The sequence below is a fragment of the Schistocerca piceifrons genome, chromosome 2 (assembly GCF_021461385.2).
Source record: "Schistocerca piceifrons isolate TAMUIC-IGC-003096 chromosome 2, iqSchPice1.1, whole genome shotgun sequence".
NCBI lineage: Eukaryota > Metazoa > Arthropoda > Insecta > Orthoptera > Acrididae > Schistocerca > Schistocerca piceifrons.
The window spans coordinates 626,398,290-627,551,722 of NC_060139.1; the positions used below are offsets into that span (position 1 = coordinate 626,398,290).

General features: G+C 42.2%; 2 protein-coding genes and 1 pseudogene across 12 annotated transcripts; all 3 read left to right on the forward strand.

Moving 5' to 3' along the window:
• Window positions 1-320,317: 320,317 nt before the first annotated feature.
• On the forward strand, window positions 320,318-919,708 carry LOC124774969 (protein muscleblind-like). 10 transcript variants are annotated; one of them, XM_047249704.1, is made up of 12 exons: window positions 320,330-320,546; window positions 552,957-554,225; window positions 857,586-857,756; window positions 859,292-859,345; window positions 862,937-863,119; window positions 864,500-864,715; window positions 867,020-867,097; window positions 869,475-869,516; window positions 885,065-885,191; window positions 890,360-890,418; window positions 891,029-891,113; window positions 914,498-919,708. In XM_047249704.1, the coding sequence occupies exons 2-12, from the start codon at window positions 554,040-554,042 to the stop codon at window positions 914,713-914,715; spliced, it is 1,419 nt and encodes a 472-aa protein (XP_047105660.1). In that variant the 5' UTR covers window positions 320,330-320,546; window positions 552,957-554,039; the 3' UTR covers window positions 914,716-919,708. The 10 variants fall into 10 exon arrangements, with proteins under 10 accessions (XP_047105658.1, XP_047105655.1, XP_047105650.1 ...); XM_047249694.1 differs by lacking the exons at window positions 890,360-890,418; window positions 891,029-891,113; window positions 914,498-919,708 and having other exon boundaries at window positions 320,323-320,546; window positions 885,065-887,533; XM_047249696.1 differs by lacking the exons at window positions 320,330-320,546; window positions 890,360-890,418; window positions 891,029-891,113; window positions 914,498-919,708 and adding an exon at window positions 552,040-552,202 and having other exon boundaries at window positions 885,065-887,533.
• Window positions 789,888-790,005, forward strand: LOC124778675 (annotated as a pseudogene).
• A 171,809-nt stretch (window positions 919,709-1,091,517) lies between the features above and the next one.
• LOC124777294 (UPF0488 protein CG14286) lies at window positions 1,091,518-1,115,149 on the forward strand. Of its 2 annotated transcripts, none has more exons than XM_047252644.1 (4): window positions 1,091,518-1,091,907; window positions 1,097,017-1,097,191; window positions 1,110,942-1,111,076; window positions 1,114,815-1,115,149. In XM_047252644.1, exons 1-4 carry the CDS (start codon window positions 1,091,890-1,091,892, stop codon window positions 1,115,024-1,115,026), a joined length of 540 nt encoding a protein of 179 aa, XP_047108600.1. In that variant the 5' UTR covers window positions 1,091,518-1,091,889; the 3' UTR covers window positions 1,115,027-1,115,149. The 2 variants fall into 2 exon arrangements, with proteins under 2 accessions (XP_047108600.1, XP_047108599.1); XM_047252643.1 differs by lacking the exon at window positions 1,091,518-1,091,907 and adding an exon at window positions 1,092,074-1,093,058.
• Window positions 1,115,150-1,153,433: the final 38,284 nt, after the last annotated feature.

Below are 1,153,433 nucleotides of genomic sequence, written 5' to 3' on the forward strand. Positions count from 1 at the left end.
CAGACCATCACACAGGAAATCCAGACTGCATCAGGATCCACTGCAAGTACTATAACAGTTAGGCCAGAGGTGAGAAAACTTGGATTTCATGGTCGAACGGTTGCTTATAAGCCACTTATCACGCCGATAAATGAAAAAACGACGACTCGCATGGTTAAGGAGCGTAAATATTGGACGACTGAACAGTGGAATAACGTTGTGTTGAATGACGAATCACGGTACACAATGTGGCGATCCGACGGCAATATGTGAGTATGGCGAATGCCCGGTGAACGTCATCTGCTACCGTGTGTACTGCCAACAGTAAAATTCGGAGGAGGTGGTGTTATGGGGCGGCCGTGTTTTTCATAGAGGGGGCTTGCACCCCTTGTTGTTTTGCCTGGTACTATCATAGCACAGGCCTACACAGATATTTTAAGCACCTTCTTCCTTCCCACTGTTGAAGAGCAATTTGGGGATGGTGATTGTTTCTTTCAACGTGGTCGTGCACCTGTTCATACTGCATGGCCTGTGGTTGCACGACGATAACATCCCTGTAATGAACTGGCCTGCACAGAGTCCTGAAGACTCCTATAGAACACCTTTGGGATGTTTTGGAACACCGACTTCGTGCCAGGCCTCACCGATCGACATCGATATCTCTCCTCAGTGCAGTACACCGTGAAGAAAGTGCTGCCATTCCCCAAGACCTTCCAGGACCTGATTGGACGTATGCCTGCAAGAGTGGAAGCTGTCATCCAGGCTAAGGGTGCACCAACACCATACTGAATTCCAGCATTACCGACGAAGGGCGTCACGAACTTTTAAGTCATTTTCAGCTAGGTGTCCGGATACTTTTGATCACATGGTCTATGTAACAAATAACGAAGCAGCTGAGTGTAAGAGCTCCTCTGGTACGATGATATTGACGTAGATGAAGAAATATTAGCGAGCCCCATCAAACCAGACGGAGGACGGATTTAAAAAGCTCCACAACAGCCGAGTTCAGGTGCGGTGAAAAGTAAGTGTCAATGCAGGCCAGAAAGGTTTAAGGACATAAAATTGGATTTACTGTGCATCCGTCATAGTCCCTCGCAGGCGAAAGATTACGTACTGTGACAGATGAGGTGTGCCTATTTGTTACACTATAGCATCCGGCTGTAATCAGCATGCTGAACTATGCATCAGTCTGAGGATGTCGGGGCTGGTGGTCGAGCGGTAACTCAAGTGGCTGGAAACAGAAAAGTTGCAGAATAAAATCCTGGTCGGACGAGGGAAATTTTCAGTCTGGCTTTAATCTAACCTTTACTTCCCAGTAATGTGAAGGGTCGCCAGGAACGACTCGTGGTTCGGAATCCAAGTTAAACTGTACGTCTCCTTTTCCCGGCTGGATAACTGGGATAGGTTACGGATACGCAAGTGGCCGAGGTGGTGTCCAGTTGTAAGACTTACATTTGGCCACTGAATCACACAACCATTATTTTACCTTAAATGTTTCTTATTTTATAAAAGGTGTTTCCATGGACGCTCCAAGGACTCGAGAGTACCCTAACGATATTCTTATTGAACAGTTGTACGTTTCAACAAGATGATCATTAAATACAGGGTGATAGGTCAATTGGACCCAAAATGGGCAAGCGATTGACTATCCAGTTTGAATGAAGTTTATTAGGATTAATCTGAAGCGATTTTTGTTCATCTTCGAAAACTAGACTAGGATTGCCCCGCTCCTCCCAAATGTGAGTCCAGTATCATAAGCATTGCACCACCTCTGACATGATGCTACAGGAGCATCTTACATATTGTTTGGCGAGGAAAGAAATACATGGAAAAACCTTACCAAAAAGAGGGGGGAGAGGGCAGACAGTTTCAAGATTTGGATGTAGACGGTAGGCAAGTTAAAGAATATTGGAACAGAACAAAGGGGAACTAGAGATGCCTCAAACTAGCAGCAAGGCTGATAATAGCTGTTTTGCTTTATGTAAGTATATTCTTGTGATGGAGAATGGACTGATGCTGTATACATATGACGATTATTGTTAATTAATATAAGATCATGTGTGCTTCGGTGGACAGCTGGGTCAGTATCAGACTATAAAACCGAAGGTTCGCATTTAAACCCTCAGTCAGTCGTAGAATTTTTCTGCCACTTGTCGCTTCTTTACCTATGGTACTGATTTGTGTATGTGAAAAATGACGAGTTGTAGCATGGTTCGGAGTTCAGCTTAAACTACAGGTCCCCTCTAACTGGCTAGGCCCTTCAGTCCAAAGACGTACTACTTCCAATAGGTAAATCACTGTGGTATTCAGACCAATCTTCGGGCTGATGACAGTTTGGTTATATACCAGGCCAAGCCTCAGCTTCATTGAATAATCACTGTCGATACTCAAGCGGTTCTGCTGTTCAATAATTACCAGCATGGTATAGTAAACTGAGCATCTGTTAGATTAATATCAGCTAGGCTTCAGATAAGCTAAGTGCACCAATGAGACGATTCTTACTTGCGTCTGACTATGGAAGCAATACATAACAGATATAATAAAAAAACAAAACACTTCCATTGCATTTACTGACGCGGAAATGAGTTCCAACATGTACAGGAATCAAGAAATAGCAGTAAGAACGGAAGGGAAAAATGCTCTGATTAAAAAGGGTGTAAGGTAAGGGTTCAATCTTTCTTTGTATCGAAAAAGCAAATACAAAAATAAAAAAAGTTCATGAGTGGGATTAAAATTCTGGATAAAGGAATATCTGCAATAAGAATGGCTGATGACATTTGTGTTCTTAGTGAAAATGATGATGTGTTACAAGACCTATTGAATAGGATGAACAGTTTTTTGAGCACAGGATATAGATTTAGAGTAAACCAAGGAAAGATTAAGATATTAAAGAGCAACAGAAATGGAAATGAGCGTATGGCATTGTTGGCCGGGAGGCACCTATCGGGGAAGTTCGGCCGCCAAGTGCAAGTCTTATTTCGTTCGACGCCACATTGGGCGACTTGCGCGTCGGTAATGAGGATGAAATGATGATGTAAACAACACAACACTCAGTCCCCGAACGGAGAAAATCTCCAACCCAGCCGGGAATCGAACCCGGGCCCGCTTGCATGGGAGGCGAGCACATTACCACCCAGCTAAGCAGGCGGACAACAGAAACGGGATTACCGAAAAACGAAACATTTAAATTGGGTGCATGAAGCAGACGAAGTTAATAATTTCTGCAACCTTGGAAGCATTAAGGGCAAAGTACAGACTAACAAAGCAAAGAGTGCACTGCTAGCCAAAAGAATTCTACTTATGTCAAAGATAAGTCTTAATTTAAGAAACAAATTTCTGAAAAAAATACATCATTACAATAAAACTGAATTGCAGACTTTGGTAAAACCAGAAAAAAAAGAGAATCGAAGAATTGGGATATGGTGTTACAGGACGACGAAAATTAAATGAATGATAATAAATGAAGAGGTTCTTAAGGTAATCGTAGAGGAAAGGAATAAATGGGAGGAAACTAACAAATTTCGTCATTCATGTGTTATTTTTCTCTTTAGGTAGCAGAATTCGTTAACTTCGTCTATTAAACGCTGCTGGTTTTGATAAGAACGACACTAGAGGAAGCCACAGAGGGAAAAAAACTGTAGGTGATGACAGCGGGCAGAGTATATACCGGGTGGTTATAATTAAAGTCCAGTGCGGGTAGATATCCTAATGCGTTAACGAGGAACCGATTTACCCTGGAAAAACAGTTAATTCGAGTGGTGGCCAGCAAGTGCAAATCTGGCGCTGTAAACCGTTTTTAAGACGGTGTGACGTCCACACTTTCATTTGGGAAGTCATAACGTGAGTGAACAGTACGGCTATCGAGAAGAGAAATTGTTCGCTGTTTGTGAAACTGTTGGATGTGAACAACAGCAGCTATAGTGCTGCATTGAGAGAGTATCACCGAATGAAAGGAGAGGCCCCTAAGTTATTAAATGGTTTAAAAAGACAATGAAATTCAAAAACACGGACGAGCCTCTTGTGGGAACCGGAACAAGAAGGCGTCCTAACCCAGTGGAAGTTATTGACGAGGTTACTGTTGCTGTAACATAACGCGTAGCAAGGACCCCGAGTAGTGCTAGCGCTCATGCAGTGTCATGAGAATTGACCGACCCATGCTCAACAGCTCGGAAAGTTTTGCGGACTAGTTTGCACTGGTTCCCGTACGAGATCCAGAAGGGGCAGCTACTAAAGCCTCATGATTCGCGTCAACGTTCTGAATTTGCTCTTCGGTTTCTGGTACGGATCAAAGTTGATGCATGTGGCCAGGCAATATTCTATGGACTGAGGAGGTACAGTTTACACTATACGGCGCAGTGGATACATAGAACTGCCGAATTTACGGTGCTGTTAAACTGCGTGTTGTGCACGAAGAGCCATCCCTCTCGCCGTATTTAACTGTTTGGGGTGGATATAGAAGCTCCCTTATTCTCGGCCCATTGTTCTTGGAAGAGAATACACCCAGAGAGCCTGTGAGATGTGCCGTGATGTTTGAACGTTATAGAGACCTTGTACAGCGTGTCATTCTTGCTCTGGAAGAGCGCAACTGTGTGGAAACCACTGTTTTCGTGCAAGATGGGGCAACACCTCCTGTCGCTCGCCCAGTGAACGATCTTAATGCAACCTTCCACGGAGGTGTTACCTCCAGAGGTTTTCCAGATACATGGCATGCAAAATCGCTTGATTTGAATCCATGTGACTGCTGGCTCTGGAGATATCTAAAAGTACGCGTCTAGCAGGAACACCTTCGGTCTCTACCTGATCTGAAGGCCAATATACAGAAACACGTTGCTCGGTTTCAAATGGTTCAGATGGCTCTAAGCACTATGAGACTTAACATCTGAGGTTATCAGTCCCCTAGACTTGGAACTACTTAAACCTAACTAACCTAAGGACATCACACAAATCGATGCCCGAGGCAGGATTCGAACCTGCGACCGTAGCAGCAGCGCGGTTCCGGACTGAAGCGCCTAGAACCGCTCGGCCAAAGCGGCCGGCTGCTCAGTTTTCTCAGGAACTACTGAGAGCAACTGTTGTCACGTCGTTTTAAGGATGTATCTCATCGAAGTGTCCGTTGCTCATGCTGAAAAAATTGTGTAAGCAGCGGTCAATAATAATATTTCTGCACGTTATTACTGTATTCGAAGCGCTCGATTTGCACGTGGTGACCACAATTGGAACTCATTCTTTTCGAGCGTAAATCGGATCCAGATTAACGTATTAGAATATCCACCAAGTTTCGCTACCATACGATAATCACAGCCCCCACAGGAGTTCTGTAACTAACGAGCGCCTCGCTATGGATGTCTACCGGCCCCCATGTTATCCTCCCCCTTGCGGATGCGTATTGCATTTGGCCCGCAAACCATGCCCCCGGCGGTTTTGCGGACCTTCCAACCGTGGAGCCGCTACCACTCGGTCAAGTAGCTCCTCAAGCGACATCACAAAGCTGAGTACACCCCGTATAGGTCCTCCCACCAAGGAAAAATCCTTGGGAGTACCCGTAATCGAAACAGGATTCTCTGTTTGGCAGCCATTTACGCTGGCCACTCGGTTACAGGGGCGGACTACGTCTGTAAGGAGCTCCATTTTAATTATAACCACCCGGTACAACAAATAAATAAATAAAGACGTTGGATGACAGTGACACTCTGAGATGAATAGTTTGCAACAAGAGAGGAAACTGTGACCGGCCGTAGCAGTCTGGTCTGAAGAGTGATGATCCACAAAAAAAAAAAAAAGAACGGTTCTCTGTAGCAGACTTGAAACTACGTTCCACTGCCATCAGAGCGAGAGCTTGCGACATCTGAGAGTTGACCTTTGTCCGCCGTGGCGTGATTAGGGTCTGCACCCCGGCGTGGCCCACTTGGTCGGTGCGCCGCCGTGTCAGAGGCTGCAACCTTTAGCTCCGCGTGGGCCGCGCCACTGCTATTCCTGGAGCTGGACTGGTGAAAGTGACGCCGCCCGCCAAGGCCGATCGCCGCCTCTGGACGCTCCTGCGCCACTCTGTCTGCGGGTACAGACACCTGCCGTCACCGCGTCATTTATTATGAGGCCGTGTGCAGTGCAGTCTAGTAAACAAACAAGTGCCTTGTGGCTCCCAGCCTTGTGCAGGCAAGCCCATACTACACCGCAGCGGAGAAGTGAGGCAACTCTTACCGAATTCATTCCGTCATGTGAGGGACGAACATGTTTATTGGCCAAGAGATCTGAAGGGTACGACAGACAACAAAAGGGAACGGAAGAACCAAAAAAATATAGATTTTTGCTACACAACTTTTCCTGAATAATCAACTATGCCTCAAATGAATGTAGCTGCTAGTCTTCTGTATTACGTCTACCTCAAACGATCAGAAATTACAGATATTTATTCAACAATGTAGGATTCGTTACTTTTAAGTAGGAGCGAAAATACGGTAGTTTATCGTCTCATGATAGTTACATGAAACTTAGCATTATTGACATTATTTTATCATTAACTAAGTTTTATTGTTTTACTTGAATCAACTGTGGGTTCTTGGTGAAACATTGTAAATTAACTAAACAAACATTGTTTTTTGCTTTGTTTCACAAATTTTATTATTAATGTTACTGCACAACCTAGGTTTCGGGTTATAAGCCCATTTTCAAGTACATTACTGATTCCCAAAGATGATACAGCACAGATAAAAATGACAAGGCAAAGATGGTCGTCTCAACTTCTTAATGTATCGATCCATGGCTTAGTGTAAATTACTTCAATGACCATTTTTTAACAATTACATATGGAATTACACAATTCAGCAGTTACACCAACATGACGGGATTAAAGTTCTGCATCAACCGTGAATTTCTTATCCACTGATGGACTGAGGTCCAAAGTTTTTCTTTTATACTGGAGATGCGATACCATCTAAAAGAGGTGAATAATTGAAATGGGTTTGCTTGTTTAATAATAGGTGCGGGAATGTACACATCTGCCTTTTAATTTCTAAAACTTCAACTGGTTGAGTTCAGCCACCTTATCCTCTGTGTGTAAGACTCGTACATCTACTATGTATTTGTGATTATTGTTCAGACAATGTTCCCCAAAAGCTAAATCAGACTTCTTCAATCTCCAGCTTCTATGGCGTTTCTGAATATGCCTTCAGGAGCATTCTACAAATGAACCCTAGGGCACCACAGCTGTATGGTTTACCGAAGCTCCACAAACCAAAACTGCCAATGCGTCCTGTCGCATCCGCAATTCAAGCTCCAGTACACAATATTTCCAGGAGGACCAACACCATCTTGAAGAAGAAACTGAACTTCAAAGGGAAATATAGCATTAAGAACAGTTTATATTTAGTTAACAAGTTAGCAGATGTTAAGTTTTCAACAAATGTGAAATTAGTCTCTTTTGATGTGCATAGCTTGTTCTCATGTATTCCAGTGAAAGACTGCGTAGATAATGTGTCACAATTATTGTAATCACACAACATTAATCCAGAAGAACAGCTGAGCATTGTTAGTACAGTGGAATGTTGCTTAAATCAAAATTATTTCGAGAGAGCTATGATTTGCAAGAAGATGGTCTGGCAATGGGCTCACCTTTATCGCCCTTACTACCAGAAATGTTCATGGACAAATGAGAGATTGATTATCTTAAGAAGGAACCATTGGCAAAACATGTGGTATATTGGTACAGATATTTAGATGATATTCTTTGTATGTGGAAAGGTTCCAATAAACAACACAAATTTGTGGATAATATGAACCAGTAGCACACTAACATAAAGGTCAGCTTGGAGTTGAGGGGGGGGGGGGAGGGGGCAGTATAAATTTCCTGTAAATTAGCCTAAAGATAGAAAACAGTAACCACAAATTTAAAATTTATCGAGACGGCTCCTTCACTGACACATTCATCCCGGCCTTCTCCCAACATCCTACAACCTATAAACATACAGCACTGCATCGTATGATCCACTGTCTCCTTTCTATCCCCATATCCCAAGAAGACTTCGACCAGGAACTTAATACAATAAAAACAATAGCCACAAACAATGAATTTAACCCCAACAATATTGATAAAATTCTAGGTAAAAAGCCAGCCAGGTCCCTACAGTCCCCAATGAAAAACACAGATAAACTGTAAAAGAAATGGTACAGATTACCTTTTATAGGGAAAACATAAAATAGGATCACAAAAAGTGCGGTTTATAAAATCACTTGCCGTGAGTGTCAGTCTTGCTGCATTGGACAGACGGGGAGGTCAATCTGCGCCAGGCTGAAACACCACCATAGAAGCTGTAAATTGAAGAAACCTGATTCTTGAGTAATTATTATCTCCAATATAACTTGAAATAGTCATTTCATCTCACACTTTTATCTAACTGGAATAGAGTCTTTGTTATTTGCATCTGTTAAGTCATTGTGTATGTAGCGTTTTATCAGGTATTTGGCACCATTTACCGAGTGCAGACAGAGCGTTGCCCTGCAAACAGTGGCTTTAATATGGGAATGCTACACTAGCTTAAGCGAGCGCTCTAGTTGTTTCTAGTAAGACTATGGGTGCAAGTCTTTCGATTTGACGCCACTTCAGTCCCTGCTTACTTATTCAAGCACATTCTCACTTGGTCTCACGAACATCAGCTCTCACGAACATCAGCCGGGGCCCATTCCAACGAAAATACCTCTCGACTCGCTACAATTACATCCATAGTCTGCAAACCACTATGAAGGGCACTGTAGAGGGTATGTAGCTTTGCACCAGTTATTAGGGATTCTTCCCGGTCCATTCAAGTACGGAGCACAGGAAAAGCGATTGTTTAACCACCTCGTGTGGGCTGCAATTCTCTAATCTTAGCCTCGCTATTAGTACGAGAGCGATACGTAGCTGGTTGTATTACATTCCTTGGTTCCTTACTTAAAGCTGGTTCTTCAAATTCTGTAAGTAGGCTCTCTCGGGATAGTTTGCGTCTATCTTCAAGCGTCTGCCACTTCAGTTTCTACATCTCCGTGTCGCCCTCTTATGAACGAAACAAATCTGTTTCCATCTATGCTGCTCTTCTCTGTACACATTCAGAAAGCCCTGTTAGTGCTATTTGTTACCGATTCCATACACTTAAGCAACATTTTAGGATGTGCCACATTAGGGTTTTGCTAGCAGTCTCCTTTGTGGACTAACTTTCCTTAACATTCTACCAGTGAATCGGAGTCTGCCACCCGCTTTACCTACAACTAAGCGTAAAAGATAGTTCCATTGCATATCCTACAAATCCACTCCCTGGAATTTGTAAGGGTTGACCGATTCCAGTTCTGACTCGTTGATGCTGTAATCGTTTTGTGAAGTACACAATTTTATATTTCTCAACATTTAAAGGGAGTTGTCAACTTCTGCACCACTCTGAAGTCTTATCAAGATCAGACTGATTATTTGTAGCTTTTCTCAGACAGTACTTCATTATCGATAACTGCATCATATGGGGAATAATGAGTTTGCTATTAATATTGTGTGCCAAGTCACTAATATACAGCATTAACTGTAAGGGTGCCAACACACATCCCTGCGGCACACTGGAAACCGGACCCAGGCTTTCCACGTCAGTAAGTCTGTGAAGACCATGTTGCTTTCAAGTAAATAACAATGAAAGTGTATCTTTAACGTCATTTTCATTCTACTAACATAAATGCTGTTAAAGACATACATCACTCTCATGGATGCTTAATGAAGAAAGTTACATGCCTAGCAACGTATTTCGTTCCTTCACTGCAGTATGTACAGGAGATATTCGAATAACGACTAAATGTCTAAACATTCAAATCAGTAAATGAGTAGACGACTGTAACTTCAAATGCATATATTGCTGTCCTCGTTGATGACAATGAAGACGGAGAAGAGCGTGATGACGCTGAGCTGGTAACAACGATAGCGTAAATTAACTGTGAGAACAATACATCGCGTACTTTGAACTAAAAATAACCTCTATTTAAAGGCACGTGGAAACACGGAAATCAGGATTCTGTTATAGAATCTGCAGTATCAGAAGTGCGTCTCAGAAAAGAACAGAAAATGTTCTCGATGTGGAATAAGAATTTTACAAACGAAGGTTCTAGTGCCTCTAGCACGAACATAAGATAAAAGATCAAATTTCTTGGGGTACACGAGATAAAAATAGTAATACCGACACAAGATAGAGATCCCTCGCAATTATTGCCAGTTCTAGCACTACACATCGGATGTAAGGATCACTGAATCCCAGTATTGTTCAGATCCTATGTTACACTGTAGAGCATCTTAATGTAGGAGAAAAATTTTTAAAATCATTCAAAAGCATAAAGCGATGTTCCCTCATAAAATGGTGATAGCAAGATACTCCAATTTCATATTAGTCACTTGTTTAAATTTTTAAACTTTTTGATTACGTCCCAGGAAATAATTGTATTCAGAAGTAGTTTACCTTGAAGTGAGTTACTCAGATTTACGATTAGAGAGTTCGCCCCTGAAACCGAGTCGTCAAAGCGTCTGGCTGTCGTACGGAAGAACCTGGGTTCAATTCCCGGCAGTATCACTGGTTTTTCTTGGTGAGGAGACTGGGATGGGGTCCACTCAGCCTAGCGAAGCTAACTCAGGAGCTACCTGAATGAGAAGTAGTGGCTCCAAGATGTGGAAAGCCGACATTGGCCAGGAGAGCGGGGTCTGATCCCATGCCGCACTAGTCACGTTGGAAGGGAGTCGTGTGGCAGAGGATGAAACAGTGGCAGATCGGCATCGCCCGATCGTCGGCGCCTGATGGCAGTGTGTTTATCTTACCCTTAAAGCGGGAATGGGAGGCCACTGCTGACTTGTCAAGCGTGCACGCTTTGTTGGGCTTCACGTCCCAACACCGGGATATAAAAGACAGAACTAAAGGACCTCAGTCGTCCACAGCCGCGTTCTGAACATATTTTCCTTTGGGATATACCAACTACGTTTCAAATTTCCGTCATATACTTACATGTGATTATTTTTACTAGATGCAAAAAAATCAAACGCATAAAACACATGCAAAACATTTTTACTATAGTGAGTATAATCAGATGTAATGATGGTCGATTTCTTCCAAATTGGGCTACTTCGAGAAACGATTTGGCGATACTTTTTTATGTTCTAGATATTTTATCTGTGGAAGATTAGAGACGTTAAATGGACATGTATTCGCGACACACCAATGTGTCACGACACTGCGGTTGCAAACGCTGGTCTAGACAAATAGGAACAATATCCCAAAAACGTTTTGCTGACACGTTGGGAACTCGATCGATTACGATACTACCCGACAAATGCTATGCTTTTCGACCTTTAATTCATCATGCCATCATCTACCACAATGAATCAAAAGATCAATATTCTGCTCTTAACCAGAAACTCTTCGTTACATTTCATTATAATATTTTTTTACTCTCTTAGGTGGATGGCTGTTAATCCATCAAGCTGCAATAGCAGGAAATAAGAGTTCATTCTGTCTGTAAGAAAGGCGCCATATACGGTGTCACCGAGGATGGCTGAAAGAAAGACCGAGGTGGAGGTATATGTAGGTCCCGTAAAATAACGTGGCCCCTTTTGCACAGAGTGGTGGAGGTTCCCTTGAGAACGGCCACGAGCGGTAGGGAAGTGCAGTTACAAAGCCTTCGCTCAAGGCATATCTCTCATAACGTATAAGCCACAGTCAGCTCGTCTGCAAACTATCGTACTAATGGTTACGGCAGTATGACGAACAACTTGACAAATCCGAAACTTCAAAGTAGCATTATCAAGCACGATAACGGAGCCACTGGGAAATTTTATACTGCTTTCTGTTCCATCCACCTGACAGAAAAATGACAGTATTTCATTCGAACTGCTGCTGCTGAAACGTTAGGTTCAGCTACTTATGCTATTAGAGTTATTGCAAAATTTTGGTGATAAACATATCAGTAAATTAGCCTACTATGCCTATTTTCATATGGCATCATATTTTGGGGTAGTTCTTCATTAAGAGAGAAAGTATTTATTTCACAAAAGCGTGTAATCAGAATAATAGCTGGAGCCCGCCCAAGATCACCTTGCAGACATTTATTTAAGGAACTCGGGATATTCACAGTACCTTCGCAATACATATATTCACTTGTGAAATTTGTCATTAATAACACATCGCAGTTCAAAAATAACAGCGAAGTGCATAGCTACAACACTAGAAGATGGGATGACATTCACTATTCTGGATTAAATCTCACTTTGGCACAGAAAGGGGTGAATTATGCTGCCACAAAAATCTTTGGTCATTTGCCAAATCGTATTAAAAGTCTGACAGATAGACAATCAACATTTAAAAGCAAATTAAAATAATTTCTGAATGACAACTCCTTCTACTCAATAGATGAATTCTTAGGTATGAAGTAGTTGCTGTAAAAAAACTTAATTAATTATTTTTTGTAAAGAAAATTTATGTTAAAGTGACACGTTCCACATCATTACGAAATATCGTCTTCATGATCTATGGAACAAGGATTAATGTATGTATGTATGTACTGCAATACTGCTTTGTCCATATATTTGAAATGAATAGTAATAGCTAATCTGCCGTTTTATTCCCTGACTTGAACATCAAAATTCGGGACGAAACTAGATTTTCCTACTGTAGGAGAAGCGTTTACTTATACTGGTACGCCAAACTTATGAATGACAGTAACTTTGGCGTGGTGCATCATTGCCAAGGAACATAGTTCGATGAAACTTGGACCATACATAGAAACAACTGGTGCCGTGTAGTACAGATGCTAACAGAAATAAATACGCAATGAGACCAACACCCGGTCGCTGTGGCCGAGCGGTTCTGGGCGTTTCAGTCCGGAACGGCGCTGCTACTACAGTCGCAGGTTCGATTCCTGCCTCGGGCATGAGTGTGTGTGATGTCCTTAGGTTAGTTAGGTTTAAGTAGTTGTAAGTCTAGGGGACTGATGACCTCAGATGTTATGTCCCATAGTGCTCAAAGCCATTTGAACCATTTGAAACCAACAGAAAAAATTACAATTAAGTAACCCCGAGTTATGATGATACCCTTGGCATCACATCCATTCTTAACAGGATGCGTGATCACCACGTACGCCAGTGCATGCTCCACAACGTGCTCGTATGCTGGCCAGAAGGTTGGTAAAGAGTTCTTCTGGTAGGGCGTTCCATTCCTCCAGAAGCGCTGTTGGAACCGCTGGACGGCATTTGGTGCATTTGGATGTGCTGCAATACGTCTCACCGACGCATTCCACACATACTCCATAGCATGTAAGTCAGGGAGGCAGACAGGTCAGTCCATTCGCCGAATATCCACTCGTTCCAAGAGCTCCTCCACCTGCGCTATTCGATGCGGTCGCGCATTATCATCGATAAATATGAAGTGAGGGTCAGATGCAGCCCTGAAAAGACGCGCATGGGGGATAGTACATTGTCACGACAATGTTGACTGGTGAGCGTAGTAAGTTCAAAATTTCGGAGGTCAGTATACCCATGCAACAATACGCCTCCTCGCACTAATACACGTGGAGCACCAAAACGATCATGGTCGACGATACTGAACGCGTCCTCATACAGCGTGAGACGGGAACACGTAATGAACCCAGGAAAATGATCAAACATGAACCTTTTGAGGGTCCAGGTGTAATGGTGTGGGTTGCGTGGTCATACTGATATGCAAATCTCTGAACGTGGTACAAAGATGAAGCGTACAGCTCAGTAGGCGACACGCTACTGATGCGGCCGTCCCCTCAGGAGAAAGAAATGGACTCGTCCAGCGGCCAGGCTGAGAATGCATTTCTGTATAAGGGCCATGTTACCTTGCGCGAACTGCGCCACGCCGTTCTGCACCACTTACCTTCCTGTTCGAGTAGCATTATACCTGAGAACAAGCTTCCTAGACGATGTGCTTGCTTCACTGTCTAGGAAGCAAGCACATCAGGGCTAAGTTTGCGCTGCGAGCCAGACAGTACGCTGCTCTGCGCCGCTTCGCTTTCCATACCTGCTAGGAGGCAGTTCTAGTTCACGGCTGCACAGTAAACGCACTCCACGAACAGACGGTGAACACAGACCTGTCAGCAGCAAGTATTGTACCCCCTCCACCACCGTCGTCACAAGGAACAGCTTGGGGATACCTGTGGAAGCTTATGTAAAGGAGGAAATCGATCACAAGGGAAATGATCGGAGAAACCTAGAATATCCTTATATACCCTGCTGCATTGCATATAAGTTACTTCAAGCTACAAATCAGCGCGAACTGGACATTGGAATCTTTTTCAGTCCCCTTTCAATTGCGCTAAGCTTCCTGATTTATTTACCAACATCGCTGGCGCTTCGTCAGTAGACACACAAACTAGTAAAGTCCGTAAGAAACCTACATTTCCTATACTTTCTTCGGCGCTGCTATGTATGTCACATTCAACTCGTTACCTGTGATATTTAGACTTTCATATAGCGCTAACGAAAATGCAACTAACTCTTTACATGAATTTTCCAAGCTGGTCCAGAGCGTCGTCTGCCGCAAACTGCTTGTGACACAAGATTGTCATGTTTGATAACTGCACCCCGTGAAACTGTTTCAACTGATATGGACATAAATATTCAGCTGAAACTACGAAGCATTATTTTATTAAATCACAGTCCGTCGAAGAATGAAAAGACTTTGATGAAAGTAGTGTAATTTTGTAGTTTATCGGGGAGGCACAATTATTTCATTTTTCTTCCTCCTCTTCATACAGAGCTTCCTTTTAACAACCCTTGTACACGCTCAGAGCCTTTCTATTTTCTGTTTCCGTAATCTCTGACGTGATACGGTATTTAGTGCATTTCTAAATTGAACTTCCTAAATTATTCAACGTCTCGTGATTAAGTTCCGGGTTTTTAAGTTTCTATAAAATGGGTTTTAGGTTTTTACTGTCTTGAAGTAGCTCGTCTTAAGTTTAAACAAACTATTTTAGCCTTTTTGCACAGAAAATTTTGTTATAATTTTGCAACAGTTATTCTAGTTCTTCGTGGAAAGTAAACAATTAACTATTCCTTATGCAGGCCCTAGAAAAAGACGTAGAAGCAACGGAGATATTTAACAGTGCTACAATTATTTTCAATTTTTATAATATTTTAATGAGAAATCTTTCACTGTCACTTACATAAAACTACGCAATTGAGATGTCTACCTAGGTATGACCACAATTTGCGGCCTAACACTAAAGCTACAAGAAATTTTATATCACATTTTCGTACTGAGTTACAAAATAACCACATTATAAGTTTTGTACAGTGAAACATTTTCTAGTAGAGATTGAAAATACCACTTCAGTCGTAAGAGTTTTCTTTTTATTTATTTTTTTTTTTCAATGGTTAGATCACGACCGGTTCCTAGCTATTAGATGCCTATTGTACTGAAAATAAACAAGACATCTTAACTAAGAATAATTTTTGCACGCAGTAGTACACGTAAGAAACCAAAACTGAAGTACCATATAACATTTCAGGAAACAGCGGTCGGGCTAGCAGCGATAAGAAATAAGTCAAGGCCAAAGCAACACCAGACAATGTAACGGACGACCGCCTGGGTGAAGAACTACGGAGTGAGCACCAGGACATTTACACTCTGTGCTGTGCCCCCGAGAGACGCGGCGGAGAGTACAGGACGAGGTGTACCACCAGCGAGCGCAGAGCACAGAGTAGCGCACACGAACGAGGAAGTAAACTGGTAAATCAAATTGGCAAAACTACTACCATCTGTTGACGGGAAAAATAACGCGGGACCAACTAGCTCGGGCGTTCACAAATTGCATTAGGATTTACATGCAATAGGAAAAAAAACACTATAAAAAGTTGCATGAGAAGCGTTAAGAGTACCTTATGAATGGTGAAGGAATATATTAAAACAGTTGCACTACACAACTGTAGTAAAACTCCTAAATGGAAGCCAGCGACTTAAGGATTGTGCATAAACCGTACAACACAACGAATTTTTTTTATGAGTCATATGCAAATTTAAATTTAGTGGGAACACATATGATATCATGGAAGGCAACTCTTTCTGTTGTCTCTCAGTACATTTTTGTAGGATTATAAATTTCTCGTTCCAGCACCAGAGGTCAACAGTGCATATTTTATGGATGCAGTTGTTCGTGGCTCCCTTCGAACTTCGTCCCGTAAATGATAATGGACACTTCCTTCGCATGCGGAACTCCTCAGGAGAAAATTCCTTAATCTAGTGACGTATGTTGTATCCACTGAACCAGATATTTCCTCCTGATACATCTGCATCTCGGAAATCGCGCCTACAGCCTCTTTTGGTAGTAGAGAAGCTAAGTCTGCGCGTTGCATTGCAAAAGGTAGATTTGGAAGTGAGCTCTTAAAAATACAAGGGATGTAACATTCTTGTTATTCTTAAGAGCCATCTTCGCTTTTTCGATAAAATCTGGACGAGCAGTGTCAAATGTGTCTCATACCTCCTTGACATTTTGGATGTGTTCGGCACAATACACTAAAGAGCCAAATAAACTGGTGCGCCAGCCTAATATCCTGTAGGGCCCCCGTGACAACGGAGAAGTGCCACAACAGGACTTGGCATGGACTCAACTAATGTCTGAAGTAGTGCTGGATGGAACTGACATTATGAATCCTGCAGGGCTGTCCATAAGTCCGTAACAGCAAGAGGGGGTGGAGATCTCTCCTGAACAACACGTTCCAAGGCATCCCAGATATGCTGGATAATGTTCGTGTCTGGAGAGTTTCGTGACCAACGGAATATTTTAAACTCAGAATAATGTTTCTGGAGGCACTCTGTAGCAGTTCTGGACGTGTATGGTGTCGGATTGTCCTGTTGGAATTGCCCAAGCCCGTCGGAGTGCACAATGGAAATGAGTGAATCGGGTGATCAAACAGGATGCTTTCGTATGTGTCAGAGTCGTATCTAGACATACCAGCGGTCTCATATTACTCCAACTGCCCACGCCCCACACTATTAAACAGCTTCCACAAGCTTGAACAGTCCCCTGCTGACATGCAGTCCATGGATTCATGAGATTGTCTCCATATCCGTACACGCCCATCCGCTCGATACAATTTAAAACGGGTCTCGTCCGACGGGGCAACATGTTTCCAGTCATCAACAGTCCGATGTCGGTGTTGACGGACTCAGGCAAGGCGTAAATCATTGTGTCGTGCAGTCGCCAAGGGTACAAGTGTGGGCCTTCGGCTCCAAAAGCCCATATCGATTATCTTTAGTTGAATGGTTCGCAATCGGACACTTGTTGACGGCCCAGCACAGAAATCTGCAGCAAATAGCGGAAGGGTTGAAATTCTGTCACGTTGAACGATTCTCTTCAGTCGTCGTTGGTCCCGTTCTTGCAGGATCTTTTCCCGGCCGCAGCGATGTAGAAAATTTCACGGTACAATCGTGAAATGGTCGTACGGGAAAATCCCCACTTCATCGCTACCTCGGAGATGCTGTGTCCCATCGCTCATGCACCGATTACAACACCACGTTAAAACTCACTTAAATCTTCATAACCCGCCATTGTAGCGGCAGTAACCGATCTAACAACTGCGTCAGACACTTGTTGTTTTATGTAGGCGATGCCGACCGCAGCGCCGTGTTCTGCCTGTTTATGTATCTCTGTATTTGAATCCGCGTACCTAAACCAGTTACTTTGGCGCTTCAGAGTATAAAGCTGCCAAAAGCCAGGTGCACAACCGTGTAAGTATGGCTTCAGGTACAAGGAGAATACTTGAAGCTAGTTCCTTAAAAGATTGAATGCGGGTAGTAATTTTGAAAGCTACTTGCCTAAGAGAGGAAATGCTACGTTTAATCCCAGGAAAATTATTTCTGACTTTCTCTGCTAGACGGTGTGGGTCATGGGCAAGGCAGGTGCAATGGATCATATTGGCATGTAATACTTTCAGTGCTGCTTCCGTTTTAAACATATAAGCAGATGTCAGTAAAAGCAAAAATTTGCCATTGCAATATTCTCCTGACCACAAGATACGTAGGGCACCCCTGAGGCTGGGCGCTACAATTCTGCGATTCGTTTTCTCGAATTTCTTACACAAGAGTAGGTGTAGTTTTCCTGGTGGCGTGGAACCTGTTTCTCATCACGACATTAGGTATAAATCTGATACAACTGTCAGTGGTCTGCTCGACTGAAAGCCAAGTACAGTGGTCACTAATATCTGCTTTAGCCGGCCGCTGTGGCCGAGCGGTTCTAGGCCCTTCAGTGCGGAACCGCGCTGCTGCTACGGTCGCAGGTTCCAATCCTGCCTCGGGCATGGATGTGTGTGATGTCTTTAGGTTAGTTAGGTTTAAGTAGTTGTAAGTCTAGGGGACTGATCACCTCAGATGTTAAGTCCCATAGTGCTCAGAGCCATTTGGACCATTTTTGAATACCTGTTTATATCAGCAATAGGTTGTTCACAAACCTGTTTCAAACAAATTTTACGTAATGTCCACTCATCTGATATACTGAGCTCACTGTTACTTCCCAGGAAGGTGGTCTTCTTTAGCATGTTCCGTGCCACATTAGCCCAAACAAAGCCTCACGCAAGTCTAGATTTAAGCTGTCCATTCACAGCTTGTCACAGAGGAAATTAATGGTTCAGTCTGTTGTTTGTTCTCTTAGCGATGCCTATCATGTGAGCTGCGGTACCTTTGATTTGAACGAAATGTGACTTTTTTATCATGGCTTACCTAAAATATAAGAAACGAACGTAAACAAGATGGCAGTAACTAAAAAGTAAGAAAGTGACCATACAAAATGTCAACTACAGTTGAATCGCATATGCATGTCAGTAGACCAATTGCAAATTTCGATTTGAAAATCCGAGAGAAAAACGTTCAACAGGACCGATATATAATAAGCCACCATTGCGCCATGCATATTCTCGATTTCAGTGCAGTGCACAAATTTATTTATTATGTGCTGTTCTAAAGATGTGCAAATTCACATTATTGATTTTTCCTTCGTATTAGTTCAGAAAATCTATTTAAAAACATTGTTTTTTCTGCAAAAGTCCTCTTCAGCCCCTACTATTTTCTGTGAAGGTCTCGTTTAGCCCCTTTTAGGCTTTTAAGTACGATTTATCCCTTTTTAGTTTCCCGGTCTTATTTATGAGATACTAAACATTTTGTGAAGCCTTCTTGTATAAAAAGAAAGAATTACTCGCAGTTCGTATTGAAATGCGAACAATTTGTTGGTGTTACGCAAAGCAGACTCGCTATTGCAGCTATTAGATAGCACAGCTATCAAAACTGGCCCCCTCCCATTTCACAGTCTGGGCTCCTTCAGTATTGTCGCGCCCGATGTGTGCGCGCGCATTTCCCCCACTCCCCATCACGCTGCCACTGCTCCACTCGCGAGCAAGATCGTGAGCAGGCGCAAATGCTCAAAATCGGGGAGTTGCTAAGCCCTGCTCCAGTAATTCCTTACTTCCGATTGCCATACACGACTGAAATAAGAAAGCGCAAACGAGACACCACACGGACATCGTTCGTTGACTAAAATGCTGACACTTCGGGGGGCCCGCATCTCGTGGTCGTGCGGTAGCGTTCTCTCTTCCCACGCCCGGGTTCCCGGTTTCGATTCCCGGCGGGGTCAGGGATTTTCTCTGCCTCGTGATGGCTGGGTGTTGTGTGATGTCCTTAGGTTAGTTAGGTTTAAGTAGTTCTAAGTTCTAGGGGACTGATGACCATAGATGTTAAGTCCCATAGTGCTCAGAGCCATTTTTTTGACACTTCGTGGAAAATTGTTAATGACTTCATCGTAAAATTTTTTCAATATGCTGTGTTCCATTAAATGTTATGAGTTATTAGCTACAATATGGTTCAGTATCATTACCATAAAATAATCCTGTAACACGAAAACTAGGTCGGAAAGAAATAATCTCTTTGGTTATTAATAGTCCACCCCTGTAGCTGAGTGGTCAACGCAGATGGCTGCCATGTGTAGAACCCGGGTTTCATTCCCTATCCTGCTAAGGATTTTTCCTTGTTGGGAGGACTGATACGGGGTGCATTCAGTCTCATGATGCCCATCGAGGAACTACTTGAATGAGAAGCAGAGGCCCCAAGGTCTGGAAAGTCGGTAAAACGGCAGGGAGAGAGGTATTCTGATCACATTCCCCTCCGTACTGTACCGTAAGACGCCTCAAGGCAGAAGATGACACGGCGGCCGGTCGATATCCCTTGAGTTTTCATAGCCCGGACAAGAAGTTCGTTAAGTTATTGATGGTGTGATTCGGTTGTACAACCGATTTGTTGATCCCATTATACGCGCAATATTTTGACGACCGACCCAGTCGTCTTCTTCTGGTGCTACGAACTGCGTTCTTATGCGTACTTGCTTTCATAGAAAACTGGGAAGTTGTATTTCCGGCATATCGGCTCATGATTGGAATACTACTGTACAATCTGAAATTTCAATAACAATATACAAGGCTGAAGGTCTGAGACGGGAGGGAGGGTGGAGCGGAAGGGTAGGGTGGGTGGAAATGGACGCAGAAAGTGGAAAGGAGGAGATGGACAGAGAGGGAGCAGGAGGAGATGGAAAGAAAGGGGGAGGAAGTGATCGGCTGTCCGGTACAGCTAGTCTTCTATAAAGCGTTGACAGCACTGAGGCGTTGCCATATATATATGCGGTTTTCGTTTCAGCAGAGTCCTCATTGGCCTCAAATTGTCTGAATGACAATATTTTTGAACTCTGACTGGCAATGGGTAAAGACCCCTTAATTTTGTTTCCATTACTGACAAAAAGACAGTGTCAGCGGGCTTGGCCGCCGCTGTTCCGGGCGCCATGCTCAACCAATCACGAAACACGGCTTTATATATACGTAGGTTGGAACTTAATTAGTGGCAACACTTCTGTGGTTCTGTGGAGACACTATGCAATGGAATCTACTATTGTCGCTGATACCTATCTTACCGCCGAGCAAATGGACTCGCCCGTCCCACGGCACCGGCGTGCTCACAATCGAGGAAGACACAGTCACTTGTGAGCGAGCGGTCTAACTTAACGGTGTCACTATGTTTTCGAAACAGGAACAACGGAGTTGGATCAAGATTGAATGTGCCAGAGGTTGTACAGCACGGCAGAATCATCAAGGTCTTCAATAGGCGTGCGGGGAATCGGCATTGCCGTGCAGAACAGTGGCACGTTGGGTAAAAGCCTTCAACGAAACTGTGGCAGACATCATCGGGCACATCGTCCAAGTGTCTCTGAAGATGACGTGCAAGCTGTTGCCGCGTTAGTGCACAGTGATTGACGCCATACGATTCGTGAGCTCGCCCACGAAACCGGATTAGCGCATACGACTGTGCTTCGCATCCTGAAGGAATGCCTTGGCATGCGAAAAATTGCATCACGGTGTGTTCCGCATGACTTGACTGAAATGCAGAAACGGATGCGTTACGACGCAACTCAGACGCACTTGGGGCGGTACGAGCGCAAAGGAGGGGCTTTCTTACGCCGTATCGTAACACTGGAAGAGACATGGGCCACATCGTATGAGCCAAAACTGAAAAGCCAATCCAACGAGTGGCGTCATCACGGGTCGCCGCGAAAGTCGAAAGTGCGTCGGAGCCTCAGTATGGTGAAAGTTGTGATTCTCGTGTACGACTGCGATGGTGTCATCCTAACGCATTTCGTTCCTGGACGGCAGACCGTCAATGCACAGTATTACTGTTCGTTTTTGGAGCATCACTTGCGACCACCTTTGCGAAAGAAGCGGTGACCCTTTCTGCGCAACCCACACATCATTTTTCACGACAATGAGCGGGCGCATATAGCGCAAGCAGTGGCTGCTCTGTTCGGTCGTTGGGACTGGGAAGTACTGTACGATCTACCATATTCCCTGCACTTAAGTCCTTGTGACTTTGATTTTATTCCGAAGATGAAGGAACTACTTCGTGGCATTCGCTTCAGAACTGTTCCAGAGATTCGACAGGCAGTAGACCGCTCCATTAGCACCATCAACAGAACAGGCTCTGCTAACGGTATACTACGCCTTCCACATCGCTGGCAACGGGTTGTACACAACGCTGGTGACTACTTTGAAGGACAGTAACACGTGCAAACATGTAAATCTTTTGTATCGGCTGTGAATAAATAGTTGCCAATATTTAAGTTCCACACTCCGTACACACACAATAAAGTAAGGGGTCTAGGAGTCTTTATACATTGCCAGTCAGAATTGAAAAATATTGTCATTCAGACAATTTGAGGCGAGTGAGGAATCTTCTAAAATGAAAACTGCACTTAAAATTTTAAAAAAATTGTTAATTTTTGAAGACTGATATTATTACGATCATATTAGGACAGTGTCGCCAGGCACAATTAATGCGTAGCCTATAGCTGCAATTCGGGCATGCTGTGCAGTGGATTTGTTGAAAGCTCGATGTTCTTTCCAAATAACTGACTCATTGGGCGTGAGGTGTCAGCCGTGTGTCAGAGGACGCGAAGGTATTACTTTGTGTTGCCATACCGAACGCGAATAAACTGACGCGGCGTCGCGGTGCCCTCTGAGCATTCAGTCAAATATCTTAACTATCCAATCAGTTACGATGGTTAGTGATTAAAAGCGAAGAAAAGTGAAGCTGAGGCATAAGATAATTTTCTCATCTTCTCTTCTACCGTGAAGCGGAACGCGAAATATTACTTTGGGGCACGATTATTTAATTACTCGACTGTAAGCATGTCACTGCCCATCGAAGGAATTTCCGGTTCTGAATACCATTCCCTGGGAAGTGGCTACACAGAACACAGTCCAAAGGATAACTTTACGTAATTACGGCGAATTTGCGACCTGTTGCGTCCAGTGTAGTCAGTTTGCGAGTATCGCTCAATTATAGTGCCAGAGTGAGTCGCTTTTAACAGCCTGTTAATGAGCTTACTAAACTTCGTCAGTTCGATGTTCTTCGACTGGTGTGCCCCCGTAGCATAATGAAATCAACGCGAGCCCTTCCTACACTAAAACTCCATCATTTCGGATGTGTGTTAACAGAAAAATTAGGACTAGTTCAGGGGTTCATACCTTCTCAAATAAGAACTCTGAAATTATTTCATAAGTTTATTGTGACGATAGATAAAGTCGGGCTTGGTGTCATTCTTCAGCGGGATACATCAAATTTTGACTCACTGGGAAGACCGTACCAACAGAAACAACGAAGAGACGTTTGAAGAATTTTGTAAAGATTGGACCAACTTTCTGGATGCACCCTACTCTGTGAAGTGGAGAAGAAGAAAAAGATGATTTTCCCTATGATACCAAGTCACACCTCCCCAACAGCTAGCATGAGATCCTTCAAGATGTGGTCCCATTGCATGTTTTATTCCGAAGCAGCTACAATTTTTTTAAACAAGTGTGTCCAGGTTTTCTCTTAAAACCGACTGTGAGAAAAATTTGGAAATTTGTGGTAAGTTCTATGGGACTAAACTGCTAAAGTCATCGGTCCCTAGGCTTACACACTATTTAATCTAACTTAAACTAACTTACGCTTAGGACAACACACACACACACACCCATGTCCGAGGGAGAGTGATAAAGAAACTGTTGTGCTGTGAAAATGTGTCGTTTCGTTTACTTTCTCGCTGATTGTTTTAATTATAATAGTAGGACGTTTTAATCATTAGACATATTGTTTTTCCCATATATACATATAATTTTAAGCAAAAATTGTATGCACAACTTTCAACTGTTTGGCTTTCTTTCTCGCATTCGGGTTTAACAGAAGACATGGAAGTTGTTTTTATGGCTTATCGGCTGATGATTGACATACACAACGAAATCTGAATGCTTCGAGATTTTGTAATTCCAGCCGTCTGCAGATTAAAACAATTTCAAAGTACTGTCACTGAAGGTACTATCCTCACAGATCCAACAGCAAGAGAGGTCTTATCCCCAACCAAGGTTTCGTTGGCAAGAGGAGACGGATGAAAGGAGAGGGGGGGCGGGAGTAATATACAGCCAGAAGGGGGAGGAGGAGATGGACAAAGAGAGGGGGGAGGAATTGATCGAGAGAGTGAGAGGGGAGAAGAAGACTAGAACGTATATCCACTTACCATACGTATTTAGCAACTGCGAAGCGTTGTCGGGTTTGCTGCTATTGCGAAGCGTTGTCGTGTTCGCTGAAATAATTCATAACTACGTCTTTTGCGACTGTGATAAAAGTCTTCTTTAGTCCATAAGCGTTTCGCCTTATTTCAAATTATCTTTAGTGATCATGTAACAATGTGGTTTTTTTTTACATACCTGTTTCACAGGATGGTAAACACTGCTCATGTTTTAAATTACAATTATTAACCAGTATTAAATTACGATTGTTACTCACGATTGTTTGTTTCCTACTTCAGTCCTATTGTTCTTCTAGACATAGGAGGTCGACTTTAGTACACTAAACTTCACTGACACTGATTATATTTCCGTTTTCGTGTTGTGTAGATCGACTTCCACCTTGTGTCCTTTGTTTTGCACGTTGTGCGGTCTACTGGCTTTTCTGCGAATGTACTTTTATATTTGTGAGGCCAGCCAGCATCCGAAGACCTATCACCGTAGCTGAAATTGAGCGAGGAAACAAATAAGCAGATACCTTTTGTTAGCAAGTTTTAAAATTCTGCTCAGACTTGCTTTCTTTGTTTTTTCCAGTCTTACCAGTTATTCCATGTTCGTATTTACACTGCAGGGCAGAAGATGAAGAATTTGCAGAATAAATGAATCTTTTACTTTGTAAAACGCTTCTTAGTAATTCAATCAAAGATAGCAATCACTCAATTCTGTTATGAATCTCGCAGATTGTACCCCTTGAATTGAACTGTTATTTAATTCCAATTTCTGTTGCTTCACCGTGTGAAATTTCGATATTTCGTCTTTAGTCACCGTAAATTACATGGAATTATTTACCAATAGAGAAACTGTTTGTCTTAAATTCCGCTTTCTAATATTACTTCTCTACTCAAAGTTAATTGAACTGAAGTTGATATGACGTCTGTAGGAATTCCGTGCTATCGGATGAGAACTACCGCCTTTGACAGTTTGACATTGATTGAACATTTTCTTAACGTGAATCACAAGGTTCGATTACACTGATGTTAAAAATCCGTTTTTGTCTAATTATTACAACAGTACAATAACTGCGGGGCTCTTGACAATGCGACTCCTACCCTCTCGCGGTCGCTGGCTTTCGGCTAGTACACTGCGGTGACCAGGGTCTACATCTACATCTACATATATATACTCTGCAAACCACAGTGAGGTGCATGGCAGAAGGTACGTCCCATTGTACTAGATGTTAGGGTTTCTTCCTGTTCCATTCACGTATGGAGCGAAGGAAGAATGATTGTTTGAATGCCTCTGTGTGTGCAGTAATTATTCTAATCTTTCCTCACGAGCTCTACGTCAGCCTTACGTAGGGGGTTGTAGAATAGTCCTAGAGTAATCATTTAAAGCTGTTTCTTGAAGCTTTGTTAAAAGACTTTCTCGGGACAGTTTACGTCTGTCTTCAAGAGTCTGCCAGTTCAGTTCCTTCAGTATCGCTGTGACTCTCTCCCACGGATTAAACGAATCTGTGACCATTCGTGCTGTCGTTCTATACATACGTTCAATATCTCCTGTTAGTCCTATCTGGTACGAGTCCCGCACAGTTGAGCAATATTCTAGAACCGGTCGCACGAGTGATCTGTAAGCAATCTCTTTTGTAGACTGATTGCACTTTCCCAGTATTCTACCAATAAACCGAAGTGTACCACCTGCTTTACCCACGACTGAACCCACGTGATCATTACATTTCATATACTTACAAGGTGTTACACTCAGGTATTTGTATAGGTTGGTCGATTCCAACAGTGACTCATTGATATTATAGTTATAGGATACTACCTTTTTTCGTTTTGTGAAGAGCAAATTTTACATTTCTGAACATTTAGAGCAAGTTGCCAATCTCTGCACCGCGTTGAAATCCTATCAAGATCTGATTGAATACATTTATGCATCTTCTCTCGGATAATACTTCATTATATATAAGTGCATCATCGGCAAAAAGCCTGATTTTACTATTATATTATCTCCAAGATCATTAATATACAATATGAACAGCAAGGTCCCAACACACTTCCCTGGGGCACACTCGAAGTTACTCCTACATCTGACTCTGACTCTCCATCCAGTGTAACATGCTGTGTCCTCCCTAACAAAAAGCCTTCGATCCAGTCACAAATTTCACTTGATATTCCATATGACTGACAATAAGTGTGGGTGCGGTACTGAGTCAAATGCTTTTCTGAAATCAAGGAACACTGCATAATGGTCGATGTTATAGGAATCCATGCTCGTTGGCATTGAGGAAGTATTCTGTTCAACGTACTTCATTACGTTTGAGCTCATAATATGTTCTAAGATCTTATTACAAATCGATGTCAAGGATATAGGACGGGAGTTTTGTGGATCACTTCCACTACCCTTCTAGTTGGCGGGTGTGACCCGTGCCTTTTTCAAGAACTAGACTCGTTTTTTTTTCTAGGGATTTACGATAGATTGTAGTTAGAGCGGCTAACTTATCCGAAAATTCAGTATAGAATCTGACAGGGATTCCATCGGGGCCTGAAGTTTTATCCAATTTTAACGATTTCAGCTGTTTCTCAACACCACTAATACTATTGCTTACTTCATTCATCTTTTCAGTGGTACGAGGATTAAAGTGGGGCAATTCTCCTGGGTTTTCCTTTGTAAAGGAACATTTGAAAACGGAGTTAAGTAGTTCAGATTTTGCTTTGCTACCCTCAATTTCAGTTCCTGTCTCATTCGCTAGGGACAGCCTTTACATACGACCAGAATTTATTTGGGTTCTGCGAAAGATCAGTTGACAATATTTTGCTACGGTAGTCATTGGAGGCATCACACGTTGCTCTCTTGACAGCCAAACGCGTTTCATTCAGCATCTCTCTGTCCATAGCCTTACGCCTTGTGTTACATCTATTAGGCAGTAATCTCTGTTTCTTTATAAGTTTCTTTATAGATACTATATACCTACAAATTATCAACTGTCCTACTGGGTACATACCTATCCACTGCGTTGTCAATTATTCTTTTAAGCTTGAGCCAGAGTTCCTCTACATGCACCTGACCTGTGTTGGAAGTTCCAAGTTCCTCATTGAGATATGACACTACTGATTTTTTATCTTGTTTATTGAAAGTATTAATCTTATTGCTTGTTTTAGTTGTCCTCTGTAATCATTGTTGGCACAACTGTGTCATGGTCACTGAGGTGTGGGCATCCTCAAAGACGTCAGGTCTATTTGCTGCCATTAGATCCAATATGTTTCCATCATAAGTGGGGTTCCTAACTATCTGTTCTAGGTAGTTTTCAGAGGAGGCATTTAGTAAAATTTCATAACATGTTTTATCACGCTCTCCATCAACAAAACTGTAATTTTCGTAATTAATTTGTGGATGATTAAAGTCTCCACCGATGATTGCAGTACGATTGGGGAACTTACAACTGAAGTGAGGTTTTCTCTAAAGTTTTCTGTTACATCAGGAAATGAGTCTGGTGGGCGATACAAAGATCGAGTAACCATTTCATTCCCACCCTGACACTGAATCTTGCCCAAACAATTTCACGTGCAGCTTCAATTTCTATCTCGGATGGATTTGAGAATCTCGGGTGGATTTGAGTTTCTTGTCCACTGCGACAAATACACCACCTCCATTTTCCATTTGCCTATCCTTTAGATATACGCTTAAAATTTTCCCGAAAAATCTCACTGCCATCAATTTCAGGTTTCAACCAGCTTTCTGTATCTAATATTATACAGGCTTTATTGCTTTTCACGAGCGCTTGAAGCTCTGGCATTTTCTTGCGAATGCTTCTGAAGTTTACCCTTAGGATTTTAATACTCTCACTTGTGGAAGGTATTGCTTTAGTTTTTATACTGATGCTTCTGGGTTTCCTACAGCTATCGTTATCAAGATTGGGTGGGGAGTCGCCTAATCTAAAAGAACTCTTGTGCGCACCCCACACACAGTCAGCTACCTGAGTAGCAGCCTCTGATGTGTAGTGCATACCTGACCAATTTTGGGAGACGCTACAGTTCTCAATGCTATGGCGCAAGTCCAGGAAGGCGAAGCCTAGTTTGTCACAAAAGCTTCGAAGTCTCTGGTTCAGTCCTTCCATCTGACTCAGAACCAAAGGACCACGATCAGATATGGGAACAATGCTGCAAATTATGAGCTTCGTTGAAACTCCATGCACAAAGCTGGTACTCTCAACCTTCTCTGCCAGTCGCTGGAATGACCCAAGAATGACCTCGGAGTCCAGACGGCAGGCATCATTTGCTCCAGCGTGCACCACAATCTGCAGTTGGTTGCACGCTCTTCCCTCAATGGCTGCAGCAATAGCCTCTTCAACATGCTGAATGAGGCCCTCGGGCATACACACTGAGTGCATCTGGTGTCATTTCCTGTCCCTTGCTGCCATTTCCCTAAGCAGTACCATCATTCGCTGTACGTTTGGACTTCCGACGGTTAATAGACTCTTTTGCAGTTGCCTCCTCCTCACATGGGACAAAACAAGTTTTCCCAGAACAGCTGGCTTAGTTTCAGTTTCAGTGAAGGACAGCGCCTCAAACTTGTTGGTTACGGGGATCGGTACAACACCCTGAGTTCTCCCTGGTCCTCCTACACCCTGTACGGGACGTCTAGATGTACCACTGACACGCCACTCACAGTCAAATGGACAAATACAGACAGATCCCGTACTTTCTGCAGAGAAGACAGGATCTACAGGAAAGTATAGTACTCGAGGTACCTCTGGTACAGGTATCACAGGTAAACGGCTCTCTGTAGCTCTTCGAACACACCGATTCGCAGCAGCTGCCAATCGTTTGACAATAGTCATGACGATTTCCAGTTGCTTAAGAACGTCAACCAACTCATCCCGTGTTTGAGAACAGCATTCACAGTAGGCCTGCAGAAGTCAGTGCCGTCTGAGAGAAACGATACCACGTTGTGTGGATCCACCACAAAGAAAAGAAAACAAATTTAAGTGAATATATAAAAATGTAAGTTAATGTAAATGCAGTGAAATACAAAAATGTAAGTATTTGCATGTGTTCAGGTGAAGACGTCAGGAACGTTACCGTCAGAATTTGTATGACTACAAACTTATGTCGCTAGGCCTGTCATTAATGAATGCCACATATGTTTTGCTGAGACCTCTTGTTCAGTGCGTCACAAAAAATCCTTAGCGGACGTTAGTGAGAGCTGATGCTACACAACAATTCAGAAAAACCTTGTTTATCACTGTTTGGCGTACTGAGGAAAGATTTACATCTAAATCGGCACATATTAGATTATGTGCTCAAATAGCAAATTCTTTGGGAGAAGAGACAGATTTTATTGGAAACACGATTAGTGATGGCGAGTTAATTTTCCATTCCCGAAGCAAAATGAGTACATGGATATTTCGGGTTGTGGGGAGTCAGAAACCTAGATAGTGAAACACATCCTTGTAGTCCAAAACTTACTGTTTTTTTTTTTTTTTTTTTTACCTTTGAGTTCATGGAAAATGCTTTTTTTTTTTTCAAGAGAGAGTATCGACCATCTAGAGAAGCGTTGTATTCTGAAAAACTTTTTAATTTTACTGATTGAGGAGAGGATCAAGAACACCGCACATACTCCTAAACGGATTGCGCAACGCCACAAACCGTTAACGACGTCCACGTTTTCCTCAGCGACTGAGTTCCAGCTTGGTGGCTAGGTCGACCTGGATTCGTTACAAGCCCGCTCCCTACAGTGGATCTTTGTTTATATTTTTAGGTTATTATGGAAGATGGAGTTTTTTGACTACCTCTGTCGGCCACACTAGCTGAAAGCAGAAGCCAACATACACCGCACTGATAGTTACTCATGAAATTTTAAAGCTCGTTTGACGAAATATCGAATTACAGATAACTTATTTATTTCTTTACCCAACATTATAGCGTAGTACATATTATCCTGCAACAGGCCGTATCGAATTCAGATACGACATATTTCGAATTACCAGTCGGAGTTACGTATGAAATTTTTAAAAAAATCCTTTATTTTTCAAAGAACAACACGTCGTAACATGCCATAACTTTCTTGCAACATTGGCATAAGTTCTTTACACTTGCATGCAATTTGTCTTCTTTGAGTTGGAAAGGTGCAAAACGCAATTTTGAAATAAAATGCATACACGTACTTATCAGCTTCATCTGCTATTATGTAATCCCAGTCGAAATTCTCTTCTCCTCGAACTCAGGTGTTTTGCTGTGGCACAAGAAGACCTAGAGTATCAGATTCACAATAGCACGTTGAAACTCAAATTTCGAATTGCTTGCCTCTTCTATGTATTAAATTCTTCAGCATGCCGTCCATTACTTATAACAACTTCTTGCGTGCAAAGTCCTGCTCATTTTTAGGCCAGGCTTCTCGTTGCTATCATCACACAAAACCATTTCATTTCATGAGTTCTGACTAAATACTCTACTGCGTGAGCTTTACGATACTACTTCTCATAACAGGCTCTGCTTTAGAATTAACTTGTACACGGACGGAATTAACTTGTACACGGACGGGCCTGGGAAACATTCAGGCCAAAGAAAGAAAAAGTCATACAAAATATCAATTGTTGCTTGAATTTTACAATTATGTATCAGTTTTCTAAGCTCAAACTGTTCAAACACTTTTGTAATTATTTTCAATTACGTTTAGTTATGTCTGTAATGCTTTTTCAAATATAAAATTTGACCGAAGCTGACGACATGGTCGAGTATGTCTATAATAACTCACGAAGTTCTGAATAAAATTGTGCAGAATTATATTTTAAGGAATTAGTGAACAAATCATCCTAAAATCATTCACATTGCTTAAAAATATAAAAACAGAAGTGTTTTCACACAAATCCACGTGAGTTATGTATCTGCTACTAAGAACCGAACTACGCAAAAACTGAACAATATTAACAGAATCATATATACATCTACGATACCTTGTAATTTAACTGGCCTGCCTGGATAACCGCGCACGTTAGCACGCCGATTCTGGATTCGGGGAGACGCTCTGGCCCTAGCGCGAATCCGCCCGGTGGACTAAGGACGAGCGCCGGTGTGTAGGCCAGCCTGAATGTGATTTTTAGGTGATTTTCCACATCCGACTAGGTGAATAGCGAAGTAGTGCCCACGACCGGCCTCAGTTACACATTTAGAAGACGTTCGTACACTCCCACATGGAATAACACTGCCGGCCGGGGTGGCCGAGGGGTTCTAGGCGCTACAGTGTGGAACCGCGCGACCGCTACGGTCACAGGTTCGAATTCTGCCTCGGGCATGGATGTGTGTGATGTCTTTAGGTTAGTTAGGTTTAAGTAGTTCTAAGTTCTAGGGGACTAATGACCTTAGAAGTTAAGTCTCATAGTGCTTAGAGCCATCTGAACCATTTTTTGGAATAACTCTAAACGCAGAGAGATGCACAAACTTCGTCTGGCGGATGTGGTGAGGGGCGAGGGAGGAGGGGGGAGCGGGAAGGTGTGGTGACAGGAAGGGCATCCAGCCACTCTTTACCACTGACATTGCCAAATCCAGAAATCAGCCTGACGACCCCTTGAAGATTCGTCTTAAAGGCCACGTTACAATCCCACCCACCTTATGTGAGCTTCAGAATAAATTTATATACAACCGCCAAATCGTAGCGTCGTTGTTTAAGTACCCTGTACGCTGCTTTAACAGAAGCAACTACCATATCGAAAGTATGATAGTCGTACATTTAGGGTTTTTTCATCGGTGTGGTATTGTAACTGCTGTGGACCACTGCCGCAGGAACTATTTGCGACGTGGGTGAGTAAATGACACAAAGAGTATGGGATGCAGTATTTATCCAGAGACAACGTGCGCACTAATCAGCGAGATTTAGTGCTAGGGGAAAGTTCGCTTCCAATAACACGTTCCGTTTGTCCGCTGAAACGTGCAGAAAGATTGGCCAATTGTTATTTAATGGAGCTGGCTTACACTGCTGCACAGCAACGGCGTTTTTCGCTCTCCGCGGTAGCCAGCACACTCGGCCAGCTCTACGCAAAAAGAGACGCGAGGCAGCCGGCCACGCAGGCAGCAGATCCGATTCTCGGATTGGGCGATCGCGATGAGCCAGCCCATTGGACGGCTTCCCGTGTTGTCACGAGGCAACGGCAGTCCGGCCCACAATACTGCAGAGTGTAGCTGATTACCGCAGGGTTATTTATGTCTGCTGCGGTTTTCACGAATTTGCAGGCAGCAGTTCGATTGTAAAAGAGAATTTACCGCACCTCCAGTCACAAATTAAAAGTTGCACCGAATTGGTATGATCTGAAACAAGCAAACAAAATTGTTTTCTAACATATTGAGTTCCATACAACTATGATATAGGAACTGTAACACTTCTTTACCGCGGGCCGGAGTGGCCGTGCGGTTCTAGGCGCTGCAGTCTGGAACCGAGCGACCGCTACGGTCGCAGGTTCGAATCCTGCCTCGGGTATGGATGTGTGTGATGTCCTTAGGTTAGTTAGGTTTAATTAGTTCTAAGTTCTAGGCGACTGATGACCTCAAAAGTTAAGTCGCATAGTGCTCAGAGCCATTTTGAACCAAGTTCTTTACCCCCGTTCGTATTACCCCCGTTCGTATTAAAATGTTGTTCGAAGTCTCAACAAAACTAGCTATATTACAGAAACAGATAAACATATAAATTGTAACTATTAATTTTGTTACAGTCCGTGTTCACATAACTTGTTCCGTTGGCTACACTGGTTTCCACTGACTAATCATTATCAATAACTCGTAAATACTTGTTGGCTTATGACTGCGCCAGAGCGTGCTATGAGTCAACTACTAGTGCGAGCCTCGTAGAAGAGTTGACTCATAGCATGCCCTGATTCAGTCATAGGCCAAGACGTACAGTGCCTTGCAAAACAACTGAAGTATCCAGACGAAACTGTCGCATGGCAATATAATTTCGTAAATGCACTTACCACCGTCATGTATGCAAATAATCAGAGCTGCAATTCTCTGTGACACGTTGAATGGCAACCAGAGCGTATTAGTGTTGTTCGTGTTTACTATTGTTACCAGTCCTGATAGGATAGCCTATATAGAGGGAAGGGAACAGCATCAGATTCTGAGTCATCTCTGTGAAGAACACGCAGATGTCGTATGCTCGTGCCAGACAGCGTTATCAGCATCTGACAGAGTTTGGAAAGGGTCTCATTGCGGATCTCCATTCATCCGACTGGTCGACTCGTGCAGCATCTTGATTTCTAGGGCACTCGGATGCGACAGTGGCCCGATGTTGAATTGCATGAGAACGCAGGGGCAGGTATACTCGTCGTCAAGGTGTTAGTCGACCACGTCTGACCACCGCAATGGAGCACCAAGCTCATGGTAAACCCCTTCACATCTGCACCTGATACCCGAGAACAATGGACTCCCTAAAGCATTCTGTGTCAATCCGCATCACAGGTTCAAGACTAGCAGCAGACAGACTAATGCATTACTGTACCATGGGTAGGCTGCCCTTCACACGACAATACAAACAGTTGCCTTCGGAGTGTTGGACCAGGAACCATGGACAGCTGATTAATCGCTAAACAATGTCCATAATGTGGCCAGAACGTAAAGAAATATAATGGCGTTGAGTAAGGCGAACAACGTGGCCAGGTAATTTTGCATTACCGCGCAAACGAGCGATGTGGTTATGAGACCGAAGCATAAAATCCAGTTTGGTGGTGCATCATGAAGATGGTGAGTAACTATTGGCTGAAAGTCAGACAGTTTTTGCGTCGTGTATTCATTGAACGCATCAACGAACACCTTCGTAGTAATTACTTCCTTGCCGAATAATAATTGATCTATTATTCGATTGAAAATAATTCATCACACATTCACCATTGGGCTATCATGTAAACGTTTCAGAGTCTATAATGTAGGTTCTCATACTCCTGGATTTTCGCTCTGTAGATTCTTTTGTCTCGTGTTTAGCTTCTTTCTGTCATCGCGGTATTGTAAATACTAACTGCGGACGGCGTAGGAATTAGCTGCGAAGCGTTACAGGTATTTAGTTTCCCTGGTACAAGGAAATTTTCCTCATCACTAATTCAAAGTTGTCCGAGAGTCGTTTCATCCTCCTTTATCTGATTCATCATTTCCAATGCACAAGTGTTTCGTTTTGATTTATCATCTGGGTGTAGTGAACGTAACAGTAGCCGTTTACTAGCGTATAATCACAGGCTCTTGTGTACAGCCTTGTGCAATGTGGATTTTGGAATCTAAATTTTTTTGGAAATAGTGCGAACGAATTTTGTGAGAGAACGAACCAACGTTGCCCTGTTATACTTTAGTTCGGAAACATCTTGCTTTATCTAATACTGAACCTATCTCTGTGAATTTCTTGTGTCATGCACGAATCGATGGACGTTCCTGTACTTTTATCGCAGTTTCGCTGAATCTGAGCATCTGTTGTCGTTTCATTAAACCACGACGCAAATTTCGTCTTCTCTTGTAGAACAACTTCCTTGCGATGTGGGGCATACGCGGCGTCGAAACTGTTACAAGTCTTCTTTCCCTGAGGTAAATTACTGGTGTTAAGTACAGCAGTTACGGCTCTTAAATACGTTTATGTGCACGATGAAAAAGCATGCGGTAGGGTCAGACAAGTCGGCATTGAAATGTCTAGAGGAAGAACAGCAGCTCAACTGAATGAGGATGAGGGAAGGAGACGGTCGTGGCCATTCAAGGGAGCTGTAACGGTATTAGCCTGAGACGATAAGGGGAACCACGAGAACCCAAATCTGTATGACAAACGGCGCTTTGAACCCCGTTCCTCTTGAGTATGATTCTTACGTTTTGTAGCCACTGTACTAACTTGTTAGGTGTACGCGCACATGTACGTAATGTACCTAGTGTACAATACAAGCACTTTATGTTTCCACAGGCACCAATTTGATTTGTCATTGTGCACTCAGTACAATTATTCTGTTGTCTGTAGCTCATAGAACCATTTTTTTTATTACTTCAAAGTTTTGAGTTAGAAATCAAATGTTTTAGACATAAAGGTGTTACTTGATTTTCGTTACAGTCTACATCATATTTTAGCTACGATCAAAAACCATATTTTCATTTTTCGAAATTTAAATGCAGTGGTAAGGAGTGTCAACAATCATTTAAGGTTTTAAGGTGCCCAACTTTTTTTGGCGTGCAGTGGGAGGACTGGAAATAGGTCACAAAGATGTCAGAATGAGATCCAGTGATCTTCGACTGATGATTTGTGAGCTTGTGAAGAAGTTACAGTCAACAAAACAAGTGTCTCGCGTCCACAGGTGACGTTATAATACATTGGAACCAATAAACAGGAGTGAATTTCATGTGACATTTTTGGCTTTTAAGTGCTCTAGTGGCTCAGCCACACAAACGGGGATGCTTTAGTTGTTAATCATTTCATCAGATAATTTGAGTCTCGTAGCTTCTGTGGGGATGGTTGTGCATGACTTCACACAAAATGTAGCATCGTGTTTGTTTTGTTGATGGGTCACATGGAAGGATGTAAGCAGGTGTCAGCATTTACAGTATTCCTTTCAAACCATCAACGTTTTCACGCGCCATTACTCCACGAGACAATCCAGAGAGACTAAAACTCATAGCTTTGTTGCATGTCCCATCGATCGAGAAATTTATGCTACAACCTCTCCTCATTTTATGGGCCAAATATTCGAGACGAAAATTTAAGCCAGCTTACCATTTACAATCGTATTCATGTGCAGGATGATGATGTTGCGAACTTTCAGGAATGACGGAGAAGGATAAATATTTCAGTTTGAGGTAAGGAACCCTGGTCCAGCAACGAACGATTCGAAATTTATAAGCGAAAGTCGTTCTGATACCTCTGACATTGAGTTTATGTAGAGGTGTGTTGGTGCTAGAATTGTGTGGTAGGCAATCTCAACGAGCACTTTGGTGTAGGGGCTGGGATAGTAATTACTCCAACGCAGATGGCGTACTGTGTACTGAAATGAGCATTTCTTGTGTACAGGGTATGTACTGTAACAGATTGCAGTCTGTGTTTGCAAGATGAAGTACTAACGTCGATCAGTCAAATGGTTCAAATGGCTCTGAGCACTATGGGACTTAACATCTGAGGTCATCAGTCCCCTAGAACTTAGAACTACTTAAACCTAACTAACCTAAGGACATGACACACATCATTTGCCCGAGGCAGGATTCGAACCTGCGACCGGAACAGTTGCGCGGTTCCGGGCTGAAGCGCCTGGAACTGCTCGGCCACAACGGCCGGCGTCGATCAGTCCTACAAGATGAGGTACTAACGTCGATCAGTCTTAACCAATTGCAGTTGTACCCGGTGAAGAAACACGTAGACATGATTTTCGTGTATGGGCAAGAAAACAGAAGCAGCAGAGAAGTGGAAAGATTGTAGAGGACAAAATATAAGCGTAGAACACATCGGGCTTGCACCACCTTTCCAAGACTGTTCCAACGATTAAGCGAAACAGGACAACTGTTACCACAACACAATGACCGAGAAGGAGGATGAACTACACCGTTTCCCGACTAAAAAGTGCAGAGCGTTGCTCGAGTGGATGAGGCAGTTACAATCAGCACTCGATCAGTTGCACACGAAATTAATGTTTCGTAGAGTGCAATGTCGCGAGTATTACGGGAAGTGCAGCTACACCCCTAGTATACACAGGACTTTGACTCCTGCTAATTTCAGACCTCGTGTCGTATTCAGTCAGTGGTTCTTGCGGTGCCATACAGTTGATCCTCACTTTCCTGCATATGAATTTTTCACGAATGAGGTGTCTTTTACCTAAGACGGAATGCTAAACAGTGACAATAGTTATGTTTGGACCGATGAGAATCCTCACATTAAAGTTGTGAAGAGCCATCAAAACAAATTATCAGTCATCGCTTGGACTGGCATAGTGAATGATTACGTACTAGACCCGTTTCCACTTCCTACTCCTTAAATGCACCAGTGTACACAGTGTTTAACAGGGACAGACTACCCAGACTTCTGGAACATATCCCACTTGTTATTCGTCAACGGATGTGGTTCCTACAAGATGGCGCCCCACCTCACATTGGACTGTCCCACTTGATTTCTTCTTGTGAGGTTATGTGAAAAGTCTTGCGTACTTAATGCCAGTTGATATCGAAGAGGATCTCCTGGCAAGAATTCTCGCTGCCTGTGAAACTGTTTTGCCGTTACTTTCAATCGTAACGGTGATGCAGTATCTTATGTGACCATGTGAATTCAGCCACGCAATTGTCCACTACCACAAAGTATGTAGTTATTGTACATCCTATCTGTTTAACATTAGTTTCTGTAAATTATAATACATCTTTCAAATACTGTTTTTCTTGCTTACTATCATCTTGGAAAGGAGCAGTTAGTTTTGCCCTGATGTTAACTCGCAATGTGGTTCTCGCCTTCAGCAAATACAACTTTTATAACTTTAGTATTTTATTTATCAACTACGCGTTTCACCTTATTTAGGCAGCTTCAGGCTAATCTTAATTTGGTATTTCTTAGGACGATCCATTAGACAGCGTAGCTAACGGGCATCGTCGAGTACATCAGACCAACATCGCCTTCTTTAACCTCAGTAAATACTTTCTAGATGGACGTGAGTGACTCCAACACGTGCATAACGCATTCAGATTCACAGTAGCAAATAATAGAATAAGATGGGGCTTACGTAGTTGGCCTGATGTACTCGACGATGCCCGTTAGCTACACACTCTAATGGATCGTCCTAAGAAATACCAAATTAATATCAGCCTGAAGATGCCTAAATAAGGTGAAATGCGTAGTTGATAAATAAAAAAACTAAAATTGCAACTAAGACTGTTTTCAACTGATACTTTTATAACTGAAAAAAGTAAACGTTTGTGGTAGGAAGTTTATAAGTCACTTACATTTTTCATACAGTTATGCTGTGGCCCCAAGGGTTCAATTGAAAACCCCTACGTTTCGATCCCGTCAATGGAGGACGTCTTCAGAGAAGCGACTGTGCCTACAGTGAATGATAATTGCTTATTCTGAGCAGGCACAACATACATCGGACGAAGATCGAAGCCGCGACGTCTCTCTTTTTAGGATGTTCTCTCGTACCGGGGTGGAAACGTTGAGAGTTTCAAGAGGATAGTAGCGCGGCCAAGGAGCCCGGAAAAATGTAACAAGTTGAGCTTCCATAGTTTTTGAGTTTTTCTCTATCAAAAATAGAAACAAATTAGTTAACCAGTCGTCGCCGGTAACATAATGTTCTATTCGTAACGAAGATATCAGTGCTTTGCCATAAAGCTGACGATTAACGAGACGTATTATCAGTCTGATCGAAATAATATGGACTACCCCGTAGTTTGCTAACAATGATTTTGCTTGAAAGTGGGCCCTACGTCCAAGTCCGGTGAGCGGTCCATTTCATCTCGTTCCTGCCCCGCTCCTGACAGCGAAGTTAACGGATGTTATTTTCTCCCCTCAGACTTGAACGCACTCTGCCGGGCGATGGCACCACAGAGAGCGGCTACAAATGAAGGCTAATTAACGCCGTAATCGTTGCCATTATTACAAGCAATTAGCGAAAGAGGCTTAGGAGCCGAGCCGCCGCCAGGGCGAACGGGAGGGCGGGCAGGTAAGGAGCTGAATGAATTGAAATCCCGGGTGGCAAGTGTTTCATCGGGAATTTTTGTGCGCCGCTTTCAGCAGCGCTGCGCTCTCGTCCCGCAGAACAATTCAGCCACGAGGGGAAGAGCAGACGTCGAGAGCCGCGTAACGATGTTTCCCCTTGTCTCCGGCGGGCTTTTTGTCCTTCCTGGCGGCGTGGCGTACGAGTAGCTGCAACACACCAAAGGAAACGGCCGCGAGTGCGCCGGAACGCAGCCGACAGCTGATGAAACGTGGAGGACCAGCTATTGTCCTCTCTCTCTCTCTCTCTCTCTCTCTCTCTCTTTCTCTCTCTGTCTATGCTAATCGCTGTTTCAGGAATGACGTTTGTAACAGACAGTTCCGAGGAAAAACAGAAAGCAGGCTGGAGTGTAAAGTCTCGTCGACATCAGAGTCATTAGGTGCGACGTGCTAGCAGAATTTTTACGGTAATGCAGAATGCAATGGGACACAGCTGTATTAAGTGCGCTCTAAGACATAAGAAACGACATACCACGAGGGAATTTTGCGAATGGGCCAGAATCCACTAGATGTGATGTACAGACAAACAGGTGATTACTATTTCAGAAAAATTGGATGACTTATTCAAGAGAAAGAGCTTCACAAATTGAGCGACTCAGTAACGCACTATCCAAATGGCGCGTTAGATCGTCAGAATCCCGAGATCATTGGAAGAGCCTGTGCATAAAGCTCCAAATGTTCTCGCCGGCCGGTGTGGCCGTGCCGTTCTAGGCGCTTCAGCCTGGAACCACGTGACCGCTACAGTCGCAGGTTCGAATCCTGCCTCGGGCATGGATGTGTGTGATGTCCTTAGGTTAGTTAGGTTTAAGTAGTTCTAAGTTCAAGGGGACTGATCACCGCAGATGTTAAGTCCCATAGTGCTCAGAGCCATTTGAAACATTTGAACCAAATGTTCTCAGTTGGAAAGAGATACGGCGACCTTGTTGCCCAAGGCAGAGTTCAGAACCACGAAGAGAAGCTCTCGCCGTGTGCGGGCAGGCATTTTTCTGAAACGAAAGCTCAGGATGGCTTGCTAGAAAAGGCAACCAAACGGAGCGTAAAATATCGTCGACGTGCTACTACGCTCTAACAGTGCCACGGATGACAGCCAAAGGGGTCCTGCTATGAAAACAAATGGCACCCTGGAACATCACTCCTGGTTCTCGAGCCATATGTTGGGCGACAGTCAGCTTGGTACTCCACCGCTGTCTGGGGTGCCTCCAGATACGTTTTCGCTGATCATCGAGCACTGAAATCGCACTGACTGGAGTAGAATCGTCTTCAGTGATGAGTCCCGTTTCGAAATGAGTCCCAATGACCAGCGAAGAGCCGCGCGGAGTGGACGTACGGTCTATGGGCGCCATGCCACGGATTGCACGGCCCCTCCGCCGGAGGTTCGAGTCCTCCCTCGGGCATGGGTGTGTGTGTGTTGTTCCCAGCATAAGTTCGTTTAGTAGTGTGTAAGTTTAGGGACCGATGACCTCAGTAGTTTGGTCCCTTAAGAATTCACACACATTTGAACCAGCGAAGACGTGTCTGGAGATGCCTCAGACAGCGGTGGTATACCAAGCTGACTGTCGCCCAACATATGGCTCGAGAACCAGGAGTTATGGTCTGGGTTGATATTTCTTTTCATAGCAGGACCTCTTTGGTTGTCGTCCACGGCACGCTTAGAGCACAGCGTTACGTCAGTGATATTTTACGTCTTGTTTTGTCGCCCTTTGTGGCAAGCCGTCCTGGGTTGACATTTCAGCAGTATAAAGCCAGCAGGCTGTAAAGGGACATCCTCCTCTACTTTAACTTTTCCTTAACGGTAGTTGTCGATACCAGTATTATTTTTCGACTTTTGGAAAGGTCAATATTATCTCCGTTGCTTTTCTGAAAACTTTCATATAATTTTATACGCAGTATGTTATATTTCAAGCTTAAATTTATGAATAGGAATTACTTTATAAAGATTTTAGTTTCAATATTATAATCGACAAGTACCAGTTCTCAATGTACACTTAAAGTTATTTTTTTAGAAACATTTGAAATTACGAATTATTTATACACTTAAAATTTCTGTTAATAATTAAGCAATCTGGACTCATTTATGAAATAATAATCGAAATTAATAACGTAACGAAAACTAGTAGGAATTTATTTGTTAAAAAAATTGTAAACCCTTTGGAACATTGTTATTTCCGCACAGTGTGATAGTCGTAAGCTTACCTCTGGCGTGATCGGAAGTACTTTTTGTATAATAGGTGCGAACAATGCAATTTCGCTTTATTAATGTGAAAAATCAAAACACTGTATGATATATTAAAATGTGAGAAAATCAGTGGAAAACATATTTAAGTAAAAAATTCTGCAACAACAATCTTCCAATTTATTTATCTCAAACCAACCTTGAGGACCTGATGTTAGATTTTCAGCGTCAAGAATCAGATACTTAGACAAAAAGAACTGGAGCAATCTCAGCATGACAAGCTAAATAAACTTGAAAGTTTATTGCAGTCTTCGCATCTCTCAGATCTTCATAAAAGACTTTCCTTATTAATTACTTGGACTGAGCATTGTTTAATGTGGACAACAGACGGAAGAAGGAAGGAGGGAGGAGATAGCAAGGCAGACGGTGAGAGTTACTACTGCTTGTCTTCATGCTTGCTAAAACCTACTTCGGCCAATAAGCTTGCCGGATCCCTCCCCAATTGAGAACGTTTGGAGCATTACGGATAGGACCTTCCAACCAGCTCGGGATTTTGATGATCTAACGCGCCAGTTGCACAGAATTTGTCACGATATCCATCAGTATTACATCCAACAATTCTATCAATGAATTCTACGCCGAATAATTGTTTGCAGGACCAGAGGTGGACCATCGCGTTATTGACCTGCTGAATTTATAAAACTCTTTCTCTTGAATAAATCATCCAGTTTTTCTGAAATCGTAGTCATTTGTTTGTCTGTACGTGTACATCACATCTACCGATTTCGTCTCATTCGGATGATTCTTTCGTGGTACGTCTTCCTTTCTGTCACGTTCTTTCCTCTTTTGTTTGTGCTACAGTGCTTTTATTCACGAGGTGTTAGAATTGGAGGGAAAGTACATCTGCCTGTCTCAGAGTGTATTTCAGTGGTGATAGCAAAAGACGCTAATATCGAGTAATACTGTCTCTAGCTTTGATAATCACGTCAGTACTGCGGAGAAAGCTAGTCCATAAGTTTCTTCAGGTAAAGCATATCCAACCTAGAACATCACACCGATGATAATCAGAGGTCAGAAAGCTACCAAACTGAGGGATGTTGGTTCCAATATTTCACCCTATTTTCCACATTGCCCCAGACATTTTCTGGACAGCCAAGATGAGATAAGGTGGCTGAATATTTGCCAAACCAATAACGTATGCGTGCAACAGTACGAGCACGGCTGTTGTCGTTTTAGAAGACAGAAGTGCCCACGTCACACTCATCATTAAGTTAAGAAAGGGCAACATCTGGTCACCGAAAACGCAGAAATAATCATCCTGGTCCATGTTCACGATAAGCTGGGTGTGTGTACCCCCGAAACATCACAGAACCGCCTCCGGCTGATCTATCGGTTACTGTCTGGTTCCTGTATTGCTTAGCCCAGCTGGGAGTAAAGGCCTTTTAAAAAGTACCTCGAAAATACCTCGAAAACGTAGACCGTTGTTTCTTTTTTCTTTTTTTTTAGGAACGGTCCAGTATCTACAAATAATTCGAGAAACGTATTCGCTTATTTTGACACATCTTCTTTCTGGGAAATCGGGTGATGGTGCTTGCCGTGTTTTCCTCGAAGGTAATCAGGATCTGTGAACTGGGACATCTTGCCGTTTTCCTGACAGTGACATGCCTAAAATTACATCACGACAATAAATCACCTCACACAATTTGATGGGGTATATAAATCTCCCCCAATGTCTTTAAGGTCTCTTGATGACACCTCTGCGTACGTCTGTCACTGAAGGATGAACTTCCTATTGTCTGCTTAGTGTCCCGGAACTAAAGATTCATTACTGACCAAACACTGAATCAGTTCCATGAAGAGTAAGCAAATGCTTGAGGCTGTCTTTTCAAAAAAAATATATTCGCTTGAAGCTACCTAGGAAAAATCGGTGTACGTCTGGTTTTGCCTACGCTACGCTTAGCGCCAGCGGGAGGACGTTGCTCCATCAATGTGTCTCAAGCGCATTGCCAGAAAATAATGATGGTCGCCGAAATATCGGGTCACTCTGCTTTTCCGTTATCCTAAGCACAGAAACAAATGACAGCAATTAGATCGGCTTCGGGTCTCTTTCATCGAGTGGAGCCGTCAAGCAGCAGGCGACCCCAGGCCCCGCTAGCGAGACGCGCCCGTCTCTTTGTTCCCTGCCGTCCACTTCCCTCCGGCCTCCCTCGTTTAAAACCAGGCGCGCTGGCTGCAGTTCTGTTCAAAAATGGTTCAAATGGCTCTGAGCACTATGGGACTTAACATCTATGGTCATCAGTCCCCTAGAACTTAGAACTACTTAAACCTAACTAACCTAAGGACAGCACACAACACCCAGCCATCACGAGGCAGAGAAAATCCCTGACCCCGCCGGGAATCGAACCCGGGAACCCGGGCGTGGGAAGCGAGAACGCTACCGCACGACCACGAGATGCGGGCTGCAGTTCTGTGCTGCGGCCCCGACATGCTCACAGCTCTGAGACCGCCTGTGCCCGACGCGCAGTCGCAGATTTCCTCCCTGTTTAAACAACCCCTAAACAACAGAACAAACCTACCGATACCAGACGTCGCCTTTGATCCATGACGTAATGATGACGTAGTGGATGGCACTATACATGCGAAACCACAATTATAACATTACAGACGTTCTGATCAGGAGGCGATCTGCAGATTGTAATATTAGTAGTACTTTGCTAACATCTTCGGATCCCATTTCTGTTTAACCCGGTCATCGATGCAAAATAAATATTTGAACTCGATCTTAGGTTTGAAGTGGTTTACCAAATATTACAAGTAGAACAGATCACTGACTGTGTTGGGTCTGTGTCGTACCTCCATGTTTTCAGAAGACGACTGCATGAGGACTACAAGACACTCGTAAAATAGAGGCGTATCAGTGGACGGAGTATCTTTCGAAGATTTTAAATTATCTAACTGTTGCTTGATATGGACCCCGTCTCTGACGCAGCAAATGTCAATCGATAGACTCTTTCCGTGCGCGTCTCAACGCCTCGTAGTCGATATAAGCCACCACATTAATTATCCTTCCTTGCAACTCTTCGCCGGCCGCGGTGGTCTCGCGGTTCTAGGCGCTCAGTCCGGAACCGCGCGACTGCTATGGTCGCAGGTTCGAATCCTGCCCCGGGCATGGCTGTGTGTGATGTCCTTAGGTTAGTTAGGTTTAAGTAGTCCTAAGTTCTAGGGGACTGATGACCACAGATGTTAAGTCCCATAGTGCTCAGCGCCATTTGAACCATTTTTTTTTTTTGCAACTCTTCGAAATTTAGTGGCAGTAGAGGGAGGAACGTACGATGTTTGACATAACCCTATAAGAATAAATCATATAGAGTAAGTCAGGCGACAGTGGGAGCCACTTAAGAAGAGGAGAGTCGTGACGGGAAGCAAGTCCAATCGAACGCTGAGGCGTGCCGGCACTGAGGGAACCACGAACGTCGGAAAGAAAGAGTGGTGGAGCCCCGTTTTGTTGCAGAATGAAGTCTCCAGTGTCTTGCTGTAATTCTGCGTTGTTACAGCATGTCCAGGTCCACGAAACCAGACGGTTTTTCTGCGCAAAGAAAGATGGTTCTTGACCTTTTGAAGAGGACTAGCACACAAGATGTAAAGCTTAGATAAAACACGGGTGTTTTCCACAATCTCGTGTGGGTGCTGTGCACTCAAAACATTCACGCTTCCGGAGACATGAAACGCGGCTTCGCCACTGCAAACCAAGTTTATGAAAAACCGTCCTCTTCCAGTAGCCTCTGCCAGTCACTGCGAAAGTCTGGACGAAGCTCGCTGTCCCGAGTAGTAATTGCGGGCAACAGCTGCATCTGGTGTGCTTTACACACAGATGTTTGTGGAGAATATACAAGACAGTTGACTCTAGTATCTGCAGTTTCTGCTCGCATGTGTGGCCAATTTCTTCTGGCTCCTGACGAATGATTATCGCACGCGCACCACCTTCCCTGCTGACGGTCGAGGCCCGTTTGCAACTGAAGCGCTCATCGAAGAAGCTGTTCGAAAGTCTCCTTGGAAGGCTGTCAGTCATACACATTTCATCATTATCTTCCGTATTTTTATACTTTTAGTTAACGTGATATTTATCTCTGACAATGCTTAATACTCGTGTAATGGAACAGATGAAGTTGCATCGTGGTTTCCACTTACAATAGGTGGCTGAATTGATTTTTGGGTTAAAAGGAGAAATGACTGACATACAATATAATCATATGTGATGAAGCACTTTTTAGTTTACTACAACCTTGTGTGCCGTTTTAAGTAGAATGCGAATGATAAAGCTGTTCCGTAAATAATACTGAGGGGGAGTGCGGTTAGAGCTAATTTATCCTTTATGCTGGAAGAATGTGTCTAAGTAAAACCAGTTTCAGTACATGAGCCGCACGGTGTTCACCTGCCCTTGTAAACAACTTCTTACAATTTATACATCTCTCTTCACTGTGTGGGTCACATGATTTTTTCCAGTTTTCTTCCTGAGCTCTTGACTAGCCTGGCTCCGCACTTTTTAACACCAGTCAATTAACCTGTTAGGGTTGAGAAATTGGGAAATATTTGCGAAGCGACTTCCAGTACCAGCAGTTGTCTCAAGCACGACATAGACAAGCATTAGTTAGAACCTGAACACTGAAGTTATTTTTAATTTATTTTCGGGACAATATGTTCCAGACACAAATATCTATACTACTAAACGGCTAATCAAGTGTACACTGTATGGTCCCAGTAACAGGCTGCCCATCTAACGGCTTCTAGGGGCAACAAACATGTTATTTTCAATATTTCTTATAATTGTTGACCGAATTTAAAAATTTAAAATGTGGTTATAAAGTTAGACATTGTGATCATCGTCCAGTGTTCGATAATGAGAGTGTTTATCGAATTCTAAGAAACTTTAAAGATAATCTGAAAAAAATTTATAAAGTTTTTCTCGCTTACATGCTCAACGTCAAATATCGAACACATTAATTCATTTGTAATCAGACATTTAAAGCTGTTTTATACACTACTGGCCATTAAAACTGCGACACCACGAAGATGACGTGCTACAGACGTGAAATTTAACCGACAGGAAGAAGATGCTGTGATATGCAAGTGATTAGCTTTTCAGAGCATTCACACAAGGTTGGCGCCGGTGGCGACACCTACAACGTGATGACATGAGGAAAGTTTCCAACCGATTTCTCATACACAAACAGCAGTTGACCGGCGTTGCCCGGTGAAACGTCGTTGTGATGCCTCGTGTAAGGAGGAGAAATGCGTACCATCACGTTTCCGACTTTGATAAAGGTCGGATTGTAGCCTATCGCGATTGCGGTTTATCGTATCGCGACATTGCTGCTCGCGTAGGTCGAGATCGAATGACTGTTGCAGAATATGGAATCGGTGGGTTCTGGAGGGTGATACGGAACGCCGTGCTGGATCCCAACGGCCTCGTATTGCTAGCAGTCGAGATGACAGGCATCTTATCCGCATGGCTGTAACATATCGTGCAGCCACGTCCCGATCCCTGAGGCAACAGATGGTGACGTTTGCAAGACAACAACCATCTGCACAAACAGTTCGACGACGTTTGCAGCAGCATGAACTATCAGCTCGGAGACCATTGCTGTGGTTACCCTTGACGCTGCATCAGAGACAGGAGCGCCAGCGATGGTGTACTCAACGACGAACCTGGGTGCACGTATGGAAAAACGTCATTTTTTCGGATGAATCCAGGTTCTGTTTACAGCATCATGATTGTCGCATCCGTGTTTGGCGACATCGCGGTGAACCCACATTGGAAGCGTGTATTCGTCATCCCCATACATACCCGGCGTGATGGTATGGGGTAGCATTGGTTACACGTCTCGGTTACCTATTGTTCGCATTGACGGAACTTTGAACAGTGGACGTTACATTTCAGATATGTTACAACCCGTGGCTCTACCCTCCATTCGATCCCTGCGAAACCATACATTTCAGCAAGATAATGCACGAACGCATGTTGCAGGTCCTGTACGGGCCTTTCTGGATACAAAAAATTTTCGACTGCTGCCCTGACCAGCACATTCTCCAGACCTCTCACCAATTGAAAACGTCTGGTCAATGGTGGCCGAGCAACTGGCTCGTCGCAATACGCCAGTCACTACTCTTGGTATCTTGTTGAAGCTGCATGGGCAACAGTACCTGTACACGCCATCCAAGCTCTGAATCAATGCCCAGGCATATCAAGGCCGTTATTACGGCCAAAGTTGGTTGTTCAGGGTACCGATTTCTCAGGTTCTATGCACCCAAATTGCGTGAAAATGTAATCACATGTCAGTTTTAGTATAATATGTTTGCCAATGAATACCCGTTTATCATCTGCATTTCTTCTTGGGGTAGCAATTTTAATGGCCAGTAGTGTACTTAGGAGGTTCAAATGGCTCTGAGCGCTATGAGACTTAACATCTGTGGTTATCAGTCCCTATAGCTTAGAACTACTTAAACCTAACTAACCTAAGGACATCACACACATCAATACCCGAGGCAGGCTTCGAACCTGCGACCGTAGCGGTCGCGCGATTCCAGACTGAAGCGCCTAGAACCGCACGGCCACACCGCCCGGCCTTAGGTGAACAAATATAGGCTTCGTGTCTTCCAGTCAACAAAGCCACAGGCAACCGCAGTCAGTTATAAGAGAAGTGCGAGTTGTTCTAGTCAGGAAGAGAACACGTATTAGGGAGGAAAGGCCTTCCAGCCAACAATGCCACACTCGCCCATTGTCAGTTACGACCCAAATGTGAGTCGGCGTCGCCAGGACGACGGTGCGTATTGGGGAGGAGGTGGTCTTGCAGCCAACAGTGCCATAGCCGCTGCCGGTCGCAGTAGAAACGCGAGTTTTTCAGGCGCGGACGACAGCAGGTATTAGGGAGAAGGGAGCAAGCTGCCACGGAAGGGGGCCAGTCGTGGAGTGGGCTGCGACCAAATGTTTTAAATATCGCATCGACCGCGGCGCGCGGCGCGGCGCACGCAATCTGTGGCGGCGCTCGATATCTGGCTGGCTTGGCGCTGCCACCTGGCGCGGAGAGGCGCCGGCCCATGAATCCCAAACACCCGGCCGCCCTCTCTTCACTCCTCTCCACCTGCGGCGGCCCTTATCTCTGAAGGACGCCGGCCCCACGTCTCCTCGTCTTACATTACCGTAATACTAATCGGCTGCCGAGTTAGCTCCATTACGTTTAATGCCGTCGAGTCAGCAGACACTGCGTGGCTCACGGCGCTCGACAGCTCTCCCAGAGCAGCTGAATGCTGGATGCCAGCTATCGTGCTACTCTTACTCTCCCCTTTGGAACCTCTTTTACCTGGACTTCCATCTCTTTTAAATGCTCCACAATTTAGTTTTCTTTGACATAAACTTTTAATAATCCCCAAGAAAAAAATGTTCAGAGATTGTGCTTCGATAATGCTTTAATCTAAAGAAGACCAAACCACTGTCGCAACTTGATTTGGTGCAGGTACAAGAATGCAGCTGTTTTTGACATAAATATTCAATTAACTGCTCGCAAGTCCCTGATATTTGGCTGTAACATAGTAACAGATCAATACTAAACGAAATAAACAAACACGTTTCATTCGTTTAACTACATACGTTAACGAATCTAAATAGTATCCCTCATGACACAGTGGATAACAGTGTACGAACGAAGAACTACTAATACGTGGTTTGGACACGCTGCGAGAAATTCACATCTGAACATAAATGCAGGCGCTCGTCCAGCCTGCAGGTGGTGCCACTGTACAAATATTCCACCACGAACGACATCTGTGCACACTCAACACATTGCAAGTATCAGTCGTGGTGAGAACACTATTCTGTGTAGTTATGAATGCACTGTGTCGAAGCTAAGTGAATTCGAACGTGGGCAAATTGTTGGTGCTCAAATATGGTTCGCCGGCCGGAGTGGCCGTGCGGTTCTAGGCGCTACAGTCTGGAGCCAAGCGACCGCTACGGTCGCAGGTTCGAATCCTGCCTTGGGCATGGATGTGTGTGATGTCCTTAGGTTAGTTAGGTTTAATTAGTTCTAAGTTCTAGGCGACTGATGACCTCAGAAGTTAAGTCGCATAGTGCTCAGAGCCATTTGAACCAAATATGGTTCAAATGGCTCTGAGCACTACGGGAGTTTACATCTGAGGTCATCTGTCCCCTAGAACTTAGAACTACTTAGACCTAACTAACCTAAGGACACCACACACATCCATGCCCGAGGCAGGATTCGAACCTGCGACCGTAGCAGCAGCGCGGTTCCGAACTGAAGCGCCTAGAACCGTTCGGCCTCCGCGGCCGGCTGTTGGTGCTCGTATGGTCGATGCTTCTATAAACAAGACAGCCGAAGAGTCGAGGCATCATATCGAAGATTTAAACCACATACAGAGAAAACGAAAAAATATCATCCACTAAGCGAAAACGTGCACAGAAGTGTGTGTTTAGTGATCGTGACGGACGATCGCAGAGGAGGACTGTGACGAAAATTAATAGGACAACAGCTGCAAAAGTCACTGCAGAACTGAACGTCGTACTCGGGAACGCTATTAGCACCAACACAACGCCAATAGAGCTCCCGAAGCTGGGAATTGCACGGTGACCTGGAATCCCAAATCCAGACACCGTTAATGCAAAGGCCTGTAACAAGAAAACATGGTGCCGAAGCCTTAAAAGCTGGACTATGGAGCAATGGAAAAACGTCATTTTCTCCGATGAGTCTTGTTTTCGTTGTTTCCAACTTCTGGTCGAGTTTACGTCTAGTATGCACCGTCCCAAACCTATGATGCAGAATGCTTGCTGCCAAGAGTGAAACATGGCGTGTGTTCCTTGATGATTTTGGGCAGCTATCTTCAGTATGTCATGTGCCCTATAGTTACTTTGCACGGTCGCATTACTGCCAAGGATGATGTGACCATTTTGGCTGATCAAGTCCATCCCATGGTACAATATTTCTTTCTCAGTGGTGACGCTGTGTTCCAAGACAAGGGGACGCCGTTCACGCAGCCCACATCGTCCTGGATTGGTGTTTTGAGCATTCCCCCCCCGGCAACCACGGTCACCAGACCTCAACACTGTTGAGCCTTTCTGGTCAACTTTGGACAGACGGGTGCGTGGTAGCTATCCCCCTCCATCATTAGGTGAACTTGCCACTAGTATGTGGAAATCGTGGTGTAAGATTCTTGTGAAAATCATTCAGGGCCTATATTTATCTATTCCGAGATGACTGGTAGATGTTTTGAATGTCAACGGTTTTCCAACACCATATTAGGCATTGTAATGTGATGTGTTCGGTGTTTTCATATTTTTGTGCGCTTCTCTGTAGTTGACGCATATCTTGTGTACGGTCAGCTAGTGAGTTTACGCTGTAATAAGCCACTGGACCAGCATTCGTAACGAGCGGGGTTGATATACCAGTCCGAACATCCAGATTTTTATTTTCTGAGGATTCACTAAATCAATTTAAAAATTGTTTTTTAAATTACACAACAGACTTGTTTAGCCAGCCACGACCAATCTGAGATTGGGTTGCGACTGTAATAGTATCGTTCTTCAGAGGACCCTGCAAGTCATTTCTTTCTTGCTAACGTCAAAGACCATTTTAATTTATGGGTAGAACTCTTTCGGTACTTCGCCCACTGTAAAAAACCTTCCTATGATTCGTTACATGCATTACCGATGCATGCATCTCACTTCGCTGAAGAATAACTTTTTTTTAATTACAGTTCGCTCTGAAAACAAAGTTACGAGATTAGGGAAGTGTAACTTCAAGGGTGGCCCTTGTTCAGAGCATTTTCCTTTCCTGAAAGCCAAGCCGAGAAGATAATCTATTGTTCCAACAACAAGAGGAAGACACTCAACCAATTTTTATTTTCATTTAAATGAAAAGCTGAGAGGAAGAAAAGAGCAGTGTTTTCGATTAATAGCGTAATTTCTTGTGATGCGTGTAGTCTAGGGCTGAGAACAAGAAACATTTTATTCACTTGTTATCGAACTGTTTTAGCCATACATTTTTAAACAGGGAATTATACAGGGTGATTCAAAAAGAATACCACAACTTTAGGAATTTAAAACTCTGCAACGACAAAAGGCAGAGCTAAGCACTATCTGTCGGCGAAATAAGGGAGCTACAAAGTTTCATTTAGCTGTACATTTGTTCGCTTGAGGCGCTGTTGACTAGGCGTCAGCGTCAGTTGATGCTAAGATGGCGACCGCTCAACAGAAAGCGTTTTGTGTTATTGAGTACGGCAGAAGTGAATCGACGACAGTTGTTCAGCGTGCATTTCGAACGAAGTATGGTGTTAAACCTCCTGATAGGTGGTGTATTAAACGTTGGTATAAACGGTTTACAGAGAATGGGTGTTTGTGTAAAGGGAAAAGTTCTGGACGGCCGAGAACGAGCGATGAAAATGTAGCACGCATCCAGCAAGCATTTGTTCGCAGCCCAGGAAAATCGACTCGCAGAGCTAGCAGAGAGCTGCAAATTCCACAATCAACTGTATGGAGAGTCCTACGAAAAAGGTTAGTTATGAAACCTGAACGTCAACTACCCGAGGCGATGGATCGGCCGCCAGGCAGCCCGTGACAGAGCACTTCATCACTGGCCTCCAAGAAGCCCTCATCTTACCCCCTACGATTTTTTCTTATGGGGGTATGTTAAGGATATGGTGTTTCGGCCACCTCTTCCAGCCACCATTGATGATTTGAAACGAGAAATAACAGCAGCTATCCAAACTGTTACGCCTGATATGCTACAGAGAGTGTGGAACGAGTTGGAGTATCGGGTTGATACTGCTCGAGTGTCTGGAGGGGGCCATATTGAACATCTCTGAACTTGTTTTTGAGTGAAAAAAAACCTTTTTAAATACTCTTTGTAATGATGTATAACAGAAGGTTATATTATGTTTCTTTCATTAAATACACATTTTTAAAGTTGTGGTATTCTTTTTGAATCACCCTGTATTTTTTTCCCTCAAGGTGTTCGGTGAACCACGAAAGAATATTTGCTCTGATCGAGAGGCCATTCCAGTAAACTGACAAGATTTATCCTGCTCGGAGGTCTCTCTGTCGAATTTGTGGTTTGTACAAAAAAATGACATTAATTTAATATGTTGTTCCGTCATTTTTTAAATTTTAAGACATAAGGTTGATCTGGGTTGCAATTTTCGTTTTGTATACAGAGCCTGGTGAGTGTGAATGTGTGCGTCATTACGCCATTCAACGAAAATATGGAACACACTATTACACGATTATATCTACATCTACATGAATAATTTGCAAATCGCGTTTAAATGCCTGGTAGAGGGTTCGTCGAACCATATTCCACATTTGTTTTTGGATCTTAACATGTTACTGATAAATTGACCGTTTTAACATTTTCATGTGTAATGTTGCTTGATAATGCCGAATGGAGCTAAATTATCTAATTGCCATTGAAATTAACTGATTGTTTCTAATGAGAAGCAGCCATATATAGAAAAATTGTTTCAAGAGATCAGAAGACGAAAGTAGCACAAACAAACGTAAAATGTTCGACTAATTAAAAGAAACAGCAAGAGAAACGATCTGGAAAAGATCCCAAGAATATGTATTCGTTTGAGATCGTACTGGGCAGTAGGAACTCAACAGAATCCTGCACGGAACGATAGCAAGAGGACCGCACTGTGGCTTAGGACCGGATAGACAGCTGCCCCTTAACACTTAGAGGCTGCTTGCATAACTACAAACTGTCGGCCACAAGGAACCAAGGGACAATGACGTTAGCGAGGGCTTTTGTGACGTCAACCATGACGACAGAGACTTGAGCGGTTGTGTCCTGCGTCATAATGCCAGGCGTTCAAACAGAAAGGGCAAAACATGGTGCCGTAGTCGCCATAGTGCCACCCGCAAGCGTGCTCACTACTTCGTACAAGTTTTGTACACTGCCGCACGTTCACTTTCAAGCCAATCTACAACAATAATCAGACCAATTGAAAGAATAACAGCATTGTTACCTGTAAGTTGAAACATGAATTCTGGATGAAGAGCAATATAGATTTTTTTGTCGTCTTTCCATCAACAATAGCCTGAATTTTTAATTTCAGTTGGTGACATATACTTTATTCAGCATCTGAAATATAAAATTGAAAGCATTTGGCTATATATGTATTTGAAATTTGCCAGAATCTTACTCCCTGGTACTACTCACACCGCAGAAAAGTAGAAGACCACCGATGATGCTTAGTGTGAATAGGCGAAACATGTGTTGTTAGAAACGAAATAAAAATTCAGTTGCAAAAGATTTAGCTTTCCTTATCTACGTGATCAGTAGAATTGTAGTAGCAGCTGAGCAAGAATGACGACAAATATCCATACTACTATTATAAATGTGGAAGTAACTCTGTCTGTTACGCTTTCACGACGAAACCGCTGATGTTTTCTACGATTTGGTATGGAGTTAGCTTGAACGCTGAAATATAACATAAGCTACTTCAGAAAGTCTGTAGTAGAATATATTTATTGTTTTCAGGAGTATGGCCTATAAGACGAAATATGGAACAATAATTACTTTTTGAAAATCCGTTTTTCGACTATGGAACTTAATCATTTTTGTTGAAGTGCTGTTATTGTTTTTTATGTTCTACATAATACGATTCAACGTGACGAATACAGTGTTTATGCAATTCTCTACGTGCTTAACCCATACTTCTATACGAATATCAGTAACAAGCCCGTCGCATATTAGCCACTGAGTGTCGCGCGCTCTGACAGGTTCCCAGATGCTTGAGACTCACAACGGCGGCTGTGGAAGGCTGTACGACAAGCAGAGACACGTCGTACCTTTGCATGTGAAACATGGGAGGCTTTTAGTGAAGCTGAATTTGATTACGATTTGTTAACTGGCTATGTTAGTCACAAATTAACCATCTTACGGCAAGGGATCTAAAATATAGGCTCTATAATGCACGGAAACGGAAGGAAGAGGCGGTTGGTAAGCGTTCCTCTTGTGGAAAAACCCCACATCCAGTACTAGGTACGCCAGAGGAAGCCCTAAAAACTCTACTTCTGTACGAATGTAATGAATCGAGACATCTTTTAAACATGATTAGAAAATATAATGCATGCTTTCAGATTCGACATACAGCAAAATAACAAACACGCTCATTATGTACCTTTATACCATACGTCTCTACAACACCATATACACAGCCATTTAAAAATTATTGGCTTACTTATTCACCAACATCCTTAATAACAAAATTTCTGATAAGCGAGCGCGGCCGCGGGTGACAGCTAGTCAACAATAAAAATAGACTGCTAGCAGTACAGACGAAGTACTGGTTGCGGTGTATTACTTTCTAACCTTAAACTCTACACTTCCATGCGTACCTGACAAGCTTTAAGATGCATGAAGTTTCCATCCGTACAAACTATTTTGAATGCTCTTAGTGCTTCTTTATTTTCTGAAATCGCGTCTTGGCTTTCCTCGTCCCGCCATGGGTCTATCTACCTTTTCCGTCTTTCACCTGGTGTGTGTTACGCGCGGTATCGATGCTGCCGCGTCCTTCCCAATAATCTGTATCAAGCCTTCGTAGTCTTTCTCTGCGTCTTCGGATTGGAGGCATAACGACAACTCTTCCTCTGCTGCCTCGTAGTATTTCACCTATTTGTAATTTTTAATATTCCAAATGTGGACTGTGACTATGACAGTAATTCCTACCATCGTCATACTGTATATGTATTGGGAAGTAGTCAGAACCCTCAGTGCCTTGCAGAACCTACCACTGTACCAGCTAAGGTGACGCTAGAACCACATCTACCGCCGACAGGGTTTCGCCTGGTCTTGACATCCTTGTGGCAGAACCGTCATCCGAGATTATTGCCATGCACCGCATCAACCACAAGCGTTCCCACTTGGTCCATTCTGCTGCTGCCTCATGCTGTACTATGGCCATTGAAGTACTCCACGATAATTGCCGGGTAGGTGAACTTATCCAACAGGCTACGGGAAGCATGGCTGCTGGAGCTCGGTGTACTACCACAATGGACGTTTTAATGTCTTTTTATTCGCATTCTAATAGGAATCATTTTCAATATCTATCCACTCCACGTTTGACTGGAATACCAAGTCCCATAAATCCGTCCACTGTGTCTTTACGAATCGCATTATATCCCGCCTTACAGAATTTCTCTTCCTTCCTTAGACAAGTTTCTGTCAGTCCTGTAATATGAACTTTTATGTTCCTTCAAGAAACAGAACCAACTTTCACTGCAAGAACGGACCGACCAGATGTTCCAAAAAATAGCTGACCGAATGTTTACAATCCATTATTTTGCATGAGGTTAACGAAGTGCGTGTCAAATCACTCTCGCAATCCCATTTTTCAGATGTAGTGCGTGTTCCATGGTCATATTACAATACGCCATGTTACAATTAATATGCTTCTGCTTTAAAAATTCGGCACGATTTTCGTCCGTGGCCGCGTGGGGCCTCCGCAGTAGACACAATGAGTAGATACAATGAGTAAATCCGTCGAAATTGTATTCAGTTACATTCCGAGGTCGGCACGTATTACACATCATACACAATTGCGACACTGTGAGTATGGCATATATAAGGCATTTATAGCACTGCATGTCATTCTGAGCACAAGGATTTGCAGCGCACCTTGTATTCATAATGTAGACCAATGTTGAAAGCGTCTGACCAGCGAAAGTAATTTTAACTGGATAAGATGAGACACACTTAGATTCTCCACGTCTGGAACCTTCTTTCAAGATACGGTGAAGATCAAGAATTTTCACTTTTGAAACCAGTTCCTCCGCAACTTCTTGAGAGGCGATATTACTTCCTACGTCTCGTATCGGACGCCCCTTGACAACAAAGAAACGAGGTAAGTAAAATTACGCTGAATTGCGGATCGCAGTAGCTGCAACGTGTTCGTCCACTGCGCCGATCTGAACTCAGCATGCACGCTGTTCTTATCTTTCGTTGACACCGGCATCGTTTACTCCGGGTATAATCTCGCGGATCAGTCTATCTACTGAGATGGGGTGTAGTCACCAATGTTGCTTTTAGAAATGCTCATAGGCTGAGACATACCGTTGGCGTATACAACGAACGGACCACAGTCATCTAATACGTGTTGATGGGCGCCGTGTTGATCCCTGCTTCGCTCATTTTGTCCACTCTTGCGGTAGGTTGCTGTGCCGTCTCGTAAGCAATCCCTGGGTTGGGTGCGCTGATGTGTACAGCGATGCCATCTCGTCCTTACTACCGGAGTTGCCTCGATCCTTTCTACCATTGATGTTGAAAGTTGCTTTGAGACCGACTAAATTGTTGAGTGCGTTTCCACATGCTACATCGGTCTTAATATGCTCCCCTTTTGCGTACATTAAGTTTGGACTTATTGTTGACCACGACACGCTTACTTTTCTTGACAGTTTTGAATGCTTTTTGCTTTTTTTTTTTTTTTTACTCAGAGTGGATACATATCTTTTTGATATCCACTTTCAGGCCTACTCGTTTCTTTGTAATTGTACGCTAATGGTTCTCCGCAAGTTCACTGTTTTTGTTCACACCTGTTCCTGTACTGACATATCCTTGTCCTGTATTGTCCTGATTTGTTTTCAAAGCATTCGGTAGAATGTTACCAGTTGTTGACAATATATTGTCCTGTGCAACCACTTGTCAGGGCGAAAATACCGTCAGAATTTCATACTGTTTCCTTAGATTATTTGAATGCTATTATATTTCCACTAACGGAGTTTATTCTTCTCCCATAGTGACTCCTAAATGAGCACGGCTAACAAAAACACTTGTCAGCCGGAGCGCTGCCTCCACTACGATGTTGACGCGACGGAGGTTAAGCACAGGCTGTTAAAACGTTGTCACAAATGTGACACAGAATCCTGATACTTAATGATGTGAGACTTATGTCTCTTGTGTGTAGACAGATAGTGGTGTACCTAACCAACGTTCGTTAGGACTCATTCGACACGTGGATTAAGTCATCACGTTCCTTAACATGCTAAAAGCCTGCTTGGTTTTGGCATCAGTAACTGTTAATGGTTTTCCCGGTAAAAGTGGTAGCCTCGATCTCCTGCGTGCAAGGTGGCAGCCAGTAAAGGTATATTTTAGGAAATTGGTTAAAAAACTTTTATTTCAAAGGCTCCAGTCAAATCCTTACAAGATTTCTCCCAGAGAAACTTCAGCTGTGCTTACGTGGCACAAGCTGCCTGCCTTTCAGAGCCGAGGCATTTCTGTCCAGTCACAGCTGCTGACAATAGAAGCCTTCAGCCCTCTGCTGAAACTGATAGTGAATGTATGCCATCGTTTAGCCAGTAGCGTGCGTGGAAGGCATATCACGTGTGTGAACGCTGAAAGGTTCTACAAATCAGAACACAGTTGCTTCGCTGTCTTGTGACTTTCTTGGGAGCCAGAGTCTCTGGCTCCGCGCCTCATGGCCGGCCACCAACAGAACTTAACATGAACCACCTCCCCTGCCGTTGCCCACTTTATCTAGTTGTTCGACCTACACCAGGTACCTTCCTGCCCTAGGCGCGCCACTTATGTCTCGTGCACTGAAATATATTGCTTTTGTTTGACATAATGTCCTGTTCTATAATTTAAAGCCGGCCCTGGACGCCCACCTGATGAGTCCTGACCTCCAGTAAGTCGTTGTCATAAGAGGGATGCAACAACCTCCTGGAACCGCGCGACCGCTACGGTCGCAGGTTCGAATCCTGCCTCGTGCATGAATGTGTGTGATGTCCTTAGGTTAGTTAGGTTTAAGTAGTTCTAAGTTCTAGGGGACTGATGACCTCAGAAGTTAAGTCCCATAGTGCTCAGAGCCATTTTGAACAACCTCCTCCTCTCCCCGCACAGGTACACGTAATATCCAATCTGCATTTCGACCTGCTCACAAAGTTTATTTATTCATGAAACATTTTGTCTGAGGCAAATATCGCCTTATATTTTCGTCTAAAGACATGCCAGAAAAGAGTCTCTGAAGTCGTTCTCTCGCAGTTCAAAAGATATCTCCAAGTGGTGTAAATAATTATTGGGTATTCTTGCAGAATTTTCTGATCCGACGTTTCAGCCACTTTCCGGGAATTGGCTGCACTTGTAGAGCCAAAAGGATGCCTCAGAAAGGAGACGAAACGTCAGATTAGAAAATTATATCAATACCCTGTTAAAATCATAGATCGCGGATTCCAACCTTTCGTTCTTACGTGATTCTGTCGTGTCTTTCTACCTGAGGCGACGCAAGAGATCCGCCAATTAAGTTCCGACTGAGGGCAAGAACATTTAAGTAGTTAACAGATGTGTTTTCCGTAATTGACAGCGTAGGTTTGAAGGTTACACTCAAGAGAGGAAGGGCCACTGCACCTGACGGGATACCAATTCGATGCACAGAGTTCGCGAAAGAACTTTCCATTCTTCTAGCAGCAGTGTACCGGAGGTCTCTAGAGGAACGAAGCGTTTCTAACGTTCGGAAAAAGCAGACGACATTCCCGTTTTGAAGAAGGCTCGCCGAACAGACGCACGAAACTATAGGCCTGAATCTGTGACGCTGGTCTGTTGTAGAGTTTTGAAACATGTTTTATACTCGGATATTGTGAAGTTTCTGGAGGCCGAAACCAACATGGGTTCCGAAAACAACGGTCGTATGAAATCAAACTGTTAGTCCACAAACCCAAACAGCAGTAGATATAGGCGCCCAGGTATACGCCGTGTTCCTTAGCTTCCGGAAAGTACTCGATACAGCTTTGCATTGCTGTCTAGCGAACAAAATACGAGCGTATAGAATAGACTAACTGTGTGACTGTACTGAAGAGTTTCTAGCAAACAGAACATAGCGTGTCATTCTGAACGGAAATAAGTAACTACAGGGGGGCTCGCAGGGGGAGTTAAGGGACCTTTACTTTTCACAATTTACATAACTGACGCAGTAGACAACGTTGGAAGTCCCACGACGAATTTCGCGGATAATGCTGTTATATACAGGGAAGTTACAATGCTAGAAAACTGTAGCTAATTGCAGAGAGACCTGCAGAGTATCGAACCTTGGCGCAGGCAGTGGCAGCTGACTGTCAACATAAACAAACGTAACGTACTGGGAATATATAGACAGAAAGATCCGTTATTGTATGATTACGCAATTGCAGGACGATCACTATAAGCAGTTACATCCGTAAAATGTCTAGAAATATGCGCACGGAACGATTTGAAGTGGAACGATTACATAAAATTATCCACGAGTGAGACAGATGCCATATTAAGATCTAGTAGAGCGATTCCTCTGGAAATGTAGTCCACCAGCAAAGGAAGTCGCTTACAAAACACACGTTCGACCAATACTCGAATATTGCTCTTCAGTATGGGGTCGTAACCACATACGACTGGTGGAGGAGATAGAGAAGATCCAAAGAAAAGCAGCACGTTTCGTTCCGGTTTCATTTGATAAGCACGAAAATGTCAGCGAGACGCTCAGCCCTCTCCAGGGGCAGATACTTCAACAGAGGCGTTCTGCATCACGGTATGCAAAGCGTGCGTTCCTAGAAGAGCCAACCTCATATTGATTCCTCCTACGTATATCTCGAGAAAAGGCTATGAAGTTATGAAGATAAAATTAGAGCGACTGGAGCCCAGGCAGAGCCTTGCCAGTAACCATTCTTCCCGCGAACTGGAATAGGAATAGGGGGAAATGGCACTTGTACCCAACACAAAATATTGTTTGCCACACACGGAAGATGGCTTGCGGACTACAGATGTAGATGTACAGGACGTCTGATAAGTCACTCCCTATTTTTAAACAGTTTTAATTTTTTATTTATGAACCAATTGTCTTAGAACTACTTTTGCTAAAAACAGAACTCCTTGGAGTTGTGTTTAACATCATTTTAAACCTCCACATAAGATCCAACATTCTCTACGCATTTGTTTAAAGGAATTTGTACAGCCGATACTGCTGCCTGCATCATGTCAGATGGGACATTGGCTAACACATCAGACACTACTGCTTACAGTGCATCCAGGTTCCGTGGTTTTCTCTTGTAAACCCCCTTCTTAGCCCACTTTCAGGGCTGCGGGCTGCCAGTAGGTATTCATGTGCACCACGTCTGCCAATCCAACGACCTGGGAAATGATGATGAAGCCATTCGCTCACGTCATCTGCAAAATGTCCAGGTGCTGCGTCCTGCATGAAGTGAAGTTGTGGGTTGTTCCATTGCGAAATTACTGGCCATAGACAATTTTGCTGCATTTCCAGGTATCTTTCGACATTCATTGTGTTCTGCAGAAGAAAGGAACAGAAACTTCAGATGACGTAATATTAACCCATAATGTTACCTTTGGATGCTTCTGTGCTTTTTCGACACATTCGTGTGGGTTTTCGGCTGCCCAATAATGGCAGTTACGCCTATTTACAAATCCTCCAATGTGGAAAACTGTTTGATCAGACCACAGAATACTCTCAAAAAGTTTAGGCCAGTCATCAGTCCAACGCAAGAAAATTGCTCTTAACTCCATTCTTCCATCACAGTCATCAGCAAACAATTGCTGCAAATGAAATTGCTTCCATGGCGTAAAAGTGGTATCTTTCTTAAGAATTGTTACAACTGCATACCATGAAAGACCACTTTCACGAGATCCTTGACGCAGTGATTTCTTAGGACTACCCGTGAAAATTTGGTCTTCTTGCATCGGCAACACTAATTGTTGTTACTAATTTGGAATGGAAATTTTTAACTATTTTTGCATCCAGTGTTGCATGGATCCCTCGTTCAGCCGTCTACTATCTTTTTACTCGCGCCACAGATCCCCAGACCTCATAACGAGCTGCTGTTTTGGCCGTTCTTCCACAGTCGACACAGGCGGCATTTTCCAACCGAAACCAAAGAAAAAAAGATGTTAAACATAACCTCAAGGAGTGCTGTTTCTAACAAAAGTACTTCTAAGAAAACTGATTCATTAATAAAGAATAACTGTTTAAAAATAGGGAGTGACTTGTCAGACGCCTTGTAGAGAAACACTGAGACCGCGGCGCAGGCACTTTCGTCCCAGTCGGGGCGTGAGACGGGCCTGATCGGCAGGCGTGTGACGTCATGTGACGTGACGTCACGTGATGTGCGGCCCACTCAGGCGCCAGCAGGCCTGCTCTGCTCTACTAGTTAGGGCCCCGCCTTGAAAGCTTCGCGCCGTAAAGATTGGCCTCAACCGCCGCTGCCGCGCCATCGCATGGCTCAGCAGACGCAGAAAACTGTCCGCGGTTCTATTCTCGGCAGCGAGCAGGCCGTGCGCTTCCCATCACTCAGTTCGAAGGGGGCAAAAATTAGCCGCCGCTGATGCAGCAGAGGAATCACTCGTGGGCGATCAAAGGCAAAGGTGGCTCTCAGAGTCTTGTGTAGTATACACTAATCACGGGGTTCCTTCGGCAAGAGGAGGAAAACACCGCGTGAACCTTGCATCACGATCACGTTTTTAATACATAGCGCAAACTGTGATTGTCCTATAATGTTTATTTATATGTTAACACCGAAATCGGATAAGAAAAAGAATAAACAGGATATACAGTTTACGTGTGGTGTCGGTTACGTCGGACTTGTCCGACAGATCAGACACCACACAAATACAGCGAGATTCAGCTGCCCCTACCAACAGGTTTATGCAACAGGTTTATGCAACCCACAATGCTTTCAAATACCAAGTGCAAGATTTTCATAAACTCTTGCTCGTTACACACTAACTGTTAGTCCCAGAGAAAAAATGAACAAGGCCTTTTTGAGGGGAATCTAATGTAGTTAAATTTTGTGCTGGGATACGCTTTCGCTAGAGACCATAGTTTTCGAATTACTTAAGACAAACGTCCAAAAGTGACCTTAAAACGCATTTGTACTGAATAGCCCGAAAACCGTGGCCTCCGGCGAAAAAGTATCCCAGTACAAGAATATACCACATTAAATTACATACATAAAGGTCCTGTTTATTTTTTACATAGGACTAATAGCTAGTGCATAGCAGGAAAGACAACATGAAAATCTCGTGTGTGGTTTTTGAAGGTATTGCGATTTGCATAAAACATGTCAATATGGGAACTGAATCATTGTGTACAGTACATCAGTGAGCTTGACTGCTATGGTAGCCTCAGCGCAGATGCACAATAGGGCCCAAACTTCTTGCGTGGATTCAGAAAACTCTGCGAGCAAATGAGGTAAATGTACAGCGACGTTACTTAATAGTGTGCTATAAGTTAAAAATTTTGGTCTCATGGGAAGCATGCTCGAAGCCGTTAAGGCGGCCGTAAGCCTAAAGTGGGAAATCTGGGTTCTAGTCCCGGTCCAGCACAAATTTTCGACTTTCGCCACTGAATTATTTCAATGCTCAATTACGGCTGACGTCGGTATCTCCTCGAAATATTAATAACCAGAATGTTATATCAGTTGTTTGTATATTTTATTTAGAAATAATTGTCTGTTACCTCTCAGGTAACTATGGTTTCGATGAAATAAAATATCCTTGAATAAAGTTTTTAATTTTCATTTACACAGGCTCTGGGCAACGGCCTTGCAGCAGTGGATACGCCGATTCACGTCAGCTCACCGAAGTTAAGCGCTGTCGGGCGTGGCTGGCACTTAGATGGGTGACCATCCGGGCCGCCATGCACTGTTGCCATTTTTCGGGGTGCACTCAGCCTCGTGAAGCCAATTGATGAGCTACTCGACCGAATACTAGCGGCTCCGGTCAAAGAAAACCATCATAACGGGAGAGCGGTGTGCTGACCACACGCCCCTCCTATCCGCATCCTCATCTGAAGATGAATGGCTCTGAGCACTATGGGACTTAAATTCTGAGGTCATCAGTCCCCTTGAACTTAGAACTACTTAAACCTAACTAGCCTAAGGACATCACACACATCCATGCCCGAGGCGAGATTCGAACCTGCGACCGTAGCGGTCGCGCGGTTCCAGACTGTAGCGCCTAGTACCGCTCGGCCACCGCGGCCGGCCCATCTGAAGATGACACGGCGGTCGGATGATCCCGATGGGCCACTTGTGGCCTGAAGACGGACTGCATTTACACAGGCTCTGAGTAATTAACACCGTTTTTCTCTCCTTAATATCAGTTCGGAAAGATGTGGAACAGTTCTATCTCCTTCGAGAGTGTTGGAAGAAGAGATATACTTATTCTCTTCTCTAAAAGTGGTCAAAAATGTTAAATGTACTTCAATTGTGGAAGCAAAAGATTTGAGGCTCAGCTACGTGTTACTCAAACCAAGACTGGATTGTCTCTACTGGCCAGATTGCTACTTCGCATCGTCGTTCAGCGATTGAATATGTACTTTTTGACGTCGTGTTCATTTCAGGTACTCACTGGATATCATTTGTTGCGTGGATAGCACGATTCCAGTAACAGAATGAATCACCACGCAGTACAAACAGATATTCTGGCTATGAGTTCCTTTGAAGTTTTATGCACGTATGCTGACGTCAGAAAATTTTAGGATGACAATTCATCAGACTGCTCTAAAATTTTACCAGCTTGAATGCGTTTGGCTCCTCTGCAAAGCCTCACTGTTTCCTTTTCGTTAAGCCCGTTTCTTTACGCTGACATTCCTCTAGATACCAAAGCGTTTGTGTTCGCCGCAGATTTTCGAATTAAAGTCGCATAAAAATGATGGTGATCTCGTTATGCAATATTTCCCTTGAATGATGTCCTACACAAGAGCTAGAAACGCATTGGATGACTGGAAATGGTGGTAAAGAGCGCATTAACAGAAATCAGTACCAATGATTCCACTGGAATAATTTTATTATATTGAGACCGTTAGAAAAGGAGAATTAGGAGTATTTTATTACTCAAAAACGAAAAAGTCTGCCAGGAAAAATGATAATTAGAAGAACAAAGATAAGGATATGAACGTGCTAAATTTGAGTACTCCAGAAAATGTGAACTAATTTATAAACAAACAAAAAATATTTCGAGCAAAGTAGTAGAATAAGGAAAACGGGAAAGAAAAAGGCTGAAAAAGGCTAATTAGTGACCGTTGACGAGGAGGGGGAGCTAAAATCAATACAATGCGTAATTAGACTCAACTCAGTAAGTGCTACTGAGAAGGAAACTAATCGGGTTACTGAGGATAAAAAAGTAAAGTCGCTACTGCTAATAAAGGTAGGCGATAAAATTAACGAGGTCTCGTGTGAGGCGGAGTAGAGTCGTTATTCTTGGAATTTTGGATACACATAGATATAACACGGCGCCAACAGTCTTCAGAAACCCATTGCGGTTAGTTCCAACCACGCCACTGATGTTATTAATAGCGAGAAGAACCTCTTTTTGCTACTATTACAGCGTGTAATCACGGGGGAAATCCTTCCACCAGTTCTGCGAAAGCGGAGGTGAACACGTTTCCAGTCTTCACGAAGGACTATGAATAGTTATTGTCAGGTCTCTGGACGAACTGATCGTGTATCACTACACCAGACAGCCAAATGAATTGACAAATTATTAGGCATTTATTTTTGCTGCAAATCAAATTAAAATACTTAATTGTTTAGATGTTTTCTACAAAATTGTTTATTAAGAATTTTTTAGTCTTAAAAACTTCCGCATACCGTCTCAAACAGAGAACTGAGGTGTGTACTTAATCATTTCTCATTTCCAGCTATATATTAGGTTTGAGACACTAACTTCTGCGCCGGCCGCGGTGGTCTAGCGGTTCTAGACGTTCAGTCCGGAACCGCGCGACTGCTACGGTCGCAGGTTCGAATCCTGCCTCGGGCATGGATGTGCGTGATGTCCTTAGGTTAGTTAGGTTTAAGTAGTTCTGAGTTCTAGGGGACTGATGACCACAGATGCTAAGTCCCATAGTGCTCAGAACCATTTGAACTAACTTCTGCCTGTGATTTCATTACTTTGATTGTTATGACTGTCAGCCGTTAAAGTTATGTACTTTTGTTGCGTCATCTCACGCCTTGTCAAGAGAATGTCGATTGCAAGGAAAGATAAGAACGAGCGGGGAAATGGCAACTTTCCACTTTCGTCCGTTTAAAATCAAAAGCATTACGTGTGACGTATTACAGCCACGTTATTAACTGAAAGGTGCAGACATGGAGTCGGTTGCCTTTCCTGGAAGTGTTTACCTCTTCGTTCGTTTGTAGCTACATTAAGCTGCTCTCTTACGGCTATCCAATCTTTTATTTGTTAGGGATGTCACGTTCGTAAGCCAAACACGAAACCATACGAGTATGCTCTGGGTAAATCTTCTAGAATACACAAAGTACGTCCGTATACTAGTGTGCCCTTAGCTGGAATGGCGTCTTTGTTTACCGTCTTCGTTCACTCAGTCCTATTTTAGTGCGAGGAACTAGCTGGTTACTACCGCCACCGGCTTCCTTCTATTTTAATACCATCTTCCGTGTCGCTTCACAGTGACATAGCTATGTCATGCTTACCTTTCCGCTGCTGCCTCAGGTACATTTCATCGCGTGACATTGCAATATATTTCGCAGTAGGGTTTCCTTCTGTGAATACAGTCTTTGTATACAATTTAACGACACAAACCGCAGAAATAATATGCACTTTTAACCTGTACTGCACTGGAAAACGTCCAACAAAACCGTAACGACGGTTAGCTGTGCAGGTGCGAATTAACTTATCGCCGTGTCAGAAAAGTGTAAGGAAGGACCAGCATCTTAATTCTTACAGATTTTCTATTCGCTATGAGATAAAACTACCAGATCAACCTCTGCTTATTCTCTTCTGTCCATGGTTTCTGAAAGAAGTTGTATCGCGACATTTGGATCCTCGATTTTCAAGACGTCTGATACTGCATGTACGGGTACGTGAATTTCTAGAACACGTGCCATTTATATACCAAAGAGTCTAATTAGTACGTTGAGCAGCCTTTGCGTAGTACTAAGATTCGTGTTTGGTGTGCAGTTTCTGGGCCAGCTCTAGTTTGACCACCCTGTACAAGTTTCTCGTTCAAAGGATGAATAACAGAATCTACTGGAACTGGGTGATTCTAGCGATCAGAGAAGGTCTAAAGATCGTCTGCATGCTCTGCAGCCTATGTATAAACAACACTACTAGTGGTTATTGGGGTACATCGTCTTGGTGAAAGATGTAACCTGACGGATGCTGTTTGTACCATGCAGTGGACTTGGTTACTTAAAATGTCGATATAATCCTTGAAAGTGATTCGATCTTCACCAGTCGCGACGGAAACAGAATGTTACAGTATTATTGGCCAAGTTACGACAGTTGTTCCTCGGAGTATAACGCTGGTGTCAAACAACCCGAATACCACCTGTTGGTTCCACATGCAGGCTTGACAAGTCCTCCCAAATAAGAGTGGCGGATAGGTTGCTCCGTCGTCCATGTGGTCACTGCCTTGTTAAGCAGCGTTCGTTAGATGGATGTTCCACCTATGGCTTTGCTGTAGTTTACGATGTCTGTTTGCTGTATACCTGCAAGATGCAAACGAACGTTTAATAATTTTAAACGATCAAACAAGTATATCAGGACAAAGAAGAGTAATGTTCGGTGTGTGCTTAAAAAGATGGAAGATCATGACTTTCAAAAATCTCACGAATCGGCGGTGTGACCCAGTAAACAAACGCTGCTTGGGAAAAAAAGTTGCCGTGTTAGACGATGGGTAACCATTGGTCGTTAGTCAATTAAATATACGCGTTGCACTCTCTCCTCCTCTTGATATACAACTGACTCATCCATTCATTGCTCGCCCATCTTTATTTCGTTTACGTAATTGTTTAGTGGGATTTAGCACAAGAATCACTTATGCGGGTGTTGTATTTTTATGCGTGGCCACCTTCGTCTCATGATCCTTCTGGACCTGAATCCCACCTTGCGATTTAGAGTTCGCTCGCATTTTGAGACGTCACTGCGTAAGATTTATTGTAATCTTGAAAACGTGGCTTGCGAACACGAAACAACTTGGTTCTCCAGTTAATACGTGTAGTTTATAGAAAGACGCTAACGTTTACGTCCTTAGAAGGTCTGTCTCAAGAGACGTCGCTTATACTGTGGAACTAGAAGTATTTACGAAGTTTCGTGACTTGCAAGAAGTTCTGCATGTAAAACTTCGGACGCTCGTAAAATGTTACACGAAAAATAGGAAAACTAATTAGCTTCCGGAAAAAGATGTTCATGTATGAATGAAATCTATTTTGACGATATGCAGTAAGAGTCAAGAACCATATGATAAGTCGTGAATGATCGTAAAACTTTCTTATCATTTGTATTGGTTCAATTCCTATAACCAATATTCCAGCATTTATAAGTGTTATAAGTGGTTAATTCGTAAATACCTAACAGCTGGCCACTGTATTTCGAATTCTCGAGTCTCGTAATAAAGAAGTCACAATGGTAGCCCAGTGACATGGGTGTAGAAAATACTTATAGTTGCAAGAAATAAATAAACCTTTAGAGATTTAGTTGCCGTATATGGACAGAAATTAATGTCTTACGCAAGCAAAATGAATTCGACGATTTTGCTTTTCTGGCTGTTCCGGAGCATTCAGGTACCGTTGGTTAAGAACAGCGAATAAATGTAAAGGACCAAGCGAGAAAGTGATTCTTTCCCTTAATATCCGGGTCATGGTATAAAAATATACTTAATGTAGCCTCTGCTTTGTATACACATACCTTTGTGGAAAAATGCTGTGGCCCAGACTCTGCACTTGTCTCTCGGCCACTGTAAAGGGCTACAGAGGGACTAGGCGTACGAGTATTTACACAGAATGGACCTCGTAACCTCACGGAAATCCACGAGAGAAAATTAGTCAATCCTTGTACCAGAGTTATTCGCTGTTAACGTTTACACAGGAGCAAAGAGATGTAGCGAAGTTTTCATGGAAGGCTCTCGAAACGGAGCTGTTCAACTTAAAGGAGGAACTTTATATTTGTTATCTTCCTAGGCCAGTGGCACTTTGAATAACTTGATTTTGGGTATCAGGCGCCGTCTTTATGAAACACTAACTTTGTTTTACTGTCTCATAATGGCTCGTGCTAATATACAAAATGCTGCTATTCAGTGTACAGGAGTCAATTTTAAAAATGAATTTTTTAAATAAATAAAGCGAAAGAATCGTCCACCGGCTTATGTGCTGCTGGTCACTGAAATGTAGTATCATTGCCACAGATACTACCACAACGCCGCGCCAACACAAGGTTGGCATCCCGTCGTCTGCCGAGCACAGCGCACTATAGCGGGCTGTGCAGCTCGACGGAACCGGAGTGTGCCTGTTCACTTCTATTCGGTGGATTAGGCTCTCAGTTTTGTTTTGTTTTTAAACATTTTCTTCAATCTCTCGCGACGAAGTTTTATGTATCCTCTTCGCTGGTTCGTAATAGTAGTCTAAAACTAAATTAAAAATAATGTAGTGTCCAGAATGAGATTTTCACTCTGAGCTGAGTGTGAGCTGAAGTGAAACTTCGTGGCAGATTAACACTGATAGAGCACTTTCCGCGAAAGACAAAGGTCCCGGTGTTCGAGCCTCGGTCCGGCATACAGTTTTATTCTCCCAGGAAGTTTCAGTGTAGTGTCCATTCTTCTCTGTACCCGGTCAAAATGGGATTTTTCATCGTCAGTTCTACCTTTCTGACAGATTAAGAATACTGGACCGTAAAACGAATCCAGAACAACACTAACATCAATCTCGTTCACATACCAGGACACCTATTCCATATGCTCGTACCGTCGTTAACAGTCTACAGTGGAGCACCGTGACAAGTGCTTTCCGGAAATCTAAAAATGTGGTCATCCGTAGCTCGCAGTACATTATGTGAGAAAAGGGCCAGCCCAGGTCCAAACGAGCGTTGCTTTCTAAACCCAAGCTGCTTCGCGGACATAAGCTTATCGGAAACGAGAAAATTTATTGTATTCGAACTGACGATGTGTTCAAAGACAATGTAGCAAACCGATGTTAGACTTCTAATAGTCTTTTCATTCAAACCGCAAATAATTCGTGTTAGTATTCTGCAACCACGACTTATTACACTGTGGAATTACTCTTTTCACATGAACGTTACAAGAGAGTGCTGCCGCTCTCCCGTTGGCCGTTGATCACTGACGAAAGCACCTCGTCCTTTGTCTCCCGTCAGTCGCAGACGTCTCCGGCAGAGCATCGGGATGGATGGCGGCCACAGCGAGAGGCTAATGCCATTTGTCGCGCTGCCTCAGCGCCGCCACTTTGCGGCTTCGCCCGCGGACGAATCCCGACAAGTCGGGCACAGGGCGCGTCTGGCCCGGACGTCGCCCCCACACCTCTGCAAAAGTCGTTATCTCCGCCTCCCGCGCTAATCTCTTACCAAATTCCCGCGAGCAGAGATTGAAGGAAATTATCCGACGGCAGGAAACGGAAGCTGGCTCCGTCTCGACTTCTTACCGTCGCAGATACTACGGGTTCAAAATCTACCAGGGAGTTTTCTAAGCTGCGGTTTTACAAATGAAATTTCCGGATTTTACACCATGTTATAAAACTTCTTAATTCTTCACTTTTCACATCATTTGAGAAGAGCTCTCCCACTCTTGCGCACTAAAGCACCACAGTGGTTTCTTGTTACTTATTGCGCAGCGTGAATAAGACACATCGTTAATGGGGCACAAGGTCTGAGACTAGACCCCCAGTATTAGTGAAATATGTGCCGTACTGCGATAGCTTCCTGTCCTGGAAACGCACCTGTTTGCCTACATTCACAGCACTCAACATCTGTTACATCTAATAAATACGTAGTCGTCGTCGATATGTGATAGTTTGTGAGGGCACAACACCCATTTTTTATTTTATTTATTGTTGTTACAACTGACTCGGCAGTGTTGGGATTCTCAGGTGGGTCGTTATATTCTATACGTTCTGTGACCGACATAGGGTCGAAACACAAGCATCAGTCCGCATTACAATTGCAGACAGCCAACATGGGTCTATGCAAGGTGAGCAGGGCTTTACTTGTAAAGCTACTCTTCGCGAGTTCGGCATTAAAGAAATCCGGAGAGGTCCTCTTTCCGCATCGGTATTGAAGAATTTGTCTCGGAAGTGGCTACTTGGGAACTGCTCCTGGGAGTAGCCGATGGCCATTTGCCCCATAAGTTGCAGAAAAAGTTACAATATAAAATATTAAACTACAGTTAAATTTTACAGACCTATTAGCAGGAAGAATATGTAGAAATCAAGGGAAGCGAAAAGAATGAAGTAGAAGTGAAAGAAATACCCATCATCACAGGGCCCTCTGTTTTAGTGGTAATAAGCAATCCAGGAATTATGCAAGACTGATGACTACGTAGTTCTCTATACCTGTTTTTATACCTACAATAAAGTGTAGCCTAATGATCCTGCGAGGCGCCGTAGTATTCGACTCTTCGCATTCCGCCGCCTAAACTTTTTTAATGTGCAATTTAAACAGTTGTGTTCTCGAAATGAACGAAGTATATCAGTAATTAGCCTATTGATCATCATAACCATCCATCCGAATTTAGAATGCCCGAAGAGCCTTCCACTCATTGTTCGCTTGTTGAATTCCTACAGGTGGGCCGGCCGCGGTCGCCGAGCGGTTCTTGGCGCTTCAGTTCGGAACCGGGCGACTGCTACGGTCGCAGGTTCGAATCCTGCCTCGGGCATGGAGGTGTGTGATGTCCTTAGGTTAGTTAGATTTAAGTAGTTCTAAGTTCTAGGGGACAGGTGACCTCCGATGTTAAGCCCCATAGTGCTCAGAACCATTTTGAACCTACAGGTGGATGCTGCTGCTGCTCTTGCTCACATACGATCCTAACCTCTTTGATCTTGATCCATTTGGTTACCATGTGTATTGGCCCGTGCTTCGACATCCCTATGCTGCCTACTGTAAAACTCATACTGCACTACTCTCGGTATTATAATTGGCAGCAGAGTTAAGTAACTTCCACTTTTCGATATCTTAACCAGTTCTGTCCAAGTTAAAATCATCCCGTCCGTTTCCCCTTTGTGTTTGGTATAAATTACACTGAAGCATCGCAAGTTAAAGCGTCCCTATTTCTCCGCAGTCACAGAGAGCTGTTGCCCATCTCCCGATTCCACATAGGTGGATGGGCAGGGAACATTCCAGCAATGTAGTGCACCATTCCCTTTAGATGTATCGTCCAGGCACAAACGCAGTCTGTCTTTCACATTTGGGAAAAAGTTGCATGCGCCGATCGGTGGTCCTAACGTTCCAGTCGCCCTGTCATTCACCTCGTCTCCAGGCCCCGAGTTGGATTCTCTTATTTATATTTACTCTTGTAACAAGCGTGCACGGCACTGTTATTTAGACGTCATATGATACTAAGAAGCTGAAGCAGACAGCAAAAAGGGACAGAACCTCTGGGCTTAAAGATCTTCCCGCAACAATGAGACCAGGGACTGGGGGGCACACACTTATCGGACAACGAAGTTGCTCGAATATGGGGCCTATCCCTTCAGATAACAACACACAACCACTTCGTGAATAGTTTTCGAGAAACCACGGAAATCCTATATGAGAATGGCTGTAAGGAGATTAGAAGCTCGTTCCTTCCAACGGTACACCTCGGTATCTGAGTAGTCAGCGGCGCTTCACCAAGCACATTCTTCCATGTTAGATAGAGAGTTTCTTTTTTTAAAAAAAAAGATTCGTTAGAGAAAGAGAAATAATAGGACATACTTTGTCAGAAACGTTCTATCTTTGCAGCTGAAACCTGAACCAAGACGCATAGCTTCAGCATAAATGTCAGAGAACGTCTCAAAATCCACGACCTGGACAAATCGCTCACATGTGTTCGCCACTTGGCACAACCACTCTTCACGTAAACTAGTGCTTTCGACGCAACGGATACGTTATGTTTACTCCACTCTCAATAGATAGTGGAGTAAAGTTGCCTACGGCAATCCATTCAGAGCGCTCAAATACAGCACAAAAATCGCCCTATTCAGTATATTTTACTCTGTACTTTCTTGTCGGGACAATGCTGGCTCATATTTACCATAGTCGCATTTTTAAAAAGTCGAGGCCTATACTTCGGTGATTAATAACGTTGCACAAATGCTTTGATCATTTCATGAACTTCCGGTTGTTATACGTCTGAGTAAAAAGACAACAGAAATGTGGTTAGAGAGCCAAAAGTTTTTGAAGTGAAAAGTTAGAAGGATCTCCCCATAAACAGGATGGTTATAATTATACTTCCGCTGCTTGAGCCAGTGTAGGGGGAAAACTACACTCCTGGAAATGGAAAAAAGAACACATTGACATCGGTGTGTCAGACCCACCATACTTGCTCCGGACACTGCGAGAGGGCTGTACAAGCAATGATCACACGCACGGCACAGCGGACACACCAGGAACCGTGGTGTTGGCCGTCGAATGGCGCTAGCTGCGCAGCATTTGTGCACCGCCGCCGTCAGTGTCAGCCAGTTTGCCGTGGCATACGGAGCTCCATCGCAGTCTTTAACACTGGTAGCATGCCGCGACAGCGTGGACGTGAACCGTATGTGCAGTTGACGGACTTTGAGCGAGGGCGTATAGTGGGCATGCGGGAGGCCGGGTGGACGTACCGCCGAATTGCTCAACACGTGGGGCGTGAGGTCTCCACAGTACATCGATGTTGTCGCCAGTGGTCGGCGGAAGGTGCACGTGCCCGTCGACCTGGGACCGGACCGCAGCGACGCGCGGATGCACGTCAAGACCGTAGGATCCTACGCAGTGCCGTAGGGGACCGCACCGCCACTTCCCAGCAAATTAGGGACACTGTTGCTCCTGGGGTATCGGCGAGGACCATTCGCAACCGTCTCCATGAAGCTGGGCTACGGTCCCGCACACCGTTAGGCCGTCTTCCGCTCACGCCCCAACATCGTGCAGCCCGCCTCCAGTGGTGTCGCGACAGGCGTGAATGGAGGGACGAATGGAGACGTGTCGTCTTCAGCGATGAGAGTCGCTTCTGCCTTGGTGCCAATGATGGTCGTAAGCGTGTTTGGCGCCGGGCAGGTGAGCGCCACAATCAGGACTGCATACGACCGAGGCACACAGGGCCAACACCCGGCATCATGGTGTGGGGAGCGATCTCCTACACTGGCCGTACACCACTGGTGATCGTCGAGGGGACACTGAATAGTGCACGGTACATCCAAACCGTCATCGAACCCATCGTTCTACCATTCCTAGACCGGCAAGGGAACTTGCTGTTCCAACAGGACAATGCACGTCCGCATGTATCCCGTGCCACCCAACGTGCTCTAGAAGGTGTAAGTCAACTACCCTGGCCAGCAAGATCTCCGGATCTGTCCCCCATTGAGCATGTTTGGGACTGGATGAAGCGTCGTCTCACGCAGTCTGCACGTCCAGCACGAACGCTGGTCCAGCTGAGGCGCCAGGTGGAAATGGCATGGCAAGCCGTTCCACAGGACTACATCCAGCATCTCTACGATCGTCTCCATGGGAGAATAGCAGCCTGCATTGCTGCGAAAGGTGGATATACACTGTACTAGTGCCGACATTGTGCATGCTCTGTTGCCTGTGTCTATGTGCCTGTGGTTCTGTCAGTGTGATCATGTGATGTATCTGACCCCAGGAATGTGTCAATAAAGTTTCCCCTTCCTGGGACAATGAATTCACGGTGTTCTTATTTCAATTTCCAGGAGTGTATTTACCGTATGGATAACCAGCTTCATAGGAAAGTGGCAGACTTTACAAGAGAGGCGTTGTGCACCACGGAGAGATTTATCATTGAAATTTCGGGACAGCGCTTTTCAAGAGGAGTCGGACAACATATTACTTCCCCCAACTTACATCTCGCGTATTCACCACAAGGAGAGAATTGGATAAATTAGAACTGAGTGACGATCATTGTTCCCATGCACTATTCGAAAGTGGAACAGGGTTGGAGGGATCCGATATTGGTACCGATAGTACCCTCCGCCAAACACCATTAGGTGGCTTGCGAAGTATGATGCAGACGCGGATGTAGGAATGATGTTCATATTGTGCACTGCAGGATTTGCGTTGTTAGTGTCACGACTTGCCGTTAGGTGCCGGTACTGATACGGCGACATGGGGTCGAAACACAAGCATCAGTCCGCATTACAACTGCTGAAAGCCAAGATGGGTCTAGACAAGGTGAGCAGGGCTTTACTTGTACAGCTACTCTTCGCTAGTATCGGCATTAAAGAAATCCGGAAAGGTCCTCTTTCCGCATCGGTGTTGAAGAATATGACTCGGAAGTGTGAGGTAATTGGCTACTTAGGAACTGCTCCTGGGAGAAGCCGACGGCCAAATGCTCCGTAAATTGTTGAAAAAGTTACTGTTGTCTTGGCTGACAATGCTGGACGCAATGTGCGATCTTTAAGCAGTGCACGAGCTGTGTCACGACAGATGAACACTCCAAGGTCCACCGTTCAAAAAATGCTGCGAACAGCTGTGAAATGGTATCTGTAGTGCGGTTCCAGGCTGTGGGTGCAGAAGTCGTCACAGTAAGCTACACTTGTAACTTGGATCGTAAACGTATTAGTCGTTTAGCAAATGTTATCCTTTCACGTAAAAATTTCAGTGTGTTTCTTCCAATGGTTTATTCGTTAATTCTCTTACGCATGTCCTTACAATTGTTTCCATAAAGTCCCATTGTCCTAACATTACTCGTTTTTCACGTAGACCCTCTCAAGTAGCGAAAGACTAATTACAACCGCCCTGTGCTATCAGTGCTGGAAAAGCAATAATTTGTCTTCGTCGTGTACTTTCCTTTGATGCAAGTTCCGCATTTAGTACGGTGGCCTTTCGCCTAGGCTAGCTAGACTCGGCTCGTCGCTGGCGTGCACGTAGACCGCCGGCCGGCAGCAGCAGGAGGTCGCTGTGGCTGCAGTCACGGAGCCGTTAACGGCACCTCGTGGCGTGGGGCGACCTTTCCCTGGAGAAAAGGATCCGCCGAGATTGCCGCAGCCGCAGCCGGGATGACCTCACGACTGCGGCGGCCTCGGGCCATGCGGCTTGCCTCACATCCCGCTCACTCGCCTGCGAGATGAAGCTTCGCCAGGAGCCGCACTAGAAGACAGCCAGGGGCTCCCGCTGCTACGCTATTCCAACATTCGCATCTCACCTGTCTGTCAAGTCGTGCAGGATATGTAACTCAATATGTGTTATTCTTTTAGGGTCCAAGCAATCAGTAGCGTTAACTGGTTGCTTTAAAACAAAAATACACTACTGGCCATTACAATTGCTACACCACGAAGATGACGTGCTACAGACGCGAAATTTAACCGACAGGAAGAAGATGCTGTCACATGCAAATGATTAGCTTTTCAGAGCATTCACACAAGGTTGGCGCCGGTGGCGACACCTACAACGTGCTGACATGAGGAAAGTTTCCAACCGATTTCTCATACACAAACAGCAGTTGACCGGCGTTGCTTGGTGAAACGTTGTTGTGATGCCTCGTGTAAGGAGGAGAAATGCCTACCATCACGTTTCCGACTTTGATAAAGGTCGGATTGTAGCCTATCGCGATTGCGGTTTATCGTATCGCGTCATTCCTGCTCGCGTTGGTCGAGATCCAATGACTGTTGCAGAATATGGAATCGGTGGGTTCTGGAGGGTAATACGGAACGCCATGATGGATCCCAACGGCCTCGTATCACTAGCAGTCGAGATGACAGGCATCTTACCCGCATAGCTGTAACGGATCGTGCAGCCACGTCTCGGTCCCTGAGTCAACAGATGGGGACGTTTGCAAGACAACAACCATCTGTACGAACAGTTCGACGACGTTTGCAGCAGCATGGACTATCAGCTCGGAGACCGTGGCTGCGGTTACCCTTGACGCTGCATCCCAGACAGGAGCGCCTGCGATGGTGTACTCAACGACCAACCTGGGTGCATGAATGGCAAAACGTCATTTTTTCGGATGAATCTAGGTTCTGTTTACAGCATCATGATGGTCGTATCCGTGTTTGGCGAAATCGCGGTGAACGCACATTGGAAGCGTGTATTCGTCATCGCCATACTGGCACATCACCCGGCGTGATGGTATGGGGTGCCATTGGTTACACGTCTCGGTCACGTCTTGTTCGCATTGACGGCACTTTGTACAGTAGACGTTACATTTCAGATGTGTTACGACCCGTGGCTCTACCCTTCATTCGATCCCTGCGAAACCCTACATTTCAGCAGGATAATGCGCGACTGCATGTTGCAGGGCCTTTCTGGATTCAGAAAATGTTCGACTGCTGCCCTGGCCAGCACATTCCCCAGATTTCTCACCAATTGAAAACGTCTGGTCAGTGGTGGCCGTGCAACTGGCTCGTCACAATACGCTAGTCACTACTCTTGATGAACTGTGGTATCGTGTTGAAGCTGCATGGATAGTTGCACCTGTACACGCCATCCAAACTCTGTTTGACTCAATGCCCAGGCGTATCAAGGCCGTTATTACGGCCAGAGGTTGTTGTTCTGGGTACTGATTTCTCAGGATCTATGCACCCAAATTGCGTGAAAATGTAATCACATGTCAGTTCTAGTATAATATATTTGTCCAATGAATACCCGTTTATCATCTGCATTTCTTCTTGGTGTAGCAATTTTAATGGTCAGTAGTGCATTATACGATAAAAATGTATTCTTCAAGCAGTACAAACTGCTGTTTATTTGTTCTCGTTAAACAAACTTGAGACTACTATATCCATGGTTGCTCGAGAGCGTAGGTTACATATAGTATGCCCAAAGACCCCTCTCCGTAAACAGCCTATTGTGCCTTGTGATTTTTCTCCGAGCAAGTGACGAACGTGGTAAATTACACCTACAGTGCTTTATTTGCAAGTGCCGTGTCTTTGCGTCGGTCTGTGAGTTGTTCAAATAACAGTACTGCGTATTGTATCATCCTTGCCGGTTTATTTAATAAATCTAGTGAAATTTTTGCAAGAACTATTCCCCATCTCCAGTATTATTGTAACAAGTATTCTGAAGTAGGTAACAGAACGTCCAGAGCAGTGGATATCTTCCACACGTAACCGTATGCCTTTAGTTGAATTCCGGAAGCGGTTGTAGACATTTTGTAGGAAATTACTGGTAGCCTGAAAAAAAAGCGATGCGGCGTTCGCAACATAACAATCGTTAACGTAGGCTTAAATCTCCTCAGTCTGTACCTAAATCTTTACAGTTGAAACCTTACCGCGTCTCATGTGTTAAGGGTTTACTTCCAGCTGATAAATAAAAGACGGTAACGTATAGCGATTGATTGCTTAAAAACATTGCGGATCGTGAACTTGACTCGGCATTGTATTTCGCGACTAATGAAGCTTGACTTCACTGTTCTGGCCATGTAAGTACCCAGAGCAATCGCTACCGATCCAGTGAAACCAGTAAGCATCAAATTGCTCTTCAGGATAAAGATAATGGTGTGTGGTGCGCAGAGTTTGGTAGCCGAATTGTCGGCCTGATGTTCTTGGAAACCACTGTCAATACAGACGTTTATAACGAATCTTCGAGATTCACAACTATCTGTTGTCGAGCCATGTAGTCTAGCTGTAAAATGTCTGTCTGGAAATCGAGAGTTCGAGTGATCGAATCCTACTCCGACCACGGAAGTTTTCAGTTTGCCTAGGATTCAGTCTGTTGTGACTCGGCAAGACAGCCAAGTCACAATGAGAGGAAGCCGAAAGGCACGCGCTTAAGCTCACGCAGATTGGCGTGAGGTCTGGAACAGTTAAAGGAATTAATAGTAGCAAATAAAGTACGTAGTTGATGTAATACTCAACTTTAATCCACAATTGTAGAACATCTCTCTTGACGGTACATGTTATAACCACAATATAAAATAATATCAAATGCTATGGCGCCTTGCTAGGTCGTAGCAAATGACGTAGCTGAAGGCTATGCTAACTATCGTCTCGGCAAATGAGAGCGTAGTTGTTAGTGATCCATCTCTGGCTAAGTCGGCTGTACAACTGGGGCGAGTGCCAGGACGTCTCTCTAGACCTGCCGTGTGGTGGCGCTCGGTCTGCTATCACTGACAGTGGCGACACGCGGGTCCGACGTATACTAACGGACCGCGGCCGATTTAAAGGCTACCACCTAGCAAGTGTGGTGTCTGGCAGTGACACCACACAGTCTTTACCTCTCGTGGATTTGAGGAGTCGTCAGCAACAAGACGTGGTTCGGATTCCATGTTCAACTGTACGGTTCCTTTCCCCACTTGGATAAGCAGGGTAGATCACGGACAAGCAAGTCGCTTAAGTGGCGTCCAGTTGAAAGACTTGCATGCGACCATAGAGCCACAGGACATTATTACTTTCACTGTAAGGAACGTTCGTGAAAGACAGTACTGTCTTTTCTTCTTCTTCTTCAGCAAGATGGAGCTGCGTACCATACGTTTCATCAGTCACTGTCTCGTGTTCATTAAGCCATCACAGAAGAACGCACAATAAGGAAAAGAGCGTGGCCGCTTAGTTCGCCGGACTTGACTGGTTGTCAGTTTTCTCTGAAGGATTATCTAAAAGCAAAACAACAAGTTTGCTATTGCCAGTAACAGAAAACGTGTTGTTCCATTCGATATCACTATTAGTCACGGTACCCTAATCTAAAATGTTCGCATTTAAAGTTAAAAGGAAAACTGTATGCAGATAACCCAAAGATGCCAGAACGACTGAACACACACGCCTGAGGATTGTAGCAATCGATGTTACAGTTATGCGTTAATATGGATGTGACTTCATGAGCACAGAAGTGCATACAGGTGCAGGGCGACCATTTTCAGTTTTGTTAAAAATTTTAAATTATTGTAAACGCCGTAATTTTTAAAACTATTTTCTAATTTTAAATAAAATATTTTTCTTTGACTGAAGTGTGTATTATTGACCCGGCGCCCTTTTATCTCGGATATACTATAATGTTTTTCACTAGGTACCACTCAATTGTTTAAAATCAACAACTGTCTATTTTATAAATTAACTATGAGGTACTGCCATTAATGCCGCCTCATCGTGCTTTTAAGATGGCTTAACTGAGACCTTTCGCCACAACAAGTGAAAAGCTACTTGGACGTTTTCAAGATTACCTCTTTATATTCAGCTATTAAATTCCCTTTGACTTTATATGTAACACCATAAAAGGTTTCTGATATACTTATTGATCTTCAGCTGGTTACATACGGTGAAGAAAAATTCAGGCACTCTGAGTTCACAGCGCCGTCCTTGAACACTAGCTATGAAAAATGTGCATACTTTTTGTAAATGACTGATGTCAACGAATGGCAGTTTGGCACACTAATGGCATGTACAACTATCTTCATTCAACACTGCATCCCGTGGCTGACTTGTGCGAGATACCTCTTTTGAGAATTCCTTTGTGCTCCATTATGCAGTCCGTTTCGTACTCTGGTATGTAATTTCTTACTTTAAATTTTTTATTCTTCCCTTCTTTCTACGTTTCTTTTGACCGATCTTATTTTTTCGATTTAGATAGCATCCGTACCTCATTTGCAAATAATTATAAATTAACAACCACAGTTTTGTAAAAGTTTATAGTCTTTCTTTCGGCTTTATTTTTCAAACTTTTGAAATTTCAACTCTATCTCATGGAATTCCATGGCTTCTATTATCCAAATATTTTAAAATCACCTTTATTTTTCGCTGTAAATATACAACAGTGTTTCTTTCCTTAGGCAATGACATTATCGTCTCGTCGACGTTGGTGTCATTATTACCGCCGTTCTTTCTTTCGACGTGGCCGTGTCATCGTAATGGATGCAACCACGCACTAGTTGAAACAGTTTACAATAACAAACTGGATTTTTTGTTCCACGTGACACGCTCTTTATTTTTCCGGAGGATGTCGGCTAAGTTCAAAAGACTGACACAGGTGGCGCTGTGGTATCTGGGATGATAACAAGAATAGCAATACTTGCCAGAAAAGGGGATGAATTAGTGGGACATGTACTTCGGCGTCCGGGTTCAAATGGCTCTGAGCACTATGGGACTTAACTTATGAGGTCATCAGTCCCCTAGAACTTAGAACTACTTAAACCTAAATAACCTAAGGACATCACACACATCCATGCCCGAGGCAGGATTCGAACCTGCGACAGTAGCGGTCACGCGGTTCCAGACTGTAGCGCCTAGAACCGCACGGCCGCCACGGCCGGTTCGGCGTCCGGGACTGGTTGGCAAAGCACTGGAAGAAGCAACAGAAAAAGAAAGGGTAGACAGACCAGAAATATTCTATTCGTACTATTGACAGTGTTAACCGTGGAACAGTGAGGATACCATAGCTCCTCCGTTCCTCCGTGGTGCAGTGAGTGGAGGTAACTGAAAATATTAGCCATCTGAAGATGGGAATAATTGTCCGAAACCGATTATGACACTGAAGCAAAACATTTTAAAAAGTATTTGTAGCTGGATACGTCATTTACCAACTATCATTAAGTGCCGCGCTGTTCACAAGATCCTACACCTACAAATGTCGAGGAATCTGTGATCCCGTTTAAGGGTATCATTAACGATAGGCTAGCTAATAATCGATGACAACCACCTGGTTTAGCTAAATATTGTGTTAGCTTTCTAGAAGGTTTCGCATTGGACAGTTTCGCGCCAACGATCTGCGAGTCAGCAACTAAGTTGCGCGCGCTTGCGTGATGCTGGCGAAGCAGTTCAGTGGACAACGATTGGTCGAAGGTGACGGTCGCAGTGTCGCCTAGAAGCCGAAATACTTACTATTGTTCAGAAAATATTAATTCGATTAAAATTCTGAAAAGTTTTGTGAACGGAGAATGTGCGCATATATATGTGGATTAAGTCTGTTAATTCCCTAGCGAACCCGGCAATGCTTCGCAGTTGCTATATATATCGGAATTTGAGGAGGAAGAGTAATTAGTGTTTAACGTCCCACCGATAACAAGGATATTAGAGACGGATTAGGAGCTGGCATTAGGGAGGGATGGGGAAGGAAATTGGCCGTGCCATGTCAAAGGAACCATCCAGGCATTTGAATGAATCGATTTAGGGAAATCACGGAAAACATAAACTAGGATTGCGGGAACCATCGTCCTCCCCAATGCGAGTCCAGTGTGCTAACGACTGCTCCACCTCTCTCGGTTGGAAATTGATGTAGGTCCTAATATTTTCTTCCCTCATTTCTCGCTGTCTATCCCACTCCCCATACCCTGTCGCCACTGTCCACCGTCTCTCCACCTTTTCTCTCTCTCTCTCTCTCTCTCTCTCTCTCTCTCTCTCTCTCTCTCTCTCTGTCCATCTCCTTCCTTCCCCTCTCTCTTCACCGCCTCTTCCCCCTCTCTTCACTTTGAACCTTGTTTACTGGTATTGCAAACGAACTCTCGATGAGGAACTGAAGTCGTTCAAAACGAATCAATAAATCGGTGGGGATAATTGGTATCCGGGATGTGAGACAGGCCTCTACAGCTGCTAGATCTGTGAGGATAGCAACTTCAATGACAGTATTCCACATAGTTGTAATCTGCGAACGGGTATGAGTACAAATTGTCCGACTATTCACATTCCGTAGCAGTAATCTAATCACTTTCCTTTTTTCTGTTAAAACCAATTCCGAGGAAGAAAACAAAATAGCACTTTGCTGTATGTCGCCAAGTTTGTTCCGAATACGCAGCAGAAGTTTCGCTGGGAAGCCCTGACACGTCCTCCAAACAATCCCTATCGCTGCCAATGAAATTTCATACTTTTGGTGTCCTAGAGAAAGACAGTTGTGCCCATCGATTTGCTTCGTACAAAGAGGTGCCCGCTTGGGTACAATCATAGTTTCGTAGGCAACCGCAAACATTTTTCCATGGAAGCAATGATCGTCTTGTCTTGGAGTAGGGAAAATGCCTGTAAAATGTTATGACAAATACTTTAGAAATAATAAACAATTACTTAATTTTGTTCCATCTACTTCATTTTCATTTGACTGCCTCTTATATAAGTGAAGCATAGAAAGATGTAAGAACGAAAGAGAGGATCGTGAATAAATAAGTGACAGCCATCAATGGCGTATGGCAATCTGAATATAGTAAATGTGACCGTCGATACAACTGAATACAGAAGAAGCCACATAATTTATCGAGGAAACTAGAGAGACAGTTAAATCTTTCTGAACGTAAATTACGTAGTAAATCTTTCGTTGTGTCTTGACGGAATGAGTGACTTTGAGACTAAATAGAGACCATATACTTGTTTCAAGTATAGCTCCACGGTTTTAAAATTGAGTGACTTCTAGTACTGTCGCTAAACATAGATCCTTATATGCAAGCGAAGCAGAGTGTCGATCGATTTAGGCACACGCTAAAATTCAGTAGTCGCCTACGTATCTGATGCAAACGCCACCCCTTTCTCTCGTCCGCTTGGCTCTCAAATTGAGTGAACTGATATTAATAAAATAAATGCAACAATAAATAAGGGGAAGGAGGTTACACCGTGTTATATTGCCCATGATATCCACTGCTTTCGTTGTGTAAAGGTGCTCGTAGCCTTCAGTGCCAAATGAGAATCTGCTTCAGAAAATAAACACACTGGCTCGCAAACTGTGAACTTGTACCAAACTGACACCCTCGTAGTGTTTAAGTAACGAGAGTATTAGTATAAAAGTGGAAAACACTTACGACAATTAAAGACCATAGATGACGAAATTCGTGCGGGGGAGAAAGAGAGAAGATAAAATAACAAGCTGTTTGACTATTTGTAAAATTGGCGCCAATCCCGGGCAGATTACGTTTGTCTTTGTCTTGCAAGCCAAATATTTTTCAGTCTTGCTGTTCGAAACCCAGTGGATGTTTATTTTTAGACAACGTGCGTTATACGTTTGAAAAGCTAAGATAACAGAGCAGTAGTACAATTCTTTGTGATCCCTGTTTTCTCGGACTTAGGCATTGCTATGTAAAAAATTACATACCGTTCTCGGAGATTAAGTGATTATTTTTTTTAATTCTTTACTTTGTGACTGTGTCATAAAAAAATAAGAGCATATTTTTGTGCATACATTTTCATCGCTCCCGCGGGGGATATTCTCACAGGCAGTGAAGATGTAGGTATTTGATTACTCAAAGTAAATTGCTTTACAACGAATAAATGTACTCTGTGCGCGCTTAGGTAGCCGAAACCGCACAATTGTTTATGCGTAATCGAGCAATGTTCGAGTCGTGACGTCAACCGACCGTTGCTAATCACCCCGACGTCACGCCTTGTTTTACTCACTGAGTTTTTTCACCCTTCCAAGATTAAAACTTTCTCTTACATCCTACGATGTCCCCCTCCGTAACCGAGTGGTAAGCTTGGCTATCTGCAATGCAGAAGCCCCGGGTTCAATTCCCAGTACAGCCAGGGACTTTTCCTTGCTGGATGATCTGCAACGGGGTAACTCGGCTGAGGAGCTACTTGCTTGCGAAGTAGTGGATCCACGGTCTGCAAAGCTGACAACGGCCGAAACAGCAGTGTGAACCCTCGCCATTTCATATCATATCCAAATTACTCTGAGGATGGCACGGCGGTCGGTCGGTCCCGATTGGCCCGTCTGTGGCCAAAACGGCGGAGCTTTTCTTTTCCTTACATCTAACAATGCGCTCTAAGTATTTTACATTACATTCATTACGATGCACATGTTATAATAGGTCTATCATCTACGGTTCGTGTACGGCAGAGCTTCATTCTACTCTTATTTTTGTGTTTCTGAATTTCAGTGAACTCCTCGCATATTAACGACAGGAAATCGGTTAAACTTTAGCATAGGAAGTCGAATTTGGTGATCTGGTGCCAGCGCACGATCTGCTACTGCCGATTTATCCGTTTTGTCCAGTCGGCAGTTCCTCTTGTGACCTTCAAGCACGATTTTGTTGTTTCTTTTATTAATCCCTATGTAGACTTGATTGCATGTGCAAGGCATTTTGTATAGTTGTGCAGAGGGAAGCGGCGGCCTTAGATTCTTTGCAGTATTAAAATATTCAAGTATATTTCTTTTTCGGTTTACACACTGTGTCAGTATCGTCATCTTACCACTCTGTTGGTGCGATTTTGTAACAATTTTTATGAAGTCGGATTTAAACTATTTGTCGATTGATAGCTGACGATCTAGAGTCCTCCCGCACCAATACGTCAATGGCAGACGGACCTTGACGGCTGTGGAAAGTATTGTGACTGCCAGATTTTAGTGTGCCGTGGCAGTAGGATATTAGCGTAACGTTACTTTCGCTTGGCTTACAATGTGCGATGAAAGTAGTCGAAAGAGGATCACAGGGGAGAAACTATAAAGATCTAATCGCAAGCCACGAGTGAATTCCAGAATTTTTAGGGTTTTTTGTGGGTGATCAACTTTAAACTTAATACTTGTTATGAGTTCAATACTGATTAAAAGTGCAAATAAGGTAATTTTCCGAAGCTTATACGTATCAAGCGGAATGCAATATGCATTTTTGGAAAGATACATTGCCGAGAGAGAGCTATTATGATAAGCAGTGACATAAAAAATACTTCAGTGAGCTCCTAAGTTTTCGAGATATTATTACTTGTTTAACGCTTTTTCCCGAAAGTAATAATTTCACCGGATTCAAAAAAATCAGCGCAGTTCTGGCCCCAAATAAAATACAGAACAGATTTTTGATATCCTTTTTTCATTCCTGACTGGTTTGCTGCGGCCGGTCACTAATACCTCTCTTGTGCCTCTTCACCTCAGAGCAGCACTTGCAGCCTACATCCTCAGCTACTTATATGCCTCTGTCTTTCTCTACAGATTTTTCCCTCTACAGCTCCCTCTAGTACCATAGAAGTTATTCGCTAATGTTTTAACCCAAGTCCTATCATCCTGTCATTCTTTTTCTTGCAACGTTTTCCGTATGTTCCTTTATCTGCCTACTCTGCAGAGAACCTCCTCGTTCCTTACCTTATCAATCCATCAAAATTCTTCTGTAGCATAACATCTAAAATGCTCGTATTTTCTACTGTTTGTAACGGTAAAGCACGTGGTTCGACTGCCGCGGGACGGACTGAGCTGCTGAATCTGGCAGGTCGGCTATGGGCCTGCGTGAATTGTTTATTGGTGTTGACAGCTGTCAGACGGAGTGTGACAGTCGAGGTCCTCAGAAGTAAAAGTGGCTAGCAAACTACAAGGCCTAGCGGTCACTGGGGTTTTACAAGGCAGAACAGGGGTGTGTTCCGGCAGCATGGTCGCAGGACGAGCTAAGATGGAGAGACCTGTGACTTGGGAATCGTCACTAATATATTTTTAATTAAACACGTAAAATTGGTTACAAGATTGCTAGAGAAAAAGCGATGCCACTTTTGGAACCGCAGCAATGGGACGAACTCATTGAATATAAATCTAGATCTTAAGCTTTAATAATTAAAAAGTTACTAATATTACTACCATTATTGTTTATAATAAACTGTAACGACTGAACCTATCACGAAAGGCACACTTGTGATGCACCAGATATATAATGAACAGCTTATTTTTGTAACTAAACAAGTATAAAAATGTTATAAATCGTTCACTTTATTTGCATAAATAGTGCCAACATTATGGAATCCTCGACGGAGACACAAATGATCTTATCAGCATCAGTAGCCTTCTTTAATATTCCAATAATTTCGGATGCGTATTTAATTATAGTTGTAATTTATAAGACAGATCAAGTTAGAGTTTTGACTCGAGTGACAGATTTGGCGATTTATGTTTGAGATTTATTTAAAATTATTGAAACACTGCATAAGTGAGTTTATTAAGGTGTTGCATAATGACTGCAAAAGTTTCTACACGTTTTATCATAGGTATTTATATGGAGTTATTGTGAATATTACGAATGGTGGTCAGGATGAAAATGTCTCCACAGAACCGAGGAGTCGTCATGTGACCGAACCTTTAAATAAGCGTGCAGGGCAGTGCTCGTGGTCTTTTCGTCTTTGCTCTTTCGTCTGTCGTCTTGAGTTTGAAGTTTTGGTAATGCATTATTCGTCTCGGTTTCGTCTGGAGACGGTAAAGTTATGGGCGGTGTGTATGCCGCGAATGTTATTTTCAGGTAGCGGAACTTGTACTGAATTGTTCAGCGCAAGCTGGTGGGTGTAAATGCAGTGCCTGCACAGAGTAATTCCATAAATGGTTCAAACGGCTCTGAGCACTATGGACTTAACTTCTGAGGTCATCAGTCCCCTAGAACTTAGAACTACTTAAACCTAACTAACCTAAGGACATCACACACATCCATGCCCACGGCAGGATTGGAACCTGCGACCGCAGCGATTGCGCGGTTCCAGACTGTAGCGCCTAGAACCGCTCGGCCACTCCGGCCGGCTGTAATTCCACATTTTGTACTGTTGTACTGCTGATAGATACTGGACAGCTATTCAGTGAGTTATTTATATGTGGCTATCATTCGAATACGTTGTGCTTTTCTAAAAGATAAAAGTCATTTACATCAAAGTTAAAATCAGTTTTGAGCAATATCATTATCCTTCAGAATTTCAACCAACATATCGAATCTAAGTACATCTTTTATTAAATTCACTTTGTTTTACAGGTCCGTCTTGATCACACAAATTTTTACACTTCACTGTTACCGTTTTCGGCTACTGCCATCTTCAGATCATAAAATATTCTGATGTAGTATCAACGTCAAACTAAACATGTAGGTACATAGTAAGGAGCACTTACTATGTACCTAAATGGATAAAGTCGAAAGCAAACTTTTTATCCAGTAATTTTTATCCGTTGTCGAGATACGATAGTTTAAAGTCAAGCTAAATATAGCACGTAAAATTCCTTCTTACGTGAACTGAATGCGCAGAAATCAAATAAATAAAAAGTTAATTCCTACGATAAAACTGAAACTGATATGGGTGCTAATACTAACAAGTAAACAAGCACGAATATGTCAGGATGTTTTGATTTAAATATCTTTGAAACTGTTAGATAAATCGGAAAGACGTTGTTGTTGTTGTTGTCGTCTTCAGTCCTGAGACTGGTTTGATGCAGCTTGAAAGGTGGCTACACTGTGCCACTGCGCGAGAGATTGCGCCAAAGAGTACTATTAAGCCGCCTCCACAGTGCTTGTTATGAGATTGTAGAACTCAGTGGTTGTTGAGAGTTCGTGGCAGTCAGTGCTAGTAGAGAGCACAGTGTGTGTTAAGAGCTCGTGATTGTCGTGAAGTCGGAGTGAGATGTGGTAGTAAAGAGTGTTGCTCCATGTTTTATGCAGTTATTTGATGGGAGAGATAGCAGATGTTATTGTAATGAGTGCATTTCATCAATATATGAAGGTAAAACTTACAATGTTCCTTTATTTTTTGTGTATCTGAAATAATGTGTCACTACAGGTTCAGTCAACAAAGCATCTGGCTTGTGTTCTTGGATTAGAGTGTAATTGTGATTTTCTTGCGTAATTATAGTTTTTCTAAATTTTCTTTTGTCACGTCAGCATAGTTGGTATTTAAAAAGAAAATTCTTGTCTTGTTGGAAAAGAACCGTGCCAGATGTGGACGTTGAGTCACACTCCCACATACAGAACAGTTACTCTTGTGCTTGTTGGCTTCGTAGATTTTTATAGTTGCTGGGGTCTTAATTAATTAACTGTGTTTACGAAAATCTTCTTTCATTGTTTGTTGCAGTCAGATAGCGTAGATAATACTAGTCAGGGCCAACCGATTACGAGACATTACGTAATCGGACATACAGCATAACTAAAAAATATTTTCAATCTAAAAATTTAATTAAGCCCCCATGCAAGCTCTCCATGCTACTCTATTCTGTGCAAGCTTCTTCATCTCCCAGTACTTACTGCAACCTACATCCTTCTGAATCTGCTTAGTGTATTCATCTCTTGGTCTCCCTCTACGATTTTTACTCTCCACGCTGCCCTCCAATGCTAAATTTGTGATCCCTTGACGCCTCAGAACACGTCCTACCAACCGATCCCTTCTTCTAGTCAAGTTGTGCCAGAAACTCCTCTTCTCCCCAATTCTATTCAATACCTCCTCATTAGTTATGTAATCTACCCATCTAATCTTCAGCATTCTTCTGTAGCACCACATTTCGAAAGCTTCTATTCTCTTCTTGTCCAAACTATTTATCGTCCATGTTTCGCTTCCATACAAGGCTACACTCCATACAAATACTTTCAGAAACGACTTCCTGACGCTTAAATCAATACTCGATGTTAACAAATTTCTCTTCTTCAGAAACGCTTTCCTTGCCATTGCCATTGCCGGAAAGATAGTTCTCTTCTTTTGTGTCCCTAACTCTTCTCAGGACATATTCGCCTTTTTTGTGCTATGGTAGAAGCATTTCTCATCCTCGTAGTACTACGTCGGCAAAAATAATGTGGACTGCGTTTCACATCGCAAATAATGAAAAACTCTTTTTCCCACATGGAAATTTTATGAAAAGTGAGATATACACCTCTAACTCCATGCCAAAATGAGACGTCGTCATCATCTGTGCAAAAATCGATGCTACGCATTGGGAGATAAGTGTCTCTAAGCATGCTCATGAGTGTACGCCCGGTAGACGATATACTTGCAAACGAGGACACTTCGTGAATTTTCTGAGCATTGTCATGGTGGAATGTACCTTTTAGACTTGAAGCTGTTAAAGGAAGAGTATTAATTTCTAAAGCTTTTGTGTGGTAGTGGCTGCCATTGGGGCTATCTCTATGTAGGAGGTGGTCATAGTAGCACGATTTGAGTGTGTATAGAAATATACTGCCCCTAAAGTTAGTAAGCAGATCGGTATAGTGATGAAGATTTAGAAGCAGAGCGAGAGGTGTAGGCAGTGGCGTTGTGACCAGGGTGGCGTTGTTGAGCAGAGCAGAAGAGAGGAGAGCATCTGGATGATAAGGAGGCCGGCTGCGGCGGTGGCGGTGGCGGCAGCGGCCTATCGATCGCTGGCGCTGCGGAAGGAAGCGGCCGGCGCCGATTCGCGCCCTGCCGCCCCACGCAGCGCGCCGCCGTGCCGGCCTGGGGCGACGCGACGCACCGCGCGCCCAGCCAGCCACCAGCCACACGCAGCGGCCGGCGCTCGCCCTCCCTCACTTAAACCAGTCAGTATGTGACGTACAAGGTACAGATGTGAGACGTTGTCGCGACAATTTCTGTCTGCAGGCGCAAGCCACAGCGATGTCGTCTCCGCGGCCACAGAAAATAGCCTTTACAAAGTGTAAAGCCCCTGCAAAGCTCGTGTAAAAAATATAGGCCTCTATAGCGTATCCAAGCATGCCAGCTGTGGATTGGCTCTGAGCACTACGGGATTCAACTTCTAACAAGGTAACCTCCCCATCGCACCCCCCTCAGATTTAGTTATAAGTTGGCACAGTGGATAGGCCTTGAAAAACTGAACACAGATGAATCGAGAAAACAGGAAGAAGTTGTGTGGAACTATGAAAAAAATAAGCTAAATATACAAACTGAGTAGTCCATGCGCAAGATAGGCAACATCAAGGACAGTCTGAACTCAGGAGCGTCGTGGTCCCGTGGTTAGCGTGAGCAGCTGCGGAGCCAGAAGTCCTTGGTTCAAATCTTCTCTCGAGTGAAAAGTTTAATTTTTTATTTTCAGACAATTATTATCTGTCCGTCCGTCCGTCCGATGCGAGGTAACTGCGCCGTAGTATGGGGACGCTACACCTAAACTGTTGCATTCATTTGTTGCAGTTCATGTGACAAACTCTTATGTTTCCATCACTTTTTTGGGAGTGATTATCACATCCACAACAAAACCTAAATCGGGCAAGGTAAACAGTCCTTTTACCCATTCGCCAAGTGCACACGTTAGGTGGGTCGACAACATATTCCTGTCATGTGACGCACATGCCGTCACCAGTATCGTATAGAATATATCAGACGTGTTTTCCTGTGGAGGAATCGGTTGACCTATGACCTTGCGATCAAATGTTTTCGGTTCAAATTGGAGAGGCACGTCATTTCGTCTACTCATCGCACGGTTTTGCGGTGCGGTCGCAAAACACAGACACTAAACTTATTACAGTGAACAAAGACGTCAATGAACGAACGGGCAAATCATAACTTTGCGAAAGTAAAGAAAGTAAACTTTTAACTCGATGGAAGACCTGAACCAAGGACCTCTCGTTCCTCAGCTGCTCACGCTAACCACGGGACCACGGCGCTCCTGAGTTCACACCATCCTTGATGTTGCCTATCTTGCGCATGGACTGCTCAGTTTGTGTATTTTGCTTATTTTTTTCATAGTTCCACACAACTTCTTCCTGTTTTCTCGTTTGAACTTTCAGTTTTTCAAGGCCTGTCCACTGTGCCAACTTACAACTAAATCTGAGGGGGGTGCGATGGGGAGGTTCCCTTGTAAGGTCATCAGTCCCCGAGAACTTAGAACTACTTAAACCTAACTAACCTAAGGACATCACACACATCCATGCCCGAGGCAGGACTTGAACCTGCGACCGTAGCGGTCGCGCGGTTCCAGACTGTAGCGCCTAGAACCGCTCGGCCACCATGGCCAGCGCTGTGGATCTGTTAGCTGACGGATCTTGCCTTCAAGAAAGGTAAAGGAATCAGAGAGGCAGTCCTCACGTTGTGCTTGATAATGGAAGCAAGCCTGAAGAGAAATGAATACATGTTCATAGGATGGAAAAAGCGTTCAATAGTGTAAAACAATGCAAGGTGTTCGAAATTCTGAGAGAAATAGGAGTAAGTTATAGGGAAAGACGGGTAATTTAAAGTATGTACACAAAGTTTGAGTCAGCTCGTACAAGTTTAAAGTACAGAAGTGGGACGCGTCAAAACCCTCCCATAAAAAAAGCTTTTTGCAAGTAAAATCCAAACTAAGCAAGATTTTTTCAAACGTTTAAAACCTATCAAGTCCAAAGTGCGATGAACCGGTGGACCAAATTAGAATCATTAGTCACACACCATTTCGGAGTTATTTAAGGGTGACTTCTTTTGCAAGTAAAATCTGGAAGATCCACATAAAAATGGTGCCATTAGCTGAGCGTTAATTTGAGCCCAATTAAAATCTTTTATAAAAGGAATGAATCGATCCGCACAAATGGTTCAAATGGCTCTGAGCACTACGCCACTTAACTTCTGAGGTCATCAGTCGCCTAGAACTTAGAACTAATTAAACCTAAGGACAGCACACACATCCATGCCCGAGGCAGGATTCGAACCTGCGACCGTAGCGGTCGCTCGGTTCCAGACTGTAGCGCCTAGAACCGCACGGCCACTCCGGCCGGCCGATCCGTACAATTTGCCTGACCGCCCACTCCGGTCATCGTTCAAACAGTAACGCAGGTACAGTTAGACACATGTTTGAATGGCTATAAAAATGGGCAGCTGGATGTTAACAGCGCGTAGCGTTGCGCAGTTGGAGGTGAGCCGCCAGCGGTGGTGGATGTGGGTAGAGAGATGGCGGAGTTTTGAGAGCGGATAATCTGGACGTGTGTCCATCAGAGACAGTAAATTTGTAAGACTGGATGTCATGAACTGATATATATATATTATGACTTTTGAACACTATTAAGGTAAATACATTGTTTGTTCTGTATCAAAATCTTTCATTTGCTAACTATGCCGCTCAGTAGATAGTGACTTCAGTGGTTTGAATCTTTTATTTAGCTGGCAGTAGTGGCGCTCGCTGTATTGCATTAGTTCAAGTAACGAAGATTTTTGTGAGGTAAGTGATTTGTGAAAGTTATAGGTTAATGTTAGTCAGGGCCATTCTTTTTTAGGGATTATTGGAAGTCAAATTGCGTGCGCTAAAAATATTGTATGTCAGTTTAGTGTTGATCAGAATAGGCAAAGAGCGAAATGTCTGAGTACGTTCAGTTCTTCTCAGCTGTTTGAAAATCAAATAATGTAAGACGTTTATCAGCACAGTAATTCATTAATTTTTCTAAGGGGACGTTTCAGTATTAACGTCGTAAAACTATACTGAATTAGAAAACATAAAATTTGACATTACCTGTGACTGCGTGAATGTTAGAAATATGAGTATCATTGTCGACAATCTTGTGTAACTACAAGTGCACAATTAACCGAAAGTTTTCGTTAGCCATCTTTGTACATGAGAGCAAAACATTCTCCCTCGATAACATCACAGATGTGCTCACCGGAATTCAGCTCAGTTGACCCGAAGGAACGCATAAACAGCCACCGCTTCTTCGAATGGCCGGCCGGAGTGGCCGTGCGGTTCTAGGCGCTAGAGTTGGGAACCGCGAGACCGCTACGGTCGCAGGTTCGAATCCTGCCTCGGGCATGGATGTGTGTGATGTCCATAGGTTAGTTGGGTTTAAGTAGTTCTAAGTTCTAGGCGACTGATGACCTCAGAAGTTAAGTCGCATAGTGCTCAGAGCCATTTGAACCATTTCTTCGAATGTTCCTGAAACAATACGGACTAGTCGGCAGGAATGAGGTGGTGCATCGTCGGGCTGAAGGTACAGATCGGATACCAAGTGCTGTAGGGGAACAAAGGGCTGACAGGACAGCAGATTTTTGTTTTTTCACTGTAGAAATATGACTATGGGCTTATTAGGGGAAATTTTTGTGAAATTTGTGGTAGGATCCTATGGGACCAAACTGCTGAGGTCATCGGTCCCTAGGCTTACACATTACTTAACCTAACTTTAACTTACGCTAAAAACAACACACACACCCATGCACGGGGGAGGACTCGAACCTCCGACGGAGGGACTCATCACGGTCTCACTGCATCAGACGTAAACGTCCACCAAACGCAACTACCTCCACAACCCGCATGAAAATTGCCCTGATGGTATGTAACTGTCATACCCTCCGATAAGGGTATCGTTAGCACAGGCAAACCTCTCGCGCACTGTGTGTTCAATAACGGTGTTCATGTTCCGATTCTAATGTCCGAGTCGTGTGACGTGAGATGGGGTAAGGTGAACAGAGGAACATGTATGGGACTGAAGCTTTGTATCTCATAGCAAAGAGATAATTCTGCTTTTTATAGCTTCCCGCCACCTGTTGTTCAATAGTGCCAGTGATTTGCTACATTCTATCACGTCTATTCGCTTTCATAAACCACAACAGTCGATGACGACTCCCGCCACCGTCTTGCCTATGGAAATTGCCTCTGGTGGCTATTTTTCCCGGATCTAGGTGCTTACTGTACACACTTCACGCTGTGTCACGCGAATACCTCACTGTCTGCATGAACCCGGAGTTTCCCATTCGTCATGCAACCACAATCTTGATGTGATCATGAGCGCTGATACCCCACGTGCTGTCCACCCTGCGATCGACGGTCGTGCCAGCAGCCGGTATAAGATCTCACGACATCCAAACCACGTGGTGCGCCTAATTACTCCATTACCTATTGCGAGATGGTTCCTGTTTCTCCAACACTGCAATTATCTCCAAGTCAGTTGTGTTTATCCCTTGTTATCCAATTTGGTTCATCCAATTTGGTCGTTAATTATTCTGAATGAAGAAACTTGCTATGCAATCGTCTCCGTACGTTATCACTGGAATATGATTCGCAGATGATCCACAACGGGTCGAATTCGTTCATTACTTATGAATAAAAGAGTTTTCATGTGATCAAGACTATTGTATGTAATATTTTACTACTACTTCATTGCGATCGCTGCTGTTCCCAGTGTTTGCGAAGATTACTTTCTTTGAATTATTTCTTAAATGGCTCTGAGCACTATGGGACTTAATATCTATGGGCATCAGTTCCCTAGAACTTAGAACTACTTAAACCTAACTAACCTAAGGACATCACACAACACCCAGTCATCACGAGGCAGAGAAAATCCCTGACCCCGCCGGGAATCGAACCAGGGTGCGGGAAGCGAGAACGCTACCGCACGACCACAAGCTGCGGATAATTATTTCTTATAGTATGGTATTATTTCTGTCAGGTAGAGCACAGCTGATAACGTATAGGAGCGTGAGCAAACAAAGCAAGGACTGAGTATGACGTATGGCCTCTGATAAAATCCAAAATAGCATGAGGGACGATGGATAAAAAGCCCGAATTATGTTCAACTCGATTCTGCGCCATTTCTCACCAAAAAATTGCTCATTTTCCTTGACAAACAATTATTAAAAGTAAATCGTCTTCCAGTGTTTTCCTTAAAAAGTTCCCGGTTACTCGAGCACATTCAAATGAGTCAATTACGGAGGCCAGGAAGTATTGTTATTTGAGGCACCCACTCTTCAATCTTGCATATGTACAGGTCTTTTTGTGTGGGTGCATTACTATCTCGACTTACGGATTCAAATGGTTCAAATGGCTCTGAGCACTATGGGACTTAACATCTGTGGTCATCAGTCTCCTAGAACTTAGAACTACTTAAACCTAACTAACCTAAGGACATCACACACATCCATGCCCGAGGCAGGATTCGAACCTGCGACCGAAGCAGTCGCGCGGTTCCGGACTGCGCGCCTAGAACCGCTAGACCACCGCGGCCGGCTCGACTTACGGAAAAAATGCTTGTACCAGTGAATGAAAATCGTCAGCTAATATTATTTAACATACGCTACAATTTACCTTTTATTTCAAATTGACCAGACCAACAGCAAACCACGGTATGAATTCCCCAACGATAACAATCTGTAACGGATGTGTGCGGTGTAAGTTGCCTGAAGCTCTTCAGTGTTTATAACTGCACTCAGTTTCACCTGTAACACTGCAACGTTCATATGCGCACTCATTTACATACCCTGATACTACAAGAATAACTACTACATTCTAAATAAAGTCACCTCACTGAAAATGGTTCTTGATTAGTGCGTGATGCCCGTGTTAGTTCACACAAAATCAAAGAATAAATAAATGAACCAAATGCCCGTCAGTTACTGAGAAATGCCTACTGCATTACTAATACTTTGAAGCCCTGAACTGGATGAATACTAATAGTCTGCCCATAATAATGGTTAGCGCAGCAAATACTATAGCTCTGCTTCTCTTACACTGTCTGCAGCGAAACTTCTCCTAGAAGCTTAAACTGAAGACACTATATTCTACTTAATATGTTTGAAATGGATGTAATTACGACTTTAAGAGCGGTGGAAATGATGTGCAGAATATTATACTGTAGTAATACAATGTCATTATCGACAGTCTGGCTTAATTAAATACGCATTCGTAAATAGCAAAGATGATGGGGGTCCTGCGTCATCATTATTTTTAACACATGTCATCAACAGCTGAAGGCTCACGAATACATAGCCGCGTGTTGCTTAAGCAAAATTTGACTAATAGAGAGAACTGTTTTCGTTGACCCTTGTGTTCTCTAGATAATATATGTTTTACCTAGCTGTTACTTTCCTACCACCAGTCTTCTTATTACAAATAACAGCTCTCCTTAATGCCGTCATGTTTGTATGTTTAGCTTTTAATGTACGACGTTTAGTAGACAAATTTGTCTCCTGAACTCCACTGTTTTGGTTGTACCACCAATGAGCCGACGCTGTTAGTATGAGTTCCAAAATGACAGATAAACTTCAGCGCAACAATCACGGACTAATTGGTAGCTAAGACACTTGTATCCACGGTGAAACGCCTGAAGAAAAGTAAATGCAACCTTAGTGTGTCACAGAAAACGTGAAAATATGGCTAATACCGACGTGTTCATATCTTTTTTTTTTCGACCCCTGTATTTAGTCATTCATAATCATTGTTATGGCCTGCAAATGAGACGTACATATAGAGCGATTTAACGGCCAAGTAGTCACGAAATTATCTGTGTCAGTGGAAGAAATTAACCTCGTACTTGCGGGCAGGTTGCAAGCAGTAATTCCATTTACAACGATCGGACTTTTCCTTGTCTTCTGACACTTTATTTTGTTACTAGGCCTATCTGCTGAATGTCTCCTACAACTGTTAAATGGGACTGTTAGGCAACATCGAGTTTTCATCGACATAAATGGAGCGAACTTTAGCCTAAGATTTCTTTATATCACACAGTTCCAAAGTATTTTAGCATTGCTTTCAGTAGGATTGAAGAAATGAATAAACGACAAACGACTTCCCCCTTACGGTAGCATTAATTGTCTGTGGATTGAAAGGTAAATTAAATAACATTCTGAGAATCAGATTTCGTTTCGTGCACTACAGGTTTCGTACAATAGCTGTAGAAGAACAGAAGGGAAAAAGTCTGTCGCTCGCAAATGTCAATGCGGACGCAAGCGGGATAACAGTGGAGACAAACTGGCCGAGACTGTCGAAAAAATGCAGCAGAAAGTTTTTTCAGTAACCAGGAAGAGGAAGCGCGAAGCAATGACTAGAAAATCAGCGGACGTGTTTACCTGACCAAACTTAGTACCTAAAGATCGCGACTCTTTCGAACTTCGAACTTGCAGAACAAACACTGGAACCAGGGGAGTGAGTAAATCTTTGACAGTACGCAAAAAAAAAAATGGGAAGACTGGAAGCTGTGGTTTGACTAACGTTTCGTTTGGAATGACTTCATTGATTTTGTAAGAAATACTTACTTCATTACACCTTCTCGTGTCTCCAGTGGCATCAAGGGTTCATACCACGCTTTTTGGGTCCAGCACTTATCAAGTGGAAACTGTTTTACGGTTGACAGAACAGTTTTTATATATCCGAGTTATTCGTACCAGAAGCGACATCGCCGATATCTAGTTTCTTACTACATTTTGTGACCTCTGCATCTGCGTCTACACCGCGATGTATCTAGAGCATGTTCCGTCAAGGGTGATTTTTGGCGTAGCGTAGGCACAAATACGAGGTGCGACAGTGAAGTAATGAGACTATTTTCTTTGCGAGACGTGGCAACCCTGCAGGCTTGCCTAGGCACAATACCTTTCACCTTGGTCTATAAGCTGCTTCTAGTCCACGCGGCACATCGATGCAACTGCTCAGTCGTGAGTTGTGCAGTAATAAGTTAACTCGTGTTTGTGTCTCTGGTCACGGAAATGGAACCGCATAATACTGCGCAGCGGTATGCCATTTGTTTTTGCGTTAAATTGGGTGAAAACGCGACGACAACTTACGATAAGCTTCAGAAGGCTTTTGGAGAGGAGGTTATGTCAAGAGCTCAAGTTTTTCATTGGCACAAAATGTTTAGTGAAGGAAGAACGAATGCTGAAGATGGAGACCGCAGTAGACGACCATGTCAACTTAGCCAGGGTGCGTGAACTCTTACGATCTGATAGAAGATTATCCGTAAAAATGATTGCAGAAGAACTGAACATCAATCGAGAAACCGATCGTCTAATAATAACTGAAGATTCTGCATCACGATAATGCGCCATCCCATACTGCTCTGTCAGTACAGCAATTTTTAACCTCAAAACAAATTTCAGTACTGCTAAAGACACCTTATTCACCAGATATCGCACCGTACGACTTTTTTCTATTTCCGAGAGTCAAAACGGTGGTCAAGGGACACTATTTTCAAACAACACCAAATTTCCAAAAACTGTGACGAAGGTCTTGGAGGATATTACAGATGAGTTCCAGAAATGTTACCATCAATGACAGAAGCGGTGGAAAAAGTGTGCGCAATCAGAAGGGAACTACACTGAAGGAGACAACACTAAACTTGACTGAAACAGTAAGCAACTTTTTTTTTTTTACATCAGTCTCATTACATTATTGTCACACCTCGTACACTTTGTATTCCTATTGAAGCTGCTTTATCATGCATTTGTTTTCATTGGCTCTTAATACTAGCTTAGCATGTTAGGTTTACGTCCACTCCATCATCACTCATTTGACGTCTGCAGCAGTATACGCCTTCTCGCCATTCTGTTCAGTGATGCATTTGTTTGTTTTCCTGTGTGACACAACAAATACCAGCTTTTGAATGGCTTTCGCATTAACAGTACATGTCTCAGCGTCAAACGTCAAAATCGGCAACAAAGATTGATCGTGGTTCGCCTCTGTAGCTGCCCGCTCAGCGCGGCTGATTGCTAAACGAAGGGGCCCGGGTACGATTTTCGGTCGGGTCGGAGATTTTCTCGACTCAGGGACTGGGTGTTGTGTTGTCCTTACGTTCGTATCGTCATAAATGACATTCCACTATTGAGATTTTTGTATAGACACGCCCTAAAAGCCAGTAATTTTTTTTTAAAAAAAAGAAAAAACTGATCGTAAACTTTCCTTTTCAGACATGTCTTAAGTTGTGACTCTTCAAGCTTTCCCTGCTGATACGTTGTAAATAGTCTTGACAGGTTTGCCGCCGGATCACGTTGTGCAAATTCCTCAATATTTCCTCGGAGCAACTGACACTATTTCATCCGAAAATCAATGATAATTTACCTACTTTCCATTAACATGTATTGCTTCTCCGTTTTCCCAGTTTAAAAGCCTCAAAACTTTCTCCTGAACCGCCGAAAATATACGTGAAATACATGAAATGTATTCGCAGCTGCGAATAGAGACAGCCATCAACAGTATAATGGAATGACGACAGTGAAAATTTGTGCCGGACCGTGACTCGAACCCGGATTTCCCACTTATCGCGAGCTACCCAAGTGCCACTCTCGCCCACATCAAAACTTCTGTATGTTGTCAACCACACACAAGTCCAACACGTACGCATGTCCAAAGGAACAATGCATCGAAATTTGGAACAACACAGCCACTGGAATATCGTATATATGTCGAGAATATTGTTGGTAATTCAGAATCTCTTTGTCCGACACCTCTGTCACTTATTAATATTACACTAGCTTGAAGCCTAATCTCAACATGTTTCTCAAAATACAGAACTTGCGTTCCAGGCAACCGATAATTCAAATTCGTCTTTTCTCTATAGCTTATAATTCATTAAGATCTTTTTCGTATTCGGCTGGTGGTCTTTTTCATATCAGTGTGGAAGTTGATATGTTTACTGCTTCTACATGTCTTATTCAAACCATAAGGTAAACGTATTTAGTGACATAAAAAATCTAGAACTTCGGGTTCATGCGTCGTCTAGAAAAGAACTACGAAGAAACGCACAAGTTCTACGCCTTTTATGTAACAGTAATAACCGCTTGTGCAAATTGGACTTGATCTCTAAATAACTGGAGTGGTCTTTTAAGTCATTAAGTCAAAGGGTATTTTATTAACGTTGAGCTATGAAGAGAGCTTTTATTAATAAATAATGGATCGTTTTATAAAGGAATGCCGTAATAAGAGAGTTTCCCACCCGTCTCTAATGCCATCAAAGCGCAGTCGATGGAAGAAGGTAAAAATAGATGCTGTTGGCGTCGCGTTTTTACTGCACTTGTCGAGTGGAGCTGGCTCACCAAGAATGAAGCTAAGCAGGACTGTTACGAATTTCAGATGCCGCAACAAGCAGAGCAAATCACACTGAACCGCAGAACAGATTGTTGTGTGGTATTATCGCGTAACAACCGTGATGTAGTGCTGCGTGGGGAGAAACGGAGGTTTTCAGACAGTAAAACCTACATTCCACATGTAGCGTAACCAACGATATTCGCAGGTGGCTAATGTCTAATTCTATTTCTTATATCATCTAATCGAAATTAAACTTATCTACAGTAACAGCCAGAACTAGTATTTCATAAGGAGGGTAACGGCAGCTATTAACGGCCACTGCAGCATTAACCTATAATCTAAATCTCACAAGTGTGCTTCGAGCAATTCTTCGTAATTTTCTTCAACAGTTGGTTTGGAAAAAAACCATTTGACAGTGAGACTCGTTGCAACCCTTGTTCACAGTACGAGCAGCCTTTAGCGGCCCGCCATCTCACAACTGTTCATGACGTCGCCTTTCCGGCATAGATCTTTTTTAGTATGTAAGTACTGCATCTTTTCCAGTCAGTACAAACTTTAATTTTATTAATGTACTATATACCTAATATGTTTTAGAACAGTTAGTCTAATTCTGAAGACGACGCTCATAGTAGCGTCGAAACCAGGTCAATTTTGACTTAATATTTGTGACCGAGGGCTTATTTGTTCCAATATAATTCTGACACGGTCACTGAACCAACGTCGCGGTGGATAGTGGTCATAATGTTTTGTATTTATTTCTCAACATTGTCACGCAGGCGACGAACATATTTCTCCCAACGAGAGGCCAGTTTGTTGAGACCGTCACTATAGAATGATTGACTTCATTGACGGAGCCACAACCTCACTCCTGTTTGCACTGCTTCATCTCTATCAAAATGAAGTCTTCGAAGATGTTGCTTAGCCGGCCGCTGTGGCCGAGCGGTTCTAGGCGCTTCAGTCTGCAACCACGCGGCTGCTGCGGTCGCAGGTTCGAATCCTGCCTCGGGCATGGTTGTGTGTGATGTCCTTAGATTAGTTACGTTTAAGTAGTTAAAATTCTAGGAAACTGATGACTTCAGATGTTAAGTCCCATAGTGCCTAGAGGCATTTGAACCATTTTTGATGTTGCTTAAGTTCTCAAAACATACGAAAATTGGATGGGGCCAAGTCGGGACTGTATGGAGGATAATCGATGACAAAGAATCCAAAGAATCGGATTTTTGTAGATGTCGCAGTGCTCGTGTATGGTCTGGTACTGTCATTCAGAAGGAGAGGGTGCTTCACGTGTGGACGAACTCATCGAATCCGTAGCTCGATTACAGCACTCTGTGTCGCACGCACCGACAAAGTTACGTTACACAGCGCCATGTTACACGCTACAATTCGGAGCCCTCAAGCGGCAGAGCGCTGCAAATATTTAGACATGGAGAATAAAGATGTAGAACGTTAAGATCATCTGTTTTATTTTTTAAAAAAAACTTAACGAGTTTTCTCATAAAAATATTCGGAAGCATTACTTTTCACACGCCCAAGTAGTAGATGAGTTTCGCTGCTTGGGAAGCGAAATAACGTATGATAGCAGAAGTACAGACGATGTGAAACGCTGACTAGCAACTGGGACACATGCTATCCGAAATAAACAAATTTGGTAGCAGTGAATATAACTTTAAGTGTTAGAACATTCTTTCTGAATGTATTTGTATTGAGCGTAGCTTTTCGCGGAACTGGAACTTGCCGATGAACATTTCAGACACGAAAAGAATAGAAACTTTCTAAATGTGGTGTTACAGAAGAGCGATAAAGATGAAATGGTAATGAGAAGCTACTGTATCATAACGGGAAAAAATAACTTATGGTACAACATATCTTGAGGCAGCAAGGAATCGTTAACAGGGTAATGGAGCGAAGCGAAAGAGAAAAAGAGTGGTGTTGTTGGGGGGGGAGGAGTGGGGGGGGGGGGAATTGTAGAGGTATACCAAGGCAGGGCTCGAATACTGTAATCAGGTTCAGATGGATGTAGGTTGCAGTAGTTACGCACAGTTGAAGAGGCTTGCATAGGATAGACTAGCGTGGGTGGTTGCATCAACCCAGACTTCGGACTAAAGAATACAGTAACACTGTGTCAAGAGTGTACCATGAGTATTCCGGTTCAGAGAAACCGGTAGATTGTAGGGTCAAATGCTATGGGCAATCGTCAATCGCTCTTAGCCCCTTCTCGTTATGTAAAACAGATCATCGCACAACTCAAACAACAGAGATTAACAAGCGAACAGAAACAGCTCCACTCGAAGCTCGATGAATAGAAAAAGATCGTCTAGACACTCTTAAGTCACGATATACGTTGGATCACGCCGATGACAACGTAAGTACAACCCGAAACTACATGAGACGACGTGTTCTCTCTGATATGGTAACATCGTCTAGGCAAGTTGTTGACTTATTTCTGTATATGCCGCTATTGAATTTCATAGGCGACATTTCCGATAACGCTGTGGTGTACGGTAAGGTGTCGTCGTTGACTGACTGTAAGAGTACACAAGATGACTTAGACAGAATTTCTACTTGGTGTGATGAACGACACCTTGCTGTAAATGTAGAAAAATGTAAGTTAATGCGGAGGAGTTCGAATATACCATTAGTAGTATGCTGCTTCACACAATAACATCGATTAGATACCTAGGCCTCTCTTCGCACAGCGATATGAAATGGAATGAGCACGCCAAGTTGGTAGTAGGGAAAGTGAATGTTCGACTTCGTTTTATTGGGAGAATTTTGGGAAAGTGTAACTCATTCATAAAGGAGACGGCGTATAGAACGCTTGTGCGACCCTTTCTTGAGCACAACTCGACTGTTTGAGATCCTCACCAGGTCGGGTTAAAGGAAGACATGGAAGTAATTCAGAGACGTGCAGCTATATTTGTTACCGGTAGGTTCCATCATCGTGCACGTATTACAGAGATGTTTCGTGAAGACAACGCTCTTTCTGCGAGTCACTTACGCAGAAATTTGGAAAACCAGCATTTGAGGCAGACTGCTGAACGATTCTGCTGGTGCAAACGTACATTTCGCATAAGTGCCACGAAGATAAGGTGCGAGAAATTAGTGGTCGTACGGTGGTTTTTAAGCAGTCTTTTTTTCCTCGTCCTATTTGCGAGTGGAACAGGAAAGGACATGACTAGTGCTGCTGCGGAGTATATATGTAGCTGCATAAGAAGAAGAAGAGAGAGAGAGAGAGAGAGGGAGAGAGAGAGAGAGAGACAGTCACTACTTCCCCCCTGCCCCCCCCCCCCACCCCAACCCCAACATCTTACCCCAATCAATGAGAGCACATCCACAACGCAATCTAAAATGTGCGTACCATTGACGCAGATCCGAAATGTCTCCTTGTATCGTGGGCAGTAGTTGTGGGTTCGTGGACCAAGATGGATCATCAGTACTTTGTGTAGTTCCTGCTGCGCTCGTTATCACCGTTACCATTGCGAAAGAGAGTGCTTCACAACAGTAGGTAGGTATCTCATTGAATTGATCATGATTGTAGTGTGAACCACTAACGATGGACATCGAGCTCGAAGCAGTTTCGGCGAAATTACCACATCAGCTCTCTCACTCGAAGTCGCGGTGAACGCCGTGCGGTGTCTTACGGCCGGTGAACTGAAAGACTGACGCAGACGTCGACAGTGAGTGATGCGGTCCCCTGCTGAAAGGGATACGATCGCCGTTAGGGATTTCGCCTGCATTACACAGGGCGCCGCGAGCCTCACTTCTCGCTCGAGTGCTGCCTCAGACGAAAATTGATTCAACACGTGCGTGCGTGGTATCGATCACGTCAGCAGAAAGGGTATCCTCTTTCACGGCGACGTCACATTCGCGCGCACAAGAAACGCATACTGGGTTACACCGGCGGGAAACCGGAGCGCGCCCATCTGCGCAAAGCCTCACCACAAAGCAAAGGCGCGGCGCAAAGTCAGGGCAGTTGGTTCCTCGCAGCCAGACGACGGCCTTTTTCTAAGGCAGCACTACAGACTTGCAACTCAGGAGCCCTCAAGGGGTAAGCATGCTTCACTGTATGGCTGAATGCATTATTTGGCCCAAAGACTACGTAAATAGCGCACCAACAGCTATGTTTATTTTTCACTAACAGTTATGTTTATTTTTTCATTCGGCTTTTACCCAGTGTCTTCAGGCATTCCCATAAGTAACCAGACACATTTTACAACGTAAGCATATGTACTTTTACTTAACATTTTACGAGCAACACATAACAGTATGTTTTCAGTTAATATTACATTTGCAATGTTAGAGGAGACATCTCAAGAGAAACAGAGTCGACAACATTTTCCAAATATATTTTCATTAACCAACAACGAAAGTTATAGGATGGAAGGCGTTCACATACCGGCTTTGTTCTTGACGTAAATGATGCCAGCCAGCAATCTGACGCTGTTCCTCCGATGACTAGGCTAGAAGCTTCCGGGACACCCAAGCTTTACGGTTCTGTGCAAAATACCCTACCCGATCAAAAGTCTCCGGATACCTATCAGTGAACATTAATATGGGATGTGTTCTCCCTATGCTTTTATAATATTATCTTGAAGTCTGCTGGGGATAGTTTCAGTGAGGCATCTCAATGTCTGTGGAAGAATGGCAGCCCATTCTTCCTCGAGAGCTGAAACCACAGAAGGTAGTGGTGTTGGACGCTGAGATCTGGAGCGAATTTGACGTTCAGTCTCATCCCAAACGTGTTCCATTGCGATCAAGTCGGAGTGTTATTGTCCACAAACCATTGCCTCACTTATACACCTTTATGACAGGTTGCATTGTCATGCTATTACTGTCATCGTTTTCGAATTGTTCCTCTATTGGACGCAGTACGCAATGCTGTAAATTGTGTTCATATCCTTCCGCATTCAGCAGTTTCTTAATATCAATAAGAGGACCACAACCTAACCACGACAATCAATGCCAACCGTACTTCACTGTTGGCACTACACAATATGGCATGTAACGTTCTCCAGGCTTTCACCAAACCCAATCCTATGTGTCGGATTGCCACGGGTATAGCATGATTCATCACTCCAAATAATTCGCTTCCAGTCTTCTAGTGTCCAGTGGTGTCACTGTTTACACCACCTCAAGCACAGGTTAGCGCTGACTACAGACATTTGTTGCTTATGAAGAACGGTTCGGTCATTGTACCCCCTTGTTTTTAACTCCCACACACTATATTTGTGCTAGCTGGACTGCTCGTACCACTTTGAAACTCACGAGTGATTGTTTCCGCTGATTTCACGTGACTTTTTACAACCACCCTCCGCAATGCTCGACGGTCCTTGTCCGTCAGTACATGACGGCTGCCTGGGCTTGGTTCAGATGTGGTTCTTCCTTCATATCACCGACAGTCGACTTGGGCATCATTAAAAGGTTAGAAATGCCCCTGATGGATTTGTTACTCAGTTGACATCCAATGACTAGTCCTGGTTCGAAGTCACTATTACACAGTCTTGTCCTGATACTTTTGGTCAGATGGTGTATGATCGCAAAGCTGAAACAAAGGAAATGGCGGAAGGACACCACCAGGAAAGGGGCCTACGGCTTAATGTGACTCAACAAATCTCACTAGGCCCAGACACTGGAAGAGTTGACACATTGTGTAGCTCTTTCTTGATACAGCGGGTAGGAGTGCATGACTGCTCTTGTTTGGTGGGACCACTTATCTGGTTAATTCCAGTAACGAACGCGACTCTAGTCTGCTAACTAGTCGCGTGACATCCTTCGTGTTATCCGGTTTTGTTTTCAGAGAGACAGATGGCTTCTAGACGCACGAGGTGTAACAATACCGTCTGTGATGTTCTTAGATAATCTGGACGGCACGCGCGCTACACTGAGGCAATTAACGTGGCTTCCTAGGCCGAAAGGTCGGAGTAACTAGCTGAACATCCTTAGTGCTAGGAACCGAGGCTTATAGTTGTTCCCCAGGAATGAGGAATTCCCAGTAATCGCGAGTCATAAACTCGTGTTGATTACGTCCCTTGCCGTTTGTACACACAGCCCGTCGCTACTGCCGACTGAATGATTTAGTGAGATTCAGTGAGGTATTCCGGTTGGCATCGACTCTACCGTTGTTGATCCTACCGGAAGTGTGACAAAACTCGACCACTTAAAGGAAGTACAAGTCGCAACAAGATTTCCTTAGGCGAACCTGTGACAAGCATTTTTTTTTTTTTTTTTTTTTTTTTTTTTTGAGTCATCAGACTTCTGACTGGTTTGATGCAGCCCGCTACGAATTCCTCTCCTGTGTCGACCTCTTCTCTTAGAGTAGCACTTGCAGCTTACGTCCTCAATTATTTGCTAGAAGTATTCCAGTCTCTGTCCTCCTCTACAGTTTTTGCCCTCTAGTACCATGGAAGTCATTCCCTGATGTCTTAACAGATGTCTTATCATCCTGTCCATTTTCCTTGTCAGTGTTTTCCAAATATTCCTTTCCTCTCTGACTCTGCGCAGAACGTCCTCATTCCTTATCTTATCAGTCCCCATAATTTTCAATATGCGTCTTTAGCTAGAGGTTACAGCATCAAAATCTTCAATCAGAAATAAGACTGAAAATATTCATTGCATAACTGCTTTTGTGTCATCGAGCTTCACTCTTCTTTTCACGAGAAGAGGAAGTAGACGAAGACGAGATAGATGAAAGATACGATACTGCGAGAATACACTCAGGTGACAAAAGTAATGGGACATCTCCCAATATAGTGTTGGACCTCCTTTTGCCCGGCATACTACAGCAATTTGACATGGCATGGACTCAATAAGTCGTTGACAGCCAGCCCCTGCAGGAATATTGAGCCGTGCTGCCTCTATAGCCGGCCATAATTGCGAAAGTGTTGCCGGTGCAGAATTTTGTGCAAGAACTGACCTTTCGATCATGTCCCATAAATGTTCGATGGGATTTACGTTGCGCGGTATGGGTAGACAAATCATTCGCTCGAATTGTCGAGAATGTTCTTCAAACCAACCGCGAACAACTGTGGCCCATTGGCATGGTGCATTGTCATCCACTAAAATTCTACCTTTGTTTGGGAACATGAAGTCCATGAATGTCTGAAAATGGTCTCCAGGTAGCCGAACATAGCCATTTCCAGTCAAAGATCGATTTTGTTGGACCAGAGGACCCAGTAAACATAGCCCACACCATTATGGAGTCACAACCAGCTTACACAGTGCCTTGTTGATAATTGGGTTCCACGGCTTCAAGGGGTCTGTGGCACGCTCGAACCCTACCATCAGCTCTTATCAACTGAAATCAGGACTCATCTGATTAGGCCACAGTTCTCCAGTCACCTAGGGTCCAACAGAGTTCGTCACGAGCCCAGAGGGCGCGCTGCATGCTACGTTGTGCTGTTAACAAAGGCACCCACGCCTGTTGTCTGCTGCCATACGCCCTTAACGCCACATTTCGCCGCACTGCCCTAACGGGTACGTTCGTCGTGCGTCCCGCATTGATTTATGTGGTTATTTCACGCAGTGGTCCTTACTTGTTAGAACTGACAACTCTATGCAAACGCTGCTGCTCTCGACCGTTTAGAGAAGGCTGCCTACCACTGCGTTGTCCTTGGTGAGAGGTTATGCCTGAAATTTGGTATTCTCGGCACACTCTTGACACCGTGGATCTCGGAATATTGAATTCCCTAACGATTTCCGAAATGGAAAATCCCAAGCGTCTAATTCCAACTACCATTTCGCGTGCAAAGTCTGTTAGTTCCCATCGTGCGGCCATAATCACGTCAGCAAACTTTTCACAAGAACCACCTGAGTACAAATGACATATCAGCCAATGCACTGCCCTTTTATACCTTTTGTATGCGACACTATCTTCATCTGTATATGTGCCTATCGCTATCCCATGATTTTTGTCTCCTCACTGTAATTTGACAGATCACTAAAAGACCTAAGTGGAAACAAGGCTCCTGGAGCAGATGACTTTCCCTCAGAATTACTGAGGTCGTTGGAGGGGCCAGCCACGACAACATTATTACTCCTGGTGTGTAAGATATATGAGATCAGGCGCAATACGCGCAGACTTCAGGAAGAATGTAATATTTCGTTTTCAAAGAAGTCAGGTGTTACCAGGTGTGAATACAGCCGAATCTTCAGTTTAATGTGTAGATGTTAACTATTGACACGAATTATTTGCTGAAGAATGAAAGAACCGACAGAAGGCAAACGTCGTGGAAGCTCAGTTTGGGTCTCGGATAATGGTAGGCACACGTGTGGCAATATTGACCCCTTGAGTTATTCTACGAGACAGGTGGATAAGAGGTAAACCTACATTTATAGCTTTTATAGTTTTAAGGAATCTTTTGATTGGATTAAACTGCTGGAAATTTTGGAGACAGCAGAAGTAGAACATAGGTAGTAAAAGGTTATACACAGCTTGCACCGAAACCAGACAGCAGTTACAAGAGTCGAAAGGCATGAAAGGGAAGCAAAGGTTGATAAAGGCGTGAGAGGATTGTAGCCCATCCCCGATGTTATTTGCTGTGCACATTGGAAAAGTTGTGAGGGAATCGAAGGTAGAATTTGGAAAGAGGGTAACGATTCAGGGAGAAGAAATAGAAACATTAATATTATCATTGGCACTTTGTCCGCCCCGATAGCTGGATGGTCAGCGTGACGGACTGCCGTCTTTAGGGACCCAGGTTCGATTCCCGGCTGGGTCGGGGATTTTCTCCACTCAGGGACTGGATGTTGTGTTGTCTTTATGATCATTTCATCCCTATCTGGAGTGCAGGTCGCCCAATGTGGCGTCGAATGTAATAAAACCTGCACCAAGGCGGCCGGGCCCCATAAGGGGCCTCCCGGCCAATGACGCCTAACGCTCATTTCAATTTCCGTGGCACTTTGAAAAGCAGTTGAACGGGAAATATTGTCTTGAAAAGAACTTATCAGATTGACATCAACAGAAATGAAAGTAGGTAATGGAATGTAATCCAACCAAACCACGTGTTGTTGAGGGAATTAGATTAGGAAATGGGACACTAAAATTAATATATGCGTTTTTCTATTCTGTCAGCAAAATAACCGATTATGGCCGAAGTTGGGAGGATATAAAATACCATTGGCAGTAGTAGGAAATCAATTCTGTTAGGAACTATTTTCTGAAGTAAAGTGAAACGGGGATGATAAGGAGTTCAGACAAGAAGAAAATAGAAACTTTTGAAATGTGGTGTTATAGAAGAATGCTGAAGATTATATTTGCAGATCGAATAAGAAACGAGGAGATACTGAAATAAAATGAGAAGGAAAGAAATGTATGGAACAACCTGAATAAAAGAAGAAATCAGTTTATAGGATGCGTCCTGTCCATTTGGTACTGGAATGAAGTGTATTGAGGATGAAGGGGGAGGGAGAAATTTTGGAGGCGACCAAGGCTTGAATGCAGCAGACAGGTTCAAATGGATGTAGGTTGCAGTAATTCAGCGGAAATGTAGAGGCTTGCACAGCAGAGATTAGCATGGGGAGCGGCAGCACATCAGTCTTCAGGCTGAGGACCAAAACAATATCAGCATCACTGGTGGCGTAAATCAGCAACATATTTTCACTATAAATGCTTACACAAATATAGACAGTTTTCTGAAGTATTTTTCTTTCTTCTGTTGCAGGTACGTACTGGAAAATGATTATGATTGCCCGTTGAGATAAAGAGTGTAAGTAAACCACAAAAATACCATGAGATTAGTTCCACATAATGTTAGTTTTATATATGCACATTCAATTCAGCCACACATAGCACTACTTTAGTCCACAGCGATTATGTAGTAAGTACGCGCTGAATGTTTAACGACATTAGCATAATATCCAAGGTTACACTGTCTTCAGTTATTGTATGTAGACAAATCAACTCGGGTATATGATGCATAATATTTTGCCTTAGATGGAGATCTTTCATGAAGTTGTTTCTAAAGATAGGCGGCTACCTCACTAATAAAATTTTTACGTAATTATTTAATGATCGTTGTGGCTTTTTTTGTGAAATCGATACTTGTAATCGATAAATGTTTATCAATTTAATTTTCAATTTTTCTCTGTCCGGCTGCTATTCACTTTCAACCTAGATTCTTTTTTGTTTTAAATCCACCAGACACGGTGTGAAACATTGCAGCGAAATTGTTCAAAACGCAATGAAATGTCTAGCCTGACACTGGTCTTGATGGGATACCGGTGGGTGTCTTTGAAGATGAAAAAATACAGGAGTATAGAGCCCTTAATTTTAAGTTTGTGCCGGCCGGGGTGGTCGAGCGGTTCTAGGCGCTTCAGTCTGGAACCGCGAGACCGCTACGGTCGCAGGTTCGAATCCTACCTCGGGCATGGACGTGTGTGATGTCCTTAGGTTAGTTAGGTTTAAGTAGTTCTAAGTTCTAGGGGACTGATGACCTCAGATGTTGAGTCCCATAGTGCTAAGAGCCATTTTAAGTTTGTGTACTCAGTAACATCCATTTCTTTTTTCCAGTTTAAGACTATGAGAACATATGAATCACTCAAATTAGTATTGTCTTTATTTGTGTTGCTCTACGACAGGTAACCCACAGCGAGCACATTGATTGGTATAAGTCAATAGAGCAATTTATGTACAGCACAGGGGCTAAAGCTGTATTTGAGAGAGCTAGGTGCCTCGAAAGGTGGTAACTTGAAATTTGACATTCGACCATGACTGTGACCGAAATTGGGATACAAGCAAACTTTCACAAGACACGTTAACACACAACACGGCGTTACAGAGTCTGTACCCCTTTACGCATTACACAATGGTCTTCTCCATGAAATTGGTTACAACTTTACAAATGCGCAACTACACCAACTTTACAAGTGTTTTGAAGCAGAATGCATAAAACAGTGAAAAGTGGCGCCCTACAGCAAACGCAAATTCTCGACGTTAAAGAGAAATCGCATTTCAGATGAAATGTGTTTGGATGATTACCTAGAAGATATGTAGTGCACAAAATAGATACAAATGCTAGAATTAAATATACTCGGGATGTTACAAATGCGATTATGTGAATTCTTTCTGGAATAGGTAGATATGAAGCATTAAAGTAAGCAAAAAGTTCAACATTGAAAAAAAATGAATTACACTGCCTTAGATGGAAGGTGAAATTATTTAGGAAAGATATTAGGACGAGCAGTAAAACATGCTGCAGGTGCGAAGACAGAAAAATAAATGAAAAAGAGTGAAAATCTCGAGTGGAACTACGCAATCGTTAAAGACAAAGCTTTCAACAAACTATAAGAGGGCCTTGATATAATATGTTGAACTATTCAAACTATTTCAGAAATATCTCCAGCGGATAATAAGAGAAGCAGTTGAAAGCAATATGAGAATACAGAAAGTAATACAAGAAAATTAAGTCGGATAGACTTGTGTCATAACCTAAGATGATAGACTGCACATTAAGTAATTGCAAAGAGAAATTTTTAAAAACATTCTAAGACTTTTTAAGTGTTCTATTGCTCGAAAAAATAATCGTAAACAGTTAATAATGGAATTAATGAGACTATAGACTAACTCCATGTGTAAAATACCATTAGATGTACCCAGAAAGAAAAGGCATCTAGAAATGGTTAACGCTGTAAAGGAAGTAATACGAAAGGAACTTGCAGAACTGTTTACAAAATGTCTACGGTATAACAGTTCTGAAAACTGAAACAATGCCGTAATTGTTAACCTTACAAGAAATGAGACAGACATAGACAAACTGTAAAGCCATCAAACTATTATCCGCACTGAATAAGGTGTTCTTCAAAATTATCAGCAACTTCATAGTTGTAATATTAAATTTTAATCGGCAAAGAAACTACCTAGCTTTAGGATTAGGTACAGCACGGGGGACGCTTTGCAGTTTATCAACGAGAGTTTAGAACGTATCTGTGCGCACGAATTTCGCTTACAAAGGAACCGCATCTACTCGTCATCAACGATTTTGTCCAAATTTATGCTACATGTAGGGCTTGTCCACAAATGAAAGTGAAGAAGTGGTAGCTCCAAACGACTAAGCATTTAGAAAAAATAGCTTTTTGGTTCGGGTAGGGCGAGATATGAGACATTTATGTTAGCGTAGTTTCCACGCTGCAGTTGGCGTGTTATACGAGGTAGTCATTTCGAGTCCCTATTCGGAAACTTTTTTCTCTGTTTTATTTTCAACTTTTACGTTAATTTTTTGAGTCATCAGTCTTCTGACTGCTTTGATACAGTCCGCCACGAATACTTCTCCTGTGCCAAGCTCTTCATCTCACAGTAGCACTTGCAACCTGCGTCCTGTGTTCCAATATCTGTCTTCCTCTACAGTTTTTGCCCTCTACAGCTCCCTCTGGTCCCTGGGAAGTCATTCCTTCTTGTCCTAACAGATGCCCTATCAACCTGTCCCTTCTCCTTGCCAGTGTTTCTAACATATTCCTTTCTCCTCTCATTCTAAACAGAACGTCCTCATTCCTTACCTTATCAGTCCACCTAATATTCAACATTCGTCTGCAGCACCATATCTCAAATTCTTCGATTTTCTTCTGTTCCGGTTTTCCCACAGTCCATGTTTCACTAACATTCAATACTGTGCTCCAAACGTACATTCTCAGAAATTTCTTCTTCAAATTGAGGCCTATTTTTGATACTAGTTGACTTCTCTTGGCCAGGAATGCCCTTTCTTCCACTTCTAGTCTGCCTTTGATGTCCTCTTTGCTCCGTCCGTCATTGGTTATTTTGCTGCCTAGGTAGCAGAGTTCCTTAACTTCATCTACTTCATGACCATCAATCCTGATAGTAAGTTTTTCGCTGTTCTCATTTCTGTTACTTCTCATTACTTTCGTCTTTCTTCGATTTATTGGTTCAAATGGCTCTGAGCACTATGGGACTTAACTTCTAAGGTCATCAGTCCCCTACTTAAACCTAACTAACCTAAGGACGTCACAGACATCCATGCCCGAGGCAGGATTCGAACCTGCGACCGTAGTAGTCGCGCGGTTCCAGACTGTAGCGCCTAGAACCGCTCGGCCACCCCGGCTGTCCTTCGATTTATTCTCAATTCTATTCTGCACTCATTAGATTGTTCAGTACATTCAGCAGATCATGTAATTCTTCTTCACTTTCACTCAGGATAGCAATGTCATCAGCGAATCGTATCATTGATGTCCTTTCACGTTGTTTTTAATTCCACTCCTGAACCTTTCTTTTATTTCCATCATTTCTTCTTCGATGTACAGATTGAACAGTAGGAGTGAAAGACAACATCCCTTTCTTACACGCTTTTTAATCCGAGCGCTTCGTTCTTGATCGTCCACTCTTATTATTCCCTCTTGGCTCTTGTAGATATTGTACATTACCCTTTTCTCCCCATAGCTTACCCTTATTTTTCTCAGAATTTCGAACATCTTGCATCATTTTACATTGTCGAACGCTTTTTCCAGGTCGACAAATCTTATGAATGTGTCTTGATTTTTCTTTACTCTTGCTTTCATTATCGACCGCAACGTCAGAATTGCCTCTCTGGTGCCCTTCCCTTTCCATTTCCTTTCTTAAAGACAAACTAATCGGCATCTATCACAGCCTCCAATTTTTTTTCCATTCTTCTGTATATTATTCTTGTCAGGATGCATGAGCTGTTAAGCTGATTGTGCGATAATTCTCGTACGTCAGCTCTCGCAGTCTTCGGAATTGTGTGGGTGATATTTTTCCTAAAGTCAGATGATATGTCACCAGACTCATACATTCTACACACCAACGTGAATAGTCATGTGTAGCCACTCCCCCAATGATTTTAGAAATTCTGATGGAATGATACCTATCCCTTCTGCCTTATTTGATCTTAAGTCCTACAAACCCCTCTTAAATTCTGATTCTAATACTGGACACCCTATTTCTTATATCACATCAGACAAATCTTCGCCCTCATAGAGGCCTTAAATGTACTCTTTCCACCTCTCTCCTCTGCATTTAGCAGTGGAATTACCACTCCACTCTTAATGCTGTCATCCTTTCTTTTAATTTCACCGAAGGTTGTTTTGACGCCGACTCAGTCCTTCCGACAATTATTTCTTTTTTTATTTCTTCGCATTTTTATGCAGCAATTTAGTCTTAGCTTCCGTTTATTTTCTATTTATTTCATTCCTCAGCTACTTGTATTCCTGAATTTTCCAGAACAATTTTGTACTTCCTTCTTTCATCGATCATCTGAAATATTTCTTCTGTTACCCATGGTTTCTTCGCAGTTACCTTCTTTGTACCTATGTTTTCCTTCCCAATTTCTGTTATAGCCCTTTTTAGGGATGTCCATTCCTCTTCAATTGTACTGCCTACTGAGCTATTACTTATTGCTGTATCTATGGCCTCAAGCGTATCTCGTCATTCCTTAGTACTTCCGTATCCCACATCTTTGCGTATCGATTCTTCCTGACTAATATCTTAAACTTCAGCCTACTCTTCATCACTACTATGTTGTGATCTGAGTCTGTATCTGCTCTTGGGTGCGCCTTACAATCCAGTATATGATTACGGAATCTCTGCCTGACCATGATGTAATCTAACCGAAATCTTCCCCTATCACCAGGCCTTTTCCAAGTATACCTCCTCCGCTTGTGATTCTTGAACAGAGTATTCGCTATTACTAGCTGAAATTTATTACAGAGTCCAATTAGTCTTTCTCCTCTCTCATTCCTTACCCCATGCCCATATGCTCCTGTAACCTTTTCTTCTACTCCTTCCCCCACAACTGCCTTCCAGCCCCCCATGATTATTAGATTTTCATATACGTACTGTATTACCCTTTCAGAAGCCTCATATACTTTCTCTATCTCTTCATCTTCAGCTTTCGACGTCGGCATGTATACCGGGACTGTCGCTGTCGGTTTGCTGTCTGTTCTGATAAGAACAACACCATCAATGAACCGTTCACAGCAACACACTCTCTACCCTAGTTTCGTATTCGTAACCATTATACCATTTTCAGCTGCTGTTGATATTACCCTATACTCATCTGACCAGAAATCCTTACCTTCTACCAATTTCACTTCACTGACCTCTACTATATCTAGATTGAGCCTTTGCATTTCCCTTTTCAGATTTTCTAGCTTCCCTACCACGTTCAAGTTTCTGACATTCCTCCTCCTTGGGAGTCCCCTCTCGGAGATCCGAATAGAGGCTATTCCGGAATCTTTTTTCCAATGGAGAGATCATCATGACACTTTTTCAATTGCCGGCCGGTGTGGCCGAGCGGTTCTAGGCGCTTCAGTCTGGAACAGCGCGACCGCTACGGTCGCAGGTTCGAATCCTGCCTCGGGCATGGATGTATGTGATGTCCTTAGGTTAGTTAGGTTTAAGTAGTTCTATGTTCTAAGGGACTGATGACCTCAGCTGTTAAGTCTCATAGTGCTCAGAGCCATTTTTGAACTTTTTCAATTACGGGCCACATGTCCTGTGGAAAGACGTTATGCGTCTTTAATGCAGTGGTTTCCATTGCCTTCTGCATCCTCAAGCCGTTGACCATTGGTGATTCTTCCGCCTTTAGGGGTAGTTTCCCATCCCTAGGACAAGAGAGTGCCCTGAACCTCTATCCGTTCCTCCGCTGTCTTGGCCGTTGACAGAGTGAGGTTGACTTCTCATGCTGGAAGCCGTCGGCCGCTAATGCTGATCATTAATCAAAAGTTTAAGCAGTAGCGGCTTTCGAACCCGGGATCGAGGACGTTTTGGTTACTAATCAAAGACGGTACCCCATTTCTATTTAAATCTCATTTTGTTCGTTATTGATCGTAGTATTTGTTCGGGACGGACGTACCATGACGCTACTTGAAGTTCATCGTTGATCCATTCACTCAGAGTTTTTATTACAGAGGGCAGATAACCCTCCGACTGAACACGCTGAGCTACCGTACTGGCTGTCCCCTAGACCACGGGTACATGTTTGTTACTTACACTGCAAATAAATCGAAATAAACCTGAATACGAATATACAGTTTTTATTATCTTTATAAAAGGCATGAAAAGAAAAGGCAACAGAATGTTTACGACTGCGACTAATTTCCAAGAAATAATTTCACTTACAGCGTCCACGAGGACTCTGTAAATAACTTTCCGAGAATGGATTGTAATTAAAATGTAAAGGACTTCCGTTAGTTTCATTTTGACCTTCGAGTTACGCTCGCCAGGTAGCAGGTGAACAATAAGTTTCCCTTTTTGTACGTTTTTTTCTCCAGCACATGTAAATTATCTTCAAATAATAAAAGAATCTCATTTTATATATGAACTTCTCGTGTAAGTCCCTTCCTCGTAATTTATTTGCAATCCCAAGTTTTCATTTGCCTTTCTTTTAAACACAATATATTAGGCATTATTTCGGCTTTTTACATAGAGGCTGAAACTGACGAACGTCGCTTTACCTTTTCGTAGTGTTCACGCGGTGCTAACCACTGCCTCAAACTGCACTAACATATGTGGCTCATGTCTCGCCGGACCCGCGCCAAAAATGCAGATTTTTTTTTTAAACGCTTGGCCATCTGGAACTCCCACTTCTGACTCTTTCATTTCTGGCGAAGTCTTGTATGTACCATGAATTTGGACAAAATCGGTGATGACGAGTAGACACGGCCCCTTGTTCGTCTGAGATTCATAGATATTGCTTACCTTGTGACTCAGCTTCAAGGGCATCTATAAGAACAGCCCTAGAGAAAAAGTATTGATTCTAGCTATTTGTATACACTGGAGAATATATACGTGGATGCTACAGCTTCCATTACACTTCATCAGGATAGCAATTAATTCAGAATAAAAAGTGCAGTTAGGTAACAAGTTTCCATATCACAGAAACTATTGTTAGCAGTCCTATAAGTGTTCAGATCATATTTATTTATATAATATCTATATGACATACTTTTCGGTGAGATGGCACTTTCGCGTTTTTAATATTACTTGTCCTGTGCATCAACGCAATAAGCACAGAACAATTTCAAACTTGTGTCTGAATACTGCATACACAAATACCGGAGCTAGTGTCTCTGTTCTAACAACGCAGCAAAAGAACAGGAGGATAGCGCCTTTGGGATTAAATGGAGACTTCCGTAACTGAACACTTTCCTTCAAAAATCTCAGTAGCCTTCAGACTGGAACGGCTGCGTTTGCGGCAAGCAGCTTCACAAGAAGGCTTCAGAATCCTCCCCCATCTCTCCCCAAAATCGTTCAACCTGATTTGATTTTTATTCTTATAGATGAGATATTTATACCACATTCATACGCGATTTCAAGACTCCAATACGCAGGCACAGTTACCTGCGCTCCTTTAAATCTCTGATATGTCGATATCGGAAAACGGATACTTGAGTCGAAGTGCTAACTCAGTCCCAACTCGCTCAACCATAAAATGCAGTAAGTGCTATTTTACACTAAGTCACATTTTCTTCTCTAGGTATTTCATACTCCACCGAGCAGTGAGGTGTAGTACTATATAACAGTGTTCACATCGATGAAACTTCTAAGTGGACTGTGAACCACTCATTTACGTTGAATTTAAATGTAGCCGAAAAATTCATATGAGGGAGGGACGATAGAAGACTGAATTACCTAACGAATTGTTCTGAAATAGACACCACAGTCCGAAAAGATTTGGCTCTATTCTGTGGAAGAAGAAGGTATAAAAAACAGATCCGAAATATTTATTGAGCTTTGTGGTTATGCTCAACATGTAACGGGTATTAAATAATTAAACTTTCGATTCCATTCAAAACTTATTTCCATCATCAACATCAGCATAAGGTGTGGTCCCACACGGGCACAGTTACACTCTTGTATTATTTGTGGCGTGGAAGTGAACAGTGTCCAAATGTCAAATGGCTCTGAGCACTATGGGACTTAACATCTTAGGTCATCAGTCCCCTAGAACTTAGAACTACTTAAACCTAACTAACCTAGGACATCACACACATCCATGCCCGAGGCAGGATTCGAACCTGCGACCGTAGCAGTCCAACGGTTCCGGACTGCAGCGCCTAGAACCGCAAGACCACCGCGGCCGGCTCCAAATGTCATCTTGTGAGATTTATTGCCAAGCCTGAAATAAAATACATGCTGTGTCAGTTCACTGCCGGCTGCAGGCTGGTATAAAAGCTTCCCAGGCAGGGGTGACAAACCAAGAGAGCAGGCAGGACAGTTGAGATCTGTACATTTCTCAAAGAGTTTTTGACGGGAACCGCATTGTGGTCTCTCGCACACTGCAACATGCCATTTGGAACCCTTGTCATTAAGGGTCTCACAACAGAATTTACCATTCTTGCCTGTTTCTAGTTAGTCGTTAACTATTACAAAATTAAGACTTCTCACACTATGACTCCATTAGTTACAGAGGTATTGGTCTCCAGCATCGCTGCTTCCTTGACCTTTTTCCTGGCCATCTCTGGACATGTTGACGTCAATCCCACTTCTTCAAAATAGATACGAGACTCAAAGCTGAAAGCCACCGTATCCTAGCAGTTGCCTCTGGTACAACACCAAGCGATCCATTTTTCTGTGACGTAGTGTCAGCGATAAATGACTCATGGCAACTTGAGATTTCAACCCAGCCTCCAGAAATGTGTTCCTGACTGTTCCAGGTGTCTGTCTGTAACCTCTTCCCGAATTTCAACAGATGCATCTATTCGTCAGAAGCAGCCGAACAATCCTACAACTATGGTCTTCTCGCAATGTAGCCCTTCTGAAAAGTCTCGTGCATTTTCTCTTCGCTACATTGTTGTCCTGAGTCTATCTCGTCAACATTAATTCCTCAGTCATTGCTCTACAGCCGATAGCCTGTGGAGTCTGTCGGTATAATTCTCCTACGTCTTTCATACCAAGGATTCAAGTTTTCTTAAAGTGGACGTGCACGCCCTCTGAACATGTTGCGATGCGATGCGGTCCTCGCATGAAAAGTTCCATTGACGTTAGACGTATGCAATAGCCGCCATCCACTTACACCGTTCTTCAGCTTTGCGAATGAGTTTTCTCTACTGAAACTAAGACCGTATAAGGATTGCGTTTTAATCAGCATATCCCACAGGCTTACCGGAAATTCGGGAGTATCAGTTGGTAGTGTTCGCTCAAGGTGTTAACGTGTAACACTCATTTCCATCAGTGCAGTTTCTGCCGAAGCTAAGGGATACTTCGAGTGTCATTGGTGGAAAGTATTCCTACAAGAAAAATTTCCGAGGAACTTCTCACAAAAACATGGCCAGGACGAATATAAAAATTTTAATAACGCATAAACTTATGGCGTCAGAGTTCTGCGGTTATCCATGGGAGAGAATGGGGCCACGGGAGGCAAGTATGCTGAAGATTACATGGGTAAATCGAGTAACTAATGAAGTACTGAAGTGAACAGCGCAAAATTATTTTTTCCCCAACTTTCATGAGAAAAGGGATCGGTTAATGGAACGCTTACTGAGTCATCAGTATGTGTGTTGGTTGTTTCTTGAGGAGTGATACAAAGCCATCACTTTCCGAGACTGTAATGGTTGTTGTTGTTGTGCTCTTCAGTCCTGAGACTGGTTTGATGCAGCTCTCCATGCTACTCTATCCTGTGCAAGCTTCTTCATCTCCCCGTACCTACTGCAACCTACATCCGTCTGAATCTGCTTAGTGTATTCATCTCTTGGTCTCCCTCTACGATTTTTACCCTCCACGCTGCCCTCCAATACTAAATTGGTGATCCCTTGATGCCTCAGAACATGTCCTACCAACCGATCCCTTCTTCTAGTCAAGTTGTGCCACAAACTCCTCTTGTCCACAATTCTATTCAATACATACTCATTAGTTATGTGATCTACCCATCTAATTTTCAGCATTCTTCTGTAGCACCACATTTCGAAAGCTTCTATTCTCTTCTTGTACAAACTATTTATCGTCCATGTTTCAGTTCCATACATGGCTACACTCCATACAAATACTTTCAGAAACGACTTCCTGATACTTAAATCTATACTCGATGGTAACAAATTTCTCTTCTTTACAAACGCTTTCCTTGCCATTGCCAGTCTACATTTTATATCCTCTCTACTTCGACCATCGTCAGTTATTTTGCTCCCCAAATAGCAAACTCCTTTACTACTTTAAGTGTCTCATTTCCTAATCTAATTCCCTCAGCATCAACTGATTTAATTCGACTACATTCCATTATCCTCGTTTTGCTTTTGTTCATGTTCATCTTATATCCTCCTTTCAAGACACTTTCCATTCCGTTCAACTGCTCTTCCAAGTCCTTTGCTGTCTCTGACAGAATTACAGTGCTGTCACTATAACACGGAAGATAAGGAGAAAATTGTGTATTACGCTGACATGAAGATATAACAGTACTGAAGATGGTAACTGGAGAGACCGCGACGCAGTCACCTAAGCCGGCCCGACACCCGCCAACGCCTGGTATCCGCCAGCACGTCCACGCACTGCCCCAGCAGACACGACGCTTGTCGCCCTGCGCTCGGGGCCACAGGGCGCGTCCGCCTTGCTTCGCGAAGAACCCCGTTAAGCAAGCGCAAAGTGCGCAGCAAGGCGCCGTCCCAGGCGCAATCAACGCAAATTGCGACGCCGAATCCAATTACACGCCGTCTCGCCTCATCTCGTCAGGTTGCTCGCCGTTTTCGTCCGGCGACAGCGGCCGCGCTCTTTCAGGGCGACTTCGCCGCTACCCGAACACGTCTCCGTGTTCCACACTGCACGTCGAGTTAGCCGCGGGAATCCCCCCACCACGTGACTCACTGGTCGAGAGCACTTCGTAGCAGAACTGCCGAGGAAATACCTGACTACCGCTGTTTCGATTTGTGAGTAAAGTTTAAATATCCGGAGACAACCAGCGAGAGGTCGCAAATTTCCAAACCAGGACGGATGTGTTATTTAAACTTGATTAAAGTAGATTAAAAATGGGTTAAAAAGGCGTCAACTGCAGTAAAATATTTATTTACAACGGTTACAGTTTCCATGAACCTTCGAACAGCAATAGTATCTCCTCTGCTCTCTCGTGGTTTAGTGGCTAGCGTTGCTGCCTCTGGATCAGGGGGTCCCGGGTTCGATTCGCGGCTAGGTTGGAGATTTTCTCTGCCCGGAGATTGGGTGTTTGTTTTGTCATCATCATCATCATCTTTCGTGACAGCGGCTAGATTGGGCTGTGAATGAAATTAGACAGTGTAAAAGTTGGGACTTCGTACGGCGGTGATAACCGCGCAATTGAGCGCCCCACAAACCAAACATCATCATCATCCTCTGCTCTGGATATCGCACAGAGTTGGGTAGGTCTGAGAATCTCAGGATCCATTCTTGAAAATGTTTTGTGAAATTAATGGAATAAAAGTAGTGTACTGTATTATAAGGAGCAGTCAAATGAAATGGAGACGGTAATAATTAGCCAGGTGCGCCTAGGACTCGCGCACTGAGGGTTTTTTATAATCTTAATTTTGTATATAGACAGGTCATCCATTCGAGGAACTGCGATATTGACGATTTTGCCTGTTATTTACATGGATATCGGCAAGATATCGATCCCAGGGATACCAAGATTTTCGAAAACATTTCAATTTCAAGTTTGAAGTCGGATAACAAATGCCCCTGATCCAGTCGTCCCGGTACCTAGCGGCCACTCAAACACCTACGATATTATCACGATGCACAACACCACAAATAGTCACAGGGTCGTTAAATTAAAACAATTTACTCTCATAACACTTGAGTTATAGCATATAGCCGGCCGGAGTGGCCGTGCGTTTCTAGGCGCTACAGTCTGGAACAGAGCGACCGCTACGATCGTAGGTTCGAATCCTGCCTCGGGCATGGATGTGTGTGATGTCCTTAGGTTAGTTAGGTTTAATTAGTTCTAAGTTCTGGGCGACTGATGACCTCAAAAGTTAAGTCGCATAGTGCTCAGAGCCATTTGAACCATTTTATAGCATATAGCGCGAAAATAACTAAAGTCGAAATTCTTTAACTACCAGTATGACGTTTCCTGTCATTTTATTACAACAAATCGTATCAATAACGATTCTTTCTCGAGACATTCATTGTGCAGATACTTCGAAGCAGCATTTATTCATACTGTGTAACATACAACATGAAACCCACCAAATATGGACTTGTACCGAGTACGACAAATACAGAATGCCGTCTTGCTTTCTGTTTGTGGCCCAGGGACAGTTCTTGCTTACTGTTCGTTCTACTTTACGTGGCACGTTGCCCAAATGTCGCAGAACTTATTCTGAGTTTCACGTGACGAAATGGTACTTCAAGGGGAAATAGCAGGAAGTAGTGTCACGAAACTCATAGAGTGCCACGTCATCTAGCTAACTCGTTCCGTGTGCCGACGGCTGAACACTTCATTCTGGCAAATATCGTAACTTTCACTTCTAGCCTTTCTTTGTGCACGAGAAAATCAAATTATGGAGTGGTTCGTATTCCACACTGTACTATGTACTATAATTCTCCTGTAACCTGTAACACGCTCAGTGAGCTTGCTCTCAGGTTAGGGAAAAAAAATAACAGTGCTATATTTTTTCCAATAAGAAAATCCCGCTGTTGCTGTTGTGGTCTTCAGTCCTGAGACTGGTTTGATGCAGCTCTCTATGCTACTCTATCCTGTGAAAGTTTCTTCATTTCCAAGTAACTACTGCACCCTACATCCTTCTGAATCTGCTTAGTGTATTCATCTCTTGGTCTCCCTCTACGATTTTTACCCCCCACGCCGCCCTCCAATATTGTGATCCCTTGATGCTTAGAACGTGTCCTACCAATCGATCTCTTCTTCTAGTCAAATTGTGCCACAAATTCCTTTTCTCCCCAATTCTATTCAGTACCTCCTCATCAGTTACGTGATCTACCCATCTAATCTTCAGCATCCTTCTGTAGCACCACATTTCGAAGGCTTCTGTTCTCTTCGTCTCTAAATTATTTATCGCCCAGGCCTACACGTAGGTAAAAAGACGAGGGCTAGTAGAAATCTTTGGGTGACAGAAGAGATATTGAATTTAACTGATGAAAGGAGAAAATATAAAAATACAGTAAAAGAAGCAGGCAAAAAGGAATTCAATGTTATCCCACTACAAACTTAAAATTAAAACACTCTCGAAAGTCTTGGAATTCCCGGGATTGGTAGCTTGCCAGTGCCAATGTCGATTACAGGCGAAAATCGTCAAGATTCTCAGGTTGGACGAACTCTCTACAGACACAGTTAAGATTGTCTAGAACCTTCAGAACACGAATCCTCCTCGCACCTGACCATTTTTATTATTATATTTTATAGTAGTTGTCAATGAAGGAAAGTAAACGTTACTGCTCAAGAATATATTCCAATTGTAAGTCCCAAATCCATCTTCCTAGAACGCTGTTCAGACTGTTCCAGAGGCTGGTATTATGGTACCCGTCAAAGAGCTCGAAAATTTGAGCACTACATTACACTTTCTCCTGAACCACGTTGACATGAGCTAGTCCGCTTTCACACTGTGGTACTTCTCCACAACTACGGCCGCACTCAACTTTTTCGCGAAATGCGCTGCCAGGAATTACCGCGGCCAGGTTCCTACCGACAGCTGCACGCTTTCTTGCAAGCAATAGCTCCTACACAATGAATTTCTGTATAGTTCGTCGAAGGTCCACACTCTTGTAGTAATGCAAACGTTATAGTTTAGAATTAGTTTTTCAGGAAAATGATCACTAGTGGATCTTCTCTCATCACGTGACACGGATCATAGCGGACAACCCATCTTAACACCCACATATAAACAAGAAAAACTCGAAGAACTGTAAGAAGGTGCAATGGGTGCATATCAAACCCGTAATCACAGAGTACAGAAGAATGCAGACCCAAAGGTAGCGTCTTAACATGCTCATGAATCAAATACATGTACCAGCTTGCAATACATTTGCCTGTGCTTTCAGTTCTTCGATACTTGAGTAGGCGAATTCCGCCCAAATGTAATCGCCTGCTTCCTTATTACGATATGTTAACGTGATAGAACACTTCATTGTCTCGCATGTGGGTAGAAACAGTCATAAACATACACACAATTAAATCAGTATAAATAAAATAAAAAAAAACAACAAACACCGCCCGAACTAACCTTACAGTTCCAACGGTACTTCAAGGCCTGTTCGGGGGCGCGCTCTCGCACTTTTCTGTCTCCAGTCTAATTTCACAGTAGTTTAAATCCAGGTGATACTAATAATGTCCGAGCTTTCTACTCATAACGACTATTATAGCTAGAAAGAGTTCGATGCTATAAAGTTAGCGATAACAGACCGCACTTCTCCTTCTCTGAGTTTTAATGTCAGTTACAAGTAAGAATTATTGCCTTGCATGCAACTTCTCCAATGAAAGGATGTGGAATGGTACAAAAGATTGGAATTTTCCCCTGAGAAACTAACTGCTTCGTTTGGTAAGTTTTCCGCGGTTAGGTATTATTCCAATTGTGAAACTTCGTAACAGATGAAAGTTAAGAGCGAAACGCAAGGATGCGAATTCGAATTCAGTTCCGGCAGACTTTATAAGGAATGATCCATTCCACACTTCACTTTTGTTGTTATGTACATTATCCTTCTTCGTTTTGCAACGCCCAATTAATGCCTCAGCCAGTATTTCCCGTGTACCTGCGGTGAGTCGCTAACAATGATATCACTGTCGTATTAAAAACTCATACTTTGAACGACTCGCGTCATAAATCTATTAAATTCAGCGGACAAAAAATTATAAAACAATCTGACATTCTTTTAGACACTAGGTTTTATTCTTCAGTCCAAATTCTGCAGAAACGTTGAGTTGGGAACATCAAAACGAATGAAACTCAACTATTTATATCCACAGAGGAAGGGAAAGAGGCAATAAGGGGATTGTGTAACAGAAAAAGATTAATCAGGTACAGATCAAAGTGCCGCCAGCACGTTCTGCGGAAGAAGGGAATGGATATTGACGGGATCGTATCTGTTTTGTGGTTTCACTGAAAACCTGTGTCCGTTAGGGGGAGGAAGACTAAATATCATTTCTCCCTGCTTTACGGATGCTCCCCTGCTGGAACGCTTCGATTTTCAGTCGTTCGGTTGGGGAATCATTCTGCGAAATTAAAATTAAAAAGCCAAAAATAACGGATGTGTGTCTTCTTAGTAAACTTGGGAAAAAGACCTACGTCCGACTTAATCCCTCTCATAACAACAGTTGCACGGAGATAAGCTACCGGGAATCATCTCTGCGAATTCTTTACTCCGGCTTGTGAAGTCGGGGGAAACTATAAAGCCCACTGCGTCTTCTCCTGCCTTGACTCCACTTCAGCTTCATTGTCTCTGTACACGTTTTCAATTCCAATGGCGCAAATCTTTCGATACATGTTTCCCTATTCATCCCTACACCCGCGTCTCGTCATCGTCCTCATATTCCTTCCACTTTACACCCTTATCCATAATATGGATGATTTCCATCCTGTCCACGTCATCTCAATTGCTACCCGTTCTGAGAGTAGTTGCAGCTTGTCGGGAAAACTCCTGTCCGGCAACAATTGGCAAGACATTCGCCGGAAATAAAGGAGGAAAATCAGGAGGAGAAACCGCTTAACAGTTACATACCAATGCTGTATGTTGCACTGGCCAACGCCAATGGGAGGGGTCAGCGACTGACCCCACAACCATCACATATTCTCTATCTAGGATAAATCACATTACTTATGTATTTCCGTAATTTTGGCAGATTAGAAGATTAAAATGTTGATTATTATTACTCGGAAAGGGTTTCTGGGACATTTTTAGTAAAAAATAGTTTTTTACATTTATTTGTATTAATTTCACAATTACAAGGATTACTCAGATTCACAACCAGAACACTTTACAATACGAACTACTACTTCTTTCTTGGTGTGCAAGCCTTCATGTATTTACGGTCTTTGCTTCTGGCGCTTAAGTAACAGCGTCCTTTCTTTGGCAGATTATGCACAGCTGCACGTCTTACTTTCCGTCGCGGATCCGTAACGTTGTTTCCTCTGCTCGCAGCACCTTGATTTTGATTACAATCATACCTAAAAGTTGATAACGCTGTAGTGTATTTTGAGTGTAGGCCCACAGTATTTTGAGCACGTCTTTTCATGTTGAGGTCACAAATTTCACGAGCAAGATCTTTCAGGTACATCTTTCTTCCAGAACTCTTTGTCGGGTAATGCTTTGCCCATTCCTTGTGTGTATCTTGAAATACAACACATGAATTTATGCTGCAATGTCAATCAAGTTGAAAAACCGCCATTGGCCTATGACGTGTTGCTCGACGGCAGCTGTACGTTTTTACACACTTATCGAATGTACCCACTCCTGTACAATTGTAGAAAAGGATGATGTCTGGCTTCTCTTCCGTCGCATTCATATCATGATGTTGGGTTGACAATACTGTAACAACCTTACCTTTCTTAGGCACGTAACTGAATAAAGTGACATCATCACTAAAGGCAAATCGGATTGTTCCCGGTGTAGCTTTTTTTTAGAGAAACAGGACAGAGTTCTGTAGGAACATCGCGTTTGTCACTTCGAATAGTACCAACTGTAGTTATTTTCTGTTTCAAAAGATCAGATGCGAGTGGAACGGTAGTGAACTTTCTGTCCATGGTAACATTTCTTCCAGATGGTTTCAAGTTAGACATTTCAATCAATCTTCTAACTATTTCAGGGCCGCTGTTATGGTTCTTCTCATTAGCGTGCTTTCCAGCGTAGGGATCCGCAGCGAAGCAGTATTTTGTATCTGAATCACATAACAGGTTCACCTCTATTCCATATTTTCCTGGTTTTGTTGAAATATATGGCCTGAATGGGCATCGCCCATGGAAGGTCACAAGTTCTTCATCCACTGTAACTGACGCACTAGGATTATAAAACTCAGGAAATTTACTATCATGTTCCATATATCCCTGATAGGAAAAAAATTGTAGGTCTGTTTTCTAGCTGCTCGAGTTAGAGCATCATCAAAACGCAAGCACTTCAGTAAGAGTCTCAGTCTATGATCCGAAAATGAAGCTCGATACATCGGAAAGTTTTCTTTACTAAATATATCACGTAAACTGTCCTTGTTCTGTCTATGAACTCCACAGTTCAATAGAATTCCAATTGCTGACAAAATTTCTTCCCTTTCAAATGCTTTCGAATTTTTTATGAAAATATCTTCAGATGATTCCCTAAGATTTCCAAGCTTTTGATTGGTACACATCAAAATGCTATCCAGGATGTTATCATCGAAGTACATAAGAAAAGCTTTACCTGGTGTATCAAGTTTTATCCCTGGCTTAGTTCCTTTCGGGGTTCTCATTTACGTTAGCAACAGACCTCCTTTGATTTAAGTAAGGGCTTCTCCTCCATATCATACTTGACGGGGCCACCATGTATTTTTCAAGTTGATCAATTTGTGCTTTCGGCTTGGGTCGTCTTCTTGTTGGTTGAATATCTATAGAAATATGAAAACAGAACCGAACACTAGCAAACTAAGCACTCTACCGAGACACATATCCTAATATACTCCAAAATATCTGCAAAAAGTAACAAAAATCAATACTTATCCTGTTCACTTTCATCCAACTCGCTGCTGTCAGAAACTACTTGATCTGAAATTTCCAGCCAGCCGTTGTGACCGTGCGGTTCTGGGCGCTTCAGTCTAGAGCCGCGTGACCGCTACGGTCGCAGGTTCGAATCCTGCCTGGGGCATGTATGTGTGTGATGTCGTTAGGTTAGTTAGGTTTAAGTAGTTCTAAGTTCTAGGGGACTGATGACCTCAGATGTTAGTCCCATAGTGCTCAGAGCCATTTGAACCATTTTGAAATTTCCATGACTACATCCTCAGTTTTACTGTTTGAGCTTTCTGACAGTTCACCACTATATTCATTGTCTGAAGTCTCAAGCAAATTTCTAATTTCGTCGTCTGTCAATTTCATCTTCTTGTAAATTCTGTCAAATGCCACAAAGATATTACCTTCCACTCACCACACTGTTGACCGGTTGACTGCGAGTGGTGATTGTTGACTTGCTACACCTTCAGTTATAACAATCGCTATAACTCAATAATGAGTGTAAACCAAACGCTGTTCTTATTGTCGATTGTAGCAATTTTAATTACGATAAATGTCATGTTTTTATTAAATAAACTACTAAGCACGACAGGAGTTTTAGACTAGAAACTTCGTTGGGGTCAGTTACTGACCCCCCCTCCCCAATTGGTATGCAGCTCTTAAAGAGAGAATGGCTCGATACTAGACACCCAGCTACCAAGCGGCGCCTCATCTTACTACGTCGACAAATAAAAGCCGCCATTGGACCAAACAAAATTCAGTGATGGGAGGAAAAGTGTACTACGACAGAGCCACAAGCGCCTCCGAGGGATGTAGTACGTGCCTTCACTCGACAGCATCTGCGAGTGCCACCGTTCAAAACGCCACAAGGATCTGCTTATACACTCGCCGACAGGGCAAGAGAGCTTACATACATCTTTGAGCGAAACGTCCGGCCAACAGAGCAACCTGTCAACCAGCGGCACCCACAACTGGTCCAGGACAGACTTGCGGTCTTTCTTGCTGACAAAAACGAAGAGGTGGCTACGCATCTACAACTGCCAACCAACAAAGCTGCAGGACACGACGACGATGATGGCAGAACCATCAAGCAGTTTACCCGAGAAGCTATCCGCTACGTAACATGGATCTCCAACACCATCATCGCGAAGAAACAATATGCGGACGCCTGGAAGCATGCCATACTGGTGGCAGCCACGAAGGCAGGCAAAGACCGTACAAAAGCAAAAAATTACCGTGTAATTAGCATGCTATCAGCCAAAGACTTCTTTGAGACGTCTTTACTTACTCACCTAAACAGGCATCTCCAGATGTGTGTAATACTACCGGAAGAACAATATGATTTTCACCAGCGCCATTCAGTTACCCAGCTGTCACTCCACGTCGTGTAAGGGTTGAACCTCGCACTGAATAACAAGGATTATTGTGGCATCAAATCCCTTCGATGGGTCGAAGGCTTCGACAGTGTATGGTACAGGGGACTGCTGTACAAATTATTCGTCCAAGGCTTTCCACAAAGCTTCGCCCGCCTCATCGCAAGTTACCTTCACTGAACAACCTTCGTAGTTTGAGCTGGTACCGGATCTCGATTGCAATATGAGAGCCGGAGACACACAAGTATGTTGGTCGCATTCTCTACATCACGTACACAGCCAACCTCCCCACGTTCCCTATGGTTAGCAAGGCTGTGTACGCTGGGAATCTGCACCTCTCACTAGCGCAGATGGACTGAGGCAGTGCGTGGGCGACTAGAGCAGGCTTGTCACGAGTTGGAATGTGAACCGTGGAGTGGAGAGTTGGATTTAACACCTCTCAATTCCAAGAAACGGTGATCATTAGGAAGCACTCACTGGACATTTTAAATATTGTCCTCTTTGGGCAACAGACAGAATGGACAAGGACGGCCAGGTATCTGGGAGTTGTACTCGACCGTAAACTCGTGCGTAAGAAGACATTCAACGTGCAATTGCTCTTACACTGACTAATTAAGTCTAAGAACTATGAGGCAAAACATCCACCGTGTACATAAAAACACTCCATGGACTTCTAAATAAGATTCTTTCAAGAGTGTTTCATATTCAAAAGAACTTACTGCATCGGTGTATGCATCACACTCCTGCAGAAAAACCCATCACTGAGGGGCTCCAACACTCAGCAACTTCTACTATCGATACAGGCGATCTGAAAACTCTCTCATTCACCAGCTTGATAGGCTTAATGAGTCTCTCTAAGTTAGAAGCGAGCATTTGCCTTGTTGGAATTGTAACATGGTACCAAAGAAGGATAACACCCTAACACCAACCATCCTGCAACAGAGGGCAGGAACAACAGAGGCGACGATTCAACTCAACATACCCCGCAAACAGACGCTGTCAGAGTCTCTGGGTTGATACTGGATTTCAGGATGTCTGTGGGAACTCACCCGAAAATCAGAAGAAACAAGACTGCGTGAGTGCGCATTAATCAGAAACATAGAGTCTACGGATGTACGCGAGAGTTTTTAAGATGAAATCTTACTATGACTTGGGGCCCCTCATTCAGGACATCATGAAGATTTACGAGGATGCTTATTTTAACACTGTAGTTGACCAAATGTTGTTCTCTCTTCCACATCTTCATGGTGAGCATACTGTGGATACTCTCGCCCTCCAAGATGAGCGCCGACAGCACGGCACTGCTGGCATACGTTTCTGATATGATCAGAAATCAGTAACCTATCTCACCTCGAGTTGTCCGCTAAATAACGCCATTGCAGACTCACAGAATGTGTCTGAGGCTATTTGGAACAACGGATGCAGTATAGCAAATATCCCGAAAATTTGTTAGCTATACGTTAACCAATCATGAATGAGTGGTTTCGTCTGGATATAGTATATCTGAAGATACGGGAAAAATCTCGTCAAAGCCAGAGGTGTTATACAGAATTAGCGTTACGTCTCGTGAGAGTGACTAATTTTTTGTCCGGTGAGATTACAATGACAGCCAGTAAGGAAACAGCGTTGTTGTTATTGTTGTGGTCTTCAGTCCTGAGACTGGTTTGATGCACCTCTCCATGCTACTCTATCCTGTGCAAGCTTCTTCATCTTCCAGTACTTACTGCAACACACATCCTTCTGAATCTGCTTAGTGTATTCATCTCTTGGTCTCCTTCTATGACTTTTACGCTCCACGCTGCCCTCCAGTACCAAATTGGTGATCCCTTGATGCCTCAGAACGTGTCCTACCAACCGATCCCTTCTTCTAGTCAAGTTGTGCCACAAACTCCTCTTCTCCCCAATTCTATTTAATACCTCCTCATTAGTTATGCGATCTACTCATCTAACCTTCAGCATTCTTATGTAGCACCACATTTCGAAAGCTTCTATTCTCTTCTTGTCTAAACTATTTACCGTCCATGTTTCACTTCCATACTTGGCTACACTCCATACAAATACTTTCAGAAATGACTTCCTGACACTTAAATCTATACTCAACGTTAACAAATTTCTCTTGTTCAGAAACGCTTTTCTTGCCATTGCCAGTCTACATTTTATATCCTCTCTACTTGGGCCATCATCAGTTATTTTGCTCCTTTACTACTTTAAGTGTCTCATTTCCTAATCTAATTCCCTCAGCATCACCCGACTTGATTCGACTACGTTCCATTATCCTCGTTTCACTTTTGTTGATGTTCATCTTATATCCTCCTGTCAAGACACTGTCCATTCCGTTCAACTGCTCTTCCAAGTCATTTGCTGTCTCTGACAGAATTACAATGTCATCGGCGAACCTCAAAGTTTTTATTTCTTCTCCGTGGATTTTAATACCTACTCCGAATTTTTCTTTTGTTTCCTTTAGTGCTTGCTCAGTATACAAATTGAATAACATCGGGGATAGGCTACAACCCTGTCTCACTCCCTTCCCAATCACTGCTTCCATTTCATGCCCCACGACTCTTATAAATGCCATCTGGTTTCTGTACAAATTGTAAATAGCTTTTCGCCACTGTATTTTACCCCTGCCACCTTCAGAATTTGAAAGAGAGTATTCCAGTCAACGTTGGCCAAAGCTTTCTCTAAGTCTACAAATGCTAGAAACGTAGGTTTCCCTTTCTTTAATCTATTTTCTAAGATAAGTCGTAGGGTCAGTATTGCCTCACGTGTTCCAATATTTCTACGAATCCAAACTGATCTTCCCCGAGGTCAGCTTCTACCAGTTTTTCCATTCGTCTGTAAATAATTCGCCTTAGTATTTTGCAGCTATGACTTATTAAACTGATAGTTCGGTAATTTTCACATCTGTCGATACCTGCTTTCTTTGGGATTGGAATCATTATATTTTGTCGGGAGTGCTCTCCCAAGACTGTCAGTAGTTCTAATGGAATGTTGTCTACTCCCGGGGCCCTGTTTCGTCTTAGGTCTTTCAGTGCTCTGTCAAACTCTTCACGCAGTATCGTATCTCCCATTTCATCTACATCTACATCCTCTTCCATTTCCATAATATTGTGCTCACGAACATCGCCGTTGTATAGACCCTCTATATACTCCTTCCACCTTTCCGTTTTCCCTTCTTTGCTTAGAACTGGGTTGCCATCTGAGCTCTTGATATCCATACAAGTGGTTCTCTTTTCTCCAAAAGTCTCTTTAATTTTTCTGTAGGCAATATCCATCTTACCCCTAGTGAGATAAGCCTCTATATCCTTACATTTGTCCTCTAGCCATCCTTGCTTAGCCATTTTGCACTTCCTGTCGATCTAATTTTTGAGACGTTTGTATTCCTTTTTGCCTGCTTCATTTACTGCATTTTTATATTTTCTCCTTTCATCAATTAAATTCAATATTTCTCCTGTCACCCAAGGATTTCTACTAGCCTTCTGTTGCCTTCACTACTTCATCCCTCAGAGCTACCCATTCTTCTTCTACTGTATTTCTTTCCCCCATTCCTGTCAATTGTTCTCTTACGCTATCCCTGAAACTCTGTACAACCTCTGGTTTAGACAGTTTATCCAGGTCCCATCTCCCTAAATTCTCACCTTTTTGCAGTTTCTTCAGTTTTAATCTACAGTTCATAACCAATAGATCGAGGTCAGAGTCCACATCTGCCCCTGGAAATGTCTTACAGTTTAAAACCTGGTTCTTAAACCTGTCTTACGTGTTAAGCTACGCGAGTGTGGCATGAGCACCGGCCGTATTGTCGATCGATCCGTTCCGCCTTCGCCGCATCCTGTGGCGACCCCTTCGGCAGCCGCCTGCAGCAGACGCGCTCCAGCGATCGCGGCGCCCCCCGCCGCCGCCTTCCGATGGTCGTTACGGGCGCAGCCGCAGCAGCAGGCGCTGCAGAGCGCAGCGAGGCACAAGGCGGCGCGCCGTGATTGCTCCGCGGCTCCGAGCTTCCCGACTGCTTACATGCAAATGCGGCCGTATCTTAAATAACATCGCCGGCGAGGGCGGCCCGTTCGCTATCTCACTCCCTGCCGAGCCTCTCTCCTGGCAACAAATCGGAGCCTCCATCCTGCCTACACCTGCAGCCCCCTCAGCTCAAACTGCCTGCGCCGGCTCAGCTTCCGATACCCAATCAATGTCTTCCAGTCTCCGACACTGCTTCACAGTTGTTGAGGAACATCCGCGCACTTACGTTGTTTAATTAAAGTATCTTGGCAGTCGACGCTAAAATATGTCTTGGCGACATTGGAATGACCTAACTGTGGTGGGACAAAGCGAAAATGTGTGTTGTTTAAAATTAATCAGTATGTACCGCTGTTTGTCTCAACAACAGAATAGGCAGAGGTGTTGCATATAGTGATATAGAGTGCACGTTATGTGTGATTAGCACACGGTATTCGACTCGTTGCAGCCAACACAGCAGAGGGTAGCCACAATCAGTGAGAGGTGGGCCAGGAACTGACACCACTCATAGCGTCATTTTACAGTTCTTAAATGAATTATAGAACGAAAGAAACGAACCGTATTACAGTACGGACAACACCATGCGTGCTACGGCCCAGCACCAAGATCTTCCCCTAAGTGCGCGAAGACATGTCATCAGCAGTGCAGCTTTCCTGACTGGATATCTCACTCTTTGTGACATCACCTTCTAGACATTAATCGAGATGCTCAGCGACCCACCATTCGCATACACCGTGGCTCAGAGAAAGTGTTTCTTTCAACCGGTCGAATGAGGATCCAACAAATGGGGAAGTGTCCTGTTTTCAGATGAAATGTGGTTTAGTCTGGTGAATGGTTCCCGCCATCCGTTCATCTGACGCGATTTTGTGACAGGAACCGAACGAGATGGTGCATTGGGAAGCACAGCGGCTCAAATTCCTGCCCAATCATCTTGACTTAGGGGTTCTGTGATGAAGATTAGGGTCTAGATGAAGTGAGCATCGGGCTGGCGGTTGTGCAGATGTGGGTCTCAACTTAAGAATTACCTTATTCATCGTCAAAATAGTTCTGATAACAAGATAGAGATACACTTTCCATAAAACCAAATATTCTGTAATCCTTAAAGTAGGGCCCTCAAAGTCAATATGAAAAGTCTTCCATTAAATATTGCCTAAAAGAATTAAAATCCGCCTTTGCCTTAATATACTAGTACACAACTGGGGAAAACTTTAACGAATAACAATGGTTGGCCCTCGGCCATAATCAGTCTTAATATCTTAGACAACTTCAGCAGTAAAACGTAAGATGTCAAAACAACTTTTAGACTTAACTAGAAACATAACGCGCAATTACGCATTGGTCTATTACTACTACTACTACTTCTACTGTCACCGGATTGGTACCATAACAAACTACAAACAGTGCTCTGCCAAACTACCTACGCACATATCTTACTAAGTGTGGCCGAGCAGTTCTAGACGATTCAGTCTGGAACTGCGCTACCTCTACGGTCGCAGGTTCGAATCCTCGGGCATGGATGTGTGTGATGTCCTTAGGTTAGTTAGGTTTAAGTAGTTCTAAGTTCTAGGGGACTGATGACCTCAGCTGTTAAGTCCCATAGTGCTCAGAGCCATTTGAACCATATTACAAGAGTCTACTGTGCTTTGTGTCTAATTACCAACTTTGATAATGCGGAAAGGTTTATGAGGCCATAAATAAGCCTGTTAACGTCGTTTTTTTCGGTTTTTACCAAAAAGTATCTCTAAGACCTTTGTTTGCTTGTATAGTAGTCCTCCATTCCTAAACAACAGACATTTGAAATTTCCTGCCAGATGAAAACTGAATGGTAAGCCGGTATTCGAAACAGAACTATGCATCTGGCGGACCATTATCTTGCCCACTGAGCAGACACGACAGAATCTAATAGCTTCAATTTTACCAGTACCCCTCAGCTACTTCCCAAACTTAACAGAACCAGTTCAGCATACCTAGCAGTGTAGCACTCCTTGAAGAAGGCAGTGCTAGTCCGTCAGAGTCTGCTAGAGAACGATTGTAAGGAACTGGAAAATTGTGAGGATGGTGGGAGGGGGCGGGTGTACTGGGATAATCAAAGCTGTTAGGGTGGGCCGTTAGTCGTTCATCGATAGCGCAGTACGTCAGAGCACAGCTCACGAAAGGCATGTAGTGTACGATTCAGATGAAGTGAGGATCGGGTTTGGGGTTGTGCAGAGGTGGGGCTCAACTTAAGAAAAGCCAAGTTCAATTCAAGGCTAGCACACAGCTTTAATTTGCTAAATTTTCTGAGCAGCACACACACGGCTGCAGAGTGACGTACTCATTCCTGAAACAGACTTTCTTTTTAGCATCACGGAAACATTTATCTAATAATGGCAGCAACATCGTTTTAAATTATTTGTCGGTTGTTAGACGAAGTTCTTCGCTTGCTAGTATTATTGCAATCAGTGAATCACCCGAGTGCTATTTATCTCAAGTCTCTTTTGAGTCTTGAGTAAACCCCGTTGCAACAGCCACGTGGCACGGGAACATCTGGCAGTGTGAAGAGCAGCAGGGTAGTGTAATAATTTGTACGGCCGGCCAGAGGAATCCCGCGACTAGTGTGAAATACAGACGCCCGCCGCGCTTGCGACACGCGTCCCCTGGCCGGCCGCCAGGCGCTGGCTGCCCTTCTTCCGCGCCAGAGCGCGTGCCCGCGTTTACACCAGCCAACAGCAGCGGTATCTTCTCTGCTCGCTCGTGGTCTAGTGGCTAGCGTTGCTGCCTCTGGATCACGGAGTCCCGGGTTCGATTCCCGGCCGGGTTGAAGATTTTCTCTGCCCGGGAACTGGGTGTTTGTGTTGTCCTCAATTTCATTATAATCATCAAGATGTATGAGACAGGTGAAATACCCTCAGACCTGAAGAAGAATATAACAATTCCGATCCCAAAGAAAGCACGTATTGTCAGATGTGAAAATTACCGAACTATCAGTTTAATAAGCCACGGCTTCAAAATACTAACACGAATTCTTTACAGACGAATGGAAAAACTGGTAGAAGCCGACCTCGGGGAAGATCAGTTTGGATTCCGTAGAAATGTTGGAACACGTGAGGCAATACTGACCCTACGACTTATCTTACAAGCTAGATTAAGGAAAGGCAAACCTACGTTTCTAGCATTTGTAGACTTAGAGAAAGCTTTTGACAATGTTGACTGGAATACTGTCTTTCAAATTCTGAAGGCAGCAGGGGTAAAATACAGGGAGCGATAGGCTATTTACAATTTATACAGAAACCAGATGGCAGTTACAAGAGTCGAGGGGCATGAAAGGGAAGCAGTGGTTGGGGAGAGCGTGAGACAGGGCTGTAGCATACCCTCGATGTTATTCAATCTGTATACTGAGCAAGCAGTAAAGGAAACAAAAGAAAAATTCGGAGTAGGAATTAAATTCCATGGAGAAGAAATAAAACTTTGAGGTTCACCGATGACATTGTAATTCTGTCAGAGACAACAAAGGACCTGGAAGAGCAGCTGAACGGAATGAACAGTGTCTTGAAAGGAGGATATAAGATGAACATCAACCAAAGCAAAACGTGGATAATGGAATGTAGTCGAATTAAACCAGGTGATGCTGAAGGTATTAGATTAGAAAATCAGACGCTTGAAGAGGTAAATGAGTTTTACTATTTGGGGAGCAAAATAACTGACGATGGTCGAAGTAGAGAGGATATAAAATGTAGACTGGCAATGGCAAGGAAGGTGTTCCTGAAAAAGAGAAATTTGTTAACATTGAGTATATATTTGGGTGTCAGGAAGTCTTTTCTGAAGGTATTTGTATGGAGTGTAGCTATGTATGGAAGTGAAACGTGGACGATAAATAGATTAGATAAAAAGAGAATAGAAGCTTTCGAAATGTGGTGCTACAGAAGGATGCTGAAGATTAGATGGGTAGATCACATAACTAATAAGAAGGTATTGAATAGAATTGGGGAGAAGAGAAATTTGTGGCACAAATTTACTAGAAGAAGGGATCGGTTGGTAGGACATGTTCTGAGGCATCAAGGGATCACCAGTTTAGTATTGGAGGGGAGCACGGAGGGTAAAAATCGTAGAGGGAGACCAAGAGATGAATACACTAAGCAGATTCAGAAGAATGTAGGTTGCAGTAGGTACTGGAAGATGAAGAAGCTTGCACAGGATAGAGTAGAATGGAGAGCTGCATCAAACCAGTCTCAGAACTAAAGACCACAACAACAACAACAACAAAAACATCATTCGTGACAGCGGCTAGATTGGGCTGTGAATGAAATTAGACCGTGTAAAAGTTGGGACTTTGTACGGCGTTGATAACCGCGCAATTGAGCGCCCCACAAACCAAACATCATCATCATCCTCTGCTCTGGATATCGCACAGAGTTGGGTAGGTCTGAGAATCTCAGGATCCATTCTTGAAAATGTGTTGTGAAATTAATAGAATAAAAGTAAGTGTACTGTATTATAAGGAGCAGTCAAATGAAAACGAGACGGAAATAATTAGCCAGGTGCGCCTAGGACTCGCGCACTGAGGATTTCTTACAATCTTAATTTTGTATATAAACAGGTCATCCATTCAAGGAATTGAGATAGTGACGATCTTGCCTGTTCTTTACATGGATATCGGCAAGATATCGATCCCAGGGATACCAAGATTTTCGAAAACGTTTCAATTTCTATGGCCCTGATCCAGTCGTCCCGGTACCTAGCGGTCACTCAAACACCTACGATATGATCACGATGCACAACACCACAGATAGTCACAGGATCCATTTATAGAATATACACTACCGGCCATTAAAATTGCTACACCACGAAGATGACGTGCTACAGACGGGAAATTTAACCGACAGCAAGAAGATGCTGTGATATGCAAATGATTAGCTTTTCATTGCATTCACACAATGTTGACGCCGGTGGCGACACCAAAACGTGCTGACATGAGGAAAGTTTCAACCGATTTCCCATACACAAACAGCAGTTGACCGGCGTTGCCTGGTGAAACGTTGTTGTGATGCCTCGTGTAAGGAGGAGAAATGCGTACCATCACGTTTCCGACTTTGATAAATGTCGGATTGTAGCCTATCGCGATTGCGGTTTATCGTATAGCGACATTGCTGCTCGCGTTGGTCGAGATCCAATGACTGTTAGCAGAATATGGAATCGGTGGGTTCAGGAGGGTAATACGGAACGCCGTGCTGGATCCCAACGGCCTCGTATCACTAGCAGTCGAAATGACAGGCATCTCATCCGCATTGCTGTAACGGATCGTGCAGCCACGTCTCGATCCCTGAGTAAACAGATGGGGACGTTTACAAGACAACAATCATCTGCACGAACAGTTCGACGACGTTTGCAGCAGCATGGTCTATCAGCTCGGATACCATGACTGCGGTTACCCTTGACGCTGGATCACAGACAGGTGCGCCTGCGATGGTGTACTCAACGACGAACCTGTGTGCACGAATGGCAAAACGTCATTTTTTCGGATGAATCCAGGTTCTTTTTACAGCCTCATCATGGTCTCATCAGTGTTTGGCGACATCGCGGTGAACGCACATTGGAAGCGTGTATTCGTCATCGCTATACTGGCGTATCACCCGGCGTGATGGTATGGGGTGCCATTGGTTACACGTCGCGGTCACCTCTTGTTCGCATTGACGGCACTTTGAACAGTGGACGTTACATTTCAATGTGTTACGACTCGTGGCTCTACCCTTCATTCGATCCCTGCGGATCCCCACATTTCAGCAAGATAATGCACGACCGCATGTTGCTGGTCCTGTACGGGCCTTTCTGGATACAGAAAATGTTCGACTGCTGCCCTGTCCAACACATTCTCCTGATCTCTCACCAATTGAAAACGTCTGGTGAATGGTGGCCGAGCAACTGGCTCGTCACAATACGCCAGTCGCTACTCTTGATGAACAGTGGTATCGTGTTGAAGCTGCATGGGCAGCTGTACCTGTACACGCCATCATCGCTCTGTTTGACTCAATGCCCAGGCGTGTCAAGGCTGTTATTACGGCCAGAGGCGGTTGTTCTAGGTACTGATTTCTCAGGATCTATGCACCCAAATTGCGTGAAAATGTAACCACATGTCAGTTCTAGTATAATATATTTGTCCGATGAATACCCGTTTATCATCTGCATTTCTTCTGCAATTTTAATGGCCTGTAGTGTAATATTATACAGTAAATACAAATAATAAAAGATTTGCTCCTTCGCGCAAGCGTGGTAGGTGAATCCTCACTGTCTCTTTCTGTTCCAGTACTGCTCTTACTCGCGTGACCATCTGGCACGTCATTCGATAAGTCTACTTTGTGATCACATCTACTCGCTTGCCTAACGTAACAATATCTTCCTATATTGAGTATAAAAAGAAAGAAAATGTAATAAACGTGTAGGGATGTGAATAAATGCCAAAACTTACAAGACATTTTACAGTGGAGCGAAACATCATCTATTTAGTGATCTGCTCATCCACCTATACTCGGCCTCCGTAACTGAGAGGTCAGCGTAGTTCGCTGCCATGCGGAGGGCCCGGGTTCGATTTCCGGTACTGCAAAGGGTTTTCCCCTTGGTGGGAAGACTGGTACGATGTAGACTCAGCCTCATGATGCCAACTGAGAAGCTATTTGGCCGGGAGAGCGGTGTGCTGACAACGTGCCCCTTCCTACATCATCCGCATGACGCCGCAAGCAAAAGGATGAAACGGCGGCTAACAGATATCCCTTGGGCCTTCACGGCCTGGACGAAGAGCTCATCCACTGTCATTGATGAAACCTGTCATACCGTAATAACACAATCCAAGAAGGAAGAAAATAATCGGCACTAAAACGCGACGACAAATAGTTCCCTAGCAAAGTCAGCAGTTTCGTTGCTGCCGTGTGGTGGTACCATCCCACATACTACCCAAGCCGAATACTGTAGAGATGTCCCTCGCTTATCTCAAGAAAAACTCCAGTTGCTGCGACACAGCAGCGTAGACCGGAAGTGAATCTTCTGCGGAGATTACGGACTTCCAGCATGACGAGATGATAGCCATCGATGTACAAGATCGTGTCAAAGGTTCCAGCTTTCTTAAATTTCGTATCAGCTGTTTTCGATTTGTTGGTGTTGTCACGTGTATGGATCAAATGTGACAAATCCACTCTCACGCTTATTACCCTCATGGCAGACCGAACTTTAAATTAGTTTTTACGCTAAGTCGTAAATGTTTAATTGTCACTCTCATCAAAGTTCACCGTATCTACCCACATCTCTTCGGTGCACCAGGAATCTCGTTTGCGTTGCTGAGCGCTTCGCTACGAGACTGGCAGAACAGCTGCATGTCAGCTTCACACCATACTGGCAAACACTTGGCGCTGCATCGGCCGAAGTGGCCGCGCGGTTCTGGCGCTGCAGTCTGGAACCGCGAGACCGCTACGGTCGCAGATTCGAATCCTGCCTCGGGCATGGATGTGTGTGATGTCCTTATGTTAGTTAGGTTTAACTAGTTCTAAGTTCTAGGGGACTAATGACCTCAGCAGTTGCGTCCCATAGTGCTCAGAGCCATTTGAACCATTTTTGAACTTGGCGCTGCGTCGCGTATTGTGAGGAGCGGTGCCACGTGTACATGGAACAGCGTGAAGATTTTTCCTCTTGTGATGAAGTACCGTGTGCCACTTGATGTTCCATTGATGGGGCGAAGATCTGGGGACTGGCGACCGCCAGTTACCCACTTGTGCTGCGCAAAGTGAATTTGGCACTCTCCCGAAACGGTCTGAGAGTACTGTTGCTGTATTTCACAGCCTCATAGCAGATGGCTACGAGTTATTTGCACTGCATACTTGCTATCACTCAAGAACAGTTTGTGAACGAACTCTATTTTTCATGCCGTATCTCTGACGGAGAGTAGTATAGCCACTGAGTGGTTGACGGAGTAGAAACCATCTACTGAGCATGTAAATGTCGTTTCCCCAACAACTACATTCTACTTGCCGAAACAGTAACCTGTTGTATCGAGCGTAGTTCTGGGCTAGTAAACATAGTAAACGTGCTCAATATGCGCAGTTAACTGCAGAAAAATATTAATGCTGGTACTGTGGGAAGATGTATAGTCCTTCCAACAACTGCCCAATAAGTTGGATGGGAGCTGTAGTCCGAATTACGTCGTTGGTGCTGCTGGTCGAAGAGAAGTGCACATACTTGTCGTTCTGCACCCATGTAATAGAGGCATATAAATTCGCACAACAAAACTGCTACATCAAATGAGCTTCAATAGACGGTCGCCCGGCAGCCGCACCTCTTATTGGGATAAATATTCCAAAGAATTATCTGCTACGGCCATTGGAAACTAAAGTACGGAACCCTCTGATAGCAACCGTCTGCTTTAACCCACGATGTCATCATTCAAATTAGTCGACTTCGCAGCTCATGACCAGACTACCAACTTCTATGCTCGCTTGGACCTTGAGCTACGCTACACCCTGCAGCCCAAAAAGTAACAAAATAGCAAAATAAATACTGCCACTGTTGTATTCTCCCGCCGCTTGCGCACGCATGACATCACACGTCACAGCATCATTGCCTAATTGTTTAACGTCATCAGACACTGGTGGGTTTAATCAACCCGTACCTTCGATGAAGCAGCGAATGACGACTAGAAGGATGAGAGGACGACTTTACAAGTATGTCACCGACCAAGAAAGCTTTAACTACTGGACTAACAAAGAACCACTCCTAGGCACTATGCTGTGACTGCAGACTTAGCCATCACCTGCCGTAGTCTTACAGCGCTATTCTTTCGGTGACTTTTGAACTTCATGTTCTACGTAATACGAGTCAATGGAAGGAATACGATAGTTTTACAATCTTCAGCGTGTTCGGTCTCCGAACTTCCACGCTAGTATTATAAATACGAAAGTAGCTTTGTCTGTTACGTTTTCACTACTAAACCACTGAACCGATGTCAATGAAATTTGGTATTGAGAAAGCTTGAACCCCAAGGAAAAACATAAGCTACTTCAGAAAGCAAAAACAAAAAAAATCTTATGCCCGTGCCCATACCCAACCGCAAGTGCTGGTCGGCAGCGACGCTCCATGTGCCGCGTCGTGGTGAATTGTGACAGTTGGGGGGGAGGGGCACATCACGAGCTACGCTTACCCAAAGAGGCATACGTGTGAGGACATCTGACGGTATTGCACGTACAATAGCTTACTTACCGTCATTCATCACAACAAAACCCCTGATAGATGAGCTCAGCCGCAAGTAACAGATAGAATTTCATAAAATGCCCTCTGACAGCTGTATGATCGTCCTGCGTACGATTGTGGGATTACATATCAACTACAGAATCCAAGACAAGAAGGAATATGGACATCTTGTCGAGGAGTACAATTTCGAATTAGGGAAGGAAATGGATCTCGTCCTTTTCAACGGAAACCAACCAGTAATTTTCTTAAGCGAGTGAGAAGGGAACTACAGGAATCCTAAAACAGGTGGCCAGACAGAAACCTGAACCACTGGCCTCCCAAAAGAGAAGTCCATTGTACCATCTTGCTCAGTGATATCCGGCATAGTGAAATAGTTGGAGAAAACTAATTTTCCATATCAGTATACCCGGTGATCATCATCATTCTCCTTCTGAAACATTTGTAATAAGTCACTAAAAACATTATTCAGCCAGGACTACTTTTTCAGAATGTTCATTTTTAGGGTTTCGTACCTCAATCGAGAGAACCAGAATCCTTATAGAATAACTTTGTTGTCTCTCTGTCGATCTTCATGTCCTACGTTAAGAACCCTTATCCGCAGAAACGGATACAGGTTTCAAGTTGAAATTTAGGTCAGAAACTGAGGTCTACGGTCCCTCGGCGGTGTAAAAAATTAAAGCTTTTAAGACACTACTATCAATATATGCGTCCCTTTATATCCCATATTTTGACACTCGCAAACTCACTAACCAAAACCTGTAGATGAACTTTCTATACACGCAATTAACTTTCATGGCGCGTCCTCCTCCGACTTGTCTGGATTTATTTACTTACTTATTTTTCCATTAATGCCTCAGCTGCCGCCGCGCGGGATTAGCCGAGCGGTCTACGGCGCTGCAGTCATGGACTGTGCGGTTGGTCCCGGCGGAGGTTCGAATCCTCCCTCGGGCATGGGTGTGTGTGTTTGTCCTCAGGATAATTTAGGTTAAGTAGTTTGTAAGCTTAGGGACTGATGACCTTGACAGTTAAGTACCATAAGATTTCACACACATTTGAACATTTTCTCAGCTGTCCATGTCAATAGTTTACTGATGAGGTACTACATAAAGAAAGGTACATATCAACTTGGTGTCACCTACTCACAATCCTTAGCTTGCTTGCTTCCTTATGAGGACGTGGTTTGCATGTTTATTGAAATTAGACACTCCAAACCGTCCATGTATCGTTATATTTACACAACCTGTTTGGCTTGAATTACGAGTAATTTTAAACTGTACTGAGTCAATGAGCGTCAGAGTGAATTTCTGTGGCGCAATTCGTAACAGATCTCAAAGTCCCATATCGATACCGCCTTACATTCCCGCTTAGACACAGCGAAAGTAGGAACTACAACAAAGGCACAGAAAGGGGCTGAACCACTGTTGGCTCTACTGATCTCGGGCACGTCATTGGATAGTTTTGATCTTGCAGTGTGACCCAGTTTTAATTCGGACACTGTTGCTACGCCTGCACAACCTCGCAGCGACAACGGAGGAATTTTCCGCCGGTGGAAGAGTTCGTCGTAAAACGCGGAATTACCGGCCAGGCGGCCAACTGTTCGAGGCCCGCCCTCCCGTCTGCAGGAACGCCGGCGCCGATCTTTCCAGCTCGTCCCGGAAAGCTCAAGTGGAGCGTTGTTTACGAGCCAGCTCTGATTAGCTCGCTCCGCGAAAGCACTTTCTGCAAATTACGTTTCCGCTTGGCCCGCCCGGTGTGACCGGGCGCCGCGGCAGCCTATCGCCGCTCTGCTGCAGCTTCTGGCAGGCCCAGGGACCTGTGCGCGAAGCGCGCTGCGACGTATCCTCACGCCTGTGGCTGTTCCTGTGATTTTATTCTGGAAACATGGCACTGGGCATTACCACAGTCTACGACAAACAGCCGCGAAACTCCTGAGGGGGAAAAATCGGTGTTATTACAGCTGAAGCGATGCTAGCGTCCCAAGAGCCAAGCATGTAGTAACACAAGAATGGCTAGTACAGACTGAGAAATAGCTTATTTTTAATGCTGTTCGTTTCATATTTCCACGACTCTAAATGTGGCGGTGATTTTTCCAGTGCGTATAGGGAAATGTTATTAACACTAGATTACTAAATCATTGTAAAATTTACTATTGCAGTAGAGAACAAAACAGAATATTTTGAAATTAATTTGCTATGTGATATATATAATTGGTGATTAATAATTGTATTAATAGAACCAAGTACGTTGTCCTCCATGATGAGTGTGCATCGGAGGTGAGGGTATCGTCTGGAGTGCCCCAGGGAAGTGTGGTAGGTCCGCTGTTGTTTTCTATCTACATAAATGATCTTTTGGATAGGGTGGATAGCAATGTGCGGCTGTTTGCTGATGATGCTGTGGTGTACGGGAAGGTGTCGTCGTTGAGTGACTGTAGGAGGATACAAGATGACTTGGACAGGATTTGTGATTGGTGTAAAGAATGGCAGCTAACTCTAAATATAGATAATTGTAAATTAATGCAGATGAATAGGAAATAGAATCCCGTAATGTTTGAATACTCCATTAGTAGTGTAGCGCTTGACACAGTCACGTCGATTAAATATTTGGGCGTAACATTGCAGAGCGATATGGAGTTGGACAAGCATGTAATGGCAGTTGTGGGGAAGGCGGATAGTCGGCTTCGGTTCATTGGTAGAATTTTGGGAAGATGTGGTTCATCTGTAAAGGAGACCGCTTATAAAACACTAATACGACCTATTCTTGAGTACTGCTCGAGCGTTTGGGATCCCTATCAGGTCGGAATGAGGGAGGACATAGAAGCAATTCAGAGGCGGGCTGCTAGATTTGTTACTGGTAGGTTTGATCATCACGCGAGTGTTACAGAAAGGCTTCAGGAACTCGGGTGGGAATCTCTAGAGGAAAGGAGGCGTTCTTTTCGTGAATCGCTACTGAGGAAATTTAGAGAACCAGCATTTGAGGCTGACTGCAGTACAATTTTACTGCCGCCAACTTACATTACGCGGAAAGACCACAAAGACAAGAGAGATTAGGGCTCGTACAGAGGCATATAGGCAGTCATTTTTCCCTCGTTCTGTTTGGAAGTGGAACAGGGAGAGAAGATGCTAGTTGTGGTACGAGGTACCCTCCGCCACGCACCGTATGGTGGATTGCGGAGTATGTATGTAGATGTAGATGCAGTTGATGTGTTAAAATTCAAAATGAATTGATCAGGAGTATTTCTGCGTGCTTGACACGTACTTTCTGATGCTTAGCTCCGATTCTAATTCCTTTCATGAGTTTTCTTTCAGACTAATTTTAATACATTCAAAACTAGGCACAATTTTTACATTCTTGTACGTTATCCTCTGCTTCTTCTTATGAAAGCCTTTTTCGCCTTGTCTTTGCTTCTGTGTCTTGCGTGTACTTAGCCGGCCGCTGTGACCGAGCGGTTCTAGGCGCTACAGCCCGGAACCGCGCTGCTCTACGGTCGCAGGTTCGAATCCTGCCTCGGGCATGGATGTGTGTGATGTCATTAGGTTAGTTAGGTTTAAGTAGTTCTAAGTCTAGGCAACTGATGACCTCAGATGTTAAGTCCCGTACTGCTTCCAGCCATTTTTGCGTGTACTTGTCATGTTTATCTATTCTGACTTCCAGGTGTCATAATGTATCTGCAAGATTCTCTTTCCCGGCTTTAACATTTAGGCTTCCAGCATATCCACCTGTGTCGCTTTCTGCTTGTTTATGTGCACATCTTAACCTACAATTAGCACATTTTCCATTACATTTAGCACAAAACGTAACCCTACTTTCAGCTACCACTGCTGCATCATCAATTAATCGTATTATGCTAATTTTCTGTCCTTGATAAACAATAACTGTCGGATTATGTTTTTGATTGCTGCTACAATTTATAGCGCTGCCATTAACTCCGAAATACGACCGCATTTGCATTTTGAATGTGCTTCTCCACCCCATATAATCGTACACAATACACATTCGTTTTTCAGTGTGCCAGGCGCTTGGAGACACTGTAGTAGTGAAGCCGCAGAAAAACTATTGCAGTTTCATGACTCGTAATCTGATATTACTTAGACGTACTCTTGGGTGCAACATACCGAACTGTACTAACCTTCAACCCATACGATCTCATATTTAAATTTTGTTCGTATTGTTAACTAGTTCGACTTTATAGATAGTTATCACAGTGCGAGAGACATTTTTCTGTCAAGTTCCTAACATTTGTCTCTCTTAGATTACATTTGCTGTATCAGAAAGAGTGGATAAATAATGTCTAAGTCTACAGCAAAGCTGTCATGACACACTTCGTGCTTTAGTATCTTGCATTTTAACTGGAAGGGAGGTCTTGGTTCTAAAATATTAGTAAATTATGAAAATTTGGTTGAACCACATAAAATTCGTGATAATAACGTAAGTCACAAGACGTATTCGAAGCAGGCTCTATCTCCTGATAAAATATACAAAAATATTTTTAAAAAGTCAACACTTCAATTTTTTACTGTGTTTTACGTTGTTAAAGTGCTAGCTTCTTTTTTTTTTTAAAAAAAAAAAAAAGATCCTTATACATTTTATCTGACGAACAGAGCCTGCACTAGTAACAAGTCGTGTAACTTCTTATCTTAAATTTTATGCGGTTTAGTCACATTTTGTTAATTAGTAACACTCCCTGATACCTGTTAATAATTTTTTCAATGCAGAATATGGAATTTAAACAGAGAACACAGATCGAATACGTCTACCTGGACTTGTCAGCCCCTCCCCCCCCCCCCCCCCCCCAAAAAAAAAGAAACAAAAAAATCAGAAAGTCGCCGTATGTCTTGATGTTACTTCAAAAGACTTACCCACTCTTCGATAGCAAAAAAAAATGCGAAAACAGCAGAAAAAGGCTATTTGTGATTCATTTGCGATTGTGTTGCACTATGTTTGCAACCGATGATGAATGATTTACGTTCGTAGTGCGAGAAGACAGCGGCTTAACAACAAATATTGCTGAATTGTTTTCGTATAAGCAGCATAAGACCTTATTGAACGAGCAGCAGGTGTACGAAAACACCTAAAATGAACAACAATAATAATGACACCAGCAGTTAGAACACTTAAACTCTGTTCGAGATAAATCGTGGAGCTGACGGGACTGGAATGCGCAAAGGCCAAGGACTGGATTAGCGACCAGTAACAGGTGTTTGTGGTCGGATATTCGAAGTTTTAACACTGTGGTGTCACCGCCAGACACCACACTTGCTAGGTTAGTTAGTATACGTCGGACCCGCGTGTCGCCACTATCAGTGATTGCAGACCGAGCGCCGCCACACGGCAGGTCTAGTCTAGAGAGATTCCCTAGCACTCGCCCCCAGTTGTACAGCCGAGTTTGCTAGCGATGGTTCACTGCCTACATACGCTCTCATTTGCCGAGACGACAGTTTAGCATAGCTTTCAGCTACGTCATTTGCTACGACCTAGCAAGGCGCCATATTCAGTTACTATATGTCTTCTGAACAGATAATATTGTGAATCCTGTACCGTGAAGAGCGATGTTCATCATTAATGGATTAAAGTTAAGTATCCAACTAATTACGTCCGCTTTCTGAATTCTAATTCCTTGTCATGTTCCAGACCTCACGTCAGTATAGTTCTTCCCTCCTCACGCCAGCCTGCGTGAGCTAAAACGCGTGCATTTCGGCCTTCTCTAGTAACACGGTGTTGGCTCTTCTGCCAACACAATAAACACGATAACCGCAAAATCCGTGGATCTTTGTACACGCCGAAGTTGAGTATGTCGATAAAGTGTATCCTGACTGCCAAACGTTTCGAAGTAGGTACTCAACATTTCAAGACCTCTGCTAAGGAAGACGACCCAGTTCGACGGTTTCAGTACTGCGAGTGGTTTGCGAGGATGGGTACTTTTTGTGGAAAGTTATCTAGTCTGAAGTAGCGTAATTCGGACTAAAGGGTAGTGTGAGTCGTCAAAAGTGTATGTTCTGGACTACTCCAAGCCAACACGCTCACGATGGTACCAAAATCGATGTACCCGATATTAATGTGTGACGTGGTCCGTCAACACGCTGTTGGACTTCTGTTGAGCTCTGTGGGTAGCTCGACTTTCCAGGTGTATTTTGAACGTAGGACTATCTTCTTGGAAAGGCTGAAGTACTCATCACTGCATAACCGTCTAACATCTCTCGACTTATCGACGATGACGTCACTGGAGACGGCGCAGAACCTCTTATCGTGAGAGGAAATCGACTCTGACATTTTTAAAGGAACAGTCCTGGCATTCGCCTTAAGCGACCTTTGCAAACCACGAAAAATCTAAATCTGTATTACGAGACGGGGATTCGAACCACTACCCTCCCGAACGTGAATCCAGTGTCTCACCACAGCGCTACTTTCACTGTGAAGGGAAGTGGGAGGGTTGGTGAGAGGGACGGGTATTAGGCTGAAATTTATCGAGAAATCCTATTTACACCAAAGGCGCACCGAGACAGTATTTACGCGTCGTGTGCATCCGTCGCATTAGACTTACTGACAACAGTTGTGAGTTCAGCGATTCGGCGACTTCAACATTAAACGGTGGTGTTACTCATTTCAGGGATCTACAATTATTTAACAACCAGGTGAGGAGAGAGAAAAGTCATTTCATTTTATTCCAGAGGTATTTAATATTATAGAGTGAGTACATGTTTGAACCTCCTGTTCTTATGGAGGGCATCAGATTAGGGTGATCCGTGCAGGTCGGTTAGCCGTACTGGCGTGGCGGTGTAATGGTTAGTACAGCTGCCTAGTAAGCAGGAGACCTGGGTTCAAGTCCTGCACAGCTTCTATCATTACTTTTGTAAATTCGTGTAAGAATCGGCAACGTCATTAATTTTGTATCCCACCTGGAAGGCGGCGCGTGGGCCTGTACCTGAAATCTGTAGGAAGTGAGTAGGAGCAGGTGAGGTACTGCAAGTAAAGTAAAGTGGTTTTACTATAGCTCAACACGAATTGTAGACTTGTATACATAACTTCGTACAGTTGAACACGTAGGTGCGAAGCCGTGGTCCAGATAAGAAAGTCTCAATAGCTAGTTAAGCAAGAGTGATGGTTCTCGGCCGTCTGCTCTTCATGAACTGGTGCGAATGTGGAGCGGCGCTCGTAGAGATGTACAGCGTCGGCTAGAGGGCGCTGTCGTCGTTATGAGTCGTCCGCTCTCATAGTGCCAACGTAAGAACGTGAACCTACGCTGTGGCATCGTAGCTATCGACACCACAATTAACATTTGACTGGTGATACAGGAGTCACTCTCGCCAGCAGCGGAAGATCAGACCTCCCAGGAAGCACGAGACGCCCCCTTTCTCGCCCATGCAAGTAGCTAGAGAGAGCTAGATGACATATTCAGTCGGTGATCTCAGTGTGTAGCCACAGTGACGAAGATCCTTAACAAATTGGTGGGGTAACGAAAGGTTGCAAACTGAAAGCGATAACTACTACAGAATAAAAAGACTGGGGAAACATGCCTGCAGTGTACCAAATTTTAGTCATTTCTCCGCTTATATCTCGTATTTACTCCTTTCTAGTGCAGAGAAGCTAGATATATGTCGACTAATGAGATATGTCTGCCCATTATTGGCCGAAGCGTCTCCCTGTCACTTGGGAGTGACGTGTACGTACAGTTTTGATTAAGTTGGCTGCCTTTCGGTCTCCGTGCCAGTTGGAGAATACTATTTGAGGGAAACGGAAATGCACTGCAGTCCATTAGTGACTGGTTCGTGGACGCTAATAAGTCAGGCTCTTGGAATGTTACATTAAGATTAATAACAAATGGTAATAATCTGTCTTTCGCTTATTTGCGGATACATAGAAACGAACTGTGATGTTGGGTTACTTCAATTTTAATCCGACTCTGTATCCGATATTATCAAACAGCAGTGGTAAAGAAGAGTGAGTACCCGATTCGGAGTTCAAGTGGTAAAGGAACAGGACACTAAAGTAATAATTTAGAATTGTATTGCAGATTGTCACTTACTCGTTTCGTTTTTGACCTGTTTTACAACCCCTCTCGCTGCATAATCTCAAGCGACGAGTAATTGCGCAGCACGTAGGAGCCCGAAGTCCCTCCCCTCTACTCTCCCCCTTTCACCCTTGCTTTCTTAGGAAAGAAACAGGGCGATTCCGCCCTGATTAACATCCGTTACGCTGCATAACTAGCAAAACAAACTTCTAACCAGCAGCGGTTTCCCTTTCTTTCGCCGAGAGTGGCCGTTTCCGGGCTGGCCTTGCATGTGGTCTGATAAAATTTGTAGGAAACAGCCGACCTCGCTTCGGACTGCACGACTCGGAGCCGTAATTCGCAGGCCCGTCCCTCGTGGACTCGCCCGCCATCAATTTGATTACGCGCGTCAAATTCTAACTTGGCGCTGATCTGTCCAACTTCTTGCTCCCCTGTCCCTTCATCTGCCGCAACAATAATCCGATCACGTCTGCCGGATGTGGCGGAGGCAGCCAGTAAATTCCACCGACGCAACAAATTCGTCACGTCCGGCTGCCTCCACCGTGTAGCGCTCCCGCCACCTCCGCCAGCCGCAGATTTCGCACCCTTCTTCATCCGCAAGTCTCTCTCCTATCAAACGCTCCTCTTCTGAGGATGCAGTACCGTACATTAACGATCTACTACCAAAATATTTTTGTTGAAACTCATAAAAGTCCTTTATCGGCATCTATCTGCTTACTCGGCGTCTCTGCTTCGATGCAGAGTTCGTAATCCACTTCTCTCTTTTCAAGTCGCATGGACCGCGCTGCTTCGTCATCTTCCTACGATTTCGCTGAACGGTAGTGTTCGGGGAGCATGTAGGTAACTCCTCTTCTCTTTGCCTTCAATCTCAGGTTATGAAATAGAATCTGCTATTTTTCTTTAAAGTACAAAGTAGCAAAGTACGAGGGGCGTTCAATAAGCAATGGGTGTTCTTTTTTTTTTTTTTTTTTCAAGATTCCAATAGACCATATTATTCCCAACCCTTCTGGCTACAAAACTCTATTTTTCAACATAATCTCTATTCAATGTGACGGCCTTTCGCCCTCTTACTGGGATGGCCTGTATGCCCGCATGGTATCACTCTACTGGTCAATTTCGGAGCCAACGTCTTGCTCCATCAATAACCTCGCCATCATACACGCGCAGCTTTCCGTGGAGTGCATCCTTCATTGGGCCAAGCAGATGCAAGTCGGATGGTGGGAGGTCCGGCTTCTAGGGTACATGAAAAAGAATAGTCCAATGAAGTTTTGTGAGCTCCTCTCTGGTGCACACACTTGCGTGAGACCTTCCACTGTCATGGAGGAAGTTCGTTTGCATTTTTGTGACGACGAACATACTGAAGTCGTTTCTTCAATTCCCTAGGGGTAACACAATAGAGTTGATGGTTGCATCACGAGGGAAGAGATCAAACAGCACTACCAACATAGATGTCCAGTGGAGCAGCGAGAGGTTTGATTGTGATCCATCGATTCCCTCGCCTCGAATGAGAGAGAGAGTTGAACGTTGCACCACGAGGGAAGAGATGAAACAGCACTACCAACAGAGACGTCCAGTGGAGCAGCGACAGGTTTGATCATGATCCATCGATTCCCTCGAATGAGAGAGAGAATTGATCGTTGCACCACGAGGGAAGAGATCAAACAGCACCACCAACAGAGACGTCCAGTGGAGCAGCGAGAGGTTGGATCATGATCCATCGATTCCCTCGAATGAGAGAGAGAGTTGATCGTTGCACCACGAGGGAAGAGATCAAACAGCACCACCAACAGAGATGTCCAGTGGAGCAGCGGGAGGTTTGATTGTGATCCGTCGATTCCCTCGAATGAGAGTGTCCGCACGTTCCCACGTTGCAGGAGTCACAGCTGTGTGCGGCTCGCCGGCACTTTGGAAATCGGATGACAGACGCCTCGCCGAACAACTCACCGTGCTTTGTTCACTGCCAGGTCTCAGTAGATAACCTGCAAACGCCTATGAAAGTCTGTTGAATGGTTGTCCGCTAAAAGAAACTCAATCACAGCTTTCTGCTTGGAACGCACTTCCCTTAAAGAACTCATTCACGTACCGCCGCCACGAATTTTAACTTCATGAAAGTATACGGGCTGAAGCAGGAATATTCCACAACGTCCCACAGCAAATTTCACATTTTTTCATCCGAAATTAACTGTGAAAATAAATGTATTGCATTACTTATTGAAATTCCTTCGTAACTCCTCAGTTTTCCTGCAAGGTGGAGTGCACCCAGTTTGTGAGGATACTGCAGTAATCTAACGAAAACAATAGCAACAGCTGCACATTCAATCTGAAGCTGTTAAGCGAATATAACGATCAATTAGCCGGACACGGCCAATGGAGAAGGAAGACGTGCTTAGTCTGCACTGCAAATTTTTCTTTTAGAAAAGTTTTAAATTCTGCTGAGTTATGTCACAGTTATGACAGTGAGAAGCTCACTGGTCACCATTGTTAAATGTAAGGCCATTTTAGATGACAGATCAAAATTCTAAGACCAGATATTGAACGCCGAACCCATTGATTTGTCATCTGATGCATACCCATGCGGTCGCCAAGAAGCATTTAAAATTTTCCTATCGTAATGTGTTTAACACGTTCGTCGTCACGTCGTCCGTATCTGGATGTCGAGTTAACTTCGGTGGGGTTCCCGTCTTCCGCATAAGGGTGACGCTCTTCTTGTTCAAGTTAGCAGGATTTGTAATTGGCATTTTCAAATGAATTTAATGGCATAAGCACTGAAATATACCTATAGGTTATAAAACATAAACAAATAAACAATATATACATAATACTATAAGCTTTATTAATTTATATGTAGGATAACATATTACATTATAATACCTCTCAAACTGCTCGTTAAAACACGTTATACAAATTCGAGATGATTCTGGACAATTCGGACAATACGTCGTAGTTTTTTCATATTTTTGTTTGCTTCTTGGCGTTCAGCTATTTGCCTCTTCGTCTGGTTACGTAGGACGCACATCTTTGGTATACGCTTGTCCTGCTGATTTTACCAATCTCTAAATGGAGGGACATGTTCCTTTTTTTATTTCTATTACTGTCGGATATAGCATACAACACATTTGCCATTTGTATCAAAGTGACAAATATTCCATATAGCCATGCAGGTACAGGTTGACAATGTCTCTGAAGTCTGAAACATCCACAACCGAGCCATCACATGTAACATTGCATCATTACAAAGAAGGAAGAATTGGTCGTCAGAGTTCATCTTCACGTCAATATTGAGGTCATTTGATCTGGAGCACTAGTTCAGTTGAACAAAATTAACCGCAACCTGTCACTGTTCTTACCATCTATATACATGATCCACAACACGATACCGGTTTCACTATTTCTTCTATCACGCACTCTGGCGATAAAAACATTTAATACAAATGCATTACGATAGTTATGATGTTTAACATTGACATATTTTTGTATCATCGTCGACTCCATGTTCAATAAGGACTGGTTGGAGTTGTAGTAGTTCGTTAACGCAATAATTTGCAAGACTTGACACATTTGCTAATGCTAAGATGATGTTAATGCTCACCTGAAATGTGGACCTCGGAGAAATTGCAATTATTTGCAGAATTTCAGCTAAACTCTCCACACTAAGATTTACGACTGGTCACAGAAGAAAGAAAATGTGTTTCATTGTAGAAGGTTAACAGCCACCAATTGCTAGCACTCCAGTTCAGACCTCGTCGAGCAATTCATGTCCTTCCGATGAATACTTGTGAGTGCAGATAGAATACGTCTGTTCCCGAGGCCAATAGAGTGTAGGAGTCTCTGATATGTCGTGGTTGGCACGAGATGGTTGCTACCTAGCTTATTTGACTGGTGAAGTAGCTTATCTTCTCATGTGGCACGTACGGCTCAACAGTTTCCATGTCGTTCATTCACAGTGGCACCATCAGTTAAATCATTATGCGCTATCACTGTAGAGACAAGACCGCTGTTCATCAACAGATATATTGTATCCCTCGGCCCGAGAGCTGATGATTAATTATCATTGCCTTTTTCCCTTCTCATGTTATGAACGAAGCAGGAGCAGGGCTTATGTGATCTGGCCGATTGTAACGCTCGGTGCTTTTCATCCAAATACCAGGTGAGCAGATAACATGGCATCCCAATTGGGAATATTTGGGAGCGCATTTGCCTTACAGCTACAGCAAACCTCCAGAAACCTCTCTCGTAACCAGGAGAACTGAAATAATTTTTATTTATTCCTGGGAAATAAAAACGTCGAAGTCTAGTACCTCTTTGTGTAACTACATTGACGGAAAAAAATTGCAACACTAAACATGTATTCTGCCTCATAAACGAAATTTGGTAGGCGTGTTTCTAAATCTGAAATATGAGATGTATTAAAATTTCGCGTCATCGCATAAGAGTGGCGCCAGTAGTGCTACTATGAGGATGCAAATCGGGTTAGTTTTAAATACGGTCCGAGCTTTAGTTACCTTTCAGACGACGTGATGTATTGATATTAGTCAAGAATTTCTTTAAGGCGACAAAGGCGCCATTTTCAACACCTCACTCAGTATGAACGATGTCGTGTCCTAGAGCTACGAGAACCTGGATGTTCCTTCTGCGATATTGCTGAAAGCCTTGGCAGGACTGTAGCTATTTTACGAGAATGCAAAGTGTCAAGACGACCGGGCACAGGACGCCCACGTACCACTAACGAAAGGGAAGACTATCGTGTTCGGTGTATTGCTCTGGCACATCGTACTGCAGCTGCAATTTGAGCAGCAGTTGGCATTACAGTGACGCAAAGAACTGTTACAAATCAGTTACTTGACGGACAGCTCCGAGACAGACGCCCACTAGTGTGCATGCCACTGATTCCAAACGACCGCCACTTGCGACTTCAGTCGTGACAAGTGACAGCTTACTGGAAGACAGGGTGGAGGTCTGTTGTGTTTTATGATGAAAGATGGTTCTGTCTCGGTGCCACTGATGACCGTATGTCTGTTAGAAGGAAGCCAGTTGGGGCTGCAACCAACGTGTCTGTATGCTAGACACGCTAGATTCAAGTGGTCTGGGGGGGATTTCGTATGTCAATCTGGTGACTCGGCATGTTGTGCTGCCATTCATTAACAGCATTCCAGATGATGTCTTCCAACAGGATAACGGTCGCCCACATGCTGTTGTAACCGAACATGCTCTACAGTGTTTCGATATGTTCCCTTGGCCCGATGTGTGTCCAATCGAGCACATACGGGACATCATCGAACAACAACTCCAGCGTCATCCACAAATAGCATTAACCGTCCCTCTCAATAGAGAGGGCACCTGTACAAGTCAATGCATGCACGTTTTCGTGCTGGCATTCAACATTCTGACTGTTACACCGGTTATTCATGTACCAGCATTTCATATTTTCAATGGCTTATCTCCCGCTTACATTAACCTGTGATCCTGCAATGTTAATCGCTTACAAGTGTTGCCTAGACAGATGTATTCCCGATATTTCATTAATCTACATTAATTTAGTTTTTGGTGTAGTGATTTCCTTTTTCCGCCACTATATTTGTTTAAGTGAGCATAGGTAAACAGATGTTCGACATACGCATGTAGCTACGTAGATTATTGCCATTTGTCGCTCGGATGAATATCTTCAGTTACCTGTGATAATTACGGCAGTATCGCGCACAGACGACATGTAAGTGAATTAATTTAATACTGAAAGAGAAATTAGTATTAAGTTACACACGGCAGTCATCACATTTAGAAAGTGATCCTTTTACCGTGAAGTGTGAAGCGGTGCTGTACGCGGACTGTCTTGAGAAATATATACCGCAGTACAATATCAATTCGTGTTGATTAACACTGACAAATTATTAAAGAGAAAGTACGAAGTCTATTTTTAGACAAGCGTAAACCGCTCGAGAGTATGAGCTTAGAGATTGCTGACAGTTACATCTAGACCGTTTGTGTGCAAGTTTGTAAACAACAGTTGGACATTTCCAGCACACTGAACACGACTGTAACTGCACAATAAACATAAAACACACATTAAGCAAGCAGTAGTCTCTAACGCGGTGTTGGAGCGGCCTCCACCTCGAATTATTTCGAGGTCAGCCGTACTGCCCGAGTTTTGCGATTTTATTTACATACAAACGCCATTGCATTCAATCTCCGACATATTCCGCCTGCAGTCTCCGCTGCTCCGCTTAACTGTTATTTTCTCTTGGCCATAGATGCTCGTACACATTCTCAATCAACGCTGATCAAGATTTCAACATCCTCTAAATTCGATCGTGTATGTTTAAAGCGAGGGAAGGGAGAGGAACATGATATAACAGGTAGGAATCTTCCCATTTCGCTATTTTCTTATGAAAGGAAACAGAACTACCACTGCCCTAGTTCCTTTGAGGAAACTCAAGGGAAATGCAAATAGCAATTCAAGACTAGGAGATTAAAGTTTTGTACAGTACCCGACAGCCTCCCAGTTGTTGTATAGCCCTGCTGTTTAATGTTGCTACGCTAGGGACGAGCGAAAGAAAACAAAACATATTAAATAACGCATATCGACGTCTACATACATACTCTGCAAACAACTGAACGACGTGGCAGAGGGTGCACTCATATACCTCATATTAGGGTTTCTTCCTGTCGTAATTGTTTATGAACCGCGGGAAGAAAGACTGTGCTTCTCTGTGTGCGCTGTAACTAGTCTAACCTCGTCTTCGCACTCTGTTTGGGCGATACGGAAGAGGGGAAGGAAGAGGAGCGTTCAATAAGTAATGCAACAATTTTTTCTTCGGCCAATTTCGGTTGAAAAAAGCGGGACATCGTGGAATATTCCAGCTTGAGCCCCTATAGTTCCGTGAAGTTCCGATAAGCTGTGGCTCTATACGTAGGCTTCAAAATGTCAAAGTAACAGAGGTGCGTTCCAAGCAGAGAACTGACATCCTGTTTCTTTTGGCGGAAGACCAGAGCATCGCAGATATTCGCAGGGGCTTGCAGAATGTCTACGGAAACCTGGTAGTGACCAAAAGCGCGGTGAGTCGTTGGACGAAGCGTCTGTCATCATTGCAACAAGGTCGCGCAAACCTGTTGCAACTCTCGGGTGTCGGACGGCCGCACACAGCTGTGACTGCTGCAGTGTTGGAACGTGCGGACACTCTCATACGAGGTGCTCGCTGAATCACAGTGAAACACCTCGCAGCACGACTGGATGCCTCTGTTGGTAGTATTGACGCACTCGTTCACCATTTGGGGTACTCAAAGGAGTGTTACCGCCAGATTCCTCGCCCCCTATCATAGGACCATAAAGAGCAACGAATCTGTGCGGAATTTTAAGCGCTTACGAGGCTGATCGAGAAAATTTTCTGTCGAACGTCGCCACAGGTGATGAAACACGGGTTTATCACTTCGAACCGGAGACAAAAGGGCAATCCGTGGAGAGGCGCCACACCACCTGTCCTGCGAAGGAAAAGTTCAAAGTCTCAGCCTCAGCCGGTAAATTCATGGTGAAGGTCTTCTAGGACTCTGAAGGAGCCATTCTTTTTGATGTCATCCCTCATGGTGCACCGACAGCTCCAAAGTGTACTGTGCTACCCTCAGGAAAGTGAAGTAACTTCATCAGCGTGTTCGTCGCCACAAAAATTCAAATGAACCTCTCCTTCTCGATGACAATGCAAGGCCTTACACAAGTCTGCGCAACCGAAAGGACCTCACAAAACTTCATTGTACTTTCTTCCTCATCTGCCGTACAGTGCATATCTCACACATGCCGACTTCCATCTATTTGGCACAATGAAGGATGCACTCCGTGACAAGCAGTACACAGATATTGGAGAGGTTATTGATGCAGCAAGATGTTGGATTCGTCATCGACTTCTATAGTAGTATTATTCTGACGCACTGACCATCCCAGTAAGATGGCGTAAAGCCGCCGCTTTTAACAGGGGTTATGTTGAAAAATAAGGATTTCTAGCCAAAACAGTGGAGAATAATAAGATGTATTGGAATCCTGTATAAAACCAGCATGCTTTCAGAAAAAGAATATGTTGCATTACTTATTGAACCCTCTTTGTATATTTTGAGCTTCTTCGCCTAATGCCGCGCGGGATTAGCCGAGCGGTCTCAGGCGCTGCAGTCATGGACTGTGCGGCTGGTCTCGGCGGAGGTTCGGGTCCTCCCTCGGGCATGGGTGTGTGTGTTTGTCCTCAGCATAATTTAGGTTAAGTAGTGTGTAAGCTTAGGGACTGATGACCTTAGCAGTTAAGTCCCATGAGATAAGATTTCACACACATTTGAACATTCTTCGCCTAATGCCGGTTTTTGAAACTTGGTGAGAAGTATTTCACGGCATAATAACGTCGTTTATCTTCAACCGTCTGTTAATTAATCATTTCTCTGACGCTCTCCCGTGGGTCAAACAAAATTGAGACTTATTGTATCCGTAGCACATTATTGTAGCGACTCTTTATCAATTCAGATGAATTTTATTAACATTCACTCGCGGAGGTATTGCAACTGAATGGTAACAGGATAAAGTGTAACATATACTGTCGATACGCGTTTCTATGACACTGAACACGGACCCACCTGTCAGCCAGAATTTATAGCCAGCCTTTCTGCTGCCTAGTTCGACCATGTAGATATTTTGTGCCTGACATTTGCCGCTGTTCGGAAATTTCACTTTGCATATGTGCGTATAGAATAACTGGGAAGTATATCATTGCAGTCTGCGGCGCTGCATTTTAAAGGAAACAGAATCCACAGAGTCGCAGAAATACGTAGAGACGTTCGGAGTCACACATTCACCTTGTAAATACAACTTTTGGATACTACTGAATGACGCACTATCCGGTATGAGGGACAACCGTAGCCATAAGCAGACATCTTGGCAATAAACTCTTGGCTGCTGCTCTAAATAAATTAATTTAACAACCGTTCCCGTAGCCTAGAAGCCACATCTTCAGGTTAAATATGTTGTATCATGATATTAAAGTTGCATGTAAATACATAGGACTGTAACCAGTCACTTTATTTTTCAAAAAGGTGACTGGTTGCAGTTTTATGTCTTTACATTGAATAAAGAGACAAGGGTTCTAAAACACCCGTACTGGATAAGCTTAACCCATTGAAGTTGCAACATGGACGAAACCGAATATTCAAGGACCACACAAGGAATGTTTGGTCTCGTCCTTGTTGCAACTTTGATCTCACGATACAATGTATTTAACCCGATGATGTGGCCTCTAGCTACGAAGCCGCTCGTCAAATAAATTATTTACGAGAGCCGCCAAGCTGTTATTATTCAAGATGACTATTGAATGAGTCCCAAGGCCAAATGTCTTCACAGAAGGAGAATACAGAAGTGAATCCAAAAATGCCATTAGAAAAGCTCGACAGTATTAAGTAGAGACACACTAAGATTTTAGAGTGAACCGTGTCTCTACAGTCCGTGAATTAAAAGACCGTGATAAAGAAAAATCGCACACTCTTAAACAATTTCTGCAGCGTATGCAAGACCCGTTCCAGGAAAACTTGCTGCTGCTAAACAAACAATATACGCTCCCATAGGTTCCATAACACATGTTCTGTTACAAATGTAATTGTATAAGCTCAGTCTAAACCTAACAGCACATACCTTTTCTGTTTTAAATAACATATTTCATCACATGAAGCGACAACAATCATTACGTTATATCTTAAGTGTTTATTAAGAAGAACGTCAGGGAGTAAAGTCATTTTGCAATTGTGTATTCGGATATGAAAGCCTTTCTGTGAAGATCGAAAGTCAGATCTCGTAATTTAAGAGGTTTTAATCAAGCATTCGTTGCATGTTTAATTTATCGTATTGGTCTACATGGCATTGACCCCTTGTCCACGCGACAGCGGCTGTCCGCTTATCATGTGGTCGTATGTATTTATCAGTTTGTGAACTTAACAAAATAATACTCACCACTGCAGCTGTTTATTCAGAAGTAGCGACAGTGCAGAAGACAGAAAACGCATCTGAAGTAATTGGAACGTGGCCGTACAATTCTAACATTTATTCGGCGGAGGTTTCTGCTCCTTATCGCGTGAAGGCAAGAAAGGAAACTGCAATTCAGATCATGTAATATAATATCACGACGGGAGACAGTTGTCCAGTGGAGGAAAACCAGCAAGGAACTTCCACTGGAATGCTAGAATTCTGTGCCACAAGCGTACAGGCTCAACGCCTATTTCTGACATCTGCCCTTTGCCCAAATTGTTGTCAGTAGACAGAAAGAGGCAGAGGACCAAAAAATTAGAAATCCACACCATATGACCTATGGGGAACGCCCTCCAATGGAAACAGAAGGAGCACGAGTACAAGGAAAACCAGAGACAACAGAGAAAAAGAGTACATCTAGATGACAAACAAACGCATTCTGCAAAAAGGAAGTTGCTTACGGCTCCTCGTAAAACCGATTCCGCAAAACAGCACATTTGTCCATGATGTGGATGTGATTTTGATGATGACTGTATGAAGAGTGAAAAATTTAAGGAATGGTGGCATGAGGATTGCACTGATTATGAATATTCAGGACTACCTCTGTGACTATTGCTGAAGAATTCCACGTGCGAGCTCTTCCCTGACATAAAACGCACTATCCTCCGCCATGCAGATAAGAGTACGCAGCTACCGCTTTTGTACCTCTGCTTTTATTGTGTCTGTCTTAAGAGTAAATATGCGTGTAGTTTTATAGTGATCGAGGTATAGGATCTTAAATGACAAATCGATGTATAAGTAAAATACAATAAAACATTAAATAGCTATCCCTCTTTTTTCTTCACTCAGTACTCTTAGCCGAAACACTTTCACACTAGCCATCTTTAGAATCTATACATCAGCGATATTTAGTGGAAAAGTTCTGTTAAAGAACACCAAAGAACACTCACATTATCACAAAGCATGTCAAGAACACTTCGTAAGTGCCGTCTGTTACAGATTCCGAAGATGACCAACGCACGATAATGAATGCAATCGTAATTTGTGAGTGCGTCTAAAATAAAAAAAGTGTGTGTAATATGTTAATTATAAAATGCTTTTTTCTTTTTTCGAAGACTTACTGTCTGAAGTGAATGTGGTCTGTAAGGAACCGTAACCAGTAACGCTAAAAGGTTGTATTGTGGCCCCAATGTTTAGTAAATACTCTTTTACTACAAGAAGCAATCACGAGTTCTTCTAAGATGGTGTTTGCACTTTTGATTTGTACCGACAACAATGGTGACACACGAAACTTCAATGCAACTCATGTTCTTTTGAAGGTGGTCAGAGGCCTAAACGCATCAGGAAATTAATAAAATGTTCGTGGTTCAGGCTAACACATAATTCAATTATATGGTGTTACCATGTCCGTGCATCTCATTTTGCGTTCATGCAATATCTACCCAAGGCACTGACTTTTTGCATGAAGTTTGGCTAATTTTAGAGTTCTGCAACGTGTATGACATTATACACGAGACCGTGCTGAAAAGTAATGTCTTGGATTTTTTATGTGAAAACTCTTCAAACGTTTTAAATAAAACAAACGTTATTAACATTATACGCCTTCATTCTTAATGTCTACATATTTGTAGCCCTCTGCCGGTAGAGCGCTCCAAATTGTAGCGTGTATCACGGCGGTGTGTAACGTAGCTATGTCGGTGCGTGAGAAGCAGCGTGCTGAAATCGAGTTTCAAATAACAAGAGTTCGTCTACATATGGAGCGCCCACCCCTTCAGCAGACAAAGCCAGGCCACACACGAGCGCTGCGACATCTATAACAGACCGACGCTTTGGGTTCACTGTCATCGATCATCCTCCATACAGTCCCGACTAGGCCCCATCTGATTTTCATCTGTTTCCAGAACTTAAAGAACACCCTCGAGGACTTCAGTTTGATAGTTCCGTCAACAAACTCAAACATTCTACAGTGTCGTTATCAACAAATCGTCTCTCATTGGGAGAAATGTATTCGGCATCATGTGATATGTTGAGAAATACACTGAGATGACAAAGTCATGGGATGGCTCATAATATCGCGTTGGAACTGCTTTTGTCAGGTGTATTGCAGCAACACGACGTGGCATGGACTCAACAAGTCGTTGGAAGTTCCTTGAATAAATATGAGCCATGCTGCCACTATAGCCGTCATAATTGTAAACGTATTCCGGTACAGACTTTTTGTGCACGAACAGACCTCTAGATTAACTCCAACAAATATTCGATGGGATTCATGTCGGGATCTGTATGGTCAAATCATTCGTTCGAATTGTTCGGAATGTTCTTCAAACCAATTTTAGATCTGTGATGAGACGCACTGTCATCCACAAAAATTCCATTTGTGTTTGGGAAAATGTAGTCCATGGGAACATGTAGTCCATGGTCCCCAAGTAGCCGAATGTAACCATTTCCAGTCAACGATCGAATCAGTTGGACCAGAGGTTCCAGTCCATTCCTTGTAAACACAGCCTACATCGTTATGGATCCACCATCAGCTTGCGTAGTGCCTTCTTGACAACTTGGGCCCATGGCTTCGCGGGGTTTGCGCCACATTCGGACCCTACCATCAGCTCATCTGACCAGGGTACAACAATAGGTCACGAGCCCGGAAAGGCGCTGCAGGCGATGTCGTGCTGTTGGCAAAGACACTAGCGTCAGTCGTCTGCTCCCATAGCCTATTAACACCAAATTTCGACGCACTTTCCTAACGGATACGTTCGTCGTTCGCAAACGCCGCTGCTCTCTGTCGTTACGTGAAAGCTATCGGCCACTGTGTTGTCCGTGGCGAGAGGTAAAGCCTGAATTTTGGTGTTCTCGACACACTCTTGACACTGTGGATCTCGTAATATTGAATTCTCAAACGATTTTCGAAATGGAATGCATCATGCGTCTTACTCCAACAAACACTGTGCATTCAGAGCCTATTGACTCCCGTCATGCGGCCATAATTACGTAGGAAATCTTATCACATGAATCACCTGAGTACAAATGGCAGCTCCGCCAATGCATTGCCCTTTTGCACCTTGTGCGCGTGATAGTACCGTCATCTCTATATGTGTGTGTATCGCTATCCGATGACTTCAGTCACCTCATTGTAAAAATGTACGCATGAAGAATAAACACATAGAATGTTGAAACTTCCTGGCAGATTAAAATTGTGTTCCGGACCGAGACTCGAACTCGGGGCCTATGGCTCCCGCGAACAAGTGCTCTACGAACTGAGCTACCCAAGCACGACTCACGCCCCGTCCTCACAGCTTCACTTCAGCCAGTAACTCGTCTCCTACTTTTCCGAACATCACAGAAGCTCTCCTACGAACCTCGCAGGACTAGCACTCCTGGAAGAAAGGATATTGCGGAGACATGGCTTAGCCACAGCGTGGGGGATGTATCCAGAATGAGATTTTCGCTCTGCAGCGGAGTGTGCACTGATATGAAACTTCCTGTGCAGATTAAAACTGTGTGCTGGACCGAGACTCGAACTCGGGACCTATGCCTTTCATATAGGATGTTAGTAACGGTTGTTTCATTTAAAAAGCCTCAAGAGTTTTCACATTAAAAATTGGGAGGTATTACTTTTCAGCACGCCCTCATAGTTCACACAGGTTTCGTTCATTGGCGTATTCTAACACACAGCGGCGAGAAGGCTTGCTGCGTCGACTAATATCGAAATACAGTAGCGTACAAGGAGGCGTCAATACGGCGCCGGGGGGAGCGCGCGTAGGGAGAGGCGCCCCGCGCCGTTTAAGTGGCTGGCTGGCTGGCTGCAAAACAGAACTTTGCACTCACGAGCGATGTTTACCGCCGGCAAACATTCTCACGCCACGCAGGGCGGAAGAAGTTCGCTTTCTTAGCATGGCGAGCGCAATGGCGGCTCGCGGCTGGCGGTGATCCGGTCGCTAAATTACGCGCGTAATCTGAGGCTAGCTCCGCCTCATGCATTATGCACCGTCTACCCGCGCCTGTCTGCCAGCGCCGACACTCGGCGCACATCGTCAATAACGCAGCGAGGCTGCATTCTGCCCGCAGACAGGGCCAGGCAACCCCAGCACCGTGCGAAGAAACACACGGGGCCTTAACTTTTCAGCAACTAATTGGCGTTATGTAATCATCCACTGTATTTCTTGTATTTGCCACGTTAATTACGCCGTAAAATCATTCGTTTTTTATCCCCAAGCTCACAGTTAGTGGCGAGTTTCAGTAAAGCAGCATGGCATTAATGCTAAACTGCCTTGCTACATTGCAAATTTCCGATCTTTAGCTTGCACAAGTGTTTCCTGCCTTCTCCCAGACATTACACGACGTTCAGGATTTTGTTACACGAAATATTCACCCCACGGTCGTCATCGGAAGCCGCTTCGTTTGGGTTCCGGGTCAACAACGTCTACAACTACGAGGGGCATTAAATAAGTAATGCAACACTTCCTCGGTGAATTTCGATTGAAAAAAAAAGTGGACTTTGCAATGGGACATGGGGAATATTCTCGCTTCACACTCTATAGTTCCATGAAGTTCCGATAAGTGGCCGAACAATGCATACCCTACGAAACGGCATCTGCAACGGAGGTGCGTTGTGCGTTCACAGCAGAAAGCTGCCATTGAGTTCCTTTCGTCGGAAAACCAGATCATCGCAGACGTTCACAGGTGCTTGCAGAACGTCTACGGAGACCTGGCAGGAACAAAAGCACGGTGAATAGTTGGGCGAGGCTTCTGTCATCATCACAAGCAGATCGCGCAAACCTGTCCGAACTCCCGAGTGCCGGACGGCCGCACACAGCTGTGACTCCTGCAATGTTAGAACGTGCGGACACTCTCATACGAGGTGCTCGAGCGATCACAATGAAACACCTCGCAGCACAACTGGACGTCTGTGCTGTTAGAGCTGACACACTCGTTCATCAGTTGGGGTACTCGAAGGTGTATGCCTGCTGGCTTCCTCCCCGCCTAATAGAGCACCGTAAAGAGTAACGGAGGATCATTTGTGCGGCACTGCTTGCGCAGTACAAGGCTGATTGTGACTATGATGAGGAAGTTATTGTTGCAGTAAGACGTTGGCTCTGATGAAGACCAGTAGAGTGTTATCATGCGGTCATAGAAGCCATCCCAGTAAAATGGCGTAGGGCCGTCGTGTGTCTATGTATGACTCACGTTCGCGTGTGCTTGTGCGTATATGCACCAAAGACCTTGTAAAAATAAATAGAATTGCCGAGAGGGCTACAGGCGTGGAAAAATTTGAACCTTCGGAAGGACGCCATTGTTATGGTAAGTACAAGGGTAAATTGTCGTGTATTTTGGCCTGCAAGGGTACAGACCAATATTATATATTTATTGGTGCATACATACACTATTTGTTAGTCACAACTGTACTGTCTACGGACTCCAGACTGCGTGAAGATATTGGTGAAGGGTTGTGCAGTCTTTTTTTTCAGTAGCTGTTATTTTGGCAGTAACAGTTATTTTTGACTACTCTTGGACATGAAGGCTCAAAACTTTTCCTTTCTGATGCTATAAAATAGCTCAGATTTTGGTAAGAACAAGTCACAGGAATCACCCGCATACAGCTTATGGCGCGAAACCGTAATAATGTAATGTACCAGATACCGGAAAAATCATGTGATGCCAAATACATTCCCCTACCAAATTTTGGGAAAATAAGAAACGAAATGCTGCAGTTATTGCTCTTGATAACTTAATAAGCTGTATTTAGATGCGAACAAACACATATTGCTAATTTCTTGTATACGTAAAGGAATTCGGTATATAGTGACAGGCTGCGATTTGTTCACAAATTAAGTTCCCATCTTGTAGTTACAAACTTAAATGAGACATAGTGTGCATGTGTGATATAACTGAAAGGAAAATGTGTTATCGCCAAAGCCGCGTAAGTTTACCACCACAATGGCCCTGATCTCCCTTTCAAATTGTCCCCAGTTCATAGTAGACCACTTACGGGATTGTGTGACCTTGATCTGCACAGAGTAGATTTGATACCAGCCGCATATGCTCTTGATTGTCTCGACTGCTATATTAAATCGGCAGTCTTTTTGAGTATCGCTAGACTTGCGCTTCCTTGCAAGACACGCTGATAGAGTGCCGTCAATTTAATGTGGCAGCTGGCCGCGAGCGTAAATTACCGAAATCCTAGAACGCCGCACTGAGAGGAGGATGCGGCGGAACAAGACCCGCCTCCATCTCGCAGGGGTCGTGGTCTACCCCCTCGATTTGTGTTTCTTCGAGAGTACATGTCCACAGGTGGGAGTCTTACTTCAAATGTGTGCTGGACCACGACTACTCTCCTCACTCATTTCAAATGAAGAAAAGAAAAGTACGAGCAACGCGTTGTACAAATCAAAGCGAAGAATACAAAGCATTCAGTGATGGCTACTGCGTATTTTTTTTTTCTTTTATTGGCTTTCTGGACTTGCCCGTACAGTCGTCTCAACAGTGGAATGACAGTTCTGACGATACGAACGTAATAACAGCACAACATTCACTCCAACCCTGCTGGGAATCAAACCTGTGGTCATTTGTTTAGAAAATCCGCAGCGCTGACCGCCCAGCTACCGTGACGGACAACCCCGCAATTGCTCGCTGAGCCTGGGGTTCCCTAAACGAGGCAGTACAGACCTGATGTCTATTGGTCTCTTAAGCATCCATGGATCAAAACATCATCCCCACCTAAGACCACCACATTAAAGTGTCTTTTGTTACTTTACCCGTGGGTCGACCCCCTTTCTCTGTTCGCTCGCCTTCAGAAATCTTATTAAAGCCTGGTTTATCCACTGCTTGTCATGTCCCCGTAACCACCCACTAGCTCCATTTAACCAATCACATCTCTACAGTGAAAAAATTCGACATCATAATTAAAAAGGTGTTACAGGAAAGAAAATCTACAAAAAAACCGTAAAACAGTCTCGGCATCTTAATGAACTCAGATAATTTTATACCCTAGACCAGCGTCTCTCAAATGCCGTGTCGCGAATCCATGTCAGGTGTGTCACGATATTTTTAATGTCTTCTGATCTGCCGCAGTTAGAATATCTATAAGATACAAAATTTAACGCCAAATCGTTTTTTGCAGTAGCCCAATTCGCAAGTAATACCGATCATTATACGTGATTATACGCATTTAAACATGTATTTTATCATAACATTATATATTTTTTGCATTCAACTCTAAAACGAACGATCCCACATTCCATGAATAATCTTCACCAAGAAAGTTCTATTTTTGCGGAGGGCAGCGTCCTTTCATCCTTTGCCGGCGGGGCTGCCGTTATCTTTATTTAAGAATTTTCTTTTGTTCCTTGCCTTATGTTTACGTTCATTTGTTCCTATTTAAGGGCCTTACACATTAAATTAGTAGAATTTGCATCTCATAGTTGTTCAATAAAAAAGAATGCACTGTATGCACATTATGTGCATAATGTGTTTGCTTTTTCACATCTAGGAAAAAAATCACATATAAGGGTTCAGCGAAGTTTAGTTTGTACCAAAAAAAAAAAAAAAAAAAAAAAAAAAAAAAGGTTAAGAGAAAATAAATCCTCCTTGCTTTAAGGGAAACCTGAAATCTTAGGACTGCCGCTGTAAAGCAGTATTTCTTATACTCCTTGCCATGTACAAGTAATACATCCGCTGGGTACGCCCAGTAAAGTAGCTCTAAATTTCAAGTCCGCGCATCCCGCGAGCACTTCCATAGCTGCTTCGTCCCCTTCATCCTTATGCTTCATTGCCGATGTTTGGCCAAATGAGTGCTGCTGTTGAGACTATTAGGGAACCAGTAGACCCAACGGTCATCACTTGTGCTCGACTTAACTCCTTAGCTTCGGGATACTGTACGGTACTTTAATTTGCATCTCATACGGTGAATGAGCTTGAAACACAAAAACTGTTTCTCTCATAGGAAGAGGGAGGCAGGGGATCATAGTAAAAGCTGGACAGCACACATTTAAACACAAAATATAAATTTATTGTATTTCGTGTTGTTTATATAGGGAAATACATTATGGAGCCACGTGCCCGCACCAAGCTCAGAAAGCGTCAAGAAATTACAAATGGATTATGTGAATAAGGGCAGCATGAAAAGGATGAAAATCCTCCATAAGAAGCAAGTTCATATTATAACAGTTATACGAAACAGGTATTAAGTAAGACCCAATCCTATCTCCTGACCACGTACTCGTTCAGTATGGCAAGCACAAACTCTCCTCTGTTTTTCTCTTCTTCCTCCTTCCATTATAGAATGAATCATGTGTTTATTCGTTCGACGTCAACAAATTCATAACCAGAAAATGATAAAGGAAAACGATAACGTTTCTCCCGAGAGCTAAAACCTATGAACCTCACTCGTACTTAAAGAGAAATAAGACGAAAAGGCAAATATGTGCCATATACTATTCTCATGTGCACGACACGTGAACCCAGTCTGTATGACGTGTTATTAACATTCATTAATGAACAATTAGCCACCAGTTTATAATATTTGGTCGCGAGAGTGAATAAATCTGGAAGCAGCAAGAGCAATGGATACGAATAACAGAACAAGTGGCGTTAACGCGTTTCAGCGACACTTGCCAAGTAGCGGACAACTCGCTCAACTGGGCCGACGCAAGAAACAGGCAGAATGAAAGTACGGTCAGTAAAACTGTCAAGCATACTTGGGGAAATGGGCAGTAGATTACCTTGCCACACTGTTGCCAAAGATCTTCAGCCGACAGTGGTCGATGTTTGACCTATTTCAGACAGAGAGAAACTGAACTAAAAATTTGTGTGTGTTTAACGAAATGGTGGGAAACAGGATGAAAAGAAAAGAAACAAGCTATTTTTATCAGCTAGCGGTGAATGTAGCGTTTCCCGTAGTCCTAGCTGCGTGTTCCAGCCTTCTTAGAGATGCTTCTGGGAAACCACATAAAAATTCATTTCAGATAGAAACGACGCATGAACATGAGACGAATAATGCCGCCATAGGCGAGAAAGCATGTAGGATGCCAATGCAACCAGGAAGGACCCGGTTAGGTGGGCTGCCAGTGACAGATGAGACAAGCGCGTACTCCCAAACATTCCTGGAAGGCGACCGACCGCCAGCGCTATCGTATTTGTCCAACTGAAATATCGCGGCCTACCCGTGGTGAGAGTGAAGTAGTTCTGGGAACAGGCGTGATACCTGAGGCGTCGACCGGCTGCTGGGTCCTGTCCGGAAACGTGTGGTTGCGGGAATGCTGCACTGCATTTCTTTCGGAGAACTGACTCGGATTTGGCTGACAGCACGACGTACTGAATTCCTCTAAGAGGCGTGGCCTGACTCGTCCCAGATCCTGTTGTCTTGCTGATGCCTGGTGTTTCTGAACCTCGCAGTCCGAGTTCTTTCATTTTCAGCAGTGGTGGGACTGTAGTCAAATTGTCATCGTGTTAAATCCAATTTGTACTAGAGACATAAGTTCCATTAATATTTTCCAGCGCTGACTCACTCACTTTTCTGACGTATTGTGTCCCCATTTGAGCCAAAGTTAATCGTATATGAAACTACAAAAGTAACGTACTGGAAACACGGTACAAGTGGCATATGTTTGATTGCATCTGCATTAGCACCACACTGCAATGGAAGTCTGTAAGAAACACCGAAGAACTGTTGTACATAATTAAAAGAGTGAGCTGTAAGAAAGCCTTAGAACTTAGACAAAAAAGTCTGAAGATTCCCTCACGGTTAAAAGGAAAGACCGGAAAGTGGATTTGGTGTATTGTATTAGGTTGCTCGTTCCATGGACTACATACATGATTTATTATTATGTAATACAAAGAGCGATCAAAAAGTTTCCTTTCGAACTCCGTACAGTTCAGAATCGGCATGCCAATCAGAAAAAATCACCGTGAGCTTTGAGGCAATCATCCGACCGTCGCATCAAGCTGAAGATACCCCTTTGGTAAAATATCGTGCACTGTTGCCTGAAGATATCCGTAATTACCTGCTGTACACCTCGTCCGACAGGAATCGTCGACCCTTCAAGACTTTTTTTTAAGGTACCGGTGGGGTGGTTATTGCATGCGGAGAGATAAGGACTGTACGGCGGGTGCTCGGCTGTCTCCACTTGAGTTAACGTAATGGATGAGGCTGGCCTCCCAAATCGACCGGCGTCTTGTGTCTAATCGTGACCAGCAAGGAACTTGACGCAGAATTCCTCAACGGTTGTTTTCGACAGATGTGCTGCCCCATAAAAATTCTTCATTCCCCGATGAATATTTACCGTATTTATCCTTCGGCAGCCAACAAAAGAAAAACAGCACGTTGGTCCTGTTTGGACGCATTTGGTAATAACATAGCACAGTTTATGTTTCTGCATTTGCCGCACGCACGTTGGAAAGACACAGACTCCACACTAATCCCTTGCCTACACGTTGGTGTTTATATACCCGCATCGGAGGTCCCACTGGGTTGCATATACGCTCCAGCAACGCCCTCAAATGGAAACTTTCTGATCACAGTTAATATATCCTTCAAATATTTCTGTCGCCATATGCTAGCCAGTTGCATATTTGTTTTTAAGTCTCATTATTATAACTGCCGCAGGCATTTTGGGGCATGTGTTGAGCACTTAGCCCTGAATTTCATTCGAGTGCACGGCTGTTTTGTCTATGAAGTGATGTCTTAAAGGAAACGCAACATATGTTACACGGACGAGCAAGAACGATGGCGTTCCGTGAGCGTTGGAGAGGGCATTAGAAACAGAAACCCTCTCCTTAAGTGTAGCATGATCTAGCGTTGCCGGATGCCATGACAGAGACCAGTTGGACTGTTTTATGGGACAGAGACGCAGAGAAAACTGCGGACTCAGCAAAGTATTCTTTGTCTCTGAACGCTTCTTTTTAAAACTCTCCTCTTCTACTACTTACTACTCAGTCTTTTTAAATTCTACACCAAACTTCTCACCTTCACAATCAAATTCATCAGTACCCCGTACTACGCAAGTTATTCAAGTCCCAAATCCCCTAATATTTTTATACTCAGTCTCTCCCTCTACTGTCAAATTATATAATTTTCCATCTTAGCAACACTATACACGTATTAAGCCTTTTCTGTGAAGTGCGTCGCATAGAACTTTGTCCAGACCCTTGCCTTTATTTTTTAAAATTAAATCTTAGCATCTAGGGACGAACAAACTTTTGATTACATCTGCAGTTCATGATTTGTGTTTCTATTTTGTTTTCAGTTTTTCTTTTATCGTCCCATTTCGTAGCCTTACCTTTGCTTCCTTTTCGACACTATCATAGTATGGTATCATTCATACTTACCGTTCAGGAATTTCGTTCTTACTTTGCCACTGTTTCTTACAAACAGCCTTTTCCACAAAAGATTTATTAACCATCGTCTGTTTTGCATGTAATCGTTGCAACAGAAATAATTGTAGTTCTACTTTGTAAAATACCGATTATCATTTTTTCAACCTCTTTACTCCGAGTTTTATTTTCAGAAGGCAACTATTCTCATTTTTGTTTCGTCTCATTACTGTAATTCATGTCTTGTTTGTTCTTAAAGGAATTCTCTGCTGAAAAATTACGATACTGCATTGAGATAACTTCTCGACGTGGTAACCGAAGCCTGAATTCGAACAAACATTTCAGCAGTTCTTGTTATTGTTACCAGCAAAGTATTTGTACGCTCAGGCGGATGGAGCAGTTAACGTCAGGAAATTTCCGTTTTTGTCTCAGTAGTCTCTGACAGTGACTCCCGCAGCACGAACCGGAACATTAAGAAAAAAAAATGTGCCTAACACCATGACTTAAGATCGAAAACCCGTATCATCAAGGAAGCCTTTAACAACATTATACACTATGGATGATTAACGTTTTCTTGATTGATGGAATAAATATGTCCCACTAAATTAATCTGCAGCTTTGAGCGTTGGGACGTCTATATGTCATATCTTTCTAATACATCATAAACACTGTTTCGAAACATTCGTATACACCTCAGAGTTTCTGCTGGCTTATACGTAATTTTTATACAGTGGGACTATATACCCCAGAAAACTTAAAAGAGTGTAGAAAACGTTGGTGTGTGGTATGTAAAAGACATGTTCAAATGTTATGTTGAAAACATATTTCATGTTTTTCATTGTCAGTAGAGTAAACGCGTTTTGGTACTGATTTCTTACACTTTTTTTCCATAACTGCTGTCGTGATAAAATCATTTTAAAATTAAAAATTTGACTCTGAAAATCCTACGATCATATAAAAACGTTAATCTAGCTAGTTTCATGGGACACATATATCCCAATTCACCGATTTTCAAAATTCGTCAGCTCATTTTTTTTTTATTTTATTGTACTTTTTTTTTTTTTTTTTTTTTTGTGGAAGTGTGTTTTCGACGTTTTATTTTTCAAATATATGCAAAATAAATTTTAACCATGAAAGTGCTAATTACAACTCTGAATCACAAATGTTTTTGATAGATTCTTTGTTTGTGTTCATATTTGCGGCTTTTATTTATTCCAATTGTACAGTTCCTTTCGTCCGCCCTCGCAGCTTCTGTGGCGTCCACCGATGTCGGAGTCGCGCCCCCGACGTAATTTCCCACATTCTTCGCTGAACGGGTTGCTAAACAAATTACGCTACAGCTCTGCGGATTTACTCAGAAGCGTTAATTGGCAGACCTGGAACAGTTCTTTGCGCTAGGCGCACTTAGGAAATCGATCTAAATATGGCTCGGCAGCCTCACTTATACCCGCCAGACGGGGTTAAGCTTCGCGCTACTCCAATGTTAATTATTATCCCTGTAGTTATCTAACTGCTCTCAGGAATATTCCGAGGTCCGACCACTGGACTGGAATATGTTCAGCGCTGACAGTTCACACAGCCCCTCCCAATGGTTTCTAGCAGCTTTCGCGGATAATATCTACAGGAAGAAGATCAAAACCAGTTTTAAAATGACTTAGTCAGGATATCTATATGGTACGAAAAGTGCCAATTGTCTCTAAATAACACCAGTGTGAGGTCATCCGCATGAGTACGAAAGGAATGCACTAAATTTACGCTACGTGATAAATCTCACAAATCTAAAAGTTGTCAGTTTAAATAAATACCTATGAATTAGAATTATGAACAGTTTAAACTGGAACGATCTCATAGTAGTGTCGTGGGCAAGGCAAACCAGAGACAGCGTTTTATTGTCAGGATACTTAAAAGAGGTTGATTAAAGAGACACTTCGTTTGTCCGTAAAGTACTACTGTGCAGAATGTGATCCTCACCAGAATGGATTGGCGGATGAGATCGAAAAAGTTCAGAGATACAACTCGTTTTGTATTATTTGCGGAATAGGGGAGAGTGTGACGGATATGATACGCTAGTTGGATGGCAATCATTGGGACAAACGCGTTTTTCGTCGCAGTGAGATATTTTTCACAAATTTCAGTCTCCGAGGTTCTCCTCCGAATGCGAAAATATTTTGTTGACAGCCTCCTCTACGGATCAATGAGGAACGCTCATTCCCGACTTCATACGTGGGGACTCAAAAAGTAGGTTGCACATTATTAAGGCTGGGCAAGAACGTCTATTGAATGTTGCAGTACACTTCAAATTGACACAGATACACGACACAAATTTTCAATATAGTCATCAAGTCTTTGTAAACAACGGTCAGGACTTTCTAGCAATCGTTAAGTTCCTCGATGATACACCATCCAGTCACATTAATGTGACCACGTCCATGTCGACGTAAACGTGCAATAACCACTCACAGATGGCAGGTGGCAGCACTAGCAGTGGAAGGTATATAAAGAGCGTCGAGGGGAAGTGGAACCCAGTGCAGTAGTTATCGTAATGCGGAAATGAAGCGTTTTACCTGACGTCCAGAAGGGCATGGTCACTGACTTTCGGGGAAGCATTTCCGAGACAGCTAAGTCTGTAAACTGTTCGACAGCCGCCGCGATTGAAATAAACCTTGTATGGTGTAACGTATTACTATCTTTACGACGCTTCTCATAGAGCCATATACGTTATCTCGCATTTCTAGCTACTTCTCTCACACAAATAATGATAAAAATTCAGAAATTCAGGGTCGCCACCAGCCCAAACCCTTCCTAACCATTTAGAAAAAAACGGAGCTGGAATTATTAGATTAATTACATTAATAATTTAATTACAAGTATGCAAATTTCTTTAAGTAGCCAGATAAATAGCACTCCACGTCGTGCATGAAGCAACATGATTAATTCAGGATTGGAAATCGGAGTAAGTGGGTAAGATCAACATCACAGAATTTATCTTTCACGTAGATTATTTATTCTATCTAAGTATTTTGTTGCACATCCTAACTACACATAACTGGTGCCTGACTAGAAATATTTAAGTAAGAAATACGTGAGAATGTAACAGAGCACACTTTAACTACAACAAGAAGAAACACAGAAAACGGGGGTGGGAGACAATGATACAATCATCTCCTTTGCATCCATACCATAAAAATATCTCAGTGAGATTCGCATTACGATTCTACCCATGTACTATTCTGGACAGAGGTTTAACCAATGCACGAGGTTGTGTGATAATTATTCAACATACTAACTGCGTCTGCTGCTTGCAAACGGCCGAACTAAAGCACGTGCGTTCGCCGCGATGTCGCCAAACACGGATGCGACCATCATGATGCTGTAAACAGATCCTGGATTCACCCGAAAAAATTACGTTTTTCCATTCGTGCACACAGGTTCGTCGTTGAGTACACCATCGCAGGCGCTCCTGTCCCTGATGCAGCGTCAAGGGTAACCGCAGCCATGGTCTCCGAGCTGACAGTCCATGCTGCTTCAAACGTCGTCGAACTGTTCGTGCAGATGGTTGTTGTCCCCAGGGATCGAGACGTGGCTGCACGATCCGTTACAGCCATGCGGATAAGATGCCTGTCATCTCGACTGCTAGTGATACGAGGCCGTTGGGATCCAGCACGGCGTTCAGTATTACCCTCCTGAACCCACCGATTCCATATTCCGCTAACAGTCATTGGATCTCGACCAACGCGAGCAGCAATGTCGCGATACGATAAACCGCAATCGCGATAGGCTACAATCCGACATTTATCAAAGTCGGAAACGTGATTGTACGCATTTCTCCTCCTTACACGAGACATCACAACAACGTTTCACCAGGCAACGCCGGTCAGCTGCTGTTTGTGTATGAGAAATCGGTTGGAAACTTTCGTCATGTCGCCACCGGCGCCAACCTTGTGTGAATGCTCTGAAAAGCTTATCATTTGCATATCACAGCATCTTCTTCCTGTCGGTTAAATTTCGCGTCTGTAGCACGTCATCTTCGCGGTGTAGCAATTTTAATGCCCAGTAGTGTAGAAAAGCGCTTTTTGGTCACGGAGCCGTCGAGAACCGCTGTGTGAACGTCCTCATCATTGGAGAATCTCTTCCCACTAGCCTTCCGTCTCGATCAGCATCACCCACGTCTGTCGGTCCTTGGTCAAATTGTGAGCACCATTTCACTACAGCTGGACGCGGCAATGCATGTCGTCCATATAACACCTGAATTTCACGGCGAATCGGGGTGCAATTCAGACATTTCAGCCCAAAGAATCATATTGTCCCGCGTACTTCAGTTTCTGAGTACGTTTTCAGCAACCGCGCCAATCCACTCGCAAGCTGTGATGCACCTGTTACCTATTCCGCAACAAAACTGCATCTGCAGAAAACCCGGAACTTGCACTCCTTTCTGACAATGTGCCACTCTTGCTGTGTAATGGTCTTAGAGAAGTACAACTTACCTAACCTACTTTCTAAAGTCCCTGCATACAATCAACATTTAAAATACCATCTCCGCTCCTACAGAGACCACCACTCGCTTCTTACATTCGTAAAGTGCTATAGGTCGATTCCTCCGTTTCATGAGTTTCAGTTCCTTGCACGAAACCGTTTTAATATCCGTGTCTTTCAACGAATCAGACTGGCTATTTTCAGCTCTTTTTTGACGAGTATGGGCCCATTGATGAAAAATCCGCGAATTAACATCCTGCAGTGAGTGCGGAATGTATTGGCTGAATAAACAACTTTCCCTCGTCGCAACTGAATATATGGAGATGCAGGCAATAAGGAACAAGATGTGGAAAAAATTGCACTGCAGCAGGCTATAAGAAACGTTGTCTCTGTAGATTTACCGGGACCAGCTTAACGTTCCAAAACTAGAACCCAACTAACACAACGACAATGGGATTTCTGTTTCACTATCACGGTGCTTGAATAATGTATAAGGAAGGGTCCAAGTGACGCTATTGGTAGTGCTTATTGGGTACCGTGAAAGAAACGACAAGGCCTATACATGCTGGATCCACACTCCGCTCTTACGACAACCGAGGTAATTGCTATTTAGGAAGCTCTGCTGTTTCACAGACGACCACAGCACACACAGTAGTCGTCATCTCTGATACTGATCAGAAACCATCGTAACAGTTGTGCCAAACCCATAGTTGCAGCAGCTGTCGACGCTTTGTTTCTGGTGTGGCAGAATTATCGCAACGTGCTGACAGGCCACTCTGGGATACCCGGAAATGAACAAGTAGATGTTCTAGCAAAGCAAGCATCTCTGTATGGAGCTATTAAATATGATAAACTCCCTCTCACTCATATGACAGCCATGCTCAGAAAGCGGTTGTTATCGGACTGGCAAGAGGAATGGTTAAGGACATCTAAGATGAAAGGCATCCGCTACGCATAGAAATCATCCCACGGATCCAAGAGTACCATTGTATAATACGATACAAACACCGACGAGCTTCACGACAGACATGGCATGGTTGAAATTTAATCATCGGAAGTTCATTAGACACTTCTACCGGCTCGAACAAGCATCACTCTAATCTGCGTTTGCGGAGAGGTAGAAGATCCAAATTCATACAGTATCCTGCTTCACATAAACGTACTTGAAAGTTATCTTCGCGCTCCTGGTCAACCGTTCCCAAGCAGCCTACAAATCTTGTTAGTGTTCAACAATATAGCAACGTATAAAATCGTGTACATGATGGTCATCAACACCAACGTCAACATCAGAATATCGTTCCCTGTGCTGCTAATGTAATGCTCTTGGTGTTTAGAATAAAAGAGGAACACCAAAGCACAATTAACTGACTATATTCTGCTGCGCTACTCAGTTAAGTGTTTGTCACTATGTACCTACTATAAGTATGTGTCTGAATACTGGTTGCTCTATACATATGGCTGTAACAAACATATATGGTTCTTGTATACTGTTCTCACATTCTGCCTCGTTGATACTTTTAGACCTGCACAAATATGCAATTCTCTTTCTGGACCTTTCGAAACAATTCTTGCACGGTATACAAAAGAACACTTTATTGTTACTTTAGATAGACAGTCATTAATATGGATGGCATCGGGAATATTCCAAATGTGTCCCAACAGCGAGTTATCATTTCTTGTAGTGTTACCGGCACGAATTCTATAGCAAACTAGCTCTGTGTATCCTATGTTACATTTCATCTTGCTTACTCGTTTCAGTGTACTGTGCATGAGAAAATTTGTTTTACGTCAAAATCTGTCCTTTGTTAATCCTAACATACGTACACTACCAATTGTCAAAATGTTGTGTAACATTTCCGGCTGTATGGGCACGTTCCGACAGCCAATAAATTATAAAAATAAAAAAAAATTAATTTCCGCTCGCGCTCATGACACTTCACAGGAAACGCAGCTTCCTGCCAGGGCTTTTCAAACTTTATTTAAAACAGCTGCCAGAAAACATCTGGCGGCATGGTGAGAGCACTAGTCCTTGGGCTATCCAATGGGACTCCGGCCACAAACCATTTAGGAGGATTAGGAAAAGACCAGCCCATCACGTCTAGGCTGAATAAAGCCTCCTTCCGCCGGCCACTGGAAACCGGCCAGAGCGTACACAGTAGCAACTGGACTAATACAGGCGCTGCCATTGAGCGATGGTTTACACTATTTGGACTTGAGTAATACTTCCGATTATTCAGCCGTCTCCATGCCGACTCGTAAATTTCTTCACTGAAATGTCAACGTTTTATTTCACTTTATTATGAGAAAAAAACCTCTCCACCTGTTCCAGACCAAACTACTCGGTAAAAAACAGCGTGAAGGATAGGCATGGACCGAGAATCTCCAGGGATGTCTCTGTATAAAAGCGGCAGGGATTACGGGTAGCGTCCTCTGGGCTGGCCTGGCATATTTTTGCAGACGGTCGCAGCCGCGGCAAAGGCGAGGGCGGCGCCTCGCAAACGAGCCGGGATCCGATGTCATTACGGTGGCACGACGAGGTGACAAAGGGCATTCCTGATCTGGTTACCATAGCGACGCGCCGCCCCTCCTTATCGGGGAGGCAACGGGGGCGGAGGCGCGTCTGCAATGGATAGGATCGGCGGCGTCGCCGTTTATGGTGATGCGGCCTTGAGAGGCGGCGAAGCCATCAGCCGTTACGTAGGAGTGTGTGTGTGTGTGTGTGTGTGTGTGTGTGTGTGTGTGTGTGTGCGTGTGTGTGTGTGTGCACCTTCGCTGCGAAGCCAACGAGCTGGCAAAGTTCTATGGCTACTTCAGCAACAACACCTTGACGAGCCGACATGAGCATTTTCTGTCACGAATAGGAACTTCGTCCATTTGCGTCGCGAGAACTGCGGCGGCATTTCCCGTTCACGAAGTAAGAAAATATGCGTTGATATCCATGCGCCACGAAAACTCTCAAAGACAACAATAACTCAAAAGGGTACTTGAAGAGTGGCTATATCAAAGTGCCAAATATCCCAATTGTCTTGAAAATCAAAAAACAATTTGCAGTGTCTCTTTTTTTACATAACTTACTTGTAACCAAAAAAATGGGAAGGTATTCTGATAAGAGACAATTACGCTGCTCACCTCTCACTGCAAAAAATAATGAGACAAATTAGAAAATGAATAATTTATTTAGAACTTTCTACGCGCCACGCCAAGGAACTGACAGATTCCAAGTGCCAATAAGATAGTTTTCGTTTCAAGTGCCATTAATACAAAGGCATTACGTTCTATTTGTAATAAAACAAGTACAGAAATACGGCAGTAATGTATTAACAAGCAGAGCTGCAATCAGCAAAAGCCATTTCTAATATCTTGACTTTTTTACAACAGAATAACAAAATTAAATACGAAAAAAAATTCCTCACTACATATTTCGGTTTTTATACAATTATTTTCTTGGGATGAGATGTTACAAAGCTTATCGTAGAACTTTTTGTGGTGTTGAAGAAGAAATGGCAACATCGTTCACAGGTCTTTCTGTGATCTCTCGGGTTTTCTTGGCGCGACTGATAACTATTATGTTTCCGGATGACTTGTCAAGATGTTGTTTTCGTTTTCTGCACAATGTTTCGACGACTGACTCAGGTACCCCCTTCAGGTGTTGCGAGTTCTGCTGTTGTATGTACTCGCTGCCTGGACTCCAAAAAGTCTGGCTGGCCCGATTGTCGAATTATTGTGCACAAAATCGGAACAACTCAGGAGAACATCAGGAAGCAATTGTCACGGTATTTCTATTTCGCAGTTAATAAATGTGGCTGATCGTTGAGATGAAGTACGGCATGACATTCATCAGCCATGGTCTTCCCTTTTTTGAGTACACTGGCATTTTTCTACTCTTCTGTTTCAGATTAATAATTTCTAATTGCTATTTTGGATGGATAGGTATGAGATACTTTCATCGTCCTGCATTTGGAAGACTTTAAACGCTTGGATTGACAATGTTTTAGGAGCATCTTTAAAATTAAAGAAGTCAGTTGTATGCATTAGAATTGCATGGAATGGGTTCATAACTTTATTTGACGCAACAGTTTTGTGTAAATCTAACGGAGCAAAGGACTTGCTTACTTTTCTTCGTTTCTATACTATTGCAGAATGTCTGTCGTAAGTGAAAAAGCTCTGCCCACAACCAAAAATTTGTGTTATCTCTTCAAACCATCCCAGACTGTGCACTGACTAAGTACAGAAGACCTTGAGGGGCATTTGGAATTCCAGAGGGAAGTGCTGCTTGGTACAGAGACCGTCAGCCATTTAGTAATGAATGGTTGAAATATTCCCTCCGTGATTTGCCACTTGAAACAAGTAGCAGAAACGGAGAAGCTTAAACACAGTGGCGAGAATACATTGTGGGAGAACGACGCTTACAACATCTTACACTTACACTCTTCATTTTGAGAATGTTAGCCGACCGGGGTGGCCGAGCGGTTCTAGGCGCTACAGTGTGGAACCGCGCGACCGCTACGGTCGCAGGTTCGAATCCTGCCTCGGGCATGGATATGTGTGCTGTCCTTAGGTTAGTTAGGTTTAAGTAGTTCAAAGTTCTAGTGGACTGATGACCTCAGAAGTTAAGTCCCGTAGTGCTCAAAACCACAGAACCTTATGAAAGAAAACCTGAGAAACGGTGAGAGACAACGCGCGGTTGAGAGAGTAACTTAACAACGTTAGTATATATGCAGACTGTCCCTATCTAGCTATTACAATAAGAGAGCACTGTGATCGAGAGAGAATACACGACACTACCAAACTGTTGTGAGAAGTTGTGTCGACATCGAGGGAGCTGAGCTTGAGGTGCATGACTTTCATGAGAAAACTTGAAAATTTCTGATGAATTATTCGGGTGAATAGGTATTTTAACCAAGAATGTGTAAACAGTAAATGTTGTCGAAAGAGGCCCCGTTGACACAACTTATGAAAATACAGTTTCGTACAAAAAACTTACGTCCTTACTTAGAAATATTAGAAATTATAATAGACATTAAAGTTGGTGAGTGATACTCCGTGTGAAAAAAAGTCATATTCTTCTTTCAAAGCCGAATGTAGTGTGACATGCGCGTTTGCAAAGTATTCGAGCATCAATTCGTCTCCCGTGAGAATTCCAAACATGCTCTATGGGATTCAGATCGGGAGATGGAGATAACCACTTCATTCGGTGAAATGTCTGCTGCACAAATATTGATGTGCTGCATAAATATTTATGTGTGTTATCACACCTTTCTTGTAATCAGAAGTCATCACATACTTCAGCAACATAAGGACGCACATAATTTCTTGATATGGTTCAGCTATTCCTCTGAATGCCTAACTAACAGTAACAGCAATCAGCGTTTATTATGCCATCTGAGTGCCGAAGCTATGCTTTTATATAGCAGCTACAGCTTGGAAATGCGAAAACGTTAACTTGTTCCCACCTCATCCCATCTGATTGTGCCGGCCGGGGTGGCCGAACGGTTCTAGGCGCTACAGTCTGGAACCGCGTGACCGCTACGATCGCAGGTTCGAATCCTGCCTCGGGCATGGATGTGTGTGATATCCTTAGGTTAGTTAGGTTTAAGTAGTTCTAAGTTCTAGGGGACTGATGGCCTCAGAAGTTAAGTCCCATAATGCTCAGAGCCATTTTTCAACCATGTGATTGTGCCTGAGATGCCTCAATCTGCTAATAGCCAAATATCGCAGATATCCTGAAAATCATGCCATTCGACCAAATAGGTTATCCCAGCTGCATAGAGCACCAACTGCCGTCCTACGCATAAGGATGTCTTTTTTTCCATTCGTTACTGTTCAGAAATGACGCAAATTTATTTCAGTTCCGCTAGTTTGCGTGAAGTAGTTCTGCACATTCCAGCTCTGGTTACAACATACTCAACTTTCGTATCATTTTGGTGGAGTTATTTATGGTCTTTTATGGCATCCACTGCATTTACCTCTCATTTACATATTGACGTCCCATCAGAGTTTCTGCAGTGGAAAATCAACTGAACAAAAATGCCTGCAAATCGCGAAACAGGAGGCAGATTATTATAGATGTCTGTTATAAACGGAAGTTAACTTGTAACGCTCTTGCATGGGGTAGAGAAAGCGGCACAATCAACACCTGCGACAGTAAATGTTCATCTGTAACAAAAACTTGGTTCATTTACTGCAACGCGAAAGCGCAAATAAATTGACAGCAGCAGCTGCAAATGGTTACATGTTTACGCAACAAATTCAATTATTGGATAAATGGATAAACAACAAGCCACCTACTCTAACTGAAAATCCAACACGAAAATAATGGCTCTTTTGGTCGCCGAGGAATAAGATATTCAATGTTTCATAAAGGGTAGGTGCAAATGACTTTATGTAACGCAAGTGACATAGGGCGAGCTAATATTAATTTATGTTGATAGCTAATACGGAGCACAGAAATATTTTATCACGGTTGCTCTAAATTACGACGTTTTGCTGATCCGTCCGACATCCCTGCACAGTATTGGGAACAGCGAGAAACGTTTTGAAAATATCTGTATGCAGCGCTTCCTGTTGTAGTGCTTAAAAGCTGAGTGCCACGAATGCATAAGGCACTACGTAATGATGTGTCCTAGTAGAATGAAACTGCTAATACAGAAGCTGCCAGTGAAATGAACAACACATTCGTAATTTTGATGACCGTGAGCGAGCTTACTATCACACAAAGAATTAAGATGCGGTGTTGATGAATTATTCTCTGTAAAATTACTGGCTTTACGTAAATATTAATTATATATGGAATTCACATGTAAACAATAGATGCGAAACATCTGTATTAAAAGCAAATATTTGTAAATTATGAGATACTGCTAAATATTATAATTACAGAGTGATCGTTGTGGACAACAAACGACAAAAACTGAGGTTCACACAAAGCGCTTTTCTGCTTAAAACAACGACATGTGATGGGTGAAGCAGAAGCTGCCGTCATAAATATTTGCGAAATCTTAAAGAAATAGCATTTCGGAAAATGCACAGGAGAAGAAATCGGAAAACTGTCTGAGTCGAGCCCATGCCATATACTTCGTTTGACTCCCTCCTACCACTGTTGAGCGAATGCTACTAAGTAGCTAGCGTTTCGACGGAAATTTTCAGTATGTAAAACCTGCATATTGGTACTGGTGAAATTAGTCACAACACTAGGGCGATCGTACATCTTTTCCTTTTTCCTTTCTTTACTGATGAAAACTACTAAAGCGAAAAGGTCACGTGCTCGCGGTTATGTCATTTGCAATTGCCGGTGTCACGGGAGGCTGAAACTGTGATTCGGCTGAGCAGCCAAATTCTGAAATAGGATATCAGCTGGTTGTCTACTTGTTTCTGACGATGATGTTAGCACATGTGCCATAAATCTACCCGAAAATAACAGGACAGGTCCATTTTGAAGACGTATGCTCTATTTTTAAAAAACTCGTGTCGCACATTCTTTTGACTACTGAAAAAGTGTGGTGTTTCTGCTGCAGAAGAGCAGTGAAGCAGTGCAGGACTGTGTGACGCAAGCATGGGAAACTACCAAAATCGTAAATTGTCTGGATTCTAGACTCTAGAAGATGTGCCAGTAAACAGCTGGTCAGCTGCTGGGTTGTTTCACATGGAAGGTTACAACGCCCAGTGGTCGACGATCTCACAAACGGCGGAGCACAATCTCTGACTGGATTACGACAGTACAGGTAACTAAACGACCGTGGTCGTCGAAAAGAAACCAGCCTCACATTTTCCTGAAACCTTTTAAACATTAAATAAGAATTGTCTGATGTAGATTTCAGCTCCTATCCTCCCGAAGGAGAGCCCGCGTATTAACTAGTGTACCATCTCATCCTATTAGCTGTTTCCTTATACAACCCAGTTTAGAAGATTTCGTCTTAAATAATGAAACACATAATCAGAGGCACAATTTCACTCGGAAACCCATGGTGGCAGCAGTAAGTAAATGAAAACAATTCAAATATTTTCATTCACTTCAGGAATTAATGTTTGACGTCGTACCTGAGTTGTCATGGGAGTGAAAGGTGCGCCTGGACTAGATTGCAGCGACTGACAAGAATTTTTTATGGTAGGATATTAAAAAAATTGACAGAAGAAATGGTTCAAATGGCTCTGAGCACTATGGGACTTAACATCTGAGGTCATCAGTCCCCTAGCACTTAGAACTACTTAAACCTAACTAAGCTAAGGCCAACACACACATCCATGCCCGAGGCAGGATTCGAACCTGCGATCGTAGCGGTCGCGCGGTTTCAGACTGAAGCCCCTAGAACCGCTCGGCCACACCGGCCGACAGGAAATTGACAGAACCGCCTCTTGCGGGCAGTTGACGTTATACTTGCTGAGACGTAGCGGCTCCTGTTTCGAAATACCGCGTCGGTGGCTGGCAGGATAGTGCACTAACCATATTTCCCTCCACTACTGTAGTTCATTGACGTGTTCGGTTCATACCAAAACTGCAGCTTGTCAGCAGAATCAAGTGGTCCCCTAGATATGACCGCAGAATTACGCCGTAATTATCTACGATTAATTACCATATTATGCAAAATGAGATCGTGGCATGATTCTCATCGACATCTTTATCATATTGCTTCATAGGACATGAAACAAGTATCGGAAATCACGCCACTGAGGAGATCATGTAGACAGCGAATGATTAACGAGAAGATCTAAGAAAATTTTTATTCTGGGTATCTAACAACTGATCTGTCCCCTCACCCCCCTCCTCCCAACCTACCCCTGTGGTATACACGTGATTGGAGTCGCGTGTGTCTTGCTTGCTCGTCCAGTTCACACATACATTAGCAGAACTTTGAGACCAACAAACTTCACTCCTAGACAAGTAGGGCAAATCGATCTACATTACACTCAGTTTCACTAGGAGGACTCTTTGCGACGAAGTCTTCCTGAATTTAAACCGTGTCAAACTAGTTTTATAACAGCAGGAGGATTAAAAAAACGTGGACAAAATTATTGACAAGGCTGTAGTAACATTTAAATGTTGATCTGTCAGTCCTCAGTTTCTATCAACATTATATGACTGATTTTAGGATAGGGCCTTCTGTATGTAACTGAATAAAGTCGATATACATTTTCATTTTCTTCCGTGAGAACATCACAGCCTCGATAAAATTGATCTGATCTCATTCCACCGGACTTTATTTTAAAATATTTTATTCAGCACTACTAGTTTCGGACATGGCCGATTTTCAAGTTCACCTATAACGGATGTGGAACATTGTCCTCGTCTCGCATAGCACGATCGTCAAAGACCATCCTCTCGTGAGGCATAGTTACAGATCACATCCATACACACTTACTTGTGGAAATGCCGCATTTATTTTGCCAGATATCATCAACAACTGCTTCTGTTGATACCGTTCTACATGTGCTCTTGCTGATCTGCTGGTGAAGCTATTACTCTGTAGCACTGAATACTATTTTTGGCAAAGGATGCAAACTGCGCACACTTTCATCCACCGTGTTAAGTTGTTCATAAGAAGTATATTAATAAGTTCACATACCAACAATTAACTTATTTATAACAGCTACACAGACAAGTTAACACGGTGAAACAGTGAGTGTGCTAGAACGAATGGTGTTCAGTGCTACAGGCAGAGTAACAACTGCATACAGTTGGTCCTAACAAAAAAATCATCAACCCAAAAGACAAAAAATTTTTCACCCCAGACCGCATGCACAGATAAATCGTTAAGCCTTAAAAGATGGCGCAGCAATCGATTCACCTGCTCAAACCGCGCACACACAGCCACTAGGTGAGCGTAAGGAAGCAGTTATGAGTGAGACGTTTACGTTTCAAGCGGACACTGTACGTAAACATAGGTAAATGTAAGAACGTGTAGTGGTAAAAAGGGGCAATCTTATTTGGCCGTGCCCGTAGCCATACGGTTTGTGAAGTTGGTGCTTCGTGGTGGACCATCCACCGTACAATCGGTGGTGCAACACACGTGGCCACGAAACACGACGTCAGAACTGTGGTCGGAAAAAGATCCTGACTGAGACGGATCGGAAACACGTTCACGGCTTATGAATCAAAATTGCTCGCAGACTCGACTAAAGACAGTGAATGAAGGCGACGGGAACTTCTTGGAATGAACATTTGGTCACCTCTCAAGAGACCATTGCTTACATAGGCACATAAGGTTGCGCGCCTTCAGTAAAATAGAAATCATCGAACGTCGACAGTTTCTGACTGGCGGAACGTAATATGTTCTAATGATTGGCATTCTTGCTTTTATTCTAGTGACGCACTTCGTCGAGTGCATCGAAGACCAAATGGATCATTTCATCCCGAATGAGTGCAAGGTCAGATTCAAGCTCGAAGCGAATCTGTGATGTTCAAAAATGGCTCGGAGCACTATGGGACTTAACTTCTGAGGTCATCAGTTCCCTAGAACCTAGAACTACTTAAACCTAACTAACCTAAGGACATCACACACACCCATGCCCGAGGCAGGATTCGAACCTGCGACCGTAGCGGTCGCGCGGTTCCAGACTGTAGCGCCTAGAACCGCTCGGCCACAACGGCCGGCCCAGTCTGTGATGTTCTGAGTATGTTTCTCTTATCATCAACTGGGCTCGCTGACTGAAGTGACCACCGTTAACATGAACCAGTATGTTTATTGAAACGTTCTGAATGATCAGGTATTTCAGCAACATCTGCACGAAGAGTATGCTATTGGTAACCCTATTTTCAAGACGACAACAGCAAAGTTCTGATTTCGACCTCATATAGAATCCGTGTGACATGTTGGAACAGCGGGTAAAAGGCCGACTTGAGCATCCCCAAAATTTTGTGGAATTACGTGATGAAATAATCAGCGAGTGACTGGACGCGTCGTACCAGCACAGTCTTGTGGATTCACTTCCTAACCGAATCCAGGCTATTATCAAGTCCAGGGGCCGAATTAAACGGTGTTAAGTTACACTGAGGTGAAAAACTCGTGAGACATATCCTAATCTTGTGTCGGACCTCCTTTTGCCCAGCGTAGTGCGGTAACTCGACGTGGCATGGACTAAAAAAGTCGTTGGAAGCCCCTTCAGGAATATTTAACCATGCTGCCTCTATAGGCGTCCGTAATTGCGAAAGTGTTACCGGTGGAGATTTGTTTGCACGAACTGACCTCTAGATATCGCAACAATTTTCGATGAAACTAATGTTGGCCGTTCCAGGTGGCCAAATCATTCGCCCAAAATGTCCAGAATGTTCTTCAAATCAATAGCGAACAATTGTGGCCCGATGGTGCATTGTAACCCATAAAAATTCCATCGTTGTTTGGGAAGATAAAGTCCATGACTGGCTGCAAATGGTCTCCAAGTAGCCGAATATAACCATTTCCGGTCAATGATCGCTTCAGTTGGTCCAGAGAACCCAGTGGATTGCATGTAAACACGCTCGTCTGCTGCTATTGCACATCAACACCTAATTTCACAGCGCTGTCTTAACGGATACGTTCGTCGTACGTCCCACATTAATTTCTGCGTTACTTTAAGCACTGTTGCTTGCCTGCTAGCACTGACAACTCTATGCAAACGCCGCTGCCCTCGGTCGTTAAGTGGTGGCCGTCAGCCACTGCTTTGTCCATGGTGAGAGGTAATGCCTGAAATGTGGTATTCTCGGGACAGTCTTGACACTGTGTAACTCGGAATATTGAATTCCCTAGCGATTTCCGAAACGGAACGTCCCATAGGTGTAGTGCCACTACCACTCAGCGTTAATTCCCACTGTGCGTCCATAACCAAGTCGGAAACTTTTTCACATGAATCACCTGAGGACAGATGACAGCTCCTCCAATGTACTGCTGTTTTATACCTTGTGTACGCTATACTACCGTCATCTGAATGCGTGCATATCGCTGTCCCATGACTTTTGTCGCCTCAGTGAATATACTTGTAATGATTTTGCTAGGAATAACTAATTTTTTGCCCGGTGAGCTTATAATGAGACGGAAATTGTCCTACGAGATTAAGACATGGCCTACGTTGGTTCCCTGTGCGCCTGGCGGAGACACGTTCACGTGGCTGCAGCCACGGCCATTCCTTCAAGAGGAAGGGAAGCGGGAGGTGCGCAGCGCACATCCATCCAGGCGTCCACGTCTCGAGCCCACTAATTGAGAGGAGGGCCGGCCAGACGGATGGCCATGTTTACTGCTGCCAGGGCTGGCGCCGCCAAAATAAGGCGCGCCCCGTAAAACAAGCAGGGCCCCTTATTTGGTGGAGCCTGCGAGCTGCCATTCCGTCCGCTCCCACTGCCCTAGCTGTTCCCTCCTAGTACGATTTCAACAACGGATCTAATCAGCACTGCATCACTTTCAGAAAATTTCCTCAGGATTAAGATCAGGGTCCATTTATTGTAAGAACACAGGAGGAAAATATTTGTCACCAACACGAGACGTCACAGGTAATATAGTTTACACTGGACGTCGCATGAGTAACGTGACGGCCACTGTTTACTTGAACCGACTCCATTTACACATCTAAAGATCCTTAGGATACACACACACACACACACACACACACACACACGCACACGCACACACACACACACACACACACACTGAAGATTCGAAATACTACGACACGTTCATAATAGGCAACCGCAAACGTTTTCCATGAAGGCATTGACCGCCTTGTCTCACATTGGGATAAATTTATTTACAGTTATGGCACTTTCTTTTCAAGTAATGAACAGTTCGCTTGTTTTATTTACATCTGTCTCGTTTTTATTTAACTGTCCCTTATGGTAAAAATATCCGCAATGTAGCTACGAACACCCTTGGCCAGATGTCTGTTAATAATGCATTCTTAGTGTGGCTCACAAAATGTGGTTTATCTGGAAGGAAACGGAGAAATTACTAAACATAATTTAATACGTAAGGGAAAAAAATCCTTCCGTGGCTTCGGAAATGTTTCATTTGATGTCCGTTATATTCCGCTTTTTTTCTTAAAACAAGTGTGTTCTTTTAATTCGGCTATCCCTATGCGCTTTTCATGACTTAATTTTAAATGCTTTCGGTCTGAAAACAAATTTATGCGATCGTTAAGAGTTTCCAAATGGGCTTCAAACCGCGAATCAGTGAGAGCGCGTTTTACCGCAGAGGGGAGATGGAAATGCGGCTTGGAGCAACAGGGTAATCGACTTACCACGTCACGCAAAACTCACACACATCCACTGAATAATGTCAACGAACTATGTAAGGGAAACGAAAACAAAAAAGAAACACAAGATACTATTGTCGTGAAAGATTCACAAGAGCAATGGAAGAAAATATAACTCAAGCCAAACGCTGCCCTCGTCAAAGAATTTTTTTTTAAGCACAATGATTTCATTTTGTAAATACAGCTATAAAATCCAGGTTATTGAAGGTTATTGGGGATTGCCAAGGTACATTTGCACTCTGATGTCTGGGAACGGTATTGGTAACAGCTCTTCGGAAACAGGGAGATGCAGACATAAATTGTGAAACAGTGCTTACAAATTTTTTTAATACTTGTACACAGAGGAAGAAAGAAAGACGATATCCTAATTGTTGTTGGCGTGCATGTCTTTCATTTTAAGTTTATTAACTGATGAACCCGTTATTCTGAAATAGCTTTAAGATATTGCTGGGAGTTGGTTCTCGAAACAGTCGCGAATAATCCGGAACAACACACATTGAACGAAAGAAACAAATGCTTAACCTGGTTACGTAAGGGAGACGGAAGTTGGAGCTCCTTTGTCAAAGTTCAGTTGAGAATAGGAATATCACCGGTAATGATAACCCTCATCAAGTTCCAGGGGCTTAGATTCCACTGTAATCTGGCATCTCTTACACGCATTCAGAGGACTTGTAGATCCTCGATATTAAGAAGAGAAAGGGGCGTAAATGAATATAACTTTCAAGTCAGTTCCGAGAAGGAATATGGAACAAAATAATTTAGAGAGAGCTCGTTTCAGTACCGTATATTCGTCATTTGGACACTCCAAGTGAATAATGTGACGGCAGTGACATTAGTGGGAACGGTATCAAACAGCAACTGGTGACTTGTACACTGAGGAGATTTGTTGCAGAAAACATGCATTCGTTTTGAAAGGAACAGCTGCACACACGAGAAAGAGAAACGACCTCGCCCATCGGCCAGAAAAGTGATCGATGATCTGCACTACAGCATGTCAGCAATAGTCCGCAACAACTGAAGACAAACCTCTCATATAAAAACCAAACTTTAGAGCTTTTCTCTTGGCAATAAATTAGAATAGTCACATTAACAGAGTCGGGAAGCAATCACGAAAGCCACACAAACACGTAGTTTTGTGGAAGAACAGAGACAGATCAGATGAAAACCATGTGCGGAGCAAGGGAAATACACTAGTTCCGCGTGGAACAATAATAAGGCCAATGAGTGTTTATTCCGCGTTGTCTGAGCGATTCATTGTCGAGAAAGGTATATACCAGACTGAGATTTACTGGAAGTATCCTCAACAAGAGCAGTCCACCCGCAAAGATGGTAGTTTACAGAACCCTAGTTCGAACGATACTTCAGTTTCCTCATCTGCCTGGCGCCTTTACTGGAAGGGATTGATTGCGGGAATATAGAAGATCCAAAAAAGAACAATAACGACTCTCATTGCAGGTTCATTATTTTAGTAAGTACCAAAAGCCTCAGGGCAATGTTCATCAAGGACCAGTGACACACGGTACAAGGGAAGCGTTGTGCATCATAGTTTGGTTTACTGTTAAAATACCGACTTCTTACGTTCCCGGAAGAGGCAACAATATAGGAGGTGATCCAAGAAGAAAGAACAGTTGTTTATTACAAACTATAACAGATAGAAACTCATTGCACATGTCACTCAATAGAGAGGGCTCAAAGTTTTGACAGAGCTGCGCTGTTGGTCTGTAGCAACATGCCGAATACAGCACAAGAGAAATCATTTTGTGTGTTGAAATTTGCGCGCAGTCAATCCACCGTTCAAAGTGCAACGTGCATTCCACCATCGATTCAGCAAGAAGCCGCCTCTGCACAAATACATTTATGATTGGCATACAAAATTGTTGGAAGATGGTTGCATGTCGAAGGGGAAAACAATGGTCGGCCGCGCACGTCGGAAGCAAATGTCGAGCGTATTCTACACGTGTTCGCACGGAGCCTTCGGAAGTGTAGAAGACGGGCAGGCCAGGCAGGAACCGTAACTTCCTCAGAGAACGATGTGGAGCATTCTGAAACGACACCTGCATATGAAGCCTTACAAGTTGCAGTCATTGCAGCAATTGCATCCCGGCGACCGTAACAGATGGTTCGAATTTAGCATTTCAGTTCTCCAGGATATGGTAGAGGATGTTTTTTTTCCCCGAACGACTCATCTTTTCGGGCGGATCTTCGTTTTACCAATCGGGTAAAGCAAACCACCATTACGTAAGGATCTGGGGTCACAAAATCCTGGCGTCGTCGTCGAACATGAAAGAGACTCGCCGAAACTGAATATGTGTTGTGCCGTTTCTCTTCACAAAATTTATGGACCTTTCTTTTTTGCGGAAGAAGTTATGACAGGTTGGTTGGTTTGTGGGATTAAAGGGACCAGACTGCAACGGTCATCGGTCACTTGTTCCAAAACTTAAAAACTACCACACAGAGTAAAAAACGGATAATAGAGACAACAGACAACACAGGACAAGAAAAACTCAGACAAAGAACAGACATAACAAATTAAAATCACACGGAGTGTGGCAGTGGTTGGCCGACGATAGAATAAAAAGGGAAAAGCCAACCACCGAGAACACATTAAAAACTCAGTTTAAAACCGTAGGCCAAAGGCCAGAATCAACACAAAACAATAAAATAAAACATAAACACTCATATTAAATGATAAAAAACCCCTGCCCGAATAAAACGTAAAACTAAGCAAGCCATAGCAGGGTCATGAATTAAAAGGGCAGGGAGCGTATCAGGCAGCGCAAATGTCCGCCTGACCACAGCTAAAAGGGGCAGGCCAACAAAATGTGGGCCACTGTCAAAGCCGCCCCGCAGCGACACAGAGGAGGGTCCTCCCGACGCAGTAAGTAACTGTGTGTCAGCCGGGAGTGGCCAATGCGGAGCCGACAAAGGACGACTGAGTCCCTGCGGTTGGCGGATGACCGCCACACAGTCGTCGTCTCCTTAATGGCACGGAGTTTATTTGGCGTGATCCGATCGCGCCATTCAGCGTCCCAAAGCGCAAAAACTTTTCGGCGGAGGACCACTCGCAAATCAGTCTCTGGGAGGCCAACATCCAGAGATGGTTGCCTGGTGGCCTCTTTCGCCAGGCGGTCAACATGTTCATTGCCCGGGATACCGACATGACCGGGGGTCCACACAAAGACCACAGAGCGGCCGCAACGGGCAAGAGTATGCAGGGACTCCTGGATAGCCATCACCAGACGAGAACGAGGGAAATACTGGTCGAGAGCTCGTAAACCGCTCAGAGAATCGCTACAGATCACGAAGGACTCACCTGAGCAGGAGCGGATATACTCTAGGGCTCGAAAGATGGCGACCAGCTCAGCAGTGTAAACGCTGCAGCCATCCGGCAAGGAACGTTGTTCGGAATGGTCCCCTAGAGTTAGCGCATAACCGACACGACCAGCAACCATCGAACCGTCAGTGTAAACAACGTCAGAGCCCTGATACATGGCCAGGATGGAATAAAAGCGGCGGCGGAAGGCCTCTGGAGGGACTGAGTCCTTCGGGCCCTGTGCCAAGTCGAGCCGAAGGCAAGGGCGAGGAACACACCATGGGGGTGTACGCAAAATGGCCCGAAAAGGAGGTGGAACAGTGAAAACCCTAAGCCCGGAGAGAAGTTCTTTGACGCGGACCGCGATCGTACAACCTGACCGGGGCCGACGTTCTGGCAGATGGACGACCGATCGCGGGAACAGGAGACGATAGTTTGGATGCCTGGGCAAGCTAAAAACATGGGCAGCATAAGCGGCCAGTAAATTTTGGCGCCTGAACCGCAATGGAGTGACACCTGCCTCCGCAAGTATGCTGTCCACTGGGCTGGTCCGGAAAGCACTAGTGGCAAGGCGTATTCCGCTGTGTAGGATTGGGTCCAGTACCCGCAGCGCAGATGGGGATGCTGAGCCATAAGCCAGGCTCCCATAATCCAGACGAGACTGGATTAACGCCTGGTAGAGCCGTAACAGGGTAGATCGGTCGGCGCCCCAGCGGGTGTGGCTCAAGCATTTAGATGCCGCCAACACGCCTGTTTAAGCTGCCGAATATGAGGCAGCCAAGTCAGCTGGGCATCAAAAACTACACCCAAAAACCTGTGGGTCTCCACCACAGCAAGGTGTTCGTCGGCAAGATAAAGCCGCGGCTCAGGATGGACTGTTCGGCGCCGGCAGAAATGCATAACGCAGGTCTTGGCAGCCGAAAACTGAAAACCATGCACTACAGCCCAAGACTGCGCCTTGCGGATAGCGCCCCGTAGCTGACGTTCAACAGCTGCAATGCCAGTAGAGTGGTTGTAAAGGCAGAAGTCGTCAGCATACAGGGAAGCGGAGACAGAATTTCCCACCGCCGCAGCGAGCCCGTTTATTGCGATTAAAAACAGGCAGACACTGTGGACAGATCCCTGTGGTACCCCGTTCTCCTGGACTCGGAAGGAACTATGGGAGGCCGCGACTTGCACGCGGAAGGTACGACACGACAGAAAATTGCGGATATAGATCGGCAGAGGGCCCCGTAGACCCCATCCATGAAGCGTAGAAAGTATGTGATGACGCCATGTCGTATCGTACGCCTTCCGAATGTCGAAAAAGACAGCGACCAGGTGCTGACGGCGGGCAAAGGCAGTACGGATGGCCGACTCCAGACTCACCAGATTGTCGGTGGCGGAGCGGCCTTTACGGAACCCACCCTGAGACGGAGCCAGAAGGCCCCGAGACTCCAGTACCCAATTCAAGCGCCGGCTCACCATCCGTTCGAGAAGCTTGCAAAGAACGTTGGTGAGGCTAATGGGGCGGTAGCTGTCCACCTCCAAAGGGCTCTTGCCCGGTTTCAAAACGGGGATGACAATGCTTTCCCGCCATTGTGACGGAAACTCACCCTCGACCCAGAGACGGTTGTAAAGGTCGAGGAAGCGTCGCTTGCAGTCCACTGAAAGGTGTTTCAGCATCTGACAGTGGATGCGATCTGGCCCAGGAGCGGTATCAGGGCAAGCGGTAAAGGCACTGTGAAATTCCCACTCACTGAATGGAGCATTGTAGGATTCAGAATGGTGGGTGCGAAAAGAAAGGCTCCGACGTTCCATCTGCTCTTTAATGGAGCGGAAGGCCGGGGGGTAAGTGGAAGAAGCGGAACTCAGAGCAAAATGCTCTGCCAAGCGGTTGGCAATTTCGTCGGAGTCTGTACAAACTGCTCCATTCAGTGAGAGCGCAGGGACGCTGACAGGGGTCCGATAGCCATAGAGGCGTCGGATCTTGGCCCAGACCTGCGATGGACAGACATGGAGGCCAATGGTGGACACATACCGCTCCCAGCACTCCTGCTTGCTTTGGCGGAGAAGGCGGCGGGCCCGCGCACGCAGACGTTTGAAGGTAATGAGGTGTTCAATGCAGGTATGTCGCTTGTGACGCTGGAGCGCCCGCCGGCGATCTTTAATCGCTTCAGCGATCTCAGGCGACCACCAAGGCACAGTCCGCCGCCGAGGGGACCCAGAAGAACTGGGAATGGAAGATTCGGCGGCAGTAACGATGTCTGTGGTGACCGATTGAACCACCGCATCAATGCCATCATTAGAGAGAGGCTCAATAGCGGCAATGGAGGAAAACAAGTCCCAGTCAGCCTTATTCATTGCCCACCTGCAAGGGCGCCCAGAAGACTGACGTTGTGGCAGTGACAGAAAGATCGGAAAGTGGTCACTACCACACAGGTCGTCATGCACTCTCCATTGGACAGATGGTAAGAGGCTAGGGCTGCAGATCTAAAGGTCAATAGCGGAGTACGTGCCATGCGCCACACTGAAGTGTGTGAAGGAACCATCATTTAACAGCGAAAGATCGAGCTGTGTCAATAAATGCTCAATGGTGGCGCCTCGACCTGTCGCCACTGACCCACCCCACAGAGGGTTATGGGCGTTGAAGTCGCCCAGTAATAAGAAAGGTGGCGGCAATTGGGCTATCAGCGCAGCCAGGACATGCTGCGCGACATCATCATCCGGTGGAAGGTAAAGACTGCAGACGGTAACAGCCTGTGGCGTCCACACCCGAACAGCGACAGCCTCTAAAGCTGTTTGTAAAGGGATAGACTCGCTGTGAAGAGAGTTAAGGACATATATGCAGACGCCACCAGACACCCTTTCATAACCTGCCCAGTTCTTATAATAACCCCGATAGCCACGGAGGGCAGGGGTTCGCATTGCTGGAAGCCAAGTTTCCTGAAGAGCAATGCGGGAGAAAGGGTGAAGGCTGATAAGTTGTCAGAGCTCAGCTAGATGGTGGAAGAAACCGCTGCAGTTCCACTGGAGGATGGAATTGTCCATGGCTGGGAAAGGCGTGACGGGACTGGGAAGGCAGATTACGCCTCTGGGTCACCTGCTGCCTCCGATGGAGCACCCGTGCAAGTGCTATCCATTGCGTCTGAGGGACCAGCGAGATCGAGGTCCTCAGTGGACGCAAGAAACTCCACTGCATCCTCAGATGCAGAGCTTGTAGGTAGCGGTGGAGTAGGTGCCACCGCAGGTGCCTTGGTCTTACGGGTCTTCAGTGTCGTTTGCTCTCGCTGTTCCTTTGGTTGTCGTTGTTGAGAGGGCTTATTGGAGTCAGTCTCCGGGACCAAAGATGATCGCGAAGCTCGACGACCAGCGACCTGTGGCTTCTTCAGCCACTGGTTGGTGTCTGCTGTGCCGCTGGTAGGAACCTGGGAAGGGAGTGACACAAGGGATCCCTTCCGAGCGAGAGAAGCTGAAGAAGACTTACGCTTCTCCGGCGTAGAAGTGGGGACTGGTGTCCCCGGTGGTTTAGTGGGTGCTGCTCCCGAGGTAGATGGTGTGGGAACAACAGCGAGGGAAGGGGCCCCCATCGTCAAGGGGGCAGGTGAGGTCCTCTGACTCTGAGAGCTGACTGTTTGTGGTGCAGCTAAAGGAGCTGGAGCAGGAGTGACAGTTGAGGCATAAGATGCCATCATGTGCACGGGATGTAGCCGTTCAAATTTCTGCTTAGCTTCAGTGTAAGTCAGTCGGTCCAGAGTCTTATATTCCATGATTTTGCGTTCTTTCTGTAAGATCCTGTAGTCTGGCGAGCAAGGTGAATGAGGCTCTCCACAGTTGACACAGATGAGAGGCGGAGCACATGGAGTATCGGGAAGAGGTGGGCGTCCGCAATCTCGACATGTGAGGCTGGAAGTGCAGCGGGAAGACATATGGCCGAACTTCCAGCACTTAAAGCACCACATCGGGGGAGGGATATAGGGCTTGACGTCACAATGGTAGATCATCACCTTGACCTTCTCCGGTAATGTATCACCCTCGAAGGCCAAGATGAAGGCACCGGTAGCAACCTGATTGTCCCTCGGACCCCGATGAACGCGCCGGACAAAATGAACACCTCTACGCTCTAAGTTGGCGCGCAGCTCGTCATCAGACTGCAAAAGTCGGTCCCTATGGAAAATAACACCCTGGACCATATTTAAACTCTTATGTGGTGTGATGGTAACGTTAACATCCCCCAAATTGTCACAAGCAAGTAACCTGCGTGACTGGGCGGACGATGCCGTTTTTATCAAAACTGACCCAGAGTGCAATTTTGGACAAGCCCTCCACCTCCCCAAACTTGTCCTCTAAACGCTCTACAAAGAACTGAGGCTTCACGGAGACAAAGGATTCCCCATCAGCTCTGGTACAGACGAGATACCGGGGCGAATACGTGTCACTGTCATTCATTGCCTTTCGTTCCTCCCATGGTGTGGCCAGGGATGGGAACGATTTGGGGTCATAAACGTTACCTTTAAAATGAGCCCTCGAACGCTTAGAGACTGCTGGTGGCTGGCCACCAGCAAGAGATGATGTGCCACGCTTCATTGCGTGTCATCCACCCTGATGCCACCTACTCCGACCAAGGGCCCTCCCCATGGGCGCCACCCAGCCACAGCAAGGGCCACCTGACAGGATGGCCATTGCCGTGAGTCCTGATGCCCCAGGGAGATGGGCATCTACTCCTTGGCATACATGGGGGGTAAACGGCGCAGGCATCAGTAGAGCGATCCCTGTGTTGTCAGGGGGCTACAACCAACAGGGTACATGGCGGCCCCACCACAACGGATTGGCTACCGTGCTGGATCTTAGGTGCAAAAATGTATGAGGTCGTCGTCGCAGCGAAAAACAACACGGCACAGTGCAGCGTGGAAATCGCACCCATGGACGTATCCTCGCCCAAGAGATGGAAAACGAGCTGGACACCATTGCAACGACGAGAAAGCCGGCTAAAGGTCTCAATGCACGACAGATACAGTGCACCATGTAAGGCGCCCTTCCCCAATTGGCTCGCTCTTCGGAACAATTTAGAAAGATGGAGGTCAAACCCGAGAGGGGACCATCACATAAGGCCGAAACATTTGAGACTCCTTTTAATCGTCTCTTACGACAGGCAGGAATACCGCGGGCCTATTCTAACCCCCGAACCCGCAGGGGGGAAGTTATGACAGGAATGTCATACCTGGACATGCTACAAAAGTGGTTGTTTCCTCAACTTCACGAAGATTCCATTGGTTTCACTTTTTTGCATGACGGCGCCCCGCCTCACTTTACCTTAAGGTGCGCCTTTATCTTAACAACACCATCCTATAGCGTTGGATTGGAAAAGGTAGACAAAAAGATTTGTTCATTACTTTTGGCCTCTCAGGTCACCAGACCTCACATCGTACAATTTTTTTCTGTGGAGGTTCTTAAAAGACAGAGTCTTTGTCTCAACTATGGCAGATATTCTTCAAGAGCTGAGAAATCGAATTGCTGAAGCTGTCGATTCAAGAAACAGGATTCGTGTGTGGGACGAAATGGACTACCGTTTCAATGTTCCTCGAGCTACGCATGATGCTCATGCTGAGTGAATGCTGTAGTGTCTGTGCAAATATAAAATTTTGAAACCTCCTCTATTCAGTGACATTCGCAATGTGTTTCTTTCATAGTTTCTCTAATAAACAATTGAAACCTGTTCTTTCTTTCTGAATCACCCTCTATTGCTTCCTAATACATGCAAAATTAGAGATACTCGCGATCGCCCGGAGGCTTGCCAGTAATCATTCTGACCGCGCGGTATGCGCAACTGGAGCAGGAATGGGAGGAAGTTCACAATGATACACAAAGTTCCGTACGCCACATTCCAAAGGTGGCTTGCGGAGTATAGATGTAGATGTATAAAGCATATGAATGCAGTTTTTCGGTTCACCTTGACAGCCCTCAGTTTTCTGCGGAATAAATTGTTATTGACAAAATGAATGCGTTCTCCTTAAGGAAGTAGCTACACATGTCTGTCGAGGATACTCTCTAGGTTGCTGGAATGAAGAGGGACCGGTACGGGCGACCTTCCAGCCCCAATCCGCGCTTTACGTTCACGAGCCCGCGCCGTAACGTTAAGTGCCGATGCAAGACCGTCGTGTTAGTTTACGCACCAATAGGACGTGATAATGCTCCATTTAGTGCCCTGCAACGGAAGTACGGCTTCATTAAGTGTCCACGTAGCGTTCGCCCTCCTCGCTGCGGCTCGCTGAGGAGAACGATGCATCCCATCCTCACACCGAGGAAGGCACACATAGTATTCTTTATGTTGCTCATACAGCTTACTTCCATTTTTATGTAGCAGTACGGCAGAATACTGTAGAACGCATCACAAAACTGCTGTAAGAGGTCAAATTAAATTTTTACCCATCGGTTTGGATACAATAAGACATCTCGTATACTCGTGTGCAACTGCACACTTTTAAGTCCATTGGTTCATTTTATTTTGGTCGATATAAATATAGGATGACTCCTCCGAGAGCGAAGTTTGTCGCTGATAGGATGACCAATCTACTATATCTATACTCCGTAAGTCATCTTATGGTGTGTGGCGGAGGCTACTTCGTGCACCACTGTTACCTCCCTCCTTTCCTGTTCCAGTTGTAGACTCAGGGTGTTCATTCATTAAGGTGTCAGATCCTCAGATGCAAAGAAACAAGGTTTTTGCAGCAATATGAACGGCTTAGGATGAGTATTTGTTTTGATCCAAGCAATAATATGAATGGTTAATTACAATATCCAGGCGAAAGAATTTGTACACTAAAATATCAGGTAACTTCCACACTAACATTTATCTGCTTGCACAATTCCCAATTGAGTTCCACGGAAGTCAAGTATTATCAAGTTATATTCCCTTCAAGGGAAATCTTACTGTTCCCAAATAAGCTGAAAAATTCAAACGATTTACTCATCGACAGACATCCCACAACTATCGCCACTAACTAAAACCCAGCAATACCCACGTTTTCCAGTTTTAAGTCTGTCACAGAACAAAATACATAATTCTGATGCGTTCTTCGAGTGACATTTGTAATAAATAACCCGAACCATGAATAATGTTACCTTTTACCTTTAGTGCAAATGACAAAGAATTGCACCATCTGTAATCTATCAATCGCTCCGTATTAACAACAATACATAGACATTTATGGTCAAAATTATACCAATGTGACATGATCCAAAATTAATACTCAAGATGAGATAGTAATTTCTGGAAATAAATATTTAGTCAATCATTTATACAACAACGCAACCTTATAACGAAAGTTCAAAGTCGGATGCATTGGTTATGGCGTATTCCAGCCACACAACACTGAGTTAAAAGTCGTTGGTTATGCACATTATAATATGATTGTAACTACTGCTCCGCCTACACCCTCTACAGTGTAGTCTTCGCAGCGTGCATTTCACAGACAAGCTGAAAGGTGCTTCTTGACGAGTCCCCTCCCACATTATCTAGCACCATATCTTCAAAGTCTGCTGTGCGAAAAATTATTTGTCGAGAATCTTGACCAGATCTCTGCGGGCTGAACGACCGACTTTTTCCCTGGTTTCTGTCCACGATGAGACAATTCTTCCATTCAGGGAGATGCCCAATGGGAAAATTTTCTCAGTACATTCAATCCGCTCTGCAGGCACTGCATTCTACTGCAACGTACACTAAATACACATGTGCAGTCTTGGAAGGCTAAGGAAGAGTAGGCACCGTAAAAGGTAAAGGCGCAATACTTGAAGCGCAGAAGAAGAAGAAGAGATGTTTATTGTTCGAGTCGTCGTATACTGATATTTAAAAGGAAGCTGATTTGAAGTAAGTAAGCATAACTTACTTAGGTGTAAAATCCTTAGGAAACTGATATTGTTACTTCATGCTATTTGTCTCCCAAATTGTTGTCATTATCTCATTATCGACTTACCCGCGTTAGTCGTGTTTAGCCTAGCGAGATCCTGCAAAATGCAGACAGCCTACACTTCGAGGAATCCTATTCCAGTCGACATCCCTGACGGTGATAACCTTACCACGCTGTCGGTTTTTTGTTATCATTCCTTCTGTGCCACCCTGCAGTTGTTTATGTACACCCTGTCAAGCTCTTCATCTTCTTATTCTTGCTACGTCTAATGTGTCCGCGTTGTTATTGTTGTGATTTTCAGCCATCGTTGTCTCACTTCTGGACAAATCCTTCTCCCAATTTTTTCCTCTGGTCTCCATCCAGTTCAATCGTTGGCAATGACAACGTTTATCCTCTACCAGTGTCTTTATCTCCGCTTACCTACTACATCCAACGTGTTCCATGATTTGTGTTACACTTTCTAATATTTGTCTTCTCTCCCAATTTTTCGCTTAGGTAACAGCATTCTTCCCATACGCTGTATCAGTTTGGTATCTGCCGCTTCTGTACCATCGTAACTAAACTTCCTATCCAGGCAGGTAAGACCCTTGTGTAGTGATTGTGAGAAAGTCTAATTCGTTTGCTCAGCAATCTTGGTAAAATCTGAGGCTTTAACTCCCTCTAACCTGCGACCGTATCAGTCGCGCGGTTCTGGACTGTAGCGCCTAGAACCGCTCGGCCACCACTGCCGACAGGCGGACCTATATCTGGTATGTACGTTCTGGCGTGTTTTGACTGCTCGGAGATTATTCAACACTACACAGTACGCATATCATACATAGATGACCGTCTGTTATTTATGGCCGGCCGGTGTGACCGAGCGGTTCTAGGCGCTTCAGTCCGGAACCGCGCGACTGCTACGGTCGCAGGTTCGAATCCTGTCACAGGCATGGATGTGTGTGATGCCCTTAGATTAGATAGGTTTAAGTAGTTCCAAGTTCTAGGGGACTGATGACCTCAGATGTTAAGTCCTATTGTGCTCAGAGCCATTTGAACCATTTGTTATTTATGGCTCGCCAAAGTAGTGAACTAGGGCTAAATATCCTGCTGCCTCTAACTCTGTCCATGTGTGTGTTTGTGTGTGTGTGTGTGTGTGTGTGTGTGTGTGTGTGTGTGTGTGTGTGTGTGTGTGTGCACGCGCGCATGCGTTAATCTGTAAAATGAAATATGAGGATCAATTTTTGTCTTTTGTGCGAAACTTCAGACTCAGTGCCTAAATTTTCGATAAAAAAAAGTGGGGCAAAATTTGTGTTTTCGGAACGTAACTGCCAGCTTCTGTTATAAAGCGGAATGCTCTGTTTGGCGATCGTCAGAGACCACACTTCTGGCCCGTACAAGACGAGTGGAAGTATAAGCTGGCGTCGGAGTAACAATTTACAATTTATTTTTGCCTTTGACCTTTAAGAAGAATGTACAGCCAAAATAAGAGCGCGCAACCTTTGTTTGTGGCGTCGACTGTACGCTTATTCCAGGTAAGTCGTCTATCAATTTCGTGGCCTAGATATGTAATCGAGTCACGCTAGTGCAAATCCCAGCCGCCTATAGAGAACTGGCGGTCACATAGTTTCTGGTTGAAAGCGAAGTAAGATTGTGAGGGAGAATGTGGCGGGAATAGTAATGTTCCATAATTTGAGTATCGTAATGCGTTTCTTTTGCATGGGAGAAACGTAAATTCTTAAGGCTTCGTGCTGAATGCTTTGTTGAACTGCATGTATCTGTTTTCCGCAAAGTCATTAAAAGGAAACCAGTGTACCGGATGGTTATAGTTAAAGTACAGCTACTCAGGTAGGTCCAGTGTAGGCCGTAATTATCGTATGGCAGAGAAACGTGAGATATACGTTAATGCGTTAATGCGGAACCGATTTATGACGGAAAAGAAAAGTTCCAGCTGTGGCCACTAGGTGAAAATCCCTGTTTGTAAGAGAGTATGACATCCACACTGTCATTTGACAAGCCATTACATGAGTGAACAGTATGGCCATAGAGAAGACAGATCGTGCGCTGTTAATGAAACTGTTTTAAATGAACGGCAGTAATTACAGCGTTGGTTTGAGAGAGTATCGTCAACTGAAACATCTGCGGAGTATCCTGATATCATTAAAATGTTTAAAGAAGGAGATAATTAAATTCCAAACACAGGTGAGCTTGGTGTGGCAGCTGGAAGAGGGAGACGTCATATCCCGGTGAAAGGTATCGACAAGGTTGGTGTTGCTGTGACTGACAATTCAGCACGTGCCCCGGGTTCTGATAGTGCTCATGCAGTGCCATAAGAATTTTCCGTCTCACGCTCAATAGTACGGAAATTTCTGCGGTCTATTTTACCCTGTTACCCGTATAAGATCCAGACGGTGCACTAACTGAATCCTCGTGATCCGCAGCAACATTCTGAATTATTCTTTGGTTTCTGAGACGGTTCGTAGTTGATGACATGTGGTCGGGCAATATTCTATGGAGTGACGAGGCACATTTTACGCCATTTTAAACCGCGTATTGTGCACGAAGAAACATTGCACTCGCCGTATCTGACTGTGTTGTGTAGATTCACAGGCAACTTTACTCTCGGCCCGTTCTTCTTTGATGAGATTACACCGAAAGGACATGCCAGGTGTACTGTGACGTCGCCACGTTACCAAGACCTCCTTGTGCAGCGTGTGATTCCTGCTTTGGAGGAGCGCAACTGTGTGGAAACGCCTGTTTTCATGCAAGATGAGGCAACATCTCATGCCGCTTGCGCAGTGACACATCTGCTAAATGCAAGCTCCCACAAACGTGTTACCTTCAGAGGCTTTCTACATGCATGGCCAGCAGTATCACCTGATCTGAATCCATGTGACTCTTTGCTACATGTAACCGAATGAGTTTACCAGTGACAGTTGCGGTCTCTACGTGTTCTGAAGGCCAGTATACAGGAACACGTTGAATAGAGTTCACCGGAAGTACTGAGAGCAACTGTTGATCACGCCGTTCTGTGGATGCTGCATCTCGTCGACTTTGTTGGTTATATTGAATAAATTCTTTAAGCGGCGGTTAATAATAAATCAACATTATGCATTTCTCATTTCTTCGACCATTTCTGCCCACATCCCGTTCCTAATCCATTCGATATAAAATGTAAATGTCGTGTGACTAGGGCTCCCGTAGGGTTGATCGTTCGCCGGTTCAAGTCTTTCGATTTGACGCCACTTCGGCGACTTGCGCGTCGATGGGGATGAAATGATGATGATTAGGACAACACAACACTCAGCCGCTGAGCGAAGAAAATCTCCGACCTCGCCGGGAATCGAACTCGGGCTCTTACAAGGGAACCTCCCCATCGCACCCCCCTCAGATTTAGTTACAAGTTCGCACAGCGGATAGGCCTTGAAAAACTGAACTCAGATCAATCGAGAAAACAGGAAGAAGTTGTGTGGAATAAGCAAAATATATAAACTGAGTAGTCCAAGTGCAACATAGGGACCATCCAGGAGCAGGAGAGCCCAGGAGCGTCGTGGTCCCGTGGTTAGAGTGAGCAGCTGCGGAAGGAGAGGTCCTTGGTTGAAGTCTTCCCTCGATTGAAAATTTTAACTTTTTTATTTTCGTAAAGTTATGATCTGTCCGTTCGTTCATTGACGTTTCTGTTCACTGTAATAAGTTTAGTGTCTGTGTTTTGCGACCGCACCACAAAACCGTGCGATTAGTAGACGAAAGGACGTGCCTCTCCAATCAGAACCGAAAACATCTGATCGCAAGGTCATAGGTCAACCGATTCCTCCACGGGAAAACACGTCTGATATATTCTATACGACACTCGTGACGGAATGTGCGTCACATGAGAGGAATATGTTGTCGACCCACCTAACTTGTACACTTGACGAATGGGTAAAAAGAATCTTCTACCTTGCCCGATTTAGGTTTTCTTGTAGATGTGATAATCACTCCCAAAAAAGTGATGAAAACATAAGAGTTTGTCACATAAACTGCAACAATTGAATGCAACAGTTTCACAGTCGCACAGTTTTCCCTGCGCTCTGTCAAAACATATGTTTTTAACGTTTTCAAATTTTTCCGTGTGTAGACCGTCAAATCCTGCATATGTCCAAGCAAATGTGAACATGTCCTGGAATTTTGGAGAGCGAAGTTGATTATGTGTGAGTGCCTGAACTTTGAGAATTGTCTGAAAATAAAAAATTAAAATTTTCACTCGAGGGAGGCCTTGAACCGAGGACCTCACATTTCACAGTTGCTCACGCTAACCACGGAACCACTGCGCTTCAAAGCTAAGACTCTCCTCGATGTTGCATATCTTGCCCATGGACTACTCAGTTTGTGTATTTTGCTTATTTTTTTCATAGTTCCACACAACTTCTTCCTGTTTTCTCAATTGATCTGAGTTCAGTTTTTCAAGGCCTATCCACTGTGCCAACTTGTAACTAAATCTGAGGGGGGTGCGATGGGGAGGTTCCCTTGTTAGTATTGACATTCTGTCGCGCTGACCACTTTTTTTTTCTTTTTTGTTCGGTATTGCTCGTTGCGTTTGGTCTGGGCGGACGTCACAAGACACCCGTTCAAGTTGATCGTTGATTCCTTTACTCAGGTTTTTTTTTTTATTACAGAGGGCGAGCAGCCCTCTGACCGAACACGCTGAGCTACCGTGCCGGCACTCAGCTACCGGGTTGGACATCCATTAGACATAAAAACATTTCTATTCGTCTTTCTTGCATTCACAGCGCCAGCTGTGCACCCGGTGGCTAAAATTGAAACAATTTTTTTTTAAGCGTAAATCGGTTCCAAATTAACCCATTTGAACATCTACAAAGTTTCGTTTCCGTACGATAATTACAGTCCACACTGGACCTCTGTAAGTAGCTGCTCTTTAATTACGATCATCCGGTATTACAAAAACTGGTAGTCATCTAACAAGACAACTAGACTCGTGACTCCTGTCTTGTACTTCCGCCACTTACGCGAAGCCTCCAGGCCCATGTGCCGTGGTATCGCGGGCCGGTCTCGCCCCTCACCCCCACCCCTCTCCACAACTTCCGGTTTCCAGTTAAAGGAAAAAGGAAAATTTGTATAGTTAATTACGTACAATCTGCTCTTCACACAGACTTTCTCCTCGCTCCCCTTGCCTCTTTTTTCCCGAGGAAGCAGTCCACAGCGGCGGCCCTTTCCTTAGCTTCTTCTTTGCGAGACTGCCTCATCCTTTCCGATTGCCACGGCCCATCTCTGCGCTATTCATATCGGCGGAAGGAACTGTTTGCGGTGGCGGTGGGGAGGGCCGACACGACGCGAGGCCGCAGCGCGCGCAGGGAAGGGGCAAGGAGAATAACAGAGCAAAAAGGAAAAGAAAAACTTTACTGGTGCCATTCAAACGCTTGTTCTGGCGGAAAATTTTCACGATCAATATATGTTACAACAGGGGTACTTTGATGTACAAAGTGGCTTCTCCTCCTCTGTGCCCCGCCTTCCGCTTCCTTGGCCGTCCGTTTGCCCTTCTAATCTGCCCGCGGACCTGCGCGGGAAGCCTGCTGTCTCCCTACCCGCCGCCGCCAGCGCTGTGCGGCGACATTAAACGGCTGAAAGGTGAGGGAGGGAAGGGAAGGGAAGGGGCAGTCACCCCCGCCACCCTGCCGATAAAAACTCGGCGCAGGATGAGCCCCGCGGCAGCCACGGGGACGGCACTCCGCTGAACACCCGCGGTCTTCCTGCGGGCCGAGCAGCACAGCGACGGAGTCACTGACCTAGAATGAGTTCGTCATGTCGCTTGTGGCTCAGCTAATGTCTACTACACTGATGTTCATCCTCCCCAGTGCTTATATAACATATATGCCACATACAAATTTTATTAGTCCTCGAGTTCAGGGAATAAACTACACTAAGGTGACAAAAGTCATGAGGTACCACATTTTGCCCGGCGTACGGTGGTCTGATCATTTAATACTAAAGACTACGACCAAGGTGTGGCCTGGGCCAAGGACTTGACATATCAGACGTGATTTAACACATAAATAATTTATTCGTAACATACAATACATAACACCAACTACGTAAACCCTGCTTCGATGCTTACAATTGCCCAAAATGGGAGGGCCACCACTGTCGAATTGGAAAGGCTTTAATTTAAGAAACTAAAACGCCTATTATAATTTTTTAAAAATAATAATAACACAACACATAAGTAAGCGCTAAGTGAACGCACTCTTAAATCTTTAATTATTAATCACAAAGCGTGGGTTTACCACATTTAAATTTTCATTGCAATATAAAACATAAATACATGAATTCACAACACAGCATGGCTTCAAAATTTCTACCTGGACAACCTATGGTCCTAAAACTTTCGTATTACATTCCAGCCAATCACATTAATAACTTATAAGCACGGTTGGTAACATACAAACGTTTGCACTATAAACAATTTTAATAATCCACAATCACCCAAAAAACAACATCAGAAGTTCGATACGGAGCATGTAAGCCTGTTTATACAATCTTTCGGACCAAAACAGGCACGAGGGTCACCGTAACAGAAGTGCGCTAGTTGCTTTTAGGATAGGTGCTCCCATTAGCTTAATCACTGAGCAGATATTTACTTAATAACCGCTTTTAACAAGGGATTTTAGTAAGGTGGAAATTACACTTTGTGGAGACACAATAGCAATGTAGCGGGCATGGACTCAACACATCGTTGTAAGTCCCCTGCAGAAATATGGGGACCTGCTTTCTCTACGGTCGTCCATAATTGCGCAAGTCTTTCCGATGCGTGATTTTACGCACGAAATGACTTCTCGATTATTTCCCATAAATGTTCGATGGGATTCACGTCGGGCGATCTGGGTGGCCAAACCATTCGTTTGAACTGTCCAGAATGATCTTCAAACCAATCGCGCACAATTGTGCCCTGGTCGCATGACATTGTTTTTTGGGAAAATTAAGTCCATGGATGGCTGCAAATGGTCTCTAAGTAGCAGAACATAACCATTTTCAGTTACTGGTCGGTTCAGTTGGACCAGAGAATCCAGTCCATTCCATGTAAACACAGCCTACACCATTATGTAGCCACCATCAGTTTGCACAACTTCGGTCCATCGCTTCTCGGAGTCTGCGCCACACTCAGACCCTACAAACAGCTCTTACCAACTGAAGTCGTGATTCGCCTGACCAGGCCACGGTTCTCTAATCGAGTCCAACCGATATGGTCATGAGCCCAGAGGAGGCGCTACAAGGATGTTGTGTTCCTACCAAAGGTACTAGCGTCGATCGTCTGCTGCCATAACCCGTTAACACCACATTTCGCCGCACTGTCCTAACGAATACGTTCGCCGTAAGTCCCACATTGATTCCTGAGATAATTTCATCCGTTGCTGCTTGCCTGTTAGCACTGACAACTCTACACTAACGCCGCTGCCCTCGGTCGTTAAGTGGTGGCCGTCAGCCACTTCTTTGTCCATGGTGAAAAGTAATGCCTGAGATGTGGTATTCTCGGAACAGTCTTGACGCTGAGGATCTCGGAATATCGAATTCCTTAACGATTTCCGAAATTTAATGTCCCATGGATCTAGCTCCAACTAGCATTCAGCGTTAAAACTCTCTTAATTCCCACTGTGCGGCCGTAATCAAACCAGTGTACCTCGTGTAAGCGATACTACCTTCATCTGTATACGTGCATATCACTATCCCATCACCTTTGTCATCTCAATGTAAACTCGTTGTGCGTGATTGCAGCTAATACTCCACACCATGTGCTTTCAGTGCGGCAGTTGTTTTTGTTTCTGCGTGTTCCCATCTGCGTTAAGAAATCTGTTCATCGCAGTGTTAGCATGTCTACGAGAAGTAATTTCTGTTCTTTTTTGCAATAAAAATGGCTCTGAGCACTATGGGACTTAACATCTGAGGTCATCAGTCCCCTAGAACTTAGTACTACTTAAACCTAACTAACCTAAGGACATCACACACATCCATGCCCGAGGCAGGATTCGAACCTGCGGCCGTAGCAGTCGCGCGGTTCCGGACTGAGCGCCTAGAACCGCTAGACCACCGCGGCCGGCTTTTTGCAATAGAAGTCGTTTAGAACAAGCTATAATATGCTAATATACCCTACACCACCGAATAAGCGAGTGTATATTTCATCATAACAATTCAGCCATAAACACTCTTCAAAAAACATTAGAGGAACACATGTATCAACGTCCGGTATGTTAAATCTATTTTGATAAAGGCGGTTCTTGTGGTTTTATTGTGTCTTGAGATTTTCGCTTTCATTGTAGGCAACAATTGCACTCATTCGCTATCTACTGGCTGTGTTATGCATTTCAGGTCAGGCGACTACTCAGAAGGGAGTTAGTAGCGGTGTCCCAGTGTTGTCTAGTGGCGTACATAGATGGCAGGTGTCATTTGTGGACGTTCTATCCAACCAAGCACATGCTATGCGGTATCTTAATGCAGTGCAAGGTGCAAGAGCGGTCTGTTTTATGCATAAAGGATGGACTTTCGGTGGTACTGTTACAGTTGCCATCCATAGGTTGTGGACATCCTACACGGAGACAGGTCAGTACAAAAGGCGAATTGGGCAAGGTCGCGGAGGATTACAACCCCACGTGAAAACCGATATGTAACCATGTCTGCGTTGCAACGTCATACGGATACCGTCAGAGAAATGCAAGACAGTTTCCGAAGGGCCACTGGAACAAGAAAGAACCTTACGATGCAGATGTCCTGTTCGAGCACCGGGATTGGCACGACAAGGTCTTGCAGCTCGCCGACAGTTGAAGAGGGTCGTAATGTGTAATAGGCAGACATTTCTCCAGCCAGTCAGACAGGAATTCCAAACTGCATCATCATCCATTGCAACTACTATGACAGTTAGGCGGGAGGTGAGGAAACTGTCAGTCAACAGAAGAGGTCGACCAGTAGGCTTTTGTGCTGTAAATGTCCCTTCACGTTTCCACTTCACTATCACATCGGAAACAATGGACCTAGCGATGTTTAGGAGTGTGGAGATCTCTAGTACAGACGCATGACACAAGTGACACCCAATCACCTGACCACGTTCGAAGTCCATGAGTTCCGCGGAGCGGCTCATTTTGCTCTCTCACTATGTCTAATGACTACTGAGGTCGCATATATGGAGTACCTGGCAGTAGGTGGCAGAACAATGTACCTAATATGAAAAACGTATGTTTTTGGAGATGTCCGGATACTTTTGATCACATAGCGTACCTTTGGGGAACATGTCCACTCGTACATGCAGTTTATCTTCCCTCTGAACGGTGGCACCTGCCAGCAGGACAATGCAACGTGTCATACGCCTCGCAGTGTACGTGCATGATTAGAAGAACGCCAGGTTGAACCGCCAAACTCCCCGGATTTGGATCTAGTCGATGTTCGTTGTGAATGCCTCGGTCGAGCTGTTCGCACAACGAGTCGTCAACCGAGACACCTAGCGCAGCTGGAGACGTCGCTGAAATCGTCATGGCTTCACATCTCTGCAGGTCCCTTCCAAACGATAACGGGCTTTCCCGCTTGTTTATGAACAATATACGTTACATATACTTAAGTCGAGGATCAGTTGCCATTCCCTACACGAAGCGTTGTCCCTCTGCAAATCTTCCTGCATTTTGCTATAGTTGCCTAAGGCGCTGCATATGCTGCGCATCTGAGCGCGTTGAGCAAATAGCTTCCTCTAGCGGAGGCGCGTTTCGAAATAGCGCAGCTGCATAGTGAGTGTAGCGTAGAGGAGTAAAAGACGGCGGCGGGTGGTGCACGGTAACTGGCGGGTCGCGCCCCAGGACACGCAGAGGGCGCTGTGGGTGGAGCGGCGACAGCGATAGGGCGCGGAGCGGTGTTGCGCGGCGCAGAGCAGATAATCCGCGCCGGCAATATCCTGCCCCTGCTCCCTGCAGCCCTAGGCGACGCCTCCCTATCCCTGACACGGCGCTCCCGTCCCGCCTGCACCTCGCCTCTGCATTTTTACCTATCGCGGGTCCCGCCTGCTAAAGATACCACCTGCGCGTCTCAAATGCTAGCTTTTAGAGTCTCTCTTTTAATGCCATAAACTCTTACAGCGTGGCTCGTAGGACCTTCGATCTAGTAGTTGACAGCGTCAGCAGCAGCCCGAAATGGTCTGAATGATAACATTCTGCCATCTGCCATTGGATGCATTACAATCTCCTTTATTGTGATCTACATCTACATCTATTCTCTGCAAACCGCTGTGAAGTGCAGTGCATAAGATAAGTCCCATTGTACCAGTTACGAGGGCGTGCTGGAAAGTAATACCTCCGTATTTTCTGTGCGAACACTCTCAAAACTTTTCAAATAAAACAAACGTTATTAGCACTGTACATATTTATTCTTCATGTCTACATATTTTCAGGCCTCTTCCACTAAAGGCCTCCGAATTGTAGAGTGTACTTGGCGATGTGTAACGTAACAATGTAGGTGCGTATGGTACAGGGTGCTGTAATCGAGTGTCGAATTCGTGGATTTCGTCCACACACGGAGCACCCTCTGCTTCAGCATGGCAAGGGCAAACCACACACGAGTGGTACGACATCTGCAATATTTCGACGTCTTGGGTTCTCTGTCATCGGTCATCCTCCATATTGTTCCGACTTGGCCCCAACAGAATTTCATCTGTTTCCAAAACTTAAAGAAAATCTTCGAGGGCTGCACTTTGATAGTAATGAAGCGGTGCAAGCAGAGGTGAGATTGTGGCTCCGTCAGCAGAGTCAAACATTCTGCAGCAACGGTATCAACAAATGATCTCTCGTTGCGATAAATGTATTCGTTGTCAGGGTGACTATGTTGAGAAATAAATATTTAGAAATGAAGAGTAAAGATGTAGACTGTTAATAACTTTTGTTTTGTTTAAAAAGCTTCAAGAGTTTTCGCATAAAAAATTTGGAGGCATTACTTTCCAGTGCGCCCTCATATTAGGGTTGCTTCCGATTCCATTCACGAATGAATCGCGGGAAGAATGGCTACTTAAATGCCTGTCTCCGTGCTGTAATTAATCTAATCTTTTCCTCACGATCAAATCCGGAGCAATACGTAGCAGACTGCGGCGTATTCTTAAGAGTCATCATCTAAAAACTGCTCTTGAAACTTCGTAAGTAGGATTTCTCGAGACGGTTTCCGTCTATTTTCAGTCGGCCAGTTCAGTCCTTACTGCATCTCTGGAACACTCGCCCAACCAGTAAAATTGACATTATATTTGGGGGTAGTAAGGTGTATGGACTCTCACTAATGTTTGGAACTCATTATTGGTTCAAATGTTTCAAATGGCTCTGAGCACTATGCGACTTAAGTTCTGAGGTCACCAGTCGCCTAGAACTTAGAACTAATTAAACCTAACTAACCTAAGAACATCACACACATCCATGCCCGAGGCAGGATTCGAACCTGTGACCGTAGCCGTCGCTCGGCTCCAGAGTGCAGCTCCTAGAACCGCACGGCCACTCCGGCCGGCGAACTCATTATTAAGAAAGGTGGATCCGGTAAAAGCCCAATTAAGAACTGCATTGGGCAAGGTAGACAGACAACCAAACAGTTACATGGAGTTTTATTGGAGCAACAAGTATTAGATCAAAAGCGAAAGTCAGGATTTTTACAACTACTGTAGAAAGTATAGCAACGTGTGGAGAAAAAACGGGAAGAATTAAGAGAAATTTATTGTTGATGGAGATGGGATTTTGGAGGTCTTGCAGTAGCTTTACGCTACGGGATAAAATTCAAAATAAAGGCATACGTGAGAGAAGAACTTGGGCACCACTGTAACGGATACAATCGAAACAAAACCAATGAGATGGTACGGACTTGTGTGCCGCTTGGGTCAGGATATGTGGTCTAAGAAGATGGTGGAATGGATTACAACTAACAGCAGAATAGGAAACCCGAACACAACTTGTGAAGAGGGACTCAGAAGACTTACGTCAAAGAGAAATTTCAGACTTCACATTCGAAAGATAGGAGAATTTGGAAGGTAGGATGCAAGAAACAACTACAAGGTTCCACTAAATTGCAAAAGAAATTTTGTCTTCTGCTAATTTTTCTGCTGTGGGCCATTGGGCCATCTTCGGAGCGAGCCGTAAAAACTGAAAGTACTGACCGACCGCTGTTGCCGATGGGTACTAGTCCCCTACGACTTCAAGGCAAGCGACTAACTTTGTCCCTTTCATGGTGTCTAAAATGAGTTTTGAGTAATGGGATCGTTCATATGAGGGTCGTGTTGAATATGATTCTGTGTGCATTAAAATGTCAGAAGCAGACGTATCGAGCGGTGAAATTTGGTCTTGGGTTTCGGAAAAAGCTTGAATAATGGTATGTTGTGGGATATTTTGTGAAGTTAACTGTATATGTAAATGTTTGGAGGAAAGCGACGAACATTTGTTGCTATACCGAAAAATCGATTTTTCGAGCTTTTGGTATAAAAGTTGATGTCAGCAGCTGATGCCCAGATTTCCGAACCGCATGTCATGACGGGGAACAGATATGTGTTGAGGTCTGATTTTCATCCTGACCCTTCGTATAGAAGTCCTGTTCCTTTGTTTCTATGATGTATGCCAGGGAACAACAAATCCATTTGCTACTAGTTAGGCATATTGGGAAATACGTTTCAAGATGAAGAATATGGCTAGAGTTTTGGCTGCGTTGATGGTTATTTTCTGGAGGAGTTCCCTATGTTGTATTTCATCCATGTTCTCCTGCAGTTTTTGTGCGATATATTTTAGGCTGGAGCTACTCCTGTAAACTGCTATACCATCAGAAAAGGTAGATAAACACCCTCCTAGATAATGCAGAATGTCATTCTTCTAGATAGAGTAGAATGATCGACCAATGACGGAGCCTTCAGGGGCTCCTGCTGCTATTTTTCGTAACTGCTCATTGCATGATGTCATAGAATCGTATGTTGCGTAGAAGGACGGTAAAGCGCTCCCGTTTACCTACCGTACCGGTAGGTGGAGACAAAATTGTGCATGTGTACACGGAGGATCCTTGTGGAAGAAATACCACACGGGCAGCGGAGATACTCGTATACGATACACTAACATTCTCTGCGAAGGATGTTGTATCACAAATTCTAGGCGACAGGGGAGCAGAGCCATTAATATGAGAGGAAATTTCTGCCAGTGCGGCGTTTTACCTTTTGTTAACCATAATCACTCGTCAAATGTCTTTCAATCGTTTCTCTGAAAACCGAATACTAGGCAGTCGTGTATAAGATTCCTTGTCAGTGTGCATAATCATACATGGTGACTCAGCTAATCTTTTTACCTTACGTAGCTGCTGAACCGCGTAGGATAGTATAACAATGTTTTCATCCAGATGAATTGTGCGACAATCCTCACAGACGTACGTGTAGTATCATTTCATAGCTATATTAATTACAGAGATATCGGTATTAGTCTCACATTTTCAAATGAAAGTATAGTAATTTCTGCCGCTAGTATCGTACTTCTAAGCGATATGAATTTAATGGCGTTTCACTCGTAAAAATCCGATCTCTAGTTCCCGAGGAATTACAATATTTAGAACTTAGGATATATCTGTTTTGAACATGAACACGATTGCTGTCTGATATAGTGATCTCATACTCAGATAAGGAAGTATGTCATGTCTTATAAGAATGAAACAGGGGATTGCACTGCCACGATACCAGTATTAAAAAAAGAGACACAGGAATGATATCACTGTCCCTGACTTAACATATTCCTTCTTCGGACAGTGGTCAGAATGACGATAATTTTGGATGATGAAATGATGAACTCTTCGTGATGGCTCTTATTTAGAAAGAAAAACAAATCGAACCAAGTCAAAAAAATTGGATATGGGAATTCAGCACGGAAAACCGGAACAACAGAAGAAGAGGAATTAATGGATGATGTGGCTTTTATCAACGCACAGTCGACAGGATTAGAAGTTTATCTGATAGGCTAGTTATTTAACCATATAATATCTATGCAACAAACACACTATCCCTGAGTCCCAAGACAAAAAAAAATCTGTGAACGTATAGCATCTGAGGGTCCCAGCTGTCAGATAGTTGTCAAACAATTATTATCGCGAAAAATTTCATATTGTAATAATTACGTGATTACAATATCTCATACCAGTAAGTTCACAGTTGGCCCATGGATGCCGTACGATCATCAACGCCAACTAGTTTTAAGTAGAAAATTACGTTCTTTATCATAAGTAAGACGTAACTAAGATTTCTTATCCACGACACCCACACGTGCACTTGAAAATGGCATTGTAAGCCGGAACTGGCAAGCTTATTGTGCAGAATTATCTAACTACAAGCAAATAAATATTACATTGGAACTACTGGAATATTGTAACGTTGCATTTCGACATAGTTCATGCTGCACCGCCTACTGACACAAACTGATGATAGTTTCTTTCGGACGACATTGTTGTTGGCACCATAGCATGATCATCAATTTCCTTGCGTGCGATAGTGTCGCCACACCGTACCATGATCGTTTCTTGAGGATTATACTGTCGCCTGCACAGTACCGTGATCGTCGGATTTCTTGCATAAGATTCTTTCTTGCGGTTGATATTATTGTCGGCACTGTTCGTGATCATTTCCTGCTGACGATAATGTCACCAATACCATACTGTAGTACTCTGATTGTCGGGTTTCTTGCGGGCGATATTGTTGCTGGCACCGCACCGTGATTTTTTTTTTTTTTTATTTTTTTTTTTTAGGGACTAACACCATAGCGTGATGTAGGATTTCTAGCAGACAATATTGTCGCTGGCACTAGACGTCATCATTTGTTGTCGACGATATGGACGCCATTGTCGTTCAGCACAATACCGTGATCTTTTCTTGCAAACGGTATTGTCGTTGGTTCAGTAGCGTAACTGCCAGATTTGTTGAGGACTATATTGTCGGCGGCACCATTCCGTGCTCTTTTTCTATCTTGCGACTGATATTGTCGCCGGCATCGTACTGTGATCGTCGGATTCTTTCTACACCTACATCTACATCCATACTCCGCAAGCCACCCGACGGTGTGTGGCGGAGGGTACTTTGAGTACCTCTATCGGTTCTCCCTTCTATTCCAGTCTGGTATTGTGCGTGGAAAGAAAGATTGTCGGTATGCCTCTGTGTGGGCTCTAATCTCTCTGATTTTATCCTCATGATCTCTTCGCGAGATATACGTAGGAGGGAACAATATACTGCTTGGCTCCTCGATGAAGGTATGTTCTCGAAACTTCAACAAAAGCCCGTACCGAGCTACTGAGCATCTCTCTTGCAGAGTCTCCCACTGGAGTTTGTCTTCTTTAAATCACTCCTAATGCCTACACCCAGATAATTTATGGAATTAACTGCTTCCAGTTGCTGACCTGCTATATTGTAGCTAAATGATAAGGGATCTTTCTTTCTTTGTGGACGATATCATTTTTCAATGGTCTTGTTTCAGTTTTCTGGTTTTTCTGATCCGTCCAATTCAAATTATACGAACAGTTACATCGTGCTCAACCTGGAATAAGAGTGGAATGCAAATTTGGAGTCGGGTATGTGACACTGCTCACAGCAACACATAATTTTGTACGTCTTCAGTGTGCCAAACAACACAGAAACTACCGGCCGGAGTGGCCGAGTTCTAGGCGCTACAGTCTGGAACCGCACGACCGCTACGGTTGCAGGTTCGAATCCTGCCTCGGGCATGGGCGTGTGTGATGTCCTTAGGTTAGTTAGGTTTAAGTAGTTCTGAGTTCTAGGGAACCGATGACCTCACAGTGCTCGGAGCCACTTGAACAATAAATCTTACGCAGTGACGTCTCAAAATGCGAACGAGCTCTAAAGCGCAAGGTGGGATTCAGGTCCAGAAGGATCATGAGACGAAGGTGGCCAGGCATAAAAATACAACTCCTGCATAAGTGATTCTTGTGCTAAATCCCACTACGCAATTACGTAAACGAAATACAGATGGGCGAGCAATGTATGGATCCCATAATGCTTAGAGCCATTTGAACCATTTTTTGAACACAGAAACTGGATAACTGTAACTCACTGGAAGCCACACTTCTGTCTCATTTCCAATGACGCATGGTGTCGAGTGCATCCAAGACCTTTAGTGTGTGGAAGGTGTAGTTCAAGTTGGAGGTGGTTCGGTAATTTTTAGGGGGTATTTTCCGTATCACGACTTCGATCCACTCTTTTAGTTCAGCGTGAACATGAAACGGAATGTTTATTTTAACACTCTCGGTGACCGAGTGTTGCCTTTTCTTCTTAGTGGTAAATGGATATTGGTTAATGGTAAATGTTCACAGTATTAAATCGTCCGGTACGGATATGTGCTACTTAGCTGTTCCATTCTCGACTTCAAACTGACTCACGACACTTGAAGATGACGATGAATAACGCCGTCGAAACGGCGCTAAATCCAGCGACCAACCTCACCCTCGATAATATGCCAGTTATCTCAGTTCGGAAGTGTTGTCGGAAGCCGTCTTCGCCTGTCCGTAGTCACACCTGGAAATACGGGCGAACTCCTTTGGCTGTCGAGGAATTTGCATGGGAGGCGACGCGCCGACGGTTCGCAGCCTGCCTGCGACATTGGCACAATCCGGCCGCATGTTTTGTTCGGCGCCTCCTCGCGCGGTAATGATCAGCAGCGCGCCCTCTCGGCGCTCGTTAGGCTTCGGCTCCGGCGCTCCCCGGCCTCACACAAACCCGTAATGAGGCAAAACGCCGGAATAAATTTTCTCTCCTTGTAACATTCCGCACGGCGGCGAAACTGGCTACATTTCCCTGTCCCAAGTCTGAAAGCGAGATCCGCATCCCTAACCCGGTGAGTCCAAATTCGAGGCTTCTTGAAAAAGGAATTTTACTTCAACATTTTTTCTCGAGTATGTGAAGAGGAACCGTTTTCTCCCTTGTAACATATTTCAGTCAACTACTTCCTCTTCCCTAATTACTGCGTAGTTGCCAGGATCACAGCTCCCCGAAAAGAGCTACTTTGAAACTCAGGCCACCTTTGGGGCCATAGCTGTATCAGATTTCTGTGTTCAGATCCACAACGTTGTGCAGTGGAGAAGTAGCTGTGGTCAGTTGGCACAGCATTATCTGAAAAACGGGGGGGGGGGGGGGAGGGGGAGGGGGGAAGGACAGCAGCCAGCACAAAAAGGACCAAGGCACAAACATCAATTTCATCAGTCAGCACGCCAACGTCACAAATCAAGGAACAGTTTCTTAAGACCAAACCGACATTTGCAGCAAGATAGAGTTAAAAACCAGTGAATTAGGGAGCAAACTTAAATCATTGTTTGAAATCAGACGAGATCCTTACTTCTGAACGCAGGTTCTACAGTACAGAGTCGATCTCATAAAGTGGGGCTGCACTGCGGAGTGCATGCTGAGGGAATATAAAGAAATACAGAGCATGGCCCATCTGCTGTATCGTAGTTCGTTTCTTGTCATATGCGCAATGTATGACGCCTCACACAAACACCAAAATCACGTGTCAGCGGCTAAGTTTTGGTAGACGGGCTGAGTGTGCGTTTGCGAAATACACCGACATGATACTTCTGTATGGCGAAGTTCATGGTAATGGAAGAGCTTCTCGTCGCCTTCATCAAGATCATTAGCCACAACGTTCGACTCGATCGCACCCACAATTACACAACGGCTTCTGGGAAAGCTACCTTCACTGTCAGCAGAAGTGACTATTGTGATCCAAGAAGAGGGCACACGCCCGAACTGGAATTGGAACTGTTTCCGAAAACTGGTTAAATTCCCTTTCTGTTTCTCTGGTTGTTAATGAGTGGAAATGTGAATCTAGCGATGTACTGGGTCACGCCCAATAAATTAATTGTAAAAGTGGTCGAGTTACCAATACGTTTTCAAATGGTTGGGCCGGCCGTTATGGCCGAGCGATTCTAGGCGCTACAGTCTGGAACCGCGCGACCGCTACGGTCGCAGGTTAGAATCCTGCCTCGGGCATCGATGTGTGTGATGTCCTAAGGTTAGTTAGGTTTAAGTAGTTTTAAGTTCTAGGGGGCTTATAACCTCAGATCTTAAGTCACATGGTGCTCAGAGCCATTTGAACCATTTCAAATGGTAGTAGCACGGAAACGGTACGCTTCCGGACATGGTTTCCCATTCAAAATGTTATGCACTAACTCCCATTTCTACAAGGCCTAGAAGTTTGTAACGGGAATTTCCGAACACCCTGTACACTGTATATAAACGAAGTAGATACATGTGCGTCTTAGGAGACTAGATCTGCATTCCTTTCATGTTTAGAAAATTCATGTACAGCGTATATGAAGCAGATGTGGAACAACTCCGCAGAATTTTCTTAATGAATGTGAACCTAAAACTCATATTCTTGCTGGCGAGTGCAGCTGAGCATTCGGATCATGTCTGGCCACGCACCGAACATTCCATTCGCCTTAAGAGCAGTCATGGATACAATCTTGGAAAGAACTTTACCAAGAGTGACTGCAGAGTTTCTAACTGCAATGAAACCGAAAAAGAAATGAATGAAGCTTACAGGTAAATCATTCGTCATCTTCCAGGTCATTAGAGACCGGGTATCTGGACGAAAAAAAATGAAGGAAATCAGCAGAACAACCATCCCAGCATGCACTTGAAATTGTTTACAGAAAACACGAAAAATCTAAATCTGGATGGCCAGAAGGTATTTCAGCTCCACTCTGTCGGATGAGCGTTCAGAGTCTTAACCTCGCCCGGTAAAAGATAAGAAAAAAATAAAAATAAAAAAAATAATTTCAAAGCTCTTTGTTTCACGCCTAGCCTCCTCCCAGATCAGATAATTAATTAATTCAGAAAACTGATGCACATTGCCACAATATGACAAAGTCTTCCAATTGGACCCCTACGAAGCCCACGGCTTGGAGAAACTGTCAACAGGTAAGATAACATTCCCACAGACGTATTTTTAACTACAGAATAAGATATCTATCTGAAGGAACAAAATCTGGTGCACTGAATGAACTAGAAGCAGGGCAGAAAATTTGAAACACCTACTGAAAGGAAGATAACAGCTGACGGATAAATTGCGTTTATTCTTGTAGCGTACCGGTACGATAACTGGTTTGTGTCTTCTACTTTTTCCTTTTTCTTTACTGTCTTTCAGCCTTTCAAGTTTACCGATAGTGCTTCGATATCTTACTTGGCACTACGTCAAAATTAGTTCCCAGAAAGCTCAAAAAATTATTTCAAAATTTTCTCAGCTGATAGCGTCCCCTTTTCTTCATTTCTGATGTCAAACAGTTTGCACACCTTTACGAGATGATACTCTTGCGACGATACTCAGCACTAGTAGAAAATTGAACAGGAAAGTTATTCATGTCACCTTCAGGCCGTACTAAATCGTTCCTAGACCATACTTGAAGAGTACTCCCGTGGTAAGGAGTAGAAATACATGGAATCAACTAGGCAGACATCTCGTAATAGAGATTCTTATTTAAAATCATTGCACTGTATCATGTTGCGAAAAACTAATTATTTCGGGTATTCGTATCAAAGACTGTGCTACAACTGACACTGTGAATCGTGGCTAGTCATACATCCGACCTTTTATTAATGTTCAGCATCCACTCTTTTACGCCAGAAATACCACCAATTAGTTGCGTTATATGTAGCAACAAATTTGAAAAGACTTATCCTGGTTGACTGAGGGCGGTTTCCTTTCATCTGAACACGGCTTCTCAGAATGGTTTTACATGTTCCTCTATTTTCAACACATGACTCGTTTGAAAAATTTAAAAATTAACGAACGAAAAGGTGTCTGTAATTCCACAGCGTTGATGTTAATAGCGATAATTAGTGAATAATTCGCCTTTATTGGCAAACTTTCAACACACTGTACACAAAAAAGACAACGGTGATCTATTTTAAATCAGAAAATACTTAGTGAAGAAATCCACATAACATTTGTCCTACATAGTCATCCTGATCGACAGGTAATTTTTCCCGAACGTTCTGTTGAGTGAATATTGATGTCAGAAGAATGTGCCCTTGGTTTTAATGGGTACCGCTTCCACGTTTCCTACACAAAAAATTTCTGTCCTGTAGAATTGTTGTACCTATTAAAGCAAAAGCAAATGAAATGTTGTAACGTCCCCAGAGTTCTCACTTCATTGTTCTGAGATTGCCATTTCTTTTTAATGTGATCTTTAGATCTGAATTCCCGCTGAAACTGCACATACAATGATTCTTGCGGTTTGTAAACAGTTTAAAATAGATATATCGCTCAAAGAAGACTGTGACTATCAAACTATTTGCCCAAAACCAGACGCAGCAGAAATATCTTCTTCCCATGCTCTGTTGTTCTTTGCTTCACTGAGCCTAAACTGATCTGGAACACTGGCATTATCTTCTATGTTTCATTTATTTTGGCGATAACGGGCCAAGTGACAGGAATAAGCAATTATCGTAAGCGCAATCATCTGTCCCGCGCGTAATGAAGCTGAACATGCTCGTCATCGAAGAATTATGTAGATCCTGAACCGATACCCAGTATTTTTGCAGTCTCGCTGAAAATCTCTCTACCGTTTTTGAAAATCATTCCGAGACACTTCCCACTCGTTAGTTTCAGATCTATGGCAAAAGCAAATCAAGTCCTTTACACTGCAGTTTACATTAACATTTACTTCTCCACACTTACGGCAACCTGTCACACATTTACCAAGTTGATAATTTGTGTCATTTTTTTCTTATTATGTAACATAGTTAGGCACGTCAAACGTTATTAGAATTCAATATGAGCAAAAAGAGCAGAAGAAGTAATGCTCGTCAGTGGAGCAGTTCACTGTGATTTCATATTGGGTTCTTGCATAAGTTAGTGGCGTTTTTGCATTACTGTAATAAACACGACACATACACATCACAGAGACTTTTGTAATTAATAATATATTCTCCATCACTATTTACAACAGTCTGCCAACACTGGGGCAACTTTTCGGTCTCGCAACTTAGAAATCACCTGGTTTTGAAGCGATGAACTCGTCGAGCCATGTTCGGATCGCTTTCATCAAGGAAGTAAGTTCCTTGAAGGCTGCTCGATAGAGAGAGAAAAAGGTGAAAATCTAAGGGCGCAAGATCAGGTGAATAGGGTGGATGCGGAATGACTTCCTAACCCATCTCCTGTGTAGAGTTTTTTTGTCTGTTCAGCAGAATGCGGGAGGGTGTTATCGTAGAGAAGCATCATTTCACACAGTCTTTCTGGTCGTTGTTCTTGGATTGTCTGCAAGACGTCTTATTCTTGGACTGTGTCTGCAAGACGTCTGATTTGTTGACAATGAATACCAACAGTGATGGTTACACCTCGGGAACGCAATTCGTAGTACACTGTACCGTTGCCGTTTCACAACATGCATAGCAATATCTTTTGTTGATGCGCGCAGGTCTTTGTTCAGGGAGTTGCAGCTTTTTTTTTTTTTTTTTTTTTTTTTTTTTTTTTTTTTTTTTTTTTTTTTTTTTTGACTCAACCCTTCCTTTCCTCTCTTTACATTAGCGTAAAGATACAATATCTCGTCAGCAGGAAACATACAGGATAGGAATGGTCGTTGAACGCGAGCCAATTGATGATGAGCAAACTGAGATGTACATATGGCCACCAGCTGATTTTTGTGAGTTCGGCTTAGAGCATGCTGTACCCATACACCTGATTTTGAACCTTCCCCACAGCGTACAAATGTCGGACCATTGTGCAATGATCACAGTTGATCACATTCGACAGTTCTCGAGTACACTGAAGAGGATTAATGCGTTTAAACAGTCATCATCAAATCCCGAAGGCCTTCCTGATCGCGAAGAATTGCTAACGTCAAAACTATCCTCCTTAAAACGAGAAAACCATTTTCTTGCCGTGCTCTATTCATTGACGTTGCCCCCACAAACGAAGCAATTTTTTCTGGTTATCTCCGCTGCTGTCACCCCGCTATTGAAATCAAACAGAAGAATGTTCATATTTCTCCACTTAGCACTCTATTTTCTTGCGTCCATAGCTTCACTCACTACCTTCAAATGACAAAATGTCTTTGTGAACTCAAATCACAACAGTGAAATACAAATAAAAATGACAATCTATAAATAAACCCGTAGCTACCAGAATACCAAGATGCAAAACAGAAACGCTATGAACTTCTGCACCAAACTAACAGTAATGAATAAATGGGGCACGAAATGACTCATGTGACTTAACAGGGATCGCAAAGCACGTGACAGAATTTCTAAAGACAGTGCGTCTGCAAGGCTTACGACCTCGTACGGTGGTTTAAGTGGTTTACGTGCATTCTTCTGATTGCTCTAGCCCTTTTCCTGTGCAGAAATATAATTTCAGGACGTACCATTTGCATGGTGAGTTTCTACACGTCCTGTAGTGCTGAATCTCATTGCTGGACTGAGAATGTGGTATCACAGTTACGCTGTGAATTCTTATTCACTTGTAAGTAGCCAGTCCCATACTGTAACAAAAAAAAAAAACATTACACTAAACTGTTAAAGGTCCCATCATTGTCGTCCACATACAATACATCACGCTGAGAAGGGCGATATTCTTTGTGTATGCCGAGACCCCGCATTAAAGTGTGATGTTGAAGTATCCCAAGGATTAATAATTATTCCCTTTGTTCTTTGTAATTAAATCTCGGATTATGAACTTGCATGTTGCTAATCGGCTATATTTTCTCTCTCTAATCTTTCAGCATTAGTCATTTTAAGGGGACACTGGATTCCTTTTAAATGAAATAAGTAACAGAGAAAATATTTATTTACAGCTTTCTTCTAGAGTCAGTGAGAATACAGATATTTCATGAATGAATTATGTGTGGGTTTTCATACAGACAAGGCTTATTTACGTAAATAATTAGCATTTATTGGCAGTAGCCGATTACACGGACGGCACCAAATCAAAGCAGGTCCGACTTGAATTTAAAAAAAAAATCGTCGGAGAATACATGTCACAATTCCTATAAATGTCTCTCGTAGACAGCTGGAGAATAAAAACGTCTAGTCTTGTGATGGAATTAACTTTCTGCATAAAATAATAACAGTTACATCTTTAGATAATTGAATCATTATCGGTGCATCGTGTTTATTTGCTAAAAATTACAAATGCCGCGCATCTCCGCGGAAAGAACTTACATGAGTTTCAACTTGTACAACAAAAGGAAGTAGGAAGATGCAGCACGTTCTGCGCTTATATAATAAAAATCATAGCAAGACAAAACAAGGATCTAGTTATAATGTCACAGCTGCGGCTGACAAATGTTTTGTCACATTATATTTCCTTATCTTTTCGTTTGCAGTTGTCAGAAGTATGATGTTTCTTCCCACTGTTTTTCCCCACTTTAGTAGGTCTTTCATTTTCCGCCGGATCGCACTTTCTCAGTGGTAGCTTAAGTTATCCCCACTTTAGTAGGTCTTTCTTTTTCCGCCGGATCGCACTTTCTCAGTGGTAGCTTAAGTTATCAGTTGCTTCATAATGACTGTTTAGTGTACACCTGCGACCGCCGATGACCAGTTTCCACTCACGTAGGTCACCTCTAGGCTGGTGCTGTTCAAACTGCTTTCACAGTACGTCTTCGCTTACGTACCCCTGCAGTTTCGTAATTTTTCATTAGTTTTCACTTTGAGCAGCATGTATCTCACAATAAGTTGTATACTGTGAATATTTTTCATCTTATCTTTGGGTCTTAGAGTTACCAACTTCAAACTGTTCGTAGTTAACTGCAGTCTAAACTTCCAACACTCAAGAGCGTAGCTATGTTTGCATTGTTGAACGCCTCGTCTGGCCTATTCAGCTGCACTTTAACGACTTCCTACGTAACATTCCAAGTGTGCGAGTGTATGTGTGTGTTGGGGGGAGTGGGTGACTGTGAGGAGAAGTCAGTATGATTTTGTAATTTGGTACTCTCGAATTTCGATAAACTCCTTTTCTTTCTTTCTGAACAGATATTCTGATTATTACCTGCTAAGAAGTCAAAACCAAGCACGGTTTTGTACGGGCCGAGACTGGAAAATACAGTAAAACAAATTCGTCTACAAGGCGGCCACTGTGTTCTCTTTACACAGTACTCATAATCTGTGTCGCGAGTATGTTCGCAGTCTGATGCTTCACAATAAATGAGCTGACTGACTTTCCTTATAGCCAAACAGACATGCACGAATCCACACGATGCTTCTAATGACTTTCGATTTTGTTTGTGAAACTGCGGAAATATGAGATTTAGTTTTGACAGGACTCATGTAGTATAAGTGCATCTAGAAGAGTCTAGAGTAAGTATTTTATGAGACAATGTGAATTTCGTTCACCGCAGAGACAGTCACTTTCAATATTCCCTAGAAGCTTGGAGTCGCGCTGGGCGGTCACATTACATATATGTCTTGACATCACAATCGAATACTGCCATACAAAAACTGTGTAGCTGCGGCGACGAAAGCAAACTGTAGTAAACCTTTAGTTGGTAACATGTAAAAATAAAATGTGCGCTAATGGTAACATCCGTCTGGGGGACGAAGGTTACCAAATTTTGCAATTTATGTCTTTAGTGAATATCGAAAATAAGTAAGCTTAAAAGCGTTATGAAATGTTGTTGTTGTTGTTGTTATTGTTGTTGTGGTCTTCAGTCCTGAGACTGGTTTGATGCAGCTCTCCATGCTACTCTATCCTGTGCAAGCTTCTTCATCTCCCAGTACTTACTGCAACCTACATCCTTCTGAATCTGCTTAGTGTATTCATCTCTTGGTCTCCCTCTACGATTTTTACCCTCCACACTGACCTCCAGTGCTAAATTTGTGATCCCCTGATGCCCTTCTTCTAGGCAAGTTGTGCCACAAACTCCTCTTCTCCTCAATTCTATTCAATACCTCCTCATTAGTTATGTGATCTACCCATCTAATCTTCAGCATTCTTCTGTAGCACCACATTTCGAAAGCTTCTATTCTCTTCTTGTCCAAACTATTTATCGTCCATGTTTCACTTCCATCGTTATGAAATACTAATACTAATATTTTTATTGTGTTTAAATCATAATTTCCGTTACAATTCGCAAAGATCACGTATCTTTTCTTCATGAAGTAATTTATAAACTTGATTATTTTTTGTAAAATTCAAAAAATTAAATATTACTGTTTCCAATGAAATAATTAGTAAATTTTACGTGCTTTTTCATACATGTTGAATATACGGAGGTAAAGAAACAAATTACAACTTTCTGCATATATTTTACTTATTGTCATGGCGCACTGTAAGCAATTGGGTGTATCACATTTCACGCTATTATTGAAGTAAAGAAAAAAACTACAAACTTTGGGTACATATTTTCATGGAAAACTGTAAGCAGCTGGATTTATCACATTTCACGCACTTGTATGACGTCATTCAGGCCAGTGTGTAGGGACAGTAACGACAGTTTTTTGTCTTTTCTGGCTTGTCGCTTCTTTCTCTTTTTGTTGGGTCACCAACTCGCTGCTCTTCACCCAGAACATTTGGAATAGTTTTCGTAATTTCATCCGGTAAGTTTGGAATCTGGAGCCTTCTCTGTATATGTCTTCTGGTTAAGCTCATTCCTATGCTCTTCATGAACTCAAATCTTGACACTGTACGATTATGTAAATACGTAACATAGGCTTTTGCGCATCTCACTGATATTAGAAAGTAAAATATTGTCAGCGTCCACCAACGCTTTCGCGGGGTAGCTGAGTAACTGCTACACTCCACGTCTAGAGCATATACGCCAGATTTCGTGGCATTATAGAAATTAATAGTTGCTGTTTTGTTGCTTCTTTTCATCGGTATACGCAGAGTGGTGTAATGAAGTAAGTATTATAGCTGCCTAAGATTTTTTTGGAACAAAGGACAATAGCGTAAGATGTTAATTTAAACTATAAATACTGGAGCCCATTTCTTTCTTTGGGTCGGGAAGAAACTCTTCTGAGCTTCTCTTTTGTTGAATTTTACAGATTCAACATTTGTCAACTTGTTTTTCAGCTACTTCTTATACAGTTCGATGGAGGACTACCAACTGTCTGCTGTGATATTCCTGTTTGTTCCATATATACATTTAAAAAGGCGAATCACAAACTGCGTCGGCTTTTGTAACTTTTTCTCTTCTGGTGATAGTGACGCTCCACCGCTATCTTTCCCCACATAAATATAAGCATTATGTTAATATGATGAGTTTGCGTCTGTGAGACATATGACCTTGGGCATATGTATTTACTGAATCGGCATTTGCCTCTAAATGGGCCTGGACTCTCACAACACAAGTATGAGCTCCAACTGAGCATGCCTTGTGACAGTTAAAGATGGTTATTGTTATTTTCCACCGAAGTTGCAATGTATCAAGAAAATTGCACAGATGCTGTTTGTGGTCAAGAGTCTCTACATTTGGTACCGTGGTCAAATAGAACTGCACAAGCTGCAGACTTCTCTAGCCACTGCATTTATATTCACGCATGAATTTCTCGCGTTGTTTCCATATATTTATCCAACCCCTGTACGTACATGTAGAAATAGAGGCGACTTAGGGAAACCACTGAAAACGTAGAGGTGGATGGCTGATCTGTGATTCGACTCGCCGTTAGTAAGCTGACAGAAGAAGAGAATAGTTTCTTTATTGTTCTCTCAATTTAGTAGCCATCAGTAGGCGCTCAGAAAGACTATTAGTTGTCAGGCGGCTGGGAAAGTTTCCAATTTTGGGAGTGCAGCGGGGGCGGTGCTGTGTAAGCAGACGTCGAGAAGCTTATCGATTGTCGGGGCGGCGCGGCGCGCTGGGCAGGAGGAGTCGCGGTCGCCACATGGTTGCGGTTATTGGACTGGGATGAGGTCCAATTAACCGCAGCCTTGCGAGAGGACAGCAACAGCCGTCGCCGGAGGTCAGATAGCTCACACAGGGCGCTTCTGCCAACGCTGCCCAAAAGCAACATTCGCTGTACGTCGTCCCGTTTGACATTAGCAGCAACGAGCAGTCGGACAGAATGGACCTGTTCACACAACGTAATGAAATGAGTGGCAACCGATCTTGCTAAAAGGCGTAGTTTGAGTAACCTCCTAACCGGGACTGAAAATACCATCCCTGCTACAGGTGACCGAAAGGTCGCGCACATCAGGACGCGAAATAAACTTGTAATGAGATCTGGGACACAGCACTGTTCACTATAGTTTCAATCAAAAAAGGGCTCACCACTCGACGACGTAATACAGCATGTCATACTCCAATTTTCTGACAGCGCAAGGTGTTTCCGTGACAGACGTATGGATTTCCGGTTGACCAAATTCTTGTCTTTTGTATATTCACGTATTCACTGTGATGAAACCGCGGCTTATCAGTGAAGAAAACAAGGTCCAGTTCTGCGATTCCGTGAACCAGTGCCCAAAGCCATATGCAGTACTCTAGACGCTCTTCTTTATTAGGTACCTTCAATTCCTGCGCACTAGGAACGTGATATGCACGAAATTTTAATTTCTGCTTTGCTTTGTGAGATCTGCCTACGAAATCTGAGATCTGACAGATAGTATGCTAAAGCGTTTTGAAAGCAAAAGCATTTCTCAACTCAGCTAATTTATCGTTCGTCAAAGCGGTCGGTCTCCAAGTTCTCTTCATGTCTGCAGCTGATCAGAATTCCCGGTAATGGGCGAATTATCTTGTTAGTGACCAATTGTTCGGCGCTGCATTATCTGGATATTTCTCACGAAATTCGTCTACAACTTGTGCACACAAAAACGGCTGGTAAAATGCTGGTGGACAATAATAAATCATTGTTCATGGAACAACGACATCTTTCCCAAGGAATGAAATGCGCATAACTACAGTCGTCACGTAACTTGCGCCCGTTGCATTGGCGTCTCCGTTTGTTATCGATAATGCCTGTAATCCCATCTTGCAGCGACTGATAGAACGAATGGAACTCGTATTTACAGACACATTTATCTTTTAGATCGCACTGCACAATCGAGAACGGTACGAACGATTAAGACTGTCATCAGCATCGTATAATAGGTACAGCTTTGTGTTTAGTATGTGATAGGTACAAGATTTATTAACCAAAGAACCCAGATGCGATGTTTCAAGCTTCCCCGCTGAAATCGGTTGTAAGGATTTTTTTGGATTTGGAGCTTTAATGCTGTCGTTTTTTCGCGATATTTCGACATCAACGTGCATACTCTGCAAACCACTGTGAAATTCGTAGCGGAGGATACTTCTTATATTATCATGTATTTCCATTCGCGAATGAACCACGGGAAAAATTATTGCCTCGGTACGTCTGTGCAGTCTGTAATTAATCTGTCTTGCTTTCGCGTTCCCTATGAGCCCGATAAATAAGGGGCTATGGTATGTTTGTAAATTCCTCACTTAATTGTGGTCCTTGGAAGTCTGCAAGTAGTATTCCAAGAAAGTAGTATTGCATGAAGTAGTTAGCGTCTGCTAGCTAACTTTTTCTGCAGTTCCATGATGCTCTCCCGTTATTCAAACCTTTGACCATTCGTGCTACCCTTCTTTCTATACGTTCCATATCCCCTGTTAGTGCTATTCAGTATAGGCTCCCACACACATTAACAATATTCTACACTGGGCAGCACGAGAGTTTTGTAAGTGATTTCCTGTGTAGACTGGTTGAATTTACCACCGAGCCGAAGTCTGTCACTTGTTTTACCTGTGATTGAGTCTCTGATCATTCCACTTCATATCCTGACAAATTGTTACACCAAAGTATTTTTATGAGTTGCCTGACACCAACTGTGACTCGTTGATATTGTAGTCATTTGATGCTATATTTCTGTTTTTAAATCCACTGATTTACATTCATGTGCGTTTAATGCAAGTTGCGAGTCTTTCTAGCCCACTGAAATCTTAACAGAATCTGCTGGATATTTCTGCAGTTTTTTTTCAGATAGTGCTTGATTAAGACAATTGCATTATCTGTGAAAGGTCTGAGCTTACTATTAATATTGCCTACCAGGTTATTAATACAGATCACAAACAGCGAAGATTCCAACATACTTCCCTTGGTATGCCTGAAGTTATTTCTACATACGTTGATAACTCCCCATCCAAAATAACAATATGTTTTCCTCATTTCAAGAAATTTCAGTCCAGTCTAAAATTTCGTTTGATACCTAATATGACTGTACTTTAGTTGACAAACTATTGCTAGTTGTCTTTCACAGTTGCCTAGCGCAGATTTGGTTGCTCGGTGTTGGTATTCCTGGACGTTACACTGTGGGCTCGTCGATTCAGCCGTTATTTCTCGGCACCATCAGAGAATAAAAGTCTCACAGAAATTAACGACGAACCGAAAGCGTATGCCAATCGGCAGAAATGGAGGAAAGACACTTATCTGTGACAAGAGAGAGGGAATATGGAGATGTTTCCCATCTTGATTTAAGAAACTGAACATCTGGTCCTACTCTTTACTTCAATGGTTCTCAGACTGGGGGTAATTACGCCCTGTTCAATCACTAGACTAAAATATTTTTAACAACGTCAAGTCTTTTGTCACTACTGACAAAACACTTTACTTTTGCCCTGAGCAGAGGATGCTGGATTGGAGAATTTTGCGATAGTCTCGTAGCACAATGGCTGCTGAAACAAGCCCCTCCTCCTTTCCAAGAGCAGCCATCTGACAGTTTATAAAAGGAGTGGACGTTTAATAGGTTAACGCATTACAGAAGTGAAACGACGCTGACGGTGAGTCTCTACAAGGACCAGGTACAGCCTCTTCCTTCTCTTTTGTAAATGATACTGACAGCCACTAAGCACAACACCGCACACGAATTAACACCATATTCATAACGACTGCTTATCGTTACGGCCCACAAGATTGTTACGTAGCTAAAGTTGGCAGCGACCGTAAACATTCCAGACCAGCACCAAGTCCGCCGATCACAGAGGGGACAAATAAAAGTGCGCGTTCAGCAGTTCGTCATACTGCTCGTCCAGTAGCTCCACCAAATTATCGCCTCTCATGCCATTCATTGTTTCGCCAGTCAGTTGTTAGCTCGCCGACATTTATTTCCTTTGTCTCAGCTTGCGAGGAGATATGGTGAATATTTTAAGAGCACAGCATAGTGTTCCCAGTTTTACTGACGACCTGGTGCTTTATGGACACAGGACTGCAGTCGAGGGTTTTCGGTATTCTCAGAACTAACAACGATACTCGACATAAGCCAAGGAAAATGTTCACTCACTTACGAAATAAGTGAGCGGTTATCACCAGCAACGAATTCTACTAGCAACCATTTTTCGACAACTAATGCCTGGGCTTCAAGCACATTTTCAAAAAGTAAAGGAATATTTTTAGATACAGAAAGTTGACTTTCGGTTGACGTTATTTGGCCGAAACCAAGACGAATACAAAAGAAATTTTAGAAAATAAGGAGTACTGACCGTTTCATTGACTCAATATACCCTTCCTTAGTAAAACATTACAAAAATAGGGAATTTTTAGTTTTTGGACCTTAATTAAGCATTATTTGTCTTTCCTTGTTTTAAAAGTACGACCGTCAGACTTCACGGTTCTGATGCTTACCTCGGTGCTTCAGTAGCCTTGGGGGTATAGATTAACATCCGATTTCATTTAGTAGTATTGGTCTTACAAAAAATGAGAAGCACCGCTTTACTGAAACTAGAGATTACGTCCTTGACAGTTAAATTATTCACCACTCTAACGTCTACAGTGCCCTGGAAGGTCGTGCCGACCGAGGTGGACGAGCGGTTCTAGGCGCTACAGTCTGGAACCGTGCGACCGCTACGGTCGCAGGTTCGAATCCTGCCTCGCGCATGTATGTGTGTGATGTCCTTGGGTTAGTTAGGTTTAAGTAGTTCTAACTTCTAGGGGACTGATGACCTCAGAAGTTAAGTCCCATACTGCTCAGAGCCATTTGAACCAACCCTGAAAGGTCGTCATTTGCACCACAATGTTGGTATCTTCCTATACCTTCTCATGTTCAAAGATGAGACAATGTTCGCTGATAGCTGATATAGTTGTCAGCTTCAGAAAGGTGTACCGTCTATCTTATTTACACCTGTTTTCAACAAGACGTCACGCGGCGTGTTCGTTCAGTTTCACTGGAATCTAAACTGCGAGCAACGATATCTGCGGTCGACACCTGACCAAGACACTTAGGGAACTTGCCTAAATATCGAATAAAGGAAGTGATAAATAGGCTAAAATTCGACAAACTTCTAAAGCAAAGAGGTATACTGGCAACTATATATAGTACACAGGTCAGAAGAACGAGACGGGCTGCATGGAAAAAAAAAACTTCTCTTTAACTAGCGTAGTGTGTCAGCCGGGAGAAATCGCAGAATGTGACAGTCTGTTTTAATATACCCCTTTAGAACCTGGTACATGGTCTGTGCTGTTCGGCGTCATGGATTTCCCGCCCGTGACATCAACAGTTTTTCCGACCACAAATATTTTAGCCTTGGCTTTTCCTATCGCCAAAGGAAGCCGCAACAGTGGGAGAACCTCTGGTCGGAAGTACCACGGTGGAAAACTGGGTAATGTTAGCCGTGGCTTTTCCGACAGTTTTGTAATAAAAACATCCCTTCACATTTTATCCATGGTTAGGACTACACTGAAGTAACAAACGTCATGAGATAGCGATATGCAGATATACAGATGGCGGTAGGACCGCAGACACAATGTATGAAAGGGCAGTGCATAGCCAGTGCCTTCATTTGCACTCAGGTGATTCACGTGAAAAGGTTTCCGATGTGATAATGCCCACACAGATTTTGAACACGAAATGAGAGCTGGAGCTAGACGCATGGGACATTCCGTTTCGGGAATCATTAGGGAATTCGATATTCCGCGATCCACAGAATCAAGGGTGTGTCGCAAATACCGAATTTCGTGCTTTACTTCTCACCATGGACAACACAGGGGCCGACGACCTTCACCTAACCAGTAAGAGCAGCAGTATTTGCGTAGAGTTGTAAGTTTCTGTTGGTAAGTGCTGTCGGTAGGATTCGAGTGTGGCCCAGACTCCACGAAGCCATAGGCCTAAGTCGTAAACAAGGCACCGTGCAAGCTTATGGTTGCTCCATAATGGTGTGGGCTGTGTTCACGTGGAATGGGCCCGATCCTCTAGTCCAACTGAACCTGTCTGGAAATGATTATGTTCGGCTAGTTGGAGACCATTTTCAGTCAATCATGGACTTCATGTTCCCAAAAAACGATGGAATTTTTATGGATGACAATGCGCCTTGTCACCGGGCCACAGTTATTCGCGATTGGTTTGAAGAAAATTCTGGACAATCCGAGCGAATGGTTTTGCCACCCAGATCGCCCGACATGAATCCAATCGCAAATTTATGGGGTGTAACCCATAGGCCAGTTCGTGCACAAACTCCTGCATTGGCGACATTTTCGCAAGTATGGACGGCTATAGACGCAGTATATACAGGGTGTTACAAAAAGGTACGGCCAAACTTTCAGGAAACATTCCTCACACACAAAGAAAGAAAATATGTTATCTGGACATGTGTCCGGAAACGTTTACTTTCCATGTTAGAGCTCATTTTATTACTACTCTTCAAATCACATTAATCATGGAATTGAAACACACAGCAACAGAACGTACCAGCGTGACTTCAAACAAATTTGTTACAGGAAATGTTCAAACTGTCCTCCGTTAGAAAGGATACATGCATCCACCCTCCGTCGCATGGAATCCCTGATGCGCTGATGCAGCCCTGGAAAATGGCGTATTGTATGACAGCCGTCCACAATACGAGCACGAAGAGTCTCTACATTTGGTACCGGGGTTACGTAGACAAGAGATTTCAAACACCCTCATAAATGAAAGTCGAGAGGGTTGAGGTGAGGAGGGGTGGAGGCCACGGAATTGGCCCGCCTCTACCAATCCATCCGTCACCGAATCTGTTGTTGAGAAGCGTACGAACACTTCGACTGAAATGTGCAGGAGCTCCATCGTGCATAAACCACATGTTGTGTCGAACTTGTGAAGGCACATGTCCCGTATTAAATCATGATAACGTGCTCCATTGAGCGTAGGTGGACGAAACTAAAATGAGCTCTAACATGGAAATTAAGCGTTTCCGGACACATGTCCACATAACATCTTTTCTTTATTTGTGTGTGAGGAATGTTTCCTGAAAGTTTGGCCGCATCTTTTTGCAACACCCTGTATATTAGGAGGTATCTCAAGACTTTTGTTACCTCAGTGTAGCAGTGCACGTAGTACAGAGGCATGTTTAAATGATTTTTATTTGTAGGTACAGATGGTTAAATTGTTGCGAGTGATACGAGCAGCGCCGCGCGGGATTAGCCGAGCGGTCTAAGGCGCTGCAGTCATGGACTACGCGGCTGGTCCCAGCGGAGGTTCGAGTCCTCCCTCGGGCATGGGTGTGTGTGTTTGCCCTTAGCATAATTTAGGTTAAGTAGTGTGTAAGCTTATGGACTGATGACCTTAGCAGTTAAGTCCCATAAGATTTCACACACATTTGAACATTTTGATACGAGCAGCAATGATATATGTATTCTTGCTTGTCACAAATATTTGACTGCACATTTCTGAATATGTCGTGATTTCCGAGTATGTGGTTAGGCAGGAACCTAAGAACACAGCCTAAATTGCTGTGAGTGAAATGAGCAGCAGTGACGGTACACGGTACACGTCTCAGTTGCAAACAGAGGGAGGCAGCTCTAGTCGGAATTATGCCACGGTGCAAAACTTTTTGTTTGGAAGAGCCACGGTACTTGCGGCATATAAGAAAGGGTCGAATACACCACGGTCGGACAGTTCAAAGCAACCGCTGTTTGCTGTTTTTGAAAAAAAATTGTTGTATGTAGGGAAATACCATCGACACAAAGTTGCAGTGAAATGCCAGAAAACCTAAACAGGATCGACGCCCGCTGCTCGTAAAATGAATAAAGTAATGATTAAAAGAAGAGTTTCGCGATTCGTCAGTGGCTTATTTATCTAGGGCGACACAGGCATGAAAATGCTCACCCACCTCCTGCGACAGACGCTACTAGAAAAACGTTCTGCCCGCGGCAGACTTTTTGCTAAACTGTGAGACACATTACAAGAGAAATAAAATGGCGCATTACTTTCTTCTACATTTAACTCACGAAATGAAAATGACAGTAGACTCCGACTAATTCGAGCATATCTGTAAGGCTTTTTGAGACTGGGTCTTCCTGCCCAGTATTCACGGATGGTAACATGAGGGAGACGTATGGCCGTACTAGATGTACCTGTCACCACACACGGTAATGAAGTTTGTGGGGGTATAAAAGTAGATGCTGTTGTGAGACTTGTCCAATCATTGCTGTGAGTTTCTAGCTGCCTACACCTTTAATTCATCAAATGACGATTAAAGACTTAAATGATATCTCTTTTTCTGGTCTAAAATGGTGACAGATATTACTTCAAACACTAGGACTCGAATCATTTACAAACACAAATATAATATAACTTGAAATAAACTGTTGAGGGAGACAAGGAGGATGAAATGGTAATTAAAAAGCTACAGCTGCAGTGAACCATTAATCGAAAAAAAAGATGAAAACAGAGAGTACTGGACATTTAGTGAAAAATAATACAGGCACAGAATGAAATATCAATGCAGTTAACGGAAGGAATAGAGAAGTACTGTACAGACTTTGTCTCTGGTCGACACTGAGTGATAACCGTGTAACCTATTAAGATTTCACGTTCCATTATCGGCAGCGTTAAACGTGTGAAGAACTGAGAGATATTCTTGTTGTTTTATCATTTTATAGACAAAAGGCAGGTTGTTAGTGATAAGAGCATAAAAGCAAAACAAACGTTGCAAATACGAAATACTGCCCTCATACGCAGATAAGTTGTAAAATGCTTCGCGTGATTTGTATGATGTATCATTGCGATTTATAGACACTGGTAGACTATTACAGTACATAATGAGTAGTCCATATAGTATCAAAAGTGTATTTTGTTTCAATTAAATGTACCTGGTACAGTTTATTTACAATTTAGGTAGTGACAGCTCACACTGAAACTACGAGAAGCGTTCTGTGTACGAGAATAGTGTTAATATATAGTACGATTTCGCTTTATTCTGATTATGTAATTTGTGGTTGACTAAGGGCAATTAATGTATGTGTAAATTGAAGACAATGCTGTGTGATTTATTTAGCAACACATACTCATGCAGTATAGGAGCCTATGGGCGAAAGACAGTACCTATTTTGCTGAAAATGATAGTTTTCTTTACTCTCAATAGTGCAGACGAGGAAAATACTAATAAGATGTATCTCAGTGTTAGGACAACGTACAGGAATAAGCCATGTGTGAAATCTACATTTACAATAGACTACAGTCTAACGTTTAGGATTTATTAAGTTTTCAAAAGTACACTTTTAAGAAAAGAGCTGGAATTCAACAATGAAACTAGAAACTATAGAAAAATCAAATCAAATGAGAGTAACATAAATTATGTAAGTTTCAAGAGATTTTCATCCAGGCAAGAATGGCCGCTGGTGTCACTACGACACAGCTCATATGGACCGCGAACAAACTTTTGGAACATACAAGCGCTAAATATCTATGCTTTCTACGTCAAAAGTACAAATTATTCTACTTTCTTTTGTGTGGGATTACAAAACAAGCTTTTATCGTAGTGCACTGCACGTCCAACGAAGAAGCTTCCTACTCACGAAAACTGTGATAATGCAGCGCTGAGTGTTGACGAGAAGCGCATGTTTCAGATTTTGCGGCAGAAACTTCAGTTGAACAAGAACTGGCGATGCTGTGTTTCCGAACAGCCTGTAAGCAATGGCGTCACCACGACTCAACGGATTCCACTGAACTACCTTCTTAAACGAAGTTCTGAGTTCTTCATTACAGAGAAATGAAATATTTTTGCCTAAGGCAGGTGTTATCAATATAAAACTGGGACTGCTGTGTGACTACAGGTTAACGCTATTAGTTTATGCGTTACGCAAAGACAAAAAGTTTAATAGTATACACACTTTCCCTGTTTTAGGCAGTTTTTTTTATTTGTTACTGCTATGGTGTATTACTGTAGCTGCTATGGATGAAAAGAGAAGTTCGTGAAAGCATGAACCGTTAATTTCCCTGGGGAAATACTAATGAGAGGCACTTTAACTTTTGAAAAACATCGAAAAAATCTTAATATCATCAAGATGGTTTTTGTGATTGTGTAACCATGACAAGAGATATAAACTAAGAAGTATGGAAGTATGCGATGTGAATCCATTGAATATTAAAAATAATTTTAAAGAAATTGGAATGATCACATAGAAAATATTGTGGGGAAGGCGAACCTAAGACTGTGTTTCGTTGATAGAGCGCAACAGGTTTACTAAATGGACTGCTTATACTTCCATTGTCCGTCCTTTTCTGGAATACTGCTGCGTGGTGTAAGATACTTGCCGGATAGGATTGACGGAGGACATCGCAAAAGTTCAAAGAAGGGCAGATCGTTTCTATTATCGCGAAATAGGGGAGAAATTGTCACAGATAAATGATATGCGAGCTGGAGTGACCATAATTAAAACAGAGGCGTGTTTCGTTGCGACGAGATCTTTCCGCGAAATTTCAGTCACCATCCGTCTCTTTTTAGTGCGAATATATTTTGTTGATGCCAACCTACGTAGCAGAAATGATCATTGCAATAAAACAAGATAAATTAGAGCTCGCATAGAAATGTATAAGTGCTCGATTCTCTCGCGCGGTAGACAAATAGTCTGAAAGTAGTTCGATAAACCCTCTGCCTACTATCTTCGTTTTACGCAGATTTTCAGTCCCTTACATTTATTTTATAGTAATCGGAATAGGTAACAACTTTGTCAGTTCCTGTGGCCTGATAATAATTGTCAGTTTAGGTTAAACGAATATGAATATAAGAGAGAGAGGGAAGGGGGGGGGGAAGAGGAGGATAATTTGTGATAATGAGGAACAACAATCAGACATAATCTTTGTAGAGGTTTATGGTCCTCACTATGTGTTAATATGCACAATATATTGGATTGTTAAGACTGTACCTGGCTTCTTCATGAGTGTCACTCTACTCACTTCCCTTCGTGGTTGCCACAGTAACTATCCTCTTAACAGGTAACACTGGTAAAGTAAAACTTTGGAATGTACAACTACACGATAAAATGTTCGTGAAAGTTTCATTTCTATATGAGAGCGTCGCTATGGGAACGTGAAATGATCTTTATGGTAGTTGACTTTATTGCACATTTCTTCAGCTTTCTAAATTTTTTCATACGGTAGTGTAGTGGGCACCTGTGCATAAAATTCCCTAAATAAGTGCATTAAAATGTTCAATATTGTTGTGCATTTTTTTTATAAACAGGTGAAAAATCAATAAAGGATAGCGGAGAAAAATAACGAGTAATCGTATGGTATAAATCGGTGATTTTCTACGACATAGATCCAAACCTAAACCTAAAAAATAGCGCTGACTAACCTTTCTTTATCGTAATAATACAAAAAAGCGAAATTCGAACTGTGGAACTTGTTGCATTCAGCCTAATCTCCCCTTTATTTTGCTCTTCAAACCTTTCAACCAAGCTCATTTTAAATATCAAATGCAACTTCTTAAAGTGCTTACGCAACGAGTACAAAATCCGTGGTACTTTTGGAGGGGATCTGTCTGTAAAGCAATGTAATGACACACAAAATGTGTTGCGACCTTTACGGGCAAATCTACGCCCTCTCGGAACGACGTAATCTCGGTGGCAACGTATGTCGCGTACAAAATTCTGATCTGCGCATCCGAGAGCTCACTCCAAAGATATCTCTACTCTCTCCCCCTCAGTGCACAAATGAGTTAATCTTAGACGTATCGATCTGTAATTTATTGCAATGTTTTGTTGTTCGAGATAGTGGATCGCAGTTAATGTTATGCAGCGTCTAGGAGACTTTGCGTGGATTGACTTTTGTGTGAGTACATGTGAAAAACATATTAACCATTATCAATTAAGTATCCATCTTAACAGTAAATGTTGAAATGAGTATAATGCGGCAATTGATTACGAACTAGTGAACGTAGCCCTGTGTCGTGAACATACATAATCTTTCCAATTTTATAGTATTTATCCTGTTCCAATGGGTACGGTTAGAATATCAGAATGAAACTGAATCATGATTCTGCTCAGAGAAGGATCAATTTCTGTACTCAAGAACTTCGACAATGCGCTATACAATCCACAGCACGTGACAGACGCCCACTCATCAGAGCATTTTTGTACTATGTCATTATGACCACTATCTTTTTGTTATGAAAGAACGTGCCAAATATTCTCCAGAATCTAAGCAACTTTCTCTTAATATTTATCAATCTTCATGCATGTGCTAACGATGAGCATGAGTAGTAGGTGCTATTACGCGAATACAGCGAAACTTATTCATGTTCATACCACGCCGATTAATTTTCCCTGCCATGTTTATGAACTTCGAATTTCGTAAACTGGGTATAAAATTTGTAAGCCATGTTTCACAATGTGTTGAGCAGCATCTTCTATATGATGTAATTCAAATGCATGAGAGAACATCAAGAATGTTTATGTTTGACATCTGCCTTTATTCCTTACCTGGTTTAAGAAACTTTCCAAAGGGAGAGGTAAACCGGTACGATACTATTTAGAACTGAACAGGGTTATGTTTTTCTTCAAAAGTCTGTCAATGATCACACGTAGATAATGTCACTTTAAGAAAGTTAAATTTTGAATGTATGTTTATTCAGTTCTCATGTCGTGGATATAAATATTGTACCCTTCACAGCCGTCAGTAATGTCATGTTAAGTGTGCTTCACAATAAGCTTATTTCGGCTTACGGCAATGTTTACAAGTATTGTTCGAGTGAGTCCATTCTTCCTTAGTGCCGTGTCAGACAGTAAAAAATGTTTTTTTCGCTTCTTGTCTTTTTGTCTAGTTTAAACAGGACATACACAAACCAATGGCATATAGTCTCTCTCTCCTTAGTCTTTAGTTAGCTCTGGCTAGGGCTCAAAGTATCACAACGAATCGTCGAAGGAAAACTGGATATGATTATGTTCTCACGAATTAGCAAGCACAGTGCTTAAATTTTAAACTTATTAGATGGTGATAACTCACTGACACGTGGCCACACTGCACAGTGTTGTGAACCAAAATGATATATCCATGATGAAAGAAAAAAATTATTTACTATTTCCAGAGAAAACTAAATCCATATTTGCATTTGTGTTTCAAATTAAGGAAGACAAAATATGTCCGTCTAAAGCTCACGTGTCGTGTAAAAAGTCTCCGAGACTGTTACCAATATCAGTTACCCAAGGAAGAAAAGAATGGCAAAAGAGGACTTGAAGAACATAGTTCGAGAATATAATTGTTAACTACAGGAACATAACGTCGTAACATGAACATTGATAAAACAGTTTTCGAATGAATGAGACCAAAGGCAAATAGAACCGGCCTCAAACGAGTTTTGTATGGTTTCGATAAAGGCGCATTTCGTTACTTCAACGAGGCTGCAGCCAATTCTTCCCACTATTGTCGAAAGCGCGTTAATGTTTGTAAGCTCGTTGTCGCGTTCAATCCAAACGATAAAAAGACACAAAGAGAGAGAGAGAGAGAGAGAGAGAGAGAGAGAGAGAGAACAAAATTAAACAAATAATGCGAATAACGCAGCCATCCAAGTCACGTAAACCTTTGATATGTAACGCGTGGCAGATAATTATGAAGTTTTTGTAATCGATTTCACATTCCTGTTTAGCCGCGCATTTATCATTTTTCTCTGTTTTGTGTTCACAGCGCTATTCGATTCTGTAACGTTGCTCGGATACTGGTCGATTCAGTCTTTATGATACCAAGATTTTATTATACCTTCGTCTGCGCGCGTCCAGAGGTATGCTGAGTTGGTCTCAAGTTTCACTTTCTTGCGGTTACGAAACGTATAAAATGCACTTTAGGTGTTAACGAAGGTGAAATGTTTTATTAACACAGACTGTGTTATTTTCATCCGCAATTAGCACTATGGTGCAAAGTGCAGTCAGCAGCGAGGGCATGACAGACATACAAACAGTAGTTTGGATTCCCGCGCTGTTGGCAAATGCTTAGTCACTCAGTAGTCGGTGTTGTAGATAGGATTGCCACCCGTACTTTAAAGTATTGTGCATTATTTCGGCAATTGTTCCCTATATCTTGTGAGAACCATAAGGTACGTGAAAATACTTTACTGCACATAATTTGATTACTTCTGGGAATCTTTTCGCGTAACTCATTAAAAGACACAAAAGTTGATCGTAATTTTGCTTATAACGGATAGGCGGAGTAAGTGAACAATGAATTTTTGAATGCAACCTAACCTCAAATTTCGATATTGACGTGGTCAAAGTTGCAACGAAGAAACATGGAGAGCACGTTAAGTTTACATTACATCATTTGAGTTTGCTAGATTGTATAATGAGTTATTTATTTCACTAAAAGTTGGCTGATGGCCTACAAAGTACTGTTCATTACATATCGGCACTACAGTCTCCAGCCATATCGGACTGTTACACTTCGCTTCTAATTCCTTGTCTGGCTTTTTTCTGCATGTTGGGACCTCGAATCCTAGTTTTGGCTCTTTTATTTTGCATTTCATTGAACATGATAATCACACCAAAAAGAACACAGACAAAACGATAGTAACAAAATAGGCATGTTTTGTACACAGGGCTAGCCTAACACAACTGTACTCTCTCGCCTAAGACCCGATTCGGCGTAACGTATTCGATTATTACCACCACAGAGACCGGCCTCCAGCAGGTAAGCTTCATAAGCCATTGAATGCGGCCGAACTCTTAGCAGGCAGCAAATCATCGTTGCAAATGGTTGCATGTAGGAGTAAATGTAACGCTACAACGCGAAGACATGCTGTAGTGCAGTGGTTAAGGTAGAATTTTGACATTCAGAAGAGCGTGGGTTTGTCATGTGACACAATCTTTTTTCATTTGTAAATCTTTGTGGAAATGACCCTGATTATTATTATTTTCAATTAATTGGTTACAATTTAATTATTTAATCTTTTGTCACATCATTTTCATCATCGTATAGACTTAATTTGCTCCTATATTTCCTCCCTGTCATTCATTTTTCGCTTGTAGTCTGCCATTGTTGCCTGTAACCAGTAACCAAGTGCCAACCAAGGCAGCTCATCGGTTGGTATCGCGTCAGCTCGTGTAGCCAATGTGAGGATAGTTTTCAGGTAGTATATGAAAGCGAGAAGCTACAGTTCACTTTTAATGATGAAAAAGATTTTTTTTTATCATAGAGTTCAACTCTAATCGCCGTGAACAAAGTGAGCGTGATAACAGATCTGCCGCAATTTGTGGGCCGTCGCTTTCCCTGATACGTTGCACATCACATGGTTGATGTTAGATTACGACGTGAGTGTAAATTTAAGTCTATAAAACGCGTCGTCTACCGCAGTTTAGTCATTATCAATTAAAATCGGTCGTGGACGGAGCATGTCGCATTCCCGCTATACCTGGCGGCAGCCGCTTTCAACATTGCTCCGCATTACGTGAGCAGCGCCAACTGACGACATCAACTATCGAGTAATTTTAATCGGACTACAGTCACAACATTTCGTGCCCTTACGAGACAACTGTTGCCAACCTCAGCGGTCCAACAGTTGTGGCACTATTGTAGCGTGGCAAAGCCTTGACTGCTTTCTATTGTATGAGGCAGACTGAGTCCATTAAAGTTCGATTATTCTGTTTTATAGCTTTATGTAATAGAAATCATTGCTAAAGGGAAATTTAGTAAACTGAGTTGTCCCTTTGCACCTATGAAACGAAAGAAACAAAGTGTCTGAACGTGATGAAAATCAATCATTTATTTATCTTAATATAGACTGAAAAGATGCTGTGAAGCAATGGCTGTTATTTGTTGAATATTGATAAAAGCAATCAGTAATATATTTTAAACGAAACAATTAAGCAAAATGTATAAATAATTTCTGTTCTTTATTTTGATACGCCTTACTTTTTTCCTACCTTTAACAACCAGTATAGCGCGCTTCACTTTAGCTGTGAACCATACCATTTGACAGAAGCTGTGATTATAAGGAAAACTATAAACGCTGGCAACTGCAAGAACATTTTTTTTGTTGGCTGTAGGGTTGGAGTGTTACAAACAACCTTCCGAGCGTTCACATTTTGAAATATAGTGAAGCTGTGATCAAATTCTATTGCATTGTCTGTGTCTGATTGGTTCCGTACGTTTATTAAGGGCTCATTAAAAACAATAGCAATATTAAGTGATGGGATATGAAATGGATTGAATGGTTACAACTCTATGGTCGCCACAGTATATATTGCTCAACTGTTGATGGTTGACAAACTTGTTAGCAAGGCGTGTTATTAATCAGCTGTAGCTAGCGTTTATGTGTTCGCACGTTTATCACAGGTATTCTTATAAAAATTTCAGTTTATGACGGCATAAACAAACAGTTCGAATGGTGTATGTGGTTGTGTGTCCGTCGGGACATGAAACGGAAATCGGGTTCGCTTGTCGTTCTGTCATAGTAGTTACATAAATTTCAGTTTCATCAAAACAGCCCTTGCCCATATTTTCAAAAGAGCAGAGTCTTCTCAACATTTAAACGAATTATTAAACACGTTTTCGAGAGACTGACATCTGTCAGGAAACAATAGTCTTTCATTGTTGAACGCGAGAGCGTGTCATTATTCGTCACAAATAACTGGCTCCACTCGGGAGACATCATATTACTGAAGAAGAATAGCACTTATCACATCGCTGCTATCCGGATCATTTGTTTTCGGACTACAGTTCTTGGTACTGTTATTTTATGTATTTTACATCATTTTATTGCATTGGCTGTTACGTAAACGAACGATGAACACAGCATGTTCATTTCACATGTTTGGACACAGTATTACGATTAACAATGTCAAGAACATCATTTTACTTAGTTTAAGTAACACAGACAAATTGTAAACTAGAGTAATATGAATGAGTACGATCTTCAAGAGCAACGTAAAATTTCTTGCCAATACCCTGAAGCAGACTTAAGAGACAGAACGCGACTGTCTACTCAGAAAATCTGCGGACTGCATTATAAGCAAAACTAGTCGGGCAGAAACTCAGTAGAGTACTTCTGATGTACCTCTTTTTGTGTCTGAATGCGCATACGCCGTGAGATAGTCTGTTGTTACCAACATAATGAGTTTAACAAGCTGATTCCTGGATCCACGTATCTGATCATTCATACTTACTGTCGGAATAAGCTTCAGTGTCTACTGCGGGGATAAATCACGAAATTTAGTTTGAACGCTTTTATGTCAATTAGTTTTTTTTTAAAAGAAGTTGTTTATTTATACGAAGGTATACTACTGTCAGCCCGTGAAGAGGGAACGTAGTTGAGGCGGGAGGATCATGAATGCAGGGTATCGCATTTTCAGATGTAATTTCTACCCTTCTAGTTTTGTCCCGTGCTTCCGTGTGCCACAGAAGCATGTCGTTAGTCGTAATGTCCGTCCCTCCGTCTGATTCATTGCCTTCGAAGGTCACACAGTTTATGTTGCTGTCAGCATACGATAAGGCAACACTCTGCCTTTGCTGTCAGCATACGATAAGGCAACACTCTGCCTATCATTTCACAGTGGCTTATAGTCAGATATACGACGGCGTGTTGAGAAGTAATACCTCCAATACTTTTATGTGAAAACTCTTAACGCTCTTTAAATAAAACAAAGATTATTAACATTCTACATCTTTATAGTTCATGTCTACATACTTATTTCTCAACATAATCACCCTGACGACACACATTTCTCCCAACGAAAGACCAGTTTGTTGATACCGTCACTGCAGAATATTTGACTTTGTTGTCGGAGCCACAGCGTCATCTCCGCTTGCACCGCTTCATCATCATCAAAGTGAACTCCTCAAAGGCGTTGTTTAAATTTTGGGAACAACTGAATATCGAATGGGGCGAAGTCGGGACTGTATGGCAGATGATCAGTGACAGTGAACCCAAGGGGTCGGATTGTTGTGCGTGTCGCAGCCCTCGTGTGTGGTCTGCATTGTCTTGCTGAAGGAGAGGACGAATTCGAAACTCGAATACAGCACACTGTTACTCACGAACCGATATAGTTACGTTATATACCATCATGTTCACGCTACAATTCGGAGTCGTCTAGCGACAGAGGGCTGCGAATACGTAGACACAGAGAATAAAATTTTAGAATGTTAATAACGTTTGTTTTATTTAAAAAGCCTTAAGAGTTTCCATATAAAAAATTCCAGCACGTCTCGTAGACACTGAAGGGCCCACCTGTTACCGTGACACTAAATAAATCTTAATGTAAGAAGGGAGAAAAACTATATTCTACTTGATCCCAAAAATATAACCTACAAGTAGCTGACGATAAATCACTCTACCGGGCATTCGAACTGACGTCTTGCGACACAGATCAGGCGTGTAACAGATGTAAAGTGACTCTTGCTTGCCTCCTGCGTTTCACACACACACACACACACACACACACACACAGAAACAGAGAGAGAAAAAGAGATAAAGGGGGGATGCAGACGGGTCCTTGCATGCATACGCACCTACGCATATTCTTTTCGTCCCCATTCGCTTTCTCACCATTTTTGCTTCCTCTTTTTCTCGCGTGTAAGCAATCGATTTAGCTCCAGAATTGAGCGGCACATAATGAAATGTACATTTGGTATATAACAGAAATAATTCGTAATCTGAAATGGCGGTCACTGGAAGAAATACGCCTAACTATGTCGCATTATTCTACTTAGAGAAATTCAGTGCAGATTTCTAAGACAGAATGAAAGGAAATTTCGGTGTCTCTTTAACCTTTCTTTTGTAGAGATTGTAAAAACTGAATTGTACTACATATTACTTCCACAGATTCTTATAAAAATCATACACCCCACACTCCGTTGGAGTGAATGTGAGAGCAATAAACACTGATGTATGCTAACATTACTCTCTTTCTAAAGAGTCTGAAGAGTCTATATGTAGAAATACTCGACGAACGTACGACTGTGTGCATGATAAGGGCGCCGGCCGGTGTGGCCGTGCGGTTCTAAGCGCTTCAGTTTGGAACCGCATGACCGCTACGGTCGCAGGTTCGAATACTGCCTCGGGCATGGATGTGTGTGATGTCCTTAGGTTAGTTAGGTTTAAGTAGGTCTAGGGGCCTGATGACCTCAGACGTTAAGTCCCATAGTGCTCAGAGCCATTTTAACCGTGATGAAGGCAAGTTACTGAATTATGGCATGTAAATTGGCCAACAAAGCGTAATTTCTGGCCTGATTTCTTATTGAGTGACTACATTCCAGATATAATGTACGGTTTAATGTACCGTTATAGATCTGTATACGTTAGCGCTTCATGAGTCAAGTATTTTGGACTTAGCTGATTGAATTTTCTCATTTTGAGAAGACGAAAGAGCGATCTGTTTTACTTCCTAAAAACCCTCTAAAGCAAAGATCACATCAATATTCTTTATTTAAAACAACCAGTTAGGCAAACTTTGCTATCATAGTCAGGTCGTCAAAAATCTCTTTGTTATGAAACGTAATGTTTAGAATACGTCCAGCTTATGTAAACAGATGTACTACTGTGTACTGTGTTTTTGTGTCGTAACAATCATCTGTGAGCAGTGTATACATGAACATGGCAAATTACACACGTTTTTAAATATTTTAGTTATGATAAACCTTTCATGATGTGCTGTTTTTTATCCACATTACAACTTATCGTGAGTCCAGCTTAAAATGAACACTTTTCGTAACAAAAAGATTTTTTAAGACCTGAAGATGAGAGCACAGCCTGTCGAAACCGGTTGTTTTAAATAAAGATATAGTTATGCGATTTTGGCTTCAGAATGTTTTTAGACTTAACTTTGGGAGGAAGAGCTGTAAAAAAATTATTTCTCTCCCTGCAGTGTGAGCTCGTTTTTCGCCCATCATTTTCCCAGTGGTAACACACAGCGATTAATAATTCTACGGTGCCTTAAGGTCATACGCCTTCATAGGTCCACCCCTTTCAATGAGAAAAGAAAAAAATTTGCAACCGCAGATGCGAACATGCGTACAGCTGCTAAAAAATGTGTGAACAAATAACTTCAGTTGTGAAACCGAGTAAAGCGTTGTAACGAGGTGATGCTAAATTGGGAATGCCTCATTACTTGTTAGCAATTTACTGTGGTCATTTGGTACTTTCACGAACTGTTTGCTTTCATGGCATTTTCAACATTACTTCATTACAACGAATTTCCCAGTTTCACAGTTGATGAGAAAATTCTCGCACATTTCACGCGATTGTACGCTTGTTCTATCTGCGCCCTGTGTAACGGACCCACTGGAATAATTGCGCGGTTTTATCGCTGTATCACAGCTGAGGGCTAAAGCTCTGCCTGTGGCTCACTAAAATATACAATCAACGGTTAGAAATTGATCCATCACGCCAGCACAGGCACGGGAGTGACGAATGTTATCTTTAGAGTACGGCTTTAGAGCCCGCTAAGGGCCTGCAACGGGGCTTATTAAGGAAAATGCTCTCCAGTTAAAATAACGTTTCTATCCCTCACAAGTTCTGGTGAAAACAGATCGTTAACTCAGGAGCCAGTGAATGCGTTTCTTCTACTGTTGGGAGACGATTGTTACATGTTTAATCATTTATTTGAAAAAAAAAACATATTTAGCTATCCTCATTTGGATACTACGTCAACCACAGAGCTGAACGTTGGCTTTTGCTGAAATAAGAAAAGATAAGAAAAAACATTGCCCTGCACAAAGAATGAATGTTGCTAAACTGCACGGAAAAAATAATTTTAGCTGTTAATACATACGCTCAGCGTTCTCAGGAACACATACAATTTTAGGCCGAAATAAATTGCTTTGTGGAATATACGTTGAACGAAACGTCAGCTCAGTAATGTGAACGAAAATGTGTGGCCAACACGGATTCCGAAACGATTGCCTAACAGCACGTATGAAACACATTTTGAATATAAACTTCTACTTTGCTCACTTCTCTGACAAGGGACGATATACTTTCAGGTACAGTATCGTGTTTTCAAAAATTTGAAAAAGTTAAAATGTTTCTAATCAATTAAAACATTTGTAACAAACTTTGGTGGAGAGGGTGTTTAACTCTAGGATAAAAACCATACAAAATTTCCATTGTTCATACCCTACATTGTGTTGCTACAGAAATACAGATATTGCACAAAACTGATAGATGCGTCACTGTGGTATTATTGTGTTCTCCGACAAGATCGTTTTCGGAGGACATGGCATCATACTCACACGTTGACTAAATGACGCTATATATATGTGATACTTCTGTCGTTAGTCATCAATTCCTATTTGTACTCACTGTATTGTGTAGTATTACTTATGATAACCTGACTGGCCCGTGCATGTTACTCAAGGAGTTAACTGATCAACATACTTGACTTTCTTGTAGTTTGCTCCACCTGTAAACCTGAAAAATGCACCCACTTAGGGATCATGCATGATGGGACCCCAGTGCACAACATTTCGGATGTAGGTCGAGTATGGATAATCATTTTCCAAGATCGTGGTTCGACGTCGAGGTCCAGCGCATTGGCATGCCGGGTCTTGGTTATTAGGACCTCTGGTTTTGTCAAAACGAGAAAAATCTTGCTAACACGTAGATATCATCTTCAAGTCACTCAGTGGATTTATGCCACATATCATGTTACCTCTTCAGGTTCTACTTTTTATCGTCCAACAAGAACAAAACAAAGTATCGTCGTCTTCCAAGCTCGACATATTCGAACCAGAAACTGATGTTTTGACCCATCATGCATATTCTGTGAAGAGGAAGAGAGATTTGTGCATACTTTCAGAAAATGCTTGATCATTCATGCTTGTCGATCTTGCAGTTACATATGTGGCCACCATAAGGCTGAAGTGGGAGATGAGATATTTACATTCATTTTCGCAGAAAATATAGTTCTATGAAATTGTCAAGGAATTTATAATCAAAACTGCTGGAAAACACCTATTACCTACCCACCCAACCACCCACCCCCCAACCTTCACACACACACACACACACACACACACACACACACATGTGGGTTCTGTCTAATTGCAGGTTTGGAAGCAAAATTCTCCTTCACCCTTATCCTCTGTCTTCAAACTGAAGAGCGAGCAAGCGAATCCTCACTCCATTCGCGCAGCTATTTCATAAGAAGGACATACAGGCTATATTGACCCTTTTGTATTTGTGTTGTTGTTGTTGTTGTTGTTGTTGTTGTCTTCAGTCCTAAGACTGGTTTGATGCAGCTCTCCATGCTACGATATCCTGTGCAAACTTCTTCATCTCCCAGTACTTACTGCAACCTACGTCCTTCTGAATCTGCTTAGTGTATTCATCTCTTGGTCTCCCTCTACGATTTTTGCCCTCCACGCTGCCCTCCAATGCTAAATTCGTGATCCCTTGATGCCTCAGAACATGTCCTACCAACCGGTCCCTTCTTCTTGTCAAGTTGTGCCACAAACTCTTCTTCTCCCCAATTCTATTCAATACCTCCTCATTAGTTATGTGATCTACCCATCTAATCTTCAGCATTCTTCTGTAGCACCACATTTCGAAAGCTTCTATTCTCTTCTTGTCCAAACTATTTATCGTCCATGTTTCACTTCTATACATGGCTACACTCCATACAAATACTTTCAGAAACGACTTCCTGACACTTAAATCTATACTCGTTGTTAACAAATTTCTCTTCTTCAGAAACGCTTTCCTTGCCATTGCCAGTCTACATTTTATATCCTCTCTACTTCGACCATCATCAGTTATTTTGCTCCCCAAATAGCAAAACTCCTTTACTAGTGTCTCATTTCCTAATCTAATTCCCTCAGCATCACCCGACTTAATTCGACTACATTCCATTATCCTCGTTTTGCTTTTGTTGATGTTCATCTTATATCCTCCTTTAAAGACACTGTCCATTCCGTTCAACTGCTCTTCCAAGTCCTTTGCTGTCTCTGACAGAATTACAATGTCATCGGCGAACCTCAACGTTTTTATTTCTTCTCCATGGACTTTAATACCTACACCGAATTTTTCTTTTGTTTCCTTTACTGCTTGTTCAATATACAGATTGAATAACATCGGGGACAGGCTACAACCCTGTCTCACTCCCTTCCCAACCGCTGCTTCCCTTTCATGCCCCTCGACTCTTATAACTGCCATCTGGTTTCTGTACAAATTGTAAATAGCCTTTCGCTCCCTGTATTTTACCCCTGCCATCTTTAGAATTTGAAAGAGAGTATTCCAGTCAACATTGTCAAAACTTTCTCTAAGTCTACAAATGCTAGAAATGTAGTTTTGCCTTTTCTTAATCTATTTTCTAAGATAAGTCGTAGGGTCAGTATTGCCTCACGTGTTCCAACATTTCTGCGGAATCCAAACTGATCTTCGCTGAGGTCGGCTTCTACCAGTTTTTCCATTCGTCTGTAAAGAATTCCCGTTAGTATTTTGCAGCTGTGACTTATTAAACTGATAGTTCGGTAATTTTCGCATCTGCTTTCTTTGGGGTTGGAATTATTATATTCTTCTTAAAGTCTGAGGGTATTTCGCCTGTCTCATACATCTTGCTCACCAGATGGTAAAGTTTTCTCAGGACTGGGTCTCCCAAGGCCGTCAGTAGTTCCAATGGAATGTTGCCTACTGCCGGGGCCTTGTTTCGACTCAGGTCTTTCAGTGCTCTGTCAAACTCTTCACGCAGTATCGTATCTCCCATTTCATATTCATCTACATCCTCTTCCATTTCCATAATATTGTCCTCAGTACATCGCCCTTGTATAGACCCTCTATATACTCCTTCCACCTTTCTGCTTTCCCTTCTTTGCTTAGAACTGGGTTTCCATCTGAGCTCTTGATATTCATACAAGTGGCCTTTGGAGAAAAAAGGTCTCTTTAATTTTCCTGTAGGCAGTATCTATCTTACCCCTAATGAGATAAGCCTCTACATCCTTACATTTGTCCTGTAGCCATCCCTGCTTAGCCATTTTGCAGTTCCTGTCGATCTCATTTTTGAGACGTTTGTAAATTTTTTCCACCGTTAATTAGTTCCATATTAACTCCTTAGCATATCTACCAAGTTCCGCTGCCATACGGTACTTACAACCCATACTGGAACTGAGTGAGTAGCTGCACATGAATGATAACTACCCCGTTGTTCAACCCTGACTCGGGTCAAGTCGATAGTTTTCGTGCTTCTCAAATTCATTACCCAAAGCAGACTGGGAGCAACGGAAACGTTTTGTTAATCGTCTGTCTTCTTTCCGGCACGTTTCAGCTGGCTCAATAGTTTCGGTAGTTCACCAGTTTCTGCTCAAATAAGTAAGTCGTTGGTGACACTGAATACTAAATAGATTTTCTCACTCAAAAAAATGTTCAAATGTATGTGAAATCTTATGGGACTTAACTGCTAAGGTCATCAGTCCCTAAGCTTACACACTAGTTAACCTAAATTATCCTAAGGACGAACACACACACACCCATGCCCGAGGGAGGACTCGAACCTCCGCCGAGACCAGCCACACAGTCCATGACTGCAGCGTCTGAGACCGCTCGGCTAATCCCGCGCGGCTTTTCTCACTCACCCTGTTTTCTGTCGCACATCACTTCGTAACCGACTCGGGCGGAGTCGGCGGTATTCGTAATTGTCCAATTCTTTCTTTTTACACACTACTGTTTCCGCCGTACGGAAAATCGCCGACTTTTCGGCAGTCGCCAACGGGGTTCTTAAAACTGTTATGGCAAGCACCCGGAACAGCTACTGCCGTGCGCCATCCGCATGACGCCGTGCCTTACAACTGGCAGAGGCCGTACTCGTGTGGCAGAATTGTCGAATCTGCCTGTAGGGGCATACACTATTTGATCAAAAGCATCCGGACACCTGTTAGTGGACATTAACATGGAACGTTTCCACCCTTTGCTTTTATGGTGGCTTGAACTCTGCTGGGGATAATGAGGTGTAAGATAGTCTGTAGAGGAATGGCAGGCCACTCTTCCTCAGGACCCGGAACCAGGGAAGGCAGTGGTGTTGTACGCTGGGTTATGGAGCAAAGTCGACGTACTGAATCAATCTAAGGTTGTTCCATTAGATTCAGGTGTGGAATTTGGACGGGCCGGTCCATATCAACAATGTTACTGTCCCCAAACCATTTCTTCACAGATGGTGCCTTAGGACGGGGTGCTTGTCATGCTGTTGCAAACAGTCACCGTATCTGTTCCTCTACGCAGTACACAGGGTGAAAAATGTGCTCATATCCTCCCGAAATTAGCGTTTTCTTAAGTGCCGTAAGGGGACCACACCCTAGACGTAACATCAACCCCCCCCCCTCTCCCTTAAAGTAACACCACTTCATCCGTACTTGACTGTTGGCACTAAACATCATGGCAGGTAACGTTCCCCAGCCAAACGACTAACCCAAACTTTTCCACCGAACGCTCACAAAATATAGGATGACTCACCACTTGCGATCAGTCGTTTCCAGTCATCCATTGTCCAATGGAGTCACTCTTTACACCACCTCAAGCGTCGCTTTGTATTGACAGCAGAAATTTGTGGCTTATGAGGAGCTGATCGACCACTGTAACCCATTCTTTTTAACTTCTTAGGCAGAGTCATTGTGCAAGCTGGGACTGCTCGTAGCACTTTCGAACTCACGAGTGATTTCTTCTGCTGATTTCATGTGATTTTTTACACTCACCGTCGGTGATGGTCGACGGTTGCTGTCCGTCAGGACGTGAGGTCTGCCTGGTGTCGGTTCAAATGTGTTTGTTCCTTCGCGTTTCCACTTCACAGTTACATCACCAGCAGTCGAATGGGGCAGCTTTGGCAGGGCTGAAATGTCTCTGTTGCATCTATTACTCTGTTGATACCCAATGACTACTCCACTTTCGGAAGTCACTAAGCTCTCCTGGCTGACCCATTCTTCTGTTACTGCTTCTCTAGTGACAACACTATACTCCCCGCCTCCTATTGGGTTGACGGGTCCGCCTCTCGTGACTCTAGTGGCCAGTTCACATTCCTTACATATCGGTGTCTGGATAATTTCGATCAGACTGTGTGCTTCAGGCAGCTAAGTGGTGATTCGCTTTGGAATTGTTTTTATATAATTACGAGCCCAAGTCTCGCAACTTCAACAGTTAACCATTCACACCAGTACAGCCACGTTGCCTGTTCGTCGGTATGCAGAAAAGAAAAATCTGTTCTGGTAAGAGAAACACACTTAAATAACGCATTCACCAATACAGTTATATGCACAATTTGCTAAGTTAACGAAGAAGTATTTATATTTAACCACTACGTCAGTAATGATGTTCAGTTACGAAAGTAACGAGTAACAAATACTTTGTAGTGGGAACGTGGCTCGACAATACCGAATACACACGGTACAAAATTTAGTCGTTAATGTTACAGCCCTAGCCGACTACATCTGTCTGAGACATTTGCATCTAGGTACTGTAGATATTTTTAACATGGAACGTGATTCACTCTGCGCAATTATCTGAATACTATATTCTCATCACAAATCCTTAGTGTGTGAACTAGCTTTGATCTTGACAGTGCAGCATGGAAAGATTCTTCTGATGGACAACTGTGCAGCCCTCGAATGTACTTCAGCCACCAGATTCTCCGTCTGCAAATGGATCTTTTGCCGCGTGTATTAACGTCAATAATTAGTTGTAATCGTGATATTTCTCGGCTTTCATAATATTCTCCGAGTATTGAATCTTTCTTTATTTTAGTATTGTTATTAAATGTAATTGGACCCTATTGGCTTACAAAGTTTTATAAATCAGTTTTCTAAGTTTCCAAGCTGCTCCCGTTTACTTCTCCATGAATTCTGTTTCTTCCATCAGTCCATGTTGTCTCTTTTCCCTTCGCAGTTCCGTTCTCCGATACACGTACCATCTCTCAGTTTTTTTTCTACGAGTGTTTGGCTAAAACTTCCGAGGAATTTCTTTGGGCTCTTTTAGATCTTTTTTTTTTTTACTTGTTGAACCGAGGGTACAGTTTTCAACGATCTGCGTATACTTAAATTTTGTGGGTAAATCCTGCTGCTATGAGCCTGTGGATATGTCCAAAAATTTTGATAATTTTTTCGCAGTGGATGCCGAGGTGTTGGATAATTTTTCTTTTGTTTCCCGGGATTTTAGTCTGTAGCCCTTTTCCGTTCTGTTAGAGCAGTGAATCTATCTCATAATTTTGCGTTCCTCTTTCAGTACGTTCCCCATGGTTCCTTTTGCATGAAGTGTGAGAGTTTCGCTCGCAGGTGGAGTTTCTCCTTGGATAACTGTGTTATAGTGGCTGATAGTTGTTAAGTATGGAAAGATATTTTCTTTTGCAGATATCGCGAGTTCTTTTGTAGACCCTCATGGGTTTCTGTACATGATTTCTCTGCAATAATAAATTTCTTTCCCAGTAGCATTTAACGATCTCGCCTAGATATTTGACTGCGGGATTCATTCGATATGACCATGCGTTGGGGACAGTTCTGAATCCATCAATCGAGTTTTCCTGGGAAGAAATTTGCAAGTCAGTTTTTTTTCAACGCTTTCTTTGAAGGTTTCTCTTTCGTCAGTTGCTAATCTGAAAAAGTCGTCTGGAAAGGCTAGGCATAAAATTTTGATACCATCTTTCTAAGTTGTATGGGTTACAGATAGTTTTAAATTTTCAATTCTTTTCCACACACTTGGATGACTTTATCCAGAACGATGTTAAGAGAATGGAGACGGACTGTCGCTGTGTTACACAACGGTTTTGATCACTAAGGGGTCAGATATTTCACCCATTGATTTCGTTTTAGATTAATGTCGTTGGCGTTTGTACGATTAAGTACACCTATGTACGCCGCTTGACAATTACTAAGGAACAACTAACACTTGCTACACTCCGGCCAATAATAGTAGTAGGAAATTTAGATGGCGGAATGTCTTAACTGGAGCACAGTCGGTGCATTGAACGCTCCGTATGCATTGCAAAGTTCATGCAGTATGGCGTTTAACAAATATTGTTGTGGTACCGGTAAGTGCCACTTTCCTAGTGGTACGGCAACGTGGCTGGTCAAGACATTATTTGAGTGCTTAAGGTCGTGGACGAACAGTTTGAGCTGCTCGAAGCCCGTAAAAGTGTTGGTGTGGAAAGGGGAATACGTTACACATCACAGAATGTTCATGAGCGTCATCGGTATGTCTAAGAAGGTGTGGGCAAGCATTATGCACAATGGCCGAATATCAGTGCATATCTTCGTGCGAGATACCGTTACAGCACAGATGTATTGCAGGAAGATTACTCTGGGTTATGTCCGTCTGTGCAGTAGGTCCCCCAACTTTCTGTTTAACCCTGTCCGCCCCCGGTAGCTGAGTGGATAAGCCGGCACGGTAGCTCAGCGTGTTCGGTCAGAGAGCCGGTTGGCCTCTGTAATAAAAAAACTGAGTGGAAGTATCAACCACCGAACTTGAACAGGATGTCTTGCGACGTCCGCAACGACCAAACACAACGATCAATAACGAATAAAATGGAAAAACAAGTGGACAGCGCGATGGACTGTCAATCCTAAGGGCCCGGGTTCGATTCTCGGCTGGGTCGGAGATTTTCTCCGCTCAGGGACTTGGTGTTGTGTTGTCCCAATCATCATCATTTCATCCCCATCGACAGGCAAGTCGCCGAAGTGGCGTCAAATCGAAAGACTTGCACCAGGCGAGCGGTCTACCCGACGGGAGGCCCTCGTCACACGACATTTTTATTTTTCTGTTTAACCCTTTCACGCCGGCGCCGTGGTTATTGCGTGGTGCGCTGTGGACGAGCGGCAGTCCAGCCCGGCCATGCCCCTTGTACGGCGAATTTTTTCGAGCTCCCCGCGGCAATACTTGATCCTGCTTTCACACTCGTAGTGTTATCGCAATTATTGGACTTCATATTTATTCGGGAAAAGATATATACAAATCATACATGTTTTTGATGTTCATTTTGAATAAAAACAGTTTTCTTGGATCTTTGAGATAATTATCGTATTTTTTGCGTACATTCTATAAGATCCGTGTTTTGGATTCAGCTCTGGTGGAGTGGGCGCTTTATTATTTAAAACGTGCATTCTATGAATAACTGGATTCTCAGAGCAGTATTCAGACAGGCTCAATTTCTTTACTCTTATCATGATAAACATAGTGGCAATAAATATGTAAATATCATTTACACTCACGTCACTCCATACTCCTTGGATCCTTTCTGGAACGCGACCAGCAGCCACCATTTGAGAAAAGTATCTCTTAGTTTCCTCACACAAAATGTTTATGATACCTGTGCTAAAGAAAAACTAAAAGAAACGGAGCATGCTGTCATTGTTTACGATGCCTTTCAGTCCAGAAGTAGCTGCGTCAAACACATGTTTCTTCGGATTCAAGTTGTGATTTTCCCACGTTATTTTTTTCTTGTTCGGCGGTTCTACCTCACTATCTGTAGATTCATCTTCTGTGAAGAAATTCAAGTCTGGGGCTGTAATTGGAACAGCTGGAGTAGCGCGCGCACCTGATATAGAAGCAACTACAATAGGTGGTTCATGTTCATCGTCAGATTCGGACAATGATTCGTTTTCATCTTCAAAGTCACTACCTAGTATGAGAGAAAGAGCTTCCTCCACAGTACTGAGGTTAACAACACCCCACTTCAGATTAGATGCAAGGCGGGAAATGAGCAGTGCAACTCAAGCAAAACCGCTAAATGGTGCATAGGTCAAACTTCCACACAAGTCGATCGTAGTGAAGCGGAGAAAGTGACGCGAAGCGGAACTGCTACAGCAGTCCACCGGCAGAGCGGCAAATTCGCTCTCGACTTCTACAGAAGTTCACCGTAGCGAGAGGGTAAGGACAACTATGCCCACCCACTTATCACCGCTGAGCTGTCGAGCACACCAGAAAGTGAAGTGAGAATGCCTGCGTACTCTCTGGACCTAAACCCTATAGAGAAAGCCGGGGATACTCTTGGCAGACGTGTTTCTCAACGAACACCGCCTCCCGAACCTGTAAGAATGGAAAACCGCCGTGAGAGAGAAGTGGGACAATATCCCGCAAGGACTTCTCAACAGTGTGATTGCCGGCATGAAAACAGGTGCAAAATATGCATTAGTGCCTGAGAGTCCGCTATCGACATTTAGGCTGTGTCAAACATGAACGTTATTTATGTCTGTTATCCAGCTTTCCCATGTGGCGAAATCTGTACCATTTTTCGTTATGAATATACAGGGTGTTCTACAATTCATATTACACGCTTCTAGAGGTTGTAAGGGGACTTAGCAGATGAAGTTTTACGTAGGAAGCCGTGTCCGGAAACGTCATCCAAAGACGCTACAGAGCGTCAAAGCTATAGACGCTAACGCCTCTCATTCTGTAATGACGTTACAAACTTTCAAGGATAATGGAAAAGGACAAACGTATCAATTTGAGGTAAGTGTCCCTGAACCAGAAACGGACGAGTGGAAAGTTATGGGCGAAAACCGTTCTGATACCTCTGAGTCTCTGACAGTGCAATGCATGTACTGGTAGTGTCATTAATGAGATTGTAGTGTAAGTAACTTTCAGAGGTGGTAAGATGGAGCAAAACAAGAAAAAACGTCCAGTTAACATGCATACCGGAGAAGTTATGAGAATTTGTTCAATAGAGGAGATGTGTTTCACAACAGCGAAGATGAACACGTGCTCATAGCTGCACAGTTAAGCGTTTTAGAGCCCATGTTTACGGGACATTTTTTTCTTATTTTGGTCCAAACTATCATCTCTGGAAATTACCTAAGCAACATTCTTAGTAACAAGAGTACCGGTACATGTATTCCACTGTCAGAGATATCAGAACGGTATTCGCTTATGACTTTCGGCTCGTTCGTTTCCGGTACAGGGACACTTACCTCAAATTGATACATTTATTGTCTCCATCATCCTAGAAAGTTTCTAACATGATCACGGAATCTGCCTGTATGTACATACATTTGCAGCCTTTGGTGCCTACAACTTTGACGCTCTGTAGCGTCGTCGGATGGTGTTTCCGGACATGGTTTCCTATGTAAAACCTCATAAGGAGCGTATAACATGAATTGTGAAACATCCTGTACCACTCAACCTCTGTTACGTATGTATCTTGGATCTACTATAGAATCAAACATGTCTGTTGACAAGGAAATTGACGCTCGCATTGGAAGAGCTGCGACAACTTTTGGCAAACTCTCTAAACGTGTTTGGAAAAACAACAAACTCTCTTTGACCATCAAAATTCTTGTATATCAAACTTGCATCCTCAGCATCCTTTTGTATGCATCGGAAACATGGACTGCCTATGCCAAACAAGAACGTCGCCTTAATGCTTTCCACATGCGGTGCCTGAGATCCGTCCTCGGAGTAACGTGGAAGGACCGAGTGACCAACGAAGCAGTGCTATCTAAAACTAACTGCAACAGTATTTCAGCTATCTTGAAACAGAGACGATTCCGCTGGCTAGGACACGTCCACCGTATGGATCCTGACAGATTACCACGTGAGGTGATGATTGGAGAGATCTCTATAGCCAAAAGACCTGTAGGACTTCCTGTATTGAGGTTCATGGACCCCTGTAAACGAGATATGGAGAGCTTTGGAATCGACACAAACAGATGGGAGGCACGGGTTAGCACGAGACCAGAGTGGCTTGATGATATATCATCTGGAATGTCGAAGCATGATGAAGGCTTGTTAGACAGTTTAAGGCAGAAAAAGCTTCGCAATGCTACCACTGCTCCTGCCTCAGCAGCCAGACACACTTGTGACAATTGCGGCAAGAGATGCTGTGCTGCCATTGGCTTGACAAGTCATATGAAAAAATGCAACCCATAAACACACAGACACTGCAACAATCATCTACCAAGATGTCGTGGCCAATAAATAAAAATGTCCCGTTTTTCATGTCGTCCATCATTGCCTGTGATTATCCGTGTCCAACAAAGACTATGTTCCTTAGCAGCATCAAGCAGTGTATTATAATTTGTAGCAGTTATTTTTGCTTTTTCTTCCTATTTTCAACACCCAGGGTATACGCAAGAGAGTGAGTATATCCAGAGAGACAATCAGAAGCAAACGACGTAAGGGGCGTTGCTATGTTACTGCGGGCAGATTCCTTGGCCGCCGTGCCGCTCTGCGGACAAAGGCGGGAGTGGCGGGCACACTTCTCGGCGATTGGCAATCGCGAGCCAGCTTCTGCTAGGGTGGGGAGTCCACCCTCCACCCGTGTTTGTGCCATGCCCCCAAGCACGCCTCCTTCGAGAAGGCGTACCAACGTATAACAACTTTACACAGAAACCGTGTTGACCGTTGTGATCTACCTACGTATATTACTCGTATTTTGGCCTAATCAGCGAACTCTCATATGTAGATTGTCAAAGCTTCATACAATGTTTAAGGTGGTCTGAAACTTATAAATAACGAACGAAAAAACTGCGTGATATCTATATTTTTCTGAACGAAAGTAAAACATATTGCTTCACTTGAGTTTGGCATTGTCAGACTGTTTACTAGAAATGAATCTTCTGAAACAAATGCTTCCCATTCACTGCTAGTAACTAGCCAAACGCAATGAAAACTCTCTAGAAGTGCCCACACCTGTCCGTCTTCTGCTGGGTCGCCTTCTTTTATTATGGTGGCTTGCGACGTCATTCTTATGGCATCAACCTAGTCCTACGATAGAATTACGAAGTGTTTTATTTATCGAATTATTATTTGTACAACTGTCAACGACAATGAAAGCAAATTTTCGGTATGATTCAGTACATCAAACTAAAATTCGGGGACAGTGAAAGACTGCCGGTTCTGTTCACGTGCAAATCGTATTTGTCCCATTTTGAAAGGGTCAAAATAAAAATTAAATAGAAAGCAGGTGAAATATAACAAAAAGACTGGCTTCGATACAATAATTACAAATGTAGACTCGGCAAAATATTTCATAAATTATCGATATTTTAATTGATTAATATAAATTTAAGCATCATCATCTGTATGAAATAAATCATTTGCATTGATGCATTTCGACCTTGTAAATCGACTGTGGTATCTCAAATTCTTACGAATGCTTGTCTAAAAAAGTTACGAAAAGTAAGTTAAGCAGTTCTCTCGTACAGGGATTCAGGGATTAGTTCTTACAAGCTACCAACCACAAAATCTGTTATGTCATTGCGAATAATAAGTTGTTTTGATGTTTAATGAATGTTTTAATAATACTGAGGATAATTTCTAGGATGGAACCCGGGTATGAAGACCTGAAGGACAAGACAGTTGATAAAGTAAATACAAAGGAAACACTTTTTTAGCCTTTTTTCCCAGACTTTGTGATTACTGTATGACCTAGGTTTCTGGTTTTAAACCCGTTTTCTAGTACATAACTGATCCAAAAGATGAGAATCTAGCCAAGACAAACATGTTAACTTTTAAAGTATCGATTCTTGACTTAAACTGTTCAAGTTATTTCTGTTGACAATTTTGACGCACAGAGCGAAAGGGTACAAAGCTCACTCAGAAGTTTTAGAAATTAAGAAACAGGTGTATCTATCCACACATGTGTTACTGAGTGAGCAAATTCCGTTCAGTTATTCACCTCATTTGGAAAATATTGTAATCCCTACATGGAAGAAAAACGTTGGTGCCTTCATTCACTTGACAAAATTACATTCCTGTGCACATCTCTACTCCAATGAATGTTTAGTCATGGTTAGCGTAAATGATAACCCAAAGAAATTTGTTAATATGTTTTGTCAAATGATGATTACAGACCCACATATTTTGTCATAGTTATTGTAAATGTTATTCTAATGAAATTTGTAAATATGTTTAGTCACAGTTATTGCAAATGTTTTCATGAATTTTGTACATCCTTATGTAATTTTGTCAAAAGTGTTATCAGAGATGACTTCTACAGCTTAAGCCAAGAATCGATACTTTAAATTTTTTATTTTTGCTTGATTCTCATCTTTGGGATCAGTGCTGTACCAGAAAATGACCTTATATCAAGAAACTTAGGTCGCACAGTAATAATAAAGTTAGTTAAACAAGCCTAAAAAGTGTTTCGTTTAGTTAATACAATACGCAATGTTTCACCACGAACTCGCAGATGAATAAATTAAAAAGGCAAGTATAAGTAAAGATCGATATGGAAAGTGATGGATAGTTTCAACTAAAATTTTGTAATAACGGAAGTAGTTTCTTACGTTAGATTCAACGCTTATTAAGTGAAAATTCATGTTGTAATGAAAAAGGCCTCGTTATGAACCAATCGTTTCTTTGAAATTTATATTTGTTTTAAAACAAAGAGCGGAACTCAGACAGCGAAGTCAGAGCTAGAACAAGAAAATTGAGGAGCATTAATCTCTCCACGCTACACTAGCGCCCAAAAATTAGTGATGTTGGGAAAAGAGGGAAGAGGTCAAGAGTAACTGCGAACCACCAGTGCTTCTATGGAAGACTAGTTTAGCGTGAGTGCCTCATTGGAAATGAAATGATCGCATGACGTTATTGGCCAAGAGACTCCATCAGGAGTTGTTCGGCAGTTGAGTGCAAGTCTTTTTATTTGAGGCCACTTCGGCTGCTTGCGCGACGATGAAATGATGACGAGGACAACACGACACCCAATCCCCTAGCGAATAAAATATCAGAGTCGGTCGGGAATCAAACTGGCGACCCCCTGATCTAGCGGCAGCATCGCTATCCACTGGATTACGAGCTCCGAAAAACGCCACATTCTTTCGTGCGCAGTGCACTTGAAAATGCTCTTGGCGTCTCGTGCAATTTTACCAATGGGAAAACCATGTACTAGTCTAGTGTTCATTTATGTCCAAACTCACCAAATAATGACTTTTCCGTAAGTATCTACATTTCTAAACAGCCGTCTCGGTTCACGGTCCCACATTTCCAGTTACAGGTTGCCTATCTAACATCTTTCGGGGGCAAGTAAAATAATTTGATCGAATTTAAAACTTTAAAATGCTACCATCTACTCACTGAGAGCTATGATCTTACATTAAATGTTTAACGCAATGAATCACTGTTACAGTTAGCAACTCAGTAATATCTTGACGCAGTGTAACTCAATGCGTGCAAATTACCCAGACTATATTCGCCCAGTTTCTGAGACAAAGAGAACTTACTAACTTGCAACAAGTTGCAGCCTGCACATAATTTCAAACCTTCACGAAACTTCTCGCTGACACCCCTCACACAATAATAAAAGGATAAAAAATTTATCTCTCCGATATTTTCGCTGTTCGTGGATTAAAACTGATGCATCAGCCCTAACGTTTTAATTCGTTACTTTTTATTATAAGCTCTATTCGCAACACATTTTTCAGACAGTAACCACTGAATGTACCTGCAACATTATATAATGAAACGACACATAGCACCGGAAATATGACGTTTTACACAAGGTAGTTAAGTTCTTTAAAGAATCGGAGGTGTAGGATTACCTGTTACACACGAATCAAGGCACCGGAACCGTAAACTTCTCAGATGCACACGAAGAGTAATATTTGATAGAGTATTCAGTGGCAGGGACTGAGAATGAACGTATCCTGTGCTTACAGTCAGTTGTTGCTACCATAAGAGCGAAACAAAATTAAATAGTTCTGCTACGGATTTCACTTTCTTCCTTATATTCGTCATGTGTAAGTGGGTAATTTTCAAACTACAAACTTAAACGTTCAGGGTTCAATCTTCAGTCGCTTATAAGCAATGATTCTCATTGGTGAGATTACATGTTAAACTGCATGTCTTCCTATAACTGACTTGTAAGTCAGTTCATAGAACGAAGGAAGGAAAGAGCATATTTCCTCCAGTCTTATCATGTGTAGTGAATCACTGTTAAGTTCAAAGCAACATCTTGATTGGGAAAAGCTTTGCCTTTACTTTCAAATCGCATATCGAACCAGGCTCTGCAATACCTGTTGCCGATGTTCCATCTCTCGACTTGCTGGACAGGTTCTTTCTGCCTACACAGCTGGTCAACTTTCTTCTGTTTAGCGTTGACCGTTGCCCATATTGAATAACCCCGTATTACCTTTCGAATGACAGGAACCATCCCTAGGTAGAATATGTTACACTAAGCACCGTTTGTTTACGTCTGCATCTTCTGCAAAGTTATGGCAGACGGTACTTTTTACTGTTACATGTATAGAGACTTCTACGTTTTGCATTCACTGTTAGAAACCGGGAAGACTTAATAGCATGCACTCCCTGCACGAGCTGTTATTAATATAAATATGTATTCACTCACTCTGTGGGACTCTTACGAATAGACCGGACAGCTTTAAATTTTTCTGCCCTGGAAGCCGGTGCTTGAAAATTTCCATGCAAGTTTTTGAGTGATAAACTGCATCATTCTTCGAACGATTGCTACTTAATTTTTTAAAGAATTTCTATTACTTTTTTTTAAACTGGAGCCCCCTATTTCCTCTGCCATCAAGGTAAACCAGGTCGTATAATAGATACAATTGTTGTTGTTGTGGTCTTCAGTCCTGAGACTGGTTTGATGCAGCTCTCCATGCTACTCTATCCTGGCAAGCTTCTTCATCTCCCAGTACTTACGTCCTTCTGAATCTGCTTAGTGTATTCATCTCTTGATCTCCCTCTACGATTTTTAACCTCCACGCTGCCCTCCAATGCTAAATTTGTGATACCTTGATGCCTCAGAACATGTCCTACCAACCGGTCCCTCCTTCTTGTCAAGTTGTGCCACAAACTCTTCTTCTCCCCAATTCTATTCAATACCTCCTCATTAGTTATGTGATCTACCCATCTAATCTTCAGCATTCTTCTGTACCACCACATTTCGAAAGCTTCTATTCTCTTCTTGTCCAAACTATTTATCGTCCATGTTTCACTTCTATACATGGCTACACTCCATACAAATACTTTCGGAAACGACTTCCTGACACTTAAATCTATACTCGTTGTTAACAAATTTCTCTTCTTCAGAAACGCTTTCCTTGCCATTGCCAGTCTACATTTTATATCCTCTCTACTTCGACCATCATCAGTTATTTTGCTCCCCAAATAGCAAAACTCCTTTACTAGTGTCTCATTTCCTAATCTAATTCCCTCAGCATCACCCGACTTAATTCGACTACAATGTCATCGGCGAACCTCAACGTTTTTATTTCTTCTCCATGGACTTTAATACCTACACCGAATTTTTCTTTTGTTTCCTTTACTGCTTGTTCAATATACAGATTGAATAACATCGGGGACAGGCTACAACCCTGTCTCACTCCCTTCCCAACCGCTGCTTCCCTTTCATGCCCCTCGACTCTTATAACTGCCATCTGGTTTCTGTACAAATTGTAAATAGCCTTTCGCTCCCTGTATTTTACCCCTGCCATCTTTAGAATTTGAAAGAGAGTATTCCAGTCAACATTGTCAAAACTTTCTCTAAGTCTACAAATGCTAGAAATGTAGGTTTGCCTTTCCTTAATCTATTTTCTAAGATAAGTCGTAGGGTCAGTATTGCCTCACGTGTTCCAACATTTCTGCGGAATCCAAACTGATCTTCGCTGAGGTCGGCTTCTACCAGTTTTTCCATTCGTCTGTAAAGAATTCCCGTTAGTATTTTGCAGCTGTGACTTATTAAACTGATAGTTCGGTAATTTTCGCATCTGCTTTCTTTGGGGTTGGAATTATTATATTCTTCTTGAAGTCTGAGGGTATTTCGCCTGTCTCATACATCTTGCTCACCAGATGGTAAAGTTTTCTCAGGACTGGCTCTCCCAAGGCCGTCATTAGTTCCAATGGAATGTTGTCTACTCCCGGGGCCTTATTTCGACTCAGGTCTTTCAGTGCTCTGTCAAACTCTTCACGCAGTATCGTATCTCCCATTTCATATTCATCTACATCCTCTTCTATTTCCATAATATTGTCTTCAAGTACATCGCCCTTGTATAGACCCTCTGTATACTCCTTCCACCTTTCTGCTTTCCCTTCTTTGCTTAGAACTGGGTTTCCATCTGAGCTCTTGATATACAGTTACACCAACGTATTTGGATGACGCTTGATGCTAATTGTGTTGTCGGAGACTAGTACAATTTTACCTTACGTGACGACCAGAAGTTTGTATTTCCCTACAGTAGAAGGTTATTACTAAGCGTTACAACAGGCTGATTTTTTATCGAGGTCTACGAGGGGTTTCAAAAAGGAAGTAACGCATGTGCTGTGCCACACTGCCGTTCCGCAAAAGAGCGGTGCATTGCCAGAAGACAATACATGCTCTGGGTTTCCTGTAGACGCATTTCCGTTGCGGTACTGATAACAGTTGCATCAAGTGTGGGAATGAAGTGACGAGGCAACTGGAAACTTACTTCAAAGTTGAAGTACACGGTGTAGCATTATTCTTACGTACAAAACGACGAAAGTGCATGTAGATTCACTGTGGTATTCTGGCTATACATGGAGCAAATGCGATGTACCGTCCAGCCGTAGTGGATTTGCGCCAACAATTTGATCGAGGTGACGCCGATTGAAAGGAAGGCTATCGATATGGACCACAGACAACAATGTACAGACAATCGAGGAACTGATCCGCAGCAATGAGGACATTCACACAGCGGTTCTCGAAAGGCTCCGTGACTAATTAGCGTTTTTCTATCGTTGAGGAACTGAACGATTGGTAGAATGTTCTGACCGTCGTTTTCAGAGACTTGATTACGATATTGAAAAATTATGACACGTATCTGTGTCACTTTGAAGTATACTTCAGCGTTCAATAAATCTCATGTGGCATGCCACAATAATGTGTAACTTACGATTCCCTGGTACCCTATCCACCCCTCCCACCCACTCCCATCTCCCCTTCCCCGGACTGCCCTCCTAGGGGAGGTTCTTCGCTAGTGGGCCCGAGAATAGTGTTGTTCGTCGAAACTACAGAATGAACACCACCAGCTTCACCATCCCAGGTCCGGAAAAGTGGTCCCTACCCCCTATTATGGAATGCCGATGGAAAATATAGTGCAGTTACCTAGTACGATTTCCGGAGAGAATCGAGGGAATAATGAAACTTGAGACAATTGTACTAAATCATACGCCTGCTTATTCAAAGCTTTCAGAGACAATAGCTCATTTACGTAGAACGGGAATGGATTCGACTTAATAACTAAGTAGAACTACCCTTACCAAACAAAAACTCGTACAACACATACCATTTTATTTAAAAAAAGGCACAAGATAAAATGCCTTTCCCCACAATAATGGTTCAAGCTGCCTCTACTTTCCCATAAAAAACATAGAAATCCTCCCCCAGCATTTGAGAAAGAGCATAAAGATCCCCTCTAAACCACAAAGTTTTACAAACTTCAAAGTTACACAAAATTTTATCTTTTCTGGTGATCCAGTAATAGGTCTAGTTTAATATTCCATATTATTTGGCCATTTACGACAAGACTTGTATAGATCAGAAAGCATAGAAAGGTTCTTACAATCGTTTTGTCATTCTTTGTAACCAGGATCCATACTATATACATCTTTAGTACTCTTCTACACCATGGACAGCCTCTTTCCCACATTTTGCTGTCTCCATGTACACTTCGACCTATACGCAATCAACACCTTTTGGATTCAGCTACCCTTTTAAACCACACCGTAAAGTCAGTTCGATTTCTTCACTTCCTAGCACAACACAACAAAACATTTGAAATTTGATTCCCAACAACCACACTAAAACCTTTAATATTGTAAGCACACACCTATTGCCACCCATTTTTCAGAGACTCCTTTCAGAGCTACTGCTACTTCACAGCCTTACTGTCATACTGAAATCACATATTGTCTCTTCCTTATGGTTATCTTTCTTCCAAAGCTTCCATAGTATACAACCTGCTAATATTTATGACCGCCGGCCGGTGTGGCCGTGAGATTCTAGGCGCTGGAGTCTGGAACCGAGCGACCGCTACGGTCGCAGATTCGAATCCTGCCTCGGGCATGGATGTGTGTGATGTCCTTAGATTAGTTAGGTTTAATTAGTTCTAAGTTCTAGGCGACTGATGACCTCAGAAGTTAAGTCGCATAGTGCTCAGAGCCATTTGAACCATTTGTGACCTTTCCCAATCTATCGACTCAACTAAATGGTGAATACATTCTCCCTGGATTAAAAAATTTCTGAGGTTATATAATGTACTAATACAGCAGCAACATTGAGACCATTTATATTGTTATTATTCTTGTCTTATTCACTGATGAATGGTTTTAAGCTTCCCTGATTCCAGGTCGGTTAAAATTACCCTTTTTGGGTGTGGCATCTCAGTTATTAAGGTTGGTCCCTCATATACAGTCTGAAATTTGCTTATAATTTTTCCATATTTTTCATTCTAATCCATAATCTGATGCGTCCACTGCCATATGAAAAGGAATGGCAAAATTCAGGTGAATAAATAGTTGGCATGTTGTCAACGCTTCTTTTATTTTTTTTTTAAATCCGTCATCACAGTTTGTACCCCATTTCAACATTGTGTTCTGTTTCAATAACTTCATCAAACTTGGTGCATGAAGCACTGAATTGGCAATGAATTTTCTGTGGAATCCTACCATTGCTAAAAATGATTTGAGCTTTTTTATTGGTAGGTTCTGGGCACTTCATGATAACATCTGATATGTGTGTATCTGGCTGAATACCCATAGTATTTACAATGTATCCCAAGAATTCCACCTCTTTTCTACCAAATTACGAGTTTGACAATAAAATGGTGGCACCTTGGGAACCTAATCTCATAAAAAATTCATCCTGTGTTTGCAGATGTTCTTCCCATGTAGTGGATATTACAACTATGTCATCAACATATAACAACACTTTACTTCTTAACTCATTTCCTAATGCTTTATCCAAAGCTCTTGTGACAGCTGAGACCGATACATTTAGCACTTGGAATTGATACGACCTTCCTTCAAACAGGAATGCTGATTACTTCTATGAATCTTTGTGCAGGGCTATCTGCCAATAACCTGACATCAGATCCATTATGCTGACGTATTTCACTTCGTCAAACTTAGCATCATAAGGGGTCTATCTATCTCTGGCTCTGTTACCATCTGGTTTCTTAACAAAAGCTAATGGATTGTCATAACAGCTATTGGACATTTTTATAATATTCCATTATAACATTCTTTCAATTTCTTTTTGTACTAATGGCATACTAGTATGCTGTAGGGTCTGATGTAAAATCGATTGTGTGGTTTAATCTTCAACCTACAAACGAAGTCTTTAATAACACCTGTGCATGTTGAAAATACTTTTGTATGTCCACATAATAAAGGAATCATATCTTCATTTTCCTTAATGCTTAGATTCTTTGATTTGTTAATGTTATCAATTTTTGTCTGAAATAATAAATGATACTACTATAGGTTCGCTAGTTAACATTCTATGGCGAATTATTGATTTAAGTTAAAACTATGTTCAGCGCAGAATTTTCCCTTCTGCAAACATCCTGATTTATTGTAATTAAATGTCAGACCTACTTTCAAAATTTCTCCACTAACTTTCTCCATTTGTTGTTGCAGTTTATCTTTAATAGGGGCAAATAGTACAGTGTCTTAAATAAAAGAAAGGTTGTAAAGATCCTTTACATTTGCACTTATTTCTTCTTTATCCATACTGAGCAAGGATCTGAAGATATCTTCTGTGACCGCTTTGATATGGTGATATGGAATGTCTTTTCATAACTCACCTTCCGGTTCTAAATTTTTCATAATTCTGGTTATTGTACTGGAAGTTATATGTACTACTGATGTACATTTTCTTAAGTATGCTCATGTGGTTGGGTCAGTGCTTTTTTCGTGAAGGCTGTTTTTAAAGATGGCCTTGAAACGGCATCAAAAAGTTTCTCTGAATTTTTCACAAAGTTGTATGAAAATTCCAGGTTGATTCCCCATCTGCACCTTAAATACAGTATACAAAAATATACAGAACAGAGTTTTTATGCAGGAGAGCATTGCGAGTCGGGCAGTGCAGAGGAAGGGGGGGGGGGGGACGCATAATGGAAGCTCTGTCACTAAGAGTATATCTGCAAAAGCCAATGGAAGCTTCGTTACAGCTGACACACGTTTGTATAATGAAATATTCATATCCTTTATTATCAACATAATACATGTGATTAAAGATCTGAAAAAATTGTTTATTCGATATGTTGTGGAAGGCAGAAAAAGCATAATTTGGACAGTAGGTAAGCTCTTCTAGATACAAATGAAAAACTAATCCATCATCTGTCGGGAGTATATCTGGCACTGTCTAGAATATGGTAGAGGCAAATCAAATAATGCTCTATTCATTTTATCAAATGGGTCTGAGCACTATGGGACTTAACTTCTTTGGTCATCAGTCCCCTAGAACTTAGAACTACTTAAACCTAACTAACCTAAGGACATCATACACATCCATGCCTGAGGCAGGATTCGAACCTGCGACCGTAGCGGTCGCGCGGTTCCAGACTGTAGCGCCTAGAACCGCATGTCCATTGCGGCCGGCTCTATCCATTTTATGATGACACAATGAAAGGCAGATCTGGAACAGACAAGGAAAAAAAACTGTTACGGGACCAAAAATTACTATCGGAATTTTTGTACCCGAATAACATAAAACATTCTGCAAGAAGGACTAGAAAACAGAGCCATCAACACTAAGAAATTGTTGCAGAAAATCCTATCTAATCAGTAATTAGCTTTTTCATCGTGACAGGTAAAATAATCTGTAATTTTAGGTATAAAAATAATTTGTGAGAAATTTCCCATTAGAAAAAGCAAAATTCGGATACACAAGGATGATTTTAGGTCAGAAAACATTCATGCAATAAGCGCTCCGTCTCGGCGGAATGATATATGTAAGAAATATTCGTCGTTATTCAGGTCGTCACAAAAGTTAGTTCCCTCAGATTTGCAAGATCTTGCAGTTTTCATGGTAGGTGAGCTTGCACAAAGCTCCTCCAGGATGCAGGCATTCTGATGTATGATAACATGAGTCCTAGCGTTGAGAGAAGTTAACTATCTTAAAAAATAAACCAGTCCCTTATGCCCCAAAATAGCGCCAACAGTAACTCGCAAAAAACTTTACACATGATTTCAAATCTTCTATAAAACAGTGTATCGTTGATAATAACGAAAGAAGAAAAGTTAATGGCTTACTACATTTTTGCTGCCCATGCACTAAAACTTCAGGGGCGATTTAATTTTTTACTTCTTTATTACTACCTCTGTTAGCAACTCATTTTGCAGAGTGTATCCAAATATAAGCCACTGAACGTAGCTGCAAAATTATATCATTGTACGGAAATTATCAGGAGACATGACGTCATTTGCATTGACCTGCGTCAAAAGCTAGCTGTTGTTTAAAACGGGGCGCAACCCATTCAAACATTTTACGCCTTTTCTCGCTTACACGCTTAAGGTCAAATATATACCACGTTAACTTACTTGTAAAGTAATCATGAGTTTGAAGCTGTTCCGTACATGGGATTTCTATTCTCTAAAGAATCGAGGGCAGGGTTTCATTGATAACTAAAACGCAGAAAATTGCCAGTGACATCTCAACACCAGAGGTCTGTTATAATCTTCTTATTCCGAATTGCGATGCAAAGTTTCTTTGGACATACATGCATGTCCGAAGGCATTCTGCACTGTAATTCTGAATAACACAGGCACTGTGATATCGTAATAAAATAAGTAGTTTCACCACGTGGGACCTTAATTAAATCCACCATTACCCTGTCTAAATGAATGCTGGGATGTCCAGCGCCATCCCATCCTTGAACGCACGTGCAGTATTCTGTTTCTGATCGGCTAAACCATAACATAACAAGAGAAAGTAGGCAGAAGCGACTCTCATCGCTGAAGACGACACGTCTCCATTCGTCCCTCCATTCATGCCTGTCGCGACACCACTGGGGGCGGGCTGCACGATGTTGGGGCGTGAGCGGAAGACGGCCTAACGGTGTGCGGGACCGTAGCCCAGCTTCATGGAGACGGTTGCGAATGGTCCTCGCCGATACCCGAGGAGCAACAGTGTCCCTAATTTGCTGGGAAGTGGCGGTGCGGTCCCCTACGGCACTGCGTAGGATCCTACGGTCTTGGCGTGCATCCGTGCGTCGCTGCGGTCCGGTCCCAGGTCGACGGGCACGTGCACCTTCCGCCGACCACTGACGACAACATCGATGTACTGTGGAGACCTCACGCCCCACGTGTTGAGCAATTCGGCGGTACGTCCACCCGGCCTCCCGCATGCCCACTATACGCCCTCGCTCAAAGTCCGTCAACTGCACATACGGTTCACGTTCACGCTGTCGCGGCATGCTACCAGTGTTAAAGACTGCGATGGAGCTCCGTATGCCACGGCAAACTGGCTGACACTGACGGCGGCGGTGCACAAATGCTGCGCAGCTAGCGCCATTCGACGGCCAACACCGCAGTTCCTGGTGTGTCCGCTGTGCCGTGCGTGTGATCATTGCTTGTACAGCCCTCTCGCAGTGTCCGGAGCAAGTATGGTGGGTCTGACACACCGGTGTCAATGTGTTCTTTTTTCCATTTCCAGGAGTGTATATTCCGCATAACAAATCTGTTCCGTGCGAAAGAAGTGGGGCATGGAAATGAAGACACAATAGCTGTGCTGGCGACAAAATAAAAAGGAGAGCTATGAAAAGATATTTAATAAACGCGCTGCCGCCAGTAGTGTGCAAGCCAGCGTGATGTGTGCACGGCGATCAAGGCAGAGCGCAGCCATTTTCCGCTTCGGGTGGAAAGAGCTAGAACTATTCGTGTACTCAGGGTAAACGAAAAATGGAATGCCGAGTATGATCTTTTTTATGATCCGCATTATTCTCCGTTCTGGAGTAAGAATACAAAAGAAAGCAGAGCAAATACGTTCTGTGCATACTGCACCTCAAGTAGTTCAAAAAAGCTCAGTTCCCCCTCCTAGAAATAGACTCCGCTTAGTTTGGATTATTTCTGAGCTGGAGAGCACAACTACCGGAGTGAGAGACCCGAGTCAGAAACGTTGACTTTCAGTAAGATCTCATAGGTGCAGAAAAATTTTAGGAGGTACCGGCACATAATTATAAAATTAATTACTCGCCTCATAAGAAGTCTGCTGTACATTAAATATTTGCCGAGGAATCCTTTACATTTCTTAGTGTCCAACGTCGATCTCTCAGTCCATGCTCCTGAAATCAAACACAAAATATACGTTCAAGTAAGCATTAACGTCAAATCCTCGAATATTTAGAAATAATGTAATAGTCAGGTCGTGTTTTGCGAGTGTATAAAATCTTATTTGGACCAAAGACACGTTTGAAACAAAATACACGTGACCACGAGGTTAGCGTGGATTTACAAATACATGCAAAAAAAATATTGTACTGTGACAAATGCAGAGCATTTTGTTCAATATTGGGTGCCTCTATATGGGACAACACATGGGAATAATATAGGAACCAACACTGAACCCTGATGACGCTTTTAAATAAACCGTAACGCGTTTTTTTTTTTTTTTTTCAAATAATGGTTTACACTGTTACCAGAGACGACATAACCCTTATATTATTTGTAACACTGTGGCTGCGATGACAGACCTCAAAAACAAAGAGGCGACATATTTTGAATATTTCCTGCTGTTTTTCCTGATTTGTTATTAGCCCTGATGCAAACAACTTCATTCTCTTACGCGAACCAGTTTCAGCTTTAAATTGCTGAGAGATATCTTTCATGAACAGGATTTCATACAATACAGTAAATTACCATGTGTTTTGCATTAAAACGTCCGTGTCTGAAACCATTTCTCTAGTTAGATATACGAAGTTAACGACTGGCGACGCGAGGTAAAATGCTTCCTCAAACGGGCGAACCCGGTGGCAATTTGTTCTCTTTTCGAGTGTTACGACGAATGCAATAAACAGTAGACGAAGGATAACTTTTTAGTAGACACAGTAAATGATAAAAAGTGTACGGACATCTATTAGTAGACATGAATATGGGTTGTGTTAACCCTTCGCCTTTATGACGGCTTGGGATACGCTGGGGACGCTTTCAATGAGGGGTCTGAATATCTGAGGCGGAATGGTAGCCCATTCTTCGTCGTGAACCGAAACGAGAGAAGGCAGTGATGTTGAACGTTGATTCTGGAGCCACGTCGATGTTCTGACTCATCGCGCAGGTGCTCCATGAGTTCAGTTCGGGACTATGGACAGGCCAGTTCATCTCAGGAATGTTACTGTCCACAAACTATTGTTCACGGATGCTGTTTTGTGGCGTGGTGCGCTGTCAAGTTGATGCAATCAATCATCGTCTTCGAATTGTTCCTCTACTGTACGCACTACACAATGCCGCAAAATTTGTTCATATCCTTCTGGTTTTAGCATTTTCTGAAGCGCAGTAAGGGGACCACGACCTATGTCGTATCCTGCCCACTCGTCTAGCATAGAGTGCCTAGCAATCTGTTTTCTCTGATAGCTAGACAACAATTCAAGCAAATCTTATTAGTAGAGTTTATTACAGTGAGTTAAATTGGCAATACTTTGCGTTTTCACACAGAGGTGTCGCAAGCAATTGGCGACATGCGCTTAATCAATGTCCTTTGGTGTATACAATTTCAATGCAAGCAAAACACAACAATCCATGTCACGGCTGAAGCGTATGGATGACGGCTCGTCCTCTAGCGCGGCCGCGGCTAGGCGGAGCGGTGCTTATATTCTCTTCGTATAAGGGCCGTTCCTGTCGTGGTGACGTCCTAGTCAGCCTACTATTGGCTGAATTCGTTTCACGGCCCTCTCTGCTGTCAAGTTCCAGGCCGACGTGCCGATGCTTGATGTTACGCCGGAACAGCCTAACCGCGAAGAATACGCCCTTGCGTAACACCACCTCCTCCGCTCTTCATTGTTGGCACTACACATGATGGCAGGTAATGTTCACCAGGCATTCACCAAGCCCAAACTCTTTCATCGGAAGGGTCTAACGTGAATCATCACTCAAAATCACTCCTTTCCGCTCATCCACGGTTCAATATTGTCGCTCTTTACATCACCTCCAAGTGTTGCTTAGCATTGACTGCAGTAATGTGTAGCTTATGAGAAGGTGCTCCCTCAGTACAGTCACTGTGTTAGCTCGCTTCTACTGGTATCACTTTAGAACCCACAAGTGATCCCTTCTGCTGATTTCATGCGATTTTTTACAATGACCCTACGAAATGCTCTGCCAGGTCTTAGTTTAGCTGCAGTTATTCCTTCGCGTTTCCGCTTCACAGTCACATCATCAATAGTCGACTTGGGCAACGTTAGAAGCCTAGAACTGCTCCTGGTTTATTCAGTTGACCTCCAATGAATATCCCACGGCCGAAGTCACTGAGCACTCCTGACGGCCCCATTCAGCTGTTTCTGCTCCCCTACTGGCAGAAAAATAATCCCCGTCTCTTCTTATACTGGAGGATCCACCACTCGTGACATCTGGGATGGTCAATTCTCGTTACGTAGCCGCATGTAGACTCTTTTCATCAGGTAGCGTACCAACAGTGTCAGCCATATAAGCACAGATATCCAGTCTAGTTACCACCTTGAACTGTTAGAAAGTTTATTTGGAGAATACTAAGATATCAGAATTTTTTATGAAGCTCGTGACTGGATGGAAATTAATAATTCTCAGAGGCACAGAAAATTGTTGGTCGGTTGGTTGATTTGGAAGAGGGGACCTAACAGCGAGGTCATCGGTTCCATCCGATTAGTGAATGATGAGGAAGGAAATCGGCCGTAGTTTTTTCAAAGGAACCACCCCGGCATCTGCCCGAAGCGGTTTAGGGAAATAACGGAAAATCTAAATCGGGATGGACGGATACGAGTTTGAACCGTCGTCCTTTCGAATGCGAGTGCAGTGTGCTAACCACTGCACCACCTCGCTCAGTCAGAAAGTTGTAGCTATTATCTCATATTTCTGAAGAGACTAAGTTTTTCAGTTCATTTGAATTTTAAGCACGCACGAATCTAAAGAAAGAATGTCAGTTTTCATTGATAACAAAAGAGAGATGAGTGTATGTACTGGGGAACTGTAAAGAAAACTGTGGTCGAGCCATATGACATACTCCAGCACGTAAGGAACGGTATACGGAAAGCTATATTAAAGAATGTAATTTGCTAGTAGCCGCTTCGTTGCGCACAAACGTAGCTAAATTACAGAAACGTTGTCTGCACTGCTATTCTGAAATGAAAAGTCCTAACTACATTACGTCGCATGTTGTATACAGAGTCTTGTGGGAAAGTCGAAATTATTGTGCTAATGAAAAAGTCTACATAGATCAACGAACAATAAAAAAGCAATCTAAGAACAACGATTACTGCTGTAGACGTAATACCCTAGTAGCTAAATTCATCCCCTCGGGTACCTAGACACAGTATCAACTGCAGCTATAAACAGAAATTGAGATTGATTTATTGAAGTTTTATATCCTGTCAACGACGAGGTCGTTGGAGATGCGGCAATATTTTATTTGAAAACGTATGAGACGGAAATTGGCCATTGCTCTCTTTTAGATACCAATCCGATACCGACTTGAGACGACTGAGAAGGAAACAATACAGTTGTGTGTTCTCTAATTTTCCTCCCAACAAGTAAAGTATGTAATGTCGCATCAGTTTGCTAATCACCTGATCAGTCAGCAAAGTGTGGTCGCGTGTTATCACTACAAATTTACATTCTTTTCAATTTCGTGTACAATACCTTCTTGTTAATGGCTTCTCTAGACTCCTGGAAAGTTTTAATGTATTACTCGGAGCCAATGATATGGGTGAGTTCTGATAAATGAAAACGGATGACGCTCTTGTCATCACCATGACTTCAATACTCTGTGCTAATCGGTGGCTGCTAAATTCTTAAGTGTTTGAGAGTAAATGTAACACCATTCAGTGAACTAATTATTCGCTACTGGATCATAAAAATCCGTCGAGTACTCTGTCCCATAACCAGAATAAAAGATGTGTTATTGGCTTAGAACTTTTCAAGCGGACCATAGCAGTCATACACACTCGTCTCTTCCAAATTGGGTGTCAGCTGCCAAGATACCGACTTGACACTCACTTTCCAATACTGTGTACCCTGTATTCCATTGCGTGGCAAGATTCATGCGCGCGATAAACACTCTCCAATAAACTCGTACGCTTGTTTGACGATTCATGTCAGTGGTCGTAGCTGATGGTTTCTCCTTTTCATTCTTGGTCGTTAGTGCTAGTTTGTGCTCTAAATTATTTTCTTCAAATGGTTCAAATGGCACTGAGCACTATGTGACTCAACTTCTGAGGTCATCAGTCCCCTAGAACTTAGAACTACTTAAACCTAACTAAAGGACATCACACACATCCATGCCTGAGGCAGGATTCGAACCAGCGACCGTAGCGGTCGCGCGATTCCAGACTGTAGCGCCTAGAACCGCTCAGCCACCCCCGCCGGCTTATTTTCTTCCATCTGTGCTGTTTCCTCCTGATAATGGTGGGAACTCCGTACATGTCTTGTAGCCTTTTTTAGACATCGGACAGCGGATACCCGATCTTGGTCAGAAATTTTATGACAGCACAATACTGCTGGTTGCTATACATGTTTATACTGAAAGGAAAAACTGAAAAAAGTCTGAAGCATCTGTATAGAGAAAGAGTCACTCGAACTGTATGTGCATACATCGGTTAGTAAAGAGATACCAACCACTTTTGCTTTACTTTCGATGGAGCCACATATGATATTGTTGTTGCGGTCTTCAGTTGAAAGATTGATTTAATGCACCACTGAAAGTTAGTCTATCCTAGTTATGTGTAACTACTCTTACATACATCCATTTGAATCTGCTTACAATAGTGAAACCTGAGCCTCCCATGGCATATCTCCCCCCCCCCCCCCCCACCGACCACCACCATCCCGCTGCACTACTCTGCTGCCAAACTGAGTATACCTTGGTGCCTCAGGATTTGTCCTAGTAACCAATGCTCTCTTTTAATCAGATTTTGCCATAAACTATTTTTCTCCCCGATTCGATTCGATTGTTTAGTTATTCGATCTGCTCATCTGATCTTCAGCGTTCTGCTGCAGCAACACAATTCACTGATAGTCAACGAAAAGGCTGAAGTCGAGAACACCAGCCGGTATTCAAGTCAGAGAAGAGTAATTATTACTGTTGTCGTTATTATTATTGTCGTGTAGTGTAGCACCAAGCTATGTACTGATGGCTGTTGAAACGAGCTTTTCCAATTTGCCGAGCTATAAAAAGTCGACTGGAGTCTATTTCATTTTATAGTTCCCCGGCGTGCCACTCCCGGCTACAGCGCGATGTAATCGTGCCGACGCTCGCAGGATTGTGGCTTGTGCAGAGTCATTCTACACTGCGGAGCCTGCGCTTATATTCGGCGACATGACCCCGAAACTGCCTGCGACGCCCACCGGTCAGCGTAATTACGAAGACGGATGGCCGAGGTAATACGAGGCCGGGTTGACGTCGCACGGCCTAAAAACTCAGTCATCCCGGAAGACATTAGAGCTAACAATAACCAGTTTCGCAGAGCGGGGTGAAATATGGGCGGTGTGCTCGTTGCGTAAACACGGGGGGCAGGACGGCCGCTAATGAAATGTCATCAGCCGCTAATGCACAATACTGGTCTGCTTATGCAGTTCGACCGGCGGACAAGGCGCCGGCGCTGGCGGCCGCGCGCCGCCTGAATATTTCATCGTTATTCACATTAGGAGACAAACTGCGTGCCGACGCCCGCCTCGCCGTTTATCTCACCCTCGGCTGCGCGCCGCCTTCCAGTTTCGGTTTCTTTTTTGGTGTTTCGTTTCGAGAAAGAGGAGAAACAAAGGAGATAAACGTGAGAACGCCGCACTGCGGTCGGAGCGCTGTGAGAGACAGTTTGACGGCTCCACTCCCGGAAGTAACGTGACAGCCAGCCTCCGCACGAATTCCGCAGAGCAGGAATTTCCCGACGCGCACTTGTCACGCGATCCGAACTTGCCGCTGTTTAAAATACTGCCGCCCAACTTTGAAGCTCTATGCAACGCGCACTGCTCGCCAAGTTCGGCGTTTATGCAATTCACCAGTCCTTTTCGCACGACTACCTATAACAGTCGCCTTACTGCATTTGTGTTATTCATTGTCATTTACTTTCTTATATGCATGTGATTCCGAGAGACAAGGATAGTCGAAATTCCGGGAACAGGAAATGTTATTTCTCATCATGGAAGACTTTGCTCTTGGAATTCTGGGACCACGTGTTCCAGTGTGAATCCTCCCAGATACATCTACATCTACATGGATACTTTGCAAATCACATTTAAGTGCCTGGCACAGGGTTCATCGAACCACCTTCACAATTCTCTATTATTCCAATCTCGTATAGCGTACGGGATGAATGAAGACCTGTTTCTTTCCGTACGAGCTCTGATTTCCCTTATTTTATCTTTGTGATCGTTCCTCCCTATGTAAGTCGGTGTCAACAAAATATTTTCGCATTCGGAGGAGAAAGTTGGTGATTGGAACTTCTTGAGAACGTTCCGTCGCAACGAAAAACGCCTTTCTTTTAATGATGTCCATCCCAAATCCTGTATCATTTTTGTAACACTCTCTCCCATATTTCGCGACAATACAAAACGTGTTGCCTTTCTTTGAACTTTTTCGATGAACTCAGTCAGTCCTATCTGGTAAGGTCCCACACTGCGCAACCGTATTCTAAAAGAGGACGGACAAGCGTAGTGTAGGCAGTCTCATTAGTAGGTCTGTTACATTTTCTAAGTGTCTGTCAATGAATTGCAGTCTTTGGTTAGCCTTCCCCACAACATTTTCTATGTGTTCCTTCCAATTTAAATTGTTCGTGATTGTAATTCCTAGGCATTTAGTTGAATTTACGGCTTTTAGATTAGACTGATTTATCGTTTAACATAGCGACCGTTATAGCAAATTAGAGACATTCAGAATCGTACTGGGGTGTATAATAGTCGCTGTTGCAGCGTGCTGTTTGCAGATGAAATAGAAATGGAGAAAATTATACTAGTGCGCTGCATATCCCTACCCATTGACCACCATTACCACCACCATACGGGGTTGGAAAACTAGTACGGAGCGACACTTTCGTGGAGTGATATTTGTCTGGAGCCTGGGGCTGATGCTGGGATAAGCGACTTTTAGCAGATGTTCTGTTTGAGTTGGTGAAGCCAACAAAAGTGGAAACAACAAACGTGGTTGAGGTGACAAACTAATTTGTAGCCTAGCTCGAGTTCTAGGTTAGGCTGGAAGGTGATAGTTTGGTTGTGAGTTGTTGTAGCCAACAAATGTGAAAGAAAAAAACCCAATTTTGGTGACAGACTAGTGTGTAGCTTAGCCCGAGGTCTAGGTTAGGTTGTAACGTGTGAGTTTGATTGTGATATGGTGGAGACAGCGAATAGGAAAGCAAAAACCTAGTTGTGGTGAGAGACGAATCTGTAGTCAGCCGGGATCTAGGTTAAGTTGGGACGTGTCAGTTTGGTTGGGAGTTGGTGAAGCTAACGAACGCGAAAGCAAAAAACGAGGTTGTTGGGACAGATTAATTTGTAGCTTGGTCGCAAATCTATTTTAGGTTGGAATGTGAGAGTCTGGCTGCGAGCTGGTGAAGCCAATGTATATGAAAAGCAAGAACCTGGTTTTGGTGACAGACTAGTCCGCAGCTTAGCTCGATGTCTATGTTAGGTTGGAATGTGACAATTCGGTAGCGCTTTGGCGATGCTGACGAATATGGAAGCAAAAAGAACCTGGTTTTGATGACAGACTAATCTATAGCCTAGCTTGAGATCTAGGTTAGGCTGGAATGTGAGACTTTGGTTATGAGTTGACGAAACCAGCGAATGTGAAAGCAAAAATTCTGGTTGTGGTGTCAGACTAATCTGCAGCTTAGCTTGAGGTCTAGGTTGGGTTTCAACATGTCAGTTTGGTTGTGAGTTGGTGAAGCCAAAGAATGCGAAAGCAAAAAACGTGGTTGTGGTGAGAGACTAATCTGTAGCTTAGTTGGGTTGGAATGTGGAAGTTTGGTTGTGAGCTGGCGAACCCAGAGTACGCGAAAAACAAGAAACCTCGTTGTGGTGACATACTAATCTGTAGCTTAGCCCGAGGTCTAGGTTAAGTTGGAATATTAATGTTTGTTAGTGAGTTGGCAAAGCCAACCAATGTGACAGCAAAGAAACCTGATCATGGTGAAAGACTAATCTGTAGCTTAGCCCGAGGTGTAGGTTAGGTTTGATTGTGTCATTTTGGTTATGAGTTGGCGATGCCAACGAAAGAGAAATCAAAAAACTACCTGAAGAGTGTGTGCTCCGCAGAAATGTCAATATATTCCGTCCCCACCCAAGTGTCATTACACACAAATGTCACCAACTGCCACCCCTCCGATGAGTTGTGTTTCTCACCCAAGCGCTGCAATGTCGTTGGGCTTGAACGAACGAATGCGTCGTAAATCGGATGAGGCTCCTTTCGTAGTATTGATTCAAGCAGCCACCTTTCACCAGGAGCAGTCTTAATTTTGAATTATTTACTTTCAAGGTGAAAACTGCAGTCTGTACCTATTGACAAACTGTCCGGAATATATGAAACATGTACTCTAATTTTTCAGTGGAAAACGCTGGTGAATCTCACCATGGGGATTTAATAAGTTGCATATACTATATCAGCATACATCTAAGTACCTCATCTGTTCCGGATATCTGTGTCATTTTTAGACAGTTCAGGAAATATAACCAATGGAGAAGTATTATTCAGGACATCTTCCTCTCAACCTGGTGACTTGGTTTCTATTTCAGACGATGACACTGGAAGAGTCGTACAATCAACAGTTTGCAAGGGAAAAATGTATTGTATCTAATGTAGCAGAGAGGAGGACGTAACGTCTTTTCAAACTGGCTGTTTTTACTCATGCGCTACAATTCGAAGTCTTTACTAACGTAATTTTTTATTGTTCTAATTCAAAGTGGATTTATTGCGTCATGCGCCCTTAAGCCAACAGCAACAACAGTGGAGCACAGCTGTTACGTAGAAGTAGATGTTATAGTAACTACTGTAATAGGAGAAAGTGTTGTACCATGGAACCCTCTCCAGACTTCGCGTTTAGCCAACCCTGTAACTGAAATTTAATATATTTTCTTATTACATTTTTAAATGACGGCATTCGATTTTTATGCGCAGAAAACGTTTTCTGAAATTTCAAAAATTTCTCCGGTAATTCAAGGTTTTTCGAAATATGAAAAATGTTTCGAAGTACAAAATGGCCATGTACCAGGGAACAAATATTCATTTGGGATTTACAAGCGTTGCAATCGAGAAAATCCTGTCAGTACTGTATTTAGTCGCCGGTCTGTTGTATGATAATCAGTAACTGAAGCCAAGAAAAGAAGTTTTATCAATACATTTTGAGACTGAAGTTATTGGACACTAACACAAATTTCCATTTTCAAAACAGGTAAAATTGGTCACACAGAAACGAAACTCAGTTAATTTGAAAATTTCACATGTTCCATGATGAAACACCTCCTTCTGTACATTCATAGTACACTTTCTCTATAAAAGATATAACAACGTGCTGACCATTTACATATTTCTCTTAAGGTATCTCCCTCTCTGAATACACGTACACACACAACATGTTACTATAAATTCAGAAATTTTTCTATGGAATAGAAGAAGCTCTTAAGCACACCTGATTTCAGTTTCTGTTTAAACTTAATTTTATTATCTGTTAAGTTCTTTATATCACCGCGTAGATGTTTTTTGTGGCTGAATTCCTCACTACTTTTTGTGACACACTAAGACTGAGTGTTGTGATTGATTGTTGCGAACTAACTTCATACAGGAGTAGAGGAAGGGGGAGGCTGTTGTCTGTATGTCCAACTGTTTAAAGAGATTTCTATAAGCGGCTCTACAGCGGCTGCCACATGTTATCTTTGCCACTCGATGATCACTTACTCCTGTATAGCATGCCATTAGACATCTTAGTGAATGAAAAAGTCAAAATGAGACCAACTTTTCCTATTTTCATCTCCAAAATTAGATATTATTCGCACTACAAAAGTGAATAGCTTAGTCATTTAAGAAAGTCTGTAACAATCAGACTCTTATCAATGTAAACATCTACGGGTATAGAATATTGTTTCATTTTCTGGTTTTCCCTCATGCGGTGTTTCTAATGGTGTGGGAAGGTCTTCTGCAGTATATAATTGCAATTTTTGTGTTTTATCTTCTTCAATGACAGTTCATTTTCAGAGAAACGGGTTTTTAATTTTCAAGAGATTTTTTATTACATTTTCCAGTTCTTGAAGTTTCTCCACTCGTCATTACTGTAATACTTACTACAATACTTATGCCGTCAACAAATTCAAAGTTCTACTTCTTTGGATATATGACGGCAGACCACCTCACTTCTTCTACACTCTAAAAATATAAAGAAGAAAAATCCAGTCGTCACAATGATTATTGTATTCTTCAAACGGCAAATGAAATTGGAACAATAAACTTAAGTGTATGTTGCCGATGAAAGAAGCGTCCTTCTGTCGGAGTCACATAAACGAAAACTCGTTTTAAACTGTAAGGAACTTGGTGGCACACTGTTACGAAATGACGAATGTCCATCATTACTATTTTCGTTGATAATAGACATTACGTACAGTGTCTGTTTAATAGGGAAGAACTTCTGAACGTAGAAGTTCAAAAGCGCTTATGTTTCGGTAATCACAAGGCGTTAACGTATATAAATATAATGCAAACTTGTGCAGCTTTATCTCCTTAAACATATTAAATAATACGTGAAAGTCACTGTCTGCTATACATACATAAAAGTTCGTACCAATACCGTAGTTCCGCTCATTGCTTTAATGCAGCTAATTATCGCTTTTAATCAACGGTTTTTTCTCAGTTGTTGCGTTTTGCATTTCCTTAGTTGCGCGGGGTTCGCATAATTCATGTTACTCGGGCTTATGGACTTGCAGAGACCCAAATCGGAAATTCACCTAATGCAAGGTAAGAAGTGGAAACCACCCGTCAGCCTTTCGTCCCTTTTCCTGTAACCTTCACAGTAAAGTTAATGGCCTTGTGTCGTCTATGTTGGAAAATACGACTGTTGATGCCAATAAAAGATAAATTAAAGTAATTATCTGTGTCAGTCTTTTTCTTATTTGCTCCCATGTCGCTTTTCGAGGGCTTACACCGTCATCTTCATATTGATTAGTGGATTACATTAAATTTTTATTTGATAGATGCAGCCTGTTGCCTATTTTGAGTTTCACTTCGCATATGTTCCAATAGAAAGAACCCTCAGGTCCATCATAAATATGTATTTTCATCTTTAGGTGTCAGCCTCCGTAGTAATGCGATGTATTGATTTGTTTCCTTGTTTTATACCACTTCATAATGGGATAATATAGTACCGGAACATGTTGTGGTAAATAAATTAAACACTTGACAGCTGGGTGCGTAACACTCTCAGTTCTGAGTACTATGTGCTTCGCGTTCTACGTGATACTCACAACCTCAGCTTAACTCTAACATCGCGTATGTTTTAGCACAGGACCACATTTTTTCTATAATTTGATTATAACCGTAACGAGTAATGAAATCAATACTTGATAACTACCGCAAACGGCATTTACCATCACAGTGCTTATTCTGACTTCCCCAGACGTTGCGCGGCTACGTCGATTTGCACAGTGAGCAACTATCTCCACATTTTAATTTGCACACTAAAGGCTTATAACAGCACATTGATTGACTGGTAATTGTATTCGTTCTCCCTCTTTCCGCTCTTACGAAGTGTGTCAGTTTCACATTTCGATTTATGGAAGTCGCCTGTTTTATCTGGAGCCGTATCTCGACCTCTCCGTGTCACATATTCATGCGTCCCACGTGGTATGACGGAAGTCTTATTTCCAGAAGCAAGCTTCATTACGTGGAGGCGGCACTGACTTGCTACCACTTATAGCTCGGTGACAGCCTCCAGTGGTGAAGCGCTGTCAGAAGAGTGGCATGCCTGACTTATTTATTACTTTGGTGATTTGTTTTAACAGTAAAAATGGATAACATTGCAATTCAAAGAATTCGAGAGAGTAATGAGCACCAGATTCAGTCATCTTCTTTCACGAACAATTTATCGGACAGATAAGCTAGCAAAAATGCAGTCATTTATCCACTATACACTTCGAGTAACATCGCTATTTAATTTATTAATTTTTTTAGTTTTGTCATTTAGCTCTCCTGAAATACCCGTTGGCTTACAGGAATGCAGAAACAATACATGAACTAAACTATTGTGAATAATTGTTCATTGCTGAAGAAATTTGCGCCGTCACTACGCTTGTGTTTTGTATCCTCAACCATTTGAAGGTTTGTTTATGAGTAAGAACTGGAGTATATTCTCAGTTATAGGAGCTGTGAGTACTTATAAAGACAGGAAAACGTCTTTTATCACTTCGTATTAACTGTGTTCCACCTGCAACATAATAGCAGAAGTAACGAATTGAAACCGATGACACCTAACTCACTCAAAAATTTTATATAGGAATCCTTGTACAGAAAACAATCCGTTTATCGCACTATCGCGTACGAATGTCGTACAAAATAGCGACAACACGAAGAATGCTTGCATAACTTTAGGGGATGTTGTAAAACGTAGTGTTTGGAGTAGGAAGTAGCAGGATGATAATGAAAAGTCGTTGCGCTCTTAGGCCAAGCACAACTATAACAGGGAGTTATTTGAGGTGTTTAGGAAGCAGATAAGAAACGTATGATAATTTGAAGTGCGATTCTGTTGACGTGAAGGTTCACTTAAAAACCAGATCGAACTCCGGTACCAGTAATGAAATCGCCGATCATGCAGCCTGATTGTGCACCCGACCCTAGCCATTTGAGACACTGTCCAGCTACATTAATGAAACACATCGTGTAAATAGCACAGTGGTTAACCTGATATACTTAGTGTGGTTTGTTTTTTCTTCGAATTTCCTTATACCTTCCTGAACTTTGACTATACATACTTTCTCCTCCCTTCCTAACCCTTTGAATAAACGTGCTTTTAACAAATTTGTTCGAGAGGCAATACTCTGTAGTGACTAATAAAAGGTTTTTTTTACAAATTAAACGTCTTTTACAAGCTAAATTATTGATATTTATTTCCCCAGATGCGTACCGCCCTAATTTGAAAAAGTCTTTCGTATAACATTAACTAATATTAACTAACACCTTCACATAGAAGAAGAAAAGCGCCACAGGCAATAACATCGCACTATGTGAAGGATTTCAGTTGCTGCGTGGAACTTTTACGGACACCTCTTCAGCCAGATATTCCTAAAATAGCTGATACTTAAAATTCTAGTACGTCGATGTACGCCACTTTTTCAGATTTTCGAAAGCTGCTGGTGAACGACTCCTCAGGTTACTGCATTGATGCTCTTACTACTTGTAGCCTTTACACAAGTCGCACATGAAGGTACCCGAATAGCTATCATCGTCATCGTCTGCAATCACTTGTGCTGAATATTTCTTCTACAACAACCCTCGCCCGAACTGCCTTCATTTAGCATATGTAACACAATCCAGACTTCTAGCTGGGTTCTTGCTTGTAACTCCGAATATGTGGTTCGCACTGAACCACTGTCTAGGCTGGTAGAGGTCTTTAGGATTTTTAAAGGCATAGTAACATTTTTCTCCTTTTTCGTTATTCGCTCTTCATTTTTCTTCAACTATAAACCTGCCATTATGGAGCGCAGAATAGTTATGTTATTGCTGCTTATTGAAAGAGTCATGTTGTGTATATTTCGTTCAAATGGACTCATCCTAAAAAATGCTTTCCTTGTATTTAAATGTCGATGAAAATTCATCCAAGTATTAGTAAAGACTTATAACGAACGTGCTTTTCCATTTTTAACAGTTAAGAAACAGTCAGCTGAATTGCAACGTGGTCGCACTTCTCTTGAAAACTAACCAAATGACGTTCATTCTAAAACTCCGTCCAAAGATGAAAACATCGACGATTAAAGACATGAAAGAGAGGACGCCATACTTTCGCTAGAAAAAAGAGAACGGTACATTGTACATAGTGACGGGAAAGCTTTGTGCAAGGATTCCCCATTTGCTGAATGATGACTATAAGCAGTTGCTGAAATGAATATCTCAAAAGTGTTTGAATTAAAAAAAAAAATCCGTCAGACATGGTGCGTTGATTTATTACTGTATATGTGATGTGTACACTCAAGTTCACTTCAAAAACAAAACAGCAATTAATGAAGTCTTGTTAGGATAATGCACCTCTCCACGAAATCTTTTGACAGTGGGAAAACTGAGAGATCTGAACTACTAATTATTGGAAAATCCAAGTCCCTGAGTTCGGACCATTTGACTTCCACGTATTTTACCACGCCTAAAGACAACTGAGGCTGGAGAGCGTCTTGATATCACTGAAGACTTCACGACAGTGGTAGATGTGTACTGTGTAGACTTTACAGAACAGCACCCAAGGGATGGCGTATATTCACTGGCAAAATGGTAGACAACATATATTGACCTAAAAACCAACCAAGTCTATAAATGAGTGCATTTTAACTAAAAAAAACTCAATCTTTACTGAAAGATAGAAAAATTTTCACATTGTCCTCGCATGAAGTTACTTGAAAAATATCGCTGTTACTGTCCTTGAAATTTTCTACGTGATGCAATGTTCAGTGAAATAATAATTGTTTTAGAATCTTCCGACTGCGTTAGTAAGTGGAATAGCATGTGGATGAATACACATACGGGCAGTTCACTCAAGCGCTTAATGAAACTGCTGCAAGATAATCTCAGAAGAAAAATGATGCGCTAGGGGTCGCAAATACTTTAAAAATGCTGTACGAAACTCCCTTTACTCAATTTGGAAATAAATTGTAGTAGTTTATCTCTTGCCTAACTGTATCAGTAGCCGTAATTAAGATTATTTTTCCCCTCATAATTAATGAAAACAGCACAAACTCACGCTATATTCTAGCGTGTTGTATCTGCTGATTTGTTGCCATAACGGATGTGCCCAGAATTACTGCATATGAACGTGTCATGAAATTAGTGTTGCGTTATAATACTGGGTAACATAAGCGCCCGCCAACTCTCACTAAATTATAAAAGAAACTAATTGCGATTCATTTATTTGCTTCGCATCATATCTCTTAATCCGCTTCCTAGTAGCAACGAGTATAATTAATTTATGTGCTATATCACACTGGCAGTCATTACATCGATTGTTCTTACAACTAGAGCATAATCCGTATAGGCTTAACCCCGTCAGTTCAAAAAGTTTCGAGACTAGATTAAAAAAAATAGAGAAACGTTAAGGCGGTGATTTTAATGCTTCAGGTGTTCTACATACTCTCCCTCCACTTGGGTCAACGCTCAGAACGTTCATACAGCCACCTGAAATTATAAAATAGTGTCGTTATTTGCGATGTTGTGCAATTTGCTCCTCACATTGGCTCGGACGTCGGTTACGTCGTAACAGGTTTGAACCTTCATGTGAACTGCGCTTTGTCGTTTTGTGGTGTGGTAGGCTCGTATTGTTAACGCCAAGTTTCGTCATGCAAATGATGATTTTATTCCGTAAAGAATTTCCCCCGTTTCGCACTTCAATCAAGCTGCGGCAGGAGCCCACGCGTCGATATTTTTGTTCTGGTTTCAAGAACAAACATCGCACACACTTTTCTCTTCTTCAAAGCATTCTGGAGAATGTCTTGAACACTTGATTTAGATATGTTGATCCTTTACTATTTGCAACACTACGGCGTTCTCACACAACCATCGTACGTTTACTACTTAATATCGCGTGCTCACAAACGAATAGCAATCAACATCTGTAGTTTAGAGTTGCTGCCGCCATAGTAACGGCACTGAGGCCGCTTTTACGCCCGGAATAAAATCAGTCTCAGAATCTTTTCGGAGGGCCTGCGCATAGGCCTACATATTTAGCTTGATCGAAAAGTCAGTTGAACTACCTTCAGCGTCAAAATTCGGCAGCGAGAACCTGTGTAGCAATATTTTGGACAAGTGTGTTTTAATTCTCTGATTTATTTTATTTACTGCATCTTATTTTTTTTTCTTTTTTTCATTTTTCAGTTTCATAGTGCAATGCAAAATCGTGAAACATTTGTAAGTCAAAGAGTCCAAAAAGACCTTGGATCTTTTACCTTCAAATTCTATAGATCGTTGCAAAACTCACAAATATAAATTGGCGATATTCAATGGGCAGCCTTAATTCGCCATTCCCACTGAAAACGCCACACTGCGTCGGTGCATTCCTGTAGCTCCACAACTGTTCGACACTTGGAGCGTTGTTGTGATGAAGGTTGGGAGTGGGGCTGCTGCGCGTCCATGCCTTTGCTACAGCAAAGATGCTACAACGCTCTCCTGATCGGGTATAAATGCCCATCAGCGAACAACACTTGCAAAATCAACATTGTGGTGTCGTAATATTTAAACAGCGTTGTTTATAAAGGAAATGATCTGACAAACCATCTATGAAGTGCCCCCCTCAGATTATGATGTGAAGTCAGACGTCGACAGGTACTCTCGAATGTCGACTATGTGCCAGATAAAACTGATTCACATTGATAGCTGGTTTTGTTATACTTTCGTTTCTAGAGTAGCTAGAGTAGCCTGCAGTTACCTTTTATACTTTTATCGACTGGGCTAGAGGAGCCTATCATAAAAACCAAACCGAAACGAGAAAAAACTTCGTATCAGTGGCCGTCTACATCGTGACACTATATTAAATAATTAAATAAGATTATGTCGCCGGAATGTACTTCATTACTTCTCGTGTTTCTGTGAGTAGTAGGGTAGGGGCGAAATAGGGGATCGAACACACAAGAAACCAGATTCAGATTTCGGGACGGCTTTTTGGTGTACTGGTATTCATTTCTATGGTAGACTCTGGAAAGGGCCAGGATGAATCATTCAATAAGGCAACGGCAACTCCTTCTCCATTTGCCTCATGGTGAAATCCTGGAATAAATTACCGTGCAAGCTGTTGTGAATTACATTCACTTTGGATGTCTCAGTCTTAAACTTTCATCTAAGGCAGTCGCTATTAATGTTCTGTTTGCACTTCACTGCTGGGTAGAAAGCTTCTCGTTAGCTCGCGGGGCGGAAGATCCGTAGTATACCGTTTTTCTAAGAGCAGATTGAAATCTCGAGCCGACATCGTTCACTGCTCAATGAATAATGCTTGAGTGTACGCGAAGCACATTGTAAACTGGTTACAATGCAAAACTATCTTGTTATCGCTCAGGGCGAAACATTGCTGTGTTGTAACAGAATAATAAATTCACGACCTTATTCATAGCAGTTATTTTCTCAGCAGTTGTAGTATGGTATATATTTCAGAATAAAATTCAGTTGTCAGTTGCACAGTTATCTTTATTTTGCTTCACCGGTTCCGACAGATTGATCTGTCGTTTTCAGAATCCTAAGAAACTTGGGATAATATAAATGATAAAAATTTGGTCATACATTTACGTAAAGTACAAGAAGTGTCCTACGAAAACTTACTTCCTGTTTGGAGTGGGCGAAATCAGATGTGGTTGGAATTCTCAAAGATAAATGGACATGGGAGAAATATTTTGGAAAGGCCGCTGTAAGCCAGTGACTGCATTATCAATGAACGATGTAACCAAAATTAAGTGATCATGAATAAGGGAATGAGGTACTGAGTATATTAACAGACAACTTGGTGGTAGAATATTTCTCAAAACAGAATTGTTTGTTGATGAGACGTTAAACGTTCACCAAGCTACAAAACTGAAAGTAAACCACGCCAATGTGCATTTTGGAGGTTCACTACCTCGCCTCTTAAATCTACACATATTACAAAAAAGTATGTGTGTGTGTGTGTGTGTGTGTGTGTGTGTATGTGTGGGAGAGAGAGAGAGAGAGAGAGAGAGAGAGAGAGAGAGAGAGAGAGAGAGTATGTGCGTGTGTTCCACGTTTCTCCCTAAACCATTGGACCGATTTCAACCTGTCAGACGACAATCGCTGGGTGTGTGTGTGTGTGTGTGTGTGTGTGTGTCGCCGTGGGGGGGGGGGGGGGGGGAGGGGGGAGGGTAAGAACCACCTACCTATCAAAGCGGCTGGTTTGTAAAAGAAGCGAAGCCTGCGACGCATGAATTCCTAGACTTTATTCATCCAGTATTTGAGACTGAGAGCACTGAGCGCCATTGGAACAAACTTTACACGTAATTTCAAACCACTGCAAAAATTTTTCTCACTGACAACCCCTAAAAATGAGGAAAGAAAAAAAATATTTATCCCCAATCACTTTTCCGCTGTTCATATAGCAAAAGTACCGCGTGAGGCATGATTTAAAAATTTATATATTTTTACTACTAACTGTGTTTGCGACATATTTTACAGACACTATGGAAATGAAATGGAAATGAGCGTTTGGCGTCAATGGCCGGGAGGCCCCTCGCGGGGCAGGTCCGGCCGCCATATCGCAGGTCTTATTACATTCGGCGCCACATTGGGCGACCTGCACGCCGGATGGGGATGAAATGATGATGAACACAACACAACACCCAGTCCCTGAGCGGAGAAAATCTCCGACCCAGCCGGGAATCGAACCCGGGCCCAGAGGACGGCAATCCGTCACGCTGACCACTCAGCTACTGGGGCGGACTACAGACACTATGCATCTACACCACTGAATGTCAGTACAAAATTATATCATTGTATAACATTTAACGTCATAAACAACGAGATACGTGAAAACCTGCCGCGTCGTGCATGACGGGTTTCTAACTACATTCGCAACACATGCCGCTGAATATACTTACGAAATGATATCATTGTACGACACATAGTTTGGCAGATATGTCGTCTTAAACATTAAGCACAAGGCCAGACGCTGCGTGGTACGAATGTGGGCGCATAACTATAAATACATTTGCGGAGAACAGCGATCTTGTAAGCTAGATAAAATTGTTAAAAATCAGTCTAGATCGCAATGGTTATTTTATTTTAGTCTTTGGCCATCTTCAGAATAGCTGAAGTACACGATGTCCAGAACAGTCAGTAGACCTCAGTCGCGGAAACTACTCATATTTCAGCGACTGAGGTCTACTCACTGTTCTGGACATCGTCAGCTTCAGCTGATGGTGCTATTCTGAAGACTAGGCCGAAACCAGTCATTTAAAAAAAAAATAACCATTGCGATCTAGACCGTGTTTTACTAATTTTATACAAATAAATACCTGGTCAACGCCGGGCTTCTCCGCTAGTAGAAGATAAAAAGAATAGATATGATACATTTTAAGAGCTAACGAAATGCGGAAAAAGAGATTACATTTGAATGACGAAGTTTCTCACAGCTCTCTTTTACTTTTACTGTGCAAATAGACGACAGAACGGAAGAAACATTCAGAACTGCAGTGCTGGGTCAGCTTTGATATTAAAGATAGCCTTAATGATGGTAAGGATGTCAAATTATTGAATAAAATCGACAGATTTCTCGGTTAGTAGTTTAATTCAGTATACGTGAAACAATAGTAAAAGTAATGAAATATAGAGGATACGAAATCAACAAAATAAGACTTACGAGTAGTACAACAAAAAGAAATGGGAGATGAGGAACCAGAATGACTCAAAATAATAGACAAAACTAAGGTGTGAGAAATGGACTAATATCGGTATACAACGCCTTTTCTATTAATGGTAACATGTTGTAAACGAATATTCTGCGACTGATACAGAAATTTCTGGAGTTACGTTTCCAAAACAGATCTTTATGGTAACATCGAGAAGAGAAAACTAGAATAATAACACTAGAAATGTGGTCTTATAGGTAAATGTTAGAAACGAAGCGAATGAATTGAAAACAAGAGTTGTTAATGAGAGGTGGGAGAAGAACTTTATTTAATTACTTATCCAAAATAGAAGGTAGGCCGTCGGAACGGGCACTTTCGGATCGTGTAATACGCTGACAGACAAGGTTATGAAGTACAGTAATTTGAGGAAGTGAAAGGTAGAAACGTAGGCCAAAGATGATTAAGAATATTGGCTCTAACAGGTTTGCATATATGAAGACGTTATATATGGATAAAAATAAGTGGGGATTTACGTGGAAATAGACGCAACACAGGTAAGTTTTTTTTTTCGAATATGTATTATAAAATTTGAAAATAAGGAGGCAAGAATCAGAACTGGCGCAGACTAGAAAAGCGTTTACCTTTAAACTTTTAACAAAGGAGAACTCAACAGGTATGGGAAATGGATCTTCATGGGCTCATTTACAGCTAGTAAGACATGTTTGTGAAGCCGTGCGGGGTAGCCGAGCGGTCTAGGGCGTCTTGTCACGGTCCGCGCGGCTCCCCTCGTCAGAGGTTCGAGTCCTCCCTCGGGCATGGGTGTGAGTGTGTCTTCCTTAGCGTAAGTTAGTTTAAGTTAGATTAATAGTGTGTAAGCTTAGGGGACGATGGCCTCAGCAGTTTGGTCCCATAAAATTTTACCACAAATTTACATGTTTGTTAATTGAAGGGAAAGTGGCGGAGATCGTCCAGATGTCGAGTTCAAGAAGCGAATTCTGAGAAATGATGATCGCATGTTGCATCAATTTCTTTGTTACTACAGAGGATGTGGGTGTGTGCGTGTGTATGTGAGAGCGCGTGTGTTGGTGTGTGTGCTCTAAAAAATACTATTTCTGTTTGGACATACAGACGTGCAGTTCCAAGAAGCACACGTGTCAGTCGATGCTCATGAATACCGTTTATTCTCAAAGTAAAATTTATTTGTGAAATGAAAGCTGATAACTAAATAACGCAATTTACTGGAGTTTGATGCGAATAACAACGAAAAGTTAATTATAGTAATTATCTATATCAAGTTAGCAAGTAATTGATAGCTCAGCTGAAACTTCATTCTCCGTTGCATCCTATTTGGTAGTAAAATGTTAGTAGCTGACTCATTAGAAAAAAAATTGTTACATAATACAATGTTTTAAATTAACAGAAAATATAATACTCACAAGAAACTATTAACAGTAAACGAGAAAATCACGAAAGATTGTGCCATAAACGAAAGAAAAATAATTGAACCCCTTGACCAGTAGATTATAAAATTTAACGAGAAAAAGTTATACGCATGTCAGACATTTATCTCTACGAATTTATTGTTTATTTATATGACACAGATTTATTTTGTGCCATTGAGGAGATTGGCAACGTGAATCACATCATTGTTGTTTGTAAAAATTGAATGCTTGAGTTAATTACAAAGAATTTTAATAATCGGCAGGGAATCCTGACACAAATCGAAAAAGAATTGACTTCATATTCATTTTGTAACACATATTTGTGAGGTTTCATTATCTCCAGCAATTTTATATCACAGAACCCTTCCAATAAGCAAACGGTAATTGCCTTTTTTCCTTTTTAATTATTTACGGCTAATTTTTTTGCTCCCGGTTTTGTCGTTTTTCTCTAACAGTGGCATGTCATCGTTCTCAATAAAATTAACGCCAGCACAATGACTCACCCACAAATCGCATTATTGGTTCGAGTGTGAATCCTTTTCACGTTAGACATTACCGCTGAATAATCATACAGTGCTGTAAGCTGATTGCTAACCTAGAGTTTTGAATGCCCTTTCCGTAAGTTGTCATAATGTATTTCAATTCAGAATTAGCTTCCTTTCCACCCAGCCCTAGGTGTTGAGTATGATTAGACAGTTATAAAACGTGAGACGAAATATGTCAGTTAGATACAGGCGACAACTACAGTAGACAGGCTTGTCTTGTTTTCTCTGTTTCGAGGTTGAGTACCGCTTACGTCCCAGCTCTCTCTTTGTGTTATCGTATCGATATGCTTACTGCTACCTCTTACTGCTTATCGGCGCTAGTTAATTTTCACCATTTCGTTCCACGTCGTTTTGTTATATTTTTCTTTGTTGTTTTTTAATGTTTTTATTTATCATGTTAGCTATTTTCTTTTACAGTTCTGCTGCAATTTATTTCCTTTGAGTAAAGAAGATTAAGTTGTTGCCATTACATGTTGCTTCTTGTGTTTCCCCACCGGCATTAGCAGAGACCAGTTGTGTCTAATCGATTCATCTTATTCCAGTTCTTGGTTTGTACTTCTGTTGGGAACGCAGGTTAAGTGGCAACGGATATGTCGTTCATTATAAACACAGGCAGGGCACGAGAAAAGGTGTTAAAGCTAAATCAGAAAAGATAAACACTTTCGTAGAACGATTATATACAGTGCCATGAATAACAGAGTCCTCAGATTGTGGCTCATGTGATAAGAAGTAGACGTTACAGTAGAGCAGTTTTTGAGCTTTTCCCCCTTTAGTTTTGGTGAGAGCAATAGGTGCGCTACAGTGAAATATCTGTCTTAACTTTAGTAATTCTTACACCCGTTTCTGTGACATGACGTTGGAAACCAAGTTGTCCCATTGAACCATACTAAACATTAACATGGCATAGTGTCTGCAGAAAGCAGCCTTTTGCCATTGAAGTGACACTAACAGATAAGACGATGTTTGCGTTTCAGCTATTGCAGAAATATTATGATCTTTATTGCCATTTGACCTTCTCAGATTGCAGTATACATTAAATAATGGCCTCTGTGTTAAGAAAGCACCGAATTCGATATTTTCTACTTAAGAGTATAACTTTCCGAACGTTTATGAAGAGAATTATTCGACATTGTTATATGAAAAGAGATGCTTCGCTAATTCTGTCTCCTCTTGTGAACACATATAGGGATCACTCTGAAATATTGAAAAATGACTGCATTCTACGCCATTCACCTCGTTAACACTTTGAATTAGTAACGGGAGGAGCAGGACTCAAATGCACGTACGGCCATCCACGGTTTACGTCGTTTCTCTAAATTGCAGCAGGGGAATGTCAGAGAGATTCCTTAAAAAAAATACCGCTGTCACTTCCACGCTGAATCAAAAAATGGGTCAGATGGCTCTGAGCACTATGGGACTTAACTTCTGAGGTCATCAGTCCCCTAGAACTTAGAACTACTTAAACCTAACTAACCTAAGGACATCACACACATCCATGCCCGAGGCAGGACTCGAACCTGCGACCGTAGCAGTCGCGCGGCTCCGGACTGAAGTGACTAGAACCGCTCGGCCACCCCGGCTGCCCACGCTGAATCCTTCTCCAACAAAATAAGTACTCTAATGGCATGTCGTGTCCTGCAAGCTATTCAATCGCTGCCAGCTGTGAAGTCGAAGCAAGATCAATTCTTCGAAATATAGTCATACTGGATTTGAGATAGACTGGTGATTTAGCTACTACACTTGGTGTTTCCGTTTTCTTCACCTTAAGTGTCCACAGTGCTTTCTTCTTCTTCTTCGGCTGTTCAGTTATTGACAACAGTCTACGTCCATGCGTTCAGCTTTTTTTCTCTTCTCAGATCTTTTTCTTAGCAAGGCCTGCCAACGAACTGCTCACTTTTCTTGCTTGTCTCTGTCTCTTAATTCTGGTGGAATACACTCTTACTTTCATCATTGTTCTCTGCATTCGGTGATCTGACAGTGTCCTCAGGTGTTTTAACCATTGCATTGATAACATTTACTATGTCTTTCATATTTGTCAGTTTCTGTAATTTGTGGCTACATTTTACTCTCCCTCTCCTGCAATTGACCCAACGATTTTATGCGGGGTGTTAAGTTCAAATCCCTGACGGCACTTTGCGTGGCCCACACATAGGAACAATATGTAGCAGTTGGTCACACAATAGGGCTTTGCAAAATTGTTTCCGTTTGTTTCTTGTGTCCTTTGTTTGATACTTTGTCGTATACTATTTTCATAGAATAAAAGGACTTCTGTTGGGTATGTTCATGTCGTGTGCTGTTCTATTGTTAGAATTATAGATTTATGTGCTTCAGCTTACTTTGGAGTCCAGTTTTCGCTGCTTTTGCTATATTAGTTCATATATTTTTGAGGTTATTTATTCCTCTTGACAGAATTGCAATGACGTCATGATGTGCACAGGACTGGCTAGATTTATTACTATTGTGTCTCTCTTGCCTATTAAATGAACCAGGCTACGCAGAACTAGGTTAAACAAGACTACAGAAAGACTCCCAGCTGTACATGTTTAAAATTTGGTGGATCTGAACTGCGAGAAATAAATGAGCTCTGCCTGTGAATGGTTCCCATACCATTGCTCTCTGATTTGTGAAGGCACCGGATCTCTTCCTGCAGGGGATTTAGTTGCCGTGATAAATAAATAAATTGGTTAATGAGAGGAACAAGGGCAGACTACAGACTGTTAACAGACGGACAAAGGTAATTAAATTTGATGTATTCATGATACAGCACAGAAATTCGAGGCAGTCTCAATACACAAATTGGGAATTCGCTAGTCCAAAGTTTTGGACTTTACGACGATCCGCAGGCTTGCTGCGGATCAAGCCCATGTACGTGAAAAGGCGCAGAAATACATTAGGAATAATGATGACTACTCCAGTCCCTAGAGACAGCATCGATCAGAAAATCAACCAAGAACGTTGAGAATTTAGAATCATGAACGAAAGTAATGAAGCATGAGCAATCTCGAATTGTGAGCACGCAGACGGGGAAGCGGGACGAAGATTACCGATCTATCACTGTCACTCTATCGCTGTAGATACCGTGAAATTAATTCATCGCGGTGCGAAGCGCGAAGTTGCAGCTTAATCGCGGACGGATGTGCTACGAGTATTCGACTGCAAAGGTGTAAGCTAATGCTGAACGACACTGAGCTGATTGCTTCCGTGGTGGTAGAAACAAGCATATGCACCGTCAAAAAGTCGGGAATTACCGCGCTACTGATAGTCACGAAGAGATACCAGCCAAGAACAGCAACGAACTGAGACCAAGAGGAGGTCTATCACTAATTTTGGTATCTCGGACACCGCACAGCCGTGTGCAAATGGCTCCTGGACAGTGGTTGCTAGGCTTTCTGATGAGGGGTAGTTCGTCGCGCCCACGCGCAGCCTGATGATCCTGGGGTGGCGCCAACTCCCCGACAGCGCAGCGCCTTTGCCTTGGCTTGAATTTGATACTAACGGCCGCTAGAACTTCTGCAAGTTTACGCCAACTTCAATATTTTATGAATATTTTATGAATTCAACTGTCGTCTACTTGGGCAAGCTGTCGGTGACTTCAACTGGCTTGAGAAAATTAATTTTAACCTGTAAATAATCTGATTAAATTCGCCGACTTTTTAATTAAGTGTCGCACAGACCCATATCTCATACCATTTAATTTGTAACTATATGAGCAATCCGAGATTTGCGATTGTAAACGCTTTTATATTTTTATTTTACTCTCTCTTTCTCTCTCACTGTAACAGGACCAGATTGGGCAGCCGCTGAGAGTTCACCAAATCTTGTACTTGTCTTCGAAAAGTCACTGAGTTACACAATGTCTTCGCTCATTTGCTACTTCAAAGAACTTATGCACGAATATGTTCTCTTGAAGACTGAAGTTGATTTTTGTTCCTTACAACAGCCATTATCGAAGAAACTGCGTTTCGCGTTCGCAAAATGATTGCAGAGGACTCTCGCTGCATGTACCAGCACATTCAGCGTGCTCTGGAGATTGGATCAGCGTTGTCTCATAAGCTCTAAACGAGAGAGTCTTCGTGACACTGAAGTTTGTAGTCGGTGGATACCACGCCGTCTTAACATTTGCTGTTCCTTAAATAGGTGTTTAATTTATTTAACTCCGACGATTTAAAATGTATATTCAACAGTATAACATCTACATGATTACTCTGCAATTCACATTTAAGTGCTTGGCAGATGGTTCATCGAACCACAATCATACTATCTCTCTACCATTCCACTCCCGAATAGCGCGCGGGAAAAACGAACACCTAAACCTTTCTATTCGAGCTCTGATTTCCCTTATTTTATTTTGATGATCATTCCTACTTATGTAGCTTGGGATCAACAAAATATTTTCGCATTCGGAAGAGAAAGTTGGTGACTTTGTACTATTTGTCGAGTAATCGAATTCCAACGGATTTCTTTTGGAACTCATGTGAATCACCTCACACTTTTCGTTATTTAGCGTCAACTGCCACCTGCCACACCATACAGCAATCTTTTCTAAATCGCTTTGCAACTGATACTGGTCGTCGGATGACCTTACTAGACGGTAAATTACAGCATCATGTGCGAACAACCTAAGAGAACTGCTCAGATTGTCACCCAGGTCATTTATATAAATCAGGAACAGCAGAGGTCAATGAAACGTGTCTATACCATTTTAATCCAGAAAGAAAGCCCCCCTCACGCCTCCGGATCTCCCATTGCGATGCTCACCTAATAAAAATGAAGACGTCAAGGGGTGTGGGCAAAAGAATGATGTGTACTGTTTTCACTGTCAACGCGTTGTCAGATTCACTTTTGACGAAGGTAGGGCATTCAGTAGCAAATGGCCAAAGCCGTATTAAGCTTTCTCAAACACTGAACAAACGCTATCAAAGCTGGTATTACTTGGGATCTTGTTCCACCACGATTACGCTCATCCTTGGAGAGCGGGAAAACCCTTTCGTATCCACCTTATAGCCGGTATCTGGCTCCATGTGAATCCTCCCTCTTCGCAAAACGGAAATGAACCATATGTGGCCATCGTTTTGACTGTTCAGAAGCGACTGTACATATCTCAGTAGCGTTCCTGCGCATCGGCAGCTGAAATGTTAGTTGATTGCGTTGGGTGCAGTACGCAATCACTGTTCCGCCATTTTACGGCACTGATTACTATTGAAACAGATCCAGCTGTGCATGACGAAAATTCTCTGGCAAAACACATAAACGATCCGAATGTTTGCCGTAGTTAATTTAACATCATACAACAGAAATATCACAGCACACATGAATCGTACGTTAAGATAATTGAAATCTACGTTGTTCGCTTATTCCACTCCCTCCCACGTCGTCGGTATCGACGGATGATAACTATGTGAACTGTTGCTGTGCGATGGGCCTCGCACTCACTGAGTGCTACTGTGAGTGAGATTGGAGAGGCGTGCGTGCTGACCCGAAGATGAGAGCTATTAGCAACGTAACTAACGGTGTGGCCTTCTAAGCCGCACACATTTTATGTGTAAAAGGAGGTAATTATTTCCAGTCTTTCATACAGATTACGCTTCCGTCTATCAAAGAAAACTGTCTTTTTCGTGTTATTATTGTTGTTGTGATCTTCAGTACGAACACTGATTTGATGCACTTCTCCACACTACTCTATCCTTTGCAAGGCACTTCATATCCGAGTAACCACTGCAGCCCACATCCATCTGAATCTGCTTATAGTACTCGTCCCTTGGGCTCCCTCAGTAATTTTTACCCTTCACACTTCCCTGCGATACTAAATTGAAGATTCCTTGATGTCTCAGAATATGTGCTATCAATTGATTCCTTCTTTTAGTCAAGTTACGCCACAAATTTCTTTTCTCCCCAGTTCTGTTCATTACCCCTCATTAGTTACTGGGCATATCCATGTAATATTCAGCATTCTTCTATAACACCACATTACCAAAGCTTCTATTCTCTTCTTGTCTGAGCTGAGATGCTTATCTTCCATTTTTCACTTCCATAGAAGACTTCACTCACGTAGTCCAGCTTCAGAAAAGATTTCCTGACAGATTTTTCTTTTTCAGAAACACTTTTCTTGCCATTACCGGTATACATTTGATATCCTCTCTGTTCCTCCCACCGTAAGTTATTTTACTACCAAAACAACAAAACTCATCTACTACTTTTATTGTCTATTTCCTAATCTAATTCCCTCAGCATCGCTTGATTTAATTCCAATTCATCCCATTACCCTTACTTTGCTTTTACTAGAGATCATTTTATATCTTCCTTTCAAGACTCTGCCCACCCCGTTCCACTACACTTCCAATCCCATTGCTGTGCCTGACAGAATTACAATACCCTTTTCCTTATTAACATAAAAAATAAATCTTTGCCAGTAAACATCCACTGTATGAACTGATTGTGGAAAGCTACTAGCGTATCATTAAGAGACAGTGGGAGACATTCTGAACCAACGGTGAGATCTTTTCTGTTGAGGGGCAGTACTAGCCGTGAGTCCCACGTAAATCCATTGGCCTTGCAGATGGCATATCACTGATAGGTTGTCTGGGGTGTTACTGCAGCGTGCCAGCTCCTGGACTGTCGGTATCTCGGCGAAAGTGGAGTATTTTAGAAGGAACAACGTAGGACATTTCCATATCAAATCAGTTAAGAATGAATAATACTGTAATAAACAAGAATAAAACACATTAAACACAAATCGAAATTAATTTGTTTTGGAAATCCAAGAATAAAAGAAGAACAGTACTAACAAAAATCACGAATTAGTTTAAAGCCTTAGAGAATCCAGAATCTGTAACTTGAATTTGAGAAATATAGTGGACGAGAATTTACATAATTAATTAATGTTGGTTCTTTACAGCTCACTCAACAACAACAGTGTAGTGTAGCTGCAGACTACTGCATTAAGTAAACACTAATGTCAGTATCACACTTATTAAAATATACTGGGCTATTGAGCCGTGATCGGATGTATTTCTTGTAGAAGTCCAACGTTCGCGCCCATCTCTAGAGAACAGCTTCATGGGTGGTTGGAGCTTTTTAGAAGATCCATTGCACACACTGACTTGCAACTGAGCCGGGCAAAATGGCACGAAATATTTTATTAAGTGTGACATTTCCACTAATGAATTTGAATTTTACAATCTCGATATTACCATTCTCACATTTGCTAGCTGAGATCGGTTGACTAAGCCAGTTTGTCTGCCTGCTATTTATCTTTCACTGTCCCTAAAACTACACACTGTTACACACTGTCATTGGCGTCTCATACCAGACATATCCCCCCATGACAAACGATAAAAGGTAAACACTGCATGCACTTCAAAAGACACACACACACACACACACACACACACACACACACACACGTGTCCCAGAAATGTTGCGACAAATTTCTAGGGGTTGTAGAGCGTATCTTGAAGAACAAATCGAGGATAGGAACCCCTGTTCAGAAACGTAGTCCAGCGACGCAACGGAGTTTCGAAGTTATAGGCGCCGGTGCCTGCTAATAGGATACCCCTTCGCAGCACACGAGACTTCGTGCTAACGGACCGTAGGTGGAACGTCTGGCAATGTTTTTTGTTATTCATTGATCGTCATTGGAGAAAATAGGTATCTAGCTGCTGTGTAGAAAGGTCCTGTCTCCTTTGAATGACCGCGTGGGATTAGCCGAGCGGTCTTGGGCGCTGCTGTCATGGACTGTGTGGCTGGTCCCGGCGGAGGTTCGAGTCCTCCCTCGGGCATGGGTGTGTGTGTTTGTCCTTAGGATAAATTAGGTTCAGTAGTGTGTAAGCTTAGGGACTGATGACCTTAGCAGTTAAGTCCCATAAGATTTCACACACATTTTAACTTTTTTTTTCCTATGAATGCGATTCTCTGTTGCGTCACTGCCTAACGAATTCGGGCATGGGTTTGCATCCACAGTTTATTTTTCTCTTGAAACCCCCTAAAATCTCCAATGTTTTTCGATATACAAGAGAAAAATAAAATGTGGATGGAAACCCTTGTCCGAAACTGTCGTCCACCGAAGCAACACAGTATCACATTCATAGGGGACAGGACCTTTCTACGCAGCTGCTAGCTCCATCATCTCCACTGGCTATCGTGGCAATTAGTCGCGATCAATGAATAACAAACAACGTTGCAAGGAATTCTGATTACGGTCGGTCAGCGTACAAAGTCACGTTTGCTGTCGAAGGGTAGCCCATTGGCACGCACCGGCGCCGATATCTTCGACACCCTGTAGCTTCGCTGGATGACGTTTCCAGACACTGGTTCCTCTCCTCGACTTCTTCCTTAAGAACCCTCTGCAACCTCTTGAAGTTTGTTGCAACCTTTCTGGGACACCCTGTACACAGGGTGGGCAAAATAAGACTGGCTCCAAAACATATCGTGAACCTTAAGGTAGGCAACCCAACTTACCTTATTTGTACATGAGGCAGATGAAGTAAGTTGGCTTGCCTACCTTAAGGTTTACGAAATATTTTCCGAGCCAACTTTATTTTACCTACCGCATATAATGACATGAGCGAAACATTAATCGAGGAGCACTCCCTAGCTCTCAGCACACCAGTAATCGTACAGTCCCTACTCAGACACGCAATATATGTCGTACCTTAACACGTGACACACGCCACGTCTGACCACCTCGACAGCTCACGACACAGTGTTTTAAAAGTGGCTCTCCGTCAAAGTGGATGCAGTGACTCGTAGCAGACGAGCAACCTGATACGTTTCGCAATAAGAATGTTCACTATAGTACGTCAAAAAAAGTTCCGAAAATGAAATAATAATTTTTAACATTCTGGATATGGTATCGGTAGATTCAGTACAATTTTCTGGTTCATCTTTAAAATCTGTTCAAACTGTTCACACAGTATTTCGACAAATAACATTTGTAGACGCCCTGTAAGTTCTATAGGCAAGTACTGGATTGATTTTACAGTTTATCGAAAATTATGTAGACTTACAACCAAGTTTTACAACCAAACAATTATAAAGAAAACATAATTTTTTGGAACAGACGAAATGCCTAGTACATGTAAACAAATCTCTGAGCGGTGACGTCATAGAAATAACCTTGCTAATTTCAATAGCGAACCAAGAGACGAAAATTACAAATCGTGTAATACTGTCAAATTATTGATTAAATCATCTTTTGGAACTTTATGTCCCATCCGAAAACTTAGGAGACAGAGACACCGAAATGCTTCCCAGTTTGTGTCAGTTCTACCCCAAACAGAAAATAGCTAAATTTGAAATATGAAAATTGTATCATAACTTTGAATTAAAAAATGGTTCAAATGGCTATGAGCACTATGGGACTTAACATCTGAGATCATCAGTCCACTAGAACTTAGAACTACTTAAACCTAACTAACCTAAGGTCATCACACACATCCATGCCCGAGGCAGGATTCGAACTTGCGACCGTAGCGGTCGCGCGGTTCCAGAATGAAGTGCCTAGTGCCGCTCCGGCCGGCTTGAATTAAAAAGCATCATTGATTCACAAAACTGTTCACACCAAAATTACTTTTATTATTTCTACATCCTGATAGGAAAAATAAAAAGAGATGTAATCTATTCGTAGAAAACACAAAACTGCAAAACACCTTTTTGGCTATCAGAGTGGAAAACACGCCAAATTATATCATTGTCAACACGATATAAACATATTTCCGTAAAAAAATTACCAGCAGTTACTGTAAGCATTATTCTCAACCTGTAAGTTTCACATTTTTCTAGTTTATGTAATGATATTAACCTGTCCCAAAAGCATGTAAACAAAAATCAGAATAAAAACTGCAGCCTGAAACTGGTGGTTTTACAAGGTCCTTGACGTCTCAACGCACACGAGGCACTTTCTTGTCAGGGATGGTTGGTAGTGGACGTGTTTTGAGGGTCGCTAAAAACTGTTGTCATCACTAATATTTGTGAATATTGCAACCAGTGGTGAAAGTGTAATCAGGATTTGGAATTAAACCGTGTGGTGGAAAATAGCATCAAGTCGTTTATTCAAAGACAAACGTCAAACCTCGTACCAGAACCTATTTTTATAAACTAAAACAAGAAGCAGCGGCAGCCTGGGAGACATCGCCCGAAACTTCAGCAACATCAAAAAGCTAAGTGCAAATTAATTCAGCTACACCGTCTTGACTTTGTCCAAGTTTAAATGCTTTAGGGTAGCAGATGTGCACGGGAATCTGGTCATACCCAAAAAGTATTAGGACAGGTGGATGAAGTGACGTTAGAACCTACAGTATGAAGAAAATAAAGCAGACATCCAAGGTACGTAAGCACTTCTTCCAGTCTTTCAGGATGGCTGATACCGCTGCTTAATACAATTAGTGAGACTACACGAAAAGTATTTGAATATTTCTTTACAGTGAAACCAAAATTCATGTAGTGGATTGCGAAAACGAATGCGTTCCTGACTCTCTTAGTTCTCCAGTGCTAAGATGTGTATCGGTACCAGATTTGTTTCAGCGAACTCGATCAGCTGCAGGGTTTTTATCTTCCTCCCAGTATATGACCATGCACTGAAGATCCTTTGCAAAAGTACCTTTCCAGGTGTCGAGATCTTGCTCTACTACTCTATCCATCCCTTGGTTTCCACAGCACTGGTGTTTTGGGAATTATTCTAGTTTTCATGCGTGGAAAAATCCGGCTAGCTTCAACCTTCTTTCAGGAACGCTTTTGTGCAGACTGCGTTGTCCACTTCTTCTCTGCACTACATCATTTGAAACGTAGTCGAGATAACTGATTTTCGAGGTTCGTCTCAGGCAATGTTGCTACAAGGCGCTGTGCTTGTATGCTGATTTTACTGACATTTTTAAGGTCTCACATACTTACGTGGCCATAGGTAGTATGATAGAGGGTAGAGACGAAGCGTTGTGGACATAGTTATAGAGTTTAAATGCCATATGGATCGCATTCGTTGAAAGACTGCAGAAGCCTTCCCATTTCTGCTGGTGGTCTCCGTCTGCGTCCTCGTTATCGTATATAAGGTTGCCGAGATATGGAAATCGTTCCACACCTTGTGGTACTTTCTCTTGCACTATAATTTGAGTAGGTAAATTTCGACTTTTTATGCATATTGATTTTGTTTTATCACTATTTACTTTTAGCCCTACAGAGCTGGTATTTCCATCCAGTTCGGTGCCCAAACTTTTTCTGGCGTTTCTGCCAGAAGAACGATGTCATCAGCAAAATCCAGATTCTTTAAACTAGGTTGCTCATTCAAGCTTATGTCCATGTTGGTGTTGTCCATAGTTTTTCTCATTATGAAATCTACAACTGATAAGCTTGTCTGACCTCTGTCAGAATGCTAAAGAAAGGGCTCTTCCCATCTTCTGTTCGTATACAGCAACTCGAGTCTAGTTACAGGTATCTGAAAGCACAAATGAGCTGAACGGGAAATCCATACAGGCTTACAACATACCACTTGATTCTCGGTGTATACCGTCAAAACCTTTTTTAATATCAACGATGGAGTGGACGGTTACATTGTATGTACTGTATGTATTGCTCTATTACGTTTCACAGAACAAAATTTGTTTGGAGCGGTACCTCCCACTTCGAAAGCCAACCTAGTCTTCTCATTGTCGACAATATGCTGCTTCTTGTATCCTTTTTAGAAGAACTGGCAACTTGTTTAAATATTTTGAAAGTAGGGGATTGTTTCCTTTGTGCCCTTAGCTTCAAGCGGTTGATATATTACATTATCTTCCTCCTGTTCGCTAACCATGGACCGATTCGCTCCATGGCAGAAAAAATGCGAAACATTCGCTTCTTTGTAGGCGCACGGATCGGATCGTCACACGGACGGAATTTGACTTGACGGTGTACGCATGGGATTTTCACTAAGTATCGGATACAAAGCGGGAGACAACGGTCGGACGACAAACGAGAAGGTAAGGTCCATGCTGGCGTATATCTTATGAGGGAACACCGGACGCGCGTCTTTGATGTGCGGCGGGCGCTGTCTTGCCTTACTCCTTACAAAGGACGGCGAGGCGCTCCATTCAGCGCAGATCCCCGGACGGCGTGCGTAATTGTACCTCCGTCCGGCCGTGCTCGGCTCAGCCTAGACCACGGACTGCTCCTCGCCGCCACATTATGCTCGAGCTGCGACTCTACCCGCGCCAAGAATAATCAGCGCCTTCCAGCTATGTAGTCCATCTACCGTGTGAACCCGAACTCCGTCGACAAAATTTCGGACGTTCTTCCTGAGTATTTTGGAACAATGGACCAGTGCTCTCCCCCAAATATTTGATTACTTTACAAATGTGTTAATATGTTAAATACACTAAAGCTCCAAAGAAACTGGTATAGGCATGCGTATTCAAGTACAGACATATGTAAACAGGAGAATATGGCGCTGCGGTCGGCAACGCCTACACAAGACAACAAGTTAGATTGGTTACTGCTACTACAATGGCGGGTTATCTAGAGTGAAGTGAGTTTGAACGACGTGTTATAGTCGGCGCACGACCGATGGGGCACAGCATCTCCGAGGTAGCGGTGAAGTGGGGATTTTTCCCGTACGACCATTTCCTGATTGTACCGTGAAATCTCCGACATCGCTGCAACCGGAAAAAGATCCTGCAAGAACGGGACCAACGACGACCAAAGAGAATCGTTCAACGTGACAGAAGTGCACCCCTTCCTCTAATTGCCGCAGTTTTCAGTGATGGGCCATCAATAAGCGTCAGCGTGCGAGCCATTCAACGAAACATCATCGATATGGGCTTTCGGAGCCGAAGGCCCACTCGTGAACCCTTGACAACTGCACAGCACAAAGCTTTACGCCTCGCCTGAGCCCGTCAACACCGACATTGGACGGTTGATGATTGGTAACATGTTGCCTGGTCGGACGAGTCTCGTTTCAAATTGTATCGAGCTGATGGACGTGTACGGGTATGTAGACAGCCTCATGAATCCATCGATCCTGTATGTTAGCAGGGAACTCTTCAGACTGGTGGAGGCTACGTAATGGTGTGGAGCGTGTGCACTGGGATTGTATGGGACCACTGATACGCCTAGATACGACTCTGATATGTGACACGTACGTAAGCATCCTGTCTGATCACTTGCAACTATTCATGTCCATTATGGATTCCGAAGGACTTGCACAATTCCAGTAGGACAATGCGGCACCCCACACGTCAATCATTACTACAGAGTGGCTCCAGTAACACTCCTCTGAGTTTAAACACTTCCGTTGGCCACCAAATTCCCCAGACATGAGGAGTATTGAACATGTCTGGGATGCCTTGCAAGGTGGTGTTCAGAAGTGATCTCCACCCCTCCCACATTCTTACGGATTTGTGGATAGCTCTGCAGGATTCATGGTGTCATTTCCCCCCAGCACCACCTCACACATTAGTCGAGTCCATGTCACGTCGTGTTGCGGCACTTATGCGTGCTCACAGGGGCCCTACACGATATTAGACAGGTCTATCAGTTTCTTTGGGTCTTCAATGTATTTGCCGTTAAGCGTGCAAGCGAGAATAAGTTTAGCAAAGTTTTAAATTATTCTTAAATACCAAAATTATGGTTTGGTAGTTCTTGTCCACTTCGTAAATGGGGAAAGAAATATAAATGAATGTGTAAGAGGGGAGCTTCTCTTTGCTTTTTATTTTATTTTTGCACATAATTAGAGCCGCACATCATTCAATGTCTCAATGTTAGCTCATTGTGTATTTTATATCCTTACAAAATGTAAATTACACTTTATAAGTAATAAAAATTAGTTGATCGCTAACTTCTGCACTTTAACGTAACCAAAGAAACTACTTTTCATGTAAGTAAGCCGGCCGCTGTGGCCTAGCTGTTCTAGGCGCTTCAGTCCGGAACCGCGCTGCTGCTACGGTCGCAGTTTCGAATCCTGCCTCGGGCATGGATAAGTCCCATAATGCTTAGAGCCATTTGATTTTGATGCAAGTAAAATTCACATGCACAAACATAACATGTTTTATATTAGTTCGACGAACTAGTGAAGCAATGTTCGATGTATGATACATTTCCATAGGTTACGCGGCATTTTATATATCCTCTCTCAGTTTGTAAACTGTTTTTAGAGGAATCTAGTAAGACACTGGTCTCAAAAGTAAAGAAGTCTATTGTTATGGGGTAACGCCCAATAGGTATGCAACACACCCAACATACAGGTAACATGGGCAAGACCTTAACTGACCAAAGAACTAGGAAAACCTACCGTAGCCTACGCTTACTTATGGTAGCCTAGAGTAGTTTTACAACTCTGTGCTTAAAGTTTGTAGGAAGTCGGTAAGTGCTGGCATTATCTAACACTGGATAAATATATTCTGAATAATTTTTGCCCCATTTGAAGCAAAAGCTAATTTTTTACGCACTCAATGATTATGATGTCATGTCTTTTGAACTATGTATCGTACAATGAAATAATTTTGCATGTGTAATGGACAGTCGAATTAAAAGGAGACACATGGAAAAAAGTAAGTAGACTGTTTATTATTTCAAAAGTAATCGCCATAACTTTTGAAATATTTATTCTACCGTGGGAAAATACGGTGAATACCTTCATGTAAAAATGTTTGCGGTTGCCTACAGAAAAATGATTGTACCCAGGAGTACAGATCTTCGTCCGAAGCAAGTCAACGACCACGAATGTCTTTCTTCGGGGCACCAGAAATGTGGAAATTGCATGTGGTTAGATCTGGTCCGTGTGGAGGATATGCAAGGGATTCTCAACGGAACTTCTGCAGTTTAGGCGAAACAACCTTGCCAACATGTGTAGAAAGATATTCGTGGCCGTCGATTTGCTTCCGACAAAGAGTTGCACGTCTGGGTACAATCATCGTTCCGCAGGCAACTGTGAATATTTTTCGGTGAAGGCACCTACCCTCTTGTCTCGCAGTGGGATCAATGAATTATCAGTTATGACGATTATTTTTAAAATAATAAACAGTTTACTTCCTTCTCTCCATCTGTCTCATTCTCGTTTGACTGTCTTTTACACATTCAGGGATATTCGTAGATACTGTTTGCAAAGCGTTTCACGAATAGAGCTAGTAGTAAAGAAGAACTAAATTAAAACATCGTACCTGATGTTGAAGTTTGACTGCATGAGATCGACAATATAGTAAGAGAAAAACTTTTTTACTTTCATCATTTTGTCGGATCTGTCAGCAAGAAAAAGTTTCGTAAGGGTTTAAAAATGCATAACATTTGTTCGAAGACAAGTGCTCTCATTCTCAAATAGTAGTTGAATATATTCCGAGTATTTGCGCTCCGTCTATTGCGGTGCCTCAAGGCAAACACGAAATTTCTAACTAAATTTTTATGTAAGATAATATTTGTTAATCGATATGCTTTGACAGCATATTTTTAGTCGGTTAATAATATATCAAATTTTTGTTGCCACTCGAATCCTTTAGTTAGGCACCAGCAAATGGTTTGAGGTCCGAGTTAGTCGGATCGCTGTTAAAATATCTACACAAAAGTGTAAATGTAAACGGTGTGTTATTTAGAAACAAACTTCTTTTATTCTCTCACGGCACTTTCTGTTGAGAACAGTAATCGCCACTTTACCACTGTCCTTTTCGTCCTCAGGCGTGCATTCAATACTGCTGGGGTGCATATCGGACTTGCATTTTCAGCTGTGTTAGTCGTACATTATAACAGTGAGACATAGCAGTAGGGAGAATTGACCGATGTGTATCATGTGTGCGATTGTTGGAAGTGCGGCACAACTCTGCTCCTCTGAGGATTGTTGCATTTTTCTGTTTTTCGTGTTGTACATTTTGTTCATTGCGAATCACAGGCTTTTTCGCTATGTGAAGGTATTTTCACAGAAATAAAGGTAAACAGAGAATACGCCAAATAAATCTGAACTACACTACTCTGCAACGGGTCGTCGGAGACAACGGGCCTCTCATAGCAAAATACTGAGAAAACGTCCCTGAATAACCTCCGAATTTTTTTCGATGGAGGGAGGGTTCACCCTTTCGCAGCGGAGTGGATGCTACGAGAAGTGGATCAGTATAAGTGAGAGCCACCCTTACGCCCTTAATTTAAGGGAACTGTTCCATGGCCGCACTGTGTAGACTAAACTATGGAAAAACGTATGGAAGCACATTACATATCAAGACATGTCAGTACGAGACCACTTAGTGCGACTACTCGTGTAGGTTTAGTGTTTTCGACTACGTGTTGTGTGTGGCACAAAATATTTTATGTCAACGAAGATGTCCGTCAGTCATTTATGCAAGAATTCTGTATGCAAAAATTGTTCAGCTCAGGTTCAACAAAAGACTGCAGCATTCACCCTGTCGGTTGGAAGTAACAGACTTGGTAATCCTATCTTTATGTTGCTGAATGTAATGTAAGATGGCGCAAGTAAAGAAGCTGTATCGTACCACCATCTTGTAATTACGTTACGGGCATTCGGATTGCTGTCTGCCTAGTAACTTCTAAGCTTTTTTATGTTGTAGATGTGTTGTTGTGATCTGCAGTCCGAAGACAAGCTTGAGGCCGCTCTCCATACTACTGTTTATGGGGCAAGCCTCTTCATCTCCGAATAACTAATGGGGCAAGCCTCTTCATCTCCGAATAACTACTGCAACCCACATCTCTTCGAATTAGCTTAAAGTATTCATCTCTTCGTCTCTACGGTTTTTTTCCCCATGCTTCCCTTCCAATAACAAACTGGTGATCCGTAGAGGTCTCAGAATGTGTGCTGTCAGCCGATTCCTTCTTTTAGTCATGTTATGCCACAAATTTCTTTTCTGCCCATTTCTATTCAGTACCTCGTCATTGGTTGCTTGACCTACCCATCTAACCTAAGCATTCTTCTGGAGTACCATATTTCAAAAGCTTCTATTCTCAATATCTCTGAACCGCTTATCGTCCATGATTCGCTTCTGTATAAGGCCACAGTCCATACAGATACTTTCAGAAAATACTTTCTAACACTTAAATCTATATTCGATGTTAACAAATTTCTCTTCTTCAGAAACTATTTTCTTGTCATTGCCAGTCTGCATTTATATCGTCACTACTTCGGCCGTCATCAGTTATTTTGCTGTTTAAATAGCAGAACTCATCTAATTCTTTGTCCGCCCCCGGTAGCTGAGTGGTCAGCGCGGCAGAATGTGAATCCTAAAGCCCCGGGTTCGATTCCCGGCTGAGTCGGAGATTTTCTCCGCTCAGGGATTAGATGTTGTGGGTTGTCCTAATCATCATCGTTTCGTCGCCGAAGTGGCGTCAAATCGAAAGACTTGCACCCGGCGAACGGTCTTCCCGACAGGAGGCCCTAGTCAAACGACATTTTTTTTATCTAATTCTTTTAGTATGTCGTTTCCATATCTAATCCTCTCAGCGTCGCCTGTAGATAAGAATAATTATTACTCATATATTGCAAATGAGATTTTATTATTTTTTAAACAAACTAGTTTCAAATAAATGTTTGACCCATCTTCACTGTTCTACAAAGAAATAATTACTTTATTAACCCTTTTTTTAGGTACGAAGTGTCTCATATGGGAGCATTTTAAGTAGCCCTAAGATTCACATTGACTAGTAAAGGATGTCAACTGAGCACTTACTTCTATGTCTCCTATATTTTGTATGTATCAATTCTTTTGTCAGCACTTCTAGACTCTAACTTCTTTGATTATTTTTCTGGTAACTGCACATCTTAGAACATTGTTGTTCGTTGTACTTGATATTGACTTTCTAATACTATTGTATTAAAGTAGCAACTGAGAAGCAATAGCTCCAAAGATTAACATTATAACTATAGTTCGGCTTGTTCACACAGCTGAGTCAGAAATGAAACCCACTGACTTGCCGAACTATACAGTAACATAGAATCACCGTTTACGTTTGTCTTCGTTTGTTGTCAGCATTCAGATCGCAGCCGATTATCTTTCTTCTTTATTTGTTGTGCGTTCTGTAACTGTTACAGATAGAAGTTTAAATCATAATATTGAAATCTACGATCACTAGCTTAGAGACAAACTTAATGCAGTTGCTTGCTTACGGAATAGACGCTGAGTGCTCCGTAAGGATGAAACACGTACTGCCTCGTCATTCTTTGCAGTAGCTTTCTTTCTCAGAGCCGATTCAGTCACTCCAAAGTTGGCAATCCACTGTTTTTATACATGCTTCGAGGGCACCAGACCTTGACGCCCCTGCCGAGAAACACTTCGGCACTGTTCCTGCACAACTTCCAAAGAGCCGTTGCTTTTTAAAAACATTTTTGTGGTGAAAGCGTAATCGTGCCTGTTGCCCTGATCCATGATTACTGAATGCCTTTAACCGTCTGTAGTTCAATGTTCACGTTCCGCACTGCTGCGAACCGCTTGTTGTTGTTACTACGTGTTTGAAAAACAGAATTTTTAATCCCACACCGTAACTAAAGTCGCCTGTATGTCATATTCACGTGAGGCATATTGTGCACAACGGACTTAACTATAAATATACATGACATCCACTCGTGTAACTTTACAATCAAACACACTCATATTATTCCATTGCCCCCCTCACATTATCGTTACGAAATTGGTGATGTGAATATTTCAACAACAGGCTACCTAATATCACTCCTTATGTAAACGCACGACATTAATTTCTAAGCTGAAGTAAACTGATATTCTTGGTTAATTTCGATGAGAGATAGATATTTTGAAAATAGTGCCGTTGTTGGTAAAATTAATTTTCTCATCGCTTTTACTGAAAGTTTCAAGTGAATATACTTTCAGTTCTTTGTTAGCATACATCTGAATGTTTAATGGAATGTTTAGCGTAGAAGACGAGGAAAAACCATTTGCATGTTGTGATTAAAATTTTTTATTTGTAAGGTTCGACTGCTGTGCACATGAAACAAACTATGTTGAATTCCTGTGGATTGGTTGGTTGGTTTATTTGGGGGAGGGGACCAAACAGCGAGGTCATCGGTCCCATCGAATTAGGAAAGATTGGGGGAGGAAGTCGGCCATGCCCTTTCAAAGGAACCGTCCCGGTTCAAATGGTTCAAATGGTTCTGAGCACTATGGGACTCAACTGCTGAGGTCATTAGTCCCCTAGAACGTAGAACTAGTTAAACCTAACTAACCTAAGGACATCACAAACATCCATGCCCGAGGCAGGATTCGAACCTGCGACCGTAGCGGTCTTGCGGTTCCAGACTGCAGCGCCTTTAACCGCACGGCCACTTCGCCCGGCCGAACCGTCCCGGCATTTGTCTGAAGCGATCTAGGGAAATCACGGAAAACCTAATTCAGGATGACCGGACGCGGGTTTGAACCGTCGTTCTCCTGAATGCGAGTCCAGTGCGGTAACCACTGCGCCACCTCGCTCGGTCCTGTGGCTTTTGCACTGGTGTGTTAAATTAGTTACTTATGGATGAAATAATTTAAATGTTGTCGGACAAACACAGATGTTGGGACGACGTCCCAAGTGAGCGAGTAAGTTGCAGTCTCCAAGATATGACATCATAACGTGTGCATGTCGTGTCACATCTTCTGACCATTGAACATAAAGTGACGCAGAAGTGCATTTCAACCCAGAATCTGGCAACATTTCGTCACAATCCATGAGTGAAACTTGGATTCTGCAGTCGGAGTAGTACTGATAAAGTCTCGTGAGGCTTCATCAAAGAATTCGAAAACGGTTTGGATGAATGGTTCCTAATGCTCTTCATTCACTGTTTTATAAGAGTCCTATTTTTGGAATTTAAGTGGATGATTCGAAATAAATGTACCAGGAAAAATCAAATCAGGAAACATAATTTCATCATCAGGCATATTCTTAATACACTTTATGGGAGTGGTAAATTATTATAGACGGCCCGAGCATTGGTCCAGCGTGCGAAATGCACTATAGTATAATGAAGACTAATGGAAAATATGCTGTTATTGCAAAGTAGAAATTTTCTTGGTAGAAATGCAAACCACACGAAGTTCACATGCTTTCTTTGCATGTGACATCTCGTGACCGAAAATCTCGTGACATTAAGAACATACGACCTAAGCGGGGTTGGAAAGAGGGCGGAAAAAATTTACAAAGTGAAACTTTGTTCGCTACCAACACTTCACACGCTCAATTTCTAATGAAATAAATTGTAAAGAACATGGTTTCAACTGGCAAGATTTTGCGTATCTAAACGACAGGTTTCCTCTGCTCTCAGACGTAAAGATAAAGGAAGGTGTCTATGGGATTGGAAATGAAGGTGATGTAGAGAGATGTACGTTTTGAAGCACAGGTAATACCAAAAGAAAACAGGGCATGGGTATTCGGAAGAGGAAGAGCTACCAACTATAAAGCGATGGTGCATGATATTATCGAAGTATTTCGAGGTATAAGGTACAAAGTGTATTTCACCTGGACTGCTTTGCAGAGAGTTTTAATGAAGCATCAAATTAACCTGTTGAAGACTCTGAAAGACGTTTCTACTACATAAAGGAGATATGAAGGAAATTAAGTATCTGCTGTGCTGGCGGATTGGTTTTGGAGTATGATTCGAGACAAGAAAGACAGAAAAACTAAGCTGTATTACTTTACGGGGGCTACTTATTTACCAATTTTCTATAAAATATTAATTCAGAATAAAGCTAAAAGGCGAAATCTGTGAGAATACTGTGCTATGTGTTAGCTTCCAACCTCCCTATGTACTATAAACTCAGTGACATAATAAAACGCCGAAGCGATTCTCGAATTACATTTAGTGTGTCATGGACTATATCAGAAACATAAAACCGAAAGTGTGATTACTTCACCACTTAAAAATCGATTGGAATTCAGCGTTCAAAGTACGGATATGATCACAATGTAATTATCCAGAACTAGAAAAAGTCTATTTTTAGGTCATAGTTTTTGGCCCATTGGAAACTGGGGTTGACTGAAAAGGACTAAGACTAACATCCAAGACCTTGCTCTTTCATCAGGACAAATATCCAGCCAACATTCCAGTAGCCAGTGGTGGAACTACATCAACTAGGATTAGAAATAGTTCTACGTTCTTGTATATCTTTTATTCTACTCCCTTGCTTCAAAATTAAGGTTGTGGAAAGAAAGTTTCCTCCTATCACGAGCAAATGATCACTCCATGACAGAATGCGAATTTTACAAATATAGGCGAAAGGTACTTTTCCGATAATATGACAACTTCTCTATCTTGAGCATGAAGTCCCTATGATGAAAAAATCGCTTAGTATCACAATTAACTATTGAGACTTTCTCTTACATTTTATTTATTTCTGTATCTTAAGTAAGCTCCTCTTCTACCGTTTTACTGAGCTAGAAAATTCTTGAGCAAATAGTTCTACACTGACTTAGAACACCAGTAGCCAAACTGTGCTCATATTGCGTGTTAGTTGAATTGAAAACAGGCCCCTATCATCTTCATTTTCCATACTAATACTGGAGAAAAGACAGAGGACACTGAAAATATATTACTTTTCTCTTAACAAGGTACGTTTTGATAATGTCTCATTTACGACTTATTAGAGTGACGATAAGCGCGTCTGGAACATCAAATAAAAGTTTAAGCATAGCCCACAAATAACTGTCTCCGTGTATTGACAGCTTATTGTTAATAACTCACCGCCGTGGAAATTGCTCTACTGTGGTCCAACTTTCGACCGCAAATGATCAGCACGTCCATTTAAACTTTGTAAACATTTCCAGTGGGCCGTAGAATGATCTTTCAGCTATAAACGTATATATAACGGAATAACCCATTTGGGAGCAATAGCCCGCATTGCGGTCCCGTGTATGCTACAGAGAACAACATTCACGCTATTTGTGATTCAAGAGATAAATATAATTCGCACATCGTTTTTTTTTCTCCTCGGTTAATATGTTCTCGAACACTAGGTTGAAAGGCTACAGCACCTACATTTATTTAAAAGTTAAAATGAAATTGAATTGCTAAATAATTATTCACTTCGTGAAATTCAATTACCGTTATCAGACGAACTTTAGTTGCTATGTTAATAGCGTGAAGAGCAGGTCGTGACAAAACTGTTTCATAGTCAAAAAATGCGAAAATACAATCGAGACGCAAAGTAATCCTGCTCTTATTTCAACATCGCATGAAGAGTTTATGAGTGGTTATTGAGAAAAGATTATATTTATGATATTCCATTTGATTCCAATAAATCTGTTAACGCGATAAACCAAAGCCGGGAATCATTGTTCCACAAACAGGGCGATGGAGTTGAACACTACATCACAAAATCATAGTGTTAACGTTCCATAAATAGCACTGTATGTGTGATAACGCAGTTTACCTTCCAATTCGAACATTATGAATTACCTCGAAGGAAACGGTCTATTGACACACAGTCAACATGGGTTTAGAAAGCATCGTTCCTGTGAAACACAACTAGCTCTTTATTCACATGAAGTGTTGAGTGCTATTGACAAGGGATTTCAGATCGATTCCATATTTCTGGATTTCCGGAAGACTTTTGACACTGTACCACACAAGCGGATCGTAGTGAAATTGCGTGCTTATGGAATATCGTCTCAGTTATGTGACTGGATTTCTAATTTCCTGTCAGAGAGGTCACAGATCGCAGTAATTGACGGAAAGTCATCGAGTAAAACAGAAGTGATTTATGGCTTTCCCCAAGGTATTGTTATAGGCCCTTTGCTGTTCCTTATCTATATAAACGATTTTGGAGGCAATCTGAGCAGCTCTCTTCGGTTGTTTGCAGATGACGCTGTCGTTTCTCGAATAATAAAGTCATCAGAAGATCAAAACAAACTGCAAAACGATTTAGAAAAAATATCTGAATGGTGCAAAAAGTGGCAGTTGACCCTGAATAACGAAAAGTGTGAGGTCATCCACATGAGTGCTAAGAGGAACTCGTTAAACTTCGGTTACACGATAAATCAGTCCAATCTAAAACCCGTAAATTCAACTAAATACCTAGGTATTACAATTACGAACGACTTACATTGGAAGGTACAAATGGTTCAAATGGCTCTGAGCACTATGGGACTTAACTTCTGTGGTCATCAGTCCCCTAGAACTTAGAACTACTTAAACCTAACTAACCTAAGGACATCACTCACATCCATGCCCGAGGCAGGATTCGAACCTGCGACCGTAGCGGTCGCGCGGTTCCAGACTGTAGTGCCTAGAACCGCTCGGCCACTCCGTCCGGCTAAATTGGAAGGAACACATAGAAAATGTTGTGGGGAAGCCTAACCAAAGTCTGCGCTTTATTGGCAGCAGGACACTTAGAAAATGTAACAGACCTATAAGGAGATTGCCTACACTACGCTTGTCCGTCCTCTTTTGAATACTGCTGTGCGGTGTGGGATCCTTACCAGATAGGACTGACGGAGTACATCGAAAAAGTTCAAAGAAAGGCAGCACGCTTTGTATTGTCGCGAAATATGGGAGAGAGTGTTACAAAAATGATACAGGATTTGGGATGGACATCATTAAAAGAAAGGCGTTTTTCGTTGCGACGGAATGTTCTCACGAAGTTCCAATCACCAACTTTCTCCTCCGAATGCGAAAATATTTTGTTGACACCGACTTACATAGGGAGGAACGATCACAAAGATAAAATAAGGGAAATCAGAACTCGTACGGAAAGATACAGGCCTAGGTGTTCGTTCTTTCCGCGCACTATACGAGATTAGAATAATAGAGAATTGTGCAAGTGGTTCGATGAACCCTCTGCCAGGAACTTAAATGTGATTTGCAGAGTATCCTTGTAGATGTAGATGTAGATTAATGCTTCTGTCGAGCGACGTTTTGTGGTAACGTTTTTTTCACCAATCTATGGAAAAAATGCTGTATAACTAATTCAGAATTTATATAATTGTCTGTGTGGTCTTAAGCGCAGTACACTGTACAATTGATATTTACAGGAGTTGGACCAAAATATGGAAACACTGCGAGAAATACATGTTTGAACATAAATGAAGTATCTATCCAAATCTGCAGCTTACGCTGTTGTATTTGATCATGAACGGCACCTGTGCAAGTATCAGTCGAAACCAGAACAGTGAGCTGTGTAGTTGTGAGTGCATTATGTCCGAGCTAAGTGAATTCGATGGACAGATGGTTGGAGCTCGTATGGTGAATGCTTCCGTAACCAAGGGAGCCGAAGTGTTTGGTGTTTCAAGAGACACCGTACTGAAGGTTTATACAGTATACAGGGAAAGCGGAAAAACAGTTAAGTCAGAACGCGGACGAAAGTGTGCGTTGAGTGATCGTGACGGGTGGTCATTGAGTGGGACAGACAAAAAATAAAAGGGCAACAGCTGCAAAACTGAATGTGGCACTTGCGTACCCTGTCAGTGCCAAAACAAAACTAAGGCACCACCAGAAGTAGTGAATTTCGGTGTTGTAAATGCTCGTAAAACAAGGTGCCGAAACCTCGGTTATGGGAGCAATGGAAGAAAGTTGTGTAGTCGGATGAGTCTTGTTCCACGCTGTCTCCAACTTCTGGCTGAGTTTACATGCCAAGAGTGAAACAAGGCGGGGGTTCGGTGATGTTTAGGGTAATCGTAATAGTATTCAGTGGAACACATGGTTACTCTGCAATGTCGCATTACTGCCAAAGATAGTGAGAACGTTTTGGTTGATCAGGTCCATCCCAGTATTTCTTTCCCACTGGTGATGCCGTGATCCAAGATGACAGGGTCCCTATTCGGACAGACTGCATCGTCCAGGACTGACTGACCTCGTTGTTTGATCCGCTTAGCAAAACAAACCACCCAAACAACCACTATTTTGCAGGAAGAATGGTATAAGATCGCATTCGGGAGGACGACGGTTCAATCCCGCGTCCGGCCATCCTGATTTAGGTTTTCCGTGATTTCCCTAAATCGCTCCAGGCAAATGCCGGGATGGTTCCTTTCAAAGGGCACGGCCGACTTCCTTCCCCGTCCTTCCCTAATCCGATGAGACCGATGACCTCGCTGTCTGGTCTCCTTCCCCAAAACCAACCAACCAACGGTATAAGATTCTCTTGAAAACCACACAAGACCTGTCTTTAAACATTCCCAGACTACTGGAAGCTGTTCAGAATGCCAAGAGCTTTTCTACACCATATCAGGCACGGCAGTGTGTTGTGGTTTTTGGTGTTTCCATGTTTTTGATTAACCCCTTTATATCTCTCAAATCATCAATTCGTCGTCAGTTAGGAAAAGACTCCACTATTTCAAACTACACTACTGGCCATTAAAATTGCTACACCACGAACATGTCGTGCTACAGACGCGAAATTTAACCGACAGGAAGAAGATGCTGTGATATGCAAATGATTAGCTTTTCAGAGCAATCACACAAGGTTGGTGCCGGTGGCGACACCTACAACGTGCTGACATGAGGAAAGTTTCCAACCGATTTCTCATACAGAAATAGCAGTTGACCGGCGTTGCCTGGTGAAACGTTGTTGTGATGCCTCGTGTAAGGAGGAGAAATGCGTACCATCTAGTTTCCCACTTTGATTGTAGCCTATCGCGATTGCGGTTTATCGTATCACGACATTACTGCTCGCGTTGGGCGAGATCCAATGACCGTTTTCAGGATATGGAATCGGCAGGTTCAGGAGGGTAATACGGAACGCCGTGCTGGACCCCAACGGCCTCGTATCACTAACAGTCGAGATGACAGGCATCTTATCCGCATGGCTGTAACGGATCGTCAGCCACGTCTCGATCCCTGAGTCAACAGATGGGGACGTTTGCAAGAAACAACCATCTGCACGAATAGTTCGACGACGTTTGCAGCAGTATGGACTATCAGCTCGGAGACCATGTCTGCGGTTACCCTTGACGCTGCATCACAGACAGGAGCGCCTGCAATGGTGTACTCAACGACCAACCTGGGTGCACGAATGGCAAAACGTCATTTTTTCGGATGAGTCTAGGTTCTGTTTACAGCATCATGATGGTCGCATCCGTGTTTGGCGACATCGCGGTGGAAGCACGTTGGAAGCGTGTATTCGTCATTGCCATACCGGCGTATCACCCGGCGTGATGGCATGGGGTGCCATTGGTTACACGTATCGGTCACCTCTTATTCGCATTGACGGCACTTTGAACAGTGGACGTTACATTTCATATGTGTTACGACCCGTGGCTCTACCTTTCATTCGATCCCTGCGAAGCCCTAAATTTCAGCAGGACAATGCACGACTGCATGTTGCAGGTCCAGTACTGGCCTTTCTGGATACAGTAAATGTTCGACTGCTGCCCTGGCCAGCACATTCTCCAGATCTCACACCAATTGAAAACGTCTGGTCAATGGTGGCCGAGCAACTGGCTCGTCACAATACGCCAGCCACTACTCTTGATGAACTGCGGTATCGTGTTGAAGCTGCCTGAGCAGCTGTACCTGTAAACACCATCCAAGCTCTGTTTGACTCAATGCCCAGGCGTCTCAAGGCCGTTATTACGGCCAGAGGAGGTTGTTCAGGGTACTGATTTCTCAGGATCTATGTTCCCAAATTGCGTGAAAATGTAATCACATGTCAGTTCTAGTATAATATATTTTTCCAATGAATACCCGTTTATCATCTGCATTTCTTCTTGGTGTAGCAATTTTAATGGCCAGTAGTGTATATTTATGTTAGTTAAGATTGCTGGTTTTCTGTTAATAGATTTCTTTATTGAGGCGCAATGGTGCTGTTTTAAATGCTGAGGTAATAATAAAAACTGTCTCGGTGGCATTTGGCGAAATTCGATACATCCTGTTGTCTTTTTATGTCAATCGTAGGGTGCAGTTCAGTTGATATGGGTGCCTGAACCTAGACAGATAATTAAAAATAACTCAGTTGAGTTAATTGTTAGCTGCCTAGTTAATCAGTAACGCAAGACACGTCCTGTCGCGAGCACCACTCATAATCTGACTGCAAGCAAGAACACTTGCTTCTGCCGGCAAATGCTGGGATGGTACCTTTGAAAAGGACATAGCCGATTTCCTTCCCCATCAGTGACGCAATCCGAGCTTGTGCTCCTCTAATGACATCGGTGTCTACGGGACGTTAAACCAAATCTTCCTCTCTTTTCGTTTAACACTTGTTTCAGTGGTAATGAAATTAGGTAAGTGAAGAACAGCGAAAGGCGTGGCAATAAAGTGCGAGGACCGACAAAGTTCCTGCTACTGAGGAGAGACAGTGTGCTAACGATCACACTTTTCTGCTCTTATTTTCCGTAGACCGGCAACTTAGCCTGCAGTGCCGCGCAGTATTAGGGGTTCCATATGTGGCATAGAAAAGTCGCAATATAGGCAATACTGCACAGCAGAATCACTGGCCGTAGTGATAGCCAGACAATTCAGATTGGCAGTGGTCACTTTCACCGTCATTGCATTTAGCTGATATTGTCATTTCGGGCGTTTTCTGTTGCGTTGGAACAGATTTTTCTTTAGATTCCTGTTTTGACATTTCTGGGCTACGTTAATAAAACAGATGGACCTTTCATAAATATGGTTAGTGGCATTTGTTGTGTAACAGGTCCTAAATGCAACGCTGGAAGGAAACCCGCACGGTCAGTAGACTGTGCCCTCTAACTTCGGCTGGGAGGGGCATTCGTTTCCATCGATTTTATCACAGCCGATTTTATTACACCGTTCCATTCACAATAATTTATCATGCGCGTTCTCCCTGCATTCTCTAATGACCGGAAAGTGTCCCCAAGAAGGGGGAGACACGAAGACAAACGAACAAATTTGAAATAAATGCATCCTAGGCTTCGATTCAGTGTTCGGGAAGTCGAATAAGAAAGAAGCTGAATATTAGAACTGACGCAGAATAGAGGAGATATTGCCTCGAGGAGTTCGGAAAAAATGATGATAGATGGGAAACGTACTTAGAGGGGTGAGCTGTTGAAATGGGCTCAATAATAACTGTTCAGCCGATCCGCGGATAACGTTGCACGGCACGGCATCGAGTGGTGCAGCTCGACAAAAATTAATCTTTTCTGTTCCCAACTTCCCTACCTAATGAATCTCGCTGGTCGTTCATTTTGTTGTTGGATGGTGAAGCAGTCGCGCATGGAACGACTTCTTTTTTCCTTTTTTTTCAGCGTTCGTCCTCTCCTGCCGTCCCTCCGCTTCGCCCTCCCCTCCAGCGCGCGGCGCTCCCCACCACTTCGGCAGTTTCCCTTCTTCCTCCGCATTCAACGCTATACGCCGAATTAATCCGAACGGAGCAGCCGATGTCGCCCGAAGCAAAGGCTTGGGGATTTGACTCTGCCCAGCGGAGTGCCGTAGCAGTAGGTTCGTGCTTGCTAGGTGGCTGGCTGGTTGGAACTTTGTCCCCGTTGTGCGTGTTGTATTCATCAAATTTACTGTGTTTTATCTTCACCGCCGCTTGTGCTGCTGCTGCAACGCCAATGGAGAAGCCTTTTAAGCTTGTGCTATTATTCTGAACCTATGCGGCATTTTTGTACAGGTTAGTTGTGCGAGTACCTACTTGTTTCCTACGTGTTTTCAGATTTTTTTCAGGTGCTTGTGGAAGAAGATTACAGTATCAAACAGAAATTTTGCGTTTGTCGCCTTCTTTCAGCCGACTGTAACTTTTCACGACGGAGCGTCAATTGAAATTTCGTGTGTGAGAATACAGTGCGTTGACGAAATAGAGACAATTATTTAAAGAGAGCTATCAACGAAATATATTCTGCCCTTCGTGAAAGTGATAAAGTGAATTTTACAGTAAAGAAGGATGTGATGTGTCCGAGTGAAATGTGTTGTCAGCACACTATGCGACGTTTCAGTGATGACGTTTCGTGCAGACGTGTGATCCACGTAATGCTGAAGTGATGATGCAATGAAGGAGATTATATAATGAAGTTTACGCAACGCCAAAATTGCTCTCTGTTTTCCTTCTCAAGAAAGTGAATGGAAACAACGCCATCCATCGAAACAGAAAGATACGACCACGGTGATTCCCAGCTGTGATGTGATACATTAGTACTTTCACTTTTTGACGTCGGAAAGTGACAACGTTCACAACTATAGAATTCGCCAGATTAAACGATATGCAGCAGTTGAAAGAAATTATTTGTGCTTTTAGTATTCTACGTACATTCTTTAATCTTTTCGGAAGTTTTCGCTCTCCATCATGAACTCCATACGTAACAGTGATTGTAATTTGCTTTTTTCACTTGGGTGTAGCGTAGCAGGCATCGGATGTTCACCTTTAATTCACATTCATATCAGTAACTGAACTGGTAAATGTCTAAAGTTTGATTGCATGAATATTTTTTGCTTAAAACATTGAATGAAATTAATTGTTGCAAACTGTAGTGCTACTGCTGCTGCGTTGTGTATGCGTAAAATTTGCTAGCAGCTCCGTTTTCTGTTTATTTTTTTAATGTTTTGCGCAATCTCTGAAGACTTCATAAAATGAATCCCACCAAGAAATATTGTAACTTCTGATACAAAATACTCATGCCGGGATACAGGTCAAACGCCAGATGTTAAAATGAAGAGAACGTGTCTTTACCTGCTTCGATTGTCATAAAATCAGGACACACACGAATAAAAAAGTAAGATACAACAGAAGTAAATTAAAGGTGAAATATTTTTCTTCTTCCATCAACTCTTCATTCTGTGTCGTATGGTTCTAACTTTGAAATACTTTAGAACTTTCTTGCTTGAATAAAATTTGTCATCCACATCTCATTTTCTACAGTACACGAGAAATGTCATCAGTAAAGGCTCTAAACATTTCAAAGTAAAACATATGTTATGCGTGTGGAATTATTACGGAGAGGATCGCATATCGGGAATCATTTGAACTCTTCCGTTTCTGAGCATTCTGTTTGATTACAAAATGACGCTCTAGTTCATTAAAACCATGCGCATCGTTCAGAAATAATTTGATTCTGAAGTGCACATTCATTTCATAGCGAATTTTTCTTGCTAAATTTTTGAAATCAGCCTACTACTTTTCATTGCTGCTTTCTCTGTAGACGAGCAAATAGATATAAAAAACTGTTTTTAGGGTGTGTCAGGGAAAAAATATAAATCGTAATCGTTGCGTGTTTGTCCGTTTGATTAGAATATGACGTTCTGGCTCATTAAAATGATGCGCATCATTCTGCAATGATCTTATTGTAAGAGTGCAACGCTTTAGTAATACTCTTGATGAGACCTATCACTGCTTGGCAATTCTGGCAAAATATATTAACATTTACTAAATCCGCATTTCATGTAAAACACATACATAATAATTAGTTATTCGATTCATAGATGTGTATTCTTTGTTTTATTATGGGTTGTAAGGTTTCAAAATACATTGTTTTGAATCTCCAAAACAATGCATAATGTAGTTAAGTCTTCTTCAGCCTAGCCCATTTCCTTTTGTAATAAACAATATCCACCCACGTGTGTTATCACCATCGATTTTTAATGTCGGGGGAAGTAAGACAATTTGTTATTTTTATAATGACAGAAAGATAAATGATTGTAATTAATTTTTCAGTTTAATTTGACAGTGTCGTTTCTGCGAGTATGTTACTGCAACTGAGTATGTTTCGTCAAATTTTTTGTACTGCATGTTTTAAAATCAACTACATATTTTCATTACTGATTTCCGTCTCAAATAGCGTTTAGGAAACGTGTAAACGTACCTTTACTTAGAACAGGAGCACGTGAGATAACGTCAGATTTATTGATAATGATTGGGATAGCTAGTTGTAAACATTATAATCAACGAAAGGTGTTGTAACTGAACTTCAGCCCTGTTTCTGCATATTGCATATAACAATATTTTCTACTCTTTGGTGTTGCATTGTCGAAACACAGCTATGTTCATATTCGCTTCAACCTGTTCTTATCTCATCATGGAAGAACACTACGCTCTATTCTGAAATTATCAACAAATTTTAATCATGTTGATGTAAACTTCCATGGTTTTCTGTATGTTTGCCTTAACTGTCCCAATTCATGTCTTCTGCTGTACAGTATTATAGATATAACCATCACCGACGAACTACTCATGGCGTCGTGCAGTAGGGAAAAAATATAAGACTCTTATACAAGTATAAAAACAAATAATGCACCTGGTTTGACAAATAATGATAATTTCTGAATAAACAAGAAATTGCACCACCAACTGCTAAACGTGTTTGTATGTATGTAAACGTAACTGCGTTTTGCACAACCCAGGTTCAACGTAGAAAACATAACTTTATATAATCTGTAATTTTATTGAACACTTAATACTATGTCTTTGAAAAGCTGTTCATAACTATCAGTGTGTTAAATAACTGCAGTAGCGTTCAATGTTAACTCCATTTGTCAGCACTTGTGTGTAAACTAATTTGTAACTGCGAGTAGAACATTTACTATTGCTCATAACCGAATACCTATTACGAAATGAGTGATGGGTACGGAAAACAAGTGAATGTGCCAATGAAGGCAAGCAAGGCATCCATGAAAACAACTGTCAGTCTTTGTCTTTCAAAGAGTGCATTCTGTTGCCCAAAACCGAGTCTCTCAGACATCTTATTTTTTTCTTTATTGGTATTTGGAGTCTTTCGGATTTTGTGATTTGCTTACCGCCTGCAGCTGTTAACTGCCTTACTGAAATCAGTGTATCATATCGAGCATGCATCATCAACAGGATACCTCGCTGATAATACAAAAGGCAAAAATTGTTTACAGATATTTAAATCCCTTTCTTACGATAGGCTGGCAGATTAGTTAAAACAACATAATTATCATGGGTTGGTTTGACTTTATATCATAATAATTTACATCCTGAATTGTGGTACACAAGACACACAAATGTTCAACAAGATTTACACGACCTCGACTTTTAACAGTGTCCTGTTAGTTAAAAAAAAAGAAAAGAAAAAAGCTGTAATGGACGTACTCGTACTGACAAACATTGAACTATACGTATATAGTCGTTGATCCTAAGCAACTTAATTCCGCAGCACAACCACCTTTTCTCCTTACAGACGAAATTTTTTGGCATAATTTGTTATGTTATTGGGTTTACTCGTTTTTCCTAGACTACAACGTCGTTATTGCGTATGAATTTGGAATTAAGCATTTTTGCTCGAAATGTTTCTTAACTGCGTCCATACTTATGAATACCATGACAATTTCATTAAAATTTTCCCTGTTGTGGTCATAGACCCATTTGTTCATGTAGATTGCTTCATCTAATCTGAGCCACGGTTTTCGGTTGAATTTAGTGTGACAGTTTGTGCGCCCTACTCGACAGATAAGGTTCGCTACGAAGTCATTTATAAACAAAATATTTAACTCCGTATTTCAGGAACTGCTCTCATACTATAGAGAAATGATTGGAAAAGCTGGCCTTGGCGCTGGAGTACAGGTTGTGTTTTTACTTCAGTGGCTCTTAGCTGGTACAGTATCGATTCACATGTCTACGAAACTGGTTTGAGCATATGTTATAGCATAAAAAATTCATTATTTTATGCGATAAAAATGCACGTAACAAAATTCACCGCTACTGTCGAATATTACTTAGCATTTCTTAATACAAAAGGAAGTTTTTACCTCACTGTTTTCACTTATCGTAATTGTTATTGTAAGGAAAAGACATTACAAAGTAAACCTACAGTGTCACTTACATTGTTCACATCACAGACGAAATGAAGACCCTGCCCTTTATTGTATCTGGAATAAAGAATGTGTCTCGAATTTTTGTGCTTGTATAGGACTACAATATCGCTGTACCAGTATCTTAATGGAGGATGGACTGAATTTGTCGAAATGCGTAAGTCAGTCTCCGCTATCTCTAGGTTGCAGTTTGCGGACAGTTTCCAAAGATAACAAACAGCTATGCGGGCAGCAATGCTTTTAAAGTTCATTGTAGGGAAGCCCGTATTATTGGCAACTGTTTTGCACCATCTCTCAGCCACAGTTGAAGAGAGACAACATCATCAGTAGTACATCATCCACGTATATCTTAATTCACTGGTCGTGTCCTACTTTCAGAGCTATATGAATTACTTTAGTGCCATATTCGGTGAGGGATCCTTAATTTTAATCTCTTACTGGTCCCATAAACAGCGCATAGTGCGCAGTTGTTGCGTGGACACAGCCAGTGACGTAGGCGCGAGGTGATGTCATGCCGCGGATGTCGCGCCGACTGCGCGTCCTGTTCGCCGCTGCAAGGTTGGCAGCGCTGTCGACCATGAACGCGTTGTTGCGAGTTACAAAGCGCGTGGGCGAGGCAGCTCGCAGCCTATGTGGGCTAGTGGTGGGCTCCGCTCACGTGCTGCCGCTGGCTTGCAACCTACGGGGAGCCCCAAGCTCTTGCCGCGTGACATTTAACCTCCAGATCGATTTCTGCCGTGCCCGTCCCGGGCCTTGCCTCTGCGCCCGCTCGCAAACCAGCCGCCGCCGAATCGATCGAATGGTAGTTCGATCTAGGCAGCACGCAGGTGGGACAAACTGCTCTGATTCATTCGGCGTCGAAGGTAGCTTACAATATACGACTAAACGCTACAAACATTTGTGACGCTACACACCATCACATTAATGGTCTACAACAACCTCCACAGAAATTATAGAGGTAAATTGCGTGGTCTTGACCTGATTGTTACAACTATACACAACGAATAGGGGGTAAGCATATTTTACCATTAACCTCTCGAGTTCCCAAAAGTTTATATAGTAGATCCTGATTTCGCCGTCTCCCTCGTGGCATATTCATTAAGGTAAAGACAAAGCTAAAGCTGCAATTATCCTGAAGATTTGTTCTGAGCAGCACAGTGCTGTACTTGGCATGGTCTAATTGGTGATATGCCGTTGCCTTCCTCCGACTTTTTAACTGACTTATACAGCCAGTTCTAGGGGCAACTACTGTTTAAGTGGACTCCAAACGACGGTGAAAGTCCATTATGACTGTAATTCAGAGCTCCATATTGTAAATCCTCCACACAGTCTTTTGCCGTCCCCATCTGAGTAGGCGGTAACAATCACGCTTCAAGAGAAAACTCACCACATGTGTGCAGTAAAATAAAACTACCTCTTTCGACGTCTGTTTAGGTCGTTAGGCGAGTTCTCATCAATAAATCCATTTGGTAGTTTTTGTGTACTATTCTCGGTTCTGCGTAAATCAGGATAACGCGAGATGACAGCACAGGCTGGTTAAATAAAGAATTGAAAAATTAACTGGGTAGTGCGTATCATATCAAGTATGTCGGTTAATTGTACAAAAATGTGGTGAATCGTAACCTTTCATGTCAAAAATACTGCAGAATGAATTTAAAAAATTGTATTTAATTATTCCTGCAATTACTGACGCCCATGGCATTCGAAAATTGGTAAATTAATAACATCAAATTTTCCGTAATTTTTGGGCTTGCAAATCAAGAGATTCAGTATCGAAAATTAGCGTGTAACAAGCATTTTCAGTATAGTATTTCAGTTTACACTGTATAAAATTGTCCTGTTATGACAACATTTTTCCAAGAAAATAAGGTTAATACACAGGTCGGAAGTTTCACTGACAAAAGAAGAATGATTCAAATGCACCTGTCAAGTGATTAGAAGTGGAAACGTACGTCCAAAAAAGCGTACACACTTGAATTATGAGGCTCAGATATCACAGAGAGTAAAGTGGAAGTTCTTCAGTGTTGATCACTGAATATACTTTAATAGACATAACGCGATGTTATTCAGTTTATAATCATCAGAACCATTTTATAGTGTACAAGACCGAATCTTCTACGGTAGACGACTTTCGATTTGAAATATCTTGAAGCGTACACGAACTCTCAAAATGGCTGTTGGGTAAGGTGTTTTCAAAACTGCATATGTTCTGTTTAGTTTGTGTTCAGCGTCATAGTTGAATCGTTTTAAATTTACTATAAGGGAATTCAGAGTCAGTTCGAAATGCATATAGACTGCATGGACTGAATGTTTTTCGGTTTTTAAGTGCGTATTACTTTGTACCGTGCACGTAACAGTAAATATAAAACAGATCAAAAATAAATATAAATCGCAAGGCATCTACATAGGTTTCCATTTCTAGTTGTATCACAGAATAGACATAGAGAAAGTGACGTTTCACCGCTCGCGTTGACAGAAAACATGTGAAAGACAAAGAAGTGTCGTTCACTCAACATCCGTGGTTCACTTCTTTTTTACACGAATCTCGCTCAGTTTAATTGTGGGACAGAAAGTAGGCAGACGTGACAGTGAACGAATTGGAAAGCACGTAAATACTTTCGTATGAGCGTAGTTAACTCCTGAACTCGTGTGGCTTCCTGCGTTACATGCAGGTCAGTGACGAACCGACACAATTGGTAATTCAACTCTCCATTTTTTCCGTTCCCGCGTCTTTTATTTCCAGCTCCTTTGGTGATATTTTGTGTGTTACTTCTTAATCGTAGAATTTAATTTATAGTGCGTGATATGGTTTTGTATAGCCAAGGATGGAAGGACTGAAGCATATATTTCTCACGATATCTGTCTGATAAAATACGGAATAGTGGTTCTATTGTACAAGAAGGTTTGAATGAAATCGGTCTTTAGTTAAAGAAACTATTCTGGAATTCATGTAAGGAGATATATATCGAAAACTTGTATCGAGGTAACCAGAAGGGAGATCACCGTCTAATACGAAATCACTGCATTAATTACTCCTCTGCCTTCTATCGTCATTATCAAAGACTAGCGTAGTAAAACAAATAGCTCACAGGTAAATTTAAGCGAGATGACTGTAAGGAGAGTACATAATTAATGTGAGTAGTAGGATTACTTCTCGTAAATTGCTGGTTGATTTGATACTTAATAGGAACCATCACAACTGTATTAATGTATATTTAATATGTCATGAATGGTTTCGTTCTATGAACATCATTAAGTGACCTGCAGTTGGAAAAACAAAAGTCAGGTTAAACGCTATTAATTTACACATAACAAATAATATGCAGCTCACGCTACCAACAACCTTGATAAAAAAAAATCCTCCTCAGTGCTAATAAGAATCAGCTGCATAGCTCAAAATGCTCAAGGGTGTTTATTTGATATATTTCTGAGCACCTCAAGGACGTTATAGAGCAGCTATCTCTACTCGTACAAAAATAAGACAAACGGTTGCCAGAAAAATTGTAGGTTTTTAGAGTAACAACTAAAATTAACGGTTGATAAATATTAATGGTAATCATGCCAGCAAAATCATACAAACGGGCACCCCTAAGCCGCACAAAAGCAAAATAATTGAAACTAGGTTTGCATAAAACATATTGTGTCGCGTTATGAAAGTATCTCAGCAGAATTCAAATCAGTTTATCCGACGAATATGTCTAGTTATTTGCCTACAGGAATGAATGATCGTGCTCTTCGTTAAATGCATCATAAAAGTACAGTAAAAATTACAAAACAAAACTAGACAATATTGCTTCGGCTAACTTCGAATTGTTCATAACTTTAAAAAGTGAATGAACCATACTCGCATAAGAAGAGATAGGCCCTATTGTTGAAAGTACAATGTAAATTATTAAACAAAACCTAAAACAATCTAGGATGGACTTGACTGTGTGATCACTTGAATTAACTAGCCTCCATCAGTCAGACTACAGTGCTATAATAAAAGTGAACGTGGACTATAGACTGAAACAATGGCAGGTAATACCCCTTTGTATAGTTTCCAAAAATTCCTCAGGAATGTATTCCAGAAACATCACGAAATCTCCTTCCACAACTTTTCCCTCAGAAAACTTGACGAGGATTTTGAAATCGTCGGCTATAGTGGAGGGACCATTTCAGTTCCCGTGTCACTTGTTATAAGATATAACGTCCTCATTTCCACCTGTTTAGAAAGTGATACGTTCCTAAACGATTGAAGGAAATTATCAATTTGCGTTATTACCTTCCTCGTAGCTCTGTAGAAACGACAAATAAATGGTCACCGGCAAGGGATGTCGCTCACAAAACCAGTTCTTAGGTCGAAAACTCTAACCTAGTTGAACTAACTTAAAAAATATATATATTTGGAAAACCGCACAAGAGCGAGTAAGACCCGCGCTCTCAGGGTTGACCCAACTTAATTATGTATATAGATATAATAAATTTCGTGTGGCTCAATGGCATGGTGCAAGACTTTCTATAGGACGCCACTTCGGCGACTTGCGTGTCCCTAACCTACCCGTTATCCAACGGAAGAAAGGGGAGGCTACAGTTTGACGCCGGCTTCTAACACAGTGTTGTTTCCGGCGACTCTTCACATCGTTGAGATAGGAAGGCTAGCTTAAACGAAGACTGAAAAATCCGTGGTCCGACCGAGATACGATCCCTCGATTTCCCGGTTTCCAAGCACACGTTTTACCGCTCAGCCACCAGGCCCGAGCATCTACGTAAGCGGTTCAGCTACAGATTTTGATGACCGTGTTTTCGTGTGACGTGTTGTATATGGCGGTATCTTTTGAATGCACTGACTTAGAAGTTTACATTTTTTTCACCGCAACGGACCGTAGAGCTTACAATTTTACACAAATTTCAACTTAATATCTCTATCCGTTCCTGAAAAAAAGGGGTCTTAACAGATGGACGGACAGACTAATGGACAACCTATAATGCTTTCGTTCTTTCCGAATTAGGTATGGAACCATAAAAATGGACAACATTCAAAGAAGACTTGTGCTGTTGTTCAGCGGTTCGTTTTGTCAGCAAGAGAATGTTATAAAATTGCACACTGCGCAACGAATTGTCTTAGGATACTCCACAGTAAGGATAGGATGTGTCCGGAGAACTTTACCGTCAGAATTTCCCGCGGTCGTGTTCCTGTACGAGTCAAAAACATATCGCTTCATCCAACTCATATCTCGCGTAGTTATCACGAAGGTATACTTAGAGAAATCCGGGAATTTACAGAGGGGTACCGACAATCTTCCTTCCCGTGCACTGGTCACAAATTAAACACGCGGGAAAAATGTTGCCTTACTGCGGTCTAGTGGTGTAGGTTTCGTTTCCTTGATGATTTAAATAACTTGTAGCGCAAGTGTGTGACTTTTCTTGTTTTGCATTTTTCAGTATGACAATGAAGCACGGACTGACAGTAGCTCAAGGCAGCCGGTACAGAATGTGACCGAGATTGTATCGGAGCAATATTTATCACAAAGTATCATTACCAAATAATCTCGACTGTAATGAACTGATTGTACGGTCTTATTTTATTTTGTGACCCAGAAACATGTTAACAGAATGACTTTAAAAACTTGATATAAAAATATGTTGTCTTAATACAAAATTTAATTTATATTTTCGTACTCAGCAATATGTGTGAACATTTGGACAGCAATACAAAGTATTTCGATGATATTTACAATATTTTTGTTGAGTTCTGCTGCAACCATATGAAGATGGCACATAGATTGTAAGTCAGAGTCATCCCGTTTGAAAAAATGTTAATAGGCGTTGTTATGTGAATTTGCCCAAGAAATTTAAAACATAATTTTTCTATATGATTAGTAACATATATATGAATGAAAGACAAATGCAGTAATGAATAGTTACCGTTTAAATACGGAAAATTACGAAATGTTTACGTGAGCACTTTGTACATATGCAAACTAAACATTTAATGGTGTTCTTGTTTTCTTGTGGTTGCCTCTCCGACTTGCAATGGCAATTAAACTTGCAGAACTATGTGTTAAATTTGATAAAATGTTGTTAGTACGTTGCACGCTTTTCAGGTAAGACAGTTCTGTATTGAGAAGATAACTCCTTTGATCCTTGTTATCTCAGTAGATACATGATAACGTCAAATCTCACAGCAAATGTTGTTTTCTGGAAGGTTCTGCGTAGAGGAAAATCTGTAACGTATTAAATGTGTGGTCATATTGACGCTGTATGTTTTTCTGTTAACTATGTGTTGTTTCATATGGCTTTGTTCAGAATGCTGGAAATATTGCCTGTGTCGGTACTTATGAAATGATCATGACGGATGAAAATCATTTCATCCGTATTACTACACCTCGTTCGACAGCTTCTGGTCATAACACCATAAATGTGCAATACTAACAGCTGTGGTGGTTTCTATTAATCAATAACATTGTCACCTGTGGTGCTCAATATTATCAAGCTTATTTCTTATGAAATGAGTTTTTCTTTCATTTGATTTTTATGTAATTCTGAAATCCCTATGTTTTTGATAACACTGTGCCTACAGTTCAGGAATTTACGAAATGCAGTGATTACAAAAGATCAGTTACGGGGAAACAGGATCAGCACACTAGAGTCCAGTACATATGCGTGCTTTCAGAATTCACTATTACGCTGTATTAATTTTAGATGAAATGTTGACAATGTGATTTATAGGTGCAAGGCCACGAGGGCCACTTGCTTCAGGAGAGGCGATTATTACCTCCTGACTTTAATAGAAGTTGTATTTATTTAGTTACCCGCTCATATTCCATGATACAGCACGATCCAAAGAGGTCATGGAAAGAGAAGCCATATACAGGCTGTATAAAAACAGTAACACAGCAGGCTAGAAGACGTCTACTCCGGCAACATTTTCCAATCATAGGTCTGAAATGCACAAGCCATTAAACGACACAAAACCACCGACAAGCGCGCGGAATGTTTGTCCGGTAAGCGAACGTGTTCGGTTGTGTCTGGTCTGGCAGTGCTGCGGTTTTGTCCAACTTGCCACTGTCTTATATTGTGGTTGTTGTCAACTTGGTAGTGATATTGGAGGCGGGAATTTCGAACATTTGCTGTAAAATATGTGATCTGAGTTCAAAAATTTTGCAATTTCATTTCTGTTCTCTTTTCAGTCATTGCCATAGTTAGTTTACATGCAGACATTCGTCGCTGGTTGGTTACCGTTTTATGACCGTAGCTCCACGGCGATATATTTACGACATAAGGACAGTTGGGAAATTTCGCTCGATCCGACTTCTCTTACTCTCCCCTGAGATCATTATCAGTTTGACGTTTTAGCAGGTTGATTTTCTCCACCCTGTCTATAAACAAGAATAACGAAAATAATTAAAAAGGAAATATAAAAAGCCGAAATGAAGAGTTTTTTGAAAGTAAATAACAAGTTCCTCGTCCAGGCCTTGAGGACCTAAGGGATGTAGAGTGGCCGCCTTTCATACTATGCCTGGCATTGTTAAGCGGATGCGGTATGGAGAGGCATGTGGTCAGCACACCGCTCTCCCGGGCGTTTTGCAGACTTTCCAGACCGTTAAGCCGCTACTACTCGGTCAAGCAGCCCCTCAGTTAGCGTCTCAAGGATGAGTGTTCTCCGTACCAGCCGTCCCATCAAGGAAAAATGTTTGGCAGTACCGGGAATCGAGCCCGTTCCTTCCACAAGATAAGCATCTACGCTGGCCACTCAGCTACGGAGGCCGTACATAAAATAAACACGATGGGTTTACGCCAAACTGGGAGGAATAGCAGTACAGGAACATTTTACTTCAGATTCAAAAACCGGTACTTTGCCGCTAATTTTGTTTTCAATTCTGCTGGATCTTTATTGAAAACAGAACATGCAAAATAAAGCCTAACATTTTTAATAATCTTTCAGAATAAAGCATAATTTTTTAAATTATTGTTAATGAAATAGTCTTTCTTAATGGCCCTGCATTATTAACTATAGATATGTTGGAGGAGCGTATTCTCAGAGATACCAGATTTCAGAATGTGACAAGTTATAAATTCCTTACATTTTTACACGGCTTGTACATCTAAATGTACATACAGGGTGGTTATAATTAAACTTTAACTATTTGAGACCCCCCCGCCCCCCATGAAAAACGTGCGACCATAGGACAGGCAACCATTGTAGAAACATTTGTAAGTACATGCGGAAGAGAAATAACGAATACACCATTGAAAGAAACATATTTTAACTTCCACATGAAAGAGTAATGTTTGTCAATTGCGTACCAAGTTTACGTTGCATGTTACAAACGTTGCTCAACATGACGACCTTCTGCATTCACGACAACCTGGAACCGCACTGGAGATACCATTTCACAATCGTTCGCAGCACTTTTCGAGCGGTGGGCCATGGAATATTCAGCTGACACGACAGAATACAGCTAGTGCACTGTTTGAAAACCGCACTTTCTGTCCAGCATTCTCATCCATGTCAACAGTAATTTCTTCGACAGTTTGTGACGCAATTGACTGTCGACCTCTCCCAGAGGCGATTCCCAAATTGCCAGTTAATTCGAATTTCCGAATCATGTTCTTCAACCCTGTGCGGAAAGAGGACCTCTCCGTATTTCTTTAATGCATCGATACTTTAATGCGTAATTAGACCAGCTTTACGAGTAAAGTCCTACTCACCTTGTCCAGACCCATGTTGACTGTCTGCAACTGTAATGCATACTGATCCTTGTGTTTCAACCCTGCGTCGCCGGATCAGTAACGGCAAGTGGCGACACTAACGATGATAACAACTACAATTTCTCTCTACCAAAATTACAGACTGTTAGTTTTGGTAAATCACATAAATGATGTAGTACATGGTAGGATTACCGGCAGCATTGGTAGAATTGATAGGAAAAGAAACGCAAATGAATGTATGCGGGAAAAACAGAGAACCGACGAATTCTCTTTGTTGTTTCGGCCAATGAGACATTTTCGTTTTAGCTTATCAGGTCGTCATTTATTATTCGCTACGAACCTGTGTTTCTTTCGTTTGTGCCTTGTGCCCAACGTATATTTTATGGATGGCAATGCCAACACGCAGGGACATATAGAGCTGCTGATCGAACAAACGTCGCAGAACCGTGCAATCACTGCTTCGACGGCACATAAAGCCATTCAGGCGGATACAGCCGTGTTTAACAACGTGCGCGCTTTTAATTGTGGCGCGGGACGGCGAGACGTGGCGAGTGGGAAATGGACGGCCGGGCAGTCGGACAGCGCTGGCCGTGTCGGCCCCCAGGGTTTCCTGGCCACGTCACCGCGGCGCCCACCCGCACATTGATTGGACTGTCGCCTGACCCCTTCTCTCTGATAGATGGTTTGCTTGCATTTGCTTCTCTCGCGGAAATTGTTTGCATTCATGTCGCCAAGTGCGCCGTGCACGCAAGACTGCGTCGGTGACCGATGTACCCAGAAAAACCTGCTGGCTTCTCCGTAACAAGATTTTAAGTAGAGTGCTCATCTCATTAAAGGGCACGTTACTGGTAACCTACTAACGTGAACTCGTCGTCTGACTCAAATAATTAATTATTTTTTGCGGGAAGAGAGGAAGGACGGACAACTAGGATTTAATCTCCCATCCCCGACACGGTCGTTAGAAACCGTAGCTCACCTTCGGATTGGGAAAATGCAGTGTAAAAATTCGACCGTGGTTGTTTCAAGCGAACACTAACAGCATTTGCCTTTGGCAATTTGGGGAAACCGGGGAAAACCTAATCTGCATGGCCAGTCGGGGATTTGAACCCCGATATTTTCAAATGCGAGTGCAGTGTCTTAATGCCTGCGCCACTTCTCTTGGCATTTTTCTTTAATAAACTTCTCCAGTGTCACACGTGTCTCTTGTTTCACTGCTGATAAAGGTGATGATATAGGTACAATTATCTTTCAGTCTTCGATGAATACGAAAAATTGACGCAACGTATCGCCTCCGTGAAACACACTATCCTGCTTCGCCACTGCTAACGTAGATGAGTAATGTCCCTTTTTCACGTGTAAATGCATACCTATAATAAGACAATGTACGAAAATGATAGGTGGTGTAGAAAGTCATTCACTGCATTGATATGTATAGTGCGATTCACAAGACCGACAGAGGATCTCAAATTGATTCCATATTTCTTAATTTCCATAAGTCTTTTGATACCGTTCCTCACAAGTTTCTTCTAACGAAAGCGCTTGCCTATAGCGTACCGTCTCAGTTGTATGACTGGATTCGTGATTTCCTGTCGAAAAGGTCGCAGTTCGTAGTAACTAACGGAGTCATCGAATAAAATGTAACAGATACCCGGCGATCGCAAGGAAGCGTTATAGGCCTTCTGCTATTCCTAATCTCTATAAACGATTTAGGAGACAATATGAGCAGCCATTAGATTGTTTGCACATTATGCTGTCGTTTGCTGTCTCGAAAAGACATCAGAAGGTAAAAACAATTACAAAATGGTTTACATGAAACATCTGTATGTTGCGAAAAATAGCAATCGATCCTAAATCATACAAAAGGTGTGATTCTCTACATGAGTATTAAAAAGATTCCTTTAGATTGTTACACAATAAATCACACAAATCTAAAGACTGTCAATTAAGCTAAATACGAATAACAATTACGAACAACTTAAACTGAAAAGACCACGTAGCTGATGTTGTGGGGAAGCGAACCATAGTCTGCGTTTTGGTGGCTGGACACAAGGAAGATAGAACAAATTCACTAAAGAGACTGCCTACACTACACTTTCCCGTACTATTGTAGAGTATTACTATGCTGTATGGGATTCTTACCAGATAGAATTGACGAAGGGTACTGAAAAAGATCAAAGAAGGGCAGTCGTTTTGTACTATCGTGAAACAGAGGAGAGAAGCCACGGGTGCGATACGCGAGTTGCGGTGCCAATCGTTAAAACAAGAAAGTTTTCGGTGCTGCGAGATCTTTCACGAAATTTCAGTCTCCAGCTTTCTCCTCCGAATTCGAAAATATTCTGTTGACGCCCACCTTCACATGTAGAACTAGTCATTGTAACAAAATACGATAAATCAGAGCTGGCACGGAGGGATTTGAGTGTTCGTTTTCCCCGCGCGTTGTTCGAGACTTGAACGGCAGAGAAATGGTGAGAAAGGGATTCGACGAACTCTCTTCTAGGCACTAAAGTGTGAATTGCAGAGTAGTTATGCACATGCAGGTGTCGAGTTGTAAGCCGGAGATCGTGCGGTCCAGCTACAACCACTTAGCACAAGGTTTGTATACCATAAGGCGAAAGGGACCCCTCTTGAAACCACAGTTTAATGGGGCGAAATGTTCTGTCGCAGATGGTGACGTTGTTTTGGCTCGTAAAGACAGTCTTTATTGGACTCGTCATCATCACATGTAAAGGTACAAATACCACCTGTGAGTCCCAATGTCTACTTTTGTCGTTATGACCTGAACAGTTGAGTGAAGAAACAGGAGAGGCTTCGACTGTGGATCTGCCTGTGATTGGGCTGAAACGGTGCGAATTTCATCACCGTAAGCGCGACACAGGAAATACACGCTGAACATTTGGATTCACGGGAGGAAACATACCAAATCGCACGCACTTATTTCCGGCGTAGGCTCGGTAGATGAGTTTCCATAAAACTAGATTATTGCTCCTGTGTTCTGCATGTAGTCTTGTTGGAGACTTACAAGCAGTCGTTCTTCCCACGCACAATTCGTGAATGGAACAGGGAAGGGGGGATCAGATAGTGGTACAATAAGTACCCTCCGCCACACACCGTAAGGTGGCTCGCGGAGTATAGATGTAGATGTAGATATCTGAAGATTTGTGAACGTAACGTTAATGTTAGACCCAGAACACACTGCCCAAGGATACTCACAGCACGTGAGACGGTTCGTGCGCTATATAATGCACTTAGGAAGGCACCAGGCTTTTGTACGCTAGTGGGCTACTTGCATTGAATATAGTGGGGGCCAATCAAAACACCCTTTCCAAACAACATTGTGTGTACAAAGTGCAACTTCCAGCTGTGCGTAAAGGCATCACTGCAATTTACTTGTGGTGTTTAGAAATGTAGAGCTTTCTGAACACGTAAATAAAAGTAACAAGAAGTAGGACACAATAAAATAAGAAGGTAGAAACACTAATAAAGAAAACCATTAGATCCCAAAGTGCAGAAAATAAATAAATACTGGCGATTAGATACTTTTTCGGATTGCCCCAACTTAGTGTTTCATACTAGATTTTAGTTGCGACGGATCCCCAGCCAAGATAAACTTCTGGAAAGAAATTAGTTTCATTTAACCTGTTTGCCAAGAGATGTTGCTGCACACAGTCCAGTGTTCCCTCACACCAGTAAATACCTTGGATATGTGGTACTGTTTGTACTGAACCGGACGTCATGGTACAGCTCTCAATCTCAACCATGAACTTGTATGACTGGAATTCAGAAGTTATGACTGTAGAAGAGGCTAAACATTTTGCTTGAAAACGGCTACACAGACGAAACGTTGTAGTATACAAAATAAAAATAAAATGGATGTAAGAACAGTCAATTCAGGAAACTAATTTCTTTCAAGAATTTTGTGATGAAGTCGATACTCAGTTGGACGTTGGTGTCTGTTTCAATCATAGTGTTTCCGCGCACCAGCACTTATATTGGTGCATTACAACTATTGAAACTAATAGTAGGCAGGAAAAGCATTGTAATGTCTTTCATTACTGTTTGTGCAATGTCTGGATAGTAACTTTCACCACTGCGTTGGCATTACGTTGATCGAGCTGTCACTTTTACCGTTAAGGAGTTATTAGTTACTACACTGAATACAGAGCATCGTCAGCGATCCACAAGCTCGGGCTCAGCTCTTCGACTTCAAAATGTAGCTAAAAGGAAAAATTACCTTAAGTTCTGGCGTAGGCTCGGTGTTCGTTTTCGTTCCGTGGCTCTCCCAGCTTCCCCTGTTCGTCATGGTTGCCTGACGCTTTATTTTCATTGCCGTCCCAGCGTAGAAAAGAGGACCAAAATGTATCCGACGTGCCTTTCTTGCGTCGAGTCGCCGAATCAGTTGTAACCGAGAACGCATTCTCCACGACTTGCATACACTTTTTTCTTTTCTGGAGATGCTGTCACGTCGCTGCCCTGTAACTAATGCCGTTTAGTTTCGGAGAAACTTTACTCACTAGAGCTAAACTTACGAGTAGGAATCTCCCAGTTTGTGTCACAGATACAGTATGACCTGTTTGCCTTTCTATAGTACATGTTACACAGACATAAGCAATCCTTACAGAGACAAATCAGTTTCTGTTAACTAGATATTTGCTTCTCAAACACTTTTGTGAGAGCTTCGGTCTATTTCTAAAAGTTAAATGAATTATTAACATGGAAGTGTGATGAAATGTTGCTCAACTGCAGACTTAACATCGATGATATTGTTTCTCTTCAAGAACAGTTTCTACTTATTATGCTTTTATTTCATTCCATCAACATTTTATCCCCGTTCCTCATAAAATATTTTCTTTACCCTTGTATGTCTGTAATTCTCGTAATGATTGACATACCAGAAATACATCGCCATTTGATTTTTCTTTTACTACTTCTAACATCCTTTCCAAACGAACATTTATCAACAAAAGTGAGAAGGCAATATTCTTGTGTTCATATAAATTTTTTGGCGCTACTGCGATGGAGAATGTGTATTGTTGTTTGTGATACTTGCTGGAAAAAAAAAAACCTTGACGCATTCAAGAAGGAAGAGGAGATTAGTAATTAATGTCCCGTCGACAACGAGGTCATTAGAGACGGAGCAAACTCTCGGATTAGGGAAGAATGGGAAAGGAAATGGGCCGTACCCTTCGAAACGAACCATCCCGGCATTTGCCTGAAGCGATTTATGGAAACCACTGAAAACTTAAATCTGGGTGGTCGGATGCGGGCTTGAACCGTCGTCTTTCCGAATGCGAGTCCATTATGCTAACCACTGCTCCGCCTCGCTCAGCTTGGCTCAGTAAGCCTATAGTTAGTTACAAAAATTCCAAGATTGATGCACAAGGGAATCCTACGAAGAACACATAAATTCTATTGCTTGTAGGAGCTCGGATATTTCTTTATGTTAAGACGGCTCAAATGGTTCAAATGGCTCTGAGCACTATGGGACTCAACATCTGTGGTCATCAGTCACCTAGAACTTAGAACTACTTAAACCTAACTAATCTAAGGACATCACACACATCCATGCCCGAGGCAGGATTCGAATCTGCAACCGCAGCAGTGGCGCGGTTCCGGACTGGGCGCCTAGAACCGCGAGACCACCGCGGCCGGCAAAGACGGCAAATTGTGTGGTGCTGTCGAGTAATTACGCTTCTTATGTAGATAACATCCATCAAGGCGAAATTAATCTTCTTCATCTCTGCCTGAGGTTAAGAAATTCGGATCAAAAGAGAAATACAACGGTTTCTCGAGAGCCAGGAAGGGGGTTTAGATTATAGCTTCGAAAGGTGGTAGACTGAATTTGCGAAGGGAGAGATATACTCGAAGACAGTGCACAATGAGAGACTCACACCCGAGAAAATCTCACGACACACACACACACACACACACACACACACACACACACACACACGCGCACAATCACACATCGTGCATTAAAACAGCTACGGTAAACATTCAAATAAAATCCTCTCATTTTGCGAATTGCAGTACGTATTTCTGCCTCTCTTCTTTTAATCGCTTCTCTTCCTTACCTTCTTCAGACGATGTACAGAACGATTCTTGCACGTTGTGGAGGACCCGAAGTTAAATACCTTAGAAAAAACTGATATGATTTGACTTGCAGTAACACCTTGTTTGGAAACTCACATCCTTTATTTAATGGGGTAATTAAGAATTTTTGAGAGTGGTTCGTCCGAATTTTTCGATCTCAAAGTAATTTGGAGATGAAAATAGACACCAAATAAAAATTAAGTTTTGATTTTCCTTGAATACGTCATCACAAAAGTCGAAGTGAAACTTAATAAATGTTGTAGAAAAGCTATGCAAAGACTATCGGATTTTCGGAAATGAGACATTTTGTGAATCAAGATATGCAACTGAAGACCAGTGACTATGTTCTCGCTTGGTGGCAAAAAATAAGAACTGGACGCGCGGTAACATCACAGTACTCCGTATCCGATAAGTATCACAAACACGGAGAGTTAGTCATGAAAGCTTGGACTGGACGAGGATAGGCAAAGTAATCGGCCTGTTCTTGTCAGAGAAACCACGCTAGCACTTTCCTTGAGTGATTTGGGGAAAGCACGGAAAACTTACATCTGCCTATCCGGGGGGTATTTGAACCATTCTCTTCCCACCGCGCCACACCGCTCCTTCAAGAACTACGAAATGTATCTGGAACATACTGTGTTACCCAAATTAGTATGAGCCGATTGGCTTACACAAACTATTTATAAGAATGTTACGCTACGTTTACACAACAAGCGTTTATTAAAAAGAAAAAAAGGGTTCACTGGAAAGCTGGTAATAAATAGGACAGCTATCCAAAGCTACATCATTGTTCATTTATCTTGTTTTCATTACCTTCGAAGACAAGTACGAAAACAGACTTTTATCGCAGTGCATTGTGTTCAGTGTGAAAAACCGAATACATCTGACCAAGAAGTAGAATAAACGCTGCTGCCGAGGTGCACTTTGCGTCACATGTATTTCGGCAAGGTCAGGCAGTATCAGAAGTACCAGAGTGAAGAGACGACTTAAATGACCACAGAGATGGTGCAGCCAGGCTGAGTGCGTTACCCAGTGCGCGAGAAGGCGATTTCACGCTCTAGCTGTAATATGAATCGTAATAACACGAACAACACCAAGAAACCTTTCGTAGACAAAGTGGACAGCGGGGCACCTCAGAATTTTTTGAGGTCATAGAGCCAGAAAATTAGCTAGAAGCAGCAGGTGAGATATGATTGTGCTTTAAGATAAAGAAAAATGCAAAATCTGTAAAAATCCAGGAAAGGTGCAAATATTTAAGTCACCTAGAATAAGAATATGCTGAAATCCATTCTGTTTTACGTGGAAAATTTGTTGAATTGTAAATTTAGTTACGGAGAACAGTTAAATATTGGAGAGAACACTATGTTATCCCAAGATTCTCTTTAATTGGCAGAAATGAAACAAAGCGATCGTAAATAAATTGTTCATATATTAACAACGCTGCAGAAAAGAGTGTTTCGAAGTTTATAAACTATAAGTATATAACTGTTAGTGAGACGGAACGTTTGTTGGGCAGTTATTTCCTGTAATGCTGCTTCCGAAGCTCTCATTGTCCTTCTGCTTTTATTATGGCAACAAGTAGTAGTAATGAACGACGTAATTTTCAGCGCTTTGAGGAAAGAGGAGATAATGTGAATTTGACGCACGACTCCTTTTAATGAATGGAATGGTATTTGTCACCCAGTAATCATGCTGAGCGGTACGAACGTGAAATTACTTTGGAAAATGAGAGAACGTGAGCACGGCTACTAACGGAGCGAGATGTCTCTTTTCCCGCAGTAGCTTTTTTTGCAGATTCGTGGCGGTGACTACAAGGCGCGTAGTAAAATTGCAAAGACCGTCCCTCCCGGCCAATTTTGGCGAATGGCGCAGAATATTCTAAGCAACGTGGCGGCACTGCGGCAGTGCTGAACTTTTATCATCAGCCGACCTGCCGTGTCGCTGGCACAAGAGCAGAGTTTTATTAGGCACAGCTGTTAAGAAGATGGAGATTTTGCAGGGAACTTCTACTCTTCCTCTGCCAGGAGACCCGACCCAGAGGAGCTGCCCTGTCGGTGGATTTAGCACCTCTGATTAGTCGTCTGTTCTACTTTCACGTATTTCTAACAATGGCGTTATTGTTTTTCTTTGTTTTTTTGTTTGTTTTTTTTTTCGACCAGGTGGTGGCGTGTTCCATAGCATAATGGAAATTGTCATCGTATTTTAATTACAGTCGCCGTCTTTTTTGGCTCTTTCCCGTCGTTAATAACACGTCGAAATGTAAAGCGCTTCATATGCTTATATTCCTGATATTTCCATCCTGTGACTAAATCTCTACGTATAAAAGGCAATGTCCCGACTTACTGACTCACAGACTCATCATCGTCCAGACCAAACCAATAAGGATAGAAACTTGGAATTTGCAGAGAGTGTAGATCTCATACTGCAGGTGTCGTTTAAGAGAGGACTTCAGGAAATTCCACCCATAAGGGAGTGAAATAGGGGTGACAGGTTTTTCTGAAAAATGTCGCTATCAGGGCAATTTTGAAGCTAGACCTACGTAAACTATCTACTATTTTGTTCCTCTGTCAGAAATAAAGAAACGTGTTTCACCATATTTGGGAATTTAACCTTTTTGGCGCTGAAGTAGTGTGTAAAAGTTTCTTTAAAAATAAATCATTATTAAAGAACTACTAAAGTATTTTAAAGTTACATCTATGAAAATTGGTATATGACATCTCGGTTACGAATAAAGAAATAAGTGTTCCATTGTTTTTGGAAATTCAACCCCTAAGCTGGTGAAATACAGGATGAAATGTTTTGTGGAGCTATTTTAAAACTAAATCTGTAAGAATTTGAATTTGGCTTCTCGGTTAGAAATAACAAAAATACGTAATTCACTGTCTTTGGAAATTAAACACTTAAGAGGATGAAGTAGAGGATGAAAATTTTTAAGAAAATATTTCGTTATATTAAAAAAAAATTTAAGCTAAATCTATGAAAACTGGTGTTTCACTTCTCGGTTAGATATAAAGAAATATGTGTTAGGAGATGAAAGTTTCTATGGCAGTATCACCGGAAGAACGCAAAAGGCACGATTAATAAAAATCTTAGACTCCTGCTACCAGAATCGCCTTTTGACCAGAAATGCATTCGGAAAAGACAATGCTTCTATGGCCTAAATTATCGTGAAAAGTTCAGAAGGTGCTGCAATTTGTGAACTACATAAAAATCCGATTAAACGAAAACAAAACATCTGTAGACCATATAGTTTTACAGCAAAGAGACAAACTCTTTCATACCCTTTTGATGAAACTCTAATGAGCAAATACAACTCCTTTTCATCTAATATATGAAAGTGTGAAAACAATTGTTTGCACTTTGGCAGAGTTTCAATTTACCGCAAAATTTCATGGCGCATGGTTTTTGCAAAATTAAATAGAATTTTCTTCGTCTGATTTCTGTTTGCATTTACTTTCAATTAGCTATCAACTGCTCTTATCGAAGATTTACCCTAGAGTGAAGGAAGCCTAGCTGTGTCCAGTGGTATTTTGTGCCGCAAGGCTCATAGAAATGGTCAGATTTCTTTCTGAAGTAGCCGTCCGCCACTTAGTCGTCTAGACTAAAGACGGCTGCCGTCCGCGATGAATCATGTAAAATCAAGGGTCTGAAATAATGCAGACGCCTCTTGAACAAAGTTGACGTAGTTTGTTCAGACGTGCCATTACTGATGATAAAAATTACGTATAAACTAAGCTAGTATACTGATCAACTGACATTTCTGCAAGGGTAACTACTTCTCGAACTACAGCAAAATGCATTTTTACGTACTGGGTATCTGAAGTGAAGGGTAGCCTGTCTGCATTTCTTTTGCCACAGAGGAAAGCACTGCAAATATGACAATGTATTTTGCACAACAGGACACTAAACGTCGACTTTTCAGGAAGATAATCTGCAATTCCGATCAGTACATGTGCCTTTTTTGACAACGGAGAAATATGTGCAACATGGTGACAGGTAATGGGTAATGGATTTCATGAATAGTGCTGAAAATGATTGTCAGTTTCGTGCACGATATACACGCTACATTCGCCTTCACAGTTTTTATTTTTACTTTATTATATTGGCCATAATTTATGATTTGCAGGAGCAAAAGCATGTGAGGGACTGAAAACACTTAGCTTATACGAAGAAGAGAATTATGTGATTGTGTAGGAATCATCTCATGACAAAGTGCAGTATTGTACTGGCTTAACAATTTCCTACTTCAATTATTGTGACAATCAATGAAGATTTTATTCATGTATGCCACCGCGAAAGACTCCGAGGACACAAACCAATGACATATTTTTACGACAAGAAATAAGTAAATAATATTTAATCGCTAACCGATAGAAAGTGTTTGCCTACCTTTGATAGGGCAGTCAAGGAAGACGTTACGAATCTGCTGGCACGGTGAAGTTCTACATAAGAGACTACAGTTCTGCATTCAGGTAATATCGAGCCTACCGATATAAACAGAAACGAGTGCTTGCTTTCATCAGCTCATTCATGCACACCCAGCATTTTGGAATATGCTTAGGCCTATGCCAGACATCACGTTGATATACATAGGTTGGTACACGATGCGCAAAGACGTGAGTAAAATCTCAGGATGATCTGCAGAAAATGTTTGTTTGTATGACTTTTCAAAATAGTCGTGTTGAATTTGTTTCATTCTTATGTACCAGCTGGAGTACCTAATCGTCATAAATTTCACTGGTCTGAACGGTTTAGCGCTAATGGAAACTCGCCAGAAAAGTTTGCGAGGTATCTACTTAGTTTTCAGCAGTTAAGGCATAGATGACTGATTCTAAACGTGCCTTACATCTCTCGAAGATGATCCATGTGAAGCACGTCCGAAAACTCTAAACACAGATGAAAGCATCGGAAAAGTGTTCAATATGGTACTGCTTCATCGCCGTTTGAAAGTATACATAAATAATAGAAAACTGACTACGGTTGGTTGTATGAAGATTTAATTACGAAAAAAACACTGCAAGGTTCAGGTTACATTTGCTGAATATTAGCCGAAACCTAAAACTAAATCCTCAGAAATTTTCGGACTGCCTTAAAAAGATTCAACGTGAGTTTATGTTCCAGTTTACTGCTGTGGACAGGAGGATGGTGCACCGCTTCACGCCAGGGAGAAACAGTAATCAAAGAAACGAATGCATAAAGATAGCCCTAAAACAGTTCGATATCATTAGCTAGAGATATTATGGCTAATGGTGTCTGAGGTGTGATAGGGATTCTTCTTATTTATTAAATAAACAATCGCTAGTGAAAGCTACGGAATTATTCTCGGTCCACTGTATTAAAAAATACTTGAGAAGTGTTCGATATTTCAAAATCAGAAGAAATCTAGTTTTAGGGTACGGTGTAGCAGTTACAAACCTGCTTAGGAAAAAGGAATAGCGTGATATTTATTGTAGGTACGATTTGAACTGTAGTAGTACCGATTTAGGTTTGATATACTTCATTTAATGGAAAATTAATGTCATTCTGCTTTCCTTCTTATTTTTAGTTGCCCGTTGCCTTCGATGTGGCGATAAAAGATTTCTTCTCCTGATTGGCCAATTCTCGCTGGAGGTAAAAGTAATATAACTAGATTTACTTCTCTTGAACGATTAGTCAGGTACTTTTGGTCCACAAACATGTATAATATTCTTCATATAACTTCAGAGTTCAGTCATAACACCCAACTACAAACCATTACATCAAGTCTTTACATAGAACGAAGGTTTCAGAATCAACGATCAAGAAAAAGTTCATTTCTTTCAATATGAATGTTTCCATTGTCATCGTTTCAAGCATTTATTCCGGGAATCACGCTTCTCCATGCACGCCAGCGATTCAAGGAGCTCTTACAGTGACCTGTACAGATACTTCCTGTCTCGAAGTTTCTGCGATATTCGTCCCTTCTTGAAGACACGCATCGTTCCTAGCATTGTTGTTCACATGTAAATGAAACAACAAGTCCGTGCAATAGTTATGCTCTCCTGTGTAATACTTACTTTATAGCTTTTTTTAGTTCGTGACTATCATTCATGTAACAGCAGAGAACAAGTAGCTGTTCACTCATTTGGCTTCCTGTGACATAAACGTAAAAAGTATTGCGTCGAATGAAGGGGCTGTGGTAGTCTTACATTGGCATACATTGTCTCCTTTAAAAAAAAGTGAAACTATCTTCGCTATGGAACAGTTTATTGCGGCTTATTATCAGGCGATTGTTTTCATATCTCGTAACTGTGTATTTATGCGGTGGTAAGTTTTATCAAAACGATAGACTCAGTGACAGTGGGCAAGCAATTTACTACAAATGTGTCCTCGAAACGCAACAAAAAAAAAAAAAAGACGGAGCTGCTACGCAGCCATACGGCAAGCGACACGCAGAAATGTTTTGAGCAGTAGAAGGAATGAGCGCAGTGGTGTGTAGACTCAAATTTGTCCGCTAAAACGTAAAATAATCCTTTAACTGCCTAGACTGCGTACATACATTACAGTGAAAATATGATGAATAGACTAGTTTCATTGCAACTGTCCTCAGATCATGCTCGTATAGGACGAAGGTTGAACAAAACCTGAATTTACCGGTAATAACGATATCATGCAACAACTTGTATGAGAAACAAGCCCAATCGGACTAACTTGACTAATACCCATGCAAAACCGTAAGTCATATGTTATGCGACTGGACAACAAACGTTTTATACGGCTGTGGACAAGTTAAGTGATGTAACGATAGCGTGTTCTTATTTTACGTTTCACTTCGATTTTATTATCCGTGGTGTATAACCGGTCTTATTTTTATTGTGCTATTACAACCAAAAACTTTTTTAGTGAACTTGGACCTTATACTAATGCGAGTGCAAGATATGGTTTCTACTGGTACATCTAGTTCAAAAAATGGTTCAAATGGCTCTGAGCATTATGGGACTTAACATCTATGGTCATCAGTTCCCTAGAACTTACAACTACTTAAACCTAACTAACCTAAGGACATCACACAACACCCAATCATCACGAGGCAGAGAAAATCCCTGACCCCGCCGGGAATCGAACCCGGGAACCCGGGCGCGGGAAGCGAGAACGCTACCGCACGACCACGAGCTGCGGACAGGTACATCTAGTTTTTATTCAATTTGCGACTAATATGAGCATGATCCTAGGATGATTGCATTGGCAACTGAAACTAGTCTAGTCATCATATTTTCATTGTTGTACATGCATGCGGTCTAGGCAATTAAAAAATTGTTGAAACAATATCTTTCTGATTTTAGCAAATCACGTAAGATTACTTTCACATGCCTGAAAACGTCATAAATTACTCAAACTGGTCTACTCTGAAAGCGCAACCACTAGTTAAACATATTTAGAAGGGCAAAAATTTCAGTATCACTCATTTTAGTTTTGGTGAAGTGGAATAAAAGGTTTTTAATTATTAGCTCGCCCAGTGTTATTGACTACGTCGATTTTGCTTAAACTTGTCACAGCAGAAGGCAAATTTCAAGATAGAAACACATGCACGTACTAATACGTCACAGCGAGTAATTCCTCTTCTGTAGACCTATCAATGGTATTTAAAATCCGCTTTTCCAGCTACGAAAAAATCTTTTTTATATTACAATTTGATTTACGTTTTATTGAATTAAAACAATGTCAGTGGTCTGGAACGGAACAAATTTGCAGTTTTGATTTGCTTTCGAGACCTAAAAACGGTTCGTTACAAAAGACATTGAAGTGCGATTTTTATTTACAGCATTTTTGGTTCTACTTGCACTTACGTCTGGAAATGTCGTCTGTGTGCCCACTTTCCAGATTTTCCTGCACTACCCTAACCTAACCTAACCTAACCTAACCACTGATGTTTTCCGCCTTATTTTGTGTTGACTTGCGGCAGTACACTTTCTTGACGTGAAAAATGACAGAATATACTTGTAAGCCCACTAGTGTTTGTTTACGTTAGTGGTACTATATTTTGAAGTGTAGACCTTCGAGAATGGAGTCTGCTTACCGGAAAAACATTGACAGAAGGCATCGATCTAAAAGTGAACATGCGCCGTTTTGACGTAGAAACCCTTTTTGACTGGCAGACTAAGAAATTTTTACGTTACCAACGTGCCTTGATCGTTCAGAGCTATACAATATAGCAACCCAGCATAGCGCCCTGAGGCAGCAGGTAAGAGCGTGTCTGGCCATTCTCACGCGCCGTGGTTTTTACGGAGTGCAGCGCTGTATCGCGCCTGCACGCCGCCAGATATCGAGCCTCGCGGCGCGGCGTCGGGTGGTGGCCCTTTTATAAGCGCCTGCTCGTTTATGCTTTATGGCCGCTGTAATCCCCTTCAACCTTAGAAAGGTTAAAGCCAACTCTGTTGACATTGCCCAGCCCCGCGCCACGTCTGACCTCGTCGCCGCCTCTCTGCCGACCTCTGGGGGTGTTCCTGCTAGAGCCTGTCAGCTAGGAATATGCAAGCTGCCATCTGCGATGTGGCTGTCTCGTGCACGCCCGGGAGAGCATTTGTTGTTGCAGAATGGAGCAGTTGGAATGAAACATTAATAAATATTCCCCATAGGAAGGAAGATTAGGGTTTGACGACGAGGTCGTTAGAGCATAAGCTCGGGCTGGAGAATGAAACCAGCTATTTCCCTCATTTGCCTTAAGTGATTTAGGAAAACTACGGGATATCAAAGTCTGGATGGCTAACCGTAGATATGGAACTGCCGTCCTTTAGAATACGCAGCCATTAAGCCGTCTCGTTCAAATCGCAAATGTTAGACGATGTCCTCCTTCTTGCCTTAGCAAGTATTTTGCTTTTGGGACAGGATGCCATTACAGATAAGATATCATTATTCACCGCATGGTCCTACACACCGTCCGTCAATCGTGCAAACTTTATGGTATGAGTTTTCGTGTTTCTTTAAATGTTCTTTGTACACTACTGGCCATTAAAATTGCTACACCAAGAAGAAATGCAGATGATAAACGGGTATTCATTGGAAAAATATATTATACTAGAACTGACATGTGATTACATTTTCACGCAATTTGGGAACATAGATCCTGAGAAATCAGTACCCTGAACAACCTCCTCTGGCCGTAATAACGGCCTTGAGACGCCTGGGCATTGAGACAAACAGAGCTTGGATAGCGCGTACAGGTACAGCTGCCCATGCAGCTTCAACGCGATACCACAGTTCATCAAGAGTAGTGACTGACGTATTGTGACGAGTCAGTTGCTCGGCCACCATTGGCCAGACGTTTTCAGTTGCCGACCGCGGTGGTCTCGCGGTTCTAGGCGCGCAGTCCGGAACCGTGCGACTGCTACGGTCGCAGGTTCGAATCCTGCCTCGGGCATGGATGTGTGTGATGTCCTTAGGTTAGTTAGGTTTAAGTAATACTAAGTTCTAGGGGACTGATGACCACTGCTGTTAAGTCCCATAGTGCTCAGAGCCATTTGAACCATTTTTCGTTTTCAGTTGATGAGAGATCTGGAGAAATTGCTGGCCAGGGTAGCAGTCAAACATTTTCTGTATCCAGAAAGGCCCGTACAGAACCTGCAACATGCGGTCGTGCATTTCCTGCTGAAATGTAGGGTTTCACAGGGATCGAATGAAGGGTAGAGCCACGGGTCGTAACACATATGAAATGTAACGTCCACTGTTCAAATTGCCGCCAATGCGAATAAGAGGTGACCGAGACTTGTAACCAATGGCACCCCATACCATCACGCCGGGTGATACGCCAGTATGGCGATGACGAATACACGCTTCCAATGTGCGTTCACCACAATGTCGCCAAACACGGATGCGACCATCATGATGCTGTAAACAGAACCTGGATTCATCCGAAAAAATGACGTTTTGCCATTCGTTTACCCAGACTGGTCGTTGAGTACACCATCGCAGGCGCTCCTGTCTGTGATGCAGCGTCAAGGGTAACCGCAGCCATGATCTCTGAGCTGATAGTCCATGCTGTTGCAAACGTCGTCGAACTGTTCGTGTAGTTGGTTGTTGTCTTGCAAACGTCCCCATCTGTTGACTCAGGGATGGAGACGTGGCTGCACGATCCGTTACAGCCATGCGGATAAGATACCTGTCATTTCGACTGCTAGTGATACGAGACCGTTGGGATCCAACACGGCGTTCCGTATTACCCTCCTGAACCCACCGATTCCATATTCTGCTAACAGTCATTGGATCTCGACCAACGCGAGCAGTAATGTCGCGATACGATAAACCGCAATCGCGATAGACTACAATACGACCTTTATCAAAGTTGGAAACGTGATGGTACGCATTTCTCCTCTTACACACGAGGCAACACAACAACGTTTCACCAGGCAACGCCGGTCAACTGCTGTTTGTGTATGAGAAATCGATTGGAAATTTTCCTCATGTTAGCACGTTGTAGGTGTCACCACCGGCGCCAACCCTGTGTGAATGCTCTGAAAAGTTAATCATTTGCATATCACAGCATCTTCTTCCTGCCGGTTAAATTTCGCGTCTGTTGCACGTCATCTTCATGGTGTAGCAATTTTAATGGCCAGTAGCGTATAAGGTTTATAAGGTGACATTGGGAAACAGACGTAGCAACTACTTGGACTAATGTGGTATATCGCCTAAAGACCACACTGGTGTTACGTGCATTTAAAACAAAGGTAGTTAATTCGGCGTTCGAATTTATTTTAGCTGTGGCTCGCTAGTGTGCTACGTATCGAGTTGCACGAGCAGGTGAAAAACTTGCGTAAATTGACCCCTCTCGCAGTCGACGAAAATGGCTACTCAACTAATCTTTTGACCACCGAAGTAGCAACGTCGAAAGACAGACCTGAAAAAGTCTGAAACGACATACTTGTATACGAACTGGTGCACATTTAGTCCCACGCTAACACAACTGCACAACATGAACAGCGCATTGTTAGTAACATCTTCTGTGTTCCTGCAGGCGCTCTACTGATAGCCGTCCATCACATTAATGTGACCATACCTATATTCAACGTCAACGTATAATAACTACTCACAGGCGGCAAGTGGCAACACTAGCAGTGGATGGTATATAAAGCTTGTCTGGGGGACGCGGAAAACAATGCAGCTGTTGTCGAATTGCGGAAAAGGAGCGATTTATTTGACGTCCAAAAGGGCAAGATATTGGCTTTCGGGCCAAGAGTGGAAGCATTTCCGAAACGGGTAGGTTTGTAAACTTCGAGTGCCACCGTGATTAAAGTATACCGTGGATGTCAAAGTGACGCCATCCAAAACCGGCACCGAGGCAACTGTGATGCACCACGGCCCATAGATGACAGGGGAAAACGACGGTAGCGGAGATGTGTAAGAGCGAATAGACGTGCAACTGCTGAGAAAATGATAGCCCAGATGAACGAAGGGGATACCAATAGTGTCCCTCAACGACTGTTCAGCTAACATTACTGCGTAAGGGTCCGCAGCTCGTGGTCTTGTGGTAGCGTTCTCGCTTCCAGCGCACGGGGTCGGGGATTTTCTCTGCCTCGAGATGACTGGGTGTTGTGTTTTTCATCATTATTGACTCGCAAGTCACCGAAGTGGCGTCAGCGAAAAAGGACTTGCAATTTTTGCGGTCGAACACCCCGCATGTGGTCTCCCGGCCAACAATGCTGTACGATCATTTCAAAAAAATGGCTCTGAGCACTATGGGACTTAACTTCTGAGGTCATCAGTCCCCTAGAACTTATAACTACTTAAACCTAACTAACCTAAGGACATCACATACATCCATGCCCGAGGCAGGATTCGAACCTGCGACCGTAGCGGTCGCGCGGTTCAGACTGTAGCGCCTAGAACTGCTCGGCCACTCCGGCCGGCACGATCATTTCATTTCACTGCGAAGGGATTCTGCAAGAGGCGCCCATTCCATCCATCCACGCTCTCTGCTGTCCATCGGCGACGAAGGCTGGAATTTGCACGCAACTGAGTGGCGACAAGTGGCCTTTTTAGATGAATCGCGTTTTTTGCTCCATCGGACAGATGGCCGTTGGCGCGTCCGCCGTGAAACGTCTGAAATCAAACACCTTGCATGAGTTAGGGTCTAGGGAGCGTTTTCAGATACCTGGTGACTATGTTAAAAAATAGTTTCATGTATCTGTGTCACTTACAAGTATAGCGCAGCATCTATTATAAGTTACTGCGTCTGCCATAATAATTTGTTACTTACTTTTTGAACTGCCCTCGTAATAACCGAACTACTAAACTACAGAAAAAGTCATCAGGGTTGAAAACAGCACCAATTAATGCAATTCACTTCTATCGGTTATTTAGAATTTCAAAGGACTAAAAGAGAGTTTTATTCAAGTGGGAGTTTTTACACAAACCGGAATTCCTCAGATATTAAGTCAATTACTGCGTATTAGTCCAATAAGCTGATTCACCAAGCGTTGTGTCATTGGACACTAGTCTGTTTCTTCCTAATCAGAATGATATCAGTCACTTCTCGATGATTTCGACGAAGCAGCCCATCGGCAAAAAGGCTACTGCGTAATCAGAATTATGTCAGTCACTTCTCGATGATTTCGACGAAGTAGCCCATCGGCAAAAAGGCTACTGCGTAATCAGAATGATATCAGTCACTTCTCGATGATTTCGACGAAGCAGCCCATCGACAAAAAGGCTACTGCGTACTGCATTCCACGGAGCCTTTGCCTTTCGATGTCCATTCATTCTGCAGGCTCGAAAGGCACTTTAGGACGGGCTCAAGTTGCACAGATAGGTGGAAGACTACGTATGCGGTCTCGAGATGTTTCGACATAGTGCTTCTATCATTTTTTTTGTATACCATGGCGAAACGCGGAAAGAGTTGATAGCCTTACCTCGTGGAAAGATTACCTGCGTAGAGGGCTAACACAGCTACTTCGCTGTTTTACACGTCCACTGAATCGCGGAATGCGGAACATTCACGAGGGAAAGACGATTGATGGGCTGACTGTATTGAAGAAACTGCATCAGTGAAGTGCAGTAGTTGAATACACGTCACGCTCGATGATCTACTCCAGGATGTGAACCAAATTTTTTATTAATCTGTACTCTTTGTATTGGTGGCCAGTACAATAAACACAAGTATAGTGATCCACAATGGTTTTGGGCAAGAACGAGAGACGAACTCATAGTAGCTGTCACAAATACTAACCAGTTGAACCACTGTCACGAAAATTGCAACTTCATATTATTGGTATTTGAAGTAGTATATGAAATGTATGTCATCAAAATTGATGAGAAAAAAAGAATTTATGAAATACTGAGCGTCGATATTTAAAAAAAAATTGTGGGTGGGGAAATTTTTTTTGTATCGTATGAGATTCCGCGCACTAAAACCCTCAAGAATACGCCATTTTCACTGAAAAAAGTATTTCATTGTTGACCTGTGTTATAATCTCATAAATCAGATGGAATATTGACTATCGTTTTTAAATGTGAGTTGGCTGGTTTGTTTACGGTTTCATTGACTAAGTACTTTCATTGCCACATACAACTTTGGCATAAGCGCATTGCAGCTGTGATTATTGTGTTATGTTTGTGGTGAATGAGTATCTTTTTAGTGACAGGACGTTTATTGCAATTGTAAATTGTATAACGTTGCTTTAAAGCTACAGTAAGTGCAATATACGGTTGACAATGCGTCGGATGGTGAGTAGAGACTGACAAAATGCAGTTCTTGTCTGAATGTTGTCGCGGTTTGTAAATGAACCAAACCACACCCTATGTCACCTGCGCCGTCCAAGAGCTGCTGGAAATGTGTGCGCTCTTTTGTGTGCGACCGGCGCAGGTCCGGTCGGCGAGGTGAGACAGCGGTAATGCAATTTGCATAGCTCCGTCGAAGCGGCGCTCCAGTTCGTGCCTTGCAGGTGAGCGAACTCAACGTATCACTGTGTAGCCTTCAGCAGCGCACACAGCACTGCGCAGCTACAATTCCTCTACCACCACCGTAATTTAGAGTCATTACCTGCAATCAGTTCGTGTTTGTCCCCCAGTTGTCTCATTGCTCAATTCACAGATTTTTCCGCTCGGGGCTTCGCCGTTTCGTCGCTCGTGTGAACTACTGTGTACTGCGTGTACCGTTAACTGAATGTCTAGCCACTTAGTTAACATGTGCAGATGTCTCTTTCACATGTCGAAAGAAACAGCTGCATTGGACAGTTTTTCCCCCATAGAATAGTTGTGCAGTGTACTGCACTCCCCGACTAAGAACGTTGTGGAGGCTGTTGTTGTTGTGGCCTGTAATCCGAGGAATGATTTGATGCAGTTCTCCATGCTACTCTATTCTGCGTAATCCTCATCATCTCTGAATAACTGCTGCAACCTACATCCATATCTTGCTCACCTGATGGAGACATTTTGTCATCTTCGGCTTCCCCAAGGATCTCAGTAATGCTGAGGGAATGCCGCCTATACCAGGACCTTCTTTCCATTTAGACCTTTCAGTGCTCTGTCAAAGTCTTATCGCAGTATCGTATGTTTTACAGCTTGCGTTTGTCCTCTAACCATTCCTGCTTACCCATTTTGCATTTACTGTCAGTTTCATTTAATCCCTTTGGCTTGCTTCATTTGCTGCATTTTTATATCTCCTCCTTTCATCAGTTAAATTCAGTATCTCCTGTTTTATTCAGGGATTTTTACTCGGCTTTGTCGATTTACCTATGTGGTAATCTGCTGCCTTCACTATTTCATCTCTGAAAGCTGTCCATTCGTCTTCCATTGTACTCCTTTCCCTGCTTCAGTCAAACATTGCCTAATTCTCCCACTAAAACTCGTAACAACCTTTGGTCCTTTCAAGTTATCCAGGTCTCATTACCTTAAATTCCTACATTTTTGTAATTTCTACGGTTGTAATCTGCTCTTCATAATCAATAAATTAATGTCTGAGTCCACATCAGCTTCTGGAATCGTCTTAAAATTTAAAATCTGGTTTCGAAATCTCTGTCTTACCATTTCGTCAAGATTTCTTCCACGTATAAACCTTTCTTACAAGATTCTTAAACCAAGTGTTAGCAATGATTAAAGCATGCTCTGTGCAAAATTCTACCTATCGGCTTCCTCTTTCATTCTATTCGCCCGATCCATATCACTTACTATTTTTCCTTCTCTTCCTTCTCCTTCTAGTCCCTCATCACAGTTAAATTTTCTTCTCCCTTAGCTATCTGCATAATTTCTTTTATCTCGCCATATATTTTTCAGTAACTTCATTATTTGCGGAGCTACTTGGCATAAAACTGTGGTTAGTGTTGGCTTCTTGCCTATCTTACCTACAATAATACTTTCACTGTACTGTTCATAGTAGTTTACCAGCATCGCTATTTTCTTATGAGACCTACTACTGCACTACCCCTATTTGATTTTGTGTTGATAACCTTAAACTGATCTGACCAGAAGCCCTGTTATTCCTGCCACCGAACGTTACTAATACAAACTATATCTAACTTCAACCTATTCATTTTCATTTTTAAATTATCTAACCTACCTACCCATACAGAACCGAGGACTGCCAGTTTTGTTTTGTTTTTTTATTTTTTTTTATAGCGTCCTCCTGATCGGGGATCCAAATCGGCGACTACTATTGTACCTCCGGAATATTTTATCCAAAAGGATGCCCTCAAGGCATACAGTAAAGTGGAATATCTTCGAAAAAGTAACGGCTGTAGTTTCCCCTTGCATTCAGTCATTCACAATACCAACATAGCAAGATCATGTTGGCCGATGTTACAAAGGCCAGATCAGTCAATGGCTGCTGCTGCAACTGAAGAGGCTGTTGCCAATCTTCAGGAACCACGGTTTAGTCTGGCCTTTCCACAGATACCCTTCGTTGTGGATGCACCTACGGTACGACTGTCTGTATCGTTGAGGCGCGCAAGCCAACCCACCTCGGCTAGGTTCATGGTTCACAGAAGCGAGAAGAATATATGCTGTTGTGTTAACGATACGGGGAGTTTCCGCACTAAGAATTGTGCAGTACCATACGTATGACACCAGAAAAAGAGGAAAGCACAATAATCATTAATTTTGTGAGAGAATACGGATTGCGTACTGTATCAGTTACCGCAAAAATTAGTTCTGATAATTATCTTCGAACAGGGAGCTAGGCAAAAAACTATTGAAAGATATATTTTGAGAACAACAAGAAGATCAGAAAGACAAACCGATAAAGAAAAAAGATAGGGTTTGAGGACTTCCCTATTAATGTCACTGAATGACAATCAGACTTAATCATGCATTAGTTGGATGAACTAACCGACGATGTAGTAAGAGACGTCTTTGTTGGATCCGTTTTTATAGCACGCTTTCTATATAACGAAGTTACGGCGGACGCATATGTAGTTTCAGTAAACAGGTAGAATGAACTTGAATGAGTAAAACCAGAGAACATAATGTAGGGATCAGTGTGAATGAGGCATTCTTTCAGAGGTGGATGAAAAAATGTCTTACAAGCTCAGAGAATAATAATGCTGAAACATGATTACATTAGAATAACTTCTACTATTAACTTAATTTGTACAATGCTGCACCGCCATATGGCTTTTCGTATTCATCAGTGTGGGGTTTGATTGAAAGGGTAAGTTTCAAGATTTCAAATCTCAAGTTTAGTATCCAAGGTTTTTTCTCTGTCTTTTATCGCATTCTTCATCAATGGGGGCGATTTTGTTGCATGAAAGGCCAACTTGGACTGTGACTCCAATTCCAAGTTAAGTTTTTTTGAATAAGATAGTTCGCAGGTCGGAAGAAGATTAGGACATACCACATGCAGTAGGACCATGTCCAGTAATGTACTGTAGTCTTCAAACTGACCTTATTATTGAGAACAGTTTTATTTTTACGAAGAATCAATGACTCACCTTCCCTCACACTTTGACTACGATCCCTTGGAGGAAATATTGCCAGATAATAATGACTTCTCTAATGAACATGACTGTTGGTGTCAGAAAATGACGTACTTATGCTTAAGCAACACGGACAAACTTCTTTTGACATGCATTGGACGTAAATTTAGTCTGCGATAAAGATTGTAGAATATTTCCATTGATGACAATAACGTAAAATGTGATTAAGAAGTACACCCATTTACAGATCCGATTGCTAATGCACCTTCCACCTACATATCTCATATTTCAACCGTATACTCGTACTACATTTCGCTCGTCTTCACAAAATTGTTGAACTAACGATAATGAAATCAAATAATGAACTGCCACTCTTCTCTAAAGTAAATGCTTTGCCACCTACGGCACACTTACTCTCTTATTTACTGATTGCTACGTTTCTTTATAACTGTATCTTAAATATTCTTGGCAGTAATTTTGAAGCTAATAACTATAAATACGTACAATTTGTCCTATGACTATAGGATATAGCCAGTCAGAGCCACAAGACAGCAACTAAAGAAGAACATCAGATCAATTTTTTCAAAATACACACATCAAAAAGAGTTTTGCATGACCCCGGTTCCCAGAACTACTGAACATAGACGTTGACTGTGGATATTGTATCACAGACACAGTCCCTTTGACTGTTCAGGGATGTCATTAAACCCGCCCAAAGATGTAAAGAATCAAGCATGAACAGCGCCTATTGGAAAGAGGGGGTCCGACAGTCGATCAGTTCCAGTCATTCCACCAGGAAGGAGGTACACGGCTCGTGTTGTCTGTAGTTCAACCACGCCTAGACCGTCAATACCGAGGTTCGATCGCGTCCGCATTGTTACTTTGTGCCAGGAAGGGGTCACAACAAGGGAAGTGTGCAGGCGTCTCGGAGTGAATCAAAGCGATTTTGTTCGGACATGGAGGAGATACAGAGAGACAGGAACTGTCGATGACATGCCTCGCTCAGGCCGCCCAAGGGCTACTATTGCGGTAGATGACCGCTACCTATGGATTATGGCTCGGAGAAACGCTGACAGCAACGCCACCATGTTGAATAATGCTTTTCGTGCAGCCACAGGACGTCATGTTACGACTCAAACTGTGCTGCATGATGCGCAACTTCACTCCCGACGTCCATGGCGGGATCCATCTTTGCGACCACGACACCATGCAATGCGGTACAGAAGGGCCCAACAACATGCCGAATGGACCACTCAGGATTGGCATCACGTTCTCTTCACCGATGAATGTCGCATATGCCTTCAACCAGACAATCGTCGGAGACGTGTTTGGAGGCAACCCGGTCAGGCTGAATACATTAGACACACTGTCCAGTGGGTGCAGCAAGGTGGAGGGTCAATGCTGTTTTGGGGTGGCGTTATGTGGGGCCGACGTACGCCGCTGGTGGTCATGAAAGGCGCCGTAGCGGCTGTACGATACTTGAAAGTCATCCTCCGACCGATAGTGCAACCATATCGGCAGCATATTGGGGAGGCATTCGTCTTCATGGACGACAATTCGCGCCGCCATCCTGCACATCTTGTGAATTACTTCCTTCAGGATAACGACATCGCTTGACTAGAGTGGCCAGCATGTTCTCCAGACGTGAACCCTACCGAATATGCTTGCGACAGATTGAAAAGGGCTGTTTATGGACGACGTGACCCACTAATCACTATGAGGGATCTATGCCGAATCGCCATTGAGGAGTGGGACAATCTGGACCAACAGTGCCTTGATGAACTTGTGGATAGTATGCCACGACAAATACAGGCATGAATCAATGCAAGAGGACGTGCTACTGGGTATTAGAGGTACCGGTGTGCACAGCAATCTGGACCACCACCTCTGAATGTCTCGCTGTATCGTGATACAACATGCAATGTGTGGTTTTCATGAGCAATAAAAAGGGCGGAAATGATGTTTATGTTGATCTCGATCCCAATTTTTTGTACAGGTTCCGGAACTCTCGGAACCGAGGTGCTGCAAAACTTTTTGTGATGTGTGTATTATCGATTGAGGTTGAAATTTTGATGTCTCTTAGCCCCAGACAATTTTTATTTATTATTGCGCCTTTTTAGCGCGTTGGTGGTATTTCTCTTGTGACACTTCTTTTGCCGGAGTTGACGGGTATTTGCTAGTCGATGTACTGAAACAGGAAGTTGACGCACATTGCAAGTCGATGTGCTGAAACAACCGAGAGTTATGCAAGCTCCAAAACAGAGATTCATAAATGGAACATAGACAAGCATTATTATAGACTTCAATATACTGCATGAAAAAATTACTTAGCTTGCTAGGTCTTGTGTAGTTTGTCTTTTGTGGCTATGAATGTAGTAGGGCCTTTGTGTGGATCACAGCTTGCATTAGAAGGCAATGTCTTTGTAACCCTAATCTCTGTGGTACAAAAACTCTGAATTGTCCTAACAAACAGTGTACTACTTCTCGAGTTAACTGTCTTTCACGTCTTACATTTGTGTCTTTTTCGGAAACATAACATCGCTTTAATTCCGTAGGGTTCTCAACGACAAAATTGTTGATATTAATGGGTTTGATCGATTGAATGACCTCATCTGCCCGACGTACCTGCCTAGGACAGACAAAACATTAACAGTAAGCGATGCTATGCTTGTGGAATATGCTTTGATTTCGCGGCTTTTTCAGAAGTACAGGACTGGGAAAGATATACATTTTGGCTCCAACGTATACGATTTCGAGATGGGTAGCTCTTGAATATAACAGATGGCATATACAATCGTCGATTTCGAAAATATGTAAAGTGAATGAGAAATGCCATCCGTATGTATAACGGACGTTTTCGAAACGTGTAATAACAAAAAATGTCAATACCACTGAATGGTAACGAACTGTATTGAATGTGAAATAATTCGAGGCGTGTATGTGTCAACCTATCGTTATGTTTTGGTACGTCTATTTTTCATATGTAATGGCGATACATTAGTAATACGGTCAAAGAAGCCACCTTATTAACCGATAATCATTCAAGACTTTGTAAATGGTTGTACAAATCATTTCTCGAGCTACACATCTCTTAACCATACTTCAATAACTAGAAGGGCTACGTGTATTATAATAGCAACGCCTAGCGATTTTCATTTAGAGTGAACCTCCTAGGTTCTTTCTTTTCTGTGGCCTACATACATCAACTGTTGCAATACTTTATTTTCATTGTATTTAAAATTTTGTTTAGGTCATTTACGCTTTTTGTAGTCACATGTTATTTTCAGTAAATTCGGCTAGTAAATGTATATCTTTATTTAGAGTTCGTCTGCCCCTGGTAGCTGAGTGGTCGGCAGTCTGCCTTCGGCAGGGCAACAGAGCGGACGCATACGTGTTGACTTCGTGCGGCGCGCGAGCTCGCCTTGTTTACTTTCTGACGGCCGTTGCTCAAAGTGCCGGCTTACCTTGTACAATCCATGGCGAACCGTTACCGTAAATCAACACTCCGATTTACTTTCTGCAACGATTATGCCCGACCCAAAGCACTCGAGGTGGAGCGTTTTCTGCGAGAGGAAGTGAAGATCCCGGCGACCGACATTATCGGCATACATTTGTCCATCGTGAGCAGCACGGTCTATGTGAAAATCATTAACTACGCGGCGTGCGAACGCATACTACGTGAGACCAAACAGGGGCTCCGCTTCTGTCACGCTGATGGCAATGTGGGGGAGGTAACCGTCGACCACGCAGGCTTAGGTATGCGAACGATACGCATTTTCGAATTGCCATTCGAACTTCCAGCTGAGGAAGTCGTCGCGGCGCTACGCCCATACGGCACAGTCCACGGCCACACTGCGGAGAAGTGGACACAGTTTCGGACGTATCCTGTCCTAAACGGGGTCCGACAGGTCACCATAGATCTCCGAAGCCACGTCCCGTCCTACTTACAGATCGGCGGATGCCGTGCAATAATTATATACGACGGCCAGCCTCGGACCTGTTCCGGGTGCGGCAAAGAAGGCCACCTTAGATCCGAATGCCTACAACGCCGTATTACGCAACTTCCAGCTGCCGAAGAACCACCCACGTCGCAACCTACAGTGCTACCGGTGACCTATGCCGCTGCTCTAGCTTCTCCTACCACTTTGCAACGTCGCCCGGTCACCACAAACGACGCCACCAACGAGCCCGACCAGACACCGACGGAGAGCGCCTCGGACGACCCGCCGCCTCGGCCGGCCATCGACGCCGCTCCGAAGATGCCGGCGCAACCAGACGCTGACCCTGATCTCGGAAACACGATGGAGATCGACTCGCTCATCGTTCCTACAGCGGCTTTTCTGCCAGAACGACGCGACTCCCTTCCGTCGTCGGACACGGAGGGTCGCACAAGGAAACGACGTTCCCCGAAACGTCGCAAGCGAAGACGTCGCACCGTTTCCGGCCAAGAGGAGACGTCACAAGTCGAGGAAGACGTAACCGTCGACCAGCACGAGGCCTCAGAACCCGCGACGAAGACGTAATGAGCGCGGAGACATCTATCGGTGTGCCTGTGCCCCGTGCTGACGCTGAACTAAATCATGAACATATCACAGGCGACACTACACCACGCTCAATTACAACATCTTCTGCAGACAAAATGGACGATACACCAGTTTCCGCTTCCACGGCGTGGCACGAGGAGGAGGTCAAGGAGCAGGAGCCGTTACGGGACCCTGAGCCGTCACGGCCGCACCACTAATCATACTCTCCCCAGACTCCCCTGCGGGCCAGCGGGATAACGTTCCGCTGCGACGCCCACACCCTTGCGCGGAAGGCGGAGTGGACCAGCCTCCAGCAGTCCGACACCAGGCCTACAGGATAGCAACCATCAACACCAACAACATCCGTTCCAGAGTGAAAATCCGCCTTATGCAGGAGATGTTCTGGGCTTCGGATATTGATTTCGCCCTTCTGCAGGAAGTTCACTTGGCTAGTTTCCCGGATATCAATGGCTATACCGCCCACGCCTCCGCGAGTGATCCTATGGGCCGCGGGGTGGCCATCTACGTCCGCCACGGGATTTCTGTGACCGATGTCGCCTTCCTTCCATCAGCTCGGGGCATGGCACTCACTGCCATAGGGACACGCATCATTAATTTCTACGCTCCATCAGGCACCGACCGACGGCATGAAAGAGCCCAGTTTTATTCCGAGGAAATCGCTCCCCTGTTTTTAGGGCTTTATGACCATTGCCTACTAGGAGGTGATAACTGCGTTCTGCATCCTAAAGATCAGATTCCCCACTATACTACATGCCAGGAGCTACGTATAGTGGTGCGAGACCTCCTGCTTCACGATACCTGGGAACTTCAACACGGCGACCTTTCTGGCCGTACCTTTCTTACAAGTCATTCCGCAAGCCGACTAGACAGGATATATGTCTCACAAACTCTTAGATCTGCGATACGGGGCGCCGAACGCTGGCCGCTGGCCTTTTCCGACCATTGCGCTTACATCTGTACGGTCCTCCTTCCGCCGCAATCAGTATGGCGCAGCCGTGCGCCATGGAAACTCAATACCTCACACTTGCATGACCTGGCGTGTCGCCAACAAGTCACTGAAACGTGGACAGCCTGCGAACGACGCCTTCCCCGCTACCACTCGACATTGACATGGTGGTTGGACTGCGCCAAGCCGGCGATCCGGAGGACACTGATGAGATACGGGAAGGACATGGCCGACTGGCATCGCACCACTGTTGACTTCTATTACGCGATTCTCCGAGATCTGGATGCTCAACCGCCAACCCCGGACAACCAGTTGGAACGGCAAAGAACTAAGGCGAAGATAATTGCGCTGGCACGCCGGAAACTGCAAGGGGTCGTGATACGGACGCGGCGCCACGATCACGCGGATTTAGAAATTCCATCCCTGCATGATATAGTGTGCGACAAACGAAGGCGTCGTCGGCAGATCATCAGCACTCTGATCACGCCTCATGGAACGCAGGTGACCACTCAGAATGACATCGTCCACTCATTCGTCGAGCACTACCGTCGTACTTATAGTGATGAAGACGCTGAAACTGCAGCAGACGACTCCATTTTGCATTACGTCACGCGCACCCTCCCCCACACGGAGGCGGATGCTTTGACAGTGGCGGTCACGCTAGACGAAATCAACAACGCAATCGCCGAGGGTGCAGTCAACAGATCGCCCGGCATTGACGGCTTACCGATTGAATTTTACCGTACCTTTCGGGACCTCATGGCACCACGGTGGACGACTATGTATCAAGAACTGATGACATCTGACCAAGCAATCCCACCCGCCTTTGCTGAGGGCATCATTTTACCAATCCACAAACCAGCCCGTGGTTCGATGGTCACGAGTTACAGACCGCTCACCCTACTCAATGCCGATTACAAGATTTTCGCGCGCTTACTGGCAATGCGGCTCCGAACTACACTCCCTCATATCCTCTCGCCAGAGCAAACGACGCCTGGCGGACAGGTTAACATCAGACTGCCACAGGGGAATGCCGCGACTTAATAGCGATAGCGGCGGCCTGCAGGCTGCGGGCAGCGGTCGTCGCTATAGACTTCGACAGCGCCTTCGATAAAGTGCGTCATCGTTTCCTGTTTTCGGTGGCAGCCCGAATGGGCATCCCCCCTCCGTTTCTCGACGTCATCCAGCGTCTTTACGACAGTGCCAGTTCACGTGTCCAAGTCAATGGACGATTAGCAGGGCCGGTACCTATCTGCCGTTCGATACGGCAGGGGTGTCCCCTCTCTACCCTCCTGTATGCCATTGCCCTTGAGCCCCTTATTGGGGGCTTGACGACCAAGCTCTCTGGCCTCACCCTACGCCAACACACTTTTCGCTGTCGGGCATATGCTGATGACCTCCTCCTCCTCATTCGCTCCGGCTCTGAGATTCGGGAAGTCCTCGAATTGATTACCTGTTGTGGGGCTGCCGCTGGCAGTGCCATGAATGTCGCCAAATCTTCTGCAATGCACATTGGACGAGGCCTCCAGGAGGGTGAAGTCGCACCCCTGCCGCTTGTGCGGACTTTCCGGTACCTGGGCATTACCTTTACCCCCACGGTCACACGCACAGCGGCAACGAATTTCCGTCGCCTGTTACACGTAATCCGCAACGACGTCCGCCAGAACCTCTTGCGCCGCCAGGACACACTTCAACGGGTTGAGTTTATTAATCTTTATGTGGCATCAAAATTGGTTCACATCGCGCAAGTTCTCCCTCTGCCAACTGTAATTGGGCGCAACCTTCAGGCGGCTTTTGGCTATTATCTCACGGCTGGTTCAATGTTTAAAGTCCGTTATGAGACACTTACCCCGCCCTCACGGTATGGTGGCGTCGGGCTCGTCAATGTCCGTATGCGAGCTGCAGCCTTGTACATGAGTACCATGAGAAAACAGTGGATGGGCCAGGGTACATCTCTAACACGCAGCTTGCTTGAGGTCCTCCTACCTGCTTCCACCTCACCACCGGTGTCTGTCGGCCATATCGTGCCTTATTTGTCCCATATTTGACCTTTTTCGTCGACTACAGTTACATACATACCAGTCTCCCAGATACGCGCCCACCTAGGACTAAGGATTTTTACAGCCTGTTGCTGCGCTGTGTTCCCCGGAATGTGATGGAGACCAAACGTCCCTCCATCCAGTGGCCCATAGTGTGGACTACCGTCCACCAGCCCTTCCTCCCCACCAACGTCAGGGCACTGTGGTATCACATAGTCAACAGGAAATTTGCCACGAAGCAGCGCCTGCGCAACATTGGCTTGTCAGAATCCCCTCTTTGTCTCCTTTGCCAGCAACTGGACACTGATGAACACCGTCTGACATGCGCCTCATCGCAAGATGTATGGCGCTTCGTGCAGCAAATCATTGCCTGCTATCTCCGGGTGCCACCAGACACAATCGAACCTCGAATGTTTCTATACCCGGAGGACCGACATTTTCCCGCCGCCAAATGTCATGCTATTACGTGGGTCAAGGGGTGGGCGGTCGCTTATCTCTTTCATGAGGGACCTAAATCCCACCTCGACTTCTGGACCTATTTACGAAGAGCCCATGCAGCTCTCGAAAACACGCCGCGTTACCGAACATTATTTGCTAACTATCTTCGAGCGATCTTTGCTAGACCCCCACTGAGTTGGGGGGGGGGGGGGGTGCCTGGCTCAGAGGGCACCCATCCCTCCTCCCCCGGCGGTGTCTGAGTTTCAACCGCCTACGATCTATTCTACTTCTGACCTCCGCGGATGGGAGAGCGCGTCGCAGATTGCGCAGATTTTATTTCTTTTTGCTTTTCCTTTTTCCTTTCTTTTTCTTTAACCAGAATTTATATTTCTTTTCTCTTTCACATATGTGTTCCCATAATTTCATGACATTTGTGAATCTTACAAAAACACATGCAAATAAATAAATAACAGCGCCTTCCACTACTGTTGATTCCTGTGTCTCCCACTACCCTAAGCACCACAGGCTCGGTGGTGGTGAGGGGTACACTGTGGCCAGGTCTCAGGTTTCGACCCCTGCCCACTTTGCCCCCCGAGCCCCCACCGGTCCACTACATAAAAAAAACTAGGCGCTATTTAAATAAAAAAAATAAAATAAAAAGAAAAAAGAAAAAAAAAGAAAAAAAACAAAAAAAGTGGTAACAAAAAAAGTGGTTACCTTGTGCGTTGCGATGCTAGTGCTATATAAGATTGCAGTTCCAGTATCGGTGAAAGCCGCTGAATATAACCTTTTATTTTCCATTTTAATTAATGGAGTAGCAAAATGCTAGTAAAAATTCCTTATACGTAATCTGAAGAATGCCTTTACATATCAATCTTCGTGCAAAATAATCTTAAAAAAAAAGTGGTCAGCGCGATGGAATGTAATACTTAACGGCCCGGGTTCGATTCCCGGCAGCGTCGGAGATTTTCTCCGCTCAGGAAGTGGGTGTTTTGTTGTCCGTATCACCATCATTTCATCCCCATCGACACGCAAGTCGCCGAAGTGGCGCCAACTCGAAAGACTTGCACCAGGCGAACGGTCTACTCGAAGGGAGGCCCTAGCCACACGGCAAAAGAAAAAAAAAGAAAACAAAATTAGATTTCAATTTCATCAAATTTCCCAAGAGAAGTCACGTTTTAAGCACGTGTTTGATGATTTTTTAGCTGTATGCTTCCTTTTAAAAATATTTCTTTTTTTATTTTCTCGATGCACGCTCTCCCTGACTTTTTCTGTGTTTTTCGTATTTATCTAAACGCAAATGAATTCTCATAAGACGACCATTTTTTTTGTTCCTTACCTCAAACGGTAAAAACGGAACCGTTACAGGATCACTTTGTTTTCCATCTGTCTGTCTGCCCGAATGTTAAGACATCTTTTCCTCAGAAACTGGTAGAAATATCAAGTTGAAATTTATGTCACATACAAATATCTACGGCCCCCTTGCCAGACATAATTGTAGATCCTATCTTCCTTTTTTCTCATGTCCTCATATCCGCACTGTTTGTTGAAACATGGGATGTCGTAGCGACGCTTTTAAGGGGAGCCGGAGGTGGTCAAATCCAAAAAATTACGATTTTTTTTGTTTTGCTACCGAAAATTAATTGGAACATTCCCATTTAATGTAAACTTTGAATTATTGTTCTACTCGCTCTAGAAGTGGAGTTATTACCATTTTCCCCCACGCCTGCAGAGGCGTCTCGTGACTTCCTGGCGAACTGCTTGGGATTTTCTCGGCCTGTTACGCAAACAGCGCCTTATGTTACGCATACAGCGAGTGTGCAAGGGTTGGCTACATTGCTTTCTGTGACAAATATTACCCGTATTTCCTTACAGCTTACTCCTATTTTCCTCAGAATTTCGAACATCTTGCTCCATTTAATATTGTCGTACACTTTTGTTCTGGTTATGATGCCACGTTTTAGTAACCGTGTATATAAGAAGAGGAAGAACGTAGGGAAAAGAAAATTAACACTAATACCAAGTTGCGATACTACAATGAATAAGAGCGCGGAACATCGTCTCTTTGCTGTTTACCGTTTCGAATTAGTTCAGTGATGCGCCTGTTGTTTGTAGTATTATACTTCTTGTGTAAAGCGGGTAATATGCAGTATGTACAAGAATCAGGAGGGAACAATAAAACCAATTTTTCATGACTTAGCACAGCCAGAATTGTTACACAAATGTCTACACGGAAAGACGCAGAATCGTAATGAGAGCGTAAACAATTTGATTTGGAAAGTGATTCATAAAAGGGTGTTTGTAAGCATAAAAACACTGCACTTTGGCATTTATGATGCAATAGCAACCTACAACCAAGGGAACAGTGTGAAGTGTGAAGTTCTGAAGGCATTAGGATTTACAGCTGGGGTGAACACTGTACGAGCACTAAAAAATATTGACAGAGAAAGGATAAGAGGAGCAGAAAGAAGAGAAAGGCATATGACGTATGATGGAACAACAGGCCAGAAAAGAAGACAGAAGAAGAAGCTTTTGGAGGATGTTGAAGAAGACCCTGATAATCCATCCTATAGTGCAGGAATGTATTGAGAAACTTTGATAGCCATTTCCCGTAAATTAGAATTTTTCGAATATGAGGAACATTTTCTCAAAATCCACTCAAGCTAGAGAGATGAAATTTTTATACAGCACTCTTAGTGGTCAAACTTACATTGTAACACAGCCATTTGGCAATATGTTCAGTAGTTTCATTTCAGTTTAATTATAAAGCAATTATTTGTAAAAAAATTTGGGTCATTAATAAAAAAATAATTGGAAGGAAATTAGAAAAGATACTCCAAAATCCCTCTGTCATAACTGCAATATGTAAAAAAAATTCAAATTTTTCTATTTGGTAGTTTATTCATAAATGTTCCTCAAACTTACAAGGGGAGGCCGCCAATTGCGAAATTCAGATTCGATTCATACTGCGCATAATAAAAGCTCATGGCCAGAGGTGTAATGTTGCAAAGCACCAAGATGCACTTCTCAGCCGTTGTCGAGAAAATGGACAGTTAAAAGAAACCGTTGCAGTGAACTACTCTCTACGATTAATAATTCTCTACAGCGTCGTGGCGCAGCGGTAACCGCTCTGGTTCGTAATCCGAAGGTCGCCGGATCGAATCTCGCGCAATGCAACCTTTTTTTTAGTATTTTTTTATAATTCAAATATATATATATATATATATATATACCCGGCACTCAGTTGTAACATTTATGCATATAATAAGTTGTTGAAAGTCGTTTGTCGTGGAAAAACTGGCGACTTCGAACATCATTATGTTTTCCGCAAACAAAGTTGTATTTCACAAATGTTATTAATTGTCTTCATAATGTTAACCACGCATAGTTAACGGAAGACGTAGAAACGATATTCCGAAACGAATACGTATAGCGTAAGTCAAACGTTCGAATTGGTATAGAGACCCCACGAACACAAATTTGCTGTGGCAGGTATGAAATATAAACTCCGTTACTCGCTCGTTACACTTGAATGACAGATGTTGAATGGGCCGAAACGAGCCGCCGGATAACAGCGTAGTTGCTTGCAAACTTCGAAAGAAGGTAGATGCGGTCCCTAGCGCAACTTATAACATTGTCGAAAATCAGTGGGGACGGGAGACCTTTGGTACACCCTGTTAAAAAAAAACGGAAAAATGGAGGCGGTACAATTGGAGAGCGATCCGCCTTCACCAACATGCATAAGCAATTCATTACTATATATATATATATATATATATATATATATATATATATATATATATATATATTTTAATTACAAAAAAACTAATAATAAAAAAAATTGCATGGCGCGAAATTCGATCCGGCGCCCTCCGGATTGCGAACCCGAGCGCTTACCGCTGCGCCACGACGCTGTAGAAAATTACTAATCGTCGAGAGTATTTCACCGCAACGGTTTCTTTTAACTGTCGATTTTCTCGACAACGGCTGAGAAGTGCATCTTGGTGCTTTGCCACATTACACCACTGGCCATGAGCTTTTATTATGCGCAGTATGAATCGAATCTGAATTTCACAATTGGCGGCCTCCCCTTGTTAGTGATTTTAACATGGGCAGCATAGGCACCTCCGGCTCCCCTTAAAATTGATGGTTTTGATGTGGTGTGTAGGATAGACATCCAGCAGTAATAGTTAATGGAAGTCCAGGTTGGGGTTCTGTTGCGTATGTACGTCTTAAGAAAAGCTGTGACAGGTGGCTCATGTAAAAGGTATTGCTTAAATACCGCGGACTCTGCAAACGGCCAGTATTTGTGTGCACATTTTGAAATGTTCGACATCCGATTGATTGCTGTTTAGAGGTCGCCACAATGTCTAACCAGTGTTGCCATAGAATGCATAGACATCTCGATTTACGATAACAATGGCAACGATTGTATTTCTCGTCTGATTGTTAAAGGAGATTTCAACAAAGGTTTTAAAATCATAAGAAACAATTTAATTTTGCTGTATTACTCCTCAAAGGCATGTTACCGTGCATAAACCAAAGCACTACAAGAGCTAACGCGATTATCGACAACGTTTTTTCCAACCTTGGTTCGGGAGGCCGACGGTTCAATCCCGTCTCCGGCCATCCTGATTTAGGTTTTCCGTGATTTCCCTAAATCGTTTAAGGCAAATGCCGGGATGGTTCCTTTGAAAGGGCACGGCCGATTTCCTTCCCAATCCTTCCCTAACCAGAGCTTGCGCTCCGTCTCTAATGACTTCGTTGTCGACGGGACGTTAAACGCTAACCACCACCACACCAACCTTGGTAAACAATGTGGTACTATCCATTATGTTTTCAGTCGTCACTTATAAATTTGGTTCAAATTTAATACCCAGATTTCATTTTCAGGTTTACTCCATGAACTACTAAACCCGTGGTTGACCGCAGTCTCCTCTGATTATGAGTGAAGATAATGTCGAACACGCTCTCGTCTTGTAAATTCCTAATCTGTCTCGCCTTAAAGATTCCAGTGTTGTAATTATAGGTTTCGGAGACTGTTTTTTATGTAAGAAAAGATTTGTTAGTAAAACATCTACTATTAGTTTCGATGGGGATTTAATTTCCTGGGGTAAATTTCGAAATTCCCTGTGGTTTGAAGTGAAGCGTAAGACTTCAGTATCTGTCAGTCAATTTCTATCATAATAACGTTACTTTAATTATTATAATTTAAAACTTAAATGATGACTGTGGACATAAAATCGCAAAAAAATTACTTTGATTCAGCTAACTCAAACCCTACTCAGTAAGGAATTTTTTAAAAAGTTTAAAGAATTGGTCTTTCTAATTAGGATAGCATGTTAATATAACTCTAGAATTTATAAAGTAAATGAAAAATTACAATGTCAAACGCGAAGTTACACAAAAAATTAAACTTAAAACATTCTCGAAAGTCATGGAATTCCAGGGACTGATACCTTGCCATTATCGTTTTGAATAACGGCCAAATATCGTCAAGATTCTCGATGTCGTGATGGATGAACGGTCTAAACACAAAATTAATTTTGCACGGAACCCTCAGAGCACGAGTCCTACACGCAATTCGCCATTTTTTAAATTTGTAACCACTCAGCAATACGAAGCAGCTACTTCAGATATTATCTACATCTGTTAAACGATCTATGGAAGTTATTTACGCCGGTGTATGCTAATAGCTCTGTATTCAGTGCCTCTCTTGTTGCCGTGAATTCAGGCAAGTCATGTGCTCTTTAATGGCAAAGCATGTGATTGTCAACACACAGAGACGTAAAACGTAGATTTAATTTAGTGGTGCCACGAAACACCACATCTCAAAGGAAACAATGCGCGACATACATTCTTTGATGAAGAGGAAACAACGGTATCGCTACTTTTGCTTTAATAGTTTTCTTAATAATGTGCTGTCATCAACTTGTAGAACATTTGCTACGATTAGGTGACTATCTGTTATTATCTTCTAATTCGTATAATTCCTGATGACTGAGACCTTCAGTGTGTTTACTCAAATGATATTGGGGCTGTGCTTATAGTTCATCATCTAATGAGTGGCATCCTTGCAGCAATATTGTTAATTATCGTACATCAGCGATATTGTTAATTCTCATAGAATTTCCCTCCTGCGTTGTTTTTGTCTTAGTGTACCTTTCTAATATATTAGAAAATCGCATACTGATAACTTCCAACATTTTATTCTATACTGCTTTTATGGGTCCATATAATATTCTACTTCAGTTCACAGGATATTATTACATTTGTTCTAAAAACATAGCATAAAATTTTATACTCAGGGAGAGAGTTGGGGAGAAAGTCCAGGAATACTGCATCACCGTCCTGAACAAGAGTCTAGTGGAGGTGGTTTGAAGTTGCCTATTACGGAGTGTGAGGGATGTATCTCGTGTGGATGATTGTGTCGTTAGTATGTGTTGTTAGTATGTGTTGTTATGGATGGAGGGAAGGTAGAGGGTGAAACGTGGTGCCGGCGCACAGCCTGCTCCTTGCGAACACTATCAAGGGGGTCGCCGTGCTCATCCGTATCGCCATCAGCAGTGCTGCCATACGTCCTCACTTCATGAGGCACTGCGGAGAGGTTTGGAATTTTAACTAATGTCTTGGCGCAAAGATTGGTGATTAAGAACTTTACACCACCAACTCTGCTAATTTGAGTGGTATTCTCTGTAAATAGTAAAAGTAATGTGATTTTTCTACCATTCCACACATTAAAGCAGTGTGGAATATCTCTAGGCATCGGCAAACTGTAAAAATTAATTTTTACTGGCTTCGTGTAGGACAGTGATCGCATCGTGTCAGAGAATATATTTTATTTACGATATATAGGTTGATCTCCGTCAACCAGATAGAGTTGCTTACTGCAGAACAATATATGATGATGATAATGATGATGATGATGATTGGTTTGTGGGCGCTCAGCCGCACGGCCATCAGCGCCCATACAAAGTCCCAATTTTTACACAGTCCACTCGAGTCATTGTCACGAATGATGATGATGATGATAATGATGAAATGATGAGGACAACACAAACACCCAGTCCCCGAGCAGAGAAAATCCCCAACCTAAACAAGATACGAAACTGTAGGTAAAAGAAGCTAAAAACTTGATAAACATATTAGTGGCATCATGGTCGGAGCGAAGCAATTAGTTTCTCCAGAAAGACTGCGACTGATGTTAACGTATACAATCACAAACATATTAAAGACATCCATAAGCAGTTCGGAACTTCGTTCCCAAGGTAATAAAATGACGTATAACAAACTTCTAAAAGTATATCGGGTTGGAAATTTTTATTTTCTGTTTCCGCGACATTTTCGCGTAACATGATGTTTCTTGCCCAACCAGGCGCCACATGGAATATATTAACACTCATATAGCGACCGCACCGCACGACAATACACGTTGCATGCTGAGTGTGAAGCAAGCGAGGGTCTTGTAGACTTTCTCTGGTGCTTCTTTTACTAATGGGGTCAGACGGGCGTCGGGTCGCAGGCTGTTAGCTTTCACGGCAGCCAGCTGTAGACTGTCAGGAGCCATGGGCACGACAGAGGTGTGTAGCCTACTGCCTGCTTTGTTTCCAGTGTTGTCGGAAATTACTTTGTTTCACTTTGGTCAGCAGAATGAACACAGAATGGAGAAATGAAGTGAATATGGGGCTGTCGTTACCCTATATGTAGCATTTTAAGTAAATTATCTGGAGAATAACGTGGCAGTTAAAAGTTGTTTCACATAGTGAATGATACCTCTGAGCAATTAAACCTTAATCTAATTACCACATTTTTCTTTTTTCTTTTTACAGCTGACCGCAGAATTCAATTTTGGGGGTCCACGTAGTATCAGAAACGAGCGTTGTTGCAACCTCGGAGGAATATTACATAAAATGAACAGGACTGTTCACTATTTTACTTCGAGCTAGAATTTGAAAACAACAGTTGCATTCGTGAATATAAAAGTATAAATAAAATTACCACTACTGTTTGCTCTTGCGAAGAATAAGGTCAAATTATGCAGCTATAAAAATATTCGGCCATTGCTCAGTTAATTAAAATTTCTCAGTTAATCAAGATTGCTAGTTATTGTGACGGAGAAGCCGATGAAGAAATCGACTGAGTCTTTGTTACTGGAACGGGTCTCTCATTCATCTAGAATGGTTATGGGGTACTTTGTTGTACGTTTTAATGTTCCGAATGCTAACTTGGGGGTGTCCGACGTGCACCGGGAACAGAACCGACTGGGGCTGTCTGGCTCTAAGTACACCTGATATTATTCTCCTGGTATTCGTTAGACGTCTTCTCTGTCCGTATAGAAACAGGTGTACCAGCCAGATTCGCAGTACCAGAGTCAAGTTCTGTAAGTTATATCCAACACTGTCCTGTAACGTACCCGACAGTGTGGCCAAAATAGATTACGGTTGTTCAAGTTCTGCTTCTATACCACTGCATTCACTCTAGTGTTACTCCCAGGTATTTTGCTCTGTTGTCACGACTTACGCATTTGGCATTTCTAGAAAAACATAATGTCAAGAGTCATTCAGATATTCGTACTTCAGTGTCACATAGGCACTACTCTCCAATTCGGACAGCCGTTATGATAGACACGCAAAGCAAGCTTTCGTCCACAAGGGGAATGGAAGATATGGGCTCCGCCAAACATAGCTGTAGGAAGATGGTGAAATTGTGACCCTAAAGGTGGCCGTCACCGTGATTGTGGATACGTGCAATTTATGAAACACCTATTGGAGGACGATATCTGTAGACTGGAGAGAGACGTAACAGATTTGCACAGTTTCCCAACACGAACGCTGAACAGGCCGAAAAAAATTAGTGTAGTTGTTTGTAGTTAGGTGATCTACTTTTACATTTATTTTTGATGGCATATTTTATACGTTGTGTGATTAATACATGCTTTTGTGATGCTGAAATAGTCAAAATATAAATAAATTTAAGGGAAATAATAAGACTTCAAAGTTGACTGGTTTTGCTAATAACTGAAGCCGGATCATTCCGGATACAAAATCCAGTATCTTACCACTGCATCTCACCACCACTTGGTGGTAATAGCACACGCTGCGCCCCTTGACCCTGGCAGAGCTTCCACGAGGACAAGAGACTGGAGGAAGCCAACAAACCTAGGGACTGCGAGGGTTGTTTGGGCTTTCTGAATCAATGTGTAAACGATTCAGAAACTTGGGGAATCGTGAAAGCCCATCATTGGTATTTGCAGGAGCTAAATTAGGATTACTGGGATAATATTGGATCTGATTTAAACCAAAATTAATACTCAACACCTGGAACTGCACAGGGCAGGTTTAACCCAACCATACATCTTATAAAAATGGAAGTACACGTGGTGTGTGTGTGTGTGTGTGTGTGCGTGTGTGTGTGTGTGTGTGTGTGTGTGTGTGTGTTCCACAACTCCTCCTAGATCACTTGACCGATTTCAAGCAAACTTGGCACACATATCCCTCACTGTCAGGCAACAGTCGCTGTAGGGTAAAAAAACCACCTACCTATCAAAGTTCAAGAGATATGACGTCGTAAACAATGAAACGCGTGAAAAACTACCGCATTGTGCAAGACGTTTAAAATTCATTACTTATGTGTTACTAACTCTATCCCCAAGTAATTTCGCAGGCAGTAGCCATACATGGCGCTAAATGCGCCTACAAAGTTATACCATGGTACCACAAATAATTCAGGAGATATGACGTCATAAACACTGAGATGCGTGAAAAACTGCCACTTCGTGCATCACATTTAAATTTATTGCTTCATTGCTAGCTGCTAACTATTTTCAACTCATTTTGCTGACAGTACTTAGCTATGCTGTTGAATGTATCTACACAAATATATTATTGTACCACTCATAGTTCAAGAAATATGACGCCTTAAACAATGAAACGCGTAAAAAATGCCGCATCATGTATGAAGTTTTAATACATTTATTCTTTACTGCTAAAGCACTCCTACAGTCGAGTCAGCTTAATGAAATCTGTGACACCTGACAGTGCAAGCGGCAGTAGTCGAAAACAGTCGCCGTCTGTAGTGCTATGAGGAGACGTTGCCAAAGGGATGTTTACAAAATCGCGTTGTAGACACGAGAAGCAGCTGCGCCCGGCTCACAAAAAAATGTCCGGCATATTACGCTATAAACACAGTTCATGTCTTGTTTTCGCTTGTAATAGAAAATTGGCAAAATGAGTGGCCGGACAATGGCGGGCTTCTCAATTAGTATTAGATGAAACTGAGAAAACCAGAGAGCTGAGGACGTCAGAAGAGGTACTCCAAAAATATTTAGGTTTTCGGTGTCTGCTACACTGTCCTGAATATCCGTGTTATGCCAGTCCAGAACCGTAAGTGCTGTAGTAGGAATATGGCGGCTCTCAGCTCACAGGGAAGCTGCAACGTGTACCTGCCGCGGCATTTCTTGCAGGAAATGAAAAGAGCAACGCTTGCGACTCTCTCGCTCGTCCGCCCACGCCCGCCCATGCGAACGCTCTCTCTGATATATTAAGCTGTTGTGTCATCAGCTTAAATTCTAACAGTTATAATTAAAATTTAAATTAGGTGGCCGCGCATGAGGGCAAGATTTATACTGCGCGCTCGGAATGCTAGCAGCAGCCCCTAATGCACGCCGACGGGGTTATCAGCTTATATATAAATTCGCGCCGACCCGAATGCTGTAATTTATACATTGCCCGCGTGTTACACGAACAAATTTCGCGGTGTTTGTTATACTTTACGAGTATTTTTATTTTTATTTAAAAAAATAAAAGAGGTAGAATGTTTGCGCGCGGCGGAACTGATTGTGTTTCGTCGCAGCAGACGCGGCACCATTAATTCTCACAACCATAAACTCTCTCTCTCTTGCTCTCTCTCTCCGAGCCACACTGTGTCGTCATTTTTTGCACTGCTCTAACAAACGATCGTTTGTCGTAATTTCTGCGTTTGCAGAAGCTTCGGTGACTCACGGTACCACGTAATACTCAAAATGGTATCAAATTCGAACAAACATTATGAAATTCGTCGAAAGTAACGACAACGTGGCATATAATGGCTGGTATGCCTGTCGATTACGTACAACAGTTATAGCGGTGTAGTTTAGTCACGCTTGTGTAACCTCTACTTACGTGCGTACTATTACAGCAGTAAAGTTTTTACTGCTGAACGCCTTTCAGCGACACTGACCTCACTGAACTTTGTGAAGGTGTTGTGTTCGTAGCCTTGGAGTTCTAAGGACCAGTAAACGGCCTTCAACGCTCACTCTAGAATGGACATTCTGTGTTTAAGAGGAAGATTGCTTTGAGTCTTCTAATGGCGATGTACGCACAGAGTGCCGAAACAGAAATTAGTCGAACGTTGCGCAAAAACTTTTTGTCAACTTACAAAGTAAATATCTAAGAAAATAAGACGTACCATCCTCTGATCTTGATTGTCGCTACAATGAGCGAACTCAGAAATGGCCTGAGGCACTACTTGTTTCCGACAAATCCGCATTAAAAAGTTACCGTTCCTGGATTCTTACAGAAGATGTTCACTATCCTTAGAGAGCGCCCAAATAATAGAACTTACTATTTTTTCTCTTAGACTGAGTATATGAGTCAACACTTATCAGTGAACACACCAGTTACACGTGATCTGCATTTTACTCGTATCTAACAGTCTGTTCGCCAACTAGGTTTCTCGGGAACCGACATTTTCCATATTGCAATGGCTATAGAAATATGGAAGCCGATTTGGGAATAACTTCGAAGGGTAATAGCAAGAGCCAAAGAGTGCACTTTCTTCCTTTTTGGCCACGTGACAGAAATTACTAGATATGTTTTCTTGAAGATACTTTATTCGTGAATCTGTATCGTAAAGTAAATTATAATAGATTAAGTGATATGTTCCTCAGAAGTTTTGCTTGGATGAAGAAAACACAGACCTTGATTCATAGAAAGCAAACATCAACACAAGCATTAGTGCGATTTTTAGTAAATGAGTTCCAGGCTTCCTCTGTTCTTTAAAACTTCCTTTACGGTCTTATCCGCTAAATCTCGTTTCTTCACTTGTCATCCTTGGATATACGATTCCCTTTCACACGACCGCGCACCAAAATCGTGAGTTTAAGCCTACATCCTACACAACTACTACGTTTTTGGTCTAGATGTCGCAGTTGGTAAAAAAAAAAAAAGAATGGCGCTATGTTGAGGAGGGTATGGCATTGCTAATTCTTCGTTAGCGTGTTGGTGACAATGTGTGACATTTTCCATTGCCAGTTTACAAGGTCTTGATTTAGCCATTGCCTTCCTGCCATCTGTGTTTCACATAGATGGCTCTGCTGACCGCTTCTGCAATTTAATGTTTCGTATGTGTCGTTGTCAATGATCGTGGAAATGATGGAAAAGTTACACTTCTTGGATTGGAACCGACTACCTCCGGTCGAACAGCATTAGCGCCGATGATCGAATTCGTCTACGGAGGAGGGATACATACCGAGCTTTGGAGGTTACTTGCCGGTACTCCCCATTTAAGATTTCCTTAACATAAGTAAGATTACTGCAACGGTTCTTCACCTAAATTATTTCGTACCCTTCTTCTCATTCTCGTTCAAGTAAACTAGCATAGCCTCTAATAAAAGCGCGATATTGGTGTCCTTCCAGCCCCTAATCTCATCTCTGTTTAACAGAGAGGACGTGGAACGCTAGAGATATTCGTGATAGGAAGGTATTATTAAACGTAGCTCCTCGTTTGTCTCTACTTTGCAGGGGTAGGAATGTGCTGGCGCTATATTATCTGTCTTACTTTCGTTTGCATCTCCCCTGTAAGAAGCACCGCACCACGATTGGTACCTATTCGTTACACTCCTCTTCCTCACCGAGATCGTAAACGCGCAGCGATGACGTGGAGCTCAACCATAATACGTGCATTTCGACTCTTGACGTCGGAAGATTTGTGATTCTCTAGTTTTTAGTCGATGCGGCGATCAAAGATTGCAGTTCAAAATTCGTTCTCACTAGACTGTAGAGTAATTTCTTGAGTCATGTCTCAAAACTCCACGGTGTTTCATGGAAGGAAGGAATTGTTATTTTCCTACATTAGGGTCGTTAAGCTTCGTAGTCTCCTTTATGACAGTACAGGGTTGCAACCTATTCCTCTGTTTTGTCTCAAGAACACAAACTGGACAATACACTCCTAATAACCACGTTCAGAAAACAAGTAAGAAAAATGATCGAATGTCATTAATGAGCGGGAGCCTCCGGCTAGAGTAATGCACCCGCTTAGTGTTAGTCTTTCTGTTTTATACCACTGCGACGACCCGTGTGTCGATGATGATGAAATGAAACGATGACGACAACACAAGTACCTTGGTCCCGTGCAGAGAAAATCTCCGAGCCGGCCGGGAATCGATCCCAGAACTCCAGGATCTAGAGGCAGCGAAGGTAACGACTACACCTCGGATTGGTACAGAAAACAGATACATTCCGTGGGTGCAGTTAATTAACACCAATCCAGTTTAGACTGGTAAAATCCTAGAGGATTTCCCAATCAGTGACGGCATAAAACATTTACGTTTATCGCAATAGACTGCGCTAGACGATTACGAGTGAGAGGCTATATACACACTGTAAACAGGGTGGAACGACTATCCGTATGAGTTCTAATTTCTCCGGTTTTCTCTTGGTCACTTCGCAAGACATATGTGCGAGAAAGTAATATGTTGCCCGGCTCGTTTTCAGAAGACAAGCTTTCGTAATTTCGCAAGGAAACCTCTCCGCGACGTATAACGTCTTTCTTGTAGTGGCAGCCATTGGAATGAGTTGGAGTGTGCTGAACATCTCCGTAACGCTCTCGCTGAAAGATCCCGTGATGAAACGTGCCGCTCTTCGTAGGATCTTCCATACAGGGTGTTACAAAAAGGTACGGCCAAACTTTCAGGAAACATTCCTCACTCACAAAGAAAGAAAATATGTTATGTGGACATGTGTCCGGAAACGCTTACTTTCCATGTTAGAGCTCATTTTATTACTTCTCTTCAAATCACATTAATTATGGAATGGAAACACACAGCAACAGAACGTTCCAGCGTGACTTCAAACACTTTGTTACAGGAAATGTTCAAAATGTCCTCCGTTAGCGAGGATACATGCATCCACCCTCCGTCGCATGGAATCCCTGATGCGCTGATGCAGCCCTGGAGAATGGCGTATTGTATCACAGCCGTCCACAATACGAGCACGAAGAGTCTCTACATTTGGTACCGGGGTTGTGTAGACAAGAGCTTCCAAATGCCCCCATAAATGAAAGTCAAGAGGGTTGAGGTCATGAGAGCGTGGAGGCCATGGAATTGGTCCGCCTCTACCAATCCATCGGTCACCGAATCTGTTCTTGAGAAGCGTACGAACACTTCGACTGAAATGTGCAGGAGCTCCATCGTGCATGAACCACATGTTGTTTCGTACTTGTAAAGGCACATGTTCTAGCAGCACAGGTAGAGTATCCCGTATGAAATCATGGCGGTGAATCGAGGAAGTACGGTACATAGTGACGAAACTAAAATGAGCTCTAACATGGAAATTAAGCGTTTCCGGACTCATGTCCACGTAACATCTTTTTTTATTTGTGTGTGAGGAATGTTTCCTGAAAGTTTGGCCGTACCTTTTTGCAACACCCTGTATATCTTCTATTAATCCAACTTGTAAGGGTCCCAGTCTGATGATAAATACGTACAAAGTATTTTATAAGACACAAATTTGGTGGATGAATATCTGTTAACAAAATCCGCTTCAGCGTCCTCTAAGAGCGTCTCCAGTATTGTCCATCGGGGAGGCTGGACGAATCGACGTCGACCGGACAGAACCGAAGGCGGGCGGAAGTTGATTATGTGGGCAGAGTGGGAGTCGGGAGGATGAGTTGAGATTGGCGGATCAAATGCCGGCCGCCCCCACTGCCGTCGCGGACAAAGGCCTCCACTGGAGAGGCAGTGGGAGGAGGCATTACTTGTGCCAGGCATTTTCTTGCGCATTCGCCGCATTCTTTCCGCGGCCCTCTTGGGAATTGGTTAGCCCCGGTATTTCTCCGCAGAGGAGACTGAGGGGACGTCGGTGGTGCTCCTCGCTTCGCTCTGAAGCTGTCTGCCCTCCCCATCGGCAGGAGGCCGGAAGAGCACCTATTGTTACGTAGCAATTACCGGGAATTTCGCGTTCCGCAGGTGAAGTAAAGTGTCAGGAGCGCATTGTTTACTCGTCGGAAATCGATCGTTACTACTGGATCCTGGCGAAAATGCAGAGTCTTATCGTGGCCCCCTCCGGGATGTATATGAACTAGAAGGGAGGAGGAATTCATTAAGTTAGTGTCGTGAACATCTTGTATACAGAGCGAGGCGGCCGGCAGCGCTGGCAGCCACTTAAACGAGCGTCTGCGGCTGACAGATGCGCACAATGGCGCCCCGGCGCTCAATGCCACACACCTTGTCGCGAGTGCAGCCAGCCAACCGCGCCCGCCGGCGCCGTTCAGATGGCTGCCACGTGACTCGCCGGTTCCTGGCCACGTGGAGTCCTGTTCTGTCCGCCAGGGCGCAGCGTCGCGAAAATTACAACGACGCGGATTCCAGAGGAAAGCTAACTATTCGCGACAAATCTCTGGATACAGAATACCTAGGAGTAGCCATCCGGAGCAATCTACACTGAAATGACAATATAAAAATTTATTTAGTCAATATTGCTTATGTACAGGTTGGTTACAACTGAAGAAGTGCAGCTACTCACAGAGATACATTATGCGCTGTAATAATCGTGAGGCAGCGAAATTTGGTACGTATTCTAATGCATTATTGCGGAATCGATTTACGCTGGGAAAAAAATGAGTTCCAGTTTTGGTCACCAGGTGCAAATCTGGCGCTATGAATGCAAGAGAGACGCATAGAAATGTTTCGATATGTAATGGATTAGGAACAGGACGCGGGCAGAAAAGGTCAAACAAATGAGAAAGGCATAATGTTGATTTTATTATTAACCGCCGCCGCTACACAAATTGTTCAATATGACCACAGGAGACGTCAACGATATACTGCACAGCGCCGGATTTGCACCTGGTGGCCGAAACTGGAACTAGTTTTTTCCACGTAAATCCTTTCCCCATTAACGCACTAGCATATCTACCAAGTTTGGCTATCATGCGATAATTACAGCCAACATGGGCGGGACCTCCGTGAGTAACCACTCACTATAATCGAAGTAATCACCTTACCAGTTTCGGCGTAATTGTCATCTTTCAGTGTGCGCATTTCGCTTAAAAAAGTTCGTAGAGATGTACAGGATGTCCAAAGAGGAATGGTCCATTTTCAGGAATATGGCATTCGAAGAAGAAAAGTGCAGCACACATGGGTTCTAAAACCAAACCTCAAGCTCTATTACCAGTTCTTCGTCTTCGATATTGTGAAACAAATTTCTTCTGCTACAGACTTATTGCTTTCCATATTCCGTGAGGTGGTACTATGGACAAAAATAAGAAAAAATGGTCCAGCAAACACTGACTCTAAAGGGCATACCTGAAGATCTATGTGCACTTGATTATCTTCGCTACTGTACGACACATTTCTTCTACTGAACAAATGGTATACAGTTTAGAGACCATGTTTACTTAATATTTTTTTCTTATTTTGGTCCATTTTGTGCGAAAATATGAAAAGTGGAGTTCTTGCAGTAAAAAGACTTCACAGCATCGAAAATGAAGAAGTGCGGGTAGATCCTAATTAAAAATGGTTTAAATGGCTCTGAGCACTATGGGACTTAACATCTGAGGTCATCAGTCCCCTAGAACTTAGAACTACTTAAACCTAACTAACCTAAGGACATCACACACATCCATGTCCGAGGCAGGATTCGAACCTGCGACCGTAGCGGTAGCGCGGTTCCAGACTGAAGCGCCTAGAACCGCTCGGTCACACCGGCCGGCTAGATCTTAATTATTTCTTCTTTTTATCCATACTACATCCTTACAAAATACGAAAAGCAAAGCCCTTGATGTAGAAGATATTTAATTCACACTATCGAAAAAGAAGTGCTGGTGGCTCTTAAGGTAAGCATTATGGAGCCCCTGTTTCCTACAGCTTTTTGCTTCGAATGATGGTTTCTGTCATATCCCTGAATACTGGCTGTGTTTCTGCTGAGACACCCTGTATAAGCAAGCATATTTAAACACTTTGCACTTCATGGTGTAATTTAACATATTTCATTGAATATACACATCGCGACACTGGTAAAAAGACTGAATCTGAAATATGAAGTGACCACATAAAACAAATTGCAGGAAAAGCAGAAGCCAGGCCGAAATTCGTACGGAAAATCTTGAGGATTAAAGCGCAGATGGAGCTTTACCAACAACCATTCTTCACTTGCGCCGTCGAAGATGAAAGAAGGAAGAAGGAAAAGATAGTTCAAATGACTCTAACAATAAATACTATGGGACTTAACATCTGAGGTCATCAGTCACCTAGACTTAGAACTTCTTAAACCTAACTAACCTAAGGACAGCACACACATCCATGCCCGAGGCAGGATTCGAACCTGCAACCGTAGCAGGCACGCGGTTCCGGACTGAAGCACCTAGAACAGCTCAGTCACAGCGGCCGGCGAAAAGATAATGAATGGTACTTGACGCACTGTGAGCTGTCAGATTTTCTCGACTTGATCAATGGTCTGCTTCTGCGTGCTCTGCCGAATTGTTGTTTCCATTTTATGTGCAATATTTCGACGGCCGAACCCAGGTCCCAGATATCGGAACTAAATTGACAAACTTGTTTAGCACATCTTCTATTTTTAGCGTGAACTGTTCACTGTCGTTTAACCTTTCTCCTCAGTCCAGTATACGGGTATAAAATCTACAATTATTCAGTGAAGGATCAATTATGCCGCAGTAGGATCATTCTATAAATTTAACGAATGGGTTGTTATTGAATAACTCGTATCACACTAAAAACCATAGAATATCGTGAACTCACGGATGGACCACAGTTGTAATAAAAAACAAATAAAATAGACCTCTACGTTCCATAAATCATAAGATTACTTTTGCCAAAAGAGACAGTTATAAACAAAACTCTTCAGTCACGTTTTTGGCAATCTTTTTTTGAAGATAAATTAATTTTCATTTGGAACAAACAGCTTAAATGACATCATATTGTATGAGACGCAGACGTATTATTGGGCTCCCGTAATCTTATGTGTCGACGAATCTAAATTGGAAACGATACATGCGGTATGTTTTGACTGAAGGACCTGTTGTCCTCACATGTTATACTTCAGTAGTGACGTAACATCATTTGCTAGAACTGACTTAGTTCTGTGAATCTGATACTAAATACTTCGTGGCTGTATAATGGAGGGTGTCGTGTAGAGCCAGCCCCACAGGCGTCGCTGAGTTGTGTTAGAGACCAACGACCACATATAGGACAGCGTTGCGGGCTAAAATTTAGCGACCCGATCGCAAGGCTTCATTGTGCGTGCCGCAGGATGCTGGCCAGTTAAAACGTTATATCTGTTTGCCTAACATTGTTTACGGCGAAGTAGGGGAGCAGGCCTCTCCCATGGCAGCGCAGGGGAAAGCAAACAATATGGACCTGATATGGGGCTACGACGTAATTACTAATTTCGCGGCTCCGTCTTTGTGCTCCGAATTTAACGATCCGTTGAAGATTATTTTCGTCACGCAGTGCTATATGTTTTAGTTGAGGCCGTTGAGTTTTGTTGCTGTTGCAACAACGCCAGTTGATGAACGCAACGGTTCTTAATTGAAGCCGAAGAGTAAGACGGCTAAAACACGGCAGTAAAACTGCTCGAGCGTGGCCATCAGTTTCATTTCACTTAATAACTCCAATCCTGAACGGATTACACTCGCTGGTCACTGGTTCAAATGAGACACCAATTGCTTTACGTCATTGCCATTCATTATCACGCGATGGCTCTTTTGTAGCGGTCGGGGTACGCGTTACGAGTACGTGCCAGATTTCATTCGAAAATAGCCCCATCACATTCATTTTCACCGAAAGCTTTCATTATTCTTCTTATTTTTATGCTGCACTATCAGTGATTATTTCAAACGATCGTCTCCGGTGCCATTTTTGCAGCTGCAGTTGATGGCTAATGTGTGTCTCCGATTTCTCACTAATCTTAACAGATTATGTATGTATGTATGTTTCCTACAGACATCGCATTTTTTGACAGCCAGGTGTCACTCAGTGTTACTGTTTTCACATCACCTGTCCACGTTAATTGTCACACAGATACATGTTATCTCGCGTCTCTCCAAAAAACTGCACAACTCGTTCTTTTCGTAATTCTGTCTAGCGATTTGATTCTGGCGACTTCCATCGCTCTGATTTTTTTTTCATCCTCTGTCCATGCATTTTAACACAGCTTCCCCTATTCCTGCTGTCACTGTCGTACCTTATATAATTTATATTTGAAATATAGCATTGTTGTTCTCGTTTTAGCTATTTCCTGAAGAGGAAACATACATAGGAACATACAGTGAACTATCGATAGTAAACAGTTTTGACTCAATAGGCTATCGGATTAGATAGCGGCAGGTATGGCTCTTTTATTCACCATTAGCGCTAGATTTAGCAAACGAGTGATGTACTTCTGGCGGTTTTACCAGACAACCATTAGCTGCAACGTGGTTTGGATTCCTTTTGAACCGGGTTCTTCGGCCAATGATCTGGGTTCTCAAGATTTCTCTCTATTATTTAGCTGAGGTTCTGCGAGAAATAATTCGCAAAATATATTCTTTTAGGCACACTAAATGATTTAGCAAAATAAGAGAATAACTAAAGTCGGATAATTGGATAAGAATTTAAACCCCGTCACTCCCGACGACTCCATCGCCTGCTTGTGAACTGTGTCTCCACATCGTTCACTGGTAAAAAATATGTGAGCGACCAAAGAGCAACATGCCAAATTAAAGTACTTGAGGCGACTGATGCGCAGCAGAGAAACCTGTTTTCAACTCTTTCTGGTTGAATAACGTTCAAATCTGTACGTAAGAAAATAGTAGAACGAATAATGTAAAGACAAATACGCCGCTCGCAGGTTGACACAGGCGCAGCATGCAGGATTTAAATCCCCTACCGTCCACCAAGCCTTAGAGTTTCTGTAGTTCATGTGAATCGCTTCAGTCGAATTCCAGGATTTGAATAGTAAATAACTCCTATAGCAGATCAATAAATCTTATCACGGCAGCTGTATCTTTTATTTTTTATCCAGATTTCTACAGTTGCGACAGTCCCGCTCACCTACTGACCTGTCAACACCTGGATGTCCCCCTTGAAAGAGCTTGTGCTTTGTTCCCAAAGACCCCGTCATTAATGTGACACTAAACCCTGATTTGCTGTTGGCACTTACAATCTCGGGATAGCTTTGCTACCGCTTAAAGCGGAGTTAGGGTTCAAATCGCAGCTCAGGCATAGTGTCTGGGTTTTAAATGTATCGTTACTACGTGTCAATCTACGTCGATACCGATATAAAACCAATGACGACAGAACTGAGTATTTTGTTTGTTTCACTGCGTTCGAATTAACAACTGACTTGATAAATGAAATTAGACTCTGCTTGTTTGTGCGTACAAATCTAAATAAATAAAAATTAAACAAAATAAAAATTTAATTATTCCTTTTAATATGCTCATGCAACTAATTCCTTATCGGTTGAGAGATATGTTAATGGCTACCACGTGGACTTCGTCACGACCCTCTGATTTACAGTACCAAAGGCTTAAGTCGCGCTCTTTGGAAGGAAGTGACGCTTGAATATATCTTAATTCCTTGTGAGTTACACTGGAACATCTCTGTGGCAGAACGTTTTTCCCCATATTAGTGTTAAATATAAAAAAACACTAAAATGTGAATAAAGGAAGCACTCCCATTTATGGGAAAGTTACCTGCCTGACACTAAAATGTTATGTACAGATCTCCTTCAAACAAATTCTCTCAGGAAGCGCATTGTAAATAACATGAACCTATTGCCAAGTGGTGGTATTAGCATATTTGGTGATTAGTAAGCCAAATTTTGCAATAACTTTGACTTTTATTATGTAAGAAATAGTGCTTAGTTCCTCCACCGTCCCCTTTCTACGAAATGATTATGAGTTCTTTCCCCACCCCTTCTGCCTCCTACTGTAATCAATCGTAAGCTCTAGGCACAGATGTAACTGTTCGGGATTCAGTGGCGCTACTACCCTTGCACGAAAGCGTTTGCTTTTTGGAAAGAAAAAATGCCGTGCAAACAGACTCAACACATAAAACTTTCACTGGCTGTTGCTTTATTCCTAGCAGCATTAAACAAAGAAAGTGCACAGTAGACAGGTTTATATTCTTTTCGCTGTTCAATCCAGTTCAAGAGAATGACGCCGCTTATTACTTTTTTTTCACAATTATTATATAATGGCTCTTCCTCATTCACTTTATCATTTCTTTTTTTATTACAACTTATTTATTTATCCTGTAAAAACTAAGAGTAATTCCTCTGGTAGCAGACGTTTGCCATGAAATGAACCAAGTATTCTATTAGCTCTTTGGCCATTAACAATCTAGAGAAGTTTTTGGGCACGGGAAAACTGAATTCACGACAAGCCTAACAGGCACCCGTGTTGTATAATAACGAAACAATTAAAGAATTACTAGCACTTGAAAAACCTGTTGATAGCCGGAAATGAATCCGCAAAATCATAAGCAATAAACCTTCTAATGTCTCGACTATTTTCACTTGTTCCCTAAAGCTGGAAAGTGTCATCTCGTAAAATGAGTAAGGGACCACCTGGTCCCATGGCATTCTGTGCTGCGTGGTATATACCAGCTTGAAAGGGAAAAAGTGCAGAAACAGACGAGGAAGCGGAACGTTCCGGGTGAAGTGACGCAACCTTGACGACAGTGTATATTGTGCTCCGTTTCCGGTTTTGTAACTGCTGGCGGAACCGGAAGCCAGTGACTTCCTGTGAGTGCCTCCCGCGCAGGACGGGCGGTAATGAGCTGCTGCGCCAGATTCTGGGTGCAATCGCCGCGTGACTGAATATCTCGTCCTGACTGTGTCTCGCCACTTGCAACCGGACACTCTTGCAACTAGCAACGAGCTGACCTCTCATTACGGCTCTCATTCTCTTCTATGTGCACTCTAGCAACGAATATTGAGGGCTTGGCCAGTGTGGAGGCTAGAAACATTTTTTCTGCGGTATTTTAATATCGAGTGACTTCGCAAAGGTATTTCCAAATAGTTCGATGACGAAAGGATAAATTCCAAAAAAATATTACATAATAATTAATTACATTCTCATTGAAATATCTGTTCGCAATGCCAGCTGCCACTCCTAAACAAAGTCCTGGCTGCTGTAGAAGGGTGTAGGTCTGTGGAACAGTCCCTTAGAGTTAGAAACACCGGATGTCTAGGATTATGTGCCACAGTGTGCTATTGCCTGATGTAGCGACTGTTTCGAGACAGGAGATTTTCATCATAGTCTCGCAAGTGGTCGTCCAGGAAAATCGTTTCATACAGAATCTGAGTCAACACAAGTACACTCCTGGAAATTGAAATAAGAACACCGTGAATTCATTGTCCCAGGAAGGGGAAACTTTATTGACACATTCCTGGGGTCAGATACATCACATGATCACACTGACAGAACCACAGGCACATAGACACAGGCAACAGAGCATGCACAATGTCGGCACTAGTACAGTGTATATCCACCTTTCGCAGCAATGCAGGCTGCTATTCTCCCATGGAGACGATCGTAAAGATGCTGGATGTAGTCCTGTGGAACGGCTTGCCATGCCATTTCCACCTGGCGCCTCAGTTGGACCAGCGTTCGTGCTGGACGTGCAGACCGCGTGAGACGACGCTTCATCCAGTCCCAAACATGCTCAATGGGGGACAGATCCGGAGATCTTGCTGGCCAGGGTAGTTGACTTACACCTTCTAGAGCACGTTGGGTGGCACGGGATACATGCGCACGTGCATTGTCCTGTTGGAACAGCAAGTTCCCTTGCCGGTCTAGGAATGGTAGAACGATGGGTTCGATGACGGTTTGGATGTACCGTGCACTATTCAGTGTCCCCTCGACGATCACCAGTGGTGTACGGCCAGTGTAGGAGATCGCTCCCCACACCATGATGCCGGGTGTTGGTCCTGTGTGCCTCGGTCGTATGCAGTCCTGATTGTGGCGCTCACCTGCACGGCGCCAAACACGCATACGACCATCATTGGCACCAAGGCAGAAGCGACTCTCATCGCTGAAGACGACACGTCTCCATTCGTCCCGCCATTCACGCCTGTCGCGACACCACTGGAGGCGGGCTGCACGATGTTGGGGCGTGAGCGGAAGACGGCCTAACGGTGTGCGGGACCGTAGCCCAGCTTCATGGAGACGGTTGCGAATGGTCCTCGCCGATACCCCAGGAGCAACAGTGTCCCTAATTTGCTGGGAAGTGGCGGTGCGGTCCCCTACGGCACTGCGTGGGATCCTACGGTCTTGGCGTGCATCCGTGCGTCGCTGCGGTCCGGTCCCAGGTCGACGGGCACGTGCACCTTCCGCCGACCACTGGCGACAACATCGATGTACTGTGGAGACCCCACGCCCCACGTGTTGAGCAATTCGGCGGTACGTCCTCCCGGCCTCCCGCATGCCCACTATACGCCCTCGCTCAAAGTCCGTCAACTGCACATACGGTTCACGTCCACGCTGTCGCGGCATGCTACCAGTGTTAAAGACTGCGATGGAGCTCCGTATGTCACGGCAAACTGGCTGACACTGACGGCGGCGGTGCACAAATGCTGCGCAGCTAGCGCCATTCGACGGCCAACACCGCGGTTCCTGGTGTGTCCGCTGTGCCGTGCGTGTGATCATTGCTTGTACAGCCCTCTCGCAGTGTCCGGAGCAAGTATGGTGGGTCTGACACACCGGTGTCAATGTGTTCTTTTTTCCATTTCCAGGAGTGTATAAGTTACTTCTAATCTTAGAATAGAGTTTATCGCCGGCCGGGGTGGCCGAGCGGTTTTAGGCGCTACAGTATGGCACCGCGCGACCGCTACGGTCGCAGGTTCGAATCCTGCCTCGGGCATGGATGTGTGTGAAGTCCTTAGGTTAGTTAGGTTTAAGTAGTTCTAAGTTCTAGGGGACTGATGACCTCAGAAGTTAAGTCCCATAGTGCTCAGAGCCATTTGAACCAGAGTTTAGCATCGAATGTAAAGAGGCACGTTCTTTCCTAGTATCATTTCTGTTTCAGTTTTAAAACATGAACTTAGGAGGATAGGATCAGTTCGTGCTTTAGCGTACTGGCAGAAGCAACGCTGTATTTATTAGATATGAAAATTATTCGTATTACGCAGAAGGACAGATATGAGAAAATCTCACAATATATAAGAATAGTTTGTAGACTAGCAGTCGTCTTTCTGGGCGGTATTGCTTGCGCAGAAACCTGAATGAATGGGCTCCGAAAATGAAGGCAAACGTAAATCTTGCGGACTGCTCGTGATATGTTTTTATGAAGTAGTGCTGAAAATTAATGCCTCCGAATTTCTTAAATGAAAACTATTAGTGGTTGTTTTAAATAAAACAAACGTCATTGACATTCTACATCTTTATTCTTCATGTCTACATATTAGTAGCCCTCTGCCGCTAGAGGGCTCCGAATTGTAGCATGTAACATGGCGGTGTGTAATGTAACTGTTTCGGTACACGAGAAACAGCGTGCTGAAATCGAGTTTCGAATTCGAAGAGTTCGTCCACACGTGGAGCAGCCCACTCCCCCCCCCCCCCCTCCCGCCCTTCAGCAAAACAATGCCAGTGTACACACAAGTACTGTGACATTGGCTCCATCCGATTTCCATCTATTTCCAAAACTTAAAGAAGACCTTAGAGGATTCACTTTAATAGTAATTAAGCGGTGTACATAGAAGTGAGGTTGTAGCTCCAAGAACGAAACCAAACATTCCACACTGGCGGCGTTAACAAAATGGTCTCTTGATGGGAGGAATGAGGTCATCGTCAGGGTGACTGTTGAGAAATAAGTAAGTAGGCATGAAGAACATAGATGCAGAATGTTAATAACGTTTCTTTTACTTAAAACGGTTTAAACATATTCACCGCTCGTGATATTTCGTTTGTCAATGTTTTAAAAATTCATGTTACACTTAGTTTATGGCCACTGTTATACGGCATCTTGCTGGCTACTGACTTGAACGTACCTGTTTTGATTTCCGTGAACACTCTGGATTTTCTGGGGTGAGAAAGTCTGCTTGGGTGTTCACTCAGTCTCATGAGGCCAAATGAGAAGCTGTTAGATGAAATAAAACATGAACTTGTCACGCTAGCTGCGAAAGTGACGCTGAAAAGAAAGCTTGCATTGACGTCCGGCAATACGACATTTATTTGCACATGTGCCCAGTCTCTGAGGATTGGAAGCAGTGCGCTCCTATTCTCTATTCGTCCATTTCCTGATCAAATGACGATTCACCAACGAATTTTGAACCTGTTACCTTTATGTTTAGCTCGTTGCACAATCTTTCCATGATGACCTTAGGGTATTTTGACTTCTTCATTATGGAGGGGACATTGTAACATTGTTGATGTAACGTATCGCTTATTCAGCACATTTGGTTACAAAATTAGAACTTAAATAATACAGTGACAGTAACACAAGATTTAAAAAAACTGCTACCAAACTGTATTTGCACCGCCATAAATTCTGAGAATTGTTTTAGTGCTTTTTTTATAATTTTAATTTTCGAGGAAATGGGACTTAGAGAATGTAACGATTTTATTTTAAAGACTGTGGGATGTTGCTCATAAGCAATTAAGTGAGTTTAGACCAAAAAATATTACCTTATTGCTTTGTAAATCTATGTGAATGTACACGTACATGTTTTTTTAAAAGTGAACTGACAAAATTTGCGTGAAAGTCTTCCCTCAAACGCGAACCTCACACCTTCACAATCATCAAAAGAAAACACTTCATATCGTCGGGAAGGACACAGTTTTCGTCCGACCTATTGTATATGTGCACTACCTGGTGATAAAATACAACACTATAAAACTAGGCGCTATCAGCTATGCATTGCCAGTGGATGACTGTAAGGAACACTGCCAGTTAAAATGCATTAAGGGCTCTTAGTGCTCGTACGATGGCCACTTGAAAATCAGTGTTGCTTGAGAGCAAATTAAAGGCTAAGGACTCCAAAGTCGCAAACAGGAAGTCGCCTGGGTGCCGCTGGATGATTTGTTGCGGCAGTTCGCTATGATGTGCTTGATAGCATTGTCCAGTGATAATAAATTATAAAGGGTATATCAACGAGCTTCATTCGATTTCACAAGACTGTATCTTGTACACGAGTGAAGACAGAAACCTGAGGTACATTGAGTTGCTGGTTCATGTAGTTGCCGGTAGAGGTCTCTCTGCTGCTGGTACGCTCGCTCGCCCATTTGCCCGTGTGCATCGAGTCAAGACAGCGATGACACAGCAGCAGACATTTTGAGCTCTCTGTTTCAATTGCTCCAGTTCAGTTACACTTGTGAGGGCTAATTTCCATCTAGAGTACGCCATTGAAACGATGGATCGTCGTGAGGCGTGGGCGGACCGATCTCACATTGCATCATTAGTCCCTCGAAGCCGTCTGATAGCAGTTTTTTTTTTATTTTTTTTTTTGAGCGGGGGGGGGGGGGTGTTGTTGTTGTGAAATATTTGGTGTATCTGCCTCCTCTCCAACAACGTTTGGTGAGTTGCAACGTCGCATAACGGCAGCACTGACGGCGCTCGAAAAAGTATGGGACGAGTTTGAGTATCGTCTGGAAATTTGTTACGTTTATGGTGGAGAATGAACATTTGTGAGCAGTAATTGAAGCTTTTGATGCTAAAAAAGACTGAAAAAGTACTCCAGTGTTGTATTTCACTGCGCGTGAAGGACATACACCCTAAGATCAAGTGGCTCTTTGGAAATTTGTGGTAAGTTCCTATGGGACCAAACTGCTGAGGTAATCGGTCCCTAGGCTTACACACTACTTAATCTAACTTACGCTAAGGACAAGACGCACACCCATGCCCGAGGGAGGATTCGAACCTTCGGCGAGGGCAGCTCGTTAAAATTCATCGCAAGTTTCTATCTTATATGCGACCGCAGGTTTTCTCTACGTATTCCAGCGATAAAATCTTCTCAGGTGATCAGCCGAGTGGTGGCGTCGTCTTGTCACACGTTTCGATGAGTTTAGTACACATCATCTTCGCTTGAGGATGACGGGTACGAAACTCATCGAAACGATGCGACCAAACGACGCCACCAAACGGCTGATCACAAGAGAAGAGTTCATCATCAGTTTCTGTCTTCATTTGCCTGGGAGATACAGTAATGTGAAGCCAGGTGGAACATTCTGTACCAAACGACACCACCAAACGGTTGATCACAAGAGAAGAGTTCATCATCAGTTTCTGTCTTCATTTGCCTGGGAGATACAGTAATGTGAAGCCAGGTGGAACATTCTGTACCTGATGAATAACTCTGTAGTTTGGCTGTAAACAGTATTGATCATGGGTGCCTCCGGTTAGCCGTGCGGTCTAACGCACTGCTTTCCGGGCTGGAAGGCGTGCTGGTTCCCGGCACGAATCCCCCGGCGGATTAGTGTCTGGGTCCGGTGTGCCGGCCAGTCTGCGGATGGTTTTTAAGGCGGTTTTCCATCTGCCTCGGCGAATGCGGGCTGGTTTCCCTTATTCCGCCTCAACACTATGTCGGCGATTGCTGCACAAGCACTGTCTCCACGTACACGCTCACCACCATTACTCTACCACGTAAACATTTGGGGTTACACTTGTCTGGTGTGAGACGTTCCCGGGGGGATTCACTGGAGGCCGAACCGCACAATAACCCTGAGTTCGGTGTGGGACGGCGGTGGGGTGAGTGGACTGCTGTAGCCTGTCGTGGGGTTGTGAGGGCTACGGCGGGGACGAAGCCTCTCCGTCGTTTCTAGGTCTCCAGTTCAATACAATACAATACAATGGGGTGCCTCGTTCCCGAGGGGTGGGGGTGGGGGGGGGGGTTCTATTCTGCACGAAGGCAACCTGACTTGATGGGAACTAATTAAAGATTTACTTCTCAATTCATATTTTTAGAACGTGCTTTACTCTTCGATGGTGACGACAGTTCAAATACGAGTCTGGCCATCCAGAATTAAGTTTTCCGTATCTCTCTTAATCGTCCCAGGTAAATGACGAGATGGTTCCTTTAAAAGGCCACAGCTGATTTCTTTCCCATCCTTGACACAATCCGAGCTTGTGCTGAGTCTCTAACGACCTCGATGTAGACGGGACGTTAAATCAAATCTTCATTCCTTCCTTCTCCGATGGTGCTGAGACAAGAAAAAGAAAAACTACTAAACTTCTTTAAGATAGTTGACTCATGTTCTTCTTTATGAATGATAAAAGCTTTTGATATAAGCTTTTGATTAAGACATGTTCTGCATCTTAAACACATTGCTAATATATATATATCCTACCGTGCGAACAGTTAATTACGACGGATCTCTGTCATGTCATGGAGACGAGATGAAGAAGGACGGGCTCTGAGCACTATGCGACTTAGGTCGTCAGTCGCCTAGAACTTAGGTTAGTTATGTTTAATTAGTTCTAAGGACATCACACACATCCATGCCCGAGGCAGGATTCGAACCTGCGACCGTAGCTGTCCCGCGGTTCCGGACTGAGCGCCTAGAACCGCTAGACCACCGCGGCCGGCTGAAGAAGGATCATTAGTCCAAATGTCTTCATTTGTTCGTAAGCAAACGAAGTGAGATGAGATGTTTGTCTCTGCAAAATCTTTTTTGTTGCAGCTACAGGCAGCTCCACTTACGTGTTTTACCAATCTGTATTATGAAACAGTCAACCCATTGCATTGGGCACTGATGCAGCTGCAGGTTGCCTCTCTAAGAGCTTCGATGGGCAAGAAAAATTAGATTTTTTATTATGTCACATAATTATTGACTGAATTTAAGCATTTAAAATAGCGCCATAAGCTGCTCATTAGAGGATATAATGTTATGTTAAAGGTTTAACACGGTAAGACAAGATCACAATCAGAAACTGTGATTGTGCCTTGAGGCAGCGTAACTAACGGCGCGCAGATTACCAAGAATATCTTCTTCTTCTTCTTCTTCTCTGCCTTTCCCCGTTTTTTGCACGAGTCGGCCTATCATATGGGATGAGGCAATGTTAGAGGCAGGTGCTGGCCGGGCGTCGTTCCTGAGGCCACCACTTCCACCGGGACGGAAAATGTGTGCCCCACGTGTCTACATTTAGAGTAAATCTGTACTCAAGAGTTCGAATATTGCCTAAATGTTTACGTAGCGTGTATCTATGGTGGTACTTGGATACCAGCCCAGTATTTACCACATCCACACTGGCCGACTCGCCAGTCTTCGTCGTTAATCTGCGAGATGGATCCGATGTTGGGCAGACTCTCTCCCTATGTTTCGGAAGCGGCACTTTAATGCACTTGGCTATCAAAATTAACCAGCCTATATTCATGCATTATTTGATAATGAAGACAATTAGCGATTTGCAACAAACTTTCCACATAATTTCAACTTTTTCTCGCTGACACCACCCACAAAACGATGCAACGCAAAAAGTTTTTCGCTTACATTTTCGACGTTCATGTACTAAAACTTCACCATCAGGCATAAGGTTTAAATTTATTACTTATTTGCTAGTAACTCCATTCGCAACACATTTTGGCAGATAGGATCCGCAGTACCACTGAATGTATCTGCACAATACAGCGATATGACAAAGGTAATGGGATACCTCATAATATTGTGTTGGACCTCCTTTCGCACGACGTAGTTGCAGCAACTCGGCGTGGCATGGACTCAACATGTCTTTGGAGATCCTCTGCAGAAATACTGATATATGCTGCCTCTATAGTCGTCCATAACTGTGAAAGTGTTGCCGGTGCATAATTTTGTGGACAACTAACCTCTTGATTTTGTCCCACAAATGTTCGATGGGGCTCATGTCGGGCGATCTAAGTGGCCAAATCATTCTGTCGAAGTGCCCAGAATGTTCTTCAAACCAATCGCGAACAATTGTGCCCCAGTGACACGGCGCATTCTCATCCATAAAAATTCCATCGTTGTTTTGGAACATGAAGTCCATGAATGGCTGTAAGTAGTCTCCAAGTAGCCGAACATAACCATTCCCAGTAAATGACTGGTTCAGTCGTACCAGAGGACCCAGTCCATTCCAGGTAAACACAGCCCACACCGTTATTATGAGGCCACCACCAGCTCTCACAGTGCGTTGTTGACAACTTGGACTCATCTCTTCGTGAGGTCCGCGCCACATTCGAACCCCACCATCAGATCCTACCAACTGAAATCGGGACTCGTATGACCAGGCCATGGTTTTCCAGTATTGTTGGGTCCAACCGACATCCCAGGAGAGGCGCTGCAAGCGATGTCGTGCTGTTAGCAAAGACACTTGCACTGGTGCCATAATCCATAACCGCAAAATTTCGCTGCGTTGTTCTAAAGAATACGTTTATCGTACGTCTCATATTGATTTCTTCGGTTATTTCACGCAGTGTTGTTTGTCTGTCGGTACTCAGATCTCTATGCAAACGCCGCTGCTCTCGGTCGTCTAGTGAAAACCGTCGGCCACTACGTCGTCTGTGGTGAGAGGTAATGTTGTGAGTAGGCTGTTTAGGTTTTTATATTGGTAACGCCACGTAGCGCTCTGTATGAAAATGACTGGCTGTGCTGTGTGCAGTCTGTGGCTGGTTTGCATTGTCGTTTGCTATTGTAGTGTTGGGCAGCTGGATGTTAACAGCGCGTAGCGTTGCGCAGTTGTAGGTGAGCCGCCAGCAGTGGTGGATGTGGGGAGTGAGATGGCGGAGTTTTGAGAGCGGATGTTCTGGACAGAGACAGTAAATTTGTAAGACTGGATGTCATGAACTGATATATATATTATGACTTTTGAACACTATTAAGGTAAATACAATGTTTGTTCTCTATCAAAATCTTTCATTTGCTAACTATGCCTATCAGTAGTTAGTGCCTTCAGTAGTCTGAATCTTTTATTTAGCTGGCAGTATTGGCGCTCGCTGTATTGCAGTAGTTCGAGTAACGAAGATTTTTGTGAGGTAAGAATTCATGAAAGGTATAGGTTATTGTTAATCAGGGCCATTCTTTTGTAGGGATTACTGAAAGTCAGATTGCGTTGCGCTAAAAATATTGTGTGTCACTTTAGTGAATGTCTGAGTACGTTCAGTTTTGCTCAGCTGTTTGAAAATCAAATAATGTAAGAGGCTTATCGGCACAGTCATTCATAAATTTTTCTGAGGGGACGTTACAGTGTCTGAAATCTGGTATTCTCGGTTCACTCTTGGCACTGTGGATCTCGGAGTGTTGAATTCCCTAACGATTTCCGAAATGGAATGCCCCATGCGTCTAGCTCCAACTACCATCCCGCGTTCAAAGCCTGCTAATTCCCGTCGTGGGGTCACAATCAAATCGGAAACCTTTTCACATGAATCACCTGAGTACAAGTGACAGCTCCGCCAATCACTTCCATTTCATACCTTGTGTACGCGTTACGACCGCCGTATGTATTTACGCAAATCGCTATCGCATGACCTTTGTCACCTCGGCGTAGTAATAGAACTCAGGTCGAACAACGCGCTCGTGGCCGCGCTATGCTCTGGCAGTCTGGCTGGGTTGTGGGTTCCCCGCAATTTGGGCGTCCGGCGGGCGTGGGCTGGCCTCTGCAAGTGGAGAAACAGTGTGTCGCCCTCGCTGCGCGCAGATAACGCGCACAACGGGCCGCGCCTCCCCACGCGAGTTATCTGAATGCCCCGGCGCTTCCTGCAGGCGCGCGATATCCGCCGCAGCCGTGCGCCACAACGGCCACTGTGCCTTTCTTCGCAAACTGTTATTGCACGTCGCGGCCGGGCGACCGGGCCATTGCAGGCCGCGGCCCGCGGGGCTTCTATCATCTCGGCGTTCCGTTCCGGCCCTCGCAAGATTATCTCGCGGCTGACATTTGTTCTGCGCTCCCCGCCCGCTTCCCGGCTCGCATAAGCTTTTACTGCGTATTTAGACCGGCCGCTCTCTATCTCAAAAACTCATTTGCCACTAAGATTCTTAGCTTGATGCACGTGCTCCCTGCAGGTCTGCGACCATCTATCTGAGACTTTCTCTTTCGTAAAATCTAATTCTGTTAAGGGAGAGGCTCGCTCGTCATACCGCATAACGTGTCAGTAATGTCGTGGGAACAATAGCAAGTGACTGCATACTCGTTTACAGGACACTACCATAACAACAACCAGTCAGACCAAGGAAAGCACGTTGTAGTTAAGCACTAAATCTGACTTAACACACTGAAGACGGTTTTGAAAGGAAATTGAAAACTGCTGCTGTCTTCGTTGGTCTTTCTGCTGCGTATGAAGAAGGTAAGGGTAGATTTTAATAACGGAATCAAGCTATTCGCTTACAGTCCTTCTGTTTCGAAACGGTCCGGTTCGAGACCATAAACTGAGTGTAAGAGCTAGTATCTCTAAGGAACTCATTGTGTAAACTACTCTTTTCTGGAGACTCTTAAAAACTTCCACTTCGTGTGTAACATTAATAAATAATGCAACTACTTTTCCTTGCCGATTTACAGAAATTTTTCTGGTATAATGAACGATGGCTGCTGTTGAAGTTTTGGTAACTGAAAAGAAAATTGTCACATTAAAAGCTTATTTGACGCCTTGTGACTAGCTGTCGGGATCCATGCGATGGGATACATCTTGAACAGGTCATATCAGATTAAATCCAATCATTTATCTAATCAAGTACCTGATCGACTCGTTACGAAACTAATCACTTCAGTTCTCGCTTTGCATTCGTCGCAAGGGTGCTTGACCTTCCGCCTCAAGTCTGTGGGCTGCTGAGAGGGCTCTCCGTGGTGAAAACTCTCCATGGCGAAAACTCACATCGATATCAGATCGATCATCTTCACATGGTAAAATTGCAGAACGATATCGGCCACGCAGACCAGAATTCCGCACATTATCGAATAACAACTGGGTATACTACGGATGCTCCGTGGGGGCCTTAAATAGGGGAACTAAGGATAAGTCCGCCACTATACATCTGAATATGGGCAGAAGTTTCTGTACCGAAATATCGTGGCAGCAAGTTACTGACATCCGGCATTATGCCCGAAATTTCATGGAACAGCCTAGGCGCCGGGAAAGTATTAAGTTTCACAGATTTAATGTAGTTCTCATTGCTTTTTGGCAGGAGTGATGCAGCTGAAACTGGGCTAGAGCGATCAGAACGTTTTACTTGATACAGCTCTGTAAATCGATCTAGATACGAGAGCCCACCTATACTTAACTTATGAATATAGTGCTACCTAAATCATACATTCCCGTCATATGTAATGCCGCGGTAGAGACGCGTATCTGTCACTTAATGAAAAATTTCGGATCATCTACACACGAAGTAGATAACTGCCTTGAGTGGTGATATTATCGCACAGAGTTAATCAATAAAGATCAGATTGCTGCCTTTGTTCGCAGAGCATTGCCCTACAGATGTTGTCTAACAAAGCAGTAACGCGGTAGCATTGCAGTAGGATGAGATACTCATAACTTAAATACCGAACAACTACAAGTACACTGAGATGGACAACGGCACTGGATGGATTTCTAGTGGTTGCTTATGAAAACTTTGAAATCGTGTAGTTTAAGCTGGTGGCCAGCAATTAGGACGGGTCCTCTTAGAGATCCTATGTACTGTTGATGTGGTTGCGTCATTTGTGAGGTATATCCACAGTTAAAAGAAGGAAAGGCAAGTTAGAATATACCTCTCGTCGACAACTATGTCATTACAGCTGAAGCAACAGCTTAGTTTGAGGACTGCTGTAGAAATTGACAGTTACCTACTCGAATTATCATTGTAAACTAAGATATACCTAAACCAGGGTGATCAGACGACGATTTGTTGTCTCTTACTCCAAGATGAGCACAATGTCTTAACCATTGCACTTCTTCGCTCGCTGCTGAAGAAAGCACATAGGTTACTTTATATTATCGATAGAAGTATAGATCAGTGTCTTCAAATTCCTTAGGGCTCTTGGTTACCACGGTTACGAGTCTGGCGAAGTACGTAAAGGACGGGTTGTGATGGTTCTTCACTGGCCTCAGCAGATTCATTGTGTAGTTCCGGTAAATGTTTGCTTTGCGTTTCTTTGATAAGATAACGCTGCGTGTTCCAAGAAATATCTCTGTTACGTCCACGAGCGGGTTATTTTCTCAGCTGCTTGAAATCACATTCTCTAAGATAAGATATGTATGCATCTCTTTTCATCAACAGTCCAATTCGGACGATTTACTCATATGTCCGTGGACAAGTTGTTCTGCGTTGGAGCTACAGTTTGTAGTCCAAAGGGGAAACTGGAAAGCTTCGTAAGGATTTCACACCTTATGGCAACAATTTTCTCTAAGGATAAGTAAATCATACGCCAGACTCCTGGCGTATGAAGAGTGAACGAAGAGTGTAGAGGACTATATTTGGCAGTCGTCTTGTGAGACATTTTCATTATTTTGTGTTTTTTCCCCGCCATATACAAACATTATGTTACTCAGTAATCCTAGATCGGAGTATTTCTGTGTCATTAATAGAAATCAGATGACGCAGGAGAACTACAACAAGCATTTTATTCGATAAGGAAAAATATGAAAGTTGTGACCAATAAAAATTGGAAATTCGTGGTAAGGACTATGGGACCAAACTGCTGAGGTCACCGGTCCCTAGGCTTACACACTACTTAATCTAACTTACACTAACTTACGTTAAGGACAACACACACACCCATGCCCGAGGGAGGACTCTAACCTCCGACAGGGGAGGGCCGCGCGAACCGTGACAAGGCGCCTGAGACAGCACGGCTACTCCGCGCGGCTGTGACCAATACTTACATACAACAAGACAACGTTTCGTTATAAAAATTTAAAAAAAACTAACCTTTTGTCTTTCCGGGAATTGTAGTTTTTTGCGTTTGCGTTCGGTATTGAAACACGGAAAATGTTCTTCACAGTAGGAACGAAAATAGAAAAGGAAAGTGTTCCTATTTTCAGTGCCTTTTAAGTTAAATGTAGTTTACGAGTTCTTAGATGCTGACGATTTTTCAAAAAGAAACTCACTTATTCTGCACAATGGCACTCTTGTAATATTTCACTTTAAAGGTGTGTTAATAACAGGTACACAAGCTGCTCTTGGGGTGCTTCCACTGTTGCAAGATGACCATTTCTCTTTTATTCACTACACTAACTTTTTTCGCATGCAATTACAAAAAAGAAAGATCTTTTAAAATAATTCCGACTGTTCCAGACTAAGTGAAAACAGACGTCGCGACTCCACACGCTGATCATGGAAACTAGTTTTGAGAGTGGTTGCAAACTCGCTAGATATGCCGTGTGAAGTTTCCTGGCTCTGTGTTTGTCGTGCAGCGTACGAATGCTCATTACAGCGGCTGTGCTCGTAAACACAACCCCCTACACAGGTAAACAGAAAATACTGTCGCAAAAAGCTGCAGCCAACACGCCATTATTTGGGACGGAACGTGACCGAATGGCGTTGGCACTTCAGCCTTGCATTTGGCACAATTTTCCTAAAATGGCGCTGTTTCTCGTATGGCTATCGTCCAACAGTTGCACCCACCGAGCTTTACACATTTTGCACGCAGCACTGCGGAAGGTGTAAAGGCTGTTTTCCACTGGTTTATTTCCACACTTGACTTAAGAACCATCTTGTAATCTTATACTGTACAGCGCATAAAAAGGAATTCATGTTTGGCATGTCGTGTATGTCATGAATGCAAGGAAACATTAAAGTCAATATTTGTGCTTCCGACTCGACAAGGAAGAGGCAGTTATACACATCTCGGATTCGATGTTTTTCCTGTTCCATCATTATGTTTCCATAATTTATGCTGGTTTATAATTTTCATAGCTGGAACCTGAAATGTGCATGTGAAAAAGTAAAAAGTCCAGAATATGAAAAGGTTTGCGGTGGACTTGTCATGTTTATTCTGTTATTATAATGATCTTTCCATCGTGGTGTGTGACATCATTTTCAAAATAGTTATACTGTACAAAATGCTGTGTTAGGCTTTTGATCAAATCAACACTGAGAAGTTTCTGTGGGAAAGCACTATTCGTCATAGAAGAAAGACAGAAGAAAGTAAATGTACTCCGAAATACTTCTGTACCAGAGACGTCAAAGAAGGAGTCAGATAAAACAACAAATGTGGCAAATCTGCTGTTGCTATGATAATTTTCTGCAGTCTTAACTAACGGTATGAGAACCTTTACTCGTTCTGTTTTCCAAATGGAAGTGAGTGTTAACTTCCATGTCTTTTTGTCATCTGTGTGCACACATGAACTTCGCCTCGAAACTGTTCTATGATTAAATACTCTGAGATCTTGTAAAAACACAAAATCATTAGTTTACGATTTCAGATAAAATCAGTGGGACATTTAGGGTGACTTTGTTGCGTTGCACAATCGGTGTACTTTATTAGCGTGCTTGCTGAAGTTCTTTGTCAGTCACTTGGTAACGACAATCACAGCTGCGTCTACGCTTCTTTAAGTGAATGTAGGAAATAAAGAGCCTTGCGGTTTGGATGGAAGAAGAAATGTTTGTCCACTTTTCCGAATGATGAAAACCGACTGTACCCTTCTGTGTGATACTACGATAACTTAAACAAGCTACTGCATACCGGAGACGTTGTCAGTAAATGTATTTTCACCATCATCAAGCATATGACCTTCACTCTTGGATGAATGTCTCTACCAGACCTCAGTTCTAAAGCAATCTACCACCTCCAACTTAGTGCTGTATTTTTACCTTCGTTTAATGTTTCGTCCAATAAAGTATTGTTTAATTGCATGCTTAGTAGCAGCAAACAAGCAATGTATTTATTCGGACGTGTTGAAGAATTAGTACCGTTGGAGCACTTATCTTCATCGATCCTTACCTATATTTGTATCCAAAGTTACGTGTATAGACAACCTTTCATTGATAACGTTACATGTACAGTACTGTCCATTCCGAGTTAGCACTGCGTCGAGTTTTAGACACTATGGACCGAACACTTCCTTTACCTCAAAAGAAAGATTCAGGAAATCTAGCGGCTCGTAAGTACCCACCTCCATTAGCTATAGAAGTCTTATTTTGTTTTAGAACGAAACAGGTGTAGAGACTAGTGTAGCCAGGGCTCTGTGCCAGGGGAGATTTCAGAAATAAATAGCGAAGAGAAGAAAGATTTTAATATCCTTCTCCGTCGACCCAAAGCACGCGCAAGCTCATTCATGCGAACTTCCATTTCTTCAAATACTTCAATGACTCTCTCGCCAAGAGCTGTTGCATTTTAGAACGCAGTCCATTGCCCTGCGACATAATAACGCGCAAGACGAGTTTTACGGCCTTCACTGTAGCAGGCGAATTAAGAGCTACTTGTAGTGAACCCTGTTTTCGACGAAGTTCCATTATGTGGCCCCGCTTTTTTTTTTTTTAACAAAGAAGTGTGAAGTGCAAATGGCTAGGTAAATCTTGTGGAATGTGACGCAATCTGATATTCTTTATTCCGTGTGAATGAACTGTGATGTAATACTGATAGACTCACAATATCGTGATAGTATTTTTATGCAATGACAGGAAGAAAAATTTCAGTTTGATGCTTACTGTTGTCATTTTTCGGCGGCCGCGTAATTTGTTTTACAGGTGGGGAATATTTGTGACACAAATTATTATTATGTACACCTTTGAAATCATTATTCATGTCAAATCTTACTACAAAATTAGGTACAATATTCCGTTGTTACTATTTAATCATAAAGAGCGGTCTGAGTATCCTGATTACGAACATAATCTGATACCTTCGTGATTAGGTCCATAACGTCACGGTGGATTTCTAAAGAGCCTTACTGTGACATTGTTGCTACTAGGCCTTGCATTTCGAATGTGTGTGTCTTCAGTTTGGTAGACTATCCTGTATGAGAAGACATTTCATTTGACTTTGATCAGGCTTGCAGTACTGCACTTTCTCGAGCTAAATGCTACATAGATGAGTCAGCATAAGATTTTTTCATATAAAAAGTACGTTTTCTGTGTCTCGTTTCCAAACGCACAAATAAAAATCAAAGATGACACATAAGATTCATCCTATCCAGGTTTATTACCCATTCTTCATTATACACATAGCAAACGTTATCCCTTCTTCTAGGTATTAATATAACGGATGAAAATTGCAATTATCATCTGCTCACGTGTTTATAGTTTGTGTTGCACCGTGCGACACGGGTGCAGTGCCAGAGGGACGGGGTTCAATAATCAGACCGGCCGTTCTGTTTTATATTTTGCATAATTTCCCTACGTCTAAGTACGAAATGATTCCTTCAACAACACCACAACCATTGAGGCTTTCTGCTTGTCCTTCCACGTGTGATCACGTCGATGCTGGTAGGACTCTGATCATTTTGTTGGAATACCCGACTGCTGAAAACTCTCTGCAGAACCAGAAATTGAACTCCAACGCGTATCTGCGCCTATTTATCGAGATTAAAAAATGTTGTGATAGTAAAAAAGACGATTGTTAGCCGCCTTAGTCTCCAGCTTTGAGTTCATTTCCTAAACGTTACTGTTACTCCACAATCAGTTGTATATCTGCCGTTCCGCAGCTCTTTAAGATTAACACCACTTGAACTTACACTAATATATAAACTAAACGGCAGCCATTAGGTATTTGAGCTGCATTGTGTGGAGATTTATGCGTATTATCCTATCACCTACACGAAAAGTAAAAGTGGAATTAAATACACCTAACAAGCATACTTTCAGCAACAGAAGGCCGAATCCCAGAGAAAATTTCGATTCAGGTTTGATTAGTTAGATGTAGACTGGAACTAAGATATAAACAATTTGATTTTAAGATACTGGCTGTTTCTACTCTTATCTGCGAGTAGACCACACGATGCTAAAAATAATTCAAAAATGTGTGTGAAATCTTGTGGGACTTAACTACTAAGGTCATCGGTCCCTAAGCTTACACATTACTTAACCTAAATTATCCTAAGGACAAACACACACACCCATACCCGAGGGAGGACTCGAACCTCCGCCGGGACCAGCCGCACAGTCCATGACTGCAGCACCACAGACCGCTCGGCTAATCCCTCGCGGTTAAAAATAATTCTTTAGACCTCTCCGTATTTTGTCGTCTCTTAATAAATTCAATTCCAAACTAAGTAGTGACGCAAGGCGGCACTGACCAACAGCGTGGCGAAAAATACTGTTCCGCTGATGTTTCCGAAAATGCGGCTAAGACCCATTCGAGTTCGCTTTTCCTTTCTGCAAACGCCTGTAATGTTTTCACGAGACATATCTTTTACATAATAGTGGTGTTAATTTTCTAAGTGTGTGCAGTACACCTGTCATGTCATTGTGACAATACGCCCTCCATGACTTTCCTCGACAGGTCAACCGAGCAAGGGTAATCAAGAAATTCTGTGACACTTGTCGTTAACTCCGGCTAACCGACTTTCGCCTGCTAAGTAAATGTGACGTGTGTCTCAGCAGCTGGCGTGCCAGCTGTGGCAGCAGAGAATCGTGGCATTCGTCCTTGCCTGCGCACACATTCCGCGCGCATAAAAATACGCAGCAAGATTGAGGCCGACGCACCTATTTTTGCTCCGTTACTGCACTGAGCCAGTCATTCGAGGTAGTCGACTTTTTGCTAGCATACTGCGAATGCCGGAGTTCTTTTTTTCCAGCGAGTAAGCGACGTTGCTCATTCAAGAAGCGCACGCGCTACCCTGCCATCGTGGTTAGTTTTCTCTCATACTTCCGATTTCCGCTCCTTTATATTCACCTCTCTTCCCTTTCATTATTTGTAGCATTAGAGTGGTGCTTCCCCAAATCAGTGCAAGACTGCACTTTGGCGGAGCCCGAACGGAGAGGGGCTCCCAATACATGACACGACTGCAGGAGTCTCTGATTTACGGTATCTGTTGATGACCTCACATATCCATTTTATGTTCGTGTATGTAACTATTGTTGAGCTTGCGCTGTTTGAACGTTTGTGTTGAGCATTAGCTCTATTGGTCAGCGAGATGGTGGAGGTGTAGGAGGAGGGGAGGGGGGTGATGCGTAGGTGGTCGGGGCAAATCGACTGAGGCATTATCGGAGGAACCATCCCAGAACTAGCCTGTGGAGATTTACAGGCCTCACGGGATGCCTAAAGCAGAATGGCTGAACGAGGATAAGAACAGTGCTATTCCCAAATTCGTATCCAGCTGGGTATATACCTTTCCACAACCTTACGGATTTAGGCCTACGTTCTGGTGTGTCGAAAACCGTCGTTGAAACTGCCAGTATCAGGGGTTCGTCCACGTACCGCTATGAGATATGTTCTAAAGTTATTATTTATAAATATATATTTCAAGTTGGCGCACTGAAGTATCCAGAAGACAACCAAAGATTCGTTACAAAATACTGGATATTGTTTCAAGGCTATTCTTCGTCTTTTATAAATTAATAGCACCTTGGGAAATAGCAGAAATATCTGAAACAACAAGACTGCAGGGAAATACTCATTACTAGGGAACATGTGTAGCTAAATTCATCAGTTTTCTTCTTCATACGCGTCTAAAAAATTGTCTTTTTTGTGGGTAGGGTATTGAATATCATTTCTTATTATAATAAGAAGAGAAAATTGTAGTTCTCCGAAATCAGTTTTTTTATATATATCTACTGAAAAGATAAACAGAGCAAACACGAAACGTCCTCCTCGCATTTTTGGCAGATAATTCTGTCTCTAAACTATCACAATTACATGTGATTACTTACATTACTCTGTGAGCGATTGTATCCCTTAAAAAGAGCTTGTCTGTCTCACTTCCATATACGGGTATACTCCAGACAAGTGGCTACATACCACCTAAACTTATATTAGGTATTTCTGCAGTTCTCTTTTATAGAAAATCTTTTCTTGCTATTGTTAGTCTGTATACTATTTCCTCTTTACTTCTGCTATTAGAGTCCGCAGCTCGTGGTCGTGCGGTAGCGTTCTCGCTTCCCACGCCCGGGTTCGATTCCCAGCGGGGTCAGGGATTTTCTCTGCCTCGTGATGACTGGGTGTTGTGTGCTGTCCTTAGGTTAGTTAGGTTTAAGTAGTTCTAAGTTCTAGGGAACTGATGACCATAGATGTTAAGTCCCATAGTGCCCAGAGCCATTTGAACCATTTTTCTGCTATTAGTCATATTTCCGCCCAAATAGCGAAAATAGTCTAATAATGTCTGTGTCTCATTTCCTAATCTAATTCCATCAGCATTGCGTGATTTAATTCGACTGTACACCATTACTCTTGTTTTGCTTTTTGATGTTTATCTTATAACCATATTTCAAAAGAATATCCATCCTGTTCTGCTGAACTTCCAAGTCATTTGCCGTCCCCGATAGAATTAATATGTCGTCACTAATCCTTGAACTATAATCCCCTTACCAAATTTCGTTTGGGTTTCCTGTATCGGTTGTTGTTAACAATTATTTTCCACAAAAAGAGGTTTCATCTAAGATTGGAGTTCTAGGATAGGAAACTCGTAGAAATAGAAAATAAAGAGGATTACTGCAATTCTTAGACTCTTTATTTCAGTACCAGATGTAGATTTTCTGTAGAGAAGCTAACGGAAACTTGCTCTTCTTCCTCGGCGTGTGTATTCTGCCGTTTGTAAATCCTTACAGTACTTAATTATTAGTCGATAGCTGCATAAATACTGTTCGTATAGAGAGGACGTTAAGAAAACCAGCTACTCGCCTGCACCTGGAATGCCGGACACGACTGAGGTGCAGCGTGGGACACGCGGCCCTTGTGATCTCTGCTACGGCTATTGCCTGTTGTCCTTACCTCCTGTCCTTCTCAGAAGTTTCAGAGCAGGCGTCATACATCCATCAGAACTTTCTTCCTCCTCCAATATCATTTCCTCATTTGGGGAGCGCTGCTCCCTCACTGAAAGAAGCAGTAGCAGCAGCTGCTCTTCAAAATTTCTTATTGAACTTTGTTTCTTTCTGCCGTTCGGGGAAGTTGCACTTTAATTGAAACTTTCCACGAGAATCGTTTACTGAATATCGAATGAAAGCTGTCGGCGGAATATCTACAGCCGTGCTTCTTCGGTTACTGTCTTCTCCTCCTTTTGCCATATAGCCTCTATTTGACTACGGGACGTACTATTAGCTTACTGTAACTGAGTTACACGTATTGATTTGCCTAAGGGTGACTGCGATTAAACTTTTATTGATTGTTTTGCTTTCGGTTTACGAAAATTCTCCCGTGTAGGCTTATATGTATCTGCAGAGGTCATTACGAATGCTCATACTCGAGAGCGAGAAATGAATTATAGAGAAAAGATTGTAAGTTATTGTCACCTGGCAAAGAAAAGGATCCTATTAAGATTTCTGTTACCCGATTCAACTTCTTCGACAATCAAGATGATTTGTTTCAATTGTTGCACGATAAATTGTGATTAGCCGCTTTCCCGTCTGTTCATCCATGTGGATTGCAGCCAACTGACGACTTCGAAATTAATTGGCTGTAATTATTCTAAACTTGTCAATTTCCATAGCTTTCACTCTTTCTCACTTGTCAGCATTAATGGCCCAGTTGTATTTTAAAAAAAAAAAATCGTTTGTGACCTGTACACATTATGACTGATATTTACAAGGGCTAAATGTGAAATGTAAATGCAGAAATTGAGCTTAGACTTCAGTGCAGATACAAGAGCAATGATACAGCTAATATTTCTTTCCTTGTGCTGAAACTGGTCAAAGAATTCGTGTAAACGAACTTACTGATATACATTTATAGACTGGCGTGGAAAATTATGCTTAAGGAAACATCCGTTAGTTTGTTGAAAGAACCATATGTCAAAGTAGGAAACGTTCCCCTAAGTCCTGTAAATGAATTCTGTTATTTTGGTAACGAAACAACCAGCGACAACAGGACTATAACATAACAGGTATAGAAAAATGAGCTGCACTGACCAGGCAACCAGTTAAAAACAAAGAAATTTACTGAAAAGCGGTCACTTTGCTATAGAACCAAGAAAAACATTTGTTAAAACACGTTGTGTTCTTGTCGAAAGCTGTGCGTTTAAATCACTCTGAAAGGTAATCGAAAGGAAATAACAGAGATTTGGAATAATAAAACAAGAGTATTCTAAATGGAGAAAACTTCAGGAGAAAGCACTTGACTAAATTAGTGAAGAAAGGGCGTAGTTTATCGCCGTAAAATAGAAAAAGAATTAATACCAGCTGCACACTTAATTCACTGTTACGGTTTCCTGTAGCTTATCTAGGCAAAAATTCAAGGGTTAGACACACACCACTGCCCTACGAAGTATGAGCAGTGGAGTTACATGTCACACTGCAACGAGCTGACATAAATCGCAAAGGACAAAAAAAGAGTGACTACATCAACAAGCACAACATGTAGAACGTGATGACCTTAAAATACGGCAAACTAAAATATAAGACTGTTTTAAGATGTACGTTCATTGCGGTTCGCGTGGATCTGGTCAGTGTTAATGCTGTATTACTTTGCGCGGTCTCGTAATGTGACTCCACCCAATTTGCATAGAGCGACCCCCTACGACAGCACAGAGACCGTTAGCCGAGACGGCGGCCTTTGCAGCATTACGAGGCCCTGTGCGACAGTCACGTGGGTCCTGGGTGAGCTGTCTGCCGCGCCGTCAAGGCAGGCTAGTAGCATTTGCGGCCACTCTCGCCTGTGAGGTAATGCCACGAGCTGTCGTCATCGTCCGATCGGAGCTGCTCCGGACACGGCGGCGGAAGGCGGGAGGCGTGCGCGAACAACGCCACCGCAGTGCCAAAACGAAGCACTAAAATGTTAGCCATTGTTGTTGTTACCCAAACCGCTGCATCAGTATTGTTATTGATGTAGTTGTAGCCCAATTCCGTCCAAAGCTCGTACTTCGCGAAGAGTGTCGTATCAACTTGTTGCCTGGGCTGAACAGTGGCATTTGAATATATCCTGACTCTCTCACGCGAAGTATAACAAACTGCGCAATACAATAAGTAAGAAAATAAGTTATTTTATATAATCAGCAAGCTCGACATAATAAATGCGGAAAAAAAGTCGTACTAAGCACGAAACGAAATTCTGATGCCTTTTTCAAAAGACACAAAAAAATTTTCTGTGACACGTGTTCCTGTACTTTCTCTGTAGGGGCCGTCCTTTCGACGTTAACAATGAACGTTTTTGATTTTTAGAAACTGTGAACATTGCTTACATTAATTTCTTACGTTACAGAACACAATCTCATAACATTATGCTGTGAAAACTGAGCACGACGCGATTAGTTTGAATAAATCGTTTGGCAGACCTTCTCATTTTAATGTGTCACACTTCCAAGCTTTCTCATTTATTTTATTACATATTATTATTTTGAATTTATGATTCTTCTGGCTGAGTTGTTTTCGTATTACCTTTCTCTAGGCTAGGGCTCTCCAAGGAGTGTGTCTCGACACAGCGAGGTGTCGAGTGGTAGCATCAAGCGCGTCGGAAAACTAGTAAATTCACAGTGTAAAACAAATGAAGACTTTGCGATAAAAAATACAAATCACCCGTCTCTTCGTTCATTGTAACCATAGATTATATACATAATGAGTGATCGGTATGCTGAATTCCATTAGTTTCTTCATGTCGTTGTTGTTGTTGTTGTTGTGGTCTTCAGTCCAGAGACTGGTTTGATACAGCTCTCCATGCTACTGTATCCTGTGCAAGCGTCTTCATTTCCAAGTACCTACTGCAACCTTCATCCTTCTGGATCTGCTTAGTGTATTCATCTCTTGGTCTCCCTCTAGGATTTGTACCCTCCACGCTGCCCTGAAATACTAAATTGGTGATCCCTTGATGCCTCAGAACGTGTCCTACAAACCGATCCCTTCTTCTAATCAAGTTGTACCACAAATTCCTCTTCTTCCCAATTATTTTCAGTACCTCCTCATTAGTTACGTGATCTATCCATCTAATCTTCAGTATTCTTCTGTAGCACCACGTTATAGCTTCCAATTATGGCACTCTTGTGCTGCTGTACGGTGTAGCTCTCTCCCGCTCCGTGTCTTAACAGGCACTTCGAGCAGCGATAGTGTGAGACTGTACACGTTCCCATGAGTCTGTTTCTTTGTTTCATTCGTGACATGTCATCATTTTACTTGTTTCAAATTGATATAATTTACAGAAGTCATCAAAAAGGGATGAATTTACTGTCTGAAAGGGACCCTCGTCAATTTGTGAAACACCAGGTGCAGAGCAACAGTTAAACAGTGTGTCTGGAACTCCAGTAGAAACAGAACAACAATGAAATACTGCTTCTCAAACTGCAGTTTATTTTGCGCCATTATGCAGTAACAATAATACAAAGTTAGGCCATATATTGAAGAATATTTAAATTTAGGGATCGCATGGTGTGGAGATGAAGTATATCCTACACCAGAGTATGCGATGTGTGGAGAGAAATTTCCCAATACAAGCATGGTACAGAATAAATTGCAACCCCGTATTTCAACAAAATGCAAACATTTACAAAGAAAAGGTTGATACTATTTTTAAGATAATCTAAGCCAGAAGAATAATCAGAGTTCTTTGTTTACTAACAAATTTAAGACGTCTGCTACGCTAGTTATCTGAAACTACTGCAAATAAAGTACATTATCTCAGTAGTTGCGGATAGAGTCATCATTCGCGCTTGCTGCGCTAAAGTGAAAACATTTTTTGACCCTGAGTATTAACGTGATGTGAAAAAAGTTCGCTAGGGTGATAGTACAGATGGGAGACTTTGTCAGGATATGTCTAGAAACAATGGACCCTCTGTTAAAACTCGATTCGATGAAACAAATTTAGTATTTGCAGTTCAGCTGGAAGGACCTACCGATGTAAGTGGGCTAGCTCAGTTCGTTTTTTTATTCTTTTCATTGACGAATGGAACGTAGTTGAACGGTATCTGCGTTACAAAAAACTATTCGATAGTGCTTGAAATCAACTTTGGTCAAGACTGTTAAAATGATAAATTATATTTGGAACAAGCCTCTCAAGTCAAGAATTTTCGATCAAATACGTGACTAGTAAGGAACACAGCACTGTAATTCCGCCCCCCCCCCCCCCTTCATACAGAAGTCCGCTGAATATCCACAGGGAGAATAATCGTGTATATGTACTTATGGAGGAAATGCTGCAGTTATTTGAACAGGAAAAGAAAACCGAGTTTGTTGATGCATTAGTAGACGAACTCTGGAGCACAAAGCTAGTTTTCCTTTCTGATTTAACTGAAAAAAAATCAACAATACAAATGCTAGTCTACAAGGTATGGGTTCAAATCCTCTTGCCGCCACCCAAAAAATTGCAGCCTTAAGAGACAAAGTCGAGATGTGGCTGAGAAAAACAAAAGAAAACAATTTTGAAATTTTTTCATTGACATTTAAATGTGCAGTTAATAACAAAATACAACCATTGATTACCGAGTGAGGTGGTGTAGTGGTTAGCACACTAGACTCGCATTCGGTAGGACGATGATTCAAACCCTCAATCATCCAGATTGAGGTTTTCCGTTATTTCACTAAAGCACGTTAAAGCTAGTCTTCCTTTTCTCCCTTCCTTCCAAACATTGAGTCATGACCAATTAGTGCAATTGAAAGACGAGATTTCGCTTTTGAATATCATCCATCAAATGTGGACCCACCTTGCACAAACCCTTTGCCATAGTTAATTCTTCATGTAAAAAGTACCGTACTCTCGCACGGTACATGTTCACGGCATCAGTTATTTCATACACCTTTTACCTCTGAATTGCTAGTTTAGCAGAACGATATAGTCAGCATCTTAATACAATCATATTCTGAAAATAAGGCGTCATGTTAAGTTTCCCTCACGGCGACACCCTTCTAATACATACCGTTCAGTCTCACAAGACACCACTTCACTAATATTAATAAAAGAGTTTCTGTTGTAAAATATGGCGCTTTAAAAAACTATTCATTTTTGTATTTCATTTCTAAGTACGTATAATCATACATTAAAACCTATTCATAGATACAAATTTTTCAACACTATCCTGAATTCAATGACTCAAGTGGACAAGCCTGTCTTATATTAGCTCTGATGAAAGACAAATTCATAAGAATTTCCTCAAACTTTAATGTTTAACTGATTTTATAGTAATAATAATAAAAAATACACCTTCACTCGAATATGTTGTAGAAAATTGCAAGAAAACGACGAGTTATCTTTTACTTATGTGAGGGTAATCTCACTGAAAAGAAATCTCAAAGTTACACAATCCAAAAGCGAAATGCAAATACAATTTCTCCTCATAAATGTGCCGTGCGAAAAGGAATCCAAATGATTTCCGTGCGCCGAGTTTTCACTGGCGGTACGACATGAACAGAGACTCCAGAAATAAAACAACAATCAAATGATGAAAGCTGGTGGACTGTACCGATTGAGGCGAAATATTTTCGTATGTCGAAAAAAAGATATGCCTAATATTTTTAATACATAAAAAGGGCACGTATTACTGATTACCTTCCAAAGTCAAAACAGTAACTGATAGACACTACACGAATGTGCCTGACCGATGGCACGAAAAAGTAACAAAGAGATGGTCTATAATGCAAAACAAATAAATCATCTTTACTCCGGATAACGGAAGGTAATTTACAAACTGGGAAGCTGAGGAATTTGAATTACGAATTATTGATGCAAACATCCTATTTAACAAATTTAGTTGTCTCTGACTACCACTTATTTTCATATCTAAGGGATTCTTTTTAAAAATATTCTGATCTCAGTGAAGACTTACGGTAGCAGAGGCTATTTGCAGAACATCTAAAATCGTATTCCGGGCTCGAATCTAGTCGCTACAGCAGAGACGTTGGTCAGTATGTGCTGCACTTAAAGGGGAATATGTTGAAAAGCAAATGCTTTTCATTCTTACTGTGCCAGGCCTAGAAATTTTCACCTTGTTCGAAATTATCTCGGCAATGACGAGATGTAACACACTTACCTTCCATCCTCCCTTATACCGTGAACTGACTTACCACTTTATCTGCACGATTGTGGGCGGTAGGCCAACTGTTTTGAGCGGCGAGATGTTTGCGAGGATATGAAGCCCCTGAGATCTCCCCCGTAATGCAGTCGGGCTTAGGTGGACCACAAAGCAGACAGTTCGTATGCGCATCGCGTCTTGTTAATTACACCGCGCGGCGCGTATCTGCGCTAGGATCGCGTTAAGAGACGTGAAATACGCCTTGTTACGGCGGAGCCGGCTATCGCTCGCGCGAAATAATATATCCCTTATCTGCGACGGCGCGCCTTTCCGCCCTATTGTGTAATTATGAAAAGGCCGACAGAATTTTATAGCCCGAGACGCACCTACGAAAATTAGAATTTACCCGCCAGTGTACTGCGCTCATGTTTGCATTCGGGCCGTGAAGCAAGTGTAATTTACACCGAGGCGCAAAGATTACCCTCTCTCACCAGCGCAGTAATGGTTGCTGCGGGCTGCCATATGTTAGTGGGAGGTACTTCCAGAGAAACAGGTTGCTGATATGACTTCTCTGTGGCGGAAGTGAAAATTTACGAATGCTAGGTTGAGGGAAACACAACCTCTCGTTGCAGTGCATTGGTGTGTCTTCACCTCTGCATCCATTTTTATAATGATGGCATGGTATTTGCTGCGAATTTCCAGACTAAACCTAAAAAAATGTACAAAAGAAATTAATATTATTCCACTATAGCTCCCGACAATGTCGGAAGTATGCTTCCGAGTACTTTTCTCATAGTATGATTGTAGTTACCATATTCTATAAATACAAGCACCATGTCCTCCTCTTCAATGAAGCAATTATCGAATTTTAACAAATGTCTTGTTTTATCAGTATTAATTTGACCTGCTCTAGGTCTGTTAATCATAACAACCGGTTTTCTCATGAGCGCCGAATTGAGTAACCAAGCATAGCGAGGGATCTGTTGCTCAGTTGCCCAGTGCTACGTGCCTTTGACATTACAGTCCAGGTCCACTAACTTGTCCCATTACAGTTTTGCTTGATTGGCGATTGTACGACGAAAATCATTGTGTGGTACTTCGTTACGAACTAGACGCTCTGCACCATTTTCACCACTTGGTCCACGCGTCCATTCCACCTATTGCGAACATTGTAGATATATTAGTTGGTGTAGCTCCTTTGCTCTGTTGAAACTTCTCAGTATACCGTATTCCAAAGTATACACAGTCTCTCTTTTGGCTGCCCTCGTAAGCGACTGTAGTGGACTCGTCGAGTCGGTATATCATATCAGGACTTGTTGACTTTATGCACCGTTCAGGGCCATGCACGATCGAAGAACCGATGTTCATGCTGCTCGCCTTTCTCTCACTCAATCTCTGTAAGTCTCTTCTTGCCTCCCTCTTGCTCTTCCACTCTCTCTCTCTCTCTCTCTCTCTCTCTCTCTCTCTCTCTCTCTCTCTCTGTGTGTGTGTGTGTGTGTATGAATGGCATTTCTTTTAAGGAAGACGAGTTTTTAGATTTTTCAAAACTATGTAGGGACTTCTGAAATGTGAAGGATGTGTAGATATTTGCAGGAAACGTTTGGGAAAACAGAGCGGGAGAAGATACACGTATAGAGCGGAATTTATGATATACCTCCTCGATGTATAAATAAGACGACAAGAGCGTATGCAAGATTTTAGAGAAATAAGTCTTATGCCAGCAACAGATACATTTATCTTCAGTAATTTGAGTAAGAAAATAGAAAAGTACATCTCGACTTTCAGTGAAGAGCAAAGTGGTTTCAAGCAAGGACAATCATATCTTGATAAGATTCACTTTATCATAGAGCTATTTTAAAAATGCAAATGACCTCTGTAGACTTGTAGAAAGCGCATGACAATGTCCCGAGAATAACATTATGGGACGCAATGACAAGAGTTACTGTGAGAGATATATTAATTAAACTGGTTAAGAAGTTACACAAGAACACAAAGGTAATGACTGAAATGGGAAACAAGTTTATCCGAAGTATTTTCGTTGACGAAGTCCTAAAACAAGATTGTAGAATGTCACCTATTTTGTTTAACATTTATTTGGAACAGGAAATGCACAGGCACTGGAATAATGATCAGTGACGATACGCTCCACACTCTTTTATTTGCGGATGACCGGGTTAAATTCTCTCAGGTTGAAGAAGATGTGGAAAACATACTGAGAAAGCCTAAAGATGAGTATAGCAAATGGTATTTGGCTATAAATCTGGATAAGATGTTTTGTGTGTGTGTGTGTGTGTGTGTGTGTGTGTGTGTGTGTGTGTGTGTGTGTGTGGTGTATTTGTGTGAGTGTTTTTGTGTATGGGAACGAATTTTCTGAAAACTGATACTGAGGGAGGAGAAATAAAATCCTACAGAAGCTACAAATATTTGGGAACAACGATAGATAACACTGGTACACGTGGCCAGGATATAAGCTCCATAAGGGCAGTAGGGAAGAGAGCTTCTAAAGCTTCGCATGGGGTAAAAAGAAATAATAATATTCGGAAGGACACTAATAAAAGAATGTTTCACCGTGTGCTGAAGAACATAGTTCAATGTGGAGCTGAGATGTGGCCTCAAACAAGAGAGTTAGGGAGAAAATTAGAACAGTGAAAACAGACTATATGAGAAGATGTCGACAGTTAACAAGGCGAGATAGGATACGAAATGAGGAGATAAGAAGGCTAATGGAGATAACGTGCTCGCTAGCAAAAATTTCGGAGAGAGAATGCCCAACCATAGGTGGCGAACGAAGGTTTTGCACCGGGAGCGACGCCGAAGAAGGAGAGGTTGGGCAGTGGTAAGGTGGGAAAAATACACAGAAGAAGCAATGGAAGACGAAAGTTTAGGACTGGATGACTGGAACGAAAGAGGCCTTGGTAGTCGAAAGCTGCTAACACCTAGCGGGAAACCCCGAATAAGAAAAAAAAGAAAAAGAACATTTTCTGAGAAGCGAAACGTCACCTGCTGTAAAAAGATGTGAGACTAAAGACAAATCAGCGTCTAAGATATGGGCGATTTTGTACTTTGGACCTCATACTCACTTTTTTACCTTTCCTTTGTTTCTGTTGCCCTTCCTTTTCTGTCTTTTTTATTTATTAATATCCGTCTCTGAGCGTGTCGGTCTTCTAATGTGCCACTTGCACAGTATGTTCTGGCGATATGACAAATGCGAGCGCGTTGAAGTGGAACGTGTTCACCAGCGCGCACACAACAAACGACAGAGCGCGAGGCTAAACAAATGAGGCGCTTTGAAAGATATAAAGGGCTTTATTGCAATTCGAGAGAACATTGCAGCAGAGTATATTGTCTGGCGCAGAAGGCAGAAGTGAACAAGAGTAAGACCCGGAGTCGTATTTGTTGGCGCCGGCGGCTAGCGGAGAGCAGCCGCCACGTGCGGCAACTTCATGAGATTAGCGCCCCTAATTCGTGCTCGGCGTACAACGGCCGGCGAAAAGCAGTCGCAGAATTTTAAGTTGGCGACAGGGGGCGGGGATATCGCTCGAGATAATTGAGAACTGCTTGGGTTGCGACTCACGTGATGCTATCGGTGCGTCCTAAAATGCCTGCAGATGCTCTCTGCTAGGCGCCTTCCCGAGTTAGTAATACTCGTGGGCTAGAAGCATTATTAGTATTATACCACCAGAACCAGTCGCATTAAAAATACCTGCACATTACGGATCACAATTTTTACATAAAACACAACAATTTTGTTTACTTTTGATGTTACTTAGGTTTTTTCATAACAGGAGTAGTATCGCAATAGTATCGCCGTCACTCTTATTTAAAGAATCGAATTGTCATGTATAAAATATCATACCTCCTGAACTATGTGTCTTACAGTGCTGTAATTTTACTGGTACGTTCAGTGGTGTATGTGGATACAATCTACAAAATGTGTAGCGAGTAGAGCTGGAAGTACCAGGTGGTTATAATCAAAACACAGCAACTCAAAGACGCCCTGTGTTGGCTGTAATTATTGTGTAGTAGCGGAACGAGATAGATATGCTAATGTGTTAATGGAGAACCGATTTACGCTGAAAAAAAAAGTTCCAGATTTAACCACCAGGTGCAAATCTGACGTTGTGAATGTAAAAAGAAAAAGACGTATAGAAATGTTTCCATATATATTGGATTAGGAATAGGACGTGAACAGAAAAGTTCGAACAAATGAGAAAGGTATAACGCTGATTTTATTATTAACCGCTGCCCCTACACGGTTTGTTCAATAAGGGTACCGTTGACGTCGACGAGAAACTATTCAGTGCCAGATTTCCACCTGGTGGCCAAAATTGGAACTAATTTTGTTCCAACGTAAGACGGTTCCGCATTAACGCGTTAGCATGTCTACGATAATTACAGCCGAGACGGAACCTCCGTGAGTACCTGGACTTTAATTATTACTACCCGTTAGAAAAACGCCACGCCGGATGCATGAGCACCTAAAATACATACTAAGTGACAAACTTTTTCCTTTCATGTTGCGGGTGGTGTCAGCGAGAAATCGAAAAGATATCTGAAATTATATGTAAAGTCTATTGAAAGTCGCTAAGGACACTCATTCTCAAATACTGGATGAATGAAGTCCTGGTATTTGCGTGCCCTCAGTTACACTACCCCAAGACAAACACACAGATTTTAGCTGTAATACTGCTTTTATTGTGTTAAACTTTTAACATAATATGATACCTCTTAATGAGTTTTAATTTTTTTTTAAATTTATGGCAAGGCCTTATGGGACCAAACTGCTGAGGTCATCGGTCCCTAAGCTTACACACTACTTAATCTAACTTAAACTAACTTGCGCTAAGGACAACTCACACACCCATGCCTGAGGGAGGACTCGAACCTCCGACAGGGAGAGTCGCGCGAACTGTGTCAAGGCGCCCCTGACCTCTCGGCTACCCCGCGCGACAATAAGTTTTTAAATTCGGTCAATAATTATGCGAAAAATGGAGAATAAAAATTTGTTGCCCCTGAAACTATGCTACTTAGATCGGCGTCGTTTAAGCCGTTTACTTATATAGTTTTAAATATGTGCTGAATACTGATTGCGCCTGGATAAAAATAATAAATAATCATTTCTTCTGTTGCAGGTTGGTTTCCAAGCTATCGTCCTTCTGTTACTGGAAGCAGTTTCAAGCGAGCATCCTAGAGTACGAGTTTGAAACTTGTGAGTGGGAAATACCTAACAGTAAACGTAACAAAGCAGAAACTGTATCACTCTGTTCAGATAAGGCCGTGTGCACGCCTTTGTAACGATTTGTGTAGCAATATTCTTATTATTTACGACGGGTGGAACTCCATTTGCCCTTTACTGTTGTGGGTCTGTATAAGGTAAATAGAGTAAGCAGTTGACAAATTACTTAGTGGGTAGGTACGTCACATCAAAGTTCTGAACTTGATGATGGAGGAAGGCGCCATATTTAATTAATTATATTTTAAAATGACATTTGAATGAGAACGCCATGGAAAGGAAATGTTCTTTAAAAAGAAATCCATAATCTATAAATCTGTTATCTACAGTCATTCATATAAGTATTGTTATCTCGGACGCAGCCATTTGGAGCTGCTGTAGTGCTATTTCTACGCAATGAAACATACTTGCTAACAGAAGCGCTTCGTTAGACCATACTCCAGTTTCTGCTATGTTATGTTAATTTCTAAGTAGAAGAATTAAGACAAAGTTAGTATAAGGAGTATTATACTGAACTAGTTTTTAAATTCTATTGTAACACAAATACTTGTACCTGCTGTAACCTTTGAAAATATCTACAGAGGAGCTCTCGCCAGCGATTGCAGTTCGCTGTAACATCCGCGGCTGGAATTTGCTAATAATCACATTGATTTTTTGCAGTAAATTGTAAATTATATGTAAGACGAAGGTCGGTGGTGGGTCATCCTCTCCAGGTGCACCGGCAGATCTTCATGTTATCTTTAAGTAATCTTGATTGTATATGGAGCTTTTTCTGCCTTTTCTTGCAAAAATTTCCTAATGACAGGTTTACAGTATCTTTTAATATTCCTACTTTGTTTTATATTTTTCTCGTTGATTGAATGGAGTTTGTGAATATAAAAAACTGCTCGCATAATCAAAAAACTTATGGATCAGTAATCCTAGGATCAGAGGTGAAAGGTCACTGCTCCAAGTGATGCTTCTCCTAAGCTTCTATAAACAGTAGGAAGGTTCAGCCGTCTTCGTGTGTGTGGAGAAGAGAAAACCTTTCCTTATTTAGTGAACGTAAAAGGTAATTCTGCGCCGTTATGGCATTTATATAACATGTTGCAGAACTGCAACACGGCTCCAATCACAAAATCTATCGTGACTTCAAAGGGCTCCTTTATGCTTTCTTTGTTCCTTCCTTGCACGCACTACTATCTGAAGAATGCCAGGCATTGGATAATACTTTAGTATAAGATGGTGACAAATAATTCCACTACAATGCCGTTGAGGACAAGCGCCTGTTTTTTTCCGTTTTCTTTGGTTCTCCAAATGTACCTGGTTGCCATGCAACATTTTACGGAAATGACTACGTTACTCCGCTATGGAAACACTTTTTTTTCTTTTGGTATTTGTATGTAGTGAATGACTGCACCGATTTAAGATATCTCTCCGACAAATCCGTAACCGCTTTCTTCATTTCGATACGTATGTTGTTACATGTCCCTCGTGCAGTGCGTCGCCAGCAACCGCTGCGTGGCTTACACGTGATGCGTGCTTGGTGATCGATACCCTAATGCCGCTTGCTTGTCGCCTGTGTCACGTGTTCCCATGACAACGTGCGCATATCCCAGGGTAAGAAACATTATATCCGGCACCGACGATCAGTCTCGGCATCTCTATCGCGCAATCTAAAACCTCATTCGATGGTCAGATTATTCATTTCCATTCAGTTATCTAGGATATAAACTGCTACAGAATTGCTAAGAAACAGAGACATTATTGGACAGGAATAACCACAGGGAATGATGGACAAACTGAAACACAGTGCATACTTAATAAATGTGGAGTGGTATCTTTATAATGAAAAATGGTACAGATTTCGTCACATGGAAAAGCTGGATAACGGCCATGAATAACTTTCATGTTTGACACCGGCCATATTCCCAGTGTAAAGGTAGATATCGGAGTCACAGTAAGGAATATGCTCTCATATGCTCTCCTTAGGCACTAATGCGCCTCTTATGCATGCTGGCTTCAAACTGTTGAGCAGTCTTTGGGGGATTTTGTCCCATTATCCTCCCAAGGCAGTTTTCAGTTCTTGCACGGTCCGGGGAGAGTGCGTTCATTGAGAAACAACTGCAAAGAGCATCCCAGACATGCGCTATAAAGTTTAGGTCCGGGAAATACGCACGCCATTCCATACGTTCAATATCATTTTTGCATTGGGTCTGATACCTCAGTCCTCCTATTTGGGAGGGCATTGTCGTCGATAAATAGAAAGTCAGGACATACCGCACACCTAAACAGACGAGCGTGATGCAGAACAATCTCCCTGCATTACCACAGTGCTGTAACACTACCACTGCAGTGTTCGGCCTGTGTGCATAGTGCCTGCCCACGCCATAACACCTAGGCATACCAAGGACGTACGTGAACATTCTGTGGTGTTAAACGTGTCCCCTCCCCTCCCCCCTCTGTTTCTCCACACTAACTGGTGTCCAGAATCACAAGTCACTGTGAATCAGGATTCGTCGGCGAACATCATGCTGGTCCACTGTTGGTGACCCCAACCAACATGCTGTCTACACCGACGAACTCTTTCTCCAAGATGAGGTCGCTGAAGTTGGATGCATGTAACAGGCTTCCAAGCGTACAAACCAGCCTGATTTAATGGCCGCGAAATGTTTCCGGCAGAGACACGTGTACCGGAAGCGGTTGCAAGGTCTGCAGCAATCTGCCTACTTGGTCTACTTATCGACCCTCTTGCGGTGTGGTGATCTGTCTACGTCAAACGACATATCATTTCCACCTTCAGGCCTTTTTTTAACCGCGAGATGATGCTTTCGGACTTACCCATTACTGTGGCCACAGTAGTGACACCCTGACCGGCTTCGAACCGTCCCACTGCTCGTCCATGTCGTAAACACTCAGATGATGTCTTGCAGACAGGTTGCCGTTCCACGTGGAATGTCTCATTAATCGGTTCCACGACAACCCGATACCGCGAGAGGTCACGTGTTAAGACAACAGGAATTACCTTCCATTGTACTAGAAGAAGCTATAGAGGGTGAGAACTGTAGGGGAAGACAGAGATTGGCATACGTCCAACAGATAATTGACAACGTTGGATGTAATTGCTACGCTGAGATGAAAAGGTTGGCACAGGAGAGAGAGTCGTCGAAGGCCGCATCAAACCAGCCAGAAGACTGATGACCTTACAAAAATTAAAAAAAAACCTCTTTTCCGCAGGGCAGCTGCAGCTTTCAAAACGCAGTCGATTAAAACTTTGCACTGACGACGAAATAAACTTATTGTACCAAGTGATGATGTGTGAAAGCCCGAAACGCATGTTGCTAAAGCCATGCAAAAGTGACTGTTTTTTGTATTTCTCCAAGAAGTTGTTGCATTCAGTTTATGTGGGAGGTCGTGAATATATGTCTTCCAAGATAACTCACAGTTTACCGCCCATCGCAGAAGTCTGGCGTGTTTTGCTGAATCACTGCTGACTCCCCTCGAAATGACTTACTGAATGCCGGCAGTGAGTTCACCCTCCCCCTTCCTGCCATCTCATCCGTAACAACACAAACACCGCTCCGCCCTTCACAAGCACTTTGCGTCGACCACACTATGTACTTACACGCCTGGTTAGCTTCACACTGCACCCTAAGTGCGGTATGGACGCATTGTCACTGCACTCTGCCACTGAGTAGATGAACGATAGGGTTGTGAGGATAGCGGCTAAGTTCTGAACCGTGTGCGTTCAGCACTACCCAAAACGTACTTGCTTTCGTCACTAATCCGCACCACGCATAACGAATTTGGCGCATTACCATTGATCAGCATGACAGCAGGTATTCCTTTGCTAAGCTCGCTGAGTTGCGCAGTACTTCAGACACTAAAAAGACGACGGTGCAAATCAAATGCCAACAGGTCCACCAAGTGTGTGGCTGATCAAGTATTGCCAAGAGCTACTGGAACAGAAAAAAGGAAGAAGATTTAGAAAGTTATTAGGAAGTCTGGATTATAAGTGAACCAAATATAAACAAAAATATACGTCCTCTTAGGTGAGACTTTAGAGTAGTTTCCGTCACCCGCTAGGCAATGGTCATATTCGTTAACTATCAGATGCGAGAAACAAAGAACCAAGTTAAGCAAAACAGTTTCCTATTTTATAATGTAATCTGTGGCCCTTAAGTACAACAACATCTATGACTGAAAATATCTTGGTCTCTACCAGCCTACCTATTCACATATGAGACAAAAATGAACGATTTTTTCATTATTATCTGCATACGTAACTTAGCTACGCAAATAACTAGTGTAAAATTTTATTGAACGTAACACGCGCTCGTAAATTGTGCAGAAACAGTAACCCTCTTTTTAAATTGCATTTCTGGTGTGCTATACGAAGTCCGGCAATACAAGCGTCGCTCACACTGCATGGCTCACGCCATTGGCAGTTCCTGCTTATTAGCTTCAGTTACCGTACCCACAAATATATGTGAGACGACTGGCGAAGAAATTTAAAAGAAGATGTTTGTATATACAGCGTATATCATTACACATTCATGATGAGACCTCAATTGTAACTGTACTAGACAGTGTCACTCAGTGGGTGAGTGGTTAAATGCCACTCTGCCAATCCAAACGTCCGGGATTCGGTCAGTCGTATGATTTTTTTCTATCGCGTATAACTTTTGTCACCTCTTGCTATGATTTGTCATTGTCAAACATACCCGTGATTCTAAGTAACTCATAAACTGCAGAGCCTCCTATAACTCGCCAAATTAGTCACTTTATAGGTGGGAGGTCCACAGATCGTGATCTAACAATTAGCGTCGCTCCCATATCTTCATTTCATACGTCGGAGGAAGGCAATAGCGTACTACTTCCAATAGGATCGTTCTAGTAAAGCACTGCGGGGAATAAATCAACCTTAGAGTCCAGGACAGCTATACGTTTATGAGGTGTGATCAAAAAATACGGCGAATGAATTTTTTTAGAAGCAGCTGCTGTCGATACAATCATTTCGTGTAATTCGTCCGATAGCCTGATCCGTTGAAACAGGCAACGTCAAGTTGAAACATGTTCTGACTTATCAGTCAGCACTCAAAGACGCGCATCGTGGATTCCGAACAACACGAGAACATTAAATTCTGTTTCAAGTTACGAAACTGTCAAAGAAACTCATTTTCAAATCGGTGTACGCCGATATGCTCTGTAACTCTAAAGACCGTTTACAGGTATTATGAGCGATTTAAAAGCGGAAATGAGTCGGTAGAGCCGGCCGGCGTGGCCTAGCGGTTCTAGGCGCTTTAGTCTGGAACCGCGCGACCGCTACGATCGCAGGTTCGAATCCTGCCTCGGGCATGGATGTGTGTGATGTCCTTAGGTTAGTTAGGTTTAAGTAGTTCTAAGTTCTAGGGGACTGATGTCCACAGCAGTTAAGTCCCATAGTGCTCAGAGCCATTTGAACCATTTTTGAGTCGGTAGAAGACGAGCAACGTTCGGGACGTCTATTAACCTAAAAACAGAACAAGAAATGCAAAAAGTGTAAAAAATCTTTCGTTCGGACAGGCGAATAACTATCCGAGAGCTTACCGAAGAACTTTAGCATCTCGTACTAGTCCGTGTAAAGTATTTTAACCGGTAATTGCAAATGATACGAGTGAATGCAAAATTTGTTTCCGGGTTTTTGAATGATGAACACAACAAAAATTGTGTGTCAGTTTGCACGGAGTTGAAGGATCGTCTTCATTCGGATCCGGACTTCATGTCCAAAACTGTATCTGGAGATGAAATTTGGGACTTTACATGGACATACTGCAATGTTTGTGAAACGAAGTACGAAGAAAGAGACCAGAATAATTAGCCTGTAGTTTCCTTCTTCATCGCGACAACGCGTCGTTCACACCTTCCTTTTGACTCGCGAGGTTGTGGCCGGAGAAAGTGTTCCTGTCTGTTCACATCCTCCTTACTCACCGGATTTAGCACCACGAGACTCCTGGCTCTTCCCAAGAATTAAAACCATGCTTTAAGGAAAACGTTTTGACACCATTCCTGGCATTGAGAAGGCCATGGCAGAGCAGCTGAACACCCTTCCAAAAAAGCCTTCCAGAAATACTTCCAGTCGCGGATTCAACGTTGGGATAAGTGCGTTGCTAGTCAAGGACAGTACCTTAAAGGAGATTAAATCAGATTCCATGTAAGCTTATTACTCTTTTCTAATAAAATTATTCACCGTATTTTTTATCACACTTCTTATGATTACTGTTGAGCATCGTTGCTTTTTGTAGGATACCAGTAATAAATGCCCCGATTAAATCGTTAGCAGCGCCAATGTATGCAGTAATCTACAATTCGCCGTCTAAATTCGATGGTTAGGTACGATCACAGCGAGAAAAGGTAGGAAGAGTAGTCATAAACTTTTAATAACCATCTCGAAAAAGGAAGTGGCGCCTAACAAACTTTGGAATGATTTTGGTCCTCCTCTACATATTTGCCTTCAATGCAACACATCTGCCCTAACGATGGGCGTTGATGGAGACCGTGGTTGTGGAAGTCTGGATTTTGGCTGTTCAGAATACGTTCCACTTCTAAAATCAGCTCGTCTCGCTGTATGGTGGTACAACATGCAGTGTGTGGTTTCCATGAGCAATAAAAAGGGCGGAAATGATGTTTATGTTGATCTCTATTCCAACTTTCTGTGCAGGTTCCGGAACTCTCGGAACCGAGGTGAAGCAAAAATTTTTTGACGTGTGTATAAGGCGAATGTAGACGCACTGACCAGGTTTCATTTGAATGAACCTCATACTTCAAACATTAAAAAAGCATATCAGAAAATGCCCACCGCAACAGAAGGTAAAATTACAGTGCCTGATAAAAATAAGCGAAACACTCGCAAGGCGATGAATCATTTAAATGAAACTTCACGGGTAGAGAGGGTGTGATGTTATTTCAGTGATTAGAAAATCGAGTCGAATTTTGGAAGTACATGGCGGTACGAGCCCATTTATCAGTACGACGTTGTACAGTCTGTGACCTGGATGCATACACTGACTCAGTTCTCAAGGCTGTCACAAAGCTGTTCTATCGTCTTCTGAAGCAAACTGGCCCACAACTATTGAGACTGGCTCTTGATATCCTAAATACTGGCAAGGAGACGTAGTTAATGTCAAAGCTGGTACCGCACCAGGCCTAGGGGACATATCTATAAACTAGCTGGTCACTGGCCTACCTCAACGTCACACAGGCAGTTCATAGAGACATGTGCCACGTGTGGACGAACATCGCCCTATTGAAAAATGACTCCAAAATACTTTCACGGGAGACATCACAAATGAGGATGCAGATATCTGTGACGTTGCACAGCTAGAGTTCCCTCAATCACCACCGTACGTGACCTATAGGCACACCCGATGGCTCCTCGTGCCATGACGCCAGCAATAACACCGCCGTGCCTTTTCGAAAGATTGGAAGAATAGAGCCTCTCCCGAGGTGGCTACCATGCTCACAGACGATAGTCATGTGAGGCAGTGCACAACCGCAATTCATCGTCGAACGCCACGCGACGCCATTCATCTGCAGGCCACGTGTTCGGTCACGTCAACACTCCTAATGCAAATGGTTATGTTGAGGTGTTAACAGACTGAGACGCTAATTTCGTATTCCAAATGTTGCTAGTCTCCGACTAACATAGAATGTTGCAGGGAGTACATTACCAATTCTAGAATGGCAGGCGTAGTTGTGAGGGACGTACGATGTGCTTGGTGCACAATACGGCAATGCTTCCTTGGGGTCATCAAACGTGGTCGATCAGAATCGTGATTCCGAATGCCTGACAAATCTGAGTATTGCAAGATTCGACCAGTCGGCCGACTGGCGACACACAATGGAGCTCCTTTCAAACACTGTCAGGTGCTGATAACGCTGTCTCAGACGAGTGCGCGGCATATCCGTGTTGTTCACAGCATCACTCAACATCTGATGCTATTCACGCCCCTTATACACCCTACCAGGCCTGGTAGCAGCTTTAAACATGAACAATGCTAATGCACTCTGCTACCCGTTGTACCTGACACAGAGAGTTGGTACTATAATCACATACATGCCAACCGATGATGTGTTCGTGTTCATCTACATCTACAAATCACATTTAAGTTCCTGGCAGAGGGTTCATCGAACCACTTGCACAATTCTCTATTATTCCAATCTCGTACAGTGCGCGGAAAGAACGAACACCTAGGCCTATATCTTTCCGTACGAGTTCTGATTTACCTCATTTAATCGTGGTGATCGTTTCTCGCTATGTAGGTCGTTGTCAAGAAAATGTTTTCGCATTCGGAGAAGAAAGTTGGTGATTAGAATTTCGTGAGAAGATCCCGTCGCAACGAAAAACGCCTTTCTTTTAATGATGTCCAGCCCAAATCCTGTATCATTTCAGTGACACTCTCTCCTATATTTCGCGATAATACAAAACGTGCTGCCCTTTTTTGAATTTTTCGATGTACTCCGTCAGTCCTATCTGGTAAGGATCCCACACCGCGCAGCAGCTTCTTAGTAGAGCTGTTACATTTTCTAACTCTCCTGTCAAAGAAACACAGTCTTTGGTTAGCCTCCCCACAACATTTTGTACGTGTTCCTTCCAATTTAAGTTGTTCGTATTCGTAATTCCTAGGTATTTATTTGAACTTGCGGACTTTAGATTTGACTGATTTATCGCGTAACCGAAGTGTAACGAATTCCTTTTAGCATTCCCTCATGTGGATGACCTCATTCTTGTCGTTATTTAGGTCAACTGCCAATTTTCGCACAATTCAGATATCTTTTCTAAATCGTTTTGCTATTTATTTTGATCTTTGAAGTTACATTTATATCTGACCACATGTATCTGGGTGCTCCAGTAGTTTTGTCACACAGTTTATTTGCTTAACACAATATTAAGAGAGTGAATAGCGTACTACATATTTCTTAGAACAAAGACGTGACGAAGTGGATGGAAGAAGGACAGAGATAAAAAAAATGTAGTTTGTAAACAATCAAATTTCAAAAATTGCGGCATTAACTAGCTCTCTTAGAAAATCACGTCCTAGCAATGCGAATGCCATGATAAGTTTGATTAGCCAGAAGAATCTACTTTAATATTTTAATAAATGGTTCCTGAAAGTATCGATACTTCTACGAGTTGGGCAGTTTTCTTACGACGCTACTCACGAGCAAAATATCGATACTGTTCGTACAGTACCGGGTCCCTAGGTGCAAGTATTAAAACGTATCCAGTACTTTGAGTCACAGTGAGATCGTGGTTTTCGGTACTCCGAGCCGACACCGATTCGGCCAGACGAGAGCAACATATTGGAACACTATCTCGACAGTTGCGAAACGCTTTATGGAGTACCGGATCGGTAGTTCCTGTCTCTTGGAATTCCCTTTCCTCGGGATTTGCAGTAATCCTAGTGAACCATCGTTCACCTCACGATGCCATAACTATATTTGCGAGCTCGTGTGCCTTATTTAGTGGTGCCCTCAAAGTTCCGTTGTGTCCGCGAGCCGGAGAAGTACCGTCATAACAACAATGGGGGCGGTTCGCGTCAAAGGGTTCGGTTGCCTGCGGCGGCGGCGGTTCCTCGCGGAGGAATTGTATAATTTGCCAAAGCTGTCGGCCGGTCGCGCAGCTCGTTACTGCCCCCACTTGCGCCTAACGAGTCGGGCTGCAGGCTGCAGGCCCCGGCGTCCCGGGCTGGGCCGGCCCGAGCGGCCTCTGGTCCTTCCTTAATTGGTGATTAAGCGCCGGCGCCCTCACCGCGTCCTCTGCGCGCCCTGCCCACCGGCCGCCAATACCAAAGAAAGTGTACAATGCAATTAAAGGGCCGCTTCATTCTCGCTCAGCATCTGGGTTTTAAAGCGTTTAATTTGGCGTCTCTTTAGGAGTACAGAATGACAAACATCGCGGCCGCCTGTCCTTTCTTGCGAGACGATCCAGTAATTACTGCGCGGCCTCTTTCTTCTTTCCAGACGCCGGGGTTGGTTCTCGAAATCAATACTGCCATTTTACGAAGTAGCGCCGGAGAGAAACTAATTCTATATTCCGCTTTCACGAATTTATCTGCCCGACCTGCACCCTTATCCTACATTCGCTTAATGTGTTCATTTGTATTCAGTCTTCCCCTGTGGCACTCTGTTAAAGTTGCTGTATTTACTGGATGTACTTAACACAGACGTATTTCTTTTTAGAGTATGAATCCCCTTCAGTTGATCTTTCTTGATACAGCCACAGAATGCCACTTCAGCGAACGAAATAATCGTTGTTCAAACTGATCTCCCCCCCCCCCCCCCCCCTCTGTCTCTCTCTCTCTTTCTCATCACTTCAGTGCAACACCAAGTTCCTCTTCTCCATCGTTTACCTTTTATTATCATTCACCAGGTATCGACTGTGCCAGTGATATTTAGCGCACCTCCTCTTACATTAGCGGATGGTGCGTGGTAAGAAATACACATTAAGATAAAAAAACCGACGCACCACGAAATGGGAAGGAAATCGGTAGATGCCACGTACATGCATAGACAAATAGATGATTACAGTTTCAGAAAATGATGGGCTGATTTATTCAAGAGAAAGAGCTTCACAAATTAAGTCAATAACGCGGTGGTCCACCTCTAGCCCTTATACTGCTCAAGCAGCTGTTCGGCTTGGCTTTGATTAACAGAGTTGTTGGATATTCCCCTGGGGGATATCGTCCCAAATTCTGTCCAACTGGCGCATTAGATCGTCGAAATTTCTAGGTGGTTGGAGGGACCTGCCCACAATGCTTCAAACGTCCTCATTTGGGTAGAGATCCGGCGACCTTGCTTGCCAAGGTAGGGTTTTCCAAGCACGAAGACGAACAGAAGAAACTCTTGCCTTGTGCGGATGAGCATTATCTTGCTGAAATGTAAGTCCAAGATGACTTGCTATGAAGGCCAACAAAATAGGGCGTACAATATCGTCGACGTACCGCTGTGCAGAAAGGGTGTCGCGGATGACAACCAAAGGGGTTCTGCTCTGAAAAGAAGTGGCAACCGAGACCATTACTCCTGGTTGTCGGGCCGTACGGTCGGCGACAGTCAGGGTGGTATCGCACCGATGTCCGAGACCTCTCCAGCCACGTCTTCGCTGGTTCAGGGCTTTGTTCGAAGCAGAAATCACTGAAGACAATTCTACTCCATTCAGTAAGATTCCAGGTCGAAGATATATTGCTTACCAGAATGAATCGTTCGCTATGCAACGTAGGGTGAGGCGCTTTGGAACTCCCTGAGAGATTAAAACTGTGTAAGAAAATGGAAATTGAATCGAGACCTTTGCCTACTGGCTGAGCTGTTCAAACTAGACTCGTCACAGCTTCATACCTACTGTGATGGCTCTTCAGCCTAACGCCACTTAAAGTGTACACGTAGATGTTCATAATTAAAACAAAATGCTGAGTTTAAAATACAGTGAGAGATGATTTCTTTTGATGACATTTTTGTACAAACACAGCAGTGACTTGGCTCGTGCTGCCGTATTCCTGCTTACAGTAGATGGTGTGTTGTACATAATGGTTAGAACCATATATGAATGAGAAGAATGAGAAATGAGTCTGGAGGGGTGACGGAAGATATGGAGGGATCTCTATATTTGAGATCTGGGATTAGTTGTTGAACACTGAAATGTATGTGGGCAGCACATCGGATCTGGAATATGGAATTAGGCTTCAGTTATGTTTGTGAGATATCGCACCTTTGCTTAAAAGTTGATACATGGGATTGAAACTGTGGCTGTTAAAAGTCAGTGCAGGATTTCGGGTGGGTATAGCGTTGAGAGAATTACGGAAACAGTGGGATTTTGGTATTCCAGTTTAGGGAGGAATTCGACCTTCAGCTATGTAAAAGGAATTTGAGGAAAGGAGGTAATTCGTATTGTGGACTGAGGGGCGTCCACTTTGATGAAAATCTTTTTACCGATGAAAAAAGACTACTGACTATGTTCTAATATGCCTGTTGGTGAGTTCTAGGGCAGCACACACACAATGAAAGTAACACAGAATAGTGAATAGTAAAATATATTACTTAACTTTGGTAACGGTGTTACGACGATTGTAGATAGCAGGTTTAGTCTATCTGTCTTACGTTGACTACAGGTCCACGAACATAAACTAAATAATGTTCTCTGAGCTAAAGTCGGAGAAAAAATTAAACTTTTGTCTTCATATACTATTCGAAGAATAGTTCCAAACTAACATTATTCAGTTAAATATCTAGGCAGACATTTTCTGCATATACACGATAATTCTATTCACTGTTCTGTTTCTCCTGAAGACTAACCTCTGTCTATCTATGGGCCACTGTTTCTATCTCAGTCCACGACTTGCAGACTTGACGCACGACGAACGTTCTGAAAGAACTCCCTAGCAAGACTCGGACTGATTTAGAGCGTGCAACTGCCAATTTCTGCTCGTGCACCGTTACTTAGGCGCGCGTCTCTCATCCTGGCGGTACTGCCGCTCCGAGGAGCGTAATTCTCGCAGGTGACGTGATTGGTTTGCACGCAGCAATGTCCCTGCTGCAGACAGACGGCCACGGTACTGTCGCAAACTCTTCTTGTGTGGTATCTCAGTGCACCACAGTTTGGTTGCCTACAAGAAGATGCATGTGAAAGGACTTAAGAATGTCATGTGTTGGACTTCATGCAGCAGTGTCTCCAGGAGTGTCGAGGTATGACGTGGTCCACCGCTGTGGCAGTGATTGCCTTGAGTTCCAGAGAGATCACGAATAAACTGTATGTATTCTAGAAATATGAGGATGTGAAGACATTTATTTGCTAGCATAAGATTTAGATTTGGTCATACCCCTCCTCGTATATTTTACCAATGAAGCAGTGCTAGATTCTTATTCCTATCATCACAAGTCATTATGGAGCATGGCGTCTTCCCTTCTCATAGAATGCCAAATAAGGGATGCCTTTTTCGGATTTAGTGCGACCTTTGTCGGTATATATGAACATAAATAAAGTGCATATCTACTGTGGCTGTGTGTGTGAATAGTTGAGTTGTGTACGCATAAAAACGAGGCTGAAAAATCTTTGTGTTCAGACGATAGCAAGGAAGAGCGTTAAGGTTTGCTGGGAAGTTGCTCGACACAAGGACTGAGGAGGGCTGGCGCATTATGACGAGAGCCCTCAGTTTGTTTCCGGCAGCGGGAGCGCTTTCAGTACAGCTTACGGCTTGTGGCGCGGAACGCCGCAGTCTTTGCTGTGCTGTTGGTCGCCGGCGGTAATGAAAAGGGAGGGGCCTCTCGCGCTATACTCCCAGCGGCAGAGCGGGAGCGGGGGCGGCTTCGCCAAATTGATGGCGCAGCGCGGGCCTCCACAAAGCTTCGCTTACCTCGCAAGCATATTTTTCCCTCCCTCTCGCCGCTCGAGAGATCTGCGCGCCTGGAGTAGGAGTTAGGAGCGTCGGCCAGCCGCTCCGCAGCCGCCATCGCGGCGGCGGACAACTTGGCGCGTCCTCCGATAGAAAGAGCAAACACTTGCCGTAATTGGGTGGGCTTCCCAGCAACGCGCTGCCTTCCCTGTCGGAAACTGTGCTGATAGTGCTGTCCGTGGGGCGGGCAACTTAAAGTGCGTTGGAGGTAGGGAGGAAGTCTCTAGTTTGTCCACGAAACATCGCTAGACCATTACATTCAGTTAGAGGTAAACCAAATTTCTGCATTCTTTTCATTTTTTCACTTTACGTTAATGAAGGTTTGAGTGTTTAGTTAGCAGCGTCATCCATTGTGCAATAAAACAGTTTCAGCAGAAGCAAATACACTGCGAAACAGAATTAAAGGATCACGTTTTCAAAACCCCGTAATTGCCTTCCACCACGACACAGGAGTTTGAAATTTAGCCTAAAACCTCCCTCTGTAATCGTGCAGAGGCCTAGCGCTCTGTGTCGTCACCCTCGGGCTCGGCGACGCTCAAACAACAGGGTGTTGACACATGCGGAAAAAGGCCAGAGCTCAGAAGTTCATGTGACGTCTCAGACGGGTTAATGATATCACATTGGCACCAAATTTCACCACAATTCTGCCCAACGCCACTGTGCTCCTGTCACGCTGCCCATTCATCTGGGTGTGTATGCGCGTTAGAAAGGCCCCGTCTAGCAAACTGTAGATAGGAAGATTGTGAAGGGTAGCTATTTTGAACAGAGAGAAAACAGTTCAACGGCAAGCGGCGGGGGAAAGACTTCTGCGCCAATTTAGTCGGCTATTAGGACTGCTGGTCTGTTATTCTTGACAGCACCGACAGTTAATGTATTGGTGCATGGGTCTGTTAATTATTAGGAAGTTACCGTTGTTACTGGGCTAGAACGATGTCTGCAGGGCCGACCACAGCGTTCTCATTCCGGTGACATGCCAAAGTCGTCTTCAAAAGTCTCAGTGCAGATTTGTGTGTGTGTGTGTGTGTGTGTGTGTGTGTGTGTGTGTGTGTGTGTTTGCTATTTACGATTTTCGTATTATCGGCTTAGCTGTTGCAGCCGGGTGCTGGGCTGCATGAGTGCAGATGGTTCGGCCAATCAAGTTCGATGAGAGTCAGGGTCTCGCCAACATCATGTTGTTTGGGTTATGTTCGAACTCAACGTCGGTGGTTGTTCCTCCCTACAAAAGATTATTTTTGTCGGTTATGTTTCCGCCTATGGATGTGACCATAATTCCCAGATACTGAATAAAGAGGTTATTCGAATGTCTCGAGTTCCTGCATAGTCGTGGCGAACTGATTAGCAATCTGCGTCTTTTGAACCTACTGAATATACTGCGCAAGCTACTGTAGAGTATATTATCCACCCACTGTCCTATTACATCCGGGGATGAGATAGGGGTATTTTTTTTAAAGAGTGCCACAGCCTCACAGGCGATGACTGTGTGTATGCCTCTGTAAGCGACATAATATCTCGTCACTTAGTCCCATAATCCCTGCAAGCAATATACTGTGGAGACAGCAGAACTGCTGAACTGTCTACTACGAATACTAGTCCTCTAAATTTATTCTGCAGTGTTTAAGGAGAACAGTGCCTTCTTTCTTGTAAACGCTTCCATTTAAATCCACGAGAACATGTGGTGCACTTTTGTGTGAGCTATAGCTGCATTATTTACAGCGCATCTCTGATTACATTCACCGTCTGCTGTTAAACAAACTTGATAAGGACCGAAACGGTAGTCCAGAAAAGCGTCCTATATGCAATTTTCTTCACTGGAGTAACGTACTTTCCAAAATTCTCCATCCATTTATGATTTCACGTGTTCGTTTCATTCAAAGCAAGTTCATTGTAATACTACCTAGTATTTAAAAGACGTGGCAAGCTCCAGCAGTGTTCACCTTGCATTGTAATCGGATTCTGTCGGATTCTTTCTCTTATTGTAGGCATTATCCTGCATTTATCCACATTCAAAGAGGTCTGGCATTCTGTACACCACATCTATCTGCTTTCTCGTTTCCCACAGTCATACTGTTGATTCGGCGCCTGGAGATCTGCACGTCATATAGACCCTCGCGTTTTCGTTCTGGAGGCTTCTGTGACACAAAAAAATTATTACTGTCTCGGTGTTGCCCTAATAAACTTGCGCATCGTATTGCGGTGAATACATTCACAATTCATTGGCCAATAAATAATTCCAAGTTATCCTGTTACGTCACGAAGTTTCCTGGTGTCTGAAGGTCTCTAGGCCAAGGTCAGCTTCTAGTCCCGGTCAACGGTGGCCAATTTAATTCGGTCGCGCTGCTCCACCACTGTTCCGAATGCTCTTCACATCTGTGCTGATTGCGACTTTTATGTGTCGATGAGTCCGGTATTTCATCTAAATGTTCTTAAACGTGTTATGGCTCTTACTAGCGCGATAAAAGGCCACGGCATTTTTAATTTAGGTATACTATCCAGTTTGTGTCAATAACGAACCCCCAAAAATTCGTTACATGATGATTGGTTTTTCATGAATGATGATGAAATGATGAGGACAACACAAACACCCAGTCATCTCGAGACAGGTGAAAATCCCTGACCCCGCCGGGAATCGAACCCGGGACTCCGCGCTCGGGATGCGAGAAAGCGACCGCGAGACCACGAGCTGCGGACGATTTCGTGAGAGACATACCAGTATCTGCTTTGAAAGAACGCAAAGAATTACTTTAGCTGTACCTTTGTCAGTATATCTGAACATAAACAAGTCCATATCTACGTCGTTTGCATGTGTGCGTTGTTTAGTTGTGGATGTAAATCTGGTTCTGTGAACTGCATGGTTAGCCTGTAAAGCAAGGAGTCTGCTTGAAACTGGTAGTATGGAGGCTGATTTTGAATAGATTTTTTTTTTTTTTTCGAGTAAGGACGCACCCATCAAAGTCTGTACACGCTTTTTGTGGCATCCGCTGTAGATAGATGATGGAAAGCGCTGCTGTGGCTGAAACACGTCCCGCCGCCGCAGTCATATTTGCACGGGTGTGTTGATGATCGCGGCCGCTGCGGACACACCTTCTAAATCAAGCGCCCTCCCGCCGTCGTGAGAAACGCGCAGTGGCGCGTGCTTCCCCGGCAATTACTATCAGGTTGCGCAGTGCAGATTGCGTTACGGAAATAATGCAGTCGTGTAATGGTGTTTGCGCGCGCCGCTCGTATTGCCGGCTGGGCCTGTGTTTGCACAGGCGGCTGGGCTGCGGTTATCAGCGCAGCTGTCGCTAGTTGCCCCCGCCCTGCGCGCCGCGCGCGAACACGGCCGCATTTGCCGCTACTGTCACCAGCACCGCGTCGCAGCGTTCACTCTGGCCAGGGCGCAGGTGTGCCTGTCTGCCACCTTCAACCAATCTCATGCCCTTCGTGATCCTTCGTACTGATACCATTATTATTATTATTATTATTATTATTGTTATTATTACTCTCGTATTGGCCACCTCCGAACCACACATTTTCAACTGCACTCTTTTCATTTTCCGTGCACCTGTGCCTTCACTTAAGCCTAGTATTCGCGCGTTTGCTTTCAATGCTGTTAGTTCCGTTTCTCACCACTTTTATATTAGATCACTGTCTTCCGTGTCTTTCTGTTCAGTACAAATTTTACAGCTGATGGAAAATAATTGTCATCTGTGAAAAACATGCAGTTTATTTCTGTGTAGACCTTTAGTTACGAAAATATTGATTTCATGTGTCTTAAAATAGTGTTCCTTTCTGTACATGCGTAAGATTTCCTTCTGTCTAAAAACTTACGCCCAATATCTTTAGTCCTTCAGAATGAACACTGACGAGCCAAAACATTATGAACATCTGCTTAATAGCATGATGGCAACATGGTCGACATTTGGAACACAATAAAACTGCGATTGTGCGTGGCATGAATTCGACAGGTCTTTGGTATGCTTTTCGAGGTATGTGGCACCAGATGCCTTCACACGAAATAGTTCAAATGGCTCTGAGCACTATGGGACTCAACATCTGAGGTCATCAGTCCCCTAGAACTTTGAACTACTTAAACCTAACTAACCTAAGGACATCACACACATCCATGCCCAAGGCAGGATTCGAACCTGCGACCTTTGCAGTCACGCGGTTCCGGACTGAAGTGCCTAGAACCGCACGGCCACCGCGGCCGGCCTGCCTTCACACAAGCTATGCATTTTCCTTAAATTACGGGCAGCTTGTTTGTGGTCGTGGAACTGCTGCCCGATAGCATCCCAAGTGTGCTCCATCAGGCTCAGATCAGTTGAACTTCGTGGCCAAGGCATGAATTCACTATCATGCTCTTCAAACCACTGTAGGACAATTCTGATCTTAGAACAAGGACAGTTATCCTTCTGGATGATGCTATTACTATCAGTGACAACATCAAACATGAAGGGATGCTGGTGGTCCGCAGTAACGTTCACACAGTCCGCAGCTATCTTGATGCCTTCGATTATTACCACGGGTGCCATGGAATCAAAGGTGAATGTTCACCCACAGTATAATACGGCCTTCACCAGCAGGCAACCATGCGCGGTGCATGATTCGAGCAGCCGTTTGCCTGAATAACAACACATCCAGCCACGACTATCGACTTGGTGAAAGAAGAAATGTGTCTGACTATGCAATATGATTTAATTGATCCACGGTCCAATCTCATTGATCCAGAGCCATCTCTAGTCTCAACATGATCAACATTGGAAGACGAAAAGTCCCCACCTGCAGATCCCCAAGTTCAACAAGATGTGCCGAACGGTATTCAGAGAAAGACTTGTGCCTACTCCAGCATTATATTCTGTTATCAGATCTGCCAAATATTGCCGATTATCCTGCTTTACAGAGGGAGACAGCCACCAAACTCCAAGTTCTGTGATGCGACATGGATGTTGAACAACATGTCGCCTACTTGTGGTTTCACCGTCCTTCAAACACTTTCCACAGATGCTCACAACAGTTGCGCGCGAACAGCTGAGCTGATTCACTGTTTATGAAATGCTCGTTCCCAGGCTCCAGGCCATAGCAATCTGCCCTTCTTCATAATCACTTATATCAGTGGATTTCTACATTTGTGGCCCATACCATCACTAGAATGATTCGTCATTCACCTCTGAAATGCTTACATACCTTCCTTATCGTCATGTAGCCGCCATTCCACTAGGCAGCATTCAGTCTCATGGTGAGCAGTGGTCGTAAAATTTTGGATAATGAGTGTATAGCACATCGATATGCCTGGGATGGCACACTGACTGATCTAAAATCGAGGTATCACCTGATGATGGAAGTTGTTCACGAAAATACATGGCAAACAATTAGAGGATCAATAGAAATCTTTCTACAATACTGTAGTGCCAGAGTTATTCCGAATTAAGGTGCACATGCAAGTCCAGTGGAACAGGCACTGAGGCGACTACAGCCGTTACAAAATACACAAAGTGTGCTTGAAATTGCGAATACATTTCATGTTTTTCACAAATCTTTTTGTATTTTCCGATATGCATAAAGTCAAAAGTGACAGTCATCGAAAGGACTTGCACAACGTGGTTATGTTTGAGACAACTATTGAAACGAATGACGTAACTTTTCTTGTTAAATATTCTTGACACCGTTGTGTGTCTGGAGGGACTTGCGGCAGCAGCAAGTGTGGGAAGGCACATGATCCGTGCTGTGGTGAGCCCCTGGCGGCCAGGGCTCTGCGAGGCCACAGGAAGCTTGCGTGACCCTGTGACTCAGTTCCCGCAGCATGAATAATCTGCACGCTTTTTAAGTCCCTGCCTGGGAACTCGTCTGCCTGCATCACTTCTAAAATAAAAGCTGACTCATTAGCGCTACCTGTTTCACGAAAACCGACAACTCCGAACAGTTGCTCGTTTGTGGGTGCCATTCATCTTTGTAACGGGACTGTTGAATTCCCTTTCACTTTTAGTAGCCAGTCGCGAAGCTGTGTAGAATTCTGGTTTCTGACCTCAACCGAGCGCCGTTTTACAGTAACTGTTGTGGGGAAAACGCGAAGAGGATGTTTACACTTATTCTTAACGAAGTGCGTCCCAGTTTTTCAGTTTCTCCGCCTTCTGTGGTTTATAAATATTATTGCGCCCAGGTATAATAAGCAGTAGTGTCCTCATTCTGAAAATTGAACTTCTTCAATGTCAAGTAAAATACGGTTTTGCTAGAGAACATATCTACCTTCCGTTGTACGTCTTTCTGTATGTGTTGTTGACAGATGTAACTACTGTAATTTCCGGCAGCCGACTAGAGAAGGCAGTTGCTTAAGTTCAATTGCCTTTCGTAAGACTATTCTTTACACGTTCTGTGACACATGTCACAGGCCGGGCAATGACTGATAATGAGATATTTTAATAACATTAATGACATTACCGGATATATTTAGCATAATCGTTTGTTTAGTGACGAATTTCAGAATGTACAAATAAGTTAGTCTCTTTAGGTGGTCCTCTGACTTCTAAAATCCATCATAACTGGCTGGCTCTGAGCACTGTGGGACTTAACTGCTGTGGTCATCAGTCCCCTGGAACTTAGAACTACTTAAACCTAACTAACCTAAGGACATCACACACATCCATGCCCGAGGCAGGATTCGAACCTGCGATCGTAGCGGTCGCGCGGTTCCAGCCTGTAGCGCCTAGAGCCACTCGACCACTTCGGCCGGCTCCATCATAACTATTAACAACTTACTTTCAATACTAATATTCTTTATCTGCAGTAGGCAGTTAACAATCATATTTGTTAAATCCGTTCTTCGTGTGGAGGAGCCACATTTCTGTTTATGACAGCTTTCAGTTTCATATATAACTGTTTGGTATGTCATACCACAGTGTGTACGTAATCTGACATTAGCATGATGTGGTTTACGTAAATCGCTTAAGGCGATACCTGTGAAAATGCAACGGCCGATTTGCAGTCCCATCCTTATTAAATCGGATATTGTCTCTAACGCCCTGTCGTTTTAGTGGCGTAGGAACTTCTGAGATACTGTTCAGGCGAGTTTTATGCTCCATTTGATCACCACCGTTAAATTCTACAAGTGGACAGTTACCCGCAAATAGGCAACAATACACTGCATCCGTTACGTCCTAAAGGGTTTTTAGCAGTCGGACAGACAGACAGTCAGTGACTCAGGTAGACGGACGGTCAACAAACCGACCCTATAAGGGTGCCGTTTTTAACGATTGTAATATGAAACCCTAAAAAATACGAGGTTCGTCTAATACAGAATGATTTTTAGTTGCGCTCTTGAGAGATAGCTCACGGGGCTGTTTTGCGGCCAGATTGGCCGTAAAAAACATACTAGCCAGGAAAAGGCAGACCGTACGAGCTGCCAACAATAAACCTGACACGGTTCGTAAATCCACAGGTGGGACTGGCAAACCACAGAAAGTTGAGAGAAGGCAAGGCAGAAGGCGAAAGATGCTCCACTCAGTAAAAACAACAGCAAGACTTTCCCGAACATTTCTGGAAACGACGGAGAGCTACAACATTCTCCCAATTTACACGCTCTCAAAGTCATACAGCGCCGACCAAAGTTCATAGTCTTAGAGCTGAATCAAAGAATGCCCATGACGAGTGCACATTACGATTTTATTCCTTATAAATTAAGAAGTAGCAGAAACTGTGGAAAGACATATTGGAGGGGGGCGTTAACAAATTGTGCCCCCCCCCCCCCCCCACACACACACACAAAAAAAAAAAAAAATCGAAACCTTGATACTGCTGACAGATTATTTCTTACCACATCAACCATCAAACTACATACATTTGTTTTTAGAGAGGGTCCGCTTTAAGCAAAACACAATGTTTTATTTTTCTATTTATTCCCGAGACATGTTTTGCTGAAGTTCTAGCATCATCAGCGGGTTTTTGTTATCTTCTATGAAACAGGAAAAATGCTTTGTATTGCTGGTACACATATAAATTTCAGTTTTAAAAGGCAATATTTAGATATTTCAAAAACAAAAAAATTGTGTGTATATACCTTGTTACCACATGATGTGGATTTCCCAGAATTTACGTAATTTAATGCAGTTGTTTCGTTGTCATCTGCAAGCATATAGAACTTAAATTTAGAACAGTTATTTACATCGAAAATCTACGACTAGTCATATATGGTTTTTACCTACCATTAACTAATACTATGTGGAAGATTGTGTCTTTATGTGTGTGCGTATTTTTATAATATGTTTCTGTTACTTCTGCTGGTTTCCCCATTATCTTCAGTAGAAGTAAGTAAAACATTGTAAACACACACACACACACACACACACACACACACACACACACACACACACACACACATACACAATCTTCCACAGAATATTAGTTAATGGTAAGCACAATCATAACATGCCCAGTCGTAAATTTTCGATGCAAATAATTGTAACTGTTCCACATTAAGTTCTACACGGTCGCAGATGACAAACTGTGAAGCAAAACAACTGAATTAATTTACATAAAATCTAGGAAATCCGCAGCATGTGATAACAAGGTGTATATACACAAAAAAATCTTCTGTTTTTCAAATATGTGTACCGGTAGCAGAAAGTATTTTTCCTGTTTTATAAAATATAACAGAAACCCACAGGTGATGCAGAGACTTAAGCGAAACATGTCTGGAGACTACATAAAAATAAACAATTGTGTTTTGCTCATGGCGAACCCTCTCCAAAAACAATCCTATTTGTTGGCAAACACGGACAGAAAAGCTTCAGCCTCAAGATGATTATATCAAAGGACATTCTCAACTATGTCTTCCTGAATTAGGGAAACCACGCAAGACCTAAATGAGGATGGTAGCCGGCGTATTTGAACATGCGCTGTGCGGTGGGTGGATTGAGTAAATGTGAAGAGATCCGCCGTTGAGTGGAGAGCTCAGATGCCAGTGGGTACACGAAATGTCATGTCGGATCTCGCTTCGGCGACGCCCCTGCCGTCCCTAACAACCGTCCGCGCGAGCCGGCTGTCGGTCCACAGCGAGACGGACACGTCCACTTTCTCCCCCTGTCTAATGAAACACTGTCGTGGTCTAACCTGATTTCGTCCCAATGAGAACTCCTCTTTTAGCGGAAAGAGAATGTCACTGTAAACATCACGTCGGCTTCCGCTGGACGTGGCGTACCTGTTATTTTCCAGTTCTCTTTGAAAAGGAGCAAAAAGGTGGGAGGGAAACAGACCGCGACCGGCGTAGCAGGAGAGGAGGAGGGAGAGTAGCGCCGGACACGCAGTTTTGTAGTTTTCGCTTTCCGGCGCAGGCGGCGCGGGAAATCCGACTGTGAGCGCGCGTGACGTCCGCTGGGGCGGCTAAAAGCGTTGAGGAATCCGACCGGCCGCCTCCGCACCTATTTATAGGCGGTGTGCATTCTTGCTTGACCCGACGGCCGTCATAAATGTGCTGTCCCGCGCATTACCCTGGCCGCTCACGCCTCTGCCGCCACCCTCCAAATTAGAATGGACCGTCCCTGGGTCTCCGTGTAGCGTCCACTCACACGTTTTGATAGTGATGTTTCCGTAAGAATTCGGCTGCTGGTATGATGTACAACTTGTTGAACCGATTGTGACGCGTCACGTAGCTTATGTCGGCGATGCACAATAGCAACATTACGACGTCTTCGTGCAGAGAAATGACAATAGGTATCTTGCAGGGCTTGCCTCACATCCTTTTCTGTTCTTCATCTACATTTACATCCACATGGGTACTCCGCAAACCACCGCACGGTGCGTGGCGGACGGTATCCTGTACCAATACTAGTCATTTCGTTTCCTGTTCCACTCGCAAAGAGTGCGAGGAAAAACGATTGTCTAAATGCCTCTGTATGAGCCCTAATTTCTCGCATCTTATCTTCGTGGACCTTTGCGCAATTTATGTCGGCGGCAGTAAAATTGTCCAGCAATCGGCTTCAAACGCCGGTTTTGTAAATTTTCTCAGTAGTGCTTCTCGAAAAGAACGTCGCCTTCCCTCCAGGGATTCGCATTTCAGTTTCCGAAGCATATCCGTAATACTTTGTAGTTTTCGGTCTCCTCTGAATTGCTTCGATGTCTTCCTTCAATCCGACCAAACAGTCGAACAGTACCCAAGAATAGGACTCCTTTAGAGGTGAACCACTCTTTCCTAAAATTCTTCCAATAAACCGAAGTCGACCATTCGCCTTCGCTACCACAGTTCTCACATGCTCGTTCCATCTCATATCGCACTGCAACGTTAAGCCCAGGTATTTAAACGAACTGACTGTGTCAAGCAGTACACTAGTAATACTGTATCCTAACACTACAGGTCTGATCTTCCTACTCATCCGAATTATCTTATATTTTTCCACATTTCGTCCTGTCACACTACAATTGGGCGCTCTTGACGATATCCTTGTCTCTGATGAACACTCTCCTAGGAGGACAAAATACTGGATTCTATTATTTAAGAAGTGGCGGCCAGTGTGGGAGAGCGGTTCTAGGCGCTTCAGTCTGGAACCGCGCGACCGCTACGGTCGCAGGTTCGAATCCTGCCTCGGGCAGGGATGTATGTGATGTCCTTAGGTTAGTTAGGTTTAAGTAGTTCTGAGTTCTAGGGGACTGATGACTTCAGAAGTTAAGTCCCATAGTGCTCAGAGCCATTTCATTTAAGAAGTCTTAGAGCTACTCACGTATCTGTGAACTTATTACATATGCTCGTAACTTCGTTAACAGCCCGCAATGGGGTACCGCATCAAACGCTTACCGGTAATCTAGAAATATAGTATGCTATGTGAGGAAAGGGCAAGTTCAATTTCGCACGAGCGGTGCTTTCTAAAACCATCCCTATTCGTGGACATAAACTTCTCAGTCGCAAGTAAATTTATTACATTCGGACTAATAATATGTTCAAATATTTTGCAGCAGACAGAAGTTAGGGATATTGCTCCGTAATTTTGGGGGTCCGTTCTTTTACCCTTCTTATATACTGGACTCACTGCGGCTTTTTGCAGTAGATTGGGCCTTTGTGCTGGACGAGAGATTCACGATATATGCAAGCTAGGTGAGGAGTCATTGCGATAGAGTACTCTTTGTAAAAGCGAACTGGGACTCCATCCGGATCTGGTGATTTATTTACTTTTAAATCTTTCAGTCGTTTCTCTACGCCAGGGATGCTTATTATCACTACGTCGTCCATACGGGAGCCTGTCCGATGGTCAAATGACGGTATGTTTGTACGATTCTTGCTCTGTTTGAATCATCTATTGTTTTATTTTAATCGGTGGGATGGTGATATCCACATTGTTATCAAGCCAAAAAAGGAACATTTACGGAAGTAAAATGAAAGATTTTTATATGCAAGTTATAACTAATTTTTAACGACGGCTTTGATTTCAATTCTGGAAAAATGCAGTTAATCCCTAATTCTAGTATCAAAAATACACGTTGAGTTAATGTAATATGATATCTCGTATTACGGGGCCGTAGCCTGTATAAATTCTTTAAATGGCGCCATTTCCCTCTCTTGGCTGTTATTATTGTGCTTTCGCAGTCGCGGCCTATGTGACAATGTTAAGCACCTACAAACTTACAGCACAACGCAGTAGGAAAATGTAAGAGGAGAACAGCACTATGTACAACAAAACTTGCAGTCTGCTGAAATTAATTTTGTTGTACAGACGGTAGCTCTCCTATGTTTTTCTAGTCCGTTGTATTATACTTAATAGTCCAATAAAAACAGTTACAGCCAAAAGCTGGAAATGGCTTCATTTAAAGACTTTGCATCATATAATAATAATCGCATGTGGCGTCAGTTTGACGCGACTTCGGCAACGTATGTCCACAATCTGCCCCATTATCCAGCCGGGGATTGGGGACCTACAGTTGAACATGGAATCCGAACCAACTGTCGTTCCTGGCTAATCGTCACATCGTTGAGAGCTGGTGGTTAGCGTACGTAAATGCATGCTCTTTATCGCTAGACCACCAGGCCCGGCAATACTAAAGGCCTGAAAGACAGAAAAAATGATTTAAAATTCTAAGTTCTTGTCTGTACACGTAGACGAAAGCATAACATATAAAACCATGTAGCAGATATGCCGAAACTTTTAGATAACTGCCAACTGTTGAGGACGCAGAAACAATTTAACGTATTCTTCGTCCTTCTCCTATTCTTCCTCCTCCTCTTCTTCTTCTTATTCTTTTACCACGTGCCATTTCTCTTGCGGGGTCGGTATTGTTTTACTGGTTGTGGCCACGTTAGTGGCAGTCCGTGGCCAAACGCCCTTACTGACGCCACCACTCCTCCCGGGTCGGAATTTATGTATCCCACCTGTCTGCGTCGAGAGTAGTCACATGCTGAAGTCTGAGAACATTATTCTAAATGTTTGCGTAGTGTGTGTCTGACCTGAGCACCAGCCCCATATTTATCTTGTCGACTGTGGGAAACCGCCTAAGAACCACATCCAGGTTGGCCTGCTCACCAGCTCTCGTCAATCCATGAGGCGGATTTCATCCGGGGCAGACTCACCTCCCCGAATGCCGGAAGTTCGGCTATTTGGGCGGGTCAGGAATCAGTAAGTTACATATCCTAGATAAAAGTGTTCGTTGTACAGAATAAAATAATTGGAGCTATATCACACCTTCGTGTATGTATATTGTTTAGGTGGGTATTTTAAAAGCTGGAAATATTCATTGCAGCTTGACAACATGCTTGGTCACTTGTGATGTTTGTTCTCGACCGTTTGAGACACGTACAGATAAATATAAAATAAGAAAGTAAACTGATCTCAAATGTGTCTAACTTTGACTTACAAGGAAAAGAACTTCACAATGTATGAAGGTCTTTGACAGTCTATCCGCAGAAATGCAAGTTTGACAAAGAGAAACAGAGGTTTAAAATGCAAATTGAGGTTGTTTCTCGTAAAACCGAACTACAGAGAAATTATTGAGTTGAAATAAGTAACCAATTGCAAATCTGTAAAAGGACAGTATATAGCCGTACAAATATGCTTTCTTTTATTCAGCTAAATTCTGTTGTATTTGAGATCAGTACTAGACGTCAAAACTTCATAAGTACTCGGTTAATATAATAGGAGAATGGTAGAACCTTCGTCACCTCAAATTCGGAGATTGGACATTGTTTCCAGCCGTTGTAAGACACGAAAAGTAGTGAGCATTTGGCGCTTCCTTCATTCCACAATTCATAGTGATGAAAAATTTAAGAATAATTCTCGATAGTGAATCAGACGCAGCGCTGTACGTCTACTGTTGGATTTGAAATGAGTCAAGGCCGTAATAAAAATAAAATACGGAACGCGTAAGATTAAATGAAATATAATAACGAACGGTTTGGCGTCCTATCGACGACGGAGCACAAGATCCTATTGGGGAAGGAAAGCAACTTTGTCATCTTCTACTTGAAGAAATCGTAGGAAACCATGGGAATCCTAAATCTGGATGGCACTTGGGGACTTGAATTCCAGTCCTCCCATGCGTAAGTAAACTGTCTTAAAAACCATGCCACACTTAACTCAGTGGAATATAACAGAAAATGTAATCTTTGGAATCGAGACGACTGAACTGAGATAAGCATCAGTTCGTTCTTTTAAAGAACTTGTTGAAAGATTAAATTGCACGATAAATTATATTGTAACTTTTGATTTCCTGTCCTACTCTCCTTATGCTGTATTCCGAAGTATACGGCTCACCATGAGAAACAAAATCTGAAAGTTTTGGTATGCGAAACAACGATAAACAAACGTTGCGTAAATTACAATCTGGTTCTTGCTGAGACAAGAATTATTACTTAGTCACGTGCTTATTAATCCAGGTTAATGATTTGCACTACGCTCTATCAGGAAGAGACCGGCGCTGTATCCTACATACTACGTAAATGCTCAATTTTAATGGAAGCGAATAGTGGTGCAATTGTTTAGAAGTTCATCTGGTATGGCACATTTCTCGTGTTCGAAGATGCAACCAATTTAAGAAATTTCCTTATAAATTAGTATTACGTGCCGTACCAGAAGTTAGTCCTGAACTCTTGCCTTTTCCCGGCAGCGCTCTTATCTCTAACCGCGCGAAACTGTGGATAAGACAAGTTTGATCTATCAGAAAGTGTCATACGTACGTGAAATCCGCCGCAGATGGAAAGATTTTGGAATACTATTTTTGCTAATATTGTCTGACATGACTTACGTGAGAAGCGAACATCAGTCCACGACTGTGCGCAATCGAAATCATGCGTATCCTGATTATGCCGAATGCATGCAAGAATACCAGAAGCCTCTTCAGAACGATAACGGGCGTAACATACAGATACACTGCGACACTTTCTCATACAAAACTTACCGAATAATTTCAAATAACGGTCCATTACTGAATACAGAATGAAGAAAGCAGAAACATGTGGATAAGCAGGCGTAATAACTGGTATGCTTGAATAATGACATTGAGCTTTGGAAACTGGTTCCCAACTTAATAATACGAAAACTCCAAATAATTATTTTAATTAATGTTCACTAGAAATCCCCAGAAGCAATGAAAAATCAAATGTGAATGTGAATTTCACAGTACTGAGTGTCACACCTGCTCTTAGCAGCTGTATGTCAATATGTCAGTCGGAACCTGTGGTGACTGCTGCTCGAGTTAGACAAGTAGTGAAGAAGTTTCCGAATAAACAGATTGTTTGCACGCCACAGTTTCTTTGCGTGCGGAAAATGACGTCTCTTCATTCATGAACTGTGGGACACGCACAGACATTCCGGGCCTAACTGGCCTGTGACTCGGAAGAGATCGCTTACGAACGTAGGGATCCGTGTGTATAGCCTTAACCGGTTTTCACGCCTATTGTAACAAGGTACGTCATTAAATGTCCTTTCATGTTTTACACTCTAATGCTTTTATAACTGGAAAAAGGCTCGAGCATTTGCAAGGAGAATTTGTAACACCTTAATCTCCGTGCACTGTGTAAAATTAGATAATCGGTTTCAAATGACAGGACCTTGGCGTAACTAGTGGCATTGGAAGCTATAAAACTAGTAAATGTGCATACAGGTGATGTAAAAACAGTCTACTGGTGTGTTCAAACGAGCAAGTTTATACAACACAAATGATCGCTGAAAATTGTAAATGAAATTGACAGGGTGTAACAACTGAACATTTTGCGCCGAAAGTTGTTTACAACATACAAACACAGCATAACGTCAAAATCCAGGAGTAAGAAAGCTGCTCAGAAATACAGTTTAGCGCCTCTGGAGTCCTCTATGACAAATTCTAATCATTTGTTACGAACCACTGGGGATGCTCCGAAAATAAATGAAACGAGACGGTAATGGCTAACGTCAGGAACTCTTTTCTAAACGTGTAGCTTGAGATCACTGCAAGTCGCAAGTCTTTGTTAACGCGCTTAAATTATTTTAATATTGCAACGAGGCATGGCTTCATCATCAGGCAAAAATGCCAGTATCAAAACATTTGACGTGATTAAAAATAGATCTTAATGTAGTAGAAGTATATTTTAATAATAATAAAAAACTCTATTAAAATCTTCTAAAAAACTTTTGGTAGAAGCAATAGCTGTTAGCAGTTCTTTTATTTCAGGATCATACACGATCCGTTTCGTGATGATTTAATCACATCCTCGGTACGTATAAATAATTTAGCATTGATTCGTTAAAAATACACTGTCGTCGAACGTTCAGATGGCGTTCCAATAGACGGAACCGCGTGAATTGGGTGGTTAAAAGAAGAAACATCAGAATTTCCAATAGGTAGCAAGCGCAGGCAGTGTACTCGAGCACTGGGAGCCGCGGGTATGGACCGATGACGAAGAATAAAAATGTGGTTTTTGCGGTCATTTGTTGATTTTTCATCACAGGTCCATACCTGAGGGTCTCAGTGCTCATGTACACCGCCTGCGCCTGCTACTCATTGGAATTTTTTTTGTGTGTTCTTGTAACCATCCAATTTAGGCGGCTCTGTCTATTCGATCACCATCCGAACGTTCTGCGAACGTGTATATTTTACGAACCAATGCTAAATTATCGGATGTGTATGATCCTACAATAAAGGAACCACTAACAGCTAATTCGGCTACCTAAAGCTTTTTAGATGTTAATAGTTTTTTCAAAAATTTAAAATATTTCCGTCATTTGTCTAAGCTGTGGATGCCGAAACCGTACATTCAGATGCTTAACGTAATAGTTTTCAGTCTTGGCGTGTGTAGATAATTGCTCTGTTCATCATAATGGCTGATCACTTGGAGCTTATTATTTTTCTTCCATCCCTGTGGATTTCTAAATTTTTTGTTGTTGTTTACTGTTTGTCAATCCACAAAGCACACAAACAACACGCAATTTATTATAATCAGCTGCCGCGCGGGATTAGCCGAGCGGTCTGGGGCGCTGCAGTCATGGACTGTGCGGCTGGTCCCGGTGGAGGTTAGAGTCCTCCCTCGGACATGGGTGTGTGTTTGTCCTTAGGATAATTTAGGTTAAGCAGTGTGTAAGCTTAGGGACTGATGACCTTAGCAGTTAGGTCCCATAAGATTTAACGCACATTTGAACATTTCTTTATAATCAGCAACACTGTGAACTCCCTGGGAAACGTGTTTGTAAACATCAGTCACGGTTGAATAGCAACCAATATGGCTTTAACTTGTTAAACGCTCTTTTTATTTTGTGCGGAAGATGGACCACACATTGCGTTATTGATGTGATAGATGGTGCTACTATATACGGTAAATGAGTGGATATTAGTTTCGTGTGGTTACTAGGAGAGCCACGGCTGTAAAAGATAAAAAAATCTCTAGAGAACCCAGATGATGTATTTCAGTGGCAGCCTGTTGCAGACACTGTTGGTGGGACGGGAAACTCGTGCAAAGGTCTACATTAAAAAAAGGGGGTGGGGGGGGGGGGGTAGCCGAAGAGATGCCCAGTTGCCTAGTGATTTGTTAAGCTTGTCCCTGAAATGAATTGCCGCTTGCACTGATTGCTGGCCGTAATGACGCTGCTAACGAGTTGTTTCTCATGCATAGCGTTCATCTCAGTTAGCCATCCGTGTTAGGGACAGGCCTCGGCTTGTTAACTTTATCCCCAAATGACTCTGGCTCAAAAATGAGTCTGCATCCTCACTGGAAATGATTTAAGCGGATATTCGCAATCGCTGACCACAACCGTCTAACAAACTACTTTCAGGGGCACGGAACAAGGACGTCGCAACACGTCTACATTTATACTCCGCAAGTATCCTTGCGGTTTGTGGCTGAGGGTACTCTTCTAGGACGGCCGGAGTGGCCGTGCGGTTCTAGTCTGGAACCGAGCGACCGCTGCAGTAGCAGGTTCGAATCCTGCCTCGGGCATGGATGCGTGTGATGTCCTTAGGTTAGTTAGGTTTAATTAGTTCTACGTTCTAGGCGACTGATGACCTCAGAAGTTAAGTCGCATAGTGCTCAAAGTCATTACTCTTCTAGGAACGCACGTTCTTGGAAATTAAACAATAAACCACACCGTGATGAAAATGGCCTTTCTTGCAGCGACTACATCTACATCTACATCTACATTTATACTCCGCAAGCTACCCAACGGTGTGTGGTGGTCGGCACTTTACGTGCCACTGTCATTACCTCCCTTTCCTGTTCCAGTCGCGTATGGTTCGCGGGAAGAACGACTGCCGGAAATCCTCCGTGCGCGCTCGAATCTCTCTAATTTTACATTCGTGATCTTCTTGGGAGGTATAAGTAGGGAGAAGCAATATATTCGATACCTCATCCAGAAACGTACCCTCTCGAAACCTGGACAGCAAGCTACACCGCGATGCAGAGCGCCTCTCTTGCAGAGGATTGATCACGTCTTTTATGCTTTCACGCTTACCGAATGAACCTTTAAGGAAACGCGCTGCTCTTCTTTGGACCTTCTCTATTTCATCTGTCGGTCCAGTCTGGTACGGATCCCATACTGACGAGCAGTTTTCAAGTATTGGTCGAACAGTGTTTTGTAAGCTGCCTCCTTTGCTGATCGACTACATTTTCTGGGGACTTATCCATGAATCTCGTTCTGGCATCTGCCTTTCCTGCGATCAATTTCCTGTGGTCGTTCTACTTTAAATCACTCCGTATGCATATACTAAATATTTGATGGAAGTAACAGCTTCCAGTGATTGTGCTACAATCTTGTAATCATACAGTTATGGGTTTTTCAGTCTAAGTGTACACAATACGTTACACTTGTTTATATTGATGGTCAATTGCTACTCCCCGCGTCAAGCGTCGGTCTTCTGCAGGTCTTCCTGCATTTTGCTACAATTTTCTAGCGTAGAGCGAGCGAGGTTTCGCACGATTGTTATTTTCAGAATCCGTGTTAATCCCTACAGAGGAGATTTTCGGTTTCCAGAAACGTCATAGTGCGCAGGTATGAAACATGTTCCAAAATTCTACGGCTTACAGACGTCAGAAACGTAGGCCTATCGTTTTGTGCTTCTGTTCGAGAACTCATGTTGAATAAGGAAATGACTTGTGCATTTATCCAATCACCAGGAATATTTCGCTCCTCAAAAGACCTACGGTACACTGCTGCTAGAGGAGGGGCAATTTCTTTTGCACACTCTGTGTAGAATCGTGTAGGTATCGCCTCAGGTTCGGTGGCCTTCCGTCCATTGAGCGATTTTGTTGCTTTTCTATCCGATAGTCACTTATTTCGATAACAGACATTTTGTACTTCGTGCGACAGTTTAAAGGAGGCACTGCAGTGCGATTTTCCTCTGTGAAACAATGTTGGTAAAGGAGGCACTGCAGTGCGATTTTCCTCTGTGAAACAATGTTGGAAAAAATCAACGTGCACCCGTGGAAGATCACATTTTTGCCAAATTCCGACAACCGTTTGGCCGTTCTAAAGCTGGCTTCATCTGCACTAATGTTGCCAGTTTTGTGTTGACACTGCAACAATTTTTCATTTATTTCTGTTTATCATTTTCTGTTTATCATGGTTACAAACTCCACGTTCCTTCCCTGATGACCATACGGTGCCGACCGGCCATCGTGTCATCCTCCACTAATCGCGTCATTTGGATGTGTCATATGGCCAGAACATCGATCTCACTGCAGTCGTCAACTTTTCAGAGCTGGAAGACGCTGCTTCTCGATCAAGCGGCTCCTCACTTAGCATCACGAAGAGGAGAGCGCCAACTTCCAGTACCTCCACGAACGAAAAATCCCTGGCTGAACCAGCTTTTGAACATGCCTCCTCTGCTTGATAATCAGTACCCCGAACGCTCAGCTACGGAGTCTGACACATTGCACAATAAATAGTCCTCTGAATAATCTGCATTAGGCGCTATAAACCTTGTGTTACTGCTTATGCTGCATTCTCCGTTTCCTAGTGCGTCCGTACTAACACTTTGCTTCTCGGCAGACATTCCTTACTATGTGTTAATAACTATCTACTGGAACATTGTTGAAACACCTCTACGCTCTCCTTCCTTTTTTGACAGCTGTACGTATTTAATTTCAGATCCTGTTTCGGAGACGCCTATTATCAAACTATCCTCCTTAATTGCTTCTGAATGGTTGACGGGACGTATTATGAAACGAACCTCTGTGTAGTACTCAATGGACTGAAATCAAATTCCAAAGTACTGAGGAGGGAAGAGGCTAGAGAATTGATTTAGAATTTTATCTGACACTAAAGCAAACTTTGACACGATAATTCCGAAACGAACTCAGTAAGTAAGCTGTTTGTTAAGTCTTTCCAGCACAGCGCAACATACCTTGAAATTGCGACTATAATTTCGAAGTACAGCTTTCCCCTAAGGTCGATTAGGCGACATTTTTTAGATGTAAGCATTGCTTCCATTTAGTGTTTTCTGTACTGCTGGTGACAGCCTGGTACCTCCACAACAGCTTCCCTTTGACTTAGAAGGATCACAGGCGAAACCACAACTATTTATCGTAGATTGAGAAGAATCACAGGCGAAACTGCCATGATAGTCTTGAAAGATGCACCCACTCTATTATCGTGGATTGGTCCGGGCCTCCTATACAGTTAGGCGCTACCGTTAGAGTTCTCACATAAGTTTCGTGTTCCTTCGACCGAAATTCGGTTCTTTATCCTAGTACGTGGTTGGAATTGAGTTCTTTTACCATACCTTCACAATCTAAGGACGTGAATCTAATTTTGTGGAGAAACTTATACGCCCTTCACAATCTGAGGATGTGAATCTAATTTTGTTGAGAAATTCACCTTGACTTCTTGTCGCCTTTCTGGAGCCAACAGTTTAACAGTTCGCATCCATTCTCAAAGGCCGTCAAAAGTTTTCTCTGCCATTCTTTTAAGGTTGATCAAAGTTTCTAACGAACAGAAGTTTTCTAAGCCTTCTGCTTTGTAGTTGGTGTAAGCGCGCGTGTGTTTGTTTGTTTGTTTGTGTGTGTGTGTGTGTGTGTGTGTGTGTGTGTGTGTGTGTGTGAGAGAGAGAGAGAGAGAGAGAGAGAGAGAGAGAGAGAGAGAGATTTGTTCAGAACAGTAACGAATTGCGAGCCAAATCCCACGAAAACTGTCGAAAATCTTTTGATTTGCCTCCCCGTGTACCTTTTCCTAACTCTTCAGACAGTTGACAACTTATTTTAATCGAGACTTTGACTGTCAGATAGTCCGCTCCCTGGTTGTAACAGGACTGAAAGCCACGAGAAAGTAAATGACGGCAACTGAGAGGAAGCACGGCGGCCATAGCCTGTTGCCGCATGGTTTAACAGACGGCGCACGGATGAAGAGATGCTTGTAGCGAGAGTGTGAACAAGTGGGCGAGGGAGGGGCACAGCCAGATGAAAGCGGCGGTCGTTCGCGACGCCTGACGCATCTCGCTCCTCTGCTCTCCGGCACTCGTTCGACGGAAACCTCCGCCACTGTTTTCCGTGCCTTGTTATTTGCTTGGTTTTTTTCACACACAACCCTACCAGTCCCCTGCCATAGTAACTTCAGCAACAGCACTCCCAAGGGTCGCCCGATAACTCTTCATCACCACGGAAAAGAGTGAGCGTATTTCCTCGGTGCCTGCTTAGCGACAGGTAAAAAAAAAAAAAAAAAAAAATCGCGAGATATTCAGTGCCGCACAGACTGGAGAGGGGGCGTTCGCGGCTAAACAGGGGCGCCGTAATGTGCGCGGCGGGCGAGATGAGAAAATAGTGCGTCGCGGCGCAAGACAAGACGGCGCATCGCAAATTAATAGCGAGCTGTTAAAGAGCGGAGCGGAACGGCGCTAATACCCGAGCGCGCCTGCCGCCGAGCAGATACGCACTTGCTCCTCCTGTACACTCTCATTTAAAACTGACGCTCTCCACTTAGGCGCGCCGTCGAATCGGAGCTGAGGCGCCGAGCTCTTAACAGCTGGATGCCCCCCCCCTCCAGTTTTTTCTCCCTCTTAGTTCCTTTTTCTTCTTTTTTACCGTTTCCGTGTGATTCCGACGCCATACCCTGTTTTCTGTGTTCCTCTTTTCCTTGTTTCGATAGGGGAAGGTGATAATAGAGGGAATTCGGGAGATGAGAAGTTGCTTTCATCCAAAGCCACTCCGATGCTGATTTTACGAAAGCACTTTCTCCGAGTCGTCTGTAAAATCTGCAGTCTGGAATCGTGATTTTTTTTCTCCCACGCCTACACCGCCGCTTCGGGTATGGGCCCACATGCAGTAGTCCGACTTTTAGGAGTTAGCGTACTATTTGTTTCTGTCAGAATTTTGAAGACTAGTAACCACATCTCTATCGCACCCTTATTTAGTGCTACAAAAACTGATGGTTTTCATTTGAACACACACGTTTCGCCACCGTCACTAGACAACGAGTACGACGTGTGATAAAAAATTCGTTGAATAATTTCTTTAGATACAAGGTAATAAGCTTACGTGGAATACGATTTAATTTTCTTCAATGTATTGCCCTTGGCTAGCAGTGCTGGCTCATCAGCGTAGTGAGTTCTTGTATCATGAGCTTAACTAAAGCTTACTAAATGTTTGCAATAAACAGACTTGCGTACTTTGACAAATGTTCTTAATTACTTGCTTTCAAAGATTAAAAACCTCTTCAGCAAGCAAGAGCTACTATCATAAATTTTTTTCTTGCAGCACTAAATTTTGCCGAGAATAATGTACGTAAGTAAGCACTGCAATATACAATACATTTTGTTAACCGTTATAGGTGTTACCTTCAGCGACAATGTTTCTCTGCTGCTCATCTTTTATTCCTTATTTTGTTACTGCAGTAAATAACAAAACTCATAGATTGTAGTGGATACTGAAAATCGTAATACCAATTCAGGTGACGTTTGTAAAACAGGTACCAGTTAAACGACAGTAACGACACTAATAGTAATAGCAGATGACATTCGAAAGGGAGATTCCGGTCAACACGGTTGAACTACGTAATAAAACAGTTATTCCGGTATGGCCTAGGTTCATGAATTAATTTACTTTCATAATTTCTTAAAAGTATGTTCCTGTGTATTTTTCGATATTTTACAGCATAATGTACAAGGCTAGAAGTTTCTTTCAAGCTGTCTCATAAGTTTTCCTCTCGTTATGACTGAATTTGATCAGTCGAAGTAACACGTCATGTTTTTTTTTCTGTGTTTCACTCCCGATATTGTTATTGAGGTGACTAGTCGCTGGAAGCACAGCACTGAACGTGGAATCAATTTTTACAATCTATTTTCTTGATGAATGGGGTGACACAGTGAAAGGTCAAGCTACCATCGTTCATTACGGTGCTTGGATCCAACCTCAACAGAATTGTGACTGGTCTGATTTATACGCCTGTGAATTCGATACCTCTAACCAAAAACTTGCCGAGACTCGTAGGATCTATAGGCTGCTGTTTGCAGTTGTACAGAAGCTGGTTCTCCGTTTCTAAACACAGTTATTCGTCCGTTAGCGGGCAATTATTCATTGGTGTGCTCAGAATGCAATAAAGAAAATTTGATGCGTGTTTGTTTACATACTTAAAATAAGATAACTACGATGTAGCTGTAGGATTTTCCAATATCATTTCCATTTCTGGAGATTCCTTCCTATGTTCCCATAAATCTACATATGGTCACAACGCGTAGTGGAATCACTAGGCAACCTATTAGGATAGTTCTGAGAAACGCTTTTGCATCTGTAAAAGAAACTTTTGTGCGAGCTATTCTGATGTACTGGGCACAGTACTGCATCACTCCACATATGTTTTGTTACTGACATTACTAGTCAGACAGATTTGTTAAATCAAGAAAGTTTCCCAAATTTACAATAAAACTGTCAATGTTCAGAGAAGCTAGTGTGTAAGGTCGAGCTTCTGATCCAAATCACTAGCCCACCCAGAGGAATTCACATTAAAGCGTAGAGTGAACCAGTCCAATAGACCAGTGCATCCTTTCAATCTACCAGGACGATATGATAAATTCTTTCATTTCGTTTCAGTTTCTCTTCTTTCTGGTTTCCCGTTTCTCCTGTTAATGGGCTCTGAGCACTATGGGACTTAACATCTGTGGTCATCAGTCCCCTAGAACCTAGAACTACTTAAACCTAACTAACCTAAGGACATCACACACATCCATGCCCGAGGCAGGATTCGAACCTGCGACCGCAGCAGTCGCGCGACTCCGGACTGAGCGCCTAGAACCGCTTGACCACCGCGGCCGGCTTCTCCTGTTATTTCTATGTTTCCTCCCCTTGCAAATACCATAATTCGCCATTGAAACTGTGACAATTTCATTAATACTACTTATCAATGTACATATGTAAACTTTCTGATCAAAAGTAATTGGACACCCCAATGTAGCGTGGAATTGAACACCAGCAAAACAACGAGGCGGGAAATGTGTTGTCAGGAGAGAAGCAGTAAAATGGGCCAGTTAGGAGAGCTCATTGACTTCGAACGTGGAGTAATCATTGGATATCACCTGAGTAACAATTGGCCAGGGACATTTCAGTCCTTCTAAAGATGCCCAAGTCGACTGTCGGTGATGCGATTGTGAAGTGTAAAGGAGAGGGAACAACCACGGCTGAACCAAGACCAAGGAGACCTTGTCTATTGGCGGAGAGGAACCGTCTAGCATTGCGGGGGTGATTGTACAAAATCACATGAAATCAGCGAAAGGTATTACTTGTAAGCTCCATACTGCTGTCAGCTGTCCTGCTAACACAGTGACTGTGCGTAGGGGGTTAAAAAGTGCGGGATGCAGCTCTTCATAAACCACAGATGTCAGCAGTCAATGACAAGCGACGCCTGAGGCGTTGTAAAGAGCAATTCCAGTGGAAAAGAAGATACAGAGTGATGAATCACGTTATAGCTTGTACCAATCCGATGGAAGCGTTTGAGTTTGGCAAATGCCTAGAGAACGTTACCTGTCACAGACATGATACATAAATTGGAGTTGCAATCATTTCGTTGCGACGGGATCTTCTCATGAAATTTCAGTCACCAGTTTTCTCCTCCGATTGCGTAAACATTCTGTTGGCACGTACCTACAGAGGGAGAAATGATCATCACGATAAAATAAGAGAAATCAGGGCTCGTACAGAAAAATTTAAGTGCTCGTTTTTCCCGTGTGCCGTTCGAGAGTGGAACGGTAGAGAGACAGCTTGAAGGTGGTTCATTGAACCCTCTGCCAGGCACTTTATTGTGAATAGCAGAGTAATCACGTAGATGTAGATGTATACCTGCCATTCTAGTGCCAACAGTGAACCACGGAGGAACGGTATTAGGGTATGAGGTTATTTCCGTGGTTAGGGTGTGCTCTCATCATTACGTTTGAGAAAACGCTAAATGCGGAATGGATCAGAACACATTTTAAAGCATTGTACACTGCGGACAGTAGAGAAACAGCTCAGAGACGATGATTGTATCAGCATGGCAGAGCATCCTGTCATCAAACAATATCTATGAGATTCTAGTTTATCAACAATAACATTCCTAAAATGGACTGGCCTGCCCAGAGTCCCTACCTGAACCCAGTCGAACACCTTTGAGATGGCCGGCCAGGGTGGCCGAGCGGTTCTAGGCGCTACAGTCTGGAATCGCGCGACCGCTACGGTTGCAGGTTCGAATCCTGCCTCGGGCATGGATGTTTGTGATGTCCATAGGTTAGATAGATTTAAGTAGTTCTAAGTTCTAGGGGACTGATGACCTCAGAAGTTAAGTCCCATAGTGCTCAGAGCCATTTCTGAAACTTTGGGATGGGTCAGATCGCAGACTTCGCTTCTTCCCCATCCTCCAGCGTCTAGCATCTCTGGTTTCGGTGCTTGAAGTAAAATTGGCTATCATCCTCCACAAACTTTCAGACACGTCAATGAAAGTGTCCTCAGCAGAGGTCAAGCTGTCATAAAGGTGAAGAGTGGACACACTCGTTAATGTCCACTAATATGTGTCCGGATACTTCTGATCAGATAGCGTACCCCACAAGACGCTGTGCAGTCATGTATGGGGGTTCTTCGCATCAGTATTAGTCAACATCTACCCTGCTCTGTTCGGGTATTGAGCGAGGGAAACTGATAGTATCGTCTTACACATACCCTAGTCTGTTTTATCATGTTATATCTTGGCGTACCTGTGGCGTACGTTGGCCGCTCATGAAGCCACCCCAAGACATCAGGGAACCCCCCCACCTTGCTGCACTCTCTGGGCAGTGTGTGTAATGCGTTCAGGCTGACCAGACTGCCTCCAAAAACGTCTCCGACGCTGTCTGATTGAGGGTATATGGAGTCTCGTTTGTGAACAGAACTTGATGCCAATTCAGACGAGTCCACTCAGCATGTTGTTGGGCGCATCTGTACCGCCCTGCATAGTGTCTAGATGTCAAAGTTGGATCTCGCCGTGGACGTTGGGAGTGAACTTGCAACTCATGAAATCTATTTCGTACGGTTTGAGTCGAAACACAGCATCCTGTGCTGCACGAAAATCATTATTCAGCATGGTAGCGTTCCTTTCAGGGATCCTCCGAACTGAAATCCGCAAGTAACGGTAATCTGTTGCAGCAGCAGCCTTTGGGCGGCCTGAGTGAGGCAAATCATTGACCTTTCCTGTTTCTCTCTACCTCCTCCATGTCCGAACAACACCGCTTTGGTTCACTCTGAGACCTCTGGAAACTTCCCTTGAGTGAAAGCCCTTCCTGACACAACGGAACAATTTGGGTACTAATTAAACTTCGGAATTGACTTTCCAGGCATGCCGGAGCTACAGATAACACAAGTACTGTACTTCCTTCCTCGTGTTATGACTGGGACTGATCGGCTGTCTTACCCACTCCATCTGATAGACACTGCGCAAGCGCAGTTGATTACATCTTTGTAACAACCTAAGGGACTTGGTTATTGATGCAATATACACATTTAACGTCACTGTTCAGGAGAGCTTGGAAGCAAGGTGTTGCAACACTTTTTTTGATTGTGTTTGCTCCATCTCACTGACCCTCCTCATCCTATACTGCAACAGATTTTATGAAATTTTTAGTGGATTCACTTATATCCCTCACTCAGAGAGTTTCCAGTCTGACATAGTGTTCCGTTTTTATAATGGCGTCACTGCCCAGGGCTCGTTAAAAGTTTCGTGAGTGCTGTTAACCCATCCGGGATTTGCAGATATGACTGTCCCTAAGTGATAGCAGGAGTTTGTAGAGAGACGGGTAGCTCGTGCAGGATTAAGGTACGTTTCTGCAGACAAATGTATTGCGTATCTGAATGCTTAGTCGGCAGATGGCACGGGAAGGACCTTCACAGGCAGACAGATAGATGTCTTAACTGACATAGGAAGGTTGCGGCATGCCACCGGCGCTATTCAGACACGGGCTGTTGACGTGAAACGGTCCGTGAACAATACACCAGAGGCTGAACAGTATTTTCAGCAAGTGTACTGGTCGACAAGGCATTTTCCGTTCGCTGGTCACTACGGTTTTGGCTGTAGACGCGAAACGGTCGGAGACAATGCGCCGGAGGCCTAACAGTATTGGCAGTAAACGTACTGGTAAGGTATTATGTGCTCGCCCGTTACTACATACTTATTCACACTCGTTGCGTCCTTTGAATAAGCAAGTCGTCTATACGTCTAGAATAGTATTCTGGGAGACCAAATCTCTATGCCGGACTCAAACCAGAAACAGAATTTTGCCCTATTTGAAAGGCGATATAGCGTTTGCACAATCTGACCATGGCTCTTGGTGCGATTCAAAGCTTTTTTTCTTGAAGGAATGCGTAGGGGAAAGATACTAAAAGGTAACAAGAGGGCCATTAGTGCAAATGGTTTCCTACAAACAAACTGGTTGCTTCTGTCAACTTTTAAATTTTGGATAGTAAACCATGCATCTTCAATACAGCAGATTAGCATGTAACTTAATTTTATCCATTTTTGCAGTGTTTCTTCCTTGACTGTATTACTAATGTAATAATAAAGCATTAAATTGGAATACTCATCATTTTTGTGCCACTGAATTTTGCATAACGTTCAACGCTATCTGATACCGGTGACTGAAACTACATAAATTATTAAGAATCACAGAAGAAGCAGGATACAGTTATATACTTACAACTTCGTACTGATGAGCGTTCAAAAACAAGAAACAGTTCTTAAATCAAGATTCAAACTCTTAAAATCTCGTTTTTGTACGTCTTTAAAACTGCGAAGTATCCTTCCACTTTATTTTTATATTTTTGTAATCCTTATTCCAAAGAAACTGTAAAAGAGAGTTATAGACGTTGTATATCTTGGTAAAAGTGGCAGGATAAAACTTTCAGAGCGACCTTGAAACAGTTCTTTTTTTTTCACAAGTAACTTTCATATTCTACAGTTTGAAAGTCGATTTAACACATATTTTCCGCCTAAGCTTAAATTATTGGTAGAAGTGAGGCAAAAAATTAGTAGTGAACGTTGAATGTCGTTCGAGTTCCTTCTTGATACACAGCTTTAATCTGTCAGGAAGTTTTGAGTGAATATTGAATTGCACGAACATCTTTCAGGCCTAAAAATTCATCTGTTTATGTTCACGTACACAATCTGCACAAAAAGCATTATGTGAGTTTTGCCAAACAAAAAACATTTGCATTTAGCAGAACAAGGCAGACTATGAAAGATAACAGTGCTTTTTCTGTATGAATCATAAGTTTCATTACTCTGATAAATAGTAAAATATGTGTTACTAGTTTGGATTTATGGAAGTTAGACATGGACTTTTAACGTGAAAAATCATTCAAAAACTGAAAGGCGCGCAGGGAACAGTGGATAGTTTCATGTGGGAAGTTAATAGGAGACATGGGAAAAAATACATGCTTCAGGAAACAATGTGAAGTGGAGACGTCAATATGAGTGTAATGAAAATGGAGTGCAGCCAGGGAAATTGATGGTTGCTGAACTAAGGAAGTTCTCTGAAAGATTACAACAGGTAAGGAAAGATGGAGACGACTGGTTAACGGGCAGTGGATAGGTGACATTAGTAAACAAATAGAGGAACTATGCATGAGTAAAGCTGAATGTCCAGATGCATGGGGAACTCTAGAGAAAGCATTTATCCAACACTGCATGTCAAGAGCTTGATTACGATGATTATGATGACAATTATGTCATACAAAAATCAGTAGGTATACGCTTGCCATGTGATTGTATTTTGTACCGTTTGTACAGACAAGGCTGTCCTTTTTTAAGAGAACATTTTATGAATAATTTTCGTCTACACACATATTCAAAAAGAAAACACAAGCTGTAATAGATTGGAGTGACTTTACTTTACGCAAGATGACACCAGGGTGTGGAATGTGGACAAACATGCCTTGTTCGGTAACTTGTATTCTCGCAGGTTACGTGTCAGTAAAGACTAGCTAGGTTCGCTATCAGGTGCAGCTGACTGTGCACACTGATTGCTTCACACGCTTTGCCTCAGGCTTCACTGGATGGCGAGAAGGCAAAGTGACCACTCTCCTTGTAGTTTCCTCGCTCCAGTTCCTCCAAAGTTGATCTCGCGAAACTGAGCAGACCCGTTCCTGACTCTCTTTATATAATCTGATTTTAATTTCGAAGCCCACTTAAAAAAAGTAGTTAATCTGGCGCTATGCAAAGTCTCAAACATCCTGTGCATTCGGTGCGTTACGGACTGTAGGCTTGAGTCTAACAAGATTCAGAAAACTAAAAAACGGTTCAAACGGCTCTAAGCACTATGGGACTTGACATCTGAGGTCATCAGTCCCCTAGATTTAGAACTACTTAAACGTAGCCAACCTAAGGACACCACACACATCCATGCCCGAGGCAGGATTCGAACCTGTGACGGTAGCAGCAGCGCGGTTCCGGACTGAAGGGCCTAGAACCGTTCGGCCACAGCGGCCGGCGATTCAGAATACTATTTGATGTCTGTCGTTCAGCGCAACCCACGGCGCCTGATAAAAGGGATGGATTTTAATAGTCTGACTAAGCGAATCACTCACAAGAACAGAATAACCTTCCTCGTTATTGTCGAAATCAATTGGAAACGCTACCACCTTACTCTTCTTTCCAGCTCTAATGATGTCACTGCCACTGACATCGACCCAGAACCATAAAAACATTCGTTTACACAGTCATCCGGATTTTCATCCTCACTAGGAACGTCTGAATAATCATCGTCCGTCCAAAGGTATTTCATATTCGTTTACTTCCTTCTGTTTTCTGAACAAGACCACCCCTAAAAGTACGAGGCACTTCAAGAAGAAAATAGTAGCTACTTCAAGTATCGAAGTACAATCAAAATGCTAAGTAAGGAAAGAGCACACGAAGGTAGTCGAGTTTGATACATTGATTACTAATGTGAACACCTAAACAGAGGAAATAGTTAAAATATTTCACGGTAGATGGCATCTGTACATGGCGAGTAGAAAACACGAGTTATCTCGAGATCCCTCTGTAACGGATGGCGCGCGAAACCTGAGTAAACTCGGAAGCCATCCGCAATGTGTTAACTACTCATCGCGTCATAATTGAAGAAGAATCGGGAGCAGAAATCACCTGTAACCTTTCGGGGTGATGGGAGAAACAATGAAAAAAGTATGATGGTTCGACGGGTATTCGAAATAATCTCTTCCGCACTACTAAATAATAAGCAGGTACAGTGGATGTAACTTCTGAATTTCCAGTGACGTGCAGGAAATGCTGCTGACTATTGGACTTTGAAATAAGTTTAAAAGATACCCCCATTTTAGTAACAATTTCGTCCTTGAAGAAACACTACCGCGAAGCTGACTTTTGCAAATTTCGGTCAGTTGACATACTTGACTCGCGCACTAGCTTTTACCGCCGGAATGACGACTTTTCAGTTCATTACAGTGAAAATGAACTCAGGGAATACTTTGCACGTCACACACGGTAAAAACGTGTAAATTCCATTTATCTGCAAAAGAACGAAATGCCGTGTAACGGAAGCGTCGGAAGCTCCGAGCGCTGACCGCGGACGATGGTGTTGCCCATAGGGAGGCTGCAACGACAGAAATTGTAGCGAAGGTTCAAATGGTTCAAATGGCTCTGAGCACTATGGGACTCAACTGCTGAGGTCATTAGTCCCCTAGAACTTAGAACTACTTAAACCTAATTAACCTAAGGACATCACACACATCCATGCCCGAGGCAGGATTCGAACCTGCGACCGTAGCGGTCTTGCGGTTCCAGACTGCAGCGCCTTTAACCGCACGGCCACTTCGGCCGGCTGTAGCGAAGGTTTCGGAGGGTCGACGATTAGTGCTATGGCCACAGCTGTCAGTTTCTCTCAAAAACAAATCTCCACTTTCACACACTACTTTCAAGTAAGCAAAGATTCCTTTCTCGGTGAAAAGATGGCCAACTGAAACTCAGTCCAGTTCCATTAAGACTAAAGAACTACCCTGAAACACGGACAGAAATATAACAAACAATAAAAATGTGGTGCAGACGCGAGCGCTATTGCATTTCTGCTGCATATCGACATTGAGACAGTTGCTCGGCATTGTTATTCAACGACGACTGAGGTGACAAAAGGTGTGGGATACCTCCTAATACCGTGTCGGACCATCTTTTGCTCGGCGTAGTGAAACAATCGACGTGTCATGGACTAGACAAGTCGTTGCAAGTTCCCTACAGAAACACTGACCCATGCTGCCTCTACAGCCATCCATAATTGCCAAAGCGTTGCCGCTGCAGGATTTTGACCTCGCAATTATGTCCCGTAAATGTTCTTGGTGGTCAACTCAGTCTCTCGAATTGGCCAGGAAGTTCATCAAACCAGTCGCGGAAAATTGTCGCCCGTTGACTTAGCGCATTGTCACCCGCTGAAATCCCATCGTTGTTTGGGAACATGGAGTCCATGGATGGCTGCAAATGGTCTCCAAGTAGCAGAACATAACCATTTCCATTCCGTGACCGGTTTAGTTGGACCAGAGGACTCCGGTTCAGTTGGACCAGAGGATTCAATCCATTCCATGTAAACACAGCCCACACCATTATGGATCCACCAACAGCTTTCAAAGTGCCTTATTGACAACTTGGGTCTATGACTTCGTAGGATCTGCGCCACACTCAAACCCTACCATCGTCAGCGCTTACCAACTGTACTCATCTGACCAGGCCACGGTTTTCCAGTCGTCTAGAATCCAACCGATACAGTCACGAGCCCAAGAGAGGCGCAGCAGGCGATGTCGTCCAATTAGCAAAGGCACACGTGTCCGTCGTCTACTGAAGTAGACAATTAACGCCAAATTTCCACGCTTTGTGCTAACGGATACGTTCGTCGTACGTCCCACATCGATTTCTGCGGTTATTTGGCGCAGTGTTGCCTGTCTGTTAGCACTGACAACTCTACGCAAACGCCGCTGCTCTCGGTCGTTAAGAGAAGGCCGTCGGCCACTCCGTTATCTATGGTGAGAGGTAATGCCTGGAATTTGGTATTCTCGGCACACTCTCGACACTTTGGATCTCGGAATATTGAATTCTCTAACGATTTCCGAAATGGAATACCCAACGCCTCTATCTTCCACGTAGAAATTCTGTTAATTCCCGTCATGCGGCCGCAATCATGTTGGACATCTTTTCTTATGAATCACCTGTGTACAAATGACAACTCCGGCAAAGCACTGTGTATGCGATACTACCGCCATCTGCAAATGTGCACCTCGCTATCCGGTGAGTTGTCGCCACAGTGTAGTGCGGTATCGATATGACCACAGTGTCGATTGTTACTCTGCTGCGACAGAACAGCGTCAAAGTGACGTCACTACTGCAGTTAAATCGCGGCGGTGTTTCGTAAGAGTACTGACTGACGAGAGTGGCGGATACTTTTAAGCAGCCTGAAGGCTTTTGGCAGCGAAAGCGGCCAGGCGACCGACCAGTGGCGATGCTAATGAGGCGCAACCACGAGCGAATACCGCCAGCACCGAGCGCGAGAGCCGGCGCTGCGCTTCCCGGGGCTGCAGCGCGGCGGCGCTGGCGGCGCGAGAGCTGGCAACGCCGGGACAGCGCGGCGTGGCCGGCTGCCGGCTGCAGCGCGTCTCGCCCGCCCGCCTCGCCGAATTAATTTGGCCGAGGCGAGGCGAGCCGAGCCGAGGCGCGCGCGCAGGGCCAGGCGATATTGCCGGCCAGCGACAGCGGTTAGCCTTGGGGCCGCAGCAGCAGCAGCGCCTTCTGCCGTCCTGCCTCTGGCCCACGCCTCCTGCCCCACTCTCGTCTTATTACCTTCTCCAGCGTCCTCTTGTCCGTGAAGTTGCGGTTTCGACAATTGTCGGTGGCTCAGTGATCGCCGTGTCCCCACCTCCTCACTTCCCTATGGTCTCGCTTCGAGCCTCGGTTGATCCTACGACTTTCACCCATCACTTCTTATTTCTCGTTGTTTTTGTAGTGAAAAATGCCGAGTTGCACCATAGTTCTGGATGTGCGTTAAACTATAGGTCCCCCTAAAACTACGAAATAGCAGTGCCTGTGTTATTAAGAAGTATGCTGCAGTACTCCTTCGGACAGACATGCATTGTACTTCCTAATAAGACAAGCACTACTGTTTCGTACTTATTCACTAATACCAGCCTCTCGACTCCCAATAAATATGTCCTTCCTGGTCGCAATATAAGTAACGTACGAGTGCAGGTTGTGACAAATGGACGACAAAATATAGAAGTTTCAGCGTGGCCGTGATTCGTGCACAGATAGCCGAAGCAGTTAAATTCAGTATATCCTATGTTATCCAAGGATTTCTAGTAGGCCTTGTCTATTTACGTATTTGATCTTCTGCTGCCTTCATTATTTCATCTCTTACAGCTGCCCATCCCTCTTCTACTATATTCATTTCCCCTGTTCTAGGCATCTGTCAACCGATGCTCGCTCTGAAACTCTCAGCAACCTCTGGTTCTTTCAACTTATCTAGGTCCCGTCTCCTTAATTTCCTACCTTTTTGTAGTTTCTTCAGTTTTAATCTACATTTCATAACCAATAAATTGTGGTCAGAGTACAGATCCGCTCCTCGAAACGTCTCACAATTTAAAATCTGGTTCCTAAATCTCTGTATAACCACTATATAATCAATCTGAAACCTTCCGGTGTCTCCAGGTCTCTTCCACGTTTGAAAATCTTCTTTTATGATTCTTAAATCAATTGTTAGCCATGATTAAATTATGCTCTGTGCAAAATACTACCAAGCGGCTTCCTCTTTCAGTCCTCCCCCCGCCCCCCCTCCCTCTCTCCATATTCACCTCCTCATTTTCCTTCTCTTCCTTTTCCTACTATCGAATTCCAGTCTGCCATCATAGATAAACTTGCGCCTCTTTTAATTACCTGAATAGTCTCTTTTATCTCACCATACATTTCTTCAATCTCTTCATCATCTGCGGAGCTAGTTGGCATATAAATGTGTACTACTGTGGTGGGCGTGAGCTTCGTGTCTGTCTTGAATGCATTAATGCGTTCAGTACGCTGTTTCATAGTAGCTTACCCGCATTCCTATTTTCTTATTCATTATTAAACCCACTCCTGCATTATCCTTATTTGATTTTGTATTTATAACCCTGTATTCACATCACCAGAAGTCCTATTCCTCCTGCCACCGAACTTCACCAATTTCCACTTTATCTAACTTCAATCTACCCATTTCCCTTTTTAAATTTTCTAACCTACCTGCCAGATTAAGGGGTCTGTCATTTCATGCTCCGACCCATAAAATGTCAGTTTTGTTTCTTCTGATGACGACATCCTCCCGAATAATCTGCGCCCGGCGATCCGAATGGGTGACTATTTTATCTCCGGAATATTTTACCCAAGAGGACGCCATCATCATTTAACCATACAGTAGAGCTGCGTGCCCCGGGAGAAATTATGGCCATTGTTCCCCCTTACTTTCAGCCGTTCGCAGTACCAGCCCAGCAAGGCCGTTTTGGTTGATGTTACAAGGCCAGATCAATCATCCAGACTGTTGCCTTTGCAGCTACCAAAAAGGCTGCTGCCCCTCTTCAGGAGCCACACGTTGTCTGGCCTCTCAACCGATACCCCTCCGTTGTAGTTGCACCTACAGTACGGCTATGTGTGTCGCTAAGGCACGCAGTCCACCCCACCGATTTATTGGGAAGGGGGGAGGGTTCGTATTACTTTGCCGAATCTCTGTACTCCCAAGTCTATAGTTACTATTGCTGCACTGGTTAATAATCCTTTAATTCATTTGTCTCTGTTTTCTAGCCTATTGCAATGCTCCGCTACTATCTTGAGGTTCGTCAAGTCGTTTCACTGTTAAGTCATGGGACGACTGAGATGGTGCAGTGGTAACACCCCGAAGTGTGATTCGGTAGGACGGCATTTCAAATCCACATTCGATCATCCAGACTCAGGTTTTCCGTGATACTCAAAAACCGCTTATGATGAAGGGCAGGATGACCTACTCGAAAGGGCACGGCCGATCCTTTACCAGTCAACGGTTGCGCTCCGTTTCTAATGACATCGTCATGGACAAGGCGTAAATCCTAATCTTCCTTCCTTTCGGGATTCGTGACCAGTATTACACACACACGTTCCTTGGTAGAATTCTCACATTTTTTCCTTCTACAAACGTTTCCATTCAGGTGTGTAGTAGATATTCATGCGTCGACTTGTTTGCCATCCATGTATCACTCTTTTTTTAGAATGGCATTCCACAGTCTCAGCGTCGACCAACATTCAGTAGATCATTTCATCCGTCGTAATTTCTTTCCAATTAATCTTGTGCCTGTTTTATAAACAACGCATTTCATATCCTTTTGTTTGTCTCATCTCTGCTGCTTCAGTATTCCACTTCTTTCTCCCGTGTAGGAGAATGCTCAACATGAAACTTAGTGACTAACATTATGGAAGATAACTGTACTTTCCTTTCATAGAACGATGCTACTACTTTTTATGTGCTCTGTGAGCCTTTTCCAACTTGTTCGTCAATAATTAGTCACCTACGTACGATTATGGGCTCTTCAGCACTTGCAGGACTCTCCGCGTTCAGCAGAGGGACTTTAACCTTGTTTGCTCCCCTATTCTCCCAGCCCCCTCCACCTTTTTGTACTCACTTTCATTTCAGACGTATTTACATTCACGTTGTACCGAGCTTCAAGGCAATTTTCTCTCTCTCTTCTTCACTTTCTACTTGTACGCCAGTAGCCTATAAATCAATGCAAACTACATGTGAGAAAGTACTTGTCATCGTATGGTAGTACGCAATTTTTTTCCATACCACTTAACAGAGAAGGCAGTGGAAGAATGATTGTTCTTGTACAACGGAGCGTGGAGCAGTTAATTTAACGTTATCTTGACGATCGTTGTGTGTATCGTACGTACGTGTATGTCCGCGCGGATATGTACATTCGCGCAACATCACAGAAAATCAGTTTTCTTTGTTTCTCTCCCTCCCCCCTCCCACTCCCACCCCCCCTCTCTCTCTCTCTCTGTGGGTGGGTGGAGTAAGGGTGGGGGAGCACAAGAGGGTTGCGATTTTGTTTGCGTTACGCGTAAGGTAAATTTAAATATGCAACATCACAGACATTCTACGAATCTTCAACCACGCGGTGGTCCTTGAATTGCCTTTCCAGACAGTGAGGTTACGAAACCAGCTTTCAACACCGAACTCCGCTAGAAGGTAACGTCTAGGTGAAAGAGGCCCAATGCTGTGTCCTTGTGCATATGTCCTACAAAAGTCCGCCTCCATTCGCACCACGGAGCGGGAGAGCGCTGAACTAGGGCGATGCACTCCGGGTTCACGTCTCCGCCTGGCCTTCTAGAGTTAGGTTTTCCTTAGTTTCCCGAGAAGCACTTGAAGTGAATGCTTAAACGCTTGCTGTGTTCAAATGACGGTTACATCCTTTCCCCATTATCCTACTGAACTAGTCTTCCGTCGCTAATGACCTCAATGGCGGCGAAACATTAATCATCAACTATCCTTCCTCCCTCTCAAATTCTCGGCCTGACATTTCATGCTGCACAGGAATACATATCTCACTGATCATCCTTATTATCGAGCGACATGGCGAAGTGGCTAGTAATCTGGAGGGAGGACGACGGCTCAAACACGCGTCCGGCCGTCCTGATTTAGGTTTTCCCTGATTTCCCTAAATCGTTTCAAGCAAATGCTGGTATGGTACCTTTGAAGGGACACAGCCGATTTCCTTCCCCAAGCTTCCCTAATCCGAACTTGGGCTCTGTCTCTAATGACATCGTTGTCGACGGGACGTTAAGCACTAATTTCCTCTTCCCTCTCCTCCTCATTATTCTTATTTCTTAGTATTACGTACGGAATTGCTCATCTTCTCTTCGCTATAATTTACGTATATTTAACGTAGGGCACAGTTTATACCACTATATTCCAAGCTTGCGTGCCTGAATCGGTAGAAACAGATCCATTGTAGGACCACTTCGTTGTCCGTCCGCCTCTTAAGATCCCTTTTTCTTAGGAACGGTTAGAGGTATCAATCTGAAATTCGTCAGGCACTAAGGTCTGAGTTCCCCCGGCGATGTAAAAAATTTAAGCTTCTAAGTTAATGCAGTCAAAAGATATGTCCATTTATGTCACATATTTTTGGCAGTCGCAAACTCACTCATAAAAACCTGTAGATGAACTGTCTATAATCATAATTAAGTTTGCACAGAACCCTCCTACCTCGATTCCTAGTCTCACGTGGCCTGTGTTTGATTTTACTATCATCTATATTTGTTATACACGTTTGCATGTTTTTTTTTCTGACAGACTATTCTTCCGTATCCAATCCTATAAACGATCTCTTTAATAGGTTAAAAGCTGCAGAACTTTTCCGTTTAGCCCAAAGGTTTCTGGCTCGTAAGTGTGATTGCTGCTTCTGGTAAGTTAACATTATCGTGACCTGGCTCTTAAGTGTAATTGCTGCTTCTGCTAAGTTAACATTACCGTGACATCCGTGTTACGTTGTGGTGCTTTCTTTGGTCGCATTTGAGAGTCTGACAATCCCATTGGTAGTCTAGTAGTTAACGAGAGTGGTGAATAGTTTCTCACAGTTGTTAGTTATGAGCATCTGTGCACTGTACCTTACAATTCTAGTTATTTATTGAAATGATGAAATTTATGCAGCACTTATTGAAAAATTTTAGGTGTCATTCCGTTTCATCTATCTTAACAATTTCCAGAACAAAAATCATATAGTCACTCCCAAGTTTCACTATGTCGTGTAAAATATTATCTTTTGAGATCATGACAGTCAAACTGAAAAAGACCCATCTACTTATTACGTGAGACATTTCAGACTTCCTCACGATGGACATTCTTGATACTGATTGTTGATGCAACATGCGTGATAGCATTTATTTGTGTTTTCCATCGGTCCTTAGTTGCTTCTCTGTTTTTGGAGAAGTGGTCTATCCACGCAATTAAAGGAACGCTGTTTGTTTTGTGTTACACGCGTTCGGCATCCTTTTAGTTTTCAAGCATTGTATGTGGCCTTTAATTCTTGTTTGTTTTATGTACGTGATACTATATTACAGAGTTTTGTTAGAGAAGGAACAACTTTTTGGAGCGCATGTTTCGAAAGGCTAAAAGACTGTCTATACTACTTATGATTTTATGATCTTATTATTTTATATGTGGTGTCATCCTGGAGATGTACTTGCTTGAACTGCAAACCAATATGTCCGATTTTCGGTGTTTTCGAACGCGTCTCTATAGAACACTTCACTCTCACTGTGTGTTGGTTGTGTATGTTGACCGTATATAGCGTTGGTTTTGCGTGTTTCCCGTACATAGCGTTGCTTGCGTGTGTTTACCGAATACGACGTTGCCAACACACAGGTAAAGTAAGGTGTTGAATTAAAATGTGTAGGAAACTGTCGAAAATCGGGCGTATTGATGTAGCAGCGCAACCAAGAGCAACTCCAGGACGAATGGAATAATAAAATTACGAAATCGTAAATAGAATAATTTAATCTTACGAAAATTGCGCTGTAGAATGGTGTTCCTTACCTAACAACAAGAGAACAACTAAAAAACTGTAATATAGTAACATATCTGGAATAATTATACAACGCAGTTGGTGCACACATAAAGCAAAATATATTACGGGCCACTTACTGTGCACTATAAATAAAAAGAAGAGAAACGCGTATGGCGCGAAACAAGCAGTCTTTCATTTAGTTTCGTAGACGCATCGAATCTCCAAGATACGTGAAAGATTAAACCGTGTTCCCTCTGATGCGCCACGCTGGGGATGTTCGCCTATCCGTAGACCTAAGTTTTGTTGGTACACTCCACTGTTAGTCTTGGTTTCATGTATGTTGTAAAATAAATTAAAAAGGTTTAACATAAATTTACGTGATTTTCCCCACGTAGGAAAGTGGTTAAATTGGTATGCCAAGTTACCGGCTGTTATAGGCTATCCATGGATAGGCGTACTCTTCTAAATGGATATACTAGATGTGACTGATTTCCCAAGTACATCTGATGATGTAATAGTTATTCCTATATCAATTACGTTCGTTGAACGAATGTCAAAAACAGTAAAGTACAGCCTTAGGTAGTCTGCAATCCTTCATACACTCCTGGAAATGGAAAAAAGAACACATTGACACCGGTGTGTCAGGCCCACCATACTTGCTCCGGACACTGCGAGAGGGCTGTACAAGCAATGATCACACGCACGGCACAGCGGACACACCAGGAACCGCGGTGTTGGCCGTCGAATGGCGCTAGCTGCGCAGCATTTGTGCACCGCCGCCGTCAGTGTCAGCCAGTTTGCCATGGCATACGGAGCTCCATCGCAGTCTTTAACACTGGTAGCATGCCGCGACAGCGTGGACGTGAACCGTATGTGCAGTTGACGGACTTTGAGCGAGGGCGTATAGTGGGCATGCGGGAGGCCGGGTGGACGTACCGCCGAATTGCTCAACACGTGGGGCGTGAGGTCTCCACAGTACATCGATGTTGTCGCCAGTGGTCGGCGGAAGGTGCACGTGCCCGTCGACCTGGGACCGGACCGCAGCGACGCACGGATGCACGCCAAGACCGTAGGATCCTACGCAGTGCCATAGGGGACCGCACCGCCACTTCCCAGCAAATTAGGGACACTGTTGCTCCTGGGGTATCGGCGAGGACCATTCGCAACCGTCTCCATGAAGCTGGGCTACGGTCCCGCACACCGTTAGGCCGTCTTCCGCTCACGCCCCAGCATCGTGCAGCCCGCCTCCAGTGGTGTCGCGACAGGCGTGAATGGAGGGACGAATGGAGACGTGTCGTCTTCAGCGATGAGAGTCGCTTCTGCCTTGGTGCCAATGATGGTCGTATGCGTGTTTGGCGCCGTGCAGGTGAGCGCCACAATCAGGACTGCATACGACCGAGGCACACAGGGCCAACACCCGGCATCATGGTGTGGGGAGCGATCTCCTACACTAGCCGTACACCACTGGTGATCGTTAAGGGGACACTGAATAGTGCACGGTACATCCAAACCGTCATCGAACCCATCGTTCTACCATTCCTAGACCGGCAAGGGAACTTGCTGTTCCAACAGGACAATGCACGTCCGCATGTATCCCGTGCCACCCAACGTGCTCTAGAAGGTGTAAGTCAACTACCCTGGCCAGCAAGATCTCCGGATGTGTCCCCCATTGAGCATGTTTGGGACTGGATGAAGCGTCGTCTCACGCGGTCTGCACGTCCAGCACGAACGCTGGTCCAACTGAGGCGCCAGGTGGAAATGGCATGGCAAGCCGTTCCACAGGACTACATCCAGCATCTCTACGATCGTCTCCATGGGAGAATAGCAGCCTGCATTGCTGCGAAAGGTGGATATACACTGTACTAGTGCCGACATTGTGCATGCTCTGTTGCCTGTGTCTATGTGCCTGTGGTTCTGTCAGTGTGATCATGTGCTGTATCTGACCCCAGGAATGTGTCAATAAAGTTTCCCCTTCCTGGGACAATGAATTCACGGTGTTCTTATTTCAATTTCCAGGAGTGTATAATAAAATACATTGCGGTTACGTGCCTCCGAGATACCATCGTCAACAACGCGGAGAGATTAAAAACAGTCACTTTATTTCTTGTGACCGACTTCTGTTTTTTTATACTCGTACATAGCTGTAAACCATAGAGTGCGACGCTAGGGACCTTGTACTGAATGTATCACAATTCCCGGTCGGAGATCAGCACCGGCGGATGTGCTGCTGGGACTCCCTTGGGCTTAGGTGGAATAAATTAAGCATCCGGGAGGAATACATTAAGCTGCTGCGACCTACACGTGGTCTACCCGGAGCGGTAAAGTGAGGCTTGTCGGCCGTATTGCAGTGTTGAAGGGAGCGGAGTTTATACGCTGTAATAGCCAAGGCTCTGCAGTGCCTTTGCTGTGCGTCCAGATCCAAACAAAACTGCGTTAAGGGTCGGTTTTCGTTATAAGATTCTCGCGAGCAGCTTGGAAAAGAAGGTCTGCAATCTACGTTGAGTGTTCGTCGCATCGCTTTAGATTATTCGAAATTAGCAGGCCTATGTCCTCAGTCTCCTTTGTGCGTCATCCTGTAGCCGATCAGACTTATTTATCGACAAAGAAATAAACCATCAATATTAACTACCTTGACACCAGAAACTGCCTCAGATGAAATGAGTTTGCGTTTTATTAATTTCAGTGCCTTGTATTAAAAATGTTTTTCTTGAGTTGTTTATAATATAACTTGATGCGAGGTGTAATGTACTCGTATAATTACAGTGTTTGGTATTACCTGAAGGGAATAAATTAAAACGTGTAAAGTAATAGGAAAAGTTCGGAAATCTCTTTCTCGACATGCCTCCGTTAAATATTCGGAATGGATACATGTACCGCATCCACAGTCGATAAACAATAGAGGATATCCTAGAGCAACAAGTGTTGGAAATCAGTCGAATAAGCGTATTAAATGATTCTGTTCCTTATTTTGAAAGATAAACGCTATCTTTCAGAATAAAATTCAGTCTTTCTCTGCACGCATATTTTTACTTCGCTTTACCGGTTTCAACAGATTAATGTGTCCGCGTTAGTATCTATTTAGCAGATGCCAATATCTTCAGCACAGAAGCATAACACCAATGCAAGTCCAATTATGTTCACCTTGCGTATGGTTATTATAAACACGTATTGACAGATTGGTAATGTACAGTAAACGAGTCACAGTTATGTACATTTGAGACCGCAGAAATGGTATATTTTCAAAGTGGGATATGAATGCACTTTGGTAGAGGACAGGCTACACAGGCTGTATGCTGGGCTTTGCTTGCAGGGGGAGAGCAGTGACGTTCTTGCGGGTCAGCCACCTGCAGCGAGCCGCCCTAAGAAGATTTGGCGGAGCGGCTGCAGGAGGGACGGAGCTATCGAGCCGGCCCTATTTGCATGGAAACAAGCCCAGCCGTGTCCGCGCACGGGCTCCGGCCTGCGCCTAATGCGCTGCAATTATTCCTGTTTGCGCAGCAGCAAATTAAAGCGGCCAAATATTCGACAATTACCTGTCCATGAGCCATTACGCTGCCCTAAAGAAGCCATTAGTCTGCCAGCCTGGCTGTATTTGCCGCAGTTCTAACTTTCTCGATACCGTCAGTCTTTTCTCTACAAACGGAGTCCTTCGCAGAATGCAATAAAGGTTTAGTAAGTGCGTTGGGAACATTCTAGTACAATAAATTGAAATCGAAAACAGTTGTGTGCATCCTAGATCGTTCGGAAAGTAAAGAAAAACTTTTTTTCCCTACGGAACTTTTATTTGGTGTAATTAAACGAAACAATATTCTACATACAACTTGACTCCCAAGCTACTTTTCTACGTAGTCACTGTTCAAATTTAGGCACTTTTCGTGCCGTTTCATCAGCTTTTCTCTGCCTTCTGCATACTCAGTTGCTCTCAAGTTGTTGAGCCACTTCTTTAAGTTCATCATCACTTCTGTAGCTTTGTCCACTCAAAAAATATTTATATTTGGCGAATAAATGATAATCACCTGGGGCCAAGTGGGACCTGTATAGCAGATATTGATACCTTTCCCACTGAAACCGCTGACCCAAGTCCTGCGTCAATCCCGCTGCATGCGGACGTGCATTATCGTAAAGGAGGATCATTCCACCGGTTAGCATTTCGTGCCACTTGTTTTATTGGCGAGGCGAAGTCGCTGAAGCGCCTGACCATAGGCCACTGCATTTATAGTCTCACCCCTAGGCATCTAGTCGACGAGCGTGACCCCCTTACGGCCGGCTACTGTGGCCGAGCGGTTCTAGGCGCTTTAGTCCGGAACCGCGCGCCTGCTACAGTCGCAGGTTCGAATCCTGCCTCGGGCTTGGATGGGTGTGACGTCCTTAAGTTAGTTAGGTTTAAGTATTCAAAGTCTAGGGGACTGATGACCTCAGATGTTAAGTCCCATAGTGCTTAGAGCCATTTGAACCATTTTGAACACCCTTAAGATGGCAAAACACCGTAGCCATAATTTTTCTGATGCCCAAAATTTCTTGTTTTTCGGTTTCGTTGGGGATTACGAATGATCCCATACCATTGAGTGATGTGATATCCAAGTCTCATCACCAGAAATTCATCACGATCTTTTTCATAGCGACTAAGAAATGTCAGTGAAACTGCCATTCGTTTGGTTTTGTGTTCGTCTGACAAAATTCGAGGAACCCATCTGCCACACACTTTTTACAGTCCAAATCTGCCCTGACAGTCTCGTACAACATAGTTCTTGAACTGTCTGGAAAAAATCAGTACATTCCACTAATTGTAAAACGCCCATCTTCTTGGATTTTTGTTTTAATCCTTGCTTTGAGTTCGTCAGTCGCCACTAAGGATCGGCCGTGCTATCTTCATCATGAACATTCTTCCGCCCGCCATTAAACGTGATACATCACTTCCGAACTGACGCTTAGTTCATCACATTACCGTAAACCTCAGTTATCTGGTAATAAATTTCTGTGGGTCGGACGTTTTGTGCGTTTAAAAAGCGGATAACACTGCGCACCTCACGCTTGGTGGGATCGCCAGTTTCGTCACACATGTTGAAGTCGCACAGCGAAGCAGTATGCAACCGTACTGGTTCATATCTGGCGCCAAACTGGAGCGGATGAGTACCAAGGTCAGTGGACGGTCGGCGGTGGTGGTGGGGGGCTGCGGTCACGTGTCAAAATGAAACATTCTTTATTTTTCGAATGACACTTAGACATACACTCAGTGACATGTAGAGACCAAATGCGTAGTGAAAGCATTTCCGTTCAACCACTGTTTTATGTACGAGATCCATCTTTTGCCAATGTCAAAGTACAGTGAATCAACGTGAAAACTCTTGCGTCACAGTTACCAAATGACGGTAATCGAAATGTCTCGTTACTTGTTAAGCTTCTCGTCTCGTTGTGGACGAAGCACTAGCTCTCTAACACAGAGATAGGCAGAGTGCTGTCTGAGAACAAATTATATTCTGATTGAGAATTTAGGAAGAGAGAGTCCAGATCACCGTCCAGTCATTCAGATTTGTAATTTCCTCGGTTTCATTAAACCAGTTAAAGTCATTTCTGGGATCTGTCCTTAGCCAAGACTGAGCTCTTGTTCTTTCTCCAATGACTTCATCGTAGAAATGACATTAAATATTGATCTTACTTTCTCGTTTCTAAGCTTCAGTTTGCAGTTTTTGGAGTGCAGCGAGAGATGTTTTACAGATTTACGTCGCGTTGATATGACGCATAATTGATGTAGTAGAATCATCAGTGGGTGTTTAGATGCACCAACAACTTAAAAACTTCTCTCTCATTCACTAAACCACACCCTGCATTAACTTTTACAGTATCACATTCACTTTTCAAACAGAATGTTCTTTTGCAGAGCTACTTACGCGGACGTTAATTTTGTTCACTATTCTACAAGTCTGAAGCGTTTATTTGTTGGAAATAGTCACATCATTTTGGAAATTTAACATTTTTCAAATGTGAAATAATCTTCTCAGTAAATTACCTTCTTTTCGGCCTACCGTATGGCTTAGTTTTCTTCAATCGATACGATACATTTGGTGCCTTGGAGTGCTTGGGAAGAGCCTGTTAGATGTCTTCCACATGTTCTAGCATTACATGCCTTCATATCTACGCTACCCAATTCCATACGACCATTGTACCACTTGCGTATCGGCAACAGAAATGATGGTCCTGTGCTGTGTTTTCACTATGGTATTTCCCTGCGTGATTGAGTCTGATCTGAAACTTCCTGGCAGATTAAAACTGTGTGCCCGACCGAGACTCGAACTCGGGACCTTTGCCTTTCGCGGGCAAGTGCTCTATCAACTGAGCTACCGAAGCACGACTCACGCCCGCTACTCACAGCTTTACTTCTGCCAGTATCTCGTCTCCTACCTTCCAAACTTTACAGAAGCTCTCCTGCGAGGAGAGGCAAAGGTCCCGAGTTCGAGTCTCGGTCGGGCACACAGTTTTAATCTGCTAGGAAGTTTCATATCAGCGCACACTCCGCTGCAGAGTGAAAATCTCATTCTGGAAACATCCCCCAGGCTGTGGCTAAGCCATGTCTCCGCAATATCCTTTCTCTCACGAGTGCTAGTTCTGCGAGGTTCGCAGGAGAGCTTCTGTAAAGTTTGGAAGGTAGGAGACGAGATACTGGCAGAAGTAAAGCTATGAGTACCGGGCGTGAGTCGTGCTTCGGTAGTTCAGTTGGTAGAGCACTTGCCCGCGAAAGCCAAGGGTTCCGAGTTCGAGTCTCGGTCGGGCACACAGTTTTAATCTGCCAGGAAGTTTCATATCAGCGCACACTCCGCTGCAGAGTGAAAATCTCATTCTGGAGTCTGATCTGGTTTAAATATAGCACTTCATCGATTGCGCTTTTTCTTGTGCTTCCTCAAACTTACAGGTTGTAATTGATTCTTCTACATTAAGTGATATTATAACGTTTTGCAGTTGTCAAACAGTTTTGAAAGACTTTGTGATTGCGCTTCTATTTCAGAAGATAACGTCTAATTCTGGCAGTATGAAAATCGCCCATCTCAGTAACGAATGAAGTCGTATCTCCTTCTTCCAAAATGAAAACACTCAAGACCGAGCATTAGCTGTGTATGACGTGATGGACATTTGCTACGAACCTCAGTATCGGTTTATTCAGGTGATTCACCCAAGCTAAGTAAGTTGAAAACTGGAAGTATCGTTATGAACAGTTCGACAAACTTCTGTGACTGTATGTTAATAGCCATATTATATTTTTTGTGCAAAATCTGTTGAACGTTGATGTCTTCTATATCCACAACCTTATCTAGCTTACGTCAGTGTTGCATTTCTGCAGATTCATACAGTTTCGTACAGGATGTGCCTAAAATTTAAGTGAGTGGCATTTTAAAAAGAAAGCAGAAGAAAAGTACTAAATACCTTTTTTTTGTTGCTTTCAAAGTTATCTCTATTGTCCACAATAGATCACCGGCAACTTTTTAAAAAGATGCTGGAACCTGTCCTCGAAGGTTTCATCCGAAATCGGTCCAAGCGTTGAAATCACTTGCCTGTGGGTGTCCATCGGCGTGTGACGCAGACAGCTATGTTTTGCGACGTTGATGGTTGCCTAGCCTTCTAGGGATGGAAGTGGGTGTCATTTTGTATGATGGTAGTTTGTGTAAATCCGCCGCACATCTTAGTGGTATCAGAAGCATTTCCCAAGCGTTTTGCCTTTTGCTCATCAACCAGTTTGAACTGTTTATATAGGGGACAGATCTTCCGCTCAGTCAGACCTTTGTATTTAATGGACTCAACATTGCCCTTATATTTTTAATGTGGTTTTTGTTACTAGACCATACATCCATCATATGAACTGTTTTGAAGTATCAAACATTAATGTTACATTACTATGTTAGACAAGATTGCTGTATTATTTCATTTTTGTAATCCTCTTTCATTTGATTCTTCAAGTACAGATGCCGCATTCACTCACAGTACATACAGCATCACAACTGCATAACTGTTCAAGGTGGAACACGAACAGCTACGCTACGCCGCTGCCACAGAGGTCATTAAGCACTATCTTTCCTAATACCCAGTTCTTCTTCTACCAGTCTCAGAAACAACCGCTGATTTTGTGCCAATGTCTATCATACATAGTGGTTGCAGCTTGCCGTTGTAGATGATCAACGCAAACGTGACTCATCATCACCGGCTTCCTTCCGCCCTGAATGCATTTCAAACACTTGCGAACTTCTTTTCTGTTCTACACTTGCATCTACATCTATACTCCGCGAGCCATTTTGTAGTGTATGGCGAGAGTACTTTGTCTACCATTGTCGCTTCTCAGCGTGAATGACGGTAGAGGAAAACGATTGTCATTAAGCTTCCGTGTGAGCTCGGGTCTGCCTGTCTTCCCCTCTGTACTTTTTTCACGAGGTATACATAGGAAAAATCAATATATTGATTGACTCTTCCAGGAATTTGTTCTCGGAGTTTTGACAGTAAACTATGCCGTGATGCGCTAAGCCACTCTTGTAGTGTCTGCCACTCGAGTTAGCCGAACATCTCCGTGAAGCTTCCACGTTTGCTAATCGAACCTGTGACGAATCTGTCTGCTGTCATTTGTATCTTCCTCTACCAATCCTATCTGATAAGGGTCACAGACTTTCGAACAATACTCGAATATCGGTCGAACGATGGTTATCTAAGCTACCTCCTTCGTGGAAGGACTGCATTTCCTGAGGATTCTTCCAACACATCTCATTCTGGCATCAACCTTCCCTAAGATTCATTTTATGTGGTCGTTCCACCTTAAATTGTTCGGTACGAATACTACCAGATATATATCTAATGAATGTTACTGCTTCCAGTGACTGTTCGGTAAGCAACCTTGCAAAGAGTCTTGCAATAAATGGGGTTTCCGCCTATTTATGTACAATATATTGCATTTGTTTATGTTGATGTTCAACTGCTAATTCCTGTACCAATCGTAGATTACTGTATTTCGTCACAATTTTCTAGCATTACGACTGCTCACGACTTCTGTTCCATATACAATGAAGCTTCAAAGAAACTACTATGGGTATGCGTATTCAGATACGTAGACATCTAAACCGACAGAATTCGGCGCTGCGGTCGGCAACGGCTATATAAGATAACAACTTTCTGACGCAGTTATTAGATCGGTTACTGCTGCTACAATGGCAGGTTATCAAGATGCGGCCGGAAAAAGATCCTGCAAGAACGGGACCAACGACGACTGAAAAGAATTGTTCAACGTGACAGAAGTGTAACTCTTCCCCAAATTGCTGCAGATTTCAATGTTAGGGCATCAACAAGTGTCAGCGTGAGAACCATTCAACCAATCATCATCGCTATGGGCTTTCGGAGCCAAAGGCCTACTCGTGTAACATTGATAACTGCACACCACAAGGCTTTACGCCTCGCCAGGGCCCGTCAACACTGACATTGGACTGTTGGTGACTGGAAACATGTTGTCTGGTCGGAGGAGTCTCGTTTCAAGTTGTATCGAGTACGGGTATGGAGACAACCTCATGAATCCATGGACCCTGCGTGTCAGCAGGGGACTTTTCAAGATGGTGAAGGCTCTAATGGTGTGGGGAGTGTGCAGTTGGAATGATATGGGACATCTGATACGTCTAGATACAACTCTGAGGGGACACGTACGTAAGCGTCCTGCCTGATCACCTGCATCCATCCATGTCCATTGCACATTCCGACGGGCAACTCCAGCAGGATAATGCGACACCCCACACGTCCAGAATTGGTACAGAGTCGCTCTAGGAACACTCTTCTGAGTTTAAACACTTCCGATGGCCACCAAACTCCCCAGACATGAACATTATTGAGCATATATGGGATGCCTTGCAACGTGCTGTTCAGAAGAGATCTCCACCCCCTCGTACTCTTACGGATTTATGGACAGCACTGCAGGATTCATGATGTCAGTTCCCTCCAGCACTACTCCAGACATTAGTCGGGTCCATATCACGTCGTGTTGCGGTACTTCTGCATGCTCAGGGGGCCCTGCACGGTATTACGCAGGTGTACCACTTTCTTTGGCTCTTCAGTGTACTTGTCCCATCGTCCAAAGCGGTCTCCGTCGCTGTTCCCACAACGTGTAACAAAATACGTCCTTTATTCGTTGCTACCGTCAAGTGCGACATTTGTTATATATGATGAGCACAACAGGCAACAGACTGCTACAGCTCTTTGTGTTTGATGTTTGATGGCATTCTCGACTTATCTCTCCAAACGCAATAGCTCGTTTTCAACATATTTTTACATGTATATGTATGTCCGTTCCCTGAACGTTTTAGACGCATTTTTTGTTTTTCCTGTACCAATTGATTAATCTGCTGACCCTCGAACTTAAAAATGCAATCGAGAGTAACTGGACGAAGGAGAATAAAAATGGTTTCACACTACGCAGGACTCTTGGTCACCATTTATCTGAAAATTGTTTAGGCGGTAACCAGCGCATTTGGGAATTGCTAATAGTGAGCCAGGTAGATGTTATTCTGGGAGATGAGCGCTGGCGAGACAGCGAGCTACCGTGCACACGCGGACCCCGCTAGCGACCCGCCCTGTTTTGCGAGTTAACATCGCGTGGCTGAGTCCCGCCCTTTCTGCACGAACACCGCCCAATTTGTATGTATGAAACATAGGACGCGCGCACTCTTGTTATTACATTCGGTGTCTCCTGGGAAAGGAATGTTAATTACGAGGAGGAACACTTTTCGCCGCAATGCCAGCCTGCCCGCTACTGTTTCTCCGTCTAGCTTTTTCGGCCAATGTTTTGCAGAATTCATGATCTCACTGAAAGCACGCTAAAACAGATAAGTTCTTCGTTTATGCTCGTGTTTTCTTTTCAACGGTCCTCGGGGAAGACTGTCGGCAGGGAGGAGCGTACGTTCTCACTCAGGCGTTTTCGGAACATAGACACAGATGTGTCCGTAAGCATCTGTTGTCTTCCATGCATTGTAACAGCCACAGCTTTATCAACTTTGACTCCACACGGAATCGTTGTCCACAGCGACTATAGTTTATTGTAAGGAAGGATAGGAACACAGCAATCAGTCGCAGTCCCACTGGGTTTTTATTAATCTTGTTTAACTGCTTGAGTTTCCTGCTGTGTGTATCCCAATAAACTCTGTAGTGATATGTACGCAGGGACTTTTTATTGGATTATAACTCATTCAAATGCACTGAAAATGGCTATTTATAGCTATCTGCGTATGCAAGAATAATAATAATATAAAAATAAAACAATGAGATTGCGACTGATTGCTGTATTCCCATCCTTCGTTACAGCCACTGCTTTACTTTCTATAATCCTGCATTTTGTTGTACTACAGTGATACAGCAAAGAGAAAGTGTAGTGAAATTCTGGCCAGCGCTATCTTTGGGCATACATTGCAGAGGCATTTAAGTTGAAAATTGTGGATCACTTTATGGTAATCGTCTGTTTCTGATTAACTAACTTTAGATGCCTGTAATAATGAATCAAATGGTTCAGATGGCTCTGAACACTATGGGACTTAACATCTGTGGTCATCAGTGCCCTAGAACTTAGAAGTACTTAAACCTAACTAACCTAAGGACATCACACACATCCATGCCCGAGGCAGGATTTGAACCTGCGACCGTAGCGGTCACGCGGTTCCTTATATGTATTGTGCAAAGACAAGTATATATGTTACGGGGGTGTACGATGTCAAAAATTTTTAAAAAATCCATTTTTCAAAAATATGCCTATTTTGTAGCGGACCTCCTCCTCAATAATTTGATGTATAAAACATATATTTGAGAGATTATATGGCGCATTATTTGGTCTTAAGTGTACCCAGATGCAGCTCCTCATCCCTTTGCACAGCATTCTTCTGTCATACGTAAGTGTATTTCCCTCTGTAGAATTCGAATATTTGTATTTGTACCAGAGGCTGTGTCCGCCCCCGGTAGCTGAATGGTCAGCGTGACGGATTATCAATCCTCTGGGCCCGGGTTCGATTCCCGGCTGGGTTGGGGAATTTTCTCTGCCCAGGGACTGGGTGTTGTGCTGTCCTCATCATCATCCTGTCATCCCCATCGACTGCAGGTCGCCGAAGTGGCGTCAAATTGAAAGAGCGGCACCCGGCGAACGGTCTGCCCGACGGGGGGCCCTACCCATACGATTAAATTAAAAAAAAAAAAAAAAAAACAGAGACTGTCATACGCAAAACAAAGGACTATTGATGTCAATACTTTCTCTGAAGAAATGTCTTCATGGCGGTACCCAAAACCCAAATGAAACTTAACGAATGTGTATATGAAAGATTGCCAAAAAGCAGTTTATGATGCAGTTTCATGTTTTAATGATGGTGTGCAAAGCAGGAAATATGTTTTACAGAAAATGGGAATTAAGCCCGGAGTGAACCACACAAAGCTTTGTGTGCGATAGATAGAGAGCGTGTAGTGAAATCAGATAAATAATTTTTAGAGGTGTTAAAATCAAGAAGAGTGCATCATAGGAATTTGAGAAAAAAAGAAAATTGATTTAGAAAATTAAAAAGAACTAGTTTATGGTGCTGGACAGTTCTAAAAGAACGCCAAATGTAAGCAGAAACTTTAACGGCCATTTTCCGCAAAACACAAATTTCTGTACTTAGGTACATGTAGCATCCAAAATAAATATCCTAATACTTTCAAACTTGGTATCCTTATTAAACACAAGCTATTTAATGAAAAACTCTAGATTTTTCCAAATATATTAAAAACTGTGGTAAAAACTGTAAATTTTTTTGGGTGATACTAGTATTGTAATCATTCGAAACAGACAGCGACAAAACAAATGGTAGATAATGTTCTTAAAAGTACACTTGAGTGGTTTTCTATGAATCGTCACACTCTCAGTTGGAAGAAGAAGAAGAAAAAAAGCAACATATTCAGTTCTGCAGAGCTAGATTTCTGTACCAGCAATAAGCGGAACATATAGCAAGGACATAATGACTCGGGTGGAAACGTTAAAATTCTTAGGTATCCATATTGATGAGGATTGAAACCGAAAAAAAATGCGTTTTGGAACTCCTAAAATAGCTTAGTACAGTCACATTAGCAGTTCGAAATCAATGCAAATCTTGGGGAGAGAAAAATCAGTAAGCTGACATACTTCGCGTATTTTCATCGGGTAATGTCATATGAAATAATGTTCTGGCGTAACCCATCTTGAAGAAAAGAAGTTTTCATTGCTCAAAAATGTACTGTAAGAATGTGCTGTTGATCCACGATTATCACGTAGATATTTATTTAAGGAGTTCGGCATTTTGATTACCGCTACACAGTGTATTTATTCCTTCATGATGTTTCTTGCAAATAAATCGCTGCAGTTCAAAACGAACAACGATGTATGTAATTGCAATGCCAGGAAAAAATGACGTCCTTTCATTCACTGTCTTTAGCACAAAAAGGGGTGACAGTACTGCAACCAAAAATTTGGTCACTTTCCCATTGATATAAACTGTCCGACACACATTGAAGTTAAATCTGAAAACTAACGGAAACATTTCTGCCTTGAGAACTCTTTTTATTCCATAGAAGAATTTCTATTTTTGTAGTCTGTAGAAAGTGGTGGGTAGGAAAAAACACCTTGTAAATGGTTAGCATGTAGTTGACAAGTGTATGTGTAATGTGAATGTAAAATGACTCGTTCCACACAATTAAGATTAATCGTGCAGTTGACCCATGGAACAGGAAACTAATTAACTAACTATGGTACGAACCATCCATGTATTGCAAGCCTTCTGAACAGGTTGTTAATTTGAAAGGTCCTCATGTTTCTTTGTGGCTTGTACAACTGATCATCAGGTGACGACGACCATTCACAGTACATGATAAAATGCGCTGATGAACTTGCCAAGGAATTTCCAATCTTTTTAAATGCTTGTTCATGGATTACTGTCGGTGAATAGCGAGTCTGCATCGAATCAGAGTATTTTTAAAGTTATTCTGATAACCTACAGAATTTCGTATTTGAAGAAATCAAGCGATGTTTAACCACAAAATATGGTAATTGAAAGTGTAATGGTTTTTAGTAAATGTCTTACTCTTCGATTGAGACATGTCTACTTTGAATGTAGAATTAGGTCTAGTAGTATTAACCGCGTGCTATATTCTGTCTTATTTATTGGAACGGCTAGACATTTCTTGCAAAGACATCGGATCGGTCGCAATGCAAGAGGAAGATGCTAATTTTGTAACGCAAGCAGCTTAAAAGTAACGAGAATTCAACACGATCCGAAGTCGCTTTCCTTAGCAAAAATTAATAACTAATACTTTAATGCCAGATGCCTAAGTTAATTTAGACCTATGAAACTACGAACACGTTTTTCCTTTGGGCTGCATTAGGCTTTATACTTTCTCATTATTGATGTGTGCATCTCCGTCGGATAGGTGGGCCACCTCAGTGAACAGGAGCAGATCAGAGGAGCCTTCCATGCAACTGTATCCAGTCTAGATGAAATACTTTTGTGCCTTTTCCTTTAAGAAGTGGAACAGACAAAGGGCTTCCCCGCGAGGCGGGCAGGTTGCTTGCACCTGGGATGCTACTGACTTGGCCTCTCAGAAGTGCCCGAGGGACTGGTGGAGATCGAGGCTCAAATTTTTGCGGCAAAGGCTGCGGAGTGTAGTGAGGCGTCCACACAGGCGGCCCCCACGGCAGCGGCCGCGGAGATGAGTGACGTCGTCCGGGCCGTGTCCTTTGTTCTTTTTCTTGCGGCTTCAAACCGACTCCCTTTGTCAGAAAAGGTTTTATCAGCTCGCTCGTCAGAGCCAGTGGCAGAGGCGTCTTCCGCGAGAAGAAATGGATGGCTCGGTAAACAGTATCCGCCGCAGAAAGTTTCGCGCTCCCAATAAAACCGCCCTATAGATCGCTTCAAGTATGTTTGACGGATGAGTATCTCGCTTTCCCAGTCACCGCCTATCGGTAACCCTGTCTTTCTGTATGCCGCACTGCGTATCAGTGATTATAAATATTCAGAAATACTGTCATACATCCACTCTACTCTTTGTGTATGTGATTTTTCTAACCTCTCTATCACGTGTATGCGAACTCAGAACACCTTGGTGGTATATTCAAGTGAATGAATATGCATTTACTGTGTCATTCAGTATTATAGCACATTTTTAAAAAATGGGATAACATGTTTCTTCGGGTTCAGTCTTGAGACTGGTTTGATGCACCTCTCCAAGCTACTCTATCCTGTGCAAGCTGCTTCATCTCCCAGTACGTACTGCACCCTACATCCTTCTGAATCTGCATAGTGCATACATTAAAAATTCACAAGACGTCCGTTTTCGTACATATGTACCATTACAAAAATGTAGCGTCATTTTGAACGCGAAACTGCTCAGTTACTGGACCTACGAACGCCTTCATTGCAACTGTTAAATAAAGTTCAGCTATTTGTATTTAGTCTTTCTCTCTCTCTTTACCTCTCTTCCACCCTCGTTTCGTCATCAAAATATGACTGACCTTTCTTAATTGACACCTGGAAACAAATCAGACACCAGTTTAAAGTAAAGGCATGTAACGGTGAACATATTCACTCAAAACGCGAAATTGCGGTCCAAAGTGTGATAAGGAAATGTGATTGTTACAGTAATAACATCGTCATTCACATACATTTTATCTTTTCATAGTTCATGCTCATATTTTTGTTCTTGACAGAAACAACACCACGTAACCTGAAAAAACGAAGGATTGAAATGGTCGATATCAAAATCTGCAGTTTAGCTGCTAGACGAAATCTTTCAGCGGAATTCCGTTGCGAAAAGTGATAACCTAGAACTCTTAACTAAGACGTCCGGAGGGGTGGAAAATTGCAAATCTGCGGAATTATCGATATTATTTGGATCATTGGCCGTCAATTTGCACGTTGCGACGAAACTCCGTTCTTACGTGTTAGATCATATTGCTTTGCTTTATTTTATGAAATAAAATTATCTTCTAGTTTAATTCGATTATGGCCATTTAGGGAATCAAAAAGAGTACAAATTAAGTGCCGAACCCTGATTGAAGCGAAAATCAGCTGAATTTCCTTTTACATTTTCGCTTTCCTGTTATAGTTTACCCCGGTCGTAGGTTCCTATGTCAGATTTATATTATAGTTTTTGCATTATTTCTATCCTCATTTGTTTTTAATTTTTACGAGCTGTTATTGGAGCTACCGATTCAAGTATACTTATCTGGCTGAGATGTGTGTCTTTACCTCAAACGTAAGCACTATACTTCTATAGTTTACAAGGTGCCATTATGGAAAAACGGAGTTCATACACACACACACACACACACACACACACACACACACACACACCGCGCTAAAAAATTTAATTCTAGGGATGTATACGTATATATTCACGGATTCGAAATGTAATTTATGACGCACACAACGTTATTACTATTGTTGCTATTGCACTGGGTGTTGCACGTAACGTGAACCCAAATGTGTTATAAATGTCGAGACAAGCTGATAGCGCGGGAAGGTGCGAGTATATGGTTGTACGATTGTTACTTTAAACGTTTTTACCTACTGAAGCAGCTATATTTTTAATGGATTCTTAGATTAGAAGAATTTGAGAGCGCTTGAGCAAACGATTACGTCGGTATAAAACTCGGTAAACGAACTCTTTCGGAAATATAATTTGTAGGGGGGTGAGACATGATTCCATCCCTTCATAGCAATAGGTGTCAAGAAGCTTTGTTGTGACACATTGTTTCTCACATTCATCAAACTTCTCAGTCACTCCATCGCTAACACTAATATGAATTTTATCACTGTATTCGATTATTCAAAGGCTCTCAAACGCCGGTAAAAGACATCGGTTCATTCACAGAGAAAACAATAAAATTTTCTAAGTTGTTAAGCTGCGTCATTTTTTTCTCTTCGCCAACGCATCTGAGATCTTGCTAGGGATCCCTTCAGTCAGCTAAATTACATTGTGTGCGTGCAGAAAAGTAACCTTTATTGCGCTTTCTTCTGGGTGAGTGTCTGACAAATATCATCTAATACCTTCTTTTTAAAATGGAAATGTTCAGAAGAAGAAATTATAGTCTCTATAGCATTTGGGCAACGAAAAGATTCATTGGTGACAAATGAAAACGTGTACTAACGCCAGCATTCGAACCTAGGTCTTTTGCTTACTAGGCAGATGCGTTAACGAGATCCGCCACCTTCTTTTCCACTCCATTTGTTTGTTATTGTTCGTTGTATTTCTTCACTCGCTTTTTTTTATTTATTACAGAGTGCAGCTAACACTCTGACCGAGCATGCTGAGCTACCGTGCCGTCATCCACCTGGACCCACTGGTTAGACATAACTGCACGTACAACTCAAGGACGCCTCCCCCCTCAATCCAAATTCCCATTTGTCACATACTACCAAAATAGATCCCTTAGTCTTTTTTTCTCTTCACGCACGAGGTCGGGCAAAGAGTACTCTGCACTGAATAATCGTGTTAGCCTTCACGGCGAGTATATAGCTATATGAGTATTGACAGTTCTTTCGGACATGTTCGAAAGAACAGACACCACTCATATGGATAAAAATGGAAAAATGCTTTGATTGAGACGTGGAGGTGGTGAAGTGCAAGAAGTGTAGGAGGAACGACCACGAAATTATTTAAGAAAGTAGGTGGTTTTATACATCGGTAGATAAAGTAGTTAGGAGTATCAACACTACTCGTCCCTTGTTGTTCTATCATTTGGTGGAAAATTGTTCGATAGTTGGAAAGTTTATGAGCTACTAGGTCCTAGGGAAACGAGACGTCACCGTCTTTCACCGCAGTCATTTCACTGCGTTTACCTATGTCCGCTATTTTGGCTGAAGTTCCCCTTACCGACGTAGCCTCATTCTAGAATTCGCTGATTGTGTTGTTAATGAATGGAAAATAAATTAAGAAATTAATTTCTACTATTAGGTTCCGTCTGTTCTTACGTATCCATCCCGGGAAACGTAGCCAGATTGCCGAGCTGTGTGCCGTATGATTATGCAAATTGACAAAGGTTAATAGGCTCATTGTTTGTGGCGGCATACACGGTGAGTTTGGAAGCTCTGGCGGGTCGTGGGAGAGAACCTGCGGCCGCAGAATGAGAGCCGCCTCGCATCCCGCGGCGGAGGGATCCCATCCCAGATAACGGCCGCACGCGCGTAAACCGAGGCCGAGAATTGGCGGGCCAAGTTACGCCTACGCTGGCATCGGCCGGCGCGGGCTAAGAATACCGGCGCTTGCTTTGGCAGCCCGCGCGGCGGCGCGGCGAGGTGGGCGCGCACTCCGTTCAGCTCTCCTGCCTCCTGCAGATAGCTTACGGCACTCGCATACCGCTGCTTACATTCAGTCTGACGCTGCCTCGTCGACGGCGAGTCGTCATTTTGGCAAAACGTGTGCTAGTCCCCAGTGCTAGTCACTGACCCCTAGGTGTGCATCAAATACTATTACTAACAGAGCAAACGCGAATTACACTACTTAATCAAAAGTATCCAGATATCCACATGTAATGTGGAATTGTCCACTGCATGTAACGAAAGGTAGACGCGATAGTGTGAAAGCAGGCGGGCAGTGTTATGTTGACAATACAGAAGCACTAACAGCAAAATGGGTCGATCAGGAGAGTTCAGTGGCTTCGAACGTAGCCTAGTCACTGGATGTCACCTGAGTAACTTGTCCACCAGGGACATTTCGACCTTTCTCAACCTGCCCAGGTCTCTGTTGGCAATGCGAGTGTGAAGTGGAAATGTGAATGAACTACCACGGCTAAGTTAATTCTCAAGACCAGACAGATTTCGAATACTGACGTACAGGGACTGCCGAACATGGTGTAAAAAATGGCTTGAAATCAGCGTAAGAAATCACTCGTGAGTTTCAAATTGCAGCCAACAGTCCAGCTAGCACCGTGACCGTGCTTAGGAAGTTAAAATGGTCGAGCAGCTCCTCGTAAGTCACACATTTCTGTGCGCATTGGTGAGCGACACAAGAGGTGATGTAAAGAGCGACGCCCCAGTACAGCGATTGACTGGAAACGAATGACTCGGAGTGATGAATCACACTGCATCCCGGGGCAATCCCATGGACCTGTTTGGGTTTCGCGAATGGCTGGAGAACGTTACCTACCATCATGTCTAGAGCCTACAGTGAAGTAAGGAGGAAGTGTTGTCTCGGTAAGGGGTTGTTTTCCGTGGTTAGGATGTGTTCCTCTTATTGCGTTCAAGAAAACGTTAACTGCTGGAAACGAACGCATGTTACAGCATTCTCCACTGCGTACAGTAGAGGAAAAATTCGGAGACGATGATTGTATAAGCATGACAATGCACCCTGTCACAAAACAGCATCTGTAAGGAAATGGTTTGTGGATAATAACATTGCTGAAATAGATTAGCCTGCCCAGAGTCCCTATCTGAACCTAACGGAATATCCAGACCGCAGCGTAAACCTTCTCTGGTTTCGGTTCTTTAGGAAGAATGGACTGCCATTTCTCCACTGACATTGGCGTACCTCAATGAAAGTGTCCTAGCAGAGTTCAAGACACCAAAAAGGCAAAGTGTCGATAAATCTCTTATTAAATTTCACTAACGTGTATCCAGATACTTTGAATTAGATAATGTATTTTCACTTATATAAGCGACAGTGAACTAATGCCAGACCGATTCACCGTTTTGGACGGCAAAGGAAATTCCATAACACTGCTGAAATTCACTACCTGGAAGTAAATTAATTTATAACAGTTACTGTGAACGTTTTTGGCCGGGCATTGTCGTGCTCATGTAGTGATACGGCACATGTAATACATGGAAGACTCACCTTGTGCACCTTGTTAATCTTTCCAGAACGCCTGTGACTGTTTCCGCAAGTGGAACGCTCAGGGAGCACTCTGGTAGAAAAAGAGTTTACGATATCAGAAGTGTATGAAGCGAGACTGAAAGTTTGCTAGAGTATTTTGCAAAGCTTCCTCTTTCCCTTCCAACAACAATTTTGTTGTTTCTCGTATCTAAACGAGTAAAACATCGCTGGAAAACAAGAAGAGAAGTCGTTGTCGAGAATATCGCTGCCTGTCTGAGGAAATGTAAGGACGTCGGACCTGTCCAAAACTCTGTACTATTGCCCTCCAGTTAAAACAAATTGCCGTTATGGCTGCTCCTCTCTTTGACATGCGTAAAAGGATATCTAATTAGTTGTGCAAACAAACTCTGCTCAGAATCCGCGAAGGCAAGGTGTTCGCGTTGTTATTATGAACAATGAAACCTGTGTTTACCAATTCGATCCAGAAGCTTAAGGTCATTCAGTTTTTCCCCGTGAAGATTCACCGATGAAAGTTAGTAAAACAAGTCGGAGACAGCTTTTTACTCGAAAAGTGATCGTGTTCTAACTGGATCTCTGGAGCGACAAACAACTGTTGCTGCTCAGTGGTACAAAATCTTACACATAATTAATTTTTTGAGTAACCTTGAGAACAGCGGCCAAACACAGGGCTTTGAGAAGACGCCATGCGTCCACACTGTACTCTCACTCATACAACTAATATCGCCTTTTAGTTTCTGGAGTCCACAGAAGTCAAACTTACTACTCATTGTCACAACAATCCTATCACGATTGGTGAAAACAACGAAAAATTGCATCATGTGAGAAGATTCTCCAGCTCTGCAAAAGCTTCTGACGCCTGAGAAATTTACTGCTTTGAAGAAAAGAGTGGAAAAAATTGTTTTCAAAACTGGATTCCAAAAATTCAAAAGTGCACAGATTGTTACCCTTAAAGCTTCAAAAATAATGTAATAATCAAGATTAATTTATGTTGTTTTTCCTTTTTGTATGTACCGAAACTTCGTAGACAGCTTCCTCTTCATGATTGGTAGATTAGTGAGTGACAGTTTAGAATTATAATTGTAAGTGGTAAATAATTAAACAGTTTATTTAGTTGTAGCTAGTCGTTAATAAATACTTCTCCAGGTGACGTCGTGTATTTCTTGTGATAAGTATTCCAGCAGTTACGGACTGCCGTTTCTGTAATATTACAGAATACCCTAAATGCCTCATGCAGACCTCCAGGACTTGCGGGGCAGACTGAAGATAAAAACTCATTCATTCAACGAAAATGTGACCGTTTACAATGTTTTTATTCATCAGTAAAGAAGATAAATGGTGAATAATTTCACTTCACGTCATTGCAAATCAAACACTTCAAGTTTCTCATAAAATCAAGCCAGGCGTAAAGCTTAGTGTCATGCAATCATCAATGGTAGACGGGTGGGCCTTCGGCCTCGAAAGCCCATATCGATGTTGTTTCGTTGAATGGTTCGCATGCTGACACTTGCGGAGGGCCTAGCATTAAAATCTCCAGCAATTTGCTGTAGGGTTGCACTTCTGTCACATTGAACGATTCTCTTCAGTCGTCATTGGTCCCATTCGTGCAGGATCTTTTTCCGGCAGCAATGGTATCGGAGATTTAATGTTTTACCGGTTTCCTGATATTCAAAGAACATTCGTTAAATGGTCGTATAAGAAAATCCCCACTTCATCGCTACCTCGGAGATGCTGTGTCCCGTTGCTCATACGCCGACTATAACACCGCGTTCAAACTCAATTAAATTTTGATAACCTGCCATTGTAGCAGCAGTAACCTCTCTAACAACTGCGTCAGACACTTGTTGTCTTATATAGGCGTTCCGACCGCAGCTCCGTATTCTGTCTGTTTACTTAACTCTGTATGTGAATAGGCATGCCTGTACCAGTTTCTTTGGTGCTTCAGTGTATTTCGCGCCAACGGCAGTCTGCAGTGTGTCAGTGCTCTTCTTTCCTCAAGCCCAAGGATACCAAAAAGAGTAATCTCTGAGGATCACTTTCTCTCCAGTCACAGATACGGCGACACAGTTTGCGGAGACGTCGTCTCGCGGAGAGAATGAGCGTAGCTGCGAAAGTGGGCGGCTGCGCCTGCTACGTTTTGTCGCCGTTTATTTCGGTGCGGTTAAGAAGGCGCGCCGGCGCAGGCTCAAGCAGCGGCTGGCGCGGCGGGCCATTTTCCGGCCGATCGCCGTCTGTCGGGAACTCTGCGGAGCCCGTCGCTCGCCTGCCGCCTTATTTGCTCACTTTGCCGGAAACAGCTGCTAGGCGTACGGCTCGGCTCGTCGCCGCTGCCGCGCCCGCTTCCTCGCCGCAGCCCCCGTTTGAGAAACAGGATTCCAAACTCAAGAGGAAAGTGTCTTCCGCTGAACAGATTATCTGCGCCGTCAACCGCGAGCTCGGTGTGGCCGTAATGGAAACCGAACGTGCGAGTCCTGTGGTGCCTCTCTACATGGCGTAAAGTGACAGACGCTGTTATAAAAATATTGTGCTCGTTTAAACTCCGGCGTTTCTTTTACGTGCATTGTAAACCAATTTCTGGCTTACACTTACATTCAGACTGAAATTTTCACTCCGCGGTGGAGTGTGCGCCGATATGAAACTGCAAGGCAGATTAAAATTGTGTAAGAGGTAAGATACTGGCGGAAGTAAAGCTGTGAGGACGGGTTGTGAGTCGTGCTTGGGTAGCTCAGTAGAGCACTTGCCCTCGATAGACAAAGGTTCCGAGTTCTAGTCTCGTTCCGGCACATAGCTTAAAACTCCCAGCAAGTTTCATATCAGCGCACACTCCGCTGCAGAATGAAAATTTCATTCTGGACATTGCCAGGCTGTGACTAAGCCATGACTCTCGAATACCCTTTCTTCCAGGAGTGCTAGTCCTGCAAGTTTCGGAGGATAGCTTCTGTGAAGTTTGGACGGTAGGCGATATAAGGTACTGGCGAAAGTGAAGCCATGAGGACGAGTCGTGAGTCGTGCTTGGATAGCTGAGTCGGCGCCGGCACGGTAGCTCAGCGTGTTCGGTCAGAGGGCTGGCGGCCCTCTGTAATAATGTTGTTGTCGTCTTCAGTCCAGAGACTGGTTTCATGCAGCTCTCCATGCTACTCTATCCTGTGCAAGCTTCTTCAAAATGGTTCTAATGGTTCTGAGCACTATGGGACTTAACATCGGAGGTCATCAGTCCCCTAGAACTTAGAACTACTTAAACCTAACTAACCTTAGGACAGCACACACATCCATGCCCTAGGCAGGATTCGAACCTGCGACCGTAGCGGTAGCGCGGTTCCAGACTGAAGCGCCTAGAACCGCTCGGCCACTCCTTCCGGCAAGCTTCTTCATTCCCACTACCTAATGCAACCTTCATCCTTCTGAATCTGCTTAGTGTATTCATCTCTTGGTCTCCCTCTACGATTTTTACCCTCCACGCTTCCCTCCATCACTAAATTTGTTATCCCTTGATGCCTGAGAACATGTCCTACCAACCGATCCATTCTTCTAGTCAAGTTGTGCCACAAACTCCTCTTCTCCCAAATCTATTCAATACCTCTTCATTACTTATGTGATCTACCCATATAATCTTCAGCATTCTTCTGTAGCACCACATTTCGAAAGCTTCTATTCTCTTCTTGTCCAAACTATGTTAATAATAACAACAATAATTAAAAAAAAAACTTAAGCGCAGGAATCAACAATGAACAGAAACCGGTGTCATATGACGTTCGCCCAGACCAAATGCAACGAACAATAACGAACAAAATGAAAAAAAAAATGAGATGAGGCAGTGTCATAGGGAACGGATATCCAGGTTCGCCTACGGTCGGAAAAATGTCGGTAGAGCACTTGCCTGCGAAAGGCAAAGGTCCCGAGTTCGAGTCTCGGTCCAGTACACAGTTTTAATCTGCCAGAAGTCTTACATATACACTGCTGTCGATTAAGTAATTCAGGTTTCAGTTTCAAATCTTCTTTGTCTGCAAAAGGTGTTGTCGTCCACTTTTCTCTGCCAACATTTTCTGACGCTACCATGCGAATGACGCTGAGAACGTCAATATGGGATGACATGGACATAACAACAACCAAACGCGATTTTCATATTCTTCTGTAATATTTATTCTTCCAAGAGCTAACGTCAAGGCCACTAATGGGGTACGTCTGGCTGTTCAGCCAAGTTGATTCCATTTTATGCCCAATATTTCGACTTTCACCCATCCGCCTTCTTCAGCTAGTGCGAATTGTGGTGTTATGTGTACTCGCTGCCTGAACTTCAACCAGACTGACAGCGAGTGCACATAAAAGCACAATTCGCACCAACTAAAGAAGACGGCTAGATGAGTTGTCGCTGTATTGTCCATAAAATGAAAACAACTCAGTTGAGCACCCAGAAGCATCTTATCAATCAAAAACTCCGAGAAAATCTGAGAGATAGCACCATTTCAAGCCATTTCTAATCAATGGCAGACGGTAGCATTTCCAGAAACATTATTTAGTGAGCCACCTGAAGATTGATGACTATGTTAAATCGCTGGAAAAGCTGTTTAATTTAGACATAATCTGTCAGTATACAGAACAAATTGTACACTATGGTCGTCATTATTTCAATAAATTTCCTCTAAATTCATCCATTTTTGTCACTGATAGAACATAGGCGCAATCTGAACGTAGTTTACAAAATAATCCTTCTGTAATTGCCACCAACTTCCGATGAATCTATTGTTTCTTGAATGCTACATCATGCGAATGTAAATATTGCTGTAAATATTGCAATTGCAACGCTCATTTCCTAAGTATGGACTGGACCGTTTAAGCCGGCCAGACTGGTCGATCTGTTCTAGGCACTACAGTCTGGAACCGCGCGACCGCTACGGTCGCAGGTTCAAATCCTGCCTCGGGCATGGATGTGTGTGATGTCCTTAGGTTAGTTAGGTTTAAGTAGTTCTAAGTTCTAGGGGACTGATGACCTCAGCAGTTGAGTCCCATAGTGCTCAGAGCCTTTTGGACCGTTTAATGCTATAGAAATATTTCAAGACGCCTAAGCAAGTGATCTTCAAATGGCAACAGCAAATGCACGCAGTATTTTGCCCTGTGATTATTATTCCTACGGCACTGACTTTCCTTCTAGACGGTAAGATGTACTGTTTCCGAGTTGCATTCGAAAGCGCTCGAAAAGATAGATACAGTAATATAATATTTCATGAAGTTCGTACGGAACATTTTCACGAAAAACAGAAAATGTAATAAATTGATGGCTAGGCTTGCCACATCGATGTTTTCTCCCTGTCATGCGCCATTTACGTAATAGTGGATGCGAAACAGTGACGTACCGGGGCTCTTGACCCTAGCAGGTACCACATTTCCCACCTTATATGCGATAAGTTGGACAGCAGTTTTCATTGTCATTTTCTATTCCTGTCTTTTCAAAAGCTCTCGAACTGGACTAAATGTTTTCCATAATTCCTACAATTTCTCAGTAGTTAAAAACTTACAAGTAGTAACCATAAAGCAAAGCACTAGCTTCTTTGCCGTATTAGCACATGCTAAAAATCAGTTCTGTATCTTGAACGGCTTATGTGATACTAAGTATTCGCATTAGTTGGGACACTCCTAATTTCTGAGATGAACAAAACCATGCATACCTGTGATGACATTTTCATTTTCGGTGTAGTAGTAAAAATGGTTCAAATGGCTCTGAGCACTATGGGACTCAACTGCTGAGGTCATTAGTCCCCTAGAACTTAGAACTAGTTAAACCTAACTAACCTAAGGACATCACAAACATCCATGCCCGAGGCAGGATTCGAACCTGCGACCGTAGCGGTCTTGCGGTTCCAGACTGCAGCGCCTTTAACCGCACGGCCACTTCGGCCGGCCCGGTGTAGTAGTACCGTGAGTCGGTATTCAGTAGTTCGCTCTCTGTCCGATTTCACCAGACGACACGGTTGCGGGCAAAACTCATGAAGGTCATCACCAACCTGTTTTACACACTTGCAGCTTGTGTTTCCCGCATAACGATCTAACTTAAGCAATGAAAATCCTAGACTCTTTTCACGAGGATTTGGTATCGAATTCTCGCTACGGTTCTCGTAGTGTGTTTTATGTCTTTTTTCTGTCACACTCCTAGGAAACGCTGGATGGTTGCTTCAGCTAAATCACCAATGATGCTCTTCTTCGTCCACTCCGTACGGACCTAGCATTATTCTTTCACTGACTCTGATGTCTTTTAACGTTAAACATTAACAAAAAATATTTCCGAATCATAAAGGAAACGATGGGATATAATAAACACGAAAGCGTTTTTTTCTACAAGAATACTAAAACGATGAAATTGGATATTTTTGTGTCATTGCAGCACTTTCTGCTTTATATGAATCACACCCAGTGAGACGGTGTAAGCAATAACTTTCTTATTTGTATCTAAGAGTATTATTCAAGATTTTATAAGAGCACTACGCGGCGTCAAATCACGAAACTAAAACAGATCGTTCCGGTATGAATAAAAAATATTTTATTTTGTTTACAAAGTCAGAGACAACCAAGGCGTAGTTTAGAAATATAAAATGAATGAAAAGAGCGAACACAAGAATACTAACCGATAAAAAGCAGATTTCTGTTCGTTAACACAATGTAAAGTACAATATTGAGAACAGTGGCGCCAGTAAACAAACCAGAAACAATTGGAACATAAACCGGCAAGGGGCTTTGTGCAGAGCTGAAGTACTATATTGAAACACCGAAGATAGCTACAGCAGGAACGGTGTAGCGATAAGTCTCAGCACGACACTAGCATTGAGCGTTAAACGACAAACTGAGCCGAAGTGTTGGTGTTAGCTGACTGCATGACTTGTCTGCTCTTCTTCGGCTTATATCACCTTTCATACTAGTTCTTGGGGAAGTGCTGCCTATGATGAGGAACGTGCGATATAGTGATCCCTTGGTCAGTGTCTTGCATTCCATAGAGGGTGTAGATAACAGGCACGAGAATGTTAAATGTTTCCGGAAAGAACCGTTCACTCATAGCAGCTCAGTAGGTGCACTGGTTTGAAATTGCCTGGCAGAATAAAACTGTGCCGGACCGGGACTCGAACTCAAAATCTTTCATGTTCATTGCTCCTACTACAGAGTGAAGTTGTGAAGACGGGTGGCAAGTCTTGCCTGGATAGCTGATTCGGTAACAGCATAGCCCGCCAAGTCAAAGCTATGAGTTCGAGTCCGGCTTGCCTGGATAGCTGATTCGGTAACAGCATAGCCCGCCAAGGCAAAGCTATGAGTTCGAGTCCGGCACACAGTTTTATTCCGCCAAGTAACTTACTGAATTTTCATTTGTGGTAGTGAATGTTTTCGGAAGTACGGACTCTCGCTTCTATTTACGGTAACTTTTAACTCTGTCACGACGTTGATTATATCTCGAAGATGGCTGGGTGTTGTGTGATGTCCTTAGGTTAGTTAGGTTTAAGTAGTTCTAAGTTCTAGGGGACTGATGACCATAGATGTTAAGTCCCATAGTGCTCAGAACCATATCTCGAAAGTGACAAAAATGGTTCAAATGGCTCTAAGCACTATGGGACTTAACATCTGAGGTCATCAGTCCCCGAGACTTAGAACTACGTAAACCTAACTAACCTAAGGGCATCTTATACATCCATGCCCGAGGCAGGATTCGAACCTGCGATCGTAGCAGCCGCGTGGTTCCGTACTGAAGCGCCTAGAACCGCTCTACCACAGCGGCCGGCTCGAAAGTGACATGCCACTCATAATAGGCCATGGCGATTCAGTCTTGAGTCACTTTTGAAACATAAAATTAGCGGTACTGCCCCCAGAAATTTCAGACAGGGATTCAACACCTTTCAGGAGATTTCCACGACCCTAATCTGTCTCACTGTCAAAGTCAAGTTTACCAAAGAAAGATCGACCCTTCAAAGCAAGGGATTTGCTTATGACGTGATTTCTAACCAAGATTTTCAAAATATTTCGTTCATGGATGACGAAATTTACGCTACACATTTAGTGTGCGAAGAAGGAGTTACATTTGTCTAACATGAATCATTTTTACGTAGGAAGTGTGAACGCTGTGTCACGTTGCATGCTTTACGGTAGGATTCGAGTACAGCTTGGACTCGGCTACGCGCAGGCCGCTCACTAACCGAGGAAAGCTTTTCACAATCACGGTTGCACACCCCACCAAGTTTACGCCGAATTGAACAAATTGGCGCATTGTTCACTGATTGCCGGCGTCCCCGATCACGTACGGTGCTCGTTTCGAACGTGCCTTCTTTATTGCGAGCCGGCTCTCAGCCGACGCGCTTGCAAATCGAATTTAAAATCCAGTTTCCCAGCACGTTGTAAATGATCGGCACTAAATCTGATTCTGGCTGGCGCGGATAGCGGGCGCTAGGCGGGTGGAGACACAGAGCAGAGGGGCGCCACGGCGGGCGCTCCGTGCGAACAGCGCCGTGGTGTTTTCGGGATTAAATACGCAGCCAACGGAGATACTTAATGGCTTCTCTAGGAGTTGATGAGACGTATGTTTAAAATAGTTTCCGAGGAGATGCGATACAGATGTAGCTCAACATCTATGCTGCCAACAGAAAGCAAGTCTGGAGATAGTACGTGCGTAGTACTCTCAGCGAGCTACGATCTGCTCGCAAGGGGGACGTTACGGACTAGCTCTCTTCCATTTTCTTCCTATTTGTTGGATGTGAGGGTCAGTGCCTGCACATCAGTGCCCTAAAGCGGTACGACGCCTTTAAAAACAAAACAATAAACGCCTGATTTTCGAGCTTTCGTAAGTACAAATCATTTCAAGCCATTATCAGAGCCGCCTGTACTTGAGTGCATAGCATAAAGGTCTTGTAATTATTGACTGTGAGGTGGTTATCTGCGTTCTTTCCGAAATCGAGACAGAACAACGTGTAACAACATTTAGTGTGGACAGACACTAAGACAAAGTTGTATATTGTGTACGAGGGTCACTCCAAAAGAAATGCACACTATTTTTGTAAAAATACAGTTTTCATTCTGCATGTGTGAATCTTTTACAGTGTGTAGATACATCCTTCCCGCTTGTTTTCAAACTTAGTTCAACCTAATCCCATGAGTGGTGCCGTCACAGCATGTCTTCAAGATGGCTGCTATACTTGACATTCGTCAGAAGCAACGTCCTGTCATAGAATTCCTGTGCTATGAAAACGAGGTTGAAAAAGAGGTTGAAAAAGGTGTATGGAGATGCTGCTGTCGATCGCAGTACAGTTAGTCGGTGGGCAAGCAGGTTACGTGATGAAACCGGGCACGGCAATATTGAGGATTGTCCTCGCAGCGACAGGCCTCGTACAGCACACACTCCAGACAATGTGCAGAGAGTTAACGAATTGGTGACTGCTGACAGACGCATCACAGTGAACGAATTGTCACGCTACGTTGGGATAGGGGAAGGAAATGTTTGCCTAATACTGAAAGTGTTGACGTTAAAAAAGGTTTGTGCCAGATGGGTTCCCAGGATGTTGACAGTGGCTCTCAAAGAAACAAGAAAAACGGTATGCAGGAACTTTTGGAACAGTAAAAGAATGGTGGAGATGAATTTCTTGGAAGAATTGTGACAGGTGATAAAACATGGCTCCATCATTTTTCATCAGAGACGAAGAGGCAATCAATGGAGTGGCATCATGGAAATTCACCCAAGAAAAAAAAATGCAAAACCACACCTTCTGCTGGAAAAGTTACGGCTACGGTGTGTTTCGATTCCGAAGGACTCTCGCTTGTGGACATCATGCCAAGCGGAGCCACCATAAATTCTGATGCATATGTGACGACACTGGAGACACTTCAAGCGCGACTGAGTCGTGTTCGACCACATCGGCAAAAGGAGGATGTTTTGCTGTTGCACCACAATGGACGGCCACATGTCAGTCAAAAAACCATGGAAGCGATCACAAAACTCAGATGGGCAACACTGAAACATCCGCTTTACAGTCCTGACCTGGCTCCATGTGACTATCATCTCTTTGGGAAACTGAAAGACTCTCTTCGTGGAACAAGGTGTGAAGATGGGACTCCCTTGTGCACGCTGCCAAACAGTGGCTCCAACAGAATGCTCCAGAATTTTACCGTGCGGGTATACAGGCGCTGGTTCCAAGATGGCGAAAGGCAGTTGAGAGGCATAGAAATGATGTGGAGGAATGAAAATATTGTTCCTAAAGGATGTATCTACTCACTGTAAATCTTTCAGTCATGTAGAATAAAAGATGGATTAAAAAAAATAGTGTGCATCTCTTATAGAGTGACCCTCGTACTTCAGAATATTGTTTGCAACTAAAAAGGGTATCCGAGTGGTGTTCCAGCAGATTTTCTGCTGCTCGTAGAGAAAACGGCTTCATTTCGGTATTTCTTTTAAGCGATGTAACATTTTTAAAATAGAGCTATCCCGTTTCATCATTACTGAACCATCTTTACTTTGCTTGAATATTGTCTATCTTTCTATTGATTGACTTTGATCTCAGAACAGAAATGGTGTGCTGTTCTCAACGTTTTCGTCAGGAGACACATCAACGCTAGCTTTTTCAAATGCGAAATTCGCCATCACCTATTAAAAATCGAAACTAATTTTACAGTCGTAAACATCAATAAATCTTTGACCAACCGGTATTTTTCTTAGCGTTTTTGCTGCAACGGATAGCTGTTTCGTCATTGCCTTGAACACAGGAACGTTTCCTTAATACAGGATTGGCAAATTAAAAATTGCCTGGAAAAATATTGCTGAATGCGTTAAAGTGGTAAGTAAGCCTTTTCATGCCGTTACGAAAGTAAGTTTAGAACACTGCTCTCAATGTTCATCTAGAAAGCTCCCTTTCTGACTGAGTCTACTTACGCTTCATTATTTTCAGGCTTTCTGTTTTACCAACTGCCAAATCCTTTGTCAGCGACGAACAGCTGTTTCACAAACAAAGAACATGATATTTGTGGAGAACATTCAGTAGTGCAGCGCTATAAACATTTTTATAGCTTCAGGTCGTAAAGGATGTTATTGCTTGTTGGCGGGCTACCTCACGCTAATAAGTCCTCAGGAACGTTTATTGGCTGCTAACATTTCATATCCCAGATCGTAGGTTGGAGTCATATTAAGCGTATATTGGCGTTATGCTGATAGCTCCACCCGTCGCTCAGTGATAAAACTTGGAAGTATATTCTTATATATTAGCTTTTCTGTCATATGCCTAAGCAACAAGCCTATATAGTGGATTATTTAGTTGCGGTCGTCTTTCTTATTCTTAAAGTTGAGACGATTTTGATGACTCACAAGCGTAACATTAACTCTCGTTGTATCTCAGCCATTTTCTTTCACTGATCAGAAAGAGTAAGGCTGCATCTATTCATTCTTTTAGTGCCAAAAGCGGGCTCTCTTTTATAACGTCTAGTTTGCTGTTAGTAGTGTATGTATGTCATGTGCTAATGAGCGCTAGGCTTTTCCCCTGCGCTTTTTTCTCTGTGTAGCTAACAAGCGAGAATGCATGATTTCTGCATACAAAATGATATTTCAACAATTAGACTTTCATTTGCTCTCACTCACTCAGAATACTGGTGTCACAAACGGCCAAACAAAGAAAGCGAGTGATATACGTTTATCTTGTAAACTATGGAAATGTAAGGAAAACTTCGAAAAAAGCGTCCCATTCGTCAGCTTGTAGGCATTAGATGTTTTCAGGATTTATCTAAAAAACCCACAACAAAACGAATGAGAAATGCAAGAAATGTGAAGATCTTTATAGAATAAACTGCGGCGTTGAAAGTACAAGTTATTCTGAAGTGGTATAAGGAAGCTGTGATACAGCATAGTCATGGCTTTCAGACCTTGTGGGTATTGAGAGCGGTTCGAAACAAGATTGGAACCAAAATGAAGAAGAAAATGGACGTGAGCTTTCGTCTGAAAGGAACCGGAGGAGATGTGGTATGACACAGCTATTATACCGGAGACGACGGCGGTCCAAATCACCATCTGGTCTTCCTGATTTAAGTATTCCGTGACTTCCCTTAATCACATAAAGCGGTTGTTCCTTCGAAAGGACACCGGCGTTTTCCTTTCTCTATCCGAGCTTGTTCTCCGTCTCTAATCACATCGTTGGCGACAGGCGTTAAAACCATAATTTTCCTTTTTCTTTTGTCTAAATGATTCTAGGGATGCTACCATATACAGTGTGGGGCAAATAAAAATAGCCCGGAGAACAGAGTTACAGGGTACAAAGAAACACAGCAGAGGAAAGGAAATATAGTACTAAATGTGACTGTAACACAACCATTCATCTCTTGGCACTTTTGGGCCATGGTCAGCAAGTTGCTGAAGACCGGCCGAAGGTGGACTACTGGAATTGCTGCAATCGCATCCGAAATGTTTTGCTGCAGTTCTAAAAGACTAAGAGGGTTCTTTCGATGCATCTGAGACTTGAGGGCTCTCCACACAATGTAGTTGCACACAGACAGATCGCCGGCCGCCGTGGCCGAGCGGTTCTAGGCGCTTCAGTCTGGAACCGCGCGACCGATACGGTCGCAGGTTTGAACCCTGCCTCTGGCATGGATGTGTGTGATGTCCTTAGGCTAATTAGGTATAAGTAGTTCTAAGTTCAAGGGGACTGATGACCTCAGATGTTTAGTCCCATAGTGCTCAGAGCCATTTGAACAGAGAGATCAGGTGACCTGGATGGCCAGCTATTGCCGCGACCAGACTGACTTTTGCTAACAACGCTGTCAGGCGTGAAGACCGTATAAATGTGCTCCAAGGTTCGGCCGGCTATATTGGCAGTTGTTCCATTCTGTTGAAATTAATTGTAGGTGTTTCCCTCCTCCGTTAATGCTGCCACAAATTCACGTCCAACAGTGTTCACTCGTACGAGCCACTTTTATTTGCCCCGCCCTGTACAATTAAAGGACGTTCGCATTTTTTAATATGATCCGATTCTTTCGATCGTTATCATCAAGCGTTTAAAGCTTTACAATTCCCGAAGTCCGTAGAGAAAATAATTTTAAGAACATCAACGTAAGATACAAACTAATTACTATCAAGAACAAAGTCTGTCTGAAAACAGCAGTATACCTGTATTTCCACTACCTGCAATAAATGCGCCTTTACCAATAGAATGTTCTACCAAATGCTTGTAAAATAATAATGATAAAAAACTCTGTGAGACGTCCACTTGCCTCAACCTAACAATCAGTATTCGTGAAATGATTGTCATATTTCTAAATTCATCTGTTATCGGGTGAAGGAGGAGACAATTTTGTTACAGAGCAGAGATATATTGTGATAGACGTATGATATACGTGCCGAGGGATTCACGATGTCCGACCAAATATTAATGAGTTTTCAGGCATCTGATTGATTAGCGAAGCAAGTAGCAGATGGATTTATTGTGAGGCATCTGTCAATAACACGTCATTCACATGCGTTATTTTCAGATCGTGCCGGGCGTTTAACAAGGGCGTTTGCGCATTTTGGGTGTCAAGAAAGACCACTAGAGTTAATGTTTCAATAGTCGAAAAGGAGTGTTTGACATTGCGATTTTTGAGTCCTTTGTAACATTTTCATTCATATGCGATTTACATGAGTGCATGTAACTTACTGGCCGGCCGAAGTGGTCGTGCGGTTAAAGGCGCTGCAGTCTGGAACCGCGCGACCGCTACGGTCGCAGGTTCGAATCCTGCCTCGGGCATGGATGTTTGTGATGTCCTTAGGTTAGTTAGGTTTAACTAGTTCTAAGTTCTAGGGGACTAATGACCTCAGCAGTTGAGTCCCAAAGTGCTCAGAGCCATTTTTTTGTAACTTACTTCTTCATCAGCCGATTGTTTTGGTCAGCATATATGTTGCTGATGAAGTTTCCTCACATTTATAAAGGACTTCTTATTCACGTAATTTAAAATGGCATTTGGCTACTAGGAAATACAGCCAACCCATTCACTTTGAAACCAACCTTCTTTGTGCTCAGTAAAACATTATAACATTTTCATTCAGATTCGGAATATTTGTGTTTAATCCAGTATGTGGAGAGTGCAGCCATAGTAACGGTACATTTAATACCCACATATTCTTGTCCGAGGCAGGAGGAACGAGATATCACGCTTGTTTTTTTCTTCAGAAGTACATACTGAATAATACTCTTCTCGTGTCTAAACACAGCAGCAATGCCCATGCTCAGAGAAAGCAACAGAAACATTACAGAATATTTTTTTGTATTCAGCGATAAAGTTGCGTCGAGGTGAAGCATGCCATTTTCATTTAGATACAGAATTGGAGCCATCCCAACATTCCCCTGAATTAATTCCCAGATACGAATAGAGGGATAAGTAATAACACAGTGGTCAATTTAAAGACTGGCTTGTTCCTAGCGGATACAGAACGTCTTAATCTTTATCTGATGTAAGAATTGGACAGCCATATGTAAGAGCATCAACAATTTTTATCGAGGAACACTTCGATTTTTTTATATTCACAAATCATTGCTAGAGATGAAGGTCATGTTAAGTCCCTGGTCGTTCAGGGATCAATCTCCGAAGCTATAGATGTGTATTTTGGCAACGTTATAAATCAGTTACAATCGTAACACCCACTGGAATTCTGACAAAGAATTTTTCCATCTCTGTTCTGATATCCAGTGCCATTTCATTAGAAGCCACCGAGTAACGTAAATGGTTGCAGCTCATATTTAGACAGTTAGTTCGTGGATCACAGTCTCTAAAGAAATTATTTTGAATTCACGTGAATACTATTTAGGACAATTATAACTTTAGACGATGAGTGAATAGATGCTGAGCAGAAGGAAAGCATATACTGAAACTTATTAGATCTTTGTAACTCGCAGTTGAAGTTGAGAAAGTGAATTTCTCAGTACCGTTGTCCAGTTATTAAACATTAACTGATTGCATAGGATTTAATGTTGAAATACGGTGTTAATTCCGTGGGAAGATTCATAATGGATTTCAAGAATGTGTACTGAGGCTGTTTAACAAATACAAAGTTCTAAAAAAAGCATCGACAAAGAAAATAATCTCCGTTTGAATAACGATAGTGCGTGTGAAGTACTAGAACCTTCTATCGGACTATGTTTATTAATGAGTCTGATGATAGGCTGCGCGCGTGGGGTAAAGAGAGAGAGGAGGGCGTGCGTGTGTGCGTTACGAGCGATGGAGTTAGCAAGGAATGTCCCTCGCACTGAATTACCGTTCCCCACGGACCTGCCCTGCCTTCTTAGGGGATTAATAACTTTGCACCAAGCACCTACCGTACATGTTTATTAATACCCACATTCCTGCGAGAGGAACGCGACCGATGATCTTTCCTCCTGTTGTCCCTTCATTCCTGACACAGGAGAGAACTCCCGTAATGAAAGGCTTATAAACGTTGAATTTCCGAGCCCCCATTAAGATACCACTGCAATTACGAGGGGATTTCAAAAAGTAAGTTTCACGTTATTATGGCAAGTGACAAAGATACATGATAATACTTTTCAGCATAGTCACCTAGTCTCTTTTAGCAATGGTCGAAACGATCTACATCTACATTTAACTCCTGAAGCCACCTTGCGTTGTGTGTCGGAAGCTACTCTGTGTTACCACTGTCACTTCCCTCCTTTCCTGTTCCAGTCGCGCATTGTCCGCGGAAATAACTATTGCCGGTAAGACTCCGTGTGGGCTCGAATATCTAATTTTTTCTACCAGTAATTCAATCCCTCGTGATAGAAATCCGTGGCTTCGTCACGGAGCAGTTCGAGAACCGCTGTTGGAAAATCTCTTCCCTCTCAGACTTTCTTTCAACTTACGGAAAAGATACAGATCGTATGGTGCAAGATCTGAACTTCCCGATCAACACGGCCCACGTCCGTACAACTGTTGGGACCATTTCACTAAGGCTAGACGGGACATTGAATTTAGTCAATATACCACCAGAATTTCACGGTAAATGTGCGTGGAATTTAGACATTTTGCGCAGAAGAATCTCGTTGTTCCGCGTACTTCAGCTGCGGAGAATGTTTCCAGTTGCTACTCCAGTTCGGTCGCGCACTATAACGCACCTGTTATCCGCACCGTATCAAAATTATGTCTGCAGGAAACTCGGAACATGCGCTCTGTTCTGACAGAGGGTACCCGTGGTGCGCAATTGACTTAGAATGAGACGACGTGTGTAATTTACTTTCCGAGTCTCTGTGTATTCACCCTTATTGCGTTAGGTAAATGTGTGTTGTACTTTATTTAGAACGTTAAAGCATGATCATCGCGCATCTCAAAGAACTATGTTTCATTGTACATCGGTGACATCTCAAAGAACTATGTTTCACTCTACATCGGCGAAAGTTTGCTGAAAGTGCAGTGAAAATATTTCAGTGGCATTGCGCAACATTTTCCGTGAATATGATACATGGCAAAATTGTGGCCGTGATGCCTACGACCTACCCGCGTGTTAACTGTAGAGACAGGTTGCCGCTGGAGCGTACTCCCTAGCGAAGGAAGTTTCTTGTGAGGTGATAGCAGAGTAAAGGGAATAGGTCTGCGCCTCATTGAGGTACGCCATCTGTCTTACTCTGGTTAGGAGTGCATAATATAATGTCTTAAGCTAATAATAGCCACACAGTTCACTTTATGCCACAGAGAATATACGAGGGTTATTCTTTTTTCACGGTCCGATCGGTTACAAAGTTAAAACGACAGTGAAAATCCGATGAAGCTTTGTGCAGATGTTTTGCGCAATGTTTCTAGTACGCCCGTCGATCGCACCACGTCGCACTTTATAGTTCTGAGCGCACAGTGAGCGCGCAAAAATGCCAAATGTGAAAAGCGTGCTATCATTTGATTCCTTTACGCTAAGTCGTTACACCTGATTTCATGCAGCCCACGTAATGTAGCTGTCTTGCGTGACAGCGAAGCGTGGCAGTGGTGCGGGAACCTTGAGGCACAACATACAGACGTTCGTGTTGCAGGCGATCAGGGAAGGAAGCGAGGTGTCAAACGATGACCTTTTTGAGCGAGTGGATTAGGCGTTTCGAGAAAATCGTCTACGAAGGGCAGTTCAGAAAAAGCAAAGAGGAATATTGTCATCATGTATTGTCCTAAGTGATAATGCTCAGCCGCAACAAAGACGCTCCTGAAGCGTTTACGACGGTAAGTGTTTTGTCACCCACCGTACAGCCCGGACTTGGTTCCTTCTAGTTTTCCCTTTTTTGCTCACATGAAACGTTTGTTACAAGGACGGCATTTTGGCACAGACAACGAGCTGCAGACCGACGTAGAGAACTGGCGGAAAAAACTTGCGGCTGCCATCTATGAGGATATTGGAAAGTTTTTATCAGACTAGGACAATGTCTTAAGTCGGAGCGGTGACTACGTAGATAAGCAGCTGGAAGGTATAGATAAGCGTTGCATATAAAACGTTATCGATTCTCACTGTGGTTTCCATTTCGCATTTTGGACCTTAACAAATAGTAGCCCTCATATTTGGTGCCGTCAGTTTAATTTTTCTCCATCTTCATTTAATGTTGCATCATGCTGCTTACTTGCTGAAACGGATCTTGCCAACAAGGAGAAACCTGTTCATGAAATGTCAAGGGATCAGAAGCGGTAGCCCCTGACAGCTGTGTGCACAGAGCACATGTATAGTGGAAGGTATGGCATATCTATATCTGGTTGGGTTCTTTATCACCCGTCATATATACAGACGTGTCAGCTATAGAAACTGGCAGCAATTCTCACTCAACTGTCGTGGCTGTACATTCGCTCAGTAACAACTATGTTTTCATTGGTGATAACCGATAGGATACGTGTCACTCAATGACTGCCAGTGTAGGAAGCGGTCTCATTACTCCACTGAAGTCAGTAGGCAGAATTTGCACCGAGCCATGTGTCGCTGTGGTTGAGGCATTGCACTTGCATTCGAGAGATGCGGCGCTCCAACCTCTGTGCGAACATCATGATTTAGATTTTCTATCCTTACGTTTGGATTCCGTAGAAATATTGGAACACGTGAGGCAATACTGACCCTACGACTTATCTTAGAAGCTAGATTAAGGAAAGGCAAACCTACGTTTCTAGCATTTGTAGACTTAGTGAAAGCTTTTGACAATGTTGACTGGAATACCCTCTTTCAAATTCTAAAGGTGGCAGGGGTAAAATACAGGGAGCGAAAGGCTATTTACAATTTGTACAGAAACCAGATTGCAGTTATAAGAGTCAAGGGACATGAAAGGGAAGCAGTGGTTGGGAAGGAAGTGAGACAGGGTTGTAGCCTATCCCTGATGTTATTCAACCTGTGTATTGAGCAAGCAGTGAAGGAAACAAAAGAAAAATTGGGAGTAGGTATTAAAATCCATGGAGAAGAAATAAAAACTTTGAGGTTTGCCGATAACATTGTAAGTCTGTCAGAGACAGCAAAGGACTTGGAAGAGCAGTTGAACGGAATGGATAGTGTCTTGAAAGGAGGATATAAGATGAACATCAACAAAAGCAAAACGAGGATAATGGAATGTAGTCGAATTAAATCGGGTGATGCTGAGGGAATTAGATTAGGAAATGAGAAACTTAAAGTAGTAAAGGAGTTTTGCTATTTGGGGAGCAAAATAACATGATGATCGAAGTAGAGAGGATATAAAATGTAGACTGGCAATTGGAAGGAAAGCGTTTCTGAAGAAGAGAAATTTGTTAACATCGAGTATAGATTTAAGTGTCAGGAAACCATTTCTGAAAGTGTTTGTATGGAGTGTAGCCATGTATGGAAGTGAATCATGGACGATAAATAGTTTGGACAAGAAGAGAATAGAAGCTTTAGAAATGTGGTGCTACAGAAGAATGCTGAAGATTAGATGGGTAGATCACATAACTAATGAGGAGGTACTGATTAGGATTGGGGAGAAGAGAAGTTTGTGGCACAACTTGACTAGAAGAAGGGATCGGTTGGTAGGACATGTTCTGAGGCATGAAGGAATCAGCAATTTAGTACTGGAGGGCAGCGTGGAGAGTAAAAATCGTAGAGGGAGACCAAGAGATGAATACACTAAGCATATTCAAAGAGATGTAGGTTGCAGTAAGTATTGGGAGATGAAGAAGCTTGTACAGGACAGAGTAGCATGGAGAGCTGCATCAAACCAGTCTCAGGACTGAAAACCACAACAACAACAACATCCTTACCTTAAATCTCTTACGACGAATACTGGTGTCCCGGTGTTGCCAGGGTTTTCTTCTCGGTGGGAGGACGGGAACGGAGTGCACTCAGCCTCGTGAGGCCGACTGAGGGACTCTTTGACCGAATAGTAGCGCGTGTACGTCACGAAACTGACAACAGGCGGGATAGAGGAGTGCTGACCCCACGTGCATGCGTACGGCGTCAAGTAACGCCATTGGTGAAGGATGACACGGCGGTCTGTCGGTCACGATGGCCCTACCGGGACCTGTGGACGGAGTTTACATTCTTGAAAAGGCCGGGTCGCTGCCACCTTCCTCCTTGTTTGCTCCATCTCTAACGACTTCGTCACCAACGGATTGTCAAATCCCAATCATCCTTCCTTTGTGCCTTCAGAATGTGCATTGGTAAGAACTTTAGGCGACAAATTAAAATTAATGCTGTTGTTAAGCTGTCTACACTGTATTGGACTACATTCGGCGAGGTATCAGAGCGAACCCAAAATCGTATGATGTCAGCCACAAATTGGATATGTTGGAAGAGACCGCAAATACTGGCAAGACCACGTGACTCACAGTGGAATGTTCCACTGATGGTACAGGCCACTAACAAATAATACGAAGATCTGGAACGGACAGTGTATGTTGCGCCAGATGGCAGATTGAGAGGTCTCCATGAATATTTAAGCATGGCTCAGTGGGAGTAGAGCGGCCAGGCCACTTGCTTCTGACTCAGCTGAGTGATGTCAGCGCGTTATGACACCAGCGCAGCGCTCTCTGAGCGGCCGCATTGTGTTCCGACCCTGAGCGGGGACGCGACGCGCCGCGCTTTTTAACGTCTTCAGCCTCTCCGCCCAACCTCTGTGCTCACCGTCACACGCACAGGGCGTTTCACATATTCCTTTGTGACACACCCTCAACGTTCTCGTAAGTAACAGATTGGAACCAACTGCCACTACACGTAAGCCTCCAAGAGAGGGCACATTACTCTTGCGTTTTTTTAGTTTTTTTTTAGTTTAATATACTTATTCACGTGTGGCGTGGCCTGTCTTAAGCCCTAACTGTTTAGGCTACTTTGTTGAATTCTTGTAGAGCATAGGATCGTGTTTTTGCTATAGTAGTAATGTTTTTGCTAGTGATGTTGGTGGTGGTGGTAGGGATGATGATGATGTTGATGATGATGATGATGATGAGAGGAAGGAGAGTGTGAAACCAGATACATACATAACCTACACCTTTCCAGTAGCAGCAACCAGGCTACAAAACATGACGCCCTCATTCAATGGTCGTGTCACTGTCAACAGTAACGCACACTCTTACTTCGTGAGACACACCAGAAAAGTTCGGAGTTCAGTCTTGCACATTTATGCAAAGTCTAGTGGCCGAAAGCGTTACACCACCAAATCACCTGCCCTTCCTGGCTACATTCTCGTGATTTCCACTTCCAAGATTCGAACTATTTACCTCCGACAACGCACAAGCATTTGTTTACGATCTCAGCTACGGCTGAAATTGGCATTTAAAGTGGACCATGTTGCAGACTGACAACAAGTGTATGCCCTGTGTGAAAATTGTGCTGTCGCTTGTGGTATGTTGTCATAAGTTAATAATTTTATTTAGTGTGATTATGAATCTAGAATGAAATTAACTGCATACACATTCCATCACTGTTCGAACTTTTCCACCATTAGATCGTATTCACAATGTTATGAAGCCGTACGTCAAGATAAAAATATGACTTATATTTATTGCTAACTCAGAGGTGCTGTGCAGTCAGGCAGTTTCACAACGATACCCCACTCTCGTCAACCTGTTTCTATGGAATGTCATCATTAAAATGGCAGCTCAATTTTAGAAATGACAATGATGTTTTGTCAGTTAATGTTTTGCCGTCAACTTGTGCATGTTCATTCTAAAATGGAATGAAAAGTTTCTCATAATACTCAACGGGTGAGTATCATCCAAAGTGGCAGGTGTTTCATCCTGGATGCATCACTACCCTTTGTGCACGTTAACTCAATTTAGTTCTTGATATAAAGGATGTGAGATTAGGTTTTAACATCGTATCGATAACGAATTTGTCAGAGACGTATCGATAATACAGTAGGTGATGTTATGAATCAGACATCACCTATTGAAGAGTTTAAAGGTTACAACTCAAAACAAGATTTATTTGACTTGACGGACATTAGACCTCCGTATTTACTTGCAAAACCTCTCTGGGGGTCGTTGGGAAAGATATTCTGTCATATCATCATCCAGCGCACTAAATTATTGTAAACAGCACAGAAGGCTCTTCATTTAGAGTAATTATTTGCATTCCTTCAATTGTCTGCTCTTAATATGACAGTTGTATACATATTATCTGATAAATACATTTGTTCTTGCATTTGTGTATAACGAGTGTTAGCTGCGTTTGAATAATGAAGACATATAAACAAAGTTCCACGCAACAAATTTACAGATTACTAGTCTCTCCTGTTTGGATCCGTTTTCCGCAGCATGCGGTCGCCTCCACAATCCATTGTGTTCTGTATTGTTGACCTTGGCCGAGTGAAATAGTTCCGAGGTCATGGTTCTATCACGGTCTCACCATATGCCAACTAGCGATTCAGGCAGAGTCCTAACTATCATAATTAGTTTACTGTCTTTGCTACACAGGAGGAGGCTGTTACGTCTGTTTTGTGTTTCATTTAAAAAAAAAAGGTTGCGGCAGGCATCGAATAACGAGCGTATTCTGTCAATTGGGGTAAATCTTAACATTTAAATTGTTGTTCGTATAAACAGTATTACTGTTTGCGCGACTTTATAATAATCTTTAGTTGCAGAAATAAAAATTCGATTTTTGTTAGGCGTCACATTCAACACACTACACACTCTTTAGTAAGAGTTGTCGAATCTGGGTGTCTTTGATGACGGCTCGTTAGAGATTCACCCGATTGCACAATTGCGGCTCGTCGCCAGATTATTGCTATGAGCGACATTGCTCTGACCATAAACAGTATACAGTCAACCAATTCAGGCTTTAGTTTAGAACAACTTAATACTAACAGCACAATGTTTCATTTCGGGAGTGTTGCTTCCCCGGTCCTTGCTTAATCGTGCCTGATGGCCGTGATAGCGCAGTAGTTAATCAGTGGCGTATTATTGGGAGAAACGGAACTCAGATATTCGTTCATCCATCCGTACACGCACACGCACACACACACACACACACACACATACACACCCACCCACCCACCCACCCACCCACACACACACACACACACATATATATATATATTGTTTTCCTGAAAATCACGTAAAACGTTTGCTATCTTTTCCTTTAGCAACGTCGGGACTGATTCCTGTCCCCTTCCTTCTCCTGAGGTACCAGTCCATCACAAGTGGCCTAACCTCAGCTGGACAATAAGCTAGGATCTTTCTTCATTTTTACACTGTGTCCGTTTCGTGTTTTTACAGGCTTTGGCGTCTCGAGAAGTAATTGACGGTAATTGATGATCTTGAAAACACAAGGACGGAAAACGGACGTTATCCTTCCCCGTTAATAGAACAACAAAACCAACAACCTGATAAGGACCCACAGACGACCTTAGAACAAATATGCAATGCAGTGAACAGTCCTCTATGTTCCTAGCTTGTTTTTAAAAGAGTATATTTAGAATTTTCTAGGATGGACGCCAAAGGGGGTTCTGCAGTTGTGAATTGCCAGCGGGGACTGTACCACGATACCTACCTTGTAAACGGCTTCCAGTTTAAACATTACGCCGTTATTTTTACGTCACCCAAATCTGCGCGCTGAAATACTTGTTTATATTGGCACAGCACCTCCCACAGTGCTTGTTTACACCGCGAGAAGTCAGAACCATTCCTCGCTTTCAGAGCTCCTCTGTACGCCGTGAGACTATTTCTTTCTTACGTCTGATTGATTCTGGCAGCAACTGCTTGGATAATTTCTGTTGCCAATTTCCAGAGAGATGTTAACGTGCGCAACGAAAGAGTGAAAGGCTAAAAATGTCTGTTACCTGAGCTACAAAGCTGACTTTCTGTGACAAATAGAGCGTACTTCTTCCTCGCTTTTTAAACCACACGTCCGGTGTTACTTTGCTCAATTGCAGGTATGCTACTTCTGTATGACACGAAGGTAAATCGACCCGCAGATGCCATGACAAACATTCTATTAACGAAAGCACCTGCGCAGAACAAAAATGCGTTCTTCGTCACTACATGAGCATCGTTTTAATCCATATAAAACTTTCAGTGGTTACGTTTCCCTTGGCTGTTTCTATCATACATCAGAATATGTCGACTGAATACAAAATTCGTAAATTGTATAAGAATAACATAATATTCAAATCAGCTCAAACGATTTGCTATTTGCGTCAAGTTGCCAGGATAACTGTGCTTACTGTAATATCTAAGGTCTAACTAATCGCTATTTAATTGGACCTACAGAATGTTAGAAATGTACTTGTTTATGCGGAGTAATTTATAGCTCGTTGGTTCGGTAAACAGGAAGGTGAGGAAAAGTTGTGCCGAATACGCACGGCACTCTAACGGCCGCCGGTTTGGTGCAGCGGGGTGTGTGGTTTTTAGGCAGTTTCCCAAATGCTTCCAGCCAATTTCGAGCTTGGTTCCCGATTACCACCAGGGAAAACAACACACTAACAGTTAAAAAATACACGGAGGAAAATTTACATGATTCGCATGCACACAGAGTACACGACTTTCGTGCCCAATTTTGGTTAAGGATCCGAATAAGTTCGAGAACGAGAGGAGCACCGAGGGTTCCGCACAAACTTAATTATGTATGTAGGTAGTTCATCCATCCCGAAAATCGAGAATTTCGACGATTTTTATCCGTTATCGATACTGATACTGTCCAGATATCAAAATATATGACATAAATGGAAGTATCTTTTGATCTCGTTGGCATAGAAGCTTAAATATTTTACACCGAAGAGCGTCCATAGACTTTAGTACATGACATAAATTTCAACTTCATAAGTCTACCCGTTCTTGAGAAGAACGATTCTTAACAGACAGACAGGCAGTCGGATAACACGACAAAAAAAATTTTTAGATGATATAATTACAATTCAACATTTCTTTTGATTTTTTCCTTTACATGAACTGTAAAACTTTGCTTCTTGCCAAATTTCATATTCTGAGTCAATGGGAAGTACCCTATAGCTTTTGATGAGTGGGTTTGCTAGTATCGAAATATATACGTAAATGGTCGTATCTTTTGATTGCACTGAATTGGAAGCTTAAAGTTTTTACACCGCCAAGGTGCCGTACTTAGTATCTGACAGAAATTTATACTTCATTCGTCCACCGGTTCCTGAGAAGATGGGTTCTTAATAGTCGGACAATCTGACAGACAGGCGAAGAACAAAGTGATCCTATAAGGCTTCCGTTTTTACCGATGTCGCGCGGGGTAGCCGCTCGGTCTTGGGCGCTTGTCAAGGCTCGCGCGGCTTCCCCCGTCGGAGGTTCGAGCCGTCCCTCGGGTATGGGTGTGTGTGTTGTCCTTAAAGGAAGTTAGATTAAGTACTGTGTAAGCTTAGGGACCGATGACCTCAGCAGTTTGGTCCCTTAAGAATTTACCACAAATTTCCAACTTTTTTTTTTTTCGCTGAACGAGATACGGAACCCTAAAAAGTGACTGGAATGGCAAAAGGCTACAGAAAGCAACAAATGGTAAATCCAGAGTGGGGAGAGCTAATCATGAGCGTAGGTGAAACCAGCAATAATTCAAGAGGAAACAGGCATGTTTTAGTATTTATTTATTTCGTTGTTTATCTTGGCCAGATTAGGTGCCGGCTGGGGTGGCCGAGCGGTTGTAGGCGCTACAGTCTTGAACCACGCGATCGCTACGGTCGCAAGTTCGAATCCTGCCTCGGGCATGGATGTATGTGATGTCCTTAGGTTAGTTAGGTTTAAGTAGTTCTAAGTTCTAGGGGACTGATGACCTCAGAAGTTAAGTCCCATAGTGCTCAGGGCCATTTGAACCAGGTTAGGTACTTAGGGCTCACTCTTACACCCTATCAGATACACTTTGTAATGGATATATATATATATATATATATATATATATATATATATATATATATATATATATATATATATATTAAGTTAATGGCTACATGGCAGAACATAATACATTTATAGAGTAATAATTACAATATAAAATCAAAACTTTCGACGGGAAGGGAGAAGAATTTGAAAGAAAAGCAATAGGTGCAACTAGCTAAAGCGTTTCTGAGTTTGGGTAACGATCTTGATATTGCTGACTGAGATCAAAGTGCACTTCATGGGAAGCAAAAGAAGAGCTGTCATTATTAAGAGGTAAGTCGTTATTTTATTTATGAAACGTGAAAAATGTATACCCTCCTGGATATTAAATGTCAGACTGCTTCGTAGTCGAGTGCTTACGTCACAGAAGGATAATTGCAATAATTTTGTGGATTGAAAGTAATTGGGAATATAAAAACGGAATGTACAGTACGTATAGCAGTGCTGTATGCGAAGACAGATAGATGGGCTTCTGATTACGAAGTATTGGGGGTGCCAAGCAAACAGTGTGGGAATTTCACCTTCAGAAAGTAAGTAATCAGAAGAGGTCTCTGTAGCAAGGAGTAATGAGATCTACGGTAATACATAGGGTGATTTTGATAAACGGAGACAAAGTGCAGGAAACGATCGCTGTGAGGATAAGAAGCAAAAAAAGACACACAGAAATTGGCTGTAAACGCGTTCGAAGGTAGATAAATGATCTTTGACAGTATAATTTTCAGTGATTGAAAGCATGCATGAGAAAACAACAGGCAAGTGGGAATGTTTTCTCTGTACTAGCGTTTCAGCACCACACTCAAGGGGGTAGTGAGTCAGAGCACCATCATATAGCAACCACATTACTCTTCATACCAGCAAAAGCAGGGGAGGCAGCGTCATCTGTAGGAACTGCAGATATGACTCGCCTATGAGGCATTGTGGAAGGATGACTAGTCCCATGAGTCGGTCACCAGTAAGCCCCGCCCATACATTGAGGTTGAACCAGTGCTGACAGTTCGCTGCCGTCATACCAAGGGGATTCTGCGTATGTTACAGATACATGTTGTGAAGAATGATGATATCTCCCCTTGTAAAGATAGCCTCATCTGTGAATAGGATGGAGGACAGAAATCCCAACACGATGGTAGCCTGTGCGACCAACCGGCGACAAAACCGTCTCTACGGAGACAAGTCTGTAGGTAATAAGGCCTAATGCTTTGTAAATGATACGGATAGCAGCCGTTGTCGTGGAGAATGTTGCACACGGCCATCCGTCTTACCCAATGCTGTCTGTTGCTGATGCTGGGGTCACTTTTATCCCCCACCTTCAAGTGGGTGTACTTCCACTGGAACACATTAGTTTTCTATATCCCTCTGAACTTTTTTGTTTCTCATGCTCTTAGGGATCGTTTCTCGCAGTTTGCCCCCATCTAGAAAAATCACCCTATATACTTACCTTCCGGTTCCTGGGTTGGGATGGGGGTAGGAGGATAGAATGGACCACTTTGCGTTTGTCAGTGAGCGTTATTGCATACTAGTTGACAAACCAGCCATTGCCCGGGCATTCATTTTTCAAATTTTCTGTTGAAAACGGAAACAAAATAACTATGTGGTGTAATATCCCAGACAGTTCCTGTGCGCAGCTGCTTCGCTTGTCTAAAACACGAAGTTGTAAACGTATCTGTTGCAACGCCTCTTCATAGCTCTGTAGACGGCGATTATATTCTCTATTAGTTTGCGGTTTCAATTGAAAGCTGTCAAAAGCGCAGCCATGTGTCGGAGATTTCCTTAAGTTGACTCGAGTGCAGCAGTGTCTCAGCAATAAAGTTCAAGTATATTAAAACTTTATGCATGCTGCGGCATTTTTCCACACATCTTAGTGTTTATGACTTCATATCTCTTGAACCGAGGCCCACAAGAAAGACAGGCCGCGTGGTGCGTACGTCACGGCTCGTGACACTGCAGGTCTTACGAGTGCCAGCAGCCATCTCCGGCGGGAAGCAAGTAACGATTTCAGATGAGATTAATAATTCTTGGTGGCACATTTAAATGCATGCAAACTTTAGATAGCACACGACAAAGTTAAGAGTTTTAGTGGGTACCTACTCGATTACGTGGTAATTTCCCGTGGGCCTCGCACGGAGCCGAGCCTTGGCGAATTGTGGCGGACAAGCCGACTCGAGGCCCGCGAGAAAGACAGACCGCGGCTCGTATGTCACGAAGGCAGTCCTGAACTCGCTCGCTCGCTCAGGTCACCAGACAAAAAGCGTTTATAAACCTGTTAACTCGCAGCTGGGCGTGTAAGTAGTAACGAGAATTGTATCTTCCACTGGAATCTGCTATTATGAAGTCTTACTGATTAACTGTACTATAGCAAAAATTAATTTAAGATCAATACTCGGATATAAATGGTATAAAGGCGTGTTTATAGCATTTATGTCTTCTGCTTAAAAGTACTCATTACATGCTGGAAGTGGTGTCTTATGCAACTGATAATTATTTTAGCATGATTTTATTTTATACGCCAGTACAGCCGTAACAAATTATAAAAGGCTCGTGGGCTTCCCATCATTATAGGACTAATAACAGTAAGATTCCATAATAGCGGATTCCAGTAGAAGATTCAGTTTTAGTTTGTACGGACACGCCTAGTTACGAGTTAGCAGGTGTAGAAACGTAGTTTGTCTGCTGATTTGAGGGAGCGAGCGAGCGCAGGACTACCTTCGTGACGTACGCGCCGCGGCCTGTCTATCTCGTAGGCCTCGAGCCGACTATTGTGACGTCACAAGTTCGTTGCGGGGCCTGTATTTATCGTGGGCCCCGTCCTGAGCTGTACGTCGTACAATGATATATTTGTGAAGGCACGTTCAGTGGCATATGTGGGTACTGCCTGCGAAATAAGTTTCGATCAGAGGTAGTAGCACAGAAGTAATGAATTTAAACGTCATGCTAGATGCGGTAGTTTTTCACGCATCTAATTGTTTATGACGTCATATCTCCTTAACTGTGATAGGTAGGTGATTCTTATGCCGACAGCTGTTGTTGCCTGACAGTAAGGGATATGTATGCCAAGTCTGACTGAACTCATTTAAGTGGTTTAGGAGGAGAAAATGGTTCAAATGACTGTGAGCACTATGGGACTTAACTGCTAACGAGTCTTCGGACTGAAGACCATAACACGCGGGTCTCATCTCAAACAGCATGTTAAACAATCATATCAGGGAGAGGAATGTCCGCGCAAGTGGCGAAGCCCAGCAGGTGAAGAGAGACTGTTCGGAGTCGCAGATTTCAGCCTGTGTGTGGAAGCTGCGTCGCGAGTGCGCCTGTGAGGGGAAGGGGAGCGCGCCGGCGGCTGGCCACGGGCCGGAACGCGACGCTCGCAGGGCGAGTTTTTCTGCAACCTGCTCGTTGTGTAATTACGGGCCGGCCGGCTGCGGGGAAGACGGGGACTGCACGCTCGGTAGGCGCCGTAATCCGATTGTGACGGGCAGGCTGGCTGCGGGGAAGCGGCCCCGCCGGTTTGTTCTGCCCCGCGTCCGCCCGCCGGACCGCGAGCGCCCTCTCGCACATGAGACGCGAGACGTGGCTGTGGAGCGCGGGGAACGGCCCGCCTGTTGGGAGCTCTCTGCCACTCCACGGGGAACGCCCTCGCCGGCAACAGCACTCGTGTCTCTCCACTCACCACTGATGATTGCAGAAAGAGGTCTGCCGGAAGCCAGCGGCGCAGAAGCTGCCGTCATGCATTGTGCAACAGGGACATCACTTTCCGCTTCCTCGAGCTACGTTCTCGGTTTTCCTCGTGCGTTGGATGAAACTGGATCTTTCTCTGAGCCACAGAAATAAAAATGGATGTATTACAGACTACTCACTCTCGCTTTTCTCTAGTGTCTCGAGCGTATGAACCAACGGGATAGCTCGGAGTTTTAGATGTGCACCCGAATTCAGTGAGACGAAATGCGGTTCTGGTTCGCGATCTGGAAGAAAGTAACACACCAAGTTGGTACTTACGTAGGACTAGTTTACTATATGTGTCAGCACACTGGAAATTCTGCGGGTAATCGTTGTGAAATGTTAGCTTATGGTGCAAATACAGATGTTAATGCTTCCAGATTCGTTTTAAAACAACAATTTAAACAAATAATGGAGAAAAATGATCAAATGTGACAAAATTAGCCAAGAAAAAAATGGTTCAAATGGCTCTGAGCGCTATGGGACATAATTTCTGAGGTCATCAGGCCCCTAGAACTTAGAACTACTTAAACCTAACTAACCTAAGGACATCACACACACCCATGCCCGAGGCAGGACTCCAACCTGCGACCGTAGCGGTCGCGCAGTTCCAGACTGTAGAGCCTACAACCGCTCGGCCACCCCGGCCGGCAGTCAAGAAAATATGACGTTTCTCAAAACGAGTATCGGTCTAAGGCGCTGCAGTCATGGACTGTGCGGCTGATCCCGGCGGAGGTTCGAGTCCTCCCTCGGGCACGGGTGTGTGTGTTTGTCCTTAGGATAATTTGGGTTAAGTAATGTGTAAACTTAGGGACTGATGACCTTAGCAATTAAGTCCCATAAGATTTCACACGCATTTTTTGAAAACGAGTATCTTACGTCTGAAGCTACATTACCTTTTGCTTTTTTATAAGCCTATATACAGTGTGTTAAAAAAAAGTATTTCGTATGAGCGGTGGTACTACAGACCAAAACAAGAAGCTTGTTCATCCTCGCTATTGTGAAATACGTCTCTTCTATTGCAAGCACTATGCTATTACGAACAACCTCACAGAATGTAGTAAACAAATGAGGACACATTCCTCTCTTATTGTCCATGCATAGAGCCTGCAATAAACATCTGTTAGTGCTGTTACCGTAAACCATGCTTCCAGTTCTTATGTAACCGATTTGGTAAGTTCACGAAATGCTTTTACGTCGTAGTTTTATCTTTGCACTCCTATTACCCATACCTGAAATGGCAGACATGCTTTACTGTTAAGGTCTGGAAAATGAAAGCAACTGTCGTGCTCGCTTCCTGTGAACGCAGGGTGCCATCTGCACAGTTATTCAGCCGTCTTAAACAGACTGCTTGATTGTCTAAGGCGTCGAACAGAAGCATGCTTTACTATGAATGGACACCATACTGAGCACCTCGTTTAACGATGGCTCATAAGACTGCATTAGAAGCTGTGCTGTTTCACAGTGATAGAGTAGTTGGTTCTCATTTGTTTACAGCATTCCGTGCGTCGTTCGTAATAGCCTTTGAGCTTGTAGTAGAAGAAGTGTGTCTCACAGTAGCGAAGATGAACGAGTGCTCATAGCTCTTAAGGTATGCATTTTACAGAACGTGTTTACTGGACTTTTGTTCTTGTTTTGACCCATACTACCAACCCCCAAATTATGGAATATTTTTGTTAACACCACGTACATGCCTTACAAGACCCATATCATACGTCTACATGACTTCGCGATCATTTGCAGCGGTCGGATGGCGTCACAGATCTACCTTTGTGGTATATCAAGAATCAGTTTGGCAGTTTCGACTAACTAAAAAAGCTCAAGTTTGTAAATATACCAAGTGTCAATAGAGTCAGTGACGATGTCTCACGCAGGAGGGGACGAAACTTTAGTCACAGAAACATGCCTTACACGACGGCCTCACGCCCATAGAACGATCATCACCAAAAATAAGTTCTTTTTTCTTTTCATAATTCTCTATTTTCTGTGCTATCGAAATGGCTATGATTAATGTATGAGCACCCTGTGTGTTGAACAACATGACGTAAACCGCTAACGTCTCGTGAACTGTTGTTCGTACGTATGTTCAGGCGTATCTAGGCTCGTGAACAGGGCGCCACTGTTGCTGAGCTTTCCGTGAGCGGCCCGCCCAGCTGTCTGTCAGCGTCTAAATCTAGTCGGCACGGAATATAAACGCCGGCAACTGGGTCACGCTCGTCTCTGCTGCCCGCAGCCATCTGGCTGACACGACGTCTGGCGTACTGTGTACCTCCTACGCCTACTAGGGGCCACTGGAAACAGCATACGCCTTCACACAAATCGTGGTATTCATGGCCTGTCGTAATGCTAGTCACAGATTTTGCCCGGCTTTAGTATTCCTGGACTTTAGTATCAAGTTCCTCCGTGGTGTCCGCCGCAAGAATCGCATCGTCAACGTATAACATTGCCGACAGATGTTATAATTTCAGGTCCACTTGAAAACGACCTGGATGGGAAGACCGAATAAAAATTATGGTAAGTCCAGAGACATACAGACTGTCATGGAATAAAAAATGTTCAAATGTGTGTGAAAACTTATGGGACTTAACTGCTAAGGTCACCAGTCCCTAAGCTTACACACTACTTAACCTAAATTATCCTAAGGACAAACACACACACCTATGCCCGAGGGAGGACTCGAACCTCCGCCGGGATCAGCCGCACAGTCCATGACTGCAGCGCCCAAGCCCGCTCGGCTAATCCCGCGCGGCGTCATGGAATAGAATAGGTCAGAAATTCGATAGTATTGGGACAGTATACCCTCCGCCATGCACTGTGCAGTGGATGTGGAATATATATACAGGGTGTTACAAAAAGGTACGGCCAAACTTTCAGGAAACATTCCTCACACACAAAGAAAGAAAATATGTTATGTGGACATGTGTCCGGAAACGCTTACTTTCCATGTTAGAGCTTATTTTATTACTTCTCTTCAAATCACGTTAATCATGGAATGGAAGCACACAGCAACAGAACGTACCAGCGTGACTTCAAACACTTTGTTACAGGAAATGTTCAAAATGCCCTCCGTTAGCGAGGATACATGCATCCACCCTCCATCGCATGGAATCCCTGATGCGCTGATGCAGCCCTGGAGAATGGCGTATTGTATCACAGCCGTCCACAATACGAGCACGAAGAGTCTCTACATTTCGTACCGGGGTTGCGTAGGCAAGAGCTTTCAAATGCCGCCATAAATGAAAGACAAGAGGGTTGAGGTCAGGAGAGCGTGGAGGCCATGGAATTGGTCCGCCTCTACAAATCCATTGGTCACCGAATCTGTTGTTGAGAAGCGTACGAACACTTCGACTGAAATGTGCAGGAGCTCCATCGTGCATGAACCACATGTTGTTTCGTACCTGTAAAGGCACATGTTCTAGCAGCCCAGGTAGAGTATCCCGTATGAAATCATGATAACGTGCTCCATTGAGCGTAGGTGGACGAAACTAAAATGAGCTCTAACATGGAAATTAAGCGTTTCCGGACACATGTCCAAATAACATCTTTTCTTTATTTGTGTGTGAGGAATGTTTCCTGAAAGTTTGGCCGTACCTTTTTGTAACACCCTGTATATCTAGCTGTGCCTATAGAACGTTCCGTGGGAACAATTGGGCAAAATTATGTCTCTTCTTTTTCGACGTAGGCTGTATTCGATACGCCTCACGGTTCAATACGAAGTGGGTTTTTCCGTCACTCGAAGAGGAAAGAAAGCTGAGAAACGGAACAGACGTTAACATCAAGAGAAATTTTCGATGGACTGTTTGAACACGATCGAGTGCGGTAAACAGACAAAGAAATGGAATAGCGCTGTCGGTAGGGACAAGCCGCCGACCCACATTCGGCCTGCAGCGAAGTTGGCGGGTGCTGATGGCGAATTGCCCCTGGGTCACCATTGATTGCCGTCCGCCTTCCTGTCTGTAAACGCCTTGCGTGCGGCCAATAGCCCCGTTGAGTCAGCCGACGCCACGAGTTCCAGACGGCAAATCAATATATTCAGTCGACAAGAAACCAAGCAGGCTACCGTGTTCTGACACTTATGTGTCAATTATTCAAGGTTATCTAACATTCTCTGAAATTCTGAATGTAGTAGGGGTAAAATACGAGAGGCGGTCGAAAAGTTTCAAGCCTGAAATAGGTATCGTCATGTCTCGCACAAACAACAGCACCTACTTTTATGGTGACTCTTTGTGGGTATGCAAGTCAGATTTCGCGGCTCCAGCTTCGTTAGTTTTGCCGCTAGGATGCGTTGTATACCGTAGTGTAAGCAGAATGGTGAATATCGACAGAATCAAGAACAGTGCTGTGATTGAATATCTTCATTTGAAGGGAATGAGGCCCAAGGAAATAGCGGAGGACATGCGGAATACACTTAAGGACACAATGCTCCATCTGAAAAACTGGGTGTCCGACATCAAAGTGGAAGAATGAGTGTGGGAGATGCGGCAAGGAGCGGAAGGTCTCTCATCGTTGCCACTGATGAAACAGTGACTGCAATTCACTATACGATTTCGCAGAATTGTCGAACAACGTTGTTGCAGCACATTGAAACCACATTTGGAATCTCCCATGCGCGTGCTCATGACATTGTTGTGGATATTTTGGGCATGCGAAAAGTTTCATCTCGGTGGGTCCCGAAAGACTTGAATGGAGTTCAGAGACGGGAGCGTGTGCAGTGTTGTGAAGAAATCGTCAGCCAACTTCAAGCGGATGAAGATACCTTTCTTGCAAGGTATGTGCCAACGGACGAAACTATGGTTAACCATTTTGATCCTGAGACAAAACAAGAGTCACAACAATGGAAACATCCTTCATCCCTTACCCAAAAAAGTTCCCAGTGCAAAAATCAGCCGGTAAGGTGATGGATCGGTTTTCTGGGATGCAGAAAGGGTAATTATGGTGGATTACCTGCAAAAGGTCAATAACGTTTGTTTTATTTAAAAAGCTTTATGAGTTTTCACATAAAAAATTCTGAAGCACTACTTCTCAGCCGCGCGGGATTAGCCGAGCGGTATCGGGCGCTGCAGTCATAGACGGCCGCGGTGGTCTCGCGGTTCTAGGCGCTCAGTCCGGAACTGCGCGACTGCCACGGTCGCAGGTTCGAATCCTGCCTCGGGCATGGATGTGTGTGATGTCCTTAGGTTAGTTAGGTTTAAGTAGTTCTAAGTTCTAGGGGACTGATGACCACAGATGTTAAGTCCCATAGTGCTCAGAGCCATTTTGCTGCAGTCATGGACTGTGCTTCTGGTCCCGGCGGAGGTTCGAGTCCTCCGTCGGGCATGGGTGTGTGTGTTCGTCCTTAGGATAATTTAGGTTAAATAGTCTGTAAGCTTAGGAAATGATGACCTTAGCAGTTAAGTCCCATAAGTTTTCACACAAATTTGAACATTTTGAACTTCTCAGCACGCGCTCATGTTAAACCTTGCTAACTCCATCTGTTCGATAAAACACTACCATGTGGCTAGCTGCTGGCTCTGCGATCTTATGTTAGGTCTCTGCTTATTGGACACGTGCATGCTCACTTAAAGGCAGGCTGTGAAATACTGGAAAGTACAACCCGAAATTCACATCCGTGCACCGGACCGCACTTTTGAAATCTCTCAAATTTCCCTACTTGAAGAAAGAACTCGGTTGGTCACGAATGATCGCCTTTCCCGGCTTCTGAAATACGAGTTAACTACGAAAACACCAATTCTGCCCCAGAAGACACACAACCTCTACACCTGATGAGGACTGCCACCCGACTTCGCGAGAGCCAAACCGCCACGAAATTACTGAACACTTTCTGACAAACATGGTGGCTTGGGTATTCATTTTGCCAATTTTCCATGGAAAACGAAAGCAAAAAAAGAACTGTGTTTGTAGTGAAGTATAGAAAAAAATTCATTTCCAAGTATTCGTGAAAACACCTTTGAAATTATGAAACACTCGTACAAAGAAATATGCACATTGTTCAAACGTGTAAGTACAGCGTCCGTATTAAGAAACATGACGGCGGAACTGTCTGTACTCTGGGCGCAGCTGCTTCGCGTGCCTACAACGCGATTTTGTAAACGTCTCTGTGCCAACGTCTCTTTATAGCTGTATAGGTGGCTACTGCTTTGGTCTACAGTCGTTTGTGTTTCGCAGTTGAAGTGTCAAAAGCGCTGCCAGGTGTCAGGGATTTCCTTCATTTGACTGTACCGTACGACTGACTTAGAAGTAAAGAATAAAAGTATTGAAGTTTCATGCAAGTTGTGGCGCTTTTTCACGCATCTCAATTTTTATGACGTCATACCTCCTGAACTATGTTAGGTAGGTGGTTGTTACCTCTACAGCGATTGTCGCCCGACAGTAAAGAATATTTGTACCAGTTTGGTTGAAATCGCTCCAGTGGTTAGTACTCGATTTGGAAAACACACACACAAACATACATCCATTTTTGTAGTACGTGTGGGATTAGATCTTCCAGCCAATCTGAAACAGTAGCAGAATGTAGGCATTTTTATTGGCCGTATCCTGCTCTCAGAAAGGTGCTGTTTCCTCTCAGGTTGTTAGAACATTTCCTACAGCGAGTATCGGAAAACAACGGTCATCATAGGAAATAACAGCGCGACCGCTACGGTCGCAGGTTCGAATCCTGCCTCGGGCATGGATTGTGTGTTGTCCTTAGGTTAGTTAGGTTTAAGTAGTTCTAAGTTCTAGGGGACTTACGACCTCAGCAGTTGAGTCCCATAGTGCTCAGAGCCATTTTTTTAGGAAATAACAAATTTTTAAGCTAACCTTGTAGGACTGGACTCACATTCGGGAGGACGACGGTTCAATCCCGCGTCCGGCCATCCTGATTTAGGTTTTCCGTGATTTCCCTAAATCGGTCCAGGCAAATGCTGGGATGGTTCCTTTGAAAGGGCACGGCCGACTTCCTTCCCCGTCCTTTCCTAATCCGATGAGACCGATGACCTCGCTGTCTGGTCTCCTCCCCCACAGCAACCCCAACCCCCCAACCTTGTAGGCTCCGGCCACAACCTATTTAGGAGGATTAGGTAAAGAACAGCTCATCACCTCCAGGATGGAGAACGCCCCCTTCCCCCGGATACTGTCTCCGACGGGTGCAGTAGCATCCCTACGACTACACAGGTGATGCACAGAAATGATATATGTTACAAACCTGGAAGACCAGAGACGGCGGTCGCAAGAGGACGAGTTGTTAAAGGGGACACAGCCTGAAGAGCTTGTCCTGCACAAAGCGGCAGAAAAGATCATCGGATAAAATGGGTTTACACATAAGCTTGAGCGTAGTTGTGTGTAGCACTGAATCGCTTTATGAGGTGCTTTATGTTTTTGCCTCTTCCCTTGCCAACGAGGATAAATCCGGAGTAAGGCGCTGCACCTGGGTGCCGTTCAGAGCTGACGGATACTTGCTGTGTTTTTCCTGACCGCATTTCTCCCCGCGTGCAGGCCAAATCAGAGCAGAAACGTCACTTCTGGGAGTTCGAGGGCGAGACGGACGCGGCCGCAGTAATCCGTGTCTTTGTGGGAGGCGTAGCAGGTTTCCGGATTAGCCGCGGGCGCGGGCGCGCTGGCGCCAGTGGCGGCGGCGCAGCCCCTTTTCGCTTTCCCGGCTGGGCGGCTGCCGGCCGTTGCATGATTCATGCGATGAAAGGCTGGCGGGCTCGGCTCGGCGGTTGTATCGCGTGTTTGGCTTCCGCAATCGATAGGCAAACGAAGGACATGGCGCCAGCGCCGCGCCGCCCTGAGCCCCTATCATATTAAATTCCCACTCTCTGTCTGCTCACCCGGCACGAGGCGCGCTCGCCTCCGGACTCGCACGTCCACCTCACACTTCTGTGTCTGGAGCTTTTTAATCTCCACTGTATAACTGCATTTCACGTTCAGTTCCCAACCTTTTTGGAATCTCAGAATCAATCTTCTCAGCTGTATCTCTTCAACGCATTACTCTATAGCACCGGCGTATTTTGTTAAGTCATCCGGAAAATTGTATTCCGCGTCTATTGCTAGCGCGGGCGTGACATGTTACTGAAAGTTGTTTCCTCGGCAACCAGGAGCAAATTCGTCGATATTAACGGTCGAAACAGTCAGGAAAATGTGCTCCGCGCTTAGGATGGCGTTCTGTTCCACAAATCGACGCCAGATTATAAACGTGAGAAAATTTCTGTGGCACGAGAAACTTGTCTTCGGTAAATGGAAAAGATAATAATTGTATCCACACATATTATAAAAGTGATGTTTGTATGTATGTCTCCTCCTAAACCACTCGATCGATTTCAACCAAACTTGGTACACGTACCACTAACTGTCTGGAAAGAACAACTATGGTGGTGAGGACCACCTACCTCTCAAAAAGGTAGGGGAGAAAAAGAAGCATAGCTCACAACACGCAAATAGCCAGACTGTATTCATCTAGTGTTTGAGAATTAGAACCGTCCGCAGCTCGTGGTCGTGCGGTAGCGTTCTCGCTGCCCACGCCCGGGTTCCCGTGTTCGATTCCCGGAGGGGTCAGGGGTTTTTTCTGCCTCGTGATGACTGGGTGTTGTGTGATGTCCTTAGGTTAGTTAGGTTTAAGTAGTTCTAAGTTCCAGGGGACTGATGACCATAGATATTAAGTCCCATAGTGCTCAGAGCCATTTGAACCATTTTTTTTAGAATTAGAACATTTAGTGACTTTCAACGAACTTTACCATAGTTTCAAACATTTACGAGACTTTTTCTCGCAGCCCCTCCCCCCATATGATGAAAGAAAAAACGTTTATCGCTTATGAATTTTCACTTCTTTGTATGAAGCATTACTTCTTTCCTACTAATTCTATTAGCAACACATTTTCTAGACAGTCTTCACATATACAATTGCAAAGCTACAGTGATGTCCAAAATTAAAGCTAGAAACGGAAATTTTGCAAGGTTGCATTTATTTTGCCACAAAACAGTAGATACAGGTGATAGTAAAGTAGAAACATGTAAAAAACAAATAACGTAAACAACTGCAACATGCATAACGGTAGACAAAAATGCTCCCTGACTTAAGCCCTCGTGAGTTCGATTCGATTTCTAAACTGAAGGAAACACTTCACGTCATTCGCTTCAGAACTGGTACAAATTCGTTGGGCAATAGACCGCGCCACTCGAACTGTCAACACAACTGACCCTGCTAAGAGTATCCTACAACTTCCACATCGCTGGCAACAGGCTATTCACAATACTGGTGACTACTTTGAAAGTCAGTAAAACTTTGAGACACGTATGTATTTTTGTACGAGCTGTAAATAATAGTTGCCACCATTAAAGTTCAAACCCTCGTATTTAACGCATTATCTCGTTTCCAAAGCAATCAAACGACTGAATCTGTTTTATTCACTGGATTCCTCAAGGAATCGTTGGAGGGGGGGTTACTGGCAGACCACTAAGAGGTCTCAGATCTACAAGTTTGATATGAGACGTAAAAATTTTCCGCTCTCGAAACAGGAAATGCTAGACGTTTCTCTTCTTTTTTTGGATACTGCTTATCACTTTGCCACTTTATCGCCGCTAGGCACACACGGCCTTCTATGGAACATCTGTTCTAGGAAATATATGACGAACATAGAGCAAATAACGCTTTTGTAGTCCTTTTGATACGTCGAAATAAAGTGTACCCAGTTCCCAGTCTTCTTACTGCATGCGGCATATGCTTGATATACAAGGTATCTCTCCTAACTGTCGCCAGGGGCATTTTCTCAGGTGTTTTGGCAAGTATTCGCAATTTCTTTTTACAACGTGTAGCTACAGGCAGCCCAGACAAATAATGCTCAACAAATTTTTCATGCGACGCCCAGTGCGGACTTAAAGCCTCGGTTTCTTTCCCGTTAGGAGCAAAACTGTTTTTCGAGCGGAGCTTTGCACGCCCATTCGATTGATCGGTCCCAAATTAGTCTAGTGCTCCATTTGTTTTATCGATATGTTTTGATAGGGACAGTTAATCACGATGAATAATCAGTTCTCCACCAGCAGTTACCGAGCAGTGCTGCTGTATCACGGTAGCAGTTAGCGTGGGGCAGGGCGTGCTATCGCTGCTGGACTACTGACTATTCTTCGTATTTCACTGTCCCTGTTAATACACATCGATAAAAAGAATACCTTGCTAGACTAATTTGGGACCGCTCAGTCGAATGGTCATGTAAGATTCCGCTTTAAAGAACAGTTTTGCTTGTAACGGGAAACAAACTGACACATTCTATCGGCACTGGTGTCATACGAATGACTTGATGAGCAATATTAGTTTCGGCTAACTCCAGCTACACACTGCAAAAGCAAAATTACAAATATCTGCCGAAACACCAGAGAAAATGCGCCTGACGACCAATAGGAGAGACATCCTGTAGATTTCATTCTAGAAGCATCCCCCAGGCTGTGGCTAAGCCATGTCTCCGCAATATCCTCTCTTCCAGGAGTGCTAGTTCTGCAAGGTTCGCAGGAGAGCTTCTGTGAAGTTTGGAAGGTAGGAGACGAGGTACTGGCGGAATTAAAGCTGTGAGGACGGGGCGTGAGTCGTTCTTGGGTAGCTCAGTTGGTAGAGCACTTGCCCGCGAAAGGCAAAGGTCCCGAGTTCGAGTCTCGGTCCGGCACACAGTTTTAATCTGCCAGGAAGTTTCATCCTGTAGATTCATCCGCAAAGCTGCACACATATTTCTGGCTGTAGTCGAGAAGAAGAACTGGTTACTATTAAAGCAGCGTCTCTGTTATCGTTCAAGTAAAACACACGTCATTCTCTTCATCATAATACATGATTCTCAACAAGAATTTTAATAGCTTGCGCCAGTTCATGAAAATCTCGCATTTCGTAAGAGCTTTGCAGATTTTTTCATTGTCTTTCTTTTTCGAAGCATCAGTTCCCTACATCATTTCGCATCCAACTGTTTCCGACTTTGTACAGCTTTATTTTTAAAAAAATTCCGAAAGTAACGTTTAGTCGACTGTAAGCAATTGGTTCGAGCAAGAACGATTTATCTCTCAGCACGGCATGGGACTGTGTGCTGAAATGGGATGGAATTGTGATTTGAAATATTAATTATGACGTAACTGGGTGGGGATTTGCATAAGAATCTCGTAAGCTGCAACTCCTTTCAGGATGCGTCGCTCATTTGGCGCAGCACGTGTGACATGTAAATGGACCGCCTGGTGTTGTTGCGAGCCTTCCGGCGAGTCGCGGGGCGGATGGAGGCTGCCGCATTACGTATGCGAGCGCACGGCGGTCGCGCGTCTGGCCGCTCTTATGATCACACCGTGTCACATCCGCGCTACCTGGCCTACAGTTTATACAATCAGCCGCGCGCCGGCTGTCGGTGAGCACACACTGCGCCACGGTGCAAGGCAAAGGTGCCGCACAAGCGGCATTCTGGCCAGAAATCCACTCGCAATTACACTGTCACATTTTTGTGGTTTTAGGACGTCGACGTGAAATGAAGGCGTGGAGCTGCGCTGGTACACGGTCTAGTCACATTATCGTGGCCATCGGCTATGTTCGACTAAAACGTGCGGTAACCACTGCACTAGCATTACAGGGTATGAGAAGCAAGTCGGGGGACGCGGAAAACAGTGCAGTCGTTGTCATAATGCGGAAACGGTGCGAATATCTCACGTCCAGCAGGGAATGATCATTAGCTTACGGACCAAGAGAGGAAACATTTGCGAAACGGTTACGTTTGCAAACTGTTCGCTTTCTGCCCTGACTGAAGCATATAGGAAAATGGCGCTATCCAAATTCGCGCCTAGGCAACTGTGGGGCAACTCGGACCAACCGTTCAGCGAACGTTGCTGTGTACTACCCTCCGCAGCAGGCGTCTTGATCATGCATCCATTCTTTCTGCCGTTCATTCGCGGCGAAGGCTGGAACTAACACATCAGAATCGAAACTGGATGTCCACTGAGTGGCGGCAGAGGGCTTTTTCAGATGAATCACTCCACTGGACAGGTAGCAAACACCCTGCGACAACTGCCAGAAGCGTCCAGGCTGGAGGAGGGAGCGTTATGGTCTGGGGAATGTTTTCGTGACATTCCTGGGTGATCTCGTCATTCCGGAAGCGCAGTGGACCAATACAAGTATGCATCTATTCGTGGGGCCATGTCCACCACTATATGGAGTTTGGTTTTCTTCGGCACGATGGCATCTACCAGCACGACAATGCAATGTCATCCAGCCTTAGCCGAGCGGTCTCAGGCGCTGCAGTCAGGCACTGTGCGGCTGGTCCCGGCGGAGGTTCGAGTCCTCCCTCGGGAATGGGTCCTTAGGATAATTTAGGTTAAGTAGTGTGTAAGCTTAGGGACTGATGACCTTAGCAGTTAAGTCCCATAAGATTTCACACACATTTGAACATTTTTTTGTCATCCAGCCCACACTATATGTGTGTGGTTGGAAGAGCACCAGAATGAGTTTACCATACTTCACTTGCCACCAAACTGCCCGGATTTATGTCAATCGATAACTGTGGGATCAGCTCGATAGGGGCGTTCGTGCCATGGATTATCAACTGAGAAACCTGGCGTAGCTGGTCGCGGCACTGGAGTCGGCATGACTCCACGTCCCTGTCGGTACCTTCCAGAATCTCATTGACTGTCTTCCTGTACGACACGCAGCGGTCTGCGCTGCAGAAGGTGGTTATTCAGGGTTTTGACACGTGGTCACGTTAATATGACTCGATTGTGTATAATTAACAGATATACGTTTTTAAAACTGCAACGAAATTAATCTGCGGTTTAAAACTGAATATTGTGTAACATCAGTATGTTGACAACATCTAGGTTTTAAGAGATGGTAGCATGGTCCGAACCAAGAAAAAAAGTCAAATTAACGCAAGTAATTAGAGCCTTGGGCACTTGTTCATCTTCGCTATAGAGATGCATGAAACTCATGTCTTCTACTGCAAGCTCTTTGTTATTGCTAATGACCTACAGAATGAAGTAAACGAATATGGACATATTCCTCCTTTATTGTCAAAATGGTTCAAATGGCTCTGAGCACTATGGGACTTAAGATCTGAGGTCATCAGTCCCCTAGAACTTAGAACTACTTAAACCTAACTAACCTAAGGACATCACACACATCCATGCCCGAGGCAGGATTCGAACCTGCGACCGTAGTGGTCGCGCAGTTCCAGGCTGAAGCTCCTAGTACCGCTCGGCCACAACGGCCGGCCCTTTATTGTCCAAGGATACAGCTTGCAATTAGTGCTAATGTTGATACTGTAACCCGTATTAACAGTTCTGACTACGTAAAACCCTTGCATTAGTCCTAATGGAAGAATTTTGAGTTTTGATAAGTTCGTGAAATCCTTTTACAATGTAGTTCCATCTTTGCACTTACAAGAATAATGCAAGCCTATTTATCCATCACATCTATAATGCACTTGACATAGTCGCTGTAAAAAGGTGTTTGGTGAAAATTAATCTTGTGCCGGTTTTCCCACATGTTGTGAACTCGGAGCTCCACTGTGGTGCAATTCTGAAGAAATGGGACTCGTATTCGGAAAGTGTGGAGCTCTAATACCTCTCCGGCCCGCTCAGTCGGCTTAACCGTGGTTTCTTTCCCCAGCCTTATTCATCCATCATACTTATCCATCCATTCATCTCTAATGATTTCAGTGTCAACGAGCTATTGAGTTCTAACGGTCTTTGCATTCACCATTGCTGTCGCGAGTGCTAAGTTGTCAGAAATTCATGGTTTGTTGGCAGTTGAATGTACCTTTCTCATTATAGGGCCTTTAACATAAATAAAAACCATGCGATTTATACTTACTCATTTATTTTACGCATCACAGAGCATTTCAGTGGCCATATAAATACTATCAGTTTATTTAAGATGGGAACGAAGTCTTTCGCGACGGCACTTACCTGTAAAACATTCTATGTTTTCTGGCCGCGTCAATTCGGGATAAAATATCAAGCTTTCGACGATTACCTCCATCGTCATCGTCAGGAGCAACTGACTGTCTTCACTGCTGCTGTGGTAGCCTTTTTTTATAGCCCGTGGACGGTTTCTCGTCAACTTAGGATCACATTTACCTTCCAGCTTGCAAACCGATAAGATGAACAACGCAACCTCGGTATTGAAAAGTCATGAGTGAAATGAATGTCTAGTGACACTGGTTTTGTGCCTCTGCCATTGCTTCATTACATGTTGTCTTTGCAAAATACTGTACAGAGTTTTCGTAGCCTGCGCTGTACTGAGAACGAACTAACAGCTGCATTACTACCCTACGAGAAGAAATTTCTGCAATGCGGAATGCTTGTCAGCAGAGAGCTATGGATACGAGCGAAGAAATGCTTAAAATTCTCTATTCGTACTGTGCTTCTGATTTCTTCACGAACTCAGCCAATACCACAGGTCACATTGTTTGAAACCTTTACATATATCAAATGAAGACGACGTGAATTTCTTGTATCTGTATCCGATGGTCTTTAAATCCAAAATGTTTCAGTATTTTCATCGGCAGGTTTTCGATTTTGCAAGGATTGCATATTCTGATACCTTTAGCAGTTGAGTGTATCTTCTACCTAAGTTATCCGTCTGACTGTGGTAGCTGTTCTCGTGACGGTAAGTACACGGACGGGCAGAGAGTGTTTCGTGTCGTAACAGCATTGTTACCGCACAGGTGAAAGCGCCTTTCGGCAGACCAGTGCTCGCTCTTTTGGGTGGCCGCCCGCATCCTGTCCACCGCTGGCTGAATTGGCGCATTCGTGTAGTAAGTGTTGGTATTACTGTACAAACACAACTGCTTCAGACGTGACATATGAGGTTCACAGAAATAGTTTCCTTCATGGTACCGTAAAATGAAGAAAACAGAGGACACAGACAAACTACGTTTTGGGGCTTGTGTATGAGTCACAGTATACTTTTCATAATCTGTCAGTGAAGTCGTCAGTTTGGAATTGGTTCACACTTTTTTACTCACGCAGCCGAGCCTGTGTTCTTTCTAATAGCGGGGCTAATGAAATGTAATACGTAACGTAACCCATCAAAGGCCTTGGGACTCGGTCTGAGAAGAACCTCAAAACAATGAAATCCAAATTTAAAAAAATGGTTCAAATAGCTCTGAGCACTATGGGACTTAACATCTGAGGTCATCAGTCCCCTACTTAAACCTAACTAACCTAAGGACATCACACATATCCATGTCAGAGGCAGGATTCGAACCTGCGACCGTAGCGGTCGCCCGGTTCCGGACTGAAGCACCTAGAACCGTTCGGCCACCGCGGCCGGCACCAAATTAAATCTCACTTTCTAAATTGAAGCTATCCTGGGAGCTGAAAATCATCTTGCAAGTAAAAAAAAAATAAAGCTTGAAAATTAAAAATGCCCTTGCAACAAAGAAACTTCTTGAAACTAAATGACATATTGAAACAAAAAGCTTCTAGAAAACTAAAAATGCCTCCGATTTTTTGGGTGAAAACTCTGAAAGCTTTTCAAATGAAACAAACATTATTAACATTTACGTCTTCATGACTACATAATTATTTCTCTCACCCTGGCTACGACTACACTTCTCCCAACGAGAGACCAGTTTATTGATACTGTCACCGTAGAATGTTTGACTTTGTTGACGGAGTAACAACCTTACCTCTGCTTGCATCGCTTCATCACTATCAAAGTGAATCTTCAAAGATATTCTCTAAGTTTTGGAAACAGTTGTAAATCGGATGGGGCCAGGTCGGGACTGTGTGGAGGATGATCAATGATAGTGAACCCAAGGCGTCGGATTGTTGCAGATATCACAGCGCTCTTGTGTGATCTGACATTGTCATTCAGAAAGAGAGGGTGTTCCATATATGGACGTACTTTTCGAATCCGAAATTCGGTTCGATACGCTGTCGCTCACGCACCGACATAGTTACGTTACACACCGCCATGTTACACGCTACAATTCGGAGCCGTCTAGCAGCAGAGGGTTGCAAATACACAGACATGAAGAATAAAAATGTAGAATGTTAACAAAGTTTGTTTTATTTAAAAATGGAAGCGTTAAGTTTTCAGCACGCCCTTGTAGAAACTAAGTATCTTCTTGAAACTTCTCTTTGGATGCCCATCGAAATATGAATCGAAGTGGTAGCAAATTATGTCTCACACCGTGTGATCATGGCTTACGTTAAGACTGGATGTCGATCACACGTATCAATGAAATCTCCAGTGATTTCGCCGATGTTGCTTTCTATTCGTCAGTCACTTAGTGAGTCACCAATGAAAAATAAATGTTTCTTCTGCCAGACTCTTAAGATTCCGGTGTGAATAATGTCATTGATAAGCGTGAGTTCCTCCGATACCAGTCTCAGAGATTTTCGACGATTTCGCGCCAATGCCTGTCCTACTCGCTCGACGTTAACATTCGGCCTGAGTGAGCGTCGTACATCCTTAACAGTTGCCTTTCGACAATTTCCTACTTTTCCTAAAAACATGTTTTTCTTCGCGGGTCCTAAGCTGTACACTTTTAACATCACTGCATGCATCTCCGTCTCCATTTATCAGAATCCGTAAAAATAGTTGTTGTTGGTGCGCTGTCTCAAGGTACTACAACACGAAGATCCACACTTTCGATAGGTATCAATATAAAAGACCACTTGAGGTTGATATTTTCCATGCTGCGTGGGGCTTATCGACCTGTTTGTGCTTGTGTATGCACACGTACACATTTCAAAACGCTTCCAGTTTAAGATGCTGTCAGTTCGCCGAACGCTTAAGCCGTACCTTGTATAAAGATAGCCTTGCTTACCGCACTTCTCAAAAGCGCTGCACAGTGGAATCACGGAAGAGGTATGGCGCCGCAGATTGTCACCTATTCCCCGGATATGGACAACACCCGCATCTGGCACAGAGCCCCCGGTGGGGGGCTAAGACTTGCGCAATAGCTTTCGGAGAAAGTGTTGTGCACGCTGCGCTTCCGTGCATCGCTGAACACATTGTCTTGCGCGTTTCCCTTTTAAATCTTTTCATATTGTTTGTTCGAGGCGAAAATCAGTAACATTTATGTAAACACGCTTAGAAAGTCACATAAAAATAACGCCTTTGCTGACCTATTTACAGCATCATTGAACGCTAAACAGGCACGCAGATTAATTCATTGTTTTACACACTTCCCTTTCTAGGAAGTTTCTGTGGCTCACGCAGCAGGATCGGCCCGTGCAAATAGCTGCTTATCTGACTACAACATTATCCTCTCGATAATCATTTTCAAATATACTTGAACTGTGACCTTTCTTGGAATGTCCAATGCAGAAAGTTTAGCAAATATGACTTAGAAGTGTCCCATAACATCAATCAGAGAAACGTTCTGTCATACGTATTTGTTATATTTATTCCTGGTTCAAATGGCTCTGAGCACTATGGGACTCAAGATCTGAGGTCATCAGTCCCCTAGAACTACTTAAACCTAAGTAACCTAAGGACATCACACACATCCATGCCCGAGGCAGGATTCGAACCTGCGACCGTAGCAGTCGCGCGGTTCCGGACTGAAGCGCCTAGAGCCGCTCGGCCACCGCGGCCGGCGTTTATTCCTGAAATTCAACTTATATGTAATCCGCTTGATTTACTACCTAAAGCGACATACGAAAATTTGTGACAGGCTAGGATTCCATCCTGGATTTCCCTGTAGTCGTGAACGGTCGTCTTACCACTTAGGCTATCCGAGCACAGTCCCGATCCGGCACAAATTTTCGCATGTTGTTTTAGGTATTACATCTAAACCTATTACAGTGAAGCCGAATGTCAGGTTTAAATTTCAATAAGCATCAATAAATATCAACATTATGACGAAAATCAAGTTCAACTGACCATGTTCCGGCGAACGCTTCTGGAAGATCGTATATTTTGAGGGAAGAGAGCTAACAAAGACCTGGTTTACCAGCAAATTCCCTTGTTTTGTTCCTGGACCGGGAGCGCCTACATTTACGATAAGGATGAACAAATACGCTTTTATTTCCCATAGTATTACCCTGATTTGCGTGCTCCGCACTTGCTTGTTATGAATTTTCCGTTTGTATATGTCAGTGGATATTGCTACTACGACCGCATCGCCTTAATCCAAACGGAATATCGTATGCACCATCTGTCTACAAACAGCGTAAACTTTTAACTGCGTTTTAATGTTTAAACGTTGTTTTATTGCGTTCCTGAGGCGAAGATGGATCTAACTCTGCTTTTTTTAAACTTTTTATTTCCCTTACAACAATTATAGCAGATCTTGATCGTCTCTCCAGATAAGTTCTCATTTGCTTTTCAGGAAGGACTGTATCATGGCATTCAGGCTGGGGCTTGGGAGAATATGATACCAAGGCAGGCACGAGTCATTAGCGGGCAGCCTAGCCTCCTACATATACTGTGCTGTGCGCCTGACACCGCTCCAGCGGACGCAACACGGAGCCATTCCTCTTGATAAATGGCGCATGACTCGCAGTACGTCCGACATTTTGCCTGCCTCAGTGTGCGTCACGCAAGCGTACATGCTTCGTTAACGAACCGGAGGATGAAATTTGTAACGATGCTCGCTTATGCAGTACGCCACTATCTTTTATTAAACATACAGGGGAAACAAAACACATCAAGAACTGGTTCCGCTATTTTCAGTTACAGTTGTTCGCTGAACCGTTTTGATTTTGTCATACGGAGAAACTGTTTTCCTTACCTCAAGTCAAAGAAAAACGCTATAAGGCTGTAGCACCAAATTTTGAATGAGTGTATTCGAACGCTGCTGTCAGACAAGTTTTCGGGAAAGTGTGTGTTTATTCCATCTGATCAGCGGTAGCCTACGAAGGCGATTTTAATAGAGGTGGTATCTGTAACAAATTGGCCCCTTCGTACATCCTGATTCACAAGTAGAACCAAAAATAGGGGACTGTGGTATCTTTGTTGTCCATTCACTTATAACTTTATCATCATAAGTAGCACAATACATGATGGAAATGTGCCTTGAGACAGTTACCGTTGTGACCTAACTGATGAATCCCGTTGTCAGATCGAGCTGCACTTATTTACGTTGTTTTTGATACAACAGCCATAGTAAGCACTGCTGTATGAAGGCTCTTGATAATAAGTTTTTCACCTTCATGGTTGTTCTGCCCCTCATCTTTTTTAAAAAAGTACTAGTTTCTTGATGGTACTGTTGTCCCTAAGAACAAATATCACAACGCGTAAAACCGCACATTCATATTATCCATAGAATACCAGAGGGGGAGAAATTCAAAAAATGTTCAAATGTGTGTGAAATCTTATGGGACTTAAATGCTAAGGTCATCAGTCCCTAAGCTTACACACTACTTAACCTAAATTATCCTAAGGACAAACACACACACCCATACCCGAGGGAGGACTCGAACCTCCACAGGGATCAGCCGCACAGTCCATGACTGCAGCGCCTTAGACCGCTCAGGGAGAAATGTTAGATTGCTACTAAACCGTCGCAAATCGTACTACTGCAAAATTTATTCAAAGGAAGCATTATTTATAGGTTCTGCATTTGTTAATTACCTTTATTAGACCTCCAATGGTATGTTACAAACCAAATTAAGTACAAAATGGCCTGTTTTATATCCCAATGCAACCGTAAATTTTTTGAGGGTTTGCAATCTAGGGTTAATTACACTGTTATCGTTGAACATTAAGTCATGCATTAGCAATCCCTTGCGAAATGTAATACCGATTGATATCCGATTTTCTACACGACTGAAATTTGTACATTTTGCTTCGTGGCCGAAAGGTTAAGTAGCAGATCATAGCAGATCGTAACTCTGAATTTTTGACATAATGTCTGTTAGAATTCATAGCAAAAATTTGTAAACATATTTTTCATTGAAAATATTCATTCTGAGATACTTACTTACATGCAAATATTCATAGTACAGCACTAACTGATATAGATGATGCAGTGAAGAAAGCTAACATGTCTGAACATGACTTAATTCGACTAAACCCAAAGCACTAACGAATCGCAATGAGATACGATTTGGCCTGTTTGTAAAAATTCTGATTCGAGGGACTCTCAGCTGGATACTTAGTGATTCTTAAGGTTCTTCTACGATAATTCTACAAGGTTGTGCCTCCTACATTAGAAGTATGATATTAAAGACCTCGGGTAGAAACCCTGAGTCCTTCCCGGTTGCAGATCAGCATTTAAATTACTAAGATATCCCAACAGTAGAAAAAACGAATCATTCAGTCTATGTCGAAAGCATTTATGTGGTATTAAAATTCACAAGCTCTTTACGGCATTCCAGGAAATGATGCAGCAGAAATGGTAGCTAAGTAATCGCTTGATGTGGAGAAAGAGAACTATAGCAGTACTAGCTACAAAACATTTTAAAGGTGTTTTATCCAAACAAAGAGGTGTGATAATGACATACGGTATTCCAGATAGAAAATAAGGAATAATGCTGAAGTAAAAGCGGTAGTGTTCACCACCTTCTGGCATTGATGTCCCAGATGATTCAAGAACATCATACTCGCTGACAGCCATAGCTTCTGCAGAAAATACCTATAAAACAGTGACATGGTGCCATCCGCATTATATACTGCGATGATGCGATAAAAAGAGAGGGTTTCAAGAACTTGTGTGTGTGTGTGTGTGTGTGTGTGTGTGTGTGTGTGTATGGGGGGCGGGGGGGTGAGAAAGAGAGAGAGGGGTGAAGGCGGGGCGGAAGGAGAGAGGAGGGTACAGGGGCCGTGGACGCACACGTGTGGGTTGTTGTGTATCGGTGCATTTATATGCAGTATAATAGTTTAATTTCATGTACTTTGGTGGCTGTGTGAGACTCTGATTAGATGGTAAAAGAGGGAATAGCATGAAAGTTGATCGATATCACTGCAAGTAAGGTGGTTTCTGAAGAAGCAATAGTTTCTTCAGAAAACCTTCCGGTTGATGACTACTGCATCTCGTCTTATAACATACATCTAATACGGAGAACTAAAGGCTTATAGTCTGCGTTTAATATAGACTGAGATGCAAAGGACCTATGCAATAGGAAAAGTGAGTTTATCAGTTTGTCACCTTCTTCATCTAAACACTCCTTATTTTAAACATTCTTCTTCTTTTATCCCGTACCTTCAGGGGTTGGCCTGGTTGTTCATAGGTTTGGCATCGTTAATGTTAGAGTGTGGCCGGATGCTCTTCGTATCACCACCCACCTACCCCTCCCCATCCTCCACCGGGAAGGAATTTGTGTATCCCAACTGCCTGCCTGTAGCGTTACACAAGTGAAAGCCTACGAACTTTTTTTTTTGTCTCTTTAAATGTTGGCTTGTGGTGTAACTGGGGCGGGACGTGGTACAGGCGGGATTCTTACTTTGAGCTGTACATGCAAAAATTTATACTTTGATAAATTTAAGATCCTGAATGTTCTACATAATTCTATACAATTTTCAAATGTTAACAACAAAGCAACAGCAAAACTAGTTGTGAAGTGATAATGGATAAATACCGAAAACAAAACAAACAAAAAAGAATTAAAAAGAAAAAACTGTTGCAAAACGCTTTCAAGACTAGTAGTCGATTTCAAGGAGCCGGTATCATTATTAGAGCTTCGCAGTCTGGAGGTATAGAAATAGCCTTCTGAAACTACTACGTGTTGCTAGTTCTGATACTCCATCATATGTTTTTATGTTCAACCTCTCGACGTCATCTATGTAGAGATATATTTCCATTAGTGTGTTATGCATTTTCACGACACAGCCGTGACTACGCCAGAAGGAAAATAAATCAATTCCGACGTGTTTTTCAATACGGTATGGAACACCTGGGGAGGGTAGGATATTATTCACAACACGGCGGAGAGCGTCATCAGAGGATTTACGCCATATGATTGTGCTCGTCAGGCGCAGTTTTCCCGCGTACGGCGAGATAAATTGCGAACGCAGGCGGCCATTGTCTGGCGCACTCAGGCCTGCCCGGAGCAGCTCTACTCCGTCCCCGCCGGATCTCTCCTTTAAGCTCGTTGACCGCGACCGCGCACATTTCACGCTTTCGCGCGAGCGCGTTCTGTAGGAACGAAGGGCCCCGGAGTCGATAGCTGCGAAACGGATGAACTGGTGCTGTACTCAATTAAACTCAGTCGGTCGCACGGCCGCAGCTTAAACAGTACGACTCGGAGAGCGAATGCTAAGTAAGAGCAGTGACTACTGATGGTACATTTTCGTGTGCATATTCAGGCATACTAACCTGCAATGTGCGTGTAAATATCAGAATGATGTGTGTGCAGACATTAACAGGATAAACGCGCAAGAAATTTGTTCTCTTGTGCTCCATCTCAGTAGTGCTCACGAGAAAAAAAAGCGTGTAAGACAATGTGAATACGTTTTAGCGGAAAGATATTTCAGAAAATGAAATGCAGAAATTCATATATCAACATTCTGTTTCTCAGACCTCCATTTTTAGTAGTACGTATTGGGAATAATTGCACACCTTTTAGTTTTTGTAAGAGCATCTTTATAACATAAATAAAACACAATAGAGACTGTTGTGGGATGATCCAGCTCAGGGGCAAAAGAGACAGTATCAAATCATATGCTCAAAAACACATTTTGTACATTGTGGGGATGAATATGCTTACAACAACAACAACAACAACAACAAAAAAGAATTAATTTCTTTACTTATAATGAACTGCATTATTAAGTATTTTGAAAGTACTGTTATGTCGCTCGTGTGGTAATGAAGAGAAGACAATACTCAGGAGGGAATGATGAGCAGTAGTGGTAGGCTTTGTCGGAGTGTTTCCTTCATTGCTTTCAGAGACGTTCTTGGTTGTTTTGTTGTCGTTAGCTACGGTCGCAGGTTCGAATCCTGCCTCGGGCATGGATGTGTGTGATGTCCTTAGGTTAGTTAGGTTTAACTAGTTCTAAGTTCTAGGGGCCTAATGACCTCAGAAGTTGAGTCCCATATTGCTCAAAGCCATTTGAACCATTTTTTTGTTGTCGTTAGAGAAGTTGTCCATTGTCCATGACTAATTATGCAAGCAAAAAGCTGAGCATATGGCACGAGGCTAGGAAAGGAGAATAAATCACGTGTCTGTTAGGTAAGTGCAGGTTGGCTATATCAAAATCAAAAATTTTCTCCGTTAGCACGGCACAGTGAGATATTTGCAGACGGGCCTTTTTATTGTCCCAATAGGCATTGGCTTTTATCGCTTTTTCACGTGTACAAGTAATAGTCAATATTTTTGTAACTAACCTCTTAAATCCCAAAACCATTTGTTCAAAGTAATGTACAGAACTCAAGCACACTAAATGAGGATAACGTAACTTTGACAAAGAAATAACTTACTCCCTTTTCCCCAGCGATCCACATATGTTTTCGATTAATGTCAAAGTTTTTCACTTTCTTCGAATTCTATACTCGTATTCGCTCTCGCAGGTACAGTGAATACTCCTGTTATTTCATATGAGGCTCAAGTTATCCAATGTTTCCGCTAACTAATAGTGCGCGGAGAGTGTCAGATATTAAGTGACGTGTTACTGGTGATGATTTGCAGTCAAACATTCGGAGATAGATACGACCAATGTGCTATTTATGAAGCCCAAGAATGCTGGTGCAGCGCAGCTCCACCTATTTTGTCACGGCAACGTCATATAACGGGGTGGGTTCTGTGCTGTCTTCGTTTCGTTGCCTTCAGATTTATTACCTTTTCACCGTTTCATTGCAACGTTTTATCATGCACATTTCATTTAAACAAACACAATTATGTTCGTATCCCACTAGCTAAAAAGTTACTAATGTCACCAACACGGAAAAAATTTCTTGCCTCCTCAGAGTGCTATCACTGAAACACTGCATAGGTATCATGAACCACTTGTAATATGTTATCGATGTCCACGTGACGAGGGACACCTTTTACAAAGGGCAGTCGCATGAAAACGACACATCTGCAAAAAAAGTAAGCTGTTTATTATTTCAAAAGAAATCGCCATAACTGCTAATATTTGGAACATCCAAAAAGTTTCCGCTTGAGGGCGTTGCTGGAGCGTTTGTGCAACATAGCTCAACTGTGATGCATGTATATAAGCACCGGCATTTAGGCAAGCGGTTGGTGTGGAGTTTGTAACTTTCCGACGTGGGTGCCGGTCAATGCGGAAACGTGATCTGTGGTTACGTTATTACCAAATGCGTCGAAACAGGACCAACGGGCTGTTATCGTTTTCTTGGCTGCCGGAGGACAAACACCGGTAGACATCCACCGGATAACGAAGAATGAGAATGAAGCAACATGTCTATCGAAACCATCGTTGTGGCATGAAAACTCCGACGGAGGGTGCTGCTGCTACATAATAACGCAGCTGTCGGATGAAGATGTGTAGTAGGCAGTTACGGACTTCTTCAAGGACCAGGAAGGATGTTTTGTGAAACGGGTATCTTCAACCTGATGCGTAGGTGGGATGACTGCCTCAACACCAGCGCGACTTTGATTGGCATATCGGTTCTGGAATGTACGGCGTACGAACTAAAACTTTTTGATCACCACTTACACATTTATCCTACTCTGACAGAAGAGGACCGTGCCTGCACAAAGGTGTGCACATCTTCGTCCTAAGCAAATCGACGGCCACGATTATCTTTCTTCAGGACTCCAAAAATTCGGATGTCGCAAAGGAAAGATGGGGGTTGTATGAAGGATGTGTAAGAGCTTCTCAGCCAAACTTCTGCAGCGAAATCGAAACAACATTGGCAGCATGCGGACCCGCCCACTTCTTTAAAAACTGTAACAAGGAATTTTTACTTCTTCTGCAAGAAATGAGGCAGTTTGGTTGTTTGATTCCACAGGTATCTAACTGCGCTGCCTTTTGAACTGACGGCTTCAGCAACTTTCTGAAACCATAGCGTCACTTTTCTTTTTGCTTCCTGTATGTCTCCAACCATTTTTACACTACAAGAATCACTGATAAGCCAAAACGTTATGACCACTGCATACGGTGACGTTGGATGCCACTTGGTGGCGTTGCAGGTACGTGACGCAGTAAGAAAAGTAAGTCAGCGTAGCAGAGACGGACAGGGTATCACCCTGGCGAGAGGATATGGGCTGCAAATGGGGAAATCCGTTGAAACAAGCGACTTTGCGAAAGGACAGATTATTATTACGCAGAGGCTAAGCGATTATCTCGGAAAAGACGAAGTTGGTCGAATGTTCACGTGCTACTGTAGTGAGTATCTACGGAAAGAGGTAGAAGGACAGTGAAACTACCACTAGGTGCTAAATGGTTGGACGTCCACATTTCTTCACAGAACGTGGGGTTCAGAGGTTTGCCTGCTCTGTAAAGCAGGAAAGATGGTGATCTGAAGCATCTCTGCCGAAAGAGCAGAATGCTGGTGCACGCACAAGTGTTTCGGAGCACACCGTTCATCGTTCATCGTCGTTCATGGAGCCCCGTAGCAGACCACTCCTGCATGTTCACATGTTGACCCAACGACATCGTCAGTTTCGATTACAGGTGATACGGGGCCATCAGGATTCGACCGTCGATCACTGGAAACGTGTCGGCTCTTTGGGGGAACCACGTTTCTGCTACATGAGATCGATGGTCGTATTCACAAACGGTGTCACCGAGGTGAACAGCGGCTCGAAACGTGCTGAGCGCCATGGACGCAGGCAGGTGGGAGCAGCATTATGCCACGGGAGATATTTTCCTGCGCTTGCACGGGACCTGTGATGTAACGAAGACACGATGACAGCTGCGAACCACCTGCATCCCTTCGTGGTTGATGTCTTCCCCAAGGGCGACGTCATATTTCAGCAGTATAACTGTCCTTGTATCGGAGCCAGAACCGTACTACAGTGGTTTGAGGAGCGTTATAGTTTACACACATCGATGTGTCGGCGACCAAATTCGCCCGATAGAACCCATCTGGGTCGTTATCGGGCGCCATCACCGCGTACGCAAATCGCGAATTATGTGACCTATGCGTAAACATCTAACGCCACATACCTCCACAAATCTACCAACAAACTGTCGGGTCCCTGAAAACAGAATCGACGATGTATTTCGTTCCGAAGACGAACAAACAAGGTGCTAAGCAGGTGGTCATAATGTTTTGGCTCGTCAGTGTATGATAGTAGATTTTGTTCTCTGTTCCATTCTGGACTACTTCCATAAGCATCCAGTACGGTACTAGCATGATAAATCCAGTGCAGGGCTCAGCATCCGACGTTGTCTATTTTGTCACTCTTAACACCACGAGCCACGCACTTGTTCTGCGACTGCATTCTCATATAGGTTTCACATGTACTCCACTCTAAGGAGGCAGCTTATAAAACCTTATTTCAACCGTTAGTTAAGTTTTGCTGGTCGGTCATGGTCAGTTACCAGATGCGATTGACATAAAGATCCAAAGAAGAGCATCGCGTTTCCTCACAGATTTGTTTTGTAAATGCGGAAACGTCACGGAGATGCTCGTCCAACGCTAGCGGTAGACATTACGAAAGAGGCGTTGTGTATTATCGCGAAAAGACCATTAAGGTAAAGCTATGGAGATTCAAACTCAGGTGGCAATCGTTCTTCCTGCGAACCTATCTCTACTCGAACAGGAAAGGGAAGAAGCAATGGTACTCAAGTACCCTTCGCCATAAGGTGTCTTGCGGAGCAAACAGGTATCTGTAGGTATAGATGTAGGTATAGGCATATCCGTGCTGTAATACAGCAGTCACTAAATGAAATGCGCTAGGAGAATGGACAAGATTTGGATCTTGGTCAAATGATTGTTTGCGTCTAGGCGTAACTATTTGTTACGGATATTTCGGAAAATGCACATGTGGAACAGCAATTCCAGTTCCTTACTACTTCATCAACAATAACACATTACAGAAAACGTACATGAGAAGCGGAACTTCTAGATACACAGCACCCCCCGACCTTCGACTGTGCGCTATGTGTGTAATTCAGAACGCTGAATCGTTATTCTGTCTTCCGAAAAGAGGCCGTTAGCGTCTCTGCGCTCCCCAGCTGTGCGTTTCTGCGCAGCACTTGGGAGCGTCGGGCCGAGTCTGGATACTCACCCCTCCTTGGTAGTACGTTGTAATCACGGCACGCATAATTCTTGATTTACGTACGGGGGCCGTGATAGCGTTTTCCTCAGCAAAGCCTGATTACTCGGTGCCATTAATTCTAATTACTCCGCCCTGCCTGTTAGAAGCGCCGGCGCGTGGAAGATATTTTTACCCGTACAAGCACAGGGCCGGTACCGGGCGCACTGACAACCGTGTCTTCTTGGCGATCGGGCGGCTGCGAAGCGCCGACCACCGCTGAATATTAATATCCTCCGTAATTTGGGTCTTAACGTGTTTTCAGCGCCGTAGTTTCGTCGTGAACGCCACTTCGGCAACTTTATCCTAATCTTGGAACCAAAGTGACAAGGATCTCCGTCCCAAGCCTGTGACGCGCTCCGGCTGGAAGCATAATGTCAGTTTTATCCTTAACGAATTTTATGATAATAAGCAAATAGCGTCCAATGACAACATGGGCGACCAAGTCCTCTGCGATGACATCCTTTCATACGATGTCCTCGTCAAATACGGGGAGAAACTAGAGATTTCTACGACCCGCATCATCGTTGTAATAAGGATAGTTTAAATCATCAGCAGCATCTGATACAATGACGTTCTTCTTCTTCTTCAGTCTGTCGATCTAGAGTCCTGGACATAGGCTTTTTCCAGTTGCTGGACGGTCTGGGTCCAGTTTTTATGTCGTTGTTGTTGTTGTGGTCTTCAGCCCTGAGACTGGTTTGATGCAGCTCTCCATGCTACTCTATCCTGTGGAAGCTTCTTCATCTCCCAGTACCTACCGCAACCTACATCCTTCTGAATCTGCTTAGTGTATTCATCTCTTGGTCTCCCTCTACGATTTTTACCCTCCATGCTGCCCTCCAATGCTAAATTGGTGATCCCTTGATGCCTCACAACATGTCCTACCAACCGATCCCTTCTTCTAGTCAAGTTGTGCCACAAACTTCTCCCCAATCCTATTCAACACCTCCTCATTAGTTATGTGATCTACCCATCTAATCTTCAGCATTCTTCTGTAGCACCACATTTCGAAAGCTTCTATTCTCTTCTTGTCTCAATTATTTATCGTCCATGTTTCACTTCCACACAAATACTTTCAGAAACGACTTCCTAACACTTAAATCAATACTCGATGTCAACAAATTTCTTTTCTTCAGAAACGTTTTCCTTCCCATTGCAGTCGACATTTTATATCCTCTCTACTTCGACCATCATCATTTATTTTGCTCCCCAAATAACCAAACTCCTTCACTACTTTAAGTGTCCCTTCCTAATCTAATTCCCCCAGCATCACCCGACGTAATTCGACTACACTCCATTATACTTGTTTTGCTTTTATTGATGTTCATCTTATATCCTCCTTTCAAGACCCTGTCCATTCCGTTCAACTGCTCTTCCAAGTCCTTTGCTGTCTCTGACAGAATTACAATGTCATCGGCGAACCTCAAAGTTTTTATTTCTTCTCCGTGGATTTTAATACCTACTCCGAATTTTTCTTTTGATCCCTTTACTGCTTGCTCAATATACAGATTGAATAACATTGGGAAGAGGCTACAACCCTGTATCACTCCCTTCCCAACCACTGCTTCCCTTTCATGTTTCTCGACTCTTATAACTGCCATCTGGTTTCTGTACAAATTGTGAATAGCCTTTCGCTCCCTGTATTTTACCCCTGCCACCTTTAGAATTTGAAAGAGAGTATTCCAGTCAACATTGTCAAAAGCTTTCTCTAAGTCTACAAATGCTAGAAATGTAGGTTTGCCTTTCCTTAATCTAGCTTCTAAGATGAGTCGTAGGGTCAGTATTGCCTCACGTGTTCCAATATTTCTACGGAATCCAAACTGATCTTCCCCAAGGTTGGCTTCTACTAGTTTTTCCATTCGTCTGTAAAGAATTCGCGTTAGTATTTTGCAGCTGTGGCTTATTAAACTGATTGTTCGGTAATTTTCACATCTGTCAACACCTGCTTTCTTTGGGATAGGAATTATTATATTCTTCTTGAAGTCTGAGGGTATTTCGCCTGTCTCATACATTTTGCTCACCAGATGGTAGAGTTTTGTCAGGACTGGTTCTCTCAAGGCCGTCAGTAGTTCTAATGGAATGTTGTCTACTCCCGGGGCCTTGTTTCGGCTCAGGTCTTTCAGTGCTCTGTCAAACTCTTCACGCAGTATTGTATCTCCCATTTCGTCTTCATCTACATTCTCTTCCCTTTCTATAACGTTGCCCCCAAGTACATCGCCCTTGTATAGTCCCTCTATATACTCCTTCCACCTTTCTGCTTTCCCTTCTTTGCTTAGAACTGGGTTTCCATCTGAGCTCTTGATATTGATACAAGTGGTTCTCCATTTCTCCAGAGGACGTCCGGCACTTCTCTTTGATTCCATCTGACGCATGTCCTGCCTACCGCCACTTCAGCCTCGCTATCCGCTCGGCAACATTATAGACTCCCATTCTTCTCCTTATCTCTTCGTTCTTGATCCAGTCTCCCAGACGAATTACAAACATTGGTCTCTTATTGCCCTTTGGCAGACCCGAAGTCGATTTGCGTTGCTTGTTGTTTCGAGCCTTTATGCTGTAACTGGCAGGATGAATGTATCACAATACTTATAGGGATACATAATTTATAGGGACAACTGGTTTACGAAGTATTTAGTCAAGTTTTTCGTATGCCATTTAGGTGAGACCACTTTGTCGAGTGACCTCTGTTGTCTGGTTATCTTTTCAAGTCGGATTTTATGTCCCTGAAAAGTGTATTCATTTACTCTTCCAGAGCATGGCTTTCGATGGAGACTGTGATGTTGATGCGGCACATGACTCTGGTCTTTTGATGGCTGATTCTGAGGCGTGTAGCTTGGGAAGCATTTTTGAGTTTTCAAGTTCATTCTTGACAGTTATTTTTGTGTACAAAAGATGATATCATCCGGAAAGCGAAGTTGATCTATGTTGATGTGTTTCTGTCCCCAGAGTAGACACTTGAACATATCCTCCAGAGCCAAGGTGAATAACTTAAGTGAGATTGTATCTCCTTGTCTGATGTCTCCTCTACAGCACCTTTTTTTTCCTAACACAGGCTTCTTCATTTTCACGAGTAGAGTGACTTTATTATATTGACATTAAGAGTGAGACACAGCACATATTCAAACTTATTCCAGAACGGATACCCCACATTTTATTTGACATCTATTTCAGTCGAGTTCTAGTATAGTTCAAGATAAATGATGAAGTGTCATATTATTTTAGACTTTACTACGTATTCATTTTGTGTTACAACATTAGGCGGAATTATTATCTTCCGTTGAGCGACATCATTAAAAACCAACTTTAGTGTCCTGCGTGCCTAAAGGGAGAATATAGTGCACATTTTGATTCAACGGAAAATGAGTTACAGGTAGAGAGTCCTCCTACTGAGAGAGAGAGAGAGAGAGAGAGAGAGAGAGAGAGAGAGAGAGAGAGAGAGAGAGGCAGGGGGAGAGAGAAAGACCATGAAAATACGGAACAGAAACGGGTAATTATAGAGCTATCGGATCACGAGATAATATCGGTAAAATTCAGTAATGAAGTGTAGTAAGATTTATCAGTGTTTGGTGCGAAGTTTTCCGCCTAGCTCTTAGTACAAACAAAATCAGTGCAACACACAAGAACAACAGAAAATGTCCTATGTTTTCTAACACACAGTTTGCTATAAATCGGTCACGACGACGAGTTATGAGGAGCCGGTCAAGTCCGATGAAACAACCAAACAAATATATTTGCTGCCAGCAGCCAGACTAGGTTATTGTTTATTCGCAGAGTTCCTAGTAAAAGTGAAGCGTAATCAAAGAGGATTCACAGAAGAGTTTAGAAAGTTTCAGACAGTAGCTGAGTGATTCCACAAAGGTTCTTTAAGGCAGAGCAAGAACGTCACACATGTACTCGACAAGCTACAGAGGAAGAGGTTAAAATAGACGGGTCAAACATGACGGAAAGAATTGCTTTTGAAATTCCAGGTACCAGCCTTCCGAGAGAAACGGAGGATTGGGTTACATCCTTCCACAAACGTGTCACCAACTCCATCGATGGCAAGACTAAAGGAATTCTTGACTCCATCAGAGGTATAGCGTTAGCTAATGCAGAAGAGGAGATCGGACTCATGATGGTGGTACATAATGCTCTCCGTGTCAGTGGAACACATAACTCCTTACAATAAAATATCTTACGTAAACGTTAACCGTCTCCAAAATAAATATTATTTAATCATAGCTGCAGGTGGCATTGGCTACCTACGGAAACTTTTTGCTGATAAATATCATGTTCATAAATATTGCATTTATGAACATAAACATTTTATTCCGTAGTAGATTAAACTGACCAGCAGTTACTAGTACTTCGTTATTCTAAGCCTGTCGCGCAGTAAATAGCCCCTAATGCTGTCCTGGAAGGGAGCTAAAGCAAAGGTATAAGAGATGTATAAAAAAAATTGGAAGGATGTGGTTTTTTGATGGCAAAAACTGACGTAAATTTCATAATATTTCTTCCGACGTCTTGGGTGGTTTTAAAACATACTTTTCATCGTGAAATTAGAGTAGATGAACTTAGTTTTACCAGTAATGCCACTAATGATAATTCATGTTACTTTAGAAAATTATCTCATAACCTTTTTTCCCTAAAAATCTATTCGTTTTGGTACTTACATGCACTTTGGGTTTGATTAACCATAACACCATACAGCTTGCTTGAACGCCATCACCACAGTGGTCGTGGTTCACTCGTGCACATAAATTCCACATTTATATGTTCTTAATCAACCAGTAAATTTATGGTAGTCCGACACTGACCACAAAAATTTCCTTTTCTTTTCCGTGCTATTTCTGTTCCTCACATGACAACAGTTCGCCTGGTATAAGTGAGAAGCACAAAATAGAATTTGTCGTGAGTTACCCCGGAGAAGTGAGACCTCGTTCGGTTCCACGAACAGAATAAAATCGTAGTGTAGCAAAGATTGAAATTAATACCAAGAAATAAGCGACGACAGTGTCCTTAGAGTTGAAGCACTAGCTCTGCTGGGAAAGGGGAAAAATCTACCATTTATTGATCTGTAGGTATTTAGTAAAATAGCGGAAATTTTGAGAGCGAATGCCCGAATGGGAATCCGTGGCGAACTCGTCCATAATGCGGTAATAGTTTGCCAACCACACCACCATCTCAAATCGATGAAGGGCACGAGAGGTCCTGCAGCAATGCGCTATTACTGTTGCCCGTCAATGTCGTCAGGTACACGGAAATAAATTTCACTGCACCTTCTCCAGATACCATCCTGAGAATGCTGCCAATCACAGATTTTCATTTGTAAGCAACGAGTCTAGATAGTAACACGATTTCATATTATCGAACGCATTACCAGCCACTTATCATTTAGGAAGGGCAGTCTTTCAGTGGCAGACTGAGCGAAAGTAATTCCAAAAACAAGAAGCCATTATTCATTAAAATTACGCTTAACGAATTGTTCAGCTTGCAAAAGTCTCCAACGTCTCCATTGCATTGAGGGTATATTGTTCGAATATGCTATTGCCGATAAACCACTGGAGACACTAACAACCGTAAAATACCTAGGACTAATTGTCCGAAGCTACATAAAGTGTAATGACCACATGAAACTAACTGTAGGAAAAACAAGTACAACGGTGAAGTTGTTTGGAAGCATGTTAAGGAAATGAAATTCATCCTTAAAATAGGTGGCTCGCAAAATATTGTAAGATTTTTTTTAAGTATTGCTTGTAAATCTGGACTGCTTATTAGGTAGCCTAAACAGCACAGCTAGAGAGGAAGTGCGGCGCGTTTCGTCAGGGGATCGTTTAGTCGGCGAGAAAGAGTTGCGGGTATATTCAACAAAGTTCTGGGGAAGGGATGTGCCAGTGAAACACAAGGAAATGCGATACAACACATTCTTTACACCCACATTGAGATGCATCGAAACCTGGACAATGACAAGGAGAGATGAGAATAGAATCCAAGCTAGCGAAATGAAATTCTTGAGAAGCATGTTAGGGAAAGCGAGGAGAGACAGAGTAAGAAATAATGATGTTGAGAAGGTAACTGATGTAGAAAAGCTGAATGAGAGAATTGAGAGGAACAGGTTAAAATGGTCTGGACATGTAAAGGTAATGGAAAATAGAAGACTGCCAAATTTGAAGGCAAGAGGGAGACCCAGAGCAAGCTGAGTTGACTCGATCAAGCCCAGTTGAAGAAGAAAGAGTTTGAACTGGAACAAGAAAGGTGGAGACTCGGAGGAAAGTGGAAGCGTATCATAAATGTCGTTATTCCCACGCACCATTAGCGAATGAAACAGGGAAGGGGACAAATGGTAGGTGTACCGAAAGTACCCTTCTTCACAAGCCAAAAGATTGTCAGTGGGTGTTTATGCAGAATTATGCACCGGTTGCATTTCGGAAAATTGAGTTTACATACAAACGAATGGGATTCGATCACGCACTTGTCACAAGTGCGCGAGGGTCAGAAATGATTCGGCACCCCTCTCATTTCAGGGCAGAAATGTTTCGATGCCGACAAAGGGATAGAGGCGCAGAAACCAGTTTCCGCGAAATAGTGTGAAGCAGTGTAGCGTACGGCGCCTGCAACAGCCAGCGGCAGCTACGGGTGGCGGGTTTGGCGCAGCGCCGCGTCTTTCCGCCAGGCGTCTCTGGCGTCAAGGCGCCGCGCGCGAGCGGCGAGCGGCCGCGGGGTGGGGGAGCAGTCCAAGCCGAGCCTCCAGACCGCAAAGAGTGCGCAGCCCGTCCCCGCGTCCTCTGCGCAACCCAGATACCATGACTCCAGCCGGCGCCTCGCCGCCGCCTCTCGCGCTCACGGCCGCGCCTTGTGCATCGCCCCGCGGCGGTGCCTAACCACCGGGACTCCGCCTGCGCCTACAGGTAAATCGCTCCGGCTCTCGCCCCTGGACACGGCGGCGAGCTTCGGCCTTCTCGGCGAACGTCTGTGTGTTGTACTGCCAGATTCGTAACCAGGAGGCGTCCGCGGGATCACCGTCGCACTTTCGAGCTTGTCGCTTTTATTTCAGTAACAAAACGTTCTTAAATGTGTTGCCAGTGAGTGATTACGCTCCGACGGGCACTGACTTTACTTGCCACCGCGTTCACGCCAAGATCAAACGCCAGTCGCGCACCAAGTACGAACCAGATGTGGACGACACGTATATTAACCTTCTCCCGATTTACCATTTCAGAAATGTCCGTTATGATCTTTTTTCCTCTCTCTCTCTCTCTCTCTCTCTCTCTCTCTCTCTCTCTCTCTCTCCACATTGCACAGTGTCATGTACTTAGTAACTTTTCCTAGAGCTTTTTGCCTATGTGCAGTATGCTGTCCTTGACTGATTTCCATAAGTTGTGGCTGTCTTGGGTATTTTAAACAGTTAGCTGCCTTACTAGTTTAGTAACCTTATAGGATAAAATAGATTACTAAACCTTTTAATTGCTCTGTGTATGTGCGTATGTGTGTGTTTCTGTTCCTTGCATTTACATCTTAGCTGGAGTATGGAAGCGACAGCTCGGAGGGCGGAGTATGTTGTGTGTGTGTCTGCTTGTGGCTGTTTTTCTTTTATAATGTAGAGCTCGGTTGGTCTAATATGCCAGTTAAAACATAGGTGTTTTTTCTTCCGTTTTTTTGCAGACCTCTAACCCTTGAAGAGTGCTACACCGTCAGCCAGCCAGCTTGCTTTGCTACATCCACCCGGCCCAGACATTCTCAGCCAAACATGCGCTAGCTTCAGATTTTTACCCCCCTGTTCTGCCCTACCCCCTACTTCAAGAAGGTGCGTGCGTGCGTTGCTTTTAGACAACTAGCTTGTGGGCTGCTTTCTGCTTACCTCAACTCTTTTTCTGTGTGGCTGAAACAACTACAAAAAAGCATCAACAGTACCTACTCAAGAAATAACTTCCCAGTAACACACTTCAAAGCTCAGCTTAGGAAAGGAAAGAAATAAGAGAAAACGGAAACCTCAAGTCGCTACGTAGAACTGCATCTGAAGCTTTCGGGACTGAAAGAAACATCTTTTCCTGCGCACCCAGCTGAAAGAAAATAAAAAAATCGAATTTGTACAAAGAAATCGATATAAAACAAATCAACGGCGTGTAAAATTGAACTTTATATATATATATATACGGACACATAGAGGAATCTATTCTAGTATCTAACTCCTTCCAGGAAGGAGGCGATTGAAGTAGTGTCGTTCGAATTTGTTAAAAGAACTGTCGAAGACGATCGTGCTGGAACATTTCGGGGATACCCTGTGTGACAGTTGGTAGTCCTCAAGAAAACGGTGATAATTTATGGTCCAGTGATAATAATATATAATTATTAATCTTAACATTTTTTCTCGTTACTAGTCTTCGTTTGCCATATATATATATTAACAAATATATATATATATACATATATATATATTATAAAAAGAATCACGTTCCAAGTAAATATATTAAGAAATATATAAAATATATATATTATATATATATCGAAAGTATAGACATTTTTTGTGATTGATATAATCGACAGAGAAGAGACTTTCAGTGTATAAATTTTGTAACGAAGCGAGTGAAATTTTTGTAACCCGGATCCGTGCGTGTCGTGTAGATTTCACAAAAAGAGCGAGCCATTGCCGCGAAGGTGGCAGCCCTAGTGCAAGCAGATCCCACACGGCTCGCCGGCGGGCTAGCGAGCCCTCCCCTCCCCCCTCAGATCCCCGCCAGCAACAACATGGCCATGGTCAACATGAACAACCTGCTCAACGGCAAGGACTCGCGCTGGCTGCAGCTCGAGGTGTGCCGCGAGTTCCAGCGCAACAAGTGCACGCGCCCCGACACCGAGTGCAAGTTCGCGCACCCTCCGGCCAACGTCGAGGTGCAGAATGGACGCGTCACCGCCTGCTACGACAGCATCAAGGTAACCAGCCAGCTGCCCAGCTGCGCGCAGCCCTCTCTCTCTCTCTCTCTCTCTCTCTCTCTATTCCCCTCCCTCCCTCCCGCGGCTTAGCCCATTTCGCCAAAGCCGTACAGCTCGAAATACATGATACCGCCTACGAGCGAATCAGCTACTGCCATCTCGTTACTATGCAGTTTACCTCACGTGTAAAACTGGCCAATAAGCACGCTGACTCTTCTGCGCATGCGCGAAAATTGTCCAGTTGCACGCTCGGAATAGTACGCAGTAACGAGATCTGGTCGCTCGTTCGCTTCGTCCAGCGCGTGTTTCGAGCTTTAGATCTGCGACTATCCTCACCTAAGAACTGTAACGTTCGTTAGAGACTGCAGTATATATTTCTTCCTGTTCCATTTATCAGTGAAAAGTGACGGCTTACACGACGCTACTGTTTTGACGAGCCATAGTAAAACACTTTTCTTCAAGTGTCTGGCGTTTCACATTTTTCAGCACTTCTATTTCAGTGTCACATCAGGCAAGGATGTCATTTGCTTTGTCATTCTTTGTTTTACGCTCAATGTTCTGTTACTCCGACCTGAAATGGATGTCACGTATCTAAAGAGTTATTAAACTATAGACCGTATACGTGTTTTGTGAGCAATCTCTTTTGTAGGAGGTCTCAATATACCGCGTGATCAAAAAGTCAGTATAAATTTGAAAACTGAATAAATCACGGAATAATGTAGATAGAGAGGTACAAATTGACACACATGCTTGGAATGACATGAGGTTTTATTATAACCAAAAAAATACAAACGTTCAAAAAATGTCCGACAGATAGCGCTTCATCTGATCAGAATGACAATAAGTAGCATAACAAAGCAAGACAAAGCAAAGATGATGTTCTTTACAGGAAGTGCTCAATATGTCCACCATTACTCCTCAACAATAGCTGTAGTCGAGGGATAATGTTGTGAACAGCACTGTAAAGCATGTCCAGAGTTATGGTGAGGCATTGGCGTCGGATGTTGTCTTTCAGCATCCCTAGAGATGTCGGTCGATCACGATACACTTGCGACTTCGGGCAACCCCAAAGCCAATAATCGCACGGACTGAGGTCTGGGGACCTGGGAGGCCATTCTGACGAAAGTGGCGGCTGAGCACACGATCATCACCAAACGACGCGCGCAAGAGATCTTTCACGCGTCTAGCAATACTTTTTTTGGTTCTAATAAAACCCCATGTCATTCCAAGCATGTGTGTCAATTTTTTCCTCTCTATCTACATTATTCCGTGGTTTATTAACTTTTCAAATTTATGCTGACTTTTTGATCACCCGGTATTTTTAATAAATGAAAGCACCCTACTTACTCCACCCACAACTGAACTTAAGTGCTCGTTCCACTTATATATTTGCACGTCATGACCGACTGTAGTGTTTATTTATTTAATCGTATGGTGATTTTATACAATATAGAGTTGATATAAGGCAAATGATTTTATACAATATACATATGATATAAGACCTTAAAGTCTGTGTTTTTCAACCAGTTAATTAAGCTGGGTGTGAGAGTGAACAAGTCATCGGGAATTCCAGGGTATGAATGAAGTGGACAGCGTTGGACTAAATGTTCAATTGTCTGCTCTTCTTGATGACATTCACACTGTTACTATGTAACTGCAGTGTTGACTCATTAACTTTGTGATCAGAGGCTACTAGATTTCGTGAAGCTCACAACTTCTTTTCCCTGCATTAAGAACTAGTTGACAATGTACGTAATGGCAGATTTTTTATCGTAATCTTAGTGGGTATTCGCACTATTTTTAGTAAGTAATTTTTGAGAACGTTTCTCGTTGAGAAAACAGTCTGTCAAAAAGTACTTTAAAAATCGATACGTACATTCTCGACACGTAGTTCATTTTTAAGGAAGTGTTTTTCTCCATCATTATGACCGAACCATCTGTAAAAAGTCTGAGATTGCAAGGCATGTTGCGCATCTAATACAAGAACAACATGGTATGGTTCCCCCCCAAACTAAACCAAACAGTATTTGACTGAAGACTGTAAGTGTTTATTTCGTTGACAAACTGCGGTTTCTTAGAGTCCCAACAATGAGTCAAAGTCTGTTTCTTGCTTAACCTCGAACTGAGTGTATGTGAGCGTACCACTTGGTATTCTAACACGTTTTTCTCTCGAGCTCTTGTTGGACATTACTGGAGGTTGCAGCCCACTAACGGTTAATTTGAATGCTACTATACGTATATGTTCCCTGAAGTACTAAACTTCAATTTCTCTACATTAAGAGTCGGCAATAAGTCTTTGAACCAGACAGAAATTTTGCTATGATCTTAATGGATCTTTTCCGTTAGTTGAAGCAAAGAATTCTTCTCTTCGCTTCCATGTTGGCAGAAAGGTCAGACACACTTGTAAAGGATTCAAGGATAATACTTTCCATCTGTCGTTCAACGAACTCGTTCCTTTGAGTAGATAAATTGCTTTGCTGGAAGTCGTCTGGTGTTGGGCACTGCCGGTAAAGCCAAAACCCCACCCCACCCCAATCAATTTTTTTAAACTGTCAGGAATGTTTCTCTTTCTACACTAAAATCCTTTTGCAAAAAAGTTTCACTTTCTCCAACGTCGTAAGCTGGATCGATGTTTTTCAGAAACTTCCATTAATATATTACACTCATTCTCCTCAGTCCTCATTCTTGTGATTTCGAAATTCTTTCTCCTTATACATGTACCCATTTGTAGCTAATAATTGTCTCAATTGAGAGTTTGAACAACCGTGCTAGAAAATTTTGAAATCAGTTGCAATTCGTTCGTATCGAGCGAGATTACTCTGAGTTACGAAGGGCAGCAGTGATGGACGGTAGATTGCTTGATGCCAAGAAACTACGCATTTGCACAAATTCCTTGAACTGTTAGCGCTCACACGCAAGTTCGTTTTAATAGCTGATTCAGGATAACGAATTGAATCGAACGGTATATCAGTCTTTATCAGAGCACATTTTTTCCATTTTCTCATCGCTGTCAAAACTAAGGAAGGGAAGAGATTTCCTAAAACGAAATCAGCAAGTTATTTATAACGGTAACAACTAAAACTGAGGGAACTACTCCAGTAGCTGGTTGTTTCGTTAGTAGCTGTTGAGGCATGCAGCATCTCCACTGTCACAGGACGTCAGAATTGTGCCTGGCTCATCTTTTTCTTCTCATTTCTCATCTTATCCATCGTCTTCCCAATGCCTTTTGTCATGGCTTCTGCGAACTTGCGTAAGCATTTTTCACTGCTGCTGTCAGGGTATAAAAAACATTGTAACGCAGTGTCAAGCCACAACTGAGCGAGGTGGCGCAGTGGAAGCACACTGGACTCGCATTCGGGCGGACGACGATTCAAATCCGCGTCTGGCCATCCTGATTTAGTTTTTCCGCGATTTTCCTAAATCTCTTCTGGAAAATGCCGGGATGGATCCTTTGCTAGGGCATGGCCGGCTTCCTTCCCAATCATTCCCCAATCCTATGGGATAGATGACCTCGCTGTTTGGTTAAAATGGTTCAAATGGCTCTGAGCACTATGGGACTCAACTGCTGAGGTCATTAGCCCCCTAGAACTTAGAACTAGTTAAACCTAACTAACCTAAGGACATCACAAACAGCCATGCCCGAGTCAGGATTCGAACCTGCGACCGTAGTGGTCTTGCGGTTCCAGACTGCAGCGCCTTTAACCGCACGGCCACTTCGGCCGGCTTCGCTGTTTGGTTCTCTCCCCCGAATCAACCAACAACGCCACTTTGGTAGTAATGTCTTGGGTCGTCTGTATGGCTTCTCGTTTCTTCTCCAATAAATGTAAAATGTTGCTGTAGTTAATTAGAACATGCGTCATGAGTCGATGTTAATAAACTAAATGACTATTGCTGTGAGACTAAAACAGTAGATATGAAATGCTTGATGAGCGGTTTGAGCCACAACCCTACTACGGTCATTCGGTTGTACTTACTGCTGGTATTAATTAGAAGAGAGCTTGTCTCAAGTTGTATTTCTTCAATTGTGTACCTCGTATGTATGAGAAAAACAGAATCAAGTCACTGCGTTGATATTGCAAACTGTCGAAGGTGTTGTGTACTGAAAGTGTGCTCGAATAGTAATCCCCTTAACCGTTGTTATTAGCCTTTCATTTATCTAGTAGTTTGTTAAATGGGCTACTGCCATTTTTTATAATTTCTGTTTTCTTGAAGTCAAAGATGTTCATCCGAGATAGAAAACTATCTATCTGATTCCGAAGGCTTGGAATTTTTATGATCATTCGAGCAAATCGTTGACGCAGTGGAAATCAATTTGCCTTCCTAACATGTGAATACAATAAAATGATCCACAACCCTTCAGATGGATCCAAACTTGGTAATCGTTTCCATCGAAATTTTTGTACACATCTCTTTAGTTATTGGTAAGATTCAAGTTATTTATAGAACTAGCATAGGCCCGTTAAGTTAGTAGATGGCGCTTTAGTGTGCCTCTTTACTACGAAAATATGAGCTGCTTTATATCTGTTCTTAACGAGAAAGAAACATAATTTCTTGCTCTAATCTATATGTCCGTTTGTTATGTGTCCGAGAGGTGTTACAGAGTTCTATTCGTCTTATTATACTTCTTATGTCTTATTATACCGAGTACTTAAATTCCGTTAGGACTATCAGCAGACGCACCTTAGCAAACAGAAAACCTGTGAATTCGACACTAATATCGGGATTTTTCGGTTACTTTCACATTTCATGCCCATCCTACCCTCAATTCCGTCACCTAGGGCTGTCGTGTGTATCTTACGCCGAACAGTATTTGTTTTTCAATGTAGTAAACCCGATGTATAGCAGGATCGGTTAAACGCTCCAAACGTTCTTGAATTACGTTTTTGTAAGGTACTACCCCCTTCTCATCGCGACGCAGACCCATTTTCCTAACGGTGTTAGGTATGTTATCCTCAAAAACTTTTAAAAATTTTTGTCACCAAATATAGTTGAAACTGTTCAATACGATTTTCAGTCACGCTTATTTTTACATTTCACCCCTTCTCGCCTCTACCCACCACCAGCATATTTCGGTTTTTATAATACAAACAATCATAGATTTATTTTTACATATACAGATTGCACCGTGACAATCTTCGTCGTGGTTTGGCCAGCTTCGAACATTTTCATCCAGCTTCACAATCCCCCTCCCCCTTTCCCTTTCTGCACACACATACAGACACACACACACACACACACACACACACACACACACATTCTCACTTACACACGAGCGCGCAGGCACTCGAGGGAGAAAGACAATTAGCGAACTACATACTTGTTATCTGCGCAGGAAGATAACAAAGTCTTTTATGCGCCAGCGTCGCTAGCATGCGTACTTGCGCAAGAGCAAAGTAGCCTATTTGAGCGAGAAGGCACGAAGCTATTACTTGCTAAGCGAGAGTGCGCTGGAGAAAGTGACCGCCGCTCAGCGCTTTCCGGCTGGCCGTGGCAGCCATTTCTGCTGCCATGTGCGTCCTGTTACACTGTTGCCAACTGCCCAGCGACAAAATTCGTGATCGCTGCGACGCCTGTGTTATGCTAATAAAGCTGGTTTTTCTGGCAGAAGACAAAATTAAGCCATTGCACAAGCTCAGCACTTCACCTGATATGTTAGATGCGATGTTATAGAACTTAAGTTCCTATGCCACACGTTAATAATAAATAAATGTTAGTTTTTGGTGCAGTATTAATTGATGTATTTATCTTTGCATCCAGTCATTTCTTTGAACCAGCAACATAGTCTTCAAAATTTATCTTGCCCCTTTTAGTCTTGCAACCATCCGTCCTTTCTCTTGCAGCGTTATCTGTCGTTTCCCGATGCTCGTTTCATATGTATTGTAAAAGTGAAAGACGAATGACAACTACGTTAGATAAAATGTTTCAATTTTTAGCATTGCCCATCTCGTAATTTCTAATTATTGAACTTCAGAGACTCTTTTCTCTGTAAAGGATCATTTAAGTAATGCCAATGACATTGGGTTTGACTGCTACGGTCGCAGGTTCGAACCCTGCCTCGGGCATGAATGTGTGTGATGTCCTTAGGTTAGTTAGGTTTAAGTAGTTCTAAGTTCTAGGGGACTGATGACCACAGATGTTAAGTCCCATAGTGCTCAGAGCCATTTGAACCATTTTTGACATTGGGTTTGTTATTCTTTACTTACATGACAATAATACACGCTCTCTCCCTGGACAAGTGAAAAAGTCTTGTTAATTTTTTCTTTAGTCACCTAGTGACTTTGTAGAAGAGCTTCAACATTCACAGAAATCCCTGTCTGAGAAAGCATCAGTAGAACAGAGACAGATTGCATTACTATGAAGAGTGACACCTTTTAAGTCCTACATCTATATCTGCATCTGCAGCTACATAACTACTCTGCATCTCACATGTAAGTGCCTGGCAGAGGGTTCATCGAACGACTTTCACACTATTTCTCCACCGTTCCACTCTCTAACAGGACGCGGGAAAAGGAACATTTAAGTCGTACCGTGCGAGCTCAGATATCTCTTATTTTATTACAAGTACGCTGACTCGTTTCCCCCTATGTAGGTGGGTGTCATCAAAACATTTTCGCATTTGGAGGAGAAAGTTGGTGACTAGGTTTTCTTGAAAAGATCTCACCACAACGAAAAACGCCTTTGTTTAAATGATTGCCGCACCAACTCGCTTATCATATCCGTGACACTCTCTTCCCTATTTCGCGATAATACGAAACGAGTTGCTCTTCTTCGAACTTTTTCGATGTTCTCTGTCAATCCACTACGGTAAAGATACCATACTGCACAGCAGTACTCTAGCAGAGGACGGGAAAGCGTAATGTTGGCAGTCTCTTTAATAGATATATTGCATTTTCTAAGTGTTCTGCCAGTAAACAGCAGTCTTTGATGTACCTTTCCCACAACGTTATCTATGTGATCGTTCAAGTTTAAATTTTTCGTAATTGTATGTCCAAGGTATTTAGCTGAATCGACAGCCTTTGAAATTGTGCAATTTATCGTGTAACAAATTTAAAGGGTTTCTTCAGTACTCATGTGGATGACCTCACACGTTTCGTTATTCAAGGTCAATTGTTACTTTTCGTACCATACGGATATCTTGTCTAAAACATTTCGCAATTGGTTTTGATCTTCTGATGACTTTACAAGACGGTAAATAACAGCAACATTTGCAGTCAATCTAAGATGGCTGCTCGGATTGTCTCCTAAATCGTTTATACATATTAGAAACAGCAGAGGGACCATAATACTCCATCGGGGAAAATTACAGCCATTTTCTTTTTTTCTGGGAGCCGCGTTGGGTGTCACTTGCTGATATTTTGAATCCGTGTTTAATATAATCCTACTTGACCTTTCCGTTATCGTTCTGAGTATTAGACAATGTCATTGAAAGAAACGCTGTGCCCTCAGATAGAGTTTTATATACTGCAGTAGCATTTAGGATAGGAAAATTTATTCTTCACGATCTAACAAGGGAAGATTTATGAATTGAAAGGTGAGAGGGTATACCTGGAATAACATTGTATTTCTCTGTTCACATGGTTCCGTTGATGTTAGAATCATTCGGCAAACAATATATGAAAGGGCGTTAACGTGATGACGTAAAACTGCATTATAATACACGAGCAATGAAAGGTTCTATTTCCATTATGAGACATTTTAATCTCTGTAATTAACCGTTGTTTTGTCATCCATTTCTCGGACATCAAGAACAAATGATGACTTCTTGTTCTAGTCGGAATGGAGCAGATTACTTACTATGTAACGAGGATTCGCTGATTTACGCTCAAGCAGTTGTAACTGGACCCTCGTGTCGAAGTCTGTGTTGTAGACACAACCTCACGCCTTTTCAGAGGAACCAGTAGTTTACATACTAACGCACTCTAAATTATTTTTAGCTTGTGTGATAGTTTTCATGTGCACTGACAAGCACACTGTCGACATTCTGGCTACAGGTTCGCGGAAACTAGTCGCACCTACATAAATAATGCAGGTTGTGGCAGGTTTATGAGTTTTATGAGGGTGCAGCATTCCCAGTGCCAGATAATATGTCAGACAGCGTGTTCAGCTGCACGGGCAGCCGGACTCATAGTCAACGTAAAATTCATGTCGTGAACGGTTAAATTTACTTTCGCAATGTCGGGAAAAGTAATTTCCCTACGTCGTGTGAAACTCTTCTTGTCTTCTTGGTGCTAGTTCCACCGTGTCACATCGAATTTAAGGCTTCTGTCGTCAAGCCAAAAATGTTTGAATATTTGCATTATTATTATTATTCAAGATGTATCTTAGCAGCACAGTTAACTTGCTTCCACAGAATCTCCTTTGCTGAATTTTGGAAAGCGTACGATATGTCATTCAAACTAGACGTGACCGGAAAGCAATAATCCTCTGGAGCTGTAGATAATGCTTTCTATTCTCTGTGACACTGATACATTGCTTATACACGCCAGAATTAATTTTGCTTCTTGCAAACCAGTATGGCTGGCTCTGAGCACTATGGGACTCAACATCTTAGGTCATAAGTCCCCTAGAACTTAGAACTACTTAAACCTAACTAACCTAAGGACATCACACACACCCATGCCCGAGGCAGGATTCGAACCTGCGACCGTAGCAGTCCCGCAGCGCCAGAACCGCACGGTCACCGCGGCCGGCGCAAACCAGTATGGTTGAAAGATTGGTAGGGGATCGTAGGCCTAACTCCGTCCCTAGTGTTATGTCATTATATATATATATATATATATATATATATATATATATATATATATAAACCCTCAGAATCTTCTCGATCTAGTTCATAGTCCTGTTCAGGCTCGTTATTCTTTCATTGAAACAGGAAAGCAAATAATAATGGTTCCTGTCACAATTTGTATTAGTTTTACTATCCACCTTAAAAGAGAGAAGGCTAAAATTTAAAATCACGCGTTATTGTTGTTGGTCGAGTATATTTTATTTATTTCAAAGACATTTGACTAAAGCAGACTTTTATAAGACTGCACATAATAGTTATGAATAGGAATTTCATTTTTTTGAAAGCATATGAAAACGTTCATACGATTTACAGTACCGGTATCTATTGAACTGTCATTCAAAGCCAGAAACATTTTTTATTAAATATTATCTTTTGCCTTACGTCAATAACTTTTTTAACATACAAAATATATTTTCTGAGTCGTTTTCTGACTACAATCGATTCAGTAAATCAGATGCCATTTCATATGCGGTCTGAATTCAACATTTAAGCTCAGCGCATTTGACTGTAGAAGATAAACAAACATTCCGTCTTTGCTGCAATTTCAAAGCGAAGTGACATTGTACTTCAGGTGTGGATCCGCATTCGAGTGAATCGGCTTTCAAATTCCCATTTGGCCAGACTGGTGTGTGGTTTTCTTGATTTCTGTAAAACGAATAACACAAACACTGGGATGGTTCCTTTGGAAAATACACTACGTCTTTCCTCCGCATCAATGTCTCTACCTGACTTGTTTTTTAAAAAATCGAGATGGGACTGGTCTGGAGTAAATGAAGACGACGAAACTGATTCTCTGCGACCAGTCCACTGACCTGAGACGAGAAATCGGTCATCAGAAAACTTTTGGACCACCAAACGCCAAGGCACCCAATTTGCACGTCTTCGTCCATTTGTCTCAATGAAGAACTGTTATAATTTATCCACATAAATAGGCCCTATTACGATTCCTTACTGAAATAATAAAACAGGATTTCAATTTCGGAAAGATCGGAAAAATTATTGTTCTGATTTGAACTTTCTCAAAATATGCAAGTATTGTTCCCGTACTTAGAGGTTCGCAACTATGGTGTAGTTTTAATCTTTTTTGTAAATTACTGTATCATTGTTTTCTAGAGGAGCTAACATTCCCGTACTTAATTACCAATAGGCAGCTTTATTTGTATCAAAAAACAGAATAAAAAATCATGTAGTATTACAAATACGTAACCATGATTGTACAGTTCCAGTTTCCCGGGCGGTGTTAATGAGTCTCTTGTACTTCTTTCCGTTCATCTAGAGGGGACACCATCCATTGTACTTCCCATGGCAGTGAGTTCATGCTTGGTTATATCTGTACAATGGGTTCCGGGTCTTCCTAAAGGACGTTTTCCTTCCACCTCTCTTTCCAAATTTATTCGGACTTTTGTTGTATTGTCCAACCTCCTTGCATAGCCGTACCACTGTAGTCTGAATGTGCTGATTCGTTCTAAAAGGAATGGTTTGACTCACATTTTCTTCCTTACCTCCTCAGTCCTTAATTTATCTATCTTGTTTTCTGGGTAGCTGATCTAACGGATTTCATTTCTGATGTCTGAAGTCTCGATGATCGATATCATATGTCAATATTGACATATTGGTATGAAGTAGCTATTGAACATAAGTGATTTTGCGTGTTCTGCAATCATGTCGGCACATTTAAGGCCTCTTACTTTTTGTCTGAATCCAGAATTGTTTCGCACTCTGTTGGTTATCTGCTGTCTAATCACACTTTCCCTTGAGAATATACTTTCGATGTACGGAAAAGCGTTCATGTGCTTCAGCTGGCGTGAGCTCCACCATTGTGGGATGCTCATCTCGGCTGACTGCCATCACCACTGTCTTAACTTCCCTGATGTGGAGGTTGTATTCCTCGAACTGGAGTTTCCATTCATTGAATGTAGTACACAGACATAGAGCTGATGGCAAATGGAAGGAAATTGCACATGGAATTCACTTGTGCGATCAGTTTTTGAATACTGTTCAACAAGATAACATGAAGTATTGACTAGAAAAAAAGTCAGAGATGTGCTACTAGAATTGGTATCAGTCGGTTCAGTCCGTATGACAGTGTTTCGAAGATGCTCACCGTTTTAAAATCAGAATATTTGGTAAAATGGCAGTGTCCCTCTCGCGCAACGTCAATGCTTTGATTCAGAGAGCAGTTGTTTGATATAGCATCCATAATGGCTCTACCGTTTTCGTCTTATATTTCGCATAAGATACAAAAGATTAAGGCACGTTCAGTGACACACTACCATTTGTGTTTTCGCTCTGCACGAGAATACAGCGGACACGAAGTGTCCAATGCTATTCGTTGTACAATAGTACTTGTTCATTGCTTTCGGTGTCTCCATGTGGGAGCTGGGGTTGGTATTCTGGTATGTTGTCAGGTGCTGGTCTTTGTGACATGCGAGACCTATGAACACACTCGTTCTGTTGGATTTTTAGCTCTAGGAAAAAAACAGATCCTGATCTTTTTTTGTGCCACATCGTCGCAGCTAACAGAACAGATTCTCTATGTAAAAGTTCAGTGCCAAGACTAAATTATAGATTTAATGAGATCATTACATTGAATCATTATGAGCAAAAAGCATATTTCTCTTCCAGTGGAAACTTTTGACTGTGACAATACAAACAAGTTTATTGATTTCATTTGGTTCCATGTCAGTTTGCACGATTTACCTTGAAATGATAGTTTCCAGATTCAGTAAACTACCAGAAAGAGGGTTCCATCTTGTAAATTGCTTATTGACATAGCCTTTACGTACTGGCTCCAATTGCGGAGCGATGGGCAGAACGCGGGGGACAGAGACGATAAAGCAGCTAGGTTGGGCTTCGAACATTGAGGGGAGCGACAGCAATTAGCTTGGATTTGGTCACAGGCCGGCGACTGGTTCAGCCGAGTCGTGCTTTGAGCTAGGGAAGGCTTGACCTTCCGCAACCGGTTTGCCCGGACAGCGGCTGGACCAAGGTTATTACCGTGCACGGCTGCGGCGTTGCATAGGGCCCTCCGATCTATCACACACACACACACACACACACACACACACACACACACACACACCAACCATAGCTTGTGCCTACCGCGTATCCGTGGAGTAACGACAGTAAGCGATCGCTGCTGTCTCGCATTCAAACGTCAGCGGAGCTGAAGACAGCATAGTAGAGTGTTAAGGTGGAAACTTCGAGGTGGATGGGCACCTGTGCTTTCCTTAGGGATCGGAACGCTGGAAAAGCCCCCATCTCACCTAGGAAATGCTCGGATGAAGTAGCAGCATCATTGAGGTGAATTCCACCTGTGCAGCACCCCAGGTGCTGGGAAGCTGTTGTTTTTATTTTTTTATTTAAAAAATTTAAGTTGAACGTTGATGCAAGTTATTTCTTCATTATATCTAATGAAAATTATGTCGTAATATATTCGTTATCCCTACCGTAACCTCATTGACTAGTAAGTGGTGAGTTAGAGCTTAGAAATTTTGGTAAATATAAATAAAAATTGAGCTGCGGATCTCCTCGATTAAAAGCTGGATCTGTAATGATGTATAATACTGTTCAGCCTGCTAGTGAAGATGCAGACTTGTTACGCTGACAAATCAAAAAGATTGCAGACCTAGCTAGTCATGGTCTGAGCACTTTTCTTGGACCATATTGAAATCTGTCGTGAGACTCAGGCTGTTTGTATACTGAATATAGTGCTGTTGTCTCTTTCAACTACGTGCAGGTGTGTTAAATCACTGTTTATGCCCTGCAAATTGTGCTAAAGAAGGGGAGAGACATTTGTGACGCCTCTTTCACACAGAGGTGACTTGCAGGCTGAATTTTGGAGTCAGTTGTACAGAAGGAGAACTGGCCTGACGGTGAGCAAAAAAATGGCTCTGAGCACTATGGGACTTAACAGCTATGGTCATCAGTCCCCTAGAACTTAGAACTACTTAAACCTAACTAACCTAAGGACATCACACAACACCCAGTCATCACGAGGCAGAGAAAAATCCCTGACCCCGCCGGGAATCGAACCCGGGAACCCGGGCGCGGGAAGCGAGGACAGTGAGCACATGCAGTATTTGAGAGGAGGTGAATTTTCTTACCAGTCTTGTCGTTGAGGTATTAATATCCATGAATCACTTCTAGCGAATGCCTTCGTCTAGTTATTATCTGTCTTCTTATCCAGGTGAAGTAAGGCCTGCCTCCCCCCCCCCCCCCCTCCCCCGCCGTTATTTTGATTTCGACGTGCTGTAAACTATAAAAAACATAAATATACAGGGTGATTCAAAAAGAATACCACAACTTTAGGAATTTAAAACTCTGCAACGATAAAAGGCAGAGCTAAGCACTATCTGTCGGCGAATTAAGGGAGCTATAAAGTTTCATTTAGTATGAACGTGACTCGCCTAAGGTGAACGTTTTCTGTGCCATTTCAGCCAATAAAGTTTTTGGTCCCTTTTTCTTCGAAGGTGCTACTGTAACTGGACTACAGTATCTGGAGATGTTAGAGAATTGGCTGTTCCCTCAGCTCGAACAAGAAGCAGAACAATTCATATTTCAGCAGGATGGAGCGCCACCACATTGGCACTTATCTGTCCGTAACTACCTGAACGTCAACTACCCGAGGCGATGGATCGGCCGCCAGGCAGCCCGTGACAGAGCACTTCATCACTGGCCTCCAAGAAGCCCTGATCTTACCCCCTGCGATTTTTTCTTATGGGGGTATGTTAAGGATATGGTGTTTCGGCCACCTCTCCCAGCCACCATTGATGATTTGAAACGAGAAATAACAGCAGCTATCCAAACTGTTACGCCTGATATGCTACAGAGGGTGTGGAATGAGTTGGAGTATCGGGTAGATATTGCTCGAGTGTCTGGAGGGGGCCATACTGAACATCTCTGAACTTGTTTTTGAGTGAAAAAAAACCTTTTTAAATACTCTTTGTAATGATGTATAACAGAAGGTTATATTATGTTTCTTTCATTAAATACACATTTTTAAAGTTGTGGTATTCTTTTTGAATCACCCTGTACTTTGGTGTATTGTTCACAAAACACTGGTGGTTTGGTTTGCATATACTAAGGCTTTTATTCACTAGAGTTTCTGCATTCACATAAGAAGGTGTGGTGTCGACCATAATTATAATGAAACACGTCGATCACAAGTTTTCATGATATTCTGAATTAGTAATTTGCCATTATTTCTTTGTGAATCAATTTGATCCTCTTTCACTTTCATTTTTTCCCTTGCTGTTGTAAATGGTTACTTCCAGCTAAATTCATTTGTTAGTGGCAAATTCACGCTTTAGCCACGACACCAACGAATTAACAGTTGTTGCAATACATCGCTGCACTACTGAGTCTGAAGAGAAAGCGGTGGTGAATTATCACAGGATATTCTACGGGCCTCTTAATTGCTGCTGCATTGCGCAAGAGCTGTCAGCTGTTTAACGTTTCAGATGCCTATCCGCATCAGATCGTGCTGTAACTGGAACGGAAAACAGGAATTGCCATTCTTAGTAATACTCATCTTACGAGATCTGCTGTAACATAGTAAAGTATATAATCCGTTCTTGCCCCAAGTAGTTCATTACGTGATCGTTCATTCATTGCTTTGCTTGACGTTATTGTTTGCACCGGTGCTAGACGAACAGTGACGACTTATAAAATGGTGAAAAATTCGCAGCAGACGGGAAAGTGCATGTAATAAGATTGAAAAATGAAGAATTTGTCGTTGCTTTAAAGTAGAGAGTTAGGAGGTGCAGGGCTGCGGCCCCAGCGATCGTCGCAGGGTGGCCACAGCTTCCTTCCGCTGATAGTCCCCGCTTCCGCTTTGCACGCGATAGCGCTCACGGCCCTATTGCACTGTGTACTTTTTCCCTGTTGCCGCCTGTAAATTTTCAGCACAACGAACTTCGCCGTTTTCCTGCCTTGCCTGACAATCTATTGTTGTAAACTAGCAGCCATTTGTGGCTTTTTTTAAAAATATTCTCTTCTACTCTTTTACTCCTGCGGATGAGTGTGATTCGATGTCTCACCTGGAAATACGATAGATTAATAATTGATAATTCGGGGGTGCCCGATTTCTAGGTCCCTTCACGTGGCAACCTACGAAGCAATACCTATTAAATGTCGGTAATACACCGTGTATGTGGAAATCCCAGCAAAAAATGACTGTTTTATCGAACCTTAAATTATAAATCAATATGAGTTGCGTGATGTGGTTCGTATGTCGGGAGAAGGGAAGGGCAGTCACATCCAACAGGATCGATACCTACCTGGTAAAGCATTTGGCTGCTCAAAGCAACGCTTTATTGGCAGTTTTGGTGTGTACAGTTCATAATTCTACTATGAATAACGAGATATCTTCTGCCTCTATTACACGAAGTGGATGATAACTTCAGATGACAGGACGTGTCCAATTTTTAAAGCGTGAACTCGAGGAAGTATGTTGACTGTATACTGGGTTAAAAGTAACTTAAATTATCATTCAGACTTTCCTTTTCAGAGGAGGGTTTATAGGCAGTAGCGTCACAGTTATGTTGATAGTATTATTACGGTTTTAGAGACTGCTTTAGTGGTCGACTGTTTCTCCCCGAAACTACGTGTTGAACTTGGGGCTTTCCCACATTGTGATGATGTGCACAGGATCTTCAGTTGCGACTTTCCTTGCATAAGGGAATAAATTTCACCATGTATCTACCGGATACGTAGAATTTGCATACCCGTTTCAGAGCATTGCGGCTCGATTTTCAACGCAAACGATTCATTTTATTCAGTCGGAGTGCAGACGTAGTACACTCCCATCATGCTAAAGCACTGTGTTACCGGCATTCAAAAAGAGTACGTGCACCAATGGCCAAGTGTATCTCAGTTTTTTAAATATATTTACATTCTTATATGTACCTGGATCATCATCTGACAGTTTTCAAGGGTGCATTTACTCTTTTTGATTGCCGATATGACAGTGAACTGACGTGGTCGTGCTACACTATTTGTGCAACTCCAAATGAATTGAATAATTGACTGCGTTAAAAGCAGACGCTCCGAAATCGATTTGGAAAACAAAAATATTTGATAGGTGCACGGGGAATTTTTTTTCTTATACCTGTAGGACGTTGTATTTCAGTTCATGGTATGATAATCTACAAAATAAAGGACGCACAGGAAGGAATGGTGCTAGGAAAAGGGCCAGAGGAAAATGAAGGTATCAGATAATTGGCAGCATCAAGATAAATGCACCAGGAGTAGCTACAAAAACGATGGCGGAAAACCGAGAGGACTGGAGAATGCTGGATTTGACAGTGATAGGTCTGCCTGATGGGCAGAACACATCCCCAACACACATGCAGAACATTATATTTCGTCCGCAACTCGTGGTCGTGCGGTAGCGTTCTCGCTTCCCACGCCCGGGTTCCCAGGTTCGATTCCCGGCGGGGTCAGGGATTTTCTCTGCCTCATGATGACTGGGTGTTGCGTGATGTCCTTAGGTTAGTTAGGTTTAAGTAGTTCTAAGTTCTAGGGGACTGATGACCATAGCTGTTAAGTCCCATAGTGCTCAGAGTCATTTGAACCATTTTGCCATTATATTTCAGTTCGTTTCTGAAAGGGAGACGAAAACAGGGACAGTAACTATGAAGAACAAATTCATTCTTTGTGAAGAAGAATTATTCCGTTCCGAAACAGCAGGGTCACATCCCCATCTGGTCGTCCAGATCTACGATTACCATGGTTTCCCTAAATTTTTTAAGACAATTGTCTGCACAGTTAATTTGAAAAAGACAGAATCGAGATGCGGGAACGAAAGTGCTAGGATAAAGGGTCTGCAGAGTGACCTAGATAATGGCAAAAAGCGATTCCCAAGTTAATACTTTATTAGAATCTCTCTTATTGGCTTCCTTTTTATATACACTGGTGTCCAAAATTACAGCAACAAACGGAAATTTTGCAAGATTGTCTTTATCTTGCGAAATAATAGTATAAAATGGGGATGGCAAAATAGAAACAATGTGACGAATACAGAACGTAAACAACCACAACATGCATAACGGTAGACAGAAATGTTCTTCGTTTTTTCAAGTTTAACGTATTTGCTCTCACATTCTGACAACTGGTTGATGCTCTCAGTATGGAGTGTGACCACCTCTGGCAGCAATACAGGCCTGACAACGAGTTGGCATGCTGTGAATGATGCCATCATGCCATCAGTCTCATGACGAGGCAATTCTTTCTGCAGAGCTACGCCCAGTCTTGGAGAGTGGTTGGTGAATGCTGACGTGACACAAGCCGTCTCCCTGGTGCATCCCAGATATACTCTATGGGATTCAAATCGGGAGAGTGAACAGGCCATGCTAGACGTGCAATATCTTCCTTTTCCAAGAAAACATCAACCACCCATGCTCTATGAGGTCGAGCATTATCGTCCATCAGTACGACGTTTGGGCCCACAGCACCTCGCAACAACCGCAAATGAAGTCCCAGGTCTCGTCACGATATCTGAAAGTAGTGAAACTTTGCCGATTTACCCGTACAATTTCATGAATAGAGGTTCCAGTGGTCAACATAATCCCTGCCCACACCATTAGGGGCCCTCCTCGATATCAGTCTTTTTCCGCAAAGTTTGGGTCCCGAAATCGTGTTCCACGTTCCCTCCAGACGCGAATCCACCCGAGAATCACTCTCCACACTAAATCGGGACTCATCTATGAAACATTGGGCCACTGTTAGACCGCCCAGGTGACATGTTGATAACTCCTCTGGACGTTCCTTCTGTAAAGACGTGACAGAGGTTGACACACAGCGGGTCTCCTACAATTAAGGCCACTCTACCGAAGCCTTCAACACACCGTTTGCCTCGATACGACACGTCCAGTGGATGCTGCGAGCTCACATGCCAGTTGCCGTGCGGCACTAAGGCTGTACTACCCTTACAGCCAAATAACGGTTCTCTCTTCTGAAGTCACACGTGGTAGGCCCTACCCTGTCTTCGGGATACAGTTTACGTCTCTATACACTTTCGCTACAACCGAGAAACAACAGAACGATTCAACTAAGCCATCGGGCCACATCAGTTTGCGACTGTCCTGCTTCCTTTCTTTCTCTGGCCCTCCACCGTATAAAGTCTGGTAGGCATCTTCTCTGTGCCACATTGCACCGTCTGTGACTGTGTACACAGCGATTGTGCATGTGAGGCTACCCGACGAACACTACCTCGTTTAATAGGTGCCCTGACGTCGTTGTTGGCATGGTTGTCCGTTGACTGGAATGCCACCTTCCATGCAGAACACGATCAAGCGGACATCTGGGTGACAGTTTGTATGATTACATCGTGAATTAGACACAGGACGGGCAAATAGTGTTTTGTTGCTTTAATTTTGGTCACAGTGTATATACATAAATAAAACAATCCCGTTCACAGGCCCTGGCAGGCCTATCGATACCGACCGATCGCCGTTCCATCTTCTGACAATGGCGTTATTGGATGCAGTATGGAGAGGCGTGGGATCAGCACACGGCTCTCCCGGTTCAAATGGCTCTGAGCACTTCGGGACTTAACATCTGAGGTCATCAGTCCCCTAGAACTTAGAACCACTTAAACCTAACTAACCTAAGGACATCACACACATCCATGTCCGAGGCAGGATTCGAACGTGCGACCGTAGCAATCGCGCGGTTCCGGACTGAAGCGCCTAGAACCGCTCGGCCAACGAGGCCGGCGACTCTCCCGGTCGTTGTCAGTTTTCATTATATGGGGCCGCTTGTACTCTGTCACGTAGATCCTCAATTGGCAACAAGAGGCTATGTGTACTGCGATCGAGTCCTCCCACCAAGAAAGAGTCTCTGACAGTACCGGGAGTCGAACCCATGTCCTTCGCATTCAGTAAGTTGCACGGACAACTCAGCTACGTAGGCAGACTACACTGGCTGGTTTCTTAGATGCCAGAATGGTCTAACGCAGTCTCGCGAGTTACACAACTGCGGAAGAAGTTGATGCTCTATATAATCTCGTCGTAATCACACCTTGCTGGTCATGACACCGACATGAAGACTTCGAGTGGTTGTGGGACGGCTTGCAGTTGACCTATAGGGTGAGCAGGCGAGATGAGCGGCTAGTGGGTGGTGGGTAGTGAGTAGTGGGTAGCGCGGCCGGAATGCCGGCGCGGTGGCTCCTCGTCCGTCTCATAAAACGGCAGCGGCGCGCGTCCGGAGCGCGTTTTATGAAGCCCACCAGGAATGCACGGGGGCGGGCCCGCGTCAGGCATTCAATCAATATCCGCTTCTTATAGCGCGCATTCCGCCAGCTCTCCATTCTCGCTTTCCTGCCCGATAGACTGGCCCGCTACCGCCGACCCGCGGCGTTCTCTCTGGGCCGGTTTAATGCCAGAAGTAGTAGCCCTTAGGAGCACACTACACCCAGTCACCTCTAGAGGTATCCATTCGTTGCTCAGCTAAGAAAAGTATCGGAGGAAGAATGTTGCAGATGTAACTACAGATTCTCTGCTTGTTTTCTTAACATGTTAATGAAATCAAGAGCATAGCACGTCATCTTTTTAAAAACCGAGTTTCTGCCTTTATCGGTTGAAACTGTTGCTGATCTAAAATGAAAGAAAAAAATATTCGAGCGGATGTTGTGCACTTTGTTCTGCATCTCCATACGTGCCTAAGGCAGGGGTCACTGCTTGAAAAGGAAGCGCCCGTATTACTGGGGAAAATGTGGAAAATCCTGCACTGGTCAAGCGTAATTTCCCCGTTGTGATATCCTTCATTTTCCCTTGTGTATGTCTGAGGACGGCCTCTCAGGTTGGACTCACTACAGTTCTGTATCATCTACGCTGGTCAATTAGCGATGGTGACGCTCTGTTACACAGCTAACTCGGATTAATATTTTTTTCCTTTTTTTTTTAGTTCTTTTTGGGCAGGTTCAAAAAGTAAACAAATTTGGACCACAGCTTTTATTAGTAAGATTTTTCATCATAACAACGTTATAATAAGTACACTCATAAGGCTCTCTAAGTACGTGATTGTAGTTCAGCACGAATTACCGTTTGAACTTCATGCTGCTTACCTTGTCACGTTCATCGCGTATCAAAATAAGTTATACGTCCTATATATCAGCCTGCTCTTGTCCTGATCGGGTGATCACCGAGCGAGGTGGCACAGTGTGTAAGATCCTGGACTCGCATTCAGGAAGGCAGCGGTTTAAATTTCCGTCCGGCCATCCAGATTTAGGTTCTCCGTTGTTTTCCTAATCGACTTAAGGCAAACGATGGAATGATTACTTTGGCGTAGTACACGGCGAGCTTGTGCCCGTCCCTAATGATCTTGTCGTCCACGGAACGTTTAACCCTAATCTTACTTTCTTCTATTGTAATCACTTATAAAGACAGTGCGAATGTTGCATGACATTGTTGGTTGGGAAACCCCAATGAGTGGGTTCAGCCGCCTTTCGGAAAGGGTGTTTCTTCTCTGTGCACAATGGCCCTTACGCATGCAGATATGTAAGATTCGTGTGGTATGTGTATTTGTCGAGTTTCGGCGAGCGTAATGGATTCGTGTATAGCGTAGTGTTCTCTTTGTATTGCACGATGACGATGAGAGAAGGCAGATGCTGAAACCCGGTGCCAGTACACAAGCTGCTCCTCTCGAATAGCACCAAGGGAGCCGTCAAACTTAACGTCCACATTCGACGGACGGATCACCATCAACAGTTTCGCGTGCCCTCATTTTATGAGACATTGCGGAGACCTTTGGAATTTAATCCACGACACTGACGCAAAGACTGGTCATCAGGAACTTTACGCCTGTCTACCAACTACTGGCAGTGAAAATGTGATCCACTACCAGCATTCTAACTGGCTTACTTGCGATATGAGCGCCACCGCAAAGACGTGCTTAGCGAGCTCGGCTTCAGAACCGAGTACAAGAGCTATGTTACGTGGCGATAAATTTGTTTTAAATGTAACTCTACGAAACCGTAAGTCCACAGAATGAAGGAACACAACATTTTACATTCTGTACAAAAATGTTAGTTCCTTATTCTGCAACAGTTTGGGAACAATAAATACCGTGTAGCACATTTGCATAATCTCCTGTAAGTGCATTTCCTCTCCCCAATTGTATCGGGTAGGTAATCGATTTTCAGTAACCAGCGATTCGAACTCTTTTTCTCAGTAACTTACAATGTTCTTATACTAACATGAGAAATTCAGTTAGTGGTAGTTGCTGTGTTGGAATGAAAACGCTTCCACTGCCATAGGAGGGTTTATTTTTTTATTTATTTATTTTGTGCAAGCTCCGCCTAGCCGCGAAATTATAACCACAGTGAAAATTCAATGAAGCTTGGCGCAGGTTTGTTGCGCAGTGTCACTAGTATGCTCGTCTATCGTCTCACGTCAAATTTTTCAGTTCTGAGCGCACAATGCCTAGAACAATCGCGTCTCCCACAAAGTGTGAAGTGCCTGGCGAGGGATTTCGCCTGATTTCATGCAACCCACATAACGTAACTGTAATGCGTTTCCTTCTTCATTACAGTTCTCAGCTGCAAACTGCACATGTAAAGAAGACGCTCCTGCAGCATGTTTGATGGGAAGTGTTTGATCGCCCTCCTTACAGCCCAGCCACAACTCCCTGTAATTTTCATCTCTTTGCTAACATGAAATGCTAGCTGTGAGGACAGCATTTTGGCACAGAAAACATGTTGCAGACGATGGTAGGGAACGCAGAAATCACATGCAGCTGCCTTCTATGACAAGGATATTGAATAGTTGATGCCATGCTATGACAAATGTTTAAGTCAGAGTGGTGACTACATAGAAAAGTTGCTGGAAGGTCTATCTACCTATATGTTGCAAATAAAATGTTTTTGATTTTCACTGTGGTTTCCAGTTAGCTCCCGATCGGAACTTTAAAAAGAATAAATAAAAAAACAAAAAATAATTTTAACTGAGCATGTCATGTGACTAGGATGTGGTTAGACCTTGTACTGGCCGTCTATGTACAGTAGAGCACAGCTTGGGAAAGACGTATGGCATCAGATCACTCGATGAAGGCTAGATTGTGGAGGCTGATGTGCAGATTATGGGCTTTGTACATGCCACGGTTATGGGAAAACCATCGGCTCGACTCCAGAGACATTTGCCACGGTGTGCAATGTGTTCATGATAGGTGTCGCCATCTATTACAGGGGATTGTAACAACAAATACGAAGGCTATTCGGAAAGTAAGGAACGATCAGTCGCAATGTAGAAACCACACTGAAAATAAAAACTGTTTTATTTGCAACAGTTAGCCGCTCCGACTCAGCATTGTACCAACTTTACATACCCTCGTCATAGAAGGCAGCCTCCTGTGCTTTCCGATTATTTTCTATGTTGTACTGCAGCTCGATGTCTGTGCCGAAATATTGCCTTCATAGCCAGCAGTTCATTGGAACAGAGATGAAAATCAGAGGGAGCCACATCTGGGCTGTATGGGAGATTGTCAAATACTTCCTATCGAGAACGTTGTCGGAGCATCCTTATTGCCCATGCAGTGTGCGGCCGAGATCTGTCGTGAGAAAGAACTGCATGACAGTTACGTTACGTGGGGCTGCATGAAATCAGGCGAAATTTCTCGGCAGGCGCCCATACGTGGCGGGAGACACTATTTTCTAGACATTTTAAGCGCTCATTGTGTGCTAAGAGCTGAGAAGAGTGACTGACGCAATCTACTGGCATACCAGAGTCACAGTGCAACACATCTGTGCAAAGCTGCACCGGATTTTTCACTGTGGTTTCCATTCAGCGACTGATGGTTCCTTACTTTCCGAACAACCGTCGTAGATATGCCACAGTACGGTAAATCGTTTGTCACTTTAGTGATGGACAGTAACAACCATCGAGCAGCAGTACGATGCATAGCCACCACTTCGCTATAGGGTCTAGAAGCTACCAACTCACAAGCATGTACCCATACGAAACAGGAGACAAGTGCGTCAGTAACCACATGGAACAATGCATCTGCCTGGCAAGTAGGAAATATTTCAGATACGTAGTGGAGGTATTCTCATATAGTTTTTTTTTTTTTTTTTTTTTCATGTGATGAAATTGGGCCCCTGATAGGTGTGGTATCGTTTCTACTCAGTGAACGATACAGTAACCTGCTGTCAGAATACTTGCAACTAATTGTTGTGTATATCGGCGAACGATATAGGAACCTAGTGTCCAATCACGTGCAGTTATTTGTTCTGTATACCGGTGAACGACACACGAACAAAATGTTCGGTCACATGCATCAGTTGTGTATACCGCGAATGATACAGGAACCTACTAACAAAGCACGTGCAGTTATTAGTTTGTACACTGGCGAACGATACAGGAACCTACTCTCCGATAATGTGCAGCTATTTGTTGTGTATACTGGTGAACGATATATCTGTTTGTTGTGTACATCGGCGAACGACACAGAAACCTACTGTCCGTCATATTTAGCTGTTTGTTGCATATACCGGCGAACGATAGAGGAATCTACTCTCCTATACGTGCAGTTATTTGTTCGTCTGTGGCAGCCTTCATGCATCCTGCACTTTCAGTAAGATTGGTTCAAATGGCTCTGAGCACTATGGGACTTAACAGCTGTGGTCATCAGTCCCCTAGAACTTAGAACTACTTAAACCTAACTAACCTAAGGACATCACACAACACCCAGCCATCACGAGGCAGAGAAAATCCCTGACCCCGCCGGGAATCGAACCCGGGAACCCGGGCGTGGGAAGCGAGAACGCTACCGCACGACCACGAGATGCGGGCTTTCAGTAAGACTCTCCTTATTATGTCAGTATGGTTGGGGAACACTCAACGGATATGAACGAGCTTGTGTCGTCCCCCAGGTCACTTGTCTTCAACACTCTTGAGAAAATCTGATACCCAGTTCCGATCGATCTCTATGCGTTTTAGGCGACGGTTGAGCAGTCGTGGATCATGCTGCTTGCCCAAAGCTTTTGGTGTCTCGAGGAATCCTGCCACTACACGTCACTTCAATCATTAGGGCAAAAGTGAGTGATACAAATCAGCAGGCAGATGTCTCTAATTTAATCTGAAGATACTTTCTCACCTTTGAAGCATGTTCCTTTACGCGACTGCTGCGGTTGCAGGTTCGAATCCTACCTCGGGCATGGATGTGTGTGATGTCCTTAGGTTAGTTAGGTTTAAGTAGTTCTAAGTCCTAGGGGACTGATGACCACAGATGTTGAGTCCCATAGTGCCCAGAGCCATTTGAGCCGTTCCTTTACGTGTTCTGCATCTTCAGCTATTCTGGTCATTTATAACAATAATAATATTAACATCAAAAAGAACTTGCACCATTCCATACAGCTCTTACTACAAATAAGACTTTTTAATATATTTAGCGCCTTTTGATTTCATGAGAAAGCAATCCACTCATGATTCATATGTTTCAGAAATATTCTGCTTTTAAGTATTATCCACGTACAATGATATAAACATACATTGATGTAATATTCTGCTTTTAAGTGTTATCCACGTACAATGATATAAACATACATTGATGTAAATATACTACTACCGCCCAAAGAAGATGGATATAAAACGAAAAGGTATCTTTCCATTGGGAAAAGTATGAACGACAATAGTGTGTACGCCAATTTCTTATTTTACTGAGTCAGGGTAGTTCCTGCCACCTCTACGGAGATTGTTCATTTTATTCGCATATTTAACATGGTATCAAAATTATCACTTATGTTATTTTTCAAACCAACACATACTAATCGTATAGGGATAAATGACGTATCGTTATATAGGTTTTTTAACCAACTTCTGACATTGCACACCGATTTTGCGGTAAAACGTGCTATTTGTGGAAAATTTTAACGCAAAAGAGATTTCTAACTATCGTAGCCAAAAGGGGATAATGAATAGCCGGCTTCATATCCATATTTTACAAAGATAACTTATCGCGAATAAAAGATTCCCTTTTCATATTATCTTAAATAAGAGATTCCCTTTTCATATTATCTTAAATAAGAGATTCCCTTTTCACATTATCTTACTATAAATACTATTTTATTTTTTAAAGTATTTATTAACTGGATAATTTGTATAGATCGTCGTCATAGATAATAACCGTGACCATTATCTCCAACGTCGTACAGGTTGACTTCGCTAAACAATTATACTTCCCGAAACGACGAACATATTTGTCACTGTCGCTATGAATTATGCTTTACCTATTACTGCAAACGCCTAACGTGCTTACTGTAACTGAAAATGTTTGCCGAGCTGAAGTTGTAGGTAACGTGGCAGTCCCTGATTTCTGCCCGCCATACAAGCCGGGACAAACATTCGGAATGCAAAACACATTTTTGGACACATGTAAATGAATATACTGGCTGTATCATAAATTTATTGTTATCATTTCACGTCGTTCGGTTTATTTTTAAAGACGTTTTCCCTTTATTATCCCAACGTCACTTGTTCCAAATACTGTTATTTTTTAAAACTATAAATGTTCGCAAGTTTCGTACGAATCTCCTGGTTTCCCTATAAAGCTGCTGATGAAGGTCTAACACCTAGGATCCGAATTTGTAACTGGCTATTCATATCAAAGCTCATAACTTCTCCAGAAGTGTAAATTTTAACGTTTGTCGTTTCTAACAGTGTGGTAACCATTTGAAGATCTGCACCTCATTAGACACTTTCACCTTAATGTTTGATCTGCCTGACTTTCTTTTTCTGTCATCCTAAAGTTATTTAGTTCATACCTTTTTCGTCTCCACATCTACATGTACATCTACATTTATACTCCGCAAGCCACCCATCGGTGTGTGGCGGAGGGCACTTTACGTGCCACTGTCATTAACTCCGTTTCCTGTCCCAGTCGCGTATGGTTGGCGGGAAGAACGACTGCCGGAAAGTCTCCGTGCGAGCTCGAATCTCTCTAATTTTACATTCGTGATCTCCTCGTGAGGTATAAGTAGGGGGAAGCAATATATTCGATACCTCATTAAGAAACGCACCATTTCGAAACCTGGACAGCAAGCTACACCGCGATGCAGAGCACCTCTCTTGCAGAGTCTTCCACTTGAGTTTGCTAAACATCTCCGTAACGCTATCAAGCTTACCAAATAACCCTCTGACTAAACGCGCCGCTCTTCTTTGGATCTTCTCTGTCTCCTCCGTCAACCCGACCTGGTACGGATCCCACACTGATGAGCAATACTCATGAGTATAGGTCGAACGAGTGTTTTGTAAGCCACCTCCTTTGTTGATGGACTACATTCTCTAAGGACTCTCCCAATGAATCTCAACCTGGTACCCGCCTTACCAACAATTAATTTTATATGATCATTCCACTTCAAATCGTTCCGCACGCATACTCCCAGATATTTTACAGAAGTAACTGCTACCAGTGTTTGTTCCGGTATCATATAATCATACAATAAAGGATCCTTCTTTCTATGTATTCGCAATACATTACATGTGCACACAAGGGCATCAGTCGCTCCTAGGCGATGTCTTTTCGTAAAACTGTTGTTGAATTTATACGTGCTGCCATTGTATAAAACGAATTTGTCCTCGTGTTTCGCGGAGCATTCGCTGCTTGCATCACAGCCCGCTGCTTTCTAGCTAGGCTCTGGGCTGTCACGCACGGTTAGTCAAGCGAGCAGCGCACGAGTCACACAGCAAGCAGGCGGCTGCTTCGCAGCTCTCTTATCGCTCCCCCCCCCCCCCCCCCCCCCCCCCCCCACGCTTTGATACTGCTCGATATCTCACTAGCACGCGTCGCAAACTTTCCAAACGCCGGTGATTCTTTCACTTTCTGAAAAGAGAATACATCGCGGTAAACACACGAGGCAGTGGGCGCTGCTGAATAGGGAAACGCGAAGCTGGCCGGGCTTTGAGACTTCTGAGCGGCAATTAGTTTATTTCAACAGGGGCCGGAGGTGGTGCCAACTTCGGAACTGTCCGCGCTTCCTGATTTAGCTCGCCTAGCCGCTGCCCATCTCCCCCGTCTGTAACGTGTCAACCTATTTTTCATGCTCCCGCTTTCCTGTATTTTTAGCGGAACGCCAGTTCGGTGTAACGAAAGGGAAACTTTTTTCCCCTCTTTTCTAATTTTTTTTTTGTGCAGACAGCAGGAGTCGGTCAAAATTATTCAGCCTGAGTCACCGACGACACTTTACGACCCCCAGACGTAAGAGTGAGCTGCTGAAAAGATTACGGAGCTCGGAAAAGCGTCCACGCGACACGTAAACAGGTGTCGTACAAACAAACAGAGATCGCTGCTCAGCTCGACTGTTTACGAACACGGGCTGTAGCTATTAACGGCATCAAAATAACCGTAACCAGAAAAGAATTTAGCGTGGTGACTTGATTCACACTGATTCTGATAAGATGCGTTCTCATTGGGTTCAACCAGTTGCATTAAAATCCTCCGCGACTCTCGGTGCGATGGACTCGCAGGAACATTGAACTTCGACGTTTAGTCCTTTTCACTTGAATCCTACATTAGACCAAGCGAGTCAGCTCAGCAGTTCCCTCAGGATCCACAGTCTGGAGTCGGTAGGTTCAAAGCCCTGGCTGAGATCCGTAATTTAATGAATATTAGGACTAAGTACCTTTGGGCTGACAACTCGTGCACAATACATAGTAATATACACAAATTGTATAATATGTACTGATGCACAAACCTTCGTTGTTAATCAGTCTAAGTGAAAGCCGTATCAAAATCCGTGCAGTAGTGCCTGACCTTATAATATGGATAGATTCAAGTCAAGCGTCGCTGCTCTTAGGAGCTGCGGCGGTTGTTTACTGCTCTTCCCGCTAGATACCGCCTCCTCTCTAGTTGACTAGCTCTTAGCTCCCATGACTGCCACGAGATGTCACTCCAAACGCCAATTAACTGTAGAACAGATAACAATATGCATATTACACTCTCATCGCTACTATAAACAATAAATTATATACATAAACCTTCCTCATAAATCGCTCTTCTAGTAGTGAAAACGGTATGAAAATCCCTACATCAATTCCTAAGATCCGTATTTCCTACATTTCGCGACCAGTTGCCTTAACGATTAAGCTATATGAAGGAAGACGCCTTCAAGCCCGATGCCAACTTTCATTATCACACAGATTTTCCTCCTGTTAGTTTTCAATGGATGTGGGTGCTTATCCATAGTCCGATTGTTTAATTGACCGCTCGCGGAATGCGGAAATCCCGGTCTCGCAAAAAATGTTTAACAGTTGCGAGAAATTTGCTAAATTGGAGTTCAGTTTTTTCTAATCGTACCTCGCTGATATTTAATTGCATTACGGTTCTTCCTCTTTTATTCATGGCAGTGAATACAATTAATTTCGTGGATTTGGTTTCATGAGACGAATGACAATATTGTCACTATGAAAAGACCACGGACGATTTCCTGTCTTATCCTTATGAAACTGGATTTACTCCATGTCCGATGACCTCATCCTCGACGGACCGTTGAATTATAATGTTCCTTCCGTTCACATTAATTCCTCGAGTAGGCTGGAAACATGGCTACTGCACCTAATTCTCATTACCTTTCAAAACTTGTTTCGTCGTTGGATAATGGAAGGAAACGGAAGGTACGAAATCTTATTAAAACGGGTAGTGTATGCACTGAAACGGTTCATTCAACAGGACTGTGGTCTACTCCCAAACCCCTCAACTACGTAAATGTTCCGCCTCTAGTACCTTCAGTGTCAGCCACTGTTAATCTCTTAACTTTCTTTCGTACATTCCTTCCTTGTGTACTTACCAACGCGGGTATTTGAGAGCACCTCTAAGCCCATAATTACAATCTAAATTGTGTTTGCGCCTTTTCCTGCGTGACGAATTTCAGACGTACGGTCAGTACAAGGTTCGTTAGAAACTTAGCACTTATTCTTAGATTTGCAATAAGTTTCATTTCAGTACTGTGGCGATTTAGTTAAGTACCTAAAAACCTGCAAGAGGATGGTGTGATCGAGATCGGAACTAGCGTGGGCAGAATTACGTGTCCAATCATTCGTCACCAGCCTCTGCTCTCATCTCTCAGTTGAATGTGAATTTCGGGCAAAATTGTTAATCAGCCGTTTCCTCCTCTCGCATGAAGCGTCATGTCGTGAGGCTTTATCTCGCCTTTGACTTTGGTAGCTGTTTTCACGGCCAGGCGTTTTCCCGGACGGCGTAACGCTACGTTTACAAGTAGTGAGAGCGAACGTGCTATACTCTTAACTGTTTGCAAACAGTTACTCCGGTTGCTTGTGTAAGTAGCCTTTAGGGCGGAACTGAAGTATATCCGGCATCCTCTTACATTTTTAAGAGGAGACCACCTAGAAACTGTACCGAGACTATTTAACAGACTAAACCAGCTATTCGTTGGTTCTTTTAGGACTACGGAACATGACGTTGGCAATGAAAGGGATGGTGGTAGTGGCGATGCCAAGACAAACAACGACAAAGATGATTATAAATGATGACGTTTTAAGCTAATTCCTTCAGCCTGTAGCGGGGTGTTTAACGCTTGTATTAAAATATTATGAGATTAGAGTGATTCAAGTTAATGAAATAATCGAAAAAGTCTAGCCTACTAAAATGTGTGAACTAATTTCGAAAAATAAATGCTCGCTCCCCATTGTAGACGACTCTTTGGTTCGTAAGACTTGCAGACTCATGCTGTGACGTACGCATCGCGGTCTGTCTTTCTCGTGGGGCTAGGTTCAGGAGATATGACACCGTAAACTCTGAGATGCGAGAAAAACTACCACATTGTGTATGACATTTACATTCATTACTTCTTTGCGACACACAAACATAAACACACACACACACACACACACACACACACACACACATACACACACACACACACACACACACACACACACACAGCGTTACAAGGACTGACGTGACCATGAGGCGGCATTTTATTGTTGTAACTAGCTGACAAACCCAGCATTGCCCTGATATTCATTTTGCCCATTTTCTATTAGAAACAGAAACAATTAATGAACTGGGTTTGTAGTGCAACATAGAAAAAATTTGATTTCCACATATTCGTGAAAACACATTTGAATTTATGAAACAGTCTTACAAAGAAATGTGCGTGATATACAAATGTATAAGTTTAGAATCTTAAGGATGGTTGCAACAGCAACTGTGTATGTATAAGTACAATTGCTTCGCGCGTCTACAACGCGATTTTGTAGACGTCTCTACTGCAATGTCTCTTCATAGTTCTATAGAGGGCTATTATTTTCATCTACAGCCGTTTGCGCTTTGCAGCTGAAAGCTGTCAAAAGCGCTGCCAGGTGTCAGGTATTTCCTTTAAGTTGAATCGACTGTAGAAGTATCTTACTAGCAAAGAATACATATATTAAAACTTCATGCATGATGCGGCATTTATTCACACATCTCAGTGTTTATAACATCACACAACGATTTATTTGTTTAGGTACATGCAGCGGCATACGTGGATATTGTCTGCGAAATGTGTTGCGAATAGAATTACTAGAAAAAGAGGTAAAAGAATTGAACGTCTTGCATGATGCGACAGTTTTTCGCGCTCTTTAGTGTTTTTACGTCGTGTCTCTCGATCTGTGTGATATACAGTGGCATAACTTTATAGGCACATTCAGTATCATGTATGGATAGTGTCTGGAAAATGTGTTACCAATATAATTGGTCGCAAAGAAGTAATGAATGTAAATGTCATACACAATGTGGTAGTTTTTCTCGTATCTCAGAGTTTACGGTGTCATATCTCCTGAACCTAGCCCCACGAGAAAGACAGACCGCGATGCGTACGTCACAGCATGAGTCTGCAAGTCTTACGAACCCAAGAGTCGTCTACAATGGGGAGCGAGCATTTATTTCAGAAGAGTATAACAATATTCTCAATTGCTCGTTTAAATGCTCACAAGTTCTCGATGGCACACGACCGAGTTAAGACCTTTAGTGGGTACCTTTTCATTGGCATATTGATTTTCCGTGGGCCCTGCACGGAGCCGAGAGTTCGCGAAATATGGTGGACAAGGGAACTAGTGTGACGTCACAAATGCGCTGTGGGTGGGGGGCATATAACTCATTGGCCCCGTCCTGAACTATGTGTGGTACTTTGATGTAGTTTTGTAGGTGTATTTAATAGCATACGTGGTTACTATCTGCGAAATAAGTTGCGAGTAGAGTTAGTAGCACAGGAGTAATAAATTTAAACTTCAGACATGATGCGGCTATTTTTCACGCATCTCATTGTTTATGAGGTAATATATCCTGAACTATAATAGGTAGACGGTTCTACAGCGATTGTTGCCTAACAGTAATGGGTATGTGTGCCAAGTTTGGTCGAAATCGGTCCAGGGGTTTAGGAAGAGATATAGAACATACATATATATCCACACATACATACATACGTACATAGATGCATACATAAATTATTATATGTTTGGATTTTTTCGTTCTTTTGGCAATAGCGTGCAATAAAACTCGAGCAGAAAAAGATATGTGCAACTCTAAAAGTAAAATAAGTACAAAATTGAATTTTTATTGTTTCTGTTGCTGCAGGTTCTATCACAAAGCATGTTTCACAGACAGTAGACTCTTTTGCTCATTGCGTGTAATATACGAGACAATGGCTGGCAACGAATTTCTCTCATCAGAGAGATTTGCGTTAACTCTAAGTCATATAAACGGAGCCTTCTTGTTGCCTGGAGACAGTTTCTGGAGTTACCCCGCTTTCTACGTATATGTGGAACATGCCGAAGAGATGTGATACGGGGTTAGCGGCTGCGTCGACTTCCTCCTGAAAAAAAAAAGGGTGCGTGGCCCTTTTTATTAAGGTTTCCGGGCTTTCATAAGTTCCATCTCGATCGACTGCTGCGGCGCACGAACGTATCAGATCTCAGGGTTTGCTCAGTGTCTTGATAAAGTTTCCCGGGAGATGGCGCGTATTATTTCCAGGCCGGCCGCGGGATGGGACAGGAATCGCGCGAATTTCAGGCGCCGCTGGGCCGCTGCGCTCCGCTGCTCCCGCAGATAATATCCTTGCGGGAAATGGGTTGCGAAGCGCTCGCTGTATTCTTCAGACACGCAGCGCCAACTTTGACTTCCGTTGGCGTTCGCGCCACCCGACCAGCTCCGTACTGTAGACTCATGAGGCGGGAGACAGTTTGACGGTCATTTCATGACCATCGTCATCATCATCATCAGCAGCAGCAGCGTGATTTAATATGCTTTCTAATACACGTAACTTGAGAGGGGTAGTCATAAAGTTTTAATTACCTATCTGAAAAAAAATTTGAAGAAAGCGAAAACCGACAGGCGCAATTTTATTATTTTACTGGTCTACCAGTTTCGGTGCCTCACTGGCGCCATCTTCAGGCCTCTATACACGTAGCTAGAGAAGTCATCTAACCGTCTGTGATGTTATATGCATTGCTAATTTCGGCTGGTTTCCGTAGATTTCTAAAACTTCTCCGTAGACGTAGATTTCAGATGGTTCAAATGGCTCTAAGCACTATAGATGTGGACTCTTCAGGCCTCTAACTACAGAGGAGTTTTAGAAATCTACAAAAACCATTTGAAATTAGTGGTCTCTATAATATCACAGACGGTTAGATGACTTATCTAGCTACATGTGTCGGGGCCTGAAGACGAAGTCAATGAGGCACCCTTACTGGCAGTCAAATGAAATAATTAATAGAATTACAGTGGTCGATATTAATTTTTTCAAGTCTTTGATCAATCGCAGTCCCATCCACTGTACGTAAGATGGAACTACAGAAACTTAAAAGAAATAAAGTTGCGTAATTAATTTTTTGCTTCTTCGGAGCTATATGTCTGCAGTATTGGTACATTTTCAAATCTCCGTGCAATAGTTCCGAAGTACGCTGATAGAGGAGCCAAAAAACTATGTTTCGTGTTGGCTCCTTTAGTAACGTGCTACTGTACTGTCGAGCAGGAAATTCAGAGACTTCAGATATGTACCTGCAAACATACAAAAATTTGCTTTTTTATTAGAGGTGATGATTAAAACTTTAGGACTACCCCTCGTAAGTTAGCTATATTAGGCAGAATTAGATCATGCTGCTGCTGACGAATGTTCTGAAATGAATACCCCCTCATATTACATACGTAACAGCACAATGGATGGGCAAAGATCTATGGATACAAATTCTTTTCGCACCAGAGATAAAAGCCATGTTCCTCACAACGGATGTTGTATTCATCCATCCGAAGTCTGCGATGATGCAGCTCTCCCCGCCAGTCTATCTTGTGTCATAGTTTTCATATCTGCATAACTATTGCGCATCATCCATTTGAAGCTTCTTCCTGTATTCAAACCTAGGACTTTTATCTTCCCCCTACTGCTAAATTTACGATTCCTTGATGCATCACGATGTGTCCTATCAACTTACCTCTTATTTTAGTGTTGTATCATAGAGTTCTTTCCTATCTTTTCAAATCGTTATGACTTCTTAATTACTAGCTATATCCATCTAATCTACAGCATTCCTCCGTAGGACCATATTTCACAGGGTTCTACTCTCTGCTTGCGTGTAGCGTTTATCGTCCACATTTTAGTTCCATACTGAAACTTGGTAAATAGTAGTTGCCTTGTGTTTGGGCAAAACGTTCTGGAACCTAACGGACACTTTAGTCCACCCCAAAGTTATACCATGAGTTCCAAGTCAGAACGCTGAAAAGACTAAGTCAAGACAAATCGTCCGATTCTCTTCGAACCAAGACGACGCTTTAATTTAGCCATCGACCGAAACTAATTTTCGGACCCCATGACTGTAAAACAGTTCATAGCCATTATACCACCCCCACTGAATTTCACTAATGCCACAACACAGTTAGGTAATTACAGTTCGCCTGGCATCGCCTTGATCTTCCACTGCTTCACTAAACAATAGCGCCTGTTTTTCTCGTACTCCTAAGAGATGCCGTACGTTCGTTCTTGAGATAAGTCGTTTCTGGATAGCAGCACAATCCTGGAAACCTGGTTCCTATCGCCGCTAGATACATATTCTGTCACTGGTCTCTGAGCTTGAAAATGTAATTGGAGTACTAAGAAATAATCAGTAAGAGTACCTAGCAATTTTAGCTTGAGAAACTGTCGGTCGTAGCAGTTAATTTCATAATAATATCAACTTCACAATAATATCACCTTGCAATGGCCAGGACTGTACGTAGATCTGAAATCTCTTCACCCATTAAAGTGACCAAGTGTGGGTGGAAAGGGGCACTGTTTGTGGTAAGTAGAGGCTTGGAGTTGGGCCGTACAACATGCTTAGATGGGGTTAATGACAGTCCACTGGCAACGGAAACCAGCGGCCGGGTTCGAATCCTGTGCCGACAAGCTGTTTCAACTTTGTCACATACAATCACCAGAGCATTCTCTCTGAGTAGACTAAAAGAATTCGTGCTCCAGTGAAAGAAGATCTGGAAGACCAAAGAAGAAGGAAAATGATTGAGTAAAAAGTATGTGAATAACGCAGAGGTTGTTTAATATTTACATTTTCTTTCCTGAAACCGTAGTGCTGGTGGTTCGTTAGTCCACTTAGACCCAGCCATAGAAAATGGAAGGCTTGATTAATAATTCGTGAATTAGAAAGGAAGCCCAATACTGCTCCTAAGTTACGCATACGATGCTTAGGATGACGCTAAACTTTCCTCTATCAGGAATAACGTAAGAAACGAAAACTTGTCGGTAGCTTTCGATCTTTCGGTACTAGTACACATAATTTGGGAGAATTTATTTTAGTAACTCTGATACCCCTGTGGTCTAGTCGATTTCTTGACACTCAGGAAAAAAATACAATTTACGACAGGGTTCTCGCCTGGAACAGCATCCAATGCTAACTGCAAGATGAACAATATATTACGTTACTACTAACAAGTAAGTTGCACGACAAATTTTGCCAGTTAACAGTTAACCGTAGAAGTAATGCAGGCAGATTCAATATCCAACAGTGGCCGAAAGAAACTGAAACCTTTATGACGATTGTTCTTAGATTTGAGATCACAGGCGGGCTATGGATAGCTCAAAGGACTGTTAAAAGCCGCGCTTGAACATCTTAAAAGATGTTCGTTTGCTTGTGAGGAATCAGTGATTTACCGTTGGAAATATAAAGCGTTGAAAATTCAGCATTTGGCAAATAAGCAGCAGTATCTATGTAATCTGAACTACCCTATGATGGAACACTAGCTCCAGGGAAAGCAAGTTCTTAACGACGACTGTGTTGCTACACACATCTGCTTATCGTAAGTTCAGATTAGAAAAGTCGGGCTGGAAGTAGTGTAGAATGCCTTGGGGAATAAATAAAGATTTAAAAACTTATGGAAGCAGCCCTATATTGTCATTTCACTCGATTCGACGTCGGCCTTATCGCTGCTCATTGCAGACTCTTGTTTTTCTTGCTGGAAAGCGCAATAGAACTACATAAAGTACTTATGTTACAGCAGAATTGTACACTGCAAAGTCACATAATTCAGTAACCTGGAGGGGGTTGTACCTTATTACTGATCCATTGATCACAAGCAGCGAGCGCGAACTGTGGCGCGTAACTTTCATGAGCTCTCCGACAAAAAGTAGAAAACGAGTGGTGTTGGCAGATCGCCAGTCGCTTGAGAACAGCGTTCGCCTTGTTCTGTCCTCCGTCGGAGCTGTGCTCGTAACTTGAGGACGCTTGCGCTCTAAGTTCCTGCCGCCTTTGCAGTGCTCTTCCCGTCTCCTCGGCGAGTTGTTTTGGTTCTCATTCTCGACTTGATCTCCGCTCTAAGATCATATCTAATTTTAAGAACAATCAGTTATATTTCTCTATACAAGTATACGTTTCGTAATGTCATCAGTTGCAACCATACGTAAATTCATACTGATTACTCGCGTATCTGATTCTACAGGGTGAAAATTATGTAAACCGACAAACTGTGGGAGGTTGTAGAGGACATAAAAACAAATATTTTTTCCTAATGTAATTTTTTCCTATGAGGATTATTTAAACCGGGGGAGGCCTTATTAGCTCTTCAGTTGTTATAGGGCGTATTACGATCTTCAGTTGTAGGCAACTGCTGTCCACCAGTGTAGTAGTGCATTATCTCTGTTTACTAATGGAGCGATACACCTGGAGTGAGAACACAGTACTACGTAGCTCAAAATGGCTCTGAGCACTATGGGACTCAACTGCTGAGGTCATTAGTCCCCTAGAACTTAGAACTACTTAAACCTAACTAACCTAAGTACATCACAAACATCCATGCCCGAGGCAGGATTCGAACCTGCGACCGTAGCGTACTACGTAGCGCACCACAGCGGACGAGCTGCACAGCGGGTTTATAAACAACAATATCCTAATCGCCGTATCCCGCATCATACGACCTTTGCTGCTGTGTATCAACGGCTGCGTGATACCGGGTCATTTTGCAGGTTACCTGGACAGGGACGCCGTCGCACGGTAAGAACGCTGCAATTTGAGGAAGCTGTCTTGCAGCATGTGGTGCGGGATCCTTCAATCAGCACTAGTGCAATTACACGTAACATGGGGACGAATCAGACGTATGTAAGAACAGTCCTTCGAGAGCAATTGTTAGGTCCATTTCACGTACAGCGTGTCCACAGCCTGGAACCAGTTGCTTATCCACCCAGAGCACAGTTTTCGCAATAGTACCTGGAACAGTGTGAAATGCATCGTACATTTCCATCCTTAGTGTTGTTTACCGATGAAGCAACGTTCGGGCCTGATGGAGTCTTCAACATCCACAATTCGCATGTTTGGAGTGAGGATAACCCACATGCCACAGCTACTAGCGCTCATGAAGTGCGGTTCTTCGTTAACGTGTGGGTCGGTTTTGTTGGGGGCTGTTGAATTGGGCTGTATTTGCTACCTAGGCCATTAAATGGCAGGCACTATTACAACTTTCTCGCCAGAGCATTGCCATAATTGCTGGAAGACGTCCCGCTCCCTACAAGACAACGCATGTGGTTCCAACATGACGGAGCGCCGGCACATTTCAGTCGTCGTGTGCGTCGATTCCTGGATCGATGGTTCCCAGAAACGTGGATTGGCAGAGGTAGTTCTGTACCATGGACTGCTCGATACCCAGATATGTCCCCTCTGGACTTTTTTTTGTTTGGAGAGAGATGCGCAACCTTGTTTACGCAACTCCTGTTGCATCAGAAGAGGATCTGGTTGCCCGGATAGTAGCAGCAGCAGGAGCAATTCAGGATACTCCTGGGGTTTTTGCCCGTGTCAGACAGAACATGATCCGAGGGTGTAACCTTTGTTTACGTGTCAATGGAGGCATTTTTGAAAATGTACTGTAATTGAAAATGGGTTGTGTTAATGTATTGTCTCTTGGTCATAAAAAAATTAGAAAAGTGCTGGTTGGCTTAATTAATTTGCCGCCAGAGAAATCTTCCTCTACTGTCTTAATTACTCCTCATAGGAAAAAATGGAATTAGGGAAAATATTTGTTTTGTTGTCCCCTACAACCTCCCAGAGTTTGTCGGTTTAAATACTTTTCGCTCTGTATACAATAACAGGAACACACCGAGGAATCTACCAGAAAAAGGAACACCAGCCATTGGTTTAAAGGCGTGTATATTTTGTCGCCAAACTTCGGTCGCAGACACCTAGCATAATTTTTTAAAGTGAATAGCTGCTGTCAGAGTGACACTTTTACGAGGGCGTGCTGCTGAAACGCCATGCCTCTGATGTTTTTATGTGAAAACTCTTAAAAATTTTGAAGTAAAACAAATGTTATTTACTTTCTACATCTTTACTCTTCGTGCCCACATATTTGCAGCATTCTGCCGCTGGAAGGCTTTAAATTATAGTGTTTCATATGGCGGTGTGTAAAGTAACTATGTCGGTGTGTGAGAAACAGCGTGCTGTAATAGGGTTTCGAACACGTAGAGTTCACCCACACGTGGAGCACCTTCTCCTTCAGCGTGGCAGACCACACAAGAGCGTGCTACATCTGAAACAGTCCTACGCTTTGGGTTCACTGTCATCGTTCATCCTCCAAGCAGTACCAACTCGGCCGATCCGATTTCCATGTTTTCAAAATGTCAATAATGTCTTGGAGGACTTCACTTTGATAGTGATGAAGCGGTGTAATCAGAAGTAAGGCTGTGGCTCCATCAACAAATTCAGAAATTTTACAGTGACAGTGTCAAGAAACTGGTCTCCTGTTGGGTTGGGAGAAATGTGTTCGTCGCCATGGTGGCTACGTTGAGAAATAAATATGTAGACATGAAGAATAAAAAGCTAGAATGTTAATAACGTTAATTTTTAAAGAGCTTTGACAGTTTTCACATAAAAAATTTCGGAGTTAATGCTTTTCAGCACGCGCGCGTATTTCGTTTATTGTGACATTTCCTTTGCGAATCCGCGATTTATTATGCTCTTCAGCTAGTTCTTTAAAGATAGCAGTTATGGCATTTTGGTCCGTCGTTTGCAGTTACAGCTTGAGTTGCAGAGATTAGTTCATACATTCAACTAGCGAAAGTTCTCCAGGGATCTGAGTTTGAAGAGCTGTTTTATCCAATATTTCAGAAACGAGGTTTTGTACAATAACTTAAATACATTCTGATGAAGAATTTTGGAAAAAAAAATGGAACTTGAAACAGAAATATCTGTTCAGATTGACAAGTCCAATTAAATATAAAATAAAAGTAAAAAATCCCAAATTAATTAATTTAATTACATTCAAGAACATCACGAAATGCAGTGTCCGCTAGACTGTCATCTGGCTTCGTTCATTGGAGTGAATACTTGAATAAAATTTATCAAAATGTTTCGTATCTGTAGTTTTTATTTTCCTGAAAGTCTAAGAGACATAAAACTATACCATAATGAAATAACTCAAGGGTTAAGGTACTTACATGTTGTGTGTCTGCACGGGCAACACTATACGTTGGGACATGGTTTATACGTACGAGAGCCTCATACAATTTAGTCAGTTCAAGCAAATTCACAATTCATTTTAAAATGTGCAGTTCGTCACTTCTACGGTGGTATTCACATATAATCCCACTTTAACTGCTCTCTTCCAAAATTCATCTCTTGTATCGATTTCCAGAACTGTTTACTATGAAAATTATAAATGCGCCAATACTGTGCCGATGTCTTAACTTCCTCTCTTGCGAAACTGGGAAACCGAACTAGAGTCTCCGTTACGAACAAGTCATCCCTGAATACACTTCGTAAAAAACTTTGTTTCTGCTCCTTTGAAAATTGGGAGAAGGTAGTTACCTACTGACCAGTCTCAGTTTTGCGTTGAAAGATTTCAAAAAACAATAGAAAACAAAACTGAGGCCGGAGGGCCCGAGATTTAGCCTGTCAGTTCCAGAATGTTCAGAAAAGTTTGCTTTTCGTCAGCATTCATCATCTCGACGGATAATTTCAACACCAGAAACGGCCCTGTTGGGAATGGGGTGCCCTTGCCGTCCCTAGAATTGTGAGTTGTGTCATTTAAACAGTTATCGGAAACTACAGTGAAGTCGACCCACGCTGCTACGTGGAGTTTTACACGTACGCAAAGCATTTCGGAAGATTACATTATTATTTCGTGTGGCTCATTGGCCAGATTCAAGTCTTTCAACTAGACGCCACTTCGCCGATTTGCGTGCCTCTGTCTACCTTCCAGTTGTGCAACCGGGAGAGGAGAGGTTACAGTATAATGTGGAATCCGAACCCCATGTCGTTCCTGGAGACTCATAACATCGTTGAGAGGTTAAGACAAACTGAAAATTTTCGCGGCCCGATTTGGATTCGATTTCGTGATCATTCGGTTTCCAGGCACTCGCCTTAACGCTAGACCACTAGGCCCGATGTTTGAGGTGATGAAAGTCACGTTAAGTACTAGAAGCAGTCCGAGAACTAAGGAAGTGTTGAGCCGAAGTGCATTTAACCACAAACGTTTGTAGAGTTATAGTAAACCATGAAAGCAAAACACTTTTCCAGTAAACATTACAGAGGTACTAACACCGAATAAATGCAGCGTTATACTTGACAAATAGTGAAGAAGTTTAGGATAATTTATATTCAGGCGAGTATGCTACACTTTAAGAAAAAAAATTGAAAGAACCCTACTCTCACTTTCTCCCTTGCATTAGTTTGCTACGATCTCATGTCATTGTGGCAGAAATTGGGAACTGCTGGCTCATCCTGCATGTAAGAAGCGATGTTTATCTTAGAACAGTCCAACAGACACTTGCAGTACACGGTAGCTATAACGATAATGGCCGCAGTGGCTCGTGACAGTGTCGTGTGTACACTACGGTTCGCTGTGCGAGTTGGCAACCTTGCCGATGTGGGACCAGGCCTTGCTGATAGTCGTATCAGCAGACGGGGAGGGGCGCGTGTTGCTACTCCAGACCTGCGTACGAAGCGCGTTTTAGAAAAAAATCATCACGTGACGTAAGACTTGTTCTAAGAGCTCCCGTAGCTGCAGGAAACTTAGTGTCTGCTGTTCGCCTGTTGATTTTAACCAGAAGCTGCTGTGCCGTGCGACTCTGCTTGTGTACACTCTAACTTGTCCGCAATTTCCCTTTACTGTTTGAGTGTTGCACCCCACGATAGCTGTTCGAAAGCCTTACGAGGACATATGTGAGGCATCGCAAAGACGTTGTCAAAAACTTAGTAGTGTGAGCGAGAAGAGAACGAGTTTCATTTAGCATAGACAGATCCAGCAGAGTTGCAACAGCCAGCAGTCTAGCCTTGCTTTTTAGAAATTTTAAAACAATCAAAATAATCTCTACCTACCTGAAGGTACGTGCGGACAACAATTATTATATTAGAGGTAGTATGCATTTGTCTTTCTCCGCCCTGTGAACTAAACCACTCAGGTAATTTAAATTCATCCTGCTGTTTAATGTGGGACGCGAAACACGGTGCATAATGACATTTATCACACACATAAAGCTTTTGCCAGAGACGGCAATTATATTACAAGTCAGAAAAAAATGTCGGATCCGTCCGTGGTTTGTACCACAGTCGTTTCAGCTGCTTTTTAGCTAAAGCCACAAGTGTAAAACTTACTGCGGGGGACAAGTAGATAATCCAATTTTAGGCTACCCAAGCTGATGGGTACCAGGAGCTTTAAGCTTGTGAAAACCTCAACAAGTTTCATTGAACAACAAAGGTTAGAAAGAGGATATTAGACGTGTTTGCCAGATAGTTATCTTAAGCTGACACTACATCAGCCTCTCCCCTGCCTTCTCTGCTGTCACGCAAATGTCTTATCTAACAAACACATACGTAGGATTAAGATGATTTAGTTGCCTTTGCTCTAAGACGTCTGTAGGGTTATTTGAGAAAATGGATCTGAGTTTTACGTAATATTTCCGAGGCATGCTTTCGAAGATGTAAGCGACACAGCTCTTCTATATTCAGTTCTAGTCGTTGGTATCTGACTAAAGTAGTAAAAATATTATCACCCTCAATTTCACTAAAAGTGGCTTCCCAATAACGATTTTGTGTCTAGCATACAAAACTGCAGAGTTATATTCTGTGAACCAAATAGCCTTGCCTCAAACAGATATTGTTTTCCTTTCTGTCTCTCTAGAAATTTGGGACATCGCCAAAACAACATAATTTGTTAAGATCAAACCCACCATCAGAAGCAAAATGTATACCAATGTTGCTTTCGGGGCCAAGCGGTAGGAGGGAGAGACAAAAGAGTGCACATAGGTCAGTGCGTTATCCATGTCCAAAGTGCAGGAGAAATTCATAAAATGTTTGGCTCATTAATGTGATGTGCGTTAAGTTTCGTCCCGACAAACTCCTTTTGTGTCTCATTTCTTCACTTCGTTCTTCATCACTCAATTACTTCTACATTCAGCACTTACTTTTTTATATTGTTTTCAACCAGATGAATGTGTTGCTTATGTTACTATTTTATGTTTCCTATTGGTTTAAAATTGTAGCATTACATGTTCGTCTTGCAGATTTTATATCCTACCAGCTTAGAGTCCGTCGCTTAAATCGCGTACGCTGTAAGAACTGCACAGATTTTTTAAAATCGAATTTGTTTGTTGTCTCGCCCATTGCTCGTATGTAAATCTATGCACTGTAAAATACTTAGTGACCCTTTACATGGTTGCCAGCCTTTGTATAATTAAAGTGGTCCAACGGATTTAATTTAATTTCACACAGCAAGTTAAATCAAGAAAGAGGGGCAGAGGATAAGTTGGTCTAGAGTTATTAGCACCAGTCTCACAACCTGTACTGATTTCTTTAATCTCAAACGGATATACCTGTGCAGGGAATCGCAATTAAATGTGGTACCTGTTTTGTCTGCATAGTAGTCACTACCAAAATAATTTTATAACCGTAATTTAGGTAAACTGAAAAATTAATGTATTAAAGATGTTTCTTTTCTATGTAATTCTGACAACGCCGATTTGTAGTAGTGACTGTTAAATAGCTTTCTTTGATTTAGTTCACAAATTGCAACACCTTCTAAACTTTTCACAGTAATTAAGGCTATAAAAGCACGGTCTTTTTCGAATGTACTTCTGTCCAAAAGCGATTCTGCTTCTGTAACGAAATATTTTCATAGAACATTTCATCCCCTATTTCACCCACTTAGGGGTTGAATTTCCAAACACATTGAAATTCTTATTTTTTGTTTTTATTTCTAACAGAGAAGTCAAATGCCAGTTTTCATAGATGTAGCTTTAAATATGCTTTAGTAGTTCTTTAACAATGATTTATTTTTGTAAAATCTTCATCCACTATTTCAACACCTGAGGGATTGAATTTTCAAAAGAGTTGAAACACATTTTTTTTATTTCTGACCCAGAGACAAAGTACCAATTTTCATATTCTAGCTTCAAAATTTCCTTAATAGCGACATATTTTCAAAAAACCTTTCACTCCCTATGTGTGAAATTTCGAAAAATACCTTCTTTAAGACGCCTACAGTATAAGATCAATACCCTCTTTTTTGTAATATAAGGAAATATTTTCATAAAAATTTTCATCCTCTATTTCAACTCCTTAGGAGTGGAATTTCGAAAAAACCCATTCTTAAACGATGCCTACAGTAAAAGACCAACCCACTCCAAATTTAAGTTTCTTTCTTAGCGGATTAAGGTAGACGATGATAAGTCAGTGAATTAGTCGGGACATTTCCTTTTATACAATCCTGGAAATGGAAAAAAGAACACATTGACACCGGTGTGTCAGACCCACCATACTTGCTCCGGACACTGCGAGAGGGCTGTACAAGCGATGATCACACGCACGGCACAGCGGACACACCAGGAACCGCGGTGTTGGCCGTCGAATGGCGCTAGCTGCGCAGCATTTGTGCACCGCCGCCGTCAGTGTCAGCCAGTTTGCCGTGGCATACGGAGCTCCATCGCAGTCTTTAACACTGGTAGCATGCCGCGACAGCGTGGACGTGAACCGTATGTGCAGTTGACGGACTTTGAGCGAGAGCGTATAGTGGGCATGCGGGAGGCCGGGTGGACGTACCGCCGAATTGCTCAACACGTGGGGCGTGAGGTCTCCACAGTACATCGATGTTGTCGCCAGTGGTCGGCGGAAGGTGCACGTGCCCGTCGACCTGGGACCGGACCGCAGCGACGCACGGATGCACGCCAAGACCGTATGATCCTACGCAGTGCCGTAGGGGACCGCACCGCCACTTCCCAGCAAATTAGGGACACTGTTGCTCGTGGGGTATCGGCGAGGACCATTTGCAACCGTCTCCATGAAGCTGGGCTACGGTCCCGCACACCGTTAGGCCGTCTTCCGCTCACGCCCCAACATCGTGCAGCCCGCCTCCAGTGGTGTCGCGACAGGTGTGAATGAAGGGACGAATGGAGACGTGTCGTCTTCAGCGATGAGAGTCGCTTCTGCCTTGGTGCCAATGATGGTCGTATGCGTGTTTGGCACCGTGCAGGTGAGCGCCACAATCAGGACTGCATACGACCGAGGCACACAGGGCCAACACCCGGCATCATGGTGTGGGGAGCGATCTCCTACACTGGCCGTACACCACTGGTGATCGTCGAGGGGACACTGAATAGTGCACGGTACATCCAAACCGTAATCGAACCCATCGTTCTACCATTCCTAGACCGGCAAGGGAACTTGCTGTTCCAACAGGACAATGCACGTCCGCATGTATCCCGTGCCACCCAACGTGCTCTAGAAGGTGTAAGTCAACTACCCTGGCCAGCAAGATCTCCGGATCTGTCCCCCATTGAGCATGTTTGGGACTGGATGAAGCGTCGTCTCACGCGGTCTGCACGTCCAGCACGAACGCTGGTCCAACTGAGGCGCCAGGTGGAAATGGCATGGCAAGCCGTTCCACAGGACTACATCCAGCATCTGTACGATCGTCTCCATGGGAGAATAGCAGCCTGCATTGCTGCGAAAGGTGGATATACACTGTACTGATCATGTGCTGTATCTGACCCCAGGAATGTGTCAATAAAGTTTCCCCTTCCTGGGACAATGAATTCACGGTGTTCTTATTTCAATTTCCAGGAGTGTATATAGAGAGAAAATATAAACTGTAAAATACCTTAATTGGTTGTGGACAGTTCTAATTTGCTTCTCATCAAGCGCACCTAAAAAAGTAATAATGTGAAAAGATTATCCCAAATATTTGTTGGGGTGAAGTAGCAGCAAAATACATCGAAACATCGAGGCCCAGATAGTACACCGCGTGAGGTATGTGGTTCATTCTCGATTGCCAGAGAGAATGTCCAGCTGCAAATGAATATGCAACGCTAGAGGAACAGCGGTTCGACAGAAATGCAGAAACACCAAATCACAACACTTTGCCATGCGTAATATGGTGTAGGAAACCTGATGGAATTCAGAAAACCTCTCGGAATGGTTGAATACAAGTCCTGTAGTTTTTTCAGGGGCATATTATATCATTCTTCCTGCAAAACAGTGTCGAATTCAGGTAACGGTGATAGCGACCAAGCACACTTCTCTCGTAAGTAGACCACAAAGGCTCAAAAAATGTCGTGTGACTAGGGCACCCTGTCAGGTAGACCCTTCGCCGGGTGCAAGTCTTTCGATTTGACGCCACTTCGGTGACTTGCGCGTCGATGGGGATGAAAGGACGATGATTAGGACAACACAACACCCAATACCTGAGCGGAGAAAATCTCCGATCCAGCCGGGAATCGAACACGGGCCCTTAGGATTGACATTCTGTCGCGCTGACCACTTTTTTTTTTAATTCTCATTTTTGTTCGTTTTCGTTCGTTGTATGTGCTCGGGGCGGACGTCGTAAGACATCCGTTTAAGTTCGTCTTTGATCGGTTAACTCAGTTTTTTTATTACAGAGGGCTGCTAACCCTCTGTCCGAACACCCTGAGCTACCGTACCGGCACACCACTCAGCTACCGGGGGCGGATCACAAAGGCTCAATAATATTGAGATCTAGTGACTGTCGTGGTCAGGATTAGATGCGACAATTCATCCTCCTTCTCAGAAAGCCACTCCTGGGCGATGTGAGCTGTGTGAGCAGGGGCCCTGTTATCTTGTCTTCGAGTATAGCATCACCATTGAGAAGCAACACTGTACAATGGAATGAACTTGATCAACGAAAATGTTCACATAATCCACATAATCCTTGACAGTAATGCGACCTTGCACAGTAACCATGGGGCCCGTGGAACACCACGATATCGTTGGCCAAGTCATCACCGAATACCGCCATGTTTGACTCTTGGAATGTAAACTCGACCATCGTCCAGAAGTTGAAAACAATGTGAAACAAAACCAAATGACTTTGTTCAAATGGCTCTGAGCACTATGGGACTTAACATCTGAGGTCATCAGTCCCCTAGAACTTAGAACTACTTAAACATAACTAACCTAAGGACATCGCACACACATCAATGCCCGAGGCAGGATTCGAACCTGAGACCGTAGCGGTCACCCGGTTCCAGACTAAAGCGCCTAGAACCGCTTGGCCACACCGGCCGGCTGACTTTATTCCATTGTTCCATAGTCAGGTTTGATGGGATCAGCACCACGATTTCCTGTTACGGGCGTTTGAATCATTGGTGAGTGGGTTTGGAATTCGAGCTCTCCCTGCGATTTCCTGCTTCGTGTTGTTTCGGTGTTAGAATTCGCGAATGCGCCATTCACTTCTACAATGACTTTTGCTGATGCTGTTCTCTTATTTTTCATCACAATCCTCTTCAGTGACGGTCCATATCACTCAAGACACACTTTCATCGGCGTTGTGACTTAACTGATGATGTTTTCCCGCTTTCCCTGTATGCAGTATAAATCATCGATACGGTGCCTCTTGAAACACCAAACACTTCATCTCCCCTGGTTACGGAAGCATCCACCATGCATACGAGAACCAACCATTTGCCTACGTTCGAATTCATTCCTACATAATTCACTCACGACTGATACTTGGGACGTGTTGCGGACATTGCACAGGTACCAGTCGTGGCCAAATGCAACAGCTCAATCAACAGGCTTGGCAAGCGTCTGTATTTATGTTTTGGCATGCATTTCTCGCGGTATTTCCATATTTTTTGCCAACCCTTGTATATCTAAAAATACAAGCACAAAGACTGCGTAATGAGCTGTCAGATCTGGCATTCACTGGAAGTTGGGTTAGAAGAATCATTAGATAGTGGTGTAGAGCTTTCTTCGCCAATTATTCACTCAAGTGGATGACGCAAGTCTTAGAAATGAAAACAAAAGTTATTCAGACGCCATAGATACTATACGTATCGCGTATTTCGTGGAACCGAATCGACGATTCAATTTAACTGTCAACCGGCTGGCCTTGCAAGGCGCGACGTACACACTTGTTAAGTGGCACCCGGATACCGGGCGTGGTAGAGGCGGTCTCGATGTAAAAGGATTTGTCCCGTTTCAACGGCACTCTCTCTCATTTAACGACTTGAGCAGTGTCCCTTGCCGGCTGGCGGCAGTGGGGAAGTTGGACGAAGTGTCTTTAAGCGTATTCCACAAATTGTGCTCGCTTGAAGAGTCCTTTCTAAAAGTTTCCTTTCTGGCCATTAAAATGGCATTCCGCCCACTCAGCCGCCTGCGCCTTGTGATCACTTCTCCGGACTGAGCCGCGCGGACTGAAGCGAAAGGAGACGAGAGGAAGGCCACCGCCTGCGTAATCTCACGGGCAATATGTGGAAGATACTGCGTGCGCACAGTTGCCAAGTGTTTCGCAACAGTCAGTCTCTATGCATCAGCACTCAGCGGCCTCGAGCGACTTTTTCACAGTGTCCATTAGCATAACGGTCAGCGCACCGCAAAAGCTACACAGTGAGGATAGTGTTAGCGTGCGCAAAACACGATCCTCTGCTGTTCACACAGGGGGCATTCACATATTCTTATGCACTGATGAGCCAAAACATATAGCTTGTTTATCCATCTTTGGAACGAAATACACCAATGATTCAGCGTATCAGGGATGCGCCAGTTTGTCGTTAGGTTCGTGGATGTATTGTGGCGTTAGACGTCTATGCACAGGACATGTAATTCGCTAAATAACGGGCTCCCGACTTGCATACGTGGTGATGGTGCTAGATAACGCCCATGATTGGTTCCATAGGATTTACATCAGGCGAATATGATCACCGATACATCAGCGTTAGTTCATTATAATGCTCCTCAAACCACTGTAGCAGCGAGGAGCGGCTCCAAGACAAGGACAGTTATACTGCTGAAAGATGACGTCGCCGTCGGGGAAGACACGAAGCATGAAGGGATGCAGGTGGTTCGCAACTGTCAGCGTGTCTTCGATTACTACCACAGGTCCCATGCAAACGCAGCAGAATGCCTCGCATGGAATAATGCTACTCCCACCAGCGGGCGTCCGTGGCGCGCCGCACGTCTCAAGCCGTCGTTCGCCTCGATGACAGCGTTTGTGCACACGATCCTCGACCTAGTGCAGCATAAATGTGATTTACCTGAAGAGGAGACATGTTTCCAGTGATTGGCGGTCGAATCCCGATGGCCCGTGCCCACTGCAGTCGTAATTGTCGATGCCATTGGGTCAACGTGTGAACACGTAGGTGTGGTCTGCTGCGGAGCTCCGTGCTCAACAAAGTGCGATGAACGGTGTGCTGCGAAACACTTGTGCGTGCACCAGCATTCTCCTCTTTCGGCAGAGATGCCACAAATATCCATCTGTGCTAGTTTAAAGATCAACAAGTCTCCGAATCCCACAGTCTGTGAGGCGTCGTGAACGTCCAACCATATAGCGCCTAGTGGTAGTTTCACTGTCCTACCTGTTGCCGTAGATGCTCACGACAGTAGCACGTGAACATTCGACCAGCTTTGCCGTTTTCCAGGTACCCGTTCACAGACCCTGCGTAATAATAGTCTGCGCTTTGTCAAAACCGCTCATCTCAATGCATTTCCCCATTCGCAGCCCATATTTTCGCTAGGATGATCCGCCGCCTGTGTCTATTTCGCTTACATACTTTTGTTACCTCGTCACGTGCCAACAACGCCACCAGGCAGCATCCAGCGTCGTGGTGGGCTGTGGTCGTCACGTTTTGTCTTATCAGTGTACGTGTGGTAATAACACACAGAGCCGTTTCGGAGGTACGCTCATAGCTGCCATTTGAAAACTTTCTGCGTCACGGACAATACTGATACCAAAAATATAAGCAGAACGAAAGTGTAATATGGAGCTCACTGAAGTTGTGTGTCATTTATTATGTTTATCGCTTATTTTACTGAGCATACGCTGTCACGTATCTGTTATCAGCGAGGAGCTGAAGCAAAATTAAGAACTAAACCTAACGATCATGTGCAGGACACGAAGCGATGTCGACTGATGTGTTATCCTCTGACGGACGTCATTCTGAAGAGGCGAGGTTTGTAGTTAGCACACTATCTTCCCAGACATTCTCGGCTTACCCGTTCCGGAGCCGCTGCACAAGTAGCCCCTTAGACTCGTCACGAAGAAGAGTTTACTGTTTTCAGGACCCTTAACGAACGGAAACATTTGGTCAGTACTGGAAATCGAACCGGGGTCTTCCATGTAACAACCACACACAGTGATGGAGGTGAACCGCTGAAGCAAAATTAGTCCTTTTTTTCGTAATTCCTATTCAATATTTCACCCGTATCTCATCATACTCAGTTACAATAGGTTCTTTCTGTGTGCGCCTACGTTGTCACGAGAGCCCAATTTTTTGTTAATTTCAGACTTTTGTCATTACTCTTAAGTTACACCATATAGTGCCAATATGAAAGAGCAGACGAAATAATCAAATTTCACTGAATTTTAATGTAGTTGTGTAGGATTCTCTTGCTCTGCCATAGTAGCGCTTCCAGCACGTGCTTCCGAGATAAGCGGAATAGCTACTCCACAAACGTAACTAATTCGGTCACAGATTTAAGGTACGAATGTCTGATAAAACGGGCTTGTTTCATTTTTTTGGCAGTGTTATTCATCCATTGCCCTAAGATGAGCTGATTTACTATGAATACAAGGAATCAAATTCACGGAAGCACAAGAGAATTTATTGAGTTGGCTTCCAGAGTGAGGTTTAAATATATTGTCACTGTTGGGAGGGATACAGTATTATTAATCCTAGTATTATACGCATACATTACATTTTTTGCGCCATTCGCCAACGAAATATGGATCACAATGTTGTCACCAACGGACGTCTTCTCCAGACAGGTTTTTTGCTACAACACTATTTTTGCGCCATTCACCAACGAAATATGGATCACAATGTTGTCAGCAACGGACGTCTTCTCCAGACAGGTTTTTTGCTACAACACTATTTCTTCCTTGGACAACAGAATCAGCTGCATTTTCCGTCAAGCTGTATGAAGATTCATGAGCGGACTGGTCATTTCGGTGTAGTCACAAGCTTTTGTAGATGCATCATCTTCCGAGTCAGTTTCATAAGTAACATCACTTAACTCTTTCACCCTCTCGATTGTGTCCGTGTAATAACGCTGCTTCTATTCCAATTTCTGTTGTGAAAATATGTCTACACGCTGTTTTCACAGCGAAACGATTCCTGCACCGATACAGAAAAGTTACAAAAAACGTACGCCAGGGTGATACGGCTACTGCTCAGACACGATATTATTGCACTTCTCCATTACCGGAAAACGCGGCGACGTTCCAGTAAACAAGCCCGAGGAAAGCAAGGAACATGCATCGCACTGTCAGTGATTTCAGGTCAGTTGTGAATATACTACAAACCCCAATTACGCGCTGACTCACGACTAGCCGACCGAATATCGCTCACTCTCGGGTCCAATAATATTGTGGTCAGTTAACTTTGGTAATTCTTTCTATCGAAGCAGTAACAAACAGTAAACTCCCACGTGTAAAACAGCTCCAAAGCTGTGATTACAAATGAGTTAATGTGTTAAATATTTGGCTATGTAAGCGAGAAAAAATTTAGGAAACGTTTGAAATCATACTTAAAGTTTGTTGCAAGTCTCTAATTGCTCTCATTCTGAAACGATACATGAGTACAGTTTGAGTAATTTGCTCTGCGCTGTAAGCAGAAGCTAGTTTTTCATGAATTTCAGTGTTTAATATGTCATATCTTCTGAACATGGTGTCGTACAAGGATATAAATTTGCAGGTACGTTCAGTCATATATGTAGATACTGCCTGTAAAGTGTGTTGCGAACAGAACTGGTAGTAAAGAAGTATTAAATTATATGTCATGCGTGATGTAGTTTTACGCATAACAGCAAAAATGTATTAAGCGATGATTTTTTTTTCTTTTGTCATTTTGGGGAGGGAGGTGTCAACCAGAAAAATTTCGTCAAGTTTTTAAATTATGTGTAAAGTTTTCTGTAAGTTGCTAACTGCTCTCACACTGAAATAATGGATAAATATATCTGAATCTTTGCAATTATGTAGCCTCAAGACAAACACAGTTTCTAAGTGTAATACTTCTCTTATTGTATTAAAATTTTAACCTGAGCTTATACCTCTTAATTAGTAGACTACGACAGCATTTCAAAATTTTAAATCCTTCAATAACTAAGCGAAATACTGAAAATAAAATCTTTGATACCCTATAAGCCGTTAGATAAGCAACCTGCAACTGGCGGTGGGTTCTGTAACAGTGCTTAGTAATATGGATAATTGGCCACAGACTGTCTAACGTTCATCCTCTTTTCCATCTCACTTAGTACTGAATTTACATTGATGCGAGCTGTACCTGCACTTCAGATGGCACATATTTAATTAAAAAATAATTTCTAGGGTTAACATAAATATTTGTGCCTAAAATATACATAACTCAATCGTTAAAACAGCTGACGGTTCTGATAGTTATCAGACCTGCTGCTTTTGGCCCAAATAGAAATCATAACTCGCCTTATAACATGTGGAAAACAGTTGGAAAGACGACAAAAGCAAATAATTTTTAATTTCTCCGAATGGAGTATCAGTGAAAACCTCAGAGAAGGGAAACACCAGCGGAGAAGCTAGTCGACAGATTAATTTGTTTCTCAGAACAGCTTCTGCGCCGTTGATTGTAGGCCTGTCAGCAACTTCGCCCTAAAACTTGGCTGTACTGGCTCCATTTGTGGAATTCCCGTAACACTTCCATTGTCCCGTTCTACTAATTACCTAACTCTCGCTTTCCCGTCTCTAATTCTGGTCTCATTAGTGCTAATTCTTGGCGGCAGCGCGTGTTTGGGAATGTCAGGCGTAAACAGGGCATCGACTCTCCGACTATTTGCTCAGTAAGATAGTTCTTACGCTTTCTCCCTGTTTTCTTTTGTTTTCCATCTAAAGACATGCGGTGGATGAGCTGTGAATGAAAGATATAGTCTGTCTCTATATTTAGCTTCCCTGTGGAGCTAGAGCTAACTGTCCACGTCGACTGTTTGATTTATAATGACTTAGTTGTTCGCGATTCATTTGAATTTATGTTTTAGAGGGAAAACAATGTTTTTTATGTTCGAGGAAACTTTTATTGTAATTTGCTTCTCCTCGCGCCGCCGATTTTGTTATTTCCGTTTTTCTAAAAATTTTCGCACTGTCAGATAATTAAATGAAAGATAAAACACTTCTTATTTATATTTTCGACAACACATTTCTAGATCATATAATCGTCATTCTCGTTGTGGCATGTCTGATCTGTCAGCCACAGACATAAGCTTGTTAGTAGATCCAATATGAATGCCGTTTAATTGAGTTATGTACTAATTAAAACCTCAATTGGTTGCGGTTAACGAATTCTACCTTTCCATACCGATTTACTTATGAAATATGTTGCATGAGAGAATTACGGCTTCTCCCGTGTCAACGTTGGAAATGTTGTCACCTCGGCATACAGGATACGTTACGTTTATAGTACAGAGTCTAACTGTAAGAGAAGGTTCGCAACAGATATAGGAACATAAAAAGTTCATTACAAGTTTCAAGGAAAGTATCATTTCCATGGCCGTTAGGGAAAGAAAAGGAAACGTTAACGGGCAGTTGCGATTGAGGTTACTGTACGAGGAGTATCAGCAGTTTTGGAGAAGAACGGGGGAAGGTATCAGCTAGGGACTTTTCTGAGGGACTCGCGTATAATTAACTTCAAGTGATATAGAATAACGAAATAAAACTTATATCATGATTAACGTACGGACCCTGCTCCCTCGGCACGCTAATTTATTGCGCCATCACTTCGATCGATTGGTTGATTTGGAGGAAGGGACTGAACATCGAGGTTGTCGGTCCCATCAGATTAGGAAAAGATGGGGATGGAAGTCGACCGTGCTCTTTGAAAAGAACCATCCCGCCATTTGCCTGAAGCGATTTAGGGAAATCATGGAAAACCTAAATCGAGATGGCCAGACGGGGGTTTGAACCGTTGTCCACCCGAATGTTAGTCCAGTGCATCACTTCGGTATGACACACGACTCGTCGCAGTGTGATATTGTAAGGAGGAGCAACAAAAGATAAAAACAAAAGTCCGTAATACGCATTAGAAATATCTTCACTGCCAGCCATACACTTTTGTCATCATTTAAATAGCTGTTGTAAGTTGTAAGGGAAGGCTTATTTTTTAACGAATTAAGCACTGATGCAACACCTCTGTGTATATCCGTCGACATCTAATGCAGACAGCTGTGCAATGCGGCCGTGATGGCTGTCTTCTCCGGGTCGAACAGCTAGCGCCAAGTCTCACTTTCGGTCATACATATCAGTGAAGTCTGCAGCATTACGTTCTACTTGTCTGTCTATCTTCCTCTCTCTCTAAAACACACACACACACTATATCTACAAATCTCAATGTTGCACTTGTTATGTGTAGGTCAACAGCAAGAGTTCGAATCAGTGGTGTGCACGCATATTAGTCCCAACAGCTAAACTGGTATTGCGTGAGCCGTTTCTGCAATATGTAACAAAGCATCACACCATGACAAGGGTCTTTATACTTATTACGAATGTCCGCAACAGGCAAATTTGCTTCATGTTATGTCCAGGAACGAGGCGGGTTGCCTGTGATTTGCAATGACTGTAACTGCTACATGGTACTCTCCTCCATGTACCTTTGTATGCACATTTCAACGGATGGGCGTGCTTATTGCAGGTTAGTTACCGGCACATTCACCGGACTCCTTGTGCACAGTTACTATTCTGAACGCGATTTATAAACGTTATACCGTGTCAGTGTTTTATCTTTTCCTTTGGCCAGACGAATTTACTACTCGCGTGTGCCCTGGGTGAAGAGCAAGACGGCAGGAATGCGGACTGCAGCGCTACGTGCTCGGCTCGCAGGCAGCAGCGCAGAGGTGACGGTGTGAAAGCGGAGCCCCGCACGGCTCGGCCTGATAGATCGCGTGATGAACTGCGCTCTGACGTCAGGACATTAATCAGCTGCGTGCGGCCGTCTGCCCCTCCTTTACTCTACGCCAGGAGACACCCTCAACTCGCCTCCCGCTGACGCAGCGCTCACTTCTGCAGTTCGATAAAGGGACACCTCACAGGGTACACGCCCTGAGCACTCACAAAGAAAACACCAACATCTGAACGCGTGCTAAGCTCTGCAGCAAATTGTTAATCACTCCCTTAAAAGAGCCCAGCAATCGCTTTGGAGCGGTGTAGGTAGTGTAGATGTGGTAGCAGGAGATCGTGTGAACTTCCAATGCTGACGTAAGCACTGGCAGAGAAGTTGTACGTGCCAAACTGTTGTACGGAATCAGCATAGTAAGATGGCTCAAGTGACAGAGTGGCAGCTATCGGTTGAACGAGCCCATACCCACACTGTGAACGAGGTGTCCGATTTGTTACTGTACCAGCGCGAGCTGTCCCACATGTCCACAAAAGAATGGTGTACCATTCGCTGAACAGCGGTCATAAACAGATTCTAACCTACAGCGATCGGAGATGAGAGTCACGCCTTGTCAGTGACAAACGACAGTAATTGCTGACTCCAGTGAATGGTGGTCCATCTCAACCACGTTGCCAAGGAAACTGCGTGCAATGGAAATCTAGTGTCAGATACCTCGCAAAAGGTCCGGCTCTGTAGATGATGTATGCGTGTTGTGTGTTCTCTCAGACATGTCCTAAAGAAAAGATACCACACGTATTTGATGAAGGCGATGACCGCCAATGATCCTTTCAGTGCAGATGTACACCAAGCTCGAACTCTAATGGGAATTGACGAGTTGCCGCGAGTAATGAGGGTAATGAGCAGGGGCACTACATCAGTAGTGTGTGGATAAGTTAAGAATTTGAGTCTAACGGGATGGGTGCTAGGCAGTGCGTGCAGTTGTGTTGATCTCTGTGTCTGGATGGCGTAGTGGTCAGCGCGATTGCTTTGTAAGCAGGAGACCAAGTTCGAATCCTGGTCCGGCACAAATTTTCAACTTCACCCATTGATATAAATCAGTGTCGACCGGCAGCTAATATCTCTAATTCCTTTGTGTCTTCCTCCGTAGATTAGTGGTCAGTGCGACTGATTGCCATGCGAAGGACCCTTGTTCGATTTCCAGTGCTGCCTGGGATTTTTCCTTTCGTGGAATGACTGGAACGATGTGCACTCAGCTTCGTGGTGCCAATTGAGGAGCTACTTGACCGAGCAGCAGCGGCTCCAAGTCACAGCGGCAGAGAGAGTGGTGTACTGAACCCGCACCCCTCCATGCCTCGTCCAATGACGCCAATGGGGGAGGTTGACACGACGGTCAGTGGCCCCGCCAGGCCCTGTGGGTGGGGCTACCTCGTAAAAGGCACAAACGCCAAACAACACAAAATCTGGGCAGTAGCATCTAGTCGCTATTTTTCCTCTGTTTCAAATGATGCAAGGCACCGGATACAGCGACAGCCAAAAGAGGCGTTTAACCTGCAGAGTGTGGAAAGAACAGTTCAGGCCTGAGGTGGTTCCGTGATGTGGTGGGAGTCTCTTTCGATCCACAACTTCGACCCACTCTTTCAGGAAATCGTGCCACATCGTCATGACGAGTCTGCTGTGTACATTCCAGTCTTACCAGATGGCAGTAGCTGTGTTCAAAGGCCGGCACGCATACTTCACAGGTTTGACGAATGCTGGACATGCCCTACCGCACCTCGACTGCCACGTCAAATAATTCGATCCTAATCTCTTAGAAAACGTCTGGGGCTATTTGGAACCGTGAGTGAAGTACAGCAACAAAATTACGGAAATTTGGTAGCTCTGCGGGATATAATCATCAATTACTGGCTTCAGCTGGATATGACTTAGTTGCTGACAGTTGTACCTCTTTTCCTCGCTGAATTGAAGACGTTATCAAGGCTAGAGGCGGTGTTACGCTTTATTATCGCATTGTCTCATGCGGTTGACTAAATTTTTTTTGTCTTGTGTGCTTATCTTCGTATGTTGCTGGTTTTTTTTCTTATTGCCTATACAGTTTCAGATTCCTTACTCATAGATTCGCCAATCATGTCGCGGCATTCATTCCTCTAGATATTATTTCGTCCCGAGACATAGTTAACCAGGAAATAAATAGCAGCTCTGGTATTAAACATTAAAAAAAAAACATCTTTTCTTGAACACTGACTGTGGCTGCAGTTTTACTAATCTAGATGTCCTCGTCGTACTTGACTGTCTCTGATAATTATTAACACGACTAATGGTTTTCTGGTAACTAGGTGCTTGTTCATTGATACATGCGACAGCTTTGGTCAAAGACACCTCCATCTTTATTTTCCCCTCCTGAAGTACAAATTTCATTTGTAAAGCGAATAATTCTTCAGACTTTTGGAAAACAAACTGTTAACTAGCATACTTTTTTCAGAGTGTATTCAGAGTTACGCACTAAGGGGCCTGTTATTTTTGTGTAAGCTATTAAGAAATGCTCCGGCAGGGACTTTAACAGCGACGTTGTTTTCTTGGGCAGAAGCTAGTATGAGAATAAGGTTCCGATCGTAGTAATAATAATTTCGTGTGGACAGCACTTCGTCGAACTGCTTGTCCTTAATCTACTCCAGCTATCTAACCCTGGAAATGGGACCTACAGTTTAACTGAAATCCTGACCACATGTTGTTTCCTGCCACTCCTCACATCGTTGAGAGGTGAAAGCCAGATTAAAGGCAGACTGCAAATTTCAAGGCCCGACCAGGATTCGATCCTGCAACCCTTCGGTTTTCTGACACGCGCTTTGCCGCTAGACCACCAGGCCCGACGCTGAACTTAGTGAATACTATGAATAAAGCAACTATGAGTTTGTTTTATGCTTATTCTTTAAATTAGTAATTCGTCCAAATACCTACTTCTGTTTCATTCATCTGCGTAATCAGACATACAATGAGATTTGAATTTTGTAGGTTGTTTCTCTAGCCAGTGGCACGTTAGCAAAGCATAATAAATGTCACGGCAATACTAACATTACTGCTGCAGTTGTTGCTCTACGTTTTTCTTACGTTAACGCTTATGTGGCAAGCCAGTTCGGCCGGCTTAAGAACACAGAAACTAGCACAACCAGCACTCTCTTATAATTCTGACAGCTCTTGCTTAAGTGTATGCCCGCCTGTTGCTCAAGTCCTATGAGTATGGTATACCTCAAGAGCTGCAGTTAAGAGTCCAAAAGAACAATCGTTCGTACTTGCTAGTCAAGTAAGAGAGAATTCTCTAGTTTTAATATCCGTCAATGGCATGCTTATTAGAGAGGGAAAATTTGCGTTTTTAGACTAAGATGGAGAAGAAAATTGGCTAGGACTAGTGGAACGCATCATTTTGAGCTTTTCCCTCACTTAACGAATTACTTAGCAGATATTAATGAAGTAATATTTACGTCTTTTAAGACTTAAACGGTCATCAAGATGCGAAATAACCGCCATGGTTTCCTCGAAGTACGTACGAAAAAGAGAAAAATCTCGAAGGACATATAAGGAGAACATTTCATTTATCAAGTTTAACGGAACTTTAGCTTAGATGGAACTTTAAGCGATGTAGGGAAAGCACAGAACTAATAAGTCAAGGTGGTCGGACGAGGTTAATGTGAAACACACCTTTCCACTCGCTTAATAATTCACCGCGTCTGTTGAAGCGAATTTTCGTAACACGTTAAAACACTCTGCGTTGTTCCCGCCTTTGTGGATCCGCACGCAATATCCTGCAAGTGACTAAATTTCCAGGCTGGGTCTGCTTTGCGTATTTGCACGGTTTAAGTGTCTGCTTGTTAAATAAGCGTGGTGGGGCTGGGTAACCGCTCTGCCATTTGCGCAAGCTTTACTCGCACTGCCTGATATGCCAAGGACAGAGAGAGGTGTCGCTGTGGTTTAGGCGCTCTACACGTATTCGACAGGGGGAGCAGCAGGCTGCATACCGACAACGGTTTTTCCTTGTTTCCCCATTTTAAGAGAAGGCGAGGGAGGTCCTTCTCCACCTAAGCTATCGTTCCGCCTGTAACGATCTCGTTGTCGACATCTTTTCTTCTTTTCCCCCACTGAACAGCTATCGCTCACACAACACAAAAATGAGATTAGATGCTAGTCCTCCCTGCACTCTACAAGATACTTTACACGAGTTCTCGCTAATACACTGGTGCGACTGTCGGTGTTACTATAACGCTAACCCGGTTGACGGTCCCAGTTGCAGGTTGCCTACACAACGTCTTCCAGGGGCTACATAAATTTGATTTTCAGTATTTTATGCAGTTATTGACAGAATTTTAAAATTTAAAGTGCTTTCATAATCTACTCATAACTTAAACAAAGCAAGACAAGCTTTACTGTCGTGAGGCAGCGTAACTCACGGTACACAAATTACTCAGACTATATTTGTCTAGTATTTGATCATGAGAACGCTTAGCGACTTCCAACAAACTTTTGATACATTTTCAAACTTCTACGAAACTTTTGCTTGCTACATTTTCGTTTTTCATGCAGAAAACTACAGCAATAGGAGTGACGTTTTAATTCATACTTCTTGACTACCTACTCTGTTCGCAATACATTTGCAGAAACTATGCACATATATCATTTGAATGTACCTGCAAAGTTATACCATTTTACGTCATATGGATCGGGAGGTATGGTGCTTTTTATGTAGTGTGCACAATTCATGTTACACAGTGCGAGAGGTTGTAGAGGGGATTTAGTAGATCAAGTTTTACATAGGAACCCTTGTCCGGAAACGTCATCCAACGGCACTACAAAGTGTCAAAGTTATAGCCGCCGGCGCCTATAAATGTATGTATATACAGGGTGATTCCGTGGTGGTGTTAAAAAATTTTCTAGGAAGATGGAGAAGGGTAAATTATCAATTTGAGGTAAGAGTCCCTGTAATGGAAAACGACGAGTAGAAGGTTACAAGCGAAAACCGTTATGATACCTCTGACAATGGAATACATGTAATGGTACTGTTGTTGCTAAGATCGTAGGATAGGCAACTTTAAGAGGTGGTAGTATGGACCAAAACAAGAAAAAATGTCCTGCAAACATGGGCTCTAACATGCATACCTTAAGAGCTGTGAGTACTTGTTCAATAGAGGAGATGTGTTTCACAGAAGCGAAGATAAACGAGTGCTCCGTAGGTACTGGACATTTTTTCCTCGTTTTAGTCCATACTACCACCTCTGAAAGTGGCCTACCCTACAGTCGTGACAACAACAGTACCATTACACTTACTCTTCTGTCAGAGGTATCAGAGCCGTTTTCGCTTATAACTTTCGACTCGTTTGTTTCCGGTACAGGGGCCCTTACATCAAATTGATTTATTTATTCTTCTCCATAATCCTAGAAAATATGTAACACTATCACGGAATCACCCTGTATATACATACATTTACAGGCATCGGCGCGTATAACTTTGACGCTCTGTGGCGTCGTTGAACGTCGTTTCTGGACATGGATTCCTATGTAAAACCTGATCTAGTAAGACCCCCCCCCCCCCCCCTACAATCTCTAGAAGTGTGCAACATGAACTGTGTAACACCCTGTACATGGGAGTTCGATTCTTTAAACAGTCGGGGGTGGAGGGTTTACTAATACAATCGTGCCACTGCTGTGTCGGGTTCTTGGAAGGTAACGTATCATAAGGCCTACTGTTGTGGTCGTGCAGCAGTAACCGCGCCTTGCGGAGTGTCCGCCTGGAACGGGAGCGCAGAATCAGGTCAACTTGGAGCGCAGATACATGCCGGCTGACTCACCGCTAGCTGGGCTGATGTACCGCCAATAGAACGCTGCCGCTGACTTCCGTGGGAGGATATTCCTGTCACCAACGTGCGGCTTAGCTCAACTCACCTTATTGATCTCCAGTTACCGATCCATTATCTCACTGCCCACTCCAGGTCTTTAAGGCTGGCAGGCCGCCAGATGTACGTCCCAATACTTGTCGCACAACATTAGGCAATTCACGACCCTGGAACTACTTGTTTTAGTTAGACTGCATCGTAGATCTCCATTTGGGGCCAGCTCTTCAATGCTAATCGAAACGCGTTATCCTTCTTAGAATTGTAACTTTTTATTTATAACAAACAGTTCGAGATATAAGAGATTTAAGAGGTTTATGAGTAAAAAATTGGAGTAAATTCCATATATATTTTATAACCATTATTACTGATTGACGAAGGGGTCAGAAAATGTGGCAGCAAATACCATGCTTTAGTGGAAGATTAAACAGTTGGGGTTACGTTTCGATACAGATACTACATGCAGTTTATAATATTAGTGATGTGCTATCTTTTCCACTGTTATCAGTAGCAAACGTGCTTACGAAAAGCGTTTTATTAAAAAAAAGTAACAGTCTGTTAGCGGTTAATTTCAAGTGATCGGATTAAAAAATGAGCAAAAGAAACAGTTATCATAGCAAATACTTGCTGTGCCCTGTTACTACATTGTAATTAGTATTCGTTACCATCACTGATTTAAAGTAGTAATTAATCTACTTCCTTTTCTTTTTAGTGCGTCAGCGCTTTGAGCGCTCTTTATGCTTTTCTAATCTTAACAAAATAACAATTATGTAGAACCGAACTATTCAAAACTGATTAATTGTGGGTACAGGCGTCTGTTAACGCAGCATTAAAACAGGGAAAGAATCACGTAATGTGGTGTAGGTTCACTTTTGACTTCCAAACCGATATCGAAATATTTAAGACCTGAAAGACAATGATTTTTGTGTGACTTACCAAAAAAAATTTGTGCGATGTACTCGGTATTGTTTTTAACGAAACATATAGCAGTTGTTCGGTAACATTAACATTTGGTGATTTTGGACACAATAAAAGACGCCTTATATGATTCTTACTCTCATCAAATCAATGTCAGATATTATTAGTCATGTGAGCAGAAGATTCGTCATCTTCATAGCTGGGATCTTCCGGTGGGAATAGTGTCTTCGTAACTAATATGAACACGTAAAGTAGTTGCGAAGCGTAGACCTTCCGTAATACCTGTCTTGTCATTGAGACCGTAATACTCGCTGACGACTACGTTACTACCAAATCATTAAAGAACCTCCACCATGTTCACAGTGGGAAACACGATAGCAATAATGTATTGTACACTTGTCCGGATGTTCTCCTATTGTAAAAAAAAAAAAGTTCAAATGTGTGTGAAATCTTATGGGGCTTAAGTGCTAAGGTCATCAGTCCCTAAGCTTACACACTACTTAACCTAAATTATCCTAAGGACAAACACACACACCCATGCCCGAGGGAGGACACGAACCTCTGCCGGGACCAGCCGCTCCTATGGTAAAGACCAGTCTAAAAGTCAGACCACATTCTACGTTTCTATTCGTGGTTGGGCCAGATTTGTTGTTCCTTGCTCTACTGAAGCATCTTCTGGGCAAAGTCTTACTAGAGGCACGACATTAGCAGCTACATCATGAATGTTTTGACTGTGCAGTGTCGTCTTTGTTCTCGTTAACAGAAAGTTTTATTGATTCGTATTACATTCAGAATTCACTATCTTGGCAATAATATTTCTCTTCAGGGCCTTCCTCTATTAGTGAATTTAGTTTTTTTTTTCCTCTGTTGCGTTTGGGGGACAGTGCATTCGCATGAACTTCGTGACATCAGATGCATTACCTCTAGATGTTCTTAGTGCGTTTTCCACTTTCGTCACGGACGCAACAAGTAAAGAATACAGATTCACGTCTATAATCTGCAAATAACTGTGAAGTCCATGGCAGAGGGTACTCCTCATTTTACCACATTTTAGTCTCTATTACCGCTCCATTCTCGTTCCGAACGCGGGAAGATTTATTACTTAAATACATCTTTGCACGTCATAATTGACCTTGTTTTCACTATCGCTACTGGAGTGATACGTAGGGGATTGTAGTATATTCTCAGTTTCTTAACTTAGTGCTGGTTTTCGACACCTTGTAAGTAGTATTCCGCAGGATGATTGGGCTCTTTCTTCAAAGGGTTGCCAGTTCAGGGTTTTCGCCATCTCCATGAAGCTCTCCTATCGGCTAAAGAAACATGTTATGCTTCGTGCTGCCCTTCTTTGTATACGTTTGTTAGCAGTAAGTTGTGAGGTGGCAATAGATCACCACAGACAACAATCGCTGGTGTACTGGCGTCTAGGAGCGCGAGGGGTAGGTTTAATTTATCACCTCGAAAAGTTAAATTTACGGTCATAATTGTTTGGTTCTTTACAGGTACATGCTTGCAGCCCTGATACGCGCCGAAATCCCTCCGCTCAGTACCGTAGCACCGCACTAGAGAGATCAAAACAAAATGATGTAGCCTACTGATCAAGAGGAGATGGACCGTGCCAGTTTTTAGTTCCTCTGCAGCCTGGTGCAATACTGTTGCTCTGATATTTAACTGTGCCGTAAGACTACAAACTTGTCCCTGCAAACTGACAGAAAACTAATTAAGCAACTCTATTTTTTCGAGATGGTAATTAAAACATTATGACTACCCGTCTTACGGTGCGGTCATGGTACAAGAAGGAAACGAAAGACAACTACCACGCGTTTCGGATAAGTCTGCAAGCAAATCACAGGAATGAGGCGTTCAAACAGCTGTGGCGTATGTGCAGACGCGGACAGTGGCGCTGTCTGGCGTGGTGCAGCGCAGTGTTCGGCAGTGCAGCGTGGCTCACGGCCGCTGGCCGCCCCCGCTGCACTTACAAGGCCACGCGGCCTCCCGCCGTGGCTCGCGTGTTGCCGCCGTAATAAAGCGGCTGTCCGTTCGTCCATTAGCATTATCTCTCCCGGCATCTAGACAACCCGCTTGCAGGGTTTGCCCCAAACTTCGCGCCGAATTTGCATCGCGCCATCAAACACGCGGCCCCGTTTCTTTTCTTCTAATGGCAGTTGAAACTCGCCCGGGAACATTTTACATGTCGTTTGACGTGGCTGGCCGACTTGCGACTGCTCAGATAGGATTACGCCTTTCCACCATTGTCTTCCCGTAGATAAACACTGACCAGCGTCCCTTATGGAAAAATAGCTTAGGCACTTTTAGTGGTAGCAGTCTTTTTTTTTTTTTCTTTCACCCCTCCGCCAGCAGCGTACTACATATAAAGCTGGTATTGAGCTTCAGTCTCCTTCGTCGAGAAAGTCACAAATATTACAAAGCACTGACTGTGAGAGTGGAACAATCATGTACAAAGGCCGCGCGGAGTGGCCTTGCGGTTTGAGGCGCCATGTCACGGACTGCGCTGCCCCTCCCGCCGGAGGTTCGAGTCCTCCGTCGGCGTCGGCCGGTGTGGCCGAGCGGTTCTAGGCGCTTCAGTCTGGAAGCACGACCGCTACGGTCGCAGGTTCGAATCCTGTCTCGGGCATAGATGTGTGTGATGTCCTTAGGTTAGTTAGGTTTAAGTAGTTCTAAGTTCTAGGGGACTGATGACCTCAGATGTTGAGTCCCGTAGTGCTCAGAGCCATTTGAACCTCCCTCGGGCATAGGTGCGTGTGTTGTTCTTAGCATAAGTTAGTATAAGTAATGTGTAAGTCTAGGGACCAATGACCTCAGCAGTTTGGTCCCTTAGGAACTCACACACATGTACAAAGGGTGAACAAGAAATATAAGATCAGTGCTTCCAGTTATTTCTCCTGTGTCGTTCCCCATTATGACCCACGCCTCCATCCGTTATCGCTAATGACGCTTGTTTGGTGATATCGACCAGAAAGCTGCTGGCTCAAATCACGGCCGTTGAAGAAACTTTCTTCACCAGTATTTGACCAGCAAGTTGAAGCGTACAGTTTACGATCACCATACAATGCCCCAACGTTCAATATTAAATACGATATCTCTCAGCAGCGTATCGTAAAGCGAGGACATGTGTCACTGTTGAGGGCTATTTGCTGTCAAGTGGAGATACTAGAATAGCTAAACCCTTCGACACTATTTGAGAGTAGTAGTCTGGGTTCTTGTAGTGTATTTCACACTCTCCCTTCTTTTGACAAATGCAGATGGACTCGTAAATTGCGCAGCCAGTAATCAGTCTTCAAACAACTTAAAGGAATTCAGCCAAGTAATGTTTACAGCGGCCGCCAGTATTTCGGCGGGAGTACACCCCGCCATTTTCAACTGCAGTTTGTGCCTTGAAAATGGCGAGGCGTACTCCCGCCGAAATACCGGCGGCCGCTGTAAACATTACTTGGCTGAATTCCCGTAAGTTGTTTGAAAATCGTATACGCCAGGAGAAACTCGTTAATCAGTCATCCAACACACCTTTCACATGCCGGAATAAGGTCCTCGCAAGAAAGCAGTTTGTGTTATCACAAATTGTCCCTTCGCTCAGCAAGGAGCTCCTGCATTAAGCCATTTACTCAACACATGCAAATGTCATGATTGTCTACAGACCTTGGATGTAATAATATTGAACCAGTGCTTCTACAAAAATAAATTTGTACCATTTCAAACTGATGTAGAATAACTAATTCCAACATTATTTTGTTATTACACTGTCTTAGTATAATATGTCGTTTCTTTTATCAGCGAGATTTGACTCCTGATCAGTAACTCTCTTCAGTCGTTAGTAATGAGAGATGTTAAAGACTTTCAAGATCTCATGTTATTAGTGCACGAACTGTTATACTCCCTGCTAAGAATTGAAACTAAAACCCGTGATATTCATCAGAATTCTCACAATGTCATGATACACACGCCGAGACAGTGTAACATCAGCTCAGAACAACAGCAATCTGAATTCCCTCCAATTGGGGACCTTAAAACCTGTCGGAATACTGCATCAGACATCATGGAAGGACTCAACCAACGTGTTGAAGAATTTGTTCCCACAAGTAAAAAAAATTCTAAAGCTGCGTTCTTACTGTGCTAGTTCACGAGCTGCAATACTAGCAGGTTATTAATGTATGCTATGAAAATGCCCTCGCCAGTTAATTTTCGGCTTACCGGTTTAGCGGCAAATAGGGTTTATCAGCAAGTTGTCACCTGACCAACTTACAGGTAATTGTTTTCACATGTGAACACGTACTCACTTAGCACTCTGTCCTCATTCGAATGAAATTGTGACTAAATCGTGAAGCTTCTTCACTAAGGGCTTACAAACAGCATGGGCGGTTTTGGAAGGATAAGGAGCAACCTACAACGTGGTTAATGAAGTGGGAGGTTACTTCAAGGGAAAAAAAGACAATAAAGAGGATTTCTTGTCTTGAGTAAGTGGAAACTAGAAATACAAAAAGTACGGAAAATATGTCGATAAAGCGTATAAATACATTCTCATCTAATGTTGATTTGTTTTATTAAGGCAAACGTTTTTCTGAAGAATGATGAACCTTCTTTGAGATATGTTCCTTGTCTGTGAAATAGCGCGTCTTGCCTGCTTTTGATTAGAATATACTCTTTGAAAATTCTTATTTAACAATTATAAAATACAGGAGCCGAAATGTTGTCTACAACTTGTGTGGAAATCAGACGGCAGCTATAGGAGTCAAAGGAAAAGAAAGAGAAGCAGTAGTTGACAAGGGAATGAGACAATGTGATAGCCTATCGCCGATGACATTCAACCTGTACATTGAGAGAGTAGTGAAGAAAATCAAGGATAAATTTGGGAAGATGATTAAAATTCAGAGAGAAGAAATAATAATTTTAGGATTTGCCAGTGAAATTGCAATTATCAGAGAAGTAGGTTAGAAGATGAACATCAACTAATGGAAGACATGGGTAATGGTGTGTCGTCAAATTAAATCATATGTTGCTCAAGAAATTAGATTACAAAATGAGACAATAAAAGTTGTGGACGAGTTTTGCTTTTGGACAGAAAACTATCTGACTATGGAGGGAAGAAAGAAAAGTGAAGCCTAGAAATACGAAAGTGCTATTTAAATGAGAGAAACATGTTAAGTTCTAATATGAATGTAAATGTTAAGAATTCGTTTCCGAAGCTTTTGAACTCTGGTACTACAAAAGAATGCTGAATGTTAGATGGAGAGATCGGATAATTAATGAAGTGGCACTGAAAATAATTGAGTAGAATTCTTGGTGGCATAATAGGACTCAAAGAAGAGAGACTTGATAGGATACTTCTTGATAGATGAAAGAATAATTAATTTTATAATAGAAGGAACTGGCTACAGCAAACAGGCTCAAGTGGAGGTAGGTTGAGATAGTTACGTAGGACAAGATATTTGCACGGGATAGGCTAGCTTTGGATATACCTGACTAGGCATCTGTAAGAGTTTCCCAGTGATTTCGACTTACAGCTTTTTGTTGCAGCTCATAAAGTAACCCCGTAGCAAACCGGCTTTCAGCACGACGTCTGTAGTATTACTGCATCGTCGACTCCCCTTAATACTGAAGGCAACGCGTGTAGTAACATTGTTCGGGAGATGGCGCTACGCGACCCGGAATTAGCCCGAGATAAGTCAGTTTGTACCCACTTCGGTGAGCAATACAAAGCAATAGCATTGTGTCCTCGCCGTATTACGTTTAATTCCATCACCTTTTCATTTCCAGCCACAAAACTGAGTTTGGATAACGCAATAAGAGCGCGGCATGAGGCCGGCCGATAGGATGTGGGAAAAGCAAGATTGCCTTCCGGAGCGGCGGCGAAGGCAGGCAGCCACTCGCAGTCCGCGCCAGCGCGCCGGAACAGATGTTCTCCGTAAGCAGAACATTTGTCTGTAAAGTGAGCGCCGCCGCTTTCCCCACGCCACTCTTCTCCACCCTCTTCGCCGGTTCCATCAAATTCGCTCCCTCTCGAGCCTCCAATACAATCAATACAGGCTGACACTGCCTTATCCCTCTGCGAAGGGAGCGAAAGAATTTCAGCGCTCCAAAATCTTCGCACACTTCACCTCCGCTTTAGTCAAATGCTGTCGAAGGTGATGCGTTAAAAGTTCGAACTTTGCTTTGTGAGCCGAGATGCGGACTTGAGTGCGCACCGGACGGCTGAAAAATTTTGCGCAACAACGAGTTTGCAAGCAAGTGCGTGTGCTCTTAATCCCAGATAACTCAATCCTCGTAAAATTTACGATAGCAGTAGGGTATAAAACAGGACATTCTTTACCCAATATGGTATGTGACATACCGTTGGAGATCTGATAATTGTAGCTGACTAATGCATAACACATAAATAATGACTTACTTTAGACAAAATGTGGAGTAGTACACTTCACTATGGTTCAGTAGCAATGCAACGTGTCGTCCCCCCCCCCCCCCCCCGCCCTCCCTCTCCTTAGTGTTCTAGGGTTAACAATAGGCAGGTTCGCAGATGAATAAGTTATCCTGTCGATAGACAGCAGGCTCGATTTGTAATTTTTTCCATAGGATAAATTGCTGACAGCGAACATGAGTGTCAGCTTAAGTTCTAGGCATTAGATGACGCACACAGTCGATATGGGAGGCGTTAAATTGTCATCGTGTTCGGAGACTCACTATCCGGCAGCTTTGGTTGAATATTGGACTCTTGTTCTAGAGAAACAGGGTTCAAATCTCCATCTGGGCATCCTGTTTTAGGTTTTCTTTGGTTTAACTTACATCAGATGAACGATGGATTAGTTTCTTCATAAAGGACTCAGTTAACATTTTCCCCATGTTTTGTTTTTGTTGATTTGTTTTGATATTCGAAGGGACGTTCATTTCTAGCTCTTCTTCCTTGCTTCAGCTAACTACAGATAAAGCTTCTTTGTTTTGCCTAGGGAGCCAATGAAAGTCAAGCACATCCAAAGTCATGGAATAAAGTAAACTATTCACCGGATTACTCACTGCATCTAATTATGCTGTGGAGGTATTGGCAATGAGGTTACACTACTCCTCTTCCACTTCACTGCTTCCGATAGTTTTACTCGCTGCTAGCTGCGCTTTGTGATGTTACCCGCGGTTAAACAGTTATTTATAAAGACATGTTAATTGGGAAACTTACTGTCCACGAGTAAGCGCCTTCACAAAAGTTATCTCTTGGAGGTACTGAGGTGCGAGCCACTTGCGGCCCAGCAAACCGAGCGACCTCGAAAAAAAAAAAAACAATTTTGAGACGACGGGAGAAGCTGACAGAATACATGTCGCTCCAAACTCATTCGTTTACTTAAGGAAAAAGTTATGCTACCGGTTAGCAAATTAAAAAATATGCCATTAAAGGGAGTAAATAATTTCGCCACTGTTTGCGATATGACGAGCACGGAAAAGATCATAATTGTCTTGGTGTGTATCGAGAGCCAGAAGTCTAGTGTAATGCGTTGACAATCCCAAGGGAACAGTGATTTTTTTCGGAGTAAAAGATAGTCTGTGTGTCCAGGGTACAGGCTGCCTCCATCCAAAGTTCATCCAAATCCGTCCAACCTCTTTTTAGTGAAGGACTAACAAACATAATCACACCCAAACTTTCGCATTTATAAAATATATGGGGCTATTTTGTAACTCCTTACGTTCTGTGATATAATGTACGTAGTAGTTGTCGCAGTTTGAAGCGATCCATATATAGAGTAGAAATAATAATAAAAAACAGTTTCGATTGGCAGCAAACTTTTTTAATAGAACAAGTGTCATAAACGTTAATGGTATACACGGTGTCTTTCCTAGACTATGTGTTAGCTAAGAGTTATCATAATTTCTGATACGGTCTCTCGCCAGTTAAACAAACCTATAATTATCACACCGCTCTACTTTGCATACATTTCATACTCCTTGTGAGTCAGCCTCGATTGAATCCAAGACAGCTGAGCAGTATTCCAAAACGACCCACACAAGTCTTTTATGAGCATATCCTTTTCGGTCAACAAACTACAGAACCACGCATATAAAACGAAGCTTTCCGTTTGCTTTACTTATAAACGTACTCATTTTGCTCATTCTATCCATGTCTCAACTCATTGTTATTCGGAAGTATAACTATTGCAAGAATAACTCCAGTTGTGTCTCATAAATCATGTGCTGAAACACAAGTATAGTAAGTACTACACGCCCCTGCTTCGCAACAGAAATTAAGGACGGACCTTCGCATACCGTTGCTTCTCAGGGTTATAAACCTCAGTCGGTAAAAAAGGAACCCTTGTGGGATCACTTTGTTAGTAAATTCGTTTTTCTTGGCCAAGAACTCACATATAAGTTACACCTATCGAAGGAAGCAAAGCAATTTCGTTACATTTGTAATATACAGAGTGAAACCAATAAATTCGTATATGCTAACCAAGCTATTTCATCACCCCGTGCCCCATATGGGAGGGGTGAGGGAGGAGGGCTGTCAGCGATACAGATACTGAGGTAAAAAATAAAACTAACAGCGGCAGCTACTGGTTTTTTGGGGTACTACGAAACCAACAGCACCATCTGTTGATTCTTTGATGTAGTGTGCTGTCAGAAAGATAACATACGAACTACTAAGCTGACCAGACATCTAAAACTTGAAATTACGATATGTTTCTTTTTCTGTGATCCGATTTTGACAAAATGAAGCCTGTGTGCTGCCCCAAGCTACTCTGAAGTTACCTATGAAAACCCCTTGAAAATTCGTCTAGTAGTTTGGATATTATATTCAAACAAAGAGACAGACACGATAGTTCAACTGTTTTATTATTTTATCATTATTAGTATTATTATAAAAGATTTGTTGTAGGGCACCATTTTCCCTTTATCGACATTATAAGCAAGTTGCATGCATTTGCAAATGGCTAAAATTTTGTAGGAATGGTGTTAACGATGATAGACGTTTAGCGTCCCTGATAACCTCGGTATTGAGCGCCACTAAGCTCCTCCTCCAAAGTTTGACGTGAGTCTGTGCTCAGTCTATCAGAATACCAGAATCTACGTTTTACGGCGTGTGTCTGTCTTTCTCAGGCATAAACCGTCTCTTTGGCTTGTCTAGCACTACTAGATTCAACGTTCGCATCGGTGGAAGGACTTCCGTGTAAAGAGCCTCGGTCTCGCATAATCTCATATTGTTGTGAACATAAAGGTGACGATCCTGCAAGCGATTTTGAAATTCACCCATTCGTGTTTGAACAGCATTCCATTTCGAGTAAACAAGGAGGGCGTTGTTATAGCCTCGTGTTAAAGTTGTTGTACACCGGAGTAACGCTGGACCGCTCTAAAAGTCCTCATCGTCGGTTGGCTCCTCACGGTTTGTGAGCCATCTCCGGGAAAGAAGCCCACAGAGGTGAATCCCGCGTCATCCCATAAAACTGATTTGTGTTGATAGTTTTCGGTTTTATAGCGCGGCCTTTGCGCCGGAAGAGTTATGCCTCTATTCCCCGGGGTGGCCGAGGTAAGCAGGAGGAGGCGGCGGAACAAGAGGAAGGAGCCAGGTGAGGTAGGAGGCGGCCCACCAAGAAAAGCGCAGAGGAATTTGCCGTAGGGTGCAGGTAGTATGGCGAGGGCAGGCCTGGGGTACAAACCCTGACTCGCCATTGGCTGGCCCCCGTGTTGTCCCTCCTCTCGGGTCACGTGACCGTCGGAATGCGGTTTCTGCACGGTTTTGCATTCGGTCGCAGGTAGTCGCCCCCTCCCCCCGCCCTCCTCGCGGCCCCGCCCCCGGCCCGAGGCGCTGCCAGCCGCTATCGATTGCGAGAGGGCCTTTTCTTTCCGTCCGCTACGCCCAGCGCCGTCTTACGCCGACAGGGAGGGGGCTCCGCCGAGAATGGCATTTTCACACGCGTGTTGGGTCGACCGGCTAGGCAGCTCCCTCCAGACTACGGATTTACGTTTATAATATCGGTTACCGATAAGTCGCAGGCTAACGGCTGGTGAGGTGTCGAAGAAGTAACAGGTAGTGCAGCTCAAAAACTTTAAAAATCGGCTTGCTGCTTACTTCTTTCGCGACACGCGATTCCAGAGGGAAACTTACCTGTATCTACCACCTTGGTGTCTTCTTCAACTGTCGAATTAATTTCTTTTTTGCTCAGAGGTGAATTTTTCTTTAAAATTACCGAAACCAAGTTAAAAATACTATGAACCACCATCAACGAACACGCCTGAATAGCCGTAGGTGTTAAAGAGTCACTTGCAGGATAGGAAATGAGGCGACCCCGGATCGAGTCCGCCCGACGGATTAACGACGAGATTCGGTCAGCCGGCCAGCCTCGATGTGGTTATTAGGCGGTTGCCCACGTCCCCCTAGGTGAATACTGGGCTTGTGTTCAAGTCCCGCCTCAGTTACACAATTCGCAAAAAATGTAGAAAACAACTTCCGCTCAGTTGCAGACAGTTGGGGTGCACATTTTCCGTCCGGCAACTGGGTGGTGATAAAAAGGGCATCCGGCCACCCCTTAAATGAACCATGCCAAATCCGTTTAATAACCATGCCGACCCTGCGCCTGTGTCGGACAGACACAAGAAAATGATGATGATGTACCATAATCAGTCAGTTCTTGACTTCTTTCCAGTCGTAAATATTTATTTATAAACAAAGTGCATTTTGTCTGCTGCAAAATTGATATATATTATTTTATTTAATAACCATATTCAATCTCTATAATTAATTAGTCCTCAAGGTCTTGAAAGCTTTTGTATTTTATCCATGTGTTTCCGCGGATTGAAATTAGCACTTGAAAATCACTTGCGAGCAGTTTCGGCGTATTAACATTAAAATTGTTAGCATCGTTTTTTTATTTACTAAATTTCTAGGGATTGTAGTTAGGAACAACTGTAATTGGAACGATCATATAGAGAACGTTACACGGGAGGAGAACCAAAGACCGAATTTTGATACGAAACTTAGAAGGAGCAACAAATATGCCACAGAAACTGATGACACTAAACTTGTCTATCCTATTCTAGACTATTGCAGCTCAGTATAGGACACTTACCAGATAGGATTGAAAAAAGACTTCGAAAATTTTCGAAGAAGACCTTGTTTGCTCATCAGGAAACAAATGGCTCTGAGCACTATGGGACTCAACTGCTGAGGTCATTAGTCCCCTAGAACTTAGAACTAGTTAAACCTAACTAACCTAAGGACATCACAAACATCCATGCCCGAGGCAGGATTCGAACCTGCGACCGTAGCGGTCTTGCGGTTCCAGACTGCAGCGCCTTTAACCGCACGTCATCAGGAAACGGGAGGGAGTATGCAATCGATTTGATAAGCGAATATAGATAACAAACATAAAAACAAAAGCGTTTTTCACTCTGGCAAAATCTTTCTCATATGGATCCCAAAATAGTTTATTAGCTGCCACTACATACGGAGAAATGAACAGTGCAATAAAATAACAGAACTCATTGGTCATATGGAAATACTGGGCTGTACATTTTCCCCATGCAATATTCTAGCGTGGAACAATAGAGCGATAGTTTGAAAGTGGGATCTTGTACCCTCTACCAAACATTGAAGTCTGGACCGCAGCTTGATTATGTGGGTATTAGATGTATATGTCCCACTCAGTTGCTTCTGCTTCCACCTGTCAAAATATCGTAACGTTAAGTTTTAATGACAGACATACTGTACATAGGTAGTGAAGATCAAAGTAATGGAAGTTAAAAATTATGTTATTTGTGTTGATATAAATGAAAATTAACTGTTTATATTATTATATACAGTATAAAAAGGTACATCAATAGTCAACTTGGGGGATAGATTTGTGCATTTGGCTTTTCAAGGCAGTCGCATTTTGTTTCGTTCAAGGGAATGAACTGGAGTAATGTGCGGTCGAGAAATTCTTTCTCCTCTATGGTTTATTGCAAACGAAAACTATCCCCCAAAGTTGATAGAGGTTTATAACAAGTCAGCTTCTTTATTTGCAACACTTAACGACTAGTGAATTCAAACGTCTTAAACGTTATTTTCTTGAGCGTTATTCATGTCAAAAGATGCCAAGTGCAACCATTAATGAAAATATAGCACAGAAGCATGAGCGATTACAAGTGTAAAAATTATCTGGTAGCATAACCAAGTCAAAAACATAAGAACGGTACTCTTCACAGGAAGAATTGACGATGACAAAACTGTAAAATACGGGTTTCCCATTTATTGAGTAATGGTCACAAAGAAATGCAAATATTGATTAAGGCCTTTTTGAAGTACTTGATTCCACCACTTCTTCTAGAAAGTAACACCAGTCTAGCATAATTAGTTTGAGGAAGACGATGGATCTACGTAAAACACTGATTTCATCTGTTTGAATGGTTATGGTCATTGTTTTCTGAGATGAAAAATGGATGCTGATTTCCTTGCAAAGAACACTACGCAAGTTTCCTTGGTAACATTATACGGGGTGGGGAGAATAAAACAGGTCCGGAAAAAATTTACAATAAGATTGACGCGTGACTGATCATTGTTTATGAATATCACAGAAGATACTGGAAAGGGTCACCTTTGACGTTGATGCAGCACTTTACTCGATTTATCTAACTGTGAGACGCGTGTTAGCTCTACCTGATGGATAGCAGCAAAAGTGTTCTGAGCGTTCTGCTCTAGCTCTTCCAGAGTATTAGGATTGTTTGAGAACACCTGTCGCTTCAGTTTCCCCTGCATGTAAAAATCACAGGGTAACAAATAACGCGGTAGAGATTAGCAGGAGATTGCACTGCCTCTGCCCATTGTCCTCTCCTCATCAAACACATCACTGCAATCGCGACCAGAGAATATAGACGGTGTTTGCTGTTGCTTCGTCTTACTGAAAATATCCGTACAGTGTGTTGAGCCGCACATTGATTAAGCAGTTTCTGAATACACTGGTTTGCACTAAAAGTTTGATGAAAGAATCGTATTACGATGGGATACCAGACATTGCGCACCGAACACCGATTTTGAGATTATACAACGGATCTTAAAAATACTGATGGGAATTTTCGATGCGTAGTGGCGCTTATTCTATGTATTCACATACCCCGGCAGGGTAAGGCAGGCCTCATGGGACGAAATAAATAACTGAAGGGCCAAAAGTAGTGATTCTACTTCTCTCAGAAACCACCGGTAAAACTCAACAAGCGAAGATTGTCTGGGCGCTTCAATTCATGTACAAGAGCATATGTAGGAAGTTACGGATGAAGGACTTTTTTTGATAATGTTTCGAGACGACGACCTCTTAGTTTCCACTTGCGCCGATAAACGACGTTAAGATTTCGCCAAACTTTGTTCCAAACTTACTTTCATCCGAACAGTGTTTCCTCGTATTTGATTCATTTCGAATAGTTACAGCTTTATTCGCTACAGAGCCCACCTAGCCGATTCTGTCACTAAGTTTTGCATTGCGGACTTTGCTGGAGGTTTTGCCAGAACGCTTCCAGCCTTAAAGTCGTGCTCAAACAGCTCTGCACAGGTTTTCCACGTCTGCTTGTGTCGCTCACCCAAATGTAATGGCACAGCGGAACACTCGGGACAGAGCATGCGGAGAATGCACACGGGCAGAAATGTGACAGCAACCGTTTGGTGCATCGAAATCACGGTTTCCAGCATTTTCTGTGACGAGAAGTTATCCTGTTCATTAACTCTTTAGCTGCTATAGACGAGTTCTATGCGTACCGTGTTGTGGCTGCTTTTGTTATTGCTGTACTGCTCGCCAAATGCTGGAGTCTGTGCTGAGAGACAGCGTTCTGACCGATATGAAACATTTATCATCCGATTTTCGAAAACTATTTGGTGAAAAAATTCGATTTTACCACATCTTACAGTCTGATGCCTTCTCTCGGTAAAGAAATGAATTTCTTTCCGTTATTCATCATACTTACTGCGGTGCATCGAATTAAGTAAAACATTGCGCGAAATTTTAAAGATTTTGCAGAGGTGAAAACGCGCTGCGTTAATTTGTGTATGGTTGATTTTATCTGATACGTTGCAACGAATGAAATGTAGATAAGATATCGAAATTTTATTTAAGATTGAGAACAGAAGGTTATGTCATTTCGTTCTCGAGTTATATGGTTGCCCATTCACGTGTTTGTGCATCGCGAATCATATGGTCATCACAATCGTCATATATCATAAAAGATTCAAGATATCGAAACGAGTTTTGTTGCAAATGATAGCACACAATGAGACACACATGTTGTTTTGATAAATACTCGAAACTTTTTTATTGTACCGACATACAGAAATAATTAGACCGCAGCTCAGGATGCATTCAGACATCCAAAGCACTGCAGGAAAACCAAGGGGCGCGCGTATACACGTCCAAAACACCTGGAGAACGGCGTAGCAGATCGTGTATATACGTCGACAGCAGCGAAAGGGTTTAGTAGGCACTATTCTGCTTTAGTCTCTGTAAATACTTGCGGTACTAGTTTCATTTTACCTACCCTATACAGGGTGTATCATAAATACTGTCGTAAACGCATGAAGTTGAAAGTACACAATGCTAGAAATAAAAAAATCAATCAACATGGGCTGTAAAACAAACTGCTATGTACCATACACACAAATATTTTCTTAATTAAAAACTGGTACACATATTTGTTTACCTCATTACTAAGAATAACATATCACAGTTTAATAGCGATAATTAAAGTAACTATTTAAAAAAATTCTATGATAATATGTGTTCTAAAAGTATCCAGTAACGTCCTGATCAAATTGTTTGACAAAAAATTGTAAAATTCCAGATTGCAGCCAGTAACATAATGACACCATGTGCAAAATTTGGTTCAGTTATCTCTCAAACAGTAAAAGTTGCATTAGCTTACATATGCCTGTGTATTTTCTCGTACGCCCCCCTAAGGTATGCACTTTTGAGCGCTTATTTACTGGACATTTTTTCTTGTTTTTATCCATACTGCTTCCTCCCAAAATATGGAAAGGAAAGAGATTTGTTTCACAGTATCGAAAATGATGAAATGCTGATAGTTTTTGAGATAGGCGTTTTAGAGCCCACATTTACGGAGCCTTCTTGTTGCTTCTAGTATCATGTACCTTCAACTATATGCGCTTACCGCATTAGATATAATGCTTTCTGTATATCAAGACCAAGCACCGGTCCGTAAAGGTGCTTTGATATTGGGAAAACAGCCCCCATTTCACCAAGTTTGGCGCTTTCTGTTTTCTATCTGTTTCTGCATCTAGATGAATATGCGGTTGCGTAGCGTTTGGGGGCCAATAGCAGCTGTAGATTCGCGCTGCAAGAATAAAATCTGCTCACTCGAAAAGTATCAGTTACAGTGGCTGAACCAACTGGTTACATTTATGATCTTTAACATTTTTGTCTTGATCTTCTCGACGTGACTGATTGACACTTGTAGTGCTTGTCATGTAACTGCCATGTCCTGCGAACTGGCTAAAATATGTGGTTTATTGAAAGTTGTGACTTGTGTGTACAAATATGTAGTTGGAATTACAAAAATTTTTTAGTTTTATTTAACTTTCCACTTTAAATATCCTTATTTTGTCATTGCTAGTGTTAAATCTCTGTCCACAGATGAAATTTCAATTTAATAGGCTCATAATTATTACAGAAAAAAATTGAAAATGAGTTCTAGTATTCAGATACACAACCCGGTAAACAAAAAAAGTTATCTTTCGGTTTAAATTTCTTTTAAAGCCCACTTAAATCTAAAGAAACACAAGAAACAAGCAAAATTTAGCGTTCATAGTGGAGCACAGTATGATACAAATTGGAACATGGAAAGATCCACAGTCCATGACTACGCTCAATGGAATCATATGCTCGGATTATTTTCCTGGTTTACTTGCAAGAAAATGCTTCATAATATCATAATCTACGAAAATAATGCGACAAACGTGTGATCTGAATCGTCATCAAATATTTAGTTTTCATCATCTGCAGACACGTCAAGGACTTTGTAAATCATTTTCTTCGTGTATCTTCTTCACTGCACATTTTCAGCACAAAATCAACACAAAAGCACACATAACGCACGAAACAGAGAGAACTTGAACGTCAGCTAACGCCTATGACACAAAAGAAGATAACAAAGGTTTCAAAAACGACGATATTTTTTTCATTGATGCCGCAACTAGCTCCTAGCAGTAAACTACGAATCATGCGGACTTGACAGACGTTTTCCAGAGCCGTAAATATACGCTTGACACAGCGGAAAATCATCAGAACTGCCGTGACGTAATATTACGACCGCCGCCCATTCCCATTTCCCGCAAGCGCGTTACTGTTGCGTCAGCCGCACGCTAAGTATTAATGGTGTACTTGCGGGTGTACAACTGAGTTGTCGATTCCATATTATGCACACTGTTTCGAGAACCCATCCAATCGTCTTCATCAGGTGCTGCGAGTTGTTATGCCTACTCGCTGCCTGGACTTCAACCAGACTGTGAAGTACTGTTGGTTCAAATGGCTCTGAGTACTATGGAACACATCTGAGGTCATCAGTCCCCTAGAACTTAGAACTACTTAAACCTAACTAACCTAAGGACATCACACACACCCATGCCCGAGGCAGGATTCGAACCTGCGACCGTAGCAGTCGCGCGGTTCCGGACTGAAGCGCCTAGAACCGCTCGGCCACCGCGGCCGGCGAAGTGCTGTTGATAATAGCTCCACTATTTACTGTCGAGTTCGACTCCCTGCTCTCGCTTTTGAAGCAGATTTGATTTTCTGTGAAATGCGTATTCTGTAAATGCGTTCCAGCTCTGGTGGATGCTGGAAAACGTAATAAATCGTGACAGAGGTTTCAGCGTGAACAATGCTTTGGGTCCGGCACTTCGTTAAAGATCTCGGCGGCCAACAATACTTCACAGCCTGCTTGGAATCCTGGCAGCGAGTACACATAATAACACAGCTCGCAGAACCTGAAGAAGACGTCTGGGTCGGTCGTCGAAGCATTGTGTACAAATGGCTGTAAATCTAGAAACACGACTATAAAATCTCCCTCGCACCTTCATTGGAGACTGAAACTGTTTCTTCCTCTTTTTTTAAATTTATAAGTGTTTGATATTAACCACTTAGCCCAGAAAAGTGACTGACTACACTTTTAGTGTACAGTATCATGTATACAGGAGAGGCATTAGAAATGACATTAATTCCAGTTAAATTTCACGGTACGTTATGTACATTCACACACTCAGCAAAATCCATATGTCATAACGTATCACTCTGGATCCTTTGTGTCCGACTTATCCGCTTCTTACAGAAACGGGGTAGTTCTGACAAAGCCCGTTGTGGACAGCTGCCGGAATAGTTCCGTCACAGATGTATGTTGCGGCATTCCTACTCTGATCGAGTACTTGAGAAACTTGTCTATCATAGCATGAACACCTAGTGTCACATGGTTCAGGTCTACTATCGCAGTTGGATGCACTTCGCACATGGCAGAACTTTCATCCCATAATGATGTGAAGAATAACAGCCGTTACCCAGCCTGACGACTGAAATTGTTAGTAGGTTGTGACGAAGGAATGTAAGGCAGTCCGGAGTACGGAGGACCGCGAGCGATGGCATTGCTGCAGCGCGCTAGGGTCAGAGCGGCGCGGCGGGCTTCCTAAGCCGGTTTCATTGTGCAGCCAAGCGAGCCCTCGACATGCCGCCAGCGTGCCTTCCTTCCCCCGTCCCAGCGGCGCGCTACGCTTCTCCACAGGACTTAACGAACAACGTCAAAGTGCGGCCGGTCTTCTTTCACGGAAATCTCCACACTACTCGGCCGACATAACCCTGTAGCCAATAACGCTTTAGAAAGAATGCACTATTTATTTTTAAAGTTAATTATCCCATTCTGCCATCTCAACACTGGAATGACAATTACGACGATACGAACGTAAGGACAACACAACACCCTGTCCCTGAGAAGAAAAGGTCTCCGACCCGGCCGGGAAGCGAAGCCGCGCCCCTTCGGTTACCAATCCGTCGCGCTGACCGCGCAGCTGGAAGAGGAGTAGGTATAGGTTATTATTAGTTGGTAATAAGGAAGTTCCGCTCTAACCTTGATTTGCCGCCACCAGATGGCACGTCTGTTATACGGCTCGTAATCTAATCGCTTCGCTATCGGTAACAACTCTTGCTCTTGAGTATCCGAAACAGTGTGTTTTGCTTATCGGAAGTTGTGGATTTGCATTTGAGAACTAAAACACATTCTGACGTTATGTATTTGCTCGCACTACGCAGTCGTAAGTTGTGTAAAATAACTCCATACATCCAACGACACACGAACTGCTTTCAGCTATTGGTCTGTTGTATATTGTGCAATTCAAATCATGATTTAACGGCATGCATTTTCCAGTTAAATTACTTTAGTACACTCAGAAATCATTAATAAACGTAAAATTTCAATGAAATGGGACTGCGCAACAAAAAATGTATTTTAGATGTAGGAGCGAAAAGAAAGGGATTTGTAATCCAGTGTTTCATACTTCCGAGCGTGAAGCCGTACACGTACATTTAAAATCAGTGTCTTCGTGTGGCGAATTTCTGACGTCGATGTTCTCTGTCTTCAGCTTCTTCCTTCAGTCTGCTGCATCTCCTTCCGTCTTTCACGTCAGTCAATGTGTTGAATTCTTCTTTTTCCTCGTACTGTAGTCCCTCTGATGTCCCCTTCAATGACATCGTGTATGAGCCCAACGTGTCGAAGTATGTGTCCGATCAAGCTGGCCTTCCTCTGAGGTTTTCGTCTGTCCTTCTCTTCTCAGTACATCGTTGTTTATCACCCGATCTGTCCACTTCATCTACTCTATTCTTCTACAACACCATATTCCAAAACTTTTCAGGTATTTTTTCTCCATTTTTATCACTGTTCATGCCTGTGCTGCGTAACAGCGGGACGGCATCCGGCCACCCCTTGAAGTAACCGCGCCACATCCATTTAATAACCCTGCGCTGGTGTGGGACAAAGCCACAATAAAACGATGATAACGATACTTGAGTTAAAAGCGCACGTCATAGTGATCATAAGCTAATTTAATATACTGTTATACTACATTAAATACCATAAAGAAAAATAAGAAATAATAAAGTGTTAACTAGACAGAATGCTGAAAATAATAATGCACATGATGCAGGAATTTGTAAGGATCTACAAAAGGGAAGGGCTGATTTGTTGAAACCAGCTCCTTGTCCAACGTGAGTTTTACTTCCCAACACTATGTATCAAAACTGATACGTGACAAACGTTTACCATACCTTTGACAATTTGTGAGTCTCTAACATTTATTACCCAACTGGATGCTTTCTTCTAAAAGGTAACGAACAGGCAGCTGTCCTGTAATATCTTCCCGGCAAAAATTGCGCCCAGAACAGATCGAGGAAAGGTCCACTGATTGCCCCTTCCGATATCCGCAACTTACCCGGCACGAAGAAGACACGGGAGCTATTCCGTAGTGTTTTACTACTGATGAAGAGACTGGAGATGTTCAAACAAGAACTACAGTGTCAAATTTTTATTTTCGAAAGTGATGATAATTTCTTTTATTTTTTCTCTGATGCAGTGGAATTTAAGAATCGTGTCTCTTCTGCTTGACCAAGCATATCTTAAAATGAACGTATAATAAAATACGATCCACATGTGTGTCATCATATGGTACATGTTATATACATAAGATGCTTTGCCATACTAACTAAAATGACAGGAGACGCCCGGATGAATGTGGCATAAGCTGTATGTAGCTTCTCTTCCCAACCCTAGCGATAGATTCGTGCGTCCTCTAGATGCGACTTCAAAACGTGAAAACAACTTTCTTTATCGTTTTGCATACCACTGTCACTATAACCAAGTGGAAGATTTATGGACATAATGAACTGTATATTAAGTAAGATATGATCTGAAATGACAGATTATGCATCATAGGATAACTTACGTATAAATAAATTTACAAAAATCTTAAGGTCGTAAAGAATAACAAGATTTTTTCATATTAGAACAGCTTGTACAATATAAAAAATAGAAAAATCAGGATTTTAACGTCAAAAGAACTACGACCAGTGCATATGCGTACGTACAAGGGAACACCGTAGAACCGGGTTCTTCTTACGGCAGCAGGACGCTTATGTTACTGGTTGTTTGCATGTCGGCGTCGACACTGCTCGGACGGGGCGGCACAGGGCCTCACTGTTGCCACCGACCAACAACCAATGTAACTTCGTGCCAGGGCACGACTTAAAGTAATGTGTGCTTTGAACTGTCAAAACAAACTGTAATCTGTAGTATAACATTTGCAGTGTTGAGATGGCTATATGAGCACATTCCAAAAGGTTATAAATTTAAAAAAAAATTAAAGTAGTAGAAAATTAATTTTGCACATTAAGCAGGCTCCTTTCTTTTTATAATGTTGAGTAGATCTCCAGTTGTTCTAAAGCGTCGAGCCGACTGCCTTTTTCTATTTTATGCATCATTTCATTTGCTCTTCAACGTTATTTATGCTGAGTTTCTCCTCATCAAAATGCCAACCTAAGTTGTCGTGCTAAGGGTAATCGTTCAAGCGGTCATCTACCGGAGTGGACGAGGATTTTCGGAGAGCAGGTGGACCGTGACTCATAGGTAATGGACCCGGTGGACTGGGACTCTCCGAGTTCAGGCTGGCCCTTACATAGTGAAAAGGCAGTTTTCAGGTATACTGAGCGCAAATTTCACAGATTTTTGTTGGCGCGCAAATTTCACTGGGTGCAGTGTTCATACATCAGTAGCTGTACGGCACTAGCAATACACATTGCGAGGTTCCTTTTGTTGGAGAAGAAACCCATGCGTTAGAGAGGCACTCCAACGACGGAGACTGGAGTTCACAAATCGCAGCTCGTTGTCCCTTACTTCCAGGCACTCCTACTTGTAACGTTTTCACACTGTCCAAATGGCAAGGAAGTGCGTGGTGCGCACCTATCGCAATGATAATTTCACTACAATTACCACAGAAAATTCCTGTGAAAGCAGAGCGTCGTATGGAGGCAGCAGTCGCCTGGCGTCAGCGACCTGCTCCCGTGTGTTCAGAAATTAGCAGGAGCTGCCTTTAATTAACACATAGACGCCGCGGTTGCGAGACCTCCTGCAGGAACAGTGATTCAGCGCACACCCGTATTTGCGCAAACAGTTTTTGCGGGCCGCGCGGGTGGCCGGCATAAAGGGCCGACCATCTGCTGCAGTGGAAACTCGATTCCCTCGCCTGCTTCCTTCCACCGGAAGTTCGGACCACGTGAAATTAACTCCCCTACCAGGCCGCGGCGCGGCGCGTAACGGCCGTACGCCCAAAGCAGCCCTCTGTTTGCTCCATTTCCAAAACGCAGCCGCGTTTGCGATGCCAGTGAGCGGCTGATGGGGCGGGGAGGGGGATGCAGCAACGACGATACCTCCCCGCCCCCTAGCGCCTTTTAATTATTTCGAAACCTGCAGCGTCGAGTGCTATCTCACATTACTGCTAAACACTGCCTATGATCGCCGGCCGGGGTGGCCGAGCGGTTCTAGGCGCTACAGTCTGGAACTGCGCGACCGCTACGTCGCAGGTTCGAATCCTACCTCGAGCATGGATGTGTGTGATGTCCTTAGGTTAGTTAGGTTTACGTAGTTCTAAGTTCTAGGGGACTGATGACCTCAGAAGTTAAATCGCCTAGTGCTCAGAGCCATTTGAACCATAAGCAAACGCTGAGCAGTGGAGTAAGTCACAGTGAGCACACACTGAAAGTAACAATATGTGTTACATGGGTGATAAAGTTAGAAGCCTAAACTGTTTGCTGCCGGAAACTATCGTAAACGATAAAAAAATACGTCTGTGCATAAATATCGGATCATAACCTAAAATATCGTTCTCTTTATTTAATATCACACTGAAGATACCTTATATTGCAAGATTAAATATATTTAGATATAATAACATTTGTACAGAAGGACTGTTTATGGAAAAAATATGTATGTACATTACGCCAATGGCTGAAAACACCAGCAATAGAGAAATACATGCCGTCAAAACCAATTACGAAAAGAGTGGGTTGTAGAGTGGCTTGCAAGCTAGTCGCCGGCCTGTGTGGCCGTGCGGTTCTAGGCGATACAGTCTGGAACCGAGCGACCGCTACGGTCGCAGGTTCGAATCCTGCCTCGGGCATGGATGTGTGTGATGTCCTTAGGTTAGTTAGGTTTAATTAGTTCTAAGTTCTAGGCGACTGATGACCTCAGAAGTTAAGTGGCATAGTGCTCAGAGCCATTTGCAATCTAGTCTTGTTAAAATGAAAACAATAATGAAAGAGGTTATTTGTAAGTACTAGTGAAACAGTGGTAAATAAAGAGCACCCAAATCTATCAAAATATTCTCAAACGCGTACATAAAAAAAGCGGAAGAGTGGATTCCAGACACAGGGACTGATAGCTCCGAATCCAGCTGCACGTCTGAAAAAAAGATTTCTGTTAATTTATTTGTCAGCTAAAACAAAAAGACCAAAATAACAACGAGCGAGGTGGCGCAGTGGTTAGTACATTGGTCTCGCATTCGGGAGGACGGCGGTTCAAACCCACGTCCGGCCATCCTGATTTTGGTTTTCCATGATTTCCCTAAATCGCTTCAGGCAAATGCCGGAATGGTTCCTGTGAAAGAGCACGGCCGACTTCCTTCCCCTTCGTTCCCTAACCCGATGGGACCGATGACCTCGCTGTTTGGTCCCCTCTCCCAAATCCAGCAAACCAAAATAATTTACGAATCCACGTCTTGACTTTTATCGAGAGCTACTACTTTAATTTCGTCCTCAACTGTTCTTCGTCTATCCTTCTAATAATCGCGGCCTCTGGATTTCATTAAAAATTATTATCGAGTAACATATTGAAACGGAAGATTGAATTTGTCTGGTTTGATTTAGGGAAATCACAGAAAACGTAAATCGGGACGGCCGAACTGGGTTTTGAACCGTCCTCCCGAAAGCGAGTCCACTGTGCTAACCACTGCGCCACTTCGCTCGTTAATATAATTGAAAACAGTTTCCTGGTGAGCGTGAACCACGAGTTGACGCAGTAGGTCGTTCGCCTTTAGTGGCGCGTGGGCACGGAAACGCTAACTGGACTCAGTATTCATCAGCGGCACGAGCAGGTGCAGCAGGGGCGCGCAGCGGAGGCTGCGTCCGCTGGCGGCGCGCTGGGCGCAGATTCCGATAATGTGTAACGGGCGAGATAGCGGCGCGGATATCGGAGTTGTGGGCCGGGACGATTACAGTGCACATTCGGCGTTGATTTCCAGCACCCGGGGGGCGCAACCGGTCGTGCTGCCAGTTTGGCCAGATACCGACAGGCGGCTGGGCTGCTCAGGAATGCGTCGCTTAGCCCAGCCTCGTATCGGATGCCCGACCTGCGAGTATGGGGCACACAGAACTTGCCCGACTTAGCTACCGCAATGAGACAGGTGCTCGTGTAACTGGAGTCTTTGTCTGAGGCAAGAAATCTGAGTGCGCAGAAACTGTCGGCAGCCCCACACATTCTCCTTACAAACTATAAAAGCAACAAGCTCAAAACAATCGTTATGAAAAACCGAACATCATTTCTTACATCGGAGGAACTGGTAGAAAGTGGTAATTCACGTATGTCCTGGGAAGAAACATCCGTCGAACACAGCGTAACTCAAAAATACTTATGGATTACAGATATGTCTCTCGTATAAATTTGACGCACAAGTCGCCGAAGTGGCGTCAAATCGAGACTTGCACCCGGCGGACGGTTTACCCGACGGGAGGCCCTAGTCACACGACATTTATTTTTTACTCGTATTAATAATTATGCAACTGACGTAAGCTGCTTTTTTGATAATAGTTTATGTTTACTGTGCTAGTTTCGGGCTTTCGCCCATCGTTGGCGTTATCATTATAACGTAAGGCAAATATTTCTTATAATACACTGGTGTGCAAAACTGAAGAGCGAAAGTAAATTCGTCCGCAGCTCGTGGTCTAGCGGCTAGTGTTGCTGCCTCTGGATCACGGGGTCTCGTCTTCGATTCCCGGTCGGGCTGGGGATTTTCTCAGCCCGGAGACTGGGTGATTGTGTTGTCCTCATCATTTTACAATCATTGTCATATGTGACAGTGGCTCGATTGGACTGTGAAAAAAAATTGGACTTATAGAAATTGGGACTTTGTACGGGCGCTAATGACCGCGGAGTTGAGCGCCCCACAAACCAAACATCATCATCAAGAAAGTAAATTCCGTGTGATGTGTCACTACGAAATAACGTAACTTGATGAATCTTGGACCACACATAGAAAATGAACACATTTCGAACCCCGTGGTGTAGGCACTTTATTGTTCAAATGGGTCAAACAGCTCTGAGCACTATGGGACTTAACATCTGAGGTCATCAGTCCCCTAGAACTTAGAACTACTTAAACCTAACTAACCTAAGGAACCACACACATCCATGCCCGAGGCAGGATTCGAACCTGCGACCGTAGCGGTCGCGCGGTTCCAGACTGAAGCTCCTAGAACCTCTCAGCCACACCGGCCGGCCTTTTATTGTCTCAGGATGACCAGTTTCGACAGTCATCATCTAATCTTTCATAAAAAACAGTGCCCACATGTACATGTCTTTATGAAAATCCAGTTCATAAAACGCACGCAATTAATAAAATACACATACACGTATAGTGCACATAAGCGATGAAATCCTCGTATCGTCACGCGTGTTGGTGGAGACCATGATTCTCATAAGTCTGCCGCACAGCAATACACTGCCGGCGGTTTAAAACTGCTGCAGTATAGTATAGAAGATAACTGAATAAATACGCAGAGAGATGATCAGCATTAGACTTTTTTTCAAAGAAAATAATAACACTGAAGTTACCGCGATTTGTGATGATACCCTGGCACGACATGGCTCTAAATAGGGTGTGCGATCACCAGGGTCGGCAGTGCAAGCTCTCCAACCTGCTCCCTCCTTGGTCCCAAAGTTGGTGAGGAGGTCCTGTGGGAGGGCGGTCTATTCCTCTACCAGCTCTGTTGACAATTGGTGGATGATCGTTAGTGTTGTGCATGTAATGCATGAGAACGTGGAGGCCAGGCAATTCGGCGCAGGTCCTCCGTTGCAAGAGATCCTCCATTTGCATTGTTTGATGCGCTCACACAATGTAACCGCTAAAAATCAAGTCAAGACTGAATGCACCCCTGAAAAAATGCACGTGGGCAAATGTACTATGTTCGTAGATTTGGAGGTCAGTACGCCCATGAAACATTACGCCTCCTCACGCCATAACACCTGAACCACTAAAACAATCATGTTTGACAATGTTTCTGGGTGCATTACATGTCGCACCTTTCGCCATAGTTACTGTTGTTGTGGTGGTCTTTAGTCCAGGGACTGGTTTGACGCAGCTCTCTGTGCTACTCTATCTCGTGCAAGATTCTTCATCTCCGAGTAACTACTGCGACCTACATCCTTCTGAATCTGCTTAGTGTATTCTCTTAGTGGTCTCCCTCTACAATTTTTCCCCTTCACGCTTCCCTCCAATACTAAATTGGTGATCTCTTGATACCTGAGAACGTTTTCTACCAACCGATCCCTTCTCCTAATCAGATTGTGCCACAAATTCCTCTTCTCCCGAATTCTATTCAGTACCTACTCATTAGTTACGTGATCTACCCATCTAATCTTCAGCATTCTTCTGTAGCACCATATTTCTAAAGCTTCTATTCTCTTCTTGCCTAAACTTCTCTTCGTCCGTATTTCACTTCCATACATGGTTACAGTCCATACAAATAGTTTCAGAAAGGACTTCCTGACGCTTAAATCTATGGTTTATATTATATTATCTTATCGCGTAAAGCAGCACTATGCTAAAATGATATATACACGTCCAGTTGAAAACAGACTACACCGAACCTCATTTGGGGACGCAGACAGTTGCAGTTATAGTTTCTCTGGAGAATGTGCGTTCGCTGTTTTCCTTCAAGGTTATCAAGGTGATATGTAAACATTTTTCTTTCGTTTTCTCGAGCTCGGTAAGATGCAGACACCAAAGATATCGTTCTTTGTTTCTACTGTACTACCTTGCCACGAAACATTGGAATATCGCACGACAGCTGATATTCTAGGGTTAATGTTTATCCTGTAAGTTTTCCTACTACAGAAAAACTAAAAATTCCTGACAAGTATTTTTAAGCCTTTCCTAAAATGTGTGCCTGAGCTAATTTTTTTGAGAAACGAAAAAGAGCGTAGTAATTCGAGTGAGTCGTCTCATGACTCATGGTGTTGAAACAAATGATTTTCATTTGTTTGTGATGTCGACAGGAATGTCGAGAAAATCGATATTGGGAAAAGTGAAAAAATCTTCGGTCTTTTGCAGAGAGCCACAGACGACCGTTAAGTTTTTAGTGCTGATAGAGACACCCAACACATGGCTTTGTTCCCGGCGACGCGTTCATTCAGGTGTTAACGCGACAAATGGAGTAGTCGTTGCGCGCCACTTTAGTTGCGCTTTGTGTTTGGAACACATGTTCCGAATCTGCCCTCTGTCTGCCCATCAATGGAAAATCCATTTCCCTCTGTAAATGTCGCCTCTTCTGTTTGAATAATGTTCCGTTGTATAGGTTGATTTTATTCTCTGTGTGTTTGGTCATTACTTTACTAATTATGCTCGACCAACAGTAGCCTTTTGCCATTTAATCAATTTTTCCTTTATAATATTTCCAGGGCAGAGGCTGTTTGTTTAGAGGGATGATCTGCCAGTTATCTGTTCCGTCGCATTCAGTAAGTTCGACACGGGACGTATAATATGAACGCTGCGTGTGGCAGAGTGCAGCTATCTAAACGTGAAGGAGGAAGGAGCAGTGACTGAAAATTCAACATCCTCCAATGCGAGTAGCATTACACTTCAGATGAAGTGCTGAAATGGAGTGTAAATGAAATCAATCGAACTGTCATTAACAAATCTCTGGCCCTGGTCTCCATTTCTGAAGTTTTATGTCCACTTTAACAACCACGAGAAAAGGAAATTGCTATAGCTTTTCCTTAAGAACTATCCTAGCATTTGCAGTAGGTCATGAAAAAATAGGTTCTACTGATTTCGTGCGTTTTTATCTTCATTTGATGGTGCAAAACTTGTTTCTAAAAATTTTTCCCAAAGAACTGATTACTACAGTAACAGTACAAAACAAGTATAATGATAGTAATTAGAATCACATGTATCTGTTGTAAACAGTAGTCTAGAAAACACTGCTCATTCCTACAATAAGAAAAAATATGCAAACGGAATTTACGCGGATAAATAGGTGACGAGAATCGCAAAGCTCGCAACCCCTTGGAAAAAAACCATGGAGAACCAATTTTGTAAATCACTATCATTTCATTTTCAAGCTATGAATATTTGCGTTCTTTTACACAGAGAAGCGGGCGGAGGCAGTGTTAAGATAGTAGACTCACGCTGGATTCAAATCCCCGTCTGACCATCCCAATTTGAGCTTCCCGCGAATTCTCTAAATCGCTTAAGATGAGTGCCGGAATGGTTCCTTAGAAAGTATAAGGCCGATTTTATTCCCCATTTCGAGCGTTGCTCCGTCTCTAATGACCTCGTCGACGGGACGTTAAATTCTAATGTGTCTCACAGTTGACACGCATATCGTACATACCGCAAATTGGTTTCAGGACATAATACTGAGGAAAAGACAAAAAATGAGAATACGGTAAACGGCTAGAACTATAATCATTTTTCAGCCCCACTAGAGGAGTAAGGACGATGCAAATCGGATCTTCTGAGACGAGTGACATTCAACAGTTCCCGTACCTAGGCTAGGATCTGTCTCAGCAGATGGATGACGTCTGTCAGAAATGAGATGTCACTTATTGTAGGAACGTGTCAGTATCTTTTTCACCAGCAGACTCGCATCTGAATAACAGTAATCACTTATGAAGACGTCGGTAATAGAAGTGAAACCTTGTGTGTTAAAAATTAAACAAAATGATGTGCCTAAAAACTAAAAAAAAGTATTTGAGCTGTACCCTTGTCGCAGACTATATACGACACTAATTATCCAACAAAAACAAACTAAAATCTCTGCCCTCTAAATTACGCTGACTGAGCGTGACTGTGTAGGTAGACTATTTGCCTGCGAAAGGTAAAGATCTCAGACTATGTCCCGTTCTCGCAAACAGTTTTAATCTGCCGAGAAGTTTTAGAAATTTTAATATTGTGGTAAACGCTGCGTGAAATAATTATATCGTAGTTCTACAATATGAAGTCATGTACTATACATATCATTTCGAAAATAAAACCGCCTTTTTCTTGCTGTAATGTATTTTATTTGTTCCGGACGCGTTTCGCCTTTTGCTTTAAGGCATCCTCAGTGGAGTCTAGAATGACACATCTCATAGCAGTGCAAAATTGTATCATTCTAGACTCCACTGGAGATGCCTTAAAGCAAAAGGGGAAATGCATTCAGCAGGATAAAGGCGGTTTGTACTTACAAAACGAATATTTCTGTGCTTTCTGCGGATAATGCTCACGTAAAAAACTTGTTACTATGCAATATCAGTTTCTCACGTAGGTACATACGGCATTTACATATGGCATTAATATTTTGTGTAACTTTTTCAGTTGTAATGCAATTATAAAAGGTCATTCATCTAAAAAAATTGCGTATCAACACACGCCCACAGACATAACGTTCTTGAAAATATGGTTCACAATACAGATTAGGAATTAAGTATTATACCGCCCCTCGATTCGGAAAATCAGAAGAAGAAAAGAAAAGAAGACAAAAATTATTGATATAGTAATTTATGCCTTTTGAATTTATATTTAGCAACTTGCGAACTTCTGGCGCTGTTTGTTATGACAGTTAAAGTTAGACGCAGGAAACTGTTTGCAGTCGCTGCGAGTGCAGTTTAAATGAGGCAGCGCGCGTGACCAACTGCGTCAACGGCTGCACATCCAGCTTCGCTCTCTCGAAGCCCGTTCTTCTCGCAGTGTTTCCGCGGCTCAGTGATCTGCGCAAATACCTGTTCGTTTCATGCCGCACTACCTGCAACTTCCTTGCTGCAGTTCGAAACCGTGCGGCTCCTAAATCGTGATCAATTCCGGAACCCGCATAAAGTACGGAGTTTGTAATTTGTCGTGGCAGGATTTATAGCAAGCAGCGGCGCAGGAAGAGGGTTAGTGGCAGGGGGGGGGGGGGGGGGGGCAGGCGGCGTGTATTTGCGCAGCCGCGCCCCTCGCCAGCGCCTACTCTCTGAACTTTCCTAATTCGCACCAAGTCCTGAGCTGTAGCGGGAGGGGCCCTCTCGCGCGGAGTTGGAATCCGTATAAAGCCGCAAGACCCTGGGGCTTTCTTCTTGTTGCTTCCTTCCGATTCCCTTCTTTTTCCCGCTTATTTAGTTAGAATAGTGGCCACGCCGGCGCGTAGCGCGCCCGTCCCCCGGGAGAGCGGTCCGACGATAAATCTGCATTAGCGCGGAGTACCCTCGTAAACAGAAGTGAAGGTGGGTCGCTGCGAGACCGCAACCTGCGCTGCACTTACCGGCAGCTCCGATCTCGGCTTAGGAGCGCGCGCGCGGGAACAACTCCCGCCGTCTGAAATACGGCTGCGGTCTGTGCCCACAGCTTGCCGGACTCTGGCCGGATTCCGGGACAAAGTTGCCGAGTAGGTGAAGCCGCCTCGCGCGACGGAGCGTCCGCCTGTTAGGGGTGCACCTCGCGGCGTGGAGTGTGTTTAAGTTTGCCGGCACATCAACGATTTCTCGATTTAGGTATTGGCCTCTCAATACTTAGAGGGTACTACCATTCCCTGGCAGAAAAGAAACGAAGAAGGTTATTGTGGTTTGCGTGCAGTAAGACCTTCAGTACACACACCATCAGATTATTTGACTTGTCGCTCTAACGAAGTAGGCGAGTGTCAACAATAGGTCTCGTGGTCCTATCGTGGCGTGTTTATCTTCTGCCGTTAGGTCAGACGATAGAAATGCCACTTGCACGCTTAGAGTAGCAGATTGACGGTGACCAACTTTAAACAGAACTTGATTGATTTTCACACACATTTATTAAAATAATAACAAGCATAAAAATTACTTAACTTGGTTCTGGATGCTATTTACAATAGACAATCTGAAGTTCCTTTGGTACTGGTACGTTAATCTTATTCTCACATATCTCTCTGATACTTGACAAAAGTGTCTATACATTTATCTTCATGGCTATGTACAGGAATGTGGTAATCTTATTAGGCGCAGACTGAAACTTGACTATAGACTGGTACAGACAAATGTAGAACTCGTGCAGACTAATGCAGACTGGTACAGACAGGTGCAGACAAATGCAGACTGACTAATCGGAGGTCTGTACACTCGTTATAATACCTCGCGCGTTCATGTATCACTGCGCGAGTGTGATCCGCGAGGAGAAAAGGTTCTACGTTAGCAGCAATCTCATTGGCTGCGTTACATATTAATACGCGGATCGGTGTAAGCAGAATTTGGTCCGTCTCTATGGCAGCGCCATCTCGTAGTGCGGAGACGGACGAGCGCTGCGCCTGCGCTGTTGTGCTTAGCGGGGCGCGCTCTAGTGGGAAAGTTGTGTGCGGGCTGACTTCGCGGAACTATGTACACAACAGTTATAAAGAGTAAAAGGTGCGTACTCCGCATCAAGAGCAAACAGTAACTAATCACTTCGCCACGAAGGGTGTGGAAACGTAGAAGCTACAAGAGCTCTACGCCTCTCTGTGATAGATCCACTTACAATCACAAAATAATGCGGTTATAACAAACATGAAAAGACTGCTGTTGATCTGTTGATGTATTACTATTTTTTGCTTCTGTTTTGGTCAACTAGTAACCACGCAATGTCTTTCTATCTTCAGATCATTTCACACCAGTTGTTTTATTACTTCTGCTTGTGAATGCTGCTCAGTTCACCCTCTTCCTAATGAAAATACCTTTTTGTGCTGCTGTCTATTCCTAAATCTTGTTTTTAATTTTTCAGTTCCAAATTGTTGCTAACTTATTTACCCAGAGGTACTTGAAGAGCTGTTTTGTCATCCTATTGTCATTAATGCTATATAAATGTCCAGAATCATCAGTCTTCTTTTCGTTATTGTTTCTATTATTTTTGCTATAATTTGATGTATTTCTTTACTTCTTTTGAATTTCTCAGTTTCTTTGCTACTTATTTGCCCTAAAACTTTACTAATAATGCTTCTCTGTAATATTTCTAACTCGTGTAATAGACAGTATAATCTAGTGCTAGGCATACACTTGCGTAGACCCATCTCTTGTTATTATAATCATCCATACTCATGCACATCGCACAGCCGGCCGGAGTGGCCGAGCGGTTCTAGGCGCTACCGTCTGGAACCGCGCGACCGCCTCGGTCGCAGGTTCGAATCCTGCCTCGGGCACGGATGTGTGTGATGTCCTTAGGTTAGTTAGGTTTAAGTAGTTCTAAGTTCTAGGGGATTGATGACCTCAGAAGGTAAGTCCCATAGTGCTCAGAGCCATTTGAACCACATCGCACAAAAAAGGTTTGTGGGGTTAATTGGACGTAATGCTACGTATATACAGCTAATATCAATAATGGAACAATGTACATCTGATAACTGTTATTCCAATTACACAAATGCATAGGTGAGAAGGTTTTTGACACGGTGATGGACTGATCCTAGACCGAATCGATCGTCTCTAATAGAATATAACCTTATAGCTGTGTATTGCGTAATGCAGTTCTTAACATTCATTAAAGCTGTACCACACCACCTTCGTAAAATATTTATAAAGATTTATTCATAAAAGTACTAAAATGATCGCTGCCTCTTACACAAAACTTATGTATTGTTTTGAAACAGGGCTTCCAACAAAAGTTGCTATGATATGGTGCTGTAATCGCAGTACATAGTGCCTATAAACAGTACTCCGAAGTCCAGAACGATCATTTCTGCGTTGATACGTGAAAGCAGGTTAGCGTATCGAAGCAAAAGGTTGAAATCGTGTATCACATTGAACATTCTGTGTTTCTAGCAATGGAATATGACGGCTTAGAACATAGTATTACGGTATCAAAGCCAGCTCTCGAACACGATTTGTGTGTTCCGATAGGACCGCATGCGAAAACCATTCGCAAGCTGTTCGGCAAATTCGAATGGATAGGCAGTGTGGCTGATGATCTAGTGGGGAATGTTGGCCCTACGGCAACTGTAGTTACTGCTGCAAACGTCGCCTCACTTCCTCGATTTGTTTAGCGACATACGAAGATATCCGTCCGAAGAGCTGCAACAGACACCCGTTTGAAGCCGTCCGGGACGCATACAATACTGTAAAACGGTCTACACATGTTTCCATTTAAAATTCAGTCACAAGGAACAGCGCCTCTTGCTAGCAGCTTTTGTAACTGCTGTTCCGAAACTTGCATTTACAATTATTATAGGTTCTCGGAAAACATACCGTTTGCTGCCTTCTACTATCGATCTTTGTTTTCATGTTCTTTAATTGTAAAATTGGAGTTCTTTGTTGGACACACTGTATGATCCACTTCTAATGACCTCGAACTTTATGGGGCGTTAATTCTAGCTTTTCTAGTCTCTCTCTCTCTCTCTCTGTCTCTCTCCTGACGATGATGACAATGGTTATGTTGCTTTGTAACGCGCTTGTCTATGATTGCAAAAAGATGATAGTTATACTGACAGACAGATATAAGGTTCTGTGTTTGTGACGTACAAATGCTACTGTTATATCAGTCATGTAATATTTTCTTGTAGAAAAATGATTTCCTTGCATGTTACCGTGACTGTCGTAGTACTGTTTTAATCCGGAGTCATACACAAGATTATTTTTATCCACAGGGTGCGCTTTCGCCTCGGTGAGCTAATGCACATGCATAGTATCTTCTTGAACGCACAATGGAGCTAATGTATCTAAACGTAAGAATGTCTACACCAGTACGTAGCCAGCAGTCGCTTATAGCTTTCCACTAAGGCTAGGCGTTGGCGGTTTGATCAGTATTATTAAACCAGGGCCGAAATAAATTTCTGCTGCATCGTAATCCAAACCTAACATGATTTCCCCCTACGTTGTGTTTCATCTCTGGTTTCCTTTTTCCTCCGCTGTCTCGCCGTGAAGAATGGAGAAATTGTCATACAGACTGGGCCTCTAAGCTTAAGACCGGCTGCTTGCAGTTGTGGAAGCGTTAGAGGATGGAAGGTGCGAAGATAAATATCGGTGAGAAAGTAAAAGAAATCTTCAGTAACTGCGCTCGCCGGCCGTTGTGGCCGAGCGGTTCTAGACGCGTCAGTCCGGAACCGCGCTGCTGCTACGGTCGTAGGTTCGAATCCTGCCTCGAGCATGGATGTGTGTGCTCTCCTTAGGTTAGTTAGGTTTAAGTAGTTCTAAGTCTAGGGGACTGATGACCTCAGATGTTAAGTCTCATAGTGCTCAGAGCCATTTGAACCATTAACTGCACTCCTTTTCTGTGTTTATGTATCAAGTGGCTTGCTGTGACACATCGGCAAAACGTTAGTTTCCTGTTTAGAACGAAGCAGGTCAATTACGGTACTTATGGTCTCTGTATTTTCCGGAGACCTGTACCTCTTATACATTTCAAGCGAATTGTAGGACGATTTCTTCGATTGAGGCTGCAAGGCTTTCTTACTTCATAATAATGCCGCGTTTCAATAACGCTCTTCGCGGAGTATCAGACCCCAACAGAAAGTGTTCGTTATTGAACAATTTCACTTCGAAATGAACTGATGGAGTTCCGTCACTGAAAAAAGCCCAAAAGGCTGTTCTGTTTTTTAGATTTCCTGTTCATACCACTGAAAACGGCAGAAGCCTCTTTCTATCTATTGTCAGGCTGCATTTGAGTTCAGTCATTACACTGAAAAGCGGGTGATCTGTTATGAAGCAGCGCGTATATCGAAAGTTAAGTTAGCCCTGTCGCTATTTTGGTGAGTAATACTCTCGTGTGGCCCAGTAACTGTTAAAAATGGGTTCTGTGTCTTCTGTCACAGCTCGGCAACTTTGTAAACTAATGTACACGACACGTGCAGTTGGCAGGGAGGTCCCCTGCGGGCTTTTAGTAATTTATGGCGACTGTCACATGTCTGCGCAGTGTGGCTAGAGCTGCCGTCGCATGCTGTCTCCTGTTTATGAACTGAGTTGAAGCAAATCCACTACCTGGCAGCCACTGTTTGCAGTCACTTGCGTCTTACATGAGAGTGCTTGGGTGCAGAAGGTTGTCTCGTTATTTCCTATCATTTGTGGTTAAGTCTGACAGAGAATTTGTTTCCCGCGATCACTTATTTCAGCGTGCAAAGTTGGTTAAATCGTTGTCATTAACAATAAGACAGGACAGTCTGTTCGATTTTGCCTTAGGTGCGAATAGTAATTGGTATCGGCAGCCGTTAATTTCGTTGCTGTGAGGATTGTCCAGCTGTCATTCCGACAGCAAACTTAATTTGTGTGTGCTTTGTTCACTGGCTACGATACAGGCTACTGCTCTGCGTTTCGTCGTTCGGGAAATGTAATTTCAGTTACAACGGGAGCGAATTTACCATTGTTTTGGCGTACTGTGGCTGTGAATTCGCTAAATCACGGAGGGACTCCCGCAATAACTTGTTTGAAACCAGATGGCACGCTTAAATGAACTGTTTCGTGTAAACTAAAGTGTCATCACTGATGTGTGCCAAGCAAGAAGCTTTTTTTGTTGAATTTCTCTAAAATGGATATTACCGTTTTTAGAAAATACCACAAAAGTTGGACAAAACAAGCCGACCGGTGTGGCCGAGCGGTTCTAGGCGCTTCAATCTGGAACCGCGCGACCACCACGGTCGCAGGTTCGAATCCTGCCTCGGACATGGATGTGTGTGATGTCCTTAGGTTTAAGTAGTTCTACGCTCTAGGGGACTGATGACATCAGATGTTAAATCCCATAGTGCTCAGAGCCATTTGAACCATTTAGACAAAAGAAATTTGGTTATGTATATTTTGTGCTGGTATTGAGAGGACATGATACATGCTGCCTTTATTTAACTCCAATATATTGCTGACAATTATAGAAGTTTAAGTCAAATGCTATTCACTGTCAGCAGCACCCACACGTGTCGTTGAATAACAATTTGAATGTCTTTGATAGGTAACCGGTAGAACATATCCGTAGGTTTTTACGTATGCTCTCATATTAATTAACCAAAATAAGGGATTCATAAAGCCTCCTCAAATGTTTACTAAATATATAATAGCGTGCTACTATATTTTCGTACTCTGTAAAGTAAGAAATATCTGCAGGCAATTGATGATGATGATGTTTGGTTTGTGGGGCGCTCAACTGCGCAGTCATCAGCACCCGTACAGAATTCCAGTTTTTACACAGTCCAATCTAGCTACAGTCACAAATGAAATGATGAGGACAACACAAACACTCAGTCCCCCGACGGAGAAAATCCCTCACCCTGCCGGGAATCGAACCCGGGACCCCATGATCCAGAGGCAGCAGCCCTAGCCACTAGATCACGAGCTGCGGACGCAGGCAGTTGCTGAAATAATTTATGGGAGCTTGTGTATTTCATAACAGCTGGTCCTGACTGTATATGCTTAGTGGAAGGCCCGTCTCGATTGCTTTGCTCCTATTCAAGAGGGGCTGAATTCCCACACTGGTTTAAGTTGCCCATAGTTTCCCAAAATCACTTCAAGCGAATGCCAGAATTATTCCTTCATGGGGCTCATATGTGTCCTACTAATATAGTGTTTCGTTTCCAACTGCTTAAGCTTCAGTGGACGACTTTGCTCAAATCCTTCTTCCACTCTTCTCCTATATATTCGTATAGCTTTTTACGTGTCTGTACCATACAAATCCTGCTAGTAAATACATTCGCAGCTGATATTACCGGTACATTTTTGTTAGCCTATGTTTAAATGGGGTAAAACATACTAAAAATCATATTGTTACTTAACTTCGGTTGCAACGTTTACTTTTCCTAAATATAACTTACTCGCATTTAGTAACTTTACTTCATCCTGCCAGAAAGTTATAATAATATTACCCATGCGGATGGTCACCAAGATATTGTAGATTATACATGCCTAAAGATAAGGCATTCAAACCCCAAAAGGTATCGTACAATATCGGTGAACTAAATTATGACTGGATACTATTTTCGCTCTATTTTTGTGTTCACTACCATCATACAGGATGTCCCAGAAATGTTGCGACAAAATTCCAAGGATTGTAGAGGGTGTCTTGAGAAACTGAGGATAGGAAACCATGATCGGGAACGGCATCCAACAACGCTGCAGAGCCGTCGAAGTTATATGCGCCGGCGCCTGCCACTAGGCTACCCCTTTGGCAGCATACGTGACTTCGTAGGCTGACGAACCGTAGGCGGAACGTCTCGAAATGTTGTTTGTTATGCATTAAACGCGACTCATTGCCACAATCGCCAGTGGAGAAGATGTAGCTAGCTGCTGCGTAGATGGGCCCAATCTCCTATGCAAGCAATACTCTTTTGTCGTGATGGATGACGGTTTGGGACACGGGTTTCCATCTACAGTTTATTTTTCTCTTGTGTACTGAAAATGTTGGAGATTTTCAAGAGTTCCAAGATAAAAATAAACTGCAGATGGAAACCCGAGTCCGAAGCCGTCATCAACCACGACGTAAGTGTATTGCATTCATAGGAGACAAGGCCTTTCTGCACAGCAGCTAGCTTCTTCTTCCCAACTGGCTAGCGTGGCAATCAGTCGCGATAGGTGAATGTCAACCAACATTGCGAGACGTTCCGCCTACAGTCCGTGAGCGTACAAAGTCATGTTTGCTGCCGAAATGGTGACCCATAACTTCGAAGCTTCGTAGCGTCGTTGGATGACGTTCCGGATCACGGGTTCCTATCCTCTATTTGTCCCTCAAGTACCCTCCACAATCCTTGGAATTGCGTCGCAACATTTCTAGAGAACCCCATATGCGGGCTCCGATTTTGCAATTCTCGGTTTCATTTTCATACTTACCTGTAGTAACAAGGACAGACTGCGTCCATGACATACACGTGGAGTTTCCTACATTTTATATATGTGCCACGTCAAAGTATTGTGAAAGGCAGCGATATATCACTTGATCGCTTGGTCTTGGAACTCGCCGAGAGAAAATGTCACGTTTCATCATTACTACTATACACTGCGTTAAGTATGGATAAATCAGTATACTGCGCGGAGTATGGATGCATCAAGTTAGAACAAAATATTTCACACCATTCTCAAAGAGAACTGAGTTGTTCTATGGACCTTAAGAGAGCTTTAGTCGTTAAGTAAATTGTCAGATTCCTTTTAGTAGTAACGCCTAAACGGATGGCGTACTGAGAAACAGACATTATCGATGCCTTGCCCTGCGTTGATGCAGATCAACTCTATAGTGGTTAATACGATGAAAAAGACGCAATCGGCTGCAATCAAATTTTCCTGTCGGTTTAATCATGTCAAGGAGTATATAAAAACCAGAAGTGCTTTGTCAGGTCCAGGTACTGCCTTTGCAGTAAGAGAGCTATTGCGTTTTTGTGCCGTGACGCCGATGTCGCTTTGAAGACGCTTCGGGAAACCTGACAACTGGCGAGGGTTGGGAGGCGGGGAGGCGCAAAGTGAATTACTGGCACGTAAGCGCTTTGGACACACTTTGTCGTGCGCTCACTCCTGCACAGGCCGCTCTGGAGACAGCCAGTTCGCCGGAACGCTACTACGCACGGTACGTCTGCGCTGCTTGCCTACCTGTTCTCGCTTCTGCTGTGTAAACCAAATCAAACGCCGTGTTGTATTCTTGCCTATTTCTTTTAATTTTGAGCTGAAATGGGAAAAACAGTCGTTGTGACGCTCCTACGCCATGACTGCCAAGCATGTCCTGTCGAGAAAAGCAGCGTTAAGAATGTCTAAAATAACGTGGAGTACCGGTACTCTAAATGGTATCCGAGGACATTCCTTTCAAATTCTTTCTTCACTTGAAATATATTTGAAGTTTCAAAAAGAAGCAGAATCGTAGGACAATGGAGTCAAATATACGTGTACTGCGAATTCCTGTAAGGTAATTAGCTGTTTCGATGAACTGCAGAGTGATCTGGATGCGGAAAATTTTATACAGGAGATACCCTTGTTTTTGCTTTGGAAATCCTCCCACCCACTGTAAGTTGGAGTCTACTTCGTGATTAATAGCTATGTTGGACTCACACTTCAAGTTGTGTGAATGGTCTTTCTTTATCAAGGCGTTCCTCACTTTCTTTATTAAACTTCGTTATTACAGAGGCAGCATCTACATCTTTACGAACAAATATGAGTGACATCAAACCGTAGCTTGAGGGCATATGAATCTAAGCGAAGGTAAATACAAAGAAAAAACTGAAGAAAATAGCAGTTTATTGCAGATGAGATACACACTTTGCTGTGGCAGATAGAAGGGAGACATCAGTTGAACGAATGAACACTCTAAGATATCAGGTGTTCTGCGATATTTGACATAATGTGAACAGGAGGATATTCCAGTTTGAAAGCAACGACTCCCTTCGAAATCATTTATCGGCTTTTGCAGAGTAATACTGTTTAAATTTCTCTTTTTTAATAAGCGAGAAGGAATTGCAAGATAGTAAAACATTATTATACTGTCTGAAATCGTGAAGTTGACGTAATCTTAGTAACTGTAGTAACTGTTAGAACCATTATGTAATGGATTTCCATTATTTAACAATTGCTCCGGTAAAATTCATCTAGTTCAACGCAGCATAAAATACCTTACGCCACTCGTATAGTATTTAAGGCGGACAGCATCGTTCTGACGTTACGTATCATCAAGTTAGTTACTCGTCAGCTTTAGGCGCTGTTGGTGATAACAAGCAGGAAAATCTTCTAAGCCCAGCAATAAGAGGAATCTGACTTTGGTTCATAACCCAATCCATTAAAAAAATGTTTATGTTGCAGGAACGATATAGTGCAACTGCAAGTCATGTGAAGAGAAAGGTTGCACGTCTTCTGCAGCGCACAATGTGCATCTTTTTCTGTATCCTGGGTGACTCTTTTCGTTATATCTAATGTGAAGATTTATTAGCGCGCATTGCTTTAAAGAAGGAGCGTATATGTAACGTAAGCGTTATTTCGATGGTGACTAGCCGGTTTGGATAGCGAGTGGCGTGCAGGGGGTGTTGAATCGCCATTTCACTTTCATGAATGATTTTTTAAACTGCGCTACTGCGGCGTTGCTGCCGATAAGGTACCACTCGTCGAGCAGCTGGTGTATGGTTATACTTCATACACGTTAATTTTTTTCACAAATGACCTCTTCAGTTCTGTTTCAATGATTCAACAGTAATTATTATTCTGTTTTGTAACTCTTGTTTTATCTGTTTCGATATTACATACTTTGAGGAGTTGCTACCAATTTCTAACGGGACCACGGAAGTAGCCCATAAAAATGTATTTGATGCTCCATTGTCGATGGTATGAGGTTTGTTCATAAATCTTTGTCATGAGCGATTATGTACTCACACACATTGTAGGTACATTCACGGGAAGTTCGACCTTGTAAAGAGAAACATGCCACACCGTAAGCGAACGCCTCCAGTCGCATACGAGTAGTGGGTGAATGACTTTCGTTGTAGTATGTCATTTACAGGCATTTTCCCAATTTTTTTTAATCAAATCCTGCTCTGAATCTACATTTCTACCGTTTATCTACAGCTGTGTAACTACCTTTAGTCTGCAAAGCACTGTTTAGTGCTAGGCTTGGAGCACTTTTTATTTTGTGGCTTGTTGAATTTCATTCTCTTCCGTTAACGGACGGAAGAATGACTGTTATGCCTCTGTGCGAGCCGTTATTTTTCTGATGTAACCCTTGCTGTCTTAATCGGACAAACATGTCGTAGACGCCTCACTGAAAATTTTCTAAGCGACTTTCTGTCAGATTTTGGGCGTCTTTCTACAACAGCCAGTTCAGATTATGCAATATTTCTGTTACACTCTGTCGCGCGTCAAACTAGCCTGTGATAATGCACAGCGCCCTACTATGGCTGTGCTCGTTTTTTTCCTGTCCATGAATGTCGCTGCTTAACGTTGTGCCTAGCGATGCTGATTGGAACCTGTTTCACACTTCTTCATAACAGTAGATTGAGAGCTGATGTCGAAGAATCGAAAGCGAGATAACATTCACTCTGCTCATTTCGTGCTTAGTTGAACATAGATAAAAGGAGTTGCAGTCGGTGTGTAACTGCGATCAAATGCCTATTGTTAGGACTGAGACCGCTTGAAAGGCAACAGATTCTATTCAGGGGAATGTTTCAATCTTGGGCATGGCCGAAGTCCATCTTACGATTATTCCCACGCACTTTATATTCGGAGGCGTATTATGCGTTATTGTTTCCTCCCAAATACTGACAGAAGCAGTTGGCGAAGTCCGAGACAAGGGTTCGGTTTTATAAATGTACACCGTCTGAAGAAAAGAGTAGAATACCTAGAAGAGGAGGAGGAAATGAAATGAAAAATTCACGCTTTTAGACGCTATGTGATGTTACTGCAGTGATTACAAATTCGAATCAGATTTACAAAGAGCTTGGCAGTATGACGTTACAGATCCTCTTGTCTGGATTCGTTTGGGAAAGGTGTCATAAAGCTTTTATATCATCTGCTGCGGAAATATGGCCACAACTGTTGAAACTGGTCCTTTATATCCTGGATTCTGGGCCTGGGACAGAGTTGAAGTCCGAGCTACTCCAAACCGTGTTATGTCGGTGACAGATCTGGAAATATTGCTGCCCCAACATCACGCAGACTGTTCATAGAAAAGCGCGCCACATGTGGACGAGCTTTGTGCTGCTGAAAAGTGGTGACGTACAGTTCTGCCGCCAGAGTTCCCTCAGTCACTACCGGCAGTAGCCGTAAGTCATAATCGATGGTTCCCGACACCATAAAGCCAGGAGTAACACTGCTGTGCCTTTCCAAAACATTGGAAGAACGGGACCCATCCCCAGGACATTGCCATGCTTGCCGACGATGTCCCATCCGGGATAATGGAAACCGCGACTCTTTGCTGAACACAATACGACACCATTCATCAGCTGTCTGCGTTTCCCGCTCACAGCACCACTAAAAAAGGAGCCATTTGTGTTGTGATATTAACGGCCGGCTGTTCACGGGACGGTAATTCATTTGTCAAGTGGTGCTAAATTCGGACCAGTGCTGCCGGATGACACTGCTGTAGGGATTTTTACGTGAAGAAAAAGGGAAGGGGGGGCGGGTGGATACGAAGTGTTACGAGGCGTTTGTTGCACAATACGAGGACACTCCCTTTTGGTGACCAGTCGTGGTGGATAGGAGCCTTGACACACTTTGCCATACAGCCCAACATCCGACCACTGCCCCATTCGAGTGCCCAAACATCTGGATACTGCACAATTCGACATGCAGACTCACAATGAGATCCTTTTCAAACTCTGTCAGGCATTTAACGCTGTCTCACACGAGGTCGTGGCATTCCCGTGTCATTCACGGTGATCACTCAATATCTAACGCTGTTCACGCCCTGTATACATCCTTCTTGGTCTGGTAACAACACTAATGCACTCTGGTGGATGTTGTACCTGTCACAGAGAACTGATAATTTTTTTGCAGATTTGAAACACAGACCGTCAATGGGCTCAATAGAAATACTAGTAGATATCGCAGAAAATGTTCCAGAATAACAATTGGATCCAGCAGTGGTGACGATCCTGGAGCGGCTGAGCGGTTGGTTAATGTGACGTCATTGTAGAAACGATGCAGCTAGACTACTGCTCTGAGTGACATAGCTCTGGGCAGACAGGTCCTGTGTCTTACCAGTACCGATTAGGAGATGAGTGTTGGAAATGTTGAAATTCTGAGGTTGACGTGTCGTCGACGTCTCTGTTCAGTGGGACATTACAGTCCAACGAAGACAAGATTCTAGATGCAGAACGAAATTAAATTAGAAAAGACATACATATCAGAATTTAATGCGGTTCATTGAAATACGACGTACGTATCTCGCCTCTGCAGTTCGCGTCGAGGCACAGTCCAGACATAAAGGTTATCTGACCTCAGAAACAAGAGCATGATCCAAAGTGAACAAGCGCTCCTCGCATAGCGGACCCCGCCCACTCGCGGGACAAGTTCCGAGGACGCGGAGGGAAATTAAGTATCGGATGTCGTTTGCGTTGGTGGTGTGCATTAGCGGCGATGGCGCAGTGTGACCCAGTAGCGGCGTGGTGGCGCCGGCGAGTCTAGACTGGGCAGCGGCGACGGCCCTGCTGGCGCCAGAGCATCGATCGCTCCGCGGAGGAAGGCGCAGCCACGCCGTACCAGCGGCCGGCCCGGCACGCGACCATTACAGGAATAGACCACGCCTCGCCCGCCGTGCCCCAAATCAAATTTGCCCTCCTGCCTACCTGCCCTCTGCTGCTGCTGCTGCTGCTGCTGGCGGCGGGGCTCCCGCAACTACGACGGTTAGGCGCCGCTCTGATTGCACTCATTAGACCCGGCGCCGGCCTGTTTTGCACGCGACTCGCTGCCGTACTGCGGATAAAGCGGCCCCTCGCACGTGCATGCTCCCCTGCCAGCGACGGGCCGCATGTCCGGTCTGCCCCCTCATTTTATCCTAGGAACGTGATTTTCTTCGGAAGTGTATACTACTCGGATAGAATACGATAGTTATTAGGAAAGTCCGGTGAAAATCCTACGGAAGTGTTGATGCACGCACGCCTGTGAAGGCAGCGGCGTCAGCCTTTGACTCCTATTAAAGCGATCAACCTCTGTCGTTGTTTATACTGGCCAGGAAATCGACGTTCGCGAAGACTATATGCATGCTACTCAGAAACTCCCTTGTTGTTGACTCCTTTAGAAGAATTTCAGCACAGTAAAATCAGTGTAAATGATGCCGAGCGGTCTTAGCTCCTCGTTCGAAGGACCGTGTCACAGGACGCACGGAAGGGTAAACGATCCTCTAGACCACAGCTTTCCACTCAAAAGGGCGGAACCAGCCGCTTCCCAGACAATCACTGGTAACAGATTCGTCTCTGTAGTTGAGGTTGCTAAGGCACAACTTTTTGGTGGCCCAAGAATTTTTTAGCATCAGCACAATTTGCGCCATTTCCTGTATTGCATTCCAAAGTTCTCCGCAGTGTCCATGATGTGAGGGCATATGACACTGACGACGGTGGTCCGTCCGTCAGATGTGATCCTTTGCTCGGTGGCCGCCTTTGTGCTATTCAAGAAGGGAACACTGTGTGCCCGTGCCGGCCAGTGTGGCCGAGCGGTTCTAGGCGGTTCAGCCTGGAACCGTGCGACCGCAACGGTCGCAGGTTCGAATCCTGCCTCGGGCATGGATGTGTGTGATGTCCTTAGGTTAGTTAGGTTTAAGTAGTTCTAAGTTCTAGGGGGCTGATGACCTCAGCTGTTAAGTCCCATAGTGCTCAGAGCCATTTGAACCATTTTTTTGTGTGTGCCCGCACTGGGTGTCACCCTCTCCCTTCCCTCATCATCCACACAACAACAAAAGTTTTGCGTTATCCCGATATGTCGTGCAGGTGTGTTGCTATGGTGACTGTTCCTGTACTATTGGAAACTCACTTCTAACACTTTTGTAAACATACACATAGTTACCATGAGCGCTTCCCACGCGTGGAACGCCGCTCTCGAATAGATTGCCGCATTTTAAGAAAAGCAACAGGAGCGACGCACTATTGGCTTCTGTGAAACAACAGAGCGAACATCCATCATTCCACGTAGGACAATCGCCACCAATGGTCGGCTCTGCATCATCACACTGTGTGCTGAAGGCTTGTCAACCAGGGACGTTAATCGATGTATGCACCGCAATCAAAGCGATTTATTGTGAACACGGAAACGGTTCTAATTGAGAGGTAGTGTTGAGGACATGCAACGCACAAGTCGTCCACGTTCGACAGGTACACAGGATGATCGACATCTACTAGTTTTGAGTCAAAGGAACTATGGGCTGAGCGCATCAAACTATTAGGAGACGATTCCATGATGAGAATTCCCATTCCCGACGACCATGACGAGCACCACGTTATATACCACATCACCACTGACTCCGTTACAGATGGGCAAAAAATCACGCAGAACGGACGCGCCCAGGATGCCACAACTTGTTTGTAGACAACCCGCTAATACAGAACGCCTCCAACACTGCGTCCTGTATGGGCAACAAGGTGGTGGTGGAGTGATGTTCTGGAGTGGGAATACATGGGTCCACCACTTTTCGTGGTTATGGAGGGCAGTCTCACTGCTGTTCGGTACAGGGACGAGGCATGTGAACTGGCCAATACATACAGCCGTCTAAGGCTTTGCTCTCCTTTCCGACAGTTTATACGCCAGGAGCAGTTTAGCTTCCACATACGTCCTGTAATGATGGCTTAATATCGGCTAAGTTCATATGTGCTCATGAAAAATGTGACACCCCTACATCATACCCTGCAAGTACCGTTTGGGGTCGCAAATAAGGTTCGTACGAAGTGCCTTCCACAACTTATTTGCGAAACGAAGTGTGTATGTACGCATTCTTACGTGGCCTACTTTCCCTGATTGTGAGGATGATTGAGCACTTCGTTGTTATAATGAGTTAATATTATGGAATTACTTTTGGATATAATGATGCGTCCAACTGTGAAAGTAACACAGAATAAGAGTCTACGTTCCGGCAGAAATTTTTTTAGGGACGTCGAAATCGCTGGTTGCAAACCTGAAGTTCCACCTGACACCCACCGAGTCGCCTTAGTTGAGAACTTCAGATATTTCCTGTGCCGACAAAGATATAGATATAGAAATAAGTGTTCTGGCAAGTGATATTACGATGATGGACGAATATTTTTCTGTGTTGCCAATTTCATGATTTTTTTAAATTGATTAACACTTTTAGGCAACTGTGTTTCCTAATGGAACAATACACATTGTAATTGTGTGATACTGTAGAGCCCTTGAGAAGACGAGTGCTTTGATAAACCATTTGTTTTAATTCTCAAAGAAACATTTCACAAAAATGGGAGCGAATGTGTTAAATATGAAAGTAAGAGGCCGGCCGCTGTGGTCGAGCAGTTCTAGGCGCTTCAGTCTGGAACCGCGCTACCGCTACGGTCGCAGGTTCGCATCCTGCCTCGGGCATGGATGTGTGTGATGTCCTTAGGTTAGTTAGGTTTAAGTAGTTCTAAGTTCTAACGGACTGATGACCTCAGATGTTAAGTCCCATAGTACTCAGAGCCATTTGAACCATTTGGAAGCAAGACAGCCGTCACAGCGCGGCTCCATCCGCTTACCCACTTCAACACTGGGTTGCGGGATGGAAGGCTAGCAGTGTGTGCATCGCAGAGATCGCATATACAATATCTCGCAGCGTTATTTGCATACGAGGAAATATACTCTAGTCCAGACTGACAAAAATGTGTACAGAGCAATCGGAGCTATTCCTACGAAATCGTAATAATTCTTCTATATATACGTAATGGAAGATAAACCAGCGTGAAATAAAATAATAGTCCGATCATATGATTTTTATAGGGAAATATGATCAGTCACTTGTGATTTTTTTTTCAAAACTGTCATTGGAATTTTTTATTGTTATAACAATAACCGTATAACCGTCATATAGCACGCCAAGTTAATGGATAGTTTAAACAACCAGGTAAAGGAAGGCCTCATTTACTCACATACAAAGTAGTCATCCATAAATCTAAACCGCCAGTTCTTCTGTAGTTAGGAAGTATTAGTAAAAACACGCTTTATCACTCTGTTCCCTCCGGCGTGAACAGGGTTGAGCTTTTTTTGTATTTTGCAGTATACAATTTTTTCACGATCATCTCTGAAGATGCTTTCAGGACATTTCTAATTTTTGAGTAGTTCATGATACGTGATTTCTTCACAAGTGAAACAAGTAGTGATTTGAGAACAGTAAAAAACAGTATACTTCAATTATTTGTAAAAAGTAAAAATGACTTTTTTACGAAACTCCTATCTAGTAACAGAGGAGAAGAGATAGAAGAACGATTTTATTAGTGCTTGATTTACTCTTCCAATTACATTCATGAAACAACTTTTCATGAGTAAGGCGCAAAGTCAAAGTAAAGTTCTCATTTCCAGGCTGACGTCTGCCGAGTTCAGTTTATCCTTAGCCGTTTTCATGGATACCATTAAAAGTTTTTCGCAATTATTTCGTTGCGTGTGTACATCGAATTAAACGCCACGCTCAGGCTAGCAACCCCAGTAAACTTTACTGATATGCATCAAGGACAGTATACGACGACAGAATTGGAGTTTCAAATTTGATGTAGTTTAATGGAGAGCCAAAGATATCTTTCTTGCAGCTCAGTCAGCGTACGAAAAAATGCGGTATTGCCTGAGATTTATATTTTTTGTACGGATTATCCTGATTATCGCAGAAACACAGCAATCCTGAGGAGAAAAACCGTAGGTTAGACTTTTTTCTGATTCAGTTTTTAATGCGCAAACGTTATAGTCTCGATTCATTATGTGTTCTCACATGTTATCCAAAGTTGTTAAAAAGTTTTCAGCGAAGACTGCTGTGAATAGTCTGTCTCTCTCTCCCTCCCTCTCTCTCTCTCTATCTCTCCCTCCTCCCCTGCCGGCCGGAGTGGCCGAGCGGTTCTAGGCGCTACAGTCTGGAACCGCGCGACCGCTACTGTTGCAGGTTCGAATCCTGCCTCGGACATGGATGTGTGTGATGTCCTTATGTTAGTTAGGTTTAAGTAGTTCTAAGTTCTAGGGGACTGATGACCTCAGAAGTTAAGTCCCATAGTGCTCAGAGCCATTAGAACCTCCTCTTCTCTCTCTCCCTCCCCTCCCTTCTCTCCTTCCACTTGTAGTTGGTGTGTGTGTGTTTTACTAGGTTTCAGTCACATTCCTTACTTCAGACATCGAAAATGTAACTGCATTGCTTTATTAATGTAAGAATACGGAATGTACGAGGTTACTTTCGTTAGTTGGACAATTTCTAACAGAAACAAATCACAGAGTTTTATTCCTGAAGTTTGCTGTATGTTAATATCACAAAAGTAATGGCTGGCATGATAGCACAGTAGTCATTAGTTGTTATGTGCAGTGCCTGCTCGAACCACGTAAGCATCTTTTTAATTCGATTGGTTCTACGTAATAACAAATTCGCGTTCTTTGGCAGTGTCCTATAGAGTTTTGTGAAGCTTCATAATGAGCTGATATGCCCAAAGTGTTTAGCTGTAGTAGATCACTTTCGGTTTCAGTATTGTGAAGTGCAAGGTTTCTTTATTTAGTACAGGAGACAGTGTAAGTCATAATTTGTGTGCACATTCCAATGTCATTCGTCTGGGTTGTCAACTTCGTAGCACCGTAAGGATTCGGTGAAAGAATAATAAGCTGACTTGTCTATAACATTGGTCGAATCTTGACTTTCTTGCTGTTGGCCAACATTCCACATGCGCAGAGAACTCTAGCCTGTCGCCGGTGCGTGTCTGTACAGGTTTGCAAAACAGCTGCGCTGCCCCGTAACGCTGAAGTCCGAATAGGTTTGTCGTTACTACTTGATGAAGAGAACCGCTGTCGCAAGACCGTGTTTTCCTCTTGGGTGTGGCGTTCTCTTTAATCTGACCCATCGACAGTGGAAACAAATTATCAGACGGCACGATAATGCGTTTTCCTTGTTTTCTTGAAAATTGTAAAAATCAAGATCTGACACTCATCTACGCGAATAGCGGCATGGACATCATAATGTGTGTGATGTGGGAGCTCTGTTTTCCACGAGTAGCACACCAGGACTATCTGTGCTGTACCACGCGTCTGTCATACGTTAACAATGACAGTAACCATTAACGACGCGGTTTAAATACTCCTGCTGTCGAAACCAAGCCGCCCGCAATCATTTACTAGGGGGGCTTGACCGCAGTTCTGTGTGTCGAAGTGATTCGTTTGTGATGGCCGGCAAAATCGTGCAGCTTTTCAATAACAGATACGCAGCCGGATGTCTCAGGGACCTCTCGTGAAGTATTAACCCCCCCCCTCTCTCTCTCTCTCTCTCTCTCTCTCTCTCTCTCTCTCTCTTGAAGTTACGTGACATCCTGCAAAAAAAACAGTGTGCACCGTAGGTGTATGAGAAGCTTTTTCCAGAAGAAAGAAATTAATCACTTTATGTAGTTTTCTGCGTATAGTTTTTTTAAGTATGATTACTTGAGAAAAAATTATGGGTTATTACAGATAGACTGTACGCACTAACTCCACGATCCATCCTTTACGACCATTGCATGAGAAAGCCTAATGCGGAGATTCGTCCTGAATAATAGCTGCACTTTGTTTCTGTTGGCGAATGTGGCCGAAGTGGCATACAGCAAATCAACGTCGCCGTAACCAGTCCTCCATTTATGCTATGTGTAATTACTGTGTCTATGTCGTTTCTTTATATATATATATATATATATATATATATATATATATATATATATATATTATAAATACCTGACATTACCGGATGGAGAGCGATCAGTTAATCCAGTGTAAAGAAAGCTTCTGAAATGAAGTTTTTTACTGCCTTGACTGCTTGTACTGACACTAGATTACTAGTTTCGACAGAACTAAGCTGTCATCTTTAGGTCTGCAAGGTTACAAAAATTACACAAATATTTACAATGTTGTAGCTGATGATGGGTAGATCACATAACTAATGAGGAGGTACTGAATAGAACTAGGGAGAAGAGAAATTTGTGGCACACCTTGCCTAGAAGAAGGGATCGGTTGGTAGGGCATGTTATGAGGCATCAAGGAATCACCAGTTTAGTATTGGAGAGCAGCATGGAGGGTAAAAATCGTAGAGGGAGACCAAGAGATGAATACACTAAGCAGATTCAGAAGGATGTAGGTTGCAGTACGTACTGGGAGATGAAGGAGCTTGTACAGGATACAGTAGCATGGAGAGCTGCATCAAACCAGTCTCTGACTGAAGACCACAACAACAACGACTTCTGTAATTGTAAAATAATAATTTTACGTAAGTTCCTTTTTGACGTACCCGCCGTGCACAAGTTAAGAAATCTAGCTGTGCGATAAACCGCACCGCTTTCTTCTATCGTAATGGTCCGTGAATTTTAAATAAAACAAAATTACCATTACGTAAGTTATTATTGTAGTAAATACAAATATTTCAATGTGTGCTTAAGATAACATTACCTCACAGTAAACAGAGAGTAGAACATTAAAAAATATATGTGTGTCTTAGTAGCAAGATAGTCATACAAGTGTGGCACATCAAGAAGTGCCGCATGTGTATGGGTTGGCTGCCGCTTGCATGCTGCCGAATACCAGTCAGGCTAATAGAGTAATACAGAGACTACCAGCAGATGGCAGCAGTCTCATGAATAATAATAAATATTTTCTATGTTTTTTTTATAAACGTACATGTAATAGTACATGATAAATGCAAAGAGTGAGTCGTTTAAACAGGAAAATAGTACAATGTCAGTCGTGTAAAGATAGAAAATACGCTAGGTAAAAACAGTTAGTCAGTTTTTAATACCGGAAAAATTATTTCCAGTGAGGCAGTTAACATTAAACATTTGTTACAGGCTAAATGAACGACGTAATTGGGGCACAATTTAGAACAGAGTATGAGAATCGTTCATTTAATACAATCATGGCAGAATGCCTACTTTTACAAGTTGTAATATCATGTATTATACTTTTCCTCTTACAGTAGACCTCATATTGAAATTTCCAATCATAGTGTAGTTTTATATAAGCCAAAGTACGTAACACGCGATCAATGCAGTAAAAATGTTCATTTCTGAAACTTTCTTTAACCTAAGGAAAAACATCGACAATATTTTATACCATCATTTTTCGGGCTTGCATCCGGGATATTTTTAATTATGTTCTGCTATTTCGGCAGACAACCTCTCAGCCATTCTCAAGGTGAGTCACGTACAAGTTTTTAAATAACTTTACACACTGTAAACGCGCATGCGTCAGAGACGACACTGTAGGTAACAACAGCCTCAATCATAGATTAAACTTGATGCGTCAAAAAGTAAAACAAAGCAAGCACAGGTACGGCTAATCCGCAGTGCTTGCAAAATTTGTTGATAATTGTGGATGGCACGAAGACTTAAAATATTTCCTTTGAGAGCGAAGACTTGAAATTAGAGGTTTCCGTGATTCGTCGAACTGGAAACCCACGTCTCTGTTGAGCAGGTTGTCTGCTAATCGTATTTCCAAAGCTTCTTTGCCCACTAAATTACAGTAGGATGAGACTGATTATGCGCTTGCTTTATTTTACTCTTTGACGCATCGAGTTTAATCTGTGACTGACGCTCTTGTTACTAACAATGTTATCTCTGACGCATGCGCGCGTTTACTCCACAGTGTGTAACGCCGTTTTAAACCTTGCAAGCGACTCACCTAGAGAATGGCTGAAAGGCTGTCAGCCGAAATATCGGAACATGTATTAAAAATATCCCGCATGCACGCCCGAAAATTGATGTAATATTTGATCCGCTGGAAAGCTTCAAGAAACAGATCGATAACATGTCGATAACATTTCTACTCTTAAAATAGTGCTCAAAAAACTGCAAAAGACGCAAAGTAACCAGAATCGCCGCGCGGAGTGGCCACGCAGTTTCAGGCGCCATGCCACGGATTTCGCGGCCCTCTCGCCGGAGGTTCGACTCCTCCCTCGGGCGTGTTTGTGTTTATTGTTCTTGGCATAAGTTAGTTTGTGTGTAAGTCTAGGGACTGATGACCTCAGCAGTTTGGTCCCTTAGGAATTCACACATATTTGAACATTTTTTGAACAAGAAACTATTTTATTTCAACGTTACTATTATATGTTTTTGTCATTTCTCATCAGTAAATTATGACCTTCAGGGTTTTCTAGACGTCTTTGTTCCTAAAACGCTTATATTCCTTCTCTGCGAAGAAGATGAGTAAGGTGGAAGTACCACATTTGACATTGCTGTTAGTGAGTACGATTTTCTTCAGCGCTTGTGAGAAACGTAAACATTTTCAGTAAATGATGAGCGGGCGGCAACTCCTGATTTCCTAAATTAGGAGGAGAGCTTGGATGTAAATGAGCACTGTCGTTTCCACAGGCTCGATTGCCGTGTTTCACTATCGATAAACCGCAATCTGGTCTTTATGTAGTAACTTTCTGTCAAACTCCATACTGCCCTGTTATTCATTTTGCAATTTTCTATTAGAAACAAAAACAAAAAATGAATATGTTTGTAGCGTAATATCGAAAAAATGTCATTTCCATGTATTCGTGAAAACACCTTTGAAATTATGAAACGGTCGTACAAAGAAATATGCATAATGTGGAAATGTATAAGTACAGCATTCCACTTAAGAAAAATGTTATGCAAAATTCACGAAAGGTCACCATTACATTCCGATGCTAACATGTAAACTTTACATGTTTAGTACAGCGTGTCCACAATAGTGAAACATGTTGGACCTCTGATCAAGACGAACATTTACCTTTCGTTTATTGGCTCAGATAGCTCTAAGCACTATGGGACTTGAACAGCTGAGGTCATCAGTCCCTTAGACTTAGAACTACTGAAACCTAAGTAACGTAAGGACATCACACACATCCATACCCGAGGCAGGATTCGAACCTGCGACCGTAGCAGCCGCGTGGTTCCGGACTGAAGCGCTTAGAGCCGCTCGGCCGCAGCGGCCGGCTTTTTGTTTATTCTCACTTTATATGTTTCCCTGCAATAGACTCTACGTGAGATGTTCCTGAACAGATTATGTACGTTGAGCACAGCTGCTTCGCTTATCTACAACACTATATTGTAAACTTCTCTGTGGTAACATCTTTTCATAGTTCTGTAGACGGCTATTGTTCTCGCCTACAGCCGTTTGCGCTTCGCAGTTGAAAGCTGTCAAAAGCGCTGTCAGGTGCCAAGGATTTTCTAGAATAGTGGTACAGAATAAAATATGTTTCACTACTTCATACATGATGCGGCAATTTTTCAGGCGTCTCAGTGTTTATAACGTCATATCTCTTGAACTGTGTGTCGTACAATGATATATTTGTGTAGTATATTCAGCGTCATATGTGAATACTGTCTGTAATATCATCTCGGTGTTTATAATGTCATATTTCCTCATCTGCCTGTCACACAAATGTTTTTCGAACGTCTCATTGTTTATGACGTCATACCGCCTGAACTCTGGTAGGTATGTGGTTCTTGCTCCCATGGTGATTGTTAGTTGGCAGTAACGGATATGTGTACCAAGTTTGGTTGAAATCGGTCCAGTGTTTTGGGAGGAGATGTGGGCCATACACGCATACATACATCCATTTTTGTAATGTGCATTGTATTTGTTAAGTCGTCCATAATTCGAAGGCAGTTTTGAACACTACAGTACTTCACTAGGCATGCTTCTACAGGAGGTGTCGTGCCCCTCTTTTTCCAATGATAAGTTCTTCAAAAAGTAAGTTACACATTGGTATAAAAGAGGTCAGAGGTGTTACGACTTGAAACTAGCACGATGTAACACAGAAGCATGAAGTGGAATGTCTTTCTCGCTAGCAATCTTGGAACATAAAATTGCTATACCAGCAAACGTTCTGAGGGCTACACTCAAATGCCTCTATCCTTGGGCACAGCTTCTCGTTTGATTTCCATTTGCGCTGCTTTCCATGAATATTTCAGCGCTTGTCTCTCCCGTGACCAACACTCAGTTTTCGTGTACAGATTCAAAAAGTTTTACACGTGTTGTGCTGTTACTCTATACATCACAGACCGTCTAAACATGTACACATGCATCGTTAATTGAGTCATTGTTGTACTTCACGCCTCGTGTTTGAATGGAATCAATTTGAAAACAGACGCTCCGGTAAACTACGTCCGCTGTCGAGCCCGAGAACATAGGGTGCTATGACGGGGATTCATTGTGTTTTACAAAAATTCAAATGTATAACCAGATAGAGATAACATTTGTACGTAGTGATGTCGAAGCAGTAGAGGAGAAGCACCTTGGGGATCGGTATATGCTATGCGACAGTGCGCTTTCTCTATCTATCCCGTACTCTTGTTATAACACCACCTGTTCAGAACGTATTCTTTGTCTTATATCAAAATCGTAGGTAATTCCTGACAGCTGCTCATCAGTGTCGAGGGACATGTTCACGGAAGAGATACGTGTGAGTTTGGAGAAAGGCGGTGTAGATAATTCTTTGATATGTCGCGTTGTGCGTCATCTGCAAGAAATACTGACGCATTTAGCTCCCTGAAGAAGGTTCCGCGTCTCTCGATTCAGATAAACAAGCTGAGGACCCCATGCAGTGTGTGCTGGCGACTACCGACCGACCACCAGACTGTAGCAGGCGGCTCCCCTTTACTGGCTTCTGGCACGCAACTTGCGCTCTTCCGGGAAACGACACGCTATGCGTTAGGGAGTTGCCACAACGCGACCAGCTACAATTTCTCAGTGACGCGGTGTTCTGCTGGGTTCACTACAAGTATAACGCCACTTCCTCGGTCTTCCAGTTTGAATTTCAAACTGAGTGCGTGTTTTGGATTTGAGAAGTGATGATACCTCAGTTTTAGTTTTAAATACCACCTTAGTATCGTTAGCAGAGAAAGGGTGTTATCTGGTCTCCTTTTTGAGACGTATTGTGACGAGCAAGACAAGGAACCACTTAGTCTCAGACACAAACTTCAGAGGACTAGCTCGGCATTTGTAATATCATCTCATTGGATATTTTAGTTTTAAGTTTCCTAATAACAGCAGAGATCTTACTCAGTAGCTGAGCGGTTTCTTGCGGAGGACATGGGCTCAATTCTCGGTACATCCAGGAATTGTTCCTTGGTGGGAGGATTGCAACGGGGTGCACTCAGCCTCGGGAGGCCAACTGAGCATCTGTCTGAATGACAAATACACTCCTGGAAATGGAAAAAAGAACACATTGACACCGGTGTGTCAGACCCACCATACTTGCTCCGGACACTGCAAAAGGGCTGTACAAGCAATGATCACACGCACGGCACAGCGGACACACCAGGAACCGCGGTGTTGGCTGTCGAATGGCGCTAACTGCGCAGCATTTGTGCACCGCCGCCGTCAGTGTCAGCCAGTTTGCCGTGGCATACGGAGCTCCATCGCAGTCTTTAACACTGGTAGCATGCCGCGCCAGCGTGGACGTGAACCGTATGTGCAGTTGACGGACTTTGAGCGAGGGTGTATAGTGGGCATGCGGGAGGCCGGGTGGACGTACCGCCGAATTGCTCAACATGTGGGGCGTGAGGTCTCCACAGTACATCGATGTTGTCGCCAGTGGTCGGCGGAAGGTGCACGTGCCCGTCGACCTGGGACCGGACCGCAGCGACGCACGGATGCACGCCAAGACCGTAGGATCCTACGCAGTGCCGTAGGGGACCGCACCGCCACTTCCCAGCAAATTAGGGACACTGTTGCTCCTGGGGTATCGGCGAGGACCATTCGCAACCGTCCCCATGAAGCTGGGCTACGGTCCCGCACACCGTTAGGCCGTCTTCCGCTCACGCCCCAACATCGTGCAGCCCGCCTCCAGTGGTGTCGCGACAGGCGTGAATGGAGGGACGAATGGAGACTTGTCGTCTTCAGCGATGACAGTCGCTTCTGCCTTGGTGCCAATGATGGTCGTATGCGTGTTTGGCGCCGTGCAGGTGAGCGCCACAATCAGGACCGCATACGACCGAGGCACACAGGGCCAACACCCAGCATCATGGTGTGGGGAGCGATCTCCTACACTGGCCGTACACCACTGGTGATCGTCGAGGGGACACTGAATAGTGCACGGTACATCCAAACCGTCATCGAACCCATCGTTCTACCATTCCTAGACCGGCAAGGGAACTTGCTGTTCCAACAGGACAATGCACGTCCGCATGTATCCCGTGCCACCCAACGTGCTCTAGAAGGTGTAAGTCAACTACCCTGGCCAGCAAGATCTCCGGATCTGTCCCCCATTGAGCATGTTTGGGACTGGATGAAGCGTCGTCTCACGCGGTCTGCACGTCCAGCACGAACGCTGGTCCAACTGAGGCGCCAGGTAGAAATGGCATGGCAAGCCGTTCCACAGGACTACATCCAGCATCTCTACGATCGTCTCCATGGGAGAATAGCAGCCTGCATTGCTGCGAAAGGTGGATATACACTGTACCAGTGCCGACATTGTGCATGCCCTGTTGCCTGTGTCTATGTGCCTGTGGTTCTGTGAGTGTGATCATGTGATGTATCTGACCCCAGGAATGTGTCAATAAAGTTTCCCCTTCCTGGGACAATGAATTCACGGTGTTCTTATTTCAATTTCCAGGAGTGTAGATGTTTCGAGCCAAGCGAGGTGGCGAAAGCTGACAACGGCCGGGATAGCAGTGTGGTGACATCAGGCTCCTCCATAATGCATCCAAACGACACGATATGGCAGAGAATGGCGCAGTTGGCGGTCGACAGAGCGTAGACTTCTGAGCCTGATCGCAGAATTATTATTTTTCTCAGACAGAGAAAGCGCTGCTAAAACCAAAAGTCGTATTGTGTTAAGTATGATTAAACACACCTATTTACACGCTTAAGCATTTTCATCGTACAAATTTTCCGTGCTGCACGATTAATACGTTCGTTCACAACATAGTTGTTTATGTTATAGGCAATGGCAGTGTTTACAATCATCTCATGTTAATGGCACTAGAGTGACCTACCCCTAGCCATCACAAATGAGCTGCGAAACGCACTGGACACGTCTCCGGTAAGAGAAGAACTCAAATCCGCGTCCGACCATTCTTATTTAAGTTTACCATGTCTCCCTAAATACGTTAAGACGAATTTCGGAGTGGTTCGATCTACTCTCACGGCTAATTTCCTTTTCCAACTTTTTCCAGTGTGGTCTTATTATCTTTCATATCAATCTCGTCGTTGTCGAGACGTTAAATCGAAATCTACCTTCCTTTCTTCTTTCAGTACAGGGGAAGTATCCACGACAGATGCGCCTCCTTACTCAAAAAAATAAATTCCGGGAATTGGATTATGGTAGCGATATCTGGCAATATACATGTACGCACGAGGTGATCACGACTTAAATGCTGAATCTTTGCGTGGCAGAAGATAATCCTGTAGCAATGTATCAACTTCACAAACCCAGGATTAGAAATGAATTGTGTCGGAACCAAACGTCAAAAAATTTAAAGGATGGTGCAGTTACGGGCTGCTATTACCTGCATTAGCGGCCTTCCATTTACCCTTCTCTCTACGTCACGGTTTAACGGTAAGAAATATCCTCGAACTTGTCACTAGTCCCGAAGAAAGCACAGTGCATAATTATTTGGGGCCTCAGTCTCCACATCTGAAGCATAATAAGCAAATATAAAATCAGCTCTGTGTTAGTGATGCAGTCCCACGAATAGTGAAGTAGTTACTGTAAGACGCGAACTAGTCTGTTGTTTTGAATACGTAACGCACAATGCCAATGCACTGGAAAAAAAAGAACATCACATAATGAACAACACTCACAGCTCTATGACCTCTTAGGTAGAGATAACTCGATTTGAGGGCAGTTGATTATTGACTATACACTAGTACTTAATGCTGTGAATTACTTTTGCACGCACTAACGATTGTTGGTGGCTTCGAACGCAGCGACTTGTTCTATGTTTTTATCGTTGGACATTGACACGATTCTTTTCCGCACCACAAGCCCATTATGTTATAATGCTCCTTTGGATACTTTACCATCGCGTGAAAGTATTGCACTCACTTCTTGGGGATTTGTACGTACGTGAATATAAATGAGTCACTATGCTGACTTTTCTCTACGTTCAACATTTTACAGAACACATCCCGTCTACAATGTAATGGACAGTTTATTGGTCTAGCATGTACTGATCTCGGACAGTACAGGTGGTAGAAGTGGCCTTGATTACATCTTAATTCCGATAACGAGTTTGACACTGAGATGCTCCATACGTCCTTTTGACACTAATTCTTCGAAAACACTTCCACGGCGTCTTTCTTAGCGACAAATTATAAAGATTAGAGAGAAAAAAGACTACAATTAAGGTTTAACATCTCGTTGCATACACCTAGTATTCCATGCAACATGGGTCAAAACATACATGACTCTTAAATTGACTGCCGCAATTACATTGTTGTATAAAAACGCAGAATAACTGCTCTACATATTGTTATTTCAGATTCTGGTGTAACATGCTGTCGTTGAGTGTTCAGTTAGTCAGAAAATCTCATAATATTTGTTTCGCGTTATGTCAGTTTCCCACTGAATGTATGTAACGCCATAAGCAAAACCATCACTAAATCTTGGCCAAAATTCTGAAGCTATCTTCTGTTTCACAAAACTGATAATGAATGAAACAAATTTTTCACAATTTGTTGAGAGAGGGACCACAGTCCACATTCATCAACCGGTCCCGACGGAAATCTAGCTATAACTCTGTCCAAAGGCCCTGTCGTGCCATCGATGCCGACCGACCGCCGTGTCACCCTGTGCCAATGGCGCCACTGGACGTTCTCCCGATCGTTGACAGTTTTCGTGATCTGGAACCGCTAATACTGTGCCAAGTAGTTCCTCAACTGACCTCACGAAGCTAAGAGCAAATCTAGCTTCACTGATATCAGCTTCTTTCACATTTCCCGCCTACCTGCCTGTCCTGTTCCATTATCCAGTCAACCCATTTCAGACCTGTCTTGAGTTTCTTCGACCTGAACTTGCTGCTCTGGGTTTCGCTTAAAAGGCGTTTATAACACCTGCAACGGTATACTGTCCTCGTAGTATACACGGTCCGTCCAAAGAGTTCCGAGACTGCTTTTAATCCTGGCGTCTAAGCGACGACAGAGCAGTAACTACGGCGATAGCATGATCTAACAACTGTAAACAACAGATGCGCATTGTATCTGTCAGTTTTGAACAGACACTGTTAAGTAATGGATGTGTCAGCTTTGTTGTGCCACAAATTGCAATGGGGCAACGACCGGAAGATCTTTGCATCAGAATATCTCGAAGAGGAGAAAAGTGTGTGCAAAGTTTATTCCGTACACCGTGATTCCCAAACAAAAGAGGCCCTTGGTTAAAATAAAAAAATGCGGGCAGTTCTTTTCTGGAAAAAGTCATCACAGATTACGACACTTGGTGCTATTAAAGTAAGGAAGACTATGTAATACAGCAGAAGCATTAAAACCACCATATTAAGTTTTTTATGGTTTTTATTAATCCAGCGTCGAAACTTTTTGGACTGGCGAGATATGATGTGGCCTTACTCCATTGTAGAATGGAGGACCAACGTAGTCAGAGGGATTTCGTGTGTTCACTTCTAACGTGTAAACTAAAATTACGTATTGACTATCCCTACGCTAGGAATATTTAACGCTTTGTTAAATATCGTGGTGGTTAGGTTACACGAGAGTCGCATACCAACGTCCTGCTATAGTCGCAAAACTGCTGCTCTGTAATACCGATCTTCTTGGAAAATTCTAATTTACCGGATACCTAAAAGCAAGTGATTAGGTGTATCCCATGAATTACAGTCACTTGATGAATCCTGCAACAAACTGAAGTAATCCTCTTGTTTATACCTAGTAGGCTTTTTGTAGGATATCTTTGTCAGAGGGACACATGCAACATGAAATGTCTGCTGATTATCGAAATATTTAATGCTTTACATGTGTCACGATAATGTTCTAAGTATTTAAGACTAGGCACTTAAAAATTGTAGCTAAAAAAAAAACACGAAAATGACCGATACAGTTTAGGTATCATATGTCTCATTACGGTTGTACCGAGTGTGAAGAAATACTCCACATTAGTTTACTCTGACGTCTTCGTTTGTGCTTCGTCTGTGTTCCGTTTGTGACTTCAGTAAGGTAAAATTACAGCCAAAAAGAGAAACGAGAAAAAAGGAATAGGCAAAGGAGAAAAAGAATGAAAAGAACTGAAGTCAGCTTCAGTAACTTAAACGTTTTCCATCGAGACTGTCAGTGGACTGTCCTTATTTTCAGGCTATCCGCTCTACTCTGGTAGCCTCTTTCATCCACGAGATGAATACTGTTACCGTTAGTTGGATTCCTGGCATCAGAATCAAAGATCTGGGCGAATCTTCACACAACCTTTTTCCTACTTCGCAGAACCCGTGGAACTAGTTAAAACTTAACGAACAAAGTTCCTGAAAAATCTTCCGCGCGATCGTATTCCTTTTTTACGTAGAAGTACGAAATGAGAATAGCCCGTAGGAATAATTTTAATCAAAAGTTTTAATAACATGCAGGTGGAGTGTTTTGAAGCAGCGCGTAAAAGAGGCCTTTTGATGCGCGGGCCGGTAGTGGCACGCCAAGGGCGGCGATCCCGCACGCTTTTGGCACACGCTCAGCGGCCATTAAACGTAGATTTAATGGTTGCAGCCCCTGCACTCTCTTTACTACCTACCGCCGCTGAAACAGAGGAATTTTTATGCCGCATGTTGTGCATACTGTCGTCAACCGAGCACTGCCCGTGCGCTTTTGTTCTCTTTTCTTCCCGTCGAACACACAATAGAACATAATACAGCGGACGCGGGTGTGGAATTACCATGTGGCGTTTGTCAAAAATTGCACTTGCTTCTAAAAGCATTTTCCCGTGTTTGTAGAAGCTGGTTAAAATGTGAAATCGGGTAACTTAGTTCTCTCCCGTTGGTGACGGTCAGGTGGTGATTTCATTTAGTTATCTGCTCGAATTGTCTTGCTTGTCACTACTGAACTTCATTTGCCGAAGTAGCAGAATCGAAATTTCTGTATGGTAATCCTGATGCAGATTTTCTGCAGTTTTGCAGTACATTTTAGGTGAATGCTGGGGTGGTCCCTTCATAAAGCTCAAGGCCAAAATCCTTCCCGATTCTTCACCCGCTGAGCTTACGCCACGTCTCTTAGTAACCTTTCTGTCCTCGAGAATTTAAAGAAAACCGTATCCGTAACGCTTCGTTGAGCTCATATTGGTTTCTTTTCTCAAGGAAGTTAGTAAGCAGATACCTTGAACTTGGCCTTGAGTGTGCTACGCAGAACGTTTATGTATATCTGCGACCTGAATCCTTATCAACTTGTTGCCCTTCGTACTTGCATACAGTTATAGCTCCACTCTGCAACTCGCTATAGGACGCCTGGAAGAGGATACTTCTCATACCACAACGTATTAAGTTTCTTGGTGTTAAATTTATCGCCAACAGCATGCCCTGATACGGTTAAAACTAAAAGCTCGGTTTCCGATGTGACGACATGCCATTAGACTTACACTCCGAAGTTTAAGTGAAGTGATGTGGCTGACATTGGATCTATATATGGAAGGACTGAACATCTAACCCACGTCCAGCAGTCCAAAATCCTTGTTTTCCGTAGTCTCTCTAAACCATTTCATCCGACTTACAAGTTAAATGTGAATACTCGTGAACTTACCTACTGATTAAAAGATTGGACAGGTAATGAGGACAATCTTGAAAAAATTCCTGTCAAGTAGTCGCGATTTACTTTTTCACGGTTTCTCTAAATGAAATTGGACGAATGACGACACGGTCCCTTCGAATTTACCACTTACTTACTTACTAGATATACCACACGAACTGCAGTCAGTATTTGGCCCCGCCAATCAAAGTCCTCCAAATTCATCGGTCCATTTATTCTTCTTCAGAGTCTCATCATACTCATATCCTCTCTGATCCCGTAAATCCATCTCAGCCGTGGTCTTCCCCTTGGCCTGTTACCTCTGATGTCTTCTTCCACAATCTGTCTGGTGATTTGAACTTCTCGATCAGTTAAGTGTTCAGATCACTTCTGTGTTTTCTCTTTAATCACTGCCACAATGTCCAGCGATTTGTGCGGCTCCTGCATTTCCCGGTTTTCCTTTTTCTCCAGTCATCTATGTCCTTCACTGGTTCAAAAACGTGTCTCAGAACAGGATTCTCCCAAGTGTGGATTTCTTTTTATATCTTTTGAGTCAGGCTCTAGGTCTCTGTTTCTTATAGGATCACGAGTGTATTACAGTCCTGTAATCCCTAATCTTCGTGGACTGAATTGACCACGGAATATATGTTTTGCTGCAGATCTGAAGATGGTCGCTGCTGACCGAAACCGGTAGTCTAAGGTCAGTTTTGTGCCCATTGACGGAAATAAAAGAAATTAATTTTGCAGACTATTTTCTTTCTCCGCGAAACGCTATTGGTCGAATTTAAAGATTCAATATTAGAGATAAATCATACTGCCCCCATCGATATAAGTTATAGCAAAAGGGCCATAACAGCAGAATAAGAGAGATTAGACTACCAACGGAGGTACAAGTACATCAATTAATCTCTCTCTCTATTTGTGAATTTAGGAAGACACTATCCATAGTGCACTACACAATGGCTTTCCGAGTATGTACGCAGACGTAAACGCAATGGCGCACATCGTCTGGCCCCGGATGCGGATATGTGGAACTCCTTACGGTTATAGACCCATGAGGGGCCGGAAGGTTTCTCAGGAAGCGAACTGTCGTGGCAGTGAAGGGCTTTACTTTTAATTTACTGTAACTAGTGTTGCGCTCTACGAAAATTGCGGTCCTGTAGTTTTGGTACAGCACAAAATAACATAGTGAATGGCAGGATTATCGGATGTATTGGTAATAAGAGAAAGAAATATAAATGATATGTGTGAGAAAAATTGGAAGCCGACGATTCGTCTTTTGATTCTTTATTTATTTTGCACATAAGCAGAACCACACATCGTTCCGTGTTAGTCCATTGTGTATTTTATAGCCTTGCAAAATATAAGATTGCTTTTTGTAAGTAATAAAAATTAGTTGATCGCGTAACTTCTGCGCTGTTACGCAACCAAAGCAATTAAATTTGATGCAAGTACACTGTACATGCGGAAACATAAGAAAATCTATATAAGTATTGTTATTATTCTGTACTCAGTATAATCTTCTTCATCACGGTCAAAGGCAAGCGTTTCCCGTTATTATTGATAAGTGCGAAAGTGGGAAAAATTTGTGGTAAGGACTATGCGACCAAACTGCTGAGGTCATCGGTCCCTAGGCTTATGCACTACTTAACCTAACTTAAACTAACTTACGCTAAGGACAACTCACACACACCCATGCCCGTGGGAGGACTCGAACCTCCGATGGGGGCAGCCGCGTGAATCGCAACAAGGCGCCCTAGACCGCGCGGCTACCCCGGGCGGCTGCGAAGGCTGTTTATGAATAACTCAAACATATTTTATGTAAGGTCCAAGCAGTTTTGAAGCGATGTTCGATATGTCACGGTTCGCGCGGCTGCCTCCGTCGGAGGTTAGAGTCCTCCCTCGAGCATGGATGTGTGTGTTGTCCTTAGCGTAAGTTAGTTTAAGTTAGATTAAATAGTGTGTAAGCATAGGGACTGATGACTTCAACAGTTTGGTTAACACACATTTCCAAATTTCAATTTTGCTATGAATTCTGTTTACTTTTAAGTAACAGACAGGAAAAATGTGTGTGAAATCTTATGGGACTTAACTGCTAAGGTCATCAGTCCCTAAGCTTACACACTACGTAACCTAAATTACCCTAAGGACAAACAGATACACCCATGCCCGAGGGAGGACTCGAACCTCCGCCGGGACCAGCCGCAGAGTCAATGACTGCAGCACCTCAGACCGCTCGGCTAATCCCGCGCGGCAAGAGACAGGAGGATAACTATGTAGAACAAAAATGTTCCGTAGATTACGTGGCCCTATATACATCCTCACTCAGTTTCCATACGATTCACTGCTTCTGGTTTCTAAGGGAACCTAGTACGACATTGATCGCATACGCGACATTTGATCGAAATAATCACAAAAGGTACACAACACACCTAACGTACAGGTAATACGGTTATGATCCTAACGGATCGAGGCTTCTAGGCAAACTATCGTAGTCTGCGGTTGCTTGTAATAGTCTACGGTAGCGAACGGTAGTTTTACAACTCTAACTGTAACACCTTTTGTAGATTGGCCCATTTTTATTTGAGCGCCACTAATATTTATGAAGGTAGGCAGCAAGATGGGAAGCGCCGTTTCAGCACGGAATGCCGGCATAGCTTACGCGCAGCTGTGGTAATGAGCACGCAGCGGTCCTAATTCTTGTTTACTGCGACGGACACAACTGGGAGGCGTCGAGCCGTCGCACAGAGCACGCGCGTACCACCACTGCATCCCCAGCTTCCACCCCACCGACCTTTGTCTCTGCGGACCGCTTCTGGGGCGCACATAAATTATTTTCTTTGCAGCCTAAGTTCAAGGGATAAGGTAAATGTATGTAAATCCTCGCTGGCTAAGAAGATAAGGAGAACTTAAGCAGTAATACGACTGTGTTTCTTGAGCTGAGCTAAGGAATTTTCTCGCAAGCGTCGCTTTCGAGATACTGCTGCGTGGGCAGGCCCTCGCACTGGTGACGGTATCTCATTCCACCTTCTCATGTTATTAAAGCCGACAGTAAAAGGAACAGCCAGCTTTCGAAGATCAATCTTCAGAAGGTACCACTTGCTTAGAAAACGCTATTTAAAGTTTCACTGCCTGGTGAATGTCTCGAACATTTGAAAATCGCCGAGAGGCGTACACTCCGCAAGGAAACGACCTCCTTCGAACAGCACTGCGTTTCTCTCGGAGAAAATTGCCACAGGCGCTGGATCCCTATTACGTAGTTAATCGAACATTGTGGGAAGCACAGCTAGTTCGCATCTACGACCATTCGTTAGTGAAGCCATTTTACTTCTTTACGGCATAGATAACTTCCGTGCCGCAACGTTCGATGTGATCAAGTTGGTAACGGTGCGAGGAGAATGTATTATAGAGCATTAGCTCTACCCTTCTCAAAAGAAAAAGGAAGTTTTCGCAGTTTTAACAGACCGGTGATTTATGCGTTTCATCGACAGAGTTTGGGATCTTTTTCCTAATGTGCAGATAGACCTACTTTTTCTTTTTTTCTCTCCGCTTTCCAGTGACTTCGAAAAATTTTTGATGCAAAATTATTGCTAACCAGCTCCCGCTGCTCTCGATAAATTTCCGTTGTTGGAGTCGTTCTTTATGAACAGAATACTGAATGTCGCCAGCGTGATTTACGGTAAAAGAGACGATAATCACGTTTCGCAACGAATCGCGGGACGGTTTCTAACTGCTCAGCGTCACGTTTACTATTATGTTTGATATTTCTTTCATGTTTTTACATTTAACGATAGATCATGTGGTAACAAAAATTCCATGTACTAAAATCTCTTCAATACAGCAGTGATGATGCGCTTGATAACACTGCATACATAGTGGGACAGTTGTAAAAATCGGCACGTTCTTGTTTTCAGCGTTTTGGATGCTTGCAAAGTAATTTTAACACCCATCGACAGAGGACCGTGCACTGCGAAACAGTGATGGCAATTTGTTTTACTTACTCAAACGTGCTAGATTAAGACTGTAGTAACGAAATAGAGTAATAAGAGCGCAAGTGCACGTAAACCACATATCTGCTGGTAATCAACAGAATTAAGATATTTAGACAAAGCATATTTTCAAAAGACGGGAACTGCGGCTTACAGCTGAGTCTCTAATTTGAAGAGTATCCGAAAAAGTATTGCTTCTTTAGGGGATTAATTCGACCCTGTTCACTAAACCCGCCTCCTCCTCTCTTTAATTTGTGGCAATTCCAATGCAACATGCGTTATAAATTCAACATCAACATGCATTTACCCTCTTTTCATGTCTCTATCAAGAATTGTCTTCACATACCTTAATTTGAAATGTGATGTATCTGAATAAATGTAATTATCTTGTTTTGCGTTTCCGTGTGGTAACTGTTGGTGTTCTGTATTTTATTTTACTTTGTTAATTTTTTAATGTTGATTTATATTTTTTTAATTTCGATTGCTTCATTTTAAAGTCCTACCTTCATTCTTCCAACTTGTAGTTTTTTTCATTCCCTTCCAGATATATACTTCCCTTCTTTTTATATACCGTCTATTCCCTGTCAGATACTTACTTTCACACTCCGTGTAAATGGCTTGACTGATAATTGTTCCTCTCTTCGTGCCAGAATATTTATTTTTTAAACACTATTGCCTGTCTCTGAAACCCATTTCGCTGTTGCTTTTCTTATTGAAATTGACGTGCATCGTCATTTTAAATTACTTCAGTCAGAAAACAAACACAGTATCAAAAGTTTCTCATTACAACATTACATTTCTTTTCATCAGTTTTAAAAGAGGTGTTGATATTTGTCGTCGAAATGACAATGCTTTCATCATTTAACTGTAATTTTATTTGGTTCTTGATACATCGAACTGTGACCTAATATATAAATGACATTAATATGTCTTTTACAGAACTGCAGCACACTTAAAAAGTGGCGTTTACATGAGAACCTCTCATGGACAGTTAATGATATGTTCTACAGATGTTCGAAAGAACAATAATCAATCATGTGAAAATTGCTATAAAGGATGAAATTTCACTGATATATCCAGAAAAGGAAAGAAAATAACAATCAAATGGTAAAAGCAACACCGCTTAGCATTACCATTTCTACATAACTGTGAATCCTAATAACAAGAAAATTATTTATATGTAATCTGACATTCTGCGAACAACATAGGGTTGTTTAGAACTTACCAGATTTTCTTTCCGTTTTCTGACACTCTGCATAATGCAAAAACCTCTGCTGAATTCCGGCCTGCTGTAATTTTCTTCTCGTCTACCGTATGTCGTGTTTTCTCAGTTCAGGAAATTTCGACAAATGGCTTACTGAAACGAGTAGAGAAAACAGGTGAAACCACCTGTTTTATAATAAAAGTCATCATCTTTGGGCAGAGATCATACGTTATCAAGTGTCAGAGTGAGAACCCGACACGCACAACGTGTGTGCAGCAGAGTGATTTCGTCCGAGATCAGCGAATGAGCTAGCTTGCACGTATTCTTATCGCAGCATAGAGAAGAACGTCGCGATGAAGGCGTTCATCCGGGATATTGCCGCGTGTGGGCCTCGGCTAATCTGGAGAGCCGGGTCAGCCATATGAGCGGCAGAGTTGACCGGCTGGCTGTAGCAGGTGCCCGCGCTGGGCTGCAACGGGGATGCGGGGTTGATCGATGGCCCGTGGCTCGCGGGAATATTAAAGCACACGCCGGCGCGAGCAGCTGCCGTGCGCTCGCTGAGCCTGCCAACACCAGCCACACTGACCGAGTGGGCTCGTGTAATAGCTTCCTGTTTCACGTGGGAGTACCGTCTCGCACTGCAGCTTCATTCCTCCAAACACGACCGTTCTCTTTACACTGATGAGACAAAAGTCATGGTATAGCGGTATGCATATATACTGATGGCGGTAGTATCACGTTTACAGGGTCTAAAAGGACAGTGCATTGGCGGAGCTGTCATTTATATTCACCTGATTCATGTGTTAAGGTTTCTCACGTGGTTATGGCCGCACGACGAGTGTTAACAGACTCTGAACGCGGAATGGTGGTTGGAGCTAGACGCATGGGACATTACATTTCGGAAATGGTTGGGGAGTTTAATATTTCGAGACCTACAGTGTCAAGAGTGTACCGGGAATACCAAATTTCAGGCATTACTTCTCATCGCGGATAACGCAGTGGCCGACGGCCTCCACAAAACGATGGAGAGCAGCAGCGTTTGCGTTCTCAGTGCTAAGAGACAAGCAAAAATGCGTGAAATAATAGCAGAAATCAATGTGGGACATACGATGAACGCACCTGTTAGGACAGTGCGACGAAATTTGACGTCAATTGGCTATGGTAGCAGACGACCGACGCGAGTGCCTTTGGTAACAGAACAGCATCGTTTGCAGCGCCTTTCCTGGGCTCGTGGCCTTATTAAATGGACAATAGACGACTGGAAAACTGTGGCTTGGTTAGAAGAGTCCCGATTTCTTTTGGTAAGAACTGATGGTAGGGTTCGAGTGTGTCGCAGACCCCCCCCCCCCCCCCCCCCCCCCCCCCCCGAAGCAATGGACCCAAATTGTCAAAAAAGCACTGCGCACCATATTAGTGGTGGCACCATAATAGTGTGGGCTGTGTTTACATGTAATGGACTGCGTCCCCTGGTTGACTGACTGAAAATGGTTATTTCCGGCTACTTGGAGACCATTTACATTCCTCGTCCTCATGTTCCCAAAGAACGATGACGGCGGGCCACAATTATTCGCGATTGGTTGATGTACATTGTGGACAATTCGAACGAATTATTTGGCCACCAAGTTCACTCGATATGAATCCTATCGAACATCTATGGGGCAAATCGAGAGGTCAGTTTATGCACAAAATCCTGCACCGGCAGTACTGTTGCAGTTTAGGGCGGCTCCAGTGCAGAATGGCTCAGTATTTCAACAGGAGACGTCCAGCTACATGCTGAGTCCATACCACGTCGAGTTACTGCACTACGCCAGGAAAAAGGAGGTGCGACCGATATTAGGAGGTATCCCTTGAATATTGTCACCTTAGTATATAGTGTCATTTCTACAGGTAGGTACCAGCGACAATTTCACTGATGAAACCACAGTCCTCAGTGAATGTGGGGAAGAATTACAGGGCTTGCTGAAGGAGATGAACAGTCTACTGAGCACTGAATATCGACTGGGACTACACAGAATAATTACGAAAGTAATAGGGAGTAGCGTACATGAGATTAGCGATAAACTTAACATCAAAATTGAGGATCACGCAATAGACGAAGTGAAGGAAATCTGCTATTTTTGAAGCAAAGTAACGCATGACGGACGAAGCACGGAGGACATTATAAGAAGGTTAGTACAAGTAAAGAGGCCATTCCTGGCCAAGAGAAGTCTGCTACTATCAGACTTACGCCTTAATTTGAGGAAGACATTTCTGAGGATGTGGTAGGTTGGTGCACAGGTTCGTAGCGCTTTCCCGTAAGTTTAAACACAACAGATACACATAACAGAGGCTTCAATCATCACCCTCCTTCACTATTTACAACATTCTGCTAACACTGTAGTAACTTTTAGATTCCGCGACTACAGAAATCATGTGATTTAACTCCATCGAGCAATGTTAGGTGCTCATTTTCATCCGGAAAGGAAATGCCTTGAAGGTTGTTCGACAGAGAGCGGAAAAGGTGAAAATCTGAGGCACAAGATCAGGTGAATAAAATGGGTGCGAAATTGCTTCCCAGCCCAACTCCTAAATAGTGTTTTTTTTTTGTCAGTCTAGCAGAATTCGAGCGGCTGTTATCGTGGAACATCAGTTCACCCAGTCCTGGTCGTTGTTCTTGGACTGCGACTGCAAGGCGTCTCAAATTCAAATGTTCAAATGTGTGTGAATTCCTAAGGGACCAAACTGCTGAGGTCATCGGTCCCTAGACTTGTAAACTACTTAAACTAACTTATGCTAAGAACAACACACACATACCCATGCCCGAGGGAGGATTCGAACCTCCAGCGGGAGTGGCCGTGCAATCCGTGACATGGCGCCCTGATCCACGTGGCCACTCCGCGCCGCAAGACGTCTCAGTTGTTGACAATTGATGTCAGAAGTGAGGGTTGCTCCTCGGGGAAGCAATTCGTAGTACACCGCACAGCCGCTGTTCCGCCAGATGCCTAACATTATCTTCTGTGGGTGCAGGCAGATCTTTGTACGGGAAGATGCTGCTTTGTTTTGACTCAGGCATTCCTATCTTTTCCGTACGTTAACATAAGACACCATTCCTCAGTAAAGATACAGGATAGGAATGGTCGGTGTTGTTCGCGAGCCAATTGAGACGAGCAAGCAGAGAAGCACATAGGGCCACCTGCTGATTTTTGTGATTTGGGCTTAGAGCATGCGGTAGCAATACACCTGATTTTTTTAACCTTTCTTATTGCATGCAGATGTCGCACGATGGTGGAATGACCACAGTTCATTATATCTGTCAGTTCTCGAGTACACGGACATCGATCATTGTGGATTAATGCGTTTAAACGATCTTCATCAAACCCGGAAGGTCTTCCTCAACGTGCAGAGTCACTGATGTCAAAACAATCCTCCTTAAAATGAGAAACCAATTTTCTTGGCACGCTTTATCCAATGCTACTATCCCCACACACGGTGCAAATGTACCTGGCTGCCTCCGATGCTGTCACCTCTCTACTGAACTCAAACAGAAGAATATGTCTCAAATTTCTCTATTTCTCCACTTGGCACCCTATTTTCTAGCGTCGACAGATCCACTTACTGTCTCCAAATGACAAAATGACAATATGTAAACTCAAATAGTAACAGTGAACTACAAATAAAAAGTGTGAGTCGATAAACAAACTATGGCAAACGGAAGACAAGCATGCGAAACAGAAACGATACGAATGAATCATGAATTGCGGGGAAAAGGAAGAAGAAGCGGATCGAAGCGTTGGAGTTGCTGTGCTACAGAAGATCATTAAAAATAGGTGAACTGACGAGGAAAGGGGAAATCCTTCGCAGAATACTCGAGGAAAGGAACAAATGGAAAACACTGACAAGAATCAGGGAGAAGATGATAGGTATGTGTTAAGACATCATGCAATAACTTTCTTGGTGTTGGTGGGGGTCGCAGAGGGCAGTAACTGTAGGAAAGGACAGAGATTGGAATATACCCAACAAATAATTGACGACGTTGGACGCAAGTGCTAATCTGAGATGAGATGAAGAGGCTGGCACGGGAGAGGAGTTCGTGGTAGGCCACATCGCACCGGTCAGAAGAAACGACAAAAAAATCACTACAGATACGGTGCAAAACATTAAGCTTGCAGCTTTTCCTGCCGAAGTGGATACCAGTGGCGTAATTTAGGGCAGAATAAAAATAAATCACATCTAGATTCGTTCAAGGAATGATTCTGAAGTTTTGTTGGAGCTGTTTCGCAAAACCACAAAAATCCAAAAGCGTGATTGAACAGAATCGTTTTCATCGTCAACGTAGGTCAGCTGGGTTGGTACTGAACGACGAACGAGTTACTGACCATTGGGTGGAACACCGAAGACTACACAAATTCACGTTATAGTGTCTGATAAAATGATAAATTCTACAGCTGAAAATAACGTGACGAAGCCTCGTGAAATCAGACGGAGTTGTTTCAGTTTAAGATGAAAAGAATGACTCGCCGGAGCTATGCAGTGTCTGAGCGCCGAAGCGGGAACATCACACGAGGCGCCACTAATAGACCAGCACTGACATACGCTCATAACTGCATTCGGTTGGTCTCGTTTGGAGAGATAACGGTAAACCGAAAACAAATTGACTAAGTTAAGAAAGTTTGTGGCAATAGTAATCAGAGAAGGAAAAATATGCGGATATATTCTTAATTTTTTATTAAATTTTGTTTACATACCTTGTAACATTTAAGTTTTGCATACTAATCTTTGTCAAAATAACTGAATTTTAGATATTGAGACCGACACAATAACAACAAGGCATAAAAGCGGTAACTGCGCACATTTACCCGCATTCAATTGGGCAAGAGGTACCGTGTTCAAATCTTAAGCGGTGGAGACAGAGATAACGTCCCATATCATTATAATCCGTACAATCCTCATGCTACCATTCTTCACATTTATACATATCGTACCGAGGCAGCATTAAAATCATATTCGCATGCTGGAGAAACGCATCTTTTTTTTCGTGGAATCAGATTTCTGGGAACCTATGAGCAGTCCCTTCTGGCTGAATGAGGTTTCTTCTGTTCTAGAAAATGCTGTTTTCTTTTTCTCTCTTCCCTCTGATTTTTCTTCTCCTTGTTATCCTTCCCTTTCTATTCGAGAGCATTTTTCACGGGTGGTGTGGTTAGGATTTCCAACTTTTCCTCTAATTCCTCCTGCCAAATGACGACTGTTTTGGCAGAGGGCATGTCATAAATGGGCGGTTGCACGCTTGCCGCTGTGAACTCTAGAACTCCCGTAGAAGTTTATGGCTGGGTCTCCATCGCTGCACCATTGTCCCCATTCTGGTTATTATAATCGATGACATGAACTGTAATTTCGTCTCTTGCCATGATACGAGAAGGAGAAAGCTCCCCCATCGAATAACATTAGGACTGAACCGACAAGTTTCCGTTACTTGAAATGCTTTTGCTCTCCTCTCTACTGTTCAACAGTAGAACAGTAGCTGTCCTGAATACCCCCCACGAGAACTCACTAGTTGACAAATATATAGTTAGATCCCACACCATATAGAAACATGGCTGCTACTGTATCTGCAAGGAAGCAGTACCATATAGACTTAATTAACAATTAATGTAATAAATTGAACGTCATTGACTGTGGTGAAAACTACTTACATTGGAATATGCGTATGTTAGTCTCGTTTTTAACAAAAATGCTTTTTACCTGGTTACCAAGAAAGAGTAGGGGAGCAACAGAAAACGTCTGGTCTACAACGACTAGCCAATTTTAATTTCCTGCCGAGTGTAGCCAACACAAAAAAATTGTAGAATATGCTCTTATACCACGCGTACTTCTGGCGGAATTCCCTTATGTGTAAATAATAGATCCCGTCCCTTAAGCAATGCGCCCCATTGCTCGTTTTGTGTCGGGCACTTCCTTTTTTCTTTCAGAGCTACAGTTCTTTTGTGTGAGCTGCAGATTTGTGGAATGAAAGCAAGCCGCTATCTCCGGGACACGGCGGCAGCAGTTCAGTTGTGTCGCGCGGACGGATATCGAGCTTTAGGCGGAGTCCGCGCACCTGCGCCGCAGCATAATGCAGCTTCGCCATTGGGGCCGGCGGCGCTCATTCCGTGGCCTGATCTCATTAATCACCGCCCTGCGACGCGACAGGCGTGTTGTCGACAATGGCACTCGACATGGCAGCCGTCACCTCATTAGCTGGCTTTCACGGCGTCCGCCACGGGCACGCCCACAATTCGCAATGACGCCACCGAGCGTGCGTCTCCAACTCTCCACAATAACGTCCTCCTCATTCGTCAGTCGTAAGCTCGGACAAGACTTGGGAGGGGTTCACACCTAAGGCCTCACAGAGGTGCTAACCAATTCTGTGGAAACGGTGTGAGCTAACCCGATATGAATCACTAAACATATGCCTTGGGAGGTCCCTCTTCTTTTCCGGGACCTTGACGTTAAAAAGACAAGAAATCGCATTTTTCTTTTGTATCCCACGAGAACATGCAATTTATTATAATTTCAAAAATTTGTAAATTGCTAAAATGTGCACTGTTTGGTCTTGAACGCGCTTTGATTAAAGGCTTTGTATAGACCATGCCTCCTTTCAACTCAGTGACGATGCACGGCGAGTGTAGAAATTGATATCTTGGGCGCTGGAAGTCACATTGCCAGAACGGATCCACGAATGTGTTCAAAAGTAAATACAGTTAAAAAAAATGTAAGAGTGTGGCGGCGGTAGCATTGAATAGAAAGATCTATGGTTTCCAGCCGCGTCCAGCTTTCGGCCAAGCTCACCTTCTCCATCGTCAAGTGGTACGACTGCCAGTATGCTGAAGGTACGCTCCTTATATACACTAGCTGCCGGCTGTGACTTCACTGGTGCCAGAAGAATCGTCATACGAGTATTTTGGCATACGTTAACTCGGCTTTCGATGTGTCCGCTTCAGCCGCGCGGTCGCTGGATCCCATCTCATGCTGAGCTGCAGGCCACCGTCTCTATTTAGGTTGTTATCGTTGAGTGTTATTTTCAATGGCTTCTTTAATTACTCAGTCCTAGAAGCCGTTAGTGCGAGCCACAACGGATGATCCGTCAAATTTTATCCGGTGACCGTTTTCTAAAGCATCCTCAGATAAAGCTGATTTCTCGTAGTTGCGCAGGCGATAAAACCTCTCATGCTCCATCCTGCGTTATTTCACAGTGCTTATTGTTTGTCCGACGTAAGAGTGACCACACTCGCAAGGCATCTTGTAGACCACAGGTGTCCTAAGACATGCTGCGTCTTTAAGTGGTCTCAGTAATTGACGGATTTTTGTCGGAGGCCTGAAGATTGATTTGATCTTGTGTCTTTTCAGCAGGCGGCTTATCTTGCTTGACACGGATCCACACAATGGCAACAAAGGAAGTTTCTTTTCCTCATCTTCGTCGGTGATTTTACTGTGAATCGTGTTTGAAATCACTTCATTTTGATGAACGTTGTAGCCGTTGTTTCTGAAGACCTTGCGTAGCTGGCTCAGCTTACAAGGCAGGTAATCGGCGTCTGATATCATTTTTGCACGACGCACCAATGTTTGTAACACAGTACACTTCCGTGCTGGTTGATGTCGGGTGATAACATGCAAGTACAGACCAGTATGGGTGGGCTTTTTATAAACGCTGTGGCCAAGGCGTCCATTTCGGTTGCAGCGGACGAGGACGTTGAGGAGGGGCAATGCATTGTCTTTTTCTATCTCCAAGGTGAACTGGATGTTATTGTTAATGCCGTTGAGGTATTCAAAGAACTCGTCGTGTTTCGCACATCACTGGGGCCAAATGACGAACGTGTCGTCAACGTATCGAAAGAAACAACAAAGCTTTAACAACTACGCTTTGTCTACGGCAATATCTTCAGAATTCTCCACGATAAGGTTTGCAACAGCTGGAGCCATCGGGCTACCCATTGCAACGCCGGCTGCCTGATCGTAATGCTGGCAGTTGTACAGAAATAAGAAGACGTAAGAGTGTGCCTAAATAGCTCGAACACGTCACTTACAAAGAACTGGGATATTAGGTGTGATGGGTACATTCGTCAACAGCGCCACCACATCAAAATTGACCATAATGTCACCCTCACTAAGCCGAAGACTGTTAATTCGGCTGATAAAATCTGCTGATATGTTATTCAAAGGGTCCCAAAGAGCTATTTTAATTTTTTGTTGTGGGTTAACATCCAGTTGTGTACGTCTCATCACTGGGACTTTGCGTATAATATTATTTTTGTATTACGCCTAATACTTCCGAGAAATATGCTGATGTGAGTATACTACATATCGCTGTTAGTGGTAATTCTTAAACAAAATTATGATCAGGTGAAACTTTTTTTGTCACTTCCCTAGTTACACTCCGAACTACAAGATGTTAGACACAAAATATTTCTATGGATATAGGCAAAGGCCTGTCACAGTTTCAGCGATATGAGACACACAATACCTCAGAAACCTGTACCAAAAATTAAGCATGCTTTCATAATTTATCTCGTACACAACTTCCTGTAATAAACACTTTTCCTAAAACTGCTTCACTTAATGTCATTCAGTGTTGACATTAAACATCAACTTTCTGAGTGTTACAGATAAAGAATAATGTACTCTAAAACAATAGAGTGAAAATACTTCCTGTTCACTTACGAGCCCCTTAGGATACATGCTTCTGTAAAATTACCGATAAACTACAAAATAGCGATACTCGTATAAGTGTGTCAGGGGACGTGGTGACAGTTTGTAGTTCATGTCGCGACTGTAAGAAAACACGAAAATGCATTTACGAACTGTCAAATGTGTTCATACACAAACAGTCTGAAATGTACGTCATGGAAATATGAATTTGGTAAAGCGCAAATAACGTCTGTGTGGAGTGTCAATACCGCGAACAGTTATACAGCCGTTTGCTCAGCTTCACGCAGATGCGTACCCAACGCCAGTGACTGCTGCTGCAGGAAAGGGATCATACATCGCGAGTATGGTAGAATTCTGGGAGTCCGCCAACGTATTACTTCCGCACACATGTACCCCACAAAAAAGCAGTGACGGTAAAAATAGGATAAATTCGAGCTTACATAGTCGTTCTCAGATTAAACAGGAGTGGTGGAAGCGGCACGGCTATGTAGTTTGCGGAAAAAGAAAGAAGGGGGAGTGGGTCGCAAACAGATTTTTTACGGAAAAAGATTCAGAAACGTATCAAAGAAGACTACGCTCATTTTCTACTGGGATATTACGGCAAAAATAATGAGGGAATTATGAGACCAAAGGTTCGCTTACTGTGCAACCAAATAATCTTTCTAGTGCCTAATCATGTTTCAGCACATTTGTACTATCGTCATTGGGTACTGTAAAGTACAGACGTGTTTTAAGTAATAATTACTGCAACGAAAATTAGGCGTACGACGTTTTATGTTTGTTCTGGTTGTTACCTTATTCTATAGAATGTTAGATTCTGTAGGACCTTCTTTATTTGATTATACATCTTACCATCAGTAACAAAATTATGTTTTTGTGGAATTGATTAGTGGATTAGTAAATCTCTTTACCTTCAAGTGTGACCTCATAAGAACATTTCGTTGCAAATGGCAAACTATATAATAATGTAAAGAACATTATAGAGAGTAGGGTTATATCCACAACAGACATAACGCGTTTTAGCCACAATTTTCGATCCGGTAATTATTACTATTTTGCAGACCCACAGATGGTGGCGACAATGTGCAGAAACTTGTTTGGGTAGTAAAAGCATTAGCTGACCCTTAATTTTGTTTATAATACAGAACACCTTTTTCTTGTTGCAGTTTATATTTATTTATGTTCCAGACGCGTTTCACCTTTACATTGAGGTATCTACAATCGATTTACTATGGAATAATGCAGTTTTTTTATATGCGATACTTATAGATTAGAAAACAGTTCACGTCATAATTTTTGTAAATAAACTACTACTTAGAATAATTCATGTTTGAGCCCGAAATATGTGTTTCCTCCTATCGCATCGTAGGTTAGAGATCACACTGTCACTTTCCTTGCAAAACATCGACATATTTTCACGCTCTTTTTGTTTTGTAGTTCTCATATTTCGTAAGCTAACAGCATGAAACAACCATACTGGTCTGGTACTAACTGCAGAGGTTTCTTGCGAGAATCTATGATTTTTTTGGTAACTGTAAGTCCACTCCGTGCCTTCTTTTAGGATTCTATACCTCAATTGGTAAAACCGGAACCCTTATAGAATTACATAGTTGTCAATCTGTCTGACTGTTAAAAACCCCTTTTCTCGGGAACGGATAGACGTATCAAATTAAATCTACGTCATATACTAAGACCTTGACGGTGTAAAAAATTTAAGCTTCTAAGTCAATGCAGTCAAACGATACGGCCATTTATGTGTCATATTTCGATTCTCCCAAACTCACTCAGCAGAACTGCAAACCTGAAATTTGGCACTCAAGCAGGTTTCACAGTACAACCAAAGGAAAGAAGTCCGAAAACTGTAAATTTGTAATTATGTAACCCGAAAAAAAAAGTTTGTCATTTGTTATCGAACTGTCTCTCTGTCCAGCCGTCTGTTAAGACCCCTTTTCGTCAGGAACGGTTGATGCATCAAACTGAAATTAATGTCACATACTAAGATCTATGGTGCCTTGGCAGCATAACAAGCTTCTAAGTCAATTCAATCAAAAGATACGGCCATTTAGATTACATATTTTGATACTCGAAAATTCACTCATCAAAACGTATAGGGTACTTCTTGTTGAGGTAGAATTATGAGACTTGGCAGGAAGCAAGGTTTCACAGTACAAGTGAAGGAAAAAAAATAAGAAAACTGTTGATTTGTAACTATATAAAACGAAAAAATATTTCTTTTATCATTTGTTATCCGACGTTAAGCTTGAAATTAAAAAAATCACGAAAGTCTTGGAATCTCTGGGACAGATATCTTGCCAGTATTAATGTCGATAATAGGTATGAGAGGTCGGGAGTTCTGAATCCCGGAATGGATTAAATGTCTATATACATAATTAAGTCTGTACGAAACCCTCAGTGCGCGAGTCCTATACGCACGCGGGAAATTTAATTTTATTTCTTAACGTAAATGTTGGCAACTTAATGACCACGCAGACAAACTTGCTCCATAATTTACTCTATAAACACGGCTGCTGTTAAAGGTTTAAAACCAAACGATGAGGAGAATGATGAGATTTTGTGCACCAATTCGCCGCAAGTCATAAAAATGCGTTCTTCTTCACATTAATTATCAAAAGTACATAATTATCTTATTGAGAATACGTACATGTCAGCCACCTTTGGCAACGTCACCTGCGACAAGAGAATTGTACTTTCTAAGCTCGTAGCGAAGAGCGATGTCCTGTAAGCTTTCCCTTGCCGTCCGTGAAACACGCTTCCGTTGAATGGGCGAGAAGCGTGACGGCACAAATCTGACCTGTGTCGCTTGTACCGCAAACTTTCCCCAGGAATTCGACACGATGGACACTCGATATCGAACCAGTTAATTGAAACACCGGCTTTTCACTTGAGCAAGACTAATCGTTCGCAGCACCTCGGCGGACACTTCTTCCTACTGGAAATCGACAGTGTCTTGTGTTAAGGAAATAAGTTACAGGAACCACCGAAGAAAAAGAGTTTGCAGGGGAATCGGGGTACTCAACATAATGTACTATCTATTGTCACTTACAGACCTTACCGTCTTAGTCGAAAATTTTCGTTGAAATATCTCTTCCCATTTGACTCCGTATGTGGCTATCTTTCAAAGAAGCACTTGAAATTTCATGTTCCTGCTGAAAACTATAATGAATGTCCGCACTATAGCTGAATATTTGTTTCCTGGAGACGTAATGCGTAAAAATGTTATCCGCGACGTGAGGCAAGAAGTAATTAAGGCGCTGATGGTGAACTTCGGATCTCTGTCCAGCCTGATAGATTTAAGTTTCCTTTGATTTTCCTAAATCGATTAATGCGGATTCAATTTCTTTCTTTTGGAAAATACAATGCAATAACTCTGTTCAGCCCAAGTTGATGCACCATCTCTAATGACTTCGACGTCGACATTAAATCCTACTCCTCCTTTCCTATTATTAGGTGTAAGAATTCTCTTTAATATCTTCTTGGCTCTGTCAGTGAGTTTAGTTTTTCTCGCACTCTCAAGCTTACCAAACGAAGTTTTCCCACGACGTATGCGCACTCGTAAGCTTACCGAACGAAGTTTTCCCACGATGTATGGGTACTGTTGTGAGACGGTATACGTAGCTATAACTTCCCAGAGTTCGTTCACGGCTGTTGTCCCATGTAAGTCACTTAGGCGAGTGGTCGGTGCACATGTTGACAAAGTTACCAAACATACATTCTTACACGCATAACAGAATACTCACACACGTATTGGGCATTTATATTTTTACATCAAATGTATTCGCAGTTGAACCATCATCTGTATAATGGAATGATGAAAATGAAAATTTGTGCTGGACCGGGACTCGATTATGATTAACTCAAACTTAATTTACCAGAGAGGATAAGGAAAACTGTGTTTGGTCATTTAACATTGAGCTGGCATTCTGTGTCATACGTTTGTCGATTTCAAATATTTCCTGTAGTGTCTTCTTCCAGCTTTTCTTAACTGAATGTAAGACTATCTACATCATGTGGGTGGTTCCACAAAGATCGTAGTCTGAAGTTTCTCATATGTTCTGATAACCAAACTAACACAGCTTTGGTGACTAACCAATAGACACTATTCCACGTCACTCTGAGCCAAAGGTTTCATTTTGTCTTTGATATTGAATAATAATTTAGATATGCTTTTGTTGTTATTAAACGGAGATATTAACAATCGGGACCCCATGCACATCTCTACCTGCAACACCTGTAATTCAGCTTGGGTGAAAAGAACTGATATTTACAATGAGTCGGATCTCAAACAGCCAAATCTGACCCTTAAGGCGAAAAAGAAAACCAAATAAATTTCACACATTGAAAACGTCCAGCAAGTCAGACAATTTACTCTTGTGCTCTCACGAACAGATACACAGACACGTACTAAATCTTATTATGTTTATGTGGAACATGTTCTAAAAAAAATTCAAATGGCTCTAAGCACTATGGGACTTAACATCTGAGGTCATCAGTCCCCTAGACTTAGAACTACTTAAACCTAACTAACCTAAGGACATCACACATATCCATGCCCAAGGCAGGATTCGAGCCTGTGACCGTAACAGCATCTCGGTTCCGGACTGAAGCGCCTAGAGCCGCTCGGTTACAGCGGCCGACGGGTCATGTCCTCCCGAAACAGACTGAAGCAGTCCAGTTGAAATTTTCACTCTACTGCGGTGTGTGTGCTGATACAACACTTTCTGGCAGATTACAACAGTGTATTCGGATGCATTCGGGTGTGTAACCCATCGTCAGTCGTATCTGACACAGAGGAACAAACAGCTTTGTGTACATCAATTTCTCATACGTGACAACTGTTTATGTAATAGGAGGAACATAAGTCTATTTAGATGATTGGTCTCTATATCAATGACATGCGTGTCAGTTATGTACGTCTAGAAAGGAAACAACCATGTTGATACCTAAAACCCAATTACAACCATGTGTTTGTTAATACGATCGCATATGAAATCCGTCCTTTCTCAAAGTGTACAAGCTGTCGTGTAAGGCAGTCCACCAACTTAGCAACCCTAACACGACTGACGAATCCTCCTCACAGATTTTTTTGGCGCTAGCGAAACACGAAAGCTATCACAGGCATAAATCCGGTAGAGAGCGAACACAAAAGTTATCACAGACGTGAACCCGGTAGAGATCACGTCCAGAGGTGTCATGGCAAAAGGAGAATAGAACAGAGAAGACCAGTGCTTTACAAGTTAGTCGGGAAACAAGGACGGGAAATTAAGTGTTTACGGCAGAGTGCTGGCACTATTTCGGCGAACCCCTGCAGGTGCGCCACGGGGTAACGTAATGCAGGGGAGCGCTGGCCAGGCCGACAGCGACAGGGTGATGTAAGCCAGCGACTCTAAGCGGCGGTCCTCGGCGCGGCGTTGCGCAACTCGTTAAGCAGCCGGAGAGAGCCGGAAGAGCCACTTAGCCGCAGCCCGAGGACGCGCCGGATTTGGGCGTTAATTGGCAGAACACCTCCGCCTTCCACCCGGCTTCTCATTGTAATTACGAGCTGGCCTGCGGCCCAAAGAAGGGGTCGTCAGGGGTACGTTAGATCGCGCCTAGCATCCCCGTGCACTAAGTGGCCGCTCTGTGAGCACGTACGTCTTTCAAAGGGAGCTACACATGCGCTGAAAACTGTTGCTCTCTCAAAATATCCACGTAGATACTCCGAAAGCCACGGTACAGTGCACGGCGGAGGGTGCATCGTATAAATATTATCAGTTTCTTTTCCTTCTCATCTCGCGTATTGAGCCAGGGAAAAATAACTGTTTTATGCCTTTGTGTGCGCCATAATCCTCAATCGTTTTCTCGTGACACCTACGCGAAATATGCGTCTGAGGCAGCATAATGGTCCAATAGTCCTCTTCGAGTACAGATTCTCTAAATTTACCCGAAAAGGTTTCGAGAGAACTCTTCATCCAAGGATTCCCATTTAAGTTCCTCAAGCATTTCTGTTACACTTCCTTATGGGTTGTACCGAACTTATTTATTTACCGTGACCAGAACACCATACATTGAATCTAGTGTAAAAGTCAACTGTAATAAAATTTAAAGTTTCAATATGTTCTGCCCAGTAACAGATACACAGCTGGCCTTTAATTAGCTAACTGTAAATGTAACGGGGTACAGCTTGTGCTTGGGTTTGGACACGTCAGTACGTGGTCCGTTCGTTTGGACATTCCCACAGTCACATAGTGGTTCCCTACCGAAATAGCCCCGTCCGGCAAGGCTTCACTCGCAATTTGAAACTCTAGTTCTCAGCCTGTTGAGAGCTTTCCAGGTTGTGAAAGATTTGTTACTTCCAGCCGCAAGTTCTTCCTTTAGCTCCATTACAGGATTTGGTGTTGCATCTTTCGATAGCTGAAGTGTTCGCTCTTCGTCGGTAACGCCAATAGGTTCTGACGTTCGAAGGAAGCTCCTTCTTGAGCGAGGCCGCCTGGGGTGTTTTGGTGCAAGTGTAGAGGGTGACGATTATCTGTAACCCTAGCAACACGTCTCTATTGTCGTGCTCACTTGATAAGGACTCCAAAGAATGGAAAAATTCTGCAATTTCCTGTACAGACTCACCGCGTTTTTCCAGAAACTCTTCCAGCAAATGTAACTCTTCCATTCGCCTTCCCTAATATAGTTTTTTACGTGATTGTTCTATTTCACGTTGTTTTTTAATCTTCGCCATTTTATGTGCTTTTGTCTTGCATCAGCGCAGTATTAGCATGTTTCTTTACTGATTTGGCACGGTTAGTTTAGGAGGTGGCCGGCTGCCCTTTCTGTAAACATCTCGTTATCTCGTTATCCTCCTCACCCCTCCCACTCCACCCCCCCCCCCCCTCTCCCGACCTCCCAGGACAGAATACGTCTAACTCAACAGCCATCGTGTAGTGTTTTCGTCTGAAAGTGAGCGAAAGTTTCATAAATGTTTGCGAATCGTGAAAACTGAGGTGAGAACATCTACGCTGGCCGGCACACCGACCCTCGTGGTTAATACGGCCGGTGGATTCGATTTATACGATGTGACATGTACAAAATTTTCATCATTAAATTAGTTATCTACCTCTTTGTCATAAATATTATCTTAATTTTTTCACATCTAAAGAGAGTTTCCATTCATTGAAGCAAGTGGAAATTTTGTCCAAGTCTTTTTGCAATTCCTTACGATCGTCCAACGACGATACTGCTGATCCTTGCTGTTAAATCGTTTGTGTGCGTTGGCAGGCAGCTGCTATCCGCAGCTGCGCTGGCATATCAGTAGTATTTTTATGATGAGTGATGGTGAGTAAGTAAGCTACACTGTACGTGCAATAATATTAGCTGCCCTCACGTGTGCCTGTTTGGATAAACATGGCTCATGACGTGCGTCCCGTTCGCCCCCCCCCCCCCCCCCGCCCCTCTTCCCACCAAAGCTATTCCGACGCACAATGAGTCGGTTTGCGCATTGTTGCTGCCGAGCAGTGTGTACAGAGGGGCATTGGGCAGGAGTGCGCATCCCTGTACATCGTGCTATTGAAGTAGCTATACATTATACAGTATAACGTGCACATTACGCAACAAATAGTGTGGAGGCACACTGAAGATTTTATAAGCATTGTATTCATTACTTTGGATCGTATCACGTAGCACATATCAACCAATAAAAGCATTTTCACAAATATGATAAAAATCAAAAGTCAAAGAGCAACTACATTTTTCCTAAGTGGCGTAATATTCTTGAAATAAATAAGTATCTCGTACTGCATAATTTCTAAAGCAGCTGGATCTAATATTAGTATAGATGTTAGGAGTGCTCTTATTCTTCCTTGTTATTTTCATTTCTGTGGTACACTCGCCGTCTAGTATAACATACTGCGTTCTCTTAGTCAAATACTCCTCCAGCCAGTTAAGTTTTTGCGAAGATACTGTGTAACGACACAGTGCAAATAAAAGTCCGTGATGCCTCATGGAAAATTTAGCCAAGACATGAAAACAGCATACTCTTATCTTGCCAAGCAGGCCGGCCGGAGTGGCCGAGCGGTTAAAGGCGCTACAGTCTGGAACCGCACGACCGCTACGGTCGCAGGTTCGAATCCTGCCTCGGGAATGGATGTGTGTGATGTCTTTAGGTTAGTTGGGTTTAAGTAGTTCTCAGTTCTAGGGGACTTATGACCACAGCAGTTGAGTCCCATAGTGCTCAGAGCCATTTTGAACTTGCCAAGCAGGCAGCAGCTTTTGTTTCTTCTTTTCAGCATTTGAATAAAACGCTTTCAGTTACGACAGTTATCCAGAAAGTAAACTCCGTTAGGCAAGTAATCATATACCAGAACACTAAAGCAAATTTATTAGACAGTATTAAAGCTACACCTTTGTATTGTGACCTACATATTTACCATTCCCATTTAAGAATTAACATATGTCTTAATGAACTGACGAATTACCTCTGCATAAAATTGTGCTGCCGGAGAGCTATGAAACTCAACGCACAAAGAATTAGTGCTGCAACCCTAATTGTTCAGTCATTATTTCGTGTAAAACAAACCCAAAATCAATGAAAAATTCCCGACGCCGGCTTTCATAATTTTTTCATCAATTTTCTCTACCAGTTAGTAACGTAACATCTTCACTCATCACATTCAGTTAATATACACACATCAAAAAAAGTTTTGCGTCGCCCCAGTTCCCAGAACTCCTGAAGATAGTCGCTGACTGTGGATATTGTATCACAGACACAGTCCCTTTGACTGTTAAGAGATGTCACTAAACCCGCCCAAAGATGTAAACAACCATGCATGAGCAGCGCCTGTTAGACGGAGGGAGTCCGACAGCCGATCAGTTCCAGTCATTCCACCATGAAGGAGGTACACTGCTCGTGTTGTCTGTAGTTCAACCACGCCTAGACGGTCAATACCACGGTTCGATCGCGTCCGCATTGTTACTCTGTGCCAGGAAGGGCTCTCAACAAGGGAAGTGTCCGGGTGTCTCTGAGTGAACCAAGGCGATGTTGTTCGGATATGGAGGAGATACAGAGAGACAGGAACTGTGGATGACATGCCTCACTCAGGCCGCCCAAGGGCTGCTACTGCAGTGGATGACCACTACCTACGGATTATGGCTCAGAGGAACCCTGACAGCAGCGCCACCATGTTGAATAATGCTTTTAGTGCAGCCACAGGACGTCGTGTTAACGACTCGAACTGTGCGCAATAGGATGCACGATGCGCAACTTCACTCCCGACGTCCATGGCGAGGTACATCTTTGCAACCACAACACCATGCAGTACAGCACAGATGGGCCCAACAACATGCCGAATAGACCACTCAGTATTGGCATCACGTTCTCTTCACGTACATATGCCCCCAACCAGACAATCGTCGGAGACGTGTTTGGAAGCAACCCCGTCAGACACACTGTCCAGTGACTGCAGCAAGGTGGAGGTTTCTTGCTGTTTTGGGGTGGCATTATGTGGGACCGACGTACGCCGCTGGTGGCCATGGAAGGCGCCGTAACGGCTGAACGATACGTTAATGTCATTCTCCGACCGATAGTGCAACCATATCGGCAGCATATTGGTGAGGCATTCGTCTTCTTGGACGACAATTCGCGCCCCCATCGTGCACATCTTGTGAATGACTTTCTTCCTAGGTTAGTTAGGTTTAAGTAATTCTAAGTCCCAGGGGACTGATGACCTCAGAAGTTAAGTCCCATAGTGCTCAAAGCCATTTTGATATGCTGCATACGTCTCCCCAACGTATTCCACACATGCCCGATGGGATTTACGACCGGGGAGCGGGTAGGCTTGTCCGTTCGCCGAATATCCTCTCGTTGCAATATGTCCTCCACTTGTTCGTTGCGGCTGACCATTGTAGTCCATAAAAATGATGTCAGGGCCGAATGCACATGTGAAAAGACCCTCGTGGGGAAGGTGTACAGTTTCACAATAACCTTCACCAGTGAGCGTACCGTGTTCAAAGATTTGCAGTATTATACCTCCCCACACCATAACGCTTGGACTACCAAAACGATCATGTTCAACAACGCTGAACGTAGCCTCACATGGCGAGAGGTGGGAACTCGTAATGCATCCAGAAACATTGCCGAACATGGTCGTTTTGGTGGTGCACGTTTTATGTTCGTGGGGAGGCATAATGCTGCACGAGCGTACTGGCCTCTAAATCTCTGAATACAATACACTCACAGGTCTACGATACTGTGGCACTGTACTCGTTCCCCGTGTGCGTCTTTTTGGGGTTGCATTGTGCCCTGGCATCATTTGTATGAATGAGAATGCGCAGCCGCGTCCAACAGCGCAGATGGAGGAGGTCTTGGAAATAGAGAACTATCTTCAAAATGGGCTGGTCTGCTGCCCCATCCCGACTTAAATACCATCGAGAAGGAATTTTTAAGATCCGATATCTCAGTCAGTAAAAAGGGAACCGTTACAGGATCGTTTTTTGTCCGTCTCTCTGTCTGCGCGACTGTGACGAACCCTTTTTCTGAGAAACAGGTAGACATATCAAGTTGTCAAATACTGAGGTCTACGTTCTCTTACTGAGATATTCTAAGTCAGTGCAGTTAAAAGATACAGCCATTTATGTCACATACTTTGATACTCACGAACTCACTCATCGAAACCTATATGATTCTCCGTTTTCACTTGGATAATGTAATTTGAGTATCAGCAAGGTTTCACTGTAGAGATAAAGGAAAAAAATCCGAAAATTGTTATTTAGTACTTTAGTCACATCAAGTTTTTTTGCATTTCATTTGTTATCCGTCTTTTTGTCTGTCTGTCTGCTAAGACACCTTTTCCTCAGGAATTAAATAGAAAATGGGAAATTGTACAAAACATTTAAACCTGAAACTTAAAATTAAATCATTCTGCATCTTTTTGGTATCCCGGGGCCGATATTCTGCCAGTATGGATGGTCAAAAGTCAGAAGGATTCTCGATTCCCTGGATGGATGAACTATATACACTGAAGAGCCAAGGAAACTGTTACATCTGCCTAATGTCGTGTAGGGCCAGCGAGCCGCAGAAGTGCTGCAACACGACGTGGCATGGACTCGACCAATGTCTGAAGTAGTGCTGGAGGGAATTGACACCATGAATCCTGCAGGGCTATCCATAAATCCTTAAGAGTACGAGAGGGTAGGGATCTCTTCTGAACAGCACGTTCCCAGGCATCCCAGACGTGCACAATAATGGTCGTGTCCGGGGAGCTTGGTGGCCAGCGGAAGTGTTTAAACTCAGAAGAGTGTTCCTGGAGCCACTCTGTAGCCATTCTGGACGTCTTGGATATCGCAATGTCCTGTTGGGACTGCCCAAGTCCGTCGGTATGCACAATGGACGTGAATGGATGCAGGTAATTAGACAGGATGCTTACGTATGTGTCACCTGTCAGAGTCGTATAACTCCAACTGCACACGCCCCACACCATTACAGAGCCTCCACCAGTCTGAACAGTCCCCTGCTGACATGCAGGGTCCATGGATACATAAGGTTGTCTCCATACCCGTACCCGTCTATCTGCTCGATAGGGTCTACAATTTGAAAAGAGACTCGTCCGACCAGGCAACATGTTTCCAGTCTTCAACAGTCCAATGGCGGTTCAAATGGCTATGAGCATTATGGGACTTAACTTCTGAGTTCATCAGTCCCCCAGAACTTAGAACTATTTAAACCTAACTAACATAAGGACATCACACACATCCATGCCCGAAGCAGGATTCGAACCTCCGACCGTAGCGGTCGCGTGGTTCCAGACTGTAGCGCCTAGTACCGCTCGGCCACTTCGGCCGGCCCAATGGCGGTGTTGACGGGCCCAGGTGAAGCGTAAAGCTTTGTGTCGTGCAGTCATCAAGGGTACATGACTGGGCCTTCGGCTCCGAAAGCCCATGTTGAATGACACTTGTTGGCCCAGCATTGAAATCTGCAGCAACTACCGAGCGAGGTGGCGTAGTGGTTAGACGCTGGACTCACATTCGGGAGGACGACGGTTCAATCCCGCGTCCGGCCATCCTGATTTAGGTTTTCCGTGATTTCCCTAAATCGCTCCAGGCAAATGCCGGGATGGTTCCTTTCAAAGGGCACGGCCGACTTCCTTCCCCGTCCTTCCCTACTCCGATGGGACCGATGACCTCGCTGTCTGGTCTCCTTCCCCAAACCAACCAACCAACCAATCTCCAGCAACTAGAAGAAGGGTTGCACTTCTGTCACGCTGAACGATTTTCTTCAGTCGTCGTTGGTCCTTTCTTGCAGGATCTTTTTCCGGCCGCAGTGATGTCGGAGATTTGAGGTTTTACTGGATTGCTGATATTCGCGTTACACTCGTGAAATGGTCGTACGGGAAAATCCCCACTTCATCGCTACCTCGGAGATGCTGTGTCCCATCGCTCGTGCGCCGACTATAACACAGCGTTCAAACTCACCCACATTTCGATAACCTGCCATTCTAGCAGCAGTAACCGATCTAACAACTGCGCCCGACACTTGTCTTATATAGGCGTTGCCGACCGCGGCACCGTATTCTTCCTGTTTATATATCTGTTTGGAGCTTCAGTATATATAAATAACTAAGTTTGTACGGAACCTTCAGAGTGCGGGATCTACTCGCGTTTGGCAGATTTTTATGGATGACAACGCGCGACCCCATAGGACAGCGCAGGTGGAGGACCTCTTGCAAAGAGAGGAAATTCGACGACTGGACTGCCCTGCACGTTCTGCCATCTTAAATCCCGTAGAGCACGATTGGGATGCATTGGAGAGACGTGTTGCTGCACGTCCACATGCACGGTGTATTAACATTGTATAATAAAGATTTTTTTTCGATTGTAATGGATGTTATTTTGTGGCGTTTAGGTTTAAAGCATTCAGTTGTTGTACAGTGACTGCCTTTCATTATTATTTCTTTGATAGCTTTGAACATGATTACCGTCTTTTGCTTGACCTTTGACGACAAAGGCATAGTTGTTTTCCGTGTGCTAAATGGCCGACTTACCTGCCTAGCTTCTATCCGTGTCATAATGTTTGTGAGACAGCGCACGTCGCGGCGAATGAGTCGCGATATTAATACTCGATGCTGAAGTGGATAAATGCTCATTTTATTTTGGTAGCGGGGAGGTTATTAGCTGCGGGGCTTGGCACTGTGTAAGCAGCGGCGTTATGCGCGATCCGCTGAAGCGCTGTGCAGCCCGGCTACGAGGCGGCCGCACGCTAAAGCCTCATTATTAAGGCAGCGCGCGCCGTCACTGCCCGCTCCGGCCGCGCTTTAGGGCTTTCCCGTCGCTAAGAAATGCCAAGCCCGGCCCTCCCCTAGCCCGCTTTCATGGCATCGTGCTTCATTGCAAAACACTGGCATTCTCGTCCGCGTTAACAGTGTATTACGTGATGCGTCAGTTAATATCTGCTCCTTCGTCTACTCTGGCCACTGGACAGATGCAACTCCGACACAATACTCCATGTTTCGTCCTAGAAAATAACGAGCCCTATGTTTTACGTTAATATGACCATAATTATTTATTTTGTCGCTTACTTAATATCACCACAACAACTTTGCACTAAAATTGTCAAAAATAAATCTGAGTCTGTGTTGTATCGACGTGGGACTCATTTATGTTTATAATCTGGTTTGTTGTGGATAACGTTGGCGGTATAGTATGATACAGATATCTGTAAAACAGTTACCAACCACTAAATGAGCGAGATATTAAAATTGTTGTTTTCTTTATTTTTCGGCCTCTTTTGTCCGCAGCCGCAGACATACTACTTGTATAAAATTATTTTATTATTCGTGGATATGAGCGTTTTCTGAACAAGACATTTCATTTCCACGTGGCTGCTGGGTTTGCTATAAACTAATCATTTGTTATTTGTTTTAGTTCAGCAGTACCAGAGAAATAGTGAAGCTCTTATTCACATATAAGACTAAAATATAAAGTTGAGCCATCTGTCATTGTGGTCTCCGCTTCTAGTAAAACAATCGTAAGATACCCCAGTTAAAAAGCCACATCGGATATCATTTGCGGGTAAAAAATAGAACAACACGATCTTGGTAATGAACAGCACAAGGAGCTGTCTGGCACTGAAAACAGAAAATAAAATGAAGAGACTTGACATTCTAAAGCTCTGCTTATATTTAGTGCTATACTTATATAGAGTTTCGCGGAAAAATTGCTTTTATCTAAAGATGAAATATCTTGGTTCGAGCCGCGCGGGATAGCCGCACGGTCTTGGGCTTCTTGTCACGATCCGGGCGGCTCCCGCTGTCGGAGGTTCGAGTCCTCCCTCGGACATGGGCGTGTGTGTTGTCTTTACCGTAAGTTAGTTTAAGTTAGACTAAGTAGTGCGTAAGCTTAGGGACCGATGAACTCAGCAGTTTGGTCCCTTAAGACCTTACCACAAGTTTCCAATTTTTTTTTCTTGGTTCGAAACCGTTAATAGCAATGAACAGTAACTTGATTTAAATACGGACTACATTGCTGGTTATAAAGCTGCAGTATCCCGGCAGGAATGTACACGTCTAGAAGATTTAACACCAGGTTTTGGCGCAGTGATTGGAGATGTACGCATCAGTACAGAAAGACCGAGCGGTAGTAAAATGTCTCCATCACAACAGTGGAATAAAAATTTGAACTTATACATGTTGCCAATCCATATACGAGGGCGTGCTGAAAAGTAATGCTTCCATATTTTTTATGTCAAAAACAAACCAAACGTTATTAACATTCTTCATCTTTATTCTTCGCGTCTACGTATTTATTTCTCAACATAGTCATCCTGGCGGAGGACACATTTCTGCCAACGAGAGGCCTCTTTGTTGATACCGTCACTGGAGAATATTTGGCTTTGTTGACGGAACCTCAACCTCACTTCTGCTTACACCGCTTCATCACCATCGAAGTGAAATCCTCGAAGATGTTCTTTAAGGTTTGGGAACAAATGAAAATCGGTTGGGGCCAAGTCATGACTGTGTGGAGGATGATCGATGACAGTAAACCCATGACGCTGGACTGTTGCAGATGTCATCGCACTCGTGTGTGAGCTGGCCTTGTCATTCTGAAGGAGAGGGTCTTTGAATTCGAAACTCGATTACAGCACGCTGTTTCTCACACACCGAAGTAGTTATGTTACACACCTCCATGTTACACGCTACAATTTTGAGCCCCCTAGTGGCAGAGAGCTTCAGATATGTAGACATGAAGAATAAAGATACATAAAGGTAACAACGTTTGCTTAATTTAAAAAGTATTAAGAATTTTTATATAAAAAATTCGGAGGCATTACTTTTCAACACGCCTTCGTGTTAACCAGTCCCCCCCTTTCTCCCACCCGTCCCTCCTTGGTTACTCACTATACTATCCAAGTGTCAAGTGCTCTTGTTAATTACGCGAAAATGTTGGTTTTAAAATGCGGGAGCATTAAAATGTAGCTACATTTTACGACAAGAAAAGAACATGCCGTATGGGAATTTACAGCGTTTTTGGACAGTTATGGATGTAGTGCGCCCAAACATTGATTTCTTCCACGAGATAACTTTTTTAATTGTAGTACATTTTTTAGACGCATAACTTGATCTTGTATTCCGCACGTAGTCAGTTTGAAAAATAAATACATTATTTCGCATCCACTTGCGGCATCCGACTCTCTCCGGCAGTGTATTCAGAAAGTTATTTCTAGAAATTCGGTACCGCTAAGCCATGGGGAATACTTCGTACGACAGTCGAGGTAGTAAGGAGCGGCTGTGGGCGATTAAATTTGCATGAGGAGACGGCAGCGGCGTCGCTTGTTATGTCTGGCTCACCCAGCCGCCAGCAAATTGACTCAGTCACCATCGGCTGTGTATTAATGAGTCAGTCGCATTGTCACCCCTTCTGCTCCCTGTTCACATTTTTCCGCGCAGGAAAAAGACGTGGACGGCAATGGCTTTTTCGAGTAAAACCGAATCGAACTTCCTTCAGAGTATTTCATCTGCGAAATGCTTTCTCCTGGTCCGTTAATGAGATTCTTACCGATTTGAAACAGATACAAAAGAAGCAAAGTAAAGAAAAGTTTCAGTCTTCACCTCTTCCTTATCGTACGCCTCCCCCCTTTTCTTTCATCTCCATCTTGACATTAAAAAAAGTCAGAAAAAAATCGTCACTGTTTCCAACAGCTTGTTGTCGCCTTCCATAAATAAAAGTAGTAGTATTTCGGAATGCAGTAATGGCGAATCACTCAAAGCTGCTCTGTTCATAGATATTTACCTTAGTTGGCAATACTTAACAGTACGTCTGATGTGCGCAAAGATTTAATAGTCTTTGTAGTTACACGAAGAGTGCAAATAAATATATGCTACAACATAAACCAACTATGACGAAGAATACTGAGGTAATTTACTTCAGTTGTTTCCAGCTACATTTTTTTCCGAAATGGGACTAGGTAATATACATGTTTTGATTTCCTATTCTCCGAAGATCACAAATTACCGGTGTCTTCAGTGCCAAAAAAGTATTTGAGCACATTATCTTAAAGCACGTTTCACTACATAAATATTTTTACGTATCTACCTAGAGGCTTTCACTAATGGTCAGACTTTAGTCCACTTGCAAAGACAAACAGTGGATGACATGCGCAGTTTGTAACAAGCCACAAGAGGTTTATGATGATAATAAAATTAGTACATTAATTTATTTCGTGCATAAGGACTCTGTCGTTTCGTTCTTCATTTAACATTTCTGTTCCTACTTTAGTACTTTGGTTCTTTTAATACGAAGATTGTAATAAAAATAAGCGACCATTACTTTGTTTTCTCAGATGTAAATTTATCCAAGGCTTTTCACGTGTTCTGACATTTTCATCTTAGTAAATATGGTACGAGCCTCTGTCGGAAGTCGCTAAGTTTTTAACTGTAATACTACCTTACTGCGTTAAATCTGTAATGTAAGGTTGTACCTCTTAATGAATTACTTATAACAGTATTTTGAATTACTTATAACAGTATTTTGAATTTTTTGATTCGGTCAGGAACGAAACGAAATTTTGAAAAGCAAAATTTTGTTTGCCCTGCAAGCCGTTAGAGACTCATCCTTCGACTTGGATCGGGTGTCATGCATCGGGTTAACTGCCCAGTAATATAGATGCTTAAGTAATTAAAATAACTTTATGTTTAAAATATAGAAGGAAGTGAGTATACTTACCACAATATCAGTAAAAAAATATCGAGTGGTCCAAGAGTGAGTATAAAAGTTGGGGAAAGAATAATTCGAAAAGTACTGCCACCAGGCTGATGCTATTTTCAGAGTGATACACAGGGATACGTGGGACACTTTAACAATGAAAATATTTATTCTTCGTATAGTTACGTTTTTCACTGCCATGGCTGGCGCCCAATGTTATTTAAAAATGCTGACTGCAAAAAACGTAAAATAAGGTAATCTCGCTGTTAAACGACCTGTGGACAGACGAGGTGTGCACTTTTCATATATTGGAGGTACAAATGCACGCTACTCTGAGGGTCGCTGCGTCACTACACAGATTACTTGCTCAAATTAAACTTCATCTTTCGCTGACAGAAATCACTGTTCTGTAAACATTTATTTAATGAATGAAAACAAATACCATGCCTTGTTGTACATTCTTCTGGAAACTGGATAACATTCCTGACATTACTTTTACATTAACGGTGTATTTACTTCTTCCTGTTTCTTTTACCTCAGTTAGTAATTACAAGAGATTATGTTGTACACTTTACAATAATAAAACGTAACGGTATATGAATACCACACAAGAATGGCAAATGAGCTTTATTTCGTAATTCGTTCTAAGGGTAAGCAGCAGTACGTAAGTGTGATTAGAGTTGATAACGTGCGATTGTCGGGAGCTTCGTGTGAACATCAAACATGTATCTGTTTTATAGCAATTTGACTTAGTTAAAATAGTTCGTAGATGTGCTTTAAAATGAGTGTTAAATTTCGCTCAAATTAAATCACGAAAGCTATGGCGCTATGATGTGTATTGTGTGACTGCCGATGGGGAAAATACTGTATCTTGTCGCTTTTGGACGGGAGACAGGTGAAACTAATGGTATTCTAAGGTAGCTGACAAAAAATGGAACACGAAGTATAGGCCTTAAAACTGCGCACTATTGCGGATTAGGCGTACTGCATCTTAGGCAGTACCAAAATACACCCCTTTTATTCGTAGCAATAGATTCCCCTGGTGGGGCCATACCCTTCACACATTTTTATTGACATCTTGACTCCCCAGTCTCAATTCGAAAACTCTGAAATCGCTAAATAAACGTATCATCTGTATCAGTTTTGCAGCATATGAACACCCACAGCGCATTAGTTCAATGTCGTATTTAACATATTAAGTATTATGTGGAACTTCATTTATAGCAATATTGTTTAGGAATTTGATTTATGAAATAATTTGAAGTTAGCTGCCATACATGCAACTTCTTTGAATGGCTACATCGTAAGGGAAGAGGAACTTACTCTCCTCGCACCACTGCTCCCCCCCGTCGTGCGCTGAACTGTGGTGTCTTCTTCTGCTTTCTGCACCCGCAACCCGCCCCCACACTCACCCTACCAGAAAAGAAATTTTCTTTCTTCGTAGGTTTAAATGGCTCGGAGCACTATGCGACTTAACTTCTGAGGTCATCAGTCGCCTAGAACTTATAACTAATTAAACCTAACTAACCTAAGGACATCACACACATCCATGCCCGAGGCAGGATTCGAACCTGCGACTGTAGCGGTCGCTCGGCTCCAGACTGTAGCGCCTAGAACCGCACGGTCACTCCGGCCGGCCTTCTTCGTAGGACAGAAAGGTATAATTCCAAACATAGAAAAAAAACCATAAGATGATTCTCTTATGGGGAATAGTACAGCTTTACTTAAACAGAATGATATGAGACTATCCTAATACCTTAACAAGAAAGTCTTTTTTAGTCAGTGTTAACCAGGAGTGCTCTTTTTTTGGATTTAAGGTTGATGTTCACAACTGCAGGATTTCCTAGGTGGACTGGTCAGTATTCGAGGATATGACACGAACGATGATATGAAGCAAAAAGTTTCAAATTGACATGCACCCTATCCCGAGTAGTTCCTGAGATAGAACATATTTAATGTACGGTGTTATTTATATTCTGTATTATTCAGTAAATTGCTAGGCTTATACATCTACAATAGTTAGTAAACATTACAACAAGCGTTTTACAAAGTATCAATTGAAAAATACGTATTTTGAACACAAACAAGCTCTTATAAATATCGAAAATGTCACTTGACGGCTGTTCACAATAAATATTCCGATATACATTGCATTTGTGCACTCCCATTGTAACATGGTTCAAATGGCTCTGAACACTATGGGACTTAACATCTATGGTCATCAGTCCCCTAGAACTTAGAACTACTTAAACCTAACTAACCTAAGGACATCACACACATCCAAGCCCGAGGCAGGATTCGAACCTGCGACCGTAGCAGTCGCGCGGCTCCGGACTGAGCGCCTAGAACCGCTAGACCACCGCGGCCGACCATTGTAACATGTTGTGTTGTTTGAGTGCCTCTGCACGTTCCTTAATGAGGGTTGAAGTGTCCGTGACGCGACCAAGCAGTTCATCTCGTGGACTCACTTATCGTTTGTGCACCACTGACTTCATCCCACCTCATAAACAAAAATTTCATGGCACAAGATCAAGATAAGGCGATCTTGGTGGCCAGTTGACTGTATTACCACGACCAATCCAGCGATTAGTGTAAGTACGATCCCCTCACACGTCTGTTAAAATGTGATGGGGATTCGTCATGCTAGAAGTACATTGCAGTCCGCGTTGCCAAACGGACGCACTCAAGGTGTTCGACAAACCAATTTTCCAAAAAATGCATGTAATTGTCTCCCATTATTCGCTCTTCTAAAATGAATCTACTTGTGAACATGTACATCAAATGTCTTCTGTTTCGGAAACAATTCGGAATATGGCATACGTCTATATGAGGTATTTTGCTTCAAATGAGCATTCCTGTCATATCCCTGAATATTGACCATTCATTCTGGGGACACCCTGCATAAAGAACGTTCAGGTAGAAGGTGTCGTCGTTGAGTGACTGTAGGAGGATACAAGATGACTTGGACAGGATTTGTGATTGGTGTAAAGAATGGCAGCTAAATATAGATAAATGTAAATTAATGCAGATGAATAGGAAAAAGAATCCCGTAATGTATGAACACTCCATTATTAGTGTAGCGCTTGACACAATCACGTCGATTAAATATTTGGGCGTAACATTGCAGAGCGATATGAAGTGGGACAAGCATGTAATGGCAGTTGTGGGGAAGGGGGATAGTCGTCTTCGGTTCATTGGTAGAATTTTGGGAAGATGTGGTTCATCTGTAAAGGAGACCGCTTATAAAACACCAATACGACCTATTCTTGAGTACTCCCAGAGCGTTTGGGATCCCTATCAGGTCGGATTGAGGGAGGACGTAGAAGCAATTCAGAGGCGGGCTGTTAGATTTGTTACTGGTAGGTTTGATCACCACGCAAGTGTTACGGAAATACTTCAAGAACTCGGGTGGGAGTCTCTAGAGGAAAGGAAGCGTTCTTTTCGTGAATCGCTACTGAGAGAACCAGCATTTGAGGCTGACTGCAGTACAATTTTACTGCCGCCAACTTACATTTCGCGGAAAGACCACAAAGATAAGATAAGAGAGATTAGGGCTTGTACAGAGGCGTATAAGCAGTCATTTTTCCCTCGTTCTGTTTGGGAGTGGAACAGGGAGAGAAGATGCTAGTTGTGGTACGAGGTACCCTCCGCCACGCACCGTATGGTGGATTGCGGAGTATGTATGTAGATGTAGATGTGTGCCAAAAGCCTCGTTGCACTGTTACTTGGATAGGTGACTGTACGGGTCTGCTGAACGCTATTGGAAAGCGGGTTTACTCAGCCCTTGTGAGGCCAGACGAGGATCTGCTTGATCGAGAAGTGGTGGCTCCCGTCGCGGCTGGGAGAGCAGTGTGCTGACCACGTGTTCCTCCAAATCCGCATCTATTGCCGCCTATCGGCTGAGGATGATACGGGATCGGTCGGCACCGTTGGACCTTTCGGAGCCTGTTCGGACGGAGTTTGAGTTTTGAGGAGGATATGTGTCCAGTTAAACTGTATAGGTTAGACTAATGCCCTTCTGCCCAAAGAAGAGCGAATTGCGCGCACTGTACATATATTTTAAAATGCGACTTTATTGGGGTAATTCACATTGTTTTTTTTTTTGGGAGGGGGGAGGGGAGCGTCGGGAGGGGTGGTGGCTGTCTGACGCCTCCCATTAAGGACGTGTTCACAATTCCCGACAGCGCTTGAACAGCTATGGGAAGTATTGACAGTTTGACGTAGGGGCATTTGTCGGGAGAGGACGCTGTACGGAGCGTAAGATGGATGTGCGAAGCGATTGCTGACCACCGTACACGGCGAATGAACCGCGCGGCCAAAAAGGCTGCGCAGGCCTTTGTCTGGGAGCTGTGGTGCGCACGCAATGCATGCCAGCGCTTTGTACAAGGTGCGGCCGCGTCAGGCGGACAGCGGGGTCGAGAGGCGCGGCGCGGCGATGAATGGGCTCCGCGTTTAACCCGCGACCCGCGCTCCTGGCGGCTTCCCAACTGCATTGTCTCTTACGAGTCGCCTTCTCTCTTTTCCAGGTGAGTGCAGCCTGCATCTGTTGCCACTGCCCGCGCCGACGGGACCCAGCCACGCGGTGAGTCTCTCCACGCTGTCAGCCTCCAGCGCACGGGCCGTAGTACAGCGTGTCCGGCTCTCAATGGCCTACTTGCAGTGTGTTCACACTAATAAAGATACTGACATGCAGCTCGTACATACAACTATACTTTATTTTACAACAACAATCGTAACGCTTCAACGACAGTACCCCCCCCCCCCCCCCCCCACCACCCTCCACGCTGACCAACATATTGTTGTTGTTGTGGTCTTCAGTCCTGAGACTGGTTTCATGCAGCTCTCCATGCTACCCTATCCTGTGCAAGTTTCTTCATCTCCCAGTACCTACTGCAACCTACATCCTTCTGTATCTGTTTAGTGTATTCATCTCTTGGTCTCCCTCTACGATTTTTACCCTCCACGCTGCCCTCCAATACTAAAGTGGTGATCCCTTGATGCCTCGGACCATGTCCTACCAACCGATCCCTTCTTTTAGTCAAGTTGTAGCACAAACTCCTCTTCTCCCCAATCCTATTCAATACCTCCTCATTAGTTATATGATCTACCCATCTAATCTTCAGCATTCTTCTGTAGCACCACATTTCGAAAGCTTATATTCTCTTCTTGTCCAAACTATTTATCGTCCGTTTTTCACTTCTATACATGGCTACACTCCATACAAATACTTTCAGAAACCACTTCCTGACATTTAAATCTATACTCGATGTTAACAAATTTCTCTTCTTCAGAAACGCTTTCCTTGCCATTGCCAGTCTACATTTTATATCCTCTCTACTTCGACTATCATCAGTTATTTTGCTCCCCAAATAGCAAAACTCCTTTACTACTTTATGTGTCTCATTTCCTAATCTAATTCCCTCAGCATCACCCGACTTATTTCGACTACATTCCATGATCCTCGTTTTGCTTTTGTTGATGTTCATCTTATATCCTCCTTTCAAGACACTGTCCATTCCGTTCAACTGCTCTTCCAAGTCCTTTGCTGTCTCTGACAGAATTACAATGTCATCGGCGAACCTCAAAGTTTTTATTTCTTCTCCATGGATTTTAATACCTACTCCGAATTTTTCTTTTGTTTCCTTTACTGCTTGCTCAATATACAGATTGAATAACATCGGGGAGAGGCTACAACCCTGTCTCACTCCCTTCCCAACCACTGCTTCCCTTTCGTGCCCCTCGACTCTTATTACTGCCATCTGGTTTCTGTACAAATTGTAAATAGTTTTTGGCTCCCTGTATTTTACCCCTGCCACCTTCAGAATTTGAAAGAGAGTATTCCAGTCAACATTGTCAAAAGCTTTCTCTAAGTCTACAAATGCTATATTTCTAGCATTTGTACGTTTGCCTTTCCTTAATCTTTCTTTTAAGATAAGTCGTAAGGTCATTATTGCCTCACGTGTTCCAACATTTCTATGGAATCCAAACTGATCTTCCCCGAGGTCGGCTTCTACCAGTTTTTCCATTCGTCTGTAAAGAATTTGCCTTAGTATTTTGCAGCTGTGATTTATGACCAACATATTATTTATATTTTTAAAATTTTGTACATGGCTGGAGCAACAACAGTAGGATGAAATCTTCTAGAAATAATACACAGCCAGTCAGTAGCAAAGTGGGGAGTTATGTAAATCCCTTTACCATGGTTTCAACGTTTACAAAAACGTATTCTTCAGAAGGAAATAGTGACAATTGAGTCACATGTTGTGGCAAAGGCATGTTAAAATATAGCCGCAAGGCGTCACTCAGATATAAAATTTCATCACTCTAATAACTGAAACATGCACAATATGGTTGTTGTCATTTGACATGTACATTGTTGAGAGAATACCAACTGACAACAACCATGTTGTGTACATGTTTTAATTAGTTAGAAGGTGAAATTTTATATTTGACTGTCACCTTGCCGCTGTATTTTAACACCGTTGTCAATGTTTACTTCGAAAGAAGACATTTTTACAAGCGTTGAAATCATGGAAATAGGTTTAAATAAATCTTCCATTTTTCAACTGATTGGCTGTTTATTGTTTCTACAAGAATATATCTCGAGTAATTAACAATCCGGCCCCTGAGTTCTTTACTTGTTATAGTCCGGTAGAACCGACCATTGATATAACACGGTGGGAAGTAATCAAGGGACGTAATTCCCAGAGGAAGTGGTGGCCACAAAGGTAGCCGACTAGTCCCATCAACTGTCGCTGAGAATGTCAATCAAGAGCATCCCGCACTTCCAGCACCCACTGGAGTGGGAAATCGTCCTGCTGCAATTAGATCTGTGGCTGTTTTTATGCAAGCTGTCGAATACAGTACTCTGTCAGCATTTTCATGTGCACTATTCTGTAATTGCCCTCGTTGCATAAAAAAAAGAGGCCCAGTTGCCACCACGTTACATGTCATTTAGCAGTAGATGTTACCTTGGGCGAGTGTTCTTGAAAATAGCGGAGATGCTGTATCACAGCCAGAACTTGTTCCTATTAACTGTCCCCAAAACGTTCGACGCAGTATTTTCGGAGGGCGGAATGGTTTTCATAAAATAATTTCAGAAAATCACGATTTCCTTCAATGTTGTTCAAAATACTATATGAAGGGCTGCATCGTTGTTTCTTGTCTGTTGGCTGCTGCCTCCACAGAAAATACACTTCGTCCGCAAAGGGCCTCTGACACTTTTTCAGAACATGACATGCAGTTGTTTTGTTCAACGGAATTTGGGCAAAGGCTGTCTAATGGACTTCCTTAATCAGAAGTTTTGGTCCACCTGTCCATTACAGACACACTGTCATCCTTCAAGCATTTCATACACTTTTTAAGTGACTGTAAATTGTTTTGATAATGCTTTTATTTATTTATTATTTGATTTGCCATACACACGACGATACGCCCGTTGCGCCGTAATAATGGACGAAAACTCACCTAATAGCAGGATCGTAAAACTTCTTCTCCCTTCTCCTAAACGGATGCCATTTTTGTAACTTACATCCCAGCTCTACAGCACTGAATGAGTTTGATGGAGAACCAACTCCAGAGCCATGTGATATGTACGAGTATGTATGAGTGGCATGTCTGTATCTTTCTTACTGTTGAATCCAGATCACACTGACATTTGGACGCTACAAGCTGGCCGTTCTGTGATTTAGATACGAGTTATATAATGGAACTGATTCCTAAACATCAGCACAGGATCTACATCTAAAACTTCCTATCTGGTCCTCACCAGTCCTTCGTAACATACATGCTCTCACACCACACAGTCACTCTAATGCACTCTATACAGTATTTTATCAATATTTTAGTGTTTTTAAAATGCCTTTTAAATCTCCTTGAAGCGCTTGCTGAAGAGCATACAGCGTTGTACGAATGTCACTCCTCACCTCTTTTCCCCCTCAGTCCAGTTTCTGAAAATGTGGTGAAATAACAATAAAGATAGAAAATTTGGGCAGTGACAAAGATCTTGCATTCTGCTACTTCTATGAAACTTTTGGTTATATTTAGAGTCTTCATGCATATGTTTTTAACTGCTAACTGTTGTGTGTTGTCGAAATGCAGACATATGTGTATGACAATTATATGATAAGTTTTTGACAACTTCATAGAACTTTGCTAGATAGCTTTCAAATTTTATGTCTCAAAATATCAAAATGTAGAGATTCATGCAAAAATTCTTTTAATTATGCGTGCTGTTCAGATCTTTCCTGCAAAAGAGGGTGCACTGAGCACACGGATGCATAATTAGAAAAGTGTGTTAGTGTTGATAGTGACAAAACTTAACACTTTCTCTTTAGTTAAGCTGACGGAAATTTTCTTGAGCAGAAGAGATGTACTAACAAATTGTTACATACGGCTGAAGAAGAAATTTCTGGAACAGTACACTTGGAAAACATCATTCTGTCGGAGAAAACATGAGCCGTTCGAAAATTAGAGAAGAAGTAATATTGCAGGCAGTGAGAATAGCGTGTGACAGATATACCTTAAAAATTAATAGTAAAGTACAGACTGAAGTAACACCGGAAAATAAAGAAGTCTCTAGACGAAAAATCCTTCCTAGAAGAAGGCAGAGGTTAATAGACCATGTGATAAGAAACTGGAAGAAGCAGCTGATTCAGCAAAAGACAGACTGACTTAGACTCATTGCAGCATTACAAGATAAAAAAGATTAAGACAGTTTCGCTACGTGAGAAGAGGTGAAAAGGACCATTAAGCCTGTCGGAAGGTCGATGGCTAAAAAGGGAGAGGGGGGACAGCGAAAATAAAAATAAAAATGTGTCGATTTATCAGTTACCTCTTCTCCTTTGTTTCTTCTTCTTGTTATTCGTATTAGATTTTTATCTACCTCTGTCCTGTCTCTATTTCCCTATTCAGTGACAAATAATGGTTTTTCAGCATCTCTTCCACCACTTGCTTTTAACTGATTTCGCTGTACACCCCTCCGCTTGCAGGGTGCTGGAACAGCCCGCCACTCAGGAAAGATTTTGCTGCATTGAGAGGCATCAGTCTCTCGAGAGTTTGAGAAAACATAAAAGTCGTGCAAGCAATAACGCTAAAATCTCACATCTTTTCTTTAATCCCATATAAATGGTGCAAAGACCTGACTTGCTCACTTGGTTACGTACGGAAGCAGTAATCCAGACGTCCAGGTTTTTAGTTTTATTTTAATTTGGATTTCGGATACGTAATCTACAGACACCTCTCACATGTACAGACATTATATCCCTGTGAAACTACAACATATTCAACAAGCATTTAATACAGTGGTGTGGATAACCTTAGGACGAAAGTAAATTTCGTTTGACGTGCCACTACCAAGTAATATAGCTCTATGAAATCGATGAAACTTTGACCATACATAGAGAGAACTGTTACATTATAATGCAGAAGGTAACTGAAAGAAATACGCAATGAGATGAACATAAAAAACACTTTAATTCAAAGACAATAATTACACTGAACTTACCGCGATTTATGATGGCTCCCTGGGCGTTAAAAGGTGTCACAGAGTTCTTAATAGGATGTGTGGACACCACACATGGCAAGTATAAGCAGTTCTTGTGGTGGGACGTTCCATTGCTTCATCAGCGCGACTGAAAACTGCAGGATCGTCGTTGCTGCATGTGGACGAGCTGCAGTATCTCTCCTCAATGCAGCCTACATATTCTCGCCGGAATTTAAGACGGGATAGCGGGCAGACCAGTCCATTTGCAGAATATCGTCCCGTTCCAAGGACTCCTCCATCTGAACGGTTGGATGCGACTGAGCCTTATCATCCACGAAAATTAAGTCACAGGTGAATTCAGCCCTGAAAAGAGGCACATGGGAAAGGAATACAATGTCACAATAAAGTTGAGCTGTGAGTGCACCGTGTTCGAAGATTTGGAGGTCAATGTGCCCGTGCAACATTTACCTCCCCACATCATAACACCTGGACCGCCAGTACGATGATGGTCGACATTGTTCCTTGGTGCATTACGTACGCTCAAATAGCTTGAGGTGGGAACACACAATCCACCCAGGAATATTGTCACAATCCACCCAAGAATACTGTCGAACGATATCGTTTTGGTAGTCCAGATGTTATAGTATGGAAAGGCATAATATTGTGTCGGCATACTGACCTCCATCCCTTTGAATACGCTACACTCACCAATCAAGGCTATGTTGACACTGTACTGCTGCAACATGTGCATTCGGCTATGACTTCATTATTATGGATGACAATGCGCGAATACATCGGAAAGTGCAGATGGATGGGCTCTTGGAACTCGTCGAATGGACTGATATGGACGTTCCCCCGACGTAAACCCCATCGATAGGGAGACATACTGCAGCACATCTGTATGCAGCAACGACCATGTATCAGTTGTCAACCGCGCTGGTGGAGGCATGAAGCGCCCTAGAAGAACTCCCTATCAAACTTGTGGGTTGCTTGGTAGCAAGTTGCAGAGCATGCATTTCCATCCATGGCGATCACACACCATAATAAGAACCATGTTCCGCCTTTTGTAATGTCCAGGGGACCTCATAAATCGCACTGACTTCAGTATAATTACTGCCTTTTAAATAAAAGTGTCGTTTCTGTTCGTATCATTGCGTATTTCTTTCAATTAGCTTATGAGCTATACTGTAGCATTTCTTTCGTTGTATGGCCCAAGTTTCATCGAGCTATGTTACTTCGCAGTGACACATCATGCGAAAATTGTATTCGTCCCTAAGTTTTCCGCGCCAGTCTTCAATAATAAACCACAAATAAAATCGATTCGTAAGATGTGAAAGTGCTGCCAGTGTAGGACTTTGCGCACGAACTGACCTTTCGATTAAGTCCCATAAATGCTGGATGGAATTCATGTCCGACGATCTGGGCGGAAAATCATTCGCTCTAACTGTCCAGAATGTTCTTCAAACCAATCACGAACAAATGTTGCACAATGCATTGTTGACAATTTGGGATTCGTGGTGTCTGCGCCACATTCGTACCCTACCATCAGCTCTTACCTACTGAAATCGAGTCTCATCCGACAAGGCCACGGTTTTCCAGTCGTCAAGAGTCCAACCACTGCGGTCAGAAGTCCAATAGAGGCGCTACATTCGATGTCGTGCTATTAGCAAAGACACTTGCGTCGGTCGTCTGCTGTCATAGCCCATTAACGGGAGACTTCACCGCAGTGTCCTAACGGATACGTTCGTCCTACTCCCATTATGATTTCTGCGGTTATTTTACACAGTGTTGCTTGTCTGTCAGCACTGACAACTCTACACAAAAGCCGCTGCTCTCGGTGGCTAAGTCAAGGCCGTCGGCCACTGCGCTGTCCATGGTGAGAGGTAATACCTGAAATTTGGTATTCTCGGCACACTCTTGGCAGTGTGAATCTCGGTATATTGAATTCCCTAACGATTTCCGAAACGAAATGTGCCATGTGTCTAGCTCCAACTACCATCCCGCGTTCAACGTTAGTTCCCATCTTCCGGCCATTATCAATCTGACACCTATTCACATGAATCACCTGAGTACAAATGACAGTTCGCCAATGCACTGGCCTTATATATCTTGTGTATGCAATGCTACCGCCATTTGTATATGTGCACGTTGCTAGCCCATCTCTTTTGTGTACGCGTCTCTTTTAAATAATACGTTTCGTGCCCTCATAACATGCGGAGCAACGTTCAAGTAGAGATAGTCTTCGATTTTTTCTCTTGTATGGAATGTAGCCTTCTACTGTGGTTGGCACCGTGGCTTGGATGCAAGGTAAATTTTCCGAAGATGTGGACTCGCCTCATTCTTGGTATCTGTGACACTGTGCAGAAATAGGGCAACTGACATCGGGGAGGAGGTAGGAGGTGCACCTACAGAGGATTGGCGCCGTTGCTTGTTGCTAGCAACCCGCAGCTCTCAACCCGCGCCTTCGCTGCTGCCGGCCGGATTACTGCCTCGGGCGCTGCGCTGCGCTGCGCGGCGCGGAGCTGAGCCGCTGTAATTAAAAAGTTGACCGCTGCACATGTTAACACTGCCACGGCCGCCTATATTGGCGTCGCTCGCCTCGACTTGTGTTATTAGAATAGCGTCCGAGGAGCTCGCCGGAGATGTTGCTACCCGCGCTCCCATCCCTTCGAACCACGCTCACATTTATTGCCTCATTCGCAAACGGGAAAACCTGTTTTTGGCGCAGCGACAATTTATTTCTCACTTCTGTAGTTACACCATTCCATTAATCACGCGTTCATTTGCTGCGTTGTTCCGTTTTTGGAATGGTCGTATTGTCAACTAACTCGAACTTAACGATTCGACAGTCGAAGCTCGTTCTTAGAGCTGTGACCTCTGACAGAATTAATGTCTTCGGCAAACTTCAAAGTTTTTATTTCTTCGCCCTAAACTTTAATTGCGCCCTAAACTTTAATTACGTTTCCCAATTTCTGCCTGGTTTCTTTTACTGCTTGCTCAAGGCACATATTGAAGTTGGGGATAGGCTACAACCTGCCTCACTCCGTTCTCAACCACTGCTCCCCCTTCATTTCCTTCGACGCTTATCACTGCAGTCTAGTATCTGTACAATTTGTAAATAGCCTATCGCTCTCAGTATTTTGTCTCTGATACCCTCACAGTTTCAAAAAGTGAAGCCCCTCGGTACTGTTAAAAGCTTTCTCTAATTGTACAAACGCTACACTGCTTGACATAAAAATTGAGGCCCCAGAAATGGAGGAAGAAACGCATTGAAACTTCACGGTATGTAATGTGATTTCATTGACTACAGTATCGAGTCAGACTTACAAAGAACTTAGCGCTATGGGCCCACTTATCAGTATGATGTTGCACCTCCTGTGCACACGCTAGTTAGGTTGGAAAGGGTTTCATAAAGACGTTTAATCACCTCTTGAATCAAGCTGGCTCACAGATGTCGTGTTTGGTCCTTGATATACTGGGTACTGACACTGGGATAGAGCTGATGTCCGAGCTGGTTCCACAAATGTTCTATAATGTTCTACTGGGAACAGATCTGGGGATGCTGTTGGCCTTGGGAGCACCTACACGTCCCGTAGACAATTCGTAGAGACACGTGCCATGTGTGGACGAGCGTTGTTCTGTCGAAAAGTGGCACAACAATTCTGGCCTATGATAGGTAACACGTGAGGGCGAAGGTTGTCCATGGCATGCCGTTGTGCCAGTCGTGACTTGAAAGCGTATCCAATGGCTCCCCGCCCCGTGACGGCAGGAGTAACACCACTGTGCCTCTATAAAACATTGGAAGAATGGAACTTCTCTCCAGTTCGCTGCTGCGCTCACCGACGATAATCATCCGGAACAGTTGTTGTAGTCAGATGTGGTGGACCGTAATCTTGACGACGAGTATTCCGGTCCTAACTTTGTCATGAAGTCCAACATCGGTCCATTGTCACATCTCTCGTAGCCCGACTAATCTGTATATTGCAAAATTCGACCAGCTGGCCTTATGGAGACCCACACTGATGCCCCTTTCAAAGTCGGTCACGCGCTGCCAACGCCGTCGCACTGAAGTATGAGACGTCCGTCTCCTTCACAGCGATCACTCAGTATCTCGCAATATTCAGGATCCTTCCATACCCTACCCTTATATATCCTACCACGCCTGGTAAATACTAGTAAATAGCACTAGAGCACTCTGGTGGCTGTTCTACGTGCTACAGAGAATTGCAACTCTAATCATTTACATACCCAGCAATTCTGTGTACTTGCATGAAGTTATAGTGACATCCGACCATATGTTTTGGGTTCTCCAATTTCATCAACCTATCTTCTAAGACGAGGTGTATGGCTTACCATTTGGTAAAGAAATATTATTTGGCTAAGATATACTTAGCACCTGTAGGAGTTGGATGGGGATCTGAAGGCGGCGGCGTGAAAAAATGATCTTAAACAAATTACACTCGATGATGATGATGATGATCGAGTCCCATACTTCTTTACAGAGCGTAGGGGAACGACGCGGGAGACCCGCATGGCCTTACTAGGCCAGGTCCTAGTGGAGGCGGTTTGCCATTGCCTTCCTCCGACCGTAATGGGGATGAATGATAATGATGAAGACGACACAACAACACCCAGTCATCTCGAGGCAGGAAAAATCCCTGACCCCGCAAGGAATCGAACCCGGGACCCCGTGCTCAGGAAGCGAGAACGCTACCGTGAGACCACGAGCTGCGGACAAACTACACTCACCAGGTAAAAAAAAAAAAAATCAATGTCGCAGGCTGGTTGTAATCCAGGCACCTAGTACGCTTGTAGCACCTGAAAAAGTCGCCTAGGTTGGTCATCGATATATGACAGAGAAAAATGAAATCAATAACTGGGCTACACACCCGAAAACACACCATTAATCCGTCACGCCGAGGAAACCTCACACACTGCAGAACTATAAACTGATTTTATTCCGTTTCCTATCACCATAAGACTCAGATAAATAAATGAGCGGAAACTGTCTAGTAATAAGCTAGTATTTGAATAAAATTCACACGTGACAAACTGCTGATTTTTCATTTTACACCAGTGTATAGTTGATACTTAGGAAATGTACTGAAGAGCCAATGAAACTGTTACATCTGCCTGATATCGTGTAGGGCCCCTGCGAGCACGCAGAAATGCCGCAACATGACGTGTCATGGACTCGACCAATGTCTGAAGTAGTGCTGGAGGGAACTAACCCCATGAATCCTGCAGGGATATCCATAAATTCGTAAGAGTACGAGAGGGTAGGGATCTCTTCTGAACAGCATGTTGCAAGGCATCCCTGATATGCTCAATAATGTTCATGTCTGGGGAGTTTGGTGGCCAGCTGAAGTGTTTAAGCTCAGAAGAGTATTTCTGGAGCCACTCTGTAGCAATTTTGGACGTCTTGGGTATCGCATTGTCCTGCTGGAATTGCCCAAGCCCGTTGGAATGCACAATGGACGTGAATGGATGCAAGTAATCAGACAGGATGCTTAGGTACGTGTCATCTGTCAGATTCGTATTTAAACGTATCAGGGGCCCCATATCACTCCAACTGCACACGCCCCACACCATTACAGAGCCTCCACCAGCTTGAAAAGTCCCCTGCTGACATTCAGGGTCCAGTGATTCATGAATTTGTCTCCATACGCGTACATGTCCATCCGCTCGATACAATTTGAAAAGAGACTCGTCCGGCCAGGCAACACATTTCCAGTCATCAACTGTCCAATGTCGGTGTTGACGGGCCCAGGCGAGGCGTAAAGCTTTGTGTCGTGCAATCATCAAGGGTAAACGAATGGACCTTCGGCCCTAAAGCCCATATCGATTATATTTCGTTGAATGGTTCCCAAGCTGACACTTGTTGAAAACCCAGCATTGAAACCTGGAGCAGTTTGCGGAAGGATTGCACTTCCGTCACGTTGAACGATTCTCTTCAGTCGTCGTTGGTACCATTCTTGCAGAATCTTTTTTCCTGCCGCAGCGGAGTCGGAGACCTGATGTTTTACCAGATTCCTGATATTCACGGTACACTCGTGATATTGTCATACGGAAAATCCCCACTTCATCTCTACCTCAAAGATGCTGTGTCCCATCGCTCGTGCGCCAACTATAACACAGCGTTCAAACTCAATCAAATCTTGATAACCTGCCATTGTAGCAGCAATCACCTATCTAACTGCGCCAGTAACTTGTTGTCTTATATAGGCATTGCCGACCGTGTTCTGCCTGTTTACGTATCTCTGTATTTGAGTACGCATGCCTATACCAGTTTCTTTGGCCCTTCAGTGTAGTTAATTTCTATCGTGTGACAGAGCGGAGAAGCGGAGCAGTGCCTTGTTAGATGCCGCTCGGCCGCAGGGCTCGGCACGGTCGCGGGCGGCACCTCGGAGGCTGGTAAGTATGTTTCCTCGGAGAGCCCTCGAGGTGGCGCGCTCCTTTGACACAGACGTCGGCGAGCGCGCCTATTCACAGTCGGCACAATTCAATATCGCCCCGCAGACGCGCACAATCGGCCAGAATTGGCGTTTACCCGCCGTAATTGAAGTGAGGAGCACAATAACGCTTGCGGTGAAAAGAGGAAAATTAAATAAACCGTCCCGTCTTCTTTCCCCGTGAGCCAGTTATTATTTGTTGCCGTGTAGCTCGCAAGATTGGCTCGTGTCGACTAAACCGTATTGTACTCGTGTAGTTTGCAAAGGTAGCGGCTTTCGCAGCAACGGATTCGCTCGAAAGAACCGGGTGGTGCTGCTAGCCGTAGAGTCGTGCCTCTTTAAGCCGACAGAAGCACGAACGGCGACTCACTTTAAATTGAAAGTCACCTCTTATATTCTTTTTTTAATGTCTTTAGCCCTTAGTGAGGCGGTGAAAAAATGCGTAAAGTGAATGTCTGTCCAGCAGTGTTGAAAGTCAAGGCGAAAGCGAAAAAGACGTAAGCCACCAGCGCTGTGTTTTGAAGGCCAGTTTCCAATACGAAGCTTGTACAGAATGTTAGGCAAAGGAAGGTAAATTTGCAAAATACATACCCTTTTCTTATGTCTCTTTTTGCCGGTAGTATTTTGTATTAAACTGATTCATTTACTTAGAAAATGTAACAGGTCTACTAAAGAGATTGCTTACACTACGCTTGTCTGTCCTCATCTGGAGTACATCCGCATTAGACAGAACTGACGGATGACATCGAAAAAGTTCAAAGAACAGCAGCTAGTTTTGTGTTACCGTGAAATATGGGAGAGAGCGCCACGGATATGCAACACGGGTCACGGATATGCAACACGGACTGGGGTGGCAGTCATTAAAACAAAGGCGTTTTTCGCTACGGCAGAACCTTCTCACGAAATTGCAATGACCAATTCTCTTCTCACAGAATGAAAATATTTTGTTGGCACCTAGCTATATAGGGGGAAATGATCACTATAATAATATTAGAGCAATCAGAGCTCGCCCGGAAAGATTAAGTGTTCGCTTTTCCCGTGCGCCGTGCGAGAGTGGAACGGTAGAGAAGCAGCTTAAAGGTGGTTCCATGAACACTCTGCCAGGCACTTTATTGTGAACTGCAGAGTAATCATGTACATGTAGGTGTCGATACAAACTGTAACAAGTCTTAGCTGCGGCTGTGCAACTCTCGTTGCACAGAATCTTTCCGGAAATACAAAAGAAAACAAGTGTTTTAATGTAATTTGCAAAGCTTATCGGTTCCATTGACTATAGTCAGTAGTAGCTGTGGTTAAATACAAACATTAGAGGTGACCAGGAAGTTAATACGTATATACAGCAGCTCAAGACTGAGTAACTAAGGGTCTGTTTAAGCCGTGTTCTGAGTTTTATCGGCGGCACCTTTGTTAGACACTCCATATCTTCTGTGAAGCCCAAATAGCATGTGTAAAACCCAAACAGGCACGTCTTTAAAGGAAAAAATGTGAGAGAGGAGAGCAGAGAAAGAAGAAAGGCAGACACAAAGAGCAGAATAATATCAAAATAAAGAAACAGACGTTATCTCAGATTTTAATAACAAGAATCTGACGTTTAGGGTAAAAATTGGGAAAAACGCTATTCATCAGTTATATCATTGTTAATCATCCGTTAGAGTTCCGTGTACTATCCTGCTCTCACTGAAGTGAATCTTGGAAACAGCTGTTCTTCACTTATCTCAATTTTATAAAGATATTTCTGTAGAAAGTGCCAACAGGAACTTGGAGACACTACTTGAGTTCCAAGATCTCTTCTGTGGCAACAGGTCTACCTTCCTTCAGAACAATGCGCAGAAGCGTTAGGAAACTCTTCTCACAGAAATGTGTCACATGAAACCTTCCCACGACTAATTACTGGAGACAGTATCTACCGCGTAATATCTAGTAGTAACTATCCAGAGTGATCTGAAGTGGAATGACTCGTAAAGCAAACAGTGCGAAAAGCAGATGCCACACCGAGATTAATAAGAAGAATCTTAATAAGCAAATGTAACTCACCCACTAAGGGTGGCTTACAAGGCGCTTGTTTGACCGGTTCTTGAGTACTCTTCACCAGTCTGAGATCCTTACCAGGTAGGACAGGACTGATAGAAGACAGACAGTGAGAGAGAGAGAGAGAGAGAGAGAGAGAGAGAGAGAGAGAGAGAGAGAAGATCCTACGAAGAGCGGCGAGATCCGTCACAGGATCGTTTAGTCGCCGCAAGAGCGTTACAAAGATTCTCAGCAAAATTCAGTGGCAGACGCTACAAGAGAGGCGTTGTGCATCACGGAGAGATGTATACTACGGAAATTTCGAGAGATTACAACGAAGAGAAAAACCAGAAATTGGAACCAATACAGGGGCTACTCGACAATCATTCTTCCCACGCACTATTCGCGACTGCAACAGGTAGAGGGGGAGTGGGTGGGAGGGGGGAGAGATCAGTTATCAGTTAGAGGTACCAGAAGCACCTCCGCCACACATTGTCAAGTAGCTTGCGGAGTGTTGATGTAGATGGAGAATATTTGTGCAGCTTTTTGGAGACAGTGCTTCATTATACAGGGTCTCCCAGAACGAAAGGTCAGTATTCGGGGATATGACAGGAATGAACGCAAAAATGTCTAGGTAACATGGGCTCTCGAATGCACACCCTAAGAGCTAAGATCACATCTTCGATACTGTGAAGCAAAGCTCTTTGCTTTCCATATTTATAGAGGAGGTAGTGTGGACCAAAACAAGAAAAAAATGTCCAGTAAACATAGGCTCTAAAGTGCATACCTTAAGAACTTTGAGCACCTGTTCAGTAAAAGAGATGTGTTTCAAATTAGCAAAGATGAATAAATGCCCATAGCTCTTAAAGTATGCACTTTAGAGCCCATGTTTACTGGAGATTTTACCTTTTTTTGTCCATTCTACCACCTCTTAAGATACAGAAGGCAAAAAGCTTGCAGTAGACAAGATTTGCTTCACATCATCAAAGATGAAAATGTCCTCAGAGCTTTTAAGCTGCGCATTTTGGAGCCAATGTTTACTAGACCATTTTGCTTCGAATGGTCATTTTGTTGTATCTCTGAATATCGACCATTGTCCCTGAGCCACCTCGTAAATAACCGCATCATCTACAAAATATATTCCCTGCATTAATGCACAACGTCAGCAGCAAGTGTCCTAGTACACTTCCCTGGGACACGCCTGAAGGCACTTCTACATCCATCGATGACTTCCGTCCAAGACAAGTTGCTGCTCCCTTCCTACCAATAAATCCATAATTCAGTCAAAAATTTCTTTTGAAAGCCGATAGGACTGTAGTTTCGGTAGTAAGAGTTGGCATGGTACACAGTCAAATGTTTTCCGAAAATAAAAATAAAAACTGTTTGTATCTGAGTGCTTTGATCAATGGGTTTCAGGACCTCACGTGCAGAAACCATGAGTTATTGTGGCACGGTAGAGGTCATTCGGTTTGATAGACTTCATTACATTTGACCTCATAGTGTGTTGTAAGACGTTTACGTTCTCGCAGCAGTTGGTCGGGATCTGGACTTCCGGTGGTGATCTGTACAGCTGTCTTCCTCAGTCTAAACAAGAGGTGGCTTGTCGGTGGCCCCGTGTGCTACTTGGCGCCCGGCGTGAAAGGATACGCTGGCCGAACAAAGGCCTGAGCGCAGCGCAGCTGCTGGCGCTGGTGGGAAGCCGAGGGAAACCGCCGCCGACACGCTCCGCGCTCCGTTCTGCGTCTCACTGTCAGCCCAACACTTTCCTTCCTGCGCCGATTTCACTGTAGCCTCTGTGGCACCATGCTGCGCATCCAAGGCAAGGCAAAGCGTTGCATTACACTGTCGGAACACAAGCTGCCATCTGCTGCACTCTTGTTCAGCTACCACGAACTAGACGATCCGCAATCACACTGTCGGCAGTGATTCCTTCTGCGGTTCAAAATTGCGTGGCGGAGGCCAATGTGGAGTATGGAGCATATTAACTCCCCCCCCCCCCCCCCATGACATCACCTACCGCCAACATTGTTATTGTTGTTATGGTCTTCAGTCCAGAGACTGATTTGATGCAGCTCTCCATGCTACTCTATCCTGTGCAAGCTTCTTCATCTCCCAGTACCTACTGCAACCTACATCCTTCTGAATCTGCTTAGTGTATTCATCTCTTGGTCTCCCTCTACGATTTTTACCCTCCATGCTGCCCTCCAATGCTAAATTGGTGATCCCTTGATGCCTCACAACATGTCCTACCAACCGATCCCTTCTTCTAGTCAAGTTGTGCCATAAATTTCTCTTCTCCACAATTCTGTTCAATACCTCCTCATTAGTTATATGATCTGCCCATCCAATCTTCAGAATTCTTCTGTAGCATCTTATTTCGAAAGCGTCTGTTCTCTTCTTGTCCAAACTATTTATCGTCCATGTTGCACTTCCGTACATGGCTACACTCCGTACAAATACTTTCAGAAACGACTTCCTGACACTTAAATCTATGCTCGATGTTAACGAATTTCTCTTCTTCAGAAACTCTTTTCTTGCCATTGCCAGTCTACATTTTGTATCCTCTCTACTTTGACCATCATTAGTTATTTTGCTCCCTAAATAGCAAAACTCCTTTACTACTTTAAGTGTGTCATTTCCTAATCTAATTCCCTCAGCATCACCCGAGTTAATTCGACTACATTCCATTATCTTCGTTTTGCTTTCGTATCTGCCATCTGGTTTCTGTACAAATTGTAAATAGCCTTTCACTCCCTGTATTTTATCCCTGCCACCTTCAGAATTTGAAAGAAAGTATTCCAGTCAACATTGTCAAAAGCTTTTTCTAAATCTACAAATGCTAGAAACGTAGATTTGCCTTTCCTTAATCTATCATATAAGTTGAGTCGTAGGGTCAACAGGCGCAAAAGACAGAAACCATTGAACCGAAGTGGCTTCAAAGAACAGTCTGACAAGTTCTGAAACAGCCGGAGCGAAAAAAAAGGAGCGTGGTGGAGGACTTACGTAGGGAACACAACGTTGGAAGTGATCTCATACTTTCTACTCAATTTAGATTTCAGAACTTTAGACGTTATGGAGATACGTTGAAGTGTTTCTTTTTTTATTCTGCTCTTCTAAAGTACGTTTTGGAAACTTGCAGTTTCATTTTCTTCCAGAATGGATTTTCACTCTGCAGCAGAGTGTTTGCTGATGTGAAACTTTTTGGTAGATTAAAACTGTGTGCCTGACTCGAACCTGTGACATTTGCCTTTCGCGGACAAGTGCTCTACGGACTGAGCTATGCAATTCGTCTCACGACCCGCCCCCGCAGCCTTACTTCCGCCAGTACCTCATCTCCTACCTTCCAAACTTGACGCAAGTTCTCTTGCATGCCTTGCCCAGGCTGTGCCTAAGCCACATCTCCGCTATATCCTTTCTTCGACAAGTGCTAGTCTCGCAAGGTAAGCAGCAGAACTTCTGTGAAGTTTGGAAGGTAAGAGATGAGGTGCACAGAAACAAAATTGTGAAGATGGGTGGTGAACCGCCTTTGGGTAGCTCAATCGGTAGAGCACTTGCCCGCGAAGGCAAGGGTGCCAGATTGGGAGTCCCGGTCCGGCGCATACTTTTAATCTGCCACGAAATTTCGCATTCTCTTGCTGAAAGATCCCATCCTCCCGGGGAAAAAAACAGCACGAGCGTGACTGCAACCAAATCGTTTAAAAGTGCCTGCCGGCAATAAAGACACATGGTCACAGATAATGCCTTTGAAATTTCTCGGAGACCACCTTGCGTTGTTTCAGCTATCATTCCAAAGCTTTTGTTTACTCTGTACGCCGATGTCTCTCCATTCTAACAAGCCACAAACGTGACCCATCACTCAAGCATTTCCATTACAATCGAAAAAAGAACCTTCAGTCTACAAAGTTAATATGTGGTGCATGTGGACATGTTCCAGTATGTCTCTCCAACGCACCCTCACGTGCTCGATGGGATTTAGGTTGGGGTTACGAGCAGGCGAGCCCATTCGCCTCTCGTTCCAAAAGTTCCACCAGCGCTGTTCTGTGCGGTTGGGCACTGCCATCTATAAGTCAACGCCGAATGCACTCCTGAAAAGACGTGCATGGGGAAGGAGTATAGTGTCACCATTGACCGGTTAGTGTACCGTGTTCAATATTATGCGTCCCCACACCAAAACACCTGGACCAGCAAAACGATCATGTTCGACATTTCTCCTGGGTGCATTACGTGTATCCTCATAAGGCGAGAGTTGGGATCCGCGCTCATTGAGATAGAGCGACCTAACTGAAGAAACCTTGTGGTCAGCATGGCAGCACTTTGCAGAGCATGCATTGCTGTCCGTGGTGATCAAACACTCTATTAAGAATAATGTTCCATCTTTTGCAATGTTCAGGGGACCATAACCAGTAAATAGCGGTACCTTCCATGTAGTTATTGTCTTTGAATAAAAGAATCATTTTTGTTCGTCTGATTTTGTGTCTCCATCAGTTACCTTCTTTACTGTACTGTAGCAGTTCCTTCAATGTATGATAGAAGTTTCATTGAGATGGGTTACTTAGCAGTGATATATCATGCAGAAGTTGCTTTCGTATTTTCGCATACCAGTAAATTAAAATCCCTAGGTATCACTCCCATAGTGATCACGAATTAACTACAGCGCTCACAGAGGCATTTAACCAACCTTTGTTCCAGCGCTCCACACTTTGGTGGAACGAGAAAAAGTCCAAATAGCTGGTACAATAATCGTAGCTTCTGCCATGCGCTACACAATAGTTTGCAGGGTACAGATGTACTCTGAGATGACAAATTGTGGGGTAACGATATGCACACACGCAGATGGTGGTAGCATCGGGTCCGCAAGGTATAAAAGGGCAGTACATTGGTGGAGAGTTGTTTAGCACTCTGAGTATACGTGTGAAAAGGTTTCTGACGCGATTATGGCCGCACTGCGGGAATTAACAGACTCTGAACGCGGAATGCTATTTTGAGCTAGGTACAAGGGACTTTCGATTTCGGAAATCGTCAGGGGATTCAATATACCGAGATTCACACTGCCAAGAGTGTGCCGAGAATACCAAATTTCAGGTATTACCTCTCACCACGGACAACGCAGTGGCCGACGGCCTTGACTTAACGACCGAGAGCAGAGGCGTTTGCGTAGAGTTGTAAGTGCTGACAGACAAACAACACTGCGTAACATAATAGAAATCATTGTGAGAAGTATGACAAACGTATCTATTAGGACACTGCGGTGAAATCTGGCGTTAATGGGCTATGGCAGCAGACGATCGACGCAAATGCCTTTGCTAATAGCACGACATCGGGTGTAGCACCTCTATTGGACTTGTGACCACATCGGTTGGACCCTAGACGACTGGAAACCCGTGACCTGGTCAGATGAGTCCTGATTTCAGATGGAGCTGATGACAGCGTTTGGGTGCGGCAAGAACAGCACGAAGCCAAGGGGCCAACCTGTCGACAAGGCAGTGTGCAAGCTGGTGGTGGCTCCATGCAGATGTGGGGTGTGTTTACATGCAGTAGACATGGTCCTCTTGTGCAGTTGAACCGATAATTGACTGGAAATGGCTGTGTTTGGTTACCTGGAGACAATCTGCAGTCATTCTACGACTTCATGTCCCTAAACAACGACGGAATTTTTATGAATGACAATGCGCCATGTCACCGGGCCAATCTTACCGGGCCACAAATGTTCGTGACTGGTTCGAATAACATTCTGGACCATTCGAGCGAGTGATTTGGCGACCCAGATCGTCCGACGTGAATCCCATCGAACATTTATGGAACATATTCGAGAGGTCAGTTCGTGTATACCTTCTGTACCGGCAACACTTTCGCAATATGGACGCCTATGGAGACAACATGACTCAGTATTTCTGCAGGGACTCCCATTGACTTGTTGAGTCCATGCCACGTCGAGCTGCTGAACTTCGCCGGCCAAAAGGAGGTCTGACACAATATTAGGAGGTATTCCATGAGTGTAAAGAGAGAAGCTTCATAAGTAAAAAATAAATTCCACGCGTACGAAGCCTCCGGCAGTGCTACAAATAAATACCTGGACAACGCCAGGTTTCTCAACTAGTCTAGTATAAATCTGTACATGACGACTGTAGACTGAAACCGATAATTTTCACCATAATTACCGTGCAGCTGAGACTGTGTGAAATACTGAATTTAGACTGAAAAGTGATTTGTCAGCTGGGCGTTCATGCGTCGGCCGGCCTGTGTAAACGGCGGGACGAGCTCTCGGGTTGCGCGCCTGAGTCAGCGCTGCCTGAAGGCCAGCCGAGAACAAACCGGCCCCGCGTGGGCAGCCGCCGCTTCAATCATTCACGGCGCCGCGGCCCGGCCAGGGGTCAGTGACCCTGCTGCACGCGCACCCCGCACCCTGCATCCGAGGCCATTCTCAACGCTCTTACACCCAAACCATCGCGGCTGGCGTTTCCTTACTGGTGGTCATTGGCCGATCGGGGAATGAACGTCAGTCGCGAATCATTGAAACAGGGCCGCGCTCCGCCGTGGACTGTTGCTTTGCGCCTCCCTGACACAGCGTCACTGCGTGTTACAGCAGCAACCAGCCACAGTTTATTTTCGGTTTTATTTATTGAAAATTCGCCGTTGCCGGTTTCCGCTTTACTCGTTCATTGTCACATGGCTTGCATGCTTTTCTCAAATCACATGATACATTTGTTTACGGTTGAGTTCGCTCGGATAAACAAGAACGCACAGTTTCAAAAGTGTGAAAACGATGGCTGCGTTACAAACTCGAGTTAGAAGAACAGCTTAAGTGGAATGACCGCCTGGCACAATTGTTTTCGTACGTTTTCTCCAACGAATAACATTTTTCTGTATGTTTCCACATACGCCGAGCGGTCTAAGGCGCTGCAGTCATGGACTGTGTGGCTGGTTCCGGCGGAGGTTCGAGTCCTCCCTCGGGCATGGGTGTGTGTGTTTGTCCTTAGGATAATTTAGGTTAAGTAGTGTGTAAGCTTAGGGACTGATGACCTTAGCATTTAAGTCCCATAAGATTTCACACACATTTGACCATTTTTTTCATATACACTGACAGTAATATTCATTACGATTCTATCTGGGCAAAATTAGGTCTAGGGTTGTTTAACTATTTCTTCTCTTCAACGCCCTCTTTTCTTTAGTTCAGCTGTGTATATTTTTTGATCTACATTGCATGGTTCTGACACAGTAAATGAATAAATCAAAACGAAAGACCTATACAGGATGATCAAAAAAAGTCTGAAAAACTTATAAGGATGCTGGAGGGTAGGTTCTGCTGTGAAATAATTGTTAAGAAAAAATTCGATGCGTTGCTTCGTTTACAAGTTAATTAGCATTGAAGTTAGCCAGTGAGGCCGTTGAGCGCGCAAATTCAAGGGGCCAGCCAGAGTCGGTGTCACCAAACGTGTTCTTCGTTTGCTTTTTTAAAACTGAACAAGAGAGTGATATAATAATTGGAAAGGAGGTGGTAGTAAGGATCGAACCCGAGCCAACGGTTGAGCAGTCTCTTGCGCCAACGTCTACGCTCCATACAAATACTTTCAGAAAGGACTTCCCGACATTTAAATCTATACTCGATGTTAGCAAATTTCTCTTCTTCTGAAACGCTTTTCTTGCCATTTCCAGTCTACATGTTATATCTTCCCTACTTCGACCATCATCAGTTATTTTGCTTCCCAAATAGCAAAACTTCTACTACTTTAAGTGTGTCATTTCCTAATCTACCCTCAGCGTCACCTGATTTAATACGACTACACTCCATTATCCTCGCTTTGCTTTTGTTGATGTTCATCTTATATCCTCCTTTCAAAACACTGTCCATTCCGTTCAACTGCTCTTCCAAGTCCATTGCTACCGCTGACAGCGTTACAACGTCATCGGAAAACCTCAAAGTTTTTAGTTCTTCTCTCTGGACTTTAATTCCTACTCAGAATTTGTCTTTTGTTTCCTTTACTGCTTGCTCAATATACAGATTGAATAACATCGGGGATAGGCTACAACCCTGTCTCACTCGCTTCCCAACCCCTGCTTCCCTTTCATGCTACAAACGTAGGTTTGCCTTTCCTTAACTTATCTTCTATGAGGAGTCCGAGAGTCAGTATTATACGAGTGTAAGAAAAAGCTACAGTCTAGTTTTACGCACTGGCGACTGTGGCGGAATGTTAGTTTCTTCCTCCGAATTAGCTACGTCACTATCTACATGCTTTGTTCATTGCACATTGTTTCCATTTCGCATCTTACACCCGATACGCTTAGTGCCGGCTGCGGTGACCGAGCGGTTCTTGGCGCTTCAGTCTGGAACCACGCGACCGCTACGGTCGCAGGTTCGAATCCTGCCTCGGGCATAGATGTATGTGATGTCCTTAGGTTAGTTAGGTTTAAGTATTTCTGAGTTCTAGGGGACTGATGACCTCAGAAGTTAAGTCCCAAAGTGCTCAGAGCCATTTGAACCACTTTTATCTTGGCTAAGACACTGCAGCCGACGTTCAGCTACGCACATAATTGCTTGGCCCTAGTATCATCACGGTTGGGTTAATCGAGACGCTGTTCATTATGAGAAGTGGCAGCTGACTGGGATCGACCTTGGCTCGGGTTGTCGTGCACATCGTTTGCACCACTGCTGAAGTGCAGTATCCACCTCCTCAGGTAACTTACTATACAGCTGTAACAAGCGTCGATGGAATTTAGTCGGCGTAATTTGTTCACCAGTAAAGAATTAAGTGACATGTCTCCAAGTGACATTTTGGATTCCGCCCCTGCTGCTGCTGTCTGCCACGGGACAACAAAACCAACAGGACATTAGCGGAAAGATTCAAAACTTTGTACTAACCCAACACAATCTGGCTCGGTCGTTCAAATTCAATATAAAAAAGAAGGATTAGTTCCGGAAAGACGCTCGTAAAATAGGGTTGAAGGAGTAGACATTGCGTTATAGAGAGCCTGACATTCTGCACTTTTAATGTCTGCCACCGCAGCGAAATTGCATGTACTCTACTACAGAGCATTTTTGTAACGCGCTGGGCTCGCCGTTTGGAAAACTAATGGCTGTGGGCGTAAATTTTGCCGTTGGATTCTGGTCACGAAATATCCGGCTTGTCGCTTTCGGCAAGAACCCGTCCGAAAGGTGAATTGGCACCGTGAGAGCACGCCTGCGCGCCATGCTAGCGACAATGGTGGGCGGCGATCGGCGCACATCCGGCCTCATTGTGTTGCCAACGCCACAAAGGCCCGCCTGCACACTTAACTGCGGATTGCTCGCGGCCGCCGCGCCGCCACCCCGGCCACCATATTTCTCTATCTGCGCACGTACTTTCTAAATGATGCGCAAAGGAAATCGTTACTCTGCCACCATTATTATGTGCCCCGCCCACTTGATGTACTTGATTGTGAAAGTCTCGCTTGTGCCAACATTTTCCCGGATGTGCTACTCACTGACAGTACAGCATATACAGGTAAGTGTGGTTAGACACTGGACTCGCATTCGGAAGGTCGACGGTTCAATCCTGCGTCCGGCCATCCGAATTTAGGTTTTCCGTGATTTCCCTAAATCGCTCCAGGCAAATGCCGGGATGGTTCCTTTGAAAGGACACGGCCGATTTCCTTCCCCATCCTTCCCCAATCCGATGAGACCGATGACCTAGCTGTCTGGTCTCCTTCCCCAAAAAACAAACCAACAAAACAGGTAAGTGCATAGTTCTATCCCTTCTCTTTTCCTTCCCCAAACCTCTAAAATAAGAGGAATGCTGCAAATGGGCTCAGCAGCAAGTACGCTGACTGGAAAACATCGCATTACCAAGAAGGACTTGTGCGACAATGACGAAAGTTGGTAGCCGAATTTCTGCATCTGAAAAACGACGTCTGTTCAAATTTCACGCCAGTCGCTTAAGAGTGGCACTAGTAGTGTCTCTATGAGGATGCAACTCAAGTATGATGATGATGATGTTTGGTTTGTGGGGCGCTCAATTGCGCGGTTATCGGCACTCGTACAAATTCCCAATCTTTGCTCAGCCCAAACTCGCCACTTTCATGAATGATGATGAAATGATGAGGACAACACAAACACCCAGTCATCTCGAGGCAGGTGAAAATCCCCGACCCCGCCAGGAATCGAATCCGGGACCCTTTCAAAGGAACCATCCCGGCATTTGCCTGGAGCGAGCTGCAAATCAGGCTTGCGTGAAATACACCCTGTAATGGTCGTGAGCCTTTGTTATATTTGCGATTGGCTTTGGTGAGTTGATGTTAGTGAAGAATGCCTTTTAGGCGACAAAGACGCCATTATCAACATCTCGCTGAGTTTGAACGAGGTCGTGTAATAGGTCTATGGGAAGCTGGCTCTTCCTTCTACGCTACTGCAGAAAGACTTGGTAGGACTGTAGTCGCTGAACACGATTGGTGGCAGTGGCGGTCACGAGAATGTACAGTCGAACGACGAGCGGGCTCTGCTCGGCCACTTGGCACTACCAAGAGAGAAGGCCATCTCGTTCGGCGTGGGTCTCTGGGGCGTCGTACTGTATCTGCAGCAACAATTTCAGCAGCACACTGACACAGTGACACAACGAACTGTTACAAATTGGTTACTTCAAGGACAGCTCGGAGCCAGACGCCCTGCAGCGTGCATTCCGCCGATCCCAAGCCACCTCCATTTGCGACATCAGTGGTTCAAGCGAGAGCTCACTGGAGGGGAAGATGGTGATCTGTTGTGCTCTCTGATGAAAGCTGGTTCGGCCTTGTTCCAGTGATGGGCATGTGGTGGTTAGATGGAGACCAGTTGAGGGCGTGCAACCAATCTGCGTGCTAGGTGCAGTGAACCTACACCTGGAGTTATGGTCTGGGATTCGGTGTGACAGCATGAGCACTCTCGTGGTTATCCCGCGCATCCTGACTGCAAATTTGTATGCCAGTCTGGTGATTACACCTGCTGTGCTGCGATTCATGAATAGCATTCCAGGAGATGTTTTCCAACAGGATAACACTCGCCCACATACCGCAGTTGTAGTCCAAGATGCTGTACAGACTATCGGTATATTGCCTCGGCTTCCTAAAAACCAGGTCTGTCTCCAATCGAGCACTTATGGGACATCATTACAGAAGTCGGATGAGGTAGGGTGGACAGACTGGTAAAACAGGACATGCGGCGAACGGTGGCGGAACTAACATCTGACTTTAATGCTGGGCAGACTACGAATGTAGCTGAATACACAATGCACTGAACATTCCTAACGATAGGCCTCCGCAGGCGACGACCCATACATGTGCCAATGTTAACACTACAACACTGGAAACTGTGACTGAAATGGGCACGTGACCATCAGCACTGGACGTTGGCGCAGTGGCAGAGCGTTGCATGGTCTGATGAATCCCGATACCTTCTTCGTTGTGCCGATAGGAGGGCGCGAGTCCGTCGCCTTCCAGGAGAACAGCTGTTTGACAGTGGGACGGAGAGAAGATGGCGGCGGCTCTAACACGTGGTCTGGAGAACATCCACGTGGGCACCCGTGGGTCCAGTGGCGTTCGTGCAGAGCACCATAAAGGACAAGGGGTATCGTACACTTGTTGCAGACCACGTACATCCCTTCATGACGATCATGTTTCCTGACGGCAGTGGCATTTTTCAACAAGATAACGCGCCTTGTCACAAAGCCAGGCGAGTGACGGAGTTGTTCGAGGAATACAGTGGAGAGTTCCAATTGATGTGCTGTCCGCTTCCCCCAACCCCCAATTCGCCAGATCTGGACCCCAACAAACACATCTGGGACGTGATTGTCCGTGACGTCAGAGCTTATTGCCCGCCTCCCCGGCATTTACGAGAATTAGGTGACTTGTGTGTGCAGATGTGGTGCCAACTCCCTCCAGCGACCTACCAAAGCCTCATTGGTTCCATACCACGACGCGTCGCCGATGTTCGCTGTTATCCGTACCGAAGTCTAACATACAGGCTGTTAGGTGGGTGGTAATAATGTTGTGGCTGACCAGTGAGACTTAGCACACAGGAATAAACCTTACACTCATCAACTTCTTTCATTGTTCCTTCTTCTCTTTACTTTCTTCTTCCAAACTCTGAATCACATCGGGCATATACTTGTAGCCATACTCGGCCAAATGTTACAACTCTAGGTATTTGTTGTTGAGTAATTGTTGGACCTGACTGATGGCTGCTGCGTCCATTGAGTCTATAGCACATATGAATGTTCGATTTTATCAAAGTTTTCACACAAGAAAATAGGCATATCTTACCCAAGTAGTCCACTCTGGGATGACAGGAAACTGTAGAAGATGGAACCCTGTCATTTCTTGATACAAAACTTGACGACTGGGAGCCTTTACCGGAATGTTCTTCACAGTATCAATGAAGTCATTTGCCCTGCAGAAATTCTGCCTGGTAGTTTCGCAAACACGGCGTAGACCACGTACAGTACATGTTACATGGTTGGATTTGGGTACATCTCCTTTAATTGTTCGAAAGCTGAAAGCATGTAGCATGCTTCGTCAGTTACGCCAAGCCTGACTTTTTCATGTTGTATGCCTCTGGCTACAGGTCCATATATGAATCGCTGAATGGTTGCATTATCTTGTAGGCATTTGTCTTCTCGAGCTGGTAAATTTTAAAAAGCATTGGTTTTACCCATTCACCGAATAATGAAAAAACCAACAGATTCAAAGTATATCTTTGTAGCTCATCAGTAGATTAATCTAAAACGAATTACATTTCATGTTTCTCTAAAGCGTACTCATAAATTTGCTGATGTAACTTTTTCTCAGAGAAATCTCATCCCTTATTGGCCTTTGTGTGTACTTCTCGAGAAATGATTTGAAAGCAGGACTGTTTACATTGTGGATTGGAATTCCTGACTGAATTAATACCATAGCAAGATCCGCTCTAAACTCATTCAATGACCGCTGCTTTTCGGATCCTAAAGTGAAAGTGTGTATCAAGGTAGTTTGCTAAGGTTTCTATTTGCGAAGTTCAGTATTCTTTAAATATTTGTTGTTCAGGATGTGCGGGTATATTCTGTTTCTTTGGTGCTCTTGTCTTCATTTGCAATATTTACTTCGCAGACGGCACATCGCAAAACGACGCCATCAGTTCCGATGGACTGAGTCTTGTATCTTTCTGAAAGTGCACAAAACTAATTCTTCTTAACATTTGGCATGATTCTGTAGTGAAAAATTCGTTCTGGTAAAAGACTACCACAGCCAACAAGACTGTACACGATGGATATATAGGAACCGTTAAACTCATGCCAACACTAACTGAATTTAGGTCTCAACTGTTGCAGCATCTTTCTTTAAATTTTATTATTTCATTTCACAGCTGCAGTATGACCATCATTGTTACTGAGCCTGAGGTTGACTGAGGTTGGCCGTTGTTACTGGGGGGGGGGGGGGGGGAGGGGGAATGAACAGTTACTAGTATTTTGATATTTATTGACAATTATTAACTTCTGATTAAACAAAATTTTAAAATCCTGTTTAAGAAAAGAAAAAAGTTCTGTATAATCTATTAAAAACGCAAGTAAAAATGTGGGAAAGGCTTCAGCATGGTATGAAGGGGAGAAGTTGCAAAATGTAGTAATCTCACGAAAAGGTGCAATAAACTGTGCATTTCATGTATCCAAATGCTACATTGACCTGTCTGTGTGAAAATAGCTATATTTTTGGGAAGGTGGTGTACTTTAAGATCCATTCTTTAGTTTTATCGTATAGTAGCTAAGGTTGGCAAGGGGCGGCAACGACATTCCGTATCGGCCCGAAATCATACGATTTCCACTCGTTCCATCGCTCCTAGAAAAAGAACCTAGTTACGTAGATATTTTGTATCCCGCTTTATACAAATAACGCAGAGAATTGCCTACATAGCCTAGCTTGAAAAGTTCAGATGGCTATTAAAGCAGGCCTGGAGCTTGCAAAAAGACGTCCATAATTAGTTTTTGATTCAGAAAGTGAGACTACATTTTTGTCGCTAAATTTTATTTCACGTTTATCGGAAACATAGCAATAGGTTTTAAGTTTAGTCGCCATTGGGACCATTTCAGTTTCAGAGACGAAGTTCCAGACGTCTACACAGAACAGCAACAATGTTATTTGGCAGGAGGCGAAACTGGTCAACCCAGCGCCATCGAACTTATACATGGCGCGCTTGCAAATACAAACCAGCTGAGTGCAACTCTTTCAGTTAACCGATAGTTCGATTAATAGGTACTCAGATAATCGATACCCTGCCGTGTTGAAAGCTGAGAAATTAAACGCAAACAAAACTTGTTGCCATCAGTTCCGAAACTAGTTCTCCGTGCCAGAGTATCCTATGCGAGTCTCTTTATCTCTGCATATACACTGCAAGTTACATCCATTTGTATCTGTTTACTGTATTCGAGCTTCCGTCTTGCTCTGTGATTTTCATCCCCCACAATTCCCTCCATGAACAAATTGACGATTCCTTGAAGGCTCTTAGTGTTTCTTATCAACCGTCCCCTTGTTTTGGCCAAATTATGCCGTATACTTCGCCGCGCGGGGTAGCCGTGCGGTCTGGGGCGCCTTGTCACGGTCCGCGTTGCTCCCTCCGTCGGAGGTTCGAGTCCTCCCTCGGGCATGGGTGTGTGTGTTTTCCTTAGTGTAAGTAAGTTTAAGTTAGATTAAGTAGCGTGTAAGGTTAGGGACCGACGACGTCAGCAGTTTGGTCCCGTAAGACCTTACCAAAAATTTCCAAAATTTTTCATCCATGTTTCACTTCCATACCAAGCCTCACTTGATGCAAATACTCCCAGAAGAGACTTGCTAATACTTAAATTGATATTCGATATTAACTTATTTCTGTTTTTCAAGAATGTTTTTCTTGATATTGGTAGTCTATATGTTATACCCTCTTTATATCTCCTATCGTCAGTTATTTTGATGTCGATATAGCAGAACTCGCCTACCACTTTTGCTATCTCATATTGTAATCTCATTTTGTCAGCATCATTTGACGTAATTCGACTACATTCTACTATTCTGTTTTACTTTTATTAATACTCATCTCATAAACTCTTACCAAGAAACTATCAGTTCCATCCAGTAGAAACTCCAAGCTCACTATTGTGTCTGACATGATTAGTGTAAGCATTAAAGTTTTTATTTCTAAACTTTAATTTCTTTTCCAGATATCTCCCTAATTTCCTTAACTAGTTGTTTAGTGCACTGACGTTGTTTTAAATTGCATGTATTAGATGAAAATATAATTTCTCAGACAACATGCAAGTTATTACTGTGTTTAATTTGTTGCTTCGCGTAACGAACTTCAGTTTGTTCTCAGGTGACTATCCAGATTGCATTACACACACACACACACACACACACACACACACACACGTTGCTCTTGGCCCGGTGGAAGTCCTACTGGTTTACGACACTTGGTCGACTTGAGTTTCAGGTCTCGTGAGAGCAGCTGTCTTCCGTGAGAGACTATAATGAGTGCGTACGAGTATACAGTCTACCGTCGCGTTGGCGTTGTTGTTGTTGTTGGTGTTGTTTATGATGATGTCTGAAAGGAGAAAGGACTGGAACTCGGCCCCGGCACGTAACATAGTCGTCTCCAATAGCACCGAGAAAGCCAGCTAGTTATAACGTTCCCATCCAACTTAGGGGTCACTATCAACAATGTCACATGGCCTTACCACTGAGACACTGTCGACAAGCTTGGAATGTAGCCCAGGACACTGAGCAGAGTCTAGTCATTACTAATTTCACGCTGCCAGCTATTCTCCCTTTGCCGACTAAATAAAGGCGATGCAAGTTCCATCTCATTCTAAACACCTGCGAGTAGTATATGTCCGACTACGTATCTCAGAATTTCGGCAGACCATGCGTTTGCATACGACGAAAAAGCTATAAACAAGCACCGTTTTGATCATTTTATTCCTCAGGAAGCGTTTCGGAGAATAATTTAGGTCTTCAATTGCTGCATCACCATGTGCGTTACTCTGACACTTAAAAGAATGCTTTAAATTCTGAAATAATGAAGATATTGTATGTTTTTATCCAAACATCGTGTTTATAAATGGAGAGAATTGGAAAATTTAAATACCTGTTAAATGGTGTCTTCAGTGGTTTTTTTGTACATCTACGAAATGACTGCATTTAAAATCTTTCATAATTTATTTCGAACATTAGCTCTCGAAATATTGTGTGCCAATTTACCAGAATGCAGTGTATCTTCCCCATGTCAGTTTGCTGAACATCTGTATCTCTCGTAGTGACTAAATTAAGGAATCGTAGACCGAGCGAGGTGGTGCAGTAGTTACCAAACTGGACTCGCATTCGGGAGGACGACGTTACAATCTCGCGTCGGGCCATCCTGATATGGGTTTGCCGTGATTTCCCTAAATCGCTTCAAGCAAATGCTGGGATGGTTCCTCTGACAGGGCGCGGCCGACTTCGTTCCCCATCCTTCCCTAATCCGATGAGACCGATGATCTCACTGTCTGGTCTCTTCCCCCAAATCAACGCCAACTCAAGGAATCGTAAATTTCAGGGCATATATGATTTCGTTATATCTTTCTATTTAGAGACCGTTGAAGAGATGCTGCTGATAAAGAGTTTTCACGAGTAAGTCAAACGTAGTTTTAAAGGTTCCTTTCGTAGATTCGCCATGTCCAACTGTGATCTGTAGTCTACACCTTCTTTTGTTAACATTTGTCTTGTGGCGCTAGGCGTCCGTGAACTACTAAATTTGGCTGCAACGATTTTGAAGCGATGCTCACACAATATTATTTATCGGCTAAATCGGTTTCGACACGTTTGTAATTTTCAATTGTCTTACTTGTTAGCCGATGGCTGCGTCACAACTTAGTAGGAATTATAGTCTCTTCAAGGCTCCTGTTACACTCTTCTGACGCAGCCACTGGCTAAAAAGTAGTATGGGCTATTGAAATCGATTAACGTTTGGAACCGGTGTTGCCAGTAAACAATACCGTGTGAGCACTGACTCAAAACTTTTGAAGTCAAAATGCAGTCTAGCTATTCTTACTTCAGTAACGAAGTTAGTACATAAAACCAGTCGGCTATTTGTCATTGGTTATGGTTTTATGTCAGTAGTTAACAAAAACTGTATCGTTTTCCCGTTAAGAACGTAGATGATTTCTTGTCAACTGAGAGGTCTGCAAAGGTTATGTCGCCAAATTCGTAAAAAATTGTTACTTTGGCGTTAGTTGGTCCGTTTTCTATGTGAAATAGAAATGTTGTGCCTTAAGTGTAAATAGACCCTAAGACAAAAAAACTGTGCAAATTGGTCGCAAACTGATATTCGTACAGATGTCGACGGTAAATGCAAAATTGTACACTTTGGCGGCCCGTAAATGAATGTGTGACGCTGTAGCGCAATTTCACCGCTCCGCTGGCAAGGACAGTGAACAGGGGAGACGTGGATACCAGGGCATAAAGTCTTTGCGAATTTCTTTCCACGTACTCTGCTGGACGGTAACTGTGTCTCGCAGACAGGCGCGTAAACGATATACGCAGGTGCCAGCATTAGAGAGAGGACGTATAGTTGTGCTCAAAGAAGCCGACTGGAGTAACCGGTGAAACCTCCGACGGTTCTGTAGGAGGGATGCCACTATTCGACGATGTTGACAGGAATGGGTGAACCAGGCCACACTAATCGTCAAGAAGAGAGCGGCCCACCTAGATAGACGCCAGAGGGGCACTCAGAGCCGCGGACTCATCATTACCACCGATCCGACTTGAAACTGGTGCTTCAGTGACCACAAGGTCCATTAATGGGCGTCTCACAGAAAGGGGGTTGAGCTCACGCTGCCTCTTCCGCCGCTAGCATTGACTTCTGTACACCAACAATCCCGTTTGTTGTGATGTCGAGCACATTCTACCTGGAATACCATTGACTGGAGCAGAACTGTCTGGTGAGTGATGAGTTCCGCTTCGATCTGAGCCCCGATGAACAGCGAAGATGCCCCAGACGGCGGTTGGATACCAACTTGTCCACCATACTGCCCGACAACCAGGATAATAGTCTGCAAAGCCATTTCCTATCATAGCGGGACCCCTTTGGTTTTCTTCCGCAGCATCCTTACAGCAGAGGCTATAATGTAGCCGATTTCTTCTACACACCAAGAGGGTAGACGAGGTTAACATCTTAGTCTGATGGACGAATTACTACAACTGTGTCGCAGGATTTCATTCCACAAGACACTGAAGTATTTTACGCAAAGCGTGATATACTCACCTCTTCTCTCCCTGCCGGACAAATAATGGTGCTATAGATTTCTTCCATCACTTGGAGAACCAGGTACCTGCAGGTCAAGTGCTAACGCAGTCAGATGTTGCTTTGAACTGTAGAGTGCCCGCGTCTTACTCTGCAGTTAAGCTAGTTACTAGTGCGTAGCGAGCGGCGATGCTCCTCTGTCATCGGCAAACGCGATGCAGGGACTTTACACCACGAGGGAGCCAGCAGCGATAAGGGTTTAATTCCAGTTGTGTCACGTGGCGCGTAGTCCATTAGGGCGCAGATCAGCGCGGAATGAAGACAGATACGGCGTGCCGCCAGGTAAATCCGAGGCCGATCGCTGCGGGCCGTATAGGTTTAGCGCGGAGCGGCCATAAATACAGGCAGCGGGGAATTGTTGTGTCAGAAATTGGAGCGGTGGCGGCGGCGGCGACCATCAGCGGCGGCGTTAATTTGTCGCCAGTCGCGTCGCCCCCGCGCTGCGAGCGCCAGCCAGCGTCGCCGTAATTAATGGCCGGCGCCATGTCACGCCCTCGCCCTCTCTTACCGGACAACGCAGTAATTCTCCCCGCGCCAGCTTGCCGCCTCTTCCACGCTTTCCTCCCCTGTTCGCCTCTTACACTGCATCCGCAAATACGCGCTCCTGCATATTCGTTTCCCTCTTTTTTTTTCGCACGCGCTTCCACTGTCCCATTCCGCCGCAGAGTCGGTGACCCCTCCTTGCCCCCACCCTCTCTTTTTCTCCCATGTCCTTGTTCGATAACCCCTCAGGCTCGTCCTACGCCACCCTAGCTATTTTTATCGCACATAAATGATATTCTGCCGTGTATCTTACAACGGTGTCCGTAGTCTGTCTGCCCTGTTTGTGTTCAGGAAAGTATGGCGCTGGTATCTCGTAATGGCAAAGGACACCTCAAGAGCGAGTACAAGTGCCCCTGAATCTAGTAGCGGTAATTTTGCAGTTAAACCCAACAATGGCATAGTAAGAGACGGAGACCTGACGAGTAATATAACTCGTTCAAAGAACTGCATTTCAGTTTGCGTGGGATGGTATGTATATCCTTCCGTCCCTCCTCAAATTCCTAATATAAGGGGCTATCTCAAAGTTTCCATTCGAAGGCCATACAGTCCAAACTCGGTATGCCAATCAGGAAAAATCGACGTGAGTATTGAGTCAAACGTACCACTGACGCACCAGGTTGAAGATACCTTTGGTAAAACATCGTGTCGTGCTGTGTGAAAAAGTCCGTAACCACGTGCTGCACATCCTCAACCTACAGGAATCGTCGACCCTTCAAGGAGCTTTTTAAGGAACCGAAGGCTTGATAATCGCATGGGGAGACATCACGACTGTAGGTCGGTTGCTCGAATGTCTCCCATTTGAGTTGGCGTAACTTCTACATTACGGCATCTGTTACATGAGTACGTGCGTCTTGTGTTGAATTGCGACCAGCACGGAACTTGGCGCACCATTTCACTGGAACCGCGTGACCGCTACGGTCGCAGGTTCGAATCCTGCCTCGGGCATGGGTGTGTGTGCTGTCCTTAGGTTAGTTAGGTTTAAGTAGTTCTAAGTTCTAGGCGACTGATGACCTCAGATGTTAAGTCCCATAGTGCTCAGAGCCATTTGAACCATCATTCCACAACGGTGGCTTTCGACAGAAATGCTGCCCCACACACATTCTTCATTCTCCGTTAGATATCTACGGGTGTTTGTCCTTCGGCAGCCAAGAAAGGAATAACAAACAGCACGTTGCCCTGTTTGGACGCATTTGGTAATAACGTCACCATTGTTCACTTTTCCGCATTTGCCGCACGCACGTCGGAAAGACACGAATGCCACACTAATCCCTTGCCTACATGTCAGTTCTTATATACCCGCATGGAAGACGCACTACGTTGCATATACAATACAGCAACGCCCTCAAACGAAAACTTTTTGATCGCCCGCTATAGCTATTTTAATATGCATTATATCAAATGCCGTTCACAATAACGTATATACGCTGTCTCATTTAACTTACCTACCCCAGATAATTCCTTACCCGGAATCAAAATAAAAAATATATCAACAGTAGCAATTGTTGTTTTGCTACCAAGGGGACATTAACCAACAAAATTTAATTTCTTGTAACTTTGTTCGTTACGGAGATACATTATTTTTAAACAGAGCACTGTATTTTTTATTTGGTAATCTACTTCCTCTCCTCAAATATAGGAATTAACATGTACCATAGTAGTTGGTGTAGGTACGTTCCAATTCGTTTGGTGTCTTTGACAGAATTACGGTGCCATCGGCTGTTATTACAAACGTAACACAAAACTGACTTTGTAGGTACCTTGGATAAACTAAGTCGTCCTTGTACTGTAATTGGCAGCAAACAAATGGAAACACAAGGAAAATGTACACCTGTCATTCAGTTGAACGTTTTTATAAGCACAATCTCCTCTGCCGAAAGGATGGTGGAAATGCTGTTCGTCTGTGGACAATGTAAGTTAGCAGAACTGTAATTGCAATAATTGAAACTTTCTAATTAAAACTGTGTGTCGGACCGGGAGTCAAACCTTGGCTATCTTTGCTAGATAGTTTTCATCTGCGGGGAAGTTTCAAAGCAGCGCACACTTCGCCACAGAGTAAAAATTCATTCTCAAATTTCAACAATGATTTCTTGTTAACAATACGGGAACATGTATGTCGAATAGTGTACTAGCATTTCTACCTTCTCTTCGTTGGTGTAGGTACGTTCCAATTAGTTCTCTGTGTTGACAGAATTACAGCGCCATCGGCATACCTCAACGTTTTTATTTCCTTCCCATTGCAAATGATGGGTAGCGGCAGACAACACAGGAGCTCAGGGGCTCAAGGGGTTAAAATGGAACTTGGATGAAATTTGAGCACAATTATAAACGTAGTTAATCGAAAAATTTCGATTTCAAACAAATTTTATACTAACTACGATAACATTCCGTACTGAATACGTTGGCTGCTCGTAATCACAATTGCTTGTTTCGCTCGAACCTTAAAGCCCACCCTGGCCGTAACGCAAGTATTGCGAAGTATTATTACACTACTGGCCATTAAAATTGCTACACCACGAAGATGACGTGCTACAGACGCGAAATTTAACCGACAGGAAGAAGATGCTGTGATATGCAAATGATTAGCTTTTCAGAGCATTCACACAAGGTTGGCGCCGGTGGCGACACCTACAAAGTGCTGACATGAGGAAAGTTTCCAACCGAAATCTCATACACAAATGGCAGTTGACCAGTGTTGCCTGGTGAAACGTTGTTGTGGTGCCTCGTGTAAGGAGGAGAAATGCGTACCATCACATTTCCGACTTTGATAAAGGTCGGATTGTAGCCTATCGCGATTGCGGTTTATCGTATCGCGACATTGCTGCTCGCGTTGGTCGAGATCCAATGACTGTTGCAGAATATGGAATCCGTGGGTTCAGGAGGGTAATACGGAACGCCGTGCTGGATCCCAACGGCCTCGTATCACCAGCAGTCGAGATGACAGGCATCTTATCCGCATGGCTGTAACGGATCGTGCAGCCACATCTCGATCCCTGAGTCAACAGATGGGGACGTTTGCAAGACAACAACCATCTGCACGAACAGTTCGACGACGTTTGCAGCAGGCATGGACTATCAGCTCGGAGACTATGGCTGCGGTTACCCTTGACGCTGCATCACGGACAGGAGCTCCTGCGATGGTGTACTCAACGACGAACCTGGGTGCACGAATGGCAAAACGTCATTTTTTCGGATGAAGCCGGATTCTGTTTACAGCATCATTATGGTCGCATCCCTGTTTGGCTACATCGCGGTGAACGCACATTGGAAGCGTGTATTCGTCATCGCCATACTGGCGTATCACCTGGCGTGATGGTATGGGGTGCCATTGGTTACACGTCTCGGTCACCTCTTGTTCCCATTGACGGCACTTTGAACAGTGGACGTTACATTTCAGATGTGTCACGACCCGTGGCTCTACCCTTAATTCAATCCCTGCGAAACCCTACATTTCAGCAGGATAATGCACGACCGCATGTTACAGGTCATGTATGGGCCTTTCTGGATACAGAAAAAGTATCGTGTTGAAGCTGCATGGGCAGTTGTACCTGTACACGCCATCCAAATGGCTCTGAGCACTATGGGACTTAACATCTATGGTCATCAGTCCCCTAGAACTTAGAACTACTTAAACCTAACTAACCTAAGGACATCACACAACACCCAATCATCACGAGGCAGTGAAAATCCCTGACCCCGCTGGGAATCGAACCCGGGAACCCGGGCGTGGGAAGCGAGAACGCTACCGCACGACCACGAGCTGCGCACACGCCATCCAAGCTCTGTTTGACTCAATGCCCAGGCGTATCAAGGCCGTTATTACGGCCAGAGCTGGTTGTTCTGGGTACTGATTTCTCAGGATCTATGCACCGAAATTGCGTGAAAATGTAATCACACGTCAGTTCTAGTGTAATATATTTGTCCAATGAATACCCGATTATCATCTGCATTTCTTCTTGGTGTAGCAATTTTAATGGCCAGTAGTGTAGAAGGTTCTCTTTAGAAGCCCCTTAGTGATCGCGGTGACTCCCGTTCACCGGTTTTAGTTCCGTTTACGAAACGGCACGGCTCTGTGTGTGTCCCGGGTGCCACGCACCAGCAGCCGAAGGCTGCCCTGGTCATAATGACGTGGAGCGCGAAGGCCGTGCCGTGGGAGCGGAGCGCAGGGCGCAGCGAGCGGCTGTCCGTTATCAGATCCGCCGCCAGCCGACATTTTTACGGCGCCGCCGCCTTTTTTACGCTCTTTTTTTCGGCTGCTGTCGCAATTGGCGCACATTCCCCCTATAAATAATTTTTGTCACCAGATATGTAACCAGAAAACTTGGTGTTTTTTACGGCTGCGACGATAACGCTCTTGTTAACTGGTTTTACGAGCGCCGCACAGATATGGCAGGTATTCTTCGTCCCACTTGCAGATCGTCCGTCGTAAACATGGCGTTCCGCTTCCGCCATTAACGCCCGAAAACGTGGAGAGGCGTTGTAAATCAGCAGTGAGGGCTGAAAACGTACCTTTCGAGATTTTAGTAGGAGTAACGTGTGGCAGGCGCGCTGCCGCTGCGTTGCTTATTTGACGGTGACTTCGCGATATTCTGCTCGCCTTTTCTTTTCCCCCAAGTTTATCAGCAAGAAATGTTAATTTCTTCGGAAGAAAGATTAACGTTTCGGTAATTCCTGCACATGGACGTTATTTTAATTGGAACCTAACAGTATTAACATCGAATAATTTTCGACTTACACTTATTAATTGCACCACAGTAACAGCTGATCTTCCTTCTCCTGCTATTTCTGTTAGGGCCCATGTCCGGTTTTTGACCCAAAATGTGCTAGCTAAAGCGTTTAATTTATATCAGTAAGAAACAATTTTTTTTTACCCTTTTTGCGTCTGGGAAATTTCATATCTGCTGCCATTATATAAATGTTAAATTATTTTTGACTAACGAATTCGTTGGTAGTTCACCAATGACGTCGTGTATTTTTTCGTGTTGTTGTTTCTTTGCCCAATAGATGGCAGCCCTTTTTCTGATTTGTGGGTCCAACAGACAAACGCCCACTAATATAGTGGGGATGTCTGTAGATGTGCTGCTGATGAATCTGTACCAGGTTATTACCATTCCTCGCTGTACTTCCAGATCGCAGCAGCAGGTCTGACTAGCCGTAGGCTGTGCGCCCGAGCACTGACAGCATAGCTAAAAATTCCAACTGATATAGACCCTTGGCAAAGTCTAATTACATTCAGAGGGAAACGAAACCTCCTTTGTCCTATATCAATAATTTTATTCATTATGCGACATCTTTCCTCGCTGCATATTCTGTTTGTGCCTGAAATTTCTAAGCAAACACCTAAATACCTGTTGACCACATGGCTTCGAATTATCATGATATTTCTACTAATCAAAGAATATCTAATAAGTCTTCCTTTACATCATGTTGATTTTCGTGGCACTGTATTTAGTCGCACCTGGTTCCACTGCTCATGCAAGATTACAACGTGTTTGCCGCATTTATTTACTACCTTCCCTAAACGCTCGACATTCTTCTGAGCGTGTGAACTTATACAAAAAGTTAATGTGGGACCAGTTCAGCTCAAGTAAGTGCTCACCGGACTTGCCGACGAGAGGTCGGTCACATGGTTCGTGATTCGATTTCGGCTATCACTGAGTCCGCGCATCGTGCTGGTTAACTATCCTGCCGGTAGGGTTGCGAAGAACTTCCTTATTAGTCTCAGTTTCATCAGGGCAAATTTCATTAGTTAAAACTTGCGTCTTAATTATATCGGATGCCGGATGAGCACAGCAGGAGAAGGCGTACACATCATTAGGTATTCCCGCTGCGCCGCCTCCAGCGCCACAACTCAAAAAACAAACACGGCTACCAGGGCACTGTTTTAAATTCTCACCGTCCGGAGATTTTACGTCCGCCGCATTTTTCTGTTCCGGCGCACGCCAGATACTGCGTTAGCAAGTCAGATTGCGTCCTGTCTTGGGGCTTTCTCTGTTGGTAATTGTCGCTAATCTCATTTCAGAACTCTGTTTCTACTTAACGTTTGTTACGGTGCGTCTATTTGTAGCCCAAGTTTTGAATGAGACTTCCGCGAGTCGTATTTTAATCACTAACTGACACACGCCAGTGACTGCTAGCTGCTAGAATCAAGTTGCCGCTGGCTGAAATGAGTAGTCGTAATGCCTGTTCGCCATACAGAATGACTGCTACCTTTATTGTATGGTTTTTGTCTGCTATCGGCTAACGGGTTGCTTCATTATGTGGTGCAACTGAAGTCAAAATTCTTTGTGAAGCACCTGTGCACATTCACCGAGGTCGGTTCAAGACGCTGACTGTGGAAGTTCGCAGGTTCCGTAAACACTTTCGTGGATATTGAAATGAGTTCATATACACACATCAAAAAAGTTTTGCATCACTTCGGCTCCGAGAGTTCCGGGACCTGTACAGAAAATTGGAACAGAGATCAACATAAACATAAAAAAAAATGGCTCTGAGCACTATGGGACTCAACATCTTAGGTCATAAGTCCTCTAGAACTTAGAACTACTTAAACCTAACTAACCTAAGGCCATCACACACACCCATGCCCGAGGCAGGATTCGAACCTGCGACCGTAGCAGTCCCGCGGTTCCGGACTGCAGCGCCAGAACCGCTAGACCACCGCGGCCGGCAACATAAACATCATTTCTGCCCTTTTTGTTGCTCATGAAAACCACACATTGCATGTTGTACCACCATACAGCGAGACCTTCAGAGGTGGTGGTCCAGATTGCTGTATACATCGGTACCTCTAGTACCTAGTAGCTCGTCGTCTTGCATTGATGCATGCCTGTATTCGTCGTGGCATACTCTCCACAAGTTCATCAAGGCACTGTTGGTCCAGATTGTCCCACTCCTCAACAACGATTCGGCGTAGATCCCTCAGAGTGATTGGTGGGCAACGTCGTCCATAACAGCCCTTTTCAATCTATCCCAGGCATGTCTGGAGAGGATGCTGGTCACTCTAGTTGAGCGATGTCGTTGTCCTGAAGCAAGTCATTTACAAGATGTGCAGGATGGGGGGGCGAATTGTCGTCCATGAAGATGAATGCCTCGCCAATATGCTGCCGATAAGGTTGCACTATCGGTCGAAGGATGACATTCACGTATCGTACAGCCGTTATGGCGCCTTCCATTACCACCACCGGCGTACGTCGGCCCTATATAACGCTACCCCAGAACAGCAGGGAACCTCCACCTTACTGCACTCACTGGACAATGTGTCTAAGGCGTTCAGCCTAACCGGGTTGCCTCCAAACAAGTCTCCGACGATTGTCTGGTTGAAGGCGTATGCGACACTCATCGGTGAAGAGAACGTGATGCCAGTCCTGAGCGGTCCATTCGGTATGTTGCTGGACCCTTCTTTACCGCGCTGCATGGTGTCGTGGTTGCAAAGATGGACCTCGCCATGGACGTCGGAAGTGAAGTTGCGCATGATGCAGCCTATTGCGCACAGTTCGAGTCGTAACACGACGTCCTGTGGCTGCACGAAAAGCATTATTCAACATGGTGGCGTTGCTGTCAAGGTTCCTCCGCGCCATAATAAAAAAAATGGTTCAAATGGCTCTGAGCACTATGGGACTTAACTTCTGAGGTCATCAGTCCCCTAGAACTTGGAACTACTTAAACCTAACTAACCTAAGGACATCACACACATCCATGCCCGATGCAGGATTCGAACCTGCGACCGTAGCGGTCGCGCGGTTCCGGGCCGTAGCGCCTAGAACCCTTCGGCCACCCAAGCCGGAGCGCCATAATCCGTAGGTAGCGGTCATCCAATGCAGTAGTAGCCCTTGGGCGGCCTGAGCGAGGTATGTCATCGACAGTTCCTGTCTCTCTCTCTGTCTCCTCCATGTCTGAACAACATCGCTTTGGTTGACTCCGAGACGCCTGGACGCTTCCCTTGTTGAGAGACCTTCCTGGTACAAAGTAACAATGCGAATGCGATCGAACCGCGGTATTGACAGTCTAGGCATGGTTGAACTACAGACAACACGAGCTGTATACCTCCTTCCTGGTGGAATGCCTGGAACTGATCGGCTGTCGGTCCCCCTCCGTCTATTAGGTGCTGCTCATGCATGGTTGTTTACGTCTTTGGACGTGTTTAGTGGCATCTCGGTGTAGCCAAAGGGAGTGTGTCTGTGATACAATATCCACAGTCAACGTCAATCTTCATGATATACCAGGGCGCGCGGTTCCGGACTGAAGCGCCTAGAACCGCTCGGCCACAGCGGCCGGCGATGTACCAGTGATATCAATCGATTTACCGGTTCATTTTAAGCGATTTCATTTCCCAGTGAAGGTCTCGTTTGCTTCAATAGTAAACAAAGCTCAAGTTATGAGAGAGTGGGAGGCCCGGGGGGGGGGGGGGGGGGAGATGGACGGAGAAGAAAGCTGGGGCAGGAGGAGATGGAGAGAGAGTGAGGTGGGAGAATCAGACGGACAGACAAAGGAGGGAGAAGGAGATTAGGACGTATATCCAGTTCCAATACACATTCAGCAATTGCGAAGCATTACCGGGGTCGCTAGTAAAACGCAAAGTCGAAAAAAAAAATTACAAAGAAGAAGAAGATTCACTGACACATAGTTATCACCGGATAGTTACGTCAAGAGAGATTCGCCACTACAGTTCACCGTCCTCGTGGTGCTACAGTGCGGACAGACCACCGACCAGTCTTCTGCTTGCCGTTCTCCTACACGAATTGGGTGGTCATCTGTTTAACGCGCTGGGCGCGCCTACATTCCCATCATCAGATTTGCGCGAAGGTGTGAGTGATGGTACTTTACATACGTAGAAGGAATACGATAAATGGTGCATTCGTGCGAAACTTCACCTGCACTGCACCCGCGTAGGCGCCGAATTAGCATAAGGGAGGCGCTAGCAGCAGACTTAAAGCGGCGTGCGTGGCCGAGGCCTGGGCGGCTGTCAGCGGCCGCTTCCGCGTCAGCGATAATGAGATATTGCCTGTCAGCCATAAGTCACGCGCGCACGCCACCGGCCGGCGCGTAATTGCTTACGTCGCGGGACAATGCGACGCGCCAGCCCGTCGCCCCCGGTCCTAGGTGCGTGCTCGCTACTCTTCCGATGTCTTCCGGGATCTGCACTTAAGTTTTATCGCACGGATCGGAAAATCTGCTCAACGGTAATGAACGATGGAACGCCATTTACACGTGTCCGAGGCCCACGAGAAAGACAGTTGAGACCCGTAGTGGGTACCTTTTCATTGACGTATTGATTTCCCGTGGGCCCTGCTGTCATTCGGAAATACTGTATGAATGTAGTCTGGATAATCTGAGCTCCGTGAGCTACGCTGCCTCAAGACATATAAACAGTTTCTAACTGTGATACTTGTCTTACTGCGTTAAATCTTTAACATAAGATTACAGCTCTTATGAATAGGTTATGGCAGCTTTTTATATTTTTAATTCGGTAAATAATAATGCGAAATATTGAAAATCATAATTTTCGTTGCCCCTGGGAACCGTTAGATAGCCAACCTCAGCTGTGACAGTGAACTATGAGCCACGAACCGGGATAGCTGTTAGTAATGCAGTTAGTTATTGTTTTTGTGTTAAGGACATACAAATTAGGTTGTGTACCGTGAGACGTCTGGCACGATCTGAAAGTAGCATGAAATGAGAAATTCAGTTTTTGATAACAAGTGAAGCAGTGTTTGTGAAAGCAAGTGATACGTTATTTGGATGCCAGATGTTTGAATTACTTACTGCAGTTACTATTCAGCATCTGCCGAGGACGCTCCTCTGTGTGAGGTGACTAGACCAGATCGACATAAAGTTGGGACGAAGTGAATAATGGTGTTAACGGAACAGAGAGTGAAGTTACCTAATGGTTTTGTTCGGCATCGTGGCCAGTTTTGTGAGCGACCACTTCCCGATTGAAGTACCGCATTTCAGTTGCTCTATTTGCAACAAGTGCTGCGGTATAGTGGCTCACCAACGTGGGTAAAGGCCTGACTGATCCAATAATTGCAGGCTTTCTCCTGATTTATCTGAGAAAAACGATATTGGATTCATGGATCCGTCTTTGATGCAAGCACTGTTTATTCTCGACCAAAATAACTTTCAGCGCAACCTGCGCCCAACAAATTTGTTTAAAAAAAAAACTCATGAAATTTAGGTTGTTACATTGTGGAAAACTCTCGGAACAACGTTTAAAGGTTAACTTTAGCCACTGTGATTTATCTGAGAAAAACGATATTGGATTCATGGATCCGTCTTTGATGCAAGCACTGTTTATTCTCGACCAAAATAACTTTCAGCGCAACCTGCGCCCAACAAATTTGTTTAAAAAAAAAACTCATGAAATTTAGGTTGTTACATTGTGGAAAACTCTCGGAACAACGTTTAAAGGTTAACTTTAGCCACTGTGAAATAATCTCAGTTTGGTGTATTTTACAATTATTAGGGCTAGTTAAATGAAAACTGAACACGTGCATAACGGGACCACGGAATGATTCCATTCGAAAGTAATAACGACATGTGTTCAGACATTTATCCTACAGGGAGAAGAGACCACCAATTCCTGTTTCATCGAACGCGGTCGGCCGCTGACGAATCCACAAACGCACTCATTCTTGCATTTCCTCGTCCGACTGAAACCGATATCCACGCATCTCCTTCTTCAGGTCGTCAAAGATGTGAAAATCGCACGGTGAAAGATCCGGGCTGTACGGAGGATATTGCAGTGTTTCCAACCAAATCGCTGAAGAGTAACCTTCGTCCAGCCCGCCCGGCTAGCCGTGCGGTCTGACCCACTGCTTTCTGGATGGGAAGACGTACCGGTCCCCGGCACGAATCCGCCCGGCGGATTAGCGTCGAGGTCAGGTGTGCCGCTCAGTCTGTGGATGGTTTTTAAGGCGGTTTACCATCTGCCTCGGCGAATGCGGGCTGGTTTCCCTTATTCCGTCTCAGTTACACTATGTCGGCAAACACTTTTTCCTGGAGCGAGTGCAGAAGTTTCGTGCCCATTATCGAAACCGCTTAATGACGAGGTTTTCTTCACCATCTTCGTCAAGATATTGATGTGAGAAGATATTCGGAACGTGGAACACTCTTCTGAGAATATTATCTTCCAGTCCCTGCAGATTTTTAATGTATTATGCGACACCATTGTTACATACTCCACACACATAGTCCATGACAGTCCCTATACACATTCAGAACGGTAAAAGTCCATTGCTTATCAGCAGGGCGACTGTTCAGTAATGAGTGTTTACAGAACACTCTCCTGTCTTCTTGTGCACGAGGTGGATGTGTTCCGGGCAAGTGAGTTTACACCTGAGTGCTACTCCAAGCTGCTTGTCCGTCCTCGTCCATTCAATGTGTTATTCGAAGAGGACAATATTTGGAATGTCCGCTGGGTACTTCATTGTGATCACCATTCCTGGGTTTTTAGAGGTGTTAAATCCAACTCTTCAGTTTAAAGCCCACTGTTCCAAGTCGTGGGAAGTCTGTTGCAGTCGCCGCTGCTTGCCTCAGCCTCTCTCTTCCTGGTAAATAGAGCAGAATCGTCAGCATGCATGACCTTGCTAACACTTGGTGACGTGGGTAGGTCGGTCGTGTACGTGGTAAAGAGAGTGAAACCGAGCACACTTTCTTGTGAGACACCAGGCCTGGTTTCTCTTACAGTCGAGAGCCCGGTACGAGCACGGACTGCGAACGTTCTTCGATGGATATAGCTTGCGATGAGGTGGACGAAGCTTGGTGGAGGTCATTGAACAAATAACTTGTTCCACAGTCGCCCTACGCCATATACACTCGAAAGCCCTCGAAACATCAAGGAATATGACGCTAGAATATTCCTTGTCACTGAATGCAAGGGTGGCCTCTTCTACAACGCGGAATATCTGCTGGGTGGTTGAAGGGTGTTGACAGAAACCAAATTGTTGTTGCAGCAACATTCCTTCCATTTGGAGCCGTCTAAAAATGGTTCAAATGGCTCTAAGCACTATGGGACTTAATATCTGTGATCATCAGTCCCCTAGAACTTAGAACTACTTAAACCTAACTAACCTAAGGACGTCACACACATCCATGCCCGAGGCAGGATTCGAACCCGCGACCGTAGCGGTCACGCGGTTCCAGACTGTAGCGCGTAGAACCGCTCGGCCACTCCGGCCGGCAAAGCAGTGGGAGTCAGGATGAATGGCTCGTTTGAGGTGCTTGCTCCTTTCCATCCTGCTCCCCCATCAGTCTAAATTTGCGTTCGCTTATGCACGCGGACGAATGTCACCTTAAAGTCTCCAGACAATTTGCGTTATTATTTGTCGAGCGACGCAGTGCACTGACTGGATGTGTACAACAAGAACACATCCTCTATACAGGACCGAACAACGTATTGTAGGGAAAAACGTAAATCAGAGTCATGGTTCCCACCTTGGTTCCTCTCGAATACGAGTGCAGTTTCTTAACTGCCGCGCCACCTGGCTCCCTGGAGGCGTTGCACATTGTGATCGTGCGGAGTATTGAATTCAAGATTCCAGTCAGTCAGCCACATTCCAAAGAGAAAGACGACGAAGGAGAGGAAGAGGGAGAAGGATGATGAGACGCGTGTAATTGTGAGTGCCGGAGAAATGTGGAGTGACAGGAGGCTGTACAGCAAGAAGTTGTCGCGACGGTGAGAATTTCATCTGGCGTCGTGCGCAGCGCCACATTTAGTTCGCCGGCGATAAGGCGCAAGCTGTCATTCCGGCGGCGTGTCCCTGGACGTCACTCCAGGCGAGGAGAGACGAGGCGAAGCGCGCTAATGAAATCGAGACGTAATCGAATCCGCATATCGCTCGTCGCCGTAATCAACGCCGAGCCCTTTGTTACGGCCTCTCGAGTTTTATCGAATAACATTCGTAATTTAGTCGCTGCTTACGCCGCCTTTTGTCCTGCGCGACTCATCAAGGTGAGCCCCCGACCCGTCGCTCCGCGTCGCAGTCCTGATTGGACGGGAAGAGGTTTTCCGAGGAAAGTTTCGCACTTAATGAGCGCAGTCCGTCGTGCCGCTGCTCCCAGGAGGCCCGCGGGAAACTGTCGCGAATCCCAAACCGTGACGCGCCCCCGAGTGCTCGGTTTCCCTACAGTGCGTGCCGGAGCGAACCTCGCGCACAGAATGCTAACAGTGCAGACTGACTTGCAAGGCACAGGTAATTGTGATGCTTGTGCGGTTCTTACCGCTGGCCGTTGTGCTGCCTCCTTTCACTAATAGTCCAAGCATTATGAAGAGGTGATTACAAAAATTATTACCTGAAAAAAAAGGAGAACGTATAGGAAATTAAGTTTTAAATGGTTTCTTTTTTGGAGAGGGGGCTATAAATAATACATGCAAGTCACAGGTTTCGCGGTGACTATGACGTGTTCTCCTTAACCTTGATTAATCTGGTGATGTATGAATCGAAATGCTTCATTAAAGAAAGTAGTCCTGCACAACCTGTGACTTCCATCTATTATTATAGTGTCAATTATAGCACTGATACAACATCCAAATTATGTTAAAATGGGCCCATACCGCTTACGCGACTTCGATCCAAGATGGCGAACATGGTAAAAACAAAAAAAAAAAAAAAACAAAAAATCGAGAAGTTGCAAAAAACTGTTTTTCGAAAAAAAGTAAACAGTTATAACTGTGATCGAAAATTGTTAAATGAGAAAGTTGGATTATTTTACTTTATATTTTATTTTATAAGTATAGATTGCTTTCTTACGTTTCGAGATACATCGGAAAAGCCGTTAAAGTGGGGGTCTTTAGAAACCGTTAATATTCACGTTCCCATACTTGCTTTTACTTTAAGTATAGTCCACGGTAAGTTAAAGAAGTACTCGTTTAAAAATTAATAATATTAGTTGTTTTTCGAGTTACATCAATTTTTGAAAAAACGGCGCTCTCGATAATTGATTAGATCTTCTCAGTGGGTGACCGTACAGTAACAGTTTTACGTCATTTTCTTCGGAAAGAGTCGTGCTACCATGCTACTAAGTAATTTTTGCGATTTTATTAATTGTAAGGATCAAAAATCGACTTTGAAAAACTTGCACTTTTGATGGGTGTGTTTTTTAACTATCTCAATTTTTATTTTATGAAAAATTTTTAAAAAAATAGCTCACATTTTCCCATGAATTTTAAAAACAAAATTTGTCTACGAACTTCTGAAGCGAGGTAACTTTTTTAAAAAAAAATGTAGTTGACGAAACTAACATTTTTCAGTGATGCGCTTGATAGGGGTTAATATTCAGTACTTACATTTTCAAGAAAAAAATACGAGGATATGTTTAACTGATTTTTAATATTTGTCACTGAGTAATAAAGTGAAGCGTGGAAGATCGGAGTGCGCCAGCTGAAGCGGACGGTGGAGTAGGGGGAGCGGGTTCGCTTTCACTTTCAAAACTGATTCTAAATAGCTCGTGCTTGCAAAATATTTGGTATTTCGATGCGTAATTACCAACTATAAAGCGGGATTTAGCAACATTATCTAGTTCAGGAGCCAAATCCGTATCAAGAACTAGTCCAAATTAGTCCATAAAACAAATTAATATTAAATGAATTAAAGTAGATTGCTAGCTCATATTTCATTTATTTAAAAATTAATGCTCTGGTAAAAAGCTCTACATTACTACAAATTCCACGTTCGGCCACTAAAGGCCATGCAATACCGCAAATCTCTACATAAATTTTATAATGTGGTGAATGAATACCTATTAATTTATTATTTAATATTTTCGTACTTATCCAACGCGAGTTTGGTGATCCGCACGGGTCGAAATAAAATACCTCTTCAAATTGTATTTGTTTTTGACCGATATGGAATAGTTACGTAGTAAATAGACAACCTTTACCCAGAACAAAATCATATTATTTGTCCAGCGGTCTCCCACTTACATTTAAAATTTTTTTTTGTAGTCGCACATAAATATTTTCGGGGCTACCTAACAAAACTGTATACTAGCCCACAGACACTTAACTGAATCTTATATTAGCACCGGCACTGGACAAATCATAACGCCACTGCAAGCACTGAATTGAATGATTATACTTGCAATAGTGTAACACCTTTACACACGCCTTAACACGAAATGAGAAAGAGATCTTACTAGGAAAAAAATGGTTCAAATGGCTCTGAGCACTATGGGACTTAACTTCTGAGGTCATCAGTCCCCTAGAACTTGGAACTACTTAAACCTAACTAACCTAAGGACATCACACACATCCATGCCCGAGGCAGGATTCGAACCTGCGATCGTAGCGGTCGCGCGTTCCAGACTGTAGCGCCTAGAACCGCTCGGCCACTTCGGCCGGCTCTTACTACGAGAAAACATGTTGTGTTTGTGCAGACTATACGTTTTCTTAGTAAAAGTTGGTAGAGCGCACTATGTTTTTTGCCGTTGTGAATGAGAAACGACTATTACTTCACCTAAATTATCAAGTTTGACCATATATCTGGTAACGTCAGCAACAAAGGAGTCACTGGTGCCTTCCCATCCGAAGACCTCACAAAATTATTGAATGGGTAAAAGCGGCTTATGACTTGCGCTTATTGGGAATTTCTCGTTCATGGGCAACACGTTCAAGCCCCAATCCCTAGCTCATTGGTCTTCTATGACTACTCTCAAGGATAAGGAGAATCAAACCAGAGTCTGGATTGAGGTGATACAGCCACGCCCTGTGGAGATCAGATGATTTCTATATGAAGAACTCCTGTCCAAAGCCACAATAAAAGAAGAAGAGGTAGGCCTCTGGCCACTAAGCTGACAATAGTCTTGTAAAGACCAGAGAAAAGACAAAACAGAGCAGTGAAACATGTAATCAAGAAAATCCGGAATGAAAATAACACTGAAAATCAAGACGATTATGATAATACATTATAGGTAAGTATTTAGTTCATTTCACATCTCTTAATAACTGGCAAGGAAAGAGAAAGGTTTCGGCGATTTAGTGGAGATCATTACGGCGTTCACTCGGGATGATTTGGGAAAGTCATTGGAAAACCTAAATCATGATGACTGAATCCACACATATTATCAAATTGGATGTATGTTTGTTTGTTTCACATCTCCTAAATCACTGGACCAATTTCAACTAAATTTGGCACACTTACACGTACTGTGTGGAGAGAATCACTGTTGGGGTAAGAACAACATAGCCATCAAGAGGTGGGAATGGGTATGAAAACGTAGTGGAGCAAACTTCATCATTTAAAACCTTTACGAAACTTTTTCTCTTTGACAACCCCGGCAAAAGACGAAAGAAAAGAAGTTTGACGCTTACTACGTTTTCGCTGTTAATGCAGTAATACCGCCGCATCAAGCTTGACTTTTTAATTTATTAATTATTTACTGCTAACTGTGTTTGCAACACACGTTATCCACGTAGGCTACTGAATATACCTACAAAATTATGCCACTGTACAACACATAGTTCAGGGGATCTAACGTCATAAACACTGAGATGCTGAAAAACTGGACATAGCAAGAGGGGAGAGGAGCAGATGAATGCAAAAAGTAAAGAGGAGAAGATGGAGAGCGTGAGGGAGGAAGAAGAGATGGACAGAGAGAGGGAAGTGGAAGAGGTGGACAGAGAGAGGAAGGGGAGGAGAGGGATAAAGAGAGGGGAGAGGAGGAGATGAGCAGAGAGTGAGGCAGGAGAGGGACTAATAGAAGATTGCAATAAATACAAGCACAGACAACGCGGGGTCCTCAGCCAGTTATGTACATGATCAGCTTTCTCTCTTCGGGATGCATTGTAGTGGCTTGTAGTTGTGGTAATATTCTCATGAAGTTATTGTGGGTGGAAACGGGAAGTAGGCCATTGCTAACCACCTGGAAATAACCCTTGACTGGCTCGTACTCGTGACTGACAAACAAGTGACTGATGGGCAGTTTCGCCCAAATAATTCCTTGGACGCTTACCCCAGAGACCAATAAAGAAGAGTTTTTTTGGAAATTTGTGGTAAGGTCTTATGGGACCAAATGCTGAGGTCATCGGTCCTTAAGCTCACACACTACTTAACTAACTTAAATTAACATACGCTATGGACAACACACACACTCGAACCTCCGACGGGGAGAGCCGCGCGAACCGTGAAAGGTACCTCAAACCGTACGGCTACCCCGCGTGGCTATAAAGCATTTGGCAGGTGTATTGAAGAAGATAGGGCAGACTGTTAGTGGAAAAGGTGACTTGTAACTCCTGGTAGCACACTGGAGAGTAAGCAGATATTGCACCGTCGTGGTTAGCACGTTACGTCGGAGAGCTCCGTCTCGTACACCATCGATTGCCAGTTCGACGGGACAAGTTTTAATTGCGGCTGCATTCGATGCGACGTGAGTGCGGGCACTGTTTTGCAGGCGTGCGTGAAATGCTGGGAACCGGGCTGCTGGCTGCAGCACTGGCGAATATAAATTGGCGGCTTTAATCCCCGCACCGCGGTGCACAGATCTGCGCATGCGCGAGCCGGGCGTCGGCGCCAACTTGTTTGTTGCTAGGCAGCGGCGCGCAGGCACTACCATTCTGTTTATTTCCATCGGGGGCAATACGTTGCGCAGCGTTGCACTTGCCCTCCCCTCGCGGGCGCTACGACTGCGACGTTGCATGTAAATTACCGGTATAAGTGCTCGGAAGGGCAGCGTCTCGATGTCTGGCGTCGCGGCGCGCCGCGTGGAAATGGCTACCGTCACGCACTGCGCCACCAGCAAGCCATCGACCTGCGACCCGGCCCTCTTTTTCTTCCTACGCGGAACTTTATCTTTCAGCACAACATTCACGCACACTTCCGTGCATCAACCTGCTAGGAAAGTTTTGCAGTGGGAGCTCTGGCGCTAAAATGCTCGCTGGCAAAAAGTCGAAAAGTGAAAAGAAACTGTTCGAGCGTCGATCCGGTCGTTACTACCATGTTCATGTTATATCAATCACCGTAGAGGGAATTTCAGACCAGAGACTGTTCAAAGAACCGCCTAAATTAATATACTTCTCTATTAGAGAGAAAGTAACTGCTGCCAGCACGAGCTAGCTGAAATTCGTTTGATTATTGATCCAACACACACGGTATTTTTCTTCAGTAGTACATGCTGAAAGTCGTTTGATTATTGATCCAACAGACGCGGTATTTTTATTCGGGTAGTACGTGACCATCTGTCTCCGTGTTGTCCTTTTAAATGTAATTTTTTTCGGTTAATTGGGCCAAAATTTCACACGTAACCTACCTTAACAAGATATAACATACTACATCAGTGCATTATATGTCACAATTTACTGTAAGAAGGTGTTCCACGTGTCGTCCTCGCACTCTGTACATTTAGTTATGAATTATATCAAACAGCCACAGATCATCTCATAATTCGTGACAAAATTGTAAAATTTGCTGTTCAAGTTCTTCAACCATAACAAAGGGAGCGTTAAACTCTTCACTTTTTTTATCTTGGAGAACGAGATACAGGCTCTGCTTTGACCATACTGGCGCGTTAGACGCCACACATCCGTCGTGCATGTAAAACACTTTCTTCAACCATGGACCATAGGCGAAATTTGAGCCCAATTAAATGGGGACTTAATCGAGAAGTTTACATTTCAAATACATATGCACTAACTAGGACAATATTCTATTGAAATGGCGACTCCTAACCACACATTTGTGACTGTCTCGGGAAAAGCTCGAGTTTGGAGCCATATTTAACGATTGTTTCTTCTGTTATCGTTTAATTTCGCCCGTGACAGTTGTCGCTATTAATTTTGAAGCACCTGTATAAAGCAGCGTGGAATGTGTTTCTGTGTGATGCGTGAGTGAGAGAAATGTTTGAGACCAGCTTGATGGCTATGGCGGACAAATTAAAATACAGTAACACGTCCAAGTGCTTGAAGATAAGGAGCCTATGATGGCTGAAATGACATAGGATAAGGTGGTGCGAGGAGGGAGGGAAATGAAGACTGCCCCTGTTTATTGTCGTGGAACTTGGTGAGAATCATGCATAGAATGTAGAAAGCAGCTACATCTATTTATTCATGTAGTATAAGGGCCGATCAGAAAGTTTGCGTTTGAGAGCGTTGCCGTAGCGTGTATGCAACGTAGCGTGACTCCGAAGCGGGTATGTAAGCACCGACATGTAGGCAAGGGATTAGTGTAACACTCGCGTCTTTCCGACGTGCGTGCGGTAAATGCCGAAACGACATCATTAACCAAATGCATCCAAACAGGACCAGCCTGCTATAACATTTTTCTCGGCTGCCGAAGGCCGAACACCAGTAGACATCCACCAGAGACTGAAAAATCATTAGGGAGCAGCATTTCTGTTGAAAGCCAGCGTTGTGGAATATTGCAAGACAAATGGTGCTGGTGCTTTATGATAACGCAGGTCCCCATATCGCAAATGTAACGCAGAAGTTACGCCAACTCAAGCGGGGAACACTTGAGCAACCGACTTATAGTCCTGACCTCTCCCCATGAGATTATCGCGCATTCGTTCCCTTAAAAAGGACTTGAAGGGTCAACGATTCATGTCGGATGAGGATGTGCAGCAGGCAGTTACCGACTGCTTCACGCAGCTGGACACGATGTTTTACCGAACGGTTTCTTCAGCCTGGGGTGCGTCGGTGGGCTGATTGCATTAATGCTCACGGCGAGTTTGCCTGACTGCCATATCGATTCTGAACTGTATGACCTTCGAATGGAAAACTTCTTGATCGCCCTTATAGGTCATGAGGAACCTGCCCAGTTCTCAGAAAAATCCATCAACGCTCAACAGAAATTACGTCAGTTGTGTAGCACAACGCTTCTGCAGTAGACTCCAAATACAGCACAGTAATTTGGGAAGTACTCGGCTGATGATGGTAGAGTTAACTCACCACAGTCTGGAACTCCTCCATCAAATTTGATGGTATTGCCTCACGTAAAGAGGAGGCTAAAAGAAAGCTAACTAACAGAAGCGATCTTTGGAGGAAACGAGAATACAGCTATGCCTCGTTCCCACGCAAAATGTGGATGCACCAAACCCTCTCCTATGTCCAGGTCTACCTGAAATGTTTGTGACTGAGAAAATAGTGTATCATGGGCCGTCACAATCATATCTCCACTCTATGAAGTACTCACAGAGGTTTCGAATCTAACTCGGGACGTTGCTTCTTCTTCTTTTAGTAAATATGTCCTTAGACAGGTATCAAATGGACTTCCTCAGTATCTTTCTGTCCTAATCCTCCTCTTTCATTTTCTTCTAACTTCTTTCTCTCTTCTCATCTGTTAGCATTCCAAACCTCCTTATTCCTCCCCCTTTTTTTCGTTCTACTTTTCCCTCCATGAGTCTCTATAGTTCACACCTAATATGTGTCCAGTACAAGACGTTTTCCTCTTCTGTGTCATCCTCATGAAGTTCCTTTCCTCACCTACCTTCCTCAGCATCTCCTCACTTCTCATTAAAGATCCATTTCACTTTCTCCGTTCTTCCCCACAACCACAATTCAAAACTTTCTAAATATTGTTTGTTCTTTTTTTCTGACTGTTCATATTTCATAACCATAAAATATCACACTCCACACAAAACATTTGGCGATCCCCTTCCTGAGTGTAAAGGGGATACCGATTCCCGTCAGCAAACCTGTCACTCTCCTCAAAGCTCTCTTTCCCGTGGAGATTCTGCGTCTCACTTCCTCTGAACAACTTCCGCTGGAAGGTATCAACCTTCCCAAATACTGTAATGACTGAACCTGTTCTAATACTATTCTTTCCAGTGATATATTAATCGCGTCATCTTCTTTTCCGATTCTTAGCACTTTGTTCTTTTCAATGTTAAGTTTCATTCCGAATTCTTAACCCACACTTAGAATATTCTCTTTCATTGCCTGGAACTCTTTCTCCGTTTCTGATAGCACAGTTAATATCATCAGATCCTTTTGATTTCTTCAAGGCCTTAGTTTTCCAGCATATATATTGACGAGTGCTGGTAATATACAGCAACTCTGCCCCACAATTCTTAAAATACCTACCTCTTCAGTTTCATCTTCTACTACTTGCACTACCACATTCTGTCCCATATAGAGCTATTTTATCAACCTTCGACCTTTCCAATCTATACTAGTAGCTTTCAGAATTTTCAACAGCGAACACCAGTCAGTTCTGTCAAATGCTTTTTCCCAGTCGACAAAACAAACATACATTTCTCTACTCACTTCCAGAAATCTTTCTGCCATCATCCTCAGACACCCAGTAGCACCTGTGGTCCCTCTCCCTTTTCTACTAACCTAACTGATGTCCTATATTCTCCTCTATTTTCCTTTCTATTCTTCTCAGCACTATTCTGTTCACAGTCTTGGTAACATGGCTTATAAAACTAACTGTCCTGTATTTTTACCCTGATTAGCATTGCATCTCTTTGATAAGGGAATCATTTCTCTTATCTTGTAAAACATCTCCTCATGTGTGGTGGGGGCTATTTTGACTAACACTGTTATTTTCCTTCTTCGTGATGGTACGCGGAAAGGAGAGCTTTAATTTCTTTGACTTCGTGAGATGTTTCTTGACCGACATAATATGTTCTCCGAATCTTCTCTGGAACGCATGATCTCTGTACTTCAATAGTCAAACTCTCTGGAGTTTAAAGAGCATCTCTGCAACGTTCTCGGCCGGTCTTTGTGGCCGAGCGGTTCTAGGTGCTTCAATCTGGAACCGCGTGACCGCTACGGTCGCAGGTTCGAATCCTGCCTCGGGCATGGATGTGTGTGATGTCCTTAGGTTAGTTAGGTTTAAGTAGTTCTAAGTTCTAGAGGACTGATGACCTCAGATGTCAAGTCCCATAGTGCTCAGAGCCATTTGAACCATTTTTTGCAACGCTCTCGCGCACTGAACGAGCCGGTGACGAAACGCACCGCCCTTCTTTGAATCTTCACTTGCTTCTCTTTTAATGTTACCTCGTAAGGACCTCAGAACGCCGAGCAATACTCAAGAATAGGCAGAACGAGGTTTCCGTAAGGACAGTGGCGTAAGATCCGGTGATCAGGTTCTTAACGCCACCACCAGGGCGTCGAAATAGTCGTGATGAAATTTCTTGCACCGCAAAGACTCGAATCGCCTGCGGTAGACCGCCACCGCACTGTCGCGTGGTAGCGAACTCGGCCTCGAAAGCAATGTTACAGTAATTCGTACACAAAAACTGTATCGATTTATTAAGAAATGTCGCTGTAACAAATGACAATGTCTTTTGGGCAGTTCGTTCATTTACGTAGAAAAACTTGCAACAAGGCAAATTGGCATGTGACGTGACAGAGACCACCTCGGCAGCGTTGACTCACGCGCGTGCTAGCAGATCCCACAGTGGCCTTCCGGCGGAGGGCGCCGCCGCTTGACTAACTTCTTAACTTGGCTGTCGCCACTTGGCATGGAAATTGCGCGTTATGTGTTATTCCCGTGCGTGCCGACCGTGGTCCGACACGTGCCGCATATCTCTTGCGTCAAGGACTCCCATTTACGCTGCGCTAAAATATACGAGAAGCATCTGAAAATACTCGCGTGCTGAAAGCAATCTTGCTCCTTTATTATTCTGCGCCAACGTGCCTTGCTCTTGGCTGCAATACTCGTAATAGCGCAAGTGCACGAAATGGGGTAAACCTCTCCACCCTGGAAAGCGCTCCGCTCGCCACTAGCGAATAAATCTGATGACACATTTATATGCGCCCACTATATCCATCTGCCGGACGTAGTGTCCATTATGCTTGGAGAGGCAGCAGAGAGCAGCGGGACGAAATATTACTAGTCTGACGAGATTTTAGTACTGAGCAGTGGGTGTCACTGCTACATCTCGGTTCATTTATTTTTTAACTCCATTAACGTTCCTTCTATAAAGCAGTTGATGGTTACAAGAGAAGGAACCGGCTATGATTATATCGAATGAATGACGACGGTTTTCTTATAAACCTCAGTTTTACATTCCTGCTTATCCACGTATGATTTATTACTGAAGGGAAGTGTGTTTCCATGTGTATGTGTTTTTTGTTGTTATTTTTTTTTGGGGGGGGGGGGGGAGGACTGTGGAGACAGGCGAGACTTGGCTAATGTACACAAGTTCAAGGAGATGTAGATACGAAAATTGTGTGGCTCTACAGAGTTGAAGAGAGTTGATGGAGAGGTGCATAAAACCAGCTTTCGGTCAGAAGAACACAACAACCACCACTATTCCACAAAATCAAATGTCAACTGCATACCAAGTAATCACGTAAATTTAGTGTTTGAATCTCTGCTTAAATTTTAACGCTCTTGTGACAATGACTGAACCATAGGATACCTGAAACTTCCTGGCAGATCCATAGGATACCTGCTGTTTGTGGACTAGGAGGAAAAAAAATGGTTCAAATGGCTCTGAGCACTATAGGACTTAACTTCTGAGGTCATCAGTCCCCTAGAACTTAGAACTACTTAAACCTAACTAACCAAAGGACATCACACACATCCATGCCCGAGGCAGGATTCGAACCTGCGATCGTAGCGGTCGCCCGGTTCCAGACAGCAGCGCCTAGAACCGCTCGGTCACACCGGCCGGCAAGGCATGTAGAATGTGTTTGTTTTGTTCGTGAAGATGAAAAGGAAGGAAGGTAGTGAAACCCGGTGTCCGTTATTCTCGAGAAGGGCTACCGCCGAGTTTAATGTCTCTGTACTTGACACGGATCACAACCAGGAGTGTCACATGCCCTCATTGCATGGGTCATTGTAGACAGATATGAAATTTAACCCAGGGCATTAAGCAAAGTCCAATGAGCAGAAAATTTACGCCACCATCGTCGCCGTGACTTCTCGAGACTTCCTAGCCTCAGTGTTTCACAAGTTAAGCAGCTTCACTGTTTTGCCTACTTCTTCAACGGGTTGATTCGTTGTGGCCTCTCGTTATGGTTCTTCAGCTGTTGGTCACTTGCTGTTTTCCCATCTCGTGCTGCTGGTGCGTGTTTTCGCTTCTCACGCAGCAGGTCCGGACGCCTGGTGGTCGGTCGCGAGTACGCCTCGTTACCCAGGTCACTGGCAAATTGATCGTCAGATTCCCGCGAAGTCACGCGGAATCTCGTTGCTGTTTGCCGAAATCAATACTCTAGTTTCGCTATTCGGGCAATTTGGTGCAAGTCCCAGTCGCGCGGCAAGTGCAAACGTGAGAGCTTTGTTCTCTATCCTCTGCAGCGTCTTGGTCCATGTGTCAGCAACCTTATCCCACACTACGGCAGCGTACCCCAACACCGGCCTGACGAGTGTCAGATACAGCGTAATGCCGCAGTGAAGAGGAATGTCGTCGTAGTTACATTTCAAATTTAACCCAGGGCATTAAGTCTTGTGAGCAAGAAACTTATGCCACCATTTCATCTCCTGTTGCCGCCCAGATATTGACGATGGAAATTTCTTTAACGATCACGTTTCGAACCTGCTAACTCCGAACACGTTTGTGTCATTGGTTATAAAAGCTTGGAGTTATGTTGCTAGCTCTCCATCAGAAGAAATGTCCCTTGACCACACTTACATGATGTTTCTGATGTGTATTTTGCTGCCATATTTTTTGTGTAACATTTCGTAGTATACTATTCGTAAACTCCTACACGAGCTTTTTTCAAACATTGGTAAAAATATAATCTACTTCGTAATAAGCCAGTCGCTGACTGTTGTAACAGTTAGTGGTCTGCGTGACAGAATGAGTAATAGCACAACAAACATATCTGACATGTCATCCGCTCCGGGATTCACGGAGTCAGCGTCCAGGGCCGGTAGTATAAAGCCCGCAAATGTCCAACCACAGGGCAATTCATTACGTCAGCCGCAGAAGGCTGGCCTTCCCAACTTTACGAGTAGCCGCCCTCTGCTCGCCGCTAATTAGAGAAATGAACACCACAAGGGAACGGCCGCGCAGATAGCGCCAGCCCGTGCCCGCTCGACGCTCCATTTCGTCCGCAGCGAACCGCAGTCGGTTGACTCAAGAGCTTGCATATGGAAAGTACGAGGGGCGTACAATAAGTAATGGAAGAAATTTTGTCTGGATTCAGGTTGTTTTTTTTTTTTTCAGGATTCCAGTACACGATATTATTCCACACTCTTTTCGCTACAAAATCTTATTTTCCAACATAATCCCCGTTCAGTGCGACGACTTTTCGTCATCTTACTGGGAGGATCTCTATGTCCTTATGGTGCCACTGTACTGAACGACGTCGGAGCTAACGTCTTGCTGCATCGGTAACCTCCCCATCATTCAGGTACTGCTTCCCGCGGAGTGCATCCTTCACTGAGCAAAGCAGATGGAAGTCGCAAGGTGCGAGATCCGGGCTGTAGGGTGGATGAGGAAGAACAGTCCCATGAAGTTTTATGTGCTCTTGTCGAGTGCGTAGACTTGTGTGACGCCTTACGTTGTCATGGAGGAGGAGAAAGTTTGTTTGCATTTTTGTGGCGACGAACGCGCTGAAGTCGTATCTTCATATTCCTGAAGGCAGCGTAACTCATTTCAGAGTTGATCGTTGCACTATGAGGGACGACACCAACAGAATAACGCCGTCAGTGTCCAGAAGACCGTCGCCATGACTTTATCGGCTGAGGGTGCGGCTCTGAAAGTTTTTCTTCGGAAGAGAGATGGTATGGCGCCACTCCACGGGTTTCCGTATAGTTTCCGATTTTTATAAGTGATGAAGCTATGTTTCATTACCAGCGACAATATGTCTGCAAGAAATTTCCACGATCAGCCCCGTAACGCAAGCAGTTCCACACAGATGGTCCTTCGTTACTGAATGATATTCTGCTAGGCGTCGAGGAAACCAGCGGGCACACACCTTTGAGAATCCCAACTGGGTGACAAGTGTGTCAGCACTACCAATACAGACGTCCCGCTGAGCAGCGAGGCGTTTGATTGTGATTCGTCGATGGCCTCCAGTGAGAGTGTCCACACGTTCCAACATTGCAGGAGTCACAGCTATGTGCGGCCGGCCGGCACGTGGGAGGTCGGGCAGATATGTGCGACGTTTTTCCGATGACGACAGACGCCACGCCCAACGACCCATCGTGGTTTTGTTCACTGCCAGGTCTCCTACACATTCTGCAAGCGCATATGAACATCTCCGATGCTCTGGTTTTCCGCCAAAAGAAACACGATGAAAGCTCTCTGATTGGAACGTATCTGTGTTACAGACACAATTTTGAAGGTTACATATAGCGCCGCCAACTATCGGAACTTCATCAAACTATAGGGGTCGAAGCGAGAATATTCCCTAATGTACCTCAACAAACTGCATTTTTTCAACCGAAAGTCTCCGAGAAAAAAAGTGTGCTGCATTAGTTATTGAACGCCCCTTGTAGTCGCGATCTTTGTTGCTGCTGCATCTTTGTCGCACATATCTGCTCATATTCTGTCAGAGATGAAGCAGTTTGCACGATAAAGCAACTTTCTTGCCAGTCCTAATCGCACAGCGAGTTCGACTGTGGCTTGTAATCCGTCTGGGGACGTCGTCTGAATTAATCTTTCACAGCGGAACTTGTAGCAACAAAAAGCTGACCAGCACCAGTCTACAGAGCGATTATAATTAAACTTTCGCTACTTGAGCCAGTGTAGACGGAAAACTATGTACCCTATCGGTACCCGACTTCATAGGAATGATGTTCAGACTGTGCGCTGCAGGATTTGCGTAATTACTAGCGTTAGTGTCATGAGTTTCTGTTAGGCGCCGGTACTGGTGCGTCGACATAGGGCTGAAACACCAGCATCTGTGTGAATTACAGTTGCGACAGCCAACATGGGTCTGGACGAGGTGAGCAGAGCTTTACTCTTAATGCTGTTTTATTTAAACAACTGTTGTAGCGCTACTGCCAATCGCGACCATTTACGCATTAAAGGAATACGGAGAGGTCCTCTTTTCGCACCAGCGTTGAAGAAAATGATTCGGAAGTTCGAATTAGCTGGCGATTTGGTAAACGCTTCTGAGAGAGGCCGACGACCAATTGCGCCACAAATTGTTCTGCTATGGCTGAGAATGCTGGACGCAATGTGCGATTTCAGGCAGCGCACGAGCTGTGTCACTACAGCTGAACATTCCATGGTCCACAGTTCGAAAACTGATGCGAATAATTGCGAAGTGGTATCTCTAGTGCGTTTCCAGGCTCTCGTGGATGCAGATGGTCGTCTCACTGTACAACGATTTTAATCTAGAACGTAAATATGCCAGGTAGTTAACAAATGTTACCCTCTCATGTAAAAATTAAAATGTTTTTCTTTCAAGGGTTTATTCGTTAGTCCTCTTCCGCATGTCCTTACAATTAATATTACCACAAAGTTTCATTGTCCTGTGGTCACTCGGTTTTCACGATAGCTTTCTCATTTTAATTAAACCACCCTATATTAAGTAAGTTGGACATTGTGAGTGTGAATGTCATCGTAGTATCACGGTGGAGCAACACGTAATCTTAAAGAGTTCTTATAAATACATTACTAAACGGCTAACCCGTTACGTGGTTCATGATGCAAAAAACCCAGTTGCTAGTTGCCCATCAAACGGCTACCAGCCGCAACAAAAATTTGATTTTCAATATTTCATAAAATTACTGCCCGCATTTAAACATTTCAAACGCTGTCTTAATCTACTCATTAGAGGTCTAATCTTATATTAAAGGTTTAACGCTAAAAGCTACTTATTACAGTAGCATCCCGTCATATGTCGTGAGTGAGCGTCACTCAGTGCGAGAAAATTACCCAGAATATGTTAATCCAATATTTAAGAAAGAGAGCACTTCGCGACTTCGAACAAACTTTTACACATAATTTGAAACTTCTGCGAAACTTTCTGTCGCTGACGCCTCACACTAATGGTAAAAAAATTATGCAGTAACACTTCAGCATCCGGTCTGACGTTTTCATTTATGACTTATTTACTACAAACTCCATTAGTAACACATTTTGTAGACAGTATTCACATGTACTACTGAAAGCAGCTGCAAAATTATATCACCGTACGAAGCATATTGCGGGAAATATGACGTCAGAAACGTTGAGACGCTTGCATAACTAGCTTTTACTTAAAACGGAGCGCAGATTACTCGGAATACAACCATCCAGTGTTTGCTAATGAGAGCACTTAGCGACGTCCAAGAAACTTTAAAGATAATTTCTAACCTTTTATAAACTTTATCTCCCTTGGAGGCTTAACGTCTAACATTTAATACATTAATTCATTTTTAAATTAATCATACGTTTTAAGCTGTCTTTTACGTGGGAGTTCCGTTCGTGCTTACAGGTAAACCGCTAAGTTTCATAACGGTCAACATCATACAACATGTGCGACAATACTGGGAAGAAATTTGTCACTATTTTCGAGGAAAACAAAGGTAGCATTGGGTATCAGAAAGGACAATGTTAACGTAACCATTCAAAAATATTTGAATAAGCAGAAGGTCTGTGATACTTTTTGGCCGAATTTGTAGACACGGCCTACACGTAACTACTGAGGATAACAACGGAGGAAGTCATAAACTTGAGATTGCGTACAAATTTGACGTGGCAAGAAATACGTGAAGCAATAGTAATGTGCCGCGAAAAAATACGTTGTCGTGCCTTTCACATGTTTGAGGAGTGATTATAATTAAAGATAAAACAGTTCTGAAATTGTGAATTTATTGGTCGGTTGATTGTCTTGAAAAGCTCTTTAGCTGTGGCTAACTTGCTCAATAGAAACGCGTGGTCTAGTGCATTAGTGCGAAGTCTTTGCACGGAGAAACTTTGGCGAACTGGTCTCATCCATCTTCGCGATGGTTCATCAGTACCCTAAGCGAGTGCTTCCAAGGGTTACGTACCGCTTTTCCTTCAATTCCACCATTTGCCTAATGTCCCTACGCTACTACATTTTTCTTTGGCTCGGACAGAAGCATACATACATTCATGCGCGGAATGCGAGACATAGAAACAAGCTTTGCTTCAGATGCGCGCCGCATTTGTATTCGCGGGAGGCCGCCGAGATTTCTGTGGAACTGCATTGGAATGCAAAGTCGGGCTAATGCCTCTCCGTGGCGAATGTGGCGGAAAAATTCTTTGAGACTACGGCGAAGCATGTGACACGCAGATAAAGTTCCTTGGTGGAATGGATAAGATAACAGTTTTATTTTATTTTATTTATTATTTATTTGTTTCTTTAAGAAAGTTTTACAATATGGGAAATGTTTGGACTGAAGGAACAATTTCCAAAGTATTTAGTGAGATAACGCATTCTCGACAACTTTTTTGCGTAAAATCTGTCAACGCACTGGAATTTTACGATGGGGAATAAATTTTATCGAAATTCGTGACGAACATCATAGGAATGCAGCCTTTTACTCCGTTTTCTTTCATTTCGTCGTTGTATTCTTTTTGGTAGCACATACTATTGGCGTTTCCATTTGCAGTCTCTCCGAGACGTCGAAAGTGGCAACAGAAAACACGAATGGGGTGAGGAGTTAGAGACACTATGTCCGTCCTTGCTTTTATTATTATTATTATTACTGTTTGTTGCGTTCTCTCATTGACGCTGCAGAGATTCCATATGATACATACTTTATTTCAGCTCTGAATGTTATCTTCTTAAAAATTATCTCGCCAATAACGGGTCCTTTCGTTCTGTTCCCTTAAAACTTCCTGCTTTTGGGTTTCCAGACGACCGTGGTTTATTTATAAAAACAGGAAATAACTGTTTAGAACAATTAGAACACCAAATGAAATAATTCTAACGTTCGCACCTACGTTAAATTTTCGGAGAGAAGGAATTATTTTGTTGCGAATGGGTTTGAGCTAATCAGTTTTTATCCGCATGCTTATAAAATGGTGAGCTACGCAGTACTACAATAGCTGGACAATATTAACATCGCCTGTTATGCATTTTTTGTATACATTCTTTTAGATTTCCTGTGATTTCTGTAAATAACTTCAGCCCAATGACTTCCTTTAATCTGGTTCACCCAAGCGCAGCTGCATTAGTACTGAATCTTCAATAACGACGGAACTTTCAACTCCAAACTTTCATTTATGCTCGCCACTCTAATGACGAACGTTGAAAGTACTGATTAATCGAAAATTTCTTTCAGTAGATCAGGTGCATGTCCGCAGCGGAATCTGTGTGAAAGTAGTAAATATGTTAGCCAGCGGACAGCGGACGACTTTTTTCTTAATTTTAAGGTTGTCTTCTATCAGGCAATTACATGTTAGATGGTCCATATCTTCCATGTTCTTCATCGTCCGGTGTAAATGGTTCATTTGTTGGGCGTATTGGCAACTTACGTGTCCAACGTTGCAGATGTGTGGTGATAAGTATTTCTTATTTTGATTCATGCATGAAGATAGGGCTTAACATTGAGATAGGAATGACTGAAACAGGATACTGCTGCATTTAGGCAGCCGGAAGCTTAACTTTCCATTCAGCTGACCATTTATCAACAACAGTGTCACATGACTTCACCACATGAGGCCTGGAGCAATGTTGATAATGAGCATTGGCGCAACGTCCTGAAATCACGAATCTTAGGCCACTATTCTCCTCCCTACATAACGGTGATGGAAATAGCATAAAACTGGCAACCGAAATTCGACCGCCGCCACCCAAGTGTTTGTTAGCGGCAGCGACCTCGGTTACAGAGGAGAGTACCTGAGAATCTGGAATGGAGCAGCTCCGATTAATATGTTTTTTTCTATTATTCACTTTAAATCAATAACAATTAAACTATTCACCTTTTGACGTTTCTTCTGTTATCCACGTCAATAACCATTACAACTATTCCCTTTTTGACGTTTCCCCTGTTATCCACGGCATGGTTGTAGAAGATACCTTCAAATCTTTGGGTGGACAACATTTGATTTACATCCTATTTTTGACGTCTGTGGTGAGTTTCTCGCTTCAGATCGGTTACGTGGCTCTGAAGTTTATATTTATATAAACCGCTTATGTTCTTTATCTTTTTTCATCGGTGACAAGACTGGAATATGGTGTCTCCAGCCTCGCAATGCGAACTTGGGGGGAAGGAGGAAGGGTACTTGAGGTAGAAGTAGCGACTCCAAGGTCTGGGAAGCTGACGAAGGCCGGAAGAGCGCTGTGCTGACCGCATGTCCCCACATAACGTATCCGAATGACACCATTGGCAGTTGGCAGTGATAGTTCACCAGGGACGGTAGGCCGAGACGGAGCTTATGCTACTTAGTATCAGGTTTCTTTTATCTGTTTCAAATATTCAAAAGTAATTACATTTCTGCCAGGAAAATTCCTGAAGATTAGAGGAGATCTGCTAGAAAAGGGTCGTCGATGGTTAGTTAAACGGGAAGAGTGAAAGGTTGAGACATTTATTGATTTACAATAGCCAAACTCGTGTCGCAGCCGCTGTCTTCCATCCAACATGTGCACAGCCATCGAGCCTGTTAATGGCGACTTAATTGCCTTTCCGGAGTGGGCGCAAAACATCTGAAACTTAATCCGTCCGAAACACAATAAATTACTCACAGAAGCCTAATCACTCCTCAGTTCAGAGAATCTCTTCCACTCTTAATGATAAATGGCACAGAAATAAGGTTTGCCTTCTGCAAGGAACTTGGGGATAATTCTGGACCATCACTTAGACTGGACTGAATTCACAACTGCAGTCTGCAAAAAGGTGCCAGCATCACTTGGAAAAAGTATTTCCTCTCGGACCTAACAAGCAACCCGAAGTGTCACTAATACTCCCCATACTTGATTATAGTCTTCAAGATCTTTCGTATGAGAATTTACGGCGGCTGGAATGCTTGTGTGCGACACATTTGTGAAGTTCGCTATTTCGTCATATGACACGTGTCTACAAACAATTATTATGGCTAAGTACCGATGGGTGTAGAGACTGTCATAGCCTACCTTTGCTCTGCCGTGTTCTCAATCATTGTACTCTTATTTACGTTCAACTCTTATACTTCTATCTGAACAGCACCGCAGAAATACTCGTTCTCAATACAGTAATATTCTCTCTGTACCACTACATAACATAGCCATCTTCCTAAAATCATTTTCTGTGCCACGAACTCGACTTTGGGATGGTCTTCTTCAAAATATCAGAGAAATTAAATTCCTTTCAAACTATGAAAGACAGCTAATGGTGGGCGCACCTTCTATCACAAAAGCCAGCTCTCCCAAACACCGGGTGGTTATAATTTAAGGGCATCTACTCGCAGAGGTCCAATTTGGACTGTAATTATCGTACGCCAGCGAAACGTGTTACATATGCTAATGCGTTAATGCGGAACCGATTTAAAAATAAATAAATAAATAAAATAAGTTCCAACTTTGGCCGTCAGGAGCGAATCTGGCGCTATACACTGTTTTTTCTGACGGCCCCGGTTAATAATAAAATCAACTTTATGCATTTCTTACTTGTTTGACATTTTCTACCCATGTCGTTACGAACCCATTACGTATGGATACATTTTTATACGTCTTTCTTGCAATCACAGCGACACATTTGCACCTGATGACCAACTAATTTTTTCTCATCGTAAATCGATTCCAAACTGACGCTTTAGAATATATACCAAGTTTAACTGCCATGCGCTAATTACAGCCCACACTTGGATCTCTGTCAGTAGCTGCACTTTAATAATAACGACGCGGTACCTGTTCGTATCTGTCTTGTCAACAACCCTTCCACTTTTCCGTCCCCCACCCCTTGTCATATAATCCTCTATTGAAAGACTGCTCTTCCTTAGAAGCTACTGTCAATCCCATTTTTAGTCTTCTTCTCTTTCACTGTCCGTTCCGTTTATGAAAATACTAAACACTGCTTCAAATATGCTAAGAAAATCAATAATATCGTTATTCTTAATGCTCTGTAGTTATTAGCATTACTAGCTGTCAATCCGTGGTATTTATTTTTCCAGTTTTCTGTTAGAAATGCATCCTTATAAGTACTCGTGCAATAGACTCGATGTGAGATGATCCCGGACACTTTCTGCTCGCTGGGCGCAGCTGCTTTACGTATCTACAACGCGATATTGTAAATGTCTCTGTGGCGACGCCTCTTTATAGCTTTATAGACGGCTAGTGTTTTCGCCTACAGCCGTTTGCGCTTCGCAGTTGAAAGCTGTCAAAAGCATTCTCAGATGCCAGCAGTTTCCTTAAGCTGACTCTACTGTCGAGTGTCTTAGTAGTAGAGAATGAATTTATTAACAGTTGACGCATGATGGGGAATTTTTTGGTGCTTCTCAGTGTTTATGACGACATACCTTCTGATCTATGTGACATGATATAATTTTGTAGGTACATCCAGCGGCATATGTGGACTCCGTCTGCAAAATGTGTTGCGAACATAGTTAGTAGCAAAGAAGTAGTAAATTTAAATGTCGTGCACAATGCGGTAGTTTTTCACGCATTTCAATTTTTATGTCGTCATATCTCTTGCACTATGTCGGGTACGATAATAGAAGTTCGTAGGTTCATTTTGTGGCATATGCGGATACCGCCTGCGAAGTTTATTGTGAATAGTGTTAGTTGCACAGAAAGAATAAATTTAAAGTTATGGATGTTGCGGCAGCTTCTCCACGCATCTCATTGTCTATTACGTCATATCTCCTGAACTATAATAGGTAGATGGTTCTTAACCCTACAGCGATTGTTGCCTGACAGTATGGGATACGTATACCAAGTTTGTTTGAAATTGCTTCAGTGGTTTCGGAGGAACTGTGAACACACACACACACACACACACACACACACACACATACACACACAAGTACGTACGTACGTACCTACATACATACGTTTGTATAGATTAAAGCCAGTTACTGTTATTACATATGTATGTTTATTACTGCATGTGTATATGTTGTCATGTTTTATTCTTAGTCCAGTGGAAGAGACAGCCTTAAGACGCTAATGTGATCAGGCTAAATAAGCAATAAAATAGTATAAAAAACATTGCTTGCGTAGTATATATAGCGAAGGTGATGGATTTGTTATTGAATAACAGTATGAAGCGAACTGTATCGAAGACAAAATTGGCTGTGTAGTTGGATTTGGCCAAGTTGGCAGCGGTTTTTTGACCCAGTAGTGACGGAAGTAGCATCAATCAGCGTTTAAGCCCTGGAGACGCCGGCGGTCATGTAAAATTCATGAGACCGCGCGCGACGCACCTTCCCGCTAATCAGGCTACCGGGCACTCGGTATTCGTCAGACGTACAGCCCCGGCCGCCGGGGTTGGGGCTCCTCAAACTTTTGCGCGGCCCTCGTCTCGCCTCGACCCTACACTCCCTCACTCACTCACTCACCCCGCCGCTCACTCTCTCACTCACACTGGGCGGCACGCCTCCACCGCCGTTGGTGCTGCAGCGTCGGCTTTTTCGCAGTGAGGGAAAAAAAAGAGGAAATAAGTGAAAGAGAAACAGGAGGAGTGGCAAAAGAGGAAGAGATGAGAGTCGAAAAAGAGATAGGGAGAAGGAGAGGGGGCGTTCCTCCCCGATCTTGAAGAGACCGCAATTCTGCTGCGCACAGATATCATATAATCCCGATGCGATGGGACTGCAGATCTCCAGGGTGTGCCTGGGCGAGGCAGAGACCTCTGCCTCCTTCAGGTCGTAAATAAGCTCGCCGTGTTGCCTTTGTAAGCCTTCGCCGTTGCTGTTTTACTGTGTATACCATCTCTCTCTCTCTCTCTCTCTCTCTCTCTCTCACACACACACACACACACACAAGAGCTTCAGTTAACTCTCTGGATGTTACATCTTACCAACAAAATATTTACTTATTGTTTACATTTTAGTCTTTACACTCCTATTCCGAAGGATTTTTACCTACATTTTCGTCCATAATCGAGGAGTAGATATCAACTTCTAATTGTTGTTGTTGTTGCTGTCTTCAGTCCTGAGACTGGTTTGATGCAGCTCTCCATGTTACTCTAACCTGTGCAAGCTTCTTTATCTCCCAGTACCTACTGCAACCTACATCCTTCTGAATCTGCTTAGTGTATTCATCTCCTGGTCTCCCTCTACGATTTTTACCCTCCACGCTGCCCTCAAATGCTAAATTTGTGATCCCTTGATGCCTCAGAACATGTTCTACCAACTGGTCCCTTCTTCTAGTCAAGTTGTGCCACAAACTCCTCTTCTCCCCAATTCTGTTCAAAACCTCCTCATTAGTTATGTGATCTACCCATCTAATCTTCAGCATTCTTCTGTAGCACCACATTTCAAAAGCTTCTATTCTCTTCTTGTCCAAACTATTTATCGTCCATGTTTCACTTCCATACATGGCTACACTCCATACAAATACTTTCAGAAACGACTTCCTAACACTTAAATCTATACTCGATGTTAACAAATTTCTCTTCTTCAGAAACGCTTTCCTTGCCATTGCCAGTCTACATTTTATCACCCAAAAATGAAACTGCGACCATCTAACACGGTACGGTCTCTACCAAATAACCCTTCAGTGCGACACATTTTCCTCCACGATGGATGGCTTGACGGAAACACTGGCTGTAGAAGTCTGCCTTTCAGCCGTTTAGTAAACGTTCCACCTAGAGAATCACCTCGTCGTCATTCTGGAAGTGCCTGTATCACAACAGTTTCTTCATCCGAGGAAAGAGGTAGGAACGTTTGGCGTCGTGTCAGCGGAATACTGGGTGAGGGAGGGGGGGAGGGGGGCGGCTCAGGCAAAATTTGATAATCTAAACAAGCAGGATCTGTGAGTGAGTCGTATACAGAATGAGCTGGGGCATTGTAGTGAAGTAAAACCATCCTCATAATCCTCACGAGAGCATAATCTCTTAGCACCTCACCGTGGAAGTACATTTCCTCCCTCTCCCTCCCCCCCCCCCAAAAAAACTATACTTCTGAGGTCATCAGTCCCCTAGAACTTAGAACTACTTAAACTTAACTAACCTAAGGACATCACACACACACATGCCCGAGGCAGGATTCGAACCTGCGACCGTAGCGGTCGCGCGGTTTCAGACTGTAGCGCCTGGAACCGCTCGGTCACCCCGACCGGCTCGTCTGGATTGGGGATAGCTGCAAAAGCTCCGCTGCCCCTTTCATGTGGCGTGCTCCTGAATCGCCAACACGAGGCTGAGTATATCACTTTCCAGTATTAACACCAATAAAAAAATGCCTTACACTACCAGGAATTCAAGCTAGGTTCTCTGCATAGCAGTCAAACACGTGAGCCAATTAGACTAAAAAACATAAGAAATTTACGTGGGGGTACTGAAAAGTAAGGCCTCCGAATCTTTTACGTGAAAAAGCTTAAACGTTTTTAAATAAAACAAACGTTATTAACTTTCTACATATTTATTCTACATGTTTACATATTTGCAGCCCTCTGCTGCTAGAGGGCTCTGAATTGTAGCGTGTAACATAGCGGTGCGTAACATAACTATGCAGGTGCGTGAGAAACAGTATGCTGTAATCGAGTTTTGAATTTGAAGAGTTGGCCAGACATGGAGCACCCTCTCCTTCACCATGAGAATGCCAGACTACACACGACATCTACAACAGTCCTACGCCTTGGGTTCACTATTATCGATTATCCTCCGTGCAGTCGCAACTTGGCCCCATCCGATTTTCATCTGTTTCCATATCTTAAAGAACACCTTCGTGGACTTTACTTTGATAGTGACGAAGCGATCCAAGCCGACGTGAGATTGTGGTACGATAAACAGAGTCAAACATTCATCAGTGACGGTATCAACAAACTGGTCTCTCGTCGGGAGAAATATGCTCATCGCCTGGGTGACCATGTTGAAAAATAAATTTGTAGCTGTGAACAATAAAGATTTAGAGTGAAAATAATGACTGTTTCATTTGAAAAGCTTCAAGAGTTTTCATATGAAAAATTCAGAGCATTACTTTTCAGCACATCCTCGTGCTATGTAAGGGGTAGTCAAATGAAAACGAGTCAGAAGGAAAAAGTGAGTAAACTGCTTATTAAACTTCCTGGCAGATTAAAACTGTATGCCAGACCGAGACTCGAACTCGGGACCTTTGCCTTTCGCGGGTAAGTGCTCTACCAACTGAGCTACCCAAGCACGACTCATGCCCCGTCCTCACAGCTTTGCTTCTGCTAGTACCTTGTCTCCTACCTTCCAAACTTTACAGAAGCTCTCCTGCGAACCTTGCATAACTAGCACTCCTCAAAGGAAGGATGTTGCGGAGACATGGCTTGGCCACAGCCTTGGGGATGTTTCCAGAATGAGAGTTTCACTCTGCAGCGGAGTGTGCGCTGATATGAAACTTCTGGAAACCGCTTATTATTTCAAAAGTAATCTCCGTCCCACTGTGAGACGGAACGCTCAGTGCCTTCATGGAAAAATGTTTGCGATTGCCTACGGAACCATGATTGTACCCAGGCGTGCACCTCTTCGTTGGAAGCAAATTCTTCAGGGCTCCAAAAATATGGAAATCGCATGGCGAGAGATCGACACTGTATGCAGGATGTGTAAGGACTTCGCAGAGAAACTCCTGCAATGTACTCGAAACAACCATGGCAACATGTGGGCGGGATTTTTTTGGCATGGTATTTCGACTAAGCTGTACAAGTTTCGCTGATAAGCCCTTACACAGCCTCCATATAGCCCCCACCTCTCCCCGTGCTATTTCCATGTTTTTGGAGCCCTGAAGAAAGAAAATCATGGCCGTCGATTTGCTTCGGACAAAGACGTGCACATCTGGGTACAATTATCGTTCCACAGGTAATCGTAAACCTATTTCTATGGAGGTATTGACCGTCTTGTCTCGTAGTGGGATAAATGTTTTAACAGTTATGGCGATTACTTTTCAAACAATGCATAGCTCACTCGTTTCCATCTGTCTCGTCTTCATTTGACTGTCCCTCGTATGATCGTATCTTGGTTATCAGTTGACAGTGCCTCAAAGTTAAGGCTGTGAACTTAATGAGAAGCTGTGTGCTTGAACCTATAGATGTCAGTGTAAGTGTCGAATCTAAGGCCTTCCTTATACAAGTCCTTCCTGGGTTTGGCTATTTCACAAAAAACAAAAATTTCAGAGAAGTTACGAAACAGATGCATAGCGCTGATACAGAGGAGGTAGAGGTTCAGCATCGCGTCGAGATTCAGATTCTTTTAGACATCTCCATCTACAATCCGCGTGCCATATTATGGCATTAAGAGGTGTCCTTCCATGGCGCATGGAAGTGATTTAGGGAGACCGCAAAGAACCTGTATCTGGACGGCCGGACGGAGATCTGAACCCAACTTCTGCAGCTTGTCTATTTGAATAATGCGGAAAGGAACGAGTGACCAACAAAATCGTGCTAGAATGGTGGCTCGTTTGTACGTGGCAGCTGCGGTGCTGTGATAGGGAGAGGGTAGAGCTTCTCTGTTAAGTACGATCTCATGACCACGTTTACTCCGCTTGTATCACATGGCGTGGCTGCGGAAGCTGATACGGGAGCAACGTTTGTGTCGTTGTTTACGCACGTGTCTTCCGCTACGTCCGGCCGGAACGTAATTGAGAAGGTATTGCGCAGAGGATTATGACAGCTCTAACGCAATGTACGCTGCAAATAGCGTCTCATTTGCATGGCTCCGAATACACACGAGTCCGCGTGAATAAAGAGTCAACGGCAGTGCTGTTTTATTGCGCGCACCAATATGTGCGGATGGCTGTCGCTATAACGTGCGTGTGATGCGTGCACTGAGCGGATAGCTGGTGTGTTAGTGTTCCGGAGATAACCCGCTACTCGCTGCGTCGTAGGACCAAGGGCTCGATATAGGCTACGTTTGAGTCCGTTGTACAGAACTCTTAACGTTCAATTGCACTGTAGTGAGATTTGTAATGCCTCTTATGAGTGGTGGCAGCAAACATCGGGGCTCTTAGCCATTCAATAGAATGCTCAAAATAAGGAAAACTACTAGCTGGATAAACATGAGTCTCACATCACCCCACAAACATTCACACTTTACAAAGCCTTCATGCGATATCTCGTACGCCAGTTTCGTCTCGCTTCAGACTCTACTAAAATTCAATCACTTGCTCCTCATCCACGTTGAATAGCGCCAATTCTCGTGTACATCTCACAAACTCGACCCTTCCCTCCATCCCTGACCCCCCCCCCCCCTCAACACACACAAACAAATTGCAATACTGGTACTCTATCGGGTTTGTTCCAAAACGTCCCACCTACACACTCTCCACTTTCCCTCCCAACGCAATTTCACCAATTCTTCTCTCCCAACCAATGAACTCTGTCCTGAGATCCGACCTTCCTTTGCTCTATTTATTTCTGACCATATCTCCGTTCCCATCCATTCCCTTCGTCTCAGTGTGTTACTTTATGAATATCATTGTTTTATTTATTTTTCCCTCCCCTAAAAATTAATGCCATATTGTCTACAGTAAACTGTTCTTCGTTGCCAGAGAAACTGGTTAATTAAAAACACTACTGTCATTGCTGCAGTGTTTTATACATTACCAAAACACAGTAGTTTGCGAGAAGAGAGTAACACCTTTCTCAGTGCGCGAAGCGAAAAGAGTAGCCGTCCTAAAGATTGAAATTTATTTTTTCTGAAATTTCAGTAAGCGCTTCAGGAAAAAAAAACAGGATGTTTCCCTAAATAATAGGATGCCATACTGATCCCAGTCTTAGCTTACGCATCGCTGTTGATGAGATGTTAAATTCTAAATCAGAAAAAATATTTGTTCTAATGTTTCCAAATATGTAATTTTTATCGCGGAAAGAACTTCGGGTTTTATTTCCGAAGAATTTGTTTTACTGACAATGTATCTAAATTTGTGTTGTATAAACGTGTACTAGACAGACCATAGCAGACTAAGAAATGTCTGTCGCCTTATCTCGAAGTAACTACTCTCGCTGTGTTAATGCTCAGCAGGACTATTGCAACGATTTCTGAGCTTCCTGTCACACAGCGACCAGTAGGCAGTATGTTTTAAATTGCAACTTTATCTGTGCGCCTTTACGACGCCACCGCTTTGTAATGTCACACTCTGCTCTGTGGCATAAATAAAAATTGTGATTTCACGGGAAGGGGTGTGCCAAACACCGTCTGAGTAAGCAAATCGAGATTACGACAGCAAATCAATTGTGTTGGTAGCAATTCACGCGACCGAAATGTATGAAATCAGTCATTAAATTAACACCACCATCATTTATCTGTAAAGATTATTACAAACCCATACTCGCCTAAAGTCTTTAGAGGCTAATCAGTTTTGAATGAAAAGTTATTTTCAGTAGCTCTACAATGAGAACCAGTATCATTCTTCAGACTGAGATTTGCAAAAGCACTTTGTGTTGACTGTTTTCACCAAACGCAAATCATGCGGTTTATTGTCAATACCAGCTGAGAAACCCGGCGTTGTAAATTTGTGGTAACTTCCTATGGGACCAAACTGCTGAGGTCATCGGTCCCTGGGCGTACGGAGTACTTAAACTAAGGATAACACATACACCCATGCCCGATGGAGGACTCGAACCTCCGACGCGGGGAGCAAACCCGGCGTTGACCGCGTATTTATTTACAGCTGTGTCCAAGACTTCGTGCGTGTGGAATTTATTTTGGACTTATAAAGCTTCTTTGGATACAGCGTTTGAATTAGTATACAGGGCTATTACAAATGATTGAAGCGATTTCATAAATTCACTGTAGCTCCATTCATTGACATATGGTCACGACACACTACAGATGCGTAGAAAAACTCATAAAGTTTTGTTCGGCTGAAGCCGCACTTCAGGTTTCTGCCGCCAGAGCGCTCGAGAGCGCAGTGAGACAAAATGGCGACAGGAGCCGAGAAAGCGTATGTCGTGCTTGAAATGCACTCACATCAGTCAGTCATAACAGTGCAACGACACTTCAGGACGAAGATCAACAAAGATCCACCTACTGCTAACTCCATTCGACGATGGTATGCGCAGTTTAAAGCTTCTGGATGCCTCTGTATGGGTAAATCAACGGGTCGGCCTGCAGTGAGCGAAGAAACGGTTGAACGCGTGCGGGCAAGTTTCACGCGTAGCCATCGGAAGTCGACGAATAAAGCAAGCAGGGAGCTAAACGTACCACAGCCAACGGTTTGGAAAATCTTACGGAAAGGCTAAAGCAGAAGCCTTACCGTTTACAATTGCTACAAGCCCTGACACCCGATGACAAAGTAAAACGCTTTGAATTTTCGGCGCGGTTGCAACAGCTCATGGAAGAGGATGCGTTCAGTGCGAAACTTGTTTTCAGTGATGAAGCAACATTTTTTCTTAATGGTGAAGTGAAGAGACACAATGTGCGAATCTGGGCGGTAGAGAATCCTCACGCATACGTGCAGCAAATTCGCAGTTCACCAAAAGTTAACGTGTTTTGTGCAATCTCACGGTTTAAAGTTTACGGCCCCTTTTTCTTCTGCGAAAAAAACGTTACAGGACACGTGTATCTGGACATGCTGGAAAATTGGCTCATGCCACAACTGGAGACTGACAGCGCCGACTTCATCTTTCAACGGAATGGTGTTCGGCATTTCTTAAACAGGAGATTGGAAAACCGATGGATCGGTCGTGGTGGAGATCATGATCAGCAATTCATGTCATGGCCTCCACGCTCTCCCGACTTAACCCCATGCGATTTCTTTCTGTGGGGTTATGTGAAAGATTCAGTGTTTAAACCTCCTCTACCAAGAAACGTGCCAGAACTGCGAGCTCGCATCAATGATGCTTTCGAACTCATTGATGGGGACATGCTGCGACGAGTGTGGGAGGAACTTGATTATCGGCTTGATGTCTGCCGAATCACTAAAGGGGCACATATCGAACATTTGTGAATGGCTAAAAAAACTTTTTGAGTTTTTGTATGTGTGTGCAAAGCATTGTGAAAATATCTCAAATAATAAAGTTATTGTAGAGCTGTGAAATCGCTTCAATCATTTGTAATAACCCTGTAATTGGGGATATGAATGAAGAGCTTGTTTACTTCACTAACGCGGTAGAGAGCCACTGACACTAAGGTCCATGCCGGCAACACGCAGCGTCTGGCCTTGTGCTTTGTTTGTTGTCATGACATAACATAATCTCACCAGGAATTATACGTGTTCAAAGCGGTATGACAAACTGTTAGGAATAGGGGGGTTTTGCGGGGAAAAAAACTCGCTCGACTGCGCCTTTTCTCATTAAAATTTTCGCTTCTGTGATGTTACATTGGAGAGAAGTAAATTCAAGCTTCTGCGAGTGCGTGATGTGGGAAGCGAGATAATGCATGACGCTCTCGATCAGAGCTACGTCGCGCCTCGCTTTCGGAAGGAGTTTCCAAAGGGCGACTTAAAGTCATGATCTTCTCGAGGCGCAGCAACTCTCGCCTCATGATCTTGACTGGATTCTTGGGATCTTATAGTCCTCAGTCTTTTAACTGTTCTGATATATTCAGAAAGATGTGATCGTTTCCTTGGCATTTTTATTCATAGGCTAAACAAAACTAAATCAGAATGTAATGAGTTGGCACGCAAAATACAAATCAAACTTAATACACTCCTGGAAATGGAAAAAAGAACACATTGACACCGGTGTGTCAGACCCACCATACTTGCTCCGGACACTGCGAGAGGGCTGTACAAGCAATGATCACACGCACGGCACAGCGGACACACCAGGAACCGCGGTGTTGGCCATCGAATGGCGCTAGCTGCGCAGCATTTGTGCACCGCCGCCGTCAGTGTCAGCCAGTTTGCCGTGGAATACGGAGCTCCATCGCAGTCTTTAACACTGGTAGCATGCCGCGACAGCGTGGACGTGAACCGTATGTGCAGTTGACGGACTTTGAGCGAGGGCGTATAGTGGGTATGCGGGAGGCCGGGTGGACGTACCGCCGAATTGCTCAACACGTGGGGCGTGAGGTCTCCACAATACATCGATGTTGTCGCCAGTGGTCGGCGGAAGGTGCACGTGCCCGTCGACCTGGGACCGGACGGCAGCGACGCACGGATGCACGCCAAGACCGTAGGATCCTACGCAGTGCCGTAGGGGACCGCACCGCCACTTCCCAGCAAATTAGGGACACTGTTGCTCCTGGGGTATCGGCGAGGACCATTCGCAACCGTCTCCATGAAGCTGGGCTACGGTTCCGCACACCGTTAGGCCGTCTTCCGCTCACGCCCCAACATCGTGCAGCCCGCCTCCAGTGGTGTCGCGACAGGCGTGAATGGAGGGACGAATGGAGACGTGTCGTCTTCAGCGATGAGAGTCGCTTCTGCCTTGGTGCCAATGATGGTCGTATGCGTGTTTGGCGCCGTGCAGGTGAGCGCCACAATCAGGACTGCATACAACCGAGGCACACAGGACCAACACCCGGCATCATGGTGTGGGGAGCGATCTCCTACACTGGCCGTACACCACTGGTGATCGTCGAGGTGACACTGAATAGTGCACGGTACATCCAAACCGTCATCGAACCCATCGTTCTACCATTCCTAGACCGGCAAGGGAACTTGCTGTTCCAACAGGACAATGCACGTCCGCATGTATCCCGTGCCACCCAACGTGCTCTAGAAGGTGTAAGTCATCTACCCTGGCCAGCAAGATCTCCGGATGTGTCCCCCATTGAGCATGTTTGGGACTGGATGAAGCGTCGTCTCACGCGGTCTGCACGTCCAGCACGAACGCTGGTCCAACTGAGGCGCCAGGTGGAAATGGCATGGCAAGCCGTTCCACAGGACTACATCCAGCATCTCTACGATCGTCTCCATGGGAGAATAGCAGCCTGCATTGCTGCGAAAGGTGGATATACACTGTACTAGTGCCGACATTGTGCATGCTCTGTTGCCTGTGTCTATGTGCCTGTGGTTCTGTCAGTGTGATCATGTGATGTATCTGACCCCAGGAATGTGTCAATAAAGTTTCCCCTTCCTGGGACAATGAATTCACGGTGTTCTTATTTCAATTTCCAGGAGTGTAAATTCGTTTTTCCTTGCAAAGAATGTAAGTAAAACCTATCGAAAGAAGCAAATCAATGTTGTTAAGCTTTTAATACACGAAGCGATATCAGTAAATCCGAATATCCTAGTCAAGCAGATTCGCAATTAGTTTGTATTCGTGAAGATAAGATTGCAGCGCGTAATTCTGTCACTGGCATAAACTTCCGAAAATACTTTTGTCACTGAGATTAAAAAAACTCTTTCTGGGGAAAAAGCAGATACAAATAAAACCTATCGAAAGAAGCAAATTAATGTCGCTAAGTTTTTAATACGTAAAGCGAAATCAGTAAATCCTATGCAAGAAAATTCGCTGTTAGTTTGTATTCGTAAAGATAAGATTTCGGCGCTTAATTTTGTCTCCAACGTAAACCTCCGAAAATACAAGTCACTGACAATGAGTTATATAACTAACAACCCCATCTATTAGTTTTTTGATGTTCTGCGCCACGATGATTAAACGTCCAAACTGCTAAGCTGAGCAGACGATTTTAGATAAAACGTTAAATCAAGATTTTTTTTGTGGTCCGATTTTGATCAAATTCAGCCCGTACGTTGCCCCAAGCTACGCCCAAGTTACCTATGAAACCCAATGTAAACTGGGCATTAGGTAACATGTGCAGAGAGAGAGAGAGAGAGAGATGCACCGGTTTTACAGTTTCGTTATCCGTATAGATAAATACGCGCCTTCGATAAATTCGTGTGAATCTGTGGCACATTTTTTCCTACGATGTAAATCACCATTGCAGATTCCGCTCCATATTTTAGTTAATAGTTTTTTCTCGTAGTTAATAGTTCTTTCTTTACTTCCCCTTTGTGTTCTTTTTCGTTCGTACTCTCTCTCTCTCTCTCTCTCTCTCTCTCTCTCTTGACGTGTCAAGAGGTATGTTCTGTAGACGCGCGTTGTCTAGCTAGACCATGCCTTTACGCTGTGCTGTGAACGAGAAAAATGGAAATTAGGACGAATGGCTACTTCCCAATTTCGTAATTACTGTGAGACGACTGTGTTACCCTAAAAATTAGCAAACCAACCTTCAGAGCGCAGAATTGCGCTTTGCAGTTCATTTTGAAGCCACTGTTCTGTGGAGTTACGAAGAGCAGTTAGACGGAACTGCAAAATCTAGCCCGCGCGATAAAGGGTAGTTGCTGCGACATATGCAACGCTCTTAGCATTAGCCAATACGTCAGAGAGGACCATACATCGTTGCATTCGCTCATTCTTCAGAGCGCTCTCTACACCATTGCTCCTCGGATCGAATCAAATTATGGCCTCACGCTTCCATGATTCACTCGCTACTGTCGGTAATCAGATATACTCGCGCACTCATGAAATGCTGTGTTTGCATGTTGGCGCAAGTATATCATTCGTGCGCCCGTAGTGTTAGCGGCAAACAGTAACTGCACATCGCTCAGCAGCTCCGATTACAGCTAGCTTTGACATAGTATATACCCTTGTGCAGCTCTATTGAATGGTTAGCTAGCAGCAGGTCTCTACACAGTCATTATCGCGTTCTGTATGTACGTTAGCTTGCTATATTCGTTTAACATCGTTTCTTTTAAAATAAAAATTTCGCAAAATACAGGGCGCGTATAGTGACACGTTATAAGAGCAGGATACCTCACATTTAATTTATTTTTTCAGAACTCGAGTAAGTCTTTGCTTGAACTCGAGTAAGTCCTTGCTTTGTCTACTCAGATGTACGCAATTGTTCACTTGTGGCCTTTGGTCCTGCGTAGAGTAAAAGGACTCATTTCCTACCCCCGAGCCCCTCGTCCCTGTTTCCACTGAATATAGTGTATATAACGATATAGTAAGTAACCAGTTGTATAAAAGAAATTTAATTTCTTCATCGGTTTCGAGCACTTTGTGCTCTTCTTCTGAAGGTTATACGTATCGCATTACTTGCGAGTGTCAACAACAAGATGCCTACAGCAAAATGCCGTAGTCATATGGTTCATAGTGCCTGTATGTTTGTACTTTCATTCTCGTAAATGCTTTAAAATATGCACAAGGTACACTCCGTACGGTGCTTGGCTGGCTGAGAATGAGGCGCCGGCGCTAAACAAAGGGGCTGATACAGGTAAGCGCACCTAACATAGTTTCAACAGCTCCCGACAGGGAGCTGATTGTACAGGACAGGTTGACGAGTCAGATTGCAAAATACAGTGCTAGATGCTACTACGAGTGGCAAAGTGAGTGACGGAATTAAACCGCGGACGTTAAGAGTTGGGCAGCTAATTGACGGTGCCCTCTAAAAGTTATGGGCGCGCTCACGTTATAGGTATTTGGCAGTGTACACAAATTTTTTTCCACCTTCCACACTCCTGTGTGAAAAGGCAGATTATTCATCAACTTATATCTTATGCATTATGTTTACCAATCTAGCTTTCTTTCTGTTTGCTGCGTAACTGTGCGACCTGCTCTCTTGGTTAAAATAGCGGATCGTAAGATCTTAGAATTTTGTTGTAGCTCCCATTTAAATACAAACCCTGATGTTACAACAGTCTAGAGTTTAACAGCAATTCGAAACCGTCTAATAGAAAAATCAGAAAGATGGAAAATATACAAATTAAAAGGGTAAGATTTGCATTAAATCATATAAAATACAGCAGAATAAAACGACTGCATATTATAGTACACATGGAAAGAATGTTTTCCTTATGGCAAGTCCAAACCTACGACATTTACCAAATAAACAGTATGTCCAAAGCAATGTGACTGCAACCAAGATATCAAACTAATGACGTGAGAAGTAATAGTATGCAAAGCGTTTCGTTGCTATATGTTTCATACTCACAATTTTTTCTTTGACGAAATACAGTAGTAACTACACGATTTTTAAAGAACGCTTTCTCTAACAGTATTTCATTGCTCTTCGAAAGACGGTTACATTGATAATACAGTTGTCATTTTTCCGATTCAAACGTTTCGGAAAAATATTGTTGCGATTTGCTAAAAGTGAAGGCCACTTATAGTCATTTACCCAACACAGTGTATATCAAAGATAGACGCATCATGCTGATATTCCATGAAGAGAAGAAAGCTTTGTAATATATTGCAGTATCTGTTCCAGATAGATGTTACTGGAGGTCCCTGGTCTTCTTTCTCCTGGCGTCCTGGCGTAGCCCATAGACTCTAATGTATTTTTGACACTGCTAATCTTCCTGTCTTGGCAACGGCCTTACCGCAGTGGATACACCGGTTCGCGTCAGATCACCGAAGTTAAGCGCTGTCGGGCGTGGCCGGCACTTGGATGGGCGACCATCCGGGCCGCCATGCACTGTTGCCATTTTTCGGGGTGCACTCAGCCTCGTGATGCGAAGAGGAGCTACTCGACCGAATAGTAGCGGCTCCGGTCAAAGAAAACCATCATAACGACCGGGAGAGTGGTGTGCTGAACCACACGCCCCTCCTATCCGCATCCTCAGCTGAGGATGACACGGCGGTCGGATGGTCTCGGTGGGCCACTTGTCGCCTGAAGACGGAGTGCTAATCCCCCTGTCTTATTGACCGCTGCCTTGCAAGCCATATATGATGCAACGGCACCCAAAGCTGTAATCTTCCTTTTCACAGCCAGTAGCTGCCATCTTTCTGTGTTTTACAATCCGTGACAATGCGCCACCGTCGTCGCGGTTGTGATATGTACTGTGGTGGAAAAAAATCGCAACACCAAGAAGGAGTTGTGCAACATAAACGAAAGCCAGTAGTCGTTTTTCTACATCTTAAAGATGATGTCTATTAAAATTTCGCGCCAGTCGCACGAGAGTGGCGCTAATGGGACCACTAGGAGGATGCAAATGAGGTTCGCTTTAAATTCACGCTGTAACAGTCGTGAGCGTTAGTTAGGTTTTAGATTGTACGTGGTTAGTTGATAGTTAAGAATGCCTTTGAGGCTACAAAGACGCCATTATCAACACCTCACCGAATTTCAGCGAGGACGTGTAATAGGGGTGCGAGACGCTGGATGTTTCTTCTGCGAAACTGCAGAAAGACTTGGCAGGAATGTAGCCACTGTACATGTCTGCTGGAAGCGGTGGTCACGAGAAGGTACGCTCGCAAGAAAACTGGACTTTGGACGAGAGGGCTACCGTGTTCGGCTTATGGCTCTGGCGCATTGTACCGCATCCGCAGCAACAATTTGTGCAGCAGTTGGCATCACAGTGACACAACGAACTATTACGAAGGGGTTACTGCATGGACAGCTGCGAGCCAGAAGCCCTGCAACGCGCATTCCACTGATCACAAACCATCGCCATTTTCGACTTTAATGGTATCAAACGAGAGCTCATTGAAGGACAGGATGGAGGCCTATTGTCTACATCTACGTGATTACTCTGCTATTCACAACTAAGTGCCTGGCAGAGGGTTCAATGAACCACCTTCAAGCTGTCTCTCTACCATTCCACTCTCGAACGGCACGCGGGAAAAACGAGCACTTAAATTTTTCTGTGCGAGCCTTGATTTATCTTATTTTATCGTGATGATCATTTATCCCTATGTAGGTGGGTGCCAAAAGAATATTTTCGCAATTGGAGAAGAAAACAGGTGTTTGCAATTTCATGAGAAGATCCCGCCGCAACGAAAAACGCCTTTGTTTTAATGATTGCCACTCCAATTCACGTTCATGTCTATGGCACTCCTTTGAACTTTTTCAATATCATCCGTCAGTCCCACCTAATACGGATCAAACACCGCACAGCAATACTTCAGAACAGGGCGGACAAATGTAGTGTAAGCAGTCTCTTTAGTAGATCCGTTGCACCTTCTAAGTGTTCTGCCAATTAATCGCAGCCTTTGGTTTGCTCTGTCCACAACATTATCTACGTGATCGTTCCAATTTAGGTTATTGTAATTGTAATCCCTAAGTATTCAGTTGAATTTACAGCCTTCAGATTTGTGTGACTTATCACGTAATCGAAATTTAGCGGATTTCTTTTAGGACTCATATGAATAACTTCACACTTTTCTTTATTCAGGGTCAATTGCCACTTTTCGCACCACACAGATACCTTATCTAAATCAATTTTCAATTTGTTTTGGTCATCTGATGACTTTTCAAAACGGTAAATGACAGCATCATCTGCAAATAATCTAAGAGGGCTGCTCAGATTGTCTTCTATGTCGCTAATAGGGGCCTATAATACTTGCTTGGGGGACGCCGGATATTACTTCTGTTTTAATCGATGACTTTCCGTCTGTTACTACGAACTGTGACCTTTATGACAGAAAATCACGAATCCAGTCGCACAACTGAGGCGATATTCCATAGGCACACAGTTTGGTTAGAAGACGCTTGTGAGGAACGGTGTCGAATGCCTTCTGAAAATCTAAAAATATGGAGTCATTCTGATACCCCTGTCGATAGTTCTCATTACCCCACGTGTATAAAGAGCTAGTTGTGTTCCGCAAGAACGATATTTTAGGAACCCGTGCTATGTATCAGTAAATCGTTTTCTTCTAGGTACTTCATAATGTTCGAATACAATATATGTTCCAAAACCCTACTGCAAATCGACGTTAGTGATATGGGCCTGTAATTCAGCGGATTACTTCTATTTCCATTTTTGGGTATTGGTGTGACTTGAGCAACTTTCCCGTCTTTGGGTATGGAAATTTCTGTGAGCGAGCGGTTGTATATAATTGCTAAATATGGAGCTATTGCATCTGCATCCTCTGAAAGGAACCTGATTGGTATACAATCTCGACCGGAAGCCTTGCCTTTATTAAGTAATGTAAGCTGCTCTGCTACACCGAGGATATCTACTTCTACGTTTCTCATCTTCGCAGTTGTTCTTGATTGGAATCTGGGAATATTTACTTCGTCTTCTTTGGTGAAGGAGCTTAGGAAAACCGTGTCTAATAACTCTGGTTTGGTGGCACTGTCATCAGTGACTTCACAGTTGTTATCGCGCAGTGAAGGTATTGACTGCGTCTTGCCACTGGTGTGCTTTTTATATAACCAGAATCTCTTTGGGGTTTCTGCCAGATTCCGAGACAGGGTTTCGTTGTGGAAATTATTAAAAGCATCTCGCATTGAAGTACGCGCCATATTTCAAACTTCCGTAAAACTTTGCCAATCTTGGGGATTTTGCATTCTTTTAAATTTGGCATGCTTTTTTCGTTGCATCTGCAACAGCGATCTGACCCGTTTTGTGTACCATGGGGGATCAGTACCATCACTTATTAATTATGTTCAAAATGGTTCAAATGTCTCTGAGCACTATGCGACTTAACTTCTGAGGTCATCAGCAGCCTAGAACTTAGAACTAATTAAACCTAACTAACCTAAGGACATCACACACATCCATGCCCGAGGCAGGATTTGAACCTGCGACCGTAGCAGTCGCTCGGTTCCAGACTGTAGCGCCCAGAACCGCACGGCCACTCCGGCCGGCTTAATTTATGTGGTATATATCTCTCAATTACCGTTGATACAATCTCTTTGAAATCATTCCACATCTTTTCTACACTTACGTGATCAGATCGGAAGGAGTGGAGACTGTCTATTAAAAAGCTTCTGTTGAAAGCTGGGTCGGCCTCGGTGCTAGTGACGGCGGTGTGGTGGTTAGCAGGAGGCCAGTTGAGGGCCTGCAACCAACGTGTCTGCGTGCTAGACACACTCGACCTGTACTTGGAGTTATGCTGTGGGATCCGACTTCGTATGACAGCAGCAGTTCGTCAGTCTGGTGATTCGACCTGTTGTGCTGCCATTCATGAACAGCATTCCAGGGGGATGTTTTCCAACAGTATAACGCTCGACCACATACTGCTGTTGTAACTCAACATGCTTTAAGAATATCGACATGCCGCCTTGGCCTGCTCGATCACCAGATCTGTCTCCAGTTGAGGACATACACTGTGTAATCAAAAGTATCCGGACACCCCCCAAAACATACGTTTTTCATATTAGTTGCACTGTGCTGCCACCTGCTGCCAGGTACTCCATATCAGCTACCTCAGTAGTCATTAGACATAGTCAGAGAGCAGAATGGGGCGCTCCGCGGAACTCACGGACTTCGAACGTGGTCAGGTGATTGCGTGTCACTTGTGTCATACCTCTGTACGCGATATTTCCACACTCCTGAACATCACTAGGTCCACTGTTTCCGATGCGATAGTGAAATGGAAACGTGAAGGGACACGTACAGCACAAAAGTGACTATGAGTCCGACGTAGATAACACTCTCGTATTCGTGTACCTTACTTTAGAGGTAGAGGGCGACTCGATGCAAATAAATCAGTCTGACGGAAGGAGAGTAGAAACCTCGTCCAGTCGCATGGGAGTCATTGTTTATCATTTCCCACATTACTCTGATCAACTGTTCGTGATTGTAGATGTGTAATCCTCTCTTTGGTTCCAGATAACTCGCCTTGGTGCACGTAACTAACCACCGCAGCAGAGAGAAAAAAAATGTAGTGCATAAGATCAGCTTCAACACGTATGACTTAGACAACTGCTAGTAAGAATGAAAGCGAAAGAAGGTGATTTAACAGGTACGCAAGTCTTTGCGTAAGAAGTGTTTGTTGTGACATGTCCAGAGGACGGATGGCTTTGTGCCAAGAAATGTGTAGAATGCTGCACCCGATTAGCTCAGGACAATGCTTCATTCATTTCGCAGCAAACTGTTGTCCGAAAGACGAAAGTCTACGAGTCACGAATGTTGCAACCGATTGAGAGAAATTGCATTAGATCCTAAATAATACTTTATAGCATGCTTTAGTCCCCACAAAGTAAAACTGAAATAAGAAGGAAGATAAATGCCTGTAAGTTCATTTCGTAGCATGTGCAGCCAACCCACAATTAGCTGAACTGAATAATCCAGTAATGTCCAGTAATCGTACACGAACGAGTTGCTGCCTGCCTGATACACCAGCTTACAACGGGTATTTTTCGTGTTTATTTTTCCGGTAACTGAAGTTAACTCTGAAAAATTACCGGCAAAGTGTCCTGTATTGCTATCAAATCAGACAAAGGCTGCAGAAAACTTCGGAACACAATACTGATGCCACCAGTTCCTGGAGATGGGAAGTGTTGACGTGAAGCACCACAGTGACAGACAAAATACAACTGATGAAGACATCGAACACGTGTGACTGACTTCCCAGCAATCGCCACATAAACCTTTTCGTAGATTATCACCGAAAATACATGCGTCTCGTACGACAGTACACATCATAGGGCACTGGGAAAACGTTTTCATCTGCACCTTACCTATACCGACTTCAGTCAGACCAGATGACAGCCTGGGCCGCACGCAGTTGGTGTTGAAAATGATGAACGTTTCCTGAAGAAGGGAAAGTTTTCCTTGGAGTAAACTTTTCACGAGCATGGAAACACAAATAAACATACATACGTTTCTAAGTTCCAACAAACACAAATGCTCTGTGGGTAGTGGTGCATGACACCGAGAAAGTATATATCTTGTAATTGATCGTATTACTGGGATTCTCTTTCACACATAAGAAAGAGTTAATGTCACAAATTATGTTGATGTACTTTATTTGTACGCTGTATTTAAGTGAGATGACCATCAAATGCAGGTCTTTCCGCAGCAGCCTGATGAACTAACGCATTGGTCCCCTGAAATGGTAAATGTCGCCAATTCAGATCTCTCTGGACGGACTTTTTTGGATTTCATAGAAGACAGTATTTACCAGAAGGTTGTCAAAATGATTGATAAGGCTCCAGCCAACAATGAATTAACTCTGCTGATGAATACATCATAAGAGATGTACATATTGCTGTGAACTGAAGAAAAATCTGCCTGCACACCCGAGGGCACTAACACACGGTAGAGCGGCGACTCTCGAATGCTGCTATCTTGTACGAATTCCCGCGCTGTGATTCCTGCCCCACTCAAAAGGACATTGTACATATTTTAATAGATTATGATAAATACAATCATACATAAACAATTACACTGTAAAATGTTTTAAAACCACTGATTATCTTCCCTTAGAGTAGTTATTACTTTCTGAAATAGTTCTCTTGCTAAATGGAGTTGTCACTTCATTCGTCTCTGTAAAAGGGATCATTAAAAGTTTAACGGCTTTTTTTATAACTTTTATTATAACTCACATAATTGTATTCATGTCTTCACATAATTTGGTTCTAAGTTATAAATCTTGTCTAATGTTTTGCAATGGTAGTCCAACAGATGTCGTGTTTTAAGTCTCATTGTGACATATCTAGTCAAGTGAACTCTGCATCAAATAAATGAAATAAAAAATTTAAAAATCTAGTTTTGTTTCCGTCGCCAATATTTGACCCGCATGGTGAAGAGAGGTAGTTACGCAGTTCCCGATCATCAGACTTTGCACTGAAGTCGTATGCTTAAATTCGGAAGATCCCCGCAGCGTGTCATGGAATAAGAGCATATGGAGATGTTATGTCCGGCAGCACCTTTCACGTACATTGACTCCGCCATTCTTCCTTTCTTTGTCTCATTCCACATTCGTCCGTAACAACAAACACAACATTGCATTGTAGAGTGACTCATCGCAGTCATCTATATGAGAATAAGTACACGCTTTATATCTGTGCTAAGGAAGGTAGTGGAAAGCACCTCCGTTAGGACATTGCCCATGACGGCAATGTGCGACAGCTTTAGTTTCTCCTGCGCTTATTGTCTTAGTGTGGTTCACACTGGATCAATTGCAATTCATTCTTCCACACAATTTACGTGCATTTATAAAATATCGGTGCCTTTTAAAATTACAACACCATGAAGGCGGTAGCATGTAGTAAAGAGCACGCGTGGATATGCAACGATTTACATTTTAGAATAACCGCACAAAGTTGCATTGATTAGTGCCATAAAGCGCACGATTGCGGTCTTTTTAGACAGGGGGTTAATCATTCAGCGATGACTGATGGTCACGTAGGTCGGGATCTTACAACCGCTATGCCAATACGGAACCTATGGATTCAAAAGGGCCGTACGCAACTCCAGACTGGATATTAATGGGCCCACGCGTCTAGCGCCCGATAGGACGGTCATATTGTTCCTTTGGCCGTGCAGCATCGTACAGCCACGTCACGTTCACTGAACCAGGGAATTTTTCAGCAACACAAAGTATCCACAAGGGCAGTGCGACGACGGTTGGAGGACGGGCAGTGCGACGACGGTTGGAGGACCATGTGCTATCAGCACGGTGACCATTGTTGCGTTTTCCCTTGCTGCGATAGATGAGAATGGTACACCGCTCTTGTCGCGCCCTACGACAACACTTGATACAGGAGTGAGATGATGTCGTCTTTTCAGACGAGTTCTGGTTCTGCTTGCCAAATCACGATGGACGTATCACCGTGTGGAGACTCAGGCACAGAACGAACGTTGACTCAATTCGTGCGTCATCGTCATAATTATGGTCCAAGCACCTGGCGTGATGGAATGGAGAGCGATTGAGTACGCAGTACGATCAACTCTGGTTCACGTAGCCGGTAGTTTGGACAGCAGGCGTTACATTTCTGACGTGTTAAGATTAGCAGTCGTTTCCTATCTCTGAAGCCTGCGTGATGTTATCTTTCTAATGGTTCAAATGGCTCTGAGCACTATGGGACTTAACATCTGAGGTCATCAGTCCCCTAGAACTTAGAACTACTTAAACCTAACTAACCTAAGGACATCACACACATCCATGCCCGAGGCAGGATTCGAACCTGCGACCGTAGCAGTCTCGCGGTTCCAGACTGCAGCGCCAGAACCGCGTGGCCACTTCGGCCGGCGTCTGCATATAAATAAACATCTAATTTTCCTCTTATACTGTTTTTCCTTTATTTTTATTTAGTCTCCTGGTTGGTGTGATGAAGTCCACCTCCCGCCAAGTACACACGCAATAAGTAAAATCTCGTTGTACCCTGTCCCTCCTGGTATTCAGTTTTAATCACCAGCTGTGTACTTTTGGGCCACATTGTATGCGCAGAGGAGCGTCACGAAGACGCTCACGTGCCATCCATTGCGCCGCGATGTCGTGAAGTGGCGCCGACGCCTGCAAAGCAACCGCCACGTTGGCGGGGGCGTGCCCGCGGCAGCACGCGGCCCTTCCGGAAAGCGGCGCTAGTGGGGGAGTGGGGGTAGGAGAGGGCCGACCAGCTGATGTCGCGCCCCGCTCGCAATAGTTGGAGTGTAGTTGCGTTGCCAGGGGCGACCACGATATCGATTCGCGGGCTCGAACGTCATCGGCGGGCGCGCCGCCAGGTTGCCGCCTGTTTGTGCCGCCGCGGCGCCGGAGGCGGCGCCCAGACGGCTGGCGCCGGGTCCGCCCCCACACCAGCGCCCTCCCCCGCTCGCTAATTGCAGTCGTTTCCTTATTGCCTGTTATCTTCTTCCACGTGTCAGCGCCTCTTCCAAACCCAACTTTGCTTTGCTTCCTTGCACCCGGTAGTAGCATTTCTTTTTTTTTCCAACTTTTCCTCCAGATTGTTCGTAAAAATAAACCTTCTAGCTATATGGGACGCATTCCCACCGTGTGTTGACACATATCAGGCAGTATACAGTGTAAGACAATTAAATCGCAACACCACTAATACCTTATTATCGTTTAAGAGTTTCAAAAACACATTTGACAGTACACAAAGACGAATTTAACTTACTGTGTGATTAATGCGTTTGAAGGTTTCCAAAACGATGTTAATGCGACAATGCTTTTTTATTTTTCATTTTTAATTTATTTTTTTAAGGGAGCGGTGTGCTTTGTCCGTAACAGCTTGAATGTATCCATGTCATATGGATTTGGTTGACGTCTCCGATTCACTTAAGAATTTTACAAACGACACAATTGCTGGTTCAGTCACGTTTAATAGCAATATTTACTTGAACACAACTTGTTTGAGGTGCACATGTGTTAATTACACGTTATTTCTTATGACTACGTACGCCACGGGTAAGATGTTTTTGTTGTGTGTGCCAGTAAGCTTAGATCGTGAAGTTCTATGGAGAAATTCAGTGGGTTACAGCCATAGTTTTTTTAACGCGATATATTATCAAAGTTTATCTAGTGGACTTATACCAAGAAGTAGAAATCTTTATAAATAGCACAAAGCACGGGAATAAATTGCTGAATGACGAGCTAGAAAGAAGTAATATGGCTCATTTTCAATAAATTTTCCACAGCTGGCTGCCTGATTCACTGCTTCAGTAAAAACATAAATACCTGTATAATTCCCAAGTCGATTCTTAATAAAATTGAATATTTTGTAATATATGTAATATATTTTGTGATAACTGTAAGAAAAACATTCAGTCTATGGTGTTAGTTGTTACACTAATTCAAGTAATTTTCTTTACAAGTTTGTTTGCATGGCCATCATACGCAGCAACCACAGAAATATTCGTTTCTTTAACAAAACTCGCCATTTTCTTGCTGCGATGTATTTCATTTGTTCGAGACACGTTTCGCCTTTTACTTTATGGCATATTCAGTGCAGTGGTTATTCGAGTTTTTGGCTGACATCTGCGTCCAGCATACGACCGGATGAGAGGAAACGCAGATGCCAGCCAAAAATTCGAATAACTATTCCACTGAAGATTCCTTAAAGTAAAAGGCGAGAAGCGTCTGGACCAATAAAATACATTGTAGCAAGAAAAGGTGGTTTTTATTTACAAAACGAATATAAATATCCTTGCTCAGCTTCAATGTGTTGCCAATACAATCATTTTCGACCCCACTGTGAACATAGCTCTGTATAACTATAAGCAGTGTTATTGTTATTGTTTACTGATCTATGTGTCATAAAGTGATACTTTTATTCACTCTGTACGAAAGTACCACATTATTTTAATGAATGTAAGTTATGTTTAAGTAATAAATACCATCGTAAAATTCCGCATACAAGGATCTTGTGAAACCCGGCACGCTCTGTTTGTCCACTGGACCCAGAAAGCAGTAGATACCGGTGTCCAGGTTGATGCCGCGTTCCTTGACTTGAAAAAGTCACACACTCTCCCCTAATGAACAAAATACGAGCCTCCTGAATATCAGACGAACTTTATGAAAGTACAGAAGAGTTCCTAACAAATAGAACATTACAGGTCTTTTCTGAAAGTATCTGTATGGCGTGTAACCATGTATGGAAGTGAAACATGGACGATTAACAGTGTAGACAAGAAGGGAATGGTGCTACAGAAGAATGCTGAAGATTAGATGGGTAGATCACGTAACTAATGAGAAGGTACTGAATAGAATTGGGAAGAAGAGGAATTTGTGGCACAACTTGACTAGAAGAAGGGATCGGTTGGTAGGACATGGTCTGAGGCATCAAGGGATCACCAACTGGAGAGCAGCGTGGAGGGTAAAAATCGTAAGGGAGACCAATAGATGAATACAGTAAGCAGATTCAGAAGGATGTTGGATGCAGTAGTTACTTGGAGATAAAGAAGCACAGGATAGAGTAGCATGGAGAGCTGCATCAAACCAGTCTCTGGACTGAAGACCACAACAAACAATCCCCTATACATATACTTTGGACCACGTGTGCTAAAATATCTCATGAAATTATTTCCTTCAGAAATAGACCAGAAATTGCTTCATTATTCACTTCGCAACAATAAGCGAACTAACTGACAGTACAACACAACAGTAACCATGTACTGCTGTAGAGCCTACACTGTATTGCACGGCCCAGCCACACTAACGTGACCACCGCTCATGTTCGACGAGAACGTGCAGCAACCACTCACAGATAGCAGGTGGCAGCACTAACAGTAGAGGGATTATAAAGCGTGTCGGAGCGACGCGGAAAAAAATGTAGAGTCGTTGTCTTAACGTGGAAACAGAGTGATCTAGCTGACGTCCAAAGGGACATGATCATTGCATTTCGGGACAAGTGTGGAAAAGTTTCCAAAATAGCTAACATTGTAAGCTGTTCACTTGCTGCCGTGGTTAAATCATGCGGCGGTGCATGGCAAAATTGACAGGGACGAACGACGGCTGTGGAGATGTGTGCGGGCGAATAGACGCGTAACTGTGGAGCAGCTGACTGCCCAGAGGAACCGAGGGTTTACCAATAGTGTCTCGTCAACGACCGTCCAGGGAACGTTGCTACGTATGGGCCTCCGCAGGAGGCGCGTATGACATGCATCCATCCTGATTGCTATTCATCGGCGAAGAAGGCTGGAACGTTCACGCCATTACTGCAACTGTACGTCCACTGAGCGGCGACAGGTGACCTTTTCAGAAGAATCATGTTTTATACTCCATCCGACAGATGGCCGTTAGTGTGTACGGTGTTAACCGTGTGAAGGCAATTAGCCTGCAACAATTGTCGGAAGGGTCCAGGCCGGAGGAGGCAGCGTTGTGGTCTGAGAAATGTTTTCGTAGCATTCCCTGGGTGGTCTCATCATTCTGAAAGGCACAGTGGATCAATGCAAGTATGCTTCTGTCCACCCCCACACGCAGTTCGTTTTTCCTCGGCACGATGGCACCTACGAGCAGGACAATGCGAAGTGTCACAAAGCTCGCAGTGTACATGCCTGGTTCGAAAAGCACGAGGATGAGTTTACCGTAGCCATCTGGCCACCATCTAGATCGGGCTGTACGCGCCATGGATCCTCAACCGAGAAACATAGCTCGGCTATATACAGCATTGGAGTTGGCATGGCCCCACATCACTGCCGGTACCTTCCATAACTTCGTTGACTCTTCCCGCATGTCTCGTAGCAGTCCACGATGCAAAACGTGGTTATTTAGCCTTTTGAATGATGGTCACATTAATGTGACTGGACGGTGTATTATTATCATTATTATCATTTTATTTTAGTTGTTGTTGTTAGTGCCGATGATCCGACACAAGGCATTGGCAGCCTGAAGTCTTTCAGTCTCTGCCAGTTCAGAAGTAAGGTGTCCAGAAATCTACATCTACATTTATAATCCGCAAGCCACCCAACGGTTTGTGGTGGAGGGCACCTTACGTGCCACTGTCATTACCTCCCTTTCCTATTCCAGTCGCGTATGGTTCGCGGGAAGAACGACTGCCGGAAAGCCTCCGTGCGCGCTCGAATCTCTCTAATTTTACATTCGTGATCTCCTCGGGAGGTATAAGCAGGGGGAAGCAATATATTCGATACCTCATCCAGAAACGCACCCTCTCGAAACCTGGACAGCGAGCTACACCGCGATGCAGAGTTCCTCTCTTGCAGAGTCTGCCACTTGAGTTTGCTAAACATCTCCGTAACGCTATCACGCTTACCAAATAACCCTGTGACGAAACTCGCCGCTCTTCTTTGGATCTTCTCTATCTCCTCTGTCAACCCGACCTGGTACGGATCCCACACTGATGAGCAATACTCAGTTATAGGTCGAACGAGTGTTGTGTAAGCCACCTCCTTTGTTGATGGACTACATTTTCTAAGGACTCTCCCAATGAATCTCAACCTGGCACCCGCCTTACCAACAATTACTTTTATATGATCATTCCACTTCAAATCGTTCCGTACGCATTCCCAGATATTTTACACAAGTAACTGCTACCAGTGTTTGTTCTGCTATCATATAATCATACAATAAAGGATCCTTCTTTCTATGGATTCGCAATACATTACATTTGTCTATGTTAAGGGTCAGTTGCCACTCCCTGCACCAAGTGCCTATCCGCTGCAGATCTTCCTGCAATTCGCTGCAAATTTTCTAATGCTGCAACTTCTCTATATACTACAGCATCATCCGCGATAAGCCGCATGGAACTTCCGACACTATCTACTCGGTCATTTATATATCTTGTGAAAAGCAATTGTCCTATAACACTCCCCTGTGGCACGCCAGAGGTTACTTTAACATCTGTAGACGTCTCTCCATTGAGAACAACATGTGTTCTGTTTGCTAAAAACTCTTCAATCCAGCCACACAGCTGGTCTGACATACCGTAGGCTCTTACTTTGTTTCTCAGGTGGCAGTGCGGAACTGTATCGAACGCCTTCCGGAAGTCAAGGAAAATGATATCTACCTAATATTTTCTGGGTCTCATAAACAAATAAAGCGAGTTGGGTCTCACACGATCGCTGTTTCCGGAATCCATGTTGATTCCTACAGAGTAGATTCTGGGTTTCCAGAAATGACATGATACGCGAGCAAAAAACATGTTCTAAAATTCTACAACAGATCGATGTCAGAGATATAGGCCTATAGTTTTGCGCATCTGCTCGACGACCCTTCTTGAAAACTGGAACTAACTGTGCTCTTTTCCAGTCATTTGGAACCTTCCATTCCTATAGAGACTTGCGGTACACGGCTGTTAGAAGGGGAGCAAGTTCTTTCGCGTACTCTGTGTAGAATCGAACTGGTATCCCGTCAGGTCCAGTGGACTTTCCTCTGTTGAGTGATTCAGTTGCTTTTCTATTCCTTGGACACTTATTTCGATGTCAGCCATTTATCGTTCGTGCGAGGATTTAGAGAAGGAACTGCAGTGCGGTCTTCCTCTGTGAAACAGCTTTGGAAAAATGTGTTTAGTATTTCAGCTTTACGCGTGTGATCCTCTGTTCCAATGCCATTATCATCGCAGAGTGCCTGGATATGCTGTTTCGATCCACTTACTGATTTAACGTAAGACCAGAACTTCCTAGGATTTTCTGTCAAGTCGGTACATAGAATTTTACTTTCGAATTCACTGAACGCTTCACGCGTAGCCCTCCTTACGCTAACTTTGACATCGTTTAGCTTCTGTTTGTCTGAGAGGTTTTGGCTGCGTTTAAATTTAGAGTGAAGCTCTCTTTGCTTTCGCAGTAGTTTCCTAACTTTGTTGTTGAACCACGGTGGGTTTTCCCCGTCCCTCACAGTTTTACTCGGCACGTACCTATCTAAAACGCATTTTACGATTGTCTTGAACTTTTTCCATAAACACTCAACATGTCAGTGTCGGAACAGAAATTTTCGTAACAGAAATTTTCGTTTTGATCTGTTAGGTAGTCTGAAATCTGTCTCCTGTTACTCTTGCTAAATCAAGTGAAGTACGCCAAATATAGAACACACATTTTAATTTGGATAATTTTAAATGGGAGAGTAAGATGTGGGGGAAGCAAGTACCGTAAGGAGAGGAGTCGTTCAGTGAAAGGCAGTTTTGTAACTGGTCTCTAACTTCAATGTGGGCAGTTAACTTTATTTTCTGAGAAGAATTTGTAGGTGGCACTCGCGATGCAATGAGAATTGCTTCATCATTCAATAAGAAAATGTTGTTAGAAATAAGCAGCACCGATTGGTCTCTTTGACTCATTAGTTCGTGGTTTAATGAAAGGTTACAAAAACTAAATATCGTTTATCTTTCGTCATTTCAGAAAAGAAAGCGTTCGAAGAAGATTCTTTTTCATTCTGAAGCTTAATTAGCACTAACGTTAATTAAGGGGGGGGAAGGGAGGAGGAAGGATAGTAGCTAATATCTGACTGCAGTCAGTGGAACCACTACCATAGTATATAATATATTGGGCGGTTTCTTTTTGTGTGGTTAATATTAGTGTTTCCGGTAACGCTATCTTAATTTGGTTTGATATGTTATAAGAGCCCTGTTCTAAATTAAGAGAACGACTGTGGAAAAATAAATTCAGACAGCGTAAATGCATATCTTACCGCTTGGGACTCGTCGTCTTCCAAGCTTATGAGTAGACGGCAGCGCGCGATGGAGCTTACTATGGAGACAACGCAGAGGACTAAAAGCACGAGTCCGGCTAAACTGGCGACAACGACGCCGACACCAGCTGGCTTTTAATTGTGAAGGAAGCAGCGCTAGGTACGCGGCAGTGCACACCCTAATCCCACTGTCGCAAAAACGAGCAATTAACAGAAGCCAGGTTTCTTTTGTGCGGCCCTGCTTTAGCATAACATACGTGCCGTGGAGGATCGTGCGTTCCAGTCTGCACAACACACACAACTTTTTTTCTCCTCATTCTCTGCATTCTTCTGTCTTACTATACCCTTGTTAGCCATAGATAACAGCCGACAGAAAAGCAAAAAAATAGCTGAGTGCGAGCAGTAAGTGGAAGCGTAGTTCTTAAAGACAGATTTCAACATTTCTTGCTCTCGGGAGAATTCAGATGCTTTGCTTCATTTTTTATCGCATTCTGAGACGCTGTTAGCGAGTCTCGATGATTCAGTCAAATTTTTGTTTGTACGTCCGCATGATAATGTATGATATAAATTGATGTTTCACATATTATTGCTACAACATAAATGTTTAAATGTGATATATTGGCTCAACTGTATATGTAGGGTGTACAGACAACATTGAGCAGGTTTTGAGAATCGGATAATGATAAGAAAATACCATATCGACATGGGTTCGGAAGTGCTTAGTATCCGAGCTACGATACAGTCAGCTATACTTTCTGTCTCCTTTCGTGTGTGTTTCAATTGATTCTCTATACTTCACACTGGGCGAGGAACAGTCATCCAGAGCAAAAGTTACTGGATTGAAATTGTTGGAAGCATAGCCTCGGAAAGTCACGGCTCCATAATGTATCTTTGTAAAAATATTAAACAATATGAAGTTACTGACATTAACAGAGAACAAGAGATAGAGTCTGTCTCCCTCGAATTATCAAGGTTTAAGTGTAATGTCCATTTACAAACTACCTAACACTGAACAAATCACCATTGTCAACTTTACTGCACCAAGTGAGTTACACTTGAGATTTCGACTGTCATCATACCAACTGGGGATATACCTCAACCGACACAACCAGCGAAGTATTAGTGAAATGTGTGGAAGAAAACGAATTGTCTACACGGCTAAAGATCTAAAAACGTTCCAACGTTCCGGCCAGCAAGATAGCAAAGCGGAACAAACCCTGATCTCAGCCTAGTAACTACTGACATCCACAAGATGCCGGTAGGTAACTCGAGGAAAGTCCCACCTAGGTTCCTGCATTCCCGACACAAAACAGTTATTAAAACATTGGCATACAAATTCCCTTAACAAGAACAGCCCAGAAACCACGCTGGAATCTGAAAAAAGCAGACTGGGAATCGCACCGAAAAAAATTGACTCAAGGATACACATGATCATAAGAAGTTAAGTAATATAGATCCAACCCCTGGGAGCTGACCAACAAAGAAAAATATGGAGGTCTCTCAACCATATCAGAACTGACCACACTGTGACCAAAGCAACGTTACACAAGTTGGGAATTACCGATGACGACCAATGCGGCTGCGGAACATCAGAACTAACATTGGAGCACATTCTGCACGACTGCTCAAAAACAAAATTCATGAGTACCTGGAAACACTTCGGAGTCGCAATGCCTGCAGCAACTGACTGGAGTCTTTGTATGTCCGACTGTGTTTCATTTTCGTTTAGTTAGTGCTGGTTCCCCAGCTTTCATTAGTACCTAAACACACAACCGATGTATATGTTGTAATAGGTATAAGTGCAGGTATTTTTATATGTACGCACAACAGTGTGCTGTTTGTTATTTCTCTGCCTCAAACAGTCTTCCTACAAACACATCACATATCTGACTTCCTAATGCTTTCTGCGCGATGATAATTGCACCACAAAGTGGACTGCGCCTGCAGTACAGCTAAACATTTTGATCCAAACATAAACACAATCATGACGTGCTGACCAGGGAAAATAAACATTAATGGCTTGCTCTTGCCACATGTAATTGGAAGTACTAACCAACCTAAAAACATACTACTCCTAATAACTATCATTATTAGTCTGCAAATGAAGTAAATACTGATGTAATGTTGTTCAGTACACTGTCCCCAGCAACGAATAAAAATATCTGTATTTATATCCAGCTTATATTTACTTAATTGTATGTAATTGTAAAACATTATTCTGTAGGGTATACATTAACTCAATAAACAGATGAACTTGAATGACGTACTATTAGAAATCTATCGAAGGATGTACTTTATGCTAGGTAGCGCTGTTCAATTTAGTAGATCAAGCGATTCTTTAATCTCCAAACTCACCTGACTTAAGGCCATCAGACTTCTTCGTGTGTAGTTATGTACGGTCGATGCCTTACGAAATACCTCTGAATGAATAAACATCTCCTCTTGAAACCAGTTGAGACAGTACACACTATGCCGGTGTCCGAGTGTGTTAGAACTTCCTGCAGCTCGTATTCGTGTGGAAGTGGCCACTTTGAACACTCCATGTGAGCTGTTGTGAATTATTCGAAATGAAAAGTTGCATAAACTGATGTGCTGTACGTTACGGTCTCGTAACTTCCAGGTCCTTATTGATTCTAACTATTCTTATTTTTACATGAGAAATCTTACCCTTTAAGAGCTGTCCCTTGTTTTTGATACACCCTACATACACTGATCATCGAAAACGTTATAACCAACTAGTTAATAGCGCGTTGACATACATTTGGAAAGCAGTACAGCAGCATAGGATGGATTCGACAAGTCGTTGATAAGTTCCGGAGATGTTGGGCGCTAGATGTATGTGTACAGTATGCAGTCCTTATAAGTTGCGGGCTGGTAGTTTCAGAACGGGAAGCTGGCGCACAGTAGCGTCCCAGATGTATTCCATCGATTTCAGATCAGGCGGATTTGGTGGCAAAAACATCATCGTGAGTCCACTATCGTGCTTCTCAAACCAATGTAGTACAGTTCTGGTCTTCCGATACGGACAGTAAACCTGATCGAAAATGCTGTCGCCGTGAGGGAACACACATAGGGCCTTTAACCACCGCTCCTGTGGAAGACCAGGTGAATGTCCCCCAGCGCCTGTGCCAGCTTACAAGTGCGAAGCGCAAACGGCTATCGCAACACCGATTGCGACGCTGAGACGTTGCCATAGAAACGTAAACAAAATGCATTACATTTCTTCGGGCTGTTACTAAAATGAAATGGCACTTCCACCATCGACTATAATGACTGTTTATTTCCCACTGTTGCCCAGTTTTGGCTATTATGGCGTCGTCCAACGATGGTTGGTGTGCATGCGGGTAGGTCGCCATGCCGTCCGTCCAACAGCATGTGGCGGGAAAACATTAAAATGAGCCACTTTACATATGACTATTGTTATAAGTGTATTGCTGTGTATTGCAGGCCTGCATCCTTGGCGCGTGTACGTTCCAAGCACCCGATTGGCTGGATGACTACATACACGAACACGACCATCGACCTGGTGCAACAAGAAACGTTCATCCGAACAGGTGATACTTTTCCACTGATTCGCAGTCCAATCTCTATGACCCCATGCCTACAGCAATACACTTATAACAATATCATGTGTAAAGTGGCTCATTTTAATGTTTTCCCGCCACATGCTGTTGGACGGACGGCACGGCGACCTACCCGCATGCACACCAACCATCGTTGGACGACGCCATAATACCCAAAACTGGGCAACAGTGGGAAATAAACAGTCATTATAGTCGATGGTAGAAGTGCCATTTCATTTTAGTAACAGCCCGAAGAAATTTAATGCATTTTGTTTACGTTTCTATGGCAACGTCTCAGCGTCGCAGTCGGTGTTGCGAAAGCCGTTTGCGCTTCGCACTTGTAAGCTGGCAATAGCGCTGTTAGCTGACGGGAATTTTCTTTCGCCATACGGAGACTAAGATGTTGACACTTCAGAAGAACTGTCAGCAGAAGTATCGGTTGCGTTGGTAAAGATTTTGGGCAAAAGTTTTATTCGCACAGACATCTTGGGGATGATACAACACGCTTTGCGTACCGTGATAGAAACGAGACTTGGATTTAAGAGCTTCGCTAAACAGAGAATTTTTAAGCATCTCACTGCGTATGAGTCTTATGTAAAACAGGCTCTGGCTTAGGTGGCAGCTGAGAGAGTCACAACCGCGAGAAACGTTTCGTCTCGCCCCTATGCTGCGCGACGGCAGCAGCGTACGCTACGAAATTAGAAACTTGGTAAAGGAGGGCTCGTGTTCTGAAATGCATTGGAAGTTCTCAGGGTGAGTAACTGCTCCCGCGGGAGCCTGCAACGAGCCCCACCTGGCTGCGCCGGCCGGGCGGACACCGCCCGCCTTCATACAAGTTTCAAGTTTCCGGCGAATTGCCCGCAGCCGTTTCTCCGTGTGCTCTGCTTCCTGCACAGTTCCATGCTTCGGCTCCCGTTTTTCTTTTACTACGCGCTTTTTCTTCACCTAATTATCGCATGGCTGAGTGGCTGTGAATGTCATTCGCCCAGTTCAGTAACGACCTTATTTCTTCAGATAGGTCGAAGAAAAATAAGGATAAAGCCACCAGCGTTCCTCAACAACAGGAAGCTGTCTGCCCCTTTTAGGAACAAATGATGATGAGCTGCGCCACATTGTCGGGTTATTTTACCTTACACTTGCAACAGACGAATGTTCACTCATCATCTCTGCCTTGAGTCTTGTAATGTCATTCAGTCTTCAGTTTGCGGGTAAGTGCTACACTACAGTTCTAGAAATGAAACCCCTATTGGTGCTACGACTGTTGACGACACTTATCGATACTTCCGAAAATACTTTATTTACGTGGAAAATCAAGTTGCACTATGGTCCTCATTCACCGCTGAACTATAGGTCCCCGTATAAATTCCACATTGAGTACGTTCTTAGGCCGGACGAAGGAAAAGACACACAAATTTCCAATAGCTCTTTCTCTACTAAAACACTCTAAACAAAACCTCGAGTTGATAACTGATTTGCTTAAAGACATAAATTTCACAAAACGCTTTAAGAAATAACATAGGGATGTGCTTCACATCTTCGGAAGAAGACTACCCACTTCGTGGATTTTGAGAAAGCCAACAGATAAAGATAAGCAAAATTTGTAACCAGAATGAGATTTTCACTCTGCAGCGGAGTGTGCGCTGATATGAAACTTCCTGGCAGATTAAAACTGTGTGCACGACCGAGACTCGAACTCGGGACCTTTGCCTTTCGCGGGCAAGTGCTGGCAGAAGTAAAGCTGTGAGTACCGGGCGTAAGTCGTGCTTCGGTAGCTCAGATGGTAGAGCACTTGCCCGCGAAAGGCAAAGGTCCCGAGTTCGAGTCTCGGTCGTGCACACAGTTTTAATCTGCCAGGAAGTTTCAAAATTTGTAACGTTTCTTAATTAACAAGAACGATCTATTGCTTTCGTGTGTTTCGGACGTGGTGTGTACTCGAAACTGTACATGTATTCCGATATCGTCGTTCTTTCCTTAAGGCCTGTAGTAACTTGAAAGTACATATAAATCAATCATCGTTATCTCATACCTACTGTCACTGATTCCTTTTGCTAAAGTAAGCAACAGATTTACGATGAATCTTCACTGCGTTACGTTTTCAGCACATTTCGTACTCAAACCATAACATGTCACAAGTGAGGACCATTCTTTCAAAATTCTTTGACTGTCCTGGTTCGGGTGGAAACTTCCAATACACTTAATGAAACAAGTCCACGGAAAATATCGCCCTTACAAGAACATGCAACGTGTAAACGATAACAGTATGCAACGTGCAACTGTGATGTAGAGGAAGTCCAGACGGACAGTTTGATATAGGACACCCATGGTCTATCAAACAACCTCACACTGGCCTACAAAAAACCACCCAAAATGCAATGCACACGCACCGCGTGACATTTTGATTGTCCTCTCACCCTCTTACAACACCGGCTTAATCGATCAGATTTTTTTAACAATTTTGTTTTGTAGACATTTTTAATTTAAACTTGCGCTTGAGGGCAATCAAAGAAAAACGACATTTGTGCACGTTAAGCAAAAGCCGATTACGTTTACAATTGTATCTCTATGTAATCATTACAAACACAGTAGTCTCGTAATGAAAAGGCCAGAGAAACAAAACGATTTGTTTTTTTTTTTTTACATTTTTAAAACTAATTACGTTTTGTAGCTCAGTTTGAGGTCGTTTTCCGGCTTGATAGACCACCAATGCCCTGTATCCAATTGTTTGTCTCAGTGTCACCTACACCACAGCGGTACGTTGTGGAAGATATCGTTCGTACCTCGTGTACTTATTTAGGTTGAGCATCAGGCTCTCAAACTCTGTCACGATATTGGTAACTGGAACCTGTCTGTTAAATTTTCGCTGTATTTTTATTTACAAGCACACGTGAGATTAACTAGTGTTTTTCTTGTTTCAGGTATGTATCTGCGCGACTCTGGATACACCCAGTTGATGGAACGAGCAGCTAGCGTCGCAGAAGCATTGACATTCTAGAGAAAATGGCGGATGCAATTGGTAACATAATTTTAATTGTGGCGAGCCGCAGACTCGAGTCCGCTTACACCTGGATGTTAACTAACTCTTACTTTGTTGTCATTTCGTGTGCTGCTACCTCCATTGTCAGTTACAATTGTTAATTATTCCCGCACAGTCCTCTGTAGTGAAGTGTGAACAGGTCAAACATCCAATTTCGATTACATTCCAGATAGTGACCTCTCCAGTATCATACAGAAATGTAACATGACAAGATCAGATGAGTGAATGTGAATGATCTTAAAAGGCGATCTCTTGAAGTCAATATATCTAAAAGAGTAGCTATAAAGTCCGATCTTCAAACGCACCAGTACAGTGCCAAACAGCAACCGTGATTTAGATGGGCACAAACACACTAACTGTCATAGTCACAGGTTTCGTGATATCTAGTGCCTTCAACGTTGTGGTTTACCTGGGTCATCTTTAAGACCCTCTGTAATTCACAGATACTCGAACAGTATTGCATCTGTAGGCTTGGGATCCTCAAGTTTTTCTTTTCGGTCTTCTACTGCCAAATAAAGTTTTATCCAGGTGTGATTTGACTGTGACGTGGTGACACAATATGTAGGGGGCACGATGCAAAGTAGTATAATGTCGTTCACTTGTCTCACTTATTTCACGAGGTGTTGCTCAACACTTTCTCTAGCATCGCACAGTTTACCACATAGAGGCAAAATGACAATACGTACTTCCACGTACCCAAAACCATCCTCGAAATTGTAAATATGAACAACCCCGTCCTATAATCTTCTCTATGTACTGACCTATGTTCAGTTGATACAAATAATACTCTTAACAATGTGTACAGAATGAAGTTCATCCACTAAGAAACGGTTTATAGTCGTTTTAACGGCGCTCCTTTGGCTGTCAGATGAAAATTCCAGCGGTTGAAGCACTGAAGTTCGTGAAGTCAACGACAAAGAGAGTGTAGCTAACGAAACTGTCTGATCTTGGCGTCATGGTTTGTTTTGTTTGATAACTTGTATTGCTTCCAATTCCCATCTCACGATCAGTTATTTACCTTTTTTCATTTTTTTGCATCGTATGTAGGATAAAACTTCCGTCTTCTATCGCTTATGTTTGTGAAACATGCATCCATTCCTGTTTATCGCTATACAACTTTTGACTGCTTCACTTGTTGTTCTTTGCACTCTCTTTCTCTCCCTCCCAGAGAGAGAGAGTGTGTTTAAGTACCAGCCAAGTAATTTAGAAGATATTACTACACTAAAAATATTTTCAGCAGCATTAAAAATTTAATAACAGTCATTAAAAAGTCGATTAAGAACGACAATATAAAACAGGAATCAGAAAGTAATCTTTAAGATGACGGAATCTTGGCGTCAAATTGTTCGAGGGTGAGAAGGGAGATATAGCTCCTTACATTGGTAATCGCGGAACCTGCAGCACTATAGTTACGGGTAATATTTTAGCTGTATCGTCAAGGTAAATTACTTTTCCCCGGTATATTTACGTGGGCAGAGCTATCGTATACTCTAACCACAAGAAAAATGGAAACGTTATTAATAAACTACCAGATAAGTATGAACTTGTCTACATGTGAATAATTGTGATGCAGATAATCGAATGGATTTTCTGACAACTGTACAGTTTGTACAGTTTAATGCTACGTTTGTGTTGTTACGACTGAGAATGGAATGAAACAACGAAAGTGAGTGAAAGCTGGTACCAGCTTTCACAACGTAAGACAATGCGGAGATGCTTTAAATTCAACACATGGCATTAGCAGATAATCTTGTACTTGATTAAGCGAATTGTTCTCGACTGGTTTGAAGAGCATTCTGGACAAATCGAGTGAAAGGTTTGGCCACCCAGATGGCCCACATTAATCCCACAGAACATTCATGGTACATAATCGAAATGTCAGTTCGAGCACGAAATTTTACACCGGCAACACTTCCGCAGTTATGGACGGCTATAGAGGCAGCATGGCTCAATATTTCGCATTTTAGATGTTTCAGTTTCAGACTGCTCTTTGTGTTTTTTCATCATGGGCACGTCTATAAACAAATTCTGTGACATCAGGTTTGTCATCAAAATAGATATTACCAAGTGACTGAATCCTAGCGATGTAGTGGAAATAACATTGAGCATTTCGAGCAATGTGTTTCGGACGTGGTGTTGTCCTGAGATATCTTCAGCAGATAACTGAATGATGGCTTCGCCTATACAACTTCCATGAGGTATGTGTTGCTACTGAAAGTATTCACCTTTGGGGGAAGACTCATGGATACGGACAGAAGTGTTGCACTTGGCACCAGATCGTGTTTTCAGATGACCCAGTTGATCTTGGTCTATGCAGTGGAGAGCACCCACATATTTGACGTTGTAGAGAGTTCGATACGCAAGTAACTTAACATGCAAAATGACAAAAGCGTTTAGGTGTCATCTGCTGCGAATATTACTAGCAATAATAGTTTGTCTTAACAGCAGACGCCACAATGAGGAAGATGCTGATTCCCTTCAGCACAGTATCAGTTAGGCCTACGTGTTGCTTGGAATGTCCCAACATATGTCACGACTTACCTGGCCTGTCTTTTGCCAGATATCACTCGTTGGGTGTGGACGGATTGTGGTCGATCAGTAGCTGGAATATCTGTGTTCTTTAGAACTGACTGTCTGTTCCGATCAAAAGAGACTGCTAGAATCTGAGCATCGCCCTTCCCTTTCATGACGAAAAAAAGCTCTTTGCAGTTCGCAAAAGCCTCAGAAAATTTTGATTTCGTATCGGTAATATGAGTGCTGTAAGAATCCTTTCTATCAACCACGCGCAGCCTACATTTCTGTTGATACGTTCACAATGATAATTTTTCCCTTTTTTTAGTGGCATGATATTGTTATCGAAGCCAGTGTTTTCTGTGTTTGACAATCGCCTTGTAATCATTTCAGGGCATCGATGTTCTAAGACCACCACACATTTGCCCTTTTTCTCAGCGGTTCATTTAAAGTCTGATTGGAAGAACAATTAGTTAAGCAAACCGAGGCAGTATGAAAGGCTTGAGGGAGTGGGCGTGTGCTTGTTCGTTCTGAGTTGGTGACCTTTGCTCGAGAGAACTGCTGTGGCTATTCATAGCAGGCTGTTACTTTTTGACGTCACCGGTAGATGGAGGCGTGACCGGTGCCACGCCCACAGCCCGCGAATAATTTACTGTTTGCTCCGATCGATCTCAGTTTCAGGAGAGGAGCACAAACAACAGGGCTCATTCCGCGTATGGCTGGATCCTACAATCTTCTTTTGTGAACTGACGACGGCTGTCCACTCCTTCGCAGACCTTTCCCATATTGTCTTTTGTAGATAAGATTACAGCAATCATTTTAGCATTGAACTTTTAACGCTATTATAGGACGACTTTGTAACTACTTGAAAGCTTGGCACCAGCCAGTTGAAGTACGGAACTAAATAGTACACACAAGGAATGTTCTACATGTGTTTGCTTGCAGTAGAACAAATGTTCGTCATGCGAGTTGTCGAAGTGTCTACGTTTCAGAACTCCCATACGCATATATGAGCTGGGCGACATTATTTGTGTTCAGTTTAGCAGGCGCGTCTAAATATTAAATCTCTACGAGGAATACTTTTAGACGAGTGCAGTGTTATGACTTTATTTATTGAGTGGGTTTTAGAGCGCTGGCAGGTAGTGAAGTAGCAATATGCTCAGCATTGTCGTGATAGAACCGAGAGTTTCACTGTCTTCAGCGAATACTGGGTCGGTTACTCGTGTGTTCCGCCATCTTCCCGATACATTCGTTAGGATGTATGCTTCTACCACGAGGTTTCTCTGCATTTTATGCCTCATTTAAATAATTGTTTACGTCTTGTGTGTTTCGCACATACTTTCCCGGTTGACAGTTCGTTTTCCATTTGACGCCCAAAACACACACTGTCGGTAATTTCTGGTGGTTGTCCTCTATTCATTTTGTAAATTATCTGTTCTGTTTTCGTACATTAAGTTCTCAGTCTATCATCATTCGTTTCCGTTGTGTGTGATAAGTGCACTGTAGTTTTATTCAGTCCTTTCTACCACGACACCGCGTTTTATAAATTATGGTTAGCACTTGATCCTGGGCTAATCACTTCACTACATTATCGATACTCCCGCGGCTTGTATTACTTAGTTTTAAAAAAAGAAAAAAAAAACGCGGCGAGGGTTATAGCAAAGAAACATAAAGTGAATGGCATAAATAATTAATACTTTTACAAATAAATGAATAAAGTGAAAACAAATATAAAGAGAGTGCTGGGTAATTTTAAGCTGTCACTGCTTGCAATTAAAATGGTTATTTGTGTCTCGGTGGCTATTTATGGAGGGTGAAAGATGAGATAGAAAGGGAGGAAGGAGACAAAGAAAGGGCTTAGTGGGTGAGTATCGAACTGCAAAGCTGGAGGTCCCGGTTCGATCTCCCGTCGGTCTTGAGGCTTTTTCTGTCACTTGTCGCTTCTTTCAGCTATGGTAATGATCTGTTAAAGTGAAAACTACCGAGCTGGGCCGTGTTTTGAATAACACGTTAAACTAAGGTCCGGGCGGAAAAAGGCAACGCTATAATACATCCACTAGGCTCATGCTCAGTAAAGCAACGCGGTGTTTAGACCAACATTCGGATTGAGGACAACTTCACTTACTTTTACGTCGATAATCATACATTCAGAGAAACAATGGGTGTGTGTCCGGCATACTTCTTTTTTGCGTGTGTGAGGTGAACCGAAGTACTACCTTGCATTAAGACTGGGACTTCTGGGATAGCTGGGTACAGGGATTTATTCAAGCTTTATTAAGACGTAAGCAGGGGGGAGGGCTCGTGACCCGTGGCCCTACTAAAGGTGTTGGTTATCGTTGAATCCAGTTATTGGGGGGCCTCGATGATTGCACGAGGGACCCGCACTCGGTGCCACCGTTGTGGAGCCTTAGATCCAGTGTGTTCCAGGTGTCGGGTAGTGGGCCTGAGTTCATCGATTCTATGAAGGCGATGCATATGTGATGTGATCGAAGATGCGTCCGCAGTTCGTGGTCGTGCGGTAGCGTTCTCGCTTCCCACGCCCGGGTTCCCGGGTTCGATTCCCGGCGGGGTCAGGGATTTTCCCTTCCTCGTAATGACTGGGTGTTGTGTGATGTCCTTAGGTTAGTTAGGTTTAAGTAGTTCTAAGTTGTAGGGGACTGATGACCATAGATGTTAAGTCCCATAGTGCTCAGAGCCATTTTGATCGAAGATGCGTGGGATGTTCAGTTCGGCGTGAAGGTCGGCAATCCGTCGCCATACTGCCCGCCAAGCTACTTACATGACGTAGTTGAGTAAAACCGTCTGCTGGAGAACATCGATGCTCAGATGTTCTGTGAATGATGTGCACTCGGACGTAATGCAGCTGGGGTTTAGCGTTATAGAGATAGCTTCATGAGGTACAGGTTACTGTCGCGACCGGATGAAAACCGTAGCAACGATTCGATTACAGTTTTGTCTAAATCAGATTTAGGCAGGCTACAGCAGGTGTAAAACAAGAATCCCATTTGCTGGTATTTCATCTGTCTGGTAGTACTACGACTGCAGAATGAGACATTTATGGCGTAATGACAAAGGGACCCTTTCCAAGGGAAAGCACAGCATATCTCATAGTGTGGTACACATAAGCAGCATCTTTTTCACATCGGCGTTACGTTTAGTGACCATTCGACGCAAAACTCCACGGTCTGTCACTGTCAACAAAGGGCATGTCAGTCTTCCCTTCACACGTAGCACTGCGCTGTTGGATACTGAAATGTTTCGGCTCTCTTCAGTTCGTCTCATCAAAATCAACAGAATTTGGAAAATTTGTGATTACTGACCAAGAATTACACTCCATACTTAAAGGTATATTAACATCTCACAAACACACATGGATTACATCAAATAACCATTTCATACAGGTGAACACCCGTCGTGCATACAGTGATACGCAACGATAGTGAGCTCTTAATATGTGGTACAGCATCACGCGATGTGACGATTTGTATTATTTTTTGAGGAATTCCGACGAGTACCGGTGAGCGCGGCATGTCATAATGTGTTGCTCTCAATGTGAAATCAGGTCAGAGTGACCTTTTTTTCGTGACGTGTTCTTCGCAAGTTCCATTTTCTCAAAGTAGTTTTAAAAAATTGACACATTGCCAAATGGAAGTTACCGTGTGACCACGTCATGTATATTCATTGACGTATTCTAAGCTTCGCGGTGTTCAATGTATGTAACAATAACAGTTAAATAACTTGGCTATGATTCTTAGTGCATTAATCACAACTGAAGATAGCAACTTGGTGCCGAAACCGGCGATGTGAAACCGGCGATGTGAATATTACTTGTAGGGTGAGTCAGGAGGAAAGGTACATGGTTTGAGGGTTGATAGTATTATGGTGATTCTGAACAAATAAAAAATTCACATGGACATATGCCATATTCTGAATGGTTTCCGAGATATAACACATTTAATGTACGCAGTTATTTGTTTTCTGTATTATCCAGACCTTGTCACTGTTTTAAGTAACCACAGCATGTAGAGGAAGTTGAAACGAACAGTTTGATCCTGGAAAACTGCTGTTTATCAAGTCGGGAAACTAACTCAAATTGGCATACAAAAACTACCTAAGCTACAGAGCATACTCTCTTCACACAATCTATTAGTCCTAGAGAAAAAAATGAACGCTTCTGTAGGAAATTAAATGTAGTTTAATTCTGTACTGCGACAAGTTTTCGTGGTTTCTCTTAAATCATTTCCTGCAAATTACGGGACTGGCTGTTCGATACGGCAACGACACATCTCTTCCCTATATTCTTCCAGGTAAAGTAGTGCTCAGGCCTTAACGATCTTCACGTTGCGGAATACCAGTTTGAAATCTCGTTTTCTGAAGCAAGTGGCACGTGACAGTTACCAGAAGCACCCGTCAATATTTAACAACAAACACAGCCAGCTATCAGCGTCATTATCTCGCTACTAGGAGCCTAGGAACTGGAACATGTGGTTTGGGCTCAGAAGCGAAATGAAATAGACTGTTGGTTGCAAGTACGTAGAGAACGCGTTAGATGTTATTAGTTATTGATACCGCGTCATTCTTGCAGTCTTCGAAACCGACGTTTTTCTGGGAACCGGCTACATGCGACGTGCAGCCCAGTAAGAAGGCTAAGAATCTGGATCGGAAAATAATGCAAGGATGACGCGGTATCAATACGCAATAACATCTAACATCATCGACAACAGCCCCGAAATTCTACGTTCTTATTGGGCTCAGAACCTTGATATCAAGAAGCCTGGTTGTGTAGGCGCGGAACTTAAACCATCGGATTCGCTTTCCGAAAGTGCGGAGAGAGAATAGGTTTAAAGGGAGGGGGGCTGTGCTACTAAGGGAGATATCCAAACAGATCTCATAGACTGGTTCAAAGCGTCACTCATCCACTAAGGTGAGTTCTCGAAAGTACCTCAAAATCCAAAACATTTCAGGTTGTGAGAACCAGACGGATAGCAATGTAACGGCAGCAAATGGAGAAAAGAGTCTTGGCAGAGAGGAGATGAGAGACGGGCGCAGTGGCAGCCAATCAGGATGGCGGCAGGCAGCGCCGCTGGCGGGCGAACAGGTCCCCAGCCGGCCGTTGGTGTCCGCGTAACTCACGTGGCGCCCTCCCCGGAGTGCTTGTTACCGCGCCGGCAGGCTAACGAGAGCTGAGCGAGCCACGGCGTATGACGGAAGGCGGCGGGCCGCGCCGCGCCGCTGCCGACGACAACTCAAACTTGTCACGCTCCAGCCACCGGCGAAACTTCATAAACACGCATCTTACACTGCCTGGCCAGTGCTGTTGTGGTCTACAGCCCCTAAACTCGTTTGGTACGTTTCTCCACGTTAGTCTAGCCCGTACAAGCTTCTTCATCTGCATAACAACTGCGACTTGCAGCGATTTGAACCCGTTCACTGTAATCAATCCTCGATCTTCCTCTGCAATTTTTAAGACTCCTCTCTATAAGATATACCGAGCGAGGTGGCGCAGTGGTTAGCACACTGGACTCGCATTCGGGAGGACGACGGTTCAATCCCGTCTCCGGCCCTAAATCGCTTCAGGCAAATGCTGGGATGGTTCCTTTGAAAGGGCACGGCCGATTCCCTTCCCCATCCTTCCCTCACCCGAGCTTGCGCTCCGTCTCTAATGACCTCGTTGTCGACGGGACGTTAAACACTAATATCCTCCTCCTCCTCCTCTCTATAAGATACACTTCCCTCCATTACCAAATTGACGATTCATTGATGCCTCAGGTTATGCCCTACTGGGGCCAATGGTTTCTAACCTTTCGGAGACCACCACCCGAGAATGTAGCCAGATATTAGCTAGCACCACCTCGCCTTGTCTGTCTGTCTCTCTCTCTCTCTCTCTCTCTCTCTCTCTCGATATGAAGTTTAACGCGTAACTAAACTTTGGAATGAAAAAGAAATTTCTTTTATCAATTTTTAAAATGATGGAAGATAAATGGTGGTCTTTGTAGGTGCATTATTAAACTACGAGACAATTGATACCCCTTATTTGTAACGACCTTGTTTTATAGAATGATGAAGCAGAAGTAATTGTCAGCGCATTGCGAGTGTGACCTAAACCACCTCCCCCGAAAAGAAAGCCAATTATCTACATTCAGAGTAGACACTTGTTACAGAGCATGCTTCCTCTCAACACTCGTCTCCCTAGCGGCACTTGCTTCCCCCACAACATGCATCCTCATTCAAATTAAAACGTGTGCACTATGTTTAGGTCCACTATTCGTAAGTCACTTCTGTCTTCGACTCCTTACTTTTGAAGTGGTAGAAACTACTTCAGGCTGCCACTGCTTTGTGTCTGACCACCGCCACTGATACTAATAACAACAACAATAATAATAATACAGTGTAGACATATGGAAGTGTAGTGCCCATTACGTAATCACTGTTGTACTGTCAGTTAGTTCGTTTATTGTTGCGAAGTGAATAATGAAGCAGTTTTGATACAGGACACTTGTGGTCCATCAAGCAGGGAAACGAGCTCAAACTGGGCTACAAAACGTAGTTAGTTTTAACAGTGTAAAAAATCAATTAAATCGTTTTGTTTCTCTGGCCTTTTCATTACAAGACTACTGTGTTTGTAATGGTTACATAGAGGTACAATTGTAAACCTAATCGGCTTTTGCTTAGCGTGCACAAATGTCTTTTTTCGTTTATTGCCCTCAATCGCAAATTTAAATTAAAAATGTCAACAAAACAAGATGTATAAAGAAATAATACGTATGTGTAACAAGCTTCGCTGCCCTCTGGAATTGAGGCAGTTGTGTATTGCTTTACACACCAGACAGCGCCTGCTCTCTAGTTAACCATGCCGTAGCCCCCGTCTTTGCCACGCGATGTCACTCCAAACACCAGTTATGTATGGAACACATTACATTACATACATTACACACTCAGTATTGCTATATACAATGTATGGAACACATTACATTACATACATTACACACTCAGTATTGCTATATACAATAAATTATTTACACAACCCTTCCTCGTGAACAGTCTAGCAAATAGTGGAAACCGTATCAAAATCCCTATAGTAATTCCTGAGATTACCGGTGATATACAGACGAAAAACTGCAGCAGTCGCTTAATTTATTAATAAGTATAGAAATATTAATGTTTTTCAGGGAAGTTTTCCTTGATGCTACCAGCTTGTATTTTTTCTCCTTTCAACCTCTATCAACATCAGCAATTTTTCCGCCCAAATAGTACAACTCATGTACTACATTAATTTTTAGCGTCCCATTTCCTAATTAATTCCCTCAACATCGCCATACTTACTTACTTTATTTTACTTTCCGTGTCCGGGCAAGGACATTTAAACTCCCTTCTTCCAAAACTCTGCTGCCTTAGCAGTCTTGTCATTGCATAAAAATAGATCTGCTGTGCAAGCACACTCTATCCTTAGGCACATGAGCAAGTCTGGGTTTCTCCACATTTACACTGGTCATCTTCAGAGTAGCCCCACTTAATCAAGTTTACTTTACAGCGACTCATGTCATTAGTCTATTCAGTGCTCTCCATGTACTATACTGCAGTTGGTGTCCTAATTTCATTTCCTCTTGTGGGTGTAGGTTTGTATAACGGACCATCGAAAACTTTCCGTTTGAGGCATTGCTGCAGCGTATATGCAATGTAGCGCGACTCTAATGTGGGTACATAAGCACCGACATGAAGGCAATGGACTGGTGTGGCATTCGTGTAATTCCAACGTGCGCACGGTATATGCAGAGACCCGAACTCCGGCGACATTGTTATCAAATGCATCCAAACAGGACCAAAGTGCTGTTATTTTTTTCTTGGTTGCCGAAGGACAAACACCGGTAGACATCCATCGGACAAAGAAGAACATGTATGGGGCACCATGTCTGCCGAAAACCAACTGCGACAAGAGGTGCTGGTGCTTCATGGTAACGCACGTCCCCCTACGCAAATGTGAGGCAGAAGTTACGCCAACTCAAGTGGGAAACATTGGAGCACCCGCTCCTGAACTCTCCTCCAAGCGATAATCACATCTTTGCTCCCTTAAAAAAGGCCTTGAAGGGTCGATGATTCCTGTCGGATGAGAACGTATAGCAAGAAGTTACGGATTTCTTCACGTAGCAAAACACGGTGTTTTACCAAACGTGTATCTTCAAGCCATTTCGGCACTGGGATAGTTGCCTCAATGCTCACGGCGATTTTGCCTGTTTGGCATACCAATTCTGCGATGTGCGGCCTTCGAAAGGAAACTTTTTGATCGCGCCTTATATTTTGCAGAAAGTCCAACTATAAATTCACAGATGGAAAAAAAATCGCAGCACCCAGAAGTGTTTATACATATGGAAGATGATGTCTATTCAGATTTTGTGCCAGTCGCATAACATGGACGCTAGCAGCGCCACTATGAGAATACGAATCAGGTTTGCCTTAAATACACGCTATAACGGTCGTGAGCGTTAGTCAGCTAAGAGATTGGAGATGGTGAGTTGATGCTAGTCAAGAATGCCTTTAAGGCTACAAAGACATCATCAACACCTCACTGAGATTTAACAAGTCCGTGTAATACAGCTATGAGGAGCTGGATGTTTCTCAAGCGATACTGCAGAAAGACTTGGCAGGAATGTAGCCACTGTACATTATTGTGCTGGCAGCTGTGATTATAAGAATATACGGTCGCAAGAAGACCGGGCTCCGGACGGCCACGTCGCACTACTGGGAGGGAAGACCATTGCGTTCGGCGCATGGCTCTGGCGCATCGTGCTGCATCTGCAGCAGCAATTCGAGCAGTTGGCACCACAGTGACACAACGAACTGTTACCAATCGGTTACTTCAAGGACAGCTCCGAGCCTGACACCCTGTAACGTGTATTCCGCTGACTCCAAACCACCGCCATTTTCAACTGCAGTAGTATCAAGCGATACTCGTTGGAGGGCAAGAATGATGTTTATTGTGTCTTCTGATGAAAGCTGGATCTGCATCAGTGCCAGTGATGGTCGTGTATTGGTTAGGAGGAAGCCGGTATGACGGCAAGACCACTCTCGTGGTTATCCCACTCACCCTGACTACAAATCTGTACGTGAATCTGGTAATTCGACTTATTGTGTGTGGTGTCACCGCCAGACACCACACTTGCTAGGTGGTAGCCTTTAAATCGGCCGCGGTCCGGTAGTATACGTCGGACCCGCATGTCGCCACTATCAGTGATTGCAGACCGAGTGCCGCCACACGGCAGGTCTAGAGAGACTTCCTAGCACTCGCCCCAGTTGTACAGCCGACTTTGCTAGCGATGGTTCACTGCCTACTTACGTTCTAATTTGCCGAGACGATAGTTTAGCATAGCCTTCAGCTACGTCATTTGCTACGACCTAGCAAGGCGCCATTATCAGTTACTATTGATATTGTGAATCATGTACCGTCAAGACCGACGTTCATCATTAATGGATTAAAGTTAAGTATTCCACCAGCTACGTCCGTTTTTCTAAATTCTAATTTCTTTGTCCTGTTCCAGACCTCACGCCAGCCTGCGTGAGCTAAAACGCGTGCATTTCGGCCTCCTCTAGTAACACGGTGTTGGCTCTCCTGCCAACCACAACATTGTGCTACCATTCGTTAACAGCATTCGAGGGGCTTTTTCCAACAGGATAACGCTCGCCCACATACCGCTGCTGTAACCGAACACGCTCTACAGAGTGTCGACATGTCCCTTGGCCCGCTTCATCACCAGATCTGTCTCTAATCGAGCACATATGGGACATCATCAGACATCAACCCCGGCGTCATCGACAAACAACCCACAAACAACATTAACCGTCCCTGTATTGAGCTACCAAATGCAACAGGCATTGAATTCCATTTCACAAACTGACATCCGGCCCTGTATAACATAAAGCATTCACGTTTGCATGCTTGCGTTCAACTTTCTCCCGGTTACACATTTCACATTAGCAATGGTTTATCTCGCGCTTACATTAACCTATGATCTTGGAATGTTAATCATTTAAATATGTTACCTAGACAAATGTATTCCCGAAATTAATTGTTTTTCGGTGTTCATCCGATTCTTATTAAGACACTTTTCCGACTGGTGTTTGTTTCCTACATGTATTCTTTATGTATCATGGGCTATGCTCCGAGACCTTCGTATATAGGTCATTTGACGTCAATCTATCTAAAAGAAGGAATTATGGTGTTTAACGTCCCATCTACTACGAAAGCATTGGGAAAAAGGAAGGAATATTTGGGTTTAAACGACATCGAGGTCATTAGAGACAGACACAAGTTCGGAACTTTTCAGGGACGGGGAAGGAAATCGACCTTTCAAAGGAATCATCCCGGCATATGCCTGGTGGAGTGATTTAGGGAAATCACGGAAAACCGAAACCTGGACGGCCGGACGCTGACCTGAACCTTCGTCCTCCCCCGAATGTAAGTCCAGTTTGCTGACCACTGCGCCACCTCTCTCGATGTCTGCCGATGCGAAACACTGATATGAAAGCCTTCGGTCCCACTCACAAAGTCTGCGTATCCTCAGGATATTGTAGCTGGGTATGGGTGTCTGGCAAAAATGGAGAGACGGGGATTTGGCAGACAGAATGACCAAGGACGTTTACCAGATCTTGTTGAAAAGTAAAGTACAGCAAGAATGCGACCATAATATCAGTATATATCAAGAACAGCACGAGAGATTCAACAATTACAGATGAATATCGCTTCTAAAAACCTGCTAGATATGTGTCAAGACTTCACCTAAACAAAACAAGAGACAGTAATTAGGAAATGACGACGCTGGCTGTGGGAAAGGACGGCGGTGCACAGAATAGATCTTTACCGTGAAGCAGCTTACTTCCACAGGGCTTAGAAGCGAAAAACATGTTTGTCAGCTTCGCGGCGCAATAGTCGATTAGCAGATGCACGCAGGAAGTCTACTAATTAAAATAGGACTAGACAGCAGTACATGAGAAATTATAACCGTCAGACATAAAGGTAAGGAGAGCAGAATCAGAAAAATTTGAGGAAAAATCCATCGTCAAGCCGGGACAGATCTATACCAAAACACTGGACGAAGCGATAAAACAGAAGAGAGAATAGGTATTCCAGAAAACCACAGGGGAAGATAGTTACGGTAGCACAGGTGGACTGCTTACCCTTCGAGGACTACATAGGTGTGGTAAGTGCGAGAAAAGAAGTTGTGGATTAACAGCTTGAACAATATAGCCACTACGCTTGTCCGTCCTTTTAGAATACTTCTGCACGGTGTGGGATCCTTACCAGATAGGACTGACGGAGTACATCGAAAAAGTTCAAAGAAAGACAGCACGTTTTGTATTATCGCGAAATATGGGAGAGAGTGTCACAGAAATGATACAGGATTTGGGCTGGACATCATTAAAAGAAAGGCGGTTTTCGTTGCGACGGAATCTTCTGACGAAATTCCAATCACCAACTTTCTCCTCCGAATGCGAAAATATTTTGTTGACACCGGCCTACATAGGGAGGAACGATCACCACGATAAAATAAGGGAAATCAGATCTCGTACGGAAAGATATAGGTGTTCATTCTTTCCGCGCGCTATATGAGATTGGAATAATAGAGAATTGTGAAGGTGGTTCGATGAACTCTCTGCCAGGCACTTGAATGTGATTTGCAGAGTATGCATGTAGATGTAGATGTAGATGTAGAAGATAGAACTAAGAACTAAGAATAGCCTATAGTAAGGAAACGACGCTGAACACCCTTGGAGACTGGTAACCACTTAAGACACCGCTGAAACGTAGCACAATTTAAGTACATAGAGGCATACATAATAGAAAGAATTACGAGTGGTGAGAGAATTTAAGATGAGATGAAGCTGTGATAGCCAATTATTTGGTAACGATAAAAGAAGTTAGAGCGTACGAAGATCGGACACTACATAACAACGCTGAAAAATGTAGTGTTGCATGTGGAGACAGTAAAGGGATGAACAAAAATATCGAAACACCAAAAGCACAACACATTACCATTCCTAATGCGGTGTGGGAAACCGCTGGTATTGAAAACAGCTTCCAGTCGCCTCTGAATGGATAAATACAGGTTCTGTAAGGTTTTCAAGGGAATCTTATACCATTCTTCTTGGAAAACAGTGGCAATTTCAGATAACAATGATGGAGGTGGATAGCGATCTCCAAAGTAGACAACACATGCTCGATAATATTGTGATCTGGTGATTTTAGTGGCTGCGGAGGAGGCGGCAATTCATGCTCGTGCTCACAAAACCAGACCTGGACAATGCGAGATGTATGAACAGAGACCCTGTCGTTTCTGAACACAGCATCACCATTGGGGAACTAATATTGTATGATGGAATGGGCCTGATCATCCAAAATGGTCACATAATGCTTGGAAGCAACGTATCCATGGGGCCCATGGAATACTGCGCTATGGCTACGAGTGCGAAATTCAGTTCTGCAGCAACTTTTGCAGCTGTTATCCTCATCATAGTCCTCTTCAGTGACCGTCGGTCGCAATTTTTTCATCATAATCCTCTTCAGTGACCGTCTGTCGCAATCACTCAACACACATTTTCGTCCGCTTAGTGACTTATTCCGCTTTTCTTACATGCGGTATAAATCTTCGATACGGGACCTCTTCAAACAGCAAACACTTCCGGTACTTTGGTTACCGGAGCACCCACGATACGATCGGTAACAACTTGCTGACTTTTGAATGCACTGGCCTCGGACATAATACACTCACAAATACAGAGAACACTGTTTGAGCTCGACTGACACTTAACAGCGTATAGAGGATGTAAGACAAAAACAGCAGCGCAACCTGCAGGCTTGGGTAGCATCTACATTTACGTTCAAGCATGCATTTCTCGCGGCGTTTACGTATTTTACATATTTTTGTGCAACCCTTTTTGGTGGAAAATCACTTGAGTTTTATAATGCATACTCTAATTTTGCGGTGTAGCTCAGTTCGCCCGATGGCATTAGGAAGTTTTTTTCTTTTATTTTCTCATTTCTTCCACGTGGAGAAATGAGAAAATAAAAGAAAAAAACGTCCTAATGCCATCGGGCGAACTGAGCTACACCGCAAAATTAGAGTATGCATTATACACTTACACTGTAATCTGCATAATGTTGCAGTTGCTGTTCCAATCATCTTTTTTTAGTTCCCAGTGCCTCTTTATTAGAGTACATATTTTTGTTACTTTCGTTAAAGACAGGCTCTTATCGTAAATCATTTTTACCCAAAGTAAGAATCAAGATGATACCGATTGCGACAGATTTGTTCTTTCGAAACTTAGACCCAAAGCCTCTGACGTACAATGAAGGATACGTGGCATTATTAACGTGATCCTTTACAACGCCATTAGTGAAGGTAATTTGTAAGGGCGGAAACCGCCTCCGAGAACCACGGAGGGTAATTCGCGCGCCGTTGATGCGTTATTGATCAGTTGGGCATTTTCTATTCATCGGAGCGGCGCGGTGGCTTCCTTTAGGATTCTCGGCAGGCGCCCGCGTCCCTCGTGTGCGCAGAATACATCCCGGCTGCCCTCTGCTCCTGCCCGCCAGGCCGAACGCGCCAGAGACGGCTCGCTTTCCTCCAGAACACCGCTGCGCACTGCCGCCCCACCTCAGTCACGAACAGCTGTGCTGCTGTTCTCCTCACACACGTGAGCAGCATTATTTCGAGACAGGAGACAGCAGCCAGTAGGGATATCCAAAACGTCGATCGTGTGAAACCCAAATTGCACTTTTCTCACATGACATCCTGAAAGACATGGGTCAGGGAAATCCCGTAGTTGTGGTCACGACCGTTTCTACCATTAGGCAAGACTAGGCGGCCGACTAAAGCGGAAAAGTTTTAGAGGCGGCAAAGGAAGGAAAAAAATTAATTTCAAATCGGTCAGCGGAAAAAAGTGAGCAGATGAGGAAAAAAAGGAAAAGATGAAAAACTGAAACAAAGAACTGTTTCCAAAAGCATACGGAACAGGTACTTAATAAATTTTTACTTACTTGAACGAAAGTAAACTCGTTGAATCTACCTACCTCAGTACTATAACAGCCGTTACTAACAAGGGAACCTCCCCATCGCACCCCCCTCAGATTTAGTTATACGTTGGCACAGTGGATAGGCCTTGAAACACTGAACACAGATCACTCGAGAAAACAGGAAGAAGTTGTATGGAACTATGAAAAAATAAGGAAAATATTATACAAACTGACTAGTCCATCTACAAGATAGGCAACATAAAGGATAGTGTAAGTTCAGGTTCGTCGTGGTCCCGTGGTTAGCGTGTGCACCTGCGTAACAAAAGGTTCTTGGTTCAAGTCTTCCCTCGAGCGAAAATTTTACTTTCTTTATTTTCGCAAAGTTATGATCTGTCCGTTCGTTCATTGACGTCTCTGTCCACTATAATAAGTTTAGTGTCTGTGTTTTGCGACCGCACCGCAAAACTGTGCGATCAGTAGACGAAAGGACGTGCCCTTCCGATGGGAACCGAAAACATTTGATCGCAAGGTCATAGGTCAACCGATTCCTCCACAGGAAAACACGTCTGATATATTCTATACGACACTGGTGACGGCATGTGCGTCACATGACAGGAATAGGTTGTCGACCCACCTAACTTGTACACTTGGCGAATGGATAAAAAGATTCTTCTACCTTGCCCGATTTAGGTTTTCTTGTGGTTGTGATAATCAGTCCCAAAAAAAGTGATGAAAACATAAGAGTTTGTCACATAAACTGCAACAAATGAATGCAACAGTTTCACAGTCGCTCAGTTTTCCCTGTGTTCTGTCAAAACATGTTTTTAACGTTTTCAAATTTTTCCGTGTGTAGACCGTCAAATCCTGCATATGTTCAAGCAAATCTGAACATGTCCTGGAATTTTGGAGATCGAAGTTGATTTTGTGTGAGTGCCTGAACTTTGATAATTGTCTGAAAATAAAAAATTAAAATTTTCACTCTATGCAAGACTTGAACCAAGGTCCTCTCGTTCCGCAGCTGCTCACGCTAACCACGAGACCACGGCGCTCCTGAGCACACAATCTCCTTAATGCTGCATATCTTACACATGGACTACTCAGTTTGTATATTATGCCTATTTTTTTCCTAGTTCCACACAACTTCTTCCTGTTTTCTCCATTGATCTGTGTTCAGTTTTTCAAGGCCTATCCACTGTGCCAACTTATAACTAAATCTGAGGGGGGTGCGATAGGGAGGTTCCCTTGTAAGTACGAAACTTTAGCAACGGAAGGAGCTGCTGCCTTTAGACAACCGCAAAGTCTTTCCCTCACTGGGTTCAAATGGTTCTGAGCTCTATGAGACTCAACTTCTGAGGTCATCAGTCCCCTAGAACTTAGAACTACTTAAACCTAACTAACCTAAGGACATCACACACATCGATGCCCGAGGCAGGATTCGAACCTGCGACCGTAGCGGTCGCGCGGTTCCAGACTGTAGCGCCTAGAACCGCTCGACCACCCCGGCCGGCCCCTCACTGGGATTCGAACCTTGACCTACCTCGGACGAATGATCAGAAGCCAATCGCTTAGACCACTGCGGCCAATAAAAGTTGTAGAACTCTCAACAGAAAATGCAAACAAGACATTATTTATTTATTTAACCACAGGAAAGTGGATGCACAAAAAGATGAGAGTCATTCCTCATTCTAAAAATATTTATTTTGGAACGGAAACGAAACAACACCACGATTATCCAGATGACGTAGTCTGATGCATCGCAATGTCTGCCACCAGTATAGGCTGGCCGCTGTCAGTCTCTCCCAAAAATAAATCTCCACTTGCATGCGCTACTTTCTGGTAAGCAACTATTTATACTCGTTGAAAAGATCGTTTTGTGAAACGTCAACTGGAGCGTTGACCAAATAAATGCTTTCCAGCAAGGAGAGATTCGTAACAAGCAGTATCAGCGTGCTGTGGATGCGCACGACTTTGTATTTACGCTGCAAATTGTACGGACTCAATTACGCGATATTGTTTCTTCAACGACGATCACAAGAACTATAGTTATTCTCGTGACTTTGCATTCGTGAACAACACCAGCTCACAACCAGACCATCAATTTTCAGCTTTGCCTATAATATGGGGTATGATAGAAATCCGTTGTCGCCAGTACCTACATTTCGAACCATAGTGTAGATTCAAACTAAATAATGTTAGTGTTCTGTTCATACCCTGTATGCGCACTAATGACGCCATGCGTCACATCATCGCTACGTCATGGATCAAAGATGACATCCGGTATCGGTGCGTTAAATTAACACCATTATTTTTTAGTGTATTTGTATATATATAAGAGTAGATCAAACGCTAACAATACTTCTTTAACAGATTCGCAATACTTGCATTCATTCAGAATTGGACAAATAATAAGAACTTTTGGCGAGGACTAATTTTCGATGCCCATTTACGTTATGCATCCATGAAAATAGTCGGACATCTTCCTAGAGGTACGTGGTGATGCTGCATGGCAGAAAACAACTGGTAACTTCGCCTGTTATCACAGTAATGGAAGAAAAACAAAACTTCCTGATAGGGAAATGAGGGAAGTACTAAGGAATGTCGCTTTCTAATACGACGACTTGTGCCACAAAGGCATCTGCTAAGCTTTATTTACGTGCAGAGAGTACAGTGTCAAAGAAAATAGTATGACGATGACTTCATAAACAAAACAGCCATGGTACAGCGTTGCCAAACCTCTAGTAAACCAGCTGAATACAAAGAAGATACCTTAATGGTGTAAGTAACGCAATAACTGCACATCAGAGGGTGGACGCATGTAATATTAGGGATACTTGATGAATCTGTTATCACATTGCACCGAAGGGCGATCTGTTTACACATCGAGGACACCAGAGGACACGTAGAGTACACAACTGTCCTCTTCCAACTGAGAAGATCAGCGGAGATTCCGTAATACTAACCAACGTTTATTTCCCGATAGAATCACATACCGATTTTTGCATTATGCTATGCAGCAGGGCAGACAGATACTACAGACATATGCGAAGGAACGTGCTCGTCGACTTAGGTTAAGAAGAAAACAGGGCATGATATTACACGCCGCGTTACACTTTGTCTGGTTCCGACCTGAGAATTGTATGATTTCTTGATGAAGGTAATTAATTTTCTTTTCGCAGACTTATGAAAATCCAGCAGGGACGTCTGTCCAGAAGCGTTTTTTTTTTTCTTTCCGGACGTCAAAATCAGTCTCGTAAATTGTTTCTAGCTGAAACAGTCATTCAATCGAAGGTATACCTCTGAGTAATTTAGTGAAAAATTGACCTACGCAAGGGAAAAAAAGAAACAGTTTTTGTCCAGCCATCGCAGCTGCGTCTAGAAAAGTAAGAGCATCATAAGGCAAAGAAAACAAAATATACAAAATTAACATCTTTATTCGCCTACAAAGTAATCTCCATAGTATACAAGAGTAAAGCTGCAGAAAATTTTCCACGATAGCTGTTAGAAGCAATCGAAACGTTGATTCGTATGCCCTTAAATTTCTGTCGAAGTGTGATACTGAAGGCTATTCACTGCGATCGTAATGGCTGCCGACTCGACTTTCGTTGGCGTTAAGAACTACATATCTGAACGAAATCTTCATTTTACCGATCCTATGACTGCTTGGTTCTTCAATTATCAGCTTAAAATTCTTCTAACACTAATGAAAAACTGTCACTCTATGGAACTATTAAAATAAATTAGAAAATTACAAACCAGCTCCTGAGTGGCATGGGCCAGCTACTTCAGGTTATAATCGAGTGTATCCTACATTGAAACATGGATATTTTCACGAGGAAGGTTTTTTTTCTTGTTAGCTGATCATTCTTTAGTGACATGTGCATCCAGTATCTCTAAGGCATAAGAGGGGAGAACTATCTGTCGCAAGATACGCTAGGCGAATTTGTCACCGCACAGAACTCGCATTAGGTTGGGCTCTGCGTATAGGAACAAGTACATCCTCGGCGAGAGGCGTTGATAAATGGGTGCTCGCCGAAACGAATAATACTTGACTTCTGGGCGCCGCCCGAAAAACACGACCATTAATAAGCCGGCAGCCCTCTGCGACAGCCGCTCACGAAAGCGCAGTCGTGTAATGAACGAATTCCACAGTCGCAGGAGAGGACCGAGCGCTAGCTGCTGAGCCAGCACGGCTCGGGGGCCGTCTTCGAGAACAAATATGTAATTTCGAAAGTCGAAACGGCGTCAGAAACATCAGCTGCCAGCACGAGAGAGGACCGAAACCAGCACGATGGCACACAGCCAACGAACGAAAAGTCTCTAGTTTGATCGATCCATCAATGATCATTGATCACACTACCATCAAATACCTGGAGTTCCCAATCCGGAACAGTTTAAAGTTAAATGGTCACATAAATCTAGCTGTAGAAAAAACACTGATATTCATTTGAGGAGTACGAAAACGACAGTCTACAGTCTTTCGTCCCACCAATTTTTAGGTTTTGTTCGTTTCACTTGGTCTCGTAGCATGTTGGGTTAATGGAATATCAGAAAAGAGTTACGTTGAGGGCTTCTATTGTCAGCGCAAGAACATGACAGAAATGCTGACGAACCCAAGCAGTAGTCGAGAGTAGACAGGCGTTGTGCATCCAGAAAAACACAGCTAGGAAACTCCGTGGGCCAATATGCTAAGACGAGCTAAGAAACATATCAGTTTCGCCAACATAGAAAATCGGTCTTATCCAGAAGCGTACCCTCCACAGTTCAATCCATGTAGCATCTGTGAATGAAACAGGGTGGGATTGATGAAGCGTGGGGGGCGGGGTTATCTTCACAGCTTAGCGTTCGTAAGTTTGGGGAGTGTGTAGTAGTTGCGGATGCCTTTGTGGTAAAGGTGGTTCAAGCGCCAAAATTCACCATCTCACGTAACTGGTCATTTGTCAGTTTGTGCAATGAAAAAGTTGCCTGCTGGCTAGTTACTAGAAAGCTTGTGTAAATTTAAAATAAATGGAATTTTGATAAACAAGTGTTTCCCCACCAAGTGTAAAGCCAAATGTGCTTCTTGCAGACAAGTTACGGGGCAAGATGAGACGTACCACAGGGCAGATCTCTGTAAACGGCTACGTGAAGCATAAGAAAACTGTTAACGCTCTAGAAAAGGAAAGTGAAAAACTTTTGCAAAATTGTAACAAATAATTAACAGTAATTTTAAATACGAATTTTTGTGAAAACTTACAAAAATTAAAGGAGGTGTACAAAGAGTTGTCATTGAGAATTGCATGTACGGCAATTGCCAGTGACAACTCCATACACTTTCGTAAAAAATACCTTTTTCTGATGGCATATATGTACACGTATAAATCATATAATCGTATTATTACACGATTATTACGAAATGTCATCACTGGCGTACTATAAAAAGCATTACGTACAAGATACCGCCTATGACTGGCGAACGCCAGAAACTAGTTCGTAAAATAAACTACTACCAACAAGCAGCTTACGTCAAACGATTAATCGTTCAAGTATGAACGCCGGATGTTATCCTAGAAGCACGTTTTTGTGTAATGAATACTTTGTGATTATGTGCGGAATTGCCTCAAAAAATTGTTCCATATGACACTGATGAATGCAAAGTATGCAAATGTATTAATGCTTTCAGGAGCAGCTACATGTCGAGCAACGGTTGCTGTACTCCAGCGTTTGAGGAGATCTGTATAATGTGATCAAACTTATCGCTGGGGAAAACTCGGCCCGAAGCACGAATAATCAGTAGCATTTCAGGGTGGCGAAACCCAATAGAACTGCTTCGTTTCAGTAGAGCCTCTGTGTGGACAAGTACTAATATTCGGAAGCTGCAACCGGCATTCGGATGGCGTTCAGGTCACGTGATGTCCCTCGCTCGCTTAGTCTTGATCGCAGAATTTACGAAAGCGTTGTTAACGATTCGGTCGCAGCTAAATATTTGTGACAAGCAAGAATATGAATGTCATTCCTGCTCGTTTCACTTGCAGCAGTTTAAGCTGCCCTTTTAGGTTCCTGCCAAACCACATCCTCGGAAATCTCGCATATGAGGAAGTATTTGTGACAATCAAGAATACAAATATCACTGCATCACTGCTCATCATTTCACTTACAGGAGTTTCATGTTTCGTTTTTTAATCAGACTGAAGTCACAAAATTGAAGGTACTCTTTCCTAAGAAAGCTTGCTCTTACACGTAAACAACATCGAATATTATAAAACATATTTTTGCTGCATGGATAAGAAAGAACCATAATCTGTGACTAATGTGAAGATAAAAAATATGAGCATGTAACAAGACGCGGCCCTACATCCTATGATTTCATAATCATAACGTTTCTAACCACAAGACCACCCAGATCACACACAATTTAGAACATTGCTGTTATTCATCTTTTAATCTCCTAAAGACTTTTTCCGCCGATGTGTCATTAACAGACATTTATTTGTAACAAATAGTACCAACAGTAACGTTTGTGGTAAATCCTCAGAGACGGCATACTGTCGCTACACGCAAGTTGTAATACAGAAACAAGAAACTACGATTAAATCCAATAACGGGGCCTCCAAAGTAGCAAGTCAGGAACATCACGTGACCCGACCCGAATACCGTAAAATGCAGTTCGTTATTTTTGTTTCGGGTCCAGCGGTACCAAACAATAAGTTATGATCTATACACAGACTCAGGAATTTTGAACAATCAGTTTTACACGTTTCCTTTCTCTCATAGTGCATGATATATTTTTCTCGTACAGATTAAATATGCGTTTTTCCAAGCTAAGTAAAAAGCTATTTACCGAAAACAATCATACTTTGAGTCATGGTGACTTAAATATGCTGCCGCGCGGGGTAGCCGGTCTGAGGCGTCTTGTCACGGTCCGCGAGGCTCCCCCGTCGGAGGTTCGAGTCCTCCCTCGGGCATGGGTGTGTGTGTTGTCCTTAGCGTAAGTTAGATTAAGTAGTGCGTAAGCTTAGGGACCGATGACCTCCGCAGTTTGGTCCCATAAGACCTTACCACAAATTTCCAATTTTTAAATATGCTAATGGTAAAAATAAATAAATGAAAACTTCACTATAGTCTACAAAACCATTCTCCCAAAAGCAGAGTCTGAATGTTTTAGTCTAAAAGCGTATGATGAACTTCCCATTCTTGAATACCTTGTCCATTGCATTTCTCGTAGTGCCATGACTGGTTCTGAGTTAGCTTCGATGGTACCAAATAGACTGCCTTTGAATTGCACTTATTTTGGGACCAATGTGACGTCACTTGGTATAATTATTCACTATTTTAAAGAATTTCGCTAGAGTCGGATTCCGCATAATTCAGAGAATGCGATTATGGACTGGAAAAGTGATGTTAAAGACGCGATAATACTCTTCTACGTACGCATTTATTAGCAGTAATTAATTCAACAAGTCTGATTAGATAACTTTCAGTAAAGAGACAACATTCAACCTGAGCGGGAAGGTGAACGACGAAAATTTTCGGATCTGAGACTCAGAAATCTATGTAGTCACTTTTAAGCAGGAGAGAAACTCGGCAAAAATTAGTGTATTTTGTGCGATTAGCAGACATAGAGTTACTACGTCAACTAGAAGGTGATTTTTCTAATTTTGCTCGTGATCGCCTGCATGCCATTCTACCAGGACGCTGGCGCGGCTTTGCTGGTAATCTCATACGTCGATGCTGCTGTGCCAGCTAATTTAACCTCCCGGCGATTTCTCTTTGTGGAGATATGTCAGTGATCTTGCGTGTGTTGCGCCTTTAACAGTAAACATGGATGATTTCGGTAAAACAGCATCTCTGGTGCAGTGGAGCGGATAATTGGTGTGATGTCCTTAGGTTAGTTAGGTTTATGTAGTTCTAAGTTCTAGGGGACTGATGACCATAGATGTTAAGTCCCATAGTGCTCAGAGCCATTTGAACCATTTTGATAATTGGTGATACGACTTCCAGAAAGTATTTGACTCAGTTACGTTTATTATCGTAATTGCAGTCGTACAGTGTATGAAGCGAAGTTTGTACCTGAATTAACTACTTTTTGGTAGGAAGGACGCAGCATGTCATCTTGGATGGACAGTTATCGACAGGTGTAGAAGTAACTTCAGGTGTGTCGAAGGGAAGTGTGTTGAGACTCTTGCTGTTCGTACTTCCAATATTAATAATAACATGAGATTTTTAATAGACGATGAGGTTATAAGTAATGAGATATATCCAAAAAAAGCTGTACATATATTCTATCAGATACTGATAAAATCTGAAAGTGATGCAGAGATTGGCAGTTCGCTTTAAATGTTTAGAAATGTAAAATTGTACCATTCACAAAAGGAAAAAAAAACATAGTATCTTATGGCTACGATATCAGTGACTGACGAGTAAAATCAGTCGACTTACACAAACACTTGGATATAACAATCTGTAGGGATATGAAATGGAACAATCACATAGGCTTAGTCATACGAAAAACGCGTGGCAGGCTAGGCTTCATTAACAGGTTACTGGGAAAATCCAGTCAACCCACAAATAAGATTGCTTACAAAACACTCGTGTGCCCTTTCTGAGAGTATTGTTCAAGTGTGTGGGATCCATATCAGACAGGACTAACAGGTAATTCTGAACGTACACAAATCAGGTCACCGAGAATGGCCATAGGTTTGTTCGACCCATAGGAGAGCGTCAAGGTGAAGCTCAAAAATTTTAACCGTTAGGCGCTTGAACGAAGTTGCAAACTATCCCGTGAGAGCCTACTTACGAAGTTTCAAAACCAGCTCTAAGAGAAGTATCACGAAGACAAGATGAGAATAATTACAGTGCACAGAGATGGATTCGAGCAATCATTCTCCCGGCGGTCAGTACCTGAACGAAACGGGAAGAAGCCATACGTGTATGGAACGGGAAGAAGCTCTTATAACTGGTATAATGGAAAGTACCTTCTGCCATCTACTTCACAGTGGTTTTCATACTATAGAAGTATAAATAAAAAGAAAACAAGACAGATGGAAAACAGTTAAGTAAGTTTAGCACATTGTTTCAAAAGTAATCGCCATAAATGCATTTACCCCATTGTGAGACAAGAGGAAGCGAACCGACGGCAACAGTTTTCTTTCTTCAGGGCTCCAAAAATATGGATATAGCATGGGGAGGTATCGGGACTATATGGAAGATGTGAAGGGCTTTCCAGCGAAACTTTTGCGGCGTAGTCAAAACAACCTGCCCACAAAATGCCCGCCCACATGTTGAGATGGTTGTTTCGACCTAAGCTGCAGTAGCTTCGCTGGGAAGCCCTTGCACATCTTCCATACAGTCCCGATACCTCCCCGTGCGATATTCACACTTTTCATGCCATGAAGAACGATATTTGTGGCCGATGTGCATGACTGGGAACAATCACTTCCTTAGGCAGCCGCAAATATTTTTCCATGAAGGGATTGAGCGTCTGTCTTACAGTGCGTAAATGCATTTACAGTTACGGTGATTACTTTTGAAAAAATAAACAGTTTACGTGCTTTTTACGTCTGGCTCGTTTCCATTTGACCACCCTTATAGATGTAGATGTATTTGGACCAAACACACCACTGTTATAGAGCAGGCACGATTCTGGGAGGGGTTAATGAGGTCATTACTTCCCCCCTCCCGAAAGAAAAAAGCAGAAGCATTTGAGTAACCTCCAATGTAAACTAATTACTGTGATTACATTAATATATTTTATTTTTATTATTATTAAACTCCTAGGCATTTGTGGCACGTTAAATATGGATGTGATGGTATGTGATATTACGAAGTAAACATCTGAGCCCTTCTCTCAGTATCGAACTTTGGATCCGCGCCTGGCTTAGACGTCATTCCTATCATGTAGGCCGATGTAATATGCGAATGAACAACAGCAGCGCTTCTGGAGGCAAGTGCGTGAACTAGATGGACAGTCGAAAAACTGATCGACCAACAACCTTCTGAAAATTATGATACTGAATGCCATTGTAAATTGTGTATATAATCCCATAAAGATGCAACCAGCTATAGTTTTGCGTCTTCCTTTGCGAATGACCTAGTATTTTCTGGAGTTTTAATAGTTTCGTTCGTGGGAAAAACCTCACATTAAGTGCAAGGTAACTTAAATACAATGAAAAAAAAATCCCCCGGAGAGCTTGCTAACATTCTCGAATCAGTCAGAGATTAGTGGTCATGGATCTTCTCCCAAGGCCTCCACTGTTGGGGCAAAAGGGCCTTATCTTCAGTGGCATCGATATCGGAGAGACGACACACTTGAGAGTAGGATGACGTGACCTGCAGGCGATGGAGTCCTCGTGCGTCACCGCCCTTGGCGGAAGTCTCCGTGGCATCCTGGCACGGCATAAATTGGATTGCAGCGGAAGCGATGGGGTGCGCCCCCGCGCTGGATAGATTTATGCGACCAATTAGCTGATTGGGGCCGTCCGAGCACGAGCGACTGCTCGCACGCCAGTTCGCGTTCCTCCAGTACAGCGGGCCTCCCGAGCTGCGTTCTGCACGCGGTCTCCAGCGACCAACGATCGTACGCGACCTGCGATAGCGCTGTAGCAATTGCGTTGGCCAAATAATGTTCCATCGATAAATTAACTCTGTGAGCTACACTAAAAGTCAATCTGTAGATTGGGCTCTGTACAGGGTGTTCGGAAATTCACGTTACAAACTTCTAGGACTTGTAGGCGAGAGTGAATGCATAATATTTTGAATGTCCGGAAACGTAGCGTTTCCGTTCTACGACGGTTTCAGTTCAGATGTTTAGCTGATCGACTTCCGCTTGAGGTATTGAATTAGTTCGTGACGCAATACAGTCATTAGGTAACAATTCGAAATAAAACGTCACGAAACATCCACTTATCACTTAAGCACATTCGTTTGTATCAACACTTAAATATTACGTGTTTATATTATTCCAAAACGAAAATGAACCCGGCATACTGTACTTATAGAGAAGTACTGATGCATTTCAACAGCGGCTCGATGTGGCGACCACCAGCGTTGTTACAGACGTTGTATCTACGAAGCATGTTCTGGTACACACACTATATCCCACCCGATGTCTCTTCAGTTGCTAGTGCAGCAGCCAGAACTCAAATGTCCAAATGTGCGTAAACTCCTAAGGGACCAAACTGCTGAAGTCATCGGTCCCTAGACTTACACACTACTTAAACTAACCTACGCTAAGAATAACACACACACACCCATGCCCGAGGGAGGACTTGAACCTCCGGCAGGAGGGGCCGCTCAGTCCGTGACATGGCGCCTCAAACCGCGCGGCCACTCCGCGCGGCAGCCAGAACTTACACTACCGGATCTTCCCCTGTCCCTACAGGAGTCTCGTAAATCAAACTTTGCATAGGACTCCAAGAGAAGCAGTCCATAGGAGAGAAAAAATGAAATTATCGTCTTGCATTGTTGGCCGGGAGGGCCCGTTCGGGTTCGGCCGCCAAGTGCAAGTCTTATTTCAGTCGACGACACATTGGGCGACTTGCGTGCTGACGATGAGAATGAAATGATGATGAGGACAACACAACACCCAGTCCACGATCGGAGAAAATCTCCAACCTGGCCAGGAATCGAACCCGGGACCGTGCATGGGAGGCAAGCACGTTACCACTCAGCTAAGTAGGCGGACATCCATAGGAGCTAAATCCGGCGATCGCGGCGGCCACGCCGTTGGACCATCTCGGCCTATCTATCTTTCATCATATCGTCTGTTGAGATATCTCCTAATCGCTCGAGAGAAGTGAGGTCGAAGTGAGGTCGTGCACCATCGTGCTGAAACCACATTGCGTGACGAACATTCAGTGGCTCAGATACTTCATTACTCTTGAGCTCAAAATATGTTCTAAGATTCTACAATAGATGTACGTCATGATAATGGATGGTAGTTTATTGCTTCACTTCTACTATGCTTGTTGTAGACTTGCATGTTCTGTGCCTTCTTCCAACTACTTGGCACTGTATTTATTCGAGGGATTTACAGTATATTATGGTTAAAAAAGGGGCGAACTCAGTTGCATATTCTGTGTTGAAACTGGCAAGAACTCAATACGGCTCTGGAGTTTTGTTCAGTTTTAACCAGTTCAGCAGTTTGTCGACTCCACTGACAATTAGATATGTATCACTCATCTTTGAAGTGGTGCGAGTGGGTTTTCTTTCGCGAAGAAACATTTGAAAATAGAGATAGCATTTCTGCTTTTGACTTGCTTCTCTCAGTATGTGTATGCACTGAGGTGACAAACGTCATGGGATAGCGATATGCACATATACAAATGGGGATGGAATCGCATACACAAGGTATAAAAGGGCAGCACGTTGGCTGAGCTGTTATTCATACTCAGGTGATTCATGTGCAAAGTTTTCCGACATGATTATGGCCCCACGACGGGAATTAACAGACACTGAACGCGGTATTCTAGTTTGAGCTAGAGCATGGGACATTCCATTTCGGAAATCGTTAGGGAATTCAGTATTTCGAGATGCACATTGTCAAGAGGGAATACCAAATTTCAGGCATTTCAGGCAGTGGCCGACACCCTTCACTTAACGACCCAGAGCAGCGGCATTAGCATGAAGTTGTCAGTGCTAACAGACAAGCAACACTGCGTTAAATAACCGCATAAATAAATGTGTGACGCACAACGAACGTATCCATATAGGTCAGAGCGGCGAAATTTGGGCTATGGCAGCAGACGACCGACGCGAGTTGTTTGCTAACAGCACGACATAACTTGCAGCGCCATCCTGGGCTCGTGAACACATCAGTTGGAACCGGAAGACCGAAAAACCGTAGCCAGGTCAGATGAGTTCCGATTCAGTTGGTAAGATCTGATGGTAGGGTTCGAGTGTGATGTAGACCCCAAGAAGCTATGGACCCAAGTTATCAACAAGGCATTGTGCAAGATGGTGGTGGCTCTATAATGGTGTGGGCTGTGTTTACGTGGGATGGACTGGGTCCTCTGGTCCAATTGAATCAACCATTGACTGGAAATAATTACGTTCGGCTACTTGGAGACCATTTGCAGCTGTTTATGGATTTCATGTTCACAAATAACGATGTCATGTCACCGGCCCACAATTTTTCACAGTTGGTTTGAAGAATATTTTGGATAATTCGAGTAAATGATTTGGCCACCCAGATCGGTCGACATGAATGCCACCGAACATTTATGGCACATAATCTAGAACTCAGCTCGTGCTCAACATCCTGCACCGACAACACTTTCGCAATTGTATACAGCTATAGAGGCAAGGTGGCTCACAGTTCTGTAGTGGACTTCTAACGACTTGTTGAGTCCATGCCACGTTGAACTGCTGCACCACCCGGCCAGAAGGTGATCCGACACGATATAAGGACGTTTCAATGACTTTTGTCACCTCAGTGTATATCATCTACATCCATATCTACATACATACTCCACAAGCCATCGCGCAGAGCATAACGGAGGGTAATACGTATCACACTACTAGTCGTTTCCTTTACTTTTACACTCGCAAATAGAGAGAGGGAAAAATGACTATTATATGCCTCCATGGCAACGGACTTGCCGCAGTGGATGCATCAGTTCCCGTCAGATCACCGAAGTTAAGCACTGTCGGGCGTGGCCGGCACTTATATGGGTGAGCATCCGGGCCGTCATGCGCTGTGGCCATTTTTCGGGGTGCACTCAGCCTCATGATGCCATTTGAGGAGCTACTCGACCGATTAGTAGCGGCTCCGGTCACAGAAAACCATCATAACGACAGGGAGAGTGGTTTACTGACCACACACCCCTCCTATCCACATCCTCAAGTAAGGATGACACGGCGGTCGGATGGTCCCGATGGGCCACTTGTGGCCTGAAGACGGAGTGAGTGATACGCCTCCATACGAACCCTAATTTGTCTCATCACATCTTCGTGGTCTTTACGTGAAATGTACGTTGGGGGGCAGAGGGCAGTAAATCGATTTGCACTCGCCCTCAAATGCTGGTTCTCTAAATTTCCGCAATAGTGCGTCGCGAAAAAAGCGTCAGCGTTCCCCCAGGGATTTCCATTTGTGTGCAGGAAGCACTTGCGCAATACTTGCGTGCTGATCAAAGCTACCGGTAACAAATCTAACAGCCCGCTTCTGAAAAAAAAAAATGTTCAAATGTGTGTAAAATCTTATGGGACTTAACTGCTAAGGTCATCAGTCCCTAATCTTACACACTACTTAACCTAAATTATCCTAAGGACAAACACACACACCCATGCCCGAGGGAGGACTCGAACCTCCGCCGGGACCAGCCACACAGTCTATGACTGCAGCGCCTCAGACACTAGAAACCTGCACTGTTACCAACACATACAATGTATCACACGTATAATCGCTGGAAACAGGAAGTTTACAGTTCTTTTCGAAATTATACTGGTTCCTGTAATAGAAATAAAGGGGGCGTGGCGGCATACATGGCTGTAACTTTAAAATTTGGATATATAGGTCATTTTTCATTTGAAACCCTTTAATGCATATGTCAATGTAATCAGGAAAGACTATAGAATTTAATAAAGTCATAAAAAATTCGATTTTTTCTACTATTTATAAGTACCCTGTATCCTTAAGTACTTATTTCTTGCTTGTAAAATAAAAGCAAGTACTATTTACGAATTACGCCTGTTCCGATGGCCGACTGCTGCCTACAAGATAAAGCGAGGCATCATCTATGATCGTGGAAAATGTGATCAACATATCGCCAAACCCTCCATGTGTTGTTGCCAATAGATCAATCATAATGATTATTCTTTATTTAAGCAGTCTTCACTTGGCCTCAAAAGGGCTGAGTGGGTGCCGTACCAAACCTCCATATCTCACAGAAAAATCTGAGGCATCGAATCCGGGTCCTTCATAACCAAAGACAGTGACGCTAACTTTTCTTCCGTTTCCATCGTCTTTCTTTCGATCAGTTTCTTCGTCGTTAATCGTCAGTGGTTCTGTGCGGATGCTGCAATACATCTTTCAAATTTCGTCGGTGAGAAGTTCATTTCTTTTTTTTTTTTCTATTACATAGCGTGATTCGTCCCCTGACCTAATACATTGAGCTAACGTTCCGGCGATCATTCGGCTACGGATGTGGTCATTTTTGTTTGTCTGATCATATTATGAAACTTGAAAGAGTAGTGGTATCGCTTGACTGGCAGTGTTCAGTGCTGCATGAGTGCGTATATACACCGAGGTTACGAAAGTCATGGGATAGCGATGTGCACATATTACAGATGGCGATAGTATCGCGTATACAAGGCATAACAGGCGAGTGCATTAGTGAAGCTGTCATTTGTACTCCACTGATGGATGTAAAAAGGTTTCTGGGGTAATTTTGACTGCACGACGGGAATTAACACACTTTGAACGCGGAACGGTAGTTGCAATTAGATACATGGTGCATTCTATTTCGAAAATCGTTAGGGAATCCAATATTCCGAGATCCACAGTGTCTAGAGTGTACCGAAAATAACAAATTTACCTCTCACCATGAACAACGCAATAGCTGACGGCCTCTACTTAACGAGGAGAGCAGCGGCATTTACGTAGAGTCGTTAGTGCTAACAGACAAGTAACACTGCCTGAAATAATAGCAGAAATCAATACGTGACGTACGACGAACGTATCCGTTAGGACAGCGCGGCGAAATCTGGAGATAATGGGCAATGGCACCAGACGACCGCCACGAGTGCCTTTGCTAACAGTACGACTTCGCTTGCACCCCCTCTCCTGGGCTCGTGACCATATCAGTTACAACCTAGACGACTGGGAAACCGTGGCGTGGTCAGATGGGTCCCAATTTCAGTTGGTAATATCTGATGGTAGAATTCGACTGTGGGGCAGACCCCAAGAAGCCGTGGACCCAAGTTATCAACAAGGCACAGTGCAAGATGGTGGTAGCTCCATAATGATGTGGTTTGTGTTTAAATGGAACTGAACAGGTCGTTGACTGGAAATGATTATGTTCGGCTGCTTGAATACCATTTGCAGCCATTCATAGACTTCATGTTCCGAAAAAACGATGGAACTTTTTAATGGATGACATTGCGCCATGTCACTGGACCACAGGTGTTCGCGACGGGTTTGAAGAACGTTCTGGACAACTCGATTGAATGATCTGGAAACACAGATCGCCCGACATGAATCCCATTGAGCGTTCATGGGTCATAATCGAGAGGTCAGTTCGTGCACAAAATCCTGCCCCGACAACACTTTCGCAGTTAAGGACGGCTATAGAGACAGCGTGGATCTCTGCAGGGGGTTTCCAACGACTTGTTGAATCCATGCCATGTCCAGTATCTGCAAAAGGAGGTCCCTCACCATATTAGGAGGTATCCCATCACTTTTGTCACCTTAGTTTATTTCTCCTATAATTAGTCACTCTCCGTTCGCGTGTATCACACGTTGTTTCAATTGAAATCATAGTTTGCTCTTCATAGTAACAGCTAGAGACTTGCATGCTGCGGCACGCCACCCTCACGCCTTAACTACACCTCGACTGACTCTGAGCCAGACGGTCATCAGATCGGTTTCGAGCCCCGCCCCCCCCCCCCCCCCCCCTCTTACAACTGTATTCTCACAATCAGTCAGATGCCAGGCGGGTACATTAAAGCTCTGGGAAGCATCTGCCTCCAAATAGTAGCGACTGCGTTACAAATATTTACAGCACCTGTACTTCATAAATTATACTTCCTCAAACTATGGAAACTTGCTAAAGTTATAACCCAACCAAAATCAGGAAGGATCAGCTGTTTCTGCAAAATGATCGACCAGTTTATCTTTTACGCTGTCTTGGAAAAATTCTCGAAAAATTATCCTAAATTTTTTCCGCGATTTCCAAAGCTCAAGATGAATCATCATTCCACAGCAGTTCAGTTTCCGTGGAAGACACGGCACTATTCATCAAGCAGTGAGACTTTTTGAACACAACTATATAGCCTAGCAAATAAATCACAGGACAGGAAAAGGATTTAATCAAGTGTGACATTAGGATTCATCTGTGGATTACTTCAACTCGACTGCCTACGCCTTTTAGTAAAATTGCATAATCATTTGTGCATAGTAGAAAGCTGTTCTACGTCAAGGATTCGTTATTAACCCTACCCTTTATTCAAAATGATTCAAATGGCTCTGAGCACTATGAGACTTAACTTCTGAGGTCATCAGTCCCCTAGAACTTAGAACTACTTAAACCTAACTAACCTAAGGACATCGCACACATCCATGCCCGAAGCAGGATTCGAACCTGCGACCGTAGCGCTCGCGCGGTTCCAGACTGTAGCGCCTGTAACCGCTCGGCCACCCCGGCCGGCCCTACCCTTTGTTCTGTCAGCACTAACGACATTTCGCAACAACCTGGCGGCTACTATTGTTGTTTGCATACGATACAGCTATTTATAGACGCTACTCAAACCTAAACCATCGCTGCAAATTACAATGACAGCTTGAAGAAATCCAGAAAGGTGCTCTTCTTTCGAAAATTGCAATTAATAAATACAAAACTCGGTTTATTATGTTTACCAACAAACGAATAACACAAGATGATCAAATTATTAGAAATTGAACCACCCTACAGTGGAAAAACAATATCCAATACCTACATCTCATTAACGGCTCTAAATTAACATCTGTAGCAAAGGAAATCAATCCTTATATCAAATGTACTCACTGCTGAAAGGTGATTAACTCAACATCAAGACTAAACTAAAAGTATACAAAGTCTTTCATCTTCCTGTACTCACTTACGGCTCTGAAATTTGTCAAACTCTTTACTGTGAAGCGTTCAGTTGCAGTAGATCGTTCATGAAGTACTAAAGCCTGACGAAGCTCCTCAGTTTGTCATTCGGCAGTGACTTCGTTCAATACATCTCGCTAACTCAATAAAGCGTCGTAATACTTAACAGTATTACCAACAGATGTCAGAACTGTGTAATTGTGTGCACCCAATGGTTTACGCACTTGCAGCATCTGATCTAATTTCACCATATGAATTTCACCAGACAAGGAAAAGACAAACAGAGAGGGCTATTTCATATGAAGAAAGAAATAAGTTTAACCTTACTCGTTAATTTCGTGTGATAGCCCAACAAAAGTTTTACTTTGTTTGATACACTCTCACCAACGATATGCGCCATAATGTTATGTTTGTCTTAAAATTAAGCCCTAAACAGAATGAATATGTTTTGTCATTAAATCTATGTACCTACCGTAATTAATTTTTCATTAATTTTCCTGTCGATTTTATTTTTCTCTAGATTAATAATCCTTCAGATTCAAAAAGTAAAATGTCACGTTGAGCCATTGGTATGAATTCAGGTAAAATCCCACTTTCTTTTATTCGGTAGGCAGTTTTTGTATCTGATCGCTGTTATTCTACACTTAGAAAGTCACGATAGCGGAAAAGTCGTGAAATTTTGGGTTTATTCGCCGAGTTAGGTGATGAGAAAGCCAAATACAACTGTTGTTCAAAGTCTCCTTCATAAAAAGGAGGAAATACGTATAATCTTGTTCGTCTTGTTCGCATGAGGTATCCAATAGAGTCTTTGTCAGTTGTTTAACGCCTACTTCTGCACCTTTCGATGCAGTACCACTTCAGCAGTAGTTAGCCGACCTCAGAATCAAGAAACATTGTGTTCGTATTTTGTGAAGCTTCTCAAAAAAAAAAAAAAAAAAAAAAAATTGCAGGAGACAGATGTCGCACTTGTAAAGGGTATGGTGAAAGATGATTTGCCCTTCAGCATAGCTGAGAGCAAGCATTTTCAAAAGTTCATAGGTAAACTGAACGGCGCTCACAAAATGTCAGCAGTCAGCATGGAAGAGCATTTCCAACACACTTCTTCAACAACAGTACACCATGACAAAGGAAGTGGCGAAAACCAAAATTAATTCTGCAGAAGCGGTCGCACTGACAGTGCACGTGTGCACTTCAGTCAGAAATGAGAGCTGTTTGTCGGTGACTGCACACTTTGTTTAAGACCTAAAGCTGGCTTCTTCCCTCGTAGAATGCTTTAAATACGATGAAAGGCACACTTCAGAACCGCGGCGTATTAACAGGTAATGGAGCTTTGGAGAAAAAGTCGTGTGTGTATTAGCGACAACGCTGCTAATATTCGGATTGGAAACACATACTTTGTTTTGCGCACTGCCTGAATTTAATTGTTTAAAATGGGCTTCAGAACATTCAACGCATTTTGAATAAAGCAAAAAAAAATTGCCAGTTTCTTTAGAAACACACGCAGATCAGCACGAAAATCAAAAAATCGCAGGAATTGTCGAAATTTTAAATACATTAATACAGAATACCATTACAATGTGGAATTCAGCCTTTGATATGCTGCAAAGAACAGCTGATGTCAAGAATTTCCTGGTGTGGCACATAACTATCGCTTATCGGGAGCTTCCAAATTTGACTACAGATGACACTGTAAGCCAGTGAAACATTGAAAGTTTACGAATTCTGTACTGAGGAATTGAGCAGTGCAATGGTGACCATTGCATGGAAAGTTATACTCCTCATTCCATCCTTAGAAAGATGGCGTTAAAGATTTGTCAGTAACACTGAATTTCGTGGTGGTGGGCAGCTTATCGGGATCTTCCAAATTTGACTACAGATGACATTGTAAGTATTATACAAGCCAGTGAAGCATTGAAAGTTTACGAAGACTATACTGAGGAATTGAGCAGTGAAATGGTGACCATTGCATGGAAAGTTATACTCCTCAGTCCATCCTTAGAAAGATGGTGTTAAATATTTGTCAGTAACACTGAATTTCGTGGTGGTGGGCAGCTGCAAAAATCCCCTTTCCATTCACCAAATATACTTCCAGTCTCTGGGTTGAATTTGATGACGTGTTTTCCAGGCTGTTGAGTAATCCACACCCGAGAGCTGCTGCAATAGTGGAAGTGAAAATATACTCTGACGGAAAAAAAATCGAAGCTCCGCAAAATAGTTAATGTAGAGTAAAGGATTTTCGGGAATACATTTGTCTAGGTAACATAATTAAGTGATTAACATTGCAAGAGCACAGGTCAATGCAAGCGCAAGATAAGCTATTGCAAATGCGAACTTCAGGTACATTAACCGTTGTAACTGCTAGAATGTTGAATGCAAGAATGCAAACGGGCATTCATTGTGTTGTACAGATGTCGGAGGTCAGTTTGTTGGATGGAGTTCCAAGCCTGTTGCACTTGGTCGATCAATACAGGGGCGGTTAATGCTATTTGTGGATGGTGCTGGATTTTATTTATTTATTTATTTAGCGTATGGCTCATAACATCACAGTAAAAATTACAGAAACAACACGATTTAAAAAATAAACAGTTTGTATATAAGGACACCACCAATTGTAAATTTACACTCACAGAAGAGCAATCACAAACAAACGTCCAGCTTAGATAATATATAGTCGATTGCCTCTTGGGTCGCCATTAGGAAATCCTGTGGGCCACCCTCATATGCCCTTAGTGTGCGTTCCTGCACGATGTGTTTGACCGTCTGTCTCTCAGCGCCACAGTTGCAAGCGGCCGAAGGAAGTTTACCGCATCTGCGTAAGGAGTCGGCGCATCTCCCACAGTTTCTGATGCGATTAAGAGTTGACCAAACTTTACGAGGGCAATATGCCCTCAATATTGAAATGGCAGATTCGGATGCACGGTCCGAGATCCTTAGTCAGTTGGTCCCTAAAGGGACCGTTGTATGTATCTTGCATAGCGCTTTGTCTGTCGTTCTGTTTCACTGTGATGTGGGGCAGGAATTCTTCGTTCGGTCTGCTGCCAGTTGCGTTAGTTCATTTAGCGTTACCAGGGTGTCTGACGATGTCCCATATAGGCCCATCAGGAGATAGATCTGGTGATCGAGCAGGCCAAGGGACACATCGACACTCAGTAGATCATATTAGGTTACAACAGCGGTTTGTGGGCGAGCGGTGCCCTGTTGGAAAACATATGACAGTACAGCCGGTCGAATTACCAGATTGACGTTCAGATTTGCAGTCATGGTGTATATGATAACCACGAGAGTGCTCCTGCTGTCATACGAAATCGCACCCCAGACCATAGCTCGAGGTGTACGTGTTTCTATCACGCAGATAGGTTAGTTGCACGCCCTCAACTGGTCTCTTTCTAACCAACACACTGGCACCGAGGCACAACTAGCTTTCATAAGGAAACACAACAGACCTCCCTGTCCTCCAATCAGTTCTCGCTTGACACCACCGAAGTCGCAAATGGCGGTGGTTCCTGATCAGTGGGATGCAATCTACAGGGCGTTTGGCTCGGAGCTGTTCTTGAAGTAACCGATTTGTAACAGATTGTTATCACGGTGGAGCCAATTGCTGCTGCAGATGCAGGACTACATTCCTGCCAAGTCTTTCCGCAATTTCACAGAAGGGACCATTCAGCTTTTGTAGCCCTATTACATTCTCGTTCAATTCAGTGAGGTGTTGATAGTGGCGTCTTTGTCGCCTTAAAGGGATTCTTGACGAACTTCAACCAACGCGTCCAATCTCATAGTAAATAACGCTCACGGCCATTACATTGTGTATTTGAAAGGAGACCTGATCTGCGTCCTCATACTGGCGCTACTAGCGCTAATCCTATGCGACTGACGTTAAACTTGAATAGGCATGATCTTTTAAAAAAACACACCTACCAACTTTCGTTTAAGTCGCACAATTCCTTCTTGGTGTTAACGATTTTTTTCCCATCATTGTATTTGCTACAACCCCCGCTACAGAGGCAAGGCTGTCCGGTTCTGTGGTGTTCTGAACGGCAGTCAGTGCAGCTCTCACTTTCTGAACTCACAAAAATGCGACTGTGTACTTTTGCAACCTCTACGACATGTGAAAGAGAGTTCTCGAAGGCAGGACAGGAAATGAGTGTATCATTTTTTTAAACGGAAATATCTAAACATTCGCTTCAGAAGTGACGCCTAGTCCGTTTAATATTACTCATAGAAGTATCTTTTTAATCAGGCTAATCCCCAGAGTGTCATTTAGTGTAATTATTTGAGTACTGTGCGTGAAATAAACAGACCTACAGGAAGAGTTTTCTTTCTGTCATGGATTCTGCACATGCTTCACTTCCAGGCTGAAGCCGGCTTCACACACGCAACGAAAGCATCGCCACAAGTCAAATCATTCTGGAGTGGCGCAGTGAGCTACCGTTCACACAGGACGCCACAAATTCTTCGTAATTGCGCAGTTTGCAAAATGGCGTCACCTGTCTCAGCTGATTAAACGGCTGTACATATTACTAAATAAGATGTTTTGGAAACATAATAAATGTAAAATATTACTTACCAAAGTGTTTCTCGTCTCTCTTGTCTCGACTACATGTTTTAAGAACCGGTCTGCAGCTTCAAACCAAGCAAGGCTGGGTTTATAAATACCGTCTGTAGACGCACCACTCTTAAGTGATTTCAGTACTTTTTTATGTTCATTCATGTAAGCATTTCGAATGCTTCGAATTTTTAATTTTGTTGTAGCTACATCAATTCCAGGTACATATTCACGCATACTGTTTAATATTTCAATTAATGCAGCATCTCTCAAATTTCTGTCTTTGTATGATTCGCTTTTGTGGTTCCAAAGGCATTCTCGTTCTTGAGACACCTCCAAGAATCCCATAATTGTCGCTGTTGACAACTTTTTCGACATATTAATAGCAAACGCACAAACAAGAGCACTATCTGCGAACGAATACGCACTAGAAAGGTTTGAATCCAGCCGCGAGGTAGCAATCGAGTGACGTTATTCGATTGTGGAGAAGGCAAAATGGCGCAACAAAGTAGAACCAAGTTCAACATTTTGTGGCGTGACAAAAGTTGCGCTTCTTAAATGGCGCCACCGAAAACTAGGAGTTCACACATGCAACTACAAAGCAACTGCAGTTCGCCATTAGCAGTGGCGATACTTTTGTTGCCTGTGTGAACCTGGCTTTAGAAAGTAAGCATTTTACTTGCATGCTGGCTGTGCTCACACTGTCAGTGTCTTCATTTGTATCCTTAATGGCGTAAGACCACAGCTGATAAACAGGATAGCACGGTGAAGAGAAGGCCGATGAGTGACACAGCGACGATGAAGACGGAGAGGGCAAGAGTGAGAGAGTTGCAGCCGAATCAAATGACTTACGAGAGAACCATGAAGTGTTTGAAACACCAGTTCATTGAAATTGAGTGTTTGTTTCACACTTCATACTAGTGAAAATTTAATTTTGAACGATTCGTTCACGAGCTATCCATCATTAGTGTGAAAGCTTAACATGGAACGAGTACGCGTAACGTTTACATCCTCATAATCATCAGTTTCTGAAGCATAACCTGGCAGCTGGTTGAACTGTAAATACTATCAACTGTATAGTCTGTTACCAAATCGCTGTTTCGGAACGCGTTCCAGTTGAAAGTTGCCTAAGTAACGCCATCCAGAGACAACAAAAATTTGATTTTCAATGTTTCACGAAATTATTGATCGAATTTAAAATATTGTCATAATATACCTATTTAGAGGTACTAATAGTATAACGTTACGATAAAAGTTGAACGCAATAAGACAGGTATAGTATAAATCTGAAGCGGCATGGCGCGCAGATACCCGGATTCTATTTGTCCAGTATTTGGGCACTTAGTAACTTCCTACAACTTTTATACATCATTTCAAACCTTTAGGAAACTTTTTCTCGCTGACACTCTTCCACAAAATCCTGATAGACAAAAAATTCTATCGCTTACCATATTTCCGCTGTTCATGCAGTCTAGCTGACGTTTTAATGTATTACTTCTTTACTACCAACTCCATTCGCTACCTATTTTGCAAACAGTATCAACATAAATAAAAATATAGAAGATCTGAAAGGCATATCAACAAAAGTGATAAAACGCTGTGCTAGGTATCTTACAAAGCGTCTGACATTCCTGATAAATTTAGTAATGGTAGAAGTAGTATTCTAAAATGATTAAAAAGCTGCAAGGTACTGTTAGTATTTAAAGGAGGGGGTGAAGTAGATCCAGGAAACTATAGACCCATAACGATCACATCTGTTCTATCTAAAGTAGTAGAAACAGTCATAAAATATAGAAGTGTAAGACATATTAAATGAGACACAACACTACGACTGCATTGGAAAACTTCATAACATGCATCATTGAGGCCTGGGATCATCGAAGGGAAATATAAGTGGCGATCAAAAAGTTTCCGTTTGTAGCTCGTCTAGTCCAGAACTGGTATACCAATCAGGGCTACCGACGCTCCAGGTTGAAAATACCTGTTTGATAAGGCACCCTGTCCATCCTGCTGTGTGAAGAAGTCCTTAACTCGCTGCACATCCTCATCTGACAGGAGTGATCGACCCTTTAAGTCCTTCAAGAGACTGAAGGTATGATAATCACATGAGGGGCGATCAGGACTAAGGTTGGTGCTCGAGTGTCTCCCACTTGAGTTAGCGTAACATCTGCAGTAAGGGAGTGTGTATTATCATGAAGCAGCAACAACCATTCCACACAGTGGTTTTCGACAGACGTGCTGACCAATACATATTCTTCATTCTCCGAAGGATGTCTGTCACTGTTTACCCTTCAGCAGAATAACAGCGCCCAGCATTTGATACTAACATTGCCACAGTTCATATTTCTGTGTCTTTCATATGCACATCAAAAGACACAAAAGCCACACCAATCCCACACCTACATGTTGGTGCATAGTAGTCGTACTCTGTTACATATTTGTGTAACAGTGTCCTCAGACAGAAACTGTTTGATCAGCCCTTATAATCTAGTGTATACTTAGACCTTTCCAAATCTTTTGACTCTGTCTGTCATAGAATTGTTGTAGAGAAACTGGACTCCTCAGGCATAAGAACCTTTATTGAAAATAGACTACAGTGTATTGAAATGAAATCTGGAAACGCAAAGAAAAATGTCTATTCTGATTTTCTGCAGGTAAAATGTGGAATACCATACCTTAGGGCTCATTACTAGTACCTTCACTCTTTATCTTGTATATAAATGATATGCCTATTGCAGTAAATGAAAAAGTGATTAAGTATACCAATGACTCAGCTTTACTAGTATGTATCCACTCGCTGAAGGACTTGGAAAAGAGAACCACTTCTCAGCATGTAAATGCCAGAAAGGCTTGTTTTTTTTGGGGGGGGGGGGGGGGGGGGGCGGCGGGGCAGCCTACAAAATTTAAAACAAACTAACAGGTCAGAGGATTTTATCCTAATCATTGACTTAGATGAAATGGACTGCAATAGGTTCCTGGGAATAAAGGTGAACAAATTTCTGACGTGAGAAAACCTTTAAGATATGTTAAAAATAAGTACAAATACGTTTTTAATGCCGTAAGGTGGATACAGAAACATTGTTAAAAATGTAATATGGGTTTATCTTCTGACATATATTGTACTGTATGCCAATATGGGGAGGAATAGCAGATTTACACATTTAGAGAATTTTAAAACTTTAAAAGAAAACAATCAGATGCTTAGCAAAACAAACACCACAGGACTCTTGTAAAAAGAAATGAAAACAATATTAAATATCATTTGCGCCAATTTTGTACGTATACAGACTATACTTTTTTGATAGTAAATTGCACAGCATGTTCTAACATTTTTCTGACAACATGAGACAGTGTGGTACTGGGGCGCAAGACTCACACATCTCTTGCAGTTGACTTACATATTGGAGCCGATCCTCTTCTCCGGGTAATCAGCTATGTCGATCCCCCAAAAGCTTCTTCTCCAAAGACTATAGTGAGTACAGGAATTTATTAAGCTACTTCTCTATTCTTGAAATGATTTGTGTACTTGTGGAACACTTTCATTCATGGTATATTTTCATCTCTCAACACAAAGCAATATTTACTCCTTTTCACATAATTAAGTAAACTCTGGCAAGCCCACTGGTGTCTTTAAATGCCAGACTCGGTAAACACAAGTACAATATCATATGTTGTAACAATCCAATAATTAATGGACATCACATGTGTCCTGTCTCATGCAGATCTAAGATATAAAGTAAGTCTCTAGCAAGTCCAATACATGAATGTGCATAGAAATCTATATTCAATTGTTCGTTAGCACTACATAATTATTCCCTGAGTTTTCATCATGTCTTCTGTGGCACTGGTGGCAAACACATGTCATTGTCAGTGACTCACCCTTCTTACAGTCTTCTAATAACAAACTTCCGACCTGCACATAGAAACAGGTGGATCGGTAGAAACATTCTCACTCTCCCACACTCGTACCTAAAATCTCGGGTGTTCAAGACGATGGAAGGCTGAGTGTTTCTAGAATTTATCCCGAAATTCTTGAGGCACTACAACCTATAAACGGAGATTTTCATGACAGAACACAAGAACTGGAGAAAATTACCATACCTGCAGCAAAAGTTTGAAAATGACAAATAAACACCCTACAGATGCAGGGAGCTCATTTTCTAACAGGCCAAGAGCTAACATAAAGAGCATAAAGGAATTGAGCATCTTCAAAAGAAAACTGAAGACACATTTCCTCCCCAGATGTTGGTCTAGGGGGAAGCAGTGCTGGTGGTTATCTACCACAGGACAAATGTGAATTTGAAGTTGGAAATGGAGTAAAACATTTCGTTTTTATGTGGAAACAAATTCCCCAAAAGAAGGAAAAATGGAAGACACCTTGTAGTGCTGAAAATACAGAAAAGAACGTGCAGACTAAGTCGAAAATTCTTCCTGATTCTGTGTATTAGTGCAAATATGATTTTAAAGAGTTTTCCAGATATAAAAATGCCTGCAGTATGCCTAATATGTATGATCTAAAAAATTAGTTTTCAATTTGTATAAACGTATTAGTATTTTCTGCAGTATGGAAAAACATATAACTTTGTCGACTTTGCTTATTTATCCAAGACTGTAACATAAATTAGTGCAGGCTATTAGTATTTATCATAACTGTGTATTACTAAAAATATAGTTTTCTCTGAGTTTTTTTTACCATATCTGCAGTAGCTGGTTACTACTGATTATCTATTAACATTATTATTCATTTTTTTATTTATCTATTTATTTATTCATCCAGTATGTCTCTACAGATTGTGGGGTGTCATTTGCTCATCACACACACAAGTTACATATAACTTCAAAATTTATTGTAATAGTACAGTAAATTCATTATATTTGATCTTGCTGTAGCAGCAGTAGTAGTTTTTTAATATTCTTGCTTCATGTCTATTGTGCTTCACATGGTTTAAGAATTCTGCCACTGAATAGAAGCAGTGTTCTAATAGGAATGCCCTTAGGGATTTGTGAAACAGAGAAAATGAAGAAATGACTTTAATTCTATGTGGCAGACTATTGCACGTTTGTATTGCACTATTTGTATTGGAGGTTTTGAAGGCTGTTGTCCTTACTGACTAAACATGGAGTTTGTCTTTTTGCCTGGTCTTATGTTCATGTGCATTGCAGTTTTTATTAATCTCTTTGATATTTTTCCTCAGATATTTACAATTTTCTAGAATATAAAGACAGGGGAGAGGGAGGATGGAAGACTTCTGAAAGAGGGACCTACATGAGTCAGTCTGTTTTGCATGGTGCGTTGCTCTTATAGCTCATTTTTGGGCCGGGAAGATTACTGAGCTAGCAGCTGTGCTACCAAATGATTCAAATGGCTCTGAGCACTTTGAGACTTAACATCTGAGGTCATCAGTCCCATAAAACTTAGAAGTGCTTAAACCTAACTAACCTAAAGACATCACACACATCCATGCCCGAGGCAGGATTCGAACCTGCGACCGTAGCGGTCGTGCGGTTCCAGACTGAAGGGCCTAGAACCGCTTGGCCAGCTGTGCTACCACAGAATATAATTCCATACTGTAGAATACTGTGGATCTGGGCAAAGTATGCAATTCTAACAGTGTGGAAGCTTGTTTTTTTGTGCAAGTAAGCATTGGCTGTAGCATACTTTTTTCATTGTTGTTTTTGTTTTCGTTATATGCCTCTGCCATTTAAAATCATTTTGAAACCATATGCCTAAAAATTTTGTTTCCAGTGAGGGTGTAATTCCACTGGCATTTATTGTTACAGAAGTGTTGCAGGCTTTCCCTTTCAAACAGAAACTAAGCACAGTTGTTTTGGAAGTGTTTATTATTAATTTATTCTCTCCAAACCAACCACTTATCTGGTCTGTAGCTTGATTTATATTTTCTCGTACTGTGTTTGTGTTTCCCCTGTAAGAAGGGGACTCCAGTTTTGATTTTGCCTGCATCTGAAAAACATGTTCTATTGCTATCATTTAGTTCATATATTATTACTACTTTTAGTTCCCAATTTGTCAGGTATGAGGAGAACCATTGTAATGTGATGCCTCTAATGCCATACTTTTGGAGTTTTTCCGACAGCATTCTGTCATCCAAAATGTCAAAAGCTTTGCTTAGATCTAAGAAAATACCAGCAGCATTTTTTTTGTAGTATCCAGTGCTTCTAGAGCGTTTTCTGTGAATGATTTCATTCAAGGATGTGTCATGGAGAGGGACTGAGTGGGAGGCAAAGATTTACTTTATTCTTTTGGTTAATTGGCTATCTTTCTTATTATTAATTATTAGATTTTTTTTTTTGTATTGTCTTCGTAGTATTGCCTGAAGAGATCTGCAATCTGCCGTGGGCCAGTAATTCTCTTGTTGTCACAGTTCAGTGTGATATTGTCTTTTTTACTATTTCCTTCCTGGTTTATTACATTCCAGATTGTTTTGCTTTTATTTTCTGACTCTGATATTGACTTACATTGGCCATTATTTTTGCCTAACATATGACCTTTCTATACACCTGAATATATTTTGTGATATAACTGTTAAGGAGAGGGGCTATGTTGTGGTTTTTCCTGTAACTGAGCAATTTTCTTTTGTGTAGCTTGAGACTTTTATGCCTCTTATTATCCATGACTTTGCTTTTAGGTTTGTGTTCTTACCACCCATGATTTGAGAGGAAATACTGCTTCAAAATAATAGTTGAAGATGTCAGAGAATTTTTCAAACTTTTTGTTGCTGTCACGCAACTGAGAAACTTCTTTCCCACCTTTCTCTTGATAACAAGTGATTGAATATTTCTGTGCTTTGTGTGTTGAAACTTCTTGCAGTCACAGTACTTTTATGATTTTGTCTTGATAGTAAACAGTCTGAGAGGGTTACCACATGAGCTTCATGAGCACTAAAATTTGTATTTACACATTTTGCTGTATAAGGTGTGTTAACAAATATTTGGTCCACAGTAGTGGCAGAAGTTTTTGTGATTCTTATTGGGGTTGTGATTGTTTGCTTTAACTTGAAAGTATCTGTTAGGTTGAGCAACAGTCCTTTTCTCCTGCTTGCTGCAAGAAAGTCAGTGTTGAAATCCCCACACAGCACTATTGATTTCTTGCATACATGTATCCTATTTAGTAATGTTTAAGTTTATTGATAAATACCTCAAAGTTCCAATTTGGTGAGCGATAGATACACATGACAACTGTATTTGCACCACTGAGTTCTACAGTTGTTGCTTCAAAGTCTCTTTCTGTATTGAGGTACTTAAAACTTCAATAGTTTTGAATTTCAGCCACTTTCAATTAAAATAGCAGTACTTCCATTTCTGTACTTTCCTCTACAGAAGTGGTTTGCAAGTGTGTAACCTGGTATTATAAATGAAGCAATCTGATCTGCCTTTAACTAATGTTCTGAGAAACATAGAACATCGACAAAATGCAGTTTAGTGTTTAGCAAAATCTCAATGTCTGATACCTTGTTTGTGTCTGACCTGACATTCTGGTGGTGTACGGAGAGATACTTGTCTCTGCAATTTATTTGTGTACTGTATTTTAAATTAACGTGCAAATTTCCTAAGGGCATTATTATTACATCACTTATCTCAGTTTTGTTTGGTGGTATTCAGTCCATAAAAATCATTGGTGCAGGTGCTATATGTGTCAGTGACAAATTTTGAAGAACTGCCAATGTGGCATGTCTGATATCATTGTAAAATATGATCTGTTGGGGGAAAAAATAACTTTTTCTCACTTACACACTTAAAGTAAAAAAATTGAACACATTAACTCATTTGTAAAGTGATAAGATGTTTGAAGCCATTTTATGCAAGGGACTGCAATTCGTTAAGGAATCTGGGTTTGCTGATAATGAGCTAATTGTAATTTGTGTGTACTGTTTCAGGGGCGGTGTAACCGAGAGAAGCCTCCTTGCAAGTATTTCCACCCACCACAGCACCTGAAGGATCAGCTGCTGATTAACGGTCGCAATCACTTGGCCTTAAAGAACGCTCTGATGCAGCAAATGGGGCTGACGCCTCCTGGGCAGCCCATTATCCCAGGCCAGGTCACTGTGGTAAGTGCGGAACTCCATAGCTAGACTCACCAGCATGCTTGCGCTTCTGTTTATCCTTGGATCCATCCCCTCTGTTACCTCCTATTGCCGACTCTGTTACTGCTTTATTGTTGTTTTAGACACATCTCTTCTGTGAGCACTCACAGCTGAACTTGCAGTTATTTTCTCTTTTTCTCTTTTTGGTCAAGAGAGTTGGCATATTAAATAACATGAGATATATCAAAAAAATATTATGATTCACCTGTAACATAAGCAAAAGCACTATTTGCTGCAACCTGGCTGTCTGTGGTTCTATACAGAATAATGTGATTTGCCACAGAATTGCAACTGATGCTGAGCCCAGAAGCCACAAAAAGAAGATTGTAGTTCTCGTCCGATAAATCCTCAGCAAATTTGACATTGCATTTAATTCTTGAACTCTAGTCTGTAAAAGATATCACCATAACTTTGTATTTTTGTTGAATTAAGGCATCCACAAGGAATTTTTATTTTGATAATGAGCACAATAAAATAAAGGGATATGGGGAAGTTATTGTCTTTTTTTCCCTCTCCCTGATGTACTGTGCTATCATGGGGCTTGATATGAATTCATATGAAGTGATTCCAACCAATAAGAAATCCAGTAATATCTAGTTAAATAATTTTGTGAAATTTTTAAGCTAAGTAAAAAGACTTTCACAATACAAATATTTCAGTTTACAGTATAACTGACCATGAACCTGAATCATGGTTTAGGTCCGTTTACAAGCCACATTTTTTTCCATCTTTCCTTTCTTCTATTTTTCTGTTTCAGCAGCTGTACTTTCACTTACTATTGAGTGATGTTGTCCTTCAATATGCAATATGTTTTATATTTCCTTTTAGTATTTTGAGGTGCTCTGCAGGGTCAGTTGCAGTAGGAATAGCCCAGCTTCAGAGTGATGACGAAAGAATGATTAAGTACAGAGATTTGTGTACATACTTAGATTTATCATGGCATGTATTTGTTACTGACTAATAGCAAATAAGAAGAAAAACTGTGTTTCGCTTGTACTTGGCAGCTTAAGTATAACACTTGTTTCAACAATAAATATATTAGTTGTTACCATAATTTAATATTTTCATGTTGGTTTAGGTAGCCTTACTGTACTTCTAGCAATTAGAACACTCTACTTCTTCGTAAAAAGTTGTAATTTTAAGAATGTAGTTTGCAACAACATCCAAGTAATGCTGCAGGCAGCCTAAGTTTGCCTGAGTTACCTAGCTTTCATGTCAAGCCATGTTATGAGTTGTATAATATGGCAGAGTGTGAAACACTGAGACTGTTGTAGACATAGAAAATGTTATTTAACACATTCTCCTGAAAGTTCTTTTCATAGCATGGTTCTGATATACCCCATATGTATGATTTGTTTTGCTTAGTTTGACAAGAGTTATCCCTCTTTTTCATAATAGTGTAACAGTATTGTGGAATGCTGTAGTTCACCATGTCTTGCACTCCTAATTACTTTAAGTGATATTTTTGCTATGTTTTCACATTTTTCTTTATTTTTGAGGTTGGCGGGAAGTTGCCGTTTGCTACCCCACTGACGCTTGGGCAGCCTTTAATGGTAACATGGTTTGGCTTCTGTAATCTTCTCACTGTCAGCTCTCTTATCTTTTCTATCAAAGCTTGTAGTGGCTTGTGTCTTAATGTGTAGAACCAATGACAATGTATTATTATAAAGTTTGGTGCCACAAGAATTAATCTATAACTCTTAACAAATGAACTATGCATGTACAGCCATTTATCACTCACAGAGAGTCGTATATAGTTTAACATTGGATCATTAATATGCTTTGGGAAATATATTTCAGTAATGGAGTATGTGTTTCATTAGAAATTCTTGAAGATTCTTTTTGTAAAACTGTGCTCTAGCTCTTGGAGCACTGACTATCATAATCAGTGCAAACAAAATGAATGTGATAATGGGAAATTCTGGGTTCAAAACTAACAGTGGAATGAGTAAAGATATGCACTCAATGTATAGCAAATGGAAGTATTCTACTTTGTATAGGCACATAAACAAAAACTTCAACACTGTATCCACACATGTGTCAGTGTGACTGTATGGAGGGAATGAGATGGATATTGAGGGATCAAAGGGCAGAAAAAATGATAAATAAGCAGAGGGAGACAGCCTTGAGTAAGGTTCCTTTCCATAGTCCTTGTTCCCCCTCTCCCTTTTGCCTCACTTCTCCATGCGTCTTCCATGTTCACTACATCTGCTTCATTGTGGACATTACTTATTCCAGTCAGGCTACTGTGCAAGAAGACTGTAGAAGTATGTGCCCACAGATACTGACTTTTTGCATTCCATTGTACAGATGCCAGTGTAAACAAATTAGATCACAGTAATTGGGTATGAGAAGTTAGAAAATTTGTTTCCCAGCTCTGTTCCACACTCATAGGCCACAAGTCATATGTAGATCCTTCAAAGCAGGGATCAAATATTTGCAGATCAGCTCATTATCAATACGTGAATTGAAATAAGTGCCCTTAAAATAAAATTATTATTTCTGTGCTGTTATTGCATTATTCAGTTACTGGAATATTTGCAGTCTGAACACTGATAATAGGTACCAGCATAGGTGCATTGCTTTTTAGTAGTGAGAATTATAATACGAGCAGAATACTCTTATAATAAAGGTTATAATACAATTCTGCAGTACATGGTAGAGGATCATTTTGGTAAGTGGTAAGCATAAAATTAGGAAGTGGTAAATGATACATATTCATTGTATTATCATTTGATAGAGCCTGTGGAGAACATACTACTTAAACAACATATTGGGATAATTGGCAGTGGAAATAAGAGTGCAAAATATCAAAGAACAAGAAAAAACAGTTGATATTGAAATTTCTAATATGTTTGTGCTGCATATCCAGTTGTCTTGCCAAATCAGTTATGGGTGGAAGATTGAGTTTATAATCTAGTTTAAAGTGAACAAGTGGTGGGGCTTATCTTCCCTAAAATGGTTTAGGAGTGGATAACTGAATTCATTATTTTCCTTTTTTCTGTAATGTAAATATAAGTAACATCTCAGGCTTTCTCCATGACCGATTAATGGTATTCCTTCAAGTATTCAGCTGAGCTGTTTATTCCATTTTAAGCATAAAATGGAATCAACAACTCATATGAACAATAGAAAGCATTCCATTAATTATAAGTAGTTTATAAAAATTTGCCTATCAGTTTCTTTAAAGTGATTGGTTGTAAATTGTACCACCGACTCTTCCAGACAGATTTGCTTACAAATGTACAGCCTACCTCCTCTCTCACTATGGCTGTGACATAGTGGTCAAAACATTGTTGCACACTTTGAAGGAGAAAAGCTCAAATTCCAGTGTGTGTGTTTAGATTTGTGTTATCTCCATTTATAGTATCATGTTAATGAAGTAGTCAAGAAACTGAAATAGCATTGCCTTCCCTTTAATGGTGGGGAGGGGTATTGATTTAAGAAAAAGAAAAACTGCCCTATACTATTAGAGCCATGGAACCTTTAACATGTACTTCTGCGTGTATTTTGTTTAGATTGTCAGTGCAACATCTTTTGGCTTTATTTTGTTTTGTGTAGAGTGAGGAGTGTGGGTCAACAGAAATAGTAACATACTGTACTATTATCTCTCAGGGGAAAAAATGCTAAGAATTACTTAGTGAATCATTGAGCTGTTCCTCGGTTTTCATTGCCTATCTATTTATGAATGCTTCAAAATATTGTGATAAAGAGGATCAGTTCACTCATGGTGCAAGCTGAATGAATGGTTATGATGTTCTTTGTGCCACAGAGGATATAATCAATGCACTGTTGTATCACTTAGCTGTTGTATGATATGGTCACTAGTGGGGTGCTCTTGCTGATATATACCATGTCATCTATACATTCCTTCTTCACTCTTGGTATATGTGGAAGTCACATGATATATGATGGGCTTTAATTGAAATATATTCCATAATTTCTTTCATATGTACATATAGATGTGAAAAGCTGTTAAATTTGATTAAGTTATAGAAGCCAAAGAAGAATTTCTTAAAAAATAAGAGATTGCCTGTTTGGTATTATATGATTTTGGAGAATACAGGGAGCGGGTAGATTGCTAAGTGAATGCTCATTTACGTGAGTTTCATTTGTACTTTTGGAAATATTGACTCAAAATTTTTTCTTTTCCATGCAACTCCAATAATCTCTTTTCTCCATAACATACTTTATGAGAACAGTTGAAACAGCAAAGTAAATGTTAATATCATAGGGGAATGTCCTGGGTGGCATACAAACAATAGAAGGAGTAAATGTAACGGCAAACTGTATAGATGAGGCAATGTGTGTTCAGCAGGCACATAAATGGGATTAAAACTGTTGCTAAGTTAATGCTGGGTAATCATTTCCCAGAGAAAAACTACACCAATGGTATTAATTTAATATTGATGAAACTTCTTTGCCTTCTCAGTTTGAGAGACTCACCTGTTTTACATGCTGTGTAGTGGCTTTCACACTATAGCTTAGATTTATATTGAGTGTATGCTTAATGAACAGCTTTTTTTGGCAGTTGCTTCTTAATGGTAAGAGTTCTGGTCCAGTTTTTAGTAATGTGCAAATATTGCCATCGTATGGCTAAGATTTTAACAATGAAAACTATTTGAAATGATTTCAGTGCTAAGGGAATGGCCAGTAACTACTCTGTAAAGAAGAACAATTACAAAATAGTAATGTTAGGAAACAACAAAAAACGTTAATGTGATTATCTGATTATCTGGAAAAACTGACTTCTATAAGCTTACATCATATGCATGAATCTTAGACTCCTCATTTTGTCAGTAACTTAAAAATGTTATGTAATATCACTAGTATCACTATTTCACACACTTTGTGTATCAAGAGATATCATTTCAGGGACTCTATTGTGTTTATCAGATTATTTTAAATACTACTTTAGAGCAGAACACTTTATCCAGTGCACTGTAGAAAAAAGTTGATCCAGTTTTATATGATTGCTACACTGCACTTCAGTTTCTTGTTCAATGTTCCTTCAGTTCATTCACAAGTGGTAACTTTATTTTAGAATAATAAAAATATAAACTTGTGTACTTAAACTTCCAAAGTAAATATCTTTCATTTTATTTTCACTAAAAATTTTGTGCCTTGTGCGATTGCCCCAGCAGGCCACCAGTCCATACCTGACCGGAATGCCTCAGGTGGGTAGCACTTTCAGTCCATACTTCACACCGGGGCCAGTGATGCCTGCAATTCTGGGCCCAGATCCTGCATCAGTTGGATCTCCACTCTCAGTTGTGCCACAAACAGTTGTTGCACAACAGAAGATGCCCCGTTCTGATAGGCTAGAGGTATGTGCTGACATTGTTCTTCATTCTTTAATTGTTGCTTTGTTTTGGACAGTAGATTTCATTTGTTGCATTATTTGATTTTTTAATAAGCTTTATTTTGTATTACTTTATTATTTGTGTAATTTGTTTAATTATTTGTAGCCTGTTTCATGTTGTATGTAATTAGTATTTTAATTTTTGACTCGTATGTTTTTATTTTATTTCATCGAGTGCAGCTCGATCGCCGCAAAGATGATTCGCCCTCCAGCCTTCAGCCGTATTTTTTACACTTGTTTTTATTTTAGGGCCCTTGTTTGGTGATTGTGTTCTTCGGCTGCATGGTTTTTTTTGTTGTAATAAAATTTCGTTTTGGTTGTACTTAACAGCACTTTCTTATATGGTAGTTTTATTTCAGTGTATTGTTTCTTTCAGATGGCATTATAAATACACTAATCTTGGTGTTGTTTCTGAACTATTTATATTTAGTAAGTGCATTTAAATTTATAACTGATAAAGATAACTTATCAACAGAGAAGAAATGTCTAACACAGTTATGAAATCTGAACTAGAAATTAACATTAACTGTTGGGTGGAACTCATTCCTGTGTCGTGTCTTTGAGTGTGCCAAGGGACCAGTATATTATGGTGGTGGCAAATGCTGAGGGCAGTTGTACAGTAGTTTCTTGTGTAAACCTGAGCTTAGACTTTCACTTTCTGTTGTGCTCTATTTCTGCGAGGGTTCTTGCAGTTGCACCTATATGCTTACCCTTTCATTATCAACTAACCATTTGCAACATTGCTCTTAGCAGTCTCCAAATCTTTAGTTAGAAATATCCATCTCCAAAATACGTTCCAGCCACATTATTATCACACTAACTCGGTTTCAACTAACAGAATGACTAATTTTTATCCATCTGAAAGTGACTGGAATTAAACATGCTGAAAATCAATTGTATTTTAGTCACTGAAATGCTAATAAATTAAATTGTGTTGTTGTGAAGCTTATCCTTAAATATTTACTGTATCACTTCACAAATACTAATTAAATAATAAACTTAATGAATTTCTATTTATGTATTTTAACAGTTTGCCAATGTGATAACTTCAGTTAGCTCACTTTCTGCAAGACATAATTCACTGAATATCAATAAAATGCTGGAAATGGAATAACTTTGGCAACTCAGAATATCAGGAATAGCTAAGTCATGATTTCATTATCTCTCTGTGTTGAAGTAATCGAAATATGTTGCTTGAATCACAATCGCAATGCTATTTTAAGCAAGCCTGCACAAATCGCCCAACTACAATTATCCTTGTAGAATAGAAGCCTTGACCTGCCCCTCTGCCCTTTCCTATCACCTGGCTGTAGCTGTAGCCTTGCTTCATTCGTCTCTGCTATAGGTCTGTCGTGAATATCAACGAGGGGCGTGCAAACGTGCTGAAAGTGAGTGCCGCTTTGCGCATCCCCCCGACACCGTGACGGCCAACGAAGACGGCACTGTCACGGTCTGCATGGACGCAGTGAAGGGGCGATGCAACCGCGACCCTTGCCGCTATTTCCACCCCCCTCTGCACCTCCAAGCCCATATCAAGGCCGCACAGTCTCGGGCCAGCCCGGTAGGCATTCACGGAGCCCCCGCGCTCTTCTGCTCTCGCCTAGCTGTCACATGTGTTTTTTTTTTCTTTTTATTTTTCTCTGTGTCTTGTGCCTTATTAGTTTCATTTTTCAAGTAGTATGCAGAAAATTATGTTCATTTTTATCATTTTTTTCCTCTTCTCTATAATGTTAGTTGTAGCAAATCACTACTGTTCTTTTCTTCTATCTTACTCTATTTCTTTCCAGCATATAACTGGGTGTGTTCCAACAGAAGACTGTTTTTAAGTACCATTTCCCATATGTTTCTGAATTTTTTAAACCTGTTGTCTCTTTCTGTCTCGGGGTGAAATGTAGCGTGCTACCTGTCCCAATTGTTCCTGCAACCTGTAAAACTAACTGTAGCTTACCGTAGGCTCGGCACGAGACGTTTCACCCCGGGAGCTCTCGTGTGCTGCACACTGTCCTTTTCCTCTGTGCTGACAAGCCCTGCGCTCAGATCACCACAAGGTTTTGGGGCCGTGGTCATATGTCCTGCACCTGGTTTGTAATGCACCCCACCCCTGGCTTGCCTAGCCCATCATCAGCTTGGTGCGTGTGCGCGTGCACTTTTGCAGTCTCTCTCTTTTCTGTCTCTCTTGGTCACTCTGTATAGCTGTTGCCACTGTAGTTATTGAGTGCTCTCTTTGCCCATCAAGTTTGCGTCAGTGCCACCCTCTTAGATAATTGTTAGCCACTGTATAAAATTATTACTTTCAGAGGCCTTTGCAAAATTACCCAGTACAGATCTTTTAGTGGAGGGTCAGACTGATCTCTTCCACCTGAACCTGATTAGCGAGCAAATAAAATTCATGTGTAATATCTAGGTACCAATTTTTACTATTACCTCTGCAAGCTGCTCCATCAGTAAACCACTCTGAAGTTGGGCAGTGCACCATCCATAAATTTTTCAACAGTAGGTAAGCTGAAGGTAGAGAGATGCTGTGTTGCTCCAGCGAAGGGCTTGTTAGCAGTGAAAGGTGCTGCTACAAATTTTCATGAGTTTGTTTATAGAATAATTATTTGTACTATAAAATAAATGATTTTTATACTTACATTCCATACTGTAGTTATTTTTATTGTGGCATTCCTGTCTCTATGTTAAATTTTTGTTAAGGTCTAAATTATTTCTGTTTTTCAGGGTATGTGAAGGCATGTAGTATATAAATAATGGTTCTGAAGTTTGTCTAATTAATATATTTCATAATTATTTTACATTGATAGACAGCATACCACAGAACCCACACTTTATGAATGCCTTCACATCAGTCATCAGAACTGTGCCTGATTGTGGACATCTGAAATCTAAAAGAAAGTAAACTCTTTTTTTTTTTTTTACAGTTTTATGTCTTTGTAAGTTAGATTTGATATACACCTACAGTCTTCATTTCTCTTTCCTTTCATCAACTAAAACTCATCACCAATCCCTGTATCCAGCTCACCACAATAGCTAGATCCTACACGCTGTATTGAATTAAGTATATGCTTGAGTGCTGAACAGTTGGCAAAGGTGCTTTGATTGTTAATGATTGTTGTTGTCATTGTTGTTGTGTTTCCTTGCTTTACAGGTGTGCATGCTGCTACCATTATTTAAATTTAAACTGTGCTGTAGGTTATGGGCCACATCAAGTCATGTCTCTTATATTCCCTGCTGTTGACAGATGCATTAAAACACAAGAGCATGAAATATATTTTGTATGGTAGCAGAATATATTGAAATGACTACAGATTTTTGTTTAGTTTCACATAGAACCAGTCTCCAGCATGAATTTCTGAATGAAATTTATTAACGCATTCTAACCGTGTAATGAGACATTTTAACTGTGAAACTAAGAAGACATATACTGTCACGTGTGTAGTTAACTTAAATGAATGTAAATGTTGATTTCACTTTTACTGCTCTTGTGTCAGAATTCATCTCAGCCAGTTCTGTTTCAGTAACAACAAAGAGCTGCATGTACCACACCTCTTCTACTGTATGTGTGTATACCAACATACGGTTGGCTTGTTTCACTTAAAGACACTCGTTTACATCTCTTTTTATGTGCTCTTCTATCATTTTGTGCAATATCCATGTCTTATTATTGCCCAGCACTTTTTCACACAGTGTGATTGAGTGATCACTTCTGTGCTGGTTCATTATAGTTTATTATTATTATCATTATTACCTTTGATTAATTGATGGTTGCCTTTCTAAAGTTTTTATTTTTTTTCTGATTTGTTGTGCTCATTTTCTTCCCACTCGGGCCTCCCCGATGCTTGGCTGCTTGTCTGCCTGCTACTAATAGCCCGTTTCCGTGGCAACTGTTGGCGGCGTGGAAGTGGGGAAGAAACGCGCCCGCGACCCTAGTGATGACATACTACTGGTACCATAATGCTTTGCATGTCACTTTGATTTCCCAAGTAGATGTAGTTCAACTTGAGTGTAAGCAGGGTCACATGGCTATCGGTCGAAAGACACTTAGTTTCTAATTTAAATCTGACAAATGAATAGGCTATTTACTAATGTATAAGCCTTTAAAAATCTGTGGACACATTCAGAAGAGAGATGAAATTTTCGCAAGCATATAAAAATCATTTGTATGTTTGTTATGGATTTCCCATGCTATTTCATAAAAATTTATCTGTGAATTACATTACAGGTTACATCTGTATTGTGATATAACACTGGCTGAAGAAATGAAAGGACTGAATGGATGGGTAGTTGTTTAATTGTAATTGTGAGCAATTCTTAATTTGTTGATGCTTTAGTTCTGAACATCAACAGTATGCCAAATACAGCACTATAGAGCTGTGGTCACTTTTTTCTTTTCCTTTTTTTCTGTCACTCTTTCAAATGCCTCTTCAAATTTGTAATGCTAATCTAAAATTTGTTGCTGTAGTTTGCAAGGAGAAGATTATATTGCTTTACTGTCATGTGATCATGCTTCATGCTCTTTTAATTACGTACTTTGCACAGTAAACTTATCACTTCGCTTCATATATCAAAGTACAAAATTATGTAGCTCAGATGTTAATTTATAACATGTAGTATAAAAAAGATAGTAGAGGAAACATAAGTTGTTAGCATGTTGTGCAAGGCCTGCAATGCTGGTGTGCTTCCGATCCTTCCAAAGACCAACAAAATCGCTTCTTATTGAAATAATGGCTTAGTGTTTTCCGCGCGTGTTTGGCATGTTATCAATTTACTTCTGCTCCCTTTAGAATCAGAATCACATTGTAAGACACAACATTCTAGCAACTTCTTCAACTTTTGTTGCCTTTTCCTAACTGTCCAAATAAAAAATTATACAGTCTGTCCCTGGAATATAGGAACTTTCATCTGAGTATCAGACAATTAGGATCTGATAATTTTCAAAATGCATGTAAAGCTTTTTTAAAAAAAGAATCAGTTGTAATTGCTGGCAGAGAATGGTGGGAACAGTGCCTATGGTGATGGATTTGAATTTGTTCGACTCCTTCTCGTTGACTGTTTTAAGTGATTCTTCTCCCAGTGACGCTTTGCTGCACTGTAGTAAATGCAATCCTTGGCACCATCTTACCTTGTTGTGGAACACTGATGATAAATTTATCTAGTCAAAACATTCAGTAACTGTCATTGGACCAAACTGATGTAAATCTCTGTTCTGTTCTTGTGATTTGTTTCAGTCCTTATATACACCTGTTACCTTAATTTCCTGTTTTTAAGATTAAAGTAATAAAACTGCTACTAATTATTCTTATGGTAAGTGAAGTCATGTAATCATTCACATCAAGTCCTATTCCTGTGCATCAGTTTTCATGCTGGAATGGAACAGCAAGCTTTGCAAAACATTGCTAGAATTGTACTGCTTTACTGCATATTGTCACATCAAATTTAAAACAATTACCCATATGGCCTTACCCTTTCCATGCTCCCATTTGTTCTCCTTCTTCTTTTGCTTTTTCTGCCAACCTCCCTCCCTTTCTTCCCGGTTCTCAAAATGGATAATTTTTAGGAACAAACTGGTTGTTAATGGGTAATGGCCACAAGGAAAGAGAGGGAAATTGGTGGTGGGAGGGGGTTAAATGCAGGTACCCAATGGCCAGAGCTACATATGTTTTTGGACTGAAATATTTTGGTGCCAGAAGCAGAACACTAAATTTGATCTGCATAAATATTCACTTTTAGAAAAAAAATGGCTCTGAGCACTATGGGACTCAACATCTTAGGTCATAAGTCCCCTAGAACGTAGAGCTACTTAAACCTAACGACATCACATACACCCATGCCCGAGGCAGGATTCGAACCTGCGACCGTAGCAGTCCCGCGGTTCCGGACTGCAGCGCCAGAACCGCACGGCCACCGCGGCCGGCTTCACTTTTAGATCCTTTTCAGTTATAATTACTTTACCAGTATGAATACTGATGACTGTCCTCTACTAATTACCTCAAAGAACATGTGTTATATTTAAGGTAATTAATGAAAAATCATATTTATGTTCGGTTGTCCAGAATGAAGCACTCTTGCAAATCCAAATCATCACCTGGAAAGGGTTTAGATCAGAAAAATGTTAGACTCTACTTTATTGCTCCTTTGTAAGCTAATATGAGAGTATTAGGAAATCAGTTTTAATTTAGGGTTTCTCTACATTCTGTGCAAATAAGCATTTAATGTTCATATAGTGATATTGAATCTTAAGCAGCATTGTATTTTAATCAGTTAAATGGTGATATTTTATTATGATCTGATGCTTAATTTACTACATTATTTTCCTTTTTCAGATGGATATGAAGACTGTTGGATCATTCTACTACGAAAACTTTGTAAGTTAATGTTAACATTTTTTTTCCTTCTTTCAGTATCATCATGATTTTAGTTCTCCAGTACATCATTATATTTCATGGCATTAATAGATTACACAAATTGCTCAACTTAAGTAACAGTTATGCTATAAATGCAAGAAATCACATTGTCTTACATACTTTTACAGGTGTCCTGTTAGTCTTCTTTTAGCTGATGGATGTTTCATAGTCAGAGCAAAGATTTTTATATTTTTATTTCGATATTTCATTTTAAGGCAAGATGAAAATGTTTCAAAATTATGTGCTGATCCTTGTTTTGATCATTCGTTTGCATTTTATACATGCATTATTTATTTTATTCCTTAAGGGTTGACTGCATATTATTTAAGCAGCAAGACAGTTATTGTGGTTAAATCTTACTTTTCTCTCTGTGTTCAATTTTTTCAGAAGATAACAGTAGTATATTTTCCTCCTCAGCTATCTGCCCCCTCGGCCCTAGCCCCTTCCTGCACTCAACACAAGTTTTAGATATTTATTTATTTGTGTTTCTCACCATTATTGGTGAACTGAATTTGTTTTGATTCAGAGTAAAAATTATAAGCTGATCATTCATGATAGTTCAAAACATTGTGCTGGATGGGAACTAAATCCCAAATAACCTCTCACTTCTGTAGTCTATTCTTATTGCATTGTTAAACACATTCCAGCAGTCCTACTGCAGCACTGGCTATTGAACAATATCTTTATTTGTGTTGTATTCAACCACATTCTAAATGTTGCATGTAGTATTATGGCTTATTGTGGAAAATGTGATCAACATTTAGATAATCCTTCATATAGGCCTTTGAAAGAAAAAAAAAAGTTTTGATTACTTCCCTGACCTTGACTGGCTCTTCTTCATTATGTCTCTGATCTTCTTCTACATTAGCATGTGTATTCTGGAAGCCCCAATAGATTCCTAATGGAAAGTATTGTATACAAGTAGTAGTTACTCCCTGTCCTCTTCCAGTCAAGCACTGAATAAGGAAATGCTGACTATATGTCCCTGTAAACATTCTAATCTTTCTTATTCTCATAACTCTGTGAGATGCATAACAAAAGCAGTAGAATTATTGCACAACCTTTCTCAGTATCAGTTCTCTAAATTTACTCTACTTGTTTCTGCAAGAACAACTTTCTTTGGATTTTCAATTAAGTTGTCTGTTACTTTTTTGTATAGGCTATACAAATCTTATTTCAGTACTAGTAGTATAGTCTGTTTTTTTTTTTTTTTTTCAATTTCTTCCTTAAGACTGATTGAAGTAAGTGCAGTACTCTAGAAGAGATTACTTTGGGGTCATGTATGTGATTTCCTTAACAGATGCTCAGCCCTTTCTTAAAACTCTGTCAAATCTAAGTCTCAATTGGCTTTCTGTACTATTGATTTCACATGTTTGTTCGAGTTCATATTGCTTTGTGGTAATATCCTCAAATTTTTATACTATTTGACAAGCTTTAGAGGTTTATTGCTATGCTGTAATCTGATGCTTTTAAGTTCTTTATTTTGCATATGAGAGCTATCTTGTTTTTATCTATGTTTATATAAAATGGAAATTCAGGACATCAAATGGAAATACTGTTTATGTCATTGTGCATTTTCTCTTCTCTGTATCTGTAAACCGTTCCTCTGATTCATAAATTTTTATTTTCCTTTGATTTCTAAGATTTCCTGAGTAATTTTTCTGTCTTTCTTCTCAATTTTATACTAGTATTACCATGATCTGGCAGCTTACTGCAACACAATAGTCTGGTTTGATTAGTGTTCTGAAATACTCTGTATAGGTTGTGGGTCATTCAGTTTCCCACATATTCTGCAACAGTAGCATCTCTTCCCTCAAACACTAGAATTTCTTCTGTTGTTTATTTTTACTGCAACCAATTCCCAGCTGTGTTTGAGCACGTTCTTGACCTCTGTGCATTTTGTTTTCTTTAAATGCGTGAGTAGTTATGTATTATAGACCAGTAATTTCCTTTGGTATATTTGTTTTATTGCTACTGATTACACATTCTAACTAAAATATATTCTGAATAATTTAGTGCTTTAACTAAAATGGCCAGATAATCTCCTTTGAGTGTGTTAACTGTCTGACTTACTTCACTGCTTTATTTCACACAAAGCAAAGTCCTGATGTCTTGTAAGTCATCAAGTTCTGTTCACTTATTCATTTTATTTTTTTTTAACTTTTGAGTTTACCTTTGTATTACAAATTTACTGCTGTATATAATTTCATTTGTGGTTCTTGAAATAATAGCTGTCTCTCTTTGGTATTTCTAAATTGTTGCAATGTGTTCTCTCTTTCATTCAACCACTAATTCTTCTTCAGGGCTTGTCACACTCTTATCAGATGTCAGCTCAAACTATCTTCAACTTCTTAAGAAAATTTATTCCACATCTTTCCTTTAAAAAGTAAAAGAAACGTTTTCTACAGTAAATGAAACAACATTTTTAAAAATTCCAACACACTGAATGTATGTCCTGAATGTATCTGAACAGTAGGTGTTTTGTAAAGTAGTATGTTGGTGAAACTTGGGCCCAGAAATGCACCTCTCGTGTGACTGTGAAGTCAGCTTATTCCAAAATGATTCAGTGAAATGAAATGAAAATGGAAAGCAAATTCCTGTATATATCCTCAGTGTCATCAGCTTGTGAATAGGATGGAATGACTGGAATCCTGTAAAGTGATTTTATATGCTGTAACATGTGAGTTCATCCAGGGTTTGTTGCTTTGACAATGATGGATGTGTAAAACTGCAACTAGGAGATCATTCTACATTGTGTGAAGACTACAATCATGAAATGTGACCATAGAATGTGATTACTGTCATATTGTGTACAAGTTATGTAACATACCTAAACACTGCAAGTGTTCCATTGGAGCACACCTAGAACTGTGAACCTGTGTACACAAACTGATCAGGGCTGCCTGCTGTATACCAGATTGGTGGCATGCATGCCATTTTTTGGGTTTCATTTTTGATAAACCACACGGCCCTCAAATGCCATTGGGCATTCCGAGTAACAAAGGTAGCCTTTTTAATGAGTCTGTTTCAACCCATCAGTAACAGAAATGGCCATATTGTATTAGACAGTTAAACATTGCCTTGGTTACCAAACTATGGCAGCCTTCATTGTGGAGTGCCTTAGTGGACAAACACCAAGTGTGATGATTGCAAGTGCTGTTGGAAACAACATGTAATCTTTACTCCTAAGCACTGAAGAACATCTGAGCAGCAACTAGTATAAAATAGAGGGAGAGGTTTCCCTGATCCCCCAGACAAAAAAACCTTCCATATTTCCTGGTCACAGGTACAACTGATTTCTTGGGCTATATGTGTTCCTCCAGTCTCTCTTACACCATTCTTATGGTGTGCCTGATGTTGCTCAGAATGTGATATAGTCCTGGTTTTCTCAGTTTGAGTTAGTCTTTAACTGTGTTGTGGAATGCCCCTTGGCATGGTCAAACATGGCCTCAAACTTTGAAAACCAGAAGTATATTATTGAGTCCCATGCAACTGTGGAAAGAAGTACAAATGACAGATAATAGGAGTGTTGTAAGCGAGACTGGAGAAACATGTGCACTACACAAGCAAGCTCCAACTGAACAAATGAGCCATTGCGGTACACACGCTTTTGTGTAAACAAAATAATAATAATAATAATAAACTCGATTTATAAGTATTTAATGAAGCCTTGTGATGCTATAACAGTTCTGGTTGACCATAGTACCATCATGCAGAAGTGTTTGAATTCCATGCCAATGTCTGGAGAACAACTTATGGCAGTTATAAAAACTTATTGCCCCTTACTGAAATTTAAAACAGCAAACACATTTATGTGAAATATTATATATGAGCAAACTGGAGTTGAATCCTTTAATACTGGAAGATTTGATGATTAAACATAGTAAATAGAAGAACCATATTTGGAAAACATATTGCACTTAACATAAACTTATCAGGGCAGTGGCTGTCATTTTAATCAACCGCCCTCTTCTTCTTCTTCTTCTTCTTCTCTCTCTCTCCTTTTTTTTACTCTGAACAGAATAGTTGGTTTTAGTAAAATAAAACAGTTGTTTGCTTCACGTTGTGGATATCATGAATATTTTAAGTTCCATAAATTTATTAGTACAGCTTTGTTAACAACTGACAACTACTAAGATGAGAGTAGACTACCTTAAATGACCTCTTAGTCAGAGATTAAAAAGGAAAGACATCTAAAGAGTATCTTCTCAAGACTGTCAGGTGTGTAAGATTCAATATCAGTTTACTAACTGAACATAGAAGGCATAAGCAAAGCAAAGAGTAGTAAATGTTTATTCAAAACATTGAAAGAGCACCAACTTGACATTATCTTACTCCAAGAAATGCAGTCGAAGGCAATGAATAACTTCATAGCAGAGGAAGAATCTCAGGCTTTAAGCTAGTAACTGCAGACAGTCACCCTAAATATCGATTAGTAACCTGTGGAGAACTTGATGATAGACCACCAAGATGTAACTGACGGTCTCCACCTTTGCTCTCACCACAGCAACCATGTATCATTGCTGGATACTTCAACAGTCACCATATACGCTGTGAATATCAAGAAAGCGATGCAAATGCACAAAAACTTGTTGACTGGACATGAACAGAAATCCTCAAATTTATGTAGAGTACAAAAGTCAAGGCAACTTTTTTCATCTGATGGAAAACGGGCTGCAGACTTGACCTATGCTTTATCACACAGTCTTCAAGTATGCCGCAGAGTTGTAACCATATTCTCCACAGTCAGCATTGTCCAATAATTCTCAGACAGAATTGTTCATTCCTGTTAGCCTCTCCTATCCAAAACTGAGATATAACTTCAAAAAAGCCAGCTTTTAATTTTTAAAACAAACAGATGCCAACATAAGCGAGATAAAAACTCACCTTTAACAACAACAGATTCATTGGAAAGAACAGCAAGACAATGCACACCAAGAGTTTACCACGAAGAATATTATTGGCTGGAAAGAAGACAGCAAAAAGCTTCTCAAGGAAAGCAAAGACAGTGTTAATCCTGCAACTGCCTCCGATCTTCTACAAGCATTAAATAAGAGCATACAAAGCAGATGGAAAGAAACTTCAGCTTTCTTGGACCATACCTACTCCATTGGGAAGGCCTGGGCCTTAATCAGAAATCAAACACCATCACCAGACAAAAATGCATTGTAAATATTGATTATACAGGCAGCTATGTGATCTCCACCTCCAAGCCAACAAAAGACAAATCCATCAAATGAGAAGTTAGGCATCCCTTAAAAGTTAAAACTAAGTAAACAGACAGCTCCAAAAACATCAAGTTTTCCATTTCATTTCAGTTATAGGAGAACACAGAAGCTACAGTGATAATGAAATCTGGAAAGGAAGCAGGCATTTATGGTATTTACCCTGCGTTTCTGCTGTCAAATGGCTGAACAACTTCTTTTCAGTCATCTAAGAGATAAGACATTTGCCACTCATCAAAAATCTAAGATCATTGCTAGATTAAAGCCAAATAACAATCCCTCAAAAGTTGAAAACTACGGCTATATTGCTCTTCCTAGTATCACATTCACACTTTTGGAGATGATCATTCGTAACAGAATCTGGTGTGCCATCAACAAACACATCGCTATAAACCAAGCTGGGCTTTAACCAGGTAGAAGGTAAGAGAAGAGGTGCTGACAATAGCAACCTATATTGATAACAGCTTTGAGAAGCAGAAGATAAACATTGGAGGGTGGAGGTATTCTTAGACCTAACTGCAGCCAATGAAATCATCTGGTGTGACCCCTCCTCAGAGTCATCAATGTCATTCCATACTGGAAACTAACCACACTAATTGGCAACATGCTGAACAACAGTTACTTCCAGGCATCCTCATAGAACAGTAAAAGTAGAATTCACAAAATAAATCATGGTATCCCACAAGGTTCTGTTTTGAGTCCACTTCTTTTTAATTTGTATACATACAACCTTTGAGAAACAAAGTCTAGGAAATTTATTTACACTGATAATATTACTTTGATTAAACAACACTAATATCAGACCTGAATATGTTGGGTGTATACTTCAAACATAATTCTCTCTGATTGACTTGTGGAAAGACCATTGTATCAACTTTCTCCCTGTGGAATAAAGAATCAAATTACAGACATAACATCACATTTAGAGATCAGGCCTTCCAATACTCTCCAAAATACTTAGGTGTGATCATAGGTAGATAACTGACAACTAAAACACCTCTCTGGAATGTGGCAGCTAAAATCAAAACTCAGAACAATATATTCCAGCAGTTAACAGGAACTCCTGGGGTGCCACTGCAACAGTTATCAGATCATCAGCCTTAGCTCTTTCATACTCAGTTGCAGAGTACTACTACTGCTCCATAATGCTAAACAGTGCTCACTCTAAAATAATTGACACAGAGTTCAATAAAGCAGTGTACCTCATCACATGGTGTATTCACCCCACAAACATGCACTGACCACCAGTTCTTAGTAATATTCCACCACCATCCATAAGAAGAAGAAGAAGAAGATGATGATGATGATGATGTCCCGTACTCCGAGGAGCATAGGGAATGATACAGGAGACCCGCAATGCTGACTAGGCAAAGAAGACCACAGTAATTTCTAAATGTGTGGACAATAATAATTTTAAAAAAAATCCAGAATTGCCAATTCATTCAGAATTTTCATTATCAGAACTCCAGGGAATGAGGTCTGGAAAACCATTGTTGTGCACAGCAATCAGTCTGCAGAACATTCATTTCAACATGACTGTAACAATCAGAGAGTGGCAGGAGCAGATTTCCTTGGTTAATCACCAAATAATTAAAACTCCCTGGGAGCAACCAGCAGGTTTTCATCTATCCCCAACAACACTGGTGAATACTGAATCACATCAGAACTGACCAGTGCAAACGCAGAATATTGCTGTACCAATGGGGATGGAAGCCCACTCCTCAATGTGATGCGGTGAAGAGCAGCAAACTGTACATCACATAACATTTGAATGCTCCCTCAGAGCCTTCAAAGAAACGTTGGAAGACCTTCACAGTTAGTTTGCAGAAGTTTCTGGCTGGCTTACAGATGTGAACTTAGGGCTATTAACTCATTGCGAACCTGAGATTTAACTCATTGTGAACCTGAGATTGTTTTTGTGTGTGTGTGTGTGTGTGTGTGTGTGTGTGTGTGTGTGTGTGTGTGTATCTGTATAGAAACATGTACATTTATTGTCTGGAATTTTCTCCTGTCATCAAATGATAAATAAATAAATGTACTGAATTTCCCATTAGATGAAAAAAGTGATACTCAATGAAATGTCACTGATGAGCTTATCTGGCTGGAAACCTGAAAACTTTGTATCATTACAAGGCACCGGTAAAAACAATGTGATTACATATTACAGTTGGTTATCAGTTGTAAAGATGATAACTTAATTTTACCCCTTTTAGCAAACTGATATTATTTCACATGAAATTTTTACTTGCCTGTATGAACTTGGCAGCTGCAGGCATACACATGAACAAAAGGTGACAAAAATGGTAGCATTTGGAATTTGAGGTTCTTTGATTTGGCAAAAGAGACTGATCACTCAGCATTTGAGGTCAAGGGAGGTAGAAATACACACACACACACACACACACACACACACACACACACACACACACACATGTATACTGATACAAATGCTCTCAGTAGATCCCATCACAGAATATACTTCTCAGGGATGTGGGAACTGACTATCACTGTTATTAATTGTATCATACAGCAATGGAGACTTGTTTACAGTGAACACTCTTTCCTACAGTTTTAAGAGGAATTTTTAAATTAATGTAGCTTTGAATTACAGGAGATTCCAAACTCTTGTCTTACATCTGTGAGCAGATTGTCAGAAAAATCGTCAAGACATTAACATTATAAATACTGATTGAAATGCTGAACTGTCCATTTTGATCAGACTTCTTGACCAGCTTTCTTCATTGTTTTGATCACTATTTATTTATTCATTTATTTTGTACTATTTAGACATGAAGTAGCTTCACAGACAGAGTTTCAGTCTATGAGGGATCAACCATATTTGTTGTTTATATCTGTGGCCTGCACATAATTTTATTTTTCTGAGGAATGAATAATTTTTTCAAAAATAGAAGAGTTAAGCTATTTGCCTTGATTTAATTATGAACATGTTAAAACTGTCTCAGCTGTAGTAGATTGGGCCATTTGTCAATAGTCTTTGGAAGGTTCTAGTAAGTAATTTAGGTAGATCAGAAACAGAAGTGCAGCATCTAATGATCTCACTGAAGGAAGTCAGATTTCATTTTTCCTCTTCTATGAGCTTAGTTTCATATTTTTGCTGCTTTGTGGTAAAATATCCAATGAGACTTCAGCCATGCGATTGGTGTGTCACTAATACCACAGTGTCACAGTTTCCGAAGTAATAGACCTGTTTTTGTTGTCATTAGTCCAAAACTAATTTGGTGCAGCTTTCCAGGTTAGTCTATACTGTGAAAGCCTCTTCATCTCTCCATAACAGCTGAATTTGAACCTGCATTCTGTGATCAAGCCTTGGTCTCCCTCTACAATTTTATCACCCATTCTTCCCTCTTGTTGCCAAACTGGCAATCATTTGAAGCCTGAGAATATTTCCTATCAACCTATCGTTTCTTTTAGTGCCATACATCACCCCCTCCCCCTCCCCCCCTCCCCAAATTTGGTTCAATACCTCTTCATTAGTTATCTTATTGACACTTCTGATGTTCAGCATTCTTCTGCAGCACCACATTTCAAAAGCTTGTATTCTATTCTTGTCTGAAGTGTTTAGCGAGCAAATTTCTCTTTCATACAAGGCTACACTCTGCACAAATACCTTCAGAAATAACTTCCAGTTCTTACATTTACATTCGATTTTAAGAAATTTCTCTTTTCCAGAAACACTTTTCTTGCTGTTGCCAGTCTACATTTTATATGCCATCCACTTTGGCCATCATCAGATATTTTGTAGTGCACCTAGCAAAAAGTGTCCTTCTTTTAATGTCTTATTTCCTAATCTAATTTTCTCTACATCTCCTGATTTCATTTAACTACATTCATTACCATCATATGTGTATAGTCCCTCTTTTCAGTAGCATACATTCTGTACAACTGATCTTCTAACTTCCTTGGCATCTCTGAAAGAAGTACAATACTATTGGCAAGCTTATTTAATGCTCTTTTTTAATTTCTCTGTGGTTTTATTTACTGCCACTCACTATTCAGATTGAATAATAAGGGAGTTAGGCTACAAACCTGTCTCACTCTCCACTTCAGTCCTGCTTCCCTTTCACATTCTTGAGAGACTGAGTAAACATTGGGGACAGAATGCAACCCTGTCTCATTCCCTTCTTAACTTCTGCTCTCCTTTCACATCCTTCATCTCTTATAACTACCGTTTGGTTTTGTAACAAGTTTTAAATCCTTGTATTTTTTCCCTTTTATCTTTAGAATTCTAAGAGTGCATTCCAGTCAACATTGCTGAAAGTTTCTCTGAATCAACAAATGTTATAAGTTTGCCTTTCTTCAGTCTCTTCCTAAGATAAGTTGTAGGGTTGGTATTGCCTCAAATGTTCCTAGATTTATTCAGCACCCAAACTAATCTTCCATGAGGTTGGCTTGTATCAATCTTACATTCTCCTGTAAATAATTCGTATCAGTATTTTGCAACCATAACTTATTAAACTGATGCTTCAGTAATATTCATACCTGTCAACACCCACCTTCTTCAAAATTCCATTATTATGCTGTTCTTGAAGTCTGAGAGTATTTTGTCTGTCTCCTTTATCTTTGTGCTGGTTTGTTCTCCCAAGATCTCAGTAATTGTGAAGGAAACTGATCTGCTCCAGGTGCCTTGTTTCAACTGAGGTCTTTCAGTGCAGTGTCAAATTCTTCTCTCAGTATAATACTTTCCATCTCATCTTCATCTAATTCCTCTTCCCTTTCCACAACTATCTTAAAGCTCATTTCCTTTGTGCAGCCCTGCAGTGTATTAATTCTACCTTCCAGCCTTCTGCTCTTTCCTGTGTGAGGTACACAGCTACCTCACTTTTCTCCAAAGGTTTCTTCAATTTTTAATTTGGCAACATCTCTCTCTTCAACAGCTTTGAGTTTTTCCTCTAGCCTTTCCTGTTTTCCATTTTCGACTTTATGTCAGTCTCATTTTTTAGCTATTTGTATCCCTTTTCTCCTGTTTCATTTGCTGCATTTTTATATTTTCTTTTTTGCCAGTTATATTCAACATCTGATGTGTTTCCAATAATTTCTGCTGGACCTTATCTTTTTCCCTATTTGATCATCTGCTCCCTTGACTATTTTGTGTCTCAAAGCTGCTTATTTATGTTCTATTGTATTTATTTCCATTGTTTCAATCATTTGTTGCCTAATGCTGCCTTTGCTGCTTAACAACCAGTGGTTTTTTCAGCTTATAAGTTCTTACTTATCTATAATTTCTTCAGTTTTAATCTGCTGTTCATCACCAATAAATTATGGTCAGAGTCCACATCTACACCTCAAAATATTTTGCAATTTAAAATCTGCCGTGTAAAGTTCTGTCTTACCATTATAATTTGTCTGAAACCTTGTGGTATCTCTAGGTCTGTTCCATCAGGCAACCTTCTCCCAAGATTCTTAAACCAAGTGGTAACAGTGATAAATTGTGCTTTGTGTAAGATTCTACCAGATAGCTTTCCCTTCCACTACTTTCTTGCAGTCAGTGTTCTCCTCATATTTTACCTTCTCCTCTTTTGCCTGCTATCACATTGTTGCCCCACATCACAATTTAATTTTCATCTTCATTAATGATCTGAATAATTTCTTTTATGCCATCATCACACCTTCTTTCAGTCTCCTCGTCATGTGTGGATCTAGTAGGGTGATAATGCTTTCTCTGTTCCATTCACAGTAGCTCACCTGAATTTGCTAATTTCATATAATACAGGATGTACTCATGCTTTACCATTATTTCATTTCGTGTTAATAACCTTGTAATTACCTGATCAGATGTCCTGTTCTTCCTGTCACTGCACTTCACTAATTCTGACTTATCCAACTTCAGTTGTCCACTTCTTTTCTTAAATTCTCTAATCTGCCTGCCTAATTAAGGGCATAAAATCTTAAATTAATTTGTTCTGATAACAGCATCCTCTTGAGTAGCCCCAGTCTGGAGATACAAAGGGGGGCTATTTTACCTCCAGAATATTTGACCCAATAAGGTGTCATCATTTTTAATCTATAGAGTAGACCTGTATATCCTTGGGGAATATAATGGCTGTAGTTTCCCCTTTACTTTCTGCTGATCTTAGTACTTACATTGCAAGGCCAATTTGGTTAATGTTATCAGGACAGATCATCAATCATTCTGAATGTTGTCCCTTCAGCTACTGAAAAGATTGCTGCCCATTTGCAGGAATGATATGCTAGTGAGATTTCTCCACTGATATCTCTCTCTCATGTAGTTGCACATACATCAGAGGTATCTTTATCACTGAGACACACAAGCCACCCCACTATGCCAAAGTCAATGGTTCAAGGACAATCAAAAACCACATTTACCTCTGTCAAAACTTTGGAGTGTAGTATGTTTTTCTATCCAGAGAAGTTATTGAGAGACTGCTGTGAGAACAGTGGCTGCTTTACATTGCAAGTTACATTCTCAAAAAATGTCAAGCAATTGGAAGTCACATTACTGGGAAGTTTCTTGTCAGTTTTCACTTCATAAATGTGTACAATTTTAGTGTATTTTAGTTGTTCTAGATTTAAACATTGGGACATTTCCTGATAGCTAAGATCAGTCAAGACAGTTTAGATCAGTTTTAGCGTTTAGGATAAAATGTGATTGTTTTAATGTGCATACCCTTTAATTTAAAAAATTACTGATTTTTTGTCACTTAATAATTTTTACCATTGGTGTCTTGACTATGTTCTTGAAGTTTTGGCATCACTCAAGCAAGTGAATCCAGTGAATTATAAAAATAATAAATTTAAGAAATGGGGAAATGATGGTTGAAATGGGCAGAGTAGTAGGGTGGAAAGGTTGCAGTGACTAGAGTACTTTTGGATAAACTTTTCCCATATAGGTGATTTGAATCAAGTTTACACTGTATAACAAGCTCATTTATTTGTAGTCCTCAAGTACTGACAATGGATGGAAAATTTCAAATGCAGATACTACAAATGGTTCCCTGAGCAGAGTCAGAGAACAGTGGGCAGCACATTCCTCATTTCCACATACGATCTCATAAAATTCCAATTCTAATGGAAAAGTAGGATGAAATATTTGAAGCTAGTATTGAACAGCACATTAAGAGATACTCTACATTGCGTTTTTCTTAAGATCAGTCAGTAGTTCTAGAACTGGATTCTGTGGTGTAGGATATCATCTTACAAACTTGGCACGTAGAAAGAATGTTACAAAGAAGTAGTTATTGGTAGTAAATCACCTTCCACACTTTCTCTCAGGCTGAGTTTCCTTGATAATGGCAAACATGTTGAGAAATTTTCACTTCGCTCTGTCACATATGAAATAGGAAAAATAGATATCTTCCTTGATAAATTAAGAAGTGAATCATTATTCTGAAACCTTGGAAATTCCAGAATCCAATTTACATTTCACATTCCACATCACATTGTTTCTTTCTGAGGTGGTAATAGGTATGGTGACACACACTATGGTGTTTGGAAAAGTCTGTGTTAAATACTGTCAGAATAGAGATTAAAATCAGGTCAATTGGTATACTTGAAGGCTCAATCTCTGAGGTGTTGCCTACAAAAGGGAAAGATCCAGGTTTGAATTCCAGTCTAGTACACTTGTGTAACTCCATAGGACTGTTTACTGTAGTATGTGTTCACCTAAACGCACATTAGATATTTTTCAGATTACCAACAGGTACTACCAGATAGTTAAGACCATTGGTTCGACAAACATGTCATGTGACATACATCACTGTGCAGTATTCAGGACCATATTGGGATATTTTAAGCCTTCTTTTCATTAGGTAGTTTGATTATTTTACTTTTTAAATAAAAACAGCAAATATCAGTAAAGAATCAGCTATTTCTTGAATATGATAGAAGGCTGTGCCATCTTGGCAACTGGTTACAATTTAATTCTCTTTTCTGTGGACGTAGGCAGAATAAATAATCAAGATGAGTTAAATCTTATGACCATTCCATTAATCATGAAAATCTGACCAGATGTGCCAGATATCCATATTACTGCAATTACTGCAATCACATTAACATTCATACAGCTAGTGGAATGTCTTCTAGCAAATATGTCAATGCATGTTCAAGAAATTTAGAGAATTGCTGACCATACAGCTGACTGTAAAGAAGGTCCAGTACCTTGATTATGGATGAAGCTACACCAAACATTTGTGTTCCAGAGATGCTGATTGTCTTGCTGGTATAACCTTATGAATTTTTACATTGTTATTGAGTTTGGAAGTGTGTTCAGTAGTCCAAAGAATGGAAGTCTGGAAGACCAAATTTTGATTTGTAAATCGGTTGGAGTGGATGATTCTTTTGTCAAAATCATTTCCCCTCTGATGAATGTGACTTCGAAATCATCATGAAAAGTAATGCCTCCAAATTTTGTATGCAAAAAGCCCTTAAAGCTATTTAAATAAAACAAACATTAACATTCTACATATTTGTTCTTCATTTCTACATATTTGCAGCCCTCTGCAGCTAGAGGGCTCTGAATTGTAGTGTGTGACATGGAGGTGTGTTAAGTAACTACATTGGTGCATGAGAAACAGCATGCTGTTATTGATTTTCAAATTTGAGGAGTTGGACCACACATGGAGCATCCTCTCCTTCAGCATGACATTGCCAGATCACACATTAGTGCCACTATATCTGCAACGATCTGTTGCCTTGGGTTCACCGTCTTTAATCATCCTCTGTGCAGCCCTGACTTGGCCCAGTCTGATTTTTGACTGTTTTCAGAACTTAAAGAACACCTCTGAGGACTTCACTTTGATAGTGGTGAAGTGGTCCAAGCAAAGGCGACGCTATGGTGCCATCAACAGTCTCAAACATTTACAGTGACAGTATCAACAAACTGGTCTCTTGTTGTGAGAAATGTGTTCTTTACCAGGGTGACTATGTTGAGAAATAAATATGTAGACATGAAGAATAAGCGTGTAGCCTGTTAAAGATTTTTATTTTGTGTAAAAAACCTTTAAGAGTTATAAAAAATTCAGAGGCATTACTTTTCAGAATGCACTAGCAATTTTTGTGTGGAAAGATGTCGTTTGAGATTTATTGCAGCAAGAACCTCTGCATCCCTATCATCTCTAAAACATACTCTGAATCACTAGTTATGATCAGGAGCCAATTGTGTGCAGCCAGTATTGTGAATTTATGCCTCCAACCACCAAAACCATGTTGCAACCACTTTAGGTAATCTAGGTATCTCTCTGCATAAACCTGCTTTGCTTCCTGGCAATTCGGGTCACACTGTCTGACTACTACAAGCATATCAAATGCCTATTACTGAGTGAATAACATAAACATAGTCAAGACAACCACATGAACTTTTTGACAATGTACTATCAAAATTCTGGTTGTTAGACATGAGTAAAGACACAAAAGTGAGAGTTTTCGAGTTACACTTCTAGTATGAACAGTTCCCACTTTCTTGTTAAGCTGGTGTGAGATGGTGTAAGCTTTTGATGACACTGAACTGGCACAAAGTACCATAAACCTTTGTAGGCTTAAAATTCAATTTTGAGAGCTCTATTCAAAAGTCATAATTTTGTCCTATGTTTTTATTTGAAATTCTAAAGTTGACTTCTTTTTTATTTTCCAGCAGCTTTAACGCAATTTGAGGTTCACCGTACAGTTTCCTCTTACAAATTTGTTGAAAAGTCATTTTGCTCTTGTGTACAATCTTCATTTTCAATTAAGCAATGCCTTTAAAATGTTGCACGTAAGTGTATGAATTGTAGCAAAGATTTTTACATCCACTGCACAAACAGAAGTGAAACTGTCATTTGAAGTGAAAACTGTCATTTGCTGCATATTTTTTGGGTAAAAACTTTATCAAACTGCCTTCTAAGCTAACATCTACAAGAATATTTTTTCTGAATGTCTTGTTTGTAAATGAAGTTCCATTTATGGACTTTCACATGTGATCATAGGAATATGTTGATGCTGATGATTTAATGTTAACTTGTTACACTCAAGTAAATGTATGCTAAATTTGGGTACTGGCTAGTGCATACGGGTTTTTGTGATTACTTTTGGTATGTGTGGCATATTATTGCAGTACTATTGCACTATTGAGTGTAAATGGTGCCAATTTGAATTTAAATGTCTTTTGTCTTTGCTCTGACAGATTTGTAAGATCCATAAGTTCTTTAATTTGTAATCTGTAGAAATGAAGATATTTATTCAGAAATAAGTGTGTGTTGTCAGTGTCTGTTAATCACATTTTCCATGCACAATTTATATTCAAGAAGTGAGTAAAAGTTAGTCTCTTTGCAGGGCTTCCCTGGAATGGTCCCCTATAAGCGACCAGCCGCAGATAAATCTGGAATGCCTGTATACCAGCCCAACACCACAACTTACCAGCAGCTGATGCAGTTGCAGCAGCCATTTGTCCCAGTGTCATGTGAGTACTCGAGTACCCCCACTGCCACTGTGACTAGTGCCTCCCTCAGCCCTACTGATTCACCTGGAACCAGCAGTGTGAATGTGGCTGAAGCTTCAAAGTCGGACGAACCAGAGAAGGTGCCCTCAGCAAGTAGCATTCCTGCCCCATCTCAGTCTTCTGATCCAGGGACAGCTGCAGCAGCAGCAGCAGCCGCGGCTGCTGCTGCCGCTGCTGCAAAGGAAGTAGCGCAACAGAACTATGCAAAAGCAGTGAAGATGGCTGCATCTGGAATAAACCCCATGATGGCACTCAATTATACTGGCGTTGCACTCAACAAACAGGCTGTAGCTGTAATGCCTCCCCCACCTCCACGATTTGCTCCTCCAACTCCGTCACCTGGAACAGTACCTGGGATTAGTCTTGGACACCCTGTGGCTTATCCACAACCACAACCTGGACTGTTTACCTTTAACAGAGCCCCTAATCCATCTGCCCTTATGCCCCAGTACCAGTTTTTGAGGCCACAACTGATGCCTTCACCATACGCTGTTGTATCACAGCCTCCCACACCTGTGGTCAGTAATGGTATTTTCAGCCATATGATGGCTCATTATGGCACATTTACAACCCCATCAAACAATAATAATGTCATTACAAGTGTAGCACTTCAACCATACAAAAAGATGAAAACTACATAAATTTTTGTATACATTTGTGTATTATAAACATTTAAAATGTCTAGTCAAAATTCAGCTGAAATTATGAGGAATAAAGGTCACAGGGGAAAATGAAAAATTCTCCTGTCTTATGACAAAGTCATTCATTTGCCACTAATGGACCAAAAAGTGTGTGGCTAATATATGTTGGGGGAGGAATGCTGCCACATGAGGGCACCCAAGGGAGGCTCTCATTTATGGCTCGTAGTCACATTGACATTGTAACGAGCTGTGATAAATTAACTTTAGGTAGAACTAATTATGTATGACAGTGGTGCTGTATGAAAATAAACAGTTCTTCTGTCAGCATAGTTCCTTGTATCAGTTTTCTGTGCCGTTTCACTCAGACAGTGTAAAAGGCAGTTAAAGTTTTAACTATGTTTACTGTTTTGAATTTTAAGTGCCAGAGAGAACTGTATTCTGACAATGAAATTTCCCTGTCTCCCTGATTTGCATGCAGTGGGGCATAAAATAAACAAAACCAGTAGAAATTTAGCATGGTAGATATATGGACATTGTATACTTTTTAAAATCTGTTAGTTAGTGCCACAGTAGTTGTCTGTTATTAACCCAAGAAGACCCATTTCTTACTATCCAAAGCACTCGCATTTATCTGTACATATAAGCAACATTAAAGATATCAAGTTGTAAAAGAATAATAATATTCAGTCTCTTCTAAAGAATACAAACTCATCTGGTGGCTTTTTGGGTTATGCTGTTCCCTGTTCACTATGTGCCACATATTTATGGCTATGTATTCACTTATTTAATGTTGTAGTTTTATTATTGTATATCTGTTTGTTATTTTTAGTCAATCTTCTTATTATTGGAATCTTGTCCAGTACATAATCTGTTATGTAGAGAGCTTTTATATTTGTAGTTAATTCATAAAGGAACTGTATGCTTCCTCATATTTGTACAGCACCTTGACAAATAATTAATTGCTTAAAGGGGCATTCTTTCTTTAAAAAATTTAAAGTAATATGGTGCTGCTGTAATGAATTCATACAGTTCTACTTTTTAAGTGTTCCTATGTTAGCAAGTTAGTATAGTATCTTAATGGTCATTGACCTATGTTTTTAATATTTTGGTATTAATGTTAAAATGAAATAATTTCTTTTAAAGTAGGATATAGAAAGATATATAAATAAAAATATATAATATTTAAAGAGAATTTTATTCTACTAATTATGAAAACATTTTGCATTTCTAAGATGTTGTTTTAAGCTATAACAAAAAATCTAATTTCTGTCCTTATTTCAAGTGCTATTAAAGTTTTGTGTAACCACTGAAGTGTCTGCCAGTTTATACTTATAATGTAATGTTGATCAGATGCTTGTGGAAGTGCTTACCCAACAGAGACAATTGTAGTGGGCATTGGGTCACACACTGCAGCATTATTATGCTCGCTTCATTTCGTGGCATACCGAAGAAAGTGCCTTCTGCTACTGTCCTGTACTGATTTTTAAGGATTTGGGTTTTTATTACAGTCTGCCTGACTTGTCACGCTTATTTGCCATTGCCATCACTGAGTTTTGACTGTATTCCATACAAATGTGTATTGTATTGTCTAATCCTGCTGATCTTTGTATGTAAAGAAACAAACACCAGCCAGTATTTGTAATAATAATGCTTGGAAATGCATGATTATTTGTTTTATTAATGCTTCTTTTCTCAGTCTTCTCATCCCCTCATATTCCTACATTTTAGTTTTACATGAAACAAAATAAATAAAGTATTTAATTACAGAACCATAAAATTAAATTTTTAGTTTTCCAGTGTTCCGTTCCTTTCTCTACATGTCTATAGAGCGGCACCATCAGGTAAGGCAGTTAGATTCCTTTTCTAATACTAACCTTGATTCCTGTTCCTCAAATGTTCAGAACTGCAGGAGTTAGCAATAGTAGAAAGTTCTGAAATTAATAGAGATAATTTGTTGCATATTACTCATTCTATACGATATAAATATATTTATAAGTCCAAGTTTTAATTTACTACCAGTCTTTGTCTCTAAGTCCTTATTTGCGTAGTGAATGCACTTGATGTCATATTTCACACTACCTGTAGCATTACAACTTCATATCAAACTGCTAAATGATTGTTGTTATCCTGTAGCTTTACATCTGTTGCATCTTTGTAAAACAATCTGCTTATTTCAAGGAGTAAGGGTGAATGAAATGCAGAACAGTGTGAGAAATGGGCTACTACCAGTATTCGCATAGTAACAGCTAATCTGTTAACAAAGTATCTGTCACATGTACAGCTGTCTACAACAAAAGAAACAAACTACAGTTCTAGAATGCTAGCACAGAAATCAACATTTATGTAATGGTTGCATGATTAAGTTATAATCACAGAGATGGTCATTTATTCTCATTGACTTTTTGGGTATAAATATTGCTTTTTGACATCTTCAGTGCACTGTCTGCTATGTACATTGTAAATGTGGAAAGCGTACTATCGGAAAAATGAATGCATTTGTGGCTTTTGCAAATTTGAGAAACACTTTTCATGCTTTCTCTTCAGTAAACACTGTTTTTCATGTGCTGAGAATACAATATGTCAGTAAAAAAAGCAATTTAATAGAGAAGAGTGTAAAATATTCAGAAACTTCTGAAAATTTATAATGCAGTTTTTTCTGAACATTACTCCCACAATCTCATTTCTACTTTTTTTTTAAGTTAATAAATATATACCAAAAACTTGAACAGCAGCATACAATGAAATAAATTTATGTCCATATCTCTGGTCATGTATGTATTGACAGAGAGTTTCAGTGCTTGTTGTTTGACTTATATGTACATATATTTAAATATGAATATATAATCAAAATGGGTTATATGTATACATCTGTTATACCGCTCAAGTGGTATTGTTAACATTCTACACATTCATTTTATTAATTCATTCATGCCTCTTATTAACATCAATGCCAGTTTCCTTAAGGAAATGCTGAAACAACACAAGTCAGTTATTGAGGCTGGAGCATTTATACATTGTCTGCAAAACGGTCCCTCATTACTGTGTGTTTCTTAAAATAACAAATATATCTGAGTGAATTTTTTTTATAAATAACAGTTCTTCTATCATTACATTGCTGTTATTTCACTGCTTATGAATACATTCTGTACATGATAGCTGTTTGAGCAAACACTATTCTATAACTAGTATTGCCAAGGTAAATAGTTTTATAGACTGGAGCATGACTAGCAGTACCACGCAGTAGGTTTGTTTTTTGCTATTTTCTCTTCATGGCGTGTACTGTTCAGACCTTTGTTGTGTGTTTAGTTGGTAAGCGCATTGAAACATATTAACCATGTAGTACAGCTTGCTGTGGAGCACTGAATTGTAATTTCGTGTTTGATATTACTGTTGTAAAGATTTGTATTTGTTCTTTCATATGTATTTAACACTTTCCACTATCATTCAGATAATGAGATTTGTAAGTAATGTACCTCACAGTCATTTAAAGAAACATCACATTGTGTGTGTCCACAACACTCTTAATTGAACTGAATTGTCAACATTGAGTCAATAAAGACTGAATTTTAAGATGAAGTACTTCAGATATGATACTGTATCCTAACGATCCTGCCAATATATTCAATCCTTCTTGTTTATATATAATATATTTGTATTTAAATCATACATACATGTTACACAAGATTAACTATGCTATATCTAGAGCATTTTTTTTCTATTAAATTCACATTATATGCAAAAGATTCTGCAACAACCGGTTTTCCTTTTAATGATCCTGAACTTCTTCAAACCAAACACTTTTTTCTGTTTAAGGAAAAGAGCATGACATAAAACAGTAGTAGCTTTATGTGACGTTGGGCAAAGAATAGTGTTTTTCACTTGGACTGAGCAGTAATTCTTATCTGTGATAAACCAGCTTTGAGAGAGATAATATGTTTACAGCTATAGCCAAATTAACACTAGTATTTGATATTAAGTTTTCTATCTTCTTAATATTTCGCATGCCTTATGTAATTTTTCTGCTATTTCTCTTTTTTTCATGCTTTCCTACACTTTGGCTGAATAACGATTCCCATCGCACGCCAACAATCGCTCTACTCCCACACCTCGGAACTGTTCCGTTTTCCTCGACATATCAAATTTTTAATATCCTCTCATTGTTACTGTGTGGCGGTTAACTGTCAATCCTTCAAAAATTACATAATAAAACAACTCTTTATTTCGTTATCTTGTGTTATGTGTGTGCGTATTGGTGGTTTAAACATTGGTGTGCCTTGATGGAATGCAACGGATTGTCGTGCCGCTGTGGATTATTGAAATACGTACACCATCTTCGGAATGTGCTGCTGCGGTGTGGGGAAACATAAAATGGTAATGAACGCTGATGCGCATCTGGCTGTGCTTTTCCCCTTGGCCTGCACTGCTGCCTTCTCACGTACGCCCGCCACATGCTTGTTACGCTGCATGTCGTTTGGTTCGGGCACCAAGCTCTAGCCACAGTGCCCGCAAATGCTCCTTTTGTGGTCTACACAGATGATCAAGGACAGGTAGTTGAGCTTTTATTTCATCGTATTTCATGTTACTGTTTTTTATCCAAATTCATATTGTTTTATATAGAGATCAAAAGACATAAAAAACAGATTTCATATTTACAGAAAAAAATCTGTCATTCCTTAGTTTAATGGTAGGACTTAACATGCGCTTTGAACAGTTTAAGAATCTCTGTTTTTGCACATTTCTTAGAAAATCTGAACAGCAAATTTCAGATTAAGCAGTGATGCATGTGATACTTCTTTGTAATTTGTCTGGTTTTGGCTTTATATTAACCCTCAAGGAAACTATGTCACTTGTTGAATGCTGAGAAGCAATAGTCATGGTGAGGTTTTCAGAAACAGAGTAGTATATAAATATATAGTAACGCATGTCCATATCTGCATTTTTAATTGTTACATGAATTTAAGAAATGCACGTTACATGTTTCTGTAGCTTGGTAATCATTCCTGTCAAATATAGCTGTGACTTGAATCACATGAAATATCATATATAATATAACAGAGTGAAGAAACATTTTTTATCATCTAATTTGTTATTGCTAAATGAGAGCATAATTTTTATTGGAGTCTTGTTACATTCTGTACTATAAATTTCCTGTTTCAGTTACTGGACACCCTCCCGGTGTGCCAAGATTTTAACCGACAACTGTGTAATCGGCCTGCCTGCAGATTTGTTCATCTTCAGGAAGGTACAAGCAGAATACTTCCATAAATTTTATGGTGCTTTTTCCTTGTTAAAGTAAAATTTCAGCTTGAAGCTAATTCAAGATGGAGTATTAAGTTGTCATTGTTTTTAATATGTTTATAATGATTGTTTAAACAAATTTATTTCATGATGACAAGTAAGCTGACTCACCACCACCACCACCACCACGACATACCACCCCCCCTTTTTTTTTCAGTTTTCACTAACAATTGAACTTGGCTGATGCCTAGATGCTCAAGCACAAGAATTTCAAGTTGCTTGCATGGAACTGCAAAATTGTCCTGTTTCAGTTCACTCTGCAAGTATTGGTAAAAGAAGAGCTGATGTGGATTATCATTAATACCTTAACCTATCACAACTGAGTTAGTCATGAGTGTACAGAGTATCTATGAACAGAAATACAGATAAGAACACTATGACTGTGGTTTCAAGATGGATCAATTATAGTGAACTGATTCAATAATTAGGCACCAAAATACTTTTTCCTTTTAAAAAAATGCATATTTTACACTTTTTAAATCCTTAGAACATGATGTATGTTGTAGGTCATGTTTCTTGAGGAATACCATTACAAGAAGCTGTTGTTGTTGTGATGGTGGTCTTCAGTATGAAGACTGTTTGATGCATCTCTCCACACTAGTCTATCCTGTGCAAGCTTCTTCATCTCTGCGTGACTTCTGTAACCTATGTGTATTTGAAACTGTTTATTGTAGATGATTAATGGAAAATCTCATATAAGATGTGAAACAAATACTAACAAAGAGATAGAGGGGCTGGCCAGTACTTACCTCAGCTCAGTACAGCCGATAGATACACATAAAACAGAACTGAAAATTTACATTCCTAGCTTTCGGAACTTTGTTCCTTCATCAGGGAGGAGAGAGGGGAAAAAAAGGGAAGAAGGGAAAGTGGATTCAGTTACTCACAACCCAGGTTATGAAGCAACAGGGAAAGGTAAACAGGGAGGGTAGCAAGGATGGAGGCATGGTTGTCAGAGGGAAGCCAAAGATATTCTACTGTAAGTACTGTGCCAGCTTCAAACCAAAGAGGATGCATACAGAAGTAAAGTATAAAGATAAACACAACTATGTAGGATGAAAAGATGCGTGAATGGCTAAAGAGGAAAGGGAAAGAGGAGAAGACTGAAGAGTGAATGGGAGTGAGGTTCTTTAACGTAGGTTCAGTCCAGGGGGATGGCGGGATGAAAGGATGTGTTGGAGTGCAAGTTCCCATCTCCGCAGTTCAGAGGGACTGGTGTTGGGTGGGAGAAGCCAAATGGCACATACGGTGTAGCAGGTTCCTAGGTCCCTAGAATTATGCTGGAGGGCATGCTCCGCTACTGGGTATTGGGCATCTCCTAGGCGGACAGTTCGTCTGTGTCCGTTCATTCGCTCAGCCAGTTTGGTTGTTGTCATGCCGATGTAAAAGGCTGTGCAGTGCAGGCACGTCAGTTGATAAATGACATGTGTAGTTTCACACGTAGCCCTGCCTTGAATTGTGTATGTTTTACCAGTAGCGGGGCTGGAGTAGGTGGTTGTGGGCGGATGCATGGGGCAGGTTTTGCAGCGGGGTCGGTTACAGGGGTAGGAACCACTGGGTAGAGAAGGTAGTCTGGGAATATTGTAGGGTTTAACAAGGATGTTACGGAGGTTAGGGGGGCGACGAAAGGCAACTCTGGGTGGTGTGGGGAGAATTTTGTCAAGGGATGATCTCATTTCAGGGGTTGACTTGAGAAAGTCATATCCCTGGCGGAGTAATTTGTTGATGTTTTCGAGGCCAGGATAATACTGGGTGACAAGGGGGATGCTTCTGTGTGGTCTGGGGGTAGGAACATTGTTGTTGGACGGGGAGGAATGTATTGCTCGGGAAATCTGTTTGTGGACAAGGTCTGCAGGATAGTTGCGGGAGAGGAAAGCACTGGTCAGGTTATTGGTGTAGTTGTTGAGGGATTCGTCACTGGAGCAGATACGTTTGCCACGAATACCTAGGCTGTAGGGAAGGGAGCGTTTGATGTGGAAAGGATGGCAGCTATCAAAGTGAAGGTACTGTTGTTTGTTTGTGGGTTTGATATGGACTGAGGTGTGGATGTGAGCTTCAACAAGATGAAGGTCAACATCCAGGAAGGTGGCTTGGGTTTTGGAGAAGGACCAGGTGAAATTCAGATTCGAAAAGGAGTTGAGGTTATGGAGGAAATTAAGGAGTGTTTCTTCACCATGAGTCCAGACCACAAAGATGTCATCTATAAACCTATACCAGGCCAGGGGAAGCAGCTGTTGGGTCTTCAGGAAAACCTCCTCCATGCGGCCCATGAAGAGGTTGGCATAGGAGGGAGCCATCCTGGTTCCCATGGCCGTTCCCCTGATTTGTTTGTAGGTCTGGCCTTCAAAAGTGAAGTAATTATGGGTGAGGATGAAGTTGGTAAGTGTGATAAGGAACGAGGTTTTTGGAAGATCTTCGGGTGGGCGTTGGGAGAGGTAGTGCTCAAGGGCAGAGAGACCATGGGTATGTGGGATGTTTGTGTAAAGGGATGTAGCATCTATGGTGACAAGAAAGGTTTCAGGTGGGAGAGGAGTGGGAATGGATTTGAGGCGTTCTAGGAAGTGGTTTGTGTCTTTGATGTAGGATGGGAGTCTGCGGGTGATAGGTTGTAGGTGCTGGTCTACCAGAGCTGAGATACGTTCGGTTGGGGATTTGAAGCCTGCTACAATGGGACGGCCAGGATGGTTCTCTTTGTGGATTTTGGGTAATAGGTAGAAGGTAGGGGTACGTGGCTCAGGTGGAGTGAGTAAGTCTATGGAAGCCGTTGTGAGGCCTTGTGAGGGACCTTGGATTTTTAGGATTTTTTGCAGCTCAGTCTGGATGGAGGGAATGGGATCCTGGGTAACAGCTTTGTAGGTTGAGGTGTCAGAGAGTTGACGCAGTCCTTCTGCCACATACTCCACACGGTCAAGTACGACAGTTGTGGAGCCTTTATCCGCCGGGAGGATGACAATAGAGTGGTCTATTTTCAGCTCTTTAATGGCACGGGATTCAGCTGGGGTGATGTTGGGGGTTGTCGGGATGTTCTTCAAGAAGGACTGGGAGGCAACACTGGATGTGAGGAATTCCTGAAGTGTCTGCAAGGGATGGTTTTGGGGGAGGGGAGGAGGATCCCTTTGAGAAGGCAGTCGAAACTGTTCTAGACAGGGTTCAACACTGGGTCTAGTGCTTGGGGGCTGTGTTTGGGTAGTGAAGTGATATTTCCAGTTGAGGTTCCGGGTGAATGAGAGGAGATCTTTAACCAGGGCAGTGTGGTTGAATTTAGGTGTGGGGCTAAAGGTTAAGCCTTTTGATAGAACAGATGTCTCTGCAGGAGAGAGGGATCTGGATGAGAGGTTTAGGACTGAATTGGGACTGGTGATATGTGGCATTTGACTGTGGTTATAGTTGAGATTTGGTCTGTGTGGGGTATGTGCTGGGATGGGGAGATTGAGTAGGGTGGCTAGGCTAGGTTTGTTGGCTATGAGGGGGGTTTGTTGAAGGTTCTGTTGTGGTTGGTGTTTGTGAGGGATAGGGAGAGGGACCCCACTTCTTAGGTGTTGCACTAGCACTGTGGATAGTTTTTTCAGGTGTTGTGTGGCATGGAACTCAAGTTTGCAGCTGGCTTCTAGGATGATGTTCCTCAGTGTGTTCTCCAAGCAAGGGTTTGAGAGGTGGAGGACTTTGAAGAGAGATAGGAGCTGTTGGGAGTGGTGGTTACATGAAGTAGTGTAGAGATTCAGGACAAGTTGGGTAAGGGCTAAGGATTGAAGGTTCTGGAAGTCCAGGAGAGACTGGTGGAAGGAGGAATTGCACCCAGAGATGGGAACTTTTAAGGTAAGCCCTTTAGGGGTAATTCCAAAGGTTAAGCAGGACTGGAGGAAAAGTATGTGGGATTGCAGTTTGGCTACAGTGAATGCATGTTTCCGGAATGAATGTAAATAATGTGGTATAGGATTAGGGTACATAGTGGGTAACTGGTGGATAGGGAAATTAGATAACTAAAGTTGAGATAGTAATCATAAGAAGGAGTAAAACACGGAGGGAAGGACGAGAAGGAAAGAAATTGTGTTGGTAATGTTCAATACCAAAGGAAGACCAGTAAATAAGAAAAATACGGAAAAAGTTAACCAGACCAAGCAAGTATGTCCAGATCAGGGGAAAAAGAACACACGTAGCTCAAAAACAGAGTACTGGCCAGCCCCTCTATCTCTTTGTTAGTATTTGTTTCACTGTTTATTGTAGTTAAGTCTTGGTCTCCCTCTGTGCTTTTTTCCTCCCAAGCTCTCTCCATTACCAAATTGGTGATTCCTTGATGTCTCACAATGTGTCTTATCAAACCATTCCTTACAGTTTGATTCAGTACATCTTTGTTAGTTATCTAATCTGCCCACATAATCTATGGCTTTCTCCATTTCGAAAGCTCCTGTCCATTTCTGAATTGTTTATTCTCCACATTTCACTTCCATACAAAGCTGCCTCCAGACAAATTCCTTCAGAATCAAGTTACTGACACTTGAATTTCAATTTGATGTCAGTGAAGCCCCACACTCCAAAGAAAAGTGTAATCTCAAATATTTACTGTTCTCTTATGTAATAAGAAGTCACAGGTTGCTGTTTCTTCTGTTGTGACAGATAGCACTGTTGTGTGGTCTGGTGTGTTGTTGACTCTATTGTTAGATTCAGAGAACAAATGATTTGAAGTAAGCAATGCATCACATGCCATACCATAAAGATATGAATATACAGGGTGATTATAATTAAAGTTCTAGTTTCAAAACACCTTCATAATGTAAATGGGTTTGGCTACAAATTACAGATGAATCACAATACAACAGCTATGATGTGAGTTGCACATTAAACAAACCATACTGTGCAATGTGCATGACTGCATAAGTTGGCATTCAACAGTTGCGGCACTGTTATTTACGTAAGGCCATCCACCATGGCAAGGTTGTACCACATCGGATGGAAAAAAATCAGTATTTGATTGTCCTTTTTAATTGTTGTGAGACTGTCACAAGACATGTTCAGTATGCTGCAGCAAGCTACATCAAGAAACAACTTACTCCGCAGCAGATCAGAATGTCTTACAGGTCATGTTCAGATTGCGTTGCTCAGTGCTTGCCTTCAATCAGCTGCATTTGTAATCAGAACACTGAACACAACATCTTTCAGATAACCCCACAGCCAGAAGTCACATGAATTAAGATTGTGCGAGCTGGACATAAAAATGATCCTACCCATACATAAACACTGTTGAAGGATTGTAATGACACTGATGTACAAAAGACTGGTAGCCAGTGTTGGTACAGGTAACAAGACCAGCAGGACCCATCTCTTTGAAGAAATACAGCCATTTGATAAACAATGCTATCAACCCACACCACACAGTTACCTTTGCAGATTGAAGCTGTAATGACTGATGTGTGAGCAGATTTTTCCTGGCCCATATTCTACACTTCTTTGTATTTATAAGTCCTTAAAGATGGAAATGGGCTTTGTCCATCCACAGAACATTCCATGGTCATTCATTGTCCAGTTCCATGCAAGCAAGAAATTCCAGAGGAAACATTTGTCTTATTGGCATGTGCTGGCCGGTGTGGCCATGCGGTTCTAGGCGCTTCAGTCTGGAACCGCGTGACCGCTACGGCCGCAGGTTCGAATCCTGCCTCGGGCATGGATGTGTGTGATGTCCTTCGGTTAGTTAGGTTTAAGTAGTTCTAAGTTCTAGGGGACTGATGACCACAGATGTTAAGTCCCCTAGTGCTCAGAGCCATTTTATTGGCATGTCAGCACGAAGAAACCTCTGAACATAAGTTATCTTCTACTGGTGTCAGATCAGTTGTTTTCCTCCCTTTCCAACGTTGCATTTCAAAAGAACCTGTCCAGACCCTTGGCAGACATCAGCCCAATGCCTTTTTTCATACCCTTGAGGGCCGGGAACATCTGCAGAGCTACTGGTGCACAGTCACCATCATTGTAAAAAGGCTTTACAGCAGTGTGGATCATCCATTGAGACAGTCATGCTGAGAATCACAGGCGTGTGCTGAGGAACAGTCATGTATGACACATCTTTTATTTTGCATATTCTGCCACTTACAGTGCCATCTAGTGGTAAAATTTTCCTTAAATTTTTTTTTGCTTGCATAATGTTTCCCCCTCTGTCAGTACTATGATATTCAAATTTGATGTCATTCTGAGCAGTGGTTAATTTTTTTTATAGCACTTTGAAACTAGAACTTTAATTATAATCACCCTCTATAGTATCTCACCAAATGTGGCATGTCATTAGTGGGAGAACAGAAACAGGAATTGCAGATATCTGCATGAAATTATTATGTGTATAACTAAACATAGTCTGTGTTGTTATTTCCATGTGCATCAGGAAACAACAGAACCATTCAATAACTTCAATAATTTAATAATAATTATTATGTTATTTAGTTTCACCAGCTTTAATAATTCATTAATTGGTTGGACTGTTGAGCAAAATATTAATTATGTTCTGAATGAAAATGATAAATGCTTTTGAGCCAGGTTTATGGATGTTGACAACATTTTTGTTAAAGAGTTTCTGCATGAAAGCAGCTTATTTTTAATTCAGACAGGCTGACTGTGTGAGGAATATATATTGATAACTCTCATATTACAATGAGTGCAAAACATATTGAAATGTGAGGGCAGTCTTCCATAGCTTCTATACATGAAAAATAACAATGGTTCCAGATAGTCTTTCTAAAGAGGAGGAATTAAACTGCTGTAGAAAAATTTAGAGCTCTTTTTAATCTTGAGCCCATGGTATGAAGATATGTCACTATTGTACAATAGCATGGGACACAGTGTTTAGCAAATATCTCTATTTTTTATTAAGTGTAATAACACATTTAAAATGTAGAAAATATTTGGTCATATACCCATAATATTAAGGCATGACCTAAGAGAACCATGTAGTAAATATCTGCAGGTTATAGATTGTAACTCACATCAGAATAGCAGTCACTTATTGACTGATCTGTCTTTATAAAAGCTGTACATTTGTGAAGCAAATACAGTAAAAAGATGGAATGTTTTTTTTAGTATTTTGTCTGCAAAAAGAATTTTGATTGCAGTATTTTTTACTGTCTGTGACAGATAATCTAGAAAGAAAGGAGAGTCTGGAACCACAAAGATTACTTTATTTGTCCATAGTAGACTGACATCTGTAGAGTTGGCAGCAAACAAAGTAGAAGCAGTGTCAAAAATGTAATGAGGATTGGAGTGATGAATACAGTTAAATGTGCTCCAAAAGTTTATAAACCCAACTTCACTGCAAATTTGTAATGGTGAATTCCAGATGTGCCCCAGACTGAATCTAGGATTGACAATCTGATGACACAAGGCAAATAAGAATATAATAAAGAACTAGATGACATTTAACTTCGAATAATGACAAATTCCATTGACATCAAGTTGCTGCATAACACATGTGATATCCTGAGAATCCACCCACAGATACTTAAAAGTTTCTTATAAAAAATAAGTTAAGACTGTATCTCTCTGCAGTTCAGAATTGTGTTACACTTATAGTAGATTCATAATGTATCGTACTACATTAGCAATGTAAATATCATGTACCTCTGTTATGTACAAGTGACTTAGACTTACTGATTTAAAAGGATGTGGGGAGCCCCACTTGCAGCATTGATTGTGGTGTCTGGGAAATATTTCTCCAAAGATTTCAGTTGGTGTATATATATATATATTTATTGATTGACTGATTAGCTCCCATATTGTGTGTAATAAATTCCATTAAGTTTAATCTTCTCGGGCCTCCACCCTGGTGACAGAATTTCAATGCAGCCACCTGGCTGGAAGCTCGAGAAAATTTCATCAGCAGTATGTGCCAGGAAAGTCTACATTCAGACGTTTAATCTGGATTTTTAATTGATTTAGCTTTAATTTGTTAATGTGTCTATTTACTCTTCACTGTTCAAATAAACAGCCATCTGTGTTATTGTATGTAGATAACCTATGCCAGGATCGTTCATGATCAGATGTACCTAGCAGTTGAAGTAAATTTCATTCAGTTAAATTTAAAATTACAAATTATGTTGTTTTCGTTTTATTTATTTTTAATCCTATGTACCTAATTAGTGAGGAACTTGCTTGAAAGTAGGATAAGTGAATAAAGAAATACATTTCACAGAGATAATTACAATGTAAACTGAAATATACCAAATAAAATGTAAAGAATGGTCCAGTCATAACAGTTCAGTGAAATATTTTTGCAAATGAACCTGATTAATTGATATTTACAGAAAACATTGACTAGTCAATGTTTACAGATATTTACTGATAGCTAAAGGACTCTGATAACCAATCAACTACATATGTATTAAAATGTAGAATGTTACAAGCACAAATGTTACTTAACCCACTTTTATCACAAAACAAAGTTCCTGAGAATTAAGTTACCGCAAGTGGAACAGAACTGCAGATTATAACCAATTAAAGAAATTGTTAGTGTTGACATAAATAATCATCTACAGTATAGAATAATTTTTCTGTTAGGCTCTTTTTAAGTTGCTGTTTAAATTTTGAAGGTTCACTGGCAGCAGGTTTGCTTTAAGGAGAGAGAGCGTTGAACACTTTTGTACTTGTGTAATGCACTTCTTTTTTAAAATACTAAGGATTTATAGTACACAATGTAAGGCCAAGTTTTTTCTTTGTATTGTGGTTGCAATACGAGTTGTGTGATATGCATGGGAACTAAGTCTTTAAAATAAAACACATCAGTAAGTTTATATGTTTAAATATTGCTGTCAGAATTCCTAATTTTTTAAAGAGGAATGCCTAGGACGAATCCCTATACATCAATGAAGCTATAGAGTCAGCCTCATATACTTGTCATTTATACTATAAAATTTTAGTGATCTTAATGTGTCAGGTAAATAGCTCTCTGCAGTTTTTATTCTCAAGGAGAGATAGAAAGCTACTATTTTAGTCTTGGATACAGTATAGCCGCAGCTGCAGAATATATTTCCATACAGAGCCAATATACATTTATAGTTTCACAGCTTAGTTTCTGACTTCCAATGGTATTTCACCAAAGATTCATTACAGTTTAAATGTTCCAGCCAGTACGGGAGTTCTAGGAGCTTATTTGTTATTGACTGTATATTAATAGTAATATACTTAATAGGAATATAATTAGTAGTTAGTAGCTAATTAAATATTAATATAATTAATATTAATATATATGTTGTATGTGCCTGTTCTAATTACTGTCTTTGTGTTAAATGTGAACTAACTACATAGTGAGCAGGTTCCTTTTGACAGCTTTTGTGGTTGGACTGTTCCTTATATTTCATGCTACAACCAAGCAAACGTTTTGTTCCCCAGTGTTCTTTTTACGCAGTTATATACATCTTACCCATAAGATAGATGTGAAGCAGTGACTTCCAAGATCTTTGTACTGATTACTTAGATTTTTAAACCCCATACTTTTTATGTACCAGGTATTTTTCAGAGGTCATTACTAAATTTTATTATTTCATCATTGCCCCAGAACCAAATAGGGAAGTCATGTCACTTAAGTACATCAAGAATAATTAGATATTTACGGTACAAGTTGTGGAAAGCCTTTGTAAAATGCCCTGCTGCCAATTTCCTATACATTTCAGTAAAATTACGTGGCACTGCCAATAAGGATCACAGTCTTTTTAACTCAATCCCATAGACTACTGTACAATATCATCCACAACACAATCCAGAGCATCAGGATGAATCACACACCGATCCAAATATTTATGTAATAACTCCAAGACTCCTTTTCCATGGCTGTCAGCACATATGAGTATTTTGTTATTTTCTGACAGTTCTTTCTGCAGCTTTTTTCTGGATTTACTTTTCTTTTTGCATTTCCTCTGAGATCAGTAGGAGGTTGTACTACATATTCAGATTTCTCATTTTATGCTGTTTCCTGAAACTTTTTAAGTAGACTTTTGAGGGTAGGATATCTATCTTCAAGCATCTGTCATTTCAAGTCTTTAGTATCTCCATGATGCACTTTTGTGGCTCACATAAACCTGTGATTGTATGTGATGCCCTCCTTTGTACACATTAAACACCCCTCGATAGTCCTATTTGGTATAGGCCCCACCCACTTGATCTGTTTTCTAGGATAAGTCATATGAATGTTTTGTAATCAGTCTCCTTTGTAGACTGATTCCTACCACTGAATCAAAGCCTGCCACTACATTTACTTATGAATGAGCTTATGTGGTCATTCTATTTTATATTCGTACACTTGTAATAATTGTCTGATTTCAGTTTTGATCCATTGATACTGTAGTCACAAGATGCCTCCCTTCCCCCCTCTTGTCTAATAAAGTGTATAGTATGGATATAATAGAGGGAAACATTTCACGTGGGAAAAATATATCTAAAAACAAAGATGATGTGACTTACAAAACAAAAGCGCTGGCAGGTCGATAGACACACAAACAAACACAAACATACACACAAAATTCTAGCTTTCGCAACCAATGGTTGCTTCATCAGGAAAGAGGGAAGGAGAGGGAAAGATGAAAGGATGTGGGTTTTAAGGGAGAGGGTAAGGAGTCATTCCAATCCCGGGACTGGAAAGACTTACCTTAGGGGGAAGAAAGGTCAGGTATACACTCACACACACACCCATATCCAACCGCACATACACAAACACAAGCAGACATTTGTAACGGCAAAGAGTTTCGGCAGAGATGTCAGTCGAGGTGGAAGTACAGAGGCAAAGATATTGTTGAAAGGCAGGTGACGTATGAGCGGCGGCAACTTGAAATTAGCGGAGGTTGAGGCCTGGCGGATAACGAGAAGAGAGGATATACTGAAGGGCAAGTTCCCATCTCCAGAGTTCTGACAGGTTGGTGTTAGTGGGAAGTATCCAGATAACCCGGACGGTGTAACGCTGTGCCAAGATGTGCTGGCCATGCACCAAGGCATGTTTAGCCACCGGGTGATCCTCATTACCAACAAACACTGTCTGCCTGTGTCCATTCATGCAAATGGACAGTTGTGTAGACTGTATAACACTGGAGATATACCATCAGACTTATGGTAAAACATCATCAACACAGTTCTGAAGACAGCAAGAGCTGACAAGTGTGATAATTTTTGCACAATTAGCTTAAAAGCTCATGCATTCAAGTTGCTGCCAAGAATGAAGAATGTAAAATGGTGCAAGAAGTTAAAAATTCTGAGAAAAATAGGGGTAAGCTATAAGGAAAGATGGGTAATATATATACAATGTGTACAAGAACCAAGAAGAACTGACAGAGAAAGAAATAAGCAGAGGAGAAGAGCATAAGCATTCTGGAAGAGTGTCAGAAACCTGATATGGAGCAAGGATATCCCTCATATATATATATATATATATATATATATATATATATAAAAATAGAGGGAAACATTCCATGCGGGAAAAATATATTTAAAAACAAAGATGATGTGACTTACCATACGAAAGCTCTGGCAGGTCGATAGAAACACAAACAGACACATACATACACACAAAATTCTAGCTTTCGCAACCAATGGTTGCCTCGTCAGGAAAGAGGGAAGGAGAGGGAAAGACGGAAGGATTTGGGTTTTAAGGGAGAGGGTAAGGAGTCATTCCAATCCCGGGAGCGGAAAGACTTACCTTAGGGGGAAAAAAGGACGGGTATACACTCGCGCACACACACACACACACACACACACACACACACACACACACACACACACACACACACACATATCCATCCACACATATACAGACACAAGCAGACATATTCAAAGGCAAAGAGTTTGGGCAAAGATGTCAGTCGAGGCAGAAGTGCAGAGGCAAAGATGTTGTTGAATGACAGGTGAGGTATGAGTGGCGGCAACTTGAAATTAGCAGAGATTGAGGCCTGGTGGATAACGGGAAGAGCGGATATATTGAAGAGCAAGTTCCCATCTCCGGAGTTCGGATAGGTTGGTGTTAGTGGGAAGTATCCAGATAACCCGGATGGAGTAACACTGTGCCAGGATGTGCTGGCCGTGCACCAAGGCTTGTTTAGCTACAGGGTGATCCTCATTACCAACAAACACTGTCTGCCTGTGTCCATTCATGCGAATGGACAGTTTGTTGCAGGTCATTCCCACATAGAATGTGTCACAGTGTAGGCAGGTCAGTTGGTAAATCACGTGGGTGCTTTCAAACGTGGCTCTGCCTTTGATCGTGTACACCTTCCGGGTTACGGGACTGGAGTAGGTGGTGGTGGGAGGGTGCATGGGACAGGTTTTACACTGGGGGCGGTTACAAGGGTAGGAGCCTGAGGGTAGGGAAGGTGGTTTGGAGATTTCATAGGGATGAACTAAGAGGTTACGAAGGTTAGGTGGACGGCGGAAGGACACTCTTGGTGGAGTGGGGAGGATTTCATGAAGGATGGATCTCATTTCAGGACAGGATTTGAGGAGTCGTATCCCTGCTGGAGAGCTACATTCAGAGTCTGATCCAGTCCCAGAAAGTATCCTGTCACAAGTGGGGCACTTTTGTGGTTCTTCTGTGGGAGGTTCTGGGTTTGAGAGGATGAGGTCGGGAGGGTAGTTGCAGGATGCGAAAGCTATTGTCAGGTTGTTGGTGTAATGGTTCAGGGATTCCGGACTGGAGCAGATTTGTTTGCCACGAAGACCTAGGCTGTAGGGAAGGGACCGTTTGATGTGGAATGGGTGGCAGCTGTCATAATGGAGGTACTGTTGCTTGTTGGTGGGTTTGATGTGGACGGACGTGTGAAGCTGGCCATTGGACAGGTGGAGGTCAACGTCAAGGAAAATGACATGGGATCTGGAGTAGGACCAGGTGAATCTGATGGAACCAAAGGAGTTGAGGTTGGAGAGGAAATTCTGGAGTTCTTTTTCACTGTGAGTCCAGATCATGAATATGTCATCAATAAATCTGTACCAAACTTTGGGTTGGCAGGTCTGGATAACCAAGAAGGCTTCCTCTAAGCGACCCATGAATAGGTTGGCGTACGAGGGGCCCATCCTGGTACCCATGGCTGTTCCCTTTAATTGTTGGTATGTCTGGCCTTCAAAAGAGAAGAAGTTGTGGGTCAGGATGAAGCTGGCTAAGGTAATGAGGAAAGAGGTTTTAGGTAGGGTGGCAGGTGATCGGCGTGAAAGGAAGTGCTCCATCGCAGGTCTGTATATGGCTGTATATGTGTGGATGGATATGTGTGTGTGTGTGTGCGAGTGTATACCCGTCCTTTTTTCCCCCTAAGGGAAGTCTTTCCGCTCCCAGGATTGGAATGACTCCTTACCCTCTCCCTTAAAACCCACATCCTTTCGTCTTTCCCTCTCCTTCCCTCTTCCCTGATGAGGCAACAGTTTGTTGCGAAAGCTTGAATTTTGTGTGTATGTTTGTGTTTGTTTGTGTGTCTATCGACGTGCCAGCGCTTTCGTTTGGTAAGTCGCATCAAAGCTAGTCATATGAAATTCTTGAGAAACAGTTTTGAAGTGTCTAAGACAAACAGGTTAAGGACTGAGAGGATCAGGGAATTAAAGGAGAACCATTACAGGATAGGACAGAGGAATCAAGAGTTAGATGGTATGGACATGTCAAATGAATGGAGGAGGAGAGGGTACTCAGAAAGATATACAAGATGAAAGAGAAGGGATAAAGACCAGGAAGAAAGCCAAGAGCCAAGTGGCTGAAAAGAGTGAAGGACTGTGCATGAAAGAAAGGAAAAGACTGGATGAAAGTGGAGGCACAGAGTTGGAGGGAAGACAGAAGATGATGTAGAGGCCTATTTGCCAAACAGATTTGGTAAGCAGCTGGGAACTGTACAGTATGATGATGATGATCAACAGCTGTAAATTAAGGATCATATAGTCAAGTAGTCTATAATACCCATAAAGAAGAAACTGAATCTGGGAATAACATTTGTTATTATTAAATATTTTATGTGAGTCAGTATTCAAGTTGATGGGTTTACACTATTCCAGACCACCTTTTATTAGTACTAATTCTGTGACTTCAGAAATAAAGAGTAGGTGGTGATCAAATCTGGATGTGCGAATGCCACAGTATTCATTCTCTCATATGGAGTCAAAGGTCTCACTAGCAAAAGAAATTGGAGAGCAGCGGATAAAACTGATTTAAGGTATAAGTGATGCAAGCTTTATCTCTCAGTGCATAAAATGGTGCCCTAGTTCTACAGATACTTTTCTGGAAGCTTATCACAGCTAAATGAATGTAACAGATTTATTCTCTTCAGCACGAGTGAGTATCCATATGCACCTTGAAGTACTTTTACAGAGTTTGACAGTCTTATTTCAGTTGTCTGCTTTTACTGTTTTCTTTTTCCCAATTTACTCCATGTACTTTAACTGGTGGACATCATTTCTTGTTAGTGAAACTGATTGATGCCTTGAAACATTCATTGACATGTAATCCACCATTTCTGCTATAATGTAGATTGTTACTGTTTTAATATTTTCCTACTTCTTTTAACATAATTCCTTTTCCATTGTGTAATTTATTACCTGAATATCTCAGTTTATTGAAGTAACTTGAATCCCTCATTCCTCTAATTGACTCTTGACACTTAACATTGAATGTATAGCCTTGTATTGCTAAAGCAATAAGTACTGAGTCATCGATGGGCACATGCAAATGTGTGTGTCACAATGATTCTAATTTCAGTGAGTGGTCTCCTTTACTTCAAAAGTATTTGCATTATACCAGAGCTTTCCTACAACATTTAAAGCAGTAAGTGTGTTTAATGACCAGATCCCACTGAAACTGGAGCCCAGGAAGTTCAAGACACCATTTGGACATGGTCAGTGCTAAAACTTGAGTACTGCAATAGTTAAAAATCAAATATTTAATTTAATAACTCAACTTGCTGTCTCCAACTTTGTGTGTATTTTCCCTGTACACAGTAAGCCTATGCACACATTTGGCTGTCTTTGTGAGGAGCATATTTATAATTTTGCCTCCATTTGTAGGGTACACAAGTAAAATTTTATACTTAAATCCTGTACAATGTCCATTGTAGATACTTATTAGAACTGAAGAAATTTTAGAAAGATGGGATCTGGTTTCGCTGAAAGAAACAGAAGTTGTTGAGAGTTTCTAAGTGAACATTAGGCAATGAAAGACTGAAACAGGGGAAAGGGATACTGCAGAAAATTAATGGGCTACTTCAAGAGATGAACTAGTTCAGGAGCAGAGGATCAAATAGGCAAAATGAAAAGACCTGGAAATAATCCTTGGATGCCACACAAGATACTGAATTTAAGTGATGAAAGGTGGAAAAAATGTTAAAATGCAGCAGATGAAGTGTGCAAAAGTGAATACAGGCATCAAAAAATGAGACTGGTAGAAAGTTCAAAATGGGTATGCATGTTACGAGGTTGCTTAAGCATGCATGACAAGTGAAAAGATAGATGGCACCTACAAGAAAAAATTAAAGAGCTCAAATGGCAAGCCACTAGTAAGAAAAAAGGGGAAAGCTTAAAGGTTGATGGATTATATAGATGGGCTATGCAAGGGAAATGAAGACAGTTTCATAGAAAAGAAAGAGAAACTAGAAGAAGAAAAAATGGGGACATGATACTGCGAAAAGAATTTGGCAGAGCTATAAATGATTTAAGACAAAACAAGGTCTCGGTAATAAACGACATTCTATCTGAATTATTGATATTCTTGGGAGAGCCAGCCACAAAAGACTTACTCCACCTAGTGTGCAATACAAGCAAAATACCTTCAGACTTCAACAGTAACATAATAATTCCTGTTCCAAAAAAAGGTAGGGGGTGACAGGTGTGAATATTACAAAACTATCAGTTTAATAAGTCATTGTTGCAAAATACTGCCATGAAATATTTACAGAATAGAAAAGCTGGTAGAAGCTAACCTTGGGGAAGATCAGTTTGGGTTCCACAGAAATGTAAGAACACACCAAATCTACATTCATCACATTTGTAGATTTAAAGAAAGCTTTTGACAATGTTGACTGGAATACATTATTTGAAATTCTGAAGGTAGAAGCGATAAAATAAAGAGAGAGAAATGTTATTTACTGCCTGTACAGAAACTAGATTGCAGTTAGCAGAACTGAAGGACAGGGAAGCAAAGCAGTAGTTGAGAAGTGAATGAAACAGTGTGGGAGACAGTCTCATTCCTGTCTCAACTACTGTATCCCTTACATTCCATGTCCTTGTAGCTTATTTCTAATGTTAGTCAATCTGTCCATTGAGCAAGCAGTAAAGGAAACCAGGGAGAAATTTGGAGAGGGATTTATTGTTCAGGGAGAAGAAATAAAAACTTTGAACAATGGAAACTCCAGGTTGGAGTATCAGCAACAGGATAGATTGCTACTAATCATAAAGATGACCTACTGAGTTGTCAAGGGTAGTGGTTATATGTGCTTGAGGTTTGCTTGCCTGTGTGAATGTGTGTGTGTTGTCTTTGCTGAAGAAGGCTTTGGCTGGCATCTATGATTTTTTCAGTGTGTCTGCCTGCAGCTCAATGGGTCATCTTTGCAGTGAGTAGCAATCTATTTTTTCCTAATTTTGTAAGTAAAACTTTGAGGTTTTTGATGACATTTTAATTCTGTCAGAGACAGCAAAGTTCTTGGAGGAGCAGCTGAATGGAATGGGTAGTCCTGAAAAGAGATTATGGATGAACATCAAAAAGAATCAAACAAGGCAATGGAATGTAGTCAAATTAAATCAGGCAATTTTGAGGCAATTAGATTTTGAAACGAGAAAGTAAAAATATAAGATGATTTTACAATTTGGGAAGCAAAATAACATGATTGCCAAATTACAGATGCCAAAGTACAGGTGATGTAGTACACAGACTGGGAATAGCAAGAAAAACATTTCTTAAAAAAGAAATATTTATTAACATATAAAATTTAAATTATTAGGAAGTCTATCCTAAAGATATGTGGTTAAATTATAGCTTTATGCAGAACTGAAACATGGACAATAAACAGTTTAGACAAGAAGAGAATAGAATCTTTGGAAATGTGTTGCTACATATGAATACTGTAGCTTAGGTGAGTAGACTGAATAACTAATGAGGAGTTACTGAATCAAATTGGGGACAAATAAATTTGCAGCACTATCTTACTGAAAAAAGATTTTTTTAGGACACATTTGGAAGAAACAAGGTATTGTCAGGTTAGTAATGGAGGGATTTATGGAAAAGGTGAGGAGGTTGAGAGAGATCAAGATTGGAATGCAGTAAGCAGATTCAAATGTATGTAGGCTGCAATAGTTATGTAGAGACGAACAGGCTTGCAGAGGATAGATTAGTGCGGAGAGCTTCATAATACCATTCTTACAAAGTGAGGTGGTACAGTGGTTAGCACACTGAACTCACATTTGGGAGAACGATGGATCAAACCTGCTTCCAGCCATCCTGATTTAGATTTTACATGATTTCCCTAAATCGCTTCAAGTAAATGCCAGGATGGTTCCTATGAAAGGGCACGGCCAACATCGTTCTCCATCCTTTCCTAATCTGATGGGACTGATGACCTCGCTGTTTGGTCCCCTTCCACTGAATGAGCCAACCAACACCATTCTTTGGACTCAAGACTACAACAATGTGGTGGTCTGATCTGCCAGATATTTGGCCAGTCATGTAACATTCATAATGAGTCTCAACTTGGGGTGATAATAAGAGGTTACGTCTGTGTTTAAATTGCTTACTTTATTGACACATCTGTCAGACTTTTTTATGACTGACAAAGAATGACCATATCTCTAGCAAATAAAATAATTTAAAGGATACGCCAATTGGTGAGTAGTGTTTTCATGTTATCTATTTATTTATTTGATTAATGAAAGACTAATTGATTCATATTTAGAGTCATTTATTACACACTGAATCACTCTACACATCCACATGGCTTCATCATAATGATGTTTAATGCTTACACGGTATGTTGGTGAAGTTTCCTTACATTAGGAATGTTTGCTGCTTAAACCAGTTGTTAAGTTGCTCCACAGATAACTATTAAAAGATTTGAGGTTATAGAAACATGCAAGTCATTGAATTGGTTCTCCCCTACATCTAAATCTCTCATGGCAAGTATCATTCAGTGCATTCCAAACAATGCAGCTGAAATGTGTCAGAGCACTGTAACATATAAACTGTGTTTCCTCTTATCTGCTGAGCACATCCTGCAGCAAGCCTCTCATATGTTGTAAATAAAGCCTTTATAGAAATCACTTTTAAAACATTCTGGGACAACACATAGACCTGACAATCCTCTAAATTCCAGCCCTTTCCTTTGATCTTCAACTGCTGCTGGCATCTAACTTGAATTGAATCATGAGGATTTTTATTCACCCACAAATGTTTGTTGGAAAAATATGCTATTCAAAATGTTGTCTCATATGCAAATAAGACTGAAGACATTAGCAATGGTTCAACAGATAAAGCAATAAACCATCTACAAAAGTTCTCCCGTGGTTAGTGATTGGCAATTGAAAGTCTCTGCACTCACTGAACACGATGCAGTTACATGAAATGCACATGATATTTCCTTCATGTGATGGTACTAGCCATATCACATTTTATGACCATGTGTCATGTGCTGACATGTAGATCTCCTTCGATAGCTTGCAGAATGCAGTCTTCCCAGTCAGACATATGAGCAAAACTTGGTCTACCTTGATCCACAATTTGCGGTACTATGGATCCCATCTTACTGACATAGAAATAAGCAACAGCAAGGACTCATTGGTTTGGCTGTCTTCTCTCTGGAATTCATTTTGTAGAGCCTTGCAATTTCATTCGAATTATCATTTGCATGACCGTACATAACAATCATATCTGTCTGCTTGTGAAATGTAAACATGTCCTGTCATGATTAAATGACAACTCACTATTGCTATTAAAACATTCAAGCAGACTTATGCCAGATGCACATAAATTTCAAAAGTATACTTCTCTCTACAGCATAAATTGTCATTAATGTTACAGTGAGGGCATGAAAAGATTGACTTATATTGATAATATCACCTTATCATAGAAAATAGATTTCAATTATTGGCTGGAACTTCAACTGTTGGATTTTACCTCAAAGCACATTGAACATTAACTTTCAACACAATTAAAAAATTAATGATTTTTCCCACATGTTTATGCATACTTTGATTCTTGAACACTTGGAGTATTAAGTGATTGAAAGATACCTTTTCGCTGGAACTAGCTTGTGGGAAGACTGGCAGAGAAATGTGTGCAGTTCAGTGTCCAATACGATAGGTACATACACAACTCATGGCAAGATACATAACAAAAGTAATCATCCTCAGATTCGCCAAATATTAAAGAGCACCACTGAAACAAATGGCAGAGCAAATTGACACTAGAAGGCAATCAATATCTTAGTAACACAGTTTTTGTCACCACTTTCCCATCCAGATGTACTTTTTCTCTAAATAACTTCTGCCAGACGCCTGCATAGTCCCTTAAACAAAGTGGTGTCTGACTTTCTTATCCATCGTATATAGACCACACAATATTTTGAAATATCTTTTCTGAGAGATTCTACATTATTTCACTTCATAGATTATGAGAGAATTTTAGTACACTGACATGCCATGTACAAAACAGCATATCTTGAAGAGAGAAATGTTATTAACGGAAGAATAATTGAAATACTTTGGTCATGAGCATGTCTATAATTACTTTTGTGAATCTGTAGTACCTCATCTAACAGACTTAACTACAGATGGAGACACCGAAAAAGAAAACAAAGTTGTAACAACTCTTCAAGAATACCCAGAATCAAAAATCATCTCCATAGCTAAAGATCAGAAATCATTATGTAGTAGTAAAATCACAAGCACTCAACATAGCAAGGTACACTGCAACACTCAAAACATTAAAAATAAAAGTCAGAGCAAGGATAAAAAGAAAACTCTTCAAAAATTGTGTGGCAGAAAATAATGTGAAGTGGCAACTACATATGAAGAAACAATGAAGATCTCTGTAGAAAAATCCTAGAACTCTCAAATGCAAACTGGAGAATTAAAGGCATTTTAGTTGAGTACCTGAAAGATTAGAACTGCAAATCTTTTCAGTATTTTAGTTTTTTTAAAAAAAGAGAAAGGACTCGATCAATAAAACAGACAGAAATTCAGGGCCAGGACAAATAACTTTACGAGTTTCTAAAAACTGGGAACCATAATACTAAAAAGAAAAGTGATGAATGAATAAAGACAAATCATAAATGCTCATTATGTTATGCACATCTGACTGAATTTAGCGAAGAAGACTAATGAATTACTTTCACATCAAGCATGGAATACAACATTTTATTTTAGATGCATATTTTTGCTGATAACTGAGTGCCAGAATGATATACGAACAGTTATTTGACAAATTTAGGTTAAAGAGTCAGGAAATAATACATAAATGATGTCAACCAACTTGAAAGACAACCAGAGCCATCTAAACACTACTTTTCTTTCATTGTTTCTCCTTATTCTCCCTCAAACATCAGAATTTCTATGTGACTTAATGCAAATTGATTAAAATGTTTATGAAAAGCTAATGATTTGGAGGAGTAACACATACAGCTGCAGGTCTGACCTCTATTTTCAAACATGATTGCATTTGTGTTTAATTGAATTGCCTTCTTTTATTATCATTGAGGAAGTGTAGAGGGGGACACAAAAATAGCAAGAATTTCTTTTTTGCTGATAGATGGGTTTAACTATGCATTCTGATGCCAAACTGTTTTGGGTCTGTTGACCAAATATTGTATGTGTAGAAGTTTCAGTTGGGTCAAAGTTCTTGTAAATGCTGTCTTATGTATTAGCTAGTTTTTGTTTCACTTCTTCTTTGTCCTCGATACTTCCCTTTTAGTTACTTCTTTTTTAACAAAATGAATCACTTGCACCCATACCTAGTATAAACTGTTATAAACTCAGTGATGAGTGATCATCACCATGGTTACAGTGATGAAGTAAAACCTTTGACCACAATATAGGCAGTTTCTTTAGAGGAGCCTCATACAGCCATTTTAGTACTTGAATAAAGTGCTGATGATTTAACTGTTATATCTTTGTGGATCAAATTCATGCTAGAGTGTTCACTTCAGTCATGAAAATTAAGATGGCTTCTATTGGCTTAAATGTCATTTTGTTTCAAGGGCCTAAACAGAACACTATGTCTCATCACATGTATCAACTTTTGATTAACACCTTATGTTAACTGTTTGTTCTGTCACATCTGCCACTGAAAAATCACTGAACACGTGAAACAGCATTGTTGAAAACAAGCTCTCTGACCTTATTGACATGTCTGCATGGAGAGCATTTGGCCAACTGACTTAAATCAATGCGTAAGTAGAGCCACCTAGATTGAGATCATGTCTCCAGAACCTCTCCACCCACTGTTATTTTTTGGCTCAACTATGTATATGTATTTAGAATGTTAGGTTTATGATTCCTGATTGTCCAACTATGAATGTTGCTTGTTGAAATGCATCCAAAATGGCCACAAAATTTCAGTGATCCCAAACAAGTGTTTCAGAATCCTACAGCTGAGAGATATGTTTGTTGCATCTGTTCCAATATTATTCTTGTTCACTGATATGTTTAACCATTCTGCCAAATGGCTACAATAATCATACTTATCAGTGGATTGTTGGTGTATACTTCTGTTTTGTATTTCAGTACCATCGCATCCCAATGTGCTAAACAGTGTATTATCTCTATTTGGAAATAACCAAGGTAGAAGAAGTTTTTGCATTATTGTGAAACTGAAACACACATATTACATGTGCTTCATTATAAGAAAGAGACCACTTACCATACATGGTACTATACTGCTTTCCAGAGCAAGAAATAACTCAAAAAGGTCACTGTGTCTCATAGATTGCATATCAAATAGGATGAACTTGATTGAAAGTTTAGAACATGTGGTATGGCTTAAACGAAATAGTTCACGGGAAAGATTTTATATGTGAGCCTAGAACATATTAGGAATAAAGAGCTGGTTGTCTCAGTTTGATATAGCACAACTAATTTCCATATGGGCATCAACACAGTACATAAACTAGTAAATGATGGTGTAACTGAATGGTGCCTATGAGGTCTACAGGAAGTGAAAGCTATTCTCCTTGAAAAGTGGTACCCAGTTCAGCAAGGATTGAGGTAGGAGTACTGTGAGCACCAAAATTCTTCTGAAAAGAATTCCAGACATGATCTATAAAATTCTGGTTGTGAGACCATGCTTTGGAAAATTGTTTCCTGTTGAAGATGTTCACCCTGTAATTGGCTCTCAGTGCCCCCCCCCCCCCCAAAAACACACACACACACATCTATTTATGCATGTTTTATGGACAATAATAGGTTCCAGTGTCATGTCAAATTGAAAGACGGTGGCTGTCAGTTTGAGGAGCAGGTCTCGATTTGTGAGCAGTCCAGTTAGCATCTTAAAGTGCCTGTTACAAATACTCTTCCCCCTTTGTTAGGTGATAAGCTGTAAATATGTGATTGGTCACCTCAAATACATACCACCTTCATAAAGCTTTCTGATTTCAGTGCTCTATTATATTACTGTTATGGTGTCTACAGCAGAGGAACTCTAAATGCAATAGAGCCACAGTCCTGTTTACTTGAGGGCATGATATAAAATATCTTTGATTGGCACCTGTCATAGACCTTTGCTGTCTGAACCTTCTGGAGACCAAACCTAAATGAGAATTTGTTGGCATCATTTTTGAACAGCAAATTTTTATCTACCTTTACATTTGTTGCACTTGCATTCAAACTGTTAATGGCCCCCCTCCATTGTATCAAGTAAATAATGGTTCAAGGGAATTTGATTAAGAACCATTACCATGTTAACACCATACTTACATTTTGGACCAGTTGATTTTCTTGGCTTATTGCTGCTTTTGTGATTTTTCTCTAATTGTAGAAAGCAGGATTTGTGCAAACATTTACTGTAGTCATTATCTCTGTAGTGCCAAAATGACTTGAGTTGATGAAATTTGTTGGCTGTACATGCAGCTGTCATGGTGAAGAAAATGATTTGACAGTAATGTTGGGATTCCATTTCTCTCTTATTGTAAATGCACTTTATCAAAACTGTGTGAGGGAATAGCTACAGTTGAATCCTAGGCTCCATCTATAACTCCTCATATTTAGTCTGTGTAGCATGATGTACAAAATTTTCATTTGTTGGTAATGTGTAACAGCACGACAAGCACACATTACTCCCAAACAGTTACAGAAAATGTGAATGTCTCTCTGCCCTGCTTCATTTGTAACTAGCTGTAGAGTTTTATCATTGTGAAATTTTTGTTGCAGGTCACGTGGAGGTTGTGGACATGAAAGTTACTGTTTGCCGGGATGCAGTGAAGGGGAAATGTGTTCGCCCACTGTGTAAATATTATCACATCCCTATTCCACTGCCCCCGGCTAATGAGATGGTGCAACTGGAGGATCAAGGACATACGACTACATCTGATAATGTCCTTCCATCAAATCGCATACTTTCTCAACAAGTATTTGCGTTTAATTCCTAGTTTACACTAATATGATGATATTTGTTACATGATTTGTAGAGTGTTTTGTTTACTTATCAAAGAAATCAACTTGTTTATTACAATGTTTATATCATTATAATTATTGTAACAATTATAAAGTCATAAAATGACAATGAATATCTTGATGCATAACGTTAATTTTGCATTATATATTTCTAACATGACAGTTTGCCGAGGCATTGTGAATGTGGAGTGTGCAGATACACAGTGGGCAGCCGATGGAAGAGGCCTGTCCTTCTGTAGGAGCGCTCAAGTCCACAAGATACACTGAGAGGGAAGGTTTTTATACTCACTGTCCTAGTTTCTTTTTGTATTACATAAATAATTCCCTTCTAAAGGGGTGGTTAACGAAAATATTGTTTTGTATCGTTCCCTGTATAGAATAGTAGTTTAACAAATGTGCTCCTAGGTCTTGAAGTAACTAGTGGGGAAGCTTAAGGCCTGAGAGTCTCCCACTGAGTGTGAAAGTTGGACATAAATATATTATTATCAGTGGGAGAACAAAAGAAGAAATGAAGGTGTAAGTGAGATAGACGGGGATTATCAGCACTGGCAGGTTACAGACTGAGTCACCACATTTCAATTAATCTGAATGAAATATACAGATAAAATATAATTTTATTGTTTATTAGATTACAATGTATTTGATTGTATGACTTGGCAGGAAACCTAAATAATGCAAACATCAACATACTGACTATAAAATGTTTTGATATTTATTTGTAATAATTTGTGTAAGATCTGTATAAGTAATTTTTCATTAAAATATGATATAAAAGACTGTCTAAAGTCACTGCCACAGTGTTGCTTTATTTGTCATGTGTCTGTACTATTCTCAATTGTTATATCCTGCCAGGACATACGTGCAGATGAAAAGAAAAAAAAATCAGTCATTGGTTCTAGTCAAATGAGTGATTGTAACTCAGTCTCTAACTGGTGTTCTGTCCTTAGAGGCTGTGACAAAAACATATTTGGATATTTACCTTAAATTGTACATAGTGCAAACAGGACCAAAGAGCCTCGCAAGAATGAATGTATGTAATCTGGAGGTCTTCTTTGCACTAAATCTTTACTGTACTCCGTGATATCTCTCAGATGAAAGAAGTGCCACATTTTTTAAAACTGAAGTAAATGTTCCTGTACAGCATTTAAGAATCAGAGTTACATCAGGGCGAAAGATTTTTCCTTCATAGCAGGCTCAATAGTGTGTTGTTTTGGTTGGATTCTGTCGGTAAACAGTCAAGTTGCCCAATGTCAGTGAATTGGTATTTGGTATTAAAGGGCAAGATGTTACTGTATATATGTAAAATCTTTTACAGTCACATACCTTGTTGAAACAGAAATGTGATAATGAAGTATTTGAGATAATAATAAATTCTCTTTAGTGGATGAAACTCTTCTGTCATCTTGTTTTTATATTAATTATGTTGTTTGTACTAGCCTTCAGTATTACAAACTGATCCTCATCACAAATCATCCACATCTTATAAACGTATAGGCCACAGATCTGGTGTTGTTGTACAAGGGAATGTTCTATGTATATATATGTATATGTGCAAGAATACACGAACTAACGTTAATAATGAACAATTTTTGAGAAATGATTGTTGCTTTTATTACGGAGTTAGAAGTAGTGACTAATGAAAATTTAGGCCATGTTGTTGAAGTGAGTCTTTCCCTTTAATACCAAGGTTTAGAAGAGTGAGCTTCCAAAATTGACTGTAGTCAAGGGTCTAGGCAGCATTTTTACTGAACAGTTCCGGCAGAGCAGGGTTAGCTTGAGTCGCTGCTTGCTAGCTTCTAGATGTTACCATAATAATGGCTTTGATCACTTGTTTTAATCCCAGTCACAAATGCATAAGATAAAGGACACAACGGAAAACTGAGCATTGCTAGCTTGTTGTCCGCAGGTTGTATTTCCCAGATTCAGACAGTTGTTGTCGTGCACCTGGGACTCGAGAGCATTCTGCTACTCCTTAATTCAAACCTCACTGTGGCTTACTGGGAAACAAAGCACTTCCATTCTTGCTACCCATTACCTTTAAATAAATTCCCATATTCCACATAGACACTAAACAAACAAAGTGCCACAGATTAGATTCCCATGGCTCCATTCACAGATGTAAGATTTTTTATCATATAGAGTTTATGCTGTAGTTATACATTAGTAATGTAATAAAATAAAATGTAATGTGATAAAGGTAGATAATGTATTCCCTCAGTAATTATTTATGTAGGTAAGAGTACTTGTGTATTCATTCAAGAATGGACATGCTTTGTTTAAAGCAATATATACCCTTGCATTTTTACATAGCATGTAACCTATTACTTGAGTGTGAAGATGTAGTTTTAGCTTTCTTTCTGTATGCTTAGATCCAATAACTGACCCAGCCACAAATAAAATATTTAGTTTGGCTGCGAAAAAGCTCTCGTGGGTATATGTAGATCAGAATTCCACACAGAGCTTTATATGGATTATTCCTTGTATAATGCAGTGCATGCGCGCATTCGTTCACATGTGTGTGTGTAGACTGCTTTTCAGGACAGAGAATGATTCATTGTAATGTTCTAGAGATCTCATAGCTATTCAAAACTACACTTCCTAGGCTATCAGTATATTCAGTACATTTAGAGATATATTTTAATGTGCATGTTGTTCCACTGGAAAGTGACAGATGTAATATACATACTTTGTGTACCATTATATAGATTAAAAATATAAATTTTTATCATAATTATTTTGGCTCATATATAATATATATAAATATATATATGTTACACGTATAAAGGAAATTATAAAATAATGTAACTGTCTTCAATTTCCAGTGGATTCAAATAGAAGGGATCTTTTCAATGTCATGTTAAACTTGCTCATCATTCATTTACACCTCAAGATTAAGCCTAAAAAATGTATCTATTAATTTCATATATTTATAAGATTGGACACAGTACACATTCAGACAAACTTAATATCATGCCAGTTTTCACATATGCATAGCTTTTACTTGCATGCCTTACTTTAATTCTGAAAAGATTCCTTTTTGTTTGAAATACAAAAATTTATAATGTCCATTCACCACTAGGGCTCAGAAGTCCACTGTTACAAGCATAGATGATACAAGCTTAGGTTAAACACATCCTACAGAGGGGAAAGGAGGACTGTACACCATAATTTGTACATACCGAAAATGTAGAGAGTAAGTTTTCTCTTTAATTTTGGTAAAGATTTAGCTTTCATCAGGCTTTTTGGCAACCCTGCAAGCAGCTTGATTAGGTCATGCATTATTTACTTTAACTATCCCAGGCTCAGCTAACAAACACTGAATCTAAGGAAACCATCATAATGTAAATTGTATGTTTATGCACTAAAAACAACAATGAACATGTAAATAATTATATATGAGGCATCATACAATTTCTTTATGTTGCACCTTGGACAGTTGTATTTGTGTTTGAACATTACTAGCAAAAGCATAATTCCCCCCTTGACTATAAGAAATCAAGGCCTGTTTCCCACTCTTTCACTTGTCTTGTAGGCTGATTGTCTTTGAGTCCAGTGTACTGTATCTAGTTGAATCTATTTTTGAAGATCAAAGAAGATTTAAAACATGGGTCACTTTTGGGAAAAGTGGATCTCATATAGGATGTGACAGTGACTCATTATTTTTTGATTTCATCCATCATTTTGTGATATTTTTAGTATGGTTGTTATTTAAGTATCACTATAATCATTAATTGTACCTTGTTGTGTTATTGTTAGATTATACAATTTATATTACAGTATTTAGAAATGAGGAGAAAATGGACAGTAAAAGAAATATTTTATTTTTTGAAATTACTCAGATGTTCACGTAATGTCATTAAAAATAGGTGAGAAGTTTGAGTGTTGACTCTCATTCCATACCTGATTTTCTCCTTATTACTGAATAACATGTATAACAATTAGGTGTTGCAATGTGTATAACACATGCACCTATTCTCTGTGGAAGTTAATATCTGCAATGAGTGGATAGAATATTGATCACACCAAAGTTCCAAAATGTGATTATTTTTTAAAAAATGGTTATTTATACAAAGAATATGTCTTTCAAGATATTTTGCATGTGAAATATGGATAGACTGAACATTTAATTTGTTGTACTGATTGTGCCAAAGAATCAGCATTGAACACTCGTGGCATGAAGTGGGAAGTGAACTGCTTTTTTTCATATTAGTACATAGAAATATTTGTGTGTAGTTTTCTTTAAATATTCTTTAAAGCATACAGCACATGGGCAGAAATTATAGGAAAAAAGGAGACACTTTCGGCATAATGAATACAACAAATGTTTCAGATTGCTCAGATTTAAGTATATTTTAAGGAAGTGGAAACTTGTGTTTGATGACACACAACTATTGTACTAAATTTGTAAATTCCTCTTAATATTAGAGGGGTCATACCACAGTCTGAGGTATAATGCATTCCTGCCATAAAACACACTGGAACTCATTTTAACAATTTTCACAAACTTTTGACTGACCTACATTTAACCTACATCAAAAATATCTTGAAAGAATTTTAAATCAGTTTTTGTGAAGACATCTCTGATCCCATTATACTTTTTGTTAATGTTGATAATAGTAATAGTTTCAATTGAGAAATGATCAGTTTTTTTCTGTGCCAATCTTACATTCCACATCAAATTATGATGATAATTGTAACATTATATATTGTTCTCATTATGTCTTTGTTCACTTAAATTAATATTTAATCTTTATTGTTATTCATGAGTTGTCTTCACATATCACTGAATAGGTAAACACAGTCTAACCCCATGAAATGAGGCAGATATTACTCCTTCAGATGCATGATCGGGTATAAACCACTTTCATCTAAACACACATGTAACTGTGATGGAAGTGACAAAAGTAAATATAAAGTATCCCTATTCCCCATTTTCTGAATACAGTAGTTAATAAATAATAAAGAGAACCATTGCATTTTTATTTCATTATATTTATGACCACTACTTTCCTTCTATTGTGATTTTATTAATTGTGCCTCTTCATAATCACTTTCTTTTATTATTCAGTTTACCTGAAGAAATAAAACTTTCCACCAGAAAATAGTACCAACTAGCATGTTAGCGTGATTTTGTCCTGCAACCATTGGAAATGGAATTATCACCAGACATATGTTTTTGTATGACACAGCGTGATTTGTGGTAATATACATCCAACATTTCATTGTCTTGTCTTCATATTTTAATGCAGCAGGTTAGATCAATTTAATTTGGATTCATGTACTTGGAAACCCTTCAAGGATGCAGAATGGGACCGTTTATTCAGTACCATGAAGAAGCCTACTTCTGTACAGTATTCTAAGATACAATTTTGACTAGTGTTAATCTACATACGTTGTTAATTATGGTACATACTTCTGCTATCTTTATTGTAAAAGTTCTGTGATCGTCACAGAAATGGGTACTATCTTCTCATCTGATGAAAAACTTTTATAAATGTAACTATTATGGTCAGGCACTATTCTGTGCTGATAACGGTTCCTAGATTGGGATCTGTCAAAAGAGAAAGGGGCTGAGTGCAAACGGTTGCAACAGGGCAAACCAAGTGTATGTACATTTAAGACACATTATGCATCAATTTGTCAGTATTATCTTGGGAATATAGTACTTTCATTCTTACTACATTGTGACATTCAGAAGATTCACACTTTTGGAGAACACTTGGTAGCTTTACATATTCTGTGTTGGAGAAATGTATGAAGAATTAAGAGACATGGATTTAAGTTTCTTTTTTGTGTGTACCCCTGATGATAGAATATATATTTTTGGGGTTTTGAACAAATCCTGTCCAATTTTAAGAAAACTACAGAATCTCCTTCACTAAAACTGAGGCAGACTGGTTGTATGGAATAACAGGGAGCAGCCATGTGTTGAAAGAGATGAATTTCTTTACACTGTGACTGGTATTATGCAGTCCTGTCATTTGGAAATGACTGAAATTAGTGATGTACAGAAATGAAGCTACAGTAGTTGTGACTGGCTACTCTTATCACAACACAATCTAAAATTAAGAATTGTCATATAATTACTTCATTTACAATGGATAAATTATTGTAGGTAGACTATGTGCCAACCAGAAAGCCTCCACTGAAATAACCGCCACATTCATTTGTACTACTTTTCTCCTACTTCTTGCATAGTATATAAAAGTAAATTTATTGCAAATGATACATGTTCAACATTTTAATTTGTTCCTGTTCTTGAGATCAACATTAACAGCTTGTTTATCAAATTTATGCTTCATAATTGCTATTTAATTTAATAAAGTGAATATATAAGGGACGATCAAAAAGTTTCTGTTTGAAGGCTGTGCAGCCCAGAATTGGTATGCCAATCAGGCAAAATCGCCAATGCACAGGTTGAAGATACATATGTGGTAAAACACCATGTCCTGCTGCATGAAGAAGTCTGTAACCGCCTGCTGCACATCCTCATCCGACAGGAATTGTCAAACATCAGAGCCTTTTTTTAAGGGACCAAAGTTGTGATAATTGTGTGGGGAGATATCAGGATTGTATGGCAGATGCCCAAGTGTCATCTCCCAACTGAGTTGGCGTAGTTCCTTTATTACACAATTGCATATGGGTACATGCACAGTCATGGAGTACCAACACTCATTACACAATGAAAGTTTTCGACACACTTTTCAGCAGACAGTCTGCCCTATACACATTCTTCATTCTCCACTGGATGTCTGCTGGCCTTTGTCCTTTGGCAATCAAGAAAAGAATAACAGCATGTCGCCACAATTCACATTTCCACATTTACCATATGTACGTCAAAAAGACACAAGTTCCACATTTATCCCTTACCTACATGTCAGTGCATATATAATCACATTGGAGTTGTGCTATGTTACATAAACACAGCAGCAATGCCCTCAAACAGAAACTTACTAACAGGCCACTATAAATAATTGTAGGAGTACAGGCAGCATTTCACTGAATAGTTGAGATGCTGTGTCATTGATAGGCGCACATAAACATGATTGAGAATTCAGAACTTTGCTAGTTTTCAGATGAATCCTTAAAACACACACATACATGTAGTTCATGTAGTAGAGGGAGAGAGAGAGAGAGAGAGAGAGAGAGAGAGAGAGAGAGAGAGATCACAGATACATTGTCACTGGCTGATTACAGTGTGGTGACTACAAATCAACTCAAGGAAGGAGTTGGGGAAGGGGAGGAAGGAAGTTATGAAAGGGTGACTGATGGCTGAGAGTGTGTGGCAGTGTGTGCATGGGATAGTAGTTTGGCATCAGTTAGTCTATTCTAGTTACAGGCAGGGGAAGTCATGCACAGCACACAAGTGATATGGAGATGTGGACTGGGAGGAGAAGATCAAACAGAGGAAAAGGAGACCCTAGTTTTTGTAATCCAGAGAAGCAGCTGTTGGGGAAAAGGATCCACATGACATGGGTAATGAAGCAGCCATTGACAATGAGCATGTTGTGTTCAGCAATGTGTTCTGCCAATGAGTGGTCACATCTCTCTTGGTCATAGTTGGCTTGGATCTTTCACAGGGATGTAACCCATGAGACCAGGGTTTGGGAGTACATGTGGGCTAAGGATGGATGTAGGAGAGGTTGCGGTTAGGATGGTCCTTATTTCTTGGCATGATGCTAAAAAAGGCCCTTTTGAAGGACATTCATAACATCTTAGTCCATCCTTATACCGTATCTGCTCACAAACTCTTGACACAGGGATCGTATCCCTGTGGAAGACCTAGGTGCAAAACCCATGCACTACACTCAAAAACATAATACATCCTTCTCCGGTCCCACTGTAGGCTTATCCTATCCTATCAGAGGCAGGAGCCCTGCTGAAGCACTCATATTGTATACCAACTCCACAGTAATTTCTACACCACATTTTATGAAGACAGGACCACCAACCACTGCCCATCCAAGTGAATGGCCACTGTCAAACTGCGGACAAGAGCAGAGTTGACTAACGAGTGGTGGAATATGCTGCCGAGGATAACATGTTGAATTTGCTTCATAATCCGACCCATCTTAATTCTAAGAAAGAAGAAAAAGATGATTCATTCAAGAGAAAGAGCTTCACAAACTGAGCAAGTCAATAATACATTGCTCACCTCTGACCCCTATGCAAGCAGTTATTCAGCTTGGCATTGATTGATTGCACCATGCTCACGGGTATGTCCAAAGTTTGGGCAATTCTCCATACACTACATGTTTGCACACCACCACTCATCTCCTCCTGCACTGCTTCCACTGATGTTGAATCAATTCATTTTCTTCCTCTACCAGGTTGCACACCAAAAGAACTCGTCTTTTCGAATTTCCGAATCATTTTCTCAAGACCCACTGCAGTCATCAGGCCAATGCCTTTTTTCAAACCCTTCAGTGTCCAGAACTTCTGCAGAGTGACATACGCACAGTCATCATTCTTGTTATGCAGCTTTACAAGCAGAGCACGATCCTGCATTGAGACAGTCATGGCGAACATCACAGACGTGAAAGAAGAAAATGCCATGTACTTGGCATGTTTATATCAACTTCAATGGGTCATGCCCCTGTTAGGTGTTTTCATATACGTATTCTGACACATACAGCGCCATCTATTGATCAATTTTCACACTATTTTTCTTCTTCTGTCATACGTTTTCCACCTTCTCCGATGATATTCTGTTGCAATTTGACATCATTCTGACCAGTGGTGTTATTTCTACAGCATTTTGAAAGTTTAACTATATCACCCTGTACGTCATATCTGCCAATTTCCATCCCTTTTGGATAATTTCTTCTCGGTGCATCATCTTTTTTTGTCTTAGAGTGTATTATAACATTTCCGGAGACTGAAAAATTCTCCAGTAGCAATCAGCATGGATTCTGCAAACAAGAATTGCATGAAACCCAGCTAACTCTGTTTCTCCATGAGATCCAGAAGCCAGTAAATACTGGTGCCCAGATTGTTTCAGTACAGTCAGACATAAAAGTAACATCAGTACCCCAAGGGAGTCTTACAGGACCATTACCGCTGGCAGGTCAATAGACACACAAACAAACAGAATCATACACACAAAATTCTAGCTTTCGCAACCAATGGTTGCTTCATCAGGAAAGAGGGAAAGAGAGGGAAAGACAAAAGGATGTGGGTTTTAAGGGAGAGGGTAAGGAGTCATTCCAATCCCGGGAGTGGAAAGACTTACCTTAGGGGGAAAAAAGGACAGGTATACACTCGCACACACATCCATATACAACCACACATACACAGACACTATGTGTGGTTGGATATGGGTATACACTCGCACACACACCCATATCCAACCACACATACACAGACACTATGTGTGGTTGGATATGGGTGTGTGTGCGAGTGTATACCTGTCCTTTTTTCCACCTAAGGTAAGTCTTTCCGCTCCCAGGATTGGAATGACTCCTTACCCTCTCCCTTAAAACCCACATCCTTTTGTCTTTCCCTCTCTTTCCCTCTTTCCTGATGAAGCAACCGTTGGTTGCGAAAGCTAGAATTTTGTGTGTATGATTCTGTTTGTTTGTGTGTCTATCGACCTGCCAGCGCTTTCGTATTATAAGTCACATCATCTTTGATCTTAGAGTGAAGCTTTTTGCAGATGGTGCTGTTGAGAAATCACAATGCAAGAAAATTGTAGCAAATTGCAGTAAGACTTACAGTGGATCAAATCTTGATCCAGGAACTGGCAACTGAGCCTCAACATAAACAAATGTCTTGTATTGTACATAAATATACAGAAATATTCCTTGTTGTGTAATTACGTTATTGTAGACGATCACTGGAAGCAATCACATCCATTAAATGTACAGGAGTATCCATATGGAGTGATTTAAATTGGAAAGACCAAACATAACTAGTCACAGGGAAGACATATGCTAGACTAAGATTCACTGGAAGAATACTCAGGAAGTGCAGTCCAACTGTGAAGTAAGTAGTTTATGAAACCATCATTCCACCAATACTTGAATACTGCTCATCAGCCTGGGATCCACACCAGATACGAATGGTAGAGGACATAGAGGAGAACCAAAGAAACGCAGCATGTTTCATTAGAGGTTTATTTAGTAAGTATGAAAGCTTCAGAGAGATGCTCATCCAAGTCTACTGGCAGATGCTACATAAGAGGTATGGTGCGTACCAAGTGGGTTACTGTTAAAACAATGACTGTGTATGTTCCTAAAAGAGTCAGCCAATATATTGCTTCCTGCTACAAATTGTTTGCAAAAAGATCTTGAAGGTAAAATTAGAGAGTTCCGAGCTCACACTGAGACTTATAAACAATTGTTATTCCCGTGGACCATTAGCAAGAGGAAGAGAAGGGGGGAGGAGGGGGGTAGTGATTGGTTCCCAAGTGCTCTCCACAAGGCACCACACAGTGATGTGCAGTATGGATGAAGATGTAGATGACTGCTTCCTCTGTTCTATCTCCTCTTCCCACCCCATTCCTCATTGTGAAATGTGCATAACTTTCCCTGGTAGCGACCAGAATAAGCTTACTGGTGCCACTTGCTGCCTCTCCATCCCAGCCAACAGCCTTCCCCCCCACACCTCCTTTCTCTCTTCCTCCCCTCCCCCATTCCACCATACACAAATCCTCACACCAATTGTTGTGCAGTTCTGGCACAATATAGTCAGCCAGGATAGTAAAGTGGAGGTGTGTGTGGAAACATACAGCACAAAACTCTTTTAGAAAAAGTTATTTATATTTGGCTCACAGGTGACAGGTTCCTAAAGATAGTAGTAATAAAAAATCTGTGACCACATTACCAATATAAAAAAATACCACAGGTTTTCTGTTAACTATTATGTCTCTTTACATCAGGAGGCATTATACGTTAGTAATGATGACAACTACACTGTTAGGAAGGAGAATGTGATAACAACTTGTATTCCATTGATACCTGACACCATGGATGCTTTTATCCATGACACTACTTCTTAGTCGGGAGATGCTTCATCTTTCTCTTTAGAAATAAATGCATGGCAGCTAGTGAAATGTTTGGTATGGATTGTTTCAGAAACACAGTATCATATATAGTAAAAATACTTTCTGTTCAACTTCAAGCAAGTGGTACCCTATATATATAATTTTCTTTTTCTAAAAAAAATAATTTAATCAATATGATTATTTTTTATGTGTTTGAGAATATTACAAGTTTCCATCATTTCACAAATCTGCAGAATGCCTACAATGATGTTTGTGCCATTCTAACATATTGTCGATGGTTACAAATAAAGTGAGTTTTGTGTTCGTTTCGATAAAACGTGTAACAAAATCTGCTATAATATATCCAAATGTTACAATATCTGATCATGCTATTTCCACAGCCAACAAAAATGCATTATCTGTATCTAGTGCATACCACCAGAACATCTTCTGATAGTAGAATTTTCACTATAACAACACAAGTGTTCCATTAGAGAAAAGATTAAAAAAAGTTTATGTCATAGATATCATAATATTGCTGAAACTGTTTAAATTCTTTGTGCATCAGTTTTTATCATAAGAATCAACTAAACTGAATTACAATGACAGAGGATAAATGGGAGAAGCCACCTACGTAAACACCGTAAAATTAAGGATTTTAGTTTTTTGGTTAATGTAACTCTTAAAAATCATCAACAAATTGGATATGAGCTTCAATGAAAATTAGCTGTTTACTGTCAGATTTTCCACCAACTCATCTTCAGAACAGAAAAATCATGCTCCTTGTAATTCGTTACAAGAGGGTAGAGGAAGCTGAAGATGCATAGTGCAAGTTTGTATGCTTGCAAATATTTTCTGAGATTATTGTGTTTGATAGCTTTTTACGCACTGTTACTTGAGTATAATTGCAGTACAACTCACAACCCTGCACAAAAGATTGGTTGATAAAGTCTCTTTGGGTTATAAGCCCCATAACAGTCAGAGGATCACTGCCAACTAAGAGCTGACAACAGACAGAGTAGTGGGACTTCCTGACAAAATAAAACTGTGCTGGACTGGAACCAAACCACAAACATTCCCTTTAGCAGATGTCGCTCTACCAGTTGAACTATTCAGGAACAACTCACACCAACTTTTGCTGCTCCAGTTCCTCTCTCCTACTCACGGAAGTTCTCATACATACATTGCTGCTCAAGCCCTATGGAAGAAATTATATGGCTGAGAAATGGCTTAGCACCTTCTAAAATTTCTTTTCAGTGTAAATCTTACTGCTAGAAGTAATATTCCACACTGCCGCGGGGTGTATGTTATGGTACTTCTTGACAGAATAAAAATGTGTGCCATACCAAGATTTAACTCGCGAGTTTTGCCTTTTGTGGACAGTACTTTTGCTGGCTGAGGCATGCCTTGTGAACCATCTTCACATCAATTCTACCAATACCTCTCTCCTACTTTAGTAACTTCAAAGAAGCTCACTTTCCTTTGTGGACCAGCATCCATTGAGGAAATAAAGGATTTAGTGAAGAAGTGGATAATCCATGGCCCAGAAATTGTTTACACAATGACTCTTTCTTCCAGAGTGAATTTTTGATCTGCAGTGGAATGTTTCACTAGCCAATATAGTAATTTGATTTGTGATGAGCATATTTAGACTTCCCACAACAACTAGATAAGAAGGTATATTTGTGTCATAAATATTGTATGTTGCTGAAACTTTGTAAATCACTTTTTTCTTTTAATTTACACCATTTTGATTCTAAGCACGCTGCCAACTGTTCGCAATACACTTACTCTCTCATGCAGTCTGTCATTATTCACCATTGTAGTGAAGTGCATACTTAAAGGGACACAATACAGTATGCCCAAAATGTATTTAGTACATATTTTTCATGCCCTGTCTCTAGAGAGGAGAATAATACAGACTGTAAAATGTCATACATAATATATTGATTTTAATTTGCTCTAACATTGATCTTTAGATTTACTCTTCACTAAGCTGGACTATCACAATACGTTACAATTTATGGTGCTAAGAAAAATAGTGAAGTCCTCTAACATGACTTGATTACATCTGACACAGAAAAGAGCAAATTATGTACCTATACAAATACTGGGCAATTTTTTTCAGTATATAAAATATTATGATAGACAATAGAAATAGGGTCCTGTTGACAGCATTGTAAAGTGTCCAAAACCCACAAACATTGTCACACTAGGAACGATTCAAGAACAACTGATGATTCCTTCCACTCCATGGAGGGATTTACAAATATTGGTCAATATTATCCCAGTGTCAAAGGAAGTAGAAAGCATGCTACCATGTATCAAACACATTGTGTCTAATATACAGTGTAGTAACGTGCTGTGGTTCATTTTCGTGTAGATCAGATTGCAAGAGGCATACAAAAAAAAAAGCAGCAAATATACTGCTCAGAATTATGAAAGTGAGTATGGGTTTAGATTCAAGGAGAGTTGGAATGACAGAAAAAATAAAAAATATAAACAATAACCAAAGTAAATCCAGTCTGTCTGAAAGTGCACATCAGTGGAATCAGTAATAACTGCTGCGTAAAATTCAACACCATTTGGTAACATTGATGTACTTTCTATTTATGAATGGAGAATTTGAAAATATACATTTATGGTTTTTTCGACATATACTGCAATTTAGTTTTCACTGTCTTCATAAACATCATGTATGAGATACAAAGGAAACAGTTGAAGAGATCCAAAACCACTTTTAAAATTATATTTGAAATCATTATTGTGATGTGCCTTGAGATAAAAACATTAATTTAAGGCCAGTTAGTGCCAACATATCACAGAATTACGCACTATGGACTGCGTGCCCATCCTAGCCTGCCACTGACTCAGTGTCCTGTTCTGGGGTGCCTTCAGCCTTTCTCAACCCATGAGTCCTTGTGGCAGTCAAATGTACAGCTGCTGGGCTGCAGTTAAGCCACGACAAAGCCGTTCACCTGTAGTTTTTAAAACACTACGTGATACATATGTGTTTGCACTGTGGCACCTGATCTTCATCTTATAGTTCCGTAGCATTTTATGTAACATTACCAAGTGAATTACATAAACTAAGGATGCTTTAGTCCATCCATTCATTCTGGTGCCCTATATCTAGCTAATGTCATGTCACGATTGGTACAGTATTTCTCTGATTTTGTGGAGAACCACACCTGTATATAGATGATTATTATGAATGGGTTACCACTCTCAAAGGTGTTTTTAAGCTACTGCCATCTCACTACCCATTCCACAGGGAGGAGTTCATCTGCATATAGTGTATATTGCATGGCCAAATGAGACAGTGTTTTTGTTTGCACATCATGTAACTGAGGTGAGACCTGGAAACTGGTCTGTTATTTACCTAAATGGCTATGGAAAACCATTTCTAGGCTTGCCGACACACTAGAACCTGTTTTTAATCCAAATGGCACATTCAATCTGGAGACAATGTGTCACTCTAGGTCCTGGAGGTGGGCACTTCAACATGCTTCGTTATCTGGGTGGGTAAGGATGCATTAGCATTTTGCTATGGCATAATACACTGAGGTGACAAACGTCACAGGATACCTAGTTTTATTGTGATGGACCTCCTTTTGCCCAACACAGTGCAGCAACTCATATGGTATTGACTCAACAAGTTGTTGGAAGTACCTTGCAGAAATATTGAGCCATGCTCGCTCTACAGCCATACATGATTGCAAAAGTGTTGCCAGTGCAAGATTTTTTGCATGAGCTGACCTCTCAATTATGTCCCATACAAACGTTTGATGGGATTCATGTTGGGCAATCTGGGTGACCAAATCATTCGCCTGAATTGTCCAGAACGTTCTTCAAGCAAATCGTGAACAACTGTGGTGCGGGGGCATGGCACTTTGTCATCCATAAAAATTCCATCATTGTTTGGGAACATTAGGTCTATGAATGGATGCAAATGGTCTCCAAGTTGCCAAACATAGCCATTTCCAGTCAATGACGAGTTCAGTTGGACCAGAGGACCCAGTCCATTTCATGTAAACAGGGCCCTCACCATTTTGGAGCCACCACAGGTTGCACAATGCATTGTTAACAACTTGGATCTATGGCTTCATGGAGTCTAAACCACACAAGAGTCCTACCATCAGCTCTTACCAACTGAAATTGGGACTCATCTGACAAGGCCACAGTTTTCATGTTGTCTAGGGTCCAACTGATATGGCCATGGGTCTAGGAGAGGTGCTGCAGACAATGTAGTGCTGTTAGCAAAGGCACTCGCATCAGTTGTATGTTGCCATAGCCCGTTAATACCAAATTTTGCCATGCGCTCCTAAGGGATACATTTGTTGTACATTCCACATTCATTTCTGCAGCTATTTCATGCAGTGTTGCTTGTCTGTTGACATTGACAACTCTACACAAACATTGCTGCTATTGATCTTTAAGTGAATGTCATCAACCACAGCATTGTCCATGGTGAGAGATAATGCCTGGAAATTAGTATTCTCGACACACTCTTGACACTGTGGATCTCAGAATATTGAATTCCCTAACAATTTTCAAAATGGAATGTCCCATGCATCTAGCTCCAACTACCATTCCACATTCAAAGATGTTAATTCCCATTGTGCGGTCACACCCACATCAGGAACCTTTTCACATAAATCACAGCCCTGCTAATGCAATATTGCACAGTAATTTAAGACAAGTTTGTGCCAACTTGTCACAGAATTATGCACTACGGACTGCTTGCCCTCTCACCCTGCCACTGACTCATTATTTTTTTTATGGGGTGGCTTCAGCCTTTCTCAAGCTGTGAGCTCTTGTGGTAGTCTGAGCTGGCAACCCATCAAACCTGGCTAATGTACAGCTGCAGATCTGTAGTTAGGCCACAACACAACTTTCTACTTGTCGTGATTACAAGACTATGTGATACAGGTGTGTTTGTATCCAGCCCACTAACAAAAAAGTGCACTACTTTTTTATACCTCATGTACACAATAGTGTCACCACCAGTATATGTGCATATTGCTATCCCTTGACTTTTTCATCTCAGTACATGTACTGGTACATTTCCAAACAAGAAATTAAATAATCAGTAACTGAAAATTTATCTAATTTACATAAACATCATGTTAATAGTACTAGAGCATAGAACATGAAACTCGAGTTTTTACCAAATAATAATGTATAAGACAGATGTCTTATTTATTGTACACTTTTATATATGAAACATTTCCTGAACTACTGAAACTACATTCATCTGAGGTAATAACCAGACTGAGGTTTCTTTTTCTTTCTTTTTTTTTTAAAAAAAAAAAAAAAACTCAAACATATACAAAGTTCTCTCGTGCGCCATCCTCTAAAGTTCCATCTCCAAATCTACTTTTCATGATGTGCAATCTAAATTAAAAACCAGCTGATTGAATTACAATTAATCATGATCTACTGGCTGAAATATTCAAAACAAATATCAGACTTACATTTATTTCTTAACATTTGCAATTCTGAAATTATCTCCCACAGTAAAATTCCATAAAAAATTTATATTTCAATCAAGTAAGTGCTGATGTAATTCTTCATACATACTGTGAAATATTGTGAACACATGATCTGCAAGAATATGGGACACGTTTTATGAAGTTAACATGAAAACTGTGTGTCACCAGATTATCATGTTACATCAATTTTAATAATTACAGTAACAAATTATTTGTGTCAACTTACATTGTATGCAAAAATAGATATGTTTTATTTTGTATCAATAATTTTGGAATGTTTTTTCCGATTAGTTGCACACTTTTAAGTTCAAAATAGTTTATTTGCATGCTCTTAATTTTATCGAAAGGAAAACCCAGAAAATTATGAGACAGAATAACTGAGCAATACTGAAGTGCCTTCAAGACATGAAATATGAAGAACTACCAAACAAAAACACACACACACACACACACACACACACACACACAAACACACACAGGAGATGTTGAGTTGTGGACATGCACAACAAAAAGACTGCTACACATCTAAGCTTTCAGCCAAAAGGCTTTCTTCTAAATAGGGCAAATACACACATTCACGCAAGTACAACTAGTACACACATAACCACTGTCTCTGACCAGTAAGGCCGGATCATAGTATTTCATAACATTATTGTTATTCCATCCTGGATTTTCCATTGTTTATTATATCAAATTATCCTAACTTTTGGATCTATTCGTTCCTTCCTCAGGGAGGAAAGAGTGGTAGGTTGGGGATGGTTAAAAAGAAAGGGTAGGTCACTCAGATGCCAGGATGGGAGAGGATCACCTGTGGTGAGGGCAAGGTAAAACAAAGATGAAGTGGGAGGTGACAGAGTGGGTAAATGGTCAAAGATACACACATCAAAAAAAGTTTTGCATAATCCTGGTTCCCAGAACTCCTGAAGATAGACCTTGACTGTGGATACTGTATCACAGACACAGAGATAAAGACGTAAACAACCATGCATGGGCAGCGCCTATTAGATGGAGGGGGTCCGACAGCCAATCAGTTCCAGTCGTTCCACCAGGAAGGAGGTGCAAGGCTTGTGTTGTCTGTAGATCAACCATACCTAGACAGTCAATACTGCAGTTCGACTGTGTCCACATTGTTACTTTGTGCCTGGAAGGATTGAACCAAAGTGATGTTGTTCGGGCACGGAGGAGATACAGAGAGACAGGAATTGTCAATGACATGCCTCGCTCAATCCTCCCAAGGGCTACTACTGCAGTGGATGACCACTACCTACGTATTATGGCTCAGAGGAACCCTGACAGCGACGCCACCATGTTTAATAATGCTTTTTGTGCAGCAACAGGACGTCATGTTACGGCTCAAATTGTGCGCAATAGGCTACATGATGTACAACTTCACTCCCGACATCCATAGTGAGGTCCATCTTAGCAACCACGACACCATGCAGCGTGGTACAGATGGTTCCAACAATCCAATGGACTGCTCAGGATTGGCATCATGTTCTCTTTATTGATGAGTGCCATATGTTTCTTTAACCAGACAATCGTCGGAGACGTGTTTGGAGGCAACCCGGTCCGGCTACATGCCTTAGACACACTGTCCAGCGGGTGCAGCAAGGTAGAGGTTCCCTGCTGTTTTGGGGTGGCATTATGTGGGGCTGACATATGCCGCTGGTGGTCATGGAAGGTGCCGTAATGGCTGTACAATATATGAATGTCATCCTCCGACCGATAGTGCAACCATATCGGCAGCATATTGGCAAGGCATTCGTCTTCATGGACGACAATTCGTGCCACCATCATGCACATCTTGTGAATGACTTCCTTCAGGATAACAACATCGCCCAACTAGAGTGACAACCACGTTCTCCAGACATGAACCCTATCAAACATGCCTGGGGTTGATCGAAAAGGGCTCTTTATGGACAACGTGATCCACCAACCACTCTGAGGGATCTACGCACAACCGCCATTTAGGAGTGGGACTATCTGGACCAACAGTGCCTTGATGAACTTGTGGATAGTATGCCACGATGAATACAGGCATGCATCAATGCAAGAGGACGTGCTGCTGGATATTAGAGGTAATGGTTTGTGCAGAAATCTGGACCAACACCTCTGAAGGTCTTGCTGTATGGTGGTACAACGTGCAATGTGTGGTTTTCATGAGCAATAAAAAGGGCGGAAATGATTATGTTGATCTCTATTCCAGTTTTCTGTATAGGTTCCGAAACTCTGGGAACCAAGGTGATGCAAAACTTTTTTTGATGTGTGTAGTATGCTATTTTAAGCACTTTGCCAGTTTTGGTCCAGAGGTGATTAGGAGTGAGTGAGGCGGAAAGATAGATTAATGGGGAAGAGAAATCAGTAATTCAATTAAGAAGTAGAAGTAAGTGGAGATTGGAATAAAAAGAAATCAGAGAGGCAGGGAGGGGTTAGAGATGGAGCACTGAGATAAAAAATAAAAAGTGATAAAGAAAATAAATAAATCATGCCAGTTTATATACATGGAATACAAGTTCTCATTTGCTGAGTCCAGGGAAACCATTATCAGATGAAAGGATCCAGACAGGCCATGTGGTGTAATAAGGTACATGGATCACGAGTCACACTGTAGAACATGCTCACCAATGAGATACTGGGTGTCCCCAAGGCAGACAGTACTTCAGAACCCATTCATATATTAAACAAATTTAATGGTGGTCATTCCTATATAAAATTGTGTGCTGCGGAAGACAACATACGTTGTTTCACAAGTTTCTTTACATTTTAAATAGTGGAATTTACCAGTGATGGAGCTGGAGTGGGTATAAGTGGGTGGGCGCATGGGGCAGGTTTTACAGTGGGAACCGCTGCAGGCATAACAGTGTTGGTGCAGAGATTATGGTCTGGGAATGTCATATCTCATACGCCTTGACAAGGATGTCATGGAGGGTAGGGAGGTGACAGAAGATGAAAATGAGTCATGTAGGGAGGGAACCAGTGAAAAAGGATTGCTTTTTAGGGCTTAACTGAGTAATGTATTGATACCTGGTCAGTTCTTGGTGACAAGAGGGTTGGATGGTGGCATGTATTTTTGAGATTTTTGGAAGTGGGAGCTGTATTAGTCACTGGCTGAAATATTTGTCTGCAAATAAGGTTTACATGGTAGTTGCAGGAGAGGAAGACCTTGGAGAGTTGGTTGGTTCAGAAGTTGAGGGATTCAGTGGTGGAGCAGATACATTTGCCATGAGTGCCTAAACTGTAGGGAAAGAATCATTTGATATGGACTGAGAAGCAGCTGCCAAATTGGAGACAGTTTATTATTGGTTGCTTTTGTATGGATTGAGATTTTGATGTGGGCTTAAATGAGATGGAGGTCAAAGTCAAGGAAGGTGGCTTGGCTCTGGGAAAGGACTACAAGACTTTGAGTTGGGAAAAGCTGTTGCACGGAGTAATGGGGTTTTTTCTTCACCATGAATCCAGACCACAAAGATGTCATTGATAAATCTGCAAGAAGTCTAAGGGCCACTTTGTAGGCTGTGAGGAATACTTTTTCATATGGTCCATATAAAAGGTTGGTACTTGACAGGATCATCATAGATTACATAGCAGTCTCTCTGATTTATTTGTAGTCCTGGTCCTCAGTTATGAGTACAGATAAAAATTGGCTAGGGTGGTGAAAACAAATAATGTTTTAGGGAGAGTTTCAAATGGGCCTTGGGAAAGATAGTGAGTCCATGTGTGTGGGATATGTGTCTACAGTGAGGTCACATTGATAGTCACAAGGAGGTGCCAGGTGGTGGAGGAATAGGAATGGATTTGAAAGATTCCAGCAATTGTAGGACGGAAGGTGCTTTGTGATGAGCTGAAGATGCTGGTCAGCCAAAGGTCCAAAGGTGAGATGCATTTGGTAAGAGGTTTGAAGGCAGTACCTGATTACTAAAGGGCTCTGGCTACACCATAGAGGCTATTTGGATCCTCCCACTTGATACTAGATTTTTTTTTTCTTCAACAAATTCTTGGATTTCCAACACCATCCTGGACTTACACATCCTTTAATATACAAACCTCTCTTCCTGTTTGTTTATCATCATCTTTTTTTTATTTTATACCTCCTTTTTAATCATTTTCTTTATTTTCACTTTTCATCTTCATTCCCCCCACAATCTCATTTTCCTCTTACATTGTAATTGTTCTATTCATTTCATTTCTCATCACTTTAGTCTACTGTTACTTGTCACTCTGTCCTCATCATCGCTGGAATAAAACTGGCTCTGTGCTTACCAATGCACTTTCTTTGACCTTTGACAGCCCCCATGTCATATTTGTCTCTCCTTATCCTGACAACAGGTGAACTTTTTTCATCTTAGCATCTGAGTGACCTTTTTAATATTCTCCAACCTATCCCTCTTTCATCCCTGAGGGAGGAACTACTATTTTCAAAAGCTAGGATAATTTTATTTACTTTTATAAATATCTATTGGCAACACCAAAAATTCCACCTTTGAAGATATTTATATAATGTCTCTTTGAGAGTTTCGATCAGATATAAATTGTTGGACCTCAGTTTCTTTTATTAACAATTGTTTTTTTTATGCCCAAGATTAATGCTCAAGGTACACCACAACCAAATGTTTGTGTTTTGTTTCAAGCTTCTTTCCCAGGAATGATGTTATTTATTTCACCACAAGACATATTTCTTTAAAATGGAGATAATATATCTTGTTCCTAAACTTTAGATCACACACAAAAACTTACTGGATCAGTAAGACATATGGACTCATCATAACATATTGCTATAAACTCAATCATCAGATGCTTATTGGCTTGTAGATCTTCAGTGGCTCTGTAAATTTGATAAAATTTCTAACCAAAGTTAAATTGCTACATATGTTCAGTACATGTGGCACACCTGGAGTACTGTATCTTAAAGTTTCCTTCTCTAATGTGTGCAGCAAAACAATCGAAAGAATGTGCACAATGCTCCATAAAGTGTCTAAGAACTAGCAGCACCAGTCTCATTTTTTGTGCTTAATCCTTGAGAACACATCACATTAGAATACCACTGATAGTTATGTGAAAAGCTGATATAAGCATATGTATTCCCACAGAGTAGCAACATTTTCTTCATGATGAACTGCCAAACATTGAGCATCAGCACAGTTTATTTACAGTTTGATAACTACAGAAAACTCTGTAATTTTTTACAATCAATAATTTTTATACTTCATTCTCAATTCTGAAGCATCTAAACAATGTCAGTTACTGTATGAACCAGTATACATGCTAAAAATCACCTTGCCACAAAATGTGAATGGCATCAGCAGTTGTATGACCTAGTATGTCTTTTGGTGAGTTTGTAATGCTGCCAGGGTTGTTGAAATCCCTTTGAATGATTGGTTCAGCTGAATCAGCCCAAGTCAAGCAGAATCTAATTTCACCAAACTGGAAAAACTGTGAGGCCATCCTGTTAGAGGCAGGCTGGCAATGTATCATTCACAAATTTGCATGTAACACAAAGTTTTTGAGATAAGTCAGTCTTAAATCAATTGATTAATTAATTAATTGATTAAATTCATGAGGGATTTCCACCAGCCTTATGTGATATTGAGTCTGCAGATGTACCTGCTCCACCATTGAATCCATTAACTTCTACACCAACTACCTCTCTCCCAGATCTTCCTTCCCTGTAACTACCACACTAATCATATAAACACCACACTAATCATATAAACAAACATATCTTTCAGCCAGTATTCTCCTCTCATCCTTCGAAAAATACAGCTCCCACTTCCAAAACATTCAGAAGCACACAACCTCCATCTAGATCTAAATGTAAGCTTTCATATTTAAATTCTGATGTGGATCTGCCTGCATCTTACTCTATTTATTTCCACTGAAATCACATCATTACATGTTTGTTAATGCATCCTTCATCCTTCCCCTCTCCCTAAAAGTACATTAGTAGGTCCCCAGAGAGTGGTGATATATGAGGTAATCTGATTTTGGGAGAATAGTTTGAAATACACAGCCTACACTTATGTCTGAAGTGCAGGACATATTGTCCATTCCTACAGTTTTATTGTCCAAAACAGTTGCATCACTTTACATTCTGATTAATGTCAACATGATAACAATTAAATGGTTAGGTGTTTCTAAGAATCCTCTGTTGGGCTCTTATGAGTGAATTGCAGAGTATTCATGTAGATGTAGATGTAGAAATACCGCTTAAGAATGAAGAGCGCAAACTGTGGATATTTCAGTTTTCATTCACATATATGAAATTGTTTTCATTGAAATTTATTTCATATACAAACAGATATCATACTGAAGAAAATTATGTTCGCACTGACCAAAAGGTAAATTTCCTTTCTAATGCATAACAGAAGAAACAAGCTGTATTATAAAATCTACAGTGAACTGTTTCTGTGCAATGTAAATAAATTAAAATTTCAAAAAAGGCTAATAGTATGCTTTATCAATCACTATCCAATTATATATACGTTCCAAACAAGTGCTGAATGTAGACAAGTACCTGAGAAAAATACCTTGAGTACTCATTGCCCCCCCCCCCCTCCAATAAATAAATAAATCCAGGAGAATCAGTTAATTAATTGGTTACATCTCTCCTAGACTTATTTACAATACACATTATAATTTCAGACATGTCATTTGCACATTGATTACACACATCATTCTGAAATTTAAAAATTTGTACAAGCACATACTATACAATATATGTTTTGAGGCTTTTATGGTGAAACAAACATATAACTTACTTGATCCTATAAAATAACCAATTATGGATAGAAGGAGCTGTCAAGGAGAAACATGTGTTGTGGATGGCAAATTTTCATTTTGACACATAGTGTGAGGCTGTTTTTATTATTTTTTACTTCAGAGGATGTTTGTTCTCTTGCAGAATACTGGATGTAACTATAGGTAATTTCTGATGTGCAGTAATCATATTTTGTCTAAATGAATAATTATTCTAAAATAAAACAATTAACTGGATCCAAAGCATCTTAACTCCTTCTGGCCCAGTGGTTTCACCCTGAAATCATATTTTTACTTTCCTTCTGTTTGTGGCCAACTACTTTTATCTTGAAGTCATTGCACACTGATTGCTGGTGGCACCTAGCATCAGTGCTGATAACTACTTGCAGCAGAAAAGTGGTTGTTGAAAGTTGCCCACCTTTTCAGTGTAGTGTTGTGCTGAGTGCCAGGGTGTGGAACCCATACTTGTAATCAACATGCAGACTTTTTTTTTTTTCTTTATAGAGTGTCAGCATGAATAGTAAACCACAGAGGAGACCAGAGATTTAGAGCTTGTAACCTCAGCACAGATATACTAATGGACATACTTATTGAAACTCCAAGTGATCCAGAATCAGCTGCTTCACATACTGAAAGTGAATCAGAAGAAATTGATCAACAACCACAACTTATTCCACCTGAAGAGAACATGTAGTTTAACTTGGAGGGGATGTTTGTGAAGACGACGATGTATGTAATGTAAATGCTAAACTAACGGAGCATATCGAATGGGTACAAGAGATGCTTGCAAAAGAAACTATTGAATTTTCACATAATTATGGTTCAAATATCCATTTTAACAAAGCAAACCCCAATGACATATTTGGCTGCTTATTTGGTAATGATTTACTAGACCGTCTAATATTTCAAACCAATATGTATGCAGCTCAAAAGCTTGGGGTTTCCACAGCTTTCAGACCAACTGATTATGAGAAATGAAGAAATTAATTGCCATCAGTTTATTAATTGGTATCAAGAAATATCCTCACATAGGGATTACTGGTCTTCAGACCCAGCTCTCCGTAATTCCTACATTTCAGTTATCATGCCTCGGAACAGTTTTTCATGTTTGCTATGGCATACACATGCAAATGATAATGATCAGTAGCCAAAAAAGGGGTAGAAAGGCTACAATAAGCTGCTCAAGATACGCCCATTGCTGGATTGACTTAGCAAGATGTACTCGGAAAGTTATAAGCCAACAGAACATTTTACTGTGGATGAATCAATGATTATTTCACCGGTGGTCAACCTTCAAGCAGTATGTGCCTGGTTGTGTTTCCAAGTATCAACTCTATAGTGGGAAAATGGGCCAGGGGAGAGAAAAGTGCTTTGGTTCCTGAGTTGTAAGACACCTTACTTCAGAACTGGGGAGAATTCCAGTTTCAATGTAGCAGCAAAGGTATTTCAGCAATTGCTTGGAAAGCTCGCAACCCAGTACAGTTTCCTTCAAATTTCCACAATATTGAAAATGTAAGTACTACATCTCAGAAGTGTAAAGATGGTTCCCAGGTAGAAATTTTATGACCAGATATTGTAGTGCGTTTCACAGCCTATGTGGGGCTTGCAGACAAATCCGACATGTTAAAATCAGTCTATGAGATTGATAGAAAAAACAAAAAATGGTGGCACAGGATTTTCTGGCGCTTTCTTGATGTCACTGTTATACCATGCCTTCATCACTTATATGGAACATTGCAGTTATGAGCAAATATCCTCAAAGCAATTCAGATTCTCTGCAGCTGACAGTCTAGTTGGAGCATCTTCATCATATCCTAATCGCAAGAGGTCTCGGATCTAGCAGAACAGATTCAAGCCATTCATTGCACCAGCTAAGTGTTTTGACAATACATCCCATATGCCAGAAAGAGGACAATCTCAAAGATGTGCACACTGTAGAACTGCCAAAGTACTGCATCACACAAGATCAATGTGTGAAATATGCAATGTTGATTTGTGTTTAACGAAAACAAAGAACTTTTTCATAAAATTTCACAAAAAAATGTAGCCATGAAAATCATCAGAAGACCCAGTGGTTTTACTTTGAAACCATCCAAATACTTTCACTATGAAATTTAAATTTTACTGTTATTTTATCAAAGAAAGATTATAAAGGAAATGTTATATTTTTTCTTCCAATGTTTGTTCATGGGTCATAAAGAGTTTACTAGAGATGTCTACATACTCAAAGCAGGCATTTGGTCTTATGCCAAAGGTAGTCAAACCTGGTCATTTTGAAATTCGACAAAATAACTTTTCCAGTTTTTATTATTACTATGTTTACTCAGAACATAAAAATCCAACCTGATTACTGATTTTGTTTGTCAGTTTATTGAAGATGCTATATTTAAACTTGACATTACATTAATAGGAGTTTTGCATTCACTATCTAGTTTCTTGTGCTTGACTGCTCCTTTGCAACAAACAATGATTTGTGTACCAAGAAAATAAAGTCACATCGTGGTTCTGATTGCATGTTACATTGTAGATCTGTCCCTCCATCCAACCATTTTCCATCCCATTTCTGAGTGTGAACTGATCCTTATGATGGCACGTTTCATCCTAGGATTCTGTGCAGGTATTCTGACTGTCGCAATTTTTAAGTGAGTACATGATGAAAAATTGTCAGCTCTGATACATTTGACACACAGAACTAAGTTTTATTGAAGTCACAGATTATTGTCTATAAAGGTGTATTCACTGCAAAATAATAACTACATCTGCCTGGCAGGATCAGAAGCACCCCAGAGAACAATTAAAGTGAGCTAATTGTCATCTCTCTTCTAGCATCTGTCAATTAATGTTTTTCAGGATTTCTGTGCTCTCCTACGAGTCACACAAACCTGTCACTATTTGTGCTGTTATTCTGTCTATATGTTTAATATCTTCTGCTAGTCCTAGTTGGTATGGATTCCACACACTTGAGCAGTACTCCAGGATGTGTTGAATGAGTTTTTTGTCAGTGATCTCCTTTTAGACAAACTCTATTTTCCTGGTATCCTACTAATGATCTAAGATCTTGCAACTGCTTTGCCTACAACTGAGCCTATGTGGTCATTCCATTTCATATCCCCACAAATTGTTACACCCATGAATTTTTATAAGATGACTGATTCCAATATTGTAACCCAATGATGATGTACTCAAAGGATTCCATTTCTCTGCATTTTGTGAAATCCACAAATTTGCATTCCTGATTTTTTAAAGTAATTGTCAATCTTTGTACCACTCTGAAATCTTATCAAGATATGATTGGGCATTTGTGCTGCTTTTTTCAAATAGTATTTCACAACAGGTAACTGTGTCACCTGCAAAAAGTCTGAGGGTGATATTAATATTATGTTCTACATCATTAATATACAACATAAACATCAATAGTTCTAATACACTACCCTGGAGCATCCCTGTTTGTATTTCTGTCAATGACTCTCTAATCCAAGACAGTCTGCATTTTCCCAACCAATAAATTCTCAATCTGGCCACTAATTTTGTTTGATACCCCACATGGTAATATTTTTGTTAATAAATGTCAGTGTGGAACTAGTGCAATTTTTTCAGGGAGTAAAGAAACACCGAGTCCACCTAATAACTTTTAATCCTTAGCTTCCAGAACCATTTGAGAACAGCACAAGTTGAACACTATGACTAGCATTTTTGTAATACGTGCTGGTTGGCATGGAAAATGTCATTCTGTTTGAGCTGCCTCATTATTTTTGGCCTAAAACTAAGTTCTAAGATTCTACAACAAAAAGATATCAATTATATTGGATAAGTTTTTCAGGCCAATTCTACTATCTATATTGTGGACATGTGTGACCTGTGCTTTCTTCAAAGCAGTGGGCATGGTCTCTTGTTTGAGTGATCTGTGGTATATTATGATTATGACAGGAACCAACTCAGCTGTAGATTCTCTATAGAATTGACAGGGATTCCATTGGTTCCTGAAGCCTCATTTCATTTTAGTGATTTTAGCTATTTCTCTGTGTCAGTGATACTAACATCTGTATTACTCATTTTGCCTTCACACTGCTTTAACAGTACTCCTATATCTGCCATTGTAAAGGAAATTTAAAGACAGAGTTCAGTATTTCTGCTTTTGCTTTGTTACCAAAAACTTTGGTTCCTGTGTCATCCATGAGGGCCTGTAAAATAAGTGTGATGTCACTGATATGCTTTACACAGAGACAGAATTTCTTTGAGTTTCATGGGGGATCTGTCAGCAACATCCTGCTATGGAAGTCATTGAAGGTGTCATGGGCAAATGCAATTCATTCAGTATCTCTCTGGCTACTGTGCTACGCTTTGTTTTAAAACCATTATGCAGTAGTCATTGTTTCTTTAGAAGTTTCTTTACAATGACTATATCATGGAGGGTCACTTCCATGATGAGCTGTTGTAGGTACATATTTATCCAGTGCTTGGTCAACTATCTAGCAACAGAATAATAATCACACAAAATTTGATGCAGTTATTTGGTCAAAATTCCTGTTCATTTGATGAGGTCCTATCAGCGAACATATGGAGCAACATCTCTGAATCAAATTGTCAAACCGTTGTCCAGAATGTTTTGAAGTGGAGAAAAGTGTATGCAAAGTTTGTCCCACACACCTTGATTCCTGAACAAAATAAATAGTGTGTGAATATTTTCTGCAACTTGACTGAAATGCAAAAATGGACAACTCTTTTCTGGAAAAATCATCGTGGTTGATGAGACTTGGTGGGTTGATGAGACTTGGTGTTCTCAGTACGAACCTACTACAAAACGACAAAGTGCAGAAATTCACATGAAGGGTTAACACTTTGGCAAAATAACTGACAATCAACCCAATGTTAAACAACCCAAAGAAGGACATTTCTGGCTGTTTCACTGTATGGACGTTCTGTGTGTTGTACTCAAGTGGGGGAGAAGATGTAGAACAACTGAAGCATTAAAGCCATTGTGTTAACTTTTCTCCAGTTTATATTAATCTAGTGTTGAAACTATTTGGACTGACGGAGTACATTCCATCAAACTAACATTAAAATAATAACAATAAAAAAAATGTGTTCTTTGTTCAGAAAATGCAGCATCATTGATATAGGTAAATTGGACAGGTGCCAGCATACCAGGCATGGAATGCATTTGAATTATGAAAGAAAGAACTTCATATGTAAAATAATAAATGACATCATTGCATGCACAGAGAAGATGAACAATGTAATTCCATGTGTGGGACCAACAACACCACTGGCAGAAGCAGCATCATCCTCAAAAACAGCAGTGCCATCAGTACCAAAACCTGCAGTCGAAACATTACAACACACAGCAGAAGCAGCAACTTGTACCATATACAACAGAAAGGTAACTCAGCATTTTTTATGATGAGTCCCATGAGAGAAAAGCATTCAAAACCATGTGGAACATCAGTCTCATGTATTCAAAATAGGCCTCCAGTGCCTCAAGCAGAACTAAATGGTCTATTGAGGAAAAACTGCTCCAAATAAATACACAAATGCAGTGGTGACCAAGCCTCAAACTTTGTAGTTCATCAAAATATAAGAATAAAATAGAGCAACCACTAACACACCTAAAAGATGAAAAATATAGAAGTGAACCAGGTATACTGTTTTTCTCTGAACATCATATCATGAACAGGATCCATATCATATAGATTGAAAACTTCTGTTCAGCTGTTCATTATTATAAATCTAGTATGAGAAAGGGAGTGTTGCAACATTTGTTAGAAATAATGTAGTATATAAACCTCTACATTTAAGCAAATACTGTACGGAACAGCACTTTGAGGTGTGTCGCATCAAGATAACAGCACATAGTGCAACAGTTATTGTGCTGTCAATTGACAGGGAACCTGCTGGATATCTGTATGTTTTGCTGAGGCATAATGAATTACTCTTGTCTTGCCTGTCTAGAAAAACTAAATCATTCTTTGTAAAGGGTGACTTTAATATGGACTTATAACAGAAAACAGAAACAGAACAGATCCTGAACACCTGATATGCTCTTACAACTTAATATTAGTACTAGACAGGCCAACTAGAGTCAGCCATTTATAATAATTTAACAGATAACATATTTATAAATAAGGATGCATACAATAATTTAACTGTGACACATATTATAAGTGGCCTATCAGATCATGATGGAAAGTTCCTAGCCATAAGCCAAATAAACGTACAAATAAAGGTAAATTTCATATCAAAAAACATCAGGATTATAACCAAACATACCATGGAAAACTTTAATCAACAACTACAGCATGTGGACTGATCTCCTGTATATGATGCTATTGATGTAAACTCTGAAGTTAATGTACTTGTCAGTCAGGCTGCAATTCTGTTTGAAGAAACATTTCCTAAAAAGTTGGTGAATGAAAATTTGTTTAAATCAGGACATAGATTTTGGCTCGCTAATGGCATCAAAATTTCTTGTACAACAAAAAGGGAGCTCTATGCAGTAGCCAAGAGACCAGATGATCTGAATAAGATTATGCATTACAAATTGTACAATAAAATTCTTAAGAAAACCATATAGGCATCAAAAACACATTCTTGAAGGCAGAAATTTGTAATGCAAGCAATAAAGTGAAGACTATTTGGAAATTTTTAAAGAAGGAAACAGGGAAAAGTGAATTTTACAATGAAAATAACCAAATAAAAATGAGGATAATGTTGTTAGTGATCCAAAAACAGTTATTCACGTATTCAACAGACACTTTTTAACAGTAACAGAACAAACAGGATTACAAGGCTCCATAAATCAAGCCACAAATTTTCTGCAAGCCAGTGTACCTACATAGTACAACAGATCAAAATAACAACAGTCACTATTTCAGAAATAGAAAGAGTCATTAAATCTCTGAAAAGTAAAAACTCTACTGGAGTTGACAAACTGTCTAGCAAATTATTAAAATACTGCTGCAATCATATAATTAAAATCCTTTCCCAAATTTTTGATGCATCACTTAAGCAAGGAACATTTCCCGAAAGGCTTAAGTATGCAGTTTTGAAACATCTCTATAAGAAGGTAGATAAGGCAGATATTGCAAGCTATCAGCCAATCTCAATACTGACAAGTTTTTCCAAGGTTTTAAATAAATTAATGCATGCCAGGATTGTTAACCACCTCAATGAAAACAATATCATCAGCTAAAGTCAGTTTGCATTTCAGAAAGGGTTACTAACAGGAGATGCAATATTTGCATTTGCCTCCAATATTCTAGAGTCTATCAGTAGAAAGATGAAGATGATTGGAATATTTTGTGGCCTATCAAAAGTGATTTGCTGTGTCAGTCACCAAATACTTTCACATAAAGCTAAATGTGTAGGAATAAGTGGTGCAGCAGGGAAGTGACTTTATTCATATCCTTCAAACACAAAACAAAGCTGCACTGGATAGTTGATAAGATGTCTCAGCATCATTGGAATGAGGTACCAACATATAGAGTGCCTCAGCACTCAGATCTGAGCACCCTACTTTTTATTATTATTTTTTACTGATCTACCTCTTTGTACAGATCATTGTAAATTCATCATCTTTGCTGATGACACTAAGCTTCTTATTGATAATTCATTAGACAAACTTGATGGATCAGCTAAAAATGTTTTTAGGGATATTGTGACTGGTTTAACATAAATAGTCTTTCTGTTAATTACAGCAAAACAAACTATATCCAGTTTTACAATCTCATCAGATGAAGAAATAGGAGGAAAACTAGGTGACCTGCAGATAGCTATGGAGGACAATTCAAAACATCTGGCTTACAAATTGATAGCAAACTATACTGGTCAAACCACATCCTGAACCTGTGCACAAGACTGAATCCTGCAACTTACACTTTATGCATTGTCTGCTCTTATAGCAATATGGAAACCATTAAATTAGCTTAAAATGGTTATTTTCATGCTATTATGGCATATGGAATCATATTTTGTGGAAATCAGCCACTTTCTAGAAAAGCGTTATGTGCACAAAAAAGAATCATATGAATCATGGGTGGAGTCCACCCTAGGGCCACATACAGAAACCCATTTAAAGAAATCAAAATCTTCACATCCACTGCAGAATATATATACGTATTCTCCCTGCTGTGTTTCACAAGGGAAAAAAGCCCCTTTTCAAACTTAATAGTGTGTATCAATAGTCATGTACTACAAGAAAAGCCAGTATCCAATATGATCATGCAAACCTGACTATGGTATGCAAGGTCAACTTCAGTGGCTGTAAGATATTTAATGCCATCCCTTCACAAATTAAGAGTTTAGTAGATGACTCTTGTTAAAAAACCCAACTTCATGGCAGTTTCTGCAGCAAGGGTCATTTTATATTACATTAAAGTTCCTGAACCACAATGAATAGTACCTGTAACTCTCAGATACATTCCAAGGTTTTCATTTGTGATGCTGTTCGTTTATTATTGTAAATGTATTTATTTTTCTATAATATATTTTATGTAATGTTTATTTAACTGTAAAATTTATTTTTCTGCCCTAGAACCTAAGCTGTAGATATTTAAATATGAATAATTGTGCCACTCACATAATACCATAACAAATTTGTAAAACTGACACATTCCATATCCCGTCATACAATCACAACATCGATCACCAGAATGTGAAACAAATACAGAAATAAAATAAACATTATACTATTCCCTGCATGCCATAACTGATCATTTTTTTACTGTCCAGTCAGTTATTCATTCACAATGTACTTTCACCTGCATTCTCTACTGGTGAATTCATTTATCATCTTAACAACACCTTTTTTCGAATTCAGCAGCTGGTTATTTTTTGGTTGCAATACATCTTCTCGAGAATCAGCAATAAAATTCTATGCACTATTTTGCATTTATGGATCAAATTTCAGAAATGTTGTTCTTGATATCATGTAATGTGTGGCAGGAAAGAATTTTTTCTAGTTGCTCTCAACTCCTTTTAATTTTTTCTTTGTCACCATTGATATTTTAACTAGTGTTTCAAACTTAGCCTTGCTTTTCTTTACACTCACTGTAATTTCTGTTAGATTCAAAGTGTATTCAAACCTCTAATTTTTCAGTAATTTGTTTTTCCCCAGCAACAGAAACATTCACCTACATGTCTTATAGTTCTACCAGGTGAAGTAAATATCTGGAAAGACAAAGTAACCTTTTCAGACTGATTGTTGTCAGTATGATCTGCAGATCTGAAATATAGAAACACTGTGTATTCAACAAAATAAGAAACAAAGCAACAAGAAAGTAGCTGTTCATTTCAACATGGTAAATAATTCTCTTTACTGCTTTCTGTAACTAGAATATACCTTTGTTCCTTATATGTAATTGTATTTTTTCTCACAGTGCAGGATGAGATGGGTCAGTGCTGCCTCCGTTATCAGGCAAACACTTCATTGGACTTTTTTCTTAATGGAAGCTGCCCTCATTTGGTCATTTTGTTATTCTTTGAGTCAACAAAGCTTCTAATGCCTCAGACTAATTTATGTTGTTTATATTTTTCCAAGGTCTCTAAAAATTCACTAGATTTTATTAAACAGGCAAGGCAAAGCATTTTGAAGAACCTGAAAATAAAAAGCAACTTATATTTAACATATGTTATGCATGGAATGCTTGTTGGCATGAAATACTCATAAGGCTCTAAAAGTTGTAAATAAAGCAGGGTCACATGCAGTCGTGGTATGAGATACCTACTCAGATGCTGTTGTGGTACTCCTTGTCAATGAAAGTTACATGCTGAAAAGCAGTTAAATCTAACTTCAGTTTTCAATCATAGATTCTCTGTAATGATTCCATGCTTGGAAATGAAGGAAGAAGAATAAAATTTCTGTGCAAGGAATATATTAAATTTGATTCTATAGTCTACAGCATTATGATTTTTTTGAGAAACATTAAGTTTTACCTCACAAAAGTCATTGGCATTCTCTCATGTCTTAAGTTTTGTATGCAAGAATGAATATTTATTATAATTATCTGTAAAGTTAAGTAACAACTGTATATTCCTTTTCACTTGGATACATTGCTATTTCACAATACATTGACTATTAAGTACATAGAATTATTCAGCATTGTAAGTAAAATAAGTCTTGATTTTCTAAAATATCTTCCTATAAACACTGTATTTTTTCCACTTTGAGCATAATATAAATGATATGTACCTGGACAAGGACAGCACTAGTGATTCAGTACTACTTGTTCATCAGCAGCTTATCAACAAACCTAACAGCCATCATATATACAAAAAAAACAGCAAAGTGAAAGGTGGTGCAAACGGAATATAATTTTTTAAGGGCACTGCCAGAGCTTTAATATTTTCTCAATAAATTTTAAAAAAGCAGCAGATAATGTAAGCACTGTACATGATGTTTTCCTGAGCAGGGGTAACCCTCACCTTTATAACTCCGATTCACCTTCCTCTGTCAGAAATTACATTACTTACTGATTACAGAAAAACTCATGGTATGACAGTATGAAGTCAGTATAGCAGGTAGTACACAAACCCAATCAACTGACACAAGGGCTCTTTCCTCAGAAACTGAGCCAAAGAACTATCTACTTTAAAAGAAACAATGCATAAAAGAGTCACAGTTTCATTTTAGTAGCCCTTAAGTGTTCACATGAAGCTAACATTTTTTAGGAAATTGTTTTTCATACAAACAATAATGAACAAGATAAATTATGGAACATGTCTGCTCCTTCCTTTTATTAATAAATTTTGCAATAGAAAAGTATACATTGTAAGATAAAATCAATATCAACATATCAAGGACTTTTGAAAACTCAGACAGTGGCAGAACTTAATGTGAACAATTATGTAGTCTTTGATAATAAAATTTATAAGCAAAAGGAAGGTCTAGCCCAGTGAAGTAATACACCTCACTTTCTTACAGAAATCTTCACAAATTGCTCAAAAAGTAAGTGTTTCAATAAAGATAACACACTTGCTTAGAATGTTGTGTAATAAGAGATAAGTTAATGACACAATACTCTTGTTTGATGGAAGCAAGAAGAAGTACAGCCGTTACTCTGTGAATTCAACATATTAAAAGAAATAAAAATAGTTTCCAGTTACACATGAAGACAACAACCAAATTATTTTCTGACAATCAGTAAAGAACACCAATAACACATACTCTACATTCACAGTAACCATCCACTTACACCACTATATGCAACAAATCTCATCACCTAAGTACACATAAATATTCTGCCTTTACATCAATGTTGCAAAGAGCATTTACATTACCCCTCACACAGAATTACCTTCAATGGGAACAAATGATAGTAAAAAACAGCATAGAACAATGGTTCTTCTTCGTCATGCCAGTGTAGAAGTGTACATAGAAACAGTTACGTAAAAAATCTCTGCAATACACACATTTATTTATATATAAAAGCCAACTTTGGAATTTTCCTTTGTGTGAGACTGCATGTACAAGAACTGTGTACTGATCTGAAGTTCTAGACTTGCAAAATTTTACTGTTCACATCACTTCTGCAAAATCTCTCACTGATAGCATCAATAGCTGTTTGTATTGTGATATACTGTGAAATTTTGAGCATTCATGAGTGCTGCGAAATAATTTGTGCAGTTACTGTCAATTGTAGGCTTAAACTTAATTGTGATCTTTTAAAATTTTTGAGAACAGTAGGCCTATTCTTGTTCAGAACAAGTGTTCCCTAATTTCACTGTGAAATTATGTGAGTAACAGGTAATTTTTGAGAATTTTTGCACATTTACAAAACTTTATTTTCCTAACTTATCAGTATGAGTGTTTTGGATACATAACTTATTTCATAGCAAATCAATGTTTGTGGTTCACAGTTACTGCCAAAGAAAACATCAACCCTGAATTTTATTCTATATCAACGCAAATAAACATGCATTTTTGAGAATTTTCAAAGCTACCATTGTCCTTTGCATAATTTATGAGCAATATGTAGTAACATTAAATGAAACAACAAGTTTACTGTTACCAGTCACCGTGACGGTGACTGGTAACAGTAAACTTGTTGTTTCATTTAATGTCAGTAACAGTCACGGTAAAGCCTAACCTAAAAATGTTCGCATTTAAAGTTAATATGTAGTAAATTGGCATTCGTGATTTAGTTACTGTAGCAGATATTCTAACATACTGTATTACATCTGGTTTTCCCTTAAAGAGGAGTAACCCTGTTTATTCACAGTTATTGTAAATTAACTCTGTTTTCGAGTTTGCAAATAATTATAATTAGCCTTAAAATGTTTTAGGAAACTAGTAATTTTTATCACAGGTTTTTTTGTTACCTTAATATAAATCTCGTTTTGTGTATTTGCTTCCATTCTTATAAGGAATGGGCAACTTTTTAGCTTAACTGCTCAAAAGATAGTCAGCAGACTTAATTTGAAGTTAATTGTTCACTGCCCTGTAATACATTGCACCACCCAAAATGCTGCCCACTGTGAACACTGTTCTCGAACATGGGATGAAGTGGTTGATGTTTGTACACAGCTGGAAATTGCCCTGACAACTGTCAAATGATTGGCAGCTGCTATGAGTTGGTGTGATGGAAGAGCTCCTGAGAATAATGTATCTATGATGCTGGTACCAGAGGTACCTGAAGTACTATTCTCTCCTGTGGATCCTGTCTGCTCTGCAAAAAGTGCAGAATCTGTCATTACTCGTCCACTTGACTGTGAGTAGTGTGTCAACAGTACATTTAGGTGCCCTGTGCGGGGTGAAGAGGGACCAGGTAGGACTCAGGGTGTTGTACCGATCTCTGTAACCAACAAGTTTGAGGTGCTGTCTTTCATTGAAACTGAAACTGAGCCAGTGGAACTCACTTAACCTGTTTTGGGGAAAACCATTTTGCCTGGTGTCAAGAGGAGGTAAACACAAAAGGATAGGGGTTTGTTAATTTTTAGCATTTAAAAACATGGTAAATGATGGTACTCCTTCAGGAAATGGCAGCAAGGGACAGGAAAGAATGCCAGGTGGACTCGGTGTGTATGACTGAGAGCCTAATTCAACATGTTGACAAGGCTGTTCCAGCAGCCACTGAGGGAACAGGGTACAACCACCTGAAAACTGTGGTCATTCCAGCAACTGGCAGAGGAGGTTGAGAAGACCAGCCTTGTGCAAGGAGTTTCAATGAAGCTCACAATTTGCTCACTGTTCACACAGTTGATCATGGCCTTTGGTTCTGAGTTGAATGGAAGGATTCAACCAGAGACTTTGGAGGTTCTATGACAAGTTAGGCTGCGACTTCCTGGACTTGTGCCATAGGGTTGAGAATAGGTCAGATGTGCACTATACAGCAGAGGCTGCTACTCAGGTAGCTGACAGCGTGTGGTTTGCACACAAGGTGTTTGTAGATTAGGTGACTCTCCACTCAATCTAGATAACAATAGCTGTAGGAAACCCAGAAGTATCAGTGTAAGATCAAAAGAAAGGTCTCCCACAGGTCAGAGTATTAAAATCCTAATGGTTAACTGCCAAAGCATTCGCAACAAAGTGCCAGAGTTTGAAGCACTCCTAAAAAGTAGTGAAGCTCACATAATACTAGGTACATAAAGCTGGTTGGAACCCAAAATCGATAGCAGTGAGATTTCTGGGGACACACTGAAAGTATATCGAATGGACAGGCAAATTGGAAATAGGGCTGGTGTATTTGTCACAGTAGACAAGAAACTCAAATCCACCAAGATAGAAATTGAAGCTGCATAAGAGACTGTTTGGGCAAGACTTAATATCAGGGGTGGGTATAAACTAATAACTGGATCCTTTTGTCATCTGCCAGACTCACCTTGTGATGTGACTGAAAACATTAGAGAAGATCTCAGTTCACTTGTACGTAAGATCCCCAATCATACTCTAATAATCGGTGGCAACTTTAATCATCCAACAATTAACTGGCAAAATTACTGTTTTGTTAGTGGTGGGCATGATAACACATCCTGTGGAACATTACTAAATGCCTTCTCTGAAAACTACCAAGAATAGATAGTTAGGAACCCCACTCATGAGGAGAATAATGGCAAAAAATAGAACTGACCTCTTTGAGGATGACCACATCAAATCTGGTATCAGTAACCAGTACAAGGTTGTGGCAACAACAATTACCAAAGTATAGATAAAAAAATCAGTAGTGTCCTATCCCATTGACAAACTTGAAACTTTCAGCGCACAGCACGTGCATGTAGAGGAACTATGGCTCAAGTTTAAAAGAATAGTTGACCATGCACTGAGTAGATACGTACACAGTAGAACAATGATGGGATGCGATCCTCCATGGTATAAAGTCACTGTAACGAAACTTCTAAGAAAACAGAGATTACTGCATAATAGGTATAAAACAAAACATATGGCTGTAGATAGGGATATGCTGAATGAAATGTGTTTGGCTGTCAAGTGAGTAATGAGCAATGCCTTCGATGGATACTATAGCAGAATAGTCCCTAGCAAATAAGACAGGAACTGAAACTGAGAATAGCAAAACAAAAGCTGAAATGCTTAACTCTGTTTTCAAATGGACCTTTTTACAAAGGAAAACCAACAATAATGGCCCCAATTTCATTCTCCTACCACTGAAAAGATGATTCAGGTATTGGCATCCATGGTATTGAGAAACAGCTGAAATCAATACAATTAAACAAAGCTCCAGGGCTTGATGGAATCCCTCTAATATTTTATACCAAATTTGCATCTGAGTTAGCACCCTTTCCAACAATAATCTATTGTAGATCCCGTGAACAAGAACCAGGCTGCCCAGTTCTTGGAATAAAGCACAGGTCATGCCCATCTACATGAAGGGTGGTAGAAGTGATCCACAAAACTACCACCCAATATCCCGAACACTGATTTGTTGTATTACCTTAGAACATATCCTGAGCTCAAACATAATGAGGTTTCCTGAGCAGAATGACCTCCTCGATGCCAACCAGCATAGATTCCAAACACATAGAACATGTGAAACCCAGCCTGCACTTTTCTCACATGACATACTGAAAGCTTTGGATCAAAGCACTCAGATAGATGCAGTATTTTTTTGATTTCTGAAAAGCATTTTACTCAATACGACACCTATGTTTATTGTCAAAAGTATGGGGTATCAAGTGAAACTTGTGATTGGATTGAGGACTATTTAGTAGAGAGAATGCAACATGTTATCTTATCATCATCAGATGTAGAAGTAACTTCAGGTGTGTCCCAGGAAAGTGTGTTGGGACCCTTGCTGTTCATGTCGTATATAAATGACCTTGCAAACAACATTAACAGTAACTTCAGAATTTTTGCAGATGATGCAGTTATCTACAATGAAGCTGTATAAATATCCAGTCAGCTCTTGATAAGATTTCAAAATGGTCCAAAGACTGGCAACTTGCTTTAAATGTTCCAAAATGTAAAATTATGCACTTTACAAAGCGAAAGAACATTGTATCCTATGACTATGATATAAATGTGAGACTGTTGAAATCGGCTAACCCGTACAAATATCTGATTGTAACACTTTGCAGGGATATGAAATTGAATGACCACTTCGGCTCATTGGAGGGTAAAGCAGGTGGTAGATTTCGGTTTATTGGTAGAATACTGGGGAAGTGCCATCAGTCTACAAAGGAAATTGCTTATAAATCATTCATGTGACCATTTCTAAAATATTGCTCAATACTGTGGGATCCAAATAGAACTAATGGGGGATATTGAACATACAAACAGAAATGCAGCCTGAACAGTCAGATGTTTGTTTGACCAATGGGAAAGTGTCACAGAGATACTGAAGGAACTGAACTGGCAGGCTCTTTAAGATAGACATAAATTATCCCGAAAAAGTCTAGTAACGAAGTTTCAATAACCAGGTTTAAACGATGACTCTACAACCCCCTACATATCGTTCATACAATGATTGTGAGGATAAAACAGAATGATCATTGCACACACAGAGGTACTGAAACAATCATTCTTCCTGCACTCCATATGTGAATACAATGTGAAAAAACCCTAATAATTGGTACAATGGGACATACCCTCTGCCATGCACCTCATGGTGGTTTGCAGAACATAGATGTAGATCCAGATTGTACCAAAAACCTCACTGATAAGTTATGTACAAATAAACAAGCTCACAACCAATACAGGAAATGTAGCAAGTTTAACAGGAAAGTATATCAATATACAGTATCTACATCCCACAAAATTCTGAATCAAGTACCAGTTATGACAGCAGAGTCATCAACAAGAAAAAACATTTCACAAAGAAACTACATTTATAGAGCACACACGGTATATGTAGACCAGCACCACCTGCCTCAGAAGAAAGTGCTCCTATTTATACATACATGGAGTATGCCAGCAAATTACAATTTTTCATTAGGTCCCAGAACCTTCCAGAAATCAAACCATCATGATTTGTGGAGACAGAAATCAAACCTGTGGGCAGTAACTCATCAGCCAGAGACTACAATCACCACACCACAGTGGATGATATACAGCACACACGTTTATTGCCCTCCTGGCAGAACATTGGCCTACTGTTTTGGAGTGATGTACAGCTTTCTGGATCTGGAACTAGTCATTTGCCCTTTGTATAATGGCATAGGAAGATTATCATGCTCTGGTGATTTTGTCACACTCTCATGCTCACTGTGATATTTAAATGGTAAAAGCACTGCAAATGCTATAAATGAGTTTATCCAAAAAATATGCTCCACGTTAGATAAAGGTAGAAAGGTCACAGGTATTTTCTGTGATCTGACTAAAGCTTTTGATTCAGTGAACCATGCATTACTCCTCCACAAATTACAGATGTATGGAATCAGAGAAACTGCTTTAAAATGGTTTAGCTCTTACCTGTCAGGTAGGAAACAAAGAGTAATTTTAACTTCAAATGGAACCAATTATTCATCAGACTGGAAAACAGTTCCCCAAGGAGTCCCACAAGGTTCGATATTGGGTCCCTATCTGTTTCTTTTTTACGTAAATGACCTACCACTTGCTATTGATGTTCATTCAGTCTTATTTGCTGATGATACATCAGTTCTAATTGAAAATGAGGTATCTGAAAATATTCCAGAAAAAGCCAAAAACACTTTAGAAAAACTTGAATCTTGGTTCTATCAAAATGGACTAAAACTAAATGTAACTAAAACCAAAATGATGCAATTTGAAGCTAAATCAGTAGAAAGGAGTGAAATAAAGATAACTTGCAATGATCAGGATATCACAGAAGCAAACCACGTGAAGTTCTTAGGCCTAAATCTTGACAAAAATTTAAATTGGAAGGTACACATAGATTACTTAGCAAATCAACTGAACAACTTAGCATTTGCAATGTGTATTTTGTCAGGTGCCACAAACATAGATACCAGAAAGATAGTTTATCACTGCTACTTTGAGTCAGTTATTCGTTATGGCATAATCTTCTGGGGAAATTCAGCAAATGTCACTAGGCTCCTAGTATTACAAAAGAAAGTAATTAGAAACATGTGTGTTGCAAAAAAACGGGAATCCTGTCGACCACTGTTAAAAAATTTAAAAGTACTATCTATCCCCTCAATTTACATATATGAGATGGTGGTGTTCCTATATAGAAATCAACATACACTAGACAATTTCCGTTTTGACCACAACTACAGCACTCGCCACAGAGATAACTTCAAACTTCCAACACATCGTTTAAAACTTTATGCCCAAACGCCAGAGTATATGGGGTTAAAAATTTTCAATAAAATAAAAGGCAGTAATATATTTAAAATGGAGATTGGTTCACTGAAAAGATTGCTCTTTACTCTCCTGGTGGAAAAGTGTTATTATTCTGTCGATGAATTCATTGAGGACAGCTTCACAATCTGAACACAGGGATTGTAATACATTTATTATTTTATGTACATGTGTAGCTGTAACTTAGAAATGTAAAATATAATGTAAACTTTTGTAGTTCTCTTAAAAAAGTGAAAAAAGTTTCTTTTGTAAACCTTGACATGTCTCCTGTACATCAAATCAAATGATTTGAAAATTGTATGTAATGAGATGAATAAACCACATAACATAACATAACATAACATCATGTCAATTTATTTGTTGGGCAAATATTCAAGTTTCTTGTTTTGAAAGCCCTTATCTTTGACCTGTGTCTTAGGTCTATGATAGAACTTCATGCAAAGGAAATTTGTTTCCTAGATCTAAGATAACCATTTTTGACTTTGTTCGTGATGCCTGACAACCTACTTAGGATTCTTTACTGGCTAAAGCAGTGCTTTTTAATAATTTTTTGACAGCCTGATCTTCTGCATGGGTTTAAAAATACATACTAGGTCACCTTGGTGGTAGCTTACAGATTTGTGTTTGGCATTATAACTTTTGCGGTCCTTATCATAGGCATCCAAGGTCTGTATTTGTGCCAGCTGTCAAGCTTCTTCAGTTCTAGTGATGAGCTGTTTGAGGGAATCATTATGAGCATTAACAGATTGAAACAGGAACATAATATCCAGTGTTATTTTAGCCTACTGATCACAAAAAATGACATACAATTTGTAGTATCTTGCTTTGCTGAGTTGTATGTGAAAGTCAAACAGGCAGTATTTTATCCTAGTATCCCTGTCCAATATCAACACACTGAGGCATACCTTGTGGCCATTGTCTTCAGGCAGTAGCCAGTTGTCATCCTGTCGATGATGTAACATTGTAAAAACACCAAATTAAACTAAATCATTTTTTCTATGGTCATACATTAATGCACATAGTGCTCCATGCATCAAAATTATGTCTTTGATAAGAAATCTGGCACTTTTCAGAGCTTTGTAAGTCTGTGCACCCTTGGAAACAGCACAGTGGGTGAGATAGTCACTGCACACTACTGTTCATTTATTCCCATTTGTCAGTTTTTTAAATATCTCCATTAGATTAATTCCAGTCTGGTGAAACACAGCAACTGCAGGTGAAATTGGTCCTTACAGACTGAGGAACTTGATTCTGTTGTTGACATTGTCTACAGTAGTTGACACAATGTGTGAAAAATTGGTAGGGACTTGGGCAATTTACCTGATTCAGATCCCAACAAAATCCCAGATGACCTGATGTTGGAGAGTATGGCTGGCTGTAAAAGAAACTGTTTTCACTCCCTGGATCATGATTCATTTTGTAGAACTTCTAATCTATTAAACTGAATTCTCCTTTGGTGGCTTCTTTTTTCTGTAAAGCCACTATGGTCTTTCATTATACTGGATCTTCCCTTTCTTCATCTACAATGTTTGTTTGCACAGTGATAACTGGTTAGTTAGTTAGTTTCATGATCCATGGATAATTTTGCATGATAGATCTTACGATATGGAACAAGCTGTTTTACATTCACAAAGCAAATTAATTGATAAATACAGCTACATGTTGAACATCTATAAGTTATTTAATACACAGATGTGAGTTAGTAATTCCTATCCTCCATTTTTTACACATTACAATAATAGAAATTCTTCTACAGAACTGGAAGAGTGGTCATGTCTGTCTGTCACTGGGTAAATGATCAAAAATTTTGTTACAGCATCGTCCATCCCTTTTTATGCTGAAAACAACACCAAAAGTGGAGTAATGAATTTCATTTTACCTGCTGGTATTGTAATTATGTACATAATTGTTCCTTTTAAACTGTAGTGGATTGTTTACAACAAACTTCACAGTGGAATAAATATACTGTGAAGCACTAGACACAATTTCAAAATCAAACAGATGTCTACAAGATGATCATGGGTGAGCACCACAAATTATTCTTACAGCATGTTTTTGAGCAATGAAGATTTTCTTTCTTAAAGGTGAGTTACCCCAGATCATTATTACATATGACATTACTGAATGAAAATAAGCAAATATGTCAACTTACTAATTTGTCTAATCAAATGCCTTAGATAGATTGCAGAAAATACCAATTGGCACTATTTTATTATTTAATTTAAATTTGGTGAGAGAACGTATAAATGGTATTCTCAGTAGAGCAACCCTTCTGAAACCCAAACTGTGATATGCTGAAGACATTACTGTTGCTAAGGTGAGATTCTATTCTAGAACACATCACTTTCTCAAAAATGTTGGAGAATGATGTCAGCTGTGAAACAAGTCGATAGTTATTGACATCATTCCTATTACCTGTCTTAAATAGGGGTTTGACAATGGCATATTTCAGTCTCTCTCAAAAAATGCCTTGAGTTAGTGACACATTACATATTTTAGATAAGACCAGGGTTTTTATACAGGGTGGCGCATGATAAATCACCAGATTGAATTTTGATCCTACAAGTATACTATTGGGGCAATAGCTTTCAAGCTGTGCGCTCAACTTCATGCAGTTCGTGGAAATTACACCAGATGACATTGCGAGTTCATTGCATCCGTTGTGAGTCTGCCATTTTAGTTCGCTGTCATGGCAGACAAAGGACAGTTGACCATCGCACAAAAGACAAAGATTGTGTTACTGTTCACAGTGATGAACAGCGTTACATTGACCCAGAAAAGTTTCATGTTCATTTCAGCACACGGTGGGCTCCCAGCCCACAGACAATACATAGATTAGATCAAAAATTTGGAAGTACTGGATCTGTTTCAGAGTGTCAGTGGCCACATGCACGTAATGTATGTTCGCTGCAAAACATTGAAGCAGTTCGAGTGGCTTTGACTCATAGTCCGAGTAAATCAACAAGAAGAGCCAGTGCCGAGCTGGGAATTTCATGCCAATCTGTACAAAGAATTTTTCAATCCAACCTTCACTTGTATCCACACAAGATGACTGTGGCGCATAAGCTTACTGCGAGAGATAAGGAGTGGAGACTGCAGTTTGCAAGGTGGGCAATTGATTAAGACCAAAAGGCAGTGCTACACAACACATGGTTTTCTGATGAAGCTTATTTGTACGTGAACAGATTTGTGAACAAACAGAACATTCGATTCTGTGCATGTGAACCTCTGCAAATAATCCACACAAAAGACACCTACAGGGGGAAAGTGTGTGTGTGTGGGTCACAATGTCAAGCCTGGAATCATCGACACTACAGTACCCCGTGAACACTATTCACACAAGCTGTGCAACCAGTTCTTTCCTCAACTCATGGCCTCATGTCTTCCATTGCAGACACAATGGTTCATGCAGGATGGGCCACAACCTCATACTGCCAACGCTGTGCTTGATTTCCTACATGAAAGACTTGGCCTTAGGGTATTGTCAAACAGATTTCCAGAACATTATGCAGGAGTAGAAATGTGGCTGCCCCACATCCTGAACATTAACCCATATGGCTTCTTCCTTTGGGGGTTCCTTACAGAGAAGGTGTACCACAGAAAACCCAAAACTGCAGTGCAACTTAGGGCCATCATTGTGGAGTTATGCCATGCCATTCCAGATGATTTGTGTGGGAGAGTCATCACAAATGCAGGTATGCAACGTGAAGAAGTTGTAAATGAAAATTGCAGTCATATTGGACAAGTGAGTCATAAGGTCGTATTTCCAAGCTGTATTCTTTACTTATACATCAATAAATTACAAGTCTTGTAACAACAAACGTGTTATTCATGAAACAAATCAGATGACTTATCATGCACCATCCTGTATGTGCAAATCTTTGGTATTCTACTGGAAACACTTTCAAAATGAGATGAGCTTTTGTTTTTGAATGAATGTATAATATTATGTAAATTGAAGGTGGAGAGAGAGAAAAGAAAGGAAAGGGAAGGAACTAAAGTTGTTAGCTACATTGGGACTACATGGAGAATCATCGGCGACGAGTGAAAATGTGTACCATACCAGGACTTGAACCCGGGACCCCCTGCTTAATCAGCATTGAAGGTTATAAATTCATTGCTCATTAAGGTGAATCAATTATATGAACGTGTGGTGTCTGTTCTTTCAGACATGTCTTGTGACTGATCATTTATAGTCCTTCCATTCAGTTCAATAGTGATATTATCCTGTTCTGTGCTTGGTTGAACCATCTCGCATTTCCTTCCATATAGCATTAAGTCTGTTGTCAAAATTAAGGGTTTCAACATTTTAGCATGTTCCTTGTTTTTTTAATAAGCTTTATTAGCATTTTTGAATAGCTTTTGTAGTATGCAATTACTGCAGGATATCTACTTTTTCTTGCCAACAGATACATATCCCTTTTCCTTTCATGAGATATTTTAATCCCTCTAGTGTCTATGGTTGTTTAATCTCCTTTCTGATTATCTTATGTGGGAAGCTATTTATGATATGAAATTATCATGGAATAGATCAAATGTTATGCTAGCATTTGGTTCATCATAAATTTCATAGGTCATGTCTTGTAAACTATTCTTAAAAATATTTGTCTTGAAGTCATTAATTATTCTAAATTATTTCCACTCAAGAGTATCCACATGACAGAGGATATTTGTTACTGGGTAAATAGTTATTTTCTTGCTCTGAGGTTCACAAAAGAAAACATTATGAATTAGGGTCCTACTGTCTTTATCCACCTGTGGTGTAAAGTTAATTACTGTGATATCACCAGTGGTGAAATATTCTGCCAACAGATTCCATGAAAGGCAATTACTATCCTTGTGTTTGCACTAATTTTTTATGCTACTGTGGCACCATATCCCTGATGCTTCAGTACTTATCCTTGCCAACTGTTCTTATGCATCCACCAAGCCTGCCAACGAGTATAAAGAATGGTGGCCACTGACAGCTGCGAATGGTCTGCAATATAAATAAGTTCAGAACTTACTGATTTCACAGACAACTGCAAGGCAATTTTTCTGTCACAGATTGTATTTTGTTGGAGTTGGCGAGTAGTCTGGAGGAGTAAGCAATCACTCTTTACAGTTCTGCAGTAGAACTGCATCTATCCTGTAACCAGTAGCATCAGTACGTAGTTCCGTCTCAGCATTCTCATCCAAAAATGCCAACACTTTTGCACAATACTGCAGAGATGGAACTACACACTTGTGCTACTGGCAATTGGACAGGTGCAATTCTACTGCTAATGATGAAGATGTCTGCACATTGTTGATAATACAGACAAATCTTACTTGTTCCTTATGTCTCCCTGTAGAAATTCTGTTAGTGGCAGTGCCTTATAACTGAAATCTTTTGTGTGATTACTTTTAATGGATCAATATAAACCCCATTTCAATTGGTTAAGTGTCCCAAGGACTTCCTGACAGTTGAAAGATGTCATTTCACAATATCTTCTCCACTTCCTTCTGTATTACCCGTTGTTCAGCTGTAGGTATACTGACAGATAGGGGAAGATCCCCAGTGTTTGATATGGTACTTCACATTGAGTTGTTTGGTTTGTCTTGTCTCCACTTCAGACTTCAATGTATCTAAAAACTGGTGCAAAATAGCCAAGGCGTCACATGTGCTGCACTTCTGTTGAAATTGCTCGTTAATATTTGATAAAATTTTAGACTTCATTTAATTATTTTAAAGTTTATTTGTGTTAATATTTGCCGTAAAGTAACTTATTAGTGGATTTTCATTAATCTCAGTCTTTCTTCCTGTATTACTGACTCGAATGGTCTATTATTCATGAGTGTGCTTGCGTCGTTTGTCTAAACCTCGCACCTCAGTAGGGTGTTTACATTTTGCGGCGTGCACTGCAGCTGTAGCGGTTATAAAGCTAAGTACTGACAAACTTATTTGTGCTCTGTAATACAGTTATTAAATTTAATAGTTTTCAGCTGTTTGTGGCGAAATAACAACATAATAAACTTTTGTAATCGTTCACTCACTGGTTTTTTTTAGAATTTTCTGTGCGTCGAATTCGTTTAGTAAATTTCGTGCTTTAGTTTTCAACTGATGTTTATTATTGTTTCTAGTGAAATATTTCAGTAAAATTTTCTTTCAGTGTTTTAACTTTGCTTAGTGTTCCAGTGGCCATTTGAATTTTCTGGTTTTAGCTAATAATTTTGTTAAATTTTGTTGGTATTGGTATTAGCTGTGGTGTAGTAGTATTAATACGAGTAGTTGCTTTCTTAATAGGCAGAGAATTTCGATACCATTATTGTTAGTTCCTAAATAGTTCTACTGGTGTAACTGAACTTTGGTAATGTAGACACATAGTTTTTTCAGTAACTGTAAAATTTTACCATGAGTGAGAAGTGTGGGCTCTGTCATAGGTTTGTGAGTATGTCATAGGTTTGTGAGTAGTGGGTTATGGTGTGGGATTTATTCAAAGTATTGTCATTGGAGGGAATGCAGTGGGGAAACCAGTGGTCATTTTAGTGAGATCCTCTCCTGGGAATTCAGAATCTGTAGTAGAAATAAGTTGATAAAGGAGCAGGAGCGTAAGATCTGTGCCCTTCAGGTGCAGTTACGATGCGCAAAGGAGGAACTAGATTGGTTGAAGAGGGTGAAGGGCGGTGGGGAATGGGAACTAGCAGTTGGGAAGCAGGCAGCTAGGAAGAAGAGGTATTCAGACAGTTTTACTTTGCATACATGCAATACATATGACCAACTGTCAGAGTTGAATGGAGAGGAGCCTCGTGTAGCTGTAGATGTAGGGAACTTGCAGCAGTCCTCAACAATTAGGAGGCCTAGTTTAGTCACAAAGTCTAGCAGGAAGAAGAAGGTTCTGCTGCTACGTAGTAGAGGTGTGGGCCAGTAGTTGCAGGAAGTGTTGGGGAGTGGGTACCAGGTCACCAGCATTGTGAAGCCTAGTGCAGGGTTGGCTCAGGTGACTGACAGCATAGGGGAGTTATGTAAGAATTTTACAAAGGAGGATCAGGTAGTGTGATAGTGGGTGGAGCAGGGAACAGTCTCGATGGGGTCGGGGAATATGATGTAGGTGGTGACCCGGTAAAGATAGCTACTCAAACTGGTGGCAGTAACATGCATTTTGTGCAACTGTTTCAGCGTCATGATCCACCGCACCTTAATGCGGCTCTTAGGCGCATTAACGTGGGGCTGGGGAGGGTGCTGATGGCAGAGGGCATGGGTCACGTCTCAGTGGTGCCAGTTGGGTCTATCAGTAGATCAGGTTTCTACATCTACATCTACATCCATACTCCGCAAGCCACCTAACGGTGTGTGGCAGAGGGTACCTTGAGTACCTCTATCAGTTCTCCCTTCTATTCCAGTCTCGTATTGTTCGTGGAAAGAAGGATTGTCGGTATGCTTCTGTGTGGGCTCTAATCTCTCTGATTTTATCCTCATGGTCTCTTCGTGAGATATACATAGGAGGGAGCAATATACTGCTTGACTCTTCGGTGAAGGTATGTTCTTGAAACTTTAACAAAAGCCAGTACCGAGCTACTGAGCGTCTCTCCTGCAGAATCTTCCACTGGAGTTTATCTATCATCTCTGTAACACTTTCGCGATTACTAAATGATCCTGTAACGAAGCGCGCTGCTCTCTGTTGGATCTTCTCTATCTCTTCTATCAACCCTATCTGGTACAGATCCCACACTGCTGGGCAGTATTCAATAAGTGGGCGAACAAGCGTACTGTAACCTACTAGGCATGGCCTGCACCTCAATAGGTATGGGAAGGAGATGCTGGCTACGCTTATAGGTGACAGTGTAGTGGGTGGTGGTGTCACTCATGGAAAAATCCCTGTAGTAGTTGGTGTTAGAGGTGCACCTTTTTTAGATTGAAGTCAGCTGATAGGTATACCTGCTTAAAGGAAGTCCCTCTAACTAAGGGCTCATCTTCCGAGGATGTAATGTTTCCAAGTAGAGAAAGAATTAGCATATTTTGTCAAAATATGAGAGGTATTAGAGATAAAGTTAGTGAACTGCTTATAGATGTTGACTATGAAATTATTGGTATATCAGAACACCACTTAAATAATCTGACAATTCAGAGGCTTCCTTTACCAGGCTGCAGATTAGCTGGCTGTTTCTCAAGGAATTCCTTGCGGGGTGGGGGAGTGGCTCTGTACGTAAAGAACAGTATTCCATTTGAGTCCATAGGCGTATCACGACACTGCACTGAGTAGATATTTGAATGTTGTGTAGCGGTAGTTGAATTTAATGAAACTAAACTTCTAATTGTTTTTGTTAATAGGTCCCCTAACTCTGACTTCAGAGCATTTCTGCTCAAGCTAGAGAGGGTTCTTGATTCACTTTGTAGGGAGTACCAGAAACTAGTTATATGTGGTGACTTCAATATAAATTTTGTATACGATGGTGCAAGAAAAAGTATGTTGGTAGATCTCGTAAATTCATATGATCTAATGAAAACTGTGTTTTTTCCAACTAGGGTGCAGGGAAACAGTAGCACAGCCATAGACAATATTTTTATTCATTCTTCATTACTAGATGGGCACTCTGTTAATAAAAGCATGAATGGCCTTTCAGACCATGATGCACAAATTTTAACACTAAAAGGCTTTTGTACTCAAACCAATGTCATGTTTAATTACAAACTATGTAGGAAAGTTAATCCAACAGCAATAGAGAGTTTTTTAAACCTTGTCAAGGAACAATAGTGGCAGGATGTTTATAGTGCAGATAACACAGATGATAAATACAATGCTTCCTTAACACATTTCTCATGCTCTTTGAGAGTTGCTTTCCATTAGAACATTCTAAATTGGGTACTAGCAGTAATGGGCAGCCCGGTTGGCTGACTAGTGGAATAAGGATGTCATGTAGAACAAAGCGGGAAATATATCAAAATGTTAGAAGTAGTCACAATCAAGCTGCAGGAGCCCATTACAAACAGTATTGTAAGGTGCTTAAAAATGTTATCATGAAGGCAAAGAGTATGTGGTATGCAAATAGAATAGCTAATTCACAGGATAAAATTAAAACCATATGGTCAGATGTGAAGGAAGTGTCTGGTCAGCAGCACATGGTCGATGATATAAAGTCAGTTCGCAGTAAAAATATTTCTGTTACTGGTAAATCAGATATATGTACAGTATCTAACAATCATTTTCTGAGTTGGTGAATTAAATAAAAATTTAGTTTCTACAGGAAATCGTATAACTTTCTTGGCAAATGCCTTTCCGAGACTGATGTCGGAAATACTCCTCTGTGATACAGACAAGAGGGAGATTAAGTCAATAACTAAATCACTGAACACTAAGGACTCTCATGGTTATGATGGAGTGTGTAGCAGAATATTAAAGTACTGTGCTGCACATGTTAGCCCTGTATTTAGCCATATATGTAATTTTTCCTTTAGGAATTGTCAGTTTCCTGAGCGATTAAACTACTCAGTAGTAAAGCCGCTTTATAAAAAGGAAGAAAGAGATAATGCAGATAATTTTAGACCTATTTCTATGCCATCAGTGTTTGCAAAAGTTACTGAAAAGGCTCTGCATGTAAGGATAATTGATCATTTTACATCACACAATTTGCTATCAAATGTATAGTTCGGCTTTAGAAGTCGTTTAACAACTGAAAATGCTATATTCTCTTTTCTCTGTGAGGTACTGGATGGTTTAAACAAAAAGTTTCAAACGCTTGGCATATTTTTTGATTTAACTAAGGCATTTGATTGTGTTGATCACAAAATATTGCTCCAGAAGTTGGACCATTACGGAATACAGGGAGTAGCTCACAATTGGTTCACCTCTTACTTTAGCAACAGGCAGCAAAAGTTCATTATTCACAATGTTGATAACGGCTGTACTGTGGGGTCTGAGTGGAATACTGTCAAGTGGGGGGGGGGGGGGGGGGGGGACCCCAGGGATCAGTGTTGGGGCCACTCCTGTTCCTTATTTATATAAATGATATGCCCTCTAGTATTAAGGGCAACTCTAAAATATTTCTGTTTGCTGAAGACACTAGCTTGGTAGTAAAGGATGTTGTGTGCAACATTGACTCAGTTTCAAATAGTGCAGTTCATGACCTAAGTTCATGGCTTGTAGAAAATAAACTAATGCTAAATCACAGTAAGACTCAGTTTTTACAGTTTCTAACACACAATTTAAAAAAACCTGACATTTTAATTTCACAGAATGGGCATATGATTAGTGAAACCAAACAGTTCAAATTTCTAGTCTACTTTGCTTATTTTCTTTCGCTACTGTCATATGGTATTATATTTTGGGGTAACTCTTCTCATTCTAAAAGGATATTTTAGGCTTAGAAACGGGCGGTTCGAGCAATAAGTGGTGTTAGTTCACGAACCTCTTGTCGACCTCTGTTCATGAGTCTGGGTATTTTGACATTGGCCTCTCAATACATATATTCCTTATTGTCGTTTCTTGTTACCAATACTAGTTTATTTCCAAGAATAAGTAGCTTTCACTTGGTTAATACTCGGCAGAAATCAAACCTGCATCTGGATCGGACTTCCTTAACTCTTGTGCAAAAAGGTGTGCAGTATACTGCTGCATCCATTTTCAATAAGCTGCCACTCGAATTCAAAAATCTTAGCAGTAATCCACGCGCTTTCAAATCGAAACTGATGAGTTTCCTCATGGGTCACTCCTTCTATTCTGTTGAGGAGTTCCTTGAAAAATTAAGCTGATTTTTATTGTATTGCTGATAGTGTTTACTTAAATTTATGGACTGACTTTTTTAAGGTTCATGAACATTTATTTTTATCTGTTATTACATTTATGTTGTAATTTCATGTACTGACACGTTCCATGACCTTGGAGATTTGCTCCTACGGAACTTGACAAGTAAATAAATAAAAAAGATTCACAAATACTTTCCATGGACAAGCCACTGGTGGCTGGACTACATTTCTCTCGTGGGTAGTCTGTAACGATAGTGTAGCACAATATATCATTTTGACAGCATTCTGGAACTGGTTTGATGGTCCCTATGCACATAAGCTTGTGGATGAGTTGCAGCTATTAATGGCAGTTGGTAACATAGAGTTCTTGGTGTCCACTAGTGATGGTTATGGTCATCTTAGGCATGCAGGTATCAACTGTTGGTTAAGTTCTTTTTTTGCTACCAAACAGACCTCTGCAGTTTAGACTTCTCTGTTCTCTCACTGATAATTATCCTCACAAATGTGAATTCTTGTTAGTTGGACATAGCTTCCATTTACAATCTGCATCACAATGACCTCTAAGACTCAGAATATAGCCTTCTTCAGCTGGTAATGATAAGCATCCAATATTAAAGAAAATGATGCCTCTTGGTTGACTAGTGCCCAGAGTGGCTGACCACCATTGATGATAGCGATCTGATTTCCCAACTTTTTAGCAGTTATCACACAAGAAAGATTTTCATCTGTGGCCATGTCACATCCATAGACGGTTGCCTAATTTAGCTTTCCAAATTTTGGAGATTAACTGAGTGGCTGAAACCTTTGTATGGTGATAGGGTATGACAGCGTCACAATGGAGAGCAACATCAGCTAGAATATGGCAGTGGGCCTAATCTCATTGGTCAACTGTTTACTTATAAGAGTTCAGTGGCATGTACAGAACTGTTCTGCTGTTTGGTGTCTTTTTCTACAGTACTATATGACATGTCCAAGATGTCCACAATGGAAAATACCAGTATTCCGTTCTCTGTTTCTCTATGTAGTGATCAAGTTTGCAAGGGAGTCAGGTATATCTGAATCACTGAGAATTTAGGCTTTATCTGATGATTGTGGCATAATTACAGGTTTTCCAACTCTCTTTTGTTGGTTTGCCTTGTTGAGATTGGTGTAGATGATCAACTTTTTCAACAAATGATGCTACTTCCTCCTGGTTGGATTCGGCATTCAGTGCTGCTATTTCTGGCCATCTGGTTCAGCATTAAGAGACATCATAAGCTCTTGTATTTCTTCTCTGATTAATTGCCAGATTAGCAAAGCAAGGTCTGATGGTCTGCCATGAGTATGACACTGGGAACTGTATTGAATACCTTTATGTGTAACCTATTCTGGAGCATTTCGTCAAAGTGTAGGCACTACTTGGTGAAGTCTATTGATTTTATGGTGACATTCTTCTAAAGCAGTAATTGACAAGCATCCTCTGTGACAACTAGATGTGAAATTTTGTCAGCTTTAGTCTTTATGGATTTACTGTATGACACACCCCAAAACCCACTGTATATATGACCAAGTCATCACTCCTGGCAATGGTATATGTTCTTCAGTTGTTCTTCAACTATGCTTACCTACTATCTATTGTCCCAAAGTGTCTTCTTAATTTCCACCAGAAATTTGGACCAGCTCTTGAGGTTTATCTTGTTGTTCTCAAACCATTGCTGGGCTGTACCACTAAAAGTTGACAATGGCAAGACAAGTGTTGTCATCTATCTTTTGTAATTATGGATATGTCAAATCTCTGATACATTTAGTCAGAGCCTGGCCAGTGTCACCCAAAAACAGTGATGGATGTCTCATATATATTTGACTCACTGATGCTTTTCTGTCCAATATTACCTTAACGACACAGATAGTCAGAGGAATGTATTTGTGGTGACTGTTGATTGTGGACTGACTCTGGATAGTCTGCCTAAACTGATGTGAAGCTCAATGATATCATGGTTTTGGACTCAGTCTGTTTTCTCTACCACTGTGAGTGAATTACGATGTATTATCAGTTTATCATAATAAACACATTTTGTTAAATACAGTGGTCGCATGTCATATTCACCGTGTATAGTGCCACTTTCCCAGCTTAGTGACCCCAATTTGTTTCTTTCAGTTTCGAAAAACGGGTTGTGTATTACTGATTTCACACCAACCCCTGTAAACAGTGGATCGCTTATCACATTGTGACTTGACCCCTTCATAGCTGGCTCCTACAGTGAAGTTTGACTGTGAAGCACAAACTTTGTCTTTGTCGCACTACCCAGATTCATGTGCACATGCACATTCACTTCATACTGTTGCTTCAGAGCCTAAATTCACCAGACCGACACCACCATGGCAGGAACTACTTGTAATTATGTGTTTTTCCAGGCTTATTCACCCTCTCCAGTGTGTGTGCTGTACAATTTGAAGCATGATGCCACATCACAGTACCAGTTTGCCACACTGCCACCTCCATCTTTACTGCTTCAGCAGCCTGTGAATTTTGCTTATCCACAAGCAGTACCATGTCCCACTCACTCATACAAACTGTTTCCTACAAAATTTTTGAACTGTTTCCCTGCAGCCACAGTTGTCCCATCTGCACCAGTGGGTTACCTTATGTGCCAGCCATGCCAGTGTGATGCGTGGACAGTGACCATCGACCCCCCTCATGCAGGCCTCAGAAGACGCACCAGATCCTCTGTCTACCTTGTCTGCAGTCTTCATCAAAATTCTGCTGACAATGGTGTCCCTCCTCAACTATCTACATCTTCGCCATCTGCTTGTCAGCCAGTGGACTACCCTGCTTCTTGCAGCACATTTCTGTGGGCAGATTCCCAAAACCTCTCCAGCTGTAGAAAGAGAGCCCAAAACTATGGTTTGCTTTGGTGGGCAATATCTTCGACATTCAGGGAATAATTAATTATGAAGCTCATTTTATTTGTCTTATGAATCATGTTCACAATCATACAGACCTTATTAGTGAAATAAATAAACCACCGCAAAGTCTCTCATCACTGGGCACATGTCATGCCCTCCGTCATGAGGTGATACATTACATCATCCATGAGGTACAACTTCAGGACAAAACACATTCGCAGCTGTGGAGGTACCCTCGAGCACACGTTGTTTCTGAGGACACACCTGATGTCACCTTGTGGACACTGTGGCTCATCAAACTTCCTGCCGGCCTGCAAGTTCAGTTACTTTCACACTCCGATGACACATTGGAATCCAAACATTGGTTGATGGATCAGACATATTGTATCATCCAACACCGACAACTTCTCACTATGGTTGGTTCATTGCCAACCTGTAAGGATAGTAACAATGCTCCCGCTTCCTGCACATCAGCTCCGCGCCCAACTGGTCGAGATCATGCGCCAGCTGCTACAGCTCAACAAGCTACCTCCCAGCCACCTGGTTGACTGCTGCTCACACCTCCTGCTCTGTCCTCTACTGCACCCCCCCCCCCCACCCCCCGACTTCATGAATGACCTTTAACACAGCTCGTTGGATGGCTTGACTACATCACAGCCCACAGTGATGGTACCATGTGACCTATGGTGATTCAGTGACAACTAGTCATTCCTCCTACATCTCCCCAAATTTAACATGTGGGCCACTTTAGGGGCCACAGCTCATAGCAACAGTACAGGATTCTGTTACTCACATCAGTTGTCCAACATGGCAACTCCTCCCAGTGAGAGACTCTATGTGTTGGACTCTGCCAGCAACCTCATGTTAGCAACGGGGAGGATGCCACAGTCATTCCCCCTCCGCACTCCTTTGAGCCTTCTCACAATGACACTAGTTCTTTGTGCTTCCAACAACTCCGACATCACTGTCTACAGTGCTGCTGACCTCCACCTTCAGCTTACACTGAACCGACAATTCCCTCAGACCTTCCATGTTGCCGATGTGGACAGCCTGGTACTCAGGAACAATTTCCTTAAGCATTTCAGTCTCTCTCCTGACCTGCATTCAGCCATCTTACTCCCCCACACAATAGGCACACATATTCCCAGTTCCTTGGACCCCCCCTCCCCCTCACTGGCTCAATACGACACCCCCCTGTCTCATCGCCGTTCAATACGACCTTCCCCCATAGCTGGTACAGTATGAACCCCCCTCACCCCCCTTCCCCCTCACTGTTGGTTCACTGTGATCCCCTTCTTCACACTTCCTCCAAGTCCTTCCATTTGACAGTTAACCTCGTTAGCTCACTAGCTGAGCTTATGACTCAGCACTGTGAGATCAGTGCCTTCCGCTACAACAACAACATCCTTCATCAGCTGATCGATGATGTGTCAGCCAACCTGGTGCAAGCTCTTTGCACAGACAATGACCTAATTGTGTCACAGCTGCTTCATGTCACAACTTCTGCCTCCGTGTCCACTGCTCATCAGCCAACCTGATGCATGTTGTTTGAACAATGACCTAATCATTTCGGAGCTGCTTCATCACAGCTTCTGCCTCCGTGTCCACTGCTCCCTCACCCCAATTACATTTCATACATCACAGGTCAGTGACATTCAAACTATGACTGTTTCATCATATCAGGCACTTCCATCTCATACCGATACATGTGTTCCTCCCACGTACACAAATTGCTCATTTGCATGATCACAAACATTACCTCCCACAGGTTATCCACTACAGAAGGCTCTATAGGCTGTTACAAGGCTCAACACCTAACCTCTAAGAAAATACATCACACAAAAGCAGCCATTTGTGAACTCTTAAATAACAAAATTGTGCATCCATCAGATAGCAACTTGACGTTGCCCATTCATCTAGACTCAGCGAAGGACGGTTCGTTCTGGTTTTGTGGGGACTATCACAAGCTCAATGCTTGTTCCATTATGGATGACTGCCCTATTACTCACATACAAGACTTTGCTCAACAACTCAAAGCTACACAGATTTTTAGTGTGTCTGACTGTCGCAAAGTGTATCATCAGATCCCTATGTACAAAGACAACATTATGGTGTTCAGCTTGTTTTAAGACTGCTTTATGCCATATGGTCTCAAGAATACTGCTCAGACGTGGCAAAGGTTTATCGTCTCAACCATTTAATAATGCTCACATCTCTATCATGATTGAAGTAATTGCATAATCAATTAGTGGCATTCTTCAGCAATGTGTCGGTGATACAACTAACCTCTCCATTTTTTCTCAAAGAAGCTCTTTCCTTCTCAAAGCAAGAGTTCAGCATTCGGTCAGGAACTCCTCACAATTCAAAAGGCCTTGGAATACTTCTGCAAGGACATTAAAGGATATGAAGTCAGGAGCTTCATGATCACAAACTGCTGATTGATGCACTCCGCAACCCTGCCAATGATCTACCCCCGTGACAGTTCCGTCATATGGACCTTGTTGGTCAATACACCACAGGTGTCTGTTACAGCAGGGGGAGGGGGGGGGGGGGGCAATAACGTTGTCATCAATTATAAGTCACGTGTGCATCCTATTTCTTCTCCCTTGGACTTGGATGAACTGGTGCCCCAGCAGATGGATGACCCAGGCATTCAAAACTTGCAGCAAGATACTACGTCTGCACTGACAGTGGAATCCCACTGTCTTCCCAGCTCTTCACATCCAGTGCTGTGGGATATCTCTTCATACTCTCCGACCCCTGGTCCAAGTCTCCCTCTGAAATACGATTTTTTGGTTATTTATGACCTGACACACCCAGGAATTAAGGCTACCATGCACCTTGTGACAGAATGCTTCATTTGGCCTGGAGTAAAAACCAAATGTTGCTCTTGGATGCACACACACTTACCTTGCTAGTGTAACAAGGTTGGTCATCATGCTAGTGCCCCTCTAGGACAATTTGAAATACTGAAAGGACAATTCTGCCATGCGCACTTTGACTTCATGGGTCCTCATCTCCGTTTGGGTGGTTTTAGGTGCATACTCTCAGTCATCGATCATGCCAGCAGGTGGATGGAGGCTGCTGATTTGGTTACATGAGCCTTCATCACTACATGGCTCTCCTGCTTCAGTTGCCCTCTCCTATCATGTCCAACCACGGGAGACAATTCAAGTCTTTCCCCTTTACCAGGTTATGTGCCCTGTGCAGTGTCAACAAATTCCACATGACCACATACCACACCAGAGCAATGGACTGGTCAAGCATTGGCATCAGGTACTTAAAGTGGCCTTCATGTGTCTCTGTGGCTCCTTTCAGAGGTTCTTCCATTGTTGTTTCTTGCATCATACAACATTTAAAGACAACCAAAACTCTTCCTTAGCTGAATGCTTACACAGTGAGCTTTTGATACTCCCTGCCAAGTGTGTCGAAGGTTCTGACCTCCTCTCCCCTGCCAAGCTCCTCGCCTTAGTTGACTGCATCCGCTTGCACATTGCCAACACCTGCAATCATGACATACTGATTGATTATGCTGCGAGGTGACACAGTCAAGGCAGCATTACACCCTCCTTCCTCCAGCCTGCACAAGGTGCTTTGACCAACAAATAACACTTGGGACTTTCTCCTCAACAGGAAACAACAGACTGTCACTTAACCAAGGTAACCCTGCTTGGACCTGTGACAAAGATCCTCTGTCAACATCCAATTTTGAAATGTCATCCATGGACTTGCTTTCCTCCAAATGCAACAGTCAACTGTCAGTCAAGCTCACCTCTCCCTCTGTAACCGCTGACACCAACGTTCTGTGTGAGGACTCCCTACTGGACGATGTGTGCTCTCCCAGTGTGGCCCCCATACCAGCGTTGACTCACTCTCCTCCCAGTGTTGAGATCTTCGTGGTTGACATAATTGCATTTTGCGTCAAGAATCCCTCTCTCTCTCTCCAACTCTGAGACAACACCCTCTTCATTCTCCACAGTCCTCCACATATGCTCAAAAATTCAGCAACCACCCAATTCACTCTTCCCTGCTCCTTACAGCTTCTGCATGACACTGACAAGTACAACGTCACGGCTTCCATCGACAACAAGCACCCTCCCTCTACAGCAGAGGACCCAACAATCCCTCCCTCTCGACTGGGCTGACCTCTGAATTCTCCTACTGGCTATGGGACTACATGGCCTCTGGCATCCACATCACCACACTGCCTCCAGCCTCGAGAAATGGTGCTGTCATGTCTCCCTCACGAACCATCCACAACACAGCTGATCACTTCATTTTCTCCTGCGTGCCCCACACTGCAGGGGGAGGGAGGGGGGCAGGCCAGCATAATAAATGTGTTTTGTTAAATAAAGTGGTCACATGTTGTTATAGTCATCAAGTATTGTGTCTTGTTCCCACATATTGTTTGTATTTAGGTTTCTGCCTGTGGAGGTGACAGATTTTGTGTAGCTTTATTGGTACCAAGCGGATTCTGATGTCTGAGTTATCTGGTGGTCATGTACAATCTGGACTCAAGTACAGGGTCAAAAACAAGAACTAACAAAAATCAGTAATATCAACTCTTAAATATTTGCAGAAGGCAGAATCAAACTGACGACTCGCATGACAAACAGTAATTATAATCACTACACCATGGCAAAAGATGCAAGCAAGTATCTAGAATGTGTATCCAAAAAATTGTTACTTACTGAAGAAGACGGATTTAAAAATTTATTCTTGAAAAAACAAGTTAGCATAGCTAGCAGTGCACAAAATAAAATCACACAAGAGCTAAACAGAAAATAATAGCATACATAAAGTATGCTGCGCAAGCTGTTCAGTGTAGCACAGTGGTCAGATAATCAGAGGCATCCACATACATTTAAAACAGAACATTGATGCTTTTCAGCTTTGCCACTTTGATAAATCAGCAACAGCTCTGGACACACTACAAACAACATAAAAAAGAAACAAAAGAACTTTACATCAGAAGCAATAGAAATAACCATTATTTGAGAACAACTGGAAATTTGTTTACATTTCCTAAAAACACCTCATGAAATACAAAATGAAAAAAATATTAGTTTACCACTCATAATTTTGAACACTTTTACTGACATATTTTGGAGCAAGAGGAAAGAAACGAAAAACAAACTACAAAATGAAATCTCACCACAACAAGCTTACTGCCAATAGTGTCTAAAATCTTTGCAAACCTTGTTACAACATACATCTGTGATTTGTTGCCTTCTAGCATCAGTTGTTAACTGAAAAATAAAGTATATCTACAATAATTTAAAGGTTGTTTGTGTTATATCCTAGCCAGTAATGCCACCCGAGCCCGCTGCCAAAGGTTGGCAGCATCAAAGTCCGGACGCCGTCTGCATAAGCAGCGCCAGCGAGACAGGAAATCGCCGCAAGTCTGCGCGCGCCACCGCTGGCTTCTGGTTTCTTAAGCGCTGGAGCCGCGAGCGCTAGGACAGTTCTGTATTCGCTGCTCAGTTGTATACTCGCCACCGAATTGTGTACTTGCTAGTCAGTTGTGTGTTCATTGCAGCAGAGTTGTTGTTTGTCGTCAGCCGACGCTGACCTAGCCGCTCCAACTCGAACTAGACAGATTTCTGTAGACACGGAGTTCACTACTGTGTTTCTGTATCTTCGTTAATAAAGATAAGTACCGACTTTTATTTAATCAGAGTGTTTGGGTTTTCATCTTTCTGTTCACTGTTCCAGCAGACCGGTCGGCCCGCTATTAAAAGTGTGGCGGTGACTTCGTAAGCCGTTTCTACCGCGAATTGTTTGTCGCTACGAACGCCGCCACAAAAGTTTGAGTATACAAGTATTAAGCCGTAGCCGAAAATAAAATCATTATAATTTTATTTCCATGTGTATATTCAAATATATTAAAAAATTGATGCAAATATGTAGTAATTATAGAAAATATTCATAACAGTCCCAGAAATGACAAAAATCCAAGTACTGAAAATTCCACTGAATGAAAAACTGATTTTTAAATTACGCTAATGGCATTGACACGTGTAGACGCATACAAGCTTTCGTCTTGGATGGTTTTTTAGAAACACTGGCTCAAATATATTCCAACTACAGAAGTCTAGAAAGCTATGGCAGCAAGCCCACATATGAAGGGCTTCTTGTTAGAAAGAGCAAGCTCATGAGAGCATCATATAAGACAAAATAATTTATATAGTTGATAGTTCTTTCTACTGGTAAAAACTGAACTATTTGTTACCAGTAATGGGTGCATTCAAAAACACAACAGATGATGTCATAAAACTAATCCTTGTGAAGTTGATGATTAACACATTCTTCTTCCGATCCCTTCACACACATATCCACTGCTCAACAGTACAGTATAACAAAACCTGCCACTTTTGAAAAAGATGTTCATTAATGCATCTGTTTTCTGAAAATACATAAATTCACATAAAACATGTAACATTATTTCTTAGTATCAACAACTGTGCTATTTTATATATCTTTACGACATTTGGTGTAGTTATCTTGAAGATAAATGAAGATGTGACCAAATTTATTTTAGTCTATGTTAAACATTCTCATAAGCTATTTCCTCAGATCATTTTATTGATTCAGAAGCACTCAAATTGGGGCTAAGACTGCAATGAATGTAACTCTGAATGAATACTGATCATATTGTTTACCATACTGTTCTGGCCAAGTGACTTCAGGTCATGGGGTATACCAAGTTACTGCACTGCCTGCACATTGCTCACAAAGTTTAGTTATATAGATAATATCATTAATTTAAAGTTTCCTTTGCGAGTTAATTGATACCAATATTGACAATGACTGAAAACACAACAAATGATGCAATACTAATTATTATTATTATTATGACATGTATGTAAAAACACATGTAATATATTGACATTACAACATTACATCATAGTTGATTAATTCTGCCAATAGAATGTGTGGACAATAAAACAGTTATGCGAGTGTGCTTCAAAAAGTGAGCCTACCAAGTTTGATCCCAATGCCCAATCAAGGAAAATATGGTATGCAGCTATTTGCACCCATAACCTAACAATGTCGATGGATTACTTTATGGGGATCACACATCACCAACACCACACTTGAGACAGCATGGTGAGTCACATTTGCTATCCTCTTGACCAAACGTGCCCCTCTTGACCAAACGTGTTATAGGCAACACAAAGACTGATTGACTGACAAATGACAATATTGACTGAAGACTCCAGGGCTTTACTGACATTTTAACAGAGTTCAAATAAGCAGTATAGCTACTAGGCTCTCTGATTCAGAAGCACTCAAATTGGGCTAAGACTGCAGTGAATGCAACTCTGCCAAGAATGAATATTGATCATATGTCCTACCTTACTGTTCAGGCTGAGTGACTTCTGATCATGGGGTATGCCAAGTTACTACACTCCCTGCACATTCCTCACAAAGTTTAGTTATATAGATAATATCATGGACTTGAATAACCCAAGTACTCCTATTATTTTTTATTTAGAGATAACAAACTGCAGAATTTAGAGATTCAAAGATTTGTTAGTGTAGCTGGATGGGGAATTAAATAAGGTCAAAAGGGATATAGTAAGGTTATCAGATAGGTGACAAAAATTTGAAGACCAAATACAATTAAAATCAAGACATGTTTTACTACACAGGAACAAAGGAGGAAGGAAATTCAGGTGTAGACTTTATTGCAAACGAGGACACATATGCATGGAAGTGTTTCGAAAAGACCTTTGTCAAGCAATAGACATCAGATAAATAATGATATATCTAAATGAATTTCCAGGAAGATCTTCTACAACTGGAGGAAAATTATTAAATAATTAATAGCACACTACTCCATAGCTATTAACAATCTCATCAATCTATGCATTAATGAGTAAAGCTGCCAACTGCTCCTTGTATTTTAGTGATGAATGTTTTCTCTGCACTGCTTCTGGCAACTTCTTCTTCATGTAAATTGAAATATCATAGATGTATGGTTTTTTTACAAACTTATTTACTGAGAAAATGAAGATTTATAAAGTATTTTCTATTGAGATACATTAATTACTTTATTGGCTATATTCTACATGAACAGGATCTCATGAGACAAATGGAATAGGTTCATAAAATAGCTCCATACAATATGAAGTTTTGAAAACTGCAAGATAATAAATTTCCACATAGGCTTGAGGAACACAATTCATTAGACATCTTAAAAAAATAAATAACTCTACACAATTTAACATTAAATAACAATATTGAAAATTCCTGGATGGAGCAACATGTAAAACAAGGGAAAGGCAACCACTTATCTACACTATGTGATCACAAGTATCCGGACACCTGGCTGGATATGCTTACAAGTTTGTGGTGCCCTCCAGCTGTAATGCTGGAATTCAATATGGTGTTGGCCCACTCTTAGCACTGATGACAGCTTCCACTCCCACAGGCATACATTCAATAAGGTGCTGGAAGGTTTCTTGGGGAATGGCAGCCCATTCTTCATGGAATTCTGCATTGAGGAGAGGTATTGATGTCGGTTGGTAAGGCCTCGCACGAAGTCAGTGTTCCAAAACATCCCAAAGGTGCTCTATAGGACTCAGGTCAGGACTCTGTGCAGGCCAATCCATTACAGGGATGTTATTGTCGTGTAACCACACTGCCAGAGGCCATGCATTATGAAAAGATGCTCAATCGTGTTGAAAGATGCAATTGCTATCCCTGAATTGCTCTTCCAACAGTGGAAAGCAGCGTAGGCCCCCTCCATGAAAAACACGACCACACCACAACACCATGTAGTGGGACGGAATTAAGCGTCACCCATCCACCAAAGTCAGCCCAGTTTGCAGGTGACTATAAGTTTAATTTAGTTTTTGTTTATGTGTTTTCTTATTATTTGTAATAAATGTGAATTATCTAAAAGTTTTGTATTTTTTTTATGTGTTTCATGTACGGAGAGATCGGCGCAACGAACGGGGACAGCATCTTCGTTGCCGCGACCAGAGAGGAAATTGCTGGCCGCTATACGTCGCGGGTCGACAGCCAAGGAGCAACAGAAGATACTGGAACCGAGTTGTTGCGTCGTGTTTCTAAAAAATTAAAAATGAATTTTTATACTCTTTTTGTACAACAATGACGAGCTTAATCTTATTGAAATGTTAGTCACTGTCTGTCAACGCTCAAGTTCACATCTGTATGTGTAGGAAGCTAATAAAATAGTGTATGTTACTAAAGGTGAAACACGTGTCTTGAAGATTTATTTATGAAGAGTTATGTGAACGGATTAATAATATATTTGACAAGATTATTGATTCAGACAGCGTTGGCCGAAAATTTGAATCTAAAAAGTTTATTTAATGTGTGATTCTGATATCGATTAGATCAAGATAACGTGTGTCGATATAATTTTCTGAGGAGAAACAAACGAAATTTAAATTCGAAAAAGTTACGAAAACCAATTGGCCCAAGTGATGTAATTCTCTGCACACGACTCAACTGATGTTTTACAGTTTCGTTCAAGAACCATTCTATGACAATTTAAAAAGAATATGAATCATTTTTTGAAGTGGGTTGTAACTGACGTAGGTGACGAAGTCTGCACATGGTCATATATCAAACGCAAACCTAAAAACGCGTCGTTACACCGCACCGTGGCGACCTTAGAAACAGGACTTGTGTGCAACTAAGGCACACAGGTACGAAACAAGAAATCAAGAGTCCTTCGGAAGTCAACGCGAGTTTTCGTGGAGCCTTCACCAGCCAGCGGCGACTTCGTGGGTGTGGACATCTGACGGAGCCGCAGCCAAGCAGTACGGTCACGCAGTTGTTCCACGAGAAGGCGCATCTGTTGGGCAGCAGCTGAACGCTGCAAACCCCGACAACCTTTTTTCTCCCTAAACTAATAGGCCCAGTACGTCAGCTGCGGGGCGTTCCTCCGGCTGGTATTAGAGGTGTTGCTGAGGGCTTCGCCTGTCTACGGCGGTGCCGGGCGTGGTTGCAGCCAGCGACGTTTCCGGTGTTCGACTCAGCGTCCGGCCGGTTGCGGAAGCGGGGTCGCAGCATCTCAGCGGCTGCATCGACGGCTGTTACATCTGCAGCCCATAGCAGCACACTGGTCATCGAGAACTACAAATTACAATATTAGTGTCCGGTGAGTTTGTTTCAAGTTGGAAGTGGAGTGTTGTATATAGGAAGTGTGCTTTTATAGGATTGTTGATTCCAAGTCTGCGTGTGTAAATAGTTAATATCTTACAATAATGTCGGGAAGTGAAATGTCAGACGAAGAGCAATCTATGTCCGATAGGAGCATGAGATCCCTTTTTAGGGCGATAGCTAAATTAAAACAATCTAACGGGGATTTCCTAGCTGAATTAAAACAGTCTAACGAAGAATCTACTGCTAGATTAAAAGAGGAATTAAAACAGTCTAACGAAGAATCTATGGCTAGATTAAAACAGTCTAACGAAGAATCTATGGCTAGATTAAAACAGTCTAATGAGGAATCTACTGCTAGATTGAAACAGGAACTAAAACAGGAATTAAGACAATCTAACGAGGAATCTACTGCTAGATTGAAACAGGAACTAAAACAGGAATTAAAACAGTCTAACGAGGAATCTACTGCTAGACTTAAAGGGGAGCTAACAAAATCAACAGACAGGTTGCAGGAATATCTTAATGAAACCAGTCGAGAATTAAGTGATAAAATAGAGTCTTCTACAGTTGAAATGCAGGAAAAATTAGTAGGACTTAGTAATAAGATTGCTGATAATTGTAAAAGGTTAGAAGAATATATCCAGGAATCGCGCGAGGAAAAAGCTCGCATGCGAAACGATATTACTGACTTATCCGAGAGACTAGATAGTGTCAATATCTTAGTTGTAAATGAAATACAGAAAAATAACAACATGTTACGAGATGAATCTTCTATGCAAACAGAAACTGTTCGCAGAGAATTGTTGAAATCTATTAAAGAGGTCTCTACCAAACCTGTAGAGATTTCTTCAATAGATAATGTAGAATTAGAAACATTAACTCATCAAGTAGAAAAGGACCATACCGAAATCGAAAACATGAAATTTTTAATTACTGAGATATGCAGTAATCTTGAGACTGCCAAAGATAATAATATTGACGAAGGTACAGAGCGTTCACATCGTGAACACAGTGAAGAATCGATATTAGCTAATCGCGTATCCAATACAGAAATGCGGATACAGGAAATTACGAAACGGTTATCGGAATTAGATAATAACGAGAACATTTCAGGTAGCAGAGGTAATAACATAATCAGAGACAACAGTCGCATCGAATTTGCTAGCACGGATGGCAACAATATGAATAAGGCAGTCACGGCAAGCCAATCCGATGCAACTCCGTCTCTGCCAGCTAAACAAAATCCGACTATTTCTCTCGCAGAATGTCTGGATGACATAACAACAAATTCAAATGTAGCAAGTCGATTTCCTGTATTCAAACCAGGAGGCGAACTGCACCCTATAATCTTTATAAAAGCTTTTGAAACATCATTATCTCCTAAATGGAGTAATGAAAAACGCATTCAATTTGTAATAGGACATTTAGAAGCAGAAGCTGCGGAACGGGCAGTACTGCATAGAAATGAATTCAGGGATTGGGATGATTTTGTTAAGCAGTTTAAACAAAATTATTGGTCAAGACGAAAACAACAACACTTAACTTTAGAGTTGTTAGCCCCTCCTCCATATTCTAAACGGTGGAGAGGTTATAGGAATTATTTTGAATGGAATTTAAACCGTGCTAAATTAATTGAAAGTCATCTAATGCGAGTCCTGATTAGTGGATTACCGTATTACATAAAGGAAAGAAAAATGTTATTCTACGAATTATACAAAACCTTAATAATGGGGACGAAACAGTTAACACCCGGGGTGTGTGGTTATATTTTAACGACTTGTTGTATTGGAAAGCACAGAGGGAACACCAGAGATGGAAAATCTGCATTCCGGAAACTGTTGTGGACGAGTTAATTACTTATATTCATGAAGGTTACGGGCATTTTGGAATTCATAAATGTATTAAACATCTAATGAAGTATTATTATTTCAAAAAATATGTCACGTATTGTGAGAAGTATTATTAGGGCTTGTGAAACCTGTCAAAAGGTTAAAGTTAATAACAAATCCAAGCGTTATAAATTATATGCTGTAATTCCTCGAGGTTTGTGGGATCTACTGTCATTAGATTTTTTCGGCCCTCTGCCTCGGAGTTCAGGAGGATTCACATATGTGTTTGTTGTAATGGAGTGTTGGTCCAAACATGTGAAACTGTATACTTTGAAACGAGCGAATACAGCAAGCGTTATACGCTGCCTCACCCGAAATTACTTTGTTAACTGGGGCATTCCTAAACGACTTATGTCTGACAACGGTAGTGCCTTTATTAGTCAAAGATTTCAAGATATGATAAGACAATATGGAATCAAACATATCTTAATTCCGAAATATCACCCTCAAAGTAATTTAGTAGAAAGAGTCATGAAAGAATTAGGACGATTATGTAGAACTTATTGTGCACATAAACATACTCGGTGGGCCAAACTAATGCCTGAATTCGAAAAGATATTAAATGAATTGCCTCACCTAACGACGGGATTATCACCTATAGAAATTTTAGGCAAACGAATTATAGGTGAGCCTTTACTAGCTGCTTTACCTTGGCCACCAGTAAATGAGATACAACAAGATATTCCAGACGAAAAAGTTTGCGAACAGATTGTAAAAAATGCCGAACGGAGAATTAAAAGTTATAATCAACAGGCTATAGAACCCTCATTTCAGGTAGGAGATCTTGTGTTAGTACGATCTCATCCTAAAAGCTCTAAGATCGATAAGGAATGTAGAAAATTCTTCTTTATCTTTGAAGGTCCATATGTTGTACATAAGATTGTACATCCCAAAGCATTACTTCTTATGGAACCTTCATCAGGTGTAATTAAAGGATTATATAGTGTTGATCAAATGAAACTCTTCATTCCTAAATAAGTTAATATTTAGTATATGTTACATACGGAAGAGCGTTCATAGTTTATTCATGTGAAGTTTTCGTGATAGTTACGTGTTATTTTAAATAAATGACAGAAAGCTTAAACATGTGTTCTGCAATAATCTACTGGTACTTCAAAAAGAGAAAGATAACCAAAAGGGGGATTTATATGGAGGAAACTTTGCTCTTAGGTCTAAAGGAATTTTGCGTATTTTAAATTTACTTGGATAGTAGGAACCAAAGGGGATGGTTAATAGTTTTAGGGACCATGGGCGTCCAGAGCTATATGGCTCACGAGAACATAGCAGAGTGCCTTTAATAGAGGTTTGTAATAGTGTTAATATAGAACACACCAAATGGGGCTCTCTCACTTGTTTCTCCTAAATAAATGGCCATTACCCAACAAGGTGTCCGAAGGTAAAGAAAGCCGTGCCGAGATTCTAAAGAGAGTTTTGCTGGATTTCTTCTTGACCTCAGGCATAAATAAGGCATTAGGGAAGAGAATGACGTAAAGTAAATAGTACTATTAGTTATTGTGAGAAACTTATTAGTAATATACATTCTTGAAAAGAATAACTCTAGTAAATAAATGAAACTGAAACTAATCTATCACAATTTGAACGCACTGTCCTAATGTACAACGTTAAAGAACGTACTAAATTAGTATTTATTAGCAACTATTAACTGAAGAGGAGCAATCTCCCTATATTCGGTTACGAATTACCATAAGAGCACAATTAAGAGTAAATGACAAATAGTCACAACGATATCGTATTAAAAGGATTAAATCTATCTAATAGCAAGGACTCTAGGTTACGTAAAATGTGAGGAAAATGTATTAACAGTTAAATATTGTATATTGAACAGTTTTAATTCCGGTTAAAACCTGACAAACTGAGCTTGTGGGTGGGGTATGTAGTGGGACGGAATTAAGCGTCACCCATCCACCAAAGTCAGCCCAGTTTGCAGGTGACTATAAGTTTAATTTAGTTTTTGTTTATGTGTTTTCTTATTATTTGTAATAAATGTGAATTATCTAAAAGTTTTGTATTTTTTTTATGTGTTTCATGTACGGAGAGATCGGCGCAACGAACGGGGACAGCATCTTCGTTGCCGCGACCAGAGAGGAAATTGCTGGCCGCTATACGTCGCGGGTCGACAGCCAAGGAGCAACAGAAGATACTGGAACCGAGTTGTTGCGTCGTGTTTCTAAAAAATTAAAAATGAATTTTTATACTCTTTTTGTACAACAATGACGAGCTTAATCTTATTGAAATGTTAGTCACTGTCTGTCAACGCTCAAGTTCACATCTGTATGTGTAGGAAGCTAATAAAATAGTGTATGTTACTAAAGGTGAAACACGTGTCTTGAAGATTTATTTATGAAGAGTTATGTGAACGGATTAATAATATATTTGACAAGATTATTGATTCAGACAGCGTTGGCCGAAAATTTGAATCTAAAAAGTTTATTTAATGTGTGATTCTGATATCGATTAGATCAAGATAACGTGTGTCGATATAATTTTCTGAGGAGAAACAAACGAAATTTAAATTCGAAAAAGTTACGAAAACCAATTGGCCCAAGTGATGTAATTCTCTGCACACGACTCAACTGATGTTTTACAGTTTCGTTCAAGAACCATTCTATGACAATTTAAAAAGAATATGAATCATTTTTTGAAGTGGGTTGTAACTGACGTAGGTGACGAAGTCTGCACATGGTCATATATCAAACGCAAACCTAAAAACGCGTCGTTACACCGCAACCACCGCCTCCGAATTTTACTGTTGGCACTACACATGCTGGAAGATGACGTTCACTGGGCATTCGCCATACCCACACCCTGCCATCAGATCGCCACATTGTGTACCGTGATTCGTCACTCAGACAATGTTTTTCCATTGTTTAGTCATCCAATGTTTGCGCTCCTTACACCAATCGAGGTGTTGTTTGGCATTTATCGGCATGACATGTGGCTTATGAGCAGCTGCTCGACTATGAAATCCACGTTTTCTCACCTCCCGCCTAACTGCCATAGTACTTGCAGTGGATCCTGATGCAGTTTGGAATTCCTGTGTGATGGTCTGGATAGACGTCTGCCTATTACATATTATGACCCTCTTCAATTGTTGGACTGTAAGCTTTTGTGCTGTACATGTCCCTTCACGTTTCCACTTCACTATCACATCGGAAACAGTGGACCTACGGATGTTTAGGAGTGAGGAAATCTCCCATACAGACGTATGACACATGTGACACCCAACCACCTGACCATGTCCGAAGTCTGTGAGTTCTGCAGAGCACCCCATTCTGCTCCCTCACAATGTCTAATGACTACTGAGGTCGCTCATATGGAGTACCCAGCAGTAGGTGACAGCACAACGCACCTAATATGAAAAATGTATGTTTTGGCGGTGTCCAGATACTTTTGATCACATAGTGTATATACCCACAGTGAATTGATGCGTGGAACACAGAAACATGTAACAGAAAATAGCATTAACACTAGCCATCAAGCACTAGATCTTTTCGTTTAGCAAAATAAATTACACAATTACATACAAACCCAAACGTATACTCTTGTGGCCACAGCAAGCCTGACTGTCAAAAGCAGTTGCCCGAGCTGACGGACGTGGGAAGGGGCTAGTGAAGGACACTTGATGGGGGCAACAGGAAAGAGACAGGTCTTAGGTCAGACGACACCATGGAAACACGAGAGAAAAGGTAGCAGAGGAGAGGAGAGGAGGAAGGGAGCAGAGAGAGAGGGGGAGGTGGGACAGAGAGAGAGAGAGAGAGAGAGAGAGAGAGAGAGAGAGAGGGGGGGGGGGGGAGGGGGGAGAGAATTTGGGGGGAGGGAGAGAATTTGGGGGTAGGGGTGGGCAAGAGTGGTGGGAGAATGAAGTACACAATCTGGAAAGCAAAGGAGTGGTACGGTCAGATGAGACAAGGGGAAAGGTAAGGTGAGGCAATGGGAACAGGTTAGCAGACAATTAGGCAAAGGGGACTGTGAGAGTGGGGATATGCTTGAGAGACAATTCCCACCCGCATAGTTCAGATAAAGTTGTGTGATTATCCAAATTGTCCACATAGTGAAGCAGCTGCTGAAGTCATTTGTGTCATGCTGTGTAGCATGTTCAGCAACTGGATGGTCAAGTTTACCACAGTTTGACAATGTCCATTCATTTGAGAAGACAGTTGGTTATTTGTCACTCCACATAGAATGCTTTACAGTAATTGCAGCATAGTTGATATAAAACATGACTGCTTTCACACACTGTCATGCCTTTTATTATGTAAGAAGTGCCTGTGACTGGACTGCAGTAAGAGGTGGTGGATGGGCATATGTGACAGGTTTCACACGTGGGTGCCCTGCTACTCCCTTCAAGTGTTCTTCCCTAGCCCCTTCCCACATTCATCAGCTGAGGCAACTGCTCTTAACAGTCAGGCTTGCTGTGGCCACAGGAGTATCCGTTTGGGTTTGTATGTAATTGTGTGTGTTAAGGTGTATACTGCAGCAGGGGAATCATTTATAGGGTGCAGGAGTGGCAGATTTGTAGGATATCCCTTATCTCAGGACATGATGAGAGGATGATGAAGGAAGTAGGTGAGCTTTGCAAGGCTGGGTAATACTAGGTGATCACAAGAGTGCTGTTCGATGGCTGGTTAACAGATTTACTGGTGTCAAAGGAGCAAATTGCACAGATTTGTTTATGGATGATCTGGAAAGGATACTGTCTGTCCGTAAAGGCTCTGATAAGGTTATCAGTATATTTCGACAATTCCCATTTTCCACTCCAGATGCAGTGTCCATGGATGGAGAGGCTGTAAGGAAGAGATTTTTTTATATGGAACAGGTGACAGACGTCAAAGTGGAGGCGCTGTTGGTGATTGATGCACCTAATATTGACAGGCCTATTTATGGAGCTGTTTGAGAGGTGGAGATTGACAGCTAGGAAGGTGGCTCGATGAGTTGGAATATGTAGTAAAGGTTGTTTTTGCCATGAATCTAGATCATGAAAAATGTTTTATATGGAACAGGTGACAGATGTCAAAGTGGAGGTGCTGTTGGTGGTTGATGCACCAAATATTGACAAGCCTATTTATGGAGCTATTTGAGAGGTGGAGATTGACAGCTAGGAAGGTGGCTCGATGAGTTGGAATATGTAGTAAAGGTTGTTTTTGCCATGAATCTAGATCATGAAAAATGTTACCAATGAATCTGAACGAGTCAAAAGGGTTTAGGTGTTGAGTGGATATGAAGGATTCCTCCATATGGCCCATAAATAAGTTGGCATAGGATGGTGCTATACGAATACTATAGCAGAACCATGGATTTGCTTGTAGATTTGGCCTTTGAAGGTGAAATAAGCATAGGTCAGCATGTGATTGGCTTGGACAATTAGGAAAGAGGCGGGTTTGGTATCAGCAGGAAGTTGGGGAAGGTAGTGTTCAATGGCCACTAGACTATGGGCATAGTCTGGACTACGGGTTCGTGCACAAGGACATCACTTCCAATGACCAATGGGACAGAAACTGTGGAGAGACTGTGAAGGATTCGAGCAGTGTGTTGAATGTAGAATGGGAAGTTACAGTTAATAGTTTGAGATGTTGGACAGTGAAGGCAGAGGTTCTTTCTATGGGAGCAGTGTACCCGGTCACAATGGGATGACCAATAGGGAGATCTGTGGGGTTGGATTTGTGGAGTTTGGAAAGTAGGTAAAATGCAGGACTTATGGGGGTTGATGGTGTGGGGAGAGAGACATATTCAGTTGTCAGGTTTTGGGATGGACTTACGGTCTTGAAGAGCTGCCTGAGATCATGTTGGACTTCTGGGATGGGATCATGGTTGTAACATTTGAATGCAAAAGTATCAAAGATGGCAGATACATTCAGTCACGTAGTCACTACAATTAATGATCACTGAGCATGAGCATTTGTCTGTGGGAAGGATGAAACGGCCTGCATTTTTGTTCAACATCACTTCTATGGGACATATTGCTATATGTGAGCTGAAAAAATGCAGACCTTATCATCATTCCCACAGACAAAGTATCCACCACAGTGGTCATGACCACAGTGACTTTGTGGCTAAGTGCCTCTGCCACTTTTCTGACACTTCTGCCTACAAACACAACCATGATCCCAAAACAAAAGTCCAACAAGTCCTTAAGCAGCTCCTCAGTGCCTTAGGCCCATCCCAAATCCTGACACCTGAATCCATCTGCCTCCTCATACCAGCAACCTCCTGCACTCTTACCTTTCAACAACTCCCCAAACTGCACACACCCAATCCCACAGGTCTCCCGACTGGTCATCCAACTGTGGCTGCGTACAGTGCTCCCACAGAACAAACCTCCACCTTTGTTGACCAACAGCTCCCATTCTATATAGAAGGCACTGCTTACTTTCTCCACTGTCTCTCTACAGTACCTGTCCCATTACCACCATACTCTTTGTTGGTCACTGTGGGTGACGTCCTTGTACACCAACATCCCCCATGACCATTCCATGGAACACTACCTTTCCCAACATCCTCCTGATGCCAAACCCAACACCTCTTTCCGAATCCTCCTTGCCAACCACATCCTGACTCACAATGTTTTTACTTTCAAAGGACACATCTACAAACAAATCCGTTGTACAATTTGAATCGAGAACAACTGCCAACACAAGCAACTTAGAAGTATATATCTTCAATGTAGTAAAGCAGCTTACACCACTTAATAAACACAAGTCTTCCAGTCCACCTAGCATACTGATAAGGTTCCTTTCAAAGTGTGCTGATATAATAGCCCCATACTTAGCAATTATATATAACCATTCACTTCACAAAAGATCCATAACAAAAGATTGGAGAGTTGCAAGAAGGAAATAGAAATAATCCACTGAATTACAGACTCGTATCACCAACATCAATATGCAGTACGATTCTGGAACATATACGTATTTAAACATTATAAATTTCCTTGAAGGTAATGGTCTACTGACATACAGTCAGCAAGGATCCTGAAAATATCGTTCTTGTGAAACACAACTAACTCTTTAATCACACAAAATAATGAGTGCTATTGACAGGGGATCTCAAATTGATTCCATATTTATAGATGTCCAGATTTCTTTTGACACCGTTCTTCACAAGAGACTTCTGATCAATTTATATGCCTATGGAGTATTGCTTAGCTCTGTGACTGGATCCATTATTTCCTCCCAGAAAGGTCACAGTACATAGTAATTGATAAAAAATTATAGAGTAAAACAGAAGTGTTATCTGGCATTCCCCAAAGTAGTGTTTTAGGTCCTCTGCTGTTCCTAATCTACATACATGATTTAGGAGATAATCTGAGCAGCCCTGTTAGATCCTTTGCAGATGATGCTGTCATTTATCATCAACTATAGTCATCAGAATATCAAAGCCAATCACAAAGTGATTTAGACAAGATATTTGAATGGTGTGAAAAGTGGCAATTGTCTCATCCATATGAGTACAAAAAGAAATCCATTAAATTTTGATTACACAAGAAATCACATAAATTTAAAGGATGTCAATTTGGCTAAATACCTAGAAATTACAATTAAGAACAACTTAAGTTGGAACAGTCACACAGATAATGTTGTTGGAAGGGCAAACCAAAGACTACGTTTTGTTGGCGGAACACTAAGAAGATGCAACAGGTCTCCTAAGAGACTACCTACATTATGCTTATTCATCCTCTGCTAGAGTATTACTGTACTATATGGAATCATTAACAGATATGACTGACAGAGAACATCAAAAAAGTTCAAAGAAGGGCAGCTCAGTTTGTATTATTGCAAAATCGGGAGAGAGTGACATGGATGATAAGCAAGTTGGGATGGCAATCATAATCTTTTCACAAAATTTCAGTCACCAACTTTCTCCTCCAAATGTGAAAAAATTTTACTGTCGCCAACCTACATATGGAGAAGTGAGCTTCATTGTAAAATAAGAGAAATCAGATCTCATACAGAAATATTTAAGTGTTCATTTTTCCCACACACTGTTAGACAGGGTAATGGAAGGGAAATAGTCTGATGGTGCTTCGAAGAACCCTCTACCGGCCAACTAAGTGTGAATAGCAGAGTAGTCACATGTATGTAGATGCTGCCTTGGGCACTCGCAATGCACTATCCCATACAAACTTATTTATGGACCATCTGGAGGACTCCTTCCTATCCTATTTGCTTCACCTGGTCCTTCTCGAACCATCAAGCCACCTTCTTAAACATTGGTCTCCACGTCTCTGATAGCTGCATAAACACATCTATCTGTCCTTTTAGAGCACACCCACTCAATGTCAAAATGTCGCTTCCTTACAGCCTCATTTCCTATGGATGCTGCATCTGCAGTGGAAAGCTAGAGTTGTTGAAATATACCGATAACTTTACCAAAGTCCTTTACTGACACATAATATTCTACCCAGATCATCCATAAACAAATCTCCAGTACCATCTGTTCCTCTAATACCTGTAAACCTATTAACGAGCCACTGAGCACCCCTACTCTGATTATCCAGTATCACCCTGGCCTTGAGAAGCTCACCCACATCCTCCTCCAGGGCTTAGACTACCTCCCATTGTCCCTGGAGGTGGGAGATATGGGAGATATCCTACCTAAAATCCTACCCACAGCATGCAAAGTAGTGTTGTGCCATCCACCCAACTTATAGAACATCACTATTCATCCCTATTCCAACCCTACTCCCAAACTTGTACCCCATGCGTCATTCCCTTGTAATTGGTCCAGGTGCGGTGATGGTGGTGGTTGTTGGGATGTTTAAGGGGGACTAAACAGCGAAGGTCATCAGTCCCCCATTCCAAAAACAGGCGAGCCGAAAATCGGAGGAGCAGGTAAAAACCAAAGGGGGGAGGAGACGCCCCCCCAGGCGCTAAAAGAACACAAATGCAGCAACAAACACTACAGACAAAAAGAGTACAGATGAACACCAGACAGAAAGAAACAGAAGAAAAGAAGATGGCCGGAGACTGGTTGACTGACCACGAGAACAAAATAAGGGAAAGAGTCAACCATCCGACGACACACCAGAACAGCAACAAATATTGAGAGATGCAAGGACAAAAGACACAGAAAGGGAAAGGTGCAGGACCTCCCTAAATGGAACCATAAAAAGGACTACCACGGATAAAATTTAAAACGTCATCAGCCATGGAGGCATCGTCACATAAAACCAAAGGCAAAGTGCCCGGGAGATTAAATGACTGCCAGAGGGTGCACAGTTGGGGACACTCCAACAAAATGTGGGCGACCGTCAGCCGGGACCCACACCGACACAGGGGGGGATCCTCCTGACGCAAAAGATGACCGTGCCTCAGGTAGGTATGGCCGATGCGCAGCCGACACAGGATGACAGAGTCCCTGTGAGAAGCCCGCAGGGAGGAGCACCACACATCGGTCGTCTCCTTGACAGCCCGCAGTTTATTTGGGGATGTCATGCCACGCCACTCAGCAGTCCACATCCCAAGTACCTTACGGCGCAACACCAACTGCTGATCGCGAGCCATGAGGCCGATCTCCGAAGCTGGGGCGTCGATCGCCCCTTTGGCCAGCCTGTCAACACGTTCATTCCCCGGGATGCCAACGTGACCTGGCGTCCAAACAACGACCACCGAACGACCAGAATGGGTAATGGTGGAAACAGACTCCTGAATAGAGGACACCAGAGGAGAAGAGGTATAGCAGCGGTCGATGGCCTGGAGGCTGCTCAGGGAGTCACTGCAGATGACGATGGACGTACCTGAGCAGAAACGCATATGCTCAAGAGCGCGCAAGATGGCCACCAGCTCTGCAGTAAAAATACTGCAGCCAGCCGGCAAGGAGTGCTGCTCAACATGGGCAGCGTGAGCAAAAGCATAGGCAGTGCGACCATCAACCAGGGAACCATCAGTGTAGACAGTCTCACAGCCCAAAAATGAGGTGAGGAACGCAAGAAAACGGCGACGGAGGGCCACAGGCAGAACCGAGTTCTTGGGTCTCTGTGCCAAGTCCAGACAGACGGACGGCCAGGGCAAACACCAGGGAGGTGTAGGTGCACGGACTCAGAAGGGAGGCAGAAGAGGGAATGACCCCAGTTCCGACAGCAGGGACTGGACGCGGACAGCTATGGAAAGCCCAGACCTAGGTCGCCGTTCGGGCAAATGGAGGACCATGGCAGGGAAAAGCAGGCGACGATTGGGATGGCCTGGCGAGCAATGCACGTGGACAGCATAGTCGGCGAGCAGTCGATGGCGGCGAATACGCAGCGGGGAAACCCCGGCCTCCACCAGTAGACTATCCACGGGGCTCGTACGAAAAGCGCCAGTTGCAAGCCGAACCCCACAGTGGTGTATGGGGTCAAACAACGTCAACATGGAGGGTGATGCAGACCCATAGGCCAGGCTCCCATAATCAAGCCTGGACTGCACAAGGGCCCTGTACAATCGCAACAGCGTGCAGCGATCCGCACCCCAAGATGTGTGGCTCAGGCAGCGGAGGGCGTTGAGGTGCCGCCAGCACTTTTGCTTCAGCTGAGTAATATGAGGAACCCATGTGAGCTGGGCATCAAAGACGAGTCCTAAGAAGCGGCATGTGTCCACCACTTCTAGCAGGTGGCCGTTGAGGTAAAGTTCAGGATGAGGGTGGACCGTCCGACGCCTGCAGAAGTGCATAACTCGAGTCTTGGCTGCAGAGAACTGAAAACCATGAGTCAGAGCCCATGATGCTGCCTTGCGAACGGCTACTTGCAGCCTGCGTTCGGTGACTCCCGTAGTCATGGAGCTAAAGGAGATGCAGAAGTCGTCGGCATACAAAGAAGGAGACATCGACGACCCCACGGCTGCAGCCAGACCATTAATGGTCACTAGAAATAAGGAGACGCTCAACACCGAGCCCTGCGGGACCCCATTTTCCTGTGTATAAGAGGAACTAGAGGTGGCACCGACTTGCACCCGGAAAGAGCGGCGCAATAAAAAGGTTTGAAGAAAAGCAGGGAGCCGACCACGAAGACCCCACTCATGTAACATAGCAAGGATGTGATGCCTCCATGTGGTGTCATACACCTTCCGCAGATCAAAAAATACAGCAACGAGATGCTGACGTCGGGCAAAGGCCGTATGGATAGCAGATTCCAGCTGCACCAAATTGTCCGCTGCAGACCGGCCCCGACGGAAGCCACCCTGGGATGGAGCGAGGAGACCGCGCGACTCAAGGACCCAACACAAACGCCGCCCCACCATACGTTCGAGCAATTTGCACAAAACGTTGGTGAGGGTAATGGGACGATAGCTGTCCACCGCCAGTGGGTCCACACCGGGCTTCAAGATGGGGACAATAAGACGGGAACAAGCCCTCGCTCCAAATGCAGTTAAAGATGGTGAGGATGTGTCTCTGGCAGTCCCTGGAGAGATGCTTCAGCATCTGCGTGTGGATGCAGTCTGGGCCTGGTGCTGTACCAGGGCAATCGGCGAGGGCAGCGAGGAATTCCCTATCGCTGAAAGGAGCATTGTATTTTTCAGAACGACGCGTGTGGAATGATAATGGCGTCTGCTCGGCTCACTCCTTTAGAGAGCGAAAGGTGGGGGGATAAGTTGCAGTCGCAGAGCTCTTAGCAAAGTGCGCAGCAAGGCGTTCAGCAACGGCGGCAGTGTCCGTGCAGACAGCGCCGTCCAAGGAGATCCCAGGGACACCCATAGGGGTCTGGTATCCATAAATCCGCCGGATCCGGGACCACACGAGCGAGGGGGAGACACGGGAGCCCAAGGATGAGACATACCTCTCCCAGCACTCCTGCTTATGCCGTGCAATAAGATGACGGGCCAAGGCACGGAGCCTCTTAAAGGCGATGAGGGTCTCTAGAGACAGGTGCCGCCTATGACGCTGGAGGGCCCGCCTACGGTCGCGAATAGTCTCAGCAATCTCTGGCGACCACCAGGGTACATCCTTCCTCCGAGGGGGTCCAGAAGAGCGGGGGATGGTAGCCTCTGCCGCCGAAATGATTGACAAGGTTAAGACACGGACCACCTCGTCAATGTCACCCTGTGGGGGAGACTCAATGGTTGCAGCGGAAGTAAAAGCCGGCCAGTCAGCCCTGTGGAGAGCCCAGCAGGGCAGGCGCCCAGAAGAATGACACTGGGGCAGTGACAAATAGATGGGAAAATGGTCACTACCACACAGGTCAGGATGCACTCTCCAGTGGAGGCATGGGACAAGTCCGGGGCTGCAAAGAGAGAGATCGATGGCCGAGAACGAGCCATGGGCCACACTGAAATGTGTGGGAGCACCAGTGTTCAAGAGGCTAAGGTCAAGCTGAGCCAACAAATGCTCCACGGCACGACCGCAGTCATCGGAGACAGTCCCACCCCATAGAGGGTTGTGGGCATTGAAATCGCCCAGTAACAAGAAAGGTGGCGGCAATTGGGCCAGCAGCGCAGCCAGCTCATGCTGCATGACATCACCATCCGGTGGAAGGTAAAGACTGCAGACGGTAATAGCCTGTGGCGTCCACACCCTAACAGCGACAGCCTCTAAAGCCGTTTGTAGAGGGACAGACTTGCTGTGAAGAGAGTTAAGGACATAGATGCAGACGCCACCAGACACCCTTGCATAAGCTGCTCGGTTCTTATAATAACCCCGATAGCCATGGAGGGCGGGGGTTCGCATTGCTGGAAACCAAGTTTCCTGCAGAGCAATGCAGAGAAAAGGATGAAGGCTGATAAGTTGTCGGAGCTCAGCTAGATGGTGGAAGAAACCGCCGCAGTTCCACTGGAGGATGTTATTGGCCGTGTCTGAGAGAGGCGTGACGGGACTTGGAAGGCAGATTACGCCGCTGGGTCACCTGCTGCCTGCAATTGAGCACCGGTGCTAGCGCTATCCATGGCGTCTGAGGGACTGGCGAGATCGAGGTCCTCAGCGGATGCCAGAATCTCCACCTCGTCCTCAGACGCAGAGCTTGTAGGAAGCGGTGGGACGGGTGCCACCGCAATGTCGGTATTCTTGGGGACTTTCTTCTGCTTCTGCTTCTGTTTCTGTTTCTCGCATTGTGCCTTCGGTGGTTCAGACTTGGAGGGCTTCACGGAGTCAGTCTCAGGGACGGACAACGACCGTGACGCCCTACGACCAGGGACTGGTGGTTGTTTGAGCCACTTGTGGGTGTCTGCTGTGCCGCTGGTCGGAACTTGTGAAGGGAGGTCCCCAAGGGACCCCTTCCTTGCGAGAGTAGCCGAAGAAGTCTTACACTTCTCTGGCTGGGAAGGGGGAACTGATGTCCCCGATTGTTGGGGGGGTGTTGCTCCTGAAGTAGATGGAGCAGGAGCAACAGGTTGTGAAGTGCCCCCCACAAGCAAGGGGGCTGGTGGATGCTGACCGATCTTAGAGCCGATTCGTGATTATGGGAGAACTGTCGTTGCAGCAGCGGCGTAGGTTGACGTCATTGCCACAGGATGGAGCCGCTCGTATTTCTGTCTAGCCTTGGGGTAGGTCAGGCGGCCCAGGGTCTTATATTCCATTATCTTCCTTCCTTTCTGGAATATCCTACAGTCCGGCGAGCAGGGGGAAAGGTGTTCTCCGCAGTTAACACAGATAGGAGGCTGGGCACATGGAGTATCAGGATGCGAAGGACGTCCACAATCCTGACACGTGATGCTGGAAGTACAGCGAGATGACATGTGCCCAAACTTCCAGCATTTAAAACACCGCATCGGAGGAGGGATATATGGCTTCACATCACAATGGTAAACCATCACCTTAACCTTTTTGGGTAAGACATCACCCTCAAAGGCCAAGATGAAGGCACCGGTGGCTACCTGATTATCCCTCGGACCCCGATGGACGCGCCGGACGAAGTGAACACCTCGTCGTTCTAGGTTGGCGCATAGTTCATCGTCGGACTGCAGAAGAAGATCCCTGTGGAATATAATACTCTGGACCATGTTTAAACTGTTATGGGGAGTGATGGTGACGGAAACATCCCCCAACTTGTCACAAGTGAGCAACCTCCGTGACTGGGCAGAGGATGCTGTTTTGATGAGAACCGACCCAGAGCGCATTTTGGACAAGCCCTCCACCTCCCCGAACTTGTCCTCTAAATGCTCCACAAAAAACTGAGGCTTAGTTTGCATAAAAGATTCACCATCGACCCGCGTACAGACAAAGTACCGGGGTGAATAATCTCCACTGCTGTCTTTAGCCATGCGTTCCTCCCATGGAGTGGCCAGGGAGGGAAATGATCTTGAATTGAATTGCTTGCCGTTGAGGTTAGACCTCGATCGCTTAGAGACTGCTGGTGGAGGCCCACCAGCGAGAGATGATGTACCATACTTCATTGCGGGTCATCCGCCCTGATGCCACCCACTCCGACCAGGGGCTCTCCCCACGGGCGCCACCCAGCCACAGCAAAGACCACCTGGCAGGATGGCCTTTGCTGGGAGTCCTGATGCCCCAGAGGGATAGGCATCTATTCCTCGGCATACGTGGGGAGGTAGCAGCTCAGGCATCAGCAGTGCGATCCCTGTGTAGTCAGGGGGCTACCACCAAGAGGGTACATGACGACCCCACCACAACGGACTGGCTACCGTGCTGGATGTCGGGTGTCGAATATCCATATGTGCCAGGAGGGCAAAGATGGAAGTTCATAATGGAGGGCACGTATGCTGCCCGGAACACACAGCAGCTGATGTGGCTGGAAGCACGGTGTAAGGCCAACTCCATGACAATATTGGGTGTGCCAGATCTTAGGGCAAGATGGATAGATAATACACCACGTAAGGCGTCCTTCCCCAAATGGCACGCACTAACAGAAAATTTTGAAAGGTAGTGGTCAAACCCCTTAGGGGACCATCACATTAAGGCTGAAACGTTTGAGACTCCTTTTAGTCGCCTCTTACGACAGGCAGGAATACCGCGGGCCTATTCTTACCCCCGAACCCGCAGGGGGGTGGCCCAGGTGCCAGACCTGTCATATACACTGACCCACCACCTCCAACCATAGTACAATAACAGGCATTTCGTATCTAATAAAGGGTACAGCCATATGGGAAAGCAGATGACTGCTAAATCAGTTACGCTGCAGTTATTGTACAGCATTCTATGTCGGTATAACAAGTAACCAACTGTCTACTTCCATGAATGGACACTGCAAAACTGTGTCAAACTTGACTGTCCAGTCATCGAACATACTGCACAGCACAACACGAGTGTCTTTAAGAGCTGTTTCACTATGCTGGTCATTTGGATACTCACTATCAGCACGAGTTTTTCTGAATTGTGCAGATAGGAACTGCCTCTCCAGCACATCCTGCACTCTCACAAACCCCCTCCAGTAACCTGTTCCCACTGCTGCACCATAACTTTTCCCTTCTCTCTTCTGTCCACACTACTACTACTCCACCCAGACCGTGAACTGCCTTCCCCCACCACTCTTCCTCCCCTTCCCTCCCCTGTGGCCTCTCTCTCTCTCTCACTCCCCCCCCCCCCCAATCTCCCATCTTACCCCTTTACAACCCCTCTCCCTCCTCTCTCCCCTCCTTTCTCCATCTTCACCTTTCTCTCTCCTTCCACCCTCCCTCTCCCTACACCTTTTTTTTTTGTTCTACTCTACATCTATACTTGTATTTGTTATTAGGGTTTCTTGCCATTTCATTCATGCATGGAATGCGGGAAAAATAACCGTTTGAATGGCTCTGTGCTTTCAATAATTATTCTAATTTTATCCTCAAGAGCCCTAAGTGAGTGATACACTGAGGGTTGCAGTGTGTTCCTGCAGTCATAATTTAACCCTTGAGAGAGCACACCAATTTTCATAACATGAAAGGGCATGTGGTGTACATTATACAAACATATGTACAGCTGTCTTAATGTTACAAAGGTAAATATTTATGAGCAAAATCATATTTTAATCTTAGTTTAATTAAAGCGGTAAAATAAACTTATACTATATGAGGTAAGTAACTGTTTGATCAAACAATAATAAAATTAACTTTCATTGTCTCACTCTGTTGCTGCATTCAAGTGTTACCCCACAGTAATGACCCACTTAGAACATTAAACAGCACAGTTGCTTCAGATTCACACCAACACTTATTCGATTACTAATTACGGGGTTGTGCTGCTAGCTCAGTATCTGGGTCATTTTCTTGCATGCATCTTTGATTTTTTCTCACCTGTATCACTGTTTATTCTACACTGGTGGCCAAAATTAAAGCAAAAAACCATTATTTACCCTTCCTGTGTCCAATTCACGATATAATCATACAAACTGTCAACCATATGTCTGTACGATCATGTTCTGCACAGAAGATGGCATTCTCGTCACTGGACAACCATGCCAATGATGACGTCAGGGTACCTATGAAACAAGGCAGTGTTTACGAGTAGCCCCACATCCATAATCATTGTGTGAACAGTCATGGACGGTGCAGGATGGCACAGAGAAGATGCCTACCACACTCTTTGTCATGGAGGGCCATAGAAAGAAAGGAAGCAGGGCACTCGCAAACTGATTTGGCCCAATGGCTTAATGTGAATCGTTCTGTTGTTTCTCGGATGTGGCGACTGTTTATAGAGACCAAAATTGTATGCAAAAGACCAGGGCAGGGCCAACCACGTATGACTTCAGAAGAGAGGACCGTTATTTGGCTGTAAGGACACGACATTACCGCCTTAGTACTGCACTGCAACTGACATGTGAGCTCACAGCATTCACTGGATGTTTCATATCAAGGCAAACAGTGGGCAGAAGGCTTCAGCCCAGTGGCGTTTACTGTCAGAGACGTGCTGTATGTCTACCTCTGATGCGTCTTCACAGGTGTGATGAAGCAAGCTGGAATAATTTTACTACCCCTCTTGTTTTGCCATCTACCTCTTTAAATTCATTTTTTCAATTTTAACTAATTACCATTAACGTATGTAAGTGAATATAATCTGCATTTTCATAAAAGAGTAACGTTGGCCCTCACTGTTAATACCAGATCTAATTTTGTGATTAGTTTTATGTATGTAATTGGTTTTCTAATTTACTTTGATTATGCCTAGTTAGTATCTTTTGTTATTGGGTGAAATCAGTAATTGTTTCATAACTTAAATTCTATTGTTGACATATAAACAAATATAAATTGTGTACTAATTATAAACATTTGGAGGAACAACTAATAGTATTCTTAAAGGATCTATTTGGCACTATTCGGAAACATGTTAGCAGAACCAGTCCTTTATTAATTCCAAAGCAATTAACAGTTTTGTCAAAAGTATTGTTTGCATAACGATATTTGTTAATTCCATGATTTAAGCAAATAATTTAGCTTAAGTCTTGTAGTAGAAGAAACTATTAAAAAGAACCAATTTTTCGATGTATTCAGTTAATTTAATGAGTCAAGTTTTAATTGTAATTTCTGTAAATTAAACTTCAATAATGTGTAGTTTAAGCACCTGTTATCGTGAGGATATATAAGGGCCCAATTTTTGGTCCTGCGACAGTCAGTCCACGGCCAAGTTTCAGACGAGAAACCTGTGTTGGTTAGAACAACAACAATGCTCCAACTTAACTGTGAAATAAGTGTTACACAATTAGGCCGTGAGTTAAAACTATGACAGAGTCTGCTCCATACGTATCTTTCTATTCTTCAAGAATTGTGAACTTTGTGGTTATGTTTTTTACTGCTCTTAGATATTCAACAGTAAACTATTGTAGCAGTATGTGCATGTTTGCCTGAAAACTATTAATGTGCACTGGCCATATTAAATGTGTATATGGGGGGTTGTGAAAAGTGAAAGTAAACAACTGTGAAACACAAATGTGTACCTGTCGGCTACATCATTTACAGTGGACAGTACTGCACTTCCACCCCCTATTTTTTCAGGCAATACATTAACACTGAGGACAACAAAGGAAGAACGCCGTCACAAAGGGAATACCTAGAGTGGAGTCGCCAACAAGCCACCTGGACATTCGAACAGTGGGCCAATGTTGTTTTCACAGGTGACTCCCGATTTAGTATGAAGACTGATTCTCAATGGATTTGCATCTGGGGCAAATGTGGAACAAGATTTTGGGAATCAAACATTGTGGAAAGAGACCGAGATTGAAGAGGATAACTAATAGTGTGTGCAGGGATTATGTTCACCACTTGAACTCTTCATGAAATTGTACGGGTGAATCAACAAAGTTTAACTGCAGCCAGGTATCGTGACGAAATCTTGTGATCACATCAGTGGCTGTTGCGAGGTGCTGTGGGCCGTGATGTACTATTAATGGATGATAATGCTCGACCTCGTATAGCGTGGGTGGTTGATGTTTTCTTGAAAACGAAACATATTGCATGCATGGCATGGCCTGTTCACTCTCCCAATTTGAATCCCTTAGAGTGTGTCTGGGATGTACTAAGGACATAGCTTGCATCACGTCAGCATCCATCAATCACTCTCCAAGACTGTGAGCAACTCTGCAGGAAGAATGGGCATTACTGCCTCAACATGATAATGATATCATTCACAGCATGCCCCATCATTATCAGGCCTGTATTGCTGTCAGAGGTGGTCACACACCCTGTACTGAGTACATTAACCAGTTGTCGGAATGTGTGTTCGTAAATCCGTTAAGTTGGAAAAAATAAAGAACATTTTTGTCTATCATTATGTATATTGCAGTCATTTGCGTTCTGTATTCTCTATATTGTTTATACTTTACTATCACCTGTTTACACTGTTTTGTGGCAAAATAAACTCAACCTTGCAAAGCTTCCTTTTGTTGCTTTAATTTTGGACACCAGTGTATATTTCTGCTGCTCATTTGGATGTATAAAATCATAGCTTATCACTGTGTCAGCTGAAGCAATAATGAAGGAATAGAAGTGGGCTCACAACTGTAAAACAACAATGGAATGATACAAATAATTGTTATTTGTGGTTGGCGCACTGTTTACATAGGCGCACCCACTCAAGGGTTAAAGCCAGTTCTTGAAACTTTGTTAATATACTTCCTCCAGATAGTTTACGTCAATCTTCAAGAATCAGCCAGTTCAGTTCCTTCAGTATCTCTGTAAAACACTCCCACTGATCACACAAACGTGTGACCATTTGTGCTGCCCCTCTCTGTATATGTTCAATATCCCCCGTTAGTCCTATTTGGTATGGGTCCCACACTCTTGAGCAATATTCTAGAACTGGTTACATGAGTGATTTGTAAGCAATCTTCTTAGTAGACTGATTGCACTTCCCCTGTATTTTACTAATAAACCGAAGTCTACAACCGCTTTACTCATGATTGAACCTGTGTGATCATTCCACTTCATATCCCTACAAAGTGCCACATGCAGGTATTTGTATGAGTTGACTGATTCCAGCTGTGACTCATTGATATTATAGTCATAGGATACTACATTTTTCATTTTGTGAAGTGCACATTTTTACATTTCTGAAGATTTAAAGTAAGTTTCCAATCTTCGCACTACTTTGAGACCTTATCAATATGTGGCTGAATATTTATGCAGCTTCATTGTAGATAACTGCAGCACCTGCAAAAATTCTGGGGTTACTATTAATGTTGTTCGCAGGGTCATTTATATACAACATTAACAGCAAGGGTCCCAACACATTTCCCTGGGGCACACCCAAAGTTACTTCTACATCTGATGAAGACTAGCCATCCAAGATAACATGTTGCATCCTCCCTACAAAAAGTCCTCAATCCAGTCACAAATTTTACTTGATATCCCACATGATAATATTTTTGACAATAGGCATAGGTATGGTGCTGAGTCAAATGCTATTCTCCTTTCATCTTGTTATGCTGCCACAAAGTCATATGTCCAAAGAACTGCCTCTCTCCTGCTACCCTCACCCACTTCCATCAGTTCAGGCAACTGCTTTCAATAATCAAGCATCAATAATCAGTCTTACTGTGCCCACAGGAATTTGCATTTGGATGTCGGTGTGGTTGTGTGTGCTTTTCTTAGAGAAAGAACTTGTGCTCGAAAGCTAGTGTGGATGCTGTTTCCTGTTACGTGTTTCTGTGCTACATGCACTGATCCGCTCTAGGTGACCGACTGCCTTTCCCTTATTTTATAACTTACTGTTAAAGTGTTTTAGATATTGTTTTCTCCCCCTGCCCTGCATAACAATTTATCATTTAAATATGCACTGATAAATTTAACAGGAGAAAGATCAAATAATGAATATTTGGCATGGCATTTAAGTGAAGATCACTTATTGCATTTGGTTCCATTATCTGAAAGTAACTTGTTATAAACAAATAATATGCATCAGAAATAATGTTACTGTGTTGATTCTGTAACCTATTAAGGTTATTAATACAATGAAGGGACATTATCACCAGCATATCACATTAGAAACCTTATAAATGAAGGTGATATTAAACTTGATATGAGGAAGAGACTGAATTTATAAAGCTACATGCCAATTATAAGACCTTATAATGGTTGGTGTTTGTATGTTCAAGGTACTCCTGGGTTCCACTGCAGCAGTTAGCAGCCAGAGCCACCTCAAAGGAGCCAATGACTGTGAATGTGGTTTAACCTTCATTGCCAGTAACTGCATGCAGCATGGTAATAGCCTGGTAAGAAAATCTGTGGACTGGAGGAAATCTAGCTATCTCTCAGAACATATGTGTATTAGTGTAAAAATGTTATAACCATTGTAAACTAAATAACAATTTCTTGTTCTTTGTTGAAACCACTCTATGAATGTTAAAGGTCTCAGAGAAGACAATCTGTAAAATATTGACTGAATAAATTAATGAATTTGTACAATAGAAATAGTCTTCATTTTAGTACAACCACCATCAACGGAATGGTGATAATGCTGATTCTGAAAAATTGAAATCTGTAGCTTCATTACATGGGATGAGGTTGACGTGTTTTCTATGTGGACACAGTGAAAAAATTAAATTAGGGAGGACGTAAGCTTGGTACTGCCCGTTGAAACCCACAAATTCTGGCACAATGTCTTGCAGACAGGATAAAATAAAAGAATAAAAGAAGTGGAAGAAAATCTATACTACTGTATAAAGACTAAGTCATTGTTTAAAGTTTTTACCAAACATCTCAAAAAGTACTTGATCAATTTACCTCCAGTTTTTACATGATACTCTAATAAATGTTCGGATGGCCACAGGCTACAATTTTTAAAAACTACATTACTGGCCATTAAAATTGCTACACCACGAAGATGACGTGCTACAGATGCAAAATTCAGCTGACAGGAAGAAGATGCTGTGATATGCAAATGATTAGCTTTTCACAGCATTCACACAAGGTTGGCGCCAGGGGCGACACCTACAACGCACTGATAGAGGAAAGTTTCCAAGCGATTTCCCATACACAAACAGCAGTTGACCGGCATTGCCTGATGAAACGTTGTTGTGATGCCTTGTGTAAGGAGGAGAAATGCGTACCATTACATTTCTGACTATGATAAAGGTCGGATTGTAGCCTACCGCGATTGCGGTTTATCGTATCACGACATTGCTGCTCGCGTTGGCCGAGATCCAATGACTGTTAGCAGAATATGGAATCGGTGGGTTCAGGAGGGTAATATGGAATGCCGTGCTGGATCCCAACAGCCTCGTATCGCTAGCATTCGAGATGACAGCCATCTTATCTGCATGGCTGTAACGGATCATGCAGCCACGTCTCAATTCCTGAGTCAACAGCTGGGGACGTTTGCAAGACAACAACCATCTGCACGAACAGTTCGAGGACGTTTGCAGCAGCATGGACTATTAGCTTGGATACCATGGCTGCGGTTACCCTTGACGCTGCATCACAGACAGGAGCGCCTGCGATGGTCTACTAACAACGAACCTGGGTGCACAAATGGCAAAACGCCATTTTTTCGGATGAATCCAGGTTGTTTACAGCATCATGATGGTCGCATCTGTGTTTGGTGACATCATGGTGAACGCACATTGGAAGCATGTATTCGTCATCGCCATACTGGCATATTACCCGGCGTGATGGTATCGGGTGCCATTGGTTACACGTTTTGATCACCTCTTGTTCGCATTGACGGCACTTTGAACAGTGGACGTTACATTTCAGATGTGTTACGACCTGTGGCTCTACCCTTCATTCGATCCCTGCAAAACCCTACATTTCAGCAGGATAATGCACGACCGCATGTTGCAAGTCCTGTACGGGCCTCTCTGGATACAGAAATGTTCGACTGCTGCCCTGGCCAGCCCATTCCCCAGATCACTTACCAATTGAAAACGTCTGGTCAATGGCGGCCGAGCAACTGGCTCGTCACAATACGCCGGTCACTACTCTTGATGAACTGTGGTATCGTGTTGATGCTTCATGGGCACCAGTACCTGTAAACGCCATCCAAGCTCTGTTTGACTCAAAGCCCAGGTGTATCAAGGCCATTATTACGGCCAGAGGTGGTTCTGGGTACTGATTTCTCAGGATCTATGCACCCAAATTGCGTGAAAATGTAATCACATGTCAGTTCTAGTATCATATATTTGTTCAATGAATACCCATTTACCATCTGCATTTCTTCTTGATGTAGCAATTTTAATGGCCAGTAGTGTATATGTAATATATAAGTATACATGTACTACATAAATGGGCAACATTATTAGTAAAAATCCCAAAAAGGTCTTCAACAATTTACTTCAAATTTTTACATGACACTGTAATAAACCTACAGACGGACAAAGGCTAAATATTTTTTATATATACTGTATAAAAATTTACATTTAAAACCTATTTTGTTATATATATAAAGATAAGTCAATGTTTAACATTGTTACCAAAAATCTTGAAAATCTCTTGAGCGATTTATTTTCAGTTTTTAAATGATACTCTATTAAAAATTTAGAAAAACATAGGCTACATATTTGTTTTTAATATATATGGGAGTAATGTTGTCAACAAACATCTTGAATATTTCATGACCAATTTACTTCAAATTTTTAAACTATACTGTAATAAACATTTGGACAGACAACAAGAAAAAGTTGTTAGCAAATACCTCGTGAAGTTCTTGGCCTAATTACTTCCAATTTTTACACAATACTCTAATAAACATTGGTCATATTTTCTGTTTTAAACAACAAAACATTCAGACGGATATTGGTTATATGTTTTTTTTTTTTTTTTAATAGTAATGTACAGGTTTTCTCTTAAACTGTCCAAAAGTTTGTAATCCTACCTCTTTGCAGATTAAAACTATGTGAAATACTGTCATTTAAGCTACTATCATCACAGATCCAACAGCTGGTGAGGTCTCTCATACTACATATACCAATGATCCCAACAGATTTATCCATTTATTTTATACAATTTCAATTCCCAATCAAGGTTTCATAGTGCATGACAATCAACAACGCTCAAGATCAGTGAGTAAGGGAAAGATGAAATGGGCAGAGAGGGGTGGGTGTTGGATGGGGGGAGGTGGAGGGATGGTTGGTAAATTGATATGTGGGGTGTGGGTGGGGGGGGAGAGGAAGTGATGGACAGAGAGAGGAGGAGGTGGAGACGGACCTGAGAGGGGATGGACACAGAGAGGTGGGCGAGGAGATCAGAACATATATTCAGTTCCAATATATATTTAGCAACTGTGAATAATTTCTGGGTTTGCTAATTATAAATAAAATTTTAAAAAGCCAATGAAAAACAAAGACATTACTACAGAAAAATAGTGTAAGAAAAAGAAATACTGCAATAGTAAATTTGATATTTTCACAGTTTGAATACCAGAGCATACTATGACTATTAGACAGACAAAGGATCATAGTTATTTCAGAATGCAACAGAAGGAGAGTGGAAGAAGGGAGAGATGGCTGTAATAGCTTTTCAAATCATGCGGTGAGACTTTATACTATGTCCAAAAACAGTTATGTAGCATTAGGGGTTAACAATGATGTGCTACATGACAAAATGAAGTATAAATAGTGGCTCAGCTGCAAAAGAAACTAGAGTGGTCAACAATATGGAAGATTAAAAAATGTTGCTTTAAAAGCGCTGAAACTTTTGCTGAGTTAAATGTAGTTGAGAAAGTTAAAAAAATGTAGGATGTACAGCATTGAGCGGCAGGATAACACTGAATACCAGTAATTCATCAGGGATATTACATCACTGAGCACCAGCACCACTCATAGTTAAACTCATTTTCTGTACAAGGGGTGTGTAGTATCCAATATGATGTTATCATTGTGATGGCTGTGCTTAGATTCCAGGAACACATTTTAGAGGTGACTAGCATCTTGAGACAGCTCCTGCAGAAAAAATGGGCAGCCAAAGATGTGTCTTGTCACCATAGTCAACTGTTGCTGATGCATATCTATCATTTGCTTTTCCAAGAGACGAGGGGAAAACCTACAACTGCAAATCAACCATTAGTCTGAAGCTAGGGCATGCACCTCATTTGCAGTAGCTGCACTTCACCAGCAGGAACCTTACATATCCTCTGTGCAGATTTAATTATGAAGTCCCTAATTAAAAGTATTATTTAATAAACCAAAAGAAATGACAAAATTTTCCAGCTGAACTGTTATTAGATTATTTTTCATAATCATAGTGCATCAAGGCATAATCACTCCTTCATAGAGACCTGTCAGTTCAGCATGCCATAGCAAGCCAAATCATGACTGTAAACAAACATATTTACTTGCAGTCCAGATAGAAAATGTTGTAATTTCTTCTATGAGAGGCAAACATGATTGGATGAGGGGCCAAAGGGAGCAGATGAACTGATAAATGGAATGTATGAATGGAGCATCTAAAATCACATTGGGAGGGAGGTGGAAATCCACACAAGCGAAAGGCTGATTCAAAGATGCAGTTGTGAGTAGCTTCAACCACAAAGCATACCCATACAACATGCTGAATCGCACCACACTGCATCACACAAAACCACATAAGGCAGCGAAGACCATACCAAGTGTTCATGGACATACAGCTGGTTCCAGGTCACAAGCACAATGGAGTGGGCCAAATTGTGAGTGCAGTATGAGGCATACCAATATTTAAAAAGGGAAAGGGCAATGAGCAACCCCAATATTGAAAAGTGGGGAACTGTATGGTGGCATTAATATTTAGTGAACTGTTTGCAGACAGTACTGGACAGTTCAAAGTTTTTAATGAAGTATCATTTGAGAACTCGGAACATCTGTTGACTCTGACTGAATATGCAACATTGAGAAACAAATCATAGGAGTGCTATATTTGCAATGAGAGATTTGTGACACCTATGCACCTTTTCACAACTGGAGATTCCTTTACGAGCTTGATCTATGTGTTCTTAACATTTAAGCACAGTATTTCAGTAATTGTCAGAAATATCTGCACAGGTCTCACTGGGGTATTAAACCCTTTGCCCTTTGTAAAGATGTTACTCTTCATCATCTACATAAAAGTATCCTTTACAAGAGACTGTAATGTTTTGTTTAAGCCATTATTAGCATTAGCTCAATTGTCCACTGTGAAAGAAGTTAAGGGAGTTAATTCTTCTTCAGACAGATTAAAAGCAGTGAATTAAGGACAGTTATGTTTAATTTGTTTTTGTTATGGATTAGAAATACACATATTTAACACTGGCATATGATTACAACATGTCGGACTAACAGGAACACAGAAATGACAGCTCCATTAATTGATTACAGTATGAAAATGACTATGTAGTTAGCAAAAGCCTAGTCTTCAAACATCATAAGACTTTGAAACATAATAAAAACATATAAACAAATTTAACATATTCAGGGTGCAAAAGTGTTTATGAAGCAGTGCATAATTACAGGTTAACATGCACTGTTTAACTGGAGTTGGAAAATATAATTTTTTCTCACAAATATTTTCACTGCACATTTAAGTATTATTTTTCCCCAAACAAACAACGGCAAAAATCAACAAGAAGCAACTAGGCTACAAGGGACGAATAAATCCTGGTATTACAGTAACTTTTGCTAGGAAACGTGGGCTCTACCTATTTGAAAATGGACAAAATTTATACGCTTCGATTATTCTCCTACAATGTCATAGTATTCGTGCAAATAATGTTATTATGGCACTGGTATTAACATTCTTTCAAAACGTTTAATCAATGTTCAGCTGGTGTTGTCAGCGTTGTCACTGCAGTGAGTAGTATCGCAAATTTCGACGTGTAGCTGTAATAAGAACTTTATTCCAATCAATGTATGGTATTCTGACTTGGCAGCTCTGTGAGGAATGGAGTGTGGTTGACGTTTTGTGGTACCAGTGATACTGTGAGACAGCTGTAAACATTTCTGACGTTTGTTCCGGATTACCGGTATATAATTGCACAAAAGTTGGCCGAAGAGAGAATTTAAGACAAACCATTGGCTCTTTTACATTGCAATTGAATTTTTGAGATTGTTGATGTTAATGTAACAAAGTCGAAATGAAGCAAAAGGTATTATTCATGGCGCTCTTGTGCCATCGACGAAGGCTATAATTTCCACACTGTGAAAAGTACTGATATACTTTTGGCTACATCGACTGTGAAGCACCTGGTGGTTGCATGGTCAAGTATTAGTATATGAAGAACCGACTATAAAAAGAAATACTGTATTAAATAAACCCTTGGTGGAATACTTTGAAACGATACCAAAAGAGGTTGATTAAATTTATTTTATCTCATAACCTAATGATGATAACACAGAATGAACTTAAAACTTCGCCTCAATCATCAGTTCAGAATAACAGATCGAGATAAGGCACTGTCTTTTAGTGTGGATAACGTTACGTTGCTACTTAACTATCATAAATTTTACTAATTCATGTTTTATTAAAAGGAAGTCCTAACTTATACTTTAAGCACTAGTTATTTACAATTATAAGGTTTCCAATAGTATGTCAGACACAAAATAAGTAGATATACTACAATAAGGCCACTTTTATACACCGTATTGACAATACCAGATTGGCGGGAACCGTGAACTGGTACCAACTGCAATCGTAAACTTTACGAGGCTCTAGTAATCTAGCGCACCGATGTCTAAATGTAGGTTTTATTATTTCATAATGATTTTTATGTGTAGTCAAACAACATCTGAGTCTGAGCTAAGAAAAATATCGAATTTCAATAACAATTAAGACAGAAAATGTTCTTTGCTCGGCAAGGTACGTTACTTATTGGGAAGTAAAATCTAGACGGCCGTGGTTAAAGGCAGGGAAAAATTATCGATTAACACATTCCGGTCACTGCCCGTAGAAACTACGACCGCGCATTTATTGCCGTAATAGTCGGCGCTCGGAGAATTTTGGTTTTTATTTCAGGTTGCTGTGAATTACGTCTGTGCGATGAAGTCTCGAGTTGAGTTTTTCGTTCTTGTAGTATATCGGACGACAGCTAGATGGTGTCAAGGCGCCAAAACAATTCCCGCTCATTCGTCCTTGCAGTGTGCTTCTGTAGTTCTCTTTATCGCAAGCGTTTGTTGTAAAATGGGGGACAATTTGACTGAAGTGGAAATTCTGAGGCTGCTCGAAGAATCTGGATCTGAAATTGACGATGTGGGGTTTGAAACTGAAAATAGTTCTGAAATAGATGGTAATTATAATGGTCAGTCATTGTGTTTAAGGATAACAATCATATTCTCGGTTGTGTCACTGACCAAATGTTACGGACTAATGGAGCAATGAGCTAAAGCTAGATTCCTCTTTCTCCACTCACATCCCATCGACAACAAGCCAGAAGTATGCATCAAGATACTGCATTGTTTACTCTGAGTAGGGTGCACGCAGTACTGGCAAACGAGTGAGAAGGGAGACCAGATGGTGGTGTGAAGAATGTAATGTAGGATTATGTCTACCTGTCTATTTCAAGCAATATAACACAAAGACAAATTTTGATCAATGAAAAGACTTGTATAAATTCAATGAAATAGTTTTGTACATTTATTTTATAATAAATTCCGATTTATTGCAATTACAAACTTTTTTCTATCTCTGAATCTTCTAATTTTCAAAATATAATGATTCTGTAAATATGTGATATCTTCCAAAAAATTTTAAACAAATGTTGAGATATAGGATGATAATACAAACATAAGTTAAAAGGTTTTGCTTTTCTTCATTATCTTTTGTTCAGGAGCCATGAAAAAAGGTGCAAAAGTCTACATCTTCTAAGGGACTGCAGCATTTCCTGTGGCCAGACTGCGATGTGTTAAGGACCAGCCTCAAACAGCAATGAAAACTTGCAGATGCATCCCTGCACCACTACACCGGCCAATCGACCAACCTCTGGAAACATTCTACCAACCACCTGACCTTAGAGTCAGAAAGTTTAAAGTCATTTAACTTGAACCAGGTTTACACAGGCAGCTAATGTGAAGTCATAGCTTGTGGCTTCCTGTAGTGGCACCTTGATCACACAGGTGAAATAATACGGCTGGCTATTACCATTATAACGCAGTTTATGGCATTAGAGGTGTCACTAAAGATAAATACAAGGTAGACGAAACCCAAATGTTATGTCCGAAAACAAATTTCAGGCAGATATAAATCAGGGGTCCCGAACACTGTTACAAAAGAAACAACATTCGGAGACGAATATGCTGTCTGCTTCGGCAATCTAACTAACAGCTGATGTGTAAATATCATCTGCACACGCACATCAGTCTTCCATGATTTTAGAACCAAATAGTATTCATTGGTCTTTGCGTTTTGAATAATTAATTTTTAGTTTAACAGCTACCACACCATATTCACATGTTACTTCTCACATATACATCTAACCCACAAATTAAACAATGCTTTGTCTCACAAATCAGAAAACGAGACAGAAACTGTGAAAGTGTACCTGGTGACCACTGCTTTGGCTTCTTTCAGTAACAAAGCTGAGCACATGCACCTTTGCCCAAGAAATTCAGCAACTGCCATGAGGTGGATCTGTCCTCATTCTTCGTTGTATGTTTTGGAAGCACAGGTTTCGATCCATTTGTTTGTGTACATGATGCAAAAATATGGGCTTTGTATTCAACTAAGTAAATAAAAATGTTGTAAGTGGGAAAGTGTTGTTAAACCTCATTCTAGCTTTCAACTATTCTCCATAATCACTTATTTCTAGGAAAGCAACACAACATCATTTAAAGTACATGTTACTGTTACTGTAGCACATACCACTCTAATCAAAAGCACAGTCAACAATAGAATAAAACATTTATAAAAAATAACGGAAAACATAAGTCAGTGACTGCTCCAAAGATAGTCCTTAAAAATAGTTATCACTTGTGAAAAACATTACACAGCACATTACACTGCACTTCACCATTTCCTCCTTTGTGTCAAAGATATTTTCTGTTGAATCAGACGAGTCGCCCAGACTGGGTGACAACGGGTCATGCACAGATTACTCATGGCACATTGGAGGTTGCCTCCGATGTCCATTGCAGCTGATCTGTAATGGGCAGTGGAGCGTTTGGAGCATTTGTCAAGTCCTTAGTTTGTGTAAATGAGTCTGTACCAACACAGGGAATACCCATCACATCAAATTTGAATGTCTTGTATTCCCCATTAATGACATGGTAATGTCCATTGTAGTGGCTTACATACTACATCATGCCATACGAAGACATGATGGCACTCCTGTAGCTTGTCAGATACAAAGGGCGATGGGTCTGCTGATCCCTTGGAGCAATAGGGTGTAGTTGCTGGTGTGTACTCACTTTTGTATAAAATCTGATGGATCAATGCAGTCGTTTGGCACATCAGCAAAGTCTTGCCAGGCAGCCTTATCGGCTGGCCATAAACAAGTTCTGCAGTCGTCGCTTTGAAGTCCTCTTTCAGCGATGGACAGAGACCCAGGAAGACCATGGGCAACATCTCTGTCCACCACTGTGAGTTGTGACATCAAAGCGACACTTTCAGCTGGTGGTATATGCTTTCAACTAAACCATTCGATGCTGGGTGGTAAGATGTAGCTCTAATCTACTTAATACCCAGCGGGTGCTTTGAACTGGTATGAGTCATATTGTTTCCCTGGACTGTTGTAATTCCTAGAGACACACCAAAACAATCTATCCATTTCTGGAAGAACACAATCGCGATAGTTTCGGCGGTAACGTCGCTGATAGGGAAATCCTTGGACCAGCGTGTAAAAAGATCAGTGGCTGTAGGGCAGTAGGTGTATGCTGCTGATGGAGGCAGAGGTCCTACAAGGTCTAGATGGACATGTTCAAATCAATGATTCAGAGAAAGAAACATGCCAAAAGGTGACCTAATGTGCCGATAATTTTATTTCATTCACAGGCCACACATTGTCACACATATTGCTTGCAATTTTTGTCCATATGTGGCCAGACAAAAGCTTGTTACACCATGCTGGTAGTACGTCGTACTCCAAGGTGCGACATGTGATATGAGGAGGCGATTACCTGTTGGCGAAAGCCAGTGGTCACAAATGGTCGCGATTTGCTAGTGGAGATGTTACAATACAGCAGTACAGTTGATGGTGGCAGTGTAACACGGCAGAGTTGTAGGCCTGATGGTGTGATAATAAATCTCGTAACTCACTATCTGACTATTGCCCTGCAATGAGGTTCAAAACCAACTGCATCAGTGATTGCTTCAATCCGAGAGAGACAGTCAGCTGGCATGTTCAGTTCTCGGTCAATGTGAACAATACTGGTAGTGAACAGTTCGACATAGTCGACATGTCCCAACTGTCGAGGTGACGCTTTCTCAGGACGCTGGCGGAAAGCATATGTTAGTTGCTTGTGATCTGTGATGGGAGTGAACTGCTGTCCCTCCAACATGTGACGAAATTTCTTGATAGCAGCATAAGCAGCACACATTTCACGATCATAGGTGGACCAATACTGTTGAGATGGCGATAATCTTTTACTGAAAAAGTCTAAGGGCAGCCAGTGTTCGTCTATTTGCTATTGCAATGCAGCACCAATTGCCGTGGCAGATGCGTCGACCATTAGGGCGAGAGGTGCCTATGGAACAGGGCGCACAGGATGTGATGGTAGTCTCCAGCTTGGTAAACGCCAATACAGCCTCATTATTCCACTGGAGTTTGTCCTTTGGGTTTGGTGAACCAAGCAAGAATTTGTTCAGTGGAGCAGCTTGGAGGGCATTATTGGGAACAAATCAATGGTAAAAATTGATTTCACCAAGAAATCGTTGAACTTCTTTTACTGTTGTAGACTGTGGAAAATTAAGTATAGCTTCTAATTTCTGTTACTGTGGCGTGTGCCTTGCACATTGACAGTACACCTAGGAACTGTACTTCAGCTGCTCCAAAAATGCACTGCGATGAGTTGATGAGCAGGCCACGTACATGTAGACGAGTGAGTATCTGTTGTAATTGTGATGGGTGTTCTATATCCGAGTCTCACATGACTGACATCATCAGTACACATATGACAAAAGTCTAAGTCACATGTGACTTCAACCGTGAATCATTGAAATGCTTGGGCAGCATTACAGAGTCCGAAAGCCATTTGGATAAATTCAAATAGTCCAAACAGTGTGCAGAGTGCAGTCTAAGAATTATCGTCTCATGTCATAGGTATCTGGTAGAATGCACAAACTAAGTCCAGTGTAGAACAGACGTGTTTACTGTGGACACTGAATGTAAAGTCTTCTATATGCAGTACTGGATATCGATCTGGATTAGTTCCGGCAATTAGCCATCTATAATCGCCACATGAACGCCACCCATTATTCTTTTTTGGAACCACGTGAAGTGGAGATTACCAACTACTGCTCGATGGGCGGCACATTCCTGGCGCAAGAATTGACGAGAATTCCTACTTACCTATCTTCAGTTTCTGGGGTGTCAAACGGTGAGGTAGAGCCTGAAGTAATGGTCCAGGAGTAGTCAAAATATAGTGTGGGAGTCTGCCATGTGATCTCTGGGAACCATCTGAGGAGCTCTATAAACGGAGACTCACTGGTAATCACCCACGTTATTGTGTCTTCCACATGGCACACGCTACCTTGCCTTGCAGGTCGGTAGTAGTGTCAAGAAGGCGTCGGTGACAGAGGTCAGAGAGCATTTCATAAAACGATAAAAAGTTTTTTCCGAGTATGGATGTGTCACGTCCACTATGAAGAACTGCCATTCAAATTTACACTATATGCCTAAGTTCAGCAGTAATGTGACACGACCATATGTTGTGATTGTAGAACCATTGGTGGCAGTCAACAGACTTTCGATATGGCTGATGGATGGACTGACATGTCAGCACCTGTGTCTACCATAAACGTTGTGCCATGTTCCATTACAAACAGTCGATGGCTGCCATCTGGAGAGCCAGAGACCATCGTCACTGACTCTCTGCTGAGTTTCCCTGTACCATGCCTCAGAACCGTCCTGTCAATGGTACCAACAAGCTCTCGCTGATGAAGGTAAGCAACTGCACCTTTCCAGTGAGCAGTGACGACGAGATCAATTACTGGCAGTCTGGGTCCGTAATGCATGGTGAGCTCAGCAAGCTGTGCTTGTAGAGTGGTGCAATGCATGCAGATGGATAAATTTCTGCTATGTCATCCATGGTTTGCACAAGTGCACCAAGAATCAAGATTGCTGGCGCTCACCATTAATATCTTCTGCACATCGTGTGGTAGGCATGATAACCATGTATTCCACAGTATGCCATCACTGATTGCGTTGCTCCCTAATGCTTACAGTCGGCTTTATAGCTGCAATGTGATGCAATCGCCTAGTTCTTCAGCGTGGAGTCGTTTCTCCAATATCTTCGCTTCAGACTGCGAGAGTCGGTTAATCAGGGAGTTCCTGATGATTAAGTAATGCTCAGTGCTCGGTGGTGATGCCAGAATGTCTTGCCCTTCTGTGACTCTGTCTTCATTGACTGCAGCAACTAAATAACTGAACGCTTACTTTGTGTCGCCTACAGTTATATGCGCTAGCACAAACTGACTTTTTAGTTGTGCAAACCACAGCACAGGGTCCTGTTGCCAAAACGGTAGCACCTTTACTGTCACGCAATTAAATACTGCGCCAGTAGAGATCACATTGGGATCACCAGTTGTTGCAGAGATAGATAGTTACCTTAACTGCGACATAAAAATTAAACTGCAACTCATACCACTCTGTTAAAAAGCACATTCAACAACAAAATAAAACGTATAAAAAAACAAAAGGAATACATGAGTCAGCGACTGCGCCAAAGATAATCATTAAAATAGTTATCACTTGTGCATAGCATTACACAGCACATAACACTGCATTTCACCTTTCCCTCTTTAATGTCAGCGATATTTTCTGTTGAATCAGACTTCTTGTCTGGATCGTGTAACAACAGGTCATGCACAGACTGTTGTGACACATTAGAGGTTGCCTTCAACGTCCATTGCAGATGAGCAGTAATGGGTGATGTAGTGGCTAGAGTATTTGTCGATTCCTTGGTGTGGGGGTAGATAAGTCTGTACCAATGTAGGGTGTGCGGAACTAGGTTTAAGCCTGTCGACACTGATGGTGGTTGGCATACCCATAACATCAACTTTGAATGTCTTGTATTCTCTACTGATGACCATAAGAAGACATGATCGCACTTCCACAGCTCATCATTAAAATTCAATTTCCGCCATTTACAAACATTTCTCTGTTGTTGGTAGATGAAACGCAACCATTTGGATATAAAATGCTCCTGTCTCCATTTTCTTATCTACTGTCATAGTTTTAGAAAACAGGCCCTCAAGTCTGCATATTTTAGTTGCTAAAAGTCTCCACGTGAATCTAGAAAAACTTCATTATTAATTTTGGAAGCAGCTTAATAATTCTGAATGTGATAGAATTTTCACATTAAATTTATCAAAAAAATTTAAATGTTAATTGCTTGAAGGATGCAGACCAGAGAATTGATGTACTGTGCAAAGTCAATAATTTTGTGTTAATACCAGCAGTCAACTCTCCAATTAGAATTATTGCTCAAAGATTTCATCACCTACAATGAAATTTTTAAAGTTTATATGTCATTAAGAGGACGTCGTTATCAGGAGAAAGAAAACTGGCGTGCTACGGATCGGAGAGTGGAATGTCAGATCCATTAATTGGGCAGGTAGGTTAGAAAATTTAAAAAGGGAAATGGATAGGTTAAAGTTAGACATAGTGAGAATTAGTGAAGTTCGGTGGCAGGAGGAACAAGACTTTTGGTCAGGTGATTACAGGGTTATAAATACAAAATCAAATAGAGGTAATGCAGGGGTAGGTTTATTAATGAATAAAAAAATAGGAGTGCGGGTTAGCTACTACAAACAGCATAGTGAACGCATTATTGTGGCCAAGATAGACACAAAGCCCACGCCTACTACAGTAGTACAAGTTTATATGCCAACTAGCTCTGCAGATGATGAGGAAATTGATGAAATGTATGACGAGATAAAAGAAATTATTCAGGTAGTGAAGGGAGACGAAAATTTAATAGTCATGGGTGACTGGAATTCGTCAGTAGGAAAAGGGAGAGAAGGAAACATAGTAGGTGAGTATGGATTGGGGGGAAGAAATGAAAGAGGAAGCCGCCTTGTAGAAATTTGCACAGAGCATAACTTAATCATAGCTAATACTTGGTTCAAGGATCATGAAAGAAGGTTGTATACATGGAAGAAACCTGGAGATACTAAAAGGTATCGGATAGATTATATAATGGTAAGACAGAGATTTAGGAACCAGGTTTTAAATTGTAAGACATTTCCAGGGGCAGATGTGGATTCTGACCACAATCTATTGGTTATGAACTGCAGATTGAAACTGAAGAAACTGAAAAAAGGTGGGAATTTAATGAGATGGGACCTGGATAAACTGAAAGAACCAGAGGTTGTAGAGAGTTTCAGGGAGAGCATAAGGGAACAATTGACAGGAATGGGCGAAAGAAATACAGTAGAAGAAGAATGGGTAGCTCTGAGGGATGAAGTAGTGAAGGCAGCAGACGATCAAGTAGGTAAAAAGACGAGGGCTAATAGAAATCCTTGGGTAACAGAAGAAATATTGAAGTTGATTGATGAAAGAAGAAAATATAAAAATGCAGTAAATGAAGCAGGCAAAAAGGAATACAATCGTCTCAAAAATGAGATCGACAGGAAGTGCAAAATGGCTAAGCAGGGATGGCTAGAGGACAAATGTAAGGATGTAGAGGCTTGTCTCACTAGGGGTAAGATAGATACTGCCTACAGGAAAATTAAAGAGACCTTTGGAGAGAAGAGAACCACTTGTATGAATATCAAGAGCTCAGATGGTAACCCAGTTCTAAGCAAAGAAGGGAAGGCAGAACGGTGGAAGGAGTACATAGAGGGTTTATACAAGGACGATGTACTTGAGGACAATATTATGGAAATGGAAGAGGATGTAGATGAAGATGAAATGGGAGATACGATACTGCGTGAAGAGTTTGATAGAGCACTGAAAGACCTGAGTCGAAACAAGGCCCCCGGAGTAGACAACATTCCATTGGAACTACTGACGGCCCTGGGAGAGCCAGTCCTGACAAAACTCTACCATCTGGTGAGCAAGATGTATGAGACAGGCGAAATACCCTCAGACTTCAAGAAGAATATAGTAATTCCAATCCCAAAGAAAGCAGGTGTTGACAAATGTGAAAATTATCGAACTATCAGTTTAATAAGTCACAGCTGCAAAATACTAACGCGAATTCTTTACAGACGAATGGAAAAACTGGTAGAAGCGGACCTCAGGGAAGATCAGTTTGGATTCCATAGAAATGTTGGAACACGTGAGGCAATACTAACCTTACGACTTATCTTAGAAGAAAGATTAAGAAAAGGCAAACCTACGTTTCTAGCATTTGTCGACTTAGAGAAAGCTTTTGACAGTGTTAACTGGAATACTCTCTTTCACTTTCTGAAGGTGGCAGGGGTAAAATACAGAGAGCGAAAGGCTATTTACAATTTGTACAGAAACCAGATGGCAGTTATAAGAGTCGAGGGGCATGAAAGGGAAGCAGTGGTTGGGAAAGGAGTGAGACAGGGTTGTAACCTCTCCCCGATGTTATTCAATCTGTATATTGAGCAAGCAGTAAAGGAAACAAAAGAAAAATTTGGTGTAGGTATTAAAATTCATGGAGAAGAAATAAAAACTTTGAGGTTCGCCGATGACATTGTAATTCTGTCAGAGACAGCAAAGGACTTGGAAGAACAGTTGAACGGAATGGACAGTGTCTTGAAAGGAGTATATAAGATGAACATCAACAAAAGCAAAACGAGGATTATGGAATGTAGTCAAATTAAATCGGGTGATGCTGAGGGAATTAGATTAGGAAATGAGACACTTAAAGTAGTAAAGGAGTTTTCTATTTAGGGAGTAAAATAACTGATGATGGTCGAAGTAGAGAGGATATGAAATTTAGACTGGCAATGGCAAGGAAATCGTTTCTGAAGAAGAGAAATTTGTTAACATCGAGTATAGATTTAAGTGTCAGGAAGTCGTTTCTGAAAATATTTGTATGGAGTGTAGCCATGTATGGAAGTGAAACATGGATGATAACTAGTTTGGACAAGAAGAGAATAGAAGCTTTCGAAATGTGGTGCTACAGAAGAATGCTGAAGATAAGGTGGGTAGATCACGTAACTAATGAGGAGGTATTGAATAGGATTGGGGAGAAGAGAAGTTTGTGGCACAACTTGACTAAAAGAAGGGATCGGCTGGTAGGACATGTTTTGAGGCACCAAGGGATCACCAATTTAGTATTGGAGGGCAGCGTGGAGGGTAAAAATCGTAGAGGGAGACCAAGAGATGAATACATTACGCAGATTCAGAAGGATGTAGGTTGCAGTAGGTACTGGGAGATGAAGGAGCTTGCACTGGATAGAGTAGCATGGAGAGCTGCATCAAACCAGTCTCAGGACTGAAGACAACAACAACAACATGTCATTAACTTTGATATTTACTTGATAGTCATGGATTACATTGTCTCTACAACATAATTACAGTCAGTTGAGCTAAATGTTCAGAAAAATGGGGGACATAGAACACAATTACTGAATATAGAGATATCGCTGATGACAATATCAGATGATATAATTTGTGCTGTTGAGATAAAAAAACAAGTATTTCCTAGAATTGAAGTAGATAGTATGTTTGATGACTTCTAAAATGTGTGTTGGTGCTATTTCAAACACCATTTCCAACGCAAAACTGGAGAACTGAAATGATTATAAATAACTGCTGGCTGACAAAAGGCATTATAGCTTCAGACAGAAAGAAAATTTTCGGCCACTAATTACATAAAAGCAGTAAAACTGCACCAGAAAACACACTGATAAGCCAAAATATTATGACCACTGCCCACCACGACACTGGATGCCACTGGTGACATTGTGGGCATGTGACGCAGCAACAATAGTATGTAAGCATAGCAGTCAAAGATGGGAATCGTCCTAGAAAAGATATGGGCTGAAAATGGAGAAACTCATTGAGACAAGTGACTTTGACAAAGGTTGGTCAAATGTTCATTTGCTACTGTAATGAACATCTACAAAAAGAGATAGAAGGACAGTGAAACTCCCACTAAATGCTAAATGGTAGGATGTCCACGACTCTTCATAGAACATGGGGCTTAGAGGCTTGTCTGCTCTGTAAAGTGGGGTAGATGATGATCTGTGTCATCTCTGCTGAAAGAGTACAATGCTGGTGCACGCAAAAGTGTATCAGTGCACATCGTTTATCAGACATTGTTGAACATTGAGCTCTGCAGCAGACAGCCCCTAGGTGTTTATAAGTTGACACACCAACATCATCAATTTCGATTGCAGTGGGCACGAGATCATCGGGATTCGACCGTCGATCAGTGGAAATGTGCCAGCTGTTCATGTAAATCACATTTTTGTTACACTTGTTCGATGGTCGTCTCCAGAAACGTCGTCTTCGAAGAAAATGGCGTCTCGAAATGCGCAGCGTGACATTGTCGCAGGATGGTGGGAGCAGTGTTATGCTATGGGAGACATTCACTTGCGCTTGTATGGGACCTGTTGTAGTACCAGCTAACACCTGCAAACCATCTGCATCCCATCATGCTTGATGTCTTCCCTGACGATGTCAACTTTTAGTAGTATTATTGTGCATGTCTCAGAATCAGAACCTTGCTACAGTGCTTGTTTTGTCTCATGGCTTTTTTGAAGGCAATAGCAAGAGTTTTTATTGTAGAACTCAAAAAATCTCATGGCTTTTTTAAAATTTGAATCTGCATGTCAGTTATGTAGAACTATTTACAATCTTTTCTTAAAGATGTGGACTGAAGAGAACACAGTAATGATCTTTTACTAAGCATCTGTATTTTTCCCAAACATCTCAAAATCATTTAACACAACAAACCAGCTTATATAACCTTACGAGGAAGACAGGCAGCAGACAGCAATATTAAGGCACAGGAATATCAAAGAATACGTTAGAAGACCATCAAAATTTGTACAATAAATCACTAATTAAGTGTGGTATGCAATAGCGTTCGATCTATGGGCTCTATTGTCTCGTCTTTACATAGATGATGTTAAGTATTTATGTTAAAGGTCTGACCGTCACCACCCTCTTCTAGCCAAAAACTGATTTATTAACTTTGAAGTAAGTTAATAACTTGGGCAGTGGTCGCATTTTCACAGCACTTGGCACACTGAAGTAGTGGCACACTACAGAGAGAGATACCAACAGTAGAATTTGAATAAACAGTTCTTTTTTGCCATAAGTTGTAAGTTCAATCCATTCTGAAATGCAGCTTTGTATAGTGGTCTAGAGGATGCTCAACTTCATTTTGTTAAATAATACGAACACTAGTGGACTTTCTATTGTTGAATAGATATATTTAGAGTCATTTCCCTTCACAATACAAATCAACATCGACCACCATGCTAACACAACACAGATAACTCGTACTCCATCCTCACACTTCAAACTCGTACTACTAACTGCCCAAAGACAGAGATTTACCTCTAACAACATGTAGCGAAGAAAATACCATTGTATGCCGATTTATTTGTGCAAAATCATCTTTGAAAAATACATTTCAGAATTAAAGTTCAAATAATTTGTTATTACTGCTTCTCTTTTTAAGAAGTCCGTAATCATCATCCTGATTACATTATGTGTTGATATAAGCTGACATTTATATATTTACGTATAGCTATACATTAGTGGATTTTTGGATTTTGATTCTTCAACTTGGAAACTCGTCATTTCACATGATCTAAGATCGCTTAGTACATTTATCTCACCATAACCATTTTTATTACAAAGGAAAAAAATATTTTTAGGTGGCATCATCATTTTAGCTACAACTGCAGACAGAAGGTCCTTGTCAAAAGTAGTAGACGTTTCGATGCCTCTGAGTATTGACTACTTTTATTTGAATAAGATAATAACAAATAAAGAAAAACTGCTTTCATGAATTCCTGTTCTTCCCCATTTTTACAATAATGTGATGCAATAGTGAATTATGTCAACAGATTGTTCAGGTCTGAAACTGAACTTCTAGGAATACAGTTACAAAAAAAATTTAAATAGTACTGTTAAGTGACAACACTTCAGACGAAATTTTCAATCTCCTGCCACAGCCTACATATGATAAGCCAAGTACCAGAAGTAAAAACTAAATACCGAGCGAGGTGGCGCAGTGGTTAGACACTGGACTCGCATTCGGGAGGACGACGGTTCAATCCTGCATCCGGCCATCCTGATTTAGGTTTTCCGTGATTTCCCTAAATCACTCCAGGCAAATGCCGGGATGGTTCCTCTGAAAGGGCACGGCCGACTTCCTTCCCCATCCTTCCCTAATTCGATGAGACCGATGACCTCGCTGTCTGGTCTGCTTCCCCAAACAACCAACCAACCAACCAAAAACTAATTCAAACATCGTATCTATACTTCTTCTCATTTACTTTGGCATGCATTAATGTTATGAGGAAAAGAAGGCCCTAAAAGGAAAGGAGAAGGCAGTCAAGACAGTTTGTAACTTGAAGAAATTAGACAAGTGCAGATAATTATTCATCACTGAAAATATAATGAGACTAGCTTACCTTCCTTTTATCCAATTACCTTCACATTTATAAATCCATCCCATTCGGATACGGGTTTACTGTAAACAAGACTGGGCAATTGTAAGAAAATAAAAATGGTGAGAACCATCAATAGTATCCACAGGATCCAGTCTACAGCAGCATTAAATAGGAAACAGTTTTGTTCATAACAGATAAATAATTAAATAACCAACATAACTAAATAGAACAACAGGAAAATAAAAATTCCTTCCAAAATAAACTTGGAACATTTCTTAAGGACCTTCGATTTTATTATGTAAAAAAATCGTTCTGCTGTGAAAAACAGTCTGTAACTTATGCATTTAAATTACCAGTCATACAATGAAAAATCAAATTTAAATTATGTTAGAAATCATTTATAAGATGTGGCTCTAATTTGTAAATTTAAATTAAAACTATTTGGCTTTTTATATTTGAAAATTGAAATTCATGCTGACTTTATGTCTTATTCTCTCTCTCTCTCTGTTTATCAAAATTAACTTGTCCTATACCCAATACAATAAAAGGTATGTGATACACTGAAGAAACATTAAATTTTTTGCTGCAGTTCTTGAATATCAGTTGTACAACGAACTGACTAGAAACTAATATACTATGTCAAAGTGTCTAAGTTTGTCTTCATTCGGAGTTCTTAAGATGCAATTAACTACAATGCATATCTTTGATATGTAAATTAAAGAAAATTCATAGAAAAAAAGAGATTTAGGCCGCCATCATTGTGGGAGTTGATAATTTGTTCTAGAAGGTGGCAACCGTTCAAAAAGATTCTGTTTCTATGTTTGAGACTGATCCAGGTTAGGAAATCTCTGGGAAAAAAGGAAGCTATCTGTCTATATATGGCCCATCATGCAGATCTAGTCGTTTCACCACCGAGCAGGTTGACACTAGCACTATTTTTGAGGCCATAGGTATACTGGTGTGTCGCGCCAGCTAGTATTTTAAAGGACTGTCTATTGTCACTTCAGCCATTCAGTGAGATCTTCTAGGAGGAGCTGCTTTCCCCGCTACCTGACCTTCACTGCAGGCATTCACAACCATCCCGTAGTGAAATCCAACTCTCCATTACAAATACTTTGAACAGAGTTTACTAATATCGCCGATTTCGATCGTCATTTCGTTCGCCTGGCAGTCGCTAGAGTTTCACGATAGCACAGATCAGTAGCAGTGTCAATCATTTATTGATATCTTCCCCCTTTTGTTGTCTAAACGTGGTTCTGATGGTTCAGCGTCCTCTCTCTAATGTCTTCTCAGTTATTTTTTGTGTAGCTCTAGTTCACTATTAATTATTTATGTAGTTTCATGATTGTGTTTCTGGTTGTGGATGCTGCTCTCTGTTAAACAATATCTTGCTTTTTTTCTGACTTCAGAATGCATATCAATTGTTACAGCTTCTAGATATTTTGTTTATTAATGTTGCAAATCCTTATTACCTTTTGCCCGGTATCCATACAAATCAGTGGCCCCTGCAAGCAGGGACATAGTCAACGCCTTATCATGGAGCAGAAATTAATCTCAGATCCTAATGGTCTCTTAATATTAATCTCTTTCACAAACTGGGACATTTCTTTTCATTTATGTCACCTAGGACACAAGCACCGTGTTAGATAGTTTAGGTGTGGAGGCACAACTTTGAGAAATGGTTACAGGTCCTGTTTTGAGTCCACATTAATGACAGGTGGTCACTTTTCACTAACCACACTGTGGGAAGTGAAATTTACAGCCCCCCTGCTGAAGCATTTCCTTAGATGTTCGACCCAGCCTGAGAACTGAGGCTGGTAGCAACAGTGACAGCATTATACAGTATCCTGTCAGACAAAACAAATTCTTTAATCAAGTTTACAGATAGTGCCAGACACTATCGCCACAGAATTTTGGGGAGAGAACGATAGTCAGAGGAGATTCATCAACCAATAGAGAAATAAAACGAGAGAAGTCTTAAGGCCGAAAGTCGATAGACTGGCGCTGCGACATGAGCAGTTAGAACAACACTTGTCTGCCAGCTCCAGCAATGCCACAATGGACAACATCATGGATGGTGACGAACAGCGGACTTTTTTCCGACGGCTCCAGCCGCCACATAGAGATCTGAGGGCGCACAGCAACGCCTAGCGACCGCACCAACGCCGTGACGGCTGCAACTGTGGCCGATGACGTGGCCACCGACACTATAGCCGATGCCACTACAGCTGTCTCTATTGTTGTTGACGTCGCCGTCGTTGATACCACCACTATGATACCGACCAAAACACCTCTCGCTGTACCTCCCATACAGGCAAGTTTTGCCTCGCAGTCAGTCGCTAGTGGTAGCGTCAGTCTTTTGCAGACAGTGATGGCTCAGGTACATAAAATGGAAGCTCTTCTGTATTTACAAAATGCTGAGCTTGCTAAAACTCTCAATCTGAAATTCGATTCCCAAGTTCAGAATACTAGTGCTTTCAACCAGAAAGTAAATTCTCAAACCGAGATTACTTATCAGTAACTGGATTCCCAGAAAGCAGGAATTGAGATTCAGTTCAAATCTTTAGGTAATCAATTAGAAGAGGAACTAGAAGCCCACAACCACCTGATGGACAGAGGACTGCTGGGAAACGCCGAGATACAAAGAAATTTACATTGTAGGTCCGACTGTGCCGAATAGCAAGTGAGTAACATAGATGGCAGGGTACACGAGCACGCAAGTGCTCCTGAAACCTTGCACAGACTGCTGGGCGAAGTTGAGGTACAAATCTTGAATCAAACAGTGTAGCTTACGACCATGGACTCTATGATCACAGGAACAGTGGAAAGGCTATAACTAGTCCTAAATTCTATGAAAGAAACAGTAAATAATGAGGCCTGAAACCAGTGTCACGCATCGATTAAGATCAGTCGATTAGATAGTGCGAAGCGAAATCTACATGCAGCAGTTTATGGTAGGATCCCGATAGTCAAAGCTATTCATTTGCTGTCTGTTAACAAGGGAACTGCTAATCAAATAGGAAGGGGAGGAGCACCTTTGATTAGTGTCAACACTATCCCAAGGGATTGGATCAATGATACATCCCTTGAGGTCATGGGGCCTCAAACTCTGCTGAGCAGACAAGCCACGTCACCAAAGACCTATGCCCTCAGCCAGTATTTCCCTAGGTGTAGCCAGGGAGAGGTGGTGGGGGGAGATGGGGGATACCCCTTCAATCCGTCGCCTCTGTCCCTTCCCTTTGCTGTAGAGTAACTCCGACAGACACATTTCAAATCTGGGAGAGACGATGAGATGTTTGGTAATGTAAGTGATGCCTCCTGCACAAATTCCTTCCCATCCAATTATGTCTTCTTGGAACAAAACTGGAAAATTAAATTGTCACATCCATCCCATAAGTTTTTTCACTGGCAATCGAAACTTGTTTTATTCCTATCCCTGTGTCAGAGAGGTAGCAAGTTAAACTATATGGCTATCGCCTTCTATCAGAGGCTCACCCTTTGTGGGTAAGCTTCTTCTAGAAGATTCATGTTGCCACTCACGAAAAATTCTTTCAGTGAGTCCACGTCCAATTTTTTCAGTCTTCTTCTTCAAAATTATATTTCTTTCATTTTGATGATGCCTGGCCCATAACCTGTTATTAAAATAATAGATTTGACCAACACACTTTTAATTACACACAAATTACTCACATGACACAAATGATTCACTTACAAACAAATTATGAAATGGGTCTATAAAATCAACATTATTACACAGTACCAAGGATCACCATACCAAGGATCACCATGTGAATTACAGACAATTCTCTGTGATAATTTTATATTATTACAAAATTTTGTAATTAGGTCATTTGATTGCCATAAATGATTGCTGTAGAAATTCGAGATATATTTGCTTCCACTTTCACTTCGATTAATTACTCACTAAGTACATTTACCTCAATGATGACTATACAGATAACTTTAGTTAACATCATGTAGGAAAATGTGCCAACAGAAATACATGCATAGAATGTGTTGAAGCAATGTTAGGTGTCTGAAAGTTTTCACTGGGTATGGCCCTCTACCTTGCAACTTGTGTCTAGCCCCTAATGTGTGTCTATCGCTCTGCAGACTAGATCTCTTGCAGGAAGTGAGTGACTACATGGCTAATGTTTAGAGTACAGAAAAAAGATTTGATTATAAAAATAATTTAAGAAAATATGTATTACAGACACTTCCAGAAAAATTACATGTGTCAGTCAAAAATTAAAGGTGCAAATATTTTCCAGACATTCATAAAGTTTATATGGTAAATAAGATGATGAGGATGGTAATTTAATATGTAATGAAAGAAACGCATGTGCTTCACAGAATGTTATTTAGTTTTAGTTGTTTCTAAGAAATTCTGTTTCGATCATTTGGCCATAAAACATGATGTGTCGGTCACATCAAAGAGACTGCATTTTAATTTTTCTAGAAGTTCAGTGAGCGGAACCAGCAGAATGAAAGAAACATGTTGTCACTTAACGTAATAACATGGAGCATATAATGTCCCATAACCAGTAACAAAGAACAAGTTGTATATCTTGCCATCAATGAAGTAACCAAAACTGGAGGTGGTAAATGCAAAATCCAATATGTGTGACTACACATGTGGGTTATCAGAATGTTGTAAATCATTAAGGATTGACAAATACAGAAGAAACCTAGCACTTGACATTGCCAAAAGGAAACAATTCCATACAGTATACGACAGAATAAGAGAAGCTCTATGTGCTTCCAAGTTAGAGTGAATATGTCTAAAGAAATTATATAATATTATGTAATACACTAATTCAGATTCACATGTAACACTAATGTACAAAAAGGGTTAATGAGATCAGCAGCAGCCATAATCTGTTTGTGTTGCTCTACAGACTAAAAGATGTAAGCAGCCTAAGGTATTTATTCTTGTGAAAAGAAAACTTTCTTCTCATTATTATGGTTAGTACTCAAGGTGAAATGCTGAAAAAGTATCACAGTGGCTGTATTTACATAGATGGAACAAATGATTAAGTCTTTGAAGTAATTTTGATCCTTTACTTCACGGACAAAGTTCACCTTGTGCTTTCCTTATTATGGACACATCGAGAGGTGCCATCTTAGTTTTTTGATGAAAAAGGACTAATTTAGGCAAAATACAGCTTCAGATATATATGTAGGATTTAGCTGAATCATTTTACAATGTTTGGCTTTCACACACTATTTGTTATTTTACCTTATTTATTTTCAGCTTCCAAGTATCCATGACACAGATTTGTCACTAGGATGCAGAACATGTCTGATTATTTTTGTCATAACCATACATAAATGTTCATCAGGTTTACAGTCTAAATCAGTATACAACTAGATACATGAAAAGTGAGGTCCATGTGATCAAACGATAATCTGATTATAGTAGTATTACCGGTCACATGACAAAATTTAAGATTTACATTCTAATTCATACAAAAAGCGTTCTATTAACAAGTGAAATGTCGATGCTACATATTCAGTTCTTGTAGTAGTGCTTAAAATGAAACACATTTCAAAAAGTATTTCGCATTTTCAAAAATATGTATCGAAAATTTGTAACAAAGTCATGCTAGTGTAATGGCAGATGCTCAGCTGAGTGGATGTGCCAGCAGTGGTGGCAGCAGCAGAAATTGTCTGATACACAGTCTTTTAATTTAGTTTCTGTTTTTTTTCACGTGCTTCTGCAAAGAAGTGAACTATACCTGTGTGTTTTACTGTGTACCTGTGTAGATTAATGGTTAGCAAATTATTCTAAGTCTTTGTTTTTGCATAAATCTTGCTGCATATCCTTGTGTAAAGCGGCTTCCTAATGTAATTTTCCAGAACCTCCACATCAAGCCACTAAGTTTAAATCTCGTGCTGATACACAGCATATAGTTTACATCAGAAAGTCTAGTTTGCATACTTACCTCATGTAGTAGATTTTGGGTAACCAGAGTTTCTAGTAACAGATAACTGTAGATACATCTACTGTTTAAGAGTTTGGCGTCTCTAAGTATAGTGAAAGATCTGCAGAACAGTTTTTAGTGTTTCTTTGTTCTCCTCCCTATATTCTGCATACATTCCACACTCAGTAGCGCCACTTGAAATGTTATACCTGTTTTTACACACTACGATATGGCTACCGACTGTGCTTGTTGTGAGTGGGTACAAGGAGAATCGACTGCTGTCTGTAAATAGCTGGAACCTGCATCAGCTACTGTTTACATGCTTCCAAATAATGCTCCGAGCTGTGGCGACATCAAAGGGCGCTTGTGACGAGACCTGCGACACGTTTGCGTGCTGTTGGAATCCCCTGGTGACCCAGGCGTCGCTGCTTCTTAGCAACATGTATGAGGTGCTACCCAGTGTTGATGACAACACTGGGCCAGCACAGCATGCCTCTCCTGTTGGGCGAGAGGACGATTTTCATGCCCAGTCCAGACAAGTGCCAAGGGTAGGTATGATTGTTATTCAGAGCTCCAGTGTCAGGTGGTCGATGGAGCATATCAGGGAAATTGCAGGTAAGGCGGGAAAGAATGCTAGTGTGCACTCGGTATGCTTTCCATGGGGTCTCATCCATGATGTGGAAGAAGCCTTGCTAGCGACTATCGAGTGCACTGGGTGCAACCGGCTGCATATAGTGGCATATGTCGGGACGAATGATGCCTGCCGCTTGGGTTCTGAGGGCTCCTTTCAGTGGATGGCTGATTTGGTGAAGGCAATTAGCATCACACCCAGGGTGCAGACTAAGCTATCTATTTGTAGCATCGTATCTGGGGTTGATCATAGTCCTCTGGTTTGCAAATCAGTGGAAGGTATAAACTAGAGGCTCAGGCGACTCTGCGATGATATCGGATGCGAATTTGTCGATCTCCACTATCGGATGCAAAATTATAGAGTTCTCCTTAATAGGTCAGGCGTGCAGTACCCAGAAGAGGAGGCTACCGAGGTAGCAGAATAGCTGTGGCATGCACATGGGGCTCTTGTAGGTTACGGAAACCCTCCCTTGTGATCAAAGACGATTTGCCCGATAAATCAGTCACAGTGTTCTCAGTGGATATTTGCTGTAGCAGATCAGAGATAGAAAAGGTTGATATAATTTTAGTAAATTGTAGGAGTATCTGAATTAGTTCCCCCCCTCCCCTCAATTAACCATGGACCTTGCCAGTGGTGGGGAGGCTTGCGTGCCTCAACAATACAGATAGCTGTACCGTAGGTGCAACCACAATGGAGGGGTATCTGTTGAGAGGCCGGACAAACGTGTGGTTCCTGAAGAGGGGCAGCAGCCTTTTCAGTAGTTGCAGGGGTAACAGTCTGGATGATTGACTGATCTGGCCCTGTAACACTAACCAAAACGGCCTTGCTGTTGTGGTACTGCGAACAGCTGAAAGCAAGGGGAAGCTACAGCTGTAATTTTTCCCGAAGGCATGCAGCTTTACTGTATGATTAAATGATAATGGCGTCCTCTTGGGTAAAATATTACGGAGGTAAAGTAGACCCCATTCGGATCTCTGGGTGGGGACTACTCAAGAGGACATCGTTATCAAGAGAAAGAAAACTGGCGTTCTACGGATCGGAGCGTGGAATGTCAGATCCCTTAATCGAGCAGGTAGGTTAGAAAATTTAAAAAGGGAAATGGATAGGTTAAAGTTAGATATAGTGGGAATTAGTGAAGTTCAGTGGCAGGAGGAACAAGACTTTTGGTCAGGTGAATACAGGGTTATAAATACAAAATCAAATAGGAGTAATGCAGGAGTAGGTTTAATAATGAATAAAAAAATAGGAGAAAATACAAAAATGCAGTAAGTGCAGCAGGCAAAAAAGAATACAAACGTCTGAAAAATGAGATCGACAGGAAGTGCAAAACGGCTAAGCTGGGATGGCTAGAGGACAAATGTAAGGATGTAGAGGTTTATATCACGAGGGGTAAGATAGATACTGCCTACAGGAAAATTAAAGAGACCTTTGGAGAAAAGAGAACCACTAGCATGAATATCAAGAGCTCAGATGGTAACCCAGTTCTAAGCAAAGAAGGGAAAGCAGAAAGGTGGAAGGAGTATATAGAGGGTCTATACAGGGGCGACGTTCTTGAGGACAATATTATGGAAATGGAAGAGGATGTAGATGAAGATGAAATGGGAGATATGATACTGCGTGAAGAGTTTGACAGAGCACTGAAAGACCTTAGTCGAAACAAGGCCCCAGGAGTAGACAACATTCCATTAGAACTACTGACAGCCTTGGGAGAGCCAGGCCTAACAAAACTCTAGCATCTCGTGAGCAAGATGTATGAGACAGGCGAAATTTCCTTAGTCTTCAAGAAGAATACAATAATTCCAATCCCAAAGAAAGCAAGTGTTGACAGATGTGAAAATTACCGAACTATCAGTTTAATAAGTCACAGCTGCAAAATACTAACGTGAATTCTTTACAGACGAATGGAAAAACTGCTAGAAGCCGACCTCGGAGAAGATCAGTTTGGATTCCGTAGAAATGTTGAAATGTTGGAACATGTGAGGCAATATTGACCCTAAGACTTATCTTAGAAGAAAGATTAAGGAAAGGCAAACCGACGTTTCTAGCATTTGTCGACTTAGAGAAAGATTTTGACAATGTTGACTGGAATACTCTAGTTCAAATTCTGAAGGTGGCAGGGGTAAAATACAAGGAGCGAATGGCTATTTACAATTTGTACCGAAACCAGAAGGCAGTTATAAGAGTCGAGGGACATGAATGGGAAGCAGTGGTTGGGAAGGGAGTGAGACAGGGTTGTAGCCTCTCCCCGATGCTATTCAGTCTGTATATTGAGCAAGCAGTAAAGGAAACAAAAGAAAAGTTTGGAGTAGGTATTAAAATCCATGGAGAAGAAATAAAAACTTTGAGGTCTTTCAGAGACAGCAAAGGACTTCGAAGAGCAGTTGAACAGAATGGACAGTGTCTTGAAAGGAGGGTATAAGATGAACATCAACATAAGCAAAACGAGGATAATGGAATGTAGTCGAATTAAATTGGGTGATGCTGAAGGAATTATATTAGGAAATGAGATACTTAAAGTAGTAAAGGAGTTTTGCTGTTTGGGGAGCAAAATAACTGATGATGGTCGAAGTAGAGAGGATGGCAGGGAAAGCGTTTCTGAAGAAGAGAAATTTGTTAACATCGAGTATAGATTTAAGTGTCAGGAAGTCGTTTCTGAAAGTATTTGTATGGAGTGTAGCCAAGTATGGAAGTGAAACATGGACGGTAAATAGTTTAGACAAGAAGAGAATAGAAGCTTTCGATATGTGGTGCTACATAAGAATGCTGAAGGTTAGATGAGTAGATCACATAACTAATGAGGAGGTATTGAATAGAATTGGGGAGAAGAGGAGTTTGTGGCACAACTTGACTAGAAGAAGGGATCGGTTGGTAGGACATGTTCTGAGGCATCAAGGGATCACCAGTTTGGTACTGGAGGGCAGCGTGGAGGGCGACCAAGATATGAATACACTAACCAGATTCAGAAGGATGTAGGCTGCAGCAGGTAGTGGGAGATGAACAAGCTTGCACTGGATAGAGTAGCATGGAGAGCTGCATCAAACCAGTCTCAGGACTGAAGACCACAACACCAACACAATCTGAATTAGTATTGCTTACTGAAGCTTATGATGCACAGATAGTATTAGGAACAGAAAATCGGATGTTAATGACAATGACATCCTAAGTTCAGATTGGAATAATTACTGTAAGGACAGGTTAACTGCCAATGATGGCGGCGTGTTTATTGAAGTAAAGAATTCGATAAAATCTAACGATGTTATTACGGGTCCCGATTGTGAATTAATCTGGATGAAGTCAAGTATCAAAGATTGGTCAAAAATGGTTATCAGATGCTTTTATAGACAGCTTGGACTAGTTGCTCTACTGGTAGAGTGCTTCAAACTAAACTTGCACAATATCGTTAGTAATTTTCCTGATCATGCTGTTGTAACAGAAGGTTACTTCAACTTCTCAGATACAGACTGTGAGTGTCATGCTGGTGCCAGAGACAGAGATTCGTGTGACATTGTTCTGGACGCCTTGTCCGAAAATTACTTTGAGCAGATAGTTACAGAAACAACTTGTTAGGGTAATTCCTTAGACCTCCTGGCAACAAACAGACCTGGACTTGTCGAAACAATTAACACAGATGAAGGTATCAGTGACATTAAGGCTGTGATAGCACATATGACATTCTTACAAAGAATGTTAAAAAAAGTAGGAAGATATTTTCATTTAGCAAGAGTGACAGGATACAAATTTCAGAGTATCTGAGCAGTCAGCATCAAATATTCGACGATAAGGACGAAGATGTGGAGAACAAATGGAAAAACTTCAGTCATCGTGCAATATTCCCTAGTATGTTCCGAGCAAGGGTCTAAAGGGATGGGAAAGACCCACCATTATTTAAGAGTTGTGTTAGAAAACCTCTACATAAACAAAGAGACTTCATCTCCAATTGAAGAGAAGTAAAAACCAAGCTGACAAACAAAAGCTGAATGGCTCGAAAATGAGCATAAGGTGAGCAATGAGAGAAGCGTTTAATGACTCTGAAAGTAAAACTTTATCAACCGACCTGAGTTAAAAATGTAAAAGGTGGCTTATAAGGCGCTTGTTCGACCGTTTCTTGAGTAATGTTCCTCTATCTGGGATCCTACCAGGCAGGACTGATAGAGGAGATAGAAAAGATCCGACGAAGAGCGGCACGTTTCGTCACAGGATCGTTTAGCCGGCGCACGAGCGTTATGGGGATGTTCAACAATCTCTGGGACTCGAACCCGAATTTCCCGCTTATCGCGACACCTGGGTCGTCGTTCGCAATTGCGAATTCATTTAATGGACTGGAAACATTACACAAAATTTTACACAAAAAATAATTTTTGGAAAGGGGTATTACAATAACCCCTGAATGACTAAAAAACAGTTTTTGCTTTATTGTGAGCAGTTATTCGCTTCTTAGAAAAGAAAAAAATCAAACTATAAGATTTTACATGTTCCATGAGAACAATCTAATAAGTGAATGATTTATTAGTTATCAGTTTCCTTGCACTGGCTACAGACACCAAAAATTATTTATTTTCATTTGATTTTAGAATATTGAAGAGACTTGGACATTATGAAATGCAAAAGTAGAGCTTGAATCCAGTCGAAATTAAATGTTCCTTTTTCCTTTCTTTTATCGTTATTGTATGCTGCTTAACTATAAAATTCATAAGCTGAATATTACGTGTACATGTTTTGTTCACATATATGCATTTAGCATCTATGTTCAATGTTGAACAACTTGCATCACACAGCCATTCAACAACAATCACGTTTTACAGTAGACGCACCTGTGGCTTGTTTACCCATGACCATCATATGTGGTGCACCATGTTTATCTCATGTGCAATTTTCTCTGTGATGGTTTGTGTTGGACAAGTGATCTGAGTCTCTGGACAATGCAAACCAATGTCACCCTCTCAGTAGCATACCTTCTTGGAGGAAGCAGCTTCAATTTTTCCACAAGATAAGTGCATACCTTTGTAGCTAGCAGAAATGCTTTTTACTTGTCCTAAAGTTCCTTTAGAACCCCATCAGGGATCAGGATTATGCATGATGCACTGATTCTCTGTCCCAGCACACCATTGGTCACTATTTATCATATAAACGCCACTAGTTTGTTTTTCACTGTATTAGAAGTGTAGATACTTTTGTATACTGTTTCTTATTTACTGTGGGGTTTTATATTAACAGATAATCTGTCCCAGTCATTTTACTTACTAAATTGTTTCATTAATGTGTCACATATTTTTAAAAATTTTGATTGTGCTATTTTCAACCTTAAGAATATGCTCTAGAAATTGGGTTAGGAGTCATACATCATGAAGCTAATATTTCCTTTCTTATATACACACAAAGGCTGCTCAGAGGAAACTCACTACAGCATATCACCACCTAATGTAGGTAAGTGCAAAATAGCAGAGTGCCCACAGTTAGACAAGACTCAAGTACAAAACAAACAGATGCTCACCCAAAAGGAGCAGAGGAAAAACCTTTAGTTTAAAGCTTTGCACCAGCAGTATACTACCAGTCATGTTACTTAGTAGTATTTTGTGTGAGTGTAGTGTTGATGTTTACTTTTAGAAGAGGCTAGTACATTATGTATTTTCATGTAACCTTGTATCCACACAGGTTAAAATACTTAGCAGTATAATAAACATAGAAAAACCATAGGTAAAAGTGAGTTGGTGCTACCACATATCAACTTCAAAATAAAATGCATATACGATTACAGCTAGTGTAGATCCTGTGTTGCTGATACATACGCATGTTGTAAACGTTATTTTCATTCTGTAATAAAGTCAGTTTACATGATGTTTCATGTGTTTTAGTTCATTCAGTACGACGAATATTCTCGTAGCAAGTACTTATGTTTCATAATGTTTATTCTCTGGTTTTGTGTGCATTAAAACGTCTTCAAATCTTTGTGAGTGTTCAAATCTTAGATCTTATTGGTTCTAGGATTTGTGAGCAAATGAAAACTTGGGTGTGAAATACACGTGAAGATATATTGTTCTTCATTAAGTAACATCCAGTTGCTGTTTGTTCGTTTGAGCTGTGAAGATCTGCTGTGAGTTGTGAGTAAAAAATTATTACCTATTTCACAATTTTGCATGTTTCTGATATTCTTGTCATACTGCGATTTTCTAAGATGTGCTTGAAGAGTGAGTGCAGTTAGCATGGATCTTAACTTTTCTTCATAGGATTCTGCTTGTTTTGGAAATTTTTGAAGAGGGTCAACCGACTCATTGCTTTCTTTGATATTCAACATCGGATCTGCAGAAGCGCAATGTGTGTCATAAATAGGAAGGGTTCACTTCCTGCTCAAACAAATGGAGATACTGCACACAGCGAGTGCATTGATTAGATATATAAGTGGTCTGTGAACCTGTATAATACGTGGAACATTAGTTTTCTCGTGTATTAAACTGTGATATTCAACTTATTTGTATGCCAGTTTCCTGCAAAAGCTCTCTCTATTTATAGATGCATCGTCTGTTAATAGTTTCTTGGTTTTTGCTGCTGTGGGAATGCAATCATTTGAAATGCTTTTGATAATTACTGCAGCCATAGGCGACTTAGCAGCATATACCTTTACACACATGGAAAAAAATGTCGCATAAAGACAATAATGTATTTCATACCTCTACAGGCAATTGTATATGGATTAGTTATATTAACAGCTACGATTTCAAGAGGTTTGCTAAGCAAAATAGAGCGCAATTGAGTCTTACTAGCTTTGTTTATGGTTTTGCTTTCCGACAGATGACACAAGTGGTTAGTAATCGATGCACTTTTCGTAACCTATATGCAAAGTAATAAAAGAAGTTAAGTTACCTAATACACCTTGTGGCACTGTAGTATCCCTTGACATGACTTGTATACCAAATAAGTTTATGTATGCTTTCAGATGTTATGCAGACACCCCAAGAATTTGCATTGGGATGCCGTCTGTAGAACAATACTTTATTGTATAGGGTGTAGCATTATTCCAAACTGCTTGCATTATCCTGTCTCAGTTGTGTTCTCACCTTTCACCAATGTGGATCTGCTTTGCCAACATGGATCTGCTTCTTCTAGTTCTCTCATGTTCCTAAACAGGTCAATATAGTATTTCCAGTAGTATTTGTCATTCATGAGTAAACAGCAATAGTCTATCACTTGATTTAGAGTTTCTACACTTTCTGTTAGATCCTGTGGAAGTCTAGACAATGCATCAGTTACAATGTTCTATTTCTGCTATATGAAGTACATCAAGCGAATATTCTCGTAAAGATAATACCCACTGTGTTAGACATAGGTGTAATTAGCTACATGACATCAAAAAACTCAAAGCTTGGTGATCGGTATATAGTTCTATATTTCTGCCATAAATGTAGTAACTCATTTTTTTGAATGTTAACACAATTGCTATGTTCCTAATTCTGAAGCTAAATAAGTACGTTTGCATTCATTGAGTGTTCTACTTGCAAAGCTAATCATTTTTACTTGATACATACCTTATTCTTGACCACTATGAAAGAGACATGGCGCAGAACCTGTGTTTGAGGCATCAATAGCGATACAATAATCTTTGGGCACGTCAGGATGACACAAGATATCTTTATTTAATAATGATTGTTTGAGTGCACTAATACCATTGGTGCATTTCTGTGTCCAAAGCCATAGTAACGCTATGCTGTTTAGTGATTGGTCTGAAAGAAAGAACACAGACCAAAAAGTGGTTTTAATTGCTTTTTGGTGTTTGGATATGGGAGATTCTTGATTGTGCTAATTTTGTCAGGATCTGGTCACATTCCCTGTGATGGTGTTATATGGCCAAAAAATTTGATCTAATCTCTTGCAAACTTCGTTTTTTTGTTTTTGTAATGTTACCATTATTCCTGCTTGTGAAACATTCTCCAGTGTTATTTCTAGAACATGTAAATGTTCTACCACAGTATTTGTTGGTCTGAGAATGTTGTCCACATACAGTATCACACTTTCTAGCAGTTCTGGACCCAGTACTATGTCTGAGGCGGTGATGAACACACCAGAACTAACATTAAGCTCGAAAGGCAGGAAGCAAAACTGATAACTCATAGTGCCAAAAATAAAGGCTGTTTATGTTCTAGATTCTGGCATTAGGTTTATTATTTCCCAGTATGAACTTTTTACATCAATACTTGTAAAATATTTGACACCATAGAACTTTTGCAACTGTTCATCAAGGTTTTCAGGTCTTCCATGTACAGGTACCATCACTTTATTTAGGGCTTGTATGTCTTACATGAGACGAATACTTCCATTAAGTTTGGTTGCCACTAATAATGGGCTACACTACAGTGATATAACTGGTTCAATTATGTTCCATTCTAGCATTTGTTTGATCTCATCTCTCAATGCTGCTCACTTTGACCAGGGAATAATATATGTGTTGTGCCAAAATACATCAAGGGGGGCAAACTTCCATATTGTAAATGTAGACTTTAATAATACACAGTTTAAGTGTAAATACCTGTAAATAGTAATAAATCATATAATTTACCTTGTTGTTCCTTTATAGTTGCTGTAGATTCAATCACTTTATTGCCTATGAGTTTCTTTAAGCCTGACACCTCATCATTTGTTATGGGGTGACTAACATTATGGGCATCATCATTGCTAAGAATTGTATACAATAGATCTTGCAGTATTTATCGCGATTTAACTTTTGTCTGTCCAGAAGTAGTTCAATATTTATGTCTTTGTGCGTCAAGAAACATCTTCCCAAGGAGGAATCGATTATTGCATCTTTCTCCATCAGAAAATTACACCCATCAGGCACTCAGTAACGAAACGATAATTTACTAGGAATGGGCATTCCATCACTCCATATCCCAGCCTGAAATCCCAGTCATTAAAACCTGCATCTAAAACCACATGACTTAACGTCAACTGTGATCACGATTTGGCATTTCTGGAGAGGAAAGCGTGGGATGGAGCCTAATTTCCTCAAGCTCTTATAAAAATTGTATAATCAGCGCATATTACTGACCACAAGTCTATAACAGTTGTGGTTGGTACACCACCTACAATAGCTTCCACTATGGCCTGTTTCACTTCATCCTTTTGGCCATGACATTTTGTATTTTCTTAGGTTAACTCATTATAAAGACCTATCTTTTCATTGTACCTCAATAAGAACACAACGGTGTCTCTGATTACTATATTGTGTATTGTGGTTCTTGATATTAACCTGTGCCCCCTTACGATTATGTTTGAAGCTAATGATGTGTCATACTGTACCCATTTAGTGATGTTTATATGTTACTAGTCATAGATTGGTTACACTGTCTGAATGTAGCATGACAAATCGTTTTGCTATTGTTTTCGTTTCTTGTTTACACATTACCTAATACATGGCTAACTTGTCATAATGTGAGTGGAAATCCAGCTGACACCTGCTATTATATATTTTTCTTCTTGTGGTCGTATGGGCCATGAGTTAGTTCCTGTATGGCTGCAAAATCGTCTAGCAATAAAACTCTTTGAAGACCATTTCAGATCTGAGTATTTAACTATTTGTGTTTGAACAAAATGTTGTGGGACATGAAAACATGTGAAACTTTCATTACTGCCCCTAGATTTATGACATTAGGTGATGGGACAGTGTATAGTTCTGCCTTTTGTTGTGTGTTACAAGGCTGATGTCCTGTACAACGTTATCATAACATGAAATTACTGTCCACAGATCACAGGGCTGGCTGTGAAAAAACACATTTCCATATAGAATATTACGATAGTGCTTGATTTCATAGCAGTCTATTGTGTCTACTAAAACATTACTGACATTGGAATACACATTATCTAATGGACATAAGTGAGAACGTTTACTAAATGCATTAAAATTCAACTCACTTCACATTGTGTTCATGAGTGATGTGAGGTTTTATGGCCATTTTGAAAACTTATTTATATAAATTCTCTTAAATTTCGTCACAAAAGTGTCACAATTCATATCCTTGATAAATTTATTTAGTGGCAGTCTGTCACTTGCATTCTATTTGACTTCAGATACTGCATCAACGTTTCCACTTCCACTGAACAAATTATCGTCTGCAGATGGCGAGGGAGAAAAGCAATTTTAAAATTTTGATGTGTTACTGCAGTCATCTGTTAATTCTGCGATGACAGAAGGTCGGATCACGAAGTCATTTCTATTATTTTCTACGTTATGTTCATCCAGCTGTTCAAGATTTGCTTAAGATATTAAAGAGAAATCATTTATAGAGTTTTCTACCTCTATGTGTGTTTGAAATCTCTGTTGTGATATTTTTGTGACTTCATCGAACTTGGAAATCATTGCACCTTTAATATACAGAGTGGTCGTTTAGTTAATCTTTTTTGCAACATTCGTTGAATATCAAGTTCACTAGTAATTTGTATTGGAAGGAATGCAGGGGCTGCTGAATGTCAAATCATTGTGTTCGCAACCTGATCATTACTAGTAGTTTACTGCATATTTATTGAAATGTGTCAGTTTCAGATTATGTATTAATTTTACACACTGCAGCATTCATATTCTCCATGTCAGAATTAATTTCTACTCCATTACTTTCTTCATCAGAAGAGATGTTCCCAGAATGTCTTTCTGTCATTTTTTGTTTCTTACCTGTTTTGACCATAATACAATAAACGTTTTTTCCAGTAAATAACATTAACTGACAATGGACACTATTAATACCACTGCTCAATGACCACAATACTGATTGCATTCACTTAAATAATGGAACACACCATTATGTGTTAGATATAACTAGATCATACACCATGGATCAGCTAAATTTGTTATATTTGGGACTGTTAAATGTATTGCACTGTATGAAAGTAAGTGACTAAGATAGAAAAGTAATATACTGCTGAGATAGTTAGATTTATAAAACATAAAGTCAAACTCTAGCACTCATTACATCAAGTAGTAAAGCACAATACTAAATTCTCTCTTAGTTTAATTTTGTTTTTCATTCTGCTGCGGCTTGTTAATTTTTCATTGCCAGGTTTTGGTATCCATACAATGATGTTTTGAGCCATTGCTCAACCATTAAAGGAAGATAAACAATTAGAACAATCAAAACATTACCATTTTATACAACAGACGTTATTTAATAATATTATGGGTGTGGTCGTCAGTGTGGGTTGGCTACCACCTCTGCCCTCTATACATGCTGAAGCAGCGAGATGAAATTATCACAGACTAATGTTGGAAGCAGCACAACCAACCATGAGAACTGATGGACTTTTCAAATGTAAATTGCATATTACAATCTGATAATCACTCTATTCAGTGTAATTAGTTGAAATTCACAGACTTCCGCTCAGAATAACTGATGATTCGAGTTGTATAATAAGCGAAAGAAAAGAAGATATTGAAAATTTGTAGCAAAGTTATGTCAGTGGCAGATCTTCGTCATGTCTAAATCTTGCATCATTCTGACAAAAGGCTGAAAAGCTACACTGTTAATACATTAGAGTTAGCATAAATATGTGGACAGTATGAAGAAAGTATTCAGACATATTTTGTCTGAAAATTAACTTAACACATTGTGATTTGTACAGAACTACAGAGTACAATGCTTACATGATGAGAGCAGGGTGGCAAAAGACAAAAGCTGGTAGACAGGAACCTCCTAGCTGCCCTTTAAAAAACTAACGACAATGCATTCGTTTATTTGTATAGGTAATGTAAATATTAACTTATGGACTGTTTGGTCCAGAATCATTACACAAAAAATAATTTTTACGAGGGTAAATTACAATCTGCAGTAGAAAACTATACTTTTCAAATTGAAATGTTTGTGTCATTAAATTTATGTTTTCTATTCGTTTTGGTTCATAAATGTTGTCTTGTTGGTTCAACAACTGCTGATTTACAATGCTTTTATAATTGTGAAGCTGGCAAACGAACAAGATTGTGTTTGTGAACCAAAAGAATGGAAAAAACAAATTTAAAGATATTGACATTTTAATATGTAAGTCACAGTTTCCTCCTGCTGAACCACAAATGTCATTTGAAAATGGTCTAGAAGGCTGAAAGTAGTTGTGAACAAATAAAATTAATACAGTGAAAGTGAAAGAGCCACATTCATTTAATAAATTTATTACACTATGGAAAAAACTTTCACATTAAATTTGCTTGTATACTTGCTTTTTCATGATCATTTATAGTCTTTTGGCTAACAGGGATAGTAAGCATAACTAAATTGAATATATTAATGTTACATAATGACATATAAATTGAATTTAAAGAGCTATTGCAGTCCGGGGAAACCAAGAAATTTGAAGAACAGAACAGGTGGAACAAGTTGGTAGCAAAGATGATGAAGAGAAACCAGCTTTGGAAGAAGTATTTGCAACTGTTAAGGCGTTGAAGAACTACAAAGTTGAGGGGGGGGGGGGGGGAAGATAAGATACCAAGTGAAATTTTCATGTATTTGGTACTGAGATATTTAAAAAAAGCATGTACCGGTTCAGAAAATATAGAGAAGTGAATAAAAACCATGAAACTGAAACACATCCATCATTATACAACTACATCAGAAGGGTGTTGGAACAAAATGCAGTAGTCATAGAGGAATAGCACAATACAAAACCGGCTAGGAGGCTGAAAACAAATTACGACCATATGCAGAAGCTGCGATTGGTGAACAACAGTGTGTTTTCAGAAAGGCAAGAGCAACAACAGATCAAATGTTCACTCTTAGTTATTACAGGAAAAGTGTTACGACTGAAATATAATTGTGCATCAGCTGTATGCGGATTTTAAAGGAGCTTATGACCATGCCAATAGAAAAGCTCATTTTAAGGTGTTATGGGAGCTGGAGATGCCTTTAAAACTACTAACACTTGTGAAAATGACCCTAAGCAACACCAACTCCAAAATGCGAATGGCAAATACTCCAATAGTTTTCAGTCTTTCAACCACTTATGCAAGGACAATATCCATCACTGATACTATTTAACTTAGCTCTGGAGGCTGTAATGCAAAAACTGCCAATGCAGGACATTTGGAACATTTCCTGTAACAAAGTGTTTGAAGTCACGCTGGTACGATCTGTTGCTGTGTGTTTCCATTCCATGATTAATGTGATTTGAAGAGAAGTAATAACATGGAAAGTAAGCGTTTCTGGACACACGTCCACATAACATCTTTTCTTTATTTGTGTGTGAGGAATGTTTCCTGAAAGTTTGGCCGTACCTTTTTGTAACACCCTGTATAAGAACCAACGGAGAACCATAGATGTGGAAGCATGAAGGCTATAGTGTTGGGGCATGTGCATAGAATGGAAGAACAGCGAGAGCCAAGAACTGCAAAGTCAGAGAGTAGCTCCTCAGTCGGGAGACAAAGATTGTGATGGCTGCGTTGAATAGAGACAGATCTGCGAAAATTGGGAGTACGGAACTGGAGAAGGCTCGTGAAGTCAGAGAGGATTGGAGGAGACAGGTGTTCGACAAGGCCCAGGCTCTTCATGGGATGTAGTGCTGGAAAATGGAGAAGAAGTGATATTTCAATATGTAAGTCATGATATTCTATTCCAGAGCCACAAAATCACTTGAGAATGGCCTAGAAGGCTGAAACAGGTCGTGAAAAAATCAAATTAATACAGTACAAATGGAAAATGCCACCTTCTATTAATAAATTCATTGCTGTGGTACGCACTACAGAAAACAAGCTTCATACTAAATTTGCACTTGTACACGCTTTTTTTTTACACTCATCTACAGCCTTTTGACTTACAAGGGTAGTAATCATAACTGAAGTGAATATATTAATTTTATGAACCGGTGTGTTAATTGACCTATATACATGCATTCAAATTTTATAATGAATCGTTTGATATTGTAAGAAATAAAAGAAGAACTTGGTAGCAACAGGATCGAAACTGGGTCAAAAAATTACCTGTAACAACAGCTAATCATTTGCCCACAGAAACGCTACTGCAGCCTGGCGTCTAAGACCCCTTATACTCTATGCTTGTACAGTACATTACATTTAATTTGAAAGAAAAATATTGACCTGGTGCTGTGAACAATGAAGCACTCATAGAGCCAGAAGGGATGGTGTCACACCAGAGCATGCACAGTCGAAAACAGTTGCTTGTAGTATAGCTGTCCATCATTTCAGTACTTGACACTGGTTTCTAGGTATCAGAGAGGGGGCGCTACAAAACATGTTCTCGTTAATTTTATTTGCTTACCAGAAAGAGAAATAACGTAATCTTTGTGTGATTTGAGTCACATTCAAACAAATTTTCGGTCGCATTCGAAGAGAAATGGCATAGTTTTAGTGAAATATTTATAGTGTGATGTAGCACATTAGCACATGATAATCAACCACCAGTGACTCGAATCCCTGTTTTACCATAGCGCTCAGCCTTCGTAAGTAGAATTTTGTTATCCACACAGTCGAATGCTTTTGGTATTTCACAAATGATTCCACTGATAACATTTTATTGTTTATGGACTCGAAGAGTTAGTTGAAAAATGAGAAAATGTCCTCTTCAGTTCAAATATTCTGCAGGAAACCAAATTGATTTTTGCTAAGGATGTTATTTTTTATTGAAATGAACTATAACTCTCTTGAATACATTTCTCTAGGGTCTTAGAAAGACTTTCTAGCAATGAAATTTGGCCAGTAACTGAAAATTTCAGCTTTATCGCCTTTTTTGAACAGTGATATAACGATTGCGAATTTGAAACTATTAGGGACTATACCTTGACAAAAAGACTCGTTAAATATGAGACAGATAACATTAAGAATAAATATGTAGCAGTGTTTTAGTACTTTGATAAATTTATTGTCCGCGAAAGTGGTATTTTTGTTTTTCATTTGGCTCGTTACCTCCTGAATCTCAGTAGTTGTGATATAGGATACATGCACTTAATTAATTTTGTTCTGCGCTGATTTTTGTAGAAGGTACAACGCCTCAACCGTATTTCTGTTACGACTATCTACAGTGAACCGAGAAACTTCGACTTAGAAAGTGTAGATCTTTCAGTTGGGTTCCCTTTGGATTGTTTTTGTATTCGTGCATACTTGCTTGTAGTGTGTTTGAGAAACGAAAAAATAGGTGATTTACCTTGATGGAGAAAAGCCACAACACCAAAATGGAGTTCTGCGACATATACGAAAATTGGTAGGCATGTTTCTAGATTTGAAAGATGATGTATATTCAAATTTCGCGCTAGTCGTATAATAGTATCTCTAGTAGCGCCGCTATGAAGTTGTAAATCAGGTTTGCTTTAAGTATACGCTAAACGATCTTTAGCGTTAATTACTTTTGTGACTGGATATGGTGATCTGATGTTAATCAAGAATGCCTTTAAGGCGACAAAGGCGGCATTATCAACACTTCACTGAGTTTAAACGACGTCGTGTAATAGGGCTAGAAGAAACTGGATGTTCCTTCTGCGATACTACGAAATGATTTGGCAGGAATATAGCTGCTGTACATGATTCCTGGCAGCGGTGGTCACGAGAATATATGGTCACAAGAATACCGGGCTCCAGATGGCAACGTGACAATACTGAGAGGGAAGATCATAGCATTCAATGTATGGCTCTGGTGCATCGCACTGCATCGGCAGCGGCAATTTGAACCGGAGCTGGCTCCACAGCGATGCAACGAACTGTTACAAGTGCGTTACTTCAAGAACAGTTCCATGCCAGAGGCCCTGTAGAGTGCATTCCACTGACCCCAAACCACCAGTATTTGCGACTTCAGTGGTATTAAACAACAGCTAATTAGAGGGTAGGATGGAGGTCCGTTGTCTTTTCTGATGAAAGTGGGTTTTGCATAGCTGCCATTGATGGCTGTGAGTTGGTTAGGAGGAGGGCAATTGAGGGCCTCCAATCAACTTTTCTGAATGCTACACACATTGGAACTACACCTGGAGTTATGGTCTGGGGTGGAATTTCTTATGGTAGCAAGGGCACTCTCGTGGTTATCCCACGACCCTGACTGCAAATTTGTGCATCAGTCTCATGATTGGACCATTCAGGAACAGCGCTTTGGGCGATATTTTCGGACAGGTAACGCTCGCCCACATACTGGTGTTGCAACCCAACATGCTCCACACAGTGTCGACATGTTACCTTGGCCTGCTCGATCACCAGATCTATCTCCAGTCTAGTACACAGGTGACATCATCGGATGACAACTCCAGAGTCATCCACAAAGAGCATTAACTGTTCCTGTATTGACTGACCGAGTGTGGCAAAAACTGACATCTGGCACCTGTACCACACAATTAATGCACATTCGCATATTTGTATTCACATTCTGGCAGTTACACCAGTTATTAATATACCATAATTTCACATTTTTAATGGGTTATCTTGCGTTTACATGAACATGTGATCTTGCAATGTTGATCACTTAAATATGTTACCTAAACAAATTTATTCCCGAAATTTCCTTACATTATATAAATTATTTTTTGGTGTTGCGATTTTTTGTCTGTCAGTGTATATCGACTAGCTGAGTTTCTGCGTCTGTTTCCATCGAGTTTAGTAGCTGAAATGCACATTGATGGCACTAAGTTCGTTTCGTTATGTGATTACTAGTTTCGTGTCTTATTCAGTGTTCATTAACTGAAACAGTGAATCCCCTACTGTGTGACACATCGGATTCTATTTCTACTGTATACACACCTGACTAAGATTGCAAAGCACAAGTGCCATCAATGATGCAAGAGGCAGTTGGAGTGAACATGTAATTCATATTCTACTGAGCACCATGTGTCCAACCTAATCTTCATTAGAATGCAGTGGTGAGAAAAATGCACTCTTTTACTTGCATACACATGACAGTGCGTTGGTCTCCAAGTTTCACCACCTACACAAGACCATGATTTACTCCCGCTCAAGCCAGGTATCACCTTGCAATTTCTCACCTCTGCGCTGTCTGCACCTCCGCCAGTTGTTCACTCCCAGCAGATGGACAATTCTCTGTTAGGCCAACCAATTCGTTTTTTGCACATCTACCACCTTGCTGTTTGACAACCACCATTGTCTCACCCTCACTGGTTGACTTTGCGCCCATACCTACCACATCTTGCATCACCTGCTGTCACCACTTGACTCTTCTCATTGAGACCCCAGACGACACAGCACATCAGCTTCTCGCTCCTCATGGTGCTCTCAATCCAGTTCTGGCTCCTGCCATAGTGGATATGTCATTGCATTCTCACCTTATGTTGGCTCAGCCAATACTTATGCACCAAGTTCTGACTTGAGATGAGAACCTCAAGTCCTCGAAGCTACCTCAGTTGCAGAAGGGCAGTTCCAATATATGGTTCACATTGGTGGACAGTTTCCTTGACATACATGGCATTCTGAGTGATGACACCCAATTCGTCTGCCTTGTCAGCCATGTCCATGATTCCACTGATGTCATAAATGACTTACTTATGTACTCTCCGTCACACCATAAATATGCCATGGCAAATTCTGTCATTATCGACTACCTGTTGTGTCCACCAGCTGAAGCAATCCCCCATATTATTCACAAGGGGCCAGCTGGAGTGGCCGAGCGGTTCTAGGCGCTACAGTCTGGAACTGCGCGACCGCTACGGTCGCAGGTTCCAATCCTGCCTCGGGCATGGGTGTGTGTGATGTCCTTTGGTTAGTTCGGTTTAAGTAGTTCTAAGTTCTAGGGGACGGATGCCCTCAGAAGTTAAGTCGCATAGTGCTCAGACCCGTTTGAACCAATTGATATTCACAAGGAGTATATTGGTTAAAGATAGACCTTGCAAGTTTGGTGCCATCTATGTACACGTGGTTTAAGACTTCATGTCCAACATCTCTTCTTTCTCCTTGTAGCCAAATTAAACGGCTTGTCTGGAACCAAAGTGCCATAGGGAACCTTCGCTAGTAATCATGTACTCTCTACTATACTCCAGGTCCTCCAAGCCAAAATGTTTGCATCATGGAAAACTTCAAGGCCACCATAGCCTGCATGGTTCCTCTACACAACAGTCAAGGTCAACCATGTACTGCCTCCAAAGACAGCACTAACATCACATGTGAACTGTATTCTCAGTCCACAAAAGACATTTGGGCCACTAATAAGCTGCTGTTTGTTGAGTTGGCCAGCAAGGTCAATGTCTATTGCTTTCAAAGACTTGTACACAGAAAGACTGCGCCGACAACGGTGACGATAACCATGTCGCCTTAAGAGAGCGGACTCTGCGCTTAGGAGCGCGGCGCTATTAGTATTACTTAGCGCTGCGCGGGCTATTGATCGAGTACCGGAAGTTGAAAAGCAGGATGCAGCTGGCCGGGCGACCGTTGCTCGTAAGAGGGGGAAGCGATAAACGTCACACTACCGGCCTGCCGGGACTGGCCTGCGCCGCATGTAAGTAAATTGACGATGTGTCTGTAGCAAGATCCCCCAATTACTCTCCGAAATAAACAGTAGTAACTCCAATATTGTATTAGGTACCAAAAGCTGGTTGAAACCAGACATAAATAGCAGTGAAATTTTGAACTCGGATTGGACAATGTTGAGGAAGGATAGGACTGATGCTATGGAAGGTGGTGTGTTCATTGCAGTTAAAAGCCGTTTAAATGCAGTTGACGTCGATACTGGGTCAGACTGTGAAGTAGTCTGGATAAAGCTGTCAATCAGACAAGGAGTGACCATTGTATTAGAATGTTTTTATAGACCACCAGCATCCTCAGCAAACGTCGCAGAACGTTTCTGGGAAAGTCTCGAGTACATAGGAAATAAATATCCAAATTATCCACCAGTTATAGGTGGAGACTTTAATCTGGCGTCCACTGACTGCGAAAATTACACGTTTATCACAGGGGGCAGAAGCAAAGACTCGTGTGAAGTTGTTATAGGAGCGCTCTCAATATACAGCCTTGAGAAATTGGTTGGAAAACCAAATCGAGATGGGAACATATTAGGTATCTTGGCGACAAACAGACCTGATCTTTTTGAGGAAGTTAATTTAGAAGAAGATATTAGCAACCATAATGTCGTTGTGGCTTCCACGTCAGCGGACGCTGCAAAAAAATCAAAGAAACAGCGTAGAGTTTTCTTGTTTGGGAAAGCAAATAAATGTGTCATTAATGAATACCTTCATAGTCAGCTCCAAGCATTCTCCGTGGGACACAAAGATATTGAGCATATTTGGTCGGAATTTAAAGGTATTGTCTACCACATACTAGAGGAATATGTGCCTAGCAAAAATACAGGAGTGGGAAAGGATCCACCTTGGTTCAACGAACTTGCTGAGAAAGCAGAGAATTTTGCGCAGTCGTTTTAAACGTAGTCTCTGCCCCACTGACAAACAGAAATTATGCAAAATGAAAGCAGCTGTCAAAAGGTCAATGAGAGATTCTTTTAAAGCATTTGAAAGCATTATTTTAAATGCAGATTCTAAAAATAACCCCAAAAATTTTGGCCGTACGTAAAATCTACGAACGCTACAAATAATTCAATACCTTCTCTTTGCTGACAGTAAGGGTAATGCAACGGATGATGATGAACAGAAGTCCGAAATTATAAGCCTAGCTTTCAAACACTCGTTTATGGTAGAGGAACAAATGCAAGGATGGCTGACGTGATGTTTAGTATATCTGGGATTGTAAAACAGTTAAGATCCTTAGACGCCAGGAAGGCATCTGGCCCAGACGGTATCCCCGTAAGATTTTATGTTGACTATGTTACAAATATAGCACCATTATTATCCATAATTTATCAGAGATCATTGGAACAGCGGAAATTTCCACTTGACTAGAAGAAGGCCCAGGTCATAGCAATCTATGAAAAGGGTAGAAAATCGGATGCACGTAATTACAAGCCAATCTGCAGTAATCAGCAAGGTTTTAGGAAACATAGGTCATGCGAGACACAGCTGGCCCACTTTGTGCGTGATATACTACAGGCTCTACATACTGGCTCCCAGGTTGGTGCCATATTCCTCGACTTTTGAAAGGCGTTCGACTCAGTTCCGCACTGTCGCTTGCTCCAAAAAGTGCGCGCTTACGGTCTATCCGATGACATATGCGATTGGATAGAAAATTTTCAAACAGCCAGAGAGCAGTATGTCGTCCTGAATGGGGAGACTTCAACAGAAACAAGCGTAACATCAAATGTGCCCAGCGTAATGAGTCCGCTGCTTTTTACGATTTACATAAACTATCTGGTTAATGATATTGACAGCGGCATTAGACTGTTTGCCGATGATGATGTAGTCTACAGGAAAGTAGTATCATGCGAAAGTTCTGAACAAATTAATGAGGATTTGCAGAAAATAAATGCGTGGTGTAATGACTGGCAGTTATCTCTCAATATTAGTAAGTGTAACATACTGCGTATAACAAAGCGAAAATCGCCATTAATGTACGAGTACAAAATAAATGCCCAGTTTCTGGAAACGGTAACATCCGTCAAGAATCTGGGTGTGACTATTCGAAATGATCTCAAATGGGATGATCAGATTATACAACTAACGGGTAAAGCAAACTCTAGATTGCGGTTTATTGGTAGAATCCTGAAGTGATGCAGTGTATGGGACCCTTACCAGTTGGGTCTCATCCAAGAGATTGAGAAGGTCCAAAGAAGAGCGGCAAAATTCGTGACTGGTACAGTTAGCCATCGCGAGAGCGTTACAAATCTCACAGAAAGTTTGAAGTGGGACACACCTGCAGATAGACGACGCGCTAGACGGAAGGGGCTGCTCACTAAATTCCAAAATCCGATCTTCGCCGAGGATGTAGAGCTTATACTATTACCAACAACTTTCATATCGCGCAATGATCACCATTCAAAGATAAGGGAAATTAGAGCTCGTACTGAGGCGTTCAGACATTCGTTTTTCCCTCGCGCGATCCGCCAGTGGAACAGAGGGGGAGGGGATAAGACTTTGGAACGAATAGTGTCCTCCGCCACACACCACTTAGTGGCTAGCGGAGTATACAGGAGGTTACAAAAAGGTACGGCCAAACTTTCAGGAAACATTCCTCACACACAAAGAAAGAAAATATGTTATGTGGACATGTGTCCGGAAACGCTTACTTTCCATGTTAAAGCTCATTTTATTACTTCTCTTCAAATCATATTAATCATGGAATGGAAACACACAGCAACAGAACGTACCAGCGTGACTTCAGACGCTTTGTTACAGGAAATGTTCAAAATGTCCTCCGTTAGCGAGGATACATGCATCCACCCTCCGTCGCATGGAATCCCTGATGCGCTGATGCAGCCCTGGAGAATGGCGTATTGTATCACAGCCGTCCACAATACGAGCACAGAGAGTCTCTACATTTGGTACCGGGGTTGCGTAGACAAGAGCTTTCAAATGCCCCCATAAATGAAAGTCAAGAGGGTTGAGGTCAGGAGAGCGTGGAGGCCATGGAATTGGTCCGCCTCTACCAATCCATCGGTCACAGAATCTGTTGTTGAGAAGCGTACGAACACTTCGACTGAAATGTGCAGGAGCTCCATCGTGCATGAACCACATGTTGTGTCGTACTTGTAAAGACATATGTTCTAGCAGCACAGGTAGAGTATCCCGTATGAAATCATGATAATGTGCTCCATTGAGTGTAGGTGGAAGAACATGGTGCCCAATCGAGACATCACCAACAATGCCTGCCCAAACGTTCACAGAAAATCTGTGTTGATGACGTGATTGCACAATTGCGTGCGGATTCTCGTCAGCCCACACATGTTGATTGTGAAAATTTACAGTTTGATCAAGTTGGAATGAAGCCTCATCCGTAAAGAGAACATTTGCACTGAAATGAGGATTGACAGATTGTTGGATGAACCATTCACAGAAGTGTACCCGTGGAGGCCAATCAGCTGCTGATAATGCCTGCACACGCTGTACATGGTACGGAAACAACTGGTTCTCCCGTAGCACTCCATACAGTGACGTGGTCAACGTTACCTTGTACAGCAGCAACTTCTCTGACGCTGACATTAGGGTTATCGTCAACTGCACGAAGAATTGCCTCGTCCATTGCAGGTGTCCTCGTCGTCCTAGGTCTTGCCCAGTCGCGAGTCATAGGCTGGAATGTTCCGTGCTCCCTAAGACGCCGATCAATTGCTTCGAACGTCTTCCTGTCGGGACACCTTCGTTCTGGAATTCTGTCTCGATACAAACGTACCGCGCCACGGCTATTGCCCTGTGCTAATCCATACATCAAATGGGTATCTGCCAACTCCGCATTTGTAAACATTGCACTGACTGCAAAACCACGTTCGTGATGAACACTAACCTGTTGATGCTACGTACTGATGTGCTTGATGCTAGTACTGTACAGCAATGAGTCGCATGTCAACACAAGCACCGAAGTCAACATTACATTCCTTCAATTGGGCCAACTGGCGGTGAATCGAGGAAGTACAGTACATACTGACGAAACTAAAATGAGATCTAACATGGAAATTAAGCGTTTCCGGACACATGTCCACATAACATCTTTTCTTTATTTGTGTGTGAGGAATGTTTCCTGAAAGTTTGGCCGTACCTTTTTGTAACACACTGTATGTAGATGTAGATGTAGACCCCATAGATAGTGAAAAGTCTGCATGAACTACAGCTTTAGCTTCTCTTGCATTCATCAGACCCATTGGAAACTAAGTTTTGGCTTGCAGAACAGGCCCACATAATTATTCGCCATAGACTGTTACTCCTAACTGCAAGTACACTATGGATGGCAGTTATTTCTGAAACAACAGATTTCCAGATACAATGGTTCTTTTGGTGCACAGTTTAACCTGATTCTTAAAACCAATCAAAGTTAAACAGTTTCTGAAATAGCCAAATTTCGATTTTATTTATTGTCGTTTTTTTCAGTAATAAACTTAGACTTCAAACAAAGATGGAAAATTTCTAATGAACGTGAAGGAGTAGGAGAACATGATCGATATGGGAGTGAGGCTGTAGCAGAAATTAGTCTCATTGCCATCAGCAGAGGTGGTGAAGGTGAAGGAGATGGGCGTGGCAATAGTGAGAGCGAAAAATCACAATTTGATGACTTCTTGCATCATTGCTTTTGGATGATATGAATTTTTCACTGTGAAGCAATCACAAAATTGAGGGTTCAGTTATAATCTCAAGTTTATAGCATTTCAGTAAAATTATGTGTCTATCAATCAAATTTACTTTCTCTTCCAAGGAACGCTGTGGATGTTTCCTCCTTGTATGACGTTGCAAGTATTTTGAACCTTTTCCAATTTTTAATCCCTTAAAACAAATGGAGGACAATGTTTCATTGTTACCACACTTCGTAAAATACTTCGAAACCAGAGATCGCGCCATTCTGGAATTGAACTAATGCCCGAGAACGACAGCTAGAAACTACTGTACAGACCGGGTTTGGGCAAGTTTTGCACTCTGCACATACACAAGTACCCTCTAATGGCCACGCCACATGGCAACATATGCATTATTCTCTCTGAAATGCTGAATCGATTCTTAGGTCATGTGTTTGTTGCTAGTTTCTTACTGTAGGTGTTGTTAATAAAGTAGTGCTGATCACTTTTCCCAATTTCTACAGTAATCCAATCTTCAAGCCAGCAGGAAGCTTACGAATGAACATTACTCACTTATTGAAAATGTTTTATTTAAAACCCAAAACGTCTAGCACTGCTGCTGTGGCAAATTGGTATGCCGTTTTTACCTGGTTGTTAGCTAAAAATGAAAACATCTGCTACAACCAATTCCGAGAAATACCGATTATTCAGAACAAAAATAATGGTATTGGTTTTAGATGGTCCATTATTCCCACGCCTACAGTACACCAGCAGATGACAAGGTTGGCACCAGTATAGACACTCTCTGGCCCCAATGGTACGCTTGGGTGGCAGGGGCCAACTGAGAGCAGGCGCGGCGTATCAGAGCAATCCACAACCACCTAGCAGCCGACATCAGGCACTACTTTTGCCAGATCCCCAACTGTCGATGACTTGTGCCGCTATTTCACCAGAACATGCAGCTCACCTCCAGCAGAGTGCCTCACTCCCCACCCACATACTCATTCTACTGGTTTCATGTTACATTTGCTAATAGAGTGAGAAACTGTTGGTCTCATGCACCTACCCAAACTCTGCACATGGGCAGCTCTAGGCCTCAAGGCTCGCGACAACTGCACACAGCACCATCACAATCAGCAGTCAGCAGACACTGCCACAAAATCTAGTGGAAGACTCTGCATCTTGAATTTCATCAGGCTGAAACTCTCTTTATGCACTGCCAATAGATCCCCCATCAATATTCATTGTGCAACAGAATTTCTGGTCGAGCTTACGCTGGGGATGGAGTTTACTTGGACTTCCGCGTAGCAGATATCGGCGAATCAGTACTGGGGATCGATATCCTCAAGATTCTGGCCTATCCCTGGACCTACAGACGGCATGCTTACTGCACCATGCTACTGCCCCATGCATCACAAGATCTTTTGGAGCTTCTATCCCTAGCTCCACCCATCATTGCCTCTCCAAGTGCTCTAGACTGACTGCTCACCTCACTTCCCCACTGGTGGAGAATATTATCAAGCCCTCCAAGATTAACACCCTACACATGCTTGCAATGTCAGGCTGAAACAGCTGATTGACACTGTGTTGGAGAAACGTGGCATGCTAACTGCACACACTGCCACCTCACCAGTGCACTGCAGATTATGAAACACCTCCCTCAGCCGACACGCCCTTACCGGGGCGTCAGGATCCACATACCAAGGTTAGTGACATTCTGTTTCCCAGTGTACTGTCTGACTGTGCCTCCATCCTACACAATGACAGCTGTATTCACTGTTCGTATGTGCAATATGTGCAATTAGGCACAATCACTAATGGCACCTGCCAGAGGATAACTATGCCAGAAGACCCTCCCATGTGCCACAAGGCTCACCACCTCCTGCCCAAAAAACTACACCACACGAAAGTGGTTGTTAATGCCTTTTAAATGAGGGTATCATACACCCTCAGAAAGTAAGTGGTAGTCACCCATTCACCTTGTGCCTAAGCACAAAGGCTTGGTCCAGTTGTGTTGTGTCTATCGAAAACTATTTGCTCGCACCATTATCGACAACTATCCTCTCCCCCACATCCAGAGATTCACCCAGCTACTTAATGGGACATGAGTGTTTGGCGTTCTTGATTGCCAGAAAGCATACCTTCAGCTCCCTATACGCCGGCATGGTAGCTCAGCGTGTTCGGTCAGAGGGTTACGTGCTCTCTGTAATAAAAAAACTGAGTTACTCGATTAACAACGAACTTCAATGGATGTTTTACGACGTCCGCCCTGAGCAGATGCAACGATCAAAAGCGAACAAAATGAGATTAAAAAAAAATATGCAAAGGCGACATTGCTAACGTGGCAATCATTACATCATTCTGCCTATTCGAGTTCCACTATACGCCTTAGGGCCTAAAAACGCTACCAGACATGGCAAAGGTTCACTGACTGTATCTTGTACAACTTCACATGATGCAATGCCTACACTAACGATATCATAACCTTCTCCCACTCTGGAACACGAGCATCATCTGGCCGAGGATCGGGCATAGAAACTAACGACAACAAATCACATTTCGACCATGTGATTGTAACATTCCTCCATCGCACCTTCAGCGCTGACAACGTCCGTCCAACCTCTGATCGCATCAGTTTCATCTGTGGTAACCCCCTACCCATGACTTAACCTAATTTGCGTCATTTTCTATTGCAGACTTTTGCCCCACACCGCCTCCATCCAGTCCCCAGTCACAGATACTTCGGCTGAGAAAAACACCTCTGGGAAACGAGAAGTACAGTTATCTGACGAAATAATTCAAGTGTTCAACGCACTCAAGTTTGAACTTACTTATGCCATCACGCTCGCACATCCGATCCCAGAGACATGCATCTTCATCTCAGCTGATGCGAGTGACACTTCAATTGGCACTGTTCTTTAGCAACACATCGGTGATACAACCCAACACTATGGTCCTTCTTGAGGAAACTCACGGTTTCTCAATACAAGTTGTCAGTATTCGACTGTGAGTTACCTGTGGTTTATGAAGCCATCAGATACTTCAGCGACGGCACTAAAGGGCACATGGTTACTATTTTCACAGACCATAAGCTACTTGCCGATGTCATTCACAGTCCAGCACAGGATCTTCCTCTGAGGAGATACCATCACATAGACATGATTATCCAATATCCCACCATCATTCAGTACATCTGAGGGACAGAAAATATGGTTGCAGATTACTTTTCCAGATTGAGCTCCATAACGGAGTGAACTCCATCACTTCCCTTTGGACTTGTATGAGCTGGAACGGCGACAGACAGATGATATTTAACTCCAAAATCTGTGAAAGGAACCTAACTCGGCATTGGCCTTGGTGTCCTGCCACCTTTTTTGGCTCTTCACATGATATTATGTGATACATCTATAGACAGTCACCAGCTTCCCATCCCAGCCCCTCTCTGACTGACACTTTTCTCAGCTACCCATGACCTCACACAGCCAGGCATCAAGGCTGCAACACACCTCTTCACAGAGAATTTCATTTGGCCTGGCATGAAAAACGACTGTCACAAACATACTTCGGCTTGCTCAAAAAAATGGCTCTGAGCACTATGGGACTTCACATCTGAGGTCATCTGTCCCCTAGAACTTAGAACTACTTAAACCTAACTAACCTAAGGACATCACACACATACATATCCGAGGCAGGATTTAAACCTACAACCGACTTCTGCTTGCATTCTGTGTCAACAAAGCAAGGTTGGACGTCACATACAACCACCACTGGGCAAATTTGACATTATCTTCACAGAGAATTTCATTTGCCTGGCATGAGAAACGACTGTCACAAATGGACTTCTGCTTGCATTCTGTGTCAACAAAGCATAGTCGGACGTCACATACAACCACCACTGGGCAAATCTGACATGCCAAAGGGACACCTTTGACACGTGCATCTCAACATAGTGGTCCCATTTCCCCTATCTGAGATGTATTGGTACATTTTTTCAGCCATTAATCAGGTGAACAGATGGCTCAGCACCATACCTCTTTCAGACATCAGCATTGATCTGGTTACATGTGAGTGTGTCACCAAGTGGATTGTGCACTTCAAGTATCCCTTGGCTATTACCACTGACAAGAGACAACAGTTTCAATCCTTACTTCTCGCTGAATTATGCCATAGAGCAACAGACTTCTAGAATGTTGTTACCACACACTGGAAGCTGCTCAGTGTGCCAAGGTGGTGCCTGGTCAGAGGCCCTGCCATGGGTCCTACTCAGCATTCGCCCTGCTCACAAAGATGAGTTCAATGGTTCTCATGCAGATATCCTCTACAGCGAGACCCTAGTGTTAGTGACCGAGTTTGTGGAAGATTCCAAGCTCATGCCCTGGGACGAGCTCCCTGCCCTAGTCTAGTGTGTCTGCTCACACGCTGTGAACATACATGCCCCAGCCCAATGACCACACACCCTGCCACGTGTGTTTATAGAAAACGAACTGACTCACTGTGAATTCATAATTTATGCAAGGACGCTGTTCATGCATCTTACTCAACTTGAAATCCCAAGCAGTTTTCATCAAGAGACTAAAACCTGCTTGGATCCTGGGCAACCAGCCCTCCTAGACTACCACCACTGTCGTGGAACCGACTTGCAACAAAGCCCCTGCCTATGTGATGACGACTCTACCTGGTGTGACACTCCATCCAGTGTGTGCCAGGACACTGCCTCTTCACATGACACTTCCCCTCTGGAAGGTGTAATTGGGATATGTGAGCGTTCTTCACCTTCTTTGCCCCCTCCCTACGCAGTGCTCCTGTGTTCACTGCCAACATCTCTGACTTTCGTGTTGAGGACCCCACTATCCAACTCTGTGACAGCAGTCTTCATGTTTGCTGCTCTACTGCCCACACATGATGACTCATCCACAACTCACATCACTAACATCATGGCCAGAATTGCCAGAGACGACTGCCTCCTCATTACTGTTATGCTGTTCACACCTTCCCAAGATCTTCAGCGCTCTATGGAGACAACCGTTTCCTTTCCAGACTGACGAATTTGACTCTGAGACTAAGTCGTTACAGGCATTCATGCCATCGACCTCCATCGGGCACTGAGAAATGGTCCAGCCGTGCCTGCTTTGGAGCCAGCCATGAGTTTCTGTGTCATGACACAGCTGCTCACGTGAGCAACCCACATGCTCCTCAGCAGCCGACCACCAAATTACCCTACAAGGCTCCACACCAGCCTTGTTAGTCCCTCCTCATCCTTGTGCTCCACACTGCTGGGGAAAGGGGGAGGGAGCTCTGTGGCGACTATCGACAGTGAACTGAACAACTTCGATGAAGGAAGAGAAGATCTTTGACTTCGGTTTGTTTTGTATCATTTCTGTGTACATGCATGCTTGTCTATAGTGTGTTTGAGATACAAATATATCATTGAGTTACATTGATTAGTTGGGTTTCTGTGTCCATATGTGCCAAGTTTAGTAGCTGCAATCTGCAGACAATTTACAACCAATTTGCTCAGCTACTGTCAAACAATTGTTGTTGAAAACATTAGCAACTATTTCCATTCCTCTACCATGCTGCCATTACGACACATCTTGATACTCTCTGTATATTCTGAAATTATTCCAGTCTCCCTTTTTATCACCTTCCAAATTATTTACATTTTATTACTTGAACTGTAAATTTCATATTCAATAAACATGTTCCTTAGGACACCACAATATAATTTGTAGTGCTTCCTATCCTGAAATTTGTTAGAATTTCTAAGTGTTTTAAAGGATGTTTTGATTCCCTTAATGTGCCATTGTCTCTTGCAATGACGCAAGTTGGTACCTTTTGAAATTATCTTAAGAAATACAGCTTCAAAAAGAGTAACAAATCGATTCAGGAATAGATTAAATTTACCATTGACATTTTAACATGGTATACTGTGTCCCACTCCAACTGCTGCAAATGTCTACTGAAGATTTCCAGATCATAACTGTAGATTAGTCTAAAATATCTACTAATAAAACTACTCTTCTTAGCAGGGCTTACATCATTTATTTTCAACAGCTGCCCATCATGGTCAGAAAGACCATTTATGATCTGTGTTACACATATGTTATCAATTCTGTTATTGTCTACAAAAATATTGTCAATCAAACCAGTCCTTTTGTATTCTTGTGGGGAATTCAGCAATTACCCTCAGATGAAAAGACCTCATTATATTCTCAGAATCTATTCTATCATTACTACTGATAAAAAAATTTACATTGAAATCGCCCAGCATGATTATTTCTTTGCTTTTTGAGAACAAGGGAGTTGAAAGTGATTCTACTTTTTTGAGGAATACACCCAGTAATATTCCGCAAATAATTTTCTGGTTTGAGGTTTTGTACCACAGATTCTTCCAAATCAGCACTGAATATCGTGTTGACAGTTTTTTTGACAGTTACAGTATGTTAAACCCATTAACACCACGGATTTGGCGTATTTAAATTCGCCAAATAAGATAGGTGAGCCCACACATGTGTCACTTGGTCATTCAATCACCTTTTATCACTGTTTTTCGCACACTATACAGCTTAAATTAATTAGATTCACAATTTCAATAGAGCGGTTCACTACTATGCCTACATGTGATACCATTTTGTTACTGAATTGTTCATGGTGCAGTCACAAGGTATAGAAACATTCTACGTAATTACACAGACATGACACCACAGAATGCCAAATTATAAGAAGTGGAAAACCCATGTTACAATATGAAAACAGAGAATGACAGTATGGCTCATAGTGACCTGGCAGTGAACTTCAAATTTGCTTTGCAAAGTAAGAGTAGTAGATGATAATATTTTTCATTTATGCTTAATGGGTGTGTCGCATAGTCTAGTGGTAATGTGTGTAACTGGAAACGTTTTTGTGACTTCACAGAACAGTATATTCAAGAAATCTCAATCAAAAAGTAAGATTAATTTCACATAGTTGGAGTTTGCAAACATGTAAAATTTTGTAAGGACATCATGGTTCTCTTCTGACTGTTAAATATGTTTATTGTCGGCCATGTGGCCATTACCAAGTGGAAATAATTGCGCTTTAGCAGATGTCAAAACGTAAAAAATCATCTGACATGACATGACACATAAGCTAGTTTTATCGCATTCTGTTCTTGATTTTGATTTTGTGTGTATTTCAGTATTTAAGATGCATTGTAAATACGTTGCTTGTATTCTGTTTAATTTTGCATCTACACTACATTATTGGGAGGTAATGATTTCATATTTGTTCCTGGTTTATACAAAACAATATCTGATCTCTTTGCATATTATCCTGTGGGCTCATGTCTATTTGTTACTGCTTATGGATCTCTGAGTAACTGCTCGATTTAAGTGCACTGTAAGTATATTGTTCATACTCCACATTATTTTTATTTGAATTCCTGTTTTGTACTTTCTTGTGCTGAATGGAGACCACTGAAATTTTCATAAGATTGAAAGGATGACTCTAATACATTGATTTCTGCTAAAATGTATTGTTTGTAGTACCCGTTATAATGTGCGAACACATTTGCATAACTGCTGTAGCATTTTTAGCATATAAAGGAAGAATGCTCTAGTCCAGGGGTAGACAACGTTTTGACCTGCTGTCCACTACTGTATTACCATTAGCAGTAAAATATCCTAACTGCCCTCCAATTCCACAGTAATTGTTACTTAAAAAGAAGGGAAACAACTTTGCTTTATTGAGTTTATAAAGCATAGTTGCAGAAAATGAAAACATGTAATAATAATTATTTACCAAACGCCTAACGTCAAAATTTCATCAAAACATAATTAAAAATTTTTAGTACCCCTACTGCCTACCGCCCTCCATGAAAGCTGGAACACCCAGTACTGATCATTAGGGACCATGTTGACTACAACTGCTCTACTCGCTAAGACTACAACACATACTCATCTACAGCTACATTCATATTCTGCAAACCACTGAGAAGTGATGGCACTCACTGGCAAGAAGTAACACTGTTTAAAGCAGGAGTACATGTTTATTCCATGATGCGATATTGAATACCAGTTCTGTCAAAAGCTGCTGGTAAGATTCATCTCACAACACTTCCTGCAATCATGATGCCATTTTGAAGCCACATGCAATATCGACAGTCGATTCGGCAGGTGCCATATTTGCTTTCGCATATTTAGCTTATTTCGTATATAATTTGCGGTATGCTATTTCAAGACGACAGCATATTGAAAATATGTCGCAAACACTTCACCCTTATCGTTAAATGTCAGTTAATAAAATGTCAATCATAGAAGCCTTTAAGAGGTACTATGATAGTGAGACTTAAGCCATATATCATACGAATAGGCTGTAGTCATGGAGGTAAAAATAAGAGAAGTTGTCATGACGTTACGAACTTGAAGCCGGCCCAAGCGAAGATCCGCCATGTTAGCAACCCCAAAACATTCGCCTCTGGTGGTTTGATTCCGTGTAGTGGTGAAGTGTTTTGATAAAAAAATGCCGGCTTGTGTCGTTTACAGGTGTACTAATCGTTCTGATTGTAGTCTAAAGTTTAAACAAATCACATTTCATTCGTAAGTGGACTTATTTAAGCGCTATTTTCTTATATATACTTGAAATTCTGATGCACTGTAAAGTTTTACAGTATGTTTTTATTTCTGTGATTTGACTTTAGATTTCCTATCAGTCCAACGCGAAGATCTCTCTAGAGGTGAGCAATACCCTTGGTTTTCATTGCTTGGTTACTCCCAAGTAACTGAAAAGTCCTGGTAAGAAATATCCTGGAAATGGGGACTGACGTTTTAAAATGCAATAATTTAATATAAAAGTAATGTAACTACATATAGTTAATTAAATCTTCAGCATAATGTGTGGAACACCTGTTACAGTGATTAAATTATAAGTGCTTAAAGTGTTACATATTTGTTAAAGCAAAGTTCTCTATCTTAGTCCAGGCTATTTATATCATTACATTAATTACTATGTTGTCGTGTTACCCTGTAAATTGCTGTTGTTTGCCACACTGAATGTCACTTGGTAGGTACAATTTAAAAACAAAGTAGATGTGTAAACTACAGTGTGCCTGACAATCTTAAATTAAGTTCTTTTCCTTCGTAATTTAACGAATCTTTCACTTTGTTGACATGACAGCTGGCTTGTTCATATCATCCCTGAGTACATATATGGGACACCAAAGGAAATAAGGTGAGTTTCTTGCAAACTTGAACATTTAAAATTTGCATTTGACTTGAAAATGCAACTAATACAAATCGGTGCCTTTAAACTATCAATCATTGCTTTTGGAGTTCTGGCTTTATCAATTATCGACACAAAACACAATGAAAGTGAATAGAAATGGATTACGAAAGCACGGTTTTCATAGAACGTACTTCTCGTCTCGATTATTCGAAGTGTATGAACAAAAAGGAATTACAGTACTGAGGCCATAAGCGTCATATTTTCGTGTTGTATTACTGTATCGAATACGTTTGAAGTTGCGTTCCTTATGCTGTGTTGTTCACTAAAACAGTGTAACATTTACTATATGAAACAAATATCTCGTGCACACGACAGAAATAACGAACAAGAAGCAATTGTAAACACTCGTCTGCTAATGTTTTGGGGGATCGAAGATGGCGGCAGGCCCCGACCACTGGCTTCAAAACAACGTACAGTGTAAGTCTGTAGTGCCATCTCGCCTTATTCTACCTCCATGGCTGTAACGTAATGGATGAGGTCGCAGGTTCTGGGATCGAAGGATGTAGGTTTGTATCTCTCTAGATGCTAATATCTTTCTTTAGTGTTGTTAGCACATTCTGGGCCTTTCTTATGAAAATATTGCCAGTTTCCTGTAATATTCCTTGTTATTTAACATTTCTGTCTGATTAGAGAACGGAAGTTTAAATAAGTATTTGGTGTTTTATTTCCGAATATGTGGCGATTTCCGAGTATGTGGTTGGGCAGGAACCTACATCTACATCTACATCTACATTATCACTCTGCAGTTCACTTTTAAGTGCTTGGCAGAGGGTTCATCGAACCACAATCATAGTATCTCCCTGCCATTCCACTCCCGAACAGTGCGCGGGAAAAACGAACACCTAAACATTTCTGTTCGAGCTCTGATTTCTCTTATTTTATTTTGATGATCATTCGTACCTATGTAGGTTGGGCTCAACAAAATATTTTCGCATTCGGAAGAGAAAGTTGGTGACTGAAATTTCGTAAATAGATCTCGCCGCAACGAAAAACGTCTTTGCTTTAATGACTTCCATTCCAACTCGCGTATTATATCTGCCACACTCTCTCCCCTATTACGTGATAATAGAAAACGAACTGCCCTTTTTTGCACCCTTTCGATGTCCTCCGTCAATCCCACCTGGTAAGGATCCCACACTGCACAGCAATATTCTAACAGAAGACGAACGAGTGTAGTGAAAGCTGTCTCTTTAGTGGACGTTTTACATCTTCTAAGTGTCCTGCCAATGAAACGCAACCTTTGGCTCGCCTTCTCTCTATGTGGTCTTTCCAACTGAAGTTGTTCGTAATTTTTACACCCAGGTACTTAGTTGAATTGACAGCCCAGAGAGTTGTACTATTTATCGAGTAATCGAAATCCAACGGATTTCTTTTGGAACTCATGTGGATCACCTCACACTTTTCGTTATTTAGCGTCAACTGCCACCTGCCTCACCATACAGCAATCTTTTCTAAGTCGCTTTGCAACTGATACTGGTCTTCGGATGACCTTAATAGATGGTAAATTAGAGCATCATCTGTGAACAACAGATTGTCACCCAGATCATTTATATAGATCAGGAACAGCAGAAGTCCCAGTACGCATCCCCGGGGAACACCTGATATCACTTCAGTTTTACTCGATGATTTGCTGTCTATTACTACGAACTGCGACCTTCCTGACAGAAAATCACGAATCCACTCGCACAATTGAGACGATACCCCATAGGCCCACAGCTTGATTAGAAGTCGCTTGTGAGGAACGGTGTCTAAAGCTTTCCGGAAATCTAGAAATACGGAATCAACTTGAGATCCCCTGTCGATAGCAGCCATTACTTCGTGCGTTGCACAAGAACGATGTTTTCTGAAACCATGCTGATTACGTATCAATAGATCGTTCCCTTTGAGGTGATTCATAATGTTTGAATACAGTATATGCTTCAAAACCGGACTGCAAACCGACGTCAATGATATAGGTCTGTAGTTCGATGGATTATTCCTACTACCCTTCTTAAACACTGGTGCGACCTGCGCAATTTTCCAACCTGTAGGTACAGATCTATCGGTGAGCGAGCGGTTGTATATGATTGCTAAGTAGAGAGCTATTGTATCAGCGTAATCTGAAAGGAACCTAATCGGTATACAATCTGGACCTGAAGACTTGCCCGTATCAAGCGATTTGAGTTGCTTCGCAACCCCTAAGGTATCTACTTCTAAGAAACTCATGCTAGCAGCTGTTCGTGTTTCAAATTCTGGAATATTCCATTCGTCTTCCCTGGTGAAGGAATTTCGGAAAACTGCATTCAGTAACTCCGCTTTAGCGGCACAGTCGTCGGTAACAGTATCATCGGCACTGCGCAGCGAAGGTATTGACTGCCTCTTGCCGCTTGTGAACTTTACATACGACCAGAATTTCTTCGGATTTTCTACCAAATTTCGAGACAATGCTTCGTTGTGGAACCTATTAAAGGCATCTCGCATTGAAGTCCGTGCGAAATTTCGCGCGTCTGTAAATTTTAGCCAATCTTCGGGATTTCGTGTTCTTCTGAACTTCGCATGCTTTTTCCGTTGCCTCTGCAACAGCGTTCGGACCTGTTTTGTGTACCATGGGGAATCAGTTCCATCTCTTACCAATGTATGACGTATGAATCTCTCAATTGCTGTTGCTACTATATCTTTGAATTTGAGCCACATCTCGTCTACACTTGCATAGTCAGTTCGGAAGGAATGGAGATTGTCTCTTAGGAAGGCTTCTGGTGACACTTTATCCGCTTTTTTAAATAAAATTATTTTGCGTTTGTTTCTGGTGGATTTGGAAGAAACGATATTGAGCCTAGCTACAACGACCTTGTGATCACTAATCCCTGTATCAGTCATGATGCTCCCTATTAGCTCTGGATTGTTTGTGGCTAAGAGGTCAAGTGTGTTTTCGCAACCATTTACAATTCGCGTGGGTTCGTGGACTAACTGCTCGAAATAATTTTCGGAGAAAGCATTTAGGACAATCTCGAAAGATGTTTTCTGCCTGCCACCGGTTTTGAACAAGTATTTTTGCCAACATATCGAGGGAAGCTTGAAGTCCCCACCAACTATAACCGCATGAGTGGTGTATTTATTTGTTGCGAGACTCAAATTTTCACTGAACTGTTCAGCAACTATATCATCGGAGTCTGGGGGTCGGTAGAAGGAGCCAATTATTAACTTAGTTCGGTTGTTAAGTATAACCTCCATGCATACCAATTCGCACGGAGTATCTACTACGACTTCACTACAAGATAAACCACTACTGACAGACACAAACACTCCACCACCAATTATGCCTAATCTATCTTTCCTGAACACCGTCTGAGACTTCGTAAAAATTTCTGCAGAACTTATTTCAGGCTTTAGCCAACTTTCTGTACCTATAACGATTTCAGCTTCCGTGCTTTCTATTAGCGGTTGAAGCTCAGGGACTTTCCCAGCACAACTACAACAATTTACAACTACAATTCCGACTGTTCCTTGATCCAAGCACGTCCTGTATTTGCCATTCACCCTTTGAGATTGCAGCCCACCCCGTACTTTCCCGAGGCCTTCTAACCTAAAAAATCGCCCAGTCCACGCCACACAGCCTCCGCTACCCGTGTAGCCACCAGCTGATTGTAGTGAACTCCTGACCTATTCAGTGGAACCCGAAACCCCACCACCCTATGGCACAAGTCAAGGAATCTGCAGCCAACACGGTCGCAAAACCGTCTGAGCCTCTGATTCAGACCCGCCACATGGCTCTGCACCAAAGATCCGCAGTCGGTTTTGTCAACGATGCTGCAGATGGTGAGCTCTGCCTTCATCTCGTAAACAAGACCGGCAGCCTTCACCAAATCAGATAGCCGCTGGAATCCAGAGAGAATTTCCTCATATCCAAAGCGACACACGTCATTAGTGCCGACATGAGCCCTCACCTGCAGCTGGCTGCACCCTGTGCTCTTCATGGCATCCGGAAGGACCCTTTCCACATCAGGAATGCACACGGAGTGCACACTGGATTTCTTCCCCTCCTTAGCCGCCATATACCTAAGGAGCCCCATTACGCGCCTAACATTGGAGCTCCCAACTACCAATAAGCCCACCCTCTGCGATTGTCAGACCTTGAAGGCTTAGAATCATCCTCTGAAACAGGGCAGGCAGCTGCATCTGGCTCAGCCAGAGACAGTACCCGAAACCTGTTTGTCAGACGAACCGGGGAGGCTTCCTGATCAGCCTCTGGGGACGTCTTTCACTGCCTGCCACGCCTTGGAACGACCTCCCAATCAACCACAGGCGAGGGCTCAGCCCCACTGCAGGCAGCAACCGGGGCAACCACAGCGGCAGACCGATCTGGGGACAGATGGGACGAGGTTGACGTCCCCGTGATACCCAAGTCCGCCTCCCCACAGTGGTGCCCATTGGCAACAGCCTCAAGCTGCGCGACCAAAGTCAGTGCCGCCTGCAGCTGTGAGCGAAGGGATGCCAACTCAGCCCTCATCCGAAACACGAGTCCGTGCCTAGATATCGCAAGGGAAACATGCAAAGAATGTATGAACTATCCTGTACAAATGCCTAACGACTGCGCTACAATCTGCCTGAATTTACGATTACAGTAAGTAAAACTCGAAATTACACCTCCTATACGAAACTACGTAACAAATAAGTGAGCTAGGAATATACGACCTGCTGCTGGCAGCTGCTTATCCAACGGCGGCAGGGAGCACACTTGCTGCGACCAACCGACACTGGCCGTTCAAAACAAAAACAGACGACAAACGACTACGCGAATTCACACTATTCAGGTACTAAAACGCGATGCTACAACTCTCAAATACTATAATACGCCCGAAATTTATGAATTAAACAATGCAAGTACCCAAAAACCTGCAAAGAAAATAAGAATTAAACTATGTAACAAATAAGTGAGCTAGGAGTATACGACTTGCTGCTGGCAGCTGCTTATCCAACGGCGGCAGGGAGCACACTAAGAGGACAGTTTAAATTGCTGCGAGTGAAAAGGCCACCAGTAACATTTACATTCTTCCTTGTCACAAATATTTTGTTAACAACATTCGTCTCATTAGTGTTCCTGCGAACCAACTGCACTTCCAGTTTGTGAATCCACAGCAACAAACAGGCGCGACACTTCACTTCAATTTTGTTGCCTATAGCGCCAGCAGCGCGCCATGCGGCCAATAAGTAAAACTGTTGAGTGTGGTGCGATCGTTAAAGCGAATAGTAGTTGTTTATTTTGGTTTGTACAATTGTTTTTACAAACGTGAGCGTTTTTAGTGCAATAAATTACAGCAACAACAAGAAGAAGACACCTCATCTGTCTTTTGTAGGTTTCTTAAGGACCCTGAGAGGTACATACCATCAGTTTACTAAACCGTATCGTCAGGATTCGCTTGGAAACTACGTGAGTATTAATGATTAATGTTCCACTTTAAGAACTAGTGAATATATCAGTGCCAGATTCATCTGAATCGTCAGCAGACCTGCTTTGACGATGAAGTGGCTAGATTAAGTGCAGTTATTCATGTCTTGCAAAAGTGTGTGAAGTGTCAGGATGTGCAGATCGCTAGACTTTGTGCAAAGCTATTAAGGGACGAGGAAAGTGCCTATCATTGTAAGTACAGACAGCAACAGAAACTGTATCAAAATGATCAAGTGGAGAAGGACAAACAAATTTTGTTGACTATAAGATTCCAATATTTAAAAACAGATGCTCTTCACTTGTTGTTAAGTCAGATTATCATGCCACTGAAGGAGAAACGTGCTGCAAGGTGGAAAGACGAAAATAAGCAGTTTGCACTAAATTTATTACATTACAGCACTCAGGCATACAGGTTTTGTCAGAATGTTTTATGCTTTCATCAGTGCATTCATTACAGAGGTATGTGGAAGGCATGCAAACAAAATGTGGGATAAGCGACAATATATTCCACCTTTTAAAGCATAAGGTACAGCATTTTTCCGATGCCGTTAAACTAGTGAATACGTCATTGGAAGAAATGTCTGTAATGGCAAATTTAACATATGAGAGCACTTCTGAGAGTGTTATTGATTTTGAGGACTTGGGATTTACACGCACTGCATATTTCTCCCGCGATTTGGCAGTTGCTTGTCCCACTTAGAATGCGATAAAGATGAATGACGTACTAGTGGCAACGGGTGACAATGATTAAAACACAGTAAGCCTATGGAATGACAAATGGGATGACGATCTCTTTTGCGCACAGAGGTAGATGTCTGTGCTTCTTAAATTTGAATCTGTGCGTTTATATTTCTTTCATATCAATGTGGTAACCTGCAGTTCTATCCAATGCCACATGTGTTTCTTCACGAATGTGTTGTAGCTTGCCACTGGACATCTCTGTCTTATGACATTACACAAAGTCTTGGAGGCAAAAAAATAATTCAAATATTTCGTAAATCACGTAAAAATGTAAAACAAACATTGTGTTTACGACGCATCTGAAGTTCTGCTTTCTATCCGCTTAGAGTGCTAGTGTCGCTCCAGCTGTCTAACGGTAACAACTTTTGTAGCAGTGAGTGTCGCGACTGTTATCTTAGACTGTGGTATATCTCTGCTGGTAGGGATTTGAGTGAGCTGTTACCCATGTGACAGACATGCTCTTATTTCCTTGACCAAAAATACATTCCATGTCAAACATAAGGGTCGACAGTGCAGTCAATCAATGAGAAGAAGGTTACCATCAACTAATGAAAACTTTCAGCGCGAATTAACCTCTGATGTTTCCAAAACATTTGTGTGTCAGTAAATGGTTGGAGAAACAAAAGAAATATACTCCATGAAACCGCTGGGAATTGCAAAAGCCACAAATCGCAACAGTTTGCCAAACTGTGGAACTTTGCGTGTTTGTCTCCTTTTATCATCAAGCCGTGAGTCATCTTCACATTTAATATTTCCTGTTTGTTGATGTAGTAATGTGGAATTCATCGAATCTGTGATTGCAGTGTTAACATTGGCACTAATGAAATACAAAATGAGTATTCATACCCTTACAAAAACAAGATTCGCCATAAAATTTTATATTTTGCGTATCTTCACTTAATTTGATTTTGTATTATGGAAGTCAGTAAAACCTTGGATACAGGGTGGTTGCAGTGCAACGTGTGCTTTTTGCTTTACTCATGCTGAAACTTCTGAATTTGTCCCCTCTGTGTGGGTGTGGTGAATAGTCTAACAAGCTAATTATAAAAAAAAATCGTGGCTTGAGATTTAGTTAATTACCACTGGTGGTAAAATGTGTGTTGTTAATGCTAGAAATTACCAGGTATTTAGATAACTAATACCAATCTATTAGCTAACACAATTACAACCACAGTGCAACCATGATTTGATTTCATTTATTGATCCATCTTTAAGTATTTTCCATGTAGTTGATGTCGACATTTTATGTTTAAAATGATCAAGGAATACATATGCTTCATACTGGACACATTCAGCAATCATTAAATATAAATGTGCCAGATGACAAGAGAAGAAACAGTATGATAAACATAGCGTACATACTGATAAAAACATTTTAACAAATATTAATGAGAGATATTTGATACTTGTTAATCACTAAGTATGATACAACAAATTTTCGGAATAGCTCAAGTAATATAGTGGTCATATCATACAACAGCTGTAGTAGATTAGATCATTTTTATTGCATGTATTAAATTCTTCTATCATATAGAAGGCGTTTAGTTCAAGGCACCTTTTAGTAATATTTCTGAAGACATTCAGTGATACAATGTGTGCTGTAGGTGGTAACATATTAAATCATTGTATCCCTATGCAGGTTTAAATATTTTGGGTTTCTTTCAGTGCAGTAACTGAGAAGTCCATAATCTGCTTTTGACGTGTACCATGATTACAGTTTACGGCTGTCTTGGTTTTCCTTGATATGCACCAAGCAGCTGAGAATATGCAGTGAGGCAACTGTCAGTATTTTGAGCCCTTTAAGGTATTCACTGCATGATATATGGTTTCTTACTCAAGCAACTCGCCTAATGGTCTTTTTCTGCCAAATAAAAATTCTTTTTGACGCATAACAGCACTGCATATGTGAGGTGGCTGTAAAAAAAGGCGCACAAGTCTAAAGTTTAATTAGCAGATAGTTGACTCAGGCTAAATTTTACATAAATGGTTAGTGTGTTTCGAAAGCGAATTTTGAATTAAGATAAATGCCAAGAAACTTAACTGAGGTAACACAGTTGTCATTGTTACACAGACCGTAAGAAATATTTACTGTTTTAGAATGGTTAATTTGTAATTCGATTGCTCTGAACCATATTCTGAGTTATTCTATACTTTTCTGGTTGATTGTGTCTGAGGAAATATCAACTGGAACGAGGGTGGTGTAATCTGCATTTAATATGGCTTTATGTGGTATCTTATTGAACAAATCATGTATGCAAATTATGAAAAGCAAGACGTCCAATCATTGAACCTTGTGGAACACCTCATCAGTTAGACTGTCAGTGAGAGTGCATCGCTAGTTCCTGCTACTACTAAGGCGAGTACTCTGTTCGCTTGTAACATATTTTTATGAGCTTCAAACAGGAGATGTGCAGTAATGGATAGGAACTGTGGTTGTTGTGTACAGATGCGAGCTGAACAGGCGACCCTTCACTCACAGCTTCAGGCTGCATTGGCTTCCGTAAAACAGCCTGAAGCTGCTGCCAAGGGGCGACACTGTGGGGGATCGGACGCGGGGATGTGAGGGATGTCGAGCACATCCCACGTGTCCTCCGATCGCTCCACTGCTGTGACCTCTCCTGTTACAGCCTGCACTGAGGTTGACCCCTCACCCGTTGTCGAATGGGAGATCATTCCAAAGTCTGGCAGGCAGTGAAAAACTTTCTGTGGGGCCGATCGTAGGGCCTCCCCGGTCCATTTGACGAACAGGTTTCGGGCGTTATCCGTGGTTAACGACGTCGCTGAGCCAGATACAGTCGTCTACCCCATTCCAGAGGAAGCTTCTCGGTCCTCAAGGTCTCGGCATTCACAGAGGGTGGGTTTGCTGGTAGTTGGGAGCCCCAACGTTTGGCGCTTAATGGGGCACCTTAGGAACATGGCTGCCAAGGAGGGGAAGGAACCCAGTGTGCACTCTGTGTGCATTCCGGGAGGAGTCATTCCGGATGTGGAAAGGGTGCTTCCAGATGCCATGAAGAGTACAGGGTGCAGCCAACTGCAGGTCATGTCGTTACCAATAACGTGTGTCGCTTTCGATCGGAGCAGATTCTGTCTGGTTTCGGGCAGCTAGCGGAAATGATAGACTGCTAGTCTTGCTTCCGAGATTAAGGCGGAGCTCACCATCTGCAGCATTGTCGATAGAACCGACTGTGGTCCTTTGGTGCAGAGCCGAGTGGAGGGTCGGAATCAGAGGCTCAGGCGGTTCTGTGACTGTGTAGGCTGGAGACTCCTTGACTTGCGGCATTGGGTGGTGGGTTGCCGGGTTCTGCTTAATAGGTCAGGAGTCCACTACACACAGGAGGCGGCTAGACAGGTAGCGGGGGCTGTGTGCAAGGGACTGGGCGGTTTTTTAGGTTAGAGGATCTCAGGGAACAACAGACGGAGCGTCCGTCAGAAAGTGGGCAGGTAAAACACCGTAAGGTAGTTGCAGAAACGATTGGTATTGTAGTTGTAAATTGTTGTAGCTGTGTTGGGAAAGAACCAGAGCTCCAAACCCTAATAGAAAGCACTGAAGCTCAAATAGTTGTAGGTACAGAGAGCCTGACTAAAGCCAGAAATAAGTTCAGCCGAATTTTTTTCAGACGATCTAACAGTGCTTAGAAAGGATAGATTAAACACAGTTGATAGTCGAGTATTTATTGCTGTCAGAGGTAGTTTGGCTTGTAGCGAAATTGAAGTAGATAGTTCATGTGAAATAGTATGGGTAGAGGTTATACATAACAATCGGACTAAACTATTAATTGGATCGTTGTACCGACCCCCCGACTCAGAAGACATAGTTGCTCAACAGTTCAAAGAGAACTTGAGTCTCATTTCAAATAGGTAACCCGCTCATACAATTATAGTCGTTGGTGACTTCAATCTACCCTCGGTATGCTGGAAAAATTATACGTTTAAAGCCGGCGGCAGGCAAAAAACATCATCCGAAATTGTACTGAATGCTTTCTCAGAAAATAAGTTCATGAGCCCACTCGAAGCGTAAATGGTTGCGAAAGCAAATTTGACCTTTCAGCAACAAATAATCCTGGACAAATAGTGAGTGTTGTGACGAGTACAGGGATTAGTGACCAGAAGGCAGTTGCTCCTAGGCTGAATACTGTAACACCTACAACCATCAAAAAGAAACGCAAAAATATATCTGGCTCTGAGTTGATAAAAATGCTCTTAACACCGTTTTAAGAGACAGTCTTCACTCCCTCCAATCTGATCATGTAAGTGTAGAAAAGTTGTGGAATGTTTTCTAACAGATAGTATCAACTGCAATTACAATGTACCACATAAATTAATAAGTAATGGTACTGATCCCCCATGGTACACAAAACGGGTTAGATCGTTGTTGCAGAAGCAATGAAAAAAGCATGCCAAATTTAAAATAACGCAAAATCCCCAAGATTGGCAAAGTTTTGCAGAAGTTCCAAATATGTCGCATACTTCAATGCGATATACTTTTAATAATATCCAGAATGAAATCCTGTCTCGAAATCTGGCAGCAAACCCAAAGAGATTCTGGTCATAACAAAGCACACCTGTGGCAAGACACAATCAATTCCTTCACTGCGAGATAACAATGATGAAGTCACTGGTGCCACTAAAGCAGAGTTATTAAAAACGATTTTTTGAAACTCCTTCACCAAAGAGGACGATGTAAATATTCGTGAATTCCAATCAAGAACAACTGCCAAGATGAGAAACAGAAAAGTTGATATCCTCGGTGTAACAAAGCAGCTTATCACTTAATAAAAGCAAGAACTCCGGTCCAGATTGTATACCAGTCAGGTTCCTCTCAGAGTATGCTGATAAAATAGCTCCATATTTAGTAATTATATACAACCACTCGCTCACAGAATGATACATACCTAAAACTGTAAAATTGCTCAAGTCACACCAATACCCAAAAAGGGAAGTAGCAGTAATCCGCTGAATTACAGACCTATATCACTAACGTCGATTTGCAGTAGGGTTTTAGAACATATATTGTATTTGAACATTATGAAGTTCCTTGAAGAAAACGATTTATTGACATATAGTCAGCACGGATTCAGAATATATCGTACTTGTGGAACAGAACTAGCTCTTTATACTCATGAAGTAATAAGTGCTATCGACAGGGGATGTCAAATTGATTCCATATTATTAGATTTCCAGAAGGCTCTCGACACCGTTCCTCACAAGCGTCTTCTAATTAAACTGCGCGCCTACGGAGTATCGCCTCAGTTGTGTGACTGGATTCGTGATTTCCTGTCAGAAAGGTCACAGTCCGTAATAATAGACTGAAAGTCATAGAGTAAAACAGAAGTAATATCCGGCGTTCCCCAAGAAAGTGTTATAGGCCATCTATTGTTCCTGATCTATATTAACGACATAGGAGACAATCTGAGTAGCCAACTTAGGTTGTTTGCAGATGATGCTGTCATTTACCGTTTTGTAAAGTCATCAGATGATCGAAACGACTTGAAAAATGATTTAGATAAGACATTTGTATGGTGCAAAAAGTGGCAATTGACCCTGAGTAAAGAAAAGTGAGAAGTTATTCACATGAGTACTAAAAGAAATAAGCTAAATTTCGATTATGCGATAAGTCACACAAATCTGAGGGCTATAAATTCAACTAAATACTTAGAGATTACAAATACAAATTACAATTACAAATTACCTAAATTGGAACGATCACATAGATAATATTGTGGGTAGAGCAAACCAAAGACTACGATTGATTGGCAGAATACTTAGAAGGTGCAATAGGTCTACCAAAGAGACTGCTTACACTACGCTTGTCCCCCCCCCCCCTATTCTGGAGTACTGCTGTGCGGTGTGGGATCCGCATCAGGTGGGACTGACGGATGACATCGAAAAAGTACAAAGAAGGGCAACTCGTTTTGTATTATCGTGAAATAGGGGAGATAGTGTCACAGACATGATACTTGAATTGGAGTGGCAATCATTAAATCAAAGGCGTTTTTCGTTGCGACGAGATCTTCTCATGAAATTTCAATCACCAGTTTTCTCCTCCGATTGCGAAAACATTCTGTTGGCACCCACCTAAATAGGGAGAAATGATCATCACGATAAAATAAGAGAAATCAGGGCTCGCACAGAAAAATTTAAGTGCTCGTTTTTCCCGTGTACTGTTCGAGAATGGAACGGTAGAGAGACAGCATGAAGGTGGTTTATTGAACCCTCTGCCAGGCACTTTATTGTGAATAGCAGAATAATCACGTATATGTAGATGTGTTACACCCAGAGTGTCTGCTTCGTTTTTGTTAAAATGTAAAATTTGTCTTCTCTCACTCACATAACGTGAAATCAGAGAACTTCACCTTTTAACTCATAAGAGTCTTTTTAATAAAATTCTGTGGCTGACAGAGTTGAAAGCTTTATTCAGGTCTACAAGTATCGCATTGACAGAACATTTCGATTTGAGTGCAGACAAAGTGAAAGAGATAATATTTTCCACTGCTTTCATGGTTGATAAGCCAGGTCTGAATCCATACTGAGAATCTCTGAGAATGTAGTTGTCAGATAGATGCCTAATGATTTGGAATTGCATACAGTAATCTGCTACTTCCAATAAAATGGGTGTTATAGAAACTGGTCTATATTTACTTGGACATGACTTATTTCCTTTTTTGTATAGTTGTGTGACTACTGTCATATTTTATGTGTTTACCACTAGTAAATATCCAATTTACAAGTAATCAGAGTTGATATGCAATTATGTATCCTACTTTTTAAATTACAAAATTAGACAAACCAGAAATGTTTTCTGCTTTTGAGCTGCTTAATGTTGCAATTGATTTTATGGTATTACTTAAATAGACCCTTTCCACTCATGTGTAGAGTAAATGTGTTCAGAATGTTGTAGGAATGAAAAAACATCCATTAGGTCCTGTTTATATTTATTATTAGACTCAGTTACAATGGAGGAACTTCTGTCACAAGCATTAACAAAATAGGCACATAATTCATCTGGTGTGATATTAACATTACAATCATCATTTTTATAAGTCTTGCTTCTCTCCAGTTCAGTCCTAGCAACATTCCACCAAGCAGCTTTGCACTTATTGTAGGACTTACTAATGTAATTTTCATTGGCTTTACACTTTGCTAACCTGATTTCTGATCTGTATTCACTATTTAGCTCAATGTAACTAGCTTTGTCTGCATCAATTTTTTTATATTTATCAAACTAAACCATAACTAATGTTCTAAGCTCTGCAGAGTGGATGTGAACAAAGAAAGGTTTTTTTAAATAAAGAAGTATGATTACCACACCTCTTATACATAGTAGACCCCGGGTAATTTGCACTAGATTTGTTTTTTTTCTTTTAGATAAGCAGGTATGATTACTGCAAAACAGTGACTGCAGTGTTCCTATCAAGATCCAGACTAAACCACTGAGGACTACCAAACTGACCATTATTAGATCAGTTTTATGACATCATATGACTACATTTGATATGAAACAAACAGAATAAAAATGTTATAGCCTACACATCATGCACACCTACTTTACTATAGGTCCCATATCCCTAGTGTATTTTTCACTGTACTGATTCTTGTCCAAATGTTCCTTATGTTGAAATAAATAAAATTTTACCATTTTATTTATTCAGCTGTCAGTCTACTTCTCTCCTTTGTCCAGTGTGGTAGTATTAAGGAGAAAAATCTCTAAACACAAGTGGTATGGGCCGGCACTTTATAGAAAAAAATTAATTAATTCACTAAACTGTTCTTCACTACCACACAACTCAACATACTTGCATAATTTCTTCTGGCTTGGCACAGATTTTCCGTCAAAAGTGGCTGTGATTTCTTTCGAAAATTTGAAGACAGTTCAAAATATTTTTCATCATAAATTTTAATAGTTTTACCAAACGAAAATTCAGTAGTTTTTCCTGTGTAAATCCATGATGATGTAAATCAATAACTGACATTAAATAATGATAATAATAATAATAACATACAAAGTGTTCATGAGATGTGGTGAAAACTAAAGTATCATAATTCCCAAAGCAAAAAAACAAAAAAATGGCCATTTGCAAAAAACATATAAATGTATGTGGACACTACATTAAATGTTGAAAATGTGTACATCTCCACATAAATGCAGATGAATGTTACCTTCTGATGCAGCAACACATTTGTAAAGATTTTATGTAGCACTACGGGCAACAATGGAGTTACTTACGCAGTTTTGTGTTTCCTTGCTAAAATTGTGAGACTTTGCAGTAACAGTAGATATCATTGGTACACCTAATTGTTGAATTTCAACCTTGTGTAGTCCTCTTGCTGTTTTATAAATCTGACAAATAAGAGAATCTGTAGCCTTGGTTACAGAGTGCTAAACAACATGTGCCTGTTAGGGATAACAGTTGAGGAATGTAAGAGTTTAAATTAGTGGGTTTTGCTGCTTTGTGCCTAACCCTGTTCTGCATATTGTAACTAAGGGAAGGCAGCAGTCACTAATCAGTGACTGTATTAATTATACTTCACAAAGTATGATCACTAGGCTTATAATCGCTGTTCCACAGTCTGTGCCATTCTGCTTCAGGTAGCTTTACCTGTGCTGTGTCATCTTATCTTCTGTAGAACAGCCTAAATCTTCAGAAGTGTGTCGAATACTGTCTTTTGTGGATTACACCCTTAATCATCTACTTTAAGGTTCGATAGAAGAAGAGAAAAAGTAAAATTAATTTTACAGTACTTGGGGCACAAACAACTTTGGTCAATGTTTCAGTGCTGCCTCTTTTTTGTCTCTGATCCGGTTCCTGCTTTTGGCACACAGAGCAGATAGCTTCATGTTCCAATCTAGGGGTGCATGTATAAATCTGATCTAGAACTTACATACTACAAAAACTTGAGATGTCAATTTTTTTATATTTATCTGTGCACCACAGATAAGTTACCCACAGACGAGTAAAAGCCTGCCTTCAGTTTGTGTTTTTGTTGTAAGGTTCTTGTAATTTGCAATTGGTTGCACATTTAAGTAACAGACTAACATGTAACAACTATCATATGTGGGTGGAAGGATAAGGACATGTTGACAGAAATTGCGTCTAGAGGAGACCCAGTGATGATACTTGCTAGGTCACAGTACTTTCTGTTGGAAGTGAGGGGCCACTTGGAGCAGATTTATGTGTAGTACAAAAATCCCCTTGGAATCAAATCTGATGAAGTTTCATATGTCAGAAGCTGTATGCAGCTGCAAGATTTCATGCAATCAAAGGGTATCACTTCTTTGTCATTATGATTGATCCCACGTCGCTCCACTGGAAAGTCATTTAATGTATAGTTTTTTCAGTTGAAATGGAAAGCTTGCTAATGACAGGTCACATGTTATGCCAAAAGTCAGAAATTAATGACACACAATTTTTCAGTGGCTGAAGATGCTGTCATTTAAACATTGCTCTAGAAGCAATAATTAGCCTCTAGCAGATGCCAAAAATCTGATGTGTGTTATTTTAAAACGTAAAGAATGACCTCATGCCATGTCTGATGATTAGTATGGTCACATTATTCTACTGAAAGTACCCTACTACTTAAATAAAAGTTTTTATGGACTGCAGTGTACAGTTTGGTAATAAGACTGTCGTGGAAGCATTAGCTGGTGGCAATTTATGCAGACTTAGTCTGTCTTCATTATCTAGCTCTAATTACAAAAAGAAGTATTGTAATGCTCTCTCACCTAAACCTTATGCCACGATTTGCTCTAAACATGTTGGCAAAGAACTCAGCATTGAGATTCTCAGATCTTATCTTGTATAAGAAAAAGTACATAGGTTATAAAGAATACTGTACCCTTCACCACAAAAATGTCTGAGAAAACTTTTTAAGTTTTTTCCTTACATTGAGAAACAAAACTTTTGTACCAGTATAGACTAAGCAAAATCCCTTCTGACGCAAATAACAAACTGATAAGTAATGCAGCTATTGTACCTGAAAAATACCTTACCATAAAGGTGTTTGTCAGCCTATTCTACAATAAGACAGATCAATTTAAGCTACTCCTCACAAAATAAATCTGAAATGGTGTGGGTTTGCAATTGCAAAGTATGTGAACTACCTACAGTAAATGTACAGATGTTCTCACTACATGTCAAAAATCTATCTATGCAAAATGTACAAGAAGGCCTTCACATGATAATGCAAAATGTGTCCCCAGAGGTTCAGAAAAATGAAAATAGTAGGTATTTTGTGCTCAGAAATGAACCTACCATTTGAAGCTACAGAAGTGTAATAGTTGAACAAAAGGACACAATTCAGTTACAATGTAACAAACTAAGGTAAGTATTTACAAACAATTTGCTGTAACACCACAAGATTGCAAGCTGATTTGCTCTATGTACAGGACTAAGCAATGGCATGTTGATATATCACTTGGTGGCTCCATGTGCACAACAAGAAAAAACTAAATTCAATGGTGTACACGTGGGGTCTTGCCCACTTGTCACGTATAGGGTGCCTAAGGGATGCTGTATTCTCATTACATTAGTAGTTTTATTTCAATAAAGTACATTGACAATACTTAGCATTTAATTTACAACAATTATCGCAAGCGATGGTCACCCTACAAACAATAATGTTGTTCGCTATAGACAATATCCAAACAAGCAATAGATGTGGATCACTAATAACTGTTCTGAGAATGCTGGTCTACAACTGCACGATTACTGAATGGCTGAGGCTGGCAGGAGTGGCGCTTATATTCTCCTTTTCTAGAGGCCGCTACTGCTGCAATGCGATCTTAATCAGCAGACCATTGGCCGACATTGTTTCACTGCCTTCTCTTCTCTTGCGTTTTCCATCTATGTTCCAGCACTTGTGGTTACGCCAGAAAAGTACATTATAAGTAGGCAATTACATGGTGCTGCTTAATGGGAGACACAGAAGAAAATGGATGTGTTTGTATAATGTAACACAGTTTTTGGTGTTTGAAAGATAATAGAACCAAATTCTGCACTTGAAGTAATTATGTTATGGGTTACATTCTGGAATCTTTTTTTCAAATTTTCTTCTCAAAAAATTTGATCATGGCATTGTTGGAAATTTTCGTGCTATCACAAAAGAACATTTCCACAATAATTACTTTACTTAACAACTTTTCTATTGTGGTAGGTAATTCTTAGTAATCAGATAAGCAAATGTGTGGAACAGTTTTTTAATATCAGTTAAGAGCTATTATGATTTATTTTTAAAAATTATGTTTATGAAACAAAGCAATTTCAGTTTCACAGAAAAGTAAATAATTTTGATAGAAAAAAGGTTGGAAAAAATTAGTACCACGGGAAGTTGTGTTATACTATGAACAAAGTCTGCAGAAAATTTCACTTTTCTATCTCCAATGGTTCAGAGGAAAATGTTCCTTATACACTGGAAACCGAAAGTTTGGGGAAGTGCACATAAGATTGTATAAGGATTTACACCCTAAACTAGTACCTTAATGTTGACCATAACCATACATTTGGTCTTCCTGGTCTTTGTGTACCTGTTTTCTTTTTATCTGATGTTCCTTGCATGCCCTTTTGGCTATATCCTTCACAGACAGTTCACAATGTGCAACACGCACTGTATCTATCTTCTTCAATAGCTTCTCAGAGAAGCAATTTGCAACAAATCCTAGTCCCCAAAAAGGCCTTATTCTTCCAATGTTACCATCATTAAACACCAGACATGCATCATATGTGGCAATTTTAAGAGCAGTAGATGAGCTAAATTTTGTTTTTGGGCATCTCTTCCACATGAGACTGTTGAAGCTCTCATTCGGGTTTTGTGTTCCACCATGGGTACATTTCTTTAACAAATATGGATGAGCTAGAAACTGGAATGTTGGCTTCATGGTGTTCAAGACTGCTTCGGGAAGACTGTGTTTATGTGAATAGGTTTTGTTTTCTGCTTTTGCCTACTTATATTTGCACCAGGATATATCACACAATTCATTTACTAGCTTCTCATCAGTTTACAACTTGTGAAAAAGTATTGCCCATACTGCCTTCTGCATTGCCTTCAAATCTCCAGTGTTTTGCCTTACTGCTTTGCCATAATGCATTTGAAAATTGTGTATCTCTTTGCCAGTCAGGCTTTGTGGCCCACCCAGTGGCTTTCCATCTTTGAGTTTTATGCCTATTTGTTCTCGTTTCATTTTTAGAAATCTCCCACCCATCCTCTTCTGAATGCGCCCCACACACTCCAGCTGTTCAATGTTGCATCCATTTCCATACGGCTTGCTTTCTACAACAGATTTGAAAGCACTAGAATCTCCATTACCCAGATATTTCACATATCTAACTCCATGCCTCATTTCACCCCGATGAAATATTAATTTCAATCCTGCTGGTTCCAAGCCACCACTAGAACCATCATAATTCTTGCTGCAGATTATTTTGGGTTTTATTTGCCATTGTCTCTCTTCTTCCTTATTGTCTAACGTCTTCCTCTGTGCACAAATAGAGCAACATTTGGACATCACCTGCAAATCCAAAACTTTCCCTGTGTCAACACTTATAACTGATGAAACACCATGTAGGGAGGTGTGGGCCCTTTTCATCCACGTACTATCACATGGAACACATAGATCTGTAGAAGTCAAAGGGTCATTATCTTCTGTCTGAAGATTTCTATTGAAGAAAACTGCCTGTATCACTATTGCAGACAAACTGACATTGCATTCTGTTGGCAAGGCGTTCAGAAGGTGATTGTTTAGTGGTGAATACGAGAGAGGTGGAAATAGCACTTTCATATAATTTCTAAATAAATTATCGTAAAACCACTATTCACTTCATCTTTAGTGGACTGAAACTACCCAAGTTCCAAGTTTCTTCTGTGAACTGCTCATCATCTTAGCTCCACAATTATCTTCCCCTGAATTATGTTGACTCACTTGTAGAAACTGTTTATTCACGCGTAAATGGCTAGGTTAGCTACTTCCTTGCAGACTTTACCACTATATCTTGGCATTTTAAATGGTAAATCACACAAAAAGAGCTTGAACAGAGTCATCATTCTCACACTAACAGCAGAACTGAAATGTTTATATTTCTGCACCACAAACAATAATAGTTGACAAAGATAGCTACTGGAAGGCAAAGGTAACACGACGTAAACGGGTCCACAGTGTTCTGTACTCTTCCGATTCATTTATGACATCAGGCAGTAATAAAACATCGCAAAAAAGAAGAGTGAGTCTAGAAAAATGGGCGTGGCACTGTGCAGTGATTGAAACAAGACAGCTTTTTTATCATTTGTAGTTCGAATTTATCTGTGGAAATTGGAGACAGTATTTCTAACATACTACAGAACTATCTGGTGGCAATTTTTTTTATCGTTTTTGACCAATTTTGTCCACATCCCCCCTTAATTTCAAACACACAGAAAAGACAGAGAGAGATTCCACTGATTGTTTTTCCAAGTAGGAAGTAACATATGTCTGAAGTTGATTGAAACGTTCCAGAAGTTAGATTACATTGTGATGGTGCCTACTGCGTTATCGGTTAAGCCTTCAGACTCTTGATGATCATAGTCTTGTAGAACTGCTGTAAACTGATTTACAGGATCCGTGCGAATGATGTACACTACACAATTTCTAAGTAACAAGGCCTTTCTCAATAGTCATTACCACCAAAAAACACCATGATGAGCAAATTTGATAGCACATCAAACGGTTTCTATGCATTTAGACAGCCTCACTCTTATACATCACAGTACCAAAGTGGCAAATTCAGTCACTGTCTGGCTTTACAGTCCTTTTAAGACAATATTTTCAGTATTGCTTGCCAAATAGTAACGTGTTTTGTGTAGCAAACACTTAACTGCTATTTGAATCAAAAGTTCTGAAACGTTCTTCATATGTAATAACATTTGCTCATGTTTTTATTAAGTAGTTCATGCTTTTTCCCATCCTAAATGACTATATGTAATATACACTTTTAGATACTACATGCAAGAGGTTTGTTCAGTCACAGTCCTCAATTCGAATATTGTATTGCTTTCAACTGCTGAGTAAACAGCAGTAGTCGCTCGTAGGCATTTCTCTGAACTAATCTCTAACCTTTTGCTATATACTCAACATCAATAAGAGCAGTAGTCGGGTTTTTCATGTGTATATGTACGGATTTCATAAACTTGTTCTATAGTGAAACAATACCTTAACCAGCAGTCATAAGGTGTCACTAAAGTGCACCTCACGTAGGAAGGAGTCCCAGTATTCAGCTGTTCTGCGCATCCCCCTCCACGAACCGCTGGCGACCAATAAGATTCATTCTCTTTCCGAGTGGCTAGCCCAGAGATACATGAATTTCTCTCCTGCAAGCTGCACTGTTGCCATACTTCACAACAATCTGCAATTATGAAATTGTTACAGTAAATGCAGCAAGAGATTTCCAATACATGCTTGTCCATTATCATTTTCAATTTTTCTTTATTTACTCTTCTATAACGTCTTATCCTATCTCATCACAGAACTAAAATCATACATTACACACAAAAAAATAGCAATTCAGTGCCCGAATTTTGGAATGAAAAAGAAAGTGACAACCAACACCATTTTTTTTGTTTTCTGCTGCGCTAATTCATATTGACGAATCTGTTCTAATTAATTACGTTACAATAACACTGTATAGGAATCTGTCCCATGCAGAAATAGTTACACACAAGGGTTGGAGACCCTGCATAAAGTTGAGGAAATTAACCACACTACCATGTATAAATTTTATCTGCATATGAACATAGAATCATTATGTATACACTGACTAGGAGTCTACTCATACATACTTGTTATTTTATCGGGTCTGGTGAAGCAGGGGATACAACCCATGGGCTTTGACCAAAGACGTCAGAATTGGCCAGAGAGCATTTATTACACAGATGAAAGAGCTGACAAGACTGTTCAGAAACAAAGGAATACGAGAGATGAAAAATATAGTTGACACATATCAAGGCAAGTAGGATTTTCACATTAAGGATATTGTGCGTTTGAATCACATTATTTCTGTGGAAAGTGAAGGGGAAAAATGGATGGAAAGATTGGTAGCATACAATACTTTACGTCAGATACATATGAGTTGTATCTCGAACCTCAGTCAAGCTGTATTGCTTAACTGTAGTACAGGATACAAGTTTAGCATACGTCGATTTCATCGTTTTCGATAGTATTAATATCCTGTTGTTCAGCTGAACTATATAGGTCAAGTGGTGAAGCACGCGATACAAATTTCCCATGTGTTGTTTCTTTCGTCTATGCTACCACTAACAGTCTGTTCATATGTAGATAGTTGTACTACCGATGGCAGAAGGAGCTACGTGCATAATATTTGTATCCCATACTTCCGTTGACCTAAACATATTTACACTGCTAAAGAAATCGTGGAAATGGAAGTACGTTACATTTGCAATCTGTACCTCAGTTGAACTATGTGAAGAGGCAATAAGACGACACATATAGAATTTGTATCCCATACTGCACTATGCGGTACAGTTTTTTTTTTTCGCCTTCGATGCTAATAGTATCGACTGAAGGTTGTAGTTTTGAAAACAGCAGTGACAATAGATCACATTGTTTAGTTGAGCTATAGGCCTATAGCTATACACAACATTTGTGTTCTGCTCTCCAGTTCATGTATAGGTCAAGTGAAGGATGGGATACAAATTTTAGTTGTGTCGGGCGTTTCACCTTTAATATTGCTAGTACAGATGCGAAAAAGTGGTACTGATACTAGTGCTCGGAAACGAAAGAAGAACGACAGATGCGAAATATCTATTACGTACTGGAGTACATGAAAACATACGTAATGGAGTAATACAACAATGAAATACGTCAAAATAGTTAAATGCAGTATAAGAAAAAAATGGAAAGCTGAACTTACCATATGGGAACTTCTTAAAAGAACCGAAGCTCGCCTAGAAAGACATCAACAAAAATCAAATACCCACATACACAACAAATTACGAAAAGACTCACACACACACACACACACACACACACACACACACACACACACACACACACACACACACACACATTCCCCCCCCCCCCCGCCCCCCCACATCCTAATATGAAATTAGCTAACATTTTTCAGATGCTACATTTGCCTAACACGTTTAACAAAACATTATAATGGGCAATATGTTTGGGGAATTCTACACCTCCATGAATATTCGTCTAAGTGACTTTGAAGTGTGGAAATTTGGCGTTTCCTCTTCCCTACAAGAGATTTCACAGCTGACCAATAACCCTCTATTCTATTTGTGCAATCCCCTGTGGATAATGATCTGAACTCAATATTGTGATTAACTATGAGATGCTGATAACTCATTTCCCCTAAATCCCAATATGAAGAAAAACCATCTGAAATTACAATAGAACCATCTGCAACGCAACCTCCTATAACCTGGCCAAAATTTCCTTCCTTTAAACACTACATCATCACACTCTTGATCTGAAACTACACCCCCCCCCCCCCCAAACCCATAATACCAATGGAGTTTCCCCCCTGTTCTACTTCATTTTGCCAAAATGCGACTTGTTAATTTCGACCATAACATTCGCCCCCCCCACCCCCCATGGACCCCTATATTTCATGTATTCCCCACAAACTTCCCTACATAAAGAGTACCATCCACAATTGTATGCTTACTCACACGACATTCATGGACACACAGCCACAGCCTATAGTACGGGATTTTCATAATGTCTCTCAAGGCGAGCTTAGCTTTTTCGAACCATGCCCCTCATCTAATGGACTGCCACAACCGATCTTTGCTGCAACGCCATATGAATAAGTCGTGAGTATGGCGACGATGTACGCTTGTGAGGCCCCTATGTTCGCTGCACTTGCGACATCGAACATACTCGGCAACGAGACCACACATTTGTAAATGTTAAAGGATTGTAAATAATATTACAAGTTCATATTTGGTTCTGTTACATGTGTGCAAGTATCTTTGATTTATTTGTTCTTTGTATTAGGGAACTGTGAAGTTTTGAAAAATATATAGTTGTTGATCTTGCATTCAGTTCTAGCACTTTAATAAATCTTTGCGCAATTATTTAGAGGTTGGATATATGTATTTTTATCTTAACATGGTAGCAGAGGAGCGTGGTTGAGATTAGCATTGATTTGATATATAATTGAGACGTGTTTAATAGTGCCAGAATCGACTAATTCAAGCAGACGGCTTATGACGCGATCACCCTTTTTGAGGACAGTTTACGAAGTTATTCGACGTGTTTGTAAGCTTAAAGAGAAAATAAGGGCAAAACATCATGACTCAAGAAAAACAACAGGTTGAAAAATTAAATGGCGAACAAAATTGGGCAACCTGGCGTATTCTCATGAAGGCTGTTGTAAGGTAACAGGGGATAATATGGAACTCTTTCAAGTAATTTAAATTTTAAAGCACAGCAGCAGAGATAATATGCTGGGCAAAATAGACCGGAAAATACTTGTTGTGTGTTTTGATGGGCGTTGTAGTTCTGTTGCATAGTTTTTTGGTATTCTTTTAATTGCAACGAATTATAAGAGTGTGGTGATAATTTGTAAAATTATATAATGTATTTAGATTTAAGTATTTATATATTATAAAACATTGTAAACGAATTGTGGCCATGTTTAGCGATTATTTTGACTACTGTGGTGTCATGTGACCCGACTCAGGACTGTGGATGTGAGCGGGAAAATCGGGGTCTTTTGTCGTTGGCCGTTGTGGTGGCGAGTTGGGAGCGGCAAAGTGCCGCGAGTGCAAGCATGGACGCCAGGGTATGCGAAGGAACAAAGTGAAAGTGTGTGGGTGTGAGACAAACAGGGTACGAATTGCACCGATTATTATTTGTGAACTTAAAAATGCATGGCCACAACGTTAAAGTGTTTCTTTTGAATAAATAAGTTTCAATCTGAACGTGTATAGTTCAATTCACTGCTCTTCAAAAGCCAGCCAATATCAGACTCAATAATAGGGGCGCAAATGCAACTGTTTACTACCAACCCCTTTTACAGATGAGCCACGTGAAAAATAGGTAGTAAACGAGCCCGAGTTCAGTTGAACATCATGACTGAAGAAAAACAACAGGTTGAAAAATTAAATGGCGAAGAAAATTGGGCAACCTGGCGTATTCTCATGAAGGCTGTCTTGGAATGTCACGCTCTTTACGATGTTGTATGCGGATCTTTTGTGAAACCAGAAACCGAAGGTGAAGATTATGTAACGAAATTAAGTGCTTGGACGAAAGCGAATTCAAAAGCGAAGAAACGTCTTGTTTTGTCACTAGAAACAAAACCGCTACTTCGAGTAGCTACATGTGAAACTGCAAGAGATGTTTGGGATAAATTACTCGAGGTTTATGATATTGAATCTGCTGAAAATATCGCTTGTTGCGACATAAGTTTCACAATATCGAATGGGAATGGTCAGGCAGTATGCAAGTTTATTTAGCAAAATTTGAGGAAGTAGAAATAAAGATGTATATGCTAAATAAACCAACAGTGGAAGCTGATTTGTGTGCACATTTGCTTCAGACACTGCCAATAGAATTTGATCACATTTATGTAACGTGGCATGATCTACCACAAGCTGAGAAAACATGGCATAAACTACAGAATAGGTGTTTGAATTATGAGCTGCGAATTCAAGACAGAGAAGAAGCAAATGTAGCTGCTGCAATCTTTTCAAGAACCAAGGGAAGTGTATCTACACAGCAACGAAGCAAAATTAAATTGGGTAATGCGAAAAAGGTGCAAAATTCAAGAAACCGCGATCTGAAGAAATGTTTTTCACGTGGTAAGATTGGACACATTTCGAAAGACTGCAAAACGGGCGTAGTGTGTTTTTAATGCAAAAGCAAAGGTCATATCTCCAGCAACTGTCCTAGTGGTGGTGGTGATGGTTCTGCAATGCTATCAGCTGTGAAAACATTGTCACGAGAAATTCCAGAAGAAACTTTATTGAAACTATGTAATTTACCTACAAATGTAGATGTATCAGAATGTGACGAGTAGTATATTGATAGTGGCGCGACACATCACGTTACAAATCGTCAAGACTGGTATGTTTTATACACTCCTTTTGATGTGCCACAGAAAATGTACAGTGCTAAAAATAATGTGCATATCAAAGTATTTGGGAGTGGTCGTATTGATGTTGAAACTTTTAATGGAAGAGAGTGGACTAGACGATATTTTGAAGATGTATGGGGTTGTCCAGATGGTGCCTATAATTTATTTTATGTTAAAAAGGCTGGAGAAAAAGGTCTTGATCAAAGTATCAAAAAGATGGTAAAATATGGTCATTTTATAGAGACAATATTCCAATTGCTATTGCTCTATCTAACAGCAAGAATGAACTTTATCGCTTGGCAGTGAAAGTGATTAAGCAAGGAAAGTCCTGTGTAGTAAAGGAAGCTTCTGATACTCTTCACTTGTGGCATGAAAGTTTTGGGCACCAGAACAAACAACATGTACAATCAGTTTTGACTGCTCGTGATATCAATGTAAGGTTAGGCAATGAATTATGTGAAGGTTGTATGTTAGGTACACGTCATAGGCTAGTTTTTGGTTCACGAGTTGACAAGTCAACTAGCCCAGCTGAATTAATCTTCGCTGATGTCTGTGGTCCAATGGAGGAAAACGATTTAGCTGGCCATCGATGTTTTCTTGTTTTTAAAGATGACTTCTCAAGCTTCAGAGCGACATATCTTTTACTAAAAATGATGATGTAAAGGAGAAGTTGCGAGTATTTATTGAGTTGGTGAGAACACAAGCTCAATGTACCATTAAAGAACTGCAGACTCATGGTGGCAAGGAGTTTGACGATAACGATGTGAGAAGATATGCTGAGTCAATTGGATTGAGACATTCTTCGACTGTGTCATATACACCACAGCAAAATGGAGCTGCTGAGCGTGAAATTAGGATTATCTGCGAAATGGTACGTTCATGGCTTCAGTCAGCAAAGCATATTCCAAAAGTTTTACAGGGAGAAGTTGTACTTGCAGCTACTCACACTCTGAACCGAACTGTGCCTATGAAGGTTAAAGAAAAGAAACCAACAGAATTATTTTTGAGAAGGAAGAGTCAGTTTAATCATCTAAAAGTATTTGGGACAGAATGTTTTGTCTGGATTCCAGCACGGAAATGGTGAAAATTTTATGCCAAATCTCTGAAAGGTTATATAGTTGGTTATGATGAGTGTGGCTATCGTGTATACCTTCCAGATAGGCATTCAGTTATTGTTAGCCGAGATGTAAAATTCAGTGATGAAAAATTGAAGCAATCATTGATGAGTGATGTTACCAAATTAGTTGACATATCGACTATGAATGATATAGAACCATCTGATTCTAATGATGTCGAAATATCAAAAGAAAATATTACAAGCCTGGATCATCAGTATCATGTAGAAGTGACTGAAAATGCAGATGGTCATCGAGTTTTGAGGGACAAACAATTAGAAGGCCGATACGTTACCTAGATGAACCTGAGCGACCCAAGATGATGATGCTGAGAGAAGGTCCAAGGAACTATGATGAAGCAGTGAAATCCTCAGATGTAGAAAATTGTAAAGCTGCAATGGATGAAGAAATGGACTCGCATCAAAAGGTTGGTATTTGGAAATTAGTTTTACCAGCTGGAAGGAAGGCTATTGGAAATCGGTGGGTGTTTGCAATTAAATTGGATAATAACAATGACATTGTATGGTACAAAGCAAGGCTAGTTGCAAAAGGGCATAGCCAAAGGCCAGGGCTTGATTTTTCTGAAACTTTCAGTCCTGTGGCTAGGTTTGAAACTCTGAGAGCCCTCTTGTGTGTTGCTGTTCAAAGAAATTGGAACATCAAACAATTTGACATTAAAACAGCATTCTTGAATGGTAAACTGGAGGAAGAAATTTACATGCAACAACCACAAGGTTATGATGATGACACAGGCCGTGTTTGAAGATTGCTCCAAAGCTTGTATGGACTGAGCAAGCAGCAAAATGTTGGTATGAGTGTTTAAAGTTATACCTTAAGAAATCAAATTTGCGGGAGAGTAGCGCTGATCCTTGTATTTATTTTAATGAAAATTTAATCGTTTTATTTTATGTGGATGAGGGATTGATAATAGTACCTGGTGAAACAATTCATAATTACACAAAACAATTACATGAAGAGTTTGATATAGTAGTAGGTGAAGTGGATTGTTATCTTGGCTCGCAAGTCCAAAGATTAAATGATTGTACTAAGATTAACCAGACTGCATATGTAAAAAGAGATATTTTGTGACTGATGCATAGCCAATATCATTACCAATTGGGCCTGGATGGATACCTGGTAATTCACCACCAGCTACTGATATCGATACTTACCGAGAAATTATAGGCAGTCTCACATATTTAACACTGGGGACATGTCCAGATCTAGCTTATGCTGTAAATATTGCTTCAAGAGCACAAGATTCGCCTACTGAAGCACACCTAAAATTAATTAAACAAACTCTTCGCTATTTGAAGAATACAATAAATGATGGAGTTCAGTTTAGGAAAACGAACAATTCTGCTATAGAAGATTATAGCGATGCTGATTGTGCAGGTGAAAAATTGACAGGACGTTCAACAAGTGGAATTTTAATGAAGTTTTGAGGTGGACCAGGAATGTGGAAAAGTGAAATACAGAAATGTGTCGCACAATCATCAATGGAAGCTGAATTTATTGCTGCCAATGAGGCAAGTAAATCTCTAGTATGGTTTGATCTCTTACTGAAAGAAATTGAAGTTGTTGAAAAAGAGTTCAATTCCTACTTTACGCATTGACAATCAAAGTGCTATTAAATGTATCAGAGGGGAAGAATTCTATGAATGCGCTAAGCATATTGAAACATGATATCAGTATGTACGACAGTTAGGCAATGAGAAGATCAGTGTCGAATATGTGTCAACACAAGATCAGGCAGGTGACATTCTTACTAAGGGCTTATCAGCAAAAAAACTATCAAGAATGAAAACTTTGATTGGGATGGAAGTAACCAATGAAAATAAAGACTGAGTTAAATTCTTGATTTGATGATGAAATATGAAATTGCTGGAGAGTGTTAAAGGATTGTAAATAATATTACAAGTTCATATTTGTTTCTGTTACATGTGTGCAAGTATCTTTGATGTATTTGTCTTTGTATTAGAGATCTATGAAGTTTTAAAAAATATATAGTTGTTCTGTTGTTGATCTTATGTTAAGTTCTGGCACTTTAATAAATCTTTGCGCAATCATTTAGAGGTTGGATATATAGCCAACATGCTTACGCCCCTAGCCTCTCTCAAATCATCCAGGTTCATCGGAACAGGCGAATCCATACCTACAGACGAAAATAAGATACTAAAAATTGTCCTAAAATAAGAAACGAATAGTCCAAATTACCTCAATATCACTAAGAATGGAATTAAGTAGCGAATCAATTGCAAACAACCAATTATTTAAATAAATGCACTTGAAGAATGTTTTGAGCAATATGTAGCGATCTCTTTTGAAATCACATTCAATTATTTTAATGTACAATGATAGCACTTATCTGGAACACAGAACTGTTTTTTATCTATGGCTGAAAGTGAAGACATTATTATCTGTAAGTGACTGACAGGTTGTATCCTCTGCTTCACTAGAACCAATTTATCTACCACCTGTCTTGTAAACATATGGTCATAAAATCACTGAAATTATCTCTACAATACAAGACCTTATAATACTGTGACTCGATGTTTTTCAACATATAAAGTGCCTCATGACAACAATAGTACATTTGTTGTACATACCTGTGAAAAGTAACTGGTCTTCCCTTCAAATACTACTCTTTAACATCCAGAGCAACGACAATAGTGCACCATAGCTGTCACTAAAACACAATTATATTATAGGACCAGTTGTTTCAAAGAAAGACACAAATTTCAGAAAATAAATCCCTGTGAAGCAAAGACTTGCTGTTACTCTTCATTTTCTGGCATCAGGAGACTCATATCGAAGTCTTGCATATTTATTCCACATTTCAAAGCCAGCCATATCTCAAATAGTTCTGGAAGTTTGTGAAGCTTTGGGTGAAGGATTATGTTAAGGTAATTAAGCTATGTTAACAGCACTGAAACACATACCCCAGCAAGAAAACTGACACAACTCGAAAATGGCAGTTTTAAGTTTATTTCACTGAAAAATATGGATACAATTACAGTATTACTTTTGTATATAATATAACAGTATATACTGCCGTTAAATACTTACTTGAAATATAAAAGAAGCTTGTACTACTTCACTAGAAGTTTAGTATAATTCTTAAAAAGTATTTTCTCTAATATTGCATTTTTGAGTTGTGTCACTGTTCTTGCCACGTTGCGACGTATTTAATTGATTAGATATTTATTTTTATATTAGCATTTACATATTTGCATCATTCCATGAATATAATTTCTTCAGAATCCAAATCAGATATGCTGCCAATGAATGTGACAGGGAAATCTGCAGTTGAAGTTGACGCTGATGATCCTGCTGCGTCTATGTTTATTATTGTATGCTGCTGCTTCCTCAGAGCATTCAGTTCTTCCTCGTACAGCACATCACTTATTTGTTTTGTAGCCACCGCTCTTACATAGGGCGGAAGCGCTTTCAATTTAGTGATAACAAATTTTCCGAAATCTGTTGCCGAGTCCTGTTGTTGTTGGCGTTGATGTTGCTGCTGCATAATATTATGCAACATTTCTGTTGCATTAAGTATGGGGTCGCTTCTTCCATCCCCCCCCCCTCTACCCCCCCTCTTGGCCTATTTTTGTGGAGGCGGTGTGCTGTCCTCTTCACCTTTCTCTGCAGGTTTCTCTGTTTCAGCTGCTGCATGTTGAGGTAGCTCTTGCGAAATCTGATGCCAAATTTACTTGTTTCAGATGCCAGCTACTGAAGACGAATGGCGTTCAAAAGAAAGTGTGTGCCGCCAGGCATTCCACTTCCCTGATTTCGTGGGAGCAATTGATGGGAAGCACATCGTTCTAAAGTGCCCTGTTGGTAGTGGGAGCGAGTTTTGTAACTATAAAGGATCGTTTAGCACTGTTGATTGCTGTTGTTAACCCCAACTACAGCTTTTTATATGCTGACATTGGCTGCCAAGGGAGGATTTCTGATGGAGGTGTTTTCAAGAATGCCTCCATAAGTGAGCTAATTCACAAAAACAAACTGAACGTGCCACGTCATGAGTGTTTACATGGAGGGACAAAGCCACTACCATACGTATTCCGTATTCACGGCAGAAGATGCTTTTCCATTACAGGAAAACATCATGAAGCCGTATCCAGGTAGGCACAACAGAGGCTCGAAAGAGAGAGTCTATAACCACAAATTGTCAAGGGCAAGGATGAGTGTGGAAAACACATATGGTATTATGGCTTCGGTGTTTCGTGTCTTCGGCAAACCGATGCTATTACAACCACAGAAGGCACAAACCATCACAATGACAGCAGTGTGTCTGCACAATTTTTTAAGAAGAAATTCGGAGTCAAGAAGTTATAACCAGGAAGCTTAGATTCTTTTTGTCCACAAACAGGTGAAGTCATTCCAGTGGCATGGAAACAAGATGCTAATGCTCCTCCATTACTGCACTCCCAAATCTACCACGGAGAACTTCTCAAACATTCAAGGAAATTTGCGACGAATTTGGCAACTACTTTGTGAGCCCACAAGGAGCTGTTCCATGGCAAAATAATTACAGTTAAAATTGTTGTACAAGAGAATAAAATTAATCATTTGCAAGTATAACCTTGTGTACCTCTTCAATTGTGTCCCGGGTCTCCTTTGGTTGCTGGATATTATCCAGGAAAAGTAGATATTTAAATCCAAACCACTTCGTTTCGTAAAGCGTGTCAGTACCACATCCAGATTTTTTACTTTCTTCTATTTTTATTTTCTCTCGTCGGTACTGAGACAAGAGAGATTTAATTCTTTTGTCCACGTCATTGCTGCTGGTGCCGAGCACCGCAGCATCTTTTTGTGATGAATCATGTTTGATTTTAGTATTTTTATAACCTTCGCAACGTGCCTCATAGAGCGATATCAACTGGAAAATTTTGTCTCGTAACCACTGCATTTCAAATAAAAATGAAGGGACGTGAAATAAACGCACCACTGCACTCCAGCTCAGAGCAAACGAACACTAGCGCTGCGCAGTCATAGCAGGCCACGAACAATGTTTCTTTGATCTCTGCCGACGTAGCCGCGGAACATTGATTTTCTGTTGCGAACATGTTGCCACCATGTTGCGAACATCGGTAGTCCATTACTAGCCACGAACAATGTTCCGTACAATGTTGCGAACTTAGTGTAAACGCGCCTTTACAAACACAATACCTACTTACTCTATGGACACAAGTTACCCTGGTTTTGCACCACAGCTACTAGGTGGCACTTCTATCCATTCCTCAGTTTTTAAGTGACTTCAGTGCGAAGCGGATTGTTTGCAACCAATTCGACGTGTGGGGTTAGCTTTGTGTGTGTACTAAGGTGCAAAGTAGACCTAAAAAGAGCATACATATGAGAGGATAAAGCCTATCGCCCGAAGGAAAGTGATTGGAAAACATTATAATCGAGAATGCCTCAGACAAGAAAAGTACGCTTGTATTAGTAGATTATTCTGATGTTTTCGTACTTGAGTTATGTTTAGGTTAGCAAGTGAGATTTGAAGAAAAAAGGAAGGAAGATTAGGGTTTAACGGCACGTGGATGTCGATGTATTAGAGACGGAAGATTTCAAGAGTTGGAGGTAAAAGGATATATTAATCGATCAGTATAGTTCATCTGATATATAGAGAAGCTACATGCGATACAAAGCATTGAGTGTTTTAGAACTAAACATCACAATGTAATTGAAACGTTTCAGTTAATGGACTCAGGCAGCATTGTACTGGCTTCCACTGTGACTACTTAAGTGTTCCCGTATAGCGTGGCGCAGGCAGCTGGGTTAGCTATATGCGTTCTGTGAATGTGATGTTCTCGTACTTGAGTTACGTATAGGTTAGCAAGTGAGATTTGAAGAAAAAAGGAAGGAAGGAAGATTAGGGTTTAACAGCACGTGGATGCCGATGTCTTAGAGACGGAAGATTTCAAGAGTTGGATGTAAAAGCGTTTCAGTTAATGGACTCAGGCAACATTGTACTGGCTTCCACTGTGACTACTTAGTGTTCCCGTATAGCGTGGCCCAGGCAGCTGGGTTAGCTGTATGCGTTCTGTGAATGTGATGTTTTCGTGCTTATGTATAGGTTAGCAAGTGAGATTGAAGAAAAAAGGAAGGAAGATTAGGGTTTAACAGCACGTGGATGCCGATGTCTTAGAGACGGAAGATTTCAAGAGTTGGAGGTAAAAGGATATATTAATCGATCAGTATAGTTCATCTGATATATATAGAGAAGCTACATGTGATACAAAGCATTGAGTGTTTTAGAGCTAAACATCACAATGTAATTGAAACGTTTCAGTTAATGGACTCAGGCAGCATTGTACTGGCTTCCACTGTGACTACTTAAGTGTTCCCGTATAGCGAGGCGCAGGCAGCTGGGTTAGCTATATGCGTTCTGTGAATGTGATGTTCTCGTACTTGAGTTATGTATAGGTTAGCAAGCGAGATTTGAAGAAAAAAGGAAGGAAGGAAGATTAGGGTTTAACAGCACGTGGATGCCGATGTCTTAGAGACGGAAGATTTCAAGAGTTGGATGTAAAAGCGTTTCAGTTAATGGACTCGGGCAACATTGTACTGGCTTCCACTGTGAGTACTTAGTGTTCCCGTATAGCATGGCCCAGGCAGCTGGGTTAGCTGTATGCGTTCTGTGAATGTGATGTTTTCGTACTTGAGTTATGTATAGGTTAGCAAGTGAGATTTGAAGAAAAAAGGAAGGAAGATTAGGGTTTAACAGCACGTGGATGCCGATGTCTTAGAGACGGAAGATTTCAAGAGTTGGAGGTAAAAGGATATATTAATCGATTAGTATAGTTCATCTGATATATAGAGAAGCTACATGCGATACAAAGCATTGAGTGTTTTAGAACTAAACATCACAATGTAATTGAAACGTTTCAGTTAATGGACTCAGGCAACATTGTACTGGCTTCCACTGTGACTACTTAGTGTTCCCGTATAGCGTGGCGCAGGCAGCTGGGTTAGCTATATGCGTTCTGTGAATGTGATGTTCTCGTACTTGAGTTATGTATAGGTTAGCAAGTGTGATTTGAAGAAAAAAGGAAGGAAGATTAGGGTTTAACAGCACGTGGATGCCGATGTCTTAGAGACGGAAGATTTCAAGAGTTGGAGGTAAAAGCATATATTAATCGATCAGTATAGTTCATCTGATATATATAGAGAAGCTACATGTGATACAAAGCATTGAGTGTTTTAGAACTAAACATCACAATGTAATTGAAACGTTTCAGTTAGTGGACCCAGGCAACATTGTACAGGCTTTCACTGTGACTACTCAGTGTTCCCGTATAGCGTGGCGCTGCATGCGTTCTGTGAATTTGAACCCCAGAATGTTAATATCCGTAATGTGTATCGCTGCGAAAGTTGTACAATATTTATGTAAAGCCATTTGTTGATGAGAACTGACAGGCTGCATCTTTCTTCTTTTAGTGTTCAACCCTGAGTTTGGTTTGCAGCAGAGCACCATTCCTCTCTTTTGTCTGCCTTCCTCTTCATTTCCACGTATGTTACATTCAGTGTCATTCATGATCTGTTGCATGTATGATATCCTTGGTCGCTCCCACTGATTCCTTCCCTCAATAGCTCCTTCTGCTGTTATTCCAACGATGTTATTGTGTTGTAGGATGTGCCCTACAAGTTTCTCTTCTTGTTTGGATGTGCCTCCACCGAAATATGGTTTCCTAGACTATTCTAAGCACCTCTTCATGTGTTACTTTGTCTCATAATCATCATCCTTCTATACCATAGTACCACATCTCCCGGACCTTTAGCCATCTTCTCTCTTCTCTTCTCATTGTCAAGTTTCACATGCATGTGATATTAGACTTTAAAGTTCGGTACTGTTCACATTTTGTAGACGCTGCCTTCTTTGCTATAGGAACAAAGATGCATTTCTGGAAGTCTGTCGGTATCTCTCCTGTGTTATAGATGGACCTAATAATTTTAAGGAGTATCATTTTCATGCTGTCATCAGCGTTCTTTATTAGTTCTGCAGGGATATCTTCAATACCCGTTGGTTTGTTGTCGTGTGGTTCTTTTAGAGCTTTGTCAAATTATTTTTGCAGCACGCTTCGATACAGGATCATTTAGTAATCGCAAAAGCGTTATGGAGATGATAGATAAACTCCGGTGGAAGACTCTGCAGGAGAGACGCTCAGTAGCTCGGTACGGGCTTTTGTTGAAGTTTCCAGAACATACCTTCACTGAAGAGTCAAGCAGTATATTGCTCCCTCCTACGTGTATCTCGCGAAGAGACCTTGAGGATAAAATCAGAGAGATTAGAGCCCACACAGAGGCATACCGACAATCGTCCTTTCCACGAACAATACGAGACTGGAATAGAAGGGACAACCGATAGAGGTACTCAAGGTACCCTCCGCCACACACGGTCAGGTGGCTTGCGGAGTATGGATGTAGATGTCATCTCCCTTGTCATCTTCATCTACTTGCTCTTCTCTTTGTATTACTTCCTCCGAAAGAGGTGTTCTGGCATACAACTCCTTTGTGTATTCTTTCCATCTCTTCACCAAACAGCATTTTCTGGCATACAACTCCTTTGTGTATTCTTTCCATCTCTTCAGCAAACAGCATTTTCCCCTCTTTATTTTCTAATGTAGCTGAGAGTGTTGTTTTACGTTTGTTACAAAATTTATTTGCTGTTCTGTAGGCTAAATCAGTTCTTCCGTTCTGCATGTTTTTTCGACTTCCCTGCATATTTCCTCAAGAAAATTTTCTTTTGCCTTCCTAGATTACCTATTGACTAAATTCCGTAGTCTTCTGTATGCAGCTTTTCCTTGTTCAACAGGTGCATTTTTTGTATAATCTCCTGTTTTCTATAGGCTCAATAATATCTGTTGTAATCCATTCATGAGCATAGTGCTTTGCCAGTCTCAGTTTTCAGTTTTTCTAGTTGGCATTTAAGTTTTACTGTCTTCTTCTTCAAACATTTAAATCTGAGTGAACTTTTCATCAGGGCCAGGTTATGGTCACTGCCTATGTCTGCAGATGGATAGCTCCTGCAATCTTTTACCTGCTTCCTAAAATGTGCTTTCACTAGAATGTAATCAATCTGTTGTCTCCTCAGGTCTCAAGGGGCCTTCCATGTGTATCTTCTTTGTTTGTGATGTTGGAAAAGTGTGTTTGCAACAACTAATTGGTGCCTCGAGCAGAACTCGATTAGTCGATCTCCTCTTTCATTTCTTTGTCAAAGTCCATATTTGGCAACAATTCCTTCCTCCGGTTCTTCACCCACAATCGCATTCCAGTCCCCAGTGGCAGTCATGTACTCATCTCCCTTAACATTTCTCATGGCATTACTTATTTCTTCATATATTTCGTCACTGACTGCATCTTCTTCTTTGGATGTTGGCATGTATATTTGTATTATCAGAGTGTCCTTTGGTTTAGTTTCAAGTTTGACTAGCATTATTCAAAAGCTATATTGCACATATCCCTTGACACGTGAGCCATAGTTTTTCCTCAAAATTATTCCAACTCCTCCCATTCCTGGTCTATCTTGGTCGGTTTCAATGTGAATGACTCTGTATTCTTCAGACCAGAAATCACCTGGTTGGGGCCATCTCATCTCCGATATGCCTAGGATATTGATTTCCAATCGGTCCATTTCAAGTTCTAGATTTTCTTATTTGCTACACTGAAGCAGTGTTCTCATGTTCCAAGTTGCTATGTTAAAATTGGGATTCTTTTTCTTCGCCTTGTCTGTATCTTTTGCAGTCCCCACCCGGAGATCTGATTGGGGGACTATTTTATCTCCAGAAAGTTTTACGGAAGATACTGGCATGGTTTACTGCTGATGCTTGGGATAACCGTACTTCTTTAATATGGTGGTTTCCCCTTGCCTTCCACACCCTATGCCATTGTAAATCAGCTGGTTCTCCTGCCTTTGGAAATGATTTCTCATTTCCAGGACAAGAGGGTGCCCTGCACAGCATATGCTGGGGTGATGACTTATCCCTGTCATCCCTCAGTCCATGTCTATGTTAGCCATCACATGAAGTGACACTGCTGACTATCTACCACTTGGAGGTGTAGATCAGGAGTTTTCCTTCAACTGGCAGGCATATTCTTATAATTTTAGTTTATTAATTTTTAAACGACGTTGAATGGATAGTGCTGTGTACTGTGTGTGTCGAGAAACTGACCACCAGTACATACGTGTGTGTGTGTGTGTGTGTGTGTGTGTGTGTGTGTGTGTGTGTGTTATTAGAATGTTGACAACTGTGAGACAGCAGTTCGTGGAACTGCTTTGGTATTCACCAGGAGCGAATTAAGAAAGAAAGAAAATGTGAAGACATCTAGTTGAATTTGATCTTAAGTGTTATTAATGAAATTTAATCATTAGGCACCAACTTGTCCAGTTGGATTTTATGGTGACCATCAATAAACTGTCACAAGGAAATTTCCTACATCCTTGTGTGATAGGCATTGCAGTATGATAGAATGTTTATAGGGTTTATGATAAAGTGTTATTTGATAAATAAATAAATGTGATCTGTCTTTTTCATAGGGTCATACTTCCAAGGGTAAAAATGGGTCAAAACCAATCCATAATGGTAATGACCAAATTGCTGCAAGTGCAGAAGATAGCAGTGAACAGACACAGCAGTTTCAGTTAGAATTGTACTGGTGTATTCGGCAGTTGGAGGCAGTGCTTCATACAGATAAAATGACTCCAAGGCAAGGTAAGAGAGAAAGAGAGAGAGAGAGAGAGAGAGAGTTAACACTAATTATGTGAACATAAGAGAATAAAAAAATTAAAAAGCACTGTGAAAGTTATATAGGAATGGTTAAAGATGTGGTAAAAATTGAGTAGCTGCACCCTCCCTTCCCCATAGTTGATGTATGATATATGAACATAATAAGTTATCTATCAAAATGCTTGTCATATTATTGTCTGTGATGTATTACAGCTTTTTGAGTTACCTTGTAGTCTGCCCTTTATAACAAGAAGTGTGTGAAATGGATTGAACGTAGACTTTGGGCTATGCCACAGAGCACTCTGATTCGGTAACATTCATTTTTATTGACATCTGTTGTCTTCACTAACTCTCAAGGCATGTCACCTTTCCAACCCTGTGTGTTGGGCATACCCAATAATTCAACTAACAACGTCAAAGGTATGTGGAATGTTATAAAAAGTGAGACAGGTGTTGCTCCCTTAAATGCTTCCTACATCGTCATTAACCACAACAATATATAATTAGTGTTACCCCCCCCCCCCCCCCCCAAGATCTTCAATGAACACTCCCTAAGTGTCACTGAACACACAGGCTGTAAGTCAGCTCTTTGTGAGGCGGTCAATTTTAACAAATAGCAAGATCTAAACACTACACTGAAATGATGTTATTTTCTACATTAATGTGACCACCACCTCAGTTTAAAGTCAATGTGCAATAACCACACATAGATGGCAATTGGCAGTGCTAACAGTGGAGGGTATATAAAGCGTGTCAGGAAAGGGGGGGGGGAGGAGGGGAAGAAAAAGTGCAGTTGTTTTTGTAATGCAAAAAGGAGCGATTTATCTGAAATTCGGAGTGGCATGATCATTGGCCTTTGGACCTAGGGTGGAAGCATTTCCGAAATGGCTAAGTTTGTAAACTGTTGCTTGCTACCATGGTTAAAGTGTACTGTGCATGGAAAAATGGCACTATCCAAAACTGGCATCGAGTAACTGTGGTGCACCATGGGTCATATATAACAAGGTTGAATGACTGCTGCAGAGATGTCTGCAAGCGATTAGACATGTGGTTGTTGAGCAACTGACCAACCAGATGAAACAAGTGGTTACCAACAGTTTATACTTAAAAATCATTCAGTGGACATTGCTGGGTATGTGCCTCCACAGCAGGCACCAGGTTCATCCACTTACACTGAATGCTGTTCATCAGTGACAAAGGCTTGAATTTGCATGCCAGTACCACAACTGGACATCCACTGGTCCACTGAGTGGTGACAGGCAGCCTTTTCAGATGAATAATGTTTTGTGCTCTGTCAGACAGCTGACTGTTGGCGTGTATGGCATGAAACATATGAAAACAAATATTCTGCAACAATGGTCGGAAGGGCCCAAGCCAGAGGAGGGAGTGTTATGATCTGGGGAATGTTTTCATGGCATTCCCTGGGTGATCTCATCATTCTGTGAGGCACAGTGGATCAACAGAAGTATGCATCTATCCTTGGGCACATGCCCACCCCTACATGCAGTTTCTTTGTCCTTGGTATCTACAAGCAGAACAATGCAGTTTGACACAGCCCACAGTTTATGTGCATGGTTTGGACAGCACCAGGATGAGTTTTATACTCCCTGGCCAACAAACTCACCGCATTTAAACCCAACCGAGAATCTGTGGGACCATCTCAATCAGGCTGTTCGTGCCATGGATCCCCACCTGAGAAATCTTGCATAGCTGGCCATGGCACTGGAGTTGACATGGCTCCACATCCTTATTTCACCTTCCAGAACCTCACTGACTCTCTTCCTGCATGTCACAGAGCAGTATGCACTGTGAAAGATGATTATTCTAGCTTTCGACAGCTGGTCACATTAATGTGACTGGACAATGTATAAGAACCAGAGAACTTAAGAATACCATTGTGTCATTAAAAAATTATCCTTAATCTAGCTTGGACAAGACCTCAAGCAAGCAACTGAAACAATACTCTAGCAAATATGTTAATACTGAGCCACTTCGTTGACTTGGCAATCTACTGAGGTTTATTCCCACTTTTAAACCTTTTTTTTTATTTAAAAAAAGGGTGCTTCAAAGATGAACAATTACAGTTTGATTTCTCATCTTACAGTGTCTTCAATAGTATTTCACAGATGGTTGAATGCAAGGATTGTCAAAAACCTTGAACACTTTAAGTATTTTATATAAAGAACAGTTTGATTTAAAAAAAGGCATTGACTGAACAGGCAGTAGTATTTTATATAGAAAACAATCTGGTTAAAAAAAGCATTGACTGAACAGTAAGTCTTCAAATTTTTGAAGATATTTTAGTCAGTAAAGGAGGACAGTTCACCAGTGGCTGTCTTCTATGATCTGTCTACAATACCTCCAGTTGAGTGGCTCACCAGCTACTATCAGAGTAAGCCCAACAGTATTGTATCAGGGGCTCATTAGGTAACCTGCCAAAATCTTAACAGGAAGCAGAAAGTAATTATGGAAGTTGTGGATTACGAATGAAGACCACCTGTCGTCTCAGACTGTGGTGTTATTGGTAAAGGAATCTCACAGGATTGGGTCCTTTATTGTTTCTAATTTTTAATAATGATCTGCCTGCTGCTGTGAATAGTGTTGAGTGCAAATATACCATGTTTACAGATGACATCAACGTTTCAACAGCAAATCTGCCAGACATTTTAGTAAAGATGAAGTTTACACTCACATGGTCTATAGTGCTGTAGTCATTCGTGTTAGATGACCAATAACCACTGATCACAACCAGTCAGCTGCCAGCCTCCATTGGTGAAGCACCAGGAGACTAGTGAATCACATAAATAGCTTTTTCTATTTGTTTTCATTGTTTGATACTCAAGTTAGTAGTACTAGGACGGATAGGTTGCGTGCATGCTGTATGCAGACTCAGGAGCAGCTGGCTGCAGTTTGTGAACAACTGAAGATACTTATGGCCACATTCAACAGTCTGCAGGCTGCTGCCTCGGGGTGTGGCAGCAGTGGATAAACTGGCCCTAACAGTGGGGTACCTCAGGTGTCTCTTCTATTGTGTGTGGGCACCTTTCAGTGTACCCAACACAGGACTCCACATTCACTGCACTTGTTACTCCAAGTTCCAATATTCACTCAGTGTGTTTACTGGGGGGCCTCATCCAGATGTGGAGCACACTGTGCTTGTGGCTAAGGAGGGGGCAGGGTGTGGTAGTCGGCAGTGCAAGCAAAGCTCACAATTTGCAGCATCGTACCCAGAGTTGATCAGGGTCCTTTGGTTTGCTGCTGAGTGGAGAGTCTAAACCAGAGGCTCCGTTGAGTCTGTGGTGGTCATGGCTGCAGATTTCCAGACCTATGTTGTGGGGTGTAGAGTTGTACAACTGCTCTTGATTGGTCAGGAAAGCTCTACACAAAGAAAGCTGCTACTCAGGTAGTGGAGTGCGAAGTTTTTTTTTTTTTTTTTTTAAGACTAGGCGCTAGTTTTAGGTCCTCTGATATGCATAGCGTGGAAACAGATAGGTACAAAATAGGCACTCCAGCTGTCAAAATTTTAACAGTAAATTATTGAACTATTCAAATGTTTAGCAAATTATGGAATGTATATTGAAAAGACAGGTGCTGTAGGAGAGTGAGTGTTCATTGCCGTCAGCAAAAATATTCTGTCTGTTGAGGACAAAATTGAGTGACTTGAAGTTAAGTGGACACAAGTAGCAGGCTTAGGTGAACTCAAGTTAATTATCAAATGATTTACTAGCCAGTTGGTTCTGCTAAAATTATTGTAGAATCATTGAAGGAAAGTCTACGCTCAGCAGCGCGAAAATGCCAAGATCATGCAGTATTAGTTGGAGGTGACTTTAATCTTCTGAACATTGAGTATTGACTGAGACATCTATAGATTCACTGCAGGTGATATGGACGGAAAAGCTTGTGAAGTACATTTGAACACAGTTTTCTGAAAGCTGTCTTGAACTACTGGTTAGACAACCCACAGATGGTGGAAATATTTTAGAACTTGTACCTACAAACAGGCCTAATCTTAATGGCGGTGACAGTATAGAGAAGAGATTACTGATCAAGTTGTCATCATACCAATGATGGCTACTAAAACTAATCAATCTGACAAGAATGTTAGGAGAGTATTTGTGCTAGAAGAAGCAGATAAGCAGTTACTAGCATCTCATTTGATAAATGAATTTACTTCGTTTAGGTTTAATATGACAGATGTAGGGGAATTACATGAAATGTTTGAACTGATTGTAAATCATGCTCTGGAGATGTGTGTGCCAAGTGGGTTAAGGATGGAAGGACCCTCCATAGTTTAATAATCACATTGAGAACATGCTGAGGAAACAGAGATTGTTGCACTCTTGATTCAAAAAAGGAAGTGCAAATGTTCATGGGCAAAAGTTAGTAGAAATTCATGCGTCCTTAAGAAGTTCAGTGCGTGAAGCATTGAAGCATATAACAGCTTTCACCATCATAGCTTAGTGAAAGATATTGTGAAGAACCCGAGAAAGTTCTGGTCATACATAAAATCACAAATCACTAACCAGGTTAAAGGTTTTTGTTTAGTGACTCATCAAACAGTCTGGGGTGGCAACAGAAGGAAAGCTGAAGTTTTAAACTTCATGTTTAAGAAATCATTTACACAGGAGGATCATGCAAACATAGCATTTTCACTTAAAACTTCGGGACTAGTAGGCTGTGGTCAATGTTCACAAACTTTAACCAGAACTCGAGGGATTGCCGAATATACAGGCAGTTTAGAGGGCACCACAGTCTATCATGTGATGCCGGCGACAAGATTATTGCTTGTGTTGCCAACATTCTCAATTGAAAGTAATGAGACATCATTCTTAAGTTGCAATGTTGACATCCACATTTTGTCTAATTTTGCCGGCCGTGGTGGTCTAGCGGTTCTAGGCGCTCAGTCTGGAGCCGCGCAACTGCTACGGTCGCAGGTTCGAATCCTGCCTCAGGCATGGATGTGTGTGATGTCCTTAGGTTAGTTAGGTTTAAGTAGTTCTAAGTTCTAGGGGACTGATGACCACAGATGTTAAGTCCCATAGTGCTCAGAGCCATTTGAACCATTTGTCTAATTTAACACCTTTCTCTTTTCTCTTAAAATTATTATGGTGTTTATAAATCTCAATAGCCTCTCTTTACACATGTGCATGCTAATGCGATGATTTTGATATAGCACTTGTCTCAGTGAATGTTATTTCAAGCTCATCCTCTTGGTGCTGATATAAACCAGTCAACTACAGGGAATTTTATATACAGCCAGTGTAGGCAAGGGATGTTGTATATCTTTTGCTGATCTTAAATATTCTTTTATCTTCGTGGTACGTCTGAATGTACTTGCTCAAAACTTTCCCAATACAATCTGTAATCAAGCTGATGAACAGAAGGAAAACTTTCCCTTTGGGTGGCCATCGTTCCTCATTGAGCCTGATTTTCTCCCTAGGGTGAAGTGCTCTATTTCTAACCTTGTTAGAACAACTATTCTTCTTGAATGTCGACCATAGATTTTAAAGCTCATCTTTTAGGTAAGCCGGTTCAGAAATTTTGTGCATCCTATCTACCAACGTTTAAATCAGCCCCGTTTTTTGTCTGGAGTGGTGGTTAGAATCTTTATGCAGGTAACATTCAATATGTGTGGCTTTTCTGTATATGGCCCAATGTCCAATCCCCTCGTTTGACAACAGACATATCCCAGAAATTCAGCTGGCTTTTGTTCTGTCTCCATAGCAAATTGTGTTTTTGGGTTGGTACTGTTGAGATGTACCAGGAATGCATCCAATTGCTCTGCACCATGTGTCCATCTACTAAAGTATCATTGACATAGAAGTACCACCTGACTGTCTTTTTCTGGCAGTCCATAACACCTGTTGTTCAGATTTCTTCATAAACAAATTGGCAACAGCTGGAGTAGGGGGATTGCCCGTAGCTACCCAATCAATCCGTTCGTAAAAATCATTATTGTATTGAAAATAGGTCGTGGAGTTATTCATACTCTGCCTCACCACAACCTATTTTCAGTACAATAATGATTTTATGAACGGACTGACACGGTACTGTGGGCAGTCCTCTTAATCTAGCTGTTGCCAATTTGTTTATGGATAACTTGATATTCGATGCCCCCTCGAGTTCACCATTTTACCTCTGAAGATGTGTCCTGCTGTCGCGGAGGAAATATTAGGAGAAAGTTATATACATCGACTATGGCGTAACAGCCTGGAAGTTTTAAGTGATATCAATACCAGTCATGAAATCATACATTGTATGATGAAACATACTGTTGGTTGATTGTCGTACAGACTCCTACATGGAGGACAAAAATTGGCATCCTTGGCATAGGGAAACAGCTGAAAGAGTTGCAAGCCAATAAGTCACCAGGTCCAGATGGAATACCAATTGGGTTTTACAGAGAATACTCAGTGGTGTTGACCCCTTCCTTCTCTTGCATTTATCGTGAATCTCCCACCCAGTGTAAAGTCCCAAGTGACTGAAAAAAGTGCTGCTAACTTCTATAGAAAAGAAAGGTAAAAGATCAGATCTGCATAATTACAGACCAATGTCTTTAACATTGGTTTGCTGCAAATTTCTTGAACACATTCAGAGTTCGAATATAATAAGTTTCTTTGAGATGGAAAATTTTTTGTCCACAAATCAGCACATATTTAGAAAGCTTTGCTTGTCCAAAATTCAGCTTGCCCTTTTCTGCCATGATATCCTACAAACCATGGATGGGGGGCAACAGGTGGATTCCATATTCCTAGATTTCCCCAAGGCATTTGTGGTGCCCCACTGCAGACTGTTGATGAAGGTCTAAGCATACAGTTCAGGTTCAGAGATATGTGAGTGGCTTGAAGACTTCTTAAGTAATAGAACCCAGTACATTGTACTTGAATGCGTGTGTTCATCACAGACGAGGGTATCATCAAGAGTGCCCAGGGAAGTGTTATACGACCACTCTTATTCTCTATATACATAAATGATCTGGCAGACAGAGGGAACATCAATTTATAGCTGTTTGCTGATTATGCTGTGATGTGCTGGAAGGTGTCATTGTTGAGTGTACAAGATGACTTAGAATTCCTGGTTGATGTGTTGAATGACAGCTTGTTCTAAATATAGAAAATGTGATTTAATGTGAATGAATAGGAAAAAAACTGTCCTATAATGTTTGAATACAGCATTAGCAGGGTATTGCTTGACACAGTCACATTGATTAAATATGTAGGTGTAATTTTGCAAAGCAATATGAAATGAAATGAGCATGTCAGGTTGGTGGTAGTGAAGGGGAATGCTGGGCTTCGTTTTGTTGAGAGAATTTTGAGTGTGTGTAGCTCAGCCATAAAAGATACAGCATATAGAATGCTAGTGCAACCCACTCTTGAGCACTGTTGGTGTTTGGGACACTATAATTAACGATCAGTAGTGGATAATAGGGAAGTAATATCTACATCTCCATTAGCATATCTTAAAATTGGAAGCAGTTTCCATGTATTTCTGTGAGTGGGTTTAAAGTAACAGGTGGTGCTGGGTAAGTAGTAAACCAAATAAACATCAAGTAGAGCTGGATGCATACAGAGGAAAAGGATTTAGTGGCTGTGCCAACATGGCCATCTGGACAGTGAGTAATTGTGATTTTAATGCAGAGGTTTACTATCCTCTGGCATTTGCATCTTTGACTCTGCCTCAAGATTAAGAGTCAGGTAACTGGAAAAGGAAGTGGACAGTTTGCCGAGTTCTTGGTTTTTCCTGAACTGATGGTGGATCTGTAGCTACAACGAAGCCATTGTTTTTCATTGAGAATATTGAAGATTGGTCTGGGGAGGTTGCTCTAATAGAGAAGATCAGAAATGGATTTTTGCTGATCAATCACTGGCACTTCAGTTCTGCATCAAGAGAGGAGATATACCAGTCACCATCTCTTCTCATAACAAGCTCAGTAAGAATTAGAGGTGTTTCTTGCATCTGGACCTAATGCTACAAGCTGATGAAGAGCTGTGTAATAATCAGCCATGGCATGGAGTCCAATTTTCTTCTCTGTATCCAGGAGGGGCCTAAGGTTAATAGAGTGGACACTGGAGCTTTTGTCATAGCCTCCGAAAGCAACATTTTTCCTGAGAAGGTTAAGGTCATTGTTTATAGGAGTGATGTTGGGCCCTATTTTCCTCCTCCAGTGAGATTTTTTAGGTGCCAAAGTATCGGACACATATCGTCCCACTGTTCTAATGCGGCTATCTGTAGAGCATGTGGACGGGCATCCCACGATAGCAGCCCTTGTGACCAAACCCCCTCAGTGCGTCAACTCTCTGGAACTGCACCTTCCTCATTCACTGCAGTGCTCAGTGTTAAAGAGGGAGAAGAAAATTCAAGAGTATAAAACACTTGACTGCCTGTCATATCTAGATGCAGAGAAAAAGTTTGAAAGACTTAATTTGAGTGATATAGTCTCAGATTTTGTGACTGGTGTGTCACTGTCCATACATTATGTGGTGACATGATCTTGCATGACACGTCCTGACTCTGGTCCTAGAGCTGGGGGAGGGAATGCCAGCTGCCTTGCCCCCTATACCTGCAGCACCAGTGGTTGCCACACTGAAGATAAAATGGGGAAATCTTCACAGAAATTGAAGTCTCACAAGCATAAGCAGAAAGTTAAGCTACTTTCCGAGGCTTCAGATCTTCACTAAGGTGTGGCATGCGTATTTCCAGGCCCCTCAAAACAGATGCCATTGTGTTGCCAACTATGAATCGGCCAGTTCCTTCTGCGTCAGGAGGATACGCCTCACTGTAACTGCTGTAGTTTAGTGGTGATAGCACATTTTCTTGTTGAGTGTGACCTGCTGGCTGGTCTGTGGCAAGCTCTAGGCCTGTTTATCTCACTATCTGCGATCCTTGTGGATGATGAGATGGCCTCTACCAAAGTGTTACATTTTCTGAGGGAGAGCAGATTTTACACTAAACTAAAGCAGTCCTCCACTTCAGGGTTGGGGGGGGGGGGGAGTCTCCCCTTATGGTAGGCACCCCCCACCCCCCATGTGACTGCAAGTTACTTTCTCCCCACCCCCCATGTGACTGCAAGTTACTTTCTCTCCCCCCCCCCCCCCCCCCCCCCCTCCCCATCCTGTTGTGCTTTTAGATCCGGTTCCAAGATGTCCAGAAATGGCAGACAGCCACCCTTCTCCACTCCATCATAAATTTAATACTGTCGTGGCCTGCGTGCCATAGATGGAGCAATATTTGAAGGAGGAGGGTAACTTGACAGAGGTCACTCATATAGTGACTGTCTTTGCATATGCATCGTCACACCTATTTTTGGTATAAAAGTAGTGATGTGAACTAACGATCTCCAGCAGAACACTCAACTGAAGATGATTGAGTGATTGTCAGCTGAAGTATCCTGGCATGAAGTTGATGTTATCAGGCTGCAATCGTGAAATTTTGTGGAATAAGGAATAACCCTTTTTAAATAAACTTCTTTTTAACACCAAAGGAGTGGAGCTATTCAGTAGGAGTAGGTCATCATTTCAGGTTTGTTTTCACAAGTGTAATTTACTGCATGAAAAGTTTTTGTCTCAGTTGTTTATCATTGAGAGAAATGACATAGTGGTCTCGAGGTACCAATATCTGCATGCCACAAGGATTATTTCATTCGAAGACATGGTGTGGTTGGATGAGACATGGGTTTACGCTTGTCTCAATGTTGACCAAGGGGTGGATGGACCACACAGGACAAGGAATGACGAAAGCACAATTAGGAGAAGGTGACAGGTTAATGGTGCTTTACACTGGCTCTGTTTATTACTGGTCCACTTCAGGAAGCAAAGTGACTGTTGTGAGGAAACGACTGCTATAATTTTCATGGACTGGTTTTCTAGCGTTCTGTGGCAAAATATTCCTGTGATTTCGATAGTAGTGATGGACAATGTGCCATACCACTCTCTTGTGATAAAGGAAGCTCTAACAGTACAGTTGAGGGAAGTGGATATTTTACTTTGAGTACAAAGAATTGTTCTATTGAATAAAATAGAACCTGGAATGAATAAGGTAGAGTTAATGGAATTTGTAATTGAGCATATAAGGCTCGAGGTCAAAGACAATGGGGCAAGAAACAAGAAGCAGCTTATGCTCAGTGATGTTGAAATGCTGATAAAAGAAACCATTGCAGACGTTATCCTACAGGACTAGTTGTAATTTAGCAGAATAAGACAGTGTTAAACGAAGAATACAATTCCACACATATCGGAAATTGCTATACCATGATGCTGTGTTGTTTATGCAAAGGGCATGCAGAAGTTTAAATTGTAACATTGCTAGCTTAATGTATGTATGAAAACATGTTAACTTATGATGAAATGAAACCAGTGATATTCAGTTACAACCTATTTATAAGGAGATTGTATTGCAATCCAAAAATATGTTAAACATAATGTAAACATGAAGGCTGAAATTATTCTTTGTGGGATTAATACAGGGGAGAGTAATAGTAATTATGATTGAGCTGACTGCAGGATTCATGTTAGGAACAAAAGTTGTACTGTAATTGAAAAGTAATTAACAGAAAAGATTAAGGCATTATTAACGATACAAGTTTCATGAAATTTTAATATGAAAACAGATTTTTCAACTAGTAAGTGTATCATAGATATTGTCATAATTGGTAAAGCTAAAATCTTTAACCAGTTTAATGAAAGTGTATAAATTTAAATTTTAAGTTCAGTTACGCTCGATTTAAACAATATATAGAAATCTTCTGTAATTGTTGGATCTTATAACACCGTTAGTGACAGTAGTCGTGGCAGCAGTTAGTACATGTCAGTCTAGAATCAGCCTTACATCAGGTTTTGGGCACTAAACCTATTTTAAAAGTATTTTGGCTATGTTATTTTTTGGCAAACTTGTCCAAATTGCCTGACATTATGTAGAATTGAAACCAGGAGCTACACACCTCAATCATCTCCTAGAATATCAGCAAGTTAAATAATTGAAATGTAACCATGAAAACTGATTACGTTTTGTGGTCTCCTCGGGTAGTCAGCCATACCAGGAAGGTATGTTGAGGAGACATGGATTCATGATGGACTGCTGGAAGAACAAATTGAAGAGATGATCATTTCGGTTGGCTCCAGTAATGGTTCCAGGTCCAAAGAAGAGAACAGGGATTATTCCTCTGTCGGAGTCACTTCACTTAAACTATAGCTGTAAGTGTGTATAAAAGACTCACTGATGGAAAAAATGAGAAAATCTAGATTTCGTTCCATTCAGTCACAAGGTAATGATGGTTAATCTTGCAAAAACCCACCCAAAATTTGGAGAATGTAAAAGCGAAAGGACAAGATCAGTTGAAGAATACACAAGATTTGAAAATTTGGGAAGAACACATTATAAATCATTTAACCTGAAAGGATAAATGTAACACTGTTGTTACCTGGACATATGATAACTTTGTAGAAGTGCAGAGTTGTAACCAACAAGTCACCACAAGAAACTTGCAACAATGGGCACTTGCCGCTGTGAGTGAGTTTCTAGATTTGGAATTCAAAACCTCAGAAACATGATCAGAGAGGTCAAACAAAAGCATAAGATTCATCAAACAGAAATTTGGAAATTTAAGAGAGACTGCCACTCTAGAGGAAACTCTTGCTGTGAAGAGAAGTTTTGAGTGGGGCTCGGGCTCTTACCCCCCCCCCCCCCCCCCTCCCCCTCCCCGTTATGACAAGGATTTTGTTATCAACATCGATCAGACAGGCAAGTGGAGAATCCTCATTCATTGACATCAGTTGAAATACTCTTTTTAACCTCACGTACAACAAAATATTCACATTTGTATGTTCTCTTTGCAGGTTGCCAGTAGCAATTGACATATAACCAAATCCTGGACCATTGAGAGGAAAAAGTAGTTCTTGTGAAATGACGGTATATGAACAAAGTAAGCCACTTGTATAAAGTGCAACATGCTGTAACCCTTCTGGAAAATTATTGCCAACAGTCTACAGATGCCAATAAGAGAGTATTGGCCCTTTAGACTGAAGATTCAAACAATGGTGGATGATTATGTGGCAAAGTATGGGACTATCATCATTACTTATCACAATCTGGGAAACTTACAGCAGTCTTAAAGAAAAAGCTTTTGACTGATGTAATGAACTCTTACACGCAGGGGAACGAATTTCCTCTATTAATTTGCTCTTGGCAAAAACAAACATATCCACAATCATGGGATTAGATATTTAAGATGGTGAAGGATTACCATTGTCCAGTATTAAAATGATCCCCCACTCTCCAGATACATTCTGCCAGTGCAACCTTAAGATGTTTCTTGTTATTGTCAGGCAAAGAATTTGATAGAAAAGTTTCAAAACTGCTCTTATCTCATTGAGAGAGAGAAAGAAATCACATCCCCATGAGGCTGTACATTCCATTGTACATCAGCTATCCTTGCCGATATTTGGTGAAATGGTGTGTTGCACATGGTTCACTGCCAAACAGTGCATTGAGAGAGTACCTGTTATAAATGTAAATCAAGTTTATTTTTCTGTAGAAACTTTAAAACAATTATGTACTTATAAAAGAACTAGATGTAATTATAACATGTATAAGGTGCTGAGAAAATTATTTCTTCCCCTGTTTTTACTATGAATATCATACCAACATACATAAATCACAACAGTAAAATAGTGCAAGTATCTAATTTTGTATACAACTTTCTCGTGTACACCTCTCGGTCCCTTCCTGGATATTTATTTGCAAACCTAAATTTTCCTGTTATTTTAATGCCTGTTGTGAACGTATTAATAGATATAATATATTGAGCATTAATTCAGTTTATTTTCAGTGTAAGTAATGTAAAAATTGAAAAATAAAAAGGAAAAAATGTTTCTGCATAGGGATACAACCCTCAGATTACCATTCCATACTCTTTCTGATGCACCAACTGCTCCCTGGAAACTACTCCAATGTAAATGGCTCACGCGTTGCCCAACCTGCAACAAAAACTGCTATTTTGTTCTAAACACACGGCCATCTGGAGCTTCCACTTATCTCACTTTTATTTCTGGCCAAGCTGTGCACATACTGTAACTTTGGATGAAATTCGTAATGACGAGTAGCTATGATGTGCTTGTTATGTTCTTGTGGTTTGTTCTCCTTGCATTGCTTCACTGCTTCACTTCTCCTCATTCCCCGTTTCTTTTGTAAGATTATTGAATTAGTCTTCTTGCTTAAAAATGTCAATTTATGGTTAATTGTTAAGACTGCTTGTACTGCATAGAGACACAGCAACAGTTTTCAGTGGTCACATATTTCATATCATTACATCTCCGTTGATTTCATCTCCTTTGCGCTATTCATCCCTTGTGGCTGAATAAATTACAGTCCTGCTCAACTCCATTCCACCAGTGGTGTTATTTCCGTGTAACCTGTTGTAGGACCTTTGGTAAAATGCTTAGAAATTGTAGCTGGAAACATCAGCAACAATGAATTTTTGAGCCAGGGCTGGAGTCATGCTTAGATAAACTAATGGTTAAAGCAACTTTTATGAGAAGCAGGAAGTCTCTTTTTGAGTTCAGTTAGAGCACAAATTTGGAAATTTGAAGTTTTGTGTGCTGAGAACCAATTGCTTTTTGTGTTGCATAAGACTGCAGAGGTGTCTGTGATCACAGTATTATATATAAATCTTTAGTGTTGCTTGCAACTTGCATATGTTGCGTAGCTTTATGGTAGTATAACTAAATTACTTTTGTTCCAGCTCAAGATGCCAGTCGCGCGTTGAATGTACTAAAGAGCAAAACTGCACCTTTAATAAAAAAACGCCAAGTGATGAGGACAACATTTGGTGACTACAGAGTCAAAATGTCTGAGGAGGAAAAGCAATTTAACAAGAGTATGATATCTTTTAAAATTAGATATATACTTTAATTAGTGCTTACACCACTAATCTTGTGTGAAGTGGTTGTCTGTCTTTGTAGCAGAAGTTGGAAACTGAAGAATTCTTTAGAAAAATGATTTAATTGAATTTGCTGATTATCAAAAAATTGGCCTAAGAAGAAATGTAGAACTTGAGAAAATACAAAAATTTCAAGTTGCTGTGAAGGGAAACTGCAAAATTGATATAGGATAAATGGCTGATAGAAGGTGACTTCTGAAAATTATGATTGCAGCCAGAAAGAATTATAAAATGAAAGACTGTGTAGAATTAGCAGTGTAAATTGTAACTGACAAAAATATTTGTTTAGTGGATGTTAAATATGAGTACCATAATAACTCATTTGAAAAAAAATTTGCAAGTTTTACTGCATGCTTTAGAAATTGTTACCTCTTTTTTTCTGTTGTGCTATATTGTAAAGTGCTTTGAAACCATCAGATTAATGTAATACCTAGAAAGGATATGACAAAGCATAGTAGGTGCAAATAATAAGACAGAATTGCTTCAGGGGCAAAATATTTGGTACTGCCAACAGTCAAACTTAAAAGTACATGACACTACCTGCTTTTGAAACTTTTAGTTTCTTCCTGGGGCGGAGCAGGCAAGGCGAAATATGTTGGAGAAGGTAACTCAGCCCCCAATTTAGAGACATATATAAGAGGGGCATTCAGTAAGTAATGAACACTTTTCTTTTCTGGTCCAATTGTGGTTGAAAAAACGCAAAATTTTTTGTTGGGCATATTGGGGAATTCCCACTTCAGCACCTATAGTTTCATGACTTTCTTATAGGTGGCAGTGCAGTACTAGCCTTCAAGATGGCATCTGTAATGGAGTTGCATTCAAGCAGAAAGCTGTCATTGAGTGTCTTTTGGCAGAAAACCAGAGCATCGAAAATATTCATAGGTACCTGCAGAGTGTTTAAGGAGACCTGGCAGTAAACAAAAGCTTCTTGAGTCATTGTGCATTGTGTCTCTCATCATTGCAACAAGGTCACACAAACCTGTCAGATCTCCTGTGTGCCAGCTGGCCACACACAGCTGTGACTTACGTAATGTTGGAATGTGCAGACACTCTCATTCAAGGCAATCGATGGATCACATGCTCAGCTGGGCATTTCTGTTGGTAGTGCTGACACACTTGTCCGTCAGTTGGGGTGCTCAAAGGTGTGTACCTGGCTGGGTCCTCGACATCTAACAGAAAGCCTTAAAGAGCAACAAAACACCATCTATGTGGAACTGCTTGCACGTTTTGAGGCTGATTGTGACCCTTTTTGTTTGAACATTGTCACAGGCAGTGAAATATTGGTTCATCCCTTCGAACCAGAAACAGAACTGCAGTCCATGTACTGGTGACACACCACGACTCTGGAGGCTTTATTCTGTCTGATGTCCTCCCTTAGGTTGCAACAATCAACTCTGAAATGTGTTGTGCTATTCTCGGGTAATTGAAGAAATGAATTCAGCGTGTTTGTTGCCACAAAAATGCAAATGAACTACTCCATGACAATGCAAGGCTTCACACGAGGTTGCGCACTTGAGAGGTGCTCAGAAAACTTCATTGGACTGTTCTTCCTCATGCACCCTACAGCCCGGCTCTTGCAGCACCTTCAGACGTCCATCTGTTTGGCCTAATGATGGATTTACTCTATTGGAAGTAGTATGTGGGCGATGGGGAGGTTATGATGTAGCACGACTTTGGTTCAGGTATCGACCAGTAGAAGGGTATTGTGCAGGCATGCAGGGGCAGTAAGGTGGTGCAAGGCCCTCACATTGAACAGAGAGTATGTTGAAAAATAAGATTTTGTAGCCAAAAGAGTGGGGAGTAATATGGTGTATTGGAATCCTGAATAAAACCAAACTGTTCTCAGAAAAAGTGTTGCAGTACTTATTGGACTCCCCTCATACATTTAAGGTTTTGCCCTCTGAGTTATAACATAGAAAACCTTTTTATACTTTCTGTTATGTAAACTAATCTAGAGTCATTAGATAAATACATTAGGTAGTACCACACCATAGTAGGAAAAAGAAAATAATGAAATTTGAAACACTCATTTATAAAAACATAAATTGCATGCTAATGACAATTCATATTTCTGAAGACTATTCTTAATCTCAGTTACAATGCATATATTTCAGTTTTTGACATGTGTATGTTTCTGCACTAGTTGGGTAGTTTCATTTTGACACTTCAGTCTGCTAAAAATGATATTAAGGAATTGATGATTACTCAGGCACCAAATTATGTTAATATGAGGTATCATCACAATAATCATCATCATCATATGTAAGATACAGTCAGATGAAGGCAAGACAGATGGGAAAAAAGTAAGTAAACTATTTATTATTTCAAAAGTAAACACCATAACTGTTAATACATTTACCCCAATGTGATACAAGATGGTCAAGTCTTCATGGAAAAATGTTTACAGTTGCCTACAGAACCATGATTGTACCCAGGCATGCACTTCATCATCTGGCTTATTGATGGCCATGAATCTCTTTCTTCAGGTCTCCAAAAATGTGGAAATTGCATGGGGAGAAACCAGAACTGTATGCGGGATGTGTAAGGGCTTCCCAGTGAAACTTCTGTGGGTCTGTCCACATTTGCTAAGATTGTTTCGACTACACTGCAAAATTTATGCTGGGAAGTCCTTACACGTCCTCTGTAGAATCCTGTTCTCTGCCCGTGCAATTTCAGTATTTTGGAGCCCTGAGAAAAGACATTTGTGGCTGTCGATTTGCTTCAGATGAAGAGATGCACGCCAGGGTACAAAAAGCAACTGTAAACATTTTTCCATGAAGGCATTGACTGTCTTGTCACAGTGCGGTAGATGTATTAGTAGTCATGGCAATTACTTTTTGAAATCATACCATATCTTCTACCTTGGTTTTGTTTTCTTTCTGTACAAAGTCTACAGCAGCTCATTTGAAAGTAACAGAAATGCTTTGAAGTCAATCATTTCTTGTAGGTTTCTTGTGTCAACCAAGTCTTTCTCTTTCACATGTGTCAGTTCTGAGTGGTTTGCCTCTATATCATGTAGAAAGAAAATACCGAACTTAATACTTACTCAAGTCATGTGGGCCAGTTTATATCTTTATTCCTTGACAATCTGTTGAGTCTCCATCTGCGGTCCACTGCTTGCATTTTTCATAATACATTGGCTCTTATTTTGTAAGTATTGTTCCACATTCAAAGTGCTGATATTCAGCCTATCACTGTCATTTCTTTCCATCCAACCAGAATTATGATCTATTATTTTCCTTTCTTTTCTGTTTACATTTACTTGCAATCTGTCTTTGTATTTGTTATGTTTTAACGTCTTCCAAATGCACACATCGGTGTGCACATGCTGTATCCCCACCCCCAAATCCCATGGAAGTGAAAAAAAAAGACACCAGAGGGAGGGAGGGAGGCTGTAGAGTACAATCTGCAGAAATTTCACACTATATATTTGAACAGGTTCCCACTGCAATGTTCCAATTCGTCAGTTAGCAATTTGAAGTGAACTGTGTGATAACAACTTCACTGTTTATTAGGGTCTTCAGCTGCTCCAGCTGTACCCGTTAATGTCGCTCCTGCATGTTTTCTAATTGCAGATACGTATACCAGATGTTTCAAGGTTGTAAATTGTTATCCAGATCTTATTTTGAAAACTTTGGTAGTTATTGCTGATATCAGTTTTGTTGTATATTTCAGCAAAAACACAGCTGAGAGTGGCTGCTGTAGCACCAGACAAAAAGTCTCATTTTTTCAAAAAATGTTCTTCATTGTCCAGCAGTACAACAACAAATGCTAAAGAAGAAGAGATGGACAACTGTGATGAGACAAAATGTACTGAAACCTCCGAAGACATAAAAAATATATATGAAGCATTAAATGGAAGCTGTTTCAGATTCAACTTTGAATGACAGGTTTATGTAAAATTTTGTGATGTCATCAACAATATTCCATACATAAATACACATTTTATTTGAAATATCCTTTGTTTATTGGACTTCCAATTCTGTAAATAAATTTTCTATGGAAATTTATGTTTTGAAAATTTGTGTCAGTAAAGAAATCTGTCATTTTATTAACACCTTTTTAAAACATGCAGAGACATTTTTGTAAAGAAAAGTAAAAACTGTTTCAAATGTATCACTCAAATGGCAATGTGAGACTTTTGCACAGGGGAGGGGAGGGGTGGTAATGCTCGCAGCGTCTGTGGCATTCGGTAAGCCTCACATGCTCCTTGGATGATGCCAAATGGTGGATACTTCAGGGAGCTCAGTCTTTGTTGACTAGGTACAGGTTTCCTGAATTTGGAGAGTAGTGAATGCCACCAGCCTCCTGTAACCATAAGCTGTGGGCATGCTTCAGCAACATCAAATTTCTTCTTGCAGAATAGGTGTGCCATCTGGGAATAACAACACCCACTCTTCTAAAAGACAGACAGAGGCTAGTTGTCCTGATAATCTGGCTGTATTTAGTAATGGAGCTCAAGAAGTTATAAATCAGAATGTGTTTCTTTTTGTTTGATCTAGAGGAAATACAAAGGCATATTGGAGAGACTGATAAGCCTCAGCTTTCATTATGATCTTTAATTCATCACTACGTGAGTATATCATGAAAGGGTTCCTCCGTCTTTGGGCTGAGCTTAGATGCCTAACTCTTTGAGGTGTTACAAATGCTAACAATTTTGCTATATAACATTAAGTAACAGAGATGAAGTGACTTGCGGAAAATTTGGAACAGCAGCCCATGAGTCTGGCACTGACTGCCTGTTTCCAGCAGTCAACATCAGCTGTTCTGGGAGCCACTGTGTATAGAGACGAGACTGCCTGGTATCCACTGAAGAAAGAAAAAAAAATCATAGAATAAAAGTTACAAAGCAGATCCCTTACACAGAAACCAAAAACAAATATAAGGCAATGAAATCCTGCCTTTGCTGCTTGTTATGTTTCTGGTAAAGAAACCTGTCCCCAGCGTAGATGCTTAGATGTTCTACATTACATCTATAGTCTGCGGACCGCCGTGAGATGCTTGGCAGAGGGTTCATCCCATTTTACCAGTTATTAGGGTTTCTTCCCATTCCATTCACATATGGAGCATGGGAAGAATGATTGATTGAATGCCACTGTGTGTTAGTAATTACTCTAATCTTATCCATAAGATCACTATGTGAGCAATATGTAGGAGATTTTAGGATGTTCCTAGAGTCACCATTTAACTTGAAACGATAGTTGATGTGTGCCTTCAAGAGTCTTCCAGTTCAATTCCTTCAGTATCTCTGTGACACTCCCTCACAGTTTAAAAAAAACCTGTGAGCATTTGAACTGCCCTTCTGTGTATACATTCAATATTCCCGGTTAGTCCTATTTGGACTTGAGCAATATTCTGGGATTGGTCGCACGAGTTATTTTTAAGCAGTCTCCTTCATAGACTGGTTGCACTTCCCCAGTATTCTACCAGTAAATTAAAGTGTACTACCGACTTCACCCACAACGGAGCCTATGTGATAATCCTATTTAATATCCCTACACAGTGTTACGCCAAGGTATTTGTATGAGTTGGCCGATTCCAACAGTGACTCAGTGATGTTGTAGTCATAGGATATTATGTTTTTTCATTTTGTGAAGTGCACAATTTCACATTTCCGAATACTTTCCGAACACACCCATAGCTACTTCTACAGCTGACGATGACACTCCATCCAAGATAACACGCTGCGTCCTCCCTACCAAAAAATCCTCAAATCCAGTCACAAATTTCACTTGATATCCGACATGATCAAACTTTTGACAACAAACATAGGTGTGTTATTGAGTCAAATGCTTTTCAGAAATCAAGAAATACTGCATCTACCTGACTGCCTTGATCGAAAGCTTTCAGTATGTCACATGGGAAAAGTGTGGGTTGGGTTTCACATGATCGATGCTTCTGGAATCCATGCCGGTTGGCGTTAGGAGAGCATTCTGTTAAAGATACCTAATTATGGTCGAGCTCAGAATATGTTCTAACATTCTAGAACAAATCGATGTCAAGGATATTGTATGGTTGTTTTGTGAATCACTTCTATTGCGCTTCTTGTAGATGGGTGTGACCTGTGCTTTTTTTTTTTTCCAAGAATGGGGCTTGGTCTTTTGTTCAAGGGAATTACAATAGATTCCAGTTAGAAAAGGAGGTAAGTCAGCCACAAATTCAGTATAGAATCTGAAAGGGATTCCCTAAGGCCCTGGAACTTTGTTCAGTTTTAATGATTTCAGCTGTTTCTCAACACCACTTACACTAATACTTCTTTCATTCATCTTTTCAGTAGTACAAGGATTCTGTTCCTGTATTGTTCACTAGGGACTGGACACTAACAGTCTTTACACATGACAGAATTTCCTTGGGTTCAGTGAAAGATAAGTTGACAATATTGTGCTACGGTAATCATCGAAGGCATCACGCATTGCCCTCTTGGCAGCCACACACGTTTCATTTGCATCTGTCTATTTATAGCACTGCAATTTGTTTTACACCTGTTATGCAGTAATCTCTGTTTCCTTAAAGTTTCTTTATAGTGACTGTATGTTGTGATTCCCTTCTGCTATGGACTGTTCTACTGGGCACACATCTATCCAGTGCCTGGTCAACTATTCTTTTAAACTTGAGCCATAGTTCCTTTACATGCCCCTGCCCTGTGCTAAAAGTTTCAATTTTTGCATGAAGGTATGACACTACTGATTTTTTAAAATCTACTTTACTGAACACACACATCTTTGTGCTTGTTTCAGTTGTACTTTGGTAATCATTGTTGCACAACTATGTCATGGTCATTGATATCATTTTTGATGTGGACATCCTCAAAGAGGTCATGTCTGTTTGGTGCCATTAAATCCAATATGTTTCCATCATGAGTGGGGTTCCTAACTATCTGTTCTAGATAATTTGCAGAGAAGACATTTAGTAATGTTCCACAGGATGTTGTATCATGCCCACCACTAACAAAACAATTATTTTCTAGATTAATTTCTGGATGATTGAAGTTTCCACCAATGATTAAAATTTCCACTGATTACAGTATGGTTGGTGAACTTTTTTGTACAAGTGAACTAAGGTTTTCCCTAATGTTTTCAGTTACATCAAGAGACGAGTCATGGCAGGTGATAGAAGGATCCAATTATTATTTTGTGGCCATCCCTGATACTTAGCCTTGCCCAATCAATCTCACATGCAGCTTCAGTTTTTATCTTGGTGGATTTGAGTTTCTTGTCTACTAATGCACTACCTCCATTTCCCATTTGCATACCCTTTTGACATACACTTAAATTTTCCCCAAAAATTCCACTGCTATCAATTTCAGGTTTCAACCAGCTTTCTGTACTTAGTATTATATGAACAAAGAGATAGAGGGGCTGGCCAGTACTTACCTCAGCTCATTACAGCCGATACATACACAAAACAGAAAAGAAAATTTACGTATCCTAGCTTTCGGAACTTTGTTCCTTCGTCAGGGAGGAGAGAGGGGAAAAAGGGGAAGAAGGGAAAGTGGATTCAGTTACTCACAACCCAGGTTATGAAGCAACAGGGGAAAGGTAAACAGGGAGGGTAGCAAAGATTGAGGCATGGGTGTCAGAGGGAAGTCAAAGATATTCTACTGTAAGTACTGTGCCAGCTTCAAACCAAAGAGGATGCGAACAGAAGTAAAGAGGTATATAGTATAAAGATAAACACAACTATGTAGGATGAAAAGACGCGTGAATGGCTAAAGAGGAAAGGGAAAGAAGAGAAGACTGAAGAGTAAATGGGAGTGAGGTTGGTTAACATAGGTTCAGTCCAGGGGATGACGGGATGAAAGGATAAGTTTGAGTGCAAGTTACTATCTCCGCAGTTCCGAGGGACTGGTGTTGGGTGAGAGAAGCCAAATGGCACGTACGGTGTAGCAGGTTCCTAGGTCCCGAGAATTAGGCTGGAGGGCATGCTCTGCTACTGGGTACTGGACATCTCCTAGGCGGACAGTTCGTCTGTGCCCATTCATGTGCTCAGCCAGTTTCGTTGTCGTCATACCAATGTTATTCAAGACAGGTCCACATGTGAAACAACACATGTCATTTATCAGCTGACATGCCTGCACTACGCATCCTACATAGTTGTGTTTATCTTTATATTATATGCCTATTTACTTCTGTATGCATCCTCTTTCGTTTGAAGCTGGCACAGTACTTACAGAAGAATATCTTCGGCTTCCCTCTGACACCCATGCCTCCATCTTTGCTACCCTCCCTGTTTACCTTTCCCCTGTTGCTCCATAGCATGGGTTGTGAGTAACTGAATCCACTTTCCCTTCTTCCCTTTTTCCCCCCCTCTCCTCCCTGACGAAGGAACAAAGTTCCGAAAGCTAGGCTACGTAAATTTTCTGTTCTATTTTGTGTATCTATCGGCTGTACTGAGCTGAGGTAAGTACTGGCCAGCCCCTCTATCTCTTTGTTAGTATTTGTTTCACATCTTTATATGAGATTTTCCATTAATCATTTAGTGTTATGTGATCTTCATTGCTTTTCAGAAGCGATTAAAACACTGGTACTTAGTTGCAAATGCTTCGGCAGTTTATCATTAGGATTTTAATGCTCTCACCTGTTGAAGGCATTTATTTTGATCTTACACCAATACCACCCAGTTTCCTAAAGTAGTTGTTATCTCGATTGTATGGAGAGTCGCCTAATCTAAAAAACCCTTGTGCGTATGCTACATAGTCAGCTACCCGAGTAGCAACCTCTGATGTGTAGTGCACACCCTTCGCATGTAGGGGGACCCTACGGTTGTCAACCCTGTGGCGCAAGTCCAAGAAGTCACAGCCGAGCTTGTCACAGAACCTTTGAAGTCTTTGTTTCAGTCCTTCCATTCAACTGAGATCAACTGAGAAGCAAAGAGCCAATATCAGTTCTGGGGACAATGATGCAAATTGTGAGCTTTGTTGAAACTCCATGCACAAGGTTGGTCATCTCAACCTCCTCTGCCAATCACTGGAATGACCCAAGTACGACTTTGGAGCCCAGACAACAGGCATAATTTATTGCATCATATGCCACAATCTGCAGTTGGTTGCACCCTGTTCTCTCAGTAGCTGCTGGAATAGCCTCTTCAACATGTTGAATGAGGCCCCCAGACATACACAGCACACACACTGAGTGCACCTGGTATCACTTCCTGTCCCTTGCTGCCATCTCCCTCAAGGGTACCATGATTTGCCGTACATTTGAACTTCTGACGATTAACAGACACCCCCGCCCCTTCCTCCCTACCCTTTGGTGATGCTTTCTCCTGACACCAGACAAAACGGGTTTCCCCAGAACTGATGAAGCGAGTTCCATTGGACGGTTTCAGTGAGAGACAGCACCTCAAACTTGTTGGTTGGTGGGATCAGTACAATGCCCCGAGTCGTCCTTGGTCCCCGCTCACCCAGAACCGAGCTATCATTGACATGCCACTCGCAGTCAAGTGGATGAGTAATGACAATCCTGTGTTTTCTGCAGAGTAGACAGGATCCACAGGGGCGAGTAGTACTTAAAAAAGAGGTACCTCTTGTACAGGGATCACAAATATATAACTCTAGAGAGCTCTCTTCCAACCCACAGATTCACAGTAGCTGCCAATCGTTTGACAGTAGTCAGGGAAATTTCCAAGCTGCATACAAACATCACCCAACTCATCCTGTGTTTGAGAACAGCATTCGCAGTGAGACTGCATTTTGGCTGTTGCAGTGTATTACAAGGAAGTGAAAAAAATAACTTTAAATTAAGCCAGCTGATTATCTCTTAATCTGTTGGGCTAAAAAGTTGCTTGTTCTCTACAGGAATTGAAGCAAATACACAAACCAGATTTCTGTTAAGGCAATACAAAAACCTGTGGTAAAAATTACTAGTTTCCTAAAACTTGTTGAGGTTAATTATGGTTGTTTGAAAACTTGAATACAGGGTTAATTTATGATAAATGCAGATAATATATGGGGCTACACCTCTTTAAGAGAAAACTAGATGTAACACAATATGTTAGTGAGAATATCTGCTACAGAATTAAATCACAAACGCCCATTTTACTACAGATTGTTTGTAGATTATGCAAAGGACAATGGTAGTTTCCAGAAATTCTCAAAAACACATATATTTGCATTGATATACAATGAATTTCAGGGGTTATGTATTCTTTGGCAGAACTGTGAACCACAAATGCTGATTTGCTAAGAAATAAATTACATAAGCAAAACACTCGTATTGGTAACTTATGAAAGTAAAGTTTTGTAAGCAACCAAAAATTTTGGGAAATAACCTATTTCTCACATAATTGTTCATTGAAATTAGACAACAATTGTTTTGAACGAGGATAGGCCTGCTGTTCTCAAAAAATTTAAGAGAGCACAATTAAGTTTAAGCCTATAATTGAGAATAACAGTAAGAGTTTATTGCAGCACTTGCAAATGTTTGAAATTTCACAATATATCACAGTACAAACGGATACTGATACAGTCAGTGAAAGACTGTGCAAAAGTTACGTGAACAGTAAAATAATGGAATCTAGAATTTCAAATTGGAATAGTTCTCGTACAGGCGGTGTCACGCAAAGGGTAAGTGCTGAGCCAGCTTTTATATATAAACAAATGTGCATATTGCGTCGATTTTTCATTTAGCTGATTCTGTGTACACTTCTACACTGGCATGCCGAAGAACAACACTGCTGTGTGAGTTTATCTTGGTCAAAAGTGCTAAAATGTGCAGCACCAACAAAGTATTCTTTTGCTTTTGCAGCTAACAATGCAACTCTCAGTGAAATATTACTCACCATCAGCACTTGCACCTGTGAAAGCAAATGGAATAAAGATACAGCAAGCCAGGCAGCCACGACAAAATCACAAAGCATCGCTTCAACAACGTTTGTGGAGAAGGCATTGCAAAAACAGTGCTTTTCAACTTTCACTTTCCCCACCAACTTTGAAGGTAAAAGGGTAAGGAAAGGGACAGGTCATTCAGGTCAAAAGCTGTCCTGAGCCCTGTCAGATATCATTTGAGTTGGATGTCATGTCGCCAGATCCAGGCAGCCTCTCCACTCCCCTTTGCTCTACCGGTGCCTCATGGTCATCACAAAGATAGGGCCAAATTAAAACCATACTTAAGTTAGAATGGCTTCCATACTTAAGTGCAATATGAATTGATACAAGACCCATTTGGAGGAATTGAGACTCCCCATACAGGACAGACCTTTTTGCCTCTACATTCAAGAGACTGGTTTTAAAAATAGTGATGTTCCTGTACTCCACAGGAAAGATGTCCTTATTGGTGACAAGGTGAAAGGTGGGCTAGGAGTGTTCATAAAGGGCACATTCCACTCCTCGCCTGTGCTCTTAACCACAATGCTACAAACAATGGACATCAGGATAAAGGCTCTTGTTACTGTCATGGTGTACTCTGTGTACCTGCCGCTCCGCTCCATGAACCCATTGATGGTGAGATCCTCAAATAACTCTTTGCTGAATCGCCCCACCCTTTTCTTCTCTTAGAAGATTTTAATGCACAAAGCATCCTATTTGGAACCAACAGCACTTGCATCAGGGCTTTAGTGAATAAGAATTTCACACGAACTGAAAGCATTATGCTGGTAAACAGGGGTAAAGCTACTCATTGAATCACTGCTACAGGTCTATCTATTGCCATAGATCTCTCCTTCAACTCACCTGCCCTTGCAGACAATATTTTGTGGGAGGTGAGTGACAGCCTTCGTATTAGTGACCACTAGCCCACACGGATCCATCTGCCAAACAGAGCAGATCCTGAAAGGAAGCCAACATGTGGCTGCCCGGAGAGGCTGACCAGACGCTTTACAGCCAGTTAGCTGTTTATGAGCATTGTTGTAGTGTTAGTTTCATGAGTCGCATAGGTAAGACACTGGAGCACATGGTCAGTCAGTGCCTAGCATGGATTTTCAAAGCCACGTCACTACCACTTTGCTTTCAGTGTGACTCTGCTCCAAACAATGATTCGGGTAGCTTTCCTACATAAGCAACATGTCGGTATGCTCTATTTGGAAAAGACCTATGATACTACCTGGAGGCATAATATTTTGTTGCAACTCTACAAATTGGTATTCTGTGGTGTCTCCCCATTTTTGTACAGTTCTTAGCACAAAAAACATTTCTTTGGTACTGAGTCGAGAATGTCCTCTCTCTCCGTTTTAAGCAGGAAAATGGTGGCCTTCAAGGGTGAGTTTTAAGTATAATGGCATTCGCCTTTGTGATCAGCAGTATTACGTCCACAGTAAGGATTTTCATACAATGTTTATTATTCATGGAGGGCTTCACCATCTTTTATGCACACTCCAACCTTGGAACAGCTGCTTGACAATTGCATTTGACAGATAATTGGAGGACTGGGCAAATACTATAGGTATTAAGTTCTCTTGGGAGAATACTGTGTTGATGTTAATTGCTCTCGCTTGCTTTTTAATTTATCCACTTTAAAACTGGAAGCACTGTTCTCATTTTTGAGAAAAAGGTGTAATATTAGGGCCTCACTTTTGATGTATGACTAATGTGACTGCCAGATCTTAAAAGAACTGAAATTACAATGCCTCAGACATTTAAAAATTCTCAAATTCCTGAATCATAGGTCTTGGGGAACCAACAAGGCACGTCTGCTCAAGTTTTATAAAGTCTTCATGTGCTCCTGGCTTGAATGTGGATTACAGACTTGTAGATCAGCCAGGCCTTCATACCTCAAAATGCTCTAAGTGGCTCAACACGTCGGTACTGGCTGCCAACAGGGGGCTGGTCACATGTATCCAGCTGCTAGGTTCTGTTCAGAGGCTGGTGAGCATTTGTCTATTAGAAGTCTTCTCCCCATGGTACACCAAGACTACAGGGTTCTGCCAGCTCCAAAATTGCCAGCAGCCATGTCCTTTGCTCAGTCCCAATGGAGCATCTGTTCTGTAACTATCCATGGGCAGTGAGGCCATTTTTTATTTGTGTGAGGGAGAATCTCAAGTTTTTGCAGGTGGAGGGCATTATGGCCGAGGCCAGGGGGAATAAGGGATCCCCATGGCTCTAAAAGAGGCCAAGGTTCATTGCTGGATTGGATGGTTACAGGAAGAATTGTACCCAGATTATATTTTTAAAACAAAATTTTACAAGATTTTTAAATTGCCATCCAAATTTTATTAGTATTTACAATGATGGGTGTAAGGAGGCAGACTTCTTAGGCTGCTCCATCTTATTCCCCAAATTTGTCCTCAGAATAGGGCTCCTAGAGCAGTTTTCCACTTACTGTGTGGAATTGTTTGCTATCCTGATGCCACTGGAGCAGATGGGATGCCACTGTGACAAGAAATTCCTCATCTGCTCAGATTACCAGTGCCCTTCTTGCTATTAGTTAGGTGTATCCAGTGGATAGGATGGTACAAAAAATCCAGGACTGTCTCCTCCTCATCCAAAAGTATGACAAGGAAATAATTATCTGCTAGGTTCCAGGACAAATGGGTATCTAGGAAAATTAATTCCTTGTTGTGGCTGCCAAGAGAGCTTGCTCCCTTCCACTTCCTGCTCACTCTTTGGTCCCCCTAAAGGCTGTTACCATGTACGTGACCTGGAAGCCTGAAGCCCATGTTTCGGTGGGAGTTTAACTAGCTGGAAATGAGGAGTAATAAGCAGTGGCCAGTGAAACTTCCAGTGCAACCATGACTTACCTCCTTACGATCATGAACTGAAGGAGTAGCCCTTTCTGATGAGACTGAGACTGAGCACCACAACAGGGCATTGTGTGGAAACATCAGGATCAGGATATTTTGACAATGTAGCAATAACTCATGATGATAGCAAGAATTATGGACAACCAGCAAACCTTTAATATAACCACACTCAACAGAAACTGGATCTCATCTGAAACCAAATTTTGATGCTTTAGGGATTTATTGTATGGAACTGATGTTCACGTGGCATTTCATCAAGAGGTTTGACAATATTTTTACGTACGTGGATACTGCCACATCCTTTATCTCCATAAAAAGGATAAAACTGAAACCAACATTTTATTTGGTGATAATATTCCCCATCACAATGTTTTATGTCTTTTAAATAGTACAATCATGTGTGAACATTAACAGTGTTCAGGTTTTAAATCCTGCGCACTGTCCAGAGGCCAAAACCATCAACATTGAGCAGCCTTTTTCCACACAGATATTCTAGAATTACTTGCAAACTGCAATGATGGATTATTTATTGGCAACAGTTTCAACTGTGTCATTCAAAGTAAGGACAAAATTTGAAATCTGAAAAGTGCACTGAACTAGAACACCTCACACGGGTTACACCCAGCAGACACTTGGAAAAAACTACCAGGTGATATACATTAATTTGTGCTGGTTTGGCAATAACAGTGGAATTTTATTATCGATGTCCTTGAGAATGATGTCAAAGTTGAAACATCCTTAATGCTTATACTGCAGGATCAAAAAAATACAAGAGTTATTTGAAAAGTAATATCCGAAATGCTGTAGTTAATTGAATGTCATGCGAATGTTGAAATGTGTGTGTGCTTAGACTCCTGGCACACCTTGCTTATCAAATGATGCCATATGCATTGGGCAGAAAGGAATGTTACAGCAGCTGAAATTCATTGCAAATAAGTGAGGTGTTTGTCTACAATGTGATGAATGGCACTGAAATGTATCAGTGGGTGAGAACTTTCAAGGACGGAAGGGAAAATGTCCATGACGAACTGCAATCAGATCAACCATCAATAATCTCAGAAGATTTATCAAACTCATGAACAAAAAGCTTTGTGAAGACTGGCAATTCAAAACCTCAACTTCAGCATTGGAATTTCTGAATGTGTGTAAAACAACTTTGTGCAAAATAGCCTCTGAAAAGTTGAAATTTTGCAAATTGTTGTACATGTTGGGTCCCCAGAAACGCAAAATGGAAAGAACAGCTTGTGCTCTTGAGTTTTTGGGCCAATATCATACGGAAGGTGATCAATTTTTAGAGAACATTGTCACAGGGCATCAAATGTGAGTTTCTCACATGGCCCAGAGTCTAAACATCAGTTGGTGGAGTGGCACCACATGACATCACCAGTCAAAGACAAAGGCAAGCAGACAATCTTAGCACACAATGTTATCACAGCCATGATTTGGGATAGACATAGAGTTTTGTTTGTTGAGTTTGTGCAGCAAAAACATCCGCTTACTGTGCTACCTTGGCTTGTCTTCGACTTGTAATACAGAATAAGTGACCTGGCCTTCTGATGTCTGGAGTTCTGTTGCTGCATGACAGTGCAGGCCCCAATCTGCCCTTCACACCCAAAATCAAATCAGTACAGACTTGGCACTGAGCAATTTTCACTTGTTCGACTAGGAGTTTCTCAGCAACTAGCACTTCACAACAGATGAGTAGGTGAAAGAAGCAGTTAAAGACTGGTTATTCTCAGAGGCAGCAGATGTCTGTGATGTAGCTGGATACAAAAGCTTGCAGAACATTATGACAAATATTTAAGCAAATGGGGAAATTCTGGCAGAAAAATAGAGAAACATGAAAGGGGATAAATAAAAACAACTTTTTGAAAAATCTGTGTTGATTTAAGGTTTATATGAAATCAGACAATACTTTCCAAGCAACCCTTGTGCAAAGCTAAAATTACAAATATGCATTATTCTTAGATCAAAACTGAAAGACATGTGCGGAGTTGAAACTGCGTCCCTCTACCATATTTTACATTAAGTATGATGGTGCAATGCCATGATGACTGACAGTGACATTTCCAGACACTACTAGGTACACAACATGAAATAATGTCTCGTGTGTGCTACTTCTGTGATCTTAGCCAACAAACAGCTACCAATGCATAGCTAAAGAACATATTTCAGAAGAATCTCACACAGGAAAACAGAATTATTCATGAACAACCTTTTCAGCATGATGAAATCAAATTAGCAATTTTCAAGGCACAGAGAAGAAAATCAATGGGTCCTGACGGCCTTTCCATGCATTTTACCAAGAATGTGGAGACAATGAAGTCTATCACAGACCTCAATGTCAAAATAATAACCTGAGTGGTGAAATGGAGGATGAAATCTGTTTTTGAAAAGAGCCTTGAGATGTATCATAAGTGTGACATACCCGGTTGAAGCATTATAATTCCACCATGTTTCTGCACAGCTGCAGAAAGTAAAATTATAGGTAGCTTACTATTCATGATCTTGAAAAAGTTTTTGACCATGCCATCCACAAATTACCTATTACAGATACTCCAGGAAATGGGTCATCATCACGAACACTAGGCCAGAGATCTTACTGAATGAGCACTTGAGCAAAGATGTTTCTTCTGCTGGTCAATCCCTGAGGCAAGGGCGTCCACTGTCAGTAGCTATGTATGGTATTTCTGTCGAACTGTTTTTGGTTAACATAGCACCACAGATGCAGTATTTAACACTCCATAACATCAAAATGTCTTGCACAATGGATGCAAACTTCTGTGTAACTATATCAGCACCTGAAGTCCCTCTCTCTCGAAATTGGCACATATTCTCAGAGACTTCACAACAGTGACAGGAGCCAAGCTCAGTACAAAGAAAACAACTATGTTACCAAAATGCAATTCCAGCTCAGATGATTACCTATGCTTTGAGATAGTTACTAAACAAAGTAAGACCCACTTGAAAATCCACTCTGACAGGGAACTGGACTTACTTCAAAAGTTGAAGATGATAGATATTTTAATAGCAAGTAAACTACAATACATGGGGCACATATTGCTTATCCCAGATGTACTGGGCAGCAACACCCAGTGACCCTTTTGCCAAGGTCTTATTGAAAGGCAATATGTTTAAAATAAATTTTTACAGTTTGACTGAACCATTTGAAAAAAAGAAGAAAAAGCTCATTGACTGAAATGGAACATCATCTGGAGATATGTTCACCTAACATTGGCAGTGGGATCTAAATGGTACATCATTGTCAACGAGAAACTCCTGAACAGAGAAAAACTCCACAAAATACATCTTAAGTCAGACTGAAGACCACATTATAATCTAGCAATGTCAATACATTACTTGTGGTCATCAGATGATTGTGAATTTTCCTGTCAGAAATTGGCACTGATTGACAGGTTAACACCTGTAAATGTTGGTATAACTGAATCAACTGGAGATACTCAAATACCTGAGAACAATGAATAACACTGCAATCTGAATGCTTGAATGTAGTACCACTACATTGTTTTGTGCCTTTGTCCCACTTCAGCACAGGGTTGGCATGGTTATTAACTGATTTGGAAAGATTAATGTAAGGGTTGGCTGGATGTTCTTCGTGTCACCACCCCATAACCCTGGGGACAGAATGAGTGTACCCCAACTGTGTGCTTGTAGTGTTATTCTTGTGAAAGTAAGCAAAAGTTTTCTAAGTGTTTACAAATTGTGTAACTGAGATGGAACTTGGTTACCAATCAAGTATTCACGTAGTGAGATGTGGGAAACTGCCCAGCACACTAACCCTTGTCGTTAATCTGCCAGGCAGATTCATTCCGGGTCCAGCACCCCTTCCTGTCCCAGAAGTGGTGCTTTAATGTGCACAGCTATCTGAGCTGGTGGATGCTTGAATGTATTGCATCAGATATAATGAATCACAGAGCAACATCATACTACAACTATTTATCATACATTAAAAATTAACACTGGAAAATCAACAAATATGCCAAATATCTGGTCGGCTTTGGCAATATGCTAAAAATAATGACTACGCTCTAAATAAAGGAGGAGTAGGAGAAGAAGACGACGATCACAATCAAACATAGTGATGATGCTGTAGCTCTAGCCTGTGAAAGATAGCAGTGCTAATTATTTGGTAAGAAAAAAGTGAAACTTCTAGAATAAGCCAAATAACAAGTACATTTTTTTGTATGGTACTGGATGAGACTATGTCTGTATTATGTTGAAAATTGTACAGTAACTATTATTACAGTATTTTTGGAGAGGAAGGAGGGGGGGGGGGGGAGAGAGAGAGAGAGAGAGAGTGAGAGAGAGAGAGAGAGAGAGAGAGAGAGAGAGAGAGAGAAAAGCAAAGGAAAAGTCAGTTCTCAGAGTGGGAGAGTGGGACAGCACCTGTTGATGCATGGCTTTCTCTACTGTCACAAGGAGTCACCAATGTGTCACAGATGTGGAACACCATTGTTGATACTACAAGTTTAACTGAATGTGTTTTATCCTCTTCAGTACATGGATAGACATATGTGGACTTCCAAAATTCACATTGTGAAACTAATAAATGATTTTTACCAACTTGTGACTTTTGTCACACATTCATGCAGGATGTGTAATTTAAATGTTTGCCACTAGATCACACCACACTTGTCTTACAGTGCCATTTACGATCTTTTGAAAGCCTCTAAATGTAGCTATGAAGGACCTACTTCATGCACAAGAACGATAGACAAGAAGTGAAAAGTTTTGTATGTTGTCAGGACCCCTTCCCAAAAAATTAGGTGTGAAATTTTAATGCATCACAGAATGACTAGGTCACCCATTATTTCAAAGTAGTCATTTGTGGTGATTAGAGTCAGGATCAGGCAAGTGATCCTTTGAGAGTATAATTTTGAATTCTTTGAATTAAGTACTAATTCAGAAATGCATCTCCAATACTGCATTGCCATATGTTGATATTTGGGTATGGAACTAACCAACCATGTCGCTGATGCTGCAGCATCACATTTATAACAATTCTTATGTGTATGTTTAGAATAATAAAAACAATTCTCTAGCCTGTCCATTTTAGGTTATGCATTAGACTACAGTTGTGCTGTATTGGAGATTCCTTTCAAAATTAATACATCATTCAAAACATTTAAAAACTGTAACTTCAAGAGCACCATTTCCCTGCATATAGGTCAAACAGTAATACAGTGGGATCAGTTATCCATGGTTACAGATATACTGATGATCCAAAAGTGTTAAATGCTTAAAATAATCTCTGTTGAATGACAGTCACTGTAAACAATGATGTGTGTTCAAGGAATGCAACGTATGTAGCAACTGAGTGTACCTCAATGTAAATGGGGTACAATTTCCAATTGACTTTTGGTGTAACAAACTTCTCTCCTACAAGAACAAAATTAGTTATAAATATGCTAATGTGAAAAAAGTATTCCATATTTTGTGAGGTGGTAGTATGCACCAAAACAAGAAAAAATGCCGAGGAAACATTGGCTCAAAAATGCATACCTTAAGAGCTATGAGCACTTGTTCATCATCCCTATTGTCAAATGCACCTTTTCTACTGCAAGCTCTTTGCTATTAAGAATGATCTAAAGAAAACAAATGGTAACACATTCCTCTGTTGTGGTCCATGGATACGGCATGTAGTAAACATGTGGTAAAGTTGGTACTGTAAATTATGTTCACAGATCTGGATAACTGTGGCTCAAGTATTAGTTCTTTTGGAACCAGTTTTTGTTTTAAAACATTTTTTAGAAGATTTTACATTGTAGTTATATTTTTACATTTACCAGCATAATGGAGGCCTATTATTCCAGACAGGAAACGGCAGACTGGATCTTTCATTATGGTCTAGTAAATGGAAGCAATGGCCAAACCCATATCCTGGATGCTGAAAAATGCCCAGAATGCAGGATACCATCTGCGCAAACATTCAGCTGTTTTAGCAGTGAGTAGCAGATTCTGGCTCTATAGCTCGAACAATGGTGGACTGTGACAGACCTCGCACCACTCATACTGTTGTAGAGGAATGACTATTGCAATGAGTGGAAGAGGGTCCTGCAAGTAGGGTATGTACAGTTTCAGCATCTGTCAGGTTTAGTCTTTCTCTTAGCTTGCACAGTGCTTCGTGAGCAGTTGCTATGTCCATGTCATATACAGCATATACAGTCCATTTAGGCACAAAATCAGTGTGCCAGAAAGCACTTTAGTCAATGGCTGTTGCAAAGATATGGTTTGTTTTTACAACAAAGATACTATTCGCAGACAAGGCTAGTTTCATGTGAGATGGGATTGTCAATTTTCATAACCGACATGTGTGGGCTGATGCAGATCCACAAACAGTAGAAGAAACAAGGCATCAGTGCTGATTTTCAGCAAATATATGGGGAGGAATTATTGACAATAGATTAATAGCACCTTACATAGTCCCAAATAGGTTGACTGGTGCAAGGTATCTTCATTTCCTATCAAACGACGTGCCTGTCCTGCTACAACAGGTGTCATCCCGGCCAATACCAATTTGGAATTTTTCAAAGAGTGTATGCTTTCCTAAGACTTCAGACAGAAACATGCCTTACAATGACTGGACGCTATATGGGGCAGGTTCTTAACTGATTGCTCAAGAGTGCAAGTCGTGTATAAAATCAAGCAGATTACGTTAGAAGCTCTGCTGTTTCACTGCAACAGAATGTCTTTTCATTAGTTTACTGTGTTCTGAAGCTTGTTTGTAATAGCAAAGAGCTTGCAGTGAAAGAGATGTTTTTCACTGTAGTGAAGATGAACAAGTGCTCATAGCTCTTAAGGTATACATTTTGAGATCATGTTTACTGGACAATTTTTTCTTGTTTTGGTCCATACTATCAGCTATCAAAATATGGAATGCTTTTTAACACCCTGTATATTTTTAAGATTGGCCCTTGGTTCATTACAAGAAAATAATTTGAAGTTCAATAAATTACTTGGCCTACGCTGCCCTAAGACCAACAGAAGGTGATGTCATAGGGTGGTATCCAGATGATCACATGTCCTCGTTGTTATTGCCGTCTTCAGTCCAAAGGCTGATATGATGCAGCTCTTCACACTACTCTATCCTCTTAGTCTGTGAGTAATTAATGCAACCTACATCCTTCTGAATCTGCTTACTGTATTCTCTTTTATTCTCCTTGTACAATTTTTACCCCCCCACATTTCCCTCCAATATTAAACTGGTGATCCCTTGGTGCCTCAGAATGTTTACTATCAACTGATCCCTTTTTTTAGTCAAGTTGTACCAAAAATTGTTCTTTTCAGTACCTCCTCATTAGTTACATGATCTACCCATGTAATCTTCAGCATCCTTCTGTAGTATCACATTTCAAAAGGCTCTATTCTCTTGTTGTCTAAACTGTTTACCATCTGTGTTTCACTTCTGTACATGGCTGCACTCCAGTCAAATACCTTTACACATGACTTTCCAAGACATAAATCTGTATATTATATGTTAAAATTTCTTCAGAAATGCTTTTCGTCCCATTTCCAGTCTACATTTGATATCCTCTCTACTGTGGCCATCATCAGTTTGCTGCCCACACAGAAAATTTCATCTAATACTTTTTGTGTCTTGTTTCCTCAGCATCGCCTGACTTAATTAAATTACATTCCACTATTCTTGCTTTTGCTTTTGTTGACATTCATCTTATATCCTCCTTTCAAGATGCTGTTCATTCTGTTCAGCTGCTCGTGCAAGTTCTTTTCTGTCACTGACAGAATTAGAATGTCATTGGCAAACCTCAAAGATTTTATTTCTTCTCCCTAAACTTTAATTCCTTCTCCAAATTTTTCTTTGCTTTTCTTTACCACTTGCTCGATGTACAGATTGAGTAACAATGGGGATAGACTCCAACCCTGTCTCACTTTCTTCTCATCCACTGCTTCCCTTTCATGCCCCTGACTCTTATAATTGCTGTATGGTTTCTGTACAAGTTGTAAATAGCCTTTCAGTCCCAATATTTTACCCCTTCTACCTTCAGAACTTCAAAGAGTTTCATTTTTGTAGTAAATACGAGATGTGATTGAAAAGTTTTAAGAATGGATCCACTACTGCCTACTGGTTTGGCAGGCGGGTACACTGAGGGTGGGGAGTGAGTCATTGCCTTGTCCTTGTAAGCCCTCTGATAGGAAACAGCATTTCCTTTATTCAGTTCATTGTGGCAGCTGGTTGAGTGCGATTCTTGTTGCTGGATTCTGTCTGCGTGAAAATGGACATGAAAACGGAGCAATGACTTTGTGTGAAATTTTGTTGTAAAACAAGGAAATCAGCTTCTGAGACTTATGAACTATTAAAAACAGCTTTTGTAGATGATTGTATGAGCCAGTCAAATGTTTTTGTCTGGTTCAACAGATATAAAAATGGCTGTGAATCATTTGAAGATGAACCACAGTCCGGCTGTCCTTCCACCTCAAAAACGAATGAAACTGTTGTGAAAGTTCGTGACTTAGTATGCTCTAATCATAGACTTACAATCAGGGAGATGGCTGATGAACTTATTTAAGTTTCTATGCAGTTCAGTCAAATGTCTGCAAAATTCATTCTAAAAGTGTTGTCAAGTGACCAGAGGCAATACCAACTTGAAGTGTGCCAAGAACTGATTAATTGGACTAAAAATTATCCAGATTTGTTGAATAGGGTAATTACAGGTGATGAATCATAGGCATATGGATATGATACTGAAACTAAAGTGCAGTCTTCGCAGTGGAAGACTCCAGGTTCACCACAACCGAAAAAAAGCACGCTAAAGTCAGTCGAAGGTGAAGACTGTTGGAGATTTTCTTCAATTCTACGGGTATTGTGCATCGTGAATTTACCTCTGGAAGACAGACAATTAACTAGGAATATTAGAAATGTGTCCTTGAGCGTTTGCATGACAAGGTGCGGAAGAAAAGGCCTGCATTGTGGAAAGACAGGAGTTGGGTGCTACACTATGACAATGCTCCAGCTCATCATGCCTTCTCCATCGTTGAATTTTTGACCAAATTCAAAATTCCTGTGCTGCCACAACTGCCATATTCCCCTGATTTGGTCCCTGTGGACTTCTACCTGTTTCCTAAACTGAAATTTTCACTGTAAGGGAAGCAATTTGACTCAATTGAAGGTATTCAGGCAAATTCGGAGAGCATCCTTAACACACATAAGGAAAAAAATCTCCAGGAATGTTTCCAAAAGTGGAAACACTGTGGGAGTCTGTATGTTCAGTCAGAAGGGGACTATTTTGAAGGAGATGCATCAGTAGCATGTAGGTACCACCATTGTACAATTACAAGCCCATTCTTAAAACTTTCCAATCACACCTTGTATGAGATGCTTTTACCTATATGATACCTGCTTAGGTGATATACAATTGTTATAAAATCCTAAAAGTTTCCTTCATGTAAGGATGCAAGAATGTTGATGCAAAGGTAATGGAAAAAATAGTATGAAGGCATGCTGAAAAATAATGCCTTTGAATTTTTTATGTGAAAACTCATGCAGCTTTATACATAAAACAAATGTTATTAGTGTTCTACTTCTTTATTCTTCATGTCTTAATATTTGCAGTCCTGTGCCACTAGAGGGCTTCAGACTGCAGTGTATAATATGGTGAAGTGTAATGTGACTATGGTGGTGCATGAGAAACAGCATGCTATGATTGAGTTTCAAATTTGAAGAATCATCTGCAAGTGAAACATCTGTGACATCTCCAACAATCCAACACCTTGGGTTCACTGGCACCAATCATCCTCTCTACAGTCCCAACCTGACCCCATCCAATTTTCATCTGTTTTCAAAACTTAAAGAACAGCTTCAAGGACTTCACTTTGACAGTGGTGAAACATTGCTAGCAGAGGTGAGATTGTGGCTATGTCAATGAAGTCAAACATTCTACAGTAGACTGTGTTAACAAACTGGGCTCTCGTTGGGAAAAACATGTTCATTGTCAGGATGACTTATGTTGAGAAATAAATATGTAGACATGAAGAGTAAATATGTAAAATGTTACTAACATTTGTTCTATTTAAAAAAGCTTTTAAGATTTTTCACGTAAAAAATTCGGAGGTATTACTTTTCAGCAACCTGTTGTTACAAGAAAATTTCCCAGGAGCTCTGGTGAACGCACTGATAATCCTATTTTTGATCTGTGGGACAGAGACTGCATAACATTTTGATGTGACTTATTATCTTCATCAGGTGCTACCTGAACCTGCTTATCAAGTGGGACATGTGCAGTATTTGTACCTATGGCCTTCCCCTCCATGGTCAGTTCCAGGCATTGTGTCTTCAGTCCGCTCCCACTAGAAGTGTCCTTTGGCATTCCCTTTTTGTATCCATACATATGCTGGTGTTCTGTTTTTGCTTTGGTGCAGTTCTAAGTGTTGCCTCTGCAGTCTGTTCCTGCTGGAAGTGTCCGGTGATGTTCCATCTTGGTCTGATTCTGTCCGTGGTTCGTTCCCTTGTCCCATGCTCTCAGTTCTTCCTATTTTGGAGTCCTGATGCTGCCTCCATTTTCAGAAACTCTGGTGCTGGATCCCAGATTCTACTGAGTTGGTACCCAGTGTCATGATTCATGATGTTTTCCACCACCTTTATCTCTATAGATTCTCTTATAACCCTGTCCCACTACATGGAGGTCAGTGCCAGCACCTTCGTTTCATTGTAGTTCGTGGAATGATTGAGTTCCGGACAATTTTGGGCAATAGCTGATTTAGCTGCCTGTCTTAGTGCAGTGTGCCTCTGACGTTCTTTACATCTAATGTCCACTGTTGTAGTTGTTTTGCCAATGTATAACTTGCTACGTGGGTAAAGTTGTTATAAATTTTTGGTTGTCTTAGTCCCAGGTCATGTTTCACATTTCTCAGTAGTTCACTTATTGGTAGGTGGACTAAACACGAACTTGATATTATGTATCTATTCTTGCAGAACACTGATCGTAGAAGCTCTATTTCCACTGCTAAAGTATCTAAGTCCAACTGGGTGTGTGCCCTGTGGACCAATGTCTTCAGAACTCCATTCTTCTGAGCTGGGTCATGACAGTTGGTGGCTAGCAGGTATAAATCAGTGTATGTAGTTTCGTGATAGACACTGTTACCAAATAACCCATCTGCTTTCTTTCTGACAAGTACATCCAGAAATGGCAACTGACAGTCCTTTTCTAGTTCCATGGTGAATCCAGCATTTGGATGAAATGATTTAAGATATTCCAGATCCTCATCGAGCCACTCCCTACCGTGAGGCCAGATCAAAAACACATCACCCACATACCTGAAGAAGTTCCACATACCTGAAGAAGCATGCAGGTTTGTATCTGTCTGTCTCTACTGCCTCTCCAAGTATCTCCACGAACGTATTGACAAACACTGAGATGCCCATGGCTACACCTTCTGTCTGCTTGCAGTATTGGCCCCACACAGAAAATAAGTTGAGGTCATTATATGCCTGAACAGGTCCAACAGAGCATTGTCAAATTCCTCTGCAGCCAGTTTCAGTAAGTCTTTCAGTGGCACCCTGGTGAACAGGGATACTGCATCAAAACTGGTCAGTATGAGATTCTGTGATATGTAGTTGCTTGACACGTTGCAAGAAGTTACATCACGCTTTGACATAAAAGTTTTCTGGGTATTGTATCATGCCATATAGAACAGAACTATTACTGGAGAAACCAACATTTCGGCCATGGTTACTGTGACCTTCTTCTAGGTCTACCTTCAGTAATAGTTTTTTTTTTTTTTACTATTTTTGATGTGCATTGTATCAAGTGTAATCTTTAGAATATATGGCTGAAATGAAGGAATTCTGGTTATGAATGATTTACACAGTTAGAGAAGAGAAACTGTTTTTCCGGCTGACTGATGAAATCTTCAGAGAAGAGGATCCAAACACAGTGAAGAAGATTGTTAGCTGGGACTGACTATTAGGACCAGCTCTAAAAGATAAATTTATGGGCAATTGTAGTATCTAGAAGATATTAAAAACCAAATTGATTTTACAAAAGTTGTGTGCTATTCCGGAAGGATGTAAATAATTGGTAGGTTCAATGTCTCCCTGCGAGCAGTAGAAACATGTTATATGGTGACTGTGACAGACCTGAGTAAAGGCAAGAGAAAGAGACATAAAAAAAGGTAAGAAGAAGAAAAATAATGAGTAATATTCAAGAAATATGTGTTCCCAGCGGCAACAACAGCAAATAGTTACAGGAGAACAGTGTCTATAGGAGAGCACATGTTATTCAGTGTCACTGAAGAAATTGTTAATATGCAAAAGAAGAAGATATCTGATGTACTTTTACAAGAAAAGAAGAAACTTCACAAAAGAAAATGATACATCGTATGGTTGACTATAATAACTGGGTACACTGTTAAACTGTTGTGTATGTGTGAGAAAATATGAACACAAGTTATCCATGTCAGTTTTGTGTTACAATATGGAAGAATTCTCGGCTGGTTTATAGAGGAAGAGTGACAAGTTTGTAGCAGCCAATAAACATCCTTTCAGCTGCTTAACAGGGTACACTGTCATGACACTTGTCAGTCATGAGATACTGGGTATTTGTTGGCAGTCCAGTGGCAGCCCGGCACAGTTTTTCAACATGTTGTAGTCACAGTTCATCCCCAGCATGCTGCTTTCATCATCAGGTGAGCTGTGATTATCACAACTGGGAACACTATTTCTCTGTGTTTTGGGGGTGAGAAAACTAGAATAACTAGCTAATATAATTAAGAAGTGAAAAAGAGATCACAGTAACTTTGTGCAGTAAGCAATGACTTATTAGTATTATAAGTGCAGTAAAACTATGTTTATACATTTTTCAATGGACTACAGAAAAAACGTACAAGTGTGAAAAACGTATATTTGAAATTAGCACCATACTATTAAATTAATTGGTAAAAACAAATGAAAAATCCAGTAAATAAAAAGTTACATTATACAAAACATTATATAGGCTTACTAGATACCATACTTAACAAAGATACAAAGAAAAATATAAACTTCTACACAGAAGATACGTCATTTTGTAAAAAAGTCCGTAATTTTTGCTTGTTTTCTTCTTTGATGCGGCAATAGCATACACTGTACCCTCAAAACTGGATAACTCTGTCATTATTTCGACAGAAACATTGTGGTGCATCACAAATTGTTTGGTTATTTCTAATGCATTTACTGGATCGTTAAACGTCATGGAGGAATGCTCAGGCTCTTCTGTATCATCTTCATCATCAGTTTCTTCCTCATCCAGGCCCCACAATGCACAATGAACTATCTCAGTGATAGTCAAGGGTTCTGTAGTGATGAGGTTTTCATCATGTTCACGTAATCCTCAAATGATGCCTGCTCTTCAAGTCGATTCCATTCTTCATCTTTAAGTGAAATATCATCAGTATGATCATTTCCACCATCATTATGGACTTCATTTCCAAATCCGGCTTTTCGGAAACAGTTCCGAATGGTATCGTCTGAAACTCTGTGCCATGAAACTGCAACGTAGTGCATTGGCTGTCAGAAGAAACAAATTCATTAATAATTTCTCAAAGTGTTCTTTGACTCCAGTAGCACAATATGAAATAAATGGCAAGTAAAAATCTTACCTGTAAAATGTTTATTTTCATTTCTTCCTTTTTTTCGACGTTTACACACCTGATGGCATGCTGCACGAGCATTTTGTGATAATGCAACTTGAAATTATGTATTACTCTGAGGTCAAGTGAATGGAGCTCACACATGCAATTTGCTGGAAAGAATTCCACTGTCACATTTCTCAAATGGAAGTAAGGGGAGGATGTGCTGCACACCTGTCTACGAACAATAAAATCTTCCAGCCTGCTGCACCCGTTTTCGCATCAACACATCAGCTTTTGAAAACTTTTGTCGTAATCCACGATTTCTTGTTACTAATGTATTTTGTGGGAAATGTGACAATGTTCTTAAAGCAATGGGGCTTGGCAAATTTCTCGATCGTAATTGGGGGGGAGCTTCTCACTCCCATCATGGTCGTACGTTAAATCAGTAAGTGGATCGAAACAGCATATTCAGACACTCTGGGATGATAATGGCATTGAAACAGAGGATGACACGCATATAGCTGAAATACTAAACACCTTTTTCCAAAGCTGTTCCACAGAGGAAGATCGGACTGCAGTTCCTTCTCTAAATCCTCGCACGAACGAAAAAATGGCTGACATCGAAATCAGTGTCCACTGAATAGAAAAGCAACTGAAATCACTCAACAGAGGAAAGTCCACTGGACATGATGGGATACCAATTTGATTCTACACAGAGTATGCAAAAGAACTTGCCCTTCTTCTAACAGCCATGTACCACAACACAAGTCTAAAGGAACAGAAGGTTCCAAATGATTGGAAAAGAGCACAGGTAGTTCCAGTTTTCAAGAAGGGTCGTCGAGCAGATGCGCAAAGCTATAGGCCTATATCTCTGACATCAATCTGTTGTAGAATTTTGGAACATGATTTTTGCTCGCGTATCATGTCATTTCTGAAAACCCAGAATCTACTCTGTAGGAATCAACATGGATTCCAGAAACAGTGATCGTGTGAGACCCAACTCGCTTTATTTGTTCATGAAACCCAGAAAATAGTAGATACAGGCTTCCAGGTAGACACCAGTTTCCTCGACTTCCGGAAGGCATTCGATACAGTTGCGCACTGTTGCCTGATAAACAAAGTGAGAATCTATGGAATATCAGACCAGATGTGTAGCAGGAAGAGTTTTTAGCAAACAGAACACAGCTTGTTGTTCTCAATGGAGAGATGTCTACAGACGTTAAAGTAACCTCTGGCGTGCCACAGGGGAGTGTTATGGGACCATTGCTTTTCACAATGTATATAAATGACTTAGTAGATAGTGTCGGAAGTTCCATGCAGCTTTTCGCAGATGATGCTGTAGTAAACAGAGAAGTTGCAGCATTAGAAAATTGCAGCAAAATGCAGGAAGATCTGCAGCGGATAGGCACTTGGTGCAGGGAGTTGGCAACAGACCCTTAATATAGACAAATGTAATGTATTGTGAATACATAGAAAGAAGGATCCTTTATTGTATGATTATATGATAGCGGAACAAACACTGGTAGCAGTTACTTCTGTAAAATATCTGGGAGTATGCATACGGAATGATTTGAAGTGGAATGATCATATAAAATTAGTTGTTGGTAAGGCGGGTGCCAGGTTGACATTTATTGGGAGAGTCCTCAGAAAATGTAGTCCATCAACAGAGGAGGTGGCTTACAAAACACTCATTCTACCTATACTTGAATATTGCTCATCAGTGTGGGATCCGTACCAGGCCGGGTTGACAGAGGAGATAGAGAAGATCCAAAGAAGAGCGGCGTGTTTCGTCACAGGGTTATTTGGTAAGCGTGATAGCGTTACGGAGATATTTAGCAAACTCAAGTGGCAGACTCTACAAGAGAGGTGCTCTGCATCACGGTGTAGCTTGCTGTCCAGGTTTTGAATGGTGCGTTTCTTAATGAGGTATCAAATATATTGCTTCCCCCTACTTATACCTCCTGAGGAGATCATGAATGTAAAATTAGAGAGATTTGAGCTCGCACGGAGGCTTTCTGGCAGTTGTTCTTCCTGCGAACCATACGCAACTGGAACAGGAAAGGGAGGTAATGACAGTGGCACGTAAAGTGCCCTCTGCCACACACCGCTGGGTGGCTTGGGGAGTATAAATGTAGATGTAGATGTAGACATCACTGTTAGCACATAACAACACTGTTACACATTGTTTACTTAGTTTTCCTCCATGGTAGTTCTCACCTTTGAACGCCATTGTGCGGTCAGGCATTACATTGTAAAACAAGCCCTTCTCATCTGCATTGAAAATGCTTTTAGGAGCATATTGAGATGTCAGTTCTTTCAAATGGGTTTCCTTCCAATCTCGCGCAGACTCGGGATTGACACTTTTGCTTTTGCCACATACATTCTGACAGCTAATGCCGTGTCGTACCATCAGTTTGTGCAGCCAACCTGATGAAACACTGAAATTTTCCACACCAAGTCAAATTGCAGATTCATTTGCTTTTTTACAAAGCACTGTACTGCTAATAGGAATGCCTTCTGCTCTACATTGCCTGAACCACTGCAACAAACAGTCTTCCATGACTTCGTATTTCCCGATCTGAATGTGTGTCCGCTTACTAGAAGAAATTCCGAACACACATGCACTTATCTTCAATTTCCTTTGCCTTTGCTACTATAGAATTTAAAGTAGGTGCAGAAATTCGAAATTCCTTGGCAATATCCACTCGCTTTCGATTACTGTTTATCTTCACAACTCTCAAAATTCGTAGCTTTTCAGCGATAGTAATGATTTCCTTTTTTCTTCCACTCATGTTACCAGTTCTCAAAATAATTAGAAACACAGTAATATGGTAGTATAGCCTATACAGTATGAGGAGTGATGTGTTTCGGGATTCTTGTCCAGTTGTGCCCTAGTTCGGCAGAAGTCGTGTAATTTGAGGAAAACAAATGAGTACTACTCCTAGTACCAGTCTTCCGTATGACTATCACCACTGCCGTAATAGTAAGCTTATACTGTACTTTCCGATACTGTACAGTCTCTGTATAACATCTGGTTTTTGTGACGACTCTATTATTGCAGTTTACGCTATTGTTGTGCATCTGTCAATCTATAAAACAATCTCAAGTGTGTTGCATTAAAAATTAAGTGTTAGTTGGATTCGGATGCTCGCAACAAAGTGATTTTCTAGTTGGCAACCACGGCGCCGTGATAATAGATGGAGCTTAGATGGTATTATACTATCAAATTTTCTTTGACATGGCGCAAAAGGAGATATTACACTGTCATCAAATATTTCATCGGACTGACTACTACTTAATACTATTCTTTGCAGTTCAATTTTACTTACAGCATCAGTGGTGTAGTGTGCTGATGTTGGCAACACCATCTTCATATAATGCAAATGTTTTGTTATGAAATGTTCATTTTATGAGTATAACTAATTTACTGAGTGGGCAAGGGTACATACAAGAATCTGTCAACCATAGAGCAAGAACAGATTTAATTATTTACTTCATGGTGAAATGAATTCCAAGCAATGAATTGTCATTGCCAGCATCAACACACTACTATGCCGTAAGTAAAATTATACCTTGTCTGCAGTTGTATGCACTCCAATTGCATTGTCATTGCATTTGCAAGATAAGCAGAAGGAAAGGAAACATACTTGGGTGAAGCCGTGGACTTCACGGTGAGATGTGAAAGATATACAACACAATTTGTTATGGGAGCTGCAAGTCGAGGACATAAAAGTCGCTTGAAAATCCCTTTGGGACTGGATGAGAGCACATTTCAATATGTGCTCTAGAAAGTGGCTCCTCATATTATGAAGCTGAACACTCTCCTCAGAAATGCTGCATCCGAAAAAGACAGACTTAATGTAATACAGTACTGGTATAGCGCTCTAATGCTGCAGTGCATATTGACGAAAATAATACCACAAACGTTTGAAGCTATTTATGATGTACTGAAGGAGGAATATGCAAAGGCAAATAAATTTAATACATACTGCAGTCATGAAAAATTTTTATTTCCACAGAAGTTGTAGATTTTAGAGGGAAACATTCCACGTGGGAAAAATATATCTAATAACACAGATAATGTGACTTACCGAACGAAAGTGCTGGCAGGTCGATAGACACACAAACAAACACAAACATACACACGAAATTCAAGCTTTCGCAACAAACTGTTGCCTCATCAGCAAAGAGTGAAGGAGACGGAAAGACGAAAGGATGTGGGTGGTAAGTCTTTCCGCTCCTGGGATTGGAATGACTCCTTACCCTCTCCCTTAAAACCCACATCCTTTTGTCTTTCCGTCTCCTTCCCTCTTCCCTGATGAGGCAACAGTTTGTTGCGAAAGCTTGAATTTCGTGTGTATGTTTGTGTTTGTTTGTGTGTCTATCGACCTGCCAGCACTTTCGTTCGGTAAGTCACATCATCTGTGTGTTTTTTATATATATATATATATATATATATATATATATATATATATATATATATATCGTTCGGTAAGTCACATCATCTGTGTTTTTTATATATATATATATATATATATATATATATATATATATATATATATATATATATATAAAAAAAACACAGATGATGTGACTTACCGAACGAAAGTGCTGGCAGGTCGATAGACACACAAACAAACACAAACATACACACGAAATTCAAGCTTTCGCAACAAACTGTTGCCTCATCAGGGAATATATAATTTTTTTTTTTTGGGGGGGGGGGGGGGGTTGTGTATATATATATATATCTCCTGACCATACTTCAGGGCTAACAGCACCCGCAATTTTTTATAGCTCTCACTTTTTATTCTGTTTTTGTATTCAGGATGTAAGCTACACAGTGCTTCATCTGCCTCAAATATTTCTATCAATTTTGTTATATATGCGACGCACCATGTAAATTTGGGAGTCATGTTGATACACATTGTGTGTCAGACAGCTGCAATGATGCTAGCACTTGAAGTGGTTGATATCTCAATGCAGTAAACATTAGACGAACGCTTCCTTTGATCAAATCTAAGGTGAGGCGCTAGATTTGATCAAAGAAAATTGGACCAATGCCTAACTTTGGCAAAGTTCCTTATTACACTATCAAGTTTTATGATAGTCTAATATTGGCCTTAACAATCCACTTCCCTGCAACCCACTCTGAAACACTGCATCAAAACTTGTGCACACTGTGGATATTTCACTGGGACACAAAAAAAGACTATAAGTGAGTAAAAGGTAGAAGTGAAAAACGTGTAAATGAAGTTTTACTGTAATTAGAGGTACAATAAACAGCATATGTCTGTGCTGACTACGAAAATGACCATGGATGCACAAGGAATAGATGTGACAACTTTACCTATGAAATTTGAAAAGGTAATGACTGTTAATAAGAATTGGTGGCAATGTTTAAGACCCAAGAGAATAACATTAAAAAGAAAATGAAAGACAGTAATGATAATATTAGTAATGAACTATCACAAATATGGGACAGTAGCGATAAGATCAGTAATGAACTATCAAAAATGCATAACAGTATAATCAACTTAGAAAGGAATAACAGTAAATTAAGAGAACTGAATATTCAAGAAGCTCCTGAAGTTCTGCAGTCATCTAAAACATGTGATAGATAGTATACTCACTGCTTTGAAAGAGGAGATACAACTGAAATTGTAGAGGATTGTGACTTAGTGAGTATGGAGGTACATGAACATATTAACGAACTGCATACGAACATAGGCAGTGTCCATGAGTTTGTGAAAAAGGAATATGAAATTGTTAGGGATCAAATCACAAAAGCAAAGGGATGTATCAAACTACTAGAACAGAGGCGTGAAAATGAGGATAATATTTATTCACATGACATGATTACTAGTATGGAGGAAAATTTCAGAAGGCAAAAAAGTCTGAGTAGTGTTAAACTTTTCAGGGAAGAGGCTATTCAACAGAACAAAGAGTGTAAGCAATTATTGGATGAGTTGGGTAAAACATGCAAAGAACTTAAAGAAAATAAGTGCATGGTATAATCTCGTGTCACTAGTACATTATTGGAAGAATTGCAGTTAGAGAATGGCAGTCTATAGAAGCACTTTCCAAAATTTAAAACCAATAGTGATGAACACCCTACTTAACTTCTTAAGGGTATAAAGAGTTAAGGTGTGCATACAATAACCATAACTATATGATAACATTTAAGAACTGGTGGACAGGGAGAGTTACGAATTGCATTTTATCACGACTTAAAGACAATGACTTCAGAAAATCCAACTAGTCCCCAAGGGGCATTGAGGGAACAGATTAAAATGAACGCTTGTGAATCAGATTTGTTAACCCATTCTCAGACAGTAGATTTATATAGGATGATGATACAATCTGAAAAAGTTATCAGATAAATCACATGTACAAGGAGATTACATACGTAGTTTTGGGACAAAGGACAAGACACCTCTTTTTGTAAACAATACCTATTGCCCTTGAGTGTATTCTCAGCAGTGTTAGCAGAAATAGATAAATTGATTGAAAATAATATTGTGGAACATAGCCCTAGCATTTACAATAATCCATTGTTGGTGGTATTTTAAACTGTAGGAGGAATCCATTTAGGGCTCGATACTTGAACACTAAATGATCACATAGAAATGGAAAGAGAGAGACTAATTAGTTCTGATGAAATTTTAGCAAAATTCGAACTAGTGTGATATTTTAATCCAATGGACTTGACTGTGGGATACTGACAGGTAAAACTTGCCGAAGCTTCTAGGAAAAATACAGCATTTTTGTACAAAGGTAAGTCGTGTCAATTTAAGTTTTTGCCATTTGGTATGAACGTTTAAGTATCAGTATTCATTAAAGTGTTAAATGCAGTGTTAGGAAAGGAACTCGTACAAGATCTAATCATCTATGTGAACGACATATTGTTGGTATTCAAAACTTACAAGGAACATTGTACTCTACTTACAAGAAATTTGAAGAGGATTCACATAAAATCTATTACAATTAAGTCACATTTCAGCAGGGAAGAACCATAATTTTTAATGTCTGGAAGGGATAAATGTAATGAAACCTGATCCAGAGTGGATTTGTACAATCAAAGATTGTCCAGAACCTCAGAATATAAGACATTTAAGGTCATTCCTAGGATTAGTGGGGTTTGACCATCTTTATGTTCATGGTCAACCTATGAATGATTGACATTTGTTAAAACTTCTTAAGCAAAGATCAAACTGTGTTTGCAGAAAAGAGGAATCAGAAGCTTGTAACAACATTAAGTTAGCTTTAGTAAATGCACCTATTTTGAAACATCTGTGTATCGATAAACCATTTAAATTTAGTACTGATGCTTTGAAATGTGGAGTTGCTTGTGTACTACTTCAGGGTGAATGATATCCTACTATAGAAGCACATAATACACTAGTGATTGCCAGTAGAGCTATGATCAAATGTGAATTGAATTATACAGCAACAGAAAAAGAATTATTAGCTGTAGTAAACAAAAATTCCAAGCTTTGATCTGTGGAACCAAAATAGAGGTATATACTGATCATCAAGCTCTAGTGTTTCCCATGGAAAGTCGCTTATTAAATAGACGGCACATGTGGTGGGTGTTATTCTTACTGAAGTACCAGACTCAAATTAACTACATTAAGAGTTCACAAAATGTGATTCCTCATGTACTATCACATCTTCTATTGGGGCTGAATGGCTCTGAGCACTATGGGACTTAACATCTGTGGTCATCAGTCCCCTAGAACTTAGAACTACTTAAACCTAACTAACCTAAGGACATCACACACATCCATGCCCAAAGCAGGATTCGAACCTGCGACCGTAGCAGTCGCGCGGTTCCGGACTGAGCGCCTGAACCGCTAGACCACCGCGCCGGCGGGGGCTGAATCATGTGATACGGACAGAAGATCCTGGAGGTACTTTCTGTATATATATATATATATATTTTTAACATTAAACTACACTAACAACAAAGTGTGGAGCTTAGCTTTACACATAAAGAAGGACGCAACCAATGATCCATATTTAAAAGGTAAGTGGTTAATGATCAAACCAGGTTCAACCGCAGATGAAAGAAAATTGGAATGTATGACTCACAAAGATGCATTATTCTGGAAAGAGAAGAAAATAGGGTTCAAATGGAAACTTTGTATAACTGTCACATTAGAATTAGACCTCATTACATTTATTCTCAAGGGGTATGGACACTTTGGGGTATGGAATTGCCTAAAGCATATAGTAAAATTCTATTATTTTAAGAACTTAAGTAGAAAAGTAATAACAATAGCAAAGAACTGTGAAGTGTGCCAAAGGATAAAGGTCAACAATCGAGATTAGTGTACAAGTTGTAGCCTATAATACATAAGAAACTTCATGACCTTACTGTAGCAGATTTTTTTGGTAAACTTCCAGCAGGCAGGGAGGAGTAACATACATACTTGTGCTAGTAGAGTGTTAGTCCAAATATGTTAAGCTTTACCCTATCAAACATGCAAATTCTGAGACAGTAACATACTGTCTGAGAGCACACGAGGCCTGTTCAAAGAATTCTGGCACTCTGTCCACAAAATTTTTCTATGCTTACATTTTACTTATTGTGCATAATCTCCTTAGAAATACTCTCCTCCACAATTAATATACTGCTATCGATGCCAGTTCCACTTCCAGAAGTAGTCTTGGTATGCCTCTTCCTGGACTGCATAAAGTGCCACCTGTGAATTTTTTTTTTAATCATTTATCATTGCAGATCTTTATCCATTCAATGAGGTTTTCAATTTTGGAAATAAAAAAAAGTGCATAGGGCCAGTTCTGGAGAGTACAGAGGATGAATCAGCAGAGTGATTTCATTTCTTGTGCACTAGTCATGAACCAACAGGGATGAATATGCGGGTGCCTTATCATGATGCAAGAGCCATGAATTGTCTCACCACATTTCAAGCTGTTTCCTTCCTGCATTTTCTCGCAGGCATTGCAACACGCCCTGATAGTACCATCGATTAACAGTTTGTCTCTATGGCATAAATTCAAGATGAACTAGTCCTTCAAAGTCAAAGAAAACTATCAGCATGGCTTTGACTTTGACCTGATCTGACAAGCTTTTTTTGGCTTAGTGAAGTTTTCCCCAACTGATTGGTCTCAACATCATAACCGTAGACCCACATGTCATCAGAAGTCATGATACTCTTAAGAAATATCTCATTCTCATTTGAGTGATCCAAAAGCTGTTCACAGATTGTGACACAAACGTCTTTCTGGTCTTGACTCATTAGCTGTGGGACAAACTTGGTGGCAACATGATGCATTTCAAGATCCTGTGTCAGGATTTCATGACATGATTCAGCTGAAGTGTTACATTCTTTCGCAATCTCTCAGACAGTCACTCTTCAATTGGTATGCACAATTTCATTGACACTTCTGACATGAGTGTTGTTGGTATGTCGAAGAGTGTCCTGAACAAGGGTCATCTTTAACTTTCATCCAGTCATTTTTAATCCATGTGAACCACTTGTAACATCGAGTATGTCTTAAGCACTCATCACTGTAGACTTTCTGCATCATTTGGTGTGTCTCTGTAAAGTTTTTCTTGAGTTTCGTGCAAAATTTAATGCAGACTCGTTGCTCCTCTAACTCTGCCATCTTGAAATTTGTGAACCGTGCGACACAACATTCTACTCAATACAGCACTGAACAATAACTAACAGACATACAACAATAAAACTTCCAGCAGTTACACATTAAACACTGGCTTGTGCAGAGATGCACACTGCATTTCCCTTTTTGAACAGACCTCACATGTTATAGATGTGGGAAAGCTCTGCAGATTACTGACTGATAATGGCCTGTGATTTACCAGTCAGGCATTTAAAGAATTTTTAGCCTGGGAATAAGTAAAAATATGGCTATTTGCAAACATAACCCACAATTAACCCTGGTAAATGAATAATAAAGGAAATTTGGCATCTTTGTAGGAGATACTGTCCCACAAAACATATCTTGGGCACAATTAATCCCCGAATTTCAGGTATGGTTAAATAACCTACGAAACTTGACTACAGGATTATCACCTGTGGAGGTAATGGATAAACCGCCCATAGAAAAATGGTTATTAGACTTTTTAACTGGCACATAGAAGAAGAAATAACTACAGATGAAGTACAGATGTGAGCTGAGGATCATTTACAATATAGTGTCCGACAACATCTGTGGCAACAGAACAACCTTGTCCAGGTACCAGAATTACAAGTTGGTGATTTAGTTTTAAATTGTGATCATCATTTAAGTTCAAATACTAAAAAACAGGTAAGTAAATTATTTTATAAATATGTGGTACCATATTGAGTAAATAAGATACCACATCCTAAATCAGTGTTCTTAGTAAAGCCAGAAAATGGTAAAGAAAAAGAACTATATAATGCGGAAATGATGAAATGATTTCAGCCCAAACTATAACTAGCTAATGTTCATTAATATGATATCACTGTAACTGATTTTAAGTGTTATTTGTTTAGAATCAGTATATAACTCAAATAACATAAAAGTAATCATCGATAAGTTTTCTTGATGATACATGTACAGGGTGTTTCAAAAATGACCGGTATATTTGAAACGGCAATAAAAACTAAACGAGCAGCGATAGAAATACACCGTTTGTTGCAATATGTTTGGGACAACAATACATTTTCAGGCGGACAAACTTTCGAAATTACAGTAGTTACAATTTTCAACAACAGATGGCGCTGCAAGTGATGTGAAAGATATAGAAGACAACGCAGTCTGTGGGTGCGCCATTCTGTACGTTGTCTTTCTGCTGTAAGCGTGTGCTGTTCACAATGTGCAAGTGTGCTGTAGACAACATGGTTTATTCCTTAGAACAGAGGATTTTTCTGGTGTTGGACTTCCACCGCCTAGAACACAGTGTTGTTGCAACAAGACGAAGTTTTCAACGGAGGTTTAATGTAACCAAAGGACCGAAAAGCGATACAATAAAGGATCTGTTTGAAAAATTTCAACGGACTGGGAACGTGACGGATGAACGTGCTGGAAAGGTAGGGCGACCGCGTACGGCAACCACAGAGGGCAACGCGCAGCTAGTGCAGCAGGTGATCCAACAGCGGCCTCGGGTTTCCGTTCGCCATGTTGCAGCTGCGGTCCAAATGACGCCAACGTCCACGTATCGTCTCATGCGCCAGAGTTTACACCTCTATCCATACAAAATTCAAATGCGGCAACCCCTCAGCGCCGCTACCATTGCTGCACGAGAGACATTCGCTAACGATACAGTGCACACGATTGATGACGGCAATATGCATGTGGGCAGCATTTGGTTTACTGACGAAGCTTATTTTTACCTGGACGGCTTCCTCAATAAACAGAACTGGCGCATAGGGGAACCAAAAAGCCCCATGTTGCAGTCCCATCGTCCCTGCATCCTCAAAAAGTACTGGTCTGGGCCGCCATTTCTTCCAAAGGAATCATTGGCCCATTTTTCAGATCCGAAACAATTACTGCATCACGCTATCTGGACATTCTTCGTGAATTTGTGGCGGTACAAACTGCCTTATACGACACTGCGAACACCTCGTGGTTTATGCAAGATGGTGCCCGGCCACATCACACGGCCGACGTCTTTAATTTCCTGAATGAATATTTCGATGATCGTATGATTGCTTTTGGCTATCCGAAACATACAGGAGGCGGTGTGGATTGGCCTCCCTATTCGCCAGACATGAACCCCTGTGACTTCTTTCTGTGGGGACACTTGAAAGACCAGGTGTACCGCCAGAATCCAGAAACAATTGAACAGCTGAAGCAGTACATCTCATCTGCATGTGAAGCCATTCCGCCAGACACGTTGTCAAAGGTTTCGGGTAATTTCATTCAGAGACGACACCATATTATTGCTATGCATGGTGGATATGTGGAAAATATTGTACTATAGAGTTTCCCAGACCGCAGCACCATCTGTTGTTGAATATTGTAACTACTGTAATTTCGAAAGTTTGTCTGCCTGAAAATGTACTGTTGTCCCAAGCATATTGCAACAAACAGTGTATTTCTATCGCTGCTCGTTTAGTTTTTATTGCCATTTCAAATATACCGGTCATTTTTGAAACACCCTGTAGGAAAACAGATGACACGGAGTTAACAAGGAGGATTTAAAAGAGATCAGGAAAGATGTAGCCTGTTCATGTTTTTTGGAGGGAGGATTACTCTAAATGATCTCCTTTTTGTATGAAAAATAGATGACATGCTAACACTGAAGAGGTACAGAGGTCACTGTCACATGAGGTAAAAAAGAGAACATGGTCAGAAAAGTATGATTGACAGTGAAAAGGTAAAAAGGGGATGTGCCGTGGAAATAGCTAGAAGTATATGAAAAGGACAAAGAGGAGACCGCAAAGTGACAGGATGCCAGAAATGTCTGGTGGATGATCTCTCAGAAGGAAGGTTGGACAGTATTGAGCTGAGAAGGGAAACAGTACTTGAGTACTCATTATTATGGTAAAGTAGGGATGCGATGTAACTTGTTAACATAATGTTGACGGTTGTGTTGAGTAGGTTATCCCATAAATGGGAACCAGTACCAGGTTTGGATGGACCAATATGAGGATTGACCCCAACCATATTTTTGTTGATGAGAGAAGGCGGTTGAGGAGTACATCACATCATATTTTGAATAAATAAGGATAGAGTACTGGTCCATGGAAGGGTGGAGGAAAGAATAAATTAAAAGGAAATAAAAGGGCAAACGCCTAAAATAAGATGAAATTTCCTCTAGACTTGAAGAATGAAAAGCAAAGATAATAAATAATTGTATCTGACTTGACAGTTCCGAGATTCATTAGTGGAATACTGCCATGTTCTGGGATTTGATCCTTATAGTAAGGTACTTTAAGAAAATCTGTAAAGAAGTGCTAAGGCACAAGCACATTCCTGAGTTCTAGAAATAAGTGATAGGCCAAGTATAACATGTATTTGTCAGAAATCTGGAGCGAAGAAAAGAATGAAAACTAAGTTGGTAAGGAAACCATAAAATTGTATAATTAAGAACCTGTGTAAAAGACTGGATTCTTTATTAATCATACTAATTTTAAATGGTAGAAGTGATTACTCACAAAATCTTAAATTTTAGCTATACTATTACAAATGCTCTGTGTGTCCACGAGCAGCAGCATCAACAACATCTAGATGGTAGCTTAATTCGTCACAAACTTTATACGCTGTATCTGCTTTTACGAAAGTTATTGCAGCTATTATTCTGTTCTTCACATCTCTTATGCCATTAGGTAAAGTGGAGATGAATGCATTTTCCTTCACGTGTTTCTGCAAGAAAAGAATCGAAAGGGGTCGTGCCTGGCAATCTTGGAAGCCAAGAATGCAAGGCAGTGTCTCAGGGTCCCATGCACCCTATTCACCATTGAGACAGTGTGCCATTGAGAAACTGATGTCTGTTGGTGAGCCAGTGTGGTGAGCTTCATCCTCTTGGAAAAGAAAGTCATTGGAGTCTTCCTGAAGTTGTGGAAAAAGCCAATTTACTTCTGCAGCTTTTGAATATAGCTCTTTCCACCATGTCATCAGATGTCCAAGGTCGACTTGGACTTCATAATTATTACTGTCCAAAATCAGCTCATAGCTTTTTAGACAACCTGTTTGTTGGAAGGATTAATTTGAAACAATGAAGTATATATTAGATAATAAGAAATTTCTTCATTGTTAATGTAGAAATCATATAAGGTGTTGCAGTTTGCATGGTACCTTCCATTTGAATCAGGGGGTATGTAGTGTAACATGACATTTCATGAGGAAATGCCATTGTACACTCTTAGGCTCTTTGACAAATGGAAGATATTCACATAAATAGAGAGAGAAAGAGTCTTAGGTTTATGTTAAGAGCACTCAAGTGGAGCAAAACACTGTCACTAGGCTCCTGTTTATGCAGAGTCAAGAATATGTTCAGGAGTTGCTCCTCTGTGGACATGAGTGGTGAATGGATGTTTCCATTTGCTGTGCTGGATGTTCTATTCCATGCAGCCGTTGATGAAAGGTTTTATGGCTGTCCACCAAAGACACTGTATTAGCAACGAATGTGATGTAAAATAAAATGAAATTGCCTCACATTTTTGTGTATGAACCAAAGAGAAGGAGCCTTGCGCTTACTGTAAAGAGCATTGCATCAAGCATTATTTTTGAAATATATGGCTCAAATGAAGGAACTGGGACTAGCTCTTTTTCCAGCTGATACACATAATCTTCAGAGAAGAGGAGCCAAGCACGGCAAACAAAATTGATAGCTGGGACTGACTATTAGGACCAGCTCTACAAGATAAATTTAAAGGCAACAGTAGTATCCAGAAGATATTAACAACCAAACTGATTTTACAAAACTTGTGTGCTACTACTCTGGGAGGACGTAAGTAACTGGTAGGTTCTACATCTCCCTGTGAGCACTAGGAACATGCCAATATTTACGGTGAGTAGCAATATATCCTCTTCATAATTGGTGGTAGCAAAACTCAGTATTACAAAAACTGACACTATGGTCTTTCCAACAAGATATGGAATGCAATGTGAAAATGTGGTGACTATACTTAAATTAGTGAAAATGAATGAGAAATATCTAATAATCTCAACAAATCGGTGCATTAAAAAGCGTTTCTATTCAGTGTAATCATACAAAAAGCACATACAGAAAATAAGGTGACAATGGTACATTACAATCAAGAAATAGCATGTATCATATAAGCCAAACATTCTGGTAGTCACAGAACATGGACAAAAAGAAAATCAAATGGAGGTCTACAAGCTGAAAAATTATGCAGATGTAATCCGTTTTTGCAGCACATTACATAATGATGGTGGAGTTCATTTCTTCTAGCCACAAATGAATTAAATCTCTCCAAAATATAGTGAGATTTGAAAAAAAAAAACAAAAACGAAAACACTGCATGGAAGTCATGCTGTCCATTAGGCCTGTACCAATCACCAGATGGTGAAATAAAAACTTTCAAAAAATATGTTTTTTTAACAAGTGTTGTG

What these genes read in the sequence shown, in the direction of transcription:
- LOC124777294 (XM_047252643.1), top strand. Translation starts at nt 1,093,026, where the DNA reads ATGGACTCGGGCAACATTGTACTGGCTTCCACT. An exon ending in ACATTGTACTGGCTTCCACT is followed by an intron (nt 1,093,059 to 1,097,016) that starts GTGAGTACTTAG and finishes TCTTTTTCATAG; the next exon opens with GGTCATACTTCCAAGGGTAA. An exon ending in GGAAAAGCAATTTAACAAGA is followed by an intron (nt 1,111,077 to 1,114,814) that starts GTATGATATCTT and finishes TGTATATTTCAG; the next exon opens with CAAAAACACAGCTGAGAGTG.
- LOC124774969 (XM_047249694.1), top strand. Translation starts at nt 554,040, where the DNA reads ATGGCCATGGTCAACATGAACAACCTGCTCAACGGCAAGGACTCGCGC. An exon ending in CGCTTGGGCAGCCTTTAATG is followed by an intron (nt 859,346 to 862,936) that starts GTAACATGGTTT and finishes TTGCCCCAGCAG; the next exon opens with GCCACCAGTCCATACCTGAC. An exon ending in CATTCTACTACGAAAACTTT is followed by an intron (nt 869,517 to 885,064) that starts GTAAGTTAATGT and finishes GTCTCTTTGCAG; the next exon opens with GGCTTCCCTGGAATGGTCCC.